Source organism: Tenrec ecaudatus, chromosome 3, assembly GCF_050624435.1.
Source record: "Tenrec ecaudatus isolate mTenEca1 chromosome 3, mTenEca1.hap1, whole genome shotgun sequence".
In the NCBI taxonomy this organism is placed as follows: domain Eukaryota; kingdom Metazoa; phylum Chordata; class Mammalia; order Afrosoricida; family Tenrecidae; genus Tenrec; species Tenrec ecaudatus.
The window spans coordinates 65,112,176-66,265,608 of NC_134532.1; the positions used below are offsets into that span (position 1 = coordinate 65,112,176).

The window sequence follows — 1,153,433 nt, forward strand, 5'->3', positions numbered from 1 at the left end:
TAGCCTGGATTCCCTGTGTTTCAGGCTCTTATCTGTAGCAGTGTGCATGCTGTGGTCTAATCTGATTTGTAAGGTAGAATTGAGGTCTTGATAGTGCAGTGAAGGAAGCACCAAAAAGCTAGAGGAAAGTTATGTGTTTTATCAGTGCTATGCTGCACCCTGACTGGCTCATCCCTCTGTGAAGGGCCGTCCAATTGTCTACAGATGGGACATAGGGTCACCACTTCGTTCCCCCACTCCCATTCCACCCCCCTCACCGCCATTCACCTTGGGTATGGTTTTATTCTGGGTCTTAGATGCCTGATACCTTATCTGATTGACACCTCTTGATCTCACAGACGGGTGTGCTTTTTCCATGTGGGCTTTGTTGCTTCTGAGATAGATGGCCACTTTTTTATCTTCAAGCATTTAAGACCCCAGAGGCTATATCTTTTGATAGCCAGGCACCATCAGCTTTCTTCATCACATTTGCTTATGCACCCATTTTGTCTTCAGTGATTGTTCGGGAAGGTGAGCAACATGGAATGCCAGGTTATTAGAACAAAGTGTTCTTGGATTGAGGGAGTATCTGAGTAAGAGGCCCAATGTACATCTACAACCTTAATTCTTAACATATAGATATGAATACAGTTGTATTCCCCACTCATTTCATACACACACACACACACACACACACACACATATTTATATATATCAAACAACTTTCCACAGGGTCCTTATTTAACTGGTCATGCATGTTCTAATTCTCATGAATGTTCTTCCCTTGTTGGAGCTTACTAAGTGGTGGCTTTTGGCAAAACTCTGCTTTGTTGTTCTTGAGAGAGGCCGAGAAGTGAAATAATACTCCATATAATGACCAGGGTAATATTTCAGAGTCTTCATGGTTGAATTTGAAAATGTAACTCTGTATATATTATTGTTGTTGTGTTAGTTTAGGTACTTTAGAGAAACAAATCCACATAAACTCGTGTATAAGAGGTTTTTTTCAATTTTCATTTATTTTTTCTTTTTATCTTTTTTAGTTTTTCTTTATTTTTTTATTGTTTTCTTTTATTTTATCATTTTCTTTTCTGCAAATCCTTGTGTCGAGGGCTGACTTTCAATAGATCGAGCGAGGGAGCTGCTCTGCTATGTATGAAACCCTATCCAGAAGCAGGTCATCTATGAATGGTTTAGCACTAGCCTCCCCATGAATGTGCACTGCGTGAAGGGCAGGGGGGCGGCTGCCTTTCTGGCCACGCCCCATTTCCCAGGAGGAGGGGCACACCGTATCAGACCCAGGTCCTGATGCAAGCACAGCCCACTGGCTTGTGGGGATGGCTGGGTGCCAGCTATCCAAGTCCAACGGCAGCTCCAGCGGCTCTGCGGCACTGCCCTATAGTTCCTCCTGGTCGGGATTCTGATTTAGAGGCATTCAGTCATAATCCCACAGATGGTAGCTTCGCCCCATTGGCTCCTCAGCCAAGCACATACACCAAATGTCTGAACCTGCAGTTCCTCTCATACTGAGCAGGAGTACCATGGCAACAACACATCAACAGTAGGGTAAAATAACCTGTCTCACGATGGTCTAAACCCAGCTGATGTTCCCTCTTAGAGGGTGAACAATCCAACGCCTGGTGAATTCTGCTTCACAATGATAGGAAGAGCCGACATCGAAGGATCAAAAATTGGCATAAACCCAAATATCAATGGGGCAACAGTTCTCTTTATCCATGAACTTATAAAATCTATAGTATAATTTATCTGCTTACTAAAACAACGGCATAACAGGCACAAGGTAGACATTTCCATTACAAATGGGAAATATTTGAGGGACAACAGGCACCAAACAAATCCAAAAGGATGGGTGAATATTTAACATACGCATATAACAGCTATTGGGGTAATAAACTGTTACTAATAGTGCTACTCTGCCCCTACAGCTTTACTCCCAGAAACTCATTATTCTCCCCGAAGTAATGTGTTTGCCTGGTTTCTGCTTCGAATTAGTATATGTAAATTATGTGTTGGGCTACTAATTGTGAGGTCAGCAGTTTGAAATCATCACCCAGCTCTGAGGAAGCAAGATGAAGCTTTCTAGTCCTATAAAGAGTTCAGTCTGTTGTCTTGTCCCCCAGGGAGGAGACCACATGTAGAAGCGGGGGAAGGGAGTCGTGGGACAGAGCAAGATATGACAAAATAATAATTTATAAATGATCAAGGGCTCATGATGGAGGGGGTAGGGGGAAGGGAGGGGAAAAGATGAGGACCTGATGCCAGGGGCTTAAGTGGAGAGCAAATGTTTTGAGAATGATGAGGGCAATGAATGTACATATGTGCTTTACACAATTGATGTATGTATGGATTGTGATAAAAGTTGTATGAGTCCCCAATAAAATTATTTTAAAAAATGTTTTCAATATATTAAATCAATTAATTAAAAGAGAGAGAGAGTTTTATATAAAGGTCAAGTGCACATCAAGAAAACATCCCATCTCAGCGCTGCCCAAGCCCACAAGTCCAACATTATTCCATATGTCCGACGCCAATCCACAAAGTCCTCCTCCATCTCACAAAACACACGCAATGACGCTGACTGCAGGAGGAAAGCCAAGTCAGTGAATGTGTAAGCATCTCAGCGCTGGCAGGGGTCTCCACATAGCTGCCCCAGCACCCAGGGCTGCATGAGGGTAGGTCCATTTGGCTTCTCCTTGAGGATGTCTTGTAGGAAGTGAGCCTTGTCAGCTGAAGCAGGGAACTGGCAAAGGTAGCTGCACCCTGGTCCGACCATCAGAGCGCAAGAGATCCAAGAATTCGAAAGGCGAGGTTCACTGAGCCATTTATCTCTCTGCCCTTCAATTAACCCCACATGTGTTTATCAGTCAGGTTGGCACAAGAAACTAACTTCCTCTATTGTCAACTTTTTAAATTGGTGTATCATATACAAGGATTACAGTGCATAAATCCTGAGTGTACAGCACAATATATACACAAAGTAGATGTATGATTATAGTGGTGATAAATTAAATAATACAGCACCCCAAAGGATCTCCTTGTACCCTCTGAAGACTCTACACTGGCTTCTTTCTCTCAGTATTATGTTTGTGAAAATCATTGTTTTGAAACACAGGGCAGCACCATCATAGTGGACCTAATAGTGTTCTTGAGACTGTAAATATTTACAGGTACAAACTGCTTTAGGAGAGGCAAAATAATAAGTGAATAGATTATATATATATATTTAAAAGAGTAATTGAAAGAAATGTATAATATAATGTGAGAGTATTCAAAGTTTAGGAATCCCCTTTATATTTCTTGAGACCAGACATGAAATATTTTTTCCTTTGTGATTTAAACATTTTATGCAAATATTTAATATAAGACCAGGTATATTTGGGGTTTGTTAATTAGTGTCACTGTCTGCACACATGTCTACAAGGAAGTAGAATATGCCATCTATTTAATAAACGAATTAAATCAAATGTTGCCTTTGAGGGTGCCTGAAAGACCATCGATTGTGCTTCTCTGGACCTTGTCTGTGAAATGGTCTGTCGTTGGGGGAGAGGTTCTGAGAATAGCCAGGTTTTGACCTGTTGACTTTACTAATTTTGGAGAAAGATTTCCTTTGAACACATATAGAAGCTGCAGTGTTAAAAATTGTGTATTTATTTTAATATTTAATCTATACAGGAGGAAGCAAGACTCCTCCAGATTACCCCCAGGACGGTGATCCACAGTTATCCCCACAGGGCACTGTCCGCATGCTTTGAGCTGCCTGTCATGATGTTCAAACCATTCACTCGTGATTGGTTTTCCTTCCTACTTCTTGGCTTTGACTAATTTATTAGTCCAAGTTAATTAGAGAATTGGAGGGAGGTTTCTACCTCAGGGCAGGAGTGGTTGTTACATGTGTGTACCTCTCACTGCAGCCCGTGGCTCTGATATCCAAGCTTGCTTGACCGCCATGATCAAGGAGTGTTCACAGAGCATCTTCTTCCAACTCATTGTATGGGTCCCTGAATCACTGGCTTCATATTTTACTACATAATTATAAATCCCTTATTTTTGATGATCTGGTATATGCATCATTGATGGTTACTATAGAATGGCCCTGTTATATGAAATATTGGACGTAGAGTTTATTATGTTTTGGTTTTGCTTTTGCTTTTCATCTGTTTCTCTTCCACTTTTATCATTCCTGTTATTTCGTGCCAGCAAATCTGATGGTCTGGTCAGAGGGACCAGGAGAGGTGGCACAGAGAAGTCAGCATTTCTCTAATGGGAAAATGGTGAAAATGATCTAGCTGCCCTTTTTAAGTTGAAAGAGAAGTGAAAGTGAACGCCCACTTCTCAGAGAGGGCACACTGCCCAGGATACACGTTGGAGGCTCTGCAACAGATAATTGAGCGTCTCAGTTAATTGAAGTGACCAGAATGGGCCAAAGCTAGATCCTGTTTATTGGCACTTCGGTTCCAGAATTAGCGAGAATGGAGGGAGTGACAAGAGAAAGAAACAATGTGGAGAAGGGGAGACAGCAACTCTTAGTAATGCAGTTGATTTGGGGCCAGCTACACACACACACACATAATATATTTTATCATAGTTTACAAATGAAATGGAATAATAAAGTTTTAGGAACAGATGGTCCAGAAGAGGTCTTTTTTGTCCAACAATTTCGTTTGTGAAGAAGAAATTAAAGCCCAGTATAATCAAAGTAAGCCCCTGACTCACTCTGGATGGAGCTGTGGTATGTGAGTCAGGCCTCTGCTTTTAATTATATTTTATTAAATAGACTTTATTCTTAAAAGCATTTTTAGGTTTACATAAGCATTGTATGCAAACTACACCCTCTCTCCTTTATTCAATCTTTCATTTGTGTGCCATTTTCCTGCAATAGATGAGTGAATATTTGTACATCATATTAACCTAAGTTATAGTTCACAGGATGATTTACATTTGAAGTTGAACAGTTTTATGAATTTTGATAAATGTATGCGATTAGAGTATCATACAGATCGGTTCGCTGCCTTCAAAATGGCCCATGTTCCATCCATTCATACTTTTCCTCCCTGATCTCCTGGCAACCACTGAATTTTTGTTCCACTCCCTGTACTGCTTTGCCTCTTCTACCATGTCACGCCGTCAGGCCACAGCCTTTGCAGACTGACTTCTTTCACTGAGAAATAGGAACTTACGTTTTCCCCCATGTCTTCTTGTGTGTTGACGGCTTCTTTTTAATCACTGATAATACTCCTGGTATGGATATACCGCAGTTTGTTTATCCATTCATCCATTAAAAGACACATATTTACTCAATTGCAGAGATAGGAGTCGAGAAAATAGAATCCAATAAACACAAGAAACTTCAGAGCCTGAATGCTGGGTCTTCAGCTTTGGGCAAAGTACGGGAAAGCCTATGAAGGACAGTGTAAACATGAAGGCGTCCCAAAATCATGCTTAGATTGCACAGCGACTGGCCTGACGGTTGGTTGGAGGTTGGATGGGAATGGTAGATTCTTTGTAGGCCATGGCAGTGGAATTTCGAGCTACAACTATTGGTGAGGGATTTGAGACTGTTGTCACATTGGCAGCATGTTACTGGGACCGGAAGTAGGAGAAAACATATAGTGTAACTAAATTATTCAGTACTTACAGGATGCCATGCACTCTGATGGGTGTTAGGTTCTGGGAATATAGTAATAAGGATGAAGACATGGTTATTGTCAGATTTTATATCCTAGTGGAATGGACATAAAATTAAATATGAAAATAAAGTGGAATTGAAGATTTTTAAAAGTGCTTCGGAGGAGATAATCCAGATGCTGAAATACAAAATAATACTGTGGAGTAGGTGGGGAGTATATTAGGCAGTACTCAAGATCATGGAAAAACGTCTTTTTAGGGAATTCACATGTAAGCAGAATATGGAAGTCATGTGGGAGCTCATCATTAGGAGAGCAGGATGAATGCTGGAGGCAGAGAGAACAGTGTGTGTGAATTGAAGGGACTGGCAAAAGCTTGGCTTTGGGTAGTGAGCAAGGGGAAAAATAGAAAGAAATGTTGCAGAAGCCAATGTGTCCACAGTAGTCAATGGGTAGGTAGTTGCGTTGTTATTGCGATTCCTAGGGCAGAGAAGCACTGTTTCGTAGACTTTCCAAGGCTGGCATCTTCAGAGCATCAGACTGATAGAATCTCTCCATTGGGACAGTTGGTAGGTGTGAAGAATCCTCAACCTTTCGGTTACCCAGCAAACATTTAACCACGGCACCACCAGGGAGTTTTAGGTAGCGATAGAGGTCTGTTTGGGTATTTTATATGTAGTGGGAAGGGAATATTTTGACCAGTTACATAACCAAAAGATGGCTGCTTCTGCTCTGTGGAGAATGGATAGATTGGAGAAAGGTAAGAATAACAATAAAGAAAAAATATGTTGTTTTAGAAATCCAGAAACGTAATGCTTGTGACTCCGAGGATAAAGTAGCAAATATATTTCTGCGTTAAAATGCAGGAGCCTCAATGAATTGAATGTGGTCGGTAAGAAAAACATATGAGCAATGAAGTGGATATAGGTACAGTTCTTAAGACAATGAAGTGGGAGGAGGAGAATATCAATGGAGGCTGTCAGGGTTGGGCTGGAAGGATACTAGTGGAAAAGTTGAGATAGAAAATGAAGACCTTCTATCAACCCATTCATTTTTCTATCAACTGCTGAACATGTTTGTCCAGGCCTTAGTAGATGGCCAGATTCCACATGTTTGTTAAATATAAGGCAGGTCTGCTGCTAAGATTCTTAATTATGCATATACAGTTTTAAATAGTATTAGGCATTGACTTTAGGAAAGACAAGCCAAGCAGATAGGGAGGGAAATGCTGTTTCCACTTCCTCTTACCTTTATCCATGTAGAAATAAAATTAGAAATCCCTAGTATGCCTTTAATTCAATTTACAAGAGCCCTAAATTCTATTTAAATTAAATTCCACCCAAATTGAAGCCAAAGGTCATTAAAAAGACAAGAGTGGAACAAAGTCATTTTAGAAGAGCCTCTGAAACTTGCTCTTGAACACAGGCGTTGCTGTCATTAGGTGGCATCGGCCCATTCTGACCCGTTCTGACTCAGCACAGCCCAATGGCAGACTTCTCCGGCCTGCACCATCCCCACAAATATTCCTGTGCCAGAGCCCATCGCTGCCACCCCAGGTCAATCCATCTTCCTCTCTTTCCCTGCTCCTCCACTGTACCAAGCAGCCTGTCCTTTTCCAGGCACTGGGGCCTGCTGGCATGTCCACACTCTGTAGGGCAAACACTCTCCATTCTTGCTGCTGAGAACTCTGACTGTACTTCTTCTAAGAGAGATTTGTTTGTCCTTTGATTCGCTCATGATACTTTCTGGATTCTTTTGCAGTACCAAAATTCTTCTGTTTTCCTTATTGAAGGTGCAACTTTCACATGCATATGAGGTATGAAAATACCATAGGTTGGGTTAAGAGTGCTTTAGTCCTCAAAGTAACATCTTTGCTTTTCAGTACTCTAAAGAGATCTTGTGCAGCAGATTTACCTAACACATGCATCTTTTGATCGCTTCACTGCTGATTCCATGAGCCCTGATTCCAGGGAAGATAATATGCACGACAACTACAACCTTTTCTCCATTTATTATGATGTTAACTACTGGTTCAGCTAAGAGGCTTTGGGTCTTATTTACACTGCATCGTAATCCATACTGAAGGATGCAATTCTTAATCCTCATCACAAGTGCTTTAAGCTTCCAGCAAGAAAGCTGTGTCATCCTCTTATCACAGGGTAGTATTCAGAGTACTCCCAGTTGCCATGCTTTGCTCAGGATGGAATCTGTATAGTTGGTGGGTGCAACCCTGATGCAAACCTTCCCTGGGTTTAAACTATGCAGGATGCCCTTGTTTTGTTTACACATTGCTTCTTGATCTATGAACAGGTTTCTCATAAGCTCCATGAAGTGTTTTAGAATCCCCATTCTTCTCAACACTGTGTATAGTTTCTTATGATTCACACAGTCAACTGGCCTTTTGATGGGTCTATGCCAAGAAATATGTATGAGCCCCTAATAAATTGTTTTAAATAAATAAATAGATAAATAAAAATACAAAAAAAATTGGAAGGCAGCTCTTGGACAACTGACTTGAATATATTCATATTTGTGCCCATTCCAAAGAAGGGCTACCCAAACTGTTGCATAGCATCATTTACAACACATGCAAATACAATTTTGCTGAGAATCAAGCAATAACGGCGGTGGCAGTCCAGTGACAGGGAGGTGCCAGAAAAGCAAGCCTGATTCATAAGAGCATGTGGAAAGAGTAATATCATTGTTCATGTTAGATGAGCCTTGACTGCCAGCAGAGTAGACCAAGAAGATGCTTACTTGTGTTTTATACACTGCGCCTTTGTGTGTCGTAGCAAACTATGGAAAAGAGTGAAAAGAATGGGGAGGACAGACACTGTCATGCGAAGCCTGTACATGGACTAACTAGTAGTCAGACAGAGTAAGAGACTACTGCACGGTTTAAGATCAGTAAAGATGTGCCTAAGGGTGTTTCCCACACTTCTTCAATTTAGATGTCTAGCAAATACTTCTAGGAGCTGTATTATATGAATAATAATATGGCCTCAAGGTGGGAGCTCATTTCATCATCTGTGATGTGCAAATGACACAGCCTTGCTTGCTTAAAGCAACACGAACTCAAAGCACTTACTGACTAAGATGATTGCTTGCAGGCTAAAGAAAACAAAAATCCACACAACTTTCCCCAGAGACACCATCAGGATAAAAGGGAGAAAATAGTAAACTTGTTAAGGACTTAATTTTCCCTGGATCCATAAGCAATGCTTATGGAACCAGTGGTCAAATTGGAAAATTTGGTGCTAGAGACACTTTGAACAAGTTTCTAAGACTGATGATGTCCCTTTGAGAACTAAGGTACACTTGACCCAAGACATGATATTTTCAGTCATCTCATATGGTCATGAAAGCTGGACAATAAAAAATGACAACCAGAGAAGAATTGATGCGTTTGAATTTCGGTGTTCGTAAAGTGTATTGAAAGCGTTGTGGACTTCCAGCAATACAAATATATCTGTTTGGGAGGGAGTATAGTCATAATCCTCCTTAGAAGCAAGGACGTGAAGACGTCCTCGCACATATTTTAGACATGTGACGAGGAGAGTACAGGTCTTGAAACAGACATCATGCTCCATAAAGTGCACAAAAGAGCAGATAGACACAGTGGCTGCAACATTGGCTCAACCATAGCAGCAGGATGGTGCGGTGCCTGGTGATAGTTCATGCTGTTGTAAGTAGAACGTGTTGGGAGCAACTCAGGGTCATTTTACTCACAAGTTGACTGGGCGGAGAAAGAAAGACAGGACCTTTTCACCAATGAGCGTGGGGATGTAGGACCACCTTGCTCAACATGCTTTGGTCGTATTCATCCAATCTGCATATAATTTTCAAGACCCTGATACTTGTCTGGCCCTATTTAAGAGTCTGAGTATATAAACCCTGAACCTGCTGCCATGAACTTGATTTCGACTAATATCAACACCATAGGACATGACTCTGAAAATAGAACTGCTCTGTAGGGTTTCTGAGACTAAATGTTTTTCTGTGTGACAGTTTCATTGGAAAATAATTCATATATCATATAATTCCACAGTTCAAGCTTATTAAGAAGAGTTGTGCAATCAACACCATAATCAATATTAGAATATTTTCTTCTTTCTTGTACTCATTGTTATTAGTTCCTCATTCCCCCCGACCTCCCCTGCCATGCCGCCAAGAAATCATTAATAGTTACTGTCTTTATAGATTTACCTATCCTGGGTTTCATATATAGAAAAAGCTCAAAACTAAACAAAAAATCCCAAAGATAACAAAGCAAAATTTCAATAGAAAAGAAAGCAGAAAATAATACAAACTAGAACAAATTTAAAATGGGTCAAAAAGGTGATCAAATGATAAGGTGTTAAATTTTCACCTAACTACCTCTGCAATAATTGTTTCCAAGAAAAGGGGATTGGACTGATGGATTAGAACAAGGCTTGCTTGTTATTTAAGAAAGAGATTCTCATCTGCTCTGGGTCAGGACAGCATTTAGACTTGGACTATTTGTATAAGGGGATATTTTATTTTCAAAGCCATGTGTTTAATTGTTTTACAAAACAACCTTAACACCTTCAAAGTACTCTCCATTACACTTAATACATTGATCAGTTCTGTGAATCCATTCTTGGAAACATTTTTCAAAATCATCTGTTAGGATGGCTGACTGCACCTCCCTTGTTGTTTTTCCCTTCACCTCTTCTACATTACCAAATTGCTGTCCTTTCATGTCCCTCTTCCTTCATGAAAACAAAAAGAAGTCACACAGTGAGGTCAGGTGAGTAAGGTGCATGGGGCAGGAGAGGTATGATTTTTTTTTTTTTACCCCAAATTGTCGCGCTGAGATGGCCGCATGAGCAGATGCATTGTCGTGATGGCAAAACCAGTTCCCCGTCTGCCACAAATCAGGCCTTTGTTGTCACACACTGTTATGCCATCTTTTCAGAACCTCTAAATAGAAAGCCTAATTAACAGTCTGACCTGGTGGAATGAACTCCAAATGCCCTATCCCCCTCATATCAAAAAAACAAGTGAGCATCATCTCGAGCTGTGATTTCACTTAGCAAGCTTTTTCAGGGGGAAGTGACAATGGTGTCTTTCACTGGCTTGATTGATGTTTGCCTTTGGAGTCCTAAGAATAGCACCATGTCTCATCACCATTTTTGAGGGATGGGGGTGGGGAATCTGTGTAGCTTTGGGGCTATTCTTTCGACGCACGGCATGTTTCCACTTGAAACGCTGTTTGCTGGTCACTCAGAACCCAGGCACACATTTTGCAGCGACCCTTCTCATTCCCAAATCTTCCTTTAAAAGTGGCTGAACCGAGCTCCACGATGGCGTTGGAGAAGCAGGGTTGTCTCCCAACTTTCAGGAGGCCTTTCTGGAACAGTTGGATTCTAGCTGTAGGACTGGGAGATGGGAGCCATGACCTTGAGGCTCTGGGCCGGTTCTTTTTTCTTCAGGTGCATGCAAAGGGACCTGGACTCCCAAATCCTGCTGCGTCCTCTCACTGTGTCAGCTGGAATGGGGCTCCATCGGGCAGGGATGGGCTTCTTTTCCAGAGTCTAGATAACTTCTCTACCAGTTGACAGATATTGAAAAGGAGGCTTGTCATCAATTCCCATTTCACCTTTTTTAAAGCAAGAAAAACACTCATACACCCGAGCTTCTCCCATAGTGCTGTCTTTATAAGCTGTGTTCAACATCACAACAGTTTCTTTGGCATTTTTCCTGATCAGGAAGCCCAGTTCCACAGCCCAAGATTGTTCTTTGAAACTGTCCATGACGAAAACTGAGTTTTGAGCAAAACTGCTTTTATAAAAAAAATGCACAGCCACCAGAGATAACCTTCCCAGGTGACGCCACAGGGGTGCACAAACTGAGAGTGAGTTGCTTGCCTAGCAGGGAAAAAAATCATACCATGTAAGCATCCCCCAGCAGAGCTTTTTTCTGTTTTCCTGGGGGATACCCCCTCATATGGTTTCTCTTTTTCACCCCCTCATTCTTTTTTTTCTCTTTTTCTTTTGTTTATCTGTATATAGGCAGGATAAGAAATCCCATGGAGACCAAAAGGGAACCTATGTTTCCGGGTGTAGGGGGGATGGGAGAGTAGATGGCAGAGGGATGGAAGTGGTGAGCCAATAATGACTGGGACAGGATCAATAGCAAGGATCTAAAATTGATGACAAGGATGGGATAACGTTCCTGGTCATGTTTGATCAATTGAAAGGTATCTGAGAGGAATTATTGAGTGGTGAATGACAAGTAAACATGATAGTGGAGCAGGAGGAAAGAAAGGGAAAAAGTAAGTAAAATTATATATATGTGCAAATATAGATATATGTAAATATATAAAGATAGGTTTATTGTCTCTGTATAAATATATATATAAATATAATAAGGAAACAGATGGACTTTGAGCCTCTACTTAAATCTTACCTCAGTACAAAATGGTTTGTTCTGATAATGTTGAATTGTATGATACTCATCTTCTCGACAAGATTGCTGAAGGCAAAACAGTTACATAAGCAAAGGTGGTGAAGAAAGCTGATGATGCCCAGCTATTAAAAGATATAGCATCTGGGGTCTTAAAGGGTTGAAGTTAAACAAATGGCCATCTCTAGCAGGGAAGCAACAAAGCCCACATAGAAGAAGCACACCAGCCTGTGTGATCATGATGTTTCTATGGAAATAGGTATCAGAAGTTCAAAAACAAGCAAACAAATTGACGTGAAGGAGCATAGACGAAAGTGGAGATCCAAAACTCACCTGTAAGATAATTGGACAGTCCCTCACAGAAGGGCCACACAGAAGGGATGATATATCCAGGGTGCAGTAGAGCACCAATGAAACACATAACTATCCTTAGTTCTTTGTTGTTGTTATTTTCAGAGTTTTTTTAATTAATCATTTTATTGAGGGCTCTTATACCTCTTATCACAATCCATACATTCATCCATTGTGTCAAGCACATTTGTACATATGTTGCCATCATCATTTTCAAAGCATTTTCTTTCTACTTGAGCCCTTGATATCAGGTCCTCATTTCCCCCTCCCTCCCCCACATTCCCTCTCTCCTTGATAAATTATTATTATTTTCTTATCTTACATCATCCATTGTCCCCCTACACCTACTTTTCTGTGTTTGTCCCCTTGGGGAGGGGGGTGGTTATATGTTGATCATTGTGATTGATTCTCCCTTCCCCTCCTTGTATCTCTATTTTTATTATGGACCTTGATGGGTTTACATGTCCTGGATTCCCTGCAAGCTCTTATCTACAGCAGGGTACATGTTCTGGTCTAGTCATATTTGTAAGGTAGACTTGAGGTCATAAGAGTAAGGAGGAGGAAGCATTAAAGAACTAGAGGAAAGTTGTATGTTTCATACGTGCTATACTGCACCCTGAGTGGCTCGTCTCTTCCTTGTGACCCTTCTGTAAGGGAATGTCCAATTGTGTACAGAGGGGCTTGGGGTCTCCACTCCATGACCCCTTCCCCCTCTCATTCACATTTGTATGATATTTTTTTGTTCTGAGTCTTTGATGCCTGATACCTGGAACTATTTATAGATTTTTTGTCATTGGTTTTCTTTTTGTTGTTATTTTTTTGGATTATTTTGTTTGTCTGTTGTTCCTTTGTTGTTTTGTTTGGCTTTACCTTTTTTCGTGCTTATTATTGTCTCTGCATGTCTATCTAGATAAGTTTAGTGGGATAAAAAAATTGGAGAAGAAAACAACGGGACTGATGATTCTGGGGCTCAGGTAGAGGGAGAGATGGGAAAAAAGAAGGGGGGTGTCAACCAACCCAGGGACAAGAGAACAACAGGTGAACTAAAATTGATGGACAGACGGGCGTAGGATGCCTAGCAGGGCTTAATCAAGGTCAATGCAACCAAGAGAAATTACTGAAATTGAATGAATGCTGAACATGATAGTGGGCCAAGAGGAAAGTAACAGGAAATCGAGGAAAGAAGCAGGAGGAAAAAGACATTTATAGAGGTCTAAATACAGGCATGTACATAAGTATGTAACTATATTTATATATAATGATAGGGAAATAAATCTATGTACTTACATTTATATGTAATATTAAGATAGCAGATGGACATTGGGCCTCGACTCAAGTACTCCTTCAATGAAAGAACACTTTGTTCTAATAATCCAGCATTCGGCGATGCTTACCTTCCCAACACAATCCCTGAAGACAAAATGGGTACATAAAAAAATGTGGTGAAGAAAGCTGATGGTACCTGGCTATCAAAAGATACAGCATCTGGAGTCTTAAAGGCTTAAAGATAAACAAGCAGCCATCTAGCTGAGAGGCAACAAAGCCCACATGGAAGAAGCATACCCGCCTGTGTGATCATAAGGTGTTGATGGGATCTTAGATAAGGCATGAAAGACCTCTAGTTCATTAATATTTCCTCCCCTTACTATTATTGTCTTAGTTTTACCTCATTAATCTTGTTAGACCTGAGACTGATCATTTGTGTAACTAAGATTGCGCAATGCATGCAATCCAAGGTGGATAAACCCTTCAGAAATAGTAATGGGAGTAATGATTCCCTGAGGGTACAGAAAGAGAGGTGGGGTGGTGGGAACAGTGATAGCAATGATGACTGTATAACCTCACTCAAGAGGAATACATAACCAAATTGTAGGTGAACGGATACATTGCATTGTGTAAGATGCAGCAAAACCAAATACTGTACATACTCGAATATAAGCCAACCTGAGTATAAGCCGAGGTACCTAATTATTACTTGGGAAACCAGAAAAACTGATTGACTCGAGTATAGACATAGGGTGGAAAATGCAGAAGCTATTGGTGAGTTTCAGTAATCAAAACAAATGAAAATAAAAATACTAAAAATTGAGACATCAGTGGGGTAATGTATTTAAATATTTATTTTAAATAAAAAACATAAATAAAAGGACAACAAGTCATTTAACATTAGTGGAAAATAGGTTCAACAAAAACAATAAGGTATCAACAATGATACCTAAGAGTACTATTCCCTGAGCTCAATCAGCAACCAAGCAAAAATGTAAAGAGTTAAAATCCTTCAAAACTGGATTCCTCATCATCATCCGTATCCCAGTGCAGAGCTTCAGCTGGTGTGAGGTCATCATAGACGCTGTCCTCACTGAGATGGCCGTCATCACCATCACTGCTGTCATTTTCATACAAAGCAGTCATTACTAATACTACATTTCTGGAAGGCACGTCACACCATGTCTTCTGGAATGTCTTCCCATGCATCTCAAACCCACTTTGCTATTAACTCTGTCAGGCTTCATGAGATTTCCTCCTTTTGTTAGTCGGGCTTGACCAGATGACATCCATTCATGCCACATCCTTTGCACATGGTCTATAAAAGGCTTATTGAAAGATACATCCAGAGGCTGCAGTGCAGATGTAAGCCCACCTGGAATAATGGCTAAAGTAACTTTACTAGATTTTGCCAGTTTTTTTATGTCATCCAATAGGTGGGCTATAGAACATATCCCAAACAAGTAATGATGGCTTTTTCTTTAAGGCTGCTCCTGGTCGTCGGTTCCAAATTTCTTCCAGCCATATTTTTGTTCCGTCTTCATCTATCCAGCCTTTAACATGTGCACGCACAGTAATTCTTGGTAGGAAATTGATCTTTTTAGGCAAGATCTTTCTTTTTAAAATAATGACAGGATGCACCTTAGTTCCATTAGCCAAACATGATAGAACAACTGTAAAGTCTTTTTTTTTCATTTCCTGTGGTTTTGATAAAAATGGTGTTTTCTCATAAACTTGCCACAATTTTGTTGCTTGGAAGATCAAAAGTCATGGCAGTTTCATCCATATTCCCAATATCTGCCAGGTCACAATTATAAATCCTTTTTTGTTTTATAATAAATGACTGGAATGACATACGGTAATTTTTTCTTCAAGGTCTTGTGGCAATTTCTGGGAAATCTTTGTTCTTTGTCTCAAACATAGACAAAACCTATTCATGAAGTGGGTACACTATCCTGCTGATGCAGCAAATTTTTCAATGCCTGGTGCTTTATATTTGTCATTCTTATCCATTTGTAGAGCGCGTATGCGGATTCCCATGCATGTTACGCAGTAACCATTTTGATGGCACTCCATAACCCATTTATGCAATTTACTCTCTAGAGCCCCATAAGAAGACGCTAAACCACGACGAGGTTATTTAGCTTTTGGAATCTGTTCCAAGTCAGCCTTCTTTTTCTGCCTCTCCCTCACTTGCTTTTCGTCAACACAGAATTCCCTACTTGCAATACTGTTATTGCTCTCTTCTGCTCTTGACACAACCTTCATTTTGAAACCAGCCTCATATGACCGGCATTTTTGTTTTGGTTCAAGAGTATCCATTTCTAATAGGATAAAAAAACAAGACTTTGAAAAAGAACTTTCATGGTAATGCCTCCCCCCCCCCCCACCGTGATGTGTTAGCTGGGAGGAGGTGGGGAGAGTCTGTGTGGGCGGGGGTGCAGGATGTGAATTTACACAGAGACCAGAGGGGAGAGACTGAGCACAGCCACAGACACATCCTTACCAGTTCAGCAGCCTGCGTAAGTGAATCACTACGGGTGCTTCTGTGAATTGGAGCCGTCCACGTCATAGGCTGGCTCTGATTGGTTAGATGTGAGTAAACAAACATTCAAAACCCTGCAGTGTCAGCGGGGCTTTGAATGAACAGCATAGAAACAGCAATCACCGGCAAGATACGGGCGCTTGTCCAGTTACCTCAGGGGGGCAGGCAGCGAGTTGTTACACCTTGCTCGGGTACCAATGACCCATGTATAAACTGAACATCTTTTTGTGCTGAAAAACCATATATATATTTCTAAAGGGTGGGATTGCGGGGATAAAGGATAGCTAACTGATCTCAGAGTTCAAGAAGAAAGAAAGTGATTTGAAAATGATGGCAATAATTGTACAATTATGCTGGTTCTAATTTAATTATTATGGATTGCTAAAATATCTGTAAGAGCTGCCAATAAAACAATTTGAAAAAAAATTCAATTTTCCAATACACTATGCATGATAACAAGGTTATTCACATTCCTGGCCATGATCAGAGGGAATTCACCGGAGGCTTAATTCACATGTTTTTCCCCTTCATATTTTGTTTGTAAAGCAAACAACTGTAAAATGGTTCAAAGGGAAGATCAATGATAAGATAATACATTTTAACCTAACTATATCTGCCACAATCAGGCTTACAATGCACTCTGTCTGATAGCAAAGATTTCAATACCTTGGCTATAATCAGAGGATAACCACTGGAGCTTTAATCCATGTGTAGACCCTGTAAATGGATTTGGGGCTTGCAATGTCATCCATAGCCTTCTTCAAACAGAGCGTTCACAATTTAAGTTCTGATACCATAGCCTCCTCCGGTGGGGTTTTTATTACTTGCAATCCTTGGATCACACAGCTGGTGTGTTTCTTCCATCTAGAGTTAGTTGGCTTCCCCCTTAGATAGCTGCTTATTTAAAAATAAACATTTAATTTTCTAGACGATAAGTGGGCATCATCTTATTTCTTTACCACGCTTTGCTATGACACCCATTTTTTCAGAGCTCTTTTCATGAGGGTTAGTATCAAGCAAGACCATATTATAAGAATGAATTTTTCTTAGATTAAGCCTAGAATTAAGTGCTCATTCATATCCCTTTGCCTTATGTAGCAGTTATATAATCTTGTGTCAACTTGAGAATTTTAAGAGTGAAGGGGTTCTGTTACTCTGGGTACATTAGAGAAACAAATCCACAGAAACTCATAGGTATAAGAGTGAGTTTTATGAAAAGGGTAAGTGTACATGAAGAAAGCATCCGAACCCAGAGCTGTCTTAACCCATAAATCTAACATTAGCCCATATGTCCCACACCAATCTACAAAGTCCTCCTCCATCTCACAAAACACCCCCAGACGCTGACTGCAGGAGGAAAGCCAAATCAGTGAGTGCGTAAACATCTCAGCACTGGCAGGGGTCTCTACAAGGCTGCTCAAGCACCCAGGGCTGTATCGGGATAGGTCCATGCGCTTCTCCTCGGGGATGTCTTGCAGGAAGTGAGCCCTGCCAGTTGAAGCAGGGAACTGACTAAGGCAGCTGCAGTCTGGTCTGACTATCAGAAAGCAAGAGACATGAGAACTAGAAAGGCAAGGCTCACTGAGCCATTTATCTCTCAGACCTTAAATTAACCGCACATATTTATCAGCCAGGTTGGCACAATAAACTTTAACTATCGCAGGGGTGGAATCTAGCCTGTCAATCAGATCACAGCCTCCTTGTGGGTGCCAACTTCTCATGAGGATTCTGGGAACTTTCTCTCTTCCTCCCTGGAGGTAGAGTGCACTCGCTCTCTGCTTCACCATTGCTGTTGATAAGTCACATGGAGATGCACTGAAGGAAGGCAGAGGCCTGGAGATGCTTCCACCTCCATTGGATCCACAAGAGTTTTCACCCACTGGCCCGTGATCGTCCTGTATTTGGCATCATTCTGAGTGGGTACATTAGTTTGAAAAGGAATTTCTGGACTAATATTGGATTTATGAGCGAATACCATACTTGTGAACTTGATCTGGACTGGGCTGGGATGTTTTCTTAATATATAATTATTCTTTGATCTAAAGCTCTCTCTTATACATATGCGAGTGTCTCTGGATTTATTTCTCTAGTGAGACTCTAAGTCTTTATGGGAGCAGATGACCTCATATCTCCTTCAAAGTAGCTGCTGTGTTTGACTTGCCTCCTTTATGGTTTAACAGCCAACCCGTGACTCGCTGAGTCACCAAGGCTCCTCACTGGGTACATAGCAGAGATAAAAACAAACTCTCCGCCTTTCAGTGGGTGCATTCTTAGGGGTCATTGAATTGCTTCTGACCCCTTGTGAGTCTATGCACAACACAACAGGTCACTGCCTGATCCTGCTTGATCCTTACAATTGTAACATTTGAGATCGTTCATTGTGTCAGTCAATCTGTCAATCTCTTTCATAGAGGATCTTTTTTTCCCACTGCCCTTCTGCTTTACAGAGCATAAATAATCTTTTCCAGGGATCTGTCTGTCCTGGCAACCTGTGCAAAGTGTCTGCGAAGAAGTATTCCCAACCTTGCTTCTAAGGAACACTCTGACTGTAAGTCTTCCAAGACAGATTGGTTTGTTGTTCTGACAGTCCAGCTACTTTCAGTATTTTCAATTTAAATGCATTGATTCATCTAGGGTCTTGCTTATTCGATATCAACTTTCACATGCATATGAGGCTTCAGTGGTTCGTTGCTAATTTCTGCAGGGTAAAATCTAACCCTCTGCTCAAATCAAACAAACAATTGCTCACTGTCTCAGAAACCACATGCTCTCTCAGCTCCATTCTTTGGCTTAAGCTATTTTTCTCATTTGCTTGGCTTCTCAGTTCTAAAATCAGTTATTTTGACTCATTTGGAATCGATAGTATTCTAGGGGTCAGCTGGCCAATATCTGGTGGTGATGTTTGATTTCTGCAATGAACCAATTATTAAATTCTTAATTTTTACTCATCTGCACATCCTCCAGGTGCTGCTTAGTGTCTCTTGAGCTCTTTCCTGTGCTCTGTCCCATCTCTCAGAGGTCTCACTCCTGGGTTCACACAGACAGCTTATTTCACAGTTCTCACTGCCTTTCTGATGGCTTCTTCCTTATAGTTGTTTGCAACTCTTTGATTGGTATTTGGCTCATCCATATGCCCTTTTTCCCAAGTACATGGCATATACCCTCTCCAAGTCAGGCATTAGAGATATACTTATAAATTAATCAAGTGCATCAGGAGGACCTCAATATTTCACAACTATCTCTTAGGGAGTTAGAGTGGGGAGACCCTTATTGGCTGAGGTTCTGTGCCAGCGTTCCTTTCTCTGAGCAATGCCATACTCCAGTTCCTTCCTCTACCATGTCTCAGCATAGACCCCCATCACCTCGGGTTTATAGAGCCATTGCCATGCCAAGACCCTTTAGGATGGTTGGATAGTTTTGTGAATTAAAAAGACAGTGGGATGACTTGCTTGCCAGCAGACTTAATGCAGGTTGACTGTCCTGGCATACTGAATTAAGGTGTCGGTGCCAATAGCCCCACAGCAAAATCCATTTCTATGGAGATTGAAGTAAAATGATGGTGCACAAAACACCTTAATGTCTTCTTCTATTTAATTAGAAAGAAGCCAGTAATTAAGCTATACAAAAATGAATTCTAATTGTTAATTGCTAAGGGAAGTGCCGTATTATAATTTATCCTGCTTCATTTGCAGCAATAGGCAGATTTTGTGCCCCTGGTATGATCCTGACAATTCCAGAATTAATCAGTTTTGTATATTCTAGATTTGTTATTTTAAAACTGTAATTGCACCTATTTTTCCAGCTTGGATAGAGCCTGTGGGAAAATAAAGTACCCGTCTATCTATGATCTTTCTATTTTGAGACAAGGCTTTTACAAGGGGAAACCTGGCTCAGAGATTTACTGAAGACAACCTCACATGCATCACTCATAATGTGTTGATTGGGTCAATCGAGCAATTATACTTAAAAGTTTTAGAACATGAGGCTCAGTGGGGCTCCATCTAAGCATTTAACATGCCTATTACTGATCATAAAGCAGTGTGAACACACATTAGTGTGCATTACTGTAAGTTACTCCTGGCTGTAGACCAACATTCAACACATTTTGCATAATGCTTTGGAAGCAATCTCCATGTCAAATGTCAGAGGAAGGGCTCAGCCTGATTGGTCCATTAATGGGCTCATCATTGAGCGCCTCCAGAATGGGAGGCACGGAACAAGGAAGGACATCGTGAAGGTTGAAGCACAAGGCAAAACTTCCTCCAACGAAACAGTCAAAGCTGCTATACACAAATTCAGAAACCTGGCCACTAGTCCAGAGTGTGATATTTTAAAATTTCTGCAGATAATTCTAATATCATCCAAGGTTGATTATCACTAGTGTATAGTTTGATTTTCCAGACATTTGCGAGCTAATTGGGAATGTAGAATTTTCATACGCATCTTCCATTTTCAGTAGAAAGACAAGGCTCTCCATTCCCATAAGGATGTGTAGACTCAGAAACAGTTTTACTCAGTCCTATAGCATCACTATGAGCGTGCTTTATGGCATTCAGTGTACAAGAGTCCCTGGTTGGTGTAAATCGTTAATGTACATGGCTATTACCTGAAACATTAGAGATGTGAGTGAACACAGAGGTGGTTCAGAAGAAAGGTCAGATGATTTACTTCCCCAAAAACTAGCCTTTGAAAGCCCAAGGAGCACAGTTTTATTCCGATAAACCTATAGGATTGCCACTAATTAGAATCACGTATCTTTGGTGCAATGGTGGATCAGTAGCAGGATTATTGACTTCTGTGTATGAGATCTGGGTTTGTTTCCTGGCCAGGGCATCTCATTCTCCGTCAGCACCCTCTGCAAAGGAAGCTTGTGTGTTGCTGTGATTCTGAGCAGAATTCATCTCAAACTCCTCACCTAAGACAGAGTAGGAAGGAAGGCATGGAGATCCACTTCCAGAGGCTCAGTTGCAGTACCTCCAGGAACAATGGGCACAATAGTACTGATCTAGTTGTTTTGTAAGGTGTAGTAATGGTTATAAAAATATGCAATGAACTACAAAGTGGTATGAAGCTATTATTATTGGAGAGGAAAACATAATAAGTATTTGAGCAGAAAAATGATGTTATTAAAATTATCTTATTAATTATTGTTGTGCATCCTGCTTTCCTTGAGTGAATGGAAAAGAAATAGTCACTGTCACAAATTTACTTAATATATCTATGTTTAAGGACTTGGAGGCCAAACTTCAAAGACCAAACAGTCATATCAGAAAGTCACCATATCGGAATCTCATGGCTGCTGCAGAGGGCATACCTGCACAAGCAGACTGTGAGTACCCAAGCCTACCTAAGCACTTGGCACGCAATATAGGGGCACTAAGTGTTCTCACGTGACCAGGGGGTTGATTTATAAGGTTCGCTATCACAAAATGACAATTATGTCTCTAAAGTGAAACAGACACATGCATACATATTTGCGTAGGAATGGATTTTGGACTCACAGCAATTAATTCTAGCCCCAATCTAAAAACCATTGTTTCTTATGAGAGCATCCTGATTGATGCCTACCTTTGGAAGTGATCACTGAAGACATGGGTGCTGTAGCAAAGTGTGGTGAAGGCAGCACATAGTTCCCTGGCTCTCAGAAAGAATAGCATCTGGGGTCTTGAAGGCATGTCTTAAAACAAGCAGCCAAGGGTGGAAGGAGGGTGGGGTAGAAAGGGGGAAATGATTACAGGGATCTACATGTAACCTCCACCCTAAGGGATGGACAACAGAAAAGTGGGTGAAGGGAGACATCGGACAGTGTAAGATATGACAAAATAATAATTTATAAATTATCAAGGGCTCATGAGGGAGGAGAGAGCAGGGAGGGAGGGAGAAAATGGGGAGCTGGTGTCAGGGACTTAAGTGGAGAGCAAATGTTTTGAGAATGATGAGGGCAACGAATGTACAAATATGCTTTACACAATTGATGTATGTATGGATTGTGATAAGAGTTGTATGAGCCCCCAATAAGATGATTAAAAAACAAACAAGAAGCCATCTAAATGGAAGTCTATATGGAAGAAACACACCAGCCTGTGTGACCCAAGGATTGCAAATAACAAAATCCAAATCCAAGAGATTGGTGTCAGAATTTAATTTGTGACCACCTGGTTTACAGAAGGCTATGAATGGCAGTGGAAACCCAGCATCCTTTTGCAGGGTTCACACATAGATCAAGACTCTTGTGTATTCCCTCTGACCATAGTCAAGGAACGTGAGCAGCGCTGTTCTCAGACACAAAGCATTACAAATTCAATTATTGCCGATATAGTTAGGTGAAGATGCATTAACTTAGCATTTGATTTCCCTTTTGACTCATTTTAAGTTGCGAAACTTTTTAATATAACACGCTTTCCTTTCGAATGAGGTTTTTCTGTTTTGTCTAGTCTTCGTTGGTGATATTTTTGATTGCTTCCTGCTTATATTTCATAAGATTTTCCATATAGGAAGCCAAGGTTAGGTAAATATATAAGGAGAGGTAAATCTACAGTAATTGGCTTAATAATTACCTAAGGTCACGACAAGGAAAGATGGGGTGGAAATGGGAAGCTACTGACTATAAACACAAGAAAAAAATATTCCAAAAGTGATTGTGGTGAAGATTGTACAAATCTTCTTAATATGATTCAATTGTATGATAGAGCAAGATTATGCCAATAAAATATAATTAAAATGAATAAATCTCAGGACACTATACATATTGAGACATGGTCCCGTTCTCTTTGTTTCAATGTAATTAACTTTCAAAGATCGAGAGTAACTTTAAACTGATAGGAGGTGCCACATACACCACCCACAAGTGGCGATTGGTACTTGAAATATGTGTGCGCAACCTGCTGTTGCTCTTAGATGCCACTGAGTTGGTTCCACTCGATAGCGACCTTGTGGACGTATCCGGATAACAGGAAACACTGCCTGGTCCTGCCCCCACTCATCATTATTCCTGTGCTTGAGCCCTTTGTGCAGCCACGGCGTCCATCCGTCTCCTTGTGGCTCTCCCTCTTTTTCACTGCCCCTCCGGTTTACCAAACGTGATGTTCTTATCCAGGACCTGGTTGAGCTTGCTAACATGTCCAAAGTATGTAAGACAACATCTCTGCACGCTGGTTTCTAAGGTGCGCTCCAAACCAGGTCTGCATGTCCTTTTAGCAGCAGTTCATGGGACTTTCAATATTATTCTCCAGCACCACAATTTAAATGCACCAGTTCTTTGGTCTTCCTTATTCAATGTCCAACTTTAACATGACTCTGAGGCAATTGACCACGGCTTGGGTCAGGGGCCCTTTAGTCCTCAAAGTAATATTCTTGCTTTTCAATGCTCTGAAGAGGTCTTGTGCAGCAGATTTACCTACAGCAGTTTGCCTTTTGATCCCTGGACTGCCGCTTCCATGAGCACTGCTGTAGACCCAAACAAGACACAATCCTTGTCAACTTCAACCTTTTCTCCCTTTATCCTGATGCTACCTATTGTGAGATTTGTAGTCTTCTTCACATTCAGTGATAATCCATACTGAAGGCTGCATATTGCAGGTTGTTAGGAAGCCTTCTTCCAAACCTGACACCACATTCTTGCTGAAAGTGAGGAGGACTTGAAGCACTTGCTGATGAAGATCAAGGATCCAGCCTTCTGTTTTTGAGATGTTCTGAAAAGTCAGGTGGAATAGACTTAAGGTCTTATTTCAGCTCTCATGGACTTGCTTTAATTTTTTTCAGCTTTAACCTGAATTTACATCTGCATAATTGATATCCTGTTCCACAGTCAGGCCCTGGTCTGGTTTTAGCTGCTGATGTTGAGCTTTCCCCCATTCTCTTCCCACAGATGTTGTTAGTTTTAATTCTGTGCATTCCATTTAGAGAAGTCCATGTGTGTAGGCGTCTTTTATGTTGCTGAAAACTGTACTTGCTATGAACAAGTCCTTATTTTCAAAATACTGTCCATCCTCTTTGTTTCCAACTTTTGCAAACCAACTGCTACCATATACCAATGCAGCTTGATTGCATGTTTGATCAATTTCCTACTGAAGTCATTGGTAGAACTCTTCAATTTCTTCATCAGTAGATTTTGTGGTTGGGGTATAATATTTGGATAATAGTTGTACTGATAGAATTTCCTTGACATTGAATAGATATAATCCTCTCACAGACAGTGCTGTACTTCATGATTACTTTTGCTATGTCTTTTTTGCCAATGAATGCCGTGCCATTCTTCTTGATTGTGCTCTTCCTGGTATAGCAAGTCATAGTATTTTCTAATTCAGAAATTGCCAATACCAGTCCATTTCAGGTCACTATTGCCTAGGATATCGATCTTTGTACATTCCAATTTTAACCACTTTCAATTTTCTTAATCACATATTTGCATTCCAAGTTCTGATCATTAGCAGTTTTTTGGAAGCTGTTTCTCCTTACCTTAAATTATGCTCAATCAGCAAAAGAAGACCCCAATAGCTCTATTCCTACAGGCTCTACCTGCCTGATGTCAGCTGGTCCACTCCATTCTGAGAAATCAGCCCTTCGCAGTCACATTTTGAGGACTTTCAGACCTAGGTGCTCATCCTCTGGCACGATGTCAGATCATGTTCTGTTTCCATTCATTAGTCTATGACAATGTTTGGAATTTATGCACAAGGTTCTCAACAGCTTCTTCCTCTGAAGTGGGGAGCCAAGTCCTGCTGTATTGTCTGTTCTTAGTCTGGGAGCTCTGCTGAAATCTGTTCACTGTTGGTGTCCCTGCTGGCATTTAACACACCAGTTACATAGCTGTCAGCATTATAGGACCCCACAAGCTCCACTGTGTGACAAACTGACAGAGAAGTCATTGTCATACAACCTAGCTGAAAATTGAATTTATGTAATTTTAACTCATTTTATTTCAATTTAAAAACTTAAAGTTATGGGAAACTTTTAAGAATGTTTAGAAAACTTGGTTATGTGAATCTACTTTTTCAAATGACATTTCATGAAATCAAAATACAGATCAAGATGGCATGTGTGTATGTGCAAAATGCATACTTAAATGTGAATATTTAGAGAGGGAATAAAGTAAACCATCTCATTATTTTTTAACTGTTAAAAAACCAATGTTAGTAGTGTCATGAGTTTCTTTTTTTGTGTAGTAACAATGTCAAGGGCAACTGATTTTGAAGAACAATTTTTCTTATCAGTCATATTTAATATTAATTTCTTAGAATCTTCCAGTGGGATCATTTAAATAATTCAGAATATATTTAGTCTTAACTTTGGCATGTGTCGCAACATATTCTAACCTACAAGATATTTTGCAGTTAACATAATGTTACTAGCTACTGAAATAACTGATTACGATGTTAAAAGAAAGGAGAAGGGGATTTGGGGAACAAAGAATGAATGCAGGAGATGAGAGAACATCAGATCTGATTGTAATGCTATATACACAACACTTAAGAAAAGAGACGTGACTATGGAAATGTACAATATGTGAATAATAAATGAAGAAAATTACTAAAAAGATTAAAAAAGAAAGAAGTCAAATGGTCAATGGTTAACACGGGTAAAGGAGGAAGGATTTTTGCTTAGGTGGCATGAGTTTATGTTAATGCTGATGGAATAATTTGGAAAAGGAATCAATAATGGTTGTACAATACAGAGTATTATCAATGAAACTGAATTGTACATGTAGCTGTTGTTGAATTGGAGACTGTTTTGTTGCTTATAGTTTTGCCACAATTTAAAAAATAATTAAATGAATAACAATGAGTACAAAGGAACAAAAAAATTTACTCCATCTGGAAAATAGAACAATATTTTCATAAAAACATTGTAGTAACCCATACATCAATATTCCTCCTTTCTCAATAATATTCTAAATTCTATATCAGGGGTAGTCTATTGATACAATTATTAGAATTACTAAAGGCTCCATACTAATAATTTTGATTCTGAAGTGGAACAGGATATATATCTATATACCTATTCATATCTTAGATATAAGAATGAATTTTGAGCTTACACTCACCTCTAAGACATAAGCTAAGCACAGTGACTTCAAATGTTGTAATCTCACTCAATATTTATCTTCATGAAGGGATTGCTCAAGTTAAGGAGATTATAGCAAAGTGTGGTTAAAAAGTCAGAGCATGGTAGGTTATCAGAAAGAACAGTGTCTGGGGTCTTAAAAATTTGCCTTGCAACAATCAACTACTTAAGTGAGATGCAGGCTAAGAAGACACAAAAGAAACAACCTGTGTGATCCAAAGACTGTAAATAACAAAACACAAACTCAGAAAAAGGAATTATATTAGAGCTTAAATTTTGAGCACTCACTTTGCAGTGAAAGCCCCAAAGGCATTTGCGGAGATTGCATGGGATTAAGCCTCCACTGACTACCCACACACCATTGACCAGGAATGGGAAGAGTCCTGGCCACACAGTACATCAGAAAATGAATTATTACAGATATGGTTAGGTTAAAACTTAACATTTTATCGTTTGTTTTCCAATTTAATCCATTCTTTTAAAAAAATAGTTTCTTCTTTTTTTTTGAATGAAAACAAAATGTGACCAGTGGCACTGGGAAAAAAGAAAACTTCAAAAACCTTATAGTAATTCTTTCAGTTTATTTAATTTTTATATAGTTAACTTTGGTTCCATGTAATTCTAGATCCATATTAGTTTGTTAGTATCTGCATTACATTTTTGGAAATCTTGATTTAGTCTAATGACATCCACATTTGAAATATTTATAGCCCTCTTTTTCATGCATGCTACATATCCCATTCTTGTTGAAATCATTTGGTACAATATTTTCATCGTCAGTAAAAGAAAATTATCTGTAAGTGGCAAAACAATGTGGCCATAATTAAGTTATAATATTTCTTAAAAGTGGAAGATATTATGAGCATTAATTACATAAAAATTATTTTTCTTGTTGATTAATGTTAAAAAGATAAGATTTGGGATATATATATAGGTATATGCATATTGCTGTCAATTATCTATATCTTATTTTTATACATATACCCTCTTACAATTAGTTTTTATGAGTTATTAACATTAATTTTACAGTTAAAATGTGAGTACTAGAAAATTATAAATTACACATATGTCCACATTAAATTTCTATCGGAAAAGCTGATCTAGACTTTAGAAATGAGTAATTTAGTATACACAACAGAGATTCTTAGCATTTCCTGTTCGACTATCTTCCCCTGTTTCTTGTGACCACAGCAGTAATTGATATGGTCACCTGCTCCTCATTCCGGCCTGCCAATAAGAGCCTTTGTGGATCTTGTTACCTCTGTATTCAAACAACACAACACATTAGTAAAGAAGGACAGGGCAGAGAGGGTGGAAGATCCAGGAAATGGAGGAAGAATGCTTTCTGCTTTACTTTTGCCTTTAGGCCCTGCCTGTAATTAAATAATATTTGAAACTTTGATGCTTTGAGCTTGGAATTACCCCAATTCTCCTTAGGAACCTAACCCCAAGCTCAGGGATTAACATAGACAGATCTTTTGGGAGGACATTTTACAAAGTATCACTGAGGGATAGAGGGAACCTATTAATTATTTGTTGTTACAAAGGAAGAAGTTGCTTTGATAAAAACCCAGGAGTAAGGGAGCAGGGAGGTGAAGAAAGTTGTTTCCAAATAAGAGAACTCAGTACAGTACTCTAAGTTTGAACTGAAGAGAGATGCAGAAAGTGGTGGGGGAAATTGTTGAATATCGGTTATGGCGCATGCCACTTGAAATTTGGTTTTCCCTTCTTGACCTTCTGAAGGTGCCTGGGTGGTGCTGGAGGGCAAGGATCGGTCTGCTAACTGCAAAGTCGTTCATTCAGCCCACCTGCTACTTTTCAGAGAAAGCTGCTCCTTTCCCCATGGACAGGCCCACTAACCCTGTACAGGGCCACTATGAGTTGGAATCAACTCAATTACAGTGAATGATGGTGGTGTGTGGGTTCCTCTTTTCAAAAAGAAATTAGAAATGCCATGTTCTTTCTTCACTTGTACATAATATAATTGAATATAACTTAGGGTCCACTTTTTTGGGGGGGAAAGTGCTTCTATTCATTTTCTAGAAATTTGCTAATATAACTCTTTATCCCAGAAATAATGAACTTAGTCTCAGGCTCTCCACTCCCCAGACCACATCCATCATTTCCTCCATCTGGACCTCGTTTTAAAAAGGGATCTTTTAGTACCTGCTGTGGCATTCAAATCCTGGCATATTTGTTTTTACTGGTCTGGTGTTGAACTGTTATTTTCAGCCAAGGAATTCTTTTCTTCAAAATAAATCATTGAAAGAGCACAACTCGAAAAGCATGTAAGACCAGGGATGTGCTTGAAAGAAGGAAGAGCCCCCAGGCATACGAGTTAATGAAAAACAATGTAAAAACTACTGCTTTCCTGTGGCTTTGATTCTTTGTTATTTCTCTTGGGATATTTAAAAAATCTTATTTCTAAGAACATAATGGAAAGTGTTATCTCTTTAAAAGGAATCTCATACATTAGTGAGCTGGGGGGTGGGGTAGAGAGTGTTAGTAGCTTATGTTGACTTTTAAAACAGTGACTAGCAGAACAAATGACCTGGCATCTATTTAAAAGGTGCTCTGGCTGTAGAGTCTTAAGCACCTGGCAGGTGAGAAGTGGGTCTTATTTACTTCAACACATTTAGCACCCAAACATCAACTGGTTCTTAAAAACACCAGATCAATTGCCAACAGGTTGCTGTCTGACTCCTGGACACCCCATGTGGGAGGCGTTTAAGGACATTAGACTAACTTGAATCCAACTGAACTGTGGTGGACTTTTATAATGTCGGTGGAAATATATATATAATCATGCCTTTAACATAACTGTATAGTTTAGAATGGCTGAATTCATGGGGCCACACATCTTTGTACAAGATATAGTAGTCCTCAGTAAGCCCTGCTGTTTCCCACCACCAGACTGTTTATCCTTGCGTATCTTATAGAGAATGACATGCAGAAATAATAATATACACAAAAATAAGACAGAGCAAAACAAAGCAACAAAACAAAACAACAACAACGACAAAAAGAAAAGAACAGGAAAGCCTATAAATAGTTCTGTTTGTTGACCTTTAGGAGTGTTTTCTGGTCAAGTCTGATGTGGTGCCCTGCCCTGAGTCCCCAGTCTATATGCTGTTCTGTTGCACACCCTTAGTGTTTCACCTCGGTGTGGTGGGGTCAGATTGGGCACAATTCCCACACTGTGTCTCCAGTGTTGTCCCCTTAGGGCTATGGGTTAGTGAGGGATGTCATGTTTCCTGGTGGGGCTGGCCCTATGGTCCTCTCTGTGTATTGGCTGCTCTGAGCAGGTATATTGGTCTCAGGACCTGGTGGGCCAGGATGTCCTCCACTCTCTCTCCCTCTCACTTCATTTGCTCCCATGTGCTCTGATCAGACATGTCCCTCTCCCTGAGCTACAGCTTTAGTGCTGTTCTCTGAAGTGAATTCTTCTGGGGGACAGGGAAACCTTCCACATATAGTTGGGATTGGGGCTGGCCCCTCAGACCTCTCTATTGGTTTCCTGCTTCATGCCAGTATGTTTTATTCATGTCTTGGAGCACCGGGTTGAAGTCTGATCCCTCTTTCCCTGTGGAGATATAAACAATGCCCTCCCCTTGGGTGGGTTAGTGCCCTGAAACCCAAATGAAGGCTGAGCATGATAGTGGGGCAAGAGGAAAGTGAAAGGAAATAGTGGAAAGAACTAGGAGGCAAAGGGTATCTATAGATGTCTAAATACAGGTATGTACATATGTAAATATATTTATATATTTTGACGGGGGAATAGATCTATGTACATATATTTAGAGTTTTAGTATTAGGATAGCTGGTGGACATTGGGCCTCAAGTATTCCATGATGCTCACCTCCCCGACATGATTACTGAAACAAAATGGGGACATAGCACATGTGGTGAACAACGATGGTGCCCGGCTATCAAAAGATGTAGCATCTGGTGTCTTAAAGGCTTGAATATAAATCTGCATCCATCTAGCTCACAAGCAATAAGGCCCACATGGAAGAAGCACACCAGCCTGTGTGATCATGAGGTCTCAATAGGATCAGGTATCAGGCATCAAAGACACAGAACAACAAAAAAGAAACATATTGTGAATGAGAGGGAGTGTAGATTGGGGACCCAAAGCCAATCTGTAGGCAATTGGACATCCCCTTACAGAAGAGTCATGGGGAGGAGACAAGCCAGTCAGGGTGCCGTACTGCACTGTTGAAACATACAACTTTCCTCCAGTTCTTTAAAATTTCCTTCCCCCCACTATCATGGCCTCAATTCTACCTTAAAAATCCAGCTAGACTAGTGGATATACACTGGTACTTATAGGAACTGGAAACACAGGGAATCCAGGACAGATGATCTCTTCAGGACCCACATTGACAGTAGCCATACCAGGAATGGAAGGGGGAAGGTAGGGGGGAGTGGGAAGGGAGAGCCTATCACAATTATCTACATATAATCCCCTCCCAGGGGGATAGACAACAAAAACATGGATGAAAAGAGACATTGGTCAGTGTAAGACATGAAAAATTAATAATAACTTATAAATTATCAAGGGTTCATGAGGGAGGGAAGGTGGGAAATGAGAAGTTAATACCAAGAACTCAAGTAGAAAGAAAATGTTTAGAAAATGATGATGGCAATAAATATACAAATGCGCTTGACATAAAGGATGTATGTATGGATTATGATAAGAGTTGTATGAACCCCCAATAAAATGAGTATATATATGTATATATATATATGTATATATATATATATATATACATCCTATGATTCAGCATTCTCTGTCACAATTTCCATAAATTTCCTTGTTTTGTCAAGGTTTACTAGAGCAACACAAGTATACACAGAATCTGTAAAAATTACACATAACAATTATTTTATGAATCATCAAGTGAAATAACGTTAAACTGATGATAGAAATATGAACAATGAGGATTATTTTAGAGATAAGATAAATACAAGGGAGCTTCAAAAAGTTTATCCAGAAATGGAATTAAAAGCTAATGGAACTGTTCTGTGAATTTTCTGAAGACCTTTCATAAAGGAAACTTTTTTAAGTTATTGAAATTTTGAAGGACTCATATAGTTCCCCTTATAAATGTTCATATTTGTACTCAGTTTTTGTGTGAATTTCATATGACTGTTTCAACCTCTTCAAGAACAAAGACCCATCTTATTGGGCACCCCTGAGTGGATTCCGACTCACAGTGACCCCATGTAATAAAATAAAACCCACTGCAGCGCAGGATTTTCTTGGCTGCAAATTTTGTGGAAGCACATCACCAGGTCTTTCTCCTACAGACTCACGGGGTGGGTTCCAACCTCCAGCCTTTCCCTCAGCAGTGGAGTGCTTACCTGTTGGCTCTCCCAAACAGCAGCAACAGCAAACAAAGCCCACACCCACTGGCATCTATAGAATCCTACTCACAGCGACTCTCTAGGGCCGAGTAGAACCACTCCTTAGGGTTTCCCACACTGCACTTCTTTACGGAGAAGGCAGCCTCCTTTTTCTCCTGAGGAGCGTCTGGAATTGAACTGCACATCTCTCAGATAGCAGCCCAATGCCTAACCTGTAACATAACAAGACTACTTTATAATTAAAATCCCTTGTACTCACTGCCATAGAGTCAATGCTGCCTGGACTGTTCGCAGGAATAGCAAGCCCAGTTTTTCTCCCACAGAGCTGCGGGTGGTTTTGAACTGCAGCCCAATGTATAACCACTACATGACTGGGGTCCATTCAGAACCATAATAGTACTAATTACTTCAGTTCAAATTTATCTTTATGCTATTGACGACCTAAGGGTTTGACTAGGTACGCTGGGTTATGTGAAGCCTGTTGGGGGCAGCTCAATGATGTTATGTTAGTTGCCATGGTGTCTGCTCCCACTCCTGGTGAGCCCATGGGCAGCAGAGCCAAGTGGTCCCAGGTCCAGTGACACTAACACAATAGCAACAAGAGACAGAGTGATTTCCAGCATTTATAAAAGCTAATTACGTGCCAGGCATGGTGCTAAGTGCTTTTTAGCTATTCTGAATTTAATCCTCCCAATTCTGTGTAAGAAATACTATTATCCTCATTTAATAACTGAGAAAACTAAGGCTTAAGGAAGTAAGTCTTATGAGCAAGTTGGAATTTAAATTGAAAATAGCAATGTGACCCCCTAATGACAGGTTTTAGAAATCACTGTATGTTCAATGGATCTATATTTGCAAATAAAGGCTGCCTTGGTAGTCGACTTATTTTAAAGCGAGAAGGAGCAGACTTTGAAACATCCTCCTAATAACTGAAGTTATTACGTGTATTCAAAATTATGAAACAATCACACTTACATCTTGCTCTGTTTTGAACAAAGAAAGTGAAACCTTAAAGATTCTAACTGGAGAGATCTTTACGGTTAGATTTTTAAAACTGATTGAATTTTTATACTCATTTGGTGAATATATTCATACCGTTGCAAATTATAAGGCTAAAGAGCAGACCCCGCTTTGTCTTTTCCGGGGCATCGTGCGCTGCCTGGAGATTAACTCCTTTGTTCAAGGGCTAAGTCCTAGTCACGAGAGAGAAGCCGAACGCCAAGGTTGAAGTCAATGTGTCAATGTGCCTTCGGCCAAGCCAGCTGCTGATCCCTGTGAAATTACTGTATCTGCCTGTGCCTCTCTGCTGCAAGATTCTGGAAGCCATCCCAGGCCTTGTTTCATTCAGGAACCTTGTGACCTGACCGTCTGGACACACTGTGAAGTTCCTTGATGAATGGATCCCTCCGAGCTGGACCCAGGAGATCATTAAGGTTGCCAGAGCGCACACGCACAAGCGCCTCCACGCTTGGGAAGTAACAAAAAGCAGACACATCTACTGATCAGTAGGACGTCCAGCTGAGAAGAGCATTCTTCCTTGAGCGTGTAACTGCTCGCAAAGGTTAACTTTTCATTGTGATAGAAAAACAGAACCGCTGCCTCAGCGCCTTCAATGGTAAGAAGGGTGCATGGCCCCTAGTGTGAAGTTCAAGGGAAGTGTGAATCTTCCTCCTGGGTGGCTCGCCCAGTCTCAGAGGAGTCTTCAGTTTCTCGTACAAGGCATCTGGAAGTTCAGGAAAGCATTCAAAAAGCAGCAAAGGACTCATGAGACCGTTGCCTGTACAGACTTGTATCCCAGCTGTGTGACTTCAGATGGCTCGAGTCCTTTGGGTTTCTGAACATCCCCTGCAAACAAAGACCAGATCGCCCCTGGAGTCTCATTAGGGAGAAGGCCTTGAGGTTCTTACAAAGCTCGGTTTTTAACGAAAACTTATGACCCGTATATTGATAAATTATATCTTTGTCAGGTATATGGCAGGAAACTAATCGTGAGAAGGTTTGTTTAGTCAGAAGAAGAGAGTTAATGAAGGAAAGAATTTCAATGCGAGAAGGAAAAAAGAACTCATTGTGGACTAAGTCCCAGGCTAACACATAGCCTTTCCTCCAGCAACATGTGCTTTCATTGCAAGATCCCTCAAAGGAAGCTTAGATTTTACTTGAAACTGGATAAAAGAGGCCATCTTAATTCCTAGTCTCTTCTCTCTCATATGAAAGTAGTGTGTCTTATAAATGTGAATGATGAAAATCATTAGTCATTATTGGCGCTGATTCACTGTGAGCTGATCCATACAAGGAATATCATATGCTTACTTGTCTTCAGGTCTAACAACAATTTTCTATTGAGAAACTTCTACTAATAAGTAGTCTTAGAAATATCTACACAGCTGAGAATGTGGGGGAAGTAGTGGCAATTTTTTAGGGATAGGGAGATTTGAGTTTTGTACTGATAGAAAGCACCTTCTATAGGGAGAAGCTATAGAAAAAATAGTGGGTTCTGCTTTTTCTAGAATAACTGAAGTGAGATGATTCTAATCTTGCTTATCTTGATCGGTCATCATTAAAATATCAAACTTCCTCTCTTAACTCCATTTCCATTGTTGGCCAGAGCCCAACCATTCCTCTTGTCTATCCTCAGTTTTTAATCCTCAGGACATTGTGGCCAAAGCCTGTGACCTATGAGTCTACCTGGTGGGAAACGGGATATTTTAGGAAGAAAGGAGAGCAAGCTTTGCTTCCAATATTCCATTATGAAAATTTGAAACATCTGGTGAATATTTTCAGTAAACATCCATATATCTGTTGTTGTTGATGTTTAGTTCCCACTCCTAGAGCCACTCTATACAACAGAACAAAATCTTATCTGGTTCAATGCCATCCTCACAATTGTTCTCATGTTTGAGTCCATCAAGTCATTGTGTTCGCCCTTCTTGCTGAAAGTCTACTTTATTTATGCTTCCTTCTACTTTACCAAGCATGGTGTCCTTTTTCAAAAACTTGTCTCCCGATAACATGCCCAAAGTATGTTAAGACGAAATCTCAGCATCCATGACTCTAAGGAACATTTTGGCTGTACTCTTTCAAAGACAGAGTGGTTTGTTCCTTTGGTAGTCCATGATATTTCCAATATTCTTCACTTGCACCACAATTCAAGTGCATTCATTCATTCTTTGGTGTATCTTATTCAATATCCAACTTTCACATGCCTATGAGGCAATTGAAAATACCAAGCCTTGAGGCAAGTGCACTTTAATCCTGAAAGTAATACCCTTGCTTTTCAGTACTTTAAAAAGATCGTATGTAGAAGCTTTACCCAAATGCAATGTGTTCTTTGATCTCCTGACTGCTGTTTCCATGAACATTGTTTGTGGATACAAGCAAGATGAAATAGTTGACAACTTCAAACATTACTCCGTTTTTTATGACGTTCCCTCTTAGTCAAGTTGTGAAGGCATTGTTTTATTTACCTCAAGTTGTAGTCCACACTGAAGGCTGCAATCCTTGATCTTCCTCAGCAAGTGCTTCAGTTCCTTTTCACAGTAAGCAAGCAAGGCTGTGTCATCTGAATATTGCAGATTGTTAAGAAGCCTTCCTCCAATCCTGTTGCCACACTCTTCTTCATATAAGCCAGCTTCTCTGAGTATTTGCTCAACACACAGCTAGAAGAAGTATGGTGCGAGGATACAACCTTGACACACTTCTTTCCTGATTTTAAGCCATGAAGTATTTCCGTGTTCTGTTCACATAACTGCCTCTTTACCGATGTACAATTTCCGATTAAGTACAGTGAATTATTCTGGAACTTGAATTCTTCTCAAGGTTATCCATAGTTTGTATGTCCGCTCTGAATCTGACCTCTCTGGCAATTCCCTTTCAATATTCTACTGCAACCACTTTTGGATTATCTTTAGCAAAATTTTATGTTCATGTGACATTAAGGGTACTTCTTTTTAATGTGCGCATTTTTGGAGTGTACGTCATCTTTATTTGGAATGGGTACAAATATGGATCTCTTTCGTCAGTTGGCCAAATTAGCTTCTAAATTTTCCTGGTATTGAGCGCTTCTAGTGCTTCATCAGTTTGTTGAAACATTTAACTTGCTATTCCATCAATTCCTGCAGTCTTGTTTCTGGCTAATGCTTTCAGTGCATCTTGAACATCTTTCGTTTCCATTGCTTCGTGTTCATATGCTACCTTCTGAAATGGTGGAATGGCAACTAGTTCTTTTGGTACAGTGGTCCTGTGTACTCATTTTATCTTATTTTAATGCTTTCCACGTCATTCAATAATTCGCCCATGGGAACTTTCAAAATTGCAACTCAAGGTTAGAATGCTTTTTTTGGTTCTTTTAGGTTGAGGTGTGTTGAGTGTGTTCTTTCTTTTTTGGGTTTTGAAATTTTATTATAACACTGGTATTTTATTTTGTCTTCTTGAGCTGCCTTTTGAATATTCTATTCAGTTCTTTGACTTCATCATTTCATCCATGTGCCTACTCCCATATACCTACTTCCCAGCTAGTACCATTAATATTTTCCTTAACTTGCTTAATATATCTCTTTCCATATAACATAAATATCAGTGTCTCATATTGATTTGGAGTTTTTAATTTTGATATACAATGTACATACATATAATAAAATGCACAAATGCTAGGTGTGCATTCATTGGGATACATAATTATATATGCATCTATAATCCATATATATGTTAAGATACAGAACATTTACATATCCTCAGAATTTTCCTTCACGCCTTTTGTCAGTCAATATATGACACCATAATAATTATTCTTACTTTTTATACCATAGATTGGTTTTGTTTGTTTTGTGGAATCATACGATATATGCTCTTTTAAATATGGGGATTATTGTACCTGGGAAACGATTTCTGGGATACACTCATGTGAAGTATTGGGTTCTTCTTATTCCATCTATTTATTAAATAAATGGAAATGGCATTGCTGTTTCCTAGGAGTATATTTATGACCCTGATGGGTTAGGTGTTGGTATGATAAAAGGTCACAGTTTCAACCCATGAACTAACTGGTCCTTGGGAGAAAATATGAGCTGTCTGGTCCCTTAAAATTACAAACCATGTAAAATCAAAAGGGCCAGAGAAACAACTGGCATATGGCCGCCAGGTAGAAGTATGGGAATATGTCTCAGCAACTACAAACGAGGTCCCACTAAAGGAAAATCCTGCACTCTCTGGGAACCAGAATATTAACTTAAAAGCTGAGTACAGCAAAGTTTCTTAAAATTTGAGATCAGTAACATCTATTTATTGCTACCTATTTTTTTCACCATTGATCTGTATGTACCTGGTGTGTCACTCCTCCCCTATGAAACTGACCCTTCCCTCTCCCCATTTCAAACCACCCAGGCAGATCTCTCTTGCTGCTGGCTTCTGGGACCCTGTGTGGATAGCACACTGTGTGGGAACCTTACTACAGTCATAATTACTACCCAAGGAACACTTTTTTCCATTGCCATTTTTTTCTTTTCTCATTTCTTTCTCCTTCACGAGCCCCTTTTCCCAAGCCTATCACCCTCCCCAAGGACGAATGGTGGCTGAATGCACATACCAACCCAGCCAAATGATCAGGAATTTGGACCAAAATGCAGTGATGCAGGACACTGTCAAGAGAAACAACCCATGTCTCATTGGGGTCCAGATGCAAAGAGAAACAAACAAACAAACAAACAAAAATCTACAGAGAAACAGTGCCAGAAATCATGGAAAGAAATACTCATATTACACACAAACAATCATGCACACACACACAAACAAAAAACAAACTCACTCCATTGAATCAATGCTGACTCAGTGACACTGTAGGACAAAATGAAGTTTCTGATATTGTAACTCGTTACAGGAGTAGAAAGCTCTGTCTTTCTCCTGAGGCATAGTTGGTGGATTCCAACTGTTCAACTTGTGCAACAAAGCCAATTGCATAACTACATCACAAAGGAGAGGAAAACAGCTATTGAAGAAACAGAGAACTCTAACCATGAAAGATTACAAAATAAAACATCTTGACATTATCATCAAACTGCAATCTCAAAGAAAAAGAGAATCTATAGACAATTAGGGAAAAGAGAATAGTCATGTGATAAAGGTTAGCTTTGATTTCTTGGAAACTGATAAACTTAAGCTTGGATTTCTCAGGAAAAACTACATGGGCAAGAAGACAATGGAGAGACAAATATAAAATCTTGAAAGAAAAAAAAACCACCCAACCAATAATCCTGTATCAAGCAAAATTATCTCTCAGATAGAAGGGAAAAATAAAGGTATTTCAAGAAAAGGAAAAATTAAATCTTAAAAGTAAGACCAGAATTACAAAAATTATTAGAGATCTCTAGGGACAAAGATAAAACAATAGCTGACAAATCTGAAGACAACACACCACCAGAGATCAATGAATAAAAGCAGCACACGAAACAACAAAATAAGAGGAAGAACGAAGATACTGATAAAACCACACACGCACAGCACACAGGCAAGAAATCCACCACAAACACCAATATTACCACAAAGATCCCACATACATCAAAAACAACAGAGAATGTTGTTAATGAGTTAAATACACAAACAAAGAGACAGAGTAGCAGACTAGAAGACACTCATTCACAAAAAGAAAAAGAAAGCATTCACTGCCATTGAGTTGATGCTGAGTCATAGAGAACCGTTGTGGTAACTGTTTCCTGTTTAGAGGAGTGGAAAGCTCAACCTTTCTCCCACAGAGCTGGTGGTTTTGAACTGCTGACCTTGTGGATTACAGCCCAACATGTAACCACTACACTAGACTCACCTGTGTTCTCTCTACAAGAGGCATACTTAAAAGACAAAAGTAGTCTAAAAATTCTTTTAAATGGAGAAAAATTTACCAAGAAGGGAGTGACAGTATTAATCTCCAATAAAATGAATTCAAAACAAATAATATGAGAGACAAAAATAAAAATTACCTAATGATTGAATGAATAATAGATGAAGAAGACATAAACATAATAAATGTATATATCCCTAATGAAAGATTCTAGAAATACATCAATCAAACTCTCACAGAGTTGAATAGAGAAATAGATGGCTTGAAAATAATAGTCAATAAGATACCTGCAATATACACACCAGTCTCAAGAAGGACAGATCCCCAGGAAAGAAACTCAATAGAGAAACAGAACTAAACAACCCAATAAATCAGCTCAATCTCTTAGACATCCAGGGAACACTGCACCCAACACTAGCACAATGCGCAGTCTTCAGTTCACAGTTCCTGCTGTTGTTGTTCTTGTTAGGTGCCATCGAATGGGTTCCAATCTGTAAAGATTCTATCAACCCCAGACGGATCTGCAGTCCCGCACTGTCTTCACAAGTGTTCCTCTGCCTCAGTTTATTGATGATATCAGTGATAGAGTCTGTGCATTCTGGTGGGCCATTTTTCTTTGGAATCAGCATCTTCCACTCAGTTGGAAATATGGATTTATTCCAGTTAGATGACTAGAGAGCTGTTTCCAATTTTTCTGGCACAAACAAGTGAGTGCTTCCAGTGTTTCTTCTACTTTCTGAAACATTTCCTTGGTATTACATCATTTCCTAGAACCTTGTTTTTGACTAACACATTCAGTGCAGTTTTAACTTCTTCCTTCAATATCATTGGGTCTTGCTTACATGTACCTCCTGACATGGTGGGATGCTGACTACTGTATATACTCGTGTATAAGCCGAGTTTTTCAGCACCAAAAATGTGCTGAAAAACTGGGGTTTGGCTTATACACGGGTCAATGGTACCCCAGCGAGGTGTAACATCATGCGGGTGATTGCTGCTCTTCTGCTGTTCATTCAAAGCCCAGCTGACACTGCAGAGCTTTGAAATTTGTTTACTCACGTCTAACCAATCAGAGCTGTCTTTTGATGTGGACGACTCCAATTTGCAGAAGCACCTGTAGTGATTCACTTATGCCGACAGCTGAACTGGTAAGGATGTGTCTGTGACTGTGCTCCGTCTCCTGCCTCTGGTCTCTGCGTTAATTCACATCCTGCATTTCCCACCCTAGGCTTATACTCGAGTCAATCAGTTTTTTCTGGTTTCCCAGGTACTAATTAGGTACTTCGGCTTATACTCGGGTCGGCTTATATTCGAGCATATACGGTAGTTCTTTTTGGTCCAGTGACTCTGTGTATTGTTTCCATCTTCTCATGATGCTTCCTGCATCATTCCATATTTTGTTATAGAAGCTTTCAAAATGGCAATTCAGGGGTTGAATTTTTTTCTTCAAATCTTTCAGTTTTTAAGGTGCTGAGCATGTTCTTGCCTTTTGGTTTTCTAATTCAAGCTTCTTACAGATTTCTTATAATATTTGACTTTGTCTTCTCAAACTGCCCTTAGAAGTTTCCTATTCAACTCCTTGACTTCATCCTTTCCCAATTTGCTTTAGCTATTCCACAATGAAGAGCAAGTTTCAGAGTCTCTTCTGACATCCACTTTTTTCTTTTCTGTGAAATGATGTTCTTTATGTCCTCCCACAGTTCATCAAGCCTTCTGTAATTAGTGTTCAATGGGTCAGATGTGTTCTTGAGATGTTCTCAAAGTTCAAGAGGGATAGACTCAAATCATATTTTGGCTACTTTATACTTTAAATTTTTTTCAGCTTTAACCTGAACTTACATATGGAAAATTGATTGTCCTTTTGAAAGTCGATCCCTTACCTGTTTTTAGCTGCTCTTATTGAGCTTTTCCATTGTGTTTTTGCACAGTTGTAGTTATTTTGATTTCTGTGTATTCAATCTGGAGAAGTCTATGTGTATAATTGCCTTTTGTGCTGTTGAAAGAGCTATTAGTATAAAAGTCATTGGTTTTGCAAAATTCTATCATGAGGTCTCCAACTTCATTTCTCTCATTAAGTCCATATTTTCCAACGACTGTTGCTTTGGCTTTTTTTTAACATTTGCATTCCAATCACCAATAACTATCAATGCACCTTGAATGCATGTTTGATCAATTTCCAGCTGAAGTGGTTGGTAGGATTCTTAATTTCTTCATCACTGCTTTTGTGGTTCATGCATAACATTGAGAACAGATGTATTGATTGGATTTCATTGAAGGCAGATAGAAGTAATCTGATCACAAATAACATTGTATTTCATGATATATTTATAAAAATTATTTCTGACAATGTATGTCATGGCATTTTTCTTAATTATATTATTCCCGGCATAGTCAATTATATGATTTTCTTATTCAAAATGGCCAATACCAGACCATTTCATCTCACTAATGCCTAATGTATCTATCTTCAAGAGTTCCATTTCATTTTTGACCAGTTTCAATTTTCCTAAATTAATATTTCTCACATTCCAAGTTCTAATCATTTGAAAAATTTTGTAGATTTTCCTCTTTTCCTTGAGTTCGGCTCCATCAGCAAATGAAGATCACACAGCCTCCATTTCTACAGCTTTGCCAGATTAATGTCACCAGAGCCAACTCCCCTCCAAGAAATCAGCTCCACCGCAGTCACATTTCGAGTGGCCTTGGATCTGAGGGCCCATCTGACAGCAGTATCTCTGACAATGTCCTGCTTCCCTCGCTTAGGCGTTCAGTATTTGAAAATGCTTCAGAGCCATGCAGAAAGTTTTCAGCAGCTTCTTCCTCCAAGGAGCAGCATCTTTGCTATCTGTTCTTAGTCTGGAAACTCCACTGAAACCTCTTCATTTTAGGTAACTCTAGTGGCATTTTAAGTACTAGTGACATAGCTTCCAACAACACAACAATACACAAGCCATCACAGTATGACAAATTGACAGATACATTGTGGCACACAGTCCAGACCCTAAAGAATATCACGTGAGGCCATGTGATTTATTTCATATATTTTTTTCATGTGATTTATTTTTAATAAATTAAAAATCACTGACATCCTAGAATCTACGGTCTCAGATCACAATGTTATAAGACTCGAAACCAACACTAGAAGAAAACATTAGAAGAAATCAACCTTAGAAGAAAATACAAAGCAAAATACATGGAGACTAAACAATATAGTTCATAAAAATGTCTGAGTAATAGATAAGGGATGTAATTAGGGAATCCTGGAATCAAATGAGAACGAAGGTTCTGAAGGGTCCCAAAATCTTTGGGAAACAACAAAAGCAGTCATCAGAGGGCAATTTATAGGAATCAGTGCACACATTTTTATAAAGAGGAAAAATCCAAAATCAACACCTTAATACAAAATCTCAGTCAACTAGAACAAGGGCAGCAGCGTACAACCTCCAACAAGAGAAAAGAAATCATAAAGATTAGAATGGAAAGAAACGCACTGGAAACATTTTTTCAGTATAAAAAAACAAGAGAAGTAGTTAATATTTGGAAGGATTAACAGATTTGATAAACTGCTACAATCTTTACATGTGGAAAGAAAGATAAGATGCAAATATCCAGAATTAGAAATGAAAAGGGCAACATCACAACAAATCCAAATGAAATGAAAATAACACACTTCTAAGAAAGACTGCAACAAGTTTGATAATCTAGAATAAGTGCACACATATCTAGAAATATTCCAATCACTCCAATTAAAATAGATGGATGTAGCAAAGTTCCAAAGACTCACAACAAAAGAAGATATAGGGATGATCATCAAGCCATTTTGAACCAGGAAAGGCCAAGGATTAGATGGATTCACAGGGGACTTCTACGAAGTGAAGAGCTGTCACCAATTCTACACTGGCAACTTTAGAATATAGTAAAGCACAGTAAACTTCCCATCTTACTCTATTGAAGCAAGCGTGACTTTGATATCCAAACCAAGCAAACATTCCAACTAAGTCTGAAAACTAGACTTCTCCCACTTATCAACATAGATACAAAAATAGTCAACAAAATTCTGGTCAAGAGAATCTAATAACATATCCACCCCGCCCCCTCCAAAATCACCATGACCTAGTGGGTTCATACCAGGGATGCTAGGATGGTTCAACATTCAAAGAACACTCTATGTAATACACCATATAAATGATACAAAGAATAATAACCACATGATTATGTTAGTCAAATGCAGAGACATTTAAAAAAACCAACAATCATTTCTGATAACACAACAAAATAGGAATAGTAGGGAAAGTGCTCAATAAAATAAAGACTATATGCAAAGAAGAAATGGCCAACATCAGGATCAATGTGGAAAAGTTGAACACATTTTCCTTGGGAATTGGAGTCAGACAGGGATATCCCCTATCTCTACTTATTCAACAAAGTGCTGGCGATCTTAGCCATAACCTTTAGACAACAGACAGAGATCAAGGGAATACAATAGGACCAAGAAGAAGTAAAACTCCTGTTCTTTGCAGATGGTATGGTTTTATATATAGAAAACCCCAAGACCTCCACAAAAAGATTGTTGGAAACAATGAAAGATTTGATAAAGTAGCAGGGTGCAAGATTAACAAACTCAATTAGATTCCTGTAAAACAGCTAGGAGAGCTTTGAAAAACACATTAAGAAATGGATGCTCTTTACATTAGCCAAACAAAAGATGAAGTGACTGGGAATAAATCCAACCAAAGAAACAAAAGACTTGACAAAACACTATTATAAGAAATCAGAAGAGGCCTACACAAATGGAAAAAGATTTTATGTTCATGGATCTCACGTCCAGTCATTGAGTTGATTCTGACTCATTGCGACCCTGTAGCACAGAATACACTGCCCCTGGGGATTTTTGAGACTGTAACTCTTTAAGGGAGTAGAAATCATCAGAGTGGCTTGTGGTTTCAAACTGCTGACCTTGAAATTTGAAGCCCAACAAGTAACCACTACACTACCAAGTTTCCTCATTTATGGATAGAAAGACAATATTGTGAAAATGTTAGTACTACCTGAAACAATCTACAAATACAATGCAATTCTGATCCAAATCCCAGTGCCATTTTATAAAGAAACGGAAAACTAATGACTAATTGGTACATGCACGCCATGGAATACTATGCACCCCTGAAAGATAGTGAGGAAACTACAAAACACCTCATGACATGGAAGTACCTGTAAACCATTGTGCTCAGAGAAGTTTGTCAATCAGAAAAGGACAAATATTATATGAATCCACTACTATTAGGGTAAGCACCATGACAAAGGCCAGATCTGTTCTGAGGTTATATAATCTTCTAACCTGGTCTCCCAAGCACTGAGGTGGTTTGCCTGCTGAATGCTTATGAGCCGTGTAACTAAAACCCAAACTCACTTCTGTCCCAGAAAGCTGACTCATAACGAGCCCCTCTCTGGATTTCTGAAACAGTAACTTTTGACAAGAGTTGTTAGTCCTGTCTTTCTCCTACCACACACTATATATTACCTTCTTATTTATAAATCTTAAAAACCACTTTGACTGGGGATGCCTCATCTCAGCTCTGGTCAGTTCCTCATGTTATCAGGAAAGAGAGAAGATAAAAAATGTCCTGCCATATGACATTGGTCTACGGTCACCCCACATGAATAGACCCTCCTATAGGGGGCTTAGTGAACGTAATGGAAATTAAAGGCCAGTCAAGGAAATCTGAGGCCAAGGCTGGGCATATGGGAGAAGGGGATGCCTGATTTCACTTCTAATGGTTGATAAATGAGCGGCAACCTGTTATTGGGAAAAATGCTTAACATTACTTCTATAGACCCCGAGGGGAAAATACACCCAGCATTGTGTTCCTAATCAAACACTTTTGACCTAGTTTCTATCCAATGTGTTATAGGCACTTAGGATTTAAACTTTGTCTTCTTGAGGTGCACAATATACTTCGAGGCCACACCAGGATATGATTTGGAAATGCCACTAAGCTGTCTGGACTTTCCCCTAAAGACCTTTGTAGCTGAAATACTCCCTTGGACTTAAGACTGACAAAATGGCCTAGTGTGAGAAGACGCAGATACCAACTATCTCAAATTTATTAATTTGGAAGTCATTGGACTTTGGTTTGAGGGTACTCAATAGATGCAAACTCAAGACTATTATATATTTGCAATTTTAATACTCTTTGCTATATGACATGTCCAGCAGGGATAGTTCTGCATTGGTGAATGAGTGTTATTGAGAGTTTTACCTTATCTCTAACCCTGATTGATTGCATAAGGAATGTCCAGTCACTTGTTTTTAATCTGAACAAGTGCACAACACATGTATTTTGGTCTAAAACTCTGCCCTATACAAGTATATTTTCATTTTACTAACAATGTTTTAAATTCTTTATCATTGGCTAAATTGGGGAACAGAATGTTCCCCAATAAACTGATAATGAGGTCTCTAAAATGATCAGGGATGCACATAAATCATAGACATATGAATAGCTTATGAGCTCTCACTTAATCAGAGCCCTAATATAAGTACAATTAGATCTTAGAATGTGGCCCTACTCAATACTTGCCCTCATGAAGAAATCACTGAAGAACTGCGTGCTTCAGCAAAGTGTGGTGGAAAAGGTAAGACGGTGTCCAGCTATTAGAAAGAACATTGTCTGGGATCTTAAAGGCTTGTTATAAAACAATAAAGCATCTAAGTGAGGTGCCATCTAAGTCCAAATGAAAGAATCATACCTACATGTGTGATCAAGGATTGTAAATAATAAAATTGAATACTGAAGAAAGAAATGGTATGACAGCATGATTCTGAGTGCTGGTATGCAGAAGGATGTGAAATCCCAAAATCTACCTGCAGGGTCATCATGTGGATTAAGCCTCTAATGAATTTATATCACTAATTATTGACCATGAATCTGAACAGCTTTGCTATCAGGCATAATTCATTGTAATATAGGTTATTTCATAGATAATTAGGTTAAAATTTAACAGGTGATCATTTGTTCTCCCTGGTGATCAATTTTAAATTTGTTGTAGTTTTTAATATTTTCTGATTTCTTTTTGACTGGGATTTTTCTTTGTTTTATATTGCTGTTGTTGTTGGGTTTTGTGTGTGTGTGTTTGTTTTAGCATGTTTCCCAATATCTGAAATTCAGGATAGGTATATGTCTACAGAGATTTAATTACACTAATCATTTCTTAGAGGTACATCAGGACCCATTAGAGAGACCAAAAACCTAACTTGAATAATGTATTTAATTTTTACTCAATCCAGGTTCAGAGGTGGAAGTTAAGAAACCAAAACAGTCATTGTCACTGAATCAAGGCTGCCTCTCACGACCCTATAGAACAGGGCCGAGCTGTCCCTGGGAGGTTCTGGGACTGTCACTGCATAGGAAACCCCATCTTTCACCCTTGGATTTCAGAATTCTGACCTGTGGTTCACAACCCTGTAAACACGTAATCATGACGCCACCAGAGCTCCTCACTTGTAAATGTTAAATCAGGGAATAAACAGGAAATATATGAGGTGGACATCTTGAAGGATAAATGAGAATGTAGTTCTAGATAAATGCTATAGGATTTTAGACTCTCTTTGAAAGAAGAAAGAATCTGAGGAAAATGTAAATGAGATGAGTTTTTATAATAATGTTAATCATTTGTGTTGATAGGGTTTCAGTTTAATGATGTTTCTGCTTAGTATACCGATAGGGATTGTATTTTAGAGTTATAATTTTATTAGCAAATTGAGGAACTGTATATCCATATGCATTAGTCAACAGGAATGTTTTATAGATTTGATAACACCTTTTTGTGCCCAAAGTAATATGTTGCTGTTTTTTCTGCATGGTAACATTCCAAGAGTTTTCAACATTGAAGAAAGCTATTTCAATTTTTCCATCCTTTAAAAATTTAATATGCTCTGTGTTGCTTTTCTGACCATCACAAACTAATTTTTCTTTCTTTAACAGCATAATATTTGTTATAGCAGCATTTCATTAACCTTTTAAAATATCTACTTATATTTTAATAAAATTTTACAAGATTCATAACTGCCCACTATTTTAATTGTCCAGTTTCATCATTCTTATTTTAAAAGTCCATTAACTGCATTTAAAAGTAAATAAAATATTTCTCTCTGTTTCTATCTTAGATCCTACTTTAGAAATCACCAAGCAAGACTTTTTTCAAGAAGCAAAAACTCTCATTGCCCAACATTATGAGAAAATAAATGAGGTTACTACTTTGCATTTATCTAGAATTATGCTTTGTGTTTCCAGAAAACTAATTATTATTTTTGTATACTATAGTTATTACTCCAAATGACTGTATGAGTTTTAATATATGATGAGGTCTAATATAACATATGAGAAATCCTGGAGAGAATAGGAGCATATTAAATCTTCATTAAAGACAAAGGTTGCATTTTGAGATAATATTTTTAGTTATTATATCAATAATTTATATATTTATAAACTTGGAATATATTATTTAATATGCACATTTTATTACCTTTTTGATGTTTCCTTTTAGTGAATTATTATACATTTGAATTTATAATCTTAAGCAAATAGCCCTTTAAACAGTATTTAGACAAATATAAACTAGAAAATTCATTTTAGTTATATGTTTATAATATGGTTATAAAGTTGCTATAAGTAAAAAGCAATGGCTATGCTTTATTTAAACAAAAAAATACAACATGAAGTATGTCTCTTCCATGCCCTTTGCATGTCATACTTCCTGTGTGTCTTCTCCCCTCACATTGCATTAGAATTATTTACTAGTCTTGCAGCCCTTGCAAGCTGGCATTGTCAGCTTCAGTCATTGTGCTTGGCTCAGTGGCATTTGCACAGATCTGTAAGGTGAAAAGAAGGGGCGAAAGGGCAAGGGGCAGGCAAAGGAACAGGAGCGACAACACTGGTTGTGGTTTGGGGGATGAACACTTACAGGAGAGCGGGGTTGGTGCTGGAGATTCTGTCAGGTAACTTCATTCAAACCAGCTCACATTCCAGGGAGAAAGAGGAGGATTTCTGCTCCCCGTGAAGATTTCCAGGATAGGAAACCCTTTCTAGGGTCACTATGAATTGGAATCAATTTGATGGCAGTGGGTTTGGGGTTTGGAGGAATCAAAGGGACAAGTAGCTATTACACCACAGGCACCTTTGAGAAGACAGATGAGAAAACAGGATCTTAGAATTTCCAAAAAGGTTTAAAATACTTTTCAATGTTTTGGGGGGTGGAGAAGGTAGGGAATGGAGAGAGCTCTTGTAAATATTACTTTTGAATGCCCTTTGTGGCTGAGCCTGGCCGGAAAGTGATTATAATCTTATAATCAACATTTTTATATATCATTTAACTAATCATTTCCCTTACCCATTTAAAAAATAATTAAAAATTATGTTGATTCCACTCGGAGGTATAATGGGTAGAAATGTCCTAGTATGCCGAACTAAGGTGCTGTGCTCTAGAACTGGTGGCATAATGAGCTTTGCATTAGGCTGTTAACTGTGAGGTCAGCTGTTTGAATCCACCAGCTGACCTAAGGCAAAAAATGCGAGGCTTCCTTATAAAGATTTACAGTCTTAGGAGCCCACAGGGGAAGTACCACCATGCCCTATAGTGTCACTTTACGTTAGAACTCAGTGTCAGGGGGGTTTCTTTGAGTCCTAGAACTTTCACCTGCTTTAAATATATATTTAATTTTTTTAAAGTATTAAAAATAATGTTTCAGAATCCTTTCTGTAACACACTTCACTGTGTTTACATAGGCTTTGCTAATTCTGGTACTTTGAGGTTTTCTTGGATCTCCATTTTTCTTTTTGACTACACATTTATAATTTAATATATGCAACACTTTCCCCCAAATAAAATAAAATATTACCTAAAATCATAGCATATCTATTCTGATTTTGGTTTCTTGGTAAAATGTAGTACTAGAATACTAAAATCTCCTTGATTGTCATCTTGAATTGGCAGGACTTTGAATTTAACTTATCTGAGCCTAATTTTTTGTTTTTAAACTATAACTCTCTTATGGGCAGCAGAATGACTGAATTACATTAGCTACAAGTGATCTAGATTTGTATTATTTTTCAATTGCTTAAAGTGGTCAAAATTAAGGCATTTAGATAATAAAAAAATCCAAAGTATAAATGTAATGGCTAATTCGTTTGTCTGGAGATCTGACTACATGTCTTCTCATTTGTTTCCAGCAGAACAAGAAGTTTAGGGGTTTTAATGTTCTATAGACACTTGAAAAGAATTAAATTCTTATATGTCTATTTTTTTAGGGTTTTAAACAATATATAGTTTAAAAATAATTAAATCACTATTGGGGGCTTGTACAACTCTTATCACAACCACACATCCATCCATTATGTCAAATACATTTGTTTCCCTCATCATTCTCAAAACATTTGAGTCCTTGGTATCACCTCCTCATTTTCCCCCTCCTTTCCTCTTCCCCCACCCCCAAGAACTCTTGATAATTTATAAATTATTATTATTTTATCATGTCTTACACTGTCTGACGTCTCCCTTCACCCACTTCTTCACTGCCTGTCCCCCAGGGAGCAAGTTATATGTAGATCCTTGTAATTGGTTCCCCCTTTCCACCTCTCCTCCCTCCCCCTTCCCGGTATCGCCACTCTCATCACTGGTCCTGAAGGGATCATCTACCCTGGATTCCCTGTGTTTCTAGTTCCTATCTGTACTAGCGTACATCCTCCAGTCCAGCCAGATCCTTGACCTGATGTCCTGCTTTTGTCAGGACAGTCCGATTTCTAACAATTTGTCCTGCATCCCGCGGCATTTTTAAAAAGTTCCGATTTTTTGGAAAGAATGCACGACAAGCTAGGGTTTTCGGCTGCCGTGTGGCTAGTTTGCCAGGATATGAGTTTTATCAATGGTGCCCTGCTTTACCAATGTTAAAATCTGGTCACCTTATTAAGGTAGAATTGGGATCATGTTTTAAAGACACATTTTCTGATAGATGTTAAAGCTGTATTTACAGATACCACATTTGAGGAAGACATTAGTATATTTAAAACCCTACAGTTTAAAAAAAGGTAAATACAACCCTCATACTTATGAATGACTTCAGGGCCCTACATTAGGGGACATTTGAAGTATATGATTACTATCATGTCGATTGCAGGAGCCCTTGTGGCCAGCGGGTTGCCAATTGAAACCATCAGCTTCACCAAGGGAAAAAGCTGAGCCTTTCTACTCCCAGTAAAGAGCCACAGTTTCTGAAACCCACAGAGTCAATTCTGCCCTGTTCTATGGGGTCACTATGCATTGGCATCAACCCCATGGCAGTAAGATTTATTTATTTTGAGATTTTTAACATGAAGATGCAGGAGTTTGCATGGCATGGTGGAATGATCTTTGGGCTGGTAACATCAAGGTCAGTGATTCAAACCCACCAGCTGCGCAGAGGGAGAACGATGAAGCCATCTGCTCTGAGGAGCCTCAGAAATGCTGTATCGAGTTTAAATCACTCGGAATTGACTCGGTGCCATTGATTTAACTTGAGTTTTTAATCATGTCGTTTATAGCAAATGTCATCAGGTGTCATACACGTGTAAAGTAATTTGTAGATTTTATTTAGTACTAATTAATTTACATTTATTTTTGTTTCACTTGCAGAATAAAGTTCAAGGTACTTCTATAAACGTTTTTAAGAACAAACACCAGAAACCGAAGTCTGGCACGTATGTACCTTTGGAGATTAACAAAAGAGACACGGTTGATGTGACCCAAGAATTCCAGATAGCACGGAAGAATATTTTCCCCAAGGAGCTGAGCAAAAACGAACCTTTGGAAGAGTCTGCACACCAAAGACTTTTCAGGGGACTACACCCTCTCCGTGTGAAAGAAAAATGCGAGGACTCCATAGATCAATTTGCGAACGGTAAGTGTATCTGTGGAGTAAAGAAGTCCAGCAAACCATCCAGCAAAACTCTGCTGTGTTTGCAATGAACATTCCTTGTTAAGACGGAGCTCCACTTTAAAACCATAACAATGAAGGCAGGAAGCGTGCTTAATAGAGTTCTTAACCTTTGGGAACCACCAAAAGTTGAGAAGAGAGCACCCCAATGGGAAGGAGAAATTTAGGGGAACAAAGTTGGTTAACTGCATCGCCCAATCATTGTTAATGCACCTTGACTGCATGTTTGGTCGATTTCAGCCTGAAGACTTTGGCGGAATTATGTAAGTTATTCATCACCACCTGGAGTGGCTGGTATATAACATCCGAATAATAATTACTTTAGCTGGGCTTACTTAGGTGTATAGACATTCACCTGTGTCCACCCAGCGTTGTACTTCAAGGTCTTGTGGCCGTACGATCAAGGATATAGTTTTTAGGGCACATTGCCATGGGGCTTGTTTACTTTTTACCATGCTGCTAGATTTAAAATGAGTCAGCTCATAAGCAGAATTGAGGCATTTCACTACCATCAAGAACAACAACAAAAACAGGGCTGGAACTCACCTTTTGGACTTGAGGTCTTTGAATCTTTTCAGAAAATAGCATATTGACCATCAAGTCACGGTGGCAGGGGCAGCAGCAGCAAGCACGTGGGATGGCAGTGGGTTTGAGGGCTGAGGATTATGGTAGAGTAAAATATACTTCTGTATTTATCAGCAGCGCTAACAATGCTTTGCAGTCTCACCAGAGCAAGGCAGAGGTCAAGGAGCGCGGTAGCTGAAAGACAGGAGAGAAAGTGACCTCACAGCCAGCTTAGCTCAGATGAGGTGTATTGAGTGAAGAACTGTTTCCTGAACCTTTAAGACCATGATCTGCTAACTTTCCTAATAATCTCCACGATTGTGGGTATAATCTGTGTGTTCTGTGTGGTCATTGGAATGAACTATCAACCTCAAGTGACAGAGAGAGTGCCATGGGAGGGAGACATATATAACTTCACTCTCACGGGAATTGTCTTGGGCTAATGGCTAGTTTGATTGTCCTCCGCTCCTGCGTAGGCCCCATGCCATTTGCACAAGCAGTGAGAACATAACGTGTCAAGGCGCCGAAGGATAAATGAACATGCTTTGTGTTAGGAAAGGTCGTTGGGAGGCTGTGCAGCGCTGGCTTTTGAGGGACTATTGTAACATAACTGGGACTTGAAACAGTGAGCATTGGAGGCACAGTGGCTGTTCACTGAAAAACCCATCCGTGGCTCCACAGGAGAAAAGACCTTGCAATCTGCTCCTGATTACAGTCCATGAAGTCCTATGGGGTGCCTCAGTCTCTGTGAGGTGGAATTCCCACTGTGTCCCATATGCTAAACACAAAACTATGTGAATATATATATGGAACAAGTAAGTGATGCTAAGGCTGGGGGTGGGAACCTAAAACAAACAAACAAACAAACAAACAAACACCCCTCGCTGCGATTGAGTCCCTGCTGACTCATGGGCATCCGCTGTGGATTACCTAGACTGTAAATGTCATTCTCCCGTGGCTGCTGATGGTGGTTTCCAACTGCTGACCATGGGGATCACAGCCCAACGTGAAACCACTCTGCCACAAGGGCTGCAGGATGGAACATACCAGATCTTTGTTTTGGAAAAATAAAATTCGTAGCAGAGACTATGAAGAAAGAGAAAACCAGTGAGGTTGTCCAGAAAAGAGATGGTGGGGGCCTGCACTAGGGCAACAGTGATGTATGAAGGATGAATGCCACAGCATCTTATCTTGAATTTTAGTTTTCAGAGCATTCGTACTGTGTGATTTACCTTCACAAAAGAACTCTATGGTCAAATAAGTATGAAAATGCTTTTCTCTTATGGAAGATTCATATTATACTTCAGTATCATGCAAGCTCTGAGATTTCTTTTTTCTTCTTGACTGATGGATCTGTTGTAGAATTCTTGTCTTCTGCTTCAAGTTCAATTCCTGAGCTGACCCCACCACACCAAGGCAAAACACTAGAGGCATGCAACAGAACAGCAAGGGGAGCAGAAAAGAAAGTCCCGAGGGAGTACCAAAAATAGACTTTGGGGCCAGAACTTAAGAAGTCTTGGTTGTGCTGTGGTCTAAGCACAGCAGTTCAAATCCAAGAGCCATTCAGCAAAGATATTTAGTCAGTGAGGGATGTCATGTTTCGTAGTGGGGCCGGTCATGTGGTCTTCTCTGTGGATTGGCTGCTCTGAGTGGGGATATCGTCCTCAAGGCTTGGTGGGCCAGGATGTGCTCCACTCGCTCTTTCTTCCCCTTCATTTGCTCCTGTGTGTTCTGATCAGACATGTCCCTCTCCCTGAGCTGTAGCTTCAGTGCTGTCCTCTGAAGTGAATTCTTCTGTGGGGAGGGGTGGCTATCCATGTAGTTGGGATTGGGACCGGCCCCTCAGACCTCTCTACTGGTTCCTTGCTTCATGTTGCATTCACATCTTGGAACACCAGGTTGAAGTCTGGTCCCTCTTTCCCTGTGGAGATATGAACAATATCCTACCCTTGGATGGGTTAATGCCCTTTTCCCCCACCACCCATTTCTCTTTATTTTTTTTTATTCCCCCCCTCCTTTTTGGTTGGCTACCATATGTACCCCTGGATTTCACCCCAAGAATATTTGTATAGAGTAGCTTTTTCCCTGTGCCCCTTTTGCATTTCTTTTAAAGCTTACCTCAGCAGACTCATGTCGTACTTGTCCTTTTGTGCTTGGCTTACTTCACATAGTACACTTTCCTCCAGTTCTTCCCATGTGGCGATATACTTCATGCATTCATCGCTGCTTTTTAGCGATGCATCGTACTCCATTGTACGTATATACCATAATTTTTAAATCCATTCTTCTGTTGATGGAAATTGGGGTTGTTTCTAACTCCTTGCAATTGTGAACTGTGCTGCAATGAACATTGGAGCACAGATGTCTGGCCTTGGTTTGTTTCTTGCCTCTTCTGGGTTTATGCCCAATGGGGGATTGCTGGTCGTAATATAGCTCAATTTCCATCTGTTTTAGATATCGCCAAATGGATTTCCAAAGTGGCTGTACATACCTACAGGTCCACCAGCAGTGGATGAGAGTTCCTATCTCACCACAGCAACACTTGTTGGCTTTCTGATTGGCTATCTCACCAACACCAACACTTGTTGCTTTCTGATTTTTTGAATTGGTTTATCTTTGAGGGTGTCAGGTGGTACCTCATTGTTGTTTTAGTTTGCATTTCTCTATGGCTAATGATCGGGATCATTTTCTCATATGTTTATTGGCCATGCAGATTTCTGCCCCTGTGAAACTTCTGTTCAGGTCTTTTGCCCACCGCCTCTGTGCAAAAGTAGTTTTTTTTCTTTTGGGACGCGACCAGAGGACTGTAGATTTTAGTAATAAGTCCTTTGTCTGATGTGTCAATGCTGAAGATTATTTCCCAGTCCGTGGGCTCTCTTATTATTCTATTGGTGAATTCTTTTGAGGTACACAATTGTTTTATTTTCAGTATATCCCACTGGTCAATTTGTGCCTCCTCTTTGTGTCCTTCCCTATTTCTGATAGCCTATGTATTCCCTGCGCCAAAGTTCTCAGGTTTATCCCAATTCCCTTATTAGTGACCCTAATTGTTTGGGGTTTTACCTCAAGGTCTGTGATCCACCTTGAGGTATTCTTGTGCATGGAGTAAGATAAGGGTCTTGTATGACAGAGTAGTAGGATACAAGATAAAAAAACCAAAGTTTATCAGACTGCTATACACATTGGATAAGAACACAGAAGAGGAGATCAAAAAGGTGGTACCCTTCACAATAGAAAAGCACAAATAGAAATATCTAGGGATATACCTGACTAAAAGAACAAAAGATCTATATGAGGAAAACTACAGAACACAAATACAAGAAACCAAGAGTGACCTCACCAAATGGAAGAATATTCCATGCTTGTGGATTGGAAGACTCAATATAGTAAAGATATTTGTTCTGCCCAAGGCACTATATAAGTTTAATACATCTCTGATACAATTACCCTCATCTTTCTTCAAAGAAATGGATAAACTTATTATCAACTTCATATGGAGAGGGAAGAGTCCAAGAATTGCCAGAGAACTCCACAAGAAGAAGGACACAGTGGGAGGTCTTGTTCTACCTGACTTTAGTATATATTATACAGCCCCAGTGGTCAAAGCCTCCTGGTACTGGTATAATGACAGGTACTTAGACCAATGGAAAAGAACTGAAAACCCAGAAATAAAAGCATCAGCATAAAGACAACTGATAAGGGACACAAAAATATCCAATGGGAAGCAAATGCCCTCTTCAACAAGTAGTGCTGGAAAAAATGGATATCTACCTGAAGATAATTGTGAATTTTATCTGTGCTGCCATTGGCATGACTTACATAACTCGGCACTGCAGCAGAGTATGTTGATATCTCTGTCTCATGGCAATTAGGAAGCCAGAGGAGGTCAGGTATGGCCCTCCTCTCCATTTTATTTCTGTTCACGCAAGAGAACTATTGCCTAATCAACAAAAAAACCTCCATCTCCAGATTAGGGGCTTTTTTCAATATTAGGATCCTATAACTTCTTTAGACTAAGGCTATGTGTCATTTTCTCTTTCAAAATGGGATTTTTATTGAAGTTATCTTATACCTTTATCACTAGTACATCTTGCAGACTTTTGTATTTGGTCTATGCATTACTCGGCCATTAGGAGTTGAATCTCATCCTGATGGAGGAGACAATAGACAATACAACAGCTGGACTTCCTGGACTCAGAATTGGAGATAACACCTGGAGAGAGTACTTTGGATTTTCTCCTTTGGGCGAGAAAGAGAGTGTGCTGTTAGGGTACAATGATGAAGAGATAGTTGGTGTCCAAATGGCCAGATTTGGCAGAAACTGGCTAGATGCTCACCAAATGCCCATCCTCTTCTTTATAGGTACTTGCTATAAGATATTCCTCCTGCCTCTTGCAGTTAGATGGAGTGGGCGTGATTGGGTTTAATGGGCTATAATTGAAAATGTTGCACAGGCCTTCCAGGTCTGCCTTCCAGGCCTGTATGTGTGCTTTCTATAATCTATCTCTTCCCTTTGACTCCTAGATGAGGGTGAGCCCACTTCACGGACGGAGCTTTCACTCTTACACTTGTTCTGCACCCTGAACAAGAACTTTGTTGGACAAATGTAATTTGGGGTTTCACAATAACACCTCCTGACTAATAAAATTAATTCATGGGGCTGGAATTAAACCAGGAGCTATGCTAAGGGAAACTAGGACACCTAAGTATTTTATTGTGCTTTTTTAATGAACTCTATTAGAATAGTAAGATCTCAAAATACAAAGTCAGAAAAGTTTTATATCTAAGCCCTTCAGCTTACTACATGGGACTGGAATAAGTACCTTACGTTTCTATGCCTCAGTGCTGTCTTAATGTAAAACCAACAAAATGCCGCCTACATTAGTTATCTCCCAGTATTTCAAATGAACGTATGTGCATAGACAATACTGCCTGGGAGACTGAAGATAATCCTGTCCGCCAAGAGTCAGTAAATGTGTTTTTAGCTTCCATTGTATATTTAAAGTAGTCCTTAAGTTAGAAAGATAGAGTTCTACAACAGTAGAACATTTATAAAAGGACATGTTCCTGAGTGAGACAATTTAGCAACATTTTTACCAGAACAAATTAATGCAACACAAGAAGCATATCTTCATGCGACAGAAACTCCATACCTCAGTGTGAATATTGCTGTCCCCGGGCAGTGATTTTCTGGGGAGCAGAGGCTCCAAGTGCCTTGAAATCCTGCTCATGGAGTAGATTATGGTCAGAAATGATACACAGCACTGTCAGGTCTAGTCCATAAAATATCTTGTAAATTCCTTCCAGTTCACTCTGTGGCGGTTAGATTTTATGTCAGTTTGCACATGTGTAGTGGGGGAGTCTAACCTGTCAATCAGGTAACAGTCTGATGATGCCCCCTGGGAAAGGTGGCCTTTTGATAAGAGACACTAGGAACCCTTCCCCTCTTTCTCTGCCTCTTTGCCCTTCCAACTTGCTGAAACTCTGTGCCTTGGATTCATTTGACTTTGCACCCACCGACCTCTGAGCTCCCTGCTACTCTCTTCATCTTTCTTCATCATTGGCCTACAGTTATGACTCAAAATGGCACTAGCTGGCATCAAACCCATGAACGGGGCTGGCAGGTCTTCTTGATATATAATTACCTCCTTACATAAATTTCTTTCTTATACCTATGTGAATGTCCCTGGTTTTGTTTCTCTAGACAGCTGGGCCCAACACAAGCTCCTCACATCTTCATGTATAAAGACTCCCTTTTAATATTTTAAAAACAAAAGGAGATTCACACGCGAGGGAGCAATAATCGTGCTCATGATATCTGTTGATTGAAATCCTTTGTTCAGCTGATCTTTAAACATATGCATCTCAGTGTGGGAAATACAAGGTTGAAAACAACAAGGGACCTGACTCGTAATCTGCCTGGAGAAGCAAATCTAAATTAATGAATCATTTAGATACAGAATACAAAGAGGATGGGAATGAGATTCCTTGAGAATTGATATAGTCAGACCATCTGCAATCATCCAAAAAGCAAAAACAGATAAATAAACCCACTGCCATTGAGTCTATTCCAACTCATAGCAGCCGTACGTAAGGTTTCTGAGACTGTCAATCTTTAGGAAAGCAGATAGCTTCATCTTTCTCCCTCAGAGCTACAAGTAGGCTTGGACTGTCAGCCTTGTGATTAGCAGTCCGGTGCTTTGCAAAAAGGGATGAAAATGTTACGGTGCTATCATTCCAAGAATGAGATGCAGATGGAGGACCCAAGATGATGCCTGAAACAGGACCTTGAAGGCAGTAGTTGGTAGTAAATGTTACCTCGTGGCTTTTATGGGGCTGAGAGGAAGAGGGAAGCATTGGTTTATAGCATTTGATGATTTCTGCGGTGTAAATACTCTAAGTCAATTTCAAGTTAGCAACACAGTATAGCTAATTGCTGGATTGTACAGCTGTTCCTAATCAGTTCTCTTAAGAAGGTTTGATCTGATCAGCACACCACTGCTTAGCGACCATTATTTACAAAATCTCACATACGCCACTGGAAATCCTGTCAGCTCTACTCTTAGTCAAGCTACTGCTGTGACAGTATTAGAGTTTACATTTGAATTAAAATTGTAATTCATTCCTCAAGTTCTTATCTCAAAAAATGCACCTGTAATCTACTTTTGAAATGTATTTCCCAGGATTCACTGCAGTGTGACTATAAGCAAATCTTAGATATCACAGGCATTAATTCCAAAACTTGATTAAATCTGTGATAGTAGGAAGAAATGGAGATCCTGTGTGCATAGCTGGTGTATGTTCCCTGTGCTCTGGATGCACCGACAAATTCTGTCACACTGTCATCCATATCGCCCTTCAGTCCAAAGACATCAACTTTAAAAGCACCGAGAAATGACTATAAAATCAAAGTCTAGTGAATACGTTTGTGATGGGTGGGGCTATATGTCAACTTGGCTAGGTGATGCTTCTTAATGGTTTGGCACATCATATGCCATTATCTTCCATTTTATGATCGGATGTGAGTAATCAATCAGTTCAAAGGGCATTTCCTTGGGGGTGTGTCCTGCATCCAATATATATGGATATTATAATATTAAAGGGTTTTATGGGGAAATATTGAATAATGCAGGAAGTATGAAAAGAAGATGGAAGGAATATTCAGTAATGTACCAGAAAGTATTTGTTAACATTCAGTTATTGTAAGATACAGCACATAATTAAGAACCATAGTACTGACGGATGCAGTCCAAACTGGACTGATGCCATTAATGGAAAACAAGGCTTCAGGAATTGACAGAATAATAATTGCATTATTTCAGTAAACTGAGGAAGCACTGGAAACACACACTATCCTTGCCAAGAAATTCAGAAGGTCGCTATCTGATCAACTAGTTGGAAGAGGTCCATATTTGTGCTCATTTTTATTATTAATAAATCATTTTATTGGGGGCTATTACAGCTCTTATAATAATCCATACATCAATTGTGTAAAAGACATTTGAGGATATGCTGCCATCATAATTTTTAAAACATTTTCTTTCTGCTTTATCCCTTGGTATAAGCTCCCCCCATTTCAGTCCCTTCCCCACTCTCCTACCCTCGTGGACTCCTGATAAATTATAAATTATTATTATTTACATATATTACACAGTTTGCTGGTTCTCTTTGCCCATGTTTCTGTTGTTTGTCTCCCCCTCCCCCTGGGGGGGAGTACTTTATGTCAATCATGTAGTCGGCTCCTCATTTCTCCCCCTTCAAACCCCCGTTCCCGTAGCCTCCTGGTATTGCTACTACCATTACTGTTCCTGAGGGGGTTATCTGTCCTGGATTCCACGTGGCACGAGCTCTTATCTGTACCAGGGTCCATGTAAGGTAGAAATAGGGTCATGATAGTGGTGAGAGGAAGCATGAAAGATATAGAGCAGTAGTTCTCAACCTTCCTAATGCTGCAACCCTTTAATACAATTTGTCATGTTGTGGTGACCCCCAACCATAATAATATTTTCATTGCTACTTCATAACTGTAATTTTTCTACTGCTATGAATCACCATGTAAATATCTGATATGCAGGATGTATTTTCATTGTTACAAATTGAACATAATTAAAGCATAGTGATTAATCACAACAACAACATGTAATTATATATGGTGAAATATTTATTTCTAATGACAAGTAAATGAAATTTGGTCTTGAAGCATGTTGTAGCATGAGTAACAGTCCTCATGCTGTGTACTTACATGTGGGCATTTCTTTATGTGGGCGGGCCTGCCTGGAGATGGATAGAGGAGTGGTGAATTGGTTCCTAAGACCATTGGAAATATGTGTTTTCCGATGGTCTTAGGCATCCCCTGTGACAGGGTCATTTGACTCCCCAGAGGGACCGGTCATGACCCACAGGTTGAGAACCACTGAACCAGAGGGATGTGTTATGTTCCACTGGTGCTATGCCGCATCCTGGCTGACTCTTTCCTTCCTTGTGACCCTTCTGTGAGGGAATGTCCAATTACCTGTGGATGGTTTTGGGTCTCCACTCCGACCCTCATCGTTTTCATTGATATATTTGTTTTGGGGTCTGAGGTAGTTAGTTTATTGGTGTCGGACATATGGGTTAATGTTGGACTTGTGGGCTTGGGCAGCACTGGCTTGGACTGTTTTCTTGATGTGCATATAACCTTTATCTAAAACTCTTATACATGAGTTTCTGTGGATTTTTTTCTCTAATGTACCCAGACTAACACATTATGGTACCTTGTGAGTGGGGTACTGGAAAAGCAAATTAAAAGATGGTCTATAGATGTTTGTTTGACCTCTCCCTCATGGTACTTTTTCTTCTTTGTCTAGCGAGAGGTCAGATAAAGCCACACTGTTTACGGGAAAAAGAAAAGAAATATGAAAATAGAAAGCTTGTAAGCCCACTTGCTTTCAACAATTAAAATTTGATCTTTAGATGGCTTTAGGCCATGCCTGTAAAGAAAGCTTTGAAAAAATACACCCCACCTAGTGCTTTGGAGTACTCAGGAACCAATGGTTTTTGTCAGAAACAAGAAAAACTCTGGAACCATGAAGGAAACTCCCCTTTAGGACTGAATGTTAAACAGAGCCTGAGAGCAGGCTAAGATGCTTGTTAGGTGACCACCTGGATCTACTTGTTGAGTGGAATGGGGAGAAACGCAGCAATAAAGAGACGGGTTGAGTTTGGCCACTGACACCTGTGGACTTGGTTACAGGAAAAAAGAAGACAAGAGCGGGCTGACTGGTCTAAAGTTCATGACCTAGCACAAAGGGACTAGGCTTGCTGAGTGTTGGTGAAGCCCATGGTCTAAAGGCAAGGCAACCAGTGGGCACCCTGTGGAGGCTGAGTGAGGCAGCCCACATTGAGTTGACCAGAACCCGACCAGCTGGAGATTTTTGAGCCTGTGAACTGCTGCATACTGTTGCTGACTTTATGGATGACCTGTCCGGATTTGATTTTGCTTATGGATGCAGACTTCATAGGTTCCAACTGAATTGAAGACTCTTCATGTCGAAAAATATGATTGTCTTCTCAGAGCACTGAGTTGATGTAAGTGGGCAGTATATAAATTGAATACTCAAAATAGGGGGATAAAGGCATGAAGTGGTTGGCTTACAAACCTTCATAGGTGGGGGAACATACTCACAAGATTATAGGATTAAGGTGTAGCTGTTACTTAATTGCAATTGTGAGGCTAAAGAATGATGTACAGGTGTCAAATTGGCAAGGGCCTGATTGAGGTAGTTAGTTTATTGGGTCAACCTGGCCGATAAACACAGGTGGGTTTAATTGAAGGACGGAGGGATAAATGGCTCAGTGAGCCCGACCTTTGGAGTTCTCGGGTCTTGTTTTGTGATGGCCAGACCAGGGTGCAGCTGCCTTGGCTAGTTCCTTGCTTTAACTGGCAAGGGTCACTTCCTGCAAGACATTCCTGAGGAGAAGCCACATGGACCTACCCTGATGCAGCCCTGGGTGCTGGAGCACCCGGTGGAGAACCCTGCCAGCGCCAAGATGTTCACACATTCACTGACTTGGCTTTCCTCTTGCAGTCAGCATCATTGCATTTGTTTTGTGAGATGGTGGAGGACTTTATGGATTGGTGTTGGACATATGGGTTAATGTTGGGCTTGTGGACTTGGACAGCACTAGGTTGGAATGTTTTCTTGATGTGCACTTAACCTTTATATAAAACTCTCTCTTATACAGGAGTTTCTGTGGATTTGTTTCCCTAATGTACCCAGATTAACACAGGGTCTTTTGTTGCCTGATACCTGGTCCCATCAACATCTTGTGATTATACAGGCTAGTGTGCTTCTTCCATCTGAGTTTTGTTGCTTTCTGCTAGATGGCTGCTTCCTTAACTTCAAGCCTTTAAGACCCCAGATGCTGTATCTTTTAATAGCCGGGCACCATAAGCTTTCTTCGCTGTTTGTTTATCCACCCATTCTGACTTCAGCAATAGTGTTGGGAAGGTGAGCATCAAAGGATGTCAGGTTATTAGAACAAAGTGTTCTTGCATTCGGGGAGTGGTTGAGTAGAGACCCAATGCCCATCTGCTACCTTAGTACTTAACATTTGAATATAGGTACATAGACATATCCCTATTGTTATATATTAATATATTTACATATGTGCATGCCTATATTTATTCCTCTATCAATGTTTTTTGCCTCCTGGTTCTTTCCTCTTACTTTCCTCCTGTCCCATTACATGTTCAACCTTCATTCAGCTCTCAGTACTTTCTCTCGGCTACATTGCATGTGATCAAATTCCCTACATACTCCTCACCATCGATTTTAGATTTCTTATTTTTCCCTTGTCCCTGGGTTTGCTGGCTGCCGCCTTTCTCCCACTTCCTTCTCCTCTCTCTTCTCCCCACTTCCCAAACTGTCAGTCCCATTATTTTCTCCTAAGGTTTGAATATCCTGCCTGTCTTATATGGATAGACTTTAAAAACAAAACAAACAAACAAAAAACAACCTATAAATAGTTCCAGGTCTGTCTGCTGACCCTTATGAAAGTTTTCCAATCAAATCTGCTGGAGTGCCATGCTGGGCCACCAATTCTGAAGTCTATTTTGGGGATTCCTCTGGGACTTCATTGCTTTGCTCCCCTTGCTGCTCTGTTGTGCTTCTTTCGTGTTTCACTCCAGGGGAGGGGGGCGGAGGTGGGTGCCAGACCAGGCACAATTCTTGCAAGGTGTGTCCAGTGCTGTCCCCTGGGGACACTGTGGGTCAGTGAGGGGGCGTTGTGTCTCGTGGTGGGGCCAAGTCCACTGTCCTCTCTGTGCATTGACTGCTCTGAGCAGGAATGTTGTCCTTGGGGCTTGGTGGGCCAGGATGTGATTCTCTCTCACTCCCCTCTTAGTTTGCTCCTGTGCGGTCTGGGCAGCCCTGCCTCTCTCCCTGGGCTGTATCTTCAGTGCTGTCCTCTGTAGTGCATTCTTCTGGGGAGGGGGTTGACATAGCTGGGACTGGGGCCAGCCCTGCAGCCCTTTCTGTTAATATGCTGCTTCATGCCGGTATATTGCCCTTGAAGCTTGGTGCCCCGGGTTGAGATCTGGTCCCTTTCTCACTTTCCTATGGAGCCATGAATATTTTTTTTAAAAAGGTAACACAATAGAATGTTAAAATTATCAAATAATGTAATTAATATCACAAGAAGGTAACCATTTTCTGAAGGTAATTATAAAATGAATGTGATAGTATGTTTACGTGGATCTGCCCAAAACTTCCAGTTGGATTCAGAAAAGGATGTCAAATGAGTGATATCATTACTGATGTCAGATGGGTCTTGGCTGAAAGCAGAGAATACCAGAAATATGTTTACTTGTGCTTCATGCCTATGCAAAGGAGTTTGACTATGGAGCTTAAAAAACTAAGGCTAATATTGCCAAGAATGGAAAGTACCAAACAATTAATTATAAGAGCCTGTACATAGACCAAGAGGCAGCCGTAAATAAGGATCAGTGTGCATCATGGTTGTATCCTTTCTCCATACTTATTCAATCTGGAAGCTGAGCAACTAATTGGGAGAAGCTGGACTATAGGAAGGGAAAAATTAAAAATATATTATTAGGGTTGGAGGAAATTTCAATAACCACTTTCCCTATGCACAGTGTTAGCTGACTATGAAGACGGCTTGCAGCACTTACCAATGAATAGCAAAGACTACAACTTTAGTATGGATTACAACTCAATGTAAAAACAAATCCACCTCGACCAATAGACAACATTGTGAGAAACGGAGAAACATTTGAAGTTGCCCGAGATTTCATTTTACTTGAGTCTACAGTCAGCATCGTGGAAGCAGTGGTCAAGAAATCAAATGATGTATTGCAATGGAGACACCTCTTGTTATAGACTTATTTAGAGTGCTAAAGAGAAGAGATGTCACTTTAAAGACAAATGTGCTCCTGACCGGAGCCTGTGGTCAGAGTCCAATGATTGCCCAATAACAAGAACAACTATGAGTTCATACTTTGATTCTTTCGGGCAGTGTGATTTTCCATATTGACATTCCTTTTGGAAAGGTTGGGATATAAGTGCTTATTAAAGTAATTAAATATTTTACTCAGGGACACTGAATAAAATAATTTCATAAAAACCCTAGCCACCTTGGGATAAAAGCAGTGGAGCAATCCCTCTTTTTGGTGGTTTATAGACAGCCAAGTGACCCACTATTTCATCTCCACTCTGTGGCTAGGCAAGGAGCCTTGGTGGCATAGGGGATTATTCACTGAATTTCTAATTCAAGGTTAGTGGTTCAAGCCCACCAGCCACTTTGTGGCAAAAAAAAAATGAGGCTTTCTATTCTCCCACAAGATCACTATGAGTCAGAATCCACTCTATGGCAGAGATTTGGTTTTGTTTGTTTGGTTTTTTAGTTTGGTGTAGTGAGGAGGGACCCCTGATGACCCTGTTGGTTACATGTGAATTGTGAACTTCAAAAGCAGTGGTTCAAACCCACCAGCTACTCCGAGGGAGAAAGTTGGGGTTATGTGCTCCAGTAAAGATGTGCTGTCTCTGAAACTTAGTGTACGACCCTATAAATCATAACAGATTAATTGTAGTGCGTTTGGTTTGAGGTTTTTGGTGTGGCTGAGAATCTTGTAGCCTTGTAGGTTAGGCACTGGGTTGCTCACTGCAAGGCCTGCTGTTATATCTCACCTGCAAGCTCAAGAAAGGAAGTTGACACTGCTCGCTCCTGGAAAAAGTTAGTCTCAGACACTGAGGAGCAGTTCTACTCTGTGCTGTAAGTTTCTCAGGAGTCAGGACTGACCCAAGAGCAGTGAGTGGGTTTTGGTTTGGATTGTGTGGAAATTGCTCAATCTCAGGCATTAACAATTACTTTAGCCTGTTTCAGGCACAAATCTTTTATCACAAATAAATGGTAAGATCTTACTTGCATCCCTAGCATAAGACCTTGCTGAGATTGATATATTCTTATGAAAGAGGCTATATTTAGTCAATTTACAATTGACTTCCTTTTACTCATCTTGAAATAGGGTTTTCTTCTTGACTTTCACAAAAGCTACAGAATGTTCTAATGAATGTAACTGCAGTTCTAGTGGTATGAAGTGGGAAAAAAACTTAAACCATTTCAGCCTACAGCACTAATGCGTTCTTTATAATAATATGTATGTATGTATATTATATATATTAGCAGCAGAAGTCTATAACTGCTCTCCTGGTTAGTTTACTAGTTACCATTGGATGGTAACAAGCTTTGAGCAGTTGATACCTTTATAATTTATTTTTCATTTCATTCTACGAAGGGTTCTTGTTCACATCTTTAGCAGGTGACCATTCCAGAATAATTGATTTTTCAAGTTAAATACTTTTCAATGAAAACACTTCTTTCATAGCTCTTCCTGCAGGGATGCTGAGTAAGCGGGTACTCTAAGGATTGCTTCCAAAGACATAAAAAAATCTTTTAAATGATTGGGACAACATTCATAACATCGTTTCTCAGTGGTCTTACGCTTCATATTTACATCCCCAAGAACATCTCACAGTCGATTGACTTGCCTGTGGAACGCCTTCCTGTCATTAGTTTGCTGGTAAACTGATCTCTGGTCCAGTGTAGACTGGAAGCTTCTCGAGTTCAGGGCCCTCTAGCGCACAGCGACCGTGTCTGCATTTGTAGAACACCGATGGGCCCCTGATCATTTTAAAAGCATTCTATAAAGGTTTGTTGACTAGGGGGATGAAAGTGGTCAGTTATAAACGTGTCCATAAATTGCTAGACAAGTTTAAGCAAGACAGGCGGCTTCTCAAACGGTACCAAGAGCTATCGTGCATGTGCATGTGTATGTGTGTGCATATGTGTGTACATGTGCGTGTGAAATGAACTTTGATAGTGTGATTGTTACTATACAGAGTAAAGAGATCAAACTTAATCATCGTCCAGTATAAAGCAGCTGTTGCCTGGGATTCTCGGTGCCCAAGGTAATCAGTTATTTCTTTGGCCTGCATGGATGCTTCCAAAATGACTCTCTCCCAGCATGTGTGTCCTGGCACTCCATCTGAACACTGGGAAACCTGGAGCCAAGGACCGATTAGTGCCTGAAGAATGGAGTGTGTGACATTGATCATCCCTTCCCTGAGCTGGCACTGTTCAGAGCAGCCGGGGAATCTGCTGCCAAACCCATCTGCTTTTGATCCCACTGTGCCTTAATGAATCAAAACATTATTGTAGAGACACTTAAAAATTATTCCAGGAGATGGACGAGTGTTTGAAGTGAGGATGAACTGCCCCCCCTCCCCAAATGTTGTTTGCAGTCACCCTACAGACCTTCCTGAAGATGGACAGTGTGTTATTGTTTTACGGAATCTCAATACATTCTTTTAAAGGGATTTAGTTATAGATTTTACCTGTTTATAGTTTCCAGCTTCATCAAACTCCCAAGGAACCTTGAGTCAGCCTTCAAAAATAGACGAGCATATCTGATTGTAGCACTGTAAAGAAATGTTTTTTGCTTTTTATTTCTAATGTGAAGTTACCTTCAAATCTCTACAAACTGACTTTTGATTTAAGAAAAATGCAGTGTTTCTACTCATTAAACATTTACAAAAATGCTCTTGAAACTCGATTACTGGGGAATAATGGAGGGCTAGTGGTACTATGGAGAAAGCATTGGTCTGTTGACTTCCAGGTTGGCGGTTCCTGAAGTTCCTGAGGAGGAAGATGAGGCTGTCTGCTCCCATTAAGATTTACTTTCAGAAAACTTCGGTCGAATCACTGAGAGTCAGAACTGACTAGATGAGATTGAGTTGGTATTAATAAAGAATGGGAGATAAAACTACTAACAGCATATATTGAGCATCTACTACTTATTCATCATTATATTAAATCATCATGCCTTACCCAAATTTGTTTCAGTGAGGCATAGTATTATGTGTGTCTCCCAGATAAGACACCCGGACTCAGAATGATGTGCTCAAGGCATCTCTAGCGGTAAATGGTCGATGTAGGGGTGACTGAGGTCACTGTGCTCCAAAGCCTTCACTCCGTGCACTCCTGTTGCAGGCTGTTTGGTACCAGCACCACCCTCTTTCTCAGTGGGTTTATGAATTATCCCAATACTAGAGGGATGAGTGTTTCTGGAGATGGTGGGAGTGTTGTTTTCCTGAATTATTCTGGAATCCTCATTAAGTTGTCTGTCTTTTCTCTCTTGATTTGCCTCATAAAACTACTCTCAGAAAGTTCTCTGTGCAGAGACCTTGGGTCCGAAAACAGGTCCTACGTCCAACTCTTCTTGCTTGATTGTGCTCGCTCTCTGCTTGTTTCTCTTGCCTTCTCTTGAGCATGTTGACTAGTTTTTCTTGAATTGGTTTTAGGTACTTGTTGCCTTTCCATGGTGAAAGCCATCAAAAACCATTTGTTACTATTTGAGTAATTAGTAGGTCATGGTAATTTACTATGTCACTCATATGGTTTCTTATCTGCAGGCAGCGCAAAGAAAAAAAGAGCGATTACATTTTTAAAAGATCACTTAATACTCCCTTGCGTGAATATGCCACATTTCTTTTATGCCATTTCTTTACTTTTAATCTATGTTTCATATTTAAAGTGGATTTCTTATAAACAGCCTATAGTTAAGTCTTGTGTTTTTCCTTTTTAAAAATCCACTCTCAAGACTGTCTTTTAATTGGTATATTTAGACCATGCACCTTCAAAATATCATAGACGAGGTTGGAATAATAATTGCATATAACTTTTGTGTTCATTGCATTTCTTTAGAATCTTCCTCTGTTTTGTCCTTTTCTGATTTTTATTGCATACTTTATGATTCCATTTTCTTTTTTAGAGTATCAGTTATACATCTTAAATTTTTTCACGATGATCTGAGGGTTTTCAATGGACATTGACAGCTAATATAAGTTTATTTTCTGATAGCACAATATTCACAAGTAGCACATGTACCTTATAAACAGAGTGTACTCAATGCCTCCTTCCCATCCCTAGTAACCTGCTGTCATGCACGTCACTTGCTGCCCATGTGTCATAATCAGCTGTGTTGAAGAGGAACCACTTGATAAGGCTCTTCTGTCCAGGTGTTTGTAGCCCCTACGTTCAGCCTAGAGATCGGTACTCCTTAGGGTCACAAGTGAAGTATTCTCACTGACTCTAGCAGTTTGCACTTCTGTTGAAGCTATCTGACATCTCTATGTTTGCTCTTGTTTCAGCCATTTTAATTCTCTGATGGATATTAGGAAAGTCATTTTCAACTGATTCTGCCTTTCTTGTCATGGGGGTGGGTGTCCAACCTCACAGGTGTTTGATATCCTGGGATGGTAACCAGATATATGATTACAGCTGGTTTTACTTACTGGTTAGCATAGTCACCTTTAGGGGGAAAATGGCATTATTAGTAAAATCAAAAGAATAATGGCTTTTTAAGTTGTTTATCCAATACGGAACATTGTAAAACATGACATTTTTGTGTATTTTCAGTGAAGGCGGACACCGCAGTTTGAGTTCTCATTCAACAATTGCCATGAAAATTATTCAGTGATGGATACATTTATAAAATATGTGAACATTCTCAATATTCCCAATATGTGGCTGTTCCATTTCCACTAATCTAGTTTCCCTGTCTTCTTACATATTCATCTTTGCTTTAAAATAAGTATCATCCAGTTGGTGAAATATAAATAATTTTCAAAAGGAGCCCAGTATTTACTGCTGATATTCTTTTTTGTTGTTGTTGGTCAATCTGCTATTTGACTATTAAGTAAGCACGAGTGCTTGTTTTAATTCAGGGTTTGAAGACTATCTTAGGACAGTAGTCTCAGAGAGTCCTCCATTCCCAATCAGTTCAGTTAGCCTTTTTAAAGATGAGCTTTAAATCAATTAAATTAAAAAAATTTAAAATGAATTCTTTAGTGAATTTTTCATAGTTTCTATCAAGGCCTGAATATTGTGATTCTGCTGAGAATGGTTGCTAACTGGGTATGATGCAGTTCTTTCAGTCTCAGGGTAGATATGATTCTGGTGGTTTGTATAGATTATTAGTCCTATGGACTAATTTCTTCTTTGACCTTTCAATCTCTTTCTTTGTTTTTCACTCCAGTGGATAGAGCCCAATAATTATATTATGGTCAATTGTCTGTTCTTAAGACAGCCACAACTCACAGTATGGATGGTATGAAGCCTATGGATTGAGCTCTCCCAGGACACTGGGACACTTCATTCTTCAAAGCCAGGCAACCAAACCTGTAATTCATCAAAGCTGTGCCCATAGCTCTGTCCTTTCCTATTATTATTTTTATTAATAATACCAATTATAATATTTGGATCACTTTTCCCATGAAAAACCAATGTTCCTACTGTCAAAGTGTTACTTTTCACTGTTTCAAGAGGTTGAACACCAAGTTTTAACTTCTTAAATTTGGAAATAATTTCACATCTTCCTAAGTTTGTTCCTATGATTATAGCTCTGGATAAACCTTCTAAAAGGAAGACATATTTGCACTGCTCCAAAGAGCAGGTTCTTTGGCTGTGGAGGGAGGATTATGAAAAAACAAACAAATAAAAAAAAATCCTTATATTTACACATCCATATTGTGAACATATTCAGAGTGATAGTTTATTCATGGATGATAATAGAAGTCTAATTAGATATGCCACAATTAATAAATTCTCTGCATCTGTTTGAGAATTTAGAGACCAGAGGTTAAAAATAAAGACCTAGTTCACATACTGAATCCTCATTTTTTTATTTTCATAAGTAGAGGCTATAAAAAATAACTAATATTACTATGAAGATCAAATGAAATTTCAAATTAAAACAGTGTAACCTATAAAATAGTAGACAAAATATTAATGACACATTCAGTAAGTCATAAGAACACATGGTGAAAAGATAATAGTCCATACAGAGTACTTTTGTAAAAAAAATCCCTTAAAAATATGAATGTTTGAATAAAGTTTCTTTCTTGATTTTCATACACTGAACAGATTATACATGAACTATCAGTTTCGGTGGGGACTGTAGAGTTTGGTATGATCCATTTACCTGGAGGTAACCTGGAAACGAATGTTCTAGTAACTGAGGCTAAGCTAAATCGGTGCCCAAGTGTATCATGTCATGTTAGAGCTTATTTTAGTGTGTCATGCGGTTTTAAAGAGTTCATAAAACAGTAAGTACTTAATTAGCTCTTAGGGAGTGGGCATAACACATCTTTTGGCATTGGACACTGGTAAACGGGATTGTTTATTCAAAAGTATCTTAATTAGGAGTTGGCCAGGATGCAGCCCCATCCTTTATTTCACCTTGGTTCCTGATTCTGTAACAAGATACAACACTGGTCAGTTTTACCATCCAGGAATTTCTGATGATCCGCAAGTGCTTCGGTGTCCTGTTCTGTTTGGGTGTTGACACCGTTGGCAGCGCTTTGCAGAGAAACAACTAAGGGTGCCAGACTCATTTGAAAGCCGGAAAAGGATCAGGGTTTGAGAACATCCTGGTCCTTTCAAGTAGATGTAGTTTTAGGCACTCAGACTCCTCAAACAAGGTGAAAACGTGTATCAGGGTATTTGATATCATTTTTTTTACTCTAAAACAAATAATGGTGTGAAATGTGAGGAAAGCTATGAGCCGGTGGGAAAACAAAAAAGACATAATCATTTACAAATAGCTGTTTGCTTCACCTGAAAATGATCCTAATCATGAATTTGCATTTCTTTAAAGTCTTTCTGTTAGTGATAATAATCCTATTTCTATTTCTGAAAAGGCAATTATCACATAAAATGGTTTATAATAGTGTTATTGCTTTCCTGGTGTTCAGCATGTATGGTTTTTATTGGCATACTTGTCTTTTATTTTTTTCCCTCCCTCTAAACACCTGCAATTATATTTACATTCTGACAAAATAGAGTAGAGGTGCCACTTAAATCTCCACGTTCTTGTCTACAATCCTAAACAAGTTTACAGTTCTTTTAGATCTGCCAGGTTTTTTCTCAAAATTTCCAGTGCATTTAAAGCACAGAAGTATAGTTTGCAAAGTTTTGTTAAAGAAAAACAATGTCTTTGGTTTTAGTGCTCTATAACAGTACAATGACTTGCTTTATAATTAGTGTGGCAGATTTGGGAATGGCCCAGAATCATAAAAACTTCCATTGCAAACTTTTAGGATCATATCTTTAGATATGAGGAAAATTCTGACTGTACAAGAGTAAAGAATGGAGGGAGGAGGTACTGACATTTCTGATTAATAATATCGAATGATGGATAAGAGTAGGTTATTGATAGGACTGCACTGAATTACCTAACAGATGACAATTTGTAAGACTGGGAAGTTGGATGATTACAAACCACACAAACTCTCTTCCTGGTTCCAGATTTAAATATATAGGGTTTTAATTTATTTTACCAAGAAAAAGTAATGGAATACATATGAGATACTCTCATAATTGTACTTATTCCACGAACACACATTTACTAAGTATCTTTACAGGATCTTTGAAGGGTCTGAGACTTCCTAATCATAAACTAACATGTTAGACTGCCACAATTTCATGGATTCTGGCAGAAGACACCGATTCTTGGGTCAGACAGGATTTTACTACTTACATACAGCAAGCATGCACACTTCTGCTCATGTCAGGTCCCTTTACTCTCAAGCCCCATTGAGGTAATGTAAAAGGTCCTCAGAGGATGCCGTAAAAACAGGTTGATGTCACAGCTGAGGAATAGACACTTGGGGCAAATATTTATTTTAGGATGACCTTCCTCTTTAACCCAGAGGCAGATGTCAATTCATCCCTCAAGGTTATTGTTGCAGGGGGCTGTAAAGGTGGCCACAAACTATGATGACCACAGATACAATAGTATGTTAGTCTGGACTGATTAAAGAAAAAGATCCAGAGACACCCAGATGTGTGTAAGAGAGAACTTTCTATCCAGGAGCAATTGTACATTAAGAAAATATCCCAGCCCAGTCCAGATCAAGTCCCTAAGTCTAATCTTAGCCCATATGTTCAATACCAATCTATAATCTCCTCTTCAGACTCCCGTAACCCATGCAATGATGCTGAATGTACATCACAGGCCAGTGGGTGTAAAATCTTGTGGATCCAGTGGCAGTGTTAGCATCTCAGCACTGGCATGGTCTCCACATGGTGCCTCCAGTTCTAGGGCTCTGGCTGCATCAGCGTAGCTCCATCAGGCTTGTCATCAGGAAAGTCTTGCAGCAAGTGTGGGTCCCACCTCCAGGCAGGAAGAGGGAGCAGAGAGTCTGTGTGTGTCTGACCTTCAGTGAGTTTTTTATCTCCATGGTGCCTCCAAATGAGGTCATCTAGCTGTGACCTGATTGACAAGCTAGACTCCACCCCTTTGCAGGTTGACGTCAGATTATATAACTACAACAAATGGGATTGGCAAGGTATTACTGGTTGATTTTTAGAATTGATCCCAAGACCTTTCTCTACTTTGTGTTAATTTGGACGCTACTCTGAAACCTGTCCAGCATACTTCAAATCTTCATTGACAGGTTAGTCATTATGCGTAAAGTGCTTTGGTGGGGAATTGAACCCGAGTTTCTGTGATCGTTAGAGTTTATATGAACTAGACACTTCTGGGTGAAAGTAGGGGCAGCCTGATGACACTTTGTGGGGGTGTGATCTTTTGTACAAGAGAGAGAGAGAATCAAGAGCAGAGCTGAGCACTCTTCCCTTTATACCTTGTACTTGATCTGGATCCCTGTGTCTGGTTTGTATATCCTTTGGTTATATTGCCTGCCGACCCCAGGAGCTGTCAATAGAGTCTCAACCTTGAATTCATTTGGCTGACCTTGGATTCATTTGTCTCTGCATCCACCAGCCTGTAGCCATCTTGCTTCCTTTCTACACAAGTAGCTTGCGAAGCTACACGAGTCAAGGGAAGCCTTAAGCTTACCTCTGACCTATGGACTTGAACTGAACTGGGCTTAACTTCTTATACAGATGTGTCAATCATTTATTGATGTGAATCTCTTTCTATGTGCCCATAAAAGTATAGCTGGTTTTGCTCTTCTAGAGAACACAACTTGACACAGTTGGTACCAACAATGGGTCTAGCAAAAAATCTGTAAAGATGGGTTCTCTTCCACATGGACCCTAAGATCAAGCTAATCCAGCATTTCTTGAGGTGTCAGTGAAGACAGAGGTGTAGTTTGGGGTGTTTTACATGCCCCTGTGGGTGAATCATAGTGCAGACCCTTGGGTTTTTGGAGAAAAGCTCTGCCCTCCTCTGTAGATGACTCCCTCTTCGAACAACAAAATTTGGCCTGTTACTAGGCCTGAATAGAGACTGCACACCTCACTATGGGCCACCAAAACACCATGTGATCTGAGCTGCCCATCATGAAGTGGGTGTTGTCTGACCCATGGAGTCATAAATTTGGACACATAGCAGCCTTCCATCATTGAATGGTAGTGGTATCTCCAAGAGCAGGATCTGAACATACAAATATACACCATGATGTGGCCCAAATGCCTACGGTCTCTATTCTTGTCCTAGCACCATTTTTCTCCCACTCTGCAGCGATGGCCTCATCAGAAGTTACTTATGATCAGCTGAGTGAGGAACTCAGTATGAAGAACAAGAAAACTTGTCCTTGGTTGACTGCTGGCTCTGCATGACGTGCACACACCACCTGTAGGTGGACAGCAGCAGCACCATAGCCCCTCTCTGGGCCCTCCTGAAAGGAGAGTGCTGAAGGAAAATCCTCCCCATGGGCACACCTTTGAAGGGCACACCTGGCTACTCAGTGGACTTGAAAGCACAATGGCCAAATGTGTCAGTGTATATTGATTCATGGGCTGTGACCAATGACTTGGCTGGATGATAAAGAGTTTGGAGACGCATGATCAGAAAATACATGGCCAGGAGGTGTAGGGAAAAGGTATGTGAAAAGACCTCTCTGACCGGGCCCCCAAAGTGAAGCTATTTGTGTCTTGTGAATATTCACCAAAGGGTTACCTCTGCAAAAGTGGGGTTTTAACAATCAAGTTGGTAGGAGGACATATTCTGTGGAAACTCTCTCTCTCCAGGCTTCTCTGTCCTTGGCCAATAGGTGCACGAATGAAGTGGCCATGGTGGCCGGGATGGAGGTTGTGGGTGGGCTCAGCGGTATGGACATCCACTGACCAAGGCTGACTTGGCTACTGGCACTGCTGATTGCGCCATCTGCCAGCAGCTGAGGCCAACACGGAGTCCAGGATATGGGACCATTCCTCAGAGGAGTCAACCAGTCACTTGGTGACAGAATGATTACATCCCTATTTCCTTCGTGGAAAGGGCAGCATTTTGTTCTTACTGGAATAGATACTTACTCTGGGTACGGATCTACTTTCCCTGCACCCAGTACTTCTGCCAAAGCTACCATTCGTGGACTTACAGAATGTCTCATCCTCTGACATTGTGTCCCACATAGCATCACCTCAGATCAAGGGATTTACTTCACAGATATTAACTGTGGCAATGGCCGTGTGCTGATGGAATACATTGGTCTTACCATGTTCCAGATCATCCTAAAGCAGCTGGCTAAATAGAATGATAGAGTGGCCCTCTAGAGACACAATTATGGTACTAGCTAGGTGGCAACACCTTGAAGGGTGGGGACAATGCTCTCCAAGAAGCTGTGTATGCCCTAAACCAATGGTCAATATACGGTAGTTTCTCTACTAGCAGGATTCACAGGTTCAGAAAGCAAAGAGTGGAACTGAGAATGGCTCAACTCGCTATCACTCCTTATAACCCTCTCTCTGCATTTTTCCTTCCTGTCCCAGCAACCGTGTGCTGTTCGTGTCTGGAGACATATTACTGATCACATAGGAAGTCAAGAATGACTCCTGGCCATTGTGGGCTCCTCATGCCTGGATCAACAGGCAAAGAAGTTACTATAGTGAAGGGTGTGATTGATCCTGATATCAAAAGGAAATTGGATTAGTGTTGCACCATCGAGGTAAAGAAGAGTATTATCTGGAGGCCCGAAGATTCCTTAGGTCAGTTCATATGACTGCCCGATCCTGTGATTAAAGTCAATGGTACATTATAGAACCCCAATTCATACAGGAAGACCAGTAGCCCAGATTTCCATAAATGAGAGTGGGCCATGCCACCAGGCAAACAACAACCAGCGGGGATACTTCTGAGGGCAAAGGAGACACAGAATGGGGAGTGGGGGGAGATAGTTGGACACACCAGCAATGGCCACAGGACCAGCTGCAGAAGGGAGGGCTGTTTGTGCTATTTGTATGCATGTATCAAATATTTTTGTTTTGTTCACATAAAATAAGATTAAAATGGGGTTAATGCAGTTTTGGTTTTATGTATGTTGATCATATATTAGATGCAGTCTGATTGTATTACTGTCTGTTTGGAGGTTTTATGGCTATAGGGTGTGTACAGCTGTCAAGCTGACGAGGGTGGGTAGGTGACGGTCAGAGTTTACGTTAACCATATACTCATGGGAAAATCATGTTGAAACCTAATGACCTCTCCTTGGGGATGGGATGTTTTATATGAGACAGGCCAGAAGCAGAAGTAAGCACTCTTGCCCCTTTGCCTTCTACTGGATCTGGATCGGCACATGCCAATCCCTGGAGTTCTCTGCACACTACTGACCTCAGATCCATTTGGCTGGCCTCGGATTCATGTACCTCTGCATCCACCAGTCTGTGGCCTTCCTGCTTCATCATTCTGCCTCCTGGTTGTCAGCTTCTGAAGCTATCCAGGTTAGAAGAAGCTTCCAGCTTACATCTGACCTACCAACTTGAACTGAACCAGCCTTGCCTACTTCCGCAACTGTGCGAGCCACAAATCTCCTTCTTCATATAAAACCCCTGGTTTGCTTCACTAGAGAGCACAACCTGACACAGTTTCCTTTATGTAAGGCATGATTTCTACCACCAAACCACTGCGTTCCTACTCTGGAGGCTGCTTGCTAGAAATACACCCCAGGGAAATGGCCTAGCTAGGGAGTGGCTTGAGTTTGGCAGGTCTTGGTGGACAGACTTGCTCAAGTCTCCTGGTGGAGGGCCTCTTTCATACAGAAAAACTCACAGAATTTGTAAAAGATATTGGTCTATTGAAGCCTGCATAAACGCTTTGCACATATCTTTTCAGGCTTTGGTGCTATTTCCAGTTGCTTGATATTTTTTAATAAATGAGGAAGTTGAGCTTCTATGATTGAACAAGAGGCTAAAATCACAAAGGAAATGGTATAATAGACACTATAAGCCAGCGTTCGTAATTCATACCATAATGTTACTGCCACTGGACTCTACCTTACTGCTAAATGACTTCCATGCCATCGAGGCACTGGATTTTAGTGAGGGCCTTTTCCATTTGTTGATCTATAGTTGTTTACATTTCAGGAAATAAGCACATCCTTTTGTGAATCTACTGCTGCATTCTGATTATTGGTCTACTGTCTTCTTTAATCCTTTCATTTAGCTTAGAAAATCTGTTTACTTTTAAAGGCCCATAGAATTCATAAAATTCTAGGAAATAGGGCCAAAAGAATGTTATTTCCTTTTTTCATAGAATTGGAGAGTTGTAGACATGATTAGATCTAACTCTCCTTCTCTATCTTACAAATCAGAAAGCAGGGCTCCATGAAGCCTAGTAAATTGCTACCCAAGGTCACAGGTCTTATTAGTAGTAAAGACATGACTAGAATCTGCTCTTATTTGTGTCCACAATTCTGTGTTCTTGTTACTGCAATACATCGCATCCTGAAAGTAAACGAGCTCTAGGAAACTGATAGAGGCTTAGTGCCTTTTCATTAAGTTCTGATGTTCTGTTTAGTAACGAGAGTATTTGTGTTTTCCATACACAGTCATCCATCTAGTTATTGAAATGAAAACATTTACAGTTGTTTTAAATCATGGGGTACCAACTCAGATGCTCTTGCAGGTGACAGACGTGTGTGAAATAGCTGGTGTGGGCAGAGAGAGGAATGGAGTCCATGACCTGCTGGAGAAACTGTACACATGTAGACACTTGTGACTCACCTATTATGTAGCAGTGTATCTTACTCACATTCGTGACTGCCTCTGACTGCTCTGGAATACCTGTCTTGAATCAGTGTTAAAAGACATACTGTATCTTGAAATGTGACTGTGTCTTATTGACTTCAAGTGCTAAGTGTGATATGAGCTGCCAGCTGCTCAGCAACAACTCACCATCAGGATGCTGAAAGGGAACAAAGCAGATTTTGTGACTTGTTCAGGTCCACAAAGCTAGTTTGTGACATCTACCAGGTCTGAAACCAGATTTCCAAAATTCTAGTTCCCTATTTCTTTTTTCTTCATCTTGACACATTAAAAAAAATTTTTTTCGGTGAAAAGGGAAAATCAGACTTGACACGCAGCAATGTATTTGGCAGAAAGGTTCTTAGACACCAATCAATAATTGAGTATGTTTACTGTATGTCCATTCTAAGTGGCATGGGGCTACAAAGATAAAAAAAGACCTTTTTTGTTTGTTTGTTGGGCTTTCCCCTCTCTTCTTGGAGAATTCCAAACTAATAGTAGAGAATAAATGCGATGTTCTTTTAAATGGACTTGAACCATAATAAAAGTTCAGAAAAAGAGATTGTTGGGGATATAAAGATCATAATTTCATTTCTAACAATTCTCTTTAGTAGAATATTTAGGAAAACCATGTGATAAGACCAAAGGGCTATCATAATATTGTTTGTAAGACACCAATTGTAAACTAAAAGCATGCCAGTGTCTTGATTCTGACTCACAGTGACCTTATAGGACAGGGTAGAACTGCCCCCGTGGGTTTCTGCCACTTGAACTATTTGCAGGAGTAGAAAACCAGATGGTGGGTTTGAACTGCTAATCTTAGAGTTAGCAGCTCAGTGCAGAACCATCATGCCACCAGGGCCCCCTGTGTTTTCAAAAGGACCAAATTATTGGCCCATATTGCCTTAGATTTACTTTCTGTTTTCACCATTCTTGAAGTTCCATTTTCATACTCTGTAATAAGCCTCACTCCAGTAGTTTCACGTTGGTCAGAAATTCTTCTCTGTTTGTTTTTGTAGCACTGGCATTCCTGGCAGATTTGGTACTTCGCAGGTTCGTTTCTCCATTTCTCGTCCTCAGTGGTCTTGCTCTGTCTGCCGAGCTCGTCCTCTGTAGCTCTGGGGAAATTCCTTCTAGATTTGGGACTGACAAACGTTTTTCTGTAGAGGACAAGGCAGTAACTATTGTTGGCTTTGTGGGCCAGGTGGTCTCTGTCACAATTACTCATCTCTGCACTTGTAGCTCAGAAGTAGCCACAGACAAAAGGTAAGCACATAGGTGTGTATGTTCAAATGCAACTTAATTTACAAAAATAGGTAGTGCATTGAATTTGATCATAGCTGTGGTTACTAAACGGTGATTTAATCATTGGCATCAAAATAGGTTGAGAAAAGGGATATTCCATTATTACATAGGAAGACACTTAAATTTATATTTTCTTATATGTCTTCCATTTATAGTGTACACTGAAACATTTATAATGTACATAAGATGCTAATAAAGTAGAATATGAATATAGTTTATGTACAAAAACTCAATATATTGGAACGCCTGATCAAAATGTTTTTATTGACCGTGAAATACAAAAAAAAGAAAATGGGAGAATTGAAGACCCTTGTTGGAATGTTCCACATTCTTCACAGCACCACACCTTTGGAGCCCCACCTCTCTCCAGCTGAAGGAAAGGTATCATGACAGCAAGTGGTGGTGATGGAGTTGTGCAATGGGGAAAGGATCCTAGAGGATGTTCTAGCTTCCGAATTCAGTATTTTTCTCTCTCTCTAATCGTGTATTGAAATTGCCTCAGCTGCTATACATGTTTGACCATTTGCCCAGTTTTCCTTTATGCCATTTTCCTTATGATACCCCAATAATAGTCTGAATGATTGGTTTCTAAATGTTCTTAAAATCAAATCTTTCTTTTTATAATAAGATAGTAGTTTCTCATTTTACTGATGTCTCAGGCCATATATTTTATAGCTTTTGCTAACTCCACAGCATCTGCTGGCAGAACGTTCGATATAGAAAAACCAACATGTATATAACCAAATAAGAAGCGGTTTGTATGACTGACCTTCTCACTAGGTCATGGCTTTCCTCCCACAGCTTGCATCTTGCATCTGTGTAAAGTTGTGCGTTATTTTGAGACTCATTCCTTCCATTCCTCATCTAGGCCTTCTCACGCCACTGGGTTAGGTTGACTTCTAACTGTTGTATGAATCCTCTATTGAGAACTTTTTGTCAATGGCATGAGACTACATGATACAATTTCAGACCTGTTGGGGCTATTGTGATCTCAGGTCACACTGTCCAGCATAAGGAACCAATTTAAGAGGAATCAAAACCTTTTAATTCATGTAAAATATTATTGCGTTCTACTTTTCTCTGTACAATAAAGAAACTGCATGTTTTACATTTCTTTTTGTTCCTAGCCGTTTAATTGGTGTGTGTGTGTGTGTGTGTGTGTGTGTGTGTGTGTGTGTAAAGAGAACGTTGTACATATCAACATGATCAATGGTCTAGTTTGGGGTTTTGTATTTGGATGCATGAAGGTAGAATTTAGACTGTGGTGGAAGGCCATCAGCCCTCACCACCTTGCTGCCTTGATCAGACTCTGCTCATTTTTGTGCCAGGTCAGCACAATCTCCCTAGGTTGACTGGTGGACACCCAAATAGACACTTTGAGCCGTTAGGAGTCCTGTTGGCATGATTACTATTTGTTTCTCTAAGTACTAGATACTTTAAATGAAAAAAAAGTGGCTCTCCTATTTTTAAAATTAGTTTTAATCTTCTAGATGCTCAACATTGCAAGTGTGCATTATCTCTTCCTGATGTGCGTTGTCATCTAGTTGGGAATGTCTCAAGTTGCAGAACTGACCTGCTTTGCGGGGTTTTCAAGCCTGTGACTTGAACATCAGGCTTTGGAGAAGCAGAACATCAGGCTTCTGTGAGGTCCCTGGTCTAGTGAGTTCAAAGTGCTAACCTTCCTGCCAGTAGGTGAGCTTGCAACCATCTGCACTGTTCAGGCACTCCTTTCTCTTCCTAAGAGAGGAGATGGTTTTAAACTGTCTGAGGGGGATAACTAGGTATTTGAATTTGAGGACGTGTCTTGTTGAGTGGGAACACGAGGGGGAGGATGAAGAAGATGAATCCTTGCTTAGTACTTGGTTTGTGTTGGGTGTGATCATAGACACTTGTAGGTGAAGAAACATACACAGGGGTGTCCCAGGGTGGTGGTTCAGCTCTCTGCAGCCTCTATTGCTAGCACAAGATTGGCGGTGAGAACTCACCCAGGGGCATCTCACAGACAGGCCTGTTGATCTAGTTCTAAAACTCACGGTCTTGAAAACACTGTGGGGCACCATCCATGCTGTGCAAAAGTGGCGGACAGAATTTACTTCAAGGTAACATCAAAAGTAACATGTATGTGTTTTTTATATTTGTTGATTTCTGGTTGGCTTCTGGACAGATTATGTTAATAGAAATCCATGTAGTATTTTAGAGGTTTCATGCCTTGTGGCTGTGTATGTGGTACTTGGTGGTCCATTAAAAGAGTTATCAATAATAGATATATATATATATAATTGAGAGTGAAGGAAATCATCAGCCATGCTAGTGCTTTACAAAAATGGATTAAAATTTTCTATCATTTTTAAGTTTAGGTCTACATGTGGCTCAGTGCATGATCAATCTTGACATATTTATACTTGTGGCAGGCATAAGCAGTGTTATCTTCATTTAAATACAGTGACTTTCTCGTATTAAATTGAAACATGTAATGAGTTAACACATATAGAGATTGGAACAATATTTATATGCAATTAGATCAGGTGACAGGATTGAGGACCTGGAGTTTGTTATATTAGACCAGTGGTTCTCAACCTTCCTGATGCCGCGACCCTTTAATACAGGTCCTCAGGTTGTGATGACTCCAAACATAAAATTATTTTCGTTGCTATTTCATCACTGTAATTTCTGAACTGTTATGAATCATAATTCAAATATATGATATGCAGGATATATTAGGCGATGCTGTGAAAGGGTCGTTCGATCCCCAAAGGGGTCACGACCACAGGTTGAGAAGGCAAGTTGTGAGGCTAGAAAAGTAGGGTGTTTTAAAGTTAGTGATGTAGATAATTGTAGATGTATAGATAATTATAGATATAAGTGATATATATAATTATAAATCATTATCTACAGCAATGAAAGTTTATATTTAAAGATATGAAAACTGTATGTGGTGTGAAACATAATTCCATACATATATGCATCTGCAGAGCATAAATTGGATTTTGATAGGAGTGAATTGTTTCTTGATAGAATTCTAAATGTTAATGGAATTAAAATTCCCACTTGACTCGAATTCTTCTTTATCTTTACCATAGTTTCTTGTAGTAATATAAGCTGATATACTTTTTGGCACCCACAGATAGCACTAACTGTGAGCATTTCAAACCTCAAAGTGACAGTAAAACTGTGAAGTATGAAATGAAAGTGCCGGAGCGTGTGAGACACGTTGCATAGCGCTACTCAAGAATTCAGTGTGTGCATGCAAGAGAAATGACAACACCATCGCGAGATGCAGCATGATTAATGTGACAATAAATAAAGAAATAAAAACAGCCTTCATCTGCAAACACTCCCTAATGCTTTAGAGTTACCCGCCGCCACATTCCATGCTTGGCAGCCCCGCTCTCGTAATTCCGCCTCTCTCAGCGTGCGACTCTCTGCTCCAAGGAGTAAAAGCATAAATGAATATCCTTCCTGCTCCGTCAAAGTTGCTAAATGGCTATGATCAAGGACCATGGGATTTTAGACTTCTCCATCGGTGCTTCTCACCCCCCCAACCCCCCCAATACATCGATTATAATTCGTTTCGGTCATTACATTGATTTGCATCTCTCTCTGCCATCCACCATCCACCATCCACCATCCACCATCCACCATCCACCATCCACCATCCACCATCCACCATCCACCATCCACCATCCACCATCCACCATCCACCATCCACCATCCACCATCCACCATCCACCATCCACCATCCACCATCCACCATCCACCATCCACCATCCATCTCTGGTGATTACTTTCTTCCCAGCTTTGCTCTGACAGCATTCACATGATCCCTGAGTTCTCTGAGATTTCAAAATGAAATTATACGTACACACACACACACACACACACACACACACACACACCTACATACAGGTTTCTGAGTAGATGCACCTTTTAAATTCACTTGGGGAAATACCCATCTGGTAAAAGTAATGGCCTATGTACTGGGCTGAATGTTAGAAGTTCAAAACCAGCCACTTCTCAGGAGAAGGAGGAAGTTTTCTACTCCTGGACATATTTTATAGTCTCAGAAACTCACCAGAGCAATTCTGCTCAGTCCTACTGGGCTTCTATGAGTTGGGATTTGCTGGGTGGCAGTGAGGGTTTTTGTTGATACATAGTTTTGCCAGAAACTGGCAGGTTGTCTTCCAAAATGATTGGATTTTGTATTTCCCTAGCAACGAATGAGTTTAGGTTTCTCCATGTACTCGTGAACATTTGGCCTGTGATTTGCATGTTATCCATTAGAATAAGTGTATAGTTGGTATCTCATTGCTGTTTTACTATAAGGGAAGTAAACAGTAATGCTACAGAATCATAGAAATCTATATTCAATAAACAACTTCAAGGTGTGAAGCTGTTGTGGTGGAGTGAAATTTCTTAATATGGCTCGTCTACACTAGTCTCTGTAACTCCCACCAAATGGTTGGGTGGGGCTAGGCAAATAGAGACTGTATAACAAGAAGAGAGGGGATGGGCCAGTTTCCACTACCACCTGACTCTATGTGGTGTAAGATATCTTTGATGAGCCATCCTTGAAGCACAGTAGGGCAGAGAGGAATCTCAGGACCACTTTGGAAGAGGACAGTCAAGCTCTCTAGCTGAAGTGGCGTATGCTGCCTGGACCAGATGCATCCCGGACTGTGGCATGGGGACTGAGAAGCAGCACCAAGACAGTGGGGGTCCCTTCCCCTCATCTGACTTGAGACTCTGGAACTGTGGAAGAGCGTGACAGGTGGGCTGTCCTGGCCCATGGAGGCAAAAGCCAAGGGACTACGTGGCTGAGAGGCAAACAACCAGAGAGGAATGTGGCTACGAGGTGGCTGAGAGGCTGAGAATTGGAGAGAGACTTGGCTGCTGGCTGAGGACACCAATGACTGTATCCTGGCTAGTGCCAATCCCACCTTGTGGTGAACTATTCACTGTCAGAATAACCCCCTTCATTGTGAGTATTGTCTGTGAGTTCTATGGGCCATTGCGATGAATTCTTGGACCTAGCATGGATGTAGAATGGCGTGGTAGGAACAGGCAGTGATAGACTGTGTAAAGAAGTCTTGTCTGATGCCGGTTTTATGGCAACAGGGAAGCCAGAGGAGGTCATATATGTCCAACTCCATGGTATTCACCTCACCTGTCTCTCACCGTATACTGCATCTATGTGTACACTTTGACGGCACTGTTTCCATCTCTCCAGCCCTTCTCCAGGGAGAAAGATGGGGCTTTCGACTCCCATAAAGAGTTACAGTCTCGCAAACCCACAGGGGCAGTTCTACTGGGTCCTGGAGGGTCACTAGGAGTCAGAAAGGACTCAATGGCAAGAAGTTTGGCTTTGGTTTGGGGGTAACCTTTTCCTATGCTTTCTGATTTACACGATGTCAAAAGAGCAGTTTGGGCATCCTCCAGAGACTTAAATTGTGTCCCTTTAAATGTTCTTCTGTTTTGTGAATGAAAGAGACCATATCAGGACTGTAGAATGGATGGGGTCAAATTTTCTGATAAAAACCAAGGATATCAGAAAAAAAATCTTACCATAGTGAATGAGTGGGGGGAGTACATAATGGAGACTCAAAGCCCATTTGTCAGCCACTGGAGATCCCCTTGCAGAGGGGTCTAGGGGAGGAGACGAGCCTGTCAAGATGTGATGTAGCAACGATGAAAAATACAACTTTCCTCTAGTTCCTAAATGCTTCCTCTTCCCCCCCACCCCCTATCCCCCAACTATCAAAATCCAAATTCTACCTTGTAAATCTGGCTAGACCAGAGGATGTACACTGGCACAGACAGGAACTGCAAACACAAGGAATCCCAGGTGGATGATCCCTTCAGGACCAGGGGTGTGAGTGGTGATACTGGGAACATAGAGGGAGGGTGGGTTGGAAAGAGGGAACTGATGGGCAGGGCAAGATATGACAAAATAATAATTTATAAATTATCAAGGGTTCAGGAGGGAGGGGGAAAATGAGGACCTGATGACAGGGGCTTAGGTGGAGAAGAAATGTTTTGAGAATGATGAGGTCAATGAATGTACAGATGTGCATTACACAATTGATGTGTGTATGGATTATGGTAAGAGTTTTATGAGTCCCTAATAAAACGATTAAACATAAAGGATATCCTTAATTACCCTCAAAGTATAAGCAGGTGTATTGTCATGAGAAAAATGCTACTTTCCTGGTTTTTTTCCTCCCCAATGCAGTTGTCTATTTTCTTCACACTGTTTCATAATAGCCCTCACATTCACCCAATGGCCTCTGAGAAAATCTACCAAGATTTTCTATAAAACAATCACCATAACTGACCTTACCGCTTTGAGTTTAGTTGGCCCAGAAGATCCACTTAGAACACATTATTTTCATTGTTCCTTTTATTTTTTATGAACCCTAATGAGACGAAGACAGTTATATTACTGAGAAACCATGTAGGCAGCCACTCATGGATGATAGATAGGCTTAAATATGTTTAGTGTGGAACAAACCTATACATGTATAAACTAGAATCCTAAGAGCACTACTTTCAACTTACCTTTGTGCATACATTTATTTTATGACTAAAATGTACTCTTAAATATCATACAGCGATCTTAAGAACGAGGAACCTGAAGTTCAGAGAGGCTGAATGCAATGGCGTCCCTGTTGTGACGAGGTGGAGGGCGGATACACCGCTGTGCTCCATCCTTCTCTGCCGGTCCTGACACCCCTGCCTCTCCTGGTGCGTTCATTCCAATGCCATGGAAAACTTAGGACACACTCACAATGATCGTGGTTTATTAGGGGATCTAGTAGGCTACCACAGGTCAGGGCCCGTAAACATTTAGGATACAGTTATTGGTCCACAGCAACACCTCTCTTCAGCCGGTAGACACGATCTTTGATGCCTCTGGTCTCAGCCTCCACCACTTCAGATAGAGGTCTGGAACGTTCTCTCCTGACGGACACGGGCTTGTTCTCTCTGCTGCTCCTCCAAAGATGGCTCATCCTTATAGACAGGAGCGTGATCATGAAAACTGACCAAACTCGACCCAATCATTTGGTGAGAGTTACAGAGCCTTGGGTAAAAGAGCCACATGAAGAAATTGCACTCTAACACACTAAATGACTTAGTCATGATCATCTACGAAGAAGCAGACGCAGTCTCGTGACTCAACAGCACGTACTTTTCACCTTGGGTATGTCAGTATATCATACTCTGTATGACGTGCTTCAGATTGGCAGTGCACAGGTGCTTTGAATGAGGCCGTCACCAGTGCTCCCTCAACAGAGGAATTTGCAGCTGAAGGTCGTGCTAGTGGGTTCAGTAGGCACCCAGCTGTGAGCACGCGGGCAGTGTTGAGATACTCTAGTGGAGTCCATAATGGGGCATGCATCCGTACACTGGGGAGAGGGCACGTGGAACAAGCATGGAGGATCGTGAACTGACAGTTAGCTAAAAGGCGTAGCTACAAATCGAACAGAATTGAATTACCAAGAATTATCCAGAAAAGAGGATCAAACTCTGAGATACTCAAGTTTGGAAGGCAGCTATGGTGAGCAGCAAGATTAATTGCTTGCGTTAAGAAGGTGCAAATAAATGCCTGAAATTCAGTTTTTAACTCACCTCTGGATAATTTGTGGTGGAAAGGATTATGCTACCTTCTTGTTTCACGTTTTGTTTGTCTACTCTATCTATCTATCTATCTATCTATCTATCTATCTATCTATCTATCTACCTATCCATCCATCCATCATCTAGATATCTATCATCTATCTCTCTCTCCATCCATCCACCATCCATCCATTTATCTATCTATCTATCTATCTATCTATCTATCTATCTATCTATCTATCTATCTATCTATCTATCATCTATCATCTATCATTATCCTGATAGACATCTTAAGGTTTCTGGACCAGAGACAGACTTCTAATTATTCACAAGTCATCTTGCCTAACTTTTCCCTGCTCCAACTTCCTTTGACGCAAATCCATGAGGGAAAATGTCACCTGCATATGGAGTGAGGTCAGTACCACAGAAGAGGAACTCTTCAAGTATTTATCTTGTCATTTTTATAGGGCATTTGGTACATTTACCCATAAGAATGAGAGACTTTTTCCTGGAATATAAATGAATCCTCTCTGTAAGGTGGGTGTGGGCGTGAGGTGGTTGTTGATGGTGGTAGTGTGGGGCTGGACTTCCTTAGGTTGATTATTCTTTTGAATGTACATAAATGGCACTAAAAACAAACAAAATCCTTCAAACTCACTATATTTGAGTTGATTATGACTCATAGTAACCCTATAGGACAGGGTGGTACTAGCCTTGTGGGTTTCTGAGACTGTAACTTAAAAAAATACTTTTATTGGGGACTTTTACAGATCTTATCACAATCCATACATTCATCCAGTGTGTCAAGCACATTTGCACATATGCTGCCATCATCATTTTCAAAGCATTCTCTTCCCACTTGAGCCCCTGATGTCAGCTCCCAATTTCTTTGTCCTCCCTCACCTGCCCACCCTCCCTCATGAACCCTGGATAAGTTATAGATTATTATTTTCATATCTTACATCATCACCCCTTACCCACTTTTCCATTATCATCCCCCTGGGAAGGGGTTATAGATTGATCTGTGTGATCGATTCCCCCTTCTCTCCACACCCTTCCCTAATCCTCCTGGTATCGCTACTCTCCTTGTTGGCCCTGGGGGGTTTATCTGTCCTGGATTCCCTGTGTTGTGGGCTCTTATCTGTATCAGTGTGCTTGTTCTGGTCTAATCTGATTTGTAAGGTAGAATTGAGGTCATGATAGTGGAGGGGAGGAAGCACCAAAGAACTAGAGGAAAGCTGTGTGTTTTATCGGTGCTATACTGCACCCTGACTGGTTCATCTCTTCCCTGTGAGCCCTCTGTGAGAGGATGTTCGATTGTGAGAACGATATTCCTGCTGGGAGCAGACAACGCATTGAGAGGACCATAGGTCTGGCTCCACCATGAGACACAGTGTCCCTCACTAAACCATAGTGCTGTGGGGGACAACACTGGAGACTCAGTGTGGAAATCTGACCCCATCATGCTGGGGTGAAACACTAAAGCATGTAACAGAGCAGCAAGGGGAGCAAAGTGATGAAGTCCCGAGGGAAAACCAAAAAATAAACTTTGGAGACAGGGTGTGGCACCCCATCTGACTTGACTGGAAAACACTCATAAAGACCAACAAACAGACCTTGCACTATTTATAGGCTTTTCCATTTTTGTCGGTGGCTTTCTTTTTGTTGTTGTTTTATTGTTTTGTTTGTCTTGACTTCTTTTGTGGTTTTATTTGTCTTTGCCTGGTTTTTGCACTTATTAATGTATCTGCATGACTATCTACATAAAATAGGTTGGATAAATAATTCAAAGAGGAAAAGAAAAGGATTAATGGTTCTGGGGGGATACGAGACGAACTTTTCATGAGAGTAAAAAGCTTCATCTTTTCCCCAAAGAGTGTTTGGGGGTTTCAAACGGCTGCCCCTGTTGGCAGCCAACATGTGACCCACCGTTCTACCAGGGCTCCTCTACGGCTCCCGTGGGGCCTTGTAGATCTGTCCTGAAGTTTCTATCTTTAACTTTGAAGGCACATTTGCCAATCACACACCCTCGTGCGAAACCTCTGCTCAGGAAACCCTGTAGAAATGGGAAAATATTGTTGGAGAGTTATTTCCCGACACCAGTTTAAAGTGGTTGAAAAGACCGAGATTGCTCCATACGGGACATCAATATTCCCATTAAGCATCCCGGTGGTCAGGACCTAGCATCTTGAGGTACAATGCACTGGATTCCCCAGAGTCACTGACTGCCAGTCACCATTTTGCTTTCTTTCTGTAAAGATTGCGGTGGGAAAGATCACTTTGAACAAACCACTTTGGGCCTTTTATTTAAGGCAGTGGTGGTGCTATTTTCTTGTAGGGATTCAGCTAGCTCACTAAGGGGTGTTCTTGCTAGTTTCCATCGCACCAGTTCTGAGGCATGGTGGCCTTACGCATAGCACCATGAAGCACTTTTGGTTTGAATGTTTAGGTTTATTGAAGGCTGATGCTACCCTCGCAATAATTGCCACTTGACAGCCCATGGTGGCATCTGTGTCAGTCCATTTGATAAAGGTCTTATTTTTCATTAACCTTCTACCTAAACTGATAGCAAGCTCTAAGAACCGCTCACTCCTGAAGGATTTTCTAAGTGAGACGCTATATTACAATCTTCACCTCCAAGGAGCATTCTGGTTGTACTTATCCCAGAACACATTTATTTATTCATCCGGTAATCTGTTGTTGTCCTTTTAGGTGCCGCCTTTGAGTTAGTTCCAGCTTATAAAGACCTTACATACAACACCACCTGGTCCTGGGCCCTCCCCACAATTTCCTTACGTTTCAGCCCATTATTTCCGCCAGTGTCAATCAATCATGACAAGGGCCTTCCTCTTTTTTGCTGCCCCTCTTCTTTACCAAACAGGACGTCCTGTTCAGACTGTTCTCTGCTGTTTTCTCCTTCAGTACTGTATTTCAAAGGCATTCATTCTCCCTAGGTTTCCTGTATTCACGGTCTAGCTTACATATCACTCTGAGGAGATTGGAAGTAACCAATGGTGTAGGTGAGACACCCTTATTCCTTGCACTGAAATCTCTGCTCTTTACGTCTTTACTGCGGTCTCTCCCGTCGCATATGCCCATGCCAAATATGTGATTTCTTGACTATTGCTTCCATGAGCATTGATTGTGAATCCAGATAAAATGAAATCTGTGACAACTCATTCTTTTCTGCAAGTATTATTTATTGATCCAGTTGTGTGTGTGTGTGTATATCTATATCTGTAATATTTTATCTTTACCAGTAAGTGCTTCAAGCCCCTTTGCTTTCAGCAAGCAAGCTTGTGCTATTTGCATATTGCAGATTGTTGAGTAAGTTTTCCTCCAACTGATGTCTCCAACATTCTTCTTCATAGCGTCTAAATTCGTGGATTATTTGTTTAGCATACAGAATAATTAAATATGTGAAACTATACAACCTTAATGTAAAACTCTCCTCAATTTTAACCATGCAGTGTGTGTGTGTGTGTGTGTGTGTGTGTGTGTGTGTGTGTGTTTGAATGATTGCTTCATGACCTGTGTTCGGGTTCCACATGAGCATAATGAAGAGCTCTGGGAGTTTTGTTCTTCAAATTGTTAACTATAGCTTATTTTATGAGTCACACAGTTAAATGTCTATGCACAGTCAAAAAAACACCAGTAAACATTTTTCTTTGATTCTGTGCTGTCAGCCAAGATCCATTGACCATTAACAATGATAACCTTTGTTGCATATCCTATCTCAAACTCAGCTTGAATTTCTGGTAGTTCCCTGTTGGTAAACTATTGCAACCATTTTAGAATTATTTTCAGCTCACATTTTCGCTTAGGTGTAATGTAAGAGATAGTATTTAATAATTTTTGAATCCTGTTTGATCTTTTTTGAATGGGAATTAATATGGATTGCTTTTAATTCTTGACATCATCTAGTGAGTGTTTCCATTATTTCATCTGTTTGTGGAACACTTCAGTTGGTATGTTGTTAATTCCTGGAATCTTTTGTTTGTTTGTTTCTAATCAATTTCTTCAGTACAGCTTCAACTTCTTTCTTCCCTAGTATGTGCTCTTGATTGTGTACCACATCCTGAAATGTGTGAACGCTGTCCGATTATTTTTGGCACATTGTAAAGTCCTTCCATCTTTTTTTGATGTTTCCTATATCAAACAGTATTTTGCTACACTGTGCTTTAAGTTTGCCACTTAAGTTTTGAATAGTTTTCTTCAGTTTTTAAGCCTGTTGGTTTTACAGCTTTACATCTTTGCACATTTCATTACCATACTTTATATTTTTGAGCTATTCTTTAAAATCTGTTCAGCTCTTTGACATCATGATCCCTTCCAATTGCTTTAGCTACTCTGTATTCAAGGACAAGCACCAAGAGGCCCTTCTACAGTCATTTTTATCTTTTCTTCCTCTCGGTTTTTAAAAAATGAGCTTTTGCTTAATGTGTGAAGTTCTTGATACTGAGCATTATTTTCCTTTTGGAGGAAGAGCATGTGATAGCTAATTGGTCAAGTCTTGATGAGTATTGTATGTTATGATTTGATAATAGAGAAAAAGAAATGATTGTCCAAATTTTTAAGCAAAAAAATTTTATTTACCATAATGTGGCTTTATTTTAATATATATTATTATTAAAAGTTTATGTGTTTGAGGTAATATTTTCCCATCACTCTACTTTATGGCAGTTGTAGCCTGGTAGCTTCTGGGCAAATTAAAAGGTTGTCTTTGAAATCACTGTCCTGCTAGCACTGGCGTATGACTATTTTCGTCACGGATTTTATTGAATAATTACTCTGTGCTTGGGTTTGTGCTGAGTAATGCCATATATCATTTCACCTAGTTCTCATGGCAACCTATTATCATTATGTCCATATTTTTACAAACGAGGGAGCTGAGTTTAGAGATGTACTATCACGTACCAACAGTCATATTGGTGATTAATTATAAAATTCAGGTTTATATCCATTCAGGCCCACCTGACTGCCATGATCTTTTCACGTCTCTGTATTATCTCTAGTAAATAATGGAACATACCCATCTGTATGATGGGATTCAGATTACTGAAATATTATATCAGTTAACCAAATAATTTGCACCTGGTAGATATTGAATTGGTCGTTCTTGAATAAACTTTTAAGTTTATTAGGTTTTACATTCATCTTAATTTTCATCATATATTTTTAGATTTCTGTAATTAGTTATCTGTTTAGTTGTTTGTACAATTTGCACTATTGTTTTCCACATTAAGTCTCATGGTGAAATCAATTGTCCTGACAAAGCGTGGATTAATTCCAAGAGCTCTTCGGCTAAAGCTCTAGAAAGCTTTATATTCTCATGAGCTTTATATTCTCATGTGTTTAATTCAGCCTTGTTCTAAGTTCTTGGCTGAACTTGTTCATTCTTTCATTTAACAAATATTTATTGGGCGCCTAATATATTCTTTTATAAACAGTTAGGTATTTACTTAATAAATGAATAAATGAACGAATGATTATCTCTATTGTAGGGTTAATAGAATACAATCTATTGGGAGGTGGGGGTGATGTCTTTTCCTTTTTAAAATTTACTTCCATGGGACCTGGCACATGGCAAAAGGAAGCAATCAATAGCAATTTGTTAGTTAAGTCAGCTTATATATACATGAGAGGAGAGTAGAAAAAAATCTGTATGATGAAATCTGAAGCATTCAGACTTCTGAACACTATCGGTTTTATTCCTATTTCTCACATAAAAGCTAAAAGTTCATCACATCTGTACCTAGTAAACACATTAATACATGCTTGCATTTATTTAATTAGCGTTTTTGAACTGCTGATATATGGTGCTGCGCCTGAGTTATAAAGGAAAATAGGAATATCTACATTATTTATTAAATAGGGCTGATATTCATTCATTTATTAAAAATTAACTAAACATTTATTGAGCATCTAGTATATGTGAGGCACTCTTACTGCTATTGACAATTCAATAGTGAACAACTGGGGTTTATATTCTGCTACAGCAATAGACAAAACAGTCATCAAACAATGAAGACCCTCCCACGGGAAGAAGGAAGCAGAGTGCTGTAACAGAGTAACTGTGCGAACTCCCCTGATCTAAGAGTGAGGGGGAAGAAATATACACCAGTGGTGTTTGGGTATACCTGGGAGAAAAGGAAGAGGATTGACTTGTAGCTTTCTCTGATTTTCATGGTGTGAATTGTCTCATCACGGCTAATTTCAGGCTACCATGGTTTGATAATTAGATTTCAAGTTTTCTGAAAATGTAACAGTAAACCCTCAAAAGCTGTGACACACCAGCACAAGAAATCACTGGCTGCCCCTGAGGTACTGTGGGAAGACTGTTCCAGGCAGGAAAGAGGTTGCCGTATAAAGGCTAGAGAGGAAATTTCATGACTTTAGTGGAATAAGAGCAAGGCCAATGGTGGAGATTCCAAGAATTCAACCTATTCACTACACTAATGATTGTTCTCAGTATAAAAAACGATATACCAAAAGTTCCTTTATTATTTCATGCAGTTAATACTAAAGTAAGAACATTAAAAGCGGTACACAAAATGAGATTGTTTTAAGAAAGAGTTTTCAAATATTAACGAAAAATTTAAATAATACCTGTCCAAAAACACACAAGAAAACGGTGTTATAAGGCATTTGTTTCTTTGTTGCTTCTTGATTCGTGTCCTCGCTTGCGATATTCTCCATTTTCATTCATGCATCATTGGCTGTGTGATTTATCCTGAACTATCTTATCACTTTCGGGGTAGGATTCCATTCCTGTAGAGGGAGACCAATTAAACATTAGTCATTGTGTTTGATATATTAGAAACAAGTGACATCTCTTCTATGAACATCTATGTTCATATTTCAAAGCCCTTTCTGCTCCTGCTCAACTTTGGGCAATTGCTCGGGCCATATTTCTCGCTCTTTGAAGACTTTCAGGGGTTGCATATCTCATGGGGCTTGGAGGCTAGCACAAAGCTGAAATGAATGACAGCCCGTCCCCCTCGGGTTGTTGCCACTTTCCCCCCTAGCGTTCTAAGTTTGCTAGTGAAGTAGCAAATGCAAGGGAATACAAATGTAGTATTTCATCAAAAGCATAACCGGTTTTATGAAATGAATACATAAACATCGCAAGCCTAACTCCATCTAGTTTTTTTATACCTATGGACAGAATGAACATTGCTATGGGCACTTAGAATATACTATTTTGCAGATGGATGGGGGCTTCCCAACCACCGCCTTAGAATTCTGATTAGAAATGCCATTTTAACATCTGCTTACCAAACTCAACGAACACCTAGGCCTCGCTTCTGTCCAACGGTGAAAATGTATCCCCTGATATGAACATGTTCCAGGTAGATGTTTCCCATCCAGCCTGGCCCGACCAAGGCAACTGATAGACCACCTGAAGCAGCACTGCTCTTGCCAACTCACAAAACCATGAACAACAATAAGAAACAATAAGGCAGTGAGTTGATTATCTATGTTACACTGTGGTGATCATTGTGATATTAGAGCAGTTGAAAAGAATGGGGTGATTTGAGATCTAATGACTCTCTGGCTTGAATGAGTGGCTACTTGATTGTGTAATTTACTGACATAAAGAAAGCATTGGGATGGAAATTATGGTATCCATTAATAGTCATAGTATTATATTTGAGATGGGTATTAACTTTCAAGTGGAGAAGGCACCTAAGGAGTTATGTATGTTAATCTAAAGTCTGAGAACAGATAGTCATAGGAGGATAATGCTTGAGAATTACCAGGGCATCCAGATATTGAAAGCCATGGAACTGGATGAAATCTGAGTGAGCACATCATGTTACATAAACATACCAACTTAAGACAGAAGCCCAAGGCATTCATACTTGAGAGGTCGGACAGAAGAAGGGGCTTCATCCAGGGAGACTGACAATGGGCAGCCAGTGCCCCATGAAAGCAATCAGGAGTAAATGTGGCCACAGAATCCCTTTCACAAAGGTGTCATCATTGCCACTGAGCATTGCTTTGGTCCAATAACATGTTTATGGAGCTGTTTTCACTAATTGAGATACCACCAAAGTCACTGTAGCTGTGTTGAGAACACCATCCGTGCTGGATAGGGAATAAACTGAAGAAGTGCCCAAAGTACAGGTCACCCCCAGTGAACCATTTGGTTATAATGTGAACAGTTGAAGTCTTAGTCGTGATGCTGCTGAGCCCTTTTAGCTGCTCTCAGTCAGACTTGGCTAAATGACAGTGGGGTTTCTTTGGGCTTGGATGGTCAGGCTCTTACCCACCTCGCCTGATGTTTATTTCCAATATGAGCCATTTTCTCGAAGACTGCCATCAAACCTGTGACTCCTCTCATTTTCAAGAAGCTCATCTTCATGGCGTGAGTAAATATTTTCATAGTGAAGTGAAGAGGGGGCAAAAAAAGAGGAAGGCTCTTCACAAAACGGATGGTCACGTGGGCTGCCACAGTGTGCTCCAACATTAACAAGCGTGAGGCTGCGGCTGGAGCAGGCGGTGCTGGCTTCTGTCATCCACGGGATGGCGATGAGTCAGAACCAGCCAGTCAACAGCCAGCTGACCACTTATCTATGGATTTAGGAGAGGCCTTTTAGGTCAACGTCAAGCTCATTTCCACCTGATACCACTCCTTCCCATCTCTTCTAAACAACTCCAGTAATTTATTATGAGTTTTGCTTCTCCTTCCTCTTCCTCTCCTGCTTTCACGTCTTCCCTCTCTGCAGCCAATCACCGTGCCAAAGACAGCAGTGGCGTGTCCCGCCTCCTCTTACAAATACACTGACATCAAACAGCGGCCCACCAACTTCTGGCTCTGTGGTATCATTGCTCCTCCCTTCCTCCTTTCAAGCTACACCTCGTCCACGGAGCTGTGGCTTATTTTACGTGCTGGTGAGATGGCTTCCACTCATAGAAGCCTCTGGAAAATGGAACTAAACGCCCGTGCGTGGGGTCATCCTCGCAATTATCTTTATGATTGAGCCCATCGGGGCAGCCACTGTGCCAATCCTCCTTCTCCAGAGTCTTCCTCATCTTCAAAGGAGATTCTGCATTTATTATTGCCAATACCATCATAAATAATACAATGTTACTTCCACTTCTATTTTTCAATTAAACTATCAATGACCTCCCAATGAAGAAGTAGAGATACATCTCATTCCGTATCTTAAATTCATTGACAATGGAAATTGCTCTAGCACTGAAATTTGTAATATTTCAATCATTTGTGCTAATGCATAGAAATGACTGTAGTACTTACAAATTATTTAGTTAATTTTATTTTCAAAATGTGGCTTCAATTACCTCAATTTATTCCTGCATTCCTAATGCCCACCAAACTGTCTGGCACTCTGTACACATTTTAAAAAATCATTTTATTAGGGGCTCATACAACTCTTATCACAATCCATACATACATAAGTTGTGTAAAGCACATCTGTACATTCATTGCCCTCATCATTCTCAAAACATTTGCTCTCTACCTAAACCCCTGGCATCAGCTCTTCATTTTCCCCTTCCCTCCCCCTTCCCCCTTCCCCGTGAACTGTTGATAATTTAGAAATTATTATTTTGTCGTACCTTGCACTGTCCGACGTCTCACTTCACCCACTTTTATGTTGTCTGTCCCCCAGGGAGGAGGTTATATGTAGATCCTTGTAATTGGTTCCCCCTTCCCACCCCATCCTCCCTCTACCCTCCCAGTATCACCACTCACAACACTGGTCCTGAAGGGATCATCGACCCTGGATTCCCTGTGTTTCCAGTTCCTATCTGGACTGTACACGTTTGCAATAGTTTGACCTTATGTCAGTTTGCACTTGAGGAGGAGTGGAATCCAACCGGTCAAGCCAGTCACAGCCTGGCAATGTCTCTAGGAAGGTATGCCCTGTTTATAAGAAAGAAACTTTGAATTTCCTTCTCTCTTGGCGTCTGCCACCATCCTCACTAGGACTCTGTGCACCAGCAGGGGCAGGCCCACGTGTGCCGGCTGACCCTAAAAGCTGTAGGCAGCCTGTCATATGGGCCACCTACCTGTGATCCCCAAGACTGCCCACACAGGCCTGCGATCTCTGTGCTTCCTGTGTCACCTTTCTTGGTCATCGACCTGCAGGTACAGGTGTCTGAAGAGGACTTGGGTAGCATTGGGTTGGTGGATTTGAGTTGGACTGGGGTGATCTCTTTATTAAGAAATAAAATTATTTCTTAATATAAAGTTCTTCTTGGACCTAGATGAGTGTCACTGGACTATTTCTAACACAGCACCCCATAAATACACGTGTAGGTCCAAAAGGGTTGCTACTAGAGTTTCATTTCATACATGTCTGGGCTTATTTCAACCAAAACATGTTTACACGTGCCTCTGTGATTAATGCATAACTGCAGAAAAGTTCTCTCAGGAATTCTCTTGTCTCTGTCTCATAAGATGCCTACCAAAAACAAAGTTTCAACCAATTCCATGTCTTTGAAGAGATTCTGCAGGGCCAGTTTAGGTCATACCACGGAAGAGATGTCATCTCAGGAAGTAATGGCTACTGTTTTATATAATACAGAATCGCAAAGGGGTAATCAAGGTAGATTTTCTTGGAATACACAGGATGATCGTGGAGCTATTTTTGAAGAAGTTTTGGCAAAATTGAAAATTGCCGTGGTGAGAAAAAGGTCAGCAAAATGGCACCAATGGTGGTGTGTTTTTTTCACATCACAAAAATGCACCTTTTCATTTTTTGAGGGAAACTAAAAACTTTCCTCTAAGAATTTCATTGGGAAGCATTGCTCCATCCCTATGGCCCTGATTTTGTAACTTCAGCCTTGTGTTTGTTACCCAACTCAAAAGACACGGAAAAGGCTTGCCCTCTGAGCCCCTGCAGGTGCAGGCTGCCATTTTTACCTGGTGTAAGTAGGAGAGGACCAGCGACTTCATGGACGGTTTTGAGAGATGGAGACACTGCCTTCCGGAGTGGCTACACCGAGGGGGAGGGAATGCCAAGAAACAATAGCTCAACACTTCAATATTTTTAATTTTTTGTTTTTATGTATCTCTCTATGACTTTACAGCAATACATTTTTATGTGCCCATTTGTATAGGTGGGTGATAAAAATGCACTCTGCTCTGGAGAAACCATGAGAAAGTTCACAATCTTCTGTGGAATTGGCATTTTATATAACACACATGTGCTGAAATTCCACCAGTTGAAAATCATATGACATTCACCCATCCCACACACTAGAATGTGAAATGTCAGTAAATTGCAATCTGTCATTCTTGACTAATGAATCTGTCTATAAAGTTGAAACATTTTAATTTTATTATGGATTACTTCATATAAAATTGAATACAATTGAAAGAATATGTCTTAAAAAGAGAAAAGAGTGAGAGAGCCATTTTCCATACCCAAACCTCACATTTTTTTAAAAGAAGAAGGTTTGCATTTAATCCACTTGAAGCATTTTTGCAGTATCATTAAGTCTCTGTAAAGACAATGTAAAGCACTTCTAACCCAACCATTTAAATGACAGAAACCCCCTCTCCACTCTTCTCAGGCACGTTCACATATAATTCCGGATGGCAGATGCCTGACAGAGTGCATTCACCATTTTGATATGTAATTTCTAAGTTATCAAGAATCTACATTCCAGAAAACTAACTCCCAGGAATACACATTGTTCCCATTTTATGGCCTTAAGTACATAAACTTGGTTATTTTTAGCGACCCAGTTTACAACTCCTACTTTCCCTCTGACAGGATAGAGGAGAAATAAAGATTCTTTATGATGGCAGAGTGGAAATGGCGGACAATTGAATTACACATGTGTATAGTATCTATGATATACAAGAAAAAATGTTTTTAAATGAATTCATGTCACTAGAAAACAAAGTAATTATATTAAAAACGTAGGCTACTTGTACATATTCCTTTCACACACATATCTTAAACTCTGTAGAATTGGCTAGATGAGTGATGGTGTTAACACAATTATCAACAGTTCACTGTATGCTACTCATGTAATTTTTCTAGAATCTGACATTGCTGCCTCTAAAGTCAACCAGTGATCAGCTAGACATTATATATAAAAATGGATTTAAACTCACAATCACTAGTCATAATATACTACACATCATAGAAAAACAATGTGTTCTTATGATGTGACCCTGCTCAGTACTTGCCCTCGCGAAGTGACCACTGAAGATGTGAGTGTTGTAGCCAAGTGTGGTGGAGAAATCAGATGGTACCTGGCTAATAAATCGTTTGACTTAAATTTAACCTTGTATGATTTGTTTCCTTTTGATCCATTCTGAATGTTTCCTCGTTTTAATTTCTGTTGTCTTTTGCATGAGATTTGTCTGTATTGTTTTCTGTAGTTATTTTGTATTTCTTTCCAGTTTCTTCTCTTTGTATGGTTATCTGGATATGAAATCTAGGATTGGAAATCTACAGAGACAGCAACCACATCAATAGTTCCTTGGTGTTACGGCAAGAGAGGGGACAGGAGATGATAATGACACTGTGCACAAAAATGAGGAAAATGTTCCAAAATTGATTGTGGTGCTGATCAAACAACTGTCTTTTATATTTGAATCATTGACTTATTTGATATATTATGTCCACATGATTAAAGATTTCTCAATAGCAAAGAACTTTGGAAGCTGAGTAAAAGGCATTGTAATCCATTAATATTCTAGTCTGGGTTGACTGGAGAAAGAAATTCAGGACACTCATATAAATGTAAGAGAGAGTTTTATATCAAAGAGTAATTGAATATTAAGAAAATATCTCCGCTGAGTCCAAATCAAGTCCATAAATCTGATACCAATCTGCAAATTCCTCTTCAGACTCACACAGCACATGCAATGATGCCTAGTGCAGGAAGATCACAGGCCAGTGGGTTGGAAGTCTTGTGGATGCAGGTGCAGTGGAAGCATCTTAACGCTGGTGTGGATCTCCACGTAGCTTCTCCAGCTCCAGGGATCTGGCTCCATCAGTGTAGCTCCATGTGGCTTCTCATCAGGAATGTCTTGTAGAGAGACAAAGCCAAGAGAGTTGGTGTATCCCCCTGCATGGAGGAAGACAGAGGTTCCCCGAATCCTCAGGGGAAGAGCATGCCCACACAGAGGCCTCTGGCTGTGACCTGATTGACAGGCTAGACTCTACCCCCTTTTGAAAGTTGACACATTGACTGCCACAATTAATTAATTTATTAACTAGTTATTGTGAATTAGGTGAAAGTTTATAGATCAAATGTTTTACACTCAGCAGCTCATACATATTTTTTTCATCTCATTGATTGTAATGAAACATCACTTGTCCCACTTCCTCTCAGTATCCAGACCCCATTCCTTCTTCTCTCCTCAGTCTTCTGAACATCGCCCTTGAGGATAGACTTCAAATGGTTCCTTATTCTAAGATGTGTGTACCTCGCTAGTGTTATTGTGGCCGTTATAGATCTGTCATTTGTTTTGCTAAAAAATTGAACCATGGAGGTGAGTTCATTTCCAAATATAAAGGGAAACTATGAGTCATAGTCTTAGCATTCTGCCAGTCTGTGTCTGACCAATAACTCTGATCTTCTTTATGATTTTGTATTTGGGTCTATATTTTTCTCCTGCCTATTTGGCACCTTCTAATGTCTAGACAGGAAGAGGGCAATGTGAGCCTGCACTGGGTCAGAAAGCAAAGATTGCTCAAAGAGCATTGACGTCATCAAGATGGTGTCATAGGCTTTGATTGGCTAATTTTGTCAGTATGAGTTTCAACAGGAATAATAGCAGAAGCAGATTATAACACATTGAATTAAAAAAAGAGTTGATAGTGATGCATAAAAAAGAGGGGAAAGGCATGGAATGAAATATCTCATTTACAGGAGAATATCAGTTTCTAAAAGTATAAGGAATGATGTTGTTGTTAGGTGCCATTGAGTCAGTTCTGACCCCTAGTGACCCTGTGCACAGTAGAACCTGGTTCTGTGCCATCCTCACAATTGTTCCCATGCTTGAGCCACAGGGTCAATCCACTTGCTTGAAGCTCTTCCTCCCTAGCTGCTCCTCCAATTTACTAAGTACAGTGTCCTCCAGGGACTGATCTCTAATGACAATGTCTCCAAACTAGAGAAGAAGAAGCTTGGCCAGCCTCGCTTCTAAGGAGCACTGTGGTCATCCTTCTTCCAAGACAGAACGGCTTGTCTTTGTAGCAGTCCATGGTGATTTCTATAGTCTTCTCCAGCACCGCAATAAGGAATGACAGAGTAGCATAAACTTCATTGTGCCCCTACGGGGGGCAGTCAGTAGGTTGGCCAGAGGGATGTGCATTTGAGTCTTCACTAGACATATGGCAAGTTTACAAGATTCTGGAAAAACTACTTTTCCCCATCTGTAAAATTAATAATATTCTTATATATAATATATTTATATGTATTATTATTTTAATCCATCACTTGCTGATGAAGGTCAAGGATTGCAGCCTTCAGTATGGATAACAAATCAATGTAAAAACCAAAATCACACCTGGACCAATAGGTAGCTTCATAACAAATGGAGCCAAGATTGAAGCTGTCAAATATTTTTGTCTTGCTTGGGTCCACAATCAATGCTCATGGAAAGCAGCAGCCAGGAGATCAAACAGCTCATTGAATTGGATAAATCTGCTGCACAAGACCTCTTTAGAGTGTGGAAAAGCAAGAATGCTACTTTGAGGCCTAAGGGGCACCTGACTCAAGCCATAGTATTTTCCATCATCTCATCCACATGTGGAAATTCATCATTGAATACTGAAAGCTGAAAAAAAAACCTGGGTTTGAATTAAGGTGTTGATAAAGAACATTGGAAGTAGCATGGATTCCCAAGAGAACAAACAGGTCTGTTTTGGTGAAAGTACCACTGGGATGCTCCGGAGAAGTGAGGATGGCAAGATTTCATTTCATGTACTTCGGATACATTATCAGGAGGACCCACTGCATGGAGAAGAGCGCCATGTTCAGCAATGTGGAAGGGAAGCAAAAAGTAAGAGGAAGACCCTAGACAAGATGAACTGACACAGTGACTGTCGTGATGGGCTCACACTTGAGAATATGGTTGATGCAGGCCCAGGCATTGTTTGGTTTGCTATGTTGTACATAAGATCACTACGAGTTGGAACTTTATGTTCCAATCTAATGAGAACATTACTATTAATAATACCAAATAATATTTGATGTACCAAATACTTCATCAAGAAAGTGAGTTTTTTCCCCATGGGTAATGCTAAGGAACACTCCTGGTGCATTATAAAATAATTTTCAATAAATATTGGCATTCTAGTTTCCATTTGTTTAAAATCATTGTATTATGCACTATACCTATATTCTCTTGACCTCCACTAGTTTGTACGTTTTTCTGAAACAGAGACTTCTATGTTCTCTCATTGTATTTTTTGGTATACCTGATCTAGCAGCTAGGAAACACTCAGATATCTAATTTAATATTTCTAGTATAATGTTATAGAGAATGCATTTTCCCTATCTGTAAAAAATTCATAGCAAATAATAGGCATTTAAAAATATAGGTACAAATTTATTTTTAGAAGCCAAGAACTAGGCGTTTGGTTTTTTAGGAAAGTTTAATCATTTTACTGTAGCTCTTACAGATATCATAACATTCCGTCATTAAATCACATCAAGCAGTATTGTACAATTGTTACCATACTCAGTTTCAAAACATTCTCTTTCTCTTGAACTCCTTGATGTCAGCTCCCCTTTATCTCCTCCCTCCCCCACAAACTCTTATTGTTTTTTCCTATAATAGTCTGTTGTTAGGGTTTGTTTTTTTGTGTGCCATATCTTACACAGTCCAATATATCCATTCACATACAGTTCTGTTGCTCGATCCCATCAAGGGGGGTTAGACAATCATCAATGCTGTCAGCTCCCTCTTCCCGCCTTCCACCCACTCTCTTCCCAGACTCTCAGGGAACCATTATTTCGGTTACTGTTTCTGAAGGCTTATCCTGTTACTATTAATTGGCTTTCATGTAGCAAAGGATCTTAAATATACAAATGAACATCACAATTCTGACATGATTAATGAGCTAAATAAAAAGCATAATAGTAAGGGGGTGATATTAAATAGATAGTTATATGGTTCATCAATACTATACTGCATCCTGCATTTCTCATCCTTCCATGTGGCCCTCTGAGAGGAGCTGTCCAATGATGTTCCGGGTGGGTTTGGGGTCTCCACTACATCCACACGCCTTCACATCGATTTGGTTGCTTGTTTTTGAACTTCTGATGCTTCTTCCATGGACACCTCATGATCACACAGGCTGGTGTGCTTCTTCCACGTGGGCTTTGTTGTTTCCCTTGCTAGATGGGCACTTGCTTAACTACAAGCCTTTAAGACCCCAAATGCTATATCTTTTAATAACTGGGCATCATCAGTTTTACTCAAAACATTTACTTATGCACCCATTTTTGCCTTCAGCGATTGTGTCATGAAGGTAAATATCATACAATGCCACATTATTAAACAAGTCCTTCTTGTACTGAGTTAGGATTTAAGTGGAGGCCCAAAGTCCAGCTGCTTCCTTGTTTCACTTGCATACCTAAACATATACGAAGTACACTTGCTTTATATTTTTACACATATACATATATTTTCTCTTCTTTCCTCTTTTTCTTGTTTTCCTCTTGCCCCACTATCATGTTTACTCATCATTCACCTGTCAGTTATTCCTCTCAGTTACCACTCAATTGAGCCAACACGACCAGGAAAGCCACACCCTCCTTGACATCAATTTTAGAACACTTGGCTATTGCCCTATACCCGTCATTGTTGGCTTCCTGCTCACCTCCCGACATCTCCTTCCATGGCCCCCAGGCACTGTCGGACCAGGGGTGTCTCCATCAGACTGCCAACTCTACACACACACACACACACACACACACACACACACACCCCACAGTCACAAGACTAACAGGGATTCAGATACAGAACGGAGGTTTAGGACACTCCTTTCGGGCACGAATGCTGGACAATAAAAGGGTGTCTTCGTTGCTAGGCAAGCACCACCGGCCTAGGCAGCTCTGAAGGAAAGGGGGCCTGGGCTGATGGTTGATAACCTGCCCTTCTCTTGATTTAACTCATGCTTTCTGACACGCCCCTTGGGTTTTCTGCACTAGTGTTCCCCATTACTGGGAGTCCATTGGGTCGCAGAGCAAGCCTATTAGGGTAGAGCTGCCCCATAGGGTGCCTCAGACATAGGTTGATCTTTGTGACAGCAGATCGCCAGGTCTTGTCTTCTGTGGAGTGTCTGGCTGGCAGGTTTGAACCATCTACCTTTTGGTTAGCAGCTGAACCCTGAGCAATTTTGCTCCAGTGTTCTCATCTAAAACTCTAAGATTCCTAGTTTCAACTTGGCCAACCTTAGATTTTCATTTCAGTTTTATAAGTTTATTTGGTATAGTTCTTTATATGGTGAGATGATCCTCCCCCCAGCCCAAACAAAACAAACGAATACGACACCCAGACTGACTGTCATCAAATCCATTCCCACTCATGGCTAAGCAGAGGGGTCACGCTAGAACTGCCCCTGGGGTTTCTAAGTGGCACAGCTGTTGGCAACCATTCTCACCCCTTCTCGCACGGAGCGGCTGGTGGCTTTGAACCATCTACCTTTCAGCAGCCAGCTGAGAACATTACCACTGAATCTGGTGCTTCCGTCTAATTCTCTTCCGATTGGATGAGGACCAAGTGTTCCTATTCACATCGACGAATTCTGGCAGCATTATTTTAAAAGAGCAGGCCCTTGTATACAAATGAAACTTTGTGATGCCCATGATGATAAAGTGGCGATATGTCTAAACGAGCCTCTTGGTCCCGGAGGGTGTGTGCTCTGCTGTTGCTGACCCTCCTTTGGGAGCTCTCTCTCCTGATCTATGCCGTCCATTTACTCTAAACTTTTCTGTCCTAAATTTCTGTAATTGCAAAACAGCTGAGTATCGTGGGATGAACACACACGCACGCACACTCAACTGTGTGTTTAGAGTATCTCTTTAGTGGTAATTTTTAAAAGAATATTATACTTTCTGTTATGAACAAAATCTGTGATTTCCTACCTAATTCAAAATATGCACTTAGAACTTGAAAGTTAATAATATACCATTATAACCTTTCTTTTTGAATTCCAGAGCAAGTTAAACTGAGCAAAATCCTGTCTGATATTGAATCCGTGAGTAAAACAATGGAGAAAGAAAAGCAACAGTACAAAGAGAAGACCAGGTAATGTGGGGAAAGTGTCGTAAGCTAACCTGTAGAAAACGTGTGCGTATGTATGTATATATCTATGGCCAATATTCCCCGGCCAATTGTCATGGTTTCTTATCTCTCGATTAACACCCAGGCATGAGGCTAATTTATCCTTCTGTTTGAGTTCTTTGAAGAGTGTCAATTACCCAAATTTCGTCTGCTGTTCAATGACCTTTTGAACTGGAAGATGTCTGGGTAGTTAAGCTAGCCATCTGGGTAGTACAGGGCCTCCACTCAAGTCTAATTTGTGACTGTCTCGAGAACCAAACCTGCTTCCTTTGTGTCCATCGAGATTCATAGCAAATCACAGAAACCCCAGGACATAGTATAACTGCCTCAGCATTCCCAAGCATTTTCGAGAGACAGGCTGCTCCCTGGTTCCGTTAGGAGGAGGCTTGTGGGCTTGAACTGTTAACCCTTTGGTAAGTTGCTTGAGCACTTAACCGCTGTGCCATCGGGACACATTTCCTGAGGGGGGAGAAAATGCTATCTTTTATGACAATTACATACGTTTTGTATTTTAATATCTCATCTGCAGCAATAATGAAGCAGCTCATTATAAATTTTCCTTTTGTAATTTAAAAATAGTCTTTTTTTAAAAAACAGAAAGGGGGTGCTGATTAGACAGCAGAATGTGAACACAGCGATTTTCAACCTTGCTTCTGTGTTGCGAAGGGGTCTAGGGCTGCGGCAGATCCCGTGGACGGTTTTCCCACTACATGGCCCGACAGCAGTGAACTTACCTGCCCGCTCACTTTCCACCATTGCTAATCCTAACGCTCCAGGTCGAACTCAAAAGTGGCCTTTGTAGGGCAACAGATCCCATTGGCTACACTTCCACTATAGGATGGAGCTCCAAATCTGCTTAAGCGGATTTCTAGAGAGCAAAGAGGTCATTAGAGAAAGGGTACCGAAAGAAAGAAAAGAGAGAGGAGAATAAGGATGTCAATCACCAACATGGATTGTACCAGCCACATCACGCCCTTTTGACCCTGGCCTGACAAATGTGCACCCATGGAAAGTAGCTTTTCTTATTTACCAGAAGGAGTTGATAGCACACAACCAGAAAAGTGTTTGTATGAGTGGCCCCTTTAAGCGCCGCCCGGGTAGAGAGGAGGACCCTTCATCTATGCTCCACTTGGTGCCATGAGCGAGGGGCCTCAGTGGTGCCCGGCCTCCTTCCAGCCTAGCCCTGGCCAAGGAGGGCCATTTAGGTCGGCTAGAAATGGATGCTCTGTGAGCACACTTGCACCGAAGCTGCAGAGCCTCAGAAAACTGGCCCTTGAGGCTATTTTAAAGCTCCCGTGTAAGTGACAAGTTGTACCCTTTCACCTTTGCTAACAAAATGGATTAAGAAGACCCAAATTCTCACAACTGGGCCCATAGGAAACAGCAGAATAATGGAGACAAGGTGGAAGTTGCAAGGATTTTGTCTTGCTTGGGTTCACGGTCAATGTTCACGGCAGCAGCAGTTAAGAGATCCAAAGACAGGGTGCATCAGGTAAATTTGCCCCCTTAGCCCTCGTTAGAGTGTTTCAAAGCAAGGATGTTTCTTTTACGACTAAGGTTTGCCTTCCATGCACGTGGAAGTTGGATAGAAATACAGATAACCAACGAAGAACTCCTGGGATGAATTGTGGAGCTGCAGAAGAACGTTGACAGTACCACGGACTGCTGAAGAACAGGCTGACCTGTCCTGGAAGAAGTGCGGTCAGAGTGTCCCTTAGAGGCAAGGATGGCAAGGAGAGGAGAGCTCAGAGAGAGGACACTATGGTTCCTAAAGTAGAGGGGTGTCAAAATGCAGAAAGGCCCTCAAGGAGCTTGATTGACACAGTGGCGGTAACCACGGCTCCAACACAGGAGCAATTGAGAGGACGACAGTGCTTCATTCTCTTGTGTATGGGGGTGTGTGGATCGGAGCCCTGGATGGCACCGAACAACAAGAACCACCCTACTACCCCATCCTTCTCGGACTTCCCGAAGGAGGAATTGCATTTTTCAATCAGGCCGCCTTGAAGGGAAACCCTGACTTGTCCGCAGGATTTTGTCCTCAAAACTCTTCACCATTTGGTTTGTAGGAACATTATTGTTGTTAAATGTTAATGTTGCTCTGTTAAAAGATCTTTTTCAGTGGCTGTTTTATATTAATTCATTATCGTAGAAAGCGATGGTCAGACATTTGGTGTAATTGGCCATTATCGAATTGAAACTTGAGAAAACTTTGCCACGACTATAATGAGAGCCATGAATCGTTGTGAGAATAATCACACGAGGTGCACTATCTGACTTGAATTTGGAAGCGTTGCGTGTAGGTGCAATTGTAACACTAGATCTGGTTTTATTCATGGTAAACTTGGAGGTTAGTGGCTGTTCACTGGATTGTGACTTGTGGGGACTCAGAGCAGAACTGCACTCTGTAGGACTTTGATTGACGAGGTTTTCAAAACCAGACCACCTACTGTTTCTTTGGGAATCCTGTGGCACAGCACATTAAATTCATGGTAAAGGATGATTTTAATTGCAAAGACAGAGAGAAATATGGTGTTTGGAATTTACCAGTTTAAAGAAATGTTACTTTTGCCTTCATGCAGTTTCAACCAAGATTTAGATTAAGACCAAGAGAGTAAGTAATAGATATTAAAAACGAGAAATTTATATAACAATTTAACCAAATATGTTAGATTTTTAAGTAAACACCTAATTACCAGTAAAGTAAAACGCGTGCATGTAAAAATATTGTTATCAATATATTTTGATGAGATTGGTAATCTATGAATGAATGTTAATGATTTAAAGACAAGTGGACCACCCACAAATAAAACATCTGATCAGATTAGATAAAATAAAAATATTCTCTCCTGAAGGAGGAAGAACATACCTTTTGAAAAATCGCAGGAAGTACATACAATTTTAGTGACAACTGGGGCATATAAGCCTGGACTTCAATCCACTTGTGTTGCCTTGTCTTTATTTATAGCTAGTTTATAGTTATAGCACCTTTCCTACCTTAGCACTTAGTTTTATTCCATTAATGTTAGAAATGTGTGGAAATGCAGAGAGAAAATCATAGAAGTGGTTTAGGACATGGGAACTCCGGGTTTTAGAAATCCCGTGCTTAACAAGAGAACCTGTCATTAGACTCAGATTTTTGTTGAAATCTAGTTCACCACGAAAATGAAGCAAGGCAACTTAGCAATGATGATATAAGCAACGGAAAGGAAAATGGAATCAGTCAGGAAACCAGATGGAGAATGGATAACAATGCAGATATAGGCTCTAGGCTTAATTAAAATAATCCACTCAATTCTTTGGAAGACTCCCAGCAGTTGTGCTATTAGACTCTTATGAGACAATTTATACATGTTGTTTTTGGTCAGGTCCCATTGAGTCAGTCCTAACTCAGCAACCGTGTGCACAGCAGAACAACACACTGCCCAGCCCTGAGCCAGACTCACAATTGTCTTCAGTTTGAGCTCACGACTTCAGTCGCTGTGCTGCTCCATCTCGCTGCGGGTCTTCCTCTTTAACATGGCCCCTCTCCTCCACCAAGAATGGTGTCCTTCTCCAGGGAGTGGTCTCTCCCGACAGCATGCTCAAAGCGCAGGAGATGCATTTTGCCATCCGTGCTTCTAAGGGGTATTCTGGCTGGACTTATTCCAAGACACCTCTGTTGGTTATTTTGGCAGTCTGTCGTGCTACTTATAATTCTCTGGATGATACTTTGAAATGTACGAATTTTAGAAGGGATATTCTAAAATATACCTTAAAAATTGGTCTGCAAAATAAACTTCTTTGGAAAACATCAAAATAGGAACTATTCGTACTAGGTATTATTGTGGATGCTCCCAACCATGGTCAACCTACGTACCACAAACACAGGCTGTCTGCTCATGCACTGTCTCCACCATCACTGCTATGCTTGCGTCCATGGTTGCAAGCACCGTGGCAATTTCTCTCTTTGAAGGTTTTCTCTCTTTTACGCTGACCCTCTACAAAGTCTGATTTTCTTCAGCCACTCCTTGTTCCTAATAATATGCCAAAAATGTAAATGATGAAACCTCATTAGCACCCCTTCTAAGGAGTATTCTGGCTGTACATTCTCTATGACGGGTTCGTTTCTTCTTCTGTAGCACATGGTCTACTCAGTATTCTTTACCAACACCTTAATTCAAAGACACTTCTTTTTTAAAATCTTCTTTATTCATTATTCAGCTTTCTCATGCATATGAGGCTTTGGAAAATACCATGGATTGGGTCAGGCACACCTTAGTCCTCCAAGTGGCATCTTCGGCTTTTAATACTTTAAAGAAATATTTTTTCAGAAGATCTGCCCATTGCAATATTTCATTTGCTTTATGGGCAGCTGCTTCCATGGGTATTGAATGTGGATCCAAATAGGTTTTAATTATTGATGCCAATCTTTTTTGCATTTCTCATGGTGTTTTTCTCCCTACAAAATAAAAGAGGAACTTATAAATTTTGATTCTCACTTTTTCCAAAATGTTAATTAGTTTGCCCTGAAATAAATACAACAAAATTGAATAGTCAGACATTTTAAAATGTAAGGTTAAAGGAATAAATGTTATCAATATACCTTTGGATTCTAATTTTAAGGGCTCTCGTGCATTCAAATGCTCTGTATTTAATAGTGATATCACTTAGGTGTACCCGAACCAGAGTCCATCTAGAATTCTGTTTCTATGAGTGCTAATTTCTGGTTTGTAATATTTATTATATTCAACAGCATGACTAGTAGCCCTGGTGAGACAGGAGGTAAAGCTCTCGGCTGCTACCCAAAAGGTTGGCAGCTTGAACCTAGTAAGGGCTGTGTGGGAGAAAATGTGGCAGTGCCCGTTCATGAAATTGCAGACTGAGGAAGCATTGAGGAAGTCATATTTTGTTCCATAGCATCTTTGTGAGTCTGAATCTACCAGAAGGCAATGGGTGTGGGTTTGGAAAAGTATGACCCCTGCATTTCTGTAAATTCATTCCATAATGTAAGCAAGTGAACTTGGACTTCCTTCCCTAGTGTCTTTGCTTACGAGAGCTCCCTGTGGGTTAATGGTTACTCGCTCACTTTAGTAAGACGAGGAGGATAGCATAAATTAATGATAGAATTTCTCCACATTATACTGACGCAACTCCACCATTTCACCTTCGTGTGTGCAAAATATTTACGTAAGTTTGAGATCTGGCTCTATTATAATCTTTCATTAAAAAGGAATCACTGAACAAAACACAAAGACTACTTTTTATTTGGTGAGTAAATAGCATTGAATCACAGCGCAGGCTTTAGAAAGCAATGCAAAAATCTGTTTCTTAGCCCTTTCTCAGTGACATTTAAATAAATTCTAGAACTTCTGAGGGAGTTTGCAAAGCTACCTTGATACTCAAGCCTCTTGAGTATCCAGTTAGAGGTTCACAAAGGCAGAGGCGCACTCAATCCTCAGGCCGGCCCCATGGACATGACTGCATGTGTAGGTATCCGGATCCCGTAAGGCAGTCACACGTGTGCTCCTTATTGAATTGTTACTATATATTCTATGATAAAACTCCGAATGGATAAGGCACAGCCTTTGTTCTGTTTCCTGAGTGAGTTTTGTTAGATGAAACATGTTCAGTTCCAAAATCAAATGTTCCCGTTAGTGATCCTTCTCAGAGTTAGTCGACTTGGGTATTTTCTTTTATTTCAACAATAAATACTCACAGAAGCATATACAGCATGCCTCTCATTGAGGGTACAATAGGCACAAGCTCTGTTGACGTGGCTTTTGTTGGAAGACAGACAGCTTTCTTCCCAATGACTAGCTCGTAATCCTATCACAGTAGTCTACAAGGTTTTTAGTACAAAATAAAGAGTAGTAAATCACTCAAAGATCTAACTCTGTGTTTTGGAAACAGATTTTTGGATTCATATACCTTTCCTCTCCATGTTGGCTGGCGCAGGGGGACAAGAGCCTATTCTACAGTGAGTCTACAGAAGGAAATTGGTGAGTCTCACAGCATAAAGGTTGGTTACAACCCAGTGACTTTCATTGCTTTTATTCTTCTAAAAGACAAAAATATAGAAAAACCATTGAACAGAGGCATTTTACTTATATGAAGGAAAGCCAAAAATAGTATTGCTACCAAGGTTCATACTTACATGGATTTGTTCCAAACAGAACCTGTTTATATATAATTTTGCAGGGTGTGGGTGGTTGAAAACACGTTCTTTGCGCTATCTTCTTTTCCTGGCCTTCATAGGGTGCCTTTAAAAAAAGGATATATTTTGGGCTATGGGAAGACGATTTTGAGTTCAAGACTAATATCAAATTTTTAACAAACTTCAAGTGGACATCTTCCAAAATCACCGAAGCTTTGTCATGAGTATATGGACAAAATGCCTCTCCCACAACATTCGGTTTTTAGATGGGTCAGATTTTTAAAGAAAATTCTAGAGACCTTTAAGAGGAGCCAAGAGACGGAAGACCAGTATCCTTGAGGACACCCTGACGGAAGAGCAGAAGTGGTGGAAGGAGCTTGCAGAACTACAAGTAATGTTCCTTACTGAAGTTGGCACTTTCTTTTTTTAAAAAACATTTTATTAGGGGTTCATACAACTCTTATCACAATCCATACATATACATATATCAATTGTGTAAAGCACATCTGTACATTCTTTGCCCTAATCATTTTCTTTTTTTACATTTTATTAGGGGCTCATACAACTCTTATCACAATCCATACATATACATACATCAATTGTATAAAGCACATCCGCACATTCCCTGCCCCAATCATTCTCAAAGCATTTGCTCTCCACTTAAGCCCTTTGCATCAGGTCCTCTTTTTTTCCCCCTCCCTCCCCGCTCCCCCCTTCCTCATGTGCCCTTGGTAATTTATACATTGTTATTTTGTCATATCTTGCCCTATCCGGAGTCTCCCTTCCCCACCTTCTCTGCTGTCCATCTCCCAGGGAGGACGACACATGTGGATCCTTGTAATCAGTTCCCCATTTCCAACCCACTCACCCTCCACCCTCCCAGCATCGCCCCTCACACCCCTGGTCCTGTGCCTGGAATCCACCCTGGATTCCCTGTGCCTCCAGCCCCCATATGCACCAGTGCACAACCTCTGACCTATCCAGTCCTGCAAGATAGAATTCGGATCATGGTAGTTGAGGGGAGGAAGCATCCAGGATCTGGGGGAAAGCTGTGTTCTTCATCGGTACTACATCACACCCTGACTGACCCATCTCCTCTCACTTTCAATGGTAAATCAAGGTCTTGTCTTGGTCTTGTCAAGGATTCCGCTCAGCAGCAGCCAAAACCATCGTGTCACGATCAGCTAGCTCAGAGATCTGCTTTCCATCGAGCTTTTGAGCAAGAGTGAAGACAATGAAGATCATTTAACTTGGTAGTAGGAGTCTTGGATTTACCAGTATGATCCAGAGAGCAAGACCCGATCAAAACAGGGGCTACTGAGGGTATCTGTGGGCCCAGTAAAATTCAAGCAGAGAGGGCAGCTCAGAAGATTGTGGGGGAAGTTTTTGGGATTCCAAGGGGATCATCCTGAAGAACACAGGCTTATTGGAATAATCTTTGAGTACATGGAAAACTGCAGTGGTGATACAAAGGCCAGGAAAGTCATTTCAAGGATTTTTTTTTTTTTTGCATCACTGCAAATGAGCCTATTCTTTCTTCCCGCGAAGCAAGGGTTATCCTATGACAATTTCATTGAAATCCCGTCTCCTCCACAATCCAGCCCCGGACTTGTTCTTCAATAACTTTTGTTCCTAAACTCAACACTGGGGGGAAGGGGGAAACAAAAAACAATCTGAGTGCCTCAAGGATCCCCAAACTACCATGTTGAAAGGGTGTAAATTGAAGAACAAAAAAATTCTGTGGCGATGGCTTAGACTGATGAAAAACTACCTTTAAATGTGTATAGATATAGACAGAGATGGGTTAAGCTTCATTATTTTGATATATTTGTTTAATAAAGGTTTCTATGATTTTGGAGCAATCCATTTTACTTACCCCCATATTTCATCTCAAAAGACAGTTGGGGAATAACAATTCATGTTTGTGAACTTGAGACATCGAATTGTGTACGTGTGTGTTTGTCTGCATTTTTTAAGTTTCTCTACAGTTGGGGTGGCGTTAATCCACAGTTCCACAAAGGAAACGTGTCTGATTCTTCAGGCCCGTCGATGTGATTGAGAAACTCTCTGGAACTCCCTGTGCCACTTGTACACCTAAGGGGCTATTGAGTCAAAGAAACAGTCTCGTCGTCTCTCTCTTTCTTTCTTTTATTTTTTTTAAATGTGTTACTTATGTTCTTCAGCTTTAGGCTGCCATTAAAAGAATCACTTCTTGTTGAGCAGGACCTTGATTGATTTTTGAAGAAATTTTGGAAAGTTTGCAAAAGAAAGTCCTCCTAGGTTTGGAAGGAGCTCTTACCTTAAATAGCTTGCACCCCACTCCCATTCCCCAGCCTCTCTCTGTTCAGCTTGTTAACAGGCCTACCATCCCTCTGAAGGAGAGCGAGGGGAGTCTCTTTCCGTCAAGATTGCAGTGTTGGGATCCCTCTACTCTGTGCAGTAGGATTTCTGTGAGTCACATCGACTCAGCCGCAGGAGGTTAGGATTTTATTTTGGTGTTTTTTTTGTTTGTTTGATATATATGGTCATAATCCTTTTTTAATTTCAAAAGAAATGTATCTTTAATCAAATAAGTAGGGGGTTTTATCATGGCTTTGTTTTCATAGGTGAAGGGTTTGTTTTATTTCGAGCCAAACAACACATTTACAATTGCACCACAGTTTTTTTTTGGTAAGGTCAGATTGAAAGGCCTGAAGGCTGGTGACCAGCATGTTTTTTTTTAATATAAGCTATTAACCAAGTGTGAAAAATGTTGATTTTTTCCCCCTGAATAATCTAATATGGTTTGGCTTTAGTGTCTTGGGTGGAAAATAATGAATGCATTTTATATGGTTGTTTATATTTTAGTTCGCTTTAAGGTTATATTCTAAAAATTCTGCACAAAACTTTTCTCCCAATTGCGATGATAATTCCATTGAGTTTAGTAAGTTACAATGATAAGGTCACTGAGGCCTGTTTAATAACACCATGCAACTTCAAGGGTGAGGGGATGTAGAACTGGCAAGTTTCTTTGGAGTGAATGTTAATTAATTTGACCCAGAATTGTCCCTCTTGTGTTTAGACTGCATAAGTAATTCTTTTTAAAGAAGGGAAAAAAAGGAAATGAGAGCAGGGGAATTAAGACAAAGTCATGATTTCCATCCATTTGACTAAAAAATGTATACAATATACTGTATGGATCTTTGCCTTTTTAGCATAATTAATAAAAGTGAAAGCCCTGGATGTATTTTAAGGAAATTATCATTCTGATCCTGACAGTTTCTAGTCAGGAAGCCTCACCCAAATGATTTAATTTATCTGTGACTTAGGTCCCATATTTCTAAAATGTTTGATAACAATAGTGATCTCAAAGGTTTTTAGGAACTGCTTCTAAATTGTATACCATGTTTCTTGGTGCTTAATAAAATTGAGACAGGATTACTAGTTATTTTATGTCTATAATTAAAGCATACTGAAGTCAAGGAGTTTGGTATCTGAGAATCTCACTTTGAGCCTATCTTAAAGAATACCTTATTAGAAACAGCAGGCAGCACTTTTTAACACCCCTGACTTGCCACACTGCGGCCCAGGTGCTTGCCAGCAGGGTAGTTCATGGTAGAATTCTCACCTTCTGCATAGGAGACTCAGGGCCCATTCTGGCAAGTGCATCTCAAGTACAGCTAGTGTCTGCCTGTCAGTGCTGGCTTGTGCGTTTCTGTGGTGCAGAAAAAGTATGGGGAGAGCTTCCACTACACTAAGTCAGATTAGGAAGAAACGGTTGATGATCTATTTTAAAAAGAAACACTCTTCTCACCCTCCCCCAAATAAACCCAACAAAAACCTAAATAAATAGCAAATGAAGCCCCATAGATCAAAATCCTGCTGTGCTTGGGGCCCGTATGAATGACGGGTCTGTTTGATGGTCTCTAATTACAATAACCAAAGCTTGGAATTCAAGAAAAGAGCTTTATTATTACTGTGTAATCACATGGACTTTTGGTCATTCTTGGTTTACTCTTCATGCTTTCAGCTATTTCCTTCATTGTCATTGTTAGCATCCTACTCTATACCTCGAATCTGATCCTTTTTGTTTTAAAACATAGTATTTTAGTGAAAATTCATAGCAAATTAAGTTCCCATTTGACAATTTCTACACAAATTGTTCAAAGACTTGGTTACATTTTCTCACAATGTGGCAGTATCCCATTGCTTTGTGTTCTGGCTGTTCCACCCCCAGAGCTCTGCTTTCCCTGCACTCTGGCTTCTCACCTGCAATTTGGAGTTGTTACTGATGTTTTAGTCTCACATTGATTTTTTTTAATGTATCGATGTATGGGTAATGTTTCTCATTTTGTGTGCCAAATTAAAGGTGACCTCAGAGAAGAGCTTCAGCTCAAGATTTAGAGTATTCCAAGGTGATAGTTTGGGTATATCTGACTTCTGTTCCATGTTTTTCTCTCATTTAATCCATCTCTTGTGACCCTGATCAGAGAAGTTGGTATGGGAGGCGGGCATCTTTGCTCTCTTCTGGTAGCAGTGTAGACAGGACGATACTTCCTGTAGGCTGTGAACTCTGAGATTTTGCCTTCTTTTTTTTTTGAAACCAATGAGTGGACATCCATCACTATACCATGATATTTAACTCTGGATCTTAAATCAGATATATCACTTCTGAACTAACTTTCCATTGGTAATTTCACTGCTTTTATCGTAACAATTTCAAAGCTTTCTCCAAATTCATGATTCCAACAGAATACGTTCTGAGTAACTACTCTATTGTTTAGAAAAGCACTTTAACAGACTTACAAAAAAAGGTCTACTGGAAGGAGGAAGTTGTTTTAGGGATGTGCTCACAGCTTCACTGAGCTATGGTCTAGTATGAATCCCTTCAATTCTTCGGGTTTTAATGTTGTCTTTGGAAATCTCAAAGAAAGCATGAAACAGACATCAACCAAAGGAATGATAGTTCATAACATTTCCTTTTTCTATATCTCAAACACTGATACATTGTATGCCCTATGAGAGCCTGTTTTTGGCAAGATCTTTCACCTCTCTCGACAGTCTGGTACCACTTTCTATCTTGGAGTTCCCATGATAAATCTTGTTGAGGACGTACTCTGTCTATAGCAGTTTCTACAAGACATTTAGGATTTCTGGCTTACCTGTTATCTCCAAAACTCTACTCTGTAATTCTGTGTTCTTGGTCTGATCTCATCTCCCATCCTTCCCATTCTTCCAGTTCCTGAAACCCAGTTACTGTGTTCTCTGAAGGTACAATCAGTAAAAATCTTAAATCCTTAATCTCTTCTAAATGTTGTTTTCACCATCTTAGATTAACTAGATTCTGTACTTGGCCCCATAACCCTGAGGGAATTGGTAATTCAACTCACCTATAGCCCCATTTCGTTGTATAAGTTACAATGACAATTTACTAATTTTTCTCTCATATGCCATAGACCACAAACATTGGTGACAGATAGGTATATTTGGTTTTCACTGCATCTCCTAGAATGTTTTCTCCTCTTCGCTAAAATTTCCTTCAGTGAATTTCATATTACCAAATTATATGTCATTACTTCTTCTTACAGTAATTTGTGACTCACTGCCCTCTTTTATATTCTTAAATAATATACTCTTGTCTTAGGGTTCCCTAGAAAAACAGAAACAGTGACTGCATCTCAGATTACACACCTTTTTGTTGTTGTTGTACCTACCTATCTGTCATCTGTCAGAGGAGCCCTGGGGAGTGTGGGTCCGCACTTGGAAACCAACAGGTGATCTCTGAGAGATGGGTGAGACTTTCCTCCCTTGTAAAGAGTTATGGTCCCTGAAGCTCCCAGAGGCAGTTCTACCCTGTCTGAAAGGGTCACTATGAGTCAACATTGACTTGATGGCAGTGAGATTGGTTGGATCATATCTATCTGTCTAGCTAGCTAGCTATCATCGATCATCTCTCCACCTGCTCTCTATCAACACTCAGGGATTTACTTCAAGGGCTTGGCTTATGTGATTATGGAAGGTTAGCAAATCTGATATGCTTAAGAGGTGCCTGCATTTTTGTGTCACAAGGTCTACGTACCTATAGATGGCACAAAGTAAAGTTCTTCCAAAATATCTTCTCATATTCTTTAGGCAGAATGTACAGCAAGGAAGTCCTCCTTTTAAATGAATTATTATTTAAATTAGATTACATTGCAATTTATCTTAGATTGCATTATGGAACGGCATTGATAGTCATCTTTGGCTAAACTATTAGGAATTGTAGCCTAGCCAAGGTCATACATAAACCAAACCATCACTCTGCTGGCTACTCTTCAGACTCTCCAACTCCCTTAACCAAACCCATTACCCTCGCTTCAATTCTGCCCAGCTGCGACTCTGTGCAGCCCTGAGATGTGGCCTTGTTCTACACACAGTTGTTAGACATTGGGCTGCATTTGAAAGGCCAGCAGCTGGAAATCATGAGCTGAGCCACCACCAGAAAGAGACAGAGCTTTCTGCTTCCATAAAGAGTTACAGTCTGAGAAACTCACAGGGGCGGTTCTGCCTTGTCTTAAAGGGTCACTGTGAGTCCAAATCAACTAGATGGCAGTGAGTTGAGTGACCTGGTAGGACAGAAGAGAACCGCCCTTGTTGGTTTCCTAGAGTACAAATCTTAGTGGGAGAAGAAAGGCTCATCGTTCTCTTTCTGATCTGCTGGTGACTTAGAACTGCTGACCTTCGGGTTTGCAGCCTGAAGTGTAACCCACTGTGCCGCCAGGGCTCCCTCTCTTAGACTCCAGTCTCGTCATCATTTGCAGTTTCAAAATCCAATGCTCCTCAGGTCCTTGGCTTCTTAAGTCTTTTAGCTTGTCTCTCGTGATTTTCTCCTTGGCCATATTACAAGTATTCTTCGATAGTTATGGCCTAGAGATGTTGTCTTTGAAAATAATTTTAGTACCTCCAAGATGTCATTTTGAAGAATTCCACTCTCTAACTATATATCTTCCTAAACTCCAAGTGTATGTGTGTGTATATATAGATATAGATATATACTCTTTTTAACTCTCACTCAGAGTCTAGTAATTGGAGCCAATGTTTATAGGTTCATGGTTCAATTTTAAAATTTCTTCTCTAGCTCCACGCCTGCCTTTGGTAAATTTTATTCAGTTCCATGACTTTAAATGCAATTTACATGCTGATGACTACAAACTTTGTTCTCCAGTCTGATTAGTCTCTTGAACTTCATCACACATTTAACTGCTTAATCAGCATTTCATGTGGATTTTAAATAGACAGTCTAAACCTGATGTTACTAACTCAGGAACTTTGGGCATGTTGTTTCTCTCTGCCTAGGAAGTGCCTCCATTCTGGTCTTCTGAGCATCCTTCCCTCACTGCGTACAGGCTGTTACACGGCATCTTCTGATCAGTAAGACATCCCTGAGTACCCTGTTAAGCCCTATTAAGGTAGCAGTCACATCTCACAGTCCCATCTCCCTCATCTTCTTTATTTTGACTATTACCCACAAAATAGAGGCCATATTACCTATTTTACATATCAGTTCTTGTCTGCATTCCCCTGTTAGAATGTAATTTCTATGATAGAGGATATTTTTATTGCTTTGTTTATTAACAAAATTATTCAGGGCCCAAATAATGTCTGTTGCATAGGAAGTTCCCCCTGTGCTCTGCTGCAAGAATGAAAACACTGGCGTGTTTTCACTAATGCCAGAGTTATGCCAATGTTTACATTTATTTTTCTTCAACAAATGAGTTCCCTAGTTCATTAGAAAAAAAATGGTTTCACCCATAGAGCTCAATGATGCTGTTTTTGTTCCAAATGAGAAAAATACAGTTGAAACAAAAAGAGCAACATTTTCTTTTCTGAAACGTGGCTCATGCAGGCAGAGCTCTGTCAGTACAGAGCACCTCAAACTGACGGATAAGTATAAAAAATGAAGTCACAAAACCCAGAAAAACGGGCAGGAAAGCAAAGCCTAAAATAATAAAACCAGAAAATATAAAGAAGCTTGATTCTACTGGGGCTTAAGGATTCTTCATCTGCAGTTTGCCTTCAGGGAATACCTATTCCCAGTGTCCTAGAACCTCCATAATTATAAAAGAAAAGAAGAAAAAAAAGAGTCATCATCTTTCTCTCTTCTGACTGTATACTGAGCTAGCTATCATCTACATAGCTATTTGTTTTCTACAGGACTTAATGGATTCAGAATTAAATTAGTATAAATTCCTATTAAATGACATATCATCACTTGTCCCAGTATTACTCCTCAGCATTATCTATCTATTTTTATAATCTATCATTGAATAATGAAGACAGAGGAAGCCATTCCACAGCCAAAAAATACATTCTTTGGGTCAATCTACTTGAGACACCCCTCCCCCTCTTATGTTATGTCTTTCTTTCTGTCTAAGATCCGTGAGAGCTCCATACAATTCTTAGTGCTAATCCTTCATCTGTTACCATGTGGCTTAAATTTTATTTTTCTTTAAGACGTCATTTAGTAAGTAAGCATGGTTGCTTTTGAGGTCGTAAAATTAAAACCCAATTTGGTCCCATTCTGGGAATAACAAAACGGAGTCAAACATTGTAGGGTAGTGCTCCTTCTATCCTGAATTGGAGGCGATCATTGCCCCCTGTGGTGAAGTGGAGGTACTTGGCTTAGCTCTTCTATTCCAAGGGTTTGTGACACACACTACATGACTGGATGAGTGGGTAGATAAGACAGAGAAGAGTTTAATTCAGAAATTGGTCGGTTTTGCCATTCTGATGAGCTTTAGAGTGAGTGAGTCATTTCAAAAGTCTGAAACAACAACCCGACAACAATCTAGAAGGAAAATCCTTATGTGGAGTTTATGTGAGATATCTGCCTGAATGATGGAGACAGTAGACCTATCAGAAGCCACACCATTAAGACTACAAACAGTGCAGAGGAGCTGAGCCTAGAAAATGGGACAGGACAGGAAGGAGAGTGGCATACTCTATGGGCATTTACCAAAGCTAAACAAGCTTGTAATACTTCGGAGCAGGGCAGCGCCCAAGAGTTCACGTGGCAGAGACGCTGAGTCCAAGGGAGACATGGCTGCTGGTGCAGGGAAGAAGGAACTGTGCACTGGAGGACTGTATCCATGTTTCTGATCATGACTTGATGGATCCTGTTAATGTCCTTCATGGAGCTCACACTTTTGAGTGTTTTCTGTTAGTTCTAGGAGGCCCATTGCAACAGATTAAGATGGTCAATGCCTGCAAGAAAGTGGAGTTCTGTGGGAGAAATGGTTGATGATGTAAGCATAAGATAAAAGAGGATGTCTCACCTCTGCCTGGTGGCTTATTGGCTTTGGTTGGGTTAGAGTTGGATTCCCCCTTTTCTCTACTGAAGCCAGAAGAGGCCAGACATGGCCTCCATACCATAAAATTTACTCACTCGTTTCACTTAACAATATTTAATCTCCCCAATCACATATTGCTATTGTTTTATAAAGAGAGTGCTTCTTCAGATTTACATACCTCCAGGTGGAATATTGTATTCAATGTCAAAAGAAACACTCAGAACATTTTTAGGATGAAATGCAAATGGACATGGAATAGCCTCTCTTTCGTTTAGGCCTCTTAAAGTTCTACAGCTTTCTCTACGAGGGTCAGTAAAAAGTATTGCTACAAAGTCAAAGAAATATTTATTAAACAAAAAATTCAAAATATGAAGGTATTATTTCTCAATAGATATAGGTCTATATACATTTAAGGTGGTATTTCCATCTGCTGACCTTTCACTGGAGTCCTAGTGCCTTAGAGTGTTACACGTTAGACTGCTAACCACCAGGTCAGCAGTTTGAAGCCACCAGTTGCTCTTCTGGAGAAAAACGAGACTTTCTACTCCTAGAAAGAGTAACCACGCTGGAAACCCCCAGTCCAGTTCTACCAAATACGTTAGGGTAATTATGAGTTGGAATTGACTAGATAACACTGAGTTTCTCTTGTTGCTTGTTTGTCTAAACTTTCCTCAGTGAATTCTGCACTCTTCAATTTACAGTGCATCACCCTGACAGTTCGCCATCTTTGAGGGATTAAATTGTGTTCTTTTAAAATGTTCATTGAGTTAGAGAAACAAAAAAGTCTGAAGGGAGTAACATCTGGGCTGTAGAGTTGATGGGAGAAGGCTCCTCAATTGAAGTCTTGTAGGACAAGACAGATGAACTTGCCACAGTTGAACAACAAGCAGACACACTCATTATCCATTGTTGGGGTGGGGGGAAATTTTCCTGGGTGCAAATTTTTTCTCCTTATTCCCACCAATGCAATTTTCCATTTACTTTAAACTTCCCCCAAGGAAATCCCCTATGCATCTAGGGTGCTTTTAAAGCCTCTTTTAATCACACCTATGAAACTTGCCCCTGACAGCCACCATAACCTTGTGAGCTGATCTTGAACTTAACTGGCTCAAAACATGGTTTTGGAGGCCACTGTTTTCATTGCACACCCACCCCCCTCCCTCGGGAGGCACCTAATAAGACTAAGACATGTGTGCTATTGAGAGAATTGTCTGCAGCTATCCACTGATTGTAGAGGAATATCTAGGCATGTTTGTTTGTGTTAAAAGCCTGTGCAGGCATGAACTGGAACCACAGTAGCAGTGCATTTATTTTTCCACTCTTCATTGTAAATTAGATGGCGGCTTACACAGATCATAAACTTTGTATTCAATATTTTCAATTACTAATAAAATCCCCCCCCCCAATAGTTAACTCCTCACTCACTCCTTGATTTCCCTTTGCTGTCTGGTGGATTACCATGGCCCATTGTCCCCAAGTTAATACCTGTCGGCAGTCTAACCTGTTGCTTTATCTTTTCTCTCTGACACTCCCCACCTAACCCATCTTGGAAGTCTCAAAATTCTGTTTTCTTTAGTATGAACGTCTTTTTCTTGAATTTAAAAATATTGTCCCCTTAAAACAATGGTCTCCTGCAATATGTATCCTTCAGTGACTAACTGGTTTCACTCAGCAGTATGTCTACGTGAGGTGCTTCATGGTTTCATCGTTGTTTTTAGCAGTGCATGGCATCTCGTTATGTGTATACACCAGAGATTCTTATTCGTTCTTCTACTGATGGGCACTGAGGTGGTTTCTGTCTACTTGGAATTATGGACAGTACTTCACTGCACATGTCAGTGTATATGTCAGTTTTTGTGATGTCTCTTCATTCTTAAGGACATATACCTAACAGAGATTGCTGGTTTGTATGGTATTTCCAGTCCACGTTACATGCAGAAGCACCTTATTGCTTTCCAGGGTGATTGTACATATTTACAGTAATATGTAATATGCACGTATTATAACACTGTATGAAGGTTCCAATCTCCAGTGATTTTTTTTTCTGTTTTACTAAATTTGGCTGACAATGTAGGTGTAAGGTGTCGGAGCCGGCCAACAGTCCTGAAAGGGGGAGTGAGGATTAAGGAAAAAAAGAGAGACATAAAGTATTGGGAGGGCAGCAGTCTGATGGACTGAAGCTCCGAGTTTATTCTACACACTCCTTATATCCATGCAGAAACAACCTGGGTCAATTATCCCATTGTTAAGCAAGCACATTTGATACACATAGCAACTCTATCTTCTGCTAAGCCAGGCATCCTTGAGAAAAATTAAACCACCTGTTTTTCCCACACCTTGCATACTTTCTTGTCCTTGACAGTCTGTTCAAAACATAAAGTCACAGAAGAAATCAGCAAACACTGACACACAGGTCATGAGACTTCTCAGTCATTTCAAGGCTGAATCTTGATGGCCTTCAACAATAAGGTGGTATCTCATCATTGTTTTGATTAATAGAAATATATTTTTGTTTACTTAGCCTTGTATGTAGCTTGTTAAATTTCTTCCTCCATTTTTATGGTATTTGATGTAAATAATATTTCAAATATTATTTCTACTCCTTCTCCCATTTGGGGAACTAGATATATATTTAAGATTTTAATATGGAGCTTTTTTCCTATGGCTGTTTTAAATTTATTTATTAATTCTAGCAGTTTAGCTATTGTCTTTTGGAAAACATATACATACATATATTCACCTATCAATTCTTTTTGAGTATATATATGCACACTCCATATATGGGGGTACCCCACACAAAATGGAAAAAACTCCGTTGGGTGTAGACTTTGAGTTTTTGCACCCCGTGGCAACAGCTCTAAAGTGGCGCAGACATTTTTTCTGGGCCATTACTGGTGACTAACCATGGTGCTATTCTGACAACCCCCAAACCAAACAGCAATCAAGCCAGTGGAAGATGTCATTGTCACCTCACCCCAAGATCAAGAGGATGTTCTCTCTCTCTCTTTTAATTTTTTTTTATGTGATGGGGACAGTGCATTCAGAGTTCATTTTACAAGGTCAGAGTGTTAATCAAGCTTTCTATGTATAGAGGTTCTGAAAAGATTGCATAACAGTATGTGACAAAAAGGTATGATTTGTGGAAGACGGGGCCTGTTTTATCCACCATGACATTGTACCCCAGTTTGGGGTAAAAAATAGCGTGCCTCTCTTGCTCTATACACCTGACTTACCTACCTTGCTCTATGCGACTTCTTTTTATTTCCACGAATGAAGATGGAGATGAAAGAACAGCAATTTGATAATGAAAAAAGGTGAATTAAAAAAGAGGGAGGTGCTGTCAGCCTTGCCACCACATAAGTTTGATAAATGTTTCCAAGAACGGAATCACAGATTTGACAAGTGTATTAAGTGTAATGGAGAGTACTTTGAAGGTGATAAGGTTGTATTGTTAAAAACATTTAAATACAACACTTTGAAATAAAATCTGGTATTAAAACAAGACTATGAGATTCAAATTATTACCTTAGGTATATTCTACCTGAAGTTAGAACCCATCTCAAGAATGAACTGAACACTAATGAATAATGACCAGGTGAGTTGTGGAAAGCCATCAATAGCATGAACAGAAAAAAAGGTGTGATTAAAAAGGTAGGAAAGCAAAAAAAGGTAGAGAAATCAAAATGAATGTCAGAAGACACTCTGAAACTTGTCCTTGAAATTAAATTACCTAAAATGAAAAGAAAATATAATGAAGCAAAAGAGCTGAATATTTAAATGAGTAGTTAAAGAAGACAAAATAAAATACCATATTATAATGAAATGTTCAAAGACTTGGGGTCAGAAAACCAAAAGGGAAGAATAAACTAAGCATAAAGCAACTGCAGAAAAAAATTTGAGTTAAGCTGTAATATTAAAAATTTCTTAGGAAAACAAAGAGCCCTGGCTGTCCTTTGGCTACAACTAAGTGCTTTAAATCCAAGAGCAGTGTGAGAGGCCATTTGAACCCCTAAAGATTTAGTCATGGAAACCTCTATGCTGTCCCTTTACATCAGAATCCTCTCAATGACAGTGGGCTTGTTTTGGCTGAGTGCAGAGAAATATTAAAGGACGGTGGAAAGAATACTCAGAGCCACTGTACTAAGGAGAACTGGTTGAAGGTCAGTTTTCCGGAGATAGCATGTAAGAACCATTGATATTGAAGACGGAAGTCAAAGTTGCCCTGAAGGCATTGGTATTGGAATTGACATCATATCAATTGAAATGCTTCAAACAACAGATATTCTTTGGAAGCCTGCACTAGCTATGCCTAGAAATTTGAAATCTACTTACCTTTCCAACAGTCTAGAAGAGATACAGATCCATGCCATTTCCCAGCAAAACTGACCCAACACAAAGGAGAAATTATCCAACAATAGCATTAATATCACACAAAGTCAAATTATCCTGAAAGAAATTTTCAAAAAAAAGAAAAGAAAATTAAGCAGGATTCAAAGGAGGATATGTAACTAGGGACATAAGTTCTTATGTGTTTGTTATTGACTATAGAAAGACATTTAGCTGTGTGAGCTATAACAAATTTGGATAATGTTGAGAAGACTACTAGAACACTTAATTTTTCTTATTTGGAACTTGTATATAGACCAAGAGGAAGAAATTAGAACAGAATAAAGGGATAATTCCCAATTAACTATCATAAAATATTGTGCAAATGTAATATTTTTCACATATTTATGGAGTATCTATGCGGAACAATAAATATGTGAAAGAATACTACCTGTCACAACATTTCATGATAATTAACCAGGCCATAGCCCCTTATTTATTCAGTGTATGTGTTGAAAAATGACTACTTGTCCATCAGTTTGTCATCTGCTGGTAGCTGGGGTGTTGCTGTGACACTGGGGGCTATGTTTCTCATATTCCAAATGCCAGCATGGTCCCCCCAAAACAACAGGTTTCAGCCAGGCTTCCAGACTGAGAACACAGCAAAGAAGGACTTGGCTTTCCAATTCAGAGGAAGGAGCCATGAGACACTATTCATAGCTTAGAAACCGTGTCATGTACTGAAGGTCTAATGAGTGGAGGCAGAACATTGTGGGAGATCATGTCAGAAGGAACCCTCGTGTTGGAGGGGCACTCAAAATGTAACTGAGGAGGAGGTGATTTCTTAGAGTGGATTCCACTCTGATTGATGTGTGCCAGGTCAAGCCTGTAGGAGTGGATGAGGCATGAGTGCTGATGAGGCATGCTGATGAGGAGTGCTGATGAGGTAAGGAGATACAGCTTCAAAAATCTTGTACTGATTAGAACTTAGACTGTGTCAAGAATGGATCTAAGAAAACGGAAACGTCATCAAAAATGAAATGGAATGCATAAAGATTGATATTCTAGGCATTAGTGAGCTGATGTGGATGGGTATTGGCCATTTTGAATCCAAAAATTATATGATTTACTATGCTGGGAACAACGCAAATAAGAGGAATGACATAGTGTTCATTTTCAAAAATGAAATTGCAAAATCAGCAATGATTACAATGATGGCATTTATGGATTAGATCTATTGATCATTAAGGTAATTTATTCCATATAACTATTATTCAAATTCATGCACCAACCACAAAATCTCAGAATGAAGAAATTGAAGAGTTCTACAAATGACTTGTAGGACAGTAGGAAATTGATCAAATATGCAATCAAGATTTATTGATAACTATTGGTGGTTGTAAGGCAAGTTAGAAACAAAGAGGAAAGAAAAGTAGTTGGAGAATTAGGACTTGGTGATAGAAATGATGCTAAAAATCACATAATAGAATTTTGCAACATCAATGACTTGTTTTTTTCAGCAACACAAAAGGCACATGGAATTTCCTAGATGGAACCCCTGGAAATCAAATTGACTATATTTTTTCAGAAGAGGAACTGGAGAAACTCTGTATTAGGAAATAAAACCAGGCCAAAGGCTGACTATGGAACAGATTATCAATTGCTCACATGTAAATTCAGGTTGAAGAAATTACATTTAGCTGATGAAAATTAAAACAAGTCCACAAGAGCCAAAATAGACCTTGAGGCTATCCCACCTTAATTTTGGTGAGAAAAGATTTGACACATTGAACACTAATGACAGAAAATCTGATAAACTGTGGGGAGACATTAAGATCATCATTCATGAAGAAAGTAAAATGTTATTAAAAATACTATAAAAAAGAAAAGATCCAAGTGGACAAAAGAAGAGAAACTTGATCTTAATCAAAAAATAGCTACAACAAATGGAAGAAAGGATGAAATAAAATAACCGAATAGAAATTTTCAAAGGACATTTCAAGAAGACAAGTCCAAATATTATAGTGAAATGTGAAAAGATCAAGAATTGGAAATCCAAAAGGTAAAAACATGCTTAGCACGTCTCAAACTGAAAGAACTCAAGTAAAAATTCAAGTGAGTTGCAATCTTGAATGATTCTATAGGTTAAATATTGAATGGTGCAGGAAGTGTCAAAAAAAGATGGAAAGAATACAGTCACTGTACAAAAAGCAAAAGTAGTCTATTGTCCACCATTGCAAGAGGTGCACGGAATGCACTGAAAGCATTAGCTAAAAACAGGGGTCTAGCAATTGAGGGAATACCAACTGAAATGGTTCAATACATCGAGGAAGCACAGGAAGCACTCACTCGTCTGTACTAGGAAATTTGGAAGAGAGCTAAGTGGCCAAATGACTAGAAGAGTTCCATATTTGTACACATGCCCAGGAAAGGTGATATAATCGAATGCTCAAATAAATAATAAAATCATTAATATCACAAGCAAAGGTAGCAGTAGTACATTGACAGGGAGTTGCCAGGGGTTCAGGCTGGATTTAGAAGATATAGAACAATGGATCTTATTGTCAGATGGATCTTGGCTGAAGGCAGATGATACCAGAAAGATGTTTCCTTGTGTTTCATTGAATATGACAAAGAATTAGAGTGTGGGGGTCACAACAAACTATTGATAATATTGAGAAGAATAGGTATTCCAGAACATTTCATTTGTTCATTCAGAACTGGTACATAGATCAAGAGGCAGTTGTGCAGACAGAACCAAGGGAAAGTGCCTGGTTAAAAATCAGGAAAGGTGTGCGTCAGGGTTGTATTCTCTTACTATCCTTATTCAATCTGTGCTGAGCAAATAATCAGAGAAGGTGGCTTCTATGAAGACTCACATGGCTTCAGGATTGGAGGAAAGCTTATTGACAACCTACCATATGCAGATGGCACAGCCTTGCTTGCTGAAAGTATTGAGGGTGGGAAGCACTTGCTAATGAAGATCAAGGAATGAAGCCCGTGGTATGGATTACTTCCCAACATCAAGAAAACCAAAATCTTCATAACTGGACCAAAGTGAGGTGAAGCCTCACCATCCTTACCTCTAAGGGGCATTCGGCTTGCACTTCTTCCAAGACACATTTGTCCCTTCTTATGGCATCCTGATACTGTCACTAGTTTTTGCTAACACCACAATTCAAATACATCAATTCTTTGATTTTCTTTGATTTAGTTTCATGCAAAACACACTAAACCCACTGTCAGGAAGTCCATTCTGACTCATACCAGCATTATGGGATGGAATAGAGCTGCTCCTTCTTGTTTCTGAACCTGTGAATCTTACTTTCAGGGAGTGGTTGGTGGGTTGTGTAGTTCGCACATCAGTTATTAACTCCCTGTGCCACCAGAGCACCGGCAATCCACTACATCTCATCTGGAGGAGGTATATGCTACCTGTCTGTGTACATTCAGATGATCGGTACCTGCCCTTTAATTCTATGATGACATAACTGCAAAAATGATATTGTAATTATCAAGGACCTTCTCATAATTATCTAGACTTATCAGTGTAATTTCACTATTTATATGCCAAGGCCACTTCTAATGATGATTTGAAATAATTGAAATACAAAACTTAAAAAAAATATTGGAGGGAGAGAAAAAATGAGGACTTGATACCAAGGGCTCAAGTAGAAAGAAAATGTTTTTTAAAACGATGATGGCAACAAATGTACAAATGTGCTTGACACAATGGGTGGATGTATGGATTGTGATGAGTTGGCCAAACCCCCAATAAAATGATAAAAAAAATTATTACTGCTTTCCATAGTACACACTGAAACCATTAATAGTAGAATTTGATAATAAAGTAATAAAATAAATTTGATTTTATATATAATCACATCTTTTATACCATATTTTAAGATCATTTTAATATATCCTGTATCTTTTAGTTCTCAGGAAAAATCCAGATGATGGACAGTAATTTTTCCCCAAATTTTTCATAGGCAAACTAGAAGTAAAGGATGTGTGTGATAAGCTCAATTTTAAAAGTATCAGTCTGATTTTCAATTCTTGTCCTCCTTTTCCATATCACTCAAGATATATGTGTTTATTATGAGTGTTGTTTTTTTTATCAACTTGGAATAATTCAAAGGAAAAAAATCACTTACTGTAGAATGGATCTTAAAAAATCACTATTTTAAACACCAGGTTTACTGGTAAAAGAGAAATTGTTGGCACTCCTGAAACAATGGCTCTTAATCATGCTTCATCATGGAAATGAAATCATCCTTGTGGTTCCATTTTCACCCAAACTATAGACAGAGCTAAAGAGAGAACAATAACACATCAGGAAGTACAGACACCTTGGAAGAGTTTCCGATCAAAGGGCATCATTTATGTGAGATCTAACTTCAGAAAAACTGGGGGAGGAAGAGGACTGGAAACTGGAAACAGGAAACAGAGAGAAAGCAGGGTAATTGATGTCCCAGTGTAGGGATTGTAATAATGAAGTGAAGCAAAACTGGTGTGAATTATTCAGTGGAAAATGGATCTGCTATGTAAACCTGTCAACCAATTCTCAATAAAATATTTAAAGATGGAAAAGAAGGAGAAGCACAGACAGATGGAAAGAAAAGATTGATAGGCAGAAATAAAAGTAGCGCTGGAAACCCCGTGGAGAAGTTGACCTTGTCTTTAGGGTCCCAAGGAGTTTGGATTGACTTTGTGCAGTTGGTTTGGTTTTGAAGGGTCATGTTTTGTGGAATATTTTCCACGTTATCATGTGAAAGTCCTCAAGTTAAACTTTTGAGACAATGTAATCCAGTGAATTATTTAATATGGCTCTTCCAGCCATAGCCTTTGTTACTTCCACCAAACAACGGTTGCTTTCCTGGTGAGCCTAAGAAAATATACAAAGATGCTGATTGGATTATATGATTTGCCTGTGAAATTAAGGTCCAGAGAGATTAAAGGGCAGGTTTTAATTTTTTAAATAAATGCCAAGCCTAGTTTAATATATACAATATTGTGTAAATTTTCACTATTTTGAAGTTTTGGAACACATAGTCCAAAGTAACTAGGATCTTGTGCTGCTTAATACTATATATTTATTTTAGAATTACTTTTTAACTCAACTTTAAAGATAATATTATTGCCAAATATTACACAATTTTGAAGTGTCAGCATTTTGAATCACAAATTATTCTGTATTTTTATTATTCTTCTTTGATTGTATAACAGCTTAATATGAAATATAACTTTGTAATAGGGAAAATGGCTCTCTTGTATGATTATCCACTGTCATGTTAATAAACTATAAAAACACAGAGGCTTTATTATCTGAAAGGAAGCCTTATCTCACCTTCTTCAGGAAAATGTGAAAAACCACTTTCAAAAGACCAAATTGTAAGCAGCCTATACTTTTTCATTCTGGGATAAATGCACGATATGTTCAGCATATTGTAAGAAAAGTGATTTTCAATCCATTACAAGAATAAACCATACCGAGTTCACTGCCATCAAGCCGATTCGGACTCACAGGAATACCTGCCTCTTAACTCTCTATATTGGTGTGTGCTTGGCAGGATTTACCTTAGCTAATTGTACATTTTCTCAGACATCAGAAGATACTAAATATAGGATCAATAAATATAGAGGGTAGCAAGTGGGTTAGAGGTGATTTTATTCTAAATATTTTTGAAATATAACATTGAAAATAGAGGTAGTTAATTCATGTCTGTGCCCTAGAGCAACGTTGAGAGGGTGTCCGCAAACCAGTGATGGTCAGTAGAAGGAAGCTGTGAGACGTGCTTAGAGCTTGCAAACATTCTGGTAGCTCCATTAAAAGTAAAGGATAAATAGGTGCCACGATGTGAAACATATATTTTATCTGACATCATATTTCCAGAATGTATAATTTCAGCACACAATGTAAAGATATCAGCAAGATACTGTTCATTCCTTGTTATGATTCTTCAAAATCTGTCGTGCAATTATTTTCCACTCATTTTTTACCAGCAACGTTTCAAGTGTTCTTGGTCACATGTGGCTTGTAATCGCCACATTGATAGAACAATCTTGGAGTAGACTCCACACGCCCTCAACTGTGCATTTCTGTATTCACGTGACCTGTCGTGGTGCTTGGCACATAGTAGATGTTGGGTTAGTGCTTAAAGGAATGAAGGCAAGCAAAGTTAACGAAACCTTGTATTTGGATGGAACTACTTACCCAGTAGGAATGACCTTGTTGGGTTCCCAGTCCTTTCTAAACCCAACACGAAGCAACAGAAATCGTTGTCTCTGTCTCTGAGAACTGTTGTGAAAGAATTACATGTGTGGTGCAAATGGTTAGTTCTCTAGACCGCTAAAGGAAACCTGGGAGCTCCAAGCTCCCTAGAGGTGCCTTGGTAGAAAATCAGGTGAGCTGCTTTGGGAAGTCAGCCATGGAAACCAGCAGGGAGTGTAGTTCTACTCTAAAACACACGGGAATCACCATACTATGAATTGATTGGAAAGTAACTGGCAGGTTTCTATGTTAATTTCATTCAGACTCATTTTCTTCAGGAAATCGGAATTAAGTCAGATTATTAAATAGTTACGCTTACTTGCATCCGCTTTTGCTGTTGTTACTAAGTGTAAATTGACTTGACTCCTTTTCAAAGCAGCCCTGATGCAATGATACAAGAAAGCACTGCTTGGTCCAGGGCCATCAGCACAGTTAATGCTAGTCATGAGCTTATTTCTGTAGCTTCGGTCTCCATCCATCTCATAGAGGGCTGGTTAGCCTCTCTTCAATTGACCCTCTATTTCACCAGGTAAAATTAGATTTTATACATTGCCCTGAAATAGTGTAATTTTTTATTTATAAGTGATATGGAAAGAAGGAGGAGGAGATTTTGGGCATCTATATTATAGCCAAGGACAATTATATTAAATTATTCTGTCTGTTGTGGAATTAATAGTCTGTGATATTAATTTAAATCCTTCATTTATGAAACAGCTTCAAAACACCTAGGTTAGGTCACTACATTTACACACACACACACACACACATACATACACAGATATATGAAACAAGGGGCTGTATATATATTTCAAAAGTTCATGGAAAAATTTCATTACCTATTATTTCTATTTTTTCCACATTTTTAACCCTCTCATAAGGTTTTGGAAAGCATTTTCATTCTGATATCCTAAAATTTTAAATTGCGCAGCCACTCGCCTCTCTTCTGCTCAGGTCTTGTCCGTGGCCGAGGAACTTCCCAAAGGCATGATCCGTTTCTTATTTTCTGCCATACCTCTCCATCATGTAGTATGACATGCAGAATGTGCAGAAAATAATACGGTCAGGGAACGACTTTAGAGCTAAGTAAGGAATCCGTGTTTGGGGTTTAGTGTCCTTCAGTCAAATTCTCAATAGTTTTCATCTTTAAATTTATGTTCTCTGAATTAAGTCTGGTGGGATAATGGAAGAGACAGTAGACGCTTAGAACCTTGCCTCAAAATTGGCACCACCGTGCACTTCCCTCCTTGCTTCCATTAGCCAGGTTCTAGTATGTGTGTGTGTGTGTTTGTGTGTGTGTGTGTGTGTGTGTGTGTGTGTGTGTGTGTCCCTGTCTAGTCATTGTAGCAGCCCTCTGTAGGCTCCCCCATGCGGCAGGCACAAGCAGGGCTGGAGTGAAATGTGCACGTGCGGCATAGTCATGAGGGCCCGTATTTATCTAACACAGCCCCAGGACAAGTTTAGAGAGGCGTTTAAAAAATTAAAAAGTATTTTCCTATTTTTGTACAAAGGGGTCCCCCTTTTAATTTTATGCTGAGCCCTGAAAATGATGCAAGCAGTTACTGGCAAGTCCGTTTGGATGAATGGTGACCTCATGCGTGTCAAAGGATACCTGCTCTAGGGAGTTCTCAGTGGTTAAGCTTATACATAGTAGATCACCAGACCTTTCTTTCTTTCAAAGCACTTCTGGAGAGACTGGAACTTTCGACCTATATTTAACAACTGGGTGCAATAATTGCACCAATGCGGGCCTGGCCTGGTAGGCTGTCGTGAAGAATTAGAAGCCATTCCGGCTGTACTTCCTCCCGCAGAGGTGTCTCTTCTCCTGGCAGATCATGGTATTTTCTTTCTTTCTTTTTTTTTTTGTTGCTAGCACCATGATTCCTATTCGTCAGTTCTGTTTTAGTCTTCCTCATTCAGCGTCCAACTTTCATGTGCCTGTGAGGAGACTGAAGTGCCGTGGTGTGGGGCAGGCACACGGGAGCCCTCACCGTGACACCCTTTCTCTTCAGTTCCTTAGGGAGGTCCTGTACTGGACATTTGTCCAATGAGCCGGCTGTTTGATTCCCTGACTGCTTCTACCTTGAGCACTGGATTTTGGATCCAAGCAAGATGAAATCCTTGAAAACTTTAATACTTTCTCTGTGAATCATAATATCACCTATTGGTCCAGTTCTGAAGCCTGCCGTCTTTGTTAAGTGTTTCAAGTTTTCCTCTTTTTCAGAATCTGCAACTCAAAGGTTGCTCATGCATCTTCCTCTAACCCTGGTGCCATGTTCTCTTTCAAGCTCCTCTAGTTATTTGCTCAGCATAGATTGAATAAGGATGATATAATCCTGACACACAACTTTCTTGATTTTAAATCCTGGTACTGTTCAAATCACTGCCTTTGGGTTTATGTGCAGGTTTCTCTGGAGCACAGTGGTGTCTTCTGGAATTCCAGTTCTTCACAATAGTTACCTATAATCACACACTCACATGCACTGCACGGTGAATAAAACACAAGTAAACATTTTTCTGGCATTTTCTTCTCAGCAAGATGCAACTTATGTGAGCAATGATATGTTATCATTATATGTTGTGGCAGTTACATAATCTGTCAACTTGCAAAGGGGTGGAGTCTAGCCTGTCAATCAGGCCACAGCCAATGAGTCCTCTGTGTGGGCATGGCCTTCTTCTGAGGATTCTGGGAACTCCTGTCATCTTCCCTAGAGGCCAGACACACACTCTATCTCTGTGAGACATTCCTGTTGACAAGCCATGTGGAGCTCTGCTGATAAAGGCAGAGCCCTGGAGCTGGAGGAGCCACATGGAGACCCATACTGGGTCCGAGGTGCTTCTACCACCACTGGATCCACAAGACTTTTCACCCATGGCCTGTGATCTTCCTGCATTCGGTGTCATTGCATGCATTGCATGAGTCTGAAGAGAACTTTATAGACTGGTATCAGATATATAGGCTAATTTCGGATTTATTGACTTGATCTGGACTGGACTGGGATGTATTCTTAATATACAATTGCTCTTTATATAAAGCTCTTTCTTATGCACATATGAGTGTCTATGAATTTGTTTCTCTAGTCAACATGGACTAATGCATATGTCTTCTCCTGAATCCACCTTACGTTACTCACAGCTCCATATTCTTTTCAGTTTTTAATCATTTTATTGGGGGCTCATACAACTCTTATAACAATCCATCCATTCATCCATTGTGTCAAGCACATTTGTATATTTGTTGCCATCGTCATTCTCAAAACATTTTCTTATAATTGAGCCCTTGGTATCATCTTCTTGCTTTCCCCCTCCCTCCCCCATCTTCCCTCCCTCATGAACTCTTGATGATTTATAAATTATTATTATTTTCATGCCTATGTTAGACAGAGTTTTCTAGAGAGACAAAACCAGAATGCTGATAATTATATATATTTATACAGACAGATATATAACATAAGAAACAAAGTTAATTAAATTAAAAAGCAGTACAAATGGTTCAGTGCAACTCACTCCCATGAGACAGCTGTGAGACACTGGCAGTCCTTCAAGTCTTGAGGGCTGCCAGGTAGTCCTCTGTAGAGCAATTCAGGCTATCCAGGCACAGGCAGCAAACAGCAAGGCAGGTCACCAACAGCCATGGGTCTTTGATGCCAGATATGCGATCCTTCGACACCACATATGGTGTGCTTCTACCATGTGGGCTTTGTTACTTATCAGCTACATGGCCAGTTATCTTCAAGCTTTTAGGACACTGGATGCTATATATTTTGATAGCCTGGTACCATTAGCTTTCTTCACCACATATGCTTATGTACCCACTTTGTCTTCAGCAATCATGTCGGGAAGGTGAGCATCATGGAATGGCAGGTTAATAGAACAAAGTGTTCTTGCATTGAGGGACTACTTGGGTAGAGGCCCAATGACCATCTCACAGCTCCCTGTTGATGTGCTGTGCAGCCATTTAAAAACGATCTTCTACAAAAGAAAATTCTACAGCAGTTTTATCACCTAGAGTGATGACAAATCATTTTTTATCTATGCTATCTATTTTTAAAAATTGATGTAAATTAAAGAATATTGAATGTATTTTGTGCCTACTTACATATACCCATAATTGCATATTAAAATTTCCTTCTTGACATGTATGTATATATACTGTTGAACCTTATTCTTTTTCATTTTTGTATAGCATTTCATTGTAGGAACATGCCACAAGGTCCTTGAGCTGCTCTCTCATTACAACTACAACGAGTAAACCATGTACCTGTCCTGTGTGTGCCTGTACAAGCAATTCTCTAGATTACAGACCAATGAAAGGAGTTCTATTTCACTGGCATTGTATCTTTAAATTCATATTAACACTGAATTGTCTTCCAAAGGTTGTCACAGATTCACATTCCCAGTTGAGAATGAATGTGCTCGTTATTTCACATACTCCTCACTTATGGAATTGTCAAGCTTGATAATTTGTGCCAATGTGAAATTAATGTGTGTTTTTAAAGTTTTGTTTTAATTTGCATTCTTTGTTTATTGAAGAAGTTGAGTACTTTTTAATATGCACCTCAATTTTTTGGATTTCTTCTGTATAAAATCTTATCTGGTACAAATATTTCTGTCAACTTTTATTCTAGAATTTATCCTTTTCCTTATTGCACTGTGGTACCAAACCAACCTACTGCCATTGAGGTTCTGACTAAGCTGTACTTTAAGGTAGGCTAACATTGCCCCTTTGGGTTTCTGAAGCTGGAAATCTTTACAAAAGCAGAAAACTTCCTTCCTCAGATTTGAACTGTTGACCTTCTGATTAGCAGCCCAACATGTAACCCAGTACACCATCAAGGACCCTTGAATTATAAAAAGTCTTTATAAAGTATAAACTGTTTATTTGTCTAAGACATGTATTGAAAAAATTATTATTGCAGGATTTGTCTTTATGCTCTTTTGTATTATCTTTTCATATATAGAAATGTAAATGATCAACTTTCATTTTACTGTTCTGTTTTGTACCTTATCTTTTTTCCTTGCTATTTTTTGCACTTTGTTTATAAAATAGGAAAATCTTTCCTGCCTTAAACTAACGCACTGTCATTGGATCAGTTTTGACTCATAGCAACCCTATAGCACAAAGCAGAACTCCTTAGGGTATTGGAGACTGTAAACCTTTACAAGACCATTGATTTCTTAATTTGAAATGCTTTTTTCCACAATATATTTAAGCAGTGTTATTGTTTAGTGTTTTTATTATTAATAACAAACTATACATAACAAACAGCAAAAAACAAACATAAACAAGTGCACTATAAAAGTGCACCATTACAAAGTGGGAGAAAAATACATTTACCCATGCACTATATCTAACCACATTTCTAAACTGGCAGCTACATAGCAAATTTATACTAAAGGAGAAAATGAGAAAGAAACCATTTTAAAAACTGGACAAAAGACTGAAAAATAAATTTAAAGTGAACAAGTATAATTCCCCAATGAATTTATGGACGTTAATCAGTCTCATTAATAATCAGATATATGTAAACGAAATTTAGGAGATTTCATTCCACACTCAAAAGCTAGTTATGAATGGAAAAGACTAACCTTATAAAGTACTGTCTTGGCTATGGAAGATTAGGAAACTTCATTTCCTACTCGTGTCAATTGAAGCAGATTTCTAGTAATTATATACCCAGGCTTATAACCTAGAGCACTGCTTCTCTATCTTTAATTAATATGCGATTTGCTCCCCATACAAACACTGAAGACAAATGTGTGCATAAACAAGTGTGGTGAAGAAGGCTGATGATGCCCAGCTATCGAGAGCTATAGCATCTAGGGTCTTAAAGGCTTAAGGTAAACAAACGGCCATCTAGCCCAGAAGCAACAAAGCCCACATGGAAGAAGCACACCAGCCTGTGCGAGCTCGAGGTGTAGAAGGGATCAGGTATCAAGCACCAAATAACAAAAAATCATATCATTGTGAATGAGGGGGAGTGTAGGGTGGGGACCCAAGGCCTATCTGTTGGCAACTGGACATCCCTTTGCAGAGGGGTCGCAGGGAGGAGAGGAGTCAGTGAGGGTACAGTGTAGCAATGATGAAGCACACAACTTTTCTCTAGTTCTTAAATGCTTCCTCACCCCCCACTATCATGATCCCTGTTCTATCTTACAAACCTGTCTAGATCAGAGGATGTACACTGGTGCAGATAGGAACTGGAAACACAAGGAATCTAGGACAGATGAACTACTCACGACCAGTGGTGAGAGTGGCAATACCGGAGAGTGGAGGGAAGGTGGGGGTAGAAATGGGGAACCGATTACAAGGATCTACATAGACCCTCCTTTCTGGGGACAGACAAGAGAAAAGTGGGTGAAGGGAGACATCAGATAGTGTAAGATGTGATAAAATAATAACAATTTATAAAATATCAAAGGTTCATGAGACAGGGGGAGGGGAGAGAAGGGAGGGAAGGGGAAAATGAGGAGATGATACCAAGGGTTCAAGTGGAAAGCAAATGTTTTGAGAATGATGAGGGCAACAATGTACAAATATGCTTGACACAATGGATGTATATATGAATTGTGATAAGAATTGTACAAGCCCCCAATAAAATGATTTAAATAAAAAATATATATATGATTTACATTGACTGTAAAGTTCAAATGAATCTTGGTAAAATTGAGATTTTGATTTAGTAGGTTTGGATTGTGAGTGAGAATTTGTGTTTACAGCTCAATCCCAGGTGAGGTGGATGCTACAGATCCAGGGGCCACTCTTAGACTAGCACAGCTCGAAAGCATCTCTTGCCCATGTTCACAGGATGCCTTCACAGGAATGCTGACAGCACTGTAGTTTGCCAGATTTCCAGATAGGAAGCAATCAAATGACCTCAATGTACCCACGATGAGCAAAGGTTGTTAAATATATACTGAGAGCTGTGTATAGCAAGAAAGTGAATAGACTCTATGTATATGTAACACGAATTATGAGTTTTATAAGAGCAATGTTGAGCAACGTAGGCAAGTGTATTTTGATAGGACAAGGTGAAATAAAAAGGTAAATCTAGGTTTTATTTAATTGTCAAATTATTTTAATTTCAAAGATTAATTATGCTTATGCAAAAGCAATTTAACTGGAAAGAGGATTCTGGGGTGCTGGCATTTACATCGTCTATGGTACAACACAAATGCCTGCGTTGAATGAAAAGGGGAGACTTTTCTTTAAAAAATAATTTTATCAGGGGTTCCTACAATTCTTATCACTAGCCATACATCCATCCATTGTGTCAAGTGCATATGTACATTTGTTGCCATTATCATTCTCAAAACATTTGCCTTCCACTTGAGCCCTTAATATCAGCTGCTTGTTTCCCCCTCCATCCCCAGTCCCCGCTACCTCATGAACCCTTCATAATTCATAAATTATTATTTTGTCATATGTTACACTGTCTGACATTTTCCTCTGCCCTCCTCTGCTGTCCACCCCCCAGGGAGGAGGCTATACATAGATTCTTGTAATCAGTTCCCTCTTTCTATCCTACGTTCCTTCCACCCTCCAGGCATCGCCACTCTAACTACTGGTCCTGGAGGAGTCATCTGTCCTGGATTCCCTGTGTTTTCCAGTTCCTATCTGTACCAGTGTACATCCTCTGGTCTAGCCAGATTTGTAAGGTAGAACTGGGATCATAATAGTGCAGAGTAGGAAGTATTTAACAACTAGAGGAAAGTTATATGTTTCTTCGTTGTTACCCTGCACCCTGGCTGGCTCATCTTCTCTCCAAAATCCATCAGTAAGGGGTGTCCGGTTGGCTGCTGATGGGCTTTGAGTCTCCACTCTGCACTCACACATTTACAATGTTATGATTTTTTGTTCCTTGATGCTTGATACCTGGTCACTTCTACACCTCATAGTCACACAGGCTGGTGTGTTTCCTCCATGTGGACTTTGTTGCTTCTGAACTAGATGGCCACTTGTTTATCTTCTGAGCCTCCAAGACCCCAGAAGCGATATCTTTTGATAGCTGGGAACTATCAGCTTTCTTCACCATATTTGCTTATGCACACATTTGTCTTCAGCAATCGTTTTGGGAAGGTGTGCATCCTGGAATGCCAATTTAATAGAACAACGTGTTCTTGCATTGAGTATGTGCTTGAGTGGAGGACCAAGGTCCATCTCCTGCCTTAATACTAATTCAATAAATATATGCAAATAGATATGTTTCCCCACACTCTTATATAAATATATTTACATATGACTACTCCAGTCTTTAGACCCCTGTAAATACTCTTTGCTCCTAGTTCTTTCCTCTATGTCCTTTTACTTTCCTCTTGTCCCACTATCATGCTCAGCCTTCATTTGGGTTTCAGTAATTTCTCTGTTATCTTGCCCTCGCTGAATCCCTACCAGGCCTCTCACACATACTCCTTGCCACTGATTTTGGATCACTTGTTGCTCCCCTGTCCCTGGGTTGGTCAGTACCACCTCCCTACCCTGCCCCTCCCCCTCTCCCGTGTCTCCCCAGATACATTGGTCCCATTGTTTTCTCCTCCAGACTATTCATCTAGTCTATCTTATCTGGATAGTTCTATAGAGATAGCAACATGCACCAAAAATCAAGCCATAGCAAGATAGGTGATGGGTGAGAACCCAGCAATGACAACAAAAAAAGGAAACCATAGAAGAATAAATTAATTAAAACAAAAAAATTAGAAAAACCTGTAAGTAGATAAAGTTCTGATTTTTGATCTCTAGGCGAGTCCTTCAGTCAGGTCCAATGGGGTACCATGCTTTGGCCCTAGGTCTGTCCTTTGTACTCCCACAGGGGCTCCCTGCTCTGCTCCCACGGTTGCTCTGCTGCACAGTTTTAGTGGTTTGCCTTGGTGTCACAGTGCCAGTCTGGTCCAGTCCCGACACTGAGTCTCCAGTGTTGTCCCCCTTAAGGTCCTGGGCCATCAAGGGACGGCGTGTCTCGTAGTGGGATCAGCCACATTGTCCACTCTGTCCATTGGCTGTTCAGAGCAGGGATATCGTCCTCCGGGCTGATGGGCCAGGATGTGCTCCACTCTCTCTCCCTCCCCTTTCATTTGCTCCCATTTGTTATGATCAGACATGCCCCTCTCTGAAAAGGGGAGAATTTTCAATGAGATGGATTGGCACCATGGCTGCAGCAATGAGTTCAAACAAGTAGGAGGATGGCACAGGATCAGGCAGTGTCCGTGTTCTGCTGTGCATTTGGTTTCTATGATTCAGAATCAACTTGATGGCACCTAAGAACAACCTGTTACTATTTTAACTATTTGTAACATTGCATACATGTTATATGTGCTTTTCTATGTGCATGTTTATGTATACTTTATACTGAGTATTTTTCAGAGGATAAATTGAAACATCAATATTGAGCACCTATTCTGCTAGAGGTTTTTGGAGCAGGAAGTCTTAGGGTGACTAGATCAACTGGCGCTTGGCTGAGTGATTTTCCTTGGAAAACTACTTTCAGTGATAAAACTGAGGTCATCTAAGGACAGCATGCATCTAGACCACAAATGTTAGGGGCCCTTGTTAGATGCTGTCAGTTCCATCTTAAAACAACCCTGTATGACATAATAAAATTGTCCCGTGGCTTGAAAAGATGTTTTCTTGACTGGACCCTAAACCCATGCTCATAGAAGTAGTAATCATGAGATCAAAGACAACAATCTGCACAAGACCTCTTTAGAAAAGCAGGGATGTTAATTTGAGAACTAAGTGCACCTGACCCAAGCCGTGTGGTTTCACTTTCCTCATATCCATGTAAAAGTTGGGTATCAAATAAGGACAAACAAAGAAGAATTGATGCATTTAATAATGGTGCTGGAGAAGAACATTGAAAGTACCATGGAAAGTAAATTTTTTAGCAAAAAGAACAAACAAATCTGTCTTGGATGAAGTGTGGCTGGAGTGTTCCTTAGAGTCTTTTATACTTTGGCCACGTTGTCAGAAGAGACCAGCCCCTGGAGAAAGAAATCATTGTTGGTAAAGTGGAGGGACAGGAAGTTCCTCAATAAGAATGACCGACACAGTAGCTGCCCGGTGGACTCAAGTATAGGAATAATTGTGAGGATGCCACAGGACTGTGCCCTTTTTCATTCTGTTGTGCTTAGAATTGCTGTGTGGCTCTTTCCTTGTTGCATGTGCAACTAGGTTAAAATTGAGCACCTTATCATTTCATCTCCCTTATGATCCATTTAAATATTGAAAATTCTCTGATCAACTTTTCTGGATATAGTGAAAACTTCTGTACTTTGATTTGATTCATGTACGTATATTTTTTCCCATCGGGATAAACTACCCTGTCTGAAGAATTTGAAACGAGGATTTGAGTACGTTGAGAATATGAGACTCATTTCTTCTCAATTTTATTGCGGCTGTTGCCCTCAGAGGAAGAGGACCTGGTCCATCCCCTGTGAAACCATTTATTGTCTTTAGTAGCCAGCTCAAATATCACACCAGCTAGTAACTCATCCTTGGGCTTTCTCTTATAGAATTGCATTCTCCAATGAACCTACATGAGAGAAATCTACTACCACAGCAATGGGCACAAAGTGGCTATGGTTTGCCTTTATTAAAGTGTATATTTCTCTTCAAAGGCCACAGATGTGTCTTGTTCATCTTTATTCTCAACACATATCACATTATCTGTCACATAGATTGCATTCATTGTTTAACTTCATCTAGGGAAAATTATGTAGATCCTAATGCAATTGTAGATAATAAAACTCTGTATTGCATGGATGTAACAATTATATTGGAGTTGAAGAATACTACACTTATACTATGTTATGATTCCTATATCTGATATGTATTACTTATGTCATTGGTGATGTTAATAATATCCTTGATTCTTAAAAATTCTAAAAAACTTATCTGTAGACTACTGACTTGTCTTGAGTACAAATATCTTACCCCCCCTCGGTAAGGTTCTGTATTGTGTGTGAGTTCTTCTTGGTTAGACTCATATGTGCTATTCCTAGTAATAAAAAACATGTAACTGCTCTTCATAATGTTTTCAATGGACAAATCTTTCAAAAGGAGATCGCCAAATAATTCTTCCTTGTCTACCTCCATCTGCAAATTTGGTTGACTCCTGGCCACTGTGGGTGAACCTATTGTATTTTATATATTGGTGGCATAGGTTTTAGCATCACAGCAACAAAAAGTTAAATAAATAACTGTTGCAGACAGCCTTTTTAAAGTGTTAAAAATCAAAGACATCACGTTAGTATTAATCTATACCTGACCCAAGACACGGTGTTTTCAATTGTCTCATTCACGTATGAAAGCTTGACAAGAAATAAGAAAGACTGAAGAAGACTTGATACAAAACTATGGCATTTGCTGACAATATTGAATACATCATGGATTTCCAGGAGAGTGAACACATCTATCTTGGAAAAAGTACATCTGGAATGCTATTGAAAAGGGAGGGTGGTGAGATGCTTTACATTCCTTGAACATATTCTCTGGAGGACATCGTATTTGATAGAGTTTCTTCCAGTAAAAAAAAAAAAAGGAAGACTTTCAAGAAAATGAATTGGTTCACTGGGAATAATGATGGACTCACACATAGCAATGATGATGAGGCTGGCACCGTGATTTGTTTGTTTGTTTGTTTGTTTTCCGTGTTTTGTTTTGTTGGACATGGGGTTGCAATGGCATCTATCAACAATAGTGATAAAAATAAATAGCTGGTGTGAGTTTTTTTCTCCTTTTAATACACATCACAAAGAATGATGCTAATTTTAGGATCCAGTAGAAATGTTTACATCACTATAGTTTTCAATCTATCCTTAGCTTCAGATAAACGATTCCTATTATTTTTACTTATCTCATGGAGAACCAAACTCAGTTATTCTTTGAATTTAATATCCTGGAACAATATTCTATGCTGAAAAATGTACTTTAATAAGAATCTCTGTCACTTTTGGATGGTTGAGCTTTGAAGGAGCTTCAAAATTTCCTGTGAAGTCCATAGGGGTTTCTAGTTTAGAAGGATGAAGGCAATAATTATTGAGATCACAGAATATTTTTACGTTGCTGATGGGGGAAACAAATACTTTTTTTGTCATTCTGCCAGCCTTGCAAGAGGTAAAATATTTTATTGCTCTTAAGTTGGAATTAATTTAGAGCAACCAGTAAAAGAATCTATTCAACTACACACCAGTGAGTATAAAAATGAATATTCTATTTTATGACCCCTCAGTTTTGTTAACCTATGGCTGCTGGGATGTTTCTTTCATACATATCAATCTTTTAAACATGAAATGGTGAAGTTATGCCAGCAAAATATAGAACAATCAGTTGTTAACAAAAGACATGGTTGTTTGACTAGAAGGTTTACTGGACCTTAGAACGTTTGCAATATGCTGTTTATTAAATGCCATACTAAACACTTGTATCATCGATCCTAGAAAGAAAGTGTCGTTGCAATATTTTATAAACATTTAAACTTTCTTCTTCCCAAATTGGTCTGGAATATTTCTTTCTGAGTATTCCCAGTGAGGTTTGAAATTTCCCAAATTTTAACCTATTAAACCCTTTTAATGTTAGGTAATTTGCTTGAATAGAATGCTGAATTAATTTTCAGGGTACAAAGAACGAATCTTATCCTGTAATTTATCTTAAGAGCAGTTTTGTTATCAGACTTATAATCCCTTTTCTAAAGCAGGATAGTTTCTCTGAAAAAAGTTTGAAAATTTTAATAACTCGCGCCTTAGTAATTTGCAAGTATGGAGTCTTCAACTTTGTGAGTCTAGTGCATTGATGAAAAAGAATAGTAGTGCGTGGAAATGAGGACATTGCCAACGTTACCATTTTTTTCTGGACTTCTAATTTTTTGTTTTAAATTCTGATGGTCAAAAAGGAGTCTTGGTAGTATACTTATCACAAAGCCAGCAGCTCAAACCCACCAGGTCCTCCAACAAAGAAAGATAAGACTTCTGCTCTAGTCACAACTGGCAACCCCAGAAGCTGCAGGGAGCGGTTCCATTGTGTCCTGTAGGGTCGCTGTGCCTTAGAGCTGGTTCTATGGTGGTGAGTTTGGTTTTGCTTGGTGAGTCAAAATTGTTGGGAAACTTTTTTTCCTTCTGTTTGAAAGTCTGCCTTGATTATGAAGCAAGTTCTAGGTGTTCTCCACACTGATGTTCTTATTAGGTGCCATTGAGTCAGTGCTGACAATAACGACCTTATGTCGCTGAATACAGCCTGGTCTTGCACCATAACCACAATTGTTACACTTGAGACCATTATTGCAGTACTATGTCAATTGGGACACTTTATCTTATAAAATTCTTTAAATAACATGGACATATTTTCCATTGAGTTTAAAAACAAAACTAAAACTAGACCATTTGTTTCCTTTAAAAATAATCCTTAATTGTGTGTGTGTGCTTAATTGGTTCCTAATCATTTTCATATAATTATATGTGAATGAGTGTTTTCTATAATTAATCTGTAGAATGTGTGTTTCAAAAGTGATATTTAGAAATTATTTTAAAATTACAGTCTTTCTGAAATAATACATAATTAAAATTGGATAAGGGCTTTGTTTGTGATCCTGCTACCACAGATCTTTAAAAAACATCCCATTAGAGTTAATAAACTTATGTAGCAAAAAAATAATAATTAGGATATCCACGTAAAATTATAGTTATTTGTTTTATTTCTTGTTTTTTTGTTCTTTCAGTTAACAATTATTTCTATTTTCTCTTCTTTTGATTAGGCAAAGTTATGTTTGACATCACTGAACATTAATGAAAATAATAAATATTTTCTTTAAAAATGGATCAAGGACATTATCTGTTTATGAAAAATAAACAAGCAAACAAACTTTTCATATGCTTTCATCTCTATTAACAATACTTTTGAATAAAAAATGTCATCTTTAGATGAAAATGAACACTTACATAAAAGGATAATTAATATGAGTAAAATGGGGATCTAAACATAAATGGTTTAGAGGTGTGAAATATGGTTAGAATTGACAAAGCATCAAGAAAGAAAATAGTTAACAAACAACTATAATGAACACATAAATTAAAGAGATTATCAAGTAAGATGAGAAAATAGCAAGAACAAAAAAGATAGCTTTAGTAATTAAAATAGCGAGGAAATCCTCAGTTTTATCCTTTTTTCTGATGAGATCATTTATGAAGAAGTTACTTTTAAATTGTAATTTGTTAAACTTTATTAAAAACTTTTTAGAATAAGGTTGAATTAATACTTGAAGTTGAATTATTTGAATTGCATAAATAAAATTAGAAAAGCTGTCTTTTTAAAGTATTTTTCTAGTACTTAAATGATCCACAAGAATGAAAATTTTGTACCTGCTTTATTTTCAAAGCTCTGGTCATGTAGTAGTTTTGTGTTGGGCTGCTAACCACACAGTCTGCAGTTCAAAACCACCAGCCAGCTCCATGGGAGAAAGGGTGGCTTTCTACTCCCATAAAAAGTGACAGCCATGGAGACTTACACAGGAAGGTCTGCCCTGTCCTACTGGGTCACTGTGAGTCAGAATGGACTCCATGGCACCGAGTATGAGGGCAGCATGTAGACATGTACATATGTGTGTATATATATAAATATATTTAAATTAATGTAGTTTTAGTTAAATAATGAGAGCTATTCCTAGTTTAACTTCTTATCTACTTACATTTTGAAATTGCTGACCTTGAGATTCGTTAACTTGGCCTAAAACAATAATTCATAAACATTTAAAAAGTATTCAGAGAACCAATTCAATTAAACACAGAAGTGTGCAACTGGTGAACATGCTCAAATTTCAAATGTACCATTCAGGTTTTTGACAAATAAATATTGTGGCATTTAGGAATTACGTCACCTAGACACTCCTGGGTAAGGGTAGCGGGTGGAGTCCAACCTCTCTCATGAGTCACAGCCTGGTGACACCTCCATAGTGTTGTAACCCTCGTGGTTTAAGAGGAGACTGAGCAGCGTGGAATCATCTTAGGCTCCTCGCCTTCTGACACAGCTGGACCTTGCACGTGGCTCCTCAGTCTTCTGTTGCTTCACCTGCCACTCCCAGGAGCTGGCAGCGGATTCATTGGACTAACTTTGGCCCTCTGCATCCATCAGCCTGTGCCCCAAGCTGTTTGTGTGTCATCCTCCTCCTTCCAGTTCGCCATCTTCCAAGAGTCAAGAGAAACCCAACTTGACCTGGGTTGGACTTAGCTATTTCTAGAACCACGTAAGCCATTTAAAAGATGTATGCCTATTTCTATGTACAACACATACAAGCGTCCCTAGTTTTGCTGCACTAGTGTAATTAGAACCCAACCTAACGCAACTATCAAGCACAGAAAATGTCTGTCCCTTCAGAGAGTTTTCTTCTGCTCTCCCCGGACTGTTTTCAGAGTTAAATACTCGTCTTACTACTATTAGTATAATTGAGTTTTAAAATTCTGACATTTTATATAAATTGAGCCATAGAGTGTGTATGTTTTGGCCTGATATTTTAAAAATATATTTTAGGAGTTATCTATATTTCATGTATCAGTATTTCCTTCTTTAAAATATGTGATTATACCACAGCGTAGCTACTCATTCTTAGTTTGATAGAGATCCACATTGTGTCCAGTTTTTTGTACTATGAATAAAATGTCTACTAACATTTGTTTTGGCGATTGTATAGAAGTATTTGGGTCAATATATATGAGTCTGATTGGGAAGTTGCTAGATCATAGGATCAATGGATGTTTAACTATTGAAGAAACAAGAGGTTTTCCAAAGCAATGATTCCATTTTATACTTCCATCAGTTGTATGTGAGTTGCTCCACATTCTCCCAAACATTTATTGTCAGTCACTTTCATTTTAGTCAGTTAAGAAGGGATATTAATTTGGGTTTTCAATATTCATTTCCTTGATGACTAATGATGTAGAGCATTTTTCAGATAAATATTTTCTGTTTGCATATTTTCTTTTCTTTACTGTGTCTTTTTTTCCCCACTTTTTTTAAAAGGGTGACGTGAGTGTTGTGTAGTTCTAAGAGTTTTGTGCATATTTTGGTTTAAGTGCTTGCCAGTTACATGTGCTGTGAATAATCACACCCAGTCTATAATTTGCCTATTTGTTTCTTAGTGCTTCTTCTGAGAAGAAGGTTTTTATTTTTATATAATCCAGTCCTTATCTTTAAAAAACATATAATTTATTAAAAATATTTATATCACCTCAAAAAGTCAAGTTTATCATTTCTCATTCTCTTACAGTTTATACTTTCTGCACCTTCTCTGAAAATCTTTTTCTGTACGAAGGTCAGGAAGAGATTCTCCTTTTACCCTCAATCCCTTATTCCACCCTGTGGTAGAAGGCACTTTAGTTTATCTGAACACAACTTTCCTCTGTAACACTTAGTGTAACCATGAGTCGGAATAAGTTCAATGCTAATGCGGTTCTGTTGTGGTTGTTTGCTTGTTTGGGTTTTTGGGGGAGGGGTATTAGTTGGGGGGTATTAGCTACGGCCTTAGTTTTTATATTTTGACCTTTGATTCATCTCAAGCTTATTTGTACATATGTTTAAGGTACTCTTAATTCTCTACTAAGTTATATCTTTATTTTTAAAAAAGTCTTTGATCATATATATGCTTCTTTCAGAACTCTCTGTTCTGTGTCATTGGCTTGTTGATATATCCTATTGCCTTGGGCAAATATACCACAGAACACCTCTTTCAAGTGGTACAGCCCTAGGATGCCACTTTGAAGATTGAAGTGCACTTAACCCAAATCATGGTGTTTTCAATCACTTCATGCGCATGGGAAACTGGACAACGAATAAGGAATACTAGAGAAGAATGGATAACCCGAATGATGGTGTTTGGGAAAACTATTGAATATACAGTGGACTACCAAAAAAATGAAAATATCAAATTTAGAAGATGTCAGCTGGGATGATCCTTAGAAGCAAGATATCTTATTTTTTTGAACATATTATCAGCAGAGACCAGTCCATGGATAAGAACATGATGCTTAGTAAACTACAGAGTCATCAAAAATAAAAAAAAGAAGAATACATTCAATATATGAATTATCTCAGTGGTTACAACAGTGGTCTGGAACATAACAACAACTGTGTGATGGCACAGGACTCAGCAGTGCTTTGCTCTGATATCCATAGAGTTTCTGAATTGGAATTGACTGAATGGCACCTAACAATAACAGCAATAAATCTGCCAGTTCCATATTATAATACTAGTTTAGTTTTTAATAAGTCTTCAAATCTTATGGTACATACTCTTGTTTCTTTAATTTTCCAAAAGGATTTTGGAAGTTAGTATTTTATGTTAAGCCAGTTTGATTAAAGAAACAATTCCAAGACACTCATATATGTCTAAGAGAGAACTTTATATCAAAGAGAAATTGCATATTGAGAAAACATCCCAGCCCTGTCTAGATGAAATTCATGAGTCCAATATTAGCCAATATGTCCAACATCAGTACACAATTTTTCAGACTCACGCAGCACAAGCAATGATGCCGATGAAAATTTCTGTGGATCCATAGCAGTGGAAGTATCTCAGTGCTGGCTAGGGTCTCCACATGGCTCCTCAATAGGAAGGTGAAGCAAAGAGAGGAAGCTTCCAGAATCCTTTGAGAAGGCTATGCCCACAATGAGGCATCAGGCTGAGACCTGATTAATAGGCTGGACTCCACCCCTTCATTCTTAATATCCTCAAGTTGACACAAGATTATGTAACTACCACAGACTACTCCTTGTCAATTTGACACTTTTATACAATTCTCTAGCCATACATAATTTATAAAACAAAAACAATAGTAAAGTCGTAGTTGTGCCTAACAGGATAAAACTGAAATGTATACAATTCAAATTGTGTCAGTTTCATTTAAACATAATGCTTTCTAAACAAACAAAAGTATTCTATTCTTAACAATTGCAGTTATGTGAACACCTACACCATAATCTTATTAGCTTATCAACATATTACCCCACCTATGAAAGTTGGTAAGCCAGTCACTATGATGTTATCCTCCCTACTTTGGGTATCTAATGTCTATACTGCCCACTTACAGCAACCCAGTGCTCTGAGAAGACAAGCATGTTCTTTGATGAGAAGAATCTTTATTCCAGTTGGAACCTTGTGAGTCCTCATCCGTAAGCAAAGTCAAATCACGACAGGCCATTCATAAAGTCAGCAGCGATATGCTCCAGTTCACTGGCTCAAAAATCTTATCTTTATCTGGTCAGGTTCTGATCAACTCAATGTGGAGCACCTTGCTTTGCCTCACCAGGGTATCCAATGGCCTTTTGCCTTTTAACCATGAGCCCTGTCACAAATTCTCAACAGCCCTAGCCACCTTGGGCTAGGTCATGAACTTCAGAACAACCAACTTGCTCTCATCTTTTCCTGTGTTCCCTGTGAACCAGGTCCATGGGCGTGAGTAGGCAGACTCAACCTGTCTCTTAATTGCTGCATTTCTCCTGCTTCCACTCAACTACTGGATCCAGGTGGTCACCTAGCAAGTATTTCAGGCTGCTCCTTTTAACGTTCTGAGAGTAGAGTGCCTTCATGGCTCCAGAATGTCTCAGCTTCAGGCATGAACCACTAGTTCAACAATTCAAAAAGCTAAAGTGTTCCTCTTTTATTTTTTTCAGTCTGGTAACTTGGCCCATAGGCAAGTCCCTTCAAATGCAAACGTCCTGAGTACTCCAATGCACTGGATGGGGCTTACCTTTTCAGAGCTTCTTTGCAGGACTGTCCTACACACATTTAAAGATCCAATTTAATTTCTGAAGGCAAGGAGGCTTACAAACTATTTTTAGTTTCCAGTCATCATTTCTATCGATCATTATATCATAACAATAGTCAGAAGAAAACAGTATAAACCTAGTACAGTCAGATCCTAAACTCAAATCTTAAAACAGTCAAGTTCAATCCTTATCTATCGTATAGTAATCCTTATCTGAACAATTCCATTGTTACAAAATATGGCCTTAGGCTTTTGACTGCATCAAGCAACAGCAGGGTCTTCTGTCAACCATTTTGACTAAGCAGCGTGGTCTCAGAAAAGTTCAGGGTGTGGTTTCGTCCCCTAAGCTCAAATTTTATATTTATCATTTTCATTGCCACCATTTCAGGCAGGATTAACAAAAAACAACTTCTAAGGATAAAAATTTTATCTCCCCATAATCTCCAGAAAACAATAGTGTAAACAGTGGCCTTATCTGACCTCTGGTTAACCAAGGAAGAAAAAGTACCATGTGGCAGAGATCAAACAAGCATACCCTCTCCATCTTCCTGACTTTTTTTTACTGCTACCCTACTCCTGGTACCATAATGTGTTAGGCTGGGTTGACTAGGAAAACAAATCCAGGAAGACTCCTGTATGTGTAACAGAGAGCTTTCTATCATAGACCAATTTCATATTGAGAAAACATGCCAGCCTAGTTCAGATCAAGTCCTTAAGTCCTGCATTAGACCACATGTCTAATACAGGGTAACTATAGGGTAAGTTTTGGATTTCTAATCCTACATAAACTCACTATGAGTTGGAAATGATTCAATGGCAGTGGGTGGTTATGAATATATATCTCAATAGTTGTCCTTGTAAAATGTGGAAACAAAACAGGTTTACAACTCCTCTAAAATTCCCCCCAAAATGTTAAATATTTTCTCTGTCATATGGAGAATGTATAGTCTTGAGTGTGAGTTAAAACACTAACAAGTTTATCTAAAATGCAAAGTGATAAATTGTGTTTTATCCCATGGTGTAGACTTGTAGTTCTCATTCTCCATAATCTCTCACATTGCTGTTGCATAATCAGTGAGGTGGTTTATTGGCATAGTGTTCTTAAGGGCAAGAAGGAAACACTTTGAAAAATATTTTTTAAAATAGTTTAAAGCGATTTCAGGGCTGTGTTTATAATCATCCTTTAAATCATGTCAGTCATATTCCTTTAAATTCCAATTTACATATTGGGTGCAAATAGGAAGGTGGAATAACAGTTGTGTGTTGGATGTTCGGAATACTTTGGGGAGGTAGAGACCGATTGGGCTATGTTGTGGGCATTATGTTATACTTAAACATGTAGACATGGACTTTAATCATTTTTTTGGCTATGGCAACTATAGTACATTCAATATGGGTATGTTGCTATTGTTAGTTGCCCTCAAGTCATCTGGTACTTAGAGTGATATCATGTAAAGTAAGACAAAATACTGCTTGGTTCTGAGTCCCCACTTACACTGAAGACCACTGCAGTGGTCCCTGTGTGTTCTGAGTGCTCTACAACCTAGGAGCCGTAGCTTCCAGCATAACAGTCTTATGTTGTGTTGCATGAGATTCTTACTGGTTAAAATTTGGAAGTAGATTACCAGGCCTTTCTTCTGACTTTGGAAGCTTCACCAAGAGTGTGGTTTTACTATGTAGGGTAGATTGAGAAATGAAATTAATGTAATCTCAATTATTTGAAAAAACTTCTATTAATATACTATTTAATATACTGTTCAAAGCAGCCAAATATTGCTCAATTTTACCTGTTGATGGATAGGAGGGAGAAGATGGAGCATCTGTGAAATATTTCATTAGCACAGGCAATTTTCAGTTCCTAGTAATAATGCAAACTGGGTCCACATATCCTACTGAGAGTCATGGATAGTTTGTAAACCATGACTATCTAGAAGTCCTGTTCTCCTCTCAAAATTTTGTCTTTTACTTGTATCTTTTTAATGAGCAAAAACATTGTCATAAGTTTCATTTTTATTTTCTTCCTAATGATCATTAAAGGGCTTATGAAAAAAATCAGCTGGGAATTAAATTATCCCTATAAATATATAATTATAAATTATAATTGTTCATCTTAATCATGGAAAATTCTAGCCAACAGTTCATTTCAAAAGCGTATTATATTCATACGTTTTTGGAAGCTTTGCAGAGTTCAACTCTGTGAGTCTCCTAAAGTTTAAATAAAGTTTTAATTTTCAACACAATTCCACCTGCAGCTTGGTTATGTTCCCAATAATTGTGTATGAGTATGGTCCAGGCCTTTTAATAAGGCCAGAGGTGGTACATTAAGTGGTTTGTGCTCCACTGCTAACGTAAGGTTGGTGGTTTGATCACACCCAGCACGTATCACCTGAGGTAAGGCCTGGACATTGCCTTCTGTAAAAGTTACAATGACCAAACCCCAGTGCTGCTCTGTAACACACAGGGTCACCATGCTCAAATTGACTAGGAAAGCAAGTAGTGACAGCAACGAGTACCTTATAAAGGGAAGAACAAGACGCCCTGGGAAGTGAAAAAAGAAAAGGAAGAAACACTTCAAACATTCACACATAGGCAGGAGTCAAAGTCTATTCTGTAATTATGCTCTTATTTTTGGCATTTTAAGCACCAGAATTTTCTGAAATCTCTTGCTTTAATGAGTTTTTAGTAAAGATATTGATTCATCAATGAAGTCCAATCTTCTGTCAATCCATCAAAAAACAGATGGACACACTAAAGCACAACAACATTTTTAAGGTTTTTGTCTGTGTTTTCTAAAAAGGTCAGCGCATTCTGGAATTTGCACAGTAATTTTACCATATGAATTAAATACCGAAGACTGACTAATCATTTGTAGATAGCTTTTGTTTTCCAAGGTTTACACATCCTTTCACGTGTCAAACAAGCATAACTTTATTAGAGAATATGTGGGAGGCAAAAGTGTAGGTCAAGTTAGTTATAACTGAAAGAGAGTGGGATAAAAACATTTCTTTTAATGAGCAGGATTTTGTAAAGATTTTACAGAAAGTCATCTTTTTACTGCACCAGAGTTATTCCAGATTCTAGACTTAATAAAATGAAAATCATCAATCAGCTTCAGAGATAAGTGGAGAACTTGCTTAACCTCTTGACTAACAAAACTTGCGTCTGTTATCTCAATAAGCATTTCAATTCTTTTAATAAGCTTTGAAATTGTTAGATTATTTTCATGGTGAGTCTCTAAATTGGACAGGGCTTGAGCCAAATCATATCCATACCCATTCATGACCAGCTCATCTTAGTATTACAATTAGGTCCTATAGCAACAATAGCAGAGTGGAAAACAGAAGCTAGGATAATTTTCTTCCAAAAGTGACTTTATCTGAGACAGGCAGTTAAGGCTTCAAGGCCCTTACAATCTGTACTCGTGGCCCTCAGAATTAGGAAAGACAACAGGAGAATACAATAGAAAAGAGTAGAATACAGGAGGAATATGTTTATAGCAGAACATTATATATTTTAGCATTTTTCACACTTTTGTTTAAACTTTTAAATTATTTTATTGATAACTAAAAGCATATGGCATGTCATATTTAATTTTTGCATTATACTGATAATGTAAAATACTTCAGAAGCATAATTGTTGTTTTACTACACATTTTCCATTTTATGTATATACTGCATTTAACAAATTGACCATGCCTAGACATTTATGTTACTTGCAATTGTATTATTGTGTTGGAATTGCTTAAGACCACTCCAAGGCTCAGTGATTTTTCATGAAGTGCTCAGGATCTCAATATATAGCTTTACTCATGTTTGGGATTTACTGTAGTAAATGGATACAAAGACAAATGAGCAAAGGTGTGATAGACAGGTGTGAAAAGGCAGCTGGAGGGAAATTCAGAGGAAACCACTAATTAGTATCCAAAATACTCTCCAGTGTAGTCACACAAGATGTGCTTACTTCTAGCAAGGACTTGTGATAACACATACAATGTTTTCTGCCAGGTACGTTCATTAGAGGCTGTGTCTAGGGTTTGGGTTTTGTAGTTCCTCTTTGACGAGGACATACCAAAACTCCAAACTCCGAAAAAGTAAGCAATTGTTCAAAATACACCATATAGTTTACACAATCTAGGCATAGTGAGATACCTCTTACATTTAGGGATTTTAAAATTTTTAGAGGTAATGTTTTATATCATTGCATGGGCATATTTACTAGCCAAGTGCCCAGATGGCTGACTTTGCAAGCGGCTCTTTCTTCTTTTTTTAATTAATAATTTCATTAGGGGGCTCTTACAGGCTTATAACAATCCATAATTCAATTGTATTAAGCACACTTGTTCATATGTTTCCATCATCATTTCAAAACATTCTCTTTCTACTTGAGCCCTTGGTATCCGCTCCTCTTTTTTCCCCTCCCTTCTCTTCCCTACCATGCTCATGAATCACTGATCAGTTATATATTATAGTTATTTTGTATCTTACACTGTCTGTTGTCTCCCTTGAGGAGGGGTGTATTATAAATCCAACCTTGTGATTAGTTCCCCCTTTCCACCCCTTCCCCACACCTCGCCATGCCCTCGTGGGATCACTGCTCCCACTACTCTTCCTGAGGAGTTTATCAGTCCTGGATTCTGTGTGTCAAAAGCTCTTATCTGCACCAGTGTAGGCAGATTTGTACGGTAGAACTGGGCCATGATAGTGAGGGAGAAGAAGTATTTAGAAACTAGAGGAATGTTGTGTGTTTCGTTGGTGCAATACTGAATTCTCGTTGAATCGTCCTTTCCTTCTGACCCTTCTGTGAGGGAATGTCCAATTGTCTTCAGATGGGTTTTAGGTCTCCACTCTGATCCCCATTATTCACATGAATATAATTGTTTTGGATCTTTTGATATTGGATAGCTGATCCTGCTGACATCTTGTTCACACAGGTTGGTGTGCTTCTTCCATGTGAGCTTTGTTGCTTCCCTGCTAGATGGCTGCTTGTTTAACTTCAAGCCTTTAAGACCCCCAGATGCCATATCTTTTGATAGCCAGGTACCATCAGCTTTCTTCACCACATTTGCTTATGTACCCATTTTGTCTTCAGCTATCATGGCTGGAAGGTGAGCATCAAAGAGGGCCAGCTTATTAGAACAAAGTCTTACTGTGTTTAGGGAGGCTTTGAGTAGATGCCCAAAGTTCACCTGCTATCTTAATACTTAACGTATAAATATATATACACTGACCTATACATACCTGTAATTATAAATTAATATATTTACATATATTCATGTCTATACCTCTGTAAATAGCTTTTGCTTCCTAGTTCTTTTTCTATTTCACCTTCCTCCTGTCCCACCATCACGTTTGCCCTCCAATTAGCTCTCAGTGATACCTCTTGGATACATTGCTCTTGAACAAACTCCACCAGGCACTCCACGCCCTCTTCACTAAGAGTTTTAAATCTTTTGTAGTTCCCTCCTCCCCAAGTCTATTGTCTCCTCACTGTCTCTCCCCACACCCTCCTTTCCTATGTCTTCCCCTGGAACTGGGATTTTCTCCTCAGGATTGTTTATCCTACCTATCTTATATAGATAGAGCAAAAGAAAAAGGGAGGAAAAAAAGCAAAACAAACAAAAAGCCTATAATGTTCTAGGTCTGTCTAGTGACCCTTATGGTTGTTTTCCAGTAAGGGTTGCCAAGCCCTGTCCCCTGAGTCTGAAGTCTATTTTCAGGGAATTCCCTGTTTCCTTGTTACTTTGCTCCCCGTGCTGCCCTATTGCCCTCTCTTCATGTTTCACCCCACTGTGTTGGGGGCAGTCCAGGCACACTTTCTGTACAGTATCTCCAGTGACGTCTCTCACAGCACTGTGGGTCAGTAGGGACGTTGTGTTTCATACGGTTGGGAGGGTTGGCGGGGAGCAGCCCTATAGTCCTTTCTTTGCATTGTCTGCTCCAAGCAGCTATATCATCCTTCAGGTTTGGGTGGGACATGATGAGATTCTCTCTCTTTCCCTTTTAATGTGTACCTGTGTGGTCTGGACAGGTCCACCGCCTTTCCCAGGTTATATCTAAAGTCCTGTCCTCCGTATTACATTCTTCTGTGGAGGGGGTAAACATAGATTGTCTTGGGTCCAGCCGTGTCATCCTCTCTGTTAGTTTACTACTCCATGCTAGTACGCTGTCATCAAGTCTTAGAGCACCAGGTTGAGGTCTCCTCCCTTTCTCCCTTTATTGTGGAGACACAAACAATACCCTCCCCATGGGTGGGTTAGTGCTCTGTTTCCCCACTACAAAGGTTCCTCCCGTCCCCTTTGTGGGAGTTACATAATATGTTGTCAATTTGACATTTAGGAGTAAAGGGGTGGAGTCTAGCCCGTCAATCAGGTCACAGCTTGATGACCTAATTTGGAGGCACTAAGGCGTTAAATAGTTCGTTGGGGCAGGACACAAGCTCTCTCTTTTAAAAGCTCTACGGACAAGGCTGACTCTAAGCTACTCTAGTGCCCTGAGCTGAAGGAGCCATGTGGAGACCCCTGCCAGTACACCACCACTGGATCCACAAGACTTCCAATCTACTGGCCTATGGTCTTCCTGCATTCAGCATCATTGCACGTGTTTCATGAGTCTGAAGAGGACTTTATAGATTGTAAATTGGACATATGGGTTAATATCCGACTTAAGGACTTGATCTAGACTTGGCTAGGATGTTTTCTTAATGTACAATTACTCTTTATATAAATCTCTTTCTTATACACATGAGTATCTATGAATTTGTGTCTCTAGTCTACCCGGACTAACACATCCTTTTTACTGGCTGCCATATGTGTCCCTCGGTTGGGGCTCACCCCGGCAATATATGCATTGGGTAGTTCCCCCTAAGCCCCTGTGCTTTTTAGACTTTCCTCTGTGGACTCCTGTTGTGCTTTTCCTTTTGAGCTTTTCTTACGCTGCTTAGCATAATTTCCCAACTCCCCAGCCCTGCACATGTGACAATGTGCCTCATGCATCCAGCACTGCTTTTTAGGAATACTTAGTACTCCACTGTATGTATCGATCAAAGTTTTTTAATCCATTCATTGATGGAAATTTAGGATGTTTCCAACTCTTTGCGATTGTAAACTGTGGAGTGATGAACATTGAAGTATAAATGTCTGGCATGGTCTGTTTCTTGCCTCTTCTGGGTATATGCCCAGTAGATTGCTGGGTGATATGGTAGCTCAATTTCTTTTTGTTTTAGATATCGCCAAATCAATTTCCATAATGACTGGACATATCTACAAGTTTACCAGCAGTGGATGGGAGTCTCTGTCTCACCACAGCCCCTCAAACACTTATTGCTTTCTGATTTTTTGATTTGGGCTTTGAGGGAGTAGTATCACATAGTTGTTTTAATTTGCATTTCTCTTATGGCTAGTGATCTCATATGTTTATTGGGCCATTTAGATTTCTGCCCTTGCAAAACTTCTTTTCAAGACCTTTGCCCACCTCCTCAATGGGCTATTAGGGTTTTTTAATTTTAGGTTAGGAGAGTATTGTAGATTTTAGTAATAAGGCCTTTGTCTGATGTGTCATTGCTGAAGATGATTTCCCAGTCTGTGGGCTCTCTTGGCAAATTTTTTCGAGGTACATAACTGTTTTATTTTCAGTATATAATTATGTAATTTTAAATTATATAATTTATAAACTTATAAATTTTTGCTTCCTGTTTTTGTGTCCTTCCCTATTTCTGATAGCCTATCCATTCCCTGTGTCAAAGTTCATATGTTTGTCCCAATTCTGTCTTTGATGGCATTATTAGTGTGGGTTTTCCCTCCAGGCCTGTGATCCACTTAGACTTTATGCTTGTTCATGGAGTGAGGTGAGGGTCTTGCTTCATTTTTCTATACATAGATATCTATTTTGTTCAGCATCATTAATTGAAGAGGGAATCGGGGTCCCAGTTGATATTTTTGGGCCCTTATCGGAGATCAGTTGTTTGTATGCTGTTGTTTTTATTTATGGATTTTTTTCTTTTCCATTGGTCTATCTGTCATTATACCAGTATCAAGCTGTTTTGAACACTGTGGCTGTTTAATAGTTTTTAAAGTCAGGTAAAGAAAGCCTTCCTACTTTGCCTTCCTTATTGAGAAATTCTCTGCTAGGTCAGGGCTACTTCCCTCTCCATAAGAAGTTGCTAGTCTTTTTTTCCCCCAATTCCTTGAAAAACAATGTTGGTATTTGTATCGGAATAGCAATAAATTTATATAGTGCCTTGGGTAGGATTGACATCTTTACTATATTGAGTCTTCCAATCCATGAGCATGAGATATTCTTCCATGTGTGGACGCCATTTTTTAGTTCTTGTGTGCTATAGTTTCCTCATATACATCTTTTGTTCTTTTGGATAAGTATATTTTTAGATATTTGAATTTGTGCTTGGCTATTATGAAGGAAACTACCTTTTAATCTCAAATTCTGTGATTCTGAAAGGTGTATATAGCAATCCAATAGACTTCTGTTTGTTGATCTTGTATCCTGCCCCTCTGTCATATTCCTCTGTTACTTCTAGAACCCCTCTTGTGGAGCTTTGGGGTTAATATATAAAATTATATCAACTGTGAATAATCATAATTTCACTTTTTCTCACCAGATGGATTCCTTTAATGTCTTTCCTTTGCCTTATCTTGTTAACTAGTACTTCCAGTGCTATGTTGAATAAAAGAGAGGACAAGGGATATTTTTGTCTGGTCCCCCTTTTCCTTGGGAATGTTTTCGTCTTTACTCCATTGAATACTACGTCGGCTGTTAGTTTTTCGTATATGGCTTGTAGTATATTGAGGATTTTCCCTTCCATTCCTAGCTTTTTGTGTCTTAAACAGGAATGGATGTGGATGTTGTCAAAAGTTTTTTTGTGTTTATTGGTATCATTTGGTTCTTATCCTTTTTATTGTCAATGTAGTGAGTAATGCTTATGGACTTTGGGGTGTTGAACCATCCCTGCATCCATGGAATAAATTCAACTTGGTCATGAATTAGTCATTTTATATACTTTTGAATTCTACTATCCAATATTTGGTTAAGGATTGGTTAGTGATATTGATTTGTGTTTCTCAATTCTTGTGGAATCCTTGCCTACTTTAGGTATTTAGTGTTATGCAAGCTTCATGTAAAGAGTTCGGGGGTTTGCAGTCCTTTTCTATATTCTGAGTTTATGTAGTATTGGTTCAATTTATTCCTGAATGCTTGGTAGAATTCTCCTATGAAGTCGTCATGCCCAGGAGATTTTTTAGTTGGTAGTCCCTTAATAACCTTTATCAAAATTTTCTGTTGAAGTTCTTGACATCCATCTGGGCTAATCTAGGAAGGGATTTTTTTTTTCACGTCTTCCAAGTTTTTTAATTCATTGAAGTACAGGCTTTCACTGTACTGTGTAATTAACCTCTTAATTTTATTAGGGTCTGTTGGAATGTCTTCTAATTCATCCCTTATCCAGGCTATTGATGTCTGTTCTTTCCTCTCTTTGGTTAGGTTTGCCAACAGTCTACTGATTTTGTTAATACATTCCAAGAACCAGCTTTTTTTTTTTTTTGCTGCTGCATTGTTTCGTATTGTTTTTTGTTTGCTACTCATTTATCTCTACCTTGATTTTATTATTTCTTTTCTTTAGCTATTAGTAGTGCTCTTCTGTTGACTCTGCTCATTTGCTGGAGGTGTTGTCACAGTGTACAAATCATAAGTGTCTCTTCCTTTTTCATATGTGCATATATTGCTATCAAGCTTCCTCTGATAACTGCCTTGTGTCCCAAAGGTTTTGGTATGTGGTTTTCTTGTTTCTGTTAGTTTCTAAAAACTTTGTAATTTCATCTTTGATCTGGACCATACCTACTCATTTTGAAACAGGAAATTATTCATTCTCTAATTATTTGACCTTGTTTTGTTAACCATGCTTATGTTGATTCCAGCCTTATGGTGAAGTGGTCTGAGAGGGAAGACTAAGTGATCTGTGTGTTCTTGGATTTAGTGAGGTCTAACTTGTGCCTCAGAATGTGGTCTATCTTTGAGTATATGCCATGTGCACTTGAAAAGAATGTAAAATAATTTTGCATTTGAGTCAAGAGCTTTAAAAAGTCTATTAGATCAAGTTGCCTAACTGTAGAGATTAGTTCTGTAGATTTCTTGATAAGCTTCTTGCCCTTCACCTATATTTCATAAAAAGCGGTGTATTCAAATCATCTACAATGATTGCTGATCCAGTGATTTCTTTTTTCATCTTATGGATCATTTAATTGTTGAATTTCACGGGTCTCTCATTAGGCACACATATATTTATTATGCTCACTGTTTATTAGTCTACTTATCCCTTGAAGAGTATATGAAGCCCCTCCTTACTCTTGTTTTGACTTGCACCGTCAGATCAGTTTTGTCAGAGATAAAGATTTCAGTCCCTGATTTCTTTGAATTGCCATTTTCTTGGTATATTTTTCTCCAGTCATGCTGGAGGCCAAGTGCAAAGCTGGGGAGAGAGGGTAAAGGGTGACATATGTGGACTGTTTGTTCCTAGGCAGGGAGGGAAGTGCCAATTCTGTGAATGCATGAGTGGAGAGGGTAGCAGAAAGGGGAACTCTGGAATGAGCTCTGCCTGCTAGTTTTTAGAGGCTCTCTGTTAGCCTGGGATTATGACAACCCTTAGACAGCAGTCTGGGAAAATTACTGCACACATTAGCTCAAGAAAGGATGGTGTTTGCTGTTCCACTGCACCTGGAGAGGGATTAGGAGAGTCTACAGGAGGCTGATGTGGAATTTAGAGTATCTTAGTGAGCCCTTGAATCTTTCCGTGGGTGAAAATTGCAAGGGGAGGTCTGAACCACAGACCCTAGTACACTGGGATTCTATCTCTAGCACCCAGCCTCCCAATATTTGCTTATTTACCTTTTAATTTTTCAGTCTAACAAGGGTAGCACTACGTGGGTGATTCTACCTGGATGCCATCTTTACTCCCACAGTGCCCTCCCTCAATCTTAATTTCTTTGATCTCTTACATATTCTCTGCTCATGACCCAGAATTTAATTAAATAATTTTGTCACTCTAATATGAATACTGTCACTATTATATGAATAGCTTTCTTTGGAAGGGCTTATGATGATGATTCATGGATGCTTACGACACTACTGCTTAGTAATTGGGTACCATCAGACCTTTATAGCCTATGATGGTTTAGCACTCAGCTTTCATTTTCTTAGATGGGGTTCTGTGTGGAGTAAGTCTTATTAGAGAAATTGTGTGACTATTCAAAAAACTGGCTCAGGGACTGAACTGGAGTCCATTTGGGAAATGGGTCTCTTCTGTGTACATAATTCCCCTTACAGGCTTTAAATTTGTCTTTTGCATCATAATATTGGATATACATATCATGCAATATATGCATACTCTACAATTATCATCATAACAATTAATATCCCAATGCAGATATAATCCAGGGTCCAGTACATTCAGATAATCTGCTGAAAATATCACACCTAGAAGATTCAAATTCTGGGTTGTTTTGTATGAAACCAGATAGATTTCAAATGAATGTTCTTACTATATTATTTAACTTTGTAAGTACGATCAAAATCTCTTCTACTATCCATTTGCACGTGAGTGTTCAATTTAACAACAGCACCTAACACCTCCTTTTGTGCTACAAAAATAAGACTATTCTGCTGTGTGAAGTAATTTTTGTTGGAGCGCTTACAGATCCGTGTGAGATGGCTATTCTTCTCCTTACTCATTGAACTCCGACAACTGCTGTTTATGTCAAATGTCACCATGCTTATGAGAAATCTAAGAAATTTGAGATTAAATACAAACAAACTTTTATGGACAAGTTTTTGCCAAAAACTTGTAAGAAAACCAAAATCCTCCCAACTGGACAGGGAGTAATATCATGATCCATTGAGGGAAGATGAAAACTGTCAAGGATTTCATCTTGCTTGGATCTACACTTACTACTCATGAAGGTAGCTGTCAAGAGATTAAGTGACATACCGTATATGCTCAAGTATAAGCCAACCCAAATATCAGCCGAGGCACCTAATTTTACCACAACTGCATTAAAATTGTGCTGAAAAAACTCACCTTATACACAACTATATAGGGTATATCGCTGGGTATATCTGCTGTATAAGCCCTCTTTAAAGTGTTGAACAGTGAGGCTGAAACTTTGAGGACTAAGGTATACCTGAACCAAGCTATATTGTTTTCAATTATTTCACATGCATGTGAAAATTAGACATTGAATAAGGACGGCCAAAGAAGAATTGATGCATTTGAATTATGGTACAGGCAAAGCTTGTTGAAAATATCATGAATTGCCGAAAGAATGAACAAATCTATCTTGGAAGAAGTACAGTAAGAATATGTCTTAGAAGCAAGGATGTCAAGACTTCATCTCATGTACTTTGGAGATATGCATCCCTGTAAAAGAATATAATATTTGGTAAAGTGGAGGGGCAATGAAAAGAGGAATAACTTCAATCAGATGGGTTGACACAGTGGCCACAGCAAGGGACTCAAGCATAAGAATATTTCTGAAATGGTGTAAGCCCATGCTGTGTTTTGTTCTGTTGTACATAGGGTTGCTATTGGTCAGAACCTAAAAATGGTATCTAACAATAGGAACAATATGATTTAGGTTGAAGTTGAAGAAACTTAGAACAAGTCCACAAAAACCCAACTATAGCTTTGAATATATCTTATGTGAATTTTTTTAACATCTCAAGTGTTCTTTTGACTCATTTCCCGCTAATGACAGAAGACCCGAGAAGCTGTGAGATGGCATCAACACCAAATAAATGAAGAAAGCAAAACGTCATTAAAAAAGACAAAAATAAAGAAAAGATCAAAGTGGATAGTATAAGATTTTGAAACACACCCTTGATCTTAAGCATAGCTGAATATAAAGGAAGAAATGATGAAGTAAAAAAGCTAAGCCAAAATGTTCAAAGAGCAGCTCAATAAGGCAAAGTTAAGTAAGTATGACAAAGAACTGTGCAATGATTTCGGATAGAAAATCTGAAAGGAAGGACACACTCACCCTATCTGAAAGTACTGAAGGAAAAATGCAAGTGTGGAGATGTGAAAGATTCTATGGGAAAAATAATGAACAAGGAAAGAAACATCAAAAAATATATATATAAAGAATACGCTGCACCAAAACCAATTTGTTGGCATTCGTCCATTTCAAACGATAGCATGAGAAAGAACCAATGGTGCAGCAAGGAGTCAGAGATGCACAGAAGGCATTAGCAAAACCCAAGGCTGTCCACACTCAGCTGGCGAGTGAGTGCCTTGTTCCACCTGAGCTCAAATGGTCAAGGGAGGGCAAAGGGGGCTGTCTAATGCGAGGCTGACATGTGTATCTTTGATGAGGTTACCTGGACAGGTACACAGCACTATTGAAGAGGGGAAGGTTATCGATAGGAAAAACAACATGGGCGAGCAGAAATGGAGCAAACACATCTGGAGGACACAGTGGCATGTTTGTCGGTGGTAAAAGAGGGAGGACTGACTTCCAGGTTTGGGGAAGCATGACTGAATATGTTTTGGGGGACAATAAGTGGGGAGGGCCTTTGGGGGCATGCAGCAGATGGACCACATTGATGTGGTCTGAATGCATCTTAGGGACCCAGGCCAGGTGTCGTGGTGCGTTGGGACACTCAATCCTAGATCTTCAAGGTGCACCGTATGCTCCAGAGGTTGCACCAATGTGATCCCACATGGGAACTCCACTGGGTGAATTGGACTCTACCTCAGTTGCACCTAGAACTTGAGGGCTTGAGCTGGAAAATACAAGGTGTCTGAGGAAGCAGAAGGCAGCTGTACCAATTTGGGAGAGGTGTTTGTAAGCAGGCAGATAAGATCTTGCCACATCAATGCTGTGTATGTTGTATTTATATGTATTATTCGGGAAAACCTGGGATGATCATTCTGATGTATTTGGTTTATGTTTGTTCGTATCAGGGTTTATCTCAGAGGTGCTATGGAGTGTGGGATTATTCTCCTGAAGTTGTGAAATAAGTTTTTCTATTTTTCGGTAAATGAAACCCAGTATTGATGAACATATAGGGATAGCAAGAAGAAGAAGGGTGTCAGGGAGGGAGTGTAGGGGAGGGGGGCTGATAAAAGGGAGATGATGCCAAGGTACCCAGGAAGAAATAGGATGCTTGGGAACTGATTATGGAAGCAATGCTACAACTCTGCTTTTTATTTTAGTAAGGTTTAAAAATAATGATCCACATTTCTAAGATTTTTTTTATAACCTAACGTAAGAACCAGAAAAAATGACTAGTATTATATGTGTAAAGGGATTCTCTAGTGGCATGGTGGTTATGAATCGAGCTGCCAACTGCAAGGTCAGCAGTTCTAAACCACCAGCCATTCTGTGGGAGAAAGGTGAGATTTTCTACTCACATAAACAGTTATAGTCTAGGAAACCCACAGGCCAATTTATATATCATCCTTTAAAATTACTATGACTCAAAATACATGATGACAGTGAGTTTGTTTGATTTATATGTATAAAACCTAATCTTCTGAATATTGAATATAGCTCATTATAAGGAAAATGAAAACCATGATTTTTAGAATATAGACTTTGTTCATTTTTGAACTATTAATTTAAACATGTGACTTGATTTAGATCAATATTTTAGTCAGTTTCCTAAAATTAAACTAATGTAACAGATGGACTTCAGCTGCCCAAGCAGACTTCTGGGATTTGATAATGCAGATGATTAAGATGCTATTCATCAGCTCTAGTTTACCACCCCTTTTAATTATGTAGATAATCAAACCAAGAACTGCTAATTGTCTCCTAACTATTAATTGCTTATAATTACCTACAGATTAAAACTGCATGTGGAATTAACTCAAAGCATTAATTGATACAAAGGAATTGATAAAAAAAAGTAGTAGGACAAGTTTGACATAAAAGAGGCTCTAGGGGTCACGCCCACTGAATGGCATCGTGAGTCTCTATTACGTCCTAATAAAAATCCCTTGCATTTTCATTTGGAATTCCTTTGGCTCTGTTGAGGAACACTGCAGCACAGTGATTAGGAGCTCAGCTGAAATTGGAAAGGTCAGCAGTTCAAATCCACAGGCTGCTTCTAGCGAAAAGATGTAGCAGTCTGTTTCTGTAAAGATTCCAAAACAATAGCAACCAAACCTACTGCCATTGATTGCGACTCAAAGCAACTCTACAGTTTCCCAAATCTTTATGAGAGAAGAACCTTGATCTTTCCCCTGCTGTGAAATTGGTGGGTTTTAACTATAGCCTTGAATTTAGCATCCTAATGCTTACCTGATAAAAGCTAGTAGACACCAAGTGACTTAAGCAATTGCTTAGACTTTATGCTGATCATAGATTCTTGATCATCGTAGCTTCTTGTTAACTGGAGCAAAATATATTTACATTTTTTCAATTGTTTTTGGCTTGTATTCAGCTGATATTCGGTTGCACTGGAGATGTATACTTATATGCAATCTTTTGTGACTACCAAAATTACAGAAATGATGTAGGGTTTAATTAGCTATGGAATGGTCTTTCTTCCTTATTTTTCTCTTCCTTTTCTTTCTTCTTACTTTTGGCAATATCCCCTAGAATATTTAATTTTATCAGTTTTCTGAGTCATCCTGCAAAATTTAAATGTCTAAAATAACTATGTTTATTAGATTTTAGACATATTTTCCACTTGTGTAAATAACTGGTCCATTGTTAGTTCTGTGAATGAAAATGGGAAATAAAATAGCAACCTTCCCCCCAACCCATGAAAGGTACTTTAAAGACTTTATCATTATAAGCAACAAGATGGTGGTAGGGGATGGTCTGGTGAAAAATACTTGGTCTCGAAAAAAATTCATTTCTAAAAAAATGTCCAAGGATTTTCATTCATTCAGATATTTATTTCAGTTGATTTGTCTGGCCTTTCTCTCTTAAAACTTTGCTGGTTGGTTTTTCAATCAATACAACCTCAGTTTCTGAATTTAAAAACATAGATTGAACACTTTTTGGGGTCCCAAAATTATATAGAGTTTTATGGAAGAGAGAAAGTAAATAAAGCACTTTCATTCTATGTTGTGAATCAAGGCATACTGGCAGAAGGAAGCAATGCAAACTAATGGCATAATAATGTAAAAAGAAAGTCTACAGTAAATATTGAGGAAATGCAAAGTCAAGGGGATGTAAGTCTGGATGGGCTATTTATCAAAGGTGTTTATGTTCAAAGTTATGGACTGTTTTGTAACTAACCTGCTGGCTGATGCTTCCAGCTCAGTGAGAATCCGGAATTGAGTAGAACTTCCTCCTAGGATTTCCAAGGTTGAAAATTGTTACCAAATTGTTACCACAATGCTTTCCATGGAAGGGAATAAATGGTAGGTTTGAACTCAGACATTTTGCTCAGCAGCTGAGCACTTTAACCATTGTATCACTAGGGCTCCATTTCTCTAATACTTCCTTGGTAACCTATGGAGGTACCTTATTTTTTCTCCAAAATTTATGCTATAATTTTTCTAGGCTGTTGGCTGATGATATTATTTGTAAGATTTTTTCCCCTATCTATTTATATGCAGGCTGCTTTGGTATCCACAAACATAAACACACACACACACACACACACACACACACACACACACACACACACACACACACGAAGGCTATGAGCCTCAGACATCTGAATCTTCTTTTCTTTGTGGCATTTCTTGTGACGATTGTTTGCCCCATGAAGGGCTGATAAAGATTTAGTCTGATGTTTGACTGACGTTCTTCAAACTATCAACTTCTGACTTTCGATTGACTTTGTGAAATACACGAGAATTTGTTGTGTGTTACCTTCTGTGCCTGACTTCTGAGGAGGAGTTATTAGCATACATCGGGGTGTGAATGATTTCCTTGAGGATTTTAGAGGAGGTTTTACTGCTGCCTGGCGTGGGAAAGTTATAGCTAGAGTTTCAAAGCTGCCGCCTGCGTCCTGGAGGAAATAATGCACAGACTTCTTGACTACCCGAGTTAGTTCCGTAAGTGAAAAATAATACAAATAAAGATAAAATATTTGAAAATGCTCTAGATTTTCTTGGAAAATAAGTTGGGAAACTTTTTGTTTCCTTGGGGGGGGGTTGGGTTTTTCAATGATGAGGAAGATTTAGACCTATGCCTCTCGGAGCTAATTCTTGCCTACCGGTAACTAATCAGAAACACAGAGCAAGTTTGTCCTTGCCCTAGAAGAGTTAATAATCTTCAGAGATTCAGCAGATAAGCATAATTTTTAAATTATGTGAAGAGACTCATTGTAGAAGGAAACTAAAGGAGGTAAGAGTAAGACGACTTACCGATATTACTGGCGAGCTGGTGAATGCTTGGAACTCCTGAAGAACGTCTCAGAAGAAATGCGGAATACACACGTCTCCAATAGCTCTGATGGGGCTATCGTTTTAGAACCTGCCTGGGTTCTGAAGACTTCACAAGTTCAAGTGTGAAATGCACGACGTTCCCTTGCTCTCCTCAGTCACCAAGAGCTTCAGGCTCTTGCAGTCTCCCCATTGCTGGTATATTTATTCACAGTGCGTTTTAAGTGGAGCACACAACATACTGGTTTGCCTCTTCTGGAGATGTTGGCTTTCTGATTGAAGGAAGGGATATTTTGTTTGTAAAGGAAGAAATATATATATATAATATTTCACTGGGAAAAGAGGTTTGTGTGAGATGAGTACTTGTGCTTGTATGCATGTAAGTGCATGCGTGTGTGTGTATGTGGTTGTGTATGTCTTGGTTAGGGTGTTTCTGAAATCCTATCATGTTTTATCATTTAACATGTGCATAAAAGGGTCATATAAATTGTGACTCTATGAATAAATTGAAGCCATGAAATGAGAAAGTCCATGGCTTTTCAATTTTCTCTAAAGCTATAAGAAATTAACCAGTCCCTGAAAGACTCAAAATCATAAGACAAATAACATCAGGACTGTATGTGCTCATAGGAGCAACTATTAGAAGGAAGTTGGAAATATGCAGTTAGTTTGCTTCATCTGTATGGCATGATTGAACTGAAATTCTCCTTTTCAAATGATCAACATTTGAAATAGAGAGACAAATAAGTCTTACATCTTCTTGTTGTAGAAAAAAAGTGTGCAGAAAGCACATGAAGCAACGTCTATGAGCAGAAGAAATATATATCTATGCGTATATATAGATATAGATTTACTAACCCTTTGATCTTTTAACTTACTTACCTTAAACACTTTTAATACCCTTATTTGCTATTCACTTTCAAGATGTTCATATATAATAATTCACAAGTTTCTTTTAAAGTACTTAGGCAACATGGACGATTCTCTTTTCAATAAATATAATTCACAAATATGGTATAGGTTATGCCTCCTTTAATAAAATAAGTCAGTGATCTTGAAAAAGAAAGTAAAGAGAATGATGCTTCTAGTTTTTGGATGGGCATACTGTATGCAATAAAAATATGAGAGCGTTGCTACATAGAGGAATCATAAATTCTATAAGTCCATCTCTCTGATTTGATGACAAGATGTGACTTTAATAACAAATAGCGCAATCATAAAGATGATGATTTCTTTCTTCTTTGCAACATAAGACATTATGATCGGTGGATATTTCCTAGAAAAATATTATTTATATTTATATTTCCAACAGGTAGAGAATTCATTGACTGGAGAGGAATTTCATCGTCAAGGTCTTTCCGCCTGTCTTGTTCATCAAGCGGGCCTAGTTCCTATGGTCCATCATTTTTTCCGGATGATAGTGATGTAAGTATATGTAAAACTGGACATAAAGTTGAATTATTATATTTTCCAGGCAATTGTTGGGTTAATTTTGATACACATGTGAAATTTTATCCATGAGTCTATTATGTTCCTAAAATGATTCATATTTCTTCTGAAGCAATACTTTAATTCTACCATGCTTGTTAACCTATCCTCTGTTTCACATAGAAGTACATATCGTGGATTACTTTATTCAAAAGCATGCATATTATTTTTCATTTAAAAAACATTTAAAATGTAATCATCATATTGCTTGACCCAAACATTGTAGAATAAACTAATTTTGCCATGGTACTTGTAATATTAAGAAATATAATGGAGGCTAATGGAGATTGAAGACAACCATGTATTAGGAGAACAGTGAGGGGATTATTAAAAGTCCAAGTGATTTTCACAGTAATACACTGGTAATTTTCTAGTTAGGACTTTCTAAATCAACTATATCAAAGTTATATATAGAATGCCATAAATGAGTACCTCGGCTAGGGAAGTACTCAAAATACATCTCAGGAACAGTTTCCACCTCAAAGTAGAGACATTATAATGATACGGAGAGAATAAAATTTTAGGACTTTCATTTGCTGATGAGGCATGACTCGAAATGAGAATGCCTGCCAAGTATTCATTAATAATCAGAATGTAGAATTACAAAGTATTAATCTTGGAAAACTGAAAATTGTTAAAAATAAAATACAACACACACAAAATATAAAATAAAAAATGAAATAAAACACACAAAGTTGATATCAAAGATATTAGCTAACTGAAATGAACTGGTATTGGCTATTTAGATCAGATAATTATCAGTTTACTAGGCCTGAAATGACAAATTCAAGAGGAATGGTGTTGGATTCCTTATCAAAATGAACATTTCAAGATTAATCTTGGAGACAATGCTGTTTATATGTTTACAATACCATGCTATTTATATGCCCAGAAGGAAGTCCAGTTAATACAACTATATTCAAATGTATTCACCAACCGATAAAATTAATTATGAAGGTATTAAAGAATTTTATCAATTTTTTCAATCTCACTGTGATTAAGATGCATTCATAATTGGTGATTGAGATGGGGACACTGGAAACAGAGAAGGAGCAGTAGTTGAAACATATGGTCTTTATGATGGGAACAAGCCTGGAGATTACATGATAGAATTTTACAAGACCAATAACTTCTTCATTGAAAATACCCCCCTTTTTCCAACAATGTGAACAGCGAATATACACATGTCACGAGATGGAATACACAGCAATCAAATTCCAAACATTTGTGGAGAGAGGCAATGGAACTCGATATCAGTAGCCAAAACCAGTCCAGGATCTGATTGTGGAACATATAATTAATTCATTTTATGTCAGCTCAAGTTGAACTTGAAAAACATTAAAACAGGTCCATGAGAGCAAAAATAAGATCTTGAATATGGTCCACATGAATCTAGAGGACATCTCAAGAACAGATTTGAGAGTGAACACTAATCATAGAACCTGATGGACTGTGATATGATACACCACACACAAAGAATAACATGTCATTAAAAACAGGAAAGAGCTGAAGACCAATGGGTGCATAAGCAAATGTGGTGAAGAAAGTTGATGGTGCCTGGCTATCAAAAAATATAGCGTCTGGGGTCCTAAAGGCTTGAAGGCAAACAAGTGGACATCTAGCTGAGAAGCAACAAAGCCCACGTGGAAGAAGCACACCAGCCTATATGATCACGAGGTATCAAAGGGATCAAGTATCAGGCATCATCAGAACAAAAAAGCCTATCATTGTGAATGAGGAGGAGTTCAGAGTGAAGACTCAAAGCCCATCTGTAGACAACTGGACATCCCCTTATGTGGAAGGGAGTAGACAAGCCAGTCAGGGTGCAATGTAACAATGATGAAGCATACAACTTTCCTCTATTCCTAAATGCTTTCTTCCCACCCACTATTGTGATCCCAATTCTACCTTACAAATCTGGCTTAGACCAGAAGATGTACACTGGTACAGATAGGAACTGGAAACACAGGGAATCCAGGGCAGATGATCCCTTTAGGACCAGTAGTGAGAGTGGCAATACTGGGAGGGTGGAGGGAGGGTAGGTTGGAAAGGGGGAACTGATTACAGGGATCTACATATAACCTCCTCCCTGGGGGATGGACAACAGAAAAGTGGGTAAAGGTAGGGAGATGTTGGACAGTGTAAGATATGACAAAATAATAATTTATAAATTATCAAGGGTTCATGAAGGAGGGGCTAACAGGGAGCAAGGGGGGAAAAATGAGGAGCTGATGCCAGGGGCTTACGTGGAGAGTCACGTTTTGAGAATGACGAGGGTAACGAATTTTATAAATGTGCCTTATACAATTGATGTAATATGGATTGTGATAAGAGTTGTATGAGCCCCCAATAAAATGATTAAAATAATAATAATAAATAATAATAAACCAGGGAAGCAAGAAAAGACCAAAGGAGATATCAGAGGAGATTCTGAAATTTGCTCTTGATTGAATGTAGAATAACTAAAGTAAATGGAAGACATGATGAAAGAAAAGAGAAGAATAGAAAATTTCAAAAAGGATCTTGGTAGCATAGTGGTTATAAAATGGTTTGCTAATCTCAAGGACAGCAGCTCGAAACTTCCATAAAACGTCACCTTCTCAGAAACCCACAGAGGCCAATCTACTTTCCCCTGTGAGTTGCCGAGTCTGAGTGGACTCCATGACAGCAAGGCCAAGGGAATTGAAGGAGACACAGTAAAGTATTCTAGTGAAATGTGCAAAACTTGGGAAACTAAACAGGAAGGATACACCCAACAAGGATCAAGCTGAAAGAACTGAAGAACAACTTCAAGCTTGATGTTGAAAAATTAAAAGATTCTATAACTAAATGATGATCAATGCCAGAAGTATCAAAAGAAGATGGAAGGAATACACAGTCACAATTCCCAAATGAGCTAGTCTACATTCAATCATTTCTAGAGACTACATTCAAGGGCTATGATCAAGAACCAATGGTGCTGAAGTCAGAAGTCCAAGCTGCACTGATGGCATGAGCCTAAAACAAGGCCCCAGGAATAGAAGAAATACAAATTAAAATGTTTCAAATGCTGACGAGTCACTGGGAGCACTCATTTGCCTATGCCAAGAAATTTTGAAGACAGTTACCTGGCCAAGTGAGTGGAAGAGATCGTATTTATATCCATTATGAAGAAAATGTTCCAACACCATGTGGAAATTATTGCACATCATTAATATGACATGCAAATAAATTTTTACTGAAGATAATTTAAAAAGTTTTAGCAGTAATTCAAACCAATTAAGAAGAGAATGTGATGCTTGGTATCATTGCTAATGTCAGGTGGGTCTTGGCTAAAAGCCAAGACTTCTAGAAATATATTTATTTGTGTTTTGAGTCTATAAAGTCCTTTGACTCTGGATTCTAACAAACTACAGCTTACATGGAGAAGAATGGGTGTCCCAGAGCACCTGCCTGTGCTCCTTCAGAACCTTCCTTGGACCAAGAGGCAGTCACTGGACGAGGGCAAGAGAATCTAGTGTGGTTTAAAATCATAATTATTCATGCTTATTCAATCTCAATGCTGAGGAAACGTATGAGAAGCTTTAGGCTATTAAGAACAAGGCTTCATGATTGGAGGAAGGCTTATTAACATCTTGCAATGCACAGCCGATATAACCTTGCTTGCTTAAAGAGCTGAGGATTTAAAGCACTTGCTGACGAAATGAAAGAAAATACTGCAGCCTTCAGTATGGTTTAGAACTTGGTAAAAAGAAACCCCAAATCCTCACAACTGGGCCAACAGACCGTGTTATGATATATGGATTAAAGATTGAAGTTGTCAAAGATTTTATTTTATTTGAATCTGCGTTTAATGCTCATGGAAGCAATAATCCAGAAATCAAAAGATGCATTATTGCATTAGGAAAATATGCTGACCAAAACCTCTTTAAAAGATTGATGAGCAAAGATGTCACTTTGATGAGCAAAGATGTCACTTTGGTGCCATGATATTTTAGAAATAGTTTCATTGGATTATATTCATATATCAAACAATTCAATAGTTCAATCATATTAAAAATAGTTGTACAATCATCATCAAAATCAGTTTTAGAACATTTTCTTCTCTTGTTCTCATTCTTATTAACTCACCATCTCCCTCACATCTCTCCTTCCATACCACCAACAAAAAATTAATCCAATTGCTATCTTTATAGATACATCTATTCTGGATTTCAAATATAGAAAAATATACAAAAAACCCTAGCAACAATAACAAGGTAAAACAGAAAATAACCAAGCCATATTACTTTTAATCCCCTCATATGTATATGAAAGTTGAATAATGCAAAAGCAAGACTAAATAAGAATAGGTGCCTTTGAATTATGGGGTTAGTGAAAAATACTGAAAGTCCCATGGACTGACAGAAGAAACGACAAATCTATCTTGACGGAAATACAACCAGCACGCTCCTTAAAATCAAGGATGGTAAGATTGTCTGCCATTGAATCCGAAGGTGTTCTCAGAGAAGAATAGGCCCTGTAGAAGAACATCACAATTGGTAAAGAAGTTAGGAAAAAGAGGGAGACCAGCGAGGGGTTCAACAAGAAAGTCACACATGATCACAGTTGTGAGGGCTGTGGCAAAGGACCAGCCAGTGCTCTGTCCTGCCCTACAGACACACTCACTAGGAATGACAGCCACCTGGGAGACACATACCAACAATAACAAACAGAGTGTATGCTCTAACGTTGAATTGTGGTGTCACCGTAAATCTATTTATTGACCAGGGCAAGTTCCAAGATGTCTTTATGTAAATGTACAAGTACATGGGATCCAGACATCTTTTGCAGCAATTTGCTCAATGGCCACAAGTGCTATTTTATAATAATGGTCTCAGTGTTTGTACATATGCATCAAGGTGTTTTATTTAAATTTCTCCTATGTATTTGCTCTGTGGGACTGTGTGTACCTATCTCAACATTTCTTTACTTTCCTTCTTTAAAAAAAAAAATCTCACAAATTGTTTTCCTTCTTGACTCCCACAAGATAACTGGTGTCTAGTAAGCTTATTTTTCTACTCATTACCTACTGTCAGTTGGAAAAACTCATATTGACTTTTCATATTTGTTCTGTGAAACAAAACTTTGAATGTTGCCATAGTAACTTAAATTTCAGATTATGTGTGCGTCCATATCATTCAATCCTTCTTAGAAAAGGCAATCTTATACATTTATTTTCTGAAATACTAACCATATTTGATATCTTTTGCTCCCAGAAGAGACTTATTAATTGTATATAAATTAGTTGATCTTCAATGAAATGAATATGTATATTTCTAATCCATACATAGTCTAAATAAAAGTAAAATACATGGAAGGCTGTTTCCATTAAGTTTCAAAGAAAGTGAAAACTGAACTGCAGCATCTCAGCCTTGCAGACCTGTATGCTAACAATTTAGACACCAATACCAGCTGTGTGAAGGACATTAAAACATGTTTCCTTGCACAATATATGTAGCAAAGGGAGACAAGAATGGCGAAACCTCTGAATGCAAAACAGATAGTTTATCCTTTATTGGCCAGGACATTAAGACTTCCTTTCTGCTATCCAGTCGATTCCGACGCACCATAACCCTACTGGACAAGGTAGAACTGCCTTTGTGGGTTTCTGAGACTGTGACTCTTTAAGTACAGAAATAGGATATTAGAATCACAAAATGCTACTCACCATGACTTTTGATATTATACCTTATTCCTTGGGATGATGTGCCTATTTGGAGAGTTGTAGCTTGATTGGCATGGGAAATAAGTGAGTAAAGCAGTCATTTTGTACCAGATTATAAAGGCACCTTGTATTGTTACGTATGTTTTCATTTCTACTCTGAAATCGAAAATATCAAACCACACATGTCGACATTATTTATTTCATGTCATTAGAAATGGAGCTTTTCTGAATTTAGAAATATAAGTGTATAAGATAGGCAGTAAACAATAAAGATAGCTAGGCACCTACACACTATGACACAATAGTTAATTCTCTGTAAAGTGACCTTGAGGCAGAAAGTCATTAACAACCCCTTAAACCTGTAGCCAGAAGGAAATGATGGGCCGTCTCTGATATTAAAGGGGAAAAGTGCAATAAACCAGTGTTTGTCAGATACCATATTACTTGGTTCCACTGTGTGATGTCAAGTTGATAAAATGACATAGAAACCCAGCCTGGACCTCAGCACTGGGACAAGGCAGTGGCAGACTTTGCTTCCACAGCTGTGTTTGGACTCCTGCTATGAGGGACCTCCATCATGGTCAAGTCTGCCCCGCAAGACCACTTATTGAAAGCAAAAGCTTTGAGTTTAAAGATTTGAACTCTAACCATTTGACTGCTCTTATATTGTCATGGCTCTTAGTCTTCATTGAATGAATGCCCTGCGGTCTTGTTTGCCTGCCATGAGTACCTTGCAGTAAGCAAAATTATTTTTTGCATGATAAACATTCACTTTACTTAATTTCAAAAAGTGAACTTCAGATGACATTTACTTTGGATATCAAATATATAAGGGTTGGAAGGTTAATAGAAATAGATAACAGGAAGTAAGTTTCAAACTCTCAAATGTCTTTCCTATTGCTGACTACATTTTCACTTTTCACAATTAAAAATATAAAATATGGCATCTTCTAGTAATGATGAGCCATTCATTGACCTTTCAAGACTTGAATGCTACTAGAAGGTATCAAACACCCCAAAATATCTACTTTTGACTTCGTTAAATCAGCTAAGGTGGTAATTGGGCTAGTTGAGAATTGCTGAGCCTATTTTCCATTTGTTAGGAAGCAAAGGGAGAAAAGTAAAATATAATTTGTTTTTGAAACACTCCTTAAATTCAACAACTCCTATCAGGACTATAATTCCATCAAATATTTTTTTGTTTTTTCTTTCTCCACCCCCCCCTATTTTTTTGGTTTTACAAAATATTTTGTGTCCTTTTTTTAGTTTAAATTCAATAATAATTCAATGATGCTATATAATTTTATGCTTTAATGTTTCAGACCAATTGTATCAGAACTGTAGAAGATTAACAATTTATTTTAAGCAATGGTGTGTGTCCCTAAAACCTCTTTCTATGAAGGTTAAAAACCTATATCTTGAAGAAAGCATTACTAATGCTAGTTTTTATATCTTCTGAAGTACTGTAATATCTATGGATTCAGTTAGAATATGTGAATTCTGTTAGTACATGTTAATATAATCCCCCCTAAAACAAACACGTGACATCAGGATTGGAGGAAGGCTTTTTAAAAACCTGTTATGCAGATGACACAACCTTGCTTGCTGAAAGTGAGGAGAACTTAAAGCATTTGGATTACAACTAAATGCAAGGTAGACCAGATTCCTCACACTGGACCAATAGGTAACACCATGATAGATAGAGAAAAAGTTGACAGTGTCAAGCATTTGTCTTACTTGGAGTGACGATCAATGCTCATAGAAGCAAAAGTCAAGAGATCAAAAGATGAAGTTTTATCAGTCACACAAGACCTCTTCAGATTATTGAAGAGCAAGGATGTTATTTTCAGGACTAAACTGTGCCTGACTCAAGCCACAGTATTCTCCATTGCCTCAGATGCATGTGAAGCTTGGACATTGAATAAGGAAGACCATGGAAGAATCAATGCATTTGAAATGCGGTGCTGGAGAATATTGAAAGTACCATGGACTACTAAAAGGACACTCTGCTCTGTTTTGGAAGAATTAAGACCAGAGAGTTCCTTAGAGGGAAAGAAGCCAACTCCATCTTACATGCTTTCAACATATTGTCAGAAGAGACCAGTCCCTGGAGAAGGATGTTGTGTCTGGTAAAGGAGAGGGGTGGTGAAAGACAGGAACAATTGTAAGGATGAGGCAGTGTTTCTTTCTACACGTGTTGGAGCTGGCTTGATGGCACCTGAAAACAACACTGAATTGAGTGACGGTTTACAGAGATCAATTTCCCACTCTACAGTTCATCCTTATTTTGTTTCATGGGCTTGATTGCAGACCCTACAATGCGATGTCGCTCATCCCTTTTCCCTGCTATGGGTCCTGTTTCCATTCCTCTTCCTTTCCTGACCCTTCTTCACTTTTTCCTGGGTCAATACAGCCTTTTTGGTCTCATATGATTGATATTCTAAGGTATATGTTCTTGTCTAGTGATACTATTCCCATATACACCTGTTTGTTGACTGACCATTGAGTCATGGGAGTTGTCTCCAGCACCAAAGCATGTAGTCCAAGGACGTAGTCTCGGGAGTCCTCCTAGCTTCTATCTGAGCAGCAGGCCTGTGTGTGTGTAGTTGTGTACATGTAATGTGGCAGCAATGGATTTGGAAATAAAGGAGGAAATGTTGCAAGCAGCATGGAGACCAGTTATGGTTGTTCCAGGTGTGCCAACAAGTTACACTCTAAGCATTCAAATAAGGTCTATGTGGTCAAAGTGCAACAGGCAAGAGGGAAAGTGGCAACAAAAGAAACCAGAGAGCAGCAAATTCCAATAATCACCAAAGGGATGCTGGGTGGCACAGCCTTGAAATACTCATCTACTATGATTGGTGGATAGTGTTTCCTTCTGTTGTGCATAAGGTGGCTATGGGTCGGAACCAACTCCATGGCACCTAATGACACAATTGGTGGCTCTAACCCAGCCAGAGGCCATATGGAAGAATTGGCTCACAGCTGGACTCTACATACAGAGAGTCACCATGAGTCATTAACAGACTCCGTGACTATTTTCCTTTCTGTGCATTATAATGGGGGGCTCTTAGCTCCTCTTCCAGTGTTTTGATCTTAGTATCACAGGAAACAACTCACAAATTTTAGCTTTAATTCTGGGCGAGAAGAATTTGCTGGATAGTGGAAGTAAAGCAAATAAAATTTGATCTTATAATTTGCTCCATTGTAAAGAAACTGTTACGTGTTTCATATCAAATAATATAATGCGGGCCGTTCCCGGGACTCTCGACATGAACATATCCTGCATACGAAGCTGTTTATCACTGAAAAATGCATTCATTTGTTTTATAGAAACAGATCATCAGAAATGAACAAAGGCATTTCAAATGTGGCAATATCTTAACATTACCTTACTTACTGGTTGACCAGTGGAAATTCTTATTTTTAAAATATAGAAATATCACAATAATTTCTCTATGGAGAAGTATCTTGAGTTATACCTATAAAGGTGAACATAATGTTAATTTAAGGATATTTTTTCTTTGACGAGGAAATGTGAATGTCTTCTGAGAAAGAGTTTTTAGTCTCCTGGCTTCCAGATCTTTGGTGCTTGGGGAGGTGGGTGACCATCCCGAATATTGCTCTGAGATGTTTTTTGGTCTTGAGTCATGAGAGAACTTGGGCCAGGATTCCCAAAATTAATAGTTACATCAAACAGTGCTATACATTCCTCAGTAAATCCCTCTTTGTCTTAGGCATTATGCTTTTGTGAAGAATTATCAATGTGCAGTCAGGTTTGAGATGCAGAAACACAAAGATCAGGTTATATGTTTTAAAGTACATTGACTCACTGCCTTCAAGTCAATTGTGAGCATTTTAAGTATTTTTCAGGGGAGTACTGTATAAGATCTTTCTCGACCACAAGTTTATCTTGTCCGTTATGTCCTGGCCTTTGCCCATGGTAATGTTGTTAAGAGTATATGAAGCAATGAAAGTTCTTTCCTCTCTGAAACATTTGAGGCTTCCTTCTCTAGCTGTTACCCTGGTTTTAAAATTGTATATTAAATAAAGTTCAATCAGTTTCTCTTATTGGCTCAAGATAGTTTTAACTCATTTTTGCATTTCATTTCCAATTGTGCTATTAGAGGGCTGTGGATATTCACATGAAATATTTTATTATATATTGAAAATGACAAATTAACTTTTATTATGAAACCTTTTTTGCTCATTTCTTGTTTTTCACACATCATGTTTTCTTCTTTGATCATTTTCTTCCTTATTTCAAAATATTTTAAGAGATATAATTATTTTCACATGCATGATTTTCTTCCCTGATGAACTGCATTTGATCAAATTAGATTTGATTTTAATTTTCTGAAATTTTCATGTAATAGAGCTAGGTTTGGCCAAGAGTCAGTGAAGGAACCTAAGTTTGTATATAACTACAGGCAACAAATATTGCTACCGGTTATTGCAATATTGCTGTGACTATTGTTTATAAAATACTATTTTGGGGCTCTTATAGCTTTTATAACATTCCATACATCAATTGTATCAAGTATATTTGTACATAGGTTGCCATCCTTTCTAAAACATTTTCTACTTGAGTCCCCTCCTTCCCCACCCCCACCTTTGTGAATCCTTGATCAATAATATATTATTTCGTATCTTACACTGTCAGTTGTCACCCTTTACCTAAATTACTGTTATTCTTCCCCTTGGGGGGTTGTTATATATCCAGGCTTATTATGTGTTCCCCCTGTCTCCCCCTTCCTTCTCCATGACCATTCGCTAGCCTTATATTGCTACTCCCACTACTGTTCCTGAGGTTTTAATTTGTCCTGAATTCTATGTGTCGAGATCTCTTCTCTGTGCCAATGTGTGTTCTCCAGTCTAGCCAGATTTGTAAGTTAGAACTGGGTCATGGTAGGGGTGGCGGGGGAGGAAGCATTCAGGAAATAGAAGGGATAATGTGTGTTTCATTGGTGCTACACTGTACCTTGGTTGAATCATCCCTTTCTTATAACCCTCTGTGGGGGGATATCCAATTGTCTACAGATGAGCTTTAGGCCTCCACTCCAACCCCCTTGTTTGCATTTTATGCAGTTGTTTGTTTTGGATCTTTTGATACCTGATACCTAATCTGTCACCACCTCAATATCAGAGGCTGGTGTGCCTCTTTCATTGTGGCTATTAATTTTGTGTTGATTTAAAGTTATGTTTTTTTTAATGATGATTAGGGAAAATGATTATTGTCTCAAATGTACTTATTAAAATAATAGGGCAAAAGGTTTTATCTTCAGTTACATACATTAGACTGATGAGATTTATTAAAATAATATAGATCTACTTAATAGAAAAGTTTGCCACAGGAAAAGCACCAGTAGATTCCATTTTCTCTAAATGTCTGACCTTCCCAGGAGTCAAAATGACAGCCTGTCAATCTCTGATGTCTTCTTGAGCTATAATAACTTTTCTGGAAATTCCTCAATATAAGTCCCTAATATACCATGAGAAAATTAGCTTACAATATTAACTGGTCACCTTTTGCCTAGGATTAATTCCTTATCCTTCCACAAATTTACTTGTGTATCTTTTGCCCCGTTTGCTTGTCTTTCTGATCTCTTGCCTAACTTTTAAACCAGACAATCCCCAATTCATAAATTACAAGCTAAACAGATGTTTGTGCAAAATTTAAATTTTGTCTGTTTTTTTCTTTTCTTTTCACATTGAATGTTAGTGCAAGACATCATGACTCAAATTTAAGTTTTCTACTTATTAAAATAATTTCATACTTTCTGGTGGTTTCTGGTCATTTTAGGAAGAAATGAGACAATGTCAAGGATCCCAGGAAGGAAAATAAGATTTGGAAACTCACTGTGGTAGCAAATATACAATACTGCTTGATGTGATTGAATTATATTATATATGTATTAACTTCCAATTAAAAATTAAAATAATTTCAAAATTAAATTAAAACATTGTAGGTTTTGGATTTAACACATGGATTCAATTAAAAGTGATGGGACTTTGATTTTTGGATACTACAGATAACACTTGAGCACTTTACTTAGACTTTACAATAAACTTATTTCACTTTGCTCTTATTGCAAGATGCATTGATAATCAATATTATACCTTCTCATGAACTTATAAATTTTACTTTTCAAATATCTCTATTTCCTATGAAATACTAACATTTTTGTTCTAGTGCTGAATGGTATATTTATTTTGAAACTCACTCACATTCACATATATATGCATATATATCTATATATGCATTGGCATCTAGTTGATTCTGACTTATAGAGACCCTGTAGAGTAGAGTAGAACTGCCTGAATAGGTTTCTGAGACTGTATATCCATATTTAAATACCTATATTGCTTTACAGAAGCATTAAGTAGGCCAGAAGTTTATTTTTATTATGATTTATTTTAGACTAAATGGTCTTTTCTCCTGAGTAAACATGTCTACTACTATTCAAAGTAAAATTATACTTATTTCCATAACAAAGGAGGCACTCAATGAAAAATTGGTGTAATAATAAATGGGTTATTCAGTTTATTTATTTTCAAATAATTTTTGCCAAGTTCTAACAGAAAACATTTTTGATAAATCCAAGATTTGGATAATAATGTTACCTAAATTTACACATGCATCATTATCTAAATCCAATAGCAATACTACTCAAATTAAGTACTACTCATAAGGTAAATAAATATGATAATTATAAATTTGTATTTTTGGATCAATTTAGCTTATTGAGAAAAAAATCTTAGTCTATGCCCCCATTTCTTTTACAATAAAAGGCTTGAGTTTTAACCTTTGGAAGCCACTTTATAATCAGTTTTTATTATAGAATCCAAAAAACTTAACCAAATTCCCTCCATAATTCATATCCCCAAGTCAGTTTAATTGTTTACAGTTAGCGTAGACAATGGTGTTATTTCTACAATTCCCATGCATATGCATCCTTTTCTGAGGCAAAGGAGAATGAGACTGTTAGCAATAGCTGAATGAAAGGAGGACAATTTGACTGCTTATAGTTGAGGGAATGAACACCATGTGCCTGCCCTGAGGAATCCAACCTCCACCCTCTGCCTCCTGGGAGCTAGGTATGCTTCTTCTGTAGTAAAGGAAACATTGACCACATTTCTTAAAAAGTAATGAAAGAGAACAAACTGTAAAAAGGCAGCCAAAAACAGGCAAACATCTGTTACTGAACATGTCTCAGTTGACTTCCGCTTAATGTTCTTAGGAATAAATTTATGCACTAGAGAAGGTTCAGCACTAATTAGCCTGTTTTCATCAAACAAAAGGCACCAGACATGGATATTGAATATGAATGAAATCTTTAATAGCAATAATGAGACATGGGAAGTGCCTGCAGTCAGAGTTATAGCCACAGGCAATGGTTATTTTTATGTTGACTCTGATTTGTTGTAGCTTGCTTTTTTAAATGATGTGGTGGGAGGTTGGGGGTAAGGGAGTGGTTCTAAAACATCAAGTGTATTCATTAAACCATGAACGAATTTGGCATAAGGTTTTATCTTCAGTTACATACTTTTAGACTGATGGAATTTGGAATACTAAATACAGATCCACTTAAGTGGAAAATTTGTAGGAGAAATGATAGCAGTAGTAATAGCTACAGTTAGTCAAAAATGTTCAGACTTTTAACTCTATTCAAAATCTCTATGGTTAGGCATGTGCAGACATTTGGAGGTTTTCTAAATTTTAGTAAGGCAAGAAAATAAGTAGGACATTAGTAGCAACTTGTAATAAAAAATATTTAGCAGTGAAGCATCAGTGTTCTCATTTAATGGGAGAACGAGGCCACCGTGTTGACTGTTCATTGGTTAAGATGCAATTTTGCAATCACAAGTGAATTAAGGTTTACCTGCATATGTGCTTGTGTTAGTCTGGGTACACTTGAGAAACAAATTCATAGACACTCATATGTGTATGAGAGACTTTTATATAAAGAGTAGTTATACACCAAGAAAGCATCCCAACCCAGTCCAGTCCAAGCCCATAAGTCTGATTTTAGTCCATATGTCTGATACCAATCTATTAAGTCCTCTTCCGACTCACGAAACACATGCAATGACACTGAATGCAAGACAATCACAGACCAGTGGGTAGAAAATCTTTGGATCCAGTGGTGTTGTAAGCATCTCTGGGCTGGCAGGGGTCTCAACATGGCTTCTCTGGCTTTAGAGATCTGTTTACATGAGGGTAGGTCCATGTACTTCTCCAGGTCAAGGCACTAGTGTAGTTCCATGTGTCTCGTCAGCTGCAATGTCTCCCAGGAAGTGAATAGAGAGTCTCTCCTGCCTCCAAGGAAGAAAACCAGATTTCCCAGAATTCTTAGAAGGCCATGCCCACACAGAGGCCTCATTGGCTATAATCTGATTGACAGGCTAGACTTCATGCCTACACTCTTAATCCTCAAATTGACAAACAATTTTATAACTACCACAGTGCTATGTTTGTTTTCATTTCTTTTGTATATTACTATCCCAGATAAGGAATTATAGACCTATAGTTGTAGTACTAGTAGTAGGCAAAAAGAGGATGAGGATGATAAAGACAGACATATTTTTTAAAACTTGTTTGATATAAATTATTAATTGTTGTCTTTGTTAGCTAATGCTTCAGTGACAAAAATTCCCCTAGTGGATGCCTTTAACAAAATAATTTTCTCATAATTTAGGAGGCTGGATGAGATAGTTAAAGTTTATTGTGCCAACCTGGTCAATAAACGCATGTGGGATTAATTGAAGGGCGGAGGGTTAATGGCTCAGTGAGCCTCACCTTTCTGGATCTCGGGTCTCTTGCTTTCTGATGGTCGGACCAGGGTGCAGCTGCCTTAGCCAGTTCCCTGCTTCATCTGTTAAGGCTCACTTCCTGTGAGACATCCCTGAGGAGAAGCCACATGGCCCTATCCTGATGCAGCCCAAGGTGCTGGAACAGCTGTATGGAGACCCCTGGCAGCGCTGAGATGCTTACACACTCAGATTCGGCTATACTCCTGCAGTCAGCGTGCGTTTTGTGAGATTGAAGAGGACTCTGTAGATTGATGTCGGACATATGGGCTCATGTTGGACTTATGGACTTGGACAGCACAGGGTTGGGATGCTTTCTGAATGTACACTTACCCTTTATTGAAAACTATCTTATAAATACAGGAGTTTCTGCCAATTTGCTTCCCTAGTTCAGCCAGACTAACATACTGGAAGACTTAATTGAATTCTAGTATTAGTCTAGGGGTAGGATTTCTTCTGTGTTGGCTTTGAGGAAACGTCCCTGACTCCATTTAACATCTGTGGACCCAATGTTCCTTGTAAATCCCCATGTATCTTGGGATCAATCTTTCCCTGGTTCTGAAAGCTTTAGAGCAGGGATCCCAGGTCCAAAGTATATCTTCCTCACACAGCTTTTTTCCCCTTTATTGTAGTCAGGTCATTCCAACTGCTTCAATCTCTTTCTGTGATACAATCAAGCTGATATAAGCACACATGCCGTTATCTCTGATTCCAGCCAGTAGCCATAGAATAGCAGCAATAGTATCTATTGTTCTACATCTTCTTCTGAATCTGACTCACATTTTCAAAATTCACAATTGATATACTGCTGTAATTGTTTGAGTTATCATCAGTAAAATTTTACTTGCTTGTGATCTTTTAAAAAATTATTTTTAAAAATTGTTTTATCAGGGGATTATGCAACTCTTATCACAATCCATACATACATCCGTTATGTAAAGAACATTTGTACATTCATTGCCCTCATCATTCTCAAAATATTTGCTCTCAGTGATGAGGGCAATGAATGTACAGATGTGCTTTACACAATGTATGTATGTATGTATGATGCTAAGAGTTGTATGAGCCCCTAATAAAACGTTTTAAAAAAAACAAAAACATTTTCTCTCCACCTAACCCCCTGGCATCAGCTCATTTCCCCCGCTCCTTCCCAGCTCCCGGTTCCCTCATGAATTACTTGTGATCTTAATGATATTATTTGTTGATTTCCAAATTCTCTTGCCATTATTTCCAGTCTTTTCTTTGGAATGGATAGGGAGGATTGGTCTCTTACAGTTGGTTGGATACATAGCTCTCTCACAAAGTAGAAATCTAGAACATAGTAACATAGTTTGAAATGTCTTCCCCACAGAAAAGCAAAAGAAACGATGGAGGCAGGGGAAGCGCTGAGAGGAATGTAATGGTAACAGAGCTAAATACCGTTAAATACACAAAGTTGCAATGATTCTCCCACAGGTGTCCTTCAGGGTCATCAAGAGTCAGAATGGATTCAATGGCAGTGTGTGTGGTTTGGGTATGTGGTGAGTAGATGCATGAATAGACACACATGCTGAAAGAGTGTTGTAGGGATAGTGGGAAAATACTCAGAAATATACTTAGATTTGAAAGAGTATCTATATACATGTACCTATGCTGAAAATATATTGATAAATGAGGTAGAACTTACAGAGGCAAAGTTTATGAACACTTCTTAGATACAATCAGACACCTTGAAGGAATGAGTCACTGGGTCAGGGGACACCAAATTCAGTAGGTATAAAATAGCCTACAAAGAAAGCCTCCATGCCTTGCTTTGGTGAGTAGTAATTGAAGACTTAAAAGAGGAGTGGGGAATATCTGGCCCATAGGCCATATAAGACCTACAGAATTATCAATAACCAGCTAGGATCACAGGTCTCACCAAAGCAAAGCAGTTCTAACTATCACATTGCTGTTGTTAAATGGTATTGAGTCCATTGCAATCCTGTGTACAACAGAGAGGAACACTTAGTCCTGCACCACCCTCACAATCTTTTTATGAGTTCAAGCTCATTATTGCAGCCACTGTGTCAATTCTTCTTGCCTATGGCCTTCCTCTTTTTCACTGTGCCTCTTCTTTACCAAGCCATGGCATTAGGGGTGAGTTAATTAAATGTTTCACCAATATGATTCATGAATTATAAATATCCAAATGGCTCTGGCAGAAAAATATTCCCCACCCTTTCCTTAAAAGCTTGTGAGCAGACCATCTAAGATAAGATACAGTTATCTATCTCTATCAGGAGAAAAGAAGAGTGATGGAAATCTAAAACACATTGAAACAGTTGGTATCAAGGACCACAAGACCATCAGTCTCCATGACCCTGAGACCAGCAGAATTAGATGATGCCCAGCTACCGTAAGCAACTTCTCTAAAAAGGATCACATTAAAAGGTCCTGGGTGGAGTGGAATGAGAATGTGGACTCAAATGAAAAATCCTGAATAAAATCAGCCTTGCTGGCCAGATTGAAACAAGGTCCTTCATAGGCCCTCAGGTCTGCAAATGACTCCATGATTCAAATTTCAGCTAAACCTGTGGTTCTCATCCTTCCTAATGCTGAGACCCTTTCATACAGTTCCTCCTGTTGTAGTGACCCCCAACCATAAAATTATTTTCATTGCTACTCCATCACTGTAATTTTGCTACTGTTATGAATCAGGTGACCCCTCTGAAAGGGTCTTTTGACCCCCCAAAGGGGTCACGACCCACAGGTTGAGAACCACTGATCTAAACAATAAAAGGAAACAAAACAGTGAGGAGGTATGCACACCTTAGACTAATAAACCAAATAAGATAAATGGGGCAGAGTTTACTGAAGGACAGAGTTCAAAAGGGTCATAAAAGATAAATGAAAACTCAAAATGTAAGTTGGATGCACAATCTTACATTGAAAATTTTGTAATGAGTTATATGAAAAAAAATGTGTAAGAGTGGATGAATGTAAAACTGATGATCTGCTCCATAGGTCTTTACCCAATACACAAGGAATAGTTAAAAAAGAAAGAAAAAGAGTCAGCCCCGATACCAACACAGCAATGACAATATGATTAGGAAGTTGGAAAAATTCTGTTCTAAAGATATTACACAAATTTTGCTACAATAATTTCTATATTAATAAAACAGAACAGTAAATTTTAATCTTTTTAAAACCACACCAACTTCATTACCTTTCCCTTATCAAAAATCAGTACTATTCTCATTTTACCTGGAAGTTTTCTTTCTTATTTCTGTTTTCCTATTTTCTTACCTATTACAATGATCTCATTAGAAAATTCCTTTTCAGACTGTACAGCTAGCTTATAACAGTCAGCTAACTGTTGTTAGGTGCCTGATGCAATGGTACCTGGCAACAACAAAAGCTAGCTTTCAGGGGTGTTGATTGAGAATCTATAATAGAATGACAACTTCAATATTTTGTCCATTTATTATGTTGTTTCCATTAGTCAAATTGTGAGATTTTTGTTTTCTTTATATTGACTTGTAACCCATAAGAAAGGCTATGGTGTTTGATCTTTATCAGTATCTGCTTCAAGTCCACATTGCTCTCAGCAAGCAAGGTCATGATATCTGCATATCCTAGCTTGTCAACTATCCTTCCTTCAATCCTGAAGCTACATTGTTCATGTAGTTCAGTTTCTCTGACTGTTTGCCTAGCGTACAAATTGCCTAAGAATCCAAAAGAAATTCCAGGGAATGATGTCAAAACTGAAGTCACACAGTACTACCCCCTTTAAAAATCTAAGAGAAAACTGATGAGCAGGAAAGAATGGCATCCAGAGCATGAAAAATGGCTCTAAAGTGAAGTGAAGTATAGTCCCTACCTTCTAAAGGCTGAGCAAAAACGAGGGGGGAAAAGAAGTTACCCACGGGTGAGGTGCTCAGTGCTTTCTGAGTCAGATGCCAAAAAGTCACACTGTTTAGGGTCTCTCGCGGCACCAGCAAACAGGCCAGGGAGTTGACTTCCTTGGTGCCAGCCAACCAAGATTCTTATATCAATTAAAACTTTCCCTCAAATATGAAGAAATAGGGATATTTCCAGATATGGATTAGCTAAAGGAATTTATGAAATGAGACTTGCATTACACCGTATACTAAAGGGACCACGTTGGACAGAGAATCAACAATCAACAAACCCGAAAGCACCCTAGACAACACTACCTTGAAATCAGCACATTACAGAAATGCAAGAAGTACAAAAAGCAAATATAACCACAACATAAAAACAAACAAACAAAAAGACATTACAAAATGATACACACCCACCGCACATAAATGAGGACATTGAAAGTTAATTAAATGCACCAAACAAGAGATAAAAGGTAGCAACTGAATTAGAAAACAACACCCATCAATATGCTGCATAAAGGGGGCATGATTTAGACAAAGACAAAATTAGACTAAAAATCAGAGGATGGAGAAAAATTAACATATTGACAATTAAAAATAAGGAGTAGAAATGATAACTTATGCTAAAATGCTTCAAGATAAAAACATTATGAGACAAAAATCACTCTACATATGATTAAGGAAATAACAGAACAAGAGGACATATGAATAGTAAACATATATGCACTCAATGAAAGACCCTCAAAATATGCTAACCAAACCCTTACAGGGATGAAGAGATAAATAGAAAAAGTAGCAACAATAGTAGGAGAGTTCAATATGTCATCCTTGAAAAAAGACAGATAATCTGCAAAGAAACTAAATAAATACACAGAATGACTAAAAGATATAATCAACTAACTTGATTTCCTAGACTTATAGGCCAATAAGAATACAGCATACACTCTTTTTCAGTGAAACTAGAATATTCCCTAGAATAAACCACGTTAGGGCACTCAGCAAGCCTTAATGAATATTAAAAAAATACAAGCTATTGCAGCCCATTTTCTGAGAGCCTTTCACTATAAAACTAGCACTAGCAATAGAACCATGGAGAGAAAGAAAGAAATTCAAGGAGACCAAACAAATTACTACTTAAAAAATGATGGAGAGTAGATAAAATTTGGGAGGAAAAAATTCCTTAAAACCAATGCTAACAAAAACACAACAAACCCAACTCTGTTACAGTAGCAAAAGCAGTTATTTATGGTAGGGCAAGTTATAGTAATCAAAGCAAGTGAGAAAAAAGAATAAAACCAAATTCAACTTTTAGCATAGATTTTTCAAAACCTAGACCAAGAGCAACAAAATAAGCATTCAACAATTAGGAGAAAAGAAACCATGAATATTAAAACAGAAATAATGAATCAGAAAAGAGAAAAATAAATAGAAATATCATCAAGATAAAAATTTCTTTTTTGAAAGGCTTAACAAAAATGACAAACCGATGTCCCAACCCGCGGGAACTTCAACGTGGACCCTGGAGGAGGGAGTGGGAATTGGGGGGACAAGAGACACGAGAAATGGAGACAAGACAATAGCCTGATCAATCTCGTTTATTGAGTAAAAGGCTGCAGCTTATATAGACCAGGGAAAGGGAAACACGCTGCAGGTGTTTCCTTGAGAACAATAAACGGGGGAAGCAAGCCGCAGGTGTTTCCCTGAGAACAAGGACTGCAGAAAAATCAGTTCCTGTGGAAAGTTACAGAGCTCAGGCAATAAAGAACAAGACAATGGCCGAGCCTCATGGCTCTGGACAGGCAAGGTTATGGCCGGGCCTCATGGCTCCCGACAGGTCCCCCTTTTTTATTTTGTAAAGCCAAGAGAGATCCCTTCGGGAACTGCGTCTGTCTTAGGTTGTCAGGCATCAAGAGTCATCCTTACCCGTCATTGATCAATGGAATGCTTTCATAAAATAAGAGCAAACCAATGTCTGTCTTAGGTTGGTATGTCTTGTGCCGATCTTACCCGTCATTGACTGTCCAGTTCAGCACACAAGGGCAGGGGGTCTTATCATAACTACTCGTATGAGCCACCCTGTTCGCATATCTCAAGGCGGTGATAATGGACCTGTATAGGCTTTGCCTGGATGGCCTCAATCTGTTGCTTGATCAATGCCATGAGCTTGGTAACCACCACAGGTCTCAGTGAGAGCAAGAGTAATAGGCTAACCAAGGGGCCCCAAAGTGGTAAGAGATAGGGTAAAAGCCCGGTCAGCCAAAGAATCTAAAAGGGCTAAGCTGTATGGAGAAGTAGCCCCATATTGAGAAACAGCCTTTTTTCATTCTTTTATGAGGGCGAATTAGAGCCCAACATACTTTCGGACAGGCTCCCCCTGCTCATCTATGGTCTCGGTAACTGGGAAAGCATGTAAAGGAGAGAAATCCCCTTCTCTCGTTCTACAGGCATTTTCTTTGTAGGGAGCTGTTGCCTAGGCTGTTGAAGTGGGTGGGCCATTTCCATCCCTTTTTCTGGTTCTGACACCCTTTGACTCCCTGATCTTAATGTCTGCAGCCTGGTAATCAAAGACTGATATAACTCTTCTAGTTTTATCTGTTATTTAAGCTGACTAATTTTTTCTTTAAGTTCCTCTATTATAGGAGGACCTTTGGCCCCCTCTTCATCACTTTCTAGGGAAATGATGTCAATATCCTCCTCTGGTGGAGACTCTCTGATATCTGTTTTAGAACTGACTTTTAGTATTTCTTCCGTCTGGGTGATGGCCACCGTTATTTGCGGACAACTCTCCTTTCTAGTTATCAAATCTTTAATTAAATTCCAATAAGAAAAAGCTGTAATAGGATTTTTTTTTCCGGCCCTAAAACCTTATAATAAACCTCCAAAGCATTACCAACTCTTTTCCATCGTTTTATATCAATCGTCCCTTCCTGCGGTAACCAAGGATAAGTATCTTTTATAAAGTCAAAAAATTCAAATAAATCACAACTTTTACCTTTACTCCTCCTGTCTTTAAAGCCTCTTTCAATTGTTTAACATAAATCTGATGCTGGCTAAATTCTTGTCCCATTTTTAGGCGCTTTTACTCACCTTCAGTCTCGGCATGGCAGGTTCCCGCAGCAGCCGAAGGATTTTTCTTTCACTTTTACTCGCTGGCCTCCTTTGGCGCTTTCTTCCTCACGGTATCCCTCTTATCCTGGCCACACATTGGGCGCCAGATGTCCCGACCCATGAGAACTTCAACACGGACTCTGGAGGAGGGAATGGGAATTGGGGGGACAAGAGACACGAGAAATGGAAACAAGACAATAGCCTGATCAATCTCGTTTATTGAGTAAAAGGCTACAGCTTATATAGGCCAGGGAAAGGGAAACAAGCTGCAGGTGTTTCCTTGAGAACAGTAAATGGGGGAAGCAAGCCACAGGTGTTTCCCTGAGAACAATGACCGCAGAAAAAAAACAGTTCCTGTGGAAAGTTACAGAGCTCAGGCAATAAAGATCAAGACAATGACTGGGCCTCATGGCTCTGGACAGGCAAGGTTATGGCCGGGCCTCATGGCTCCCGACAAATGACTGAGGAACTTATCGAAATAAAAGAAAGAGAAGTGGCAAATGTATAGTATTAGAGATTAAACGATTGGAATCACCATACATCCAAATGAAATGAAAAGAATCCTAACAGTGTGCTGGGATAAAGCTGGTTCTCACCAGGTGGGCAGCACCAATACCTAATTTTTAATGAGTGAGGCAAACTGATCGTTAAAATGGAGTTTGTAATCAGTCTAAGTTTGGTGGCAGGCAGCCTAATGTTAAAATCATAAATTTCCATTCCTTATGCATTTTTAATGTTCATCTGCAAGACAACATATTCTAACTGCCAGTAGTAATGTTCATTAAATCCATAGGTATAAAAAAATAGATGGAACTCTGCTGGGAATATTTATGTGTTTATTTCATAAAACTTTATACTTTTGATGAAATACCACATTTTAACTCTCTGGTGTTTGTTACTTCAGTAAATGAGCATGTAAGGTGAAGCGAATCAGTGCCAATCAACCAAAGGGTGACACACTGTCATTCACTTCAGCTTTGTGTTGCCCTAAATTCCCATGAGAATATTATGGCTGAATTATGCAATTCCAGTAAGTGTTCAATGAGCTAAAAATATTATTAGAGCAATTACTGTAAGTTAAGAGAAGTGGAAAGGTGTTTTACAAAGGTGAATCTCAGAAATCCCGTTTCTAATTTATCAAACATAACAACTATTAGCCAATTAGACTATATGTACAATAATGAGATTCTATTCCTACAATGAATATATGTTAAGGATAGATCACAAAGCTGATGCTGCTGAGATAAAAGCAAGGAATATTACAAGTGAGGATGCTAATTAAGAACATGGAAATATTTTAAATAAGAGTTTTATTATTTTTTTGTCAGGATTTATTTAATATTTTTCACATACATTAAAAAACTCTTATAACATAATCTCTTTCTTATAACATAATCTAATTTTATAAACCCTTTCTTATAACATAATCTCATTTTTGTCCAGTCTGGTTCAAACTGTGGTTCAGATGTTGAACTAGCAGCTTCTCCTGATCCATGTAGCTGACTCCTGCAGCTGCTAGGGAAGATGAACCATTAGCAGGAACATTGCTGAAACGTAGTATTCTATTCTACTGCAATTTGGTAATTCCAATTGGTATTCCATTAATTCTGGAAACTTGTTTTGGGCTATTGCCTTCAGTGCGGCTTGAACTCCACTTGAACTCAGACTGTATAAGTTCAAATCTCTGAGAAGTTCTGGTGGAGTAATGGTTGGGCTGCTAATCACAAAGTCATCAGTTGGAAACTGTAAGGTAGTCGCAAGGTGCCAGAGACCAAAAAGTCGAATTAGAGCAAACAGGCTTTATCGGGGAGAAAAACCCAGCCTGGGTGAAGTCCCACGATCCATAGTGTCTAGGCAGAGGAGTCACACTGCAGGCTACAGGAGTGATGCTTATATATGGACAGGTATGTCCGGGTTTCTGGAATGTAAGGTGTCTTCCTGGTTCCGGGTGTATTCGTGCCGGGTGCAGAGCGGTGGGTGAGATCAAAGAAGGCACTGAGCCAAACAGGCCCTGCTGGTGCTGGGTGCAGAGTGGAGGGTTGAGAGCAAAGCAAGCACTGAGCCAAAGGGGCCGTGCACAAAACAGGGCGTGAACAAAATGGGCCGTGAGTAAAAGAAAGAAAAAAACTTGCAAAGCTGCTGACAGGTTCCACAGCCAGCTCTGGTCAGCTCCAGAGGTGTGTGTGGGAGATTCAAGGTCACTTGCTGCTAGATGCTGGCCTGGCATTGATCTGGCCATACAGAAACTACCAGCCACTCTGTTGGAGAAAGAGGTTTTCTACACTCCTGCAAGGAGTTACAATTTCTGAACGTCACAGGGACAGTTCTACCTTGTCCTCCAGGGTTGAGATGAGTTGGATTTGACTTCATGGCAGTGAGTTTGTGCTTTTAGGAGCTTTATTTGTTCATGCATAATTTTGAATAATAATTGTATTCATTGGACTACCCTTTAGGAGTATAGATATCCTATCAGAACAGCACTGTATGTCAAGATTGATATTTGTGACTAATGTACTCCATTCCACTTAAATTTGTGGTTCAAAGCATAGCAGACCATATGACTGCCTGACTTAAAACAGTCAATACAGGTCCATTTCTCCTTATTTATGCATTTCAATTTTTTGACTTCCAATTTTCCTATAATTCATACATTTCACATTTCAATTATTAATGGATGCTTGCAGCTTGCAGCTGTTTCTTTCCATTTTTAGTCGTGTCCCATCAGCAAATGAAGGTTCCATGAATTTTACTTGATTTATGCCTTTATGGTCAACTCTACTTTGAAATAACAACTCTTTCTGAGATGTATTTTGAGAATATGAGGTTGGAGAAATAGATCTATGTGCTTATATTTGTAGGTTTAGTATTAAGGTGGCGAAAGGACATTGGGCCTCCACTCAAGTACTCCCTCAATGCAAGAATACTTTCTTCTATTAAATTGGCATTCTATGATGTTCACCTTCCCGACACAACTGCTGAAGACAAAGTGGGTGAACAAGCAAATGTGGTGAAGAAAGCTGATGGTGCCCAGCTATCAAAAGATATAGCACCTGGCGTCTTAAAGGCTTGAAGCTAAACAAGTGGCTGTCTAGCTCAGCAGCAACAAAGCCCACACGGAAGAAGCACACCAGCCTGTGCAATCACGAGGTGCTGAAGGTATCAGTTATCAGGCATCAAAGAACAAAAAATCATATCATTGTTTGCTCAGCTCCATGATATGATCACTGAGAACAAGTGAGTGCAAAAGCAAATGTGACAAAGAAAACTGAAGCTGCCCGGCTATCAAAAGATATAGCTTCTGGGGTCTTGAAGGCTTAAAGGCAAACAAGCGGCCATCTAGCTCAGAAGCAACAAAGCCCACATGGAAGAATACACCAGCCTGTGTGATCACGTGGTTCCGAAGGGATAAGTTATCAGGCATCAAAGAGCAAAAAATTATATCATTGGATCGCCGAAGACAAACGAGTGCATAAGCAAATGTGGCGAAGAAAGCTGATGGTGCCTGGCTATCCAAAGAAATAGCTTCTTAGGTCTTAAAGGCTTGAAGATAAACAAGCGGCCATCTAGCCGAGAAGCAACAAAGCCCACATGGAAGAAGCACACCAGCCTGTGCAATCACGAGGTGTCGAAGGGATCAGGTATGAGGCATCATCAGAACAAAAAAATCTTACCATAGTGAATGAAGGGGGAAGTGCAGAGTGGAGACCCAAAGCCCATTTGTCGGCCACTGGGATACCCTTGCAGAGGGGTCTAGGGGAGGAGATGAGTCAGTCAGGGTGCGATGTAGCACTGATGAAGAATACAGCTTTCCTCCAGTTCCTAAAGACTTTCTCTTTCTACCCGTCCCCCTTCACCCCCCCAACTATCATGATCCATTCTACCTTGCAAGTCTGGATCGAGCAGAGGATGTACACTGGTGTAGATAGGAACTGGAGGCACAGGGAATCCAGGGTGGATGATACCTTCAGGACCAGGGGTGTGAGTGGCGATACTGGGAGGATAGAGGGAGAGTGGGTTGGAAAGAGGGAACCGATTACAAGGATCTACATGTGACTTCCTCCCTGGGGGACGGACAACATAAAAGGCAGTGAAGGGAGATGTCAGACAGGGCAAGATATGACAAAATAATAATTTATAAATTATCAAGGGGTTATGAGGGAGGGGAGAGCAGGGAGGGAGGGGAAAAAAAGGACCTGATGCAAACAGCTAAAGTGGAGAGCAAATGCTTTGAAAATGATTAGGGCAAAGAATGTACAGATGCGCTTTACACAATTGATGTATGTATGGATTGTGATAAGAGTCGTATGAGCCCCTTTTAAAATGTTTAACCAAAAAGAGAATGTCTTAATTTGATGGACTCACTTTAAGCATCATACCAGACAATGTTATGGTGCCATTTGTAAGATGGCATGGCTACTTTTCCATGGCTACTTTTTCAGAAGTAAGCTATCTGGTCTGTTACTTGTCTGGAAGTTCTGTTGAAACTTGTTCACCATGGATGACCCTGCTAGTATTTTAAATACTGGTGGTATAGTTTCCAGCATCAGAACAGCACACAAGGCACCACTGTATGACAGACGGATGTCATTAGGCTTGTCAGAAAGACTGTGTGGATCCCAGAATCCCAAACCTGAGAGCATGACTCATATCTGACAAAGAATTGGCCACAAAGAGTGACAGCTGATTGCTAGTAATCTGGTGCTAAAACCAAAAAGAGAAACCTACAGCTATCGCATAGATTCTGACTGAGAGCAGCCTTATGGGGCACAGTTGAAGTTACCTCTAAGATTTGAAGGCTGTAATCTTTTATTAAAAACATTTTTAAAATACATTTATTGGGGGCTCTTATATCTATTATCACAATCCATACATTCCTCCAATGTGTCATGCATGTTTGCACATATGCTTTCATCATCATTTTCAAAGCATTCTCTTCCCACTTAAACTCCTGATATCCACTCCCCATTTCTTTCCCCTCCTTCCCCCACCCTCCCTCCCTCACAAACCCTTGATAAGTTACAGATTATTTTTTCCATACCTTACATCCTCCATTGCTCCTTACCCACTTTTCCGTTACTCAGGTCCCTGGGAGGGGGTTCCAGTTGATCCTTGTGATAGATCCCCCCTTTCTCCTGCCACCCTCCCTTAATCCTCCTGGGGTCTCTACTCTCCTTGTTGGCGCTGAGGAGTTTATCTAGCCTGGATCCCCTGTGTTGTGGGCTCTTATCTGTAAAAGAAGCAGCCTGCCACACGTTTCTTCCTATGAGCAATTGTTTTGCTCTGTGCCATCAAGTTGGTCTGATTCACAGCCAGTCTACGTAAAACAGAGTGAAACACGGCCTCGTCCTGCCCCATCCTCACAGCCAGTCCTGTGTGCGAGCCCATGGTTGCCACTGCTGTCAACCCATCTTGCTTAGGGCCTTCCTCTTTTACGCTGCCCTTCTACTGTACCAAACATGATGTCCTTCTTTAGAGACTGGTCTGTCCTGACAACATGTCAAAAGCATGGAAGACAAAGTCTTGCCATCCTTACTCCTATGGAGAATTCTTGCCCGACTTCTTCCAAGAAAGATCTGTTTGTCCTTTTATTGGTCCATGGTAGGTTCACTATTCTTCTCTGGCACTACAATTTTAGATTTGGTCTCCTTTGATCTTCTTTAGTCAGTGTTCAGCTTTCACGTGCATATTAGACAATTGAAAATACCGTGGCTTAGGACAAGTGCACCTCAGTCCTCACAATAACAGCCTTGCTTTCCAATACTCGAAAGAGGTCTTCTGCAGCAGATTTACCTAATTCAATGAATCTGTTCATCTCTTGACTGCTGCTTCCACGAGCATTGACTGTGGATCCAAGCAAGACAAAATCCATGACAACTTCAATAGCTTCTCATTTATCATGATGTTCCCTACTGGTCACATTGTGAGGATTTTGGTTTTCTTTACATTGAGTCATAAACCACACTGCAGGCTGCATTCATTGATCTTCATCAACAAGTGTTGCAAGCCTTCTTCACTCTCAGCAAGCAAGGTGGTGTCACCTGCACACCACAGCTTGTTAATAAGCCTTCCTCCAATTCTGATGCCACATTCTTCTTCATTTAACACACTTTCTTTAATGATTGGCTCTGCATATGGATTGAATAAGTATGGTGTGTAGATACAATCCTGACAAACACCTATCCTGATTTTAAACCATGATCCATGGACAAATTCTGGTGAGGAACATAATGTGTTTTGGAATTCCCCTTCTTCTCAAGGTTATCTATAACTTTTTATTGTCCACACAGTCAAAAGCCCTGACATAGTTAATAAAACACATGTAATCATCTAGCTGGTGTTCTCTGTTTTCAGCCAAGATCCATCTGACATCAGCAATGATATCCCTTGTTTCTCATCCTCTCTCGAATTGGTCAGTTCCCTGTCAATATATTGCTGGAACCATTGTTGGATGATCTTCAGCAAAAATTTACTTGCATGTGCTATCAATGATATGATTCTATAATTTGAGCATCTTTTTGGTCATCTGTTTTGTAATGAAAACCAATGTGGATCTCTTCCGTTTAACCAAGTGGCTTTCTTCCAAATTTCCTGACATGCTTCCAATGTTCCATCAGCCCATTGAAATATTTCAATTTGTATTTCATCAGTTCTTGGAACCTTGTTTTTGTCTATTGCCTTCAGTGCAGCTTGGACTTTTTCTTTTAGCACCATGGGTTCTTGCTTCTATGTTACCTCCTGAAGTGACTAGTTCTTTTTGGTACAGTGATGATATATTTTCTTGTCTTCTGATGCTTCCTGCGCCATTCATTATTTTGCCCATAGAAACTTGCAAGACTGCAACTCAAAACTTCACTTATTTTTCTGGATTTCTTCCTGTTTAAGAACTGCTGAGAGATTGGTATGATTGACCTGTTTGTTAGCAATCTGACACTTACTCACTGCCCTACCAGAGCTCCTAATCATGTGCAACAAACACTATAATTCAGTTTTTTTATTAGTAGATTATTATTAATTATAATTAGATTGCTAGTAGTGTGGTTAGTGATTATATAAATGCTAAAGTTCATTTCGGATTCTGAGTCTTCAGTGATTGACTTTAATCTGATTATAATTTTATCTTAGACCTAAACATATATAACTTCCAGCTTTCAGTTGCTTAAAGCATTTTCTTCTGTTCTTCCTCTATTTTTACCACATAGTTCTGACCACTGATAAAGTGGAGAGGCAACTGAAAAGAGACAGAATGACACAGTGGCTGCAGCAAAAGGCTCAGACATAAGTTCTGAGGATGGCACACGACTGGGCAGGACATTCATTTCTGTTGTATATGAGCTAGCTCTAAGTCAGAAACAACTTAACGGCACCTAACAACCACAACTACATGACTTTCATAGGCTTTTTCACATTTGCCCTGCTTTGAAATATTTTTTAAAGTATACTTGCAATAAATATATTTTTAAGAAATCATAAATAAGCCAAATAGGTAGCAGAAAACCAACCATAGCTATGATAGCAATAATATTTTCACCTTATTTTTTTCTTTCAAAATATATCCCGAATGCATTCTCATAGAGAATAATGTATATTATTTATCTATATTTTTGTTATTTAAGAGAAAGATGAGGCTGTATACTCCCATAAAAATTTCTGATCTTGCAAAATATAAATAGATCCCTATGAATCAGAATTGACTTGATGCAATGGCTTGGCTTTTTTATTCTATTTATAAAAGGAACCATGGTGGCAAGTGGAAAATACACTTGGCTGCTAGTCCTGAGTGAAGAGTTGGAGCCCACCACGTCCGTCTCTGTGGGAGAAAGATGCCGCAGTCTGCTTCTTTAAAGTCTCCCGCACTGGAAACCCGGAAACAGTTATACTCTGTCCTGTGGAACTGACTGTTTTTACGCACCTTTGTTTCTTTGTATTTCAATTACAGACACTACTCATTTGTGTTTTCTTGAAAAATGAGCAGTACTTTAAACAATGTTGTCTATTTTATATGTAGTTAAGCTTTTGTTCATATTCTTAATTTTCTTGAGATAAATTATGTACATTTTAATTGGTTATATATATATTGTGAATTTGTCTTCTGAAAAAAATTAATTTTATCAGATGGATTTTCATTTCTTCTACCATAAAAACAAAAATGTACTAAGTAAAAAGCAAACAACTAGCCAATCAGCAGTAGAAAATCATGTATGAAAAGGTCTTAGCATGAATTTAGTTGTTATTAATAATTTAGGTTATTAAAACTAAAAGATTCTCTACATTATTTATGGGCTGTTTTTGGTATTTTGTAAAACTATATGCAACATAAAACATAGTGACATTATAGTTTATGGAAAAATATAAAGCATGAAATTAAGAGTTAGGTTAGTATATAAAATTTGTAATTGAATACTTTGCATGTTTTATTAAGGGGAACATATATTTAGGTATATTTAGGAGCTTAAGGAATATAATAATCAGCTGCTTGATTCAAACCAGAAAAACATGCCATATAAATGAATTTGAAGCAAGTACAGTGAAATAAATATGAAAAATATAATCAAAACATAATTTCAGAAAATGTAATGAAAGCAACATATCGATCTTTATTTTATTCATAAAGTCAAAGCAACATTTAGTGAAAGCAGTTTTATAGCAGCTCAAATGCTTAGGGTGTCAGTTATGAAGGTCGAGATGGTGGTAGAAATTATATAATTCTTATATTCAGTGCTCTGAATGTAAGATAGAGTTTAGGTACTTTGAAGAGTGTGTGGATATCTTTTAGTTCCGTTTTCCTATATTTGTGGCCATGGGCCACTAACATCACTGCTTATTTGGGCATTTGCTGGACAAACAGGCTCTCATGCCTGACCCTGAGCTTTTAATAAGAGTTTGTTCTTTCAAGGTAATCTGTAGAGACTTTGAGCACATTGGAGGTTGAGAAACACTTTCCACCCCCCCTGTGCTGGGTTCATTTTGTTTATGGATTTTCTTCCTTAAAAAAAAAAATACTTTCATTGGGGGCTCTTACATCTCTTATTACAATCCATATATTCCTCCAATGTGTCAAGCACATTTGCACAAATGCCACCATCATCATTTTCAAAGCATTCTCTTCCTACTTGAGCCCCTGGTATCAGCTCCCCATTTCTTGCCCCTCCCCCTGCACTTGCCCTCCCTCACAAACCCTTGATAAGATATAGATTATTTTTTCCATGTCTTACATTGTCCTCCATCGTCTCTCACCCACTCTGTCATTATTTGTCCCCTTGGGAGAGGGTTCTCGGTTGATTTTTGTGGTGGAGTCCCTCTTACTTCCCCACCCTCTGCTAATCCTCCTGGTCTCTCTACTCTCCTTGTTGGCCCTGAGGGGTTTATCTAGCCTGGATTCCCTGTATTTTGGGCTCTTATCTGTATCAGTGTGCATGTTCTGGTCTAATTTGATTTGGAAGGTAGAAATGAGGTCATGATAGTGGGGTGAAGGAATCACCAAAACACCTTTTTATGGAATTATTCTCATACTGCTCCTTTTAATTTAGCCTCTGATGATTAGTGACACTTGGTACAGAATATTTGTTTTCTGTTGACATATGTTGAAAGTGCAAAGATTCTGAGTTGTTGTTAGCATTATGTGCTGAGATAGGAATACAAATGTTTGTGAAAATGGAAGATTGTGATTGTATCAAATCAAAGAGATCAGAAAAATAACATTCTCAAACAATAAAATAGAACTTAACAGAAGAAAATTGTCCTGCGAACACGCCCCAGGTAGTTTAATAATAAAGCTTTCATGTAAATAGACTAATCTGATCATTTTCTTTATGCTGATATCTTGAGTATATTTTGTATATATACACTATCTATCTTGTAAGCAAGTATCTATTGAGTCCCTATGTATTAGATGTCCTGTAAATAAGCAGTGATGGTTGAGTTGTAATCTGAGGGTTGGGCTGATTGACTTTGGCGTCTTTGTATTTGATTGCCACTTTTAAATCTACAACCATATATTCTCAGTGACTCTTTATAAAAAGAACTCCATGCATCTTTTCTAAGTGAAATAAAAATGGAGAACAAATAAAATTATCAAGTGCCAATTAAAAGTAAATTATATTTCTATTTATGGTAATATATTTTCAGGAATTAAAATTGTGTTTCCCTTATTCCCAATACTACATTCTAAGACTAGAGAAGCATGTTCATTTGAATTTCAGCCACTTCCTCCCTACCTGATTAAGGTAAAAATACATGACATCTGTAAACCTCAAATTGCTTAATGAAAATAGGTATTAAAATATATACCTTGTAGAATCTTGACCCAAGGATATATAACTTGGATTAATATCATGTATATGAAAGTACACAATAGGTTTGTACCATTAGTTATAATTTATTAATTCTGTGGTGCAACTCCAGAGCTACCCTATAGAATATAAATCTTATGTCAATAAAAACACCCCAAATTTATAATAATTTCATATTAAAATTAATTTAAAATAAGTGTAAAATTTAAAAAATGCACTCAAAATTTAAATACTATCCAATTTATAGCTGAATTGTTTTATAATAAATCAATTTCCCAGGAGTCTAGCTTAAATATAAGGAAAAAAATATATTAAAAGACAAATAAACCTCTGTGTACACTTAATATCAAATTCAACATTAATATGAATATAGCATATTAAAATGCCCCTAAATTCAGAATCTCATTTCTTAATTTATCCCTTGATATGTAAATATATATTACTTTTTATCCCAACATAAGTATAAGTTAAATATATATTTATATACCAAAGGTCATATTAATGAAATGAATTTTTGATTTTAATTTAATTTAAAATTTTATATTTTAATTTCAACTAATAGAAATTTCAGTCATACATTTGTATATTTATATAAAATAAGAAAACAATTGTCAACATTCAACCATTTGGAGATGCAGAATAAGATAAAGAACTAACTATAATGAAGGATCATAATAAATTATGTATAACATTGTGAAGAACACAAATTCCAGAATACTTAATTGTGCTCATGGAGAAACCAGTATGTGCAAAGATCAAGGGGCAGCCATTCAAACAAAACAAGGCTTGAAAATCAGGAAAGGTATTCTTCTGTGATGCTGCCTTGTATGAGGAAAACGGTCATATGGATTGGAAGAAAACACTCACAACCTACAATGTGCTGATTCTATAACCCTGCTTGCTGAAATTGAAGAGGACGTGTGGCTTATACTGATAAGGATCAGATTACAGACTTGAGTATGGGCTATACGTCAACAATAAGGAAACAAAAAATCCTCACAATTTCACCAATAAGCAAAACTAAGATAAATGGAGAAAATATTGAAGTTGTCTAAGATCAATGTTTGTTTAGCTTGGATCCACCATCAACGCCCAAGGTAGCAGCAATCAGTTAATCAAAGAATGCATGGCATTGAACCACGCTGCTACAAAAAGACCCTTTTTAGGGCTAAAAAGAAATGATGTCTCTTTGAGCAAATAAGGTACACTGAGCAGAGACAATGGTATTTTCAGCCACCTCATATGCATACAATAACTGAACAGTGACAAAAGGCACACTGTATATGAACTAATGCCTTTGAATTACAGTTTTTAGTGAGACATCTTGAATAGTTCATAGACTGACAGAAGAAGGAACGTATTTCTCATGGAAGATGTACATCCAGATACTCCTGAGCAGGGATGGCAACATTTTTCCTAATTATCTTGTATATGTTATCAGAAGGGACTAGTCCTTGGCAAAGGTCACAGTGTTTGCTAAAGCAGACCAAGAAAAGCCCAAACTAAACAAGCACTGCCATCGAATCAATAATGACTCATAGTGACCCTATAGGACAGAGTAGAACTGCCCCTGTGAGTTCTTGAGACTGTAATTCACAATTATTTATGGACTAGTATCAACATATAGGGTTATATTGGTCTCATGGGCTTGATCTGGAATTTATAGACTAACTAGTAACAACATATTGCCTAATCAGTTTTAGGGACTTGACCTGGATTGGACTGGGATATTGTCTTAATGTACAGTTGCTCTTTGATATAAAGTTCTCTCTTATACATATGAGTCTATGCAATTGTTTCTCTAATCAACCCAGACTAACAGTGTCCAAGCATATGATTTATTTTGCACAATTATCTTATATGTGCTGGAAAAGGATGTGTAATATGCTGTTGTGTCATGTGTTTGAGTCATGTGTTCTGTGTATGTCTAAGATCCAATTATTGTTTAGATTTTTCAGATATTTGTGGGCATTTGTCCTGGTTGCTCTGTCATATATCAAACTCAATCTCTTAAATCCTCCTCCTACTGCTGTTTAGTTGTTTATTTCTATTTTCATTTCTGTAATAGTTTGTTGGAGCTCTGTTGTTAGATACATAAATATTTTTGTTTATAAAATAAACTTGATAGATTGACCCTTTAGCCACAGCATAATACCCTTTCCTATCTCTTATGTTGTTTTTTGCCTTAAAGTACATTTTAATAAGTATTAATATTGCCACCCCTGTATATTTTTACATTTGGTACATTTTAAAGCATAATTTTCAATTTTGTAAGGAAAATATGTCTCCTGTAGATAGCATATTGAATCATTTTTAAAATCCACTCTACCACTCTTTGTCTCTTGACAGGCATATTTAATTTATTTATATTCATTGTAATTATCAGTAAGTATAATTTACTGCTTCTTTTGTTGTATTTTTTTGGTGTTGTTTTTTCTTCCTTTGCACCAGAGTTTCTGTTTGTCTTTATTTTATTCATTACGGTCAGTGTCATGGTGATGCATTGGGCTGCTTACCACAGCATCAGCAATTCAAAGCAACCAGCCAATAGATGTAGAAAGACAGGGCTTTCTCTTCCCCTGAAGAGCTATGGTCTTGGAAACTCTCAGGAGGCAATTCTACCCTGTCTTATCGAGTCTATATTAATCGGCATGAACTCAATGGTAGTGAGATCTTGTGGCATGATTTTGATTTCTCCTTCAGAAAGATTTCTGATCCTTTTATTTTGCCCACTTATTTGCATCATCTTGTCCTGTCTCATGATATGATTTGATATTGTCTGTTGTCTTTACGGCATCAAGGGGTGATAATACTCATTTATTGATTGTGTATTTAGTTGTCATTCTTGTTTTTTGGTTTTGTTGGCTATATTTGTGTTTGCTGAGCTGATGCAGTACACTGATGGCACTGAACGGTTCGCTGTGTCTGTATTCTTTCATTCCAGGTGCCCAGTTCCAGGATTTCCATCTTAGCCTATTTAAGTGACATTCGCAGTGTTCACAGTCAATAGGTGGTGCATCTGACTTGTTTACCATCTTGTCTCTTCCTGTTTTGAACCTACCTCTGAAATAATACTGTTTTCCTTTCAATTTTTCTTTATGAAATTTGACTTCTACTCCTGTAAAGAGCTATAGTATTGGGTACCCACAGGGACACTTCTACCCTGTCCTATAGGATCACTGTAAATTGAAATTGACTCCTTGGCAGTGAGTTTTTTGAGTTTTATAAAATGCTAACCATATATATCTTCAGAAATTGATGAAATATATGTCTTTGTCTCTTTTTTTCTTTTTATTTTATTGCTGCACTTCAACCATTTCCTTCTCTTTTTAATTTTTGGTATATTGATCCTCCTTTATCTGCTTGCTCTTTTGTTTTGCTGTTCCTTGTTTCCAATGAGAGCTATTATGCGTTTTTATTACTAGAATGTCTACTTTTAATTTTCCAAATCTCCCTTCACTATCAACAATTTTAATAGTGATTGGTTTATTGATTATATTTAAACCCATACATATTTTATATTTTTACATGATAAAGTATCTCAATAAAACAGTTTTGCTCCTAGAGTCACAGATTACACATGCATGGAAGCATTACCCAAAAATATGTGTTCCAACTTGTGTGATCAATGACTGCAGAGGAGTTATCTCAATAAAAACCCTTGTCTTAATCTTATTAGGTGGCCTTAAAAATGTTCTCATCAAAACAATGCCTTGTTGGGGCATCATCTCAGACAATTTAATTCAAGACACAGGGGTCAGTTCAGAAGATTATGGTGACAATTCTTGGGGAACTTAAAGGGGTAATCTTGACAGATTTTAATCACAAGACATAGGGTGATCATGGGGCCTTATTATTAAGAGTTTTCTCCTTTTTTAAAAAAATGCAAAAACTGCATTGGTGACGGAAAGGCTAGGAAAACTTCCCAATTCCCCACCTTCTGCCCCCTCCCCCCAAAATAATACATTTGCGATGACAAAGCATCTACTTGTTCTTTGAGGACAGCAAGGATGGTCTTATGAGAATTTCAACTGGGAAACATTGCTCCATCCATCCTACAAGAGGAAGGATCTTCCCCTGCATGTTTCTTTTTATTCCCCAAACTCAGAGAATATTTAGAATGAACATGATTCAAGTCCCTTGTGGATATCAAACTGTTGCTTTGGCCTGGTATGCATTGAAGAAGAACACAGAATTCTTCAGGGAGTGATTCAAGAGATGGAAACAACACCTTCAGAACTATATAAATCCGGACTGTGGCTATTTTGAGAAACAAGAGCGTCACATTTTTATGTTTTTTAATAGACTTTGTAACAATATTCCTGGATTTACCTCTCATATCAGCAGATTGAATCCACTGACAGCTCTGAGGAGAAAGATGAATGTCTATTCCTGTAAAAGTTATAGACTTGAAAATCCATAGGGGCAGTTCTACTTTCTCTGTAGTGCTGAGTGGGAATCAGATTGATGGGAGTGAGGGGGTTTGGTGATTTTTAATAGTCTTTCAAGTACTGATTATGTAGTTTTTTAAAGGTACTGAATATGTAGTTTGCTGTTTGTCTAAGACTTTGTTATTTTGAATAAAATTTTGAATCTTTGTTTTGGCCTGGTAAGACCTAAGTTTTATGAAGAGTGGTCTTAGATATGACCTTCTGTTATGGTTTGTATTCCAGTTTGTTTCTTTTAATCGCAGAAAATACATCTCATTAAACCTGGCTCTAAACCATTAGGGAATTCAATAACCCCCAATCCAAAGAAAGGTTTCATTACTATATGAGATGGTGAAATTGTGTGTCAACTTGGCTATGTCATGATTCTCAATATTTTGACAATTATGTATGATGTAGTTTGAAAGTTTTACAATGATATGACTTGGTAGCTATATAATGAAGCCATGTGATATGATTAGTGTGATATGAATTGTGAGGGAGAATTAGTGTGTGTGTGCATGTGTACATGTGTATGGTCTGTATTTCATGAACCCTTCAGCATATCTCATTTACTAGCTCTAAATTTTCCTTCTGATTTGTTATTATCTACCTTTTGGCTTTAAGGGGTTCAGTAGTCATAGCAGTGAACCTTTTTACCAGCTTGTCTCAGTCCCAGATTCATCAGCCTCTGAACCCCGTTAACCAAAAATCTACCTATGGATCACAGTTCTTAGACTGGTCAGCCTTTAAACTACGTGGGTCATGAAAAGCCTGTTGCATGTCACCTGATTCAGGGACTTGCCAGCCTCTACAACTGTGTGAGCAATTATAAAAAAAACAAACAAAAAACTCACTATATTTTTATTTCAGTAGTTTTGCTTCTCTAGAGAACGCAATTTAAGATACCATGAAACAGTAAATCCAACATTTCTTGTTGATTTTGGCCAGAAAGCAAGGTTATGATTTTCTCACCAGCTCTACCATGCATTAAAAATATCATTTCATGTTTTTTAGAATTTATTGTTGCATTCTGCTGGGATTTCTTAGTATGACTCTATGATTGGGAATATTAAGCCCTTTGCATCTTTTACAACTAAGGTTTTACCCTTATAAGAATTTATCCTGGGCTTCAAACTTCTCTATCCGGCTCCTCTCTTCTTTTAAACCTTTTCTTCACCTCCCTAGGCTATGCTTAAAACCTCATAAAAGAGTAAATTTGTATGGTTTTATGCTTTTTGGTGGCATGGTAGATAAGGAGTTGAACTGCTAACCACAAGCGCCATAGATCAGAACCACAGGTTGCTCCGTGGGAGAAATCGCTCCTGTAAAGTTTTATAGCCTCGGAAAACTCAACGAGGCAGCTCAGTTGCACAGGGTCACCAAGAGTCAGAATTGAATCAATGACAATGAACTGCGTTGTTCAGGATCAAAGGAACTTTCTCTAGTGTATGGTAAATGCACAGCGTTGTTTTGCCTGTCCCACCTTTTGAGTGTTCCCTAATCAGACTTTTGGGTGAATTTTTGAGAACATGGTCAAAGTCATGCCCTTTACTGAGTCACAAGCAGTCGCTCATCTGCCGTACAGTGGGGGGACACAGATACCGTATCTGAGCAACGCCTTCCTAAAAAGAGCGTCACTGTAACTCGAGGACAGTATTTTTGGAACCCATGATTTTCCACATCCATGTAAACCTCCTAGGTGTGAATGCAGTTCCATAGCTCCCCAGTGCTTGTGGGTGTTTTGAAAGTTCAATAATTCAGTAAAGCAGAGAGACTTACTTGTGAAAATGCCGAGGAAGAGGTGTTTGGTGCCTTCTGACTCTGTTTGTTTCAAGTCACGGACAATTCCCGTTGCAGACATTTCTCAGACAAGCGGCAACACAAGAGTGAGGAGTGACACTCGGTTCTCTTGCACAGAAGGTGCGAGCGACACGATTGACTTTTTTGGGGGAAACGCAAGTGCTAATATTCAAGCCTGGCAAAGAAGCTTTTCAGTTTATTTCACATGTTTTAATGTGTAATTAAAATTTTTATATGTATATGTTATTAGAGATTTTTTTCTTCACAGTTACCTATTTTTTCAGTAAACCTTTAATTTCTCCTTTAACGGTGTGTTTATATATGCTGCTGGTAGGGTTACAGGTTATTTAAAACTATGAAAATTCTTTGCTACTTTCAAAATACCCGTTAACTACATCTGAGGGATAGGTTCAGATGTAATATAGCAATTATGGATTACCTTTCTATAGCAAACGTATCCAGGAAATCCACACTATCATTGTGATGTATGTGCAGCCGTGTGATGCATGCAAACTGAAAGGCTGGGTAAAGCTCTATGGTTAATCAGTGAAATACTTATCATTAGAAGGAGGGAATTCAGCTAGCCTCTCCAAAGGGGAAGAAAAATATTTATTTTGAAATGAGATTTGGAAAGAGGCAAGGAGTTGATGAATTAGATCCTACTTCCAGGGCGAAGCGTGAGGGGTCATAGCATTGTGAAAATGATAGGCGAGCACACTCACTTGGTACCAGTTAAATAGTTGAATTTGAGACAACATAAAGGAAAGAGGAGTCTCAACAGTGGTTTGGAATAAGTCAACTCAGGTTATTTTAAAAATTATAGAAATTTGAGAGGAGGCTTTAGATAAATTATTTATATCTTCAGCCAAGAATTTTGTCTGTATCATTCTAAACACAGTACTGCAATTAAGAACATAAGAGAAGCAGATGGTGTCTGCAGAAAGAGAGAGTGTGGAGGTGCGTATCAAGACAGAATGGACTTGAGACTTGACTTTATATGTCAGAGTGAATGTATAAGTAGGTAGCAAAGTAAAAGCTTAGACAAAGGATCACTATCAACAGCAGCAACTAGAGTTTTAAATGTTAGGGAAGAAGAAAACAATAAAAATGAGGTTACAAGACTGATTGGAAACACACACACTAGCACACCTAAGAATGCACTTACAAAGTAAATCCCTCATTGTATTTATCTGAGACTGTTTTACTTAGGATTCTTCACCTTTAACACCTTCCACCACAGAAGTCATGCCCATTCAATGAGTGTGGCCAAGAAGGAAGCAGGTGAAAAATAAATTGGCAAGCGCAAATGGTAATACAACATAAGGACAGCATGTCCCAAGGCAAGCATGGCATTATGCAAAAAATGCACGTGAGAAATTAAAAAAAATTGTAGGCATCAATATGTACCATGGAACATCTCTAGGACAATATTTAAAATAAAAATTATGTTTTATTATCACCAATGTATACATATATTTTTAAACATGAACAATATTGTTTTTGAAATTCTTAGTTTTTTTGGGGGTAAAACAAACATGATCAAGAAATCCTGAAAATAGAAAATACTTTAGAGATGATGCAAACCATTTATCAATGTTATTGTGGTGAAACAGAAATTAATGTCCACAATGAAGATTGCATTTGAGAAAGCAATAGAAAACGGAATGAAGATTAATTCTACAGGAGAGGTGTCAGACTTAATTACAGTTCCTAAAATCATTACTCTGTGCATTAATGCTGTATAGAGTGGCAATCCGGCTGAAACTTTTTTCATATTTACTCTTTATGTTGATCCTATATATCTCCAGGATGTTTTATTGAAACTTAAAATGCAGACTAAAACAAGTATTTTCCTGCTAGTATTGTGAGTCTACCATAGCTCAACAGTCATGAGACGTTCAGCTATATCCTTTTTTTTTTAGCAATTTATTAGGGGCTCATACAACTCTTATCACAGTCCATACATATACATACATCAATTGTATAAAGCACATCCATACATTCCCTGCCCCAATCATTCTCAAAGCATTTGCTCTCCACTTAAGCCCTTTGCATCAGGTCCTCTTTTTTTTCCCCTCCCTTCCCTCTCCCCCCTCCCTCTTGTGCCCTTGGTAATTTATACATCGTTATTTTGTCATATCTTGCCCTATCCGGAGTCTCCCTTCCCCTCCTTCTCTGCTGTCCCTCTCCCAGGGAAGAGGTCACATGTAGATCCTTGTAATCAGTTCCCCCTTTCCAACCCACTCACCCTCCATTCTCCCAGCATCGCCCCTCACACCCTTGGTCCTGAAGGTATCATCCACCCTAGATTCCCTGTGCCTCCAGCCCTCATATGTACCAGTGTACAGCCTCTGCCCTATCCAGCCCTGCACGGTACAATTCGGATCATGGTAGTTGGGGGGAGGAAGCATCCAGGATCTGGGGGAAAGCTGTGTTCTTCATCGGTACTACCTCGCACCCTAATTAACCCATCTCCTCTCCTAAACCCTTCTATGAGGGGATCTCCATTGGCCGACACTTGGGCCTTGGGTCTCCACTCTGCACTTCCCACTTCATTTAATATGGTATGTGTATATATATATATATATATATATATATATATATATATATATATATATACACACACACACACACACACACACACACATACATCTTTTTTCTTTTTGCATGATGCCTTATACCTGGTCCCTTGGCACCTCGTGATCACACTGGCCGGTGTGCTTCTTCCATGTGGGCTTTTTTGCTTCTGAGCTAGATGGCCGCTTGTTCACCTTCAAGCCTTTAAGACCCCAGACACTATCTCTTTTGATAGCCGGGCACCATCAGCTTTCTTCACCACATTTACTTATGCACCCATTTGTCTTCAGTGATCGTATCATGGAGGTGTGCAGTCAATGATATGATTTTTTGTTCTTTGATGCCTGGTAACTGATCCCTTCGGGACCACTCGATCACTCAGGCTGGTGTGTTCTTGCATGTGGACTTTGTTGCTTCTGAGCTAGATGGCCGCTTGTTTATCTTCAAGCCTTTAAGACCCCAGTCACTATCTCTTTTGATAGCCGGGCACCATCAGCTTTCTTCACCACATTTACTTGTTCACCCACTTTGGCTCCAGCAGTTGTGTCGGGAGAGTGAGCATCATAGAGTTCCAATTTAATAAAAGAAAGTATTCATGCATTGAGGGAGTGCTTGAGTAGAGGCCCAAGGTCATTCCGCCACCTTAATACTTAACCTATAAATATAGACACATAGATCTATTTCCCCATCCTCCTATATATATTTGCATGTACATGTCTTTGTCTAGACCTCCATAAATGCCCTTTGACTCCTAGCTCTTTCCTCCATCTCCCTTGACTTTCCTCCTCCCCTACTACCATGCTTCGTCGCCACCTGGGCTAGAGTATACCTCTTCTCTAAGCAACCTTTCCCTTGATCATTTCCCACCAGGCCTGCCACTCCCCCTCTCTACTATTTTGGGTCCCATGTTTTTCCCTTGTCCCTGTGTTTGTTAACACCACTTCCTTACCCCCCCCCAACCCCAAGTCCCCCCAGAACTGTCGGTCCCATTGTTTTTCCTCCAGATAGTTCATCCAGCCTGTCCTATTCAGACATACCTGTGGAGACACTAACATGCACGAAAACAAGACAGAGGAAAGCAAAGCAACAGTATACAACCAGATAACAAAACAACAAAAACAAACCACTGACAAAGATCAGAACAAAATAGTTCACAGGAGAAAAGCTTGTAGTTAGTTCAGGGATTGTTTGCTGGCCCTTAGGAGCGTTTTCCAGTCCAGTCTGTTGGGGCACCAGGCCCTGGCCCCAAAGTCCACTTTCAGCATTCCCTGGGGACCTTGCCACTCCATTCCCTTGCTGTTCCGCTGCACTCCCCCAATGATTTGCCTCGGTGTGGTGGGATCAGGTCAGGTGCAATTTCCACACTGTGTCTCCGGTGCAGTCCCCTGTATCGCCCTTAGTCACTGATTGGCATCATTTCTCATAGGCTATACCTCATTTTATAGAGTCTGAGGGTGGCAAAACAAGCAACCCACAATTTCCTAATTCTTTACTCATTTATCAAAGTACCCCAAACTCTTCTCTATGTTTTAGAAGGCAGTTTGGAGTAAAATGCAAATTAATTGCCACTTTAAGCTAATAAAATAGATAAACTATCTCTCAGATTTTGTAAGTTTCTATAATTTACCATCAGGTCATATGAAGTAAAAAGAGAGGTAAGTTCCTGGTCTGGTTATTGTGATTTTTTATAAACTCATTTTCCTGCATGGGTCTGTCTATATTGGCATATAATGGAATTGTTCTCTATTGAAGGAGTGTATAAGAACCACGCACATTAAATTCTAGTGTAATAATGAACGAGATGCTATTGAAAGGGACCATTATACAGGCTTTATTTGAAGGGTTCCTGGGAAAAATTTATCACAGGACATAAGTTTGCTCTTCTTGTATATACTGTAATCCTGGAAAAATGATTTTATTCACAAAATAGTTTATTTACTACTTAGGTATCTTCAAATTTCAGAGCCATATCTACACTATACTTCAAGCAATGTTTAAATATTTAGAATTTTCTACCCATATTTTCCTTTAATCTGATATTCTTACTCACTTTTTTCTTTTGTATGTATTATACTCTTCATGAGGTATCCTGGACTATTTTAATATTATAGAGGAAAATAATAAAGAAATAAAATTCTCCTTGGTAATAAATTCATTTAGGTGTTTTCTTTTTGCAATGGTAAGTAGAAATTTTGTTTCTAAGAGAACAAAGTTGATGGGAAATTTCAGATAGTTTATTCCTTTGGGAATGCTTATTTATGGATTTATTTCCATGATTTAGGTTCATAATCTATGTTGAAATTGAACTTTATGGTCTCTCCCTAATAGTGCAACAGAACATCAATGGAACTAATATTGTACATGTACTAGTATTGTTTCCTTATTTATGACAAATCTTCTTTCTTTTATTCCAGAGAACCTTTCTGAAAAGAGAGTCAAAATTCACCAAGCCTGAACCAGCACCCAAACTCAAGTAATTTTACAATTCTATAGTAGAAAAGCATAAGTTAATGGCCTTGGTTTGAGTTTCATCAATGTAATTTCTGACTTTTGTGTCTAGGCTTAAAGAAGCATATGTTTACTTTGTAGACTCTAGAAAAGAAGCTAGTTGTGCAAACTATTCTGAAGGGAGAATGATGAGGATGGGTGATGGTTCCCTGGGCACGCCATGATAATGTATGGGGAACTTTACTAGGAAGCGTTAAGAAGCCAGGGTGGCGTGGTGGGTTATGAAGTAGGTTGCTAATCACAAAGTGAGCAGGGCAAGATGACCAGCTGCTCCAAGGGAAAAAGGAGGCTTTTCAGACCTCAGAAGGTTTACAGCTTCAGAAGCCACTGTGCAGTTCTACTCTGTCCTACTGTGTCCGGCAGTCAGCATGACCGTCATGGCCGTGAGTCTTGTAAACGCTTGCTTTCCAGTGACTCCTGTGATTCCTACTTTGTGTTACTACTTTACATACAGAATTTGTTGACAAACTTTAGTGAAAAACTTCTAATTTCGTGAGAGATATTAGAAGGTAAAATGAAAAGAAGGGATTATAGAAAGCTAACAATGAAGTTTCTGAAAAGGAATGTTTCACCTTGGTGTTGCCTTATTCTTCCCTAAATACACCAAAGAGCATTTTATCATTTTAGCGCCAACAAGGTTCAATGCACTATGCTAGGTTGCAAAGATACAAAAAGAAATAATGGTAAACCTTGGACCTTGAAGTATGTCAGAAGCAAGCTGTTTGGAAATGATAGAGCATAGAACAGTAACATTTGTAAATACTGCAATATAATGATACAGGCTTGTCTGAAATGACCAAGCAACTTTTTAAAAATTAGAGAGAAAAATATTTTTGTTGATAAGTATATATTTACTATTTGAGGTGCTCTTTAGAAAAACATTTTATTAGGGGCTCATATAACTCTTATCACAATCCATACATACATCAATTGTGTCAAGCACATTTGTACATATTTTGCCATCATTATTCTCAAAACACCTGCTTTCGACTTGAGCCCTTGGTATCAGCTCATTTTCCCCTCCCTCCCCGTCCCCACTCCCCCTGAACCCTTGATAATTTATAAATTATTATTCATCATATCTTACACCATTCGATATCTCCCTCACCCATTTCTCCACTATCCATCCCCCAGAGAGGAGGTTATATGTAGACTTTGTAAACTGTTCCCCTTTTGTACCCCACATTCCTTCCACCCTCCTGGTATCGCCACTCTCACCACTGGGCCTGAGGGGTTTATCTGTCCTGGATTCCCTGTATTTCCAGTTCCTATCTGTGCCAGTGCATATTCTCCAGTCCAGTTGTATATGTGGTGTTCTTTCTAATGAGATTTTTAATATAATGGTATTTTATAATGATATAATTAATATCATTTTTCCCCAAGTAAAATAATTTCCTTCAGCCTTTTCAGAAGTGCAACTCACTCAGCAATAAATGCTTTATGCTTTAACTGAAGATATGTTTTAAAGGCTAATTTTTTGTGCATAGAGCTATGATCAAATGACCCTTTCCTGTCCTGTCCTTATCCCACCCTCACCCCCACTGCTGGGTTCCTCATAGTCTGCGAAGTCTTAGTGTGATCTGAAAGGAGCCCTGGCTTCCTAGTGGTCATGCACTGGGACGCTACCACAAGGTCAGCAGTTTAAACCACCAGCCATCCCAAGGGAACAAGATGAGACTTTCCATTCCTGTAGTGAGGAACAATCAGGAAACCCACACGGGCAGTTCTTCCCTGTTTTATAAGGTCTCTATGAGTAGGAATTGACGTGAGGGCAGTGAGTTTGGTTTCGTTTTCCAGTGATAAAATAAATTTTAATTTTCTTTATAATAATGGTGTCATAAAATCTGTATCTTCATGAGATTGACTAATTTTTCTGAGCATAATGTCTTAAGGTGTTTAGTAGATTCTTCATTGTTTCTTTTCTTTTTTAAAAAGCATTTTATTAGGGACTCATACAACTCTTATCACAATCCATACATATACATACATCAATTGTATAAAGCACATCTGTACATTCTTTGCCCTCATCATTTTCAAAGCATTTGCTCTCCACTTAAGCCCTTTTCATCAAGTCCTCTACCCCCTCCCCACCCCTCCATCATTGTTTTCTAATGCTACATGACGTTCCACTGTATGGATCTACTTGAGTTTGTTTATCTAGTCCCCTATAGTCAGAGTTTTCTTTAATTGTTTCTATATTTTTGCTATTATATAAATTGCTGCCATAAGCTTAAGTGTGCATATGCCTATTCTTTTGTCCTTTATTTCTTTGATATATATGTCAAATAGAGAGATTATAGGATCATAAGATATATGTATTTTCATATGTTTAAGTAAGCATCACACTACAATTCTGCAATTCCACAAGCAATGTATGAGTATTTCAATCTCTCCCTTCCCTTTCCAGCATTTATTATTTTTTGTTAGTTTTTCTTTTTAAGATTGTTAGTGTGAGGTGGTTATTTCATCATTGTTTTAGTTCATATTTCTCTTACAGCTAATGAATCCAAACATTTCTTCGTATGCTTGCTGGACACCTGGATGTCATCTTTAGTAACTTGTCTATTCATGCCTTATGTCTGTTTTTTATTGGATTGTGGTTCTTTTTATTTAGGTGTTTTTGTTTTCTGTAGATTTTACAAATTAGCCTCATCTGATATATCATTGCTAAATATGTCCCCCTATCTATGTGTTCTCTAAGTTTTTTTTTTTTGGTAACTCTCTTGATAAAGTCTTTTGATACACATAAATGTTAAATTTTTAGAAGACTACAATTCTCTATTTTTTAACAGTACTCACATTTTTCCTTATGCTTAGTAGTACATTTATGCTTTGGATTAGGACACTTATGCTTGTACCTAATTTTTAAATTGATGGTCTTAAGGTTCTAGGGTTTAGATTTAAGTCTTTAATCCATCTTGAATTCATTTTTGTACCTGGTGTGAAGTATAGGTCCTGTTTAATTCTTTTTAAAGTGGAGATTCAATTTTCCCAGCACAATTTATTGGAAAGGCTATCTCTTGCCTCACTTAATGTATTTTAGATATTTTTAAAATCAAAGATGACATATCTATAGGTACTTGGTTGTATTTCTTGCTTCTCATTTCTAATCCATTGGTCTTAATGCCTATAATTGTACCAGTACCAACCTGTGTTGATTATTGTAGCTTTATAATAGGCTTTAAAGGTTGAGATTAAAGGCCTCCTTCTTTATGTTTTTTTTTTTTAATAGTGGCTTATTATCCTGGGATTCTTTCTTTTCCATATAAATTTGGTGATTGGAATTTTCCTTTTTGGGGGGTAGAATTATGCTGGGATTCGGATAGAAATTGCATTGCATTTATAAAATATTTTTGGTAATATTGGAGTATTCATTATATTTAGACTTCCTATCCAGGAACATGGAACATAGGACATTGTTTCATTTGTCTCTTTTGGTTTCCTGTACACATATGTGTCTTATAGGTTTCCTTGCATACGTTGTTTTCTTTTAAAAAAATTTATTGGGAGCTCTAACAGGTGCCATAACTTTTCATAATGCAATTCCCAACCAATGCCCAGGACCCTGTATTTATCTATTTACCTATCTATTTAATTTCTTATTTAGTCATATCTTACTTCGTCCACTATCTTTCACATACAATTTTGTGTTCACTCCCCTTGAGTAGGGTTATACAGTCATCCATGCTATCAGCTCCCCCTCCCACTTCCCCTTCCCCTACGCTCAGGGTTAAAATTCTGATGTTTGGTGTTGGAAGAGGATGTGAGGGCAGGCAGATTGATGACCTTACTGTCATCGGCTGAAGATGTCCTCAGAAGCTGACTCTGCTCTAAATCCACATGACAGAGAAGGCAGGAGCTCTGCTCTGGATTTCCAGCCTGATTCAGATCTCCAGCCTGCCCACAAGTCTCCAGACTGCCACAGGTCTCTGGCCTGCTGTCGATATTCAGCTAGTACCATTTCTTCAATTTTCTGATCTTCAACTCCACTCTCCATCATGTTACATTTTCCAGGGCAAGCACACTGGAGCTCTACTCCATTCTTTCTTATTTTGATAGAAAACTGGCCATTCTTGAGTGTGACCAACATCCCACAGGGACTTGGAGGAGAAGGAGGCAGGGGAAGGGAGTGGTGAGCAAACAACACCATAGTCAGCGGAACAACTTGGGAATTAAAATAAAAAACAAGGAGGACATAGAGATACTGGTCATGTTGAAATATCAGCAATCTAGCTGTGAGGAATTACTAAGAGGCAGAAGAAGGGTGAGCATGATGGTGGGGAAGGAGGAAGGTAAAAGGAATCAAGAAGAATGAAAACAAAATTAAGGGTAGAGGCATAGCATAGGTGTGTACAAATATATGTATGTTAATTCATAAAAATAGAGGTATTGGCCTAGGTACATATATTTATATGGCAATACACCGAGGTAGTGGATGGACTTCCGGCCTGTGTTCAGACCCTCCATCAATGCAAGAACACTTTATTCTAACAAACTGGCATTCTGTGATGCTCCTCCTCCCGACACAATCATTGAAGACAGAATGGGTACACAAGCAAATGTAGTGAAGAGAGCAGATGGTGCCCGGCTTTCAAAAGATATAGTGTCTGGGGTCTTGAAGGCTTGAAGTTAAATAAGCCACCATCTAGCAGAGATGCTTCTCAACAAGCCCACATTGAAGAAGCACACCAGCCTGTGTGATTATAAGGTGTTGTCGGGATGGGCCAACAGGCATCAGAAGACCCAAAACAAACAAACAAATACAAAATCATATTATTGAGAATGAGAGGGGGTGGAGGAGAGATTCCCAAAGCCATCTGTGGACAATGGAACATCCCCTCACCAAAGGGTTACAAGGAAGGGATGAGTTAACCAGAGCAGTGAAGCACCAATGAAACACATAATATTCCTCTGGTTCCTTGAGGCATCCTTACCCCCAACTATTATGATGCCAGTACTCCCTTTCACTGTGGGCTTGACCGGAGCATGTGCACAGGTACAGATAATAGATAAGAGCTCACGACACACAGAATCCAGGAACAGGAACGGGAGTAGCGATACTGGAAAAGTGGGAGGAAGGTGGGAAGAGAAGGGCAGGAAGGAAGAACCCATCACAATGATCATCAACACATAACCACCACACCCCTGTCCATCCCTCCAGGGGGATGAACAACAGAAACCATGGGTGAAGGGAGATAGTGTTCGGTGTAAGGTATGAAAATAATAATTATAATTTATCAAGGGGTCCCGAGAGTGGGGAGGGGGGTAAGGGAAAAAGAGTTGATACGAAGGGCTTAATAGAAAGTAAGTGTCTGGAAAAGAATGATGGCAGCATATGTACAAATATGCTTGGAATAATTGGTATATGAATTGTTATAAGAGCTGTAAGAGCCCCCATAAAGTGATTTTTTTAATTTAAAAAAGGAAAACAAAATTAAAAAAAAAGAAAACTGGCCCTGCTCGTTACAGAGTACCCAGTGGAGAGATCGCCTGTGGCACAGGTGCCCCACCTGCAGCCTGGTAAGATTTATTACTAGGTATTTTATCTTTTGGACAACAATATTAAAAGGTTATTGTTCCAACAGCATGCAAGCCACCACAGTACACCAAGCTAATAATACAAGAGGTAGAATGTATAAATTATGTAGATGTAAACCATATGCCAACAATGGTAAAATAATTGAGGTTGAATATATAGAATATATTGTTGCAATAGTCATATATTTTATATATACTTATTAATTTTATACCAAGAATGGTAAGTTAACAATACATATTTTAATTCCAAGAGCAGCAACTAATATAAAAAGGAATCTAAAGGCAATAGAAAAAAATTAATAGCACAAAAGAAAGAGGGAGAACATATAGACTGAATAAAAACAGAAAAATGATAAACCCAATTGTACCAATGGTTATATTAAACACAGAGAATAAGCACACACCAGTTAACAAGAGGAGATTGTAAGACTGGATGGAAATTAGCACTCAACTCTATTCTGCTTATAAAAGATGAATCCATAAGTCATAATTTGAAATGAGAGGTTGTGAACAATAAACCAGGAAAAAATTCAAAGGAAAAGAAGAGTAGCGTGCTTAGTCAGCATCAGTGTAAATGTTTAAAACAGAGATTTATCACATGGAGTTATGGAGGCTCGATTTCATGCTTTATTTGTGACTCTTTGTTTTGGTCTTAACACTCAAATGAATATCTGAGTGCTGGGATGCAATCACTAAACACTCAACTGTGGCCTTTCTGAGACCTCCGTAGTAAGGTTAAGGTGTTTAAGGCTAAGGTGTTTGCGATACTCTCTGCCATTTGGCACAATTTAAACTTCAATTTCTATTCTCACTGTCCCCCACCCCCTCCACGTTGCACAGGAGCTCGGGTGACATATACTTACTGCCATGGATTAAAAATACCATTTTCTTTGTTTCAGAATTTATTGTTTATGAATATTAGTATGAATCCATTCCTAGGAATATTGCCACCCCCCTGTTAGATCCTTTATAAATATATTTTAATGGTCATAAGGATTTACACTGGGCTGTAAACTTTCCTACCCAACTCCTGTCTCCTTTTGAGCGATCTCATTGCTTCTCAGGTCATGCCTGAAACCTTTATTCACGTTAAGTGCCATGGAGTAGGTTTTAACCCTGTAGTGACCCTGCGCACAGCAAAACCAAGCCTCGTTCATTCACAATTGCTCCTATGGTTGAACCCGTTGTTGCAGCCACTGCATCAGTCCATCGTGTTGAGGGCCTTCTCCTTTTACGGCCCCTCTGTTTTACTAAGCACGATGTATACTCATCTCTGCTCTACTTATACATGATGTATGCAGAAGAAAAATGAGAAAAAAGAAGATGTGAAAATGTGCAAGTGAAAGAATAGGAGCGTGGTGAGATGAGTAGCAATGTAAATTTCAATCTAAGGATGGTTTCTAAGACAAAGACATTTCAAAACCTAAAGGGTCTAGTTCGTTAGATTTCAAAAATAATCATTCATATCTGTGCTCAAATAACAGAGATTTAAAATACACAAAATAATTAGAAGTATTAAGGAATAAAGCAGACAATGCCAGAGTATGAACCATAGATTTTCACAGATATCTTTCAGTAACTAGCAAGGAAAACTAGCTAGAATAAATAATTAAATTAAAGATTTCAGCAAGAGCAATGCTTAATCCAATATATAACCATGTACCCCCTTGTTTTCTGACTAGGAAGCATTATTAACTCATGCACAAAAAACAAACAAACAAACAAAAAATAAACAAAAGCACAAAAACTTGAATTTATTTCCATTAAGTAGATAAATGACTCATAGTGATCTTAGAGGGCAGCATAGAATTGATCCATAGGGTTTCCAAGACTGTACATTTGTTTAGAGGCAAATTGCTATATATATTTCCCATGGACCAGTTGGTAGGTTTGATCCTTTTATGAACTCCATGTGTAGTCACTTGCTGGACCATCGTTCCCTTTTCCAAATTACTGAACTCACTGCCGTTGAGTGGATTCCGACTCCTGTGTGCAATAAATGACTTTTTTGATGACCCTCTGCCATAGCGTAGAACTGCTGCCCCTGTGGGTTTCTGAGAATGCAAATCTTTCTGATCAGTGTGGTTGTTAAGTCCCATCCAGTCAGCGCTGACCCTTCGCGATGCTAACACCCTTTGTGATGCTAGCACTGCCGCACGCCAGTCTCACATTGTTCCTTTGTAAAAGTCTAAGGAGGTTAGGAACCAGCGAAGGATCCTTTCTGAGAGCAGAAAGCCCCATCTTTCCCCCAAAGAATGGCTTTTGGTTTCAAACTACTGACTTGGTGGTTTGCAGGCCACAACTCAACCTTGTGCATCACAAGGTCACCTTTTTCCTCACGGGTTGACTAAATTAGAATTAGTACTGCCATTTGAATGATATCAGCGTATATAGCTTAAAAGATATGCACTTCCTATAGTTATTTGTCTAGAGCAGTGGTGCTCAACCTGTGGGTCACAACCCCTTTAGGGAGCCAATGGCCCTTTCACAGGGGTCGCCAGATTCATAACAGTAGCAAAATGACAGTGATAAAGTAGCAACGAAAATAAATTTTTGGTTGGGGTCACCACAACATGAGGCTGCATTAGGAGGGTTGAGAACCACTGGTCTAGAGTTATTTTCTTAAAGTCACCTAATCTGAATGCTAAACATTTTCATGTACAGTGAGCTATTTTTTGCAGGCATAAAGATTTGTGATAAAATTGTCTAAGGCGGTCTAGTTGCTTTTCAGGGATATCATACACTTTAGAGGAGCGTGCCTACAGAGAATGTATGAGAGTACCTGATTTAATCTTTTTGTCTTCCAATTGAGAAAAGGAAGATTCAAAAAGATTATGACATATTCAAGTTTACCAAAGTAAAGTAATAAATGTAAGTCCTAGAACTGTGACAAAATGCCAAGACTGATTCTGTGATTGTATTCAATCGTGCTATTTATTATGCCAATTTTAACAGCTTTTTTTGAGGACTTAAAAAATAAACTGAAATTTTACCTAATTAGTAAAGCTAAGAGTGGTGCCAGTGATAAAAGGTGTTGCTAAAATAGACGATTAGAGAAAGAGAAAGGAATGTAACGGATTATGAGGAGAAAGCAACGTAGCTAAATATATATATATATACATATATATATATATATACATACATACATATATATATCCAAGTCATTGATCTTATTTAAGTAAAGTGTATATTAAGATTTTTTTCTGTCTTTATTTGAAGGTTGAACAATGTCTATTACAAAACTTGTATAAAACTTCAGAATCCAAATGTTAGTACTCCTTCTAGTTTAGCCTGAAGGATTTTTCTTGTTAGGGAAGAATTCCCATATATTTCCCCCGAGAGGTTTCATTGGCGTCTGCATGAGGCATAGCACATTATAGCTTTCCATCCATCATCAGTCAACTTCAATAAGATTCCTAAAGTACTTTTACATTTCAAGGGTAAAAATATGTCACACATACATTATCATTGCTAGGTTGCAGCAAATACAAGAGAACCAGCCCCCTTACTGACAAAGAAGGTGTGGAAATTCATTTTCACATACTTACATGTTTTCCAGGACCCGCTGTAGTTGCCACATCAAACTGGTGTACGCTCCTACTCAGCATTACTTTTTAAAGAGGTAGTCACTGAGTAGTTACAGGAAGGGAAGCAACCTAAAATGCATGGTGGTACACTTGAGTTGGAATTACTAGCAATGTGGACATCCACTTCATTCTTGGTAGATCTCGTTCTTGCTGAGGAATGGGCCCTGGGAAGATAAAACCAAACAAAACCCACTGCCATTCAACTAATTCTGGCTCTATGTATGGCTTCTGAGGCTGTCCATCTTTTTTCCCTTTTAAAACATGTATTGGGAGTTGATATGTCATTCCACATTTGAACCACATTAAGCACTGTTGTGCAACTGCTACCACAGTCATTTCCCAAAGATTCTTTTCCTTCCTGGATTCCTTGACATCAGCTCCCTCACTCCCACCTCCTGGCTTGACCACCACCATTCTACCCACCCCTCCCAAAACCCTATTCTACTTGTTGTCCCTCTAGGTTCATCAGTCCTGGATTTCATAGACTTAACAACAGAAACAGAAACACAAATTCAAGCGGGTGACCCCAAAAGACATAACACATCTGAGATAAGCCCCAACATGAACAAACAAACAAGACAATTACAGAAAATATTGAAAACCAGATCAGGTCCCACGTGCATCAGACAGGGATCAATTCCAAGGTTTGAACCGTTCCAGTCAGATTTACCCCTTTGGTCTTCTATAGTCATCTCTCCAATGCACTCTGTTTAATAATCATCGTTCCATCCATCCTCTATTTTGGGTAGATGGAGATCGCCATAGGCTCATGTCTTCTGCAGTTCCACAAATGTATCTGGGGCTCCCACTGCCATCCATCGCCTTGTGCCACCTGGAGTCTCAAACTTTAGGCTCTGATACTGTTCCCTCCTTTGACTTCTGATTATATGATTTACACTTCTTCAGTAACTGATGTTGGTTTAATTATTCCATATGTCTCACTGTGATGGCTGCTTGTTTGGAGACAAGCCTTTAAGAGCCCTGACATAATTTTTATCTGATAATTGGGCACCAACTAATTTTCTACCACATTTTTCTATAGCGCCAGATCTTCTGTGTTCCCTTCCTATAGACCTTTATGAGAGTAAAACGCCTCATCTTTCTCCCTCAGGTTTGCTAATGGGTTTGAACCTGTACTTTGAAGTCAGAGGTTTAATGCCTTCCCTACAGCTCCATCAGAGCTCAAAAAAAACCCAAAAAACAACAAACAAACAGACTGCCACCGAGTCGATGTCAACTCACAGTGACATCATGAGTCTTTGTGAGTTCCCAAGACAGTAACTCTTCAGGGGAGTAGAAAGCCTCGTCTTTCTCCCTGGGAGACTGGTAGTTCTCAGTTGCTGACTTTGAGGTTAGCAGCCCACGAAGCCACTAGAGCTCCCTCTACAGCTCAAAGTGGTGTATAATTATCCCCCAGGTGGTGTAGTCATTAAGCTTGGGGCTGAGAGCCACATGGTTAGCAATTCAAAATCACCAGCATCTCTGCGGGAGAAAGACTGGGCTTTCTACTCCCAAAACAGATCTAGTCTCAGCAACCCACAGAGGATTACTATGAATCAGCATTGACTCCATGACGATGAATTTGGCTTGGTTTTTCTTTTGAGTTAGTGTCAGAAACTCAGAAGCAGTTCTCCTCTGTCCTATAGAGTTTCTATGAGTCTGAAACTACCCCCTGGCCGGAAGTGTGGTTTGAGTTTTTTAGAAACATCACTGACGGAGACTTGATAAGCCAACGGTTAATCACTCCGCTACTACCCACATAGTTGACTGTGGGAAACTCCCAGGGACTCTGTGTGAGAAAGAAGTGGCAATCAGCTTCCATAGAGATGACAAAGCTTAAGAAACACTTTGGGGACACTTCTCTTTATCCTATAGGGTCTCCTTAAGTCAAAAGTCAGTCATCAGCAATGGGTTTGGAACTTTTGAGATGCAGCGATACTGTGTGTGTGTGTGTGTGTGTGTCTGTGTATGACTTAATGGTGTTTTACAATGAAGCGAAATATAATATTTTCTTAGCATCATCTTTTTAAACTCTTCATTAAAGTTGTACTCAACTCATTTTCTTTTATCCTTTTTCATGGTATCTTGGTTACAAAATATCTATAATAGTTTATATTATTAGATGAAAGGAATGAATATTAAATTAAAATTCATTCCCAATATCTCAGCAAAATTATAAGCCGAGAGCTAGCTAGATCATTGTTTATAACATTGTACTTTCATTTTCCGTGAGAAAGGTATATTTTATAAATAAAACATCCTTCCTTTTGGTCCATTTGAATTTGTTTCATACCCTTTTTAGCCCCAAATTTTAATTTTCTTTTAGAATACCTACTTTATTCCATGAATAAAACACTTATTTTCTTTCAGTGTCTTTATAATGAGACAAATTAATGTGGATTTAGTGATAAAAATCCCTTGAAATTAATATGGCTTTAGTGACAAAATTTCCTTTTGTTAAAAATTTATAGTGCATAGTTATTTTATTTAAAAATACCTAATTGATTTCCAAGTATAAAATAGAATAGTTTATAGATATTTAATTCAAGGAGGAAACCGATTTTCTTTGTTCGTTCATTATTCTACATTTGTAGTTGTGATGAGTTCAAATGTCAGCTGTCAATTTTTTTCCTTCTAAGTCATTCATTTGATCCAATTTTAGATATAGCAGTATCATTTAAATATATCTTCTATGAATTAAAGTTTTCATTTTGGGACATGTATCCAGATAGTTCATGTAGATATGTAGATTAGGAAAAGTCTTCTTCTTCTTCTTCTTTTGTATGATAAAGGAGCTAAAAGGATAGAAGGATATAATTCACTGATCTGTGGTCAAAAGGAAAAGTGGATTATCAATTCTACATTATCACTTTTTTTAACAAAGTTTGATATAACACATCTGACATATCTGAGTGTAAAGTTCCCATCATAAGGCCTTGGCTAACTAGGACTCAAGCACTTCCTTAGCTCAGAAATAACTCTGTTCTGTTTGCTCATCACTGTTTTTTTCTAAAAGGTATAAGACTTGCTATTTTATTTCAAACTAATTTTACAATTTATCACCTAATAGTTTCCTTTTTATTTCTTCTAATTTTTGTTGTTTTTTAATGGGTTATTCTCATAAAACTCACTGTCCTCGATTCAATTCTGATTCATAGTGATTCCTCAATGGACTATTAACTTGCTAATTAGAAATCTTTGTGGCCACTCTTTTTTGAATCAGTAACCAGCCTTAGCATTATTTGAAAATTAATTTATGCTGGCTGATATGTCTCTGGAACACCTTCATTTGTGTACTATTTTGGGAGCAGTATAGACTCTAAGAGGTTAAGTAATCTCAGAGATGTTTCCATTGCAACCATCTAGCCAAAGCCTGACTTTTCTATGTAACGTAGTGCCCAAACCCCACTACTTGAAAACAATAGGGGTTTGTAATGCTCTGTTCTAGTGTCATCTATTTGATTTGAAGTTTTGTACTCAGCTTTTGTCTAATGTCTATAATAAGCTAACCATAAATAACCGATAATAAACTTAATAAACTTATAACTGATAATCATTGTTGCTGATTTTGTCTTCATCAAGCTATCTCCTTTTATTTTTAGACACACAAATATGTCCACTTAGATCGTTTCCAGTATTATAAGCAATGTTTGATGAACATTCTTGTCATTTCCATACACTTTTATATCTATCTTCCACAGACAATGAAAAGATTTGCTACTTCTTTTATAGTAGATATTTTAGGCTTAGAGATTATCATGCCCAAGAAGTTGAACTGAATTGGTGTTTCTGGTTAGAGGATGCTGATATTCTATAGCTTTTTGTTGGATGAATGAATGAATCTCCCATCACTTTTAAACAGGATTCAAGGAGAAACAATTTTAAACAGAATCTCTCCGTCTTTGCATTTTAGACACGTGGGACTGGATAATTCTTTGTCGTGGGGTACTGCCTGCTGTACTGTAGGATATTTAACAGCATTCCAGGCTTCTACATGTCATGCCAGGTGCAACCACCAGGACTATTTTTAGACATTGCAAGATGTCCCCTGGGGCAGACGTGCGTTGTATTTGTTTAAAGGCCCTTTGTAAAAACAAGTGGCTTTAAAATAAATGCCTCCCTATCCCTCCTGTGACCCTTCTTCCTGGGCATTGACAGTCTCTCCTTGGTGCCTCTGGGACACCCTATTCTTGATTTCAGGACTTTTAGAGGCCTGATGCATTAAGCCATTTCTTAGTATCAATGATCTCTTTAAAGAAAATTTTAAGCTGTTTGACTTTTTAATCCAATTTTACATGCAGTGACTTATAACATGTTCACTAGGATTGCACTTCAAACTAACTTAAGCAAATGTAGGCCTTTGTTCAAGGATGTGAAAATCCCAAAGACGTAGAGTATCGTGGACAGCTGTCCCTTTTATCTGTTGCGCGTTCCAGGCTCAATGCAGTCAACAGACCGCGCTCACACCTTCAGAAAGGCCTTCCTCTCATTAAGATCTGATTGCATTCTTTCCCTGCATGGCTTTTAATACCAATTACTGTGGAAATGATTGAATACTACTACTGATATAATGTAAGTAGATTTTGCTGAAGATAATTCAAAAACATTGATAGAAGCATAGACAAGGAACTGCAAGAAATTTACGCCAAATGCACAAGAGGATGTGAAATGGAGGATATAATTTGTCACATCAAATGCTGCCTGGGTGAAAGCAGCGAGTACCGGAAATAAATTTACTTGTGTTTTATTGACTATAAAAAGGCATTCTTCTGGATCATAATATGAATGAATGACATTGTGAAAAATGGGAATTCCAGAACACTTAAGTGTGTTCTTGTATAACCTGCATATAGATCAACAGGTGGTCACGCAAATAGAAAAAGGAGAGTTGGCTTAACCACTGAGAGGTTTAAAATCAGGAGTGACGCGCCTCAGGGTGGTGCCTTTCACCATACATATTCAGTGTGTGATCAAATGGTTTGAGAAACTCAACTCCGTAAAGAAAAAAATGGTATCACGATTGAAGGAAGATTCTTTAAGAACCAGCAGTATGAAGATGACTCGAAGGACTTACTAATTAACATCAAAGACTTCAATATGTATTATATCTCAACAGAAAACCAAAATCCTCAAAGTTGAACCAATAAACAACATCACAATTAATGGAGAATATAGAATTTGTCAAGGATTCCATCTTACTTGCATCCACAATGGAAGCAGAACTTGAGAAATCAAATGACATACTACACCGGGTGTCTCTACTGCACATGAGAATTAATGTAATTTTGAATTACTATGTTAATGATGCTCCTTGAAAGTAAGAAAGGTGACTCATGATCTCAAGGACTTTGACACGTTGTGAGGAGGAACCAGCCTCTGCAGCAACCCCTCATGCTTGATAAACTGGAAGGTCAGCAAAAGATAAGAATTCTTTCAATGATTTGGATTGACACAGTGGTTGCAGCAATAGGCTCAACTATAGGGACGGTTGTGATGTTGGCGAATAATTGGGCAGTGTTTCATTTTGTTTGATTAAAACCAAATTGATCGTGTCTAACAACTGCAGAGATGTCTCCCTCCCCACTGCCTACATGACAGGCTTATGTCTGAATATCATGACTGGAATGGAAGAAGTGCGGTTATCTACAGGAAGAGGAGGTGCTAGGTAAAAACACCCCCCCTCCATATGCCACGACACACCAGGATCCCCCTTGAAGTCTGAGTGAGCTTAGTATTTCTGTTGCACTTTTATCAATATAACATCAACATAGAATGCAAACAAACTCTGGGCAAGATTGATCCATTCATTGGGCCTATCACCTGTCAGTTTGTGAAGTCAAATTCATAAAGTCAAAAACTCATATTGCTTTGAAGTCTGATAAAATGTACTGAGAGCTCACATATTTAATGGAAACTTTTCTCTCTTGATTTTTCTTTCTTTTTTACGCTACCCCCTTTTTGCATCCTTCATTCTATTTTACCCATCCACCAAAGAACCGTAGTTGCTCTTGGGAACTAAGAAGACACAGGGGAGACTCAAAGATAGTGATAAAGTACTGCAATAAGCACAAGGTGGTAAAAAAAATAACTCTTATCTCCTTACGGCAAAGGGGAACATCCATACCAACTTCACCAGACACATCATTTAAGTATCAGATTTAGCCAAGTCTCACACTTTTCTCAGATAATTAATTAAGCTACTTATCACACTTTTCTCAGATAATTGTTCCTTTGCAATAATTATAGACCAGCACCCCTGACCCAAAGCTCTGCACCATTTGCCATGCCCATTTAGAAAAATGCCTATTCCGTGGTAGCCAACACTGCCCACACTTCCCCCACTGGTTTATTTTATAGTGTAACAAGCCCACATAGTTTTCTAGCATCATCTATAATAAATTTATTTCTCTGATTACTTGTCTGTCTCTCCCACTGGAATATAAACTCGGATGTCAGAGGAATCTGTGTGTATAATTCACTCATATATTTTCACTACCTTTGGAGACTCTCACATCTAATAAACATGCACAAACAGTAAATAAACAGATATTGATTCCAATGCAAGGATTATGTTTTTGAACTGTATCGATAGCATGAATTTCTTTCCCTTTGAACTTCTATAGCTCCTATAGCTCCGATCTCAGATTTTGTACAAATACTAGGATCGTCAGTGGGATACTGCCATAACTATCTCTAAACATGATGTCTTCCTATTCCCAAGTCTTCTCTTTCTTTTCTTTGACCTCAGTTAATAATGACATTGTCCATCCAAACATGTTCATTTACCAAAATGACCATTACTCACCTAGTAAAACAAAGTCATAATATAAATCTAAAAAGGAAATAAATTTAAGATGACTTCTACCCATACTTGCCCTTGGCATCATAATTTCTCTTTTTTACATACCACCTAATTAATATATCATTAAAATATGATATCAAACATGTTGATCTATATGATAATTTATATATTTTTTCCAATTTTGAAAAATCAGGATTTTTCCAGTCTCCAGAATTTTAACATCACATTCTACTGTTTTTCAAAAGTAGCATATCTCAAAGTATTAATATGGAAGATTATTTGCCTGAGTTCAGAAATTAAAATAAGAGAAACTTTAGGATGATTTACTTCTTCCTTGACTTGGCCTTCAATTCTCTCCTCTTTCAGTCATTTTTCTTGAGTTCCAAAATCCAAACCAAACCCATCACCATTGAGTCGATATTGACTCATGTTGACCCTACAGAACAGGGTAGACCTGTCCGTGTACATTTCTGAGACCCCAAATCGCTGTGGACGTATGAAACCCCATCTATCTTTCTCTGAGCAACTGGTCATTTCCAACTCCTGACAATAGGGCTGATGACTCAAAGTGCCACCCCTATGGCAACAGGGATACTTTTCTTGAGTTAAGTAGAATAAATTCAGCTTACGTTTCTGCATATCCTGGTAGATGCTGGTGCTGCTACTTGTTACCAGACTTTAATTAGCAAGGTAAAAATATATCTGATGATGTCTGGTAGTTTACCCTTTGGTTCTGTGAATTCCCGTTATTGTTGTTAGGTCCTGTCGGGGCTGTTCTGACTCGCAGTGACCTGACCTTGGGACAACAGAGCAAGCACTGCCTGGTCCTGTGTCATCCCAATTGTTCCTACGTATGAGTCTATTGCTGCAGCCACTCGCCAATAAGTCTCCCTTTTCATTGACTTTATACTTTGCCAAGCATGATATCATTTCCCAGAGTCTGGTCTCTCCCGATAACATGTCCAAAGTACCAAAGACATAGTCTCATCATCCTTGCTTCCAAACATCATTCTAGCAATATTATCAATTCTTAGGATGATCTAATGGCTTATGACAGGGTTACCTAGTAAATAGATAGCATATTAAATCACTTAGGTGATATTCTAGCTCAAAAATCTTGCTTTTGAGAAATACTGGAAGAAATATTGGAAAAGGGCAACCGGAGAATTACATCTCCATTCCCAAATTTACCTGTGGTTGTTAGGTGTCGTCCAGTTGATTATGACCCATAGCGACCCTATGCGCAATAGAAGGAAAAACTGATTACAATTGTTCCTAGGTCTGAGTCCATTGCTGCAGTCACAGTGACAGTCTTCTGTTCCCCTGCCCCTCGATTTACCTAGCATGATGTCTTTCCCCCGGCACTGGTGGCTCCTGACAGCATGTCAAAAGTATGTCAGATGAAGTGTTGACGTCCTTGCCTCTAAGGAGCACTCTGGCTATACTCCTTCTAAGACAGATCAGCTCGTTCATTTGGGAGTCCATGGTATTTCCAATGTGCTTCAGTACCACAATTCAAATGCATCAATTAATCTTTGGCTTTCTGTGTTCAATGTCCAACTTTCACATGCATATGTGGCAAGGGAAAATACCGTGGTTTGGATTATGTGCAGCTTTTTCTCAAAATAACATCCTTGCTTTTCAATACCCCGAAAAAATCTTCTGCAGCAGATTTATCTAATGCAATGCATCTTTTGATTTGGTTGATCTTGTCTGATCCAAACAAGGCAAAATCCTTGACAATTGTAACCTTTTCTCAATTTATCCTGATGTTACCTGTTAGACCAGTTGTGAAGATTTCAGTCTTCTTCACACTGATTTGTAATCCATTTTGAAGGTTGCAGTCCCTGATCTTCATAAGCAGGAGTTTCAAATCTTCCTCACTTGGAGCCTCTCACAGGTGAAACAAGCCTACCACCAATCCTGACAGCACATTCTTCTTCTTCTTCTTCTTATCACCTAGCTTGTCTGATGACTTACCTAACTAGAATTCAAATGTAGTCTGCCAAGCCTACATTCCTCTGGATTTCTCTCAGTGGTCTCAAAGGGCATAGAGGTAGTTAATTGTGCATTAAACTATTGCCTCATCATCATTTTCTTTGTTTCAGAAATAACTTTGTGGTATTTGGTGTGTCCTGCTACTCTGCTTTCACTAATTACTTCTGGATTGTGGGGATCCCAGCCCAATGGGAGACCACTACATCATTGTTCATAGTCATTACTTCTGAATTCTTTCCCTGGATCAGACTGCCTACCTTTCTGTCTCTTCACAGTGGCATGGATATTGCCAAGAGTTTTAAACTACTTAGTTGTCAATGTTGTCATTCCATTTCTTGTCTATGCTATGGATCCTTTCGTACAATGATTCGACTCATGGAAGCTGTAGACTTGAACAGGAGTCAGAATCGGCAGTGAACTCTCAGTAACCCAGAGTCATGAATGTGCCAAAATCTGATATTCAGATAGCCAGGTAATTAGGGTACGTACTGAGTAGCTATATGGCAGGGACCATAGGTATTTTTATTTGGATGTATTTAAGGAAGCTCCATACTGTATTCTATAGTGTCAACACAATTCTGCAATCACACTAGCAGCATGTGAGTATTCTAATCTCTCCACATCTTCTCCAGAAATTATTATTTGGTACTTTTGGAAATTTTGCTCAGATTGTTAGTATGCGGTGGTATCTCATCATTGATGGGAATGGGCAGAGCAAGTATATACGCTATATATACTACATATTCCTCAGTATACAAGTATCTACTCTCTATATACACCATATATATTCAGTATATACTCAGCATATACTTCATACACATTATATTTCTCTCAGTATATACCTTAAGGAAATAACAAAAAAACATGAACTGATGTATGCACAGCTATATTGTCAATATTTAATGTATTGTATCTCTGTTCTTAAGCTTCTATATCATAGATTCCTAAATTATTTCCCCTACAACCTCCTTTTCAGAAAAATGATTACTCATTGGCCCCTTTGCAATGAAAGTCGTCTGTACTATAGTCCATAATCCAAGATAAAGTGCTTTCAAAGCCGCCTTGTATCATTACAGTACCCAGCGGTGGAGGGGCCAGTAATGCCCACTTTGGGAATAATTGATCTATATCATTCACGATGAACGTAATATCTTACTTACTAACTGACCAGAAATCCCTGAAAGGGGTAGAGTAGACCACAAACTTGTTTTGCTTGTTTCCCAAGTTGCTTTCACATCTGGCATTCCAAGCACCCAAGCACAGGGCATCACGTTCCCACTTCAAGGCTGCACGTACAGGAAATGAAAGCCCTCCACACAGCATGGGAGCAGAGGATCCACATCAGAGTAAATTGTGTAAATTATAACTAAATTGCAAAGCATTTGGACAAAGCAGGCATGTTAGTCTAATCAGGAAAGTAGTGATATTCACTTCTCGATAATGCAGTTTGGAAGAGGAATTGTGGGGAGGGAGACATCACAAATCTCTTTTAATATATTTCTGATCTTGGCAACGCAAACTGGTTTTGTCACATATTTTCAGTTTAAAAAGTATTTGGCTTTTACAACAGCCAAAATAAGTATCCTTTAATCACTTTCAACCTATGAACAGATGGGCAAACAGTGCTTTTATAAATGGGGAATACAAAATACTTCAATTCCAGCCAAAACTAATTAGTAGCAATATCTGAACCAAACTCTAAAACTGATTTAGTGTTTAATATATATTATCGTATAAGCATTAGCAGTTGAAAGGAAATTCCCTGTTCCAATGTTTGCCAAGTTTCATGTCTAATGTTCAGACATGATAAACTTACTAATTAACGTATTGTTGTATCTTTTCTCACATGTAATACTGCTTAATGATTTCTCCTCTCCCAGAAAACATTATTTGATTTGATCACAAATATGTCAAACTTAAAATGAGAGAGTCTGATTCAGCTCCTTGTCTTTGGTCTTACTCTCAGCCTTTCTTGGAGTGTCTTAGGGGGTGGCACGAGGACAAGCAGGGTGGCCTCCTCGGATGATGGAAAGCTGCACTATGTCTAATTTTAATGACTGGTATTTTTATTTTCATAACTCTTTTTAAAAGAGAGTTCTATCAAAACTCGTTGAGGTTAGGAAGGTCTCTGGGTAGCACATATGGTCTGCAAAGGACTCATCACCTAAATGTTGGTACCGCTTAGCGAAGGCCTGGTGATCTTTGCCCATAAAGACGACAGTCAAGTTATCTTTGGAGCAGAGTTCTGCATTGTGACACCTTATATTGTCATGATTCACAGTTGAAGCCAACTGTGGTTGGGTTTTTAGTGGCCTAGATTCTCTGTCAAAATGTCAATTCTCTGCATATTAGAACTGTGTTAGGACGTTATGTAGGAGGATGCATTTTTTAAACAAGAATTGGAGTGCAAGCAAAGGAATCAGGCCTCCCTTTGATTCTCTTCTTAGTTACCTGACCTCTAGACATGCGACAGGCAGAATGTGCATCCCACAACGACTACTCGTTCTTGTCCCTTGCAAAAAATTGAACTTCTTTAATGTTATCAGTCATTCCAAATGTGGTGAAGAAAGCTGATGGTGCCCGGCTATCAAAAGATATAGTGGCTGGGGTCTTAAAAGCTTGAAGGTAAACAAGTGGCCAAGTAGCTCAGAAGCAGCAAAGCCCACATGGAAGAATCACATCGGCCTGTTTGATCATGAGGTGCCAAAGGGATCAGTTACCAGGCATCAAAGAACAAAGAATCATATAATTGTGAATGAGGGGGAGTGCAGAGTGGGACCCAAAGCCCATCTATAGGCAACTGGACATACTCTTTCGGGAGGGTCATGGTAGGAGACAAGCCAGTCAGGGTGCAGTGTAGCAATGATGAAACACACAACTTTCGTCTAGTGCTTTCCTCTAAATGCTTCCTCCCCATCCACCCCCACTATCCTGATCCCAACTTTACCTTACAAATCTGGTTAGACCACAGGATGTGTACACTGCTACAGATAGGAACTGGGAACACAGGGAATCCAGAATGGATGAGTCCCTTCAGGACCAGTGGTGAAAGTGGCGATACTGGGAAGGTGGAGGGATGGTGTGGTGGGAAGGGGGAACCTATTATAAAGATCTATATATAACCTCCTCCCTGGGGGACAGACAACAGAAAAGTGTGTGAAGGGGGACGTTGGACAGTGTAAGATATGACAACATAATAATTTATAAATTATCAAGGATTCATGGGGGAGGGGATAGCAGGGAGGGAGAGGGAAAAATGAGGAGCTGAAGCTAGTGGCTTATGTGGAGAACAGATGTTTTGAGAATGATGAGGGTAACGAATGTACAAATGTGCTTTATACAATTGATGTATGTATGGACTGCGATAAGACTTGTAGGAGCCCCAATAAAATGATAACAAAATATTATTAGTCATTCATATGCCTGCATAATTTCAGTGTCGATGAAAGAGATGAACAAAAGCCTAAAACCAATGATCCAACCTAGCCTAACAATTGAAGATTAGTGAATGCCAATGGCAACCTTTCTGAAGTCATGACATAACTTTGACCATGTGTAATTTTATCCCACACAAAAATAGGAAAGCATTGAATTCTGATTGTGCTAATTGCAACTGCATGATCCTGGGAAGCCACTTAATTTCATTCATCATTAGTTTCCTCATTTATAAAATCACAATAGCAACATTTACCCAATAAAATTATTTTGAGGATTAAAGGAGAGTGTGTCTGATGTAAAGGTTTAATTAAAGGCTACTATAGCTGCCACAATTAATAGATTAGATCATTATATTTTTCTGCCACATTATATGATGCGTGCATATTTTTTAAAAAACCAAACAAAATAGAAAGGAAAATCATCTTAATAAAGTGTTAAACAAATATTTGCATCGGTTTTACCAGAGGAGTCAATAAACCACAATTTTTGAGGATAGCCTTTAATCAGACACTCTTTGAAAATACTTCTCTAGTAATTCTGTTCCCACCCTTAATTCAGAAAGACCATTTTAACACAAACACTACTATCATTTTAACATTTGAAATGACCTGCTATGGTTCTTTTATCAATAGTCATTGTAACTCTCACCCAGTCACTGGGTGAGCACAGACAAGTGGTGTTGTTGTTGTTGTCATGTGCCATTGACCTGGTGCCGGCCCAGAGGGGCCTTATGCACAACATTATGAAATGCTGCACCATGCTCATAATTGTCCCTCTGCCTGAGCCCATTGTGGAAGCCACTGTGCCACCTCATCTTATTGAGGGCCTTCCTCTTTTTGGCTGCCTCTCTACCAAGCAAGGTGCACTTCTCCAAGGACTGGTCTCTCCTGACAACATGTCCAAAGTATGTAAGACGAAGCCTTGCCATCCTTGCCTCTAAGGAGTCCTCTCACTGGACTTCTTCCGAGACACATCAGTTTGTGCGTTAGCAGTCCCTGGTACTTTCAAGATTCTTCTCCAGCACCACAATTCAAATGCATCGATTCTTTGGTCTTCCTTATTCTATGTCCACCTTACAGGCCTATGAAACAATTGAAAATACCATGGCTTGGGTCAAGTGCACCTTAGTCCTCAAAATATCTACCTTGGTTTTCAATGCTCTAAAGAGATCTATGCAGCAGATTTACCGAATGCAGTGTGTCTGTTGATCTCTCGACTGTGCTTCCATGAGCACTGATTGTGGATCCAAGCAAGACAAATTCCTTCACACCTTGAATCTTTTCTCCATTTATCATGATGTTACCTATTGGTCCACTTGTGAGAATTTTGGTCTCCTTTCCATGGATTCATATTCCACAGTGAAGGCTGCAGTCCATGGGCCTCATCAGCAAACACTTCAAGGCCTCCTCACTTTGCAGAAGCAAGTTCTGTGTGTCTCCTACCTATTCCAGGTGGTTAATATGCCTACCTATAACCCTGATAACACACTCTTCTTCCTATAAGCCCACTTCTCTGATGGGTTGTCCAGCAAAGATGTGTGGAAGTCTCTAATTTGGGGATAGGTCCCTTTTGCCCTTTCTCTGGGCTAACAACCAGCCCCCTTGGAAGCAGGAATAAAGAATCCCACGACCAGCAGAAGGAGGTGCCCTGCTTATTCGGGACCCCGTCTTGGAGAGTTGACAGAGAGAGGACATAAAGAAGAAGCTCTGGTGGCAGACGCTGTGACACAGAGCAGCTGGCTTCCTGGACCATGGAAGGAGTGAAGCGCAGTGTCTTCAGGGAGCGGTTTGGCTGCAGGGGGAGCGTCCTTTGTGCATTTGCCAGTTCTAAGCTTGGTAAAACTTTCCTGAGATCAGAAGCGAAGAGGCTACTTGGCTGAGAGGCTGGGGCAGAAGAGAGACGTGCCTGCTAGCATGGTAAGGTACTATATCCCTAAATGCTTTCTGATCCTAACTGAATATAACCTGTTCGCTTCCTTAATCAACCCCTGTAATCATGAGATTTTCTCTGAGATTTGTGTAGCTAGTGCAACCAATTACTAAACCAGAAAGACATGCTTGGCTTGGTGTCAGTCAGAATAGGATAAAGCAAGGTAAAAGACATAAAGCATAGTTGACCTTTGTCATGGGGCAGTCAGCCTTGGAGTGCCATGCAATTGGGTTTTCCTTCCCTGTTGTGTAGCCAGAGGTTAGAGGTCAGATGTTTCTCCAAGGCTGTTCCTTCCTGTCCTTGTATTGATGCTCTCAGGTGCCCTGGAGGCCCTTGTAACACGGCGGCCACATGTACAAAGAATGAACAACGATCCAGTTTGCATCAGCCTCGCAATGGTTGCTAAGTGTGAGCCCAGTGTTTGCGCTGCTGTGTCTCATGGAGGGTCTCTCTCTCCCACACTGTCTTTCTCCAGGGCTTGGTCCTTCCTGATAACAGGTCCAAAGCATGCAAGATAAAGTCCTGTCATCCTGTTTTCTAAGGAGCATTCTAGTTGTACTCCCACCCAGGCAGGTTTATTTTTCTTTTGGCAATCCATTTATTATAATAATTCCTCAATATTATAATATATATTATGCACATACATATAACTTAAAATCATGGTGTAATCACATAATCTGTAAAATTCAATATATTTATTCTCTTAATGCAGCTCTCTTATATCATAACATTTTTCAATTTACTGTGCGTTTTTCATAAACATTACTTTATGACCCCACAATAGCCTATGAATTGCATGCAACACAATTTAATTACATATTTTCTTCTAAATGTCTCTCAAATGAAACTATGATGCACATCTTCATAGATACAGTTTTTCATACTTAAGATAAATTCCCAGGAAGGAAATACCTAGATCTTATGCTCTTGATTCATATTGCCAAATCACTTCCCCAGTAGATTACATAGCCAACAATAATGCTGGAAGTGGTTTTTTAACTTTTCTTTCCTTCTGGAATTGAATCATTTTCATAGATTCAAACTTTTTACTCCTAATTTTAGAAATCAAAGTCAGATTTTGTAACTTAAATATTGATTTAAAGTTATTATTGGAACATTTCTTTGTGCCTGTTTTCAATAAACTTTGGCAGACTTATGTTTTAATTAATCACAGTAAAATTTATTCACAATTTAATTTATTAATTGATGAAATCTTATGGCCCTGTTGTGTCATGGTTATTGCAAAACCAAGCTTCAGAATTTTTATCCCAAAATTTAGAACTATAATACAAACAAAATATGCAATGTTCCTTTCTGTGAGCACCCAAATATGTTATCTCTTAATAGAGATGAAGAATTTGAAATGGAGTGAAACAGACTTAATTTTTTATTAAAAAACAACTTTCAAAGACACTCATGTGCTTGAAAATGAAAAGAAGAAAGATCTGCATATGGTCTCTTCTTGATAAAATTTTTTGTAATCTAGGAAACATGACAATTTGAGACTATGTGAAAGAAACTAATACCCTTTATTTCTTCTGTACTGTTTTCCTGGGTTATGTTATTGGAAAATGACTAAAGGACTAACTTAATTTTACTCTTTCAACATGCATTGTTTAGAATAAATCCAAAACACATTTGATAAATAAAAAAGAACTCATTTAAATATCCCCAGAATTTTGATGATGGAAACTTTATATAAATCTAGCCAAGATATGCTGGGAAACAGACTTCACATCCCATCTACAGTAGGTCGATGTCAATGGCTGCCTCTGCTGGTGGCTTTATTGTTCTCCCAACATCTGGACCTGACGCTTCTTAACTCTTTCGTGGCCTTTTGTCTAGATCTATTGTAATTGTTAGCTGGTGATGAGTTGCTCCCAGCTCACGGTGCCCCTAGGTTACACAGTAGCCCTGCTATACAGGGTTTTCTCCACTATTAATTGTCTGGAAACAGATCACCAGACTTTCCTTCACCTGTTTAAGTTAATGCATTTAAAATTCATTCTTTACCCAGCAATGAAGAGACTTCCCTACTTTTCATTTCATGGCTCGGTCATTTCTCCATGAAGCATCATGTAATCTTCAATCTTCAGTCTGACTTTCAAGTTCCCTCAGCCCACAACTGTGTTTCCTTCGTTGTGATTTTTTCCTGCATATTCTTGGTGTCCCTGAGGAGGCCATCTAGCCTGACGTTTAGCTGTGTGTGAATGTGATTGTTATATTTGTCAATCAGCAATTGCACAATAGGCAACAGGGGAGCTTATTTCTCTTAGCACCTACCACATTAAAGGCATGTTTTCTCATTTTCTTTTTTACTATAGCCTCCCCCTGCCCTAAGCACTTTGTAGATCTGGTTTATAGCATATGTTTTATTTTAAAGAAATATTTGCTGGGTACCCTTTAGTTGATTTCTACTCATAGAGATTGCTATGACAAGGCAGAACTGCCATCAGATGATTTTTCGGCTGTAATCTTTATGAGAGTAGAGCATCATATATATATACATTTACTCTTATATCTAATATATATATATATATTTACTCTTATATCTAAATAATTTATATAAAGGCCACTAATATCCAAAGATAAATTACTTGACTGTAGTAGAGACACTTATATTTTACCTGACATTCCCAATGTAGCTGTCCTTATTTAGCATTCACCCATTAGACATCGACTCCTCTAGTAGACACTCATGTAGTTATTCTTTTATGCAACAGATATTTTCTGAACACCTGCAATGTTCCAGGAATTATGTTAAATACTAGGAATAGTCAACAAACTCCTCACTGCATCTGAGTTAATGCTGACTCATAAGGATGCCCTTGTGGGTTTCTGAGACTGTAACTGTTCATGGGCATTGGACGCACAGTCTTTTTGTGCATCGATTTGAATAAGAGTTTTATTTGATTGGATTTACTTGAAAGAACATACATATAATCATATCACCGTTCAGGATTCTACTTCAAGGTTGATTTTGAAATATCCATTTTGACATTGAATGCAACGCCATTCCTGTTGATTGTGCCATAGTCTATGATATGACCTTCTGATTCAAAATGGCTAATACTAGTCCATTTCAGCTCACTAATGCTGAGGATATCAACCTGCATGCATCCCATTGCATGTATGAAAACTTCCCATTTTCCAAGATACACACTTCATACATTCCAAGTTCGGATTATTAGTAGATTTTTTGCATCTGCTTCATAGGATACCTCAAGAAGACAAAGTAAACTGCTGTAATAAAGAAATATTAAAATGCCCAGAGTTAGGAAAACAAAAGAGAAGAAAATACTAAGTTCTTCAAATGAAAGTCCTCAAGAAAAAATTGAAGCCCTGAGTTGTAATATTGAAATATTGAATGATGCAGGAAGCATCAAAAGAAGATGGGTTATAAGAAAGATGAAACATTTCTCAAACTGCTGTAGTGTCAATTTGAGAGGATTCTGAGTGAAGGGGTGAGTCTGGCCTGTCAATCAAGATATAACCAATGAAGCTTCTGTGTGGGTGTGGCCTTCTCTTGAGAATTCTGGGAACTCCTATTTTTCCTCCTCACAGGTGGGAGACATCTTCTTACTTTACTCACTCCCTTGGAGACTCTCTACTGACAAGTCTGACTCCTTGAAAGACAACCTTGAGGAGAAGCCACGTGGATCTATCCTAGTACAACCCTGGGTGCTGGAGTAGCCACATGGAGACCCCTGCCAGTGCTGAGATGCTTATAACACTACTGGAACCAAAGACTTTCTACCCAAGTGGCCTGTGATCATCCGACATTTGGCATAATGGCATATGTTTTATGAGTTTGAAGAGGACTTGATAGATTGGTATCAGACATATGTGCTAATATCAGAAATATGGGCTAATACCAGAAATATGGGCTTTGTCTGGATTGGGCTGGAATGCTTTCTCTTTTTTTGGTTCTTTCTTTAAAATCACTTTATTAGGGGCTCATACAACTCTTATCACAATCCATACATATGTCAATTGTATAAAGCACATTTGTACTTTCATTGCCCTCATCATTCTCAAAACATTTGCTCTCCAATTAACTATGGTTAGAGGGGCATTAACAGAAAACTTTATCCACGCGGGGACCCTGCAAATGGATTTTGGGCTTCCACTGTTATCCATAGTCTTCTGCAAAAACGTTTTTACAGTTTAAGCTCTGATACTACTTATTTTGGTCTTGGATTTTTTTTACTTACAACTCTTGGATCACATGAGACTGGCGTGCTTCTTCCATGTGAACTTAGCTGATGCCTTACTTAGGCTTGTTTGGAAATAAGTCTTTAAGACTTCAGGTGCTATTCTTTCTGATAGCTGGGCATCATCTAGTTTTTTCACTACACATTGCTATAGCATCCATATCTTCAGTGACGTCTTCATGAGGATGAGCATCAACCAAGGCCATGTCATAAGAACTAATTGTTGGAATGCTTTCTTAATATACAATTATCCTCTAGATAAAACTCTCTCTTATACACACATGAGTGTCTATGCATTTGTTTTTCTAGTCTACCAAGGCTAACACAGCTATGGTGATGGTTGTACAATTCTTTTTAATGTGACTGAACTGTTATATATGAATTGCATGCCAACAAAACTGTTTAAAAAAAGATGTAAACAATACACAGTCACTGTACTCCAAAGAACCAGTCAACATTCCACCATTTCAGAAGGTAGCATGTGAATAAGAACCAATGGTTCAAGTTCAAGCTGCACTGAAAGCATTAGGCAAAAACAAGGTTACAGTAATTGGTACAATATGAATGGAAATGTTACAATGACCCGATGGAATACTGGAACCATGCATTTGTCTATGCCAGGAAATTTGGAAGACAGCTATTTGGCCAACTTACTGTAACAGCCAGTGCCCATTTCAAAGACCGGTTATCCAACAGATATACTTATCAAAGTATAGAACAATATCATTGATATCACATGAATGTGATTATCTAATTGACTAACAGTTGCAGCAGTACATTCATAGGAAACTGCTCGAGGGTCATTCCAGATTCAGAAGAAGACATGGAACAAGGCATGTCATAGCTGCTGTCAGATGCATATTAGCTGAAAACAGCGAATATCATGAGGTTTCCTATTGATGTATTGAAAATATTCTATAATTAGATCATGATGGTGGCACAACTGTAGTGAATATACTATAAACTGCTAAGTGCATTTTCTGGTATGTGGATTCAATCTTAATGTTAAAGAGTAAATCATTTTATTGGGGGCTCTTAAAGCTCTTAAAAAAGGAAGAAAGATATTTCCTTGTGCTTTATTGACTATGCCAAAGCATTTGACTGTGTGATCATACCAAACTATCAGTAACCCGGAGAAGAACATGAATTCCAGAACAATTTATTGTGCTTCCTTGGATCTTGTACAAGGATCAAGAGGAGGATGTGGAAACAGAACAAGGGAATATTGTGTAGTTTAAAATTAGGAAAAGTGTGCATCTGTGCTGTGTCTTCTCAACATTATTATGCAATCTGTATGCTGGGTAAAGATTATATGAAGCTGGGTTATAAAGAATATGGCATCAGCATTGGAGGGAGGCTTATTAACGCCATGAGATACACAAATGACACAACCTTGCGTCCTGAAAGTGAGGAGGACTTAAAGCACTTGCTGATGAAGATCAAGAATTGTAGCCTCTGTAGGATTACAGCTGAATGTGAAGAAGACTGAAATCCTCACAACTGGTAACATCATGAGAATAGAGAACGTTTCGAAAGCTTCAAGGATTTTATATGCTTGAATCCACAATCAATGCTCAGGGAAGCAGCAGTCAAGAAATCAAAAGATGCATTTCCTTGGGTAAATCTGCTGCAGAATACCTCTTTAGGGAATTGAAAATCAAGGATATTATTTTTAGGACTAGGGTGCACCTGACTAAGCCATGGTTTTACAATTGCCTCAGAAGCGAGTGAAAGTTGGTCATTGAAGAAGGAAGAATGGAAGTGTTTGAAATGTCATGCTGGAGAACAATATTGAAAGTACCATGGACAGCTAAAAGCACTAGCCAGTCTGTGTTGGAAGAAGGATGGTGAGAGCGCTCCTTAGAGGCAAGGATGGCAAGACTTTGCCTTACATGCTTTGGGCATATTTTCAGGAGTGCCCAATCCCTGGAGGAGAACATCATGTTTGGTAAAGTAGAGGGGCAGCAAAAAGAGAATGGCCCTCAAGAAGATAGACGGACAGTGTGGTTGTAACACGGGGCTCACCTAGCAACAATTGAGAGGCTGGAGCCACTCAATTAATGGCATTCTGTATATATACTATTATTCTAAACCAAAATTGTGGTGGCTCAGAAGAAAGTGCTCTCACTGTGCCTCTGAGGTTCTCAGCATTCAAAGTTCTATAGAGCAGTTCGGCTCAGCACACGTGGAGTCACCAGGGATTGGGTGGGGATTGGAATTGACCCGATAGTGACTAACAATTGGTCTCAGGAGTTTTATAGAAACAATGAATCAATGTGTCCTTAATTTCTGTAGAATCTTTATTACTAATGATTTGTTAATTTGCAATGTATATTAAACTTTCATCAGGATTACTTTTTCTTAGAAATGATAGCTAATGTCACGTACATACTATTTAAGAAAACTTTTTATCTATAATTTGTACAGTAAAAACAAGTAAATTGATAATTATGACTAGATCCAAAAAAGGATTTTTTGTTATATTAAACACATTAATCATCATGCAGTCAGTGATTAAAGCAACTGTCATCATAGAGTTTTCTATTTATGAGCCCAAAAAGGTTGAAATCTAAAATTAATTTTGGGTTTAATTGAGCAGGTTCATTATTATGCAGTCAGGTAAGCTTAAAAGCCTCTTTGTAAGACTTTTCCTTCTATTAAAAATTAAGGATATCCATTCATTTTGGGGATATCATTCTTTTGATGGTTCCTTCAGAAGACTCAATTTATAATCCCTGTGTCATAGCAGGGGCTTTGGAAAAGGGTGAGCAACAACCAGCTGATGATAAAACTTGATGATCTACTGTAGATCTAGTATGTATTTTGTATAATAACCAACTGTGCCAGTGAGGAGGGGAATACAATACTTCTAGGAGGCCATCGCATAAAGATTTAGTCCTTGAGCACCTTGAAGACATAGAAATATAATCAGTAATACAGGCAATAAGACCCCTCAAGGTTAACTAAAGATTTATCTCATAAAATGTACCTAATAACTGTCATTACATGATAGGGATAATTTACATCTGATTAAAATATTTTTAAAAATCAAATGAACAGTTATTAGTCTTTGTAAATGAATATACTGTAAATGAATGTATCATGGTCTAATGTCACAACAGTATCACAAAACTCAATTGGCTGAAATCACGCCATTAATTATGTCCTCTTTGGACAGTTTTTATATCTGGCCTGCTTGTTATTACCTGGGTGTGCTGAATGGCTGACACAACATGTCTCCTCCATGTGTTCTTTCATCCTTTAGAACAGTGGTTCTCCACCTTCTTAAAGCTGCGACCCTTTCAAACAGTTCCCACCCTCCGAGCCATAAAATTATTTTTCTTGCTACTTCATCAGTATAATTTTGCTACTGTTATGAATTGGGTGACCCCTGTGAAAGGGTGATTAGACCTTCAAAGGGGTTGCGACCCACGGACTGAGAACCGCTGCCCTAGAGTCTTCATCCTTTATTCCCGTGCAAATGAAGGAAGCAGATAATTGGCTCCCCATTGCTCTGATGTAAGTTCTGGGGAAGCTGAAGAAAATCCAAATAAGTCCATAAGAGCCAAAATATGACTTTCAGTGTATCCCACCTGAATTTAGAGACCATCTCAGGAAGAGACTGAACAATCGTCATCTAAATCAGATGCTTTTTGACATGATTCCCAGGATATCATGCATGCAGAAGCAAAAGCTCATTCAACGGACAGGAATGGAAAAAGGAAAGACCAGTGTCGTTGACAAGAGAGACTCTAAAACTCACTTTTGAACATAGAATAACTAAAGCAAAAGGAAGACATGAAATAAAAAAGTTGAACATGAAATTTTAAAGATAATTGGAGAAGACAGTGTGTTAGGCTGGGTAGACTAAAGAAATCAATCTAGAGACAGTCATATGTATCAAAGAAAGCTTTATATCATTCCATTTTTTAATTTTATGATTGAACTAATAAACTTGATAGAACTTTGTAAAACTTAGTGTGTTTCATAGCTTCTAATCAAAGTCATTATTTATCATGAAAATGTATTTTCCTTCAACATATTGATATTTTCTTGTCAGCAAGTTTGCTCGATGTAGTCTCCTTCATTCATACTATCATTGTCAAACAAAGTAATTTCCGCAGGCGCTTACACGTGCACACATACACAACTGAAATCTAGGTACCTGAATCCATTATCGAATTCAAGGCAATTTAGGAGATCAATAGAGTGCTAGTAAATATTTTTGATGTCTCAGCAGGTATCCTACATATCAACCTTCAGTCACTCCGATTCCTAAAGAATTGATTACACATATTGTTAGCGCAGAGTGCTATCCTTCACCTAGTGGCTTGATTCATTTGATTATTTTCATACTACTTATTTTTTATTTAAGAACAAGACATGAACCCGGAATTATTTGCATCTATATGATGTCTTGAAGAGCTGAGCATGCCAGACAAGAAAAAGAAACAACTCATTTACACTCCCCTTTGATCTCAAACATTGAAGGTCCTTCATCAACTGTTATCTTAGAAGGCACAACTTCCCTCTTTACTGAGCCATTCAAAATAAAGCTTGTTTTAACTAAAGATAGGAAAGAAGAAACAAATATACAGATAAATCTTTATATCCCCCTGCTTGTTTGAGGTACATTTATATATTTTAAGTAAACTATCCTTTACGGCACTTGTTTAACACCCATTACACAGAGGATATCAGAAAATACCACATACACACATAGACACAGAGAGAACGGAGCTTTGGTGGCATTGTGGGCTACGCACTGACTTGCTAACCACAAGGTCGGTCGTTCGAACCATCAGACACACCACGGGTAAAAGATGAAGCTGTCAAAGTTTATCTTTTCAGAAACTGAAAACGGGCAGTTCTGCTCTATCCTATAGGGTCCTGTGTGTCTGAAGTGATAGGATGGCAGCGATTTTGCTTCTTTTCCCCCTTTGGGGAACAGAGAGAGCTAGCGGCCTCCGTGTTACAACTTTAGTTGTAGATACAAATGTACCAGTAGCAAAAAGCACAGGCCGTCCTCCTTTAGCACATCTTGTTGCTCAGTGGTGACAATGTAGGAATGGGAAGGTCAAGGAGTCAAAAAGTGTGCAAGTAATACCAATTATAAAAGTTTCCTCGTCTGGGGCTGGTCTCCATTGTATTGGGCACAAAATTATTTCTTGAATAATTTAAGCTACAGTCAGGTCCGGATGACATGCAACATAGAGGATGTCAGTAATACACACACACACACACACACACACATGTAAAACGAATGGGCTGGAATTACCTCTTCTCTATGGGCCATCAGAAGTTAGCTGGCTGGGTCAAATAATCAAAATCAGATTGGCAACAGTTCAGTTCATGGGAGGTGTTAGAGATAGCTTTACACAAAACAAAAGAGGATCCATTTAAGAACCAGCTTAATACAGAGTGTTACAAGAGAAAACACACACACATACACACTCAAAAATAAACATGCAGAAGCAGCCTGGGTTAGAGAGGTCATGTCCTGAGACCTTTTGCATAAGACTGGGCTTTCATGGATAAATTGACCTGAGGTTCTTAGTAGAACCTGCAGCAGTTAAAAAAAATTCAGAAACAAGGGTATTCATAAGGATATATATATATATACACACACAATTTCAAGGGAAATAGACTTTGAACTTTAGGGAGATTGGGGGAGAAAACTAGCCACTATATTAAAAATGCAACAGGTGTGCCCAGAACAAATCACACACAGAGTTACTAAGGTTACAGACAGCCTGCTCACAAGAGTTCTCCCATGTCTATCCTCCCTGCACAGATTATCAATCCACATCACTATTATAGGCCTTTTCAGAGTTTATGTTATGCTTCTTAGCTTCTGCTAAGTGTCTATGAACATACCAGTGCACTTTAATTCCAATCGATGGAAGGTATTTGGAAATAAAAACTACTTTTTGAATAGTGTTTCACAAGCAGATATTAGTGCCAAGCATTTTTGAAATAATGTTTAGGTTTTTTAAGCTTCTTGGACAGGAGAATTACATTGAATAAACTTGCCCTACCTTTCACATAAAAAATATTTTTTTTCTCATCAGATTCTCTCTCTTTTGAGTAATTATCAATAAATGTTGACAAAGTCACTTCCGTATTGGTTTTTAACTCGACACCCACTATTGATCGTGAGCTCTTCCATCTCGGAGGATCCTTATTAGCATCTCAGGGTGGGTCCTCCCTTGAACTTTGTGTTTATCATTTTCACTCGTTCAAAATGCCCATCATGGAAACGAAGTTAAGACTTCTTGTACAGGCGTTTGTTTCCCTTTTTGCTTTTTATAAAACAGCGTTACGTTTTATTCCTAGGACAAAAGTTATTTTAAACAAAAGTGGAAAAAACGACAATAAAGTTAAAAGAATTGGACCACACATCGAAATCTTCCAAGTATTCCGAGAGAAGAACCAGTTCTTGAAAACAAAAAAAGTTGTTAGAATGATCATCATCTTGCAGGCCTATATTCGAGGGTGGCTGGAACGCAGAAGGTTACAAAGAATAATGAGCAAGGTAAGGAATGTGCAAAATGTCTTACTGTGTTAGAATTTCTTCCATAGATTCAATTAAGCAGATTTCAAATGTTTACATAATTACTATATATATATATATATATATATATATATATATATATATATATATATATATATATATATATATATATATATATATTTTAAATTTATTTCTCTAAGTAATGTACTAGCTACATTTTTAAAGTTTTGAATTACTGGCTTTGTTTTCAATTTCACATTGTACCAAACTACAAACTTTGAAATACAAAAGCAGAGTTTATCCTTAACTCAGCAATGTGGCGGCACTCACTGTTAGCCAGGACCAGGACCAGTGCTCTAAGGTACTCTCAGGTTGTTCCCCAATTAAAGCTACTTTTCTATACTTCCATGCACTTCAATTCTATTACAGACACACATTCACTATCTCTTGAGTGATCTTTGTAATGAATTGGGGGAACCCTGTGAAAAGGTGTTCAGCCCCCAAAGGGGTCGCGACCCATAGGTTGAGAACCATTGTTCTAAATCATATCCCTGAGTAAACTGTCCCATAGAGGTTCCTAGGCCTCGATCTTTAATGAACACAGTGCTATGTCCTTTTTCCCGGCAGCCTTGTTCAACCGGGACTCCTTACCCACTGCCACCAAGGTTTTTGAGACTAAATATTGTGGAGCAGACAGCTTAAACTTGCTTTCTTCCTCAGAGTGGCTGACAGGTGGGTTTGAATAGCTGACCTTGTAGTTAGAAGTGATCCACTGTATGACCAGGTCTCACAGGTTCCCTGGGTTGTTAGGTGCCATCGAGTCAGTTCTGACCCATAGCGACCTTATTCACCGTCCTCACATGTTTTCCATGTTGGAACCCATTGTTGGGGCCACAATGTCAGTCCATCTTGTTGAGGCCCTTCCTCTTTTTCTTTGACCCTCTACCAAACACTATTGCCTTGTCTAGGGACTGATCTCTCAATTATCCTTATTTTAATGTAATTAATCAAGACCCATGTATTTAGGTATATGAGCTATATATATTTATATACACATACACATATATACCTAAGCATACTTATACCTATACACATTTCCTGGAGAAATGAGGAAGCATTTGAATGGCTAGATCTTTAAAAACCTTAACTTTATTTAAAAGTTTTACTGCTAATCGGGGATTTGGGAAATCAACTGCACATAGTGGACACACCTGTCTAAGCCAATTCTTAGGAGACATGGCCTTGCAGTGCAAACTTCCCTGCCCCCCCTCACCCCCGCCACATCTCTCTTATGCTGTTGGAAGGTGAGCCTGTAGCTGACACCAAGGCTAAGATTTATGTAATAGGCAAGGGGAGAGGAAATGAATCCAAAAGTACCTTTTAAGGTTAGCTACTATTTACATTTCTAACTCATCATAAACGAAGATAGGCTAACATGTCTTTCATTGTAATTTCTTTTAATTTCATAATTTTCCAAAATAAAGTGAGAGAATATTTCAAGAGAGCTTCTAATATTGGGAAACTTATTAGCAGAGGTTCATTTTCTAGTTTAGGCTTGAAGGAGGGCCTTTTCTAATTGTAGAGGATCTTTCCATTGCAGGTGGCATACCAATCAGAATGTACACTTACTGTATTAGTCTGGGTGCTTTAGAGAAAAAATCCATAGAAATTGATCTATAAGAGAGAGTTTTATATAAAGGTTAAGTGCACATCAAGAAAACATCCGAACCCAATGCTGCCCAAACCCACAAGTCTACCATTAACCCATATGTCCGACACCAATACACAAAGTCCTCCTCCATCTCACTAAACAGACGCAATGACGCCAACTGCAGGAGGAAAGCCGAGTCAGTGAATGTGTAAACATCTCAGCGCTGGCAGGGGTCTCCACACAGGTGCTCCAGCATCCAGGGCTGCATCGGGGTAGCTCCATGTGGCTTCTCCTCAGGGATATCTTGCAGAAAGTCAGCCTTGCCAGCTGAAGCTGGTAACTGGCTAAGGCAGCTTCACCCTGGTCCGACCATCAGAAAGCAAGAGACCCAAGAGCTAGAAAGGCGAGGTTCACTGAGCCATTTATCCCACTGCCCTTTAATTAACCCCACATGTGTTTTTGGCCAGGTTGGCACAATAAACTAACTACATCTCTTGCTTATTTATAACGAATCAAGATAAAAAATAATTAGATGACCTGGATATGTTTATCATCGCCATCATCAAATATATCATTATTATCATATCTTTATCATGTACCCACAAATATTAAATCTTTAAAAATCTGAGAAAATCATGGTTCCTGCCTTTTTCTGATTTCCAAAAAATCTTGCTCATGTGCGATCTTAACTTATTGCAACGGTTTTATATTTGAAACTTAAATTTTAAATCTATGGCTCATGTACTCACTGGAGGTAATTTTCTCCTGTTAAGTGCGTAGAATAAAGATTCACAGACAGTCCACTCTATAAGTAACTTTACTTCTCCCCACTCTCCTTGGGAGACAAGAGGACAGACAGGTGAGAATATTTCAAGGATTTCTTGATGAAGGATTTCTGAATTTCAAGTCACAAAGCTGGACGACAGTGTTATACTTTTCTCTCCAAAATTGTGTCTCCTTTTGCTTAGGAGTCTTGTCCCTCTTGTTTAAAACATTTTTCATTAAGAATTCCTGGTGACGCTAAGGTTGGTTTTAGGCATTTATTGGATATTATATCAGTCTTTTTCTGGTTCTTTCTAAGACATTCACACTGCTTGTAGAGTGTGTTGTTTCTGGGAGTTATCGTTGCATCGGCTCTGACTCAGAGTGATCCTGTATGCACCAGAATCAATGATTGTTAATCTCAGCACCACGTTCACAGTGTTTAGGTCACAACTCAGTTTTGGGTGCCACTGGGTCCATTCAATGGAAGGACTTCCTCGTCTTCCCTGGCCCTCTATCTTACTAAAAATGATACCCTATTCCAGGCACTGGAAGTTCCGAAATTATAAGTACTCTGTCTTAAGTGTCACCTTTAATAGTAAGGGGAATATAAGTGTTTCCCCGAAAAATTGGAAGATCTGACATAGGCAATCTTGATAGACTGAGTAAGGTAAGAAGGATGGATGATTTGAGTCCTTCGTATTTTTAAAACTCTCGCCTGACAAATAAGTATATTGTTTCTTAAAGAATAATTTTCCACAGAGTGAAAGACTCAAATGCTATTGAGTTGCTTTTGCCTCACAGCGACCTACTATAGGGTTTCCAATGCTATAAATCTTTATGGGAGCAGATATCATCTCTTTCTTTGGTCAAATCCTCGACCACTTCCATTTGGTGGGTTTGAATTGTGTTAGCAGCCAAGTGCTTAAGCCACTGTACTACTAGCTTGTCTTTCCCATAGGCTAGAGGGCGAGACCAAGACTGTTGGGGCATTTTTATAGAAAGTGTTCCCACCGATAGCCATGAGACACGGGAAAAAAGGAAAGCCAAGGGGAAGTTCATAGAAATTATTGAGGAATCAGCCTCAATGAGGAAAAGAACTGGTTGTGCTTGTACTGCTTTCTACTACTATTAGCTAAGAAATTGTGCGTATGGGTGGATAGACAGACTTGTACATTATTCTGGAAATCCAGATTTCTTTCAAATATTCTTTTCTAACACCGCAATTCAAAAGCATTAATTCCTTGGTCTTCCTTGTTCATTGCCAACTTTCACATGCTTGAGGTGATTAAAAATGCCATGGCTTGGGCTAGGAGTATGTTAGATCTCAAAGAGATATCTTGGTTTTTTAATTCTCTAAAGAGAACTTCTATAGCAGTTTTCTGAATGCAGTAATGCCCTTTGAGTTCTTGACTTATTGCTTCTGTGTGCATTGATTTTGGATCAACTTCAATCTTTTCTCCATTTATCAATGTGTGTCTTATTTGTCAATTTGTGAGAATGTGGGTTTTCGTTATGGTGAGATGTAATTTATACTGAAGACCAATGACTAATATATTGGAAATACCCTTTTTCAACAACATAAACAATGAAGATACATGTGTACATCTTCAGATGGAATACACAATACTGAAGCTGACTGAGTGTATAAGAAGAGATGATGGACAAACTCAAAATCATAATGGAGAACAAAGCCAGGCCCTACAGAGGAAGAGAGTACCAATTGTCCTTACATATGTTCAAGTTGAATATCAAGAAAAAAATTAAAGTCAGAAGAGCCAAAATATGGTCCTGACTATATTCTACATAAATTTAGACATCTTTTCAGAAATATATTTGATGCATTGACACCACGTTGTAATATAAAATCAGTCCTTCTCAATATGGCTTCCACGAGCTAAAATAACCATTAAACAAAATCCCAAGTATATCTTCACTGAGCTGATTCTGTCCCTAGTGACCCTACAGGACAAGGCAAAACTGTTCCTGTTCCTTTAGCATCCCAAATCAATAAAAATAAGCCCAAAGTCATGAGGCTTAATTTAAAATACTTTGTAAATGCATATGGTGAATATCTTAAAAACTTCTGGTTAGTTTCAGGGAGAAAAAAAGAACTTTCAAAGTGATTTATATGAATTCTTATGTTTTATAATGGTGTTTTTTTTAAATCTACCTAACTAGCAATTCTCATCTTTTAAAAGTAACTATCTTCATTTTTAGAAATCAGTATGCTTCTGTTTTTATATTCCTAATTAAAAGTATGTTTAGTCTGGTCCATAAAATCAAATTTATAAACAACAACAAAAAGACAGAAGCCCCATGTCCCCCAACCAGTCATCTCTTCCCTCATAGTGACATCAGGGGATGAAGTTTGAGGCTGTCCACAACACTCTGGCGGTCAGTTTGTCATCCTCCCCGCCTCCAGGCCTTGCCTGAGGGGGTTCCTGCTCCCTACTTTCTTGAACCCTATTGTCCTTCTTGTGTTTTCATTATTACTTGCTGTAGCCTCCTTAGGAGTTCTAGGCTCCTTTAAGATTGAAATAATTGAAATGCTGTTCTGACTCCCAAGATCGTATTTAACGAAAGCCCACATTTTCAGGGAAAGGCGGAGTGGGTGGAGAAAATGTCACATTTTTGGGTGATTATAACCCTGAAACAAGTTGGTATAATAAAAGGTCATGGGCATTGCAGTAAATAAAATTTTTAGGGAGAGTGTTCTATGAATAACAAAGCAGTATCCAAAATTTCATAGAATAATGTATCTCTTGAAGAACTATGCATGGGTTTCAAAAACCTTTTGCAGCTAAATGAACTTATGCTCACTCGTTTGACCCTATCTAAAGAGACTCATTTTTGAAGCACTCAGAAGGTAGGGGAAGTCCTAACAGAACAGTGAATTCTTAATGATATGCCTATGTAGCACTGCTGATTAACTATAACGATGCCTGCTAAACCCTGGGGCTAAGGTCTACACTCCATGTACTATCGCACGTAGTCCTCAAATAATCCTGTGACGTAGATGAGAGGCCTATTTGTAAATAGAGATATTTATAAGTTGAAGAAAACTCCAAAAACGGAAACCTTTTCTCAATCACACAGCAAAGGGAGACATAGCTATTATTTAAATCTACATCTTTCTGACTCCAAGGTACGTATCACATCCACCTCTTGACCTACTTTAACTGGGGCCTAACGTTTCCCGATACAAAGTCAGAGCCCAGACCGATGGGATTATTAAGTACATCCATAATCTCAGAAACTGGATCAGGGATGAAATGAATGGAGAATCTAAGATCTTAAATTGGTAACTTGTGAATTTTATGGTAAATCAACGTCTAGGTTGTCTCACCCCACCAGGCCATTCTGCCATTCTACTCCAGCACCACCTGTCCTCTGGGGTCCTCAAACTACGGCCCGCGGGCCACATGCGGTCCGCGGAGGACATTTAGCTGGCCCACCGGGTGTTTTTGCTCCATTTGCTTTTTACTTCAAAATAAGATATGTGCAGTGTGCATAGGAATTTGTTCAAAGTTTTGTTTTTTTTTTAAACTATAGTACAGCCCTCCAATGGGTCTGAGGGATAGTAAACTGGCCCCTGTTTAAAAAGTTTGCCACGAGTTCTTTCAGAGTCCTCCACATGTTCATTGTCATACTTAATTGGTGACAAATACTGTTGCATACATCTCTGCATCATTTCTTAGATTACCATGGGGTTATGCAAATGATACACATGTTATATGTTATTTGCATATAGATATGTGTGTTGCAAACCACACAAATCTTTTGTACTTTGGTTTTCTATGCATGCTATATGTATTGTGGCTACATGTATATTATTTATATGGATACATTAAACGTGAAAAATAGGCATTCTTCCATTCTGACCTTGCCAGACTTCCAACTTTAACATCAAGAATTGCAGCAGCCTTCTGTTTGGTCTCCTTGCTTCTAGGGTAATCACGGCTAATCTATCCTCCTCATACCATTGAAAAAATATGCCATCTTTTAAAAATGCAGCTCTCGTCACCTTATTCTATTTCTTATATTTTTGATATGCTTACAATGCATAAATGATAAAATATGAGCTCTCTGAAATCCAACACTTTGATTTTGTCCCTCTGTTCAGTTTTAACCCACAGCACGTCCTTATATGTACATTGTTCTTTAGCAAACAGCAAGTCCTTCAATTGCCTTTTCTTTTGTTTGCCAGCTCTTCCCTCAGAGTGTACTCTTGCGCCCTTATCAACTGAGAAACTCTAATTAATCCTTGAAACATATGAATGAAGGCACTTTTCCTGAGCCATCAGGCAGAGCCAATCTTTCTACTCATTTGGTTGTTCTTGTGCCAATTCTCTAGCCTGTGATCTCTTTACATGGTTGTCACTGGGCACTAATAATTTATGGAACAAAACTGGGAGAAACATTTCAATTTTATATCCAAAACATCACATTGTTTTGATATATAATAGAAAGGCTATACTTTATATATTTACTATTTTGTGCTAATTTTCTTGTTCATTTATTTGTATATTATTTATTTCAGTTAATTAGATTACAAATGCAATGAGGACAGAAACCTGTCTCTGTCTTGTTTATATGTATAAACATCTAGGACATTCTTGGCTGATGGTCGCAGCAATGAATCTCATTTGAGTGGATGAATTGTTCCAAAGTATGTAATTGAGGAGTTTCCCTGAGCTTGCTAAGAATGCACACACACATTTGATGATAACATTCCCTGCTGATGGAGTGAGGCATAGAGTCTTCCAACTGCTCTGGGAATTCATCTAGAAAGCCCAGAGAGCACGACTGGGCCCAAGATGAGCACGGATTGAAGAGATTTAAGAAAATGTTGAATTTCTATGTGAAAGTAAAATTTGAGATTGAAAGAACAAAGGCACTTTTAAAGGATAAGGACCAATATAGATTATTGATTTCTATTCAAATAAAAAGAAATTACTTAAAAAATTTTACTCTTAGCATGGGCTTTTTTATATTAGAAAGATAATCTGTTGTTATGATTAGAGAGTTGTTTCAGCTACTTTCAAACTGCTAACAGGAAAGTCTTACAAATGCAATGAACAGTATGCCCCTTACCCATGTGAAGGGTTACTCTTATGGGAATTTTTGGTACACTTTCTGATCTATAAATTGTGCGGCAAAACATTGGATGATTATTAGTACTATTCCCTCCACTGGAAATGTTTTATAATCTTATTGTTTGTCTTCAGAGCTTGCTGCCTTGGACAGTGTCTGCTAAAATATTGCTTTAAGAATCTCAAGGGACTCAAAATTCCTGTGAAATGCTCTCACTTTGAATTTACTTGGAAATAATGAAGAAGCATTGGATCTTTATACAAGTTATGTATCAGGAGACCACAGGGATCCCCATATTTAACTATCAGCATTCTTTCTTTCCACTATTCAAAAGGTTCTTTTCTGTAAAGAAAAATCCATGCTCTTTCTTTGCATATATTTTGGAATAATAAAGTTCTATTTTTAAAGACATAAAACTGCAAAATAGTTTTCTCAATGCAATGTTTTTTATGATTTTGACAGTTATTATTTTTGTCTGAAAATTTATAATTCTAATTTTTATAGTTGTCCTCAGTGAATATACCCAGTTTCTATTTCCCAGGACAATTTAATAGTTGATGTTAGCAATAAGGGAAAATGTTTGAGACTGTCTCTGATTAGCTATGTGTTTAATTTTTTTAAAATTAGCAATTCTAGAAAAGTAAGCTTTAAGGTTACTATCGCAATATTCTTGGATATTATAGAATCCTTTGAAAATTTAAGAAAATATTTTCTCTTATCTCAACATATATGACAGAAACAAAAACAAAATCTATAATACAGTTGATCTGGTACAAAGCAATTCTATTACATAAAGGTGTTAGCTCCTAGATACTTGGAGAACTACATTAATTTATTTCTGTGGGAAGAAGTAAGGACAGAGTGCTCCTTAGAGGCAAGGATGGCAAGACTTCATTTAATATTCTTTGGATGTATTTTCAGGAGAAAGCAACTCCTGCAGAAGGACATCATGAGTAGTAAAGTGCAGGGGCAGTGAAGGAGAAGACCCCCAAGGAGATGGATGGACAGAGTGATGAATCAAGGGACAGACATAGGAACAATTGGGAGGGTGGCCAGACCCCATGCAGCATTTTGTTCTTTGTTGCTAGTGCTATTAGATGCCTGACTTGATGGCATCTAAGAACAACAAAAATGTATTTTTATTGGATCATAGGTTCCATAAGTATATTGGATTTAGTGTCCAGCCTGGTTAGTATGATTTTTCAATGACAGAGAGGATATTGGTTGCCATTTGACATATTCTGATTGTTAGGCCTTTCAAGTGGGTTCTGACTCACTTTGAGCCTGTTGATAGCAGAATGATACACCACCCAGTCCTGACATTTGTTCTGTCTGAGCTCATTCTTGCAGCTGCTATGTCAATCCATCTCGTCACGGTCTTCCTCTTTTTCACTGCCCTTCCACTTTACCAAGCGGGGCAATATGGTACATCAGCACCTACGCTTCTTCATCATATGCTACCTCTAGAAATGTTTGAATGTTAAAAAGTTCTTTTTGATTTAGTGACTGTGTATTCATTATATATTTGTTTGATGCTTTCTGCTTTGTTCAACAGTTTGCGCATAAGCTCTTTCAATGTTTCAAATTAAGGCTTAAGGTTTTTCTTCATTTCTTTCAGCTTGAGATACTTTTATCCTGCTCTTCCTCGTTGGTTCTTCTAGTTCTACGTTTTTGCACATTTCATGATAATACTTTGCTTTCTGGAGTTGCACTTTGGAATTTTCTGTTCATCTCTTTTGCCCCATCAGTGCTTCCATTTATTTTAACTGCTCCATGCTCAAGAGCAATGTCAAAGTCTCTTCTGACATCTGCTTTGATCTTTTCTTCCTTTCTTGACTTTTTAATGACTTTTCACTTCCTTCATGTAGGATGGTCTTTATGACATCGCCTAGCTCCTCGGGTCTTGTGTCATTAATGTTCAGTGAACTAAATCTATTCTTGAGATTTCTGTATATAAATGTTTATGTTGTCGAATAAAGGACATCATAAGTATAACAAAATATAATACACCTGCCAATAAACTAAAAAGAAAAATTGGGTGAAAAATGACAAATTTATTTGAATTACGAGGAATGTAAATTATAAATAAAGTTTAGGAACTGTATCTTCAAAAACAATCCTGGGACTTGCTAGCTCTTAGACCTTAGAAAAATAATTTACAGATTTTAAGTTTAATTTTTTTCTTTTGCTAAAAATAGAATGCAAATCATATCCAAGGGATTCTGACTCAGAGTAAATTTTATAACCTTAAATATATTTCTAAGCACAAATTAATGAAAATAGTTGAAGTTATTATTTCTTCGACATGTCAAGACCCTGAAAAAATATATATGAGAAAACACAAAATAATCAATAGATGCATAAATGAATGATCCAGAAGTTTTTAAACGTAGAATTAAATTAAATTAAATTAAATAGAACTGGTCACTTAGAATAGAAAAAAAAACGGAAATAGATGGACTTTCAGTACTTGAATTGTCTTAAATCTCTAGTAGGAAAATGTAGAAAATGTGTATATAGAAAAATGTAGACAAAGTAAAAAGATAAACTTATGAAGCAAAATCATTTAAATGGGTTGGATTTTAAATATTCAAATAGCTCTTGGAAACTAATCAGAAAAAAAGAAAACCTAGTGAAAAGTAGTTGCGTTAGGTCAGGTTGTCTAGAGAAACAAATCTAGTGATACCCAAATAAGAATAAGAAAGGGCTTTATATTCAGAAGTAATTTTATATCAAGAAAGCTCCCCAACCCAATCCCAAGTAAGCCCATTGGTCTGATGCTTGCCAGCCCCTCCTGGAGATTTACAGAGCTGCAAAATGATGATGCAGCAAAGTGGAGCAGGATGTAAGAAGGTCACAAGCTGGTGAGTGGAAAATCATGTGGAACCAAGGTTACTGGAGCATAGCAGGGCGCTAAGAAACCCTGTGGCCCTTTGCTCTGAATGGAAAGCAGGCAGAGACTCAGCATGCAGGAAAGTGAAGGGGCAGAGAGAGAGAAGTTTCTAGTTTCTCCCTTGTAAGAAAACCCCTGATGAGGCATAAAGTTGTTACCTGACTGACATGCTTGCTTCCACCTCTACACTTTCATACAAATTCAAGTTGACATAAGATCTAACTACCACTGTAATTAGAAGTTATATCTATACAAAAAAATTCTTAAAATACTGTGTTCTCAGAGTACACAGCATAAGGAAGAATTTTCCATTATTTAACAATATTCCAATCCAATAGGACACTTTTTGTCATGCAGTATATTATAGAAATTTAGACATAAACCCATGAAATTTCTATGAGATAATCTACCATTAAAATCTCTAATATATGTGAAGGTTACATATCTAATGCGAAAACAGTTCATGTCTGTAGTTCTCTGAAACTTCAGGGAGAATATATCAATTACTGTGTATAACTAGTCACCCTACCAAATAACAATAAATACATCCATAATCTAAGAAATCAGGTCAGGGATGAAATGGAGGAGGCCACATCAGATTAATATGAACGGAAATATATAAGGGTCCTTACTTCCTATATTATTATTTTATAGGCTTTATATCATGGAACAAATTTGAAAGCAGTTTTAGACATGTATCGCCGATCAATCCATCGTGTTAGATATCGACTTGGTCTTTGGAGGACACGACAAATTATAAACTACATAGAGCTAGAGGAATGGATGGACAGGAAAAAATGTAAGTGTTGATATTTTACCTTTGATTTTATGTGGACATTAATTTAAGCATTAGGATTTTAGATGTAATTGACTAGTAAATACCTACACACACAGATATTACATATTCCATATTGCTATTAGCTAATTACAGTTTAAGGTGACATATCATATACTTAAAGTAATGGACACTGAACAGACTAAATGAGAGCTATCCATTGTTGTTATTGTGGCTGTTCACCCTTGAGTGAATATCAATTCAAAAGGATCTCATGCACACAGACTAGAATTGCCTCACAGGTTCTCAAGATTGGAACCTTTTGGCAGCAGATGGAAAGGCTGTTTCTGATGAGCCTCTGGCTGTTTGGGGGTGCTTCCATTTGCATATTTTTGTTTTATTAACATAACCTAGTGTTCCATCATGTGTATGTACCATCAGGTAGTTTTATATTTTCTACTGATGGACACTCAGGTTGTTTGCATCTTCTTGTTATTGAAAGCGGTGGTGCAATGAACATGGGTGTGTGCATGTCTGTCTGTGTTATGACTCTTACTCTTTAGGGTATACATCACTCACAGGGACTGCAGCATTACATCAGATCTTTATTCCTAAATGTTTGACGTAAATGATTTTTACAGTGGCTGTACATAGCCTCTTCAGAATTTCTGTTTTTGTTAATTTTTCTGTCAGTACTGTGTAAGGTAGTATCATTTTATGGATTTGCATTCCCCAGATTGTGAGAATTTATTCATGTTTACTCATTGTTTGAATGCCGTACTTTGTGAACTGTCCATATCCTTTAGCTACTTTTCCATTTTTAAACTAAACTAAAATAATTTAATTAAATTTAATTAAATTAAAATTTTCTAATTCAGATGTTGTTTCTTTAGAGTTTAAAGATCAGTTGTAGTAAAAAAAAATCCCTCCATATTATGCATTCACTTCACAATTTGATAAAATATTTTGATACATGCATTTTATTTTTAGTAGGTCCTAGTCATCTATTTTGTAATGTACACTGGTTCCTTTACTGTGTTTAATAGTGTGTCTGTGTCCTTCATTAGAGTGCTTGTTAGTCTCTATTTTCTCCTTGATTATCTTTAAAGTTCTGGGATTTATATTTAGGTCTCTGATGCATCTTGCAGTGGTTTTTGCACATGGGTTGAGGTTTGGACCCTGTATGGTTCTTCTGCAGACAAAGATTCCATTTGTAACCACTATTTGTTGGCAAGACACTTTCCCATTTATTAATTTATTTATTTGCTCAAAGATCAGTTGTCTGTGGGTGGGTGGATTTATTTATGGGTTCTCTTTTCTAGTCGGTTGATCTATGTATTTATCATTGTACCAGAGCAGGTTAATTTAACTTCTGTGGTTGTGTAACAAGTTTTGCAATCAGGACGTGGGGGGCTACTTCTTTATTCTTTTCCTTAAGACATTATTTGTTTGTCTTGGGTCTCTTTCCTCTCCAAATAAATTTGCTGTTTTTAAGTGCCATCCAATCTGTTCCAAACCCCCCCTCCCCCACCAACATGTGCACAACAGAAGGGAACCCTGCTCTGCCCTGCACCGTCCTCACAATTGTTCCTAGGCATGAGCCCATGTTTGAAGCCATCGTATCTTTCCAAGTCCCTGAGGGACTTCCTTTTCTTTTTTTGCTGCTCCTATGCTTTTGCAAACATGATGTCCTTCTCCGGGCACTGGTCTCTCCCGGCAACATCTCCAAAGTATGTGAGGCAGAATCTCACCATCCTTGCTTCTAATGAGCAGTCTGCCTGTATTTCTTCCAAGGCAGATCAATTAGTCCTTTTCGGAGCTAGTGGTACTTTCGGGATTTCCTACAGCACCACATCTGAAAATGACTCTATTCCTCCTCAGTCTTCGTTAGTTAATGTCCATATTTCACATGCATATGAGACAACTGAAAACATGGCTTGGGTTAGGAACACCTTTGTCCTCAAAGTACCATCCTTGTTTTCCAATCTCTAAAGACGTCTTGAGAAGAATATTTACCTTTTGATACCATGACCGTTGCTTCCATGAGCATTGCTTGTGGATCCAAAGAAGACACAATCCTTGAGAACTTCAACCTTTCGCCATGCATCATGATGTCACCGACTGATGCACTTGTCAGGGTTTGGGTCTTCTTTATATTGAGTTGGAATACTAAAGGCTGCGACCCTCAATCTTCATCAGCAAGTGCTTCAAGTCCTCCTCACTGTCAGCAAGCCAGGCTGTATCATCTACATATCACAGGTTAATAAGCTTCCTCCAATACTGATGCGGCATTCTTTTTCATATAAGCTAACTTCTCTGATTATGCGCTCAGCAAATATTTCTGCTCAGTTCTTATAAGGATGGTGAGAGGATCCAATCCCTTTGCACAACTTTTCTGATTTTAAATCATGCAATTTTCCTTTGTTCTATAAGCACTACTACCTATTGATCCATGTGCAAATTCTATATGAAAACAATGGACTGTTCTGTGATTCCTATTATTCTTAGGACTATCCTTGGTTGTTTATGATCCATAAAGTCAAATGCCTTGGCGTAGTCAGTGAAACACATGCAAATTTCTTTCTGGTATCCTTTTCCATCAGTCAAGATCCATCTGATATCAGCAATGATATCTCTCGCTCCATGTTCTCTGCTGGGTCCATCCTGAACCTCTGAGAGCCCCCAGTCAAAGTACTGCTGCAATCTTTGTGGGATAATCTTCAGCAAAATTATACTTTCATGTGATTTCAGTGATATTTGTCTATGATGTGAGCATTCTGTTGGGTCACCTTTCTTTGGAAAGAGTGCAAATATTGGCCTCTTCCAGTCAATTGACCAAATAGCCGTCTTCCAACTTTTCTGGCATAGATGAGTATGTGCTTCCGATGCTTCATCAGCTTGTTGGAACATTTCAATTGGTGTTCCATCAATTCCTGAGCCTGTTTGGGGCTAATGCTTTCAGTGAGGCTCGAACCTCTTCCTTCAGCACAATTGACTTGAGCTCGCGTGCTATATTTTGAAATGGTTGGATGTCGACTAGCTCCTTTTGGTAGAGTGACCGGATTCTTTCCATCTTCTTTGGATGGTTTTTGCTATAATTCAATCTTTTTTTCTGATAGAACCTTTCAAGATTGTAATTTGAGGATGGAATATTTTCTTCAGTTTTTTCAGTTTAAGTTATGAGGAATATATTCTTCCCTATTGATTTTCTAACGCTAAGTCTTGGCACATTTCATTATAATATTTGACTTTTCTTTCTTGAGCTACCCTTTGACATTTTCTATTTCAGATCTTTGGATTTATCATTTCTTCCATTTGCCTTAACTACTCCAGCTCAAGAGGAATTTTCAGAGCCTCTCTGAACTCTACTTTGATCTTTCTTTCATGTCTTTTAAAAATACCTTCAGCTTTTCCAATGTTGCATCACACAGATGTAGTGAATCTGATTTCTGCATAGTCCATGTGGAGAAATCCACATGTATAATTGCCTTATAATTATAAATAAATTTAATAACTATTTTTCCCATTTATTTGAAGAGCAACTTTGGAATCTGTATCAGAATTGTGTTGTTTTTATAGAATGCTTTGGATAATAGTGACGTTTTCACAATAATCAGCCTTTATCTCTATGAAATGAGATATTCCGTCATTTAAGTTAGTCTCTTTTGGCTTCTTGTAACAGTGTTCTATAGTTTTCTATATGCAAATCTTTGGTTTCTGGTAGGGATATTCCTAAATATTTAATTTCTTGTGTGGATATTGTAAGTGATATTGTTTTTCTTGATATTTTTCAAAGCCCATTTTTATTGGTATACAGAAATCCGATTGACTTTTATATTCTAATCTTGTATCCTGCCGCACTTCCAACACTCCCCCACACACAATTTGGGGGATAACTCTGTGTAAGAATTCCAGCACAATGTTGAACAAGACTAGTTGGTGATAGTACCATCCAGGTTTGGTTCCTGTTCACAAGAAGAAATGCTTTAAACTTCTCTCCATTGGCAGCTCTTTGCTGTCATTTATTGCCTTTATTTTGATGAGAAATGTCTCTTACATTCCCATTTTTATCATTTTTAAAAATCACGAACGAGTGTTGGATATTGTCAAATGTCTTTTCTTCATCAATTGACATGATGATGAAATGTACCCTTTGCTTTTGGGTGTGGTGAATTTCTTTAACTGTTTTTCTAATGTTGAATGATCCTTATGAGCTGGGTATGAATCCCACTTGATCATGGTATATTATTATTGTGATAGATTGTTGAATTATGTTTGCAAGGTTTTGGTTAAGAATTTTTGCATTAATTATCGTATAGGTCTATAGTTTTTTATATTGATAATAACTTTGGTGTTTTTTATAATGCATGTTACTCCCGTTGCATAAAATGAATGGTAGTTCGTTGTCCTCTATTGTTGAAATATTGTGTCAAATTTGTGCCATCTCTTTACTGATTGCTTGATGGAATTTGCCAGTGAGGTCATTTGGCTCTGGCTGTATTTTTATTGGGACCTTTTAATGACCTTATCAATCGCTTCTATTTTATCAACAATACAAAAGGTGGCTACACACTTGTGGTTCTCCGAATAGAACATACAGAAATCAAACTGATTACATCTGTGAGAAGAGACAGTGGAGAAGTTCACTATCAGCAGTTAAAACTAGGCCATGGGCTGATTGTCGACCATCAATTGCTCATATTTAAGTTCAAGTTGAATCTGAAGAAAATTGAAAGAATCCCACAAAAGCCGAAATATGATCATGTGTCTATCCCACTTAAATTATGGTAACCTGGCAAGAACACATTCCAGACAATGAACACTTGGGATAGATATTTGTGAGCTGTGGGATGACATCCAGAGCATGATTCACGAAGAAAGCAAACAGTCACTTAAAAGATAGGAAGGAAAGAAGAGATTAAAGTAGATGTCAGAAGAGACTTTGAAACCTGCTCTTAAGTGTAGAGCAGCTAGGGAAAAGGGAAGAAATGATAAACTCAGTGAGCTGAATAGAAATTTTCAACAGGAAACAATAGAAGACATAATAAAATATTATTATGAAATTTGAAAGACCTAGAGCTAGAAAGCAAAAAATGAAAAACTGTTTATCATACCTTAAACTTTAAAAACCTTAAGAAACAATCCAAGCCTTGAGTAAACTTATTGACATATTCTATGGACAAAATATTGAATGATGCATTAAGCATCACAAGGAGATGGAATGAATACCCAGTGACACTGTACCAAAAAGGACTAGTCAACATTCAGCCATTTAAAGAGGCAGCATATGAGCAAGATTCAATGGTGTTGAAACAAGGAAGATGACCAAGTGGCAGTAAAGATAATAGCTGGAACACAAGGCTTCTGGAATTAATAGAATAACAATCGCATTGTTTCAACAAACTCATGAGGTATTGGAAGGCACTCACGCATCTATGTCAAGAGATTTGGAAAATCTCAAAAAATCATGTACATAAAAGACATCTTTTTTTGGTATCCATTTCAAAAAAAGGTGACACAAATGAGTGCAGAAACATAGAAAATACTAAAAGTATCTGATATAAGTAAAATTTAATGGAATATCATTCAACAACACTTGCTGCAGTATATAGACAGGGGCCTGACAGATCATCAGGTTGGATTCAGAAGAGGATGTAGAACAAAACATATCATGGCTGGCATCAGATGGACCTTGGCTGAAAGGCCACCACAGAGATTTTGTGTGTGTGTGTGTGTGTGTATGTTTTATTGACTCTGTAAAGTCGTTCGATTATGTGGACCCTACCACACTAAGGAAGCATTAGATGAATGGGAAGTATAGTCCACTTCATTGTGTTCCTGCAGAACCTATACTTGGCTCAAGAGACAGTTTTACAAATCACACCAGGGAATGCTGCATATTTCCTAATATTATATCAGATCATAAAATAACTTTGCAGGTAGTTCATAAAACATGAAACAGAATTGACCTTAAAAGGAAATCGCCTGGACACAAAATAATCACACTTTACAATATCGACAATAAGAACACAACCCTGAAAGCTGCGTAGAAGAAAGAGAGCAATTACATACAAAGACTGAGTGATCAGAATAAGCCCACATTTCACCACTGAAACCATTTAGGAAAGAAAGCAATGGAATGATATATTTAAAATACTAAAAGAACAATTTGGTAACTAAGAAATCTATGTTTGGTAAAATTATTCTTCAAATATGAAGGAGAAATAAAAACATTTACAGACAAGGAAAAACTAAAGAAATGTATAGAACACAACCACTTTTGCAAAAAAAAAACTTTAAAAGGAACTCTGGACAAAAAAAATCAATAAGAAAAACAGACAGAAACCTAAGAAATATTGTAAAAGAAATTACTATGGAGAAAAACATTCAAGTGAAGCAATATTCATAATTAAATGGAACTAAATAATTAAAACAAGGAATCATAGAAAATGTTTGCTGTAAAGATAAACAATAAGCTACTTTGAAATCATGAATAAAACTATAAAAAAATGTACAAAGAAAAACAAAACTTCAGGAAAACAAACTTGAATACCAGATGATTAAGACAAACATTAACAACAAAAAAGCAAAAAGAGTAATAAGACAACAAAATAACAACTGAAACACAATGAAAAATCATCATAAAAATTATAATCAGTAACACCTTAAACAAACAAACAAAATTACATCAATGAAACCATATTTAAGAATAACAGCACTGAGTATAAATAGACTGAATTCAACCCTTAAAAGACTAATAGAAGGGATTAAACACATGAACCTTTAATATACTGCTGACAAAACACACATCTTAAATAGAATGATAAAGTAGACTAAAAACCAAAGGATAGAAAAACACTTTATCCTGCCAAATTCATTTCACTTTCTTCTCTAGCACCGGTGGAAGTGATTTTCAACGAGAGGATATTCTTGGTCACAAAGCAAACACCAACAAATTAAAAAACATTGAGAAGATGCAATCCACCTTTTCACATCATAACAATAAAAAATTGGAAACCAACCATAGAATACTCAACTCAAAGCAAATATGTGGAAATTGAATAAAACTTTACTCATCTATCAGTGAATAATTGAAGAAACAAGGAACGCAGTCAAAATATTCCTTGAAACAAAGGCGAACAAAATTATGACATGTCAAAATCTTTGAGACATGGCACAAGTAGTATTCAGAAGGCAGTTTATAAGCAATATCTCGGCAGATTGATAAGGCATAGAGCATGAAAATCAATACCTGACAGCATCAGCTACATTTGAAAACATTTAGTAAAATAAGCCTTCAGATACTAGAAAAAAAATATTAGAGCAAAAATAAATGAATAATTTTTCACTATAGAAATAATCAAAAGACAAGAAATTGATTCTTCGAAAACATTAACAAAAGTGATATACCACTGGCTTGAGTCGTAGAGTAAATGTTCAATTTTGTCATGTTTTTGTAGATGGGTAATCATTTAATAAGAATCAATCTAGTTTTACTCTAATAGTCATTTTATTAGATCATTATGTCATTTAAATTCTGCAACTTGAAGGAGAAAAGTTATCATCCCAACTTCTCAATTTGAAATGTGTGTGTTAATTCCAGAAGCTATCTTATCTATTTGAGCTTTGTATTCTCCTTATTTCTAAAAGTAGAATATTAATACTAGTCTGGAGATGGTTTAAAGGTGAGGGTGCACCTACACCATTCTAATACTGTGCTGGTCATAGGATGCGCCTGCGCAGAAGTGTGATTATTTTACTATGATGACTGTCCCTATTGCCCGAGGAAAATGTGTGGGTCACAACTGGGGGGCTCCTTTGCAGAAGCTCCAACCACTGACACTGAAGGGTGACATTTTGAACACCATTAAAGAGGCTTTTGTTCCCAACTTAATTTTTATGAAAACGGTTCTGTATTAAGTATCTCCACGAGTCATAGTTTGAAGGGTCAAAGAGACTCAATGTTAGAGCAGACCTGTACTTTCGCATTTAGCAAAAGGGTTTCTAGGAACATCGTGGTCTTCAATGAATAGTTGACAATGGCCATTCATTATCGTAGTTTTAAATACTATTAAAATGAGCATCAGCCTAAATACCCGATTGAAGGGATTTTGTTTAATAAATAATAGGCATCTCTATGATAGAGTTAACATGAACTCATTAAAAATATTTACTGGAAGAGATCATGCTCTTGGTAAGTTAGCTCAGTTCTGTAGATGTTAAAACGGAAAATATAAATTTTCTAAATCATGCTCTTCTGAACAAATATTAGAAATGTATACTGAATTGTGATATATATATATATATATATATATACACACACACAAACTATTGAGTTAATTCTGAGGAGTAGAAAGCCTTATCTTTCTCACATGGAACAGCTGGTAGTTTTGAACGGCTGACCTTATAGCTAGCAGTCCAACTGGAGTAACCTACTATTCCACCAGATCTGTGAGTTGGGCTATTAAAACGTGCTTCATTGGGCTGAATCTTTCGCCTTTTGAAATACGGGTGATACAGCCCACAGCGTCACATCAACACCATGTCACCACAGTACAACAAACTTACAGACTCGTGGTAGAGGATTCTAGTAGCTGAGTGTAATTCATTTGTGCCTCTTTTAGGTGCCATTGAGTCAGCTGTGAACTGTGCTGACTCTTGGTACAACAGAATGAAACACGGTCCTGAGCTGTGCCAGCCTCACAATTGTTCTCATTGTTGCAGCCACTGTGTCAATCCATCTCCTGAGGGCCTTCCTCTTCTTTGCCACCCCTCCACTTTACCAAGCACGATGTCCTTCCGTAGGGCTGGTCTCTACTGATAACATATCCAAAGTATGTAAGCCAAAGGCTCATCACCCTGGCTGCTAAGAAGCACTTTGGACATAACAAGTGGGGGGATGGTGCACGTGTTGTGTTCTGTTGTACAGAAGGTTCCTATGAGTTGGAATCAACTCCATGGCTCTTAACAGGAACAAATATCTATGTTTGGGCTGCTAGCAAAGTTCAGTAGTTCAAGCCCATCCTCAGAGTTTTGAACTCTGTGATGACGGCGGCACAAGAAGGTACAGTGCTCCTGTCTGTTGTACGTCGAGTTGCTATGAGTTGGAGCCATATAGCACCTCTCAGCAAGAACTGTTCATGGATTGTGGAGGTCTTGCCTGACCGCTTCAGCTGCACAGGGGGGCGGGGAATCCAACTCTACTCAGGCCAAGGCCCTAGTCTGGGAGGTAGAGGCCAAACATACTTCCCTCCTCCCCAGCCTCCTTACCAACTCTGACAGCAACCATCTGTCCCATGGGTCTCTGATTGCTCTGCTCGTTTCAATATTCTGTTGCGGTGATCACATCTATTCATGAAGCGTTACAAAGCTTTTTTAGCACTTATGCATGCCTACACGTGCCCTAGTCTGTAAGCCTGGAAAGAAGTCAGTGATGCAGGAAACCCTCCACTCTCTGCGCTGCTCCTTCTGCTGTGGCTACCTGTCTGAGCAGGAATCTCAGGGTTCAAGAGACGTGCTCCACTCACGACTCTTCTTTCATAACGGGCATGAGACCACTGTTGCCCTATATCTCAAGAGGTGCATTTGAATTTTGAAGGATAGCAAAATTAACTAATACTACAATTAACATCCCTACACTTCACTTTCAGTTTTCTGCTCATTTTCTGGGATTTACAAAAACAGCCATAACAAGTGATACACATAATTTACAAAACAAGCCATAGCAAGTCATTTCACTTCACTGCAACGTCTTCCCACTCTTTAGAAAATTCTTCATCTTTTTCAAGTGTTGATTGCTAAGGGGTGATTTTGTTTGGTCAGATGTGTATGCATTTTTGAAGCAGTTTTCAATGACCTTAACATTTCACTTATTATCAAGATTTAAGTTTTGTAATTACCTTGATTATACCTGCCAAAGATACTAATTCTGCTACTATCATGCTGAAAGTGTAATTTCTGTTTAGTGTGTTTGCTTGTACTGGGACATAATATGTAGATTAAGGGCATTTCAGCCTATTAATGGGTTCACATATCCGTAATGTGCCCACTTGATTAATCAAAGCCTAATAAATGAATAAATGGTATACATAATTTTCCAAGGAGAAACATTTTCCTAAAAACAAAACAAAAACAATATCTTGTATCTTATTTAGAATGTACATTATGTAGAGCCAAGGTTCTCAACCTGTGGGTCGCGACCCCTTTGGGACTCAAACAACCCTTTCACAGGGGTCACCTGATTCATAACCGTAGTAAAATCACTATGATGAAGAAGAAACAAAAAAAAATTATGGTTGAGGGGGTCACAGCATTAGGAAGGTTGAGAACCACTGATTTAGATGATCAAACTCTCCAGTTAGGATTCCAATATGAAAAACTGATTTGAGAGTTGATCCCAGGAAGTACCAGTGGGGAGTGGTGAAGTCAGCCAAACAGGGAAGGAAGTGTGAACGTGGGACTTCAGGGAAGCAGTTCAGCAAACCCCACTTCAGTGGTGTTCTGGATCTGCGCAGTCCCTCGGTCATCACTGAAGGACTGTTCTGGCAGGGACGTCGCTCCCTGGAGCGTCTGGCCTGTTGTACAAGAGGACACAGCAGAGGCTGACAGCCTGAGTGAGCCCCGAGGCAATGTAGTACAGAGCCTAGTTGCATTAGCCTGCACAGAAATGACAAGGAGATGTGAATTGGTACGTAGATTAATTGCTAATGTTTGCGTATTTTAAAAATATGAGAAAATCCATAGACATATCACACACAAATGTATGGTTATTTACTACTCTGAATAAGGATCAGGAATAGAAAACGAGCAAATGAAAAAAAATTATTGCCATCAACTTGGTTCCCACTAATGGAGAGACCTCTCTGGCATATAGAACCGCTCCCCAGGATGTCTGTCCTTCTGCGCAGGTGCAGCCTGTCTCGTTTGTCGCAGGTGGAATAGTTTGGTGAGTTTGCTCTGCTGACTTTGCGCTTAGCGATGCTTCCTGCGCTGTGTGAGCACAGCAATTGTTAGTCAAGTTAAAAATATCTCTCGAACTTGTTGGTGTCTCCAGACGACCTCCTCAAATGAATGAATGAACAGAAAGTCAAATTCCGTGGGATTAAATGTCAAATGCTATATTCACATATTCATGTATCTTTAAACCTTCTTGGATGCTTTTTGTGATTTGTAGCTCATATTTCAGTCTGAACTTCTACCTAGGCACAGTCCACCATCCTGAAACTGCTGACGAATAATTAGCTCCACGGGATTAAATTATCATGCTTGTACTGGAGGATTACCTTTCTAAAAAGAAAGAAAGAAAAGTAGCTATAGATAATTAGTTACAAAATAGACACACTAATTCTCTTAGCCATTCTTTAGCATAACGTGTCTACTGTCTAATGTTTATGTGGGCCATGCTCAGTGATTGTTCAGTTAAGTGGTTTTCTGTGTAGTCTAGGAGTGGCCAAGGGCCTTAAATTAGTTAGTAGTAATGGACGGAGCCAGTGAGCAGAAAGTAAACATTTTTTAAACAAACAAACTCCTTGCCATAAAGTTCATTCTGAATCATAACAACCTTAAAGGACAGAGTAAAACTTCTGCGGGTTTCTGAGTCTGAATCTCTGTACGAAAACAGAAAGCCTTGTCTTTTATGACACAGAGCAACAGGTGGTTTTGAACTGCTAACTTTGAGGTTAAGAGCCTAACATCATAACCACACCACCAGGGTCAAATCAGAAATTAATAGCTGTCCCTAGCAGAATCACTAATTTAAGTAGTTCTTTAGAATGTGAGTGAATACAGGAAAGAAAACACTTTGGAAGTGAATCAGTAAGGTATACTGGGATGGGTCAGCAACAGTAAGGGCCAAGCCCCAAATCCTGACGTTTAAAGCAGGATCTAGCAGGGTCTTCACTGTGACTTCGGAGTAGGGTTCATGGATGATGTCATGCTAACCAGACTAGAGAATACTGGAGTTCTCCTTAGCGAAGTTAAAATTCTTCCACATCCAAATGAATCTTTAGTTGGATTGTACTTAATATATTATCTGGCTAAATACATGTAAATATATTTTAACCTTCTTTCCCTATCAGTCTATGAAACAATGTTTACGAAGAGAGAAGATTGGCAAGGATTAGAAAGAAGTGAACTTCTTAAGTACTTCAATGACTGTGGTCATTTTCCAACCCAGAAACAAATTGATACTGCTTGGGATCTGGTCCAAACAAGTGAGTAATTTCATCCTTCATTCTTTTTGTCTCTTTCTTTTCATCTTGCCTTTCTCCTACTTTACCTTCTTCACCATATTCTTCCCTCTTCTTACTTTTATCCTACTTGGCTTATAAATTCTTTAAAAATGTTTCTGCTTTTAATATATATGAAGGAATAGATACAAGGAAGTTATGTAAAGGAAGTTAATTCAATAAATATATTTTGGGGAATGGAATTGGAAATGATTATAGGTTTTTATAGGAGATGATAGGTAGATAGATGTAGATAAAGTCATACAAAGCCTATTGCTACCAAGTCCATCCTGATGTATGGTGATGCTGTCACACAGAGTGGAAGCACACTGCATGATATTTCTCCAGGGGAGTGGCTGGGGTTTGAACTGCCAATCTTAACCACTGTGCAACTGTGGTTCCCTGTATATCAAACAAACCAACTCAACCCACTGCCGTTGAGTTGATTCTTAGAGTGACTGTAAATCTCTACAGGATGCTGGACATCTTGACAGGAGCAGATTTTCTCAATGTTCTCCTACTGCTGGGTGTGACTCTTCAGTGTGGTGCTTAGCAACCCAAAGCTTACTGGAGAGTAGCCAGTCTCTGGGTTGCTTAGATATGTATACAATAAGTTATGTCTAGTGGATTATATTTTAAAACAGTTTATTTTAAATAACAATCCTAAAAAGCTTTCTTTCAGACAGCTAGTAAAGAATATAGCCAAGTTTACATGTTGGGAATTACATTTCAATATAATGGAATCTTACAGTTACAAAATCACTTATTTTTGAACAGCAATCAAATGAAAGAATATGCGTGGAAAATGTTTTTTTTAGTATGTTCACATTGAGCGACATTCCTCTCCTTTTTAATAAACTAGTAAGAGAGTGAGAAGAGTCACGTGGGTTTTAATAATCTGAGGATTTAGAAAAAATTATCATTATTCCTAAAGTATTTATCAACATTTCTGTCAATGTCTGGATTGATGCTCTCTTTGGCTTGCTGTGGTGATTAGAGATGAGGGGTGCTTAGTCTACAATTTTATTGAGAGGAATGGGTTAAACGAACAGCAGAAGAAAATATTCCAGGACCCTTTTATCTACCCTCAAAAACAAAAAGGCTCCTAGATCCGATGGAGATTGTGAGGACGATCGGTGGCAGAGTTGGACAGGCTTCATTATGCATTTGTAGGTTTCTACCTGAAGCCAAAAATACAACCTCATTGCCATCGAATCTATTAAGATTCCTGCAACCCTATAAGACCTAGTAGAACTTCCCCTGTGGGTTTCCTGAAACTGTAGCTATTATGGGAGTAGAAAGTCTTATTTTTCTCCCATGGAGGAGCGGATGCTTTCTAATTGCTGACCTAATCATCATGCCAGGAAGGTTAACCTATCAGTTAACCTAAACTAACCTAGCTCACTGCCATGCAGGCAAAGCAGACTCACAGAACAAGCTATAAACTCCCTGTGAGTTTCCAAGATTGTAATTCTTTAGGGGAGTAGAAAGCCCCTTCTTTCTCCTGGCGAGCAGCTGGTGGCTTTGAACTGCTGACTTAAAAATTGTGAGGACGGCGCAGTATTGGGCAGTATTTTATTCAGCTCTACCTAGGGTCACGTGGAGGCAGAACCCAGAGGGCACCTAACAAGAACAGAGGAAGGCAGTACACTCTTTTATGCTCATTTTACAGCTGAGGAAAACAACAAAGACGAATCGTACTGCTTTCCAGTCAATTCTGATTCATAGCAACCCAATAGTACAGGGTTGTCCTGCCTCTGTGAGTTTCTGGAAGTAAAAAAGCCTCTTCTCTTGCCAGCTTAGTGCCTAGTAGTATCGAGACAGCGGCTGTGTACTGGCAGGCCAGTGAGTAAGCCACTATATCCCCGGCTCCATAGAGCGGAGAACACTGAGGAGTTAGGGATAGTCTTTCTAACCCATCGGCAGAGCTAAGCCATGTCTTCAAGTCAAGGTCAAGTCATTTCCGTTTTGCTAGTTGGTGATAAACACTTTTATCTTTATTTATTTTTTTAGTTCAAAAACAGCTGAGCAAATTTATTAAGAATTTTTTTCAATCTTTCTAATTATCCTGAGTGTGTTGGGACTGCTCCGTGTGTTTGTGCTTTTTTTTTTTTGTAAAAAAAATCATTTTAGAGGGAGCTCTTACAGCTCTTATAACATTCCATACATCAAGTGTCTCAAGCGTGTTTGTACATGTGTTGCCATCATCGTTTTCTAAACATTTACTTTCTATTTGAGCCCTTGATATCAGCTCCCCACCCATTGTGGCCCCTTGATAAATTATTATTATTGTTTTCAAGTCTTACATTGACTGCTGTCTGCCTTCACCCATGTTTCTGTGGTTCATTCCCCTGGGGGGAGGGATTTGTGTCAATCATTGCAATCTGTTCCTCCTTCCTCTCCCCACCTCCCTACCCTCCTGGTATCCTTACTCCGAATTCTGTTCCTCAGGGATTTATCTGACCTGGAGACCATGTGTTGCGAACTCTTATCTCTGTACCAGTGTACATGCTTCTCTACCAGTGTACATGCTTCTGTCTAGGCAGAACTGAAAGGCAGGACTGGGATTATGATAGTGGGGGAGGAGCGGGAGGAAGCCTCAAAGAACCAGAGGAATGTTGTATGTTTCATTGGTGCTGTACTGAGCCCTGGTTGACTCATCCTTTCCTTGTGACCTTTCTGTGAAGGGATGTCCTATTGTCTACAGATGGGTTTGGGTCTCTGCTCTGGCCCCCCTCATTCTCAACAATATGCTTTTCTTTTAATGTCAATATTATGAAAATATAATTAGATGGATTATGCAAATGTTGTTGACAGCCCTTTTTTATCCAACATTTACAGACTCTACCTAAATACCATATATACTCAAGTATAAGCCAACCTGAATATCAGCAGAGGCACCAAATTTTACCACAAAAATTTTACCACATATAAATGTGCTGAAAAACATGATTTATACACGAGTATATAGGGTAGTTTGTAATACAGTCAGTATTTTGTAAATGATGACCCTTTATATTCTCATTAAAACTACAAGCTTCAAAGGAAACAGCTTAAAACACATTTTATAATTCATAACATAGAGAGCCTTATAGAAAGGTATCACTCAAATAATTTAAAATCTATGTCTAATTATATTATTCCACCCAGTTAAAATTTTGACTGATGAAGTTTTCATTTAAAATGGAAATATTCTAAAATAAAGAAGAGAAAAGAAAATTTATGAGAAAATGAGCTAAATTAATATGTTCTACTTGTTTCTGGGATATATTTCATTTTAATAGATTATTATTTTATGCATTTGAGAGTGACACTTACCTTCATTTATCCTGACTTCTTTGAGTGCTGATAATAGCTCTTGGTTGCAAAACCTATGCCTATTTTTTAATCAAGTACACTGTTTCACCTAACACTTCAGTAGCTAATTTGATTGATTAACTTCTTTATTATAGTGCACCAAGTAGGTCAAACTCCTAAAATTGTCTGTATGCTTTCAGGTATTTTTAGCTTTTCTCCCCACACCCCATTCTTTATCTTTATCACTATGGTAACAAAATAATTGACTGAGGACCTGATTTTCATCTGAAATTTTTTGCTTTGAATGATGCAAGCTCAAAGTGCATATATGGGCTGATCTTAAAAGCCGAAGACTCCAATCATGGGGAATCTACTATTTTATACAGTTAAATCCCTACAAATAAGACTATAAAGATTTTCATGACCTACTTGAGAGGAAGGAAAATCACAAAGTGGTTCTATGGTATCTGTTTATACATCTGCTGGGATTTTAGAAGTTTGAACTTGGAAGGTTTGCCAATGTTCTTCCAATACATAACTAGAATTTCTGGATTATTTGCAATTAAAACAAATGCCAAACCCAACAGTGAAAACAAATCCATTTTCTATTATGGAACACTAGAAAGATAAGTCTTAGCCTTACTGGTAACAGATTTAGTTCGACACCTTCCATGTTAATAATTTTAAGATTTATTTCAATTTGCAGAGTAAAACTCCTCCGTAGAATTTGGCTGATCTTTATGGAAGCAGGTCCCCAACACTTTCTTCCACCACAATCCTCAGTGGACACAAAAGCTAACCTTTCCATTAGTAGCAAAGTGCAGTACATTTTGCATCTGACGTCCTTAGGGCTTGAGATGTAATAGATTCCTTTTAGCCTGATTCAAGTGTCAAAACAGAACCAAACTCTCTGTGGTTGAGTTGATTCTGATTTATAGCAACCCTGTTGGACAGGGTTGCATTGAAGCCTCAGCTTTCTCATGTTGAATGGCTGGTGTTTTTGAACTGCTGACCTTGCAGTCAGCATCCCAACCGGTAACCTCAATACCAAGAGATTTCCTTCTTTAGCCAGACTAGTTTGGGGCACACTATAGCCACTTCATGAAACAGCTATTCCTGGGAACATGATTTTGTCCCCCACAGGCAGACAATTCTACATTTTTGCCATTTTTCAAATGATGGCTTTATGTGATTATTTGGGAAGCATATGCTCATTTTCTCTTAAACAGTTTTGTACTAGAGCAATAGTGACTCTAACAATAATATTTTAATTACATAGAAAATGAATTAGGGTTTATTTTCTTTAAATAGTTGATCCCAGGGTATAAGAAATAAGAGGGACTACAAATTAGGTTGGTGAACGGAGGTAAAGTATGAAATATCATGTTACAGAGGCATTATTTTAAATAATTTCAGAAAAGTGATATATTCTTGTGTTATATACTTTGGAAAGACGCACTAAGGATGAATTGAAAACTATTGGCAATTGATGTGTCAGAAAGTCATGAGACCATTGTTGAGAGAAAATACATTCAAGAGTTCTAAAGAAGAGCCTTCAATTTGAGGAATGTGTCGATCTTCCTTATTTATATTATCCATGTCCTCATACTACATATATGTTGCTGGTATCATTCTCAGTTTACAGATTCTTTGCTTTTTATATAGATATACATATATATATCCATAATCTTCAACTGCTACATGAGAAACTAGCCTTCAGTTATTTTGACTTTCACCCCGCTTTTCAGTGATGGTGTCTTAATTAGGATACTTGTAGTGAAATAGCACGTGAGCTATTTAATCTTCAGTAGAATCCATTGACACTGATGGCTCCTGGTTATCCAACTGATTTATTGACATTTATTATTCAGTCAACAAATATACATTGTTTTATTTTTCTATTTAGGCATAATTTTATACCAAAAGGTTCACCCAATTTAAGTGTACAATTAGATGATTTTTAATAAGTTAATAATGCTTTGCAACCATCATGATGTCTAGTTAGGGAAGATTTCCAGTACCCCAAAAGATCCCTAGTACTCATGGGGAGTTAATATTGGCTTCTAGACTCCGCTTTAGTCAGTCTTTTATTTTCTCTCTGTGTTTACAAATACGTCATTTTTAGGAATTGCTTATGGATGAAGTCATTCAATATGCTAACATGTTTTCAAAGATTTATCCACTTTGTAGTGTGTAGCAGTATTTCATTCCTGTCTAATGAGAAACACTTTTCCATTGTATGGATATGCCAAATTATTAATTGACTCATCAGTTCATTGTACTTTTGGGGTATTATTAATAATGCTGGTAGGAAGATCTCATTGTGATTATAAATTGTATTTCCGCAACAGCTAATGATGTTGAACATCTTGGACTGATTAGACATTCATATGTTGACTTTGGAGAGCTACGGATTCAAACTTTTCATTCATTTTATAATCCAGTGAATTATATAAATATCATCTATTTATGATGGACTTTATTACAGAATTATGTTTTCTTTCAATATTAAGTATTTAAATGTTTTAGCAAATGTTTAATTCATAAATATGTTCTTTGTTATGTCTCCATTTTCTTGATGGTATGTTTGAGCAATAAATGTTGTAGTATTTATGAAGTCTAATTCATCATTATATTTTATATTTTAGGTGCCATATCTCAATCATCTTTAAGTACCACAAGATAAAAAATAATGTTCTTGATTTTTTTTTCTAGAAATGTTATGGCTTGAACATTACTCTTCTATGATCCATTTTGAGTTAGTTTTGTGTAGGTGGCAGTAAGGAATTTTGCTCTAAATTTATTCTTTCTTTGTTTATGCTTGCTTTGGACTTAGGTTAGTTTTTTTATATGCATTCTTAAGATAAGATCTTAGATGACTTATTTGAAAACCTTCTATCTTTATAGATGTCAGTACTTTGAAAGACGTAACTTTTTAGCTTCTTAAACCAGTCAGCTTGTCACAAGGCCATTGTTGTTGTTGTTGTTGTTAGCTGCCTTTGAGTGAGCTCTGACCCCCGGAACTCTAAGCACCATAGAAGGGACTACTGCCCGGTCCTGTGCCACCCTCACCAGTGTTCTTTTTTTGAGATCATTGTTGCCACCACTGTGCCAAGCCTTGTCCCTGAGGACCTGCCTCCTTTTCACTGCCCTCTAGTTTACCAAGCATGATGTCCTTCTCCAGGACATCCAGCACTTAGTACATTTGAACCTTTTAAAATATGGTAAGCATGCTTTCTCTTCACTGAAAAAGGAGACCTTGTCTTCAATGTAATGGACAGTCCGCATATGTGCCCACTTCCCCAGAGGGAGACACTTTCTCTGTCTTCCAGTTTAACTCATGGTACCAACACTGAAAAGCTATCTGGGATAAAATGCAATTGGTTCTTCTAGAAGCATAAACATAGGAAGTTCTTAGAAAATTGTCTTCCACCAATATATATCCGTTTTCACCTTGTCTTGGCTTCTAGCAAGGAATGAACCACAATGTAGAACACTCATTCATTAATAGAAAAAGTATCAGATAAAATGTATTGACATTGTACAGTATTTCAATTCAAAGTACTATGAACACAACTTCAACAGCTAAACAATGACTAGAGAGATGGGGAAGGTAACACAGAACCAGAGGTGTAACCAATGACCTTCCTAATACGTGTGGGTGCTGGGCTATACTCTGATCTCTCTCATAGATTTCTTGGGGAGAAAAATTAAAGATGGTTGAGAGTAAAACCAGAGTAAGCTTTGCAGCCTTTTAGATGATCTATCCTACAGTATTTCCCAAATGACCTTGACAAGAATGTATCTGTGTCTTGGTTGATAAACTTGGATGGTAGTTCTTGCTTAGTACTAACTAAACTCAGAGTGGGGCATAGAAACATCGAACTATAATCATTCTGATTCCTGATCAATGTTGTCAATTTTTGCCTTGTGTATTTTGGGATTTTGTTGACTGAATTAGTAATTATAGTTTTATAGAGTTCTCATGTATTGATAGTGAGCGTATAATTATCAAATCTCCTTCAACTGTTTTAAAGTCTGTTTTGTTTGGCACTAATTTCCTAACATACTTTCATGGTGTGTCTTTTTCTTTCATGTCAACCAATTTGTATTATATATGCACATATATAAATAATATTTTTCTTAGATATCATAGAGTAAGAGCTTATTAAAATATAGTTTTCAAACTATAATTCAATCCTATTTAATAAAATTATTGAAACATTGGATTTTTGTTTGTTGTGATATTTTTTCCCTGTATGTTCTATATCTATTTTGTTATTCTGTTTCTTCTTTACTGTGTTCTTTTGTACTTTACATAAGTAGTTATATTTATAATGATACTATGAATTTTCTAACTAAATTGTTTCTGTTATTTCATTAGTACTTGTGCTAGTGATTGCAATATATATTTGACTCAACACAACATATTTAAGTTTATGCTACTATGACCACAAGTAAATATAAAATATTTGTTTCAATGTAGGTTTATGTCCTCTTTCCTCTACTGTACTAAAATTGTCATATACGTTACACCCTCATAAATGAAGAACATAAGCCTACTTTAAAAAATGATATTAGGTTGAGAAAGTTATATAGTTTTTAATATATTCACTCATCCATTTATTTAAGTGCTCTTTATTTCTCAGATATGTCTTCCTAATGTCTTTCATTCCATGATCAAGTCTTGAAGCAGTAAATATTTTCCCAATTAAAACAAATGTAAATATTGCTATTGCTTACATGTTCTAATATTAGGTTTTCTAGACTTATAATTCTTAATTTACTGGTTGGTTTGTTTGTTGTCTTTCTTTCATTGCTTTGGGTCTTGCATTCCACTGCCCTCTGATTGTCACTGTAGCAGTTTCTACATGTACCACTCAGTTAGACTGATTATTCTTCACTTTGTGCATCCACTCTGGCTCTTCTAAATTTTTCATCCCTCATTAACATAAATATCACTGCCCACTTAGCTATCTAATGTGTTGACTGCTGTTAATTTTGTCCCATTTAGATAGTTCTTCAAAGAACATAATGCTCAATACAGACCTTTCATATAGTTAAGTTAGGCAATTATTTGGTTTTAAGGTGACCCCAAGAAATACTTTTGGCTTAAGGTTTAACCTCCTCCATGGGGGATGGACAACAGAAAAGTGAGTAAAGGGAGACATTGGACAGTGTAAGATATGATAAAATAATTATAATTTATGAATTATGAAGTGTTCATGAGGGAGGGCATATTGGGGAAGGAGGGGGAAAATGAGGAGCTGATACCAAGGGCTCAAGCAGAAAGCAAGTGTTTTGAGAATCATGATGGCAACAAATGTACAAATGTGCTTGACACAGTGGATGTATGCGTGGATTGTAATAAGAATAGTACAAGCTCCCAATAAAATTATTTTAAAAAAAGAAGTTAAAGAAGGAAAATGATGGTGGAGGCATATGTGCAAATGTGCTTGACACACTGGATGAATGTGTGGATTGTGATAAGAGATCTAAGAGCCCCCAATAAAAGTATTTAATCAAAAAAGAGAATAGCAAAAAGAAAAAAAAATAGCTGTAATCTTACCTCTGAAATTAAAAAAAAATTTTAAAACTTAAAAAAAATATCTAAGGGTAATCGTTTTAGGAATTACTATATCCATGGCTCGAGAAAGAAAACAGTCCATGGAAACTTAAAAATCCTGTTCTTAAATCCCCTCTTTTGATAAGGATTCTTTCATGGATTTTTTCCATCTAAATGTTCAACAATGGTAACAGGGCATCATGCGTTCTTTGCTCTCATTTTTAAGAAGGAAGCTGTTTATAGAGACAATGAACCACATATCCGTTAGTCCCTTTCTCCCAACTTCCTTTCCTTCCATTACTCTAAGGGAATAAAGACAAATTGCTGTGACTTGGATGGTTTGTGTAACATAATGAACATCCAGTAATTGGGAAGAGAATCTGCCCAATTACTGGAGCTAAGACTTCCATCCTCACTTATCATTTGCTTGTTGGTTGCGGAATATTCAAATCAGATTTTTCAATGTTTATCTATCTTATGTTTTCTACTATTTTTCTTGGATCTTCCCATTATTTCCTGGTTGGCCTAAAATGTGTGTATAAGTTATTAAGTCTTTCTATAGCTTGTTTTATTGATTAGACAAAAGCATTCAATGATGTGAATCATAACAAACTGTGGATAACTCTGTAAAAAAATGGAAATTTCCCCAAAATTCATTGTGCTCTGTGGAATGTGTACATAGACAAAGAGGCAGTTGTGTGAACAAAACAAGGGAATACTGCAAGGTTCAAAATCAGGGAAAGGTGTGTGTCAACCTTGTATCCATCTACTTATTCAAATTGTATGCTGAGCAAATAATCCAAGAAACTGGACTCAATGAAAAAGTACTTGGCATCAGGATTGGAGAAAGCCTCATTAACAACCTGTGATGTGACAATGACACAGTCTTGCTTGCTGAAAGCGAGGAGGCATGTTGAAGAACAACTGATGATGAAAAGAAAGGACTGCAGCTGTTAGTGTGGATGGCAGGTGAAACATCCTCAGCTGTATCAATCAACACCATCACGGTAAGTGGAGAAAAGATTGACAGAGATCTCATGACAACTGGGGATACACACAAGGGGGTACCTAAAAAAGGAAAAAAAAATCTGCTGGACAGACCTTTCGTAGTATGCATTTCCCCTCCTAGGTGAGCATCAAGCAACCCACTCTGAGGTAGTGCACCCAGTGGCGTCTCCTGGGAAGGTTCTCTCTGATCATAGTGAATTATTTTGTAAAAGCAGTTTCACTCAAACCTCATTTTTTGTGATGGCTGATCTCAGAATAGAGTGTAAGCCTTTGAAATTTTGTTTTCTGCTCAGGAAAAATGCCACAAAAATGGTTGTGATTTTGAACACAGCTTACAAGGACATCGCTATGAGGGAAAAAAATCAAGTGTACTAGTGGTTTTCTGGTTTCAAAAAAAATTAAGTGATTATTGATGACAATCCTCATTCTGAATGTCTATCCACTTCCTGAATGGATGAAAATGAAGTCAAAATTAATGCACTTGTGCGCCAAGACTTGCCATGGACCACTGAAGAGATGAGGGGGTTATTAGTGAATTTTAACGGAAGATTTAGGAATGAGGAGGGTCGCTGTGAAATTTGTGCCTCAGCTTCTGACTGACCAGGAAAAAGAGCACCCAGTGGAAACATGCTGTGCTTGGAAACACCGCTCTAAAGTGACCCAGACTTTCTTTCCAAGGTTCATGGTGCCATTCTTACGACCCCGAAAGCAAGAATAATCAAGCCAGTGGAAGGCATCATCATCACCTCGCCCCCAAAAGCTCAGCAAATAATATTAAAGATCGTGATGATGCTCATTTGTTTGTTTTTTAAATTTGTTTTTGATGTGAAGAGAATAGTGCATTTGGAGTTGATTCTACCAGGTCAGACTATTAGTCAAGCTTTCTATTTAGAGGTTCTGAAAATATTGCATAACAGTGTGTGACCAAAAAGGTCTGATTTGTGGCAGTTGGGTGACTGGTTTTGCTACTGTAACAAGGCACCTGCTCACACAGCCATCTCAGTGCACCAGCTGTGAGCAAAAAAAAAAAAAAACCCAGACAACCCAGCATGCCTTGCTTGCCCCCACACACCTGACTCACCTGATCTTGCTCTGTGCAACTTCTTTTTGTTTCTGTGAATGAAAGGGGGCATGAAAAGACAGTGTTGTGCTGATGTACAAGAGGTGAAGAGAAAAATGAGGAGGTGATGTCAGCCATCCGAATTGATGAGTTTGAAATATGTTTCCAAGAATGGAATCACAGGTTTGACAAATGTATTAAGTGTAATGGAGAGGGATTTGAAGGTGATAGGTTGTTTTGTTCAAAAATGTAAACACAGAGCTTTGAAACAAATTGAGGATTTTTGGTGGGGTACATCCTCATATAAATGCAATAATCTAAATTCTTATGTACTCAAACATTTAAAAAAAATCCATAAAATGATATAAATTATATCTTACATTTCCTCATTAAGGAGAATATACGGAGCTAGTAAAATTTGATTCAGTCATTGTAGGATGAATTAACTAAAACAAAACACATACATTTAATTCATAAAAAAGAGACTGTGTAAGGCAAATTGGCACTCACTGTGGATTGTAACACTGAGTAGGGAAAGTCTGTGTTTGCTTGCTGAGTAATGGGAAGGGGTGCCATAAGATGCCAAGGATTTGTTGACATCTATTGGACTGTGGTGGCTTCTCCCCGGCAATGTTACCCGAAGTGGGTGATACTGCCACCTGGTAGATGCTGCAACGATCCAGGAGGACTGCATAAGCATATACCTACATTTTATCTTATATTATGTTTTATTTTGCTTTTAATTGCTGGGGGCGGTGGTGCGAAATCTGAGTAATTTTTTTTCCTTAAAAGGTACTCTAGACCAAGTACATTATAAGAATTCCTAAATGATTCTTATAACTTTTGTTCCCCTTTATTTTCCCATGACCTGTCTAGTTGCAGTAGATTATTTCCAAATGCTCAGTGCCAATGGCATGCTGGATACAAATCAGTTTTGTGTCAGGAGGAGCTATTTAAACACTTTTCCCTGGAGCTTGAGTAACCTTGGATACACTGGAGTCTAAACCCTGGGGCAAGAGCACCCCTGAAAGATCTGTCTATCATTAGACCTTGCTTCAGCTACCTAATCTGAGCTCTGCACTTTCAATTTGGCCTGCTCTTTCCCCTAGTGCTTTTAAAAAAATGGTTCTTGATCTGTCGTCTCATCTTACATTATTTAACTCTCTTAATTCCTTCTTTTACTCAATCCATGGCTGTACAAATCCTGCTAAAGTCTGTGCTAATGATAGGCCCTGAGGAATTATCATGACCATTGGAGAAATATTCCCCTTTTCTGTCCTACTCTGTGTGTTCAGATGAGTTGTCGCTACAGTTAGCAAGTTCCTCTATTAGCACTTGGGGAAACAAAATCTTTGGGTTTTATATTATTGGAATTGAAATATTACTCCATTGTTATCTAGGCAACACAGTGATTTTGATTAATTTTTGTGCTGTTACTTAACACTAACTCGTCTTCCAAAGGCTTAGTGTTTGATTGAGATAGAAAAGAACCATCTTTAAGACACAGTATGAACAGCAGAGCCTGAAGAATGATGTCTCTTCAGTAAAGGAGCATTTACTTTCATTAGTCTATTAAAGAGCCAGGATTGGGACACCTGTTGTTAGATCACTCTTTATTAGGATTACACTCTCAGGACTACTTACATGCAGACCACTACTAGGAAGTCTTGGTTTTTAAATGATTAAATTACTATTATATCAGTAATAGAGATTCCCTGTTGAGAACAACTTTCTATGCAAGTCAATGATCAATGAAAGAAGCATCAATCTAAAATATACTACAACAAATTCTTAAGAAACTCAAAATGTTATTTCATCCTATAATTAATTAAGAGGCCTTGTAGAAAAGGAATTACACGGTGGGCTGCCATCTGCAAGGTCCATAGTTTGAAACCACCAGTCACTCCATGGGAGAAAAATGGGGCTTTCTACTCCTTAAAGAGTTCTAGTTCAGAAACTCCTAGGGATGGGCCTACCCTGTCCTATAGGATCACTATGAGTTGACATAGACCTGATGGCAGTGAGTTTGGTTGGGTGTGATTATCATTCCAACATCTGAAACATGTCATTAATGAGTTTTGATTTGTTTTAGTTCCCCCCCCCCAACAGTTCTGGTGTTTCTCTTGATCTAAATTCCTGTTAAGCCCCCCAAAATGAGTGAAAAATTCCAAAGGTCTTAAAATAGCGTTCAGTATCTTATATTAGCAATAAGTTTTTCAGTGTTCATTCAGTCTCCTCCTTAAGTTACCTTTGGGAGTGAACATGTTCTAATATTTTTACATTAAGTTTTAAGAACTTTGTAGTATAAGACACCATGATTCCTCCCAATATGTCAGGCCTATCCTGCACTATATTAATTCCACGTATCATTGAAATGAAAGTGAATGATTCAAATTCACAAACCAAAGACGCTTTCTGGAAACTACCAGTTTAACTGTCCTGAGACCAATTTTTAATGTCTAAATAATGGTTGCCATTAAGTTTTCCTTCAAAGACATGGTAAATCTTACACATTAAGGTACGTCCATAAGGTCAGTGGTTTAAACCCACCAACCACTCCATAGGGAAAGATGAGGCTAACTGCTTCCGTAAAGATTTAAACTCTTGTATGCTGAATGACTCGATGGCACTTAACAACACTGATCAGATACAAATTGAGAGATTCATTCAAAAGTAATGAAACCCAAGGAATTTCAGAAAACCCACAAGATTGCTATGCACCAGAATCATTGCCATGGCATTGAGTTGAGTTTCAGGTTATGATTGTTTCCATACGCCAAGACCTACAGGGAATAGAATCTGTAGTTGTGTCTTTTATCGGTTATATTGACAATGTTTATGGAGTACGTTTGTTTTATGGAGGGTTAGTCTTCAGAAATTCAATGCAAGTATCTTATTTTCCTATTGTAAGGAGTCCGGATTTATATTCTATTCAATAATCTACCAGGTTTTTGTTTTTTTTCTCCATTTTAGTCTACCACTGATTATGCTGTTTCAACATGTTAATTAACTAAAATTTTATTTTCAGCTGATTCAGTGAAATGTAGATAGAATATTTTACTTTCAGATATTCCCTATATCTGCTTTTCATTTTGAAATATATAAACCCAAGCACACACATAAAAGAATATTCACATTCTATACTACAGTTTATATAGTGTTGTAGTTAATGATTCCCATCAATGTTAATACCTATCTAAATGAATGTCAGCATTAAAAACTGTATAAAAGATAGATATCAGAATTTTCTCTATATAAGACTAAGGTGCCACTGGCCCAAGTCATGGTACTCTGTAATGCATCATAGACATCTGAAAGCTGGACATTGAATAAGGAAGACCTTAGAAGAATAGATTAATTTGAATTATGATGCTGGAGAAGAATATTGAAAATGTTTTGCTAAAGAATATGTTTTGCTAAAAGGACAAATGGATCTGTATTGGAAAAAGTAAGGCCAGAGTGCTCCTTAGGAGCAAGGATGACAAGACTTTGTATTACATTCTTTGGGCATATTATCAGGAGAGACCAGTTCTTGGAGAAAGACATCATGCTCTGTAAAGTGAAGGGGCAGCAAAAAAGAGGGAGGCCCTTGACAAGGCAGATTACATTGGCTGCAACAATGGGCTCAGACATAGGGAAAAGTGTGAGGATTGTGCAGGACCATGCTTTGTTTTCTGTTGTGCGTAGGGTTGCTATTGGTTAGAGCGGACTCAATGGCACTTGTCAACACTGATCAGATACATATTGGAAGATTCATTCAAAAGTCAGGTTTATTGGACATTTTTATCTAGATTTATACTCATATTTAAGATTAAATAATCACTCAAACTAGCTGGCTCTTCACTAAACTAAACAACACTCAAAGTCACAACCATTGAATTCATTCTGACTCATACCCTACGGGGTAGAACTGTCGCCTTAGGTTTCTGAAGCGTTAAATCTCCTCTGGAGCAGTAGCCTCATAGTTCTCTAGGAAGTGCTGGTGGGTTTAAAGCCCAGACCTGTGGTTAGCAGCTCATTCTATAGCCCTCTACACATCTGCGACTCCTTTGGTTAATTGGCTCTTAACCAAGGTCTTAAATAATTGATTGTATATGTGTAAAGAAGGGTTCTCTTGAGAAATAAACCAGGAAACTTATGATTTTATTTGTATATCTATATAACAGCATAGGTTTATACAGTGAGAAAGAATATAACAGCTATTGAGTCCACACAACAGTACAGAGGGCTCAGTTCAACTCATGTTCATGGAACAGTTAATGAACTGGAAGTTCTTTAACTCACTTGGGCAGCCAGGTCCAAAGTCAAAGAAGCAGGCTGCAGAGTTCTCCCTAAGGGCAAGGCAGGAAGAGTCTGCCCAAAGGGAGCAAACAGCAGGGTGAGTCAGCAACAGTCAGTAGCTTGGGAGCTGAGAGAAACGGGCCCAGATGGGGATATCAAACTAAACTCAAGCACTGCAAGGCAACAGGATCGGGCAGCTCAAGTGATGTCTGCACCAGCAGCATGGCGAAGCAGGTCTCAAAAGAGCCTCAAGCTCTAGCAACACGATCTAGGATCCACAGGTTGGCTGGGCCCATAAGTGGTCTAGCACACAGCTTGGGGCAGAAAACTAGCTAAAGTGGGAGCACCCTGGTCTCATCACCAGAGAATAAGAGAGAAAGGGGTGGGCCTTGCAGAGCCATTTATCTATTTGCCCTCCAATCAAACTGCAACCTGACTAATCTCACATGCTCCTATTGGCCAGTTGGGCATGATAAACCTAACTATACAATATATTTCATTAAGTTATAAATAGGTTCACAAGCTGATTTAGTTAAAATATCCAAATCTTTGAATGATTTGCTTTGTACTCTATTTCTAGACTAGGGGTGTGAATGGCCTTGGTTTCATGACTTGATACATTTTAAATTTGTTCCAATTTTCTGCTTCCTTTTCTATAGAAGTTTTTGCTTATAATTTTTTAGTGTGGTTAGATTTTGTTTTTTTCACGATTTTCTGTATGTGAAATCCAGGATAGGTAAATCTAGAGAGACACTAACGGGATTAATGGTTCCATGGCTTGTGGCATGGGATTTTGGGGGAAAGGACGAGCTAACAATGTTGAGTACAAGAATGAACAAAATGGAGTTCGGCAGATGGAAACCCGGTAGACAGCTTGCATTAGGAGCTCCTTGGTGATGAGGGAAACTCGTGAACAGGAATCAGAGCAGGAAATATGATTCCCAAAGTAACCCAAGACACCCTTGTACCAGGAGGTGGCCTTCCACAGGAAGTCCAGGGGATCCGTGGCCTGGTCTCAGGGATAATCTGTGAACTCTGTCTTCACTGCTGTGTTTCCCATCATAGACCACACTCACCAATCATCCCTCTGAGGCCCTATAGAAGCACCTGGAGCCTGCTAGCTTCCCTACTGAGATCCTGCAGCTGCAGCCTGATCTCCATGCTGCAAGTAGTCCCCCTTTCTGCATCTGGTGGCTGCATAAGCAGCTGCACCCAATACCCTCTCAGCATCTGCTGGAGATTATCACAGTTGCAGCCATGCCCAGTCAGAAGTTTGTCTGGGGTGCTCACAGTGGTATCTGATCCCCTCCTTCCTGCATGGTGGCGATCCATGCCACCATATCTGGTACCCTTCCTGCACTTGGCTGTGACCCCAGTGCCTTTGGTTAATCCCTGTTCACATTCCACCCACAGCAAGTCCCATGGTGAGAGGGCCCCCTCTCACCCCCTTACCACCCCACAAGACCTTGTTCATTACTGCCCGAACCCCCACCCAACCCCAAGGTGCCTCAGGCACCTGAACACTGCCTGCACCTACCTTCAGACCTCAGTCTGAGCTGCTGCAGTCAGAGATGGCCCTGATTTGGAGCTCCTTTGTAGCATGACCTGATCCAGTAGCTTCCCAGCCAGTTTAAATTAGTCCTGCACCCACACTTCTGGCCTGCCCAACCTACTGGCCTACCTATGGTTGCTGGCCTCACCCAACCCTCCAAGACCCACCCTGCCCCCCGAAGCCCCACCAGCACCACCTGCCACTAAGTCCCCACAGCACCACCCGCCACCAAGGCCCCACAGCACCTAGCCTACACAGTTGCCCAACTCACCACCACAGTAAAAAAGCCACAGGCCATCCCCTAAACCACTCTTAACAAGTCTCACAGAGAGAGTGAGATCAGGGTCCTGCTGTTTCCAAAAAAAAAAAACTGCAATGGCGGAGGAAGTCCTGATCCTAAGGATGCTCATAGAAGAAGCAGTCATTGATCTGTCACAAAAAAGAAATCTTCAGAATGCTGCTTGGAGTCATACAGGGTATGAGGGAAACAATGCAGAATAAAGATGTAACAATAGAGTAGATGAAGTCCATACTAAAGGGGGTGAGTTTAACACACACACAAGGGAACTAGAAGAACTAAGGGATGAGATAAAATAAGCAAAAACAAGATAATGGACCTAGCCAAGAGACTCGAGGAGGCAGAGATTTGTAGCAGTGATCTCGAGGACAACTAAACAGACTTCAACAAATGGGAAAGATAGTCAGGCAAGATATTCAAAGAGGTGGAAGAAACCTGAGATCAATGACAGATGCAATGGATAGGGATAATATTGGAATATTTAGGATACCAGAATAAGACACAACGAAGAAGTCAATAATTAAAGTTGTGAGGGAATTCCTGGAAGAAACCTTCCTTCCCCACCTTAACGAATGAGAATAAAGCATTATGCAGGAAGCAGAAAGAACACCAATTAGACTAAACCCCAGGAAGAAGTCACCAAAGCACATAATAGTTAAATTATCCAACTTCAAGGAAAAAGAAAATTAAAAGGGCAGTAAGTGAAAAAACGCAGTCATATATAATGGTACTCAGGTTAGACTATGATCAGATCTATCGGCAGATACATGAAGAGGGGGAGAGAGTGGAATATCATCTTCCAAAAGTTGAAAGAAAATCATGCCAATCTGAGAATCCTCTATCCTGCCAACCTATTAAGATAGTGAGGTAAGAGGCTCCCCGGACAAGGAAAAACTCAATGAATACACCCTAAGGCGCCCAATCCTGTGGAACACCCTTTGCCAATTCACTGTGGACAGAAGACCATGGAGTACGAGCAGGTGACCACCATATAGCACAACTCCACCCAGAAGTCAACGCCCCTAAACAATTACCAAGATAACATTGCCTCAGAGGGGAAATAAGGCAAGTATGAAGCCTTCCCACAAATATACAACACACTGTGATGAAGGGAGACAAAAAAATCCCCAACAACTCCAAAAGGTACGAGATGGTATACAAGATGGCAGGAATGAATCCACAGATGGTGGTAATAACTTTGAATGTCAGCAGCCTGAATCAGTACATTATAAGGCAAAGGTTAGCAGACTGGCTCAGAAAACATAACCCATCAATCTGTTGACTACAAGAGGCACATAGTAAGCTTGCTGTCAAAATTAGTGTAATAATAAAAGGCTGACAGAAAATATACCAAGCAAATGACAACTTAAAAAAAGCAGGGGTCGCAATCTAATCCACAACAAAATATACCCCATAACAAAGGACAAGGATGGGTACTAAATAATTCTCAAAGGATCAGTAGAACAGGAGTCAGTGAGCATAATAAATATATATATATGTGCCTAATGAAAGACCCGTAGAACTCGTCAAACATTATTCAAAAGATGAAAATAGAAATCACAGACTCAACAATCATAGTAGATGTCTGAGCCCACCCACGGTGGGACAAATCATTAAGGGAGCATAACGATCATCAAGGATAGCACAGCCACGAACCCCTGAACAGCCCCCAAAATAGACATTAGGCTTGAAGGAGCAGTATCCAGTGCTCACCAGGACCAGTGGGGAGATAATCATAAAGGTCAGCAGACAGACCTTGAATTATATAGGGAATTTTTTTCTCTCTTTCCTTTTTTAATTCCTCCCTTCAATTTTTTTACTTCATTCTTGCTGTTTTGTCTGCCTGTATAAGCTAGCAGGAGAAACAAGCCCAAGGAGAAAACAACAGGACTGATGGTTCTGGGGGAATTTAGGGGAACAGGATGTGGGGGAAAGGAGCAGTGAGCGAACAATGTCATGGACAGAGGAACAACTAGGGAATTAAAATCAATGGCGAGAGGGACATAGGGTCCCTGGTGGTGTTAGAGCAACAGTAATCTAGGCAAGAGGAATTACTGAGAGGCATATGAAGGGTGAGTATGAAAGTGGGGCAGTAGAAAGGTTAAAAAACAACAGAGGAAATATCTAGGAAGAAAAATCATTGATAGAAGTAGAAACATAATTGTGTCCATATATAAATATAGTCATAGATAATAGACGTACTGACCTATGTACATATATTTATATGCAAATATATTGAGAATGTGGATGGACTTTGGACCTCTACTCAAGCCCTTCTTTAACGTAAGAACACTTTGTTTTATTAATCTCTGAAGCTCACCCTCAAGACACAATTGCTGAAGACACCATGTGTGTATAAACAAATGTGATGAAGAAAGCTGAGGGTGCACCGCTATCAAAAGATATAGCATCTGGGGTCTTAAAAGCTTGAATTTAAACAAGCAACCATCTAGCAGAGAAGCAACAAGCCCACATGGAAGAAGCACACCAGCCTGTGTGATCACAAAGTGACAATGGGATCAGGTAACAGATATCAGAAGACCCCAAACAAATAATCATATTGTTGAGAACGAGGGAGGTCAGAGTGGAGACCCCAAACCCATCTGTAGATAATTGGACATCATTTCACAGAAGGGTCACAAGGAAGGAATGTGTCAGCCAGGGTACAGTCTAGCACCAACAAAATATACAATATCCCTCTGATTTCTTATGGATTCCTCACCTCCAATATCATGGCCCCAGGTCTATCTTACAAATCCAGCTACATCGGAGCATGTATACTGGTACAGACAAGCGCTCTCAACACATGGAAGGTGAAACAGATCAACCTTCAGAACAGAAGTGGGAGTAGCAATACCAAGAGGGTAGAGAGAAGATTTGGGGAGAAGAGGGAGAAAAGATGAAACTGATCTTACCCCCCCCCCAAAAAAGGAGAACAACAGAAAAGTCAGTGAAGGGAGACAACAGTCATTGTAAGACATGAAGATAATAACTTATAGGGTGGCTATGAACTATGAAACAGAATCTATTAGATTTGGGTTGTGGTTTCTGTTTTTCTGGAAATAGGAGCTGTCTCTCCACTATTCCAGCTCTAATAATTTGCATCCTCATTTCTAGCGATCATTTCCTAGTAGAAGTTGCTATTACCATTAACTTTAAAAACCTGCAGTTTTTCTTTCAAGCCTCTTACTCTGACCATCTTTGAATATCTTTCTAAATCATTCTTTTACTTTTTTTTCCTTCAATAAGTCTGTAACCATATGGGGGTCATTCAGTATATTCATTATACTGTGTTTACAGTGTTTATGACTCCATTTATTCAACTTAGATCCCTGTCTTAGTATCTTTGCATGCATCTTCACTCACTTTTCCCTTTCATACTTGATTTCCAAAAGCCTGAACAGGGGCCAGGCTAGTTGACACACCTCGTTGCGATAGCAGAAAACCATAATCTTATCGAATGATTACACTGTGCATTCCTGTCCACAAGTACCAAGTGGACCTCCAGCACCACCAATGTTCTTACTCTATTTTTGAAGTAATTCAGCTTCCCTTCTCTGAGATTACTTTCTCATACTACATCAGTCCTCCTCGATGTTTCACCTCTCCACTGATTAGCTTATCTCTGGTTATATATACACCTAAGTGAAGTGTTAGAAATTAATATCTTATACCTGGACTGATAGATCTATCAAACTATCTAACCCAATATCCAGGTAACCTACTTTATCAATGCAACCTCTTGGAATGGATTCATTTCCCTTCTCAAATCTAAGGTTACGCTACCTACTTGGGTACAGCATCCCTTCCTCCGTTATCTCCTGCAGGGACGTTGCCCTTGTCTTTCCCGTTATTACTTGTGACTATCGCTGATCATTTGTTCCTTCTGTCCTGGGCCACTTCTTAGCAGCATGTTGATATTGTGTAGCAGTTTCCCTCTGACGAACATACACTTTGTAGGTGTCATCCAACATTTTGTTTTTTTTCCTTCTTGTTTGCTATCCAATGTCCTTTTATCTTTTAAAAGCAATTTCTTAAATATCAATATTGAAACCCTTTGTCCTTTCAACCACTTTATCTCCCATGTCTTATTTTTCATTTGAAAAGTGTTATATATTTCTGGTGCACATCAAGAAAGCATATAGTAAATGCTACTCAGATTTTATAATATTTAACAATTGATGCCCTATGCCCTCTTTCTTAATATTGTCCATGTATCACTCCTCCCAGTCTCCAGAATAATAACTCTGCTGAATTTGCTGTTTGTATTTGCTACACATATCTTTATGGTCTCACTGCATATGTGTTTGGCAAGAAGTATTGCCATAAATTCATAGACCATTTTATAAAACAAAATGATCAAAATGCGATGTTCTTGTTTCTTGACATGCCCTTGACATGTAGGTGTGGGTGTGGGTGGGGAGGTGGTAGAAGGGAGGAAAATAATATTTTGAAGCTGATTGTGGTAGCAATTGTTCAATATTGCTGGATGTTATTGAATTTTGGAATGATATGATATATGTATTAATTCCCAATAAAAATTTTGGAAAAGAAAGCAACAAAAAGGGACACATTCAGCATATATCAAGCTGAATAACCTGAAGAAAAATTCAAGACTTGAGTTACAATATTAAAAGATTCCATGGGCAATAAAATATTGAATGATGCAGAAAGCATCAAAAGAAGATGGAAAGAATACATAGCTATTATATTAAAAAGAACTACTCGACATCAACTATTTCAATAGCTAGCATATCATCATAAACCAATGAAGGAAGAAGTCCAAGCTCCCCTGAAAGAATTAGTGAAAAACAAAGTTCTAGAAATTAATGGAATACTGATTGAAATGCTTAAACATGTGGTACACAAATCAAGGGGCAATTGTTTGACAGACTAAGGGAACATTGTATGGTTTAAAATCAGGAAAAGTTTGTGTCAGAGTGGTATATTTTCACCATTTTTTCAATCTGTATGCTAATTTTTGGAGTATATGAAACAGAAAGTGGCATTAGGAATAGAGGAAAACTTAGCAACAACCTCTGGCATGAAGATGACATAACTTTTCTTGCTGAAAGTGAGGAGGACTTAAAACACTTGCTGGTGATGATCTAGGACTGCAATCTTCAATATGGATTACAATTTAATATAAAGAAGACAAAAATCCTCACATCTGGACCAAATAATAACATAATGATAATAGGAGAACAGATTGAACTTTTCACAGATTTTTTTCTTGCTTGGATCCACAATTAGTGGAAGCAGCAGTCAAGAGATCAAATGATGGGTTGCTTTGGGTAAATCCGTTGCATAAGCGCTCTTTAACGTGTTGAAGAGCAAGGATGTCACTTTGAGAGCTAAGGAGCCCTGCCCCAAGTCATGATATTTTCATATATGTGAAAGTAGGATGTTGAATAAGGAGGACTGATGAAGAATTGATGCATCTGAATTATGGTGCTGTCTAAGAAAATTGAAAGTGCCATGGACTGCCAAAATAATAACAATTTATAAATTATTAAGGGTTCATGAGGGAGGGGGGAAAATGAGGAGCTGATATCAAGGGCTCAAGTAGAAAGCAAATGTTTTGAGAACAATGATGGCAACAAATGTACAAATGTGCTTAACACAATGGATGAATGGATGGATTGTGATAAGAATTGTATGAGCCACCAATAAAATAATTAAAGCAAAAAGAACAAACCAATCTGTTTGGAATAAGTACAACCAGGAGCTCCTTCAAATCAAGGATGGCATGATTTTATCTCCTGTAATTTGGGCATGTTATCAGGAGTCACCCAACTCTCAAAACTCGCTACCATTGGGTAGATTCTGACTTATAGCAGCCCTGGTGGCATAGTGGGTGATGCTTCGGGCTACTAACTGAAAGGTAAACTACTCGAAACCACCATCACTCCACAGGAGAAAGATGATGCTCACCGCTCCTGTAAAGATACACAATCTCTGAAACCCACAAGGCCACAGGGTCACTAGAAGTCAGGAAGGACCAGTACCTGGAAAAGAACAGTGCTTGGTAAAGCAGAAGGACAGTGAAAAAGAGGACAGTCTTAGATGACATGGGTTGAAACAATGGCTACAACAATGGCCTTAACCCTAACAATAACTGTGAGGATAGCAAAGGCTGGGAGGTATTTCCTTCTTTTTGTACACGGGTTCACCGTGCGTCAGAATGAACTTGATGGCAAACAGCATTGGTGTCGGTCAGTATTTAACCTGCTTGGTGCATGTAATGTTACCAGAAGTGAGATCGTGCCCCTTCCATGTCTCTTTCAGCCATGTCTTTCTCCTCAGTCATGTGAACAACGCACAATGTATCTCCTAGTGTCTTCCATGTGAGCTTATATAGCATAAACAAAAATAAAACTTTGTCAATACAGGTATTAGAACAAATGTTAAAATTTCTCCATGAGTTATACCTAGACATTGGGTTGTAGGGAATATTTCTTTGACTCTATTACCTATCGCCATGGAAAATGTTTGTAACATTTACATTTCTACCAAGTATGAATAAGTTCTCATTGCTTTACATTTTTTAAATACTTGTGTTTTTTGGAATATTTAAACATCAATTTAATAAGTGTGAAATGATATATCTTTGCCACTGAAAATTGTTTTTTAATTGATTAATGGTGAAGTTGACATGTATACATTTGTGTATTATAGGTCATTTTGGTTTCTTCCCTGAATTACATTTTATTTCATCCCCATTTTACCCAATTGAGTTATTCAACTTTTTCATATTACTTAGCAAAAGTTCTCTCTTCTAGATGTTAACTGTGACTAGCTAGGTGTACATATTTCTATTTTGTGACTTGTCTTTTTACTTTCTTTTTGGAGTCTCTCATGAATGAAAATTTCAAATGTTAAAGAAATCATGTTTATTGCTTTTTGCTTTATGTTTTGTGTTTTCCCCCATTTAAGATATATCTCTCTTAAAGTTATAGATATGTGCTCTTATAAAAGTTTTAAAATTTAACTTTCACCTTTAAATTTCTAATACCCCAAACAACTTTTTTCCAAGCAAGTAGTGAGCATAATGTATTATTGTTTATTTTTTATATTGTCTAACAAATTTTCCAAAGTCACTTCATTGAAAAGCCATTTCCTCCAATTGATCAACAGTGTTACTCTATCATTTTTATTTGTCAAATTTCCCTCTAGATATGGCTCATCTGTTGTGTCCCCAATTCCATCCCCCTTGCTTCTTCATCCCTCCTGTACCAATACCCTAGCTGGCATAACTTCATAGTGAGTCAGTACACAAACCAAGGGGAGTTCTTTCAAATTTAGCTTTGTCTTGGATTTTCTTGGTTCTTTGCACTTCCATATATATGTGGGAATCACCTTTTCAAGTTCTATTAAAAATGCTGTTAATATCTAGATAATTGTACATAATTAACTGACTTTTTTGTATTAAAGTTCTCGATATGAACAAATATTTCCTTAATACTTATATTTTGTGTTTTGAGTAGGCAGAAGTTTTTATCTTTCTTGTTTCCTCAGCCCTGGTGGATTAGTGGGCTGGCTTGCTATCTGCAAGATCATCTGTTCAAACCCACCAGTAGTTCCACAGGACAACGATGAGGCTTTCCACTCCCCTAAAGATTAAGAGTCTTAGAAGATTATAGGATCAGTTCTACTTTGTCTTATAGGATCACTATGAGTTGGAATCACCTCAGTGGAGTGAGTCTTTTTTTGTTTTTGAGGTGTTAAAATCTTTTGTTAGATTTCTTTCTGAGTACCTGATCTTTTCTATGAGTGTTGAAATATAAAGAAGATTCAATTATCTTGTAATCTTCATTAAATTGGATGCTATAACAAGGAATCTACTTCTTTAAAATATCTGTTTAATGTGGTTGAAATATTTCAACATAAAAATGTAACTATCTCTTTCTTGTTTACTATCTCACATAGAATAAAATCTAAGCACCTCACTAAGGACGCATTTTCCACCTATCTGATTTAACATCACGCTTATTCCAATTAAGACACACTAATAACTTTTCTTTTAAGAATACACCCATTTTCCACACTTATTGTCTCAACCATGTAGACATGTCTTCCCTCATGACTTTGCCAGAGTTTATCCATATACCTGCTTAAAAATAAATTGCTCAGAAAAAATCTCTTCTGGATTTTCTCCTTGAAATATCCCATCTTCTTCCTATTCTCCTCTGCCTTTATTCTTGCTCCATCCCTTTAATATGATTCTCTTTATTCCACTTATGACTACTTGATATTATATTGTACATTTAATTTTGATTTTGCTTTCTCTATCCCTTACTAATCTATTGAGTGCAGACACATGAGGGACCTTCTCTGCCTGCTTGTTTCTGTAATTCACGCCACAGACTGGAACCTTTTATATCGAAAGAGGAGTTCAGCAGTGGTGCAAATGGCTAAGAGTCTCAATGGTTACTCAGGAAGTTGGATTTTCAACATAGCCAGCCAAGGTGGAGCCAGCCAACAAGTAAGATAGCTGAGAGAGGCAGGAGGATGAAATCACTTTAAGATCCAAATGCTTGAGGGGATGGAGGAGCTGACTCCGCTGTCAGACAGAGCTACTTTCTTTTGTGGCCCACCAGGCGCCCTCCATAACTAGTTCTGTTAATCAGATACTGGTTATAAAGAAGATCTTCACAGGAGGCATAATAAACAGTAGCAGGTCAGCGCCTGTATGAGTCAGCAGAGATACGCTGTTTAATCAGCCCAGATGTTTAAATATTTACAAGGGGGCATTATTCTAGTTGTAAAACTAGAAATAAAGCAGAATAAGAACTAGTGTGTAGTTTCTTTATGCTTCTGCTCGTGCTACATATAAGTAATTCTAAAGTTTGGTGGATGTTAACTTACCATCAAGATATTACTATTATTATATATTTCTGGTGACAAGTGTATTGATATTAAAAAGTGCAGATTTATTTATCAGTAAATCTAACAGATGTTTTTCCTTGGATTTAAACTAGTTGTCTACTCCTTAGGGATAGAGTTACAACCTTATGCTTTTTGTATACTCAGGATTAGAACACTTGAAAATAATTGCTAACTATTCAATGAATGGAAAGAGGAAATAAAGCACGGAAGGATGAGGGGCAGAGGGAGAAAGAGAAGAAAGAAGGCAAGTAGAATGAAAAGAAAGAATGACAGGAAAGAAAAAATGAGAATTCTACTGCTAAATATTTTTGGATGAAGCAGTTTTTAAGAAAATAACTACTCATATGTTCATCTGTTTAATTACCTCTTAAGATGAAGTGGAGGCTTGGAACTTGACGATCATCTAAACCTCAGAGGGGAAACTCATGCTACCTTAATAAACTACTATCATACATTGAATATCATTAAATTCATCTATTGACACGTGGTTATAACTAAGCCATAAATACTACTGACTCTTACATTTTCACATGATAATACTTTTTCAGTATTATCAAATTATATTGAGCACTAGATTTTGAAGATGTTTTATAGAAAATGCTTATTTTTAAAATGTCCTTGCAAATACATTCCAAATGCTCCTAGCTGGCGACTCCCCACAGAAGAAATAGTGCTGTTTATATAGAGAGCATAAAAACAAAGTAGGCAATACATTTTTAGGTGTGGGTGTCTGTCTGTCAGCTAGGAGATCTTCATTGCATAAAACAGAATATATGCCCCTGCTAAACAGAGTCCATTGAAGAGATGTTTAGAAGATCAAAGGGATAAATGAGACTTGAACAGTTAAAAATTTGTCAGTTGATTCCCGCTGATTCATGCTAGACCTGATCTGGTTTTCAACGTTATCTGTATTTTTTGTTTTGTTATTTTGTTTGTTCATATTAGGGTTTATTTCAGAGGTGTCATGTCATTGGGGGTCACCCTCGTGAAGTTGTGTTATGTTTTTTGGAATGTGAAACCCAGGATTGATGACACTATGGTGACAGCAAGTAGAATGAGGGTTTCCGGGGTGGGAGATAGTGGGATTAGGGGGTAAAAGGAAGACAATGTCAAGGAGTCCAGGGAGGAAAAAGATGTTTGAAAACTGACTGTGGTAGCAATTGTAAAATTGGCTGGATATGATGGAATCATGGAATTGTGATATATATAGACGTTCTCAATTAATAGCAAATTAAAAATAAATACGCAATTCTTTTAAAAATAAATAACAAATAAAAGTTTCTAGAATTAAAAAATAGAATATTATTTCACTTATGTACTAGAATAAATGCACGAGTGTATGATAAAGGTAACTAGTTGTGTTTTTATTAAAAATTATTCACATTTTCATAGTTATTCTTTGTTCCTGAAACTAAATCTCTGATCGTCATACCTGAGTTAAGCTTCAGCAGAGAACAATGTGAAGGCGGCAGAGGAGGTGGGTCAGGAAGACATGAAGGAAATGAGGGAGGGAGACCTAGATATGAGAAAGGCTAGCTCTTCAGAAAGAGTCCATGTTGACAGGAGTCAAGGATGCCAGTGAGACTGGGCTAAAAGCAAGGCAGAGTAGAAGGAAGCTAAAGCTGAGTGGCCCCAAGGACCTTGGAGGAAACGTCCTCTGCTCTATGTTGGAAAGGTAATGTCCACGACGACTGTAGAATCTACTGTAGGTTGCCAGAATGAAAGCTAGGAGTTTGGTTTGGAGTGTATTGCAGCGGGTCCAGCTGAGAGGAAATGGAAGCCTGTAAGTTATCATTGAAGATTGATAAGCATGATCCGATTCAGCAACCCCTAGAGCAGAGCATTTTGTAATACTTTAGTATATCTTGTTGTTAGGTGCCTTCTGCTTGGTTCTGACTCATAGATACCCTGTGGACAACAGAAGAAAACATGACCAGCCTGCTCCATCCTCACAGTTGTTCTTATGTTTGACCTCATTGTTACAACTGCTGGGACAGTCCATCTTCTCCCAGGTCTCCCTCTTTTCTGCTTACCCTCTATTTTACTGAGCAAGATGTCCTTTTCCATGGACTAGTCTCTCCTGAAAACAGAATCCAAAAGATGGAAAACAAAGTCTTGCCATCCTGGCTTCTGAGGAGCATTCCGGTTGTACTTCTTCCAAGAGAAATTTGTTGGCTCTTTTGACAATCCAGGATACTGTCGATATTCTTTGTCAGCGTCACAATACAAATGCATTGATTTTTCTTTGCTCTTCCTTATTATTGTCTTGAGTCAGGCACACCCTATTTCTCAAAATGACATCCTTACTCTTCAACACTGTAAAGAATTCTAATGCAGCGGAGTTTCTTCTGACACCCACTTTCATCTTTTTTATTTTTAATTTTCATTTTTAATTACCTCTGGCTGCTTTATGTATGATAATCTTAATATCATTTGATAGCCCATCGGGTTTGTGTTATGAAGGGTTCCCTAGAGAAACAAAATGAGGACATTTATGAATATATATATTGGCAATGCCAGTAAAAGTATGACAGAAGATGAGATTTTCATGGCTTAATGGAAAGAAAAATAGGTAATGCACTAACTAATCCAAGGGAAGTTAATTAAATATAAAAATTAGAAACCAGATCATTTGCAATCTTAAATCTAACTTATAAAATATACTTTTCTTGCCCAATCTTAGTATTTAATAATTCATCTTGCTCATTCCATGTTATGATTTTGCTCAATTTTGCTTTATTTTCACATTGTTACTATTTTCCCCATTACTAAAAGGGTACATTACTTAATATGTGCCTTTCAGCATAAAGTGCATACTTTTACACCCAGCAGAAGAGAAAATGCTTTTCATGTCCTGTAAGACTTATCTCCAGCATAATACCATTCTATTTTAGAAAGCTTCCTTCCATAGAGCAATACAGAATGCCTGTAACATTATTTGATGGTAGGAAGTAGAAAGGGAGGATTTAAAGAAAAGCCATGGGTTATGCTACATTTATTTTAAGAATGCATTTGTTACCTATAAATTCATTTCCTATAACTAAAATAATAATTTTCTGATAATGGAATTCCTTAGATTTCTGCTTTCCTTATTTCCTGTAGCACTTGATGCTCCCAGGACCTGCTTGTTTAAGGTTTGGTGAGGCAGCCAGTTTTAACTTCATCCTTCCTACAAATGAGATAACTATTGAGGTAGTTTATTGTGCCAAACTGGCCGATAAGCACATGTAGGGTTAATTGAAGGGCGGAGGGATAAATGGCTCAGTGAGCCTTGCCTTTGGAGTTCTCGGGTCTCTTGCTTTGCGATGGTCAGACCAGGCTGCAGATTCCTTAGCCAGTTCCCTGCTTTAGATGGCAAGGCTCACTTCCTGCAGGACATCCCCAAGGAGAAGCCACATGGACCTACCCCGATGTAGCCCTGGGTGCTGGAGCACCTGTGCGGAGACCCCTGGCAGTGCTGAGATGCTTACACATTCTCTGACTCAGCTTTCCTCCTGCAGTTGGCATCATTGAATCTGTTTTGTGAGATGGAGGAGGACTTTGTGGATTGGTGTTGGACATATGGGTTCATGGGTTAATGTTGGACTTGTGGGCTTGGGAAGCACTGGGTTGGAATATTTTCTTGATATACACTTAACCTTTATATAAAAGGTTATATATAAAAGTCTCTCTTATACATGAGTTTCTGTGGATTTGTTTCTCTAAAATACCCAGACTAATACAACTATTGTTATTTAGTAATAGCTGATAATATATTGATGGGTACATAATTTTATCCTTGACATATAGAAGATATGTAAATAATAAAAGCACAACAAAACCCTTTAATGCTTTAGCCCATAGAATTGATAATTGATGAAATGCCAAAGAAGGGGAATTCTCATAATTACCTCATGATATCTTAGTTGAAAAGACTGAATATTAAATTCAAAAACAAAGAAATCTCTCATAAAGATATTCACACAGCATAATTAGGTTCCTATTATGTGCAAGAGGACCAAAAAAGAAACTTCGTTACTAAGTGATTTGTGATTATTGATATCTGAAAAGATAAGATGACATGAGTCTTTGAACATTCTAGAAAATTAAACATTTTTTTGCTTCATATTGTTGATTGGCTACTTCTGTATTAGCACAGAATGGTGAAATGGAAGAAATCAGATCCGAATGAAACAGAATCATTTAAATTCTTGTTTAATCACTAACTAGTCCTATAACTTTGGACAAATTAACCTTTTAACCCCATTTTAGTGATAGAATTATAACTATTAAATTTAATATAGTAATATGTGAATTATATATACAGTAACACATCCATAGTTTCATGAATGTTGGTTGCTTTATATACGTTTTCCTTCCTATTTCAGGAAAAATACTCAATTATTAAACCTGTTTTGGTCAATGTGGTCAACATCATGCTTAGTTTAGTGTTTCCTACTTGATGGAAAGGAAAATCATGATTTTTTTATAGCATGCTGATCTGGGGACTCCCTTCTCAGTTTGGTGCCAATATTAAAATTCCATTCTTGCTGAGGTACTGATTCCGAGAGTCAGATAGGAAAGCATTTTGGTGCATAACTATATCCCCTTTGCTAACCCGCTGTGATTTGTAAATATCCTGTCGCCAAACTGGTGTGTAACTACTTTCTGCTTCAGGGATTATAAACATAAATAGAATCAATTATTTGCTTGTATGCATATATGCTTGTATACATAATGGCCTTAAATGCAGTGTAACACTCAGCAGTTGACAAAATGTATAGGAAACAGTAAGAGAAAAACCAATAATAGCATACTGACATTGTTAATGTTTGTGGGATATGTACAGGCTTCCCCCAGGTTGTCATGCTGTTTGCCAGCACATTGTGAGGTCAGCTGCTTACAGGTATTCTCCTTGAGCGCATTCAACCATACAGAGCAAACAGAATCTATTGTCTGTCCTACCATAGTCGGCCCCCACCTGCTGATAATGATAGTGGACTGCTTTCCTGAAGGAGAGGTCAGAATAGGTCAAGCCAACTCAAGGAGGACCAAGGTTAGACTGCCATCTTGAATCTAGGATCCACTCATCTTGTCACATGCGTACCTCTAATCCTTCTTCCTATTGCTTGTACACCCCTAGATCATCCCCCTCCCATTGTTGTATTACCTATGGTACAACCCCTTTCTGTGAAGTATGTGGTCACCTGTAATCAGGGGGGCTTGCACACCCCTAAGAATATATAAGCCTTGGTTAAAAGTATACTGTCCCCTCTCCTCCTCCCTCTTTCTATGCAGACCCGGCTGCTAAGGTCATGGTCATCCTAGAGATGAGCATGCTACTATGAAATATGTCTGATACCTTTATTTTATCTTCACTCCTATCTTCTATGACTGCACTATAATCTTTATATACTTGCTCCTGAGAACTCCGTGAGATTGTTAGAGGCTGGTTTACTCTAACAATTTTGGGTTTTGAATATTTTTCCTTCACATATATAAATTACTGCCATAAAATGTGTTTTAGATTATTTTCCAACTCCAATATACACAAATGTGCTCAATAGTAAAAAAGCTACTGAAAATATTGCAGCATTGCAATATTATTTAATTATTTATACATTAGAGGTGAATAGTCTTGCATGGGGGCCCAGGTAATGTAATTGTTATGAGTTGGGCAGTTAACCACAAGATCAGTACCAGCCACTCCTTGGGAGAAAGATGGGACTTTCTACTCCTGTGAAGAGTTACAGTCTCAGAAACCCACAGGGGAAATTCTATCATGTTTTCATAGGCTCAGCATTGACTCAATGGCAGTGAGAGTCTTTCATGATGATTAGTAGTTTTTACTTTATTTAGTTTAAGTTTTTATTTGTCATATTAGCCAGCTGCCTATTATTTTAGGAAGAGTCATTTTCTCAAATTTGATTAGCTCTTTGATCACTTTTACATTGAAAAAAAAAAAGATTTTGTGACTATGTAAACAATCTTGAAATATTTATGTAAAATTCTTCTGTCCTCTTCTTCAGGCTACATGTAAATGTGGAAGTATATTTTATGGCCACTGTTTATTTTACAGAATATAATGAAATTATGTGAATTTCTAAAAATCTTGTCTAAATAGTAGCTTATGAGAATTCCCTAGCACATTTTAATGTCTTCATGATACAGATATGCCTCCATTTAATCAGTCATTTCTCTGTTGATCAGGGCATTGCAAATATCTTTTTGTGTGAATGCTTTTATTTCTATTGGATCGATATTGGATCATAAAAAGAGTTAGGTTGTTTCATGAAATCTGATTTTGATTACATAATTATTTTCAAGGAAGACTGTAGCAATTTAAATGTCTGCCTGTAATGTTCAAGCATAACTGTGTTTTTTTGTTTTGTTGTCTAAATTGCCACTGGCAGGTGGAGCTGCCAATTTGATGAGCAAGAAATAATATTAATTTACTTCAGCTTTCATTTTTCTCTGGAATATACATTTTTATTTTTCACAACCATTTCCAGTCATTTGATTGGGAAATTTGTTTATCTTTGGGGATATAAACTTTTTAATAAATTCTGATAAATGTATACATCTTTTCTTTCACACTATGGTTTTAATGTCTTTGTTTAAAAGCCTACTTTGCTAAACTCTTATTGAATGTTAGACATACTTATTACATCTGGAATTCACATCTGGAAATGATATGGGGCAAAGGTCCAACTTTACTTTATTTCAGATTGTGTATATACTTGTATCAATTTCATTCACTAAGTTAACAATTCTTTGTCCCCTAAATGAAAATACCAACTTTTCTCGATATTAAATGTTGACATATATTTAGCTATAGCTAAGGACTCGTTATTCAATTGTACAAATCTATGTTTCTGTTGCATTCAAGGGTTTGTTGGGATTCATTACTTACATCATTTATTTATAGTTTACCACCTGTTGGTCACATACTTATTTCCTATTTTAAAAATGGAATTCAGTAGACTACATTAGTAGGGTTGCTGACATTGAAGAGTGGCTTTCCCAGAATGAGCTATACCTTTTTATTTATTTATTTTAGTAAAAGTAATATTGTTGGTTTTTATATACTAATAAAATTCAAATGTTTTAAACTATTTTCATAAGTGAGAATAATCTACAGATATTTCTGAGTAATTTCATCGTGTCTCATATTAAGATAATTTTGGATTTTTAAAGAAACAGAAGTTTTTGTTTATTTTCTGTGGTTCTGAAAAGCAGAAAGGAAACATTGGAATTTTATGACAGGGAATATATGTACATATATAATACATATACACACATATATAGAATAAGAAAGTAAATAATATAAAATTTCACTTTAAAAAGCACTGGAATTATTTGTTCTACAAAACTGAGGTGTGGAACATTTGTTCCAGGTGCTTCTTTAAAAGAGCAATCTTTGATCACTCCTAGAGTGTAATTTAGATCAATCATCTTAACATGATGTGGAAACCCCACTAGGTAAATTGATCCCTTCCTCAAATGCACTTTAGCCCCAAAACTGAAGGCTGAAACAACATGGTTTGTGAAGAACCAGAAGGGTGCTATACCAAGAGTATTGAACTGTTGGTAGGCAGACTATCTTAAACTTACTACTTCAATTGTCATTGAATATGATTGTAAGTTTTCCCTGACCACCAACTCCCATTGTTTGTGGAAGTAGTGTCTGCTCAGGTGAGGATTTATTCTATTCAAGTGAATAATCCAAGTACTGTGATTTGTAGTCAGCCTACACTTGTTGAATCTACTTTCTTCAAGTGTGTTTTAAATACATTACTGTGACACTGTAAACAGAAGGACCTTATGCTCTAGGGAGCTGATCAATAATGTTTTCTAATATAAAATAACAAAGATGCCTCTAAGCTTTAGAGGCACCTTAGAGTCTAAGGTGAACCAGAGCCATATATAAAACATAGGTATAGGAATGGATTTGGGGCTCACATTTAATCCTAACTCCAATCTAAGAGCAACTAGTTCTTACAACATGGTCCTGCTTGATACTTAGCCTCATGAAAAGACATGGAAGACATGAGAGCTACAGCAAGCTAGTGGTGAAGAAACTGGATGGTTTCTTAGACAACTAGAAAAAATAGCGTCTGAAGTCTTAAAGGCGTGTTTTCAAATGGCAGAAATATAAGTAAGGGGTGACCTAAACCCGTGTGGAAGAGGCATACCAGCCTGTGTATTACAAAGATTGTAGATACTATTAGCCAAATCAGAAGGAGGAGTGATACCAGAGTTTAAATCATGGAATTCTGGTTTGCAGAACGTTATGGATGACAGTGAACCCTAAAATATGTGTGCACAAACCACATGTGGAATAAGCCTCCAGGGATTATCTTCTCACCAAAATATAGGGATGAAAATAGCCTGTCTGGTTATCAGACAGAGAGTATTGTAGAGATGGTTATAATAGATTAAAATGAAACATCTCATGTGAGTGGTTACAAACTTATTCTTTGATCTCCCTCTTGACACATTTTGTATTTTTTCTAGTTTTTAGTGTTTTCTGATTTCTTTCTAACTAAGGTTTATCTCTGTTGCATTTTGTTATTTGGTAGCCCTCTTGACTCTTTGTTATACATTTTATATGTGGCGGGGGCAGGCTACATGAAGCCCAGAAGTGAAGAATCCATAGAGATAATAAATAGATGAAAGGTTCTGAGAGGTGGGGGCACATCAGGGTGATTAGGAGTAATGGGGAGCTAATATCAAGGGCTAAAGGGAAGGAAGAGAAGGTTCTAAAGTTGATTGTGTCGTGATTGTACCACTCTTCTTGATAAGGCTCAACTATCTGACTTCTTGATATGATTGAGTTATTGAATGTCTGTATTATCTCTGAATAAAATGGTTGAAACAATTACAAACTAAAATAACAATCACCCCTCATTTTTTTACTACAGGTAATATATGTTAGTTTTAGGAAGTTGTCAATTTCTTGTAGGTTTATAAGTGCATTACAATCAAATTATTTAAATTATCTCAATATTTATTTTACAATTTTCTTTATAAATTATTATATCTACTTTTGCATGCTTATTTTCTTATATGTCTGCTATCCTTTTTCTTATGCTTTTGAAGGTTTCATGGAGTTTCAATTCACTACCTTTTTGGATTTATATTATTAAATTTCTTACTTAATGATATCAGATTTAATTTTGTTCTATTTTATTTTTTCCTGTTTATAGTTATTTTTAATACTTAAAAATAAGTATTACATTTATTTTAATATATTTGTCCCTTACAGTGCTGGAAATTAAACTTAAATTTGATCTAAATGTAGCTTTTGTCATCCTATTGTTTTGTTATGAAGAATCTGCATTTTATTCCTTTTTATATAAAAGATGATATTAATCTCATAACATTAAATATATATTTATCACATTACCTTAAGTGCACAAGTCTTAAGTAGATGGCTAGATGGCTTTTGAATATCTACACCTGTGTAACCACCACCTAAATCAACCCATCAAACATTTACATCATTCCATAAGTTCTCTTTGGCCCTTCACAGCTAATATATTATCCCCAATAAATAACTACTAAATTTACAGGCATCACCATGGATCAATTTTATATCTTCATGTCATCGGATTCTTATAGTACGTAGTCTTTGTTGCTGACTTCGCATTTAACACCTGTGAAAGGCATTTACTTTCATTGTTGTGTTTTTCTTTATTTCAATGTTTTTGTTGTTGTTTAGGATTCCAATGCTAAATCTAACTTAATTTATTAATTCATTCTCTTATGATTTATATTTTATTTCCTGTTTAGTATTATGCATTATTAAAAACATCTTGTACTTATCTTTTTGTGGATGTGTTTATTTCTTTACTTATGGAAAATTAAGGGGTATTTTTTTTCATTTTATGTTTCGTTCCTTTTTTAAAAAAACATGAGTGTTAAGTGAGAGATGGCTAATGGAACTGAGGGTACAGACTGCTCTTGATCAACTCTTGTTCTTCAACAAATAGTCTGTATTAGAGGCATGTTTAAAGAAGTGTCTTGCCCCCAATCAGAAGGTCTTTTTCATGAAAGTGATAGTTAGGTTTTTATATCAGCTTGTGTAGGTTTTCTGTTATGGATCTTCTGTGAAGCAGGCAAGCTATCAATCTGGTCACAGTCTTGATGCAATTGAGGGATGCTTTATTTGAGGTGTGGCCTACTCTCAATGCAGACTGACAGTGTGCAGAAGCCAGCTGCCTGCCTTCTAGTGCTGTCTCTGGATCCCATATTGGACTCATTGAGCCCTATTATATTGCCAGTCCATCAGAGAACTGCCAACCTTCAATTCACTTGGCAGATTTGGGGGTGATTTAACTTTGAGTTCACCAGCCTATGCTCTTCATGCTTAATCTTATTTCCTCTTTGTCAGTCCCTATAGCTACAGGAGTCAAAAGTACCCCTTGGCTTATATCTGACCCACGAGACGGAACCAGATGGGACTTACCCACTTCTATCACTCGGTGAGCCCTTTCTTAATATAAAAACCTTTCTATGTACATAAATATACTAGATTCACTTGTTTTCCTTCTCTAGAGAACCTAGCATAACACACTGAATAATTTGGTGATACTTTGTACAGTTATTGCTTCTCAGCCCACGTCGGTTAGCAAATCATCCTTCCCTTAGCCCTGCTTTTCCACAGAGCCTAGAGCAGTGAGTTAAAGTTTATTGTACCAATCTGACCAATAAGCACATGTGGGGTTAGTTGAAGGGCAGAGAGGTTAAATGGCTTGGTGAGCCTCGCCTTTCGAGTTCTCAGGGCCTCTTGCTCTCTGATAGCCGGACCAGGGTGCAGCTGCCTTAGCCTGTTCCTTGCTTCACCTGGCAAGGCTCACTTCCTGCAAGACATCCCCAAGGAGAAGCTGCATGGACCTATCCCGATGCATCCCTGAGTGCTGGAGCACCTGTGTGGAGACCCCTGCCAGTGCTGGGATGCTTACACGTTCACTCATTCGGCTTTCCTCCTGCAGTCGGCGTCATGCGTCTGATTTATGAGGTGGAGGAGGAGTTTGTTGATTGGTGTCTGACATATGAGTTAATGTTGGACTGTGGGCTTGCGCAGATGTTTTCTTGATGTGCACTTAACTGTTATATAACACTCTCTCTTATACATGAGTTTCTGTGGATTTATTTCTCTGATGTACCCAGACTCACACAGGCAGCCTAGGGTCTCTCACAGGCTCACTGAGACTACCATAAAAAGCTGTGTGCCGCAGAGCAGTAAGGGAAGCTGTTGACTTGATACACCGGTGCTCTGAAGGGTTATACGTGAGAGGAGAGCATTCCTCCTAAGTGGCTTATGAGCATCAACCTTCAGCGAGCAGACAGGGCAGGAGAGAGTGTGTGCCTGCAACGATGTGTGCCTGCATTGTGGAGTCTCAAAATAGCTACAAAAATATGAAAGAAAATATGAATTCTTATAGTCATTCAGACAAGGTTCAGAGTTATTAGAAGTTGTGTACTAACACTAATGAGACTGTTTATATTGGTGGATTTGTGACACTTGGGACATTAACATTACATTTCTCTGCATAAGGAAAAACATTGAGAATATTTTCTCACCTCTTAAAATGATACATTTTAACCTTATTTTCCCCACTTGTGCTAATTAAGAAATTATGTCAGCTTGAGTCTCAGTTATGTAAACATAAATAGGTTCTATGGAAAAAATCCCCCTGGCCACCCCATCTCCTGCATGTCCAGACCCGCATCTGGCTCGTCATCTGACCTCTTGTTCTTTGGACTTGAACTAGTGACCTGCATATTGCTTATTCTCTTTTGGATTTATAAGCATACTGGCATCTGATCAGCAGACCTTATACCCTTTCTGGCAGAAGCCTGATGTCTAATCTGCAGATTGTGGGTTCAACAGCCCTGACAGCTATGTGAATCTGTAGAAGTTTCCAGCCTGCCATTTGATCCGCAGCCTTGGAGCTTGTCTGCCTCTACACCTGTGTGAGCCATCTCCCTGGTTCTAGACAACTCCTCATAATACATTACTGCCTTTGGCAGCAGTTTCACTATCTTATAATTCCTCCTCTTCAACACCCTTAGCTTCTGCTAAAGGCGGCATTGGTAGTTGATAAGGGTTTGAACTCTGAGTAGGCTAACCATATCAAGAAAATGGTGTGGGGACCCAGGACTACTCCCCTCTGGACTTCACAATTAGGAAGAGAAATTAACAATACATCTGCCCAAGATGAGGCAGTGATCAGACATGCCTTTACGCGCCGTACTTTTTTATCCTATCATACCTCCCACATCATACACCAATCATGCCTATAATGTCACTTAATTTCTCTCCTGTTGCACTGGCTATACAGAATACACAGGGGATAATATTGATTATGGAAATTTAAGAAGCTAACAAGTTAAAATAGAGTAAGGATACCGTTATTTCGTCTGCAGCACGTCTTTGCAGCCACGCTGGAAGGCCTGTCATTGTGGTCCTCAAGCTCTCAGCTAAGTGGTCCCTTGCCCTGTGCCTCCATGGGTCAGAAAACCCATCACTACTTTGGCTCATGATGTCAATGTGACTCCTCATGGTCTTCACGCGGTTCCTGTACTTTGTCTCATGATCTTGGTGTAGCTTCGTTGTTCTATCTCATGGTCTCAGTGCTGTGGCCTCTGGCGCCTCAGCTACTTCAGGCAGAGATATTGCTTGTACTGGACCGGTAGCTGCCTTGGAATGGCAAAACTGACCGATCCTTTCTATTAATCTATCACTCACCTTTTTTGAATGAGTTACATTCATGAAAAGAATTCCATGAGTTACATGGAATTCATGAGTTACAAAGTCATTGATAGAAAAGTCTTAGCAAACAAATTTACTTCACTGCACCTCGAGTTTATCATCCTAAAGAGAATACTCAGAGGATGAAGAGCAATGCTGTTGATTATTTTTTGATAGTGGGCAAACCCTGCATAGGCCTGATACAGAAGGACATATTGTCAGTGGAGCTCCCAGAATCACACTCGCCATGGCTCTGCAGAAGGAAGGACCTGGGAATCTGCCCTCATAAAGCCGACAGCTTATGAAACTGTATGGGGCAGCTCTAATCTGTCATATAAAGACGCTACAGCAACGCATCTGCCCTTCATAATTTTTTAGTCTAGTGCTCAAACTACCCTTTCGGTGATTTCTCACGAGTTAAAAGAGATAGGAACCTCATAAGGCAGTTGTTCAGAATAAGCAGTTTATGGAAATCACTTTGAACAGATTATGTTAGAAAACATGAATTGTTATCTCTATACCGTTATTTTTATTCCCAATAATTTATTTTTATTAGTAATATAATTGATAATATAGGAAAGTCTGAAACTGTTTATATGGCTCATACAGAAAAGGCTTCTATTAAATTTTTATTTTTAATTATTTTATTGGGGGCTCATATAACTCTTATCACAATCCATAAATCAATTGAATCAGGCATATTTGTACATATGTTGCCCTCATTCTCTTCTAGACATTTACTTTCTATTGAGCCCTCAGTACCAGCTCATTTTTTTCTTCCCCCTCCCCCTCCACCACCCTCATAGCCCCCAATAGATTGTACATTGTGATTATTTTCATCTCTCACACTGACTGCTGTCTCCCTCCCCCAATGTTTTCTGTTGTTCTTCCCCCTGGAGAGGAGTATATGGTTATGTGTCGATCATTGCAATTAGTTCTCCCCTTTTCCCTGCTCCATTCATCTCCCACCATTCCCACTCCTGGATTCTGTGTGTCATGATGAGCTCCCATCCCTTTCCATACCTGTGTACAAGTTCCGGTCTAGTCTGAACTGGAAGCAACACTGGGGTCATGGTAGTGGGCGGTGAGGAAGTCTCAAGGAACCAGAGGAATATAGTGTGTTTCATTGATGCTTTACTGCACCCTGGTGACTCATCCCTTCCCTGTGGGGAGATTGTTCCACTCTCTACAGATGGGCTTTGTATCTCTGCTCCATTCCCCCTCATTCTCAACAATACGTTTTTCTTTGTTATGTGTCTGTTGATGCACATTGTCCATTCCCTATGACTCCTCATCATTGCACCGGCAGTGTGCTTCTTCCATGTGGACTTGTTTCACTGCTGAATGGCGGCTTGTGTAACTTCAAGCTTTTAAGATCCTAGATGCTGTATCTTTTAATAGCCGGGCACCCTCCACCCACCTCTCCTCTTTTGCTTATACACCTGTTTTGTCTTCAGCAATTACATCAGGAGGGTGAATAGCTCAGACTGAAGATTGGTTAGAACAAAGTGCTTTTGTATTGAGAGAGGGTATGAACAGAGGCCAAAGTCCATCCCCTACCTCCGTGTATTGCCTACACCATTACTTTTTGAGATACCATTGTTTAATGGGTATCTCCGAGCCCTGGTTATATAATGGCTAATGCTCTGGTCCGCTATCCACAAGGCAAGTAGTTATCCTCCAACTCCTCCTCCTCCTGGAAATATTTAAACCTTGGAAACTCTAGTGAGCAGAACTACTCTGTGCTGCAGGGTCAGTGTGAGTCGATTGTAGTTGACAATGGGTATTGAACTTAAGAGTGTTTTAAAAGCGTGACATATATTAAATGACACCTTTTAAAGAAATCAAATTTCAAAGATGGGGTCTGGTACAAAGAAAAGTAAAATCTTTGCAAGCAAAACCAATAACTCATCCAATTTACCAAAGTGGTACAAAGATTCAAACAGTCAACAACTACCAATAGAAAGAGAATCAAAATAATCATCTTTATATAATACTTTGCCTTTTAAATATCATCCAGCTATTATTGGTTTGTAATAACTTCTGGAAGGTCATCTATATTTAGATAAAGATCAGTAAATTCAATTAAATGATGTGTTGCATTGTTTGACTAGAAATCACAGCAAGTGATTTAGAGATAGCAGTCTCCTCTAGTCTCTAGACCAAGTGATGTGATCTGTGATCTGTTGTATGCTTAACTTGTTCTGTACATGAAACTTGAGTCAGATGTTTTCTTTCTTTGTTCCTTTTCCTGAATTTCCTCCAAATGCACGAATTCCTAGAGTTTCTCTTTGGTTCCTTTTAAGATGTACATAGTGTTCTTTTTAGTTGAACATTGAATAAAGGCAGACTGAAGATAGCACAGTGAATTTGAATTGTGGTGTTAGCAAAAAATATTGAAAGTACCTTGGACTGCCAAAAGAACAAACACATTTTTCTTGCAAAAAGTACAGCCATAATGCTCCTTAGAAGCAATGGTGGTGAGACTTCATCTCACATATTTTGAACATATTATAAGTAGTCACTAGTCCCAAGAAAAATATCTATTTTGGTAAAGTTGAAGGGCAATGAAAAAGAGTAAGCTCCTCTATGAGATGGATGGATACAGTGGCTGCAACAATGAGCTCACACATAACAATTGTGAAGACCAAGCAGGGAAGGGAAACGTTTCATTCTGTCATGTACAAGGGTGCTTTGAGTTGAGGCCAACCTGACCGCACCTAGCAACAATAATTCCTTAGGAGACCTCATCACCTTTATCACAATCCATTGTTATTGTCATTGACATCTCTCTGTCTGGTCTGAGCTCTTGCCTAAGCTTTGATCTCTTATGTATAATAGGCCTTTTTCATCTGGATACCCACTAATATTTAAATATTTTCCATGTATCTTACCCCACAAAATCAGCTGTTAGAGTCTCTTGATTTTACCTTCATGGCATCTGTGTATTTTTTCCTTTATTTTCTATTCCCCTAACTCTACTTTATATCTGGTTGATATGCATTAATCCCTTAAATGTTTTATTATTTGAGAGTGTATATACATATATATACACACACATATGCCCACTTACATACCTTTATATGAGGATATGTGTAAATACACATATATTCCATACATATATGTATATACATATGAACTATATAGCTATATATGATAAAGCTGAAAATATATATGCATGTGCACACACTCTCACATTTATATATGTATATGTCAAATATACATATAAGGCTTTATATTTCCATTGTGCTAGGAAGCTTGACTTATTCTAGAGTATCCAGGCTTAATTAAAGAAGTACATCTAAATGATGAGATTTCAGGCCAGGGTGGGATGTAGGAGAAGAACCACACCCTGAATCTAAGCTTTAAGTTCATTGTTGTTGTTATTAAGTGCCATCAAGTCAGTTCTGCCTCGTAGTGACCCTTTCTACAACAGAATTAAGCCCTGTCCAGTCATGAGCCACCCTCAAAATTTATTTTGGACACATTATTGCAAGCACTGTGTCAATCCATCTCCTTGGGGGCTTCTCTCTCTCTCTTTTTTCTGTCCCTCTAACAAAATGGATGTCCTTCTCCAGGGACAGGTTTCTCCTGATAATATGTCCAGAAACAAAATCTTTCCATCCTTGCCACTAAGGAGCATTCTGGCTGTAAATCTTCCAGGACAGATCTGTGTGCTCTTCTGGCAGCCCATGGTGTTTTCAATATTGCTCGCCAGCACCACACTTCAAATGCATCTGTTCTTCTCTCTTCTTCCTTATTCAAGGTCCAAAATCTACAGGCATATGAAACTACTGAAAAGTCTTTGGTTTGGCTAGGGTGCAACTTGGACCTTTAAATAGCATCCTTACTTTGTCACACTTGAAAGTGGTCTTGTGCAGCAGATTTACCCAATGCTATGTGTCATTTGATGTCTTGACTTCTGTTTTCACAAGCATTGATTATGAATCCAATCAAGACGAAATCCTTGACAATTTTAATCTTTCTCTAAGTTTAAGTAAGGTCAATTATGACTTTGGGGTTTTTGAATAGTTATTTCCTCCTTACACCATTATAATTTTAGAGCTGGACTTTATCATGTCCAGCGCTGGACTTTATCATGTCCAGATTTGTCCCCGTGGAAGATGGAATATACTTTGTTTCACATCACTAGTTGCTTGGAACAGTTTTCTGAATTCATATGTGTTTAAGTGCCTGTATGATAAAGACATGATGTTTGGGAACATCTCGGGTCAGTGAAAAAGAGAAACACTCTCAAGGAGATGGATGGACACGGTGGCTGCAACAATGGACTCAAGCACAGGAACAATTGTGAGGACGGCGCGGCAGGGCAGTGTTTTGTTCTGCTGTGCATTGGGTCATTATGGGCTGGAATCAACTCAATGGAACCTAACAACAACCAAAGTGAAGTATTTCATTATGTGATATTTATGAAGGGTGGTTAAATTAATTAATATACTTCATATAAATTGTCATTATACTGTTTGGAGGAAAAGGTATGAGTCCTAAGAGATACATAATATCTAGTGTCTAGTGGTGTTATAATAAAAATACCATTCATAGATGCCTTTTAGGAACAAGAGTTTATTTTCTTCTAGTTCTGGAGGTGTGGAGTTTGAACTAAAGTCATCCTTTGACTGCTCCAAATGGGCATTTCGTGTCTCTTTCACCTTCTGGTATATTTGGACATTTCTTGGCGTTCCTTGTCAAGCAGGCACTTCCCTATCTCTGTCTGTGTTTTTTTCCCGCTCTCTAATAAAGATACCACTCATAATGGCTTAGGTTTGGAACCCATCCTATTCTGGTAATGACTTCATTCATGTAGCAAAAGAAAAATACTATTTCCAAAAAGGGTAGCATTCACAGGCACAGGAGTTAGGACTTTAGATTTGTTTTTTCCTGGGGTGCTATGCTATGTATGAGGGAGCCTTGGTGGCATAGTGGTTATATGTTGTACTGAGATCTGCAAGGTCACCAGTTCAAAACCACTAGCTGCTCATGGGAGAAAGACAGGGATTTCTACCCCTGGAAAGAGTTACAGTTTCTGAAACTCATAGGGACAGTCCTACCTACTGTACAGGGTCGCCATGAGTCAACATTAACTCAATGGCTATGAGTTTGGTCTGTGAGTTTTATTCCATGTATAGCACTGAGCACATTCTTTCACTCAGAGAATTCAAACATCTTCCTTTAGCCTTGATGTGTATAATAATTACTTGGGTATATCACTTAAATTGAAAATCCCTGGACCTAACCCAGGTACTGATGAATTAGATTTGGAACCAATACAAGGAATCTGCCTTTGCTTCATTTTCTTTCTAAAGATGTTTTTGAAGGAAAGGATCCCTGGTGGCGTGGTGTGTTAAGCGATGGGACATTAACTGGAAGGTTGGAGGCTCGGATGTATCCACTGCTGCAGGGAAGAGAGGCATCTGCTTCCAGAAAGATTTCCAGTCTTGGAAACTCTAGCTTTGCTCCATCCTGTAGCTTCTGTAAGGTGAAGATGACTCAACGGCAGTGGGTTTAAGTGGAGTTGTTTGCTTACATCCTGTTTAATTTTCCTTAACATTTGAGTTGAAGATCAAAGAGCATCAGCATCTAATATTTTTAGTTTCTACTCAGCATATGTCATAAGCTCAATATGCTTTAATTTTTATTTTTTATTATTTCTAGTTAATATCAAACCATTCTCCAAAGGCCTCTTTTCAATCAACAATGTTCCCTTTGGCAGTGAAACCCACTTACCTTAACTGACTTTGATTATACTTCAACCCCGTTCTCAGAGCCTTGATGGCAATATTCATTTTACTATCCCAAAAGGCTTTTAGTATTCATTAAATATTTGATTAACATTGTATAATAAAGCTTATAGAATGCAAAAACATGAAACCTAACTCCGCCATGATTTTTACTACTGTCTCTTTCATTAACACTGTGAGTTGCTGTGCTAAAATAATTAAAATCCATAATTGAATACACTAGAATAATTTTGGGAAATTAGTTTAATTATCCCAGTACTTCCATTTGGAAAGCTTGCATTATTTATTGCAACTAAATAGATAAATGTGGCACCTCTCTCCTTTATTTTCTCTCTGCACTTACTCTTAGGGAGGAGTATTTGCTTTTTATGTTTGTATTTTTTTTCTCTAAAGGTAGTGAGTGATAGTTTTTAGAGCTGTGGTGACAAGAAGAGCATAAGGGTTATTTGGGCCCTATAAATAAGATGAGTGTGCTAACTGCAGAAATCTCACTCACCTTCAGGAATTGGCTCATTATATGAAGAAATATCCAATTCCCTGTCCTTACTGAGTGTGCCATCCAAGTTTTAAATGAGCGCACTCCCTTTAGAAGTAAAACAAATATAGGAGGTTGTAAATCTTTCACAGAATCTCTTTGGAGAGAAAGAGATCAGATTTACTTTCTTTACTAACTTTGGACTTTATGATTCACTTGGTAGCTAGAGTGGGCTGGGGCTATGCATAGTTCTTTAGTTTGCGTTAGCTCTGAATGTGAGCAAGTATCCCGGACATGGTTGGTGTTCAGTTATTCATGAGACAACCAAAGATATTCTACAGGCTAGAAAACAGGAATCACAACCAGGTGTTTTAAGCTTAGAGTAAATCCCAGTTGGTTGTAGTCATGTAACAATCCAAGAAATCATCCTGTAGAAATCCGAGGGTCTCTCTCTCTCCATATATATGCGTAGATGTTCAATTCACTTTAGTTTTATAAGTTATTCAGAACACTGGATGGTTGAAGTGACTTCATTTTTTGAAGCACATATTTATGAGAAATAACAAGGGCTTCGGCAGAAATTACACAATTAATATTTTAGGAGGATTTGGGTTCACTGAGTCAGCAGTAATATGAGGTGGCTGGGTCATAAGTCACAATTATGTTTGGATTTCATAATTGTAAGCTTTACCTTTGACTTGGAAGAATAATCCAACTGATAACATAGAATCAAATAAAAATCCTCAAATAATTTAAAGGAGAAATAAACCTAATATGAAAAGTGAAAAGCCTTCCATTAAAATTTAGATAGATGAATCCTCTCAAGTTAAGCTAAATAAACAGCTGTTAACAAGCAGTGTAATTGTGCATTACTACTTCCCTTGCCAACTTTCTTAACTTAGCATTTGAAATAAATCTTGAAAATCTAAGCTTTGGCTTGGTTTCCCTGGAGTTAGAATTCCTAAGCCATTTACTAGCTTCCTTCCATATTCCTCTACCTAATTTGTAGCTTCCTAACCTCTATAAACTACCTACTTGTCCTGTCTGAGGGAAATTGATCAGTGCGATTATAAGAATTAATTTATATTCCTCACTAAGTAGTTCTCATTTTCTTGAAAAACAAGAGGTTACTCCATGTTGACAGACACATTTGGTGAAAAGCTGACCTTGGCACTGACCGTAGCTTTTGAACCTTTCATAATTTCATTTAGGACATGGCAATAAAGTCATGAATCTGTCTTAGTCACTAATCACCCAGTGCAGTGTCTGGGAAAAAGACAATGTGTGGTATCAGTTGAATTATTAGAAAGCAGTAGAATAGAACAACTGCTTTGAGGGCAACTATAACCAAGGGCTACGTTATTCTGAACAGCATGTATATGTTTATGCATCAGATGTTTATGCAGTAGCTCTTATGTATCCAGCAGCGTACTAGCCCTGGAGACAGACACTATCACTGCCCTATTGTGATGGAATCTAGTTCAGTAAGCAATAATCAGGTCTGTCACAGAGGACGGCAATGTGGAATGGGAGCACCAGCAGACACAAACTGAGGATCTCATTAAATACTTTAATATGACAAGCTCTCAGTTGAGACCCGAATTAAGAATGGAATTCAACTCAGTTAAAGCCAGAGAGATAAAAGAAAGGTGTGCTTCAATGAGACTGATGAAAATATAGTGAGGGACTAATTCATGCACCTATAGGTCCTGTTGAGAAGGTTGAATTTTAGTTCATCACCAATGAGAAAATATGTTACATGAAACTGGAAACCCAGAAACTTAATTGCAAATTATATATTTGATTATAGAAAATGTGTAGGCTTAGTGATTTGTTGTTAAATAATAAAGTAAGAAAAAGGAATAGGAGTAACTTCAAAGGAGATTAATCGACCAAATCAAAATAAAGTTCTTGCTATCGAGTCACTCTTGACTCATACTGACCCTACACAGGGTATGTGAGACTGTAAATCTTTATGGCCGCAGACCGCATCATCTTTCACTACATAGTGGCTTGAGGTTTGAACCACGGACTAACAAGCTACATTCTCCACAGTGCCAGGGGAGTTCCTTAGATTGATCAAGTCACCAACAAAGCCCATTGGCATTGAGTCGATTTGGACACACAGTGACACTACTAACCCCAAGCCTCTAGAGCAGTGGTTCTCAATCTGTGGGTCGCGACCCCTTTGGGGGGTCGAATGACCTTTTTACAGGGGCCACACGGTTCATAAAAGTAGCAAAATTACAGTTATGAAGTAGCAACAGAAACAATTTTATGGTTGTGGGTCCCCTAGCATGAGGAACTGTATGAAGGGTCACGGCGGTAGGAAGGTGGAGAACCACTACTCTGTGGGGTTTCCAAGGCTTTGTTAGCAGCTGAGTACTTAACCCCTTGAGCCACTAGGGTCCTTTAAGATCATAGAGATGCAAGAACTCTCATTACATCATCCCATGAGGTTCTCAATAACCACTTGGCCTCCCTGGGTACTCAAATGATGGAAATTAACACTATGAGTGATGTCATGTGGATATCAGGAGCCCCCTGGTGTGACGACATAAGTAGGGAAAATCACTACTAGAGTCTAATCACAGGAAAACAATACCTGAAGGGTGATCTCTAAAATACTGGATTAATTACCTTCAAAGCTTTCTAAACCATGAAACACAAGGCACGATTGAGACATTGTCTTAAACCAGAGGGCAGTAAAAGAAATACAGCAAATAAAAGTCCTTCTGTACCTGGGATGAAAGGGAATGTTAATGGGACAGCTGGTTAAAGACACATAAACGTATTAGTAATGTGCCAATATTAGTTTCTCAGATTTGATAGTTATGCCACATTATGGAAGATGCCAATTTTGGGGTACACTTAAATGACATGAATATTCAGTAACTCTTTTTACTATCTTTGTAATTTTTCTGTCACCCTAGAATTATTCCCAAAGGAAAAGAGTTGCTCTCCTGATTTCCAAGGATTATTCTGTCTGTACTTCTTCTACCACAGATTTGTTTGTTCTCTGGCTGGCTGTCGCACATTCACTGTCCTTCGTCAACACCATGATCCAAATACATTGGTTCCTCTCTGGTCTCCCTATACATTGTCTAACCTTAAGCTTTTTTCCTGTGAACCATGGATTATTTTGTATTGCATAGATTTTTCTTTTGTGAAAGTTGATAATCATCACTTCTGTATCTTCTTTTCAGTTACTGAGAAATAATATTGTCCAAAAAAGAATCCCAATGGGACAGAGCAGATTAGGTTTTGATACCATTGAAATTTTCTTCATCTTTCCACACTCACTCTCATAATGTGAAATTTTGAATTCCTTAATGGAATTCCTTAATGAGACCAGGGACACGTGTTTCAGAGATACCCCTTTACTCTGATGAAAGAGACCAAAACCAAACCAACCTCACGGCCATCAAGTCAATTCTGACTCATAACGACCCTCTGGGCACAGTAGAACTGCCCCTGTGGGTTTTCAAAGCTGTATATCTTACTGCAGCAGACAACCTCATCAGGTTCCCTCACAGAATCGAGTGGATTCAAACTGTTGACCTTGTAGTTAGCTGTTCAACTCTTGACCATTCTGTCACTAAGGCTCCTAGTACCAAAAGAAGAGAACAATTTTGATTGGATTTAAAATATATGACTCACCCTGGTTGGATTTTTTTTATTTCCATAGGCACAGGGAATCCAGGGCGGATGATACCTTCAAGACCAGGGGTGTGAGGGGTGATACTGGGAGGGTAGAGGGTGAGTGGGTTGGAAAGAGGGAACTGATTACAAGGATCTACATGTGACCTCCTCCCTGGGGGATGCACAACAGAAAAGGGGGTGAAGGTTGACGCCGGACAGGGCAAGATATGACAAAATAATAATCTAAATATTATCAAGGGCTCATGAGGGAGGGGGGAGCAGGGAGGGAGGGGAAAAAAGAAGACCTGATGCAAAGGGCTTAAGTGGAGGGCAAATGCTTTGAAAATGATTAGGGCAAAGAATGTACAGATATGCTTTGTGCAATTGATATATGTATGGATTGTGATAAGAGTTGTATGAGTTCCTAATAAAACGTTAAAAAAAATTGCAAGTAAATCTAAGCCATCTGCTGTAAGAACTGTCCCCAAATTGTCTTGTAATTCATGTCAAAGTTCTATGGTTTCTGGAAGCCATTCCTTAAAACAAAGAATCAAGAGCAACTTTTGCATGTCACAGACTCTAGTACCTTCTCAAAGTTTTATTTTAAAAGCTTAAACCCTTACAATTTTTTCAAGTTGGTGTACATTCAAATCTGACCATCATTTCAGCAATCCTGGATTTAGTCCACTGCGTCTCAATATTTGAACTCTTTTCATACATCTAAGTGTTTTTGTTTCTTCTCTGCTATCTCAAGCTTCAATTCGCTGTCCTAACAAGAGATTGTTCCCACTTCTTCCTGCATTCAGCAAAGGATAGATATTATCTAAAAGATATTAACTTAAGTTTGCAAGACTATGGCACTTTTCTGACGTAAGGCAACAATCACCATACTGACTTCCCACAGGGCAAAATGTAAAACATTCACTATACTGGAATAACTTTCTTTATTGAGACTCGAGACCTTTCTCATTAAATCATTCCTTATTGTTTTCCTAGATCTTTTATATGTCAAGTAATGTGGTTTGAGGGGGTGGGTAATAGTCTTAAGTAAATTGCAGTTGGACAGAATAGGAACTTATTAATTGGTTGTTCTTTAATACTACTTTTCCCCAGGGAGATTTTGGAAGGTCTGCTAAGATGTTGCCATGGGCCATCTAGGAAAGAGAACTTTGTATTCTTAAAATGGGGTGAAATGCAGAAACATATTGAATAAGAGTTAGAGTAACTAGACTTAAGGAAATTTTTGAGACATTACTTTTTTTTTCTGTCCCTGCACCAAAAATTACACCCCAAAGTAAATACAACCTACTGTCCTCTATTTGGTCAATCTATATTTCCTGTTCTAATTAGTATGGACAATGGAGATTAAAGCATCTCATAGCAAATTTATGAGACAGTAGAACTGCCTTATAGGATTTCTGATGGCTACAATATTTATGGATATATAATGTTACATCTTTCTCCCAAGGAGTAACTGATGGGTTTGAAACTCCAAACCTTTAAGCTAACAGCTGTGTGCTCACCACAGTGCCAGCAGGTATTTGAGATGAGGCATGTTAAATTTATCCAAGCCACTTTAATTAACATCATATTATTATAGCATACAGTTTGAGTTCTTTTTATTCATTCCTTTAAGAGCCCTTGTCTCTTGCCTATAATGTATACAGACAGCCATTATCTTAGATAATTAATAAGGACTATTTCTATTTTTAAAAATCTGGGATAGCATTTTTTGTTTTGCTGAAGTAAGCTGTTTGTCATCTGCCTCCAAATGGTAATCACCTGGATTTTAAATACACTCAGTTCCTGAATCCCGAAAGTCTGACTATGGAGAGACTCCTGCTTGCTCTTTGATGTTATGTAAATTTGCCCTCACTTGAAAAGACTGAACCAATCAAACCCTGCTTGAAATAACTTCTCCCTCACAATCACTTTCTCTGACTACATATGCAGCTTGTAAAACACTGGTACTTCTTGAGCCTTGTCTTTCACTGACCCACAGCCATTCCTTCAAAGCTAATTCATAGCTACCCTAAGGCAGAGGAGACTGCTTCATAGGACTCCCTGGATTACACATCTTCAAAGAAACTGACACATGTATGTCTTGCAAAGTACCTGGTCCATTCAAACCACCAACTCTTTGGGTCACACTTTAACCACTGTACGATAGGGCTCTTGACTGGCACTGACCTCATCGTCCATTGTCTACACCCCATAACTTGGATCACTTCTCAATCACAGCAAACTTATGCAGGTACATCTTTGTGGAAGCATATAACTTCCCCGTTTCTGTATCTGTTAGGTTTTAATGCACAACCTTGACTCAGCACTCCAATGTCTAGTCCACAGGCACTCTAAGGATCCTTTCTTTTGCACAGTAGGAAGGTTAAATAAGGATATTACATACCTGTTATGACTTACCTACCCACTGGCTTTCAAGACAAACATCGGAACAGATTTTATTTGTAATCCCTTAAGGGATACAATATGCATTACTCTTTATCTCTAGTTTTGCAAGATCTTTGATTAGTCAGTAAGTAGAGTTTCAATACCTTTCTAAATTAAAGTTACTGTGTTTGCATAATTCTTTACTAAGGCAATTACATTTTTATTTTTTAATTTTAAAAATGGTTTCTTTGGAAAAATTAAAGGATGATAAAAACTGGCAATTATACTTTTTATTTCTCATAAATGTTGCAGGTGGATGCATGTGAATGTATATTTTAATTTTCATGATTAGTGTGGTAGTTAAATAAATTCATGTCATTTTAAAGATATATAAAAGTGTGCATGCGTGTGTGTCGGGGAGGTGTTATTCAACCTGTGTGTTAGTCTGGGTAGACTAGAGAAACAAATCCATAGAAACCCATATGGGTATCAGAAAGAGGTTTATGTATAATAGTAATTGAATATTGAGAAAACATCCCAACCCAGTCCAGTCCAAGCCCATAAGTCTGATATTAGCCTGATACCAATCAATAAAGTCCTCTTCAGACTCATGAAACACATGCAATGATGCCAAATATAGGATGATCACAGGCCAGTGGGTAGAAAGTCTTTGGATCCAGTGCCGTTGTCAGCATAGCAATGCTGGCAGGGTTCTCTACATGGCTTCTCTGGCTTCAGAGGTCTGGTTGCATCAGGGTAGGGCCATGCGGCTTCTCCAGCTGAGAACTAGTGTTGTTTCATGTATCTTGTCAGCTGCAGTATCTCCCAGGAGTGAGCAGAGAGAGAGAGGGGTGTCTCCTGCCTCCAAGGAGGAAATACTGGAGTTCTCAGAATTCTCAGGAGAAGGCCATGCCCATACAGAGGCCTCATTGGCTATGACCTGATGGACAGACTAGACTCCATCCCTTCACTCTTAATTTTCCCAAGTCTCAAATTGACACCAGATTATGTAACTACCACAACCTGTCAATCAGGTCACAGAGTTCTGGTACCTCCTTGTGGACATGGCCTTCTCATAAGAAGGGTCCTGGGAACCTCCCTTTACCCTCTGCCTTCACCTTCCTGCTGACAGACTGTGGCTGCTCCTAGAGTCCTAGGACGCGTCCACCGCCATTGGATCCACATGAGTTTGCATGCACCAGCTTGTGATCTTTCTTCATCCTGCATCATTGCATGTGGCTGCGTGAGTCTGAAGAGGGACTTATGGACTAGTGTCAGACTTAGGGACTAGAGTTGGATTGGGCTGGGATGTTTTCTTGATATCTAATTACTCCTTGATATAAAAGTCTTTCTTACACATACATATATGAGGGTCACTGGATTTGTTTCTCTAGTCAACTCAGCCTAACACAATTAGCATTTAGATAGGCATTTGCACCTAACATGTCTTATTCTCAATATAACATCCCCTATATTTGTTTTGCTAACCAGAATTCAGAAACTGTTTTTTTTTTTAATTTTAGAGATTGTGGTGGGAGAAGTGAGTATGTAGGTTTTACTCTATTCACTTAAGGGGTAAACCACGACCTCAGACTTGGTTTATAACCATCACTTATAGCAGCTCTTCTCTAAATAACCAACTGTACTGGCTATTTAGACAACACTTTCATCCAGTCTATTCTAACTCATAGTAACCACATACCTTGTTTCAGGAGCTGAAAAATCTTACAGCCTCATCTTTCTACCATGGAGTAGCTTATGGATTTGAATCACTAACTTTGAGGTTGACAATCAAATGTACAGTGATTCTATGAACACAGAATGAAACACTTCTCTGTCTTGTACCTAATCTCACAATAACTGTGATGTTCGAGGCCATTGTTATAGCTACTGTGTCATACTCATCTCACGGAGGGCCTTCTCCTCTTTCCCTGACCCTCATCTTTTCCAAACATGATTATGCTTCCAGGTAGTGTTTCCTGTTAACATGACCACAGTACATAAAACAAAGTTGAACCGCTCTGTCACCTAGGGACAGACAGATTTATTCATTCTTCTGGCAATCCTCAGTATAATCAACCTTCTCTGCATGCGTATCAGGTGATTGAATGTGCTATGGCTTAGGTGAGGTGCACCTTAGCCTTCATATAGATATATTTTCTCTAACACTTTAACGAAGTTTGTGTAACATATCTGACCGACCAATACTATATTGCTTGATTTCTTGACTGTTAATTATATGTGATAATGGATCCAAGTGAATAAAATCATAGACTACTTTCTTCATTCACCAGGGTGTTGCTTATTGGTTTACTTGTAAGGATTCTTGCTGTCTTTATGTTGAGTTATCTCCTGTATTAAAAGCGTTCTTTAAGACTCCACTTTAGTACAGGTTGTGAACCGGGCCTCACTTACCTTCCTTAATGGCATCCTTAATTAAGATTCTTCCTTAGTACCAGGTGTGAACCAGGCCACGCCCCTTGTTGACCTTGTATATCAATGTTGTCACCATATAGTTCTACACATATCACCTCACCTAGAAACGCAGATCTCTAATTTCCTGACTAAAGTTTGATAGAAGCAAGAAGACCTGCTCTGGGTTTGGGATATTGTTCTTGAATTTGGCTCACTTCTACCAGACCCTTGGATTTTGGCCTGAATAACACCCACCAATGCATGAGCCATTTCCTCAACGTTCCTTGATTTTCTCTGGGACATTGTAGAGATTTGAATTCCACAAGGTTGTGAGGGAATATATTTAATGGAGGAGCAGGGGGTGGAGAGAATATAGCAAAGTCTTACTAGGAAAAGTTGTTCATTGGAGACATCTTCTATCTTTAACTCCTTGGAATTAGCCTGATGTTACTTCTTACAAAAGAAATTATTATCACAGTCACCTTCTTATTCCAGATTCATAGATCATTTGCTTAGCTACAGATTGTATAAGTACAATGGAAAAAAGACATGACTGTACCAGATAGCATCCTTGATTTTATAACTTGTAGTATTCCCTTGATTTATTTCAACAACTGTCTTTTGGTCTATGAACACATTCAGCATGAGACAACTAAGTATTTTTGACTTCCTATTGATCATTATATTATCCATAATTTGTTATGATCCACACAGTTCAATGCCTTTGTTTAGTCAACAAAACAGGTAAACATCTTTCTGGTACTCTGTATTTAGTCAAGGTGCATCTGTTATCAGTAATATTTCTTATTCCACATCCCCTCCCCCCTGTACCTGGCTCGGATTTCTGGCACTCCATTTGGGTGCACCACTGCAAGATTTTTTATCCATTTGCCCTATCAGCAATCTCTTTGTTGAATTCCTCAAGCTTCCAAGGCACATTGAATACAAGAAATATGAAATCCTGGTGTGTTTTAGTGCTTCTCTTATTAACCCTGGCCTTCTCTGCTCCTCTCACCAAAACCTGTCCCTTGCTGCAACATTCCAAGAACAAGTGTGCTGCATAAGCACGACCCAACTGTGGTAAGACGTCGTTTTCTCCTTGCAGCTCCTCCTGCTTTTTCGGTATGGTCACTTGGCTTCAAATGGGAAAAGCATACCTCCTTCTTCTATTTTGAGTCAAGAAGAGGAAAGGCACTCCACTTCGTCTCTAGTGCACCAATTCACTTCTCTGCATATTGTTCCTTTACGGTCCTATTTTTTTTTTGTAAATACGTAGGGGTATCGGAAGTGCTGACTTACGATGGTGCAGGTCTATTTTAACTTCTCTTTGGCAGTTTTTTATGGAGGGCTCCTTTGACAATGCGCTGTTTTATCATACCCACCACATTCAGCTTTGTGCTATTATTTACCACTTGGTGATGACAGAACAAAGACCATTCAATATCTTGTGAGAATAATATCTATAGTTGTGAGTCAATAAAGCAAAGAAACAGAACAAGAGAAAAATATTAAATTCGTGTATATCAATGGATTTTCAGCTTTTACAAACAGATTATTTTCTCTACTTAAATAAATTGATGTTTTAAAGCTTAAATAAAATTTCAAAATTAATTTTTACTTTGCAAACACCTTTCAGAAAAAAAGACATTTTCCGTCACTCTCTGGGCAGTAAAAAGAAGAATTTTACTCAGTGTTATCTGTGTCTAAAAGTCTTATAGTTTCTCTGTTTTGCACCTGAGAGATTTTCCTAGTCATAAAACACAGGTAAACAGTTCCACTGCATCCTTGCAGGAGGCTCTAGATCTAAGTGTGGAGGTAGTAACTGTTACCACTCATATTTTCATCCATTGGTATTCTGTTTTATGGGGGACTAAGAACTATTAGGAGAAGGCTTGGTTGCATAATATTTTCATTTTGGGTTGCTAGCCACAAAGTCAGTAGTTTGAAACCACAAGTACTCTATGGGAGACTGAGGGGGTATTTCTAGTACCCTAAATAATTAACATCTCAGAAACTCACAGGAGCAGTTCTAGCCCGTCTTAGGATCACTATGAGTAGGCATGGACTCAATGGCAGTGAGTTGAGAGGGAATGGGGTACAATTTATAGTTCCCCAAATTTATGCAACTCCCTAAAAAAGTCATAGTTTTTTTTCCCACTAGAATTCGTATAATTGTCTGTAGAAAATGTTACAAAGGAAAGATAAAGGGGAAAGATTCCATGGATACTTTCTGAGCACCTCTCCCTGTCCCCCAGCAGGACTGACTCTTCCTTTCTTACATTTCCCTTTGTCATCCAACTTGACCATTTACAGACCTTTATTACCCATGTGGTTTCTGTCCAACTCTGCTAGCTGGTGAGCATTTGGGAACATGTGGCTGACCTTGTTTGCCATTATATTTGTATAGACCAAGGAATGTCTTGGCATGAACAGAAATGGAATGAAATGAAAAATAAAAATCAGTGACTACAGTTCTAAACTGCATTTCCAATCACCATAACTGATTCATCAGGTTATGGTTCTGGAGTCCTGCAAAGCAGAGGCCCTCCCAGCAAGGTGTCCCCGTGGTGCAATCCCCACAGAGGCTGTAAAGGAGACACCTTTTCTTTTTCTAGCTTCTACTAGTGTTGACATTCCCTGATGGTGATCCCCTTCTCCATCTTCAAAGTCAGCAGCATCCCATCTCCAAATTGCTCTCTTTCTTTGACCTCTGGTTTATCGGTCACATCACCTTCTCTGAATTTTACCTCCCTCTTGTAATGATTGGATGATTAAAAAGGGTCTGTTAGGATGTTGTTGCTTGGTCCAATGAAGTCAGCGCCCACTCTGATATATAACGGAATGAAACCTTACTTGGTCCTGTTCGGTCTTCACAATGGTGGGTATATTTGAGTTCATTGCAGAGATTGTGTCAATCCGTCGAGTTGAAGCTCTCCTAGATCTCACTGCCACCTACTTTGCCACGGCACGGTGTCCTTCTCCAGAGACTCATCTCGCCTTATGATATATCCGAAGCAAATAGTTAAACGCTCTTCACTTTTGCTGACAAGAAGAATTATGGCTGTACTTTTTCTGGGACATATTTGCTCATTAATAGACAAGGAGTCTATGGCATATTTAATATTCTTCAATGGCACTACAATTGAATATGCAAATTCTTTAGTTTTCATTTTCATTGTCCATCTTTTGCATGCATCTAAAGATATTGGAAATATGCTTGCTTAAGTCAGATACCTCAATCCTCAAAGGACATCTGTTCTTTTAAACACTCTCCAGTGGTCATTAGAGCAATGGTTTTCCTGATGGAATAAGTCCATTTGATAATTCAGGATAAACTTCTCATCACAGAAACCTTAATATAATTACTGCTGCAACATCTCCAAGAATATGATGTGTATCTTTTTCCAGGCCAGCATTCTTTTAATAGATGAATGGCTATCATTATAATAGAATAATTATTTTTATAATGGAATAATTCCTGATCCCATTAAAATAACTTAAAATTATATTGTGTTGTGTATATCTCTATTCCCCTGTCATTGTATATAAATGTATTTACATATCTACATGCCTGTATCTAGACCTCTATAATTGTCCTATGCCTCCCAGTTCTTTCCTCTATTTCCTTTTACTTTCCTCCCATCTCACTATCATGCTTAGCCTTCATTTGAGTTTGGTAATTTCTCTCAGCTACATTGACCTTGATCTAGACCCCCCCCCTCAAGAATCTTATTCCCTCCTCGCCATCAATTTTAGATCACTAATATTTCCTTTTCCCTGGGTTTGTTGGCATCCCTCTCCTTTTCCCCCATCTCAAATAGAGATATGTACATATATGTATTTATAAGGTATTACGGTAGCAGATGGACATTGGACAAGTACTCCCTCAATGCAAGAACAATTTGTTCTACTAACATGGCACTCTGTGATGTTCATCTTCCCTGATATGATTGCTAAAGACGAAATGGGTGCATAAGCAAATGTTGTGAAGAAAGCTGATGGTGCTCAGCTATCAAAAGATATAGGTCTGGGGTCTTAAACACTTGAAGATAAACAAGCAGCCATCTAGCTCAGAAACAACAAAGCCCACATAGGAGAAGGCCACCAACATGTGTGATCATGAGGTGCCAATGGGATCAGGTATTAGGCATCAAAGACACCAAACAAACAAACAAACACAAAGCATATCAATGGGAATCAGGGGGGGCAGAGTGGAGACCCAAAGTCCATCATTAGTCAATTAGACAACCCCTGTCAGAATAGCCACAAGGAAGAGAAGATCCAGTCAGGGTTCAGTATAGCACTGATGACACACACAGCCTTCCTCTGGTTCTTTAATGGTCCCCCTCCCCACTACCATGACCCCGATTCTATCTTACCAATCTGGCTAGATGAGATCATGTATATTAGTACATAGAGAGCTCACAACACAGGGAATTCAGAACAGATACACCTCTCAGCACCAATAAGGAGAGCAGCAATACTAGGAGGGTAAGGGTTGGGGGAGATAAGGGGGAACCCATCACAATGATTGATTTATGGCCCCAAGGTCAAGGGGATGAACAGCAGAAAAGTGGGTGAACTGAGCCTGCAGTCGGTGTATGACATGAAATTTAAAAAAAAGTAATAGTTTATGAATTATCAAGAGGCCATGAGGGAGGGAGGGGGAAAGTGAGACACTGATGCCTGAGACTCAAGAAGAAAGAAAATGTTTTTAAAAAGACGACAACAACATATATGTACAGATTTGTTAAACTAAATTAATATATGTATGGATTGTGATAAGAGCTGTAAAGGACCCCAATTAAATGATTCTAAAATTAAGAATGCAATAAAATGGATATTGGATTGTGATAGATATTTCTGTTCTTCACTAGAATTTAATAATACATTTATCTCTAATCCCACTACACATTACTCCCCCCACCCCAGTTTGAATTTTCCATTAGTAAAGGTGTTGGTGGCCTTTATTCAGAGATGTTTCCAACTCCTGATAAAATGTGTGTGTATGAAAGCTGAAAAGATTCAAGGCATTATAAATATTTTCTCTTTGCATATTCTCAAGCAGATAAAAGTCCCCTCTATTTCTGATATGGAAAAACACTTAATATGTAGGGATCTAGATAGTAATTAGCTATCACTATTATTAAAGCTCATCATGCACAGAAAAACATGGATTTTTTTAGTACTTCTGATAAATCTTTTTTTTTTACATTTTATTAGGGGCTCATACAACTCATCACAATTCATACATATAATATACATACATCAATTGTATAAAGCACATCCGTGCATTCTTTGCCCTAATCATTTTCAAAGCATTTGCTCTCCACTTAAGCCCTTTGCATCAGGTCCTCTTTTTTTCCCCCTCCCTCCCAGTCCCCCCCCCCCTCATGAGCCCTTGATAATTTATAGATTGTTATTTTGTCATATCTTGCCCTATCCGGAGTCCCCCTCCCACCCCTTCTCTGCCATCCATCTCCCAGGGAGGAGGTCACATGTGGATCCTTGTAATAAGTTCCCACTTTCCAACCCACTCACCCTCCACTCTCCCAGCATCACCCCTCATACCCCTGGTCCTGAAGGTATCGTCCACCCTGGATTCCCTGTGCCTCCAGCTCCCATATGCACCAGTGTACAGCCTCTGCCCTATCCAGTCCTGCAAGGTAGAATTCGGATCATGGTAGTTGGGGGGAGGAAGCATCCAGGATCTGGGGGAAAGCTGTGTTCCCATCGGTGCTACATCACACCCTGACTGACCCATCTCCTCTCCTAACCCCTCTATGAGGGGATCTCCAAAGGCCGACAAATGGGCCTTGGGTCTCCACTCTGCACTTCCCCCTTCATTCACTATGGTACACACACACACACACACACACACACACACACACACACACACATATGAAAAATCATTTTCAAGTGATATTAAACAAGGGACATTTAAAAATGTGTGGGAAAATGGAGTAAAAAGAAAATTTTAAAAATTCCAGATGACAAATTAAAGGAATTAAAAAATTAACACTAAGTTTACAAAGAATACAAGAGAAGTTTTTTGGATATATAACCAATAAAAGCAGCAAACTTCAAGCTGAGATCAATATAAAAGGCAGCAACCCCTAGAAATAAACCCACTGAAAGCAGTATTCAAAGTAAAACAACATAACCACCACCATCCCCTCTCACAAAACCCTTGTCCATCAAATACATTCTGACTCATACTGACTTACAAGTCTGAAAACGGAGCCAGAGACACTATTTAGAAATGACGATAATTGGCAAGTAATAAAGGGAATAGTGAATATTTAAAACATTTGAAAAGAAAAAAATATATAGTTTAAAAGAGAAAATGTCTTAAAATTGAGAAGAAAATAATAAATAACAAGATTAACTCAAAGAAAATGGAAAAAACAGTAAAAAAATCACAAAAAACTAGTCCATAGTAAAATAACAAAGCAAAAAAATTTTAAAATCCCATGAACAAGATGATCTTAGTACAAAAATGTATGATGGACAAAGAAACCAACAAAGCCATTAAAAATAACAAAACATAATTTTTTTTCAGGTCACAGGGCTTTAAAAATTGGAAATAAAAAATGAGATCATGGGGAAAAAATCAAATGCATTGAAATTTATCAACGCTGATTTAGGAGTGAAGAATTTAAATTCTTAGAAACATATTTGATTAAAAATACTATGTCTAAAATGCCTTGATATAGCAAAAGCATATATACATGATATATATCAATAAACAAAAATATCAAAAAGAATCAAATGAACATCTTAACCAAGCCTCCTCAAAATTGGAAAAAGGCACCAAAATAAACCTTCAGCCACCATAAGAAAAGATGTAAGAAACACTAGAGCAGAAATAAGTGTATTAGGAAATATAAAAATAATAGAAAAAGTCTAGACAAGAAGTTGATTTTTTTTAAGTTAAAATTTAATTAATTAAAAGACAAATTACTGGGAAACTCACCAAATGAAAAGGAGGAGATATAAATATTAAGAATATGAAATGACCAACAAACCAACCAAAATAAAAAAATAACAATACACTACTAGAAGTAGGACTGTACTTTAGCAAATTGGAAAACTTAGAAGAAATGGATAAATTTTAAAACACACATTACTTACTTAAATTAACACAGATTGATATAGACAACCTCAAAAGAGCAATAACGAAAAACATCAATCAAGTCATTAAAAAATTCTCAATAACAAAATGTCCAGGGCTAGACAGTGGCAATATAGAATTGTAGACATGTTCAGAGAAGATTTGACACCAATTCTATTCAAATTATTCCAGAATAGTAAAAAGTATGGCACAGTTCCAAATTCATTTTATGAAATTAACATTACCCTGATACATAGCACAGGCAAAGAAATTACAAGAGTAGAACATTATAGATCAAGTCCTTATGAATGAACATAGGTGTAAAATTATTTTTGTTTTCTTTTAAAATTATTTTTTATCATTTTATTGGGGGCTCATACAGCTTTTATCAAAATCCATCCATCCATCCATCCATCCATTGTGTCAAGCACATTTGTACATATGTTGCCCTCATCATTTTCAAAACATTTTCTATCTACTTGAGCCCTTGATATCAACTCCTCATTTTTTCCCTCTCCCCCTACCCTCCCTTCCTAGTGAACCCTTTATAATCTATAAAGTATTAGTTTTTCATGTCTTACACTGACTGATGTCTTACACCACTTTTCTGTTTCCCATCCCACTGGAAGGGGGTTATATGTAGAACATTGTGATTGGTTCTCCCCTTTTCTCCCCATCTTCCCCTTACCTTACTGGCATCACTACTTTGATTATTGGTCCTGAGTGGGTCATCTGTCCTGAATACCCTGCTTCCACTTCAAATCTCTACCATTGTACATGTTCCAATCCAGCCAGATTTGTAGGGGAGAATGGTGTCATGATAGTGGTGCTGGGGCGGGGGGTGGGGGTGGGGTTTGGTGAGGCAAAGCATTAAAGAACTAGAGGAAAGTTGTATGTCTCATTGGTGCTATACTGCATACTGACTGGCTTATGACCCTTCTGTAAGGGGATGTTCAACTGTCTACACATGGACTTTGGGACTCTACTCTGTAATCCCGTCATTCACTTTGATATGATATTTTGTTCTGGGTCTTTGATGCCTCACACCTGATCCCATTTTTATCTTATGATCACAGAGGCCAGTATGCTTTTTCCATGTGAACTTTGTTGCTTCTCAGTTAGATGGCCACTTGTTTATCTTCAAGTCTTTAAGAGCCCACCTTTTGATAGCCGGACACCATCAGCTTTCTTCACCACATTTGCTTATGTGCCTATTTTGTCTTTGGCGATCATGTTGGGAAGATCAAGATCCTAGTCAATAGAATTCAACAAAATATAATACATGATGTGGTGCAATTCATACTAGATATGAAAGAATGGTTTACTATTAGAAAATCAATTAATGTAATATACTATATAAATAAAACAAAAAGAACTACATGATTATATCAATTAATACAATAAGGCAGTTTAAAACTTCAATACCTATTATTGATAAAAGCGTTCAATAAATTAGGAATAGAAGGAAATTCTTCAATATAATAAAGGTCTATATACAAAACCAAGGACCAAAGTCAATGAGAAGAAACTGAAAGCATTCTACTTATGAACAGGAATCAGACAAAGATGCCCTCTATTGCCATTATTTTTTAATATTATGTTGGTAGTCTTAGCCAAAGCTATCAGACAAAAAATGCATACAAATTGGCAAAGAAGAATAAAACTCTATTTGAAAATTATATCATCCTATACACAGAACACTTCAGTCTCCACAATAAATTTGTTGGATATAATTGAAATATTCGGTAATGTGATATGGTACAATAACAACATACAAATATCAATAAAATCCCTGCAGCCTAAAATCACTGCAGACTAACAAAGGGATTTTTGAAGAGGACATAAAAAAACAATACCACTCCCAATAGCAACCTCAAAGATAAAATATTTAGGAGTAAACCTTAGTGGAGAAACAAAAGATTTGTAAAAAGAAAACTACAAAACACTACAATAAGAAACTAAGTCATGCAAAGAGATCATTCCACTCATGAATAGGAAGACAATGTTGTTGAAAATGTCTATGTTACCAAAAGCAATCTATAAATATTATGTAATTCCAGTTCAGATCACAGCATCTCTCTTTAGAGAAATGAAAAAAAAAACAAATAAGAATTTTACAGAAAAAGGAAGGTGTTCTAGTCTAAGTAAAGCGATGCTTGTGGAGAACAAGAAGGAGCCCTCTTATTTCCAGATTTCAAAACCGTGGTAATCAATACAGCCTGGTACTGGTACAACAATAGATATCTAGAGACAACTGATTTTTGGCAAAGAGCCAAATAGATTAAATGACAAGAAATCATCTTTTCACCAAATGGTGCTGGCAAATGTGAATTTACATTTGTACAAGAATGAAGCAGTATTCACCCCTCACTTGACAGGCAAAAAATAACTCAAAGTTGGTCAAAGATCTGTTTGTAAACCCTACAGCTACAGAGACCATCAAAGAAGAAATAGTGACACACTTGAAGGCCTTAATACATGGCCTAAACACACGATCAAATGTAAAGGGAAACACACAGAGAGAAGAAGATAAATTAGATGACTGGGATCTCCTCAAAATCATACACTCTGTGCTCCCAAAGATCAAAAATAGAACCCATGGCCTGGGAAAAATGAGCAATTAAAGCTTATCATTGCATGTACAATTATACATTGGACAAAAATTAATATCTGAAATGTAAACTCTCAGATAATTCACATTAGCACTCTTAAATGCCCAAGGGGTGCCCCATTCTCCACGCCAGGCTCTTTCCAAAGGCACTGACTCAGTTTTGCTTATTTCTTGCTTTGGAAAACCCACCATTTTGTTTCATGGGCTCTGCTGCTAATGCCACCTCTCCTTACAGGGATCTTGGGGTCCAGAAGACATTTTATTCATGTCTCTCTCCTCTCTCTCTCTCTCTCTCTCTCTCTCTCTCTCTCTCTAGTGGTTGTAGGATTATCTCTTTTGATTCTGAAATGTCTCATTTTATACCCACTGAAGTGACAAAGCTGACCAGTTTCCATGTTAGAGTCATATATAATACAGGTATGCATAAATATATATTCACACACATATATATGTCATTTTAACCCTATATGAATGCCCCCAGTTGGTCATTTCATGCAAGATACAAAGACTACGGAGTAAAGAGTCACAAAAAATAATTTCACGGCACAACAATAGTACATAGTGCTTGGTAGACATCAGAAACTTGAATATTGTTGACATGAACTCTAAGCTTCTAATCTTTCCCTTTCCCTGTCCTCCTGTGCTTACAAATGACACTATCATCATCCTCTCAGCTGACAAACTCTCAAACTTGGTGACAACTATCTATCTCTTCCTTTTCCTTCCTTTCTTCTCTGGAAGCTCTCACTGATCTGTCTTTCCTTTGTCTTCATCTCCAGGACTAAAGACCGAGTTTTCTGGTCTGTGTTTTCACTCTTGCCTCATCTAACCCATAGCCATATCCTCCTGTAGCCATAGGGATAGTTATAAAACATAAGTCTGAGTACTCGACTCCCTTTCTTCAGACTCTCTCATATCTGCCTTACATTTAGAATAAAATTTATAAGCTTTCTCCTGGCTTACTGTGTTCTTCATGACTGAACTCCGCCTACTTTCCAGCGCCATTTTGATTTGCTCTATCCTGCTTTATTGTCTGCTCAGCCCCGTGGCAATCTCTGTATCCCTTACACAGTTCACGCTTATTTCAACAGCAGGGCCTGTGAGGTCTTCAGAGGGGGGAAGGTGAAGACCTTCCCTGTTTGACCCTGGAATTTTTTTGGTCTATTATAGAAAGGATGCAGTCGCTCTAGTGTTTTGAGATCTCTGCTGGTGTTCGTGAAACAACCAAAAATGGAAATCTTGGGTGTTGCTTTTGTTCTCTGATCTGGGGTTTTCAGTTGGGGCATTGAAAGTAAAAGCTCCTTAGTGACTTGGTGGCATTGAAATCGTGAAAGGCAAGCGAAGACCAGAGCTCTGAATGACATTCACACTCCTGCAGTTGTTTCCAGGCTCATTTCCTGGCATGCTGCTGCTTCCTTTTCTTGATATTCCCTAATTTGTTACATAGACTTGGTGCAATTGTTGTAAATGTTTATATCTACTTATTAGAATGAATACTTTGAATTGATGTCTCAGCAGTGTGCATACTGTAACACACACAAATGTTAGCTGTTAAAAACGACTGCTGGGTCGGAGTTAATTAAAAATACAGAGGAGGTTGATCTTATTGTGGGTGTCGTATCAGGCTCTGTTTGAACAGTTCTTTAATATATTATGAAATAGAAGGTGCCACAGAAAAGAATCAAGAAAGCATTATATCTGGGAAAAGCCACGTGCTTGAACCGTGCTTGCTAATATTTGTGCAGCAAATTGATGATTTGTATTTGATTATGATTCAGAGAGCTTGCAGCAGGATGTAGATTTTTGTGCCATTTCAAAAAATTTCTCTCTACAGTCCTTCCCACTTTCTGCACCCATCTTTTTTCTCCCCTCCTCAGCGAAGGGCAATGTTTGCAGTAGCATCAACCCTTGAATTAATTTAATTTCTTTTTCTGTGTGTTTTCAGTGTGGTTCAAGGTCCACAGCAAGGTGAATCTTTCTTGGATATTCCCTCATTCCCCAGCTGCAGAGATCACCCAAGGGTAAAAGTGCTGCTTGCCAGGGGTCACTAAGATCCCCTCCTTTCTTCCTTTAGAACGTCACACTGCTTAATGTGGGCTCATAATGCTTAATGTGGGCTCTATGAGATCTCTCTGTAGCCATACAGTTAGAGACAATTTTAACATATAAATGTTGGAAGTTATGATAACAGGCATTGCTTTAACTTTTGGAATGCTATGCATTAAAATCAACTAGGTAGCAGGGTTTGAGTTTTTAAAATAGCATTTACATTTTATTATAGTCAAAACAAAGGGACCCAATAGAGTGGATTAGAACTGCTTCTGTGGGATTCTGAAGCTGTAACCCATTCTGGGAGCAGTGTATCTGGTCTGCAGGATGCCTGGGGGATTCAAAAAAGTCTCTTGATGTTAGCAGTTCAACCCATGACCCATGACTTGAGGGTAAAAAGTGTGGTTTGGGTGTTTATAGCATCAGTGGCAGGTCCTTGCAAATGGTTAGTGTATTTGCTACTAAGCCAAAGGTGAGTGATTTGAATTTACCCCCAGGTGTCTTGAAAGAAAGGCCTAATTATCTACTTCCAAAATACCATCTATTGAAAACCCTACAATACTTAATTATACTCTGAAACAGATATGGTCAAATTGAGTTGGCAGCTGATTTGGTGTGTTGTTTCACCTGGTGACATGCTTGCAAGAAAGGTAAAATTATGCAGTCCATATTAAGGTGTTATTTTAAAAATCTCACTGTTCTTACTTAATTGATCCCAAAACTAAGGTAACTTAAGACTTGTTCGAGTTTTTGTTATAGAACAATCATTTTCTCTTTTAATTCTCCCTGTCTTCCATGAGAGAGGGAAATAAAAAAGGGTTGAGATTAGCAAGCAAGCAAGAAATATTTTTTTAAATATTTAAAGGTTGTCATCAAATTGAATACAAAGATATAAAGATTTCTAGATTCTATGGTTGATTGAGCCAATAATAATACCATTAACTGAGGTAAGGAATGTAAGACAGGGAAGCACTTCTTACAGATGGATACTAAGTTAGAGCTTAGTTTGTAGGGTATTTAGTTGAGATATCCAACAGATAAACATATGTGTTGAGGAAATGAGGATGGTTCCACGTTTGATCGGTGCCACGTTGATTTGACCCAAATAACTTGCAGAATTGTAGTCTTTTCTTCCCTTTACTCGGTCCATGTTGTACTCCACTGGAAAATGTCCCAGCTATCATAGGAATTTTCTGTGGCCAAAGGTCTATTAAGAATTATAGTTAGTTTCCCATTAAAATCTCCAATATAGGTTAGAATTTCAGAAGTCAAAATCAGCAATATATGTCGGGTTGTTGTTCAAGGCATCATTTCAAACATTGTAAATGCAGGAGAAAAGCATACTTAGAGTAGTCAGTCCCATTCATACATTTTATTAGCATAAAAATAAATGAGAAAAGCATAGGGACATATACATCTAAGCTAATGCTTGTTCCTAGAGTCTCCCTTTTCTATGGGTGATAGCTTGGGCCATTGTCAGGGTGAAAGCCACGGCAGGCTTTCTTCTTGTAAGCAATCATCTTGTCACGGAAAATTGTAATACAGACTAAGAAGGATAGATATACTTTTCATATGCATTACTGCAAGAGGATAATATTGCATTAAAGCTTGCAATTTTGATGGGCTGGCTAATGGTGGGAAGGAAGGGCACTTTGAGATGCATTATGGAAGATGCTATAAATATGAGGCTTCAAAAATCATGTGGCAATATTAGAAAATGCGTTATAATAGAGGAAAGGAATCAATAGCAAATTAAAGGGAAATATATCCTTTTGGTTAAAACTTTAAAATATAATAAAATAATGAAAAGTAACCAGGGATCATTTATAAATATGATTCTAGCACACTTTCCTAGTCTTACTGATTAATAGAATATGTCTTATTTTTAAAAGAGATTGTATCTTAACAATAAAGATCATTTTGTGATGAAAATTCCATATCATTAGGGTTGGCAATAAACCATATTTGAGGCACATGACTTCATCCATTTGACAGTACTTCTAAGTATATCCTACTGAAATTGTATAATAAGAGTGTTGATATAGCTGCTGTTGTAGTTTTTGATGCTTGATATAATTGAGCCCTTCCTTTCAAAATGTTTATCAACACATATGTCCCTACATACATAGGTATCACATTGTGTGTATGTAGATTTTTTATATGTGTGCACATGTATGCGCACATACACACATGAGGTGCTTCAAAAAGTGTGTTGAAAGCTGCATTACTTTTTAATTATGTTTTACCATTAATGTTTGGAAGTGGCCTCGTGCACGTGTGTGTGCATTCAGGAATTTTAAGAAACCAGCTGAAATATTTTAGAATTTTGACTTTAATTTTGCATTGATTTTGCAACTTTTTTCTAGTTCATAGTTATATTTCACACTTAGATTTTCATTTTCAGTAACTGCTTTTAGTGATAATACAGCAAATACCAGTAAAATGCAAAACCAAAATGCAAGATATACTCTTTGTTTTATGTTTTTCAACATTCAAATATTGACGTTTGCACTTAACCAAGAAAAAGTGTTAATGAGGGATATTTTTAGCACACACTTCAAATTCTAGAACAGTCCCTTATTAAGATATTTGTTAAGTTTAAGAGGCCTTCAGTAGAACAATAAGACCTATTTGTGTGTGTGCGCGCATGTGTGTGTGTGTGTGTGTGTTTTCTTCATATAGATTTAATTACAGTGATATCCTTGAGCCCACAATGCATGACAGCAAAGCAGGTCAATTTCTTAAACAACAGTATTTCATTCAGTACCTTGGTGGTTGTAATTAACGTTTCTGTTTAGTTCTAATTATAGTTTTTGTATCACAGCCATTATGCTAATGGTGTTATTCAGTAGTATGTGAGATTGCATTCATTATCACTGGTGAATTAAACCTTTATTAAAGAAAAATTCCCGCAGGCCTCATTCTGGAGTTAAGTAATTATTCATTTGGTTTTATCCTAGCAATTAACTTATATACTGTAGCACTCATTATTGAGTTTCTATACCTCACCGAATGAGATTAACCCACCATGGTAAATAAATGCCTAACAGCTCCCAAGCGCACAATGTGTTGCTTTTTAAGCATATTATTATGTAACAAAACAAGGAATCAGAATGCATTGAAGCAACATTTTGAATTTCAGCAAATAATATACTTGCTGAGAAGACTATGCTGGGCATTTTGTGCTTAATTCAGAATTTTAAAAAAATATACAGCTGAATCCCTCCAACACTATATTAGCCATCGTGGATGTAAGCTTTTCTTTGTTTAATCCCATTTCATTACTAGATTGATTGTTGACTTATGCTACTTTGCTCATTTGATGTTGATCAAAGCGTATTTCAGCAGCACAGCCTCTATAGAACATCCAATTAGATCACTATTTTAAATGTGCCCATATTCAGAGAAGGCTTGATTTTAGAAATTTTTTATTTGGATAAGATTTGGACCATTTATTATAAATGATTAAAATGAATTTGTTCTGTAGTTGTATTTACACTTTTACATTGCAACTCTCTTTTCACATTACTATTTTGCTATCATGGGTCTCCTTACTGTGCTATCTAGGGGGCTGCCATGGTTTCTATGAATATTATGAACTGATATGATTGAGATAAACTTTCTGCTATCATTTATTTTTCTTGAGAATTATCTCGTTTTCATTTATTCTATTTCTGTATTCTGTATTCTCAACTAACAAAACAATCCAAGTTGAAATAATAAACAGATCTATTTTGATGATACCTGCGTCTTTTTGATCCCCAAGGAATTGAAAGCTTCCGTCTTCCTCTTTACATTGTTTAATGCAAGAGCTTCTCAAGCACAGCAATGCAAGGCTGTTATCGTGGCAGGCCTGGAGCTGAGGAAAGGCTACTGACAACTTTCCTTTTACATGAATTTATTTGATTGGAAAGGAAATTATTTAATATGAAAATTAACTTAGAAGTTTAACATTTTGTTTATTTTTCATACCTAATATTTCCCATATTTATTTTTAAGTGTGAACAGTATTTTCAACGAGAGAGTGTTTAACATCTTAAAACTAATTTGCACACTTCAACATAACTGTAATGTTTTTATAATGGCCGTTCTACAGCTAGGACGTTTCTGTAGTACTAGACTCATTGGTGTCAATTTTTAAGGGGAAATGACCATATTTAGTTCTGGGTCTTGTGCTTGTACTTGTAGTTAATAAATATTGTGTGGCAAACATTTTTCATATCTAAGTAGATGTTAGAACACTTAGCATAGCAATATCATTAAGCCTTCATAGCATTTTATGTTAAAAGATCAAGTATCAAGATACAATATTTCTAAAACTATCTTGAGATAGATATTTTAACGATCCACTATTGTTCAAACATAGTGGCATATCAATTATTTTCGTGATTTATGAAGAGATCATTTTTTCATGTTGGAAACCTGGTTGAGCAATGTCATGTTAGAAATGTGGATTACGCATTCGGCTATCAGTGGTTCAAGGCCACCAGCTGCTCCAAAGGCAGAAGACAGGGTATCTATTCCTGGATCTGGTAAAGATCTTGGGAACCCGATGGAACCGTTCTATTCTGCTCTGCAGGATTGCTAGGAGACTGAAAAGGCTCACTGGCAATGGGTAGTCATGAACAGATGATCGTTTAATTTCTGACAATGGCCTTCAATACTCGATCTGTTTCTGTTTGCAGTTTATACTTTATACGACTTTATACTATACGATTATGGATTTTGTGACAAAAGTTACTAGGCTACAATTCAGAATCAGAAATGCTTAGGACACAGTTCTTCCAGTTAGGGCAGCCTTTTCTCAGACACCCTTAAGCATGCCTTTCTCTGGTTCTTGATCTCTCCTCTCTCCAGCTACCCTTGGCCTCTGTCCCCTGAGAAATGTTACAAAGCATATCAGTTAACCAGAAACCTTACTCTGAAGGCATTCAGCTCTAACTCCATGGATACATGAAACTAGCTCCTCAATTAAGTTCCTGAAGGAACCCCACTCTACAAGCAAGACTCTTCTACAGACTCAGCTTTGCTGCCTCTGTGGGCCCAGAATCCCAAGGCACTTTCTCATGCTCTGGTTCTTGACTCTGCTGATCCTCCTTCCTCTGCCATTCTTTTATCACTTTTCTGGCGTTACAACTTTGTCTCCATCTATCAAGGAGGTTCGCTGTGTCCCCAGGATGCAACCTGCTCTTGGCTCTTCTTTCTCAAAGGTAGTGAGAGCCCTTTCCTACTGCAGGGACGGCCCATTTAATATCAGCAGGTTGACAGTTTCCAAATCCCATGGAAAATTTCCAAGTTTTCACATAGTTAACCCTGTTAGCAATCCCTCATAAATGAATCCTATGTCAGCATCTTTCCCACCTTCTCTTTTCAGGGTGAGAAAGACCATGGCTACAAAAGCCATAATGAGCAATTCACAATACCAAAATGTGGTTTTGGATATGGCTTGCTACACTAGCTTCGGTGCTGGGAATACTAAAAAAAAAGTTTCCCATATAAATTAATGTTAGTTATTTCTTTGCATTATGCCATTTTGATATATGAAAGCTTTCACAGGAGCTGTCTACTTTTGTGCTGTGGACAAGTGTGCAGCTCATGGACAGTCTTTGAACCATTCTGGACCCCTACCACATGGATGCCTTGCTTTCTCCATTAGAGAGTCAGTGTTCTATTATATGAGGTTGCCTATCTGGGTGCATGTTCCCATTCATTCAGTCTCTGGATTCCATCAACCCATGCCAAACGAGAGTTATGGTTGCTCCTCTTATTGTGGAATGGAGGCCTCCATGCTATGTCCCAATAGTGGCTTGGGGCGAGTGTGTTTTGCAAAGGAAGAAAAGAAACACAATAAAATGGGTTTCTCCGTTCTTAAGTTGGCTGCACCATTTAACCTTGCTGGGAACTTGTGAGTAGTCCCTTATTTCTCTCCCTGGATTCTGTTCCATAAAATGGTCAGATAAAGTCACGACTGCCTTAAAGTTGCTATTGTTGCTGTTGCTAGTTGCCATTGAGCCAATTCCAACTCATAGCGATCTATGCACAACAGAAGTAAACACTACTCTGTCTTCCGGCACCCTTAAAATTGTTATGTTTGGGGTCATGGTTGCAGCATGTTTGTTCAGTCTGTCTCCCTGAGGGTCTTCCCTTTATTCTCTGATACTCTATTTTATCACACATGATGTCCTTTCCAGGGATGCGGTGACTCCTGACAGTGAGTCTGAAGTACGTGAGACAAAATCTCACCATCCTTTCTCCTAAGAAGGATTCTGGCTGCACTTGTTCCATTCCAATCCAGATTCATTTGTTCTTCTGGCAATCCCTTGTCCTGCCAAGGCCATAATTCAATTGCAACAGTTTGCAGTCCTCTTTATACGTTGTTCCACTGTCACATGCATATGATTGAAAATAGTTTGCCTTGGGTCAGGTGCACTTTAGTTTACAAAATGGCATTCTTCATCTTAAACACTTTGAGAGGCCGTCTGCAGCAGATTCACCCAATGCAACATGTCCTTTTATTGCTTGGCTGATTCCATGAGTGTTGATTGTGGATCTAAATAAAGTGAAGTCCTTGGTAATTTCACTATATTTCAATTTATTATACGTTTTCTATTTTTCCAGTCGGGAGAGTTTTGGTTTTCTTTACATTGAGTTGCAATTCACACCGAAGCTTGCAGTCTTTGATGTTTAACAGTAATTATTTCAAGTTTTCTTCACTTTTAGCAAGTTAAAGTTTGTGTCATTAGGATATTGAAATTTGTCCTCATTAGTCACATTATCCAGCTTCCAGGTTTATTTGTTCAGCATACTGCATGGTAAAAAAAAAAAATACAACCCTGATGAAAAACATCTATTGATTTTAAACTAGGTTGAATTTCCTTTCTGTTCTTACAACTTCTTCTTCTTCTTAGTGTGTTAGTCCGGGTTGACTAGCGGAACAAATCCAGAGATACTCATATGTAATGGAGAGCTTTATTTCAAAGAGAAATTATATATTAAGAAAACATCTCACCCCAGTCCAAATCAAGTTCGGAAATCTGATATTAGCCCATATGTCCAATAGTAATTGTGGTAGTTACATAATCTGGTGTCAATTTGTACAAGGGTGGTGGCTAGCCTGTCAATCAGGTTGCAGGTTGATGACCTTATTTGGAGGTGCCATGGATATAAATAACTCACTGGTGGACAGATACAGACAGACTCTCTGCTTCATATCCCTGATTATAAGACACATGGAGCTACATTCGAGCCCTGGAACTGGAGGAGCCACATGGAGACCGACTCCAGCGCTGAGACGCTGACACTGTCACTGGATCCACAAGACTCTCCACCCACTGGCCGGTGATCTTCCTGGATTCAGCATCATTTCACGTGTTCCATGAGTCTGATGAGGATTTTATATATTTAGTATCAGATATATGGGCTAATATTGGACTTATGGACTTGATATCTGGACTGGACTAGAATGTTTTCTCAATATTCAATTACTCTTGTATATAAAGCTTTCTTATACACTGGAGTGTCTATGAATTTGTTTCTCTAGTCTACCCAGAGTAACACATTATGGTAGCAGGAGTGGGGTCTAGAGAAACCAATCATGAAGATGGAGAGTGGATGCTTGTTTGACCCCTGCCTCCTGGTAGTTTTCCTCCTTTGGCTAGGCAGAGGTCAGATATGGCTACGGAGTTTACTGCACTGTTTTCTAGGAGGTTATAGTTTTGATTATTTTGTTTGTTGTCTTTGGTTATTTCTTTTTTGAAATGGTGAAAATGAATGTGATTAATGTATATTTTGAGCTCAAATGGTAGAAATTACCATTTGAATTTCTCAGAACACATGCTGCTTAATGAAATTGGCTGAGAGAAGGTCAAAAAGACTGAAAGAAAGCCTGGCCCTGCCTTGATACAGCTAGCTGCCTAATCCCATACTTTGTACCAATTGAATAGTTTAGATAATGGTTAAGATAAGCTAGATAAGGATTGAACTTGAATGTTTTAAGAATTCATTTTAGGATCTGATTCTGCTTTGTTTATACTAATTTCTTCTACTTATTATTGTTGAGATAATAGTTGATAAAAATGTTTATTGGGATGGATGAAAAGAGTTTGTAAGCCTTGCCTTCATCCATTAAAATGTGAATCTTTAAGTGGGTCTAGGACACAACTGCAAAGAAGGCTTTGAAAAGCTCAACCCCACCCAGTGTGCTCAGGACATTTGAAGGTGAATAGACGTGCCTAAGAGGGGATGTTGACAGATTGAAGGGAAAAAAAGGAAATTTTTGGATCTTGAATTTTGAGCTCATAGTTTGTGCCAGAGACTGGAAAAATCTGGAACAATGAAGAAACTCTCCTTTCTAGGAGTGAACATTAAAGGGGGCTTATGGGCATGCCCAAATGCTTGATAGGTGACCACCTGGATTCACTTGTTGAGTGGAAGTGGGTGAAATGCAGCAATAAAAAGACAGGTTCAGTCTAGCCACTGACACAGGTGGGCCTAATTTATAGGAATTAGGGGAGAAGATGAGAGTGGGTTGACTAGTCTGAAGTGTATAGAGTTGTAAGGAACTTCAGCCTATAGCATGACCTTGCCCAAGGGGACTGGGGTTATTGAGAATTTGTGATGGAGCCATGGTCTACAGGTGAGGTGACCAATGGGCACCCGGTGAGGCTGAGTGAGCCAGCCCACATTGAGTTGACCAGAACTGGACCAGATGAAGAGAAGCTTTTTGAGCTTTGAATTGGTGCATATTGCTGCAGACTTTATGGATGGATTGTGCTCATCTGACTTTGCTTATGGATGAGGACTTCACAAGGTTCCAACTTGGCTGAAAATTCTTCATTTCAAAAAATATGATTATCTTCGCAGAGCACTGGTTTGATTTAAGTGGACACTATAGAAATTGGATACCTAAAATGGGGAGGATAAAGGCATGAAGTGATTGGTTTTCAAACTTTCATTGATGGTGGATATATTCATAGGAATATATTCATAGAATTATGGTATAGGTGTTCACCTAACTGCAGCTGTTAAGCATAGACTATTGTGTTGTTCACTTATAGAATATTATGTTTATTTTAATTTATTTTTTTGATCTTTTATTTTTTAATTTTTTAAAACATTTTATTAGGGCCTCATACAACTCTTATACATACATCAATTGTGTAAAGCACAATGAGACATTGCTACCTATTGAATTGTATGCCTTTTAGTTTTATCCTGTTAGGTACTGATATGATTTTATTATTGTTTTGTTAAAAATTATGTATGGCTAGAGAATTATATAAACGTATCAAGTTGACAAGGGGTGGTCTTTGGTAGTTACATAATCTGGTGTCAAGTTGCAGAGGGGTGGTGTCTATCCTGTCAATTAAGTCTGAGTTTGATGACTCATTTGAAGGTGCCATAGAGATAAATACCTCACTGGAGGCCAGATACAGACAGACTCTCGGTTGGTGTTCCTGATTATAAGACACATGGAGTTACGCTCGAACCCTGGAGCAGGAGGAGCTACATGGAAACCCTTGCCAGGGCTGAGATATTTTCATCATCAGTGGATCCACAAGACTTTCCACTCACTGGCTTGTAATATTCCTGCATTTAGCATCATTGCATGCATTTCATACATCTGAAGAAGATTTTTATGTATTGGTATCAGACATATGGACTTGATCTGGACTAAGCTTTGATGTTTTCTCAATATTCAATTGATCTTGTATATAAAGCTCTTTGTTATACACACGAGTGTCTATGAATCTGTTTCTCTAGTCTACTTAGAGTAACACAGTAGTATATGAGTTCCTCTTCAGACTGAAGCAGCATATGCAATGATGCTGAATGCAGGAAGATCACAGGTCAGTTGGTGAAGAGTCTTGTGGATCCAATGTCAATGGAAGCATCACCAGGGCTCTGGCTGCCATCAGCATGGCTCCATGTGGCTTGTCAACAGGCATGTGTAAAGAGAGAGACAGTGTGTCCTACCTCCAGGGAGGAAGGGAGGAATTTCACAGCATCTTCATGAGAATCTTCATGCCCACCAGGAGGGATCATCAGTCTGTGATCTGATTGACAGACTATACTCCACCCCTTAATTCTTCTATCAAGTTAACATGAAATTGTGTAACTACCACATACAATTACCACATGAGCACAACTAAGCATTCTGGAATTCCCATTTTTCTCAATGCTATCCACAGTTTGTTATGATCCATACAGGAAATGCCTTTGCATAGTTAATGGAACACAAGTAAACATCTTTCTGGCATTCTTAGCTTTCGGCCAAGATCCCTCTAATGTCAACAATGATATTACCTATTCCATGTCCTATTCTAAATCTGAATTTCTAGCAGCTTCTTGTCAATATAATGATGAAATGGCTTTTAAAATTATTTTCAGCCAAATTTTACTTTCATAATATGTTAATGATATTTATAGATAATTTCTGTAAGTGTGCAATCACCTTTCTTTGGAAGGAGCATATACATATGGGTATCTTCCATTAGATTGGCCAAGTAGCTGCTTACCAAATTTCTTGGTATTGACAAGTGGATTCTTCTAGTGCTTCATAAGCATATTGATACATTCCCTTTGGCATCCCATCCATTTCTGAAACCTTGGTTTTCACTAATGCCTTAAGTCAACTTGGGCTTCTTCCTAAATTTTGTTAGTTTTCATCATAATCAGTTTGTTCATATTTCTTTAGAATGGGCACAGTTATGAATCTCTTCTAGTAGATGCTAGAAACCATGGAGCAAGGGATATCATCACTGAGATTGGATGGATTTTGACTGAAGAAGAAAATATCAGAAGCATGTTTACGTTTTTGTTATTGATTATGCAAAGGCTTCTTGGACAACAAGCATCTGTCCTGGATGACATAAAATCATAATGTTGCTTAGAGACGAGGATGGCAAGATTTTGTCTCATGTATTTTGACACATTGTCAGGAGAGAACAATCCCTAGAAAAGAGCATCATACTTGCTAAAATAGCAGGGTTGCTAAAGAGAGGAAGACTTTCTGACAAGATGTATTGACACAATGGTTGTATCAATGAGCTCAAACATAAGAACGCTTTAAAGGATTGTCCAGAACCGAGCATTCTTTCTGTTGTACATATGGTAACTATGAGTGGCAACTGACACAACATCACTTAACAACAACAAAATCCACAAGGCATGTGGATAATAATAATAAAACTATCAATACATTTGCAAATATATGGAATTCTAGAACACTTCATTGTTTTCATGTAGAAACTGTATACAAACCAAGAGGCAGTTGTTCGACCAGAACATGGGAATATTGCATGGTTTAAAATCAGGAAATACGTACAGCAGAGTTGTATCATGTCATCAGACTTATTCCATCTGTATGCTGAGTAAGCAATCGGAGGAACTCGACTACAAGAAAGAAAAGGCAGCATCAGGTTTGAAGTGGACGCCTCAACAATAGGCATGGAGATGATCTAGCCATGCTTGCTGAGAGCCAGGAGGACTTCGGGTACATGCGGGTGAAGATCAAAGACTACAGCCTTCAGTATGGAGGATCACTCATGCTTAAGGAAATCCAAGTCCTACAACTGGCCAAATAGACATCATCATGATAACGGAAAGGTGATTGCTATCATCAAGAACTTCATTTGACTTTGATCCACAATTAATATTCATAGAAGCAGCAGGTAAGAGATCAAATGAAATCTTACATGGACAAATGTGTTTCCCGGGACCTCTTCAAAGTCTTAGAGGGTACAGAGGTCATCTTGAGCACTAAGGTGGGTCTGATTTAAGCTTTTAATGATTCAGTTGCCTCATATGCATATGAAAGTTGGACAAGATATGAGACTGAAGAATTGATCCATTTAAATTATGTTGATGGCAAAGAATATTGAAAGTACTGTGTATTGCCAGAAGAACAAACAAAACTGTCTTGGAAGATGTACAACCAGAATGATCCTTAGAAATGAGAATGGGGAGACTTTGTCTCATGTACTTTAGTCATGTTATCAGGAGTTACCAGACTCTGGAGAAGACATCATGCATGACAGAGTGTCAACAAAAAAGAAAACAACCCTTGATGAAAGGGATGTACATAATGCTTACAACAATAGGCTCACATATAAAAATTGTAATGATGGCAGGGGATCTCAGGCAGTGTTATGTGCTATTGAATACAGTGCTCACTCTGAGTTAGCACCTTACCACCATAACACACCATATGATGTGTTTTGTTTGTGTTACCTACAGATACCATGCCATTTGAGACCAACAGTTTTAAAACACATAGTTAATGAAGGTCATCCATCCACAGTAGCAGCAGTACATGGACAGGGAGCTGTCAGTCTGCTTTCAGAAGAGGGCATGGACAAGGGATAGCATCCCTCATGCCAGATGGATCTTGGCTGAAAAGAGAGACTCGCATGAAGTTGTTAACTTGTGTTTTCTTTACTATGCCAGTGGTCAGCAAACTTTTGCATGAGAACATCCATTCCTGTCGCTCACAACAATTTAAACATTATTTGAGAGTCATAGGTATATTTTTACAAACAAATGAAATCACCATTATCTGAATAACACGCTTTAAATATTTTCATATTTACTTCGCATCCATATGCACACACGAAAAGAGTCCAATATGACTAGTTAGCTGCTTTTTGTCAAGCTGTGGACTATGCCAAGACACTAGATTGTGTGAATTGTAACAAACTATGGATAACCTGACGAAAAATGGAAACTCTAGAATACTTCATTGTGATATCATAGATATCACTAGCAAGTTAACTGGATCTAGAGGCAGTTGTGGGAATGGAACAAGGGAATACTGCATGGTTTAAAATCTGGAAAGGTGTGTGACTTGGTTGTATCTTTCACCCTAATTGTTCAATCTGCATGTTGAACAAATAATCAGAGAATCTGAATTATAAGACGAATGTGGCATCAGGATTGGAGGAAGGCCTGAACTATGCAGATGACACAACCTTGTTTAGTGAAAGCGAGGAAGACTTGTAGCACCTGTTGGTGAAGAGCAAGGATTTCAACCTTCAACACGGATTCCATACCAATGTAACGAAGACCAAAATACTCACAATTGGACCCATTGGCAACATCGTGATAAATGGAGAAAAGATGAAGCAGTCGAGAATTTATTTCCTGGCTTGTGTCCACACTCAATGCTCATGGAAGCAGCTTCCAAGAGATCAAAAGATAATTTACATTAGGTAAATCTTCTGCACAAAACCTCTTTAGAGCATTGCAAAGCAAAGGTGTTCCTTTGGGGACGGAGGTGCACCTGATTCAAGCCATGGCATTTTCAGTTGCCTCATCTGTGTGTGGAAGTTGGACACTGAATGAAGAAAACTGAAGAAAAATCAATCCATTTGAATTTTGTTGCTAGAGAGGAATATTTAAAATACCATTGTTTGCTAAAAGGATTAACTGATCTGTCTTTTAATAAGTATGACCAGAGGGCTTCTTACAGACAAGGGTGTTGAGACTTAGTCTTACACACGTTGGACATGGTGTCAGGAGAGACCAATCCCTGGAAAAGGCCATCATGCTTGGTAAAGTAGAGGGACAACAAATGAGGGGAAGATTCTCAATAGATGGTGTGGCACAATGGCTGCAATGATGGGCTCAAGAATAGGAATAATTGTGTGGAGGCCACATGGCTTGGCATTGTCATGCATAAAGCCACTTTGGGTCAGAACTGACTCCATCACACCTAAGAACAACAACAAAAATAAGTGTTCTTATCATGAGGATTGGCACTCATCCTTCTCTGAAACACAAGAACACTAGATTCATTGGCCTTACTCCTCTTATCGAACTATTCTGCTCACGAAGTTCCAACAACAGTGACTCTCTTTCTGCTGTTCAACACATCCCAGTGCTTTTGTGCATACTTTCTACTCTCCACCCAGGATAACCATAATGAGCATTGCTAATCCTTAACGTTCTTACTGCTGATAGTTGCCAGCTCCCACTCATGGGGACCTGCTGGTCCACACATCCTGTGCCATCTTCCTGACCATCGGGGTTGTTGCAACTGTTGTTTTCGTCAAACTTCTAGGGATTTTCTCTCATTTTTATCAGTCCTCCCTGTAACCAATATGATATTCTGCCCTCAGATTTTGTTCCCAATGGATTATTGAGTGAAATGCTTTGGTATTGACCACCTTTGAATTAAAAAAAAATCATGGGATTTATTATGCTGAGAATAAGAAATTGAAGAGGAATGGTGTCACATTCATGATCATAAAGACTATTTTAATATCTATTCTGATGTACAATGATAAGGAAGACCAGTTAAAGTGATTATTGTTCAAATTTGCTCATCAACCACTAGAGCTAATGTTAAACTAAAGATTTTCAGTAACTTCTTCAGTATAAAATCCATAATACAGGGCTCCCACCTCACCTCACCCTCCTGACCTCGGCCCACGCTGTGAGAAGACCTGGCTGGTAAGATCATGGCCATCCAGGAACTTTATGTTTTGTGGAACTAGAGATCTTGGTTTCAAGATGAAGAATTCTTCCACCTTGGAGAAACAACCAATCCCACCGATTTGGAACTTAAGAATGCCACATGGCCACATTGGGCTCCTCACTCTTCTAGGTCAGAGGACAAGGAAAGGAATCACTGTACTGGCTGCTGTGATGGATCCTGATTATCGAGAGGAAATTGGATTGATATTGTGAAATGGTGTAAAAGTGAATATATTTGGAATACTGGAAATCCCTTAAGTTAAAAAAACAAACTTAATGCCATCAATTCAACACCAACTCACAGTAAACCAACGAGAGAGTGTAACTCCCTGTGAGTTTCCAAGACTGTGCCTCTTTCTGGGAATAAAAAGCCCGATCTTTCTCCGGAGGAGCGGCTGGTGGGTAAGACCTGCTAATTTTGAGGATCGCAGCCTAATGTGTAACGACTATCCCACCAGGGCTCCCTCTTAATACTGCTATGCTATGTGATTAAGGTCCATGGAAAAAACAACAGCTACCTATTCTGACATGACTACTAATGACCAAAGCCCTCAGGAACACAAGTTTGCGTCATCCCACCAAGCTAAGAATCATGCCCAAAGTATTTGCTGAGAGTGCAGGAAAGGCACAATGGATAGCAGAATGTTAGCTGTAAAGAAGAACTACAGTCACACGGTGTAGTCAATTAGATTCTGTGGCTTCAATCTGGAGAAGCTTTCTGTGCCAAGTTCAAAGGTCTCAGCGTCCAAAGACAGACTCCACCCTTGGCTCCTCTTTTTCTTGATGGTCTTGAGCTCACTTCCCGCTTCTGAGGTGGCTCATTTTATACCTGGTAGGATGGCAAAATTGTACACTCTCCACATTAGAGTTTGAAGTTTTTATAACTACAGCTAACTCTTTTAAGAAGCACTCACACTCCGCTCCCGCGCCGCCATGGCTCCCAAGGGCGCCTCCCAGCAGCCGTGTGAGGAGGATCTGCTCCTGTAGGATTTCAGCCGAAACCTGTCGGTGAAGTCCTCCGCGCTTTTCTTCGGGAACGCCTTCATCGTGTCGGCCATCCCCATCTGGCTGTACTGGCGGATATGGAATATGGACCTTATCCAGTCAGCTGTTCTATATAGTGTGATGACCCTCGTAAGCACTTATCTGGTAGCCTTTGGGTACAAGAATGTAAAATTTGTTCTCAAGCACAAAGTGGCACAGAAGAGGGAGGACGCCGTTTCCAAAGAGGTGACTCGGAAGCTTTCTGAGGCGGACAACAGGAAGATGTCCCGGAAGGAGAAAGATGAAAGAATCCTGTGGAAGAAGAATGAAGTTGCTGATTATGAAGCGACCACCTTTTCTATCTTCTATAACAACACGCTGTTCCTGTTCCTGCTCATCGTTGCCTCCTTCTTCATCCTGAAGAACTTCAACCCCACTGTGAGCTACATCTTGTCCATCAGTGCTTCATCGGGACTCATCGCCCTGCTGTCCACTGGCTCCAAGTAGGTCCCCCAGGTCTCCCCGGCTTGCTCTCGATGGGTGGCCTACGGTGAATAGAGAAGCAGGCACAGGTGTTACTGTGGCCTGGACTGGGAGAGTTTGCAAAACCCAGCGAAATGTAACTCCCTGTGTATTGACCCTTTTTGACAAATTGTTGACATTAAATGATTTGAAAGGAAAAAAAATCCATAATACATAGAATCAAATGCACTTATACCTACTGGTGATTGGAATGTGAAATTTGGCACAAAGAAAAAAAATCAGTAGTTGGAAAATATAGCCTTTGTGTGAGAAATGTAGCTGGAGAGCACATGAAAGAATTTTGTGAGACCAATGACATCCTTGCAAATGACTTTTTTTCTAACAACACAAATGGTGGTTATATACGGTTATATACATGGACCACATGGAGGGAATACACCAAAAACATGTCTAGTGCATCTGTCTAAAGCAGTGGTTCTCAACCTGTCGGTCGTGACCCCTTTGAGGGTTGAACAACCCTTTCACAGGGGTCACCCAATTCATATCAGTAGCAAAATTACAGTTATGAAGCAGCAACAAAAATAATTTTATGGTTGGGTGTCACCACAATATGAAGAACTGTACTAAAGGGTCACGGCATTAGGAAGGTTGAGAACCCCTGGTCTAAAGAAATAATGGAGAAACTCAATATTAGTAGTTAAAACAAGACCAAGTTTAGCTATGAACACATCACCCATTGTTCATAGGCAAGTTCAAGTAGAGGAAGCAAAAAATTTAAAAGTCCACAAGAGCTAACTAGGACCTTGAGTATACCCTATGTGAATATTAAAGACTTTCTCAAGAACAATTTTGATTCATTGAACACCAATGACCAAATAGAATGGTATCAAGAACATAATACATGAAGAAAGCAACAGGTCATTGAAGAAAAGTCCAAAGTGGATATCTGAATAAACTCTGCAATTTGCTCTTGAACATTAAGTGGCTAACGTGAATGTAGGGCATAATGAAGTAAAAGAGTTGGACAGAATATTTTAAAAAGCAACTTGTGAGACCAAATAAAACATTGTACTGAAATATGCAGAGACACGGAGTTAGAAAACTGAAAGGGAAGATCATGCTCAGCATTTCCCCGCTGAGAGAATCCACAGTGACGGCCATGACGGACACAGACCCTACTGGGAGAATGGCACCGGGTAGTATTTCTTTCTGTTGTATCTACAACAACAAGGGGGAACGATGTGACACTGTACTAGAAGGAAAAAAGAAGATGTAAGAAATTAATAGAATCAGTGTGCCAAAATTAATGGTTGGACTGAAAATGGAATCCATGGAGTGAATTTACCCCTAGAATTGAGGGTGACTAAGGCATAGTCTCATGGTTTCCACCAGTCTCTATTTGGCCAGGAACTGGTCTGTTTATGATTTTGAGTTTTGTTCTACGTGTTTTCTCCCACTCTCACCAGGATTTTTCCCATGATCCTGTCCAGAGCAGTTGATAGAGTAATCCAGGCATGTTTCCTTCTTTTGGTCTCATGATTATAGAAACTGGTGTTTAGATTTTCCATTATCCATTGGACTAATTGTTTCCACGTGCCTTTGATTTCCATCACTCTTCTCTCCTCTGAGTAGGGAGAGACTAAGATTGCCATTCGACTTCTTTTTAATTCTTTTATTGGGACTCTTACATCTCTTATCACAATCCATACATTCATCCGGTGTGGCAAGCACATTTGCCGCCATCATCATTTTCAAAGCATTTCTTCCCCCTTGAGTCCCTGATATCTGCTCCCCAGTTCTTCTCCCTCCTTTCCCCACCCACCCTCCCTCAGGAACACTTGATAAGTTATAGATTATTTTTTGATATCTTACATCATCCTCCATCTCGCCTTACCCACTTTTCTGTTATTCGGTCCCCTGGGAGGGGGTTCTAGAGAAATCCTTGTGATCAGTTCCCTCTATCTCCCCTCACCCTCTCCTAATCCTCCTGGTATCTCTAGTTTCCTTGTTGGCCCTGAGGGGTTTATCTCTCTTGGATTCCCTGTGTTTTGGGCTCTTATCTGTAGTAGTCTGCATGTTCTGGTCTAGTCCGATTTTTAAGGTCGAATTGAGGTCATGATAATAGGGTGAAGGAAGTATCAAAGAACTAGAGGAAAGTTGTGTGTTTCATCGGTGCTATACTGCACCCTGACTGGCTCCTCTCTTCCCAGTGACCCCTCTGTGAGGGGGTGTCCAATAGTCTACAAAGGGGCATTGGGTCTCCACTCTGTTCCCTCACTCCATTCACCTTGGTTATGGTTTTATTCTGGGTCTTAGATGCCTGATATCTGATCTCATCAACCTCATGATCACACAGGCTGGTGTGCTTCTTCCATGTGGCCTTTGTTGCTTCTCAGCTAGATGGCTGCTTGTTTATCTTCAAGCCTTTAAGACCCCAGATGCTATATCTTTTAGACTTTCACCAGAATTGTTTATTCCTTTTTCTGATTGTCCCTCTAGCAGGTTAGTCTTGAGAAATATATATTTATTCTCATTAATTTGGCCTTTCACTGATTTGATTCTGTTTTTCACTTTCCATGTATCCGAAGACTTAATATTAATCTGGATTTCTATTTATTCTTTTTGTATCGTTTCTAATTATTCATTTATTTTTGGTAATTTATTCCTGCAATGTATTACTGAATTTTTCTACAGCTTTTCAGTCCTGACTTTTTCTTGATTTCATCTGAAGCTTTCTCAGAGATTTTTTTCAATTTCTTTACAGTACCTAAATATGTTCCTTTTGAATCTTTTTCTGGTAATTACAATGCCCTTTCTCCCTTAGAAGGGTTCCTAGCTCTGTGTTTTGATGACTTGGTTGAGCCATTCTAACTTATTTCTTAATATGAGTTGATATTGCTTGTTGTCCCAGAGGCATTGTTTTATTACATTAGTATTTATTTCATAATTGTATGTTGTTGTGTTCTTAGGAATGCATTTCTTTTATTTGGAGGAAATGATAGAGAATTAGGGCTTATGCACATTTTGCTATGTAGTGTTTCTGAAATGCATTGGAAGGTGGGTTTTCTGGGTTGGCCAATGTCTATAAAGGATCTGATGAAACAGGAGAGGCCATCCAGTAGGTCAGGGTGCAGGATATGTGAGTGTGGGCATGGTTGCTATCTCTCATCTAGTGGGACAACAATAAAACAAACAGTAGGATAAATAAAAGCAAAAAATAAAAATGAAGCTAATAACAATCAAATTGTGGGAGCAACAAGAAAAGTAATTAAATATTTTGCTGAATATAAAAAAAGAAAAAAACAAAATGTAAAAAAAAAGAAAGCATGGAGATCGAAGAAGAGAAAACTTTAATAAAAAAGATAATATTTAAGAAAAACGTTTGAGAAAATAAAAGAGTTAAAGAAGGGGGAGGCAAAATTAAAATAAAACACAGAAAAGAGGAAACTATAGAAAGGAAGGATAAAATCAAGGTAAGGGAGAGAAAGTAAAAATGTTTCTAAAAAGGAGTGAACTGGAGTCAGGGCAGGGACAGACCCCAGAGAAGAAAAACTGTCTGGGAAAGGACAACTATGTGGCTTGGCCCTCTCTTGTTAGCTGGCCCCTGGGAGTTCAGAGCCTGCTGGTTCAGCAGAAATGGCCTAAATGCCATATCTGGTTTAAATTAAATTCATACATTTAAAAAAATAGTAAAAGTTTATCCAAGATCGGTCCCAAATGAATGCCAGTCATTGATTTATCAAAGATAGGAGGAAGGGAATTCACACCCTAAGTTTTAACTTTAAGAACAAAGCCATATTTCACACGAATCGTGTCTCTTGATATATGTAAGATCAATTGCTGTTTATTTTCCCCACAGAGCTCCATCTTTAGTGTATGATTGAATGAAAGTAACATTATGAAGCAGTGCTGAGGGCTGATAAAATTTGATGTATCCAGCTTTTTTTGGTAAAAGTCAAATTTCTGTCTTTCCTCAATGTGTAAACCTCCTTTCACTTAATTTCCATTTAATGTATTAGTAGAAATCTTTGCAAATTGCAAAATGGTAGTCAAGAAAATGTTGTTATTGTTTTAATTGGGATATTATTAAGAAGCAATTAGGCACAATTCCAGTCATCTGAGAGGGAGTTTCACTGACAGAAAGGTTCACACTTTAGATGTATCCCTGCCCCCTCCCCCCACCGCCACCACCATATCTTGTGCTTAATATTTCATTGAACTGGTTTAAAGAACAAGATTAAGGACATTTCTCTGCCTAGATCTTAGACTAAATCTCATCCCAAAAAGGATGTCTGGGATCTGCCCTCTTCTACTTCTAGATGAATGGCTTTCATGGCACATGAAGGTAAATTAATAATTTGTTCTTTTTCCATGTTATAATGCACAGACCTTTGTAGCTATTGCAGCCTGTCGCCCCAGATTCAGTTTCCTTGAAATCAGCTTGGAAAATGGCCACCTTCACATGGATACAGTTCGTTCTTGCTATTTGTTACTTGTCCACTGTAGTTGCCATTGACTCATGGCCTCCAACTCATGGTGACCTTGCCCATGACAGAATTGAACTGCCCCATAGAGTTTTCTTGGCTGTAAGCTTTATGGAAGCGGTATACCAGGAGCCACTGGGAGGCTTCAAACCAACATTTACATTAAGAGAAAATCAAACTGCTTAAGTTTCCATGATTCCTATTTAGCACTTAGAAATGTTTGCATTATTATTTTCATTGAAAATGAAATGAATTCACTGATAAGTTATTTCATTGTAATACATATCCTCCCCCATAACGTAGAACCTGTGCTCCTACTTCTAATCTGGAACACTTGTGCGGAAACTAGGACTGGGTCTGAGTTTCATTTTTTACCTGTATACAAAGAGACTAATTGTTTTTTTCCTATAAAAATAGGAATGTGTATGCCTTTGTTACTGTCATTAAATTATTCTGGAAACCAATATGTATATACATTTGATAGTCATTTCCTATATTTGGGTCCTATACTTAGTTTTTCTTGCCTATGTAAGGATATTGATACAAAATTCTTACTTTTAGCTCCAAATCAAGTTTTCTCCTATTACTTGATCATTCCCAGGATCAAGTGTATACAAAATTTCTGTTCTGCCTCATATCTTAAAACAACACCAAAAAAGAAAACGTTCTCCCCAGTTTCCATTCCTATCATAGTTTCTTAGTGCTGAAGTAGCAGTACATTTGAATGCCCTTCATTAAGCTAAGTATGTCATCTGTCTCTGATTGAGGTGCTAAATGAAAATAAATACTGAATAATATCCAAACTTACCATGTAGTTTATTGTCTCTATTGAAAAACAGTGATCTTTGTTTAACTTATTGATAGGTCCCCTGAGTTAGTTAAGGTTTATTGTGTCCACCTGGCCGATAAACACATTTGGGGTTAATTGAAGGTTGGAGAGATAGATGGCTCAGCAAGGCTTGCCTTGAGAGTTCTCGGTTCTCTCGCTTTGTGATGGTTGGACTGGGAAAAACTTCCTTAGCCAGTTTCCTGCTTCAGCTGGCAAGGCTCACTTCCTGCAAGAGATCCCCAAGAAACTGCATGCACCAACCCTGATGCAGCCCTGGTTGCTGGAGCACCCATGTGGAGACTCCTACCAGCGCTGAGATGCTTACACGCTATTAAGCTTTCTTCCCGCAGTCGGCGTCATTGCGTGTGTTTTGTGAGATGGAGGAGGACTTTGTGGATTGGTGTCAGACATATGGGTTAATGTTGGACTTGTGGGCTTGGGCAGCACTGGGTTGGGATGTTTTCTTGATGTGCACATAACCTTTATATAAAACACTAGTTTCTGTGGATTTGTTTTCCTAAAGTACCCAGACTAACACATCCCCCAAAGCTAGAACAGTGCCTGGAAGAAGTATATTTTCGGCACATATTGATTATTGATATAATATGAAAATGAATTAGTATTTTAACATGATTTTATATGTACCTAATAATGTAATCCTAGGTATTCTAACTTATTCAGACATTAGCCTATATGTAATAATATGTCAGCATTAGAAGAAAATGTAAGGCCCGACCACAAGGGCCTCTCATAGTGTCTCATGGCAGAGCGAACTGAAACCCTGAACCATTGCCTGGCTTTGTCCCATGGATGTCAGGGAATGAAGAAGGTTACACAGTGGGAAAAAGGAAAAGGAGAAGAAGAAAGAAGAAGAAGAAGAAGAAGAAGAAGAAGAAGAAGAAGAAGAAGAAGAAGAAGAAGAAGAAGAAGAAGAAGAAGAAGAAGAAGATTTAGTACATACATTCTATTGGTCATACATTCAGTTTAGGACATACATTCTATTGGGTGACCTTTCTTTGGAAAGGGTGCACATGTACCCCTCTTATTGTCAAGCAGCAGCCTTCCAGATTTCCAAATCAGTCCATAGAAAAGTAAATGCTTCTAGTGCTTCAGCTTATTAAAACATTTCAATGAGTATTTTATCAATTCCTGGAGACTTGTTTTTAGTGAGTGGTTTCAGTTTTCTTGCTCATGTGCTACTTCCTAATATGGTAGAATATTGATTAATTCCTTTTTGGTACAGGCACTCGGTCCTTGTATTCTTTCCATCTTATTTTGACGCTTCTTGCATCCTTTAACATTTTGCCCATAGAATCTTTCAATTTTGAAACCCAAAACTGGATCAATAGGTAACAATGATAAATTGAAAAAAGGTTGAAATTGTGAAGGGTTTTGCCTTGCTTGGATCCACAATCAATGCTCATGGAAGCAGCAGTCAAGGGATCACAAGAGGAGTTGCATTGGGTAAATCTGCTGCATAAGACCTCTTCAGCGTATGGACGAGCACGGGTGTTACTTTGAGGAGAAGAGTTGGTGTAACATGGTATTTTCAATGGCCTCTTATGCATGCAAACAATGGACATGGAATAAAGAAGACCAAAGAAGAATTAATGCCTTTGCATTGTGAGGCTTGAGACAAATATTGAAAGCACCTTGGACTGCCAAATGGACAAACCAATCTGTCTTGAAGAAGTTTGCTCAGAGTTCCTCTGGGGCAAGGATGGCAAAACTTCATCTCACATCCTTTGGACAGGTTGTCAGAAGAGTCCTATCCCCGGAGTAGGACCTTGTCCTTGGTAAAGTAGAGGGTAATGAAAGAGGGGAAGGCTTTCTAGGAAGTGACTTGACGCCGTGGCTACAATAATGGGCTCAAACATTGGTACATTTGAGAGGATGGCACAGGACGGGGCAGTATTTCATTCTGTTGTGCATTTGATGCCTATGCATTGGAACTGGCTTGAAGGTACCTAATAACAACAACAACAACAACAACAACAACAACACAACATACATAAACTTGAGGTCAACAGTGCAACTATTATGATAAAAATATGAATGTTAACATTGGTCACCCTCACATACCAACATTGATTCATTGAAGCCACTTTTTTGGCTATGAAAATGATATATTGGGTATACCTAAGTTTTAATTCCACATTATTCCATATTATCAATCAGTTTAGTTTTTCAGAATTTTAAATGTCAAAAAAAATACATTTCAATTATTTCATTCTGTGCTTCAATGGTAGTGAATGGTTGGGCTACATATTTAGATGTTCATTAGCCATATGTATTTATTTCAGTTAATTATTTGCTATTCTTTTAAAATATTTTTTCTAAATTTTATCTTTATTATTTTTTAGATATTTTAGTAATATCTAGAATCAAATTCTTTGATATGATGGGAACATTTTACATTTTTTACACATAAACTTTAATTACCAGATAATTACCTAAATTATTCTGAGCAAACTATTAACTGTAAGATTATTAGAAGTAAAATTTACACATTAAAATTTTTTACCTTCATTTATTCCTTCTCTATCTGAATTTCTGCACATCTAAATATCTGATTTATATAATTTTATGTCTCTCTGAAGAACTTAAAAAATTAAATGTTTTAAAATATTTTTAAATACAGGTCTACTGCCAATAGATTTCTCATTTTTTCCCTTTGTCTAAGAAAGCCTTTATTTAACTTTCACTTTAGGCAGATAATTCCTCTGGAAGCAGGATTCTGGATTGGTGTTTGTTGTTTTTTTTCTTTTATTCCCATTACCTGAAATATTGCCCTCTATTTTCCTAGTCTTTGCATGATATCCGAAGATGCGTCAGTTGTTTTTCTTAACCTGTTCTTCTAGAAAACCAAAAACCCATTACTGTTGATTCAAGCCCAGAGTAACTGGACAGAGCACAGTAGAACTGCCTGCCTGCTAACTTTTCCATAGTGGTAATCTTTCTGGAACTCAACCCACTACAGCTTTCTCTCATGGAGCAAGCAGCTGGTGGCTTTGAACTACCTATCTTTTGATTAGCACCTAAATCCTAAATAATTATGCCACCAGGGCTCAGTTCCTCTATAATCAAGGTATTTTTCTTCCTCTAATTATTTTCTTATTTTCTTTGATTTTGTAAAGTTTGAATATGATATGCCTAAATTTAGATTTTTATCATTTATCATGCCTGTTCTATGATTTTTTTATAAATCTATCAGTGGGTCTGTGATTAATCCTTTTAAATCCCTAGGCATTAATACATTAATTATTTGTGTTTCTCCTTCTATTCTCATTTTAGAAATGTTGCACCCTTCATAATCATGGCAGAGTTTGTGGATATTCTGCTAATTTGTTTCTGTTTTTCACTCTGATATTTAGGTTGGAGATTTTATATTTTCAAGATCACTGATCCCCGCCCCCACACCACCCAGCCTCCATGCTCACCCTACGCTGTGGTTGGGTCTACTGATGTGCCTATAAAAAACATTTTCATTCCTCTTACAATGCTGTTTTTTTATCTTTACCATTTCCTGTGACGCTTACTTTGTTTTCCCCTCTGCTTTTGGAGACTAGGCTTTCCACTGTCATATAAAGTTACAACCTCAGAATCGCTCAGGGGGGTTCTTACATTGCCCCACAGGGTGGCTGTGAGTCGGAAGGGACTCAGTAGCCGTGAGATTATTTTTTTTCTCGGGTTGTATTGGCTACCCGTTTTTGCACATTGACCACTGATTCCATAAGAGAATTTAGCATATTAATTATAATTTTGAAAAGTTCTGTTAGATGACTCCAAAATGTCGGCCACAGAGGGATTCTATTTCTGCTTCCTTTTGAGATTCTAACGTTTTTACGATCAATTATCTTCTTTTAGTATGCTATATGCATTTTGGTTGAAAACCAGATGTAATGTATGATGAAGAGTGAACCTATAAGTTTTTTATTTTTTCCTGTGAAGATTTGTTAGTCTTTAAAACCAACTCACTGCCACTGGCAATTCTAGTGAGCCTGCAGGACAGATAAGAACTGCCCTGGGGAGTTTCCAAGGCCATTACTCTTTATGGGATTAGAAAGCCCCATCTTCCTCCCTAAGAGCTGCAAGGCATATCCCACTGCTGCCCACTAGCCCTCCCACAAGTTAGTCTGCGCATATCCAGTTTTCTGTAGCTGTAGGTGTCAGAGGCTATACTGTTTTCTTTTCTCCTTATTTTTGTCCTACCTGCTTGTTTTCATTTTCCTAGAGATTCCTTCTACAACAGAATTATAGATAGTCAAGGTTGTTGTTATTGTTAGTGTCTATGGAGTTGGTTTGTACCCATAGCCACTTGTGCACAGCAGAACAAAACAGTTTGGGGTCCTCTGCCATCCTGACCTTTCTTCTCTTGCTTCAGCCCATTATTGCAGCCAGTGTCAAACCAACTCCTTGATAGCCTTCCTCTCGTCCAACACCCCTCCATTTGTCCATGGCTGAAGTCCGACTCTTGACAACACGCCCAAAGTATGCAAGACAAAGTCTCACCATCCTTGTCTCGTAGGACTACTCTGGCTATACTTCTTCCAAGAAATATTTGTCACAATTAAAGTACAGCAATTCTTCTTTGGTCTTCTTTAGTCAATGTCCAACCCTCACATGCATAAGAGGCAATTGAAAATATCCTGGGTTGGGCCAGGATCACCTTAGTCCTCAAAAGGAACATCCTATCTTTGCAATATTCTGAAGACTTCTTTAGATGAGTGTCAGAAACTCATCTTTTGAGATATACTCCTTTGCTACTATGTATGTGTGGTCATTCTCCTAAGGCTTGATTTCTGACGTTTCAATCTCTCAAAATAGCATGCAGTCTCCAGCAATGAGTCAATTGCCCACTAACTATTTCTATACCAGTTGCTAAATCAAGCGAACCTATGAGGCCTAAACGCACTGGCAGGGAGTTTATTCAGACTCTTAGTGACCCTCTGTAGGGATTTTACGTCTTTAAATCGTTATGGGAGCAGGTAGCCTCGACTTTCTCCCACAGAGAAGCTGGTGGGTATGAATCTCTGGCCTGTATTTAGCAATCCATCATGTACACGACTTCTGCTGCCAGTACACTGCAATTCTCTTCCTTTGTCCGTCCTTCCCATTTTCTAGGTGTTGGTTTTACTTTTAACCTAATATCTGAGGGGTATTTTTTTAAATCACTGAATTTTTTAAAATCTTAGTTAAAGCTTATTTCTGGTTTTGAGGACAAAAGTAATGATTTTCAAGTTTTTTAGATGATTTAGCAGAAACTGATCTGTCAACATATTTCTTCATTTCATATGTTTGTGCATTTGTCCATTTCTTTTGTTTTAATGTCAATTTTGCTTTATGTATCTTGTAACAGATTCAGTTAGTTGTTTTTCCATGCTTTTTAAGTGACTTTTTGTTAATATAAAATTTCACACTGTATCTTTACAGTGCTGCTTGAGGAAAGCTTAATGTGTTTTCTATATTTATGACTTCTTTTATTTTTTAAGTCTGATTATTGATTACATATGTCCATTCTAAATCTTTCAGGTGTTTCACAATCATATTTAAAATTTGTCTTGTTTATGTGGTATGCATTCTGTTTTTCTTGTTGCTGTCAAACCATCTTAATTAATAGAACCACTTATCCAATATATTTTTAAGTGGTTCCTCATATATTTGAATTTAAATTCATAACCTCTTTCATCTCATTATCTCTATTTGTTCAAATTATTTTAAGTTTCCTTCTTTCCCTTTATCAGAATAATTTTTGATTAATTGTATTTATAATTTCACTTTTTACTATATCATTTATTTGTTAGTTATAATCTTCTATATGACATTGTATCTTATGGTGGTTACCATATAGATTATAACATGTATTATAGCCATTTGAAACTGAGTGTTAATAAGTTCAGCATGTCTAGGAATTTGAGGGCTTTAGGACACTTAGGCTACTTTTTATCTTGTGGTTCTGATTGCTTTCACTATTGTGGAAATAAATTAGTACTATAAAACCCAAAATTACTATTTTTATAAGATATTATTATTTTTAGAAATTTAGCCAATATTTCTGTTGATCACTACTTATATTTTTGTATTTCAATCTTTGATAGTTTTACTTTAGCTTGAAGAACTCCTTTTATTGTGGACATACTGTGACTAAATAGCAAACGTTTGTTTGTTTAAATACATTATTATAATGATTATTTGCTTCATTATTTGAAGTATATTTTAGCTGAGTATAAAATTCTGGATCTGTATTGAGTTCTTTTCCATTGTCTCTGAGTTTCCATTATAGTATTGAGAAGTCAAGCAAGACTTACTTTTTCTTTAAACATCTTTGTTTCATTTTTGAAAGAAAATTGTATATCTATTTGTGAGTTCTTTTTGCATTTATATTGTTTATGATCCTTATGCCTCTTGAATTGGCAGTGGTTTGGTTTCTCCCCCACTTCTCCAATAATGTAAGAATATTCATGTAATTATTTTATCCCCCCTCTCTCTCATTTTGGTTCTGCATTAAGAACGTATTTGACCTTTGGATTCTTTCTCTATATCTCCTCTACCCTTTGCTGTGCATGATACCGGTTGGGTATATAGATTAATTATCTGTAGCATGAATTACAGGGCCTCCACTTATGAAATACCTGGCCCAGAAAGTTCCCAGGTGTACTGATGGCCTTCATCTTTTAATGTCCCCCAGTTTTTGATGTCTTTAACTAATTCTCTAATGCTTATACTCTTTTAATGATTCTGTTAAGATCAGTAGAAAAACTCACCAACCATCCAACTTGTCTATATTCTTTGCTGTCTGAGAAACTGGGATGTCATACTTCAGTCCTGTCTTTGCCACCTGGAAGTTCTCTACCATGCCATCTTTCATTTTTCCCAACTCTTCCTTCCCTTGATCCAGGAGCACAGAAAAAGGTCTATGAGTAGTTCAGTAGTTAAGTAGATTCCTAACTAGAAATAAATTTTTAAAAAAAGTCTTCCTTGAATAAACTACGCATGCTTGCAAACAATCCTCTGGAATCTTTTTCACTTGGCTCTGGAGAGAGTCCCACAAGGAGATGAGAATGAACGAGTTTCCTCTCAAGGACGTCCTCATGTTCTCAGCTGGTGATGGTGGCGGGCGGTGCAATGAGAAATGAGGGAAGTTAGAAGAGCTTTCACTGTATGCATCTTTCAGCAAGCTCTATAGTGAGCTAGACCCCAAATAGTTTAGCTTTATGAATTTCAATTAGCTTTCTGTATTCCTCCGGGAACTTTAGTGACCATTAGACATCCTGTGATGTCTAATACCATACCATCATTTAGAGAAATGCTGTTTCTTAATAACTTTATTATAAGGGTTTCTATGAAACTTGAAGACCAATTACAGGATTTTATATTTATATGTGCTGTGCTTGTCAAACTATACATGTCATATCTTGTTTTATAAAATTAATGTGAAATTTACAATGTAAACCCTTCTCATCATTCACCAATTCCTAGCTCATTTGTGTCTAGTAGCTCGAGAAAAAGAATCTTTCATAAAAACCAACATCCAAGTATCATTTTTACTTTTTATTTAACAACTTTTTAATATATTCTATGTTATCATTTCTAATATTAGTGGTTTGGGTACTTCTAAAGGCTAATTAGTATCATGCTAAAACCAAACTCACTGAAATCAAGTTTATGCTGACACAAAGGAATTAAAATGTTAATTAAAATTAAGTTATCACATACTGGACAGAATAAATCAATATCCTCCTATACTTCTCAGTAGTACAAAAGCATAAATTATAAGAAAATTGAAATGAAATGGCTATGACTATTTAAATTACTTTAGTATCATAGGTAAAATGAAATTTCTGGGATGATGAGGACAAAAATAAATGTGTGATTTAAAAAAATCTGTTTTCTAAGTGCACAACCTATTTTGGATTTCATAACCCTTTCTTTTCAATTTTATCTAATGTTTTTTGCTTGTAAACTACTAAAATGTAGGGGTGATACAGATGTACTCTGTCTTTTATGTTGCCAAGAAATTAAAATTAAAAATCCAGTTTATTTTTATACTAATCTCATTTTAAATTCTCAACAACAATATATTATTAGTGAAGGTCACATTATAAATTCCAGATATAGGCTATTCCCTTCATTCCAGAAAATTTTATTTGATAGTACTTATCACAGAGATGGAGAACCTAGAATTGATATAGAACCCATCGTCAAGCACGGCGATCTCAAAAAACAATTGTCTAAGGTACAGCAAGGCCAGAAAGAGACTCAGTGTTGTGCAGTAGGCACGCAGGGCAGGGCATCAGAGGGTGTGAAAGCAGACGATAGGCAGCAGTCCATCCAGGGAAGGCGGAGTGTGAGTGTAGTGCTGGGCTTCTAGTTCAGATGGACCTGGCTCAAACCTGCATACATTTGTGCCCAGAAGGAATAAGACTCAAGGAAGCTGTTGTATGTATCAAGAACTGGGCTAGAGATCCAGGGCAGTCTTAGTCCTGGATTTGGAGTCCTGGATTGGGAGATGTATCTATGAGAACTAAGTCTATAAATCAGTTAGGAGAAACAGGTCTTAGTATTACATTGATGTTAAGAGCAATTTAAAATTCTCTAAGTATGTGAAGCAGATTTAGATTTTTTTAAAGTTCATCATAGCAGGATCTGTTTCTTGAAGCTTGCATTCCACCACAGATTATTGCGGAGCCCCATTGATTGTCCTCTTGCAGCATTGCTGACTCTCATGAGTGATTGAGTACTTGCGTTGACCTTCGGCAGGTGGGCATGATTTGAATCATCCAGCTACACCGGGGAGATAGATCCACTGCACTAGGTTTCCCATGGAATCAACCACAAAATGATTCACTTTTTGTGGAGCCTAAGAATAGAGTTGTGTCCTTTCTGTCATAATTGAACGTATAAAAATCCGAGGTCAATAGTTCCCTTTCATTATGTGAATAGAAATTTGTAAAATTATTTATATGGAAATATAGATAGAAAAAAATGTAGTGAGTGATGAATTCCACGAAGCTTTGTAACTCAATCCTTGTGCAAAACCTATAATAAAATCTGCTATGCATGCTAACTTTTAAAATCCCAACTGCTACTCCTTTGAGATTCATGCTGTATTTTAAAGTAGCATGATTAAGAACTTTCTAAAAAGTCTCTATTTAACTGGACCTGTTGGTGTTATTTTCCTGTTTGACTTCTGAACTTTCCCCCCACTCTCTTTTGGTTAAAGCTATGATATTTTCCCAGATATTCTGAACATCTGGTATGGCAATTGTAATCATTCTTTACATTCGATATGATTTTAATTTTGATTCTCAGTCATTATATTGTGGGTAAAAGACATATTTGCCGTCAGTTACCTAATCAAGATGTTTTAGGCATCTTAAAAAGAACAATGGGTTCATTTTAAAGAGAAACAACATTAGAAACAATGTGCTTAGAATTGAGAGAGTGGTTACAGAAATGTACTATTCAGGTACTTGTAATTTAGCCTTCCCAATTTCATAACTGATTGTTCTCCAGTCTTTGGGGATTAAGATTATGGTTTCCATGGTAATTTGGGGTTTTGAAAATGCTCATCTTTACCCTAAATGGAGACTAGAAATTGTTTGAATAGAAAACAACTGTCTGTTAGCCAAGATTATACTGTAGTGTTGTAAGAGAGAGAAATACACTATTTTAAAATAGACTAATTCTAGGGTACCATAACAAGTTCAATGTCGATAAAATCACAACCTCTTGATTGCTAGTGTTAACAAAAGCTTGTTACTTAATTACTTGTGCTGCATTGGCTTCTGTTTCCTTCCAAAGTCCAATTATGGCTAACAGCATTGGTAAGTTGTACTCTTGTTTATGCCAGTTTGCTTTAAAGTGCTTTCTTTATCGTCATTGGTTGTCATGACTTAATGAGCGATTCCGATTTTTATAGAAGACCTCTAGTCTTAATGCTCTTCATCTTTTCTGCAAGTATAAACAGAATTGTTATTCAATGTGGGTGTTTTCCCCTATTTTTTTCTAACCAAATGCTGTTCCCTAAATGAAGGAAATCTTGCTATTTTCCTAAGTTTCTTACTAACAGCTTTTTTCCAATGCAGTGATTCCAGCCCTCGCACCAAAGGGATATTTAAAACGTGTAGCAAAGAGATGGAGAATTTTTATTTATCCCTTCCTCCTACAAATTCATTTTCTCCCAGTGCGTTGTTCATTGCCTAATCATTCTCAGCAGCTCCGTTTTGTATGTTCTCCTGCAGAGACCAGCAGCCTGCCTTCTAGAGTGGAATCTAGTATAATTCAACAGTCTAATTTCTGATTTAATTTTGCAGCTCTCCAACTGTGGTGTGAGCCCTGCTCAGAGAATTGAATGTAACTTGTGGCACTTTGCCTCAGATGAAAATCCGCGTGCCACCTTGCTCACGTACTCCAGAGTCATTGTTTCCATGATAACTAATGGGCTCTGAGTGGTAAAGGGAGAAAAAGACATATGCAAGATTAACCAGGAAATACAGAGATTCAAACAGTGAGAAGCAATTCTAGCGCCTGATTGAAAATTAACTTCAATATACTGTGGGTAGCGAGTGGAGGGCAACGAGAGAGGAAACGCTGTGTCCCTTTTCAATTGAATCTATTTCTCCAGTGCTCTTTCTTCACCAACCTCATCTTTAGTTGGTCAGGGAAAACACAGGCAGTGTAAGACTGCTGTGTTGGCTTTACTTAAACAAAATAATAAAGTTATTTATCAGTATAAACACCCCTCAAAGCAATGGTTGTCGAGAGCTGAGCTTCTCTCTGGAAGGTCAGTGGTTTGGACCCACACAGGTTCGGTGGGGGTGTCCCTTCGATTTCAGCCCAGGAAACTGTATGAGGCCTCTCCACTCTGCCACATGGACTTTTGTGAGTATCAATTGATTCAGCGACACACGACAACACTCTGTAGGATTTTTTTTTTTTACTCTCTCATTTTCTCTTTGAAAAGTCTCATTTTTCTAGTTTGGCAGGCCTCGAAATGGTGTTGGCCAATCATTCCCTTAGAACCTTTTCTTCAATGAGAGGTCCGGGGATCAGCAACCTGAATATCGCCTGGCAGCATATGAAAACTGTGGAATATCAGGCTTGCTTCCAGACCTTCATTCCAAATATTTGCATGTGGGAAGCAAGCATGTAGAATATAAGCATATTAAAGCAGTTTTATAAACAAGACAACACTGGCATTGAGCTGATTCTTACTCACAGTGATGATATATAGGTTTTGTAAGACTGTGCATCTTTATTGGAATTTGAACCACTAACTTTATGATTAATAGGACCATGCCTAACCCACAGTGCTGATGCTACAGAGCACTTGACTTCCTGGATGGCACAAATACATCACGAGCTTGACTGTTAACTTAGATTAGAAGTTCAAGTCTACCCGAAGTTGCCTCAGGAGAAAGACGTGGCGCTCTGCTGCCGAAACACTAGCCAGGGCAAAGCTTATGGAGCATAGCTCTTCTCTGAGACACAGCAGGCCACCACTCAGAAGCACCGTGGCCGCATTTCTATCAGTGTTTCTGTACTAGAGATCACACGAATGGAAAACAAATCAGAATTTATTTCCTCATATTGCTGGCTCTAGGGCAAGCCTTTCTCTCTCTGCCAGCTTTAGAGGAAGATCTTTGTTTCCTTTTGAGCAGCCATCTTTTCTCTACTTTTCTCTTTTTGCTCCCTTATTCAATCTCTATTTTATATATAAAAAGTAATACACTGAGGCTCCCATATCTAGTATGCGTACCAAAATTCAACACCTCAAGAACAAAAGGACCAATTAATTCCTTTTTAAAGTGGGCAGAGCATGGAGAGACATTTCATCAAGGCAGACACAGAGTTGGCCAACAAGCACATGACGAAGTTCCCTGTGATAATTAGTCATTAGAAAGATACAGATCATAACACCGAGACGTCATCTCACCCCAACAATAAGGACAACTTTGAACAATGTGGGAAACAATGAATATTGCTAAAGGTGCGGAGAAATGGGAGCTTGTTTACACTTCTGGAGGAAATGTACAGTTAATGGTACAACCATTATGGAAGGCAAGCTTGGACTCCTTTCCACTATATAAATAAAATATCATATGATACAGTAATCCCAGTAACAGCCATATATCTGAGAGAAATAAGTCATGACACAAATATAGATGCCTAGCAACCAAAGTGCCCCCATCATGAGAGAATGGATAGACGACGACAGCATATACATCCAATGGAGTGCTAGGCAAAGTTAAGAATAAAGGGGTGCCATCTCACCCTACGGATGGATCTCAAGTCTATTATGCTGAATAAAATAAGTGAATTCACTGGTGCAATTTAACATACAAATGATCCAACATGCAATGGGAGAGCAGGCACACACGAGGTAGACACTTGAATTACAGACGGGAGAAATGGATGGGAAGAAAGGATAAAAGAAAGAAAGTGAATTCAACACCCTACAGAGCAATTTACAAACGATCAAGGCTTGAAAGTAGCCTTCGCTTTTTCTGTGGTCATCTAGACAGTGAACTTCTCCTTCAGATTCGGGGTTGGTCATGGGGGTTGGTCTCTGTCTCTGGGCAGAGATCCCTCAGGCCTGGAATTCAGGTCTGCCAGCTGTCTGGGTGGAAGGCCTTGCAGGCCTTGTTCTTCTGCCTCCGGGGCAGCATTGCCGTCTCTCCCTGAGGTGGCAGCCCAGCGACGAGCACCTGTCAGTTGTGTATTTGGAGGACATCAGAAGGAACTCCTTTGGCCGGTTTCTTGTAGAATGACAAGAAGCAAGTTCTGCCCCTGTCCCCTTCAGAGGCTTCTGCTATCATAGACTCATGAGTCCTAGGCTTAGTCTCTTTAACAAAGATTGTGAAATCGAGTTCTTTGAAAACATTCTAGAGTGAATTACTGGCTATGGGCAAAGAGATACCTCATTGGTGGTGGTGCTCAGTCAGGGGCAGAGCAAACTGGCGCCTTTTGTTCTTCCTAGCTTGATGCCTAGTTCATGGCCAGAGCTGTTTCATGCCCAAGGGCACATAAAAAAAAAACATCCTAGATTATGTGTCTTTAATTTGTAAAACATAATGTTCCAAGCCTTTGTGTTCTGTTTTTATTTTGTACAATTCATTTTAAAATTCTCCTCTTTCACATTGTACTGGAAGCAGCAAGAAAAAACCACAGTGCCCTTTGAGTTCTTTTTATTAAAATTCTCCTGTGCCAAATATGTAAGTTCATTACTTCTAATTTCTCCTTTGCACCAAACAGTTGAACATCATTCAGACACGTTCTTCAACACTGCATAAAAAGCACCTTCCTTCCACCATGTTCTAATCACGTGTTCACAATTTTCCTTGTAAGCCGCCCCAGAAGGACAACATTTCTATCAGAATTTTACTGTTGGTTCCATATGTATTCTCAAAGACTCTGTACTATACAGCTCTCTTCACTTCTACGCCCTCATCTGAGGGCTTTGGTATTCCTAGCAAACCAATTGTTGTCAATTCTATTGCTACTCACAGTGGTTTCCATGGCTGTCAATGTACAGAGGGGCAGAAAGCCTTTTATTCCTCCCACTGAGGGCAATCCTGGTTTGAATGGCTCACCTTGTAGTAACCCACTATGCTACCCAGGCTCCAGCTGCAGGGAAGTTCATTCTGTGGACTAAGGTGCACTGAACCCAAGCCACAATGTTAAATATTAATTGCCTCTTATTCCCATGAATATTGGACATTGAATAAGGAAGACTGAAGAAGAATGGATGTAATTGAATTCTGGCTCTGGTAGAGATCATTCAAAGTACCGAAATCCTTTTGGACTTCCAAAAGAACAACCAGATCTGTCTTAGAAGAACTGTGGCCAGAGCGCCCTAGGATGCAGAATGGGAAGGCTCCATCTCACCTCATTTAGGCATGCTGGGAGGAGAGAGCCATCTCTGGAGAAGGACATAATGTTAGGTTATACAGAGGGGCAGCAGCAAACAAGAGGCAGTCCCTCATGAGATGGATTGTCACCGTGGCTACCACCATGTTTCAAAGATAGGAACAATGATAAGGATGGCGCAGAACTGGGAGGAGCTTCCGTCTGTTTTGCACTGGGTTGCTATGGGCTGGAACACACTGGATGACGCCTACAACGGCATTCAACCCAACCCAACTTACTGCCTTACGCAGCTAGTAATTCTATAAAAGAAATATGGCAAATGAATGGCTTCAGGGAGTGGGAATGTATTCTAGCACTATCTAGGAGTGTAAAGTTCACATTTAAGGTGCTGCTATTGGGAAGATTTTCTCGGTTGGCTCTGGAGAACTCTCTTCTGAGCCTCTGCTCCTGGGCATTCTTCATTTGCTTTGTGTCTCTCACCCCAATTTCCTTCTTTGCTCTTCTTTTAATATATCAAGTTAAATTGACTCAGGATATACCCTAAGCTAACTGTCATGAAAATAACCAAGAAAATCTATTATAATCACAGACATAGAAGTTAAAGTTGACAACATCTAATTTGGAGGAACATAAAAAAACCCAGGTTGCATGGTGGTTCCATGTTGGACCGCTAACCACAAGGTCAGCAGTTCAAAACTACCAGCAACTCCATGGGAGAGATTTGGCTTTCTACTCCCGTAAAGAATTACAGTCTCAGAAACCCAGGGGAAGTTCTACCACAGAGGGGTCACTATGATTCAGAGTTAATTCAAGGGCAGTTTAGTTTTTGAGACTTCAATACCGAATAATATTATATGTAAAATTCCATTTAGGTACAAATGATCTTAAGAAGAGCAGACTTAGGACTTGGGCCATGGTGTCAGGAGAGACCAGTTCCTGGAAAAGAACACCAGGCTTGGTAAAGAGGAGGGGCCGTGCAAGGGAAGCAGACTCTCCACAAGATGAACGGACACAGTGGCTGAAACAATGGGCTCGACAGCTAACAATTGTGAAGATGGTCCATTCAGGCTTGCTTGTGAGTCAACAAAACAACATCAAACGTCCATAAAGGCAACTGAAAAAAGAGGGAATGGACATCTCCTTTAAAATATATCTTCTAGTTTAGATTTGAGCTTCCTTAATGCATATTATAGTATCTCAGACCTTGCCACAAATTATTTTGGCCATTTATATGTGGGCATATGCTTTCTCCCCAATTTCCTCAGTCTTCAGTCAGGTACCATTTCTTCACCTTGATCGTCTGATAAACAACCTCATGGGGGTGATGCAAGAACAGACATGTCTATTGTGATAAATCCAAGTTTTTAAATTTTTTTAAAACATTTTATTAGGGACTCATACAACTCTTATCACAATCCATACATATATCAGTTTTGTAAAGCACATCTGTACATTCTTTGCCCTCATCAATTTCAAAGCATTTGCTCTCCACATAAGCCCTTTGCATCAGGTCCTTTTTTTTCCCCCTCCCTCCCCGCCTCTCCTCCCTCATGAGCCCTTGATAATTTATAAATTAGTATTTTGTCATAATCCAAGTTTTGATAACAACCAGGTCTTTAAAATTGAAAAGCTCTCCTCAAAAATTATCCATACTTCTCAGTTACATTTTCATGATTAATCAGTGTGTCAAGCATATTTGTACATATGTTGCCATCATCATTTTTAAAACATTTTCTTTCTACTTGAGCCCTTGCTACCAGCTCCTCTTTGTTCCCACCCTCCCCCACCCACCCACCCTTGTGACCCTTGGATAAATTATAAACTATTATTATTTTCATGTCTTACACAGTTTGCTGTCTCCTTCATCCACATTTTTGTTGTTCATCCCTGTGGGAGGGGGGCAGATATTATATGTCAATCATTGTGATTGGTTCCCTCCTTTTCCCCCTTCTCCCCTTTCCTTCCTCCTATCTCATAATATCGCTACTTCCAATATTGTTCCTGGGGGTTGATCTGTCCTGGATTCCGTGTGTAGAAACCTCCTATCTGTACCAATGTACATGCTCCGGGTTAGCCAGATTTGTTAGGTAGAACTGGGGTCATGATAGTGGAGTGGGGGAAAGCATTAAAGAACTAGAACTATCTTAATAACCTAATTCATCATTTTTATATTTTCAAAGAGAAAAATATTCAGGAATTTCCAAATTCAATACTTGAGTTTTTTGTAAGGTGACATTGTTCTTTCCACTGAAAACAAAAGCATTGCTTTCCTTTTTATTTTTCCCAGCCTTCTTTCAATGTAACTAGCTATATATGCCACTCTTATGTGACACCCTGCTTTTTATACAAAATTTTATTTTTGTCCCATATACATTTTTAATCTTAGACAATATGACTATGACACTCATATTTCTTCAAATATTTATGTAGAGACGCAAGAGTGGATATTTTGTATAGCTAAAAGATATTATGTGTTCTCACTCATAAAATCACTTACTAATGAGGATCAGGGAGTGTAGCCTTTGGAATGGATTATAACTCAATGTAAAGAAGACCAAAATCCTCACAACTGGACGAATAGACAACATCATGATAAATGGTGAAAAGGTTGAAGTTGTAAAGGATTTTGTCTTACTTGGATCCACAATCAATGTTCATGGAAGCAGCAGCAGTGAAGAGATCAAAAGATGCATTACATACATAAATCTACTACACAAGACCCTATTAGCGTATTGAAGAGTGAGGATGTTACTTTGAGGACTATAGTGTACCTGACCCAAATTGTAGTATTCCCCATTGCATCAGATGCATGTAAAAATTGGACATTGAATAAGGAAGATCATCCGTAGAAAAATATATGCATTTGAATGGTTTTTCTGGAGAAGAGTATTGAAATTACTATGGACTGCTACAAGGACAATTGGAAGAGGTAAGGTCAGCGTGCCCCTTAGAGGCATGGATGGCAAGATTTTGTCTTACATACTTTGGACGTTTTGTCAGGACAGGCAGTCCCTGGAGATGGACTTGCTGTTTGGTACAGTGGAGGGGCAGTGAAAAGGAAAGGAGGTAGGCACTTGATGAAATAGATTGGCACAGGGGATGCATCTGCGGGCTCAGGCATGGGGACAATTGTGAGGGTGCTGCAGGACCGGGCAGTGTTTCCTTCTGCTGTGCACAGGAAAGCTATGAGCCAGTGTCTACTCAGAAGCACCTAACAACAACTGAGATATCTATGTCTATATCTATATCTATATCTATCTCTATCTCTATCTCTATCTCTATCTCTATCTCTATCTCTACCTCTACCTCTACCTCTACCTCTACCTCTACCTCTACCTCTATCTCCATATCCATATCCATATCTATCTATATCTATATCATCTATCTCTATCTATCTATCTATCTATCTATCTATCTATCTATCTATCTATCTATCTATCTATCCTGTGCGTTTAGACAACAAATCTAAAATCTTAACAGAATTAAAAATTGTTGTATTGTGGAAAAAAATTAAAGAATGTAATTTGTTTAATGACGTCTTCATGGCTTCCACCCTGCCCTGCCTCCCCCAAACCCCCACGCCGCCAACACACACATTTGAGTATCTACTGTGTGCCAGGCATCGGAATGAATGACAGAGGTGAATGGTTTGAGACGATGCAGAATTTCCTTCTGATTTTTGCTCGCCAATTGATGGTTTCCCCCGTGCACAGAGCCGAACTGTGTTCCATACGGTTTTCAAGCTACTTTAACAAGGAGCTCTCCATACCTGCTCCTGTGGTGCCTCTGGGTGGCTTTGACCCACCAAATCCTTTGCTCAGAGTGGCACTCTTTGATTTAGGTCCCTATTCTCTGCCATTGTCCCAGGATTGTCATCAGACCTTAGTGTCAGGTATTATGAACTTGAAGCAATGTGATCGACAGCTCATCCCTGATCATTCTGTTTCACTTGGCTTTTTCCTGTGCCCATTTCACTCCATTGGGAAAAAACAAAGCAATTGTTTTATATTCATCTTAAATATAATATGTTCATATCATAATCTTTTAGAAAAGAGAGTATAGTGTTCCTTGAGCTAGTATGCTTTTGCTTTCTTTCCTCATAATCAAAGCCCTTCTATGAAGCATATGGGGACATTTCCAAGGCACCAGGCAGGGGTTCTCTCTCCCCCTGCACTATAATCTAGTGCTGCTCAAAGTAAAAGAACAACAGAAACCCCATCTAGCTTTATTGTTATGACTCATGTTAGCCATTTACTACACTGGATTGCTGCCTGGGGCACCCGAACAATAAACTACTTAATCTGTGATAAAGTATAGTCCCAAACCGAGTCCTTTACAGGGGATAATCAAGCCAAATAGTTTTACAGATTGGATTTGTCTGTTGGTAAGTTATAAATCCATTTTTAAATTCCTTTGTTCTTTTGCGACTGGGTGAAAAGATTTTCCTAATAAACTAATCAATATCGATTTTTATTTCAAACTCTTAAAGTCAAAAAACTAATTTGCCTATTTAAAAACTATTATATGATTTTGGAGTCTCTGTTTTCTTATATATTCTATAAACTAACTTCTACAGTGTTCTTCTGTCTTACATATTTAAATATTAACAAATTAAAACACATCAGCGCTACTTAATTTTTTTTAAAGTTGAATTTCAGAAAAGAAAAAAAATGTTAGGATGATTCATTAATCTTACATGCTAGAGCTTAAATGCTCCCAGTATTTTCACTAATTTAATGTTCCCAGTCTTTAATATGGAATTCTAAAATTATTTATGGTATATGTTTTTCCATAAAGTTTAGGTATATATAATCACCCATTTTCTTCTGAACTTGTTTTGTTTATATATTCAAAATTCTTTACTAAACAGTAATACTTTTTTATTGCTTAAGAAAATGTATATATGCTTTTATAGGCCTGATTTTATGTCATGAAATGACACTATTTCTCAGATGGCCAGGGTAATATAAATAATATCATTATCACTAACACAAGATGAAGCTCTCTTCAAACATGTCTGTTTTGTATTTCTCAACAGGATTTTATCAATCTTCTTCTGTGAAATACACAAAGTTTGGCTTTTGCATTAGCTATGTACAATATATTCCAATGTGTTTTGTCTTGGTTCATGGTATTTCTTCCCCTCTCCTCTCAGGGACAGCCTAGTCTGATGTGTGTATAAACTGAAGAAAACAAACACCTTCATGGAGCCCATTCTGACCATTGGTAACCTTTAGTGTTACAAAGTAGAACTGATCCATAAGGTTTACTTACTTGTACTATTCATGAACGTGGATCACCAGACCTTTCTTCTGTGGTGCCACTTGGTAGAATTGAACCACCAACTTTTAAATTATAGTCAAGCCCGAACTATTTTGGATCAAAGTTCATAGTTCTTATGTGTCCTAAACCGTCTAACCATGACTTCAATAGTTAAGGAGAAGAAATAAGTCAAAATGAACGCCTAGTTTTCCTTTCTTCATCTTGAATACATGCAAACTGCCTTATCTTGTTTTTTAAAAAGAGACATCATTGCTAAAGAAAATGTTCAATTTAAGAATAGACGACTTTCTATAGAATTGCTACCATTTCACTCTGCAATATTCAGAATAATTAACCTTCAGAAGTCATACTGGCCTGGACTCGTCTATGTGGAATGATATATAACAAAAATTTCATTGCTTTCATTGATATAGGCTATGGATTTATTCTCAGATGAACTTTGCTCAGTTGTAGCTTTCAATGAATTTGTCAATTTTCTCAAAGGTGGGTGTATTCCTTTGCATCAAGTTATACATACAACTCCTTTATGATCATTTTGTGATCTGTGGACACTGTCACCTCTCTCATTCCTGTTATGAGAAACAATTTTTTCCCATAGATAACTAACTCTATCTCTTTTGCCTATAAATTTATCAATCTTACTGATTTTCTTAAAGATCCATACTTTCCTTTACTGGTTTCTCCTTTGTTTGTCTGTTTCCAGCTATTATATTTATTATTTCCTTTCTTCATATTATTTGGGTTTTACTCACTTTTTTATCTTTAGAGTTTTAAAGTTTAACATTTGTCCTATGATTTTAGGAATACTTCTATCTATAATTGAAATTTGGAACTACAAGTTTTCTGTAAACATTTCTTTAGTGGAAGCTCAATGTCACTATTTTAATATTTTATATTTACTGAATTCAAAAACATTTTCTTATTTCTCTTTTAACCTAGGAGAAATGGGATTTGTTATATAACTTCTAAAAAAGCTTGAAATTTTTTCAGAGATCTGTCTAATACTGTTTTATAATATAATATTTTGGCCATTGAACCTATTATATTACATATATAACTCCAAATTTACTGAGACATTTTGACCCAGAATTTAATCTATAATTTATATTACTGTATATTTTGTGTGCACTGTGTGTTATACTGTGTTTTGGCAGAGTAGTTTGTAAATAAAACTGAAGTTGATTGATAGTAATGTTTAACTCTTATGGTTTTCTATTTGTTCTATCAATTATTTAGGAAAAATAGGTTGACATCTGTGCTTCCAACCCTTTGTTGTTCTCTACATAATCTTTTTTATCCATTGTTTTGCTTCCTTGGTCCTTCCTCTATTTCCTTTAACCCTCCTCCTGCCCCACTGTCATCTTCCCCTTATGTCTGCCTCTTGGTACCTCCTCTTAGCTAGTTTGCTGTTGCTCCCACACCCCTTGGTCCCGTCGCTCTCTCTCCGGGCATGACTTCCGTGCCTATCTTATATACCCACTATGACATAGCCCAAACTGATTTTAAAAAATGATAACAGTAAATAAATAAGAAATAATAAAATTTTAAAAAGAGAGAGAAAAACATATACAAACATGCCGGGTCTGTTTGCTGGCCTTCGTGACTGTCCAGGGGCTGCCCCTCCCGGCCTGGAGCGCCCCTTGGGTGCTCCTCAGGGGCTTCGAAGCTCTGCCTTGCTCCAACTGTTGGTCTGGTATGCTCCCTTCTTGGTTCGCTCCAATGTGGGGGTTTCAGACCGCACTGCCTTCCCACCATGTGACCCCAGAAATGTCCTGTGTCTCAGTGTGCTCCAGTAGGAGACAGCGTGACACGTGCTGTTGTCAGCTGCCCAGTCCCATGTGTGTCCTATTGGCTCCCCACATGGACATAATCCTCCAGGCCTGGTGTGCCAGCGTGGGGTCCAGTCCTGTTCTCTCTTTCCCCTTCTTCCTGCCTGCCTGCCTGCCTCCGTGTGTGTGTGTGTGTGTGTGTGTGTATGTGTGATGGTGGCGCCTCTTCCCAACCTGCCACACCCACTTCCAGGGAGGGGTCAGTTTGGCTCCGGTTGGGTCAGCCCTGTAGCTCTCTCTTTTCATGCATCCTTCCACGTGGCCACGCTGTCCTCATGGTTTGGTGCACTGTGGTAGGGTCTGCATGGCCACTCCCGATTCTGTGGAGACAAGACCAGTACTCTCCCCCTGGGTGGGTTAGTGCCCTGCTCCCTCCATCATCATTTCACTTTCGTCCCCCCCCCCTCCCTTTCTCCCTCTCCCCTCTCACCTTTTCCCATTTTTATGTTGAACCAATATGTACCTCCTTGGGTTTGGTCCAACCTCCTCCGGATTCCCTATATCTCAACCCAAATGCTATGATACAGGTGGCTTCTCTTCTATACCTACCGTGCTGATTGCACTTACCTCAGGGGCTCGTGCTGTACTTCTCCTTCTGTGATTGACTGACTTCGCTTAGCATAATTTCCTCCAACTCTTCCCATGAAAAGAGGAGATTCATGTGCTCACCAGTGCTTTGTAGGGATGCATAGCACTCCATTGTGTGGATGTGCCAGTTTACTGATCCGCTCCTATGCCAATGGGTATGTAGATTGTTTCCAATTCTGCGATTGTGAATTGTGCCATAATAAACATTGGAGAGCATATGACTGGAGCGCATAACCCCACTAGGTTATTATTTTGGGGGAAAATTCTGTTTGTTCTTCTTCTGAGGAACTTTGCGCTGCACATATCTTAGACTGCTTCTAGTAAGTTCCATAGCTCAATAATGATTTATTAATATGTTTTGAATTCCCTTCCTTCCTTCCTTTCTTCCTAAATATATCCTATTGCAATGTACTCCACTATATTTATTTTTCTTCTGTCCTATTCAATCTACTTTCAATCCCATGCAACGCATGTTTTTCTCTTCTCAAACATTAACATTTTCATCTCAATGGCTTGATTTTAATTGTTTAAACTTCACTCATAGCTTTACTGGACATACTTAGTATTTCTTTTAACTTCTCAAACATATGGAATACATTTTTATAGCTAGCTTAATGTTGTTATCAATTAATTCTATTCTGTGTGCTATTTTGAAGTCAATTTTAACTGATTGAATTTTCTCTTTAATTACACCTTCCCTGATCTTTTCAAACCTTGTAATTTTATTTTGTGCTAGACATGATAAATTGTACCTTCTTGATGTTTATATATGCATTCCTATAAATATTCCAGTATTTTCAACTACTTAAAAAGCAATTTCTAATAAACCTACGTAAATTTGTTTTCACTCTTGCTCTGCCCTGCCGTATTTTACATCACATCTAACTCTCATACCTTGTGAATAATACATTTTAATTGTGTTTTCATTTATTTGCTTCTCTCATTGATCTCATATCCTAATAGATCATATGGTCTATGTGGGGAAGGATGACTTCGCTATCGGTACACCTCATTGCTCAAACCGGTGTCCCTTGTTGCATGCTGTATGTTGATTCCAATTCTTAGCGATCATCCTGTAGGGCAGAAACGGACAGCCACATGGAGTTTCCTAACCCATCGTCTTTTCAGGAGGTGGGGGTCTTTTGTCTCATGGGGTGACCGGAGCATTCAAACCACCAACTCTTTGGTTGGCACTCAAGCATTTACCTTTGCGCTAACATGGCTTAAACATGATAATCACAAAACAAATTTTGTTTAATAAATGAATGAATCACTTTATACTTTTTCTCTGCTAACGTCATAAATCAAAGTTGGTCTTAACCCTTAACATTCCTGTTGTCATTTGAATTTTACTCTAAGAAATGTGAAATATATGTCATCTTCAGGCTTCATAATTCTGATTCAATAGACATTAGTTATGAGCCTGGGTTTCTTTTAAGGGAATTGAAAATAGAATATTCTGCCCTAAATATCTATATGAAATGTTTACATAAAATGAAAACCTTATAAAATAATTGTATATGAACAATATAAAAGATACCATCCATTAGAATTTTAACATGAATTTCATATCTAATTATGTAATTAATAAATCAGAAATAGTAAAGTCTCCTATTTCCTTAGACCACCTCGAGAGATAATTAAAATTAGAGTTTAACTACTCTAGAGAAGTTCTAAAATTTGGTTGGTTAAAAATATTTCCCAACTTTGACTATCATTTGCACAATTTATGTCTAGTAAAATGTCACATTGAATCTTAAAACAATAAAAAAAGTAAAGATATGATGGACACAGATTTCCATTATTATTCAAATATTTAAAGGATATTCATATTTGAGCCACACACCGTCTCTGAATAAAACACATTGGGAAGACATAGCATCATGGACTCTATTATCTTCTGAGCCATGTAGCTTGCCACAAAGTGTCTGTTCTCTTCCTTTGCATAAGCGTGTGTTCATTTTTTCTGATCGCCTTCTTAATCAATATATCTCTGGTCGCAAAAGTCCTCTAATGAGTGAGTTTGAATGACTCATTCCAAAATCCTCATGTGTGCTACTAAAGGGAACAAGCATGTAAGCAAAATTTTAGTATTTAAATCAGTTACATTATGCCTTTATCCAAAATATCACATTTAAAGAAATAATCATTTGTTCTTGGACCTAGTGATTTTCAAAAGGTAGATAAAAGAAGCACAGAAGTTATGAAGAAAATATAAATGATTGCATCCCAACATTAGTGAAGAATAAGTAGAGAACATTATTTTATTTGAAAAACTGATCTCATGGAGGTATGAAGGAAATTTTAAAGACAGATGAGTAAAGTATCATATGAGAACATAAATTAATGGACAACTGTATTTATTAGAATATATATTCCTATTTATTCCTAACTTCAATTTTAAATTAAATATGTTGATGCTGCTTGACATATAGCACTGAAAAAATTTGAATAAGAATTCCAGATTTTAGGATAAACTATTAGAGGAATCTGTTAGATAGATACAAAGTAGATGACTATAGAAATGACAGATTAAAATGCTAACATCAGAAACCTTTTTATATAAAGGAGCCCTGGTGGTGCTGTGGGTAAGGCTCTGTGGTGCCATTGCAAGGTCAGAGGTTCAAACTGTTCATCTGCTCCATGGAAAGTCAAGGGACCTTTTCATTAGCACCCACAAATTATAGCACTTGACATCAGCACAACCAGCATTTAGTAGACTTATTAAATTTTGTTTCTGTAAGTAATCTTTTTCCCAGAAAGTAATGCTGCTTATAAAATCTCATCATTTGTCTTTTAGTTTTACATTTTTTTTCACCTGTTGCCTGGTTTATTATATTGATTTCTAATTTATTTTGAAATTGTTTACCTAGAGTATCAAGTATCTAACACCTAATAGTGTAGTTTGCAATAGAATGACTACTGGCATATTTTAGGCCCATTGCTAGATAGTCTATAACTCAGAGATTTATATAAATGCACAAATCCAAATGCAGACACACAGACATAGACGCACCTACAGACCCATGCTTACATGTGCCAGATTTCTCTACATTTTTGTCTATTTAGATATTTATTTTCTCAGAAAACTATAGTTAAGATTAATTGTTGAACAGATACCATGGACTGGTGAAATAACAACCAAATCTGTCTTGGAAAACTACAGGAAGAATACTCCTTATAAACGAGGCATCGTGTTTAGGAAAGGAGAGGGGCTGCAAAGGAGAGGATGATCCTGAGGACCTGGATCGACCACCTGGCCGCTACAACGGGCTCAGGCACAGAAACAATCACGGCGGCGATGGTGCAGCCCCAGGCAGTGTGTCCTTCGATTCGGTACAGCAGTCTGGGCCAGAACTGATTCAATGGCACAAAGCTACAACGGCGACAAATTATTACTTTTGTCAGACAATTATAGTTAGAACTGATTTTTGAGCTGATACCATGGGCTGTTAAAAGAATAACCAAATTTGTCTAGCAGGAAATATAGCCAGAGTATTCATTTTAAGTGAGGTCGATAAGGTGTTGCCTTGTATCTTCTCAGCATATTATTAGGAGACACCAGGCCTTAAAGAGGGACATAAAGTTTGACAGAGAATCAAGGAAGAAAGAAGACCACCAATGAGCTGGATTGACACAGCGGCTGTAACTATGGGCTCAGTCACACCTACTATTGGCAGGACAGTGCAGGGCTGGGCAAGGTTTGGTTCTTTATTCCTAGTCATTCTGAGTCAGAGCCAATTCACTAGACCTAATAAAAATGTTGACCCTGTCAGAGGGCGGCAGCGCTGCACAAAGGAGAAGCGCTCCCATGGCCCATTCGTAGGTCAGCCTGTTCACAAGGAGAGGCTGGTGGTCAGAAAAATAATTGCTATTTTGAGGCAGACTTAGAGTCAAATAATAAATGGTGTGCCTATGGCTAAATCATAATTATAATACAGTCACATGTTTATGTGACCAGGTTCCAAAGACCGGGTTGCTCTGTGAAAACAAACATTCTGAAAAAGAAGGCGACTGTATCAGATCATAAAATGGAGGGACGCCCCCTGACATAATGGTCAGATGATATCATTGGGTATATGCCAAAGCACGTTATTACATAACTGCAGAAGCACTGATGATGAGTGCCTAGCCAAGTTGACAGCAAACCTTAGCCCTCACAGTCAGGATTACTCTCATCTTGTACCTCTCTGTTCATTGGCATTAATGTATAAAACAGTCGGACCGTATATTTTTACGACTACTGTACATATGTAAAACAACATAGTTGATCAGTGAAGAGTAGGTATGTATATGGTACCATTTAGTGTTTTAAAGGAATATGGGCAACCCCAAAAGGGAGGGACATTGAGGATAGTAAAATGTGTTTTGATGGGCAGGCTCTAGTGCAGTGGCTAACAATTATGAAACAAATGGTCTGTAGTTCAGGTCCCCAAACACTCCACAGCAGAAAGACGAAGCAGTCTTCACCCATGAACAGTGACATAAACCGCCTGCGAGATGATTCTGCTTTGTCCTGTAAACCTGCTATGAAGTTGGAACAGACTCAATGGCCACAGGCTGTAGTGATTTTAATGTAGACATAAGCACCTTTCTATTTGTCTGATATCTACTGCTGTTGAGTCATTTCTGATTCAGGTCAACTCTAGAAGACAAAGTCAGACTGGCCCATTGCACTTTCAAGGCTGTACAGTTTTAGAAAAACAGATTGTCGTATTCTCCTCACACAGAGTAGTTGTTCTGAATCCCCAAGCATTCAGTTGGCAGATGAACACTTAACCAGGATTCAGTTTTTTCTTTGTACTCTGTGCTATTCTGAAGATTGTTTTAATCTGTTTACTGAACTGCATTATATTAACAATTCTTTATTTCATTAAGACAATAACAATGGATGGGTCTTATTTTGAAAATTAATTTAAGTAATATCTGCTGTCAATCTACCATGGGCCACTGAAAAAAATCCATTTATTATTTCTGTCATCTATTTTATCTCAGTGCCTACTCACCTGCTTAACACTGTTTTTCATATAATTTTTACACAATCTTCTCTAAGCTCCATTAAAATTGAGAATGCCTCTAATTTTCTTTATCCTTTAAGCTTGTAATCCTATAAAAGAAATTAAATATAGCCTAGTAGACCACATTCCCATGTATAAATTATGTAAGCCCATCTTTATTCAGCAATTAATCTTGCCCTTTAAGAAAAATTCCCAAAAGGAAATGTCACAACTTGTCTTATATTTTCAAGAAATAGTATGCACAAAACAGTGGAATTTTGTTTCTTAGCTGCAAAGGCAGAAATATTTCACCCAAACACCATTTTTCTCCTAAATTAACTTGTTAGATAACATGATTGATAAATGTTCACCTAGATCTGGAAAACAGTATATAGTGATATATTTATAGAAAGAATGTGCTATGTGTGTATTTATACATAAAGTAAGGCATGGAAATTAAGGAAACATGATTCTTTCAGAATTTCTTTACTTTTGGATAGTGGGAGAAGAAAAGTATAAATATTTACATATGTGGCCTCTTTTATTGGTAGCAAAACCTCTAATTTGTTAGAGACAACAGTATGTTTAGCTGAAATACTATGCTGTTCAAATATTAAAAGGAATCACTCTGCATTATTTCATCTATTGTAATAAATACTTTTAGAATTTTAAATATTTAAAGTGTTTAAAATTTATCAAAAACTATATAGATATCTCACTAATAAAATTGATAAAAATTAACCCATTAAAATTTTTACCTCCCATCACACACATCCCCCATTAAAAATAAAATTGCCTTCTAATTTTGTAAATACTTTCAAGATTTCTAACATCTTTATATTTTTAATAACCCCTACCATCTTTTCCTTCCAGATCTATAGTGAATTCAGTTTATGAATTCCCCACCTTCCTTCTTCCCTTCTTCTCCTTCCTTCCTCCCTCCCTCTCTCCCTCCCTCCCTCCTTCCTTCCCTCCCTCCCTCCCTCCCTCCCTCCCTCCCTCCCTCCTTCCTTCCTTCCTTCCTTCCTTCCTTCCTTCCTTCCTTCCTTCCCTCCTGCTTGTCTGCCTGCCTGCCTTCCTGCCTAGAATTGTGTCACTGAACTGTAGTTGAGGACTGAATTGGGAGGAGCATGATGGAGAAAGCGTAGACTGAATTGGGAGGGTCATGATGGAGAAAGCGTAGATTGTCTCAAGCACACGGGACAAATGTTAATGTTAACTCTATAAGCAAGGATTCAGGAGAAAGTGAGGACCATGGTATAAATAACTGAATCTTCTTAGAGAATACCTAATGTCTATCAATATTTCTTAGTGTACATATACTAAACCAAACTAAACTCACTCTCTAGCCAAATGTAACCCATAGCTACTCTGTGGGAAAGCAGAAGTGTGTCCCATCCTCAAAGGAAGATTATGAAGGTAGACATCGGACAGAGCAAGATATGACAAAATGCTAATTTATAAATTATCAAGGGTTCATGAGGGAGGAGGAGCGGGGAGGGAGGGGGGAAAATGAGGACCTGATGCCAGGGGCTTAAGTGGAGAGCAAATGTTTGGAGAATGATGAGGGCAATGAATGTACAGATGCGCTTGACACAATTGATGTGTGGATGGACTGTGACAAGAGTTGTATGAGCCCCTAATTTTAAAAAAGGAAGGTTATGGAAACATTACCACGTGCAAGTCAGTATGGTCACCGTCGAGAAGGAGTCTCTTCCTCAGTCACGTCTGAGCCCCTGTGACCTGAGGGCCCCCTTCAGCACTATATTTAACAATGCTCCTCTGCTGCTCAGAACGTTTTCAGTGGCTCATCACTCAGAAGTGGACAGTCTTTTCTTAGCCTAGAGCATCTACTGGAAGCTGGTCACCTTGAGTGATGTTGCTGGTACTCGCAGCACAGGTGAGGTACGTTCACCATCACAGCTACACACCAGCCAGCGCAGGACAACAAACGGACAGACACGCGTTAGAGGAAGGAAACCATCACTCTCAACTCACCGCTACCCAGTCGGTTCTGAATCTTCGTGGCTGTGTAGGCCAAGGCAGAACTGCCCCTGGGGGACCTCAGAGACTGTTATTCTTTAGAGGAGTGGAACGCTTTGTCTTTCTCCCACGAAGCAGCCAGTGTTTTCGACATTGGCTAGTATTTTTGAACTGCTTGCCATGCAGTGAGCAGTCCAATATGTAACCATGATAATGTTGTGTAATTAGGAAACAGGCTGATAAAACCACGAATCTACAAACTCATGCTTCTGTTATTCAAAGTGAAGGAAAAATCACTCAAGATTACTCCTAGACTTTGAAATCTAGTGGAGTTAGTCAACCTGGATTTTGAAATTAAAATGGTTTTGGACAATGGCACTTTAATTCTTTCATTTTCTCTTTTTTGCACTAGAAGTGTGTATGTTATTTCATGTAGGTCTCAGCATCTTATTTTGGGATTAGATAACTGCCTTTAGATTTCACAGGTAAAAAAGCACTGTAGCCAGCGTTGGTCATTCTCAGAGACTCACCCATGACACATGCAGATGATTCAGAGAACAGATATGCAAGCTAGGAATTTAGGAGATTTTGACATTTTAGAGGGTTAAGAGGAGGGCAGACATTGGGATGAGGTGAATGTATCTTAATGGTGATTAATTCTTCCTTCAACTCCACCTCAACTGTCATTTGTATATGTGTGTGTGTGTGTGTGTAAATTATTGAAAGATTCATTTTAATGGTGCTATTGACATACTTCGCATACAATTTAATCTTCCGATTATATTGAGATTTAAAAATCATCACACAATTAATTTAAGGACATTTTGTTCCCATACTCATTGTTTAAAACCCCATTTGCCCTGTCGCCCCCTGTTATGGCTCTAGGCAACCAGCAATCCCTATACTCTCTCTATACAGCTACCTCTCCTGGATTCCATATTCAGAAAATCATACGAAACAAACAGGAAGCAACAAAAAAACAAACAAACAAAAACTTAACTGCAGCTGCTTTAATCGACTTTACAATGCTCTCTGATAGCAAGATTATTTGAATCCCTCTACTATGGTTGAGGGAAATTTGCAGGACACCTCATCCACAAGGGGGTGCTGCAGATGGATTTTGGGCTTCCACTAGCATCCATAGCCTTATGCAAACAGGGTGTCCTGATACCATTCCCATCTTTGTAATTGGATTTTATTATTTACAATCCTTGGATCACACAGGCTGGTTTGCTTCTTCCATGTGTATCTAGTTAACATCTTACTTAGATGGCTGCTTGTTTTCAGACATGGCTGTAAGTCCCCAGATTCTTTTCTTTCTGATAGCCAGGCACCGTATGGTTTCTTGACCCAACTTTGCTAAAGCCCCCATATCTTCAGTGATCTTTTTATGAGTGCATGTATCAAGCCAGGCCATGTCATAAGAATGAATAGTTCTTAGATTAGGGTCAGAATTAAGGGTGATTCTAAAATCCATTCAGAGATCTATGGTTTATTTATATGTCTGGTTCACTTTAGAGATACTATCATTTTATAAATAATCCTCCTGTGGCATAAGGTGATTTTATTGATAGTATAATTAATCTAGTCAATAGTTTGGAATGAGCCCTGGCAGTGTAGTTGTTACAAGATGGGCTGAGATCAGCAAGGTCTTCAGTTCAAAACCTCCAGCTGCTCTGCTGGAGAAAGATAGGGCTCTCTACCCTCATAAATAGTTAGTCTTGGAAACTCAAGGGTAGATGTACTCCAGGGTCACCATGTTGACCACAACTCTATCTATGGCAGTGAGTTTAGCTTTAATGGCATAGAATTTCTAACACCGCTGAGAAAAGGAAAGTATGCTAGTATAGGCCAGCTTAAGACATTAATACAGAAAGTGCTGCCTTGTACTGATTAAAAGCGTGACTGGAAACTATTTACAGAAACTCTGGGGTTTGTAATAGGCCAACACTTTCAAGGACACTCATTCAAAGAGGCAGGGCCATGCTTGGCAGATGTCATAAAAGAGCAAGGTGGGCATTGAAATAGTAAATATATGCTAGTCCTGGGCCACTAGTCATTGGATACCCTCCAACTAATAGATCTAAACCGAATTCCAGTGACCACCAATTCCATAACCTTGGTCACCAACTTCTCACACCAGGGCGTTTCCACCTTAAGTCCAAGGGAGTGTGCTAGTGTCTTAAATCCGTTGCAGGTGAGTTTGAGGTAAAGCCCAGATAGCTTAGGGAAATTTTCCACACCAGGTCTTTCTGGTGTCGCCTATGGAGGGTTCTGTGCACGCCAAAAGGACAGAGTTGCAAGTCTCAGTGGTCCGTGGGACAAGGCCCGGCTCACCAAGGGCTGGATGGAATGAGTTCACTAGTGCCCATTTAGGAGCATAGTACCGGGCATATTCTCCCCGTGGGTTTTCTTTAAGTATTGTTAAGTGCATTTTTAGTTTGTGTTTTTCCCCCTCTGGGGGTTTCACTGTCATTTTGACATGTAGAATGAGCTCAGTTCTTTAGGTACATTGTTTTGCTCTTCTTAGTGGGCACCACACACCTAAGTTTTTCACTTATCAGATGACCCCCGTGGGAGTCTTTCAGCTCTGGCTCTTTCTTTAGAAGATATCTGCATCTTGTTTAACATTTGAGGACATTTATGTTGGCTTTAGGCATTATTTTTTATTTAGAATGTTACTGCTTCTGATATACTGTATTCTTCCAAGTTAATTGAGACTGGGTATTTCTATGATTGACTAAAGTAGCAGTTATATTTGTGTTGTTTGGTAGTGTAAAACAGTTTTCATTTTAATTAAAATCACAGAAGAAAAGAAGAAAAAAATAAGTGTTTTAGCTTGACCACCAGAGCATTAGTACCTACTAAAATCTAGAAATAAATTAGTTTGTATATTTGACATTTGTTAAATATGTAAAATTTCTACTTCAATTGGCAATGCCCAAACTAGTACAGAAATCATTTGTTTTTATATTGTGTATATAATAAACAAAGCCAAAATATTTGCCTTTTTAATAACGTGGAGAAATATATATTAGTTTAGAAAATAAAGTCCTTAACATTAAAGAAAGTTTCAAGTTTGGAAAAACAGACTTTGTTTTTAAACAGAACCTAATTTGGTATCCACATGGACAAGTCCATCTGGAAATCTTGTCATTTGTTCAGGGTTTATCTTTTATCTGATGAACTTGGTGTTGCTGTTTTTAGGTGAATTGAGTCCATTCTAACACATACTGACCCTGCGCACAACATGGCAAGACACTGTCTCGTCCTGGCCTTTCTCTGTTTCATTGTCACTCTGTTTGACCAAGCATGATGTCCTTTTCCACAGACTGGACTCTCCTACCAACATGTCCAAAATATGTAAGACAAAATCCAGCCATCCTTGCCCCTCAGGAGCACTCTGACCATCCTTCCAAGACAGATTTGATTGTCCTTTCAGCAGTCCATGGCACTTTCAACATTCCTTGGCAGAACCACAATTCAAACACATACATTCTTCTTTGATCTTCCTTCTTCAATGCCCAACTTTCAGAAACATATGAGGAAATTGAACCTACCATGGATTGGGTCAGGCACACTTTAGTCCTCAAAGTAAAATCTTTGCTTTTCAAAACTCTAAGGAGGCTTTGTGATCATATTCCCCTAATGCAATATGTCTTTTGATCTCCACTCCTGCTTCTATGAGCACTGATTGTGGATCCAAGCAAGATAGAATCATTTAGAATTTCAACATTAAAAATTTTATCATAATATTACCTATTGGTCCAGTTGTGGAGATTTTGTCTTCTTTACATGGAGTTGTCCTTACTGAAGGCCGTAACCTTTGATCTTCATTAATAAGTGCAAAAACCTGGCAAAGCTCAATAAAACAACAAAGGAAGTCAAAATCAACAAATTAATAAAAACAACCCCAAACAAAATTAAAATAGCAAAAAGAACGTCACTGACAAAAATGGAAAAGGCTAAAAATAGTTCAAGGTCTCTTTATTGGCTTTTACAAGTGTTTTCCAGTCGAGTCTAACGGGGTGCCACACTCTGTCTCCAAAGTCTATTTTTGGCATTCCCCCGGGGTTTCATCACTCTGTTTCCTCTGGTGCTCTGCTGCATGCCCTCAGTGTCTCACCACAGCAAGATGGGGCCAGACCGTGCACTATTCCCACACTGTGTCTCCAGTGCTGTCCCCCACAGCGTCATGGTTCAGTTAGGGATGCCATGTCCTGTGGTGGAGCTGGTACTATTGTCCTCCCTGCGTGTTGTCATTTCTCCCATGTGATCTAATCCAATGTGTCCCTTTCCCCAAACTGTAGCCCAGTGCTGTCCTCTGAAGTGCATTCTTCTGGGGGGTGGGTATCCACATAGTTGGGGTTGGGACCGGCTCGCAGACCTCTTGATTGGTTCCCTGGGACATTCTGGCATGTTGTTTCAAGTCTTGGTGCATCGGGTTGAAGCCTGGCCCCTCTCTCCCTCGCTTCCTCCTACTCATGTCTTTTCCCTGCCTCTTTCTTCCCCCCTCTTATTTAGTTGGCTGCTGTATGTATCCCTGAATTGGGTTTGGCACATGCCATAGTTGCTGGACTGAATCCCAGGGATGTGTGTGGACTCATGCTTGATTTGCTTTTGTGCTTGATTTGCTTCACTTAGCACGATTTCCTCCAGTTCTTCCAATGTGGAAATCTGGCATTCTGCGATGCTCACCTTCCCAACATGATCACTGATGACAAAATGCGTACATAAGCAAATGTGGTGAAGAAGGCTGATGGTGCTCAGCTATCAAAAGATATAGAACCTGGGGTCTTAAATGCTTGAAGAAAATCAAGCTATGTAGCTCAGAAGCAACACAAAACCCACATGGAAGAAACACACCAGTCTGTGTAAGCATGAGGTGTTGTTGGGATCAGGTATCAGGCATCTAAGACCCAGAACAAAACCATACCAAAGGTGAACGGGGTGGGGACCCAATGCCCATCTGTAGACAATTGGAAATCCCCTAATAGAAGGGTCACAGGGAAGAGATGAGCCCGTCGATGCAGTTTAGCACCGATGAAACACACAACTTTCCTCCAGTTCTTTGGTGCTTCCTTTACCCCACTATCATGACCTCAATTCTATCTTACAAATCAGATAAGACCAGAACATGCACACTGCCACAAGTAAGAGTCAGCAACACAGGTAATCCAGGATAGATAAACCCCTCAAGGCCAACAATAAGAGTGGAGATACCAGTAGGATTAGGGGATGGTGGGTAGGGGGGAGGGGGAGAAAAGGGGAATCAATTACAAGGATCAATCTAGAATCCCCGCCCCCAGGGGGATGAATAACAGAAAAGTGGGTGAGGGGTGATGGAGGATGATGTAAGACATGGAAATATAATCAATAACTTATCAAGGGTTCCTGTGGGAGGGTGGGAGGGAAGAGACGGAAAAAGAAATGGGGAGCTGATATCAGCGGCTCAAGTTAGAAGAGAAAGCTTTGAAAATGATGATGGTGGCATATGTGCAAACTTGCTTCGCACACTGGATGGATGTTTGAATTGTGAATGAGATGTAAGAGCCCCGATAAAATTATTTAATTTTTAAAATAATTCTACTGAAATAATTAACCACAAATCTGTTAGTGTTTGGGGCAGCTATATATTTTTTATGCAGTTAGTTACATAATATCTATTACTATCTAAATTGCATAAGAAAGAAAAAAGGAATCTTTTAGGTTTTTCAATTCAACCTTTGAAAATATATCAAATATACTTATACTTTTAAAGTATTTTCTAGAAGTCAACACGTAAATAAAATTAAAATGTTATCAGATTTCTTTATGAACTCTCTATATTTATTCAACTGATGAAGTGGGCCTTTCCAAATAGCCATACTACTATTATTAAAATGACTGTCATCCCCCGGTTCTTTATTTTACAGTAAATTTTTATTTGACTTATAAAGTTGTGTATCAAAGGCAATGATATCTACACATTCATTTTTTAAATTAGTAATCAGCATTATGGTGAAATTCACAATATGCCTCTTTTCATGCCTTCAGGATATTTATAAGCAGTACTATTTGCTCTACATTAACAAATTTTAGGGAATTTATTCCCTTATTTGTATCCTTCCCTCTCACTCAAGTGTTAATGAACATTTTTTTGCCTTGGTTAAATTAAGTACTGTCAGGATTTAATTGTAAGTCAGGTCAATGGCCCTTGCATATATCATTGCATGACTTCTTTTCTGTCTTCTCAACTCTTTTGCTCCTTGGTTTTGAATCATCATTCTTTGCTCCAGTGATCTTTCAGATTTTATATCTCCAACATAAATTAATTAAATATAACTTTCATTAATTCAGGAGTGGGACTGCCTGTGGATTCACTCTCCCTTGTCTAAGACATATATAATTTTTCATATTGGTAAATTGGTATCCCCCCAATTTACTAATGGATAAGTCTAGAGAAAAATGGCATGACAAAAAGTATGACATTCACTTATTTCAAATCAAAGACAAGGAATGCATCACAATGTGATTTAGCTGAATGGTAGTATGGTATTAAATAGAGAGAAAAAGAGAGAGAGAGAGAGAGAGAGAGATCATTTATACCAAACCAAGACACACTGCAACCAAGTCAACCTAACCATTAGTGACTATATAAGACAGTATAGAACTGTCCCCCTCCTAGAAGCTTTCCAAATCCTTAAAGCTATACAGAAGCAATCTGCCACTCATCACCTGCATAAATTATTCACCTTATGAATTATTTAACCACCATTCAAGCTTGCATATAATCCCATATTGAAAATGTAACATGATTTCCCATTGACCCATGGGGGATAAATTAACATTTAGAATATATAATATTTATAATGGGTTAAAAATCACTACAAGCTACCACTTTTCTTAGCTTATAAATAATGTGTGAGGATGAAGGCTATAAAGTGGATTTGAGTACAGAATATGAGGCATTTAGTTTCTTAACAGTATATGAGAAGGTAGCCAAAATAAATCAGAATTTTTTCAAAGCTCTATTTTAAATTCTTTTACAAAACAACTTTATCACCTTCAAAGTACTCTACATTACACTTAATAAATTTGTCATATCTGCAATTCTATTCTTGGAAACATTTTTAAACTCATCTGTTTGGATGGCTGACAGCACCTCCCTCATTTTTTTCTTCACCTCTTCTATGGCATCAAATTATTGTTCCTTCATATCCCCCTTCATTCATGGAAACAAAAATAAGTCACATAAAGCGAGATCAGGTGAGTCAGGTATGTGGGGAAAAAGAAGCATACCATTTTCTTTTGCTCAAAACTGGTGTCCGGAGGTGACTGCGTCAGCAGGTGCATTGTCATGGTGGCAAAACCAATCCCCCGTCTGCCAAAAATTGGGCCTTTTGTGTTGCATACTGTTAGGTCATATTTTCAGAACCTCTAAATAGAAAACTTGATTTGGCCGAATGAACTCCAAATACACTACAAGTTGACATGGTCATCAGTTTGGGAAGCTGATGGAAGCCTAGAACAAAGTTTGTCCACAATCAATATGTCACCTTTATTGAAATGAGAAAACCACTTATACACTTGAGTGTGTCCCAAAGCACTGTCCTTGTGAGCTGTGTTCACCATCACAGTAGTTTCGGTGGCATTTTCCCTAAGCAGGAACCAAAACGACACAGCTGCATGCTGTTCTCTTCAATTGGCCATCACAAAAATTGCGTTCCAGTGAAAGTGCTTTGACAAAAACTTGACTGTGAGCAGAGGGAACCTGTTCAGTCAGGTGCCGCTGGGGGCGTGCACTCAGAGTGAGCTCCTTGATTCGCACCCAGAGGGGAAAGTGAATGCTCCCAAAGCTCCACCAAGGGAGTGCTTTTCCATTTTTTAAGTGGAAAAGTGGGGTAAAGGGAAAAGATGAGGCTCTCTCTACCCATATTCTTCCCTTTAGTTCTATGACATGAAGTCATTAGTAAAGCCTTATTAGCTACCTAACTCTGAAATGCACTTTAGACTGATCTTACATTGAATAGTTTGCACACATACATTTTTAACGATTGTGTTGGTGCTGGGACTTGTATTAAATCTAAAGCATATGAAATGAACACTTTCAAAATTTCATTGCCTGTGGTTCTCACCATTCAATGTAAAGTGTTGCTCACTCATCTAAGATTTTGTTGTATGTGCATGTGTGCTGTTAAAATGTATTCAAGCAACAATGAAAGAAGAACCCTTGTGATGAGAGAGGTGTGTTTCTTTTTATTATCCTTAGAAGAATGCAAAGCTGACAACTCTAAGTTGATTTCATAATTTTACAAATAACTTAAAAATCTAGCTCTGAACCATGAATTACTCTCTTTTGAATTCATATTCTGACTCTTCAGGAGGGAGCGAAGCTCTCAATAATGTAGCGTGTGGGCTGTGAGAGAGTAAAGACTCAGCGAATAGTCTGAGAACTCATCACCCTGATCAATATACATCCTGAGTCTTACTTCTCTGTGAATTAGGAAAAGCCGGAGGTGACTTGGAGGTTGTACTGTGTGGTTTTATATGTTTCTATCTCTAGCAAAAAAAAAAAAAGTAATAGTCTGTAAATTGGGCTTAAGATACTAGGGGACTACAAGGATTGGTACAAAATGAGTTTTTCTGGAGATGGCTAAATAAGAAATCTGACTGACAACAGCTATGATGTCCTGTTTGTGAGAAGAAAATATGTCACTGACACTAAGACGGTACTTTCTAGGGACATCTGAAGAGTCAGAAAAACCTTTCAAAGGAAGCACTACCAGTTGGCTAAAAACCTACGAAGCCAAAAAGAATCCCATGATACCATGGGCCATGTGTCTGAATGATGTATCATCCTGTTAAATGGACAGAATTTTAAGTTAGACAGAATTGGGATTAAAACCTAGTTCTAATATTTACATCACGAGAGGCCTTAAACTACATTATAACATCCATGAACCTCAATCCCGTCAACTGTAAAAAGAGAATCTGATGAAAATCAACTCATGGCATCACCAGCTAGTTAAAATGCATGTGATTTTAAGATTCAATTAGCTAATATACAAGGGTAAGTGTACTTTAAGTCCCAGTCTCTTTAACTCCCATTAAAGCTCTTTTCTTTTTTTCTGATGGATCTGGGTAAAGGAAGTAGAGAAATATCCTGAAAGCATTATAGGATTATGTTGTCAATTCTTGTTAACTGAGCTTGTTGTGATTGTAAAAACTTGAAAATTTAATGTGTAAATTGCTGGGTATAAAAGCAGCTGAGTAAAGGGGGTTTCAATGGAGTGTGTTCTGTGTGCTCTGAGATCCCTGAACATGGAGCTTCCAAGATTGAGGGACAAAAATTGTGATAGCAGAGAAGTAACAAAGGAATGCAAAGGAGCAGCAGCAGTAGAACCAAGTTCAGGAGCCATGAAAAAGGAGTGGGTTTCCTGGGAAATAAAGCTGAAGAAGAAATGAAGCTGAAGACCTTTGGACAGGAGCTCACTTGAAAGGTATGAGCTGCCTCCTCATACACTGTATTAGGGAGCTTACTCTACTGACTCATGGAAATAAAGCAGTGTATCTTTTGGCTGAGGCTTATGGAGGAATTATGTGTCCTTGGGAATATCAATTAAGAAAAGATGCATTTGAATTCTGGTTCTGGCAAAGAATATTGAAAGTAGCATGGACTGTCAAAAGAATAAACAAATTTATCTTGGAGAAAGTACTGCCAGAATGTTCCTTAGACACAATGATCATGATGTTATTCAAGATCAATTTTCAAGTACAATGATGTTTATGATAGGGAAATATATCTATCCACATAGGAGAAAATAGAATCAACACCATTATTAGTCAAAGCTACACACCAACACTAGTGATGCAGAAGGTGAAGAATTCTACCAACAGCTTCACTCTGCAATTGATCAAACATGCAGTCAAAATTCATTGAGAGTTACTGATTAGAATGAAAATATTGAAAACAAAGAGAAAGAGAAAACAAAGAGAAATATGGACATTGATGTTTCTCTTCGTCTCAGATGATTTTGTGTAAACTCGAATGAGTCATGATTCTCAGTGATTTGGCAGTCGATATCTGTTTATTCTATTATCTACCTCAGTGTAGTCACCTCTACAACAGCATCTTCTATGAGAAACCAATCCACTAGAGGAAGATTAGAGTACAATATAAAACCCATCCTCAAGTCTCAGCCCTAGTCCAATCAATTAAAAAGGAAGTTTACTCCAGATATGGTCTGCTTTCAATATAAGAGGAGGCTGGAAATCACCACACAGAATTTTGCAAGACCAAGGACTTCTTCACTGCAAATATCTTTTCAGCAAACAAGCGGTGACTATACATGTGGACATCGCCAGACGGAACATATAGAAAAAATATATAACAACATGTGAAAAAAGATGATGAAGAAGCTGAATATCAGCAGCAAAAGTCAGGCCAGGGGCTAACTGTGAAATAGACCAGGAACTGCTCATGTTCAGTTGAAGTAAATGGAAACAAATCCACAAGAGCCAACATTTGACCTTGTGCCTATCCCACCCAGATTTGAAGCATTAAACATTGATGAAAGAAGACCTTATGAGCTATTGGATGACATCAAGAACATCATACATGAAGAAAGAAGGGGAAGTTCGCATAGATTAAGCCTCTGGTGAATCTTCTCATACTACAGATCAGGACGTGAATACATTAGAAAGTATGCTATTATGTAAAATGCATTGGAAAGTAGGTTATTGAAGTTTCAGTTAGATTAAAATGTAATACTATATCACATGATCTCCCTATTCCAATTTTAATTTGTTCTAATTTTAATATTTTCTGCTTTCTTTTAAAATTGTTTTTTCTGATTTATTTGTGATTGTTTTTCATTTTTTAAATGTTTTTTGTATATGAAATCCAGAATAAGTAAATCTATAGAGACAGTAACTAGTTTAATGGTTTCTTGGCAGTGTGACAGGGAAAGTAGAGAAAATTGGAACTAAAAATAACGAGTAAAGGAACAAAAAATGTTCTAAAATTGACTCTGATGATGATTTTACAGCTTTTCTTAATATGATTGAACAATTGAATTGTATGATTTGTAAGTAATCCAATAAAACATAAAGAAAAGAAAGAAAGAAAATATCAACATGATTGTCGGAAGATACTCTGAACTTTGCTTTTAATTGCAGTATAGTTAAGTCAAATGGAAGGAAGAATGAAGTCAAAGAGCTGAGTAGAAAATTTCAGAGGGCAGCTCAAGACGTGAATGTAAAATATTATAATTATATGCAAAGACCTAAAGTTAGAAAACCAAAAGAGGGAGAGCACGTTTAGCATATCTTAAACTGAAAGAGCTCAAGAAAAAATTTCAGCCTTGAGTTCCAATAATGAATGATTTGATGGGAAAAACATTGAATGATGCAGGAAGCATTCAAAGAAAGTGGGAAAAAATACCCAGAGTCACTGTATCAAAAATAATTACTTCACAGTCCACCAGTTCAAGACATAGCATATGAGCAAGAACCAATGGTGCTGAAGGAAGAAGTTAAAGCTACACCAGAAGAATTTGGCAAAAATAAAGCCAAAATATTAACAGAATTCCAATAGGAAATTTCAACAAACTGGGGGAAGCTCTGGAAGCAATCATTTATTTATGCCAAAAAATTTGGAAGACTGCTCTTGACCAATTGACTGAAAAGGGTTCATATATTTGGACACACTCCAAGAAAGGTGACCTACCAGAATGCACAAAGTATAGAACAAAATAATTAATATAAGATGCAAATTAAGTATTGCTGAAAATCATCCAGCAATGGTTTCAGCAGTAGCTTGACAGTGAACTGTCAGAAGATTAATCTGGATTCAGAAGAGGAATAGAATAGGAGATATCATTGCTGAGGTCAGATGGATTCTGACTGAGAGCAGAGAATATCTGAAAGATGTTTACATTAACTATGAAAATCAGTTGACTGTGTGGATCATACAAAACTATGGGTAGTCTTGAGAAAATGGGCATTAGTGCAATGAATTGTGCTCATGCAGAACCTGTACACAGCCCAAGAAGCAGTCATTCAAAAAGGGAACCAGGGCATACTGCATGGTTTAATATCAAGAATGGTGTATCCTCTCACCAGATTTCCTTAATATGTAAATCTGAGCAAATCTTCAGTGAAACTGGATTATGTGAAGAACGCAACATCAAGATTGGAAGAAGGTTTACTAAATAACCTGTGATATACAGATGACACAATCTCGCTTGCTGAAAATGATGAATACTTGATGATGAATATTAAGCATTGAAGCCTTCCCTATGGATTACAACTCAAGGTAAAGAAAATTAATATCCTCACATTTGGACCAATAGGTAACATGAATAATGGAGTATAGACTGAAATGGTGTAGAATTTAAACTTGCTTCGATCCACAATCAATGCTCATGGAAGTCAAGAGAAGAAACATGAAAATCGCAAGGATGCTGCAGGACCAGATGGTGTTTTGTTGTGTTGTACACAAGATCACTCTGAGTTGGAACCAACTCCACCACACCTAACGACACCGTGTATTAAAAGAAAAGTTCATTATAAATCAAAATGATCAATACCAGCTACTAAATTCCTGTTTACCTCTTGGAATAACATGAAAGAAGAAACATGCCCAGAGAAGTTAAGTTTTTCAGTCTGTAAATTATGAAAATATACTAATTTTATCTGCATATCTCCTTAGTAAAGCCTTTCTACCCATAGCCTTTATAATTCCCACCCAACAACTTGATGGCATCATGCAAACAAGTTGCAAGCAAATTCACTGCCATCAAGCTGATTCTGAATCACAGAGAACCCAAATTGAATTACCCCTTTGGACTTTTGAGACTATAAATCTTTCAGAAATAAATAGTCTTATCTTTCTCCCAAGAATGGCTGGTTGGTTCAAACTGCTGACCTTGTGGCTGTCAGGAGAGGGTATAGCCAACTAAGCTACACCCAAAGACACTGCATAGGGAATTGGTGATTTTGCCATTGTTTGACAGGCGTGAAGCATCTCAGGAGAAGGAGGTGGGATCCCACGATCATTGTGAGTATCCCTGTCTGACATGATAGAAGCAGCAGAGGCTGCACCACTGAGACCATGCCACAGAGAAGAAGAGAAAAAAGTTATAGCCCATACCAAAATAATATTTAAAAAAACTGAATCATCGCATAGACATTATCTTTAGTATATTTTCAGGGAGTGTTCTGGCTAGTATGAACCAAATGGGCCACATGGATCTGGCCTTCGGGGTGCATCCTGGGGACCCAGGACAGGTACCTTGGATCACTGTGGCATTGAAGCCACTGCTGTATATGCTGTGGGAATGTCTGTATTATTCTGGCAAACCTGTGACTGATATTTTAAGTTATTATTATTATAAATTTTACCGGACAATGAACTTCCTTTATTTGTGTAAACAGCATCCAGCCATGAAAGGAAGATTATGCACAGTTGAATAATTCAGGTACTGTGATATGGAGTTAGTTTACATTGGTCAAATAACCTCTCAATGGGGCATATATGATTAGTATCGGGGCTTATCAAAGAAGATATTGATAGATGATCATGATGCCGCAGGGGGATGATCAGTAAGACTTTCTATCATAAATTAACAAGGAAGTTTGGAAAGCTCAGATTAAAAAAAAAACACAAAACAAAACCAATAAACCCCCCATAGATCCAGGAATGGATTTGGAGCTAAATCCCAGCTCCAACTTAAGAACAATTAGTTCTTACATCATGGCCCTGCTTAATACTCGCCGTCAAGAAGGGACCACAGAAGATATGCATGTTATATAGCAAAATGCGGCGAGGAAATTAGATGATGCCCAACTATGAGATAAAATAGCTTAAGGGGTCTTAGAGGCTTGTTTCCAAACAAGCAGCCATCTCAGTGAGATGTCAACCAAGTACATATGGAAGAAGCATGCCATCGTTAATCATCAAAAGACTGTAGATCATATACTCTGAAGTCAAAAGAGGGAATAGTGTCAGAGTCCCAACTGTGAGAATCCTCTTTGCAGAAGACTATGAATGACAAGGGAGCCCAACACATTTGTTGGAACAGCATAGGAATAAGCCTCTGGTGATCTTCCTCTATCCATACCAGAGGGATGGGAGGAACGTGGTTACTACACAGAGGGAGTTGGAGAGATGACAATAGGAGGTCAAAGATAAATCTGACTTAAACAGTGAAAACTGTCCATTGATCCCCCCTCTGATGCACACCTTTTCTGTATTTTTGTTTGTTCGTCTTGGGGTTTCTCTCAGATGTGTTGCATCATTGGAGGTCATACCCTCTTGAATTTGTGGGTTGAGGGGTGTACAGAGGGGTGGGGCAGTGGGATAACATTTCAAGGAGTCCAGGAAGGAAAAGACTGTTTGGAAACTGACTGTGGTAGCAGTTGCACAATATTGCTTGAAATGATTGAAGTATGGAATGATCGGATATTAACTCCCCCAAAATTAAAATATATTGATAATATTAAATATTTTTTGTCTTTTTAGATTCTTGAACTGAACATTTATTTATTCAACATTTTTAACAGATTAATCTGATTTTGTATTTTAAATTATGCTAAAAATTAAATGCTTATATCACAGTACGTATATTGTGAATGCTGATCACTGATTTTCTTTTGTTTTCCTCAGCTATGAACTGCATTGAAAGGAATTAAGATTATCAATGATCACATTCACAATGTACATACTATGAACAGCATTGCTTTAAATTAATAGTGATAGAAGAGTATTAATAATATCATTACGCATTTCTATTTCAAGGAATTATCCTAATAGAAAGATCTTCCTTTAACTTTTTATTGTAATTTTGGTGAAAATGTACACAGGAAATTTGTGTTATTAACCGTAAGATTTTTGGTAAAGTGCCTTTGGGTGGAAAATACTTATTTTCAATGTTAGCATCAAAATTTCATTCCTTAAAAGATATAGATCTGACATTTTGTTAAATATCTACATTTAAGTTTTAGTGTTCTTTTTATTTTATTTTTTACAGATGACCTTGAAAAATATTCGGAAATAATCAAGAGGTCCAAAGCAATTGAAATGATCTTCACGCTCTACCCTCCTCTGGGTGCCCAGGTGAAAAAAAATACACAAATTAAATCAACTTGGCTAAGACCCATAGTAAATGGGGAAGAAGGATATAAATATATAGGTAAGATGTTGAAGTTTAATGTTACTTATAATAAAAATGACAGGATTCTTAAAGCTATTTCATTCATATTTATCGCTTAAAAACTGTGGTGACACAGTGGATCTTTATAATTATTTCCCATTTCTGAGGAATTAACCTACAATTTTTTAAAAAATTGATCATTTTTCAATTTGGTGCTTCTGCTAGAGTATAAATTTAAGATAATTGGTTTGTGTAATCCTCTATGTATAGTGTCTAATAAAGTGCCTTCCAAATAGAATTAGGATTCAATAAACCCAAATTGAATGAATGTTGTTGACACAGTCCCAACTATTAGTGTATACCTCCCATAAATGTAAAAGAACCTGGAGTTTCAAGTTTTAACACTAAAATAAACTTTCCCCTACAGACATAGCTCTATTTAGAAATAAAAACACACCATTTATATCCTATTAGAAGTGATACATGGTACAAAATATATTGCAAGATCCAATGTTATAACATGTCACGTAGTATGGGCTTTTATTAAACAATATTTTATGTTGTATATATTTAATAAAATATTTGGGGGCTTTGATTTACATATGTGAAAATGATTATACTTTACATATAAGGCTTGAAAATATTACATATGTATATATCCCTAGTGAGGAGTCCCTGGATAGCACAAATGGCTAAGAACTAACTTAAGAACTTCAAGGTTGGTGGTTTGAACCCAATCAAAAGTACCTTAGAAGACAGGTCTGGTGATATTTATCCTGAGATATAGCTTTGAAAATTCCATGGGCAAGCAAATGTACTGTGTGCATGCATTTGGTATTACACTGGATTATAATCTACTGAATGACAATTAACAAGCAAGTTGGTTCACGATCCTTTGTTGATATCATTGCAAGAATCGGTACTTATTATGACTTTATCAATTCTTAAAATTCATTTAATAGAAAACATAGTGTTCTTTATATATTACTTCTTTCACTCAGCTCTGAAATTCATCAATGTCTATTCCTTCAACTTCAGGTACAATTGGTTTAGTTCAGGTTTGGCACTATTGTGACATTCTTTCGTATGCCTTTTGTTAGATTTTCAATTCCATTTCTCCATGAGCTGCTATGATGCCCCGTAGTATTATTTATCTTGGATGTGTACCCAACAATGAAGATGCTTTGTTATAGAGTAAGCAGGGTTTGGACTTAGTAGCTACAGTCAAATTATTATCAAAGTGGTTTCATGCCGAGTGTGGATACATTCTAAAATGTATCCAGAATTATGTTTGAAGGCATCTATATGATAAATTGGAATGCTATTCTGATTTTTACACACTCAGCATCATTTGATATTATAAATGTTATATTTTCATTATTTCCATGGTGTGTGTATAGCAGGAACCCCTGGTGGTGCAGTGGTTACTCACTGGGCTATGAATAACACAGTCTGCAGTTTGAAACTCCCGGCTGCAGTGCAGTCAGGGGTCTGTACTCCTGTAAATAGTGACAGTCTCAGAAATTCATGGGGGAGGTCACTATGAGTGGCCATCCACTTGACAGCAGTGAGTTTTTCGGAGTGTGTCTAATGGTATCTAAAAAATAATTGCTGATGTCAGATGGATCTTGGCTGAAAGTAGAGAATGCCAGAAATGTTGGATTGACCACGCCAAGCTTTTCAACTGTGTGGATAACCAAAACACAAAACACACACACACAAAAACTACTGATCGCTTTGAGAAGACTGGGAATTCCAGCACACTTCATTGTATTCCTGGGAAACTTGTACATGGATCAAGGAGCAGTCGTGGAAGCAGAAGAAGAGCATACTGCATGTTGTAAAGTTTGGAGAGGTTTGGGACAGGGTTGTTTCCTCTCATCATCCTTTTTCAATCTGTATGCTGAGCAAAGAATTAGAGGAGCTGGCTTATATGTAAAGAAGAACAGGGTATCAGATTTGGCAGAAGGCTTATCATCAACCCGCAATATGCAGACGACACAACCTTGCTCGAGGAAAGTGAGGAGGACTTGGTGTACTTGCTGATGAAGATCAAGGATTTCAGTCTAATACGGATTACAAATCAATATGAAGAAGACCAAAATCCTCACAACTAGATCAATAGGGAACATCGTTACACATAGAAAATAAAGTGATGTTGTCAAGAATTTTCTCTTGCTTAGATCCACAACCAATGCTCATGGAAGAAAAACATAAGAGATCAACATGCATTGCCTTACGTAAATCTTTCACAAGACCCCTTTAGAGTGTTGAAAAGCACGGATGTTATTAGAATGTACCTGACCCAAGCCATGGTATTTTCAATTGCCTCATAAGCCTGTAAAAATTGGACATTGAATAAGAAAGAGTGAAAAAGAATTGATGTGTTTGAACATTGATGCTAAAGAAGGCTATTGAACTATCATGGGCTGCTAAAAGGAAAACTTGATCGGTCTTGAAGGAAGTGTGAGGAGAGTGCTCCTTAGAGACAAAGCTTGCAAGACTTTGTCTTACATACTTTGGACATGTTGTCAGGAGAGCCTAGTCCCTGGGGAGAGACAAAGTAGAGGGGAACAAGAAAGAGGGGGGACCTCAAGGAGATACGGTGACTGCAGCAATAGGCTCAAACATAGAAACAAAACCGAGGATGGTGTAGGACCAGGAATTTCTTTATTCTATTGTGCATAAGGTCACTCTGAGTTGCAACCAATTAAGTGGGACCTAACCACCACCAAAACAGCAAATTTTAGATGACTTTTTGAGACAGAGTGAACATAGCGTGCATTTCAGACTAAATTGGGAGTCACATCCCTACTCCAACATGTATGTTGGAGTCAGAATCATTGCACCTGTGAAGGTTACCCTCCTCAGGATTAAGATTTTTAATAAAAATGAGAAAACTGGATAAGGATTAACATGAATTCCATCTTTGCTGAGTGGTGTGTTATAAAGATGGGTACGGAAGAAAGAGATGCACAGAGAAGATGGCATGTGAGGACGTGTCAACAAGTATAGAGATGCCCATGGCTGCTGGCAGATACTGGAAGCTAGGACAGTGGTTCACGAAGAACTGGATGCTATCAAGATCATGATTTGGATGTACATAGTGAGGTGTTGTTCTTGTTATAGTGGCAAGAAACAGTGAGATTAACTAATGTTGAACATACAACATAATCAACTTGAGAAGGGCATACACTATGTAGCTCACAACCTTTTTAAGGTAGAGAATATTTCCAAGAAAAGTTTCTCAGAAATTTCTCAGAAAAAATGTTCTGGTTCCATGGTGGTCTATTTAGTACGCTTAGCCAACATCATAATTCAAAGGTATAACTTCTTCATTCTTCCTTAATATATTAGAGTTGCAAATCCATTGAATAAGTAATTTGCAAATACTTTCTTCCATTCTTTTTGGATCATAATTCTATCATTTGGAGGGCAACACTTTTAAATATTGATGAATTTCAGAAGAATCCATTTAGTACATTCAAATACAAATCAACAATAAAGTACAATGCTGCCTGTGATAAGCTGTGTGGGGACATCAAGCATGCCATTTTTGAAGAAATCAAACTGTTGCTAGAAGCCAGAAAATAAAGAAAAGATCGAAGTGGATGTTCAAGGAAGCTTTGATATTTTCTCTTTATCAAAGAGGAGCTAAGTGATTGGAATAAATGATGAATTCAAAAAGCTGCATAGAAAATTCCAAAGGCCAGCTCGAGAAGACAGAAACAAACATTATAATGAAATGTGCAAAGACCTGGAATTAGGAAACCAAAAGGGAAGAACTTGCTGAGCAAAGTTTAAGCTGATATAATTCAGGGGGGAAACGCAACCCCCTAGTAGCAATATTGAAAGACGTTATGGGCAAAATATTGAATAATGCAGAAAGCATCCAAAGAAGATGGGAAAGAATACAGAGTCACTGTACAAAATAAAAACAACCCAACTATTTAACATTCCACCATTTCAGGAAAGAGTGTCTGAGCAAGATCCCATGATGCTTAAGGAAGAAATTAAAGCTGCGCCGGAAGCATTAGCCAAAAGCAATGCTTCAGGGTTTGATGAAATACCAATCAAAATGTTTCAAAACGCTGATGAATCACTGGAAGTCGTCACTCTTCTATACCAGGAAATTTGACCAACTGACTGGAAGGGATCTATATTTGTACACATTCCAAATAAAGGCAACGAAAGTGCATGTTCAAACTATAGAACTGCATCACTGATAGGACATGCCAATAAAACTTTGCTGAAGGTCATCTAAAAGCAGTTGCAGAGTACACTGGCAGAGAGTTGTCATGGTTCAGGGCTAATTCAGATGATATGGAGAAAGGGTTATCACTCCTGGTATCAGATGGATAGTGGCTGAAAGCAGAGATTACCAGATAGATGTTTACTTGTGCTTTATTGACTACCCAAGGCATTAGACTTTGTAGATCATTATGAGATATGGGTAGCCTTGAGAAAAGTGAGAATTCCAGAACACTTCATTGTGCTCATGTGGAACTTGAACGTGAATCAGGAAGCAGCTGCGTGAAAGGAACAAGGGAATGAAGACAGGTGTGCGACATAGGCATTCCATTTGTATTCTGAGCAAATAACGGTGTTTATTTATATAAAGAAGAATGATGCATCAACATGGGAGGGAAACTGTTAACAACCAGCAAAATGCATATGACACTACTTCAATTACTAAAATTGAGGAGCATTTGAAGAACTTGCTGTTGATTAACAATGTTTTCAGTCTTCAGTATGGATTATCACTCAATGCAAAGAAGACCAAAATAGTAACAACTGGACAGATAGTTAGGTGACATCTTGATAAATGTGGCACAAGTTGAAGCTGTCAAAGATTTATTTATTTACTTGTTTAATTTAGGGGTTTTGTTGGGGTTTTTTTTTGCTGTCAATGATTTTGTTTTACTTGGCTAAAAATTCAATTTTCTTGGAAGTAGCAGTAATCTACAGACATTTTGCATTAGGCAGACCTGCTTGCACAAGACCTCTTTAGAACATTTCAAAGTGTGCCCTCTCAAGACTAATTTGTGCCCAATTCAAGCCATATTATTTTCCATTGCCTCATATACACATGGAAGTTGGACATTTAATAAGGGAGACTGAAAAAGCAATCAAGGCGTTGGAATTGTGGTTCTGGAGAAGAATATTGAAAGTGCCATCAACTGCTGAGGTCAAACTGATTTGTCTTGAAAGAAGGATGGCCACAGTGCTCCTTAGACGCAAGCATGGTGTGACTTCATTTTCTATATTTTGTACATACTGTCAGAAGAGACTAGTCCCTGGAGAAGGACATCATGTTTAGTTAAGTAGAAGGGAAGCAAAGGAGAGAAAGGCCATCAATGGGAGATTGACACCATGGCGCAATTATAGACTCAGCCATGGGAATAATTGTAAGGATGGAGCAGGCTCAAGTAGTGCTTTCTGTGGGTGTGTATATGGTCAAGATGTGTTGGAACTTACTTGATGGAAACGAATAACAACATGAATCAATATTAACCATCAAGAATTCCATTGATTACCAGTTTATTTTGTGACTCATGCATTTGCTTCATGACCCAGGAATTTGGGATTAACACTTAACAATGAAAGTTTTCTTTGAGATGGTTTATAGTTTTGCATGCATATTTAGATCTATGACATGCTTTGAGTTAATTTTGCCTGTTGATATAGATGAAGTTCCTTTTATTTTGCATGTTTATATTCAAATATTTCAATATTCTACCGCTGAGGATATTTTCTTCTTTAAATTGATTTATTTTCATCCCTCAATAGACCAAAGAACAGATTCATATAGTAAATAAGCACATTGAATGATGCTTATCATCAATAATTAATTAATCATTAATTAGAATTATAATAATTAAAATAATTAATTGATTGTTAATAATTAATGCTTAGGCATTAGGGAATTAACACCCCAATTAGACACAGCTACTCACTTATGGTTATTTTTGTTGGTCAAGGTTTGGTTTTGTTGGTCAATGTTGTTATTTTGTGGTCAAGTCACTTTAGACAAATAACTGCCTTATGGATAATGGAATGAAGCAATTTCTAGTTCTGTGCCAACCTCACAGTTTGTATGTTTGAGTCCATTTGTACCATCATTGGGTCCACCGTCTCTTTGAGAATCTGCCTCTTTTTAGCTGAACCTCTACTTATGCAAGTGGGAAATCTTTCCCTAGGGATTGGTTTCTCTTAGTAACATTTCCAGACTAAACGCTACAGTCTTGCTATCCTTGCTTTGAAGGAGCATCTGACAGTCGTTCTTTAAAATAGATTTATTCAGTCGTCAGTCAGCTCCTGGGATATGCAGGGAAACAGAATTATTCAAATGGACCATTTTTTCCTGAGTATTTCGTATTCACTGTTCAGATTTTGCATGCACATTAGTCTTCAAAGCAATATCTTTGTTCTTAAACACTATAATGCTGTATTAGTGCACTGATCTTCAGTTTCTTGTCTCGTGTTTCCATGTGTGTTGTTTGCGGAGAAAGCAAGTCAAGCTCCTTGAAAATGTCAGTCTTTCCCATTTGTCATGATGTTACCCAGTGGTCCACTCGTGAGAGTGTTGGTCTTCTTTATGTTGAGTTGTAATCTATACTGAAGACTGCACTCCTCGATCTTCTTCAGTGAGTGCTTAAATCCTGCTCACTTTCAACAGTTGTGTCATCTACACATCACAGATTGTTAATAAACCTTCTACAATTTTGATACGGCCATCTTCACATAAGCCAGCCTCTCTGATTATTTGAATCAAGACAACATTAGTAATATTCAACCCTGATGCACATCTTTCCTTACTTTAAACCATTCTGTATTCCTGATTCTATTCAAATAACTACCTCTTAATCCATGGACAGGTGCTGTATGAGTAAAATTGACTATTTGGGGATTTCCATGTTTTCAAAGTTATTCATAGTTTGTAATGGTTCACACATTCAAATACCTTGCCATAGTCAATAAACACACAAAAACATCTTTATGGTATTTTCTTCTTTCAGCCAAGATCCATCTGATCAGCAATGAGATCCCTTGCTCCACATCCTCTTCTGACTCAAGCCTGAATTTCTAGCAGTTCCCTGTTAAGGTACTGCAGCAATGGTTGTTGGCTTATCTTCAGCACAATTTGACTTGCATGCAATGTAATGATATTTTTCTATAATTTGCATATTTTGTTGGGTAACCTTTCTTTGCATTGGGTACAGATGCAGATGTCAGTGGGCCAGGTTGCTCTTTTCCAAATTTTCTTGGCATAGACAAGCATCTTCCTGTGTTCTCTCAGGTCATTGCAACATTTCAATTGGTCTTCTCTCAATTCCTAGATCCTTGTTTATAGCTAATGCCTTATATGCACCTAGGACTTCTTCCTCCAGTAGTTTTTTATATACCTCTTGAAATGGTTGCATATTGGCTAGTTCTTTTGGGTATAGTGACTTGGTGTATTCCCTCAATTGTCTTTTGGTATTTTCTACATTGTTCAAATAAGGTGTCAGAAGTGTTTGAAATTTGCTCTTAATGGTTGAGTAACTTGGACAAATAGAAGAAATGATGTAGTAAGAGACAACAGAGCATTTCATAGTGCAGCCTCAGAAGACCAAGTAACATATTATAATGAAATGTACAAAATATCGTTTTTTTCCCTTTAATCATTTAATCATTTTATTGAGGGTTCTCACAGCTCCTTAAACAATCCATATATTTCCATCATCATTTTCAAAGCATATCCTTTTTCTTGATTCCTTGGTTTCAGTTTTGCTTTTCTCTCCTCCTTCCCACCCATGTGAACCCTAGAAAAATTATTGTTATTTTTGTATCTTACACCATCTGTCTTCCTTCAACCACCTTTCTGTTGTTCAGGCCCCCGTGAGGTGGTGGTGGTGTTATACAGTAATCATTGTGATCAGTGGCCCCATTCCCCCCCTTCTCCCACCACATTTCCCTTACCCTCCTGGTTTCACTACTCCCATCACTGCTCCTTAGGGGTTTATCTGGCCTGGATTTCGTGTGGTGAGAGCTCTTTGCTGTACATGCTCCCATCTCGCCAGATTTATAAAGTAGAACTGGGTGTGATAGTAGGGGAGGTGAGGGAGGAATCATCAAAGAACTAGAGGAATGTTGCATGTTTCATAGGTACTATACTGCACCCTGGCTAACCTTTCCTTCCTTGTAAGCCTTCTGTGAGGGGACGTCTAGTTATCTACAGAGAGGCCTTGGTCTCCATTCCAACCCCCTTATTCAAATAAATAAGAATTTTTTGTTTTGGATCTTCTGATGCCTGATACCTGATCCTATGGTCACCTCATGATCTCACAGGTTGGTATGCTTCTTTCATGTGGGCTTTGTTGCTTTCCTGCTAGATGGCCACTTGTTTAACTTAAACTGAAATAACAAAAGAAAGCATTCATGCATTGAGTCGCAATAGTGAAATATATAAATCCAACAAATCCAAACTGTTAGACTATTTATATTTAAAAACAAGTATTTTAGCACTTACAAGAATCACAGATTTAATGCGATTTTATTTAAGTGGTGAATTTAAAGTTGTAATTAAGTGTGTAGCTCTGTGTTCTATAGAAAGAATAGGAAGCCAGGAAGGGGAAAGAAAATTATAAAAAGAAATATTTTAAGTTCCAGGCTTTATGTTCTATAAAATCTAGTTTTTCTTTGAATTTTCCCATTTGAAATTAAGCAGAATGAGACCCATGTAATTTTATGGATTTGTATTTTGTGGGTAAAAACTGAATGCTGGATTTAAATAAAGATAAAAGAAAGGAAATATGCAAGGAGGATTATGTCATAAGTTTAAATAAGCTGCCTTCTGCGCTCTTAAAGGGTGACCTGTTTTGTCTTTTGCTTTGGGCAAGTGAGCAGGTCCTCACTTTTTGTTTTAATTACACCTGTTATTAAATTGACTGACAAGACTGTTACGGCATTTTTCCTGAAAAAGATTAGTCGATTACAAAAGTGCTTTCTGAAACCCAGTAACTCCTCAACTCTAAACATTTTAAGGAAGACAATTTTGAGAATTTATTTTGTGTTCCAACATTAATACTTAGAAAGTAATGCCCTCAATGTAGGCATTCCTGTTTATTAATTACACTTTGTAAATTCAGATAATCAGCAAGAACTATTAATTAATAGAGTCACCAAATACTCTACAAATAGTAAAGATTTTGAGCAAAGTATTTAGCATTAAAATTATGCATGCTCTAACAATATTCAATATAACCATACTTTTATATCAGATAATTCTAGCACATTGATCTGAATATATTTAACATTCTGTGTAAATTATACTTTCAGAAAGCTTAAAAATACACAATTTATTTATTAGGAATCATAATTCTATAATATTAGACTGTAGTGAATTGTAAAACAAAACAAAAACAATTATTTACATTTTTTTACAAAGACATATCTTGTCAAACTTACTTCCAGAAAGCTTATTTTGGATATCAGTCTATTAACATGTTAACAGGTCTTCATGTCTGTTTCCTTTTGAGTTGTCTCTCGAATGCCACACTGGCCCACCAGTCTGTCACAAACACGGTGAACTTCTTTCTCTCCTTCATTAAGTTTGGTGACCTGGCTTAATTTTACTTCAGAGCTGAGATTGTATTAAAGGACATCTTCATCCTAAAACACTGGGAATTCTAATGGGAATTCCTTGAAGGTATAGGTTAGCCATTATCAGTCAAGAGAAATCATATAGGGAATACAAATGAGTGATTAAATTACTTTATCAAGCCAATGGTTCATTCTTAACTGAAATCATATTATTGTATTAATGTAAGGATTCTAATTAGGTCAGGGCCTGGGTAATGAGCAAAGACCTCTAGTTCTTCTATGTCTTTGTCATTTATCATTTCCAGCCCTTCATATAAATTTTACTTACTCTTGTAGCTTATGGTTATTTAAGTCATGTAATTAATATTGAAGCTTTAGTCCCTGGCCTAATAACTGTTGTGCTACTTTTTAGAAAAGTACAATGAATGTTTCTTGCCATTCAATTGATTCTTCTGCTTTTAGGCAAGACCTGGCTTATATTAACAAAATGAGAATTTAACAAGCCCATTGTCAAAGACTCCCAGAAATCACACAGTTGTCCTTGACAGTCAAGCCTGAGTTTGAAAGCTGTTCTTTCTCAAAATTGTTCTCCTTGAAACATGAGACATTTTCTATGGTGTTGTACTCTTCACAAAGTGAAGGCTGTATACTTACAGATCATAAATATTTTCTGTTTTCCAAAATAGGTCCTTTTAAAACATTGTTCCTCATAGACCTTCTGTCTAATCCTTGACGTCTTTTGGTGTTTTTCTCTCAACACTTTCTAAATGTTCCCATTTCTTCTAACTGATATCACTCAGAAGACATTTATGACATGCGCATGCTTTGTTGTAAATATAGACATAGTTATTACATGTTCTGATTATACTACTCAACTTCATTCCAGCCTATATTATACACAATACAGAATTTATTTGGATTCATATTTACAATTTCTAATTTATTTTAAGTGACCTTATTTTCAATGTAACCATTGCTACTTAAATTTGTTACCTTGACTAGTCTTAATTTTTCTTCACTGATTTAGAATGTAGACCTGTGTCATTCTTGCCAGAACTAAGCTGAGTTTTAAGCATGTGTTTTTTTTTTTGGGGGGGGTTTAGTTTTTGGGCAGGATTCATTATGATAAAATTAAAAACTCAAATTCTTATTTGAAAGGAGCTCTTGAGATAAAATATATAGATATTTTGTGTAAATATCTACATAATAATAGAAGATGATATATTAAAATTTAGATATAGTTAAATACGTGATATCTAAGTTCAATGTCATATTTGACCTATGGAGTATCTGCTTTTAGAGGGAGTTAATGTAGTTATTTAAAATGATATTGTATACCCCGTAAGATTTGAACATTTGTTTGGCTATACCTGGTCATTACCCATTTCATTACACACATTTACTGCCAATGCCTTCCACTTTCATTTTGCCTAATGTCCTTTTGAAATTCTTTGTCAATAATGAGTGATATAAATTATTTTAATACAAGTGAATTTGCTTCTGGGAAAGCTGTTTAAAATTTTTTAATTCTTCTTGGTTTATTAAAATTTTAACACTAAGTATATATACAGAAATTTCCCCACAGAAAGATAAAAATGAATGCTTTATTGAGTCTGAATAAAGTTTTAAAAACTATTCCCAGGATGCTGGAATTCCTAATAATAAACTATGTTTTCTTCATTTGATGATGGTATCCCTGGGTGTGGGAAATGGTTAAAATGCCCCATTATTGCCTGAACATTTGGAGGTTTGCATCTAGCAAGAGAAGAAAGTCTGTCTGAAGGAAAGCCCATCACTCAGCTTCTGAAGAAATGACCATAGGAGTACAGCTGCATTATGACCCACATGGAAGAGTCATTTGATGAAATAAGTATATTCTATATGAGTTCTTATTTTCTCTATTCTTCATGGGGTCAAAAAGAAATGTGTCACCTACCCCCCCCCCCGCCCCCCCCCACACAAGCAGATTGGAAACGTAGGAGGCAATGGGATTTAGGATTGCATTGGGTTTATAACATGAAGGAAAGTGAGTTGCACATTTACAATAGCCTACGCCTCAAAGATGCCTGTGCTGGTGGTCCAGTGGCTAAGACCTAGGCGACTAATCCAGAGGTGGACAGTTCCAATCCGCCAGCAGTGCCTTGGCCGAAAGCATCTGGTGATTTGCTCCAATACAGATGCCATCCTAGGGAAACACAATGGGGATGTTCTACTCGATCAGATATGATTGCTATAAGTAAGAATTAACTCCATGGCACAGAGCAACAGCAACGATGGCTGAATGCTTGCCTACTTGCCTTCTGAAACGGAACATTGGAGAAGACGTTTATTTGGTTTAGATCACTTATTTAACAAACATTAACTGAGTTCCTGTGAAATGTTTGATATTAAGGACTGTGAATTTAATAAAATTGAAGTCCCACCCTCTAGAATATGTTCTAGAAGATCCAAAGCACTATTGGAATTTGGGCTCGAGTGGTCCACCCGAGCACTCCCGTTCGTTCCCAGGTGCCATAGGGTACCATCAAATGAAGATTTCCAAAATGATTGTAGAGTCTATAGAACTCAGAAATGACAAACAATAACACTCAATATCTGAAACAGAAGCAGAAAGTTAATTTATTGTTCACTTAAGAAAGGAAGAGCTATGTTAGTTAAGCAAAGTTACTCTGAACAAATGACCCTATTGCTATTACATAAGGTTTTTAGGAACGGAAGTTACAAGTCTCCAAGACGGCCCACTTATGCATATCTCCTGTACTAAGAGTTTTCTGTAATTCTCTTTCACATTGTAATCAGATTGGTATGCGTTGTCAGCAGAATACGGTAAAAGGGATAATAAGTCACCTCTGAGGCTAGGTCATACGAAAGCTGTGCTTCTGTCTTTCTCTTTCTTGGACCACTCACACTGAGGTGCACTAATGTCCATGCAATGTGGACACCCAGGCAGCCCCGTGAAGATGTCTGTCGGGGAAGGAGTCAAGATCTTCTACTTCCCGTCAACGCCTATGAATCCTCTAAGTTAGCGGTTGAACGTTCAACTCCTGTTCATTCTTCCACTCGACTGAGAGGTTTAATGACGCTTCATTGGTGACTTTCAGACAGGAGAAAGTGTCCTGAGAAGCATTCTAGATTCTTGACTTGCAGAAATATATGAGATAAATGTATGTTATTTTAAGCTCCTAATGTGGGATAATTGCCAACCCAACACTCGTGAACTCAAGGTACGTTAGGGATTGGAAGCCTTCATTCAGAAATGTGGTTACTCAGGAATGACTTGGTTGTTGATTGGGTGACTTTCAGCAGGGTACAAATTTGGATGACAGTTTTGTTCATGGGATATATGTCCTAGGAAGGAGCTTTCAACTATTGGTTGGGTTGGAGACATGTAGTCACATTTGAAGGTGAGTTGAGATTGACTAATTAAACAGATGTAAAGCTGATTATGTAGTTACTAGTCTTCTTGGCTCTAGTATAAATCCATTAGGGTTTACCTTTTTTCTTAAAAGTTAGAGAAATTTTATTCTCAATACACAGGCATATAAAGAAAAAAGATATTATGTGCTAATTGATATAATGGAAGCAATTAAGTATCATTGTGGGCCTGGCAAAAAAGAGTAACAGTATCTCAGAATATAGAGGATAGTTTTGTAAAGAAGATGCCATATAAGTTTGTCCTTACAGAACAGTGTACAGTTTACCAGTAGAGTTTATCATGTGTTGCATACTCATACAAAAAGAAAAACATTTAAGGGTCATGGATATAGAAAATAGCCTTGTTCTGCTAAATTCATTTTTTAAAATTCATACTCCTGCAAAAACCTAGATCAGGATTATTTTAAAAGAACTCTTCTGCAGCCACTTGTCAGTTCAGAGCCTTGGTTGCAGAGTGGCTACATGTCGGCCTGTGGTTCACATTGTGAGCAGTTCAAAACCACCAGCCCTTGCTTTGAACAAAGTTAGGGCTTTCTCTTCCTATAAAGAGTTACAGTTCAAGACATGCACGTGAACGTAAATGTGTGTACTGCCCTAGGGCCTCTATGGGTCACCATTGGCATGATGGTAGTGAGAATGCCTGTTAGTTTGTCTTAATGTGCTGGCTGGTGTGTTGCTGTGATGCTGAAAACTATGTAATTGGTATTTTCAAATACCAGCAGGGTCTCGCAAAGTGATCAGGTTTCAGAGGAGCTTCAGACTAAGAACTGGCTGTGGAGCTGGAATAGCTGTCCACTTAAGAAGAATTCGCCACTGAAAGCCTTATGGACAGCATCAGGGCTTTGCCAAGAGAGTGACAACAGAAGTTGAGTTGCTCAGGTTGGAAGGCACTCAAATTTGACTTTGAAGAGCTGCATTTTCAGAGTAGAGGCAATCACCGTGACCTGGAGGGTGTAAAGTCTATGGGACTAAAGCCTTCAGGACTTTGATTCGCTGATGGGGCATGAGATGGGGCTCAGCATGAGAAGAAACAAGTGAAACTACCTGGAAATAATTGGAACTTTGGATGTAGAAGAGTCAATCCTGAAAATTTGGAAATCATCAAAAATGAGATGGACTGCAAAAAAAGATTGATATGCTAGGTTTAAATGAGCAGAAATGGACCAGATTGGTCATTATGAGCCAGAAAATTTTATGGTTTACTACAGAAATGACAGATCCAAAAGGAATGACATTGCATTCATCATCAAAAATGGCATTTGAAGATCTATATTAAAATATGATGCTTACCGGCATAGATAATATCTATCTACGTACCAGTTACCACAAATATACTCATGTTTAATCATCAACCACTAAAACTAGTGATGAAGAAATTGATTCATTTTAATATAGTCTACAGTTTGAAATTAATCAAATATGCAATCAAGATGCATTGATAATTATTGGCAATCGGAAACAAAGAGTAAGAACAATCCTTGGAAAGAATCATCTTGGTGATCAACAAGAAGCTGGAAATTGCATGATTGAATGTTTCAAGACTAATGACTTCGTATTCACAAACGCGCTGTTTCCACAACACAAAAGGACTTCTCCTGATGGGAAGCACAAAAATCAAATGGTCGACATCTAGGAGAAGAGAAGATGGTCAAGCTCAGAAGCTGAAACTAAGCCAGGGAGCAAGTGTGGAACAGACCATTAATTGCTCCTCTGTAAGTTCAGGTTCAAACTAAAGAAATTAAAACAAGTCCATGAAAGCCAGAAGGCAACCTTGAGCATATCAGTGATATTATTGTTCTATAAATTTGAATATTCTGTTAGGGAACTTTCTTTGAAATGGGCACCAGGAAGGATCTCCTCCAGTGAGTTGGCTAAGTAGCTATCTTCCAAATTTCCTGGAATATGGGAATGTGTTCTGCCAGACTTCATCAGCTTGTTGACACATTTCCTTTGATGTTCCATCAATTCCTGGAACATTTTTTTATGGCTAGTGCTTTCAGTGCACCTTGAACTTCTTCATAAAGCACTATTGATTCTTGCTCAGATGCCACCTCCTGAAATGATGGAATGTTGATTAGTTATTTTTGGTACAATGACTGCATATTCCTTTGTAGTTTTCTGTATCATTTAATATTTTCCCCACAGCATCATTTAATACTGCCACTCGAGGCTTGAATTCTTTCTTGAGTTCTTTCCGTTTAAGATATGTTGAGCATGTTCTTGTCTTTTGTTAGAAATCATACTGGGTCTGTGCACTTGCCATTGTAGTACTTGGTTTTGTTTTCTTGAGCTGCCCTTTGAAGTTTTCTATTCAGTTCTTTCACGTCACCATTTCTTCCATTTGCTTTAGATGCTTATGACTAAGGGCAAATTTGAAAGTTTCTTCTAACATCTATTTTGATATTTTCTTTCCATCTTTTTAGTCACCATTTGTTTTCTTTCTGAATGATGTATTGATTGGATTTCAAGATGTATAAATGATGTAAACCTATCACACATAGTACTGTTCTTCACGATTTATTTGTATCCAACTGTACTAAATTTATAGTTTTGAAATTTAACAATATTTAAAAGTGTTGTCCTCCCCAACATGAGACAGGATGTCTCCTCACCAGCCCACAGCACTACGGGAACAACACCACAGACACAGTGCAGGAAGTCTGTCCTGTCTGACAGCCCCAACCATAATGGAGCAAACCAAGAAGGCAGCACAACAGAATAGAAAGGGGAGAAATGTGACTAAGTCCCCGAGGCATCCCCAAAATAGATTTCTGACTGGAGATGGGGGGTGGAGTGGTGTAGTACTTGGCACCTCATCAGACCTTGTTGGAAGACATTCATAAGTGTCATCTGATAGACCTGGAACTCTTCATAGGCTTTTTAAAAATGTATTTTTTATATGTCTACCTATACAAGATAGGCGGGCTAAATGATCCCAAGGAGAAAGTAATGGGACCAATGGTTCCAGTAGTGCTTGGGAGAGGAGAAAACATGGAAAGGGAACAGGAGGCCAAAAAAAGTCAAAGCTAAGAAAACAACAAGGGATCTAAAATTAACAATGAGGAGGGTGTATTATGCCTGGTAGGGTTTGCTCAATTGCAATGTAACTGAGAGGAATTATTGAGAGTCAAGTGTTGAGTGAACATGATAGCGGGGTAGGGGGAAAGTAGAATGAAATAGAAGAAACAACTAGTAGGCAAAAGCTATATACCAAGGTATAAATGTAAGCATGTACATATATTAATATATATATAAGGATAGGGGTATGGGTCTATGTATATATGTTTATATATTAAAGTATTAATGTACCAGATGGACTTTGGGCCTCTCCTTAAGTCTTCTATCAACACAAGAACACTTTGTTCTAATAATCTGGCACTGTGTGATTCTCACCTTCCTGACATGATCCCTGAAGACAAAATGAGTGCATAAGCAAATGTGAAGAAGACTGATGGCGCCTGGCTATTAAAAGATACAGTGTCTGGGGTCTTAAAGGCTTGAAGTTAAACAAGAAAGCCATCTAGTAGGGAAGCAACAAAGCCCACATGGAAGAAGCTCACCCACCTGTGTAATCATGAGGTGGCGATGTGATCAGGTATCAGAGGATCAAATATAATTATATCAATGTGAGAAAGTGGGGTCAAGAGACTGAAAGCCCATCTCTAGACAAGTGGATAGCCCCTCACAGAAGGGTCACATGTAAGGGACTATTCAGCCAAGGCACAGTTTAGCACCTATGAAACACACAACATTCCTCTGGGTCTTTAATGCTTCCTTCCCCATTCCCCACCCCCACTATCATGACCCCACAAATCCTGCTAGACTGGTGTATGTACATTGGTAGAGATAAGACCTTTCACCACACAGAAGCCAGGACAGAACCGCCCCCCACACACACAACAGTAGTGGGAATAGTTACACAATGCGGGAAGGGGGAGGGTGATGGTGGAGAGAAACTGATAGCAATAATGGATGTATAACCTGCCCTCCCTAGCTCCCGCTCCCCCCACAAGGAGGACAAACAACAGAATTATTGGTGAAAGGGTACTGTGGACAGAGTAAGATATGAAAATATATATTTATACTTACCTGGCAGGGGAGATACCATGATCATGAAGGTGGTTTGCCCAGGGCGAGGTTTATCCATTGCACTCCAGATTTGCTGACCTCTGTGATTTCCCAAAATGTGGGAAACTCGACTGCATAATTTGTGCTAGTGGGGGACTGCGTTCGTGCTCTCCCCTAATTAAAAAAAAAGAAAATATATAGGTAGATAATTTATCAAGGGTTTACAAGGTTGGGAGGGAAATAACGAGGAGCTGATAATAAGGGCTTACGTTGAAAAATGTTTTGAAAATGACAATGGCAGCATATGTACAAGTTTTCTTGATAGAATTGATTCATGGATTGTTATAATATCTGAAAGAACCTCCAATGAAATGATTTAAATTAAAAAATTAAGTGTTGTCCTCCAAAAGATAATATTATGATTTTTAAAAGACTCCAAGAAGCTATTTGTAGTGTATATTCAATGGGTTTGCAGCTCCATAACTCCAGGAAGATGGCCTGGAACAGCACCTTGCCTGGTCTGGCACCATCCTCACAAGTGTTCTCTGCTTGAGCATATTGTTGAAGTCCTTGTGTCAGTCTCTGTCCTTGAGGACTTTCCTCCTTGCACACCCTCTGCTTTATGAAACATGATGTTTTAGATTTGTGGAGTGTGCCGTTCCCTTTCGATTTCCAATTTATCAATATTTTTACATTTCATTACATTTGGCTTTGTCTTCTTGAGCTGCTCTGGTAAATTTTTTATTTAGCTCTTTGACTTTATCATTTATTCCATTTACTTTAGCTACTCTAAGATTAAGAACAAGTCAACTTGTGTTTCAAAAAAAAAAGGTATTTGCTATAAACAAGTCGTTGGTCTTGCAAACTTTTATTATGCTATATTCAATTTTATATGTATCACCAAGTCTATATTTTTCAACTACTGCTCATTTTTCTTTGTTTCCACCTTTTGCATTCCGCTCACTGATAATTATCAATGCATCTTGACTTCATATTTTATCAATTTCAGACTGAAGTCATTGATAGTCTTCTTCATCACTAGCTTTTATGATTCATACATAAACTTGAACAATAGTGGTATTGATAGGATTTCCTTGAAGGTAGATAGATATCATCCTATCACAGATAACATTGCACCTCATGCTTGCTTTTGCAACATCCCTTTTGACCATGAATGCCATGCCATCCTCTGATGATGCAATTCCTAGCACAGTAAATCATATCTGTTTCACAAGAGCTTGCCAGTCTCTTTCAGCTCAAGGATGCCTAGGATATTGATTTTTATTCTTTCCTCTTCACTTCCGACCACTTCCTGTTTCCCTAGTGTCATACCTAGTCCACGTTCCAGTCATTAACAAACCTTTGCACCTGCCTCTTAATGGAAGTTATCATTCCACTAAGCAAAATTATTTTAAAATAGTTTGAAAAAAGTATAACATTTATCTGGAATATCTGTTTCTCAATTTGTTCTTTAATATTTTGAGAGCAAATTCTATTTGAGAAAGTTGTTTTTGCTCTCCACTAACTCCCATTTTCTAGTAGCCATTTACCCATTACTATTTGTTACATGCATGAGTACTTGAAGTGTTGTTATAACTGTTATTACACTTTTTGCATTATAACAATAAATTCATTCTTTCAATCCTTCTCATATTAAAGGTACTTTATTTCCTCTTTCTATAATGATGACTATAGTGTAATAAGACTGTAATGTATTATAGCTATTTGATACTGTAGACATTTCACAAACAAAATATAAATTAACCATAACAGAGGCAGAAATCCAAGATGAGATATGAGCATTATTCAGTCACTCCGCCAAATTTACCTGAGTGCTTTGTGTGTGAGTGAACAACATGAGGAATTCAAAGTTAAATAAAACAGCCTCCATCTCATGAGTTTATGATGTAGCCTGTGGAGATGATACAGATACATCATAAACTCCAAGGAGAGAGATAAAGTGATGAGTGATGTATAACAAACTCTCAGTGGAAGCGCAGTGTCTGACAAACAGGCTTGAGAAGCAGCTAGAGAAAGAGGAGATTTTGCAGGCTCAGAGTGCCTCAGGGGACAGAGCAGCCTTTGAGGAAAGGTGCTATCAGCTAAAAACATTCACAGTATGTTTACCCAAACTCGATAAAATAATAATCATGAAAAAGAGTGCACTTGTTAGAGTACACATGATTATAGTATCCGGCGTTCAACTACAGTGTCCTCTATTGTTGTTGTACTTATAAACAACAGAGAGGTTTATTTCAGAACAATGTACAACATTATTAAACTAAAAATATTATTAATATTGTCTTAGGACGATCATCACTATTTTTGACAGATTTTTAACTAATTACTGCAATTTAGACATTTTAAGACCTGGAATAAATATTAAATGTCCTTTGTCACAGAACCCCTCTCTTTATGTCCCTACCACAGAGTAGGGTAGGCAGTAGGAGAAAATATCCTTTAGATTGAGGATCTGTGGTCACGTGTGCTAAACAGGTCATGTTCTTAGTTCTAACCAGGACAATGACTAAAGCTCAGGTCGTGATGCCTATGTCAGTCAGTTTTTTTCTTCTTTGTTTATTTTGAGTTTTCCCTACTCCACCCTCCACCAAATATCCTCAAACTACTCTTTTAGGATTGACAGCCCCCTGCCCACCACCCCTCTTGGGAAAGTTCAAAGTAACACTTCATCTGTCTGGGCATTAGGTTTTATTTTTCTGTGTGTTGTCCTGAAGCTTAAAAATTGGCTGCTGGTTTTTGTCCTTCCAATATTTTCTGAAGGAAATGATGAAGGAAATACTACCTACCCTTTTCCCCTGGGAAAGATGGTGAGGCCCAGGCTGGAGAAGAAAGCTCTCTTTGCATGTGCAGACAGAGGATTCCCACATCTTTGGAAAGTTCTAGCACTGCAGTTTGGTCTTTAAAACCTTGCTTTGCAGGGCCATTTTAAACTCAATTCCTTTTCTTCTGCCAATTACACATAATAAAAGGTAGGAAATAACACTTCATCTTGAAACCTCACATAAAACAAAAACTGATCTTCTTTAAATGCTAACTTTATATTATTGAATCTCATTCAGTATTCCTAAAGGAGAATGCTGGCTCTCCTCCTCCCAACCCCCATCCCTAAGGCAACATAATGAGGCAAAAATGTTTTCACAATACTTTTTTTAATATAAAATTTTGTTATAATTGTCCTTTGTATTGTTTGACTGTCAGTTAAATTAGAACATTTAATAATTGTAGGGGGCTGATAAGACTTTCTATTAAAGGTATGTCATTATGTTAATCTCAGTTCAAATATAGTTTGCCCAAATCCTGTTTTGATTATATAACAATAGAATAAATTAACCTGTTAAATAAGCTTACTGAGAGGGCATAGCAAAATTTAAATGTCTTTAAAGTTAAAGACAATACTGATTTTAACATGCAAATCATAGGAAAAGTCGGATAATTTTTCCCCTCTTTAAAGCCTTTCAAATTGGAGCATCAATATTTCCATGCAAATATATGTATAATTAAACTAAAATATTTTATTTATCTTTACTGTTTTAATATTATGAAGGGACAGTTAAAGGTCATTAAAAAAAACTGTAGCTACTCCCAGGTTTCACTTGGTGTGCCGGCACCTGGATTATTTAATAAACACATTGACAACCCTTTGCGTAGATGCTCCATAAATTTATTACTATATATTTTAAGTCTTTGTAGCAAGCTATAAAAGTTATATCCCAGAACTGTATCCCAGAGCTTCCTTTATTCATGCATGGATTGAAGGCTCAAACATAACCACATATATATTTTTATGCATTCCTATTGCCTATTTTTGTACACTCACATCACATGTCCTAGGAGATAAGGTCTTTTCTTTTCTCTCTCTCTTTCTTTTTTTTTTTAAGACTAAGTTACACAGATATCTTTGGAAAGAAAAAAACACAATTCTACCTCCACATATTTAGAGGAAAAATTCAAAGATTCATTTATCTATAGTTTCACTTATTCAAGAAATAATCTGAAGTGCATGTTATGAATAAAGAACTTGAATTGAATTAGAAAGGTAAAATAATCATAGAGTAGCCTGGACACTGAATTTATTTCTTCTTTCTTTATATGCAGGTAATTTCCCACAATATGACCCCTCCTAAAGAATAAAGAAAGAAATAATATACTTGTTTGGCCCTTTATTAGTTTTATAGGGGCACCATTACAAAGTACCATACAGGATGTGGCTTATAGTATACATTTAATAACCTCACAGTTCTGGAGCTACTAGTCTAAACTCAACATATTGTCAGAGCTATGATGGTGGCATATTGAGTTATGTTTTGGGCTATTAACCACTAGGTCAGCAGTTTGAAACCACCCTTCACTTCATGGAAGAAAGATGAGGTACTCTACTCCAGTAAATATGTATAGTTTCAGAAGCACACAGGAGCAATTCCACTCTGCCCGGCAGGATCCCTATGAGTCAGAAATAATTAGATGACAGGTCTCTTGCTTTCTGATGGTCAGACCAGGGGACAGCTGCCTTAGTCAGTTCCCTGCTTCTGCTGGCAAGACTCACTTCCTGCAAGACATCCCTCAGGAGAAACCACATGGCCCTACCCTGATGCAGCCCTGGGTGCTGGAGCAGTTGTGTGGAGACCCCTGGCAGCACTGAGATTTGGCTTTCCAGATTTGGCTTTCCTCCTGCAGTCGGCATCATTGCTTGTGTTTTGTCAGATTGAGGAGGACTTTGCAGATTAATGTAGGACATATGGGCTAATGTTGGACTTATGGGCTTGGACAGCATTGCATTGGTATGATTCTTAATGTACACGTACCCTTTATATAAAACTCTCTCTTATACACATGAGTCTCTCTTATACCCATATGAGTTTCAGTGGATTTGTTTCCCTAGTTTACCCAGACTAACACACTACTTGGATTGTATTAGAACCCACTCTAACCACGACTTCATGATACCTTCAATAATTTTCAAACAAGCTGACGTCCACCTCAATATATCTTCTGGGGAGATACAATTTAATCCATAACAGGCAATTTAAAACAATAAAAATATGACAATTCAATGTAACATTTCTCTGCTTTCCATGGATTTTAATCTCCATTTGTAGTCTATGTAATGATATCAATGAGAAGATTTAACAATAATTATTTTAAAATGAAGGAGAATGAAAAGTAGGAAAGAAATAGGTAGGAGAAGGATTTTATAGTACATATTGGACGTAATTGTTTATAGAAACAATTGTCACAGATAACAGGCATAAATTGAAACTAGACTTTATATTTAAAATATTTAAATAATGTACAATTTGTGTGTGTTAGTAATGAAACATTTGTTCCATTTCTTCAGTAGGACTCTGCTTAAGACAAATCACCGGATATGGGACTTTAGTGTCTATTTTAGGTTGAGGTTTAGTTGAAGTCATTTAAAGTTGTCACAACTCAACATCTGTTTGGTAAATATGAGACTGTGTTCTGAGTAATATTAAATTTGGAAATAACAATAAAGTATAACTTAGCTCACATATATTGAATGTTTATTATGTGTAACACACTGTGTAATGTCTTACCAGATTTAGTTAAATTAACTTATTTAATCTTGACAGAAATTTAGTGGGCTTGTTCTCATAAGAAAACAGTCACAATGAGACAAGATACTTGAAGGGTATAGCTAGAAAGTGGTAGATTTATGATGTGAAATCTAACATTCTCACTTCACCACTTATGGATTAACATGATTTTGAAATATCCGTAATAGTTTCACTTCGTTCTATAGGATCCTTATGAATCAAAATCTACTCAATGAAAGTGGGCTTACTAAAAATATATACAGTAAATGTAAATAAAATAAATCATTCAAAGAATAATTTAAAATGAGGCTGACAGATTATAATTTGGACAGTAGTCATTTAAGTAGAAATTTTAGGTGGTAGTAAAATTTTGGAGGGTTCAGCAAAAAGTAGTTCTTATAGATAGTCCCTAATGACCAATGCTACCACGTTGTGCACTTATTCCCTTAAGAAAACTGCAATATATGCTCCTCCTTTACCAAAAATAATTTAAATTTTAAAAATAAAATTTAGTTTTTATTCAACAATATTTATTGAGTGCTACCAAGAGATAACTACCGTTACTCTTTTGTGCTTTCATCCTCATGTCTTGCTTTCATTTTTAAATAATTATGATCATAATATATTAAAATATATACAAATGGATTTTAAATAATTTTTTCTGGTTATAAAATAATGGAAACTCCATATGGAAAGTTTCATAAGTGCAAATAAAAAGTAAATAAGAATTACTTGAAATGTTTTATAGAAATAAACTCTGAGGTATGTACCTATACCTCATTAAATGAGATGGCTAGATTCTAAAGATCAGATCATTTTGTGAAAATGAGCATTAGGTGAAAATGCAGATGACAGAAACACATAATTAAATTGAGGTTTACTACAGCATTTTGTAACTGCCAATTTCCATCACAGAATAACTGGGGATTATGGCTCAGCCAAGCTCACAAATAGCCTTCATCACTCACAGTCAGTATTACTCCTGCTTCCCCTTCTTGGTAATCCGTACTGCAGAGTGCCTTATTAATGAGCAAAATAGTTGGATAGTAGATATAATGAGATAATCATTAAGTAAGCTTATTTTAATAATTGAATAATGAATTAGGAGGCATTTCACTAATTACATATTTTATATGTAATAACTTGTATGTAATAACTTTTATAATTATGTATGTAATTATATCTGTATGAAATAACTTTTTATCATAGCTAGCCAAATAATATTTAAACATCTGGACAGAAGTGGATAATGATGAAAACACTTTGGACAGATATTGCTAGTTATGATGAGGTGCTGGGATATTTCTGTATTGACTAATTGAGTGAATTGGGCCATTCAACAAGAGCATAAAAAAACACAGAAGAGTGTCAACCATGATTCCTAGAAGGGAAAATGGCTGTTCAGTTTCCCAGGGGAAAAATTACTCTATACTCCTCCCAGAAGAGTGGTAATTGTACAAATAGCTGAGCTATTTTAAGGACGTTTTAGAAGGTAATATGTGTGGAATCTGGCGTTGCTTTGGCTATGCCCCTATGCATCTTGGGAGTGGCCTTCACTCCTCCACAAATTGAAATTAATATCGATAGATAGCTATAATCTTTCATTTGCTAGTTCTAAAAAAAGTCAAAACATTTTCTTTCAATCAAAACATTAAGTAAAAAGAGAAATATGGCATGTTTTCTTAGCAATCTGCATCTGAGAATATATTCAATAACTTAAAACAATTCTAGCCCAAAGAGTAAATGATGCAAGAAAGTATAAGCAATAAAGAGCATTGTTGTCCTGTCAGAAATGAGGGAACGATTCATCTGTACAGCTGTACCTATTAGATCATGATTTTGAGCTTGGCAAATTTATGAGTCAAACCATGGTAGACCTATCAAAAGGGTACTTATAGGATACAATCCCATTACAAATTAGAGTACAATGGGAGCCCTGGTGGTGTGGTGGTTAACATGCTGGCCTGCTATGAGAGCCACAGGTCTGGCAGTTGGAAACCACCAGCAGCTCTTCACAAGGGCTGGAATTTCTACTCTTACACACAGTCAAAGCTTCGGACACCCACCGCCGGTCACTGTGACTCAGTATTGACTCCATGGCAGTCAGTTCATTTTGGTTTTGTATTTCTAATAGTCACCTGAGAAGATTACTAATTAAATTCACTGGGCATGAGCTACAAGAATCAGACAACTAGTAAACCAATTTCCATAGGGCTAACTCCCCTTATAAAGCAAACCATGTACATTAGTTTAATGTTATGATCAATAGAAAATTTTGTTTGTTTGTTTATTTATTTACCTGCCTATTTATTCATTCATTTATTCATTAATTTTTCATTTATTTACCTGCTTGTTTGTTTGTTTGTTTATTTATAGGAAATAGAGGAAAGTTGTATGTTTCATCGTTGCTACACTGCACCCTGACTGGCTCATCTCTTCCTTCTGACCCTTCTTTGAGGGTATTTCCAATTGTCTACAGACAGGCTTTTGGTCTCCACTACACACACACACACACACACTCATACCCTCTTTCACATTGGGTATGATTTTGTTATGGGTCTTCTGATGACTGATACCTGATCTTGTCAACAGCTCATGATCACACAGGCTGGTGTGCTTCTTCCATGTCGACTTTATTGCTTTTCAGTTAGACGGCTGCTTGTTTCAATTCAAGCCATTAGTACCTGAGATGTTATATCTTTTTTTTTTAAACAATTTGTTAGGGGCTCATACAACTCTTATTACAGTTCATACATATACATGCATCAATTGTATAAAGCACATCTGTACATTCTTTGCCCTAATCATTTTCTTTTTTTACATTTTATTAGGGACTCATACAACTCTTATCACAATCCATACATATACATACATCAATTGTATAAAGCACATCCATACATTCCCTGCCCCAAACGTTCTCAAAGCATTTGCTCTCCACTTAAGCCCTTTGCATCAGGTCCTCTTTTATTTTTTCCCCTCCCTCCCCGCTCCCTCCTTCCTCATGCGCCCTTGGTAATTTATACATCGTTATTTTGTCATATCTTGCCCTATCCAGAGTCTTCCTTCCCCCCCTTCTCTGCCGTCCATCTCCCAGGGAGGAGGTCACATGTGGATCCTTGTAATCAGTTCCCCCTTTCCAATCCACTCACCCTCCACTCTCCCAGCATCGCCCCTCACACCCTTGGTCCTGAAGGTATCATCCACCCTGGATTCCCTGTGCCTCCAGCCCTCATATGTACCAGGGTACAACCTCTGCCCTATCCAGCCCTGCAAGGTAGAGATAGCGGCATACCATCAGCTTTCTTCAACACATTTACTTACACACCCATTTTGTCGTCAGCGATCAGTTGAGAAGGTGAGCATCACAGAATGCCAAATTGTTAGACCAGAATGTTCTTGTGTTGAGGGGGTACTTGAGTCAAGGCCCAATGTCCATCTGCAACCTTAATTCTTTATATATATATCCCTCTTGATATATATATATGCCTGTATATAGGCCTCTATAAATGTCCTTTGCCTCCTGGTTCTTTTCTCTATTTCCTTTTACTTTCCTCTTGTCCCATCATCATGTTTGGCCTTCATTTAGATTTAGTAATTCCTTGCTGCTACATTGCCCTTGATTAAGCCCCACTAATCATCCTACACACTTCTCTCCATTGATTTTAGTTCACTTGTTCTCTTGTCCCTAGGTTGGTTACCTCCTCCCCCCCCACTTCATTTTCCCACCATCCCTACTCCCCTATACCCCCGGAACCATGGGTCCCATTCTTATCATCTCCAAATTGTTTATCCCATCTATCTAATCTAGATAGACATGCAGCGATATTAATAAGTGCAAAAAACAGACAAAGCCAAACAAAACAACAAAGGAAGTCAAAATCAACAAAACAACCACAACAAAAATAAAATAACAAGAAAATGAAAGCCACTGACAAAAGTGGAAATGCCTATAAGTAGTTTAAGGTCTGTTTGTTGGCCTTTACGAGTGTTTTCCAGTGCTGGTGGACCTGTAGGTATGTACAGACATTATGGAAATGGATTTCACGATATCTAAAACAAATGGAAATTGAGCTACTGTAGGACCCAGTGATCCATAGAATTTTTCATGGCTGATTTTCTACAGTAGATAGCCACACCTTTCTTCTGAGGCACGTCAGGGTGGACTCTAGACTTCTAACCATTTAGTAGCAGCCAAGGACCTTGACTAGTTACATAATTCACTGACTCCAACTATACACAGGAATATCTTCAGGCAAGAATAGTTCCAGTGGAAGGAAATACATTGCAGAATGCCAACTCCCATTGGAATGGGAGCCTTGCCATTCCCTGCTCTCGCATGAGGAGATAAAAGCCCATTTGTTAGAAGAGGCATGGAATGTGTGGGTATTGCAAATGGTTAAGGACATGACAGCCAATTAAATAGCTGGCAGTTCCAACACCCCGAGAAGTGCCTCCAAATAAATGCCTGATGATTTACTTCCAAAATGGCAGCCATTGAAAGCCACCTCTGGAATCAAGTCAGTAACACTTGCAGTAATCTTCTCTTCCGTAACCCCCTCTTACTTCAAGAACCATGGTTCACTGACAACCAGAAGATTATGTGTACATTCCTAATTATATGCATCTTCAAGTTGTGGGGTATACCTTAAACCTTCTGGGAAATTTTCAGTACTCTAGAGTTGGTTTGGACAGGGACCTCAAAGATCACTATGATTTTCAGGTCTCCCAGCTGATTCTGGTGTAGACTGTAGATTGATATACACTGCTTTATGAAAACACAAGGAACAAAGAAGGTATACACTCTTCATAAAGAAATATATTCATACTTGTACATAATTTATCAATACCATGCATCAAATATCCCAAATTTTAAATTTTGAATCAAATAATATAGAATGTTTCAGGGGTACAGCCTTCCTGTGATTTTTATTAGTTCTGCAGTATTTGTCTTTAGCTCCTTATTGATGGTGTTTATGTGTGTATGTGTTTCTTCTCCCCTGAATCAGGAAGCGCCCATTTGGGGGATACTCTCAATTACTGGTTCAAACTTCTTCATGACTCCCTCATTTGATCAATTTCTTGAGGCTTCAAGATTCACAGGGTTTTTCAGCCCAGAATCCATTCCTCCTTCACATACAATCGTATACCTACCATAAGCCCCTTCCTTAACTGGTCTTCTGGCTTGCTTGCCATTTACAAAAAGGACAGATATTGTTAATAGGCTGAGAAATTTAGAACAAACATTGATATTTGCCTGGGGCATTAAAAGATCCCTTGCTGTTTTTTAAATATATAAATATTTTTATTGGAGGCTCTGCAACAATCCATACATCAATTGTATCATGCACATTTTTACATATTTTTGCCATTATCATTTTCAAAATATTTTCTGTCTACAAAAATGGTATCAGCTTCTTGTTTATCCCTCCCTCTACAATCTCCCACCCTCATGAACTCTTGAGAAATGATAATTTATTATTATTTTCATATCTTAAAATGAAGAGCCACAAAGCAGAGTTTACAATCATCCAGGATATTTAGGCAGGTGCAGAACCCTGATCCTACATGTTCCCTCTAAATATCTGCACTTGTTTGGGGATTATATAAAACATATTAAATAAGGCCAGTCATATTTTATATAATCCTCTTTAAGGGTAGAAAACAGAGGCTTAAATAATATGTCTTGTCTTTGGTTCTTTGGTCAGTTTATGTTAGACATAATTGTGCGGTGTCATCAATTACAAAGAATGATGAGCCTAGAAGGGTGATTGATCTTTCTTCACAAACCGACTATACCATAAATTTTCTAGGTAACCTTAAAATGTCAAATGTTCAAGGCTACCCTTTCCTGCATGTATTTTAAATCCTAAAGAAAATGTGAATTTCAAAATTTTAATATGAGTATTGTTTCTTTTTCTCACATTATTAGTGTTTCAGTCATATAAAGTGAATTTATTTTCAATCAGATAAAATGCTATGAAATGTAACCATGAACTAAGTATTTTTAACATGTCAGAGAATGCATTTTATGAATTGATTCATGCCATCTCCTCTGCAAAATGACAAACCAAAAAATCTGATATTTTTCACTTTTCTCTTTTATATAATATTGTCCTATAAGCATTTGCTAAGACTTTCACTCTCTTTTATTAAATGTTCCATTTAAAACTTCATGCTTCTATAAAAGTAAAAATAAAGTATTTTAATAATATCTGAAAAATCTCCAGCTTTTTAATATTGATGATGATGTTTATATTAATTATAAAAATTTAAAATATTCATACTATCTAGGATATTTGCATGAGCACTCCCAAAAGGTGAGGGAGTAGGCAGAAACAGCTTTCCATTTTTATCATAAGGAGTAAAAGGGATAAACTTTAAGTACATCAAGGATTATTTATTTCATGAATATATGACAGTGTGTTTGCACCTCTACAGGCTCACAGATCATTTTTCCAACAGCACGTTTTCTTTTCATTGAGACTTAAATGAATGTACCATGGACTAGTTACTATAAGTCTGTGTGTTATTTGGTAGTTTAATAAACTATCATAGAAGAGCAAATCTTACTCTTGCAATAGATTGGGGTATGTTTTGGAGAAAATCATCATTTACAAAGAAGACACCACAGTATGGACTGATTGATTTTCTGAATATTTTGAAGTTTTAGTGAGATGAAATGAAGAAAATGCTTTGAATTAGATCATTATTTGTTCCTCAACCCTTCCTTAGGAAAGCATTCATTATGAGATAAGAGATGAAAGGGTAGAACAGAGCTGAACAAAAAGAGAAAAATCAGAAGAATTCTTTTTTTTCCACATGGCATTCATCATCTTCAAAAATGTGCATATTTTAAATAATTGAATTCAGGCAAGACTTTGCACTCAAACTAGAATTAGATATGTTTTTATAACATGCCTTGAGGAAAATTCTTTGTTATGGCTTCACTGAGCACTCATTAATTTTGTAACAAGAAATGGGGAGTTGATAGCAATTTTGCACCTATCTGCAGATGTATGAAATGTTTAGTCATTTTAAGGTAAGAAATTCTCACATATCAACATTTCATGGAATTTTGTAAAACTGCTTAGATCCCATTAAAATCACAATTATCCGATAGTTAATGAAGTTAGTTAAAAGATATAAGCATATAAATATTTTTTCTTTTTATTATAAAAGATTTTAAATGCATAGAAAACTAGAGGCTAGGTTAATTAATACTCAGATATACACTATTCATATATGAGTTTTCATATTTATTTATTTACCTCTAGTTCATTTCTCTATCTTTCTTTAACAAAGTCTGAAAATAAAACCCGCAGAAAAAGAACAGTTCCCTTAGGCACTGTATATACATGGTCTGAGCAACCTTGGCAGATGGACAGATAGAAACCTCAGCATGGTACTGGCCCGCACAGCCCCTCACGTGCCTTATCTTATCAGTGACCGCCTCAAGTCTCTGCCGCAGATTTAACCCACCAGGTCTTCTGAAGAATTGCTCTGGTCTTCATCTGAGCTCCTTGCCCAGTTTCCTTCTTTAAATCCATTCTCATTGACTCTGATTTGTTCTCTTAACAACAAAACAAAAAACCTGATGGCAGCATCTCTTTGTTGTCAACTCTCTTTTGCATTTCATTATCTAAAGAAGTTGTTTCTAAACTTGGATAAATAGACAAAGAATGGCCCATGGGAGTAGGAGAAGAAAATATCGCTCTCTTTGATTTACATTTTTAACTTCATTTTAAAAATTTGTATCTTCAATGTAGGTTTTATAATGTGCATATACATTCAACCATGCAAAATAAGATATGTGTGCATTATTGTCATATCTATACACTTATAAAAATGCTAATACTCATGCACAATTAAAATATTTTAGAGATCACCGGATTTGAGAATAAAATTCAAATTATTTCATTGGTTGCTTCTGTTTTTTTAATTGTTTTATTAGGGGTTCATACAACTCTTATTACAGTCCATACATACATCAATTGTATAAAGCACACTTGTACATTCATTGCCCTCATCATAATCAAAGCATTTGCTCTTCACTTAAGTCCCTGTCATCAGCCCCTCTTTTTTCCCCTCCCTCCATGCCCTGCCCTCCCTCATGAACCCTTAATAATTTATAAATTATTATTTTGTCACATCTTTCCCTGTCTGGTATCTCCCTTCACCCCCTTTTCTGTTGTCCATCCCCCAGGGAGGAGGTCACATGTAGATCCTTGTAATCGGTTCCCTCTTTCAAACCCACTCACCCTCTACCCTCCCAATATCGCCACTCACATCTGCCCTGGATTCCCTGTGCTTCCAGTTCCCAACTGTACCAGTGTACACCCTCTGGTCTAGCCAGACTTGCAAGGTGGAATTTGGATCATGATAGTGGGGGCAGAAGAAGCATTTAGGATAAGGTGACCAGACGTCTCACTTTTGGTGGGACAGTCCCAATTTTATTTTTAACAATTTCCCTGCTTCCCACAGCATTTTTTAAAAGTCCTGATATTTGGAAAGAGTGCAAGACAAGCTAGGGTATACGTTTTTCAGATACCATGTAGCTATTTTGCCAGGATATGAGTTTTATCAATGGTGTCCCAATTTACCAATAGGAACTAGAGGAAAGTTGTATTTTTCATCATTGCTACATCCCACCCAGTCTGGCTTGTCTCCTCCCTGAGACCCCTCTGCAAGGGGATCTCCAGTGGCCAACAAATGGGCTTTGGGTCTCCACTCTGCACTCCCCGCCTCATTCGCTGTGGTAAGATTTTTTGCTCTAATGATGCCTGATACCTGATCCCTTCAACACCTTGTGATCACACAGGCTGGTGTGCTTCTTCCATGTGGGCTTTGTTGCTTCTGAGCGAGATGGCCGCTTGTTTACTTTCAAGCCTTTAAGATCCCAGATGTTATATCTTTTGATGGCCGGGCACCATCAGCTTTCTTCACCACATTTGCTTAAGCACCTATTTGTCTTCAGTGATAGTATCATGGAGGTGAGCACACAATGATATGATTTTTTGTTCTTTGATGCCTGATAAATGATCCCTTTGGCAGCTCATGATCGCTTAGGCTGGTGTGCGTCTTCTATGTTGGCTTTGTTGCTTCTGAGCTAGATGGCCGCTTGTTTATCTTCAAGCCTTTAAGACCTCAGACACTATATCTTTTGATAGGCAGGCACCATCAGCTTTCTTCACCACATTTGCTTATTCACCCATTTTGTCTTCAGCAGTTGTGTCGGGAAGGTGAGCATCATAGAATGCCAATTTAATAGAAGAAAGTATTCTTGCATTGAGGGAGTACTTGAGTGGAGGTCCAATGTCCTTCTGCGACCTTAATATTAAACCTATAAATATATGCACATAGATCTATTTCCCCATCCTCATATATAAATATATTTTCATATGTACATGTCTTTATCTCGACCTCTATAAATGCCCTTTGCCTCCCAGCTCTTTCCTCAATTTCCCTGGGCTTTTGTCTTGCCCCACTATCATGCTCAATCCCCACCAGAGTTTCAGCAATTCCTCTTTGTTACATTACCCTTGATTATGCCCTACCAGGCCTCCCACACTCACTAGATCACCAAAGTGTTTGCTTCTAACACTTTTCTCTCTACCCCATCGCCCGCTACCCTCCTACTTCTTGCCATTGTGGTCATCAACAGCGTGGGTACCTGAAAGAGGGACTGGAAATGAAGATGGGCAAGAGATGCGGAAAATGGAGACAAGACAGGAGTCTGATCAAGTCTCGTTTATTGAGCTGAGAACAGAGGCTTAAATAGCCAGCGAAGGGCGGGCACCATTACGTCATATGGAAATAAGGTATAGCCGGGGTAGCCAATAGTCATGCACCTGCCAAATGGCGGGCGATTGTGCTCAAACAGGTCCACATGCTAATGAGGCATACCGGGTGCCTGACAGAAGTGCCACCAGGTATGTGTTGTCCAATGAGCATAGCAGTTGCTAGCTATTGAGCACCAATCCTAGCAAAGGTCAAGTAACTAATGACCGCAGGGGAAACAAGGGCAGGAAGACCATTAGGCACAATTTATATGACAGAAAACCGAGAGTAAATACGTGAAGGTTGTATATGGCTTTGGATCCAGGGCTGAGGGACAGCAGCTCCCTACACTTTAAACCTTCTTTTCCTTTCCATTGGAACTTCCCTCCATAGGGATGAGCTAAATCTGTTGGTTCATGATAGGGCTCCTACTATCTCCTCATCTCTTGAATTCTCAGAGTAATTTATTTAGACATTTCAAAAGCATCCAGTTCAGTGTATTATACTTTATACCAGCACACATTTCTGTCTTCCGAGTTTAATTTGGTACCTTTAATTTAATTTGAGAGTCTTTATTAATCTTTGCAGCACACTGGCTAGCATAATCTGGTACATAACCCCAAATAAAACCCTATCAGGTCCAATTCAAAGCAAGCCTACATGGTACAGTTGAACTGCCCCATCAGATTTTCAAGTCTGTAAATCTTTATAGAAGGGGACTATCTCATCCTTCTCTGATGAGCCAATGGTTGGATTCAAACTTCTGACCTTTAAATTAGTAACCTAGCACTTAAACCACTCTACTACCAAGGCTCCTTGGTACACAGTAACATATAAAACTTACTATTCTAGTCTTTGGGCTCTAGAGTTGAAAAATAGAACAATCTAGGCTCATCTCATCTCCGTCATTACTAGAAATTGCTATTTGTTCAAATTTATTTATATACCTTAGCAATAGTCTTATTATTTCTAAAATGAAACTTTAGAGCATCAATTGGGTGGATCCAACAAAGGCAAAATATTTAACGAATTCAACCATTTCTGTGTTTATCACGATGCTACCTATTGGTCCAGCTGCAAGGATTTTGGTCTTTGTTATGTTGAGTTGCAAGTCATAATGAATGCTGCAACACTTGATCTTCATCAGAAAATTCTTCAAGTCTTCTTTGTTTTCAGAAAACAAGATGAGGTGTCATCTGCATATCATAGCTTGTTAACAAGCCTTCCTCCATTCCTGATGCCACATTGTTTTTCATAGAAGTCAGCTTCTCTGATTATTTGCTCAGCATACAGATTGGATAAATATTGCAAAAGGATTCAACCCTGTCACACACCTTTCTTGATTTTAAATGATGCAGTATTTCCCTTGTTCCACTGGAACAACTGCCTCTTGAACCATGTACAAGTTTTGCATAATCACAATGAAGTGTTTTGGGTCTACCATTTTTCTCAAGGTTATACGAAGTTTCTTTTGATACACATGGTTGAATACAGTGAAACACAAGTGAACATTTTTCTGGTATCTCTGCTCTCAGCCAAGATCCATCTGACTGGATGGATGATGGTATCCCTTGTCCTATGTCCTCTTATGAATCCAGTCTGAACCTCTGACAGCTCCCTATCAAGCAACTGTTGCAACCATGGTCTTCAGCAAAATCATACTTGCAAGTGATGGTGATGTCAGTGATATTGTTCTATAATTTGAGCATTCTGCTGGGTCCCTTTTCTTTGGAAAATACAAATATGGATCTCTTCCAAACTGTTGGCCAAATTTCCTGGCATAGGTAAGTAGGTGCTTTAAGATGTCCTTTAGCAAAGGGTATTAACTGAACCACACTCTTCCTTTGAAGGCATCTTTGATTTTACCTTGGTAGAGGGTGGGACATCTTGTGACATTTTAAGTGGACCATATTTTACCTCTTGAATGGCCACTAGGTTTTTGGGGGTTTTTTGCACAGTGACTCTGCATTCTCTCCATCGCCTTTGGATGCTTCCTGCATCATTCAATATTTTCCCCATAGAATCTTTAAATATTGCAAATCCAGGCTTGATATTTTTCTTCAGTTCTTTTAGTTTAAGATTTGCTGAAAGTGTTCTTCCTTTTCGATTTTCTAACTATGGGATTTTCCCATTTCATTATATATTTGACTTGTCTTCTGCTTCATCATTTCTTCCATATGTCTTAGCTACTCTATGATTAATGGAAGGTTCAGAGTCTCTTCTGACATCCATGTTGATTTTTCATTCTTTCCTGTCTTCTCAATGAACTTTAGATTTTTTAAATGTATAATGTTATTGATGTTATCCCACAGCTCATGAGGTCACCTATCATTAGTGTTGGAGGTAGTTAATGTTTATTGTGCTAACCTACATTTAATTTTTTTAATAAAAATCTTAATACTTTGTCCTTTTATTTCAATTGATTCTGCTGAGAAATTAATTGTTTAATTTCTAATTCATGTTATTTATTTTTCTTCTTTTACTTTGTAAAGTTGGCAAGCAATTTGCCAATTTCATAAACCCCTTTGAGTTAGTTAGTTTTTTGTGGCAAGCTGGCCAATAACACATTTTGGTTTAATTGAAGGGCAGAGTGAGTCTCATCTTTCTAGTTCTCTGGTTTTTTGCTTTGTGATGGTTGGACCAGGGTGCAGCTGCCTTAGCCAGTTCCCTGCTTTATCTGGCAAGGCTCACTTCCTGCAAGATGTCCCTGAAGAGAAGCCACATGGACCTACCCCGATGCAGCCCTGGGTGCTGAAGCAGCCGTGTGGAGACCCCTGCCAGCACCGAGATGCTTACATATTCACTGATTCGGCTTTCCTCCTGCAGTCGGCATCACTGTGTGTGTTTTGTGAGATAGAGGAGGACTTTGTGGATTGGTGTCAAACATATGGGTTAATGTTGGACTTGTGGGTTTGGTCAGCACCGGGTTGGGATGTTTTCATGATGTGCACTTACCCTTTATATAAAACTGTTTCTTATGCATATGAACTTCTGTGGATTTATTTCTCTAATGTACCCAGATTAACACGCCCTTCAAAAACAAGTTTCTAGTCTTGTTTATTCCTCCTATCATTTTTGTTTTTTATTTTTATTTACTGGTACTTATGCTCTAATTTTTATGATTTCCTTTCTCCTGGTAGGCGATTTTGGCTGCTCTTTTAGAAGATTGTGAGAACAGGGGCTGATTTTATCTTTTAAGATGGGCGTTTCTCACAAAATTTGTCCTTTGGTCAATCTTGCATAGAAAGATCTGTATCTTTGCATGGTGTGTATTCAATTTTGTTGGATTAAAGGAATATTTCATTTCATCTTTCCTTTTTCTATTTTGGTGCTGTTGTCAGGAGTCACTGAGTCAGTTCTGAAGCATACTCACCCTAAGTACAACAGACTGATAGACGCTGCTCTGACCTGTCATCCTCACAATCATGTTGATGGTTGAGCTTATTGTTGCAGGATTGTGTCAGCCTGTCTCCCTGAGGTTCTACCTTAGCAAGCATGATGTCCCTCTGAAGATCCTAGTCCCTCCTTGTGATATGCCCAAATGATATGATACAATGTCTTCCAATCCTTGCTTATAAAAAGCATAATGGCTATACATTTTCAAGAACAATTTGTCATATTTCTTAATGGATTGAGAATAGGCCTTTTGTTTACAGATACTGTGTGGCTATAAAATTTTCTTCCTAAAGGCGTTCAAGTTAAGCCCACAAAGTTTCTTCTCTGTGAGTAATAATAGATAAATATCGAAGTCATATTTTTCTAATTTTAACCTATATGTTGAAGACTGTGTCTCATAAAAAAAAAGAACCATTGAACAAATTTGTTTGTTAAAGCAATTTCAGTATATAAGAATACAAATTTTCAGTGAAAACCAGTGGTTTGTAAGTTACAAAGTAAAACCTTTTGTAGGGAGATAATAGAACAGCATACCCCTGAGAGGTGCAAGATATGGAGAGAAAGTTTATTTTTATAATTTAGGACCTCTTTCTATGGTAGCCAAACAAAATACTTGCTTGTCTGATTGTCTTTGTGGTGGCATGCATAGTGCTATGATGGAAGCTACAGGCAGTGCATGTACTGAAAGCTTCACGTTCCTGACATTTTTGTTCTTTTATTTTTTTGTAATAGGTTGGGCCTTCATGACAGAGAACAAAACAAAAGGACCCCATGGTGTTTGCTTTGGGCGATGCCAGAACAGTGGCCCATCTGCCCCATCTTATAACTCAGGGTGCATCCTCAGCGAGTGCAGAGTGTTTGTTTGATCAGAGACCATTCTGGAATAGAGCATGGCTTCCCAGACTTAAGAATGATTGGGACACCATCTTGACTGACTTTATAGGAATCTTCTCAGGAAATATTCTCTGATTTAACTTTATACTTGCTGCCTTTCAAGTTGGTTCACTTGGTATGGGAGTCCTTATTTCTATTCCAGAATGGCCTCAGAAACATGTCTACCCTCTAGAGGAGGGGTGCAGACAGTTACTGCTCACACCATATGCCTTTAGTTTACACAAAATAAAATTAGCTAGTGGAATAATTGTATCAACGTTTGTGTTATTTGATTAAAGCATTAAATAGCAAGATAATATCTTCCATTAGTGGCCTAAAATGAAACAAAACTTCCAGATATCCCCCTTTAACCATTGTGTTTGATTTCATATTATGTATTTCCTAGTTAATTAGAAAGCATCAACTTGGTAGAATTCTGCTCTCAAACATATATGTATATTTTTGTTTTACTGCTATGATATTATTTGAAAGGGAAAAATTATATACAAAAGCTCCCAAGGATTCAAATACGTATGTAACCTAATATTCAGCATTACATTCATTTGCATGTCACAAAACAAACACATTTAGAGTAATAAAATATGTACTTGGAGCTTAATAAATCCTATATTCAAAAAAATTCTATTTGTTAAGAACTCACCTTTTGTTATTATAGTACCAAAGGGTAGAAATTGAGTTAAAGCAATTATTTTTTAAACAAAGGTCTGGTTGCTAATGTGAATTTCTTATATTATGGAGAAAATGTATTCAAATGTAAAAGAAGCAAGTAGCACTATATTTCTGTTGTTTATTTATATATAGATGGCATCATTTATCAATTCATGAGAGGCTATTGTAGCTTTTAAGTTGGCATACCTTATGCTGCATATCAGCATTCATTTTTCATCAATTGCTTTGTAACCAGTCTACCTGTCATTCCTTAAACATAATAATCATCTGTTGAATACATTTATTATTCATTTTTACTACTCCATATGGTACAAAGAGTTGGTTCAATTTTAAGTAGAAAAATACCTGTTTTTCCTGGAATTGTTGAGAAAGAACTATTCTTTAGAACACATAATTCAATTTTCTAGATAATTGAAATACACTCAAAAGGTACCTTGTTTTTAAGATTTCCACTGTAATGGAAAACATTATAAATTTTCAAGTACACAAAATCTCAAGCCTTTATGTTTAAAAAAAATTACTTGGCTATAATTTTTGCATGTGTATGGCAATTATCTATCTGATTATGTCACGCACTCAGCTCCTACACAGTCATTCTTTCAACTCGTTCTTTGAACAGAGATGAAAACCTTTCCTTTGGTCTGTAACCCTCTTGTCTTCTTCTCCAGCCTTATCTTAGGCTCTATTTATACTGGCTTTACAATGCTCCCTCCTGCCACAGACCTTTGTCCATACTGTTCTTGAATGTTCCTTCCTGTTTATATTAAATAATGCCTACTCATCCATTTACGTATCACTTAAAATGAGATATTCTCAGAGTATCCTTCCCTAATCTTCTGACTGATGAATGGTATGTTGTAGGAAGGGCCCAGTACTGTATTCTTAGCATTTACCATGACATTGTTGTTGTTTGCTGGCAAGTTCAATCCAATTTATGACAAGTTCATATGCTACAAAGAAGAACTGCCTCATTGGGTTTCCTAAGGTATAATATTCAAACATAATGGTGTAATAACCATGTATACTCTCACCATATTATTCAATCTGCATGCTGGGCAAATCATCAAAGAAGTTGGTCTATATGAGGAAGAATGAGGCATCAGGATTGGAGGAAGTCTTATTAGCCACCTGAAATATGTAGCTGGCACAACCTTACCTGATGAAGGTGCACAGGATTTGAAGCACTGGCTGAGGAAGATTCAGGATTGCAGCCTTCACTATGAACTACAGCTCAGTGAAAAGAAAACCCAAATCCTCACAGCTGGACCAGTAGGTGACATCATGATAAATGGAGAAAAGGTTGAAGTTGTCAAGAATTTTTCCCTGATTGTATTCACAATCAAGGCTCATAGAAGCAGTAGTCAAGAGATCAAAAGACCCGCGGCATTAGGTAAATTTGCTGCACAAGATCTCTTAAGAGTACTGAAACAGCAAGGATCGCACATTGGGGGCTCACCTGAGTCTGCCCTAAGCCAGGGTATTTTCCGTTTCCATATGCGTGCGAAAGTTGACAATGAAAAAGGAAGACCCAAAGAGGAACCGATGCCTTCAGTTGTGCTTGAGAAGAATACGAAAGTACCATGGACTGATAACAAGACCAGCACCTCTGTCTTGGAAGATGTATGGCCAGAGTGCCCCCTAGAGGCAAGGGTGGCGAGACTTCATCTCACATATTTTGGATGTATTGTCAGGAAAACCAGCCCCTGGAGAAGGGTCCTATGTTTGGTGCAGGAGATGAGCAGGACAGAAAAGGGAGGCCTACAAGGACAGAGATTGCCGTTGCCGCTGTGACAATGGTCTCAGCAGGGGAACAATCTTGAGCATGGCCCGGGGCCAGACAATGTTTATTTTGTTGTGCATAAAGTCCCTATGGGTTAGAACGCACTTGATGGCATCTAACAACAAAGAACAGCAACTATGTTTGAAGGAGCAGGTGAGCAGATTTCTCTCTCTCAGAATTTCTGAGTTTGAAACTGCTGAATTTTGTGTTAACAGATGAGCACTTAATGATTGTGGGCTTCACTTTTGTCACTAAACCAAGCTTATACTGTATTTAATATCTCTGTACAGTATGCACACTAGGACAGACACATTGCTTCCCATAGCCTGAAACACCTCAATGCTTGATTCAGTATATGGCATAGGACATAATATACATTCAGAAAAGTGGCAGGAACACATTCAACTGACTAAGCTGTGTTCTTGGAGAGGTGAGAAGGTAAACATACTTGCAATGATCATTGTGTTCCAAATGGCCTTGGTATATAAATAAATAAATATTATGCATGAAATTATGAGATAAGGATTATTAGGCAGGAACCCTAAGACTCTATAAGAGCAAAAATTAAAAATAGTTTGAGAACACAGGGATAGATGGCAAAAGAATATTTATTGAAAGATTGGGTGAATCTACACAAGTTCTGGACTGTAAAACTGTGCAGATATTATCTTTCATTGCTTATTACTTGCAAATGTCCAATTTTAGAATTCACAGCTCAAAGCTGCATGTAGCAGGCCATACGCTATTCTATAAGGAATTCAGCATCAGTGTCAAGGACTTAGATAGAATTTTGCCGATGTTCGACTATAACTACATAAAACAGCCAAACTGTGTACACACCGGCCGCTGTTATGACCCCAACTTCATTGTTTATCATAGCTGATATGATTCCAACTTTACCAAAGTCCAGGTCTAGAATGTTATCTTATTCAGTGATTTTGTGCCATAAGAAATCTCAGTTAGCTGCGAGTATGAAACTCGGTTGTCTCTATATGAACCCTCTGTACTACTTATACCACCAACAAAGAAGGTTCTAGAAAAATAAGACATGTAACTGAAAGTTGCCACCTAAAAAGAGTGTTAGGAAGGCTCAATATATGACTATAAAAATTAGAGTGTATCTCAGAGGTATTAGTCCATGGAGGTCACCCTCTTGAAGCAGTGTTACCCGATTTTCCAGTTTTAGGAATACCAATCTAGGATCGACAAATCTAGCGGGACAGCAAGTAGAAGAAGGGGTTTGGGAGGAGGGGCATACAGTGGTGGAAGCTGGGTAAAAGGAGGCTATGTAAAGGAGTCCATGTAGAAGAAGAATGTTTGGAAAATGATTGTGGTAGCAATTGTACATTCTACATGACCTGATTGAAATTTGGAATGATAGGATAAATGTATTAAACCACAATTAATAATAACAAAAACTGAAGACCATCAAAGGCTATGATCATGGAAAGAAAATCAGCAAAACAGAGCTGATTTATTAGATGCTTTTGATCTTCATGGATATTAAGAATAAGCAGCTGGAGGGAGGTAAAATCTGGATGGGCAAAAGATTAATTTTAAAAAAGAAGAGACAAGGGCCAATCAAGCTGGAGGAGTTATTCATTTGAATAAATCCAAAGACAATTTTTATGTATTTAGATGTAGCTGACCACATAGGTCAAACCTCAACGTTGTGTGTTTATGATAATTATCAAGTTGAAGATTGAAACCATGGTGTTTTTGTTGTTGTTTTGTTGTTGTTAGGCGTCCCTGAGTCAGTTCTGACTTACAGTAACCTTATGTACTAGAGAAAAACCCAGCAGGCTTTGGACTGTCCTGGCAATTGTTCTCAGGTCTGAGCCCATTGCTGCAGCCACTGTGTCAATCTTTCTCTCCAAGGGCCTTTTTCTTGTTCTCCGCCCCTTCACTTTTGAAAGCATTATGACCTTCTCCAAGGACTAGCCTCTCCCAATAACATGTCAAAAGTACAAGAGATGAAATCTTCCCATCTTTGCCTCTAAGAATCATTCTGGCTGTACTTCTTCCAAGACAGATTGGTTGGTTCTTTTGGCGGTCCAGGTACTTTCCATATTCTGCCAGCACCAGAGTTCAAATGCATTGACTCTCCTTCAGTCTCCTTCGTCCATCTCCAACTTTTACAGGCAGAGGAAGTGATGGAGAAAACCATGGCTTGGCATAGGCCTACCTTAGTCCTCCAAGGAGCATCCTTGCTCTTCAGCACTTTGGAGTCTTGGGAGGCAGATTTCCCCGAGGCAATGCCTCCCTTGATCTCTTGACTCCTGCTTCCATGAAAAGTGGTGGTGGACCAAAGCAAGACAAAGTCCTTGACAATTTTAGCCCTTTCTTCATTTATCGTGCTGTAACCTGTTGGTCCAATTGTAAAGATTTTAGTCTTTTTTACATTAAATCCTTCAAGTCCCCCTCACTTTCAGCAAGCAAGGCAGTGTCATTTGCATAGACCAGGTTGTTAATAAACCTTCTTCGAATTCTAATGCCATGTTCTTCTTCATATAAGGCCGCTTCTCTGCCTGTCTGCTTAGCATAGAGATTGGATAAGTAAGGGGAAGAGAATTCAAAGCTGTTGCACACCTTTCCTGGGTTTAAACTATGCAAAATGTCCTTGTTCTCCTCATAACTGCCTTTTGATCTCGGTACAGTTTTTGCATAACCACAATGAAGTGCTCTGGGATTTCCATTATTCTCAAGGCTCTGATTAGTGTTCTATGGTCCACAGAGTCAAATGCCTTGCAAACTCTTTAAAACACGAGTAAAAATCTCTCTGGTATTCTCTGCTTTCCGCTATGATCCATGTAACAGCATTGCTATTTCTACATCATTTTATGAATCCAGCCTGAATTCAGTTGCTTTATTGCAACAAAAGTTGTTGGACGATCTTCCAAAATTTTATTTGCATGTAATATTAGTGATGTTGCTTGATTTCTACAATCTGTGTTCCCACCTTTCTTTGGCATTGTTACAAATAAGGATCTTTTCTAATCAGGTGTTCAGGTCGCTGCCTTCCAAATTTCTGGGCATAGAAAAGAGCATGCTTCCAGGGCTTCAGCAGCTTGTTGAAACATGGAAGGTGGTATTCTGTCGGTTCCTGGATCCCTGTCTGGCTAATGCTTTCAGTGGATCTTGGGCTTCTTTGCTCATGACCACTGCTTCGGGATCATAGGCTACCTCCTGAAATGTCTGGGTATTGACTAGTGCTTTGGGTAGGTCATTCTGTGTATCTCTTCCTTTTACTTGGACACTTCCTGCATCATTCAGTATTTTGCCTACAGTGTCCTTTAATATTGCAAATGCAGGATTGGACTTTTTCTTCAGTTCTTCCTACTTAAGATGCATGTTCTTTCTTTTGGGGTTTCCCCACTAGGTTCTTGCACATTTCATTATAATTTTTTATCTTCTCCAGCTGCCCTTGGAAATGTCCTGTTCTGCTCTTGGACTTAGTTCTTTCTTTCACTCACCTTAGCTACTAAACCCTTTAGAGAATATTTCAGCGTCCCTTCTGATATCCCCTTTGAAATGTTCTATATTTCCTGTCTCTCTAGTGACATTTTGCTTTCTTCATCTACTTTGTTTTTGATGTCAGCCCAGAGCTCATCAAGATTTCTGTCATTAGTGTTCAATGAAACAAATCTCATCTTGTGATGTTCTTGAGTTTCAGGTGGGAGGTACTACTCAAGCTTGTGTTTTGGCTCCCCTGACTTCTTTTAATTTTCTTGATATTCAATGGGAACTTATGTATTAGCAATTAATGGTCTTTTCCTTAATCACTCCCTAGCCTCATTTTGGTTACTGATAACAAGATTCCCCATTCTCTCTTCCCACAATGTAGTCAACTTTGTTTCTCCATGTTCCTTCTGGAGAAGTCCATGGGCATAGTTACAGTTTGTGCTGCTACAAATAGGTATTTTCAATCAAAAGGCTTTCATCTTGTGAAATCCTAACATGCAATAATTTCTATCAACAAATCCATTTTTTTTCCAACTACTATTCTTACCTCTTTGTTTCAGTTTTTACATCCCAGTTGCCAATAATGACCAATGTACCTTGATTGCATGTTTCACACTTTCAGATTAAAGAAGTTCATAGAATTCGTTTTCTTCATCGCTAGCTTTAGTGGTTGGCATGTGTTTATGAATAATCGTATTGATTGGAATTCCTTGTATGTGTATAAATAGCATCCTATCAGAAACAGCATTTTACTTAAAGGTAGATCTTGCAATGTTTTTTCAATGATGAATTGGACATCTTTCCTTTGGAATGTATCTTTTGAGACAGGGTAAGCCAGGTGAGTAACTGATTCAAAATGTCCAATACCAGTTCATTTTAGCCCACTAATACCTAGGATATTGATCTTTATGTTCTCCATTCATTATTCACGACTTCATTTCCAGAGATTCATATTTTGTACATGCCAAGTTCCAATTATTAATAGGTATTTATAGGTGCCGCAGCAGCAAAGAGAGGTCCCAAAATCTTTACTCCATCTGTGCCATTACATTAGCCTCTCCTTTGAGAGGGTAGCTTTTCTCAGTCATGTTTTGAGAGCCTTCCAAACCCAGGGACTCATCTTCCAGCATCATATCTCACAGGGCTCCTCTGCTAGGTATGAGATTTTCAGCATCTGACAATATTCTTCCGCCATGCATAACATTTTCATGGAGAATTATTAGGAAGTCGACAGTTTTTTGTTTGGTTGGTTGTTTGTTCCATAGTTTGTTCTTAGTCTGGAGGCTCTGCTGACACTGTTCTCCTTGGATGACCCGAGCTTCAGCATCGCTGCCACATGCAAGGCCATCACAGTAAGACAAACTGCAGGCAGACAGTGACAGCACTGCTGGAGCTTTGCTAAAGAAACCAGTGGCTTCAATTGCTTGAAAACCTGAACACAATGTTTGCTAAAGTCAATAGACAGATCTGGAAAGTTGTGAGATGTTACTGAAAACTATAAGAAGAAAATAGAAAAGTATCATACAGACACTATTTTCAGAGTAGAAACTCCATCCTCATCCCGAGGAGTAATTTTACCACATGATCAGAACCTGCCACGAGTGGACTTATCCAGGCAACTGACAAAATGCCAGTATTGTTCAGTCCCTTTCCATCCTGCTGTTCCATTGTTATGATTTACATATGTCTATTTTAAGACATATCTATACGTTTATACGTAATTATCCAATCCTGAAAGTCAATATCAAAAATTTAAATACAATGAAAATAAAATCAATAAAAATGAAAATGTTTAAAAGAAAGAGGTATTCAACTTATCCTTGGAAGCTATTTACACTGGAATGGAACTTCACGGTAAATATTGGGAACTGCCTACATTTTAATCCTTTTTCTTTTTTTAAAAAGTTTTTGAACTCTGGATTTGGGGGATATATATTGTTTTATTGGAGGCTCTGACACCTCTTATAACAATGCATACTTCAATTATACCAAGCAAATTTGTACATATGCTGCCATCATCATTTTCAAAACATTTTCTTTCTACCTGAGCCCTTGGTAACAGCTCCTCTCCCCCCGCCCCCTACACCCCCCAACCTTCATGAACCCTTGATAAATTATTACTCTTTTCATATCTTACAATGTCAACTGCCTCCCTTCATTGTGTTTCTGTTGTTACTCCCCCTTGGTGGGGAGTATGCATCAATCCTTTCCCACCCCACACCCACCTTCCCGTATCCTCATGGTACTGCTTTGCTACTCCCATTACAATTCTTCTCAGGGGGGTATCTGTCCCGGATTCCCTGTGTCACGAGCTCTTATCTGTACCAGTGGACATGCTCTAGTCTAGCCAGGTTTGTAAGGTAGAACTTGGGTCATGATAGTGGGGGGAAGGAAGCATTAAAGAACTAGAGGAAAGTTATGCATTTTGTCAGTCCTCTACTGAACTCTGGCTGACTCACCCCTTCCTTATGACCCTTCTGTGAGGGGATGTTCAATGTCTAGAGGTGGGCCACTCTGACCCCACTAATTCACATTGGTATGATTGTTTGGGCATCTGACGCCTGTTACCTGATTCCATCGACACTTTGTGATCACACAGGCTGGTGTGCTTCTTCCATGTGGGCTATGTTGTTTCCCACTAGGTGGCTGATTGTTTAACTGCAAGCCTTTAAGATCCCAGCACTATATATTTTCTTTTAAATAGAGTTTTTTTTCCCCAGCACATTTGCATATGCAACCATTTTGTCAACAGCAATCATGTCGGGAAGGTAAGCATCATAGAATGACAGCTTATTAGAACACAGTATTCTGTATTGAGGGACTACTTGAGTAGAGGCCCGGTGTCTATATTAAGCATGCCTCCTTAATACATAGCATATACATATATGTAAATAAACATATCTCTATCATATATTAATATACTTACATATGTATATGCCTATATTTATACCTCTATAAATGCCTTTTGCCTCCTAGTTCTTTTCTTTATTTCCTTTTACTTTCCACCTGTCCCATTATCATGTTCGACCTTCATTTTTGATCAAACCCCACCAGGCATTCTATGCCCTCCTCACATTGACTTTAGATCTCTTGTTGTTCCCTTGGCCCTGGATTTGTTTGTCTCTGTACTCCCTTTCCCCCACCTGCCCCTCTCCCCAGAACCATCTGTCTGTCCCATTGTTTTCTTCTCAGGATTGTTTATTTTGCCTATCTGATGTAGACATGAAAAATGAGTGGGGAGTAAGGGGGTGCTATAAATAGTCCCAGGTCTGTCTGCTGACCCTTATGTATGTTTTCTGATAGAGTCTGATGAGGTGCCACTCGCTGCCCTCCAAGTCTGAAGTCTATTTTTAGGATTCCTTGGGGACTTCATTGCTTTGCTCCCCTTGCAACTCAGTTACACTCCCCTTTTGTTTTGCCCCAGTGGAGGGGGTAGGGGTCAGACTGGGCCCACAGTTGTGTCCCATGCTGTCCCCCTGCAGCGCGGTGGACCTGTAAGGGGATGCCGTCTCTTGTACTCTCTGTGCCTTGGCTGCTCCACGCAGGAGTGGCAACCTCAGTGTTTTGTGGGTCAGGATGAGGTTTCTCTCTCTCTCCCTCCCTCCCTCCCTCCATTGCTCCCACTTAGTCTGCTGCCTTGTGTTCTGGACACACCCACTACTTGCCCCTGGCTGTATCTTCAGTCCTGACCTCTATAGTTCAATCTTCTGGGCGTGGGGTTAATGTACCTGGGATTGGGGCTGGCCTCACAGACCTCTCTGTTAGTTCAGTGCTTCATGTCAGTATGTGCCCCTCAAGACTTGACCTACCAGGTTGAGGTCTGGTCCCTCTCTTCCTGTCCTGTGGAGAATTGAGCAACACCCTCCTTAACAGTGGGTTACTGCCCAAATGGATGAAAATGTAGATTTGTTCTTTTTACCCATCAGACTATTAATCAAACTTTCTATTGAGAGGTTCTGAAAAGATAGCGTAACAGTGAGTGACAAAAAAGACCTGATTTGTGGCAGATGGGGGACTGGTTTTGCCACAACAATGCACCTATCACGCAGCATTTCAGTGTGTCAGTTTTGGGCAAAAAACAGCATGTCTCTCTTGTCCCAAGTACTGTACGCTCCTGATCTCACCCTGTGCACCTTTGTGTTAGTCCAGGTGAACTACAGAAACAAATTCATAGACACTCAAATGTATAAGAAAGAACTTTATATAAAAGAGTAATTATATATTATGAAAACATCCTAGCCCAGTCCAGATGAAGTCCATAAATCTGGTAGTACCCCATATGTTGATACTAGGTCATAAATTCCTCTAGACTCACACAGCCATGCAATGATGCTGAATGTAGGAAGATCACAAGCCAGTGGGTGGAAAGCCCTGTGGAGCCATTGGCATGGCAGCATCTCAACACTGGTGTGGGTCTCCACATGGCTTCTCCAGCTCCAGGGCTCTGGCTCCATCAATGTAGCTCCATTTGGCTTGTCAACAGGAATGTCTTTCAGGGACAGCCTATATGTCCCACCTCCAGCAAGTTATTTATCTCTATGACTCCAAATAAGGTCATCAAGCTGCAACCTGATTGACAGGCTAAACTCCACCCCTTCACTCTTAATAGTCTCAAGTTGACACCAGATTATATAACTTCCAGATTACAAAAATAGGCTTGTTTTTGTTTCTGTGATGAAAATTGACATGAAAAGACAACAATTTGACTACATAGCAAAGGTGAAGAAATTAAAAAAGGCAGGTGCTATCAGCCATTCAAAAAGATGAGTTTTGAAAATGTTTCCAAGAATGGAATCACATATTTGACACATGTATTAAGTGTAATAGAGAATACTTTGAAAGTGATAAGGTTGTTTTGTTAAAAAATATTAAATACAGAGCTTTGAAAAAAATCAAGGTATTTTTTTGGGGGGGCCCTTCCTCGTAGATTATTCAAATTATTTTTGCTATGTAAAATATAGATTGTCATTGGAATCCTTCTGTTAAATACATATCTATGCTCTTATAGAATGAAACAAAAAGTCTGCTTGTAAAACGATATATATATATATATATATATATATATATATATATATATATATATATATATATATATATATATATATATATATATATATGCTCTGTGCTATTCCTTTTACTCTTGGAGACTATATTCTTTTATTTCTTTTATATATTCCCAGCACTTTCCTATCTCTCGTCTCCAACTGCACTGCTTTTTGTTCCATATTAGATTGTATTTTTTTCCTTAAGCTTTTACCAGCTATTGGACTTCTTTATTTTATACTCCGAGAAATAAACCACCCTCCCCCATGTTTATTTCTTATATTCTCTTCCACCTCTATATTCAAAATCGGAACTGCTTATGAGATCTCAGTGCTTGTCAATATTCATAGAAATGATTGTTCAAGCTTACAATTGTTCTTTCAGGGTATCTTTCATTGATAAACTGCCAACAACCCAGACTCCTCTTTACATTTCCATCTGTTTAATATCTCCTAGCAGTGAAGGTCCATGTAGCTAAGTTTTAGTCAGTCTGTGCATGGTTTCTGGTCATTTTTTACTTATAAAGTATGATATTGTTTTCATGCTGATGCCCACAATAGAGAGGTCTGAGTTGTCCAGGATACTCCGTTACAGAACAGTCACAAACATTTACTGTTGAGTGAAGTCTGACTCATGATCACACCAAGCCAGTCAGACTTCTTTCATACGGTTGTCCATCACTAATTCTCTACAAACAGATGACCGGGGCTTTCTTTTGAGAAGCCTCTGGGACGATTCCAATTTCCAAGCCTCCAGTAAGTAGCCTCATGTGTTCAACCTTTGCACATTGAACTTTGGGTAAATGAGTTGATCTGAGCAATGATGCAAGGGATGTTTGTCCTCTGCTCTCCTACAATATGAGCTCTTGAAAGAGGATGTGAGCTCTTGGAAGTCACTGTATCCATCGTTGTATCTAGTTTGTTTGGCAACATGTCTACTCGATATTAAGTACTTAATAAATGCTTACTTAATAGTTGTCGATGAAAAGGGAATACTCGCTTGGCTGTTTGTCCATATTCATGCCAATCCTCTGCTTCATGAACACCATTTACTTCCTAACTAACTCATCTTTAATTCTGCCTCAGTATTGTGAATATATAAAAAATGAAAAACTGGAAATGTTTAATTACTCTTCTGTAATGCATTATCTGTTACATCAGCTACCTAATCAATATTTTACCTCTAATTGAATTTGCACGCATAAGGACATTATAAATGATGCCGTGTGCACTCAATTTTGTCTTCTGCTTCTTCAAAACGTCTTTGCCCTCCATCTGTCCCATTATACTCTCTATTTGATGAGATTTGGCTGTCAACAATGGCACACATATTCATAGAATGAGTGAAATATCCATGTAGGAGTTCATTAGTACTTAGCAATGAATTTCCCATAGTTAAAAAAAAAAAGGTGTTTTTGAGGATGAAAATTAGTTTGCCAGGTCACACCCATGGAAAATCATTATTACTTTCAAACTTTGGACCTTTACAATGGGTAATTGAAGATTCTTTTAACTAAAACACTTTAAATGGCATAACTATGCGATTCTTATTTGGAATTCAGCCCTTGTTTTCAGGGTTTTACTGTTTTGAAAAATGTTTGATAAATTTATAGCAGAAGAGGAAATACTTCTGCCAACTACGTAAGTGCTTTGGACATCATTTGTATTCCTGCTGTCATGTGCAGAAACTTGTGCCAGAGGGGTGGGGTAGTGTAATGAAATTTTGTTTGGAAAGAAATCAGCAGTCTGGAAAGGTAGTTTTAATCTATAAATATCTCTTTTATGGAGAATTGAACACCAACTAAATTCAGTTTCAAGAAATAAGGTACTTAAGATAATCAAAATATCCCATTCACACAAAATTGCTTTCACTGGATATATTTTTATGAAATTTCAAATGAGAATAGCATTTGATCACTTATTTTGTCATTGATGAATTTTCAAGTAAGTATGGCATCTGATAAATTATACATTAAAATGGAAAAGAAATAGTGCTTATCGATGTTAAGCAGACTTATGTTGTAAGAGTCTTGGTGGCTCTGTGAGTTAGGCATTGGGCTAGTAGCCACAAGGTTGATGGTCCAAACACTCCAGCAACTCAGGGGAGCATGAGACTGCTCCTTTAAAATCCATAGTATCTGAAACCTATACAGGGTCGCCCTGAGTCGGAGTTGACTTAATGGCAGTGGGAAAGACTTATATTACTTTATTTTGTTTTGAGCTTTACATCATCATATATCTCTATTGGTTGTAAGATTTTTGAAGGTATGTCTGTCTTATTATTTCTATTAAGTTAGCACAACCAGGTAGACTCAAGGCAACATGTATTTATGTATGTGTTGGACATCTTTTGGTTATCCAGGTAATGTTTCAGACAAAGACTATGAAGGGTGACCAAGCTGACACCTGTAAAGTTTGTAAAACATGCTAGAGAGGAGTATGCAATGTTTCTTTTTCTTTGTAGATGTGGCCCGTAACAAAAATGTGTTCCTAACACGTTACCTGAGTAGATTTGGGAGCAAACAGCACAATGTGGGTTTTCACAGTGATGATTTTTCAAAGCACAAAATGCATCCTTTCTTCTCCACCATGTTGGGTTATACTTAATTTATTATTCACTGTACTTCCGAATATCTATTGATTTTAGCATTCTTCAATTAATCTATGATTGGCTAATACTCCAATGACATAGTTATTTAGTTATTTACTGCTCATGATGTACCTTTATATATAAGGAGTGGTAGTATTAGTGTTCCTTATCACTTCTCTTTTTAAATATGTGTTGGTAGTGTCAACTAACAAATTAGCAAAAGTGAAATAAAATAAAATGTTCTAACAGAATGTATTGAATGTTTCTAGATGGCAGACTAGGACCAACATTTAAAAATAAAAGTGCCCAGCCTTCCTCTTGGTGACCTTTGTGCCATGCTTCCTTGGGGATCCCATCTCTGGACAGCCTGGCCCTCTAGGGCATCACAAAGACGTCTGATTGGGCTTCTTGAGGCCCTGGACACTGGAGATCACTACAGCCACCCGGGGTCTGAACTTCAATTGGGAATCCTTGCCAATGCTCTCCATCCTCCTCTAATACCAAGGGCAAAGCTAGGCCCTACATATAGGTAGCACCAACAATTTAGGGACAGAACCAGATGCAGTGACAGAGAACCAGCTCAAACCCATGGCATAGTTGGTAGTTAGTAGATTTATTTTTTATTGTCTTCTGAGAAGGAAAACACAGAGTTCCTTTCCCCGCCAAATAAACTGGACCTCAGCACATCAGGGATGCTCAGAGGCCTTCCCTGCCCCTGGCTAGAAAGCTTTTGCTCCCTGGGGTGCCCCAAACAATTGTCTTCTCTACTCTGGACCATATGCAAGAAGCAGAGGGTCCTGAATCATGCACAACCTACTGTAAAGGGATTGTGATAGACACAAATAATTAAATGGCTGCACTCTCCCTACATAAATCACAGGGTTGATAAGGGACTGTGGTAGATATAATATACCCCCAGTCACCATAACCTCTAAAACCTGCTTCATAATCCTCAATAACACAACTCTCCTTTAAGTTAACAAGTAAAAAACATACCTCCCATAACTCTCTTCAACAACTCATTAAAAACTAACACACAGGAAGGCTTCCTATGATTAATAACACTAACGATAACCTACTCCCAAGTACCTATAACCTATTTCTCCTATTCACCAATAAAGAATCCCTTATTATCTACACACAAACCTTTTCCAGCAATTAGCTGATTCTCCCCCAACCTTTAGAGCCAGCTCCCTCCATACCAATCACAGAAGCCGAGGCAGCATCTTAGCTCATCCATGTGATGCAGACAACAGCCAGCAGCAGCAACTACCACAAAAAATCTAGAGAAACAAAAATAAGTCACTGAGGATGATCAAACTCAACAGTTTGCATGGAAAAAAGCATCCTTGAATTGTCAGATAGAGAATGTTGTTTAGAGTCATACGGGAAACTAGGGGATAAACCCTGAAAACCAGATTTTTTTTTTTTAAATGCGCGAGGAGGGGGGGATACAAGAATCCTCACACTGAAGGGTAATCCAAGAGTTAAAGGATGAGCTAGCAGAATTAAGGAACATGGTGAAGGATCTTAACAATCCAAAAAAATGAAAAACTGAATAAGCGAACTTGAGGATAACCAAGCAGAATTCAGCAATTGAGAGAAGCAACTGAACGAAAAAATAAAAATAACTTGAAGATATCTTGAGGATGATGTGGGATTCCATGAAGCTAAACAATATCCAAATTTTGGGGTCACTGAACAGGAAGAAACAAATAAATTTATGGTTAAAATAATAAGGGAATTCTTGGAAGCCAATTTCCCAATACCACAAATGAAGATATAATAACTATAGGAAACAGAACATCAATTAGATTCAACTCCCCAAAATACATCAAGACATACAGTAGTCAAACGATCCAACTTCAAAACAAAGGATTCGTGAGAGCAGCTAGAGAGAACAAAGCAGTCCCTATGATGGTAAGCAGATAAGAATAAGCCCAGGCCTCTCCACAGAGACCATGCAGGAAAGAATGAATGGGCAACATATTCAGAAAGTTAAAAGACAACTTCAACCCAAGAATCCTTTATTCAGCCAAGATTGTAATAAAATTTGAAGGAGAAATAAAAATATTCTTGATTGAGAAAATATTTGGAGCATTTGTAAAAAAGAAAATCAGCATTCCAATAAAAAAGCAGGAGTGGCAATATTAATCTCTTAAAAATAGACTTCAATGTACACAAGATAACGAGAGACAAGGATGGACATTACATAATGCTCAAGCGATCAATAGATCAAGAACACATAATCATAATAAACGTATATGCATCCAACGAAGACTCATAAAATTCATCAACCAAATCCTCAATGAGATGAAAGGAGAAATCACTAGATCAATAATTATAGTAAGTGATATTAATACACAACTCTCAAAGAAAGATAGATCAACAGGTAAGAAACTCAATAAAGTAACAGAGGAGCTGAATAAGACCATCAATCAACTTGACCTCACAACTATTTATAAAAGTATTCTTTCATCAGCAAAAAAAAAAATGCACATTCTTCTCCAATGGACTTGGTTCAGATTCTAGAATAGACCACATGCTGAGACATAAAGCAAATTGAGAAAATTCAGTCACATAGAGGTCATTCAATCCATCTCTGTCCACTGCACCATTAAGTTGGACGTCAGCAATAGAAAGAATAGAAAAATAAAGACAATAACTTTGTTGGAGACTCAGCAATTCACTTCTTCAAAAGGATTTTATACTAGTGCAAATACGAGGGAAATTAGGAAGTTCCTAGAAGCCAATGAGAATGATAACACAACACACCAAAATATATGGGATGCAGCAAAAGCGGTTATCAGAGGTCACATTATTGAAATAAATGTAGACATGAAAAAGAATCGGCAACTCTTTAACACAGCACCTCGAGCAATTAGAACAAATGCAACAGCATAATTCATCCAAAATGCACAAGAAAACAAGTAATAAAATAAGAGACGGAATAAGTAAACTGGAAAACAGAAGATCAATGGGAAAAAATTTTAACAAAACTAGAAGTTGGTTCTTGGAAAAAATCAATAAAATTGGCAAAGTACTAGCAAAACTAACAAGGGGAAAGAAGAAGCAGATGATAAAATCAAGAATTAGGCATGAAATGGGAAGTTACAAGCGATCCTAACAAAATGAAAAGATTAATACAATATATGTAAGACTGTGTGCTAAATACAACAATTTGAAGGACATAGACAAATATCTACGTGTGTTATTTGTTACATAATTTCATGTCAACTTGAGGGTATTGAGAGTGAAGGGATGGAGATGAGCCTGTCAATCAGGTCTCCATGTGACTGGAAGGCAATACAGATAAATGGCTCTCTAGAGACTGGCCTCCTCTCTCTCTGCCTTCGTCTTCCTGTTGACAAGCCATTAAGAGGCTTGCTAGCCCCGTGAGAACCTCTTTCTGCTTCACTTTCCTGTGGAAGAGCAGCATTGGGGAGCTGGAGGAGTCACGTGGAGTCCTGCTCCACTGCTGAGATGCTTCCACTGCCGTTGGATCCATAAGCCTGTGATCTTCCTGCATTTTGAATCATCACATGTGACTCTGTGAGTCTGAAGAGGGATTTATGGACTAGTATCAGATTTATATGCTAATATTGGATTTACGGACTTAATCTGGACTCAGCTGGGATATTTTCTCAACATATAATTGCTCTTTGGTATAAAGCTCTCTCTTACACATATATGTGTAAGATTTGTTTCTCTAGTCCACCTGGGCTAACGTATTTCGGTACCTAGGGAATGGGGTACTAGAGAAACGAAACATGAAGATGGAGAGTAGAGGCTTGTCTGCCCTCTGCCTTATTACAGTCTTTCTTCTTTGGCTAGTTGAAGCCAGATATGGCATTGCGGTAAACTGGGTTCTTTTCTGGAAAAATATGGGAAGTTAAAGTATGTACTGTTTTCTTTGATTGTTGCCTTTGGTTATTCCCATTTGAAATTGTGAAAATGAAGGTGATAAATGTAAATTTTGAGCACTTGGGGGCAAAATGGCCCCTTGAAGTCTGAGGCTAGGCTTCTTCATGACAATGGCTGACTGAGGCCCCCTAGTGGCTTGATGCAGTCAGAGGCCGAAGGCCATATTGCATACGAGTGGGGTAGGTTTAGAGAAGATCAGAATTGAATTTGACTGTTTGAAGAACTGAGTTTAGGATCTGGCTGTATTAAGAGATACTGATTTATTTTAACTATTGTTATTGATATAATGTGTGATACACATTGGATACTCACAATGCAGAGGATAAAGGCATGAAGTGAATGGCCTTTCATGGATGGGGGGATTATGTTGATAGAAATATAAGATTAAGGTATAGGTGTCCACATCACTTCAATGATCAGTTATTGAACATTTTGTTTTGCTCACATATAGACTAATATAGTTTTAAAAGATTGGCATATTTTGAATTGTATTCATTTTAGTTTTATCCTGTTAGGCACAGTTAGGATTTTTAATTATTGTCTTGTTTAAAAATTAGATATGGCTAAAGTGTTGTATCAAGGTGTCAAGTTGACAAGGGTGGTCTGTGGTAGTTACATAATCTCTTGTCAACTTGAGAACATTAAGAGTGAAGTCTAACCTGTAGCACAGGTCACAGCTTGATTGGAGGTCGACAGAGATAAATGGCTCTCTAGTGGCTGGCCTCCCTCTCTCTCTGACTTTGTCTGCCTGTCCATAAGCCATTCAGAGACTTGCTGAGCCCTTTTAGAGCCTCCCTCTTTTTCACCTTTCTGCTGAAGAGCCACAAAATACAAACTCAAGGTGGATCAAAGACCTAAATGTAAAACCAAATCTATCAGTATCATCGATGAAAAAACTGGAACAAAGCTAGGACCTCTAGTGGAGGGAATACTATCAGAAATAACAAAGGAAACTCACAGACAATTCATAAAGGATGACACTCAAATTGTCAATAAACACGAGGAGTGCTCCAGGTCGGTTGTCCTCTGGGAAATGCAAGTCAAAACAACCATGAGATACCACCTTTACAGTAATGCCGATTACTGTAACCCAGTTAAAAGAAAACAAACCAAAAAACTGAGTACAACAAATGTCAGAGAGGGTGAGGTGAGAAAGGAATTCATAACCACTGCTGGTGGACTTGTGAATACATATGGCCCCCGTAGAAGGTCATATGGCAATACCTAAACAGATGCAATTGAACTACCATATGATCCAGCAATACCACACATAAGAAACTGATCACAAACAGATGTTTGCCCCTCATGTTCATCACAGCATAGTTCACAATAGCAAGAAGCTGGAAACACTCTACATTCCCATCAACAGAAGAGTGGATAAAAACCTCTGGTTTTTTATCACAATGGGATACTATGCATCCCCACTAAACAGCTATGACACCTTGAAACACCTCATCTTGTGGACGGATCTGGAAGACATTATGCCAAGTGAAGTTAGTCAAGCACAAAAGGACAAATACTGGATAAGTCCACTGCAGTAGGAAGAAACAGCAGAACAGGCACAAGCTCAAGTTTTCAGACCATAGAGTCTCCTGGCAGGGGACAGACAACCTTGTAAAGAGCCTGACCAGTGCCAATGAACCACACATCATCATCCCCTCTGGGTGTCATGAGGTCGCTTGACCAGAGGGCACCAACAGCTGAGATCAATGGACCAGGAAGAGGGGAAGGAAGCTGTCTGCAGAGGGTAGCCTTGTGGATTTGGGGTGAGCCACCCCTGAGAAGGAGGTGACCCTGTCAGAGGTAGGGATTTATACTGATAGACAGCACGGGGGGCAGGGGGAGAGGGAGTGGATACGTTTGAGGGAATATAGATTTATATCTGTTGGTAGGAGAGGAGGGAAGACTGACCCCCAATGGGGGGGGGAAGAGAGACTGAAGATGCTCTTGGGAGTATTAGGTGGGGGGAGTCTTTAATGGCATGCACTGGGTAGGCAGAGTTGACCTAGGGCCTCTGAGGGCATCCCAGGAATCCAGGTTCGGTGCCGTGGAATGCTAGGACACTGAATCCTGGATCTTCAGGATGCAAGGCAAGCTCCTGAGGCTGCATCAGGGAGATACCGTATCCCTGGGGTGAACTAGACTCTACTCCAGCCTCACTTGCAACCTGGACACTTAAGTTGGGAAACATGTGGAGTCCGAGGAAGCAGACGACAATTGTACCAAGAGCATTGTACTATTGGCTGGTAGACAAACAAGGTCTGGCTACATCAATGTCTGGTATGCTGTATTATGACATGTATTATTCTGGTAATCCTGTGGTGGCCATTCTTCATATTATGCATGCTTATAATAGAGTGTATCTCAGTGGTGCGCAGCCATTAGGGGTCACCACTTAAAGCTGTGCTGCTGGTTTTTCTCATTTTTGGTAAATGAAACCCAGTTGAGCCTATATATAGGGAAAGAAAATATAACAAGGGTTTGGGAGTGTGGGGGTTATAAAGAGGGTGGGAGAAATAAGAAGGAGATGATATAAAGAAGTCGAGAAGGAAAAATGTTTGGAGACTGATTATGGAAGCAATTGTACAATCATGATTGAACTATGGAATCATATGACATACGTATAAACTCCCGAGTTATAGCAAATTAAAATAAAAACATAGATCTAGAAATGGGTTTTGGCTTGCACGAAATCCTAGCTCTCACTGGAGAACAATTAGTTCTTGCATGATGGTTGTGTTTGATACTCACCTTCACAAAATAATCTCTGGAGATAAAGGTGCTACAATAAAGTGTGGTGAAGAAAGTAGATGGTTCCTGGCTACCAATCGTAATAGTGTCTGGGGTCTTAAAGGCTTGGATTCAAACAAGTAGCCATTGAAGAGGGGAACTAACTGAGCCCACACAGAAGAAGCACACCAGCTTGTGTGATCCAAAGATGACAAAAAAATTGAATATGGTGAAGAGAAAAGTCTCAGAGCTGACATGATGAACACCCAATTTGTAGAAGGGTATGGAGGACAGTGGGAGCCCCAAAACCAGCTGCAGAGGATCGCATGAGCCTGAGCTGCTGGCAGAGCCAGTCTAGCCAAGAGCAAGGGTCCAGAACCGTCTTACTAGCAGGCAGAGGCCACGGTAATCCTGATTATGGTGATCGGACTCCACACTTGGTCAGTTGACTACCACCACCCACCCATCCACCCCTGCCTGCTATAAACATGACCTGAATTTATACTGGAGACAAGTATCTCTTACTTGTTCCACGACAGAAATTTCCTCTCTGACTTTTTGAATGTTGATGGGGGTCATCTCCTTCTTACATATTATTTTTGTTTTTATACTTATGATTAAACTTATTATAACTATACTTATTATGATTTTAACCTTACCACCTTAGTGCATTTCTGTTTTTGGATGTTTTCTGTTGGGTGTCCCAGCTATGAAGCACAGGAGGAGTGGATGCACAACTAGAATAAACTGATATAAAGGGTTACCGGGAATGCAGGGAAGAGGGTGAGTGACAGGGAGGGAAAGGGATTTCAGGAGTAAATAAGGAAGGCAGGAGGGGGGAGGGAGCACTAGAACTGATTGTGATTGCAAAACTTGTTTTAAAGGTGATTTGACTGTGGCGGGTGGAGTGGCGATGCTCTAATATTGAGGTGGTGGTGACTATACAGTGCCCCTTGAAGTGACTGAATGATTGAACTACTGAAATGGATGATATGTAAATTATATGCCATAAACATGTTGTGAAAGAAGTGCAAATACTTGAATATTCTGATAAGTAGTTTTATGTATTTCAGTCTATTTTAAAATATTAATAAACAACAAATACATTAAAACTATTAATATTTCATAAATCTCGTGAAAATCAATCATTTTTATTACAAAAATTATTAGAAAATTCCATAATGAAGTTTTATGTTTGATAAAATTTATGCTGGCCTAATTAAAAATTATTTTACAAACTTTATTAAAAATCTCCATTGCAACAGACACTAGTACCATTATTATTGAAGAAAAAGGACAAATGTCCCTGTTTTCATAGATAATAATTCTACCGGGAGACAAAAAGATGCTGGGTTGTAGAACTATACTCACAAGATTACGTTTCAACAAAGACCTGAAAGGCAGAAGGAAGCAGTGCACGACTGTCCGGGAAGGGATGCCCTAGAGCAGCGGTTCTCCACCTCCCTCCTGCCATGACCCTTTCAAAAAGCTCCTCATGTGGTGGTGACCCCAGTCATAACATTATTTTCTTTTTTAAAAACATTTTATTAGGGACTCACTCAACTCTTATCACAATCCATGCATATACATACATCAATTTTATAAAGCACATAGTGCATTCTTTGCCCTAATCATTTTCAAAGCATTTGTTCTCCACTTAAGCCCTTTGCATCAGGTCCTCTTTTCTCCCCCTCCCTCCCCGCTCTCCCCTCCCTCATGAGCCCTAGATAATTTGTAGATTGTTATTTTGTCATATCTTTCCCTATCCGGTGTCTCCCTTCACCCCCCTCTCTGCCGTCCATCTCCTAGGGAGGAGGTCACATGTAGATCCTTGTAATCAGTTCCCCATTTCCAACCCACTCACCCTCCACTCTCCCAGCATCGCCCCTCACACCCCTGGTCCTAAAGGTATCGTCCACCCTGGATTCCCTGTGCCTCCAGCTCCCATATGCACCAGTGTACAACCTCGGCTCTATCCAGACTTGCAAGGTAGAATTCGGATCATGGTAGTTGGGGGGAGGAAGCATCCAGGATCTGGGGGAAAGTTGTATTCTTTATCGGTGCTATATTACATTATTTTTGTTGCTACTTCATCACTGTCATTTTGCTACTGCTATGCACTGGGTGACCCCTGTGAAAGGGTCGTTCAACCCCCAAAGGGGTTGAGACCACAGGTTGAGAACCACTGCCCTGGACCATTCATGACTCTTATTAAATTTGTAAATATGAAACATCATGTAGACGAGATTATTTCTGTATCATTATTTGTAGCAGTCCACAGGTTGCAGCATTTGAACAATGAATGAATGGAAATGAAGGTGATCATTGTAGATTTCGAGTTGGCCAAGACACAATTTTAAGAGCACGAAACAAGGTGCTGAATGTTATACAGTGAATGTTATGCCTTCGTTGTCACCTTCAAGCTGGTTCCAACTTATAGTGACCACATGCACAGCAAAGAGAAACACTGCCCAAGTCCTGTCCCAGCTGCCCAATCCTGGCTATGTTTGAGTCCATGGTTGCAGCCACTATATCAGTTCGTCTTGTTGAGGACCTGCTCTGCTGGCTCTCTTTACCAAGCACGCTGCTCTTTTTCAAGGGCTGGTCTTTTCTGGTAACAGTTGGTAATTATGTGAGATGTAAGGAGCATTGTTCTGTACTTCTTTCAAGACAGATTTGTTTGTTCTTCTGGCAGCTAATGGGCACTTTTAAGTTTGTGTTTGTTTGTTTGTTTTGCCATAGACATCAGTTTTCTAGGACATTTCTTATTCATCGTCTAACTGTCAAATACTCACGAGGTAATTTAAAATGCCGTGTCTTAAGTCAGGCCCACCTTAGTTCTCAAAGCAATATCCCTTCTCTTCAGCACCTTAAAGACTTGAAGAGCTGCTTTGCCCAGTGCAATACTTTATTTAATTTCTTGACTGCTGCTTGTGAATCTAAGTTAAAGGAAATCAATCAATCTTTTTCTATTTATCACAATGTTATCTCTTTGTCCGAATGTGAGTATTTCATTATCTTAGAATTGAGTTGCTAGGCATCCTGAAGCTTTTTGTTCTTCATCAGCGAGAACTTCAAGTTTTCCTCACTTTCACGATTGTGTCATCTGCACATTGCAGGCTATTAATATGCTTTCTGCCACTTTACTGGCTTAGCCAGATTGAGCAAGTCTTTCAAAAGAATATAACCTGACAGAAATCATTCCTAATTTTAAAGCATGCGTTATTACCTCGTTCTTTTGGAAGAATTGCCTCTTGGTCCCTCTACAAGTTCAACATGAGGGAATTACATGGTCATGAACTTCCATTTTTCTCAATGCTATTCAGTTTGCTGTGGCCACAGAGTTGCCTGCTTTTACATTCCTGCAAGACACAAGCAAACATCTTTCTGGTGTTTTCTGCTATCAGCCAAGAGCCATCTGATTTCAGCACTGAAATCCCTTATTCCAGGGCCCCTTTCAGCTACTTGTGATGTATTCCGTAGCTGTTTGTTAGCTGTCTTCAACAAAATTCTATCCATATGCTATGCTAAGGATATTGTTTAATATTTGTCACATTCTGTTAGGTGATTTTTCTTAACAATGGATACAATGTGGATCTCTTCCAGTAAGTTGGTCAGGTAGCTATTGTTGAAATTTCTTGACAGACTAGTGAGTACTCTCAGTGCTAGACTCAGACCAGTGAGTACTCTCAGCGCTACATGAACCTCTGGAGGCATTTGAATCGATTCCTGCAGTGGCATAATGGATGTGCGTACACGTTGGCTGTTGTCTGAAAGATCAGCAGCATGAAACCACCAGATGCTTTGCAGGAGAAAGAGGGGCTTTCTATTCCTGTAAAGGTCGCAGTTTCAGAAACACTGAGCGGCCATTGGACCCTGTCCTGTGGGGTTCTAGGACTCCATATCAACTCGACGGCTTGAGGTTTATTTCTTTGTTTACTTTTAGATCAATTTGTGGAGCTTCGTTTTTGGCTTCAGTGTAGCTTGGACTTCTTCCTTTTATCCCATCAGTGTGAAGGGTCACCAATTCGTTTTGGTATTTTGACTGTATCATAGCGTCATTTCAACGCTTCCTGCATCGTTCAATATTTTGTCCAAAGAATCCTTCAGTATTTCAAATCAAGGCTTAAATTATTTCCTTTGGTTCTTTCAGCTTGAGATATGCTGGGCACGAGTGTTCTTTTTGTCATTCTAATTCCAGGTCTTTGCACATTTAATTACAATACTTTGTCTTCTTGAGCTTCTTCTGACACTTCCTTAATATAAGAAAATCACACATACACACATATTAGAAATCAGAAAGATAAATCAGAACCTAATTTAAAGAATAACTTTGAATAGTGAGTAACACGGTTGGATTACAACTAGAGTAATTTCATTGTGGACTTAATGTGGCATGGGGTCAGATAATTTATATTTTTTAATGAAATAATCACATTGTGATTATGTAAGAGAATTACATTTGCAACCTACCTTTAAATAATTTATGAAATCCGTATACTCTGTGTGTATGTTGTAGATAAGCAACTATTAGAAAAATTAATTGCTGAATCAAATTAATCACCTGGTACTCATGTACTTTTATATTATTATTTTGTATTCTGTTTGTAAAATACTCATAATAATAAGTGCAAAATATATAAAATTCCAGATATTCATTATATACAGCTAACTCAAATGAGATTCTGATATTTATCTTTTAAAAATATATTCAGTTTTTAAAAAAATTTAACAGAATTCAACCAAGCTTTTGCTAATTGCCTACTCGTGTTAAATTTATGCCATGACAAATATGGAAACTGTGTAACAGGGGGGATCAAATGAGACTGGGAAATAGTACTATTGGTGAAAAAGCAAAATTAAAAACTTAGTGTCATCTCTTTAGAGAAATCTAAAGAATACCATATTAACATTTGCAGGGTTATAAGGATTTTTATAAGCTGAAAAACGTCTAGTCATTTTCCCCTCCTGGGAATAGAGAACAAGTCTTAATACTAATTATAACTACTAGCATTTGCAAAGAACTTTATTGTTCCCAAAATACTTTTTGTCTTCTGATAGAAATTGATGTAGGAAATTGAAGTAGCTACTTAGAATAATTTAAGATTCATTCCCATTCTTTTGCAAAGAACAGAAAATCATGACAGGTGGATTGCACAATTCTCCAGTGGTTAAAGAGAAATAATATATAACCCTTTGGGATCTCTTTTAATTTAAGCTTTTATATTTTCTTCTCTTTGTTATATAAAATATATTACACTTAAATAAAACATGAAATTCATGCTACCATATGTAAACCATTCTCAAAAGAGCAATTTTTAATTAGACCTACAGCCTACTAATTCACAAACTCAGTTTTTTTGCCTGAAATCATATTCAGCAAATGATATTTCTATAATAGAAACATTATTATTATTGCAAGAGTAAATCTCAGCCATTTGTACAAAGTGACACTTGCTGAGTTTTAAAGCAGACACAACACCCCTAATACTCTGGATTCCAAGACAGGTTAGCCCTTTAATTGCTGGCAATGAAAATAAGATTTTTTTCCCTGGATACCATGTGTTTCGTAATGAAACTTGTGATCAAAACAAATGTTAGCTAGAGACATGTTTATATGCTTTGCTCTATGACATCTTTGCCATTTGAATTGGGCTCTTTTACATTCATAGATTTCAGAGGGAGAGTTGTAGATACCTACACGTGGACGTGTGCTCTTCTATTGTGAGAGGTTTGCTTGATGGGTTTTCCTTCTGGTTTCTCTATAAGTAAAATTATAAGCTGATTTGAGGCGATGCATGAATGTTTATTGGTGAGTCATGTGGCTCTTGGAGCAGTACCTTTGGTCAAGTAAGCAACTCTTCTAGAGGCATTTGACTGCATGCGAAAGCTGGTCATTGAATGAAGAAGGAAGAGTTGATACATCTGGATTATGATGCAGCTGAAGAATATTGAAAGTACCATGGACTGCCAAACAAAACAAAAATAAATCAGTCTTGGTAGAAGTACAGTCCCTGGAGCAGGGCAGGGAAAGCCCTTCAGCATGGAGGACTGACACACTCATAAGAACAAGACTGGGCATCAGACTGGGTATTGTTTCTTGTTGGTGTATATCAGATCTAGATGAGTTGGGGCCAACTCAGTGGCATCTAACAACAACAACAAAAGACAATAACATTTTTAAAATAATCTGCTTTGGTATCAGTTAATGTGTGTTGTTGTTAGGTGGTGTTAAAGTAATTCAAACTCCCATACACAGAACAAAACATGTCAGGTGCTATGGTAATCTGACATCATCAAAATTGTTAATATGATTGAGCTCATTATTGTTGCCACTCTGCAAATCCATCTTCTTGAGATTCTTCCTCTCTTTCACTGGCCTTATACTTCCAAGCATAATGTTCTTTTCCAGAGATTGGTCTTTCCTGATAAAATAACAAAAGTGTGTGGAACAAAACCAGAGACACTCTACGTTCTCTAGCAAATATAAGAAAGGAGGGGGACAAACTACTACCTCAAGGGTGAATGGAGACCGCGGACATTGTAAAATATGAAAATTAAAATAATTTATAAATTATCAAGGGTTCAGGAAGGTGAGAGGGTTGGAGTGGCAAGGGGAAAATGAGGGACTCATATCAAGGGCTCAAGTTGAAAGAAAATGTTTTGGAAATGTTTATTGCAACATATGTAGAATTGTGCTTGATACAGTTGATGTATGTATTGTTATAAGAGCTGTAAGAGCCTCCCAAAATGATTTATTAAACAGAAATTAAAACATAAAAAAAACAAAAACAAAGGAAGCACAGAGAAGACAAACTAGATGATTGTAATATACTAAAAATAAGATATTACTGTACACCAATAGAATCAATCCAAACAATAAGAAGAGAATGTCTTTATGGAATTTTGTTGATGTTGTTGCAATGACACAATGGACAAAGGGAAAACTCTGAAAAACCCATAGGGGATAACAATACCTCAAAAGAAAAAGATGAACAACCCAATTAAAAATGGGCTAAGGAAATGAACCAACAGACACTAAAGATAACATCAATATGAAAAAATGCTCAGGATCAGTATCTATCCAGGAGATGAAAATGGATTTGTTATGTACTTCACCCTGATCCGTATCAATAAGTGTTTCAAGTCCTCCTGGCTTTCAGCGACCAAGGTTGTGTCATCTATCGATGCTAGGTTGTTAACGATTTTTCTTCTGATCACCATCCTATATTCTTCATATCCTTCTGCTTGTTGGGCTATTTGCTCAGGATATGAGGGGTGCCCTGTCAAAAAACACAATTGCACTGAGTGGAGCAGAGCTCTCATAGTACACATTTTTCCTGCTAGGGGAGCATCAAACAACTTGCTCTGAATTAGTGCATCCAGTGGTGTCACCTGGGAAAGTTCTCTCTGGTCACACTGAATTTTTTTGTGAAAGCAGTTTTGCTTGGATCTCATTTTTTTTTGATAGCCATTTTAAGAAAACAGCATGCAGCTGAGAAATTTTGTTTCCTGTTCCAGAAAAAATTCACAGAAATGGTTGTGATGTTGAACACAGCTTACAAGGACAGCACTATGGGAAAATCTCAAGTGGTTTTCTCATTTCAAAAAAGGTGAAATGTCAATTGATGGCAAACCTCATTCTGGATGTCCATCAACTTCCCAAAGCAATGAAAATGTTGACTTGTAGTGCATTTGGAGTTCATTCCACCAGGTCAGACAGTAATCAAGCTTTGTATGTAAAGGTTCTGAAAAGGTAGTATAACAATGTGCAACCAAAAAAGACCTGATTTGTGGCAGATGGGGGACTGTTTTTGCCACCACAACAATGCAGCCATCTCTGCACCAGTGTTTGGCAAAAAATAGCATGCCTCTCTTGCCCCATGCCTCTTACTCACTTGACCTCTCCATGTGATTTCTTTTTGTTTCCACGAAAGAAGAGGGAATGCAAGGACAGTGATTTGATATCACAGAAGAGGTGAAGAAAAATAGGAGGGAGGTGCTGTCAGCCATCCAAACAGATGAATTTGAAAAATGTTTCCAAGAATGAGATCACAGATTTGACAAATACATTAAATGTAATGTGCAGTATTTTGAAGATTATAAGGTATATATATATAGTATTCTTTATATATATATATAAATAAAGTACATAACTAGAAAAAATTACATAACTTAGAAAATATTTCTGGTTTGGGGGGTACCCCCTCATACAGATTTTAAAATTATGGTGGAAAGATACAACCCTGACATACACCTTTCTTGAATATAAACCATGCATTATTCCCTTGTTCTTCATGAGCATAAGTCAGTGTTCTGCAATCCCCATCTTTTGACAGTTTCCTCTAGTTTGTTATGACTCACACAGGCAGATGCCTTTGCATAGTCTCAATAGAACACAAGCAAGCATCTTTCTTGCATTCTCTGGTATCAACCAACATCCATTTGGCATCAGTAATGTTCCCTAGTATCATGTTCTCTTCTGAGTCCAGCTTTAATTTCTGGGAGCTTCCTGTCCAATGTACTACTGCAATGGCTGTGAATTATTTTCAGCAAAATTTAATTACATGTCATATTAATGACATTGCTTAGTAATATCCACATTCTCATGGGTTCTCTTTCTTGAAGTGGGAAAAATATGGAATTCTTCCAATTTTCTAACTAGTTATGTATAGATTTCTTGGTATAGATGAGTTCACTTCCTACATTTCATATAGTTGTTGAAATATCTCAACTTACATTCTATCAATGCTTGAAATCTTTATTTTCATTCAATGTTTTAAGGTCTGCTTGGATTTCTTGCCTTGATACCATCAGATTTTGATTCTATCCTGACTTATACATTGGTTTAAAGTTGACCAATTCTTTTTTGGTAAAGTGACTCTGCTAAGTTAATGGATAACTATGTGAAACAACTTAAATTAATTCTCTCTCCCAAAGGAGGAGATTAGATATACAAAATGATTAGGGCTAATTATCCAGGTTAACTTTTTAGAGTGTGCAATGTAATAGTTACTGAGGAAGTTCAACAAAACAAAACAAAGAAACCCTGCCAACTCACTGCCATTGAGGCAATTTTGGAAGTGATGGACATTGCATAACCTAAATAACCAACTGAAAGTTACTCCCCCCTTGGCAGACATACTGGGGACCCTGAAGCCTAAAACTCACCACAGAAAAGAGCCAACATTCCAGTTGTGTGGATGTGTCTGACAGAAATGGCATAGGTACATAAATCAAACCCAATACAACAAACAGAGCAACGATTACTTTGGCTGTAACAATATGATTTAAAAAATAACTATTGCAAGATAAAGAAAAAATTCCAATAAGACTAGTGAATTCTACAACCAACCAAATAAAAATACACACTGGATAAGAAAATTAATGGATTCATTCTCAGATCCAACTCTGAAATTTAGTTTCAAAAAGAATACTAAATTAATAAACACTAGTATGTTAACAACAATTAATAAAGAAAACGTAGAGAGGATTAAATGGGCCTTCAAGGTATCTAGCAAATAAATACGATTTGATACACATCAATATCACATTAATTTACACACACACACGAAATGAAGAAGCTGACAACTACACCACCAGGGCTCCATGTTCTTAAAGTTTATCTATACTCATCTGAATTCAGCTATATCTGTTTTTTAATTAATTGATACTGAAGTTTATAAATTTAAATTTTAAATGTCTCATTTCTAACATCTTATTTAGGGTTCTGTATTAGTCTGGGTACTTTAGAGAAACAAATGCACAGCAACTCATGTATAAGAGAGAGCTTTATATAAAGGGTAAATGCACATCAAGAAAACATCCCAACCCCGTGCTGCCCAAGCCCACAAGTCCAACATTAATCCATTAACCCATATGTCTAACACCAATCCACAAAGTCGTCCTCCATCTCACAAAACAGACACAGATGCTGACATCAGGAGGAAAGCCAAATCAGTGAATTTGTAAGTATTTCAGTGCTGGCAGGAGTCTCCGCACGGCTGCTCCAGCACCCAGGGCTGCATTGGGGTAGGTCCATGTGGCTTCTCCTCAGGGATGTCTTGCAGGGAGTGAGCCTTACCAGCTGAAGCAGGGAACTGGCTAAGGCAGCTGCACCCTGGTCTGACTGTCAGAAACAAGAGACCTGAGAACTAGAAAGGCGAGGTTCACTGAGCCATTTATCCCTCCTCCCTTCAATTAATCCCACATGTGTTTATCTGCCAGGTGTGCACAATAAACTAACTCAGGGTCCATGTGGTGTAGTGGTTAAGATTTGGGCGGTGATCCACAAGGTCAACAGTTCCAAACCATAGGATTCCTTGGCTAGTGAACTCCCTGACGTTGCTTTGCTGGATTTGCTCCTTGACTCTGCTCATTTGGGCCATGACGTCGACTGCTCTGTCTTGTGCTGTTGCTGCTGAGTTTCTGGGATGGAATCTCAGGAGTCCTCAGCCCATTCCTGTTTTACAATGCTGGTGGGATTTTGTCTGTTTCTGCTTCTGAGATCAAACATTTTCTATCCAGTGGAGTGGCAAAACTGATCAATCCTCTCACATTAGTTCCAATCATCTTATTTGTGAGTTCTCCTGCAGAATTTAGAAGTTCTAGAGACATAGAGATTATGTTGGGCTGCTAACTGCAAGTGAGTCAGTCTGGGCAGGAGAAAGCTGAGACTTTCTGCTCCCATGAAAAGTTAGATCTCAAAAACCCATGAGGGACGTTTAACCCTGTCCTGGAGGGTCACTGTGAGTCAGAATTGATTGGATGGCATTGATTTTAATTTTGGTTTGCCCAGTCTTTGGTGAGAGTTCCAAAGACTGAGGTTAGTAGAGCCATACCGCGTAATGTCATGTTACCACAGGAATGTTGAAATGCATTTCTAAAATTAGATTTTAGTTAGACTGTATAACTCTGTGAACATATTAAAATTCACTGAACCGCACTTGTAAACTACACATGGTCTATAAACTACACATCAATAAAATTATAGCCATCCTTCATACATTTGATAGTTACATAATTTCATGTCAACATTAAGATATATAAAAGTGTAAGGGTGGAGTCTGGCCTGCCAATCAGGGCACAGACTAATGATGCCTACTTGTGGGCATGCCTTCTCATAAAGAAGGCTCTGAAAGCCTCTCCCTCTCTCTCTGCCTTCACCTTCCTGATGGCTGACCCTGATTGATGTCAGAGCCACTGCCATTGGATCCACAGGACTTTGCTACCATCAGCAGGTGATCTTCCTGGATTATATATCATGGCATGTGGCTACAGGAGACTGAAGAGGGATTTATGGACTAGGATCAGATTTATGGAGCTGGGCTGGGATGTTTTCTTGATATACAATTACTTCCTAATATAAAGCTCTTTCTCACACATACACGAGTGTCACTGAATTTGTTTCTCTAGTCAACCTAGCATAGCATGACACACATGACAGAAGTAACTGAGCCATGAATCAGTTATTATCACCAATTGATGGAAAAGAATTAAGAAATATCTTTTCATGTCTATATGAACACACTTTATGGCAAAAAATAACAAAACAAAGCATTAGTTTACAGGGGGGATTTTTTATTACTGAAAATTTGATTAAATGAATATAACACTGATACATAAAATCAATATTATGTAACCATTAAATTTATATGGATTCTACAAATTAGTACAAAGATAATCAAAGAATAAAGCTACTGGAAGAAAGTCGAATTGAAAATTTTACAGTGAGAAACTGTTTAGCTCCACCTGAAGCCACATTGACTTTAGCATTATTAAAAACACAGCGGCCCAACACTGCGCTCCACACAGCAACCATCATGAAGATGGCACAGGACTTAGCTACTTTCCCTCTCTGATCTGTAAAGTGCCTATGACCCAGCCCACTCAATGGGAACAACAATTGCAGCACTAGGTAAATATCCGGGCATTGTGTGCCTTCATTGTTATCTAATATGATGTACAAAACATCACTAATGAAGTGTTCTTGGTGGAGGGAGATAGGCAACATTAAACCTGAATATATTCAAGCCTTTTAAGTTAACTTTTATGGATAGAAAATGTCAGTGGCTGGTGAAACAAACTTTTTTCTCTCCCTTCATATCGACTCAAATATGGCATCGTCAGAGTTTCCAGTTATTCAGTCTTGACGTGACAGCACAGTGTACATCCTAGAGGAAAATAAAGTACAAGTGCACAGACTCACATTTCTTATCTTGTTTTGTACAAGATAGAGCATTAACCAACCAATTAATGCAGGACCTTCTTAGTCTTGTGAATTTTTCTTTTTCTGCTTTAATGGAATGAGAAACCAAGGAAAGGTTTTACGTGGCCAAAGAATGTGGTCACATTAGAGAACGGAAGATACAACCGGAGAGTATTAAGGAAGGAGGACAAACGTAGTCCACATTGGGTATGTATTAGTATCTAGTATGCAGTAGGCACTCTTTCAAGGTGATAGTAATTGGAATGAAGGTATAATGGGGGGATTTGAAAGACTCGGACCTATTTAATATATTTGTAGGAAACAAGAATGGATACATATGACTCATATTGCCAACTTGAGAAACAGGAAGCAGTATTTACAGTGAACATCAGGTTTGTTACTTCCCATTTTCTCCTTAAAAAGCTGCGTTTGACCAGCTCAAGTGTGACTTAATAATTTGTATGAACTGTTACAATTGCTTACTCTTAACTCTTCCCTGTCCTTTTACTGCAGACTGCTATAAAGTGGTCAGCTGTCAGTCATTCCACGGCATTCATTTACTAGTCAGCTTTTTTCAGAATGTAAGGTCCTGAGGGAGGCATCAGAACGTATCCTTCTTTATCTCCAAGTTAGCAAATATGTGCACTTTTAGGGATGTCATTATATTAAAGGAATGAATTAGGAGGCAGATGAAGATCAGTTAAGAATTAAATCCTGATATACAGTTAATGCCACAATACTGTTACAGTATACTTTCTCCAGTACCTTCCTAAATCCCTGTATCATAAATGGAATTAGGGGCTCCCCATGTTCATGTCTCAACATTTGAAGTAAATACAAGAGTGACTGAAGCCTTATGGTACATAACACACAACATTTTAAGTACGTACTCTGTGTGTGTGTGTGTGAGAACAATGGAGCCAAATCCCTAGCAGCTAGATTACAGACATAACCATAGAGATTCTCAACATTAATGATTTATCCAAGTGGTCATACCATCAAGTATGTCATATGATACAATTACAACTACTGATATGGATCCATATGCTTTACTGGATTCAAATTTATCTGTAAAATGCATTTACAAACATGCTAAGATGATCTCTTGTTTCTCAAGTCTCCAATTTCATTAAAGACTTTTTTGGGGGGATTTTCTGTTCTGCATTATCTTCAAATTAATAGCAGCTGCCATTTTGTCAGAATTTCTTTAAAAATGCTATATTCTAGAATGTTTTATAAAGAATTTATAGAGAAAATATGGAGGCACTTATCCAATCTTTTCAGTAGATACGGTGTACCTTAAATAATGAATTGCTCCAACTTACTCCTAATTTTATAACTAAAGATATTTTAAATTCTGAAATAAGCTACTCAGTTTGTGATGGATTTTAATTGTGCACCTTAAGAACAGAATGGTGTCAAATGTCATTTATCGAATCTGCCAAAATTCAGTCCATTTAATCTTAATATCACATTACCATGGTATAAAATTATGGTGCCTAAATTGGAACCTGCATTATCCTGAGTGGCCCATCCAGAGATTCATTATTCACATACCATTTCAAACATTGCTTAATGACTAGAGATTCTTTAAATTTCTCAGATTCATGAGCAAGTCAAAATGTATTGAATATGCATTTCGTTTTTAGTTCATATCACCTACATAATTATTTTAAATGTCCACATATAGCCATGGAAGCAATTACCCATTTAACTAGCCCTCACAATCCTACAATATTAAGGCACAATATATTCAAGAGAAACACAGTTGGTGCCACTGCTTAGTGCTGGACCAAGCAGAGGGATCTGGATCCTTTAAATACTGCACTGGTCTTGTGGGTGCTTCAGTGGATTGATGTCTCAATATAGTTTTTCTGCACAAGAACATGATCAATAATGTCAAAGTAAGACTAAAAATAAAACCCGTCTCTTTCTTTCTTTTTTTTTTTTGCACTGCTGATCCAAACTAGATGCACCAACCATTAGCAAAATTGATGAGCTTAAATCTGTGTTATTATTCTAAGTGATGTCGCCAAGCCCCAGGATGATTCTGCCTTTGGCATCACTGAGATGTATTATGAACATCACTCAACACAATCACATAATAGGGCCTTTATGGTCGGCTCATTATTAACCAGAGAGTTTTGCAGGGGATTATTTACTTCAATTTTGCAGGAGATTTTTCCCCTTCTTTTCCTCACTGATGTTCTGTTTTTATTTAAGTTCAGTGTGAGCAATTGGGAGACAAATAAAACATGATATTTTAATCTAAGGTCCATAGGAAAATCAAATGACCCAGGAAAGTATCTATTTTATTACTGGAAAAATGTTTTTGTGGATATTAGGATATGACACGCCATGGTGTCATATTAAACAAGGACTCAGTGCCAATTTCATTGTAATCAGTTTACCAGGCATCCATGGAAACAGCTTCTTTCACTGACTAAATTACTATACATCTCCAAATTTTGGAAATGAAATCTACACAGATGCACAATCTAAATAGAACCAATCCGAATAAAGAGTTGGCTGTGTTCCATGGAATTAGGGCAGTAGAGACAGATACTTTGGATGTTTCAGTCATCTCTCTAGCTCCACCCCCACAGGTGTTTTTATTTATTATCTGGATTCATTCTTTCATTTACTTAAGATTAATAAACATTAAATAGATGACAGTTGCTACCCCAGGCACATGGAGAAACAGCTGCAGATATTCAAAAGCTCTTCTAGCAAGCAGCATGTACTCTAGTGCAAACGGAAAATAAACTAGATGTGTAATAAATATACTATGATTTATCCATGAAAATACTATATTCAAAAAGCTAGAAAGGGAATAAGAAATCTGGGAGGGAAAATTGTGCTTCAATTAAATCACCTGAACTCAGAAGGTGACACTTTGAGCAAAGACATGAAGGCGCAGAGGAATTAAACCAAGTGGGTGCTAGAGGAGAAATTCTAACAAGAGGACAGCAATTTTAAGGCATCTGACACGGCAGAGTGTGAAATGGTTGAGGAGCTTCTGGAGAAGCTTTGCAAAGAGTCAGGGATGAGGTGAATGTTTGAGGTGAAGTCAAAGACTTAAAGCACAGAAGCATTTGTTTGGCTAACTTTGGACAGGAAACTTAATGGACTGTTGATCACAGACTATTAGAATTTACTTTGGCTTGGCTCCACGATCAATCCGCATGGAAGCAGCAGTCGGAGATAAAAAGGCTGTGCTGCATTAGATGGGTCTGCCCACACGAGACCTCTTTAGAGAATTGGAAAAGTAAGGAGGTAACTTTGCGGATTAAGCTGGTCTGGCCCAAGCTACGGTATGTGAAAGTTGGACATTGAATAAGGCTTTATGCGTTTGAATTGTGGTGCTAGAGGTATTGAAAGGACCGTGGACAGATAAAAGGACAAACCAATCTGTCTTAGAAGGAATCGGGCCAGAGTGCTACTTAGAGGCATGGATGGGGAGACCTTGTCTTACATACTTTGGGCATGATGTCAGGACCCTGAAGAAGAACATTGTGTTTGGGGTAGTACAGGGCAGCAAAGGAGAGGAATTCCCTCGAGGAGATACATTGGGAACGTGGCTGCAGCAGTGGGCGCATCCTCAGTTGTGAGGACGGCCTTGAACTGTCCAGGGCTTGGTTCTCTTGTGTGCAGGGCCAACTGTCAACCACAGCAACACAACAATGGCGTAGAAAGTGACAGGAGGGACAGGGCAGAAACAGAGGCCATGAAGAACTATTGCTGTGATCGATTCCAGAGGTGACAATGCATCAGAAGAAGAGGGTGGCGGTGGAGAAGGTGAGAGGCAATGACATTCTAAATGTATTCAGAATTAGTGCCAGTGGGATATGCTATGGCATTGGATGTACTTGTGTGAGATACAAGTCCACCCAGAGAGGCTTGAAGAAAAGCTTGACAATCCGCTACAGAAAAGCCGCTCATGAAAAAGTCCAGAGAGCACAACTCTCGGAAGCGTACAAGGTTGCCTTGGGGCAGAATGGGCTTTACAGCCCCTGGTGGTGGTCAATGTATGAGAAAAGGCGTGACATAGGTTCCAAGACTTTCACAAGGTGAGAAGATTTTAACTGAGCATGGGGAGAAGGTGTCGTACAAATAGAGCAGCTCTTGGTGGAATTACAGATTACTCTTATACATAGTAAGTTTGAGATGACCCGGAAGAGAGTGTCAAGAGATTCTGTAGATATTAAAACCACCTAATAGTGACAGATTATTTTTCACCTCATTGAAATCTGAAATGACAGCTGTTAATAACAAGTACTCGTCATCAAAGAATACGTTTCTTTAAAGAAGGGAAGCATATGAAACCGCTGCAAGAAGTGTAGCCACACCACACAGGAGCATGGATTGTCAACGTCAAGATCTCTCTCTATATATCTCTTTCCTGAACAACGGTACCTCGGTTTTCTCTTTTTACATTACTCTATTCTCCTTGGCTGCTGATGTCCTCTGCTCTAGAATACCTGGTTCTTCACAGCAGTAATGCTAGACAGATTATATAAATATAACTTCAACCTGGCTACCAACAACTAATCGACCTTCAGATTCCAGAAAGGAGCACGTGGTTGGGATGGTCTATCTGGATGAGGGAATGATTCGAAGCATCAATATCATAGGCTCTTGAATTAACACAAACTTCACCACAGTGCTGCCCAGTCTATTCCAAGTCAGCAACCCCGTAGGACAGCGTCGAACTGCTTCTTAGGGTCAACCACTATGCTGTTGGGATCTTTATCTTCAATCTAGATAATCAATATTAACCATATTTCCCTTAAAGTACGTTTCACTCTCGGCTCTTGTAAGTACCGTATATACTTGTGTATTAGCTGAGTTTTCCAGCACAAAAAATGTGCTGAAAAACTGGGGTTCGGCTTATACATGGGTCAGTGGTACTCAAGCAAGGTGTAACATTTCACTGCCCGCCCCCACCCCCCCGCCCCTGCCCTCCACAGGTAACAGGATGAACACCCATTATCTCGCGGGTGTTTGCAGTTTCTCCACTGTTCATTCAAAGCCCCGCGGACACTGCAGGGCTTTGAATGTTTGTTTACTCACATCTAACCAATCAGAGCCGTCCTGACGTGTATCTTTGAATAAGCCTTTTAAAGACCATGTGTGAAGGATGTGGCATGAATGGACGTCATCTGGTCAAGCCCGACTAACAAAAGGGGGAAATCTCATGAAGCCTGACATAGAGTTAATAGCAAAGTGGGTTCGAGATGCATGGGAAGACATTCCAGAAGACATGGTGCAACGTGCTTTCCAGAAATGTAGTATTAGTAATGCTATGGATGGCAGTGAAGACTGCACTTTGTATGAAAATGACAGCAGTGATGGTGATGACGGCGATCTCAGTGAGGACACCGTCTATAATGACCTCACACCAGCTGAAGCTCTGCGTTGAGATACGGATGATGATGGGGAATCCAGTTTTGAAGGATTGTAACTCTTTACACTTTAGCTTGGTTCTGATTGAGCTCAGGGAGTAGTACTCTTAAGGTATCATTGTTGATATCTTATTGTTTTTGTTGAACCTACTTTCCACTTACTGTGCTGGTTTACTAATGTTAAATGACTTGTTATCCTTTTATTTATGTTTTTTATTTAAAATAAATATTTAAATACATTACCCCATTGATGTCTCAATTTTTAGTCATTTTATTTTCATTTGTTTTGATTATTAAAACTCACCAATAGCTTCTGCATTTTCCACCCTAGGCTTATACATGAGTCAATCAGTTTTTCTGGTTTCCCAGGTAATAATTAAGTACCACGACTTATACTCGGGTCGGCTTATATTCAAGTATATACGGTATGTCATAATTTTGTAATCCATCCAAATGAATAGGTTAAACATCCCAAGGCCATAAAATCTAGCTAACCAAAAATCAAAATCAAAATCATAGCCCTCAATTCAATACCTACTCATACAGCACAGGGTAGGACTCTCTTGTGAGTTTCTAGAACTGTGACTCTTTATGAGAGTAGATATCCCTGTCTGTCTGTCTGTCTGTCCCAATGTAATGGCTGGTGGTTTCAAATGGCTTACCTTGTGGATCCCAGCTGAACTTGTAAACACCATGCTACCAGGGCTTCAAAGTCTAACTAGATTTGAAGTTTTATATTTTTATAAAGCCATTTAATATAAACTGAAACAATGGGGTTAATAACTGTTCCGTGGGTTTAAATGCTCTTTGGGGAAGAGCTAAAGTAGTAACCTTTTCCCCACCTCACATTCTTCTCATTGTCTCCATACTCACCTCCCTGAGCGCCCCCACCCCACCCCCCAAAGAAAAGACAGGAGAACGTTCGTCACAATCTTCTTCGTCCTGTTTATTTCGTACGACCCTCCTGGCTGTCAGACACAGTGCTCAGGGGTTCGTAGCAATTGCTGATTTTCATGTATAAAGTCTGCCTGACCAGCTGAACACAGAGTTGGAAGTTTCCAGTTTTTCCTAATTATGCAGTGATTTTTTAAAAATCATTTTATTAGGGACTCATATAACTCTTATCACAATCCATACATACATCCATTGTGTAAAGCACATTTGTACATTCATTGTCCTCATCATTTTCAAAACATTTGCTCTCCACTTAAGCCCCTGGCATCAGGTCCTCATTTTTCCCCTCCCTCCCTGCTCCCCTTCCCTCATGAAAACTTGATAATTTATAAATCATTATTTTGTTTTATCTTGCCCTGTCCGCCATCTCCCTTCACCCACTTTTCTGTTGTCCGTCCCCCAGGGAATAGGTTATATGTAGGTCCTTGTAATCGGTTCCCCCTTTCTACGCCACCTTCCCTCCGCCCTCCCGGGATTGCCATCTCACCACTGGTCCTGAAGGTATCATCCGCACTGGATTCCCTGTGTTTCCAGTTCTTATCTGTACCAGTGTACATCCTCTGGTCTAGCCAGATTTGTAAAGTAGAATTGGGATCATGATGGTTGGGGGAGGAGGAAGCATTTAGGAACTAGAGGAAAATTGTATGTTTCATCGTTGCTACATCACACCCTGACTTGCTCGTCTCCTCCCCGAGACCTTCTTAAGAGGATGTCCAGTGGCCTACAAATAGGCTTTGGGTCTCCACTCCACACTCCCCACCTCATTCACTATGGTAAGATTTTTTGTTTTGATGATGCCTGATACCTGATCCCTTCAATACCTCATGTATGCAGTGAATTTTAGGGATCCTTTTCTCACTAAATCTGGAGTTCAGGGAAGTGTCAGGTTGCGGATATAGATTGGATGTACATTAACAAATTGATCATATGTGAAGACATACGATTTCATGCGAGGGAAGAGACGGGAAGGCACTTGAGGTTGGGGTCCTAGATCAGAGAGGAGGAGGAGCATCCCTCCAAAGAGATTGAGATGAAGCAGTTAATTAAAGGCGAAGGAAGGTAGAAAATGATTTGCTGGAAAACTACGAACATCACTCAGACATATTTGAAATATAGCAAGGACTGGGTTTGTGGGACGTCAAATACAAAGCTTATGGACTTTTTATTTGACATAAATTAGTAATTGTAAATATCTTGAATTAGAAATATCATAATTATGTTACAAAAGTTTCCTTATATCTTATTTTAGTTCTAGCATCTAAATATTATTTTTCAAATATAAATGATTCAGTCATATCGATTGAAGCAATGTTCTAAAATATTTTAAAGCTTGAAATGTGTATATATTTTAAGAATATGATAACTGTATAAATTAAGATATTAATAAGTATTGTAGTATGATAGTAAGTATATATAATAGGGGTCACTAAATATTTATTCCTTGTTTCAAAATCTAGACATTCTTTCATTCTCTGGAGACAAAAATATTCTGAATTTTACTTTCACACAGTAACTTAATGCAGTTCAAATACTAGTATCATTTAAGAATGGAGATGACCTAGTTTTGAACAGAAACACCCTAATGTAAATGGTGACATGGTGTATTACATTATACAATTTTTGTTTTCTATTCAATTAAGGTGAATACAATTTGAAGGAATAAATTAGATCTCAATTACCACACAGGACTTAAGATTTTATTAACAAAGCCGGGAAATTAGCTTTTTAACATATATATCAAAATCAACTAGATAAAACAGCTTAAAAATGGATTTAAATATTTTAGTGCATATATAATTGTATTCTTTATCTCCTTTATCATATAACTATAAATCTAAATTTATGTTGTAATCGTAGCATAATTCCCAAACTGACGGGCCACTGAGTGCCATTTGTGCATAATATCCAGAGCTTCAGACGGTCCTGATCATCTGTCATCCACATTGTCAGCTCAGCTGGGCAGCCCTGGCAATATTGCAGCAGGCTATTGTTTATCAAAAAAGCTAATATTAGGAGGAGATGTGATAAGAATGCCTTAAAAAAAACTAATTGAATGCTATCTGGTTTTTGGCAAATGCATCTTGTATCTCTCCGTAGTTTATCACTGTAGAATCCTTTATTCAGTCTTTTTATAAAATCCCGTTATTTAGAAATTGAGGGCAGAGCGACTGCATGTAAGGAACTTCATATACAAGTCTGACACTCACTGATAACCCTTTCCCCTCTTCTGCTCGGCATACCTCCTCTATGTATACACAGGGAAGCTGTAGAAAATATTAAGATGTGAGTCATAATTCCCTGATTCTAAACACTTCCAAAATTAGTTTGTTTTCATTTTCATATTAGTTAAAAACAAAGTTGGGAATATAAGAACACATTATTAAAGAGTGGGAAGATTTCTATCAGATTTTATCTTTTAAAATGTTTCTCCGCTAATACTTTTTATTGATTGGATAAAAAAAAAATCTCCAAACAAAACGGATAGCTGAGGAGATACATGATTGTGAAAACATAGTAAAATATTAATGACTGAATCTAAGTGTTTTTATGATATAATTCTTCCAAGTTTTAGGTATGTTTGAAATTTGAATACTAAATTATTGGAAACCAAATATTCATATGTTTCTTATTGGCCCTATCAAGGTGAGATGAATAGACTTTTATTCGTTTTATCAAATTATTACTTATAATGATAATTATAGGGATTGCTTAATGATTATTAGAAAGAACCTTATAGCATGAAATTCTGTTTCCTGAGAAAATGTCTTCCCGTGGATAGTTATACAAAGTGGAAGTGGAAGGAAGATTCAATGAACTAAAGGCAACATCCGAGGAAGACACAGGAGTAGAAAGAGCAGAGCGATCAGACTTACCTTTGTACTTTTGTAAAAGATCTGAAAGAAAAGTGCACAATTGCCCCTGTTCATCTCTTTACCAAGCTACAGTAACCAGATTAACATTCAACCCAATGCTTACAATCGTTTGGGAGTATGGAAATTATTTTACATATTTTTTTTCTCCACATAATGCTCTCTTCAGTAGCCATCCTAAATCTAAGAAGCAACGGTTAACTCGGGTCCTGTTGGCGTGGACTTTTCTTCTTGTTAAGGTAATTCTCTATCCTGGCCATGATGTTTTGGTACTTGAGCATAGACCTCAAGCTCTTTCTCTCCTCCCTTCCTTCTGTTGACCAAAAAATAAAACACAACCAAAAACCACGGAGAGCAGAAGTATCAGATGGCCTGTAGGCGCCCATGTATGTAGTAGCACAGATACCAGCTGAATGTATTTTTGGTCAGGTACAAAGAAACAAATGGCTGTTGGTTTCCCCAAATGTTGTTTACCATTCGGATATTCTTCCCAACAAGCAGCATGTATAAATATGTACAGTATTTATTTTAGTATGCAGTAGAATATAAATGAATCAAGGTGTTCTGGTACCAGTTTATATTCATTGATATGAAAGTATCGAGCTCTTTAACTGAATAGATCTGAGACTCCCAGACTAAGCCTGTGTTAAGAACATGCTGCTAATAAAATGCTGGGATTATCAATGGTTAGATTTTGTGGAACTGTGACAATGACAAGGGGCTTGGCATGATCTAAAATTCTGAGTTTTGAACACATTTCTTGAAGATATTATATTTTCTAACAAATACTAAGTAACACCCAGGAGAGGGGCTGAGTAACAGTAGTAGCAGAGAGGAGACAGCACTTCCCAGGGATGAGGGGAAGTCAAAGGCAGGACTATTGCCTGGTTTAAATAACAAGAGAAGGATGGTTAGTGAAATGCTGAATTGGTTGGGAGGCCATCAAAAGAAGTGTTAAATGACAGCAAAGGAAAAAACAACATCCCTTCATTTGGAAATCTTTGTTTTAAATATCCTAAAACAATTAAAGATCTGAACTCTATTTCCTAAATGTTCTTTTTGTTTCAAAATGATCTTAGCATCCCTAAACTGGAACTAAGGGGTATGTAGGCTTTGGTATAAAGGGTACTGTCTATAAACAAACAAACGCTTTGGAGTGGTAAATAGGCAAGATTACTTAGGAAAGTCAGGTAGAGTGACAAAAATGGATTGAAATACATGAAGAGGCAAAACCACGCGGCAGCATTATAGTTTTCCAAAGCCGTCAGCTACAACTTCTCCTGGACAGCAGGAATGCAGTTCAAACAGCGAGCACTTCATTGGGGAAGGCTCAGCACAGACATGAAACCCACACTAAAACTGTTAAGAAGAAATGAACTAAATACAATGATTTAGGCATTTTAAGAAATTTTTTGGATGATGAAAGTGTGGTTTCTAGATTGTGTTCCAAGATGACTCTCAAGACAATGGATGTTTAATCCACTACAGAAGCTGTAATCTCACCTATCTCCAAAAGTCTTAGAGCCAGGAATTCAAGAAAACACCTGTCTAGCTAATTCAGAAGTCAGGACGTGAACTCAGCAATTGGCTGGTTGCTGCTTCTACAAGTATTATGAGTTTCATTACCTCCCCCGAAGAAATGAAGCTACTCCTATCCAGTCCATTCAAGTCCACGGTAACTCCATGTTTATACAGTAGTACTGCTCATGGGGTTGGGTTTGGCTTTTAGATTGTGCCTTTTCAGAGCACATCACCAGACCAAGGTGACTTTTTCCACTTTTGAAGTTCCTCTGGGTTATTCACACAACCAAGTTCATAGCTAAATGCTTTACTATTTTACCATCTCTGGATTCCCTGATACCAGGTATTTGGATAATAGTCTTTGGAGCCCTGCAGCAAAATAAATTCTCTTTCGCTTGATATTGCTTAAAACAAACAAACACTAAAAACAAGGGCAAAGAGAAAGTCTCAGCCTTGCTTCTGCCTTCCAAACATCACGTGTCACTGTGAGTTGGAATTGATTTTGTGGAACGCAAACACAAAATACACATCCAGAGTCTTAGCCTCAGGACTATATCAACTATATAGTTGTTTTACTTCTGTTTTTCAAATTTCCGGAATGGTATAGCAAGGAAGACGCAATCCACAATATGTGCCACAAAGTCAGTATCAAATATTAGGGTGTTCATAAATACCTGCATGAAGCAAAACCTACTGCCCTTGAGTCGATTCTGACTCATGAAGACCCTATAGGACAGGGTAGAACTGTCCTTGTACATTTCTGAGACTGTAACTCTTTATTAGAGTAGACAGTCTCATCTTTTTCACACAGAGAGACTGATGGTTTTGAACTGCTGACCTTGGGGTTAGCCTTCCAATATGTAACCACTATTGCATGAGGGCCATCTATGAGGAACAGTGGTTGTAAAATATGGTCTCCATGGTAGAAATTAAGCTGGAGACTACATGATAGAGTAAGTTCAAAGGTTTTGTCATAGAAAATACTGTTTTTTCAACAACATAAATGACAACTAAACACATGACTTCTGATGATATTTACAAAAATAAAATTGGTCACAACTGTGGGAAGAAATGGTAGAAAAAGTCATGTGTAAATTCATGCTGATGAAAATGTATATGAAGAAGAATGATGCATCAAGATTGGAGGAAGGCTTATTGACCTGTAATATGCAGATGACACAAATAACTCAGCTTGCTAAATGTAAGGAGGACTGAGGTACTTGCTAATAGAGATCAAGTACCACAGCCTGCAGTATGCATTGTAACCCAATATGAAGATGATAAATGGAGAAAATATTGAAATGATCAAGAATTTCACTGTGCTTGGATCCATAATCAGGATTCGTGGAAGCAGCAGCTAAGAGATCAAATGACACATTACTTTTGGTAAATCTTCACTAGACCGCTTTAAACTATTAAAAAGCAATGAAGTTACTTTGAGGTTTAGGGCTACCTGACCCACACCATATTTTCTGTAGCCTCATATGCATGTGAAAATGGCACATTGGATATGAAAGACCAAACAAGAATCAAATCTGAATTATGGAGCTAGTGAAGAATACTGATGGAACCATGGGCAGCCAGATGACCAAATACACCTGTCTTTTAAGAAGTACAGCCAGAATGTTCCTTGAAGGCAGGGATGGCAAGACCTCATTGCACATACTTTGGATCTGTCCCTGGAAAAGGATATCATCCTTAGTAAAATAGCAGGACAGCAAAAAATATGAAGACTTCCAATAAGACAAATTGACACAAAGGTTGTATCAACAAGTTCAAACATAAGGACAATTGTGAGGATGGCACAGGACCAAACAGAGTTTCATTATAGTGTACAAAGTCACTATGAGTTGCAGCTAACTCGGCAGCACCTAACAACAAGTTATGGTTGAAGTGGAAAAAAATGAAGCAAGTCCAGAAGAGCCAATACAACTCTGAGTTCATCCCACTTGAATTTTGATAACATCTCAAGAACAGATTTGGTGCAATGAGCACTAATGATAGATTACCCGGTGTTCTGTGAAATGACATTAGAAACACCATTCATGAAGAAAGCAGAAGGTCATTACAAATGAAAGAAAGAAAAGCCCAAAATGGATATCAGAAGACATTCTGAAACGTGCTCCTTTTGTAGAGTAAGAGAGGCAAAAGAGCTAAGCCCAAAATTTCATAGGACAACTTGAGAAGACAATGCAAAATATTATAATGAAATGTAAAGACCTAGGATTTGAAAACCAAAATGGAAGAACAAGCCCAGCATGCCTTAAACTGACAGAACTCAAGAAACAATTCAAAGCTCAGGTTGCAATATTGAAAGATGCTATGGGCAAAATATCGAATGACACAAGAAGCACTGGGAGAGGATGAAAGAATATACAGTATCACAGTACAAACAGACAAAGTTAGTTGACAGTCAACCATTTCAAGAGAATCAATGGTTTGAAGGAAGACGTTCAAGCAACACTGAAAGTATTAATCAGAAACAAGGCTCCAGGAATTGTTGAAATACCAATTTACATATTTCAGCAAACCGATGAAGCACTGGAAGCATTTGCTCGTGTATGCAAGGATATTTGGAAGAAAGCCTGTTGGCCAATTGACTCAAAAAGACCCATGTTTGTACCTCTCCTTAAGAAAGGTGACCCACGGAATGTTCAAATGATATAACAATCTAATTAATAACACAATCAAGTAAGGTTTGCTTAGGATCATTCAACAATGGAGATTGAGCAGATTGAGAGGCCAGATTCAGAAGAGAACATGGACACTGCGAACATCAGATGGATCTGAGCGCAAAGCAGAGAATGTGAGAAAAATATGTACTTGTGTTGTGTCGACTATGCAAAGGTATTCAAATGTGTGAGTCATAACAAACTGTGAATAACTTGGGGAAGAACTTGAACTTAATTGTGCTCACGTAGAGCCTATACATGGATCAAAAGGCAGTTGTAGGAACAATACAAAGAATTACTGTTGCTTGATGATGCTTGACGAATGTAAGGAAGACTGGAAACACTTGCTGATGATAGCAAGCATTAAAACCTTCAGTAGGATTGCAACTCAATCAATGCCAAGAACAATCAAAATTAACACAACTGGATGAATAGATAACATCATACTAAATGAAAATAATATTGAAGTTGTGACGGAGTTCCCCTTGCATGGGTCCACAATCAATGGTCATGGAAGCACCAGCCAAAGATCAAATGACACATTGCATTAGGGAAATCTGCAGAATAAGACCGCTCTAAATTATTAAAAAGAGATGAGGTTGCTGTGAGGACTAAGATGTACATTAGTGTACCTACGGTGTACCCAAACCATGGCATTTCCTATCACTTTATATGCATGTGAAAGTTGGACATTGAATAAAGAAGACTGTAGAAGAACCAGTGCATTTGAATTATAATGCTGGTGAGGAATATTAAAAATACCATGGACTTCCAAAAGAACAAACAAATCTGTCTTGCAAGAAGTACAGCCAGAATGTTCCTTCGAAGTGAGGATGGCAAGGCTCCATCTCATGTATTTTGGATGTGATATCAGGGAACACCAGTCCCTAGAACAGGAGATCATCCTTGATAAAGCAGAAGGGCAAAGTAAAAAAGGAAGCCCTGAACTAGTTTCACTGACTTCGTGGCTTCAAAGATTGGCTCAAACGTAAGAGCCATTTTGAGGTTGTCACTAGTTTGGGCAGTGTTTTCTTCCACTGTCCACAGAGTCACCATGAGTCACAGCTGACCAAACAGCACATGACAGCAATACCTACTGCTTGGGACTGCAGTTCAGTTAAGGACTTTAGCAACCATTTGGCTGTGAGAAATTTATTTACCTTTCTGTGCCTTAGTTTCCTCATGTAAAAAATGGACATTATAATACTATCTACTTCCTGTCATTGTTGTTTGTGTATCCTTATGTGAGCTCTAAATGTCTTTTCTGATGTGAAATAAGAATTAACTTCCTCTTTTCTGATCACTTGAGCCTACATCAGAACGTCAAAGAGAAGTTTCCACACAGACTAGCCTGCATAAGACTTAAGTGAGTAGCAGCTTCCAGTTCAGTAATACCCAGCGCTCCCTGTGTTCTGGCCCTTTTCACACCAATTCATGGGTTCCCAGTGTCTCCCTGGGTTATATAACTCACTAGAACTTCTCACAGAATCCAAGAAAGAACTCTGCTGATGATCACTACCGGGGTTAGTCAAAATGTGTTGCTACTCAGGTCCCAGGTTCTCCATACCCAAATTGATTCCAGACAGAATGTGTTTTAACGTGGCTCTGCAACCAGGATACAGCGACAGGCAAGTTCTTTCAGCAATACGTTTGTCCGAATCTTCTTAGGGTGTCTTTGAAAAGGCCACCTGTGGCTTCATGGGAATCTGTAAGACTGGTTAAATTAAAGGGAAAAATGTCATCTCAGAGACTTATAGCAACGTTTCTGGAATTCCAAAGGGGTAATTTTGATTGATTTTCTTGGAGGACATAGATGACCATGGCAACTTAAAAAAAATTAAGAAAAATGAACATTGTATTTTGAGGCAAAGGCTGGAAACTTGACCCCAGTGCATTTTTGCCATCATGATAACCCTCATGCAATCTTCAGCGTAGCAATGGCCATCAAAGGAGAATTTCATTGAAAAAGCTGATCTTATAGACCTGTTAGCTCTGATCTGCTCCCTCAAACTTATTTTTGTTCCCCAAAGAAAATAAAACAATAAAAACTACATTGAAAAGGAACACAATTTGATTCTCGCAAATATCTCCCAAACTACCATTTGGACATGATATCATTGGAAGAATGCAGAATTCTTTGAAAAGCATTAGAGAGATGAAAAATACCATCTTCAAAACATACATAAACCTCAACAGACAGAACTGGAACTATCTATTGGGCTTTCTTGTTTGTTTGTTTCTGGTTGTTTTTTGTTGTTTTGCCCTAAGTCTATCTATATAAGATAGGCAGGATGAACAATCCTGTGGAGAAAACAACAGGACTGGTGGTTCTGGGGTACATGGGAGAGGAGGAGTGGGGAGCCAACAAACTCAGGGATAAGGGAAGATCTAAAATTGACGGGGAGAAGGGTATATAACGCCTGGTGAGATTTAATAAAGTGCAATGTACCCGAGAGGAATTACTGAGAGCTGAATGGAGGGTGAGAATAATAGTGCCATAGGAGCAAGGTGATAGGAGGCAAAAGCTATTTATATAGGTATATCTACAGGCATGTATATATGGAAACATACTAATTTATAATGAAAGAGATAGAGACCAATATGCATATATTTATATAATAAGCATTAATATAGCAGATGGACTTTGGACTTCTACTCGAGGCCTCCCTTAAAGACACACGAACACTTTGTTCTAATAACCTGGCATGCTTTGATACTCACCTTCCCGATATGATTGCTGAAGACAAAATGGGTGCATAAACAAATGTGGTGAAAAGAGTGAATGGTGCCAGGCTATCAAAAAATATAGAATCTGGAGTCTTAAAAGCTTGGAGTTGAACAAGCAGCCATCCAGCAGGGAAGCAACAAAGCCCACATGGAAAAAACACACCAGCCTATGTGATCATGAGGTGTTGATGGGATGAGGTATCAGGCAGGTATCAATAGAGCCAAAACAAACAACTATATTGATTTGAACAAGGGGGTTTGGAATGGAGAACCAAAGCCCATCTGTAGACAGTAGAATACGCCCCCACAGATGGGTTATAAAGAAGGGATGATTCAACCAAGATGCAGTATAGCACCAATGAAACACACATCATTCCTCTAGTTATTGAATACTTTCCCCCGTCCCTACTACCATGACCCCAAGTTCTACCTTACAAATCTGGCTAGACTGGGGAACACACACTGGTACAGATAAGAGCTTCTGACACATGGAATTCAGGACATATAGAGCCACCAGGAACAGTAATGGGTGTAGGACTATCCTGAGGGTAGGAGGCAGAAGGGGAGAAAGGGGAAACTCATCACAAGGTTGGCTATATAGCGCCCCCAAAGGGGACGAATAACAGAAATGTGGGTGAAGGAAGACAATGGGAAGTGTAAGATATGGAATAATAAACAATATATAGTTGATCAAGGATTCATGAGGGTGGAGAGTGGGGGAGGAAAGGGAAAAAAGAGGAGCTGATACCAAGGGCTCAAGTACAAAATGTTTTGGAAATGATCAAGGCAACATATGTACATATATGCTTGATACAATTGATGTAAGGAATATTATAAGAGCTGTAAGAGCCCCAATAAAATGATTTTTAAGTCATTTTACACAAATTGTACATTCCAGTTTCATAGATAGCACCTTGTGTATTACATGCCACATGGATTTATAATTGCATTTATATGAACCAAAATATTTGCTGTATTTAAATTTTTGTAAGTTGGACTTAGAATTCAATATAAAAATATTTTCTTTGATGTCTAAAAGATGCCAACAACTTTAAAAAATACATGAGGGATATGTCATGAAAAAAATGACTTCACATTTTGGGTTTATTTTTTGTTTGTTTTATAAAGGTTTCTACAACTTTGAGCATTTTTTTTTTACTTACCTTCATATAAAACCACCAACCAAACACATTGTCATCCAGTTGATTTAAAGTAATAGGACCTTTTTAGGGCAAAGTAGGACTGCTCACAGGGTTTACTTTGCTCTGTGCATTGAGCTGCTAACGGCAAGGGCAGTGGTTTGAAACCACTAGGCCCACCAGAGGAAAGACCAGGCTTGCACTTCTACTGCTGGAAACTCACAGGGCCAGTTTGTCCCTGCCCTACAGAGTTGTGAGTCAGAATTGATTCGATGGCAGTAAGTTTGGGTTTTGGAGTTTTAATCTTTATTAAATCTGATTGCCCAGGGAGAATAGAGCCAGTCAGGGTGCAGTGTAGCAACGATGAAACATATAACTTTCCTCTAGTTATTTTATGCTTCCTCCCCCCAACCCTACATACACGATCATGATCCCAATTCTACCTTACAAGTCTGGCTAGACCAGAGCATGTATACTAGTGCAGATAGGAACTAGAAATACAGGGAATCCAGGAAAGATAATCCCTTCAGGACCAGTGGTGAGAGTGGCGATACCGGGAGGGTAGGGTGGAAAGGGGGAACCAATTACAAGAATCTACAAATAACCCCTTCCCTTTTATTAACAACATAAAAGTGGGTGAAGGGAGACGTCGGACAGTGTAAGATATGACCAAATAACAATAATTTATAAATCATCAAGAGTTCATGAGTGAAGGAGTAGGGAAAGGTGTGGAAAAAATGAGGAGCTGTTACTAAGGGCTCAAGTTGAAAAAAATGTTTTGAGAATGATGATGGCAACACATGTACAAATGTGCTTGACACAATGGATGGATATATGGATTGTGATAAGAGTTGCATGAGCCCCCAATAAAATGATTTTTTTAAAAGCTGATTGCTTCATCTTTTTCCTGGTGGAACAACTTGAGCATTCAAAGTGCTTACCCTTAAAGTAACAGCTGAGTCACTTAACACTGTCGCAGCGTCATTTGCAATAATATATTCAAGAACAAAGAAGAGATACAGGTCACAAGGTTCTGTGTACAGTAGCAGCCAGTGCCATTGGCTTGGTTCTTACTCCTAGCCATCCTAAGGACAACATGGCCACACACTATCGGGTCCTGCACCATTCTCGACATTGTTATGTCGGAGACCATTTTTGAAGCCATTGCATACATCGGTCTCATATCGGTCTTCATCCTTTTCTTTATTTCTCTACTTTACCAAGGATGCTGTCCTTTTATGGGTGCGGGCGTCTCCTGATGCTACAGGCGAAGTACAAGAGGTGGTGTCTTGCCAGCTTTGTTTCTAAGGAACATTCTTGCTGTACTTCTTCCAAGCAGATTTGTTCTTTTGGCAGTCCGTGGTTCTTTTAATGTTCTTCACCATCGTTGTAATTCAAATGCATTGGTTCTTCTCCAGTCTTCCTTTTTCATGTCCAAGTTTCACATGTATATGAGGCAATGGAAAGTGACCTGGCTTGGATCAGGCACACCTTAGGTCCTGGACTGATGTCCTTGTACTTCAACATTTTAAAGAGGTCTTGTGTAGCAGATTAAAAATGTGTCATTTGATCTCTTGATTTTTGATTCCATGCACACTTGTTTCTGTTAAAAAAAAGAAATTCCTAGCAACTTTAATCTTTTCTGCATTTATTATGATGCTACCTTCCATTGTCATCCCTCTCGAAGGCTGCAATCCTTGATGTTCATCAGCAAGTGCTTCGATTTCCCCTGGCTTTCAGCAGCAAGGTTGTGTCATCTGCATATGGAATGTTGTTAATAAGTCTTCCTCTGTTCCTGATATGATCTTCTGGTTCATACAGTACAGTGTTTTTATTATTTGTTCAGATTGAGTAAACAGCTCTGGTGGCAGAGAAGTTAGATGCTGGGGGAGATCAGCAGTTGGAAACCATCAACTCCTCTGCAGAGAATAAGGCTTAGTCCAGTACAGAATTATGATCTGGGAAACTCTCAGTGGCAGTTCTACCCTGTCCTGCAGGATCGCTACAAATAAGAATTAATTCAGTGGCAATGATTTTGAGTGTGTGTGTGTGTGTGTGTGTGTGTGTGTATTTCGGAATATACCCATTGAATATGCTGAACAGATACAACTCTGACACATTTGCAGTAATCCCTTGCTTTGTTCAAATGACTGTCCCATGATTCATGTACAGATTCTGCATTAGTACAATGAATTGTTCGGGAATTCTCATTCTCAGTGCTATCAATTATGTCTTGAGGTCTGCACATGTAAATGCCTTTGTGTAGTCAAGAAGACACAAACCTCTTTCTGATATTCTTTGCTTTCAGTCAAGATTCATCTGAAGTCAGAAATCTTATCCCTAGTTCTATGTTCTCTTCTGAATCAAGCCTGAATCTCTGGCCATTCCTTGTGCCTGTATTCCTGCCACCCTTGTTCAATGATCTTCAGCAAAATTTTACTTCCATGCCATAAGAAACTTAAGTTTCACTTCCCTGAGTTTCTCAACTCTACACCTAAAGTGACTTATTTAGCAGAACAAAGTCAACTGGGAAATTCCACAGGCTTAGTATTTAATAACTAGGAACTAGAGAAAAGACCAACATTTTTGGATAAAATTAGTTTTATACTCCCAGTCTATGATAGTAAAAAATTAAATAATACATATAAAGTTCTTATAAGAGCATCTGACACAAAGTAAGATCTGATGTCTTTTTAAAAATAAAACTTGCATTTATGTTTCCTTTTAAATCAGTTTTGTTGGGAGATAATTCACATATAAAACAATTTAATTGTTAATCATATTAAGAAGAGTTATACAATCAGTTTCAGGACATTTTCTTCTAGAATTTATCAATGTTAGTTCCCATTTCCCTGAAACCTCTTTGCCATCCATATCATTGGAAACTTACTACCATTGAAGCAACTGTGACATATCAGCCTTATAAAACAGTATGGAATGGCCCCTGTGAGAATTCTAAATGAATTCTTTAGGGGAATAGAAAGCCTCATGCTTCTCCAACAGAGCAGTCGGTGGTTTACAATTGGTAACCACCAAGTGATCCTTGGGAGAAAGATGTGGTTTTCTATGCTGTAAAGAGTTAGTGTCTGAAACCCACAGGGGCACTTCTACCCTGCCTGATAGGTTACTACGAGTCAGAATTGACTGTATGCAGTGAGTTTTAAGTGAGGGGCAGGGCAGGGAAAGATAGTGGGAAGTGGGGAGCTAGGAACAATGAATATAAGGAAATGTTCTGAAATTGATTGTTGTGATGATTGCATAATTATTTCGAATATGTTTGAAGGATTAAATTATATGATATGCGAATTATATGCCAATTAATCAAGTAACTGTTCCCCCCCCAAAAAAAACCCATTTTATTGGGAGCTAATACAGATATCATATCATTCCATAGTTCAATCATATCAGGCAGTATTGTACAATTACTATCCAATAAGTTTCAAAACATTTTTTTCCTTCTTGAGCTCCTTGACATCTCCCTTTTACCCCACCCCCTCTCACCACAGGAATCCCCAGAAATCCTTACTCTACCTGCTGTCTCTAGAGGTTCCTCAATCTTGGGTTTCATATACTGAAACACAGAAAAAATAAATAACAAGTCATCAGGGTACCTCCAATGACAAAATACGTCTGAGATAAATCCCAATAAGAAAACAAAAAGCAAACAAATATAAAATACAGAAAATGTTGAAAACCAGTTTAGGCTCAAGTGCATCACAGGAGGAATCAACTGAAAGGTTTAAACCATTCAAGTCAAGTTTATCGTTTTTCCCTTCAACAGTCATCTCACTAATGCACTCTGTTTAGTAACCACTTTCTTTCCTCCATCTATTCTGGATAGAGGGAAATCGCCAGAGGCTTATTTCCTAAGTAGATCTCACAAATCTATTCTTGGGCACCCATTGTTTTCATAATCTTCTGCAAACCAGAATCTCACAGTTTAAGCTGATACTACCCCTTCCTTTGGCTTTGGAGTATATGATTTAAAACCATTGGGTCACTGATGCTGGTGTGCTGCTTCCATGTGAACTTAGCTGACAACTCACTTAGATGGCTTCTTGTTTGGAAACAAGCCTTTAAGATCCCCGATGTTATTTAATCATATATCCCCACGCCATAATTTCTTCACCAAATTTTTTTAAAGCACCCATATCTTCTGTGTTCCCTTCCTGTGTTCCCTTCCTGAGGTTCCCTTCTGTGTTCCCTTCCTTCATGTAGGGCAAGTATTGAGCTGGGCAGTGATGTAAGAACTAATTGTTGTGAAATTGGAGCTTGGATTTAGTGAGAGCTCCAATCCCATTCCTGGATCTATGCTTTCTGTTTATCTGCTTTTGGCTCCCTTTGGAAACCACCTTGTTATTTTATGCTAGAGAGTCTTATCGATCATCTCCCTGGGGCATAACGACCTTCTGTTAATATTTCCAATAATTAGCACCCGGTACTAGTTTTTTTTTAAGCACTGTTGAGAGAGGGATATTAGGCCAATATAGGCTAACTGCATATTGCAATACCTGAATCATTCACTTGTACAGACAGAATCAATCCTCTCCTGACTGGACACAATTTACGCAAACAATGAGAGTTGACTGTCAGGGAAAAATTACAATAATATTCATTGAGAATGTCAGTCACAGGTTTCCCGAAATAATATATATCTTAATCCATCATAACAAGGGCCTTGATGTAGTAAGTCATTGACTGTCCGCCTGTGGCAGTTCAATAATCTTAGTAGAGCTGTCAAAATCACAATTTGGTAGAGTTGCCTTCTGCTGCACCACCATGAATTTTCAGTCTTCAGTGCTTCAGGTAAAAGTGTTCTTTGAGATAAAGTCAGGTTCATCTAGCAAAGTTTCTTCCTCAGGTCTCGCCGGTATAGCCTTTGGAACACACTGTGCCCCTTGAAGATTCAGGGTTCAGTTCCCCAGTGTTCTATGGCACTTGGCCTGGCTCCAAGGATGTGTCCAGAAAGGTGGGCCAATGTGGCCTATTTAGTTTAGTGCTTATTATCAAGAATACTCCTCACTTAGGGTCCTTAAAATGCAATTTTACTCATCCCACCCCCCACCATTTACAGATTTAAATATCCTGGATTTCATATACAGAAAACCATACAGAACATAAATAAGAAGCAAACAAACAAAATACCCAACATCAATAACAAATCAAAAGAGAACAAAATCCCCAACCAAAAAGATAGCAGAAAATATTATAAACCGACACAACTTTAAAAGGCATTAAAAGGGTGGTACAATGATGAGGGCTTCCATTTTAACTTAACTGCATCTTCCGTAATTGATATACGGTGTTCTCTGCCTGAGAGCTGGACTATCACATCCCAGGACTGTGGACAGAGGGGATTCGCCAGAGAATTAATCCATGCGGGGGCCCTGAAAATGGATTTGAGGCTTCCACTGCCATTCACAAACCCAAACCGAACTCACTGCCAACAAGTCTATGCCGACTCACAGTGAGCCTACAGAACAGGGCAGAGCTGCCTCTGTGAGTTTCTGAGACTGTGACTGTTCGCCGGGTGGAGAGCTCCGTCCTTCTCCTGCCAATGGGCAGTGGTTTTGAACTGCTGCGCTTACTGTTAACAGCCCAACCCGCAAGCAGGGCTCCCTGTCCTCCATAGCTTTCTGCAAACCAGATGTTCACAATGTAGGCTCTGGAAATGCTTCTCCCTAAGAATTTAGATTTTATTATTTAGGTTTATTATGATTGGATCACACAGGCTAGTGTGCTTCTTCCATGTGGACTTGGCTGTCACTTCATTTAGATGGGCTTGTTGTTTTAGGACAGTGTTAAAACCTCAGACACTATTCTTTCTGGTAGTAAAGCGCCATCTGGTTTCCACTCCCCACTTCGCTACAGCATTGATCTCCTCACGAGGGGGAGTGTTTGCCATGTCTTAAGAACTAATTGTTCTTAAATGATGACAGTCATTAAAGGAGAACCCGAATCCATTCATATTTCTATGTTTTATGAGAGTCCCTGGTTTATGTGAGAGGCATCATTGTCATTTTATAATAGAGATTATTATTAAAAATTATCCTGGGGTATAAATTAATAATTCTAATAGTGTCATTAATTTAGCAAATGGTATAACATTTAAAACACTTGATAAAATGAAAATATACCTGTATCGGCTAGCTTTTTGGAGTGCAGTTATGAATGGTTGGCTTGTAGTGATTAAATACTTACATGACTGGGTGAGATTTACACAAAGAGGAAACCAAATCAGTGTGCACTATTGAATGTAAAATTGGTAATCTACTCTGTATACATTCACCCAATTCATTATAAAAAGTATTTTATTAGGAAAGACATACAAACATATTTTTTAATTGAAAAATCATTTTCTTGGGGGCTCTTACAGCTCTTATAATAATCCATACATCAATTGTATCAAGAACATTTGTACATATGTTGCCACCATCATTTTCAAGACATTTACTTTCTATTTGAGCCCTTGGGATCAGCTCTCTTGAGTTTTAATTGATTTAAGGATGTAAGTCTACTCAGCATTTTCTTTTTGATGAATTGGCACCTGCCCTTGTTTGGGGAATCCTTCTGAGAAATATCTGTTACCTGTTCTGTTACTAGGTGTCCTCGTGATGTTCTGGGTTATGTGTTACACTGTCAAGTACAAGGCCGGTCATTCAGAATCACCAGTTACTCCCGAGGAGAAAGATGAGGGCTCTTCTCTCTTAAAGATGGACAGCCTTGGAAACCCCAAAGTCTGAGTTACACTTTCCCATCGGGACTCTCAGAGTCAGAGCTGGTTTAATGGCAGTGAGTTTGTCTGCTTGTCTGCTTTTTGAGTGTTTCAGAAAAATGCTCTGTTTCGACACTATGTTTTGATAAATTGACATGACTGCCCCATATAACCTCTTTATTTTCCCTTTTTCTGAGCAACTTCCTGACATATTTAGGTCACACTACCCAATTAATATCATACACACTTGCAATATACATAATAATATATTTTGTGTTTCTCTAAGCAATGTAGGTGTTTGACAAGAGACGGATTACACAGCAAATTATCGCAAACATTAAAATGTATATACAGATCTATACAGTATTCATGTTCTGTTCAGATATGAAATGATAGGGTTTATATACAAAAATTTTCACTGCTAATAATAGATCCCAAATTATAAAAACCTCATGATGTAATAGAACTAATTTATTTCTCAAGTCATGGAATCCTGACAATGTAATAAATTAAGAAAAAGAGATGTATTTAACAGGAATTCTACAGGTTAAGTTTATTAGCAGGTTTTTTAAAAGATAAAGCAATAACTGTCAAATTTAAGAGGAAAAATACAAACTTTGGCAGGACGCTCAATTTAATGATTAATTTGCAATCAGAAAAACAAATTTCATTCAAATATTCTTTCTGCCATTTACTGTCTTGGTCATTTTAGACTTGTTGATAATCTCTCCTGACAATAACATTCTTTATTTAAAACTGAGGCTACCCTGCAGGGTTCTTGTGAAAATGATGGTTCATTTTACACAGATTTACCATGTAGCTTTTAGTAGACACAAACTCTGCAACTTCCATTAGTCTAAGATTCAAGAAGTCTTTTTACATTTAATCTTATTTTTATATTTAAAATTTATGATTAACAGATTCTATAAATCTATGACCAATAGTGCAACTATAGTTGAAATATAAAGTTAAAGATAAATTTAAGAAATATAAATTGAACGCTTACAAATTCTTGAACATATTTCTCTAAAAGTTTAGGCAACATTCAAATGTGGCTTGAGGGTCAAGCCCAGGCTTTGACATTTGGAAGCATCTTTATCTTGAGTCAGTTAGGTTCAATGTATTTATTTATGAATTAGGATAATTAAAATAATTATCAGAGTTATTGATAACATCACAAAGTCAAAGGCTCAGTAAATGCTAGCTATTAGTGTATCTCACTGCTGGACTCGGTTTGTTGCACATTGCTGGCATAAGTATTGCTATTGTGCTGGAAGTTATGGCAATACCAACAGAGCCACTCACTAAGACAGATCTGGAAGAAGGACCTGGCTATATACAGCTGGAAAAATTCACCAATAAACCCCTAAAGATAGCAGCTTCACATTGTCTAATATTGTGCTGGGATGAGCCTCAGGGTTGAAGTCACTAGAAAACGACTGAGGAAAAGATGCCTCATCAAACCACGGTGACCTTAACGGCCTGATAAAGGATTTGGGACCTTCATTTGCCAATGTGGCAAAACTCAACAAGAGAAGAAACCATTTTAAACATCCATTAATAAAAAAAGTGCATGTACAAAGTATGAATGAAAATTTGAAATGGTCACAATGAAATGGAACACCTGAAGATCAATATGCTAGATATTAATGAGCTGAAATGGACTGATACTGAACTTGCTGAGCTGCCAAATCATTGGGAATCATGGCCAAGCAAGTTGAGACATAACCTTAACTATCAAGGTAATAGTTGGAGTTAGAAAACTAAACTGAAAGAACTGAAGAAAAAATTCAAGGCTAAGATGGCAATATTTAATAACTTTATTTATATATATAATTTGAACTATGCAATATGTTTAAAAATGAAATAATACCCAGAGGCAGTGTAACAAAGAGACTTGGTCAGCACTCAACCATCTCAGGCTATATAATATGATCAAGAACCAAAGGTATTAAAAGAAAGAGACGCTGCACTGTAAACATTGGTGAATAACAAGGCCACCGAATCAGACAGAATAATAAGTGAAATATTTCAGGAGACAGACGTAATGCTGGAAGTGCTCATTTGTCTATGCCAAGAAATTTAGAAGACACTCAGCTGGACAATTGACTTGAGAAGCTCCATACATCTATCTACTCCAGAGAAAGTTGATCTAATGGAATGCAAAGTTAGTGAATAATATTATCAATAACTCATGCAAATTAAATTATGCTGAAAAGCATTGAACCATTATATCCACAAGGAACTTCCAAAAATTCAAACTGGATTTAAAAAGATGTGGAACTAAGGCTAGTATTTTTTATATCAGCTAGATCTTAGTTGAAAGCCTAAAAATCCAGAAATAAGATTGAGCAGGAGATGATTACATGGAGATGTAGTTGACTATATGAGCCATAGTAAGCGATGGATAACTTTGAGAAGAACTGAAATTCCAGGACATTTACTTGTGCCCATGGGGATCAAGAGGCAGATGTGTGCACAGAACAAAGGGCCATTGGATCATTTAAAATCAGTAAACATGTGGGACAGGGTTGTATTCTCGAACCATGTTTGTTCATCGGAGACGCTGCTATTAAGACGAACATGGCATCAGGAGGAAGAAGGTCATTAACAGCTTGTGATGTACAGATCACAGGTTCATTAACAAATTACGATATGCAGACATGTAAATGACACTGTTTTGCTTACTGAAAGTGAGGAGGACTTGAAGCACTTGCTGATGAAGATCGAAGACTGTAATATGGATTACACCTCAACATAAAGAAGCCAGAAATCTCCACAGCAGGATCAATAAGTGCCAACATGGTAAATAGAGCAAATAGTGAAGGATTTCCTTTTACTTGGATCCATAATTAATTTTTTTCATTTAATCATTTTCTTGGGGGCTCGTACAACTCTTATCACAATCCATCCATCCATCCATTGTGTCAAGCACATTTGTACAGTTGTTGCCATCCTCATTCTCAAAACATTTGCTTTCTACTTGAGCCCTTGGTATCAACTCCTCATTTTTTCCCCTTCCCTCCTCACTCCCCCCTCCCTCATGAACCCTTGATAATTTATAAATAATTATTATTTTGTCATGCCTTACACTGTCCGATGTCTCTCAAGACCCATCTGTAGGCAACTGGACATCCCCTTACCGAAGAGTCGCTGGGATGAGATGAGCCAATCAGGGTGCAGGGTAGCAACGATGAAACATATAACTTTCCTCTAGGGTTTAGTCCCTAACTGCTTCCTCCCCCCGCCCCCCACTATCATGATCCAAATTCTACCTTACAAATCTGGCTAGACTAGAGGATGTACACTGGTACAGACAAAAACTTGAAACACAGGGAATCCAGGACAGATGATCCCTTCAGGACCAGTGCTGAGAGTGGCGATACCTAGAGGGTAGAGGGAGGGTGGGGTGTAAAGGGGAAACCAATTACACGGATCTCCTTGGATCCATAATTAATATTCATGGAACTAGGTTAAGAAGCCAAATGTATTATTGTATTGGTTAAATCTCCTGTGGATGGTGAGGACTTTTTGACATGTTAAAAAGGCAAATGTATTCCTTTGAAGATGATGAGGTGCCTGACTCAAGACATACTGTTCTCAATCCCTCATCTGCATGTGAGCATGCAAAAGTTGGACCATGAATAAGGAAGGCAGAAGAAATGATGCCTGGAAATTACGGTGTCAGTGCAAAAACATTGAGGATACTATGGAGTGTCAGAAGAACAAACACATTTGTATTGGAAGTACAGACAGAAATCTGCTTAAAAGCCAAGAGGATGATACTTCATCTCATGTATTTGGTCATGCGATCTGTAAGCACTAGTTTCTAGAAGGTCAGAGGAAAACTAAGGAAGATCATCCAGGAGATGGATTAACAAGTGGCTGCCACAATGAGCTGTAACGTAGCAGCAATGGTAAGGACGGTGCAGGTCCTGCCGTGTTTTATTCTGTTGCACACAGGGCTGCTGTGAGTCAGAACAGGGTCAATGACGTCTAACCACACCGTTATTAAATCATCTTCATTAAGCATGTTCCGCATATTTCAACCTATGACCGAATGTTTAACCAAGTGTCTGACATATCAGAAGAGTGAAATACTCATTTGTTAAATAAGTAAGCAAGTTCACTCTACATGTAAACTTGAGTTGAAGACCTCTGTAGTATTTTGACTGGTTTTCATTTTGAAGTCAGTTTTTGAGAGGCAGTACAGTATAATAGTTATTTGTATTTAAATAGTACTTAATGTCTGAGTTTCGTATGTAGATTAACTCAGTCATCACATCAGCACTCGGTAGATATACAATCATTATGCCCCTTTCACATATTAGAAATTGAAGTATGGACAGTAAGTGATGGTTTAAAGTTCAAAGATGGACAGCAGCAAAACAAAGGTTCTCGTTCAAGAGCTACAATCTAGAGTTGTTCTTCACAACTACCCTAACTAACGCAGCCCTGGGGCGCTGGGCTGCAAATGGCCAAGTCAGCAATCGGAATCCACCATCCCCTCCATGATAGAGAGACGGGGCTTTCTACTCCGGCAAAGAGTTACAGTCTGCAACTTGAAACCCACAATGGCAGTGCTAGCCTATCCTGCGTGACAGCGTCTTCAGTGGCAGTGAGTTACTTACGATCTCAAACTCTGGTGCAATACCGATTAGGGTTTGCATTCACTGTCTACCACACTGTCTAACCTTCGAAGCCTTAGTGTCTATATCTATAAAGCTACCAGAATATTAAATTGATAGCTGGAGACTTCTATTCTTCATAACTTGAGGTGGTGTGGAGGCTACTGATTCTTACATAAAAATAAATTATACAAGAGAAAAAATATTTTGCCAGAGTCACATGAACTAGATAGAGATGTGGGTGAAGGAAGCATTTTAGGAGCATGTTCATATGAACAACGTGGGACTAAAAAGGAGGAAATAGGGAAAGAATTTGACCACAGTAGGATTATTTGGTGTTCAAAATATATATATATATATATATATATATATATATATATATATATATATATATGTATATATATATATATATATATTTATATATTTAGAGAGAGAGAGAGAGATTTTTAGCAGCTGCCTTTTGGGGCTAAATTTTAGGGCTAATGACACGAATGGCATTGGGGTTGAAGCCACCGATGGTTTGAAAAATAAACAGTATCTTTTAAGTGGAAATTTCTAATAGGTGTGTGAAAAATTGGACCATTTGAAATGAGGCCTAAAAGCCATTTTTAAAAGTTACCAAGACATATTCCATCTATAAAATTTGAGACTTATTCCTGAAAAAATATGAAAACATATTTTCTTATAAGAAAAAGCGAGGCCTAAAAAAATTTTAAAGAATTGTTAAGAAGCTGCATGTCGGCCACTTTGCTGAGGCCACTTTCTCAGGACACTGAGGAAAGATTACATGAGAGATAGGATTCTAACGACTCCTAGTTAATATTTGCTTATTGTAAGGGAGTGATAAACTGAGGTTTTAAATTCAATTTTCTGTACTCAACATCTCAGGAAGGGGTAATTCTAAAACAGAAGCTATTTCTGTTAAACCTTTAGAATTACTAAATTGAGGATGTCTACAAAAGGAACTTGAATGTACATGAGGATGATATCAAGACTTCAGGTCCCTTATTTTTGACAAATAACCAGGAAGGACCAATGACTACAAGTGGAAATCATATTGGGTAAAGTAAAAGTAAAGCAAAAATGAAAGAGATTCTCTAGATATGTGGTGACATAATAGCTATAATAATGGATTCAAGCATACTGATGATCCTAAAATTATCATAGGACCAGGGTTTGTTTGTGTGTATGTATGTGTGTGTGTGTGTGTGTGTACTTTCTACATGATGTTACCATTAGTTGGAGCCAACTTGATGGAACTTAATTACTATAATAAATGCCTATGTCTCATTAAATTTCCAACTGCATGCAAGTTTTCACCAAGTCATAAAGGAAAGGTAGCCTTAGAGGGTTTAAAATTCTTCTGCTCAGTGAGAAGATGCTTGTGTCAAATATACTTAGACCTCTGATGATGTGAGAACTTGCCCACTGCTGTGAAACTTAAGCAAACATTAATGTTTTTAATCATTGCTTCAGGCTAATTTCTATAACTTTTAAAACATTGAGTAATTCTCAAGATATACACACGGCACGAAAATCGGGGCTGGCTATGATTGAAACACTCCGGTGAAACCATTATAGGGAGTTACTAGCTGAGAACTTGGAACGCCCAGAACTAGAGGTTATTCGTTTATATTTTGGACTCAGCATCATTCATCTGTTAAACAAATATTTCTGGGATATATTTTCTCCCCGAAACATAGTTGTTCAATTGATTAAATTTTTTCTGCATCTTCAAAAAAGAAAAAACTCTGACTTTTTAGTCTAAAAATGATGTCCATGATCTGTGTATGCACGACGGTAGAAGGGTCTCTAAGAATTAAGAACTGTTGGGCGAAATTCATGTGTAAACTTGATATGGTGGAGATGTGTTGACTTGATCAAATATCCATTAGACTTTTCTTCTCCAGTATTGCTTTACCCACCTGTGTCATCGTCTGAGCTGTTTGGTATGCAAGCCTTTGTCTTGGTTTTGATCTTTATAGTATTGGTATCACACAACACCTGTCTCTTTGTGATTGACTGGCTTCAATCAGCCTAATATTCTCCATCCATGTCATGGGTTTCATGGTTTCCCTGTTTTCCAGCAACATACTCTATTCCACTGTGTATAGGTAGCAGAACTTCTTTACCAGTGCACTCCTCTACGGATGGGCATGTGGGCTACTTCCAACTTCTTGTTATGCACACAGGAGTGCATAGGTCCATTCATGTCACGGCACTTCCTTCTTTAGGGTCTTTACCCAGAAGAAGTTACTGAATCATGTGGAACCTCCATTCACAGTTGTTTGGGCTGCTGCTGTCCACAGTGTTTTGCGAATGTGCAAAGTTGGGGTGGGTGGGAGAGAATAAGGGTGGTGGTGGTTGTTGAGTAGGTTGAACTCTTGAATGTAGAGTGGATCATCTGAAATGTAAACGCCACTTACACTCCATCTCATTCACAATGGAAGAAGCACTTTCAGAATGCCCATCTGACCTGCCCGCAGGGGAGTGAGTATTAGGAGACTGAGACACAATGCAGCTGTGCCTGAGCCTTTTGTGGTAAAACAAAAGCAAAACAATGACAACAACAAAACTCACTGCCAAGTCAATACTGGACTGTCCCAAGGGTTTCCAAGGTTGTCAATGTTTACAGAAGCAGACTGTCACATCTTTCTCTTGTGGAGCAGGCTGGTGAACTTGAACTTGGTGAACTTGAACTTCCAACCTTTTGGTTACCAGCTAAGCATTTTGTCAATGATGGCATGAGGTATTGGTGAAAGGTTAAGTGGATTCCTCTATCTTGATCAGAGAACACTCCCAGATAAGCCTTGTTCTTGTATTGGAGACTATGCATTATTATTTGTATAGAGTGGTGGGTCAATGTTATCATTAGGTGTGCCTCAGGGATGGTATAGGTGTGAAGAAAGAGTATTTGGGGTTGTAGGAAGTGACCCCCCCCAATTGTTTAAATGTGTCAAAGAGTGACACCTAGTGGTAATTTAGAACCTTAAGCGTATTTACCCTATCCTGTTCCAAAACAATCCACAGATATGAGTCTTATATTCTCTTTAAGAAGTTTGCTTATTTAGATGTAATCATAGCTTAGCTGTAACATACACAGGAATAAATCTACACCCCACTGAATTTAGTCTTGGAATGTCTCTAGTGTCACAGTGATATAAAGAGATGTACGTGAAGATTCAGTCAGGAAGATTAGGCTGTGTGGTTGGTAGAGCTCTTAGATACATAAGAATAGAAAACTATCTGATTTACCTAAGAAGTATGAATAAAATGAATATTTTATATTTATTATAAAATAATTTGTGATGTGTGGAGTGTCTTATGCTGTAAACCAAAAAATCTTCACAATCAAATGTGAATGTTTGTGTAGAGGAATAGTAGAAAAAGCAATTTTATGAATTATTAGAAGAGAATTATTTGGTTGTCTGGACGTTTATTCAAATAGCATGCACGCTTCCTTGACATCGGTATTGCTTTATTGGGGATGCTTGTATCATTTTCATTGTGGGTGAGCGAGGTCCCATAAACCCTACTTCTGACACCATCTCTAGTGTACTTATGGACAATATACAATACGTGTGTGTCCATGCCTGTATACATATAGGTGTAATGTGGAAAATGAAAGTGAAATGGTAAATCAGGACGATTATGGACAAAAAGAACAAGGGAAGGAGGAACGGATAGAGGGAAAACAGTGACAAATGAAGAAAAAATTAATTAGGTTCCTTGAGAATGATGATATTTTAGGAAAGAAAGCATTATTTCCATGTGGCAAAGCACAGAGGAAAATAATGAGAAAAATCAAGAGTGAAAGGTTTAAAGTGCTTTGCATCATTTAATTCTCTTGAGCACGCTAAAAATACACTTATTGTACATAATTCCTCATCTGCCATTTAGGTATATGCACGAGAGACTGGATAATTGGATACATATGAATTCTCCACAATGATTTTCTCTTATTGTGAGTTAATTCTTGTACTCATGAAAGGACCGAAGGAAGTTTTGGCTTATCTTTAATAGAGTTCTTACACAAGCGCTAATGTGATGCTTGAATGCAGATCTTGACATAGATATAACATTTATTCACTTCCTTATGATTTCGCACATTCATTTAGCAAGCATTATTTATCTGTGCACTATGTGCCAGCGGTCATGGTAGCATGTAGTCTATTTCTATGGAGCTGACAATCAAGGAAGAGGAAATAGACAATAACTCTTCTCAGACAGACATGAAGGAGCCCTTGCGGTGGCAGCAACCTGCAAGGTCAGTAGCTCAAAATGCGCAGGGGTCGTTCTGCCCTGTCCTGTCGTCTTGATGAGTCAGCATTGACTCAGTGACAGTGATTCTCAGGAACCCTGGTAGTGTGATGGCTTATGTAACGGGCTGCTAACAGCAAGGTCAGCAGTTCAAAACCACTAACCACCTTGCAGGAGCTAGATGATGCTGTCTACTCCCATAGAGATTGATGGTTCATGAAGTGGCAGGAGAGTTCTAGTCTGTGACCAAGGTTTGCGATCAGCCGAATGGACTCGATGGGAACGAGCTTGTTGGTTTGTTTGCTTGCTTGCGGGCAGATATGATGCCCTATTGTTGTTGATGCACTATTATTGCTCCTCCGACCAGCAGAGGCCAAAAAGGAAAAGAAATGACGATCCACGCTAGAATTGATTCAGAAATCATGATACATTATCCAAACAACTACTTTGTGTGTATCTCATTAAATTCCACAGTACTCCTCAGAAGGGAATAGTATTATCTTTATTTCACAAATGAAGCAATCTAGCTCCACTGTTCTAAGATCACACAGGTGATGAAGAGGAAAGCCAGTACTGAGCTCTACTTGGTGTTTTTGATCCTAAAGTTCATGATCCTAAGCTTTGCGCTAAAAATATCTTCAGGATTTTTATTACTTCCAAAGGGATATTGACAAGCCTGCATTGAAGTTTGTCCATTGAGTGTCCTTTTCGCAATCACATTAACATAATTGGATTCTAAATAGAAATCAGTAGATTGTAAGCACAAATAGTCTGAACCCTTTTTGCTCTTTCCAGTTTCGGGACACAGTAGAACAATTGTTTAATTTTCCTGGGCTTGTTTCTTTGCAAATACAATTTTGCATTGTTGTTATGATGTAATTAGGCTAAAATGAATAGATCAGCATTTGTATGAATATGATGTAGGAGCTTCTTTTAACAATAACATGCCACTTTCCTTTCTGGCCATAGAGATAAACACAAATGAAAGTCAAGGGATATGCAAAGTGATGTAGGACGCCTGGAGCACCAGGTACTTACACACATTTGCTAGGTTTAAACTATGTTTTATAGGTGGGTCTGCTTCTAAATTTAATCTCAAATATTTGATTGGAATGTTAGACTTTATGTCAGCTCTCAGAAATCTCTTGTGTGTGCCTTTTACACACATTAGAGTTTTGGGCTACTATTACCTTGTCTTTTCCTGTCACTACTTGAAAGTCTCAAAAGTAGAAGTATGATGAGGACAAATTTCAAATTGAAAATCCTCAAATCACTTCTTGTCCTTTCGCCTCTCATGTCTTTGTTGGAAGCCTTGATCATTGACCCACTGGGAAGAGACTAAGTCCCAGGTAATGGAAGTAGCTGCAGCCACTCTCAACCAGACTGACGGGCTCTCAGGGAGAGGCTATTTGTTATCATTGGCCTGCACGAGTTCAAAGATTAAAAAAATTCCCAAGAAAATATTATAACCAGGTGGAAATGTCTAGGCATTTTTGTCTTAGTAATAATAAGTAACAAGTACTTGAAGACAAGTAAGTGGTTAAGATGTTGATTAAAGGCCAAACCAACAGTATTCCAGGGATGCAAGAGTAGAACACATTAGAAATTCAATTTAACAAGTCATTGCACCAGGATAAGATTGTGTAACAATATAGTTAGGTATTAAAAAATAATAAGCTTTAGCAACCAGACTATATCTATATATAAATACAAACAACTCAACAGAGGAATATCGCCTATAGCCTAAGACGGAACAAGAGTTATTTGTGTGTAGGATAGTGGTGGTGGTTGTGCTTGTGGTTGTTGTTGTCAGTGCCGTCGAGTCTGTTCCTGCTCATGGCCACCCTGTGCACAACAGAAAGAAACACTGCCTGGTCCTGTGGCATCCTCACAATTGTTTTTTCTTGGGCCCACTATTGCAACCACTGAATCAAGCCACCTGGCCGAGGACCTTCCTCTTTTTTGCGGCTCTTCCACTGTACCACGCATGATGTCATTTTGCAGGAACTGGTGTCTCCTGACAACATGTCCAAGTAAAAGAGATTAAGTGTAGCTATCCTTGCCTCTGAGGGGCATTCTGTTTGTATTCTTATAAGACAGCTTGGTTTGTTCTTTTGGCAGTCCATGATGTCTTCGATATTCTTCATCAACACCTTCATTCATATGCATTTATTCTTCTTCAATTTATTCAATGTCCAACTTTTACATGCATACAAGGTGATTAAAAATACCAGGGCTTGGGTTAGATAATCTCTTGAATTCTGCTTTCATTAGCAATGATTGTGCATCCAAACACAATGAGACCCTTGAGAACGTCACTCTTTCTCCTTTTGTCATTACCTCTTGGCCCAGTCCTCAGGATTTTAGTTTTCTTTACTTTGAATTTTAATCCATATTGAAGGCTGAAATCCTGGGTCATTATTAGCAAATATTTTCAACAAATAAGTTTTGTTATCTGCACTGTGAGGGCTGTTAGTAAGGGGAGTGGTTAAAGCAGGAAAACATTAATTGAATAAGGACTGCATCACGTAGTAGCTATACAATATTATTTAATAGAGTTAAAGGTTTGAGTCTTGGTTTCCATAGTATTGCTGATATCATCAGGTATTGGTAGAAAAATACATGAAATGAGCAAAGAAAGTACTTAGCACAGTGCCCAGCAGAGAATAAATTTATATTACACAGAGCCCTATTAGCATGCTGGGTGATTTGTAAGTCTGTTATCTACAAGGTAAGTGATTTGAAGCCACCAACTGCTCCAAGGGCGAGAGATGAGGCTTTCTACTGTGAGGAAGTGCTGTCTTGGCAACAGTTCCATCCTGCCCTATTGACTCAACGTCAGTAAAAGCAAGAAAAAAAATCTCTTTGCTACTAATACTATTTTAATGCTTTTTGATTAATAAATTAAACACATACACATCAATTTAAACTATTTTCCAATACTTTCTATGATTTATAACCACTATTTTATTAAATATATATATTTAAATTTTAAAAAGTTTTTAATGGTGTGTTAGTCTGGGTTGACTAGAGAAACATATCCTGTGATACTCATGTGTGTGTTAGAGAGAGCTTTATATCAAAGAGCAATTCTATATTGAGAAAACATCCCAGCTCAAGCCAGATGAAATTCTTCAGTCTGACATTAGTCCATATGTCTGACATTAGTCCATAAATCCCCCTTCAGACTCACACAGCACATGCAATGATGCCAAATGCAGGAAGATTACAGGCCAGTGGGTGAATGTCTTGTAAATTCACTGGCGGTGGAAGCATCTCCACGTGACTCCTCCAGCTCCTGAGTGTGTCCCCTCAGCAGTAAGGCAAAGCAGAGAGAGCAAGTGTGTGGCCTACCTCCGAGGAGGAAGAGAGGATGTCCCCAGAACCCTTATGAGAAGGCCACACCCACAGGTGACATCATCAGGCTGTGACCTGATTGACAGGCTAGACTTCACCCCTTCACTCAGAATACCCTCAAGTTGACAGGAGATCATGTAACTACCACTCATGGGCAGCCATATGTGAACACACAGAGTTGATCATTAATATTTTACTTTATTGCTTTATCACACATTCATCCATTTGTCTATTCCTCTCGATCCATCAATATCTCATTTGCAGTTTTACAGATACTGTTTTTCCCTTGAATTTTTCCGTAGAGTTTTCCGTTTGTTAGGCTTAGTTCAGTTCTTTAGCTATTATGAGCATTCGCAGCCCATCGACTCTCCACTGACAAAGGTGATATTGTGACCTTTGGGCACAGGGACAATACATTAGAGCTGTTCAAAAGACAAAGCAGTTAGGGATGCATATGAGTTAGTCAGGCCACATTGAGGTTCGTCTCAAGGAAGAATGGACAAAGAGAAAGTAAGCAGAGAGATAGAGAGGTGTTCAAGGAAAACAGACACCCATGAACATTTTGAGGGGGAACTACATAGGAGTGGAAGGATTAACTAAGAGAGATGATTTAAAAATGGATCTTATTTCTATAACTAATAGGAATAGGATATTTTATATTTCTAAATATGGTATAAATGGTACCCCCAAGTTTGCCTAAGAAATTGTAAAAGCCCTCCTAGCCTCTAGTCATGATGTTACAAACAATAATTTTACATTAACTATAATATTTTGTGCATGTTTGTATTATTGTACTTAAATGGTTGGGTTGCTGATGCAAATTCTTCTCATTAAAATATTTGACATCAGTTTAGTTTTTTTCAATTTCAGAATGATCCAAAGGGAATTTATAAAAACAAAGTTATCTAAACGAGTCCCCCTGTTTTTGTTAGCATTTACATGAACATTACATCATATGGGATGATAGTCAAATCTAAGAAAGTAGCATCAGTATTTTATTAACTAAACTTGAGACTTAATCAGATTTCAGTGGTCTTTTCCACTAATGCCCGGCTTCTATGACAGGGTCTTGGCCAGGAAACCACATCATGGTCACTTGTCATGCTGGCTTAGGCTCCTCCAGGCTTAGCAAGTGTTTTCTTGTTTATTGAGAGTTTGCACAGTTTTGCGGTCATATATTTCATAGAATGTCACTTAATTTGCATTTGTCTCATGTTTTTTCCAATATTTAAATAGAAGTGACAGAATTTTCAAAGGAGATGAGCTTCCCTTATCCTCACATCAGATTATAGTGCATATGTTACTTTCTTCACCTGTCGCTAGGCACAGCATTTGTGAGGTTTCTGCACTATGAAGTTATTCTCTCACTACCACGCTTCCACACGTTTTTCCCCTTCTTTGTTATAATCTCTTGTTTTGGAAAAGCGTATCTAAATTCTGCTTACAAAAAAGGAGTAGATAATAACCTCCCAGAAGAGGGAGTATCTAAATAAATTGTCTCAAATTCTCTGATAAATATTGGTATATTCTTCCCCAATTATTTATTTATTGACATTTACAATGTTGCTCTGAGCTAGGATAGTTAAACCTTTATTAGAAACCAAATTGTTTCTGTTGAGTGTTAGTTCAAAGCCATCAGCTGTCTGTGTGAGGAAAGGACAGGTGATTTGTTCTTATAAAGACTACAGCTTAGGGAGCCATATGGTTTCACAGGGTTTCCAGGAGTCACAATTGATTGATGATGTACAACAACAATAGCATTAGGAAAACAAACAAACAGACCGAGACACAGGGTGTGCTCATTGTTACTCAGATGACAGTGTTTCCATTCTCTTTCAGAGAACAGAGTGAGGAACTAGCTATGAAGAATGCTTTATGAATACTCTGTTCTAAATTTGTTGTGACATAGATTAAATGTTTTTTTGACTTTTCATTATTATTGCCTTTAATATCAATATTTCTATAAATCTAATCCTTGAACATCTGGGAGTGAATATCTAAGACTTATTGTATGTAGCATACATTGCTAACAATCAATTACCAAAAACAAAATACATAAACAAAAACAGAGTATCACAAATGCTATTTATTGTAACTTGGATAGGTTGTAAGTCAAGAACTACCTGTACTAACTGACATATGCAAGCATATCAGTAATTATTTCTCTATCAATCCTATTGTATCAATATTAAGATCAATAAGAGTTTGCACTGATGGCTTTGACTCTAAACGACTATTACATAATTCATTCTAGCCTCTCTCTCCAACTGTGAGAAACCAGCCCCCCCCCCCCAATCCGATCCACCAGCCATTTACTTATTTATTCAGCTCAATTACATGAGAGTTGAAGGGAGTCTTCATGTAAAACAGTTTTAGAGTCGTTGACCTGAACTGCTGCCAGAAACAACTTGAACAAAGTGTTTATGTGCTCAGTTCTTTTTGCTGTTATTCTTCACTCTTCAGTTAGAGCACTATTTTCCAAAGCTAATTCGATCCACATTTCCTCTCTCCTCTTTCAGGGAGTTGATATGGTGTTTGATGAATCTTTCTTTTTGCGTAGTACATCTGGTTTGATAAGCCACACACATACAAATTATTCTTTGACGAGTAATCAGACTGGTTTGTTTCATCTCAACATTCCATAAGCTGTATTTCTTTTATATTTTATGCCACTCTTATTATGTAGAATACCTAGGTTTAATCTTCTATTCTTTCTTACTCTAAGATTGCACACTTATTAATAATAGGCGTGATCCCCGTTTTCTTTCATCCTGTGAGAAACATTCAGTATGTGATCTTCTGTCCTTCCTGGCTGGTCTGCACTGAAATGTAAATCATGCCGCCTGTCCTTGGGTGCTAGAGTAGTTTCCAAGGGATGACAACTGGGGACCTTAACACAACTGACTTTATTACAGCAGACCAATGATCCCGCTGAAGATTTTAGGAGAAGATCTTCGGAGTTTCTAGTGGTTCCCAGCGATCCTGGGCACTCCTTAGTTTATAACTGTGTTGCTTCATTCCCTGCCTCTGTCTGCACTGGATGTACCAGCGTATCTCCAAATCTTCAGTGCTTTCTAAGGACACCAGTTGCTGGTGGTGTAAGGGTTGTGTGTTCTCTTTCTAATCTTAAAGTCAGCAGTTCAAAATCAGTAGCCACGCCATAGGGAAACGATGAGGTTTTCCACTGCTGTAAAGAATTATAGTATAGGCAACTCACAAGGCAGGTTTACCCTGTCCTATAGGGTCTCTTTGAGTCAGAATTGGCTCTGTGATAGTGAATGTGGTTTTCAGCTTGAGGATATCATTTGTTTCACATGAAATGTATGTGTTTATTAAATAACTCGTTTTTAATATATTGTGTGGATTATAAAAGAGAGAATTCATTATTTCAAAACTCAAGAGTAAAGTAATTATCAGCCGTTTGAAAATGTTCACCTAGGTTTAAAATTGCTAAGCACAAGAAAGGGGATAATTTATTTTTGGTCACTCTTGATGAAGCCACACGACTGGCAGAATGGTAGTTTAAGGAACTATGAGCAGTGGGGTGTGATAAATCAAGCTTTCATCATGTAAAACAAGATAAAGAACTTATGCATATATATCTGTATGAATGTGTACACATAGGTGTAGATACATAAATAAATCATTGGCATCAAACAAAATCAACTCAGAGATGCTATAGTTCTGTTATAGGTAGAACTGCCCCATAGGGTTTTTAATGCTAAAATTGTTACAGTAGCAAACTGCCATCTCTTTCTCCACGAATAAACTGATAGTGGGCTTGAACCTCTGAATTTTCAGTTAGCTGCTGGGTGCTTAGCTACTGTACCAGCCATGCTCCTTGGATTAAAAAAAAAAGTCCAACATAAAAGAAATAAACAAAAATAAATCAGAATTTTCTACCAACTCCTTTGCACCATCTGGTCTCTTTGAAAGTGATCCTCAGAACTCGAGTGAGTTTTGTCTAGGAATTCTACATTATTCCAGTTACACACTCTGGGCTGCAACATGAAATTCCACGCAGTTTCCTTCTGGTCCTCTGCAGGGTGCATTTTGTTGTCACCTTGATATTCGGTAGCCTGATGAAGATGCCCCACTGAAGCTGCAGCACCTTGCAAACCGTTCTGTGCAGATTCTACGGTCCTAAATTAACCCACTTAGGGAAGAAGCTGTTCTCCCTGACCTTATACATCAATCTCATAGACTTGGCTTCCCCAAATTACGAGCCCCCAAAAGAAAATCATGGCCAGTGCATGGATTCCAACTCATCGACATCCTACAGACAGAGGGGAACTGTGCCTGTGGGTTTCTGAGACGGGAACCCTTTCTAGGAGTAGAAAACAGGGTCTTTCTCCCCATAGAGCAGCTGGTGGGGATGAACTGCTGGTTTCGCAGTTAACGTTCCAAGAGGTAGCAATTCCACCAACTAGTCTCTCTCTGATCTGTTCTTTTACATTGGAGACTTCATTTCACTAAGTTATGAGCAAAAGCCTCCTCAAAAGGTAATGGAAAAGTAATAGTAGAGTGGAAGTCTAACCAAATAACTTTAGCAAGAGGTACCTCTCACCTCATAAACCGGCTGTCTTTGCCATCTGCCACTATTTTATTGATCCACTCTTCTCATTTGGGGGGTCTCCGCAAGAAAATCTCAAGAAGTCCCCTAAAGGATCAATTCCATCAGCCTCCTGAGCATAACCATCTCAGGCCTAAGGCCTAAAAACAAAGGTTCAAACTTAGAACTCTGCTCCTCCTGCATGATTATAATTAAATATTGAAATAGATCCTTAATTTCCGCCTAGACCTGTAATTGCTCCATAGCCACGCTGATCATTTTTGTTGGACAGTGTGAGATGACACTTTCTCCCCCCTCCATTTCGGTTTTGTTTTCTACTAAATTTTTATGAAGTATCATAATAACTAGTTTACTTGCTTTTTTCCTTATTTAGGAAAAAACAAGCTCTCACTATTGCCGGTGATATACCCTGTAGCCTGTAGTACTTAGCAAGAACCTGAATAAATAGGACTAACTAGATACTTACTGTTTTATATATATTATATATATAATTTTCCATTACATTTGTGCTGGTTTCCTTTCCAGGGTCCCCTACAATGATACATTTTTAAGGTTTTCATGGAAAATAACCAGTTATATAAAATAATACAACCTTGAATAGTTCAGGAGAAAATATATGAAAATAATATTACAAACCTGTGAATATGAACATTTGGAGACAATCCATAAATAACACAGAGGGTAAATGCATACACTGAATTTTTCTGAAAAATTTTTCCCTGAAAATACAGTTTGTAAAATGCATATTAACTATATCATCTATTTTCAAATATTTTCTCAGTGTGAAGATAGTTATTTTTAACTATCAAAATATAAATAAAAATTTCTAATATCTAATTATGTTTTCATTATCTGATATAAAGGATGAATTCCTCCAATACATCCTGATCTGGAACTATTAAAGTCTCTGATATATTATTAATATAAGTATAACATTAAAAAATACATACAGATTTAAAAATATAACAATATGTTGTTTTAAAATTATTTTTAATTTAAATCATTTTATTGGGGGCTTGTACAGGTCTTATCACAATCCATATGTACATCCATTGTGTCAAGCACATTTGTTACCTTCATCATTCGCCAAACATTTGCTTTCCACTTGAGTCCTTGGTTACAGCTTCTCATTTTTTCCCCTTCCCTACCTGTTCCCCCCTCCCTCATTAACCACTGATAATTTATAAATTTTTATTATTTTATCATATATTACAATGCCCAACGTCTCCCTTCACCTACTTTTCTGTTGTCCCTCCCCCGGGAGGAGGTTAGATGTTGATCCTTGTAATCAGTTTCCCCTTTCCACCCTACCCTACCTCCACCCTCCCAGTATCGCCACTCACACCAGTGGTCCTGAAGGGACCATCAGGCCTGGATTCCCTGTGTTTCCAGTTCCTATCATAGCAATGTACATCCTCTGGTGGAGTCAGACTTACAAGGTAAAATTGGGATCATGATAGTGGATGGGGAGGAAGTATTTAAGAACTAGAGGAAAGTTGTATGTCTCATCAATGCTGCACTGCACCTCAACTCACTAGTATCCTCCCTGAGATCCCTCTGCAAAGGGATGTCCAGTTGCCTACAGATGGGCTTTGGGTCCCCACCCCGCATTGCACCTCCTGTTAACATTTAATTTTACATGGGGTTATATTTCATGTATTGCTTTGTAAACTGCATGTCAAAGTGATAGTTCTTGCTTATCAAATACCAACTTTCAGTGCATGAAGATGGAAAATTCACACTCAGTGAATTTATGTTTACCCAGCAGATTGATGTGCTCTCTCTCAATACATTCTATACCTGTAAAATGTTGAATTGGTAAAAGTTCTATAATAGATATATTATATATACAATTAGCCACCTCATGGGGTTTAATTCCGTGCTGTGGAAGTTTAGGGTGATGGTGTCTCAGGAAATCTACATAATTAATTGACCCAATAACACGTTTTATCTCCTAGTTCATTGCATAATAGCCAGGGCTCTCAAAAGATTGCAAGCAGCTGGCCAAGGTCCAATAATTGATTTCTATTGGTCTGGAGCAACAGAAGAAAGATTCCCCAGAATAAAGAAGGCAATGGGATGTGTGGTTCATTGACCACACATGGACAACTGCTCATTTTACCATGTAATTAAAAAAAAAATGATACCCACCTACCTACCACTACCCTCAACATTTTTCTCAAAGCTTCTATAGAAGAAGAAAGGAGTTGGAGGATAGAAGAGATTATAAAGCATTTATGGAAACCAGATATTTTGAAACAATAGAAGCTGGATGAGCCAGCAAAACTACTGCCCTGAGAAAAATGCCTAAATCTTAAACTAAAAATATTCCCTAGGTTTCCTGAAACCAAACAATACTTTAGTTCAATTAATAAAGAATGTCTACCTTAAATATTGTGCAACATTTATCTAAATGTGATCAAATTGATACCAGGAACCCCAGGGTCAGTTAGGACATTTAGGGAACAGGGAGCATATATTCATGAAGAGAAAAGAATTGGAAAAGGGATATGAGAAGGGTTGGCCCACTTGAAGGGCAAAGTCAAAATTGCTGAACTGTACATATAAATGTGTTTGAAAGGCTGAGTCGGTGTTCTCAACAGCAATATAAATAAATTTGAAAATGCATTTCAATCTTGCAGTTGAATAAAAATATTATTTATGTTGTAGCTTGGAAGCCTTGGTTGCAATTTCTTCTTCCTGAGGTATTTTGTATTTGCTTACCGGAGCCCAACCCCCACAGGAGGGAAACCAGCTGCATGGCCTTCACATAGCTTCTGACTCCTGGTGCCCGTGCATTGTACCGCTCAGATACCTGATAGGTCTAACTGCCTGCAATCTTGGTGGAATTAGATTTGCAAGCTTTTATTTCTCAGCACCCTTGGGTGAGTCTGAATAGTCAACTCTTTTGTTAGTAGCAGAGAGCAAGCCATTTAATCTTATATGCTCTTTTTTCTTGAAGTCCAACCAACTGGCATTTATTTGAGATGCTTTTGGATCATACAAGTGGCAAAATCTAGGACATCAAAACAGACATTGATTCAGTCTCAAGGAGGGTGTGGGTGGTCTGGCATGGCTGGATCAAGGGCAATGTAACTGAGAGGAATTCCTAAAACCCAAATGAAGGCAGAACATGATAGTGGTACAAGAGGAAAGTACAAAGAAACAGAGGAAAGAACTAGGAGGCAAAGGTAGCCATAAAGATTTAAATACAGACATATAAAAATGTAAATATATTTATATATGATAAGGGGGGAATAGATCTATGTACACATATTTATAGGTTTAGTATTAAGGAAACAGATCGACAGTGGGCCCCTGGCTCAAGTACTCCCTCAACACAAGAACACTTTGTTCTAAAAATTCAGCAGTCTGAGATGCTCACCTGACTGGCACGATCACAGATAACAATGGGTGCACAGGCAGATGTGGTGAAGAAAGCTGATGGTGCCCGGCTACCAAAAGATATAGCACCTGAAGTCTTAAAGACCTGAAGATAAACGAGCAGCCATCTAGTTGAGAGACAACAAAATCCACACGGAAGAAGCACACCGGCCTGTCCCAACTTGATCACTGAGGACAAAGTGGGTGCATAAACAAAAGTTGCGAACAAAGCTAATGGTGCCCGGCTATCAAGTGATATAGCATCAGGGATCTTAAAGGCCTGAAGACAATCAAGAGGCCATCTAGCTAAGAAACAACAAAGCCCACAAGGAAGAAGCACATCAGCCTACCCCTACGCAAACACTGAAGACAAAGCAGGTGCATGGGCAAGTGCGATAAAAAAAGCTGATGGTGTCCAGTTGTCAAAATATATAGAATTTGGGGTCCCATAGGCTGGAAGATAAACAAGGGGCCATCTAACTGAAAAACAACAAAGCCCACATGGAAAATGCACACCAGCCTGTGAGATGACAAGGCATTGAAGGGAACAGGTGTCAGGCATTAAAGACAAAAAAAAAAAAAAATCATAGCATTGTGAATGATGGGGAGTGCAGCGTGGGGACCCAGGGCCCATCTGTGGGAAATTGGACATCCCTTACAGAGAACATGTCAAGGTCTACCCTGAAGTCTAACGATATCAGTGAGAAGATAATCTCCATAAACCCACAAGGAAGACTAGTTGATCCTACTATACTTAAATATACACACCAAACAGTAAGTCTCAAAATGAAGAAACCGAAGAATTGTACCAATTTCTCATACATGAGAAATTGATCATGCATGAAGCCAAGACACATTTTTAATTGATAGTGACTGGAAAATAAAAGTTATGGGGAAAAGGGGCCGTCGTTGGAAAATATGACCATAGTGATAGAAACTACGCTGAGGAACATCTGATAATTTTGCAAGACCATCTTCTTACTTATTGCCAGCACTTTTTTTCAACAACACAAACAGTAACTATGCACACGGATCTTGCCAAATGACATATACAGGAACCAAACTGAAAGCATCTGTGGAGTGAGTTTCCATATCACCAGCCAGAAGACTAGGGGCAGATTATAGAAGACACAATCACTTGTTCAAGTTGAAAGTGAAGAAAATGAAAAGAGGATTAGATAGCAAACAATATATATTCAGTACATATGCCCTGAGTTTATAGTCCCCTCATGAATAGATTTGAGTCCAAGGGTTGGACTTTTAAATGCTTAAGGACCAATGAGTTCTGGGATAGCTTTAAGAATGTCATACAGAGAGAAAGAGGATCACTGAAAAGTGGGAAATACAACACAAAAATTAAATGTTAAAAAAAGACTCAGACTTGATCTTGAACACAGACTAAAACAACAGGAAGAAATGAGGAAATAAGAGGTGATGATAAAATTTTAAGCAAAACTCAAGGAGAAAAACTATTCCATAGACATGCACAAAGACCTGGCGTAAGAAAGCCAGAAGGGTAAACCGCATGCTAGAAGAACTGAAGCTGGACGAACTGAAGAAAAATTCAAGAAAAGAGTTGCAATATTGATGAATTTTCATGGGAGCAGCAGTCAAGAAATCAAAATATCTATTGCATTCGGTAAATTTCTGGTACAAGAGCTTTTTAAAGCGTTAAAGAGCTAAAATGTCATTTTGAGAATTTAGTTGTGCCTGAATGAAACAAAGATATTTTCAATCACCAAATATGCATGTGAAGGATGGACAATGAAAAAGGAAGGCTGAAGAATAATTGATAAATGTGCAAACAACATTGAAAGTATCATAGACCGCCTAAAGAACAAACATCTGAGCCACAGACAGCCTCCACTCACAGGCAGGTGATGTTAGTAGTCAGGAGCATTGACTGGGAGGTGCGGATTCTGCCACTGAGCCGCCCTCAGTCTCTGCAGGATTTCGGTCTTCAGTATGGAATACAATTCAATGTAAGGAAAATGAAAATCCTCAGCATGGGACCAATTGATAGCATAATGATAAGCCGGAAAAAAAATTTGAACTTGTCAAGAATGTCGCCTTACTTAGATTCACATATAATGCTTATGTAAGCAACAGTCAAGCGAGCAAACTAAACATTACATTGGGTAAATCTGCTGCAGGAGACTTCTTGAGAGTGCTGAAACGGAAGGATGCTATCTTTGAGGACTAATGGTCACCTGGCCCATGCCAGAGGATTTTCAATTGCTTCATATGCATGTGGAAGTTGGACACTGAATTAGAAGAGCAAAGACTCCATGCATTTGAATTCTGGGACTGGTGAAGAACCGAAATGACCACAGACTGCCAACAGAACAAAAAGATCACCCTGAAAGAATTACTGCTAGAGTGCGTTTCGGAGGCAAGCGTGGAGAGGTTTTGTCTTATGTGCTTTGGCCATTGTTTGGGTCGGGTCTGAACTAGACAGAACCCCGTTTAGACTAAGCTGAAGCAGGTCCAGGTCCTGCATGTGCTCCCCCGCCCCCACATCCCAAGATAAGATAACAACCAGTGAAACCAGGTGTTACTGGCTCAAAGAAAGCAGCCAGGCTTTCACCAGCAATTCTCCTGGTTTCCACTCCCATATGCTAATTACCCTACATTCCTCGCCACCCCTTTACAGCCCTCCCCCCAGCTGCTGAGCACTACTTCCCTGACCTGTTGGCCTAGGTCATGGAGCTCCCCCCACACCCCCACAGAATAAAGCTCTGCTCTCCCTTGTAAGTATCATGTCCGTCTTCCTCCCTGTTCCTCAGTTTTGCCTTTACAGACATGTTACCAGAAGAGGCCTGTTTCTGAAGAAGGACATCATGCCTAGTAAAGGGGAGAGATAGCAAAAACTGAGTAAGGCACTTAGAAAGACTGATTGGCACAGTAGTGACAACCGTGAGCTCGAGCTCGAATATAAGAGGATCTAAGAAAAATCGAGAGGATGGCTCGGGATTAGGTGGTGCTTCATTCTGTTGTACAAAGTTGTCGCCAACGCAATGACACCTAAACACAACAGCCTAAAGAGCAAGCAGATTTATCTTGGAAAAAGTACAACCAAAGTGCTTTTTAGAAGAGAAGATAACTGGTCTGCTTCATGCACTATGGATTGATATATTGTGAGGAGGGAGCAGTCCCTGCAAAATGACATCAAGCTTGGCAAAGAGCAGGTCAGCCCAAAGGAGGATGAACTGACACAGCGGGTGCAGCACTAGGCTCAAGCATAACCCCAATTGTGAGGATGGTTCCGGATCAGACAGTTTTGTTCTATTGTTTGTATACAAGGTCACCTTTGGTCACAACAGACAACAGTGTCTAACAACAATCTGGGAAAAATATTGTATCCACGGGAAGCATCAAAATGATGTAAGGAATACACTGTACTGAAACAAATCAGTCAGCGTTCAGAAAGTTCATGTGGTAGTGCATGCGCAAGAATCAGTGAAATTGAATGAAGCAATCAAAAAAGCACTGAAGGAAACGGTGAAAGCCAAGGCTTGAGGAATTGGCTCAATGCCAATTGAAATGGTGCAACAATGTAGCCCTGGAGATGCTAATTCATTAGGGCCAAGAGATTTAAGAGATAGCTACCTGGCCAAACAAGTAGAAGAGGTTTATATTTGTGCTCATTCCAAGGAAAAATTATCCAACAGAATGTGGAAAATAACAAGTAATCCCATTAGTATCACACGCAAGTAAAATTGTTCTGGAAAATCAAATAACAATTGGTAGCATCTGTATATTGATGGGGAGCTGCCAGATATCATGCTGGATTCAGAAGTGGACACGAACCAAAGTGAGTCATTGCTAATGTCAGATGAATCATGGTTGAAAGCAGAGAATACCAGAAAATTGTTTAATTTTGCTCTATTATGTATGCAGAGCATTTAAAGTATACAGCATAAAAAGTATGGATAGAATCAAAATCAAGAGGAAGTGAATTCCACAAGATTATTTGTGTTCATGTGGAATCTGTAAGTCGATCAAGAGTCAGTACGAAATAGGGAATAATGAATTCATTGAAGTCAGGAGCGATGCACCTCAAGACAGAATCATTTCGCCATACTTATTCAAGCAGGAGGCTGAGCAAATCATCTGAGAGGCTGGGCTACGTGAAGAAGCCTGCAGTACTAGGACTAGAGCAAGGCATATTAACAACTTTCAATATGCGGAAGACTAGCTTGCTTGATGAAAGCAGAGGACGAAGATAGTTAAAGAACTTTACGGATTAAGAGCAAACACTACCGCCGACACTATGAATTACATCTTCATTTCAAAGTGAAAAAAATCCCATAATATACCAATAATTAATATCATAACAAATCCCCAAATTTGCACCAATAAAAACATCATAATACCTGGAGAAAAGATGGAAAGTTGCCAAAGGCTTAATTTCTCTTGGCTTTATTATCAAAGCCCAGAGAAGCAGCAGTCAAGAAGTAAAGCAAGGTACTACATTGGACAACACTGCTGATGGAGACTTTTGTTTGGTGTTGAAAGCGTAACAATATCACTTTGAGGACTAAGGCGCACAGGCCCTGGTCATGGTATCTTCGATCACATTACATACATGTAAAGGCTGGATAATGAAGAAGGAAAACTAAAGAAGAATGTATGCATTTGAATTATGGTGTTAGTGGGCACATCGTCAACTCTGTGAAACCACAGCTGCCCTGTGGGGAAAAGATGAGGCTTTCTCCTCCCATACAGATTTACAGGAAGCCCACCAGGGAAGTGCTGTTCTGTCCGTTAGGGTCGCTATGCGTCAGCACCAGCTCAATGGTAGTGAGCTTGTGTTTTTTAGGAAAAATGGACATATGTTATATATCAGAAGAATGAACAAATCCTTTCTGGAAGAAGTACAGCCAGAATACGCTTTAGAGGTGGGGATGTCGATGCTTTGGGGCACGTTGTCAGGAGGTACCAGTCCCTGTGAAGGAACATCTTCCTTGGTAAAGTAGGAAAGCAAATAAGAGGAAGACGATCACTAACGAGATGATTGACACAGTGACCTCACATACAGGAAGCATTGTAAGGATGGTACTAAAGTGGTTTATTCTGTTGTACGTGGGTTTACTATGACTTGATAGTCCTGAATAACTACAACAAGAAATTACAGCCACATGCCACTTACTGGTCATGCTAATCTTTAAATAGTAAGGTGTATAATGTAGACCTTCTGAGACCATGATATCATGGAGAAGTAGTCCTCAGAATACAAACGAGTTCTATTGCTAAATTTGTTTTTCCGTCAAATTGGTTTGTAAGTCTGAGCAGTTAGGTATGGTTTGTATGGTGTGGTGCGTATGGTTGTAACATCTGTTAGTCAAACATTTATCTTCCTATATAGCATACCTTGTCATGCATCAAAAATTAAAGAGAATTTTCAGATATGCTAACACGTATTTAACAGAATTATACAGTTCTAATAACAATGTTTCAGGCACATTGCAAAGTAGCATCCATTTGTTATTAGAAATTGTGCTATATAACTAAACTTTACAATGTAAAACACTTTATGGTGGTTGTGAACATGGATGTATGTACTCAGACATTGCTTACGTAGACGTCGAGTGGCAAATGAATGTGCTTAAGTCTAACCACTCTACTTGTAAACATTGCCTTGTTTAGAATTTCTGTTTATTTGTTTGGATAATGAGATCATTCCAATGTATGGTAAACTCAAATCAATACCATTTGGAGGTATAAAAAGTTCCAGATAGTGGCATAGACCCACAGAGGGTTGAGAGGAAGACAGACTACAATGACAGATGCCTCCGTATCCAGTAATGCTAAGGATTTCTGCAATATGCACTAACCGACGGAGCAAAGACTGGGTCTCCGTCTTAAGCCACAGCCTGAATTCCCAATCATGGGCTCCTGCACTGTGAGAATATGAGTTCCTATTCTTTAAAGCCACCCTCTGCGATATTTTATTATGGTAGTGCAAACTAGCTAAGACATCATCCCTTTGCCCCAATGGTGTGGTGGGAGGGCTCTAGGTATATACTGTGGCCTCATGCAGGGCTCCCCAATTTGGGTGGACCTTCCATCTCTTCTCATGTCTCCTCCCTGCTCAAGGCAGAATTTGTTATCTCCAGGTTCAGCAGAAAACCTCCAGAAAACAAGAATTTACTTCTACACTCAAATACCGGCTAAGTTTACTAAATTCATTTTGACATTTATGTTTTCTTCCATCTCTGCCAGCTTGGCAATGCAGTGAAGAATATTTAATATTTTATTCAGGATTTCATTTGTTTCAATCAAAATCACTGTTCTCTGAATCCATTTTGCCTTTTGACAGAAATGAAGATTAAGAATATTTACTTGACAGGTTAAAAATATATCAATTTTACATGTGTTTTTATGCTTCTCAAAATAAAATGATCTCTTAATTTAAAATATTCTGAAAAAATAGATTATACAATTGTTAGCACCCTTACTCTAATGGTATAATGTAGATAATAATGATATACCTGTATGTTGACTATCTGTGAAATGTCAGAAACATATCTTTTGATCTGTTTTTGCACCTTTTCAGGCATTGGGCAAGACAGATATTGTGTCTATTTCAAAACTGAGGAGGCAGATTGCTTCTTATGCCAGAACTCACTTAGAAATGTGTGCGAATGAAAACTTGGATCCTAGCTTTCACTTTTGATAGGTCTCATATTATAGCTTTTTCTGACTGATGACATGCACGCTTAATATGGTATATTTGAGGGGGAAAAGCCTGACAAGAAAACCCAACAAAAACCCACAACTGAATTTTTGCCCTAAGTGTGTATGTTAATAACTGGCCTGCCTATCCTGTTCTTTTTCCTTTAATTTTGCTGGAATAGCTTATCTTTTCTGTTGCCCTTCTCTATCGTCACAGGAGCAACAATAATTACAAGTACTAATTATTTTATAACTAATTGTCTTAAATAATAATTCATTTCATTACATTGCTATAAAATTTTTGTGCTTGTTTAATAACAATATAGATGAACGTGAAAACAGTAACACTACTCCATTTCTTACTATAATGAGTTTCTTTTTAGCAATATAGTGCTCTTCTTGTAACTTGAATTGGCTTTTGGAAGTTGATATTTTTTAATAGCAATCATTAGGCTTAAAGAGAAAAAGTACACTGCCCTATATAAAAATTAGCACTGTGTTAAATGGTGACTATAGCACATTTATGCTATCTATAGCACATTTATACATAAAGATGGATTGGGTGGAAACACATGAAAGAAATATTCTATACCCATCATAGTTTATATCGATTCAAATGTAAATATCAGAGTAGATTATAATGAAAATGAAGAACATTTCAAAGCTGTTGTACTTAGATTCGAACGCAGGCCGTTGCTCAATTACTTTAAGCGCACTCTTGGAGGAATCCAGGTTCGGCTGTTTTTCTCTCTGCCTTTCAGTCCATCTGCTTGTCTGACATATTTTCCTGGCATGATATATAAGGGAATGAAAGCCATTTGATAAAAGCCTTTCCATTCTCATTCTTTTTCATCTTACACAACAAGCATAATTGATTTCCTATAAGGTTCCTGGATTTTGGATACATGAGGCCTTCCCATCATATTCATTGAAGATTATTTCATGTGAATATGTATTTTGTCTTACAGTGAATGGACATCCAGTACTCAAGAGAGCTAACATACGGATTGTTGGGAGGTTAGTGGCCAGCTCAATGAGAGAGAGGAAACTGAGGCAACATTATATAGCACCAAAGTGAAGAGAGATTGTTTTCAGCACGAAGTTACTGTTTAAGGACTGGGCCTATCTACTCAAAAGACTGGCTAGGGTTGGAAATGGATCGATTCAATATCACAGGAAAAGCGGACGAACATCTGAGTATCGACAAAGAATTTAGAAGCATTGGTCTATCATGTCCTTTGGCTAAGCAGCCCACATTGAATATTAAAACACCTGCTTTCTCAGAACAATAAAGATCAATCAAGAGAGTGTCATGTATTCCTGTCAATGGATGGAATTCTGTTCTAATATAAATAAGTGCAGTAAAGACTTTCAGATTACCGTGCCTAAATATAGCTTTCTGATACAAAATACTGCTGCATTCACTCTTTTGATGGTTTAAAAATGACCCTACTCTTTTTGTTGAAATCATTCATGCCAATTCATTATTTTACTTTTTCCTATCACTATCCAGGGTTCAGTTTTTGCTGAAAGTTTCTTAAAATGGATTTAAACAGTGCTAATTTACTAGTGGAGGCTAGGATTTATAGCATTAATGTACCTTACTCTCCTGCTCAGATGATCTTAAGTGAGAAGCTGAGAGTCAAAATATAATATTCTTCAGTTTACTTTTGTGCTGAAAAGGATCGAAAGGTAGCCAACAGTAATTCTTTTACGACTTGAATCCAGTGGTATGTTTATCTACTTGCTGCACTGAATTGTAGCCTCTTGTCAACCCCAGGATTCTCAGTAGAATGTAGTTATCCTCCACCTTGTGTGTTGATATAAACTTCCTGTGTTGGAAAGCCGAATTTCTGTTATGTTAATGAGGATTAGAGGTATGATGTTAATGAGGGAGGATGCAAGCTATAGGATTAGATTCTATTTGAATCGATCTCTTTTGAGCTTTAAGAGAGATTAAAATGTGAGTTAATAAAAGGGAGCCATGACCACCCAGACAGATGTGCCAATACAAGTGCCCATCTTTTATAGCTGGGACCCTGTGCTGAGAACCTCCTGGATTCATGGGAAGATGAATGCCAAGTGTATGGGGAGATCTGAGGAATCCTGGGCCCACAGGAATTGAAAGGCAATGTGACCTTTTCCAGAAGGAGAACAAGAAAGACACAAACTTTCACTTAGAGTTAGCACCCTGATTTCAGAACTCTCACCTACTCAGCTTCCAGAGCATACATGTGTTTGTCCCGTCTTCTCTGGGTGGCATTTCGGTTACTGTAGCCCTTTCCTTACTGAGCTCCCCATCCATCTCCCTATGGATCAAGGAGATAAAGAAAATAAATAAGACAGGTAAAGAAACAAACAAGCAAAAGCTGAAGGAACCGAATCTGTATAACAGAGATGGGGCCAGAGACAGGGAGTTTATGCAAGGTTTCAATCTTCACCCAATAATATCTATAATCCAGCTTTTCTTCAGTAGACTTTTGGCTTTTCATAGGAAAAACAAATCTCTCTCAGATTACTAAGTGCTAAGGATTTTACTATTGGAATGCACGGGACAATTATTAAAATTTTAGGAAAACAAATTCTTAACATCATGCTAACTCAGAACCTCTGAAGATGGACCAAAAGGATTGGTGAAAGTCTGACTTGAAAATGATGACTATGCATCTGACGGAGGGGAGGAAGAGAGTGGCAAGCCGCTCACACGGAGTCCCTGTGATACTGAATCGTGCACTCTACCTACTGATCCCTGAGCACTCCCGGCAAGAGAAAAGTTTGTTTTTCTTCATATCAGTATTGAAAAGGTTTGAAATGCACAATTCATTTTTTCTTAAAATTATATGAGTTGATTTCAGCCTGATAACAACTATTTAACCTGCTTCTTTTAAATAACATGATTAGGGTTCCCTTTACCTTCATCGTCTGTCTTCCCCTGCATGTCTCCAACACATAGAGGAGAAGCCTGATAGTATAATGAAAGACACTTGAAAATCCGAATAGCGTACTTGTGAATAAGTGTAGTTAAGTTAATTGAAGATAGCAAATATATGAGGAATTAAAATTAAAACTTTCATAACTAATTATTATAAATAATTAAACTATGGACATGAGTGAGATAATGTTTATTTTTTTCTTTAGTTAAAAAAATCAGTTTGATGTCTCTTATTATCTAAATTTGATTATTCATTCTGACTTTTAACAAGCTGAAATGGGGCCACTGACTATTTTCTTTAGCGTCATAAGCCTCCATTGAGATCGGTGGCAATATGTCACTCTGGAGTTGTAGAAGACAGTGTAAGGTCACGGACAAGAAGCCTTCACTTTTCAATAGTCAGTTTCCATATAAAAATTGGCACTTGCTGCTCATCAAAGAATAAGAAATATTGGATATGCTCTAAATGTCCATTGTGTTTTTGTGCCAACTACCTGATGGAAGTCATCACTTATATGTAAATGAACTGCCAATGGCTTGCTGCCGCTGGCAATCACTGGACTGTGAAGGGTATGTCTTAATAAGAACCGAAGCTCTTCACAGACTTTGATTTACTGGAAATAAAATAGAAAAGTCCTCTGAGACTACAAAGGACACTTGTTTCAGATAAAACGTCTAGACAGTAGCAATATATTTCGAGCTTTTATTATAGCAAAACTGCAAATTAGAATAGAGTGGTGAGAAAGTTTCTGTGACCCAGCTGAGTTCTAAAACACTGTTCTGACTAAAGTAATCTACTCTTTAAAATAGCTAATCCAAATTAAACAAAATTACATTTTAATAAAAGAGAAATAATACAAGGCCAAGTTTCAGGTTTGTTACAACTTTTAAATTGTCTAGGTCTTGGGCTTTATACTTCTTTATAAATGCATTTTTTTTTTCATTTTTTTTTAATTATTTTTTATTTTTTAACAAATTATTGGGGCTGATACAATTCTTTTCACAGTTCATACATATACATACATCAATTGTATAAAGCACATCTGTACAGTCTTTGCCCTAATCATTTTTTTCTCCTCTTTTCTTCATTTACATTTTATTAGGGACTCCAACAACTCTTACCACAATCCATACATATACATACATCAGTTGTATAAAGCACACCCATACATTCCCTGTCCCAATCATTCTCAAGGCATTTGCTCTTCACTTAAGCCCCTTGCATCAGGTCCTCTTTTTTTTTCCCCCCCTCCCTCCCTTTTCCCCCCTCCCTCATATGCCCTTGGTAATTTATACCTCGTTATTTTGTCATATCTTGCCCTATTCGGGGTCTCCCTTCCCCCCTTCTCTGCTGTCCCTCTCCCAGGGAAGAGGTCACATGTGGCTCCTTGTAATCAGTTCCCCCTTTCCAACCCACTCACCCTCCACTCTCCCAGCATCGTCCCTCACGCCCTTGGTCCTGGAGGTATCATCCACCCTGGATTCCCTGTATCTCCAACCCTCATATGTACCAGTGCACAGCCTCTGTCCTATCCAGCCCTGCAAGGTAGAATTCGGATCATGGTAGTTGGGGGGAGGAAGCATCCAGGATCTGGGGGAAAGCTGTGTTCTTCATCGATACTACCTCACACCCTAATTAACCCATCTCCTTTCCTAAGCCCCTCTATGAGGGGATCTCCATTGGCCGACACTTGGGCCTTGGGTCTCCACTCTGCACTTCCCCCTTCATTTAATATAATATATATATACGCATACATATATACATATACACATACATACACACACTTATATCTTTTTTTTTTTTTTTTGCATGATGCCTTATATCTGGTCCCTTGGGCACCTCGTGATCGCACTGGCCGGTGTGCTTCTTCCATGTGGGCTTATTTGTTTCTGAGCGAGATGGCCGCTTGTTCACCTTCAAGCCTTTAAGACCCCAAACACTATCTCTTTTGATAGCCGGGCACCATCAGCTTTCTTCACCACATTTGCTTGTGCACCCATTTGTCTTCAGCGATCCTATCATGGAGGTGTGTAGTCAATGATATGATTTTTTGTTCTTTGATGCCTGGTAACTGATCCCTTTGGGACCACTCGATCCCACAGGCTGGTGTGTTCTTCCATGTGGACTTTGTTGCTTCTGAGCTAGATGGCCGCTTGTTTATCTTCAAGCCTTTAAGACCCCAGTCACTATCTCTTTTGATAGCCGGGCACCATCAGCTTTCTTCACCACATTTACTTGTTCACCCATTTTGGCTCCAGCTGTTGTGTCGGGAGAGTGAGCATCATAGAGTTCCAATTTAATAAAAGAAGGTATTCATGCATAGAGGGAGTGTTTGAGTAGAGGCCCAAGGTCCTTCCGCCACCTTAATACTTGACCTATAAATATAGACACAAAGATCTATTTCCCCAACCTCCTATATATATTTGCATGTACATGTCTTTGTCTAGACCTCCATGAATGCCCTTTGACTCCTAGCTCTTTCCTCCATCTCCCTTGACCTTCCTCCTGCCCTACTACCATGCTTCATTGCCACCTGGGCTAGAGTATACCTCTTCTCTAAGCAACCTTACCCTTGATCATTTCCCACCAGGCCTGCCACTCCCCCTTCTCTACCATTTGGTGTCCCATGTTTTTCCCTTGTCCCTGGGTTTGTTAACACCACTTCCTTACCCCCCCCCTACCCCCCACCCCAAGTCCCCCCGGAACTGTCGGTCCCGTTGTTTTTCATCCAGATAGTTCATCCAGCCTGTCCTATTCAGACAGACCTGTGGAGTCACTAACATGCACGAAAACTAGACAGAGGAACACAAAGCAACAGTATACAACCAGACAACAAAACAACCAAAACAAACCACTGAAAAAGAACAGAGCAAAACAGTTCACAAGACAAAAGCTTGTAGTTAGTTCAGGGATCTTTGCTGGCCCTTAGGAGCGTATTCCAGTCCAGTCTGTTGGGGCACCACGCCCTGGCCCCAAAGTCCACTTTCAGCATTCCCTGGGGACCTTGCCACTCCATTCCCTTGCTGTTCCGCTGCATTCCCCCAGTGCATTGCCTCGGTGTGGTGGGATCAGGTCAGGTGCAATTCCCACACTGTGTCTCCGGTGCTGTCCCCTGTATCGCCCTTAGTCACTGAGGGGCATCATGTCTCATAGTAGGGCCAGCCATGTTGTTCTCTCTGTGGACTGGCTGCTCTACTCAGGAACATCATCATCACGGCCTGGTGGGCCAGGCTGTGCTCCACTCTCTCCTCCTGCCCCTTCATCTGCTCCCGTGTGCTCTGATCAAATATGTCCATCTCCCATAGCTGCAGGGTCAATGTCGTCCTTTGGAACAAGTTCTTTTCGGGGGAGGGGCAGGAATCCACTTAATTTATGGTGCTGGGGCCTGCCTCCCAGACCTCTCCACCGGTTCCGTCCTCCACGCCGGGATATTGCATTCACACCTTGCGACACTGGGTTGAAGTCTGGTCCCACTTTCCCTGTGGAGATATAAGCCATACCCTCCCCTTGGGTGGATTAATGCCCCATTTCTGTCATGCTGATTGTACTTACCTCAGAGAACTCATGTTGTACCTGTCCCTTTGGGACTGACTTACCTCGCTTAGCATAATTCCTTCCAGCTCTTCCCATGAAATAACGTGTTTCATGTGCTCATCGGTGCTTTTTAGTGCTGCATAATACTCCATTGTGTGTATGTGCCAAAGTTTGCTAATCCACTCGTCTATCGATGGAAACTTAGGCTGTTTCCAAGTCTTTGCTATTGTGAATTGTGCCGCAATAAACATTGGAGCGCATATGACTGGTCGTGTTTTATTTGCTGCTTCAACCGGGTATATGCCCAGTAGAGGGATGGCTGGGTCGTAAGGTAGATCAATTTCCATTTTCTTTAGGTATCGCCAGATTGCTTTCCACAGTGTCTGTACAAATCTGCACGACCACCAGCAGTGGAGGAGGGTTCCTATTTCACCACAGCCCCTCCAACACTTGTGGCTCTCTGATTTACTGATCTGGGCTAGCCTCAGGGGTGTTAGGTGGTATCTCATGGTTGTTTTGATTTGCATTTCTCTTATGGCAAGGGACTTCGAGCACTTTCTCATATATTTATTGGCCATATTGATCTCCTCTCTAGTGAAAGTTCTTCTCATTTCTTTTGCCCACTTCCTTAGGGGGTTAACTGTTTTCCTCTTTTTGCAGGTCATGATGGTGTTGTAGATTTTAGTAATGAGCCCTTTGTCTGACGTGTCATTACTAAAAATCTTCTCCCAGTCTGTGGGTTGCCTTGTCACCCTCTTGGCAAAGTCTTTCGAGGTGCACAGGTGTATTATTCTTATTAGATCCCATTTGTCGATTTCCAGATCACCTGTGTGTGTCCCCTTCCCTGTTGCAGTGAGCCTATGTGCTCCCTGGGCCAGTGCTCTGAGATTAGTCCCGATTCCCTCCTTAATCGTCCTGATGGTTTGGGGTTTGACTTCTAGATCTGTGATCCACCTTGAGTGTATTCTTGTGCATGGGGTGAGGTAGGCGTCTTGTTTCAACTTTCTACATGTGGATATCCATTGTTTCCAGCACCACTTATTAAAGAGGGCATCTGCTTCCCACTTGACGTTTTTGGGACCCTTGTCGAAGATCAGTTGTCTATATGCTGATGATTTTACTCTTGGGCTTTCTATTCTTTTCCACTGGTCTGAGTGTCTATCATTGTGCCAGTACCATGCTGTTTTGACCACTGTAGCTGTGTAGTAGGCATTAAAATCAGGCAGGGCGAGTCCTCCAATTGTGTCCTTCTTCTTGAGGAGTTCTCTGCTAATTCTGGGTTTCTTCCCTCTCCATATGAAGTTGGTGGTCAGTTTTTCCAATTCTTTGAAGAAGGTTGATGGTAATTGGATTGGTATAGCATTGAACTTGTAGAGTGCTTTAGGAAGAACTGTCATCTTTACTATGTTCAGCCTACCTAACCATGAGCAGGGGAGCTTCATCCATTTGTGAAGGTCACTTTTGGTTTCCTGTAATAGGGTTTTATAATTATGCTTATATAGGTCTTTAGTATTTTTTGTTAAGTATATTCCTAGGTATTTCAGTTTGTTCTTGGCTACTGTGAAGGGTACTTCCCTCTTAATCACCTCTTCCATGGCCCTGTCCGATGTGTATAGAAACCCTACTGACTTCTGTTTATTGATCTTGTATCCTGCTACCCTTCCGTATTCCTCTATTGCTGTAAGTATTCCAACTGTGGAGTTTTGGGGGTCTTCAATGTATAAGATCATGTCATCTGCAAATAACGATAGTTTCACCTCCTCCTCTCCCAACTGGATCCCTTTGATGTCCTTCCGCTGTCTTATGTTGTTAGCCAGGACCTCCAAAACGATATTGAATAGAAGAGGGGACAGGGGGCATCCTTGTCTTGTACCCTTTTTCAGTGGTATTGTTCTTGTCTTTTCTCCATTGACTATGATGTTGGCTGTTGGTCTTTCATAGATAGCTTGTATGAGCTTGAGGAACTTACCTTCCAATCCTATCTTCATGAGTGTTTTGATTAGGAATGGATGCTGGATGTTGTCAAATGCTTTTTCTGCATCTATGGATATTATCATATGGTTTTTATCCTTTTTCTTCTCGATGTGGTGTATGATATTGATGGATTTTCGGATGTTAAACCATCCCTGCATCGCTGGGATGAATCCTACTTGGTCGTGGTGAATGATATGTTTGATGTTCCTTTGTATTCTATTGGCCAATATTTTGTTAAGGATTTTTGCATCTATGTTCATTAGAGATATTGGTCTATAATTCTCTACACTTGTGGGGTCTTTTCCCTGTTTGGGTATCAATGTAATGCTGGCTTCGTAAAATGAGTTTGGGAGCTTGCCGTTCTTTTCTATGTTCTGGAATACTTTGTGGAGGATCGGTGTCAGCTCTTCCCTGAATGTTTGGTAAAATTCTGCTGTGTAGCCATCTGGCCCTGGGGCCTTTTTCCTTGGTAGGTTTTTGATGACACTCTCTATTTCTTCCTTCGCTATGGGTTTGTTGAGGTTCTTGATCTCTGTCTCAGATAATCTAGGGATAGATTGTTTTTCTAAATATTTATCCATGTCTTCCAGGTTTCTGAATTCATTAGAATACAAACCTTCATAGTACTTTGTGATTATCCTTTTTATCTCATTGGGGTCTGTTGTTATTGCCCCCGATTCATCCCTCATCCTGGCTATTGATGATTGTTCCTTTCTATCTTTGGTAAGCTTTGCCAGGGGAGTGTCAATTTTATTAATTCGTTCATAAAACCAGCTTCTAGTTGCGTTAATCCTTTGCATTGTTCTTTTGTCTTCCCACTGGTTTAACTCCGCCCTGATTTTTATTATTTCTTTTCTCTTGCTATTGGAGGGGTAGTTCTGTTGACTCTGTTCTAGTTGTTGGAGGTTTTGTGTTAACATATCTGTCATACGCCTTTCTTCTTTTTTCATGTATGCATTCAGTGATATCAAGCTACCTCTGATAACTGCCTTTGCAGTGTCCCATAAGTTTTGATATGTTGTATGCTCGTTCTCATTAGTTTCTAGAAATTTCCTGATATCCTCTCTGATCTGGACCTTAACCCATTCATGTCGTAGGAGATCGTTGTTTATTCTCCAATTGGTGGCCCTTGCTTTTCTGGGTGCCCTTCTATTAATCTCCAGCTTTATGGCATGGTGGTCTGAGAAAGACGTCTGGATAATATCTATGTGTTTGAATTTACTCAGGCTGGCCTTGTGCCCCAGCATGTGATCTATTCTTGAGAAAGATCCGTGTGGATTGGAGAAGAATGTGAAACCTTTTGCTTTTGGATGAAAGGCTCTATAGATGTCTATCAGGCCCTGTTGCCTAATTACATTGTTTAGCTCTCTGGCCTCTTTGCTGAGCTTCTTTCCCTGTGACCTGTCTTTCTCTGATAGTGGAGTGTTGAAGTCCCCCACTATTATTGTTGTTTCCGTGATTTCTTCTGTCATTTTTTTAATAGTTTGTTTGACGAAATTTGCCGCACCATTATTAGGTGCGTAAATATTCAGTATGCTTATTGCTTCCTGGTTTACTGAGCCTTTGAGCATTATGTAATGTCCCTCTTTGTCTCTTTTTATGTTTTGGATCTTGAGATCCATTTTGTCGGAGATTAAGATAGCCACTCCTGCCTTCCTGGAGTTACCATTTGCTTGGTAAACTTTCTGCCAGCCCTTTATTCTCAGCATATGCTTGTCTGCTTGCTTAAGGTGTGTCTCTTGCAGGCAGCAGATTGATGGGTTATGTTTTCTAATCCAATCCTCCAGCCTCTTTCTTTTAACATATGAATTGAGCCCATTTGTATTCAAAGTGATTATTACAATCTCTGGCTTCATGGTTGCCATATTCTGTTTTGTGTTTTGGGTCTTTGCCTATCTTCCTTCATATCAGTGTACTGCGTTTGAGTGGAGGGTTTCTATCCTGTCCTCTTTTCCATCTGAGACCGTGTTGTCCTGGTACGTGTTGCTGGCATGTTGGCTTCTAGATGGAGATGGGCTATATGGTGGTCTCCTGGTGGTTCTAGTTGGAGCTTGATCTTCTGGCCATAGTGAGTCAGCCAGTATGTTCTGCAGGGTCGGGTGACTTGCAGTATATTTTTTGAGTTCTTCCTTGTCCTGGAAGACCCTTATCTTACCCTCTATCTTAATGGATAACTTGGCAGGGTATAGGATTCTGGGGGAGGCATTTTCATCTTTCAGTTTTTGGAAGATGCTGCTCCATTCTCTCCTCCTCTTCATGGTTTCAGCTGATAAGTCTGAGCATACCCTTACCTGCGCTCCTTTGTATGTGACTGTCTTCCTTTCTCATGATGCTCGTAGAATTTTCTCTTTTTCCTCTAAGTTGGATAATTTTACAATTATATGCCTTGGCGTGTTCTTCTTGGTGTTTAGCTTAGCCGGCGTCCTCTCTGCTTCCTGTATGAGAGTCGGATTCTCCTTTGTTAGGTTGGGGAAATTTTCTTCCAGGAATTCCTTTGCTATCTTGGCGGTCGATTTGTGTGTTATGTTGTGTTCCGGTAGACCGATTATTCGAATATTATTCCTCTTCATAGCATCTGTCATTGATCTCAGGCTGTCTTCTGTTTCTTTAATTTTCCTATCTGATTGTTTTTCTCGCTTGCTTCGTTTGGTTTGAGCGTCCTCGAGTTCACTGATACGGTTCTCAGCCTCCTCAAGCCTAGATATAGCTTCTGTGACCTTTTGTGTGGCCTCTGCTACCTCCTCTGTTAGTTTCTGCAGTTCCTTTTGGTGGATAGTATTCATCCCCTCTATTGTGGACTTCATCCCCTCTATTGTGCATTTCATCCCTTCTATCGTTGCATCCTTATTTTGGTTTGCTTCTCTTAGCTCCTGTATTACTGCAAGCAGAGTTCTGAAGATTTCCTTTTGTTGCTGATCTATATCTGTTTCTTCTATGAGTGACGTTAGGTCTGTTAAAGTGCCTCGTTTCTCTGGTTTTTTTGTTGGGAGTGATGTGGTCTGTTGATTTTTCCTTGATCCTTTAATAGGCCCCATGCTTCTGGGAGACAGGAGTAACCTTATTGTGTGGAGGCTCAGGCCACTGTGCCGTCTCCTGGGGTGGCTGGGGCGGGCTGTGGCAGGCTTAGGGCTGGCACTGGGGACCCAACAGGGCCCCAGGTGGTGAGAGCTGGCTGGAGCTCACTGACGGCTCCTCAGGGACTGCAAAGCCGAGACCCAGGCTCCACTGCAGGTGGAGTGTTTGATCTGCCCGGGCTGTGAGCGGGGAGGCCCCTTGGATAGCTGTGCCGGCAGCTGCGGGACACTGCGGGGAACAATGGTGTTCGCTCTCCGCCCTTTTGGCGCGAATCCGGAGGGGGCAATGGCGCCCTTCCTCTGCTCAGGCTCAGAGTCGCGGCCGCCGGGGTCCCCGCAGCACCCTGGGGAGGGCACCTACTCTTGTGCCTTGCGCAGGGGGGGGCCCTTGGTGGGCAGACTCAGCAGCGCGGGGCGCGGCGCTCCGCGGAAGCTCAGGGTCCGGGACAGGCGCGGGTTGGGCTATGGCTCCTTTTGGCGGGAAGTGCTCAGCGCAGGGTCCCCACCAGGAGTGGAGCTGGCGCTAGGCTGCCAGGGGCTGGCGGGGGCGGGCGGGGGTGGGAGGCCGGCGCACGGAGGGCAGGTGGAGAGGTCCGCGGCAGCGGTGCGGGTGGATGGTCCCCATGGGGGACAACCCGCGGGTCCGCTCCCCTGAGCTTGGATGAATGGAGGGAGGGACGTGGGCCCGAGGGCAGATCGCTGCCCTGCGGGGAGAGGGGAATCGCGGGAGAGGAAAGCTTCTCTCCCAGTGGGGATCCGCGATAGGGAGTGGGGAGTGGGCCGCTGGAGTAGGCAGGGCAGGCAATCGGCTCTGGGCTGGCGTCCGGTTTGGGGATGGAGCCTAAGCCGGTCGCCAGTGAGCTCACGGCAGCTTAGTGGCCAGAGACGTCCCACGAGTCCGGTCCTCTTTCACCTAGACCCCTGCTCCGGACAAATACGTGGGGTAGGACTGGGGTGCTGTCCCAGGGGGGATATTTCACTCACCAGACTCTTACTATTCAGCTACCTGGTCGCCAATCCCGCTTTGTTTGGAGGAGCTCTCAGAGTATGCGGGTGTCCCTGTCGGCCATCTTCCCCCTCCGTGGAAACACGTGCGATGCTCACTCGGATCCTTCTCAGTCCGCATTTTTTCAAATACAGTGTAACTATTAGAATAACTGAAGATCAAATTTCTATGATCCTGCATCATAGATTATTTCTTAGCAAATTGGTTTTTTAAAACAGAATTGTTATGTATGTAAAATACTTGAGAGTTTGAAGTAAACTTTCACACAAAGGTGAATAAGGGAAGGTTTAAAAAACTGTATCTAATTTTTATATTAACTACTCTCACAAAGCACATTATTTCTAAAGACATAATTGTTCATTACAATCTAACAGCTTTAGAAAATAACTCTAAAATTCATATTAATTCCAAACAATATTAATAATGTATTTTTATTAGATAACAGAGTTCAATGTAAATCAGCAGCTCTCCTCCATAAAGTCTTTCAGTAATTTAGGGTTCTGTTGAACTAAATCTAGGCACTAGGGAGAAAAAGATGTGAAGAAACCACACCAACTTCTTAGCCAATTCGGTCTGAATTTGTGGCATCCAACTTCTACTTTCCTTCCACTGAGAACTTGTTCCATAGCTCCAGCTAAAAACAAATGTCACTCACTGCCAGTGAGTCCATTCCTACTCATGGTGACCTGATTAGATAGAGTAGACCTTCCACTGTGTGTTTGTTAGGTAGTTTAGTTTAGGGAATGGGGCATCCATTGCACATGCTCAGAGGCTGAGCTACAGGGCAAGGAGTGGTACACTTCGCATGCTCAGAGTTTCAGACTTCTGGCCAGGAAGTGGTGGTACACCTAGTTGGATTCAGCCAATGGGGTCGACCAGGGTCATCCACCACACCTCCACGCGGAATAATTGAAAAAGGCAGGAGCCCGGAGCTGACCTCATGACTTTCCAAGCAGTTTCTAGGGAGGCTGCCTCGGGTGAGGGGCCCTGCTGGTGCCTGTGTGAACCTGAAACTTCTTCCAACGCTCACAAAACTCACCTGGATCACAAACCAGGCTTCAGCATGAATTCTTTCTCTCATGAGCCAAGGGCTAAGTATAGCTCTCCCCTGAGAGATCTAACAGGCTTCTGAGGCTTAAAACCTTGAAGATAGCAGAAAGCCTTAACTTTTTTATTCAGCACACCTGGTTAGTTTCAGCTGCTCACCTTGTGGTTAGCACCCCAGCCTATAACCCAGGAGTGTCAAACAGACTCCTTCTCTAAAAACAAAGCAACTGGAAACACGGCCTAGCCTTTTGTCAAAAGAAGAGAATTTATATCCCACTGTAAGTAAGCCACATTATTCAAGTCTTTCATTAACTAGGACATTTTAAGTGACTATCATTCTGGTTTAAACTTTTATAATAAAATTATCTTAATAATACAGTGTTTTCTAGTCTTTCCAAGATTTTGTTGCTAATCCCCTAGCAGAATATCATAAATTCTAAAAACATCTAGCATCTATTTAAATAAAAATGATTTTTCTTTCTTTTTTTTTCTTTTTCTCAGATGTGTTATTTTATAGGCAACTGAAGAATTTTGTCATACAAACAAAAATTTCAAATGAATAATTTTCAATGATATATTAAAACCCATTTTAAAAATAAAAGGACCATCCATTTCATTAAATAAATACAATTCTTGTTATGGAAATAGCTTTTTGAATTAAATATTTTTCCAAAAAGTGGAGAAGTTCAGGGAATTATAACATCTCCACCATTTTCTCTAGAGTCAAGAAGAAAGAAGGCATGATAAAGTGACTCTAAGATTGACTTACCATCTCAAAAGAAATTCTTCACTACTGTGAAGAGCGATAATGAATTAAATCTCATCCCCATTTTCATTTTAGATATTTTTAAACAATGAAGTGGAAAGAGAGAGCCGCACATATACAGTTAGTGAGTTTTTGATAAATGGGCAAAGATAATTCAATGGAGACAGAAGAAATTGAGTTAAAGACACAGTTGGAGCTCAGCAAACTCAGTAAATCTTGCAAAGATAAACATTTAATATTGCCATTGTTATAAGGAAAGACAAAGGAGATGAAATGTGGTTTATATATCAATAGACAAGACTGAGGACTATGAAGAGACCACGGACAGGGGTGGGGCAGGAGGAGGGGTGGGTCTGGGGGAGGAAACAAAAAATAGAGGCTATAACATGAGAAAGCAAACAAAAATTGCTTCATAGGAAAAATAAATCTTCAAATACCTTATTTCTCAAATGTAAATATTAGTGAGTGGAAGAAGGAAAAGTTAAACTGAAGTGTACTAGGAATCTTTAATGACATACAAGTTCCTTTCAAACATTAAAATAAAACACAGTTGTATGCTCCGAAAATATGCATTGATGTCTTAAACTCCGATTCTGTAAATACGGTGCTGCTTGGAAACAAAGCCCACCATTGTAAGTTAATGAGACCACACTGGAGTATTATGGGCCCTAAACCTACTTGTTTTTGTCATCTCCTATAAAAAGAATAGAAAAGACACAAATTCAGAAGGGAAAGCAATCACCTATGAAGATCCTCTATTAACAAAGAATGCCAACAAATGCTGGGGGCCACTCAAAACTGGCAGAGTGGTCAATGGGTGGAATTGACCTAGCCGAGGTTCTAATACAGACTTTGAGCATCCATGGCATGAGGACATTTATTTCTGTGTCTTAAGCTACTCATTAGCGATATGAATGCTATTCAGCAAGAGATCACTAAGACAATTGTCAACAAATTGCTGAGACAACGGGAGATCCACTTGTTAAAAACAAAAAGAATCTTGATGCAGACCTTCCATAGTTCTTACATCATGTCTTATCCCCATGGCTGATTCTATTGCTGTATTTGTTAACCCTCTTTTTGAAAAAAAAAAAAACACAACACAAAAGAGATTAGGATTAATTTAACACTTGCACAATATCATTAAACATAACTGATAAGAAGAAAAAATCTAATGTCATCCTGAAAGCAGAATTTAAGCACAATAATTTAATGCAGGATATCAAGTGATCCACTAGTCATTTTCACTCAATTTAATTGAAAACTTAATGACCTCAGAAAAACTGATACATGAATGTTTATAGAAGCTTTTTTCATAATTGCTAAAAATTGGGCAACCAAGACACAATTAAATAGGATACACTGTGATGCATGTATATAATGAAATAATGTTGTGTGATGAAGAGATGTAAGCTATCAGGCCACTAAAAGACACGGAGGGCCCTAGATGCACATCGCTTAGTGAAAGATGCATGTCTGTGATTGTAAATTGTAAATTGATGAGACATTTACGGGTTCTAAGGAGATGGGAGTAATGAATAAGTAAGTCAGAAGATAACCTAGGGTCATGAAATTATTCTGTATGGTATAATAATGGCGACCATGTGCCTGTCAATTTGTCCTATTGTGGTTTGTGAATGACAGACCCAAAGGTACCTAACAACAATTAACAATATCATTCCCTGGACCCCAAAGAATGCACAAATTAAAGCACAATTATATTGATATCACATGAAAGTAAAATTTTGCTGAAGATCTTCCAACCACTGTTGTAGTAGTACATCGACAGGGAGCTGCCAGTGATTCCGGCCAGATTAAGAAGAAGACATGAAATAAGGGATATCACTGGGATGTCAAGTGAATATTGACTGAAATCTGAAAATACCAGATAGCTATTTACTTGTGCTGCATTGATTATGCAAAGCATTCAACTGTGAGATCATTACAAACTATAAGAAGAATGGGAACGACAGAACACTTTAATGTGCTCGTGCAGAACTTGCAACTGGATCGAGAGGTAGTTGTGACAGCAGAACAAGGAAATACTGCATGATTTAAAATCAAGAAAGGTAAGTACAGTCAAGAAAGTGTCATAACCGCTCACCACATTTAATTGACCTGTATGCTGAGCAAAAATCAGAGATTCTACATTATATGAAGAAGAATGGGGTACCAGGATTAGTGGGAGGCTTGTTAACACTTGCAATATGCTGATGACCCAACCTTGCTTCCTGAAAGTGAGGAGAACTTGAAGCATTTTGCTGATGAAGATCAAGGATTATTGTCTTTAGTATGGATTACAGTTCAATGTGAAGAAAACCTTAACGTTCACAATTGGGCCAATAGGTAAATGATACATGGAGAAAATATTGAAGTTCCCAAGTATTCATCTTGTTTGGATTCATAATGAATACTCATGGAAGCAGTAATCCAGAGATAACAGGATACATTGAATTTGGTACATCTGCTAGATTAGACCTCTTTACAGGTTATGAAGCAAGGATATTGGTTTGAAGCCTAAGATGCGCCGATCCAAGAAAAATATTTTCAATCACTTCATATGCATTGCGAAAGGTGGACATTAAATAAGGCGGACACTGAAGTAAAAATTGATGCGCTAAACTATGGTGTTGGTGATGAATGTGAAAATATCATGGACTGCCAAAAGAACAAATAAATCTGTCTTCGAAGTACAGCCAGAATGCTTCTTGGAGGAAAGTCTGGCAAGACTTCATCTCATGGGCTTTGGTTGTGCTGTAAAGAGAAGGCAGCCCTGGAGAAGGACATCATGCTCAGTAGAGTGGAGGGACAGTGGCAAAGAGAGAGGCTCCTTGATAAAGTGGATTGACACAGTGGCCGCAACAATGGGCTCAAGTAGAAGAACAGTTGTGAAGATGGCACAGGACTGGTGGGCGTTCAGTTCTGTTTTACATAGAGTTGCTTAGAGTTGGATGAGACTGGAAGGCACCTAACAACTCACAAAACCATCATAGTGGTTACATAATATTCTGCATGAGCCAAAAGCCATAGAACTACATGACACAAAAAGCACACAATAGTAACTTCAATTAGTAACAATGCACCAATATTGATTCCTCAGTTACAATAAAAATATACCGTAATGCATGTAGTTCATCACTTTTCTGGGATTTTCATACTGTGGGACTCTGATGCTGGAACCTACGTCACTATTCTTTTCAAATAAAAACAGGGTGACCCAAAGTGTACAGGTTTCAGCAGAACGTGCACAATAAGAATAGTGGATGAAGAATGGGCTATCCACTTCAGAGGAATTAGCCACTGAACACCTTCTCTGATACTGAAGATGTAATGGAGAGCAGCAGAACACAGTCTGAGATAGTGCCAGAAGACAAGCCCCTCGGGGCAAAAGGCTCTCACAATATGACTGGGGATGCACTGCCTTCTCTAAGTAGAGTTGACCGTGATGGTATGAGAAAGGAATAAAGGCAGTGAAAGTAAAGTAGTTGGGTCTTTGTTTGCTAGGTGGGCAGAGTCAACATGAGAAGAAATGGCTGCAGAAACCTACTAATAATTGGACCTTGGAATGTATGATGTATGAACCTAAGAATATTGGAGTTCATCAAAAAATGAAATACATAATGAGAGATATCTATGTATTACTAAGCTGAAATGGACTGACATTGACCATGTTGAATAAGGAATATGGGATTCTATGCTGGAAATGACAGATTCAGGAAGAAAGGGATCCCATTTATCTCCAAACTGGACATTTCTAGATCTATCTTAAAATACATTGTTGTCTGCGGTAGGATAATATCTATCTGCATATAAGGAAATGCATTTGATACAATTATTATACAAATTTATGCACCAAACGCTAATGCTAATGATGCAGAAATTTTATAATCCTACCAACATCTTCAGTATAGTATTAAACAAACATGAAGTCAAGATAGGGTGATAATTATTAGTGATTGGAATTGCAGAATTTGGAAACAAAGAGGAAAGAATAGTAGTGGGAATATTTGACCTTGGGGATAGAAATGACACTGGGGATAGAATTTTGCAAGATTAACAATGGTTTCATCAGAAATATCTTTGTTCAACCCCACAAAAGTCAACTATTCATCTGGTCATTTCCAGATGGAACACATAGAAATCAAATTGATTAAATCTTTGAAAAGAGACCAGGAAGAAGTTCAATGTCAGTATCAAAAGTGTGCATCAGTGTCATACCCTCTTGTCACACTCTTTCAGTCTGTGTGTTGTTCAAATATGGAAACAAACTCGTTGACGAAGAAGGTAAACAAATGTAGGAAGGTTTTTTTAACAAATTAAAATATGCAAATAACTCAGCCTTGCTTACCTTGCAACCTCACTGTAAATGAGAATGACTTAAAGCACTTGCTGTTGAATATCAAGGATTGTAGCCTTCAATATGAATTACAACACTGTTAAAAAATCCTCACAATTGCATCGCTAGGTAACATCATGATAAATTTTTTTAAAAGATTGAAATTCTTCAGGAATTCATTTTACTTGGATCCACTATCAATATCCTTGGAAGCAGCAGTCTAGAGATCAAATGATGTTTTACATTGGATAAATATGCCGCACGACACCTCTTGAAAGTGTTGAAAAGCAAAGATGTTACTTTGAGGACTGGGATGCTCCAGACCCAAGCTATGGCATTTCCAATCACTTCATATGCGTGTTAAAGCTGGATGTTGAGTAAGAAAGGCCAAAGGAGAATCAATGCCATGATTTGTGGTGCTGGTGAGGGATATATAAGTAACATGGACTGTCCAAAAGAACGAACAGTTTTGTGTTTGTGTTAGTCAGGGTTCTGTAGAGAAACACAACCTGGACCCTTATGATTAGATAGATAGATAGATAGAAAGAAAGAATAGAACAGCTAATTAGTCCACACAACAGTACAGAGGAATCAGTTCAACTCACTTTCGTGGAACAATTAATATAGTAATGGTCTGTCAACTCACTGGGACTGCCAGTCCAAGGTCAAGGAAGCAGACAGCAAAGGATGCCCTCAGGCAAGACAGGCAGCAGATAGCAAGTGGGCAGCAACAGTCAATAGCAAGGGAGTTTAGTGGATGTACTCACGGTGAAGTGATATATGCACCAGCAGCAGTATGACAAAGTAGGTCTCCCTGGAACCTCAGCGATACATGACATGGCTACACAGTCCATGGGTTGACTCGGCCCACAATAACACAGCACATGGTTGAGGCAAAGTACTAGCTCAGGCAGCAGAGTACTGGTCGGATCACCAGGGAGAAAGGTAGACAGGGGCAGGCCTGAGAAAGCTAATTATCTCGTTTTCCTCCAATCAGACGGTGACCTGACTAAATTCTGCCCACATGTTCCTATGGAGGCCTACCTAGTTGGCACAATTAACCTTACTATTCCATTGTTGGAAGAACTGCAGCCAGCAAGCTTCTTAGAAGTAAGGATGCAGAGAATTCTTCTTATGTACTTGGGACATATTACAAGGAGAAACCAGTCCCTGCAGAAGGACATTGTACTTGGTAGAGGGCCAGTGAGGTAAGGAAAGGTCCTAGTGAAGATGGATTTATACAGCGGCTGCAACAATGGGCACAAACATCAAAACAGTTACGTGGATGGTGCAGGGCAGCATTCCTTTCTGTTCAGTTGTACATAGAGTCGCTATAAATAGGGCATTGCCCAATGGCACTTAACAAGAATGCATGTAGTCAATAAAGGAGAAATGAGTAGGAACGCTCCATGTTTTCTCTGCAGGTAACTTAAACCCGCTCCAATAAATAGACTCTATTAATTAGTGTCTACAATTTAGCCTCTTACACAGAACTTTGATTTTAAAAAAGTGAGATATGTAGAAATAAATAGTAAGGAAAGCCCCTTCCTTGCACTGGAATAGCTCGTTACAATGTGTTGGTGTTCTGAGGTCGTGGGAATGGGTTAACTTCCCACTTCCTGATTTTAGGACATCAGTTCTTGGTAAGATGCAAGGCATGAGTCTAGACTCCTCCTGAAATTCCTTTCTCCAGCAATTTTAACAATTTTATAAGTTGTTTATATGCCTTAATATGTAACTTCCTGATTAATGTCACTGGTATAACCCTGTGACCTTCCACTGAGAGTCCTAATTTATATATTTATATCTTTCTTCTTTGCACAATCCTTCCTTTTGTCCGTCTCTGTTCCTCTTTTCACTTTGCTTCTTCTCCAGTTACCTCTTTTCATACTAATTCGTGATAGTCAACATTGGACCTATGAACCTCAGGCTATTCAAAGTTAAGCTTCAATTTAATGAAAACTTTGATGCTATTCATAAGCATACATGCCAGACATTCCATATCCTGGAATATCATTGTCCCAAACATTCCCACATCTCCAATTCCCCTGAATATAACTGCAGTTTTATCTAAGTTGAAATCACATTTGATGGCTTCAAGAATATTCCTGTAAGTAATTCTCTAGAGAAGAAAAGTGAATGATAGCAGAAGAGCAACTTCATTGTTGATAGCAGGATGGTAATGGGATAAGATTCTGAGCCTTGACAGTTGCTAAAAATCCAGGAAAATGTAAAAGGATGTGATGGAATAATATTTCTGCATTTTAACAACATGTATAGTAAAAAATAGTTTTAAGTACAGTTGTAAAATCAATGTAATAACTAGTCTTGAAGTAAAATCTCATTGACTTAGTTGACTCATGCAAATATTGGGAATCTTTAACAATAAAATATGATTATTAGAAATAAGTGGTATTTCCTTCTGCATACATAGGTTCTATTTATTTTCATTATAAAGCAAGATACATTGATAATCCACTAAAGAGTCTGAAAATACATTTTTTTAAATATCACTGATGCTTCAGAATCTCAAATGAGTGTTTCTTGAAAAAAAAGTGTGCTTTTATTTATAATTCTCTCACACTAAGAAAACCCCAAAACCCCCAAACTCCCCCTCCTCACACAATATTGAAAATTAAAAAGGTGAATAACCATTTCATGCAATTGAATTAAGGTTCTCATTTTGAAGAAATAAAACAATAATAGAGGTTAAATGAATTACATAAGGTCATACAGCAATTTAGGATCCGAACTTGGATTATTTCCTCATCTTTTGATTCCGTTGCAGTACTCTTTTCTGAATTGCATATCCCCTTGCCAAATACAAAGTGAGTGAATTTTAAAAACAGAAACAAATCGAGTTCAAAGTCTTTCTCCACAATACAAATATTCAATATGATGGATAAGTCTTCTCACTTCTTTGACAATCTCTCTGTCCTTGCTTAAATCCCCATTTCCTCATGCCTTAGAATGTTCTTCTCTGCCATCTAGCTGATTCTGACCTTACTTAATACAGACTCACTGCCCCATATAATTCTCTAGATGCTCATGTCTGTTCAGAAGAAATGCTGCCAGAATGCTCCTTAGAAATGAAGAGTAACAAGCCTTTGTTTTATGTGCTTTGAATATAATTTCAGGAGTAGCTAGTCCTTGGAAAATAACATCCTACTTGAGAAACTAGAAAGAAGATGACCCACAGTGGATAGATTGACACAGACTGTCACATGAGCTCAAACAGTGTGTGATAGTTAGATTTTGTGTTAGCATAGCTGACTCAGGATTCTCAAACGAACGAACAAACAAAATAACAATAACGACAACAAAACCCACTGAATTACTACTCTGAAGTTGATTGTAATGCAGGATAGAGTAGAACTATCCCTGTGGGCTTCTGCGTTGCAAATATTTGGGAAAGTAGAAAGCCTCATCTTTAACCTGAAGAGTTCCTGGTAGTTTTGAAATGCTCACCTTATGGTTAGTGTTCCAATACAGCACCAGGGCTATTCTAGAATTCTGAGGGGTTTGCCATTAAAGTCTAGCAATACCCCAGGATGTGACATAGCAATGTGTTCAACTCTGTAGTAGAACTTATTGTGAACAAATCAGGTGCTAAACCATTATGCTTGAATACAAATCCCTTACTTGAGACATAGTCCTGCCATATTGCTTCTCTCTCCCAGGAGTTATCATAAGCCATCTCTGCAGTTACCAAGCTAGGAGGACTTAAAGAGGACTTGCCTACTTCTACAGCTGTCTGGTCCATTTTCTTGATATAAATGATCCTGCTTCTCTAGAGGACTGAATAACACATAGGAACAATTGTGGGACTTACACAGGACCAGGCAGTGTTTCCTCTGAGTCAGAATCAACTTGAGGGCACTTCATGACAGCAGCAAAAATCTCTATGGAAGGAGAATGTTACACCTTTCTCCCAGCAAGTGGCTGATGGATTTGAACAACAGAGAGTTTGTTTGCCACCATGAGTAATTAGGGTTTGTGATGATTTAGAAGGTGCATACTGAGGTCCACCTTGGGCTGCAAACTAAAAAGTTAGCAGTTTGAAACTACCAGTTTCTCAGCAGAAAGAAATGATATTGTCTACTCCTGTAAAAAGTTACTGCCTTAAAAAATCTACCACAACCATAATTCCAATGCATTAATTCTTCTGCAGTCGCTTTTCCTCATTTACCATTCAGATTTCACATGTATATGAGACCATTGAAAATACTACAGGTTGGGTCAGTCACACTTTAGTCCTCAAAGGCAACATTCATGTTCCTGAACACTTGAAAGGGGTCTTGTGCAGATTTGCCAAATATATCACTTAATTTCATGACGATTGCTCCCATGAGTATTGATTATGGACACACAAGATGAAATTATTGACAACTTCAATTTTTCCTACATTTATCATGATGTTATCTATTGGTCCAGATGTGAGGATTTTGCTTTTCTTTACCATGAATTTTAATCCAAACTGATCTGCAGTCTCTGGTGTTTATCAGTAAGACCTCTTAGCTTTCCTTGCTTTCCCCAAGCCAGGTTGTGCTATGTGCACCTCTCGGGTTAAGCAACCTTCCTCGAATTCTGATGCCCCATTCCTCTTCATGTAGTCTAGCTCTTCTGATCATTCACTCTACATACATTTTGGATAAGTATACTGAAAGGGCACTGCCTTGTCACACACCTTTATTAACACAATATTAACTTCCTTTCAATTGTCTCTCGCTCCATGTACAGGTGTTACCTGAGCACAGTGCAGTGATCTGGAATTCCTGTTCTTCAAAATTGTGCACACAATGTGTGATGACACACACAGAATAGGCTGATTTTGCATGGTCAGTTCACCATGTGACTATCTCCTCGTTATCTCTGCTTTAAAGTATGCTATCACTTGTTTTTAATTATCATCAAAATCTTCTTCACGTTTTATCAGTGATATTGTGCAGTGTGTTCTCCATTCTTTGGGTCTCTTTTCACTGAGATGGGCAAAATATGGACCTTATGTAGTCCATTGAGCAGGTACCTATTTCCCAAATTTCGTTGCATAGATGAATAAATACTTCTTGCTTGTTAAAACATTTACATTGCTATTGCATAAATCCCTAAAGCCCTGTGTTTGACTAATGCTTTTATCGCAAGTTGAACTTCTTCCTTCGGTACAGTTGGTTCTTGCTTATAGGCTACTTCTGGAAATGATTCAGTGACAAACAATTATTTTGAGTGTAATAACTTTGTGCATTCCTTCCATCTGCTTTTGATGATGCCTACACCTACAATGTTGAATATTTTGTGCCTGGAATCCTTCAAAGGGTTTCAAACTGCTGAGCTTGCAATTAGCAGACCCCCCCCCTCTACTGTAACTCACTATGCCACCAGAGTTCAATGTCTTAGAATCGTTGATGTTCATGACATTGAGTCAGCTCTGACCTATAGTGTCCAATACCCAACAGAACAAAACATCGCCCAGCCCTGAGTCCTTCTGATCATTGTTTCTGTGCTTGAACCCAACTGTGTCGATGCAACTCCTTGAGGTCTGTCCTCTCTTTTGCTGCCCCTCTATTTTAGCAAACAGGGGGTCCTTTTCCAGGGGCTGAGCTCTCCTGACAACATGTTCAAATATGTCAGACGAAATCTCCCTAAGAAGCATTCGGACCTTACTTCTTCCAAGACAAATTTATTAGTCCTTTGGTCGGTTCATAGTACTCTCAATATCCTTCTCCAGCGCCACAATTCAAATGCACACATTCTTCTTCAGCTTCTTTATTCAGTGTCCGGCTTTCACATTCACCTGAGATCATTGAAAATATCCTGGCTTGGTTGAGACACCTTCATCCTCAAATAATGTCCGTGTTTTGTAATACTCCAAAGAGGTCTTGTACAGCAGATTTACCCAATACAATGCATCGTTTGCTCTCAGCTTCCGTGAGCACTGATCATGGATCCAAGCAAAACAAAATCCTTGGCAACTTCATTCTTTTCTCCCCGTTTCATGATGTTACCTGTTGGTGCAATAGTGAGGATTAGACTATGGGTTTCATAACAAAATTTTATAGCCTTGGCAAGAATAGTAATTTCAGAACACTTAGTTGTGATTAGTTAGATATTATACAAGGACCAAGAGGCAGTTGTGCAAACAGAAAAAGGACACACGACATGGTTTAAAGTCAGGAAACGTGTGTTAGGGTTGTATGCTCTGATTACCTTCACTGCATTTGTATGCTGACTAAATGAAGAAGAATTGGGCAGAAAAAAGTGATGACAAGGGGCTGAAACAAAAGATAAAGCATTAGAACAATTGTGAGGGTGTACAGTGTTTACTTCTGTTGTACACAGGGGCCACGAGGAGTCGGAACCGACTTGCTGGCATCTAACAGCTACGGCAATATTGTGTATCTATGCTGTTTTCTTGCTTCATTTTAAGGTCTGCTAACTTTTTTTAAGATTGAGAAATAGTTTTAGTCTTTATTTTTCTTGAAGAGGAACTATAGCTATAAGTACAAAGGAAATGTGTTATAAAAATAATATGTTCAACAGTAAGACATTTTTCAAATAAGAGTAATAAATCCTATGACATTGTTGCTGAGAATATGCTTGCCTGAATCTAAAACATGCTTCATTTGGAGACAAGTTGGGAATTTTTGAAAAATATTCTTTAAAACTTTGTTTTGGGCGGGGCGTACACTCAACCATTCATACACAATTTCTTAAATCTCTTCAAATTTTCCCTATGTGCCATCATTTATCCCACTTCTTCCTGGTGTTTTCTGTTTCCGTTCTTCATTTTTTTTTCTTGTCCCTTCTGAATGTCATCCTCGGGTAAACGCTGCCCTTTTGTTATTAAATGATGGGTTAGTGTAAGTTGTGGTTGTGTGGTAGCTCACCAGTGTTGCTCCCAGACCGGAAAGATGGCTGAAAGCCATCGTCTTAGGGATTCCCTTGATGAATTTGAGTTTCATTCCATCCCCTTTCCCACCCTCTTCCTAGGCCCTTCTCCTGTGAACCCTCTCGGAGAAGTTGATCCTGTTAGCTAGGCATGCTTTACTTCTTCTGGAGTCATGGTTTGGGGGACTGATGTTTACCTCAGTAATTAGGATATTAGACCCATTGTTTGCCTGTTCATCTTGATTTTCACCATTCTTTTCCCTTCCTGACATGGAAATACCAATTGCGCACCTTAGATGGCACCTCACAGGCATCTAAGAAACCAGTTGCTAGACAAGACTATAGACTGTGGAAGAACATTAACATGGTGGATTTTGCTACGCAATTGGCTTTTGGGGATGGACTGACAATTTTTATTAAATGGACATATAATTTCATTGGCATTTAGTTTTATTGACATATGATTCACATATTATGCAATTGAATGGTTTAAATAGATTTTATAAAGTTGTAATAATCACCACGGTGAAGTCTGGATCATTTTCTTCACTTTCGCATCCATTGCTATTAGCTCCTCCATAGCCACCACCCCCCCCTACAATAATCCTAAGTAAGGAACTATTAATAAAATGACTGTCTCTCTATAGATTTACCTTCCCTGGGTTATATTACATGCTCACACAAAAGAAACAAACAAACAAACACTCCAGCAGCATGGTCTGTCGACTCATTCTGAGTGTCTGATGATGGGCTCCTAATCGAGTGGAGATTCATCTTGACTTGGGGACAATCTTATCATATAAATTGACTGCTGCTTTATTCATTAAAACATAAAAACAGCCCTATTGAGAAATATAGCCTTGTTTGTTACATTTTCAGTATATGAGTGCCCTGGTATATGAGTTGTGACTTAATAGTCACATAAATGAAACTCAGAGCTTCTTGTCATCAAGTTGTTTCTGGTTTATGGGATCCCTGTTTTACAGAGTGGAACTGCTCGCCTGGGTGTTTTAGGCCAGAATCTTTACAGATGCCGATCGCCCAGACTTCCTTTGTTGGCCCCACTGAATGGGTCCAACCCTCAAACCTCAGGTTCATCCCTGAGCACAATTTTTTGGGTGCCACCTAGGACCTGATCATAGCAATGTGGTGCATTGTGTCATTTTGTATGTTTTGCTCTGCATCACACGCTAGTCCATGCAAAATCTCTGAACTAATCACAGAGAATGACATTGAAAACAACAATAACAAAACCTCGTGTACCTTATACAGGGTCGTTTACCAACTCCACCCAATGCTCAAAAACATATATTTCATGAATTTGTCCTTTTTAAAACTTCATATTCAGTCTGCTAATCCAGTTCCTTATCAAGCCCAGACTTCTTAATATGGTTCAGAATTTTACTGTCTCCATTTTCCAGTCCATTTCCAGTCCCCTTCTTGAATCTGTCATAAGCATCGCTCTTTCACAGTTTTATACACTCAACTGAAGTTGACATCTTCCACCTTCACTTCTAAGCTGTTTGCAATATGAACATTGCTACCAAGTTGATTCGAACTCATAGTGACTTCATGCGTGTCAGAAGAAAATTATGTTGCTATCATTTTCAATGGCTGATTTTTAATAAAGCAACAGGCCTTTCTCCAAGTTAGTTCAGAGTGTATCCAAATCTGTAACTTTTTTTTAGCAGCTGATAACTTTTTTCACTAGTCAGGGACTCCATTTGCATTACATTTCTAACTTACTGACCAAACTACTGCTCGGTGAAAAAAATAAATGCCCCTAAATTTGTTCATGGCAACTACCATTTAATTTCCTTTTTCCTTTATTAAAAATTTAGCTAGTTTTCTAGGCAACCTGTTCATAAAACCTTGTTACCTGTAGTATGGCCAATGTTAACTTTTTTCACACCATTTATTTTTGTATTGATGACATCACATTGCACTGATTCATGCTGATCTCTGTCAGTTACTTCATGCGCCCAAATATTAATTCTTCATAAAATTTCTCTGAGCAAAGTTTATGCCAAATACTTATTTTGTAGTTAACACACAGAATAGTGCAACGTTTTGAGAAATGCTTGCTCTTTTGAACAAAGCGGCCTAGTGTGCATTTCACAGCAAACAACGGAAAGCATATAGACAGGAGCAAGTCACCGAGAAGCCAACAGACAAACCCACAGCCATGAAAGTTGATGGTGACTCATAGGAACCCATGACACAGGGTAGAACTGCCCTGGGCTTTTCCAACTTGTTTCCAGGATGAAAAAGTTTCAAATTCCTGTTTCAAGGACTATAAAGCCCAGTCTTCACCCCACAGAGCTGCTGTTGATTTCAAACTATTAATTTAAGGATCGCAGCCCAATGCCTAATCACTTTGCCACCAGGGCTCCTAAGTCACAAAAAGCTGAGCTTAAAACACAGGAAGAAAGCAGGATGCGTGATGTTACACTGAGGCAATGCAATGAATGAGGTGAAGGAAAATGTGTATGAACTTTTCTATGTGAAACTGATCATCCGATCTGTAAACCTTCACCCAATTTACAACAAAAATTAACATAGTTGCTATCATTCATACTGAGACAACCGTGGCAGGGAAAGGGCACCAGAAATAATGAACATGATACATCTACATTCTGACAAACAGGTTTACTCTGTTTGTGAACCAGTGCTGCTGTCGATATGAGGTAGCACTGAGTTGGCTCTGACTCATAAGGGCACTATACGCAACAGGAGAACGACGTTGTTCTGCCCTGTGCCATCTCACAAGTGTTGTTGTCCTTGAACTCCCTGTTCCCATCACTGTGTCAACCCATCCCATTGACAGTCTTCCACTTTCAAGACCCTTTATTCTACCAAATGTGATGTCTTTCCACAGGTACTGGTCTCTCCTGATATACGTTGGGAGATCTTTAACACATTTTTGAATAGAAACCAAATATAATTATTTGAAAAATGCCCTGTATATATATATATATAGACATTACAAGGACCATGGTGATAAAATAGTTAAGCATTCAGCAGCAAGAACAGACCTGGTGATTTGTTCCTGTAAAGATCACACCCTTGGGAAACCCTTTTATTGAACTCTTGTTAAAATATGTGTGTGTTTTATTTACTTTTAACAACCTAACTTCTATTTCAATTGATAGAATGATGTATTTTTATATAATTATGGAATTTGTATACACTGGATCCAAGTTCAAGAGTACTTTTACTTCAGATTTTTCTTATTGTTTAAGAACTTTGTTTTTATTATAACCCCATGCCTTAAAAAATTTATATTGATATTGACATTTATATTGCTGCTACTAAAAATGTTTACTTTCAATGTTGACTGTTTTAACTGAGTACTAAAGCATTCATAGCAATTTTATTTTTGAGAGAATGGGATTCCAAAAAGCTTTACTTTAATTCAATTAAATACATAAAAAACATACCATCATTGGAATTATCTTAACTACTTTTTTCTCTTAGAGAATCCGATGATATTAATATAATATGAATGACTAGTTTCTTTTTTTATTGAATGGCTAGTTTCTATGGGGCTTTCTTCTGCACACGAGTGGTTGTTGCTTAATTTATACAACACCTAAAAGGATGTGGGAAATGGAAAAATCTTTTTTTGTTTGCTTTAGTGACTGATCTAAGTGAAAAGTTATACTTCCCAGAGACATGCCTAAAGTCACATATAAAGGTGAACATGTTGTTATCATTTCATGGAAGACTCTCCTAAAAAGCAATTGGAAATTTTTATTTTTATTTATTTGGGGGGCACATTTAAAACTTAATTTTTTAATAAAATATATTCTTTGTTTACTTTAGTTGATGACTGCTAGAGAGTGTTTATTGTAAAATTAACTTAATTACTGTGAAATGAAAATGTTATCAAGCAATATATGAGTTAACAACTTTGAAATTATGTTATGTATATCATATGTTATTACATGTATATCATATATGTGTATATGATATTATTATATGCATATTGTGATGTTATTATATGAGCAAAGAAGTAAATATAAGATGCAGTAATTGAGAGAGATTTTTTTTGTCTCCTAAGATGTTATAGATAGAGCAAGAATAATACAGTAAACGCTAATAATGGAATTGGATAGTATCCCAAAAGGAAAAAAACGGACACCTGAGTTCAACCTATACTCTGATATAGGATTAGTAGATATTTAAAATAATTCTATTGAAAAATTCTATAAAAGTATAACCATTTGAGAATATATATTATTTATCTCTAAGCATTAAAGGGCCATGGTGATGTAGTCCTTGAGCATTCAGCAGCAGGAAACACCCTGTGGGCTGTTCCGGTAAAGATCACACCCTTGGAGACCTTGTTACTAAACCTTTGTTAGAATATGTATGTGTTTGTTTATATAGAGAGCCCTGGTGTCATAGTGTGCAACACATTGGGCTGCTAACCATAAGGTCAGCAGTTCGACACCACCTGCTGCTCTGCAAGAACAAAAAAAGGCTTTTTACTCCCATAAAGATTTACAGATTTACAGTCTCAGAAACCCACAAATTCACATAAGATCCCTATGAGGCAGAATTGCTTCAGTGTAGATTCAATGGCAGAGAAAGAATGATTAAGTGACACACACAAACACACATATGTATATGATCAATGTACATATGCATACATATATAAACACCTATTTGAATAAATAAATGATAGAGTAGGAACAACATGTGTTACCACAATAGTTGTAAATTATAAAGCCACTGATTGAGAACATTGAAACTGCTTGCTGGTTATTGCGGCTGTGTTCTCAGATCATTGTTCTTGTATATATTTCACCTGAAATTTCCAATGTTCTTATGGAACTCAAAATTGAGGCGTAGGGTTCAGTGCATCTTGCAGACCACAAAAATTACCATATCACAACTTGCCGGTACACCAGACGGCCACCTGGGACAACAGCATCAAATGTCATCTCTTCTGTAAATGGAGACTGAAGGAAGTATGTCGTCTCTACTTGCTTTTGTTGAAACATGTTTAGTTTTATTGATGAATGTTTGGGACGATGTAGGTTTCATTACTTACGAAACCATCAACAAAACACTCAGCTGTCGTCAATTCAACTCACGTCAAGCCTATAGGATAGAGTAGAACTGCCCCGTTGGGCTTTTGAGGCTGTAAATCTTTATGAAAGCATAAAGCCTCATCTTTCCCCTGTGATTTGGGATTGCAGAGGTGAGGTTAGCAGCTCTCCCTGCAGCACCCTATGACCCCAGACTCGCTTCCTTATGAAAGGGGTTGGAAAAATAAAGATGAGTTTTCAATGGGTGATTTTCTAAAGTAACCACATGCTCAATGAAAAGTTCAACTTCTGCACATAGATATTAAACACCATTCATTGAGACTATGGTAGAAGTTGGATACAGAAGAGATTTACTAAACCAATTATGGCTCATGTTTTATATTAATCACTGCTATTAATACTGTGTTTAAAAATAAAAATCTGAGGAAAATGTTAGCCAGATTGGATGGTCAATGTAATGGGCGGGAGCTTCAAAAATAGAATTAGAAGATAATGGAGCTTTTCCTTAAATTTGCATCTATGACCCTTGTATATAAGCAAACTCTGTTTCAATCCTATTGTCATTTTTGGAAAGAGAGACTGCATCACTTCCCCAGATTAGGCACGTTGGTCCTTCTGCAAAAGTGTCATGGCTTTAGCCAGGAACATGCATCTGCAAATTCGATACAGTCCTTGTCCATTCTTTTTACTTGACAAAGTGACTTCATAAGTTAATTTAAATAGGAATGACATTTTTATAGTACTTTTATCATGATCGTGGTGAATTTCATGAATTGGAGTGTGGTCCAGGAGGAAGGTATCCTGACAACAAAAGTAACTGGCCCACCACTGTAAGTAGATGGTGGTGCACATCATTTCACAGAACAGCAACGTTACTGCGAATGTGATGGAACACGGCCAACAGAAGGCCCCTATAAGGGCCACACAGACAAAAAGAACACTGTGCAAGACACCACGATTCTCAGTCATTCCCTCTCCCAGCTAACAGGAGTGTTGCTTCTTGACAATTACTTTTTGTCTCAATTTGTGTCTCACAGCTCATAGATAAAAATTATTAAGATTCATTAAAACCTCAAAGCCAGACAGTAACCTCTGCTTTCTAACATGACCCAGTCAAAAGTAAACCACTAGTTCTTAAGCTCATGTCACCTAAAAAACGCTGCCATCAAGTGGATCGTGACTCAGGGTGAGCATATGAGTGTCTGAGTAGAACTATGGGTTTGCAGTGATTGATATGATGGGGTAAAAAAAATGGGAAAACGCTCCACTGGGCAGAGCTTTAGTAATATGCCTTTTCCTGCTAAGAAAGCATCAAGCACTCACTCTGCATAAGTGGCGTCACCTGGGAAAGTTCTCTCTGGTCACAGTGAAGTTTTTTTGTAAAAGCAGTTTCCCTCAAACCTTGTATTTTGGGATGGCTGATTTAATAGAACAGTATGAAGCTGTAAAATTTGGTTTCCTGCTTGCGAAAAATGCCACAGAAACTGTTGTGATGTTGAACACAGCTTACAAGGACAGCACTTTGGGAAAAACTCAAAGGTACAAGTGGTTTTCTTATTTCAAAAAAACGGGGAAATGTCAATTGATGACAAACCTTGTTCTGGGTGTCGGTCAACTTCCTGAATGGGCAAAAATGTTGACAAAATCCATTTACTTGTGCGTGAAGAATATGACAGACTATGGAAGGGATGGGACAGTTTTTTGGACTAGCGTGGAGCTCTGTTCAGTGAATTTTAACAGAAGATTTGGGAATGAGAAGGTCATTGAAAAATCTGTGCCTCTGATTCTGACTGACCAGGGCAAAGAGCTTTGAGTGGAACTATGCAGTACTTTGAAGGAACCAGGCATTCCCCCACCCCCACCCCACCAGTCATTACTGGTGACCAGACATGGTGCTGTTCTATGACCCCAAAAGCAAACATCAATCAAACCAGTAGAAGACACCATGGCACCTCACCCCCAAAAAACTTATTCTAGTAAAATCAAAGATTAAGAATATGCTCATTTGCATTTTTGATGTAAGGAGATAGTCTATTCCACCAGGTCAGACTGTTAATCAAGCTTTTTATTTAGAGGTTCTGAAAAGATTGCATAACAGTTTGTGACAAAAAAGACCTGGTTTGTGGCAATTGAGGGACAGGTTTTGCAAGAAGACAATGTTCCTGGTCATGCAGCCATTTCAGTGTGCCAGTTTTGGGCAAAAAACAACATACCTCTCTTGTCCCACACAGTTGACTCACTTGACCTCACTCCAAGTGACTTCTTTTTGTTTCCATTAATGAAGAGGGACATTGAAAGACAGTGATTTGATGATGTAGACAATGTAGAAGACAAGAACATGGGAGGTGCTGTCAGCTATCCAAACACATGAGTTTGAAAAATGTTTCCTAGAATAGAATTGCAGATTTGACAAATGTATTAAGTGTAATGGAGAGTCCTTTGAAGGGGATAAGGATGTTTTGTAAAAAAAAATAACGCATAGCTTTGAAAAAAATCTTCTTTGGGGGTAGATGTCCCCTCGTATATCCACTGGACAGAGTGAGATTTTTCAACATTGCCAGACTTCTCTTCTAAGATACTTTTAGATGTACCCTAACTCCAACCTTGTAGCTAGCACCCACAAATGTCGACCTTTTATACCAACCAGAGACACCTGTTATGCTCTTGGAACCAACGCGATGGCCCAACAACCTAACAACAACAATAGCAAGAGATGCAAAAATAACCAAGCAATCCCAAGTCCTACCCAAAGCCGCCCATGCACATCCTCTTCCCACAGAGATAACCTACAGTGTCTGACGACATGCGATTTTTCTTTCCCACACCAAGCGATGATGAGAAGGGATGAAAGGTTAATTTGTTTATCTAGAAATTCATTCCTGGTGATGCTTGGCTGATGGACATGGACACAGGTCTTATTTGTTTTAAAGTAATACTATGAATTTTGTATGTAAATGTGTTAGATATATATTTTACTTAGCTTCTCTTTAGGGGTCATCAAACTTGTGTTGGAATTCTAATTCATATACCTATAATCCGATTTGGGCTTTCTTTGTTTTGTGCATGAGGCCATACTTCTATAGAGTGTGTCGTGTGTGTCTGACTTAATGACATCTGAGAAACATAAGAAGCCGATTAGACAAAGAAGCAAAATCTAATGGGAGGAAAGGGAACCCATCAGAGAACTGAGTGATGCTGGGGGCCAGAGAAACTAAAACAAGGGGTCCTCCAAGGGTAGACAGAGGTCAAATGCTTTCCTCTGAAGTTGGTGCCCTGAATGAGAATGTTCAGCTCTCTCAACAGTGTGAATATAATTTTCTATTATTTAAAATGGAATGGTAATTTCTATAGCCACTAAGATAGATACATTGTAATCTTTCCTGCTATTATGATTAGTAGCTTTATCTATTATAATTTTAATCACTAATTCTTTTTATTTTATATTTTTAATACATAAAAGTATTTGTTCTTTATTTTTATATAAATTCTTGTGCTTAGCCATTGTCAAATCTCATGTGAGTTCTAATTGTTTGTTTAGAGATCATTATATGTCCTCTTTTCAGAAAAAAATGTGGACCATACAAGGATTTATTATTTTTAAAAATTGCTTTCTGATGCTTAGGCATGTATTTATTTTAATATTAGCATTGTCTTAGCAAGAAGATGCAGTACAACATTGAAATTATGATTGAGAGTAACATTGTCTTATTCATGACGAGTGGAAATATTTCATAGATATTGCTATATATACTGTGATAAATTCAACTTGGTTACAGGTATTTATCAACACTGCTGGATTTGATTTACAAAATTGCATTTTGAAATTTTGCATCTATATGATATATGAGGTTATCTATCATTTTGCTGGGTTTTTTTAGCTTTTCATGTCACATTTTATTTTCAAAATTAAACTAGTTTTTAAGCATTAATTTCTTTATTCTGTCTATAATCCTAAGAGCTGAAAAGTTTGATATAAAACAAGTTTTGAAGATTAATACAATAATCTTGTAACATTGCCTTTGCATACTAATAGCCTTTTTTAAACATTGTGTTAAAATATGTATAACATAATATTTGCCAATTCATCAATTTTGCGGTTATAACTCAATTTCATTGATGTTCATTAGCGCTGAGTGCCTCCTAGCAGTCACTCTTTCCTTCCTCCTTCCCTCTACCCCGAGTAATCCCTAACCATTCTTCATCCCTATGCATTTGCCTATTTCTTATTATTGAAATCATACAGTGTTGCTCTTTTCATGATTTATTTAATCATCTCAACTTACGTAATATTTTAATGGTTCGTTCATGCAGCATCATCTAAACTTTATTCCTCTATAGCCCTGCTTAACACTCCATATATATATATATATATATATATATATATATATATATATATATATATATATATATATATATATATATACCACATTTTGTATATTCAGTTCTCTGAACATACAGTTCACTGGAAGTGGACACTTAAATTGTTTCTATTCAGTTCTCTGGAGATAGATACTTAAATTGTTTCTACATTCATCTACTGTAAAGAGTGTGGCAATGAACACCGATGTACAGGTTTCTGTGTTTTCACTCTCCATCATTTTGGGCATATACAATGGATTGGGCTTGCTAAATCATGAGATAATTCCATGTTTAACATTTTGAACATTGAGATCTTCAACCGAAATGAATGAAGGATACAATTTGCCCACACCCTTGCCAATGCAAGGTAATGAGATGGCATCACATTTTGGGTTTGACTTGCTATCTCCAGTCACTTGTTTGGACATGTTGTCAGAAGAGACCAGTCCTTGGAGAACGGCAAAATGTTTGGGAAAGTAGAGGGCAGCAAAAGAGAGGAAAGCCCGCAAAGAGATTGATTGATGGTGACTGTACCAAAGGGCTGAAACTAAGAAAATATGAGAACGATACAGGACCAGTCAGTTTTTCATTCTGTGCCATACAGGCTCACTCTGAGAGAGAAGCAACTCCATGCTACCTAACAACAATACTCACTTGTCTGTCAGTTGTTGCACTGTGTGTAGCTTGTGTGTTGCTGGATGCTGGAAGCTAGGCCATTAATATTTCAAATACTAGCAGGATCACCCATAGTACACAGGTTTCAACAGAACTTTCAGACTAAAATCAGACTTCAGCCTGGTAGACAGCACTGAAACATTGTCAGATTCTGAATACCTCATACATAGAAGCGGAGAACAGTCAGCTGTATTGTCAGACAATGAGCCCCTCCTATTGTAAGGCATTCAGAACTACAGAAGAGATGCCTTCTCAGAGAATTCATCGTAATGTTATGGATGGAGTAAAGACTGCCAGAGTAGATTTCTTTAAGATGTTCATTTTCTGATGCAGCATGAGTATACGAGATAAATAGCTGCAAACATCTCTTCTCAATTGAGAGTTAGATGCATGAAACATAAATGTAGGGATACTGGAGATTGTCAAATGAAATGGGATGCACAAATATAGATATCTAGGCATTACAGATATAAAGTAGACTTGTATTGGCCATTTTGAATCAGATAATCATATGGTTTGCTGTGTTTAGGAATGAAACAATTAAAAGGACATTTCAAGAGGTTTCTTGGAGTACAGTGCTGCCTGTGATACAATATTCTCTAATCACATATGAGGAATTCAGTCACTGCAATTATTATTCAAATTTATGCATAAACCACTAAAGTTAGTGACAATGAAATTAAAGAATTCTACCATGGTCTTCATTGATCAAACATCCAGTAAAGATGCATTGTTAATTTTTAGTGATTGGAAAGCAAACATTGGAAACAAAGAAGAAAGAACAGTAGTGGAAAAATATGATTTGGTGACAGTCGTGAATGTGTAGGTTGCATGATAGAATTTCGCAAGACCAACAACTTGGTCTACCTTAGTTGAACAGCACAAAATGGTGACTATACACATGAACTTCTCCAGATGGAATATTAAGTGTCAAGTGGAGTACATCTCTGGGATGAAATTATGGAGAAGTTCAATATCAGCATCTAAAACCAGGCCAGGGGCCTACTGTGGAAAAACCCATCAATCATGCATATGTAAGTTCAGGTTGAAACTAATGAAAATGACCACAGATTCACTGAAATCAAATTATAACCTTGTTAAACTCCACTTGAATATCGAGAACACCTAAAGATCTGATTTGATGCAATGAGCCCTCATGAGAGAAGATTTATTGAGCCGTGAGATAACATCAGGAACATCACACATGTATAAATCTAAAGGTCATGTAAAAGATAGAAAGGAAAATTCTATGTGGATATCAGAAGAGATTCTGAAACTAGCTCTCAATTTTTGAGTACTTAAGTCAATTAGAAGAAATCATGAAATCAAAGAGCTGAAAAGAAAATTCCAAAAGGGTAGCTCAAGAACACAAAATAAAATATAAAATGTTCAGAGACCTAGAGTTAGAAAGGCCAAAAAGAGGAACACACTCAGTATACCTTAAACTGATAGAACCAGAGAAAATTTTCAAGCTTTGGGTTGCAATATGAAAGATTCTGTGAACAAAATGGTGAAAGATGTAGGAAGCATCAAAAGATAGAAAGTATACAGAGTCACTACATAAAAATATCACTCAACTTTCAACTATTTCAAGAAATAGTATACGACCAAGAAAAATGGTACTGCAGGAAGAACTTCAAGCTGCCCCGTAGCATTGGTGCAGACAAAAGCCAGGCTCCAGAGGTTGGTGGAATAACAGTGGAATGTTCTAATACGGTGATGAAGCCCTGGAAGCACTCACGCATGTATGCTAAGAAATTTGGGAGACAGTTACCGGGCCAAATGATTGGAAGAGATCCATATTTGTACCCATTGCAAAGAAAAGATGACCCAACAGAATTGTCAAATTATTACACAATATCATTAACATTACATGCAAGTACAATTTTGCTCAAGATCATCCAACAATGGCTTCAGTAGTACATTGAGAGGGAGCTGCCAGAGAGGGTCAAGCTAGATTCAAGAGTACTTGGAATAAGGAATATCTTTGCTGATGTCAGATGGTTGTTGGTTGAAAGCAAAGAATAACAGGAAGCTGATTTTATTGCCTATGCAAAAGCATTTGACTGTGCGCATCATTACAAAATCTGTACTATTGTGTTACCTTGTCAAGGTTTGGAACCACAATTGTTGCTCATGGAAGCAGCAGTCAAGAGATCAAAAGACTCATTGCACTGGGTAAATCTTCTGCACAAGACCTCTTTAAGGTATTGACAAGCAAGGGCGTTTCTTTGAGGACTTGGGTGCACCTGACCCATGCATGCCGTGTTATTTGCAATCACCTCATATGCTGGGAAAGGTGGGCATTGAAGGGGGAAGACTGGGGGAGAATCTATGAGTTTGGATTGTCATGTTGGAGAAGAATACTGAAAGCACAATGGACTGCCAAAAGAACCAATAATGGTTTTGGAAGCAGCACAGTCAGATTTCTCCTTACAAGCAAGGATGGCAGGTCATGTTCTCATGTAGTTTGGACACGTTATCAGGAGATACCAGCCTCTGGAGAAGGAGAGGGAGCAACATTGAGGAAGGCCCTCGATGACAAGATGGATTGAACCAGTGGCTGCCACAATGGACTAAAGCGTAAGGATTATTAGGAGTATGATGCAAGACTGGGCAGCGTCTAGTTCTGTTGTACACTGGATCGCTATGAGTGGAACAAACTCAATGGTCCCTAACAACACCACCACACTCACTAAAATAATTGGTAACCATTCAAACACTTCAGGAAATTGTAGAAGATCAAGAGCTGATGGCATTGCAGCACTATCTAGTGCACTGAAGGAGTTAGTGAAAGCAAGTTTCCTGGAATTGACAGAACACTGGTAGAAATGTTCCAATACCCATAAAGCACAGAAGATGCAAAATCTTCCATGCCAAGAAATTTGCAAGCCAACAATAAGACCAACTCACTGGAAGAGATTTATATTTGTGCCCACTTCAAAGAAAGGTGACCCAATGTGCAATGAAAATTACTGAACAATATCTTTAATATTAGACACAAGTAAATTATGCTAAAAATAAATTTTAAAATGGTTGCCACAGTACATATACAGGGAACTGCCAGGAACATAGAATGAGGATCATCATCACTGAGGGAGGGATCTTTGCTGAAAGCAGAGAACGACAGAAAGATTACCTTTATATGTGACCTCTTATTGGCGTACAAGTCACATATGATGCAAATTGATGTCTCACACCCATCCAAAAGAGAGTGCAATCATAACCACAATCAATTTTGGAACATTTTCTGCATTGTGTATCTGTGGAGTGGTTTGTCATATGAACTGACAATGCTATATGGACACTAATATATAAGTATATGCACTGTGTGCCTTAAGATATGATTCTAGGGTAGAACACAGAGGGATATTGAGACTGACCATGTTCTCCTTTTAAAATATCCAACAGAAGGAAGAGTTAGTTCAAAAAGAAACCACAGAAATTATTTTATCATCCTCGATAGCAGAGATCTATGAGAAAACACAAAAGAAATCTAGCAAGCAAATGAGGAAGAAATAGAAATGACATTTTAGATGATTAAGATTTCCAAAAAAAATAAAATCTCTGTGGTAGAGCATGGCAGACCCTCCTCTCCTCAAAGAGAATTAAAGACTGGAACACAAAGACGTGTGCTGGGAAAGCAAAATATCATCCATACGAAACGCTTGCTGCTCATTAGCTCCTTGAAAATAGGTTGCTATATTTAATTCTAAAGTTTACCCTGCGAGTATATTATCCTCCTGAAACTAGTTCAGACTCAGAGAATGCAATGAGTCAATGGCCGAATCAAAGGAGAAACGTAGAACCGCCTCAAGCTAACCAATGGTCTTTCCATCAAAGTGAACCCCCACAAACACGTATAATAGTTGAGGGAAGGGGTACCAAATCCATTTGAGAGTCATCTCTTTATTCTTCTTCAATGAAGTCCATTTTCCTACATTCTCCAGTTACAACTTCCTCTGCCCACCACTTCTTCTTCGTTTCTCAATTTTCTAAGAGCGAAGCACAAGTCTGAAGGAAACAGAATTTGTTCTCTAGAAAATTCAAAGGTTCATAAAAAATGAAGCAACAAGAAATTCCAGAGGGAACGGGAAGACCAAAAGTCTCAATTTCCTTTAATCACACGTCTGACTCTTTTTAGGTTCTTTAGCAGATGGGTTTGAGTTTATTTAGGGGATTGTTCAAATCCCTTAAAGATGGGTGCCATCAGTGTAGACTTATCCACAGGGACAACGCTTAGAGCAAAACAAACCTCTTACTTCCTAGAACTGAAAATGTCAACAGGATAAGCTTAAAAATCAATCTGCTTGTTCACAGAAAGGATCAGAAAATGTGTAAAGTGATCACAGATGCTCAGTTTGGGGGCCAGACTTGATGTGGTATGAAAGAAGAGTACTCCTACTAACAATCATAATTCAGTCTCCCACCGCCCGCCACCCCCCGACTTGGGAAGCAACTCTTTTTGCAAGCAAGCCCAAGATGTATCCCTCCAAAGAAGATTGGGAAGTGTTTCCTGTATCATCTTAGAAATAAAAAGAATGTAGCAGTACTCGTAATAGTAAGAAGTACAATGTGGTTGAAGCTGTTTATATGATATGATCTCACATAAAGTTACAACAATCCCGAAGAGTCTAAAATTAAAACTGTTTGCCAGTTTTATCAGGCTTTTTGAGTTGATCTGGATTTCTCAATATCATTACTATAGTGATTTAGGGCCAGATAATATATAGATTTGTTCTACATGTTGTGATGTTGTATATCATCCATGTCTTCTACCAGTAGGATTTATTATGCAAGTAAGATTTCTTTATTTACAACAATCAACAGGATTTCCAGATATCCCTGGGGACTAGGGGTATCCTGGTATTGAAAACGACTGGTCTTTATCCAGCTAATGCAAAAAAAAAATTAACGAGAGACGCTGGATAAGCATGTAACCTTTTTCTTTCATGGAATGTAAAGTGTACACCGACCCCTCCAACAGGAATCTACTTGCAGATTCTACAGCCACTCGCAAGACAGTAGCTGCAGGAATATGACGTCGACTGGAGGGAAAGGTCACAGTCACAAAAATGAAAAAAATAATAAAAGGGAAAAAAATCAACCTTAGGGACCTGTAACGAAGAGGGGAAATCAAATAACATAATAGAAAAATAACAAGTTTCAGAGTCTGATAACTCATTTGACTACAGGCAGCTCTTGTATTTATACACATATCTGAGTGGTCTTGACAAAAATGATTTACCCTTTGTTAAAATTCATTCTTTTGAATGCAAAAGTCCATCTGACATCAGCAGTGAACTCTATTGTTCCAGGTTACCTTCTGAATCTTGTCTGAACTGCACACTCCCTGTCTGTGTATTCTGTAAATGGTTTCTAAATAATCTTCGCTTGTATGTGATTGGAATGATATTGTCAACATTCTGCTTTCACCTTTCTTTGAAATGGGCACAAATATGTATTCCTTCCCATCAGTTGGCCAACTAGTACTCTCTTCCAAAATTTCTGGCAGACAATTGAGTGCTTCCAGTTCATCAGCTTGTTGAAACATCTCAATTGCTATTCCATCATTTCTGGAGTCTGCTTATTGGCTAATGCTTTTAGTGCAGCTTGAATTTCTTCATTCAGGACAATTGGCTTTTTCTCAGTATTTCTCTCTTGAAATGGTTCATGTGACTTTATGTAGACTTTCCACGGCCAATTGGTGATCCCTGACCCTTTCAATAATTTTACAATAGTCTGAGCACTGAAACTCAAGGCTTGAATTATTTCTCACACTCTTCCAGTTTAAGACATGCTGAGCGTGTTCTGCCTTTTGGGTTTTCTAGTCCTCGGTCGGTCTTAGTACATTTCATTATAGTGTTTGACTTTGTTGTCTGGAGCTGCCCTTTGGAATTTTCTGCTGTTTTTTTTTTTAACTTCATCATTTTTTTCTATGTGCCTCAGCTGCTCTACAATTAACAGCAACTTTCAGAGTCTCTTGACATCTGTTCATTTACTTATTTTTCCCTTCCTGTATTTTTTATTCCCTTTTGCTTTCTTTGCCTTTGATGTTCTTGATATCTTCCCCCAGTTCATGAGATCTTCTGTCATTAATGTTCAGTGCTTCATATTTGTTCTTGAGATGTTCCCCAAATTCAGGTTGGGCTCTTATGATCTTGGTTTCATTTTCCTTAGCTTCAACCTGAACTTATATATATGACCATTTGTCTGTTCCACTGTTGGTCCTGCCCTGGTTTCAGCTACTGATGTTGAACTTCTTCATCATTTCTTCACACACAAGTAGCCAATTTGATTTCTGTGTATTCTATCTGGAGAAGGCCATGTGTGTTGTCTCCTTTTGTGTTGTTGAAAAGAAGGTATTTTACATAGAGAAGTCAATGGCTTTGAAAAATGTCTATCATGCACTGTTCATTTCTACCAGCAAGATCATATTTTCCAACTACTCTTTGTTTCTAGTTTTTGCATTCCAAACATCAGTAAGTGTCAATACATATTGTTTGCATGTTAGAGCAATTTTAAACCAAAGATATGGGTAAATTATTCAATTTCTTCAGCTCTAGCTTTAGTGGTTGGTGCATAATTTTGAATAGTTTTATTGATTGGATTTCCTTAAATGCAGTTAGATATAATCCTATCAAAGAAAGGGTTGTACTTCAAGAAAGATCTTGAAAAGTCCTTTTTGAAGAAGAACCTCATGCGATTCCTCAGGACTCTATCATTCCTGGCACAGTAAACAGCATAGTTGTGTCATATTTAAAATGCCAACCCCAGACTATTCTAGCTCGCCAATGTCTCAGCTGTCTATGTTATGTGTTCCATTTCATTTTTCACCAATTTAAAATATCATGGATTCATACTTTGTATATCCCAAGTTCTAAGTATCAATTGATATTTTCAGTTGATTTGATTTTTTACTTTTTCTTTAAGTCATTTTGAATGGTTCCCCATTAGCAAATGAAAACCCCAAAGACTTTGCCCAGCATCATTCTTTTTGACTATATTGGAAAGGCAGTTCATCCTCAGTCACATTGTCATATTTTTAGTGACTGGCGACTTGATAGGGTCATTTGAGGCACTATCCTTAAGAATGTTCTACTTCTTCTCATGAGGTTTTCAGTGTGTGAAAGTGTTCTGATGCTCCTTGTAAGATCTTCAGTGACTAAGTCCTCAGAAGGTGATAGCACAAGTGGCCCCTGAGTAACAATCACCTTGATGGGAACTGGCATCTTAATGAGACTAATAATGGAACAAGCCAACTTCAGGTGACTGCTCAGTATCTGGAAATATACTGAAAACCCAAAACCATTTAAGTAGTATTTTAGCTCACAATGACATATCTAAATACAATCCTGAGACAAGCTTGTTTTACAAAATATGGACAGTACTTTTTTAAAAAAAGTCACTTGTATTAAAGACAAATATGGTTCAAGGCACAGTGTCAAAATAAAGGCGATATAAAAGACAAATATAATAATCCTGGATCTCAATTGAAAATACATATATTATAAAAAATATAACCTATTCATTTGAGTATGATGGTACAATACATAATAGTATTATATCAATGCTAGATTTCCTAATTTTGACATATACTATAACTATGTAAAATAATATATTGGTTTTGAGAAAATATACCAATAACAAAGTAGCACAGGGGCCTGAATTCTGTAATTGAGTCTCCTATAGTCCAGAAACAAAACAAAACAAAAGGAATAAGTATAAGTTGGTTGTGAATCTGAATAAGGGGCTTGAATGTTTTTTTTTATGGTCTCTGCCTTTTCCTATAATCACCTTTACTTATTTTTTAATCATTTTATTGGGGCTCATGCAAATCTTATGACAATCCATACATACATTAATTGTGTAAAGCACACTTATACATTCATTGCCCTTGTCATTCTCAAAATTCGCTTTCCGCTTGGGTTCCTGGAATCAGCTCCTCATTTTCCTCTGTCTCCTCTCCCTCCCTCCCAGCTCCTGCCTCCATCATGCACATTAAAAAACAAAAGTAAAGTGAAATACAACCCACAACCTAAAAACCAGTGCTTCATTATAAAATAACCCCCTTGATGTAACTGGAAGGTGGGTGTGTTGAGTCCTCCATGAGGCATCTCAGAAGAAAGACCTAGAGTCTACTTCAAAAAACCCAGTTGATGTCTCAATGGAGCACAGTTCCACTCTGACCCACATGAAACACCCTGCTTCAGAGGCAGGGTTTCCTGAATGCAAGCTACTTAGAGTAACAGGTGTTTTATGGTTAGGACTAGACAAGGAAGAAATGTATCAAGGAGGAGTGTGCTAGCTACATAATCTGATGTCAGTTTGAGGATTAAGAGTATAGGGGTGAGTCTAGGCTGTCAATCTGGATATAGCTAATGAGGCCTCTGTGTGGGCATGGCCTTCTCCTAAGGATTCTGGGAACTCCTGTATTCCTCTTTGGAGGTGAGAGACAGTCTCTTTCTCTCTCAACTCACTTCCTAGGAGACATCCCTACGGAGACAGATGGAGAGAGACTGATGGAGCCAGATCTCTGGAGATCCCTAACAATGCTGAGATGCTTACAACAGCACTGGATCCACAAGACATCCCACCCGCTAGCCTGTGATCTTACTGCATTCGACATTGTTGTATATGCTTTCTGAGTATGAGGAAGACTTTATTTTTATAGGTTGGTATCAGACATGGGCTAATATCGGACTTACAAGCTTGATCTGGGCTGGGATGTTTTCTCAATATTCAACTGCTCTTGTATATAAAGCTCTTGCTTATACACATATGAGTGGCCAGGAATTTGTTTCTCTAGTCTACCCAGAGTAACACAAGGAGGATATCATCAACTATGCAAAAACTTGCTGAGATCAAAGAGTCGCAGATTGAAAATTTACCACTGGAATTGGCAACATGGGGGCCTAACTGGAATGTGTTTGAGAAAGAAAAGGAGAGTGGGGAAAGAACAAGCCGAGACAGAAAGTAAAGCGCAGCATATTGTGGTGAAATGAAATTATATCCATCGTCTTTGATCCATAGTCTTCATGATTCTCACCAAACGACTGGGTGGGAGCCAATAAATAGGTTACAGAGGATTCTAATGAGGGTAGTACTCAGTTTTGCCACATAAGAGTGAGCCAAATCTCAAGCAAAAAGAAGACCGCCAAGAAAAAGCCAACAGCAGAGTACATGTGAGATCCCTCCTTGAAGTTCTGGACACCGAAAGGCGCCAGAGCCTAAGGCATACAGCAGATTAAATAACAGAGCCCAGACAGCAAGACAGGGTTGGGCTTCCTAGCTCCTGTCTGATCATTTTCCTGAGGCTACAGAGTCTGAAGAGAGCCTAGAGAGCATCAGACCTATGAATTTGAGTTGAATGAGGCTGGGGTGCCTTCTTGATATAAAGTTAATGCATAATATGCAATTATGTCTTGTACATAGATGAGTATCCCTGGTTTGTTTCTCTGGACCAAGGGCCGGCAACCTTTTAAGAGAGAAGAGCCAATCTGCCCTTCACAACAATTAAAAAATTTTTGAGAGTCATAAATATATATTTTACAAATAAGGAACATTTAAAATATGGTTATAAATTGAACTATAATAGTTTCATTTTTATTTTCAGAACCACATGTACATACTGAAAGAGCCTAACTAGAATCTAACTAGAGAGCCACAGCCTGCCAACCCCTGCTGTACACAACCCAGCCTAACATAAGTATTTTCTGTGAGTTCTGTCGGACAATTGTAACTGATTATGGAACCTAGCAGAGCGGTAGAGTTCGTGTCAGAGAGAAAGATGAGGGAAAGATGGTTGGGGGGTAGAGACATGACTGACTTCTGTCTCATATGAATTATTTTTTGAAAGATGTGCAATTGGACTCTACTTCCCTGGAGTATAGTTGGAGATTAGATGTGGATTCCCAAGCCATGTCCTCAGACATTCTTCTAAAGAATACTTTTATGAGAGGGAGAAGAGTCACTGCGATATAGTTGAAGGGAGACAAGGAGAAGCATTTTTAAGAACAGGGTTGGTATAGTACGTTTCCAATCAAGTAACTTAATTTAACTACCCATATTCTGATTTCTGCATACAAAGAAAATCTGTTTTCATTAGGTCACTTACTTATATGAAAGACAGGTTTAGTTTGAGACACAGTTTCATACTAAATTGATTGAATTATTGTGATTTAGAAAACCAAACTCACTGCCATCAAGTCAATTCTGACTTACAGTGATTCTATGGGATAGGTCAGAAGGTCCTCTGTGAGTTTCTGAGACTGTAACCCTTTACTGGAGTAGGAAACTTCATCTTTCTTTGAGGAGCAAGTGGAGCTCTGAACTGCTGACCTTGTGGTTAGCAACCCAACATGTGTCCTCTACTCCACCAAGACTCCAAAATGATCACTCACTGTAAATAAATAGTTAGTCTCACGTCATCTATAAACTGGTTGATATGATTCTCTTGATGAGGATGGGTCTTTTTTTATATGTTTCTTCTATATGACCTTCAAAGGAACAGTGAATTAGATAAATAACTTAAATAGCAGAAGTTAGCCTTTTTCTAAAGTAGTGTAAAACATTTCAAGGAAAACCAATCAACCAGCCTACCCCTTCACCATAACTGCATTGTAGTAACTGTCACTCGGTACTGTAGCCATGAGCTCTTTATATCTGAGCTGTAAGAACTTAAACGCTCAGGCCTTGCACCATGGACAAATCACTAGACCAAGGAATAGCTCCTCCTGAAAAGCCTTGCTTGAAAATACGCCTCTATTTTCCTTGGCACTGCCAGTCTCACTTCACCAGCAGGTGAAACTTTAAGAATGACTTTTTCCCACATAACCATATGGTATGAGACCTTAAGACATCTTGCAAAGCCTGTTCAATTGTGTTTAGTAAAAATCCCCACACTCCCTGTTTTGATTCCTTAAGAACTCTATTAGTTACTAATTTACTTTGTCTAATTTTAATATTTTTGTTCTACTGGATTATCAATTTTAGGAGGATCTAGTGAATTTTGAAATAGAATAATTCACATGATGACTGCCATTAAAGAACACATGCAAAGACTGAACTGAAACTATTCTTGACAAAAATCCTATGTACTAAGGTTGTAACTTCTGACCTCTGGCTTTCCCAGAAAAAATAAATCAAGAGTGCTACGACATTGCAAGGGAGCGCAGTTCTACTCCGACATACATGGGACACCATGAGTCAGAGGCACAGTTTACAGAGGTGTAAGGTAAGAATGAGCAGATATTTCACAGTTCTGGGCAAATATGGGAGAAACATATTGAGGAGGAGGAGATCATCAGCTATGTGAAATGATGCTGAGGGATCAAGTAGGCACAGATTGAAAATTTACCATCGGAAAGGGCAACGTGGAGGCCAAGTTAGAGTGTGTTTAAGAAACAAAAGGAGAAAAGGGACAGAAGCAGCAGTGTAGAAGTATAGGCGGCATTGTGGGGGAGATTATTGGCATCGTCTACCTGATTGTCAGGAAGCATTCTATAGAAATAGCATTCTGTATACCACGCCATGTACATCAGATCCAAATGTACGTTTTCAACAAGGAAACTAATAGCAAGAAATACAGCACTAAATCTGGACTATGACCTAGAATCAAATGAATCCCCCTCCCTGCCTACTTGTTAATAGTATCTAAGCTCCTTGTAATTAAGTTGTGCTGTTTCAGCTCCTCTACTGGGGGTAGCAAGCACTCAACAGGTTCTCTGGTTCAATTGGCAGATTTCATATTTATTAAAAGAAAATATTTCACAATTTTCAACTTATAATTTAATCTTGCAGGGGAAACACAAAGGTATTTTTAGATGTCTTTAAGCAAAATTTTACTCAATAGATGTATTTCAATGTACCATTTTTCCTATATGAAGAACTGAATTATCAAAATCTATAATAATAAAATTCATTTATAATTATCTGAAAAAATATCCTACTAGACTGATAGGATATTATTGGTGATATATATAATATATATACATATATTTCTCTTTACCAATTTAAGTGAAAAATGTATTCACATTTTATGAAGTTTTATATAAAATACAGTTAGAATGAATGATTGTTACATTTTGTTATTTATACATTTTTAGACTATAGCAATAATATATGAGGATTGTTTTCTGTTGAATATTTTTGTAATCTGCCATTTTTATCTTCTATATTTTTAATACCATCTTCATTATCTGAAATTATATATGTAGCTTTGAAAGATGATATACTTACATTCAGGAAAATTATATATACTTAAATATTAAATCATGACTTGTAAAGGCCTGTCAGTTTGTCCTCCTATGGTGGCTCACATGTTTCTTTGGTGTTGGAAGCTGTGCTCCTAGTATTTCACACACCAGCAGAATTAGGCAAGGTGAACAGATTTCAGTTGAACTTACTGGCTAAGAACAGACTATGAATAAGAAATATGTTTTCTACTTCTGAGGGTTTAGCTACTGAAAATATATGAAGAGCAGCAGAGCATTGTCAGGGCAGTGCCAAAATCTAGATGGAAAGTGTACACTTTATCTCAGGGGAAGGTCAGATCATACAGTGCATGAACTCCTTGGGACGAGCTGTCAGCACCTTCCCCTGAGCATGTTGCCTACACCATGGATGGAGATGATCCTGTCCTACTTGAGAATTTAAATCTGTTTAGTCACTGACTCTGTTACTCAGGATCCCGGGGCACAATTCTGCTCCAGGCTCTGTGTGTGCAGGGAATTTAGCACCAATATCTCTGAATTCAGACACTTTGGCATGTATTCCTTTCTCAGAGTTTATCTTAAGACAATCTGCTCCCACACATGGTACTTTCAATATTCTTCCCCAGCACCGGAATTCAAATGTATCGATTGTTCTTCAGTCTTCTTTATTCAATGTCCAACTTTCATATTATGGAAGCAATTCAAAATGCCATGGCTTAGGTGAGGCACACCTTAGTCCTGAAAGTAATATCCCTGCTTGTCAATACTCTGAAGAGATCTTGTGCAGCAGAATTACCTCATGCAATTCATATTTTGATATCTTCACTGCTGGAGTATATCCAGAGCATTTTAAGAAGAGGTTCAGCACACTGGCCACTAGTGAGAGAAGACTTGATGAGCTGTGGGATGACATAAAAAATTTCCTACATGAATAAAGCAACTGTAATAAGAGGAAGTAAAGAACAAAGTCTATGTCAGAAGAGATTCTGGAACCTTTTCTTGAAGATAGTGCAGCTAAATAAAATAGAAGAAATGTTGAAGCAAAAGATTGGACCAGAAAACTTCAAAGGGCAGCTCAAGAAGACAAAGGAGAGTATAATAATAAGGCCTGGCTTTAGAACATCACAAACAAGGACGCAGGCAGCAGTGCTTCTGAAGTTCAGCAGCTCCAAGGGAGAAAAATGGGATGTTCTATTCCCTGAAAGTATTATTGTCTTGAAAACCCACAGAGACAGTTTTTTAATTTCCCATTAATTATGAGGCAGTAATAAATAGACTGCACTGAGTTTTGCCATATATATACATATATACATCTCCCCCAAAACTGGAACCCCCAAAGCTATGTATGTATGTGTGTATTTATTACCAAACAACCTTATCACCCTCAAAGTTTTCTCCATTGCACTTAATATACTTGTTAAATCTGTGATCCCATTCTTGAAAACATTTTCAAACTCATCTATTTGGATGGCTGACAGCACGTCTCTCATTTTTCCTTCACCTCCTCTACATTGTCAAATCGCTGTCCTTTTATGTACCTCTTCATTGGTGGAAACAAAATGAAGTTGCATGGGGTGAGGTCAGGTGGGTTAGGTGAGTGGGGAAAGAGAGGCATGATGTATTTTTGCACAAAGCTGGCACACTGAGATGCCTGCACGAACAGGTACGTTGTCATGGTGGCAAAACCAGTCCCCCATCTGCCACAAATTGGGCCTTTTTGTAGCACACTTTTATACAATCTTTTCAAAAGCTCTGAATGGAAAGCTTGATCAACAGGTTGATTTGGGGAAACAAACTCCAAATGCACTATCCCCCTCACATCAAGAAAACAAATGATATTGTCTTGCACTTGATTTCCCTTGGAGTGTTGGGGGGTGAGGTGACAATTGTGTCTTCCACTGGCTTGATCGACGTTTGCTTTCAGGGTCGGAAGAATAGTGCCATGTCTCCTCATGGCACTTGGCACCTTGGTATAAAAGCCTGGCTCACTTCAGGGCTGTTCTCTGAAGGCGTGACGTGTTTCCATTAGACGGTCCTTGTCCTGGTCAGTCAGAACCCGCGGCTCTAATTTCACAGCAGCCCTTCTCGTTTCCACGTATTTCATTAAAATTCCCTGAACCGAGCTCCAGGATAGTCCAGCTAACTTCCCCCATCTCTTCAATGGTCCGTCTTTGGTCTTCAAGCACAAGTGCACACATTTTCCATTTTCAATATTTTCCATTCAGGAAGTTGACAGACACCCAGAATGCGGTTTGTCATTAAACACATTTTACCTTTCTTGAAATGAGAAAACCATTCATACACTTGAGTTTTTTCCATAGTGCTGTCCTTGTGAGCTGTGCTCAACATCACAATAGTTTCCGCAGCACAGTTTTCCTGTGCAGGAAACATTTCCCAGCCACACTCTGTTCTATTAAATGGGGAAACACCAAAACTAAGGTTCGAGAGAAACTGCTTTCACGAATCAATTCACTGTGGCCACGGTGACACAGTTAGTGCGCCACTGGGTGCCCTACATGGGGAGAATTGCTAGATGCTCACGTAGAGAGAAAAATACATACTAGCTCTCTTTTTAATTTAAGTACTCAACAAGCTCTGACTTTTATAGCCTTGAACAACAAACATATATCAAACATTGATGATGTTTGAATGTGATGGTGCACACAAGGGTAGAGAATCCAACACCTTGAAGGAATGTCACTGGACTCTAAGTGGTTTAGGTTAATAGTCTAAGGGGATACCAAGATCAACTGGTATTATCGACTTAACAAAGACTCTGCTCTAAATAACACAGTGGTGAGCAGCACCTGAGGTCTTAAAAGAAATGTCCCTCTAAGTGATAACAATTTATCTCATACCATGCAGAAGAAAAAGAATGAGGAAAAGTAAAAGACAGGAGATACAATTAGCTCCATGGCACAGGTGAACTCCAGTCTCCATGACATTGAGACTAGAAGAACTAGAGAGTACTTGGTTACCACTATCACATTCCCTTATAAGGGTCCCACTTGATGATCCTGGATCGAATGGGAGGAAGACATGGCACAGTACTCAAAAGCATCAAAGAGGGCGGGCTTGCTGTCAGATAGAGACTGGTAGAACCCCCAAACTCTGGTCCTCACTCCCTCGGCTTGATTTTCAAATAGTATACAGATTTAGGAGCAGAAAACAAATACTAAGAGTTTGTCACACTTTAGAATTTCAACCTTTTAAGATTCAAAGACAGAACTTACTCAAGGACCAATTCAGATGACTTAGAAGAAAATGAAGAATAGAAACAGGGAACATAGGGAAGAAGTGGTAAGTGATATTATATATATATATACCTTCACTTATTTTGCTCAGGTTTTACCTCACTTTTCTCATAAAATTCCTCACTGTGTTGCCTCACAGTTTAACAAATAACATTTTACCTCTTGGGTTCCAAGCACAAAAACCATCGCTTGGTGACTGCTGCCCAAATGTGACTGTGACTTGCCTAGATATATACCTCTGATGAGAGAGTGTTCAAACTACCTTACAAGATGTAGAACTTCCTTTCAAGATGTGGAACTACCTTACAAGACATGAAACTTCATTGCAAGATGCTGAATGATATACCACCTATGAACAAAAGTGACTATTTTTGAGAAAGACTAAAAGCCCAGTAAGAAATGCTGAATCACTACAGACTTATTGAACAGAAGTAAACCACCTACCAGGCTGGGACCTAAAACCTCCCCAGACAAATTTGGGCAACCTTGATAAGACCTTGGTGAATGCCAGAATGATGTCAAAGAGCCAGCAAGACTACCTACAGCAGCCCTGTAGAGACTGAACCAACTCTACCCGGGTGAGTACATCAATGAAGTCAATGCCCGACAGGACTAAGGGCCAGTCACTGATACACTGCATTCATCTTGTGCTACCCTGATAGCTAAAGACAAGTTAATTTTAAGATTGTTAGATTGTTTGATGTGTGTGTGTGTTTGAAGTGAATAAACCGAGCATTTAAGCGGCCATCTAGCTCAGAAGCAACAAAGCCCACATGGAAGAAGCACACCAGCCTGTATAAGGCATCATGCAAAATATATGTATATATGTATACATATATATGTATATATATGATATATATATACATATACATATATACCATAGTGAATGAACGGGGAAGTGCAGAGTGGAGACCCAAAGCCCATTTGTCGGCCACTGGATATCCCCTCACAGAGGGGTTTAGGAGAGGAGATGGGTCAGTCAGGGTGCGATATAGTATACTGATGAAGAACAGAGCTTTCCCCCAGATCCTGGATGCATCCTCCCCACAACTACCATGATCCGAATTCTACCTTGCAGGACTGGATAGGGCAGAGGTTGTACACGGTGCATATGGGAGGCACAGGGAATCCAGGGTAGACGATACCTTCAGGACCAGGGGTGTGAGGGGCGAGGCTGGGAGAATAGAGGGTGAGTGGGTTGGAAAGGTGGAACTGATTACAAGGATCCACATGTGACCTCCTCCCTGGGAGACGGACGGCAGAGAAGGGGGGGAGGGAGACTCCAGATAGGGCAAGATATGACAAAATAACAATCTATAAATTATCAAGGGCTCGGCGGGGAGGGAGGGGGAAAAAAGAGGACCTGATGCAAAGGGCTTAAGTGGAGATCAAATGCTTTGAAAATGATTAGGGCAAAAATGTATGGATATGCTTTATACAATTGATGTATGTATATGTATGGACTGTGATATGAGTTGTATGAGCCACTAATAAAATGTTTAAAAAGAAAACGTCAAAGAGAGCTAAGTAATTATCAATTGTGCCACTCATGACATTGTGCTACCTGACATGGGGCAAGAGTAGCTGACTCAACCATCTTGATGGCCTCGGGGATGTGGGTTTGCCATCGATACTTACCTAATCTCTTTCCTTCCATTGGAGTGGTCGGTGGCCTTTCTCTATGTCCACAGTGAACTCAAATGAGACCATAGCATCCCAAAGTAGTTACTCAGCATTGAGAGTAACAGAGAAGGGATACAATTTTAAGATGTTATTGTACTTTTCTGTTAGATATGGCCTAGATAATTTCCAATACCTGGATATTAAGTCTTCCTTACTCAGCTCAATCCGAAACACGACAGGGAACACCTACGTTCCATCAATAGTATTGTTGACATGTTCATTCATTGGTGATTTGCAGTCTCTTAAATTCAGGGGGGGAGGGCGGCACCCCCTTTACCTCTAAGCTAAGCCATTCCTTTCTGGTTTTCCATTGGCAATCTAAGATGGGTTGCTTCCCTGAGTGATTGACTTGCATAATGACTACTCCTTTCAGGGAAAACCGCACTTATAATTCAAAGAGGTGTTTTCTTAGACAATTCTTAATCAAAATTTTTATTTTTCTCCATGTTGGATCATGTGCATTTGTGACTCAGTACAATGTACTCCTAACTTCATGCAAGGCATCAAGTGAACAGTCCCATTGATCTCTCCTAAACCAGTAGAGTTCATTTTGTGACACTCACATCCACTCACACTCTCTGTTGCTAGGTACCTTCAAGTCAGTCCCAAAGCAAAGCTACACAGCATGACAGAACGAAACGCTACCCAGTCCTGCACCATTCTTGACGTCCGCTTTTCTTCTTGAGACCATCGGTACAGCCAAGGGGCCAATCCATCTTCTTCAGGGCTTGCTTCTTTTTAAATGCCCTCCCCTGTTCTACAAAACACGATGTCTGCTCCAGGAATTGGTCTCTCTTGACACATGTCCAGACTATGTTAGATAAAGTCTCACCCTGCCTCTGAGGAGCACTGAGACCGCAGAGCTTCCAGCATCACGGCAACACATCAGCCGCCAGAGTACAATAAACTCACGGATAAGTGATAGATATTCTCTTTAGTTTTCTATTTTTCAGATCTAGATTGCGTTGTTCAAAAAGAGCTATTGTCACACACACACACAAAAAGCCCTACTACATTTGTTGTTAATGGGTGTTTTTTTTTTTTAATTCTATGGCACCATTGATTGAAAACTTACCCCAGGATAAGAATTCAAGTGCAAGTCTATCATGAGTCATTGATCTCAGAAACTCCCAAGGGAGTAAAGAATGAGCTAGAGAAGAGAAAAAAGCCAACCAACGGTGCATTTTTAAGTCAGCTTTCACCTTCCCTGAGATCTGAGTTTTATTCCCAATCAAAACACCCTATGCACAGCCACTACCCATCTGACCGTGAAGGCTTGCGGAACAGATTTCAGCAGAGGTTCCAGACTAAGATGTACTAAAAGGCAAGGTCTGGTGATCTACTTATCAAACTCAGCTAATGAAAAGCCTGTGGATTAGCAGTCCAATCTCAATAGATGGTAAGGGCAGTGCAAAACTGAACAGTATCGGATTCTGGTGTCTATGGGTTGGCCAAGCCCTCTGGTGGTATAATCAGTCCCAAGTTGAGCTAATAACCACGGAGTCGATGCTTCAAACTCACCAGCTGGTCGGAGGGAGATATAGGAGACGTTCTGATCCCTTAAAGATTTACAGCTCGGACACCCACAGGGTAGTTTTACTTTGTCCTGGAGTCACTATGAGTCAGAATCGCCTCAATGGCAGTGAACTTTTACATGGGGTGGCCAAGGGAAGAGATGGATTTGACAGGTGTCAAGAACAACATTCTGAGACAAAAGTCCCCAGGGACTTCTGATTCCTAGACGCAGAGAATGAGCCCATGGCTATATAATACAGTACAAGCCCTTGGGCACGGTGTCATCATTCTTTGTAGTAAATGACTAACTTGTGCAAGTGTGTGCCAATAGGGAATGATAGGCACTGACAGTGTCTGCTACAATCTACTCCTGTCTACTCATATCCAATCTAGAGCTGTAAAGTCAATTCAAACTCATCTTTACTTTAGCAGATAATTTCATCTTTCTCCTGCAGAGCAACTGGTGAATTTGAACTACCAACCTTACAGTCAGCAGTCTAATACTTACCTGTCAATGGAAGCAGGACCAAAATTGATTTTTGAATCCCTGTCCTTCCAAGATGTGGTTTCGTATGATCAATGTTCTCCAACAATTTTTTGGTCTCCATGGAGATATACTTTATCAAAAGCATAGTATTGACCTTGATTTCTGAGGTTTTCTGTAGAGCTTCACAGTAGCTAAATCAGCTTCTTTGAGTTGGAACCTGTTATTGAACTTACTCATAGCCTCCAGCTCTGCCACATTGGCGACTCTGCAAACATTTAATTGGCCAATAACAGACACTAACTTCCATAGGAAAAGCTCTCCTGTGTCAGCTCAAGTCCTTTATCCAAAAAACCCTCATATATCTAGATATGATTCCTTTGATAAATGTTCATTTGCCTCGAGGAAGGAGTGAAAACAGATAGTGTAGATATTAATTTCAGAGTCTTTCTCTTAGCCTCCTCTTTATCCAACAATCTTTGAGTCTGAGAATTGGTTCATATTCAATTATTTGCAAAATAGTTCAGGTTTTCTATTCTGACATACATCACCTGTACTCACCTGCTCTTTCTATTTTTGATATTAATTACATTTTATCCCTATAATACGACTATTTCACTTTCAAAATATCATTGTCTATGGGGGATGGACAATAGAAGAGTGGGTGAAGGGAGACATCAGAAAGTGTAAGACATGACAAAATAATAATTTATAAATTATGTCAGGTTCATGAGGGAGGAGGGAGGGGGAAATGAGGAGTTGATATTAAGGTCTCAAGTAGAAAGCAAATGTTTTGAGAATGATGATGGCAACGCATGTACAAATGTGCTTGACACAATGGATGGATGGATGGATGGATGGTGATAAGAATTGTATGAGTCCCCAATAAAATGATTTATATATATATATCACTGTCTATTTGCCTAAATTATATGCCTTTGCAGATTACTTTCTCCTGATGGTCCTTCTGGATTTTCTACCCATTACAGTGATTGTGCCGACTTTTCCTCTCATGAGTAACTGAAGTGCTTATTGCATTATCTTATTATCCTCCTTGATATCAAGGTACCCAGTCACTCAGTTATATCACCCAAATTACCTCCAAAGAACAAACATTGATGACCTTCTCAGTGACGGCCACAACCCCTTCACTTGTCCATTACTGATCATTAGGCTACAGGGTCCTTTGGGTCCTCCTGCAGAGATCCGTCATCTTCCTTACATTATAAAGTCACTGTAGTATATTTAGTGCTCTGAGATTTTGACAAATTCTTCAATATGCTGGCAAAGCTAAGCTGGTCTGCTAACTATACCTCAATCACCATCATTTGTTCCATACAGAAATTAATCCATCAGGTCTAGCCACCTTGACATTAAATTATAAGTCATGAAAAAGTGACTTGACACTGATAAACTCTCTCTTTACCAGTTCTATCCCTATAAACAGCAGTTCTCAGCCTGTGGGTCAAGACCCCTTAGGGGGCCAAACGACCCTTTCACAGAGGTTGCCAGATTCATAACAGTAGCAAAATGACAGTTATGAAGTAGCAATGAAAATAATTTTATGGGTGCAGCTGCAGCCGCGGCTCGGGGGAAGATGGCAGCCCGGCAGGCTTCCAGTCAGTGGCTCCGAGTGGCAGCGCCGGAGCCTCAGGAGGGGCGGGCGTGGTGGCCACCCTCGGCCAGGGCGGGACTCGGGGGGGCCCCCAGTGCTGATGGGCCCGGCGCCAGGTCAAGGGCTGCACCGCTCCCCAATGCCCAGCGCGGCCTATCCGAGACCAGGTATGCTGCTGGGCAGTCGAATGACACCTCAGGGACCTTCCATGGGCCCCCAGGCTATGGGGGGAACCCTTCAGTCCGACCTGGCCTGACCCAGTCAGGGCTGGACCAGTCCTGCAAGAAACCTGCGCCTCAGCAGATCCAGCAGCAGGCGGTACAGAATCGAAACCACAGTGCAAAGAAAAAGAAGATGGCTGACAAAATTCTACACCAAAGGATTCAGGAACTGGTACCAGAGTCTCAGGCCTATATGCATCTCCTGGCTTTTGAAAGGAAGCTGGACCAGACTATCATGAGGAAACGGCTAGATATCCAGGAGGCCTTGAAACGGCCCATCAAGCAAAAGCGGAAGCCGCGAATTTTCATTCCTAACACTTTCAATCCGGCTAAGTCAGATGCCAAGGATGGGGAAGGGATATGGCTTCCTGGGAGCTTTGGGTAGAAGGACAGCTCCTGGAGGATTCCGCCTTGTCCAAATATGATGCTACCAAACAAAAGAGGAAGTTCTCGTCCTTTCTTAAGTCCTTGGTGATTGAGCTGGACAAAGACCTATATGGGCCAGAGAGCCATCTGGTAGAATGGCACAGGATCGCCACCACCCAGGAGACTGATGGCTTCCAGGTGAAGCGGCCGGGAGACGTCAATGTGCGCTGTACTGTCCTGCTGATGCTGGATTCTCAGCCTCCCCAGTTTAAATTAGACCCTCGCCTGGCTCGGCTCTTGGGCATCCACACGCAGACCCGTCCCGTGATTATCCAGGCCCTGTGGCAGTATATTAAGATACACAGGACCCTCGCGAGCGGGAGTTTGTCATCTGTGACAAGTACCTCCAGCAGATCTTTGAGTCTCAGAGTATGATGTTTACCGAGATCCCCCAGCAGCTCCATGCTTTGCTGATGCCCCCGGAACCCATCATCATTAATCACGTCATCAGTGTTGACCTTAATGATCAGAAAAAGACAGCTTGCTACGACATTGACGTAGAAGTGGATATGTTGAAAACTCAAATGAATTCCTTCCTGCTGTCCACTGCCAGCCAGCAAGAGATCGCCACTCTAGACAACAAGATCCATGAGACCATAGAAACCATCAACCAGCTGAAGACCCAGTGGGAGTTTATGCTAAGCTTTACCCGAGACCCTCAGGGCTTCATTAACGACTGGCTCCAATCCCAGTGCTGGGACCTCAAGACCATGACGGACGTGGTGGGTAACCCAGAGGCGGATCATGGAGCTGAGTTCTACTTCCAGCCTTGGGCTCCGGACGCCGTGTGCCGCTACTTCTACTCCAAGGTGCAACAGAGGCGACAGGAACTAGAACAAGCCCTGGGGATCGCAACACCTAGGAACCCCAGCCACCGATTCTGAAACCGGGCCTTGTGCTGCCTGCCTCATTGCACCCGCCTTGGCCTGGGCTGGGGCCTTCCAAGGGATGCTGTTGGTTCAAGACCACCACCAGAACAAAGAGGATCTCACATATGTGTCTTACCAGACACCTGTTGGCCTCTTCCCCCACCCTAGCCTTTCCTGATCCCCAGATTCCCTCTGCCCGCCCTCTAGGTAGCGTTAGAGAACCTGTAGTGGGACTCAGGGCTCTGAATGGACGGGCCCCAGGCCAAGTGGTCTTCAAGGAGACCAGCTACACTGACCCTGCCCTCAGAGACCTGGGTCCTTTTCCCCAGCTCGGGCCTGAGGGCACTCCGTAAACTCCTGGTAACCGAACCCAGTGTCCTTCCACCCTGAGCAGACTGTCTTGTACCGCGCCACCTTCTAGCACTAAAGGAAGCCAGGCCTTGGCCTGAGTTGAGCCCGGTCTGTCCCTGCCTGGGAGGGCTGCCACCTTAGTGCTCCTCTCTCCCTCCGAGGGCTCCACAGCAGTATTGGAGTTGACCCCACCCCCAGCACATTGCCCGTAGGAGCCTGTATTAGGAACCCCTCCTATTTGCCCTCACCTGTCTGGGGAGATTTTGCCTTTCCGGGGCAGAGCCCCAAGGACCTCACCTGGAGGACAGCTAGTGCCAGAAGAGGCTGTTCCTATTGTTGCTTGGACTGACGCCTTCACTCCATCCTGCTTCCCCTCCTCCCCCAGCCCCTTCCCTTACAGGAGAAACGGGCCTACCATCAAAAGGGTAAAAGCCCTGGGCCACCCCGTCTTCCTATCCTTTTTCTGCTCAGTTGATGCCCCAGGCAGTTTCCAGGGCACTGAGGAGTGCAGGCCCCTAGAGCTTGGGTTTGTGACTCCCTGCCCCTCCCCTGTTACCCAGGTCTGGATGCCCCACCCTCGAAGCGCCAACCCCCTCAGGTAGCAGCAGGATCTTGCATGTTGGCCTCTTGGAGCTGAGATGGTTTTGCATCTTTGCAGAAGAGCCTCAGATTCTTCCAGGTTGTATCATTGTATCACGCCCCCCCCCACCAAGTTAACATAACCCCCAGGCTCGCAGACTCAACACAGCAGGTGGGAGATAGCTGGCACAAGGAGGGGGGGGGGGGAGTCTGTCCCACATGGGCTCTGACAGCCCTGCTTCCCACCCCCTCCTCAGGCTCCTGCGAGCACATCCTCATGTCCCCTACCCCTGCCTGCTCCCCACCAGGGACAGGACTTTTTCCCCAGTCGCCGCTCAGAGGCTCTCCCCACAGTGGCACTGGACAACCCGGCAGCTGAGCCCTGGCCCAGCTCCTGGTGGGAACCACAAGAGGGAGCTCAGCACCCCTATCGTGTCCTGTTGAAGATCATTGTTTTTATTAACTGAATGATTATGGTTTGTTTTCATGGACCAACTTTTTTTTGTACTGTCCCCTTATTGATGTCACCCAGTTTTAATAAAAGGATCTTCTGAAAAAAATAATTTTATGTTGTGGGGGTCACCACCACATGAGGAACTAGATTAAAGAAAGGGTCGCGGCACCAGGAAGGTTGAGAACCACTGCTCTAGATGTTTTCCTACGTCATTTTACTACATACCAGAGAGATTCTACAGATGTTTTGCTTATTATCCTAGCAAGTAGACATTTTATCAACCCAAACACACTGAACATGAACTCTAATATTCCAGAATCATTGAGGGAAAGTGGGGTGAATTTGTCAGAAGAGAAGCCATCATCTTGTGAGCAATGCCTCTGGGAAAACACTTCAATGGCCTCTGGGAAAAAGGAGCCTGGAATTCTCTGTTAAGAGGGAGGAGTCATCTTACAGTAGCCTAAAGATTTTAGGGGGAAATCTTCAGGGTCAAGTTTCTCAATATATATCTACACAAATATTCCTACTTAGGAAAGCATTTATGACTTTGCAATAAAAATTTATGGGGCTGAGATTTCAGTCTTATTTACAAACTTCTACTTTAACTACCAGATTACAGGCCTGATTTTAGCCCATCCATTTTTTGACGATAAGACAGAAGGTTCTTTTTAAATGCTACCATACAAGTTTATTGGCTTTAGCTCTATAGCTGGTTATCCGGAGCTTATTATATTCTCATCCCCAGGCTTAAAAAGCAGCCAACACCCAAATCCACTGACATCAAGTCAGTTCCAACTTGTAGAAACTGTATATTGAGGTCCTTACACAATGTATATATTTAAAGACGCACACAGCCTCACCTGTATCCTGAAGAGTTAGTCAAGGCATGCAATTGCTAAGCATTGAGGGAGCAGCCCAATGCCTAACCCCAGGCACTACTACAAACCACTTTACTTTATAATTTCTAAGACTATATCCTTTGAATCTGGAAGTATTGTATTAGCCAATGAAGTCTCTTCCACTTGTTGTTGTCGTTTGGTAATATTGAGTACTTTCAACTATAGCAACCTATGGACAACTCTATGTCAAAAGCACTGTCCCTCCCTATACCATCTCACAATCATTCCGATATCTGACCGCACCACACATGAGAACCTAATGAATTATGTTACACTTGTGCATTGAGCTATAACCTCCTCCCTCACCACTAGCTGCTGGGGTCCATGCGACCATGTGACTGATCAGAACACCTTGTCGTCAGATTGCTTTCTAAAACAAATTCTCAGAAATCTATTCTAATTTTACTTCCAGCGGAAGCAGGTCCTGAAACAGGGATTTGAGTGAGAACATTTAAATTTGGACCTAATTCTAGAAAATATACTTTGAGGAATGATAAGTCATAGAAAGATGCAACAAAGAGTGAATTAACTGGCATCTTATCACCATGGTAGCTGGGCTAGATCTTACGGAATGGTTCTTATAAACAGTGTGGGACACATCTCAGAATTATCTCAACAGGGGATGGGAGAGGGGCTGGAGGGCGTTGGGACATTATGCTCTCATTTCTTATCCACAGCGAGCCATGGTGGCACAGCGGTTAGAGCTCTTGCTGCTGCCTGAAGGATCAGTGATTGGAACCAAGCAGCCACTTTTCAGCAATAACATGCAGCCAGCCGCCTGCTGCCAATGAGGCAGTTCTACTCTGTCTGAAGGGAGCGCTGCGAGTCAGAATGGATTCTTTGCCTGTGGCTTTGTTTTCTGTTTGTTTTGTAAGGAATTCCTTTCCACTCTTGGATGCAGACAGTTTTTATGGGCATTACGTCTCTGACATACCTTGGTTTTTCTTCATCTAGGGCCCCATACACCCTATGACTGAGGATAAGCGCTCCCAGATAGCATGTGGAGAGTCTGTAAAAATTAGTTATGTAAGCAGTCTTTTCCCCTGGCTTTTTCCCCTTGAGTTATGAGAAACTTGAAGCTTTTTCTTCCAATCAATTCTTTTCGTGCTATCTAGGGTATTCGCCCATTAGGAGTTAGTACTCAGATCCCTTTACAGTGTGTGAAAGTAGAAATATGAAACTGAACTCACCAAGTTGCCTCCCCTTCTAAAATGGTTCTTCCTTCTGTCTTCATCTTCTTAATACGTGATTGGCACCTGCAGTCGTCTAGATACCTAATACAAAAACACAGGGTTATTCTGCCTTGGTCTTTGTCATACGCTCTCCACACTGAACAGGTACTAAGGATGGCAACCTACATTCTGAATATATTGTTAATCTTCCCGCTTTCCTCCCAACCCGTTCTCCACAATGCTGACTGTAAATTCTCCTGAAGGTAGTTTGATTTAAAAAAACCCAACATACAAAAATCTTCAGTGGTTCCTTTAAATACTTTAACACAAACACCAATGTCATTAATTAGTGTTCAAGGCCTTTTATGTTCGTATTCTAGCTTCACCTTTTACCCTCACTTCTTGTCACCCCATTCTCACAGACTGAATCCAAGAATAGTGATTGAATTCTCTACTAATTCCAAAGACCCGACCATATTTGACTTTCTTACCTGTAACTCTCTCCACCCTGTATGGATCTGGAAGTACCAGAATTCTGTAAGCTTTATTTTGGACTTGCTCTCCTGAGTGATTAGATGTCCCCGTTATGTAAGCCCTTAGAAATATATACTTCCAAATTAGATTGTATCTTGATAAAATTCCAGGGCAATTATATTTTATTATCTTTCTCCTCCACTGTCCTACATGATTTGTGGGGACAGCAAACATATCACAGTTTTTCCCTTTTAAATTTCCAGCAGCTTACCACAGTTTCAGGGATGTACTAGGCACTCAGTCATTATTTGATGATAAACAGATTAATTTATATGTTTCCTTTACTCTTTAAGGAAGTTAGTGCATAGTACATGTGCCTGCAACATTTTACAAGATACTTTTTCTCAATATGTGTTTCTCTAGTGCTTACTACAAAGCTTAGTATGTAGAAGATACATGATAAACACTGGTTGATTTAAGACATATTATGAAGAACTCATAATACTGATTAATAATGATAATAGATACACTGTGTATTGCAAATTCTAGATAAAATGCCCAATGAAAATCACTGCCATGATTATATTTCTGCTCAGATTGTCTAAATCATTTTTGGTTTATTAATGCCATTTCTCCCCAAATTATATATATAATAGTATGAAGCAAATATTAGTTCTAATTGAATACAAAATAAAACTATTTGTTAATAAAAATATGAGAAGATAGTTCTGAAGTTATTTTGAGGAGATAAATAATTCACACACTCAAATCTGAAAAACAAAATAGAAGCATTGAAAATCCTTGCAATTCCAAGATTCAGGGATATATTTTAAGATGAGGATGGAAGAAGCATCTTCAGGGAATTTTCTTAGCAGGGAAGCCAAAGGATTTCCCCATAAACTGTTCACTCCATGGAACTAAATGTTAAATAGCATCACAGTTAAAAAATGTATTCCCCCTCCCACTAGCTAAATATTTCTCTGTGCTTGGATTATCATTTCCTAAATCTGCTATGACATGCTCCCGTAGAGGGCCGCTCAGCAAGGCTGCTGCTGCTTTCTCTGCCCCTCGTGAGGAATGCCTAATAACTTCTCCCCGAATCCTTCTTGTCATTGTTTTCCATCCTGGAAAATGTATGGTCTATTTCATCCTAAGAAAGTTTCTGTCAGGCAATGGAGAAAACAGGATATCCTGTTTTAAATTGAGGTTTAACCAAAACCAAATTCGCTACTATTGAGCCAATTTTGACTTAAATGGGCCAGGCTAGTGGAAAATGCCACTTTTTAAAAAAATATCTATTCTTCAGCAGCTTGCCATTGAGCTCTTCACAAAATCGAGGAGGGAAAGGGAATGTGGCATCACCAATTTGTGTTCTGTTCTTCCCTGCACGGCATTAACTCCACTCGACCTGTTTCCCAAAGCCAGAAAACAAATGTCACCTTGGAAAAATGCTAAAATAGCCCAGAATAAAAACATTTGAATCAGATTGATAAAGACCTAACATAAAGGAATTGGATGGATTCAAAGTGTAAAGGGAGTGGTGTGCTTCGAAACTAGTAATTTTACATACTGAGTATTTATTTAAAAATATTTTGGTCATTTTGCAAAAGGAAAAGTTCAGCAAGGTTGGCGAGCGAGGGCTTCTACAATCAGATATGGCGTAATTCTTTCATTACCTTGATTTGGGAGAAGATCCAACCTTAATGGAGGTCCTTCTGAAAACGTGATTCACAGCGGTTGTGCATTCCGTGTATTTCTGAAAGGCAGCCAGATCGGGGGTCAATGGAAATACTGTGGTGGAAGAAAAAAATGTAAACCTATTTCCATGGAAATTGAGCTATACTCAACCTTTGATATTTTTGTCCTGTTACATCAGATGCTCTCAGAAAAGAAAATGGTACCCTTTTGTAGGTTACAAGTGCCAAAATGATTTTTTTATGAAATGTGTACGGACTGTTTTAATGAAATCCTTCTGCGTGGAGCAGCGCAGAGTGGAGCGCACACCACATGAACATACTACATGTGGAAACAAGAATGGCGGTAGGCTGGAAAAAGCGTGTTTCAGATTGAGATATTTTAAAGAAAGCTATAGTTTGATTTTAAATTCTTATCATGTATACTTTATTGTCATAATTAGGTTGTTCTTATTTTATCATTGGAGTTTTACTTGGTTTTACTGACTATTGCAAAAGGCATCCAACTGTTTGAATAATAAATCATGACGAATGATATTGAGAAGAATTGGAATTCTAAAATACTTCATTGTGCTTATGCAGAACCTGTCATTAGAATACAGAAAAATACATACTGTAGGGTTTTAAAACCAGGAAAATCATGTGCCAAGATTGCATTCTTAAATTATACCTATATTCAAACTGTGTATTTCACAAATAAGTTAAGATGTTAGATTATATGAAGAAGATGGCATCAGGATTAGAGGAAAGCTCATTAGCAATCTGCAAAGTGTAGATGACACTGTCTTAATTGTTGAAAATGAAGAAGCTTTGAAATACTAACTGAAGATAAAATATTACAACCTTCAGTATGGATTATACTTTAACATAAAGCAAAAATTCTCACAAGACCTATAGGCAACATCATGATAATTCGAGAAAAGATTGACATTGTCAGGTGTGTTAAACAGGGTTCTCCAGAGAAACAAAATCAAAATGCTAATAATTATATAGATATTTATACAGATAGATAGATATATAAAATAAGAAATAAAGAGTTAATTAAATGATAAAGCAGTATAAATGGATCAGTGCAACTCACTCCTGTGAGACAGTTGTGAGACACTGGAAGTCCTTCAAGTCTTGAGGTCCAGCAGGTAGTCCTCTGTGGAGAAATTCAGGCTATCCGGCCACAGGCAGCAAACACTAAGGCAGGTCACCAACAGTCAGCCAGGTGGCAGGGTCTGACAGTCCCCAGCTTAAGAGATGTGAAATCCAATGGTGTGGCGAAGCAGGTCTTGAAGTATCCTGACCCACGGGAACTTCAACGCGGACCCTGGAGGAGGGAGTGGGAATTGGGGGGACAAGAGACACGAGAAATGGAGACAAGACAGCAGTCTGATCAAGTCTCAGTAAATGGAAGGTTACAGCTTATATAGGCCAGTAATGGGGGAAGCAAGCCGCAGGTGTTTCCCTGAGAAAAATAAATGGGGGAAGAAAGCCGCAGGTGTTTCCCTGAGAACAATGACCACAGAACAAACAGTTCCTGTGTGTGGAAAGCCCCTGGTATTTTAAGTAAGCCTGAAATGTCAGCTACGCCTACAGCGGAACAAACAGCAATTGTGTGTTCCTGTGGAAAGTTACAGAGCTCAGGCAATAAAGATCAAGACAATGGCCGGGCCTCATGGCTCCACACAGGCAAGGTTATGGCCGGGCCTCATGGCTCCGGACAGGTCCCCCTTTTTGATTTTGTAAAGCCAAGAGAGATCCCTTCGGGAACTGCGTCTGTCTTAGGTTGTCAGGCATCAAAAGTCATCCTTACCCGTCATTGATCAATGGAATGCTTTCATAAAATAAGAGCAAACCAATGTCTGTCTTAGGTTGGTATGTCTTGTGCCGATCTTACCCGTCATTGACTGTCCAGTTCAGCACACAAGGGCAGGGGGTCTTATCATACCTACTCGTATGAGCCACCCTGTTCGCACATCTCAAGGCAGTGGTAATGGACCTGTATAGGCCTTGCCTGGATGGCCTCAATCTGTTGCTTGATCAATGCCATGAGCTTGGTAACCACCACAGGTCCCAGTGAGAGCAGAAGTAATAGGCTAACCAAGGGGCCCCAAAGTGGTAAGAGATAGGGTAAAAGCCCGTTCAGCCCGGTCCATGGTTTAGAAACAGCATTTTTCCTGTAAAGCCAAACAGATACCTCCCTGTTCTGCTGTAAGTCCAAACCTCTTCTATTTTGTAACACTACTTCTGCTAAAGAGTCTACTTGATCTTGAAGATCTTATATGGGGCTTGACAAAGCCTGGACATCTGAAATCAATTGTCTAGACAGTTTGGTATATTGGGTGAGGGAAAATATTGAGTGCCTGATTAGGAAAAGCTGGAAAAAAAAACACAAAAAGGGCTTGTCAATTGTCCCAAGGCTGGGATTGGTTGCCGGATACCATCTTTCTCCTTTCTCTAATCCTTTTCCAGGGCTATAACCCTGAGCTAGCATCTGTGCAGTGACTATATCTTTAGGGCTGCATATTATAATTTTCATTTGAGAGAGTAAATCCCTGACCCAAAGTTAACAGGCAATTGAGGTATGATAAACAGCTTAATGAGGCCTGAATTATTTTCTTTTCCCTCCAGGTGATGTACTTGGAACTTTGCTTGGGATTACTACTTTGCCCAATTCCTCTCAAGCTAGTTAATGTCTCCGAGGTGGACCAATTAGAGGGCCAATCTTCCTGCTTAATAATGGTCACATCAGCTCCTGTACCTATCAATCCTTTAATTAAATTCCAATAATAAAAGGCTGTAACAGGAATTATTTCTGGTCCAAAGACCTCATAATAATGCTCCAAAGCACTGCCAACCCTTTTCCATCTTTTTATATAAATCGTCCCTTCCTGCGGAAATCAAGGACAAGTATCTTTTATAAAGTCAAAAAATTTAAATAAATCACAACTTTTAACCTTTGCTCCGTGTGTCTTTAAAGCCTCTTTCAATTGTTTAACATAAATCTGATGCTGGCTTAATTTTTGTCCCATATTCAGGCGCTTTTACTTACCTTCAGTGTCTGCGTGGCAGGTTCCCGCAGTGAAGGAAGGATTTTTCTTTCACTTTTACTCACCGGCCTCCTTTGGCATCTTCTTCCTCACGGTATCCCTCGTATCCAGACCCCACGTTGGACGCCAGATATCCCGACCCACGGGAACTTCAATGCGGACCCCGGAGGAGGGAGTGCGAATTGAGGGGACAAAAGACACGAGACATAGAGACAAGACAGCAGTCTGATCAAGTCTCTTTCATTAAATGGAAGGTTACAGCTTATATAGGCCAGGGAAAGGGAAACAAGCCGCAGGTGTTTCCCTGAGAACAATGACCGCAGAACAAACAGTTCCTGCGTGTGGAAAGCCCCTGGTATTTTAAGCAAGCCGGAAATGTCAACTACGCCTATAGCGGAACAAACAGCAACTGTGCGCTCCTGTGGAAAGTTACAGAGCTCAGGCAATAAAGATCAAGACAATGGCCGTGCCTCATGGCTCTGCATAGGCAAGGTTATGGCCAGCCCTCATGGCTCCGGACATTGAAGGAACCTCAAATTATAGCGACACAGTCCATGGGTTAGGTGTCCCACAGGTAGGGTAGCTTGCAAATTGAGGCAAAGAACAAGCAAGGCAGCCACACACTGATCTGATGATCAAAGAGCAAGAGACAAAGGTGAGGCTCACCCAGCCATTTATCTCTCTGCTCTTCAATTAATTCCACTTGTGTTTATCAGCCAGGTTGGTGCAATAAAGTAACTACCTCAACAGGAATGTCCTTTTATCTGGATCCACAGTCAGTAATCAAAAAAGCAACAATCAAGACATGCCATTATATTGGGCAACTGGGAAATTTACATTTCTTATGCTTTTTTAGCGTTTATCTGCCCAACAGGATATTACAGGTATAAAAAATAAGAATAAACTATGCTTGTAATATTTACTGCTTTATTTCATAAAATTCGTTACAGTTTTGATGAAATACCACATTTTTATTCTCTTGCATTTGTTACTTGTGTAAACAAAAGTTTAACATGAAGAGAAAAAGTGTCAAGTAACCAGACAGTGGCACACTGTCATTCATTTCAGCTTTGTATTATGCTCTGAATTCCCATGAGATATTATGAGTGAATCATAAAATTCCTGAAAGTGTTTGAAAAGCTAAAAATATTGTCAGGGCAATTACTGTAAGTTTAGCTGAAGTCAAAAGGGTGTTTTCACAAAAAATTAAATTAACAAGTGATAAAAAAATGAAGATATCACGAGAGGATTAAGCCAAGTCAGGTTAAACTCAGGGCTTTTTCAATTACCTCATATACAGAACAGCCAAGAAATGCAGAAGGAAAGTGAAGAATATTAACTGTACTATGGAAAGATAAACAACAAATAAATCTTGAAAGAAATACAGCCGGAATGTCCCTTAAAACTGACGATAGTGGGACTACACCTCGCTTTCCATGGACATAGTTATCTGAAGGGTGCAATCTGTGGAGAAGGATAGTGTATTTGACCAAGTAGGAAGGTCTGCAAAAGAGAGGAAGCCTCCTCCATGAAGGGGGTTGACACAGTAGTTGAAATGACAGGCTTCTAACATCAGAAAGACTGAAAATGGCAAGACCAGGGGGTGTTCGGTTATGTTGTCCATACGGTCACTATGATGTGGAACAAAGCCAATGGCAATAACAACTGTCCTCTGCATAAGCACCTGAGCATATAGCTAATGACCTGTCTGTTGCCTTGAATTTGGTGAGTTAATTAGTAGCTTCACATAACTTTGGATATATTAATTCACTTTTTGCTATAATACAATACAAATTGCTAATGAGAGCTAATTACTGTTTTAAGTGATGCTTTCGTATTTTCTATTTTATTCTTTTTTTAAGTATACACCTTTCAAATTGTCAGTACATTTTCCCTGTAAGTAAAGCTGGCATGCATCCACTTATATACTGTTTCTAATTCTACTAATTCACATAGGTGTGAACAATGCAGTCATAGGGCAAATTTCCATATGACTCCTCCACTCAAACAAAAAATAAATTTTATTGTGTTTTTATGCTAATATGACTTGGGATGGAACAACCTCTTTTCTCATTTTCATGTTCTAAATTTAACTGCAACACCTGTTCACATATTCACATATCTCTGACATTCCATTTAAAGTGCATATGTTAGCAATTGAAATTTCGTATACAGAAAAGGGAAGAAAAACAGTTAGGTGACAAAGACTGTCGACCTATTTTATAATTCATTAAGACAGTTTTATCTACACCTCAATTTTCTTTCTTCCACGTAAAAGCACCCCCAATAAATATTTAAATATGTATATATTTCTTTTCAGGTTCATTTACTCGCTGTGGACAACATTAGACAATTGAGGATATGGGTGAAGACACTCTGCTAAATATAAATCCCAGTGTTATAAGTGTCATCAATAAGAAAATTGGGAAAATCGTACAGACCCTCTTGCAGACTACCAAGTATAATAAAGGAAGCACAAACAATGGAATACAAAATATATAACCGGGAGCTACTAAAACTAAATCACTATGCACATCAAGGGACTTTATCCAAAGAGTCAACAAGAGTTCAAATCTAGAATTCCATAATATCTCAATTAAAAATTAATAAATGACCCAATTAAAAAGCAGACAAGAAACAGGAGTAGACAATTCACCAAAATGATACTGAAATGGCAAACAAACACATGAAAAAATGCTTATGATTACCAGCCACCTGGGATAGGCAAATCAACATGATGATGAGATATCACTTTATACACACAATGATAGCCCATTCCAAAAGCCAGAAAACAAATGCTGGCAAGGATGTAGAGAGAATGGAACTCTTATACACTGTTGGTATGCTTGTAAACATGCACAACATTATGGAATATGATATGGTTTTACCTAAAGCAACTGGGACTCAAATCCCATATGATCCAGCAATACTACCTTACTACTGAGCAGATACTCCCACAAAGCAAAAGAGAAAGAGCACGAACATGCTCTCCCGTGCCCATTGCAGCACAGTTGCAAGCTGCTGGAAACAGCCCAAATGCCCATGCGTAGAAGAATGGCTAAAGAAACTGGTAAAGAGACACACTGGAATATTAGACATCCATTCCTAAACAATGATGGAATCATGAAAGACCTCGTGACATGGATGGAACTAGGATTCTTTATGGTGGGTGAAATTAGTCAATTACAAAAGGACAAATATTATATGAGACCGCTACTATAAAAATAACCCCCAAGACAAGAGCAGACTTCTGTTCTCTGGTTTTCGAATCTGTTCTGGTTTCTCAGCCAATAGGTCGTAGGCCTGCCTATTGCTTATGATACCCAAGTTGTTGTTAGGTGCCATCAATTCTATTCCAACCCATAGTGGCCCTGTGCACAACAGAAAGAAACACTGCCCAGTCCTTCGCCATCCTCACAACTGTTCCTATGACTTAGACAATTGTTGCAGCCACTGTGTCAATTCATGTCATTGAGGGCCTTCCTTGTGTTTTGCTGCCCCTTCACTTTACCAAACATGCTAAAGGAATAGGTTGTTCCTGAAGTACGTGAAACAAAGTCTTTCCACCCTTGCTTCCAATGAGCACTCTGGCTCTATTTCTCCAAGACAAATGTGTTTGTCCTTATTGTAGCCCATGTTACTATCAATATTTTCCGGCTGCACCGCAATTAAAATCCATCACTTCTTCTTAAGTCTTCCTTATTTGATGTCCAATGGTCACGGGTATCTGAGGCAATTTAAAGTACCATGGCGTGGGTCAGACGCACCCTGTTTCTCAAACTAGCATGCTTGCTTTTCACCCCTTTAAAAAAGGCCTGGGCAGCTGATTGATGCAACCTGTCCTTGTGTCTCTTGACTGTTGCTTCCAAGGGTAGTGATGTGCTGCTTTCCTATTTTCTTTGCCTTTTTATGACATGTTTAGTTCAGTTCTAGATTTATGAATGGATGCTATTGAAAGTTTTTCTCTATTTCCATTTCTCATGTTTTATATAAAAAGTATCAAGCACATAAATTGGTAATCTGTACAAATTAACAATCCATGCATTTCTGTCTAACCAACAGTCCTATACAAGTATACTTTCTTTTTCTTTACACTATTATAAATTCTGTATCACTGACTAAATTAATGATAATGCCAATAGAACCATTATATACCATGGGGATGTCTTTCAACAAAATAATAATGATACATTTGAAGTGAATCAGAAAGGTATATAAACCACATATATATGAATGAATTTGGAGCTGAAAACAATTAGTTCTTATGACATGACCTTGCCCAATGCCTCCATAAAGTGGTCATTTAAAATATGGGTTCTATACAGAAAAGTGAGGTGAAGAAAGCTGCTGGTATCTAGTGATTAGAAATAGTGTCTTTAGTCTTAAAGGTTTATCTTTTTAAAAATTGAATAAATAATTTTTAATACCCAATAAAAATATAGTTCTGTTTAAACAGTAAGTTCATAAGCATGTTAGAAACATTCCATTTTCAACTGACACATATCATTGCTACTAATAAGTAAACTGAATATTTATTTCCCCCCCTTTTTCTTTTCTTTAAATTAATTTTTAAGATCAATTTATTGGGGGCTCTTACAGCTCTTATAACAATCCATACATCAGTTGTATCAAGCATATTTATACATACATTGCCATAATTAACAGCCATATAAGTAAGACATCAGTCATGTCCTCACAGAAGAAGTACACCAGCTTATGTGATTCAGGAATTGCAATTAATAAAAACAAAACTCAGGGAGAGAATGGAATTAGAGCCTACATTCTGTGTCAGTTTGCAGAGAGCCATGGATGGATAACTCCAAAACCATTCACAGGGCCTTCTATGTGGATTCAGCCTCAGGAGAAGCCTCTCTGACTATGGACCAGGGATGGGAAAGGCTTGTTGTCAGAGTACATTACAGGGTTGATTACTGCAGTAGAGACCTGGTGGCATAATGGCTAAGAAGTGGGCTGAAATCCGAAAGTTCTGCAATCTAAAACCGTCAGTTAGTCTTTGGGAGATAGATGACTTTCTTCTCTGGTAAAGAGTTCCAGTCTTGGAAACTTGCAGGGGGAAGTTCTTCCCTGTCATGTGGGTTCACTATGAATCTCAGCTGAGTGAGATTTTGCTGGGTGGTTAGTGATTTTACTGAAGTTGTAGTGAGGTCAAAGTGTGACACCTTGTCATTTGATCTCTCTCTTGGTCCAATGTGTACTTGTTTCAGGTTTTAATATTTTCTACTTTGTTTTCTACTGAGGTTTTTCTCTCTCTTTATTTTGCCATTATTGTTGGGTTGTTGCTTTCTTTTTATTTTTCGTGTTTTTCTGTATATGAAACCCAGGGTAGATAAACCCATAGAGACAACATTTGGATTGATAGCATCAGTGAATGGATTGAACATGGTAAGGGAAGTGGGCAGAAAAAGGGGAACTAACAAGTGCTAGTCAGAAGAAATATCCTAAAATTGATCATGGTGATTGTTGTACAACTCTTACCAATGCAATTGAATTAATGAAATGGATGATATTTGAATTGTATGTCAGTGAAACTGTCAAAAATATATAAACAGATTAATTAATTTTTTTCATAATTTCCCAGAACAAAATCAAAACAACTACTAGCATATTGGTGAATGTCCATTCTTTTTCTATGCCCCTTTCAACATAAATTGATATCATATGGCTCATAAATGTTTGTATGTGTTTGTTACTGAGTATGGTGTCATGACACATTTTTAAATAATAGGAATTTTTGATAAATATCATAGCTATACATATTCTAATTTAAATATATATTATAAATCTTATTTTTCTATTTAGGACATTTGATTTTCCAAATTTTAGGGCATATATGTATGTATGTGCATGTCCTTGATATTTTGTGGCATGCATTTTGAAATTTAATTTGGGAGAATTACCTACATATAAATTCCTTTGTAGAGATTCATGGAACCAGAAAGAATTAATATTTTTATGACTCTTAGTGCATATAACAAAATACAGTTTCAAAAATATTGTATCAAGATGTGCTCAAAACATAGTGCAACCATTTAACTACATTGGCACCAGCAATGACTATTCTCATATTCACTGATTTTTACTGATGTTGAAGAAAAAATAATTTCTTTGAAATTAGGTATCTTTGATTCTATAAGACAACCAAGAAATTAAAAATTATTTATAGCCATATTACATATATATACCTTAAAATTTGTAATTACATTGTTCTACAGAAACTTTTCCCCAGAATATTGATTTGATAATACTATGATAGATTTTGTGTTAATTATTTGCTGTGTCAGGGTTGTATCTTTTTGCCATGCTTATTCAATTTTTATGCGGAGCAAATAATTAGAGAAGTTGGACTACATTAAGAAGAATGTGGCATCAGGATTGGAAGAAGGTTTATTAATAAACTGTACTATGCAGATGACACGCCTTGCTTGCTGAAAGTGAGGAGGACCGAGGCACTTGCTAATGGAGATCAAGGACTGCAGCCTTCAGAATGGATTACAACTCAGTGTAACTGTCTACTGTTGAGTCTATGCTCCTAATAGTGACCCTATAGGACAGGATAGATCTGCCTTTGTAACCTTCTCGGACTGTTGCTTTTTATGTGAGTTGACAGCTTATCTCACGGAGGGGCTATTGGTATTCAGGACTACTCAACTCATGGACAATGATTATAGATTCAAGCAAAACAAAATCATTGCTATTGGTAGCTACTGCAGGGTTTACACCCAGCTCATGAAAACCCCATGAACAACAGAAAAGAAACTGCCCACGCCTGAGTAACCTCCATGGCTGGTTTCATATTGAACCACTGTTTCTCATAGCTGCAAACTATGGCACACCTTGAGGGACCAGGAGTTAGGAAGGAGGTGTGGATCAATTGCTCCCACAAAGAATCAACATTATCTATCCTTTGGTCTCAGACTCCCAGCCTCCAGAGCTATAAGACACTAAATTTCTTTTTGTATAAACCATCCAGTTTGTGGTCTTTTGACACAACTGCCTAGGAAGCTAATATATATATGAAGAAAGTCTAACCTTATTGAGATGTGTAGTCAAAAATAGAAAAGTATTTGAATACCAAGCCAAACCCTCTGCCATCATGTCCCTTTGACTCATAGTGATACTATGGAATAAAGTAGGGGAATGTCTAGGGTTATCCAGGTGGTTAACCTTTATTGAAGTAGACGTCCTCATTTTTCTTCCACATATTGGCTTGTGACGTCAAACCACTCATGTTTCCACTAGCAAATCAATGCCTTAATCCACTGTGCCAACAGGACTTCTTGTATTTGAATAGATATATTGAACAACTGTGGGTATTCTTCATCATCACACAGGAAATTGACAAAAACTGCCATGAGAACACTGGCTGATGGAGCAATGAATATTTTTCAAATGTTGACACATTATACAACATAAAATTATATACATTAATATCACCAATTTTATAAAACATCTTTAAATATGGAGGAGGGCTAAAAATTCACCGTGGCCGATACAGGTTTTCCAACATCCTAATTTTAATGTGGCAGGCAATATCACCACTTATTTTTCTTATAAAATTAGGCTCACTTCATTCTTCTTATGACTTACATCCAGATCGCAGTAACTGTACTTTGACTCGCGGTCTTCGTTTCAATTTAAAGTGGGGGGCTGTGGGTAAGCAAGGTTACCAGTTCAGACTTTCTGTGGGCTTTGCCTTCACACAACCATTACATTTTGTCCACAATCTAACTGCTTTATTCCAATTCCCCATCACTTCACATCAACTATTTTAAAAGGTATATCCCAAATAGTCAAGTTGTAACAGAAAGCTGATACTACTTTATCCAATACATTATTAATAGCATAATTAAAACAAGCCTTTCCCCCTTTCACTGTAGGTACATAGTAGAAGGCTTCCGTGATCATACATACATTTTGGAGTTACTGTCTTGATTTGACAAAAGCCCCAGCTATTTTAATCATCATTGCTTTTGTGCTGTGAGTGCAAATTATCAATCTTGTGAAAGACAAATAATATTTTAGCATCACTATGAAATGAGTATTGATTTTATGAACCAAGAAATGGATTTCTGAGACGTACAAGGTTTGTGGACCAGAGTTTGAGAAGTATTGCCTTTTGAAGAAGAGAAATAAATAATAGCAATGAAAATGTATCTGTCAGTGAATTTTTATATGAAAATCATTATAAGGGTTAAAATGGTGTCACAGAATCTTATAACTGAAGGATCCTTGTTTTTATACATATGAGGACACACAAAAATTAATGCTTTAGCCCAAACTAGAATCCACTTATCTTGATTACAAAACTCTATCGGCGTTCATTACGCATCATTGCTTTTCAAGTGCCTTTCAGGGGAAAATGAAAATGCAGTGTCGAGGAGAAGTTGTCAAGATGGCATCCAGGTAGAATCACCGGCCCAGCCCTACCTTCTGTTAGACCAGGAAATTAAGAGTTAAGGAGGTGAGAACTAGTAGGTCCAGTGCTAAAAATAGAATCAATGTCATAAGGTCTGTTTCAGACCTCCCCCTTTGATTTTCACCTATGAAGCAATTCAAGAACTCATCGAAACACTCCTAGTTCACTGCATCTGCTCACCAAGTACATCAAGACAGTGTCTGCCACCCTTCCTGTACCCTTGACCTTCAAGGAATAATAATTTCCCCAGGCTTCTTTCAAAATGTGGTCATAGTCCCAGGCTCACAGAGAGCCTCAAAGAACTAGCAGGAAGACATCATCTGAAGGTCCCTGCTCAGCTATCTGTCCTGCGCCTGCAGATTGGGCTTAGCAAGTCCCCTTCCTAGCCAGGTATGGGGTGACTCTATGGGCCAACCCCTTCTGCAGCTCCGTAGCTCCACGCCTGCCAGCATGGGTCATGCTAAATCAGTAGGCAATAATCTGCATCAACTGAAGAGTGGTTGGAATAGTCACCTGTGACAGAACAAAGTTCTCCAGAATACAAACAGAACCGGGGTGACACAGGAGTGCAGCTGGGGAAGAATTCAGATCTAGTTGACCCCAAACTCACCACTAATATGGTCACCCTTCCCTTGGTGAGAGTGTGGCACAACCCCAATACCAGGGCATCCCATAAGCCCATTATAAAAAGGAAAAAAAAACCACATTTAAACGCTTTCAATTCCAGGATGTGGTACTTTATGTAACTCTCAATGTAAACCTGCAGAACTCTGTACATTAGCATAACATTAACAAAACAAGGTAGCAGACCACTAATCCAAGGATTTTAACATAACAAAACAAAAATAATCAACAGATGCTGATAGCCACAGCCCAAGCAACAACTGGCTGTCCCAGGTTTGAGCTCCGCAGAATGTCTTTGGAAGACTGCAAATTGTGGCCAGACAGTCCCGACTAGGCCCACGCCAGTGCTGCAGCCCCACCCCAAGTGGCTAGTGGCATAACTACAGTTGCCTGCCTCAGCCCAGGCTCTGAGGCAACCCCCCCCCCCACTTCCACCAGCTACAGAGTCACCATGCCCTCTGACTACATATCAGTCTGACCCTTCACAATAGTAGACCACAAATAGCCCTCAAAAGCACTCTTAAAACTCACACAGAGAAAGAGCTCAGGGCCACTGGGTCTCCCAGAAACATGATGCACAAACAAATGTGATGAAGAAAGCTGATGATGCCTGGCTATCAAAATATATCTCATCTTGGGACTTCAAGGCTTCAAGTTAAACGGTGTCCATCTAGCAGAGAAGCAACAAGACCATATGGAAGAAGCACACCAGACTGTGTGTTCATTAGGTGTAGATGGGATCAGGTAACAGGTATCAGAAGACTTAAAACAAACAAACAAATAAACATACAAGCCCAAATTATTGAGAATGAGGTAGGTCAGATCAGAGACCCAAAACCTGTCTGTAGACAATGGGACATCCCACACAGAAGGGTCACAAGGAAGGGATGCGTCAACCAGGGTGCAGTATAATAATGATGAATACACAATATTCCTCTGGTTACTTGAGGTTTCTTCACCACCCACTGTCAGGACCCCAGTCCTACCTTTCACTGCGGGCTGGACTGGAGCATGTGCATGTGCACAGGTACAGATAAGAGATAATAGCTCATGACACATGGAATCCAGGAACAGGAATGGGAGTAGTGATACCAGGAGGATAGGGAAAGTGGGGGGGGGGGAGAGTAGGGCAGGAAGGGGAAACTGATTGCAATGATCAACACATAACCACACTCCCCCCTCCAGGGGGACAAACAACAGAAACCATGGGAGAAGTGAGACAGCAGACTGTTTAAGATATGAAAATAATAAAAACTTATAATTTATCAAGAGATCAAGAGGGTAGGAGAGAGTGGAATGGAGGGGAAAAGTGGAGCTGATACCAAGGGCTCAAATAGAAAGTAAATGCTTAGAAAATAATAATGGCAACACATGTCCAAATATGCTTGATACAATTGATTGTTATAAGTGATGTAAGATCCCCTAATAACATGATCTTTCAATTTAAAATAAAAAAAATTCAGTTTATCTTTCCTTTATTGGATTTTATTGGAAGACATATTAAGCATTTCTTGAACCAAGAGCAATCTAACAAAGCTATTCCTTTAATACTTTTTCCCTAAACAATTTTTCTTCAAAATATTGCATGAATATTTCTGAATAACAACAGCCATTCTTTCCCAGATTGATTATGACCCCAAATTAGCAATGGCATCAGATCAGTGTTCTCTCCCTAACAGGCAAAAAAAGGAAAAGTTTCTGGATTATGTTCATGCTACATCCTCTTTATATTTGTCATGGAAACGTTGGGAAGGATAAAATGATATATCTTTGGAGTTTTTATTTTGGCATATTTACAAATACTAGAATATTCTAGATTTCATTAATAAAAATTTATTAGGATCAAAGTATATTATAATTTTATCAACCTGACAAATTATTTCTCAGAGGAAGAGAGTAAAAGCGATTTCACAAACTTCCTAAGTAGCCCACTCTAACAGATATCCTTTGCCAATAAAAAACAAACAAAGCTTCACTCAAGTACTTACACATTGTTCTATGAAATTGGCATTCCATGATGCACACCTTCCCGACACGATCGCTGAAGACAAATGTATGTATAAGCAAATGTGGTGAAGAAAGCTGATGGTGCCAGGCTATCAAAAGAGACAGCGTCTGGGGTTTTAAAGGCTTGAAAGTGAACAAGCGGCCATCTAGCTTAGTCGCATCAAATCCCACATGGAAGAAGCACACCAGCCAGTGTGACCACGAGTTGTCAAAGGGATCAGTTGTCAGGCATCAAGGAACAAAAAAATCATATCATTGTAAATGAGAGGGAATGCAGAGAGGAAACAAAGCCCATCTATAAGCAACTGGACATCCCCGTATGGAAGGATTGTGGGGATGAGATGAGCCAGTCATGGTGCAGGGTAGCAACGATGAAGCATACAATTTTTCTCTAGTTCTTAAATGCTTCCTTCCCCCCACTATCATGATCCCAATTCCACCTTAAAATTCTGGCTAGGCCAGTGGATGTGCATTGGTACAGATAGAAACTAGAAACAGGGAATCCAGGACAGATGATCCCTTCAGGACTAGTGGTGAGATTGGTGATACTGGGAGGGTGGAGGCAGGGTGGGGTTAAAAAGGGGAACCTATTACAAGGATCTACATGTAACCTCCTTCCAGGGGTGTGGACAACAGAAAAGTGGGTGAAAGGAGGCGTCGGACAATGTAAGATATGACAAAATAATAATAATTTATAAATTATCAAAGGTTCATGAGGAAAGGGATAGTGGGGAAAGAGGAGGAAAAATGAGGAGCTGATATTAAGGGCTCAAGTAGAAAGTAAATGTTTTGAGAATGATGATGGCAACAAATGTAAAAATATGCTTGACACAATGGATGTATGTATGGATTATGATAAGAATTGTACAACCCCCCCCCCAAATGACTTAAATACAAACAAACAAACCTGAAATGTACTTCCAAAAACAAAATCAAAATCATTGCGACTGAGTTGATTAAAACTCATAGCCCCCCTTTAGGACAGGGTAGGACTGTCCCTTGGGTTTCTGAAACGGCAATGATTTACGGGAATATAATACTTCATCTTCCCTAAAGCAGCTGTGCTTTTGAACTGCTGACCTGTGGAACTGCAGCCCAAGTGGAACTCACTGCACTAGCAGGGCTCCTTCAAACTGTACTTAGCTTGTGATAATTTGGGCCAGCAATTGGGAGTAAATGCACCTGTATGATTCTTATAGATTCAGGTCAACACACTGATGCATTTGTAGTCAGCCAGAATGGCTCATTTCTGCAAAACAAAAGCTCAGTTTCCAGTGAGCTACCCCACAATTATTTACCTGGTGGCCATACTGAAATAAAATAGATATAGAGAAAACCCAATGCTATCAGAAAGGTTAGAAAACTTGAACCTGTTTGTCTTTCAGGGGGAGAAAGGTGTGGCAGTCTGATTCCATAAGGATGACAGCCTTAGCAACATACATCCAAATGTACTTGACACAAGGATGGATGTATGAATTGTGATAAGAGCTGTACTAGCCCCCAATAGATGTATTTTTTTAAAGAAATAGAGAAGACCTATTGAGGCTCAGAATATGCCCACCGTCTCTTGCGTGATACTCTGTTGTACAAAGAAAGACTCAGGTGTTCCCAGGTTCAAGAGTAGGGCTAGATAATATCTATCTTTGTGTGTGTGTGTGTGTGTGTGTGTGTGTGTGTGAGGGGGGGGGAGGGATTGCTAACTAACATGGCCTGTGTATGTGTATAAAGAGAATATAGCCTGTTTTTTAAACAATCACAAACATTTAAAAATGTAATCCAAAAAACTACTCTATGTCATTTTCAAACACATGAAGAAATCATAAAGGTGTGGAAGTGGAAATAAGGAAATGTGTGGGGAAAATCTAAATAACTAAGTAGGAAGACTTTTACTGGTGATGACAGGGAGAGCTGGAAAAAGCTGAGTGCTAAGGAAAATAGAGAGAATTTCAATCCTTGTGTGGTTATGTAAAGTAAAGCTAGAAGTAATGAAGGGTGAAATTGAGAAAAAGAAAATTTGGGCAGAATTCCGTGAAAGTTCTAGGAGTAAAATTTATTATTGTATAGAATAATCCTGCAGACAAAGCAATATAGGAATATTGTATACTACATACACATTTGAATAAAGGCTGTAAAACACTAACCCCCCCCCTTAATTTTTTAAAGGATGAAACGTGCCATATGTATTGCAAGGCTGACCAGTTCCTTAAACCTGTTTCCTTTTTACACTTATTTGCTGATGTTACCAATTTCCAAAGAATTTTAGTTCTCCATTTTCACAGCCTTTGGCCCTAATTGGGTCGTTCCTGGTGTGCTATACCAACACCCCAGTTGCTTTTGTCATTTCTCATTCCTACACAATACTGAGAAGTAAATTCCAACAGTGCAATATTAAAATTAGACTTTCCTTAAAGATTTGCACCTTTGTCTGTAGAGAATCATTGTCAATTAAATTTTTTTTCCAGTTGCCACCAAGTGCTTGGTGCTGGCTCCACGTTCATTTTACTCATTTCATGTAGCCTCACTTTTCCATTGCAAGCACTCTATCTAACCATGTCAAAGGTATTCCTCCGTTATTATGTCTTCTGCCCACGTAGAACAGAACCCTTGTGGGCTTCATTTTTAAGAAGTTGGCTCCTAGCCCAAATGTCCTTGGATTGAGCTCACCAAGAGCCACCTTGAAAGAAAGGTACTTCCAAAAGATCAGACACTGAAAATTCTATGTAGTAACATCTTACTGAGACATCCGTGAGGTTGCTGCCAGGAGTCAACAATCGCTTTTTTGCTTTATTTTATAAACGAGTACATGAAAAAAAATAGCTGTATCTTAGATGGACACTCAGAAACTTAGGTGAGCTCTAATTGGGGTCTTGAATATTCTCTTTGTGGACCAATTGATTTTGTTATGCCAATTGACTTTGATATGCCCAAGACTATGTTTCTGAACACCCCCCCCAGACTCAGCAACATGTTCTCCAGCTTCTTTTTAATAAAGATTTATTTAACAACAAAAACTAAAAGGGTACATCTAGAAACTATGGAAATAAGAGGCTTGAAGAAGAGTTGGCAAGAATTCTTTTTGCTGTTGTAGTGCAGTGAAATTTCTTAATATGGCTCTTCTAATCATGTCTCTGGAACTCCCACAGAATGATTGGGTGGAGCTATGCTAATAGAGAAAATTGGTCCATTTTAGTTACCACCCACTTGACTATACGGATGAGTTTGCCATTGAGGCAGGAAGAGATAGTAATCCCAGGACCAGGGGGAAGTGGAGCACATTTCAGATCCCCGTCTGCAGTGGCAGAGACTGAGGCCAGAGGCACAAGAGTGTGTTGGATGGAGATGATGGGACACAGCAATAGAACCAGGCTGAGACCAGAGGCTGAGGCAAGGGAGCCTCATCCTGAGGAATGCAAAAACCCAAGGACCATGTGACGAAGAAGCTGAGGACCAGAGAGAGCAACTTGGATGCTGGCTGAGGAGAGGTGCTGCTGTGAGCCAATGACTGCATCCTTGCTGTTTATTGATCCTGATATGTGGAACTCCCATAACGGTGACTACTGTCTGTGAGCTCTGTGTGACCATTGTACCAAAGATCACATAGAAGCAGCGAGAAACGGGCAAGGAAGGATGGAGCCTGAAAGCATGCCTGGCCCCTGCCTCAGGACCGTCAAGGTGCCAGAAGAGGTCAGCTCTGGGCCCCTGCTGATTTTGCAGACTGTGTTTATTTTGAGTTCTTCATTTCAATGGCTCAACTTTCCTAAACTTATCACTTCTCAAGAAATAGCTGCTGATGAACTATTACGGAGTTCCTCCCTTGAAAAAGGTGCTCTTCCTGCTCCATTGTGCCCTTCTCTTGAAAACGCTCCTCAGCATCACTCTTACTCCGAATGTCCCCAGAGACTCACTGGCTGCAATAATACTCTACGTCTAACTTTAAAAGAACATTCGCATTGATTTTCATTTTTCCCAGGTAATAAGTGGGTCCCGCTGGGCATGTTTATCTCATTGTACAAACGAAGGCGAATCCTGAGTGTGCTAGCCTCCTCGCTAAAGGTTGCCACTTTGAACCCTCCCAGAAGTGCCAGGGAAGACAGGCCTGAGGCACTGCTCCTGGAATGCCAGTGTGTGTCAGTCTGGGCAGACTAGATAAACAAATCCATGGACACACATATGTGTATGAGACAGAGATGTATATGCAAGAGCAATGAAACATTGAGAAAACACCCCAGCCAAGTCCAATCAAGTCTTTAAGCCTAATATTAGCTCATATGTCTGATATCAATCTATAAAGTCCCCTTCAGACTTATGAAACACATGCAATGATGCTGATTGCAGAAGATCACAGGCCAGTGAGTAGGAAGTCTTTGGATCCAGGGTCATTGGAAACATCTCAGTGCTGGCAGGGGTCTCTCTTAGGTCTGGTTGCATCCATGTGGCTTGTCTTCTGCACTGTCTCCCAGGGAGTGGCAGAGAGACAGGTCTCTTCCGCCTCTAAGGAGGAAGTGCCAGAGTTCCCAGAATTCTCAGGAGAAGGCCAGGCCCACACAGAAGTCTCATTGTCTATCTCCAGATTGACAGCCTAGATTCCACCCCTATACTCTTGATCCTCAAATTGACACCAGATTAGGTGACAATCACAATCATGGTGGAGAGCACAATTCACTTTTGTTTCACCAAACTTGGCATCTACTGAAGAGCTATTAGCAACAATATTATGACCCAGAGAGCTGAAAGGATAACAGGGGGAGGCCAACATGATGACTGAAGAATCAGGCAATTTCCTTTTAAGCCTATGGCCCTTCAGTCCTCAGTCACTCCAGCTTCTCCTTAGTGCCCATGAGTCTTGAATACATCACTGTGCGTTCTCCATGTTCATCCCCCTCTTTTATCGCAGCTCTTCTTGCAACACCGCGCTGCCCCCACACTTCCTACAGATTATGCTATGCTTGTTGTAACAGGACGGTGCTCATTTCCTGGTCGTTTTGGTCTCAGCATAAACATTTAAACAATTTAGGGGTTTTCCAGAAGCTTGAGAGATCAGAAAAAGAAAACACGTACGCCTTAGCTTCATTATATTTTCTTCAAGATAGATCCATCAAATGATCTTTGTACTAAAACAACTGTTAGAGATTTTCAAGCAAGGAAATTGAAAAAAGGAAATTTGATCGGGCTGGTATTATTTCCTATTACCTCGGTGAGGCTCACGACTCTTGGGTCAGCAAAGATAAATTCTAAGATGCTCATCCAATATTTAAAATGATTATTGGTTACAAGAAAAGAATTGATGTAGAGGCATTACTAAGATAGAATGTGTTTCTTCCTGTGTTTGTTCCTTTTCTTTGTCGTGGTGGATGCACAGAATTCCCCCAGCAGGTTAAGGTTTGCAAAACTAGCAACAGTAAAGAATTCATGATAAAGTGCTAAGCAAAGCTTGGTACAACCTTTTGGTTTTCCTGTTTGCTACCAATGTCTTCAGTGTTTCCTGATCCCTTTTAAAGTGCAGGACTGACTTATATGTCTAGCCTTGAGGTGCCTTGGTCATTGTCTCAGCAGAATGAGTTTTTGAAATGCAGAGAGCAGATGAGACGTGGCGTAATGGTTCTTACCCTAGCAAAGCATTAGCAAGGAGAGGGGAATAACTCAAACCAATGCCATCCACACTACTCAGTCTTTCCATCAACTGATGTGCCAAATACTTGACAGAATGATGATGAATGTGCAATGAAAAAGTTTAGGGAACTTTTAAAACTTGCATTTTATTCTGAGATCTGTTCAATACAGGGAGAAAATATTACTTAATAGATTAGAGCCCCAGTTTATTAAAAAAATGAAAATCACACAGTGATTGATTATCAACCAAAATCAGAAGCACAGTGAATAGAAATGTAGTGTGTCTTGTAAGATACCTGAGTGCTTTGGGGCCTGGCTTGGGCTGCACTTGGTCTGGTGAGATGCTCTGATCTAGGTCTCCTCTTGGCTGGTCAGGGGAACTAAGCACCAATCACTGCAGGTGCTGGATGTATTTGAATACTTGTTGGGACTAACTTAGTGGGAACCGGCCAAAATAAATTCTTTATTCCACTCTTGGAACAAATCATTTTCTCAGGTTACATGACAATTGAAATGACCATTCAGACTGTGTAGAAATCCAGACGGTAAACTGTCCTCGTACGTACTTAAAATCAAATTCACCACGTTCTCAAGAACACAAACAGGTTCTAAGACAGAAGATGGTGATGGTGTAGGGGGTACCAGTATCCTTCATCCTAACTTACAAAAGAAGAATGTTCTTTAACCCAGAGTTCTCCCTGCAGATGCTTGTAAATTTACTTTTCCATACAATGTCATGGGTAGGCCTTGGCAAGCCTCTGTCAACCGTAATCAGGTCATTTGCCTTTCATGATTAACATGCAGATGGAAGAGGATAAGAGTGCATAAACACATCCCCTCACCTGAAATCTTACATTCTTTCTGCTCTGTGGGCCTCATTAAAATGGGGATGACCACGGTGTCAGAAAGAAGATTGTGATCTGAAGGGGAATAAAATATGGATCTGCCCTCCCTGCCTTAAAGCTTCAAAGTGCATATAAATAATTCAAAGTGTAGATTATTAACTTGTTCATGAAGTTAACTTTTGCTAGCAATTTAACATGCCAGTATACAGGAAAGAACTTTTTATTTAAGAGAATCAGACAAAAATGGAAAACAAATACCTTTATTTTAAAGAAAGGCCTTTTACATATTTGGAGGTTTTATTTTTATTAGCAATGCACCTTTGATACTTGTACACTCCCTATAGAAAAAAATGAAACAGTACAGAAAAAATATAATGTGAAGTAGACAATAATTATGTCCTCATATATGTTCCTCAGTGCATGTTTAAGTGTTCAGAATTAGTCATTGCTAACTATCTGATGTATGTGATCTTATATAAATGTTTCTGTGACTAGCACATGTACAAACACATTACTCCAAAGTATGTATACCCCTTGCTTATATGTGTGTATAGAATATAAGGTATATAGTCTTTATATTAATTTAATCATCTGATAGACACTTTTATTATCTTTTCCTTGAGCAATTTTTTATAGACTTTCCTCCTGGAACTAGCATCTACAGATTCGGTATTTTTAACCACTGTGTAACCATCTGATGCATTAACTGCCACAGGAACTGTGGTGAGGATGGCGCAGTTATTAGGGAAGCAAATATGCCCACATGGAAGAAGCACACAAGAATGTGTGATCATGAGGTATAAACATGAGCAGGTATCAGGTGTCAAATGATCCAAAACACAATTATATCGATGTGAAAAAGGGAGATTGGAGTGAAGACTCAAAACCCATCTGTAGACAACTGGACATCCACCAAAAGAAGGGTTACAGGAAGGGATGATTCAACCAGGGTGCAATTTAGCACCAAAAAACCACACATCATTCCTCTAGTTCCTGAATGTTTCCTCCTCCACTTACAAATTTGGCTAGACTGGAGTGCACACATTGGTACAGATAATGTGTGTACTCTCCACACATGGAAATCAGAACAGATAAAATCCTCAGGAAAAGTAGTGGGAATGGCGATATCATGATGATAGGGGATAGTGGGGATGAGTGGGGGGAGAAAGGAGGAGAAAGGGGGAGCCCATCACAAGGTTAGATATATAGCCCCCTATTCAGGGGGATGAATAACAAAAAATTTTCAGGGGGTGAAGGGAGACAACAGATAGTGTAAGACATGATATAACAACAATAATATATAATTGATCAAGGATTCACAAGGGTGGTAGGGTGGTAGAAGGAGGTTAAAAAAAAAACAACAAAAAAACAAAGAGGAGCTGATACCAAGGGTTCAAGTAGAAAGAAATTGATTTGGAAATGTTGATGGCAACATATGCACAAGTGTGCTTCATACTATTGAATGATGGATTATTTTATGATTTGTAAGAGTCCCACAATAAAATGATTAAATAAATATGTACAATTAAGTGTTTTTAAAGAACAGAAATATATTTCCTTAGAACTTTAGACATAAAGTCCAAATCAGTTTTGTAGCCATTTTGATTCCTTCTACAGGCTGGCTTCTAGTCGCTGGCTATCTGTAGGCAATTCTTGCTGTACCTGTACATTGTATGTAAACCATGTTCATATACTGTCTCTCTTCCCCTCTGCGTGTCCTTGTGTCTAGTCTGCTTATTTTATAACTTCAGTTGGCCTCATTAACATAACAATAGAAAACTTTCTATCCAAAGAAGGACTCATCCACAAGCAAGAAGACCAGGACTTCAGTACATATTTTGGAGAAATATAAATCCAAACATAATATTACTCTACTAAAATATATATTCATGAGTGTAGCCATCTTATCTCTATAGGGCAGCATATTTTAAAGCTGACACACAAGGTCTCAATCAATATTTATTAATAGAATGAATTAAGTAATGATATTTCTCTTCTAATCAATATTTCTCCTATTTCAGCATCTTCAACGCTAACACTATTAATGGGCACCAATATTCTAATTCTGACTTTGATTGCAATTCTTCCAGTGCTTCACTGTTCATCAAGCCATGATATTAATTTTTTGTTGATTCAAATATATATATTTCTTTTCAAGGAAATTTCTATCTCCTCTTAGTTCTTCTTGAATCAGGAATGTATAATATAATATTTCAATGGTCCTATCAGCACATGGTGAAGTCATCAAGTTTTCTTTTTCCCCTTGACTCATAAATGTACTGAATATTAGTCATGTATTTTAAAATATTGAATTCATTTTAAGTTTCTGGACAGAATCCCATTTGGCATGGTGAATTATTGTTTAAATGTATTGTTGGATTCTATTTGCTAATGTTTTGTTTACTTTTATATTTCTAAGTGAGATTAGGCTTTATTTATCTTCTTATTTAGTTTTTTGATGCCAGCATTGTGGACTGATTCCTTATAAAGCAGGTACTCTCTTGGTACCAACGTTTATTAAAAAACAAACAAACAAAAAACAGCATCTAGTGCAATGGTTCTCAACCTTATTATGCCGTGAACCTTTAATAGAGTTCCTCGTGTGGGGATCCCAACCATAAAATTATTTTTGTTGCTACTTCATAACTGTAATTTTGTTACTGCTATGAATCATATTGTAAATATCTGATATGCAGCATGTATTTTCATTGTTACAAACTGAACATAATTAAAGCATAGTGATTAATCACAAAACAATATGTAATGATACGTGGTGAAATGTTTATTTCTAATTACAAATAAATGAAATGTTGTCTTGACACATGATGTAGCATGGGTAACAGTCTTCATGCTGGGTACTCATCGGTGGGTGTATCTGCATGTAGGCAGATGCACCTGGAGATGGAGAGTGGAGCGGTGTCTTGGTTCCTAAGACGATCAGAAACATGAGGGATTGTACTCCAAAGAATTCAAAAACTTGGAAGACATGGACAAATTCTTGGAAAAACAGTCCCTACCTAGACTACTCCAGATGGATGTCAAGAATCTCAACAGACCAATAGCAATAGAAGAAATAGAAAAGGTTATCAAGGGATTACCAACAACAAATCCCTTGGACCAGATGGCTTTAAGGAGAATCCTATCAAGCATTCAGGGAAGAACTGACATCAATTTCCTGGAAACTCTTCCAGAACATAGAAAAAGATGTCACATTCCCAAATTCTTCCTATGAAGCTAGTGTAACACTGATACCTAAACCGGGCAAGGATCCCACAAGAATCAAGAACTATAGACCAATTTCCCAAATGAATATTGGTGCAAGGATCCTTAATAAAATACTAGCCAACAGAATACAAAAGTATATAAAACAAATAATTCACCATGACCACGTGGGATTCATACCAGGGATGCAGGGATGATTCAACGTACAAAAGACCATTGGTATTATTCACCACATTGAAATGAAAAAGTATAAGAACCACATGGCACTATCAATAGATGTGGAAAAAGCAATTGACAACATCCAACACCAACTCCTGTTTAAGACACTCAAGAAGATAGGAATGGAAGGGAAATTCCTCAATATAATACAAGCCGTATATGAAACACCCACAGTAAATGTGGCAGTCAATGGAAAAATGATGAGATCAATTCTTCTAAAAATGGGGACTAGACTAGAATGTCCCTTGTCCCCACTCCTATTTAACATCATACTGGAGGTCCTAGCTAACAACATAAGGCAAAGAGAGGACATCAAAGGTATTTTTCTGGGGAAGAAAGAAATGAAACTATCGTTATTAGCACATGATGTGGTTTTATATATGTAAAATCCCAAAAGTTCCATGAGAGGAGTTTGGAAGCAATAGAGGAATATGGCAGAGTAGCAGGTTACAAGATCAACAAACAGAAGTCTATTGAACTACACTACACATTAGAGAAGGCCACAGAAGAGGGGATCAAAAGGTGGTACGCTTCATAATAGCCAAACACAAATCAAAATATCTAGGAATATACCTGACTAAAAAAACAAAATATCTGTATGAGGAAAACACTATTAAAAGAGACAAAGAATGACCTCAGTAAATGGAAGGACATCCCATGCTCATAGATAAGAAGACTCAGTATAGTAAAGATGTCAATTCTACCCAAGGCACTATATAAGTTCAGTGCTGTCGCAATCCAAATTCTGGCATCTTTCTTAAAAGAATTGGAAAAACAGATTACCAACTTCATACAGAGGGAAGAAACCAAGAATTAGCAGAAAACTCTGTAAAAAGAAGGACAAAGTTGGAGAGCTTGATTTACCTGGGTTTAGCACCTGCTATACAGCCACAGTGGTCAAAACAGTATGGTATTGGTGTAGTGCTAGATATTCAGACCAATGGAAAAATATTGAAAACCCAGAAATAAAATTATCAGCATACACACAACTGATCTTTGATAAGGGGCCAAAAAATATCAAATGGTAAGCAGATGCCCTCTTCAATATGTGGTGCTGGAAAAGGTGGTTATATATCTGCAGCAAATTGAAACAAGACCCTTACTCACTCCATACACAAGAATAAACAAGGTGGTTCACAGACCAGAGGTAAAAAACCCCAAACTATTAGGACCATCAATAAAGGAATTGGAACAAATATGAGAACTTTGGCTCAGGGAATATATTGGCTATCAGAAACAGGGAAGGACACATACAGAGGAGATACAAATTGACCAGCGGGACATACTAAAGATAAAACACTTGTGTATTTCAAAAGAATTCGCCAAAAGAGTAATGAGAGACCACAGACTTGGAAAACATCTTTAGCAATGACACATCAGACAAAGGCCTTAATACTAAAATCTACAATACTCTGCTAACTTACAACCAAATAAAAACTAAATTGTCCACTGAGGAGGTAGGCAAAGGACCTCAACAGAAATTTCTCAAGGGCAGAAAACCAAATGGCCAACAAATATATGAGAAAATGTTCCAGATCTCTAGCCATAAAAGAAATGCAAATTAAAATAATGTGAGATGGTATAACACCCTCAAAGATAGCTCAATTAAAAAATCAGAAAGTAACAAGTGTTGGAGGGGCTGTGAAGAGATAGACACTCTCATCCACTGCTGGTGGGCCTGTAGGTATGTACAGCCACTATGGAAATCAATTTGGCCATATCTAAAACAGATGGAAATCGAGATACCGTACAACGCAGCAATCCCCCTACTGGGCATATACCCAAAAGAGATAAGAAACAAACCATGGCCAGACATCTGTGCTCCAATGTTCATCATGGCGCAGCTCCCAATTGCAACGAGTTGGAAACAACCCAAATTTCCATCAACAGATGACTGGATTAAAAAACTCTGGTACATACATACAATGGAGTATTATGCATCCCTAAAAAGCAGAGATGAATGCATGAGGCACATTGCCGCATGCGAAGAACTGGAGGAAATTATGACAAGAAAACATGAGTCCTCAGAGGTAAGCTCAAACACTCCAAAAGGGGCATAGGGAAGAAGCTACCTTATACATACGTGACTGTGGTGAGGTCCAGGTAATATGACAGGGGTCAGACTAAACTCAGGAATACATATGGTAGCCAACTAAAAAGGAGGAGAAAAGAAAAAAAAAAGACATGGGAATGCCCAAGAGGAGGGTATTGTTTATATCTCCACAGGCAAAGAGGGACCAGACTTCAATCTGTGCTTCAAGACAAGAACACAGCACACTGACATGAAGCCGGTGTGTTAGTCTGGGTATTTAGAGAAACAAATCCACAGAAACTCATGTATAAGAGAGAATTTTATATAAAGGGTAAGTGCACATCAAGAAAACATCCCAACCCAGTGCTACCCAAGCCCACAAGTCCAACATTAACCCATGAACTCTGACACCCATCCACAATGTCCTCCTCCATCTCACAAAACATACATAATGACACCAACTGCAGGAGGAAAGCCAAGTCAGTGAACGTGTAAGCATCTCAGCGCTGGCAGGGGTCTCCACACGGCTACTCCAGCACCCAGGGCTGCATCAGGGCAGGTCCATGTGGCTTCTCCTCAGGGATGTCTTGCGGGAATGAGTCTTGCCAACTAAAGCAGGGAACTGGCTAAGGCAGCTGCACCCTGGTCCGACCATCACAAAGCAAGAGACCCGAAAACTAAAAAGGCAAGGCTCACTGAGTCATTTAATCCTCTGCCTTTCAATTAACCCTACATGTGTTTATTGGCTAGGTTGGCACAATAAACTAACTACCTCAATTCACTCCTTGCCAACCTGACATCCCTTGCCAACAGGTGTACATAATTCTTTAGCTTCACACTTGCAATTAAATAACACCTACACCTTAATCCTATAATCCTATGAATATGTTCCCCCATCTATGAAAATTTGTAAGCTAAGCACTTTATGCCTTTATCTCCCCAATTTTGGGTATCCAATTTATATACTACCTACTTACATCAACCCAGTTCTCTGAGAAAACAATCATATTTTTCAACATGAAGAGTCTTCATTCCAGTTGGGACCTTGTACAGTCTGCATCCATAAGCAAAGTCAAATACAGACAGGCCGTCCATAAAGTCAGCAACAATATGTATCAGTTCACAGGCTCAAAAGGTTCTGGTCAACTAAATGTGGGCTGCCTTACTCGGCCAACAGAGGGTGCCCATTAGTCGCCTTGCCTTTAGATCATGGGCTCTCACCAATACTCAAGCTTAGCCTCTTCATGCTAGGTCATGAACTTTAGACCAGTCAGCCCACTCTCATCTCCTTTTCTTCCTGTAAACCAAGTCCACAGGTGTCAGTAGCCAAACTCAACCCGTCTCTTTATTGCTGAATTTCTCCCCCTTCCACTCAACAAGTAGATCCAGGTGGTCACCTAGCAAGCATTTCAGCCTGCTCACAGGCTTCCTTTAACATTCAGTTTCAGAGAGGAGTTTTCTCCATGGTTCCAGATTTTTTTCCTGTTTCTGACAAAGACTACTGGTTCTTGAGTACTCCAAACACCAGGTGAGCCATATTTTTCTTTGCAGACAGAGCCTAAAGATCAAATTTTAATGACTTAAAGCAAGTGAGCTTACAAACTATGTGTTTTCCTACTTGTCATGTTTTTTCCCAGAAAACAACTGAGTAAATAGCGTGGCATTATCTGACCTCTGCCTAGACAAGAAAAACTAGCCTGAGCGAGTGGTCAAACAAACATCTCTCCATCTTATGATTTGTTTCTCCAGCACCCCACTCCCATTTATCTCTCTGCCCTTCAATTTATCCCACATGTGTTTATCAGCCAGGTTGGCACAATAAAAGATCTACCTCAGCAGGGAACCAATAGAAAGTCCTGAGAGACCAGCCCCATTGCCAACTAATGGGACACCCCCACCCCCAAAGAATTCATGTCAGAGGACAGAACTGAAGCTACAGCTCAGATCAGAGCATACAGGAGCCAACAACGGGGGAGGAAAAAAGAGTGAAGCTCATCCTGGCCTACCCATCCCTGAGGACAATATTTCTGCTCAGAGCAGCCAATGCACAGAAAGGACCATAGGACCAGCCCCATCATGAGACACCATGGGGGACAACACTGGAGATACATGGCGGGAATTGTGGCTGTCCTGAGCCAACCATGATGCTAGGCAAGACACTGAGGATGGGCAACAGAGCAGCAAGGGGAGCAGAGCAATGAAATCCCTAGGAAATACAAAAAATAGACTGTGGGGCCAGGGTGTGGTGCCCCATCAGATTCTACTGGAAAGCACTCATAAAAGACAAAAAATCGACCTTGAAGTGTTTATAGGTTTTTCTTCTTCTTGTGTTATTATTGCCTTTTTGTTATTGTTGTAGCTATTGTTTTATTTTCTATTGTTGCTTTGTTGGGCTCAGTCTTGTGTTTGTGCATATTGTTGTTTCTGCTTGTCTATCTGAATGAGATAGGTGATATAAACAGCTGGAGCAGAGAATAATGGAACCAACAGTTCAGGGAACATGGGAGCGCGGGAGGCAGGGAAAAAGAAGTGAGTGTTAACAAACCCAAGGACAAGGGAAGAACAAGTGATAAAAACAATCGATGGTGAGGAGAGTGTAGGAGGTCTGCCGGGGCTGGAACAAAGACAGTGAAATGGAGAGGAATTCCTGAAACCCAAATGAAGGCTGAACATGATAGGGGACAAGAGGAAAGTAAAAAGAAATAGAGGAAAGAACTAGAAGGCAAAGGGCATTTATAGAGGTCTAAATACAGGCATATGCATATGTGTCATATATTTATATATGACAATAGGGAAATAGTTCTATGTACATATATTTATATATATTTTATAGGTTTAGTATTAAGGAAGCAGACGGACGTTGGGCTCGTACTTAAGTACTCTCTCAGCACAAGCACACTTTGTTCTAATAATCTTGCATTCTAAGATGCTAACGTTTCTGACAACCACTGAGGACAAAATGTGTGCATAACAAATGTGGTGAAGAAAGCTGATGGTGCCTGGTTATCAAAAGATATAGCATCTGGGGTCTTAAAAGGCTTTAAGATAAACAAATGGCCATCTAGCTGAGAAGCAACAAAGTCCACATGGAAGAAGCACACCAGCCTGTGTGATTGTGAGGTGTTGATGAGATCAGGTGTCAGGCATCAAAGATCCAGAGCAAAACATCACAATGTGAATCAGGGAGGGAGTTCTGAGTGGAGGCCCAAAGTCAATCTGTAAGCAATTGGACATCCCTTTACAGAAGGATAGTGGAGAGAAGACGGGCCAGTAAGGGTACAGTGTAGCACCAATGAAACATATAGCTTTCCTCTGGTTCTTTAATGCTTCCTCCCCCTACTATCATGACCCTAATTCTAACTAATAAATCTGGCTGTACATAGGTACAGATAAGAGCTGGAAACACTGGGAATATAGGACAGATAAACTCCATGGGACCAATATTGAGATTAGCCATACCAGTAGGGGAAGAGGAAGGTGGGGTCAAAAAATGGGAACCAATCGCAATAACCAACTATAACTCCCTCCCAGGGGGGTGAAGAATAGACAAGGGGATGGGGGAGACATCAGACAGTGCAAGACATGAAAAATAATAATTTGTAAATTATTAAGGGTACATGAGAGAGGGGCGGAGAGAGAGGGAGGGGAAAATGAAGAGCTGATATCAAGGGCTCAAGTAGAAAGCAAATGCTTTGAAAGCAATGATGGCAACAAATGTACACATGTGCTTGAGACAATGGACGGATGGATGGACTGTGATAATAGTTGCACGAGCCCCCAATAAAATGATTTTTTTTAATGCTGGAAAACAGGGGCGGGGGAGAAATATGTGTTTTCCAATGGTATTAGGCAACCCCTGTGAAAAGGTCATTTGACCCCCAAAGGGCTCGCAAACTACAAGTTGAGGATCGCTGCTCTTGGAGCCCTACACCCTCCCAATTCTGTTGGTCGGCAGGAGGGGTGGTGAGCAGGGAGTTTGGTCTTTCTAGGAGACACCTTCCTTTTCCCAGATCTGGCGATTTCAAGTTTGACAGCTTTGCTTAACTCCCTCTCTCCTAGATGAGCAAGCATTCCTGAGTCCAGGTTACATGCGTGTGTCCTAGGAGCATGCCAACTTGAACACCCTTTCCTTCTCCTTTCATAACACATTTTAATTCCATCATTGGTTCTCTTTTGTCTGTGTTACATATTTATTTTTATAACTGCTGGTATAAGCATATGTCTCATGATTAAAAATCTTGAACACACACTTTGATTTTACTATAACTAAAACTTTAAAGAACTATATACTGAAGATGGTTGCTTATCACTAAAATTCATGGCATGGTGCAAATATTGTAATAACTTATCTACCATTCTATCATGGTTTGGTAGAGAGAAGGAGAGTCAAAATCAGAGTGAAGTTACCAAAATGTGCTAGTAATATACTGCCAAAAATTCTGACATTGCAACAATGAGTAGGAGGCTTCTGCAGAATGTGGATATTTGCTCACAGCCGTATTAATGCAGGAACAGTGTATTGGAAATAGTTATTTTAAATAAACAATAGATAACAGATTCACCAACTGGAACAACATTAATAGCTGACCTTTTAAGCAGTGTTGGAAGTCTCTGTGGTAGTTAGAAGCGAGCTAGAAAGTGTGGGAGAGGTGAATGTATGAACCCTACTGGAGGCATTGCTAATGAAACAAGACCGTGGTTCAAGACATGCAGTCATCAAGGGAGTGCCTACTGGTCAGGCTGGTATTAAACTATTTCAGGACAAACAGTAATACCGAGTAAGCATTAAATATCAAAATAAGAGTATTTTCGTTGTTATCAAATCATTATTTTGATACGTTAGAACCATTTTATTTCATATTAGTTGCAATTCCCTGAGTATAACAGCTACCCTTAAGGATTTCAGTAGCTAATTCCTCTGAAGTGCACAGCCTACTCCACTTGAATAAACAAGACTGAAGAAGAATCAGTGCATTTGAATAATGGAACTGGTGAAGAATATTGAAAGTGCCACAAAATGCCAAAATAACAATCGGTTCTGTCTTGGAGAAGTATGGCCAGAGTGGTTCTTGGCAGCGAGGATGGAGAGACTTGTCTCTCATACTTTGGGCATGTTATCAGAGAGGCCTGTCCTGGAGAGGAACAGCAAGGTGGTAGAGTAGACGGGCAGCTAAAAATGGGAAGGTCTACACAAGATGCAATGAAACAGTGGATACAATACGCCCAATATATGAAAAAATGTGACTATGGCCCAGCCTGGCAGTGCTTTGTTCTCTTACACATAGTGTCACACTGGGTAGCTACCAAGTTGATGACGCCCAGTTGTACAATCCGATGGCACAACTTCCACTTCCTGCCTGGATCCCTCCCTCCTGTCATCCTTCTCTCGCGCTCCTTTTTGCTTCCTAAACTTCGTATTTAGGCAAATTAATCAGTTCCAGGTCTTCACTTTTCTAAGGAACTTTGGCTCTATTCCATTGACACCAGTTATTGCCTGAGTAGTAAGCCTGGTTCTTGCAATGATTTTGAATTGTTTTGTATGTTTTTCTTTCAATCTTCCCAGAATCGTCTATTCGAATGAAAACCTGAGTAGTAAGTAGTGGTAGCCAAGCACCACCTACTTTGTTTGGTCTCAAGCTAATGGACCTTGTGGTATGCATGGTCGCAGAGAGTTATAGAGTAATTGTCTCCATGAAACTCTAAGTATCTTCACTGTTCTTTGCTTCAGCTAGGGAGAGATCAATAGTTGAAATATAGGTGAAACTCACAAGCTTTTAAAGTCCAATTGCTACTTGCTATATCATGATACAGAGCATTGTGAACTATGTATGCTAATTGACATCCATGTTCCCCAGAACTTTGGTCCTAAAATCCCAAGCCCCTGTGACTCAGGTTTCAGGCTTCATTGAGTCCAGGTCTGGGTAGATCAGAAGCAAATTAAAAAAAAAAAAAGCAGAAGCACTAAAAGTTTGAGAACCCTTCAAATGCTGGTCTTTCTCCCTAAGACCTGGCTACTATAGATTGACTCCAAGAGTTCTTAAATAACTATTTCATGATTTGAGCCCATGTTTTATAGCTGCAGCCAGTGTGACAAAGTAGAAAGTGCTATTCCATTATGACTGCAGCTGAGCCTGGAACCAGAAGCTCCAATGAGCTTTTAGCAATCTCATAAGACAAGTTCAGAAAATGCTCACACACACAAAAAAAATCTTCAGAAGTAGTATTATGGGAATGTGCTGCATCCACCATCAATTTACCCCTGTGTTTTCTGTTTCTTTTTGTTATCTTTCATGCATACCATTGCACTGTTTCAGGGAGAAACGGAGCTATTCTTAACCTGAAATGCAATCTTTTCTCAAGTTATTAACTTAAGACTTAAGTAGACTATTTAAATAAAACTATATTAGAATTTCATGGAAATGGAAGGAAGTAAACAGGATAATACTTATATGTAACTAAATCAAGAGATTGAAAGCCATGCTCTACAAATGAGCTAAAATCAACAATACTAAGTTATTAGTTTATTACCTACGGTTTCCTTTGTACTAATTGAGTTGCAAGTGAGACCACTTGGCCTTCAATACATAAGATGTTTACTAACCTGCCCTTACATAAAAAAATAAAATTTGAAAAAAGTCAACTTTTGAATGAACGATTGGTTCGTGTGGGATTCTATTGAGGCATCTCTTTGGTAAGTATCCAGCTTAACCTCCCACATGTGCATGGCAACAGAGGCTCTGGAAAGCAAGTTCTCTGGACTAATGTAAATGTTAACTCTATTCATTCAACTAGTGCTTTTCCGGTAGCTATTACTTTCCAGGCTCTCTGTCAGTCACTTACTGCTGAAAGGCAGGTGTTATGTTCACCCTCACAAAACTGTAAACATAAAGTTTTTTTGGGTAGGTAATGGAAAGCAATATCTCCCCTATAGCCAGTTATTGGACCCTATAGCCTCTGGGGAAACATAGACCAATTCTACCAATCTTCTACATAATAGCTTAGCTAATCAGAATTTTTTTAGAGTATTCTTATTTTTTAGTAAAAAAATCCACCATTTGTGATCAAACAATAATGTTAAAAATGGAATTCAATGCAGATACATGGTATTATTTTTGTGTTATCTGAAAATGTCCAGAAAAATCTATCTTGTTTGTTAGTAGGGTTGTCCAACATTGATGTAGAGCCTTATTCTGGATAATAAAGTGAATAGTTCTTTTAGTTACAGAAGTTGAAGCAGTCCTAATATGAAGGTTGAATTTCTATTTATTTTATAGTAAATTGTTTTATGTTAGTTGTTTAAAAAATGAAGCAAGGATAAAATTAGAAAATGGTTTACAACTCTATTTTACAGTAGAAAAGTTTATCAAAACTGTTTATCATCAAAAAGTTGGAAATAAATTATTTATACTAATGAACTATGATTTTTTATGGACTCTTCTCAACTATTTAATGGTGGTCTTTTCCATTTATAAATATCCATAATGCAATTCAGAGGCAAGTTAATATATGATTTCTATCATCAAGAGAGCTTCAAAGTGATATAAATAGAAAACTGCGATGGTTTTATTATTTTGTTGTCTTGTTAAATTATAAAAAAAGGTTTGGAAACCATTTCCATGAAGTGTTGGATATTCAATTTTATGAAACTATGAATTATTGATTGGCTCATGAGTTACAAAATGGCAACTAGAATCTATAATGGTAAGAACTCAGGGTCATGTAAAATTATAGCTAAACAAAGTGGAAGGAAATAGCTGATCGACTCTCACATACATCCCGTGTTTTTTGCAGTTCCCCATCAGTATCTTGTTTTAGTTGGGGCCATTTTTCAAAGGGGGTAAAAGAATGACTGTGAAGCATGATTTGGGTGGTTTTTTTGCTCCAAGAGAAAATAAAATGTAGTCAGTAATTTGAAGAAAACAAAACCAAAACACTTTGTGTGACGCTGTTCCAGTTATTTCATTCTGTGACTTCTCTAAGCGTCCTCAGCGTGCTATAGCTCTTGCTTAACTCTTCCTCTGCCTCTAGTAGATGAGTGCATGGGACATGAGTGGGTGGTTGGCTGGATGGGTAAATCAATAGTTATAGCTAGCTAGATAGAACATGATTACATTCAGAAACAGAGATAACATGTCTAGAATATCACACATGGAAACAATGCTGTCTCCACTTTCCAATGTATCAAATTTCACTCAGTAACCCATGTGCAATATCTTATTGATCCTTATACGTCACTTTACAGAATCCTTGCACTATTTTTTCAGTAGTTTTCACTATTGTTGATCTAAAATAATTCATCAGAGCTATGATGTAGTTCCATAATTTGAATTCATTTAGTTATTGTAAAATAGAAATTATTTTAAAACAACCCACCTGACACTGTAAACTCTTGAAATAAATGGGCTTATAAAAGTGGGCATATTTAAAGAAGTTTTACCTCTCTATCCCACGCCACCTCTATTCCCCAAGCCACGAATATGGGCACGATAAAAACATGCACTCGATTTCATGATTCTAAAATGCATAATTTCCAGAAATTGAAACAACATAATTCCCATGGTTCATTTTAGTTCCAATATTAAAGAAGCTCAGAGAAAAGCAGAGTTTAATTGTGCAATAGTTAATCCTTCCATTTAGGCCACATATATTCACCTTTTTCCTCATATGTTATTTCATAATTTCCTCATATTATTATTTTTTGTCCTCTCTATTTTCCAAATAATCTTTGTGAAAAGGTTGAAAAAATTCACTGTTGAGAAACCTACACTACACTCTTCTCGTGAGGTAGGGACTTGTAGAATTTGAGCTAAACCAATTAGGTTGCAACTTTGAGAAGTATTCCTAGCTACTCATAAGTTTTAAAAAGACTAAACTTTTCTCTTTTCTGAGCTAAATGAATATTTTAAAAGAACTAAATACATATGATATAGTTCCTTCAATTAAGAATCTGAATAATGATATCAGAGCATGTACATATTTCTGAGAATAACACCAATGCTAGCACACATACAAACTAACAAAACAAAATCTTTATTCTCCTATTAGCACCAATATCAATGAGTTACCGGGACCAAACTAAACAGCAAGCTCCTTGACATTGACTCCATATCAACACCCCTGCAGGTTTCCGGAGACTGGAACTCTTTGAAGTAGAAATCCCTGTCTTTCTCATGGAGCATCTGGTGTTTTCCAACTGCTGAAGTTGCACTTAGCAGCCCAACATGGAACCACTAAGCTACCAAGACTGGCAATAATCATTAGCTGCCAATAGCAAATATATCATCCATGTTAGTTTGTCTTATTGGATTCTCTTTTCATGTACAAAATGGAAAGGAAACTCTTAATTCTATGTGAGTTATGAATGCAATTACTACAGGTTAGACAGACCAGGGGCCCTCCCGATCCCAAACTCATCAGGATGGTTCATTTATCAGTCAATTCTGTTAGTGAAATTAATTAAAACATTTCTTAATAGCTTATCGTAATATAAAATAATAAGGTAGAAAAGGGTTACTTTTTCTGAATTCAAATCTCTAACAAGCTACAAAACCAGTGTCTGGCAATAGAATAGTGTTTGTATTTACTTTGTATATATAATTTAAGAGGAAAAAATTATACTTCTCTGTGACATACCCAGGACATTTCTAGGTCCAAATGAAAGTTCAGAATCCCCACTGTAATCAAATCTTACCTAGTTCCTATACTGGTCTCACTTCATCATGATTGTATAACTCCCTGCCCACAAGGCAATTCGGACTTATGGAGGCCCTATGGGGCAGAGTAGAACTGCCCCGGTGCGTTTCTAGGGCTGTAACTCTTTATGGGAAGGCAAAGTATCGTCTTCCTTGCTCAAACCTGGCTGGCAGTTTTGAACTGCTGCTCTTATGGTTAGCAGCCTAAGTCATAACCACAAGCATACCAGGATTCCTCCTATACATATGTGTAGCCCACACCCTCTCCCGAGGAAACCTCAGCATCCCTTATTTTCTCTTTAGTCCTGTCGCTTTGATAACTCCTCTCTGTCCCTCACCCTTTCTATAGCCGTGTACATGGATGGTTAGATATGGCTATATGTTCAATATTTCTAAATCAGATGCGGAAAACATCATTGCTAGAACTTCCCAGTTAATATTCTCTCATTTAGAAAGCAATGCTGTTGTTTTAGCTTATAGGTGAATCTTTCAGGAACATCCTGAAAGATACGTTTTTATCTTCAAGGTAATTATATTACCTTAAAAGCTGCTAAAATCATTTGGCAAGAACTTGAGTGTGATAAAATGATTTAAATTTTTTAAAAAGGACTTGAGTGTGAAACAGGTAGCATAAAATCCAATATTCTTCTTTCTAGGAATATGACCGAATTCAATTTCACAGGATATGATTAACAATTGAAAGTGGAAACGATAAGGAAAGGGTTGAAAAGGTTTACTGAGTAGAGAAAGCCTTCAAAAAACTTTTAAAAAGTATCAATAGCTTTAAGATCTCTGCCACAATGCCATGTGACAAGCCAGGTCAGTCAAATGAACTTCTTAGAATTAAATTAAATCAGAAAAATAATTTAAACTCTCATTACAACATCTCAGATTATTTATTAAAGTTGTAGAGTAATCTCATTTATTTACAGGAAGCCATGACTCTAATGTATGCTTTCCCAAAAGCAAAAAGAAGAGAAAACTCTTGTTAGCTCACAGATGGCTTCAATAAAGGGGAGGGGTGTTTGAGTATTACAATGTGGTATGGAAAACAGACCCAGTGAGGCTTGTTCAGTCCTGGTCCATGGTGAGAGGCAACAGAGCCATTGAGATGATCTATTTTATTGAAGTTCCAGAGGCTAGGGAATAGGCTATCTGATAGAACCTACATGTAATCTACAATATCGTCCAGTCATGAATCAGTAGTTTCTATTTCTCTTCATGCTTTCTGGTTGAAATCACTGGAATTCACTACATGGGTATCAACATACTAGGAAAGAGAGAGAGAGTGAGACAGACAGACAGACAGAACAGAAAGAATACCAAAGGGAAGGAATGGGATAAAAGGAGAAAACAGGTAATGAGAGAGGGTAGAAAAGGAATATGTTTGATCTCTCCTGTAAGTAACTAAGTCTTGGAAACTCACAGGGCAGCCCTACCCTGTCCTGATAGAGTCCCAGTGAGTCAATATCCACTCCATGACAATGACATTGTTTTGCTGCAAGAAGGTTTATTTGGGCCTCAGTGAATTATAAAAATATTAATATTTAGCTGATTATCTTAGCTATTTTAGTTTTTAAAACCCTATTTAATTCTTTTTCTGGTTCTAAAATTCTTTATCTGAAGAGAAGAAATGTCATATTGCTTTATTGAAATTTTATTACTCATGTTTTTTCTTATTTTTTCACAAATAAGCTTGTGCTTCCATTAATTTTTCTTTTTTAACAATATTTCATGGTGGTTTGTATCAAAATTTAGAGAGTACATTTGTTTCCATTCATATAGACATTTTGCTTCATGATATTACCTGCAATCCCCTCAATGTAACAGCAATCTTTTCAATTCTTTCCTGAGATCCCTATTCCCATTAGTCCATCTTTGGAAATTTGCTTTTGGAAAAATGCTGTCCTTTTGGTGTCTTATGGTTGATTTACATAAATTGCAATTGGCATTCTTACCCAATTCAGAGGCCTGTGTACTGTGTATCTGACAGGTGATCTTTGGGAATAGGTTCAGTTCCAGGTTTGATAGTATCTAAGCATCACGGACCTGTACTCGGATCCACAGATGGACATTCCAACAGAACAAGGGAATACCGTGTGGTTTAATAATCAGGAAAGGTGCCTGTCAAGGTTGCATTCTTTCACATGTTCACTAAATGGGTATATTGTGTGGATAATACATGAAGGGGATCATATATGAAGAAAAATGCTTTTTCATCTTTAGAGGAAGGCTTGTGAACAACCTTCAACATGTAGATAATACAATTTAGCTTGCTGAGAGCAAAAGGGACTTGAAGCACTTGCTGATGAAAGTCAGTAGCTATAGTCTTCATTATGGATTGCAACTCGTTATAAATAAAAAGAAGCTGCTCACAACTGGAACAATAGATAATGTCATGATAAACAGAAAATATTTAGGTGGTCAAGGATTTTATTTTGCCTGGATCCACAATCAATGCTCATAGAACATGAGTCTACTGGTCAACTAATTTACTGGATTGGGTAAATCTACTGCATAGGACCTCTTTTACAGTGTTGAAGAGCAAAGTCAATCTAAAGTAGAGCTGGCTGACCCAAAGCATATTTTTGATTACCTCACACGAATGTCAAATTTGGACACTGAATAAGGAATACTGAAGAATAACTGCTGCATGTGAATTACAGTGCTGTAGAAGGATATTGAAAGTATAATGGACTACTTGAAGACTCACTCCTCCTAAAAAAAAAAAAAACAATCTTTCTTGGAAGAAGTACAGCCCGAGTGCTCCTTGGCAGTGAGCATGAGGAGAATCCATCTCATGTAGTTTGGACATATTATCAGGAGAGATCAGTCACCAGAGGAGGGGATTATTCCTTCAAAGTTCAGGGGCAACAACCAAGAGGAAGACAATTGTATTAGTCTGGTACTTTAGAGAAACAAATCCACAGAAACTCATGTATAAGAGAGTGCTTTATATAAAGGTTAAGTGAGCATAAAAAAAAAACCCCAACCCAGTGCTGCCCAAAGCCACAATTCCAACATTAACCCATATGCCCAACACCAATCCACAAAGTTCTCCTCCATCTTACAAAACAGACGCAGTGATGCTGACTGCAGGAGGAAAGCCAAGTCAGTGAATGCACAGCGCTGGCAGGGGTCTCCAGGGCTGCCTCAGGGTAGATCCATGTGGCTTCTCCTCAGGAATGTCTTGCAGGAAGTAAGCCTTGTGAGCTGAAGCAGGGAACTGGATAAGGCAGTGGCACCCTCATCCGCCCATCACAAAGCAAGAGACCGGAGAACTCGAAAGGGGAGTCTCACGGAGCCATTTAACCCTCTGCCCTTCAATTAACCCCACATGTACTTATTGGCCAGGTTGGCACAATAAACTAACTCAACAATCAACTAAGTGGATTGATACAGGGGCTGATACAATGGGGTGAAACCTAAAAATTGTTCCATGTTTTGTTCAATTGCGCATAGGGTCACTATAAGTTACAAGTGACTTGAGGGTACCTAAAGATAAAAATAAAGCATCAGAACCTTAGAGGATTCTACCAGGCTCTATAAAACCAGTGAGTCTGGTCCCTGCTATTATTTTTAATTTAATTTTTCTACATATTCCTTCAGCTCTTTCCAAGAGTTTCTATTGCCATCCTAATCAGAGTGGTTGCTAACAGTTTCCAACAGGTTCTTATGGTCTCAGCTGAAGCAATCTGGTTCGTGTGATCCATTAGTGCTTCAGATTAATGATGTTTTGAGTATTCACCAGTTGTATAAAAATGAACAAGGGAAGAGACCAGTAGTTGTATAAAAGATGACAACATGGAATCTTTTATGACCTCAGCCACGGTTCACTAAAGTAGGTTGTAGAACATCATCTTTGTAGATTGCCAATTGCCAGTTTGGATCTACTTCCTTTTAATGTGCGAAATTATTGCTATATATTTCCTTGTTTGGGGATTTAGACATTTATTATGACATATCTTGATGATTATCTTTGAGGATCCATCTTTTGGGATATGTTGAGCTGCTTGTACAAGTTTCTATTCATATTTCATATTAGGGACACTTTCTGCCTGCAAATCTGTGAAATATATCTCTGTGCTTTTAAAAAAGGTTTGTTTCTTCTTGACCTGGAAGTCAGATCATAAGTAAATAATTCCTCTTGAAGGTGTCACACATAAGTCTTAAACTTTCATTTTTCTTCATTCTCTTTTGCTGATTTATATCCCGAGATTTATATCCCTAACAGATTTATATCCTGAGCTTTGTCCTCTATTTCACTGATTCTGACTTCCATTGATTAAATTCTACCCTTTGTCAATCCAATGTGTTATTTATTTCTGAAATTTTTGTGTTAATCATCTGAATTTATGGTTGCTGTGTTTGTATTGTTTTCAATTGTCTATTTATTTGATCATTTTGTTGCATTGTTTCCTAAATTCTTCTAAAGTTTTATCTATATTTTCTTTTATTTGGTCTGTGTTTATTTTTATCTTTTTCTTGATCTCCATATACAAAGGGTTTTTAAATTTTCTTGAAAAAAATCCTTTACCTCTATTTTCCAATTTTACAGAAACTTTTTGAAGCCACCCCATATAAGTATTGTAAGTCAGGTATTTCTGTTGCTCTTTCTTTCCTAGGAGCATTTCTTGTTTCTTTATTTTGGCCACTTGTAGCAATCTTTTGCTTCTTCTTTATGTAATTTGAAGTGGTTATTTCTGAGGCATCAAGGTGTTATTTATTAAATATGTATTTGTTTTCTGTGTCCTGTCTTCTTGTTAGGTTTTACTTTAATGTTTCCTGGCAGGTGGTATGAGTATGCGAACCTGCTTACTATCCTAGCTCCATTGGAATGCTCATCCCTCTTCTGTAAGAAGTTAAGGAGTGGTTGTGTAGGGCAGAATTGTTCTTTCTTCATTGGTGTTTCAGAAGACTGGGCACGTATTTACCACTCACTGACTGTTGTTATTCCAGTAGTTCAGGAGCAGGTAGTACCCTTGTTGAACTTTTTAGACAGCAGGTATGGCTAGTTAATTAGGCCATGGTTGTCACATTCATCTGGATGGGGTTAAGTAAGGGTAGTGAGTGGTAGGGCTTTGTTGGCAAGGTCAAATGCTCACTCCTCCTTGATGAGTGAGCAGTGCGGTGAACCCTGGGTAAGAAAGGGGCATTTGTGCTTCTGTCGTGCTGATATTGTCTCTTGTTGGAGAGGGGGGATGGAGTTCAGCTAGTTTTACAGGTGGTTTGAGGTTCCCATTTGGGGCAGGGGCAGTGTGGCAGTTAGGGCTGAGTGGTGGAAAGGGAAGAACTAATACATTGATCTCTGGCAGCCTAACTGCAGGGATTTGAGTGGGGGTGAGGTGAGGTTGGCAACATTGGGTTATAATTCTAGTAACTGGACACCCCCTTTACTGAAGCCAGAACACAGACTCTTCCTGCATGTTCCTTTGGGAATTCTTTCGTGATGTCTTCTGTGTTCCTAATCAAGGAGAGTTGCTGCCTTTGACTCAGGATCATAACACTGTCGTAGGAGTCCTGTCATGACCCTGCTACTCTGTCTCTTCTTATTCAGTATTTTCAGTCAGTTTGTTCTTTCAGTTAGTTTTTGATCTAGTTCCTTATCTTTGATTTGATGCTTAGGGATCAAGAAATGAATTCTGTGCCTGTTTCTCTTAGTTTCTGGGGTTCTGCTTTAGAGGGATAGTATGGTGCGTCTGTCTGAGCTGCCATTTTGGCCAGAAATCCCTGCATCTGAGTTTATGAGGATGATCTGCTTTATATCATTTGGTATAAAAATAATTAAATATCTCTTCCCCCTCCTAACTTTAGGCAGACATAATCTAATCGGTGTTATGTGACAAGACCAATTAGTCTCGCCCACTCTCCAGCCTTCTGTCCCTCCCCTTTCAGCTGCTACCCTCTTGGCACTCTGTCTCTTTTAGGAAGTAGCTATGGGAGCCAAATTCCAAATGGAATTCATTAGATGAATATGCAGGTCCAGATTGCATAAATGTTCTCACATTCTCAAGTAGAACTCAGACTCAAAATTCCTTAGACTCTTTTCTCTCATTGTAAATTATGTTTGACATTATAGTTTTGATTAAAGACCTTCCTGATGACATTGGAGGAATTGAGAGCTGTATTGCCAAAACAAAGGCCTGGAATGAGACAGAATAATATGAATGCATAATGTCTATTTTAAAAATATTATTCTATGCTAGTGTCTATAGATTTCTGTTTTCTTTTTTTTTCACCTAGTAGAAACTTCTCTGACTCTGACAAGTTAGGTGGCCTACAGATCTAGAGTAGGCATAGGTGAGACGTAATTTATAATTAGTGTTCAGAGCACCAGAAATAGAATGGGACCCCCAGACAAGATTTGGAAACAGAAAATAATTGATGCTATAAGTACCATTATATCATAATCACACTGGAGCCACTCAAGTGAGACAATAGGTACCTTATAGATGTTGCAAGATCACAGACGAATGCCTTTTAGACTGTACCTTTTTGTTTCTGTTATCGGAAATAGTTTTTAGATTTTAAAAACTAGCTTATTTATTTCATTATCATAACTTATAACAGATACATGAATATTCTATAATGAACTATGAGTCATAATTGACTCAAACAGCAAGATGTTAGTTTAAATTTCAAAACTGATAAATATAAATATTATCTCACAAAAACAGATAGAAAGCTCATCAGTAACTTTCTCTAATTCAATTGCTAAAACAGACATTTAAAATTTTCACAATATCTGCCACTAAAACACAAGTCCCATTGCAAAGATAGCTGAATAACATTTTTAACAGGGAGTAATATTGCTATACGGAAAACATAATAAGGCTAGTTGACATTTTCTTCACGAATTTATAATTCTAAAAGTCAGATATAAAGAAACATAATAAGGTTAGTTGACATTTTCTTCACAAATTTATAATTCTCAGAGTCAGATACAACTATGAAACACACACCAAACTCTGAACAATAAATTCCCCTCTCTAGGAATTTTAATTGACAATATGATGCCACGGCTTTGCATGTGAGTTTGCCCTCACATGTTAGATGTAAAAGAGTTCATTGTCATCTGTGGCCCAGTCACCACCAGCAGGAAGGAAGGATAGTATTTAATGTTGCGTCTCTGTCCAGGCCCTTTTAATTAGGAAATCTTGACTGTGGCTTTATTGATTCTCTGTTCTCATACTTTAGCCATTGACTTTGACTTGGTCAATTCTATGGACATTCTCATGAATGTAGTCACAAAAACAGAAAGACTAATGGAGTATGCCTGACAACTTGGTCAAATCCTTAAGCTGTGGCCTGATAGGATGAACATGGGTATGGCGACCATTTTCATGAAACTATTTCAGAAAGCTGCCTCCTTTTATAATATGCCTTGTCAGTGGATGCAAGAGTCAGAATGTTTTGCTCGCTCGCTTGTTTGTTTTTTCCAATTGTTTTTTGTCTCATGTGCTCAAATGATAATTTAAAAAATTCTTAATCTAACCTGTGCAGTAAATTATGTGTGCAGTCCATGCATAGTAGTAACCAAGGTAGCAGTTGCTAGAGGAAGGAGCCATTCTACCAAAATATCTTCTACTCAAGCTCACCATTTTTCTACATCCTCCACACTGAATTGTACTGTAATACTGAAGCTATTAAAGCCAGTTGGGTACTTTGTTTTCCCTTGACTGCTATCAAGCCTCTACCCATAGTGCTGCTCCTGGACCAGGATAAGAGAAAGAAAAGAGAGAATAAATATATTTTAAAATGTTATAAACAGGAAGAAAATGATATCTGAGATATTATTACTGTTAGTACTTAGTAAGTTTCTAATATGAAAAATACATATAGGAAACATAATGGAATCTTCTTGCATACACAGGAAAGAGTCCTAGTGGCACTGTGAGTTGAGCACTGGGCAGCTAACTGTAACATTGGGGTTCCACCTGCCAGCTACTCCCTGGAGAAAGAAAAGGCTGTCTGGTCCCATTAAAACACAAAGTCCTGGAAACCCAAGCATCTATTGTGCTTGGCAGGTTGAAGGATCATCAAAGACAGGAAGACGGTCAACCAGAAGGATTGACCCAGAGGCTGAGACAATGGGCCCAAACATGGCAATAATTATGAGGACGGCACAGTGTTGGGCAGTGTTTCTTTTATTTTATACTCTGCATCACTCTGGGTGAAAGCCTACTTGACCGCACTTAATAATGAGTCCAAATCAACTTAATGGCACTGGGCTTGATTGGGCAGTTTTTCATACATGGAAGGTCCAATAGAGTTGAGAAGCTGAGGAAATAGCTCAAATTTATCATGTCATTGAAATTCAATGGAGTATGTGACTCATGACCTAGAAGCTTTGTTGTTGCTGTTAAATTGCCTGGAGTGGGCTCTGACTCATCGCTACCCCATATATAACAGAATGCAGGAGACAATTTGGAGGCGCTAGGGAATTAGATTGTCCAACTGTGGGTTTGAAAATGGAGACTCTTTCTGGAAAGCAATTTGCCAACCTTTATCAAGGGTCTTAAGAATGTTCATAATAATCTCAAGTCTTCAAGACCAAAGTAGATCATCTGTAATATTCATGAATATTTATATACAAGGGATAGTCACACAAAATATCTCAAACAATTAATTGTCAAGGAGTTAATAGGAAAAAAACCAAATATGATATATTTGAACATCTATCTAGCCTAAATTTTTACATTAGAAATATATAAATTTAACTATTTAGTTAATACTTTATAGCATGGTTTTAAATTATTCTGATGATAGAACCTAGATCAAGATGAGGTAAAACAAGTTTCCTTGGGAGCAAGTTTTAAGAAGCAAATTCACTCTTTGGGTCTTACAAGATGAGAAAGACACTTATATGACCTTCATAATACTCTATAATTACACCATTAATTCCATAATCAATGTCCTATTGTTGCATATTGTGGATGTTCATAATGCTTTAGTGTTATAAATAATTCTATGATGGCACTACTTGCCATATTATGGACATACTTTATTTTGTTTGAAGATATTTCTTCTTAAAAGGTTCAAGGATTTGAACCACATTGACATCTTTCCTTCGAGAAGTTTCTGTCCCTTTCAAAGGCTTCCTCTGGTAATATATGTGAGACCTACACACAATTATTCTACACACCGATTTATGCAGTCTTGGTGGGGGGAAAAGAAAAGCCTGATTTTTCCCATTTTTATTTTTATTGCTAGTAATATTAAATATTTAAATGGTATATTTTCTTTGCATTTAGTTTTTCTTCTTATATATTACCAGTTTTGTATTAGCAATTTCAGATTCTTTGCTTTCTCTTAAGGATTAATACACGGTTTTCACAAATTAAATCTATATACTGTGCTTCATAGATATTATGAAAAAAGTATCACCTATACTTATTTGTGGTATTTTGCTGTGATAAATAAAAATAGTAAACACAAAAGTAGTAATACCTAACACTTTTTTAGATATAGGCATTCTTTTTGTCATTGTTTTACCCTTTAAAATTATCAGCTACTTATACATGATAAAAGAGTTATATAATTATTTCTTGTTTTACAATGAGTGATACAGAAGTAATAGAGATTAAAAGGTAAACAAGACAGAAATCATTCAGCGCTTTATAGACAGGGCCAGATTTCTTACTCTCCTGTATGATGACTATGGAGGGCGACCTTACATAATCTGCTGTGGTGGAATGGGCAGTAATACAGTACAAATCAAAGCTATGGACAAGATGTGTTCACCCAAGGCTTCATGCCCTGGTGAGTGTGTTGGGTCAGTGTTGAACTTTAACAGTAGGGTTGGCTGTTCAAACCTACCATACACTGTGTGGCAGGTGAGGCTGTCAGCTCCTATAAAGATTTTCAGTGTAGGAATCTCCATGTAGGATATCTATAGGTTGGAATTGATGTGATGCTAGTGAATTTTGTTTTGATATCTACTCTTTGAATAAGTTGTTCTCTTTTTATGATTTCTCCCATTTAAATCATTGGATTAAGTATTGAGTATATTTTAAATTATGTGAGGGTGTTTTATAAACTAATTAAAAAATAATGTCCCCATGCAACAGCAACCAAAGTTCATTAAAGTGGGAATTAAGACTAGATACCCCTTATGGGTCAATATCTAGCCAAACAATTGACAGATCTACAAAGCAAGCATGAGTGATGTATGCACACCTTAGAATGATCCACTGATTGAGATGAGAGGGTCAGTGCAGGACTAAGGACAAAGTCCAGAAAGGCTGGGCGAGAAGGAGATGTGAAGGCCGAAGACACATGGAGAGATAGGATGAACAGTGTTGTGCTGAGAAGATTGCGATGGGTGAGATGGAACAGAAATATGAATTGTTGCATGTAAGATGGATGATCTGCTCTATAAACCTGCCTCCAATGCACAATAAAACATTAAAATAAATGATGAGTTAAATGCCCAAAATGTGTTCCCAAAAGGGAGTGCTGGTTCAGTAATAGAATTCCACTTTCCATGTGGGAGACGTGCGTTTGATTCCTAACCAGGGTACCTCAGGCCCTCTCGCCACTTCTCTGTCACTGGGAGCTTCCAGGTTGCTAGGTAAATGCGGAGCAGTTTTTAGACTATGGCTGACTAAGGAGAAAGGCTTGGCTATCTCCTTCAGAAAACCACCCATTCAAACACTGTGGGCCACACAGCCCAATGTGCAACTGCTCTTGAGAATGGTGCAGGAGGAGGTAGCATGTCCTTCAGTTCTGTAGGGGATCACCATGAGGACAGCTGAGGTAATGGCAGCCAACCACCGCCATTGGTCAGTGGAGTCGAATGCCCTTTTTATGACGTTTCCTTATAATCTATGGTCATAGACCTCTCCTGCTTGCTAACTTTAAAAACATCATCCAGAGAATCTGCCTATTGCTTCCCTACCTTTTCCTTTCTTTCAGGCCATTGTCTTTGTTCCTTGTTGCATTTCAAATGATTAACCCTTGAGTTGACATCTCACTGCCTGAACTATCCTATCTTGCTTGGAACAGTCATGAACTGCCATGAAGGAAATCTTGGCTCTTATTTACTCTGTGGCATGCTACACTGGTTTGTACAGGTAAGGCATACATTCATGGCATCTGTCTGTGTTCAGATAAAATTACCCAGAGGTCCCTTGCAGTTTTGCATACACTGTGAGAACAGTTACTGATGTCAATTGTCCTGCACTGCTAAAGCTTTAGGAATGAAGTAGGACAGCAGTTAGAGTGTCTAGCTGGGTTTATTGTATATGTGAACAAAAATTAAATGATAAATAGCTACATTTTAAATTTTAAAAAAATCATCTTATTGGGGGCTCTTTCAGCTCTTATCACAATCCATACATCTATTGTATCTAGCACTTTTGTACATATGTTGCCATCATCCTTTGGAACACATTTTCTTTCTATTTGAACCCTTGGTATCAGCTCATCATATTTACCATCCCTCTACCACCCACCCTCAAGAACCCTTGATAAATTGTAAATTATTATTATTTTCATATGTTATACCATCCACTGTCTCCCTTCGCCAATGTTTCTGCTGTTTGTCACCATGGGGGGTAGAGGGTTATACACTGATCATTGCAATTTACTCCCCCTTTCTCCTCCCCCTTCTCCCTACCCTCATGGCATCATACTTCCATTATTGCTCCTGAGGGGTTTATCTGTTCTGAATTCCATGTGTCCAGAGCTCTTACCTGTACCAGTGTACTTGCTCTAGTCTCACCAGATTTGTAAGGTAGAACTGGGGTCATGATAGTGGGGCGGCATTAAAGAATTAGAGGCATGTTGGATGTTTTCTTGGTGCTATACTACAGCCTGGCTGGTTCATCCCTTCCTTGTGACCCTTCTGTAAGGAGATATCCAATAACCCCTCTTATTCACACTGATATGATTTTTTTGCTTTGGGTCTTCTTATGACTGATACCTGATCTTGAACACCGCATGATAACACAGGCTGGTTTGCTTCTGCCATGTGGGCTTTGTTGCTTTCCAGTTAGGTGATTGCTTGTTTCACTTCAGGCCTTTAAGACCCCAGATGCTATATCTTTTGGTAGTCGGGCACCAGCAGCTTTCTTTATCACACGTCTTTATGTATCAATTTTGTCTTCAGCGTGTCAGGAAAATGAGTTTCACAGAATGCCAGGTTATTAGAACAATGTGTTCTTGTATTGAGGGAGTTCTTAAGTAGAGGCCCAATGTCTCTCTGTTGCCTTAATATTTAATATATAATAGATGTACAAAGATCTATGTCCTTATTGTTATATATATAGTTTCATATGTACATGCCTATATCTATACCTCTATAGGTATAGATTTTTTTTTTGCCTCCTAGTTCTTTCCTCTATTTCCTTTTCTTTCCTCTTATTCCACTGTCATGTTCGGCCTTTATTTTGCTTTCAGTAATTGCACTTGACCAAGCCCCATCAGCCATTCTGTGCACTCCTGGCCATTGATTTTAGACCACTTATTGTTCCCTTAGTTTGATGCCTCTCCCTTTCCTTTCCTCCACCTTTCCCATCTCCCATGTCCTCCCAGAATTATCAGTCCACTTGTTTTCTCCTCTAGATTTTTTATCCTGCCTATCTCTTATAGCTAGACATTAAAAAAAAAAAAACCAACAACAACCTACAAATAGTTCCGGGTCTGTCTGTTGACCTTCATGAATGTTTTCCAATTGAGTTTGATGAGGTGGTAAGCCCTGCCCCCAAAATCTATTTTTGGAATTCCTCGGTTATTTTATTGCTTTGCTTCCCTTGCAGCTCTATTGCACTTCCTTTGTGTTTCGCCCATTGGGGGTGGGCATGGGGGTTGTCCAGACTAGGCGGGCACAATTCCCGCACTGTCTCCAGTGTTGTCCCCCATAGCACTATGGATCAGAGGGCAGATGCCATGTTTCATGGTGGGGCCAGCCCTATGTATGGTGTTGTCTGTGCACTGGCTGCTTTAAGAAGGAATATGGTCTTAGGAACTTGGTGGACCAGGCTATATTTCTCTCTCTCTCTCTCTCTCTCTCTCTCTCTCTCTCTCGCTCTCTTAGTTTGCTCCAATGTATTCTGAACGGACCTGCTCCCCTTCCTGAGCTGTATCTTCAGTGCTATCCTCTGTCGTGCATTCTTCTGGGGAGGGGGTCCACATAGCTGGGGTTGGAGATAGCCACGCACACCATGCTGTTACTTCTCTGCGTCATGCTGTGTGTTGCCTTCAAGTCTTGGTGCACCAGGTTGGGCTATGGGAAACATAACTAATGCTCTCCCTATGGGTGGGTTATGCCCTGGTCTCCTGCTACCTATGTCCTCTTTTTTTGTCCCTTCCATTTTAGTTGTTGGTTGCTATCCACCCTGGATTGGCTCTAATCCCTACCAGAGTGCTTGGACCTTTCCTCAGGCATTCCATAAGCCCCTTTGGCTTTTTAAGCATACCTCAGTGGACTCATGTTGTACTTGTCATTTTGTGCTTGGCTTACTTCACTTAGCATAATTTCCTCTAACTCTTCCCATGCAATGATGTGCTTTATGCATTCATCACTGAGTTTAAGGGATTAAAAAACTCTGGTTCATACATACAATGGAGTACCATGCATCCCTATACCTGCGTCTTATAATACTATGTCTCAGATACAAAGGAAGAGAGCTATGACCTTCCATAAACCAGTCACAGAGAAGATATTTGGAAAAAATTAGTACTTGAGAGTTTGCTAAGTATCCCAATATAGTGGTAGATAAAATATTCCCCATCCCATCCCCACATACTTACACACTGAAGCCAATGAGTGTTTATGGAAGACTTGTGACCTTCGCTGCCCTTGGTGAGTGCTACAGAAGATACTAAGATAGATAAACCAGAGTGTCTGTCCTACGGGATTTGGGGATTGAGATCTGTCCATTCATTGGAAAGGCTAGAGCGAGCAAAATGTGCTTTCAGAATCTGAAATAAATAATGGGCAAAGATAATGCAAGAGCTGAAAAAACATGTATGTTCATGTGACAAGGCAGTTTAAAATTTCTGTTTTTACTTAAGCCTAACTCATTCCCACAAGACCCTTAAAAATGAAGGAGAAAAATATTTTACAGTCCTATACTTAATATCTTCAGAGTGTTAAGGTGAAATAGTTTCCATAGTATTTGATTAGCCTGCTATATAAAAATTGAAAGACTAGGGGAAATTCACTGTTATTAAGTAAGATTTTAGAATAACTAAGGCAGTCGTGAGAAATCTAGCAGAGATGCATATGAACTATTAATAGACTTCTATTGGATTTTTCTTTTTTCACATATTACATAATTTTTATGGTTAATCCTTGCTCTTTCTCTTATGCACAGAAACAACATGCACACACATCCACATATTCATCTAAAATAATTTGTGGCCTATTAGTCTAGTCATGTGAAGAAAAGTTGGAATGGGTAGTCTTATGAAAAAAAATGCTGACACCTTTCAATAAAAAGAAACAAAATATGCAAGTGGTGAAAATGTGGTGGGTAGAGTGCAAAAAAATTGGAATTTCTCTGCAAAACTTCAGGAAGCTATCTCTATATTCACAATGATGTTTCTGTCTTGTCAGCAGTTTTCCTTTATTTTGTGTTGGGCTTTATGACATATCTAAGAATAATAAATAATTTATAAGATGCAATAATGGCCTGGTGCATTTCTGGCAGGTTTAACGGGGAAAAAAATCTTTCCCAATAACTCATTTGATAAACTCTTGAGTTCTAGAACATTTCACACAACAATGCTTTGTTTTAAGGGTTGTCTATCAGTGAAATGCAAAACATTCATTATGCATTCAAGCCTGTTTTTCTTGTAAATATCTTTCCTGCCTCCTTTAATTTTTCCCATTCAGTGGCTTTTCTTTACTGAGTGTAATCTGAATCTTTGCCATTTAAAATAAAATCACTCGAGAAAAAAAATTAACCCTTCAAACCCAAAAGGAAAATTACAGTCTCTTGCAATGACCAAATGTCAAAATGCACTTCTACTTAGTACATATTTTAATAATTCCCTATTCCATCCTACCAAGAGGCAATGTGAATGCATTTTCACACCTGCACACACCTGCACACACACACTTAGTGGTTTGACTGCTGGTCCATGAGGAAAAGAAAATAAGCAATGGCATTTTCCATAAACATGCCTACGAAATAATGGCTTCACATCCTCTGCGAGAGTTACTGAGCTGTGCTTTCTGGCAATGTCCACAATTAATGCAGTGTGTGATTTCTCTTTTCTAGTCACTTTAATAGATCTTACAGATAATCCCAGCGTGGATGTGTGAGGATCAGAGGGCTCTGTATGCTCTGTTATTCTCTCCCTAGGATGTGGGTAGCTTGGGCGCTTCCGTCGTGATTAAAGTTGTGCTCCCATCATGCTGTCAGCACCTGTAGTGCTCTTGCAATGTGCTTAAGAAGGAGCATCATGGCTACACTGTGTGATGCGCATTTTCCGGTCTTTCCTGGCCTCTGTGTAACACACATTTAATTCGGAATCCGGGCAGCTGTTTGGCTGTGTACCCAAGATTTTCCATTTGCAATGTAACTAGTTTTTATTATGAATGAGAAAATTCCGTTAAGATATCCATGAAGCTAGTCTTATTAAATAGTGCAACTATGTCTAAAAATGCATGAGGCAGTAACCGATTCACATACCTGGGGGCAAAAGAAAGTTAAAAGAACAGTAGCCAAGAGACTAACTCCCTTTCAAATAATTCCTGAAAGAATGTGATGGATTCTAGGCTTTGCAACATCTCCATAGTTTAATCCAGCCTAACTGAACTGAACAAAGCACTCTGTAAGATTTGGGAAAGACAAGGAAAATTTCTCCTTACTGTCAACCATACTTATTCTACTGGGGACACATATGAACCTATTATCTGATCCATATGTTGAGAGTTTTGATCTATAATGTAGTTTTGCAATTCAAACCAGTTGTCATTGAGTCAATTCCAATTCACAGTGACTTCACTTATTGTAAAGTGGACCTGGATTGAACTTGCTTTTCTTTCACAGGGTTTTCATAGCTGTTACTGTTTGAAAACAGATCACCAGAACTTTCTTCCAAGGCACTTTTGGGTGGGTTTGGACCATCGATCTGTCAGTGAGCAACCAAATGCTTACATAGTTAAGGGATGATTTCTCAGCTCAAAGATACCATATATTCCAAGATGTGCGATTGGTTAATAATGGATATTCACAGAAAAGTCAACACCAACAATTTTAAATATACACATAAAGTATAAGAAGTGTGCTGATCTTAAAAAAATATTGTAATTTCAAGATAATAATGATCTGTTTTTTTCCCCAAAACTTTAATGATTTTCACCCACTCACGATACAGACACACTTTGGATTCCTTTTGTAGGGAAATCATCACTTTATTTTTAGAAGCGCTTCTCAAACACGAAACATAGATAATGTACAATCCAAGGTGTAGATAATATCAACTATAACTTTATAGAAATTGCTTGAGAAACAAATTCTTTGTTTTTTGTCTCAGGAAAGCATGGCTTCTAGTTTGGTTGGGGATTGGAAGAGCATGAAAAAGAAAATTCTTCATATTGATTACTTTGATTATTTGTTCTACATCTGAAATAAGGAGTAAGATTTCTCACCCAACTTTTTCCACTGTAATGATTCAAGTTCTTTTTAAAGTCAATTTCAGAATAACTATGGGCACTTAAAAGCTTGAAATTTAACAAGCGGCCATCTAGCCCAGAAGCAACAAAGCCCACATGGAAGCAGCACACCAACAATGTGTGATCATGAAAGACCGAGGAGACCAGGTTTCAGACAGCAAAGGCAAGGGGGGAGGGGCGGGGAGGGAATCTATCACCATGAATGAGGGGAGTGCGGAAGGGGACCCAATGCCCATCTATTGACAGCTGGACATCCCTTGCAGAGGGGTAGTGGGGAGGAGATGAGTCACTCAGGGTTCAGTGTAGCAACAATGAAACTCAAAACCTTCCTCTAGTTCTTGAACACCTCCCCCCCCCCCAATTATCATGACCCCAATTCTACTTTGAGGACCTGGTTAGACCAGAGGATGCACAGCGGCGCAGTAGGGATCTGGAAACACAGGGAATCTAGGACGGGTGAACCCCTCAGGATCAGCAGTGAGATTGGTGACACCAGTAGGGAAGGGGGTGTAGAAAGGGAGAACCAATCTCGGGGATCTACATGTAACCTCCTCTCTGGGGGATGGGCAACAGGAAGGTGGGTGAGGGGAGATGCCGGGCAGTGTAAGATAAGATAAAATAATAATTTATAAACTATTAAGGGTTCATGAGTGAGGGGGAGCGGGGAGGGGGGGGGAGCTAAAAAAGGAAAATGAGCTGATTCTGGGAACCCAAGTGGAAGGCGAATTTTGAGAATGATGAGGGCAATGAATGTATAAGGGTGCTGTACTCAATTGATGTACGTATGGAATGTGATAAGAGTTGTATGAGCCCCAATAAACAGATTTATTAAAGAAAGAAAAAGTGTGCAATAAATATATTCAGCTATGGCTTTCACATAATTCATCAAACTATTGCTCATAGTTTATGCCCATGTTTTAGATACTAGGCTCCATTTTTATTGTATTTTCTGATATTAGACTATCATTGCACCTGCATTTCTTCAGCACAGATTTATCGAACAGGTATCATAGGGATTGTGGTACACTAGTATTACACAAAGTCAACTACTTCTATGTAATGAAACCCAACAAATAACTCCAGTCCTTCAAGTGCTTTCAGCTTGTTTAAGAATTTTTTAGTTGTAAATTCAAAGGATAAATAATGATTCAAGATAGTATGAACTAATAAGAGTTAGGTGAATTGGGGAAAATAATGAATCCTGCAGGCGGGGAAAGAGATAACAGTTTATACTGTCTGGGGAATGTTTCATAGATTGTATCTTATGAGAAATGAATAATTTAAAAAGAAAAAAGAAGTAGGACAGTCTGGAAAAGACAGTGAGAGTCAAATTACATAAAATAATAATAATAGCAAAAAGCTAGACTTCATGGCTGCCAGGTTGATTCTGACTCACGGCAACACCTTTATTACAAAAGTTACAACACCTTTGTTGCAAAGGTGGTTTTCTTGGTTGTAATATTTCCAGAAGGAGATTGCCGGCAATTTATGGGGCTATCCCAAGACTTTTGGAGGATCTTGAGTTAGGAAGGGTGCTGTTTGCAAAGCTGTCTTATTGGGAGCAGAGAGATGATGGGCAGATAGAAAATAGCACTAGCAAGCTAATGCAAAATCTATTTGTAATTTTTATTTCTTTTCCTGCTCATTAATCACACACATTAATGTATGAGTAAGGAATCCCATATGTAGAATTTTAACTGAATATCTCTTTCAAGCTCAGCAGCGAGTTTAATGGTCTGTTTTCAGAAGATAACTATTATGTATAAAACAACCTAGAAACAAACGTATTCCCGAGGGACACATTGTTGGCTGACATTTCTAGGTCCTTGAACAGATCTTATTAGCATGGTGATTTTAATCTCCATCTCTTCAAAAGGAAGGTCTCTGGCTCACAATTTCTTCAGTTGATTTATACCTTCCTCACCCTTTCAACATGATGCCTCCTCCCCTGCCATATTAAAGAGTGATTATTGGGCCTGATCAACACCACAGGCTTCCATTTGATTTAGCAGGAAGATATGCACAGGTTTTAGTGATCTCTTTTAGAATTCCTTGTAAACACTATTTATACACTGAGCTCTTGAAACAGAATAAGCAATTTCTTCATCTTCAACGGGGATTGATGCCACTGGACTTTCTGTCAGCTTAGGCAATATTACAGTTAGTGCTTTTCAGCTGAGGCCATTAACTGACTAAAGTTCATCGAGGGTCTGCAGCAAGCCTCTGCCAATGGGAGCAGCCGATCTTCGCAGTGTCTGCCCACTTGCAAATTCCTAGTTTACAAACAAACTGGCATTTATATTAATCAGTTCTCTCGAGAAAACATATCTGAAGAAGGGCTAATACATCATCCCAAAATTGCTACCGAAGTTCTAATTCCAAAATCTTTAGTGCTGCTCATGATAAATGGCATAAAGTAAAAAGGAAATTTGGGAGTTTTAGTGTCTAGTATCTGCAGAAGGTGAAATATTCTTTATCTTTATGGACCAGTAAGTATTAAACATTATACAATATATATTCTGATATTTTCTTCAAGAGTTTTATATCCTAAAGCATGCACACATTCCTGTTTTGCTTCTAGGATAGTTTCAGGACTCATTGTTCAAGTCTAGAAATGTAATTATATAGCAATGATTAAAATACGTATTGACAAACTGACAATATCCATTGGTGTACGTTGCCTTTTTAAAAATGACTTTAAACAGCAATGCTTTCATGAAAGATCAAATATTCTAGCCACAGATCCATATTCTAATAGAGTCTGAGGAATCTAGCCTCATACCTACCAATCATAATGAAGTACGACATGCAGTAGATGGGTCTTCAATCTTGTACGGCACTGGAACGTGGGCTTGTTTAATGATGTTTAAGCAGGATGCTTAACACTGTCTATCACTCCCTGAAACATCACCATAATTAAGTTTCAAGGCTGTACTTCATAGATCACCGGAACCGACATTAGAGTTGAAAAGGTCTCATTGATATGAATGACATTAGTCATATAGATGCCCAAGAAGAGATGCCACCTTAAATATCATGCTTTGATTAACTCTTAAAGACATCTGTCCACTGGGAGGAAATGAGAGACCACCTGAAAGGCTGCTGAAAGTCCGATGACCCCACTGATGTAAAGCAAATTAGACATACCCTCAAGGTTGGGCAGTAAAACAAACCACAAAAACAAAGAGATTGTAACTGTCTTGTACCAAATGTTAACAATGTACATATATTTCTCCTCAGGCTTGCTGAAACGTTCTCTAGATTCTACCCAGAAAAATTGGGGTGACTGATGTACTCATCCATGTGGTGTTGGTCAAGAATAGTAATGTGCCAGAGGCTCATGAAAGAATGAACAAGAAGAAATACACCCAGAGCGTTCCCTTAGAAATGAGGATGCAGACACTTCAACTTGCTTCCTTTGGATTCACCGTCAAGAATGAACAATCACTAGAAGAAATAAAAACATCAGAAAAAGTCAAGGGTCACTGAAATGAGACACAACATCAATGAGGTGGATTTTCACAGAGCAGCCACAACAACTGATCCCAACATGCCCACGATCATGCAAAATAGTGCAGGGACAGGCAGCATTCTGTTATTTTTATAGTGAGGGTTCCATGAACCAGAGCCAACTCAACAGAAACTGAAAATATCAACCTCTTACAGAAGATCTGATTTAAAAAGAAAACAAAACAATAGCCTGCTTTCTGCAAAGGGTGTTCCTTGATTTCCAATGAAATTACCTAATGTCACCCTGCGCAGAGGTCACAGAACCATTGTAAAGAAAGCACTGGGGTTAGAACAAAGATCATCTTTATTTCAAATGTATCTTTTAAATAGAATAAGCATCACAATCTTAGATGATTGTGAACTATCTTCATGTTTGTGTGGTGCTTTGGGCTTTGATTCATGGAACCCTCACATATAAAAGAATAAGATGTTGCCTGACTTGTCACTAATTTTCATGAACATTGGTAAGCATAATTTGTACATGCCCTTGTACTTGAATGAAGAAGCAGTGGTGGGACAGGACAAGGGAACACTGCACGGTATAAAACCAGGAAAGGTTTCCAGTAGGTTGTATCTTCTCACCACACTTATTCAGTCTGTATACTGAGCAAGTAATCAAAGAACCTGGAGTGCATGAAAGAAAATGTGGCATCAGGATTGGAAGGAATGGTTATTAACAACCTGCGATATGCAAATGACACAGCTTTGCTTGCTAAAAGTGAGGAGGACTTGAAGCACTCACTGATGAAGATCAAGGAGTTGCAGCCTCCAGTGTGGATTACAACTCAATGTAAAGAAGACCCAAACCCTCACAACCGGACAAACAGGTAACGTCACGACAAATGGAGAAAACGTTCAAGTTGTCCAGAATTGTATGTACCCTGGTCAAATCCACGATCAGTGCTGATGGAAGCAGCAGTGAATAAGTCCAAAGGCTAGTCGAGTTGTGTAAACCTGCTTTACAAGCCCTCTTTAAAGTATTGAAAATCCAGAATGCTATTTAGAGCATTAAGTGGCACCTGGCCCACGTTAGGGTATTTTCAAAGACCTTAAATGCTTGTGAAAGTTGCACATTGAATAAGGAAGACCAAAAAAGAATTGATGGGTTTGAATTGTGGGGCTGGAGACGAATATTGAAAGCATCATTGACTGCTGAAAGGACCAACAGATTTGTCTTGGAAGCAGGATGGCCAGAGTGCTCCTTAGAGGATGGACATGTTGTCAGGGGAGATCAGTCCATGGAGAAGGCCATCATGTTTGGTAACATAAAGGGGCAGCAAAAAAAGAGTAATTCCCTTGTAAAATGGACATACACAGTGATTGTAACAATGGGCTCGAACTCGGGGGCGATTGTGAAGATGGTGCAGGACCAAGCCGAGGTTCCTTCTGTTGTGCAGAGGGTCACCAAGGTCAGAACCAAACTCCATGGCCCCTAACCACACCTCACAATCATAGAGAATATTGAAGGGTCTGAGACTCTTATTAAGACATGAATGATTCTCAAGGTCATAATATTAAATGGGTCACGTATTTAAGGACAAATAATGTATGATCATATATACATATTTTCAAAGCATTTCAACTCCAGCAATGAAAAACTCTTGGATGATTGATAGCCCATAACCCAAGATAAAGTGTAGGTATCTGCTTTTGCTGTTCCTGAGTCATTCCAGCATCAAGCAGGGCACCTACCATTGTGGAAAACACTGCTTTAGATACTACAGACTTGTTACTTTTGCTGATGGAAAAGGTGACATTCAATGCCATGTCCTGAACATAGCACAACCAAAGTATGAGTATTTGAGCACATACAGTTGGGCACAGTTATGTACAAGTATTAGTAGGTACAGGTGAAAATACAAGCATCTATAGGTGTGTACAAATACAAATATGTAGGTGCAATCCCATGTGATCATTGAATATACAAATATTTTTCTGATATAACCAAATATCTGCCAGAATTTATTTTCTTGCTTTTTTGAAAGCTTAGTACTATAGTCTCATGGTCAATTGGTATAAAACACTTTCCAGAGAGCAAGATCTGCATACCAGTGAAGATATATGGTCCCTAAGGTCTTAATAGGGTTGACCAGCCAACTAAGATGTAACACTTAGTGTTTCACCAGGAGAAAAGCAGTAGAGAAGTTAAACAAATCTCAGCAACAATTAAAGAATTCGACACAAACTAAGACCTCATCTACCCTAAGGCCAGAAGAACCATATGGTGGCCAGCTACCCCCACTAACCATGATGCTGAAGGTCGTGGACAGAATGGGAGGAAAATATGAATTAGAACTCAAATGATTGAAAATAAAATTAAAAAGTGAATGAATTAGAATAGAGGACTTCCTAAGACATATTGTCAATAAGATTGTGTGCCCTACTTTAAAACCATCTCTACGAAACGAAAAGATCAACAAATACATGCTGTCATCAGGTATGTAAGGAGCTCTCTTCCGAACTATGCTTTAGATAAAGGAAAGGTGCGGTCTCTGTCACAGTCACCGTCTGTGCAACGAAACAACACACTGCACAATCTTCACAATCTGCCCGGCGTCTGTGCCCGCTGTTGCAGCCCCAGTATCAATTCATCCCATGGAGCATCATGCTATACTCTATCACTGCACCGAAGTCAGAGCTGTGTGGTACAACCTAAAACTGATGCTTAGCGTGGCAGTTTTGTGCCTGTTTAACAACATTCTGAGCCATAGCTTCCCAAACGTAACTAGCCTGCTGCCCTCTTTTCAGGAAAAAAACAAACAAAAATAAAAAATGTGGTGTTCTCTTTGGAATTTATAACTTTTGAACAATGGCCTATAAGCCAGGATCAAGTGTACGTAAGCTTTTGAAGTCTTGGCAGGCCTCCTAGGATCCTCAGGGACTGGATTTCCCACTTTGAGAAGCACACTTCTAAATGGTTGCAGGTAAGAATCACAACAATGCACGTTGTTGGATTTATTGATTAAGGAAGTCCAATGACCCCTTGAAATAATCTTCAAGTTTATTTTCGCACATTAATAAATATTGCCATTCCTCGGAATATTTAGGAACCAACTCCTTCCAGCTCATTTAAGTCACAGAGTTTCCCCTTTCCAGGATCATCTGATCTGCTGCTCTATATGACTTAACATCCTTACCTAGATGTATATATCTGATGATATGGGATAGGTTATGTGTTTGGTTAATTAAAAGAAAAGCTAATTTAACCTCTTAAAGCTAAAAATACATATGGGATTTATATGTCTTATATAACGAGAAATCTGGAACCTTCAGAGCAGTGGCTCTGCAGTTCATTTGGAGAACTATCTCATGGCTATAATAGAGCTATACCAGGTCTAAGGGAAAGCCATGTCCATTTCTTTCAAGAAAGCTTACTTTTCCCAGATGCCTTGAGGAATTCATGTGCACGTTTTCTAGACTATCTTTAGGCTAGTCTCACTAGCAAGGGAACTTGGGTAATACAGTGAGCTTGTTTCTTACAAACATAAGACAGACAAAAGTGCTGGGAAGGAGTGCTAGATTAGTTAAGCAATGTTCTTCACCAGACTATTTGTTGAAAAGAATAATATTTGACTTCCAATATTTTATAAAAATTTAATTTTAGCTTGGCACATAACCTCCTAGGAAAAGGGCATGTTCTCGCCTCTCTTGGTGTTCAGAGTAACTATAGATGACTGGTGTGAATCCTGCATCTTGTCAGAGCGTGCAAGCTTGGTGCCTCACCTTCCAGCACGACACTGGACAGTGTTCTACTGTCAGCCATCCAGCATTCCTTGCTTTATCTTTAGGATAGGCTTCTTCCTAGTTTTTCTTTGTTTCTGAACTCTGCTGATACTGGTGCGCCATGAGTGATGCTATTGGTATTTGAAATGGCCTGCGGCCATAACAACATGCAAGCCACCAGCGTATTGCAAATGGACAGATGAAGGGTGGAATTATTTGGGGTTTTCTATCACTCAATAAGTAAGCAAATTCTAAGTCACATTTTCCCAACTATATAGCATATAGCTTGAAACCAAAATATGTATCTTTTAATTATTTACATCCACCACAGACACTAAAGGAGTGTGTATGTGTTATTTTCTTTGGCCCGATATTTGTATTTCTAATAATCCATAAGGGAACTCTTATTTAGTACTGACTACTAACTTCAAATAAAGCTTGGAAGAATTTCAAGAAGAGACATTATTAATAATTATTGCTTACTAGCAAGACATGTATTCTCCAGCAAAAGGTGGCAGAAAGGAAAGTAACACCTAGAGTGATGAATTACATTTTGGAATGCTAATATTTTGAATGCGTATTGCAAGGTTTAGCTTACACCATGGAACGAATAGACGTTTTCTCTCACTCAGTAATACTAAATAAGGACCCAGCAGGTGGTCCGTTGTGCTTACATTTAACCTGCTTCCCAAGTTAATTGGTTTTCTTCCAGTTAGCATCTTGAAGACTTCCTCAGTTTTCTAACATTCTGGTTTGTGGCTTATTTAATTTGAATGTTAATATACATTTTTGTTTTGCTTTGATTTTGTTGTAGTACTCAATCAGGTATAGAGATAATCAATTTAAGCAACCTTGACAGTTTACAGATGTGAAAATCATATGGATCTACTGATTTATTGCCCATTCCAAATTTGGTTTATTAACATTAAGCCAAAATCAAATTCACTGCTACCAAGCTATAGCAACCCTATAGGACAGGGTAGAACTGCCCTGGTGAGTTTCTGAGACTGTAATTCTCTCTGGAATAAGAAGCCCAATCTTTCTCCCTAGGTGTGGCTGGTGGTTTCAAACTGCTGACCTTGTAGTTAACAATCCAACACACAACCACTATGCCATCAGGACATTAGCTCTGAGTAATTCTATAAATTTTATCTAAAATTTAAAACATATTCTGCTATTGAAGAGCCATGAATCTCTGGTATCCATAAATGAAGATATGTAGAAGGAAAATATATGTGCACATATATATACATCATACACCGTGTACAGAGGATATGCAAATTATTTGCTATAAACCAAATTCTTGTCAAGGAGACTTGTTTAAATTATGTGTCCAAGATCAAGCACAATTAAGTGGCAGAAACAGAATTTAATTCTAGTTCTCTCTGATGCTAGTTCATGATGCTACATTTTTATTCTTAACATTTTCTCTTGGAAAAGGTCTCTTGAGCAATCATTTTGTTGAAAAATCAGTTGTTATAGACTTGATGTTGCTAGAGAGTTATTGACTTTTCTGTCCTGAATTTATTCCATATTCCTAGGCCTGATTTTACGGACTATCACCCTAATTGTAACTACATATCCCAGGGATCTGTTCTGCCACAGACTATGCTTCATTAACAAATACAGAATTTGAAATGCATTGACTGTTGCCTAATTCATGTAATTATTTAACTTGAACAATAACATACCTAATGTATTTTCTACTATATTTTATGTTCTTTTTTAGTCTACCTGGGCATTTGAAGTATAACCAAAGGTCTATTATGGAGTTAACACCCCCCCCCTTTCTTTATATTTTACTGTTGGAGATAATAGAAGAACCTTAGAGTCCATGGTTTTCTGAAAGTAGATCATCTTTGAGGTGCTAAAGATCTCGCCACAAAGGAAACTGGCTGGTTTACGATAGTCCCAGCCAGGAGTCCAACAACTGCTTAACTTCAGAGATGGCAAAAGAGGTGGACACTCCCATTAAATGGCACTCATCTGCCCCAGGATTGGACAAGAAGCCACCTGGCTGATTGGGCGCTACGTCAAGTACTGCAGATGCCCTTTCCCTTGGGATTACCTTTATAGGGGATTTCAGACTGTGCACGTTATTGAATGCCAGTTATTTGGAGTGCATAATCTACTTTTTGATTGTATTCATTGCAACCCATAAGGTACTACTGTGAATCTATATTAATACTTAAATTGTCATGAAATCTAAGATTATCAGACATCAGGCTAATAACTGAGGGACTCTGTACCAAAGTTTTAACCAAATTATATTTAAATTAATATTTCCGGTGCTAGTCTAAAAATTATGCAATTTTAAAATTCCATAAAAAAGGACACTGAAGAATGACAACAAATGTGCAAATGTGCTGGACACAATGGATGTATGTATGGATTGTGAGAACCGTTGTATGAGACCAAAATTAAATGATTATAAAAAAAAGAGTGAAGGGGTGGAGTTTAGCCTGTCAATCAGATCACAGCTTGATAACTTCATCTGGAGGCACTAAGATGATAAATAGCTCGCTGGAGGCAGGACGCACACACACTCTTTGCTTGGTATTCTTGGTGACAAGACACCTGGAACTACACTAGAGCCCTGGAGCTGGAGGAGCCATGTGGAGACCCCTGCCAGAACTGAGATGCTTCCACCATCACTGGATCCACAAGACTTTCCACCCACTGACCTGTGATCTTCTGCATTTGGCGTCATTGCATATGTTGCCTGAGTCTGGAGAGGAATATATAGATTGGTATTGGATCTATGGGCTAATATCTGACTTACAGACTTGATCTGGACTGGGCTGAGATGTTTTCTCAATAGTAAATTGCTCTTGTATATAAAGCTCTTTCTTACACACATACACACACACACACACGACAATGAAGAACCCCAAAATTCTTTTAATAGGTAAAATATCAAAAGTCTAAAGCATTTTAAAACTTCAGTGGGAGTTAGTAACAAGTAAGAGAGCGTAATGTCAATCCATTGTTATGTAGCACAATGTGGTTGATGGGAAGGACCAGGAGTTGTCTGGATCACAAGGGACTCTGCTCAAGAGCCAAGTTGGTCCTAAGGAGGACTCTGCACGGGGCACATTCACTCTTTAAAGCATTTAACACCTTTAAAGCTGACACATTATTTCCAAAATGCAATGCTCCAGCCCACCTAAAGTCTTTCATACAGAATCCCACAGTTTAAACTAATTAAACTTTTCATTATTTAGCTTAATGCACACTATTAAAGTCACATTTCATCCTTGGGGGATGTGGGGAATTAAATTAACAATACTGGCTAGCATTTGTAAAGGGATTAATTTATAACAATCAGATCCCATATATACATACTATTTATCATGTTGCTTGACCCATAATCATGTGGAGTTGCCTATATACACCATGCCTGCCCCCCGCCCCCCAAAAAAGAGGTAAAATCAAATTTGGCTTACTCCTGAAACCTGGTCTAAGGCCAAGAATAATAAGGTAGCTAATGCCCGCCATTGGCTAGTCAAACACGATCTTAATCATTTGAAGCTATCAATCCAGATAAAGATAGTAAATATCCTAACGTTATGAAATGGAACTTTGTGGGACTGCAGAGCACCAGTGGCATGGTGGGGACATGTCGGGCTGCCAATTGCTAGATGGGCATGCTTGAGATCACCAGCCAGATGGAGGGAGAACGTTGAGACTTTCTACTCATGTAAAAAGCTGTAGTCTCACGGGACCAGTTTTACCCAGTCCGATAGGATCACTGTGAGTCGGCACCGACTTGATGGCACTTAGTTTGGTACTGGGTTTGAGAAACTTGGCTTATAGACACTATGTTTAACCACAGTAGGAGCCTAGGGATGATTTTCTGCACCATTGAAGAAATGCAAGCAGATGATGAAAAGACACAGCATTATTCAAGGAGTTGACAGACCCTTGAGGTTCAGAACAATTATCTTTTATTCCATCTCACGGCTGAAGGATGTGCAGTTGGAGCAGAACCAGTTCAGTGGACACTAAGTGGTCCTGTGCATTGTGTCATTCCAGATCCTCTCCACTTGTGCGTGCACAAGCCAGGAATCTTGCATTGTTTTGTTTCCTTGTCTTCTTTCTCCCTTCTTCTTCTTCTTTTTTTTGGAGGGGGGGCAGTTAGGGTGGGAGGGGCAGGCTCCCATGGGTTGCACATTGAATAAGGAAGACCTCAGATGAATCAACACATTTGAATTGGGGTGCTAGTGAATGATATTGAAAATATCATAGACTGCCAAAAGAGCAAACACATTATTTGTCTTGGAACATATATAGCCAAAACGCTCCTTCAAGGCAAGGATGGTGAGACTTTCCTTCTAGGTGATTTGAACATTTTCAGGAGAGAGTCATTTAGAGGGACTTAGCGAAGTGGAGGGGCAGCCAAATAGAGGAAGGCCCTGAACAAGCTGGATTGCACCTTGGCTGAAAGCACAGGACCAGTTGTGAGGAGGGCACAGGACGGGACTGCTGTTTGGTTCTGTGGCACATAGCAGGATTGCTAGGGGCTGCCACTGACTCCATGCTGCCTAGCAATGTGGAGTGGAATGGGCTGGATGGCAGTGAGTTAAGGCTTCTTTATTTTTTTATTCCTCAGGAACTGATGTGGTCCAGGCTCAATTCGGCTCCTGGCTCATTGAGACTCTTTGCAAACCAGAATACCCCACACACTCTGCATTACAGATAGATACCCACTACCATCTAGTAGATCCGGGCTTGTGGAACCCTTGCATAGACTTTCTGAGCCTTTTTCCGTCTTTATAGGAGCAGACGGTCTCATTGTTCTCCTTCGAATGGCTAGTGGGTTTGAACTGCTCACTTTAAGGTTAGCAGTCTAATTCTTACCAGACGGTGCCACTGGGGCTCCTGTAAATGCACATTTTTATAAAGTTCTTTAGAGTAAATGCAATCTAGGGCTCAAAATGTCTTTACTTTTATAGCATCTGTATCTTTAATTTTATTTGATGTATAATGGGAACCAAAACTGATTCACAATTTACTGGAAACAAATTAAAATTTTCAAAATATCTTTAGTTGCTCCTTAAATGTTGAATTCAGAGGAGCGTTTTAAAATTTCAAATATAAGTATACTTCAAAAAGTTCTTGGAACAATTCCATGATCTTTTCATTTCATTGTTCCGTGAACTTTTTGAAGCCTCCCTTGTAATACAACACGAAATCAACATCCACATAGCAGCCCTCAGCAGTAATTAGGTCAGTTTCTAACATAGGTTGAGTCTGGTGGTTAGGGAGAAGGAAGCTCGTTCTGCATATGGATGTACTCACAAAACACAAGAGAAAGGTTTGTGTATTATAGGCTGGATTATTTCTTCCAGAAAGACATACAGACATCAAAATTCCCTTTTGGGTACCTTTGAATGTAACTTTATTTCAAAGATAGAATGTAGAAATAATCAGTTAAATTATATTGAAGTCCTTAGAGTGGGCCGTAAGGACTTCATGACTAGCATCCTGATATGAAGAAATAAGAGCCTTAGCAAAGATAATCTGTGCACCACAGAGACAGGGATTGGTGTCCTGCTGCCACAAGGCAAGGGGAGTCTGGGACTGTGAGAAGCTAAGAGAGAAAAGAAAGGCTCTCACTCCAGAGCCTTTGGAAAGAACACAGCGCTGTGAACAACTTGACTTTGGAGGTGTAACCTCTAGATCTGGGAGAAAATGCAATTCTGTTATTTAAGTCACATGGCGCGCATTAGTTTATTATGGCAGCCAAGGAAATGAATGCATTGTGCTATTTTAACTTAATGAACTGGGAGCTGCAACTCACAATGATGCAAGGTACCTGACAAACTATAACTGGGTGAATGTTTTTATAATAGGGGAGAGCGCAAATGCAGTCCCCCACTACCACAAATTATGCCGTCGAGTTTCCCACATTTGGGGAGGTCGCAGCGGTCAGCACATCCGGAGTGCAATGGATGAGCCTTGCCCCGGGAAAACCACCTTCGTGATCACGGTATCTCCTCTGCCAGGTACGTATATGGCTGAACATTTTTAAAGGACAAGTTTCTCCACGCAGCTGAGAAGCAGCACAGTCTGCTGGTGTTCATATGAGCAAGGACCATTCTTCCATACACATGGATTTTCAGTAGCCAAGACACACTGCTGGGCAAAAGTTGATTGAGCCTAATGGCCTCCGAGTCACTAGATTCACTATTGATAAAGACTTAGTGATTCCTCTGTTTTTCCCCAGCTTATATTGTTAAGCAAAAATCAGTGGCATGGTCTGGGGTGTATTTTTACTCAACACAATATATCATACACCAGTGGGAAATTATGGCTCAATGATAATAATTTGACTTTCCGTGTGAGAGAACAGGTTTACTTGTTGCTACAATGCTGTGCCGGCTTCACATGAGACTCCTAGATGAAGACAAGCTAGAAGGAAAGGCCTAGTGATATACCTCTGAAAACTCACCAATAAAAGCTTTATGGATCATATAACTCTGCTCCTCAACCCATTCATGTGGCTGTCATAGGGCAGGGCTGTGGTTTAATGCACTGTACGGGACGTCTCCATGACAACTGACAACCAGGACAATCGCAGAAAAGGGACTCAAGAATAGAGGCTGGAGATCATTGAGCAAGAAAAGCTCTCTTCTTTTCTCTGAACTGTCGTTCAGACATCTGAGATGGGTCTTCTGATTCTGGTCACAGAAGTAACCCCAGAACAAGAGAACAGGAAACCAGACTGAACAAGGAGATGCTGACCTGGACGGCCTGCAGCAAAGTAATTCGTGAGAATAACTAAATCCTTGATTAGAGAACCAGGTTCAAGTGCCAGGAGAACATTTTTTGTGTAGATAAATGCCCACACACTGTTCACCTTTGATCAACAGCAATGAACGGTCCTGTGTGTATGCTCATGCCAAAGGCTTACACTGTGCTGGGTCTCAGCCAGTCTTATCTTGTCAAGTGTTCTCCTCCATATATTTATCATCAATTCCTCTAGTTCACTCATCTGTTCCAAATAAGCCTTCTTAGCATACAGGCAAGATGATTATTTCCAACATAAATCACAAAACCAAACAGACTAAATCCATTTCCCTCTAGAGATCTTTCCTATTTGTCTGATGCCTCTTTCAGTATGTATGTACCTGTTATCCTCCTCTTCCTCACCTCCCCAAATCTGCTCACATAAAGTCAGTTTGTCCCGACACTTCACTTAAATAATTCTTGTCGGGTTGATGGCGGCCTCCTTGAGGTGAAAGCCTGTAATACATTTTCAGCCTTTTTCGTTCTAGCAACCGCACTGTTTATGTTGATGGGCTTCCTTCCATTGGCTTCTGGAAAATACCACTCTCCTAGTTGTTCTCCTGCTCTATTGAGTTTTTCTCATTTCCTGTCTAAATGCTAAAGGAATCAGCCTTGACACAATCATTTCCACTGGCTTTCTGTTCTCTCCCCTCTTCTATGTTTTACTGTACAGAGTTATTCAGTATCTATGCACAGACAATCGTGTAATGATACTTGTACTGAAATAAGAGGTATGGAAAGAAAATGAAGTTGTATTCAGTCACAGATTGCCACAGTGGATCATTCTAGATCACAAGGCATCACAGCATCAGAAAATCCAGCAGTTATAAAGTATAACAGCATTCCCACATACAGAAACAACAATTCAACATTGTAGACTGAAGAAAAAGGAAGCATAATTAGTACATCTTGTAAGCGATTTTGTCCACCACACGATGTTCACTGGACACCAAGTGGTTTGCAAACTTCAAGGCAGTATTTTTGAAATATATATATATATATATATATATATTTAAGATCTTTAATGTGACAGAATTCTTATATTGCTTGTAGATTCCTTGTTTTCCCAGTGGATCAATGGATATATACATAGTATTATGATGAGATAAAGTAAATACTCTATGATATTTTTATTTTTGTGAGATAATGGTGAATTTTTAATGAAATTTCCCATCAGTATTTATTGTTAAATAACATTGCAAAAACTGAGAACTTTAAAACACTTGATTACATTCATGTGGGACTTATACATAGACCAATCAAGGAAATATTATGTGGTTTAAAATATCAATAGGTGTATCAGGATTATGTCCTTTCACTTATTTATTCAATGTATCCTGAGCACATAATTTGAGAAGCTGCACTATATAGAGAAGAATGCGGCATCAGGATTGGAGAAAAGAGTCATGAATCGTCTGCAATCTACAAATGACCTTATTGTTTGCTGAAAGCACATAGGATATGAAGCGCACACTGATGAAGATAAAAATTTCACACTTCAATACAGATTGTATTTCAGTATTAAGAAAACAACAAACCACTCCTAGACCAGTGAGCAAAATCTTGATAAATGGAGAAAAGCTTGAATTTGTAAAAGATTGTATTTTACCTGGGTCCCCAACCTTATAGAAGCCACAGTCGGTAAAGTCAAGGACATAATACTTGGGGCCCTTTTGCTCTCAGAGACCTCTTATAGTGCTAAAGGACGCCTTGAGGACTAACTCTGTCATGATATTTTCTATCACCTCATCTGACTAAGAAAAGTGGGCACGAAATAGGAAGCCTAGAGAAGAACTGATGGACTCGAGCGATGGTGTTGGAGAGGAGTACTGGATGGCTGCTGTGTTAGACAGAGAGACAACCCAGGACACTGACGATCTATACAGCTAGATAGATGCAGCATGTGAAATAAACAGCTGATTAGTCATAGAGCAGTACAAATGGCTCAGTGCAACTCACTTCCGTGAGACAGCGAATATACTGGCAGTCCTTCAAGTCTTTTTTCTTATATATATAAATAAATCATTGTATTGGGGACTCTTACAGCTCTTATAGCAATCCATTCGTCAATTGTATTAAGCACATTTGTATATATGTTGCCTTCACATTCTCAAAATGTTTTCTTTCTGTTTGAGTTCTTGGTATCAGCTCCTCTTTTTTTCCCTTCCTCCCCCAGCCTCTTACCCTCATGGACCCCAAAGTGCCATTCTTTTTTTTTTCCTGATCTAAAAGGTTACTTTTTAATTAATTTATATATATATATATATATATATATATATATATATATATATATATATATATATATATATATATAATTTCGGAGATGTAAAATATGGGGCCAGGGGTTCCGAGGGGGATATGAGAGCAGGGGAGGTAGGAGAAAGGAAGGGTGGTAGGGGCTAGGGGACCAACCCAGGGACAAGGGAACAACAAGTGAACTAAAATCAATGGAAGGAAGGTTGCATGATGCCTAGTGGGGCTCAATCAAGGGCAATGTAGCAGTGAGGAATTAGTAAACCCAAATGAAGGGTGAACATGATGGTGGGACAAGAGGGAAGTGAAAAGGAAATGGAGGAAGGAACCAGGAGGCAAAGAACATTTATAGATTCCTAAATATAGGCATGTACATATGTAAATATATATATAATGAGAGGAGAATAGAACTATGTATTCATATCTATATGTTAAGAATTAAGGTTGCAGATAGACATTGGGCCTCAACTCAAGCACTTCTTTAACACATGAACACTTTGTTCTAATAATCCAGCATCCTTTGATACTCATCTTTCCAACATGATTGCTGAAGACAAAATGGGTGCATAAGCAAATGTGGTGAAGAAAGCTGATGGTGCCTGGTTATCAAATGATATAGCATCTGGGGTCTTAAAGGTTTGAAGATAAACAAGAGGCCATCTAGCTGAGAAGCAACAAAGCTCACGTGGTAGAAGGACACAAGCCTGTGTGATAATGAGGTGTTGATGGGATCAGGTATCAGGCATCTAAGACCCAGAATAAAACCATGCTCAAGGTGAATGGGTAGGGGGCATGGAGTGGAGACCAAGTGCCCATCTTTAGACAATTGGACATTCCCTCACAGAGGAGTCATAGGAAAGTGAGGAGCCAGTCAGAGTGTAGGGTAGCAGAGAACTGGGTGAGGAAGACGTCGGATGGTGTAAGATATGATAAAATAATAATTATTTATAAATTATCAAGGGTTAAGGGAAGGTGGAGTGGGGAGGGAGGAGAAAAATGGGGAGCTGATACCAAGGGCTCAAGTAGAAAGCAGTATATTTTTTAGTGGCTTAGTACTCAATGGCACATAATAATATTTTTAAAATATTAAAATAGTTGACTGGAACAAACCAAATAAATATGCAAAAAAAAAACCTCTAGTTCTGCTTTCCATATGCCCTGTAGTCTGACTTATCTGAGAGTAATGGGCATTTGTTTGCAGCTTACATCTCAGAGGAAATACTACTTCTTACTTTAATACAAAAAAATACATATTTTAACTAATAGCTTAATGATGAGTATTAGAAAAGGAAACTTGATTTGGAAACTTAACTAAGTCACACTGTAACATTTCACATAATAAAGTCATAGCTTACATTATACTCTTTTACTAGCAGCAACTCCATTCACTTTGAATAGTTTGATAGTAACTAATTATGCAGAACTGATTGTTAAATAAAGTCAAAAGAAGCAATTCAATTATGGTACAGCTGATTAGGCCTTGTCGTCCATACAAAATCTCCTAGTCAGTCACTCTGGCCAGGCATGCTCTGTACGCGATCAAGAATTTTCATAACCAAAAGAGGACCTGATGCAGAGGGCTTAAGTGCAGAACAAATGCTTTGAGAATGATTAGGGCAAAGAATGTACAGATGTGCTTTGATGTTTGTATATGTGTGGATTGTGATAAGAGTTGTATGAGTCCCTAATAAAATGTAAAAGAAAAAAAAAGAAAATGATTAGGGCAAAGAATGTGCAGATGTGCAGAGGGCTTACGTGCAGAGCAAATGCTTTGAGAATGATTAGGGCAAAGAATGTACAGATGTGCTTTATACAATTGATGTATGTATATGCATGGATTATGATAAGAGTTGTGTGAGCCCCTAATAAAATGTTAAAAAAAAGAATTTTCACAACCCTGTAATGATTGTATCACACAAAATGAAACCTAAACAAAAGCTATGGCCCCTTCCACCATGGTAATGGTATGTATTGAGCCTATAAGACCGAAACAATAACCACAGACCTGTTGCCATTGAGCCAATTCTGACCCATAGCAACACTATGAAACGCAGTAGAATTGCCCACCTGGGGTTTCCAAGACTGTCAATTTAGAAAATCAAGTATGTTTTTCTCATATGTGGTTGGTATCTATGTGCCACTAACACATCTTAGCCAAATGTTGTGGTAAGATGCCAAATATTGCAGCAAGTATGCACATATCATTGTTAAATCTTACAATAATTAATTTGTAGGCTACAGAGATACAAATAGGTGACAATCAGACACAAAAGTCTCAGTTAATATGATCAAAGATTTAAAAAGGAAAAAAAATCCTTTACCATCAAATCAGCAACCAGCACAGTAAGTGAGCTCCATTACAGACTAGTAATGTTCCATTATGATTTCTGCCTGTGACTTTTGCAGAGCAGATTGATAGGTCTTTCTTCTACAGTGCTCTGAGTGGGCTTGAACCTTCAATATTTTGGTTAGACACCAAGTGAAGTGTTACCTGTAGCAAGTAGAGAGATCATGACCATTGTAAAATAGTTGTTCACCTTCTAGACATGAGAATCGGTTTGTTCATTCTGTGCTGGCGTCCATGTTGCTATGATGCTTCAGGCTACCATGCTGTTATTTTTAGTATCTGCAAGATGACCATTCATGGTGGACATGTTTCATGGAAAATTCTAGACGATGGCACATTAGGAATAATGATGAGATTTTAACTTTGAATAAAAACATCAACACTGAAAACCTTATGAGCACTAGTAGATCGTTATGATAAATGTCCAAAGTGGAGACTCTCGTGCTGGAAGGCAATCACCATGCAACTGAGGAAGTGTGACCTCTTCAAGAAGAGTCCACCTTGATGATATGCTTGGAGCAAAGTCCTTAGGACTTTCATTTGCCGGCTTGTCACACTCAAAAGCAGAAGAAATAACTACGATTTTCTATTATAAGATGAAATGTAGAACATATGACTCTAGCACAATTGGAAGTCATCAAAATGAAATAAGAACAAAAAGTATAACTCACTGCCATCAAATCAATGCTCCTAGTGACCCTATGGGACAGGGTGAAACTGTCCTGTGGGACTCCAAATCTGTAATCCTTTACAAGAAGTAAAATGCCTCCTCTTCCTCCTGCTGAGTGGCTGTTGATTACAAACTGATGTTCTTGGGTTTAGAAGTCCAACCCATAACCACTATGTCACAAGGGCTCCTTATAAAAATTAAATAGCATACATAAATATAAATATTCTAGGATCAGTGAGCTGAAGTGAACTGATATTGGCAATTTTAAGCCATGAAATAATGTTGTCATTTATGCTAAGAATGAAAAATTACAGAGAAATAGCTATTATAATTAAAAGAATATTTCAAGATTTCTCCTAAAGTACAATGCTGTGTGTGATAGGATAATATCTGTACATCTATTATAAATGCAAGGTTACATGACAGTTATTCAAGTATATGCAACAATAATTGATGCCAAAGATTAATAAATTGAAATTTTTTTAATCAATTCATGTAGTCTGACATTGATCAGAAGTGCTATCATGGTGTATTGATAATTACTGGTGATTGGGATTTCAATTTTGGAAACAAAGAGAAAGCATTAACACTTACAAAATATGACTTTGATTATAGAAATGATGCTACAGATTGAATGATAGAATTTGTCAAGATGAATGGTGTATTCATTACTATGTTTTCTCAACAACATAAGTGGTAACTATAAAAGTGAACTTCCCCAGATAGTATACACAAAAATCAAAATCTACTACATATTTGGAAAAATACAGTGGAAAAGGTCTGTGTCAATAGTCAAAATGAGACCCAGGGTCAACTGTGGAACAGACCATTACCTCCTTGTATACGAGTTCAAGGTGAACCACAAGACATTTAAAACACGTCTAAGAGAGTCAAAACACACCTTCAGTATATCCCACTTCAATTTAGAGACACCCTCAAAATTAGCTTTGACACAGTGAACACTAACAACCTAAGACCAGATAAATTTTAGAATGACATCAAGAACATCATACAGGGAAAAAGCAAAATGTCATTAAAAAGACAAGAAGGAAACTATAACAAGAGTTTTCAAAAGATACTCTGAAATTTTCCCATCAACAGATAAACAGCTAAAGCAAACGGAAGAAATGATTAAGTGAAAGAGTTGAGCAGAAAATTTCAGAGCGCTCAGTTCAAGTAGATCATCACTGTGGAGAACAGTGAAAGGAACATAGAACTGTGCTTAGCCTGAAACAACAAATAGACCAAGAAGCAGTTGCTGGAAGAAAAAGAGGAGCCCTGCTTGGTTTAAAAAACCATCAAAGAGGTTGCACCCTTCCAGCAAACTTATTCAAGCTCAGTGAGATGGATTGATAAAGTGGCTGCAACAGTAAGAAAATCAATTAGGAGGGTGGCCCAGGATGAGCCAGCATTTCATTGTTATACATCAGGCCGGAACCAAAGCAATGTCACCAAATAAAAACATGGCTAGTGTACTGCTTCCGTGTGGGCTTGGTTGCTTCTGGGCTAGATGGCCGCTTGTTTGCTTTCAAGCCTTTAAGACCCCAGACGCTATATCTCTCAGTAGCCGGGCACCATCAGCCTTCTTCACCACACTTGCTTATGAACACTTTTGTCTTCAGCGATTATGTGAGGAAGGTGATCACACAATGATTGTTTTTGCTCCTTGGTCTGTGCTACATGGTCCATTCAACACCTTGTATTCGTTTAGGCCGTGTGTTTCTTCTCTGTGGGCTTTGTTGCTTCTGAGCTAGATGGCCGTTTGTTTGCCTTCAAGCCTTTAAGACCCCAGACTCTATATCTTTTTGATAGCCGGGCACCATCAGCTTTCTTCACCACGTTTGCTTACACACACGTCTGTCTTCAGTGATCATGTCGGGAAGGTGGATATCATGCAATAACAGTTTAGCAGGGCGAGGTGCTATTGTATTGGGGGAGTATGCGTGAGGAGGCCCAATGTCCATCTGCTACCCTACTACTGAACCTATAAATATATGCACATAGGTCTATTGCCCCCATAATCATAAATATATTTACATATGTACATGTCTGTATTTAGACTTTTCTGTATGCACTTTGCCTCCTACTCTTTTCCTCTATTTCGCTTCGCTTTCCTCCCATCCCACCACCATGTTCAGCCTTCATTCTGGTTTCAGTAATTCCTCTCAGTTACCTTGCCCTTGGCACTCCCTACCAGTCCTCCCCTCCCCACATGGAAACAGCATACCAACTTAGGTGATCCTGAAGGGCAGAGGAGACCAGGTCTCAAACAACAAAGACGGGGTGGTGGTGAGAATCACATCACCGTGAATGAGGGGGAGTGCGTGATGGGGACCCAATGCCCATCTGTAGACAGCTAGACATCCCTTCCAGAAGGGTAGTGTGGAGGAGATGAGTCACTCAGGGTTCAGTGTAGCAACAATGAAACTCAAAACCTTCCTCTAGTTCCTGAACGCTTCCTCCCCTCCCAATTATCATGACACCAATTCTACCTTGCGGACCTGGTTATGCCAGAGGATGTACAGCAGTGCAGTAGGGATCTGGAATCACAGGGAATCTAGGACAGACGAACCCCTGAACACCCGCGGTAGGAGTGGCGACACCAGGATGGAAGGGGACATAGAAAGGGAGAACCAATCTTGGAGATATATGTGTAACCTCCTCTCTGGGAAATGGGCAATGGGGAGTTGGGTGAGGGGAGACGCCGGGAAGTGTAAGATAAGATATCATAATTATTTATAAACTATCAAGGGATGAGGGGGTTGGGGGGATCGGGGAGGGAGAGGGAGGGGGCAAGAAAAAGGGAAACCGAGCTGATCCCAGGAACCCAAGTGGAAGGTGAATTTTGAGAATGATGAGTGCAACGGATGTATAAGGGTGCTTTGCTCAATTGATGTATGTACGGATTGTGATGAGTTGTATGAGCCCCAATAAAAAGATTTATTAATTAAAAAAACATGGCTAGTAATCTGAGAAGCTGGAATGTATGATGGACAATGTGGCATTCACATTGAGTGAAGATTTATAATCTGACTCAGCCTTGAACAGGACCCAAAGCACTTACTGATGAAGGTCAAAGACTACAACCTACAATATGGACTACATCCCAACAAAAAGGAAACTAAATCCTCACAACTGGTCCAATAAACAGCATCAGGCTATATGTACAAATGAATTAAGCTATGAAGTTGATTTAATTTTTGTTGGACCCACAATCAATCATATCACAGCAGCACTGAGGAAATTAACTACGGGCCACGGTGGCACGCTCCACTAAGCATCGAACCTCTAACTGCAAGCCGGCCCTTGGAAATCACCAGCTTCCACGTGGGAGAAGGATGAGGCCACCGCTCCTGTAAATATTTACATCCTCAGGTCTTGTATAGGTTCATGATTAGTCAGAACAACAGGCACGGGAGATTCAAAGGTAAACATATACACAGCTCTTGACGAAGTGAATATCTCTTTCAGTGAGGAGGCAAAGCAGTCATGAAATCCAAAGAATTGGATCCAACCCAAAGAGATGAGTCACCCTGCTTAGGTAGATTTGTCTAAGAATGTGGTTTATTTTTATGAAGGGTTACATTGGAAAGATTAATAATTAAATGTTAAATAAAATGTTAAAGAGCGATTTGGTATTCTTATTCCATATCCAAGTTTTCTTGGTTTTATTGTTGTTGTTGTTGCAAGTGCCATGGAACAAGTTCCGAACCAGAGTGACTGCATAACAGAATAAAACATCTCCCATCCTGTGCCAACCTGGTTCCTGTTGCCTGAGACCATTGTGGAAGACCCTGGTGTCAACCATCTCACGAGGCTCTTCCTCCCTGAGGTTGACCCTTCGCTTTACCCAGCATGATGTTCTTTCCCAGGAACTGATCTCTCCTGACAGTATGTCCAAAGTCTCTAAGATGAATTCTGCGTACAGATTTCACAGGCATGGTGAGAAACTAAAGCCCTGTCATACACCTTTCCTGATTTTAAACCATTCAACCCTTGTTCCTTTTGCACAACTGTCTCTTGATCTCAGAACAAGTTCCACAGGAGCACAATGCGATTATCTGGGGTTCCCATTCTTGTCAAGGTTCTTATACACACAGCTGTGCGCATTACCATCATCAACAAAGCACAATTAAGATCCTTTCTGATATTCTCTTCCTTCAGTCAAGAACCATCTGAAATAACAATGATGCCCTTGTTCTACGTCCTCTCCTGAATCTGGTCTGAACCTCTGGAAGCTTCATGTAAATATACTGCTCTGACCAATGTTGAGTGATATTCAGAAAATTCTGACTAGTATGTTGTATCAGTAATATTGCTATAAAATTTACACAATCTTTTGAGCACTAACCTTTCTTTGGAATGGGAACAAATATGGATCTCTTCCAGTCAGTTGGTGAACTAACTCTCTTCCAAATGTATTGGTATAAACAAGTGAGTTGTTTCAGAGCTTTATCAGTTTGTTGAAACATTTCAACTGGTATTCCATCAATTCCTGGAAACTTATTTTTACCTAATGCTTTCTGTGATAGTTTAACTTGTTCCTTCGACAACATTGGTTCTTGTTTACGTGCCATCTCCTGAAATGGTGGGATGTAGACCAGAACAACACCATCTTCACAATTGTTCTCATGTCTGAGTGCGCTGACGCAGCCACTGTGTCTTTCTCCAGGGACTGGTCTCTCCTGACATGTCCAATGTACATGAGATGAAGTTTCTAATATTTGCATCTAGGAGCATTTAGTTGTACTTCTTCCACTATCTATCATTTGTCCTTTTGGAAGCCCATGATACTTTCAACATTCTTTGTCAACACCATATTTCAAATGCACACAAACCATGTAGCACCTCTCTTTTTGTTCATTTTAAAATAAACGCTCCCAGAGGTGAGGCCTTACCTCAGCTGAAGTCAGTTTCTCATGATTTGGGAAGAAGAAGAGCAATCACTTCCTATTATAACAATGGTCTATTGTTACCCTAGACAGTACTACAAGAGTACTTATTGAACCTTAATGTAAATTCAAGTCCAGAGATGGGGAGCATGTCTGTCTCTGAGAAGGTGATTTCACTTCTGGTGACAGAAAAAAAATAACTTTCCCAATTTTTTATCCCAATTATGTCATTTGGATAAATATGTCCAGCATTAGGTTCCTACTTGGACACTTTGGATCTAGCTTCTAGCTAGCCCCATGCTCTAGATAACTGAGACTGGAGATTCAGACCCTGTTCCGTGGAGATGCACAGAATTACTCATAGGCTACATCAGAAAGATCTGTTTGGGACTCTACTAAGTAATCTGGGTTTTACCTTAAACTCACCAATAACAGATTTAAGGGGCTTAACAATTTTAAACACTGTCTCTTGATATAAGTTCTTAAAATGTTTTGTCCATGAGTTTCATTCTATATTGACAGCACCGCTGCATCAACGTGTGGAGTCGGTCTTTCATTTTTTCCTTCTGGTGGTCATGGTAGCAAGTCTTCGTTCTTACATGTTAGTGTTTGATTTCTTCGATTTGAGTATTTACGAGAGACTCTGATGTTGTTTCCATATTTCATTGTTACAATCTGTATTTATTTTTTCCATTTCCTCCTGGAACCATGTTTTCGGTTTGCCTTCCAAGCCACTGGAGAAGAAAAATATTTGCTTCCTTTCATTCCATGATATAGAGAAGACCAGTGAATTCTGCTTTGACAAACAATAGAAACGGTTTATTTTTAATATTCAAGAAATTATTTTTATGGGCACAATGACTCAAAAGTAATGCCAGCAGAGTAGACAGTATTTAAAGGTGCTATCTCCTTTCTTTTGTGAAGCAACTTTTGAGCCTAGCGAAATTTCTATTTTCAGTTTGGGGATATCTCTTAACTGATGTAAACTCTTTTTCTATTAATTCAATTATTGATCTCAACTTTTCCCCAGGTTGAATTTTTCATACATGTTAGATTTTGCCTTCCAATATATATCTGACTTAAATTTTTACTTTCTGCTGGCTTGGAAATTATTGGTAGATGTACAAATATGCTTGGTGCAATTGATGTATGGAATGTCATAAGAGCTGTAAGAGCCCACAATACAATGGTTTTAAAAAAGGAAAAAAGTAGTGGTAGACATCACAGAGATATTAGACGCAAGATAGGACATTCAGTTAATTGGTCAAAAATATATAAATTGTTTTGGTTGTTTTTTTTCTAAAGCATAGTCCCAACACATATACATTTACCAGGACACATATTTTTCTGAACCTCTTCTTTCAGATATCATCCAGTCTGATCTAAAACAGATTATTCCATGCTCATTCCTTCCAATGAAGACAATGTTTTCTATGAATTTTTATTGAGTGTCTTCCAGACAATTTGTGTGAAAACTGAGGATTGGAATATTTTTGAAAACTGAGGAAGGAAGCTATCTTTGGTGTAAGTGGAGAAGTTCATGATTGGTCCTAACTTTAGAGATAATGTTCCCCTATTTTGTTACTACCTAGTGTGGGAGACATAAGTTTATTCATTCATTCAAGTAACAACTATTGAATACTTTATATGATTAAACATATGTGATTCAACATGAAGATGGTATCGTTGTTACCATATCCACCAGGGGAGACAGATACATAAATAAATAATATTATGAAAGTATTGATTTATGAATAATTAAATCTAAGTGCTCTTCAATACAATTGAAACATTACACTTTTTATGCTTGGGTTTGCTCGTATATGGCTCATTGTGGTTTCAGCATGTTTTCTGTCAACAACAGTCCCCCTCATTGAAAAAAAATTCTCTGCCCTCCTAGGTTTGAGGCTCTCAATCAGTTCCAATACGTTTTCTCTTTAATGAGATACAAAGGAAACCTTAATTTTTTTAGTTTTTTCTGATGGCTCCCAGATAAAATGGAGTAAAACTTTAAACTCATTTTACAATGTTATTGGCTGAATGTCAATGATATTATATTTTGGAGTGTACTTAAATCAAAGGCAACATAGACTTCTTTTTATTGATGTATTCATTTGATTCAAGGCCTCAATTTTTTAACCAAATATATTTCAGAAGAGAATCATCTGTGTTCATTAATTTAAATGACCTTTACAATTACAAAAACAAAATACCAAAAACAATCAAACAAAAATCATGGGATCCAGAAGACCAAGATTCCTTTAAAGGGCATATTTTAATACAATTTAAGAATGTAAAGGATCTAAATTAATCAAACTATACTCATGAATATTAATCATACCTTTTTTGTGTATTTTCTCTTATAGAGTATGATGATAAACAAGTCATTGTCTATTTCCTTTATTAATACTAAATTAATTTATTAATAGTGATTGCAATGTTAAGGAGCAGAATTCTCTAGAGAACTAACAATTAGGACTCACAATTATGTTTGAAGTTATGATATTATTGAGAATATTGAGATTATTCAAGAAGCTACTGAGATCTAACATTTTTTCCTGTGGACAAGAGTATATCACAAGAGAGAAGCCATGAAATCCATAGAGTTCAAAATACACTCAGTAGAATCTCAAGGACTTGGATCGCTCTCAGACTCTGTAAAATTTGGAAATTAGTCGTTGTACCAAAATCAATGTAATTAAGAGTATAATTAAGTTATAGCAACGCAAGAGGCATTTATTAAAGCAGAACAGCAACCAGAAACTAAAATAAGGATGAATTAGGCTTAAGGTGGTTCATATAAAAATATTTCTACTTGTCTGTGTTTATATTAGTGAGAAGGTTTTTGTTGGGGACCATTCATTCAGTTCTGGCTCATAGCAACCCTATCTACACCAGAAATAAACACCATGTGACCCTGACCCATCCTCACAATTGTTCTTATAGCTGAACCTACTATTGAAGTCACTGTGTCAATCTAACTCAATGAAAGCTCTCCTCTTTTCTTTGGGACTCCGCTTTACCAAGAATGATGTCCTTCTCCGGGGAAAAGTTTCTCCTGAATTCATGTCAAAAATACAAGAAATGAAGCCTCCCCACCATTGCTTCTAAGGAGCCTTCTGGCTGTATTTTTTCCAAGCAGACTTGCTTGTTTGTTTATATATTCTTCAACAACACTATGATTCAAAAACATAAGTTTTTGTTAGGTATTTCTTATTTAATGACCCACTTCCACCTATATATAGGAGGTATTGAGAATTCTATACTTTGAGTCAGTCTTATCTTAGTGTTAGAAGTAATGTCTTATTTTTTAAAACTTCAAAGAGATCTTGTGCAGCAGACTTACCCAATGAAAAACAATATTTGTTCTGTTGACTGCTGCTTCCATGAGCACTGACTGTAGATCCAAGCAAGACAAAACCCTTGACAACTTCAATCTGGTCTCCGTTTATCATGATGTTGTCTATTGGTCCAGTTGTCACGATTTTGGGTTCCTGTGCAATGAGTTTTAATCCACACTGGAGCCTGCATTGCTGTTCTTCCGCAGCCAATGCTTCAAATCTTCCTCACTTTGCATATAGCATATTGAGAATAAGATTTCCTCCAATCCTGATGTCACATCCTTCTTCATATAAGCCAGTTTCTCTGATTATATGCTCAGCATACAGATTGAATAACTATGGTGAGAGGATGTAAGACTGACACTCACTTTTATTGGTTTTAATCCATAGCGTATCTCCTTGTTCTGTATCCACAATACTCTCTTGATCTATGCACAGGTTCTGCAGGGGCACAATGAAGTGTTTTGGAATTCCCATTCTTCTCAAGTCTGTGAAGAGTTTGTTTCGATCCACACAACCAAATTCCTTGGCATAGTCAATGAGACACAAGTAAACATCTTTCTGCTATTTTTTTTGTTGCTTTCAGCAAGATCTATCTGATGTCAGTAGTAGTATCTCTTGTTAAAAGTTCTCTTCTGAATCCAGGCTGAACCTTTGGAAGCTCCCTGACAATGTACTGCTACAAACATTGTTGGATGATCTTAAGCAAAATTTTACTTGTATGTGATATTGAAGATATTGTTAACTAGCTTACACATTCTGTTGAGTCGATCTGTTACAGACAGTCTCTATGAGTCAGAACTGACTCAATGACACCTAACAACAGAATGTGGTTGATGAGGGATTGAAAGGCATACTATCTCATTGCTTTAGAGATTGGATTAGACGATTACAATGACCCGAGAGCTGAAGCCTGCCCTTATTCTTGGTGTTAATCCTTAATGTAGTGCTCTCATAGACTGCACGTCCTTTAGTGATTGCCTCTCTTTGCTTAGATTAATGGGTTCCAGGTCCATCAATGTCATGAGCTGTTTCATTGTTTCATTGCTGGTTTTTTAGGGCTGTATAGTATTCCATTGTTTCTATGTACCAAATTGTCGTTTTAACCATTTTTCTACTGATAGTCATTTGGACTATTTCCTGTGTCTTGCTATTTTGAATTGTGCTGCAATGAACATTGTAGAGATTATGTCTGTTTGTGTTTTGTCTTATTTTTTGGGGGTATATACCAAGTAGCAATATTGCTGCATCAGATGGAATTTGATTTGTATTCCCAGTTGTTTTAGATAGCACTATATAACTTTCCACAATGACACACATGTTTATAAGCCCACCAGCAGTGTATACAAGTTCAAATCTCTCCTCACAATCTCCAGTACATTCTGCAATAAAAATAACAATGCATCTGAACCAGTGTCATATATAAACCATAGATACATGAATGGATTTTAAGCTTTCACTTAATTATAACCTTAACCTAAGATAATTCTTATGGTGTGTCACTACTTGGTATTTTCCCTCATGAATAGACCACTGAAGATAGGCTGCTAGTGTAAAGTGTGCTGAAGAAAGCAGGTGGTGCACAGCTCACAGAAGGAGGAGCATCTGGGATCTTAAATGCTTGTCTTTAAATAAGCAGCCATCTAGGTGAGGTGTCAGTTAAATGCACAGAGAAAAATCACACAAGCCAGTGTGATCCAATGATTACAAATAATAACATCTATGAATGGAGTAGGGAATGGTTTTGTAACTTAAATTCTAAGCACTCAATTTTCAGACACATATTGATAACAGTGAAAGTTTAAAATCAATATCAGAGTCTTCACATGGATCAAGCCTCCAGTGAAATAGCTCTGACCATAGACCAAAATTTGAACAGCCTTCCTATAAAACAGGGTACATTAGCTAATATTAAAATGTAGCACCTTATCATTTTATAAGCCTTTTGACCCATTAAAAAATTTCTGCTTTCCATTTGATGGAGATTTTATTCTGTTTTATTGTTACTTTTGTTGTTTTCTTCAATAATAAATCTAGGATAGGTAAATCAATAGCTATAGTAACTAGATTAATAGTTTCTTAGAGGCATGACATGGGAAGTTAGTGAGAAATATGAAGTTAATAACAAATGTACAAGAGGAAGAAAAAGGGATCTAATTGATTATGGTGATGATTGGACAGCACGTTTTAATATGATCAAGCTCTTGAATTGTATCTGTGAATTATATGTCAATAATTCTGTTGAAAAATAAAATATACAACGTCAACGTTTTTTCAACAATAACAAAAAAGAGACTTCTAAAATATTTTGTTTTAACCTCCTGGAATTTATCTTGTTTTGTCCAAAATCGCCCCTCCCCCCCATCGCTGTCTTTGAATGACAGTATTATCATACAGTCGTGGGGTGAATAATGGGTCTCCCCCAGAGTGAGTACCTGCTGCTGCTAACAGTCACCAAGTCACCTCCAACTGCAGAACACCCAAGGAAAACAGAGCAAAATGCTTCATGCAATGTGCAGCGCTCATAATTGTCTACATCGCTAAGGTCATAGTTCCAACCACTGTGCTAAACCACCGCACAAGGAATGCCGACAACCTGGTGGCCCTGCATGGCTTTCCTCTTCCAGCAATAGATTCCACCTGAGATGTGTGAAAAGCAAGTAAATTGGATAATGTCCTGTGCTGGTACATCGGATGTTCAAAACCTTTTTAAGGTTACTTGGGTGAAGGTTTCCATTGAACACTCCTATACGTTTTGTGCTGTAGATCGGAATCTCCACAACGCAACACTATTCTTTCCGCTTTTTCATGTTTTCCATTTCCATCGGTTCTTTCCTATCCATTCCTGCCTCTTCATTTTATCGGCATTCTAAAGCTTGATCTTATTTGGTTGGCAGGTCTAAGTGGTACATGTTTCCTTGGTGTTAGTGTTAACTTTCTGAACTGGTCTACTAATTGTCTGCAAGCTGAGCCATGTAGGTGAGCGCTGCTCCAGGCTGGAAGGAGGACTAAACACCATGGTCTTGGGTGTTCCATTAGTCATTATCAGGCCAATAATCTAGTCTTTTTTATGATTGTGAGTTTGTTCTACATTTTCTATGACTATCCAGGATCTCTTCAGTGAGGTTAGGAGTGGTAGCTGAGCACCATCTAGTTCTTCTGGCCTCAGGATTATGGAAGCTGAGGTTTACTTGGTTCATGAGTCCTTTGGACCAATCAGTCCATGCAACTTTTGTTTTCTGCACTGTATTTGCTTCAGACTTGGAGAGCCCAGTAGAGTCTGTGGGAACCATTACTATTATGTTCCAGTGAGTCAGTGCCGAATCATACGTACAACAAAATGAAATGTTATCTCCTCCAACACCACCCACACAATTTTTATGCTTGAGCCCAATGTCTCATCTCTGTGTCAATCCTGTGTGTGTTTGTGAGTGTGTGTGTGTGTCCGATGCAAACCATTTTGTGCCATTGGATTTAGCCGTCCACTAAGCCTATGATCCTCAGTCCCAAGCCTAATGACTCATTATCTTAACTTGTTTGGTTATAGCTAAGAACTTTCATAAAGGTGCTGTTGATTTGATCTACTATATTACACGTGGATCTATTTATATAACACATACAAATATGTATACCGATCATATATAATTTTTTGGAAGTTGATTAGCCACATTTTCTTTCTACTTTATCTTATTCTGAAACCTGTTCACCACGGGTGACCCTGTTGGCATTTGAATTCCTTGCATCCAATCTCTTACCTCATTGAGACTCCTACCAATAGTTTCCAACCAGTAAAATGAGTAAAATGTGCTAATTCGGGTCATATATTCAGGTCTGTGAAGACATGAATGGGTCACCAAAATCTAGCATATATGAGAATTTTTCAGATATCACAACAATATGCAAGTGGTACAATAAACTGACAGATAAATGATAGAAGCAAGCACTAGAAATGGTTTAAAAAAAGATGATTCCTCCCCAGAAAGGATTATAAAACATGGTCAACACAGTAAAGTTATAGGTTGTTGCAAACTTCAGCCACTGACTATATATATGAGGGATGGACATGCATTAGCTTTCTCCAGCATTTTCTTTGTGTAACTACAGTATAAGGAGGTGTTGGACTGAAATACAGAGGGTGCCAGAAAAATAATCAAGTTACATAGCAATGAACAAAGGGATATATTTTCTACAGAAAACTAATAGGAACTGATTAAACAACATATAGGTGATGAGAACTAGCTGAGAAGCAACAAAAGCAACATGGAAGAAGCACACCAGCCTGTGTGATCACATGGTGATGAAGGGATCAGGTAGCAGACATCAAAGAACAGAAAAATCAAAGCATTGTGAATGAGGGGGAGTACAGTTTGGGGACTCAAGACCCATCTATAGGCAACTGGACATCCCCTTATAGAAGGGTCACAGGGAGGAGATGAGCCAGTCAGGGTGCAGTGTAGCAATGATGAAACATACAACTTTCCTCTAGTTCCCAAATGCATCCTTTCTCCCCTCCCCTCCCCCTGCCCTTCCACTATCATGATCCAATTCTACCTTACAAATCTGGCTAGACCAGAGGATGTACACTGGTACAGATAGGAACTGGAAACATAGGAAATCCAGGACAGATGAACCCCTCGGGACCAGTGGTGAGAGTGGTGATCCTGGGAGGGTGAAGGGAAGGGGGCATGGAAAGGGAGAATTGATTACAGGGATCTACGTATAGCCTCCTCCCTAGGAGATGGACAACAGAAAAATGGGTGAAGGGAGATGTTGGACAGTGTAAGATATGACAAAATAATAATTTGTAAATGATCAAGGTTTCATTAGGGAGCAGGGTGCAGGGAGGGAGGAGAAAATGAGAAGTTGATACCAAGGGCTGAAGTAGAAAGCAAATGTTTTGAGAATGATGATGGCAACAAATGTACAAATGTGCTTGACACAATGGATGTATGTATGGATTGTGATATGAGTTGTATGAGCCCCCAATAAAATGATTTTTTAAAGGTGATCAGAAGTAGCCTTTATTAATTGTTATTAATTTATTAATAACAGAAATATATTGGTCATGTGCTCAAGAGCTGCAGTAACGTATTCCCCTTTGTCGTTTTTACCAAAACTACACATAGCTGTTTTTGTATATTTTTAATTAAGCATCAATAAGACAAAATGCTTTTATGTAATTGATTTTTTCTCAAATATAAAAGTAATTCAATAGAATCAAAACAATATTTCTCAAAATGAAGAATTGTAGTAAATCTCTCTTAACATAGCTGTAGAATTGTAAATTTTATATGCATACAAACTGTGTATAATGTATGTAAAACATGCCTATCGAGAATCCTACCACTCTACTGGTTACTTTTTAATATGCTATCCCATAATGCAGTAATAAAAATAAGCGTCACCTATCGAGAGAGGTTTCTTTGTTTAAGGTACCAAGTTAATACTTTTACATGGCATCTCGCTGAACACACCCAACAACCTTGTGATCATCTCTTTTTACATCAAAGGAACAGTATAGAGCATAAAAGTACCAAGACATTGTTTAATCTCAAGTCACCTTTACTGCAAAGATCTTCATGGGCTGATTATGAGAAGCAGATCACAGGAACATCTAAAAACTAGACGACCTTACTCTGCAAGCACGGTTGGTCTGCAACCCTGCTGGTGTGACCAATTGTTAATTCTTTAAGCTAAATAAGCGTGTTCTAGCACAGATAATTCTACCATACACTTTTACAACACGAGTCACGGCGATTTGTCCTCAGATGCTACTTTATTCAACACCATTCCTGTAACTCCCCAAAATAAGGCAATCTGGCTTTGCTTCTTGAGGCCCCCGCCTCTGTGTCAGATCTAGAACACTAGAAACGACTTTATTCTGAGAAGAATTAGGTGCATCTTCTCTCAGTCACCCTCCTTGGAACCCACAGCATGAGTTTGTGAGCTGCCTGGCCAGGTTTAAGGGTGCAGCTAATGTAGAATAGTTTGTTTTTGTTTTGTCGTTTTCAATCTGAGTTAATATTTCTGGTTTATATGGGGAAATAGCCAAGCTTTTGGCTTCATTAGTACCACACCAGCTGAGTTCACTGGCCCAGATAAATATTGTCTGCCTGACACGTGCTTTAGGAATAATAAATATGAAAAGATATAGATTGCTCTCAGTTAAGTATTGGCATAAACTGGGAGAATCAGAGAATGGGATAACTCGCAACACTAGATATTCCTATTCCAATTAATTTTTTTTCCTATTTGCCTTAGGTCTGTACCTAATGATTTATTTTCTGTGGATCTAAGATTCTTATAATGCCTTGGTTAAGCGAAGGTTAAAATTAGTTTGCATTTCCTGCCCACACAGAACCTGATGGCAGGGAATTCATTCTTGGAGCTTGCTGCACAGTGGGAGAAGTTTGCTCAGAAAGTGCCAGCGGTCCTCGGAGAAGTAAAAAATGTCTATAATGATGATGTCGAGGCAACAATAGATCACTGTGAGAACACACAAAAAATCCACTTTCTAATTCGGCTAGACCAGAGCATGTACACTGGTACAGCTAAGAGCTTGCAACACAGGGGATCGAGGACAGATAAACCCCTCAGGACTAATAATGCGAATAGTAATATCAGGAGGGTAAGAAGAAGGTGTAGGAATTCGGGGGGAACTGATCACAATGATCAACATATAACCTCCTCCCAGGGAGACCGACTACAGAAAAGTAGGTGTGGGGAAACATTGGTCAGTGTAAAACATGAAAAAAATAATAATTTATAAATTATCAAGGGTCCATGAGGGAGGGAGGGGAATGGAGTGGGGGAAATGAGCTGATACCAAGGGCTCAAGTAGAAAGAAAATGGTTTGAAAATGATGATGGCCACAAATGTATGAATGTGCTTGACACAATGGATGAATGGATGGATTGTGCTAAGAGTTGTATGAGCCCCCGATATAAATGATTTTTTAAGAAAGAAATTAAATAATAAGAAATAGTTCTAAAATTGATTGGTGAATGATTGCATAACTCTTCTTGATGTGGATGAATGATTGAATTGTATGCTATGTGGATGAAATGCCAATAAAACTGTAATTAAAATCCATTTTCTTTCCAAGGACAGGGCAACGGTAACTAGAGGTGGGGGTATAGAGCAGTCTGAAAAAGAGGGCGAAAGACTCCTAACTACAAATGTGGATGGAGTGGAAGAGAGACACTAGACAGAGAGAGAAAGAAGGCATGGCGTCCTTCTCGTGGAGGGCTCAGGGGTGGCAGGGCCACCATCGTTACAGACTTCCCATACATGATACTTTTGTATAGTCTCACTTATGAATCTGGCATTCAGAAAAATGTCATTTTTCTCCCTGTGCTATGGAATTTCTACCCAACCTCTTTTACTCATACAATTGTCACTTGGAAAAGTCAGTATTCTGATTGACCTGCTTTGTTCATCATCCATGACACTTTGCTTCCAAGACTTTGATTCTGATTCAATAATGCAACTATTGGAACTATAGAAATAATTTCAGGAATTAAAGATGTCAAGAACACCACTGAAACCATTGCTTTCATTGGAGTATTTGTGTAAGTGGCCTGGATAGGCATTCCTGTCTCGGTAACACCACCACGCGTTCTCTTTTTAAAATAAATGTGCTCCTTTTTGTTAAGAAATGGGCAACTATGACAAAATAATAATGATTTCTAAATTGTCAAGGGTTCATGAGAGAGGGGGGAGCAGGGAGGGAGGAGAGAAGATGAGGAGCTGAAGTGGAAAGTGAATGTTTTGAGAATGATGATGGCAGCAGATGTACAGGTGTGCTTGACACAATATATAGATTGTAATGATTGTACGAGCCCCCAATGAAACGATTTTTTAAAAATGAAAGATATGGGCAACCTGAAAGCTAACATTAATTTGGGTATTTTTTCAAAGCTCAGAATTCTGAAAAGAAGTAACACATTTCTGAAAACAATCAGTCATCAGGAATCTCAGAACTTCTCAGTTGTGAGGCTGCAAGTGGTCCACTCACCGTAAACTAAGATGTGTCTCAGTAGTCCTGACGTACTGTAGAATGCTGGTGTGGGGACAGTGTTCAGCATGTAGGATTCCACAAAGAGGTTCTATGGCTATTGTACTGCTAATCATAAAGCAGTGGGGAGACAAGTGGGCATTCAACAAAGGTTCTTTCTCTTGTAAAGTCAAGGCCATTAAACCCACCACTTTCTCTCTCAGTACACTTGGCCCTTCTGAATTAACAGTGATGTAATCAACAGTATATGTGCTCCATAGCAAGTCTTTTTGCTTGTGTAATGCTGGTAGATTTTTCATTTGATGACTAGGACATAAGCAGCGAATATTATCAAGGGCATGAAATCATGAGGGTCTTAATATTGTGACGTAGAACTTTAGGAAAACCAATTATTAGGGAGGTGCAAGCAAAGATCCACCACTTGTCTGCCGATCTGCACATTGCTATGGTGCTGCACCTCTGGCACCGTACTTCCACGGGCAGAAGGGTCACTTGTGGTGGACAGATTTCAACAAAGCTTCCAGATTAAGATAGACTAGGAAGGAAATTCTGAAGATCTAGTTCCAAAACGAGCTAGCTAATGAAAAATTAATTGATTTTATTAGAATAATGTACAATATAGTGCTGGAAAATGAGCCGCCTGACTGGAAAACTGCACAAGTGCACAGTGAGGAACTTGAGAATCCTAACAATCATGGACATGGTGCCAAACTGGGCAACCTTCTGTTCTATTTTATCTGGTGTCGTTCTGAGTCAGAATTGACTCTATAGAAACTAACAATAAAATAAGCAAAGGTATCAAAGTTTATCTGGCTTGTCATCAGATATCAAGGTTCATCTGGTTTGTCATCTAATTTTAGTATACTCCTTAAATTAAAAAAAAAAGTTTCCATCTGAACAAAGCCAATCCCTGCATATTCATGTATGTGTTATTTATTCCAAACTTGGGCTTAGAAGGCTGACGATGTGCTGTTTCGCCAAAGTATCCATATCAGAACTGGTATTTGAATAGCTGAATTTCTCACTCTGTTTATAACCATGGTAATGTTCCTCCCCAAATTGGCTTTTAACTACCTAAGGATTTTTTCCTGTATAAAATTTTAGCAAAGTAGTAAATGTATTAATATATACCATCAAAAACTTTAACATTTTTTTTTCAAGAAGTTAAGCTTCCAGATATCAATTGGATCATTAAGAGAGAAGTATTTGTGTTTGTTTGTGTGTGTGGGGAGGGGGGAGGGCTCCTTGCATAGTCAATAAAAAGAAAAATAATGTGATGTATTTTCCAATTCATTATGTCCTTGATCCCCTACTTGACATTAAGTATTGTATCATCATGTTAAATGAATTGGACAGAGACACTAATCATATACTCCTAAAATCACAATCTGATTGATACTGATAAAATATTTTTTTAAATCGTTGTGGAAAAAAGTTATCTCCCATACATTACAAGTAGTAGGAAATGAATCCAAGTGCTAATAACAATTTAATGCTCAATAATAGAGAGAGGCAACATATCATTGCCCGTCCGCACTAGTGTAATTTCAAAAGACTCTCATCATGTGGAACATATCCATCTCGGGGTTCATTCTATTCTTGCACAAATAACTTATGCATTCTTAAATACTTAACACTTGCTGTCAAAGATCTTTATAGATTAAGTAAATAATGTGCTGTGCTCTGAAATACAAGTGGTAAACGGACTACTTGATATTTTTTATCAAATGGAAAGGAGAGTCTGTGCTTTCAGATTTAAAAATAAAATAAAATAAATTCATGTTCTTCTATCATGTAAGATGCAACATTGATTAATTCCTTCTTTAATTAGCTTGCTCCCTAATAAAACATGCTTCAGTTTTACTTGTGGTTTTTGACTGTTTCTTGTCTTCTCCCCACATAGAATTTTGATTTCAAGCCAAATTCAAGGATTACTCCGTGCAAAGTTTACATGATTGTAATGTAGATCAGAGTCGTGATGGGAATCTGATTATAGGAAGCCGTGGATGAAAAAGAGCACCGAGACAAGCTTTAAATACTGTCTTCCATTTTTAGGGTAGACCAGGTAACCTGGATAACTTTACTAGAGAAAATATCTAATAATCTGAGTAAAATATAAAGATAAAATAAATGCGATTTTAATGCACAACTGAGATGGCAAATGGTAGAAATCCATAGAGAGCAAGTGAAAGCACGGACACTGCAGACTGGTGAAACTCTAAGACAGCTGCAATGGCTGGTGGTCTTGAGTTTCCATTTCAGTGTTTTGGTGCTTAGCGCGCGTGTGGGACACTCGGCACAGAGCTTAGTGCCAGAGGGAACACGCAATCAAACATTAGCACTGTATTACAAAGTCCTGGAATCTTCTAAGTTTCCCCACAAAAAGCTGGGACCTTGAAGGGCTATACCTGTAGTTTCAGGGTGTCTGGCAGTAGAGGTCGGTACGCCACTTTAGCACATTTGCTTCTCTCTCAACACAAAGGAATAAAGGAATCCAACTCTCCACCAGCCAAGGACAATTGCTACAGAAGAGAAGGCCAGCATGCCTCCCTCCCCCTTCCATTCCCTCTGTCCTCTTCTGACATCAGGCGTCCCTCTTCAGGAATCTGCATCTCTACTGGATTCAATATCGTTTTTGCAATGCCCACACACGTGTAGAGAGTAATAAAACATGTGATGGCCACATCTGACCTCTGTGTACACAAAGGAGAAAGGGACTCCTCAATTTCCTTTAATACTCACAGTTAAGGGGTTTGTCAGGGAAGCAAACATTACACACATATATGTATATTACATATAATATATATATTAAATAAATGGTTTGTCCTCAAAGCCTCATTTTGAATATGATGGCAGATCTCGGGTCTTTCTGAACCCTCTTCAGCATCACTCTTTTTTTTTTTCCAATTGACTACTTTTATTGGAGGCTCTTACATCTCCCATCATAATCCATACACTCGTCCATCGTGCCATGCACATTTATACATATGCTGCCATCAACATTGTCAAAGCATTTTCTTTTCACTTGAGCCCTTGATATCAGCTCCTCAGTTTCCTGCCTCCCTTCCCCACCCTCCCTCTCTCATGAACCTTCGATAAGTTATCGATTATTATACCCATAATTTTACTTACAGTAAGAAACCCTGGTGGCATTCAGGTTACATATTGGGCTGCTAACCACAAGTTCAGCAATTAGAAAACACCAATCCAGGAGAAAGATGGGATTTTCTACTGCCTGAAAGGGTTAAAGTCTCAGAAACTCAGAGAGGCAGTTAGTTCCATGCTCTCCTATAGGTTCACTATGAGTCAGCATCATTAGATGACAGTGTGTTTGACTTACCAAATCTAGGCTATTACTATCAAAGATGTAAAAAAAAATTTCGGACTGCTAACCACTTGGAATCTACTGATTCTATATTTTAAGTAATTATCCAGGCAGCACTTCTCTCTCTGACTCTGAATTCTTAGTAACCAGGTGCTGCGATAACAAAAAGTGCAAGTATGTGGCTTTTAGACCACAGATTTTATTTTATTTTTTTTGCAGTTCTGGATGCTAAACATCCAAATTGCTTTCACAGCAGTGCCAGTTCTTTTGTGGGACTCTCTCATAGCCTCTTTAAAATTTTTGGATTTATGGACAAGTTTTCATATTTTGTCTGTCATCTCCTTGCATATATGTTATAGATACCTCATAGAAGTGATTAGGTTTATGGCCCACACTAATATGGTTGCAGCTTGTTAGCATAACAAAACAAAAGTTCTATTCATAAAAGGTCATTTTATAGTCACAGGGTTGAACATTTATTTAAGTTTTTGATGGGCCATGATTCAATCCTCTCAATGCAAATGTGGATAGTGGGAAGATCAGAAATGACCTACAGGGTTTAAGAAATGTAAGAAATATGAGATTGTTTGGTCCTCAATAAAATTTTTGTGATTTTTTTTTACCCCCTAGCCACATTAAGACATTCAGTCAGTGGAACTGACATTGGAGAAAAACATACATTAGAACGGTAAGGGTTTTAAACATGTTCTGTGTGTCCAGATGGCCACCGATGTCTTCCTTGGGCTGGCCTGTTCTGGTTTCATCTTGTTACAATTAGCTTTATCTTTAAAGAGCTACGACTTGTGAATAAATTCTAGAATAGTAGATCTGGAAACTGAAATGACTCCATCAATTTAACATACTCCATATTTAAAAGATGATAAGACATTTTTTGGTATTGGTATAACAAAGTTTCAATATATGTTTAAGGTCAACAGCTAGTTAGTGAAAGAATGAAAAATGATGGATGCCAAGAAGGACAGAGCCATGAATATCTTGGTCGCCACATTTCCAGTGGTTATGGATTGTTGGGAGATTCACTGAGTAAAATGTGGTTGGGAAGCTGGAATTGTGTTACTGCTTTTTGTGCATAATATAGTGAAGGTAATTTGGCATAGGTGCTCGGAGACAGAACCCCGATGGTAGAGAGGGTTATTTACTGGGTTGGTATGTAATGAGGCTTATGTACTGGACTGCTAACCACAAGATCAGATGTTAGAAACCACCAGCTGCTCCAAGGGAGAAAGATGAGGCTTTCTACTTCTGAAAACATTTATACATTCAAAAACCTACAAGTCAATTCTACTGTGTCTTAAAGGTTTACTATGAGTCAGAATAGCACTGAGCAATGTAAAAGTAAAAATCCGGGTGGTGTAGTGGTTAAATCGCTTAGCTATAAACAGAGAAGTCAGTGATTTGAATCGCCAGCTGCTCCATGGGAGAGAGACATGCCCTTCAGTCTCCATAATAGATTTCCAGCCTTGAAACCCCTAAGAAGAAAGTTATACTTTGTTCTACAGGTTTTCTATGAGTCAGAAATATTGTGAAAGCAATATGTTTGGTTTTTAATTTAACAGAGATTTGAACTTTTAAATGTCTTGTATTCTCACACTTTGGGTAAATATATTTTGTACATAAGATTTTTTTGAACATTTACCTACCATTTAGAAATTTCATTTTCACTGAGGAGAAGTCAAGTTGGTGTCCAGGTAGAATCACCCACCCAGTGCTCCTGTACCTAGGCCCATATTGGGAGGCTGGGTGCTAAAAATAAATTCAGTGAGTTAGGTTTTGGTTCAGAACTCTCCCTGCAAGTTTTGCCCATGGAGCCTGTCAAGAACTTGCCAAAACACTTTAAGTTCACCTTGTGTACCCAAGGGCCCCACTAATCCTTTGCCAGGTCCAGCAGGATGGCATCTACCACCCCTTTCTGCTCCAAAGACCCAAGACCCACTGCACACAGTAATTTCCCCAGGCCACTGTCTAAATGTAGTCATAATTGTAGGCTCTCAAAGAGCCTTTCAGAACTAGCCACAGGACCTCAAACCAGAGTTATCCTCTCTGCTATCCACCCTGCTCCTGACTTCTTGGGCTTTGCATCTCCCCTCCCCAGCCAGGAATGGAGTGAATATATCAGCCATCTCTTTTTTTGTTCCTTCTAATCGGCAACATTTCTTTTTCCCCGCCAAATCTTCTCAAAATCTGATGGACCCCTGGTATATTTACCCATGAGAGAATGCTGATCCCAGGAACACTGCCTGCAGAGTTGTGCAAGAGAGAACCAGGAGTGTAGCCAGGGCAGAATTCAAATCAGTCAGCCCCAAACCCAATCAGGTAATCAGGTCCCCCTTCCCTGGGGAGCACCTTGGCACAGTCCCAATAGCAGAGCACCCCACAAGCCCATTTTTAAAAATAAATACATAATAATAATTAATAATAATAACAATAATAAAAGGCTTTAGTTCCACGATTATGTTCCTTTGCTTAACCTGGACTGTAAGCCACCAGTAACCCAGCCATTAGCATAGCATTAACATAGCAAAACAAGCAGAACTCTAATCCCCAAAGCACAGGATTTTAACATAGCAAAACAGGTAAAGCCAACAGAAGCAGAAAGCAACAGCCCAAGTACAAAACTGGCTCAACTAATTTGGGGCTCCACAGAGTCTTTGAAAGACTGCAAACAGTAGCCAGACAATCCAGACCATATCTGGGTCCATGCTGCAGGACTGCCCCAACACAGTCCAGTGACATACCTACTGTTTTCCACCTCAGCCCACTCTCCAAGGTCCCTCATTGCCACAGTTGCTGCAGCACCTCACCTACATAGCAGTTGGACCCACCACCTTTGTAGACCTCAGGTAATCCCTAAAACCACTCTTACCAGTCTCACATAGAAAAGGCTCAGGGCTCCTCCATGTCCTGAAAACATGGCTTTGAGTTCATCCAAGATGACATGCAGACAGCAACATATCTCAACACCCTCAACAGGAAAGCAAGAAAAACAAAACGCAATAGCAGAGGAAGCCTGAAACATAATGATGCTCATAGAAGAAACAGACATTGATCTGTCACAAAAAGAAATTTTCAGAATCGACTAGGAGTAATACAGGGTATGAGGGAACCAATGTAGAATTAAGATGCAGCTATAGAGGAGATAAAGCCCATGATAGAGGCGATGAAGTCCACGCACAAAAGGAAAATTCAAGAACTAATGGATGAGGTAATAGAAGCAAAACACAAGATAGTGGACCTCACCAACAGATTAGAAGAGGCAGAAAATCATACAAGCAATTTCAAGGGCCATAAAGCAGGCTGAAACAAATTGGAAAGACAGTCAAACAAGGTACTCAGAGTCAGAAGAAAACCTGAGAACAATGACAGATGTTATGTAGAGGAACAATATTCAAATAATTGGTCTACCACATTGTGCTCACCCTTTTTCAGCATGTGAGCTACTTATGAAATGATCAATCAAAATTATCTACTAACTACAAAAATGCAAAATATATTTATTTTATTTATTACATTTATTCATAAATGCTTCGAAAATTCTTTATATGTACATACATGTATATGTACCTGCATAACTGCATGAGTCCATATTTCAAAACACAATGCAATTAGCTATGTACATTTGTTGTCATTCCCTGAGTTTACTCTGATGATTTACACTGAATGGAATGAGCCAGGGATGCATACTCTGGACAGTAGCTGCTGACAGCCAGCCTCCAGCACACTTCCAAATTATCATCAGTCATGGTGGAATGGTACTTGGACTTAATGATCTTTATGTGGGAAAAGGCTGAATCACATAAATAAATAGAGCTGAATAATGCAGTCAAGGAGGTAGCACATTTTCTCATGTTGGGGTACTTTTCCTCTGCGAGTAAGTTCCAGAAGTGTTCATGAGCTCTGGACTTCAGCTGAATGTCGGCTTTTGTGTAAAAATCTCCCATTCCGTACGAAAGTGATAGGTTTTTGTCTTTTTACTTGGTCCAGCTCCCTCACTTATTTTAACACCTTTTCTTACATTTAATAGAAAATAACCAAGGTCCCAAAATTGGTGATAACTTAACTTCTCAGTTTTGCTGCACTTAGTGCACTTGTTGTGCACGCATCTGACACCTAAGATCGTATCTGATTGGCTGTGCTGTATATAAATTAAGTGATGGGATTGATGACAGGCTTACATCTATTTTTTTAATGGCCCACAATCTACCCACACTACATTTAGATCAACTGGTAGATCAGGATTGACGTATTGAGCACCCCTTGTCTACCAGAACAAGGCTAAACAACGAAGTCAACAGCTAAATTAGCGAGTGAATTTCTGGAAGCAAACTTAATGAATGAGATGAAACATTCATACAGTAAGTGGAGAGGACACCAATTTGACTAAATCCCAGGAAGAGTTCACTAAAGCACATAATAGTTAAACTATCCAACTTTGAGAAAAAGAGAAAACTTTAATAGCAACAAGAGAAGAGAGGACAGTCACAGACAATAGTGCTCTGGTAAGAAATGTTCAAACCTATCAGCAGATACCATAAATAGGAGGAGAGAGTAGAATAAAATCTTCTGAAAGCTAAAAGAAAAAGATGCCAAGCCGAATAAGATAGATGGTAAGGTAAGATTCTTTCCAGAAAAGGAAAAATACGGAGAATACGCCATAAGACCCCCAACCTGATAGAAAATCCTTGACCATTCACTGTGGTCAGAAGACCAACATGCATCAAGCATAAGCAGGAGAATGTCATACAGTGCAACTCCATTCAGAATTCAACGCGCTGAAAACAACTATGAAGATAATATTGCCTCATAGGGGAAATGAGATGAGTGAAGCCTCGACATAAACACAGCACAATAATATGAAGAGAGATGGGAAAATACCCAACACAGAATATAAGAGATGACAATAATCAATCCATCGATGGTAATAATAACTCTGAGTGTCAACAGCCTGCATTTGCACATTAAAAGACAAAGACTGGCTCAGAAAACAACCCATCAAGGTGTTGCTTGCAAGAGACACATCTTAAGCTTGCAGACAAAAATAGACTAAGAATAAACAGCTGTCAGAAAATATACAAGGCAAATGGCAACTTAAAAAATGCAGGGCTTGTAATGCTAATCTCCGACAAAATTGACATCAAGGTGCAAACCAGAACAAGAGACAAAGATGGACATATACAATGCTCAAAGAATCAGTAGATCAGGAACCATTGAGCATAATAAATATATCCATGCCTAATGTGAGATATCCAAAATTCATCAGAGAAACTTTTCCAAAGATGAAAAAAAATCACAGTAGGTGATTTCAACAATCATAGTAGGTGACTTTAATACACCATTATCAGGGAAAGATAGTTCACCAGGATAAAATCTCAGGAAGGAGCCATAGAGCTAAACATTACAATTAGGTGACTGACCTGATATATACTTATTAAGGTCTCCATCAAAATTGCAAAAAAAAATCATATTCTTTTCAAGTGTACATTGCTCTTTTTGAAAGTAGACCACATTCTGGGACATGAGTTGAACTTGAGTAAATTCAAAACATAGATCACTCAGATATTTCTCTTGAGCCACCACCCCATAAAGCTGGAGATCAAATAAAGGACAACTAGAAAAAACAAGGGAGGAACAATTGCAGGATAAATAACGATGTTCTGCAACACAAATGGGTACCGCCCAGATTAGAGAGGAATCTGGGAAGTTGATAGAATATAATGAGAATGAGAATATAAACTTCCAAACCCATGGGACAGAGAAAAAGCAGTTATCAGAGGAATCTTAGGTGAGTAATGCATAAATGAAAAAGGAAGAGAGACTTATGACTGAGACACTATCACAAAACCTCCAGCAACTAGAACTAGAAGAGCAACTTGGTTGTTCTTTTCCAGAACAGCCCCTCCAACAGTAAAATAAAAATCAGGTGAGTAGGAAGACAAGACAATAATATATAGAGAAAAAAAGTCAATGCAGCAAAAACCTGGTTCTTTGAAAGGACAAATAGAATCAACAGACCACTGGCAAACCTAACCAAGGAATGGATGGATGAGGGATGAAACCAGGAAAATCACAAAAGACCCCAATGAGATTAAAAGGGTAATCATAATGGACCATGAAAGCCTGTAGTCTAATGAATTAAGCAACATGAAAGACATGGACAATTACTTGGAAAAACAGTCCCTCCCTAGATTATCCCAGATCCGGGTCAAGAACCTCAATAGATCCATAGAAAAGAAGCAATAGATATGATTACCAAGAAACTACCCCCCCAAAAAAATATCTCACACTAGACAGCGTCATAGGACTATTCCACCAACCAGTCAGGGAAAAGCTGTCATGATAATCCACAAATTATTCCAGAGCATAGAAAAAGATGGCACAAAAGGACACGTCCACTTGAGTCCACTTAGGTAAGTATAATCAGCACAGTATGCACAGAATAAAGGCCATTTATCTCATAGTCTACAGGCTGTGGTGCTGGCAATTCGGAGGGGAAAGACCAACCCCAAGGAAGTACATGCCATCCAAACACAAAGAAGGTGGAGGGTAGGAGAGGGAGAGGGTGGTATTGGGGGAGCAGGGCACTAATCCACCCAGGGATAGGATATTGTTTATGTCTCCACAGAAATGGGAGTGTGAGGGCAGCCCCCACCACAGCCCACCAAACCTTGAGGGAACCTCATGGAGCAACTCATGCAAAGAGAGGTCTACAGTGTTGGCTCCAATCAGAGCCAAACGGGCCCCTCCCTGGAAGTCTGTGCTACAGAGGACAATACTAACCCTACAGGGTGGGGAGAGGGGCCAGACCTACAGGCCCACACAGAAGCAAAGCAAGAATAAAGAGACAGTGAGGGACTAAACCCCACACTGGCACCCCAAGCCCTGAGGATGACTTCCCTGCATGGAGCTGCTAAGGCACAGAGAGGACTGTAGCGTTGGCAACAGCTCGAGACATGTGGTCCTTTCACTGGAGCATACTGCAACAGAGGAAATTAGTGGGGATGCCTAGCAGGGAGAGAGCCCAATCTTAACCCTCCCCCGCCCACCCACCCCCACACAGTGGGGCAAACCAAGAGGGAACATACAGATCAGCAATGAGAGCAAAGTAAAGCCACAAAGCCCCTGAGGAGCCTCAATAATTCACTTCAGGCTAGGAGGGGCAGTTGCTGGAACCCCTCAGGAGAGGTGGAGAGATAGTCATAAAGATCATTGTACAGACCTGAAATTATGTCTTTTTGTGGGTAGGGGTTGCTAGTTTTTTTCTCTCTTTTTATCCGATCTTTTGTTTTGTCTCAGTTAGTGTTGTTTGGCCTACCTCTATAAGATAGGCTGGGAAGAAAGCCCAAGGAGAAAGCAAGGGTTCCAGAGGGACTTGGTGGGAGAAGGAGGCAGGAGGAGGGAGCAGTGAGCAAACAGCTCCATAAACAGGGGAACAACTAGGGGATTAAAAGCAATAACGAGGACATACGATCCTGGAGGTGTTGGAGCAACAGCAATTTAGCTGAGAAGAATTACTAAGAGGCAGAAGAAGGAAAATTGTAATGGGGAGGCAGGAGGAAGGTAAAAAGAAGCAGAGGAAAGATCTAGGAAGCAAAGGTATGGATGGAAGTAGAAACAAAGGTGTGCACTTATATAAATATATTAATTTATAAAAATAGAGGTATTAGCATAGGTGCATATGTGTATATGGCAATACATTGAGGAAGTGGAAGAATTTTGAGCCTCTACTCCAGGACTACCTTACATAAGAACACTGTTCTAATAACCTGGCACTCTTTGATACTCACCTTCCCGATATGACAGCTGAAGACAAATTAATGCATAAGCAAATGTGAAGAAAGCTGATGGTGCCCGGCTGCTACAAAATATGGGGTCTGGGGTTTTGAAGGCTTGAAGTTAAACAAGTGGCCATCAAGCAGAGAAGCAACAAGCCCACATGGAAGAAGCATACCAGCTTGTGTGACCATGAAGTATCGATGGGACCAGGCAAGAGGCACAAGAAGAACCAAAACAGAAAAAAACCAAAAACATAATTTTGATAACGAGGGGGGTCAGAACAGAGACCCAAAACCCATCTGTAGAAAATAGGGAATCCTCTCACAGAATAGTCTCAAGGAAGGGATGAGTCAACCACAGTGCAGTACAACACCGATGAAATATGCAATATCCTTCTGGTTGTTTGAGGTGTCCTCACCCCCCAATATCATGTGACCACAGTCCTGTCTGCCAGCTCTGGCTAGAGTGGAGCATGTACACTGGTACAGATAAGTGCAAACCCATGGAATTCAGAAAAACTCCTCAGGAATAAATGAGAATAGTGATACCAGGAGGGTATGCAGAAGGTGGGGGCAGGACGGGAAGAAGGGGGAACCAATCACAATGATTAATGCATAATGTCTCTTCCTTCCCCCACCTCACTGAGCAACAGAAACATAGGTTAAGGAAGACAGCAGATGGTGTAAGATATGAAAATAATAATAATTTATAATTTATCAAGGATTGACAAGGGTGGGAAGGTGGGGGAAGCAGGAAAAAAGTAGCTGATACAAGGGATCAAATATAAAGTAAATGTTTGGAAAATGAAGATGGCAACATATGTACAAATGTGCTTGATATAATTGATATATGGATTGCTATAAGAGCTGTAAGAGCCCCCAACATAACGATCTTTGAAAATAAATAAATTAAATAAAATTTCATTGTCAACTAAAATGTAGACACTGAATCTGGCTATTAGCTCTAAGCAATTCAGGTAATTAGCATGGAACCAAAAAAAGCAAAACACTTTTATGTTGTTTATGACACCACAATATAACAACTACCTGAACATCAGTCCTAAGCCTCTGATGAGGCCTCTCTGACCATAGTTGAAGGCTGTGTATAGACATGCCAGCAGACTGAGAGCATTGTAAAGTTGATTATGGCAAACGTAGCTAGGTGAAAGTGTAGATGCTTATCATTAGACCTTCCTTTTGACCCACCTTAAAGCTGTTTCCATTTTTAATATTTTTGCTTGTTCATTGAATTTTTTCTGTCTTGTCTAATGGTTGTTGTTTTTTGTGTTTGTTTTCTTCTTCCTGTTTGTGTTTTCTATGATTTCCTGAATATGAAATCTAGGATAGGTAGATTGATAGAGGCAGCAACCAGATTGCTATTTGCTTAGCAGTATGACAGGGGTAGGTGGGGGAAAATTGAGATATAACAACGAAGTAAACAAACAAACTTACTGTTTTCACATTAATACTGACTCAGAGACCCTATTGGAAAGGATAAACTGCCCCTGTGAGTTGTCTAGACTGTGATTTTTGAGTACCTTCTTGCATTTATTTTTATATGTTTATTTATTTACTATTTTTAAATTGATTTCTTTTAGTAATCATTTTATTGGGGGAGCTCTTACAAATCTTATAACAATCCATCATTCAATTGTAATAAGCACATGTGTATCTATGTTGTCACCAACATTTCCAAAATATTTTCTTTTTACTTGAGGCTTTGGTATCAGCTCCTCTTTTTCCCCTCCCTCCCCCACCCTCCCACCCTCGTGAATCCTTGATCAATTATATATTATTGCTGTTATTTCGTGTCTTACACTGACTGTTGTCTCCCTTTACCTGCATGTCTGTTCTTGGTCCCCCGGGGGAGTGGGCTACATTTCTGACCTTGGGATGGGCTCCCATGTTAAAGTCCTCCTGTCTTGTCCTTGAGGAAACAACCACTACCACACCAGGGCTCGTATGACACCATAACATACGTAGTAGATATTTTATTCATTTGTTCAACTTTATTTAACCTCTTCAATAGACAGCAGACAGATTAGGCATTGGGATTAACTCTTCAATCAATTAAATAAGTAGCTACTCAACATCTAGGTCCCTAAGTGGTGTGAGCAGTTGGTACGGAATGACTAACCTAAAGACTGGGAGTTTGAACACCTGGCAATCAGCTTCTGTGAAGATGGCCGACAAAGACAGTATCTGGAGTACCTCCACCCTGGAACCCATCTGAGGTGCCATAGATTTGAACAGAGCTTTAAAAAAGAATTTTGTTCTTTTATTTCTACATCTGCTAGATTACAAACATAGATATATTGTTAGGTGTTATTGAGTCAGTTCCAACACTCATGATCCCATGCACAACTACATGTCAGGACCACTGTATGATACTTACCTGGCAGGGGAGATACCATGATCACGAAGGTGGTTTTCCCGGGTTGAGGCTTATCCATTGCACTCCGGATGTGCTGACCCCTGCGATATCCCCAAATGTGGGACACTCGACTGCATAATTTGTGGTAGTTGGGACTGCGTTCACGCTCTCCTCTTTGAAAAAAATAAAAGACTACTGTATGTCTTCTTCACAACCCTTGCTACATTGGATCCCCTTGTTGCAGCAGCTGAGGCATTCCATCTTATTGAATGTCTACCACTTTTTGCTGACCTGCTGCCTTATCAAGCACAATGTTCCTCCCCAGGGATTGGTCCCTGCTGACTAAAGGTCCAAAGTAAGTTACACAGTGCCTCCATTCTCACTCTCCAGGAACGTTGTGGCTGCATGTCTTCCAAGGAAACTTTGTTTCTTCTTCTGGGACTACCAGGAATGTTCAACATTCTTTGTTTTTAAATTATTCTTTATTAACACCGAAGTTCAAGGATATCAATGTGTGTTTGGTTTTGTCTTTCATATTAATTGTTTTCCTTTTGCATATTGATGAGGCAATTATGGCTTGGGTCAGGTGAACTTTATTTCTCACACTGTTATCTTTTGTTTTTCGACAATTGCCCAGTGCAAAATGCCACCTCAGGCTTTCATGGCTGCTTCCATGCGTGTTGATCTTTGATGCAGATAAAGTTAACCCTTGTCTACCTTCACCTTTTTTCTACTTATCATGATCTTAAGATGTAGCCTTAGCTCTTCATCAGCACTTGCTCTGATACTAAATGCTAGAGTGTTTAATTTCATTAGCAAAAACTTCAAATTCTCATTTTCCTCAAACATTGTATGCTCTCAATGTCAAAGCGGCTATTGACTCATTCTCTGATCTTAATGCTACGTTCTTCCTCACATAGACAAGCTTCTCAAGTTATTTCTACAGAGTGTGTGCTAAAAAATATAGTCCTGGCACATACCTTGCCCTGTTTTAAAACACTCGGTATTCCTTTGTAACATTTGAAGGATTGCCTCTTGGTCCATGAACCCCCAAAATATGCTGTAGTGTCCTTGCATTCCCATTTGTCACAAAGCTATCGATCATGTAATGATAGATACAATAAGATGCAATTGCTTAGTCAATGGAGCACATGTAAACTAAACATTGTTCCGGTATTCTCTGCTTCGGGCCACGATCTAGCTGATATCACTTAAACTCCACTCATTCCATGTCCTCTTTTGAATACAGCCTGAGTTTCTAGCAGATTCCTGTTTATGTACCACTGCAACAGTTTTAAAATTATCTTCAGCAAGATTCTACTTGTATGTGATAGTAATATTATTTGATAATTTCTTTGGAGTTGCCTTTCTTTGCAAAGAGATCCGCAAATATGGATCTCTTCTAGTCATTTACCAGGTTTTTTTTTCTTCCAAATTTGTCTTCTAAATTTCTTGGCATAGATGAATCACATCTGTTTTTTGAAATATTTAAACTGATACTCTATAATTTTCTGGAGCCTGTTTTGCAAAAATGCCTTTAATATAGATTGTCCTTCTTCCTTTAATGTCACTGTTCTTGATTGTATGCTACTTCCAGAGATGATTAAACATTGATGAATCATCATTATTTTATTTCTTTTTATAAATGAGTATGTTATTGAATAACTATCATCTTTTTCTCATATCTTCATTATTTTGGGCAATCTCTCTTTCTATTTTGGCTACTAAGAATAACACTACTACAGATATTTGTTCACAAGCTTTGTGTGGACTTGGGCTTTTACGTATCGTGGATATATACCTAGGATTGCAACAGCCGGTTCACATTGTTCCTCTTTGTTTTTCCTTTTGATAAACTGGTGGTGTTTGCCTTATCTTTTAAAAAGTATTGTTACACTTGTCTTAGTTCATCTACTATCTCTGCTTTAGATCATAAATGTTTCCTAGGGGGGGAAACATATGAGCTGAATCATTTGCTAATATACCCATGCTTTATATGTTCTAAATGATCTTAACATTTAATGGTATCTGACTTGTAAATACAATGAATCTCTGAGTTAGGAAACGCAAAGCCCTAAAATGAAGCCTAAGTTATTACACTAATTTACTATGTGCACAGAAAAAACTTTTAACCTGTGCAAAATAAGAGGTCAATTCCCTTTGAGGAAAATAGTGTCTAGTATAATATTTACATTTAATACTGACCACTTAAATGGATTAGAGATGCAAAATACATTTGGGGTCATAGTTTGCTAGGATAGTAAATTATACTAAGTCTGAGACAAGGATGACCAGAAAACCAACAAAAAAACCACAAAATATTAATTTGGGTAAATTAAGAGAATTGAGTCAGTGGAATAATTGTCACTTCAAATTATCTTGTATATGAAGGTTAAGCAATGTGAGAACGATGTTTCCATCCATTCATTCCCCCCTCTTTTTTAAAGACATGATCCTTTGTTCAGAGGTTTGGCATCTCTGTTCTTGTCCCTTTTCAGTCGGGAAAAATAGGAAGAGAAAACCAAAGATTTAATAATCTCAGTGATCACTTAATTACGCATCCCCTTAATGTTGCAACTCATTTCTTGTTTTACTTTGGAATGAAATATTGCACCGCTCACACATTCCGGAGAAGTCAGATGATGTATTGTGTCTGGTTCTAAAAAAATGTAGCAGCTGGATTAAAACTGTCATTTTTAGTGTCATGTTCGCTTTTTTGGTTGATAACTGTGGTAGTCCGGGTAGATGAGAGAAACAAATCCATGGACACTCATATGTGTATCAGAGAGAGATTTCTATACAAGAGCAATTGAACATTGAGAAAACATCCCAACCCAGTCCAGATCAAGACCATAAGTCCGATATTAGCCCATACATCGGATACCAATCTATAAAGTCCTCCTCAGACTCAAAAAACACATGCAATGAAGCCAAATATAGAAGATCTCAGGCCAGTGGGTAGAAAGTCTTTGGATCCAATGGCATTGGAAACATCTCAGTGCTGGCAGGGGTGTCTGCATCAAGGAGGGTCCATGTGGCTTGTCTTTTGCAATGTCTCCCAGGGAGTAGCAGGGAGAGAGGTGGGCGGGGGGTGGGGGGGGAGAGAGAGAGAGAGAGAGAGAGAGAGAGAGAGAGAGGTGTCTTCTGCCTCCAAGGAGAAAGTACCAGCTTTCCCAGAATTCTCAGGAGAGGGCCATGTCCCATAGAGGCCTCATTGGCTACGATCTGATTGACAAGCTAGACTCTACCCCTAAACTCCTAATCCTCAAATTGACAAATGACTATATATCTACCACAATAACTTTTTGTTTTGGATAGGCAGACTCTCCAGGTTTCCATTTTATAAAGTAGACAGTATGAAAATGAAAAAATTCATACTGCCAAACTACATAATTTTTGAGCCACTTTTTTCTATGGAAAATAGAGACACTCTTCAATTACTATTCAGCCTGTGTACACAAGAGGACTTCAAAAATTAATGGGAAAATTCCATTACCTTTCTTCTTTTTTTATGTTTTATTGACATAATTCACATATCATACTATTAACTATTTCAATCATCCTAAAAAGAGTTGTACAATCATCATGACAATTGATATTAGGACATTTTCTTCTCCATGATCCTTCTATCATATTTTCTGTGAACTTTCTGAAGGCCTGTCCTATGTGTTGGGCAAATTAAAAGACTAAAAAATATTTATCACTTGCTGTTTTGCAAAGGTTTCATGTCAAAAGCACACAGAAGCCTGTTGACTATGCTGCAAATGCCCAAAGATTATTAGATTGAAAGAGGAAATTACTTTTAGCAGAAGAGCCAAAGAAAGATGGATTGCTTTTCATCTGGCAGAGGAAGCGAAGGCATTGTGGACAGGGTACATAGAAGCAAAGGTGCACAAGAAGGACATGTATCTGGCCTGCTAAGAGAAGAAGAGATTTACTCAAAGGATATTCAAGAAAAATCTTCGAGTGCATCGTCAACAAATAATATCTGAGCTAGACAGCTTCTGAAGACTATTGATATTATTTTCCTAAATAATTTTAATAGGATGGCTTCCTACATGCTTATTACCCTGCTGGGGGAAGTAGAACCTCCAAAAACTCCAAAGAAATACATCCAGATTTCTCATGTGATTTTATGTAGCATGAAGAATATTTCTCTCCAGTGATGACGTGAATACCGTTCCATTATTTTAAATATCCTTTAAGCATCTTCTAGCAAGTGTCTTTTGGACAGAGGAATGAATGAATAAATAAATAAATAAATGGTCCAGTAGAAAACTTCATGGCCTATAAGGACACGCCAGTGGAAATTTTCTTAGGAAGGTGTGATTTGTTCTAGATTCTTGCTTTGTGAAATCCCTTTCCTAGAGACTGTTTTTGGATGTTCATAGATATGTTCTACTGATTTCTATGAAGGTCTTGAAATTAATTTGAAACATGAAACAGAGAATCCAAGATATAGAGAAGAAAGCTCTCCACCTGGCAAACAGTCGCTAATTAACCAGTTTAACTGTGCCAGTGTCAATATGTGTTGTTAAGCACCATTAAGGTGGTTCCAGCTCACAGGAGCTCATAGGAGTCTTACGTGCAGCAGAACAAGCCACTGTGCAGGCCAACACCCCACTAACAGATTCTGTTTCATTTGAGCCTGTTGCTTGAGCTATTGTGTCAATTAATCTCCTGGATAGTCTTCATCTTTTCCTTCATCCCTATTTTACGAAGCATAAAGTCCTTTAAGAGGGATTGGTATCTCTCAATAACGTGCCTAGTGGACAAGAAATGAAGGCTTGCCATTCTCACGAAGGAGCATTTTGACTGTACCTTTTTCAATACATATTGTTTGTTCTCCTGCAAACGAGAATACTTTCTATATTCTTTACCACTGCAGTAATTTCTGTGTATCAATTCTTCTGCGATCGTCCTTAGTTAGTAACTAACTTCTGCTGTGTGAGATTAAGAATTCATATTTTCTGTCAAGGTACCATTTGTTAGGCATTCTTATTTATGTGTTCTGAAAAGGGAATGGATTTTGGTAGACTTAAAGAATAATTTCAGTCAAATAGAAAAAGTATTTTCATAAATGAGTCAGACTTACAGTATCATATATGTTAAGAACATTTACTATCTATAGTCTTCCATAGGTATATTCTCTGGAAGAAAATAAATACCCCACCATTGTGGAGCTAATTCTGACTCAAACTCTATCATGCCATATCAGAATTGAACTGAACTCCATAAACTTTTTTTAACTATCACCTTGTGGATGCAGACAGCCAGGCCTTTCTTTCTCAGTGCCCCTGGTTCGGTTTGAAACACCAACATATTAAGTAGCACCATCTTTAATTCTTGCGCCACCCATAGACCTCTCAATTAAATAATTAACTGAAATGAATGGTTAAATTTAACTGTGAATGTACTCTCATTCCACTAATTTGGCCTCCCTCTAAACTCAGCATGGGCTTTTAAAATGAAAGCACGTCAAATATACACACAAATATTAAACATTCTGATTAATTATATTGTACTGTACTGCTGAAAGGATCACAAAACCAAAGATAGTTCTAATAACCACTTCTGATTAAGCTGTGTGAAAAAATAGACACGCTAATTAAGAATAAAGAAATTAACAAAAATAATTATGTTAAAATACAAATCAAGACGAAAACTGTTGACCTTTTCATCTATATGAATCAAAATCTATATAATTTTTCGTTCCACAGTTTTGCGGTCTAAGTAGTTTTGCAAACTGCTTACTCTGTCATCCTGTGGTTGAATTCTGATTTGTTATGTTTTCTTTTGTCAGTGCTCAACATTTTATATCATATTTATATCATGTAATTTGTTACAGAAATGATGACGCCCCTATGTATCTCTCTGCAGTTTCATTCCTATCTTTCCTCCACTTGTGGGGCCGCTGACCTGAGTACAGTACTTCTCATTTTCATCCTTTATCCTTTGAATAAACACGGCTCACTTCACTTGTCTTTATGGAGCAGAAGATCTTCTCTGTCCTGGAAGCGTGCCACAGTGAACAGAGCTGACACCTGTCCTAACACTCGGGGCCCTTAACATTCGAATGGGGGAGAAGTTGGGATCTGGGAAAAGGAAAATGCAAATTGTACCCACATCATTGACCATTTTTTGCAGAGGAAGAAGTTTATTTGTAAAATCAGCTTCATATGAAGATGTTGGGGTCATTATAGTGGTTAGTCTTAATATGCAGACCTAGGAATCGGGTTAATGGGGTTAGTTGTGTATATTGCTAAGCACCTCTTTTCCTTTGTGGTGAAATTTGCAACACACTGAAATTCTTCAGCTTTTATAAATAGTTTAATCTGGGGTGCAGAGACCAATTACGTAGTCACATGAGGCTCCACACTTGCTGTACAATGGCCAAATTTTAGTGAATTTACTTGGCTCATTTTCAGCAGTCAACAGAGGAGATGAAGCTTCTGGCAGGAGCCTACATGAAGTCATTTCTTCCACCTTCACTTGACCTCACCCCAGAGTCTACAGAGCTCAGCTGCAGTACTTCCTAATATATCAAGAAACATCAATTTTATGTCAGTCCGCCTCATATCCTTGGTGAGTTTAACTAATAAAGGAAGAAAGCAAAGCTCATTTATTAGAAATAATATTTTCTACCAATTCAGATCTTTATTAGATTTCTAACTGAATGTGATTTCTATTTGGCTACATACAAACAGCACCTAATCTATACCTCCTAACCATGACAACAACAATTGAAAATATGACACTAAGTTCAGAATTTTTAAAAGGGGAATATAAGAGAGGCTTCAAAAATTTGCAAAGAAATAAAAATTTTAAAATATGGGGGTTTTTCTATGAAAAATTTTAAGCCCTTCTTTTGTACATCAGTGTTTCTGATGAATTTTTGCATTATGACAAGCCAGTTCAAAATATTATGATATAAAATAAGTGTAAAGGATGTTTACATGGTATGACTGGCATGCTGAGATTTTATATATATATATATCCAAATCCTCTCCAAGACAAGTTCATCCTGTGACTGCCACAATGGGCCCAAACACAGCAGCAAGGGTGTTGATGGCCTAGGCCAGGCAGCATTTTGTTTAGGGATGCTATGATGCAGTAACTCTTAAAAAAATTATTTTATTGGGGGCTCATGCAACGCATCACAATCCATCCATCTATGTCGAGCACATTTGTACATTTGTTGCCATAATCACTTTCAAAACATTTGCTTTCTACTTGAGCCCTTGGTATCAGCTCCTCATTTTTCCCCCTCCATCGCTCTTAACAACAATGTGGTGGAGTGACATTTCTTAATATGACCCTTTTATCCAAGTCCCTGTTGGGCTCCAACATCAGAATCATTGTGAGTTTGGCCAAGGACTGGGCAGCGTTTCATTCTGTTGGCATAGGCTCTCTATGAGTCAGAACTGACTTGACCTAACACCAACCACCCAAGTCTCCAACTCTCACCAAATAATTGTGGGGACTCTGAAATCAGGTCGTGTGTAATATAAATGAAGGAGATTGGTCACTTCTCCTTACGAACTCCCTGACTATAAAGATGAGCCATTTTAAAAACAGCAGCAGAGAAAAGCCCAGGACCAAAGGAAGATTAGGTTCTGGATCTCATTTGAAGTGGCAGAGGCTGAGACCATGACACCAAGACGGTGACACAGATATGTGACAGAGCAGGAGGAGAAGTGCTGAGACTGAGACTGTAAGACACAGTGACAGGCAGGTTTCATGGTCTACAGAAGCAGACTGAGCAGCTGGGGTCTGAGCAGCACTTGGTTGCTAGCTAAGGACAGGCATTGATAATGGACCAATGACTGTATCCTTACTGTTTACTAATTTTAGCTTGAGATAATCTATTAACTTCCCTAATAGACGCCCATGATTTTGAGTATTATCTATGTGTTCTGTGTGGGTGCTGCAATGCATTTTTGCACCTAATATAGAAGTAGAGTGCCATTGGAGAAAGAGCTGACATTGGAGTATTTAAGGAAGGATGGAGTGTAGAGGCATTTCCAAACCCTGCCTCTTGGCAATATGAAAGGGAGAGGTCTTACATGGTCCTCCAGGCTGCTTCCTGAAATGACAGCAAAGGAATAGGATCCATCAACAACATATGTCTATATTTCAGACTGGTTTAGAAAACTCCCTAAAGCAGTATACATATCTAACTAAACATCTACAGATTAGCTCATTGAAAAATTATGTAGCTTAATGACATTTTAAACATGCAGGTACAACAAAAATTTGAGGCTAGTAACCTTGATCCCAACTTCAACAAAATTAAAAAATAGTTGCTATCATGTAAAATGTGACTGATATTGATTTCAGATGTGTCGGAATAGAACCGTGCTCCCTAGGATTTTCAATAGTTGATTTCTTTATGAAGAAGATCACCAGGCTGGTCTTCTGAAGTGCTTTTGGGTGACTTGAAATGCCGACCTTTCAGGTAGCAACACAGCACATGCGCTGCTTGCACCACCTGTGGACTCCCGGAGGACATTCGATTTAAATTTTAAACTAAGCAGACCAAAGTAAAACTGAAAACAAAGAAACCTTACCATAACAATTTGAACTGATTGTATGATGCTTTTCTCCGGCAGGTATTCAGGAATGAGCTGATATCTATTGGCAATCTACTTTTACAAGCACATGCCAGTGATTTTGCTAAATAGTGCTGTTCTGAGTCTTCTCAGACACTGAATGCCATTTCCTTGGGACACATGCACGAGAAGATTGGACAAAGGATCGTGAGATCCTGGAAGTTTTTGTCATTGCAGAGACCTTCGCACTACGACAAAGCTCCACAAACTCCAGGAGTGTAGTAAGAGAACCCTTCCACAGGAGAAGGTCTGAGAGTTGAAGAACATAAGCAAGGTCTCTCTTGCTTCGTTTGGTCTGTCTCAGCATTCTGAAGGTTGTCCAAATCTGGGAACTCATCAAGTTTCCTTCCATCCATTAGGCCCGGAGTAAAGAACAAACCTGCAGATTCTGTCAAACTGGTGATGTATGGCTGCTGAGAAATTCAAATTGCTTCAAGTGCAGCAGCCAACAAAGCAAGGGCCAACTACAGATTGAGATCACAATTTCATGCACTCCCCTCCATGTGAGCTGCATTCGATATGGATGGGGGAAAGCCAGAGCGTGAGTTCATTGAATAGATGGCGAAATGCTTTCCTTTAACTCTTTAGCTTCCAAGAGTTCAGCCAGCTCCAACGTGACAGCCGATCCCACTTAAGGCAAACCTTACACACAGCACTGCACGCTAGAGAGCCCTCGTAATTACAGACTCAGGTGAAATAGATGCATGAAGAACTAAATGCAAACCTAATTTAGATTGCTGATTGGACTGAATCCCCAAGGGTACCATCATCCTATCAGCTAGGGTGGCTGAAGCTCTCTAGCATTATAAAATCTGGCTGCCCTCTATGAGTTTAGGAATGTCATAGAAACTTCTTCTAGCATCTGCCTGTATGAGTTGTCGGAAATATGTTGTTGTTTAAAGTAATGGTGGTGAACAAGTTAGAGACAAGACTTAGCAGCTTAGTTTACTATGGAAGTTAAAATTCCCTTGAAATATTTTGTAAAAGCACTTGGTAAATGGAACAACATAGAGCTGGCAGCATTTTGGAGGTTCAAAATTATTCCTAGCTTTCAAAGGACAAAATATATTCTTATACAAAGGGAACTGGTGTGCACGTAAGAGCAAATAACGTGCGGCCATCAGCACCAGGACCTACCAAAACAAATAGCCCTACAATGAAGCAGTTTTCAAAAATGAAGTGTTATCAATTATGTTTGTGGTTCTGGTCTCAAGGCAGGTTTTAAAAGTCTTAAGTGAGATATACAAACCCTCAAAATCCATAGGGATTCAGCAAATACTTGTAATAAAGATGGAGAAAGCATGGCCAGAGGAGGCAGGGATTCATAGAGACTATTTGTGTAAGCATGGTAATGTGACTTCAACTCCAAATACATCTTCTCCTCCCTTTTCATGTGATTATCTTCTTTCATTTTTTACCCACATGTAGGGTTGCCAGGAAAAATATTAGGTGCCCAGTTAAGTTTGTATTTCAGATAATAGATCGTTTTCATTTCATTAAAAATATACTGTTTTCTGAAATGCCAATTTAATTGGACATTGCTCTATTTTTTCCTGCTACTTCTTCTGAAACTGCCTATATCCTATCCACTTAACCACACTCAAACATATACGCAGACGGGCAAATGAGTGGGGCTGGCCTTGCTATCATTGGCTCTTTATTGGGTGTTTCAGGAATGAAGTCGTTATTCTACATTGTCGTTCTTAGCAGGTCACACATTCTTGCCCCTCGGCCCAGTATTACTTTAGTAAGCCTGACATGGGAAATGTACCCGTGTTCTAGAGAACTGTCCCAGGGAAGAGCCCCACATTCTCTGTAGAATATCAAAGCCCAAATCAAACCGGGTACTCTGAGGGCAGTTCTAACGTATAATGACTCAGGCTTGTACAGAGAATTTCAAGATTGTAAATCTTTCCCACAAGGGCCTGACTTTGTGGGTAGAACCCACAATACCTCCATGGCTAAGAGAGGTTGGTGGATTCAGCCTGAGGGTTTTGGTTCTTTATTCTTGTTCATAAAGCATAATCTTTGGAAAACATCTCCGTTCTCCTCTCCCCTTGGCTCGACTCACTAACTGTTCCTGATGAGATCTCCACACATGAAGCAGTGTTTATAACAGAAATGATAAAATACAACTCTTGTACTGTTCACACAGTCACTGTCAGGAGAAAAATGTTTCCACTATGTGTTGCTTAGCCTGGTTTAATGGGGAAACTATAAGATGAGATAAAATATAAAGCTTTGTGTGCGGTTGTGTCCTCATTGAGAGAATGGAAAATGGAAAGCCCTTGCACCGAAGAATCCACCATTGATTGATGCAAGTCATGGAAACGTGTCAAATTGAACAGTTTTCAAGCACTGTTTTGCAAACTGCCCATATTTTTTTCTTATGTAAAGATTTAAATTGGCAATAAATTATGGCTGTTTTAGTCTCGGTACATTATATAAATAACTTGCATGGTCTCCAAAACTTCTCATTAACAAGTGTTACAACACATCTTCATCTCTACTCCATAGATCATATACAGAATGCAAAAATGCACCTGGAATGCGAACTATAAAGCATATGTAGAAACTGAGCATACAGTAGCAAAATAAGAGGCGGTCCCTGTCGGAAGAAAGCAAAGCTTTCCAAATGATGAGACAAAATACCACAAATATGCCGATAAATCTGCCAATAAATTTCTTTCTAAATACACTCAAAGGGAGAAGAGTTACTCAGTAGAGAGTAATGCATAAATATGTCAGTCTGGACGACTTGGAATGGATCCTTAACAAATCTCTTTAATGTTTTAAGTACAATCCTACCTCATTTAAAACAATCCCTTAACATGAAATACGTTTGCTTTGTCCTTACTTGGGAGACTGCCCAAATGAAGCAAAAAATACTCAATATTTATTTGCAGATCTTCAACTTAAGATGTTCTTTTGTCTTTAGAGCTTATTCTACAGGTTAAATATGAAAACTTACTTCATTTGCCTACTAACAAATAGGACCAAATTGCTTATGTGGTAAACTCTAATAGTACTTGGCCAAATATGCACCTAGCATGTGTATATTAAGCACACACAATTTATTGCATGTGTTAAACTTCTTTTCATTGCTTTACAAAATTGTTCGTGTTCTTCTTATATGTATTTAAAATTATAAATACTTTAATAAAATTATTGATAAATAATAACATTTTAGAGTGTTAATTTGTATATGCAGTCATGCATATGTTCAATAGAATGAAGCATACGATGCAAATGAGAAATAATTTGATGACGTCACCAAGATGAACTGAGATGACATAGAGACAAAGAATGTATCTGAATAGAAAGTGTTTCATACCTTCATATAGACACAAATGTAAACACTAGTGATTTGTTTCATTATACTTTTTTGTTCTTATCAACAAGTTTGAAAAGCAGCAAATTAGAAGCACAAAGCTGGGCCTAGGGCATAAGTCTTAAATTAGAGAAAACACTAATAAAAACAACATGATGCCTCATTTTAATTAAATATCATTGGGTAGTTAGATTTTACTCATGAGTGGCACAGGCTCTTAGTGGCCAGCAAGCAGAACGATAACTCAAATATCACCAAAAGCTCCTCAGGAGAAACGCCTGGCGACTTCTAGTGAAAGATTGCACGCACCAAAACACTGCGGAGCCCCGCTCTCCCCCGACGCACATGGTGTCAACAAGAAGCGGAATAGATCCAGCGCCAAATGGTTTGGGTTTGTCAACATGATACTTGTAATTGTCAGGTGCTGTCACGTCGGTTTGCACTCGTCTCCACCCTGGGCGCAACTGAAGGAAAGTCTGCCCAGGGCTGTGCCAGCCGATGTTTGCACCCATTGTTGCAGCTACGTTGTCAATCCACCCCCCTCCCAGTCTTTCTCTTGCTCACTGACCCCCTACTTTACAAAACATGATGCCCCTTTCCAGGGACTGGCCTCCACTGACAAGATGTCCAAGGCGCAGGAGATCAAGGTGCAGGATCACTACCCATCTAAGGGTCTTCTAGCTGTACTTTCTCCAAGACTGAGTTATTATTTCCTTTTTCCTGGCAGTCAGTGGTATTTTCAATATTCTTCCCCAACACCATAATTAAAATGCATGCTATTTTTCTGTATCCTCGATTCATTGTAGAATTCCCACATGCATATTATGGAAAATCATGTGTCTGTCGGTCAGGTGCACCTTAATCATCAAAATGACATCTTTGGTCTTCAACACCTCATGAGGCCTTGTGTAGAAGATCTTTCGCATGCAATACATTTTTTTATTTCACACGTGCTATTTACATAAACGTTGACCATAAATTCAAGGAAAATCAAATCTGTGACAACTTCAAGTTTTCGGTTGACCCTCAAGCTGCCTATCGGTCCATCTGTGAACATATTCTTTGCGTTACATTAAATTGTAATCAATACTGAAGGCTGCTACTTTTGAGCTTCATCAGCAAGTTCTTCAAATCCTTCTCATTTTCAGCAAGCAAAGTAGCATCATCTGCATACTTCAGGTTGCTAATAAACCTTTCTCCAATTCTCATGCCACATTCTTAATATATTTCAGGTTCTTGGACTATTTGCTCAAAAATCATATTGAGTAAGTATTGTGACAGGATAAAATCCTGACTCACACATTTCCCAATTTTAATGCACACAGTTTTCCCTTGCTCTATTGTGTAAGAGCACAAGGCAATGCTCTAGAATTTCCATTCTTAGCTATGTTATCTACAGTATGTTGGGATCCACACCATTGAACGCCTTGCTTAGTCAATAAAGCAAGAGATAGTCTCTGTTGGTAGCCAAGGTCCATCTGATGTCACCAATGATATCCCTCATGACATATCCTCCTCTATATCCAGTTTGAATTTCTGGCAACTATGGTGATATGCTACTGCAACCATTTTTCAATCATATTCAGCAAAACTTTACTTTTATATGACTTTAACAATATAGTTGACAATAAAGTTATCTCTCCACTCTGTTGGATCACCTTTCTTTCGAATGGACCAGTTGGATGGTCACATGTCTGTCTTCTAAATATCGTGGCACAGAGGAGTGAGGACTTCTAATGATTCATTAGCTTGCTGAACCTTTTCAACAAGTAGTCCATCAATTCCCAGAGCCTTGATATTTGCTAATACCTTCAGTGGGCTCAACTTTCTTCCTCTTTACCATTGGTTCTTGATCACATGCTAGCTCTAGACATGTTATGTTGGGGACACTGAATTTATGTATGCCTTCCACCTTCTTTTGATGCATCATTTAATGTGTTGTCCAGTTTCACTCACTGACATCAGATGAGTCAAACTCAAAACTCCCCTGTAGAAGAAAATGGAACTCCCCCATTTGGGTTTCAGAGGCTATATATTTTTGCAAGAACGGAGAGCCTTGTCTTTCTCCTGCTGATCAACTGGACCCACTTTGTCCTGGCTCCTTATTTTGCCCATAAACTCTATTGCAACAGGAGGCATGAGTTTTCCTTCCATTGGAGATGGACTGAGCTTTTGGCTTTCAAGCACCATGCCTGTGCACATCGTTATAATACTCGTCTTTATCTTTTCAAGCTGCTTGTTCAGTTCTTTTATTCAGCATGTCTTTCATTTGTCTTTCACAATCAATAGGGATTTTCTGAGTCTCTTGTGACATCCACTTTGGATATTTCCTTATTAATATTGTTCTTTTTAATGACTTTTTACTTTCTTCATGTATGGGGTTCTTCTTGTTATCTTACAACGTATCATGTCTTCAGCCATTAGTGTTCAGTGCTTCAAATCTGTTCTTGAGATGTTCTCTAAATTCAGGTGAAATTCACCCAAGGTTGTATTTTTCCCCTCATGAATTTTCCTCAATTTTCTTCAACTTTAACATGAGTTTGCATATGAGAAAATTATAATTTTTCCCATAGTCAGCCCTGGCCTCTTGTTTCAGCTGATGATAATGAGCTTCTCCATCAGTTCTTTCCACAGGATAGTCAGTTTGATTCCTGTGTATGCTCTCTGGTGAGTCTCATTTGTGTAGTCTCTGATTTTATGAGTATTATTTTTAAAAAGTTATTTTCAATGAAAAAGTCATTGGTTTTGCAGAATTATATCCTGGAACATGAAGCCTCATTTCTGTCACCACAGCCCTATTTTCTAAGTACTATTCCTTCATCCTTGTTTCCAGTTTTCACATTCCAATTGCCAGTGATCATCCATGCATCTTGATTGCATGTTTGCTCAATCTTAGACTAAATAGCTTGGGAGACATTTTCAATTTCTTCAATACTAGCTTCAGTGTTGGTGCACAAATGTGATGAATAGTTGTATCAAGTGGTCTTCCTTGTAGATGTATGTAGATGTAATCCTATCCAGGAAAGCATTGTACTTCAAAATAAAACTTGAAATGTTCATTTTGATGAAGAATGTGACACCACTTTTCTTGGATTGTTCATTGCCAGCATGGTAAACCATAGGAGTGATTCAAAATGGCCAATGGAATTCCATTTCAGGGTATTAATATTTGTGCATTCCATTTTGATTTTTACACTTAAAATTTTGCTATATTTGTACTTTGTAATTATGATTATTATTGAATATTTGCAATGGTGTCTTCTCATTGTTCCCTGTCGACATATGAAGGGTCTGAATGCCTGTCTACATAATTATTGTATACTCTAATTTGAGGAGGCAAGTCTTCCATCCAGAGAGACTCACCTTCTACCAAGTTCTCTGACAGGTGCATGTTTATTTATAAGGTTCTCAATGGCTAGTCATCAGAAGTGAAGAACTCCGTTTTTTTAATAGTCTTTTCGGTTCTTTGTTTGTTTGTTTGTTTTGGTCTGGAAGCCCCATTGAAACCTCTTAACCATATTTAACCATAATGGTATTTTAAATACAGGTGATATAACTTGAAGCATTACAGCAACAAACAATTTACCACATTATGGAAAACTAGAAAGTTGTTATTTGGACACATAGAGGTAGCTTATTTAAAGGGATTAGTAGAAAAAACAGAACCTCAGAAACTCAATATATCAGAACCACAGCACTAGACTCTAAGCTGAATCTCTACCCTTTTTTGGCTAAAAGAAATATATATTTTGACTTATCTAAATGATTGTTTCTGTGGAACGAATATGTCTATATGTTAAAAATTACCATTAGATAATCTTTGATAAGACTGGTAAGTATTTTGGAAAGCAGTTCTAAATTGCATTTGCTTCTGTTAGGGGCCACCAAGTCATCTATGTGGTTAGGAAGCAGTATCGTCCTAGTGCTTCTTGAACATGAGAACGATATGACAACACTTGGCCTTATATACTCAGAACATATTATCAGGAGGGACAGACAGTCTCTGGGAAGGGAGGACTTGCTTGCTAGAGCTGCTTTTGTTTGTTCGGTGTCAGCGATTCAAAGCCCCCTGTGTCCAACAGAAGAAAACACTGCGGGGTCCTGTGCTGTCCTCACAATTGCTCTTATATCTGAGCCCACCAATGCAGCCACTGTGTCCACCCATCTTGTTTAGGGCCTTCGTCTCATTTGCTGCCCCTCTTATTTACCAAGCGGATGCTCCAGGGACTGCTTCCTCTTGACAGCATGCCAAAGTGCATGCATCTAAGGCTCCCTATCCCTTGCCTCTGTTTTGGCTGTACTTCTTCCAAGAAATTACATTTAAATATATATTTTTTTCAGTTTAATCTTCTACTTACATATAATCTTTTCCTAATCACTGATATGGTTCCATTTCTTAAGCTTAGCAAAGGGTGCGGTGGTGGTGGTGGTGGTGGTGATAGTGGTGCTGATAGTGTTAGTGGTGGTGATGGTGATGGTGGTAGTGGTGGTGGTAGTGATGGTGGTGGTGGCTGTAGTGGAGGTGGCGGTGCTGGTGATGGTGATGGTGGTGGCAGTAGTGGTGGTGGTGATGGTGATAGTGGTGGCAGTAGTGGTGGTGGTGGTGATGGTGGTGTCAGCGGTGATGGAGGTGGTGGTGGCGGTGGTGGTGGTGGTGGTGATGGTGGTGGTGATGACTGATGGTGATTATTGTTGGTGGTTGTGGTGGTGACTGATGGTGATTGTTGTTGGTGGTGATGGTGGTGGTGGTGGTGATGGTAGTGGTAATGGTGGTGGTGGTGGTGGTAATAGTGGTGGTGGTGGTGGTGGTAATGGTGGTGGTGGTGGTGGTAATAGTGGTGGTGGTGGTGGTGGTGGTGGTGGTGGTGGTGGTAGAGGTGGTGAAGGTGGTGGTGGTGGTGGTGATGGTAGTGATGGTGGTGGTGGTGGTGGTGGTGGTGGTGGTGGTAATGGTGGTTGTGGTGTTGGTGTTGGTGGTGACTGATGGTGATTGTTGTTGGTGGTGGTGGTGATGGTGGTGGGTAAAAAAAGATCTGAGGAGCTGACTTTGCCAAGGTATACTTGAATGCAAAAATTGTGCTTATAATTTGTAGCCAATGTGTAGCTTCCAACTCATGTGACCCAAGACTTCAGAGAACAACTTCTCCATGGGGTTTTCAAGTGGTGACCTTTAAGAAGTGGATCACCAGATCTATTTCTTCATGCACATTGGGTGGGTTTGAACCCAAATGTAACACTAGTAGTTGAATGCTTAACCCCTTGCATCATCAAAGCACTCCTGGGTTTCAAATATACGAACAGGATGACCTCTGGACTTCCCGAAGGCTGTCCTTACAGAGCATCACACATTGTTGCTGTTACATGCTGTGATTCAGAGCTACCATAGCACAGACGAGGGCAACACCACCTGTCCTGCACCAGCCTCACCGGGTTCTGATGTCTGAGCCCATTGCTGTAGCCGCTGTGGCAATCCATCTTGTTGAAAGCCTTGCTCTTTATTTTTTTGGTGGGTGGTAGGGGAGAGAACTGGCTTCTTTTTAATTTAATTTTTTATTTTTTATTAAATACTTTGGGGGTTCTTACATCCCTTATCTCAATCCATACCTTCATTTATTGTATCAAGTACATTTGCACATATGCTTCCATCATCATTTTCAAAGCATTCTCTTCCTACTTGAGCGCCTAATATCAGCTCCCTATTTCTTCCCCCACCCTCCCCTACCCACCCTTCCACATGAACCCTTCATAAGTTATAGGTTATTTCCATATCTTACATCATCCTTCCTTAGCCCTCACCACCTTTTCCATTGTTTTCCTCCCTAGGAGGGGTTTATTGATCCTTGTGATCAATTCCCCCCCCCCCCCAACCTCCCCCAATCCTCCTGGTATCTCTGCTCTCCTTGTTGGCCCTGGTTTTATCTGTCCTGGATTCCCTCTTATCTGTAGCAGTGTGCATGCTCTGGTCTAATCTGGTTGGTAAGGTAGAATTGAGGTCATGATGGTGGCAGGAAGGAAGCATCAAAGAGCTAGAGGAAAGTTGAGTGTTTCATTGGTGCTACACATCACAAAGGCCTTCCTCTTTTTCTTGCCTCTATATCTTACCATGCATGATGTTCTTCTGCAGGGGCATTTCTCCTGATAGCAAATCACAAGCTTAAAAATAAATAAATAGATAGGTTTGTAGGGGGGCACTAGGGGAGAATCCCTTTCATATCTCATCCACAGCTTTCAGAAATCCTTGACTTTACTTCACTTGCTGATCCTTTTGACTCTGTGTCTGTGAAGCAAATCTCTCTTTCCCTGTTTTTCTTATAAGGACACCAGTCATTGGATTTAGGGTCCATCCAAAATTCAGGACAACCTCATCTGCATATCCTTAGTTTATCTGTTAGGATTTAGCTCTAAATAAGGTTACATTCACCAGTTTTGATTCCAATATTTTCCGTCACACTTGCCCTCCTCCTCGCAAAGTCCCTTTCTACACATTTGCATCCCTCAATCATCTCAAATGCAATCTGACATAACTAAAATTAAAGGCAGGCTTCATTGCCTGATTGACTTCCAGTGCTTTCTACCTACCCCTGATGTTTCTCTTTTTGTCCTTCGTCTCACTACAGTACTATGACATGGCCCTCTTCTTTCCCTCACCTTTCCTTTTTCACACCTCCTGCCTCCACCTTATTTCATATCTTTTTTGATTTCCACTTGAACTATTCCAGTAGCCTCTCCTAACTCCAGTTAGGTTGTGAATGTACTGCTTTGATTCAAAAATAAAACTAAATTTAAAAAGCAGGCACATTATTATACAATTAAGCATTATGTTCATTGTAGTTAATTAACTTTACCTTTATAATGTTAGGCCACTTAACAAGTTATCAATATAACTGATATTAAACATATCTCTCAACAAATAATTATTTACAGAAGTGCTCTGTCTGCATTTTAAGGAGATTTTTCTACCTGGTCGGTTTGGTCTTCCCTAATTCAGTCCACCCAAGTTCATCTAAGATCAAGGGAAACTAAATGAAACAACAGTCAGTATCCTTCCAAAACAGTCATATGGCTTTAAAGAACACAATGTCTAATAATAATGAACTGTATGACTTATGAAAAGATCCTATATTTCTAAGTATGATAATTATATAAAGGAAGTGAGAAAAATTAAATACTGACTTATCAGATAAGGGGAAAAAGAATGCATCAAAATAATTTGTGGCTAAAAGTAAAAGGAACAGTAAAGAAGAAGAAATTGATAAGTTTCTACTGACGGAGAAGAGATGGATTATACCAGTGGTTCTCAACCTGTCGTGACCCCTTTGGGGGGGTCAAACAACCTTTTCACAGGGGTCACCCAATCCATAACAGTAGCAAAATCACAGTTATGAAGTAGCAACGAAAATACTTTTACGGTTGGAGGTGTTCACCACAACATGAGGAATTGTATTAAAGGGTTGCAGCATTAGGAAGGTTGAGAATCACCATTTTACAGGATAGAGAATTGAAGAAACATACATTAATGCTAGCCTATTGACAATGATTGTTGGATTCACTGCAGTTTCCATTCTATGTTCTGAGTGAAAAATTGAGGAATAATTAGCTGTATTTTAAGCTTTTATCATCAAACACTATTCATAAAATATAAGACAGAGACAGGTCAGTGATTTACAGGACATATGTAGTTGATGAAAAGGTATCTGATTTCATTTAAAGAAGTTCCAATAATATATTCTTCTGCCTATGGAATGTCTTTTTTTTTTCTGTGAGAATTTCTTATACTCATCCATAATGAATATCAGACCAGTTAACATTTAACTGGCACAGAATTATAAAGCACTTTGCAAACATAAAATATTACTCTAGTGCCACCGAAACCATTACTTCATACTCAATCTTCAAGCAACAATTAATGAACAATGCAGTAACAGAAGAGCCTTACTAATCGAAATTTAACCTCCATATACCTTTAGAAGGTTTCCAAACATTACATAATTGTTTCAAGTCAAATTGAATTTTTATCCATTCATTATTTATGCTGTTTGGTTGTCTGGCTCTAAATGGATGCATATATTCTATCTTAAACATAAAACCATATAAGCATATATAAAATCTCCCGTTTCCTGAGTGACGCGATAGTTTACATTCCATCAGTCTCATTACACAATAGTTATTAATCACACTTGTCATAGGGAGTATAGATGTAATTTGCTTTCGGCAGCTGGCACTTCAAGTGATCATTTTGTTTGAAGACGCATCTTGGGATGTTTTGGGAGTAACTAAATAAAGCAAGTGTTAGAGGGGAATAAAGCATTTTGTAGGGAAGATGCAACCTTGAACCTGCTGTAGCTCACCAAGGCGACTGTTCTGTCTACTGCAAACTGCTGGTCTCCCTGACTGGTTTCCAATTGTTTGGACAGATTAGGTTAGCCTCAACAGCTGCAACTTGTTTTCCTCCTTTTCCACTTTCTCGGGGGGTGGGAAATCGGGACAAGCAAACACAAAATACAGAGATATTCATTCATGTGAACAGCTGCCAAGTCTTCTGCAATCAGGTGAAATAGAGGCGAGCTTCCGGAATGACCATCTTGAGGCCCGCTGCCAGTTGAGGGAACTGACCGATTTCAAAACGGGCGCCTCATCAGTTACAACTGGAAAAGGTGGGCTCATCGAGTCCAAAGGGGACAAACTAAAACTCAACCGATGCCAGCACGCGTACAGTTTTGGTCTCGGTGTTTGTGTTGTAAAGTAGGTTTTAAGTTCCCTCTAACAGCTGTGATATTTTTGGTTTGGCCTCTAACTTGAATCTCAGGTTAGGAAATGGTTCAGAGTGTTTTCAGCCACCCAGAAGAAGAGAAGAAATTCAAGCATTTCCTTGGGCATATCTACAACACGGACCCGACCAAGTGCTTGTGATGTTGTTGATTTACTCATCCATTTGGTCATTTATTCATTCAAAAGGCACCTACGGATTTCTGGGTATTGTGTGTGAAAGATAATAGAGATGTACTGGGGAATTCACAGGAGAGGTCAGAAAATAAACAATTGTAGCTCAATTTGAAAGCTAATGAGATACATTTGTGTCCAGTGAGGGGTCTCTAACAGTGTGAAAGGTCAAGCAGGGCAGGAAAAGTTACCCGTGATTAACTGAGCCCCAGGTTCAATGAGTAATATGGAACGTAATAGTCCAGATAAAAGAGATAAAGAAATGCCGAGTTCCTGGCAGCAGACAAGATTCCAGTGCATGAAATTTGTGCTTGGAATATAGAAGGTAAATGACAAGAGAGTAGAAAATATAGCTATAGAGGATGGCAGAGATAAGATCAGGAAGATACTTGTGTCCAGTACTACAGAGGAACTTTATCATAAAGGTATTAAAGAGACTTTAAAGAATAACTGTTGAAAGGATGAGTAAGGAGATAGGAAAATGAAACAAGAATCCTTTTAAAACTCCCAAATTGAAAATTTTGGCAGCTTTGATGCTTTTATTTGTCGATATATATGTACATATGTGAGCACATGTATATATCCATGTATATATATGTGAATATATGTGTATAGGATATACTATGCTAGTGTCCGACGCCATATCTACACACACATATACACAAATGACACATATGTACATATATATACATGTGTGTATTTATAATTATTTGAAGGCATGATCCTCATTCTAAGCTGGATCTCTTACATAGGGAATACTCAGTAGCTACTTTCTGACTTGAATGTATGAGTAAACCGATTTTGAGCAGGAGATGATGCTATAAGGAAGCCATCTCTCAGATTACGGAATGAAAAACTCTCTGGAAATAAGAATAACTGGAAATGATTTACATGCTACTGCGGTGATTTGGAGAAAGAATAATGGAGGACTGAATTACAATGCTAGAGCCTTTGTTTAAAAAGTGACAGGCTGCAAGGCTAGGAGAGACTGAGAAGCGATTACTAATAGAAGATAATTGGTAGTCAGATGGCAGGATTTGGGGAATCACAGGAAGACGAGATGACTTGGAAAGAGAAGAAAGTTTGGGATGTGGAAATAATGACTTTTATATTAGTTATGCTGCTTTTACCCCTTTAATGAGACACTGAGAGACATTGGAATAGGCTGTTAGATCTATAGTATGAGAGAAGCTGAATTGTAAGTGGTAGGTTGACTTAAGGGTACAAATATTTCTCAGAAAGTATGACTACATAAAGAAGAGAAAGGGGCGGATCAGACCTGAGGTGCATGAGAATGAAGACCGAGCCCCAGAGAAGTAGGCAAACGAGGAACATTTGAAGCCACATAAGCTAGGGGAAGCAGTAGGTCCTTTTTTGCTATCTATCTCAAATTAAAATCTAAAGGGATGAATTTCAACATAGAGATTCAATGTTAATAAATCAAATAACTAAAGAATTGACCACTTTTTCTTTGGTGGCAATTAAAGGACCCTAGATTAACTATTATATGGAAAGCCCCTCAAAGTCATTTGAAAAGTTCTTTCCCACTTTATTGCGAAATAAACTGATCATCAGAAGGAAAAAGTAACCCACACCTGATACTCTCATCTTTGCTTCAGTAGTTCTTTATAATTCTCTGCACGCAAAGAGCCTAATGAGAAAAGTGGCCGTGAAGTGTGCAAAACATGTAAAACAACAACAACAACAACAACAACAAACAAACAACAAAAACATGCCTCTTCTGGACTCACTCACCACCATGGAGTTGTTTGCAACTCATAGTGACCATTTAGGACAGCGAAGAGGTTTCCGAGGCTATAAATCTTTATGGGAGTAGAAAGCCTCTTTTATTTTCGTACTGCGGAGCATCTGGGAATTTCCATTCTCCGACTTTGGAATTGCAGCTCCTCTCATTGTCCAGGACCCCAGCAGGGTTCCTTCTGCCCTCTGCCAGTGAGGTCTGATTTCACTCCCCACCTCCCTCTGCCCAGCAGGGTTCCTTCTGCCCTCTGCCAGTGAGGTCTGATTTCACTCCCCACCTCCCTCTGCCTCTACTGTAGGCCTCCTTGACCCAGGCAACGTTTCCCATTTACTTGAGTCTCTCTATTCCTGGAGTGATTATGCCGACATTCACTGAGTGTTTGCCAAATGACTCTCTCTGAAATCTTTCCATATATGATGTCATACTACTCATGCTGCTTAAAAATATTAAAACTCCCAATAATCCATCTTTAAAAAAATCATTTCATTGGGGCTCATACAACTCTTACACCAATTGTGTAAAGCACACTTACACATGCGTTGCCCTCATCATTCTCAAAATTCGCTTTCCGCTTGGGTTCCTGGAATCAGCTCCCCATTTTCCTTTTTTCCCTCCCCCTCCCTCCCCACTCCCCTTTTCCTCATGAACCCTTAATAATTTATAAATTATTATTTTATCTTATCATACACTGTCCGGAGTCTCCCTTCACCCACTTTTCTGTTGCCCATCCCCAGAGAGGAAGTTATATGTAGATCCTTGTGATTGGTTCCCCTTTTCAACCCCCACTTCCCTTCAGGTATCGCCACTCTCACTGCTGGTCCTGAAGGGTTCATCTGTCCTAGATTCCCTGTGTTCCCAGTACCCATCTGTACCTCTGTGCATCCTCTGGTCTAACCAGGTTTGCAAGGTAGAATTGGGATAAAGTAAACCGAGGCCCAGCTAGTGGTGAAGTGGAGACATTTGCATTTGAATGGAAGTGGAGAGGTGGGGAGCCAATGAACTTGGTTAGAATGTAAAGACCACCTGTGCCCTCCCTCATCCATCAGATATTTTCTCAAGGGTGGCAAAGGCGTGGCCACTCCTGCAACCAAAATTAGCCATAGAAAACTTAAAGATGAATATATTTAAAGAAATAGCAATGGGAGACTTTTCCTGCTATAGATGTAATTATATCCAGTCAGACACTGGGTTTATTTGGGAAGTGTCTTAGTCACTGTTATCTTACTTTCATATTAATTCCCCCCAAATAAACAAATATTCAAACTGGCCAAAGGGTCAATATGTAATCCCGTATCCTCTGTTAGAGACAGTCCATTTATTATCTTTAAAGTATGATTTCCCACACCTGTCATTAGGTAAAATCTGATAAGATGATGAACTCGTCATTTAGATTTTTTAAATACGAGTGCCTAAATTTGCTTATAATTGAAAGTCAGTATGTTTTTCAAGATTGGTAGGATTTTGACAGATGGGAAAGATGAAAATCATAACCAGAAGCTAAATTAGTTTATTAGCACTCATATTAAGCTGAAAAATCGTCATTAGGACAGAGTTAGAGGTCGTATAAACTGAAGAAAAAAATGATTCTTCAACTAATAAAGAAAGTTAATACTTGAGGAAGTCAAAAGATCTCGGGTGCAATTCCTTAAGAGTAAGTACAAGTTTGAAGAGAGGTATTATATGCAGACATAAATGTTTAGGATTGTCCCATCTCGTAGGTATATTAAGGCATATGGATCAAAGCACAGAGGAGTCAGGGTGGGATAGCGGTTCCATAGAAAGCGCTACCAACATGAGTTGATAAATATTTCATCATGAATAAGACATACATCACAGGTGATTCTGGACTTCAACAGAAAGAGGAGAGCAATTTGTTCATCCAAAGTAATGTCAGAAGTGGCATTCACTATTTTATAACTCCACGTGGTATTACTCGCTTTTATATCCTATTAATAAAAACGAAGTCCATCGGAGCGGCCTTCTGTTTTCAGTGAGGTAAAAGAATCCCAAAGATAAAGTGATATTGCTTTCTTTGGAGCTTGACTTGAGAGTTCGGTATGTTTAAAGGGCCGTGGCTTCCTCATCTGCATCATCAGCGAGCTGCCAGCTTATTTAACTAGAAAAAGACAGAGAGGATGCCCACTTTCATTTCTTCATTCCTGAGGCGCCCTCACCCCCTGATCTCTTTCCACAGACGGTTGTCGTTCATGATGCTTCAACTTAGTTACAACTTGCAGGGGTTTTTTTGGAGGCGGGGGGTTGGGGGTTGGAGGGGGGCTTTGCTTTTCTGGTGTCCCTGTGTGTCCGAGACGAAGAGTCATGTCTTTGCCAGCGCCCGATGCCTCGCTGCCTACCATTTTCCTCTCTGCTCCCGCTTTTCCCCTGTCTGATGTTAAAAGCTTCAACTAGAAGTAGAGACAGCAGGTGGGAGTAAGAACAAGGTCTGTGCATATCCCCAATGGGATGAATTCTGGAGCCCTTTTCTCGCTGTCTGATTATTTTGGAACTGCTTTCCATAGTTATGAAGGAATTTTGCTTCCTGCACCCCCCTCCCATATTAACATCCCCCCACCATCCGTCTGTGAGCCTGGCTTTGTTCTGTGATCACTGAACTGAACCCAGTTGAGTGTCAGCATTTATCCCATATGTTCATTAGCAGTGAATCTGTAATTAATTTCTTATGGCTTGAAGTTAATGAGACTGTGTGTGTGTGTGTGTGTGTGTGTGTGTGTTGTGGTGTTTATGGGTTTCTAAGTGATTGTTTAATTATTTTCCTTAATTTTGCCTGCATTCATAATGAAGGAGCCCTATTTTGTTTGGCTTTTTACCAATAGATTTTTTGCATAAATGTACTATGAAGATTTTATATATGAAATATCCCATTTTGAGCCACTTCATTGTTTTATGAGGCAAAAATATTTTACTAGTACATCATTAAGACTTACTAAACTATGTCAGGGAACAATTTAGACCTGCGTGTATGTTTTTCTCCAGAAAACCCGCAAAGTTTGCAGACTTAGCCATATTATATTAAATGCAGTTCTTTAAGGCTTTTCCAGGTTTTTTTTGCAGTTGAATAATAGCTCAAAGGAAAGCAAGTGAGAAATCTGAAAATTAAAAATGGTGAACAATATCATACTTTATGTGCTTATGTATGTAGGTACTGTAAATCAAGTGTCAGTATTGTCAATCCTTCCTATAGTGACTGTGTGATGTGCAATAAAAAATGAAACATTCAGAATACCAACAAAAGGATATATCATGGTAGCTTTTCAAAATATATTAATGCTTGGTATTCCTTCTGTATATTTTCCACCATGAAACCACATATAACAGAATGAATTCACTATTGTATTAGGTATTTATCTTAATTAAACTATTTGCAAGTCAATAGGGAACATTAAAGACCAATCAAACATGGGGTTTGGGCACTGGGAGAGTCAACGCTATTGGGGTACAGGGGATGAGAACATACACCCTCTTATATCCATAAAACTTGTCATTTAAAAATATATATTTTATGTTGAGTATTCTACCCAATGTAAAACATACAATGCTTGCAATTTTCTCTTCAAAATTATAGGCTCAGACTATCCACTCCAGAATCAGTGAATGATTATGGCATTTTAAAAAGTAGATTTAGTGAATGACTATATTATTTTTCAACTAGCTATTTGGATATTGACAAATTAAAATAGCAATAGCCTCTGTATTGAGCTTTCTTAGTAGTTAAGAGCCTAGGTTTCGGCATCAGAAACTCATGGGTTTATCTACTGATGTATGGCTCCCTTACTGTGATTAGAGAGAAGATTTAACTCCTGCTCTTTAGTCTCAAAATTTTAGTAGTTCTTGTTGCCCAAGTTTGTTGGGAAGGTTTAAAGAAAAAAGTGTTATAAAGAGTTTATGAGAATGATTGGCTAAAAATAAAAATTAAAAATACTTTCAGTATCATAAGTATTCATATTATTGTTTTAGAGTCAAGTAGCTTATAACTCATAATATTCATATTCTTACCTGTGTGGATGTGCGTGTGTATGTGTATGCAAATGCCTGCATAGTTTTGAAATACTGGTCTTTTCTCAAGAGAAAAGGAGCTGTATAAGGAAAATTTGGGGTAGAAGTAAGATTTTGGTGACTAAAAAGTGTTAGGGAGATGATTGTCTTGTCAGTTAATGTTGCGATGGTCCTTTCATTTAGCGGAGGGGAAGATTCAGCTGATCATATATCTTTCACATGCCAAGTGTGTCATCTTCTGGATTCTGGGTTCAGAGTCTTCTATATCCACCACAGGCTTTCTTTCATCTTGGAGAAACTTCTCTGAGAAAGACTTGTCAAGTTTGGTGTAGTATAAGGTTTTCCAGATTTTAACATTGGTAAAGCGGGACACCGTTGACGGGTAGGGTGGGGGTGAGGGGGGGTTGGGGGGGTGATTCTTGATTAAAAATTTGGGCTATATGGAGCAAGAAAAATTTTCATTTTCATAGAGCGCAAAAATAGTATTGTAATATTTTTAAAATTTCAACATAAGTACAATTTACAAATATCATACATTAAAATTATATATAGTATTATTTTATTCCTTGGCATAGTTCTCATTTGAGTGAATTTTTTAGTAGATTGCTGTCGTTGTTTTAAAGGTCATGAAATTTTTCACAAGAATTTATTAAATTATATTTCACACATAAAATGACTTTCAAAATCTCAACACTTAATTGTGATTTTTCTGATGCTCACACTGTATTTACTGTAGAAAAAACGCGTTCAGTCGCGGCATTAGTTCCTGGTAAGGACAGTGCGTATTCCACAATTTTTAGTGCATTATTGTATGGAACATGGTTTTGTTAGGTAGTAGCATCAGGGATGGGATGTCCATTGACGCATGCCCAGGAGAGCCAGCATAGGACAAAGGTGGATTTTCCCGCCGGTGGACACAGATGGGCATTAAACCTGGAGCAGCCCACCTGGGCCAGGTGATTGCAATTCAGCCAATGGGATCAACCTGGGGTCATTCACCACGCCTCCCCCCTGGAATCCTTGAAAAGGCCGGAACCCAGAGGGAGAGGGGTCTTGTCTGGTCCTCTTCCAGGGAGGAAACTTGGGAGAGAGATCCTTGCGTGACCCTGAGCAGTCTCTGCCAGGCCGCATGGTCAAAGGAATCCTATGGGTGCTGCATAAAGCCTGAAGCTTCTTTTAACTCTCATTAAATTTACTTGGATCACGAGCCCGGCTCCAGCGTGAATTCTTTCTCTTGTGGAGCCAAGGACTGAGGTTGGAATTTAGCCCAGAGAGAGAGTCCTTACAGTTTGTTTCAAAATGATTAAATATTTCTAACCACTTGTTCTCTATTGTGATTTTTGCTGATGCCCAAGACTTAACCTTTTCCTTATCTATCTATCTATCTATTTAATAATGATACCTTATTAAAAAGATCGTTGTCGAAAATATTACTATATGGGAAATTTTGAATAATATGATCAGATGATTTTTGCACACCATTCCAATTAAGTTCTTGTTTTAATATAACCCAATGAAAATGTTCAATATCATTGTAATGTACCGTCCACTCTTCAAAATAATCGATGCAGTTACTATAGAACTTTTTAACGTGATTCATGATATCTACATGATTTATTGCACCTTGTTCTTCTAGGATCGTATATTTTCAAAATTCTTTCGACAGCTGGCAAAACAGCTAACCAGCACGTTTTACTGTACCCAAGTATTTTCTGATATTCGACTTTTACTATTACGGAGAGTTAACAGAATAAAATTATTTTCTAATCACTCTTGACACTGAGATTTTATATTATTAACTTCATTTGCTACTTCGATTACTGAAATTTTGTCACTTTCAATAAGTTTTATAGCATTTTGGAAAAGAGCTGTTTGATTGTGTACAAACTCTAGCCAAATTTTTGAAGATTCTTTTTCAAAAAACTCTTCTAAAATTCTAGGACATTTATCCTGTGATAAAAAGTAGGATTTCAAAGGATCATATATTTTTCAAAATTCTTTCGACAGCTGGCAAAAAAGCTAACCAACGCGTTTTACTGTATCCAAGTATTTTCTGATATTCGACTTCCGCAGTTTCACAAAATTCTTTAAGCATTTCGACGCGCACAGTGTATACATAGAAATAAGAATATATTTTAATAACAACATTTCCTCATCTACGGGCAATAAATCAGCAGCTGTTTGAATGGCATTTTGTAGTATGTATATTCTCTTCCCGTTCTCCTGCCGTGCATTCTTTCCAAAAATCGGGACTTTTTTTAAAACACCGCAGGAAGCGGGACAAATTGCTAAAAGTCGGGACTGTCCCGCCCAAAGCGAGACGTCTGGTCACCTTAATCCAGATAAATTGGGGGTTCAGTGAGAAGTTGAAAATTGTCTTATTGATGGTGATCCTGGCTGTTGGTAGTAATCCTTGGTGGCACATCTGGTTAAGCACATGGTTGCTAACAAAATGGTGAGTAGTTTTAATCCACCAGTGGTGCCTTTGAAAAAAAAACACCAGGTGATCTACTTTGGGAAAAGAAAAAAAAGACATTGAAAGTCCTCCGGAGCACGTGGGATTGTTCTCAGTCAGAATCATGTATGTTGCTATGAAGGTTTGGTTTTATTTTGTTTATGGCTGCTGATGAATGTCGAGCACCAGAAAAACCTGCAGGTCTTGGCTCATAATTCCTGAAGAAGAGGAACCGTGCTTTTACAAACCATAATCTACCATCTTTTTAAGCTTCTAACAAGCAAGTAAGACTTATTTGGGCTCAAGGAATTTGGCAGGAACATCTGCTTCCTCTTCTCAGGTACGCATGAGGATGAAGTGCCCTAGCTTCCATTGTGGGAGCTTGGACCGTGCAATTGAGTTCTGCACCATGGCTATGGATAGGTGCCGCTCCCTAAAGGGCCTCAACGCCCCTCCAGTGCCTTTCACTGCTTCTTCTTGCTGGAGTCCAGGTTTTAAGTCATGCAGCTACGGCATGGAGGAGAGCCTGTTGACCTGCATCAGGTTTTTGGTCTTGTTTATAATGAGAGAAGGAAATAAAATGTTATCGTGGTACGCCAATGAAATGTCACCATTTTTCGATCTGTGATTTTGACATAAACCAAACTATACTGATTTAGACTGGAAAAATGTTGAGTTAACTTTCCAGGAGTTACGGGGAATGATTACAGGCACTATTTGCTACTGGGATTTAAACCACATCATACCTTGCCCATACCTATAGTCCTCTTGTAATTAGAATAAAATTTGAATTCCTGATATAGTCTAACGGACTAGGCATAATCTGACCCATGACCACACTCTAGTCTCATTTTCTCAGTTTCCCTGTTCCACAGTCAGCACAAATGTATCTGTATTAGATCCCTTGAGAGTGACATGTGTCTGTTATAATTTGAGATCTTTGCATTGGCTCTAATTTCTCACTCAGATGTCCCTTTCTGCAAACCCACATGGCTGGCTGTTTCTCATCTTTCAGATTTGTGTTCAAATATCACATCCACATTGGATTTCTCTCCCTTCATCCTGTTTTCATAGTCTTCTCAATATCTGAAATACTAGTATCTATGAATTTACGAGTTCTTTGGCTGCGTTCAACCTTCCCTCTTTCCCCAGTGTTAGGATATAAGCCCATGAGGTCAGGCACCTCATTTGTTTACTTAGTGCTGTATCTTTCTGTCTAAAACAGTGCTTGTTACACAGTGCATAGTCACCACAAAAATGTTTGCTGGACTAGTGAAAGAGGTTTGCTTAATTTTTATCTTAAATTTGAGTGGTGCTCTACGGTAAGTTCCATGATTCCTTAGGCCTACGGTAAAAAGGGGAGGGGGCAGGCAAAGAAGGAAACGTATGAGAATATTCTAAAAGCAAGCAAAAAGGTTAAAATATCATTTAAAGCCATATGGCACTGATATAAAGAGATTAGGATTATAGAAGAAAATGGAAAAACTTCAAATCCAAGAAAATTCACAAAGGTTTATGTGACAAAGTAATATGTATACATAAAGCATAAGTATTGTTAATTGTTATGTGTATAACTGAACAGTAATTGTCAAAATAGTATATAGTTAACCCAAATGTAAGTTGGACCTGGTTTATGGTTATCCCTCTGCAATGATCTTCCTTTTAAATTTTACATAAATTGTACTCTCATTCTATATAAGAGAGGAAAACTAAGTCCCTGGTCAAGTATTGTAAAAACATTTTAGGTTCCCATACAGACATTTCAAGAGTCAAGAATTCTAGCAGTCTAGCATCCGTTGAACCACTTGACTTCCAACGTGTAAGTTCTTTCATAAGGAGTTCTTTCGTCCTTAGAGTACAGTTACCTAGATAATGCCTAAACTCAATGTTAAAATCGTGAAATGACCCATGGAAAACACGAAGGCTAAAACTTTAAGTGAAATATTCCCAACATCCCTTAACCATAGCAATTGTCTCACAATTTGACAATTGACTGGGACCAAGTCAAGCATCCGTGGGACAACTTGTTTCCCCAGGCGAACATCACTTCCTTCAGGTCATTGGTCATTAAGTTAGTATCCCCCTAGCCAGTCTCCAGTCATCATATGTGCAATGTCCACTAGTGAAAGATCCAAGTCCGCTAATATCATAAAAATTCTCTGGGCCCAAAGCATGCATGTGCTTCTTCATAAAGCGAAGCCCAAAGAATGTGAATTTCCTCCTCATGTAATCATGAAAAAATGTCACCTTCTAACAAAATTCATAGAGCAGTTTATAAAGGCTATGGGTGAATGATAATTTTTACCACTTGATATGATAGATCACAATGAACTGTGAGAAGTTAATGTGTGTGAAAAAAATAAAGTACCTGTGCCAGAGATATAACCAAACTAACATAAAAAGAAATGGATCCTAGAGAGCTTCGCAGTGGAACTGATCGGAGGGTGTCATGTGTCACATTAAAAGAACTTCATTTCCATCAGACACTATGCAATTCCAGGTAGAGTTACAAACATACGTGTGTAGCCATCCCTTGAAAGGACAAGACACAGGAAAACTGGGTGTTTCAACAAGGGTGTCGTTGTAGTGAAAGAGTAGGGAGCTTTTCAAGGGAAGGGGATTGTAGTCAGTCACACGGTAACTCTTTTCTGCACAAATCCATAGATGGGAAGAAAGCAGTAGCGCTGGAGAAGAGAAGATGACGCGAGACTGTTTTGTAAAGGGGATGAGACCATTGGCATGTGACCCTGTGGTCTCGCGATAAATGAGAGTTCAGCACAGGGCTAATGCAAGGCTGCTGAACTCTCCTGAGTTCTCCCAATGGGAACATCACTACTGAGAACAAGACCCCCCAAGAAGAAAACTCCCGTCTCTCTAGCCTTAGCAGAACAGGAAGACTAAGGAGCAGTGAGAATGAATATCAAAAGAAAATTGGTATCACGAATATTTACTTCAATGAGGCTGAATATCAGCTTCTCGTTTATAACATTATTATAGGATTTTCCTTGAATGTTTAAATGCCTTCTATTCATAAAATTTCCAGACAATGAAGGAAAGAGTAAAGTTAAAGTAAAATGACTAGTAACCCCAAAGAACAATTAGAAAATATAATTTTGGTGTTAGGTGCCCTTGAATCAATTCTGACTCTGAGGGATCCCATGTGACAGTAGAACTGCCCAAGAGGGGGTGTCAGGTGGTAACCCTTATACCAGCACAATGTCCGCCTTGTCTCTCTCAGAGGTGCTGGCTGAATGGCTGTAACAGTTATGTTTCCAGTACTCCTGTTTAGCTAGAAATAGTCACTGTTAGGTGTTTGGAGTGTTTTCTTTCTATTAGTTTATATTTTATACCTCTCTCAACAGCAAGCATTCCATCATAAGTGAATTTATGTGAATAATTTAGTTAAGGAGTTAAGTACCCTTCAGTTTAAAGAAACTTTAAATGTTTCAAAGTGCTAATGCTTAATTATGATGCACTTGTATATAAAATAAAACATTATAATGGAATATTAGAATTCATTCCAATATTGAATATTTTAATAGATAACTACATTCAGAAAATGAGAGTATTTTTTTTCTCAAATACTTTTACTGGGGGCCCTTACATCTCTTTTCATAATCCGTATGTCCATCCAGTGTGTCAAGCAAATTTGCACATATGCTGCCATCATCATTTTAAAACATTATCTTCCCACCTGAGCCCCTGAGAGAGAGTACTCTTTTACTCTTTACTTTCCTCCAAACATGGAAGATTATCTCACTTTAAATAGTTTTTGACATGATAGTGTTAAAATATCTAAACTTAATTTTCATTTCTTAACTATTGGCAAAGTAGAACTCTGATAAATTCTTGCTATAAATCAGTAAAATGGGATTTAGTAAAATGTAGTGCATTAGGAAAATTTTAAAAACAGCTTAATAGAATAAAATGAAGCCCAAAACCCATTCCTAGATCTAAGTTTTTTGTTGTTATTGCTGCTGTTTGTTGGTTTTATCTGCCTTTGACTCCATTTCAAAACCATCTTAATTTATGATAAGAGTCTTATTGATCATGCCCCTGGGGCATAGCTATCTTCCATTAATGTTGTTTTTGAATAGCCCATGCTACTCATTTTTTAAAGCCCTGTTGAGAAAGAGATATTTGACCAATGTAGGCTAACTCTATATTATAGTACTGTAATTATTCACTTGTAAAGAATCTATTTCTGTGTGACTGGAAGCTACTTACACAAACAATTGTCGGGGGAAATTTATAATAATAATCACCGAGAAGGTCAGTCACAGGGTTGTCAGAATAATACACATCTCAATACAGCATACAAGGCATTGCTGTAGCAAGACCACAGTTTCCATTTCTCAACAGTCAGCAATCTTGGTATAGCTGTCTTCCGTTGCCCCAGACATCATGTATTTTATGACATAAGTCCTTGCCTTACAAGTATGTCCAAGGTAGAGTCCTGTTCACCCAGTGGAGTTTCTGCATCACATTTCATTGACGCAACCTTGGGAGCATGCCGTGCACTTTGAAAATCTAGGAATCAATACCCCGCCATTCCATGGCCTGTATCCAAGAAGCACCCAGAAGCCCAGGTCAATGTGGCACACTCCGTGCATGCCACATTACCAAATAATTTTCAGTTATCCTGGTCGCCCTGCTGAAAGTGACCTTCCTCTCCATGGCAGGGAGAATGAACCAGTTTCACTGACTACAGATGAATTTAGTTTCCAGAAGATCTTAAAGACATTTATGCTTGGATTCATTTTCTTTGCCCAGAAGAAAATTAAAATTGTACGTTTATCACAAGGCAATGTAATGTCCTTCAGTGGAGGTGGGGTGAGGAGAGGGAATCTCTGCCCAGTCGACTTTGACTCAGTGTGTCGGAGTAGAACCACTCCATGGTGTTCTCCAAAGTTGATTTCTCACAACAAGGTCGGTTGGCTTTTCTTCCAAGGTGCCTTTGAGTGGATTCAAGCCTTCACCATTTCAGTTAGCAGCTGAATACATTAAACACTACACCACCCAATTAGTTCTTGACATAAAGGAGCTTGTGGAAATAGTCAATATCCCATTAACTTTAATGTCATAAAACTTAATTTTATCACATTGAAATGTACAGATGTGCTTGACACAATGGATGGATGTATGGAGTGTGATACGAATTGTATGAGCCTCCAATAAAAAATTTTTTTTTAAAAAAAGAAAAGAAATGGAAACAGCAGCATTCCTGATCCCTTGTCCATACTTACTGGCTATATGTCTTCATGTTAATAACACTCCTGAGTAGAGTGGATCCCATCAAGTCATTGAAAATGCAACCCCAGCAATTTGTGTGTGTGTGTGTGTGTGTTTGGGTTTTGTTATTAATACCTTCTTAGATCTTCTCACCCATATTGGAAAATCTGCTAATGGTCCTTGCTTTCCAATCTCATGTAAATAACTGGTTGCAATTCTGGTATGCCATTTAGTATTTACTGTGAGAAGAGTCAATAAAAAGCCAGCTTCATAGCAGCCCTAAATTTTAGAGTTTCTGGAGGTTTAATCCTAAAATTAAAATATCTCTGCACTGGAAATGGGTTAATATCTAGGATGTTTTAAAATGTAATCATACTTTAAAAATTGCCAATTGCCCTAGATATAAGCAGTAGGCAATATCTAGGTGTGAACTCAATTTTAAACATAATAATGTCTGAATGCAATGGCTGACGTTTTAATCAGCTTATGTTTAAGTTTAACAGAAGTCATTTGTGTTATTTATATAACGGTGATGGTATAATTTCTTAAATACTTTATCTGACTAATTATACAGGGTTTCTGTCAGCATTAATTAAGATGGCAAAAAATAATGTTTTGTGCCAGATATTTATTACCTTAATACTCCACAATTGAACTAACCATTTGAGCTATCCCTTCAGTTCAAGAACACCTCCATCAGGTGGAAGTCAATTACATACAAAGCTAAACATGTTTTCAAGTCAGAGTTCTATACTTTGAACTTCTTTGCTTGGATTAGTCACCTCATAGAATGCAATACCTTCCAATAAAGTCAAAAGTTAAGCTTATCACTATTAAAATAGCCAAGGTTACTTAGTGAAATGGTTTGCAGAATTTGAATCATCTTTGAAAATGACTTCCTATCTTAAGCATTTACATAGTACATGAGTGTTTATCTTCAGTAGTTTTATTCCCATAGTCAGTCAATCAATCCAGGCAAATATTATTAATATATAAAATATATATATTTAAAATATGACTTTAGTATATATTGAAAATATCCATAACATGATTAAATTACAAATTATATGTAAAGTAAATCACACCAAGTATGATATACAAATCTATAAATCTGGAACCAGGAGAATACCTAGCAAAAGAAGATATAAAAATGATGTGTTAAATCTGAGAGATATGAAAAAAAACTGAGAGATATGGTGAATCAGAAAAAGAGACTATAAAATAAAAAACGAATAAAATGTTCTTGATCAAGGACCAAAATGCTTTTATAAAGGAGAATATAACCAATGGACATATAGTATTCTTAGAACTTGAGACACTTTCTAATGTGGTGAAGTCTAAGAATATAAGTTCACAAAGTCAATAATTATCATACAAAGAAATGAGATATTTGCATGAGGAAATTTTTTTAAAAAATGGAATAACTAAGACTGAAGGTAATTGAGAATGGTCACCAGTCAAGGATAACTAATGGACTGCTACAGGGCTAAATATTAGCATGGATTTTCGTTCACTTTATGTATCAATGGCCCGAAAAGGGGCACATGCATTAAGAGGATAACATCTGCTGATGCAGCAATAGTTGGGGTGTTGCTGGCACAGTCGCACAAAGACTGCTTAGACTGACTTGGACAGGCTAAAAGCATGGAGTAATAAGTGGTGTGGTCAATTTAATTCTGATGAAAAATAATTCTGGAATTTAAAACTACACGATAGAGAAAAAAATGAACATGTACTTCTAAAATCTCCAGAAGATTGAGCTCTGCAAGAAACACATTGAGCTAAAACTTGCAATGCGTGTTTAAGTTAAAAATAGAAACATGTTCTCTGTGGAAATGATGTTTGTAGCATAGAAAATCCCGCTTATGCCATAGATTCATGTGCCTTGTTCTTCACCCAGTCCCCCCTTGCATTTTATCTCCCTGTGACCCCTGAGATGCATTGTCTTAAGGTTGAAACTACTTCCCATGCTGTCTCTGTCTTTCCGATGCTCTGTAATCGGAGCAGACTGTGGACATGGGTCTGGCTCACTGGTTTCATGTGTGCATGAACAGTTAACCCCAAATCACAGCTGCCTGTGCACTGAAGTTGGCCCAGGGTATTTTGTTCTTCTGTTTTGTTCATGATTTTCATGGATACCTCTTTTAATAACAGATAATGGGGAAAACAGGGTTAACAAAACCTTTTCCAAAGAAAACTCAAGTCTGGCAGTCTCTGGCTATTATGTCAGTGGGAGGGGATCAGATCAGAATTTAGAATGGATCTACTGAGTGACCTTGGTGACTCAGATTTGAGCCACAAAATTACAAAAAGAGAAGCACTGATAATATGTAGCATGAGCAATTGATGGATGATTTTCAGTAAAATAAAACCTCTTTGCTGCTCTCCACAAAACCTGTAGTAGTGTTACAGTATTTTCGGACGGTATTCCTACTCTTACATAAATAGGATAGAATGAGTAAGATAATCAATAAAGTCTAAGTCCTTCGAGCTTATTTCATCCCACTACCCTGCCTCTTGGACACAACAGTGTTTCCCAGAGTAGACAGTATAGTCCCCAGAGGACGCTGCCGTGATCCCTGGCTCTGCAAAAGGAGATGACCTATATTTTAACATTGGCGACATCAGATGGCTCTTTGCTGAAAGCAGAGAATACAAGAACGATGTTTACTTGCATTTTATTGACTATGCAAATAAAATGGGGCACATAAACTACAGTTGGCCTCAAGAAGAATGTGAATTCCGTAACACTTCATTGAGATCATGCCGAACCCTTACAAGGATCAGGAAGTAGTTGTTCAAACCGAACAGGGGCATGGCGCATGGTTTGAAGTCAGGAAAAGTGCGCCTTGGGGTTTTATCCTGTCACCAAACTTATTTAATCTGTATGCTACACGCATAATTAGAGAAGCTAGACTTAGGAAGAGGATGGTGAATCAGGATTTGAGGAAGGCTTATGAAATCTCTGCACCCATGCTTGCTGAAAATGAGGCCAACTTGAAGCACTTCATGATGGAAATCAAGGACGGTCACTTTCAGTATGGATTACAACTCAGTACACGGAGGACCAGAATCCCCACAACTGTACCCCTCGATCACATCGCGATAAATGAAGAAAAGTTTGAAATTGTCAAGGATTTTGTCATAAGTGGATCTACAATCAATGCTCGTGGAAGTAGCAGTCAAGAGATCACAAGGCACGTTGCATTGGGTAGATCTGGATCAAGAGATCACATGGCATGTTGCATTGGGTAGATATGGTGCACAAGACCTTTTTAAAACATTGAAAAGCACGGATGTTTCTTTGAGGCCAGAGGCACGCCTGCTCCAAGCCATGGTCGCTTCAACTGCCTCCTATGCTTGTGAAAGTTGAATATCAAATAAGAGAAACCAAAGGAAAAATTGATGCACCTGAATTATGATGCTATCGACGAATACTGAAAGTACCATGGACTGCAAGAAGAACTTACAGATAGATATGTCTTGAAGGAAGTACGGCTGGATGCTCCTTAGAAGCAAGAATGAGGAGACCGTCTCATGACTTTGGGCATGTGATCAGAAGAGACACTTTCTTGACATGGAGATCATGCTTGGTGACGTGGAGCAGCCACAGATGAGAGGAAGACCCTCAGCACGATGGACTGACACAGTGACTACGGCAATGGACTGAAGTGTAACAATTAGAAGGATAAAGCAGAGCAGGGCAGAGCTTCCCTCTGTCACACGTAAGGTTGCTCTGAGGAAAAGCCCACTGAATGGCAACTAATGACATTGTATCCTGGATTATGTGTGGAGCTGATTTTTATTTTTCTGAAAAGGGTATGGTCGGCCAAATAAATTTGGGAACCTATGTAGAGTTTAAGAGCTCTAAATCTTTTAGTAGTGCTAATTCTCATCTTTCTATCATGGAGCTATGGGTGGGTTTGAACTACAGACTTTGTGGTTAGCAGTCCAATGCTTACATTGACATTCAGGGCAATCCCCAAAAGGCAACTGTTGCTACATGCACTGTATGTACGAGTTGACCGGAGCTACAGCATATTTCTCTGGAACGTTATTTACTTTCTCGATGCTAGTTGGATCCCAGTCTCTGCATGCCCTGTTTCCTACAGAGCAACAACTTGTTCTTTCTACCAAGCCATGCAGTGTGTTTCAGATGTTTGCACTGTGGCTCTTCATATGCCTCTTGACTCTCCTCGGGAGTGTGGTTGGCTTGATTGCCATTTTACACCTACCCACATCACTAACATTTTGCCTTGCACATGGCAGCTACAAAGTGTTTGTTGATTGTGTATCTATATGTACGCACATTAACTACTAAACTAATTTGTCCACACCAGTGACCAGACCAGCTGCCATCGAGTGGACTCCAATTTGTGGGAGGCCCCAGGTGTGCCAGGTTAGAACTCTGCTCTGTAGGCTTTCCATTGCCTGATTTCTCCAAGCAGGTGAGTGGGTTCTTCCTTTGAGATATGTCTGGGTGGGCTTTAAATTCCAACCATACACTGAGGAGTAGTTGAGTACATTACCCACTGACACCAAGATTCCAGTTTGTACACAATTCACCTGCAAACCAAACCTCTTGCTGTCTATGAATTCCAACCCACGGATGATCTCCTTACGGCAGAACAGGAATGCTTGATAGGGCTTCAAGGCTGTGGTCTTTTAGATCACCTGACCCATCTTCTAGGGGAGGCTCAAGCCACCCACCATGTGGATAGGAGTGAGCACACCCAGTTTACCTGCTGCTGGTGCTTTTGAGCTAGTAGTGACTGATACACAGCGGAATGAAATAGTCATACAGGACATTATATTATTAAATATAATCAGCACAAATTTATTTGCAATGCTGAATTTATTAGACTTGATGGTTGTCCCCAGTAAAAGTAATTTAGAGATGAATTATCCTGATCTTTGTTTTCAGCTCTTTTACATATTTGCCTAATGTGTGAATTTTTTAAACTTTTTTTTCTTTTCTTAGTGAATTTTATAATTAAGATTAATACTATAATATTTGGAGGAAGTGAATTTATCACAGAATTGATTATTCCTCTTAATACTACATAAAGCACACTTTTGATTTTATTTTTAAAAGCATCATCATTGAGTCCAGGTCAGGTCAACTCAGGATCAAGTGTAGGCTCTGTGGTTGGAGTTCTGGAGTCGCACTCCCAGGACTCCCAGTTTTTAACACGGTGACTTTTGGTGGACTGTTTAGTCTTTCTAAGACTCAGTCTTCTCACCTGTCAAATGAAATTAATAACAATAACCCAAAAAATTAACTGAGATAATAGTAGGCATTTAATTAATGTAAGCTATTAGTATTAATTCTCTGAGACTGAAATAATTACATACCTAATTATCTTATTCCTCCAGTATTAATCTTGTTTACTGCATGCTAATATTTTTCTCCTTCTGAGAGATGAAAAACGAAGAGTGTGATAAAAATTAAAATCAATTTGTTTTCCATATCGAGTTGAATTAAGCTTTCTAAAGTTTTGAAAATGTACAATGGGTCAAGTACTAGCTGAGTGGCAAGGATTAAAATAGTGAGGGAGGGTGGGGTGGAAAGGGGGAATGGATGACAGGGATTGAACCTCCTCCCTGGAGGGACAAACAACAGAAAAGTGGGTGAAAGGAGACGTCAGACAGTGTAAGTTATGACAAAATAATAATTTATAAATTATCAAGGTTCATGAGAGAGTGGGCATCGGGGAGGGAGGGGGGAAAATGAGGAGCTGATGCCAAGGGCTTAAGAGGAGAGCAAATGTCTTGAGAATGATGAGGGCAACGAATGTACAAATGTGCTTGACACAATGGATGTATGTATGCATTGTGATAAGAGTTGTATGAGCTCCCAATAAAATGATTTTAAAAAACTCAAAATGGTGAGGAAGACATTTTATATACCTCAGGGTCCCACAAATTTGAAGTATAGGGCTTTTTTAGATTGAATGATGCTTCTTCTCCCAAAATGTACATGTTAACTCTGCGCATCTGTGTGCAATCCTATTTGGGACCAGGGCTTGCTTTGTTGTGCTAATGAAGAATTCCTTATGTTAATGAAAATGCACATGAATTGGGTCATTTTGAGTGCTGTTGTAGTGGGGAATCTCTTGGAGTTGGTTCTAACCCCCAGCAACCCTGTGCACACCAGAAGGCGCCGCCCGGTCCTGCACCACCCTTGCAACACCCCCTCTGCTTGAGCCCACTGTGGCCACCAGCAGGTCACCCATTATCTTGAAGGTCTCCCTCTTCTTTTGCTGCCCCTCTACCTAATCGGAATTATGTCCTTCTCCAGGTAAAGGTTTCTCCTGGCAACATGCCCCAAGTATGTAAGAGGAAGTTGCCTGCCTTTAAGGAGCACTCTGCCCTTACTTCTGCCACGACCTTACTTCTTCTTTGTTTACCCTTTTAGCAGTCCAAGTACTTTCAAATGTCTTCTCAGGAACCACAATTTGAGTGCATCGATTCCTCCATGGGCTTCATTATTCCATTTTCAACCTCCACATGCTTCTGAGTTGAGTTAGAAGAAGCAGCAAAGAAACAAATAGCCGCTCACAGGTAGATGGCAGGGGTGGACCAACAAGGAATCAAAGAGCCCTGGGGTTGCAGGGGTCTTTCCTCCCAGCGAACAGACAGAGAGCCTGACCCTAAAACCGGTGGCTCACATTTGGACTTCTAGTCTCCCAAACCATGAGAATATAATTTCTTTTTCGTTAAAATTACCCACTTGTGGCATTTCGGTTATCACGAAACCAAGGCAGGGGCACAAAAGTGCCGCTTGAGCTCTCAATATAGAATTGTACAATGCTTTCTGGGATGCCAAAGCAGAGTTTATGACAAGCCCTACGCTTGTTATTCTGAGACAACCATGTGATTACTTTGTGAATAATGTTGGTGCCTTTCTCCTAAGCACCAGCCAGGAGCAGACTAAGACTTTGAGTTATTGTGGTCTTGACCTGACAGCTCCTGACTGCCTTCACATCTGTAATGCAGCCAGTTCATCTTACGGACCAGAGAGAGTCTAAACAGGGCAAATAACCCACTGGGGTAAATTTTATTTTGCGCCTTGACTAAAATGTCACATTTTATTTTTCAGAGGAATTCTATATGAAAGATATTTACTATATTCTAAGATTATTTTTAATGAATGTTTTAGAAGAATGACTAGAAAAATTATATTTAGCTAGTATTCACTTTGTTAGTAGAGCTAGTTTTGATAATAAGCTAAATACAATAATATTGAAGGTAATCTATACAGGCACATAATCTATGTATATTTAAATACATAATATAAATAATAGCCAACTAAAGCTAGAATGGAATGTATCAGTATTTTCCTAAAATGAGAACTGATGGTATAATGGTTACAGGTTGGCCTACAATCCTCAAGGTCAGCAGTTTGAAACCAGCAGCTGCTCAGCAGGAGGAAGATGTGCCTTTCTACTCCCATGACAAGTCACAGTCTGGAACACTCACAGGAGCAGTTCTCCCCTCTCCTATTGGGTCGCTGAGATTCAGCGTCAACTCAGTGGCAGAGAATGTGTGTGTGTGTCTCTGTGTGCGTGCGTTTCCTGAAAGATTTCCTTGAACCAAAAGTTAAATGTAATGAAATGTGTAAAATTTGCCATGAATTATCTTTCCCCCAATAGGTGTTGACTTCTTGATTTGTATACTTGAAGGTCTACTCCAGTTCAAAATTAGTGAGTGTCCTTTTATTACCTTGATGAGCTAATACAAGTCTAGAATGGGTCCTAAACCTAATCACGTTGAGGTAAAAAGACATGCAGGAAGAGGTGAGAGGGGGAAAGACTCTATGTGAGGATCATCTGTAATCCAAGGAACACTGAGTCCCTGAAAAGGGTTGCTGCCAAGAAAACAGTCAACCTGTACGAGACTTTGATTTGCAATTTTAGTTTCCGGAAGTGTCAGAAAATGAAAATCTCATCTTTAGAGCTATCTGCTTGTAGTGTACATGCTAGAGCAGCAACATAAACATAATGTGCAATACATATTAAATATGTACGTTCCTGATTGTTTGAAAGAGTGATGCCCTGGTGGCACTGCGACATAAGCACTGAAGGTCGGTGGTGCAAACTTACAAGAGGCTCCATGGAAGATGCATGTGGCCATCTGCACCCATACACACGTGCAGCCTAGACAGCTCTACTGTTGCTTGCCATGAGCAGCAACGACTCAACAAATACAGTTGGGTTGCTTTGGGTAGCTCATGTGTTTCGAGTACATGCAACGTTATGAAAACATTGTGAAATGCCGAAAGCAAGACAAATCATACTGTAACAAGCCTCTTGGAGCCCTTCCAGATTAGCCTTCTTCACCTTCCACTGACATTTTAGGACAGCAAGGGTGAGCTTTGCAGTGCTGAGTTAAATATTTCAGATCAAAAAGGACAGAGAAAATGTATGGTTGCTGATAGCTTCAATGGTTATTTTTTTTGTTTTTACAGAAAGATTGCATTATGTTTAATGCCATTTAGTAAAATTTTGAGTCTCTTGTGTAATTGCATTTAAAAAAAGAGCTGGCAACACTTAGAGTCAAATAGTGAACTAAATGATCTTTTTGTTTTCATTTTAAACAATAAAATTTTTGTTGATGTTATTATATTAAGAGAGAGAGAGATAAAGATACACAGGCAGACTGAGGTCACACATATCTGAGAAAAGCAAACGATTTTTATTGAATCCAAAACAAACATAACCACCTGTGACTGCATTTATTTCTGAAAAGTGAATAGTAATGGTCTAATCTACGTGACCAGTTTCACTGAGACCTAGACAATATTTTAGATATCATCACCTTTGTACATTGGATACTGTTCTCTGTAATGAGAATTAATGGAATCAAATGTAAGGATAGGTCAGGAGAACAATATGTGCAAGACAGGCCTAATTAAGACTGATGATTCACGTGGTCTGATTTTAAGAACAAGAAAGAATAGATCTCAAAGCAAGTAACTGTAATACAGGCCATAGTGAAAGAGGGGCTTTATAGCAATATCATTTTATAATGTGAAATTAAGCAAGAAAAAATGACTGGAAAGTAATAAAAACATTCACAAATGGGAGAAAAATAGAAATTATATGAGAAATAAAATATAAATGTAAAAGAGGAATTGAAGTTGCTTCATCTAAATGTACCTTTAAATACAAGATATATGCATAGAGAATAAAGTTTTCATTCTTATCCCAACAGGCTATTCTATGACAGCAGAGACATAAATATTTTAGTCCATGTTAAGATCTGAAGACCTGAAACAGCTCCAGGCATAGAAAATAGGTACTCAATAAACATCCATTGACTGAATTCTCCGTCTCCAATTCCGGTCTCTTGGTTATTCTCAAAGATCGTTTATTGAGTTGAATTAAACTCCTAGTTTTCAATTCAAGGTGAAACGTCCCTCTTTCTTGGAAAAGTGGTATTCAAAGATCATGGAATTTCCCCTCAAAGCTTTTTGAAGACTGCTTGAGTACCCTGGACAACCTGACGAACAAAGAAATCCGTCTAGGCTGAAATGCAATTAGAGAGATCCTGAGAACGACCCTCCAGGAACTGCTAAATTCTGCCCTACCAGCTGAAAGGTTAGCAGTTTGAAGGGACCCAGGGAGTTGTGACTTGCTTCTCAAAGGTCACAGTCTTGAAAATTCATCCTACTGTGGACGTATCCGAGTATGAGGAGGAGGAACGAACTAGACCACAACTAACAAGTTCTGAGAAGTGAGGAGGCCAGGTTTCCTCTTGCTTACTTTGGACACACGGTGATCAGGCAAAAACCCCTTCTTAGAAAAAGCCATCCTGACTGGTCAAAAAGAGTCCGTGAAAATGAGGAAAACCCTTTCTTAGAGGAACAGACCTAGCAATCATAGCCGTGGACCTAAGCAAAACGGAGATCATGGAGATGGCAGGTTGAGTTAGACACAGGCTGTCACGAGTCAGAGCGGGCAGGATGGCAGCTGACAACATCAGTGCCAATAGTCTTTCTCTTCCTCTCTTAAGCCAAGCACCAAGCCTGCCACCGTCAAGCTGGTCCTGATTCCTGTCCACCTTCCGGAATTCTCCTGTGGGTTTCAGAGACTGCCTGTCTTTTGTCACCGTAGCTCTTTCTCCTGTGGTGTGATTGGTACAATTTTGTAGTTTGTAGCTCCACGCTTTATCTCATTGCACGACCAGGCTCGTTCTTTTCATCTTACTAGGATTTATTAGGTTAAATCATGTGAACTTCTGTTTTTAAGTCAAACGTGGTGGAAAAGCAACAATTTGATATGGTTCAATCAAATAACTCTATTGCTTTACAGACCTTAATTCCTTCCTTCAAGAAGAAGCAAAGACAAATGCCCAATGAAATGGAAACAAAATAATATCTGATCCATTTCATCCTTTTTTAAAATTTCTTGACTGCTGTTTCCATGAACATTGATTGTGTGGAGTCAAGTAAAATAGAATTCTTGACTACCTCAATCTTTTTATTCTTTATCATAATGCTGTGTACTGGCCCAGTTGTAAACTTTTTATTTCTTTAACATTAAGATGTAGTCTTTAATTCTAGTCCTTCTGATTTGATTAGTAATTGTGTGTAAATTTTGATACATTATATTTAATTCTGAGTAGCAATATATGAAGTAACACATCTTCAGGCCAAAATTAAGAACATTCCTATTTCAATTCCATCATCCTTGCCTTTTATGAGGTATGACATACCAAGTTAGTGTGTGCTCATATACTCAAAGAACAACAACAACATAAAGGGCAAACATAATCTGGATTTCTTTTATGTGCCTGAGTTGTCTGACACTATGAAGAGAACTCATTTGCTCCCTCTGATAACTATAAATTTGAAAATACTTTATCCAGTGACACAATAGTCACACTAATGCGCTAAGGCACACGAATCATGGAGAAGGCGTGATTTTTATCCATCATGTCTGAATGTATCAGAACTGAATTCACAGAGTTCATCAACAGGAACGTTCTGGTTGAGTAACTGAAGCTCAAGGAAGTTGAAAAACAACCCAAATACTCATCTAACAAGTGGTAAAGCGGGGTTCAAATCCAGTTCTGTGCACAAAGTCCATGTTCTGTTCTGTTCATGTTGAATATGCCACATGGTATATGCAAGGCAATAATTTTGCTTTAAGATATCAAACGTGAGTATATTTTCCATACTTTGTAAAATTGTTGGAAAGATTCCAAGAAGAGTCAAATGTTAAAATGTTTTTATCATTTCAAACATTCTAGTAGGTAAATACCCTGGACCTCCCCCCCGCCTTATATTTCTCTTGTCATTTATTGATTCGATAATTCAGGATTTCAATAGAACTTTGGAAAACAGCTATCACATTTTTATAACTAGAAAATAGATTGCACACATATTTCAGAGTCATTCTCTCTGATTATTCCAAGTGCAGTGCGAGACCACCGTATGGGGACAGTCGCGGTCCTCAGGGCTCTGCGCCATGACATTGGCGTCTTTTATCACTACCCTGGGTTACCGTGACATCGCAAAACAACAGCTTGTGTTTGTCCATGTTGATGTCGTGTCACCTCTCTTCACAAGCCGGCATTGGAGCTAATAGCAACAGCACAGCTATTGAAGACAAGGGAGAAGGCCAGGGGAGAACAAGACAATGACAAGGCTAGGCACCGTCTGAGGCTTGTTGAAGGTAATTGCACTGAACTTGTATCCAAGTTCCTCATCTGAAACCCCAGTAATGCTACTGTAACTAGTTTCACCTGTCTAGACCTACCTGCCTGCTGAGGGATTTAAGCTATCATTTTAATATATTTTTTCAAACTTACCAAAAAACTAGTATTCCCACTGCTGACCTCTGTGACCTGTTTCCTGTGGTCTGATGCAAATTAAGACGACTGCGATATAAAGATCTCTGAGACCAGGTTTATCGTGGAAACAGCACAGACCTTTCACTAGAGACACCCTGCAGGGGGCCATTAGGATACTTTATGGAACTGCCTGCCCAGGCCCAGCTCAAAAGCGAATGGCACAGAACAGGAAACACAAGTGATGGCAAAAAGCAAACAAAACAGAAGCCAGTAAGAGGCAATGAAGACATCATTCAAAGCTCAAAGGCATCCAAAATATCTACGGCGTATTTTCCATCATCTATGACCTGGGGTTTCCGTTAGGGCTCTGTGCTCATGATCAATTTAGAAAAACACTGCTTTACACTCCTAGGCTTATGTGTTCTTTGCAGGAATCCTTAGGCGAGAGGGGGGAGTCCGAGCAACCGGTCAGAAAACAATTTACTGCTTTCCCTCTGTGCTCTTTGTTATTGTCGTTCGGGGACCCCTCCCAGGAGGACAGGAAGATGAAAATGAGACGGAGGCCTGGTGCGCTGTTTTGACTGTTCAGACCCTCTCAGTGTGTTCCTCACGTAAACAAAGTCCGATTTCTGTCTCCAAAAAAGCAGCTGGTTAGCAAAATGCCACCGAACAAAAGAGATCTCTTAGCCACAGCAGAACTGTCAAGTTTTCCCAAAGGAAAAAGAACAGTAAAATAGCTATAGGAATATGCTGTGCAAGAGAGATTATGATCCAAATGCGCAAGTAATTTGAAATGAGCCCCTTTTAAAAATAGTAATTATTCGATTTCCTAGCTTCAATAAGTGTTTAAGCATTCCTGCTGTATATATAAAAATACTGCAATATTTCTGTTTCACAGTAAGTCATATTACATGAAATAGCTCATTTATGCTGGATAAAGTGGGAGAAGGGTAATTTTTCAACTACTTCCCATCATCAGACATTTCATTCCAGATATCCCAAGGTTAAATGTAATGTCACTACAAACTACCAGGAAATGCTCCCATTTTTTTCTACTTGCTTTGCGTGTATAAATGCAATCTTTGCATAATATTACCAGAACACTAAATTTACTGTGGCTGTAAAATCTGTATTTTTCCTATATTTGGTAGCTACTTGATGAAAAGTTTGGCCATTTAATTCACCTAAAAATGATTCAGTAGACTTCTATTGGCAAGAATTAATTATCACATGATATTAAAGAAAATAGATAGGAAGGAAGATCATGAATAGGATGGTTTTTCTCTCTTTGTGAGCCCCTCCCCCCCACCCTCTAATGATCCCACCATGACGAATGCACAAGAGCAATTTCGGTCTCAAAGGATTAAGCCATTAAACATATGAGGGCGTATTTTTTTAGATCAGTCTGAAATGACAAGTTTCTTTATCGTTAGAAATAGTCACTTTTCCAGAGAAATGAATTTTAAGGAGCCTTGGTGGCGTACAGAGCTGTTCTTTTGAGTTGGAAACCACCAGCCAGCAATCAGGAGAATAAGGCTTTCTACTCCCATAAAGGGTTAGAGATTTGGGAAACCCACAGAGGCAGTCTCAGCCTGTCCTGCAGGATTGCAATGAGTCAGAATTGTCTTCATGGCAGTGGGGGGGTGGGGATGGGGGAGTGAGTGAGTGAGTGAGTGAGTGAGTGAGTGAGTGAATGAGTGGGTGGGTGAGTGGGTGGGTGGGTGAGTGGGTGAGTGGGTGAGTGAGTGTATTAAGGAGCTGGAGTCTTCATGGCATAGGGGGATTACGTTTAACTGCAAATTCAACAGTTCAAAGCCACTAACTGCTTTGCAGGATGATGATGATGCTTTCTAATACCCCAAAGCTTTCCGCTCTCAGAAACACACACTGGCTGCTCCACTCTGTCCTGGTGGGTTTGCTATTGAGTCACACTTAGCTACATGGCAGTTAATTTTGATTTTATGTTTTTTGTTTGTTTGGTTTTGAAATAAGGATCCCTTGTGGCACTGTGGGCTAAGTATTGGGATTTTAACCAAAAGCTTAATATTTCAAACCCATTGGTCACTCTTATAGGAAAAATCTGAGGTTGTCAGTTTCGATGAAGATTGACAGGCTCAAAAATCCTAAAAGCAGTTTCCTCAGGCAGTGGGTCTTAATAAGTCTTTTACTCATTTTCAATACTTCCCCCCCCACTTAGTTCCTAATTGGCACAGATCTAAGTAAAAGATGTTATTTAAAAATAAATCTGGACCAGAAAATAAAAATTATTAACAGATGATACTATATTTCTCCATTAATTTTTTTCTAAAACAAATCTGTATAATGTGTGGAGCTATTCTGCATCAAAATAATATTTACATGTCATTTCAACTAATTAGAATAAGAATATGTTTATGCATTCATTATATTTTGTAATTTATATAAAATTGATAGGTGAGGAATAGAATTTACTTATTTTCAAAATTTCCTACAAGCATCTTATGACATCTTTTTTTGTGTGTCAGGGAAATGCTCTGACCTGTGTTTTAGGTAGATGAGCTTGCCAAGGTCTTGATATCCAACTGAGTAAACCAACTTGGAGATGTGGTACTAAAAATATACTTTCAAGTCTTAGGCAATATTTTCATTTCTAAAGCTCCCCAAATCAAAGAGGAAGGACCATTATTCTCAGTTTGCATATAATAATGGAACTCTTGTGAAGTTACTTAACTTGCCACCTAGCTTTAAAGCCAGGCTGATGACGTGCCTGCTGCTGTTTAGTGCCATGCAAATGATTCTGAGGCATGGTGACCGCATGTTGCTCAGAAACCATTTCCCAGACCTGTCTTCTGAGTCACCCTTGTGCGGATATGAACCGTCAATAGATTCCAGCAGTTGCCAGTGTGCTTAACCTTGTGGTCCACCTCAGGACTCATAATGCTGTTGCTAGCTGCTGTCCGGTTGGCTCTCAATTTATGAATTCCATGAACAGTGGAAGAAAACACTGCCCAGTCTTGTACCAGCACCCCTGTCACTGGCTGTGAATTGGACCTCAGTGATCCACAGAGCTGCGATGGAGTGATTAGTGGAAGTATACCATGAAACATGTCTATGGGGTGTATCTCAGTCTAGAAGTTCTACTGAAACTTACTGAGCAGCCTAATCACAAGAAAGCCTTGGTTGACCAGTCTTTAGTGACAAACCAATCCATTTTAAACAAACAAACAAAAAGCCTCCACTGACCCATCGGTGCTGGCTGCACGTGAGATGTATTGGCCAGTAAACAAATCTTTATCTCCCACATGGACAGTGAGAATTCTACACTGACCAACTACTGTCTTGCGTACTATTTGATTATTGAGCACTTACTCTATGTAAAATAATTTAACAATGAGGGTTTGAAAGGGAGTCAAAGGCATATGAAAACAAGACAAAACATAGATCTAGGAATGGGTTGGGGACTAATACCAAATCCTAGTTCCGATTTAAGAACCATGCATTCTCACATCATGGTCCTGCTCAAGACCTGCCCTCAGGAAGGGAACACAGAGGATATGGGTATGATAGCAAAATATGGTGAAGAAATAAAATGGTGCCTGTCTATCAGAGAAAATAGCATCTGGGCTCTTAAAGTCTTGTTTCTAAACAAGCAGCCATCTAAGTGAGATCTCAACTAAGTGCACGTGGTAGAAAAACACCCACATAAGTCACTGAAGGATTGTAAATCACATAAGCTGAAGTCGAAGGAGGGACTAGTATCAGAGCCTAAATTGTGAGAATCTGGTTTGTAGAACACCATGAATGGCAGCGGGATCCCAAGATACAGCTGTGAGAAGTGCCTAGGAAATAAGTCTCCAGTGATCTCCTCTATCCATAATAGAGGGATAGGAGGAAATTGGTTACTAACCGAGTGCATTGGAGATGTGACTATAGTAGATCAAAAGGGTAAACCTGAAGCTCTGGTCGCTCCCTATCAATGTAGAGCCGGAGAAGGATCTTTAGCAATATTTTACTTGCATGTGACCTCCGTGATATTGTTACATAATTTGAGCATTCTGCCAGGTCATCTTTCTTTGGAATGGGTGCAAAGGTGGATCCCATCCAGTCAGATAGCCATATAGCTATCTAATGTCTTGGCATAAGCAAGTCTTTCCAGTGCTTCATCAAATAGTTGAAAGATTTAAATTGGCATTCCATCATTTCATGGAGTCTTGTTTTTACTATTGCTCTCAGTGCAGCTAGAACTTCTTCCTTCAGTACCATTGGTTCTTGCTAATATGATACCTTTAGAGATGGGCGGATGTAAATTCGTTCTTTTTGGTTCAGTGACTGTGTGTATTCATTTCAACATCTTTTAATGCCTCCTTCATCTTTTGAGATTTTGCCCATAGGATCTTTCTATACTGCAGCACAAAGTTTAAAGATTTTCTTTAGTCGTCCCAACACAAGGTATGCTGAGCGTATTCTTTCCTCTTGCTTTTCTAGCGCACAGACTTTATGCATTTCATTATCATATTTTACTTTGTCTTCTCGAGATGCCTTTGAGATTTTCTGTTCAGCTGTTTGACTTCGTCATTCCTTCCATTTGCCTTTGCTACTCGATGATTGCAAGCAAGCTTCAAAGTCTCTTCTGATATTCTCTTTGATTATTCTTTCCTGTCTTTCCAATTATTTTTATTTTCTTCATGGATGGTGCTCTTTATGCCTTCCCACAGATCACCGTTCTATCATTAATATTCAATGTAGCTAATCGGTCCTGGAGCTGTTCTCAAAAATTAGGTGGGATACACTCAAAGTTGCCATTTAGCTCTTTTTCAGCTTCATTATGAAGTTATGTGAAATAGATTGTTTGTGCTGGAAAAAGTAAGATAAGTGTAATTTGGGTAGCAGCATTCAAATCTGGGATTCTCTGACTTCAAAGTATATCCACTCACATGCATTCTCATACCATTTCAGTCACCTTCCTAACCTTGACTTCTTGACTCACTCTGTGAAGTTGAATTAGATAGTTATTTACAAAAATGAGGATTATGGTGCCCTTCCAATTCTTTCACAATTACCCTATTTATTAGAGATGAAGGTCGATTACAAGAACAAGAGAGAAGCAAAAATATAAGTACATAGATCATTTCACAAAATTAAAAACAAAATTTGCAGTTATTAGTTTATTTGGTTGTATAATATTAGTACTTGTTTGAAAGTTCTCTGAATTTCCTGAAGTTTTTTTTTTACCTAGAACATACTCAATTTCTATATGTATCTGGATAATAGTAGCATTTTTAGAAAAATACGTTTATAATATTAAACAAGTGAGTGAGTATGAATTGACTAGATAGACTATTATTGTATAAAAGTGCCAATTTCTCCCCTTTTCCCCAGGACATGCGTTGGGGTGATACATTCTCTTGAATCTTGGATTTTGGGATAATGTACATGACTCATTCTCAGCCATAAATGATATTGTAAATTAATAAAAAATTCCGGTTGGTAATTATTCTAGTTCAACACTTTATACATGAAGTTTCATTGTCTTTTGCTGAAAAGTCAACTAGCTCCTGTTATAGGACTGCTTCATTTTCATCTAGCCACCTTTGAGGTCTTTCTTTTAGACTTTGACTGTCCCCGGTTTCCCTGTAAATTCTTTGTATAGTTTTTGGTATATTCACTTCACCACCCACCTTGGACTTTTTGAATATTGAAATTTAGATCTTTCTTTATCAATTTTAGAATATGTAGATCAGTATCTCAAATATAGTTTCTTTATTTCATTTATTTTTTAAATTTTCTTTTCTATCATTTAATAGGGGCTCATACAACTCTTTTCACAATCCCATACATACATCATTTGTGTCAAACACATTTGTACATATGCTGTCATCATCATTCTGAAAACACCTGCTTTCTACTTGAACCCTTGGTATAAGTTCCTCATTTTCCCCTCCCTCTTCACTCTCCCCTCCCCTGAAACCTTGATAATTTATAAATTATTATCATTTTGTCATATCTTACACCATCCGACATCTCCCCTCACCCACTTCTCTGCTGTCCGTCCCCCAGGGAGGAGGTTATATGTAGACCTTGTAATCTCTTCCCCCTTTCTACCTCACCTTCCCTCCACCCTCCTGATATCGCCACACTCACCACTGGTTCTGAGGGGTTCATCCGTTCTGGATTCCCTGTATTTCCAGTTCTTATTTGTGCCAGTGTACATCCTCTGGTCCAGCCGGATATGTAAGGTAGAATTGGGATTATGATAGTGGGTGGGGGGGAAACATTCAATAACGAGAGGAAAATTGTATATTTCATCGTTGCTACACTGCATTCTGACTGGCTCATCTCCTCCCCTCAGCCCTTCTGCAAGGGGATGTCAAATTTCCCACAGATGGACCCTGGGTTCCCACTCTGCACTCCTGCTCATTCACAATGCTATGATTTTGTTTTTGTTTTTGTTTTTGTCTTTGATGTCTGATACCTGATCCCTTTAACGCCTTGTCATCTCCCAGACTGGTGTGCTTCTTCCATGTGGGCTTTGTTGTTTCTTAGCTAGATGGCCACCTGTTTATCTTCAAGCCTTTAAGACCCCAGATGCTTTATCCTTTGATAGCCGAGCACCATCAGCTTTGTTCACAACTTTTGCTTATGCACCCACTTTGTCCTCAGCGATCGAGTCGGGACAGGCTGGTGTGCTTCTTCCATGTGAATTTTGTTGTCTCTCCGCTAGATGGCTACTTGTTTATCTTCAAGGTCTTTGAGACTTCAAATGCTATATCATTTGGTAGTCAGGCACCATCGGCTTTCTTCACCACATTTTCATGTATAGTTTCTTATTAAAATCTCTCTTCCCTTCCTTTCCAAGATCTGAAGTGCACACATGTTAAGCATCTTCACAATATCCAATGTACAATTTATGTGCTTTCCCTGCATATTTAGTTATTTTTAAGATTAAAATAATTAAATCTATTTACTACTACTGTGTATAGTCTACTATTAAATCTATCTGCTGAGTTTGCTAAAGTTAGGAATTTTACCCTAAATGATTTAATAATTTCCCTTTGATACATTTTATATGTTTCAATCATCTCATATATCTCCATTTATCATATCATTAAGTATATGAGTTGCATTTCTTTTAATATTTTACTGGAAAGCTTCAATATTGGTATCAACTACATGCCTATTTATATTGTCACTGTCTCCTTTTTTAGTTAAACGCCATTAAAATAATTTTCATTTATATTTTTTAGTCTGTAGACATGGTTAGTAATTTCCCTCCAGAATGATAGATAATATACATCAAAGCTTTTACAGGCAGTAAAATATGGTATCATTAATAGGATTAATATTCTCTTGGTGATCAATTAGATTAGAAGAGAACTGTACTCAGGCATTCAAATGTTCTTGCTAAGTTTATGACTTCATGAATATTTGCAAATGTCTTATCCTTAGAGCATATGCTTTTAAGGATTTCAATGGAAAGCTAGCGTGTTTACTAGGGCTCCTTCTCCTTGAAAGTCTCTGAACTCCAAGTTTAGTCCCCCATCTATTGAATCATGGTGAAATGTCAGTTTAGCTTTCCACCCTCTTCATGTTTATATTGCCTTCTGTAGTAACCTGGGGAAGCTCATAATTCAGTATATTCCAGAGGCCTAAAACCTTATAGAAAGCCTGCTGCATTTTCTAATGGGTCTCTTTTCTCTGGGATTTTGATCTTGAAATTCCTAGCTATTTGGGTAGTGATATAGTTAGATCTCAGCGACCACTTGGCTCTGCTAATGTACAATCAAACTCCTTATGAGATGTGCTCCTACAGGATGGAGGTCTGGAAGCATGGTGTCATGGGACAGCTCCATTAAGTAGCATCAGAGTGTTTTACTGCTTCTGTTCTACTCCCAACTCCTTGTCTCCTTCCTGGAGCCTCACAGGGAGGCTGACAGGTATGGGAGGGAGAGGAGAGTGTAGACATGGACTGCTGCAAACCTTCCAGAGGTTATGTGCTTTTGTCTATTTACCTTCGTCTGGAACCCTGGCGGTTACACATTGGGATGCTAGCCACAAGGTCAGCAATTCAAAATCACTCACTGCTCTGTGGGAGCCGAGTGAGTCTCTGTGCTCCTGTGAAGTGCTGCAGTCCCAGAATCCCACAGGGTCAGTTCTACTCTACCCTACCGGGTAGCAATGCGTCAGAACTGACTAGATGGCACGGGGGTGTTTTTTTTGTTTGTTTGTTTTGCTTTAATCATCATTGTTGAAAATATGTCATTGCATTTGGTGAAAGCTTCTAAGACATAAGCAAACAGCTTGAGGGAATGAATACTTTGACCATCCCACACCAGCATAAATTAGCACAATACAGTACACCAAATTGCTGTTCTTTATCTTACTTTGGTGACAGTGACTGGGGGTCTTAAAGCTAGAAAACAGCCATCAAAGTATAATGATTGGTCTCTGCTTATCTTCAGGAAAGAACAGTGGTGAAAAAGAATAGAAAGATACATGGAAATAATTTATCCAATGGACGGATGCCTTACAAACATCTGTCTCCACACCGTGGAACCAAAAGTAGATGGTAACTGCTCTAAAAAGCACCACATTCAAAGCTTCTGGATAGAGTGGGGTCCGGGGGGGGGGCAGATATGAAACAGAACTCAAAGTAATAGAAGAGACCAGGCGTATTGGCTGGATAGGAACTGCGGAGACTCCCTAGACATACTGCAGTCACTCTTCAGGTTTCGAACTGAAATCCCTCCATGTTAGAATCATTACTTTACATCACCTGGGTAACAGTTCACCAGGTTCAATTCCAGAGGATTAGGAAAGAAGGAAGAAGGGAAATGGGAAACACAGGGATGGAGTGGGATAAGTGAGAGTGTTTTAGGGAGATTGCCATGGATGAGTCGGAGAAAAAGATTCATACATTCTTGAATAGAACACTAATGACAGGTCTGCAATCTGCACTTAATTCCCACTAAAAAGGAAAAAAAATAAAAACAAAACTCACAAGTGACCAAGCAATTATTCTCTACTCAGCTGGAGCAACAGGAGAAACATCATGAACATCTGGAATGTTAGGCTAATTACCTCCCAGAATAACTGCCTTCTTTGTCATGAAACCAAAACTGTATAATACATACTCTGCTTCTATTCCTGAACAGTTTGATCAAAGATTACATAGAAGGATCCCGATCAAACGGAGTAAAATGTCGACCAAAATTCAAATTCTTATTACGTACTTCCACACGTTCTAAGGGCATGAGGCTTGGGCAATCCCCTGAACCTACTGCGCTGAGACAATCTTTAAAATGTTAACTACCCTTTAACACAAGCGGTGTCTCTTGATACCTTCTTAAGGCTAAACAATAGCTTCACCTCACCAGTAAAAATATTTGCATTAAGAATTATGGTCCCTTACTAAGGAATAAAGTATTCGGGATCAATTAGGAATCCTGATGCTGAAATGGATTCCTTTTTGTGTTACTGCCCTACAAAGTCAGTAATTCAAACCTGATCTTTGGGAGAAAGATGAGACTTTCTAAACCCATTGAGGTTTATACTCTTTGAAACCCAAAGGGGCAGTTCTACTCTGTTCTATTGGATCATTATGAGTTGAACTTGAATTAGTGGCAGTGGGTGTGGTTTTGGGTTATGCTTTGGCATATGGGATCAAAGTGACAATAGAAACGCAAAAGATTAGATACAGGCTTTAGAGAAGTCAGTGAATTTATGCCAATGGTTGATGGATAATTCAGAAAAAAAGATGCAAATGGGTGCCCAAATCCAAGAACAAATTGTACCTATGTATGTAAAATTTATGGAATTGGTGTGTGTCTCGCTGTGTATCTTCTCAGAAACAAATAAAAAAGGAAGACAAAAGTGTTTCGTCGCCTCTTTCAGCTCTTCCTTTCTTGTCCTGTCTTCAAAGTGTGGAAATGCAAAGGTGAATCAGATAGTACTGCTGCCAGGGTGACGGCCAGCAGGTGTTTGAGTTTGTTCCAAGCAAAATGTGCTTAAACATGCTCCGTGGTCAGCAGGTGGCTGCAGACATTCTTTTGGTAATATGCTTGTGTTCATCTTGTTAATGTACCTTCAATAGCAGCAGAGTCTTCTCAAGAGCTCTCTGTGTGAGTTAAGTTCAAGGCAGGGAGGTCAGCTCAGAAGATTATGGGACTGGTTTTCTTGGGATTCTAAAGGGGTAGTGTTTACCGATTTTCGCATGGGACATAGGGTTATTACTGGGGTCTATTATGAAGAAATTTTATGCAAGTGAAAACTACATTAGCAAGAAAAAGATGAGCTAAATTGCACCAAGATTTTTTATTTTCACCACAGCAATGCATCTGCTCATTCTGTGAGGATAGCACGGAGTTTCCCACAAAAACTTTAAAGAAATTTTATTCTTTTTGACCTTTCTGATTTCTCTTTGTTCCCCAAACTCAAAGAACATTTTTAAGAGGAACATGATGTGAGTCCTTCAAGGATACCAGTACTACCATTTTTCACATAATATAAAGCAAAAACAGAGTAGCATTCTTAGGGAATAGATAGATGAAAACATTGCTTCAAAAGAGCATATAGACCTAGATGTAGGATATATCGAGAAATGATAGCTATACATCTTGATGTTTTGTTAAATGAGAATGTCTATGACTTCATAGCAATACTTTTTTACTTACTCTCATATGTTTAGGACAATTCTTGGCATCTTGAATCCTCAAATTCTGGCTGCTTGTTTCCAATTTTTCTTTTCAACATATGTTCTATTTTGTTTCTTTGTTTATTCCATTTTACGTACTTTATACAGGGTTGATAGCTGTTTTTTATAAGAATGTTGAAGTACTCTAATAAAGGTGGAAGTAAAAATCACCAAAGTCCAAATTCCTAGTAACAGAAATGTAATGTGAATATATTATTATTGAGGCCTAAGTGTCTGGATGTTCACCATAATATTGGTTCTCCACTTTTTTTTCATTATTATTAGCATTACTGATTTTAGCTAAGTGCAAGGCTACCCTGTGATAAGTTTGAAGGATTCAAAAAACCAAAGATGTGACCACAACGTATGAATATCACACAAGCCATTCAGGGCGTGGCACATTGTCAGCATTCTGCAGGGGTGTGAGGGGAGGGTCTTCAGAGTAGGAGGTCCTCCATCCGTAATTGGAGGAGGGTGCCATAACTTGGGGAAATGGCATGGAAAATTTGGGGCAGAGAAAAAATTGGAGGGGCTTCACTGATAATGTGCCTTCAGCACGTCCTTCTGCAAAAGGTGGGGAGGCTTTGGGTAGGAGAGCTCCTAGAAGAGCGTCAACTTGGGGAGATGTATGACCACGGAGATTTATATTATCTATGGTCAGACTTGTCTTGAGGGCAGTGTTTTGTTTTTGTTTGTTTAAGTTTTAGGTTAATGAGGCAGGCAAATTCCAAGTGGCTCAGAATTTGTTTACTTGGAATTTCCTTTACAAAATCAAAAAATTAAAAAAACTTAAAGTCACGACCATCCATCATGTCAATGCCAACTTATACCAACCGCATAGGGCAGGGTAGACCTGCAGTGGGTTTCTGAGACTTTAACTCTTTATGGGAGTGGAAAGCCCTTTCTGCTTCATTGGGAGGGGCTAGTAGTTTCAATCTGCCAGGGCTCCAGCTTTCTCTTCTTAATTTAGATGTGTGCACATTTTTATTTGAAACTTGTGGGCATTTGGAGTATCATGTTCAGCCTATTCTGAACAATAAACAACCAAATAAATAAATAATAATGGTCGGGGCAAATACGGATGCCATCTTTGGCTCATGTATATAAAGCACCCCAAACAAAGCCCAATATGTTAGGTAGCTAGATTTAGGGATGGGGATTGTCCTTCCCATGCCTGTAAAGGGCCCGTAGAGGAGACTGGAAAGAAAACAGGCAACCATGGAGCACTTACGAAGACCCTAAACTTAGCGTGCACAGACTCAAGTCCCTAGGCTGAGGTAAAACCAGTATCTTGGACACGCCCACCTTAGGTACATCACAGAGGTGGGCCCAACTCAGCCAATGGGGTCAACCAGTACCATCAGCCACGCCTCCCCAGCCAGAGAGCTGAAATATCCTGGCTGTGGATAGGACGCTCTCTCTTTTACCTGGCTCTTGGTCAGCGGCAGGTGGAGGGTGAGGGTCTTCCACCCCTGCGAGGGCACACACGCCCCTGCTCTGAGCCTGCTGAGGGTCCACAGCCTCTTAGCCTGTCCACATGCTCTTGGCCTCCAGGGATCTTGGCCTCCTTGCATCCCTCCCCCGCCACCCCCTGCCCGCCCCCCGCCGCCCTGCCCAATTAGTTCTGTAAGTGTGGATGGATACTCTTTTCCATGTGGTTGTTGGCACCCAGTTGTGAACTCCAGCATGGCTTCCATGAAGCTTGACATGCTTACCAGAAATAACGTGCACCCTTTTGAGGCTGTAGCGCCTGAAGCTTCTCTTGTCTTTCATAAAAACTCACTTGGATCGCAACACGTGCTTTGGCGTGAATTCTTTCAGCATGAGAAGCAAAGAACCAAGGAATAACCCAACACAGAAACCACACACATATTTCTCTTTCTCTAGCACCTCAAAGGACCACGTGACTATGTTCTCAATTAGTGGGATTTAAACAGATAAGTTAAGCAACATCCTCTAGGAAAATAATCTAAAGGCTCCAATGAGAATGGTTTTTGTCCATTTAGTCCCCTTCGACCCCTCCTCCTGCTTGAAGTTTAATTTCAAAGTCAGTGAGCTGGAAGAAGTCTAGGTACCTAATCAATTTGTGGAACTGACATACCCACCCGAGAATATTTCTTGCTGGATTTGTTTATGTGAGATATCAATCTGCCTTGTTTAAGCACCTATTATTTTATGGGTGTTGGCTTATTTGTTTTAATTACATGTGAGGATTAATTTTAAGTGAACTTTTATTGTTATAGATTTATATGCATTCAATTAATCGACATGCATCTAAGTATTTCTCAAATTTTGGAGTTATTTTCTTAAGGACTTTAAAAATATATAAGATAGTGAAATCTGATCAAGTAGAAAAGTCTACATAACAGCTTAGATAAAATAAGCTCCCAAAAATCTTGCTTGAGGTCATTTAGAAACATTTCTCAAATGTGTTAGTCAGGGTCCCTTCTCTTTCAGTTTTAACTAAAATATGATACTTGGGTGTGTTTTAAATGCTCTATATTCTCACAAAATACTTGTAAGATATATATATATATATATATATATATATATATATATATATATATATATATATATATATATATATATTTGCAAATAAAAGTTGCCATTCCACCCCAAAGTACCATGTATGGGGGTCTTACAAGTGCATGTCATCTATCTATTCTTTATCTATCAATAGCTACTCATTAGAATCAAGAATGACAAGACTTCATTTCACATATTTTGGACAGGTAATCAGGAAATACTATTCCCTGGAAAAGGCACCAGGCTTAATGAAGTAGAGGTTCCTCAAAAAACATTTTTAAAGGAAAAATTTGAATGACGTAGTTTAACATATAGACTGAAACAAGGGACTCAAGTAGAAAAATTGCAAGGATGGTGCAGGACTGGACAGTGTTTGTTTTTCCATCATAGAGCTTCTATGAGAGAAGGATGACTTGATGATGACACCTAGCGACAGCATCTATCTTCCTGTCTATCTATCCATCAATTAGCTATGTAGCTATGTTATCCATCAGCTATCTGTCTCTCTAGCCTCTGTATATCTACTCTCTACATATCCTATTTATAATCTATTAATATTTACAAACTAGACTATAATAAATTTTGAAGAACGCCGAAGAATAGTTTTTTAAAAGTATATCACCTGTAATCCAGCAATAATATTATCAATACTCAATTGTATTGCTTCCCAATGGTTTACATAAGTGTATTATGAAATAGCAATAATTTGTAATTGAATAATCTTATTCAACAAAGTAATATGTTCAAACTCAACTATTATTTTAAGATTCTCAAAGACAAAAGTTTTATAACTGCATTATTATTGGAGGATTGAGCACATCGCCACCACTTGTCTGTCAGTTTGGTGTACTGTAGAATCTCGTGTTTTCCGGTGGGGCTAAAAGTCTAGGTCCTTAATATTTCAAAACCCAGCACAGTAAGCTGTGATGAAAAGGCGTCAGCAGCGCGTCCATCATAACATAGATTAGGGAGAAAGGTCTGTCAATCGAGTTTTAACAATTAACCAATGAAAGACTTCGGGTCACAAAAAACTATCACTGGATGTTTTGCATGATGATGATTCCTCTAGATTGGAAGAACACTATGGTTTTAAGCTTGCTAGCAACTAGGAGGGTAGCATAGGAGTGGGCAATGTTTCCTTATGTCATATATTTTTATGAGTCATAATTTACTAAACTATTTCTAAAGATTTTTGAAATTAAGCTTGTATTTAATTTTTACATTACAAAGAATACAATGATATGATGACAAATTTAAAACATTTTCTAGCTGATCCCCTATATATATACAGATATAAAGATAGATACAGATGATATAGATACAGATACACTTATGGATATAGATATACATACTCAATCTCATTGAGCCAGTCCTGATTCATAGTGACCCCTGTAGGTTTCTGATATTGTAACTGTATGGGACTAGAAAGATCAGTCTTTCTTACGTGGAGGTTTTAAACTGCTGACCACGTGGATCACAGCCCAATGTATAGTTACTATACCACCGTAAATAGATATCTATATATATATGAATATGCATATGCATGTATATACATGTAGAAATAGACATAGGAATAGATGAAGGTTGATAGACTTATATCTATAGATATATCTACATCTTCATCTAGATATCTAAATCTAAATGTGAGTATATATATAATATATATAGAGAGAGAGAGAGAGAGAGAAATGAGTGTGCGTGAGAGAGACAGAGAGAGAGATTACCAAAAATACCCTCCAAAAAGGGAAATAACAAAAATCTAAACAGTCATGAACATGATATATATTTGTGAGGATGCCATTTACTTGTGAAAAGATCCAGGTTATAATTGCCCAAGGGAGATTGTTTTAGTTTCCTCTGCTCAGCAGCTTTATTTCCTCTATTTGTTTTAACCCCCATTACTCATGACTGGATTCAATAACATTGAGTTGACAATAATTAGACTCCCTTTTGATTCAGACATTAGCACTTACATAGAGTAGTGAGAACTACTTGGAATCTCAAAATATTTGCTACGGGAGTCCAGGACATAAAACAAAGAAGCTTTCTGAGACTCACCAAAGATTTTTTCCATTGCTCTTATTATTCCAGTGTCTAGCTAAAAGATTGTGTATTTGTCAGTTTGTTTTGATGAGGGCTACCCTGTCCTCAATATATTTTGGTATTTGAACCTAATATATTATTATAACCTAATATATTATTAGGTTATTCTATAGGCCCAATGGAAGCAAAGGTAATTCTCATACTTATTCAAATTCTTCCTCCAATATTTCCATCCCAACACCATCATTCTCAGGGTGGCTTTTTATGGGGATTTTTTTGGTAAACTATTTGCGAGACGACTTCTCATTTATGAGTGGTTATGCACTGGGCTGTTAACCACAAGGGTAGCAATTTGAAGCCATCAATTACTTAGGGGAAGGGTGACACTTTCCACGTCCATCAATAGTCAGTCTCAGAAACTCACAGGGGCAGTTCTACCCTGTTCTATGGAGCGTCTAGGAGTATTTGTATGAAAGCATGATTGAGCTGTTAATAAGTTATATTGCATTTATTTATTTATTCATTCCTTTATTAACAAATATTTATTTAAGGTCTTCAACTTGTTGTTCAGAGTGCTTAAAAGAGTGGCAGATAAATAGATAATGCCTCTTTCCTATGGACTTTAAATAAATAAATAAACAACCTAATTATGAATTGTGATAAATTACTGATACACGTAAGCAAGTAAAGAGCTTAGTTATATAATATAAATAAACTGTTTTGAATTGGGCTTTTTCAACTGCAAATCTAGGTGAGATGCATTCTGAACACATTCATTTGAAGTTAAGTAGCAAATAATACAAACATGAATATAGTACAAAAGTATTATTTAACAAAGTGTGCTTTGGAGCTCCTGACCGAAGCTGTGGTATTTTCAATTGCCTCATATGCATGTGAAAGTTGGTTATTGAACAAAGAGCATTGATGAAAAAAATGATGCATTTGATCTGCCGTGCTGGTGAAGAATATTAAAAATACCATCAACTGCCAAAAGGGGAAAGGAGTTTATTGGAAGAAGTGCAGCCAGAGTGCTCTTTCAAGGCCCTTCACCAGATACCTTGGACACATCATCAAGAGACAGTCCCAGGAAAAGGATCTCCTGTTTGGGAAAGAGGGGGTAAAGAAGAGGAAGTCCTTCACGGAAATAAGTTGATCCAGTGCCTGCAACCAGAGCTCAACAAAAATCATTGTGAGCACTTTGCAGGCCCTGCAGTGCTTCCTGGTGGTGTACGTGGCGTGACAGGGGGTGGAACCTAGCTGATGGCACTCAACATCAGCAGCAAGGCAGAAAGGATGATCACTCTATAAAATCATCTTGGTAAGTCAAATACAGATCCAAGATGCTACACAAAGTCTTGTGTTGTTGGTGTGCATTAGCAGCAAAAGACAATGGTGAGAGTTTAGACATGTCACCACTGCTTGCGACCATCTAGTTGACCCCTGACTTACAGAGACCTAATGCATTCCCAGAACTAGTGTCCATAGGATTGTATTGGATCCTGTCTTAACGAGAGCAGTTCTTCTGAAGATCCAGAGGGTGGTTAAACACACTGACAGACAAGTGGTGGAGTCGTGGCACTTAAGTGAGGTATATTTCCCAGGAATGGACATTCAACGCCACTGAAAGATGATTGAGCTACTCTGCAGTGGCACTTCGAGTGGAACATGTCAAGATTGGGCTTCAAGATACTCAGCAGAAAAAAGCTCTGGAGCTAAAGAAGCAAGTGACTAGTCTCTGGAGTGCTTAGGGAGTTCTTGCACTTGACTACTATCAGAAAGAGTGGAGGTTCAAGCTCACCCAGAGTTTTATTTTTCAGAAAGCCTAGTTATCTACTAAAAAATCAGCTTTCAGAAATTTATGTAGCCAGCTTTATTCTGACACACATGGGGTCACCATGAGCTGGCACTGATTTGATGGCAGATGTTTATGTTTGTGTGTTACTGTTCTCCACACTCCAACCACATGCCATCAGGGGCCTGTGTGAGGGTGTGGAGCACGCGCTTGCATGCATGAACATAAATACCTACATCATTTAGAGAAAAAAAACGTTCACAACTCTGTTAGCAACATAGTGATTTAAAAATAACCGTACTACATTTTCTATGATTGTTTTCCCCCTCTAAACCTGAAGCAGACAGAATGCTTCGGCTCATTGTAAGGATCAAATTCTTGTAAAATTGGATGATGGCATTTTGAAAGACACCTTTTTTTCCTGCAATTTTACACATCTATGGAAAGGGAACAGAAACAAAAGAAAGAAACTCCATCCTCAGCACACATCTGCAGCCGCTGGAACATGTACCATCCATCCTCCCTTGCTTTCCCACATGTTAAATACAGTTACACTGATTTAAAGAGTATTTGTTAAGAACACATCTTGCCCACAGGTTTTTTTTAATATATGTATATGGTTCAGCCCAATAGACTCTGGTCTATTTAACCGTCCTTTATTGCTTATTACTTCTCCTAGAAATCGGCAGTGTAAATATTATATCAGATGCCAACTAACACATAAACTGGTGGAGCTAGGCTGCTAGAAACTTGGCAAGGTGTGTAAATTCACAAGCATCCATCTAGCTCTTCAATTATTTATACTGGAGGATTTGCAGGCTGTCTGTAGAGTAACAGGTGTGGGCCCTGTGAGTCAACAACCACGTGAATTATGCATGGGAGAAAGAAAGCACTACCATATAAACCAGAATTTGGTATTATTTTGCTGGGAAAGTAATATTTTCCATAATGACTTCCTGAAAAGTCTTTATTATCAGTGTTCTAAGTGCTATAAGATTATGTGTAATGATTAAAACTGCTTCCCTTGTGTCTGATAGACCGAGAGGGTTAGCCTGGTCTCACCATCTACTACTCAGTGTTTGCTTGATTGTTCGTTTGTTTTGATAGCAAAACGAAGTTGCAGTTTCATTATGAAAAAGGTAAGGAAAACAATGCCCATTTGACTAATTAATAGTTAAAATAAAATTTCCTTGGAGTCAATTCTGGCTCCTAGCGACCTTCTAGGACCTGTTTCTGAGGCTGTCATTCCTTACGGAAGAAGCTAGGCTTATCTGTCTCCAGGGAGTGACAGGTAGAGTTCAATTGTTGACTTTGCTGCCACAGCCTAACAGGTAACATACCACACCATCAGGTCTCCTATAATTTATAGTTAGCAGAATATTCATAAATGGTTTCTACTTTATTTTTAATATCTGTGCGGGTCTTAATTATATGAAGCAAGAGACAAAGATAGAAGGGCAGATATTTGTATTTGCAAAACCAAGATGGCCTGCTAGTGCAGTGGTTAAAATGCCACTTGAAAAGTTGGTGGTTCAGCCTACAAAGTCCTATAAGATGGTTTTCTACTCTGCCACCGAGGCCACTATGAGTTGAAATCAACTCGATATCACCCAATAACATAAAATCAAAATCATGTGACTTTTGAATAAAATGTTGTATAGAATACTGTCATTATTTATGAACATGATAGAAGTTTCTGATTTTATCAGAATTATGATGGAAAAAGTGTGTTGTGTGATGACAACAGGAACACCCTGCAGTTCCTATTCCAATGTAGACTTCGGAAAGTAGAGCAGAAAATCATGGATCTTAACTATTGTAACTTGGATAGTGAAATATTGATTTATAAACCATTTATTGAGGCTTAATTTGCTATTATAATCCACTATATTTACAACAAACTTCATTTGTAAGGATATAGGTGAAGGATAAGAAAGGTTAAAGTTTATAATTATTTAGTAAATATACCAGTATTTATAAATGTAAACAATAAAAGAGTGAAATAGTTATAATGTTATTAATTCTACCAGTATCAAATCATATTTATTGAGTATTTACTCATTGCTGTTATGGTTTGTTGCTAAGTGCTTTATATTGATTTTCATGTTCAATTCTTCCAATATCCCCAGAACTATGTACTATTATTCTGTTTATTCACACATGGAAACTGAGGTTAACTGAAGTTAAGTAACTTGCCTGAGGCTGCAGAAGGAATAATGGTTAAATCATATTTATGTGTCTGAAAAATTTAGAATATGTGAACTTCTTAATTTACCTACTACAAACATAACATGATTCTTTACTCTTCCATATGCAACCAAATCAACATCTTTAACCCCATACTTAATGCAGTTGTGACAACAAAATATGATAAATGGAATCTCCATGTTCCTTCAATAAAAGTGTTTGTTTTTAAAATAATGCTAAGAAATTTCCATAAGTCTTGTAAGCTTTGTTTTATGACTCAAAAACATAAAAATTAAAACTGCTATGAAATATGTAGAACATAAAGTTAGAAAAAACACCCTTTTAAAGTCCCAATGCTGTCAATCTAAAGTTTTTTTAATGGCCTCTGTTTCCCTGAGACATAATTTTCTCATTTCTGTATGTGTAGCTGTTATCACATAGATGAGCTACTTTCTATGTAAGAGAAGTTCATTTTTCCTTATATGATAAATAATCTCATTCTTAGAATTCATTTGTAGATCTCATTGGTAAATCATAATCGCATTGCTTTTGAGTCTGAAGTTATCAAAGATTTCTTACAGAACCTGTACCCATGGTTAACAGTTGCAGAGCTAAAAGGGCCCAACACAATTCTGCTCCAACTGTCCTCATGAAATCCAGCCAGTGGTCACCAGATGACTCTTACAGGGAGGAAGAAGGAAGCCCAAAGAGCTAGAAAATGTTGGTTTGCTTGCTTGTTGTATTTGTCTCTTAGAGATACAGTGCCAAGAATCTAATATTTCATTCTCTGTAAATAGTCTTTATTGAGGAATGAAAACTAGGGCAATCAATTGTACAGAGAGTTGGTGAATTTTTTGTAGAGATCTAGAAAACATCTGAATAATTCAGGTGGATATAATGATGTTCACTCACAAAATGGGAGGCAATGACGAGCCAGGAAAAGTACTCCAGGCAGCAAAGCAAAGGGATGGAGCAATTGAGAATAGGAGCGGCTCCAAGAATGGCGTGAGGGCCCCAGTGTCCTTAAAAGATCTAGATTTGTGGTGTGCCTAAATGTCCCTACAAAAACAAAGGCAGGGACATGAGCTGAAGAGATGAGTACAGCAAAAGATTCTGTGCGACTCCTAAAGAATGCCAGAGACACTTCCATGAAACGTACCCAGAAGACATTCAAAACCTGTCCTCAACTCATGTGAGCCTAACTACATGATGACCGTTTATCTCAGTCTGAAATCATTAAAGAGCTGAACTTAAAGAAACGTGTCAGAAGCCCAACGTGTGTTAAGCAGGGGAAAAACAAATAATAGAGAAAAAATGAAATACCCATATTAATTATTAAATACATGTAAATATGCGTTGTTGTTGCTCTTGTGAGATGCCCTGGAGTCATTTCTGATTCGTAGCTACCCTGTGTGCCACAGAACTAAACTCTCAGTGCTGCTCCATCCCCAGAACGGTTCTTGTGTCTGAGACCACTTTTGTAGGCACGGTGCCAATTCATCTCATCCGGGTCTTCCTCTTTTTCTTGACTTGTACTTGACCAAGCATGATGTGCTTTTCCAAAGCCTGCTCTCTTCAGTCAACATGTCCAAAGCACGTGAGATATAATCTTGCCACCTTTGCCTCTAAGGAGCATTCAGGCTGCACTTTTCCCAAGAGTCCTTTGTTCTTTCGACAGGTCCATAAGACTTTCAATATTCTACACCAAGACCATAGTTCAAATGCAATGAGATTGCTTCAGTCTTCTTTTTTTATCATTTTATTGGGAGCTCTTTCAGATATCTTAATATTCCATAGTTCCAACTTTCACATGTGTCTGAGGCAATTAAAAATGCCTGGCTTAAAGTCAGGCATACCTTAGTCCTCAAAGCAAACTCCTTGCTTTTCAACATTTTAAAGAGATCCTGAACATTGGATTCACCCAACACTGCATCCTTTGATCTCTAACTTCTGCTTCCAAGAACACTGATTGTGGTTCTGAACAAGATGAAATTCTTGATAATTTCCATGTATCATGATGTGACACATTGATCCAGTTGGGAGTATTTTTGTTTTACTTACATTTAGTCATGATCCATACTGAAGGATGCAACCCTTGATATTTGTCAGCAAGGGCTTTCAAGTCCTCCTAAGGTTAAGCCCGACAGGTTGTGTCATATGCACATCAGGGATTGTCAGCAAGCCTTCCTCCATTCTAGATGTCTCATTCTATTTCATATAATCCACCTTCTTCTTTGATTACTTGTGTAGCATAAAGTTTGAATAATTATGATGTGAGAATATGACCTGGAAGCACACCTTTCCTGACTTAAAACCACGTAGCATTCCCTTTTATTGTTCATATAACTCATCCATGTACAGGTAATGCATGAACAGCAAGTGTTTGGGGACCTCTCAAGGATAACCACTGTTGGTCATTATCTACACAATCAAATGACTTAGTCAATAAAACACGAGTAAACATCTTTATGGCACTCTCTGCTGTCAGTTAAGATGAATTCCATATCGGCCATGATTTCCCTTGCTCCATGTCCTCTTCTGAATCCAGCCCGAACCTTCAGCAGCTCCCTATCAATGAACTGCTGGGACCTTGGTTGGATGATCTTCAGCAAAATGTAACTGGAATGTGATATCAATGGTGTTGTTGCTGTTGTTTCACGGAGTCAGTCGTGACCCACGCCATCCCTCAGTACAACAGAACGAAACACTGCCCCATCTTGCTTCATCCTCACAATTGCCCCCATTCTCAAGGCCATTGTTTCAACCAGGATGTCAGTCCACCTCTTGAGGGCCTAACTCTTTTCCTCTGACTAAACATGATGTCCTTTTCCACTTGCCGGTCTCTCCAGTCAACATGTCCAAAATATTTAAAATGAAGTCTCGGCATCCTTGCCCTAAGAGGTTCTCTGGTTTGGCCATTTAGAAGTCTGTGGGAATTTCAATATTTTTTCCAGCACCACAATTCAAATGTGTCTTTTTTTTAGGTCTTCTTTATTCAATGTTCAATTTTCACATATGTATGAGGCAATTGAAAATACCGTGGCTGGGGCTAAGTGTACGACAGTAGTCAAAGTAGCATCCTTGCTCTTCAATACTTTGAGGTCTTTTGCAGTGGACTTAGCTAAAGCAAGGTATCTTCTGATCTCCTAACTACTGATTCCATGAGCAATGACTGTGAATCCAAGCAAGACAACCCCTCAAGAACTTCGAACTTGTCACCATTTATCATGATATCACCTATTAGACTGCTTGTGAGGATTGTGGTCTTGTTGGTGCTGAGTTGCAATCCGTCATCTTCATCAGTAAGTGCTTCAAGTCCTCCTACTTTTTAGCAAGGAAGTTTGTCATCTGCCAATCTCAGGGTGTTAATAAGTCTTTCTCCAATCCTGATTCCACATTCTTCTTAATATAAGCCAGCTTCTATGATTATTTGCTCGGCACACAGATTGAATAAGTACGGTAAGAACATTCAACCCTGACACATGCCTGTCCTGATTTTAAACATGCAGTATCCCCTTGTTCCATTTGGGCAAGTACTTCTTGATCTATGTACAGGTTTTGCAAAAGCCTAACAAATGTTCTGGAATCACAGTCAAATGTCTGGTACAGTCAATAAAACACAAATATACATGTTTCTGGTATTCTTTTCTTTCAGCCAAGATGCATCTCTCACCAGCAATCACATCTTTTGTTCCATATCCTAGTCTGGATCCAGCCTGAACTTCTGGCGGCTCCCTGTTGACAGACTTCTATAGCTTTTGTTGGACAGCCGTCAGTGAAATTTCACGTTCAGGTGATATTAGTGATATTGTGCTGTTTTTGTGCCTTCTGTTGGGTCACCTTTCTTTGGATTGGGTACAAATATGGATTTCCAGTCAGTTGGCTAAGTAGCCATATTCTAAATTTTCTGGTATAGATAAGTGCTTATTGAAACATTTGAATGTGTAGGCCATCAGTTACAACAGGCTTGTTTTGGGCTGATGGCATCAGGGCAGCTTGAACTTCTTCCTTCAGCGCCATTGGTTCTTGCTCATACTCTAGCTCTTATTATGGTGGAATTTTGACTAGGTTTTTTTGTATAGATATTGGTGATATTATTCTTTAATTTGAACATTCACATTCAGTTGCATCACCTTTCTTCGGAATGGGTTCAAATATGGATCTCTTCTAGTCATTTGACCAAATAGCTGTCTCTCAAATTTCCTGGGCTACATCAATGAGCACCTCCTGTGCTTCCTCAGCTTGAACTGTTGACACAGTTCAATTGGTGTTCCATCGTTTCTTGGAACCTGGTTTGGGCTCAGGTGTTCAGTGCCACTTGGACTTCTTCCTTCAGTACCTCTGGTTCTTGCTCATATTGTCCCTCTTGACATGGTTGAATGTTGACTAGTTGCATTTGGTACAGTGTTTGATGTACCAATTTCCAATCGAAGAGCTTGGTAAAATTATTTCTTTTCTTCCTCACTAGCTTTCTTGGTTGGTGCATAAATTTAAATAATAGTTGTATTGATTGATTGACTGGAGTTCCTTGTATACATTATTCTATCACAGCATAGTACTTCGAGCCTGAAATATTCATTTTGATAATGAATGCATCACCTTTCCTCTTGATTGTGTCATTCCAGGCATAGTTAATCAATGATTTCCTGCTTAAAAATCAATTACAGGTAGAGCATTGACCCTTTTTGTGTTCTATGTTATTTTTAATGACTTTCAATTTTTCTTTAATTCATACTTTGTACTCTATAAATTCCAATTATTAATTAATTTTGTGATTTTGTTCCTTCTCACCTTGAGTTGTGCCCCATCAGCAAATGAATGCCCCAAAGCTTCCTTCTCTTTGCCTTTACTTCATCCACATTTTGATGATTTACTCTACCTTGAGAAGGCAAGCCTGTCTTAATCAGAGGGCCTTCTGACCCCAGGAGTTTACCTGCTGGCACTGGATCTTTTCATGAGATTTTCAGTAACTGACAATGTTTGATAATATAGAGAGAGTTTTCAGTGGCTAATCCCTCTGAAGTGGACAACCTATTTGGTCCTCGTCTGTTCTTAGTCTGGAAACTTTTCTGAAACCTGTTCACATTGGATGGTCCTGCTGGTATTTGAAATGCCAGTAACATAGCTGGTAGCAACCCAGCAACACACAAAAGACACCACAGTATGAAACACTGATGGACAATTGGTCTAGTCAGTCAAGTAACTGAATGAAGTCTTTCAGCAAGGAAAGTCCATGATGATGACTCATGAAGACTCGATCGGACATGGTAGAACTGTCCCTGGAAACATCCAAGACTGTAACTGTCCCTGCAAGGAGAAAGCCCCATGTTTCTCCTGTGGAGCTGCTGGTTGTTTTGAACTGCTGACTTTTCAGATGGAAGCCCAACACAAATGGAAGTAAATAAACAAATACTTATAGATCCAATGTTTTTTTTTAATTGGGGAGAATCTTTTATTTAAAGGAGAGAATAATATTTCCTCTTGTAAAACAGTGTGAGTTATAACATCAAAACCTGTCTAATTTCACAAAGAACACTGAGAATTACGATCAGTACGAAGCTGATTACTATGCAGTAAGATATATCTCCACCCTCCAACTCTCACATCAATGTAGGCATGTTTCCAGCCTGTCTGGATTTGAGAAGGGATTGCAATATCCACACCGAATCTCACCTTCCTTATAATTAAGTCATTTATTAAGAAATTACGTGGCCTCTTAACTTCTTTGGACTATGCAAGTCTCTATCATTCTCTCTCAGAATAGACTTCCTCTTGGCTCCTTGAGCACAGGTTCCACTCTCTCCTATGAGGACAACTTCCCCTTGGCCCTGCTATTGTCACCATGACTCTGCCCTGGGGTCCCTTTGGGCTGCCCACTATCTTCATTGTTCCAGCCATTGACCCCTATTCCAGCTTTTAAAAGAGATCCTTTGCCTTCTTGTTCTCTATTTTAATTTTTTTCTGTTTCTTGCCCTGCCTCTTATTGTCTTTAAAATCCTCCACACAGCTAGATAGTGTTATCTGCAGACTCCACCTCAAGTTCAAGTCATGGCCCACCCACCAACTCAGAAGCTAACCAATGCCTCCTATGTAACCCATGGACTCTTGGTTTGCATGGTAGGTACATTTGTTCTTAATTTGGGATCTTAGTAAAACTCTAGGACTGAGATATCCCATTATGTAAATTTTAATTTTGATCATAACCACTTTCTATACATTTACTATTAAGAGTTTTGACTACAAGACATTACTGAAAAGACCCAGGTAATGTTAAGTTTTAGATATCCAGTTGTGTTCTCATAATCACAACCTAAATTTCTTACCCAGTGGCACAAGCAAGCCTTTTATTGTGTTTCCCCTGAGATGGACACATGCTCATTAGAGAGTTGCTCATTTTCTTCCCTGCGAGGAAACCTGTGAAGAAGAGCAGAGTTAGTTGTAGGACAAACCTCCCTCACATTGATCCAGGGAATTAACAACTGAAAGTTCCATAGTGCTTCTTTGTATTCTCTTTTCACAAGACACAGAATTTTAAAATTAAAAAAATTAATTTCTAGAGTAGAAAAGAAATTCAAGATTTTCCAATTAGAATAGCATTGTCTGAAAGAGAATTTTCCCACTATAATGATCTCTTTTTTAAAAAAAAATGGAATGGGGTGAATATTTACCAGGTAGGTTATCAATTGTACATTAAACAATTCATCAATATGTTGTTTCATCTCATTCATTACAATCTCTTCTTTGTACCCTCCGTTGTGCCCCTTTCTTCTTGTGCTTCTGGTTTCCACTCCTTCCTTCGTAACCCTTCTGAAGTTCACTTCTGGGTTCCGGCGGTGGCCCATTTGGTTTCAGTGGTTGACTATTCTAAAGTTTACATCCCTCACTAGAGTTTGTTTCTCCCCTCTTGTAGTTATGTCCATAGTTTGTGGAAAATGAGCCACAGGGGGTGAGCTCAGTTACACACCCGAGGGCTAATGTACTGGTCTCAATGGGGCCTTCAGTCACTATCCCACACAGTCAGCCACCATAAACCTGGTTGCTTTTACGATTTGAGGTTTTGTTCTATATTTTCCACCACTCAACACAGGACCTGCCAATTTGATCCTTTTCAGAGCAGGTAGTAGTGGTAGCAGGACACCATCTAGTTCTGCTCTCTTGGTCACAGAGACTGATGTTTGCACATCCTTTAGTCCATTGGGTAGTCGTTTCCACTTTTCTATTTTATTTTATTTTTTTACATTTTCTTCACTCTTTTTCTTCTCGACAAGGAGATACCAACCACTACACTGTAAATGACCACCCATGTTCTTTTCAAATACCAGTCATTACTCACCAAAGATGTAGAATATCATCTTTGTGAGCCCTGTTACGCCAGTTGGCCTTGACATTCCCTGAAACTATGATCCTGAACACAGACCCAGCAAGTAATTCCCTAAAGGTGTTTGGTTATATCAAACAGTTCTTTGAAACTCTGTCCCATATATTTTAAACCATATTTATGGATATATTTGCAGAACAGGTAAATCCTCTATCAGATCTGTTCATGGAAACACTCTCATTCTCTCTCCTACACCTATTTCTCTTGGGTGTCTATCCATACATCTATCCACTCCAGATCACAGGTTATGTATGTCACAGTATTTAACTACGTGGCCTTTAATTCTTATAAATCTACCAGTATCTTTCCTGTCTTCGTGATTTTTAATCAATCTCTGTTTTATTGCATTGCCTTCCTCTTTTACCTAGTTTACATGTGGATACGCTCTAACCCTGCCTTCTCAACTCGTGGGTTGCGACTCCTTTGGGGGTTGAACAGCCCTTTCACAGGGGTCGCCTGATTCATAACAGTATCAAAATATTAGTTATGAAGTAGCAATGAAAATAATTTTATGGTTGGGGGAGGTGTTCGCCACCACTTGAGGAACTATTTAAAGGGTCGTGGCATTAGGAAGGTTGAGAACCACTGCTCTAGTCCCACCACTTCTCTGTCAGTTCATCATACTGTGGTGGCTTGCATGTTTCTGTAATACTGGAAGCAATCTCTTGGATATTTCAAATACCACCAGGTTCATTCAAGGTGAACAGGCTTCAGCTGAGCTTCCACACTAAGAACAGGCTATCAAGTTAGCGTAGACTGTCCCTGAGGAATTAGTCACTGAAAACCATATACCAAGCAGCTGAAAAATTGCCTGATACCAAAAACCTCTAGAACAGCAGTGAAAGACTGTCTGATATAGTGCAAGATGATGAGCCTTGCAGGTTGGAAGGCACTCAAAATATGACAGAGGAAGATCTACCTTCTCAAAGTAGACTTGACCGTGATGATATGGATGGAGTAAAGCTGTTAAGTCCTTCATTACCTGAGAGTGCATCATTCAAACCGAGAAGAAAAGACTGCAAATGCCTATTCATAATTGGAACTTGAGATATACAAGATATGAATTTGGGCAAAGTGGAAGTCATCCAAAATGAAATGTAACACACAAGATTGATATGCTAGACATTACTGAGCTGAAATAGACTGATATTGGTCATTTTATATGACAGTCATATCATTTATTATGACAGAATGATGAATTCAAAAGGAATGATGTCTCATTAATCGTTAAAAAAAGGGAAATTCCAAGATCTATCTTCAAGTACAGTGGTATTTATTATTTATTATTAGATTATTAAATTTACCCATCATCTACTAAACTAATGATAAAGAAATGAAAGAATTCTACCAGCTTATTCAGTCTGAAATTGATCAAGCATACAATCAAGATGTATTGGTAATTCTTGGTGAATGGAATTTGAAAGTAGGAAATTAAAATGAAGGGACAATAGTTGAAAAATATGTCTTTGGTGATAAATATGAAACTGGACATCATATGATACAATTTTGCAAGACCAACAACTTCATCATAAAACAATTTTTTAACAACTTAAAACACAACTACTATACACATGGACTTTTTATGATGGATTAGGAAGAAATTAGTTTGCTATTATTGTGGGAAAAGTGATGCAGAAGTTCATTATAATCAGCCAAAACGAGGTCAGGGATTAACAGTAGGACAGACCATCAATTAATTGCTAATATGTAAGTTAAAATTGAAAAAAAAAAACAAGTCCACAAGAGCCAAAATACAACCTTGAGTATGTCATTGTTGCTGCCATGAAGTTGCTGCCACTGAGTCAGTCCTGACTCACAGTGACCCTGGCCATTGCAGAAGGAAAGACTGCCCAGGCCTGCGTTAGCCTCACAATTGTTTTTATATCGCAGTCACTGTGTCAGTCTATGTTGTTGAGGGTCTTCGTGGTGGTTGCATAATCTCATGCCAAATTGTGAAGGGTGGAGTCTAGCCTGTCAATCAGGTCATAGCCAATAATGTCTCCATGTGGGCAATATCTTCTCCTGAGGATTCTGGGAACTCCGGTTTTCCTCCCTGGAGGCAAGACAACTCTGCTTTGTCTTCCTGCTGACAAGACAAATGGAGCAATGATGGAGCCAGAACCCTGGAGCTGAAGGAGCCACATGGAGACACATGCCAGCGTTGAGATGCTTTCATTGCCACTGGATCCACAAGATTTTCCACCCACTGGCTTGTGATCTTCCTGCATCCAGCATCATTGTATGTGTTGCATGAGTCTGAAGAGGAATTTATAGACTGGTATTGGACATATGTGCTAATATCAGACTTATGGACTTGATCTGGACCTGGCTGGGATGTTTTCTGAATATAAAATGGCTCTTTTATATACAGCCCTTTCTTATACACAGAAGAGTATCTCTGGATATGTTCCACTAGTCTACCCTCTTTTTCCCTGCTCCTCTACTCTAGCAAGGAGGACATCCTTCTCCAGAGGTGCCATCTCCTGATGATACACCTCACAAACATGAGACAAAGTTTTGCTATCCTTTCCTCAAAGAAGCACTCTGTCTATAATGCTTCTAAGACAGATCTGTTTGTTCTTTTGGATGTCCATGGTACTGTCAATGTTCTTTGCCAAACCATAGTTCAAATACATTACTTTTCCTTCCTTCCTTCTTTCCTTCTTCTTTATTCAATGTTTAACTTTGAATCTGAGGCAATTGAAAATACCATGGACTGAGTTAGATGCACCTGAATCATCAAATTAATATCCTTTCTTTTCAACACTTTAAAGGCATCTTGTATAGCAGATTTACCAGAAATACCAGAAAGACGTTTACTTGTGTTCCAGCTACTGTACCAAGGTATTTGAGTATTTGGATCATAGTAAACTATGGATAGTCTTGAGAAGAATGAGATATCCAGACCTCTACATTGTGCTCAGGTAGAACCTGGACATGGATGAAGTGTCAGCCGTTCAAACAGAACAATGGAATACTGCATGGTTTGAAAACAGGAAAGGGGTGTGTCAAGGTTGCACCCTCTCAACATATTTCTTCAATCTGTATGCTGAGCATTTAGCAACAAATCTGAATTATAAAAGGAAGAATGCAGTATCAAGATTGGCTACGTGCTTAACAACCTGCTATATGCAAATTACACAACTTTGTCTGCTGAAATGAGGAGGGCCTGAAGTGTTTGCTGATGAAGATCAAGGATTGAAGCCTTATGTGTGGATTATGACTCAATGTAAAGAAAATAAAAATGCTCACAATTGGACCAATAGGTAACATAATGATAAACAGAGAAAAGATTAATGTTGTCAAAGATTTCATCTTGCTTGGATCCACAATAAATAGTAAAGAAGCAGCAGTCAAGAACACGAAGGATGAATTTATAAAGTCAATCTGCTGCACGAGGTCTCTTTAGAGGGCTTAAAAGCAAGGATGGTAACATGAAGACCTTGAGCATATTCTCATTGAATTTCAATAACATCTTAAGAAAAAATTTGACTTACTGAGAACTAAGGACTAAAGACGTGGTGAGCTGCATGCTGACATCGAGAACATCATATATAAGTAGAAAACAAAAGATCTTTAAAAAGATAGGAAAGAAAGCAAACATCAAAGTGAATGTCAGAAGAGGCTCTGAGACTTGTTCTTGATCATAGAGTAGCTAAAGAAAATGGAAGAAATGATGAAGACCTGAACAGAAAGTTTCAAAAGGCAATTCGACAAAATGTAGCATCGTGTTATAATGAAATTTGCAAAAAACATGGAGTTAGAAGATAAAAAGGGAAAGAGGTTCATAGCATATATCAAACTGAAGAACACTTTAAGCCTCACGTTACAATATTAAGAGATTATATGGGCAAAATATTGAATGGTGGTGGAAGCATCAAAAGAGAATGCAAGAAATGCACAGTCACTATATCAAAATGAACTAGCCGACATTCAGCTATTTCAAGAGGTATGATCAAGAATCAAAGATTCTGAAAGACGTTCAAGCTGCACTGAAAGCATTAACCAAAACTCAAGGCTCCAGGAATTGATAGAATATCAATTATTGAAACCTTTCAATAGCTAATACAGTACTGGAAGTGCTTACCTATGCAAAGAAATTTTGAAGAAATAGACCTGATTAATACAGAAAAGGAGGGTTTCTGTTACTGTAGAGCAGTGGTTCTCAACCTTCCATATGCCATGACCCTTTAATACAGTTCCTCATGTCGTCGTGACCCCCAACTGTAAAATTATTTTCATTGCTACTTCATAATTGTAATTTTGCTACTGTTGTGAATCAGGCGACCTCTGTGAAACGGTGGTTTGACCCCCAAAGAGGTTGCAACCCACAGGTTGAGAACCGCTGCTGTAAAGCGTTTCCGCTTCAGAAACTCACAGGAGTATTTCTCCCATGTCTTATTGGGTTGTTATGCGTTTCAATTGACTCAAAGGTAGTGAGCATCTGGCCAACTGACTGGGAGAGATGCATAGCGGTACCCAATCCAGATAAAGATGACCCGACAGACTGTGCAAATTATTGTACAACATCATTAATATCACATGCAGGTAATATTTTGCTGATCCTCATCCAACAACATTTGACATAGTATACTGACAGGTATTTTTCAGGAATTTACGGTAGATTCAGAAGAAGACTTGGAACAAGAGATACCATTGCTGATGTCAGATGGATCCTGTCTGAAAGCTGGGAATACCAGACAGATACTTGTTTGTGTTTTATTGACTATACAAAGGCTTTCAAATGTGCGGATCATAACCGATTATGGATAGCTTTGGGAAAAATGGTAATCCCATGCACTATATTGTGCTCATGCAGAACCTGTACATGGATTAAGAGGCAGTTATTGGAAGCGAATAAGGGAAGACTGAATGGTTTAAAATCAGGAAAGGTGTGTATCAGGATTGTAGCTTTTCAGCATTCTTATTCAATCTGTATACTAAGCAAATAAACAGAACAGCTGGACTATATGAAGCAGAACTGATGTTAATATTGGAGGGAGACTTATTAACACAGTTAGATATTCAGATCACACAACATTGCTTGCTGAAAGTGAAGTATTTGGAGCATTTTCTGATTATATTCAGGGACTGTAGCCCTCATTATGGATTACAATTTAATGTAAAAAAAATGTAAAGAAAAAAATTCTTGCAACCTAACGAATAGATAACATCATGATAACAGAGAAAAGATTGAACATGTCAAAGGCGTCATCTTGCTTGGACCATAAGTAAGGCTCGAGCAGGGGCAGTCAGATATCAAAGATGCCTTACATTTGCTGAATCTGTTGCACGAGACCTTTTTAAAGTGTTGGAGAGCAGGGATGTCACCTTGCGGACTAAGAAGCCTCGGTGGTTTCAATTGCCTCATATACACATGAGCATTGGGCATTAACGAAAGAAGAATCTGTTTCATCCCTTTGCATTTAGTTGCTGGTGAAGAATATTGAAAGTACCATGGATTACCAGAGCAATCAGATCTGTCTAGGAAGAAGTATAGCCAGAATGCTCCTCAGAGGTGACGATGCTGAGAATCTGATGCAAGTGCTTTGGACCTGTTATCAGGAGAGACCAGTCAGTCCCTTGGAAAGGACATCATGCATGTAAAGTAGACATGCATAGAAAAGCAGTAAAACTCTCAAAGACACACATGGACACGGTGGCCGCAAAAATGGGTTCAAACATTTGTGGGCATGGAGCAGGGCCAGGCAATGTTCTGTTGTAAAGAGGGTAGCTATGAGATGAAAACGACCAAATAGTACCTGAAAAACTACTCCCTCGTCTATGGTTTCCCCTTTCTTCCACCTCAGGTAACCATCAAAGATTTTTTTTAATGTGTGAAAAAAATTATCGATTATTTGCAATAGTGATCTGATACAGTATTTGTCCTCTTTTGACTAACTGATTCATTCAGGGTAATGCCCTCTATTAATAGTCAGAAGTTATAGCTTGTAATAGTTAAAGGTTAATCCTTATTATATGTTTCAAAGATCCAAACTTACTTTTTTAAGCATTATGAAGTGTACCATTATTGTGTACATAGCAAATCATATTTATCCATTCTTCCATTGATGGGCATTTAGGCTGTGTCCACATTTTTGGTATTGTGAATAGAACTGTCATGAACATGGATGTACACATATCAGTTAATGACATAGCTTTCGTTTCTCTGAGAGGATTACCAGGAAACCCTATATAGGGCCTCTAGGAGTCAGCATTGGTTCTATGACAATGGGCTTGGTTTTTGATAAAACAAGTTGAGCAACTTCTAGGTCATATGGTTCACCATAGTTTATCTGGATATATGCATAGAGCATAGACAAAGATAAGTGAATAACTATATATACATAAGAAATATGTCATCACAGGCATTGCTTATCTCTACACAGTTTATTCAACAAACTGGTCTCTTTTCCATATAGTTTTCTTGCTGTTGTTTTACTATTGTCACAAAAATCTCCACCTTCTTATGCCCAAGAGAACTGATTGGGTTGAATTCATTTAATGTTTGACTAGAAGGCTTGACAGTCCTGAATTTGAATTATTCTTTACCCTGGCAACTTATCTATGATCCAGTGAAGAAACAGAATTAATAAAAATATTATTTGCAAGCAGGTGGTTTTAGATCTACCAATTTTACTTTGAAGTCCTCTTCATAAATGTCTAATGATAAAGCAGAAAGTTCACCTGGTTTGCTAAAATACATTCCTTCAATAAACAATGAATGAGTGCCTTCAAAGTGACCTACACTCTTCTGAGTGCTAAGGGAACAACAGAGAACAGAATATACGACACAAAAAAACCCTCTGCTCTCAAAGATACCATATTCTCATAGGTGATTCAAAGTAAGAAGCAAATTAAAGAACTAGAACATACAAGGTGTTAATTGTTCCCAAGTGCTAAGCAGGGTGTCAGAAAGCACGGAATCCCTAGTCAGAAATTATTTAATGACCTTGAAACTGTCATGCTCAGGCTCCTCTGTGAAAGGTGGTTTACATGGATGACCACTAGGGGGCCTTCCAAGGCTGACATCCTTAGATTTTCCTCTATCAATTCTCTTCTTTCATTTTGGATTTTTTGGTATGAGTTCAGAAAACCTTCATATAGGCAACATTCCATATCTACTCACTGAGGGAGAGAAAGATTTAGGTCAGACACTGGTGTCTGGGCAACACACTGTTACCATAAATTTTGAGTAATTGTTTTTAATCTACTTTTTTTGGGTCCTGAAACTCAGACCTGAATAATCAAGCAACTGTATATTAAGTTTACCCAGTAGACCTTGGACCACCTGTCTGTTCCCTGTTTTTCTGGCCAAGGATCCCTTCTGGGAAACACTGATTGGAAACACAGCAGGATAAAACGCATCCCTTTCCTTCACAATATCCGTGTTCCTTTCATGGTTCCATCTGTCTCCCTTCTCATCTGGGGATTTCCTATTCCCCCATTACTCCTCCTCATGTTCAAGGTTAAATTCTCCACCTGTGCGCCACTGCTTCAATCTTCTCCTGATTTTGCTTCTACAGTAAGTTCTACTTTCCCTTAGATGTGAAGTCTCTCCATCTATTGACTGTGTTCATACCAGCTGAAAATATTACCATACCTTTCTCTGTAAAACCTTTCATTCCTTTTAAGAACACAAAAGGTTAATAGTTTGAACCAACCCAGGAGTACCAAATAAACAACAACAAAAAACGGGTGATCAATATCGATTGAGACTACAGCCATGGAAACCCAATGCAACAGTTCGTTCCACTCAGGAGTCACCCTGAGATACAATTGATGAAAAGCCAACTACTCTGTAACATTTGGAGTCACCCTGAGGTATAATTGACTCAAAGGCAACTAACAAAAACAGTGCCCTAATATTCACTTTTCCTTCACCAACCAATAGTTTGCATTTTCTATACCCCTACTCATTCTTTATTTATTTTTCAAGGCACTGATGTGGGTTTTCCAACGGTAAACACCTTTGAAAATGGTTTCACCAAATTTTTTCTTCACATACCAATTTCCAAGTACATTTTCTGCTTCTGCAGTAGTTGTTGTTAGATGCCATGGAGCCTACTTCCGACCCATCGCGAGCCCAGGCGGTGTCAGCTCCGGGGTCATCCTCACATCGCTACACCCACTGTGTCAGTCCTCCTTGTCCAGGGCCTTCCTCCTTTTGGCTTCCCCTCTGTTTCACCAAGCATGGTGTCCTTCTCCAATGACTGGTCTCTCCCGACAACATGCCCAAAGCATGTAAGATGAAGTCTTGCTATTGTTGCCATTACGGAGCATTCAGGCTCAACTTCTTCCAAGGCTGGTGAGTTTGTCTTTTAGGCAGTCCATGGTACGTTCAATATTCCTTACCAGCTCAATAATTCAAATGCATTGATACTCTTTGATGTTCTGTATTCAATGTCCGACTTTCACATGCATATGAGGCAATTGAAAACACATGGGCGTGGGTCAAGCATACCTTAGTCGTCAAAGTAATGTCTTTACTTTTCAATACTTTAAGGGGGTCTTGTGTAGCAGATTTACCCAATGAAACAAGTCTTTTAATCTCTTCATTGTTGCATCCATGAGCACTGATTGTGGATCCAAGCAAGACGAACTCCTTGAAACTTTCAATCTTTTCTCCATTTGTCATGATGTGACCCATTGGTTCAGCTGTGGGGATTTGGGTCTTCTCTACATTGAGTTGCAATCCACACAGAAGGCTGCAATTCCTGGATCATCGTCAGCAAGTGTTTCAAGTCCTCCTCACTTTCAGGTAACAATATTGTGTCGTCTACAAATTATAGATCGTTAATAAACCTTACTCCAATATTGATGTCTCACTCATCTTCATATAATCCAATTTCTTCATATAATCAAAATTCATATAATCCAATTGATTTGGGCAGTATTTGTCATATTGCACCATAATATTCTTGAACCTCACGCATCACAGATAAGACACCTCTCACTCACTCAGATTACTTTCTCCTCTCATGACCCCTTTCCTCCGTAACTGCAGGGCTCTTTCTTTTTTATTATTAGTTTTTCACCCTCAATGAATTTCTACAATTTCAGAAGTACATAACAAGTCCCCCAACTCTCTGTACAAATGTCTTTCATGGAATCTTTATCTCTGGTTACATTCTGGAGAGAGATACATGGATGCATCACCATGGAGATTCCCTATCTGCAAAGCGATGCACCCTGGAAGAAGGACAGATACCTCTTTCTATGGCACAGAGCCTTCTCTCCTTCTACTTCCTTTTACGGTAAGGGGCTGAAATCTACACAGAGATAAGTGTTCAATATTTTTCTGATTTTTCCACATTAAAGCAGATGCATCTAATGTTTATCGCCTTAGCTGTGCTTTTTACTCTGCGATCCCTGGAAGACTGTCTTCACAAATACAATATATTATTAATCAGTGTAACGCTATCCCAGCCCATAGCCATAGACCAGGAAGGAATACACTCTTTTTCATTTAAAGATATAACTAAAATGCTAAGACCACTTCCATTCATTTATATCCCATTTTCTGAACCTTGAGGAAATATTCTAACAGGACACTAACATACTGTCTTTGCTTGTTTGCATAGCCAAATAAAAACAGTTTATGTATATGTAATAGGAGCTTCAAAAATTATATACATATCCTTCAAAAAGCTCATGAACATGTTTACCTTTTCATTTTTCCTAAATTATTGAGGTTCTCTCACATATATATCATATGTGAATATATCAATACATGTGTTTTCATTTTTATTATTTTTCCATGTAAATATACATACACATGTTATATACTAAGATATGTGCATATATCTCAACCCACTGAAATTGAGTAACTGTTGATTCGTCAAAACTCCTCTCTCACTGCCATCGAATCAGTTACAACTCAGCGTGACCCTACAGGACAAGGGAGAACTGTCTCTGGGTTTCGGAGACACACTCTTCACAGAGGTGAAAGCTTTTTCTCTCCTCTGGTTGGAAACCCTACCCAAACTCCAACCCAATAGAGCATGTTACAAGTGCTGCTCAGCCTGTGTCTGAACCTGTAACTCCTGAAGAGGGTAAAAAGGCCTATGTTTAAAGGAGAGTAAAACTTCCCCTTGGCATTTCCAAATATGTAAATTGTTACTGTCCCATTATTCTCCTGGAGAGTGGCTTGTTGATTTGAACTACTGATAATTTGGTTAGAAGCTGATTGCTTTAACTACCATGCCACTGGGATATGTGTGTGTAAGTAATGTATTTTGTGCATAAATATCTGACCTCTATATTATACTTATTTACAAATGTACAAATCAAGCTATATTCATAAGAAAAATGAAATGATTCATTATGGCATATATATTTCCATTCCTGAGTCTAGGTTCAAAACATCCTGGTTTTAGTATTTCTTAGTTCTAGCATTTGACACGTAATTAAAATCTTCTGATCCATGGTTTTCCCACATGGAAAGTGGGGGTAATAATACTCATTTACAAGGTTATCAAAAGGCTTAAAACAGTCTAGATGCACAGTTCAGCGTTTGGCATTTCATAGCATTCAGTGAAAAAACTCCTCTGTGTTTTTATGAGAACTGTAATAATGGCAATCCCAAAAATTGGGGAGAAAAAGATTTGTGATTTTCTTGTTATGTTTCTGCTTTAAGAACAAAGGAAGTTGTTTTCCAAAGGTGACGATTTTCTAAAATTGGTAGAAGGAGATAAGTACTTTGCTTTCCTGCAGGAAAACAAGTAAATGCAGTAAATGCATAAAAGACTTTTCTTCAATGCCACAATGTTGGTGACCATAAATCTTGACTACAAATTGAATTATGTTTTACTTTTACTTCGTTGGGATGATTTTTTACCACATAATTACACTGCACTGACCTAACTTTACCATGATTTTTAGAGACAGACCATGTTTTTAAAAAGGAAGGAAGGAAAAGAAGCAGGGAGAGAAAAAAGAAAAGCTGTATTTCATGTGGTCAATCTACTGCTCATACAAATTATGACACATTTCTATCAATTATTTTTTGTTTCTTATGAAAGCAATCATGATGCTAAAAACATTTGAGTTTTGCATTAGAACATTATTTTCAAAAGAGAAGCAAGAGAGTAAGGAGTCTAGCTCAATCTCTCTTATATTATTATTTATCAAAATAATATTTAATAATGAAATGGAAGACATTACTCTTCCCAAATTAATTTAAAAGAATTTTGAAAATTTAGGCTTACAGGTTATTGCTCTTAGGCTATACTTCAGATTAGAGTGTCTAAGCCTTAGAATTCAATCGTCTCACACACATTAATTAAAACAAATTTTTACTGATCAAAACTTAAATAAGTCAGAATGTGATATTTTTTCCTCTTGCATGTGTATGAAATTAAGCCTGATGAATATACCCTTACCAGCCCAGAAAAGCAAGTGATATAATTTGTTATATACCATAAAAATATATCAGAACTAGAAAAATCAGTGAGTTTTATAGTTAACACTGTATGTGGAGGAAAAAATATGAGAAATATTACAGGAAGAAAGATCAAGACAAACAAAACAAACAAAAAATCAAATATAAAGAGGAAAAATAGACATCCCTCTCCTACATATGAGTTTTCATCTTCTCTTCTGGTTAATGTTGCTAAGCATGAAGGAAAGAAAAAGCAGGAGCAAATTAATTTCCAAAAAATCCAGAAACTAAATTTAGTCTCAAGTTTACTTCCTATATTAAAATCATTTTTAAGGTCTAGTGATATATACCGTGTGAAAAATCAAGATATTTAACTTTTGTCCTTTATTGTAACACAGGGATTCAGCTGAGTGAAATGTCAATGGTGGGTACGCACAGATTGTTCCATGGGATAAAGAAGTGTCACTCTGCTTCTATAATATTTCACAGTCATAGAGAATTTATGGGAAAATTCCACTTTGATCTGTAGTGTCTCTATGAGTTAAAATTGTCTCAAAAGCTATGGGGGACCTGCGATTGTTCAGATAAATACACAACAGGACCGAGTTTGTGCACCTCCAGTCACCTGCTTCACATCTCATTGGAGTTCTAAGAAGCAGCATTAAGTAAAGGTTTCAACTCTGTGCAGCTACCAACTCTGTATTTCTCATGATTCTGGCTCAAACCTCCTACGAATTCTTAATCCCTTTTGTGTGTATGTGTGCAATTATTCTTTTTTAAGATGTTGAGTTTTATTCCCTAACCCAATATATCTGACATCTAAATTATAAATACAGGTTTACATAAGCAAAGAATACTTACTACTTTTTTCCCCTCATATGTTTTTTCAAAGTTATCATTGCACGATTTTCCAAAAGCAAACTAGTCTTCCCCAAACTTAAAATTAACATTTGCTGAATGATATCTATGGTACTGAAGGCTTTGTGTCAACAGGATTGGGTGAAAATTCTCGGTGATTTTGTAGTTATGATCTAGTAATGTCCCGTGAAGATATCTCCTGAAGGGTGTGGCCTACTTCCAATATAAGTAGATGCTTTAGAATGCTTGCTTGTTTTTTTCCCAGGTCTGGATCCTGTGTCAATTTTTTGCCCTCTGGTTCTTTGGACTTGAACCAACGGCCTGCCATATTGTCACCAATCTGTGGAGTCCTCAGTGACTGCCAACCTTGGCTTCATTCACCTTGAAAGCCACACGTCTTCTTTTCCTTACTAATCTTAAATTCAGCAAGGGTCACAGTTAATCAGGCAACGTCTGCAGGTGAACATCTGACCCAGGGAGAAGGAATTTGCCCAGATTTAGAACTTACCTTCTTCAATAACTATGTGAGTCATTCACTCATTCATTTACTTATGTGTTTATTTATGGTATGAATTTTCAGTGGTTTCGCTCCATTATAAAACCTAGCCTAAGACACTATCTTACCACAAGATAACATGAATAAAGTGGTCTTTTTTTAAACTGATAGCTGAGTTTTACAATAACAATGATGGTGTCCTGAACTTAAAAATAAGAAGTCTACTCTGCGGTAAGGGTGAGAAAATAAGGAATAACCTAGGAAACTTTAGCTTTGACTCATAGCTTACTTACTTTGAATTTACACTTTCTGATGCTCTTTGCAGCTGAATAAATACGACGTCTCTCACGGCAATGGGTTCCTTCTGTTCATCTTGCAGTGGAGGCAGAATCCTGCGTGTGTGACACTGCAATCTGTCACATGGGATGATCGCAATCCCCACACAGCCAGCATTCGCCATACCAAGTGCAAGAAAGAGAAGAACAATATCCTCAACACTTAGTTAAAATGTCACCGAAAACTGTGAAAAACACGCACACAAAGTGTTCTGTGTGTCCATTTTTCAGCATGATGTATTTTTAGTTTTCTGCAGCCAGCAAATCTTAATTCAAACCAAGGAAAAATATCAATGGACTGCATATGGTCCTCTTCTTGGCATCTTTAAACATATTTGAACTAAATAGCATCATCCCCACAGCGTTTTCAAGTACTACACTATAACTGCCAAAATTTATAGCCCTTGTAAATAAAGGCACCTGGAGGAATCAGTCTGGTGTTTCTCATTCTTTCTGGATACTTCTTGATCTTTTTTCTGTTCCTTCTTCATCCACCTCACTCATGATTAGTGGAGTACACCTCTTCTCTTTTATCATCTATTATGTAGTCACGTTTTTATCATCATCTGTTGTGTATCCACTCCCTAGATCATATCATCCAGTCCCATGAACTTAGCTGCCATTCATATGCTGATAGCTACCAAATGCATATCTCCATCTGAACCACTCCTTTGAAACTTCATATTTATATCACCAGTTGCCTTCTTAATATATTTCTAGTTGGATGTCTAAGAGGCAGCTTAAATATTAATATGTCAAATACGTCCAGTTAGCAGCCCCAAACCTCCTTTCCCAACTGAGTTGTTAGAAACAATATGTTCCTCATTATTCTGGTCCAATCTTCATAGCATATCTTAATTTCTAATCCTAATTGATATCAAGTCATTAATCAACCCCATTGACTTACCTTAATGAATACCAGAACCTCATCCCCCTCTATTCACAACTGCTACAACTCAGATTTACGCCATTCTCATCCATCATCTCTCACCTGTATTAACAGAATACCCTCATCCAGCCTTTCTCTGCAGGCCTTTGAACTCTCCTGCCCTTGCCGATAATTCTCATCACAGTAACCCATAGTTTTTTAAATGTTAGTTTACCATAGCTGTTTTCTGTTCAAAAGCTCCAGTATTTCCTGGATTTGACCTAAAAACCAGAGTGCTGAGATCATCCTTGTTTTCCCCCACTCCCTTACCTTTCTAACACTTCCAGTCCCATTGCCTCCACCCTCCACTCAGGGTGCTAAGGAACAGTCTTGCTACCATGGTTTTTACACTAGTTGCTCCTTCTCCGAGAATGATTATCTATCAGAGATACAAGTCAGCTTTATCTATTCCTTCAGGTTTTATGCTAGATAGTTATTTTTCACTAAGACTTTTTTCTTCTCTCCTGAATTACTTCAATTCCACTCTTCATTCAAGAATTTTACATCTTCCTCCATTTTTGTCTTTAACATCTGACATTTTCTAATATACTTTATGCATAGCTTATTTTGTTTGTCAACTATCCTTGCAAGGACAAAGTAAACTCTGTAAGATCAAATACTTCTTGATTTTTAGTTTTCTTTTTGTCGCTATCATTTTCAGTTTCTGCTTTCTCTCTAGCACCTAGAACATGGATTAACCCTCCCGTGAACCCCCTATTAACATAATCCAGGGCTGTGATCAGCCTTATTATCTGATAGAGACCATTGTAAAGTCAATGACATCAGGCATAATTAGGTTAAAATGTAAGAATTTATCATTTGATCTCCCTTTTGACCCATTTTAAAGTTGTTTCAGTTTTTATATTTCTATTGGATTGAATTTTTCCCCATGATTTGCTAGTAATTGTTTTTTTGTTGTTGCTGCTATTGTTGTTTAGTCTCTATTTGTGTTTTGTAGGGTTTTATGTATATTAAATCCCAGGTAGGTAAATCTATAGAGACAGTAACTAGATTAATAATTATTTAGGGTTATGGCAGGGAAGGATGGCGGTAATGAGGCACTAAAAACCATAAGTACAAGAAGAAAATGAACTGAAATTGAGTGTGGTGATGATTGCACAATTCTTCTTAGTGTAATTGAACAGTTAAATGGTATCTTATGTGGAATATAAGCCAGTAAAACTATTTTTAAAGTATTTATGGGAGTGGACAGTCTCGTCTTTCCCCCCACAAAATGGCTGATGACCTCAAACAGCTGACCTTGTGATTAGAAGCTCAGTGCCTAATAACTATACCACCGGGGCACAGTTAATGAACACAAAGATATGTCTTTGAAACCTTAATGTTCCTCCAAAATATGTAGTGTGTGAATGTTAATACTAGCTAATGTTTATCAGTAAATAACTTATGAAGAACTATTATTTCAGCATCTATGACCAGAATACTCTAACTATGGAAGATAATTCATAAATAGTCATAGAGAACGCTTGAAAGCATCTATTTTGAAGTAAATTCTGATCATGAATATGTATAAAATATGTTTATGATCATTGGTTTAGCAGATGAATTTTTCCTTTTTGCAGACTGGATATTGGTTTAAAGTAATGATTTTAAATTCATAAAATAATGCACAGCAATAGAAAAAAGCTAATTATATTGAACTAGTGTTGTCAAAATATTAAGAAAACATATTGTATTAAGCAATTTGCTTAATTAAGGATTAAAATAGTATCAAGCCATGTATCCATTAACGATACTAATTGGAAAATAGTCATTAGAATAAACTGGCTATATACCGACAATGAATACTATAGAACTGTTTGCTAGATCTACTTGGGATAGTGTCACAGATACTGCTAATACTAATGTGGTTTGTTGTCTATATTTGGAATAAAAAAAGAGTGCTAACATTCTAGTTAAACATTAATAAAATAAGAGATATCCCTTTTCCCCAGGGTATATTTCCAATCATCTTTGGGGTCTGAGTTGTTGCTGGTAGGTGCCCTAGCGTCAGCGCAGAGTCGGAGTGAGCACACCACACAAGGATGCAGGCCTAGGCTGGCACCATCCTCCCGATGGCGCGCACTGTGAAATTTGAACTCATTGTTGCAGTTTCTGAGTCAATACAGATCCTTGAGAGTCTTCTCTTTTTCACTGACCCGCTTCCTTACCAAACATGGTGTCCTTTTCCTGGGCTCTCATTATTGATACAAAGTGATATGTCATCATTTTTTGATTTGTATCTGCAGGATAGCTAGTGAGGATGAGCATATTGTTATGTGTTTGTTAGCCATGTGAATGTACCTTTTGGTGAGCAGTCTGTTCATAACTTTTGCCCCTTTTTAAAAAGAATAAGTTTCTGTTTTCTTCTTGGTCTTTGCATTGTTCATAGATTTTAGATGGTTGACACTTGTTCACTGTGTAGTTAGTAAAGATTTTTTCATTATCTTTAGTCTATGTCTATGCCTTGCAATAGGGCCCTTAAGTGTGTCCCAGTTTTCTCATGAATGATCTTTATAGTCTAAGGTTTAAAGGTCTTTTAATCCATCTTGAGTTTGTTTTTAATCATGGAGTGAGGTACTAGGGAAATTCTGACTGATCTACCAAGATTAGTTCATTCTTCAAGCAGTCCACAGTAAGTTCAGTATTCTTCACCACCACCACCAAGCAAATGCATATTCATTGTCCAACTTTCACAGGCCTATGAGGTGATTGGACATACTCTTGCTTGGGTCAGGCAGATCTTCGCCCTGAAAGTGACATTTTTTCTCTTCAGTACTTTTAAATAGTTTGGCACAGCAACTTTGCCAATGCACATTATTTGGTTTCTTGGCTTGGTGTGAATGGTCCCTCTAAAAGAATGGATTTTGCACTTTTTCTCCTAAAGTGTTATTGGGGCATTAAAATGGTGGTTTGGGAGCCTCCAAAATTGTACTTATGATTTTGCTTTGTTTTTCTGCTTTGAGAATTAAATTTTTGTTTATATCATTTTTCAAATGTTATCTTCTACATCTATGATAGATATTGATTTATCCTTGAGTGGTACATCAGTAAATACACTCTTGTTTGTTTTTTTTCATGTTTCCTCATGTACTTAGTAAAACTTTCAGTATCCTGTGAATTCTCTAAATTAGTTAGCAGAAAATATTTGCTTAAGTGAAATTCTCATTTGTGATCCGTAATCATAAAGGGATATTTTTCTGCAGCTTTTTCTAACTTGACACAAAGAATGACTTCAAATATTTTCTCCTTGTGTGGTTGCTAATCAGTGGTAGGTTGCATGCTTGCGGTGATTAATACTCTCTGCAGGAGAAACAGGAATTAGAGCTTGGCCAAATTTAGATGGCCACAGACTCTTGAGCGATATGTCATTTAAAGTAAAAAAATTAAGCCTTTGGTGTTTAAATTCAATTGTTCTTGGCAAAATACAACTCATAAGGCTTCTGGATATAAAGGTTTGCTATAATTCTTACAAAATTAACCTTCATAGCTTAAATATCTCTAATTCTTTGAGAACATTCATAGTATTTTAGTTTTCAAATGAGAATGAAACCCTTGGGAAAACATATGTGAGTTGGACTGAACCTGGGATGCTGACTCCTACATGCTATGTTGAGATCTTCAGCAACCTGACACAGATGCTAAATCATTTTCATGGGGATTGCTCTGAGTTCTTTCTTATCAAGACAGGCAACTAATAAATGCAGACTCTGATTTGGTCATTGAATGAGTCGCCAGGCCACCCATCCAAGAAAAATTGACAAATGGTTTCTGGCTATTTACAAATTGTTGTTTACACCATGCACAGCTAGTCTCAACTTCTCAAGCAGGCTAACAACCCATGAAAATTATTTTGGAAAGGTTTTGCATGAATCTCAACCACGTAGACCTGGAAAAGAGAAGGATAAAAAGATGGAAACAAAGGTAAAAGTGAGTAGGCCCAGCCAGACTGAATCCCAAGAAGAAGCCACTAAGACACATAATATTCAAATTATGCAACAATGAGGAAAAGGAGATCATAAAAGCAGCTAGGGAAAAGCAAACAGTCACATATAAAGGTACCCCAGTAAAAGTATGTTCAGATCTATCAGCGGAAACGATGAAGAAGAGGAGGGAATGGATTAACATATTCCAAAAATTGAAGGAAAACAATGCAAACCCAAGAATACTTTACCCAGCCAAATTATCTATTGAGATAGATGGGGAAGTAAGAGTCTTTCCAAACAGGTAAAACCTCAAAGAATACATAAAAAGAAACCCAGCCCTACAAAAGATCTGTGCCAATCAAGTATGGGCAGAAGATCAACACTCACTGAGGGCAAATAAGAGACCATCACATAGAACAACTCCACCCATAGGGGGACAAAGAAGAGGCAGCCCCCAGGATAGCATCAGCTCAATAGTGGAAAGAAGGCAAACATAAATCACACCCACAAAACCAGCGGATAAGATAGGTAGATAGGAAAATATCCAACACAAAATGTACAAGATGACATCACAGAGTCCACAGATGGATATGATAACACTGAATATCAATCGCCTGAACTCGGGCATTAAAAGGCATTGATCTGCTGCCTCCAGAAGACTCAGCTCAAGCTTACAGACAAAAACAGGTTGAGAATTTAAAGACTAGAGAAAAATATACCAAGAAAATGGTAATGCATAAAAAGCAGAGGTAGCGATCTTAATATCTGACCAAATTGACCTCAAGATACAGGCCATAACAAGAGACAAGGAGGGACACTATATAATGCTCAAGGGAACAATAGACCAAGAACCAGTGAGCATAATGAACACATATGCACCTAACAAGAGACCTGAAAAATTCTTAAATCAAACACTCCAAAAGATGAAAAAAGAGATCAACAATTATCATTGGTGACTTTAATACACTGCTCTCTGAAAAAGATAGATCATTGGGAAAGAAACTCAACAAGGAGGCTACAGTTCTAAATAGCACAATTGGACGACTTGACTTAATAGACATTTTCACAGCTTTCCACACATACGCAACGACATCACATTCTTTTCAAGCCCACATGCACATACTCGGAAATAGACCACATGCTGGGAAACAAGTTGAACTTGAGTAATTCAAGCACATTGAGGTTATACAGACATCTCTCTCTGATCATTGCACCATAAAACTGGAAATTAACAGGACAGTGAAGAAAACAAGGGTAAAATGGAGGGTGAACAATATCCTATTGCAAAAGGAGTGGATATTTACCCAGATCAGAGATGAAATCGGGAAGTTTCTAGAAACCAATGAGAATGAAAATGCAACATACCCAAACCTGTGGGATACAGCAAAGGTATTTATCAGAGGAAGGATGATAGCAATAAATGCACACATTAAAAAGAGGGGACTCTCGTGGATGATATGCTGACACAAAACTTACACCAATTAGAGCAGAGTCAACAGAACAAGCCTACTAATAGCAAGAGGAGAGATATAATAAAAATCAGAGCCAATATACAGGAGAGAGAAAACAAGAAAACTATGGGAAAAATTAATACTGCTAAACGTTGGTTCTTTGAAAGAATTAGCAGAATTGATAAATCGCTGACAAAGCTAACCAAAGAAAGGAAGGAACAAACGACATTTGCAAGGATGAAGGATGAAACAGGGGACATTGCAACAGACCCTAATGAAATCAAAAGCATAATTACACAGTACTATGAAGGTCTATATTTTAATGAATTCAACAACTTGGAAGACATGAATAAATATTTGGAAACACAATCCCTCCCTAGACTATCTCAGATGGATGTCAACAACCTCAACAGACCCACAGCAATGGAAGCAATAGACAACGTACTCAAGGGATTACCAACAACAACAAAAAATGCCCGGGGCCAGATGGCTTCACAGGAGTATTCTACCAAGCATTGAGGGAAGAACTGACACCAATCCTACACAAACTCTTCCAGAGCATAGAAGAAGATGGAAAACTCCAAAACTCTTTCTATTAAGCTAGTATAACTTGATGCCACAAGAATCAAGAACTATAGACCAATATCGCTAATGAGCGTTGATGCAAATATCCATTACAAAATACTGGCCAATAGAATACAAAAGAATATTAAAAAAATAGTTCACCATGACCAAATGGGATTCATACCAGGGATGCGGGGATGGTTCAACATATGAAAGACCATGAGCATTATTCACCACATTGGCAGGAAAAATGATTAGAACCACATGATAATATCGTTAGATGCGGAAAAAGCATTCAACAACAACCCACACACATTCCTGTTTAAGACACTTAAGAAGATAGAAATAGAAGGAAAATTCCTCAATATTATATAAGCCATATATGAAAAACCAATAGCTAATGTGGTAGTTAATTGGGAAAAGATGAAAACAATTTCACTGAAAAAGGGGACCAGACAAGGATGCCCCTCGTCCCCACTCCTATTTAGCATCATACTGGAGGTCCTCGCTAACAACATAAGACAAAGGAAAGATATTAAAGGTATTCATCTGGGGAAGGAAGAGTGAAAATGATCATTATTTGCAGATGATATGATTCTATATATTGAAGATACCTTAAATTCCACAAGCGGAGTGTTGGAAGCAATAGATGAATATGGCAGAGTGGCAGGATACAAAATCAACAAACAGAAGTCTATTGGACTGCTCTACACATTAGACAAGATCAGAGAAGAGACGATTAAAGAAGTAGCACCCTTTATAATAGCCAAGCACAAATTGAAATACCAAGGGATATACCTGACTAAAAAAATGAAAGATTTGTATGAGGAAAATTATAAAACACTACTTCAAGAAATCAAGAGTGACATCAAGAAATGGAAGAATATCCCATGCTCGTGGATTGGCAGACTGAATATAGTAAAAATATCAGTTCTGCCCAAGGACTATATAAGTCCAATGCTATCCTGATACAAATACCAACATCCTTCTTCAAAGAATTGGTAAAAACAGATCACCAACTTCATAGGGAGGGGGAAGAAGCCCAGAATTAGCAGAGAACTCCTCAAGAAGAAGGGCAAAGTGGGAGGGCTTGCACTACCTAATTTTAGCCGGTACTGAACGGCCACAGTAGTCAAAACAGTATGGTACTGGCATAATGACAGATATTCAGACCAATGGAAAAGAGTTGAAGACCCAGAAATGAAAACATCAGCATACAGGCAACTGATCTTTATAAGGACCCAAAAATATTAAATGGGAAGCAGATGCCATCTTCAATAAATGCTGCTGAAAAAAAAGGATATCCACCTGCAGAAAAATGAAGCAAGACCCTTACCTCACTCCATGCACAAGAATAAACTCAAGGTGGATCACAGATCTTGAGATAAAACCAAAAACAATTAGAGCCATTAATGAGGGAATTGGGACAAACCTGAGAACCTTGGCACAGGAAACGCTACCAGAAATAGGGAAGGATACAAATACAGAGGAGTCACAAATAGACAAGCGGAATATACTGAAGATAAGACATCTGTTTACATGGAAAGAATTCACCAAGAGAGTAATAAGAGAGTACACCGACTGGGAAAACATCTTTAGCAATGACACATCAGACAAAGGCCTTATTACTAAAATCTATTATACTTTGCAAGCTTACAAGAAGAGAAAAACTAATTGCCCACAGGAGGTTAGCAAAGGACCTGAACAGAAGTTTGACAGAATCTGAAATCTGAATGGCCAATAAACATATGAGAAAAAGTTCCTGATCATTAGCCATAAGAGAAATACAAATCAAAACAACGATGATATACCACCTAAGACCCTTAAAGAGAGCCCAATTCAAAAAATCAGAAAGCAACAAGTGTTGGAGGTGCTGTGGTGACATAGGAACTCTCATCCCCTGCTGGTGGACCAGTCGGTATGTACAGCTACAATGGAAATTGATTTGGTGATTTCTCAAACAGATCAAAACTGAGTTATCATATAACGCAGCAATCTCCCTACTGGGCATATACCTAGAAGAGGCCAAAAAAAAAAAAAAAAAAACCATGGCCAGACATCTGTGCTCCAATGTTCATTGTGGCACAGTTCATAAGAGCAAGGAGTTGGAAACAACTCAAATTCCCATCAACAGAAGAATGGATTAAAAAACTCTGGTACATACATACAATGGAGTACTATGCATTGCTAAAAATCAGTGAGGACCGTATGACGCATATCATCGCATGGGAAGAACTGGAGGAAATTATGCTGTCAAGTAAGCCAAGCACAAAAGGACAAGTTTAACATAAGTCCGCTGAGGTAAGTTTATGTATATACATAAACTTTCATATATATATATATATATATATCAGAAAGGTAAGTGCAAAAAGGGCACAGGGAAATCGCTACTGCATACAAACACTCAAGGGGTAAGGTCCAGGTAGTAAGGCAGGGGCCAGACCAAATCCAGGGATACATATGGTAGCCAACTAAAAAGGGATGGAGGGAGGAAAGGAGAAAGAAAAAAAAAGATGAGTGATGGGGAAGTAGGGCACTGACCCACCCAAGGGAAGGGTATTGTTTGTGTCTCCACAGGAAAAGAGGACCAGATATAAAGCCAGTGCCAGATGAATGCAGTGTGCTGACAAGGAGTGTGGAGCCAGTTGAGGGGCCTGAGGGCTTGGCACCCCCATACCAGCTACGTGGACAATTACCCCTCACCCCAGAGGAATTTACTTGAGAGGGCAGCACTGAGGGGAGAGGGGGATGTCTGATCAGAGCAAATGGGAGCAAATGAAGGGGAAAGTAGAGAGAGTGGAGCACTTCCTGGCCCAGCAAGTCTGGAGGATGATATCCCTGCTCTGAACAGCCAATGGACAGAGTGGACAATATGGCTGATCCCACTACAGACACACCATCCCTTGATGGCCCAGGGCCCTAAGGGGGACAACACTGGAGACTCAGGGTCGGGGCTGGCCCAGACTGACCCTGTGACACTAAGGCAAACCACTAAAAGCGTGCAGCAGAGCAAACGTGGGAGCAGAGCAGGGAGCCCCCGAGGGAGTACAAAGGACAGACTCTGGGTCCAGAGCATGGTACCCCATTGGACCTGACTGAAGGACACGCCTAAAGATCAAAAATCAGACCTTGATCTATTTACAGGTTTTTCTCTTTTTAAATTTTTTAAAATTAATTTATTCTTCTATGGGTAATTGGTTTCCTTTTTTGTTGTCATTGCTGTGTTCTCACTCATCGCCTATCTTGCTATGGCTTGATTTTTGGTGCATATTATTATCTCTACAGATCTATCCAGATAAGATAGCCTGGATGAAAACAACGGGACTAATGGTTCTGGGGAGGCACGGAAGAGGGGGAAGAGGGGGGTAAGGAGGTGGTGCTGAATAATCCAGGGACAGGGAGCAACAAGTGATCCAAAATCAGTGGCAAGGAGGGTGTGAGAGGCCTGGTAGGGATTCAGCAAGGACTATGTAACCGAGAGAAATTACTGAAACCCAAATGAAGGCTGAGCATGATAGCAGGAAAAAAAGGAAAGTAAAAGGAAATAGAGGAAATAACTAGGTGACAAAGTGTATTTAGAGAGGTCTAAAGACTGGAATGTACATATGTAAATATATTTATATAGGACTGTGGGGAAACAGATCTATGTGCATAGGTTTAATATTAAGGCAGCAGATGGACATTGGGCCTCCACTGAAGCACTTACTCAATGCAAGAACATGTTATGTTATTAAATTGGTGTTCCAGGATGCACACCTGTCCAACATGATTGCTGAAGAAAAATGTGTGCATAAGCAAATGTGGTGAAGAAAGCTGATGGTGCCAGGCTATCAAAAGATTATAGCTTCTGGGGTCTTGGAGGCTCGAAGATAAACAAGTGGCCATCTAGCTGAGAAGCATCAAATCCCGCATGGAAGAAGCACACCACCCTGTTTGACCATGAGGTGTAGAAGGGACCAGTTATCAGACATCAAAGGACTGAAAATCATATCAGTGGGTGCCCACCTTCCTGATATGATCACTGAACATCAACGTGTGCATAAGCAAATGTGGTGAAGAAAGCTGATGGTGCCCAGTTATCAAAAGATATAGTGTCTGGGGTATTAAAAGCTTGAAGATAAACAAGTGGCCATCTAGCTGAGAAGCATCAAAGCCCCATGGAAGAAGCACACCAGCCTGTCTGACCATGAGGTGTAGAAAGGACCAGTTATCAGACATCAAAGAACTAAAAATAATATCAGTGGGTGCCCACCTTCCTGATACAATCAATGAAGCCAAATGTGTGCATAAGCAAATGTGGTGAAGAAAGCTGATGGTGCCCGGCTATCAAACGATTATAGCGTTTGGGATCTTGGAAGCTCAAAGATAAACAAGTGGCCATCTAGTTCAGAAGCAACAAAGTCCACATGGAAGGAAAGCACCAGCCTGTGTGACCACGAGCTGTCGAAGGAATCAGGTATCAAGCATCAAGGAACATAAATTCATATCATTGTAAATGTGGATGGGTGCAGAGTAGAGAGTCAAAGCCCAGAGATAGCCAACCAGACACCCTCTTAATGAAGGGTTGTGGGGAGGAGATGAGCCAGTCAGGGTGCAGGGTAGCAACAATGAATCTATAACTTTCCTCTAGTCTCTAGGGAGAGACATTGGACAGTATAACATATGACAAAATAATGATAATTTATGAATTATTAAGGGTTCATGAGGTAGGGGGGAGTTGGGAGAGAGGGGGAAATGAGCAGTTGATATTAAGGGCTCAAGTAGAAGGCAAATATTTTGAGAATTATGATGGCAACAAATGTACATATGTGCTTGACACAATGGATATTTGTATGGACAGTGATAAGAATTGTCCAAGCCCCCAATAAAATGATTTGTTTTAAGTGAGTAGGCCATGAGAGAGGACATTTGGAAACAAAATTAGAATAAACCAAAGGCATGATAAAGAAAGAAAATAGGGGAAAGGGATTGCAAAAAAAAAATAAACAAGAAACCAAACAAAAACACATCACCACTAGCATCAAAGTTAGAGTTTTCAAAGGAACTAAATTAATTAGGAAAACATATGAAAGAGTTTTTAAAAATTAAATTGTGGAGTCTGTTTATTCTCATGTTAAAGAAGTCCTTTATGAGGAGTAAAGTTTAAAAGAAAATAGTTTTCTTCTTATTGGCGAGTATTGAGGACAGCTGCTTTTTTTTATTAATAAATCTTTTTATTGGGGCTCATACAAGTGCTTTTTATAAAATGGAATGGAATGAAAATTAGCAGACACGACTCCAGGATCAAAACAAGTGTGAGGGCATGAAAGTTGTGAAGAGCAAAAGAATTCATGTCTGATAGCTTTTGTAATTTGAATAGATTTAAATGTAGTTACAGACTAAATGAAGTTCACTTCCAACCTCTTAATTAAAAGCCAAGGAAAGATAGGTATTTTCCTTGGTTTTGAAGGAGCTATGAAAATAATGTGTGCTTTAAATTGAATTCAATTTCGGTTAATATTGGGTTACTATTGAAGAAGTTAATATTTTGCTGCTTGTGTGGGGCATCTCACTTATTAGATCAAAGTAATATAAACTCTATTTTTAAAACAACCACGAACAATTATGAGATGTATTTTACATTGTCACAATGTATATGTTCCACAATCTTCCACATTTGTTTGCTATCCTTCATCAATTACTTCTTTTTCTTCTCATACTTTTATCATTTCAAAAAGTCCCAGTGTAGAAGCTCACACATACAGGTTTCAAAATGAAAGACAGAAAACATATTAAAGTTATCTTAGCTTCCCTTGGCACTTTCCCATGAGCTCTCTAGTCTCATTTCATTCATTCTACCAATAGGCCCTTTACGTACTCTGTGTGTCTGTAGAAAAAGGCTTACTTTGTGAGTGTATCAGTTTCTTAATATGTTTTATTTGTTTTGTAATGCACACTACATGGATTAAATCCATTGGAGTTTATGAACTCTCAGAAAATGACGGGATGCGGTGATCTACCTGAGCCAGAAAATGGGGTAGCGTTCTAGCCTGGGATCCCATGGTAGAGCGCAGCTGACGTACTCTGAGCTGGCTTTACCGCCGCATCCATGATTGGTCGTGCCAACAATTTACTTGCCTTCCCTGAGATCACCTCTCTGAAGGAAAGGCATAGGAATTAATTCAAACCGATGCCCCGTCAACTTCAAGGGGTTAGATGGCTATTAGGAAAATTGCTATTTCAGGTGAAGTTGCCGAGAATTTTGCATGCTTACTTTTTATCATACACCAAATATTATACCTAACACACACACAACCCCCCCCCCACAATTTCTTTTTGCTATGGATTTGAAAGTTATGAATAAGGGTTAGTTTGAGGTTCTGCTTAGAGTGTAATCTGTAAGTCCGTTCCCTTATTATCCAAGAAAGAGGCAATTAGAAATTCAACATAGCTGACTTCAACATTTTCACATAAGCCCTTGAGTGGGACTTTTCATGAAGGCTCAACTGGCTGTGACTGGCTTATATTTTAAAGAGGGTTCTTCTTAGAGAAGGTGCTGCGTGCAGCCTACAAGGACGTGTACCCTTTAGTGGCTGCTCCCTGCCTCTTGACAGAAAGAAACTTCCATCTGACAGAAATAGTTGTCTGTTTCTTTTCAAAATCAATTTACCTCGGTGTCTTTACAACACTCATATTTATAATTACATCTGGTTCATTAAGATGTGGAACTCAATAGAGGATGTGCTGCTTTTCTTAGGAGGAGGCAGCTCAGTGAGATGTGTAAACACCCTTCTGTTTCCGTGTACTCGGCCTTAGCCTGTGGCAAGGCTCTAAGAGTGATCTCCATTTTCTAGGGTGTGTTTCTCCACCGGTGATTTGACCTTCATCCCTATCCATGATGACTCTTGGATTGGAAAATAAAATAGGAACAGCAACCTTCTATGATTGACCATAGAAGACATTATACAACAAATAGTAATATCACAGATGAAGAACAAGCAGGCACTTTAGACAATGTCCATAACTGGCTTTCTTTGGACAAGCCAGCTTTACCAACCATGCATCATGTTCAATTACAAGAGAGTTCTCCAGAAGAATAGGAGCGCCCCACAGGTTCTCCCACACTCAGAGAAGTGTGGCCACGGCCGACTGAGCAATTCACACAAACATCACACAGATCACTGGGGATTAATGGAATGATTGATGAACGAAAACCCCATGTGAAGGTCACCCTCACTTACCGATTTCATGAGCTTAGGAGGAAGTTGGAGCTGATCTAAAGCTCCTCTAACGCAAACTGATATCGACGAGAGAAAGGAAGGGATTCCCACTCACATGTGCACACTAGGAACAAAATGCAGATTACGTGTATGCTTCCTTGAACCCTTGCAGCTGCAAGGACAAACATTAGTAATTTCAACGCTTAGAAATGCAAATCCTAGGGGAGGACCAAACGAAGGTAACATGATTTTTATCCCGCCTTAACTGTCCCTGATCCAGGAGGAACCCAGTCCAAGAAATGCTGGTTCACCACAGCTGTGCTTCAAATGAGGCCAGATCCACAGAAACCTCAGTTCTGGCCTCTCTCTTGGAAGTCTTTTCTCATATGCTCATACTCTCACCTCCAGTGTTTCCCCTACTCTCCTGAGGCACCTCTAGCGCAGCAGGACCATGTCTCCAACATGGAAGGTTCTGGCGCTTGTTTTCCCTCCCCGTGGAAGACTTTTGTGTGCAACATGACTTTGTTTTGTTTTATATGTCTAGAGGATTCTAGTTTGGGGGGATTGCATCATGTTTGAAGAGTACCTCTCTAACAGACATATAAACTAAAGCAAACTATTTTTTATAGACAGGAGAGCTGGATAATGTTGGGACTGTTCTCCAAACTGTACAGCAGTATCTTGGCTTGAGGTCAAGAACAGTGAGCTAGCAACCCCCTCAGCTTCTATCATATAGACCAGACATAGATCCGCATGGCATTGTAGCAAGCAAACCTAGTAGTTCTGATCTCCAACCATTTTTTATTTAAAAGGGAAAAAGTATTTCTTTTGCTGGCTGTAACTTTCCTTCCTCTTTTCTGAATCTCAGAGTGTGAATTACCTTTCAAATAATTGAAGAGATAGAATTATTTATATTTTGCTCAATTTTCATCAAAGAGCTGAACCTTTCCCAACCCAGAGAAAGTCTCCTTATTCTTACAAACTTAACTTGTTTTAGGATGGTGAGAGAAAGTTCAGAAAGGGTGAGTGAAAAACACTACTTGCTGGAACTACTGAAGCAAAATGCTGGCATGACTCTGTAGGTGACTTTGTGCCACTCAAGTTTATTGTCTCATTTTAAGATTCTTGCCACTTCAACTTAAGACGACTTCAGACTAAGTTCAAGGCTTTAGTGAAAGATCATTTCACGTCTCTCTCAGGTTCCGGTCGCATCAGGCTTGGCTTTCGGTCCATCTTCACACGGTTCTTTCCCGCCCTCCCTCCCTCTTACGTTTCTTTTCCTGTTTTAACGAGCAGGAAACAGATTGAATTCAACCTTCCACGCTTCTAACGACCTTGCTAGTTTATCTGATAACATCTCCAAAGATCCTATTTCCAAACGAGGTCATATTCACAAATACAAGAGTTTGAACTTCAACAATGCTTTCAGGGAGACATCATCATTCCATCCCTCACATTGTGTTCCAATGTACTGGCGTTTCGTGCATCCAAGAGCCTTCTACCCAAGAGACCCAAAGTTCTCACCACAAACTGATATTCTTAAATATTTTCAGTATTAGTCATTCCTTGATCCTAACTCTGCCCTCTTCCCAAGTTAATGTGGCTAGTCAAATTTCTTTGTCTCTCCATGTCTCCTATTTAAATAGGTAAATCACACATAGAAACATTTCAGGAAAACTTCCTTATATTTTGTATGAAAATTAAAACAAAAAAAGCATCACTATATAGATGAGATGTCTGATCGGCATCATTTCATAAAAATGTTGTCACTGAGTTGGTTGTGACTCCTAGTGCCCTTATATAATAAAGCTGCTCCATACGTGTCCATTGTCATGGTCACAGAAGCAGACTGCCACATCTCACTCCCTTTGGAGGGATCAGTGAGTTGGAGCCACTAACTCATCAATAAGCAACTGCATGCTCAGGAACTGCACCACCAGAGCTTCTTAATTCAAATTTGTAAAACCCAGATGAAGCCTACTGCCATCAAGTTGAAGCCAACTCATAGCAACCTTATCACAGTCAAAATATCAGAAACTCAAATCCTGGCTGTGCAGTCAATTCCAACCCATAGTGCCGCTATGGGACATGGCAGAACTGCCCTTGTGGGTTTCTGACATTGTAACGTGTTCAGGGAGTACAATGATCCATCCTTCTTTTGGAGTAGCTGGTGCTTTCCAATTGCTAGCTATGGTTAGTGTGGCAGTTGTTTAATCTGTTGTCAATTTGAGAGGATTAAGAATGAATGGGAAGGAGTCTGGCCGGTCAACCGGGTTGCAGCTTGATGACATCATTTGCAGGGTGCTAAGGAGATAAATAGCTCACTGGAAGTGGGACACATGCTCAGACCCTGTGAGATATTCTTGTTGACAAGCCACATGCAGACACGCGGATGGCAGCCAGAGGCTCAGAGCTAGAGAAGCCACAAGGAGACTCCTGCCAGCAATGAGAAGCTTGCCATGCCACGAGTTCCACAAGACTCCCCACCCATTGGCCTTTGATCTCCCTGAATTCAGTGACATTTCATGTGTTTCAAGAGTCTGAAGAGGACTTTATAGATTGATATCAGACATATGGGCTAATATCGGACTTCTGGACTTGATCTGGACTGGACTGTGGTATATTCTCAATATTCAATTGCTCTTGTAGATAAACCTCTTTCTTATACACATATGAGTGTATATTTGCTTCTCTAGTCTACCCAGACTAACACAACAACTCAATAGGTAACCCACCACACCAGGAGGGATCCCTACAGGATGTTCTAAATTAGGGTAATACATGTTCAAGTGATTTGACAATTGAAACATTGATAGCACCATGAAGTCATATTACTTTCTATCATTCGAAAATTCATCTCCTGATCTTATGAACCCTCTCATCTACAATCCCTGCCACTCTTTCAAGGTGTCATAGAAAGGGAACAATGGACAAATATGAAACTGAGGTTGACTAACTGAAAGAAACAAAGTTAATGGAACTAGGGAAAAAGGGGGTTTCCGTGTCATTGCTTTAAAAGGTGCCATCAATTGGGTTCCTATGCATAGGGACCATGTGCTGGGCCATCCTTACAAGTGTTCGTATGTTGGAGTCAATTGCTGGTGCCACTGTGTCATTCCATCTTGTTCGGGGCTTTTTGCTTTTCAGTGCTCAGGTACTTTACTTACAACGATGTTCTTCTCTAGCAATTGATATCTCCTGATAACTTGTCGAAAGAATATGAGACAAAGGCTCACCATCCTCGCCTTTAAGGAGAATTCTAATGGTGTTTCTTCTTAGACGAATCTGTCGGTTCTTTGGTCAGTCCAGGATACTTTCAACATTCTTTACCAAAACCATAGAGCCAATGTGTTGATTTTTATCCGGTCTTCCTTATTCAATGTCCAACTTTCACATGCATGCGAGGCAATTGAAAATCTTATGGCTTAGGCCAGACACTTCTTAGTCCTCACAGCAACTCCCTGCTTAACACTTGAAGGCTTCATGCAGCAGATTTTCCCAGTGCAACGTGTCCTTTGATCTCTTGACTGCTGCTTGCAGGAACACTGATTGCAGATACAAGCAAGATGAAATCCTTGACCACTTTGGTCTCTTCTCCGTTTCTCATGATGAGACCTATTGGTCGATTTGTGAGGATTATGGTACTATTTACATTGAGTCATAAGCCAACCTGAGGGCTACAATCTCAGATTTAGCAAGTAAGGTCATGTCATGTGAATACTGCCTCTTGTTAATAAAACTCCCTCCAATCTTGATGTCACTTTCTTCATAGAATCCAGCTTCCCTGATGATTTGTTCAGCATACAGATTGAATAAGTAGGAGGAGAAGCTAACACCCCGGCACACACCTTTCCTGGTATTAAATCATGCAGTATTCCCTGGTTTTGTTTTCACCACTGCCTCTTGATCCATGTACAGGCTTGGTATGAGCACAATCAAGAGTTCTGGAATTTCCATTCTTCTCTGGAAAATCCATAGTTTATTATGATCTACACAGTTCAATGCTTATGCGTACTCATAAAACACAAGTACACACATTGCTGGTATTCTCTGCTTCTCTGTTTTCAGCCAAGATCCCTCTGAAATCAGCAATGGTGAACTTTGTTTCATGTCCTTTTCTGAATCAGGCTGGAACGTCTGGCAGCTCCCTGCCAATGTACTGCTGCTACTGTTTTTGGATGATCTTTAGGAAATATTGAATGAGGTACTATTGATATTGTTCTATACTTTTCCCATTTTGTTGGGTCACCTTTCTTTGGAATGGGCATAAATACATATCCTTTCCACCAGCTAGCTAAATAGTTTCTTCCACATTTCCTGGCATAGATGAGTTAAAGTTTCCAGGGTTTTGTCAACTTGTTCAAACATTTGATGTGTATTCCACCAATTTCTGGTGCCTTGTGTTTGGCTAACACTCTGAGTGCAGCTTGGACTATTTCCTTCAGTTTTAGGCAAGCACTACCTTGTGAGATGGCTGAAGGTCAACTAGGGTTTTGTTTTGTTTTTTGTACAATGACTATGTATTGTTTCTATTTTCTTTTGATGTTTTCCATGGCACTGGGAATATGGAAAACTATACTCTGATATATAAGGAATCTCAAGCCCATTTTAAGTTGGAAACAAAGTTGCAGTAAAACCATTTTATAGAAGACTAGATAATAAAAGCAGTATTTGACACAAACAATCCGAGCAGGGAGAAGCCTCCAAGGCAAAGCTACGGTGACGTTTCTCTTTCATGGTTTGGAGGTTAGAACAATGACTTGCTTCACCAGCAATTGTCCTGCTTCATCATTCCTGTCTTCCAAGCCCTAATGCAATCTCTGGGCAAATTTTAAAAAACTTTGTAGTTATATCAAAAAATTGTATTTATGTAGCCACTTCAGATTATTCTAAATATTTGATCCATCCTAAAAATCTTCAGAAATTTTAATACTCTATTTCCAGGTGAAGAAACAAAGTCATATAACTTGGGGAAGAAAAGAGAGAAAGAGAAGAAGAAGAAAGATAAATTGTAGACTCACATTAAAAAAATGGCAAAATATGTTTAAATCCAATTCAAGCCTAGTAAGAGTAATAAAGATAGCCGGACTCTGTGGTGCAATGGATAGCACACTGGATTCCGAACTCTTCCAAATTCATAAATATTTAGTGATATTCTGCAGTTTACAAAATGCAAAAAATAAAAATCTTTTCATTAGGTAAAAGCTCTGGCTAATTTATCTGGGAAAAAATGTAGTGAAAAGTAATAAAACATGTATGTTTACTATACTCAATAATCTGAGACAATAGCTCAATTTTGATTACACTCAAATTGCAAATAATATTACACATTTGAAAGTTTAGTTCTGAAGGGGTATGCTTGAATGTGATAACTTTTAAGAGTTAAGTCAGGGGGGTTGGACATTAGTTTGTATCTTTGGTGTAAACATGCCCACTGGAGTTCAATTTACACACTACAAACACAGCCAATTTCTTACTGTACAAACACAGCCAATTTCTTACTGTACAACTATCATCATCAATAATATGTGGGAGAAGATATTTGGATAGGGAAAATAAATCAATGATATAAAACAGGTAATTTTGACCTTGGAATATTAGATTGATATAAAGTCACATTCTATAGATCCATAATTCATTCCAGTATGAAGACACTTTCATTTAGATATTAGTTCCCACCTGCTCTTTCATTTGTTTGGCAAAGTTTAACAAATATGTATATTTTTGTCAGATGGAATCACTGCGTGTGTGGAAAGGAGAGGGCTTTCACTTAAATGTCTTGAAGGATAATGGGGTAAATGAAACTAGAGTTTGCTGTGAAGGCTGGTAGGAGACATAAATAGATTAACATAAACAGTAATTGCAGTGGAATATTAATGGTATAATGATAGAAAGCTGAATAAAGGTAGGCAAAGATCAGTTCTACCCTGAGGAGGCAAAAATGAAGCACACACAACAATTTTGAATATTGAATTGAGTCATAAAGTTGTCCATGAAAGGAGGGTGTTTATGGAAATTGGGATTGGAAGAGCTGTGTGGGGAAAGCATTTTAAGTAAGAATTGAGAGTATAGGCATTGGGCTATGAAACAAAAATTATACAAAACAGCAACTTCATGGAGGCAAGAGTTACATGTGATGCAAAATAAGGTTTAAAAGTTAAGCAAGTGCCAATTACGGCAAGTCTTAAACACTGCTGTCTCATGATCATGAGAATCAGACGGACCTAAACCCAAACCCTGATATTTTTACTCCTAGGTATTACTTTGCTCAAGTTACTTAATGCTTTGTCCTTCCATTTTAAAATCTATAACATATCACCTCGTGGGACTAATATGTTAAAATTATCTCTAAACCTTTTTCTACCACTGTTAGTTTGTGATACCACCTTACTTTCTGAGAGTGAGGAGACTTTGAAGCACTTTCGGATGAAGATCAAGGATTGTAGCTTTCAGTGTGGACTATGACTCAATGTAAAGAGTACCACAATCCTCTCAACCAGGCCTGCAAGTAACATCCTGATAAATGGAGAACTGTTAAAAGGCTTCCCTCTTGCTTGTATCTGCCATCAATGCCCCTGCAGGCAGCAGCCAAGAATGCAAAGAACACATTGCATTGGGTACATCTGCTGCACAAGACCTTCTGAGAGTGATGGAGAACATGGAGGTTACCTTACCCAAGTCATGATATACTCAATCACCTCATTTGCATGTGAAAGTTGGACCTTGGATAAGGAACACTGCAGAAGAATTGATGTGTTTGAGTTGGGGTGCTGATGAAAAGTACTAAACGGACCATGGACTGCCAAAAGGACAAAACAAGTCAGACATAGAAGAAATATGACCAGAATGCTCCTTGAGGGCAAGATGTTGTGAGTCTTCCTTGTCAGGAGAAACCAGCCCCCGGGGAAGAGTATCAGGCTTGGGAAAACAGAGGGGCAGTGAAAATGAGGAAGGCCCTCAAGGAGATGGATGGACACAGTGACTGTGACACTGGTCTCAAGCACGGGAACAATTGTCAGAGTGGTATGCACAGGCCAGTGTTTGGTTCTGTTGGGCACAGAGTTGGAGCTGACTCTCTGGCACCGAACAATAACCATATGAAGTCAGACTCACATGATTGGGCGACTGGTTTTGTGAGTCTCAAAGATTCCTTTAGTATCGGTCCCTATGGAATTCTTTAGGAGCCCCATCATCACAACTGTATGTCGTTCCCTGTGCTCATTGTCTCTGTTCCTGCCTTGGTTTGTGCACACCAAGAGCAACTAGCTCCAGAGGGGTGATTCGGCTTAGGGCTAGTCGATGCACGCCTGGAATATGAGCACTCTGACAGATGCCTGGTTGGTGAAAGGGGAATGGCAAGCCCTCTCAAAAGGCACATAACCATTCCACGTTGCAAAGCTTCATAGATCACCTGCTAGCCCTCACCTGCGCATCTTGTCTTGATGATTCTCCTCATATCCGTTCATTATACTAAAACAGGAAGTTGTCGATATAGTATAGTCTGTGTGTCTTGTGCATTGTTTTAGATAGCTAATGAACTCTTGGGCAGTGTCCCATTACCTTGCAAAATCTGACCAGCGCTGGGCAGCCAGAAACCAGAAAGAATTAAGACCATGTGGGGTGGGGGGGTTGGTGTCATAAATGATGGAGAAGTGAGATTCAGGGATATGATTCATTTCTGCCTCTGTGAATCAAAATTATGTTCTTCCACCTGGCTGAAGTGAGCGGTGTGAGTCTACCTCCTTTCCCCCTTATGCCGTTCTCCTAGATGCTGCCGGAGCTCTTTCTCAGGCCCTTTGCAGGCTCCTGCTGCAGTGCCACGGGCCTCAATGTTCTCTTCAATTCGATATCCATTTCTGTGTCATCCATTAAATCTCACCTTCTTTTGTTATAGCTTCTTGTCTGACAAAGCTAGACATCCAGTCTCTTCTTTGAGTTTCACCCTTGCATATTCAATTGTCTATTTACCATCTTCCAACAGACAGACACCAGTGTGTCATACTGTGATAGCTTGTGTGTTGTTGCCATGCTAGACGTTATGCCACCAGTATCCCATATTCCAGAAGGGTCACGCATGATCAACAGATTTTCAGTCATGTTTCTAAACTTAAATAAAAAGGTCTAGTGATGTACTACCAAACATCTTGCAGATCCCAATAATGCCTGATGCTTGTAGAGGAACCCTAGATTGGAATGCACTCAAAACGTACATTGGTTCCAAAAATGGATTGGCGCATACAAGGGTGGTGAAGGCTACAAACACCTGGACAATGCTGTTCCTGTTGAACATGAATTCATCCAACTCCACAAGTCTAACAACAGCGATTCAACATCTTAGCCTAAACAGGTTCCCAACATGTTGATAGATGTCTCCTACTCTGCTTTCAGCTTCTGCACAGTATCTCCATCTTCATAAGGGTTCAAAAGTACCACCACTGACCCAGCTGCTCTGACAAACTTGCAGACATAGTATACCCTCTACCTTCCATGTCCTTAAGTCCAAATCACCCGCAAGTACTGATTTCTCAGCATCTCGGTTGTATCTTAAATTGAATCACAAGGCTGATAAAATTATTAATCACTGAAAGACAGATTATGTTTCAGAAATGCAAATGTTACAAGAAGGCATTTGAATATTGATGTAAGAAATTAAAAGACCGATGATGATGTGATGATGCACTAAACAGATTTTTCTCTGTTCTCTTATTCCCAGAGGGTGTTTGGTGATTGGAAAGAATCGTGTTCATTATGAAATTATAATTTGGTGGTGGACTATACATCTGCTAGCTTGCTTTTTCATCCTAAGCCATTTTCCTGTTTTTGGTTTTGTTATGTTCTCATTCAAAAGAGTATTTTTTGACTATAACATGCAAACTGCTAGGTGTTAGAAAATGCATAAGGGAAGAGAGGAAGAAAAGCTATATATGAGTATTAGGTTTCTGAGGAACAAAGAATATTTGGACGAACAATTTCAAGGAGAACCAGTACAGGCCTGTAATAACCATCTAGACCAAGAATAAGACTTCAGAGTATAGACTAGCAATGATGAATATTAGGATCATGGTAATCCACATAACATCTTATTTACTTACAATACCAGTCTTTTCAGGTTAATGAGCTAGACCAAAGAATAGGGTGAAGACCATTCCCAGTTTAGGGAATTAGAGTGGAACATCTTTAAAATAAAGGCAGCTATGAACTTATGTTACTTTCTGTAGAAACAGTTACCTCATATCAGTACCTCTATTCCATAATCTCCTGTGCTTCAATGAGTCTATGTCTCATGTCACTTCAAGAAATATTTTTGCTAAAATCCTCCTCTCTCCCGTTACTCCCCTTCCCCTCTCCATCTGTCTCCTCTCTCTCTTCTCCCTTTCTTCTCTCCGTCTACCTGTCTATCGCCAATTGATTTTTGTCTGTCCATCTAATAACTTGAATTTCACAGTGTACATTGAGGGTTAGGAGAGGTTTCCAAAATGTGTGAAGTGGAATTAAAAGCTAATGGAATTTTCCCACAAGCATTCTGAAGCCTCTCTTGTCCTTCAAGGCAACAAATGATAATTTCTTGGCCAGTAGTTTTCTAAGGGCCACTGAGAATATGTATAGCTACATAGCTAATTCTAAAAGGTTTCTTTTCAAGAGAACTCCTGTAATCTTAGTTGCTTATTGAGGTTTATGTCTTGGCCATGGTTCAAGGTGAGAAAAAGAAGGGGAAATACACAATTTTTAATCTAATAAATTAACTTTTAAATAATTTATTTCAATCTGCCAACCTGCTAAGAAAAATAGGTAAAATTCTACAGTAGGCAACAATTTTGTTATTTCTTCTATTTTCCCTTGTGGTAATAACATTCTCCCCAGCATCATTCCAGGTTTTCATGTAGCTGAAAAGTATAACTGCATGGGAGTTTAGACACTGTATTGTAATTTATAGTAGCATGAATTAGTAACTGCTTACTATAAAATGTTAATGAGAAAACTACTCATGGGCGTTTTGTAAACAACAGGATTATTTTATTCCAGGACAAGGAAGGAAAAAAACTTCTATGTAATGCGAAATTACATGGTTATGCATAGTGAATTGTTGCCAGACTGCATGACCACATTTGCAGACAAATCATCGGAGGGAACCAAATTTGAAGACACAATAACAAATGATAAAATGTTGGTGACGTGGACGGATTTCCTGAAATGCTTACATCAGTTGAACAACTGAGAATACGTCAAGCAGATTGGATACAATGTTTTGAGGACAATTTGATTGTAATAATGTTTGATACACTTTATTTCCTTTTGATGATTTCAGCCTTGAATTCAGTAGCCATGTCTCCTTGAGTTCTTCCTTGGCGCACCCAGTGAACATTCTTGCCTGCTAATCAGAAGACTGGTGTCTCCAAAAGGTGTCTTGGGATAAAAGGCTGGCGATCTGTTTCCAAATGATGTAAGATATAAAAATAATAATAATTGATCATTTATCAAGGGTTCATGAGGGAGGGAAAAACTGAGAAGCTGATACCAAGGGCTAAAGTAGAAAGAAAAAAATCTTGAAAATGGTAATGGCAGGATATATACAAAAGTGCTTGACACAATGGATGTAAGTATGGATTGTGATAAGAGCTGTAAGAGCCCCCAATAAAATGATTAAAATAAATAAATAAAGTAACAGCCTACAAATGAAAGTCCCTCTTAAAGAAAAACAGAAAGAAACCCCAAAGGTATACAGTTCTTGTCTTACTCAAATGGGGTCACCATCAGTCCAAGGTGACCCAGGAAACAACTGGTATTTAATGTGTTCTTATCCACACACCTGGAGAAAAATAGGCTTTCAACTTCAGTAAGAGGTTCAGTCTGGGAAACTCACGGAGGCTGTGCTGCAGGCTCGCTATGGGTTGGCCATGGCAGTGAGTGATTCCGCTCACTGGCAATGGAATGTGATCAAAGTGAAACATGCCTTATCATTCCCCTCTGTCATGAGCGCACAAGGCTCAGATTGGGGATATTCAATCACATTGATTCACTGAATACCAGATAAGCAAGCATCTTCCAGGTTAGCAAACTCACAAAGGGCATGTAAAGGGAACAAGAAATAAACATGTGTTGTTTTAATAGCAGATGTTTGGGAGGTCATTCTAACTGCAACATAGTTTAACATAGCTAACCAATGATATTTAAAGGAGGTCGAAACTTTCCTCCACCTTCAAAACAAACAAACCATGGGCGGCTATGGGCTAGAATTCTCCATCAGTAGGAATTGGCAGTGTTTGTTCATTTTATTCTGCATACAACACAAAAGACTGTGGATCTTTACAAAACTTCGCTTCCAAGAGAAATATTAATATTTCTAAGATTACAGTTAATTTTCTTATGTCAATCTATAATTTTATCTATATTTCAATTAAATATAAAAGGAGTGCAATTGATTGATAGTGGTGATGTTATCTGTGGCAAGATGTTGGGCATAATTAAAAATGTGAAATTGAAATTTGAGGACAACAATGGATTTCACAAAGAAGTCTCATTTATTTGCATTAACAAAGGGTTGAACACTGGGCTGTTCTCATTCACCATATAGCCAAGAAGCATAGTGATTAAAAACTAAAGGAAGACAAAATAAAATCATTAGGATTCTCTGTGGGAAAAAGCATCATGCTGTTACTATGTACATATAATGCTGAATGTGCTCATTAAAATACATCTTACCCAAAATGCCTTATCTTAAAGAGCTCAAACATGATTTTGTGTTCACTCAAAATATTTTGGAGTCACTCAAAATACACAGTGGCCCTAAGAATGAACTCAAGCATGCCAATAATTATGAAGATGGACAATATTTTGTTATACTGTCCACAGATTGACATAAATCAGAGGCTATCAATAGGAAATAGTGGTACAATCACATAACTGTAACTATTGAATATGCTGCTTTATATTTAGCTATGATGTGATTTTCTGTTGTTTAATTTCATGGACCCTAGTTCTATCACAGGATCGCACCGAATAAGCTTCAGCCTCCTCTACCTCCAAGTCAGCATGCCTTCCTTCTTCTCGGGGTAGAGACTCCCGGTCCCCATCCAAACCCTACTTTTTCCACAAGCAAAAAATTCTTCTACTACTCTATATTTGGGAGGGTTTCTACTCTAATTGCCATTTTTACTCTTGTTTCAAGATAGTAAGGTTTAACACTCTTTCCCCTAAGGTTACTTGTAACTGAGGTCGGTGCTCCGAAAAGTGAGAAAAATGAAGGCCCATCAGCTTTTCACTCTGGGCACTTCACTAAGCAGCCAAAGATTTTTTTATGACTAACCACACTAAACTATTTGCTATATTATGTATCAGTGAAGTTCCTCAGTGTGTACACATGAAGACAGAACAGGTGTCAGAGTATATCCAAAAGTGTGTTAAGATTTGACAGAGGATAGTGTAGTTTGTAATTATCATACATACTCATGGATAAGCTGAGTTTTTCAGCACATTTTTACTGAAGTTTCCATGGTAAAATTAGGTGCCTTCACTGGTATTCAGGTTGGCTTATACTCGAGTATATATGGTATCTTTAATGCCAATATAACCATGAATGTGATGGAGCATACAAAGGGCAAATTTATGCTTTTACTTCTTAGAAATAACCAAACTCCTTAAAGAATGGGTTGGTGGGGTTGTGGATTGGGTCCCAAGTCTTAGGGAGACAGCAAGATCTGTTGACATAATACAGGGTTGAGTACAGACTGGGGTTGGTCTTAAAATCTCAAGAACAGCCGTGTATGATGCAACCATTCATCTCTCCCAATCCAGAGCAATGAACAGTGATGGGGGGTGGGGGAGGGAGAAGGAGGCAGAAGCAATAGGGACATCAGTTCCCACAACCATGAGACCAGAAGAACTAGATGATGCCAGACTACCACAGTCAACTTTTCTGAAAAGGATCACATTACAAGGCCCTGGGTGGAGATATGGAAATATTTGGAACAAAACTCAAAATAATAAAAGATATCAGGCTTACCGATTTGAAAGAAAAAGGTTGAATCCCTAAGCCTATGGCATTGGCCTCTCAGGTCTGGAACTAAACTCACATTTGTGGTAAAATAATCCACCATTAAGACCAAAAGGCCACTATTTAGCCAACCTCAAAATTCAGAGTGTAAAGACAGAAAGAGTAATGGAAACAGACAACCAGGTGAGTGGTGGCATCTCTAGGGGATAGCAATGGATGAGTGGAAAGAAAGTGTGTATGAGCTACTGATTGTAAAAACTTGCAATGTGTGCCATCAACCTTCACTTAATTCACAGTAAATAAAAAAAATAGTCTATAGGTATAGGTCCTAAAACTTCTCCATTTTAAGGTAGTGTCTTCAAAGTGTTTAGGACCTACCCTGTTTCCCCAAAAGTAAGACATTCCCCCAAAATAAGACCTACTTACAGTTTTGCCTCTTGCTGAAATATAAGGCATCCCCCTGAAAATAAGACCTCCCCCAAAATAAGCCCCCCCCGAAGCTACCGTGACTTTGGTATCTGGACCGTAGCAGCAGGCGCCGCTGAGCAGCTCACTGTTGGCCGAAGCGCAGCTGGAGCAGACAGGAAGTGCGATGTCTCTTTTAATAAAACAATAAACAATAAATGTGTACCGTATTCTTCATGGAAACATAAGACATCCCCTGAAAATAAGACCTAGCGCATCTTTGGGAGCAAAAATTAATATAAGACGCTGTCTCATTTTCGGAGAAACAGGGTAGTTTCCAAATCTCCACTAATTAGGATTAAATAAATCAATTGCTATAGTCTATTCTGACTCATGAGGACTCCATGTGTCTCAGTGTAGAACCACGGGATGTTCAATAACTGTAACCTTTTGGAAGTCAACCACCAGAACCGTGTGCAGATGTTCCCTGGGTGGACTCAAACCACCAACCTCCAACTAGGTTTTCTTTTTAGGTGCCATTGAGTTCATCCAGTAGTCAAAGCTTTACTCGGCACCACCCGAAGATTTCTTTTTCCTTTTTAAAATCATTTTATTGGGGGCTCATACAGCTCTTGTCACAATACATACATACATACATTGTGTCAAGCACATTTGTGCATTTGTTGCCAACATCGTTTTCAAAACATTTTCTTTCAACTTGAGCCTTTGGTATCAGCTCTTCACATCCCCCCTCCCTCCCTCAGAAGCCCTTGATAATTTATAAATTATTATTATTCTTTCATGTCATACACTGACCGATATCTCCCTTCACCCACTTTTCTGTGGTTTGTCCCTGAGGGAGGGAGTTATATGTAGATCATTGTCACCTGTTCCCCTTTTCTCCCCTCACCTTCCTCATACCTTCCTGGTATGACTACTCGCCTTGTTGGTCCTGAGGCATTTATCCATCCTAGATTCCCTATATTTCCAGCTCTTATCTATACCCATTCACATGCTCTGATCTAGCTGAATTTGTACAGTAGACTTGGGATCTTGATAGTATGTGTGTGTGTGTGGGGGGGATGTATTAAGGAACTGGAAGAAAGTTATATGTTTCATCAGTGTTATACTGCATCCTGACTGGCTCATCTCTTCCTTGTGACCCTTCTGTGAGAGGACATTCAATTATCTACAGGTGGGCTTTGGGTCCCCACTCTGCACTCCCCCTCATTCACATTTATATGATTTTTTTTTGTTCTGGGACTTTGATGCCTGATACCTGATCCTATCGACACCTCATGATCACACAGGCTGGTGTGCTTCTTCCATGTAGACTTAGTTGTTTTTCAGCTGGATGGCTGTTTGTCTTTAAGCCTTTAAGACCCCAGACATTATATCTTGTAATAGCCGGGCACCATCAGTTTTCTTCACCACATTTTGTCTTCAGTGATTGTACCAGAAAAGTGAGCATCAAGGAATGCCAGGCTATTAGAACAAAGTATTCTTGCATTGAGGAAGTACTTGGATACAGACCCAATGTCTGTCTACTACCTTGATACTTAACATATAGATATATGCACATAGATCTATTTCCCTATCGTTATATGTTTAAATATGAACATACCTGTATTTAGACCTCTAAATGCCCTTTGCCTCCTAGTTCTTTCTTCTATTTCCTTTTACTTTCCTCTTGTCCCACTATCATATTAGGCCTTCATTCGGGTTTCAGAAATTCCTCTCAGATACATTGCCCTTTATCAAGCCCTACCAGGTGTCCTATGCCCTCCTCACCATAGATTTTATTAAACTGGATGGTTGGTGGCAATTCCTACCAACTAAAGTTCTTTTGGAGCTTATCTATATAACAGCTATCTATCTATCTATCATATATCTATTAGTTATTATGTCCTTTAGTGAAACTTATCTATTCCTACAGGATTGGGAGCTGGAAGTGGTGAGATCTGTTTCCTCATTCAAATCCCTCATTGATAGAAACAGGTATCAGTGAGAATTGGTCTCTTCCTTCCATGGGAACAGAGTTTGTGAATGACTGTTCAGTCATCTTAAACCTCAGGTTAAACCAAGGGACTCCTAACAGTAGCGTTGCAGCCACACACAAGGAGCAGCTTCATTCTAAAAATACTCCCTAGCATCCTTTCTCCCAGAGAAATATGTAGACACTGACTGGAATGTTGTAAACATGACAGGACTTTAGATGTGAGCAGAATTAACTTATTTATTAAGCACAAAATAGCAATGTGAGCTTGACTAAATTGGCTTATTAAGAATTCAGTTGCACTAATTGCTTGCCTAGTGAGCAAAAGAACAAAGGGAGGAGGAAAGAAAGTGGGGCAAGTGCCTGTCAGAGGCAACTTTGCTAGTTTGTCCACGAGGAAAGAGAATGATGTACACTTCAGTGATTGGGACAGAGCTACTAAGCCTCAGCCGTGGATAGGGATGAAAAATCCCACGCTCCTCTGGTGACACGCTCAAAAAAATCTTCGTGTCCTTCCACAGGACACTAACACACTTGTCAGGTGCTCTATCCTCCCAGCACGGGTATTTAAGCCCAAACACCGAGGGGAAATGAGGATCTCCTCTCTCAGTTTTAGCAAAGTATTGTTATTGTTAGAGGCTGAGGTAGTTTATTGTGCCAACCTGGTTGATAAACACATGTGGGATTAATTGAAGGGTGGAGAGATAAATGACTCAGCGAGCCTTGCCTATTTTGTCTCTTGCTCTTTGACCATCAGGCCAGTGTGCGGCTGACTCGCTTGCTCTGTGCCTCAATTTGAAAGCTACATTACCTGTGAGACACCTGACCCGGGGACTGCGTCGCTGTAATTTGAGGTTCCTTCAAGACCTTCTTCGCCACACCATTGGAATTTACATCTTTTGAGCTGGGGACTGTCAGACTCTGTCCTCTGGCTGACTGTTGGTGACCTGCCTTGCTGTTTGCTGCCTGTGCCCGGATAGCCTGAATTGCTCTACAGAGGACTACCTGCGGCCCTCCATACTTGAAGGACTACCAGTGTCTCACAACTGTCTCACAAGAGTGAGTTGCACTGAGCCATTTGTACTACTTTATAATTTAATTAACTGTTTACTTATTATGTTGGACATCTATTTATATATTATAAATCTATATATATATTATATATATTATAAATTATATATATATTATATAATTATATATATTATATATATATTATATATATTATAAATCTATATATATATTATATATATATATATATAATAGCATTCTGGTTTTGTTTCTCTAGAGAACCCTATCTAACACAGTGGCCATCACATCCCAACTCATAGTTGCATCCTGCCCATGAGGAGGAAACACTGCCTTCTCTGCAGTGTCCCTATGATAGGTTGGAGCCTGAACCATAAGCTTCTCATTGACTGATTTTCTTGAAGTATGCAGACCAAAACACCTTTATTCCTCTCTGTCTTAGTCTGGAAGCTCCATGGAAACATCTTCAGCATCACAACACAAACAAGCCCCCAGCATCATAGGCAGACGAGTTGTGGCTGGACATTAGCCAGGAACGGAACTTGTATTTCCCGCATAAAAACAAGAATTTCACAACTCAGCAATGAACTCTACCACTGAACCCAAGAAGTCTACTACTGCTCTGTCTATAGGAAATTCTAGAAAACAAAACTACTTGCCATCGAGTCAATTCCAATTCGTGGAGTCCCTATAGGACAGGGTATAACAAGCTCTGTGGGTTTCCGAAGCTGTAACACCTTATAAGAGGAGAAAACCTCACCTTTCTCCCAGGAAGCTGGTTGATGGTTTGGAATGGCTGACCTTTGGGTCAGCAACCCAATGTGTCACCCATACACCACCAGGGCCTGTTACAGGAAAACAGGTTCCTAAAATAAAGATAGTCCTGACCTTGAGCTGGAAGAAAACAAGCAGTGCCTAAGTAGCTATGAAGTACAAAAAACAAACAAACAAACAAACCAAATTCGGATCTTTCTCAGGACACAAAGGCTATGGAAACACCATGCCCAACTGAGCCGAATGTAGTTCAGAGGATAGTGTTGAAGCCAGAAGGGTCTGTGTTCCAGTTCTTGTTCTGCTCCTGTCTGGTGGTGTTATTGAGTAAGCTCTTGCTTGAGCCTCAGTTTACTTATCTGCAATATGAGGAAAGTCTAATAGGCAGATTTCTGAGGTATCTATGAGATAATACATGAAGATAATTTAAGGTATATATAAAGATATATGTAAAAAGAATATATAAGGATAATATAAGGTATGTATAAAGATAATTTTAAAATACCTTACATATAATAAATGTTTAGCAATAGAATCTTATAAAGTTTACAGAATTTTTAAGAACAATTCTATACCCTCTACTCTAGAATATTATTCCAGTTAAATTTTAATCAATCTCCACATGTATAGTTAATTAAAATCACATTTTTATGTTAAAAATTATGTTAGAGATCATCTCTTTTACCCTATATAAAAATTGAGGTCAATTTAAAAAAAACAACTAAGTGCCTCACCCATGTTCCCATAGAAAAATCCTTAACAGAAGATGCATCTTAAATTTTAAGTAATTAGAATTATTTTTAGCATATATTTACATGTATCATGCACTGAAAATTTCATCTTCAAGGTCCTGCAAATATCAATCAATTAAAGTTCAGATCATCACTGTACTAGAAGGGCATTCATTCTCCTTACTTGTTTAATAGGTATTAAGCACCCACAATTACAATTCAAAGTATAAAATATAACCCTTGCTTCAGTGAAGTTTGCTTATAGACCTTTCAGGCTGTGTCTTCTCATTTCACCATCGCTTGGCAATATTTTCTTTTATATAAATGAGTCATATCATTTTGTACTGAAGGTGTTTTCCATCTATCATGTATCATTTACTATTGGTGTCAGGATTATGGGTGGAATTACAGAGTATCCCTTGCATTGAAGGCCTTGGGTACCTCAAGTGGTTTGCACCCCAGAAAAGTGCCCAGGTGAGGCTGTAGTATGGACTCTGGGTTGCTAAGTTCATGGCTATTATTTCAAATCCACCAGTTCCTCTGAGTGAGAAAGGTGAGGCTGTCTGTTCCTATAGAGATTTACATCCTCAGAACCCCTATACCAATCGTAATCAACTCAAGGACACTGGGCACTAAAGTAAAGGCTGGCCGTTTGAACCACCTAGAAAGGCCTGGAGAATTGCTTTGATACGGTTTACAGCCAATAAAACCAGATGGAGCAATTTTACTCGGCCACACCTGGACTCCATGAGTCAACATCAACACCACGGCATTACGTTCATTTCGTTTCTCCTTGTCTTTGCCTGTGAGGTTGCCTGCTCTCCTGCAATTATTCAATTTGGTTGTAACTGTGTAACTGGAGTCAGTAAAGTAATGTTTGCCTGATACCTTATCCTCTTTAAGATTCCCATGTCTATTTAGGAAATTGCATCTTCCTGGCCCATCAGGTCCATAGTTCTATCTCTGTATTTAAGAATAACTGATGCGAATATTATCCGGATGATGATGGCAACTGAGTGTGTTTGTTATTGAGGTAGACTTTAGCAGATGGACGTCCATGGTGGCAAGAAGCACGTCAGTAAAACCAGTATGGTAGTTACGTAATCTGGTGTCACTTTGAGAATTAGAGTGTAGAGGTGGAGTCTGGCCTGTCAATCATTGCATAGCCATTGAGGCCTCTGTATGGACATGGATTTCCACTGAGGATTTTGGGAATTCCTGTATTGCTCCTTGGAGGTGGGAGACACTCTTTCTCTGTTCTCACTTCCTTTGACACATTTCTGAGGAGAAGCCATGAAACTACCCTGAGGCAGTCAGAGACTCGGAGCTGAAGGAACCACGTGGAGACCTGGCAGCGCTGAGATGCTTACAATGCCACTGGATCCACAAGACAGCCAACCCACTGGCCTGTGACCCCGCTGCATTCAGCGTCACAGCATGTGTTTCATAACTCTGGATAGGATTTTATAGATTGGTATTGGACAGGTGGGTTATATTGGACTTATGGACTTGATCTGGATGGTACTGGGATGTTTTCTCAATATTCTATTGCTCTTGTATATAAGCCTCTCTCTTATATGAGTGTCTATGAGTTTGTTTCCCTAGTCTACCAAGACTAACACAACCATTGGACAAAAATCCTGTGAAACTTTCATTCTGTAAACCTTAGAATAAGCTTGATTCAAAAAAACATTTCACAGTAATTTAGATGCAGCTGATCAGGAGGCACAAGTGTGAAACTTGGTACCTCTAGAATTTTTAAGCACAAAAGCTACATGGCATGTTATACTATTCCAGATTATTGTTGTTGGCTGTTTTGGGGAATGCATCTTTGGCTCCTGATTGAACCATAATCATTAAGAGGATTTTTATTCACTGTGGTTTGAAGTAGATATCCAGACTTTTCTTTCTAGTCTGTCTTGGTAGGAAAGCTCTTCTGAAATGTTTTCATCTCCCTAACAGCACTGACAGATGGGGCCTTGGCCCAGAACTGGGCCTGTGTCTCCCAAGAGACAAATAGAATTCGACTCCTGCCCCACTGCTTTCCTCAATGTCTTAGGAGACTCTGCAGCAAGCAGAAATGTAACCAAACTCAACCTGCTGACAGGAGTTGATTACGACTCATGGTGAACCTAGAAAGTAGAGTAGAATTTCTTAGACTTAATCTTCAATGCCCTAAAGATGAGACATCTCATCTTTCTCCGACCTTGCAGCGGAGGGGTCTGAACGGCAGACTGCGCAGTTTGCAGGTCAGAGCTTCTTCACCCCCACGGCACCCACACAGCTTCTGGCCTAAAGCAAAGTATAAACCAAGCGAACTACCATTGAGTCAATTCCGACTTACAGTGGCCCTAGAAGATCCACAAAAACCGCCCCTTTGGTTTTCCAGGGTTGTATCTATTTACAGAAACACAAAGCCTCATCTTTTGCCCAAGGAATGGCGGGTGGGCTCAAAGTTCTAGCTTTTCAGTTAGCAGCCTAACATGGAACCCACAGGCCATGTCCTCTCCCCACTCACTATAGCCAACAAATCTATCAGCTGCATCCTCCACACCTGTGCCTTCCTTTTTTCGGAAAGAGAAATAACACTAAGAAAATGGGGTTCTCTGTAGAGAGTGAGAGAAAGGTGTTTCAATGAGCTCTCTGACCCCCCCAAAGAGAAAGAAGTCCTTGGTCAAGGCACTGCCGCTACAGGGACCAAGTTGACAGGGACCAGAACCCAGCATAGGTGGCTCTGCCTAATGAGCTCTTGGTGTCAGCAGCAGAGCTTGAAAATTTACAGTGGAAAACAAAATCTAGTTTTGAGTTGGGGACTTCAGGGGGGTTAAAAATAAATCAGTTTTTATGTTGCCTCCCAAGCATTTAATAGCCCTGGTGCTTGAACTTTTGTGTTTGTTTAAAAAATGTCAGGCAGCAACTTTTTTTTTTAGTTTTGTTTCTGCCATAACTGTTGCTTGCTTCAAATCCCTTTATAAATATATTATGGAAAACTGGAACAGCGTTTTCCTCTTGTTAGCCAAGTGCATGCCTAGTGCAGTTTTATCTTGGAAAACATGATTTTCTTTTAAGAAAACATGCAGTAGAAATTGAGGTCGTCAGGCACAGAATCGCATCCCCCAGACATGCGTGCTTGTCTCTTCATTTTTGGTCAAATTCGCCTCTGCTTTCTCTTTATTTTATATAGACGGTAGGAGCCAACTAATATTTGTTTTCTAGATGCAGCATTTAAATGGGTTTCAGAGTATTTTAGCTGTCTGTGGAGCTGAAATGATTTGATTATGCCGAAACTTACATTAGGCATCCATATAAAATCTATGGCTCCGCACTCTTGCCTATGATTTGATGCTCAAAATGTAGTCTTTGAAACAAAATGTGCAGACATAAATGCTCGATTTCCTACCTTCGTTAACACAAGTTTTAAAATATATGATTATAAAAAAATCTAGTGGAAATACCTGAAACACTCTTTCTGTCCTTTACAATTTGTAGAAGTTCTTCCGGTGGAGACAAAATTTGCGGCCTTACTAGCAAAGTGCTGGGGCTCCCTGTGTGTTAAGTGCTGCGTGAGTGGTTACATGGCTGTGTTCAGCTACAAGCCAAGAGACTGATGGGCCAAGCCCACCCAGAAGTGCGGAAGAAGAAAAGTTTGGTGATCTGTCATAGAAAAGTCACAGCCTGAAACCCTTAGGGAGCAATTGCACGCTTTAGGCAAAGGGGTCACCTTGAGTCCGAATTGATTTGACCACAGCTAACAGCCACCAAGGTACAAAACAGTTCCTACAAAAGAATCGCTCATGAAACCATGCTTCTGTAAGTTTGACCTTTCCATTCATTCAGCCTCTGATGTAGAGCGATACTGTTGCACTGTGTAAAGTACTTGGATTTTGGAATGGTGTCTATGTTTGAATCATGGCAACATGCTCACATAATTGCTACATATTTAGCTCTTGGTCCATAAAAATGGATAAACTAAAACCTAGCTTGTAGAAGTGTAATGAGATGAAATGGAATAACTGATACAGAGTTCCAAGCTAAGTTCTTGTAATATTAAATGCTGAATCAATAATAATTAGTAATATTTTCATAATTCTAAGGTTCTGTTCTGTAACTTATATGTTCTATTGTTTGCACAAATTCTGAATCCCCCAATGTACTATAGAATCACCCGTCAAGGTTTCTTGACTTTGAAAAGATTTTTACTTATGCATGTCAACCCCAAAGTGAAATATTTGAGGCTGCCTTTTGTAGTTTTTTAAGTGATGAATGCCAAGCTTTCATATTATATGTCATATTATATTACAATGGACTGTCTTTCTGTTTTTTTCTATTCTCCTATGCTTTATTACTCTGCTCAATAATACATTATTAGTTCATTAATACATTATTAGTTACAAATAAGAGCTCACCAAATGTTCACATAAGTAGAGGTACAACTTTGTAATTGCCCTGTGCTATGACCGAGTAGTGTTAAAATAAGTTCTCTCTAGACAGGCTATTTCATCAATACAAAGCATGTGTAAATGATCAGTTGTCCTTCCACTTCAAGGAATGATTGGAAATTGTCAGAAATGTGTGTACAGCAGAAAAGTTTACTATTTGCTGAAGAGGTTGCTGACATAAGATTAATCTATCTACAGCTCTTATATATATAATATTACATGATTAGGTATATATTACATGTATACACACAAGGACCTCAAAAAGTTGGCATAAAATGAAATTAAAATATAATAGATTTTCTTGAATTTTTAAATATATATTCACATTTGTATATATATACCTACATATACTCAGCTTTAAGAAATGTTTAAAAAATAAATTAATGTAACACACTGCCATCAATCAATGCTGACTCATAGCGACCCTATAGGATAAGGTAGAACTGCTTCTGTGAGTTTCAGAGACTATGTATTATATATAACATTAATGGTATTTTTAAGTAGATAACTTATTTTAAGGTGAGTATATTGGTAAATGAATAGAACTGAATATCTTTTTACTTATTATCAACTTATACTATATATTGGGTGTCTCTCAGACTTGTCACTACAGACATCTTCTCCCTCCACATGAGTACAAGCTCTATAGGCAGGAATAATTATTAGTTTGTATACTAAATATAACTCACGCACCTACAGTGTGAGTGACTGGCATATAGTTACTGTTAGTGACTATTTCATTGATTCCTATGTACAACAAAATATTGCATCTTCTTCTACTGTATCAAACATACATTAGTATGTCAGAATTCATTGTGGCTATTGTGTCAATCCATCACAATGAAGGTTTCTCTTGCTTCCTTTGGTCTTCTACTTTTCAAATTATGATGTCATGTCCTTCTGATTGGTTGTTCCTGATGATGTGTCCGGATCAAGCAAGGTGCAGTCTCACCATTCTCATTTCTGAGAAGCCTCCTGATTTCATTTCTTCCAAAATTAATTTGTTCATTCTAATGGTGTTCCATGAAATATTTTAAATATTTCCCAACACTACAATTCAAATGCATAATTTCATCTTCAGGCTTCCTTTATTATTGATCAACATCTCTTGCACATGAGATTATTGAATGCACTATGGCTTGGGTCAGGCTGATCATAGTCAATCAAGTGACATCTTTGTTTTTTAAAACTTTAAAGATGTTCCAAAATTTTTCAAAGAATCAAGGAAGAAATAATCATTTAGACCAAAATGGAATGATATATTTTGTGTATTTTACTGATAGTTATTAAAGAACAGGACCAAGTCTTCATTTCTTTATTTTTTCTTTGCTATTTTCCTACTATCATGAAACTAATGTCAGGCAAGTCTGGAAGTGCTTTTATTGGGGTGATCTCACTCCTGTCCAATTCCTTTGGAACTCATGCTTTGCCAGGTCCCAGGACCAGTCAGAGACTTCATTTTGGGAGAGGGGGTCCTTACTCTTTGAAATTATAGATTCTCTTATGAAGCACATTAAAGGTTTGTTGGGGATGCTGGGGTGGGAAATGTCAAAATGTAAATTTGGAGATCCCAAAACTCTAGATATAAGTTGAACTCAAAAAAGTAATTTGTTTGTTGTCTTATTTTTATGTTTATTCCAAACCTTCTGACAATAGTCCACAAATTAATTTCAGCATCTACCAAAAGTCAATCATGCATCAAAAATTGTACTACATGAAATTGGGGCTTCATAATTCCAAGTTCTTTGGTATCAGTTGTTGTGCTTAATGCTTCTAAAAATATCAGAATGTGTGTAGTCATCCAATAACATAAGGAGATAAATATAGCCCTGTACACAAAACATGTATGTTTTCTACAATCCTTACTTCTAGAAACAAAAGACAACTGATTTCACATTTCTTTAATAATGTGCCCATACATTCCCAAAACTGAAATATTTCGGGAGCGGTAGCATGAAACAAGGTCATCCATAAGGAGCCATTTTACCACAACTTTTCACAGTCTTTACATGTTAGGGTCTTTTTCTTCCCCAGATGACACGACATTTGTATTCTTCTCACAGCCTCACATAATTTCCAGTCCTCAACTTCTGTACTCCCAGGCGGAGCAATGTGGAGAGTCCAGAATCATTAGGCACCCCACACAGCTGCTATCGTATCACTGGCCTCTATAATTTCCCCTGATTGATATATTTGTGCTCAGAATAGATAATCTATCATTTTTAAAAGGTTCATATAAAATGCTACGGTGGCAGTTTCCTTTGTGTGGGGTTGAATTCCATCTTCTCGCACTCTCCCTGTTTTGTTCTGTTCATCAGGAGTGGGCTTACTAAAGCTCTCTACAAAGTGCAGTTGATGTGTTTGCCTTTCCCCACCAAACACAGTGGTCGGCGGCAGACGTGAAGGCAGTCAACCTGAAGGAGGACTGGGACAGAAACAAAGACAAATCCCAATCAAAACTGTGACGAAGAACAGAAAAACAGCATAAGATTGTTTTTCTTCAAAATTGACTATGGTTCCCTCTCACGTTTAGAATAGCCCCAGCATCTTTTTCATCCCTCAAAACGAAAAATTCCACCCCTCTTTCATTCATGCAAGAACTTCAGCAGACTTCCATTGACCCTTTGATTGTGTCAGTGTCCGTGGAAGGTACTGGAAACAAACTAGATAAGTCAGGTGTGCATCGAATCTTTGAGGTGTTCAAATTAGTAGGAGACATGCATGTGTAAATAAATGACAATATAATCAGATACATGCAATGATATTCTGGAAAATGACAGAGCTATTCCTACAAAGAGTAATTTGTTTCTAAGAAACTCAAGTAATACACGAGAGAAGACGTACATTGAGCCTGGTTTTGAACAGAAAAGAGGCGGATAGCACAACTGGAAACAATGCTGGTCTCATAATGCTGACTTAGCAACAAACAGAACACAGAACACGGGCTGTGTGTGTGTGGAGAGAGAGAGAGAGAGAGAGAGAGAGAGAGAGAGAGAGAGAGAGAGAGAGAGAGAGAGAGAGAGAGAGAGAGAGAGAGAGAGAGAGAGAGAGTGAGTCCTGGGAAGATAAAGTAGAGCCAGGTACCTTGCATATCTAAATTGTAAAGCCAAGGGTGGTGGAGGAGGGCCCAATTTTGTTTTTGCCAGAGGTAGTACCAACCGTGAGAAGAAGAGAAAAGGTACGTGGAATGAGTGAGACTGAGGAGAGGCAGAAGTATTTGGAATGATTGTGTTTTCTTTCTTTTTCTTGTTTCCAACGTTGTTACACATTCTGTGAGCATTCTCATGTACAGTTTTGTCACCCGCATCCATTACATTCTTATTGTAGCACAAAACAGGATTTATTGAATGCGCCAAACTGCCACGAAGGAGTAAATCTTCTCTTCTGAAATTCCAATCTCAAGGTAATCTCTCTGTTTTCAAAACAACGCGTATCAGCCCCTCTTGCGGAGGGCGCAGCCACCGACGGCAGGTGGTGCTTCTGCTTCCCCTCGTTTCTTTTTTTTTTTTTTTTTAATTCACATGATTATTTATTTAATTGTGGTCAATATACACACAACAAAACATTCTCCAACAACTTTTACATGTATAATTCATTGCCATTGATTATACTTTTCATGCTGTACAATCATTAATAATATTATTTTCCAAATTATTCAGCCACTATTAACATAAACTCAATGTCTCTTAATATGGTCACCATTTCTTTTTTTTTTTTTTTAACAATTTATTGGGGCTGATACAATTCTTTACACAGTTCATACATATACATACATCAATTGTATAAAGCACATCTGTACAGTCTTTGCCCTAATCATTTTTTTCTCTTTTCTTCTTTTACATTTTATTAGGGACTCCAACAACTCTTACCACAATCCATACATATACGTACATCAATTGTATAAAGCACATCCATACATTCCCTGCCCCAATCATTCTCAAGGCATTTGCTCTCCACTTAAGCCCCTTGCATCAGGTCCTCTTTTCCCCCCCGACCCTCCCTCCCCTTTCCCCCCTCCCTCATATGCCCTTGGTAATTCATACCTCGTTATTTTGTCATATATTGCCCTATTCGGGGTCTCCCTTCCCCCCTTCTCTGCTGTCCCTCTCCCAGGGAAGAGGTCACATGTGGATCCTTGTAATCAGTTCCCCCTTTCCAACCCACTCACCCTCCACTCTCCCAGCATCGTCCCTCACACCCTTGGTCCTGAAGGTATCATCCACCCTGGATTCCCTGTACCTCCAACCCTCATATGTACCAGTGTACAGCCTCTGTCCTATCCAGCCCTGCAAGGTAGAATTCGGATCATGGTAGTTGGGGGGAGGAAGCATCCAGGATCTGGGGGAAAGCTGTGTTCTTCATCAATACTACCTCACACCCTAGTTAACCCATCTCCTCTCCTAAGCCCCTCTATGAGGGGATCTCCATTGGCCGACACTTGGGCCTTGGGTCTCCACTCTGCACTTCCCCCTTCATTTAATATAATATATATATACACATACATATATACATATACACATATATACACATACATACACACACATATCTTTTTTTTTTTTTTTTTGCATGATGCCTTATAGCGGCCATCTCGCTCAGAAACAAATAAGCCCACATGGAAGAAGCACACCGGCCAGTGCGATCACGAGGTTCCCCTCGTTTCTTTAGCGAGTCTGTGGTCAGCTCCAATATGACCTTCACTTTGTTTTTAGGGACTTCAAGAAACTTTATCAAGGACATGAAAATACCCATTGCTGGTTTATAATCATTCTTTCCTTTCGTTTCCGCCTCCCCGCGTGTCTCCTGGGATTCCTCTGTCCTTCGCTAACGGATTCGGGAATGTCTCCAGATTTCAGTTTGTATTCCTTTGGGAGCTAAGAATAGTACTGAACCTTGCACGGAGGCTTACGGCATCCATTGAGTAGAACACCTTCTTACCAAGTGCTTTATTTCAACCTTCCTACTTGTAGGCCCAGGGAAGGAATGGATAGTCCAGATTTTAAACGATACGTTGGATCGTGACTATCATTACTTTAGAAAATCTAAAATGCCCCATATTTGTGGTGTTCGTTCACCTCTGTTTTTATTTATCTATTTATTTATTTATTTATTTTTAAAATTTATTTACATTTTATTAGGGGCTCATACAACTCTTATCACAATCCATACATATACATACATCAATTGTATAAAGCACATCAAGGGTCTTGAGATTTCCATGGGATTGGTACATTATGCATTATCTGGAGAAGAGTATTTCTGGCACAAACATCTCCAAATGTCTGCATCACACACTGGCCTTCTGAGAAGGACAAGTACTGTGTCACCTCTCCCCCCACTTCCTCATCAGGGTCCAGTCCCCTTCACCATGCTCCGGACAACAAACTTCATGTCAAACAAAGAGCTAAATGATGTAAGAAATCTAGTGTTGATAACATATTTCTAAATGGACATTCCCTGTTTTTTACCATATTATTTATTTGCCTGTTCACATATTTGCTCATTTTTCAAAGATTAGTTCTCTTTGGTACCAGTTTTTCTATATATATGCATACATTAGGATTTTTTTCTATGTCTATAGTTCTGAAACTTCCATCTAATCTAGAAATACACGTTCATAAACACATATACCATAGATACTCGGGTATAAGCCCACCCGAATATCTGCCAAGGCACCTAATTTTACCACTGCATTCGAAAATGTGCTGAAAAACTCGGTTTATACTCGAGTATATAGATACATGACTTGCTTTTGTTTCCAGTCTACCATTACCTTCAAATGAAATTAAAAGAGTAGGAAAATAGCGTTTCTGTGACTATTTTCCTATCCGCTATTGCACACTTTCAATGTTTTAGCAGAGTATTCCACAGAAAAAAATAGAATACTTCATCATGAAAAGGATCAATTCATTAGCAAGATACAATAGTCATAAGTGTGTACATAATCATAAACAGAGTGTGAAACATGTGAAGTAAAATTTGGCAGAATAAGAGGAAATATAATCAAATCATAAATACCGTTAGCTCTGGTCAAATCACTCCAGTGCATGTTTCTTTCCTAAAATTGCCTTCACCTCTATGGGTGCCAGCCTTATCGCTTTCTGCCACATTTTTAAAAGGATACATATTTTTGCATTACTGCTTACCCAAATGATGCAGAATAAGTTTCTCTCCTCAAGAAACTTACTTATAAAGTTTGCCTTCTAAGTAATAGTCATCCTTTGGCCATATGAGGTAGTATACTTAGGTTCCAGGAATTAAGGTATAAATAGGTTTTTTATAAGTTTTCCTGGTGGTGCAGCGAATTAAGCATTGGCTGCTAATTGCTGAGTGAAAGGAAAACGAGACTGCTCCAGGAAGATTTACATTCTTGGAAACTCTAAGGTGCAATTCTACTCTGTCCTGTGAGTGCATTATGAGACAGAACAGATCCGTTTGCTTTGCTTTATATCTTGGCGAGGTGAAGCATTTTCCCCCCAGCCTACCATATTTGCTCTTAGTGATTTTGTGAACTCTTGTGTTATTTTAAAGTATGTTGTTTAGTTTCCAAGTGTTTGGATGACTTCCTGTTATTAATTTTATTTTTGTAAAAATAAAACTAAGTTTGTAGGATTTCGATTACTTTGACTTTTTAAAACTTATTTTATGGCTTAGCATTGATCTACCTTCTTCTATGTTCCAGGTAGACTAAAAAATAATCTATGTTCTGATGTGGTTGCATGGAGTGCCCTAAAAATATGGATTAAATTCTATTGATAGATGATGTTGTAAGGTTTTTCTATACCAGTGTTTCCCAAAGTGGGGGATACCACCCTTGGGAGTAATGGATCAATCCAAGGATACGGTGAATACAGATACCTATACTTTATACTTTATTACAGACTACAGTATAAGAGTTTTATAATAGTCATAGGGTCACTGATTTTTTTTCCTGGAAAAGGGAAGTAGGCCAACTAAATGTGGGAACTTTTGTTCGAAATCCATATTTATGTTTTTTTTTTTGTCAAATCCTATACATTTCTATAGAAAGGCGCTGAAGTCTCCAACTATAACTGTAGATTATTTGTTTTTCCTTTCAGTTCTATGAGTTTTTGCCTCACATATTTTGCAACCCTCTGGTTTGATGAATACATAGTCAACAAGGGGAAAATAACACCTTAATTGTTGAAGGGAAGCAATCCCTATGGTAGCGGATTTCTTAACAGAAACCAGGGAAGCTGTTAAGTAGAACAGCAAGTTTTAAGTTCATACATAAAGTAGTTATCACCCAGAATTAAATGTCAAACTCCATAAAAAAAATCCTTCAGGAATTAAGTGAAAATCAAAATATTTGCACACAAAGAAAAACTATGGTAATTTGCCACCAGAACCTCTCACAAAATAATGGCTAAAGGGTGTTCTCTAAATAGCGATTAAAAGGAATTTTCATCCAGAAGGAAGAATGAATAATGAAAAGAATAAAAATATGGGTAAAAACAATATATTTTCTTTTCCTTGTGAGTTAAAAATTATAAAACAATAAGGCATTGTTATAAATATATCGAGAGGAAGCATTTAACATATTATATTAAAAATAGAGGAGGATAAAAATGTGTAAATGAGGGCATTTCCATATTTCATGTTTTAACAGAACTGGTCAAGTGTTAATATCAGTAGACTGTGATAAGATACATAACACTAGAACCAATTGCCATCAAAACAATTTAAACTACTGGAGACCTCCGTAGGTTTGAAAACAGAATTGCATTCTACATGATTTTCAATGACTGGCCATTCAGAAGTAGACCATCAGATCTTTCTTCTGAGTTTTCTCGAAGTGGATTCAAATTGGCAATATGTTAGATAGTAGTCGAACACTTAATCATTTGCACTCCTCAATATGTAAGTACTTAATAAGTAAATTAAACCCAATTCTAAAACTTGTTCAAGAACCCCATCGGAGGGCATTAAAATGGAAATATAAAGAACAAAATAAATGTCATAACAATTTTCTAGTATAGCAGATGTAATCTCTGACATAATAGTATTAGAGTAAATGTATATAATATAAGAAATAAAAGAGAGTGACAGAATAGATTTAATTAAAAGTGTGATGTAACCAAAGGTTATCCACAAGAAGTTCACTAAAATATAACAATATAGATAATATTAAAATAAAGATGTTTTAAGGTGTCGTTGAGTGAGTTCCCATTCATAACGACCCCATGTACAACAGGAAAAAAATAGTACTTGGTCCTGCAACATCCTCACAGTTGTTTTAATACCTGAACCCATTGTTGCAGCTGCAGTGCCAGTCCATCGCCTTGAGGCCCTTCCTGCCCTTCGCTGGCCCTCTACTTCACCTACAAGATGGCCTTCTGCAGGGACTAGTGTCTCTTGACAGTATGTCCAAAGGACATGAAAGTCTCACCATTCTTGCTTTTAAGGAAATTTCTAGTTGTTCTGCTTCCAAGACAGATCTATTTGTTGTTTAGGCAGTCCATAATACTTCAGTATTCTTCATCAGAATAATGCAAATGCCTATATTCTCTTTTGGCCTTCCTTATTTAACATCCAACATTCACATGCATATGAGGTGATTGAAGATACCATGGCTAAGGTCAGGCTAACCATATTATCAAAGTCACCTCTTTACTTTTTAACACTTTAAAGAGGTCTTGTGCAGAAATTGACTTAATTTAATAGGCCCTTTGATCTCTTGACTGCTGCTTCTAAGAGCATTGATTATGAATACAAGCAAGAGAAAATCCTTGACGTCAATATTTTCTCCATCTCACATGATGGGTCCAGTTGTGAGGATTTTGGTCTTCTTTACCTTGAGTTGCAGTTCATACTGAAGGCTGCATTCTTGATCTTCAATAGCAAGTGCTCCAATTCCTTCTCACTTTCAACAAGCAAGATTATGTCATCTGTATTTTGAAAATTGTTAATAAGCCTCGCTCCAATCCTAATGTCTTATATTTCATATAATCCAGTTTCTTTGATTATGACTCAGCATAAAGATAGAATAAATATAGTGAGAGGATACAACCCTGATATGTATCTTTTCACTTTGAGTTTGGCCATCAACAAATAAAGGTTCAGAAGAATTTACCCTCATGGGCTTTACTCTCTCTATGTCATCATGGCTAATTCTACTCTGAGAATGGAGCTCAACCTCAATCATATTTTGAGTGCTTTCTGACCTGAAGGGCTCATCTTTGGCACTGTTTCTGACATTGTTCTGCTTCTTTCATGTATCCGATAATGTTTCAAAGCTATCCAGAAGGTTTGTGAATAACCACAGCCTATTCTTTCTTCTTTTGTTTTAATCATTTTATTAGGGGCTCATACAACTCTTATCACAATCTATACACACATTAATTGTGTAAAGCACATTTGTGCATTCATTGCCCTCATCATTCTCAAAACATTTGCTTTCCACTTATGCCCGTGGCATCAGGTCCTCATTTTTCCCCTCGCTGTCTGCTCCCCCATCCCTCATGAACCCTTGATAATTTATAAATTATTAATTTTCCATATCTTGACCTGTCTGATGTCTCACTTCACCCACTTTTCAGTTGTCCATCCTCCATGGAGGAGGTCACATGTAGATCCTTATAATAAGTTCCTTATTTCCAACCCACCCTCCCTCTCCCCTCCCAGTATCGCCACCTACACCACTGGTCTTGAAGGGATCATCTGCTCTGTATTCCCTGCGTTTCCAGTCCCTATCTGTACCAGTGTACATCCTCTGGTCTAGTCAGACTTGCAAGGTAGAAGTGGGATCATGGTAGTGGGGGGAAGGAAGCATTTAGGAACTAGAGGAAAGTTGTATGTTTCATCTTTGTTATATCACACCCTGACTGGCTCATCTCCTCCCCGAGACCTTTCTGTAAGGGGATGTCCAGTGGTCTACAATTGGGCATTGGGTCTCTACTCCACACACCCCCCTTCATTCTCTATGATAAGATTTTTTTTTTCCTGATGATGCCTGATACCTGATCCCTTCGACACCTCGTGATCACACAGACTGGTGTGCTTCTAACATGTGAGCTTTGTTGCTTCTGAGCTACATGGCAGCTTGTTTACCTTCAAGCTTTTAAGACCCCAGATGCTATATCTTTTGATAGCTGGGCACCATCAGCTTTCTTCACCACATTTGCTTATTCACCCACTTACTCTTCAGTGGTTGTGTCAGGAATGTGAGCATCATAGAATGCCAATTTAATAGAAGAAAGTATTTTTGCATTGAGGGAGTACTTGAGTGGAGGCCCAATGTCCTTCTGTTACCTTAATACTAAACCTATAAATACATGCACATAGGTATATTTCCCCATCCTCATAAATATATTTACATATGTACATGCCTTTATTTGGACCTCTATAAATGCGCTTTACCTCCTAACTCTTTCCTTTATTTCCTTTGACTTTCCTCTGGTCCCACTATCATGCTCAGACCCCACCAGAGTTTCAACAATTCCTCTTGGTTACATTTCTCTTGATCATGCCCTATCAGGCCTCCCACACACTCCTCACCACTGATTTGGATCACTTGTTGTTCCCTTGTCCCTGGGTTTGTTATGAGTTTCTTTTCCTTTTATCTATATTTCTCAGAGAGCAGTGTAATAAAGTCACCCACTCTAATTGCTGAGGCTGTGATTTCTTTTTTTCTTCTTTTGGTGTGTTTGGTTGACGTATTCAGTGGGTCTCTCATTTGGGGAATATATGTTTATAATGCTTTGTGGTTCTTTGTCTTGAGCATTATATAGTGTCCTTCCTTATCTCTTTTTATGGTTTGCCCTTAGGGGTCAATTTTATCTGAGATTAGGAATGCAACCCCTGCTTCTCTTGAATTGCTGTTTGTTTGTTATGCCTTTCTCCAGCCTTTGATTCTCAGTCTATTTTTTTCTGTAGCCTTGAGATGTGTCTCCTGTAACAGCCTATTCTGTCTTCGTGGTCTGTTTTCAGTCTGGAAACTGCTTAAACCTGTTCACGTTGGGTGACCTTGCTAGGATTTGAAACACCAGCGACACAACTTCTAGCATCACCACAACAGAAAGCCACCATAGTATGACAAACTGACAGGCAAGTGGTGGCAAAGTTAAAGATATAAGATTATATACAGGGGAAACATCTAAAAGAAGAGACTAGGTGTGAATATATGGCATTAGATAAAGTATATTTTAGAAGCAAGACAATGCCCGAGATAGAGTGAAAAAATTATAAATGATATGATAAAAAACTGAAGTCACTGACCCTTTAAGCGGATGGTGAATTCACTCACTGAGTTTTGAATTTCTATTTACTTGCTTATTTTTTAAAAGCACAACACATATTTTTAGGAACTGAGTGAAAATTTACAGAGAATATCATCAATGTTATATTCAACAATTCATACACATCTTGTTTCAACTCATCCATTGCACCCCCCTCAATGTATCATCTCTTACCTGGCTTTCTCTCTGAGCTTACTGGCTCTTTTCCTCATTCTTTTCTTACCCTTGGAATATTGTCCTGGGGTTGATGCTGCATCCACACACCCAAGTTTTAAAAATTTTTATTTGGAATTAGGTAATAGTTTACAAAAGGAGTCATTGTTTTGCATTCAGCAATTCATAATCATGCTGATTCAACTTAGCCCCATGCAACCCACTCAAGGTGTCCCAACTTATCCAGTGTATTCCCTGTGTTTCCTGCTGTGATTCCACCGGCTTTCCTAACCTTCTAAACGCTGGCTCTGGGTAAACGCTGTGCTTTTCTTCTTGACTGGTGGATCACTTTATCACTGAGTTGAATTCAATTAAATTCAATTCCAGACATGCAGGGCAAAGGCTCAAGTCCTGAAATCCATAAGTCTGGTCTTTTTTTATGATTTGGAGTGCTAGTCCATGTTTTTCTGCCACTCTATCAAGAACCTTTTAGGGTGACCTCTTTATTCTGCTTATTGTACTTTTAGGTTCTACAGCTTTTGGGGGGCTAGTGTTTATATCTTCCAGTTTATGTGCTTCTTCAGAAAACCTCTTATTTTTGTTGATGCATACTACGGTTTCCATTACTTCAACTTTGAGTACCTCATATGATGATTATATTAAAATCTTGATATTGGTATCTATTGTACAAGATGAGAGTTACTAGGCTTTTGGTATATTGACTTACTTTATACTGGTGTTTATACACAATGTGTATTATGCTATGAGATTCTATATCTTAATTAAACTTTCCTGTTGAGCAGAGTTTCTTTACATCACTATGGCAAGAGAAAAGGGGATCAGGTGCTGGCTCATTACTACTCCATTTGGTTTATAAGTCCAAAGACTCTATTTGTTTGGTTTCCATTAATGTACAATGAGAAATCAGGCCATCTTTAGTTCTGGGAATGAATGGGAATCCTGATTCCCCACTAAATTATCAACAACACTTCCCTCGCTGAGAGTGCTAAAGTAATTGTTGGTGCTCATATCTCCATGTGTCTTCCACAGGGCAGTTATGGAATATTTTACCACCTATAAGAAAAGGGGCAAGGGGTCCTAGCTTTCTATAGGTTCTATATTGAAAATGTAGAAGAGATGGTAGGAGGTGACGTGATATTTTACCATAAACCTACACTGAGCTTTCTCTGACAGCAGGTAAGCTAGATTGGGAGGGCTGAATCCCTCCCACTAGTTGTTTATGGTGAATGCCATCTCCTTACTTGACTTTTGCTGGCACAAGTGGCTTAGGGATCAAAGTTTTCTAAAAAAAAAAACTTGTGTGTGTGTGTGTGTGTATGTGTGTGTGTGTGTGTGTTTGGGAGGACGGGGGTTAGCTTTAATTCATGAAGCTATATCAAACTTATTTTAAAGTCAGACAGGGGTAACATAAAGATAAAAATGAAAAGCAGAGACAAAGTTAATATAGATAGCAAATTATTAATAAAATATAAGCAATAAATTTAGTCATATATTAAGACACTAAAAAGTTCATGGAAAATGGGAAAATAATATAATAATCTTTTCACAAACATTTCAAAACATTCTTTAAAATATTAACAGATCTTTTTTTAAAAAGAAAGAAAATCACATGGCCTGTTAGGTTGTTGATGCTTATATATGTATGTATTGAAAGAGATGTTTATATCCATCCAGTATTTCCAGTCTGAGAACAGGTAAGTTTTAGTCCCATAGGTCAGACATTAAACTGGAGGCTTCTCCTGACATGCACAGCTTGGGGCTGATAAAGCAAAGATTAGGAAAAATACCACAGGCCGATGTTTCGACAGATAAATGACTCCAAATATTTGGAGGTCAATAAGCCAGATGAAGGATCTATACCCAGAAAAAAGCAATCAAAGTATTCAATAGCATCCATATATTTTTTAATTTTTACTTTATTTTTTATAATTTTATTGGGGGCTCATAAAACTCTTATCACAATCCATATAGTTATCCATTGTGTTGAGCATATTTGTACATATGTTGCCATCATCATTTTCAAAACATGATCTTTCTACTTGAGTCCTGAGACTTTAATTTTTTATGAGAGAAGAAAGCCCCAACTTTCTCCTAAGGAGAGATTGGTGGTTTCAACATGCTGACCTTCTGGTTAGCAGCCCAAAGTATAGCCCCCACATGAGCAAGGATCCCTCTAAACCTGAAAGCTTTCCCTCTAAGTTTGGAGATGAAGCAAGTGTGGCTGCCTTTATCATTCCTGCTTCCCTCCCTCTGACATGGAGAAACATCTAGCGAGCGCAATAAGAAAGTAAAATGAAACAAAAGCCTTGCACATCAGGAAGAAAATCATTGTAAATGTACATGATTTGCAGATGACATCATTGTTGATTATGTTTCTGTTTACTCATAGTGAGTGCAACCTAAAATTAAAAATAGATCATTTCTAATTGCTCCAAATGCAATTAGATGTAAATCTAACAAACAGGTAAACAGCTTATATGTTAAAAATGATAAAACATTGATGAAAGAAATCAATGAAATGATGAGAGACTGGACATGTTCATGGATTGGAAGACAACATAGTAAAGATGTCAATTTCCCCAAAATTTATATAAAGGATTAGTAAAATTTCTATCAAAATTTCTGCAAGAAATTGTGTAGAAAAATTATTATAAAATGTGCATACACATAAATTGAAAGAAACTAGCACAGCTCCATACCTAGAGGGGAAAAAATAAAGTGAGAAGAATCAATCAATCCAATTTCAAAATATATAAGAATAGTGAACAAGGTTGTGTTATTATTAAGAAATAGACATATATATTAAAAGACCAGAATTGAGAATTTAGACATCATGCTCATGTTCAACTTGTGCATGCATAATTTTATCTTAAGTAAAAATGCTTTTAGTAATTCATATTTATCAATCTCCTGTTGCATGCAGTTTTATTCTTCATATAATGTGGCAAATTCAAAAATTTTAAGGAAAAAATCTGTCAGATAAAATTTAGCTCCTAGAAATATACTAACATAAAAAATGCAAGTAAAAAGAAGTATTACATTAAAAATAATAATCCTGGTTTATATAGCATCCTATTTTCTGCATCATTTATCATTTAGGCTGATTCTAAAGCTATTCATGATTATAAATAATGCTAATGTAGATTTTTCTTAAAACCAGAACATGTAAATTTAAATTCATTAAGGTTTACAACAAATTCCTCCAGCTGTCTTAAAAACATGGGACTGTTTGTTTGATTTCCATTAAGTTTATGTGATAATTCAACAATCTGATAAAGCACTGGAAGCCCTAACTCATCTTTATCAAGAAATTCGGAGGACAGCTACTTGACCAGCTGACTGGACGAGATACATATTTGTCCCCATTCCAAAGAAAGGTGACGTAACAGAATGCTCAGATTATAGAATAAGGTTAATGATACTAACTGCCAGGAAAATTTCGCATAAGATCATCTAACAATGTTTGCAGGAGTACATTGGCAGGGTCCACATGCATTGACAAGGTCGAGCACAATGCCAGAAATACAGGCAGATTCCGAAGGGAGTGTGGAACAAGGGAAATCATTGTTGGTGTCAGATGAATGTTGGCTGAAAGCAGAGTATGCCAGAAAGATGTTTACTTGTATTTTATTGACTGTGCCAAGATATTCAACTGTGTGAATCATAACACATTATGGATAATCTTGGGAAGAATGCGAATTCCCAAACACTTCATTGTGCTTATGCAGAACTTGAACATGAATAAAAAGGCAGTCATGGAAGCAGGACAAAGGAATACTGCCTGGTTTAAAATTTTAAAAAGGTGTAAATCAGGTTACATCCTTTCACCATATACATCCAATCTGTATGCTAAGCAAATCATCAAAGAAGCTGCCTTATGTGAAGAAGAATATGGCATCAGGATTGAAGGAAAGCTTATTAACAACCTTGGAGGAAAGCTTAAAAACAACCTGGAGATGACACTACCTTGCTTGCTGAAAGTGAGGAGGAATTAAAGCACTTCCAGATGAAAATCAAGAATTGCAGCCTTCATTATGGATTGCAACTCAATGTAAAGAAGATCAAAATCCTCACAAGCGGACCAGGAGGCAGCATCATGATCAATGGGGAAAAGATTGGCGTTGTCGAAGATTTTGTCTCTCTTGGATGCACAATCAGTGCTCATGGAAGCAGCGATCAAGAGATCAAAAGGCACGATGGATTAGGTAAATCTGCTGCACAAGGTCTCTTTCTCACTGCCATCAAGACAATGCCAACTTATAGTGGCTCTATAGAGACCCTACAGGGTCAAGACCCCTATAGAGTATGGAGATGTTACTTTGAAACTAAGGTGTGCCTGACCCAAGCCATGGTATTTTCAATTGCCTCATATGCATGTGAATGCTGGATATTAAATAAAGAAGACAGAAGAATTGATGCCATAGAATTGTGATGCTGGAGAAGAATATTGAAAGCACCACAGAGTGCTTTAAGGACATACCAATATGTCTTGGAAGAGGTATAGCAGACTGTTTCTTAGAAGTGAGGATGACAAGACTTTATCTTGTATACTTTGAAATGCTGTCCGTAGAGACCAGTCCCTGGAGAAGGACAGCATATTAGGTAAAATAGAGGGCCAGCAAAGGAGAGGATGGTCCTCAAAGAGATGGACTGACAAAGTAGCTGCAAAAATGGGCTCAGGCATGGGAGCAATTGTGAGCATGGCACAGGGCAGAGCAGTGTTTCTTTCTGTTGTTAAAGGGTTGCTATGGGTTGGAACCGACTCAGTGCCTGAGGAGATAACCTCTTCCTCACTCTTCAACCACGAAATTAAATTTGAGATGTTAAATCTTTTCAGGGTCAGAAAGGATCCAGCAGAAGCTAATCAGGCAGTTCTTGGCTTATAAGGAATGCTTCATTTTAATAATATTATATGGTTATACAATCACAAAATATTAGTAAAAATGATATTTTTTGATCAACTACAATTTTTTTTTTCAATTGAAACAGTCAAGATATTAAGGGAGCATACAAACTCAGATTATGCTCCTGAGATGGGAGACCATCTCTTCCGAATGCCAGGAAATTACATCCTTAAGCAGCGTGATGATATTTACCCAGCTTAGTTTCTGGAGGTTGCCCAGAATTGACTCAATTTTGTTGTTGGTTCATGTCTGTGAATAATTCAGTAAGCCTTTAATTGTCTTGATTTGTTTTATTTTTTCAAAAGTCTCTAATTTTGCTTTAAAAATGGTTTTAATGATGTACACCAAAAATCATCTTCTCATGTAAACACAATATTCTGATATACATAAAAAGTGATGATGGCATATTTTAGCTAGTTTTTTTATTTTAGAAGTGGGCTTTTTCTAAGCAAGAATATAAATGAGGGAATATATATATATATATATATATATATACATGTGTCTTTTAATGAGGCATTTCTGTATTTCCCATGGCAATTTGAGATAATCACTGTGTACAATCTTTTAAAACAATTTCCCACATTTATTTTTAATTATACTTGAGTAGGCTGCAAAATCTCTCAATTTACCTCCAAGTGAACACTGTATTTGAAGCATCCCCGCATCCTCTCACACACCAGCCCCTGGCTATCAGTAAGGTGAGCAGCATTCTCATTGGTTGTTAGATGTGGATGTGCAAGGATTTTATCTAAGTGTAAAATGGAAGTTTAAATCTTTGCATCTGAAATGCAATGGCCCAAATTGTCCTTCGTCACATACAGCAAACGCCCCCTGCATGTCCCCCCGTCTTGTGGATATTCTACAGAATCACACAGGTTTTATTGTGACATAATCATGTTTTTTAATAAAATCTCCGTATAACACGAGTCTAACTTGTACTAAATAAAATGGATATTGTTTTCTGGTTTTCAATTACTTCGTTAAAGGCAAGCTGTCCCATCTGATCACTTTTGTGTTGTTGCTAGCTGCTATTAAATCAGCCACTGATTCCTTATTCACTGTAATTGACTTGATGCCGACTCACACCCTGTAAGAGAGAGGAGGACTGCTCTGTGAGTTTCTGAAATGGTAACTCTTTCTAGGAGTAGAAAGCCATGGTTTTCTCCCACAGTGACTGGTGGTTTCAAACTGCTAACCTTTAGGATCTCAGCTCAACAGGTAACCACTTATAACCCCATTTTATTCAAACAAATTCCGGCTGCATCCCGCACCATCCCCATGGTCGATTAGGGGGGAATCGGTAAGGTTTTCTTGGCTTACTTGTCAGAAGTAGATCACCTGGTCTTTCTTCCTAGTGCATCTTAGTTGGGAAGTTCCACTGAAGCCTGCTCATCTTCATAGTGACACGCAAGCCTCCACTGGGGGACATTTCTCGGTTTAGCATGCAGCACTCTGGCCCCAATCAAACCCTGGTCCCTTTCCGGGAAGGCAATAATTGTACCAGAGGACTATCTATCACCTGTTACACAATCCTAGTTATATAATATCCTTTTTTTAAAATTCAAAATGACATAACAGAAGTATTCATTTGAAATAGAATTAGTAAAAAGACAGATTGATGTTAATAGTTCTTACACATCCCAACTCTTTAGTGGGGAGGAAGTGAAAGCCAGTTTTATTGTAGGAATAAAGTGTGAAACTAATGCCATAATTGAAAACATAAAGATTCAGCAGACAAACCTTCACCTTGGACCATCTCATCCCTGAATTTCTGCCACTGAAGCTGCAAAACTCCCCAGGTTGGTTCCTTCTTGGTAATTACTATTCCAATCAGGCTTACTCACCCCTTCAGATTGGTATTCATGCTCTCACCACACTCTCAATTGTCTTAGGAAAAAGTCAGAGTGTAAAAGGTGTTTTTGTTTGTTTGTTTGTTTGCTATAGGCCCTGCATTTCCAACCCCCTGCAAAGTGCAGATCACCTTACAGGTTCTCCTCAAGACTTCAAAAAACAAAGCCTTTGCTTCCTGGGCAACCAATATAAAATAGAAGGTGTAGAAGAATTGATGTGACTGACCAGGACCTACTCTTTGTTCTCTAGGGTATAAATTGAACAATTAATCCAACTTTCACACCCGATCACAACAAGGCCTCCAATTTACCCTTAAATTGAAAAATTAATCTGACTTTCACACCTGATCACAACAAGGTCTCCAATTTACCCATAGGGAGGGTTTTCATTCAAGGAAACAGCTCAGGATCACTGCCTTATGAGGAGCTTGCTCTCAGCAGATCTGAGTTATAATCAAAGAGAAAGCAGATTGCTGATTAACCCATCCATATCAACTGTCAACTTGTGACATAGGATATTGCCTGAACTTTTGATGCAAATAATTGTATTTCCAATTAAATGATTTGTTACTTGGAGCCTTATTTTTCTACTACAATTTTAACTTTGTTAGAGTAAAACTGAACTCTTGAGTGGCAATGAACAAGCACAGAAGATCCTACAGGAGAGGGTAAACACAATTCGCTGCAATTCAACTTACAGCAAACTTAGCCTCATATGCAAGCAATTTGGACAATTAAAAATAGTGAAACTGAAGAACTCATGAATTCGAATTGTGTTGGCAAAGAATGACTGAATATACTATCAATCACCAGAAGAATTAACAAGGCCATTGCTAAGGAAATATAGCCAGAATACCCACGTGAAACAAGGATTGTGAGACTTTGTTTCAATTACTTTAGGCATGTCAATAGGTCATCAAAAAGGACCTATTTCTGGAGAAAGTTATTATGCTCTGGAAGGGTCGGGGAAACAAAGAGGGGGAATCTCAACGAAGTGAATTGACATCGTAGCTGGAATAAGAGACTAAAACATAACAGTGATTATAAGGATGGTGCATGGCCTAACAATATTTTATTCTGTGATACATAGCATTTTTATAAGTCAGAACTGACTTGACACTTCACAATAAAAGTCACCACTCCAATAATATGTCTCCTATTAATGCCCCTTCTAACAAACTATCTACAATTAGTTTAATAAAGAAGAAATTTCCATCACCTATAACTAACATCGATTGTCTAGTTAGCACCCCCCCCCCCCAGCTGTTTCAGTTGGTCTTAGAGCGGTGGCTTCTGGGGTACTGCGATACTTCAAATGGCAGCAGAGGGGCCAAAGTGAGCAGGTTTCACAGGAGCTTTCAAACTAAGAACAGACAACAAAGAAGGAATCATTTACCCACTTTGGAAGAAGTATCCCCTAAAGACCTTCTGCATCCAGGCACTGAGGGCATGCAGCACAGCAGCAGGGGGAGCAGAGTGATGAAACCCCTGGGGAATACCAGAAATAGACTTGGGCGACAGAGTATGGCACCCTATCAGACTCGACTGGAAAACCCTTGTAAAGGCCAGCTAACATACCTTGAACTATTTGTAGGCTTTTCCATTTTTATCAGTGGCTTTCTTTTTGTTATTTTGCTCTTGCTTTCTGCTGTTGTTATTGCTTAGTTGGTTTTGACTTCCTTTGTTGTTTTATTTGGTTTTGCCTGGTTTTTGCACTTATTAATGTATCTGCATGTCAATCTAGATAAGATAGGCAGAATAAATAATTCAGAAATGAGAAGAACAGGATCAATGGTTCCAGGGAGGATATGGCATAGGGGAGGTGGGAGAAAGGAAGGGATGGGGACCAACTCAGGGACAAGGGAACAACAAGTGAATTAAAATCAATGGATGGTAGGTCGTAGAATGCCTAGTGGGGCTCAATCAAGGGAAATGTAGCAGCAAGGAATTACTAAACTCGAATGAAGGCTAAACATGATGGTGGGACAGGAGGGAAGTAAAAGGGAAATAGAGGAAAGAACCAGGAAGCAAAGAACATTTATAGAGGCCTAAATACAGGCATGTACATATGCAAATATATATAATGAGAGGGGAATAGAACTATGTACTCTTATCTATATGTTAAGAATTAAGATTGCAGATGAACATTGGGCCTCAACTCAAATACTCCCTTAACAAAAGAACACTTTGTTCTAACAATTCAGCATTATGTGATGCTCATCTTCCCAACACGATCGCTGAAGACAAAATGGGTGCATAAGCTAATGTGTTGAAGAAAGCTGATGGTGCATGGCTATCAAAAGATATAGCATCTGGGGTCTTAAAGGCTTGAAGGTAAACAAGCGGCCATCTAACTGTGAAGCAACAAAGCCCACATGGAAGAAACACACCAGCCTGTGTGATCATGAGGTGTCAAAGGGATCCTGCTGGAGTCCAGGAATCTCTCCCGGGAAGCACAGAATAAACGTCCCCTTTTTCTGTTCTCTGGCCTGGCTTCGGTTAATCTTTGCGGCGAACTTAATACACGTCTTTGAAACATTTGCAGATACGGAAGGCCCAATAAGTGGAAACAGAACCTTGTTCCAGATAGTGCCTACGGATGGGTCCCGCGGGTCGAGACCACTCAACATGGCATTGAGAAGGAGCTGCCTTCTCAGGTGGAGTCAGACACGGGTGACACGGGTGGGGACTGGGATGTCCATTTGCTGATGAGGCACAACTCTGATCGGCTGCAAAACTATGCTAATCTTTGGAACTTGGAACAGACAAAATCTAAATCTAGGGACATTTGAAGTGGTTAAAAAATGAAATGGAACACATACTGATCGATATCCTAGACATCAGTGAGCTGAAATAACCTGGTGTTGATGATTTTGAATGTAAAGAATCATAATTCATTATTCCTAGGATAACACAATCAAGAGGAATGGCATTGCATTCATTATCAAACAGACATTTAAAATCAATCTGAGATGCAATGCTCTCTGTGATAGCATCATATCCACCCACTTTCAAGGAAATCAAATCAACACAAGTATTATTAAAATTTAAGCACCAACCATGAAACTAGTGATGAAGAATTTGAAGAATTATACCAACTACTTCAGTTGGATGTTTATCAAGCATACAATTAAGCTGTATGAATAATTATTGGTGGTTGGAATGCAAAAGTTGGAAACAAAGAGGAAGGAATAGTAGTTGGAATATATGGACTTGGTGATAGACACAATGCTGGAGTTCACATGATAAAATTTTGAAAAGTCCAATAACCCAATAATCAATTTTAAACAATACAAAAGGTGACTATACACATGGACTCTCCAGATGGCATAGACAGAAAAAAAATGATGACATATATGGGAAGTTATGTTGGAGATACATAATATCAGCAGTTAAATCCAGGCCAGGTGCTGACTGTGGAATATCAATTGCTCATGTGTACCGGTCAGTGCAGGTTAAAGCTGAATAAAATTAAAACAAGACTCAAAATATTATCTCAAGTTGATTCCACCTGAATTTCAAGAACATTTGAATCATTGAACACAATGACAGATGATCGAAAGAGCTGTGGGAGAACATCACAAACATCATCAATGAATAAAGCGAAAGGTCATCAAGAAGGAAAGAAAGATTTTAAAAAACCCAAAATGGATATCAGAAGTGACTCTGAAACTTGCTCTTACTCATAGAGGACATACAGTCAATGAGGAAAGGGGTGGGTCAAGGTGCAGAATAGAAATGTTCAAAGGGCAGCTAGAGAAGACAAAGTAAAATATTCCAATGAAGTGTGCAGAGATCTGGAGTTAGAAAACTAAACAAGGAAGAACCTGATCATCATCTCTTATACTGAAAAAAAAAAAACCCGGAAAAAAGTCAAGCCTCAAGTTGATATAGTGAGAGATTCTATGGAGAAAATATTGAATGATGCAGGAAACATCAAAAGAATATGGAAAGAATACACTGAGTCACTGTACCAAAAAGAACTAGTCAACATTCCATTTTTTGGGAGCAAGTCCCAAAAAATGATGAAGGAGTCCAATCTGTGCTTAACGCATTGGCCAAAGATGAGGTTCCAAGAATTCATGAACTACTGATTGAACTGTTTCACAAGCTGATGAAGCACTAGAAGTACTTCTACATGCCAGGAAATTTGGAAGACTGTTACTTGGCCAACTGACTAGAAGAGATCCATATTTGTACTCATTCCAAAGAAAGATTATCCAACAGAATGTTCAAACATAGAACAATATCACTGATATCACATGAAAGCAAAAAAAAAATTTTTGAAGCACATCCAACAACGATTGAAACAGTACATTGACAGGGAGCTGCCAAAGGCCCGTCCTGGATTCAGAAAAGGACTTAGAACCAGACATATCATTGCTGATGTCAGAGGGATTTTAGCTGAAAGCAGAGAGTGCAAGAAAGGTGTTCATTTGTGTTTTATTGGCCATGCCAAGGATTTGACTGTGTGAATCATAAAATAAAAGCCAAAAAACTATAGATAACCTTGAGAAGAATGAACATTTCAGAACACCTCAGAGGCAGTTATGCTAACAGAAAAAGAGAATGATGCATGGTGTAAACAAGAAAGGTGTGAGTCAGACCTGTATCTTCTTACTCTACTTACTCAATCTGTATGCTTATCAAATCACTGAGAAGCCAAATTACATGAGAAAGAATTCAGAGTAGCATTAGAGGAAGGCTCATTAACAACTAGCAAAATGCAGATGACACATCTTTGCTTGTGACAGCGAGGAGGACTTGAAGCACTTGATGAAGATCAAAGATTGCAGCCTTCAGTATGGATTACACCTTAACGTAAAAGGGACCCAAATCCTCACAACTGAACCAATGCACAGCATTATGATAAATGGATACAAGTTTGAAGTTGGAAAGGATTTTGTCCTATTTGGGTGCACAATCAATGATCATGGCAGCTGCAGTCAGGAGATCAAAAAACGCATTGCATTAGGTAAGCTTGCTGCACACGACCACTTTAGGGTATTGAAAATCAAGGATGTTACTTTGAGGACTAAGGTGCTCCTGACCCAAGCCCTGCTATTTTTAATTGCCTCATATGTGTATGAACGTTGGATTTTGAAAAAAGAGAACAGTAAAAAACTGATGCATTTGAATTGTGGTGCTGGAGAAGAATATTGAAAATATTATGGACGGCTAAGAGAACAAACAAGACAAAGTTAGAAGTAAGGCCAGAGTGTTTTTAGAGGCAAGGATGGCAAGCTTTTTCTTAAGTACTTTGGACATGTTGTCAAGAGAAGGACATCATGCTTGGTACAATGGAGAGAGAGTGAAAAAAGAGGAAATCCCTCAAGGAGATGGATTGACACAGTAGCTGCCATAATGGGCTCAGGCATAAGAACAGTTGTGAGGATGGTGTAGGCAGGACTGGGTAGTGTCTCGTTCTATTGTGCACAGGGTCCTTTTGGGTCGGCATTGACTCAATAACACCCACAGTTATTGCATCCACACCTTCAATTTGACAGATAATACCGAAACCACAGCTTGTACTACATTCTCCAAGTTAAACAGCTGAAAGTGGAAGAAATATTATTATTATGTCTTTGGTGTTCTGGAAGTCAAATCTGTTATTGAGGTGGTTTAATTTAGGTGGAAATATATTCAAAGTTGTGTTTTGGCTGTCCTGAATTGTTTTCATTTTCTTGCGCTTTAACCTGAACTTGAATATGCATAATAGATGTTCCGGAGCCCCTAGCCTTGCTTTGATTGAAGATACTGAATGTCTCCATCATCTCTTTACACAGATATAGTCAATTTTATTCCTCTCTATTCCATCTGGTAAAGTGCACGAGCACAGACACCACTTAAGTTGTTTTTAAAAAAACCTATATTTACAACGAAGGCGTTGGAATTGCTAAATTCTATCCTGTGATTCCCCACTTTGTATCCATCAAGAATTCTTTATTTTTCCAGCTGTAGTTCTTTCTTGTCTCCAAATTTCACATTCCAGCTATTGATAAGAAATTACTATCCATGTATCTTGATGGCATGTTTCATCAATTTCAGACTGAATTCTTTAATATCTTTATCACTAGTTTTAGTGGTTAGTGCATAAATTTGTGTAACAGGTGTACTAAGTGAAATTCATCATGGACATATAAATACTATTCCATCACAAGCTATATATTGAAATACTCATTTTGAAAATGAATGCAATGCTAGTCCTCTTGAATTGGGCACCTGCTCCATAATCAACCATTTAATTATTAGACTCAAATGCCCAATAACAGCTCATTTTATCCATTTAATACCTATTATATTGATATTTCCGCATTCTATTTCATTTTTGATTATTTCAAATTTTCTTAAATTCATACTTTATACATTCCACATATCAATTATTAATGGGCATTTGTAACAGTTTCTTTTCATTTTGAGTCATGCACCATCAGTAAATTTGAGTACTGAAAGGTCTGCTCCGTCCACATCCTTAATGTCTATTCTACTAGGAGGAGACAGCTCTTTCCTAGTTGTATTTTGAATGTTTTTTTAATCTTTGGGTCTCATCTTCTGGCACTATACCTGAAATGTCTACCTGATATTCATGACGTTTACAATAGTCAATCCCTCAGAAATGGGCAGCCTCTTCCTTCTTTGTAAGCTTTTTTGAGACTGGATGCTTCACTGACACCTATTCATAGTCGATCACCCTGCCAGTATTTGAAAGACCAGTGTCATAGCGTTCAATATCACAGCAACATAGAATCCACCACAGTAGAAGATGCTGACAGATAAGTGGTGACTTAGTCCATACTTTTCTCTCTTCATTGGAATAACATTCTAGAAGGTTGCCAATTTTTATTTGGCCTGTCACCTCCTTTTCAGGAAAAAGAAATTTAATAAGTACCACCTATTCATTGAAAAATTTTGAACAATAGCCTATCATGTAGAAAAACATATAGGAAGCTGTGTTTGCAGCCCCTCTGGATTGTTTCAGTGCTTCCCCCAGGGGACAGAATCACCCACTTTGGGAAACACTGCTGTAGAGCAGAATTGGTCAACGCTTTCTATTTTGTAACCCAAATTTGGAATTCAGAACTTCATCATTTTTATTTCCAATTTTTACTGATCAATGAAGGTGTTACACCAGTGTTGGACTAACTGGTTCTCTGCTTTCATAATAAGGTTTCTATTCTTTGCTGACTAGCCCCCTGAATCTCCTCAGTGAACATACCTCTCTATGATATCCTCTTATAAAAAATTGATAATTACAGAATCTCAATAGAGGAAAGTACAATGTAGAACTTGGAGATGTTTTAAGATCATTTATTAAATAATTTCAATATTAAAGATATGACAAAAGTTGAAAGGAAGTGGCACTTTTTAGCTTAAAGATAACAGATGTAAGGGATGAATTAATAATGGTCATTGATTTAATGATTGATGAAAATGAAGGAAGGGAACGAATTACTTCTATAGCCATGAATGTGAGTTGTGCCCAAAATTTGAAAAGCAAGAGCTGGATTAATATCTACAACTTTCCAACTATACAAATATTTGGTGCAGACATCACCCACACATTCATACACACCACACACAGGCCAAACCCAAACCAAACTAATTGTCATTGAGTCAATTCCATGCAATGGCAATGCTATAGGGCATTCTAGGACTGTCCCTTTAGGTTTCTGAAGCTACAAATCCTTACAGGAATAAAGAGCCTCATTTAGCTCCCGTGGAACAAAGGGTAGGTTTGAACTGACCTGGCCTTCACAAACCAACAATTACACATCTCTATAATGTGTCATTCTTCAATAAGTGTTTGCTATAATTTAGCCATTGCTATCTTCCAATACCATTTATTTAAACCATCCAACTTCTTCACTCAAAGGAGTAATAGGTACTATTCTTTACAGTTGATCATGATCCTTTCTTTATTTCTCACTTAATTCTATCATTCCCTATGTACTATGTATTACTATTCCTTCACACATAAAGAAATTGAGTATTGTTGGCATGGGAAAAAAGACAGAATAAGTACATGGAAGAATCTGGACTCAAACTCAAAAAAGAATAAGAACCACATGTCAATATCAGTAGATACAGAAATAGCATTCAACAACATCCAACACCCATTCCAGTGTAAAATGATCAAAAGATAGGAATGGAAGGAAAATTCCTCTATAGAAAACAAGCTATATATGAAAAACCAACAAGCCAGCATGCTACTCAATGGAGAAAGGTAAAATCAATCACACTGAAAAAGGGGACCAAACAAGGATGACCTCTGTCCCCACTTTTATTTAACATCTTACTGAAGGTCCTAGCTAACCTAAGTCAAAGAAAAGACATCAAAGGTATTCCTCTAGGGAAAGAAGAGGTGAAACTATCGTGATTCACAGGTAATATTATTTTATATATGTAAAACCCAAAAAACTCCACAAGAGGAGTGCTGGAAGTGATAGAGAAATAAGGCAGATTGGCAGGACACAAGATCAACAAACAGAAGCCTATTGGACTGCTATATACATCAGAAAAGACCACAAAAGAGAAGATAAAAATGTAGTACCTTTCACAATAACTGAGCACAAATTGAAATATCTAGGTATATGCCTAACCAAAAAATACCAAAAGATTTGTATAAGGAAAACCACAGAACACTATTATAAGTGACCTCCACAAATGGAAGAATATCCCATGCTCATGGATCAGAAGACTTAATATATTAAAGATGTCAGTCTCACTCAAGGCACTATATAAATTTAACGCTATCCCAAATCAAATACCAACATCTTTCTTCAAAGAATTGGAAAGACTGGCCACCAAATTTAAATGGAGAGGGAAGAAGCCCAGAATTAGCAGAGAACTCTTCAAGATGAAGAACAAAGTAGGAGGGCTTGCTTTACCTGACTTTAGCATCTATTATACAGCCAGTGGTCAAAACTGCATGGTACTAGTATAATGGCAGATTTTCAGACCAATGGAAAAGAAATGAAAACCCAGAAATTAAATCATTCGTATACAGACAAGTGATCTTTGATAAAGGCCCCCGAAATATCAAATGGGAAGTGGATACTCTCTTCAACTACTGGTGCTGGTAAAAACACAGAGGAAGCACAAATTTTCAAGAGGGATAAACTGAAGATAAAACACCTGTGTACCTTGACAGAATACACCGAGAGTAATAACAGAGTCCACAGACTGGGAAAGCATCTTCAGCAATAACATATCAAACAAAGGCCTTATTACTAAAATCTGTGATACTCTGCTAGCTTACAATAAGGAAAAAAATCAAATAGCAAATTTAGGTGGTGGGCAAAGGACCTGAAGAGAAGTGTCCTAAGGGTGGAAATTCAAAGCACCAAAACATATGAGAAAATATTCCTGATCATCAGCCATATAAGAAATGCAAATTAATAACTATGAGATACCATCAAACACCCTCTAGATAGCCCAATTCTAAAAATCACCAAGCAAAAAGTGTTGGAGGTGGTGGGGTGACACAAGAACTCCCCTCCTCGGCTGGTGGACCTGTAGGTATGTGATGAATGAAAGAAGCACACTGACACATGGGAAGAGTTGGAAGAAACGATGCTAAGCGAAGTAAGCCAAGACAAAAAAGACAAGTACAATCAGAGTCCACTGAGGTATATCTCCACAGGGAAAGAAGGACCAGACTTCAACCCAGTGCTCCAAAACATGAATGCAACATGCTAGCGTGGAGTAGGAACCAGTGCAGAGATCTGAGGGACCAGCCCCAATCCCAACGTTTACATGGACACCTGCCCCTCCCCGCCAGAAACATTTATTTCATAGGGCGGCATTGAATCTGCAGCTCCAGGAGAGGGACATAACTGATCACAGCACTTGGGAGCAGTTGAAGGGGGAGGAGGAGAGAGGAGAGCATATCCTGGCCCACCAGGTCTTGATGATGATGCTTCCGATTAGAGCAGCCAGTCCACAGAGAGGACCACATGACTTGCCCCAGTATGAGACATGACGCCCCCACTGACCTATAGGCCTACAGGAGACAACACTGGAGACACATTGTGGGAATTGCACCCCATCTGATCCCTCCACACGGATGCAACCGAAGAGCAAGGGAATGGAGAGGTGAGGTCCCCAGGGAATGCTGAAGGCAGACTTTGGGGCCAAGGTGTGGTGCCCCAACAGACTGGACTAGAAAACACTCCTAAAGACCAACAGTCCTTGAACTAACTACAAGTTTTTCTTTCTTGTGTTTTGTTCTTTGTCAGAGGTTTATTTTTTCTTGTTGTTTTGTTGTATATTGTTGCTTGGTTTGGCTCTGTCTTGTTTTTGTGCATGTTATTATCTCCGCAGCTCTGTCTAAATAAGATAGGCAGGATGAACAATCTGGAGGAGAAAACGAAGGGACAATTCCGGAGGGACATGGGAGAGGGAGAAGTGGCAGGAAAGGTAGTGGTTATAACAAACCTAGGGACAAGGGAACAACAAGTGATCCAAATCGGTGGTGAAGAGGGTGTGGGATGTCTGGTTGGGCATGATCAAGGGTGATGTAGCCAACAGGAATTGCTGAAACCCTGGCGGGGACTGAGAATGATAGTGGGACAGGAGGAAAGTCAAAGGAAATAGAGGAAAGAGTTGGGAGACAAAGGGCATTTGTAGAGGTCTAGACAAAGACATGTACATATACAAATATATTTATCAATGTGAATATATTTCTAGGCTTAGTATTAAGGTAGCAGAAGGACATCGGGCCTCCACTCAAGTACTCCCTCAATGCAATAATACTTTATTCTTTAAATTGGCATTTTATAATGCTCACCTTCCCAACACAACTGCTGAGGGAAAAAAGTGGGTGAATAAGCAAATGTGGTGAAGAAAGCTGATGGTGCCCAGCTATCAAAAGATATAGCACCTGGCATCTTAAAGGCTTGAAGCTAAACAAGCGGCCATCTAGCTCAGTAGCAACAAAGCCCACACGGAAGAAGCACACCAGCCTGTGCAATCACGAGGTGCTGAAGGTATCAGTTATCAGGCATCAAAGAACAAAAAATCATATCATTGTTTGCTCAGCTCCATGATATGATCACTGAGAACAAGTGAGTGCATAAGCAAATGTGACAAAGAAAACTGAAGCTGCCCGGCTATCAAAAGATATAGCTTCTGGGGTCTTGAAGGCTTAAAGGCAAACAAGCAGCCATCTAGCTCAGAAGCAACAAAGCCCACATGGAAGAAGCACATCAGCCAGTGCGATCACGAGATGTCGAAGGGATCAGGTATCAGGCATCTACAGAACAAAAAATCTTACCATAGTGAATGAAGGGGGTGTGTGGAGTGGAGACTCAAAGCCCATTTGTAGACCACTGGATATCCCCTTACAGAAGTGTCTCAGGGAGGAGACAAGCCAGTCAGGGTGTGACATAACAACAATGAATCATACAACTTTCCTCTAGGTCCTAAATGCTTCCTCCTCCCCCACTATCATGATTCCAATTCTACCTTACAAATCTGGCTAGACCAGAGGATGTACACTGGTAGAGATAGGAACTGGAAACACAGTGTATCCAGGGTAGATGATCTCGTCAGGACCAGTGGTGTGAGTGGTGACATTGGGAGGGTTGAGGGAGGGTGGGTTGGAAAGGGGGAACAGATTACAAGGATCTACATGTGACCTCCTCCCTGAAGAATGGACAATAGAAAAGTGGGTGAAGGGAAACTTTGGACAGAGAAAGATATGACAAAATAATAATTTATGAATTATCAAGGGTTCGTGAGGGAGGAGCGAGTGGGGAGGGAGGGGGAAAATGAGCTGATGTCAAGGGCTTAGGTGGAGATCAATTTTTTTGAGAATGATGAGGGTAATGAATGTACAAATGTGTTTCACACAATTGATATATGTATGGATTGTGATAAGAGTTTTATGAGCCCCTAATAAAATAATTAAAAACAGATTTTAAAAATTCACTACAGTAAAACAAAGGACAAGGGGCATAAGGATAAAGCCACTGAATGCATAAATCCGTAGGGCAAGACCCAGCCACTCTGGCAGGAATAAGTCCTACCCCAGGGATGCATATGGCAGCCAACTCAAAAGGAGGGGGAAAGGGAAAAAAAAGAAGACGTGGATAGTGGGGGATGGGACACTAACCCACATACTGGGGATTAGGGGTGGTGGTGGTAAGTCTTTATGTCTCCACAGGAAAGGGAGAGTGAGATTAGGTATCAGGCATCAAAGACTCAGAACAAAAAAAAATCATATCAATGTGAATGAGGGGGTGTGCAGAGTGGAAACCCAAAGCCCATCTGTAGTCAATTAGACATCCTCTTACAGAAGGGCCACAAGAAAGAGACAAGCCAGTCAGGGTGCAGTATAGCACCAATGAAACATACAACTTTCCTGCAGTTCTTTAATGCTTGCTGCCTCCCCCTCCCACTATCTACCTTACAAATCCAGCCAGACCAGAGCATGTACACAGGGACAGTTAAGAGCTGGAAACACAGGGAATCCAAGAGTGATAACCCCTCATGAGAGCAGCAATACCAGGAGGGTAAGAGGAAAGTGTGGGGAGAAAGGCAGAATCGATCACAATGATTGATATATAACCCCCTCCCAGGGGGATAGACAACCGAAAAGTGGGTGAAGGGATACGTTGGTCAGTGTAAGACATGAAAAATAACAATAATAGTTTATAAATTATCAAGGGTTTGTGAGGAAGTGAGGGAAAATGAGGAGCTGATACCAAGGGTTCAAGTAGAAAGAGCACGTTTTGAAAAGGATGATGGCAACAATTGTACAAATGTGCTTGACACAATGGATGGATGGATGGATTGTGATAAGAGCTGTATGAGTTCCCAATAAAATGATTTTAGAAAATAGAACCCCCAATAGAGTGATTTATTTAAAAAAGGATATTCCCAATGCCTCAAATTGACATCTCTCAAACAGAAATAATCAGTCATTAACTGATAAGGCAATCTGTCCCCATAAATATTTGCAGTCAGAAATCCCGTATGCATAGCAGTGGTTCTCAACCTTCCTAATGCCGCAACCCTTTAGTACAGTTACTCTTGTTGTGGTGACCCCAAAACCATAAAATTATTTTCGTTGCTACTTCATAATTATAATTTTGCTACTGTTATGAATTTGGTGACCCCTGTGAAAGGGTCATTCAATCCCCAAAGGGGTCGTGACCCATAGGTTGAAAACCACTGCTGTATAGGTACACTGAATTTCATTCCACTTGATGGTAGTGGGTTTTGGTGGAACACCAAAACTGTTTAAATACTTGAAGATAAAGCCTATCTGCTTAAGACTAAACATTTAATTAAAAGGAGCTGTTCTTTCCCTGCTTTCCTATATATTTATCTTGTGTGTTCTGCCACAGCCCTGTTTCTGACCTTCACACTGAGGATGTCCTCTTTCTGTGTTTATTCTTTCTGTTTGCTTATGGTCTCTTCTGGCTCTCTGCATAATCTTTTGTGTGCTCCTGATAGGATTTTTTTCCTGTTTGCACAGAGGGTAAGCCAAGGCTTGAGAAAATAGCTGCCTTCCTTAACTTACTCAAATGCAGTTTGGTTTTCCTTTTGTTCTTAATTTTTTTTTTTGTTTTAAGATTACATACTTGGGAATGGCTTCATGCAGAGTTCATGTTACTGCAATCAATTGGGCCAGTTGCATTGGAAAATTTAAGAATGGGTCATCTAAACAAGCAAAGAAACTATATCCTAAAATTCAGAACATCAAAATTCATTATTTAAAAAATAAATTTTAAAGTTCTTTGAGAATCTAGTTATTTTATCATATCTAAACTTGTGTGAGGCCAAGTACGAAGTGTCAATAAATGTTAAACAATTTGGTTGAAATAAAACAATTTCTTAAAAATTAACATATGAATAGCTAAAAGATTTAAATATCTCTGTATATTCTCAAGGAAATGAATTTAAATTTGTAACAAAAACCTTCCCACAGAAAAAAAACCCAAACACAAATGGCTGTATTCATAAATGTTATCATATTTTAAGCAAAGCATAATGCATTACACTGGTGTAAAGAAAACCAAAATCTTCACAACTCGACCAATAGATAACATTATGATAAAAGAAGAAAAGAATAAAACAGACAAGGACTTAATTTTGCTTGGCTCTATCATGGATGCTCATGGAAGCAGCTACAGAGATATCTAATGGTGTACTGCAGTCTACAGATTGGCCGCACAAGATCTCTTTAAAGTGTTGAAGAGCAAGGAAGTCACTAAGAGGACTGAAGAGTACCTGAGTCAAGACGCAGTATCTTCAATAGCCTCATACGCCAGTGAAAGTTTCACAATGGATAAGGGAGACGGAAGAAGAATCAAGATGTTTAAACTAGGGGGTTGACGAATCATATGGAAAGTGTCATGGACTACAGAAATAAACAAATCGATCTAGAATGCTTCTTGGAATCGAAGATGGTGAGTCTTCATCACAGGTACTTTGGACACATTAGCAGGAGAGTCAAGTCCCTGGGAAAGGACATCTTGCTTCATGAGCTACAAGGGCAGAGCCTCAGTGAGATGGAGGCCACGGTGGCTGCAGCAAGGGACTCAAGCGCAAGCATTGTGCGAAGGGCTTAGGATCAAGCATTTTCCCCTTTGATTGTATGTTGGGTCATTATGAGTCCGAACTGACCCAACGGCACCTAAACCAACAATGTTCTCATGCATATCTTCCACAGTAGATGGAAAGGATGACTTTCCAACTAGTTGCATGAGACCAGTTGTATGAATATACCAAAATCTGACAGAAACATTGCGTAAAACGATACATAGGTATCGTGGGATACATTACCCAATGATCTACAGGTAGACTTATAGATGGAAGACAAAATAAAGATTAAAATATTTGAATGAATGGCACTTTAGAATGGTTTAAGAATAGGGAAAACAATGAAAGAACAATTATAATTACTATACCTCAAATTTTAATTTTTAAAAAACATTTTATTAGGGGCTCATACAACTCTTATCACAATCCATACATATACATACATCTATTGTACAAAGCACATCTGTACATTCTTTACCCTAATCATTTTTTTTTAACAATTTATTAGGGGCTCATACAACTCTTATCACAGTTCACACACATACATACATCAATTGTTTAAAGCACATCTGTACATTCTTTGCCCTAATCATTTTTTTTCTCCTCTTTTCTTTTTTTACATTTTTAGGGACTCATACAACTCTTATCACAATCCATACATATACATATATCAATTGTATAAAGCACATCTGTTAGGGATCTTAACGTTCAACCTGAATCTATAAAAGTTTGGAAAATAAAACTTAGAGGTTGGCAAGTATTGTTTACATAGAAAGAAGGAACAATAAGGAACTAAAGAAAAGAAAACTTTATTAAAATGTGAGATTTTTATCCTCATCAAAGTTTCCATTAAGAAAATAGACAAAACATAGACCAGGAATACATATATAGATCTAAGAAAATGCTTGCATTTGTACATTCATAATCTACAAAAAAATCTTAACATTGTTAAAACAAAATTAAAAAAATAAGAGAACAAAATGGTCATAAGACCGAGACAGTTTTTTAAATATATAAATAACCATAATGTGCATAAAATATTTTTAATATCATTAGAAAAATGAGAAACTCCACTGCTAGAATCACATTTTCCACACCTAGTACAATGGATGAAAGCAAGACATAGTACATTCACTATTATTGAGAATATGGTTAAAGTAGACCACCCGTACATTGTTAATACATATATTAAATGAGGAACTCTTTCAATTTGTTATTAGCTAAATATACATTTCCCCAATGGCTAGCAATTATATTCATATGTATTAAACCAAGATAATTCAAACAAGGATCAAAAAGACATATAGAAATGTTGCAACAGTTTTATTTATAGTAGACCCAAACTGGGAACAACTCAAATTATGCTCAAAGGAAAATGAATAAACAAAGTATTGCATATATATACAATGGCATGTATCAACAATAAATTAAGAGTAAGTCAGTAGTACACCAACAAACATTAATCTCAAAATAGTCACAAGTGAAAGAAGAAACAAGTGAACATATATTATTTGATTAAATTTATAACAAATATAAGAATTGGAGAGATTTATGGGAGAAAGTAGAAGGAAACATTTTCTTATGATGAAAATGTTCTATGGTGTTTAATTGGTTAATATTCTTTGAATTGTATATGTAATATATATATAATTTGATAATTTGATATATTTTAAGTGAAAATTTAAAAGTTAATAATCTAGAGCTATCTGTAACCTATTTAGACACACGAGTACACATGAGCAAAGTAATAAGTGGAAAATCTAAAAAGAGTTGACATAAAAGCTAAAGAGCATCATCCAATACTACCCAGGCTGTTACTAGTCTGTCTACAAAAGGTTTCTCACAAGTGGAGAAATAGACAACCTTGTATTTACACTGCCTACTTTGATTATGGAGGAGAGCATGGGGACTGGGCAATCTGCTTCCATGATGGTCCATCAACAGCAAACCCCTTCAAGGACATCCAACAGGTTACCTCTGATGGAAGAAGTAAATCAGGAGACATAGCCAGATAGGGATTTTTAAACTCTGAACCATAAAGATGGCTTAAAATGGATCTTTCTTGGGAGAAACATGTTGTAACCAAGAAATGAAGTTAAATACGTGCACCAAACATCAGAACAAAGAATAATCAGGAGATAAACACACCAATAGTATAATTTGGAGTTTTATTACTTACACATATAAATTCAGAGCTATTTCAAAAACAAATTGGAGAATAACATAATGACCTAATGTCACTCTATACCTAAAGATGATTTCGATGTCAAATAGCTTGTTATACATATCATAATTTTAAAAATATTTTAATTATATCAAGTAAAATTAAGAAGCATGAAACTTAATTATGAGTAAGTTCTACATCCCAAATAGAATCATTTGGGATTGAACTGAATTGTTAGAGATGGAGACCATCAAGGGATGATGGAATGATGCATTTACTTGGACTAAATAATGAGTAAAACACAAGATGATACCTACAAAAGAACAAATCCAGGTTATAAAGGCTTTGGCAAAGTAGTTATTAATTGATAATGGGAGGAGTTGCTGATATGTGCTTGGCTTATTTCTACAGCTCATAGATTCTTAAAGAGGTCTCAAGTCAAATTATGTATTATTAAAAAAACAATTCACAGGTAGTATAATACTTAAGTATATTACAAACAAAGAAAATATCTATTTATACCTATTTCTTTGAAAATAAATTCATTAATTTGAAGATATCATAAGTACCAATGGAATACATTTAAGGTCTCCCTCACCTTCATTCTATGGAGTACTGGTAGTGCTGTGTAAGCAAGATGTCAGTAATTCAAATCAACTAGCCACTTGGTATGTGAAAATTCATAAAGATTTACAACCTTGAAAATTTTATAGACAAGTTCTACCCTGTCTCATAATGCCATTGGCAATGAGGGGTTTTGAGACCCAGTTTCTGACTGGGTCTTGACTTAGTACTACTTGGTTGATTCTGAATTACAGGAATCCTATAAGACAGAGTAGAACTGTGCCTGTTGTTTTCCTAGGTTGTCAATCTTTATAGAGAAAGCCTCAAATTTCTCCTACAAAGCAGCTGGAGGATTCAAACCACTCACCCTGTGGTTTGCAGCTCAACATATAATCCACTATGCCACCAGTGCTCCCTCTACTGGGCTTTAATAAATACTGAATGCCAGACCATTGGAACATTCCAAGTCTGGATCTTAAGCAGACGTTCACAGCCGTTTCTTCTTACCTTGAGCCATGCCCCATCAGCAGACAAAGATCCAGAAGGCTTCATGACCTCAGACTTCACTCCATTCATGTCACCATGTTTGACACCACTTCAAAAAAACCATGCCTCCTCCATCACATTTCAAGTGCACTCCAATCGAAGGGGCTCATCCTCTGGCACAATCTCTGATTTCCATTCATTAGGCCTCTCTTTTCATTCATTAGACCTCTGTCTGACAAAGTTCTGAAACTTTGCATAAAGTTTTCAGTAGCTCCTTCCTCGGAAGTGGGCAGTCAAGTCATTTTATTTGCCTACTTTTAGTCTGGAAGCTTCACTGAAACCTTCTCACTTTGGGTGTCCCTGCTGGCTTTTGAACTAGCAGTGACATAGCTTCCAACATTACAGCAACACCCAAGCCACCAGAGTGTGACAAAATGACACACCAAGTGAAATGGAATGTATGAAGATCGATATCCTAGGCATCAGCTAATTCAACGAACAGTTATTGGCTATTTTGAATCAGAATATCATAAGATTTACCCTGCAAGGAATAACGCAATCGAGAGGAATGGGTATGGCACTCCCTGTTGAGGATATTGCAAAATCAATCTTGAAGTATAATGCTAAAAGCGATAGGATTATATCTATCTACCTTCAAGGAAAACCAATCAATACATGTATTATTCCAATTAAAGCATCAACCAAAAAAGCTAATGATTAAAAATTATATGTGAAGATATCTAGTAATGACTTCAGTAAGAAGTTGATAAAAAATACCCTCAATATGCGTTGGTAATTACTGGCCGTTAACATACAAAAATTGGAAGCAAAGAGGAAGGAAAAGTAGAACAGTAGTTGGAAAACATGGACTTGGTCATAGAAACAAAGCTGGAGATTTCATAATAAAATTTCACAAGACTAACAACGATTTCATAGCAAATACCTTTTTAAACAAACCAAACCATGACTATCCATGTGGATTTCTTCTGCTGGAATATACAGAAATCAAATTGTCTACATTTGAAGACACAATGGAGAAGTTTAAGATCAATAGCTAAACCCAGGCCAGATGCTGACTATGGAACAGACCATCAATTGCTCATCATCAAGTCAATGAATGCCAAAATACTCTCTTGAGTCTATCACATCTCAAAAACAAATTTGGTGCATTGAACACTAATGACAGAAAACCTACTGAGCTGTGGGAAGACATCCGGGATAACATTCATGAAGAAAGCAAAAGGTCATTAAAAAGAGGAGAGAAAAAAAGGATCCAATTGGATGACAGAGAGCAATCTGAAACTTTCTCTTAATCATAGAATCGTTAACGAAAATGGAATACATGATGAAGTCAAAGAGCTAAATAGAAAATATGAAAAGAAGTGAATAGAAAATTTGGAGAAGACAAATATTATGATAATATTTGTACAATGTACAATGTCTTAGAAATCCAAACGTGAGGAACATTCTCAGCCTATCTGAAACGGAAAGATCTCAAGAAAAAAATTCACACCTTGAATTGCAAGATTCAAGAGTCTATGGGAAAATATTGAATGATGCAAGAAACTTCAAGAGAAGATGAAAAAATACACAGAATCACTGCACCAAAAAGCACCAGTAGACATGCCACCATTACAGGATGGAGTATATGAGCAAGAAACCATGGGGTCAAGGAAACAAGGCTCCAGGAAGTGATGGAATACTGATTCAAATGTTTCACTGGAAGACCTTACTTGTCTATTAAAGGGGATTTGGAAGAGAGCTGTTTGGCCAACTAACTGAAAGAGATTTGTACTCATTCCAAAGAAAGGTGACACAGCAGAGTGCTCTAACTATAGAACAGTATAATTGATGTCACATGCAAGTAAAATTTTGCCAATGATCATCCAACAAGGGTCACAGCAGTACATTGAGAGGAAACTGCCAAAGATTCAGGCCTGATTCAGAAGAGGACATGGAACAAGGGATGTCATTGCTGATGTCCGATGAATCATGGCTCAAAGCAGAGACTACTAAAGAGATGCTTATTTGTGTTATTGGCTGCGCCAAAGCAGTCAATTGTGTAGAAAATAAATTATTGATTACTTTGAGAAGAAAGGGAATTTCAGAGCACTACATTGTACTCATGAGGAACCTGTACATGGATCAAGCGGCAGTACTAACAAGAGAACAAGGGAATACTGCATTGTTTAAAATCAGGAAAGGTGTGTCATGACTGTATCCTCTGACGATACTTACTCAGTTCATATGCTGATCAAACCCCTTTAGAGTATTGAAAAGCAAGAATGTTACTTTGAGGATTGAAAATGAGTCTGACCCAAGCTATGGTACTTTCAATTGGCTCATACGCATGTGAAAGTTGAGAAGTAGATACTGCAGGCCCAAGGATAACCAGTGCATTTGAACTGTGGTGCGGAAGAAGGATGCTGACGATATCTTGGATAGTCAAAGGACAAGCAAATCTGTCCTGGAGGGCTCCTTTGAGGCAAGGATGACAGGCTTCAAGGAGATGGATTGACACAGTGGCTGTAACAATGGACTCAGGCATAGGAACAATTGTCAGAATGGTTCAGGGCCACCCAGTGTTTTGTTCAGTGTTGTGAACAGGGTGGCTTGGATTGGACTCAAGGGCACTTAACAACAAAACCAACAACACACCACTGGCCACCAATGTACTGCACCAGAGATACATAGCATGAGTTATGTGTTGTCTGGCAACAGAGCCACATATTTTAAAAGAGAGTGATATATGGAAGACCTAACGAGCAAGTAATGAAGACAAAGGTAAGTTTTCTGTGTTTTAAGTTCTCCATATATATATATGGTCCACACACTCATTTAAATGCACTTAAATAAACAGATTTCACCTAGTATATTTTTCTTTCTAATGTAACAACCTTACAAACCATTTATTGGGAAAAAAATTCAAGCTAACTTACCAAAAATATCTGCAAGATAGGACGGCATCATAATCCCTGGTCAGATACATATGAAGGGGTACCCCCCCAAAAACTACCGAGAATTTTTTTCAAAGCTATGTATCTAATTTTAATTTTTTTACAAAACAACTCTATCACCTTCAAAGAACTCTCCATTACACTTATTACATTTGTCAAGTCTGCGATTCCATTCTTGGAAACATTTTTCAAATGTATCTGTTTGGATGGCTGACAACACCTCCCCCATTTTTTTTCTTCACCTCTTCTATGTTGTCAAATTGTGGTCCTTTCATGTCCCTCTTCATTGGCAGAAATAAAAACAAGTCACACAGAGTGAGGTCAGGTGAGTAACGTGCGTGGGACAAGAGAGACATGCTGGTTTTTGTCAAAAACTGGTGCACTGAGATGGTTACGTGAACAAGTGCATTGTCATGGCGGCAAAACTGGTTTATCTGCTACAAATCAGGCTTTTAAAAAATTGCACACTATTATGCTATCTTTTCACAACCTCTAAATGGAAAGCTTGATTAACAGTCTGATTTGGTGGAACGAACTCCAAATGCACTACAAGTTGACATGTTTTGTCTGTTTGGGAAGGTGACAGACATCCATAACAAGGTTTGTTATCAATCGACATTTCTCCTGTTTTGAAAAAAGTAAACCACTCGTACACTTGAGTTTTTCCCATAGCACTGTCCTTGTAAGCTGTGTTCAACATCACAACAGTTTCTGTGGCATTTTTCCTGAGCAGGAAACAAAATTTCACAGCCGCACACTGTTCTCTTAAAATGGCCATCCCCAAAATGAGGTTCAAATGCTTTTACAAAAATATTCACTGTGACCAGAGAGAAACTTCCAAGGTGATGCCACTAGGTGCACTAACTCAGAATGAGTTGGTCTATGCTCACATAGAGGGAAAAATACATACTATGAAATCTCTGCTCTATGATCACATAGAGAAAAAACACATACTATGAAATCTCTATTCTGCCTATGTGGGGGGGGGGGCGCGTCCCCCCTCAGATTGGCAGGTTGGTGGCACTGAACAATGTCCATCATGAAAGGAATTGTATTTTGTCCTCACTAGAGAAAAACCTTGGTCAATGTCTTAGCTTCCTAGTGTGGGTGTAACAGGAATACCAGTAGTGGATGACTTTGAAGAATGGAAATTTTTTCCTCCCAGTTCTGAAAGCCAAATCAGGTTCTCTGCCATCTTGATTCTTTCATTGCCAGTAGTCTTTCTAGGTTCCTTGGAAATCCTCAAATGATATTTGTCTTCCAGAGTTTGTTGGTGTCTCTGTTTTATAATATAGAATTTATTGAATTTAGATCTCACCGTTCTTTAGTATGATTCAATTAATAAAACAATACAACAAAGAAATTCAATCAATAAGGTTCCTGAAAAATTCAATGAAGGATATTCGATTTATTTATTACTTATGTTTATTTTTATTTGTTATGTTTTCTTTTTGTGTTTCTTTCGCTCCTCCTAGTTTCAAACAGAGGACATGGCTTCCCACAAAGGTAGCAGAAGAAAGGTGAGGAACAAAGGAAGTTACCAAGATGCTACCAGAATCATTGTGTACATGGTGACTAAGAAAATGATTAAATATGCTGAACATAAGAAAAGCAGTTTCTTGCTTTTGGATAAGGGATGCATAAGTACTAAAAATATAGAAATATATTTATATGATATATACATATTTATATATACATAAAGACATATTTTCTACCTTTGTCCTTCAAGAGAGTCTACATGAGGCATCTGTCATCTCCTTTAGGGAAGACATGACTTGTTCTTCCTGTACTTAGTTATTTCCTTATTTTTAAATTTTTAATTTCAGCTCTTCTTCTATCACAAAATTCCTTACTATTAGTGGTGTCCTAATTACCTATTCTGAATTCCAAAGCATTTAGCACACTGAGTAAATAAGGCAGGGCTCCTTGGGAAAATGACTGATTTCAGGGATAAGACAAGGCAAATATAAGATAAGTTTGAAATGTTTTATTTACTCATATAAAAGCAAATGCATTTTAATGGATAATGGGGACATGCCAAAAGAACACAGGAGTCGGGTAAAACTTGGCAATTGTTTCAATAATGTGAACATTAAAATAAACAATGAAAGAATAGAAATACTTTGAGTGATATAGCAATCCATATGTCAATTCTGATATTAAAAATTAAGTATTTATAAGGGAAATTCCCTCCCATATTTTCATGCCAGTTTACTCTATTGCATTAAAGGGAAGAAATGGTGAGGAAATAATCCAACTAACAGAACAGTAATAATGATTGAGGTGGTGGTTCATAACACACGCTTAAGTGATGGGTAGAGACTTGTTAAGGAACAGGCTATTTCTGTTGTCTCAAATTCGTGTCCTCAAAAGACTCTTTAAAGGAGAAAATTGGGATTTGTAAGTAGCGCTATCTGACAAACACCACCCCAATTTAGGTGGTCAAGGTTATCATAATTGACAGTGGGCCCAATTAACTTCATATGTCTCCAGATAGGGATTCACTAATTAAAGCAAAACATCATTTCTACCAGAGCTGGAGACTGGACATGAGGGTGAAAAAGATGTATCAGGACTGAAGCAGAGTGCACCACACAAAACTGTCAAGATCCTGCAATATGGGAAACGATGAGGAAACTGTTCCAGAATTTAAAAGACTAGAGACATATGCAGGGTTACTAAAGTTTCACTATGAGTCAGCATCCATTGGACAGATTTGTTTGGTTTGGGTTGAAGGATACATGACAACTGAATGCAGTATGTGATTCTAGACTGAATCCTAGAACAAAATGTCAAAGAGCTATTTTTTAGTTCTTTGGCAACATTTCAATATGTTTGTTGGCTGAAAGTTAATATTGCAGCATTATAGAAGCATGGACAGGTCCTTGGAGAATTTATGTAGGAATTTATGTATTCAGGGACAGAAAGACTACCACAAGTCTAATGACTACAACCTGCTCACAAATGGCTCAGTGAAAAAATAATGATAATGGATTGATAATAAATATGGTCTGTGTATCAACATCTGTAGAAAAAGGAGTAAAATGTGACAACATATTAACAACTATGGAGTCTTACTGAAGTAGAGAGAAACATTCTTTGAACTATTCTTGTTCCTTTTCAGGAACTCGAATAAATTATGAAAACATTTAAAATACGATTTTAAATGAATTGATCTTACGTATTGCTACCTGTATGACTCATAGGATTCACACGGATAGCTTCATGATTTTTTGTTAATCTTGCTGTCATTGAGCCCATGCTGACTCATTCTGAGCCTCTGTGGGTGTCTGAGGCTGTAACTATTTCTAGGAGTAGAAAGCCCAGCCTATAGGGAAGAGGTTGCAGACCAACACATGACCACTACACCACCAGAACCCATCATGGAAATAAAATGATGAAATGAGTATCATGTAGTAGATGCAATAATTAATTGGGACATTAAGAAATTTACTCTGAATTAGAAGGGGGCTCATATCATCTGGAATTTACTATTCAATATGTATTTATTGAGTATTTTAATGTAACTGTTCTTTCCACAAGGGCACAGTTGCCAACTGATCAATGAAAGCTCATGCCTTCGTGGTGTTTGCATCCTAACAGGCAGAAAAACAATCTAAACACCTGGCAAAAGCTGCTATGAAAAAAAGTTTAATTTAAGAGGATAATGAGAGATAAATGATTTTAGGTGAGTCATCTGACAGGACCTCTTAAAGGCCTGAATAAAAAGGGGAGAAGAGCAAGCACAAATAAGGAGTGAATTTGGGTGACTGCGAGAAAGTCAGAAGGGAATTCAGACTGAAGTAGAATAAGAAATGGGAAAAGTAATTAGGGATTGTATTGGAAAGGTAGCCAAGGATCATGAGATCATATAGAAACATTTTATCATAGCTGGGATTTCAAATGTTATTCTAAATGTCGGGAAAGCAATTTCAGCTTTTAAGTCCAAGAATGACAGAAACAGGTTTATATTTTCAGTGGCTTCTCTGACTACTGTGTGGTAAATTGACTAGGAGAGGGAAAGCACAGGAAGAAGGGGGTTCTAGGTAACCTCTCTGTGCCCCTCCAGACCGACTCTGTTTCTTTCTCCATACATACTCCCTAGAGCTTGATATTGCTGTGCAATATTGAGTATTCCTTTGACCTAAGCTTCCAGGGGTACTCAGGCTAAAGGAGTCACAAACAGGAGACAAAGAGAAGACTGAAGATGGTACATGTCATTATGTCTTAGATCACTTCCTGCCAGAGTGCTAAAAGTTAGTGGCATAAGTCCATCAAAGGCCAGAGATATTGGCAACAATTTCTAATTTATATTCCCTAATTTCCCTTAATATTGATCCCTGTGTACTTCCTTGGTTCTAAGTCGTTGGGAGGAACCCGTTATTATATCAGGAGACTGATACTTAAACTGTTGGTTTTGTGCACTCTGCCTTCACTGTTTCAAATAATCCCTTTTAAAAATGTGCTTCTAATTCATCAGTTAGGGAGTACCCTCTTGTATCTCTGTCAGATTCTTGAATGACAATATATTATATCAGTATTCTGCTGCTACCTTGGCATAAAGTGGGATCAGCTTATGTAGAAAGATGTTGTTACAGGGATATATTTGAATAAAGGTGGAAGGTATGTCTTTGATAATGAATAGGGTGTAGAGCCTGAGAGATAGAAGCAAGAGAACAATTCTGTGGTTTGTATCGAGTGACTAAAGTACAAAGTATAATTAGGTTTTGCCAAATTTTAATGTTGAGGGAAGAGTTAGTGTTCAAGGAAAAGGTCAAGTTTAGAAGTACAAAAAAAAGTTTTAAAGGTAGAATAACAGGGATGGGATTTATCCTCACACGAAACCTTTAAAAAAATGTGTGAAATAGTTGACTTAAAGAGAGGCTTTTATGTTATCAATACATTTGACATCAGACAGTGAAGGGCGTTGATAGTAGAGAGAAAAGAAACAAAAAAGTTGAGGGATATGATCTCCCTAGCTTATTTTCTTAGGATAATTTACAATTTTTCATTCAGAGAAGGGATATTCCTGTAAAGTTTGACAGACTCCCTGATTGGAGTAGAGTTGAGAATCTGGAAGCCCAAGGATACTATGGTTGATAGAACAAATTAACAGAGAAGAAAGGTTCACATAAAAAGAAAGATCTTTTCTCAGTGACGGAATTTCATTAGATAGAAGTTGTGCATTGCTTTGTTCTCTAGTAATAAAACAGTGTTCAAGAACATAGCTTGATAGTACAGAATACAAAGATATCCAGCATGTAACAAGCTAAAATGTGCATTAGTGTGGCAGTTAGATGATTGTATGTGCACTTGAAGATGTGTGAGGATGTACGGGGTGGAATCCAACATGTCAATCAGGTGACAGCCTGATGAAACCACTTTGGGGTGTGGCCTGGTTATAATTGTGTGTGTGGAGGGGGATGGTGTTTGTATTGGGGAGCTTCCTTTCCCACTACCCCTTTCCTTCCTGTGTGCTGGGACTCTGCCTCTGAAACTGAGAACTGCCTGGGCCCTGCCATTTTCCCACAGACCTTGGATCCAAATGACTCTACACCCACCAGCCTGGGATCTTCCTGCATTCTGCATCACTGCATGCATTCTGCATCTCCATGAGTTGTGAGATTTATGGACCAGTATTGGACTTATCAACTGGAGTTGGACTTGATGGGATGTTGTGGTAGTTATGCACTTTCATATCAACTTGATAAAAGAATGAAATGGTGGAGTCTAGCGTGTCAATCAGGTCACAGCCTGGTGATCACTCTTTGTGGGTGTGGACTTCTCATGAGGATTCTTGGACCTTCCTCTGTCTTGATTCTGCCATCAGAAGGGGCAGGCCACTCTCTCTGCTTCACATTGCTGTTGACAAGCCACATGGAGCCACACTGATGGCAGCCAAAGCCCTGGAGATACATCGACTGCCATTGGATCCACAGAGTTTCCACCCATCAGTCTATGATCTTCCTGCATTCAGCATCATTGCATGTGTTGCATGAGTCTGAAGAGGAATTTATATACTAGTATCGGAATATGGGCCAATATCAGAACTTATAGACTTGATCTGGACTGAGCTGTGATTTTTTTATTGATGCATAATTACTTCTTGATAAAAAGTTCTCTCTTACACATATATGAGTGTCTCTGTATTTGTTTCTTTAGTCAACCTGGACTAACATAGATGACTTCTAAATATATAATTACTTCTTGATATAAAGCTCTGAGTGTCACTGAATTTATTTCTCTAGTCAGCCCAGTTTAGTAGTATATCCTATTTAAAAACCTTGCAAATTTAAAAAATGAAAATATAACCATCGTGAGGAGTAAAAGCAATACATCTAAATAAATCCAGATTGACAAAAATGCTAGAATTAACAGACAATAATATTATAGTAGATGTTTTCAGTGTATCTTGTGCTTTAAAATTTAGAGACATGGTTGATTTAACAGGACATACATAAAATTCCTGGAGATGAAAACTACAATGTCCAACACAAAAAAGTTATTTAAAAGTAGGTGAATTTGAAGCTAAAGTAACAGAAATGTTGGAAAGTGAAAGAAGAAAAAAAAAGAATTAGTGAGTTCAACTAATTTTAAGTGGTCTAATTTACATGTAGCTGAGGTCTCTGAAGTGATGATACATAAAATAAAATTTTTAATGAATTTCCAAATTTGATGAAAACTATAAAGCAATCCAAACCTAATAAGTTCATCAAAGTAGCATCACATGAAACATTAAAGAATCTCTACCCATTTATTTTTTATTTATTTATTTTAACATTTTATTAAGGAATCATATAACTCTTATAAGAATCCATACATATACATACATCAATTGTATAAAGCACATCTGTACATTCTTTGCCCTAATCATTTTCAAAGCATTTGCTCTCCACTTAAGCCCTTTGCATCAGGTCCTCTTTTTGTCCCCCTCCCTCCCCGCTCCCTCCTCCCTCATGAGCCCTTGAGAATTTATAGATTGTTATTTTGTCATATCTTTCCCTATCCGGAGTCTCCCTTCCCCCCCTTATCTGCCTTCCATCTCCCAGGGAGGTCACATGTAGATCCTTGTAATCGGTTCTCCCTTTCCAACCCACTCTCCCAGTATCGCCCCTTACACCCCTGGTCCTGAAGGTATCGTCCACCCTGGAGTTTTGAAAATCTGAAAAGCAGTGTTGGTTTGTGTTTTCAGTCTCTCAATTATGACTCATCATAGCCCTATAGGACAGAGTACTGTCCCAGAGGGTTTAGCAGGCTGCCATCTCTACAGAAACCAGCTGACACATTGTTCTTCTGTAGGGTGTCTGTGGGTTTCAAACACTGACTTTTTAGCTATTAGCTGAAGGTTTAACCACTCTGCCATAAGGACTCCGATGGATACCAGTAATTAAAAGAAAGAAATAAACACCATCAGAGGAAAAGACATGTTCCTTACAGAGGAGAAAATATAACAGTGAGAGCAGATTTCTCATCGGAAACAATGAAATAAGGAGATAATACTGAAAGAGGTGGCATGGGGGTTGTTGTCTGCTTGTTTCCAACTCTTAGCAAGCCCTGTGTTGCAGAGTAGGATTGCTCTACAGGGTCTTAACTAATTAATTAATTAATAATTGATTTTTACTATTAGTTGGGATTTAATACCTATATCATTCCATATTTCAATCACACCAAGAAGAATTGAACGATTGTTACCACCATCCATTTCCAAATATTTTTTTTCTACATGAACTCCTTGAAATCATTTCCTTTTTACCCTGCCCCCACCACCACAGTTCCCCCCTCCCCGAGCCCCTTATTCTACTTGCTGTCCCTATAGGTCCACCAATCCTGGGTTCCATACACCAAAACATGGAAAAGCATGTAACACAGCTTCAGAGGGTGACCTCCATTGGCATAACATCTCTGAGATACACTCTAATATGAACAAATAAAAACAGGACAAAACAATATAAACCAAAAAATACAGAAAACTTCGGAAACCAGATCAGGTCCAGTCTGCATCATAGGAGGGATGTACTGACAAAGTTTTAACAGTTTAGGTCGGATTTATGCTGTTGATCTTTTATACTCCTCTCTCCCAAGTACTCCGTTTAGTGACCACTTACCTCCCATCCCACAATAGGGGAGTTCTCCAGAGGCGTATCTCCTGTGCAGTACCACAAATGAGCTACAGTCATCCATTGCCTTCTGCACACCAGATTCTCACAACTTAGGCTCTGATACCGATCCCTCCATCAACTTCAGATAATATACATTTCAATCCTTCAGTAACTCATGATGATGTGCTTCTTCCATATGGACTTAGCTGTTTTATTTATTTATTTCTCCTATGGGGTTTTCTTGACTGTAATTTTCATCAAGGAAGAAAATTAAGTCTTCCTATTCCCAGTACAACCCGGCGGATTCCAACTAACAACTTTTACCTTAGTAGATAAATGCAACTTGTTTGCTCCACTCAGAGACCTTACTGAAAGAATGAGTAGAGATAAAAAAATGATGGCCATCAATTTATAGATGATATTTAAAGACACATGACATAGATATTAAATGAAGAAAAGAAGGAAATAAAAGTCAGTACTAAAGAAATGAAACTAACTACCCTTTACACTTCCATTCCCACTTATCAACATGACTGATATGAGGGCTAGCTACAGTGGCACATGTATGTATATTTGCTAAGCCAGGTTGACTAGAGAAACAAATCCAGAGACCTTAGTATATGCATAAGTAAGAGCTTTATATCAAGAAGTAATTATATATAAAGAAAACATCCAAGCCCAGGCCAACTCAAGTCCATAAATCTGGTAATAGTCCATAAGTCCCTCTTCAGACTCACACAGCCACAGGCAATGATGCAGAATGCAGGAAGATCACAGGCTGGTGGGTTAAAAGTCATGTGTATCCAATGGTAGAGACTCTGGCAGCAACCAGGGTCATCCAGCAGGAAGGTGAAGTCAGAGAGGGAGAGGGATGTTCCCTCCTTATGAGAAGGCGATGCTCACAAGGAGGCACTGTCATGCTGTGACCTGATTAATAGGCCGAATACCACCCCTATGCTTTATATATATTCAAGTTGGCATGAAATTATGTAACTACCACATATATATAGAAAGAGATTTATATCAGGATATGGCTTACCCATTGTAGACATGGATAAGTACAGTTCAGTGCAAATCCATAGGTCATATACAAACTATAGGTCTCGTGACTTCTATAGCTGCAGGGACTAACAGCAGGGAGAAGCTGGAAGACCGCAATCTGGTGGTTGCTTGGCTGAATGAATCCAAGGCCAGCACTCCACCAATGGCTCCTGGGATTGGCAGGCAATGCAATACCACAGGAGATCTATGAACCAGATATGAGATCCAAATCTGGCAACCAGAATAACTTAGCTTCTACACACTGTCAGTTTATACTAGGAGTTGGCCACATGATGAATAAAACCTGCCTCAACTCTATCACAACTATAACTAAGTTAAGGAGGTATATTCTCCCCACTACACTGGCTGCTTTGCAAAGATCCCATCATGGAATTGACCACAGTAATGTAAGATAATACCATGGGAGAATCCTGGCCCACACAAATGTCACAACCACATCACAACACAATTCAGAGAGAAATGGGTTTCTTTAAAGAACATAAAGTTATTGTCTTCAGTTTCAAAGTCCAGTGTGCCTATTAAGGTCAGTCATGTTGATTCCTTCTCTGGGGTCCTGGTCTGTCTTTGGCATTACTTTGCTGCTTTAGTATCTTCCCCTGAGAGTGATTCTTATCTTTACATCAATATTTCTATTTTATAAGAAAAAAAGTTATGTAAGATTAGAACCCATTGTACTCCAATAAGTCCTTATTAACTTCACCGATAAAAATCTTCAAAGAAAAGCAATTTCCACAAACAAGGTAGTGCTAGCCTGGGTACTTTAGAGAAACAAATTCACAGAAACTCATGTATAAAAGAGAGTTTTATATAAAGGTTAAGTGAGCATTATGAAAACATTCCAACCCAGTGCTGCCCAAGCCCACAAGTCCAACCTTAACCCATTAACCCATATGTCCAACACCAATCCACAAAGTCCTCCTCCATCTCACAAAACACACACTATGATGCCAACTGCAGGAGGAAAGCTGAGTCAGTGAATGTGTAAGCATCTCAGTGCTGGCAGGGGTCTCCACATGGCTGCTCCAGCACCCAGGGCTGCATCGGGGTAGATCCATGTAGCTTCTCCTTGGGGAAGTCTTGCAGGAAGTGAACCTTGCCAGCTGAAGACGGGAACTGGCTAAAGCACCTGCACCCTAGTCTGGCTATCAGAAAGCAAGAGGCCCAAGAACTAGGAAGGCGAGGCTCACCAAGCCATTTATCTCTCCGCCCTTCAATTAACCCCACCTGCGTTTCTCTGCCAGGTTGACACAATAAACTAACTACCTCAGCCACTTTCACAAGTATAAGGGTCAGAATCTCAACATATGTTTTAGAACATGCACAATTTATACTTTATGACAAGACAAAATACATTGGTATGGATTATATTTGGAGGGGAACATTTTGCTAATATTTATATTTTATGCCCAGAAAAGCCGACAGAGATGGTTTTGCAGATGCAGTTGTTAGATAATTTTTTTTCCTTTTCTAATATCACCACATGTTCAGCAGGTCCACTGTGACTTTTAAAATTGTTTTTAATCTGCAATAATTTTCAGAATTTCTTATATTTACCCAGCTTATTTTAAGATAAACTTTACTGTTTGAATAACTTAGGACTTGGCTACTGATTAAATAGTATGACTTCTCTTTAAAAATTCTGGAAAAAAATAAATAAAAAGCCATTTTCTACATTCCAAAATTTGCATAGTAGCTAATGGTTTGTGCCTCAAAGAAGTGAAACAATGGGAGAGGGGTTGGAAGGGAGTGAAAGAAAAAGAAGAAAAACACAGTCAAGCATTTAAAATTATTAACATTACTTAATTTCAAATTCACGCATATGAATATGCTATTTTAAACTACTCTTCATACTCAGAAAGTCAAAACAGAAACATATCTGTATTCTTCAGTCACTTTTTAATGTCCCTAATGATAGTTTTGTTTCCTAAAATTATACTATTCTTGTATAAATTTTCTGACAGTAGACATATTTTATAGCGTAGTTTTACCTATTCCATCATTAGAAAATTCTTCCAGTGCCTACTTAGAAAGCAACAATATTTTATTGCCTTGCCTGAGATCATGATTTATAACTTTCTCTTTGATTCTTTTTTTTCCCCTACTTCTTTCTTTCCTTTGTTCCCGCACGCTCTCTTTTTCTCTCTACCTCTCTCTCTTGATTTTACAGTAAAAACAATTTATGTGGTATTAGAGGCCGAACCAGCCTTTGGAGATGCAAAGAGGAAAGGGAATGGGGCGAACAATGGGCCCTCACATCAGGTGAGGGTAAGTAATCATGATTTCCTTTATTTCACTTGCTGCAAACATGGCAGAACTGTACAGGAGATGGTGCTCTTACATGAACGCCTTCAAGAAGAGCCAGACCTTTACCAGTTCACTTGAAAAAAACACAGTGTTCGATTCTTTAGTGGCAATTCCCTATAGCATAAAGCGGAAACGCCACTGTAGGAAACACTGAAAAAGCTCCACTATGAAGCTATTTCAGAAACCATGGTTAATCCCTTCATTTAAAGACCTGGTCCAGAAGAGCGGCTGTCTTAAACCACTGCATTTGAGAACAATGGGTGGTCCCCTAGAAAAATCTAGTGGGCCCACTACAAGTTCACCAATTAAAACCATGGAAACAGAGATTCTGGAAAGATGCTGCAGATTTTATTTTCCAGCCTTCTCAGCAGTATGAGAATGTGTTGCAAATACCCCTGGCAGATGCTTGTAAAAGTTCCAGGGATGTAAACTCTCCTATTTCACAAAGAAGACGGTTTCTGATTTTGGGTTAAACTTCATTAAAGAGAAACCGTTTTAGAGGTTCCTGAGCTGCCGGATAGATGTCCCCCTTCCCTTCAGAGATTTGGAAGTCTGCTCCTGCCAGCAGGCGTCTCTGAAGGCCGGGGTGCCACGCCATGCGGTGGTCCTCATAGCTGTAATCTGGAAAGCAGTCAGACTAGAATGTCCTGACTGGTCTCTGACTCCTCCCTTGGGCGGGGGCACCTGCCTGAGGCCTCAGATTCAGGACACTCCAGACGTGGGCACTGAGTCTGCGATTACCCAACCTCGAGGCATGGAGCTCTTGGTAATCTTCGTTTTGTTTGCTTTCCAGATGGGACAGACCAGCTCGATACCGATACCCAGGGATTGCCCCCTCGGATGCATCCTGTTCAATTGGGAAAGTGGTGGGAGATGCCATTTATTAGAGCATTCTTCCTTTTAAGGAGAAATAGGGATCTCTGTGCCCAGTGCACCCAGGACCCCCTAAGGGACCCTGGACCAGAGGGAAACTGTTGCTTCAACCCTGAAGCAGCCCAGAGTATTCTACCTGTAGTAGAGGCAGTGGGGGAACACGGTCCCCAAGCAATTTTCAAACCTTTCACCCTAATTGAACTCAAGCAAATTAAAAGGGACTTGGGCAGTTACTCTAACAAACCCAACAGTACATAGGACACTTCCAGCACCTCACCCTAGCCTGTGATTTAACCTGGAAAAATGTCGTGATTATACTAGGACAGACCATGACGGATTTCAAGAAAAAACGTGTGTTCAAAGGTGCTAGAAAGTTTGCAGAGGAGTTACATGTGATGAATGAAAAATACCCTGTAGGGGAAACTGCTGTACCCCTCACAGACCCTGCGTGGAGTCACAGTGAGCCTCAGCACAAGTGGGCACGGGAACATTTCCTGATGTGCATCACGGGGGGACTAAAGTCAGGCAGGCAAAAGGCCATTAATTATGCCAAGGTGACAGCGATTCACCAGGGACCTCCCGAGTCTCCTGTAAGCTTCTTAGAGAGGCTAAAGGAAGCCCTAAAGAATCATACTGCTGTAGATATTGATTCCTATGAGGGGCAAGTCTTGCTCAAGGACAAATGCCTCACACAGGCTGCACAGGACATTCGCAAGAAAGTCCAAAAACTAGTGCAAAGGCCTGAAGGAGCTACCCTGGAGGAAATGGTTGCTTGTGCTAACACGGCTTTTTACAATAGGGATCAGGAGAGCGAGGCTCGAGCCCAGGAAAGAAAGGACATTAGGCATACCCAGATATTAGCTGCACTCAATAGCTGACGCCCGTCGAATGCCTCCCAGGTTTCCCAAAATTTTAAACCAGGTACCAAGTGCTACATTTGCCAGCGACCGGGTCATTGGGCTAGGAACTGCCCTGACGGGAATGAGCCTCCTCAGACGCCATGCGTCCATTGTAAGCAGACTGGCTACTGGGCTGACCTCTGCCTTAAGGCTCAAAACCTGGAGGGGAGGCACCCACAGGCCAGCTGGCACCTGACATTGGAGGAGGAGGATTGAAGGCACCTGGTCCGGATGGCCCAGCAGCAAAAGGTAACTGATCTAAAACCTAGGGTGGGCATCGACATGGCAGGAAAGTCAGTAAGCTTCCTTTTAATATTGGAGCCACTTCGGTCCTTATTTCCTTCCCTGAACCCCTGACACCCCACACCTGGTCTATCCGGGGAGTGTCAGGAAGACCTACCATTAAACATTTTACTGAGCCTCTGAGATGTCTTTGGGATAACTTCTATTTTTCTCAAAGTTTCCTAGTAATAGCTGACTGTCCAGCTCCTCTCACAGGCCGAGACCTGCTGTCCAAACTGCACACCTGCAGTCATTGGGCCTCATCCAGGTCCCTCTAAAGCCTCCAGTTGTTCCTCACAGTGGAGGAGTCTCAGATTCCCCCACAGGAACCGTGGGAACAGACGAATACTCCTGTGAGCCACTGTATGGTCTAAGGATGGTATTTCATCGCCACCCCAGGACAGATGAGGGCTGCACAGATTAGTCTACCTCAAACCCCTCACAGCCCTTAGGCCAGTGAATACCTCCCCTCTGTTCCTGTGTTTATAATGAGCAAAGTCTGTGACACTAACCTAACTTCAAGGGCACTGCCACCTTACAATCTTACCATGTCTCACTTAATCTGTTCACCTGTTTGTTTGTTTTCCAGTTCTCAGGTTACAAAGGCCTCTAAACCAAGTGTGCCAGTTCCAGGACCACCGCCTCCTAAAGCCACCTCGACCTTATCTATCCTGGGCTCTTAATGGACAACCCCTTCTAACAGAGTAGGAAGGGTATGGACCCAAAACCCCACTACACCCTTTTGTCAGCAGGAAGCAGCTAGAGATGTCATCGTCCAGTACCCCAAAGATTTGGGTCCATATCTCTTCAGGGGGGAATGTTTGGTAGCTTAGCCTAGGGAATTGGAAAGTCCATTTACGCATGCCCAGGAGAGCCAGCGAAAGACAAAAGCTGGATTTTCCCGCCGGTGGGCTCGGATGGGCATTACACCTGGAGCAGCCCACCTGGGCCGGGTAATTGCAATTCAGCCAGTGGGATCGACCTGGGGTCGTTCACCACGCCTCCCCCAGGAACCCTTAAAAGGCAAGGGACCTGAAGGGAGAGGGGCTTGTCTTGCTTGGGTGGTCTGGTCGTCTTCGTGGGAGGGGAGAGATCCTTGCGTATCCCGGAGCAGTCTCTGCCAGGCCGCATGGTCAGAGGAATCCTATGGGTGCCGCGTAAAACCTGATGCTTCTTTGAACTTTCATTAAATTCACTTGGATCACGAAAAAAAAAAAAAAGAGAGAGAAACCGTATTTAGAATGAAATAAAATGAATCTCTTCAAGTCTCTCTTCTCAGAGAAAGAACCCCCCTGGCGTTGGTCTTTTTCCCCTGAGGGAGCACTGTTGTGTTTCCTACTTCAGAGTGGTGTGTCTGGTCATGCTGGGAAGGTGACACACGGAAACGGATGGCAGAGGATAGTGTGGCAGGAGAAGTACACAGGGAGCTCAGAGTAGGGCTATGGATACTATTTTGTTGGTATTATGTGCCTTCCAGTCAGTTCCAGCTCCTGGCAATCCGGTAGAAAACAGAGCTAAACGCTGACTGGGCCTGCTCCATCCTCACACTTGCTCTATTTGAGTCCACGCTGCCAGTGTGTCAATTCATCTTGCCGATGGTCTCTTTTTTGATGAACTTCTACTTTACTCCCTATGACCCCCTTTTCCAGGGACTTGTCTGTACTGCTCACATGTCCAAAGGGTGTGAGATGAAGGCTTGGCATCTTTCTTCCTAAGGAACATTCTGCATGTATTTTCTTCACGAAAGGTTTTCTAATTCTTCCAAAAATCCAGGTTACTTTCAATATTTTTCATCAACATCATAAATGAAATGCACCAATTATTCAATCTCCCTTATTTGATGTCCTACGTTCATGTGTGTAGGAAGCGGTTGAAAATACATGGCTTGGAGCAACCAGCACACCGTAGTTTTCAAAGTGACATCTTTGCTCTTCAACCCTGCAATGAGACCTCATGCGGCACATTTGCCCCATGCAACAAGTCATTTGAATGCTTGCCCGCTGCTCCCATGAGAACTGAGTATGAATCCAAACAAGGAGAAATGTTCCACAAATTCCATCTTCGCTCCAATTATCACGATGTTATTTATTGGTCCTCCTGTGAGGGTATTGGTTTTCTTGACACTGAGTTGTAATCCTTACTTAAGGCTGTAATCTTTCATTCCAATAGTCCAGACACATGTCAGTCTTCACAACCCTGAGATCAGAAGAATTACATGTTCCTTGCCCGCCACTACCAACAGCACTGTAATGGACACGAGAATATCCCAGATACAGTTCACAAAAATATGTGGAAGATAATTCAAAATCATGAAAGAGGTGATGTTTATCAATTGAGAGAGACTGTTGAAACTCCACAGACTATAGACCTGAAGTTAAATTAACCTCAGGTCTGGAACCGAACTCAATCCCCTAGTATAAAAAGCAACCCAAAGATCCAAAGAGAGGCATCTAGCCAAGAAAGTGTTCAGAGGGTTAGTTAAAAAGGGGGAAAGTAGGCTCAGTAATGATATATTAAGGGGATTATAATCAATGAAATTAATCAGAATATATATGAATTGTAAAGTGGAGCAATGATTAGCAGCTCGACAAATTTCACATTGACATATTTCACAATAACCTTTTAATACCTTTTCAAGAAACGAATATATGGAGTCCGTAAATTAAAAGTTTTAAGTAATTGGTTTAAAGAGCACATTACCTTGATCTGGCTTTGTTAAACTAACAAAGCAAACTCTATTCTGGAAGAGTAGAAGATTCCCAGATAGGTTAGGATTTACAGCACAGATGGAGAGAGGGGTTAGGATTGATTTGGGGTGGGGGGGTGGGGTGGCTGGGATCTATTCAATGCATAAGTCCAGAAAAGTGTCGGCATAGTTGCAACAAATCCCAAACCTGGTCTCTTAGGAGAGGAGGTGCACAGGACCTGCACCGTGACAAATCAGAACGAAATGTGCTGTCATTACATCTCCCCCTTCCTCTTCATTCTTTTCATCTATTAAGAGCCAACCCTGTCTCTACTTGGGATTTTGCCGTTAATAACTGCTAGCAGCTAACAGGCTGACTAGCAAACGATGAGATAGGGATCAGACAATTTTCAGGCAAAGTACTTACTTTTAACACTATCTCTGTCTATGGCATAAGAATAAAGTCGAGGGGGGAAAGCATGGAAATAAAGTCCATCCATTTCTGAAATAAATAAGATTTTCCTGAATATCTTATTATGATATTTCTGAATGCATAATGATAATATAATAAGTTTCAAATCTCAAATGAAAAGAGAAAACAACAAAGAGGTATGCCTTTAAAATTTTGGATGATTCTCCCCATGAAAACAGTAGGTGCGCCAACAAAAAAGAATTTTAATACATTTAAATCAGCATTGTGTCTCTTCAATTTTCTTCGCAACTTTAAAAATTGGACATTCACAATTTAGATATTCTAGAAAATAAAATTTAACATTTATAAAAACCTTTCAATAAGTGCTGGTTTATATACATGCTATTTAATGTAAGGTATCCAGAATTGTGTGTTTGTTTATTTGGTTAGGTTTTGAAATAGATCTTTATCCAACTTCACTTTTTGTTTCTCAATCACCTTTGACTTGCCAGTGGTTTTTTCAAGTGTTAATCCAGAATCAAAGGTCAGGGAAATTTGACACCCTAGCATTTCAAGGAAGGATTTAGATTCAGCTATGCCCCTTAGATAAATGTTGAGAAATGTTGGCAATGAAGGAAGAAGTATGACAGGTTGAATTTCACCAACAAAACATTTTAATAAGGATGTTATCTCTTATATTCTTGAATCTTTTAGGATATCCTTATTGCATATATCTATATCTATAGATATAGATATATATTACAACAGAAGGGAGCTTTCTAAGAAATCCCACCATGGAAAGCATTCCAAACCCTACTATTGCTATTACGAGTGTTGAGGAGGTTTCCTGTTAGATGCTATTGTTTTATGAACTCAGTTATTGTTTAAATCTTATATCTTACTTTTATAAAGGACTACAGACTTTCATGTGTGAAGATGACAGGCTTCATATGGTATCCTGGTGGACATATTTTTTCAGTATACATTGTGTTAGTCCGGTTGACTATAGAAACAAATTCATACACACTCATGTGTGTAAGAAAGAGCTTTATATAACAGAACAATTGTATGTTGAGAAAACCTCCCAGCCCAGTCCATATCAAGTCCATAAGTCCAATATTAGCCCATATGGCTGATACCAATCTATAAAGTCCTCTTCAGACTCACAAAACACATGCAATGACACTGAATGCAGGAAGATCACAGGCCCGTGGGTGGAAAATCTTGTGGATCCCGTGGCGGCATAAGCATCTCAGCACTGGCAGGGGTCTCTAGGTGGCTCCTCCAGCTCCAGGGCTCTAGCATAGCTCCATGGGTCTTGTCAGCAGGAATGTCTCCAAGGGAGTGAACCTGTGTCCCGCCTCCAGCGAGCTATTTATCTCCTTACACCTCTAAATGAGGTCATCAAGCTGCAACCTGGTTGACAGGCTAAACTTCACCCCTTCACTCTTAATGGACTCAAATTGACAGCAGATCATGTAACTACCACATACATGATAAGGTGTGAAGTACAAATTATACGGATCTCCATTGAGTAAGCACTTGCTGATTTTGGGAGTTATGATTTCTTATAATTGATCCAAATTTCACTGCATCAAAATTCTTTTTAAAGCATCGAAATGCAGTTATGAAAAAGTGTGTATTGGGTCTAAACACACAATATACATTGTGACAGTTATATTTTATGTCAACTGGAGAAGCCTGTAAGTTTTATAAAGAAAGCTACAGGGGTAATTCTACTCTGAAATATAGGGCCATCAGGAGTCAGTATTGATTCAGTGGCTTTGCATGTGTTTTGCTTCTGACATACAGGAGTCAAGCGTGTAGGTGGAGCCCAACCGACCACTGAGGTTGATGAGTGATGACAGCTGCCTGGGAGTGTGGACTTACGTATAAAAGAGACCTTGACAAAAACTGAGTTTTCTCATGATTTTCTAGATTTGAAATCTGTGTCTCATTAATAGATACCCTGTTGTGTTGTCTTCCCATTGCAGGAGCCACCAGCTGACTACAAACCTGAAATTCCACCTGCGCATAATGCTCCTGCCCTTCTGCTTAGTCTTTAAGCTTCCTGCTCATCAGTTCTTAGAGCTACACAATTAGGAGTAGCGTACATCTGAGCTATGAACTTGAAACAGACAGACTTACCTATCTATACAACAGTGTAAGCCATGTCTTGATATATTTTTACTTCTATATTTATACACATACAAGCGTCACTGGTTTTGATTCTCTAGAGAACCAACCTAGCAGATTCACAAATACCTTTGTCGACCACTTTACTCATTTATAAAGTGGAAAATACCAGAACTCCAGAAATAAATTCGTATCTGTTATTATTATTTTTACTTCAAAATCCTTTGTGTTCATCTGAGCTAAAACTTTCTCCCATGCTGCCTTTCCTAAGGCACTCCCATTGGTTGTTTCACTGCAGACAGCAGAGCCAGCGCTAAGTCCTTGAAGCATTGTTTGAAGAATTCTTTATTGAAATAAAATGAATCAGAATGCCACAAGGGGCTACCAGATCCGGGCTCAAATTCTCTAAGAAACTATTCCTAAAAGCATGTACATTGCTTTCACAAGGCTAACAGAGACATGTGGTCACACTGAGCTAGCTAACAATTTAGTAGTCTTTCCAGTGGATGTTCTTTAAAGATGCCATATTAGCAGTCGGACGGAGCATGGAGGGGGCAAGGGAAAGTGTGTGGATGGCAAAGCAGTCTCTCTCTAATGTTTATAGCAATTTAACTTCCACTCGTTATTCCAGAAGCACAAGTCCTTTCTAATACATTTTCCAGGAATAGAGATTCTCTCCTTAAAACACTTCAGAGACAATCAATTGATAATTTCCTCTTTGACCATGACTCTGGAGGTCAACCTTTCTATTCCTTCTGCTTCGTGAGCATTATTTTGTACCTATATCTCCAGCACACAGCTTGGGAGGGGCTATAGTCTATTTTTGTCTTTTTCAGAAGGTATGACTCGTGTGGGTAGCATATATATATGGGTCTTCTTTCCTAAACCGGTCTGTTACCCCCTGTCTTCTGATTGGTGCATTTCTTCCTTTAGCAATCCGAGTCATTCTGGATATAGTTCGGTCAGCTGCTGTCATATTGCAGTTTCTGTTTGGTTTTCTTTCTTTTTGGAGGGTGCGTGTGATTTCATTGATGTCTTCTTCCCTCTTCCACTTGTGTGGTTTTGAGTGCTACTTGCGTTGTACTGGTTTCAGGGGGGGAGGGTGTCCTGCATGATGCTCTCAGGGTGGTTTGTCTGCTGTGTTGATTCTCTGCCCATAGTGATTTGATTAATAGTTTTTGTTCTACTAGTCTTGTTTTGATGAATTCCTTTACTTTTTTCCTCATATGAAAATACATTTATCTCTGTTTTATTTGAGGGATAATTTTGCTGAATAGAAGGTTCTTGGGTGACAATTTTTTTGTTTTTCTTTGTTTGAAGAATTTTTATGTATGCCACTCCATTGGCTTCTTCCAAGTCCTAGATCATCCTTATCAGCTCCCTACCTGGGAATAAAAATTATCTTTGTCCTTCAATTTGAAGCATTGGACTATGATATGCCAATGTTTTCCTTGGGAGGGGAGATTCTAGCCTGTTTGGGGTACTCTCAGCTTCTATAATAGCTATTTTCTCTTCCTTCATGATGTTGGGGAAATTTTCTTCCATGATTTCTCATACTCTTTTCTCCTTAGGTATTTTGTTTGTTTGATTATTCTTGTTCTGGGATCTCAATGAGATGTAGGCTGTTTCCCTTGATAATGTTTCACATCATTCTCAGACTTTCTTAGAATTCATTGGCTCTTTTGTTTATCGTTTCTCTGGTTGGTTATAGTCAGAGGACTGTGATTAAATGCATTGATTCAACTTTTATTCCATTCTATTCCTCAGGTCTTCTGCTATGTTGCCTAATTCTGGTATCTCACTGCATATTTCTGGAATTCCTTTTGAAGTGAGATTTTTTAGCTTTTAAATATCTTCCATTGCTTTCACGAATGCTCCCCACATCTCTTGAGGGAACCCAAACATCATTCTCATCAATTCTGTTTCTTGTAGTTCCGGGGAATCTTTTTCAGAGTCCTCCATTGGATTGGGGTGATGTCGGACTCCTTGAGCATGTTTCTGTTACAGTTTTGTGTGCACTACAATTGACTGCTGTCTCAGTGCATCATTGTGAAGCCACTAGTTATGTGTGGGCTGCTGGGTTGTGTAGGAGTAATTTGCTTTTTTGTGTCATGAAGATGTCGAACAGGAGCTGAAAAATATATGGTGGGGAAATGAAAAAAAAATAGGCAAAGAGACAGGTAAGTAGGGAAGGGACTGTGGTGGAGAAGTGGAACAATGAAGTAAAAGTAATAGTGGTACAAGGAAAGGGCCATTTGGATAGACAAAAATGTTTGTTAAAATTATGGGAAAATGTGTTTTAAGAATGGTAATAAGACTTAATAGGGAGCATAATGTGATAGGGAGGTTTATTGTACTCACCTGGCCAATAGGAACATGTGGGACGAATGAGGGGAGGGATGCCAAGAAGTGAGGAAGGGAAGGTGCAATTTTTAAAAAGGTGTTACTGGCATGGTAAAGATGTCTGTGCCAAGCTGTGTCCCCATAGTCTGCTACATGCACAGGACTCCCTGGGACAAGCCTGGTTCCCTCAGGGAGAGGGTGAGTACTCCGTGGTAGCTGTAACAGCTGGTCAATGGTGGAGAGTCAGGAACAGAAAAACTGGCCAACGATGCCAAATTCCGATTAAAACAGGGGGAAAAAGGTGTACGTGTCTTTTATGCTGTTCCACTATGTTCTAGGGAAGTGGATCTTCTCAGGGATTTGCTGTGGAAATATTCCTATGCTTGCTATCTGGCAACATTATTCCCAGAAGTCTCTGGTCGAGACTGTAAATGTAACCGAGCGGTTTGTTACAGCATTACTTCCAATCACGTGGCGTTCTCCCTGAGATGTCCTCTAGAAAATACAATTTGTTACATCCTCTCAATCTTTTCAGCTACATGGTAATGGCCTCTGGTTGACCTATTCCTTATTCTGGCTCTGAGCATACTACTTTCTAAGTAGTGCTTCAAAAGTATTTGACCTTCTAAAGGTCATTCCCTGGTTCCCTATCTGCCAATCTAATTTCAGCAACAACCCAGGCATGAATCATTACTGGGTTTGCCTAATAAAGCTGCCAAGTGTTAGGTTGCAGGGATGGCAAAGAGTGATCATGAAAGCCTGAAACCGGGTGGTGCCATGCGAGCTTCAAGGGCTTGCGAGTGCTGCAGACTTCCATTGCATCGTCTCCTCCATGAAGACACGGAAATATAGGTTGGCGCCTTGGATGCTTTGAAAATTAATGGCATCTTTATTGTTGGAGAAAACCTTCCAAGGGGTTCATAGATTCAAAATTTGTGACTTCACTGAAAGTAAGGACAGTAAATCAAAAAGGTCGATAAATAAACGTAAAGCCTCGTCTACCCTTATTCCTTTCCCACAAGGCGCGGAGCAGATACACAGTGGTCTGCATAGCAGGTGTTTCACAGGCTGTGGAAATCAGTGGTTGTTTATTTTTGTTATTTTTTTTTGCATCAGGTTGTCCTTCTTTAGGCTATAACTATTAGCTGACACTGTTTGCCCAAATTGAACCAATTCCTGAGGCTTTTCAGAATGGCCTCCTGAGCAGTCTTTTAGTGAACAAATGCATTGTTTTGTTATTTGCACTGCTTTTTTCCCGTGTACTATTTTAACGTTCATGAAAAGATCAATTTGCCGTCATATCATCTGCTAATCATAGATCTTGTATTGCTTTACTTAGTGGAAAAGTCATAAAGTAAGGCTTAAAACATGGGTTATGAACACTCTCCAGCAAATAGAGGGAGGCTTTTTTTTTTTTAAGTCTATGTCTTACTTTATCTGTAATTCTTGGCTAACTTGAAGAGATGCACAAAAAACACAGCATACCTACAAACTAGAAAAACTGGAACTTTCCTGTTCTTGAGAAAGTAAATCATCAGTATTGTTAGGCCCCAGGGAAGTGTGCTATGTCGATGTGTTCAGCCAAACCACAACTGTAGTGTTGGCGATTAATAGAAAATCAGTGGGGCTTTAAAATTCAGTTAAGCAGCCTGACTTTCTGAATATTGTTCATTACTCCGTAGATGGCTCTCTCTTAACATCAATCAAGTATCCATGTTTCCTGATTAAGATGATTTCTTTTCTGATTTCGAATTCACAACTATGTTTAATTTGAGCCAAGAATTTAAGCACATATATGCCCTAGAGTTAGGGCACATGTATGCCCTAAATTATGAAGATCTAAAAAATCTATGCTCGTACCAGCATCAACCAAACACAACTCTTGACTAGAGCTCCAAATGAGTTGTGTTATGATAATAGTAAGATAGCTAAGAACCACACTGATTAAATATGCTTCGAGTTTTTATTCTGTGTTGTATATGAATGGGGATGGGAACAGTAGGGATGTTTTAAAATGTGGTAATTATTTTTCAATCGCCTCATTGTTTTCCTCAGTGTTGGAATATTCTGTCTCCAAAAGTCTGCAAGTAGCTATAATGAATGCTTTGATAGGAATATCTTTCATGCAAACAGATGGAGCAATTGAAGAGTAAATACAAATATTCAATGAAACTTCCATGCAGAAGCAGCGGACCGTCTGTGAAAATATCAATGCGGGATTGATGGATAATATTAATATTGTCAAATTATGAAATCTTGTTGATAAAATTATTGGTGCCTTCAAATAAGAAAGAAAAAGGTCGACTTTCGTCCTTTGGAATTTTGAGATCTCTGCTTCATGTATATTCCAAATTCAATGAAATCTACATATGATATGTTGACACATGACCTCTGAAAATAAATAAAGCAGTCAAATGATCCCTACAACCTTCTGGTGCCATCGAATTAAATGCCAAAGTGGAGTGAGGGCAGCTGGCTGAAGTGCGTTCGTGCTGGCCAAGTAACAGGGCCACACATTGGATCGTGGTGGGGAATGAGGATGCTCCTGTACACCCAGACTGCTGAACCCACGGGTCAGGCTGGATGCACACACACTCAGCTTCAATTGTGCATCAATTACGTTAGGTAAGTATCTGTGTGTGTGAAATCTCATTCACCCAAATTGCTTAATTAAAGTGAAACTATTATACACACTTAGCACAGTGCCATACACCCAGCATGATAAGCACCTAGTAAATACCAATTAAGGGTGATGAGATGGATGGAGACCAAGAAATGACTGACTGTTTCCGTGCTGTGGGGACTGATGTAACTAACGCATTGATAGCTATATAGGTAAGCATCTATAAACTAATTATATATAAGGGGCTTCAAAAACTCCATGGAGAAATGGAATGAAATGATACTGAAATATTTCCATAAACATGTGGAAGTTCATAGAGTCCTGTGACTTTTGATACAAAGTAGCCCACGTTAGAACTGATATATGTATACATGTTAAATGATAAATAAATACATGCTAAATGCAGCTAAGTTTTAAATTTCAAAATTAAAGTAACATACTGAAATTCAAAATTACCTTCTGAAAACTGGACAGAATAAAACATTCGGTGCTCAAATGTATAATCATCATGGCACTGAGTCTTGTAAAAGAGTGGTCTAAACAAACTGAGATTTTTCCACAGAGTGAATGCTGCAATCTGAGACATGCACAAGCTTGGATTTTTATGGTGTGAGGGAAAGAAATGCTTTAAATAGTTTAAAGCATTGCAAGCTCACATCAAAGACATGATGCAATATGAAAATAAAATGAAAAAAATGGATAACATTGCAAATTAGAAATGAGCGAAGTAAGAGGGGACTGCAAAAAGTCTGTGCCAAAGTAGAATTTTTAAAAGCTCCCCTCACCCATTTTAAAGCACCCAGTTTTTTACCGATTGCCCACACCCGTGTGGATTGGACCGCATTTTCAGGTTTACCTCATAGTAGTTAACGCCTCGGAATTTAAAGACAGCGTGATTGTGGGACTGTCTTCCCACAGATGTGTGCTATCACCACATAGCATTTTAGCAGAGCTTCTGTGTACTCCCACCAGTTCATGGATAACTGGTCATGTATGGAGAATATTTTAAAGACATATGCTCACGGTAAGTGCCATTCCTGGATACATAGCATGTTGCGCATGGACACATGAGGGGCATGTTAGAGCCGTGGCTGTGTTTGTTATGTTCACTGTAATATAAATAGTGGTCCTCAAAAACACACAAAGCGCCATGCAGTGGCCACTACAGCGTCCGTATAGAGTCACCGGTAAATCACTGCCTGCAGGAAAAATGGACAAAGGACTAGATGGTCTTGTGTTTTATCCACTTGATATCTTCATAATCCCATAATAACGCATGCCACAATGCACTTCCCTGGGAAAGCACAGTTGTGGGAAAGACACACAGCTTCTGTCCAATAGAGTAGCCCTTCGGTTCTCTACTCTGGAAGTTCAGAGTTGCACATCTTCATTTGCCTGGTTTGTTTGTTTGTTCACTGCTGTTTTCTTGTAGCAGCCGTGTGAGCTGTTTCCGATGTTTTAAATGCCAGCCTCCTTAAGACAGGATGTGACTGGGGCCTTTGGAGTGCTTCTTGGTATGGGTTCTTATTGCAAAATGGCTATGTGCTAATAAGAGATGCTATTGTGAAGTTCCAACCGGGCTGCCACTATTATGACTGGACCATATTTAAAGCGACTGGCTATTAACCAAAAGGCTAGTGGTGTGAATCCACCAGCCACTCCCTGGGAGAAAGATGGGTTAATCCAGTTACACAAAAATGTCCAGCCTGGGAATCCCTACAGGGCACTTCTCGGTCCTATAGGGTGACTCTGAGTCAGAATTGACTGCAAGGCAGTGGTATTTTTTTGTTTTGTTTTTTGAGGCTCGGACCTTTAGCAAATATCCAAAAGATAAATACAGAGCCGTATTTGGGTAGGTAGCACTGACCAACACATGGCGGAAAGGGGGTGAGTATAGGTCAGGGTACAAATATAACCTATATATTCATTTACTTATTTATAAAGAAAATAAAAAGATTACATTTGATCGAGCCCTAAACCCTTCCTACATAGGGCCATGTGACTTGTTACTTTCCAAGTCAGCTTTAAAACTAATACAAGCAATATATTTTTAGCCTCTTCATTTGCTTCTGCTTGGTAGTTCTGGGAATGTGCTCTAGTTTTTTACTATGAAACCATCTCGTAATGCCACACCAGCATGTCTGGTAAGATTCACTATTTAGAAGGGCACACTAAGAGAAACGGCCTGCTGATGCTGTTCCTATGACACAGGTCGTAGACGCTGCGAAATATAAGCCGCAGAGAGTCAGCTGCTGGAGACAATCACACTTGCCAACAGAAAGGTGACAGGTTGCTCTAATACATAACTGACATGCAGTATAATTTTGTTTTTTTAATCTAATCATATGCTGCATGTGAAATGAGTATTCAAAAGTTACCCAAAGGGCAAACAAAGAGAGAGAAAATAAAATCATATGAAATATTCTTCACAGCATTTCTCTCAAGCAAGAGCAAGGGGACAAAGCTATTCTATCATGAAAAATAAATCTGAAGCAAGCAGTGGATGTGGAAGGTCGTCAAAGCCCAGCAGAACTCCAGACATCTAAAGATACTAAGACAAACCATAAACAACTTATAATTGAAGACGGCTCTGAAAAGCCTTCACCCTGTTCACTCCTGAATCATGCTACCTGTGTTTTGCCTTGAACTCACCCTGTGTTGGGCAGGTATAACACACAGGTACCTGACTGACCTTCTGAACATTAGGGACACCGTAAGGAAATCGATGCCAACTAGAATTAAGAAATATGTCAGCATCTTATCTGCCCCATTTCATGTTTTACTATCTCAACACAAGGCCTAACACCTTCCGTTGTCAGGAGACCTAGGGCCAATTCTTAACTCATCTTGATCCCATGTAATTGGATGAAATTGCTCCAGAGATATTTTTTAATCATTTTATTGGGACCTCATACAATTCTTATCACAATCCATACATACATCCATTGTGTCAAGCACATATGTACATTTGTTGCCATCATCATTCTCAAAACATTTGCTTTCTACTTGAGCCCTTAATATCTGCTGCTCATTTCCCCCTCCCTCCCCACTGCCCCCTACCTCATGAACCCTTCATAATCATATATTATTATTATTTTGTCATATGTTACACTGTCTGATGTCTCCCCTTGCCCACTTCTCTGCTGTCCCTCCCCCAGGGAGGAGGCTATACATAGATGCCTGTAATCAGTTCCCCCTTTCTACCCTACATTCTCTCCACCCTCCAGGCACCGCCACTCTCATCACTGGTCCTGAAGGGGTCATCTGTCCTGGATTCCCTATGTTTCCAGTTGCTATCTGTACAGTGTACATCCTCTGATCTAGCCAGATTTGTAAGGTAGAATTGGGGTCATGATAGTGGGGGGCAGGGGGGAAGAAATATTTAAGTACTAAAGGAAAGTTATATGTTTCATCATTGCTAGCCTGCACCCTGCCTAGTTCATCTCCTCCCCACAACCCCTCAGCAAGGGGTGTCTGGTTGGCTAGCATTGGGCCTTGAGTCTCCACCAGAGATTTTTTAGGGTGTAATCTTTCTGAAGAGGACCTCTGATGGCATACTGGTTCGTGTTGTGCTACTGATCACAAGGTCAGCAGTTCAAAACCACCAACTGCTCCACAGGACAGGGAGGAGGCTTTCTCCTCCAGTAAAAAACCACATTCTCAGAAAACCCCCCAGAGGCAGTGCGACTCTGTCCTGTATGATCACTGTGTGGCAGAACCAACCTGAGACTGACTTTGGGGGAAACCTTTCTGGGAGCAGATTATCAGGTAAAATAAGATTTCCCTGAGCTCCTGGGAAGATTCAAACTGCATACCTTTGTGCTAGCAGCCTAGAGCTTCCTTAGTCTGTGCCCGACCAGGGTTCCAGGCTTACCACTGGAATATGTGATTACTTTCAAGGATAAGCAGTAATTTGAACTTCATGACAATATATTGTCAATTTTTATTATCAATGCCACATCTACAAACATTTAAAATAGACGTACTTAAATAGACATGTAAAATGCAAACATAGGTAGGAAATACTTGTTTCAGTAATATTGATTTCAATAAAATTTCAAACATTTTCCAAGGAAATTTTATGCAAACAAGTATGAGTGGAAATGGCATGGAATAATACATGGACTGCATGATCCAAGGACATAGGAAAGCCGAGGTCCCTAATCACAGATCTGTTGCCTTTCTGAAACACAGTTACAGTCAAACAGCTAGTTCTGGTCTAGTCCATTGTGCGGTGACACCACGCTTCACATCCACTGCTAACAATAACCGGGAGAAGACAAAAATGGATGCCCCAGACCGCTCCACCTTATCAACCACCAGGCCTGCCATCTGTTGAGGGTGGAGTGGATACTTCCCCAGCTGTCTCCTTCAAGTTAATCTAAACTCATTGAAAATGAGCAGGACTCCTCATTCTTAGAGAAGGGGAGCTCAGGGGGGAGTGTTTCTTTAAAAATGAAGTAATGATACTCCCTACTCACCCCCCCCCGCACCCACCCACCCAAATGATACATGTGAAGTGTGGTGTTGGCAAAGAATATTGAAAATACCATGGGCTTCCAAAAGAATAAATAAATCTGTCGGAAAGAAACACAGCCACAATATTCCTTAGCAGCAAGGACGGTCAGACTTCTCTCACACACTTCAGACGTGTTATCAGGAGAGACTGGTCCCTGGAGAAGGACATCATGTTTGGAAATGTAGGGGCGCAGCAGAAAAGAGGAAGTCCTTCAACAAGGCAGATTGACAAGGTGGCTGCCACAATGGCTTAGGCATGGGAACAGTTGTCTGGATGCTCTACATGGGGTGTTATGCATCACGACTGACCTGATGACGCCTAAGGACAACAAAGGTGATGGGGTTAATTTTGACAGGTTTGAAAGTGAAAGAGCATTGAGGTTTCTACAAGATTTTAAGAAAAGCATGCGTCACACTTAAAACCAGACTCTACATTGATGGTTTGGGCCCTTCCTTTGTTGTTTTTCCATCAACTGTAGAAAGTCAAGCGTTAGAGCTAAGCTTCCTTTAACCAATGGAACTAAGTTTGCATTCTTCTCTTTCATAAGAGAAGCAAATACCAATAAGCAAATAGATGATAGATAGATGTAATCTGAATTGGTTTACCAGGATTTAGTGTTAAACACATCTAAAAAAAACTAGAAGAAAATATTGTCAACTATTGAATTATTTACAAAATATGGGGAAATCAAAGCATAAAAATAATTAGAGTTTGTCTCTTGTGACTGAGTGGTTCCGCACTACCTATAGCTTATTGCTATAAAGAGAAAATATCAAGCCAATCACTGAAAGACTTAAAACAATCAGGAATTCATAACTTGCCAAAGATTATCAAATAGCCAGGAGATTAAAAAGAAAGAAACAGAAAACATTCCTGCCCTACATCCTATATTTCTCAGGTCTGTGATTATCATCCCATAAACTGTCTAGTAACATTGGATACCTGAAAGGAAGCAGAACTTAATAGTGGGCAGCAATGTTGGTTATTAGCTAATCAAAAAAAAAAAGAAGAAGAAACACTGGTAAACTATGCTCTGAAGACACTGGCTGTTGAGTTGAGGATTCACCTTGCTAAATAATTCCACATTTTCTTGTAATTGACTGCTTTTTGTTTGGTTAGAGAGCACATCACATCTTACTTACCAGGTAATGTACATGTTTAAGCTTAATGGTGTACCATGTATTTTAGCATTTGAATAATTTACTTTCATTTTCTAGGTAGAGTTATTACCTGTCTGGAATCTGCCACAATTTCTTCTTATTAAAATATGACACAAAGAAAATCTACTTTAATGTTTTTAAGTCATAATACTTTCTAACTTTTCTTTCCCCACAAAAAATAACAAAGGAGAAGGGAGGAGATAAAGAGAGGTAGACAGGAAATAAAAGAGAAAGTAAAAACAAAAGGAATGGGACATTAAAGACAAGAAGGGAAGGAATTATTATTATTATTATTATTATTACAAAAATCAGTATCTTGCTCTAAACCTGACACATTGCATGCACTAAAAGCTGATGCTTATGATAGTTATTAAAACTATTCTTCTTATTGATTAATTAACAGACACATCTTAAGGCTACCTATCATTCCGACCCAGGCTGCTCAATACCTAACAGTTGATGTCGCTCCGAGTGGCTGTGGTTGGATGCCCAGCAGCTCTGCGTATCACAGTGTACAACGCTGCCTCGTCCTGAGCAACCTTCCCATTACTGTGATGTTTGAACACCTTGTTGTAGCTGCTGTGTCGATCCATCTCCTTGAGAGGCTGCTTTCTTGCTGACTCCCTACTTCAACAAGCATGATGTCTTTCTCCGGGGACTGGACTCTTGGGATAATTTTTCAAATGACATGCGACAAAGTCACACCATTCTCACTTCGAACAAGCATTCTGGCTGTATTTCTTCCGAAACAGATTTGTTCCTTATTCTAGCAGTCCATCGCATGATGGACCTTTTACCCGAACTCCTTGATCCGGCAGTTCTGCTTCCTCATGGTCCAGCGTTCACAGGCACACGAGACACTTTAGGACAGCTTGGCTTGGTCCTGGGGTACCCTAATCCTCAGCGTGACACGTGTGCTTTTTGGAGCCATCTTTGCTTTGTAGCACTTTAAAGAAATCTGTTGCTGTAGATTGTTCCCAGTGCCTTGAAATACTTGATTTCCTGACCCTTAGTTCCATGGACATTTGGTAAATCTAAATAAAATGAAATATTTGACAACTTAACTGATTTAGGATCATGAGAGCCTTTGCTTTCCTTATGTCGCGATGCATCAGACGCTAACGCTCTGATTTTCACCACTAAGTGCTTCAAATCCTCTCTCTCTTCTTACGTTGTACTTGAGCATATTCCTCTAGATTTTTCCTCTCTCACCAGCTTATTATATTTTTCCCTTTAGATTATACACACAAATTACTTAAGAGAATCTATTATAACTACCACCACTTTCAGAACCCAGGGAAAATAATTATTTACTTCATTGTAAAGATCTTGGGCAATGACTTTTACCTACGCTCTAAAGAGAGAGCCCTGGAAGCATCGGCTCTGTTCGCTGATCACAAAGGCAATATCTGTCTTCCCATTCCATATTTCTTATGAAGAGTTTTACCTTAAAATGTCTTGATGGTGTTCCTCTCTTGATTTTAGAACTTACTTTGTATTTCCATCCTGGATCCTAAACTCCTGGACTTAATAAATATAACCATGCTCTTGTTTTCTTTCTAACTCGAATGTCCCCCATCTTTTCTTATAACCTTGCTTACACAGCTTCACATGCCTGGGTGGGGTCATATAAGAGAGAGAGAGAGTGTGTGTAATGAAATATGTACAAATGTATTTATTGTCATTTCACCTTTCTTGGTTCCTTTTCTATTTGGATACCTATCAGCCCTATATTCCTATTTTATACTTCAGTTTAACAATTCCAGGGCTCAAATGTTTCTTCTGGCATATATATATATATATATATATGCCAGAATCAATTGTCAACAAATTTGCTACTGGAAGAAAGACTTCAAAAGAACTGGTGAGTGATACAGATCATATGCCAGACACTGCTCTAGGAACAGACATAGCAATGAATAAAAGGGCCGCAACCATGCCGCCTTTAACGGTCAACTCTGTGATATGTTCCCTGGGCACTGAATTTTTAATCGTGTGTCATGATATCCTTTCTTAACTATCCATGCTTTAAATCTTTTTGAGTGAATAATTTGCTTCCACAATTTTCTATTTAGCATGGTAAATAATTCAGACAGTATGTAAACAATGTAAAGACTGTACATCTGATTTTAAAATGACTTTAGAGAATTGAGTAACCCAGACGCTCTGCTACTAATCAACATGAACAATTTTAACTTAACTTTATTTCTGTGGCTATTGTTATCTCACTGTAGTCCAAAGGTGCATATATCAGTACTGTTTATATAAACCATAGAGTGATTTTAATGTAGCAGCTGGTCATCAGCACATTGGCATTGAAGAATAAAGGTTGCAATATTAATATAGCAAAGAATAGCATCTCTTTTATAAACTCAAATAGATTCCTGGATCAGCAATTCAAACAAGGTGTATATTTTCTATGAATTAAGTGGAAAACACTCACTTCAGAATGTGTAAGATGTGCCATTTCTTAACTATGAGCTTGCATATACTGGAAGACATGCATTAGTGGGCTAGGAGAATTGATAGTGGAGAAACAGACTATTTATTTTTGTAATTATTATTTGTCACTGGCATGTAGTAGAAGTCCCAGGTGCAATTCATTCAGCATTATTGAATGTAGTTTAGAAGAAGAAAAAATCACTACCACTGAGTTGATTCCAACTCATAGCGACACATAGCATATAGGGGGTCCAAACTGTAAAGCTACATCTTTATACTTCATAGCAGCTGGTGGGCTTGAACCTCTCACCTTGTGATTAGCAGCCTAACCAGAGAAGAAAATCATAGGTGTGTAACAGTTAATAGAACTAAGATAAGCTAATACTCAAATTGCATCCCTTTAAATGAATGACTCCCTATCTACCCTCAATGAATTTTAAATTTTTTTCTGTAACTTTAAAGTAAATCTAATGGATTTTGGTGTATTTTTTGACTTGCCTGTCATATAAAGAAACAATATAATTAATTACAAACGTGCATATAGTTGTAAAGGATCCCTGGTGGCGCCATGGTTAAAGCATGCAGCAGCTAACAGAAAGTTCCATTGTTCCAAGCTTTGAACATCTTTGAGAAAGACGAGGCAGTTTGCTTCCATAAAGTATGACAATCACATACAGCCTCCGTAAGCATCGGAGCCCTAATGGGGCAGTGCGTGCTCTGTCCTATAGAATCACTACGAGTTGGAATCAACTCAATGACAATGGAATTATTTCTGTTTGTTTGTTTTATGTATAAATATAACAATTTCCCCCGTGTCCCAAAGAAGGCATTATGTCACATGCATAATTATTAATGAAGGTTGGCAATACAGAGAGACAGTGTGGTCTACCTAATAGAACACCAGATGGCAAGGCAGGGGGCCTGGTTTCTATTTCTAGTTTTATCACTCTTAGCTCTTTGGCAAGGGCTTCGGCTTCTTTACTCCTATGTCAAATTGCTCACAGTTCAGAACCTTTCTCTCACAGGTATGATATAAAACACTGTCCAGAAAGGAGTCAGGGATTGTCAAAGAGTGTTAATAAATACAAAGGTGTTGTAGGGTTTAAATGCTTCTAAAACGACCATTCACTGTCTCCCTCCCTCTCTTTTGAGCTCCAAATGCTTCCTCTACCACAGCAGGTGGGTTGCTAATTTGCTTGCAGTTGTTGACAAGTTTAGTCTTGGTAACATTGGCTCAGGCTTGAAAACACTTCTAAAAAGTCTTCAGTTTTCGAATTTGTCTCATTTATTTACTTTACAATTTCCCCAATTTGGTTCTTTTGTTTCTTTATAATACCCACTTTCAACCACGTGTCACCCAAGTGCAGAAATACTTCTTTGAGGGCCATCAATACTAAGTGCAGTAGATTTTGCTGTGTCCTTGGTACAGAAAGGAGAACCACGGGGATACTATTTCTTAAGGAGAAGTGCCTGACAGATTTAGTAGGATATATGTTATGATAGAAATTTTTAGAAGTAAAAAAAAAGATGTATGCTAAAAGAAAGTCTTTAAGGAACATGTGAAACTGAATACAACCCAAATTAAAAGGGTTTGCATGGACATTAAGGAAAGAGAAAGAGCAAAGTCAGTTCCAGGAAGCAGGAAAGGGGACTCCAGCATGGTTGATTGGAGTCCAGAGTCATTATTAAGTATTGAAGGAAAATAGATTGCACATAGAGAACATACTACCCTTACAAAATGGGAAACCAATGGAACAGAGTAGTTAGTTAGAATAATAAAGAAATGTTCATACCCATTTTTTTCTGAAGTATTGGCACAGGACAAGTTAGAATCCTTAAGGGACTCTGGGAAGTCAGGCATGTACAACTGCCAAATAGCAACGCAAATAGGAATTTGTGGAGACACCTTTCTATAAGGTTGTTGCCATCTTGTCTACGGCACAGGGCCAGAACCAGATGAGAAACACGGTCAGAGAAACAGAAGAGAGTGAGGAACGAGCCAGAAGTTGGTGGCATCTCTCTACCTTTCTTACTGCATCTCGCTAGGAATGACTACTTCACGGCTGCCTCCTTAATCTCATGCAAAATCTATTTCGGCTATCTAAAAGCTAAGATGAAAGTAAAGCTGGCTTTTCTAAGTTGATACAGGCAAAAGTGCCATAGATATGGAGAAAGGAAGGCTGTAAGAGAAAAGGAAGATGCACCCTTCATAATACTGCTTGCGAATGGACCATCTGCCAATCAGAAACATCCAGTTTGGACTCTATTTGGCCTAAATGTAAACTTCCACCCAACTGGAATCATTACACAGTTTGTGGTACATTTGCTACAGAAGCTGTCACTAATTGCCATTGCTTTGTTTTGTTTTGAATCATTTTACTGGGGCTCGTATAACTCTTATCACAATCCATACATCCATCCATTGTGTCAAGCACATTTGTACATTTGTTGCCATCATCGTTCTCAAAACATTTGCTTCCTACTTGAGCCCTTGGTATCAGCTCTTCATTTTCCCCTCTCACCCCACTTACCCCTCCTTCATGAACCCTTAATAATTCATAATTTATTATTATTTTGTCATATCTTATATATTTACAAGGTCCGACGTCTCCCTTCACCCCATTTTCTGTTATCCATACCCCCTGGGAGGAGGTTATATGTAGATCCTTGTAATTGGTTCCTCCTTTCCACCTCACCCTCCACCTTCCTTATATCGCCACTCTCAGCACTGGTCCTGAAGGAATCATCTGTCCTGGATTCCCCGTGTTCCCAGTTCCTACAGTGTACATCCTCTGGTCTAGCCAGATTAGTAAGGTAGAATTGGGATCATGATAGTGGGGGTTGGAGGGTGGAGGGGTGGGGAGGAAGCATTTAGGAACTAGAGGAAAGTTGTATGTTTCATCGTTACTACCCTGCATCCTGATTGGCTCAACTACTCCCTGGACCCTTCTGTAAGGGGATGTCCAGTTGCCTGCAGATAGGTCTTTGGTTCCTAATCTGTACTCCCCTCATTCACAATGATTTGATTTTTAGTTCTTTGATGCCTGATACCTGATCCCTTCGACACCTCATGATCACACAGTCCACTCCTAGTGACCCTATTGGAAAGGGAAGAATTTCCCCTTTGGGTTTTCCAGATTGTAACACTTTATGGGAGTAGAGAGCCCTGTCTTTCTCCTGCAGAGTGGGTGGTGGTTTCGAACTGCTGACTTGATGATTAGCAACCCAACACTCTACCACCAGTACAGCTATAGTGTAGTGGTTCTGAGTTGGGCTGTAATTTACAAGGTCAGCAATCTGAAATTACCCGGCGCTCGATGTGAAGAAGATGAGGATTTCTACTCCAGTAAAGAGTCACAGTCTCAGAAGCTCAAGGAAGCAGTTGGACCTTATCCTATAGGCTTGCTATACTTCAAAATCAACTCAATGACAGTGAATTAGTACAGCAAAGACAAGGCGAATGCTTGCAAAAACAAAGGAGTCATTATCCGCAAGAAGAATGGGATTACAAGGACTAGGGACTCTGGGAAAGGAGTTTAAAGCAGCATTAGAACCTGTGGTGATAAATGGAATTGGAAAACCGATACGGAAAACATGATTCAAGCTTTGGTAGAAAAGCAACCTTGAAACGAAAGGAGTGAGAAAAGATAGTCTGAAGAAAACTATATCAGGGGAGGGAGAGAGAGTGGAGCCCTGCTGGCCCACCTAGCCCCAAGAACAATATTCCTGCTCAGTGCAGTCAAGCACACAGAGGATCATAGGGCCAGCCACACCACAAGACGTGACGTCCCTCACTGACCCATGTGCTTGGGGGGACAACACTGGAAACACAGTGCAAGAATTGTGCTCGATCTGACCCCACCACACAGAGGTGAAACACTAAGGATGAGCAACAGAGCAAAAAGGGGAGCAGAGCAATGACGTACCCGGGGAATACCAAAAATAGACTGTGGGGTCAGGGCATGGCAACCCATAAGACTCGACCAGAAAACACTCCTAAAGGTCAACAAACAGACCTGGAAATATTTATAGGCGTGTCTTTTTTTGTTGTTGTTGTTTTGTTTTCTTGTGTTGCTTTGTTGGGCTTTGTCTTGTTTGTCTGCTTATTATTGTCTCTTAATGTCTATCTAGTTAAGATAGGCAGTATCAACAATCAGAGGAGAAAACAACAGGACTGATGGTTCCAGGGGACACAGGAGAGGAGGTTATGGGGGAAAGGAAATGGGTGTTAAACCTAGGGACAAGGGAACAAATGATCTAAAATCGATGGCGAGGAGGGTTTAGGAGGCCTGATAGGGCTTGATCAAGGGCAACGTAACTGAGAGGAATTACTGAAACCCAAATGAAGGCTGAACATGATAGTGGAGCAAGAGGAAAGTAAAAGGAAATAGGGGAAAGAACTAGGAGGCAAAGGGCATTTATAAAGGTCTAAATACAAGCATTTACATATGCAAATATATTTATATATGGCAATAGGGAAACAGATCTACGTACATATACTTATAGGTATAGTATTAAGGTAGCAGATGGAAAATGGGCCTCTACTCAAATACTCCCTCAATGCAAGAACTTTGTTCTAATAGTCTGAAATTCCATGATGCTCTCCTTCCCAACATGATCACTGAAGACAGAGTGGGTGCAAAAGCAAATGTGGTGAAGAAAGCTGATGGTGCCTGGCTGTCAAAAGATATAGCATCTAGGGTCTTAGAGGGTTAAAGATAAACAAGCAGCCACCTAGCTCCGAAGCAACAAAGCCCACATGAAAGAAGAAGGTCACATCAGCCTGTGTGATCACGAGGTGTTTATGGTATCAGGCATCAAAGAACAAAAATTCATATCATTGTGAATGAAGGGGAGTGCACAGTGGAGACCCAAAGCCCACCTGTAGGCAATTGGACATCCCCTTACAGGAGGATCACAGGGAAGAAATGAGCCTGTCAGGGTGCAAGTATAGCACTGTTGAAATATTCAGCTTTCATCTAGTTCTTTAATGTTTCCTCCCCGCACTATCATGACCCCAATTCCACCTTAAAAATCCAGTTAGACCAGAGCATGTACACGCATACAAATAAGAGCTGGAAACAAAGGAAACACAGGACAGATAAACCCTTCAGGACCACTAGTTAAACCCCTCAGGACCAATATTGAGAGTAGCGATACCAGGAGGGAAGGTGTGGCGAGAAAGAGCGAACCTAACACAATGATCTACATATAAGCCCCTCCCAGGGGGATGGACAACAGAAAAATGGGTGAAGGAAAAATCAGTCAATGTAAGACATGAAAAAATAATAATTTATAAATAATCAAGGGTTCAGAGGGAGGGAGGGGAAAAATGAGAAGCTGATCTCTAGGGCTCACGAAGAAAGAAAATGTTTTGAAAATGATGATGGCAACAAATGTACAAATGTGCTTGACACCATGAATGGATGGATGGATGGATGGATGAATGGATGGATGGATGGATGGATGGATGGATGGAGGGGTTATGATAAGATCTGTACAAGTCCCAATAAAATGATTAAAAAGAAAGTATATGAAAATAGAAATATGAGTAAAGAACTATGAAGAGAGAGATATATTGAAGGGACTGCCAAGGACAGGAATAACTGACCTTCCAGGTAGAGTCGGATAAGGTGGGCTGTAGATGTTGCCAAGCTTTATAGAAGAGAAAACGTTCTTCTCTAATAACGAAGTGAAAGACAAGAGGACAGACCATCAAGTGTCTTGTTGAGATAAGGGTGGAGTTTTTCAAAGTTCTCCTGCTGACTGTTCTTATCTTTCAGGAAAGTAAGATACATCACCGTGGACTGAGCAGGGTAGGCAGGGATGTATAGTTTAATATCTGAAATTAAATTAATTGTTCCTTGAACTCGGGTTCATTTTAAAAATGCAGACTAGAAGGGAAAAGGGAGAAGAAAATCTTTGGTTCAAACTCTTTCCTATGGAATTCTTTATAAAGTGCGATAATTTCAATTCTTTTAGTCTTTCCCCAGAGGTGTCCGACAGTCTTTTGGTGATAGCGTTGGCTGAAGCAAATTCTAGTTATAACAACCAGTGAATAGTGTAAGAGATGAGAGAGAAAGTTTTAAGAAGTCTGCATGATTGTCATCCATCTGCCTATCAATTTATCTATCCACATATCTCTTCAGTCTCAAAAATCCTATATAGAACTCCTATCGGCATTCTACATCAATATCCCTGATCCTGCTTTCATAGAAGTTAAATTATTCAAGATAATTTTAGAAAAGGATTCAATAAAGATTGCTACTGTGGGGATATGTGAGCATCTATTCTAATCTCCCATTTCAGGAATAGTTAAAGTTTTCTTAAAAGGATATTTTTTACTAATTATTAGGGAGGGAGCATGGGTATAAATAGCAGAGAGAGAGACCTGGAGTGGATTCTTTGTCACAGTTGCAGTGTGTCAATTAAGACATGTTTAATGCATCTCTGTGCTGCGTGTGTGCTAGTTTCTGCAGGCAATTTAGTTCAGGAGGAACCCTGCAAAGCATCTCGGAGAATCGATATGAAACAAGCCAACTTCCTAAAGGATAGACATTTATCTAACAAAGTATAGATACCAGGAAACATGGAGCACTAGGGAAGTACAACGCAGGAGAATGCACCTCAAAGTCTTACAGAAAAACAACGCAGAGCACAGGCCGGAGGCAGAAGAATGGCGGTCAATGTAATTCCTAGAGATGTGGCAAAAACTGCATTGACAGAAAGCATGAACATTTTCCTTCTTTATCCAAGGAATTTAATCCTATACTCTTTTTACTATTTCACTTTAATTTAGTTAACATCATCTTATTCTGACTGCCAAAATGACAATAAGAGGGAAACCAGTACAGTTGACTAATAATTATGTGTGATAGGCATATTGCATATTTGAGATCATACTATGCATACATACATACTACAATATCTTGAGTCTTTTTGGGTAACTGAAATAAAGGAATCGAAAACATACTGGATCAGCAGCTGTCACTCAAGTAACTTGTAGGGAGAATTGACTCTATTGGGAAAATATGAGACATTGGTACAAACTCTGAGTCTCTGAAGTTACTAATAAACTGATAATCTATGAGTATGGTAAAAAGATCCCTGTTGGTGCAAGGGTTCAGACACTGGGCTACTTGGCCACAAAGTTGGGTGTTCAAACCTACCAGCTAGTCCTCAGGAGAAGAGTGAAGCCGTCTGGTCTGGTAAAGCTTTTCCAGCAGTACTCCTCCGACTGCGGCCCGCCAACGGCATTGATCGGCCCGCCGGGTGTTTTTGCCCCTTTGATTTTTTTACTTCAAAATAAGGTATGTGCAGTGTGCGTGGGAATTTGTTCATAGTTTTTTTTTTTAAACTATAGTCCGGCCCTCCAACGGGGCTGAGGGACAGTGAACTGGCCCCCTGGTTAAAAAGTGTGAGGACCTCTTTTCCAGTCTCAGAAACCCCATATAGGGTTGCTATGAGTTTTAATCAACTAAAGGACAGTGGATTTGGGTGTGCATTAAAAAGTAGAGGAATTACTATTGTTCTCTTGTGAGTCTGAGAAAAGAATTTAGAGTATTAAGAAGGAAAGGGGAAAAGACAAAAAACAGAGAGATGATAGGAAACTAAAGATATGTTAAGAAAATAACAGGAAATTATCCCAGAGATGTGAAGGACATAAATGTGTAGTCATCGGTTTTATTTGGCCACCTGATTTTCAGTAAAATAACCCACACTTTAAAATATTTTGTCTGAGTGGTTTTGTGTGGGCGTTGAAACTAAGAGTGGGATGGACTTGATCCAGATCGCTATGATGGAGTAGAGAATCCCCATGGCACAAGAGGGCCAAGGAGACATGAGTTACACAAGAGTGAACACAAATATTTTGGGAGGGTTTGGATACATAGGAGCAGGATGCTTTGTGTCATATATAATATTTTAATAAGGATGCAATTCTAGTTTTCAATTATTCCTTTATGAAAGGACTCTGAATCCAGTAAAATAATTACTTCCCTGCCTCCAAGATGATAAAGATACTTTTTGATATTTTACACTTCTAGTCTTACTTTACTTAAATTTATTTTGTTGCTCTCATGAAGATTTCATCTCATCTTGGCTAAGCCAGGATTCAGAAGGATGTGGTAGTTATGATGTACTCACCCAGGGTGAGATCTGGCACAATGGGATCCTCTTTGTAATGAGATCTGCTCTGAACAGCCAATCAATTGAAAGGAAGCTTCCTTCAGGCTTGACTATGTACAATGGATGTGGATGTTCTGATGAAGCTTTGGAGGGGAGGGCTTTGCTGGATCTAGAACATGCATCTGGTTCATTCTCGGAACTCGGTTCTTTGGACTTGAGCTAGTGACATATTATATTGCCTACCAATTCTGGAAGTCATTAGCCTCTCTGGCTTGTGAGTCAGTAGCCTGTCATCTTATCAGTTGATCTTGGGTCCATTTACCTCAGCAACCAGTAAGTTGCCATCTGAGATCTGAGTTACTGATCTTAGGTTCACCAGCCCTGCAGCTACATGAGTCATGTGCAGAGTATAGCCTGATGTCTGATCCACAGCCTTGCAACTTGCCAGCTTCTTTAACCCTGTCAGTTATTTTATCTATATCACGCACATATGTATGTATGTGTATATATGTATGTATACATATATATGTACACTAATTTTTCTTGTGTTGTAAATAAGATCACTTTGAGTTGGAACCAATTCCATAACACCTAAAAAAAAGCAATGATTTTCTTTTTCCTACTCCTGTTTAAGACCAATAGAATGAAGACGCCTGGTTGCACATGGTCTCATTGGCTAACTATAAGGTTTGTGCTTCAAGCTCATCCAGCAGCTCTTAGTCAGACACTTGTTGATCTGTTCCTGTAAATGATTATTGTCTAGTCAATACTACGGGGAAGTTCTATTATGTCTTATGGGGTATCTATTAGTCAAAAATTAACTCAAAAGCAGGGAATAGTTACCAGATGGATTGCCTACGCTTCTGCACACAAATCAGATTCTTGTTAGTATCCCTTCTCACATAATAAGCCAAGAACTGGTTAATGTACCCCAGTTCTAAGGATGATAGTCTCTTATCTTGTATGAAGCTAAGAAATCTCCTGCCCCATACACCTGACCATTGGAAACAGAGATTCAAAAGAATACATCTTGAAAATCAAAAATAGAATGTAGTTATTTTCTTGTCAATATTTGGGAAGAAAAGTTTTTACTCATAGATTTTATTCTATGTCTTTTTTTCCATTCTTATTTATTGCATGTCTATGTAAATATTTTATTTTTGCATAATTCTGTCCTTAATTGTTTTGTATCTGTTCTAATAGTAACCCAGGGAGGGTAATGATAGGAGATGTAAGCACGTGGGAGTTGAATGGCTTTGGAAATAACACCCTGACAGGTAGTAAATTGAGTTCTGTTTAATGAAGGGTTTCTGGGTGGGAAGTGGGCTTTCATTAGACTGCATTGTCTGAAAATCTGTTATAAACTTCTCTACAGTATCCCACATGTATGTCTGGGAGATCTTATCCTGTTTGATTATTGTGATTTTTTATTGGATGGTTATTAGATGATCATATCTTTAGTCCTCATATGAAGTGTTGTTTTTAATTTTGGCAAGATTAAAATTCATGTCACAGGAAGTTTGTCAAATTTTTAGCCTCAGGACTTATTTACAACCTTACCAATTACTGAAAACCTGAAAGTTTTCATTTACATGCTTTATATCTATCAATATATAGCATACTAAAAGTGAAAGCTGCGTACTAAGCCAGATGTGTTTATTAATTTACTTTAAAATACATTATTATGCTGACATTTAAATACATAAACTAATTCCATTCTTTAAAACAGCAACATCAAAACCCTAGTGAGAAAAGCAGTGTTGTGAAATAATTTTGTAAGTTCCTTTATGTAAATTCCTTTACAGATGACATCTGGATTCTTCTCCATTCCCTCTGTTGCTAGATGTTATATATTCCTTTTAGTAATGTATATGGAGAAAATATGTCCTCACAGACATAATTTAAAGCATTAAGTGAGTTGCCTAACCAGTAAGTATTAAAACCAACTCTTGAACTTAGAGAATCTGAGTTTAAAGTCTTTCTTGCCTGTGTATATACAAAATCTATGAAGTGTAAGTAACTATGCCATAAATCCATTTCAGTCCATGTTGCTCTTTTACAGTGTCATTGTGGGTTAGACAGGGGGCTGCTAACATAAGGCCAGCTATTCAAACCCACAACCTGCTCACAAGCAGAAATATGAGGCTCTCTGCTTCTGTAAAGATTTAAAGTCTCACAAAGCCAAGATGTGCTTACTAAAAGTTAGAATTGACTAAATACTACTTTCTATTTGTTCTTTTTTATACCAGTTAATATGATGTCAATCTAGTTAATGCAATTATTATTCAAATTTAAGCACCAATCACTAAGCCAAAGATAAAGAATGTGAAGACGTCTAGCAATTTCTGCAATCTAAAATTAATAAAACATGCAATATTCCTTAATGACGATTGACATATGATAGTTAGGAACAATGAAGAAGGGTCAATAGTTGGAAAATATGGCCTTGTTGATAGAAAATATATGGGAAATAACATGATATAATTTTTCAAGAACAATTACTTTTTCATTGCAAATACCTTTTCAGCAACATAAATGATGACTGCTGTAGATCTTACCAGATGGATTACACTGAAATCAACCTGACTCCATCTGTGTAAAGAGAAGATGAAGCATCTCAATACCATCAGTCTAACAAGGCCAAGGGCCGAATATGGAAGAGATTATCAATTGCTCATATATTGACAGTCGATTTCTGTTTTTAAATTCACATTGAAGCTGAAGAAAAGTAAAATAAATCTATGAGTCCAACTATGATCTATGATCTTGGATATATACCACTCCAATTTGGAGGTTATTCTCCAGAATAGATTTGATACATTGAACACCAATGACTAAACACCAGATGATTTGTAAGCTTACATCATCATACTGAAGAAAGAAAAAAATCATTAAAAGGTTAGGAACCAAACAAAAAAGAAACAAAAAAAATTTTAAAGGCTAGAAAACAAAGAAATTAAAGTCAGAAGAATTCTGTAATAGAATGTAGAAAAGGTGAAACAAAGGAAGAAATGGTGAAATTAAAGAGCCAAGTAGATCATTTCAAAGAGCAGCTGGAAAACACAAAGTATTACAATGAGATGCACAAAATATGCAGTGAGAAAGTCAAATTTACTTCAAAAGATTTTTTTTAAGTATTAAAAAGCAAAACTATCACTTTGAGAACTAAGGTGAGCCTGACCTGTCACAGCACTTTAAATCACCTCATAAGCATGTGAAAGCTATACAATGATTAAGGGACACTGAAGAAAATTTGAGATATTTGAATTGTAGTGTTGCTGAAGAATATTGAATATATCCTGGCATGAAAGTAGGTTAAACAAATACTGCTTGGAAGAAGTTCAAACAGAATGCTTTTTTGAGACAAGGATGACAAGACTTGTCGCAGTACTATGGTCATATTATCAGGTGGGACCAGTCTCTGGAGAAGACATCATGGTCAGTAATGTAGAGGGCCAGAAAAATATTGGAGTGAACTTGGCACATTTCCTCTCAGGGAGATGAGTCAGTACAGTGACAGCAATGAGCTCAAACATAGTAATGATATGAGGACCGTGAAGGGGTTGTACCACGGGCATACCTGTGACAGGAAGGTACATTCTAATAAGATAGGCAGGTTCTAGAGTCAAGATGGTAGCCTAACCTTGGGTGTCCCTGAGTTGGCTTGACCTTAGGTGTCTTGACCTTATGTGTCCAGGGGAATAATCTATGATCCTTATCATAAGGGAGTGGGCTCTACTTAGGGTGGAACTGATTGGGTCTGATCGTTTTTGATGGCAGACAACCTACAGGCAAAAAGCCAATAAGCAGTTGATCTTCAAGTGTATAATAAGCAACCATGTGTTTGAAAATAGCACCTTAAGCTTGACATTATTATGGGGGACGTTATGGGGAATAACTTTTAGGAGAATGTGAGTGGGACTCACCTCCATCCCACAAACATGAAGGTTCCCTACAAGGGACCCCCGGCCTCCCAGACTCCTTACTACATGAATGTTGAGAGTTTGCCCCATGCGCTGTTTCCCACACTAACCAGTATTAAGACAACATGATTTTATTTAAAGCAGATAAGAATCATAAAACTAACTGCTTTTCCCTATTTTAATATTATCCTTGAATGAGGAAAAGACAAAATGAAAAATTCCTTGAGGAGAGAAAACCTGCTTATCCGCCACATGTTCACAGGGTACCTAGTAAGTAGCAGATAAACTTTTTCAACAGGAAAAGGTAGAGAATAAGAGAAGATACGTTCAAAATTAGAGAAGGCTGAGAGTCAATCAAGAAAGGGAAAAGTGAAGGAACGGCCCTTATTTGCATTGCAAATAGAAAGTCTAGGATTACTCAATTGCGCTCATGAGGAACGTATACATGTATCAAGTAGCAAATGTTTAAACAAGGAGATATAGGTGGGGGAAATGATATAAGAAGAGGCTGTATCCTTACATTCTATTTATTCAATTAGTATGCTGAACAAACTATTTTAGAAAGTGGAGTATATGAAGATGAGAGCATCAAGGGTAGGTAGAGTCTTTAACATCCTGTGATATGCAGATGATCAAATGCTTACTGAAAATGACATCGATTTAAAGCACTCACAATGGAAGGCCAAAGACTATGATTTTCAATTTGGATTACCTCTAAACTAGGAAACATTGAAAATGCTCACAATTTGTACCAAGAAACAGTATCATGATAAATAGAGATTGAAGTGTTCCAGGGTGTCCTCATCTACTTAGATCAACTATCAGTTTCTACGGAAAGAGCAATCAAGCAATCAAATAATGGGGTGCATTGCACAGCTTACTGTGCACGTCTCTTTGAAAAAGCAGTTTTAGAAGGAAAAGTCTCACCTTGATGACTGAAGAATGCCAGACTCCAGTCAAGGACTTTCTAATTCCTTCATATACATATGAAAATTGGCAATGGAAAAGAGAGAGCCAATGCATTCTAGCTGATGATGATGAAAAATATTGCATATTCCACGCATTTCCAGAAGAACAAACAAATTAGTCTTCGAAGAAATACAATCAAAATATTTCTTATCAATTGAGATGGACTGATTTTGAGTTTGTTACTTCGGAAATTGCTTCTTTTCTTCTACACTGAGTATGAAATCTGAAGTCACTACCTAATCCTCTTCCTGCACATTAATCTCCATCTTGGAATTCACTTTCCCTGGAAACATGACCTGCATCATGAGTCTAACGGTCATTCATTTTATTTCCATTTTAAAGGTTTATATCGATTATGTGTTTGATTTTCTGAAAGGTACAAACGCCAAACACATTCAGCTGCTAAGCAAATGATTGGAGTTTTGAGTTCACCCAGAAATTCCTCTGAGGAAAAGGCTAGTGATCTCCTTTTGAAAATTACCTATTGAAGCCCTTTGGAGCACAGTGCTAGTCTACTTTGACCTTCATGGGTCCCCCATGAGGGCAGAGGTGACTCCATAATGACTGGTTAGTTGGTGCCTGCTATGGTACTAAAGATGAGACCAAAAGAAGCACACATTTTGGGTCCTGTTCAGAAAGAATTTACAATGAAGTAATAGAAATGCAACATAGGCACAGAAAAATTATAATGTTATAGAAAATTATATCTAATACCACAAGAAACAACAAGAGCATGATGACCAGGGGTTCAGTTCTTTCAAGAATGAGAGCCTGGCTCAGCCATCGATAAACCTCAAACTCACTGCCATTGAGTCAGGGATGACTCACAGCTGCCTCCTGTGGGTTTCTGGGACTGTAATTGTTTAAGGGGATGGAAAGCCCAATCGTTCTCTCTTGGAGCCTCTGGTGGTTTTGAACTGCCAACCGTTTGGATCTCAGTCCAACACTTAACCCCTACACTGCCAGGGCTCCATAGCATAGGTCCTGAAGGAGGAGCTGCTTGGTAAAAGCTAATGGGGAGTTGGGACGCCTAAAACAAGTTAACAGAAAGGTGCAAACACCTAGGAAACAGGAAGAGCAAAAATTGCATCCCTTTTTCTGAAAAGATAAGGATTTCTACACATTTATCTTCTTGAGGCCTTTAGTCATCTCAACTTATTTATGTCTATGGAAGTATCCCCATCATTTCAATGGTAAAATATTAGCAAGTTCATATTGACCTATCTACCCACACATTAAAAATATTTATCTATCTTCTCCAACTTGGCTATATCTGATTAAAATTGCTGCTATTTTAAATCTATTTTTCAATTTCATAATAAATCCAAAACCCCAGACTTGGGGGAAAAGGGTTAAATTAATTATTAATTTCATATCATTTAAACCCCAGTTGACTTGCTGACTGAGTGGCTCAACTGTTGAAGATCTGGTCCCTATAAGTGTGGTCGCTATCAGAAAACAAATTTGCTTTCCAATTAGATAGGGGTAGCAGCCTTATTTATATATGATGGATCATTTGTTATCTTTGAGTTTGAAGGGTGAGCCTCGGGCAGCAAGATTATGTTGAAATAAATAGCTCCATTCAGCCACAATCTTGAAGGCTCATCATAAACATTATAAACAAAGAAAGCTAACCCATTGCTATGAGTTTTTCTGCCTCATGGCAGCCCTGCAGGACAGAATAAAACTGCCCCATAGGGTTTTCAAGGTTGTAATTTGTACAGAAGCAGACTTTCTCTCTGGGAGCAGCTGATTTGAACTGCTAATACTCTAGATAGCAGCTAAGTGATTAACAACTGTTACACCAAGGATTTGCTATGAACATTTTAAGGAGGGAAAATTCCGGATTTTTTAATCTAGTAAGCTTAATACAATTCTCTGTGGTTTATTAAAGAGATACTATTTTGCCTGTGTCTTGCCCTCTTTTTCACATGCACAAGCAGTCAAGATAGAACTTGGACTGGTTTGTATACATATGGAACATCAATTAGCACATTTATTAATTAAATTTTGTTTATTTTCATACATTTTTAAACTATGAGGTAGATCTTACAGTCTTATGAGAATTATGATTCTATTAAAGCAATAGGAAAGGCCAATAATAGGAAATGCAAGAATATGACGTAAAACAAAACAAAATTTTCTCCTGTAGTAGTCAGTGAAAACAACAAACTTGAGAGAGATTTATTGAGTGCTATTGATATAAATATAAAACATGATTCCCATGTACATTGTATTTCTTACTGAAAGGAGACCATATAAAATCAAGTCTTAATTACTTCTCTGTTGGCTTGTTTTAACCTGGGAGTGAAATTACTAAAAATGATATGGACATAGAGACTTACTATAGGGACTGCATCATAAATCAATGTTGGAAGAGGTGGAAAAGTCTATGGAAGGTCTTAAGCATTGCATCCATTTGTGGTTTTGAAGCCTTTGAAGTTATCAGGGATGACTACTGGGAAATGATCATGCCTGGATGTACACCAATGTATCATGGGAAAAATTGAAACCTGCAAAGACAAATTGTGATCTGTGTATGCCTGTCATCACCTTGGAATTTCTTGACATGGTTGATCTGCAGGGGAAGCTGGAGTCCTCTGCCCTGCACTTGCCTACATGCTGACTTCAGAATCAAGAACGTTCAGGGTGCACAGTTAAGTTGAACCAGCAGAAGCCCGTGTTGTTCCTCAGAGCTTAAAGGCTGCTGCATCACTTCCACTTGCCATGCCCTTTTTACTTGTGGCTGATTCGAATATGAAACCCTACAGTAGTGGTTCTCAACCTTCCTGATGCCGTGACCCTTTAATACAGTCCCTCGTGTAGTGGTGAGCCCCCAACCCAAACATTATTTTCATTGCTACTTCATAACTGTCATTTTGCTACTGTTATGAATCAGGTGGCCCCTGTGAAGAGGTTGTTCGACCCCACACCCCAAAGGGGTTGCAACCCACAGGTTGAGAACTGCTGCTCTAAAGGGAAGGAAATTTTGAGAAATGTCATTTCAGCGGAGTTACTACTAAACAAATATGAGAATCCACTCTTTGTCTATTTGACGTTCCTACTATTTCAAAGTACAAGAGAGACTCCAAATCTCAAACATAATTTAATGATAACATTTAGTAATTCTTAAACAGAAAAAGATAGGGCAAAGACCCATGGTGTTAGACTGGGTATATTAGAGAAACAAATCCATAGAAACTCATGTACAAGAGAGAATTTTATATAAAGGTTGAGTGCACATCAAGAAAACATCCCAACCTGGTGCTTCCCAAGCCCACAAGTCCAACCTTAACCTAATGTCTGACACCTATCCACAAAGTCCTCCTCCATCTTAAAAAACACACACTATGACGCCAACTGCAGGAAGAAAGCTACGTTAGTGAACCTGTAGGCATCGCAGCACTGGCAGAAGTCTCCACATGGCTGCTCCAGCACCCAGGGCTGCATCAGGGTAGGTCCAATGCGGCTTCACGTCGGGGATGTGTTTCAGGAAGTGAGCCTTGCCAGTTGAAGCAGGGAACAGCCAAGGCAACTGCCTCCTGGTCTGACCATTACAAAACAAGTGATCCAAGAACTAGAAAGGCGAGGCTCACCAAGCTACTTATCGCTCCACCCTTCAATTAATTCCACATGTGTTTATTGGCCAGGTTGGCACAATAAACGAACTAATTCACCCATCATCCAGATGAGAGAGACCATTAGCTTTAGGTCATCATTATGCCCAAGGGTAGAGAACTGTAGACTTAATTTAAATAGGACTTGGGACAGCAAGAGAACCTATCAAAGAGCATGATTGACCAAAAATCCTAGCTGTAAGCCGGCTCAGAGGAGTGAACATGGGAATACTGGTGTCAGGTGCTATGAAGTCAGTTCTGACTCGGTGCTATGAAGCCAACAGAGCAAACCACTCTCCAGAACTGGTCAGCCTCACAAGTGTCCTGATGTTGGAGTCCAGTGTAGCAGCTACTGGGTCAATCCTTATTCAGGGTTTCCCTCCTTTCGCTGCCCCTTGTCTTTGCCAAGCCTGCTGTTCTTTTCCAGGGAACTTTCTCTCTGATAATATCTGGTCATCTGGGCCTCTAAGGAGCATTCTGGCTCTACTTTTTCTAAGCTAGATTTGTTCGAGGGAGACATATATTGTGTTAGACAGAAGAGCCAACAGGATGGCGCCAGGGGCCTCATGCCAAGGCAGCCAGGCTGGGGCTCATGACTATGAGACTCGAGTGTCTGAAAGTATCTTCCGAGCCACTCCTGAGTAAGTACATAAAGAGACACTACCCCACCCTGGACTGGCTAGGATGATGGCAGTCTACACTTTCTTTTTTAACATCATTTTATTGGGGGCTTGTACAACTCTTATCACATTCCATCCATCCATCCATCCATCCATCCATCCATCCATCCATCCATCCATCCATCCATTGTGTCAAGCACATTTGTACATGTGTTGCCATCATCATTTTCAAAATATTTTCTTTCTATTTGAGCCCTTGGTATCAGCTCCTACTTTTTCCCTCCCTTCCTCACCCTCCCTCCCTCAGGAACCCTTGATAATGTATAAATTATTATTAATTTTTCATGTCTTACATTTATCTTCACCCACTTTTCTTTTGTCCATCCCCCTCGGAGGGGGTTATAGGTAGATCATTGTAATCTGATCCCCCTTTCTCCCCCCACGTTCCCCTTACCCTCCTGAAAAGTAATATTTTTTCTAATGCACTCCACTTAAGTACAAAGACACTCACACTGCTGGTTAATTGTCAGAAGAAATTCAACGGAGGCTGAATTTATGTGAAGACTTATAAGTGAATTTCGGGCTCCCCATAGCCAGTACTAACATCACAGTGTTCAGGGAGGGTCCTTTCTAATTCCAGTGTAGTGGAACTATTGCGATTCATCTCTGGGATGGGAGAACTGTAGAGCAGAGGAACCTGAAATTGCTGGGACCAGATATCCAAAATTTTGCTAATGGATCATTAGAGATAATAACAAGAGAAGCCTTTTTCATTGTTCTTTCTTGATTTCAAAATGCAGTCATGGGAGATCTGTGCCCTAATTTGGTCACTAATTTGGAGTACAGAACACATCCTGGAGGATACTACTAATCCTATAAAATGTTGCCACCCAACTGTGGTCATAGAAAAATCTCCCAAAGTTCCTTTCTTTTTCATACTTAATTAGCTCTTTTATACATTCCTTGGTCAGAACTAGTACTTTGTGGAATGTCATGATTGTGAAATAGGCATATGGCTATAGTAGTTCAAGAATAATCATCGTAGCCAGTGAAGGAAAAGCCATATCTTATTAGTGACTAAATTATGTCATCCAAAATATGTGTTGAAATCCCATACCTAAAACCTATGGATGTAATCCTGTTTATAAAAAGAGTATTTTTATTATGTTATTTAAAACATATACAGGTATATGAATTCAAAATCTAATCAATTCTACAGTATTAAAAAAAGCAGATTATGAGGCCCTAATAAAATGTTTTTTAAAAAAGCATATTAGCCACATAGAAGAAAATATGTTACCAGATGGTTGCCAAAGGAACCAAAACATACCTGGGACTAATAAAGGATAACATCGACAGGACTAAGATCCTCTTGTATCCTCCAGAATTGTACTTTCTCTTCTTTAAAATCACGGGCATCTTCAGGAAAGAAATAGGAGGAACAGCATGTGTTACTTCTCAGTTATAAAGATACCTCACTAAGCACAGTGCTTCAATTTTAATAGTAAAGATAAATAGCTACCCCGCCGATGACTGAAATAGTTCAGTATAATCAACTTGCCAGGATGAAAGTGATTGATTTTTTTCATTTTCAATGAAACTATGTGTAAGAAAATAGATCCTAAGAGTATTGGATAAAAATAGAAAACTATATTAGACTAAAATCTTCTCTATGGATGTATTTAAAAGAAATTGTGGACCATAGGCATCTGTGCCAGGTGCTCCTGGGCATTGTTGTTGCCTTCACGAGATGCTCCAGTTGGACCTTACATGTACCATTGCCATTCAATTAGGGAGTCCCCTGTACAGAATTAGCTGTATGGTTTGGTAGCCAGACATTCCACAGTTCTTATTCCATACCAAAGGCAACCTGGTAAGTTCGTGGTCAATGCTTCATCACTCAATCTCTACTAGGGCTCAGTAGAAGGATATTATAAATTGATATATTTAAATGAATCCATAGCTTTATTCCAAAATAGTGTATTTTGCAGTTATTTTACTACAGTACCTGATAATAGCTTTTTGCATCATTTTTATCTCCCACGGGTATACTTTAGCCATTATCAGATCTTATTTCATATATCAAAATGACAAAATAGATCATAAAGCAGTCTGTACCTGTTTTAGATTTTATTTTATTTGTTTATTATTATTTTTTTTTTTGCTCAGCACAAAAGTGACAAAACTCCCAAGGTTACTTGATAAGTGAATATAAGAAATTGGACCAAAAACCAAAAGAAGTAATGTCTCTAAGCATTGTGTCTCCTATTTAGTAGTAGGAGAAGTATGATGTTTCAACTTCTTCCCTTTAGAAGCTTCCAAACTACTGGAACTAAAACAATTCCAGTTGTTATGATCATCGAGTCAGTGCTAACTCATAGCGACCCCGTGGGAAACAGAACAAAATACTCCCTAGTCCTGTGCCATCTTCACCGTCAATCTATTTGAGCCCATCGATGCAGCCACTGTAGCAATCCCTGTTGTCACAAGGCTTCCTCTTTTTCCATGCCCAGCTACTTTACCAAGCATGGTGTCATTCTCTGGGGACATGTCTCTCCTGACAACAAGTCCAAAGTACCTGCGATAAAGTCTAGCCATCTTGGCCTCTAAGGAGCATTCTGGCTGTACTACTTCCGAGACAGATCGGTTAGTTCCTTTGGCAGTCTATAGTGTTTTCAATAATGTTCACCTGCACCATAATTCAAAGGCATTGCTTCTTTTCCCTTCCTCATTCAATGTCCAACTTACTCTCAAGGTAATCCATAATGAGCCACACAATTATTGCCTTAGCATAATCCATGAAACATCTTTCTGGTGTTCTCTGCTCAAAGTCAAAATCCATCTAATACCAGAAATGATATCCCTTGTTCCATGTTCTCCTTTGAATTTAGCCTGAATATGTGATAGCTCCTTATCAATGAGCTGCTGCAACCATTTTCAGATGGTCTTCAGCAAAAGTTGACTTGCATGTGATAATAATGATATTTTTCTCTAATTTGTTCATTCTGCTTTCTCAGCTTTCTTTGGAATATGTACAAATATGGATCTCTGCTTTTAACTGTCTTCAAAATGTCTTGGTATAAGTTAATGAGTTGCTTCCAAGGTTGCGTCAACTTGTTGAATCATTTCAATTGGTATTCCAACCATTCCCAGAGCCTTGTTTGGGGCTAGAGATTTCAGTGCAGCTTGATGAATTTTTTCTTTCCGTAACATTGATTCTTGCTCACATGCAAGAATGTTTGAATATTAAAGTGGTTGAATATTCTCTAGTTCTTTTTGATAGAGTGTGTATTCTTTCCACCTTCTTTTGATGCTTCCTCCATCTTTCAATATTTTGCCCATTGTTTCTTTCAATATTGCAACTCAAAACTTGAATTTTTTTAATTGACTCTTAGTTTGGTAGATGCTGAGCATGTCCCACCTTTTTGGTTTTCTAACTCTAAGCTTTGCACATATCATTATTCATTATATATATATATATATATATATATATATATTTTTCTTCTTCTGAAGCTCCCCTTTGTAATTTTTTGTTTAGCTCTTTGACTTCATCATTTCGCCCCTGACCCTTAGCTACTCAATGATTACGAGAACGTTTCAGAATCTTTCTTTCCTTTTTAGGAACCGTTTGCTTTCTTCATGTACGATGTTCTTAATGTCCTTCCAAAGCATATCACGTCTTGTGTCATTGGTGTTGAAGGCAGAAATCTGTTTCTCAGATGTTCCTGAAATTCAGGTCGTAAAGGCTCTAGGTCTTATTTTGGTTCTTGTGGATTAGCTTTAAGTTTTTTCATCAGAGCAATTGATAGCCTCTTCAAAAGCCAGCCCCTGGCCTGAATTTAGTTGCTGATATTGAGCTTCTCCACTGTCTCGTCCTAACAACATCATCAATTTGATCTCTGTGTATGCCATCTGGAGAGGTCTCCATGCATGGGTGCCTTTTGTGTTATTGCATAAAGGTATTGCCTATGAGGTTGTTGGTATTGTAAAATTCTAGCATGAATTTTCAGCTTCATTTTCTATAACCAAGGACATATTTTCCAATGCCTGTTCCCTCCTCCTTGTTTCCAAGTTTTGCATTCCAATTGCCTATAATTATCAATGTGTTCTGATTGAACACTTGGTCGATTTCAGGCTGAAGACATTGATAGAATTCTTCAACTTCTTTTTTACTAGTGTTAGATGGATAATTTGAATAGTAGTTGTGTTGATTGGGTTTTCTTGGATTAGGATAGATATAATCCCATAAAAGACAGGGTTATATGAGAATGAATTATTTTAGAATGAATGCAACACCATATCTCTTGATTGTGTCATTTTCAGCATAGTAAGCCATGTGATTTTCTGATTCAAAATGGTCAATACCAGTCCATGTCAACCCACTATTGCCTAGAACACTGATATTTATGGGTTCCATTTCAATTTTTACAACTTCCAATTTTCCTAGGATTATATTTTTAGCATTCAAAAGTATGGCCATAGATGTTTATAGCTGTTTTTCCCTCACTTTGAGTGGTGTCCCATTAGCAAATGGATGGCATGAAAACTTTATTCATGCTGGTTTTACTCCACCCAAATAATTCCTCAGTCATATTTGAGTGCCTTCTGACCTCAGGGCTCATCTTCTGGCAGTACCTGTGGCAATAGTCTGCTTCTTTTCATGAGTCTAGTGTCTATTCAGTCCCTACGTTTTCTGTGCCCAGTTCCTCAGGAGGGGACAGCCTAATCCTCCTCTATTCAATCCGCACGTTTTTCCATGTCTAATGCCTCAGAAGTGGACAGACTCTTCCTTCTTTGTGGTGTGTTATTTGTCGGGAGGCATGTTGTCATTCATTCATTTGGGGTGGCCCTTCTGGCATTTGAATTACTGCTTATATAGTTTCCAGCCTCACAGCACCATAGAAGCCATCATACTATGAGAAAAGGAAAGACACGCCATGGTCAGGCTACTGTAGTAAGACAATTCTTAAGTTGGGAGATTCTATATTTTGTAGGATGTTTCCCATTACTTAACATACATTCGTTTTACCCAGATATGTAAAGTAGACGTTGCTACTGCTGTTTACTAGGTTCAATCAGCAATAAGATGCTAAGCATTGTGGTAGTCAGATGATTTTATATCAACTAGACACTCCTGGTTAGGGGTGGAGTCAAACCTGTCAATTAGGTCACACTCTGATGGTGTCCTATATGTTCTGGGGTGTGGTTTGCTTAAAAGCAAGGACCCTAACCCCTCACCCCTTTTATCTCCCCCTTCACCTCCCCGCTGGCTGACCAACCTGAGAGCTGCCGGAGCCCTGCCATGTTTCCACTGACCTTAGATCCATAAGGTTCTTTACCCACCAACCTGTAATCTTCCTGCTTTCTGTATCATTACATATAACTGCGTAAGTCTGAAGAGGGACTTGTGAACTAAGGTCAGACTTACGGACTTGAGCTGGACTGGGGATGCTTTTTGGAGCTATAATTAGTTCTTGTTGTAAAGCACTTTCTTATACATGTTTGATTATCACTTGATTTGTCTCTCTAGTCAACCCAGCCTAACACAGCATAATGTTCTTTGGAACAGCGAGCCAACTGAGGGTCTTGCAGAATGCATTATGTCATCGCTAGCAGAGTTGTTATAGCTTTCAAATAAGACAGGGAAATGTATTGCTGACTCTCTCAACTTAAATAAGATGCTGTGATACTTTTATTCAAACCATAGACAGAAAAAGTGTTTATCAGAAAAATGGCTACCTATCTGGTATAAATTTATCCAGATAGAAAATACCTAGAGTAGTAGGTGAAATTGGAATGAATACCTGGTTAAGTTTGGGATCGCCATTGTATACAGCAAAATACAACTTCACTAGCAAAATATTCAAATTAGATACTGGGACATGGTGTTATGGCTTCTTATGAATTGGAACTCACTAAAAAAAACACACATAACTGCCCCAATAATATCTTGAGATTTATTTCCATATATTCTCATGAATGTCAATACAAATTGGAAAATACCTGTGTATAATTTTTGGTCGTGTCACACATTGGCCTTCTAATTGTGATGTTAGCAGTTCAAAACCACAAGTAATTCAATGGGAGAAAGACAAAGATTTCTACTACCATAAGAAGTTACAGTATGGGAAATCCACAGATGCAATTCCACCCTCTCCTACAGGGTCTCTGTAAGTTGGAACTGACTCAACAGCAATGAGTTTTGTTTATTTTTCATGGACATTGATTTAATTTGTTTATCTTTTGGGGTGATCATAGTCTACAAGACTTGAGCCTAGTTATAATTCTAGGAAAAATAAGAGACAGTGGAGGCACTAAAGAGGTTCAGTGGTGTCCAGAAAAATATTTTTTATGGAAGAAGCTCATGCACATTTTTCAGTTAAAAAAGATTCTTCTCCTCAGACAATATCAGTTCATCAGTGAACAAATCAACGCGTTTGTTACAAGACAGACATACACCTAGTTAACTGATGATCAGAAGAATCTCCAGAGAAGATGGTACAGGAACTGAAAGACATGCAATTTCCAATCCTATGCCCACAGCCATCCTCTTCTGAACCAGGTGATCCAGCAGATAAATGAGAACACCGGGAATCTACAGTTGTGTCTGATATCCACAGAAACTTTCAGAACATTTCCTAAATATCTGTTGCTTCCAAATCTCATAAAATATTCTCTAATGGCCAACCCTAAACTGGATCCATACCAAGTTGGGAATCCAGGCAAACATTCCCAGCATAACTAAATTTATACAACAGGGGTGGGGGGGGGAGAATTCATTACCTTTTGGGTACATAATACATAATAGGGATACATAATATCCATATAAACATGAATGACAAATGCACATAAGGAAGCCTGGTAGTGCTGTGGTTAATAATTCTACTGTTAAATGTCAGTGGTACAACCCCTGCAGCCACTCCATGGGAGAAAGATGTGGGAGTTAGCTCCATAAAGATTTTTCAGACTTTGAAACTCTCTGGGGTAGTTCCACTAACTATGAGTCAGAATGAACTAAATGGCAACGGGGCTCTTTCATACTCACATACACTGTGGTATTTAGAAAAAGAAAAAAGAAACACTTTTATTTCTGCTTGATTTCAAACTTGATTCATATGCATTATATTCCAACTGCCACTTATTTGATGTCGTGCTGAATTCTGATTGAAGCTCTTTATTTTCTTGGGTAATTATGGGATCAAGCATGTGTATGACTTGAAAAGAAAGAACACATTTTCAGATTTGAATTGATGGTGGTAATCTTTCACTATGGGCAGGGTTTTCCAGAATAATAACATGTGGTCTCAATCTTCTTCAGAATTCTCACCAATCCAAACCATCATCATTTTTGCCTGCAGATTTCAAAAGCACATTTGTAACCTGACATAGCCAGCTGAAGAGAAGGATTTCCTGATACAATACATATTTTAACACCAACAACTAGATCTCTTGCTGCATCCTTAAGCATGACTGATAAAGTGTTGAATTATTTATTTATTCAATTCAAGAAATCTATGATTTATTTATAAAATTTTTATCCCAAAACTCAAAAGATGGGAAATTTGTAGAGCCAACAGCCCATTCACTATTAGCACATAGGAGAATGATGATTAGAGAGGTGACAAGGAAGGTGTGGAGTTTCCTTGGAGAAAAGTGAGTAAACAGAGGAAATTATAAGGGAGCCTAAATCCACCATCTGGTCATTCTGCAGCTTGTCCCTGTCATTGTTCCTGTAGCCACCATCCTGTGAGATATGAGTTGTTTAACTTCCCATGAAGTAAAGAGCCATGATTGGCCTTTCATGGGATGGCAAGGACCAAGGTGAATACAAATCAAAATCTCCTCACTTAATCCTTTCAGTAATTTCTGAGAATCACAATGAGAAGGATACAGAGATGAAGATGGTCCATGGCTCTAACTTGATGATTACAAAGCATATGACTTTCCAATATTTTTATTTCGTGATTGCATGCAAAGTCTTGCATATGGTAAGCACTCAATAATGTTTACTTTAGTTAAAAACTTGGAGTGAATTTGAAAATATTGGAAGGGACCATTTTACTTTTAGGTTTTCACATTCTTAGGTGATTTCTGATTTCAATCTCCAGTCCATTTGATTTAAAAAAATATATAGATAGATAGATAGATATAGCCACTTTAGTGCCATTTGCACCAGTTAGATATAAAATAATTGAAGGTGAAGGGCTAAGAGACAGTTTGATAAAGCTGGAAAGTAACCATTGTCTCCCCCAACCCCCACCCCAAACCAAGTCTATTGGCATTTTGAAATTTCTCTAGACACAGTTGTGGAAATAATACACTTGTTAAATGCTTGGCTGCTATCTGAAAGCTTGGCCACTTGTACCTACCAGTTACACTGTGGAAGAAAGGACCTGGCATTCAATTTCTGTAAAGATTGAAATCTAAGAAACCCTGTGGAATAGCTCTATTCTTCCCAATAAAATCCCTGTAACTTGGAATACTCTAAAAAACACAGAGTAACAATTAGATTTGTTTAGTAGAAAAATTAAACAATTTCCCGCACATAAAAGCCTCCTAGAATTTTACTACACTTCTGTTGGTGTGTAAACCAGATGGATCAATCTTTAAATGTTTAGCAATACTTATATAGAAACCAAAGAGAGACTATGTCCAATACTATATGCCCAATAGGACATTTTGACTTAATTTTAATCCAGCCTTTGAAGACCAGGCCATGTACTGGGTCCACTACTACTACAGATTACTGGGACTGTAGAGAATGTCCATTTGATATTCACACATCCTTCATTAGCCACAACAGAAGGTTTTTATAGGGAAAACTCACTAAGTGACCTAGGAGTTTTCTCCAACTCACTTTTAGAAGATTGAAGGAATCAACATAATTCCTTAGGATTAAGGCTGAAATAGACTATAGTGAGAAAAAGCCAGACTTCTTCCCAAAGTTATGTAACTAGTGATCATTAGACTTTGGATCGAATCTTCTACTGTGAGGGTTCCCAGACATATGATGTATTAACTGCCTTAATGCCCACCTTGATTGTTTGATGACAATTATTAGTCTACTAGGCATGGATTTACCTTTGTGAATGAGTGTTATGGATAGTTTTGCCATATCTCCAACCAATCTTATTTGTGTAAATAATGTCTAGTCCCTTAAAAGTTTAATCTATATAAGTCATATATTGTGTCTGAACCCAGTCTATCCTTGTATACTTTTCTTTTAATTCTATATCATTGGCTAAAGTACTGAAACTACAACGGAATCTAGTGATGAAGAAATTGAAAATAATGTCAGTCATAAATCGATCAAACATGTAGCAAAGATGCATTGATAATAATTGGTTATTAGAATGCAAACGTTGGAAACAAACTGGAAGGGACAGGAGTCGAAAAGACAGTCTTGATCACAGAAATGAAACTAAAGATCTCATGATAAGATTGTGCAAATTCAACAACTTGTTCATAGAAAATAAGTTATTTTGGCCACACAAAAGACTATACACATGAACACACCCAAATGGAACACAAAGAACCCAAATCTGTGGGAACCCGTGATGGAGAAGCTCAATATAAGCAGCTAAAGCCAGAACAGGGGTTGATTGTGGACTAGACCATCAATTTATTGTATGTAAGTTCAGGATAAAGGTGAATAAAAAATAAAACAAGTCCACAGGAGTCAAAATATTACCTGAGTCCATTTCATCTTAACTTCAAGAACAAGTTTGATCCACTAAGGATAGAAGACTGGATAAGCTATGAGAAGACATTAAGATAATCATTTATGAAAAGAGTCAAAGGTCATTAAAAAGTCCAGAAAGTAACAAAAGGTCCAATGGATGTCAGAAGTAACTCTCAAGTTTTCTCTTAATTACAGAGCAGCTAAAGCAAATGGTATAAAGGATGAGGCCAGGAAGGTAAATAGAAAATTTCAAAGGGCAGTTCTAGGAGACAAAGCCTAAAGAAGAAAGGACTAGTGGATGGCATTGTGGTGAAGGGGTTACGTTGGGAGCTTCGTGGTTATTGTTGAGCTTGGAGACCAAGAGGCAGAGTGAGGGATCCAGGTCATAGAATAAAGATTTGTGGCACTCAGAGCTCTGTTCCAAGCCAGGGATCATAAGAGCAGCTAGAGGAAATATGGCAGTCACTTATAAGAGTACTCAAATAAATATATGTGTAGATTTATCAGCAGACATCATAAAGAAGAAGAGAAGGTGGAGTACTCTCTTCTGAAAGTTCAAAGAGATTTATGGCATCCAAGTATCCTCTATCCTGCCAAACTATTCGTCAAAATAGACAGAGGTCAGAGTTTTCTCAGACAAGGAAAAATTCATATGACACATTAAGGAAACCAAGCATTATAAAAAGTCCATACCAATTCACTTTGGACAGAGACCAACATTCTCAGAGCAACATTCACAGAGCAAAATCACAACACCACCATAAAGCGTAACACTATCCAGAAGCCAAAGCACTGAAAACAACCTCCATTATGACACTGACCCAATGGTGAAGAGAAGGCATCCCCCATACATAACACACTGAAAAGGAGGGAGGTTGGAAAATACCTAACACAAAACGTACAAGATGACAACAAAGAATCCACAGACAGATGTAATAACTATGAATGACAATGGTCTGAATTTACTAATTAAAAGACAAAGGCTAGCAGACTAGATAGGAAATAAAACCCATCAATCTGTTATCTGCAAGAGACATATTTTAAATTTGCAGACAAAAATGGTTGAGAATCAAAGGCTGGTTAAAAGTATACCAAACAATTGCAGCAAGTTTTTAAGAAAGTAGGAGTTGCAATCCCCAAATGGATCTCAAGGTGCAGGTCATAACAAGAGAGAAAGATGGACACTATATAATGTTCAAGGGCTCAGTACATGAAAACCTAGTGAGCATATTAAATATATATGTGCTCAATGAAGGACCAGTAAAAATCGTCAATCAAATCTGCAAAAAGAAAATCACGGGTTCAACAATCATAGGAGATGACTTCAATACACCACTTCTGAAAAAGGTAGATCAGTGGGAAAGAAGCTCAACAAGGAGGCTACAAACTGAGCTGTATAATAAGACAACTCAACCTGATAGATATATTTAGAGCTTTCCATCCAAATGCAAAAAAAAAAAAACACCCCACATTCATTTCAAGTCCACATGATAACGTATTCGAAAATAGACCACATCCAGGGACACAAGTCAAGCCTGAGTAAATTCAAACATATAGAGGCCACTCAGACTTTCTTCTCTGGCCACTACACTATAAGACTAGAAATCAATAAAATGAAGATCAATAATAAAAGGGCAAATACTTGGAAGATGAACAAATTTCTTCTCCAAAATGATTGAGTACTGGTCTAAATTAGAAATGAAATTAGGAAGATTTTAGAAGCTAATAAGAATGAGAATATAACATACCCAAACCTATGGGATATAGCAAAGGCAGTTATCAGAAGATATAGGGATATAAATGCACATAAGGAGAAGGAAGTGAGACTTATTGTTGATACTCTATCACAAAATTTCCACCAATTAGAACAAAGTCAACAGAATAATCCCTGTAATAACATAAGAAAAATAATAAAAATCAGGATGGAGATACACAGTGAGAAAACAAGAAAAAATGCAAAAAATCAACACAGTATAAAGCTGCAGAAGACTCAATATTGTAAAGAGATCAGTCATACCCAAAGCACTGTATAAATCCAATGCAATCCTAAAACAAATACCAGCATCTTATTTCAAAGAAAAGAAAAATCTGTCTACCAACTTCACATGGCAAGAAGCCCAGAATTGGCAAATACTGTATATACTCGAGTATATCCTGACCCAAATATCAGCCAAAGCACCACTAATTGTACCACAAAACTACATTAAAAATGTGCTGAAAATCTCAGCTTATACATGAATATATACGGTAACTCCTCAAGGAGAATAATGAGGGAGGGCTTACATTACCTGACTTCAAAACTTACTTTATAGCCACAATTGTCAAAACAGCATAGTACTGGTAAAATGATAGAAACATGGATCAATGGATAGAAAATCCAGAAATAAAATCAGCAGCATACAGATAACTGATCTTTGATAAGGTCCTAAAAAACATAAAATGGGATGTGGATGCCCATTTTAACAAATTTTGCTGGAAAAAAACTGGATATATCCCTGCAGGAAAAAGAAGCAAGACCCTTACCTCACTCCATACACAAGAACAAATCCAAGATGGATCACAAGTGTCAAAGTAAAACCACAAACTATGATGATTAAGATCATCAACAAGTGAATTGGAACACGACAAAGAACCTTGGCACAGGGAATATGTGAACTACAAGAAACAAGGAAGGATACACATGCAGAGGAAGCTGACATAGATAAGTGGGACACACTAAAGATTAAACACCTTTGTACATCAGGAAAAAATTGTCCAGAGAGTTTTAAGAGAGCCTACAGATTGAGAAAAAATATGTAGCATTGACATATCAGACAAAGGGTTTATCACTAAGATCTACAAAACTCGGCAAGTCTACAATAAGACACACAAAAAAAAACAAAAAATGAATTGCCCACCAAGGATGCGGGCAAAAGACTTGAACAGAAGATTCATAAGGGAGGAAACTCAATTGGCCAATAAATATATGAGAAAATGTTCCCCATAATTAGCCATACAGTAAATGCAAATTGAAACAACTATGAGATACCACCTAATACCTTCAAAGATGGCCCAATTAAAAAATTATAAAAGCAACAAATTTAGGAAGGTGTGTGGCGAAATAGAACTCTCTTCCAATGCTCATGGTCTTGTAGATGCTTACAGCCACTGAGGAAAGCAATTTGGCAATACTTAAAAGAGATGGAAATTGTGCTACCTTCTGACCCAACAGTTCCCCAATGGACATATGCCCAGAAGAAATAAGGAACAGACCATAACCAGACATCTGTGCTCCAATGTTCATCACAGCACAGTTCACAAGTGCAAATAATTGGAAACAGCCTAATTTTCCATCAAAAGATGAATACACACAATGGAGTATTATGCATCCATCCCTGAAAAGCAGTGATGAAAAGATGAAACATCATGGAACGCACTGGAGGATATCATGCTGAGTGAAGTTAGCCAAACACAAAAAGGGCAGTACAATATGAGTCCACTGTAAGTTCAAACAGCAGAGCAGACATAGAGGAAAATATACATAATGCACAGTTCCCGGGCTAAGAACCAGGTACTCTAGCATGGGTCAGACCAAACCCAATGATGCATGTGGCACCATAAATAATTAAATAAATAAAAAAATAAATAAAAGAAGAAATTTTTTAAAATGCAGATAGCACCGGTGCTAAAAGATATCTTTTCATCCTCTCTCATGCCTTTAAGGCCCACAGAGGGAGGAAAGAAGAAAAAAGATGGCAATAGGGAACCGGGGCACTAATCCACCCAAGGGGAGGGCATTGTGTATGTCTCCACTGCAAAGGGAGAATGAGAGCAGGCCTCATTCAAATGTGCCAATTTTTGAGGGTGACTTTCCTGCATGGAGCAGCTCATTAATAGAGAGGACTGCAGGGCTTTCCCCAACTTGAGATATGACGCCCCCTCTCTAGACTACAGCACCACAGAGGACAGTACTAAAGATACAGTTTGAGGAGTGTGGCCATTTTGACCCATCCATATGGAGACAAACCAAGAGTCAAGTGCAACAAACCAGCAATGGAAGCAAAGCCACAAAGTGCCTGAGGAATCCTGATTGTAGCCTTTTGACTTAGGGGCAGCTCTTGGCACCTCATTGGAACTGATTGGGTGATATTCATAAGTATGCCACATTGGAAGTCTAAAGGTGTAACGGGTGGCGGGTGGGGGGGCACTACACATCACCATGCTTGACTGTAGAAAGACCAATGGGGTCGTGTAGAAGGCTTGCCCCTTGGTTACAAGTGCTAGGGACTAAAAGGCTATACGTGGTGTAGGTAAGCATGCCCTAGGATATTGATCCCTGAAACAAAAGGGGATTGTACAGATGGATTACAACAGTAATGTGCTATTTAACAGAGAGACACTCGTCTACTCTGGTTCCGGACAACAGTTAAACTTGAAACTGTTTGGATAGTCTCTCTTTTTATTCCTTTCCCTTTGTCCCCCTTTTGGTCTATCTCTATAAGCTAGACAGGATAAGCAATACCAAGGAGACAGTGAGGGGCTATGCACGGAAAAGGAGGAGCAGTGTTGTATAGGGGTGAAGCAGTAAGCCAATGACACCAGGGACAGGGGAATAGCAAAAGATCTAAATTGATGGTGAGGAAGGTGAAGCATTTCTGGTCATATATGATTAAATGAAGTGTATCCTAGAGTAATTATTAACAGGTGAACTATAGGTAAACATGATAGTGGGGCAGGAGGAAAAAAAGAAAGTAAAAATTATAAATAGGTATAAATATAGATATGTATATAGGTAAATATATAAAGTATGTGTATATATATATATATATATATATATATATATATATATATATATAGAGAGAGAGAGAGAGAGAGAGAGAGAGAGAGAGAGAGAGAGAAAGGAAGGAAGCAGATGGGCTTTTAGTCTCAATGTATGATATTCACCTTCCCGAGATGATAGTTGAAGACAAAATGTATGCATAAGCAAATGTGGTGAAGAAAACTGATAGTGCCTGGCTATTAAAGATATGGTGTTTGGGGTCTTAAAGGCTTGAAGTTAAACAAGCTGCCTTCTAGCAGGGAAGTAACAAAGCCCACATGGAAGAAGCACACCAATCTGTGTGATAATAAGATGTCTATAGGAGTAGGTATCAGAAGTTCAAAAATAAGCAATCGAATTGATGTGAGGGAGCATAGACAAAGTGGAACCCAAAACTCAACTGTAAGATAATTGGTCAGTACCTCTCAGAAGGGCCATGCAGAAGGGATGATATATCCAGAGTGGAGTATGTGCAACATGTAACTATCTTCTAGTTCTTTAATATTCCTTCCCCTTACTATTATGGCCTTAGTTGTACCTCATTAATATTCTTAGACCTGCATATGTTGTACAGTGTATTTATAAAATTAAGATCATTTGATGCATGAAATCCAAGATAGATAACACTTCAGGAATAATGATTCCCTGAAGGTATAGGAATGAGGGGGGTGGGGATAAGGGAAAGGGGGAGCTGCTAGAAAAGATGACTCTATCACCTCACTTAAGGAGAATAAATAACAGAATTGTAGGTGAATGGATACATCTTAGATGGTGTAAGATAATGCAATAATAATAATAATAACATATAATATAAAAGGTTTCTGGGGGTGGGGGTTGGAGGGTGGGGGAGGGGACATTCCCTCCTCCATCTTCCACCTCCCAGAAACCCTTATTGAGGTGGAACTTATAAAGGGGAACTTATATCAAAGAGTCGAAGAAGAAAATGTTTTGAAAATGATGGTGGCAGCAATTATATAACTATGTTTAATATAATTGAATTTTGATTGTTATAATACCTGTAAGAGCACCCAATAAAATGATTTTAAAAGCCAATAATAACAACAAAGACCTATGATTAAAAAACCAAAAGGGAAGGACATGCTCAGTCTATCTTAAACTAAAAGAATACAAGGAAAACTTCAAGCCTTGAGTTGCAATCTTGAAAGATTCTATGGGCAAGTTATTGAATAATGCAGAAGTCATCTATAGAAGATGGAAATAATACACAGAGTCGCTCTGCAACAAAGAACTAGTCTACATTCCATCGTTTCAGGGGTGGAAGATGAGGTAAAAAACCAATGGTGATGAAGGAAACATTTCAAGTGGAATTGGATGTTTTAGCCAAAAAGAAGTTTCAGGAGTTGATGGAGTACATATAGGAATGTTTCAGCAGGCTGGCGAAGTACTGCAAGCACTCACTCATCTATGCAAGTAAATTTGGAAAACAGCTACTTGGATAACTGGCTTGAAGAGTTCCGTATTTGTACCCTTTCCAGGAAAAAAAAAGTGAGCCAGCAGAATGTTAAAATGATAGAAAAATGTCATTGATATCACATGCAAGTAAAACTTTGTTGAAGATCATCCAACAATGATTACAGCTGTATATTGGCAGGGAACTTCCAGAAGTTAAGGGTAGATTCAGAAGAGGATGTGAAACAAGGGATATCATTGCTGAGGTCATATTGATCTTGAGTCAAAGCAGAGAAAACCAGAAAGATGTTTACATGTGTTTGCTTATCTACAGCAAATCATCCCAATGTGTTGACAATAATAAACTACAGATAACCTTGAGAAGAATGGGAGTTCTAGAATACTTCATTGTGCTCACTTGGAACTTATCTATGTATTAAAAAACAATTTTGTGAATAGAACAAGGAAATTCTGCATGAAATAAAATGTGGAAAGTGTGTGTGAGAGCTGTATTCTCTCACCATAATTGATAAATCTGTATGCTGAGCAAATAATCAGAGAAGCTGGATTATATGAAGAAGAATGTGGCATCAGGGTTGGAAAAAGGACTATTAACAGCCTGAGATATGGAGACAACCCAACTTTGCTTTCTGAAAGTGAGGAGGATTTGAAACCCTTGCTTATGAAGGTCAAGGATCACAGCCCTTATTCAGTATTGATTAGGACTCAATATAAAGAAGACCAAAATCCTTATACCTGGGACAATAGATAAAACCATGATAAATGGAAAAAAGTTTCAGTTGTCAAGGATTTTATCTTGCTTGGATCCACTATCAGTGCTCAATGAAGCAGCAGTTAAGAAATTAAAAGACCTATTGCATTAGGTAAATCTGCTGCACAAGCCCTCCTTAAAATTTTCAAAAGCAAGAATGTTACTTTGAGAACTAAGGTTCTCCAGACTCAAGTCATGGTATGCTCTGTTGTATCATATGCATGTGAAAGTTGGACTTTGGAAAAGGAAGACCAAAGAAGAAGTGATGCATTTGAATTGGGGTGCTGGAGAAGAATATTGAAAGAATATTGAAAGTACCATGCTAAAAGAACAAACCAATCTGTGTTAAAACAAGTAAGTCCAGGGAGCTCTTAAGAAGCAAAAATGGCAAGACTTTTTTTTTATATAATGTGGGCATATTATCAGGAAAGGGCAGTCCCTGTAGAAGGACAGCATCCTTGGTAAATTGGAGGAGCAGCAAAGAAGAGGCAGACCCATAAGAAGATGAATTGACATCATGACCACAACGCTGGGCTCAAGACAGGACCAATTGTAAGGATGACTCAAGGCTGTACAGCATTCTATTCTTTCATGCAAAAAATTTCTATGGGTTATAACCACCTAACAACAACAACCAGTAGAATTGCCTTATGCCCCAGGCAGATGATCTATAATATTCTGCATTATAAAATTAAAATGATATCTCTAATGTGAAACAGAGACATAGATAAAGATAGATATATTCATAGATTCTGTGCTCACTTAATTCTCGCCCAATTTGGGAACACTTAGTTCTTATAATAGCTCTATTCAATATTCATCCTCATGAAGAGATCATTGAAGATATGGGTGCTTTAGATAAGTATGGTGAACAAACAAGATGGTGCTGCACTATAAGAAATAACAATGTCTGGAGCCTTAAGATCTTTTCTTAAGATGGGGAACCAAGTGAGGCATCAACTAATTCTACACATAAAAAGCCCACTAGCTCATAGGATCCAAAACCACCCCAAACTCACTGCCATTGAATCAGTGCCAGCTCTTAGCAACACTATAAGAAACAGTAGAATTTCCCCTGTGGGTTTCTGAGACTGTCAGTGTTTCTGGGGATAGACAGCTTAGTCTTTCTCCCAATGGGATCCAAATATTCTAAATAATAAAATCCAAATCAGAAGGAACTAATGATATCAGAGCTTCAATTAGAAGTCTTTGGATGACAACGGAAGCCTCAAATCCTTTTGGAGAGTTCACACATGGATTAAGCCTCTGATGAATCCCTTCGATCATATTTCAAGCATGTGAATAATCTAGCTATCAGACAGAACGTTTTGAAGTTGATTAATACACATATAGTTATGCTAAGAAGAAATCAAAGAGCTTAACAGAAAATTTCAAAATCCAGCTCAAGAAGACAAAGCCCAATATGATAATGAAATATGAAAAGATCTAGTGTTAGAAGAACACCATCAGTATACTTTTACTTAAAGAAGTAAAAAAAAAATTCAAGCTTCAAGTTGCAATCTTGAAAGATGCTATGGGAAAATATTGAATGATGTATGAAGCATCCGGAGAAGATGCATAGAATATGCAGAATCACTGTACCAGAAATAACTAGCCGACATGAAACTACTTCAACATTAAACTGCGGTAGGTACACAATCATAGAATATGCAGAATCGCTGTACCAGAAATAACTAGCCAACATGAAACCACTTCAACATTAAACTGCGGTAGGTGCATAATCTGTTGTCCACTTGAGACTTAAGAATTTAGCCTGTTAATTAGGTCGCATTTTGATGACCTCATTTGAAAGTGCTAAGGAGATAAATAGCTCACTGGAGACAGGACACATGCTCACTTCCTGTGACATTATTAGCCATGAGCCTGAGGAGCTACGCTCTTGCAGCCAGGGCCCTGGGAACTGGAGGAGCCATGTGGAGACCCCTGCAAGCACTGAGATGCTTCTACCTCCATTGGATCACAAGATTTTCCACCCACTGGCCTGCGATCTTCCTGAATTTCGCATTATTGTATGACTGTGTTAGTCTAAGGAGGAATTTATGGACTAGTATAGGACATATAAGCTAATATTAGACCTATGGACTGGGCTAGGATGTTTTCTTAATGTACTCTTTATATAAAGCTATTTCCTATACACGTGAGTGTCTATGAATTTGTTTTTCTCATCAACCCAAACTAACACAAGAACCAAGGTTGCCGAAGGAATAAATTCAAGTGGTACTGTATGTATTAGCCCAAAACAAGGATCCAGGAATTGATGGAATGCACATTGAAATGATTCAGCAAATTGATGAAGCACTAGAAATACTTATCGATGGCTAGAAATTTGGAACACAGCTACTTGGCCAACTTACTGAAAGAGATCTCTATTTCTACCCATTCCAAATAAAAGTGAACCAAGGGAATGCTAAAATTATAGTACAATATCATTGATATTGCATACAGGTGAAATCTTGCTTAAGTTCATCCAACAATGGTTACAGCAGTATATTGACAGGGAGCTGCCAGAAGTCCAGACTGGATTCAGAAGAGGACATGGAAAAAGTGAAATCCTTGCTCATTTCAGATGGATCTTGATTGAAAGTAGAGGATACTAAAAAGATAGTTACTTGTATTTTATTGATTATGCCAAGACACTTGACTGTGTGAATCATAATAAACTATGTATAATCTTGAGAAGAATGGAAATCTTAAAATGCTTCATCATACTCATTTAGAACTTGTACATGGATCAAGAGGCAGTTATGAGAAGAGAACAAATGAATACTGCATGATTTAAATTGAATTAACGTGTAAGTCAGTGTGATGTCCTTTCACCATACTTATTCAATCTTTAGGCTCAGCACATATTAAGAGAATATGAAAAAGAATGCGGCATCAGGATCAGAGGAAGCCTTATTTACAACCTGAAATATGCAGTTGACACACCCTTGCTTACTGAAAGTAAGGAGGACTTGAAGTACTGGCTGATGATGATCAAGGATTTCAACCTTTAGTAAGGATTGCAACTCAGTGTTAGGGCCAACATTCTCACCACTGGGCCAAAAGATAACATCATGATCAATTGGGAAAAAAGGTTGAAGTGTCAAGGATTTTGTCTTTCTTGGATCCATAGGCAATGGTCATGGAATCAAAAGACAAGTTGCATTAGGTGACTCCTGATGCACCAGATCTCTTTAAAGTATTGGCAAGCTAGGATGTTACTTTGAAGGTGGAAGTGTACTTTATCCCAGCCATGGTATTTTCTATTACTTCATAGGCACGTGAAAGTTGGGCATTGAGAAAGGTAGACCTAAGAAAATTGAATCCATTTGAATTGTGCTGGGGGATACCATTAGTAACACCATGGGCTGCTCAAAGGAGAAACAGATCATTCTTGGAAGATATAAGGCCACAGTGCTCCTTAGAGGGATGAATGAGGACACTTCTTAGTACAAAATTTGGGCATTTTGCCAGGAGAGACCAGTCTCTGGGGAATGACATCATGTTTGGGAAAGTCATGGAGCAGAGAACAAGAAGGCCCCAGCAAGGTGGCTCACACAGTGGCTGCAATGACAGGACGAAGCATAGACACAATGGTTAGGATGGTGCAAGACCAGGCGGTGTTTCTTTCTGCAGTGCTTATGGACGGTATAACTGACTGGATGGGACCTAACAGCAACAAGAAGTTAGGTTAAAATATACCTTATCATTTTATCTCCCTTTTGACCCGTTTTATACTTTTTAAAATTTTTAATATTTACTGCTTTCTGTTTGATTATGGCTTTTCATATTTTGTCTAGTCTTTGCTGTTGGGATTTTATCCTCCTGTTTGTGTTTTTTATGATTTTCTGTATATGAAATCCAGGATAGGTTAATCTATGGAGACAGTAACTCCATTAATAATTAGGGGCTTGGCAGGGGACCAGGGGGCAAATGAGGAGCTATCAGTAATAAGTATGAGAAGAAAATGTTGTGAATTTTATTGTAGTGATGATTGCACAACTCTTCTTATTATGCTTGTTAAATTAAATTGTATTTGTGAAGTATAGCCAGTTTAACTATTTCAAATAAATAAAATCAAGAGGAAAAGGCATCCTAAATATAAATAAATATTAATCCATATGTACTCCCATGGTCATATATACACTAACTGAGGGAATCATTATCAAAAGAGAACTGTTTTGGGAAAAATTATACATATTTCCTTATCTATGACTTTCATGACCCATATGACCTGATCACTTTGGGCCAGAATTTCATGTAGAAGCTGAGTTAATTGAAGCTGAAACAACCAGTTAAACTAATACTCTGAGTTAGGAGTCTGTGAATAACACAAATAGTTACATACTTGGGAAACCACCTAGCTGCCTTGAAATAAACAAAAAAATAACTCAGTGATCTGACTTAATTTACTGTTTATTTTACTCTGATATTGATTGCATTGTGCAAAATATATTTTTTTGAAAAGTGACCTAATGAACAATGATATGGTTTTCTTTCAAAATAAATATCATTTTGTTAAAGAAAGGAAGTATTACCCATGAGCATGGTCAACATTGGAAGAGATGGGTCAAGTCAATTCATAGAGCATTTAACACAGGGGGTACAAAAATAGCTCAGTCATAGCAGTAATTATGTGGATGATGTAGGATGGAGCAATGTTTCATTATATGGTATACAGTACATTACATAGGACCACTCTAAGTCAAAGTTGACTATATTGAACCCAACAGCATAAATGGTAAATAAACAAGAATTTCTAACAATCCAAATCTATGAACAGAATCAAGCCACAACCAAGACGGTGAGGATACATTTGAATTCTTCCTAGATTCAAATGAAAGGACAAACAGTACTAAACCAACAGGAGATGGCATCTAAAAATTGGGAAATAAAATGGATGTGATAAACCATAATGATTCCTTCCTCTACAGAGTCTTTTTTTTTTTTGTCTTAGTTCTGAAGAGGGATTCTTCCAAAGGTAACAAAGACTCACAAACTGCAGATCTTTTAAAGAAATAATAACTTGGTCTACATGAGACCTGGGAGCAGCATCTGTCTGTCTCTGCTTGGCATCACTGCCACCTCATGGATTAATGAATACTGTGTCCTCCCAATGCCTCGGGATGTGCCCCTGTTTTATGCCAGTAGCCAAATGTATCAGAAGTCATTTTAATGAATATGAGTCATTTCTTATTTTTTATGATTTAGACTTAAGAGTTTTGTCTGAAAGGCATTAATTGTGCTAAAATAATACCTAATTACCTGCTGGAAAACCTGTGTTGTAAAAGAACTCATTGCCAAGATCATGAAAGAAAGTGGTGGGATAAAAAGACTATAGTGGTGGTGGTGGGAGGGGGTAGGACAATAATATTCCCAATTTGGTAAGGTTAAATAAGCAATCCATCTATCAGAAAGCTAAATTTTATAGTGCTGTGTATTCACAGGGCTGAAATTTTTTTACAACTATATTCAGAATCCCATGTAGTCTATTTTATAATAAAGAATTCAAAATATCCATGCTAGTTTTCTCATAGGAAAAAGAATACTCCATCTGTCTGGTCTTCATGCCTCTCCCAAATTCTGCAATTCAGCATCCCCAAGAGGAGCAAACAGAAGTTTTCAGTCGTAATTAGGTGTTTCAATATCACAGCTGCTGCTTCTGGTATATGATACATTTTTCTTAATAGTTTCAGATAAACCCCAAATTTCATGAAATACATTTCTATACAGGGATAGTCTCTATCTTTTTATTTATATTTGGTTTATTATCTTTCCACCATAGAATATAAGTTCTATAAAAGCAGGGACTTAATTTTGGGTACTGGTACATCTCCAGCTTACCCAATGATGGGTTTTGGCACATAGTAACCTATTCATAAATCTTAGTTAAGTGAGTTGCCCAAACCAGGCCTTCTAGTATTAAAACTGAGTCTAGACTCAGTACCGCAGTGGGAACTGATGACTGGCCATGGGTGTGATCTTGCCTTTGAAAGTGATCCTACACTGCATCTGTGGAACCCTACATCAAATGGGTACGCCACCCCACTACCTTGAGGAAGAGTTGGAACTCCTCAGGTGATCAAGTCGCAGTTATCTCCTTACTTACCTCTTTCTTCCGCTTTATTCACTCGCCCTTCTATCTTTACCACTGCAGTCAGTCTCAATGAGCTCTGGTTTGTGTTTGGTATTTTTACTCTTTCTTTTTTTTTTCTTCTCCCCTCTTTCTCCTCTTCTCTCCCACTCTTTCCTATCATATGTCACTGCTGGCTTCCAGGTCACTACCTTCTGCCTAGGGCAAATCAATCCATATAGCAGAAAGAACTCCAGCTCTCCATGGGAGTGCTGTAAACTACACAAGACAGCTGTGACAATCATCTACACGTGCTGTGCTGCTGAGGAAACCTCCTTCGGACCTCTAAGGTGATCTCATCAACTAGGGCAATTCTGCCCAGCACCACTGAGTCCCTGCATCAAAAAGGACCTGCCATTGTGGGGCAGGGTCTAAACCACTCTGGCCCTACATTCAAGCAATCAGGCATCAGCTATCTCTTAGTTCTTTATTGAGTTTTTTCCCATTTTTTTCTTTTTCTTTTTTTATTTGTTTCTTTTTTTTTTTTTAACAATTTATTGGGGCTGATACAATTCTTTTCACAGTTCATACATATACATACATCAATTGTATAAAGCACATCTGTACAGTCTTTGCCCTAATCATTTTTTTCTCTTTTCTTCTTTTACATTTTATTAGGGACTCATACAACTCTTACCACAATCCATACATACATCAATTGTATAAAGCACATCCATACATTCCCTGCCCCAATCATTCTCAAGGCATTTGCTCTCCACTTAAGCCCCTTGCATCAGGTCCTCTTTTTTTTCCCCCCTTCCCTCCCCATTCCCCCCTCCCTCATATGCCCTTGGTAATTTATACATCGTTATTTTGTCATATCTTGCCCTATCCGGAGTCTCCCTTCCCCCCTTCTCTGCTGTCCCTCTCCCAGGGAAGAGGTCACATGTGGATCCTTGTAATCAGTTCCCCCTTTCCAACCCACTCACCCTCCACTCTCCCAGCATCGTCCCTCACACCCTTGGTCCTGAAGGTATCATCCACCCTGGATTCCCTGTACCTCCAACCCTCATATATACCAGTGTACAGCCTCTGTCCTATCCAGTCCTGCAAGGTAGAATTCAGATCATGGTAGTTGGGGGGAGGAAGCATCCAGGATCTGGGGGAAAGCTGTGTTCTTCATCGATACTACCTCACACCCTAATTAACCCATCTCCTCTCCTAAACCCCTCTATGAGGGGATCTCCATTGGCCGACACTTGGGCCTTGGGTCTCCACTCTGCACTTCCCCCTTCATTTAATATGATATATGTATATATAATATGATATATGTATATATATATGTATACATATATACATATATACATATATACATATATACACATACATACAGTTGCTTTGTTTTTCTTTGTTTTCTTAGACTCTCTCTTTGCTTGTATGATTCTCTCTTCTCCCTATTTTTCCTTTCACATGCCACAGATGGTTCCCAGATCCCTACACTCTGCCTAGGGTAACTCTGCCCATCCAGTGAGCAGTCTGTCCCCTAAGACAGTGCTGCACACAGAACACTTCAGTACTAAACACAGCACAGCATGGGATCAGCTATGTCTTCATATTTTAATTCTCTCACCTTTGCTTTAATTTTTTCTTCTTTTTATTTCATTATTTGTGTTTGTTCGCTTTTTCTTCTTTTCTCCTCTTCTCCTAGCTCTTCTCTCTTTCCTACCACAGACTCAGCAGATACAGTTCTCCATTTCTGTTTTCTTTTCTTTCTTTTTCCCCTTTTTTACTGTTTTACTTTTGTTTTCTCTGTACATTTTAGTTGTGTGTGTGTGTTAGTTTGCTTGGCATTGTTGCTCCAGTCTTTGTCTTCTTCTTTCTCTATTTTTCCTCTCCTTTCACTCTCATTCCTGTCACAAGCAACTAGCAGTCTCCGGGCCACTCCCCTCTGCCTAGGGCAACTCTGAAGTCCCAACTGGGGGAGCTCCCACCTGCATTTATTGACTTTGCAAGTATCTGGGGAAATCACACCAGTCCTCTTCCATACACCAAGCATCAGGGGGTTCTCCCCTGAAAACAGTGGGGGTATCTCCAGCCTAAACCCCGAGGCCCTACATGTGACTTGGGGAAACCCCTGAGCACCACTGGTGGGGCTCCATGCTACTGTGGGAATATCCACCCAATCTCCAAGGTGATCTCTCTGTCTATGATAATTCCCCTGCCAGCTACAGAGCTCTACACCAAGGAGGGTATACACACATGCCCTCCTCATCACTCCAGTTGCAGAGGAAAACACCACAGGTCATCTGAGGCGGTCCACGAAATGTGAAGCCTCGTTAGAGATTGTCCATGGATGCACTGCCCTTGTGGGCCCACAAAAACACAATCAGCATCACATGAGAGGAATATCCAATACACATTTGGAATAACGGAATACTAGACGACTAGGATAAGAGTGAAACCACAGGAAGATATAGCGATAGACTGATCCATCAGTACAGCTGGTACTGGTAGGTAGTACATAGAAGCACTCATACGAATTCTGCAAGAGAGAGCCCAGGGCTATTCGACTAAGGAAGATGGCTCTAGGCTCCTCTAAAACAACATGCAAACAGCAACCGGTTCTAACAGCTTCAACGAAAAAGCAGGAGAAACAGAAGACAATGCTGGAAGAATTTATGAACCTAACGATAGGCATAGAAGAAGCAGATATTTACCTGCTACAAAAAAAAAATTTCAGAATGTTGCTTGGAGTCATAAAGTATATGAGGGAAGCAATACAGAAAAAATATATTAGATGAGATAAAGTCAATGCACAAAAGGGAAATACAAGAGTTAAGGGAAGAAATAACAAAATCCAGGGACAAACCTTGTCCACAGACTTGAGGAGGCAGTGGATCGCATCAGTGACCCAGAGGATAATCAAGCAGACCTTAGCAAACGGAAAAGCAGTCAAATAAGACAGTCAAAGAAGTTGAAGAAAACTTGAGAGCCATGTCTGATTCTATGAAAAGAAACAGTATTAGAATAATTGGACTAACAGAACAAGACACAACAAAGAAGTCAAAAGCGAAAAAAAGCAAGGGAATTCTTAGAGGAAAATTTCTACAGCTTAATAAATGAAAATCAGGCAACCATTTACGAGGCTGAAAGAACACCAGTAAGACTGAATCCCCAAAAGTCACCAAGACATGTAATTGTCAAATCATCCAACTCTGAGGAAAACGAGATTATCATAAAGGCAGCTAGGGAAAAGCAAACAGTCACGAATAAAGGTACTGCAATAAGAGTATGTTCAGACATATCAGAGGAAACGATGAAGAAGAGGAGGGAATGGAGTAACATATTCCAAAAATTGAAGGAAAACAACGCAAACCCAAGAATATTTTACCCAGCCAAATTATCTATTAAGATAGTTAGAGAAGTAAGAGTCTTGCCAAATAAGGACAACCTCTAAGAATACATAAAAAGAAACTCAGCCCTACATAAAATCCTTGCCAATCCATTAGGGTCAGAAGATCAACACTCACTGAGGGTAAATAAGAAATAGTTACATTGAACAAATCCATCCAGAGGGCAACAAAGAGGAAACAGTCCCCAGGATAGCATCAGCTCAAAAGTGGAAAGAAGGCAAACATAAAACACACACACAAAACACAAACAGATACGATAGGTAGATAGGAAAATATCCAACACAAAAATTATAAGATGACATCACAGAATCCACAAGGGGATATAACACTGAATATCAATGGCCTCAACTCAGGCATTAAATGGCAGAGGCTGACAGACTGGCTCAGGAAATATAACCCATCCATCTGCTGCCTCCAGGAGACTCATCTCAAGCTTGCAGACAAAAACAGGTTGAAAATTAAAGTCTGGAGAAAAATATACCAAGCAAATGGCAATACAAAAAAAGCAGGGTTAGCGATCTTAATATCTGACCAAATTGACCTCAAGATACAGACCATAACAAGAGACATGTAGGGGCACTATATAATGCTCAAGGGAACAGTAGACCAGGAACCAGTGAGCATAATAAACATATGTGCACCTAATGAGAGATCTGCAAAATTTGTAAATCAAACACTTCAAAAGTTAAATAAAGAGATCACAGGCTCAACATTTTTAGTTGGTGACTTTAATACACCACTCTCTGAAAAAGACAGATCACTTAGAAAGAAACTCAAGAAGGAGGCTACAGATCTAAATAGCACAATTGGACGACTAGATTGATAGATATTTTCATAGCGTTCCACCCACATGCAAAGACATTCACATTTTTTTCAAGCTCACATGGCACATAATCGAAAACAGACCATAAGCTTGGACACAAGTCGAACTTGAGTAAATTCAAGCACATAGAGATTATGCAGACATCTCTCTCCGATCACTGTGGCATAAGGCTGGAAATTAACAGAAGGATGGTGAAGAAAACAAGGGCAAACAATTGGAGGAAGAACAACTTTCTATTGTAAAAGAAGTGGGTATTTACCCAGATCAGAGATGAAATCAGGAAGTTTCTAGAAACCAATGAGAATGAAAATGCATCATACCAAAACCTGTGAGATACAGCAAAGGCATTTATCAAAGGAAGGATGACAGCAATAAATGCTCACATTAAAAAAGAAGAGAGACTCGTGGATAATATGCTGGCACAAAACTTATACCAATTAGAGCAGAGTCAACAAAACAACTCTACTAATAGCAACAGAAGAGTTATAATAAAAATCAGAGCAAGATACAGGAGAGGGAAAACAAGAAAACTATGGGAAAAAATTAATGCCGCTGATAGTAGGTTCTTTGAAAGAATTAACAAAATAGATAGAACACTGGCAAACCTAACCAAAGAAAGGAAAGAACAAACAACATTTGCAAGGATGAGGGATGAAGCAGGGACATTACAATGGACCCTAGTGAAACCCAAAGGATAATTACACAGTACTATGAAGGTCTATATTCTAAAGAATTCAATAATTTGGAAGACATGAACAAATTCTTGGAAACACAATCCCTCCCTAGACTATCCCTGTTGGATGTCAAGAACCTCAACAGACCCATAGCAATGGAAGAAATAGACATGGTAATCAAGTGATTACCAACAAAATATCCCCAGAGTCAAATGGCTTCACAAGAGAATTCTACCAAACATTCAGGGAAGAACTGACACCAATCCTATACAAACTCTTCCAGAACATAGGAAAACACGGAAAACTCCCAAACTCTTTCTATAAAGCTAGTATAACTCTCATGCCTAAAGCGGGCAAAGATACAACAAGAATCGAGAACTAGAGACCAATACCCCTAATGAACATTGATGGAAAAAACTAAAATTCCTGGCCATTAGATACAAAGTATATTAAAAAGATAATTCACTGTGACGAAGAGGTAACCATACCAGGGATGCAGGAATGGTTCAACATACGAAAGACCATCAGCATCATTCACCACATTGGCAGGAAAAATGATAAGAACCAGATGATAATATCGTTAGATGCGGAAAAAGCATTCGACAACATCCAACACGCATTCCTGTTTAAGACACTCAAGAAGATAGGAATAAAAGGAAAATTCTTCACTATTATACAAGCCATATATGAAAAACCAACAGCCAATGTGGTAGTTAACAGAGAAAAGACTGAAACAATTCCACTGAAAAAGGGAACCAGACAAGGATGCCCCTCGTCCCCACTGCTATTTAACATCGTACTGGAGGTCCTAACTAACAACATAAGACAAAGGAAAGATCTTAAAGGTATTCATCTGGAGAAGGAAGAGTCAAAATTATCATTATTCTTAGACGATATGATTCCATATATTGAAGACCGCTTAAACTCCACAAGTGAAGTGTTGGAAGCAATAGAGGAGTATAGCAGAGTGTCAGGATACAAATTCAACAAACAGAAGTCTGTTAGACTGCTCTGCACATTATAAAAGATCACAAAAGGGACATTTATAAAGGTAACACCCTTTACAATAGCCAAGCACAAATTAAAATACCTAGGGATATACCCTACTAAAAAATGAACGATTTGTATGAGGAAAATTATAAAATACTACTACAAGGAATCAAGAGTGACCTCAACAAATGGGAGAGTATCCCATGCTTATGGATTGACAGACTGAATATAGTTAAGATGTTAGTTCGGCCCAAGGCACTATATAAGTTCAATGCTATCCCGATACGAATACCAACATCCTTCTTCAAAGAATTGGAAAAACAGCTCACCAACTTCATATGGAGGGGAAAGCAGGCCAGAATTAGCAGAGCACTCCACAAAAAGAAGGACAGTTTGGTACACACTATACAGCCACAGAAGTCAAAAGAGTGTGGTACTGGTATAACGACAGATATTCAGATCAATGGAAAAGAGCTGAATATCCAGAAATAAAAACATCAGCTTACAGGCAACTGGTCTTTTATATTAAATGGGAAACAGATGCCATCTTCAATAAATGGTGCTGAAAAAAATGGATATCTACCAGCAGAAAAATGAAGCAAGACCCTTACCTCACTCCATGCACAAGAATAAACTCAAGGTAGATAACAGACCTTGAGAAGATAAAACATCAAATAATTAGAGTCATTAATGAGGGAATTGGGCCAAACTTGAGAACCTTATCACAGAGAATACATAGGCCATCAGAAATAGGGAAGAATACAAATACGGAGGAGTCACAAATAGACAAGTGGGATATACTGAAGATAAGACACCTGTGTATATCGAAAGAATTTACCAAGAGAGTAATAAGAGAGTCCACTGACTGGGAAAACCCTTTAGCAATACTTTGCAAGCTTACAATAAGAAAAAAACCAAAAACGAATTGCCCACTGAAGAGGTGGGCAAAGAACCCAAAGAAAAGTTTCACAGAGTCTGAAATCTGAATGGCTAATAAATATATGAGAAAATGTTCCCGATCATTAGCCATAAGAGATATGCAAATCAAGCACCTATGAGATACCACCTAACACCCTCAAAGATAGCCCAATTCAAAAAAATCAGAAAGCAACAAGTGTTGGAGGTGCTGTGGTGAGATAGGCACTCTCATCCATTGCTGGTGGACCAGTTGGTATGTGCAGCCACTATGGAAATTGATTTGACAATTTCTAAAACTGATGGAAATTGAGCTACGCGTCAACCCAGAATCCCCTACTGAGCGTATACCCAGAAGAGGCAAGAAACAAACCAAGGCCAAACATCTGTGCTCCAATGTTCATTGCGGCACAGTTCATAATCACAAGGAGTTGGAAACAACCCAAATTTCCATCAACAGATGAATGGATTAAAAAATTGTGGTACATACATACAATGGAGAACTATGCATTGCTAAAAAGCAGTGATGAACGCATTAAGCATATCGCCACATGGGAAGAACTGGAGGAAATTATGCTAAGTGAAGTAAGCCAAGCATAAGCCAAGCACAAAAGGGCAAGTTTAACATGAGTCCGCTAAGGTATAAAGGTATATATATATATATACATATATATACATACAGAAAATAAATGCAAAAAGGGCACAGGGAAAAAGCTACTGTATACAAACACTCCAGGGGTGAGGTCCAGGTAGTACAGCAGGGGCCAGAACAAATCCATGGGTACATATGGTAGCCAACTAAAAAAAGGGGTGGGGAGGAAAGGGGTTAAAAAAAGATCTGTGGTGGGGGAATAGGGCACTGACCCACCCAGGGTATTGTTTGTGTCTCCATAGGAAAAGAGGGGCCAGACTTAAAGCCAGTGCTAGACAAATGCAGTGTGCCGGCAAGGAGTGGGGAGTCTGTGGAGGGGCCTGAGGGCTTGGCCCCCATACCAGTTATGTGGACAATTGCTCTTCCTCTCAGAAGAATTTACTTTAGAGGACAGCAATGAAGCTGCAGCTAGGGGAGAGGGGGATGTCTGATCAGAGCACTTGGGAGCAAATGAAGGGGGAGGAAGAGAGAGTGGAGCACATCCTGGCCCACCAGGCCTGGAAAACGATATCCCCACTCTAAACAGTCAATAGACAGAGTGGACCATATGGCTGATCCCACTATGAGACATGCCTCCCTTGCTGGCCCAGGGCCCTAAGGGGCACAACACTGGAGACTCAGTGTCAGAATAGCCCAGTCCGACCCCGCAACAACGAGGCAAACCACTAAAGGCATGCTGCACAGAAACTGTGAGAGCAGCGCAGGGAGACCCTGAGGGAGTACAAAGGACAGACTCTGGGGCCAGAGCATGGCACCCCATCGAATCTGACTGAAGGACATGCCTAGACATAAAAAATCAAACCTTGATGTACTTACAGGTTTTTCTTTCTTTTAAAAAAGTTTTTGTGTTTTAATTAATTTATTCTTTTATGGGTCATTGGTTTTTCTTTTTGTAGTTATCGCTGTGTTCTCATTTGTCACCTATGGCTTGATTTTTGGTGCATATTATTATTGTCTCTACAGATCTATCTAGATAAGATAGGCTGGATGAATAGTCTGGAGGAGAAAACAACAGGACCAATGGTGCCAGGGGGACATGGGAGAGGGGGAGGTGGGGGTAAGGAGGAGGTGTTGACCAACCCAGGGACAGTGGAGCAGCAAGTGATCCAAAATCAGTGGCAAGGAGGGTGTGAGAGGCCTGGTAGTGACTCAGCAAGGGCAATTTAACTGAGAGAAATTACTGAAACCCAAATGAAGTCTGAGCATGATAGTAGGACAAGAGAAAGGTAAAATGAAATAGAGGAAAGAACAAGGTGACCTAGGTTATTATAGAAGTCTAAAGACTGGCATGTACATATGAAAATATATTTATATGTAGGGTGGGAAAATAGAGCTACGTGCATATATTTATAGGTATAGTATTAATATAGCAGATGGACATTGGGCCTCCACTAAGTACTTACTCAATGCAAGAACATGTTGTTCTATTAAATTGGCATTCCATGATACGCACCTTCCCAACATGATTGCTGAAGAAAAATGTGTGCAAAAACAAATGTGGTGAAGAAAGCTGATGGTGTCCAGCTATCGAAAGATATAGCATCTGGGGTATTAAAGGCTTGAAGACTAACAAGTGGTCATCTAGCTGAGAAGCATCAAAGCCCACATGGAAGAAGCACATCATTCTGTCTGACCTCAATGTATAGAAGGTCCAGTTATCAGACATCAAATAACAAAAACTCATATCAGTTGGTGCCCACCTTCCTGATACGATCACTGAAGACAAACGTGAGCATAAGTAAATGTTGTGAAGAAAGTTGATGGTGCCCGGCTATCAAAAACTATAGTGTCTGGTGTCTTAATTGCTTGAATTGGCCATGTAGCTCAGAAGCAACAAAGCCCACATGGAAGAAGCACACCAGCCTGTGTGAACACGAGCTGTCGAAGGGATCAGGTATTCAGTATCAAAGAACAAAGAAAACATATCATTGGAAATGAGGGTGAGTGCAGAGTGGAGACTCAAAGACCATCAGTAGGCAACTGGACACCCCCTTACAGAAGCGTTGTGGGCAGGAGATGAGCCTGTCAGGGTGCAGGGTAGCCACGATGAAACATATGACTTTTCTCTAGTTCTTAAATGCTCCCCCCTATCTTGATCTCAATTCTACCTTACAAATCTGGCTAGATCAGAGGCTGTACATTGGTGCAGACAGCAACTGGAAACACGAGCAATCCAGGACAGATGACCCCTTCAGGACCAGTGGTGAGAGTGGTGATGCCTGGAGGGTGGAGGGAATGTGGGGTAGAAAGCGGGAACTGATTATAATAATCTACGTATAGCTTCCTCCCTGGGAGATGAACAGCAGAGAAGAGGGTGGGGGGAGATGTCAGACAGTGTATGACAAAATAATAATAATTTATGAATTATGAAGGGTTAGTGAAGGAGGGGGTAGGAGGAAGGGGGGATGAGGAGCCAATATTAAGAGCTCAAGTAGAAGGCCAATGTTTTGAAAATGATGGCAACAAACATACATATGTGCTTGACACATGAATGTATATATGGATTGTGATGAGAATTGTACAAGCCCCCAATAAAATGATTTTTTTATAAATGGAGTCTAAAGGGAGTTCATAAAATCCAAAACCTTGATCAAAATATCTCTTAGCTAAATTATCTGATGCAATTATTAAACATAGAGTTTGTAAATGAAGCATGGAGAAATTACATGATTTTACTTTGAAAGGGTAAATTAAATGGACTTCTGAAATCAGATTTAATTTTAGATAAAATTTCATAAATTCTACCATCATACTGATTATCTTCCTTGAGCAACTGAAAAGTACCAGACAAATACATGTGCAGTATATTCCTTCAACAAATTAGTGTTAGCACTCCTTCTATGTAAACCTCCTTGCGAAATATTAGGAATATAAACTAGAAAAGATATGTTTCTCTCCCCCAAGTCTTCTGTGGTCCAAAAGAAATACAATAAATCAAAACTGTAACAGCACGTAATTACTATGATAAATGATTATTCAGCATACGACTGAGCTGAAAAGAGTGCATACTAATGATTTTTGGGATTCCAGATTGAGCTTCACCAAGGAGATGCAAAAATTATGTTTTGTTCATCAGCAGAGTTTGACAAGATGAAGACTATGGGAGCAAAGTGTTTTTTTTTAATCAATTTAGTTGGGTCAGAATTCTCAATAGTTTGTCAATTAACAGCCCATGATCTGACTTACTGCAATGCAATCACACCCATAAAGAGATAAAATTAAGATGAAATTAACCTCTCTTATGCTTGTCACAGCCCTGGTGCAATTACTAGCCCGGGGGTGTGGCCTACTTCGCTTGCTTTTTGCTGCTTGGACCCTGCATCTGGATCCTTAACCTCCTGTTCTTTGGATCAGAGCCAACAGCCTGGTATATCATACTGACCTTGGAAGTCATCAGTGACTTGTCCTTTGACCTACAAAGCTTGAAAACATCACCTTTGTAACCACAAACCTGATATTCCGGTGTCTCTGATCCTGTCAACCTGTGGTTTTCTTGCTGCTTATCAGCCCCCAGAGTTATATAAGGCAGGTGAAACCTTTAGCCTATCATCTGACCTAAGGTTGTGAACCTGCCTGGACTTGCCTGCTTCTGCAACTGTGTGAGTCACTTTCTTGAGATAAATTTATCTTTGTATGTACATATATAAGCTTCACTGGTTTTGATTCTCTAAGGAACCTAGCCTTTAAAAAAAAGACATAAAGAAGAATAATTAAGACAGAAAGGACAATAAATCAAGTGACCAGAATCATTGTAATTTAATTTGAAAACTATAATTGCCTATGACCAAAAACCTGCAGCTCCAATAAGAGTGAAATAATAATATAAGGCTTACCATGTACACACTCATCACAAGGCCAATGCTTACCTTGTGAGGCCAAGGTATAGACAGCACAAGATATTCAGATAGAGTCCTAATTGTATTTTTTGGCAATTCGTTGATTTGAATTTGTATAAAGGAATACCATGTTCCCACTCCGCTCCCGCTCCCTCACTCCCGCTCTCTCCCTCTTCCAGAATGAAATGACATTGTCTGGGTCCCGCTTCCTTAAATAACCCTGCCTAATAGGCTCTTCTGGGGTTTGTGTCTGACTCATAATTAAGATAGTATTAAGTTTGAATTGTGTGATAGGTAGGCTTATTGTGTCAACCTGGTCAATGAACACATGTGGGATTAATTAAAAGGCGTGGAGCTAAATGGCTCAGTGAGCCTCACCTTTCTTGATTCCTGCTCTTCGATAATCCGACCAGTGTACTGCTGCCTGAACTGGTTCTCTGCCTCAACTTGTGAGCTACACTACCAGTGGGACACCTAGCCTATGGACTGTATCACTGTAGTTTGAGGTTCCTTCAAGATCTGCTTTGTCAAGCTACTGGGGTCTACATCATTTGAGCTGGGGACTGTTGAACCCTGTCATCTGGCTGACTGTTGGTGACCTGCCTTGCTGTTTGTAACCTGTGGCCGGATAGCCTGAATTGCTCGCCAGAGGACTCAGCGGTCTGCTTCCTTGACTTGCATCCGGTTGCTCTCGTGTCTTGAAGGACTGCCACTAGCTGTCTCAGGAAGTGAGGTGCACTGAGCCATTTGTACTGCTCTATAGACTAATTAGCTGTTTATTTCACATGCTGTAGATCTATCTACATAAATATACATATAAAATTATAAGTGTCCTGGTTTTGTTTCCCTAGAGAAACCTGTCTAGAAGTTTGTGTCTAACTCATAATTAAGATTTATTAAGTTTGAATTGGAATAACTTGTGTAGAAAGATTGCCCCAATTGCCTATCAGTGATGCACACTCTGAACTGCCAAAGTGTGCGGTAAACCACTCTTGAAATAGAATCAAGTGTATGTGCAAACCCTGATGGCTCAGTCAGATAAGCCTTGGACTGATTGACAACGGAAAGATCAGGGTTCAAGCTTGCCCGTTTCTCCTTAGGAAGAAGAGGAGGCAATGTGAAGAATTACAGCCTCAGTTGGAATCAACTTACAGGTAGTAAGTATATAAAATTTTGTTCAGATAATGCAAAAGAAAGCAGAAAAGGAAAAGAAAATTAATATATTAAAAAATGAAATCGTACTAATGAATGGCAACATAGAACTCATAGTCTATCTTAAGAGCATGTGTGGTGTTTAGAGAGCAATTAGGCAGGAGAGAGGAGCAGAGGTGATTATAAGGGACATGGACTAAAATCATGGGAACAAATTAAAGCATTTTTAACCGTGAGAGTGGAATCATCAACTCTTTTTAAAATGTAAATGTTGTTAGAAAATACTAGTGACAAAATGTAAGCTGTATTTTCCCATTAAATCATTTTCAATATTTCCTTTCACAAGTATTTCACATTGGCAAATAAGCCCTGCCACACAGTTCATCATCTTCAAGCACATTTTTCTTGTTTTACACACACACACACTCACTCACACACACACACATATTCACACACTCACTCACACACACATATTCACACACTCACTCACACACACACACACTCTCACACACACACACACTCACTCACACACACACACACACACTCACTCACACACACATATTCACACACTCACTCACACACACACACACACACTCACTCACACACACATATTCACACACTCACTCACACACAATGCAATGATACTTTTGTAAAATCCCAAGGGTTTAATATTTCTTTAAACATTCAAATGATTGTTAAAGAAATAGAAACATGTAATTTTTTGGTCATAGCAAACATTTATGTCTCCTGACAGTAAATATTTGGACCCAAACAGCATCACCAATTTTTATTTATTTTGTTAAATGCGGAATGTAAAACGGCCCTTCTTAAAGGTAAATAGGTTCTTTTGTGCTGAAGACATTGAAGTACTCGTACAATCTTATATTTAGTTAAGTTCATTTTATCACAATGAGTAAAACATAAGAGTTTAAGTTTATTCAACTTAAGAAAATATAAGAAATAGATAAATAAAAATAACCCCATGAAAACTGGTTTTCTACCCACCCTCTTAGGCAAAGGAGTAAAACAAACAATAACAACTAATTAGTATTGGCCGTGACACGGCTCTGTGATGCCAAAAAAGAAACACCCACAAAAGAAAGTGGTTCCTTGGTCATCCAGCCTAGTTTGTTTTTGAAAATTGAATGAATTAAATTCAAAAGAAAATGTAAAAATGTTAAAGTAGGGAATAATTTTATCAGAAATATTTTTTTCACACAATTTTAGTCCACAGTCAATACCTGTGCAATTTAAAATGTTGAAATGTTAGGGTTCTAATATTTCCCAAGTGGAATATTTTAAACTAGGTTGATCACATCACACTTGTCTGGAGGGGAGGCACTGTTGTGGCATGCATGTGGCATGTCGTGGCATGCATGTGGCATGTCGTGGCATGCATGTGGCATGTCGTGGCATGCATGCGGCCGTGAGGCTGGACACAATGGCATCCATATTTTAAATGCCAGGGTGTCAGCCATGGTGAATAGGCTTCAGTGGAGCTTTCAAAAATAAGAATAGACTAGGAAGGAGGAAGTGGTTCATTCTGAAATATTAGTCACAAAAATCCTTCTGAGAAGCAATAGACATTGTTTATTATAATGCTGAAAGATGAGCCCATCAGGTTTGAAGATACTCAAAACAGAGCTAGGAAAGAGCTGACTTCACAAAGTCAAGCTTGACTAAAACCAATGCCAATGCCCTTGCGTCCATGGAAACTCATAGCTAACCAATAAGGCAGAGTAAAACTAAGTGTTAGTCTGGGTAAACTAGAGAAACAAATCCACAGAAACTCATATATGTAGAAGAGAGCGTTTTATATAGGGTAAGTGTACATTCAGAAAGCATCCCAACCCAGTCCAGTCCAAGCCCATAAATCCGACTTAGCCCACATGCCCGACACTGATCTACAAAGTCCTTCTCAAACTCACAAAACACACACAATGATTCCAAATGTAGGAGGATCACAGGCCAGTGGGTAGAGAGTCTTTGAATCCAGTGGCGGTGCAAGCATCTCAGCGCTGGCAGGGGTCTCCATGCGGCTTCTCCAGAACCCAGGGCTGCATCAGGGTAAGTCCTTGTGGCATCTCCTCAAGGATGTCTCACAGGAAGTGAACTTTGCCAGCTAAGGCAGCCACACCCTGGTCTGACCATCAGAGAACAAGAGACAAGAGAACTAGAGGCCTGGTGAGCCATTTATCTCTTAGCCCTTCAATTAATCCCAGATGAATTTATCGGCCAGGTTGGCACAATAAACTTTAACTATCTCAAACTTCTTCTGAGAGTGTCTGCAACTATAACTAGTTAGTTTATAGGAATAGAAAGCCCCATCTTTCTCCCACACAGTGGGATAGTGGTTTTGAATAGCTGACCTTGCAGTTAGCAACCCAACACCTAACCACTATGCTACCAGGGTTTAGCTGATCCTAAAAGACATGGATGGCACAAAGCTTTCAGGACTTCCATATGAAGATGGAACCTGACTCTAAATGAAAAGAAACAGTTGTAAATATACATTAATAATCAAAGCATGAAATCTAATTTATCTAATCTAGAAAAAATGGGAAGTCATCAGAAAAGGGAAAAACATAAAGATCAATATCCTGTGAATTAATGAACTGAAATGGACTGGTATTGGTCATTTTATATAAATCACATGGTTTACCATATAAGAAATGACACAGATAAGAAAAATGATATCACATTCTCATTAAAAAAATGCCTGTTCTAATTTACTGTACAGTCCAGAATGTGTTTAGTCTAAAATCTATCTGGCTACATGGAAGATTTATTAACCTACCTATTGTTCAAATTTTTGCACTAACCACAAAAGCCCAGTAATGAAGAAATAAAAATGCTTTAGTCTGAAATTGGCCAGACTTGCATTTTGAAAATATCTCAAGAACAGGTTTGTTGTATTGAACATGAATTTTTAAAAACGTGATGAGCTGTGGATGACAAAAAGAGCATCATTCATGAAGAAAGCAAAAGGTCATTTAAAAGACAGAGTAGAAAGAGAAGATCAAAGTGGATGACAGAAGAGGGTCTGGAACTTGCCCCAAATCATAGAGTATTAAAGAGAGAGAAATGATGCAGTGACTGTGCTGAACAGTTAAATTTCAAATGGCATCTTGAGAATACAAAATAAAAGTACAAAATGCAATATGAATAGCCCTAGAGTTAGAAAACTAAAATGGAAGAACATACTGAGCATGCCTTAAACTGATATAACTTAAACAAATTCAACCTCAAGTTTAATATTGCAAGTTTATATGGGAAAAATATTGAATAATGCAAGAAGCATTAAAAGAAGATGGAAAGAATTCACAGTCACTGTACCGAAAAGAACTATTTCCAAAGGTAGTTTACAAGCAAAAGTCGATGGTGCTGATGGAAGAATTTTAAGCTACACTGAAAGATTAGTCAAAAACAACACTCAAAGAATTAATGGAATACCAATTGAAATATTTCAACAAGTTGATAAAGCACTCCTCTATACCATGGAATCTGAAAGATAGCTACTTGGGCAACTGACTGAAAGACATCCCTATTTGTACCCATTCTAAAGAAAGGTGAGTCAACAGATTGATCAAATTATAGAACAATATCATTGACTTCACAGGCAAGTAACATTTGCTGAAAGCCATCCAACAATTGTTGAAGCATATATTGACAGAGAGTTGCCAGAGGTTCAGGCTGGATTCGAAAGACGACATGGAACAAAGGGCATCATTGATGATGTCAAATGAATCTTGGCTGAATGCAGGCAATACCAGAAAGAAGATTACTTGTGTTTTATTGACTTTGTCAAGATATTCTACTGTGTGGATCATAACAAACGATGGATAGCCTTGAGAGGAATAGAGATTCCAGAAGACTTCATTGTGCTCATGCGGAACTTGTACATGAATCAAGAGGCAGTTGTACAAATAGAACAAGAGAGTACTGTTACTGCATGATTTATAATCAGGAAAGGTGTGCATTAGGATCGTATCCTTTCACAAAACATATTCAATTTGTATTAAGAACAAATAATTACAATAGCTGGATCATATGAAGAAGAATATGGAATTAGGGTTTAAGGAAGGTTTTTTTAAGAACCTGCAATATGCACATGACACAACCTTGCTTGCTGAAACTGAGGACTTGAAGCCCTTGCTGATGAGGATCCTTTGGTATGGATTCCAATTCAATGTAGGGAATATCCAAATCCTCACAACTGTACTAATGGGGAACATCATGATCAATGGAGAAAGGATTGACATTGTCAAGGATGTTGGTTGACTCCACAATCTCGTTGCTCACGAATCCCAATAAGGCACAGGTGTTTCTCTTGATAATTTCGCACAATTCTCAGACTTTCTTTGGATTACTTTTTTTTTTGGTGATGATTTCTGTCATTCATTATAGGCAGAGGAATTGTCTTAAAGCTCGCTGATTCTATTTTCCTTTCCTTTCGTTCTGGTACCCAGGTCTTTCACCTTGTCGCCTAGTCCCTTATCTTATTATTTATTTTCTGGTAGTCCTTTTGATGAAGGGGTTCTAATTTTTCATTTTTTTCCCCATTCTTCTCACAAGCAATACCCACATCTCTTGCAGGCTCCTGAAAAAATTCCTGGAATCTTTCCCCTGGTAGTTCCAGGGTCACTTTATCATGGCAGTCCATTAGATTTGAATGACTCTCGATTGTCTGTGTTTGATTTTCTTGACATTTTGTTACAATGACTCCATGTATCCCCCCCCCCTCCCCATTTTCCATCTTCTCTCAAGGCTTCTGGTCACATTCTATTCCATTTTGAGTCTTGAATTTTTTCTTCAGTTCTCTCAGTTTAAAATATGCAGAACATGTTCTTCCTTCCGGGATTTCTAACTCCAACTCTGCATATTTCATTATAATAATTTACTTTGTGTTCTGCCCTTTGGATTTTTCTGTTTAACACTTTTATGTTATCATTTCTTCATTGGTTTTTAATACTCAATGATAAAAATCAAGTTTCACAGAATGTGTTTTTCATTTTTATTGGCATATTAAACAATTAATAATTCAATAATATTAAGAAACACAGAAAGAAAAACAAAAATAGCAAAACAGGAAACGCTCCATTGAAAAGAAAGAAGAAAATATTGAAAACGAACAAATTTAAAATGGGTCAAATAAACATCAGATGACAAGGTTTTACATTTTATCCTATCTGCATAATTGATTTTACAATGTGCTCTGCATGAGAGCAAAGGCATTCACATCCCAGATTAAAAGGTTTAATGACTGGACACTACACAGTGGAGCTGAGGACAGGGCCAATCTTTCAATTACACTCATTCACAAAGGTAGAACAATTGACTTACTAGACTAATACATGTCCTAAGAAAGCAAAAATTCAGTGCCATTCAGTCAATGTTGACTCAGAATGACCCCCTGTGGGTTTATGAGATTGTAACTGTTTACAGGAGTAGAAAGCCCAGTTTGTTTACCAAGGAGCTGCTGGTGGTTTTAAACCGTTGACAATTCAGATCACAGGCCAATGTGCAAGCAATTCACTGCTCTTAGAAAGCAGAGAGAGAATGAAAATAGTGAAGTTCTGGGTCGCCTTCCATTGGCGCCCTCGAAAGAAGACAGCAACACCAAAGTCCAACAACCACTAATTCCATAACCTTTGGATAGCTGTCATCCGATTCTTCTCACACTAAAACATTTCTGCCTTAAATTCGAGGAGTAACTCACAAGGATTACAGAGATTACCAAAGGGAATAAAGGAAGCGCACTCTGTGAAAGACAAAGCAGATGACTGGGACTTACTAAAACAAAACTCCCTGGCACAGCAAAAGACATCATCAAAATAGTAAAAAGAGAACGCACATCTGAGTTCAAATCTTTAGTCATGGCACAACAAACAGGATCTAATTACTAAAATCTATAGAATTCTTCAATTCTCCAATAAGAGAACTACAAATAATCCAACTAAAAAGTGGATAAAATCATGAACAGCGTGTTCACTAAAAAGGACACTTAAATCGTTAACAAACACATACTCATGATCATTTTCCGTGTGGAAAATGAAAATTAGAAAAAAACAATGAGATAGCACCTCACTCCTATAATGATAGCCCAATTAAAAAAACAAGAGAACAGTAAGTATTGGGATGGGTTGTAGAGATTGGGCTTCTTATGCACTGTTGTGGACCTGTAAATATATATATGTACAATCATTGTGGAAAGGGATGCAATGCTACCTAAACAAATGGGCAATGCAATACTAGAAAATCCAACAATGCCTCTGTTGGGCATATACCCCAAAGAAGAGAGAGAACATGAACAGATATATGGTTTCTCATGTTGGATTCAGCACAGTTGACAATTTTCTCACTGATCATCCTTATAGCTCTGGGGTTTGTATCTAGGACATTAATCCATCTTGAGCTCCTTTTTGTGCATGGGGAGAAAGGTGGGTTTTGTTTCATTCCTTTGCGGATCGAAATCCCATTTTCCCAACACCAATAGTTAAAGAGGATATCCCATTTCCATTTCATGATTTTTAGGTTTTGCTAAAAAGTAGCTGCCTGTAGATGGATGCTTTTATTTTTTGGTTTCCTATTGTGCCCCATTGGTCTATCTTTCATTGTACTCTTACTGGGCTGTTTTGACTACTGTGGATGGCAGGTAATTTTAGGTCTCCTGTTTTGCTCTTGTAAAGGGCTCTTTGCTTATCCTAGGTAACTTTCTCTCAATGTGAAGTTGGTAGGGTTCCCCACCACCATATCTTTAAATAACGAAGTTGGCATTTGGACAACATTGTATGTATAGATTTCTTTAGGTTTATTGACATTTTCACAATGTTAAGTCTTTCTATCTTGGAACAGAGGCTCTTCTTTCATTTGTGTAGTTGTCTTCACATGTATTGTAACACTATTCTGAACTTTCCTGAATCTTTGCTTAGGTTTATTCTGAACAGTTTTAACTTGTAAATGGTGTTGTTTCTCTGATGTCCTTTTCTGAGCTTGTTTAGCTGGTATACAGTAATCTAATTGATTTCTTAATTGCTTTTGCCCTGCTACTTTACCAAATCTTTCATTTGTTCCAAAAATCTTTTTGTGGAACTATGGGGTTCTTGCTTTATAAAGTGCTATCATCTGTGAATCCTGAGAGTTTCACAAGTTCTTTGCCCAATTGTATTCCCTAGATTTCTTTCTGTTGTTTAATGTTTCTGGCTGAGACTTCCAGCACAATGTTGAATAAGAGTGGTGATAAGGAGCACTCTTGTCTAGTTCCCCTTTTCATGGGAAAAGTGTTCAGATTTTCCTTGTTGAGCATAATGTTGGCCATTCAAGTTTCATATATGATCTTTATTATGTTGAGGAGTTTTCCTTACATTCCTATTTTGTGGAATGTTTTTAATCAGGAATCAGTTTGGGATCCAGTCTCTTCTGACATCTACTTTGGTCTATTCTTCTTATCTTTTAATGATCTTTTTCTTTCTTCATTTATTATATTCTTGATATCATCTCACAGCTAGTCAAGTCCTCTGTCATTAATGTTCAATAAGTCAAATCTGTTCTCAAGTTCAGATGGGCTTCTCCAGGTCACCTTTTGATTCTTATGGACTTGTTTTGTTTTAAAAAAAATCATTTTATTGTGGTTCAAACAACTCTTATCACAATCCATACATACATCAATTGAGTAAAGCACCCTTATACATTCGTTGCCCTCATCATTCTCAAAATTCTCCTTCCACTTGGGTTTCTGGAATCAGCTCATTTTCCTTTTTTCCCTCCCCGCTCCCCCCTCACTCATGAACCCTTAATACTTTATAAATTATTATTTTATCTTACACTGCCCAGCGTCTCCCTTCCCCCACTTTCCTATTTCCCATTCCCCAAAGAGGAGGTTATATGTAGCTTCCTGAGATCAGTTCCCCCTTTCTACCCCCACTTCCCTCCTGGTATCACCACTCTCACCGTTGGTCCTGAAGAGTTCATCTGTCCTAGATTCCCTGTGTTTCCAGATCCCAACTGTACTGCTTTGCATCCTCTGGTCTAACTAGGTTTGCAAGGTAGAATTGGGATCATGATAGTTGGGGGGCTGGGAAGGGGGAGGAAGCGTTTAAGAACTAGAGGAAGGTTGTGAGTTTCATTATTGCTACACTGAACCCTGAGTGACTCATCTCCTCCCCACTACCCCTCTGCAAGGGATGTCCAGTTGCTTATGGACTTGTTTTGATTTTCTACAACTTCTTGAATTTACATATGAGCAATTGATGGTGTGTTTCATAATCAGTTATTGGCCTCATTTTAGCAGATATTATTGAGCTTCTCTACCATATCTTCACACAGAAGTAGTAAATTTTATTTCTGTAATTCCACGTGGAGAAATCCATGTGTATCGTAGTTTTCCTTTTTGTGCGTAAGAATGAGCTTTATGTTAAGAAATAATATGTCAAGAACACATATCAGGCCAATTCAACTCAATCCATGGGTATGATGAAGTCAGCGTAAACTTAACAGGGCACTGGCAACTCTTAGGATCAGGTGACCCATAGTAGTCTTTAATGTTGGCTTCCCCACTCCCCCCCCCCAAAAAAAAAAACTATTGGCTTCTAACAAGTAATTTGTACTGAAAAAATCTATTATACTAGCTCCAATTTAATATATATCATCAAGGTCCTATGTGTGTATAGATAGAGAGATAATATATAGTATCCTATAACAGACAGTTTGTATTTCAAGCTATATCTTGAAATGTTCTTTGAAATATTCTTTCTGAAAATGAATGTAGTGCCATTCCTCTGGAATTTGTTAATCCCAGCACAGTAGATCATATGGTTTACTCATCCAAAATGGCCAATATTAATGAATTTCAGCTCACTAATGACTAGATGTGTTAGTCCAGGTAGACTAGAAAAACAAGTCCAGGGAGACTCATATATGCCTATAAGAAACAGATTTATATAAAGAGTAATTTTACATTACGAAAACATACCAGCCCAGTCCAGATCAAGTCCATAAAACTGATATTAGCCCATATGTCCAATACCAATCAATAAGGTCCTCTTCAGACTCATGAAACACATGCAATGATGCTGAATGCAGAAAGATCACAGGCTAGTGGGTGGGAAGTCTTGTGGATCCAGTGGTGGTGTAAGCATCTCAGCATTGGCAGTGGTCTTCACATGGTTTCCCCAGCTCCAGGGCTCTGATTGCCATCAGCCTGTCTCCATGTGTCTTGTCAGCTGCAATGTCTCCCAGGGAGTGAGCCTGTGTCCCTCCTCAAGCTCGCTGTTTATCTCATTAGTGCCTCCAAATGAAGTCATCAAGCTGACACCTGGTTGATAGGCCAAACTCCACACCTAAACTCTTAATATTCAAACTGACAACAGATTATATAACTACCACACTAGAATATCAATCTTTGTGAACTTCCTTTCATTTTTGAGGACTGCCAGTTTTCCTAGATTTATATTTCATACATTCCAAGTACCAATTTTTGATAGGTGTTTACAGCTTTTTCATCTCATTTTGAATCATGCTTCTTCAGCAAATGAAGATCCCCAAAATTCCAAGTAATTATTGCGGACTCTACCTTGAGGAGCAAGCTCTTCCTCAGTCCTATTTTTGAGGGTCTTCTAACTGAGGGACTCATCCACAGGTATGGAATCTGTTCGTTTCTGCTGATGTTCATGACATTTTCAGTTCTTGACAGTGTTCTATTGTGATCCCTAAGGTTTTTATTGGATAATTACTTTGACGAGGACATGATATTCCTTCTTCATATTCTTTTCTTAGTCACGGTGCTCTGCTGAAACTTAGTCAGCTTGGGTCACCATGATGGTATCAGAAATGCCAGCAACACAGCTCATCGCATCATAACAATACAAAAGCCACTACAGAATGACAGACTGAAGGACAAGTAGTGTAACATTAATATTGCACATTTTAAATGATCTCATAAGGGTGAAGAGGTCAGATTCATAAGAGAATGTGTAATAAGACATGTTAATGTTTATATCAGCTGGATCTTATTACACAGAGAATAAAATGTTTATTGTATTTTATCCACTAGGCAAAGGCATTTGATTGTGTGTATTGTGAAAATTATGGATGACATTGAAAGGAATGGGACTAGCAGAACCCTTAACTGTGCTCAGGTGGAAACTGTCCTTCGACCAAGAGGTTTTCACTCTAATGGAAGAAGGGGATACAGTATGGCTTAAATTTAGTAAGTGCACTTACGATGATATACTTTTTATCATACTCATTCAATTTATATGCTGTGCAAATAACTTGAGAAACTGGACTGTAAGGAGGACATGGAGCCATGGTTATCTACAACCTGAGATCTCAAGAGGTAATAAAACTTGCTCATTGAAAGCAAAGTGGACTGGAATCACTTACTGATGAAGGTTAAAAATAAAAACAACAAACTAACACAAATGCCTTCAGTGTGTCTTGCAACTCGGTGTAAGGAAAATAAAATCCTCACAACTAGACCAACAGACAACACTGATAAATGGAGATGAGTTTGCATTTGTGAAGGATTTCATTTTACTTGGATCTACGATGTTGAGGAAACCATCAGACAAGAAATCAGATGATGTCTTACATTAGGCAAATCTGTTGCAAAAGATCCATTTAAAATAGGAACGAGCAAAAAACATTGGCTTGAGGATGGTTTGCATGATCCATGCCACGGTGTTATCAATCTGTGTATATGCATACAGAAACTGGACAAAGAATAAGGAAGTCTGGATAAGAAGTGATGCATCTGTATTATGATGTTATCGATGAATATTTAAAGTACTATGGACTTCCATAAGAATCAGCAAACCTTCCTGAAGAAGTACAGTCAGAATGCTCTTTAGAAAGGAATATGGGGAAATTGAACCATAATTTGGAAGATGTGCCACAAGGGACTGTTTGGTTAAGTTGTATAAATGGTCAGTATGAATGGAGCTGACTTGATGACACTTATCAACTACTTTTATAGATTGATTTATCAAGATGAATGAAAACTTTATAATAAGCATAAAAAGGAAAAAGAATAATACCCAACTCACTTGTGTGTTTTCACATTAACTCTGCAAATATTGCCATTGGCTTTAGGTGTGCACTCAGTTACCGTAGGCACTCCCCTAACATGTATCACAAATACTATATCCCTATTTCTACAGTGCACATACCTCCTCTTAAAAATTGCAAAACGGGTTGTCTCTGTTAAAACACACTGCCATCAAGTCTATTCTAACTTGCATATACGCTCTTCAGGATTTCTGACAATTGAAGTCTTTATGGTAGCAGACAACCTCATCTTCTGAAGGACCCAACTGGGTGGTCGAAACCACCAACCTTGTGGCTATCAGTGCTATGCTTACTGGATGGCATCACTGGGTCTCCTTGACTTCTTTCATAACTGTGCCACTTACTACTTCAGATTTCATTTAAACACCCTTCTCTAATACCCTTAGTGCTCTATTTCCCTTTTTGTCTGTGTCCCTCCACTCTGGGCAGACACTTTCTCTTTCCATACCAAGCATGAGAACCATCAAGATAAGGTAGACATGAAATATGAAACTTATAAAGAACAAAACAAATATATAGAGGAGCAACTTACCCAATATTCTGGACAGAAGAGTCAGTGAGCTCAGAAAACAAAAATAAAAGAATAAATCTAAAGTGACACATTTAAGGATGGATTAATTGGGAGGTAGCACAATTGTCCTTTTCAATTCCTTTTCTAGTTTAAAGTGAGAGGATAGCAAATTAAATATACTAATTTGTGTTTTGTGATAAATAAGGTGGGGATTCCCTCTTTTTTGAAACAAGAACAAAATGAGTGACAAAAACAAGTTGGCAAATTAAAGGGCATCGCACAGTTCCAGGCACCCAATCAGAGCTCAAATAAATATTGATTGGTGCTGCTGATAGAGAGAAACCTACTTACAACAAACCCCAGGGGACCAGAGAAAAACAGCAAGGTCTTGTTTACCAGACATGGGCTTTCTTACCCTCAGATGTCATGTCTGTGTAAAATAGTAATAGTGGTACCAGTCAACCTGAACATTGAATTCCAATTGAAATTCAGTCACAGCCACAATCAAAACACAGACTCTTCCAGACTCTCATATATTTCTTAGTGACAGTGTCTCAAATTTTATTTTCAGTTCAGGTTAAGAATCTAACTGAAAAGGACCATGTTCTCTATGATAGTTTTTCTGTAACATCACTTTTTTTTAACATCACTTTTTTTTCAGAGCTTTAGCAACTCTTAACAATGAAAAATCAGTTCTCCACTGTATTAGTTTACTCTTCTTGAGAGGACCAGGAAGGGAAAATATTATCTGTGCGATTTATCTCATTTTGTTTTGGTGAATGTTTCATTGCAGACAAACAAACAAACAAATAATTATTGAAACCCATGGTTTTCACTAAAGTTTGAACTCGGTGAGAAAACATTGAAAGAACTGGGTGTTTTGACACTCAGCATAAGTTGTAGTCATAATCTATTCTTATGAAGGGAAGACAAATCCTTCAGAACCCAAGGTGCTATTTCAAGCCTTGTACTAAGTAAGTGTGAAAGTGAGGAGCTATACTCAGCAGACTGGACAGCATGAGCATTGAACCTACCTTTTACTAAGCTTGCCCAGAAAAGAATTAGTGAACTCAATTTGTGGTTGAAAGGTTTACTTTCAACTGATTTTAAAATTATTGTGCATTCCTTGTTAATATCAAAGTTTAAGAAAGCATAATGAGGTTCTGGCAAGATGGCCCAGGTAAGCAGCCCACATTGGGAGCTCCGTGGGGATCAGTGTACCCAGTATCCAGGAGGACAAGTGTGGGGAGCTGGGTAAATGAAAATCCTCCTGTGACAGTCTGGAGTATATTCTCAGTTCAGAAGGCAACCTTCCCCCACATGTAGCCTTGCTTTGGAATCCCAGGAATCAGCGACCTGGTCCCTGGGACTCCTGGTCCACGCTGGCCACACTATTTTGGACCTCACCATGGCCACTACCCACTCAGATTTATCGCTGCACCCGGAGTGAGCCAGCAGCTATACTGAGTCCTCCACAACCACAGCTGGACCCTTACATGGGGACAGTCCACTAGAGGCACTCTGCACCATGAGTTGCTCCCTCTTCCTGAGGCTACCCTCTTCCCACGTGGTGGTGGGTTCCGCTGCTGAGATCAGTTCCCTCCCTCCAGCCACCAGTGGCCCCAGTGCATGTGTCTAAACGTTGTCTGGAGTCCACCTGCAGTAAGTTTAATTGCCCGTGGTTGCGGCAGCTCTCCCTGCCACTGTCTGACACACACACATACACCCCACCCCTGCAGCAGCTGTGACTTCTCTCTTCCCACCACCTGAAGCAGCAGCAGCCTGTCCCACACCCACACTGTATTCCCTGCCCACAGTAAAGGCAGCTGCCCCCACCAGTACGTGGAACCCCCACCTTTTGGAAGTTTCCTCCTGGACCTGCACCAGGCAGTGGGGCTGTGACCTCCTTTGCTTGGCATCACCTCCTGTGGCAATGAGTCCTCCACCCTCCACCCCCACCAGTGTTGTTTTCTGTTTGTTGACGTTTTTTTTTAATAAGGCTGAAATCCATGGCTTGACAGCCCAGACCAGATCCTCAGCCAAGTTGCAGGCCTGCTTCCAATCATCTAGGTGCATACATACAGTCAACAGCCTCATCCAAGTCTCTGAGGCCCCCGACTGCCTTCAGCCACTAAGTCACCATGGCACCCTGCCTATGTAGCAGTCCGACACACCACCATAGTAGCCCACCAGTAGCCCTTGAAAACACTCTTACCAGTCACACAGAGAAAAAAAACTCAGGGCCCCTTGTTCTCCCAGAAATGTCCACCCAGCTCTTCCAAAAGAACACACAAACAGAAACATAACACAACAAACTCAACAAGAAAACAAAAAAGACAAAGCACAATAGCAGAGCTAATGATGCTCATAGAAGAATCAGATGTCAAAAGAAACCTTCAGAAGGCTGTTTGGAGTAATACAAGAGATGAGGAAAGCAACGCAGAATAAGGACGCAATGAAGGAGGATATGAAGTCCATGATAGAAGGGATGAAGTCCATGCACCAAAGGGAAATACAGGAGCTAATGGATGAATTATGGAACATAAACACAACATCACTGATCTCCTGAACAGACTACAATAGACAGAATCATACCAGTGATCAGGTAGACTTCAACAAATGGAAAAGACATGCTAAGGAAGGAAGCAGAAGAAAATCTGAGATAAAATGTTATGAAGAGGAGCAGTATTCACATAATTGGTCTACTAGAACAAGACACGATGAAGAAGTCAACAGCTAAATTAGTGAGGGATGAGAATCGGACACTCATACAGGAAGCAGAGAGGAAACCAATTAGATGAACCCCCATGAAGAACTCAACAGGGCACATAATAGTTAAGTTACCAAACTTTGAGGAAAAAGAAAATTTTAAGAGCAGCAAGAGAAAAAAAGGCAGTCACATACAATTGTAAGAATATGCTCAGACTCTCAGAAGAATCCATGAAGATGGGGTGAGAGTGGAGTAACATCTCTGAAAGCTGAAAGAAAAAAAACCTCCTTCCCAGAATCCTCTATCCTGAAAACTATCTATTAGATAGAAGACAAGGTAAGAGTCTTCCAGGACAAAGAAAATCTCAAGTAAAACATCATGACACATCCAAACCTGTGGAAGATCCTTGCCAACTCACTATGGTCAGAAGATCAACATCCACCAAACACAAGCAGGAAACCACCATATAGCCCAACTCCACCAGAAGCCAACGCACTGATAAAAATTACCAAGTTAAAATGACCTCAGATGGAAAAGAAGGCAAGAATGAAGCCTCACACATAAACACAGTACACTGATATGAAGGGAGAGAGGAAAACACCCAACACAAAAGGCATGAGATGACAGCAATGAATCCATGAATCATAATAACTCTGAATGTCAACAGTCTCAATTCATACATTAAAAGACAAAGGTTAGCAGACTGGCTCAGAAAACATAACCCATCAATCTGTTGCCTGCAAGAGACACATCTTAAGCCAGCAGAAAAATATAAACTAAGAATAAAAGGCTGGCAGAAAATATACCAGGCAAGCAGGAATATTAAAAAAGTTGGGGTTGCAAAACTAATCTCCAAGAAAATTGACCACAAGGTGCAAAGCATAACAACAGACAAGGAGGGGCACTATATAATGCTTAAAAGATCAATAGACCAGGAGCTACTGAGCATAATAAACATATATGCTTGTAACAATAGACCTACGAAATTCATCAAAATAGTAAAAAAACGAAAAAAGAAATCACAGATTCAACAATCATGGTAGGTGACTTTAATACACCGCTATCAAAGAAAGGCAGATGACTGGAAAAGAAGCTCAGTAAGGAGGCTACAGAGCTAAACACTATCATTAGGCAACTGGACCTAATAGGCATACATAGAGCTTTTCCATCCAAATGCAAGCGCATTCACATTCTTTTCAAGAACTCATGGCTCATTTCCAAAAATAGACAACATGCTGGGGTGCAAGTTGAGCCTGAGTAAATTTAAACACATAGAGATTACTCAGATGTCCTTCTTGGATCACCATACCATAAAGTTTGAGATTAATTAAAGGACAACCAGAAAAACAAAGGCAAACAATTGTAGGATGAATAACAATCTTCTCAGACATGAACGGGTACTGTCCAGGATTATAGAGGAGTTAGGAAGTTTCTAGAAATCTATGAGAACAAAAATACAAAATATCAAAACCTATGGGATATTATCAGAGGTAGATTGATAGCAACAAGTGCATATATGAAAAAGGAAGTGTGTTAGTCTGAGTAGACTAGAGAAACACATTCATAGACACTCATATGTGTATAAGATAGAACTTTATATACAAGAGCAATTGAATATTGAGAAAATATCTGAGCCCAGTCCAGATCAAATCCATAAGTCTGATATTAGCCCATATGTCCGATACCAATCTATAGTCCTCTTCAGACTCACAAAACACATGCAATGACTTCTAATGCAGAAAGATCACAGGCCAGTGGGAAGTCTTGTGGATTCAGAGGCATTATAAGCATCTCAGCACTTTCAAGGGTCTCCCTGGGGGTCCTCCAGCTCAGGGCACTAGTGTCCTTCCGTATATTGTCAGCTGCAATGTCTCCCAGGGAGTGAGCGTGTGTCCCACCTCCAGGGAGCTATGTATCTCCTCAGGACTTCCAAATGAGGTCAGGAAGAGAGACTTATGACTGATATTCTATCACAAAATTGCCAGTAATTAGAACAGAGTCAACAGAAAAATTCCTTCAATATCAAAAGAAAAGAAATAGTGAAAACCAGGGCAGAGGGAAGACAAGAGAACGATGCAAAAAATGTATAAAGCTACAAATTGGTTACAAGGGTGGGGTGGGGGAGGGAGGGAAAAAAGAGGAGCTAATACCAAGGGCTCAATGGAAAGTAAAACTATCTAGAAAAGAAAGATGGCAATATATGTACAAATATGCTTGATACAATTGATGTAGGACAGAAGATCTACTGGGGTTAGATAGATCTTGTTTAGTGTCATCAACCCATCATGTTGATTCAGACTCATTTTGGTCCTATGGGTCAGAATTGGGCTGACTCATTAAATTTGCTGGGAGTAAACTATACAGAAGCAGATCACTACATCCTTGAGGTGGCTACTGGGTTTAATAGCTTATTGGCACACCAGCAGACAACGAAGCAGTCAGTTAGGATTATGCTCTCCTTTAAGATTCTGCATGCTCTGTCAAGCTTACTGGTTGTTATGAGTATTTAATTACTTGAAGCTCTATAAATGAGGCTCCACTTTCTTGCTGGCAAGCTAGGGATGACACTGAGTTTTAGTCAATTAATATGACCCTTCTATCCATAATAGAAGCCCTGGTGGTGAGGTGGTTACACATTGGGCTGTGATCCATACAGTTGGCAGTTCAAAACCACCATCGACTCCTTGGGAGAAAGACTGTGCTTTCCAGTCTAGGAAACCCAGAGGGTTTGTTATGATTCAGCCTTGACTCAATGACAATGAGTTTTTCTAGCCATAATATTTAATGAGCTATATTATAATTCCAGACTTTATGCCTGTGGATATAATCTCATGCTGGAGGGTGATTCCTATTGTACTAATGGCAAATATGAGAGTGGCATTGAGACCTAACTTTATTACAGGCTATGAATCAAGTCGCAGTCATTGCTTCCTTTGGGGCATCTTTAAGAGTGCTTTGCTAGATGATGTAGTTCAAGACACCACACTTTGCTTCCTTTGGATATACCGCATATACTCGAATATAAGCCAAGTTTTTCAGCACATTTTTCATGCAGTCTTTATGGTAAAAGTGTCTTGCTCTATGCTATTTATGCCTTCAAAGTCAAAAGGAGAGCATTTCAAACATACTTTAATCTCTCTGACATCTCTGTCTCTGACCTTACAGTCTTAGATTAAAGTGCCCATTTGGGTGGGTTAGGTCCTCTCAAGACAAACTCTGTTTTGCTTAACTCAAAGTCTACTGACTAGGGACCTCAATCACCCTCCCCCAATAGCATAATCTAATCACAGGAATGGTATATTGAACTGCTGGTCTTTGGGCTAACTCCTGTGTGCTTTAATGAGTCATCATCAGGGCACCTCCATGTACACCAGGGAGCTACATTAGAATTTCTCCAACTATTATTAGTGCTCTTTAAAAACGTATTTCACATGTAAATCAAAAATATGTGCCCATTAACCCTAAAGGTCAGTGACAAAGAAATGCATGGTTAACCTTGCCTTACATTAGATCAAGAAGATAACAATTTTTTTTAATGGTAGACTTGCTTAAAGATTGTACCTAGAGTTGCAATGGATTAGTTAGTGTAAAAGGAACAATTTGTTTAAGACAATAGTTTAATTGATTTGCTTAAGAAAATTTATCCCTTAAGTTGGTATAGATTATTATAGAAAATTACTGACAGTGTAGAATGTTTCATGATAGGTGAAAAAAGTTATCTGGGGTATTGCATTTACTTATTCATTGTTAACATTAAAACACCACCCCACACACACATACACATTCCTATCCATAGACTCTCAACCATTGTTATTGTCAGGTGTCATCAGCTTGACTTAGTCTCACAGCAACATTATGTTGGAGGACTTTCTCCTCACAATCTTTGCTGTGTTTCAGTCCATGATTGTCAGCATGGCGTCAATCCATCTCCCTGAGGTTGCTCCTCTTTTTCCACTGGGAATCTACCAAATTTGATGTTCTTCTTAAAGCACGGTCTCTCTTGATAGCATGTCCACAGTGTCACCACAGTCACTTCTAGGGAATATTCTGGCCCCATTTATTCCAGCAGAGTTGTTTGCTCTTCTGGCAGTCCCCAGTATACTTAATGGTCTTCATAGTAGAATCGTTCCGACAAATCAATTCATTTTCATCATGCATCGCTTACTTTTGTCCAGCGTTTACATGCAATGTCCTTGGTCAAAGTGACACTTTGCTTTTTAACATTTTAGAGAGATCATTTCCAGCAGAGCTGTCCAGTGCAGTACGGTCCAGTGCGCTTCCACTGGGCACTGATTACGGATCCGAGTAACATGACGTCCCTGAAACTTCAAAACATTCTCTCTTTATCACGATATAACTTATTGGTCCAGTTTTAACTATCTTTGAGTTTCTATCAATAATTTTTGCATGGCTCTTCACTTTCAGTAAGCAAGGTTATGCCATCTGCATTTCACAGTTCTTCATGAATCTTCCGCTAATCCGGATGCCAAATTCCAGCTCACGCAGTTCAGCCTCTTTGAGTATTTGCTCGATATGCTGATTGAATACAAAAGGTGAAATGATACAACTCTGATACATGCTTGATTTTTCACCATTTGGTTTCCACTTGTTCTGTCAAAGGACTGCCTCAACTATTCCTGTGTCTATATGATACATATGTGCCTACTAGAGGAGCCCTGATGGCCTATTGGGTTCATGTCACTTGGGATCCTCCAGGTCCTCAACTCAAAACCACCAGCCGCTCAGCAAGAGAAGAGCATGACTTTCTCCTTCTGTAACTAGCTACAGGTTCGGAAACTCACAGGGCAGTTCTACCTGCCCTATCAGGTCTCTGGGAGTTGGCATCTACTCACTGGCAGTGAATTTGTTTGTTTGTTTGTTTGTTTTGTGGTCATTGTGTAATTGGAAGTTCCTGCATGCATTACAAGTAAGGGGCCTAGAAAGAGGAATAGCAAATTCACAGCAGTGAGTAGCTCTCCTGAGGGCAGGAGGGCCAGAGTGGTCAGTCATTGTGATAGGGAGACTTTTCATCCACACTTTATACACCAGTGGCTGCAGAGTTCATTCTGACTCACGAGGGCTCCTTCTGCGCAGAGTAAACTGCTCCACGGGGTCTTCTAGGCTGTGCGTGCTTATAATTTGATTTACTTACTTACTTACTTATTTTATTTATTTGTGTTTTGATTGCCAGGCAGGTCTTCATAGACATTTGTAGATGTGTTCCAACTACCAACCTTCCAGTAGAGTCCTTACTTCTATATTATATACCCAACATTATTTAAAATTTCTGCAATAAAAAAGTTTCATAATTTAAAAAAAAACCAAACTTCAAAGTCCCTTAATTTATGAAACCTCCTGCTGTGCTTCTCGAGATGTAGAAGGTAACAGGGATAGTAAAACAGGGTGGAATATCCCTAAAATGCCTGCTCTCCACCCTTCCCTCTCCCGGTTCTCCTTCAGCAAACTCTGTCCATCTTACACTGAATGCATTTTCTTTATTTTGGTTCCTCCACTAGCTGTTCATCACATACACACATGCACGCACACACACATACACATGCTGTGTTTGCTGCACACACCATCATCGATGTTTACTCACACCCCTCCCATTTCTGGAAATAAGAACCTGCTTGGCCACTGGAGCGCCTTAAAATCTCTGAACACGAGAGAGGAACATGAGTGGAGAGTGCTCTGAAAACCTCAGGTAATGGGTTATTGAAGATTATTTGAAAAAAGAATGACCATTAGGTGGCATCTACATATTAGGACTTACTAACTTGCTGCAGTCTCACTAATCACCACGGTTTTATTGACAAAAAGCTCAAACTGAAAATCAATGTCCTTATTCAAGGTGGAGCATTTATTTAATTAGAAGTAGTATTTAATAAGGGATAAACATTACCATTTTACATGGAACCATTGTTCTTAAAGTCAAGGAGTTGACAGGATGGACTTGCTTTTCAAAGAACAAAATTAAGAGAGACATGCTTTATCATCAGATAGCTTTCTCATTTTGGAAGCTGGGCTTTTCCCCCAAAGATATTTATGAGCTGCTTGCAGAGGGCTGCCTGTGCTTCAGCCCAGCCAGCCTGGCTACTCAGGCACATGGGCAAGGCCATTGCCTTTCCCAACTCGGCAGGCCCCGGCTAATCCCACAGGGCAGCATTCCTCGCTGGACCAGAAACACAGAAGTAAATAATGAGGCCAGAGGAGATGTTTCAAGAGTTCATATTTGCTCTTTGAATATAAATGAGTGTGGCAAATATTTTAAGAGGGAAATATTCTTAACTTAGGTGCCAGGAAGAAAAGGCAAACCGGATTCGATGAAGGTATTTACAAAGTGGGGCAAGTTTGCTTAAAGCACTGTGTGAAACACCAAAAATTCAAATAAGAATGGTTTTCCCCTCTGAGGCTGCATAACTTACTTGTTATTCTAGAAAATTCCCTGCAGAGCAGCCATTCAAGTCACCCCAGTGATGTTACCTCTGAAACTTTCTATTTTAAGTCCGGAGCCCATGAGCATGCTTCCCAGAAACTCAGGAGTGAATGCATTCACTTAGGGACGTTCTATAGGAGCTTCTGCGAATACAAGGTTCAGTCACATGCTGTAAAGAAGAGGCCGAGGTCTGACAAGCACAAACTAGAATCAGCCATTAACAAGAAGTAAAATGATTTTGTTTACAGAACAAAGCGTGGAATAATAATCTCCCATTTGAGAAATTACCACAGCCTATCTCAATCGATGTAAGTCTCAGTCAGCCAAATTAACCATACATTCTTCTCTTTCTTATGTGACTCTGCCGTGTGAGGCCAGTGTCGAAAAGACAGCATGCTAAATTATGTACTCTCCTCTTGCCAAGTGTGATTAATTGACGTAATATGTCAATTCACTTTATGCAAATGTTAAAGATGCATCTCCATTTATCTCCATATATTATTATAGCAAAATGCTCTGGGGCGGGATGATCTCAGTGGGTCAATTGTGGGCATCAACTTCACAGATCAATTTATGAGCTATTTATTGAATTTATTTTGGACTAGATACTGCCCTTTGGGCTGTGAACTAAATAGGTGAACCTGTTCCCTGCTTTCAAAAGACTTAACATCTAGTAAGAAAGGTCAGATTTGCTTTTTTCAAGTTTGCCATGCACTTTCCCTGCCTTCACAATCTCAGTAAGTAGAGCTCCTACCCATTATAATACTTTAGGCAAACACCTAGCATTCATCAACTGATTTCCTCATCTTCACTCAGCATGTCTTATGGATTATATTTACAAAATATGCCATGGAACTGCCTTCTGGTCACCTTTCTACCGATTACTCCACATTTCTTGTCTAATGCTATAAAAACAAATTACCGGTACTCCAAATCTTTTATGCTTAGAGTCTGTAGATGAGGAATTTGGACAGGGGACAATGGAAACAGCTTGTCTTTGTTCATGATTTCTGGGTTTCAGTTGGAAGACTTAAAGACTGGAGGCTGAGGCCATCTGAAAGCTGATTCACTCAGATGTCTGGTGTTTGATGCTGGCTGGGGACTGGAGGTTTCAGTCCACACCATAGATGTCTATCCATGTGGCCTCTACATATGGGGTGGTGACTCCCTCACAACATGATGCTGGCACCAAGGGACTCAGGCATAAGAACAATTGTGCGTCTGGCACATGACCAGGTGTACATGGTCTCTGCTATACAGAAGGTTGTTGTGAGTTGGAACCTATTTGATGGCACCCAACAAAATGATGTCACCTAAGTAGCCATAGCATCGGGTCTACCCTCCTCTCCCGAGCGGAAGAACAACACCCATCCATTTAATTCAAGTAGAAGGCATGTTGAACCCCACCACCAATCAAAGGGAGAAAAATGGGGTTGTCTGCTCTCAAAAAGACTTACAGTATCAGACACCCTGTAAATCCATCCAACTTGTTCCTAAAAGGTGTCTATAAGTGGGTGAAGGGAGACATCAGACTGTGTAAGACATCAAAAATATTATAAATTATCGACTGTCAGGGAGGGAAGGTGGGGGAGGGAGCGGGAAAAATGAGCTGATACTAAGGGCTCAAGTAGAAAGAAAATGTTTTGAGAACGATGATGGCAACAAATGTACAAATATGCCTGACACAATGGATGGTTGGATGGATGGATTGTCATAAGAGTTGTATGAGCCCCCAATAAAATGATTTAAAATAAAAATGTGTCTATAAGTCAAAATTGACTTGAAGGCAGTGCCTTCTCATGGAAGGTATATCAACCTGTATGGAGGGGGGGGGGGACAGAGGATATTATTGTGGTCATGTAGGAAAGTATAATCTTCCATATCTATATTTCCTACCTAATATACTCTAATTAGTCTTCCTCATTATACACTATCTCTCTTTAACTTCCCCCCAACAAAGACAGTTGTTATTGATGTTAGCAGCTGTCATATGGTTATGACGCATAGCGACTCCAGTTCTGCATCATCCTCACAATTCATTCATTTGAACCCATTGTTATAGCCAATGTGCCAATCCATCTTATCAAGGGCCTTCTTTGCAATGCACATCTACTTTACAAAGCAAGATGTCCCTCTCCAAAGACTGGTCTCCCCTGATAATAACGTCTAAACTACTTGAGACTAAGTCTGAACACCCTTGCCTCTCAGGAGTATTCTGAGATAGATTTGTCTATTCTTTGGCATTCCATGGTATTTTCAATATTCTATGCCAACATCATAGTTCAAATACATGATTTTTCTTTTGTCTTCCTTATTTAATGCCCAACTTTCACATGCATATGAGACCATTGAAAATGCAATGGCTAGCGCCAGGTTCACTTGAGTCCTCAAAATAACATCCTTACTTTTCTACATATTAAAGCAGACTTGTGCAGCATATTTACCCAATGCAATGTGTCACTGGATCTCTTGATTGCTGTTTATATGAGCAATGATTATGGATCCAAGTAAAATAAAATACTTGACAACTGCAATCTTTTTTCCATGTATCATGATAATACCTATTAGTTCAGTTGTGAGGATCTTAGTCTTCTCTCCACTGAGTTGTAACCCAGACTGAAGGCTGTAATCTTCATCAGTAAGGGCTCCAAGGCCTCCTCACTGTCAGCAAGCCAGGCTGTCTCATATGATTAGTGCAGGTTGTTAATAAGCCTTCCTCCGACCTCGTGTCACATTTTTCTTCATATAATCCAGCTTCTCTGAAAATTTGCTCACTATACAGATTAAATAAGTATGGTGAGTAGATGAAACTCTGACACAAGAGTTTTTGAATTTACATATGAAATATGTGAAATATGTCCTTTTTCTGTTTGCACAACTGCTGCTTGATCCTTGTACAGGTTCTGCACGAGTACAATGAAATATTCTGGAATTTCTATTCTTCACAAGGCTGCCCATAGTTTGTTATGATCCGCATAGAGCAATGCCTTCACATAGTCAATGAAACACAACTAAACATAGGTACAGTATTCTCTGCATTCAACTATGATCCACCTAACATCAGCAATGATATCCTTTGTTCCATGTCCTCTTCTGAATCTGGCCTGAATCACTGGCAGTTCTCTGCCACTGTATTACAATAAACATTGTTGCAAGATATCAAGCAAAATTTTACTTGCATGTGATATCAGCAGCATTGTTCTATAATCCAAGCATTCTGTTGATTCACTTTTCTTTGTAATGAGGACAGATATGGGTTTATTCTGGTCAGTTGGCTAGGTAGATGTTTTCCAATTTTCATGGCATAGTAGTGGGGGCTTCCAGTGTTTCATCGGCTTGTGGAAACATTTTAATTGGTATTCCATCAACTTCCGAACCTTTCTTTATTTCTGGCCAATGCTGTCAGTGCAGCATGGACTTCTTTCAGTAACCTTGGTTCTTGCTCCCACAGCACCTCTTGAAATGATTGACTATTGATTAGTTCTTTTTGGTGCAGTGACTCTGTAGACCCTTCCCATTCTCTTTGGATGCTTCTTGCACCTTTCAATATTTTGCCTCTAGAACCTTTCAAAGTTGCAACTCAAGGCTAGTTTTTTTTCTTGAATTCTTTCAGTTTAAGACATGCTGAGTGCATTTTTCCTTTTGGCTTTTTTAACTCTAGGTCTTTACACATTTCATTGTAATATTTAACTTTGTCTTCTTAGGCTGCTTGCATTTTTCTATTAAGCTCTTTAACTCCATCATTTCTTGAATTCGGCTTCAATATTCTATGACTAAGAGTAAGCTTCAGATTCTCTTCTGACATCCACTTTTCTTTCTTTACTACCTTTTTAACTGATTTTTTTTTTGCTTTCTTCATATCTGATGTTCTTGATATCTCCCTACAACTTACCAGGTTTCATCATTTTTGTTCAATTTACAAAATCTGTTCTTCAGATGTTCTCTTAGTAGGTGGGATTGAGCTAAGGTCCCGTTTTGGCTCTCATAGTCTCATTTTAACTTTCCTCAACTTTCACCTGAACTTACATATGAACAATTGGTTTTCTGTTTCATAGTGAGCCCTTGGTCTGGTTTTACCTACTAATATTGAACTTCATTATGGTCTCTTCCCACAGATAGACTCAATATTACTTCTGTGTATTCCATCTGGGAGAAGTGCATTTGCATAGCCACCTTTTCTCTTGTTGAAAAAGTATTTGCTATGAAGAAGTTGATCTTTCAAAATTCTATCACGCAATTTCCAGATTTGCTTCTATAATCAACAACATATTTCTTAGCTAGTGTCCTTCCTGTTTGCTGCTAACTTTTGCATTCCAATCTCCAATAATTAGAAAAAAATCTTGATTGAAATTTTGGTCAAGTTCAAACTGAGGAACCTGGTAGAATGTTTCAATTTCTTCATACTGGCTTTTGTGGTTGATGCAAATATTTAAATACTAGTTGTGTTCATTGGATTTACTTATATTTGTATAGATATTAACCTATCATCGACAGAATTATACTTCAATGTAGATCTCGTAGTGCCCTTTTTTGAGGATCAATTAGACACCATTCCTCTTGATTGTGTCATTTCCAGACAGAGTAAACCATATGATTTTCTGGTTCAGAATGGCAAATAGCATCCCTTTCAGCTTTCTGATCCCTAGAATAGCAATCTCTGTAAGTTTCATTGCATTTTTGAAGACTTCCAATTTTCCTGGATGCATACGTCATACAGTTCAAAGTTCCAATATTAATTGATGTTTTCAGCTTTTTCTTTTGAGTGTCCTCCATGAGCAAATGGAGGTTCCGGAGGCTTTATTCCAGCAGGTTGGAGGCCATGGAAGTCCGCATGGTTGACTCTACTTAGAGAAGGTGATTCTTCCTCAATCATAATTTGAGTGTCGTTTAACTCAAGGGACTCATCTTCTGGCACTATCTCTGATACTATTCTGCCTCGGTTCATTAGGTGCCCAGTAACTGGGAATGCTTCCATACTATCCAAAGGCTTGCTAGGGCTAATTCCTCTGAAGTGGACCACCTCTGCCTTCTTCATAGTCTGGTCCTAGTCTGGTAGGTCTGCTGAAACCTGCTGACCTTGGGTGACCCTGCTGCTATCTGAAGAGTGACATTGCTTTCAGCATCATAGCAAAACAGAAACAATCATAGTATGACAAGCTGATAGGCAAGTGGGAGCCAAAGGAAGAGCATCCACTGACTTTGCATTCTTGTTTTTAGACATTGAGCTGGCCCCCAACATATAGCACTCCCATGCACAATGGAATGAAACACTGCCTTTTCCTGCACCACTCCATGATTCATCAGAATCAGAAGCATTGTGATCACAGGGCTTATACTGGCTGATGTTTAGAAGTAGACCAGCAAGCCTTTCTTTCTAATCTGTCTTAGTCTTTAAAAATGTCACTGGAATCGATTTAGTACTTTAGTAACAAACACCTCCACTCGCAGGTGGGTGATGGCTACGCAAGGGGTGTTTCTCATTGCCAATTAGTCTATTCCAACTCTTAGTGAACCTCTTGGTCAGGGTAGACCTGCCTCAGTGGGTTTCTGAGACTGTCAATCTCTGTGGGAATAAAAGCCTCGTTTCCTCCTGTAGTGCAGTTGTTTCAAACTGCTAACCCTGTCATTAACATCCTGGTGCATAACTGACTATACCGCCACCGCTTGGCTGGAATAAAGCAGGAACAAACCAAAAAGCACATATCCTGCATTGGAAGGCAATATTAACCACTGACTCATTACTTCAACCATTTATTTTACAGCACAATATAGAGCAAAGAAAATGTCCCATCCAATGGCATCCAGAGCACTTTAAATAAAATCTTCCCTTTTGACATGGCCCACAGACACGCCAAGCTCTTTTTTTTTGCCTCTGCCTGGAATAGTCTTCCCCTCGAATTTCTATAGTCTTATTGTTTCTCTCTCAATTTACATTTCACCTCCTCAGGAATGACTTCCCTGACTCCTATCTAAAGTACCCAAATCGGTGTCTGTGAGAGTTTTGCTATCAATCCGTTGTTTGTTTGTTTTTATAGCATTTCTTTCAACGTGCTATTTATTTATGTTTATTAGTGTGGTTTAAAATCTCTCTCTCCCTCCCTGCCTCCCTCTCTCTTCCTTCCTTTTCTCACTCTATCTTGCGATCTGTCTCTCCAACTACACTGAATATCATGCTCATGAAATTGTTCTATGCGTTGGGCCTGGCACATAGTATGTATTCCAGATATATCTGTGAGTTAAAAACAATCATAGAAACTCTGTGATGTTATAAATTCTAAATAAAGCAATAAAGTTAAATCGCCATTGAGAACAATGGTCAAGATGGCCAAGGACATTCTCATGAAGGTTGGTGTGAATTAGGGTGAGATGAGAAGGCAAGTATGAAGACAAGGAAAGAGTTACTCTGTTGAAGAAATGAGAGTCTATTGTGGAACTTCAAAGAGAAAATCCTGGGAAGAAGTTAGGATGTCTAAGAAGCTAGTCGGGGACTATTAATGCTATTTATAGACAGTTGAATATTATGCTGTAAGCTGTAAGGTCATAGATTTGTTTTGTGTAGAAACAAAGACAGTGTTCGAATTCTATCAAATTACTTTTCTGAAAAAATACTTTATAAGATGCACTGTTAAGGGGTGAAATTGATCAAATGTGTTATATATTTTTCCAGTATTATGCTACCTACCATATCAACATTATTTTACACAATTATTAGCCAAAAATCCAACCTAGACTTGGAGGCAGCCGTTCTACTCTACAGAGAAGAAATATGGCACCATTTTATTCACTACCAGCAGAGAAAACAGGGATCGTCCTAGGAGCCCCACTTTCCCCAAAATTTACCACCTCGCTACTCAAATTTCTCATCGATACATGGGTAAGGCTAGTTCCTAATTTTCCCCTTCTGACGTGTCAGATTTCCCTAGACGAAGGCATGATTTGGTTGAAAGAAACATAGGTTCTAGAAAAGGATTTCCCTAAAATTCTAGATGTTTCCTTTAGCTAGAGAGAAAAACATGTGGTTGAAATCAGGGAGATTCTGACTATTATGGTAATTAGTTTAAGCAAATAATCTCTAAATGCATTTCTAAGTTTCCAAGTTAACGGAATAGAAATGTGTTGCTTCCACTTTTTAATTAATCTACGACAATCAATGAAAATCGCTTTTCTGCCCCCAAAGAAACACTCACACTGTCTGTATGCATTGCAGTTTCACATGAGAAAGAAAAACTTCTCCTTTGTAAAATCTATTTACTTCATGGGAGGGGACCTGCAGGCTTAGGGCAGAAATGTCAACGCCAAGGTTACAGATCATGTCAACCTGAAGATGTGGCACATGGTGCTCTCTTTTGAGGAAAAGTATAAATCCAGGAGAAATGCCTATTCCTTCATAGGCACAATGTAATACTTGCAAATAACCATCTCTGAACAAAACTTTACGACTGATTTGTCAATATTATTGAGGTCTCAATATCTAGATCATTTTTGCTTATCTTCTACATGAACAGTTTTAAGATTTCTCTTTATACTTACCCTCATTACAGTTGTCAATATATTTGCTATTACTAAACTTATAGTTTCATAAGATGGATCCAGTTAATGTCTATCCAATGACTGTTTATTTTCTTAACTATCTTTTCATTTATAAAACCATTTTAATACTTACTCCCAGGAGAGCTTTCCTCTATATCTCATTTTAGTAGATTATTGAGAGAATAAATTTGCTTCTGAGTGTACCATGTTCTGATAAACAAGGCCTTCACTTGCTGGCTGTTGGGTTTGATAAGGATATTTTAGAAACAGAGGGGGGAAAACTAATTAAGTTAGCCACATGGCACATAAATTGGAGTCTAAAAACTTCCTAAGAACGTGTTGAGTTTAACAAATGCCTTATTACTTTATAAAAAATCGCAAAACCTGGAGTATAATAAATTCTAGTGGGAGGCCCCGGATTTGGCAGTTAGGACTAATAATTATGGTGGATTTTGGAACATAGTTGCTGACAGCATGGCTCTGGGTAAAGTTTCTCTGTGAGCACAGATCTCTATTGGCATATGTGAGGCACATTCTCACAACTCTCTGCCCCCATGGCACCCCACACATCATGATTTCAGCACTATTATAGCGCATTGTTTTATAACTACTTATTTGTCCATCTTCTCCACTAGACTGTGAACTCTAGGAGGGCAATTTTTTTCTTATTTTCATTTTATTCAGCTCTACATTCCTTATCAATATTCTTAAGGATAAGTATTGCAAGTCTGACCCAAAGAAGCAGGGGAGGGAGTACAGCAGATACTTTGTTATTGTTGTTGTGTAATATTTTTGTAATAATTAGGAAAAATATTTCGAAAATTATAGACTAACTTGATTTTTCTACAGGAGTGAAATAACATTAGCATGTACTGCTCACTTCCCTGGATATCTGATGAAGTAAAGACCCAGATAAAACTTTTTATGCCTTTGGGGTTTATAAATTTAGGTCGATTTTAATCCTTGCAGATTGTTCAGTCATTTCTCAGGCATACATAATAAAGTGTTTCCATATTTGCTGGTTATTTCCTTAAGAGATCAAACCCAACTTTCCCTTCTTAAACAAACCAAAACTACACAAGAGCATCAACAAAATTAGAACTAAGTGAAACACATATGCACCCACCACCTAGTTTTAACAAATTATAATATTATGCCAACTTTCCTCTTACTAATTAAAAGCATTGACTACCATAAGTCTGTTAAGAACTAAGAATTATCAGACATGAGCATTCCTACGAACCTCTCCCATGGCCTGCTCTTGTTTTGTAGGGATAAGCTTTCTTCCTATGGGTGTTTCCTATTTTTCCTATCGACTTGTGTGTCCATAAGGATTATAGATGACTATTTTGTAGGTTTAAGTCTTTATTAAATGCTTTAAATCTACATAGAGTCAGGTAATGCACATTTCTTACCAATTTGTTTCGTTTATTCATCCGGCTAACATACTGTGACCCTCCATTACGTATCAACTGAAGGAGCTGAGGACATAGCAGTGACTAAAAGTGACACATTCCAGCAACCATGGAGTGCTGTCACGGTGGCTGCCACAAAGGACTCTAGCATAGGGAAATATGCGAGGATGGCACTTGACTGGGCAGTGTTTCCTTCTCTTGTTTTAGGGTCTCTACGAATAGGCACGGAGTTGCCAGCCCCCAACTACCAAAAAGAAATGTTGTTAGTTGGTGAGAAATAGTCAGATTCTGAAGATTTTTTTTTTAATCTGGAAATGTCGACGAGGATGGCATATACTGTGTGAGATACTGAAGAATCAATAATCACTCCAAGGTTTTGAAGGAATAAAAGGGAAAGGTTTTCATTAACTGAGTTGGGAAGATTGTGAGAAAAGTTCAATCCACAAAGAACCTTTTGGAGATTGAGTTTGGACATGTTAGGTATGATATGTCTGTTCATCATCCCAGTGGGATTTTCTGTGATAAATTAAGTAAATCAATCTGTATTTAAGTGGAGTTCTGACTGAGATTCATCCCCAGTTAGACAGTATGCAATGCTCTGAGACTAAATGAAATCACCTGAGAAGGAGATACCAATGGAAAAGAAAAGAGCCCTGGAGATGGAGTCTTGATATATTCCAAAGTGTAGAGTTTAGTTAAATGCAGACTTTAGTTTGGTTAAACTTTAGAGTTTGGTTAAATGAGACAAAGGAGAATTGGCCAGTAAGTCTGTTTGTTTATTTGTTTGTTTGGGAGAGGGACAGTTGCAAAAGCAATGTTTCAAACAGCAAGAAATAATTAACTGTGCTATTTTTTAATGGTAAATCAAACATAACATTTGGCCATCAGAATAAGCAATAAGAAGGTAGTTAATGATTTCCAGCAAGAATGGTTTCAGTAGTGCGTGTGTGTGGGGGTCGGGGTTGGGGGGATGTTGACATGGGTGGGTTCCGAAGACAACAGACTATTTCTGGTAGGGACACAGCTGTATATATCAACATACCTTACTTCCTCTTCTCTTGGAAAAAAACCTCTTTCTGTTGGCAAACGTTTCCCCTTAAATTGTAACATCATATCATCTTTTAAAGATAATAACCTGATTGAGCAGGACTGGTGGCAGCACCCTCTTGGACATGGTGGAACCATAAGATTATTGGCAAATGAGCTAAAGAAAAATGAATCATATTTGTAAGAAACAACTCGCATATATAGCACTAAGAGACTGTTTACCAATCCAGAAAAATCTAATTTGCTTAATATTAGATCATAAGAAATTATCTACCGCAATACCCATACAAGAATAAGAAAATTTAGACAAAAATATTAACAATATCAATAGGGAAGGAACACAGCAAAGTAATTAAATCTCTGAAAGAGTATCCTAACACAGAAATGCAAAATCTCAGGAAAAGAATAATAAAAGGAAATGTGATCTTGAAAAAACTCAATTATGAAGTATAAGAAAAATACCAGAGAAATAAAATGAAAGTGAAACTGACTCAAAGTAGATTCTATTTAGTGGGGCACAGGAAAGGACAGGTGTCACTCGCTGCCACAAGCGAACTTTGACTCCGAGTGACCCTATGTGGTTTTTGGAGACTTTAACTCTGTAAGGAGGTAGAAAGCTTCCTCTTCTCCCAAAGAGCACCTGGTGCTTCCAAACTGACCTTGCTTTTAGCAGCTCTGATCAGAACCCACTATTCCACCAGGGACTGGGACAGATGCTGGGAGTGAGCAATTCAATCCAATGGAAACTTCAATTGAGTTCAAGAGAATTAGAGAGAAAATGGCTGTTATAAAAGATGAACAAAGGAGATTCAATAGATGAATCCCTAAAAATGTAAAGTGAAATAAAGGAGTAGAACAAATTCCAAAAATATAATTAGGAAATTTTTCATGAAATAAAAGAGCACTTAATTTTTCTGTTTCAGAAATATCAACACTGAGATCGATGTTAATAAAGCTGCCAAACTTTAAATGGAAAGAAAGATTCTTATGGCAAATGTATATACACATCTGTATTACATATATGATTATTATCATATATCTCAGTTTGGGGTGGAGCAGTTTCATTTTATGACATTTATTCTAGTTTTATAACTAATCATTCTTATAATGAGCCCTGTTAGAACAGTAACTTTTTCAGAACCTTTTAATCTGGGAAAAATCAAATTGCCTTCATGTTTTTATGACAGTAGTTTTCATGAGTCAATAAAGGGAAAACTACAGGTGAATACTGAGCCAATCTAGACTTCAATTATAAATACCAGAAAGCAGTTTTGATTTTTCAAGAAATCAAGAAATTTTTTTTATGAAATTGTATTTGGGAAATTTCTGGAGAATAATCTAGCAATACAATAGTAACCAAAGGACAAATCTATATTTCCCAAATATAAGAATTAAAGCATATACACATATATAAACATTTAAAATATGAGGAATTTAGTTTTAAAGTCTTAAAATTAAAAACCTGAACCATATTTCAAATTATACCACCATATCCAAATATATTCACACATCAATAAATGCACCTAAATTTAACTTAGCAATCAAAATACAACTTCCACATTTATAAAAATCAAAACAAAGACATATAAATATATAGATAGATCAGAATATATATATAGCAGGCATATGCAAGTAAGCAAAAAGGCAAGTTGTGATTTTAAAATTGGATTTTTTAAAGGATCAATAGACAATATGTAGCCTTGTTTAATAACCATAAAATGTAATTCAAAATAGAAACATTATAATTGTTATAAGCTTATATACTCAAAAAAGTATAGCTGCAATATTTACAATGCTTAAGCCAGGGGAAATAGACAGATAATTACAAATTGTAAATAATCCTCTCTCCACATACACACACACACGAAGAGAGATAATAAAATATTATTTTCTTGGTTTTATGCAAATATTTTGGACAAACTTTATGAAACACATTTTTCTAGAAAATATTTTTGATCAAATCCCAGTTAAGATAAAACAATCAGTCCATGAAGGGAGATGTAGGACAGTTTCAGACAGGACAAAATAACAATAATTTATAGATTATCAAGCGTTCATGGGGAGGGGGAAAATGAGGAGCTGATACCAAGGGCTCAAGTAGAAAGCAAATGTTTTGAGAATGATGATGGCAACAAATGGACAAATGTGCTTGACACATGTATGTATGTATGGATTGTAATGAGTTGTATGAACCCCCAATACAATGATTTAAAACAACAACAACAACAACAATAATTCCGACTAGATTGATTTGTTTATAAAGAAACAGAAAAATTTGTCAGAGTTGCCCTACCTTGACTTCCAGGCTAAAGTAATTACAGAGAAATTCTACCAGATTTTTAAATAGTAGATATTATCAGCTCTATAAAACTATTACATATTACAGAAAAAGAAGGAAATATTTCATGTGTTTTATGATGATACAAATATAGCACTAATACATAACATCACAAATGTTACACACACACACAAACAAGCATAGCCAAATTCCATGAGAGATGTAAGTATAAAAACCCTAAATAAAGTACTAAGAAGAGAATACAGTTACTTACTAAGAATGAAATAGACCATATGTAAGTAAGGCAAGTTGTAGCAATGCAGGTGTAATTCATCATTGAATCATAAGAATATTGATCATCAGGGTAATAGAGGGAAGATAAATTATGTAGTAATATATGTTGAGTATACAATAGATCATTAGACAAAATAGACAAAAGAAAATATTTAGGCAGATACAGCTTTGAGAATAAAACTAAAAATAAATTTCTGAAGACATTTCATTTGTAAGTTTATAAAAGTCAAGAAAATTGGCTAAAACTAATATAAACAAAAGCATCGCATCAGGTGATATAAAATTTATACTGAAAAACCAGACTACATGCACTAACAAGCAATTCGAAGCTGTAGTTAAAAAAAGACTCATTTTTCATGAGCAATAACTACTAATTACTGCATATTTAAAACTTAGTTAAAGGTCATTACGATAATTTAAAAAATGAATGCTTGTGCTTAAATGGACAAATAGACCACTCGCTAAGCATAAAGGAATGCAGAAGTAAAGTTTGAATGACAAAATATTCAATAAACGGGCTAACATACTGGCTGCTATTGCTGGTAGGTGCCTTCGAGTGAGGGCCAACTCTAGCTGCGGTGTGTGTACCGGAAGGAAACGCGACCCTGGAGCGCATCTTCTTCATGGTCCATGTTTCAGCCCATGGTCGCAGCAACGTGGTCAAACCAGCACTTTGAGGGTCTTTGTCTTTTAAATGGACACTCTACTTTACCAAACACGATGTCCTTTTCCAAAGACTGGTGTCTCCTGTTCAGAGTGCGTGAGAGGTTTTGTCACCTTGGCTTCGTCTTCAAGAAAGACTTGCTTCTTCTGGCGCCTGTGGATCTCTACCTTCCTCATGCCACGACCCTTTCTTACAGTGCCTCGTGTTGTGACACCAACCATAAAATTATGTTCTTTACTACTTCATCACTGTCCTTTTGCTACTGTTATGAATCGGGGGACCCCTGCAAGAGGGTCGTTTGACCCCCGCCCCCCAAAATGGTCATGACCCACAGGTTGAGAATCGCTGGCTTCAACTACTCTTCAGCAACACCACATTCAAATGCATGCATTCTTCTTTGGTCTTTATTCATTGTCCAGCTTTCAATGCATATCATACAACTGAAAGTGCCATGGCCCGGGTCAGGCCTATTGAACCCCACAATGTGAAATCCTTGATTTTTAATACTTTAAGAGGTCTTGTGCAGCTATAGACCTAATGCGAGACTTCATTGAATTTCACGACCACCGTTTACATGAGCATTGATTCTGGATCTAGGCAAGATGAAATCCTTGAGAAACTTGTCTTTGCTTATCACGATGTTGTCTCTTGATCCAGTTGTGAAGATTTTAGTTTTCTTTACATTGAGTTATAATCCATCCTGAAGGATGCAGTCTTTGAACTTCGTCAGCAAGTGCTTCAAGTCCGCCTCACTTTCAGCAAGCAAGGTTATGTCATCTGCATGCTGCAAGTGGTTAACAGTCGTCTTTTGACCCTGCTGATATGTTCTTCAGACCATCCACCTTCTCCGTTTGTTTGCTTTTATTGCATGTACTACTGCAACAGCTTTTTAATTATCTTCAGCAAAGTTTCACTTACAGGTGATATTAATGATCCAAAACCGATTCACTATTGATTACTATTTCCACATTCTGTTGGGTCCCCTTTCTTCCAAAAGGCTGCACGTATGGATCTCTTCTACTCGTTGGCCAGGTAGCCTTCCATATTTCTTGGCATAGACAAATGAGGGCTTCCAGTGCTTCATCATTGTGTTGAGACATTTTTATAGTTAATAGGTGAGTTCTGAAAGTCCTTACTATGCGAATACCTTTAGTTCAGTTTGAAATTCTTTTTCCAATACTGTAAACTCTTGATTACCAACTCAATACTATAGATTGTGGTCTTTCTTAAAAATGATTGAGTAAAATAGTAGTTACTTAGAAAAATAGAATAGATTCATATTGTATACCATAATCTATAGGTAAATTCCAAGGTTTCTAGGCATTTAAATGTTTTAAATAAATCAGTCAAGGCACTAGAAGAAATTTGGGGAAGAAATATTTCATAACCTTGATGTGGGGCCAATTCTTGAAACCAAAATGAAATAAAAAAGTTACAAAAGAGGAAGCCTCTGTATGGTAGAAAAAATATCACTAACAAAGTTAAATGCAGACAAAAAGAAATATGTTACAGTTTTTTACAAATAACGGCAATATAAAAGAGTTCCTATAAACAAAAGAACATTTAAATTGATCCAACATTTTAAAAATGATAAAGGACATAAGCAGGAGAGCGCACACGCACACAGACAGACACACACAGACACACACACCCAAACAGACATTAACTTGTTAGTATATGAAAAGATATTCAACTTTCAATAAATGACTCATTTTCTACTTATAAGAATGAGAAATATTGAAAAGTTTGCAGGATTCCTATCAAAGGCAAGATACTTTCAGACATTTTTGGCAATTTTTAAAATTGATACAACTACCTTTCTAAAGTGTAATTTACATCATCTGCCAAAATTAAAATAAAGTTTGGTTTTAATACTGGAACCGTTCTTTTGTAAATGAAGTCACATGTATTTACACACATATAACAAAGCAGATAGCCATGAGTCATTGAATCAAAACAAACAAACAACTCACTACCATCAAGTCGATGTTGACACAAGTGACCCTAAAAGTCAAGTTAGAATTGGTCCTATAACTTTCTGAGACACTAACTCCTTGTGGGAATAGAAAGCCAGGCTTTATCTTGTTGAGTGATTGATGGCTTCAAACTGCCGACCGTGCCGATTCCCATCTCAACATGGAACCACTATGCCACTCGGGCTCCTAATTGCTCATTAATAAGAAAATATAAACATTAAATTTTGAGCTCAAGAATACAAATATCATAAAGATGGTAAATAATAGGCCACTTCTAATATGGTATGCATAAGGTCACCATGAGTTAAAATTGATTCAAAGGCAGCTAACAATAGCAAGAAGATTAATTGTGTGACAAGTCTAATGAATAAAATACTTGCCAGGTGTTGTCAAATCAACTCCAACTCATAGTTACCCTTTATAAAATGGAATGAAATACAATCCATTTCTGCAATATCTTCACAAATATTCACTCACTCACTCACTCACTCACCCACTGCCATCTAAGTGATGCCAACTCATAGTGGCCGAGGAAACTCTCTCTGTGGATTTCCAAGACTTGTAACTCTTTACAGGAGTAGAAAGTCGCATCTTTACCCTGGAGCACCTGATGATTTCTTTTGCCCTTGCAGTTAGTAGCCCACCATGTAACCACTAAGTAACCCGGGTTCCTGCCATAGAATCAGCTCTGACCCACAGTGACCCCATACAAAACAGAACACAATTCTGTCTACCACCATCTTCACAAATGCTCCTATGCCTGAGCCCATTGATGTAGCCACCCTGTCAATCCATCTTGTGGCTAGCCTTCCTCTTTTTCACCGACCCTCCACTTTACCAAACATGATGTCTTCTCCAGACTGGGCTCTTCTAACAATATGTGCAAAGTACATAAGATGAAGTCTTGTCATCCTTGTCTCTAAAGATCACTCTAGCCTTTCTTTTTCCAATACAGATCAATACAGATCAATTAGCAGTCTATGGTATTTCAATATTCTTCTCCAGCAACTCAATTCAAATGCATAAATTCTTCTAATGTCTTCCTTATTCAGTGTCTGACTTTCACATGCATGAGATGTAATGGAGAATTGTATTGTTTAGGTCAGGTGCATCTTAGTCCTCAAAGTAACATTCTTGCTCTTCAACACGCTAAAGAGCTCTTGTGAACCAGAATTACATAATGCCAATGCATAGTTTTATTTCTTGCCTGCTTCTGCTTCCATGAGCATTGATTGTAGATCCAAATAATACAAAATCCTTGACATCTTCAACATTTTCTCCCTTTGTCATGTTACCTATTGGTCCAGTTGTGAGGGATTTCATCTTCCTTACATTGAGTTTTAATCCATACTGAAGCCTACACTCCTTGATCTTCATCAGCAATTGTTTCAATTCCTCCTTATTTTCAGCAACAAGGTGGTGTCAGCTGCAGACTTCAGCTTGTTAATAAGTCTTCCTCCAATCCTCATGCCACACTCTTCTTCATATAATTCCACTTCTCTGGTGGCTTGCTCGGCACACAGAGTGAACAAGTGTGGTGAGAGGATACAAGACTGGCACACACCTTTGCTGATTTTAAACCAGGAGGTATTCCCTTGTTCTGTTGGTACAGGTGCCTCTTGATCCAGGTATGAGATCCACACAGTCAAATGCTTTTGCATAGTCATTGAAACACAAGTAAACATCTTTCTGGTCTTTTCTGCTTTGAGCCGAGAATCAGCTGACATCAACTGCCTCTTTTTCCACATTCTGTTCTGAATCCGGCTAGAACTTCTAGAAGTTCCCTGTCAATGTGCTGCTGCAGCCATTGATGGAAAATCTTAAGTGAAATTTTACTCGTGTGTGATATCAATGATATCGTTCTATCATTTGAGCATTATACTGGATCTTCTTTCTTTGGAATGGACACAAATATGGATGTCTTCCAGTCAGTTGGCCAGGTTCCAAATGTCCTGGTATAGGTGAGGGAGTACTCCCAATATTTTTACAGCCTTTTGAAACATTTCAATAAGATCCTATCAATTCCTGAAGCCTTGTTTATGGTAATCACAAATATTAGGCACTTGTAACACCGAATTTAAAGTATTATATGCTGTCTTGAAATAGTGCCCAAGATATTTTGGTGGAAAGGGATTTTTCAGTAATCGTTCAGATATTCTTCATTTATGTAAAATGCCAAGGGAGGTCTGGATGTCATCTTCTTTGAAATATTAATCCATATCCTCATATTTGTTATGGGCTGTATGGAGGCAGTACACTTTATCAGTTCACTTTTTAAAATTTCCTATTAGTGTTTTTCTTTCTTTCTATTCCTGTGTTTGATTTAGTAGTGGACCAAAATCTTTATAAAAATAATTAAATCATTTAAAAATAATATTTCTTAAGTATTTGATAGCTTTTGTATGTTATAAAAATCACCATTATATATCATAATTATCCATATTTTCCTAGTTGTCATATTGAGAGTTTAAGTATTTTCTGGTCGTAAGTAATAACTGGTATTCAGATGCAGGCATCATGGCACACAAACTACACTTCAGTCCTTACCTAGAGGACAAGTAGAAAAACAAATGTAATAAAGAAATATAACATGGGATACGATAAGCATTCTTTTAAGAAATTAGTAATTTCTTCTAATCTACAATTCAAATACTTGTGTATTTCCTGAGGAGTTTAAAAGCTCAAATGCATTTGCATTGCAGCCCCATTTGCATTATTAATCTTATTTATTTCTACCAATTATTTTTAGTTGAGTCATATTTAATGTTTGGCAGTTTTCTTCATTTTGAAACAACCAGATTAGGGGTTTGTTTATCTTTGTTATTATTTCTTTATTTTCTGCTTCATTATAATCTGCTAATATCTTTATTATTTCCTTCCTCCAACTTCCTTTGGTTTACTCTGACGCTCCCTTTGTAATTTCTTAGGTTGAGAACTTTACTATGTGTTTACTATTTTGTGCACTATTTATTATTTTTTAAATGAGTACATTTAAAATTATGTCTTACATAGCCAGCTTAAATTAAATATTTCCATCCCTAGTTCTATATATAATTATTTCATTGTCATTATAAATCTTCCTACTTTTGGTATTTCATTCTTTAACTTGTGAATAGATGTTAGATTAATAAATATGTGCGTTGAAGGAATTATGTTATATTCTTGTTTTCTCATGATCAGAGAATGTGATCTATATAATTTTTGTTCTTAGAATTTTATAAATCTGAAAATTTTGTTCTATGAAATCCCCTCCTGACTGGAATTTTTCTGGTATAATATAATTTTTTAAATGCTCCATTGTATTTGAAAATAATGTCTATCTCATCCTGTGGGGAATTTTAATAAATATGCTATCTGTAAATTTTATTCATCATATATTCAATATCTTGGAAATTTTTCATATGCATTAGTTTTCACTTCCTGGCTGAGCCATGTTAAATTTTTCTCCGTAGTATGAAAGATTTACTGATATCGACAGAAATCATAAACCAAGTAATGAGTTGCATTGGGCAAATCTGCTGCAAAAAGTCACCCTTAAAGTGTTCAAAAGAGAAGATACAATTTTGAGCACTAAGGTACACTTGACTCGTCATGTTCTTTAAAATTGCCTTATTTGCATGTGGAAGCTGAACAATGAATAAGGAAGATTTTAGAAAAATTGAGATTTTCAAATCATGGTGTTGTATTAGAATGTTGAATACGCCATTGGCTACCTGAAGAAGGCAAAAACTCTGTCTCAGAAGAAGTACAGCCAGATCACATCGTAGAAGCAAGATGGCAGGACTGTGTATCAAGTGATGAGGAAGATCAGTCTTTGGAGGAAGACGTCATGCTGGGTCAAGTAGAGGGTCAGCAACAAAGATCCTCAAAAAGATGAACTGACACAGTGGCGGCAGCAATGGGCGTAAACAGGGAAGTACATTGCAGAATGATAGAAGACTTCGCAGTTGCACGCAAGGTCACCGTAAGTCAGAATTGACTTGACACCATTTAACAACCTAACAACACCACGCGAGATTTGACTTCTTTTTTCCTCCAAGTAGTTTTGTGTGTTCAGCTGTCTAGGGCTTATCTTTAGGTTACCAGTTGGATACAAATTTATAGTTTCATAAGATTGAATCATGAAATTCCCATTTAGGAAGTCAAAAACGATTGACTGATGTCATTCTACTGCTTCAACCTAATATTCAACCAGCCTCTTGTTGGGTTTTATTTTATTATATATAATCCTTATTGGTGCTTTTAATAGTAGATTCATTAGATTGGCATATATCAAGATTACTAGCTCTGATATTTTATTTTTCAGATAATTATCTTAGTTCTTTTTTTAAAACTTTGCTCTGGTGGGTGTAGTTTATAAGCAATTGAGGCTTTTATAAAATCAATCTAATAGCCTCTTTTAATAGATGAGTTTATTCAAATTTTCATTTATTGTGAATATTATTATTTATATAATGTTCTATGAACATTTTAATAATCTTTCCCCTCTGCTAATTAAATATGAGATATTGAGTTTTATATATATAATGATCAAATAAACTCAGCTATAATTTACACAAAAATGTTCTCCAATTCAGGGGTTAACTTATCTTCTCACTCAAAGGTCAGTATTTTAGTGCCACACGTTGCTCCACAGGAGAAAAGATCTGGCAACCTCTACCATAAAGTTTTACAGCTTACTTACCCATGGGCAGTTGGTTCCACTCTGTCAACTAGGGTTCTGTGAGCAGGGACTGATTAAATGGCAAACACCATGAAGACCTCTTGGGTGGGGCAAGCCGTTAAGTACTTGGCTACAAACAAGAAGATCAGCAGTTTGAGTCCGCCCAAAGGTTCCTCATTGGAAAAGTCCCGTGATCTGTGTCTGACGGTCACAACCATTGCAAACCCTATATGAAGAACTACGCTGAAACCTATGGGACTAGAACTGACCTGGCGGCAAGCTGGTTTGAGAGTCTCGTTACTGATATTATATCTGTGTATGTGTTTTAATTTTGTTTCTATAATTCATGAATGCTATAACGTTTATTAGCCTGTCGTCTTCTGGCCTCCATTTTTGCTGAAAAGACATTTACTGTCATTTTCAACATGCAGCTTCTCAAATTTTCGACTGTAATGTATTTAGGGAGGTATTTATCTTTATTTAATCTGTTTAGGATTTTCATATGATGATCCATGTATTTCTTTAGTTGCAAAATATAATTAGCTTAAATACTGCTGCTCTGACATGTCCCCATTTTTCTTCCTTCTATTAGATAAATGTTGCAGATTTTCAATCTATCCTTTATGTGTTTGAGCTTTTTCACCATCTGTAGGCATTCAGAAAACCATGACTATACAGTTTTTGTAAGACTTTTTGCATACACATATTTTTATAAGTTGAATTTCCATGCCATTTTCCCAGTATGGATGTGCCATTGTGAATTCACGTTATCACGAACACCTGGTACTGTCTTTATCTTTTATTCTTTCCCTTTAGAATTTATTTTTATTTTTTCTGATGCCTAATGGCTAACATAGGATCAATATGATCACCAGGATCACTGGAATCAACTCAATGGGAGTGTTTTTCTTCGTTTGTTTGTGAACTTTTGTTTTGTTTGGACTTTGTTTTAGAATGAGATTGAGGATATTTTATACACTTATTGCCCATTTATGTATCCTCTTTGGTAATGTCTTTTGAGGTTCTCTTCGATATTTTATTGGGTTGTTCTTTATTCAAGAGAGAGGTGTTTGTTTTGCTAAATCTTTATGGGTTTTATTTCAAAGTGTCTTTTGATGACTAGGAATGTTTGTTGTTAATTTTTAGGTATGATAAAGTACACTTTAGAAATATTAATGAAACTCTGGATATCCCAATTCTTCAAGATATTGTCTAATGCCCTCTCCTAGAAAATTTAAAGTTTTACCTGTCACATTTATGTCTGTGAGTCACTCTGAACTAATTTAGGGGTGAGGCTGTTGCAATGAAAATGCCACCCCAAATCTACCCAAAAGGAAGAAGAAAGAGAATCTACTTACCATAAACTTTAAGTTACTCCACAGGTAAAACACATGCAGAAAAATTTGTTACACAGACATAGGCATAGAAAAATAAAAACTAACCCAATCAGCTAGTACAATTCACTTTTTCATCATACTATCACATCCAGTCCTCACTGTCTCTGAAAGCCAGTTCAAATATCGCCTCTCCCTTGAATTTCCCTTTGTTCAACAATATCAAGAAGGATTGACGTCTGCCTTCAAACCTCCAATGCATTTTATCCCTTGCCTCTTCAGGCACTTTCTACATCACAGCAAGGCTATTTGGTATTTGTCTAGTTTTCATCTTGAGGGTGGAAACATTGTATTATTTATTTTGTAACCCCCATTGTATTATTTATTTTGTAAATATTGTATTGCTTATTGTGTAAACATTGTATTATTTATGTTGTGAGGACCCCAGGTCCTTGTAGAGGATATGTTCTGTCAGTGTGTTAGTGGCAATGACATTCTGTTCATATGTTCTTAAGAGAACACAAGCTTATTTATTTTGACCATTTAATTTCTCACAGTGATATTTCTAAGTAAATATTTCAGTGTATCAAACCACAGGAAATAATACAAACTTTACTCGCTTCCTGAAACTTTTACGGATAAATCCTCCTTCCTCTTAGCTTTCTCATGGGTCACCAACTAAAGCTAAAAAGTGTTTTTCTCTGTGGCTGTCACGACATGGTGTAAATCAGACTACAGATGGCAAAGAAAATGGCTTGGAGTGAGCCATCTAATATGTATTTATCAGCAAAATTCTTGCTGCCTTATTCTTTGGGCCTGTGGATCTGGGTAATAGAAATGAAAGAAGGAGTTTTTCAAATCATATATCCCAAGTTTGATAGATTTTTTTTCTCTAAAAAAAAAAAACAACTAAAAGCAACAACAACAAAAGAACAAAACACCCCGAACTGTACATTACTTATTAATAATGGATTTAAAGTAAATTTTAAATTGTTTTAAAATTTAAAGTAAATTTAGAAAATGTACACATCTGTTATCCAACAATCGCAGTCTTTGAATATATCATCACAAAACAGCTCTCTGGGAAGGAAGATGTCGTCTGAAAATGGATGCTTATATCATTTTCATAGTTCATAGCTCATCTGACTTATCTCAGTGACAGTATTAACCACAGGCATTTTATGATTTTATGAAGAAAGGTTTTTAACCTGGAGAATAATTAACTATCAGCTTTCCTTAAACGGGCTGTATGAACAGTTTAAAATACAGTTGTATTTTACCAAGACCCAGCAGGCTATGCAAGACACAAATTACTTACACAAATTTCACCCCAAGGTAGGACAAGTCGTTGCCCAGTAGCCGGATATATCAGGTCAAGGACATTTTAATCACAATAGATGGTTTTAGTCTCATAAAATTCAGAAATCCTATTTTATACAAGAATTAGTCATGGAAGAATCAAATGCTTGTTTATTTCACACTAGACAGAATATAGCTAGAGAGTGAATACTATAATTGATCTCTAACTTGAAGACATGTTATCAATTTAGAAAAATATCTGTAGATTGCACATTCCAGGTAGATGATTGACTGGTTCCTTCGGAGTCTTTTCCAAAATGCCTGTGCTCAGAGAACACTCTGGTTTGTCATCTGCTCTCTACAAGCTAAATACTTATTATCCTGAGTCCCATGATCATTGCCTGATCCTCAAAAAAACAAAACAAAACAAGGAGCTCCAACTGAGAGAAGAGAGAGAAGAAGGTGGGATCTTCAGTACTCATCAAAATTAGGAAAGAAGTTTGAAAGGAGGGCCAGGCCTCATCAACACAATGGCAGCTTGCACCCGAAAGAAGTCAGCACTGAGCCATTAGTAAGGTATTTCCTCCTCTGAATCTGGCCTGTGGTCCTCCATGGAGCCTGGTGGAATTGGCATAAAAACACTTGCATGACTTGAAGAGATAGAGAAAAGGTGCCAAAGAGATTAGGTAAGGTCTGATGGGGAGGTATAGAGCAGTTATGCGAACCAACCAAGGTTATATAAATATCTCTTCTCTCCTCCTCATCCCCAAAGTCTTAGACATTGGGTAAAGCTACTGGACTTTCGACAGTTAATGCGGACGAGAGCTGGGATTATTTCACTTGAAAATTAAATGCCTTCTGATACTGCACAGGTAGGCATATGACATTATGCACAGAGTGAGCCCTAATAGTAGTTCTTGGCTTTGTTGTTGCTGCTGATGTTAGTACCAGTTGACTTGGTTTCAGCTCAAAGTCACCCGTATCAACAGACAGAAATCGTTCTGTACCATGCTCATAGTTGGGGCTGAGGCCATCGTCGCTGCCTCTATTTAATCCATCTCTTCAAGGATCCTCCTTATTTTATCTTTAGCAAATAATAATAGTTACAGAATTAGTTTAAAATGTATCCGTGTGCATTTATTAGTTGTAAAAAATACCATATGTATGTAAGACGCTAACAGTATTTGAAACAGGGTGCAGGGTAAAGAAGAGAAGAATGCTGTACTTTGTGCACATTTTTAAAAATTTTATTTTGTGCACACTTTTTCTGTAAACCTAAAACTGTCTTAAACATATGATTTAGTTTTTTAAAATAAAGGACAATCCTAATCAAAGAATCTTGTTTCATGCACAATTCAACATATATTTGTATTTGTTTTATATGTGGTACTTTTTCCTTTTACTATATTATATAAAGAGAAATGGCCGGTTCAAGAGTATGGGACACAGGATTTTTACCACATATTGCCAAGCTACACTCAAAATACTTGCCCTACGTATGATTCCACCATTGCTGAGTAAGAGTTCTCAAAGATACTGAAGGTTTTTACTGAAGTATGAAAAATGTTATCTTCCACAAAGTCATCCAGATCAGGGTACATACCTTATTTTCTAGGGATTTAGGTTCTGCCATCTAAGAACAGCACAGTACAAACATATATTAGTGTAATATACCCATGACTATTTCTTAGTTTGCAGTCTCAGTGTCTCAAGAGAGTGAAAAATCCACTATGCAGAATTAATACTCAGGAAAGACAAAAATCCTGTTTTTTTGTTAGCAATAGACTAATTCATTATGTTTTTAGTGTATCCAATTTTATACCTTCTGGCTTTACCTGAGAAATGAGTGAAAAGAATATAAATTGTGATTCTTCCTCTTTGTAATTCACTGCTGTACCCATCCTTCTCTCGGGCTCTCTATCCAAGAAAAAATATGACAGCTGAACATTCTTAAGAAATCACATGCTTAAAAGAGGCAAATAATAACTTTGATTATGTATCACAGGTTTTATCCATAAATTAAGGTTTCTAAAAATTATACATCGCCTTGCTATTTTCTCTGTGGGTTTCAACATCAGCGATAAGTTATGAATTCCTTTATGAAAACATCTATGATGAAAATGGGGGCGAGGTCCCAGAGCTTCCACAGCACAGCAAAACACATCTGAGTCTTTATCAATGCTGTTCCTTTCAACATGGATGGAACGATGCATGTTGCAGCCCTGACCACATGGAGACTTTATGAGCGTTTAACTGAGATTTTGTTTCCCACCATTTCCCCCCAACTATCTGTCAGTTTGTGAGACTTGCATATCACTGTGGTACTGGAAACTATGTCACAAGGATTTCCAATATTGGTCATCCTTCATGAACTGGATTCAGAGGAGTTTCAGATAAAGACAGCCTATCAAAACCTGGAGATCTAACTACAAAAATTAGTCAATGATACCCCTCTTGCCTTATCAGAGAATAGTCTCTGAGACTATCAGAGAATAGTCTCTGATAAGATACTGCTGAACCAAGACACATTTCACACCCTGACTATTAGGCCACCATATGCAGCCATTGATTTGGCAACTAACAACATATGTTTCTCCCTAGGTGTTTCCACTAACAACAACTTCCAAAAGAAAAGACCCACAGAAGGCTAAAAGAGATGTGATATATAAATAGAAAGGGGGAAATACAGAGAAAACAACATATTTCCTTAAAGTGAAGGTGAGGGAAACACAAACCAACAAAAATATGTGGTCAAAATCCGTATGGCGATACAAAATAACATAGTCAGGTTTTTGTTTTCTGTTTTCTCTCTCTCTCTCTTAGCAAGAACAACTGTGAAAAGTTTAGTAACTCTGAACATTCATAAATCATTCCAATAGTCTGGGACTTTTCTAAGTTTTGAATGTTCAGAGATAAGAAAGATCTGGCTCAACTCTGCAGCCATTTGGTGTTTGATGTTTTGTAGTGTCTCTGAATAATAGATGTGTGAACATGGGTGGTTACCATAACCCGTAATCATGCATTTGGACATATGAATGGGATTTTAAAAAATTATCTTGTACAGACGAGCACATTTCCATGATGCCAACCTAGTAATCCAGCTTCTCAGGATGCCCCGACCTACCACTGCATTTACAGAAACTGTTATTTCCCTCAGGGCAAAAAAAAAAAAAAAAAAAAGCAGGGAGGCAACCTAGGTCACATTCTCAGTTTCTTTCTGGGACAGATTCTGAAACAGAGGCAGAGCTCCAAGCAATTTTGTATACTTTATGGATTTGGGGTTCTTAATATATCTCCTCTTTCTCCTCAATATTCCAAACTGTCCTTTGAACTGAGATTTTACCTTCAGATGACGCAATTGTTGGCTGCCAAAGTAAAGCCTGCCTTTCTCATCTAATATCACATGCCCTTATCAACTATTTAAAACTGAAAGGCAGAAGAATCCCCACCTTATGTAGTCATACAGGCACTCACTTTCTCTTTGCTTTTTCAGCATGAATGTGAGTGTAGGCCCACAGGTTGCTTGCAAAGAAGTGTTTTCTCAATAAATTAATCAGAGTAGCTAATACTCGCATGTATTTTAACTCATCAAAGTTCACTTATTCGACTTTCTTTTTCTACTAAGTCCGTCTTCACATGAGCCATTCCCAACGGCCTGTGAGTCAATTCCAGCTCAAACAAAATCTGACCCTCCAGGGAGAGTAGAGCCACTCTTTAGAGTTTCCAAGCCTGTAACGTTTTACAGACGCAATAGCCTCATTTCTCCCAGTGCATCAGAACCACTGGCTCTCCTGGGAGCAGCCCAATGGTTACCTAGTAGAACTGTCCTCTAAACACAGCTTTATAATAAGTTTCTGAAACAAAGTAATCTGCATGTCAGGTTCCTGGCTGCTCCAATTCGTACTGACTGCTCATCAAGAGGTGGCCATTAGAACCCTGTGTCTCCACAAAAGTAAAGTCTGGTAATTGCCATCTCTAAAGATGATAGTCCCAATAATCCGAAGGAGTAGTCTGTCCTGTAGCATCGGGATGTCATGACCAGAATGGATTTGATGTAAACTAGCTAAAACAACCATATGGTATACACACATTAATTTAGATTTCAAAAATCAATAAACTTGTACGGTATAGTAGAAATAAAACCTTTTGGTAATATCCCCTCCCTCCCCGACAAAATGTCTTATTCTTGTGTTTACGCATTATCGGTTTAAATAATTCAATATCTTGAAGTCAATAATTTAATTCTGTTTAAAGTAATTCAAATGTGACTGGTCTTGTTGAAAACTATCACTGCAGTAGTCAACCTGATAAGAGTGGTAACATACGAGTAATTCATTTAACTTTCTTTGGAATTTTGCTTTGGGAGGAGGAAACATAATACACACCCAGGGGTTAAAGTAATACACTCTGACCTAAAAGGAGAGGCTCTTCAGGTCAGATGCCAGGTTAATGATTGCAGTACGAGTGTCAATACAGTCAATAGATGTGGATCCAAATTCTGCACCTCACACCTCATAGCTCAGCCTCAGATGGTCTTCAACACAATACTAGTGGGGCCGAGGACATCATAAAAGAGCGACAGGAAGGGTCGGGGTGGGCGATAGCAAAAAGAAAACATCCAGTAACACCATAGCAACCTATGAGTCAATGAAGCCCGATTGGTTAGGTCTTTAATGAGTGCTTGCTAGCACCTATATAGCCATCTGGGTTTCTGGGACTCGAAACAGTGGTTAACAGCACAAACAGCTCCCCTCCCTCATCTTCTGGGTCAAATTGAAATAATGAGAGAAATCATAGATTTAAATGCCAAAGGTACGGAATGATGTGAACATGTTGTGCCATATCCAGATACTAAATTGAATCAGTACCCTGGGAATATTACTTAAATATGTCTGCTTTTTTTGGCAGGATATAAAGAAATAACCTCTGATAATAATTCATCTGGAGATGACAGAGGCTTTTTTAGACAATCCACACTGAGAGGAGGACCTGTATATAAACATGAGTAGGGTCAAATTCCTTGTTAATATTGGTGCCATTTCTACTGGAGACAGAGGCCTGTAGAAATTGTAGAGAGCAAAGGCTAGTCTACTGATTCACATCAAAGGGAGCCTTAGTATGGACATCACTTTACCTTCCCGCCTCGCCTTTTCCCTTCTTCCCCGTTTCCCACTTGTGTGTACACACACACACACACACACACACACACACGTGTGTTCATAAACATTATTTTTATTTTCATACTCTTCTACAAAAAGAGGGGAGAAATTATCATTTTTCAAAAACAATATCCCTTATGTAAGCTACAGTTAAAGCTTCCTAATGATATTAAATGGTGAGGTGTTTTATACTTGTTATTTTTTTGCATATTTACTTCAGTGATAACAAGAACATATTCCATTCATCGTGAGTGGCAAGAATTGTAGCATGCACTGGTTCATGTTCAGTATCTCTTTGGGAGTCTCTATTTTAGTGCTGTACCCATAATCCGAGAGACCCATGGCCGCTCGTTTCCCACCTGTAATTCGTTTTCATCTCCTTTCATTTGACTTAAGCATGCCTAAACTCTTGAATGGAACATATTGTTAGTTGTAAACATCCGAAGGTCTCTGCCCCAGAGTTCTCTAATTTATTTTTCTCTATCACCAGAGAGAAATAGGAAAATCAAAACCCAAACTTTTCTCCTACCAGCTGCTATGGGTTTCCATTTGTTTATCATCTGCAGAAGAGGTCAAGAAGAGAAAATCTCAGCCCAGGACTTACGTCACCCCACAGGAGTCTGATAACAGACCCAACTGGATGGAGTAAAGAAATAATATTTGATGGCACCAGGAAGGTGGGGTCATTATCTCATATTAAAATAAAACCTAACATAATTGCTTTCAAGCATTTGAAATTCCCAACACGTTCCACACCAATACGTTTCAAGATGATAAACAAGACATCCCAAAGGAAACCCAAATAATTATTTACACACAATTTCATGTTTCCTCAATCACGGAAGGAAAGTGGACTTACTCTTACTAATTCCTGACATTCTAGTTTCTTTATGAAGATGAATCAGGTCATAAAAATGCAGAGCTAACTGGGAAATTATAAGTCAGGTAATTCCTGTCTTGGTCAGCAGTCAAAGGCTTCCCTTCTCTCACCAGTAACCTTAATTCCTTAGGGTAATGTGTTTTCAATACCAGTTCCCCTTCATCTTTCCGATCTACCTCCTTATTGAATACCATGATGCTTTACCTAGCTGGAATCTACATAAAACCAAAATGCAAGCCTATTGCTCTTGAGTCCATTCTGATTGATAGCAACCATACAGGACAGAGTAGAACTGTCCCAACGGTTTGCAAAGCTAGTAGATGATTACAGATGCAGACTGCTACGTATAGCTCCCACAGTGTAGGTGCCTTTGAACCTCCAAACTTTCCGTTAGCAGCCAAGTGCTTATCCACTCCACCACGAGATCTCACCCCTGAGGAATCAGCGTAGATGTGTTTAAGTTTTCATTGGCTAAGAAGTATAAAAATCAGTCAAGATTCTGACACCCTTAGAAAAGTATAGCATAGTTTTAGTTGAGTGCATTCACTTTGAATCTTGATGAGAATCGTGCTTGTCATTTCAAGACATTGGTCCAAGAGTAGCCTCTCTTACTGATAAACTTTTGGCCAGAGCAATGAGGTCCAGATATTGAGGAAGACAAAGAGCTACTGTCTTCACAGTTGATATCTAAGAAAGCCGTGCTTAAGGCTCTACATTTTCCCCCTCTCTCCTTGAGGGAAGAGTAATGCTTGAACTTGAGGACTTCTCTACTCAAGGTTCTATGTCCACTTGCGGTTCATGGCAGAGTGTCCCACAGTATGTATCCATGATGGGACAAAGGGTCACTTAACATAGAATTCAAGACGGGAGTCCTCAAAAGCACTAGGAAATGGGAGCGTTATGAGAAAGGAATACATTCTCAACCAGCCAAACACTCCGTGGCTTGGTTAGCTCCTATTAAAACAACTGGAATTATGATGTCTTTGAGATCTTCAAAGTATGGTCTGCAAAACAAAAATTTTATGAGCAATGAACACTTTTCCCTGTCCCCAAACTTTAAATATTGAAAGATACATACACACACAAAACCAAGGATTCATATGTCAACTGTACCTTTTCACTGTTAAAAACTGTAAAACAATGAAATACTTCATCTTCTCTTTATTATTCCAAACATTTTCTCCATTCATTCCAATCTTAAACAGGCCCAAATAATTTTTCCTTTGGTTGTTTTCCCCTCTTTTCTATCATGTGTTGTTTGTCGCAGCTTTCTCCTAACCTCCTCTTTCCCTACTTGTCTGTCTACACAATCTCTCTGGGACACCACACTGTGGTGGCTTAAGAACTGCACTCTCTGAGGAAGGCCTGCAGGTCCGGATTCCCAGACCACATTCCAGACGGACAGACACGGCGTCTGACGCGTGTTCAGAATATCTGCCTCCGCGTGGATGACATTCTAAGCTCCTGACAGGGTCAGGCAGTTACCAGGAAATGTTTCCCATCGGTTCTTCTCACTTCCCTCAGTTCCTCCTGATGTCGTTTTTGTAGACGAGCCAGATTTTCTGCTTTGGAAACATGTGTGACCCGAAGAAAAACTGGGCTTGCTTTCACTTGCATATCCCACCATTTCCCTGATGCCACGTCTGTCTCGGCAGCGTGACAACCACTCCTGTTTCCTCTTCCCAGCCGGGTCTGTTCACTGTAACCCATGGCCAGGACAAGGTCTGGTTGGGGGCATGTCCGGGCTCCCGTCCTTGTGCACAGAGAATTAGAGAGACACGGCATTCTAAGAGTGAGCTGTCCTTTGTATTCACGGCAGGGACGGCTCTCATCCTCACCCAGACCACAGGGCTCAGGAAAGGCTTTGGCTCACGCAAAGGCAAGTAGAATATTTATAAGACATTCCCCTCGGGCAGTCTGAGCATCCTAGGCTACCTCCAGCCACATATCTGTAACTACTCTCAGCGGTGCCCATGGTAGCCTGTTGGTTATTTTTAAGGAAAAGCGATTCATGGAGGAAGGGAAAGGAGCGCAATCTGAAACCTGCCAAGGAATTAAGACACTTCTTAGAATTTCTTAATAAGGATAAATTAATGAAAGCAATTCACTGAGTGTTTTCTGTATGTCACCATTGATGAGGTTTTATGGGTGTGATATCATAATTTGGCTGTCTTCGACCTGCTCCTCCTGGCCATTCTAAATTCTGCAGACACTATGCAGAGATCTTGCCAGCTAAAAGAGCCCAGTGCCAAAGGCCTGCTTTATTTGGGCAGAAATCAAAAGGCCCTGTGGGCTTAAGGAAAGGCAGGCACAGTCAGCGCTCCCAGGCTCCACACTGCTCGGCTGTGGCTAGAATCTGTTTGTAAATATTACTGGAGTTTGAACTAGTACCCCCAAAGATAAATGGATTGCTAAGCATGTTTATACTTACAAATGCATAGTGTTATGTGCTTCATGCCACCTTAATCCCTATTAAACTAATCTGAAGTCAGGTCAGGCCAGTCATCCACAGTCAAATGGATGAGACAAGCTCATTGATAAAATAGAGTAAAAGGCCAAGAGCGTTTCCTGTCTGGCACCCATGCATTTGAAAGCCTTGCTTCACGCTAATGCTTGTTCTTTTTCATTTCTTTGGGTTTTAGCATATTCGTAAATAAAATCGGCTCTTTGAAAAAGACAACTAAAAAAATGAAAGCTGAGTTTCCTCAATTAGTATATCTCTTAATTGCAAACGAGGGAAATACAAATATTATAAAACAAGCCTTTTCCTGAAGTGGGTTAACAACAACAAAAAAAAAGGGACAGTGCCAGCCCATAAAAAAATAATAATTTGGAAAATGTTCAACTTGAAACAATTTGGCCCACACCCCTGTATTTTCCTTTATTCCATGCTATGCAGGACAATGGAAATCTGCAGGGATTTGGCAAAATTGGTAGAGGCTGAATCCAAATAATACAATATTTTTACAGTAGTTCCTTTGTGTTTTCATTTTGCCTTGACAAGTTTCCTATATGTTAATGCCAGCACAAAAAAAGGGTAGATTAGAAGCATCCATTAGTTTCAGAGGCTACCAATGGCGTCACTAGTGCTTGAAGGAGCCTCAAAGCCAATACGTGCCTTACTGTATCTCAGATTTCAATACACATTTGTTTAGCTCTGTTTCATATTGGTCTCTGCTACCTACTTTTTGTTTTTGTTTATTTTCCCCCTGACCTTTCAACCCCTAAGCCCTGCATCTTTCAGCCAGTACAATCTTTTAACAAAATTAACTGCCTCACCACTAGCTTCTTTCAACTCCGCTCACGAGGAGTAAAACTACATTCTGTGTGAAAGTCTGTGGGTGTCCATTGTGGTCAACTATTCCATAACTTATGTCTAAATTTGTTTGTTTTCCTTCAAAGCTGCCCTCAAAGGAAAGCTTTGATTCATTATGATTAATTTTGTCATTGACCTTCCATATGATGACATCCTAGGGTGTGATGATTGTGTAAACTAGGGTCACTATAATTTAAATTATTTATTGATCCATTGGCATAATCTAATTTATGAAGTTTATTTCTTCCTCCGAGTCTGGTGCGTAATGTTGGGGGGTCTTAAAACTTTGTGAGCAGCTGTGTAAGACACAACTATTAGCTTTACTTGTCTAGAAGAGGAAATGTGGAAGGACATTCAAGACTCAGAGAAGAAACTAGTCCACTTTTCTGTCTACACAAGCAATAGCTTCCTCTGTACTGAAACCAGATGAACGATATGGTGTTCAGCTACCTCTACCAATCAGTTTGATCAGGGCCTTAGTAAAGGGATTCTGTTAAAATGGGGAAGATATGTAGAATAGAATTTGACTTTAAAAACATCAAGAATTGCTGAACCAAATGAGACTAAAACACTCCCTGATACTATTCCCCTAAGATGCTCTTAAACTTTGTACCCAAACTATCCCAACGTGTCATTTTAGCTAAATAACAGATATGGCACACTCTTCAAAGATGCGTCCATATGACTTCAGCCAATATTTATTTACTTATTGGTTAGGCTTTGCTTTTAATGAGAAGGCAGTGTCATCGCTAAACCAGCAGAACATGAACCTTACTGTGTGGCACTTTTAGAAGGGGTGACACCAAAGTGACTATAACATTTGGGGGCAGTGTATTAGCGGAATTTAAAAGAATTATTCGATGAAAATATCCGTATGGTCAGTGCTAACAACAACAAAAAATGTGAAAGTCCAGCTTGCATGTATCATTATAGTTACAAGACTAAATCTCTATGCTAAATTTGATTATTAAGAGCAGGATTCTCAGTGGTTCGCCATTTAAGAACCAATGCAATATAATCCCCTCTGTTGTGAGCAACCAACCAGTTGTAAGAGGACTAGGGTGGCATGCAAAGCCCTTACTGAGATCAACCCCCAGAGCCCATTGATTGAAGGGAAATTTCATCAAGGGTGTGGCATGCTTCCAATAGAAGTGGACCCTGTGGAAAGATGTGCTTGCCTTGTTCTGCGTCTGAGCCCTGCATTTGGTATCTCCTGCCTATGGTTCCCTGGGGCCAGTGCCTTCTTGTAATTCCAGCACGGCTTGGGAGTAACCAGCAGCCTGTTGACTTTGGTTTGATCTGCTTCTGCAAGCACAGGCCTGTTTCTTCTGGCCAATCGTGGATTCACTAGCCACTGAGTCAGGAGAAGCCTCCAGCCTAACATCTAGTCCATTCCCTTGGAACTTGTCCACTTCAACAACTGTGTTGTTGATATAAAATGATATCTATATATCCATATATCTATAAAACTATATATCCATGCATCACCTATACACCATCTACCTCTATCTATATACAATAGAAATGTACTCAAACACACACACACAAGCATACTCACATACACACACACACACACATACACACACCAGTTTTTCTTTTATAGAGATCCCATCCTAATATACCTATTTACTTTCTGAACCTTCTAATGTACTTCAGTAAGAGATGTCACTATTAAACATAACATTTCAAATTATAGTATTTCATCATTACATTTACAATCACACAGTATTATTGATTGTTTGCTGCTGATATTTTTATAGGCACTGATTTTGTCAAATATTCAGATGTTTTACCGACAATATTGTGGTAAGTAGTATCTGTAACCTGTGAATGACATTTTTGAGAATGAAGTAGTAATTAAAGAAAAACAGAACAAAAGACCCAAATCCACTGCCATCATATCAAGTCCGACCAAAGCATAGTGTTGCTATGTGGGGCTTCTGAGACTGTAAATAGTTCTGGGAGCAGACATCCCTAATAGTTCTTCCAAAGAATGGCTGGTGGATTTGACCCTCCCATCTTGCAGTTAAACCAAAGGAGGCTTCTGATCAGTTTCTAATAATGCAATTTAATATGTTGTAACCCAATGCACAGATGCCTAGGAACTATTAAAACTTAGCAATTTGTAACTATATCACACCCACCAATTTCCTAACACACATTGCTAGGAATTCTGTATGGTCTAGTACAGGAGGAGGCCCATGGCGGTCAGGGTGGGCTTGGCGACACCCTGAGTTACTTCACTGGGTGACAGCAATTGTAGTGACAGCATTGTGAGAAGGTGAAGAGGCAGGGACACTGGATTATTGGAAGTGACAAAAAGAATGAAAACAGTGAGGAAGTTTATGCACTGTGAGGAATGCAGCCAAAGCCACTGAATAATTTTTAATAAAATTGTCAAATCAGACTTAATGTTCTGTGTCAACTGCAATAATAACAATGACATATTGTATATGTTAAAAATATTAGACATTTCCTGAGGAGTCATCAATCAACTTCTAAAGAGGCCATGAAAATATTTTAATAAATTCATAAATTTACAATAACTCAACACAAAAGTTGTAAAATAGTTACAGCATAGGACATCCAAGCCATGGCCACACACCACCCCTTCTGCTGAGAAAGGGCCTGATGAATAATGGGCACAGGAGCTACCTAGAGAGTAGCATGTTTTACATTAAATAAGAAGCCCTGTGGAGGTGGCACTCAGCATAAAAGTTTCAGTCTCCTTGTGAGAATTTAAGGAGATAATTGAAATTGCTCCCATCACTTCTGTGATCAAGTAGACATTCCCTGGCAGCCTTGCCAGGCATATTTGGCAGGGCAGGCTCTGGAGGAAAGCTGCACCTTCCAGTTACAGCATTTGTTCAGTAGTGGAAATAGCTACAGCTGGAGGACTTTAATTGATGAAAAGTCTGTACTTTAAAGTTTGATTCTTGAGCAATTGTAGATGGGTACTTAAATTGCTCAATAGCTTATCTATCAAAAAAGGAAAGAGGTTAAGAATGAGAGTTGATCACTGGGACCCAGCTCCTCAAGAGGCCCAGCAAAGCGACAATGCACAGTTTGACACCAGATCAGTGAAAGAAAAAGTCTACCAGAAGCTGTCAGGTCAGCCTGCTTTGGCCAGTCCTACCTCAATGATTCCTCAAGTCCTGTTAAGGAGGGTCAGTCTTTGTTATGGGTTTAATTGTGTTCTCTAAAATAAGTGCTGTAAATCCTCACCACAGTATGTGTTGATGCAATCCCATTAGATAACTTGATTTTTGTCTTTTTAAAGAGACCCTATTAGGGTAGAGTGCATCTTACAACAATGACTTTGGAGATGTAAAAGTAACAGGGTCAAGGAAGCCAAGACAGGAGAAGTTAGATGCAAGGCTGTATGAAGAGGGTCAAAGAAACAAGGAAAAGGTCCGAAAAAGAAAGGAGGATCGTCCCCCTTGAGAGTCAAAAAGATAGAAAGCCTTATTCTAGAGCCGCCATGCTGAACTTGAACTTCTGTGCTCCTCATCTATGAGACACCAAATTAAAGTTCATTAAAGTCACTCACTAGTGGTCTTTCTCTTACGGAAGCACAAAGAGATTAAGACAGTCACTCTAGCATTATATATTTCTCTGTATATTATTTGGGGGGGGGGAGTTAAAAAAAGACAGCCAGTCGTCATCAGGTTGATTTTGATTCATGGTGAGCCCGTACATTCAGAGTACACTGTGTTATGTAGAGTTTTACAACTATTATTATTCAGAAGTAGATCACCAAGCCTATATTCTGAGGGACCTCTGGATGGACTTGAACTTGTTAGCTTTGTGTTAGTAGGTTAATTGTTTAATACTAACCATGGAATCCATATCATTTATAGTTGGTATTATTTTTAAACAATAGCAACAAAATCTTATATATAGTTCATTTATTATTGGTAGCTCAGATCACAATCTGTTTGTTTCCATTGCCCATTTAAAGTCAAGATATAAATATTCTTCATTTACACTCCTTTAAGAGCTATCAAGGGAAGATAGATTACACGTTCACCATTCAAAAAATAACTAGTCAACAGCTCTCCATTTCAGGAGGTGGCTTATGAGAAAGAAGCAATGGTGTTGAAGGAAGAAGTTCAAACTGCACTGAATGGGTTAGCCCCAAACAAGGCTCTAGGAATTGACGGCATACCCATAGAAATGTTTCAGAAAGCTGAAGAAACACTGGAAACACTCATTCTTCCTGACCAGAACATTTGGAAGACAGCTGCACAGCCAACCGACTGGAAGAGATTCATATCTGCGCCCATTCCAAAGAAATGTAACCCAACAGAAGTCTTAAACTACAGAATGATATAATTGATATCACACATAAGTAAAATTTTGCTTAAGCTCATTTAACAATTTGCAGCAGCACATTGACAAACTAGAAGTTCAAGCCAGATTCAGAAGAGGACATGGAACAAGGAATATAATGGCTGATGTCAGATGGATCGTGGCCCACCGCACAGAATAACAGAAAGATAGTTATTCGTGTTTCCTTGAATATGCAAAGGCATTTGACTGTGTGGACCCAATTAAACTGTGGACAACCTTGAGAAGAATGGGAATCCCAGAACTTGTACATGGATTAAGAGGTACTTGCACAAACATAACAAGGGAAAACTGCAGGGTTGAAAATCAGGAAAGTTGTGTGTCAGGGTTGTATCCTTTCACCATCTTTGTTCAACCTATATGTTAAGGAAATAATCTGAGAAGCTGAATTGTAGGGAAAAGGGTGAAGGGTGAAACAGAAAGGTTTGTTAACAACCTGAGATGCGCAGATAACACAATCTTTCTGGTTGAAATTCAGGAGGACTTGAAGCACTTACTGATGAAGATCAAGGATTGTAGCCTTCAGTGTGGATTACAACTCAATGTAAGGAAGACCAACATCCTCACACGTGGATCAATAGGTAACATCATGGAAAATGGAGAAAAAGGTTGAAGCTGTCAAAGATTTTGTTTTAAATGGATTTACAATCAATGCTCATGGAAGCAGCAGTCAAGAGATTGAAAAATATATATTGTGTTGGGTTAATCTGCTGCACAAGACCTCTAGAATATTGAAGAAGAGGGAATTTACTAAGGTGAAGCTGACCCTAACCATGGTATTTTCCATTGCATCATATGCACAGGAATGTTGGGCAAGGAATACGGAAGACCACAGAACTGATGCACTTGAATTGTGGTTCTGGAGAAGAATATGGAATGTACCATGGACTGCTAAAAAGATGAACTGATCTGTATCGGAAGAAGGAAGGACAGAGTGCTCCTCAACATCAAGACAGCAAGACTTTGTCTTACATACTTCGGACATATTGTCGGGGTAGACCAGTCCCTAGGGAACAATATTATGTTTGGTAAAGAGGAAGGGCAGTGAAAAAGAGAAAGGCTCTTGATGAAATGGATTGACACTCTGCCTGTATCAATGGACTCAGGCACAGGAACAACTGTGAAGATGGTGCAGGACAGTGCAGTGCTTTGTCCTGTGTCACTATGGGCCAGAGCTGACTTGATGACACCCCAAACCATGACAATAGATGATACTACACATCCTACTTTCTAAGGCTGATTCTCCAATTTATAATACATATGGCCTCATACAAACGATGTGAATAGATTATGAAAGTCTCAGATTCTATTTTAAACAACTATCCTCAATTGATGATATTATAGTCTTTCAGGTCATTTTTCTCTTTATAATTAAGAGCAGGTGAAAGTTTCAAACAAGCAAACTACATTAAATTTGTGTTGGTTCTTTAAGATGAATCCACACTTACTATGACAAGATTGATTGCCACAAGAGCAATTAGAAGGATATTATAGTAATCCAGGAAGTAGCAGTGTAGTGACAGATCTTTTTTTTTTTAATTTCCTTTTTCTTTCTTTTTTTTCAGCTTAAAAAAAAACATTTTATTAGGGGCTCATACAACTCTTATCACAGATCTTCTGAAAAGGCAAAGAAGTAGGAGGTGTTGAGAATGATCTCTTGAGTTATGACTGTAATCTACTGGATGGTGGTATTTTTGCTGAAACTTAGGCATTGGAAGAAATGAAGTCTTTAATTATTGTGGACAGATGGGAACAAAAAAATAATCCATACAATGAGCAAATTATGGTCTTATTCTGGCCATTTTGTGTTATGCTGATGATGATCTACATTGTTTCTTTGCATAAATCTAGTTGATTTTATTAAATACAAGGTCACCTTGTATTGCCATTGCTTACACTGTTGGGAAAATATATTAACAATGAAGAAGTCATTGATATTGCAAAATTCTATCATGTGATCCCCAGCTGTGTTTCTGTCACCAAAGTCATTTTTTCCAAATATAGTTCCTTTCTCTTGTTATCAACTTTTGTATTCCCATCACCAATAATCATTAATGCATCTTGATTGCATGCATGATCAATTTCAGGTTGAATGAGTTGATAACATATTTTGATCTTCATCTCCAGCTTTAGTGAATGGTATGTAAATTTGAATAATCATGGTATTTAAGGTATTTCTGGTAGATACATAAATATTATTCTTGATGGACTTCAAAAGAAATCTTGAAAAATTTTGACAATGAATCTATAGCATTCTTCTTGTATTTGTCTTTCAGCATAGTAAATCATATGATTTTCTGAAACAAAATGGTTAATAGTCATCCATTTTAAATCACTAGTGCTTACATTATCAATTTTTATGCATTACACATCATTCTTGGAACTTATAATATTTCTATATTATTTGCACCCATTTAAAGAAAAGTGGCCCAATAGAATGCAGATATTACCATACACTACCATCAATGTTCCATGTAAGTATAATTTTTCTAAAAAATAATTCAAAAACAATTGAAGCAGTATATTAACATGGACTTGTCAGATATTCAAATCACATTCAGAAGAGGGCATGGAGCATGGAATATCATTGCTGATGCCAGATGTATCATGACTGATGTTAGAACATATCAGAAAGATGTTTACTGATGTTTTATTTAACTATACAAAGACACTAAACTGTATATTAACAAACTATGGATAGAATTTTAAAGAGTGAAGATTATTTAACAATCCATTATGTTCATATAGGGCCTGTATATAAATAGTCATTGGAAAATAGCGAGGGAAAATGACTTGGTTTAAAGTCAGAAAGGGTATTTATCAGTTTGTATTGTTTCACCATTCTTATTCAATTTGTATGCTTAGCAAATAATCCAAGTGACTGAAAAATATGAAGAAGAACATAACCTCAGGGTTGGTAAAAGGCTCAGTAATAACCTGCAAGAGGCAACTGACACAACCTCGCCTGTAGAAAGTAAATATGACTTGAATAATCTACTGATAAAAATAGAAGGCCATAATCTTCAGTATGGTTTGCAACTCATTGTGAAAAAAAAAATCTCACAATAGTCAACATCATGAGGAAGACAGAAAAGATTGAAGTTGTAAAATATTTTATCTGAGTGGATCAACAATCTATGAAAGATATCACATTAAAGACTAAAGTGCACTTGACTCAAGCCATGGTCCTTATAATAGGCTCATGCATTCATTAGAGTTGGGAGACGAATAAGGAAGAGACCAAATAAGAATTGATGTATTGGAATTATTGTGTTGGTCAAAAATATTGAAAATACCAGGGACTGCCTGAAGATCAAATAAATCTGTCTGGGCAGAATTTACAACCAGAATTCTCTGTAGAAGTGAGCATTTTGGGGTTTTGTAACACGTGTTTTACACACATTGGCAGGAAAGGGCAGTCCCTAGAAAATGACATCATGAGTGGTAAAGTAGATAATCAAAAACAGAGGAAAACCATCAGTGCAATGGATTGACATAGTGGCCGCAATAATGGGCTCCAACATAAAATTTTATGAGGGGATTGGAAATGCCATGACCTGGGTTAAGTGCACTTCATTCCACAAAGCAACATCTTTGCATTTTAAGTGTTTAAAGAAGTATTTTGTATCATATTTGGACAATACAGTATATTATATTATTCCTTGACTCCTGCTTCCGTGTGCAAATATTAGTCAGTTTTAAAAAATCATTGACAACTCCAATCTTTTCTCCTTAATTAATCAATTAATTTATTTATGTTGTGTATTATTCCAGTTGGTAGGATTTTTGTTTTTTTAATATTGAGGTGTGAGCTATACTGAACACCTTAGTCTTTGATCTTCAACATCAAGACCTATTTGCATTTAGTAAGCAAGGCGGTGTCACCTAAACATCACAAGTTGCTAGTGAGTTTTTCCCTAATCTTGGTGCCCCGTTCTTCATTGTATAGTCCTCCTTTTCAGAATATGTGCTCAGCAGATAAGTTGAGTAAGTATGATAAAAGGAAACTACATTGATGTACCCCTTTCTTGGACTATGTACAGGTTACGCCTGAGCACAATTAAGAATCCTGGAGCTCTCATGCTTAGCAATATTTTCTATATTTTTGTGTGTCCTACTGAGATGAATGTCTTTGCATAGTAAATAAAACAAAGCTAAATGTCCTTCCAGCATTCTCTTCTTTCAATTAAAAGCCATCTGAGCTTGAATTATCAACAGTTCTCAGTGAGTCCAACCTATTTTGAATCTTCAACAAACTTTTAGTTGTAGCTGCTATTAATAATATAGTTATATTTTTGTTTTGTTGAATTGCCCTTCTTTTGAATGCATACAAATACAGATCTCTTCCAGTCAGTAGCTTGAGTCTTTAGTTGTTATTGTTTATTTATTTGCCAATCCTTTCCGTGTATCTTAGACGTCTTCCTTCAAGACCATCAGTTCTTGACCATATGCAACCTCCTGAAGTGGATTAATGACGCCCATTCTTTTTGGTGCTCTGGTTCTGTGGATTCTGTCCCTCTTATATTGATGCTCCCTGATTATTTAATATTTTGTCCATGAATGTTTAACCTCATATTGTAACCTGATATTTCGGTTTTTATTACAGCTCTTTCAACCAGAGCAATTTCCACGATAAAGTTTTCTTCCTTTATGGTTTTCTAAACCTAGGCCTTAGAAATTTTCATTTTAGTATTTTTCTTTGTCTCTTGAGCCTCCCTTGAAATCTTCTCTAACTCTTTTGTTTCATCCTTTATTCCATTACCTTTAGCTCTTCTACAGACAAGAGCTAGTTTCATACTTCAAATCTATGTTAATATGTTCTCTACACTAAGGTGTTATGCATTCAAGATGAGAGTTTGATTCTCGTATATTTGTTTTTATTGTCTTCAGATTCAACTTGTGCTTACATATGAGCAGTTGGTCTCCTTGGCAGGCAGGCCTGTTCTGGTTCTAATTGACGCTACAGATTTTCTCTGGCACCTCTTTACCAAGATGCAGTCAGTTTGATTCTTGTATATTCCATAGAGCAAGGTCTATGCATACAGTACTATATATGTTGAAGAAAAATGTATTGTCAATGAATAAGTTATTGGTCTTGAGAAATAGTATCATGAAATCTCTGGCATAGTATCTGTCGTGATGAGCATATGTTCTAACTACCCATCTTTCTTCTTTGTTTCCATGTTTCACCTCTCAATCCCCAGTACATAAAATTAAAGCTGAAAAATATCATAAACCAATAAATAATTTACGGAGTCCCTTCATCATGTACAGATTATTAATCACGCTAACACTAGGTGAAAGTTTGGCAGCTTAGCTTGAACACACCGAGAGACATGTCAGAAAGCAGACATGAAGATCTGTGTACAAAGGATTAAAATCCTGAAAACCGTGGGGAGCAGTTTGATTCTGCACACACAGAGTCATCTTGAACTGGAGGAAGGACGTTCCATAGCAATTATGAGTCTAGTTTAGTTATGCATATTTGTGAAGTTAAATATATAGAGAGATACACTCCGAAGGAGGCTATGGTTACCCTGGAGTGGAGAGAGATGTGATAGTGACAGTGTGAACAATTAGAGGAGCGTGCATGGCAATCCTTCTATCTTTAATTGCATGTGAGGGATCTGACAATGTTTGGGTGCTATCTGTAGGGCTTTTTGAGGCCAAATCATCTGAAGTGGACAGCCTATTCCATCATTTTAATCTGCCCTTAGCCTGGAAGCCCGGTTTGGGGCCCACCGCTTAGGCGTGAATGACAGTTTTTTTTTTAATTTCTGGAAAAAAAAACTTTAATATGAAAAAACTCCAACAGCAGAGATTTTGCCTTTACAACAGTTTCACCAGAGTCCCCCAGCCTCTGCCCATAAGCAGACCTGTAATTGACACAGGACAAACCAGACTTTGCCCCACCTTGTAAGGCAGGCTATGTGGTGAGACTCTGGGATCTCCTCCAGGCAGGCCCCCAGTTCCCGCCGACTTGATTTTGGGATCTAGGCTTGGCAGAAAGTGACTGGCCATACTACTCTTGAGGGGCCTGCTTCCAGGCAGTCACATTTAATGCCAAAGTTCCTTATCTCAGGTCTTATTTTTAAGGGGAAAAAGCTTATTAACCTAAAGGAAGCTTTAATGAATGGAACTAGAAATGGAAATATTCCTAACTATTCTGGGAGGAAAATAGGGAACTTTGGATAAAAGATGAGAGAAAAAGATCATCCCCTATGATGTGACCATGTGGAACCAGACACATTTCCAGTAGACTGGCATATTGTAATATTTAGTAATTAGATTAAGTTACATATGTATTAAGAATTAGTTTTAAGAATGATAGCTTATAGGAAATACCATTACTTACATCATGGTCATAATCCCTCTCGTGGTATGCTATAGACAGTGTGCCCAACAATTTTTTTAATGGCATTATTTTTCTCTAACATCCCAATCATTCCTGAATATCATCACAGCATCTATGAACAGTTAATGATAGTGTCCTTCATCCAGGGTTTCAAAGTGATGGCTGTTCCCTACATGGCTGTGCCCCCCCCCCACGAAGGACCCAAATGAGCAAGTAGCATACAGATTCCAAGTATGTCAACAGCCTTTCTAGACCTTGAAGAACTAGTCCAAAATCTGAAAACCATGTGTTTAATTTCCAGGATCTACCTTCATATCTCTCGTGCTCTCTCCAGGATCTATCTTTCTCTCTCTCTCTCTCTCTCTCTCTCTCTCTCTCTCTCTCTCTCTCTCTCTCTCTCTCTCTCTCTCTCTCTCTCTCTCTCTCTCCATCTCTATCGTATCTCTCTGTGTGACATTTAGATGCCCTGCTGGCATCTACAATTGCAGTGACACAGCTTCCAGCGGCACAGCAACACATCAGCCTCTTAAAGTGTTGAAATGTGTGGATGTTCCTGGCTCAAGTCGTGGTATTTTCAATTGCCTACCAAAGTTATCATGTATGCATATCAAAGTTGAACTTTGAACAGAAGAAGACAGAAGAAAAATCCATGCTTTCGAATTATTGTTAGCAAATCATACTGAAAGTATCATGGACTGCCAAAGAACTAACAGATCTCCCTGGAGAAGGACATCATGCTTGGTAAAGTGGAGGGGGGCCAGTGGAAAAGGGGCAGTCCCTGTATATTAATACAGTGCCTGCAACAATGGTTTCAACCATAAGAACAATTGTGAGGATGGCCCAAGGCTGGGTGGTGTATCTTTCTCTGATACCTAGAGTGTCTTTATGCTGGAATTGACTGCAGTTGACAATAACAATAATGAGTCTTCAAAATGTTTATGGAAAATATATATTATGAGAAAGGTATGCATGGATAGCAAATTTTGCACTAAATTAAACCCATACTCACTTATTATAATATGTTGAGACAGGATCTAGCTTGAGGCACTAACAAAAATAAGACACATATATGTGCATATATATATATGTAAATATGTGTGTGTACATACCATGGATACATGAATGGATTTAGAACTTAATTCAAGCCCTGCTCAAAGAACAATTAGTATTCATGGCACGGCCCTGCTTGCTACCCAGTCTCATGAAGAGAACCATGAAGCCAAGGGTCCTGTAGCAAAGCACAATGAAGGAACGACAGGGTGCCCTGCTCTCAGAAAGAATACACTCTGGTAGCTCAAAGGCTTGTGTTCAAACAAGTGGTAATTTAAATGAGGTGTCAACTAAATTCATATGTCAGAAGCACAGAAGACTGTGTGGATCTTAAATCACATAAATCCAAACCCAGAGGAAGGCATGGTATCACAGTTTAAATTGTGAACAGCTGATTTACAGAAGGCTGTGGGCAACAGTGGAAGGCCCAGATCTGCTTGGTCCACACAGAGACAAAGCCTCTCTTCTGACGAATTCTCTCTGACCACAGCAGGAGAATATGAATTACCTTGTTATCAGACAGAGAGCATTGTAGAGACAATTACCAGAGACATTGTTAGTTCAAAGTGTAATCTTTTATTTGCTCTCTCCTTTTAGCCATTTACAACTTGTTTCAGGTTTTTAAAAAGTGAAGAGGTGAAAAACAAACAACAGCAACAACAACAAAAACATGGATTAAACCTCTGGTTAATTCCCTCTGATCCTAGACCAAGGATGTGAATAGTCCTGCTTTCATGCAGAGTGCATTGGAGAGTGGATCATGGCAGATGTAAAATTTAACACCTTATCATCTGATCTCACCCTGATCCATTAAAAAAATTTTCCTGCTTTTAAAATATTTCCTGTTTTCTGTTCTATTGAGGTTTTCCTCTATTTCGTTATTGTTGCTACCTTTTTCTTTGTTTGTTGGTGTATATTTCTTGGTAAGGGAAATCCATTTGGATCTATAAAAGCAATAACTGGCTTTGTGGCTTCTTGGGAGCCTGGCAAGGGAAGTGGGGGTGGAATGGGGAATTAACAACAGGGAATGCAATAAAGAAGAAAATATTCTAAAATGGATTGTGGTAATGAGTGTACAATTCTTATTGATATGATTAAACTATTGAATAATAATAATAATAAAGACACTCATAGACCACCACCCCCATTTAAAAATAAAAACATATTTACACTATGTAACACTATAAAAGGTTGCTATGAGTCATAATTGTCTCAATGGCAGTGCTTAGCAATTTGATTTTTAGCTTGATTCTATTTAATTCTTCTTGAACTTTCCTTTTGCTTTCCATCATATTTTTAAAGTATAACTTCCTGAGGTGGCTAATAGGGATTTAACTAAGTATTAAATTGTTATTCAATGTCTTATATAAAACTTTCCAAAACCCATGCCTGAAACCTAATAAAAAATAAAGTTTGTTTTAAAAAATTATCTGCAGAGATAATTTTGCTTCTGTAAAGGTTTACAATCTTGGAAACCCACACAACGGTTTTACGCTGTACTATAGAGTTGATAGAAATGCCTTTCTAGATTTTATTATTTATTTACATTTTTATTTCAATATATTGTAGACTACTGCTTAGATTTCTTCGAGTCTTTGGATTTACTGAATTCTCTTTAACTACATATTGTCAATGTTCATAAATGTTTCAAGTACACTTGATAGATATGATTGAGTTTGATAAATATTTCTAAGATCTATAGGATGGATTCTATTGTACTTTCTATAACCTTAAATTTTTTTCTTTCTCTGGTTTGAGAGCAAAGTGTTACCATTTTTTCTTCAATTGGAGTAGTGTCTCCTTTATGAAAATTATTACATTTATTATGAGCAAATTATAGCTTCTTATACTATAAATAATCTTTTGTTTTCTTAAGCTTTGATCTTATTCTACCTTCTCAGGTATCAAGAGAGACCTCTTAATGCTCATTTAACCATCCTCATGTTTTTATTTTTGGTATAGCTCTCTAGTGTTCTTCATAATGTGCAATTTTGCTTTGATAATCAGCCTGAGCATTCCCATAATTTTAATGTATTATGGTTACTTATATTCATTAACATTATAATTATGCCTTGTCTTAGTGTTATACAAATCTACAAGGAGGCTCCAAAACCTTCGTAGAAAAATGGATTAAAGGACTGTGGACTTTTTCTCACAAATATTTTAAAATCCTTTGGGCTGCTGACTGCCTGGTCAGCAGTTTGAAATCGCCAGCAGGCTCTGCAGGAGAACGATGAGGCTTTCTCCTTCTGGGGTTGTACGGTCTTGGAAAGTCGCGGAGCAGTTCTTCTCTGCCTGTTGGGTTGTTATCCGTGGGAATTGACTTGGTGGGCGTGAGATTGGAGCTGGAGTGTACTGTACTCGGATCTGAACTCCCTGGATTGTACCGACAAAAGATATAGGACCCGTGGTGGCGCAGTGAGTTAAGCATTTGGCTACTAATCCAAAGAACATTGGTTCAAAACCACAAACGACTCCCTGGGGAAAAGATGAGGCTATCTGCTTCAGTCAAGATGTAAAGTTTCAGACATCTTAACGACTGTCCTATGCAGTCTCTGTAAGTTACATCCTGCCCTGACGGCAGTGGGTTTGATTTTGGCGATATAATGTATAATTATATACTGCATATAAATACAGAGGTGTATATATTCCTGCATAGGTTTCATACATGGTATGTTGCATATGGAAGATTGCATACTTATTCATTATATACATTATACTATTGATTCAGAATACATTAATATTTTACAGTACCACTAGTCTTTCATTTTGGCTATTGCTTATTGTTCTATCATCAGCCAAGGTGAAAAGGCCTCTTCTTTCACTTCTGCGTTTGTCACAGCATCACACTGGAATAATTTTATTTTACTCCCATTTAATATCTTCTAAGTACTCAGCATACTTATACTACTTACTTTATAAACACTCCTCATTGTTTCCCAAATTATGACCCATTTTCTTTTGCTGTATTGTCAGACCATATAGACATGACATCACTAATTTCAAGTTCATTCCAAACATTTTGGTAGATGGAAGTTCATTCTCTAATAGGAAGAATCCAGAAAGAACTCAGAGAGATGTATCTATCTATCTATCTATTTATTTATTTATCTATTTATTTATTTACTTATTTATTTTCGGTTGTGAGAGATGTAGTTATTAAGTAATTATATGGTCATAATTGTTTGAGGCTTTTATAATTGATGATAGATCTGAGTATGTGGAAAATACATAGTGGCTCACACTTCCTTTTACTTGAATATTTTAAATATATTATTTAATTAAACTCCGGTATAAAGTATTATCAAAAAGTCCAAGGATAATCAACTTTTTAAATGGCCTTCTTCTTTATTTGTATATTTGTTTAAAACCTAGTTCGTTCAATAGCCAATACTTCAATGTTATCTTTCTAGGTGATATTTTCCCAAGGACAGTAAGTTTCAAGATTAGATTGTAGTGTGTTCCCTTGCTTCATATGTACCGTTGTTGCTTTTGTTGTTAGAAGACCTTGAGTTAGTTCCAACACATACAAAGCTCATACACACACACACACACACTTGAAAGGGTACCCCCCAAGAACCAGAAAATTGCATAGTACACATTTCTCCTGCTCGACGGGCATCGAGCAACTGCCTCTGGGTTCGTGCACACACTGGTTTTGCCTGGGAAGATTCTCTCTGGTCATAGCAAACTTATTTGGAAAAGCAGTTTTGTTTGAACATCATTTTTCATGATGGCTGATTTAAGAGAACAGTCTACGGCTGGGAAATTTTGCTTCCTGCTTGGAAAATATGCCACAGAAACTGTTGTGATGTTGAACACAGCTTACAAGGACAGCGCTATGGGAAAACGTCAAGTATGTAAGTGAGTTTCTCCTTTCAAAACAGGTGAAATGTCGGTCGATGACAAACCTTGTTCTGGACATCCATCAATTTTCTGAACAGACAAAAATGTGAACTCATAGTGCATTTGGAATCTGTTCCACCAGGTCAGATAGTTAATCAAGATTTATATCTAAAGGTTCTGGAAAGATTGTGTAACAATGTGTGACAAAAAAGGACTGATTTGTGGCAGGAGGGGGACTGGTTTTGCCACCACGACAATGCACCTGCTCATGCATCCATTTCAGTGAGCCAGGTTTTGGCCAAAACCAGCATGCCTTTCTTGCCCCAGGCACCTTCCTCGCCTGGCTTCACTCTATGTGGCTTCTGTTTGTTTCCATGAATGCAGAACGACATGAAAGGACAGCGATTTGATGACATAGAGAAGAGGTGAAAATAATGCCCCCCCCAAACTAAGAAGGTACTGTTTGAAAAATGTTTCCAAGAATGGAATTATAGATTTGACAAATGTATTGAGTGTAATGGTTGTTGTGTAAAATAATGTAAATACAGAGCTTTAAAAATATATTGGGGGGTGTACAACGGTTGTTATTCACCAATTCCTAGAGCATTGTTTTTAGTGAATGCTTTTAGTGAATCTTGGACTTCTGCCCTTCCTTACCAGTCCTGATTATATGATATTTCTTTAAATGATTGAATATCAACCTTTCTCTTTTTTTGGTAAAGTGGTTCTGCATATTCCTTACATCTTCTTTTGATACTTCATGTATCCTTCAATATTTTGTCCATAAACACACACACACACACACACACACACGGAATGGTTCAATGTTGCAGCTCAAGGCTTGGCTTTTTCCTTGAATTATTTCAACATGATGCATGCTGACTGTACTCCGCCATTGTGGCTTTCTAGCTCCAGAGCTTTGTACATCTCATTATAATCATCTATTGTTTCTTCTCAAGTTGCATTTTAAATCTTCCTCTTCATCTCTTTTACTTCATCATTTCTTCCATTATATTAAAGAGTACGTGTCAGAGTCTGTTCTGATATCTACAGTGGTCTTTCCTTTATTTAATGCCTTTTTGCTTTCTTCATGCATGATGGCCTTCGTGTTTTCCCCAATTTGTCCTGTCTTTTGTTTTAGGACTGATAACCAACGGTCAGAAGTAGAAATGTGCCAGTCATTATGAAGGGTAAAGATGAGGCTATTTTCTCTCATAAAGAGATACAATTTATGACATCCTGCAAAGGGTTACTATGACTCAGAATTAAGTGGATGATAGTGGTATTTTGTTTAGGTTTTTTTTCATTAGTATTCAATTTCTCAGATCTGTCCGTGAGAGTGGGAATATATTCAAGGTCATATTGGACTCATATACTTATGGTATTTTCATTCCTTACCTCAGATTCTATTTGAACTTGCATAACCGCAAATGATGTTCTCTTCCACAGTTGGACCTGGCTTTATTTTGACTGATCCTATCAAATTCTTAATAGGTTCTGCTCACAGATGTAGTCAATTTGTATTTACGTGCTTCACAATTGACAAGGAAGAGGAAGATAGTTGTCATTTATGTTGTTGAAAAAAAGATACTGGAATAACGAAGGCATTGCTGTTGCAAAATTCCATCATGTGACCTCTAGCTTCATTTATATCACCACGGTCATGTTTTCCAAATAATAGTTGTTTCCTCCTTTGCATTCCAACCACTATATATCAGTGCATCTTAAGTTCACATTTGATCAACTTCAGACTGAAGATGTGATGTAATGTTTTAATCACTATCTTTAGTGGGTTATATCTTTAGTATAATACATTTGCTTTCTTATAGTGTAGATACCATCCCATCACTGCCAGCATTGTACTTCAAGATAAACTGTGACATGTTCTTTTGACAATGAATGTGACGCCTTGCTTCTTAAATTTTCACTTGGTTCACAATGGCCAATACCAATTCAGTCAATATTTATGAGTTCTGTTGCACTTTCCTAGAATCATAGTTTGCACAAATTCCAAACACCAAGTATTAGTGGATATTTTCAGCTGTTTCTTCTCATTTTGAGTCCAGCTCCCTCAGCAAATGAAGGTCCCGGCTACTTTTCTCTACCCATGACCTTGAAACACAACAATGAAATCATTGCCTTCAAGTCAACATTGACTCACAGTGGTCCCTTGTGGGTATCTGAGACGGTAACTGTTTCTGAGAGTAGAATGCCCAGTCTTTCTTCCACAAAGATGAAGGTGGTTTCAAACTGCCGACCATGTGGATTGCTGCCCAACTCAGCCACTTCACCACCAAGACTCTGATTCGAGGAGGTAGCTCTGTAGTCATACTTTGAGTGCCTTCTAACCTGAAGAGCTCATCTTTCAGAATCACACCAGGCAATATCCTGCTGCTAGTCATAACGTTTTTAGTGGCTCATTCCTCAGAAATAGACAGTCTATTTTGTCTTCATAATCTGTTCTTAGTCGGAATGCTCTGCTGAAATACATTTGACCACAGGTGACCCTGCAGGTATTTGACATACCTGAGCATACCTTCCAGCATGACAGCAGCATTCAAGCCACTCCAGTACAGCAAACGGACATCTGAGTGGTGGTCAACATCACAGAAAGAAAAGGGTGAATTAATCAGAAAGGGTCAAAGGAAAATAAAATGTTAAAAGATTTTCCTCTACCTCATTTCCATAGAAAACTTCCCCATATCTCTAAGACTTAGTCTCATAAGACAGGCATCTCTTGGTTTTCAGCCACATCAGAAGAGGAGGGGGTGGGTTTGCTCATCTGTAGGGATGTTCATCCCTCAGGGAATGCCTGTTTAACAGAAATTGCTATTCAACATTCTGTCAAGAAAGAAAAACCAAAAATATTCATCAAGAAGTTATTCTGCTTTAGAAAAGGAAACTATGACAAAATATGGTCATTTATTAAGAAAAAATGAAATAAATAGTTCTAAAAATAAATAACCATGAAGTAGCTTGGAGACTGCTTAAAAAACATCTTATTGGAAATTCAGGGGAAATGTTTGACTAAATCCAAAAAAACCCCTGGCCTTTGAAAATAAACATTAAATTGCGAAATGCCATGGAAAAGAAGGCTATTGTGGGGGAGGCAAGGTGGGGAGGGGATAGTTTATGGAGGAAATGAAATTTGGGGGAAGGAGGATGGTAATCTCTAAAATGTGATAAGTCAACTGCAACTAGCAACCAAACACGTTTTTTTAAGTGCTTATTTATGAGGACACTGTGTAAGAAAACCTAAAATCAAACACTGAACTTTTCAAACAATGAAAATGAAACATAGACTATTAATGGAACTACTTGAATCCCGTGATGAAAGGTTGATAGAATTCTTCAGTGTCTACATCACTAGCGTTAGTGGTCGGTGCATAAATTTTAATAATGGCTGTATTGATTAGATTTCCTTGAATTTAGATTGATATAATCTTATCACAATCAGCATTGTACCTCAAGATAGAACTGGAAATATGCTTTTTTACAATTAATGCAAAGTTATTCCTCTTAATAGAGTCATTCTCTACATAGTAAACCATATGTTTGCCTGATTCAAATTTACTAAAACCGTCTATTTCATCTCACTAATGCGTCCGTTATTGTTTTGTGTTCCATTTCCATGCACATGATTATGGCTAATTCTCCTTTGAGAAGGCAACCCTTCCTCAGACATATTTTGAGTGCCTCTTAGATTGCGTTGATATAAAGGAAGCTTTGGTGGAGTTGTGCTTTTTGACTTTTAGTCTACCATACCCTGGAGGTTTGTTAAGTTGTAAAGGCTGTCATTCTTGATCTTTATAAGCAACTGCTTCAACTCCTTTTTGCTTTCTGCAAGCAAGGCTGTGTCATCTGTATATTGCAGATTGTTAATAAGCCTTCCGCATGCTCTGATGCTGCATCCTTCTTCATACCTTCCAACGTCTTGTATGATCTATTCAGAATCCAGATGGAATAAGTATGGTGGGAAGACACTACCTGGACATAACTCTTGTGCCTTTAAATCAGGTCGTATTCTCTTGTTCTGTTCAAACTGACAGACACGTGTCAGGTCCTTTAACTAGAAAAATCAATGGATACATCTGCCGTGTTGCCACAAAATCTCCTTAGCTTTATTTAAAGTGTTTGGGGTATAGATTTTCATGATGTGACAGTTTTTCCATGGCTTTGCCAGTTACGAAACATGGGTCCCCATCATTGTGGCTGCGAGTATTTCCTTACCACTGGCTCTCCCAGTCTCCATTTAGCCATTTGTGTGTCTTTCCCTCACCACTGTTTCATTATAAAATTGTTGTCTTTTAGTGTGATACCAAACTACCCTCATAAGAAAAAATTTGGGGGGAAAAGCATTTCTAATGATCTACCGTGATTCTGTGGACTGAAAGGAGACGTTGCTTGTTTGCTCGTGGCCCAGCTGACAGTTAGTTAGTCGTGGCGCCTCACTCCGATGGCTGAGTCTGGAGAAGCTGCGCCAATCTTAAAATTGTCTCTCGTCCTCCATGAGGCTAGCCCAGCTTGTTCAGACAGTAGCAGCTTTCCAAGCACAGGAAAAGAGACCAAGAGCCAATGAATGTGCAATCACTTTTTAAGCTTCTGTTTGAATAGTGTTTGCTAATATCCTACGGCCAAAGTCACATACCTTATCCAAACTCATGGGATAGGGAAAGAAACTTCACATCTTGATAGAAGTAGCAGTCAAGTCTCATGTTAAAGGAGAATGCTTACAAGAATGATAGGAACACCTGTAGCCCCTCTAACATGAATTGAACTGTGTCCCTCAAGAGATTTCACTTGCTTGGGCTTATCTGGAAAAAGTTTTTGAAAATGTTAATTAACATAAGATCAGACTGGTGTAGGGTGGATCCTAATTCAATGAGTATTGTTCATAATTAAAAGAAACACAGACCCAGAAAGAGGACAAAATGTGAAGAGTAATTGATAGTTAAAGTTTATTGTGCCAACCTGGCTGATAAGCACATGTGGGATTCATTGAAGGGTGGAGCGCTAAATGGTTCAGTGAGCCTTGGCTTTCTAGTTCTCAGGTCTTGCTTTCTGAGGGTCAGACCAGGATGTAGCTGCCTTAGCGAGTTCCCTCCAGCTGGTAAGGCTCACTTCCTGTAAGACATCCCTAAGGAGAAGCCACATGGATCTACCCCGATGCAGCCCCAGGTGCTGGAGCAGCCCATGTGGAGACCCCTGCCAGCGCTGAGATGCTTACATCTTCACGGATTCGGCTTTCCTCCTGCAGTCGGCGTCATAGTGTATGTTTTGTGAGATGGAGGAGGAATTTGTGGGTTGGTGGTTGGGATGTTTTCTTAATGTGCACTTACCCTTTATATAAAACTCTCACTTATACATGAGTTTCTGTGGATTTGTTTCTCTAAAGTATCCAGACTAACACAGTAATATAGAGATTCAAAATAGGCTGAGGAATAGAAAGGGTTGCTGATAGTATGAGAAACTAAGGCCAGCTAAGGAAGAGTCCTCCTCTATAGCAGTGGGGACAAACAACCCTTTCACAGAGGTCTCCTAATTCATAACAGTAGCAAAATTAGAGTTATGAAGTAGCAACAACAATAATTTTTATGGTTGGCTGTCATCATAACACGAGGCACTTCATGAAAGGGTCACATCACTAGGAAGGTTGAGAACTGCTGCTCTAGAGTCTTTGGGTAGCAGCTGACCCTAATTTGAGACTTTTGATCCCTGGAAATATGACATGATGAAAAGAAAAAAGTGTGTCTTTGAGTCATCTTGTTTGTGGGTACTTTGTTTTGGTAGCACCCAGAAGCCAATTTAACCTCTTTGTAAACAATCTACCACAGGAGCTAATATTGATTTTAGCTCTAATATCAGAAATACATACAAATTGATAGAGTGATTAATAAATGAGATGCAGATAAATAAAGTTTGGGAGCGACAGAGTGAGTGACTATGATATATAACTTGCTAGCGATGACCACCAGGGCCCGAGAAGTGTGAGCTAGCTAGAGTTCTTATCTTTCATTTATTGTAAACGACTCTGGAGAAAATTCTTCCAAGTGTAAATGATGAGTGTAAACTAATGGAATCAGTAACTGATAGATTAGACTTCATACTTAGAAGCACATAAACTCACGGAGAGACACATTATGCGTGCCCTTTCTATACAAAATCAATTTCCTGGGTGGGATTTGGCTAGATAAGCACTTGACTATTAGCCTGAAGGTTTCAGTTCAAACACACCCAGAGGAACCTTTGAAGAAGTGCCTGGTGAACTGCTTCCAAAGAGACCGCCACCTAACTCTGTAGAGAGAATTCCACCCCATAGCACCTGGGAGTGCCATGAATCAAAAATTACAGGTAAGGAACTATCAATAGCAGCAATTCTGTAAATGTCAAATCTATCATTACAGGTCAAGAAGGCAATGTTTCCCCAAATGAACACCTGATGCTTAAGGGTTGCGGTGTGAATAAAGAAATCAACTCCAAGGTAATTCAAGATCTGCCACCTTTAATTTTTCTACATCTTCATAAGTATACTTCTGAATGTAATTAAATTGTGTCTCAGCTCAGTTTAATCACCATTTGAGATATTGTTTTCTTCTTTTCTAATCATGCTTCAGGCATTCTGGGTATGCATTTATCATTGCATTATGGATCTTCCCACATCACAAAGTCTATAGTGACGGCCCACATTTGTATCAAATGGAAATAGCTGTAGGTGTGATGGAAAGTTAGAATGCTGCCTGTCGCCTACTGGGGAAAGGCACCATTTGGAACCAGTCTAAAGCACACTCTAAAATAAATCAAATACTCCTTTCATTTAATTCTTACCACAGTTCACTGGATCAATTGGCTTCTTCCAGCTATAGGGTCATTATGCATCATGCTACATGAAATTACTAGAAAGGTATAAAATAGCAACGCTACTTATATTTTTTGTTTTGATTCTGTGATATTTTTCTTACTTCAACTTCTATGTTCTACATTTTTATATTGAGTATAACTATAGTTTTTATATTAAATATACATTTTATATGAAATATAAATATAGTTCATCTCTGCATTAAGAATGTTCAATTTAGGCATAGCCTGTACTTGTCTTTTAATGTTAGGTAAATGTGTCCTTATTTTGAAAAGATTGAATCAACTCCTACTCCTCAACAAAGCTGAAATCACAGCCTAATAAAACTTCCCCTGTGGGTGTCTGAAGCGGTAAATCTTTGTTATTGTTGTTGTTGTTTTTGTGTGCCATTGATTCAGCTCTGCTCCTTAGTGACCTAAGGCACAATAAAATGAAATCCTGCTATGCCATTCACAAATTTCCTTCCTGTGCTTGAGATCATTGTTGTATTTACTGGGACTTCCTATCGTTCACTGCCTCTTACTTGGCCAAGTCCGATGTCCTTCTGCAAGGACTGGTCTCCCCTGGAAGCATGTCAAAAGTCTATAAGAAGAAGCCTCACCACAATTGCCTCTAAGGAGTACTCTAGATAGCCTTCTTTCAGGATAAATCACTTGTCCTTTTTAGCTGACAGTGCTACTTCAAAATACTTCTCCAGCAGCACAATTAACATGTATTGATTCTTCTTTGGTCTTCCTTATTCAGTGTCCAACTTTCAGATGCACATGAGGCAAACTAAATATCATGACTGGGTCATGTGAAACTCAGTCCTGCAAATAAGATCCTATCTTTTCAGCAGGTCAAAGAGGTCTTGTCCAGCAGATTTACCACATACAGTACATCATTGGATAGCTTAGCTGCTGTTTCCATGGCTTGGGTGAGCCACAACTTAGTGGTTAAAGCATCATCGTTGCCTTTCCACATTCTAAAGAGAATGTGTGCAGCAAATTTACCTAATGCAACACATCTTTTGATCTCTTGACTGCTGTTTCCACAGGCATTGATTATAGATCCAAGAAAGACAAAATCCTTGACAACTTCAACCGTTTCTCTGTTTATCATGGTGGCAGCTATCAGTCCAGTTGTTTTGGTCTTCTTTCATTGGGTTGCAAGCCATACTGAAGGCTACAAACCTTGAAGTTCCTTTGAACTTTTGAGCAATTTGCATTCATTTGAGCAAATGTATCAAACCTTTCTCACTTTCAGCAAGCACAGTTGTGCCATCTGCATGGGGTAAGCAAAAAGCCTCATCATTTCCTCCTAGTGCAGCTGGTGGGTTCCTACTGGCCTTTCTTAGCAGCACGGCAGGTAACCCGCCATGCCACCAGGCTCCTCCCCCCCCCCCCCACCGGCACTTTCATTAGCTGCCACTTCTTCATCCTTGGTAGCTTCATTGTGGCATTGCAACTTAAAAATTTTTTTAACATTAAAAAAGTTCAGCCTTTTCTAACCCTCAAGATTAAATAAGCACCATGTACACTCATTCTGACTTACCTATAAATTCAACTCGATGACACAATGAGGACTGGGCCTTGTTATACTGTGGTGGAGTGGATAACTATTCTAAGAAGCAGATTGTACATCAACAATATTGAGAACTAGAAAATGTTTCAATTTTACTTCCAAAAACTTTGTGCAACAAAGTCAGGATATAATGCATGTGCACGTGTATCGTTTAGGGGTTATCCTTTCTAAAATTAAAACAAGTATGGTGGCTCTGAGTAGACAAACAAACAGTTTATCACCAGCAATTTTCCCTAGGACAATACATTTTGTTTATCAGTTGTGTAAATGGTTAAGAATATAGGAAATATTTTCCAGTTCATTTGATGGCTCTAAGAACTATAAATACAAATAAAACAAATATTTTTTTAATTTGATGGGAAGAACTTGCAGAACAATCACGTGATAATATTACATGGACAGAAAAATAGCCGATGGGTTCCAGAGATCAGCAAAGGGAAAAGTAAGTTGAGGTGACATTTACAGAGCTTGTGAGGTTTCTGCCCTTGAAATGATTACAATCTAAATAAGATAAAGCAGGTGCATGGATTATCAGAGATGAAATATTTGCTTCTACTGTACAAATACATTAACAGATAGGGATTTACTTATTGAATCATATATGAGTCTGAACTAACTCAATGTCCTTTAGAAGACCTTATTTTGTTCAAACATTTTTGCATAAATCCCAAATTCAGCATCCTCTCTTGTCGTTCTTGTTAGGCCCAACCAAGTTGGTTCTGACTCACAGGGAACCTATGTACAGCAGAATGAAACACGGCTGGAACCTGTACCATCCTCAAAAATTGTTCTTGTTTCAAAACATTGCCATAGCAAAGTGTCAATCCATCTTGTATGGGGCCTTCCTCTCTTTCGCTGCTCTCTACTTTATCAAGCATGCTGTCCTTCTCCAAGGACTGATCTCTCCTGACAACATGTCCAAAGTACATGAGCTAAAGGATGGCCACCCTTGTCTATAAGAAACAACTGGCTGTACTTCTTCAAGGACAGATCTGTTTATTTACTTTTTTTGAGGTTCATAATATTTTCAATATTCATTACCAGCACCATAATTCACATGAACTGATTCTTCTTCAGTCTTCCTTATTCAATGTCCAACTTTCACATGTTTATGAGGCAAATTAAAGTATCATGGATTGGATCATGTGAAACTTAGCCCTGCAAGTAAGATCCTTTATTTTCAACATGTCAAGGAGATCTTGTCCAAGAGGTTCCCCATGTACAATTCATCATTTGACATCTTAACTGCTGCTTCCCTGTATTAGACTGCATTGTCTGCAGAAACAAATTCAGAGACATGCATTATCTGTACAAGAAAGAGATTTACATAGAAGAGCAATTGTGTATTGTAAAAACATCTCAGCTTAGTCCCGATCAAGTCCATAAGTCCAAACTTAGCTCATATGTCTGATATTAGTCCATAAATTCCTCTCAGAAAGTACATACAATGAAAGCGAACGCAGGAAGATCACGGCCAGTGGGTGGAAATAATTGTGGATCCAGTGTCTGTGGAGGCATTATCACGTGGCTCCTCCAGCTCCTGATTGTGTCTCTTCAGCAGGAAGGTGGAACAAAGAGACAGAGAGAGTCTCCAGAATCCTCATGAGAAGGCCATGTCCACAAGAAGGCATCATTAGGCTGTGTGCTGACTGACAGGCTGGACTCCACCCCTTCCCTCTGAATATCCTCACGTTGACAGGAGATTATGTAACTACACAGACAACCCCTTGTCAGCTTGACACTTTCACATATAATTAGCCATACATCATTTCCTTTTTCTTAGCCATACATAGTTTAAACAAAAACAATAGTAAAATCATATTTGCGCCTAAAAGGATAAAACGACAATGCATATAACTCAAAATGTGTCAGCCTCATTTAAACATAACACTCAATAAGAGAACAAGACAAAAATGCTCTTTACTTAACAATTACAGTTATGTGATTACCTACACCATAATCCTATAATCCTAACAACATATTACCCCGCCTATGAAAGTTTGTAAGCCAGCCACTTCATGCCTTTATCTTCCCCATTTGGGCACCCAATTTCTATACTGCCCGCTTATATCAACCCAGTTCTGAGGAGACAAGCATGTTCTTTCATATAAAGAATCTTCATTCCAGTTGTAACCTTGTGAGTCTGCATTCACAAGCAAAGTCAAATCAGGAAAGGCTGTTCATAAAGTCAACAGCAATATACATTAATTCACAGGTTCAAGATCTCATTTTCATCTGGTCAGGTTCTGGCCAACTCAGTGTGAGTTGCCTTGCCAGGTTGTCCACGAGCCCCATCACAAATTCTCAAAAACCCTAGCCCCCTTGTGCTAGCTCATGAACTTCAGAGCAGCCAACACGCTCTCACCTCTGGAGACCCTGGAAACCAGATCCATGTGTGTTAGTGGCTGAACTCAACCTACCTCTCTATTGGTGTGTTTCTCCCGCTTCTACCCAATAAGTGGATCCAGGTGGTCACCTAACATCTCAGGATACCTGCTGGCTCCCTTTCATGTTCAATCATAGAAAGGAGAATTCCTTCATGTCTCCATATTTTTTTCCAGCTTCAGTATAAACCACTAGTTCAAAATTCAAAAAGCCAAAGGGTTCTTTTTCTTTCTTTTCTTTTTGTTTCTTCAGTCTGTCAACATCCCCCTAGGCAAGTCTCTTCAAATTTGAATGTCCTGATGACTGAAGACACTGGGTGGGGCTTATTTTTTTCAGTGTCTTTATTGCAGGCTCATCCTAACCCATTTAAAGATTCAAAGTAGTGGCTGAGGACAGTGAGCTTACAAACTCTCTATTTTCATATTTCCAATTAATCATTTATAATATACATAACATCAATAAAAATAAGTAGAAGACATCAGTATGGATTCAGCCAGCCAGAGCCTAAACTCAATTCTTAAAATAGTCTAATTCAACCCATATCATCTTATCGTAATCCTTATCTAAACTATCCCATTGACACAAAATATGGCCTTAGGCCTATGACTGCATCAGAGGAAGGGAGGGCCTTTTGTCTGACATTTTCACTAAGCAGGATTGTCTCAGAAGAAAGAAATAAGAGACAAACCACCCCTTTAGCTGAAAATTTACATTTATCACATTCATGTTTGCCATTTGAAGCAGAAATAACCAAACACAACCAAGGAAAAGAATAAAAACTTTAACTTCCAATGTCCTTTCCAGAAAGCAATCGAGTAAACAGTGTGGCCCTACCTGACCTCTGACTAGCCAACAAAGAAAAACTCCATGAGGCAGAGGTCAAACAAGTATCCAATCTTTATCTTTAATGATTTATTGCTCTCGTACCCCAGTCTTGATATCATAATGTGTTAGACCATGTTGACTAGAGAAACATGTCCAGGGACATTCATATATGTGTGAGAAAGAGATGTATATTAATGAGCAATTGTATATAAGAGAAAACATCCCAGCCTAGTACATAATCTGGTGTCAATTTGGGATTTGAGAAGATTAAGAGTGCTGGGGTGGAGTCTAGTCTGTCAATTGGGTCATAGCCCATGAGGCCCCTGTGTGGGCATTGCCTTCTCCTGAGAATTCTGGGAACTCCGGTATTTCTACCTTGGAGGTGGGAGACACTCTCTCACTACTGACTCCCTGGGAAACATTGCAGCTACCAAGACACATGGATCTACTCTAGTTTCCCTGAGATGGAGAAGTCACGTGGAGACCCCTGCCAATGCTGATATATTTACACTGCCACTGGATCCACAAGACTTTCCACCCACTGGCCTGTGATCTTCCTGCATTTGCCTTCATTGCATGTGTCCTCTAAAGATCAATTTAGAGATTGGTATAGGATATATGGGCTAATATCAGACTTATGGACTTGATCTGGACTGGGCTGAGATTTTTTCTCAATATTCAATTTCTCTTGTATTTAAAGCTCTTTCTCATGCATATATGAGCCTCCCTGGATTTGTAACACACCCAGTCTAGATCCAGTCCATAAATCTGATATTAGCCCATGTGTCTGATACAATGGGCTCAGAACCACACAGCACATGCAGTGATAACGAGTGCAGGTAGATCACAGGTCTGGGGGTGAAAAGTCTTGTGGATCCAGTGTCTGTGAAAGCATCTCCACAAGGCTCCTCCAGCTCTTCAGGGCGTCTCCTCAGCAGAAAGGTGAAGCAAAGAGAGAGTCCCCAGAATCCTCATGAGATGGCCATGCCCCAAGAAGGTATCATCAGACTGTGACATGATTGATAGGCTAAACTCCACCCCCATTCAATCTTAATGTCCTAAAGCTGATACAAGTTTATTTAGCTATCATATTCCCTGAACATTGATTGTGGATCCAAGCAAGGCAAAATTATTGACAACATCAAACTTTTCTCCATTTATCTTTATGTTACCTATTGTTCTGGTTGTGAGTATTTCGGACTTCTTTACCTTGAGTTGTAATCGTACTGAAGGCTACAATCCTGATCTTCATCAGCAAGAACTTCAAGTCCTAATTTTCAGCACAAAGTTGTGTCATATCTCAAGTCAATCAGTCTTCCCTCCAATGCTGATGTTGCATTTTTCTTCATGTCATTCAGCTTCTCTGATTATTTTTTCAGCCTACAAATAGAAGAAGTATGGTGAGAGGATAAAAGTCTGATGCAACTATTAAATATTTACTATTTTACATATTTAATAACCAGCACTTACATGTGAATTTCTAAATTAGCCTACATACTAATAAGTATAACTTGATACATAAAGGAATTATAAAATCTACTCCATTCTAAAAATAGTTTCTAATAATGTATCAGCAACTGTAAATATCTGCTAGCATTTAATACTTTTTGAATAAGGTTTCAGCCCGTCATGTTCATTGTCGTGCCTCGACTACCTGGAAAAATGGTGCTGTATATGAACTGAATAACATTTGAGGAACAAATTAATAGATGCTTGAAGACAAAAGAGGGAAGATTTTCATATGTGATCAATTTCCTGACAGAGAGTGGGAACTCCAGGCCCCCATGGGACCAGTGCTCTCTTAAAAGGAAAAGTAGGAGCTCCAGAGGGGAGGGGTAGGGGAGAAGAGCACAGTGGTTCAATGTTCGACTGCTAGCCAAAAGTATGATGGATGACACCCACACCGAGACTCCTCGGAAGACAGGCCTCTGCTCTGCTTCTAAAAGAACACTCTGGAGCAGTTCTGTTCTGTACACATGGCATCATGGGGACTTGGAATCAACAATATGACCACTAACTACAGGAACTTTGTAACATAGTGTGGTAGATATACAATTTGGTGTCAATTGGGGACTTGAGAGGATTACAAGTGAAGGGGTGGGGTCTCGTCTGCCAATCAGGTCATAGCCAATGAGCCCCTCTTGTGGGCATGGCCTTCTGAGAATTCTGGGAATTCCTGGATTTCCTCCTTGGAGGTGAGGGACAGACTCTCTCTCTCTCTCTCTCTCTCTCTCTCTCTCTCTCTCTCTCTCTCTCTCTCTCTTTCTCTCCTCACTCCCTTGGAGACTCTCTACTGACAAGGCCAACTCTCTACAAGACATCCCTGAGGATAAGCCACATGGACCTACCCTGATGCAGCCCTGGGAACTAGATAAGTCACACAGAGACCACTGCCAGTGCTGAGATGCTTACAACGCCACTGGATCCAAAGACTTTCTGCACACTGGCCTGTGATCGTCGTGCATTTGGCATCATTGCATGTGTTTCATGAGTCTAAAGAGGACTTTATAGATTGATATAAGACATAGGGGCTTGGACTAGACTGGAAAAGGATGCTTTCTTAATGTCCAATTACCCTTTTTATAAAACTCTTTCTTATTCACATATGTGTGTCTCTGGATTTGTTTCTCTAGTCTACCCAGACTAACACACTTAGTGTCCATAAAAATTTCCCAACTTGAAAATTCATGTTGCTACTCATTTCTTCTCTTCAGGGATCCTGAATGCTTCAGCCTTCACTGATCTCTCTTTCAGAATTTATCAACCCACCATTTAGTCCGTAGTACTCTTTCTCATTTCTCACTGTAGATTACATTCTTATTGAAACAAAGATGAATATGAAATGGTCCCTAACCTTTGGGTGGGGTAGGGGTACTTGCCAACTGGTAGCGATAGAGACATAACCTAATGTAGTCCAGCCAGAAAGCCATGGTAGACATTTGCCTTGACCCTCTCAAGCACAATTCCACTCTCCTCTTATTTGAAGAAGTAGGGACTCAGATTGCTCTATTTCCATATGCCTCTGAAGCTATGTTTCTACATCTTTTTTTCTTTTTTTTTACATCTGTACATTCTTTTCCCTAATCATTTTCTTTTTTTTTTCTCTTCTTTTTTTTTTTTACATTTTATTAGGGGCTCATACAACTCTTATCACAATCCATACATATACATACATCAATTGTATAAAGCACATCCGCACATTCCCTGCCCCAATCATTCTCAAAGCATTTGCTCTCCACTTAAGCCCTTTGCATCAGGTCCTTTTCTACATCTTAACTAGAGTCTGTCAGGCACAATTGAATGAGAGTTGAAAAATGAATGTGGCAGCTATTCCCGTGCCAAAAAACAAGTACACAGATATTTTGGATATCCCAGAATCCAATCATTGAAGAGTATTAGAGACAATTGTGACATCACCAGCATCTTCCTGGTCAACAGGTAGCAGCTATGGTCCTGCCACTGTCGAATCAGTAGTACAGAGTTCTTCCAACTTCTTTCTTCTTTCTCTAAAAGCATCCAGTTTCCTGATAAAGCACTATGTGAAATAGCTGGTTGTTATTGGATGCCATCTGGTCGGTTCTGACCCACACGGACTTTATGCAAAACAGCAAAACAATGCCCAGCCCTGCACCAGCCTCACAATTGTTCCTGTGCTTGAACTCCTTGTTGCAGCTGCTGTGTCAATTCATCACCCGAGGGCCTTCCTCTTTTTCACTGGAATAACTTAGTATCTTCTATTTTCTGGCTTTAACCTTGATTCATTCACCTTAGAATATTGAGATAGAGTGAGGACACCAAAAAGAACAGTGAGTAGCTTGAAAAAGTGTTCAGTTGTCCGAAAATATTCATGAAAAGCTCACTGTTCAACTGAATCAGATGGATAAGGAGTGGAAGAAGCTTTTGGTGTATCCTGGTCACATAGACGTTTTCCTAGAATCAAGGAGCGGTTACATTAGGAAGCTTAGAGATGATTCACTCTGGCCCATTGACTTGAAAATAAGGGAAGCAGAGCCTCAGTGGGAAAATAACTGCGAGATCAAAGTTGCCTGTCCAGTGAGCAAGAGGTCCAAGACAGAACCAGGGCTTCGACTTCTAGTTTATTGTTCCTTCAGCTAGAATGGCATTGTCATTAGTTTGTTTCGTTTCAAAAGACAAAAGTACTGAGGAAAGGTGTATACATAGTTCACGTATCTCAAATATGATGTCCATCTGCTGTCATCATTGTGTATATTTTAATTGTTTTAGAAGGGTTACCAATATTTAAAATGAGTGGAGGATTCTTTTGAGTTACAGCAAAGTGGGTAATTTCAAACAGAAAGAACTTCTGGGTCACTGTTTCTCCCACATACACACTGATTGGCTGTCTTTAATAAATATTGATTGATAACTTCAATTTCTCAGCCAATCTACTTCCCTCTCTGTGTCTGGGGGACCCTCCCAACATTGCTCCCAATCAAGAAAACAAGGTCAGTGAAGGTAAGACTTAAAGCTGTTTATTCTGCAACATTACTTTAAAGATGTTCGTCTGTGAATCAACTACACCTCCTTAGAAAAACATAAGACAGCTTAAGGTTCTCCCAGACACACCTGAGTCCATGAATAGTTTCACTTCAAAATATTCCTTTTGTATTCTAAGTATGAAAATTAATCAATCTTCATGAGAAGAGTCAACGTTCTCTTCATTTAAAAGCACTTAACTAGAAGTTACAGAATATTACAATGTGATGACTCTTCATTTTGGAATGGATTCCAAAAGAGCTCTCAATTCAGAACCCTGATTTTAAATGGTAGCCATGTTACTAGTCGCTGGATAATATAGTTGGTGAAGTACTCAATTGCAAAGATAAATGTTGGAGATTTCAGTCTTCTAAGGAGCACATCTGATGCAAGGTCTAATAACCTAGTTTTGAAAAATTCATCAAAGAAACTCCTGTGAAGCATAATTCTACTGGAACTACACGGTGACTGGGATAACCATGAGTCAGGATCAACTCGACTCGAACTGTTTACTTAGCGGCCATAATCTTCATTTTACTGGATGGGTAAGGCCAGTCTAGAGGGGTTAAATTTCAGAAATGGAAAAGTTAGTTAGAGGCAGGAAAAATTTCAACTCTTCCATTTCTCTGGTTTCTCATTTTCAAAAAGAAGAAATCCCTCCTCGGGTTTAGCCTCATCTAGAACTCAAGGGTGTCGCATACCAGGGTTTGGGGTACTGTTCTATACCCAGGCATGAGCTGGTTAGTGTTGGCTGCAAGCATGCGCAGGTTCTCACTCTTCAGACCTTGCTCAAGTCTTGTCATGATTACCACATCCTTACACACCGCACTGTTCCTGTACTAACATAGCTTGATATCCCATCTGCCTTCAGAGGCTAGGGAAGGTAGATATCCTTTAAATAATTCCAACGTACAAAAGCCTGTATCTTCTGGTTGAATTATTCTAAAAAGATGAAACCATCTAGAACTCTGACACTGCTACCAGAACCAGAATGGAACACTGTTACTTAAAAGTTTACATAAAGTCACAATGTTGTATACAAAAGGACAATATTAGAATTTCCAATTCTATTATTCGGATTTCTTATATACATACTTGAAAACTTATGTCGTGTCTATGTTGTATAATATGCATATGTTTTAGTAATATAGTTCATATAATAATTGAATAAATCACGATTGATACTTATATTTGATGTGTCTGCTGAAAAACAGTTATGTGGGATGAAGAAAATTATGGCATCACACATTTAGAAAAACATTAATCTTACCTAACTGAGTTATGTCTGTAGACGTTTCTATCCTATCAGTTTCATCCATAGAGCACCCATGTCTCTGTGTAGACATCCATGCCTCTATGTATCATCCTATGCATTAACACGTCTGGCACATAATAAGTTTTCAGTAAGTATTTGCTGAATTAATAAATCAACAGATCAATAAATGAATTGAAATTGGTCTAGATCAGAATCATAACCACTTAACTCGGTATATTCTAATGGGTTAAATGTTGCTCTTGTTGGGTGCTGCTGAGCCTATCCTGACACACATCGACACCCACACATGACAGAGTAAAACAATCCGACAGGGTTTTCTTGGAGATAACCATTCTGGAGGCAGGTCAGTAGGGCTCCTTGGTGGATTTGCGCTGCAAACTTTAGATTAGCAGCTGAGCACATAATCATGGTCCTCTTGAAAGTCATATTCACTTAGGACCTCAGCATGTGACGTTATTTGGAATAAGAATGTTTGCAGAAATGTTACAGTATGTTCTCTAGCTGAGATCATCCCGGTTAAGAGAAAGTATAAATCTAGGGACAGATGTCCTTATATGAGAGAGAAAAGAACATACAGAGAGCCATAAAAGGTCATGAGATGTAAGCAGATTTGGAATGACATTGGCATGCACCAAGAAATACTCAGAGCCATGAGAGTCTGGAAACGTCAAGGACAGAATCTTCCCCAGAGCCTTCAGAGGAAGCAGTGTTCTGCTAACAACTTGTTTTTTAAACTCTAGCATCTAGACCTATAAAAGAATATATTTTAGTTGTTTGATGTCACCAAGACTTTCTCAATGTGTTACAATAACTCTAGAAACAAACAGAGATACTATATTTTAGATGCCAATCCTTTGGCCCTCTTTACCTTGATTCAACTGCCCTCTCCTTGACTAATTGTACTGGGTCCAGTAGACCCTTCAGCAGAGGTCATCCACGATGTGAAAGACAATACTGGACCAGTGTCCTCTCAACTGTGAGGGCAGCACTTTGCCCACTACATCTTACTATTTATAGCAAGAGAGTTTATCTGACTACACCAAGTTCTCAAGGTGTTTAAGGTGTGGGGACACTCAATTGGTAGTCAACCAAGAATTTATGGTGTAACCTGAAACTCTTTGCTTTTAAAATTGCTTATGAGATTAATCTTCTGGCTTCTGATATATTCTGGTTCCAGCCAGTAGCAACCACTCCAAAATACATTCTAGTTTGATTTATGTACCTGTTCTTCTTGTCAGAGCAAGTACCAGGAAGTGAAACCCTTTTCGTTTTGTTTTTTTAGTTACTTTTGTCATCATTTAATATTATAGAGCTCTCATTATGTACATATATCTATTTAACAAAATTTTCTCAATTTAGAAATCAATAAAACTGGCTTAAATTCTCCAAAGATCCATAGAATTCTATTCAAATTTTGACAGATATTTGATCTACTATTCATCTTTTTAACTGCCCATGCCAACAAAACTATTTGTTTAAAACAATAGATGACCAGCATGTCTTTTAAACAGGGATCACTGACATGAGGCTATTTCTGACTGTACTTGGCAGAGAGGTAACATTATTAAGTAAACCCAAGGCCAATTTGTCTGGATTACAAGCTCTCCATAGCATTCAGAAGAAGAAACATTGTTGCCATTAAAATGAATCTGACTCAGAATAGCTGCCCTACGTAGGATTTTCAAGACTGTAAATTTGTACAGGAGCAGATAACCTCGCCTTTCTCTTTGAGTGACTGGTGGATTTGAACTGACATCATTCACTCTTTGGATTACCTTTGAATTTCATGACTCATTTGATTCTTGCAATAGATTGTCATTGACATGATTGAAAGTGTCATTTCTTCTGGATCTTAAACTTACTTACAACTATACTCAATTCTGAGAAGCTAGAAAGACTATTTTTGGAGATTTGGAAAAGTCAGGCTGCCTGAGACATGGTTGGGTCAACTTGGGAGTAGTGATCAGTGAGTACAGGATAGCCAATTCTCATCAATGGCTAAGGCAAAACAGACTCCACTCTATAAAATGATAGTTTTAAAGAGAGAAAAAGGAAAAGGGTGAACCATGCAAAAGCCAATAATTCTGAAAAGACAAACAACATCTCAGAAGATAAAAGAGTTTTTAAGTGAAATGCAGATGAAGACAGACACAGGTGATCAGAATTAAGTCGGGTTGTGCTATACATCATCATGCAGTGAGTACCTACTGCGAGTTACATAGTAGGTAAAAATTAGGGAAACACAAATACAGAGCTGTATTGTCTACTGAACTCTTGGAACCTTGTTAAGTGGCTTATATATTAATATGGCCCTTCTAGATCTAATCCATTATGTGATTTATTATAAACTTCAACCTCTATGCCTGTGGTCAAAAGCCCCTGTGATTAAAAGCCCATTTTGGAGAGTGTGCTCCATTATGATAATAGAGAAGATTACAGTGGGCTGCATTCTGAATGTCCACCTTACTAGAGGGTATAACCAAGTGACCAACCTTTGTTTCCTGGGGGATATGCTCTGCTGGAAGACAAAGATAAGCAAAAAACAACTCCATCGAAGCAGAGAGATAAAAGTCCTGGGATCATCAAGGAAGAAGAGTCGCCCATCTGAACAGGTTGGAAATCCCTGCCAGCCTGTCGGAGGCAGTAGATGTCATGGTACAGTGAGACCAGAAACTGGGGCAAGGAGACTGTGAGACAGAGCAAGAGACTATTTGACTTTGAACCAGAGCCATGGGAAGGCTTCCAGACCCATGGGGCAAAAGTCAAGGGACTAGAAGGCTGAGATGCTGAAGACCAGAGAGAGACTTGGCTGCTGACTGATGTGGGCCAATGACTGTGTGCTAACTGTTGATTGGTCCTGACTTGTGGTAACTTGTCAACTTACCTGATAAACTGCCATAATTATACATTTCACCTGAGACTTCTAAGTGGCCGTTGCAATGAATTATCAAACCCAGCAGAAAAGCAGAGTGTCATGAGAGGAACACTTGGTGTAAGAATGGGAAGAGGACAAATGGAAACCAAACTCACTGCTACCTGGTCAAAGCTGACTAAGAGCTAGCCCCTGTGGATTTCCAAGATCATAAATGTTCACAGGAGTGAAAAGCCCAGTCTTTCTCTTGGGGAGCTCTGCTCATTTTTTTAACTGCCCACCACCATGCAGAGCCAACGTGTGTGTAAGCACTACACCACAAGGGCTCCTCAGGCAGGGGAAGTGGAAGGTAGAGGCGTGTTTGGGCAGATGTGGAGATGGTTCTCCTTCTCCCTTGTGGAGCCAGATGTGGCCACCTGGATTCCCCCGACCCCCTTCAACAAGGACTACCAATGTCACCAAATCATCGCTGACTGCAGGCAGACCCATGTGTCCTGGTGGAACTCATATGATTTTCAGCAGCTGATTTTTCAGGCCTTTTACCTGAGATGTCTGTAGATGAACACAAATATCCAATTTTAGAGGGAAATGCCCATATTTCCCTAACCATTTGCAACACTCAGGACATGGGAATCTGAAGAAATGTGTGTGTCTATGCATGATACAGTTGGTCGCCCTCTGCTTTTCAATGCAATCCAAGTAATTCTTAAGTAGATTTGTAGAACACTTAGTACCCACCATATTTTTTTGACTGGACATTCACACGTCCTGGTAAGTGAATGTTTTTTTGTGTGCTTACCTAATCGATTAAAAATAATGTGTGATCAAAGGGGTCATATAACTAAGGATGTAAAACAAGCAGAGAGAACCTGAAACAAAGAACCTGTAAGAATAATTTCAGGAAGGCTAAAGTCCAGATGTGGGGAGGTGGGAAGAAAAGCAAGCAAAGCTCACAAGACTGAAGAACTCACTGGAGCTGGTGCCAATCAAGACCCCAGAGCCAACCTCCATTTTCTGTGCAGGGTCTAGTACAGTTCAGCAAGTCTCGCATGAGAGTCAGGCTGGCTGGCCTGTAACTGTCCCAGAGTAAACCACTAGAGTTGGTTCTCAAAGGCTGTTGTTGGGTTTTTTTATTAAAAAAAATATTTTGGACTCTTACAACTCTTATCACAATCCATACATCGCTTGCATCGGGTGAATTTGTACATATGTTGCCTTCATTATTTCTTAGACATTTACTTTCTATTGAGTCCTTGGTCTCAGCTACTCTTTTCCCCCTCCCCCCATAACCCCTTGATATTGTTATTATTTCCATAGCTCACTCGGACCGCTGTCTCCCTTCCCCATGCTTTCTGTTGTTCTTCCCCCTGTAAAGGAGTGTATGGTTATGTGTCAATCATTACGATCGGTTTCCCCTTTCTCCTTCCTCTCCCCCTCTCCCCATACCCTTCTGGGATCACTATCCCCACTCCTCTTCCTGGAACCTGTGTGTTGTGAGCGCCCATCTCTTATCTATACCTGTGTACACATTCCGGTCTAGTCTGAATTGAGAAGCAGCACTGGGGTCATGGTGGGGGGGGGGTGAGGAAGCCTCAAGGAACCAGAGGACTATAGTGTTTCATTGATGCTTTACTGCACCGTGGTTGACCCATCCCTTCCCTGTTGCCCCTCTGTGGGGAGACTGTTACATTGTCTACAGATGGGTTTTGGATTTCTGCTCGATCCATCTCATTCTCAAAAATATGTTTTTGATTGTTTGTTATATATCTGCTAATGCCTATTACTCAACCATGACTCCTCATGATTGCACTGGCAGTGTGCTTCTTCCATGTGGACTTGTTGCTTCTCTGCTGAATGGCAGCTTGTGTAACTTCAAGTCTTTCAGACCCAAGATGCTATATCTTTTAATAGCCAGGCACCATCCACCTTCTTCACCACATTTGATTATGCAACCATTTTCTCTTCAGTGATTGTCAGGTGAACATCTCAGATTGCTGATTTGTTAGAAAAATGTGTTCTTGTATTGAGGGGGGGTTTATGAGTAAAAGGCTGTATTAAGCACAGTATAATTCAACATTTTAAACAATATTTAGCTCCTTTGTGGGGGGAAATGAAATGTGGTGATTACATAAAGTTGTGGGACAAAAGGAGGATTCAAACATCAAATCATGGAAGCAAACTCAAAAATTATACTCATGGACTAGGCTGAAATGTATGAATTTAGACATGTAATATAACAGAAATATATTTAACATGTGATTTTGGGTATGAATATGTCATTGATACAGATGTGTCTTGCTATTTCCTTTGTATTTAATTTTATCTTAACACAAACTAATATGTAACTTATGGGGATATAGTCACAGATGGAATCTGCATCTACATTCGAAAAAGATAATGGCCAAATTAAATCCGATTTTTCCCCCTCTGGCTCACACAGCAATTATATATCTTGCTGTACACTATTCTGAGGGTCTTCCCTTGAATAAAGAAATTGAAAAGGTTTAGCCTAGCAGAGAGATCAAATCGGGGATTTAGTAGCATTCTCAAATAGCTAAAAGCATCATAGAAAGAGTCGAGCAATTATATTAATAGACAAGCTGGATTAAAGGCAATGGGCACCGACACAGATGGACATATTTTAATTTTCTCTATCGTCTCACTTTCTGCCATTAGAGCTGCTCAGCAGGGTGGTCAGAAAGCCTTTGGAGTAAGTGTTACTGGAAGGGTTCTGGTGAATGACTGTCAACGAGAGAGGGTAGATGATTGACCCTCTCGTCCTTTTAGGCCCTGAGCCTCATTGTACAGCGTGATGGAATATGGGATATGAGAAACATGGGTTCATTACCCCTATGCAATTTCAGATAATCTTTCCAACCTCACAGTTTTCAGATCTACTTCAAAGGTTGCAGGAAAAAACATAGGTTAAATAACCTATGTACCTGTTGCATAGGAGATTCAAACTCAATCGTGGGAAAATGTATAATTACTATTATTTGTCTCATGTAATCTCTTTAGAGTAAGAACAGCAAATATCCTAATACTGCTGGAGGAGAGGATAGGAAAATGTAAAACAAGCAATGCTCTTGGTGCTTTCTCATGGTATTGCTTTAGTAATGAACATATCACTCTCTGATAACTGCTTGAACAAGTGATCCTTCTTCTGTAGAAAACACTTACTTGAATTAAAATATACATGCATACTTCTGGTGGCACGATGGAATAAGCATCGCACTGCTAATTGCCAGGTTGGCTATTCAAACCCATCGGCTGCTCTACAACGGAATTAGCTGTCTGCTCCCGTAAATGTTTACAGTCTCAAAAAGCCAAAGGGGCAGTTCTACTCTCTCCTAGAGGATCCCTCTGAGTCTGAGTCACCTCTATGGCAATGAGTTTTCAAAAGGAACTCAGATTACTGGTAAAAGTAAGCAAAACTGATCAATTAAGATCCAAATTCTTGTTTCAAACAGTACCTTATTATAAAGATATTAGAAAATAGACAATGGAGAGTGGGAGTTTTTTCTTTGAAGTGTTTATGTCTTCCTAAATATTACCTGAAGGAGAAGTCCTTTCCATAAAAATAAAATTTATCTTTTAAAATACTCTTTAGAGGTAGATTTATAAATATTGATGCTTTTCAGATTAATTATTGATTGTAGATCAATAACTTTGGAAAATACAGTTTCACCTTTGAAATATGGACACTCTTTAGAAGTATAACGTACAACCTAATTCTAGTTGTTCCTTTAAGTAATCTTAAACATAAATGACATCATATGCAAAATTAAATGTTTATATCTGTAGGTAAAAATGAAACTCTGCTAGGTATTCTCATTGTGACTATATCCAATAAATCATCATTAATACACTCATACTAAAACATTCATCCTAGAAAGAAACTTGCTCAAACACAGGGCTAGGAAATGAAGACGGTTCCTGGCATAGACAGAGTAGGGAGTCTAGTTTTGCTTAGAGCTCTGTATCAAAAGAATCAAAATTATGCACAAAAAAACCCAATATTTTCAAGGAGCTTCACATAACTTTTTTGCTTAAATTCTGGGAGCAGATGAAAGACATTTGTGATACTAAAAGCAATCGCTGTCACCTGATCGATGAATGCTGCCAATTCCAAGGCTCTAGGTAAAATAAGTGTAATAGGAATTGGTCGCTGGGCTGTTAGCAAATACAGACAGGAGGAGAATTGAAACTTAAGTGAAGATATTAGAAAGTTAATCCAAACATTGATCGCCAGACACAGATGAATGGATAGAAAATAGAGAAGGTGCATGCGGGAGGGGGTGTTGGGGGAAGGGGAAGAACAGTGACATTTGGTGGTGAACCATATGTGCGTGGTTTGAAAGACATGACTGAATTGTTTTTGGTGCAGTATTATTCTGACATTTAGAAAGAGGCAATTTTCCATTTTCCATTAATGTACTGCCAAATAGAAGGGGAACTGTCGCGAATTAAAGACTAAAGAAAGCTGTTCCTCTAAGTGGTATTAAATCATTGCTGATGAACTCATTAAGAACAAATTAACAAGGTAAATTGTACCAGGAATAACGAACAAGAAACCCCAAGTAAAATTATACAACTTCACTAGTTCGTTAATAGTCCAACATTGACTATTGCTCGTTCATGACGTCAACGTGAATTATCTTCCTTATCTCTAGAAAATCTCTCAACGTTCTCACAGAGGACTCAGGATTACCTCAGCAAGGAGAAAAAACTTAATATACTATGCCTACAGACCTCTTAACAAATAGAGGTTTTTGAAAAGTATTCTCCACACTACTTATCCAATAGACAAGTATGCTAAAACTTGCCCACTTTGAGGGAACAAGATGAGAGACAAAAGTAGGTTAACAAGGTTCTTGGCCAGGCATGTAGCCACTCTCATCTCATCATTGAGAAGGTTATCGGTGTTGTTATCCCATGCACAATGGAAACAAATTCTTTCCAGTCCTGTGTTACTTACTTAAATTCCTATCATTGGTTGCATGTCAGATTATTGTAATATATCGGGTTTTCATTAGCTGATTTTCAGGAATATGTTACCAGGCCTTTATTTCTCATGCATTTTTGTCTGGAAGCTCCACTGAAACTTGTTCAATATCACAGCAACACCCACCCTCCGAGGGCAGGCAGAATGATGTACTGATGACTGCACTTGACCATTACTCAGCATGGGCTAGGGATTAAACCTGTGTCCCTCATAAGAAAACTGAGAATTCAACCATTCAGCCATCAAGATTCCCTAGAGAAGATTATTATGTGTCCAAAAGAACTTTTCATTTCACTTGAAATCATGTAAGAGCTGAAATTCCACAGAGAAGAACTCAGACTCCTTTGGGTGGTATTTCAATGCTTCCCCCTGGAACTCAAGTTTCAGTTGGCTGAGTCTGAAAGATGATCTTAAAGTTTCAAGATTTCCAAAATTCCAAGATCATGAGCCTCTCGGATACATGATTATGGAGCAAGTCAAACCTGTCCTTTCTAGAATATTCTCGGAATTGGAGGTCTGGGGATTATATAGACATAAGCATTTTAAATAAATGCAAGCAAACAAGCACCCAGGCAGTTACTATTGACAATATTTCTGACTCATTGTGACCACGTACGTAAATAAGGTTTTCAATGGCTGTTCTTTCCTGAGATGCCTCAGGGTAGAAATGCTCTTCTAATCTTCTGGTGAGCAGCCAATCACATTAAATGCCTTGATGACCCAGGGATTGTAGACAAACTAAATTTTTCAAAGTGTAGAAGCAGGACACCCATCGAATATGGTCTTAATTTACCCAATGTTGACATTCTATGTATTTTTAATACTTAGTTCATATTTGAGAGTTCAGCAATTAAGTTCCTGAACAATTTTATTGTGAGAGGAGACTGCCTTCCCAAATTATGTTTTTTTGTTTGAATTTGGTAGATTTTCTTTCTGTGATGAAAATGGTTGTTCAAGATTGATCTCCTTGATATCGTGAACGGTTGTCCTAGGTTGCGTATTTTTGTCCTCCAAGTGGTATGTCCAATGCCTATCAGGGGAGTAACTTGCAACACAATAGAAACTAAGCGATGTGGGAAGCAAGTTTGACTCCTCACTACACAAGAAGAAAGAGATCCAATCTACCTCTGCCCAGGAATGATTCCTATTAGGCAGAAGTCAGGAATTCCCCGAGCCCCCATTCTTCTGTGTCCTAATCTAGCACCAACCATCCCACCTATGGCACTCGACTCCGTTGAGTTCAAAAACTCTATGTGATGCCCATGCAAAACTCACAGGCTACAGAGGGGCTTATTGGGGAATTTAGCAGGTTACAAGTCAGGACTAGAAAACATCATAAGGATAAAGTTCTCTTGCTGGCAGGCACATGTTGCTGTGGTCAGCCAACCAGTGTCTTGGCCTCTGCGCCGCTCAGGTCACGGGTAAAAAGGTCTTCTTGCACTGTAAAATGCCCACATGGCACCCCCTTGGTCAGCTAGCCTTAAGGCACAAAACTGTACTCAGGGAATCTCACCTTCTGTCTCATTTCCTCAGTATGAGTCCTCTGCTCTAGGTCATGATATTGGTGCTACAGGGCCTGATGCCTTTACCACTTGAGGCAAGAATCTCCTCCTTCCTCCACTAGTGATTTTTCTTTCTTGAGATTGTGGAAATCCTCTGTTGCTGCTTCTCAGATGGATCACTTTAACACCTAGAAGGATGATAAAACTGACCAATTCCTGTGCTGTGTCCCTTGCAGCTTATTTTCATGTTCCCACAGTTACTGGGTGTGAGTTAGCAAGTCTATGTATAGAAAACAAAGAGCAAGTAATTTCAACTCACCAGAAGGAGGATCGAAGTTGTCAAGGATGCAGTCTTGCTAGTATCCACAATCAACGTCATGGAAGCAGCAGTCAAGAGACCTATCAATGCATTGCACTGAGTAAATCTGCTGAACAAGACTTCTTTAAAGTGTTGATAAGATAGAAGTCTACTCTGAGGACTAAGGAGTACGTGGCCCAAGTCAGGGTATTATCAATTGCCTCATATGCATGTGTAGAATTTGGACATGGACACGGAAGACTGAAGAAGCGTTGATCCATGTGAGTGGTGGTGCCGGAGAAGAATATTGAAAGCATCATGGACTCCTAAAAGGACAAACAGATCTGTCTTGGAAGAAGTATGGCCAGAGTGCTCTTAGCTGCAACGAGGGTGACACTTTGTCTTACATACTTCGGCAGACATGTTGTCTGGAGAGACAAGTCCCTGGAGGAGTACATCCTGCCCCATCAAATGAAAGGGCAGCAAAAGAGAGGCAGCCCCGCAATGAGCCGATTGACATCGTGGATGCAACAATAGGCTCAAGTCCAGGAATAGTTGTGAGCACGCCTCAAGACCAGGTGGCATTTCCTTCTGCTGTACGAGTCGCTATGAATGGGGACTGACTTGATGGAGCCTAACCAAAATAAATAAACAAGTCACAACAAGGCGGAGTGCACTAAGGGATGTCATATTTAATGAATGACCCAAAACCTGGGTACGTGAATTACGGCCCATACAAGGACTCCTCCCTACAAATCAGTGTATGGTTATTTGAAACTCCTATAAATACTAGTTCTAACTTGAGACCAAGAGAATTAATAGATCCATGTCTTATAGGTGAATTATGTCTACTGATTTTTCTGTGAATTTTTCACAACAATTAACGTTCAAGTTCTCAAAAGGAATTTTAGGGGTATATTGCTATATGGCTTTTGAATTTCAATTGCTGCTTGCATTTATTATAAGTCTCTTTAAAATTGCATTTTACTTTGGTTAATTTTAAATACTTTGAATCACTCACAACACTGAGGCATTTTTGATTGCATGACCACACAGACCATTTACACATTATTTCTAACATAAGAAGGAATGGAATTTTGAATGATTATTCTCATTTTACAGGCAATAAAATAAATACCTGAAAAGCAGAGGGCCTTGAGTAATCACTCAGATTCAATTTGAGTCTCTGTATAAAATCAATTATTCTTGTTCCTAGACATCACAATGTTTCAAGCCCATGGTTTCTGAAAAATCTCTTTTCTAGTCTAAATTTAGCTTACTTTAGGAAGCATCCAGTTTCTGGCTTATGAAACTTAAAATGAAAAAGTACGTAGTGATCATTCCACCTACCTCACACCACATCATTTTCAAGGTCATTGAACATGGCCAATTGCTGTTAAATTAGTGCTAAAGCAAGTTCTGCTAACGTCAACACAAATCATAGACAATTGATGGAAACTTTGAAACCCTTATAAGTATCTGATTTTTAAAATTGCAACTTCTTTAAAAAAAAAACCTAAAAGGAATATTTAATCCAGCAAAGGCATGCTTCCTAGCTGTCTCCATATTGAAAGATAGCTTCATGGAAGACGACTGTGTCTGGGCAGGCTAAAGCAACTCTTTCTAAGCACTAACGTCAATGTATCATAGTCAAAATGTATGAAACCATTTGTTTTTGCCATGGTTTGTGGCGTGCTGCTCACTGATCTGATCGTTACCCCACAGAAATAATGACCTTACCAAGGAAGGAGAACGTTCTAGAAAAGAAACTGAACAGTTACTTTTGCTTTGTTTTTTGGGTTTTTCATTTTGGGGGGGGGGTGTTGTTTGTTTGTATATTTGTTGTTTTTTATATATCTACAGATGATATAAAACCTGTTTGATGAAAATATAATGTTTATATAAAAGAACCTAAATTAACTTGTTTGGGCCTAAAGGCAAGTTTTCCATCTCTATTCCTTGCAGTGCAAGGTCAGGCTTTCTACTGGATGTTGTTTCCTGAAATCAGGATGCTGTATTTGTAATCTAAGTAAAGTCACCAAGGACCATAAATAGTCTCCTGACCTCCTTGGGGCTGAGCGCCATGCTCTGTTACCCAGCTAAGCAGAGCATAATGAAGGCCCATCTAACCCTGGATACATACATTTTCAATGATCACCACCTACATTCATGCTTGTAAGGACACTGGCCAGGACATGTAAGGAAAAGCCCTTTCAGATATCTGATTTTATAAAGACCATTTCCATCAATGGATTTCCAAAATTAATATATTTTATAATGGTCTTGTGGAGTGTCTCCTACCCCTGGGTTTACATTTACATGTTTCCTCTTTTACTACAATAGCATTTCAAATTTTTGGCAAAAATGAAGATGTAGAAAAAGTATTTGGTTTATAAAATTTTATTAAACAATAGATACATAGGTAACCTCTAAATACTACAAGCTGTATATCATAGATACACAACAATCCTTTTAATTACACTATGAATGTGGAAAGCTTTTTCCTGGATTCTGTAAATGGAAGAGTAAAGAAATGTTCACTTTATATTTTTGGTAGCCTAACATGGGCATTAAGGAATTCTGGTGGCATCATGCTTCGGTGTTCCTTTGCTAACCAAAAGGTGGGCAGTTCAAAGCCACCAGACACTTTAGGGAGAAAAAGCCTGGAGACCTGATCCCATAAAGATTCCAGCCAAGGGCACCCCATGAGGAGGTTCTCCTCTGTCATGAAGATTGCCATCAGCCAGAAGGGATTCAGTGGCACACGAACACATTGACATTGATTCTAATGAGGTAAATCAGCAAATACCCAATAAGAAACTTATGTCAACTTAATTGGTCCTAAAGCATCATTTTTGTGGTTATGAGTCAGAATCCACTTGAAGGAAATAAGAATCCCTTCCAGCTAATTGCCAAAACTTGATGTCCAACACAAATTTATTCTATAGGCCAGTAGGCTTAAACAAAAACTCACCTTTTAATTCTTCAAAATATTCTTTCAGTCAGGTCACTGTTATTAGGTCCCATTTTTGTACTATCACAATGACTTTGAATTAACTCGACCTCATGTGGCAGAACTTCCCAATAGTGTTTTCTAGACTAATATTTACAGGAGCACAGTACTGGATCTCTTTCCAACAGAGCTACTGGTAGACTTGAACCTAACACTCTTTCAGTGAGCAGCCCGGCACTTAATTGCTATGCACCAGAGCGCCTTCACCAAAAAACAAAAAAAAAAGAATTCTGAAAGGCATTTTTATGCTTTTTTTCTACTAAATTATAGCCTATACCAAGTTATAGTTATTTGTGGTCTACTATAGTTAATTATTATTATTATCATCTTTAATTGGACTTCACCGTCCAACTTCCAGTTTTCTCTATAGACCAATACTTTTATTTTCTAGTCATGTTTTGAGTACCTTGTTTTATTTTTATGCTGATTTTTATACTGTAGCCATAAGCTGACTTGGGTATACAATTTCCTTTGGGAAATCTCTCAAATATAGATATTTCTATTGAAAAAATATTCATTCATGGGGGCTGTATCTTGACACATCCTCACCTGAAACTGATGCATTTCATTCCATGTGCTTTACTTGTATCTCTTGATAACCCCCACTAAATTCGTTTCCTCAAAGACGCTCTTACCTCACCAAGCCAACACCCACCCACTTCCTTAACTGCGACTTCTGTGTCTTCTAATCAGTGACACTATCACTGCTACAATAAATCCTATTTTAATCGTAAAGTTTCTTTCTTTCACAATATCCTTGCATTAGTTTTCTACCAGTGAGCTTACTTAATTCTGTTTTATACCTGCTGTCCATTGTCCTCTATCGTGTTCAGGAGAAAGATGGAGATTTCTGCTCCCACACACAGCTACAGTCTGGGAAACTCCAAAGGGCAGTTCTACCCTGTCGTATAGGGTCACTATTACTTGGCATTGGCTCAATGGCAGTGAGTTTTTAAGCTTTTTTTAATTTGTGGGTTTACATATTTTAGTGTTGGTCATAGTTGACCTATATCCATAGATATCTGAAAGTTGGATAATTAAAAATAAGAGAAACTCAAACTCAATATTCATATTGCCAATTTGTACAATGATGGGCCACCCCATAGTCTCCAATTCCTCCAACCAAGTTCCATCCTTTAAAAAGGTTCCTTTGATTCTCCATCTCTTAGATGTTTTGTAGCAGTCAGGATGAATAGCACATTCTAGAAAGAATTCACCCCCTACTTCTTTAACACACATTTATGATGAACATGGGAAGCTCATGCACATCCAGAATTTGTTTAGAAGGAAAGAGGTACATAAGTTTAATGATAAAATTGGAGTTAAAGAAATGAGTATGAATATTAGTTTTGCTACATCCAAACTCCATAGTATTGGTGAAATGACTTAAACACTCTGAGCTTCAAGTTTTCCATCTACAATGTGGAGCTAGTAAGAAATTGACATTAGTAATAAAGAATTATTGATGAGGCTCCCTTACATGCTGTCATGTAAGGTACAATTAGCAAAATACCTGTCATACATTACAAACAAATTATCCCCAGTCAGTAAACTTTCATGTGGTGCATTTGTCTATCGACTACTGCTGCTGGTCTAAAAAATCACACTATATTTTAGGGTAATATGTTTTAAACTTAGAATCAATGATGCTCCCAAAAGTAATTTTTCAAACTATATTAACAATCAGAACACCACAGGTACCGTCAAGGTTGAAAGAGACTAATTGACTGTCTGAGGGCTCACGGTTGGTTGGTTCTAGCGTCCTAGGTTAGAGCTTGAGCTGCCTATCACCCAGTCAAGTGCTCATTTGCCAAACAGCACTGCAATTGGTCAACTCTTGTCTGAAAAGTCATGATCTTCAATTCAGGAAACGATGTTATTTTACAAATAGAAGTAATACCACATGCCTATCCTGGGAAGCCTACTGAGTTGCTTTGAGACAAACAAATGCACCTGTATTAAGGTAAAATGCCCATCAGCTGCCACGGCAGCTCCACGACAACACGTGCCTCTGGTCTGGAAAGGGCTCCACTGAACCTCCTCCCCCAGCACAAACCTTTGTCTCCTAAGGGAGCTGTTTCTTCTCATTGAACTTTCCTGTGTGGTTATTACTGAGCGTTGTGATTAAACAGTCTTCCTGACTGCCTGGCAGCTGTCCCTATGTTCTAAGAAACCATTCATAGCCCTGCGTGTTATTATCCTAATCCTCTCTTATAAAGAAAAACTACTTTGTGCCAAAAATCAGATACAAATCCTGAAAAAAAAAACCAAATCAAAGCTTTACATTTTGTTTCATCTGACTATTATTGACACAAGGGAGATTGGGGTAGATCCAAGCCTTTAAGACACAAAGACCCCTGTTAGGTTAAAATAAGCAAGCAATTTTGAGTTCTACTTGAGTTATATTCAGCTTGTGTGTTAACTTCCACATAGCTCGGGAAGCATTGGCTGCACTGAATATTCATATGGCGTGAATGATACAGACACTGAACCCAATTTAGTAAATGAATACTTGTAATTTCACCACAGCCCCGCCGAGAGATTATTATGCAGATTTATGAAGGAATATCACTGAAGCAATTCTTGGCTACATCTTCAGTCACTAAGGACTCAAAGTGTGTAAACCTCAAATAATTTCCAATGTATTTCCTGCTCCCAGTTTCATCTTCTGAACTTTTCTGACATTACCCCTCACTTTCTGCTTCGACTCTAATTTTCCCTTCAATCTTCTCGCCCTTGAGCAGAGAGCCAGCATCATCACACCGAGGAACACTGCCAAGTTCCTCCCGACAATATCCTGGCTGCCATCATGGCAGCAATCTGTTCCAATCCTGTCACTGCAAAATCTCATTACAGGCAAAAGGATGCCGGGTCACCAGCATAGAGGTACACAGCAGAGCGAACTCACATTTCCAAGAGTAGCTGCACTCTGTGCTGGGGCCTCCTGATGTTTCCAAAGGAGTCACATGTTGGCAGAGATTTGTTGTGCTCAGAATGCAGCAGCTCGTGTCAGTTTTGCAAGCTGTAGTAGAGAGACCTAACATACCCATTCCCTTTTGAAGAACATTTGAAAGGTCCTATTGAGAACAGATTCTAAATCAATGCATTTCCCCAAAAGTAGGCACACAGAGCATGGCAATCCAACCTGCTTGAATAAATCTCAGGATGAGTGCTGACAGACTGGACACTAGTGTAAGCTTCACAGTGATCACGTGGTCACCCCGAAAGGTCCCTTAATCTCCCTGCATCCTAGTTTCCCACGACATCGAACAGGTTGTCCAGATCTTCCATTGTAGTATAATTTTCTGGAAATCACAAGGAAAAAAGAAAACCGATCATTTTAAAGGTGGACGCTACAAACAAATAGGAGATGCAGGAAAGTGAAGATTCAGGTATCACATCTCAGGAAATGACAAGTATTAAATCCATGCAACAGGTCATTTTAGAATGGAAAATTCACCGTATCTCAGTGAGATGAAAGTTTATAGAAAAATCCACGTAATGGGTACAGACGTCTTTATCATAGTTATTTTTATTATACCTTATGAACATCTCTCTCTCTCTCTCTCCATTCTGCAGTCCATTGGAATTATCTTATTTTTCTGGGATTAGAACTAGAGAGATATTCCTAAACAACATATGATGGTAAATCAGGAAATATTGTTACAAAACCATAGAAACTTTACTAAACAAAATTATCAAACTGTGAATCATTCTTCCTTGACATAGCCTCCACTTCTGAAGGAGGTGTTTCAATTTGTCCAACCCTTCGCTAAGTATTCTGCACTCTTGGCTCCATACCACCTCAAAACTTGTAAGTATTTGTAGTATGTGAGGGGCCCAAATGATCATCCTGTCCAATGTTCTTTAATTTGTGGAACAAAAAGAAGCCTACAGGTAAAATATTAGACTATTAGGAGTAAGCTTTTCCCAAAGACATTGCTACTCTCAAAATGAGTCATTAATTGCATGGCACCACTTGCCAATATTTTCTCACGAATGAAGTTTTCCATTTTCTTAAAACTTCCTCATCAAGTTCCATTATCATCACGTGTCCTTCATGAAAGTCTTTTGGGGTTATTTCTATGAACTTCCTTAAAATCGTCCCCATCACCTTTGGAGCTCACCTCTCTCCTTCTGCCTCATTTTTACCTGGCCCAACACAGGCCTTCGGAAGCCAGTGTTTTTATTGGATCTAATTTTGAACATAATCAAGTGAGATGAAGACAAGCGTGTCACGGAGAGAACTTGTCTGTAGCCATCCACTACTCACAGAAGCATGTTTTGTTTGGAATAAATCAATGCATGGAGTTAAACTGGAACATGTGGCAATACTTTTTGACCCCACTTTCTCTTCCCCGGCACAGGATGCTGTGAACAGCTCAGAGTGTGGAGTAAGGCAGGGCCGGGCTCCCAAGCCAGCTTGTTCAGCTTCTCAGTGCCCTCTAGTCTAAGCCCTACCACTCCCTAGCTTTGTGGACAGATGTGAGAATTCACAAAATAGTGCACAGTTAAGGAATCCCACAGTGGTCTCTGTGAATTTGGGACTAGGCTGCAAGATTTAGTTACACCCATATGAGTCCTGGTTACAAAGAAATGAAATGGAATTGGATTATTTTCAGGCATTAATACAGATAGATATATACACCTGGGCAAGTTATTCAGCATTCCAAAGTCTCCAACTCTTCATTGGTAGACTAGAGATATTGAAGCTCATGTTTATATGAAGATCAAATAAAGTAATAGATAGGCTGGGGTTACCGAGTGAGAAAATATTGAATGAGATGAAACCATCAATGGTAGGTCCAAATTTGAGGACCATGGCTTAGGACCACTTATTTTCAGGACAGCAGCCAGCAATTGAGTCCAGAGAGCCCCCCCCCCTCCCCAGAGCACCCAAACAAGTTCCCCACAGGTATCCAGATCCTTGCTAATCAAAAGGTAGTACATACCCGTCTCAGTCAGCATCATCAGGAATCTGTTAGAAAGGCAAAATCTTGGGTCCCACAACTAAATATTGAATTAGAATCTTCATTTTATGGAAGTCCCTGGGTTTTTAACCACATTATTATTGAGAAGTACTCACTTGTGCCAAAAGCACAAACTGAAGCTTAAGGAAGCAAAGACCAAGTGAGAGAAAAAGAACACCTTCAGAGAAGTGAGCTAGCTCACTGGAGAAGGGGGTGATGAGATGATATGGTTTTCTTTTGTTTGTTTTTCATGAAGAAGCATCTCTTAATAAGTGTTGGGTAGGTTAGGGTAGGTAGGGCACCAAAAAGAATCTACAGAAATTGCGGATCTCTGAAAGGAGGAGAATTTGGCATTTTAAAGATCAAATTTTTGATTCGTTTGTGAGATGTTCAGCTAATCTATCTTCTGCTACATCGTTTCCAAGAGCAAAATGAATCAGAGACAGCCTACAAAGAAATTGCCATCAGTTTTAAAGATTTCCAGGTCTGTGAGGACATAGGAAATACACAATTTGTTTTTGTTTCATTACTGATGTCTAGATCCTTTCCTATTATAAACCATAATATCCAGAACCTTGAAAATTGAACCTTGAATTTTCACATTTTACCAGTGTCTCAAACCAGCCCCCTTTGATACAACCCTCAGGGTGGAATGGGTAGACTTGTATTATATTTTCTATCCCTAATCTGACATGAGTTTGTTTTTTTTCTGTCTCCAATCATTTAGACGACCTCTTGCTAATTCCCACCAGGTAATGTTTGTGCTCTGTGAAGTGTGTGTTTAACACATTGGTAGTGAGGAAGGAGAGGTGGAAAGCTTATAGGAAATGGTTCCCAATGCCTCTCAAAGCCACTTTCGTTGAAGCATTAAAAAGAAACAAAAGAGGTGTTCCACTTCCAAATGAGAGCAGCCTACTTGCTCCACAGTGCACTCTTTGCCCATCCCACCCTCCACGGCCAATTACAGAGACCTTGGTAATGACTTGCTCATTTCCAAGAGCTCCCATAATGCCTGCACACTCTGCTAAATATCACATGGACTCATGCCCTTGGTGTCACATCACTAACCAAATGGGAAGCAATCACCCTAAAGAGAAGAGATCTTTAAACATGCTTCCCAAGGGACTGATGGAGGAAATGCATAGAAAAAGAGTAGTTTATAATACAGACCAACCACAACAACAAAATCATGGAAATGTGGGATAAATGAACGAAAAATAAGAGAAAGAACAAACGTGCTTATTTTCAAAAAGCACAGAATGTGAGAAAAATTTAAAAGAGCGACTAAGTAGGATTTGTTAGTTTACAATGAACATATATATGTACAGTGATCTTCACTGAAAAGAGATCCATGCCTTTATTCTCAGAGAAGGCTGTGCATGCCCGGGTAAAACGTTCTCAATTCAGATTTTAGTTGGCATTTATGTTTGTCTGTGGGCCATAGTCGACACCAGACCGCTGGCAAGTTCAAGGAAATATTTGCAATATCCATCACAGATAGAGTCAGCATCCCTAATATATTTTTAAGTAACATAAAAATAAGAAGAAAAGAAATGGCCAAAGCTCAAAGAATGGATAAAACAAATGAATACATAATTCACAGGAAAGGTCAAAATGAAAAGGGTCCTTAACCACAGGAAAAGATGTTCAACGCCGCTCAGAAGACAAGCATCACTGCAAGGCATGCTAAGGTTGGATCTCTCACATCTCAGAGTATTAAAATGGAAAACTGCATAACATACTCTGCTAGCAAAGCTGTAGGCAATGAGAACCCTCAGACAACATTGATTTGATTGCAAATTGATTCAACTTTTATGAATGGAATTTGGTAACACCTAGAAAAACAGCATGTGTGTTTATTGTTTAACCTAGCAATACTACTTCTAAAAATCCATCCTGAAGAAATGGTTCCAATGATATAAAATACATATGCACTGGTGTGGTATGAATTGGGGGAGCCAGCCCCCCACCCCACTAATCATGGGTTCAGTAAGCACAATTGTACGGTTGAGACATACAACTATTATATTAAAGTCATCGAGAGCATGAGAGATAGAAGAGAGAGTCAAATAATGCGGTCAGACACACTTCATGGTAGCAGTGCTCACCTCAGCCCCGCTTGGTGGTCCACGTGGAGAGAGGGGGAAGGGAAGGAGGACAAGGGGAAAGGGAATGGGGAGAGGGAGAGGGAGCTGATTAGAGGTCAAGGGAGGAGCCGAGAGAGCGAGGGAGAGCCCTATTGCTAACCCAGGCCTATATAACTTTAGGGTGTGCAAGCCCACTAATTACAGGTAAAGACATACGTCACAGGAAGGGGTTGCACTGTAGGTTACACAGCAGTGAGAGGAGGGAAATCTAGGGATAGACACACAATAGGAAGAGGAGGGATTGGGGGGTACACATGTGACAAGATGGGCGGGTCCTAGAGTCAGGATGGCATCTCCACAGGAACCATATCAGTAAGGTGTGAACCCCACCTACAGGAACCAAATCGATGACTGCAGACCTGTCCATTGTCCTTAATAGCAAGGAGCGGGGCCCACTGCAGTCTGGCAACTGACCACCTCAGGGAGGATGCCTGCAAGCGTCTGACCTCCCCCCATGCACTGGCTTATTTGTTATAGAATTATTTTAAGCGCAAAATATTATAAATAGATAAAACAATATACTTGTTATCTACAATATTGGATACTATGAGACTGCAACAAAATCATAAGAAAGATGATAATGCTTGATATAGCAAAACATGTTATTAAATAAAAGGAATAAAATAAGAGTATCCACAGTATGCAGATGTTATATAAAATGGGATATAGAAGAAACTATGCCTGCATTTTGTCATTTGTTCAAGCACAAACGAATTTTAAATTTAAAAGATAGGCTGAAAAATCTGATGAGATTGATACTTACTGGATGAGGAATGGGACACAAGAAATGGGATGGAAACGATGAGAGGTTGGAATGGGCTAAAGGAATCCATGGCATACTATTACATACAATCCTGACATTTGGATGAAGATGAAACCCTAAAATGGGACAAAAACCAAAGAGAAACTCATTGCCATCGAGTTGATTCCGACTCAGGGCTAGTCTATAAGCCTCGTGAGTTTCAGAAACTGTACCTGGTAAGGAAAGAGGGGGCCTAGTCTTTCTCCAGTGGAGCCAGTTGGTGATTTGGAACTGCCAACCTCATGGATCGCAGCCCAACTCATAACCACTCGGCCTCAGGGCTGCCCATGCAGGTAGGCATCAGCGAAGGAGCCTCTTTCTTGGGTGAGCATTGGACTGCGAACCCAATGCCGTGCTGTGAACACAGCTGTCGCAAGGGAGAAAGATGTGGCTGTCTGTTTCAATAAAGCTTTGTAACCTCAGAAACTATATGTAGGCTACTATGAGTCAGAGTTGCCTCAATAGCAGTGTTTAGTCTGTTTGTTTGTTTTTGTCCTCATTCCTGTTTTACTTCAAAAGTATTTTGGGTTTAGAGCTAGGCCAATAAAATAAAGCAAATAGGAAAAGAAAGGAAGTTTCACACATTTTGTTTGGTTTAAAGTACCTATAAACATTATGTTTCCACAATATTGTAGTATATTCAGGGTGCATTGTTAAAATGTTTTTAATATCACAAGAATTATCTATCTGTGACAGAGAGACACAAAGCGAGAACCCAACTCAAACTCAAACTCCTTCATAGTGACGCTAAAAGACAGGGTAAAATGGTCCCCTGTGAATTTCTACTCTTTACAGGAGTAGAAAGCCCCTTCTTTCTCCTCTGATACAGCTGCTGGTCTCAAACTACTGACCTAGCATTTAGTAACCCAATTCTTAACCACAATGCTACCAGGGCTCTTTAAAAGGGAACACACATACTGATGAAGAACACAGCTTTCCCCCAGATCCTGGATGCTTCCTCCCCCCCAACTACCATGATCCGAATTCTACCTTGCAGGACTGGATAGAGTAGAGGTTTTATACTCGTGCATATGGGGGCTGGAGGCACAGGGAATCCAGGGTGGACGATACCTTCAGGACCAGGGGTGTGAGGGGTGAGGCTGGGAGAGTGGAGGGTGAGTGGGTTGGAAAGGGGGAACCGATTACAAGGATCCACATGTGACCTCCTCCCTGGGAGATGGACGGCAGAGAAGGGGGGAAGGGAGACTCCGGATAGGGCAAGATATGACAAAATAACGATGCATAAATTACCAAGGGCACATGAGGGAGGGGGAAAGGGGAGGGAGGGAAAAAAAAAAGAGGACCTGATGCAAGGGGCTTAAGTGGAGAGCAAATGCCTTGAGAATGATTGGGGCAAAGAATGCAAGGATGTGCTTTATACAATTGATGTATGTATATGTATGGATTGTGATAAGAGTTGTATGAGCCCCTAATAAAATGTTTAAAAAAAGTTAACAACCTCAAAAAAAAAAGTGAGCACACAGTTGAAAGAATGGCACCTCTAACCTGACTTGACAACAGTTACTGCAAGCCTTCAACCTGTAAACAGTGCAATATCTGGGAAGCACAATAAAGTGAATCTCAATAAAAATTAGGTATGCCTGTAATGACAATAAAGTATCATAACCCATGGGCAATTATTGGAATCCACTAGCTTATTCTGACATGAATGCTTTTAAGAGAAGGAAAAGCTCTTCTTTACAGTAGAAATTGAGTCAACAATTGTGGAAGAAGTAATGTATATGGAAATTTTACCATTAAATAAGTCCTATAGAAATCATCCCAAGGTTCCTTGGAAGCATGGTTGTTGCTAGCTGCCTTTGGGTTGGCCCACAACTCCTGGCAACCATCTGCACAATGGAAGAAAATGTCCTTCCCCTCCCACAGTCAGTAGACCATTGTGGTCCACGGGGAGTTCACGGGCTGCATTTGTAAGTAGACCTCCATACCTTCCTACCTAGTTTGCCTTAGTGTTGAAACTCAGCTGAAACATATTCAACATCGTAGCAACAAGCACACTTCCATGGACAGACCAGTGGTAGATGTGCATGAGGTACGTTGACTAGGAATCAAGCCTGGGTTTCCCACATGAAAAACTGTGACTCTGCCGTGGAACGTGCGCCATTTTTAGGAGCTAAAGCATTAGATGAAAGTTTGACAAATAGCAATATGAGTATATCGTCAGAAATCATCTCGTCATGAGTTACGTAATAAGTACAAAAGAAAATACATATCTGAATGAAAGAGTAAGCTGGCAGACATTAAGTGATCAAGACTACCTTAATCTGTAATAGGATAAAGCAGCATATCACAATATCTATGGATACGATGTCCTAAGAACACCGTATCACTTGTGTGTGATTTTCCTGCCAAAGAGGCATGGTCTGAATAGAACAATCTAAATTGAGAGACAGTCAACAAAACTACTGGTTTGTCATCTTCAAAATGATCCAGGTCATAGAAGGTCCGAGACTTTTCTATGTAAAGATGGCTGAACAGGTATAACAGCCAAATGTAAAGCAAGATCAGAAGTAACATTTGCTGTAAATGGCAACCTCCATAGAGTTCCAGAAACTGAATAATGTGAAGAATCGATGCATTCGAATTGTGGTGCTCATGGGTAATATTGAAAGTATCATTGACTGCTTTAATAAAAAAAAAAAAGACAAACAGATCTGTCTTGGAAGAAATACAGCCAGAGTGCTGCTAGCAGGCAAGGATGGTGAGACTCTGTCTTACTTCCTTCGGACAGGTTGTCAGGAGAGAGAGAGCAGTCCCTGGAGAAGGGCATCGCGCTTAGTACACAGAGGAAGGCCCTCAATGGCATAGAATGACCCAGTGGCTACAACGAGGGGCTCAAGTATAGGGACAATGATGGGGATGGCACGAGACCACTTGGTGTTTTGTTCTGTTGTGCACAGTGTCTCTGGGTGGGAACCAGCTTGACGGGACCTAACAACAGTCAATTAATGATGACCTCCTGACATTGGTATTTGTCATATGGCTATGGGACATGAGGCCCTTATTTCTAGGAAACACCCTGTTGTGTATTTAGAGACGAGGAGAAATTACGCCAGCAATTATCTCATAATTGTGTGTGTGTGTATGTTTATACATGTGTGTCTGTGTGTGTGAGGGGGCTTCAAAGGGGCCATAGAAACGTTCCATTATCTGTTAGCCCATTTTCCCATGAACTTATGAAGTGTCCAGAGACAGACAGGCAGCGAGAGTGAAGAAGCAGCAAATGAAGTCAGGCATTGTTGACCTTTACAGAACGGGGCCTCTGGGTGAGAGGTATAAGTGCGTTATCTATGGTGTTCTAGTGATTGTTTCTGCGTTTCTAGAACTCTATAAAAAGTTCAAAGAAAAAAATAAATGACAATTTGAACTTTCTTTTCTCCTTCAAAGCTTCGGATTAAGGATTCAGGAAGGGTAGAAGGGCTCAAGGATCTGATACCGCTTCCACCTAAGACCTGAACTGTGCAGCCATAGCAAGACACACAACTGGCGGCGTCTGTCCACGCTGGGCAACTGTGTGGCTCTTTCCAAGGTCCTCGTTGCTCCCGAATCAGAGCAAAAGCACCATCAAGGACCACTCCTTTCAACCGTGAGTCTCAGCATGGCTGATAGGACAGCTTTCCTCAGCAAGCTCTCTGCCTTCCTCCTTTCTCAAAGAGGAAAGATTAGCCTCCTTTTGCATTTGCCTATTTCCATTTTAAAGGCTCCCCAGCTAAAAATCTGCAGGCTCCACCGTGATGGACTCCCAGCACATTCTCTACATAAATGAGATTGCTGCGAAAAGTCGAATGAGAACATCAGACTTATTTGCACAAACCTACAGTCTGTGGCCAAATTCTCCATGGTACTCTCTGACTTTGGGAACATCACTTTTTAACCTCTGAGTCCCCAAGGAAATACGTTCTTTTAGAAAAAAATCAATACATGGTTAGTCCCTAGAAGGTTAAATATATCCGCGATTTTCTACTTTTCAAAAATGCTATACCATCCACCATCCCTGCTATCGATCATCACTTGGCCCCTTTAAACATTCCCCAATGCCCCAGGGTTCTGCCTGGTGGCAAGGGTCACCCAGGACTTAGACTAGGAAGGAAAGTGCTTCACACAGTGGTGGGTTCTGGTGACTCCTAAATCCAAAGTTCAGGTGTCTTTCTGGAGGATCCCCTTTACCCCAAGGTTGTAGAAGCAGGAGAACATGGGTCAGGTCATAGATGGCAAACCAGTTTCCAAGAACCGGTGGTTCTTCAGAGGAAAGGCTTTCCAGATGCAGGAACTGAAGGACAGTTTCCACCACCTGGAGATGGTAGTCTGAGATGGCTCATCTTACACCCGCAGCCTGGCACTCCCTCACAGTTGAATCACATGATCCGGTCGGTGTCTGTCCCTACCTTCTTACACAGGAAAAGTGATTTGGTGGCAGCAACATAAACCAAGTATGGCTAGAAGAGCTGTATATAATACTCTGCCAGGTAGTCCTCATCTGTCAAATGGAGACATTAATACAAGCAAAGATAAAACATAAAAATATACATGAGATACAGCATAAACTGTAATATGCAGCATTTGGTTATTTATTATGAGTATACAAAACAGAAAGCCAATATTATGCTTTCTCTTCACTTACTGTCATTTTTTATGTGTAGTTAGGAGGAAGGTATGGTAAGCCAGGTACCCTAAAGTACTGCCTGTGAATAGTAACCTTTGGGCTTTAACCAGGTTTTTGGTATTCGTGGTGGCATTTCTATCAAGACAGAAAGAAGATCACCATTTTACGATGTATAAGCAGTATGTTCTGGGCAAGAAGACCTGGTGGCAGTGTGTGGTGCTGACCACCCATTGGCAGTGTGAAGCCCCTGACACTTTTGCTTCTCCCGTGAGGATTTCCAAGTGTGAGGCAGCCCCAGGGCTGAGCAGGGTTTTGCTACGATCACTATCACTGGCCTCACACAGTCTTGGAAAGTCTCAAGAGCAGTTCTAATCTGTCCTCTAGGGTTGCCATGAGTCAGCATGGACTGGGTGCTAGTGAGTTCGGGTTTGAGGACACTCTTTGAGTGTCCTTGGGTGATACAAACTGTTTAGCTCTCCACTGCTAACTAAAAGGTTGGTGATTAAAATCTGCCCAGAAGAGCCTCAGAATCATGGCCCGATGATTTACATCTGAAAGGCAGCCACTGAAATGCCTAGGAGTACCATTCTGTCCTGACATGTAGCTGGTTGTCCTGTCTCAGAACAAATTCAACTGCAATGGGTTTGTTTTATGGACTTTGGACCAGACTCTCCCCCTCCCCCCACCCCCTCTTTCACTGATCCTAGACTATATATGTTGCTCAGAAACGTCCCACATTGCCTGAGTTGGTTATCAGGTAGATACTAATGAGCTGTAGCTTGCCTTCTCATTGAGGGACTTCACCTTGACCTCTGCTGTCTGCGGCAACAAAGTTGATCCAAGTCCACCAATGACTGAAGCTGACTGCCAAAGATGCCCCCCACCAGGAAACCCAGTGGGAAACGGTGGACCGTCACAAAAATGCTGATGTCATCCTCGGGCCGTTCCTTCCAAAGTCAGCTTCTATACTCTTTGAGCCCTGGGGAAAATTGATCTGCGTGGCTGTACCCAAGAGCTTCACAGAAAAGCTGCTGTTACCAGGAAAATAAATAAATAATGTCCCGCCAGAAAAGCCAAGCGAGCTGGCATTGGCAAGAGTCCTGTGACCTCAGAGAGCCCCGGCACTTCCTGGTACCCTGTGGTGTCCCATGCTTTTTTTCCCTGATTGAATTTGCATTATTATAGTGGTTCTTTGGTGAAGAGTGGGGGTGGGATCAAATCGTCCAGGCAAATCAGCCTCTGGACACCTGCCAACCAGCCGCCAGCCAGCCTGCCAGCAGCATCCAGGTCTTAAGACGTGGAACTGTGCCTGGGATTTCAGCCCCATGCAGTCACCTAAGGTGAAGTCAGATGAGTCAGCTCTTTTCTTGGCTGCCTTCCTCCAAGCTTGTTCCATAGGCTTGCGCCCCTGACAGTGGTCTTCCTACCAAGGAATTACACAAGCCCATCGGGAAGCTCCCCGCTTCATGACCCGTGGTGGTCAGGGTGTGCGCATGCCCCCTTGTTGTTCGCATTCCCTGGGTCCCAGGTTTCCCACCAAGCATGACTGTTTAAGCGAACTGTCGTCCCAGTCACATTGCTCAAGATGGGAGCCTTTCCTTGCTTGACTGGAGAAGCACGGGGTTTCAACCCTTGGCACGAAGCCTTATCAAATGAGGCCAAGGTTCTATCCCTTTGACTTTATATATTCTATGGGAAACCCTCCTTACTTTACCTACTACCCCACCTCCACCTGCCTCAAATGGAATTCTGCTGAAGACCCCATCTGCCACCAATGCCCAGACTCAGGGATCCAAATATTTTCGCTTCGTTCCGAGCTTGGTGTCAGGGACAAAATATGTGAGGCTTATAAACTGGCCTTCAAGTACTTAAGCCTCTTTAAAAGCCAGGTGGCATTGCCGCCCCATTGGGCTCTATTAGCCATATCTGGAAGATAGGACTTGTATGGTGAATTCCTCCTTGCTAGAAAAATACACACACACACACACACACACACGCTTAGATAAATCAAAAGCCCTGGAGAAGAGACGCATCTATAGTCTTGGTGTTTGTCATATGATCTCAGGACCAAAAAATAAACAAATGACAAATAAGAACTGGGGAAACCCCCCAAAACCTCAGAGTAGCTCAGCTCTAAAGAGAGCCGCAGCTTCGGAAAGCCAACACCTGTCCTCACATGGTCAGAGAGGCACACCCCAACCGGCTTCTCTCGGTTCTGATGCACACAGACAAACTCTGAAGGACGGCTGCCCTTCGCAGAGGTCAGCAGAGGCCAGCATCATGGAGCCAAGGGGATCTCTAACTGGCTCCATGTTAGTTTTGTGCTCTTATCTTCTGACTGTTTGGTTCGGGGGGGGGGGGGGGGAAAGCTGTCATTCTGAACTTTGAACTGCTCATTCAAAGGGATCAAACTGTTATGACAGCCCCCATTGCAGTCGGACAGATTTCACTCAGTCACATTTGAAACTTCTCCAGTGCTTTCTATGTAATCACAAGGACAGGGCTTCAAGGATGTGCCCCAAAGGGCATCATTTCTGACAATGAGTGAACTTCTACAGCAACACTTCACACCATATTTACTATATGCCATCTGCGCCAACCCCCACGAGGGGTTACGCTCCACATTCTCTGCCTCCTCTACAGAAGGGTTTTTGGTGTGTAAACGATCATTTATGCCATCTTTCATTCTTTTCCAATGACCTCTTTTAGAGTAGTGGCAATCTCCAACCCCATTTGAGGATAGGCCTCATAAAGCCAGCCTTTCACATTAATCGATCACCTTATTATGGGAGTAAATCAAAGCAGTTAAGCTCAGGTTTCCTGGGGGTTGAAGGTCAAATAGGGGGATTCCAACTTTATTCAGACAAAAGGCACCATGAGAAAATCCTTCAGATTCCCCCATCCCTCTATCCTCTTGCATTATAAATATCTAATGTCCAAATTTGACTCTGATTGCATTTGTATTGTTATAATGGTTCATATAAATGCTATGACAACGTGTCTCAGATTTCCTGGGTCACTTTTCAAAACCCAGTGAGGCAGTGATACAGGAACATCACATCTTTTATCAGGCTAGGCATCCTGATCCCCAGAGCAGAAAATGGGACCCCCCCCCCATGGGCTGTTGTTCGTGTGTGCACACATACTCTTTTGAAAAGCAAATAAGAGTTTTACCATAATTACAACAACACACGTTTGGACACCAGTTTCCACTGTCCATTTCTACATTTCTCACACAATCTCTAAAGCTCCACGACACAAAAAGTTACCATTTTGCTAAGGTTCAAATTTGAATCGTATGATGATCAAGAGACTTCTTGGGATCAAGTCACTTCAAACGTGAAGGAGCCAAGTAATTCTACACATCTCAGTCTCACGTCGTTTCATATCAGGAGGGTAAGAGGGGAGATCCATATCCAGACTGTCGGTCTTCACATTCAGTGCTGCCACTAGGCAATTTTGCAACCTTCAGGAAGTCATGTAGCCCCCTGTGGCCAGCTTCATCATCGAGGAAATAGTGGTATGTGCCTCATCAATCTTTTAAAATTAAATTAGTCAATGGATGGACTCAAAGTTGGACAACTTCACAAAGCAGATCAGGAGACAAGATGCCTTGGTTTCTCAGTGCTGCTATGCCTTAGCTTCTAAGTGCCTTAGTTTCTAAGTGCTAGAAGGACCACAAGTGGTAACTTTAAAGTACAACATTTATTTTCTCACAGTTCTGGAGGTTAAAAGTCGAAATCAGAGTTTCAGCCAATGGATTCCATCCTGGTGGGTCGTGCCAGAGTTCTGTGGTTCATAAATCATTCTCACATTGTTTCTGTCTTTTCTCTATGACTAATATTTAATAATTCCTTTTAAAACTCAGAAGTAATTAGAGTTAGTTTCCAACCTCGGCGTGGCCGATTTACATGTAAAGGAAATCTACTTCCAAACAGGATTACAACCACAGCTATCTGGGTTTGTTATCCAGTCTATTTGAGGTAGATGGGGGTGGACATAAAGTTCATCAATAACTCAAGGATTACAGAGGGAATAGTGTCTGTGGGAACCGTAAATCAAGGGCGAGGACAGTGAGTATAAAGGAGGAAGAAGACCACTCTCGATGCAGTGGGGTGCCTGCTCCCACTGTCCACATCACAAAGAGACACGAAAACTCAGTCTGTTGCTCAGGATGTGTTCTTTCAAAATATGGAATTTTAATCAATATTTTTGTGGCAAGCAAAAAACACAGGACTCAGAGAAAGAAAGGTGGAATAGCTTATTGTCCCAACTCCTTTCTGCCTCTTGAATTCTGCTAACCAAAATTCTGTCTACAGTCAGCTAACTACCCTCTCATAATGAACTGCCAAAGTCATCATCCGGTTCTTTGGCACTTCCACTTTGGAAAGCCGACCCCATGCCTCAGCCAGGTCTCAAAGTGGAAAGGTGATTGACGTAAGTCAATCGTTGAAAGAGAACCAAGTGACCAAGGGAATCTGAGAAGGCACAGAATCGTAGGTGAGCTGCGGCACAATACGCAAAGGGCGTAGCCCAGAGCCTGGCCCATGGCGAGCATGCTTCAATCACTCTCTGTTGGTCTGCTCCTTGAACCTGAGAACAGGATTTCAGAGACATTAAAACTTTGTTTTGTTAAGAAAACAAGTTCTGAATCAAAAGTCAGTTGATTGTGTTAGGAAGAAAATGAAAGACTAGAATGACTCTTATGGTGACTAAAATAAAAATTTAATATCAACTAAAAAGACTATAGAAGTCAGCAGCAGCAGCTCAAATCTATCTTAGATCCATCTCAGGCTTTAGGTGGAAATAAGAAATTCTATCCATGAAGCACTGTTACTTAGTACGTGCTCTTCCACTGCAGCAACCAGCAAGGGATGTAGTGCTATTTCAACAAGTCCACACTTGGGACCAAGACCAGGAGGAAGACGAGCATCAAGATGAAATGGTTCCATGAAGCATGCTGTGGCAAGGGAGCGGGAATTATTTCCAGCGCTCACAGTGACATAAGAGTTGATGACTAAGAACTGAAAGGAAGCGTTCTCCCTGTTTTACTTTGTATTACCAGAACACTAGAAAAGATTTTACAGTTCAGGATAATTATGAGGGGATTTAGGAGCCCTGGCGGCATGGTGGTAATGTGCTGGCTGTGATCTGCCCGGTCTACAGTTTGAAATCACCCGCATCCCCACACAGAGAGAGACTGGGCTTTCAACTCTCCGAAACCGTTCGTCTCAGAACCCCACAGGGGTCCTTAGGAGTCAGCATTGCCTCAATGGCAGTGAGTTTGGTTTGGCATGGAGGAATTAAAGAGCAACTCTCACTGCCCTCAAGTCTACTAGCACTCATTGCGACGCTGTAGGACAAGGTAGAATTGCTCCTGTTGTTTCTGAGATTGCACCTCTTGATTGGAGTGGAAAGCCCATTATTTTCCCCAGGGGCGGGTTGGTAGTTTAGAAAGTAGACTTGCTAGATAGGGTCATTATGAGATAGAACTGACTGGACTGCAGTGGTGAGTATGTACCAGGCTTTACAGGCATTCCTTGAAGAGCTTGACATGGATTCTACAGTTGAATGCTTCGTTCACCTGACTTCGCTTCCCAGGATAGGGTAGAATGTTCTTTTGGGTTTCAATAATTTAAAACTTTTTTACAAAGATCATTTTATTGGGGGCTCATACAATTCTTCTCACAATCTATACATACATCAGTTGTGTAAAGCTCATTTGTACATCTGTTGCCCTCATCATTCTTAAAACATTTGCTCTCCACTTAAGCCCTTGGTATCAGCAACTCATTTTTGCCCCTCCCACCCCCTACCCCTCCCTCATGAACCCATGATAATTTATAAATTATTATTTTGTCATATCTTACACTGTCCAATGTCTTCCTTCACCCACTTTTCTGTTGTCCATCCCCTAAGGTTAGATGTAGATTCTTATAATCGGTCCCCCCTTTCTATCCCACCTTCCCTCCACCCTCTGGTATCACCACTTTCACCACTGATCCTGAAATGATCATCTGTCCTGGATTCCCTGTGTTTCTGATTCCTATTTGTACGAGTGTACATCCTCTGTTCTAATGGATTTGTAAGGTAGAATTGGGAACAAGACAAATGAGTACATAAGCAAATGTGGTGAAGAAAAGCTGATGGTGCCCAGCTATCAATAGAAATAGCACCTGGGGTATTAAAGGCTTGAAGCTAAACTAGCGGCCCTCTAGCTCAGAAGCAACAAAGCTCACTTGGAAGAAGCACACTAGCCTGTGTGACCATGAGGTGTTGAAGGGATCCGGTATCGCATCAAAGAACAAAAAAATCATATCATTGTGAATGAGGGGGAGTGCAGATTGGGGACCCAAAGCCCATCTGTAGGTAACAGGACATCCCCTTACAGAAGGGTAGTGGAGAGGAGACGACCCAGTCAGGGCGCAGTGTAGCAACAATGAAACATGCAACTTTCCTCTAATTCTTAAATGCTTCCTCCCCACCCTTCTGCCCCCACTATCATGATCTCACTTCTACTTTAAATCTTAATAGGAGTAGACAGCCTCACCTTTTTCCCAGAGAATAGCTGGTGACTTTGAACCACTGGCCTTATGGCCAGCAAGTCAGTAAGTATCTCACTAAGTTTCCTTTGTTTATATTAATGCTATGAAAATATGTGCTAGTGTTATCACTATTATTTTACCCTTCCCTTGCTTAATTAAAGGAGCCTGGTGGTGGAGTGAGTTAGACACTCAGCTGCTAAGTGTAAAGTCCAGAGTTTGAAACAACCAGCCCCTCCACAAGAGGCAGAGGGGCTTTCTACTCCTGTAACTATTGATAGTCTTGAGCACCCACGCAGGAAGTTCTAATGTGTCCAGTAGAGCACTGTGTGTGAGAATTACCAATGCCAGGGAATTTTGCAGGGGTTGGTTTTGTTTTTAATTTTCCTTCATTGAAGGGGGGCAAAAGGTACACGTATAACCCAAACAAGCAAAAGCACACGTATTTCAATGTTCAGGACCTTAATAAACAAATACGTTCAGTATGGTGATCAGCTAAGTCACCAAAAGGTTGGCAGGTGCTTCCAAAAGTGGAAGATCCAAGGTTCTGTTTCCTAACACATCAGAGCACAGGGAGTTCTAGGAGCTCCTTCCACTCTGCCACCTGGGTCCTTCTGAGGCAGACTGTACCTGACCAAGCCAACAGTAACAACACAAATCAGAATTGAGAAAACATGATCCTTTCTCTCTCTCTTTAAGGGAGACGGACATACAGTTTTTACTGCATAGGTTCAGGTACACTAAGAATCTGATTACATAAGAAGCATTCTCTAGATAAGATAGGCGGGATAAACAATCTGGAGGAGAAAACAACGGGGCTGACATGGGAGAAGGGGGGACATGGGAGAAGGGGAGGATAGGGAAAAGAAGTGGGTGCTAGCAAACTCAGGGACAAGGGAACAACAAGTGATCCAAAATTGATGGCAAGGAGGGTGTAGGAGGCCTGGTAGGGCTTGGTCAAAGGCAGTGTAACCGAGGGGAATTACTGAAACCCAAATGACTGCTGAACATAATAGTGAGACAAGAGGGAAGTAAAAGGAAATGGAGGAAAGAACTAGGAGGAAAAGGGCATTTATAGAGATCTAAATATAAGCATGGACATATATAAATATATTTATATTTTTATATATGAAAAATATAAAATATATTTATATTTTATATATGATAAAAGGGAAATAGATATATGTGCATACATTTATAGGTTTAGTATTAAGGAAGCAGAGGGACATTTGGCCTCTACTCAAGTACTCCCTCAATGCAAGAACATTTTGTTCTATTAAACTGGCATTCCATGATGCTCACCATCCCAACACGATAGCTGAAGACAAAGTGGGCACATAAGTAAATGTGGTGAAGAAAGCTGATGATGCCCTGCTATAAAAAGATATAGCAACTGAGGTCTTAAAGGCTTGAAGGTAAACAAGCGACTATCTAGCTCAAAAGCAACCAAGCCCACATGGACAAAGCACACCAGCCTGTGTGATCACGAGGTGTCGATGGAATCAGGTATCAGGCATCAAAGAACAAAAAATCATATCATTGTGGCTGAAGGGCAGTGAGGAGTCGGTACCCAAAGCCCATTTGTAGGCCACTGGACATCCCCGTACAGAAAGATCTCAGGGAAGAGACGAGCCAGTCAGGGTGCAGTATAGCACCGATGAAACATACAACTTTCCTCTAGTTCTTTAATGTTCCCCCTCCCCCACTATCACGATCCTAATTCTAACTTACGAATCCAACTAGACCAGAGGATGTACACTGGTACAGATAAGAGTTCGCAACACAGGGAATCCAGGACAGATAAACCCTGTAGAACCAATAATGACAATAGGGATACCTGCAGGGTAAGGAGAAGGTGGGGAAGAAAGGGGGAACCGATCACAAGGATCTACATATAACTCCCTGCCGGGGGGCAGGACAACAGAAAAGTGGGTGAAGGGAGACATTGGAGAGTGTAAGACATGAAAAATTTTTATAAATTATAAAGTGTTTGTGAGGGGAGAGGGGAGGGAGGGGAAAAATGAGGAGTTGATACCAAGGGCTCAAGTAGAAAGCAAACGTTTTGAGAGTGATGATGGCAATGACACAATGGATGGATTGTGATAAGATTTATATGAGCTCCCAATAAAATGATTTTTTTAAAAGAGAAGCATTCATCTTAAATCAAGGAATGACAATGGGTGAGATCCATCAGGCGAGTCCGTTGGTTTGGTAAACTCGTTAAATTCACATTACAACTAACATGGATTCTTCCTTAATAGGTAGTTGTAATTTTTTTCTCCAAGTGTTATTCAGATAATTTCCTTAAATCTTTTCATCTTGTTCATGGAGACCTGGTCTCAAATACTCTGTAGAAAAATGGGGGGAAAGCCTTTCAAGTGTATAAAATACTTCTACGCAATTTTCACCATGAAGAGAGCATATTAATGTGTTCATTCACCATCTGTGCCCGTTGGTAACATGGTCAGCTCCCCCAGAGTGCTAAGACACCCTATTTTGTTATAGACATTTGAACACCAGCAGGGACTCCCAGATGAGCAATGTGAGGTCGATATTATGTGCAGATGGAAGACAGATAAATAGACAGACACTGTGGGGTCAGCACTTCGCTCAGAGGCTTTGGCCCTGGAGGATTGAGATAGGAACACAGAAATATGTCAAAGCTGGCCTCCATTCTTACACAACACTAAAAGTGAAAGCTTAGAGGATATTTTTATGTTAGCTTTTCATTTGTACCAACAAAGAGAATTGTCAGGTCATTGAAGAAGTACCCAGTTCTTGGGGAAATCCCAGCTGCTTGTCGAGTCATAATGTCCTTCCAGCTTTCTATTTTGTTTTCTCTATGGGCAGCTTCAGGTCAAAAAAAGCCCCGGAGAGAGAAGGGTACGCAGCATGAACGAGGGATTGCAAAATGTAAGCGTTAGTCAGCTCATCTCTTCTGGCGTTTTAAAACCACGGGAATGCCTACTTTAAAACCAAATTATATTTACATTTAAATAAGTCACTTTTTGGCACATTCATCATTTTTTAGAAGCAGCATGAGAATAATCATCACATTTGTATAATATTTTCTGTTTAGAAGAGGTTAACTTCTGTTCTCTAGAGACCAAATGCTGTCCTACTTAACTATGCATCATTTCAGTGGGTTCTTAGAGAACGGTGTCCAGATAATGTAGACGTGAGAAGCCCTGAACGTTTTCCTGTAGACTGCTTTATCCTTGGCTCAGAATATATTACTCATTATGGCCTTCAGCTGCTTGGTTGCTAGTCTATGAATTTCAGGTAAGTGATTTTCTTAGTAAAATTTAAAATGTGCATTTCACATGAAGACAAAAACCACTCGTGGAAGTTTTTTGCGGAATCGGAATAGAATGGTACGGAGGTTATGTGCTAAAGGTTGAATCTTCCCGAGGCAGGTGCCTATTTCAGTTTTGATATTTATTCACAATTCATTATGCAGCACGTATGATGTGCTGAAGGAGCTCTGGTGATAGAGTGGGTGATGGCTACCCAAAAGCTAGGCAGTTCAAACCCACCCCTTGTCCCCTGAGAGAAGAGCCTGAGAGCACGCTTCCATACAGCTTACAGCCGTGGACAATACAAGGCAGTTCTACTCTGTGTTCCAGGGTCAGAATCAACTTGACAACAATCTTTTCATTTTAATTTCACTTATTGTTGTGTGTTCAGTGTTGTCATGTCAATTCCCACTCTTAGTGACCCCATGTGACAGCGTAGAACATTCTCATATAGACGGTTTTCTTGGCTGTAATCTTTTTTTTAAAATTTTTAGTAGGGGCTCATACAACTCTTATCACAATCCATACATACATCAATTTGTAAAGCACATTTGTACATTCATTGCCCTCATCATTCTCAAAACATTTGCTCTCCACTTAAGCCCCTGGCATCAGCTCCTCATTTTTCCCCTCCCTCCCTGCTCTGCCCCCCTCATGAGCCCTTGATAATTTATAAATTATTATTTTGTCATATCTTGCTCTGTCCAAAGTCTCCCTTCACCCACTTTTCTGTTGTCCACCCCCCCCCCCAACCAGGGAAGAGGTCACATGTAGATCCTTGTAATCAGTTCCCTCTTTCCAACCCACTCTCCCTCTACCCTCCCAGTATTGCCACTCAAACCCCTGGTCCTGAAGGGATCATCTGCCTTGGATTCCCTGTGTTTCCAGTTCCTATCTGTATCAGTGTACATCCTCTGGTCTAGCTAGACTTGCAAAGTAGAATTCGGATCATGATAGTGCGGGTGGGGAGGAAGAATTTAGGAACTAGAGGAAGTTGTATTTTTCATTGTTGCTACTTCGCACCTTGATTGGCAAGTCTCCTTTCCTTAGACCCCTCTGCAAGGGGATCTCCAGTGGCCTACAAATGGGCTCTGGGTCTCCACTCTGCACTCTCCACCTCATTCACTATGGTAAGATTTTTTTATTCTGATGATGTCTTATACCTGATCACTTTGACACCTCATGATCACACAGGCTGGTGTGCTTCTTCTATGTGTGTTTTGTTGTTTCTGAGCTAGATGGCCACTTGTTTACCTTAAAACCTTTAAGACCCCAGATGCACAACTTTTGATAGCCAGGAACCATCAGCTTTCTTCGCCACATTTGCTTATGCACCCATTTGTCTTCAGCAGTCGTATTATGGAGGTGAGCACACAATGGTATGATTCTTTTGTTCTTTGATGGCTGTAATCATTATGGAACCAGATTGTCTGGTCTTCCTTCCACTGAGTTATTGGCTGAGTTCAAATCAGCAAACCTCTCAGTTTGAGTGTTTAACCATTATGCACTACCAGTGGAAAGTTCCCCATTGCTGGTAACAAATTTTGACTCACGTTGTTGTTATTAGGTGCCAGGAAGTCAGTTTTGACCCACAGTGACCCTCTACACAACAGGAAGAAACACTGCCTGGTCCTGCCCCAGCCTCACAACTATCCTTCTGCTTGGACATAGTGTTGCCACCCTGTGGCAGGCCATCGCTGTGAGGGCCTTCCTTATTCCACGGCTCCTTCTCTACTAAGCATAGCATCCTTCTCCAGTACCGGTCCCTCTCGAGACATGTCCAAAGTATGTAAGATGAAGTCTTGCCCTCCTTGCCTTGAAGGGGCAGTCTTGCCATTACTTTTTCCAAGACAGATTAGTTAGTCTTGACCTCACAGGACCCTAAAAAAGAAAGAAATAGAAGTGCTAGTAGGGCTCGATGGCTGCGCTCTTTACAGAAGCAGACAGCTATCGTTTTCAGCTGTTGAACAGCCATTGGGTTTGAATTACTGTTCTTTCAGTTACATGATAACTGAGCTCTTAACTACTTATGATGGATTACAAACATAAACTGTCATTAAGTCTATTGTGACTTATAATGATCCTTAGGAACAGACTGGAATTGCCCATAGGTTTCTGATCCTGTAAATCTTTATAGAAGCAGACTGCCATGTTTTTTCTCCCATAGAGATACTAGTGGTTTTGAACCTACAACCATGTAGGAGGGGCAATGCTATCCCCGTGGGTTTCTGAGACTGTAAATCTTCACAGGAGCAGAATGCTTCATTTGCTCCAAGGAGTGGCTGGTGGGTTCAAACTGCTGACCTTGTGGCTAGCAACTCACTACATGGCTAACTACACTATCAGGGTGCCCTTATTTATTTGCTAGATGTTGTAGGAACAAGATGATAAGTGGTCCATCCCCTATTCTGGAGTATCTCATAGTCCAGGGAAAGGGGAAAGATGGATAAAAGAAAAATAACAACTTAATGTAATGGGAACAAAAGTGAGGCTAACATAATTTGAGAGCACTGAGAAAATGTGACTGGTGTCAACTCAAGGAGGCCTTACATCAGTGGGAAAATGTCACCTGGGTTATCTTCAAGGATGTACAGAGGCTTTTCAGGCAATGCACAGAGGATGGATGGATGGATGGATGGATGGATGGATGGATGGATGGATGGATGGATGCACAGATGATTGTTTGAATGACTAAATGAAGTATTCGACTGGATAACCGAAGAGACATTATTCAGCAAATGCAGTTACAGGAATCTCTGGGAAGTGTTTTCCATACAGAAGAATATAATTTGCAAATGCAAGGATGCATTTTTAAAACTCACAGCTTAATGGACGGCAGGAAGCTCTGATTACTTGAGCGAGTTTGTACGGACAAGCTGTCAGGTGCTGTCGAGTTGGTGTGGACCCGTAGTGACATTAAATACAATCGAATAAAGTACTCCTGGGCCTACTACCATCCTCACGCTTCATAATTGTTATATCCGAGCTCATTTTTGCAACCGCTGTGTGAATACATTTCTTTGAGGGTCTTCTTGTTTTTTTTAGCTGACCTCTACTAAGTATGATGTCCTTTTCCAGGGACTAGTCTGTCCTGGAAACATACACAAATTCCAGAGACGAAATGTTGCCATCCTTGCTTTCAAGGGGCATTCTGGGTGTTCTTCTTCCAAGACGTATTTGTTTGTTCTTCTTTCCATTCACAGAATTCAATATTCTTTGCCATTGCTTCGTATCCATGTGAAAGTAGGACACCGAATCATGGAGACTGGAGATTTGAGGTGTCTGAATTATGAAGCTGGTGAAGAATACCTATATGAAAGGGAATGGAGTGAAACTTCAGGTCATATTAGATTGTGAAGTGTCTTAATTCCAACGCTAAAGAGATTGGACCTTATTCTAAAAGAAGCAGACAATGGAAACTTATAAGCACTTGCTATCAAACATTCAAATGTATTTATTGAACACTCCTGGTGGTGAAGTGCTTACATGATGGGCTGTAACTGCTGAAGATTAGCAATTCAAAACCACCATCGACTCCACAGGAGAAGGATGAGGCTTTCTACTCCCATAAAGAACAACAGTCTCGGAAACCCACAGGGGCAGTTTTATCGTATCCTGTAGGGTCGATGAGTGGGCATTAATTCTACGCCTGTGAGTTTGTTTTGCTAGTGTTAGTTTATGACAAACTCTGTTCTAGACACCTGCTTCACACAGTGGGAAGAAGAAGGAGGAGGAAGAGGAGGTAGAGGAGGAGGAGGAGGAGGAGGAGGAGGAGGAGGAGGAGGAGGAGGAGGAGGAGAAGAAGAAGAAGAAGAAGAAGAAGAAGAAGAAGAAGAAGAAGAAGAAGAAGAAACAGACACAGATTCCTGTTTGATGGCATTAATAATCTAATTGAAAGTGACAGGAATTCGATACAATAAATAAGAGACGTATACAATCTATTTAAGAATGGTACGTTCTAGCAAGAGAAATAAAATAGGAGTGAATGAAGTGAAGCAATGACAATTGCATTTTAGAAAAATCCCTCTGGATCATCAGAGTGCTCCCTCTTGATCACAGACAGACCTGAGAAAGGGACACGTGTTAAGGTTCCATTAACACGCTCCTGAGGAACATGGTGAGAGTACGCAGTAAGAGCATATCAGTTGGAGCAAGCCAAATGATGCATATTGGAAGGATTTCAATGATGATACAGTGAATATTAGATAGAGGAAGAAAAGATAGGGGTTGCATTGAGTTTTCTCTGAAGTGTTTTGTACCATCATTAGAAAGGGAAGATGAAAATTCCCTTTATTTCTACAATGTCATTATGGTCATGTTTCTTTAGCATGCTTTAGAGTGAATAAACCAGAAAATCCCACAGCCATCCTATTGATTGTGACTCATAGCAACTCTATGTAAAGTTTCTGAGTCTGTACGTCTTTACAGAAGCAGGTAATCTGATGCTTTTCTGTCAAAGTGTCTGGTGGGTTTGAATGGTTAACCTTTCACTTACCTGAGTGTCTCCAGGGCCCCTTATGAGCCCAATCGAGGTCAGGAAAGTCAACTGTCTGAGCCAGCCTTGTGTAGTCAAGAAACAATACTAAAAACTGTGTCCATTTCCATAAATCTGATTCTGAATATTATAAACTAAAAAAAATCCCTCACCACCTTGAGTTGACTATAACTCATAGTAACCCCACAGAGGTATCATCCCCAAACCCAAATAAACTCAATGCCATCAAATTGATTCCAATGTCTAGCGACTTTACAGGACAGGGTAGAACTGCCTCTGTGGGTTTACCTGACTGTACTCTTCATGGGAAGAGAAATCTTTGTCTTGAGGTGGTTTCAAACTGCCGACCATTTCATCAGCAGCCCAATGTAGAATCACTATGCCACCAGGCCTCCATTGGGTGCTATGGCACCTGAGAAATGGTTTATTTGCATTAACAGTGTCATCCAACGATATTAACGGGAAACCTCAGAATGTAATGTTAAAATTATTCATATATTTTTTAATTAGACTATGATCCCTAGAGCTAGAGACAAAGACCATCCAACGATACATTCATCATCCTGTATTGTCTGTCACATGCTTACCACAATCAAGAGGAGTCTTGGGGGCACGGTGGAGATGAGTTGAGCTTCTAACCAAGGCCACCAGTTTGCAACCACCGGCCATTCTGAGGTGAAAGGATGAGGCTTTCTATTCCCATAAAAGATTTAAAGTCTTGGGAACCCCATAGGATCTCTATGAGCCAACATTGACTTTATAACAATAAGTAGTTAGTTAGTTAGTTAGTTAGTTAGTTAGTTAGTTAGTTAGTTAGTTAGTTAGTTAGTTAGTTAGTTTCAAGAGAAGTACTGAGAGTCAACGGTTAATAAGTTATCGGTGTTGGCTCCGAAGTGGCCTGGATGCAAATCCTTAGTCACAGATCTCTAGCTGTGTAATCTAGGGCAAGGTACTGATCTTGATCTTCCCTCTCAAATGAAGGGAGATAATAGCAGTTGCTTTTTCATAGTGTCCTTGTGTGGATTAAATGACATAATTCACATAAAGTGCATGGCACGCTGGCTGTTAATAAGATTTCTGTGAATGGTAAATGATATGACATTTCTTAAAATCGTTATGAATCAGGGTTTGATGGACACATTCTAGGATTCCATGCCTATCATTTTACCCAGGTTTCCATAGACTGGAATAGGCTAGAGATGCCGTCAGCTGCCTTCCACCCCAATCACGGAAGTGCTGGTCTTCTCCTGAGTCTCCTTGGTGACTCTCCATGCTCTGCCACCTGTGTCGTCTGGCATCAGGGCCTGTTGCTGTAGTCCTGGCTGCTGTATCAATGATAAATCCATCCCCATGTGGGCGAGCTGTGGAGACAGATGGCATCTCGGTACAGGGTAGGGAACTGTCAGTCGTGGAGGAAAGAGGTGAACACAAGGCGGGAGTGCATGTGGAGTGTGAATCAAGGAGGCCTCCTTAAATGGCTCTAATATCAGAAGCTAAACGGAAGCCCCAGATCGCTTCATTTGCACGGAGTTTGAGGCGACGTCGTGTGAGAAACTTTCGACTTTAAAATCAAAATAGAGCAACATGAACAACTACCTGTGGACTACCCTTTTCACTGCACTGCCTCTCTTCCCAACTCATTTTCCCGTCCAGATCGGCCAACATGATTGAAGAAATATAGATTCTAAATATTCTCTAAAGGGTGCTGGGTGCCAGGACGGATGGCATTCCTGTTTACAAAGAAGGGACACACTCGCACAGTCGTGCTCCTGGGGTGAGGCCAGCCAGAGAAGGAAGCATGGGGTGGCGGGAGATGCTAGCTTACAGGCTGGTCACAGTGCTTCTCAGAGCAAATTCTGGACTCGAACTCCAGAGGTGGTCGTTTATTCTTAGGGGAAAGGACGTGTTTATAGAAGTCAAAAGGGCTTTTATTTCCCCTTATTTAGGGAGATGGAAATATTGGCTCTTTTTTTCTTTCCAACTTCCGTTTTATTTTCACCATCTGCTTTTCACTTTCTTCCCCCCCCCCCCCCATATTCGTTCTGATAAGGGAAGGCAGGTTTAGGAAAACCGAAGGACATCTTCCTAAATGGAACACGGGACTATAGCTTAGATATGCCATTATTTCTGCTAGGTCTCTTTTTCCTTCTTATTTTTTTGGATGAATAAATAAGTAAAACTGATCCAGGTCAAAGACAAAGGTGATTCAAATATACTAGCCTATCCATGGAGGAAAATGAGGTTGGCTGTTCCTATAAATATTTACAGCCTCAGGAACCCTACATGGGGCTGCTATGAGGTGGAACTGACTGGAAGGCAGCACATTTTTCTTTGTTCAGGGAGTTGTCCCTGTCACCTATTGGTTGGTTTTGAATTAACTGAGGGAGGACTTGGCCAGAATAAAGTTATCTGCCCAAAGATGGGGACAAAGCTCTTGGCAAGAGAGTCCAATTATCCAAATATACAGTGTCATTGTGAGGCCTTTCTTTCAACCTTCTTGATAATCTATTATCTCTATTTTATTTTAAGTTAAAAATCTACTCTTTTTCATGTTCGTACTGTCCCTCATGTATACATGCTTGCTTATACATAGGTATGCACTAACACCGACTTTTACACACATGCAAATCGGAGGAGAATACAAGAAAGCAGAAAGGTGCATTCATACAACCAAATGGACTACTATATTCTCAAGCCTCTTCCAAAACCAGAAAAATGATGGGTAAGCCTGTACAGTAGAGCCTAATGTTATTTATATTTATACTACATTTTACGTAAAGGTGGACACAAGAATGGGTAGATGTATCCATTTAGGTTTGGGGACTTCTTTGGGCCACCTTGCGACATATTGCTGGTAAAAGTCTAATATGTAATCATCCAAGGCTTATTATTATTATTTTCTTCCCTGTTAGATATGAGAGCAGACTTGAGTAGCAGCACTGGCCCCTAAGGACAAGACGAGAAAAGCAAACTTGGGGCAATAGAAACAGCCATGGAAGAAGTAAACGTGAGGAATCTAGAGCTGTATTGATCTTGGAATGCCCTAAAGCACTCTCCAAATCAACAGAACAAGCTGAGGTTTCTGCGGGTCTTTTTCTTGGGTCTGTAAATGTGCGGACCCCCCAGCAAGAGTTTGAGCAGAGCCTTATATGAGCCGTCTCTGCTTGGGCTGCTGGTCTGTCTGTTCCCATGAAGATTTACAGCATCAAAAGTCCTACAGAGGGTCAATATGTCAGTGGGTTTAATCAACATAAGTCATGGTATAGAATACCACACATTTGATGGTGGGCCCAAGCCCCAGTGAGACATTTCTCTGAGATTTGGAGATGAACTCATCCCAGATCCTGCCCCTGCCTTCTAAGTATCCCCTCCACTCCCCTCCTGCCCTGTAAACGGCTGATGGCCATGAACCTCGGGACACCGAGAACGAGGACTCCTGGGAACACCCACTGTCTAACTTTTAAATGCTTAGGCCTCAAATGTTTCAAGGTGGCAGAAAGGAGGACTTAGATGTTCTTCTTTAGCTGGGGCATCCCGTTTAAGGGATCGGTTCCCAGGTTTGAACCGATGGTGTTAAAATATTACATTACCCATGTCAGAAAATCAAGCCCGAGCCCCCTCTTCTGTGCTCTCGTGGCTCTCTGGTCCCGGGGCATTTGAAGACTTTTTAAAAGGCAGAGGGATGCAGATCGTTTCATCCTGAGTTAACCTTCCTCTGAAGCCAGGCTCTCACACAATCCTTTCCCTCACTGGCGGACAGAGGCATCATGGAGCAGCTGGCAAAGCTCAATCGATAACTGAAGTAATGCGAGAAATGACACCAGTGTGAACGCTGCTGGCTTAGATCGTTCCTGTTTTTCAGAAGGAACAAGAGCCCACTATTCCTATCACTGCAAATGGAAGAAACAGGGACCGTTATTTCCCCGGCTTAATATTAATATGAAATGGGTGCCCACAAAATGTGATCAACGAGAAGCTGTGTTGAAAGCATGATTTTTCGGAAGAAGCCATCCGGTCAGTACTAACACTTATGACAACATTTCTGAAAATCTGATCTGAAGGTTTGGGGCAAACAGGTTACAAAGATGCCTGTACTGTGGCTATTGAGGACTCGAATTCGTGGAGATGCTTTGCCGTTGTGCACCCTCCTTAATCTGACAGAGTGGACGGACAAACCACCGGTGAATGTTAGCTGCAGCCTGGGGCGTGGGGGGACTGGCCTCTGTGACACAACTAGGTTATTTTAACCGTTTTCTGAGTTCTAAAGGTGGTTTTTTTCCATGAGGGATTTTTACTTCCGTTGTGGCTATAGAAAAAAACCAATGTGAAAGATGGTCAAAGATGACTGAATTCACCAAAGCAGGCCGTCATGAAATTGAGCCATCGTTTCAAATGCACAGAAAGGTCGTGGATTTAATTTTGTTGCCACCACCACCCCCCTGCAAGATAACTTCCCCGAAATAAACCGCTGAAATTTTCCAAGTTGTAAATGGAGTTTTCTTGGGGCTGCTTGCACTTCAAACATGGCTGGCAGGGAATAGATAAACAAACAAAGAATATTTTTTGAAAATCTGCTTATTCAACCTGAACAGGCAAAAGAGATGCTAGAAGGGCAAGGCAGACGATTTCCAACGTGGGTGACCCAGGATCTATCCTGGAGCCTTAATTCCCCAACTGTGCTCAGAGATGATCAATTTAGAAGCTGGGCACAGATGCAGACTCTAAGACCCCAACCAAGACCTAGTGGGTCATAATCTGCATTTTAATGAGCTCCCCAGGTGTTTTGTTTGCAAATAAACTTTGTGAAAAGCACTATTCTACAGCTACTACTGTCCACACAGATTTTCAAGTGGTATGTAAAGTGGGAGTCATGTACTATCTGTCGAAAATCTAGTGATAACTGAGAGAAAAACAAAATAGCTCACTCCTTGCAGCCTAGATCAGAGATCATAGAGAGTGAATGCACATTCCTAGGCTAACTGCTGATAATCACAGTTTGCATGGCATGATTTAAAGAGCTGGAGAGCTGAATTCCTCTGATTCCTACTTCGCATAAGTTTACGCAGTAGCTGGTAGTAACTCACAGAGATAGAATTTTAGGCATGCACTTGATAAAAGACATTTACTTTGCTAAACAATATTAAATAACTGAAGGCAGACGACCTGAATCCAAGTCAATTCAAGACTCTGGAGAAAATCAATAAATGATGCAGAGGCTTTAAAAAAAGAGGAAGAAGAAGGAGGGTGGGGGTGAGGGTGTGGGGGCAGATAAGGAAACTGAACTCCTTAACCAAAATTGGTAAGTGCTTTGTTAAGGAAGTAGTGGAAATGAACTTTGGCACCACACTATATTTCAAGCAAAAGGTATTTAATAGTTACTAAACATCGACTATACACAAGTTTTCATCACACATTTTTCAATGGAGACCTTCCTGTCCCTATGATGCTCTGCAAATTGCAAAGAATCTTCTAGACTAAGACAGACCCAGAAGAAAGGCCTAGCAATCTAATTCTGAAAATCAACTAGCCTATATGTCATAAATCCACAGCTGTCCACGGACAGGGCAGCACTTTGGTCCATTGTGCATGGTGTCTGCCTGATTTGGGTATTAACTACACAGAAGTTAATAACAACATACTATCAACCTAGGTGCAGTAAAGCATTGATGAAACACACTGTATTCCTCTGGTTCCTTGAGGCTTCCTCACCCCCCACTACCATGACCCCAGTGCTGCTTCTCAATTCAGACTAGACCGGAACATGTGCACAGGAATAGATAGAGATGGAAGCTCACGACACACAGAATCCAGGAACAGGAGTGGGAATAGTGATACAAAAAGGGTAGGGGGAAAAGGGGAAGAGGAAGGGAGTAAGGGGGACCCGATCGACACATAACCATACACCCCTCTACAGGGGGAAGAGCAACAGAAAACATGGGGGAAGGGAGACAGCGGTCAGTGTGGGATATGAAATATCCCACATATGAAAATAATAACAATGTACAATCTATCAGGGGCTTTTTGGGGGGAGGGGGCTAACCAAAAAAAGAGGAGCTGATACCCAGGGCTCAGTAGAAAGCAAATGTCCAGGAAAGAATGACGGTAACATATGCACAGATTCACCTGATGCAAGTGATGTATGGATAGTGGCAAGAATTGTACGAATCCACAATAAATGAACTTTTAATTTAAAAAGAGATATATATAATTTCATGAATAACAATGATAAAAGGAAGAAGAAAACATTCTAAAATCGATTTTGGTAACGATTTATGCAACTCTTCTTAATATGATTGACATACTGAATTGTATGATATGTGGATGAAATGCCAATAAAGCTGTTTGAACAACAACAACAAAAATAACAACATGCTAGGCTCTAAATATGCTTTCCCCTTTTAAACTTACAACAACCCAAGTGTGTAATAAATTCTCAGTTTCTCTAATGAGGAAATTGAGGCTTAGCAAAACTAAAATAATTACCCAAGGTCACAAATACAGTAAGTGAAAGAGCTGGGATTTGTCATTAGTTTAATGTCGCTAAAGTCTTCCCCAGACCCACCACACTGCTAAGTATAGTTATCAGATAGATAAGTAAGTTAAAAATTTAGTAACATATAAAGCTATTACTATGCTCTGATTTATTTTGAAATGAACAATCCTTTTGTTTTTATATAGTCTTAAATAACAATGAACATTTTGCATATTGTTAAAAATAGATTTCTAAAATCGATTGGACTCAACTAATCTTTTCAGTAAAGATTCTAGTACCCAAAGTTGGCACCAGAGATAGATGACACCAATTAGCACATTTTACCTGACAAAAGATGATCTTCAACTGTGCTCCCCAGCCACATTTGTAAATGTGTGGTTTGTAACACAATTTCAAACAGTAACATGTCACCACATTAATATGCACTCCCCACTTTGACCATGAGTTCTCAAGGGAATTACCCCGAGGACACAGGAAGTGGAGGCTTGAAATGCTGTGCCTTATTTAAGAAGGCCCGGCCCACGTAGCTTAATTTTTCCCACCAGTCCACCTTCACTTTCTTGATAGGTCTTCCTGGGTAAGAAGGAGATGGAAAAACACTGACTGACTCATATGCCTCAGAGTGATCGTTAAAAGGGTTTTTTTTTTTTTTATGATCACCGTCATCCTAGGAACAAAATCCACCATCTAAGAAGTAGAACAGAGACTACCAGCAGGAGAGGAGACTTGTGGTGTGTCCCTTGGACCCAAGATTCCTGTGCGTTGAACCTTCAGGGGATAGCTTTGGCACCAGAGGGGAGGCAGAGCAACAACACCAGAATCGGTCATTGCATTCGGACTGGTGGACGTCCCATTTCACAGGGCAATAGATTGGACTGCTTTGGGCTAGGAGGCTGGCTGGTGGAATTGGCTGCCACTGGGCCTGGTGTGTTCTGAGCTACTGTACCAGAGTTGTGTGCCTTTTGGTTAAGGCTTCTAACTGAGGAGCATGCCACTGCACATTTATTGTCAATCCAAAGGAGTTTTAAGAGTTTTATAACAATGCTCAGGCAGGGCAGAGGATACGCCAAAGATTTGAAGACCAGAGAGAGACCTGCTTGTGGCCATGGCAGACTTTCCTGACTGTACAATTGTATCCTGAGTCTTTCTCACCTAAATTGTAACCTGTTAACTTTCCTAATAAACCCCATTTTTTAGGCAGCGTTGCTAGAAAAATAAAACCAGTGATGCTCATCTCAAGAAATAGTTCTAGATCAAGAAGAAGGCATCCATCCTAGCCCAGTCCAAATCAAGTCCACAGGTCCAAGGTTAGTCAAAGCCCTCTTCAGACTCATGTCATTGCAGACCAGGCAGGCGGAAGTGGGGAGCTAGGAGATTACAGGTTGGTGGGTGCCGAGTTACGTGGATCCATGGTGAGTGGAAATGTGGCAGAACTCACAGGGCCCAGGGTAGGAAGCCCATGTGGGACCACCTCTGGAGGCAGACCCAGGTGCCAAACAAGGAAGAAGGTGAAGGTCAAAGGAGGGAAGTTCTCACTGTCTCTCTTTAAGAAGGCCACACCCCCAAGGAGGAATCCCCAGCCTGTCATCTGACTGATAGATTAGAGTCTACCCCTACCGACACCCAGGGTCCCACCATGTTGGTGTACAATCTAACCACCGTAGCCCATGAGCATAACATCTGTGAGTCTGTGTGGACATTGCAATGAAAGGTCCAACCCAGCCGAGGAGCAGAGGGCAGGGAGGAACACTGGAATCAAAACTGGTAAGGAAGGTTGGAGGAGAGGGCTATGTTGGCTGCAGGCACATGGACTCATTAGCCCTGAATAGTTAGTGCTCAGGACCGTGCTTTACATTTCCCCTTGTGAAGTTAGAGGGGGTCTGAGGCCACCCCCATGCCACATTCTTTTTCTTTTTTTTTTGTAAGCAGTAGAGACCATTGTCAGGGTCGCCCAACTTGATATGTGTTAGCAGAAGAAAGTTAGCGATTGAAAGATGCAAACAAGGTTGAAAGCAAGAATGGATGTCAAACCTTTGGCAAAAGGAGCACAAATGACCACCAGATATAACCTTTCCACTACTAGTGTAAGAAGAGCAGCTTATTTTAACCTATTGAAATTCCACATAAACTTTTATTGTTGTCCAAGGCTGCGTTATTTTATTTTTTAAGCCCTCTCCCCCACCCCACCCCCTATGGATCAGACTTTTCATTTTATTCTTGGAGAAACTGGGGAAGTTTTAGAATCTGTGACCATTTCCCATGTACCTGCTGCGTGCCAAATCAAGTTCCAGCAGTTTCCACTATCCAGTGCCTTGGTCATTTGGTATGACCATTTGATACACTGACTCAGAAGTCAAACTAGAGCCCTGGTGACATACTGGGTTACACACTGAGCCACTCACCACTAGGTCAGCAGTTCAAATCCAAAACCCACTCCATGGGAGAAACAGCATATTGACTGCTCAGAGAGCCTTGGAAAGTCGATTATGGAAGATATAGTCAGATTAAAATGTAATATTTTGTCATTTGATCTCCCTTTGGACTCATTTTTAAATTGTTTGTTTTGGGGGGGAAAAAGGAAAGGGAAATGCATGTCGAATAAACCTCTGGTGAATCACCTCTAACATAGATCATAAACCAAAAACCATAGACCAAAGGCCAGGCCTTGCTATCAGGCAAAATGCATCGGATAGTGGATTACTGAAGATGCAGTTAGATTAAAATTTAACACCTTATCATTTGACCTCTCTTTTGATCATTTAAAATTTTTCTAGTTTTAAATATTTTGTTCTTTATTTTCAATTGAGAGTTTGCTCTGTTGTACTTTGTTACCATTTTGTTTTGTTTTGTTTTTATAAAGTTTTCCTGTATATGAAATCCAGGGTAGGTGAATCTATAGAGACAGTGTCTGCACTGATGGTTCATTAAGGGTCTGGCAGGGGAGGTTGGTGCAAAATAGGAAGCTAATAATAATAAGCACAAGAACTAGAAGATATCTTAAAATTGATTATGGGGAGATTTATACAACTCTTCTTTAAGTGACTGAACTATTGAATGTTATTATTTTTGAATTATATGCCAATAAAACTTTTTTATCATGGGCCAGTCTATATTGTCCTACAGTGTCACTTTGAGTCAGAATCAGTTAAATGATGGCAATGAGTTTTCTTTTTTGTTGGAAGAAGTTAAATCTGATAAAGATGAACCAATTTGACCAGGGTTACACCAGTAGTCACAACAGAACATTGGATTGAAGACAAAATTAGTAACTTACAAAATTCAATATTTTGTTTCATTTTCCAAAAAGTTTTATCACTGGTATGACCATAAAATACTCCTTTCTTCCAATTCTTGTATAATTGGAATCTATATTCTTATGATTTCTTCTCTGTTGATTCTCTATAATACTAACCATCAATCCACAGGATATATATGTTAAGTGGTTTCCCTCATTGTAGATGCCAATAGAGGTAGATGATGCAGAGATGCCTACTTCCCCAAGCCTTCCCAGGCCAAAAGCTACAACTATTAGATGATGGGTTGGGATTTATGTGCCTACTTTGACTCATAAACATGGCATGTTTGTTGTTGTTGTTACAGAAACATGTAGAAGTAGACTATAGGATAGGAAACTCTAATGTATTCAGTAGAACTGGCCCATAATAACGTGGTCAATGAAAGTGTCTTCTTCCCTTGCTTTATACTTGAGCAGCAACAGTGATGCTCCATGTGGTAAAATGCTAACAGAGACATTTTGATCACGTGGCTCTCCTCTGGGCAGCAAATCAAAGTATCAAAAGAAAGAACTTCAAATATCATCTTTCATTTTACCTATACACTTTATGTCAGTGAATTCATTTCATTCACACTATGATTTCTCAAAGAAGTTTGTTTGTTTGGGGGTTTTCCTTCTCTTAATTATAAGACAGTTGAGGCAAGAAGACATGGGAAAAAGGGAGCGTGTCCTAGTTGGCCACCACTGGAGTAACGTTCCATACATTCTGAGATACAGGTTAATGAGGAAGTGGGACCCACTTCGTGCTGCAGAGCAAATCGTGCGAAAATGTATGACAATCGGGTGAGTCCCTGGCACATTTTCCTTCTTTCAGTGAGATCTTGTATTTTTAAGAGTGAAGCTATTGAAAGAGAATAGTAAAAAGGAGAGGTAGATAGTTCTGTAGGTAGAAGAAATGATGAACTTTATATTTATTATTCCTTTTCAAGTTTTCAAAATTTGAGGAATTTTGGCCCATATAAAAAAAGTCTGAGTTGATGCCAAAATTCTGATTTACTGGTGAACTATCTGACTTGGCTACCGAGTTGGAGGCATGCTTGTGGGCTGTGCAGGGAGGAGAGAAGAGGACACTGACAGCCAACCAAGGAGAGTTAGAAGAGTGTTCACCTAACGTGGAAATTTGGAAGATTCAGCTAGCCTGTCACAAGCAAGCCAATTCAAGAGACAGAGTTCAAAGGGAGAGTGAAAGTATTCATTTAGTAAGAGTATCCAAGGAGGAGTCCTGGTGGCCTACAGAGTATGCATTTGGCTGCTAAGCGCAAGGTCTGCAGTTCTAAAATCAATCACCTGTTGCTTCTGGAGGAGAAAGACGAGTATCAACTCTGGTGAGGGCTCCGGTCCTGGAAACGCACAGAGGCAGTTTACCCTGCTCGGTGGGCTTGCTTTGAGTCAGCATCAACCCCATGGTCATAAGGAAGTGAATATCCACGTGAGGAAGAGTGTGAATCTCAAAGGAGATAGAATGCACCTTGTCCATAAAATCTGCTTCCCCAAGCAACGACAGTGCAAGCAATGTAGCATAAGCAAGGCATGAGGGGGATCCATCAGGTTTGATAGAGGCCTTTTGATTTTCAATCGATCTCTTTTTTTTGACGGGACAGTTGTCCTTCAAACAGAAGTGGGTTAATTTCTAAATGTTGATAAGAAACAGCAACGTTTTATCCATTTGACAGGAATTCTGAATTAACTGAGATTGAACTAAAGCAGAGCAAAGATGAAGGTCAGCTGAAGAGACATCGTGTGCGGTGTGAGTTCTTTCTTCACTGAAGCATGCTCACTGCAATCAGTTCTGAATTATAGGGACTGATTCTCAGGAACTGAACATTTCAACTGACCCCTTCTCAGCCAGATTAATGATAAAGCAGGTTCCAGTTCATAGAAGTTTCCAGTGGCAACACTAATTGCTATTTCAAAGAAGAAAATTCAAAGGATTATGGAAAGAATTCTTTTTCTTCTAATTTTTTTCTTATTCACATTTCCAGTAACATGAAGGTTGTACAAAAAGGTAAAAGAGTTGGAAATATTTGAATGACTAGAGATCAAAACTGTAAATTTATAAGCATTTTATAAATATTTCAACCTTTGTCAATGGGCCTATTGTCCTGTCTTTCCTGACTGCAAAATAGGCTCTTGGATGACTTTCATTTGCTCCTTCAACCAGGCTGGAAATAGACAATCATAGAATGTTCAGTAGGAAGAAATCCAACTTCCTCATTATCACAGATAACAAAACTGAAACTCTGAGTGGTTAAGTAACTTGCCTAAGGCTCAACACTGTAAGCTTCCAGTTCTTTCTCCAGATTTTTTTCAACTGATACACCTTCTGCCTCATGCTATCATTAGCTGAGTCATTTACAAAAGGTCAGAGTGGAAAGAAATATTCAGGATTTTCTGTTTTTACCATTTCCTCTTTCTCAATGAGTTATCTAGCTTCGGCTTGACAATCTCCCAAGTCAATAAATTCACTATCAATTACTGATTCATTAAATAGCTTCAAGAGAATCCATACACTTCATTAAAAAGAAGGGCATTAGGAAAAGTTATCCACTACCCTTTGTCAAATAATATTTAATCCTTTATAAGACTTTAAAGACTAATTAAAATGATAATATTGCAAAATCTATTGAAGCCTCTGGGGAATACCCTCTGGCCATGATGGAGGCATGTAAGTAGCTTTTGCCATCACACAGGAAGCAAGCCAACTATGACAGGTGTGGTGAGGGTAAAATGTAACACCGTATCAGGTGATCTCCCTTTTGACCCATTCGGAAGCTGTTTCAGTTTTTAATATTGTCTGCCTGGATTAAGGTTTATCTCTAAGGTTTGTCTTGTCATTGTTGTTGGGTTTTTGTTTGTCTCTTTGGCTGGTTGCTCCGTGTCTGTGTCTTTATTCCCTGTATGATTTACGTATAGGAAATTCAGGATAAATTGATCTATAGAAACAGTCGCTGAATTGATCATTGTCTAAGGGAATGGCAGGAGAGGGTGGGGGAAATCAGGAATGAAAAACAATGAATAATAGAAGAAAATGTTCAGAAATTAATTATGGTGATGATTACACAAATATTCCTTTTAAAAATCATTTTATTGGGGGTTCATACAACTTTTATCATAATCAAACCATCCATGTATCAAGAACATTTGTACATTTGTTGCCATCATCATTCCCAAAATATTTTCCTCTACTTGAACCCTTGGTACCAGCACTTCATTTTTCTTGCTCCCTTCCCCACCCTTCCTCCCTTATGAACCCTTGAGAATTTATAAATTATTATTTTTTCATGTCTTACTCTGACCGATGTCTCCCTTCAACCACTTTTCTGTTGTCTGTCCCCCAGAGAGGAGGTTATTTATATGTAGATCTCTATGATCAGTTTCCCCACTCTCCCCCTACCTTTCCCTTGCTCTCCTAGTATCAGTACTCACATTATTGGTCCTAAGGAGTTTATCTGTCCTGGATTCCCTGTGTTTCCAGCTCTTATCTGTACCAGTGTACATATTCTGGTCTAGCCAGATTTGTTAGCTAGACTTGGGATCATGACAATGGAGGGGAGGAAGCATTTAAGAACTACAGGAAAATTGTATGTTTCATCGTTGTTACACTGTACCCTGACTGGCTCATTTCCTCCCCATGGCCCTTCTGTAAGGGGATTTCCAGTTGCCTACAGATGGATATTGGGTCTCCACTCTGCACTTCCCCCCTCAGTTACAATGATATGATTTTTTTGTCTTTTGATGCCTGATTCCTGATCCCGGATTCCTGATCCCGTCGGCACCTTGTGATCACGCAGGTGGGTGTGCTTCCTCCATGTGGGCTTTGTTGCTTCTGAGCTAGAGGACCACTTGTTTACCTTCAAGCCTCTTTTTAAGACTCCAGATGCTATATCTTTTTATAGCCGGGCACCATCAGCTTTCTTCACCACATTTGTTTATGCACCCATTTTACACAAATAGTCTTAATCTTATGGAACAAATAAACTATATTTGTGAAGTATATACCAATAAAACTATGTTTTTATAAGAAAAACAAGGTGTAAAAATAGGAAACACAGGAAATAGAATAAGTAGTATACCACAGGGACTGCAATAGATGTGTTGAATCAGAATGTGTTTGAGTGTGAAACTATTATCTTGGTAAATCTTCTAATTCAAAATAAAAAGTTTTTTAAAAAAAATCTAGATAAACACTTCAGGCTTAGCAATGCAATGAAAGAAGTCTACTGTCTTGAAAGAGTTAATTTAGTTCCCTAAAGATAGGCCTCAGCTCTAGGGAAAAAAGAACTAAATTATTAAGATTATTTAATTTCTCTAAATTTTCCTGTTGCTATTCTATATTACTATGTCCTGTTTCCTAATTAAACTATAGAAAGAACAACTCCTTTGATAATGCATCAATATCTAATTTTTTAAAGTTAAGCTTTGTTTTTATTAAAAGCAGCTTAGATTCTTTGAAGGAAAAAAGTTTAATTAGATATAATGAAAAATATTGTCACTATCCTGGCAACTTTCTGTGTGAAATTTCAACAGACTCCATCAATTATAGTAAATGACCAATAAAAAAGCTCTATCAAAAACTCATTTTAAGATACATTGTTAATGAACTGTATATAATGATGCTTAATCAAAACCTGACATGTCTGCATGGGAGAAAAGTTTCACAGGACCTCAGGAGCACTATTGTTCTGAACAAAAGATGACAATAAAACTGTATAATTAATAGTCTACAGTCATGTGGTAGTGTCTAAGGAAACTCAGTTTCACAACAAACTCTTTTTTTTTTTTCTTAAACGGGGATTATACTCCCATGATGTCACTAATTCCATTAGGAAAACCACTATCTTGAAAGTCGTTTTTAATGACATGGAGTTTTTCATTGTTGTTCCACCCAAAAGTATAAGAATATGTATCGTTGCTCCCGTGCCCCCAGGTTGTCTCCGTCCACGCTTATTCACTATGTGGGTTCAGAGAATAACTGAGAGGTTGGACTTTGAATGAAGTTTTCGGGAAGCCTCATCAAAAGCCTGCCGTCTGCAGATGAAAGCCCTTGGCAGACAGGAAGCAGAAAGGCCCTGGAGTGCTGATGGATACCACACCCTACAGCGGTCAGCACGGAAGTCCTCCCAACCGCACCAGGCAGCAGCAACATGGGGAAAACACTGAGCTGTCGAGGGCTTCCTTTTACTTGTGCCCACTGTCAATGATTATGAAGACAACAGCCAATAAACCAATACATTGGACAAATTGATGTCCTGGGGCAAATCCGCTTCATACACAGGATGGTGTTTTCAATTGCTTGATATTCATATGAACGTTGGACGGCGAATAAGGCAGATCAAAGAATTGATGGCTTTTCATTGTGTTGTCCTCCAAGAATACTGAATAATCCACAGATGATCGTATTTCAGACAGGTAATCAGGAAAGAGCTTTCCTTAGAAGAAAGAGAACCCATGTCTGGCAAAGAGTAGACCAATCAAAAGGGGAAGATGCTCAGTGCGATGGATTGACACAGTGGCCCCAGTGAAGGACTGAAACAGCAAGCATTTTATGGATTGACAATTTTCTCATTTTCCCTATTTTTGCATTTACGTCCTTTTACAAGGGTTTACATTCAGGTTTGATTCATCTTGAATTCATTTTGTACGTGGGGTGAAGTATAGGTCTTATTTTATTCTGCAATAGAGGTCCAATTTTGCCAACACTCTTTGTTGAAAAGACTGTCCCTTCTATGCATATTTTGTTGTATGTTTTTATCAGGCCTGAGTATTGGATATTGTCAAAAAGGGTTTTCTGTGTTGATTTATATGATAATGTGGTTCTTATCATTTGTTTTCTTTATGTTGCTTTTGTGTTAGCTTACATTGATTGTTTTTTTCTAATGTTGAACAATCCTGTGTACCTAGTATAGATTCACTTGATTATATTTTTGATTTATTATTGGATTCTATTAACCAGGATTTTGTTGAGAATGTTTGCATATATGTTCATACTGGATATTGGTTTGTGGTTTTCACTCTTCGTAATGCCTTTACATATTTTTTGTGTCGGTTATACTCACTTTATAAAATTGATTTGTGATTCTACTGCTGTTTATACATTCTAGAATATTATTTTTATAACAATTACAATTAGAAAGAGAACATTGTCAAAGATAGTGCCTGAAGATGAGCCCCTCTAGTATGAAGACATTCAAAATATGACTGAAAAAATGTCGTCTCCTCAAAGTAGAGCCAACCATAATGACACAGATGGAGTACAGCTACCAGATTAACCCCTTCGAAACCTTCGTTTGCAGTTGGGGCATGATTCAAAATTAGAGAAACAGCTGCAAAAATCTAATAATTGTAACTGGGAATGAATGAAGTATGAATCTAGGACAATTGGAAGTTGTCAAAATTCAAAGGGAACACATAAAAGCTTAGTTCTTGTCATTCATGAGCTTAAATGGACTGCTGTTAGCCATTTTAAATAAGAAAATCATAGGGCTTACTATGCTGGAATGACAGATTCATGGGGACCAACATTGCATTCATTGCTTAAAAGGACATATGAAAATCTATTTTGAAATATAATATTGTGTGTGGTAGATTATAATCTGTCCACAAACAAGAAAATCCAACTAATAAAAAATTTTATTCAAATTTGTACACCAACCACTAGAGCTCATGATGCAGAAATTTTTAAAAAATGACCAACATCTTCAGTCTAAAATAGATTAAGCATTCAATAAGTATGCATGAATAATCATTGGGGATTAGAATGCAAAAGTATTAAACCAATAGGAAGGAACAGTAAGTAATTGGAGAATACAATGCTGGTAATAGAAGCAAAGTTGGAGATCAAATGATAGAATTTTTCAAAACCAAAGACTTCTTTATAGAAAATATCCTTTTTTTTTTTACAATGCAAACAGTGATGATGCACATGGACTTCTCCAGTGGAATATACAGAAATTAAAGTGACTACATTTGTGGAAGACGTGATGGAGAACTCAGTGTTAGCAGCTTAACGAGGCCAGGAGATGACTACAGCACAGAGCATCAAGTGCTCAGATGCAAGTTCAGATTGAAGCTGAAGCAACTGAAAACAAATTCCTGAAAGAAAAAAGAAAAAAAAAACCTGGAGTGTGTCTCCCTGAATTTCCAGAACATCTTACGAACAGACTGATGCGTTGAACACTAATGACAGAAGACTTGGTGAGTGTGAGATGACATCAAGGGCATCATAAATGAAGAAAGCGAAAGGTCACTAAAAAGAAAGAAAATACCAGAGTGGGTGTCAGAAGAAACTCTGAAACTTGTCCTTCATCATAGAATGGCCGAGGCAGATGGAAGAAATGATGACGCCATGACCCAAACATAAACTTTCAAAGGACAGCTTAAGTCTTAAGAAGACAACATAAAAATTATATAAAATGTGAAAAGAACTAGAGTCAGAAAATCAAAAAGGAAGAATGTGCTCAGCATAGCTTAAACTGAAAGCAAAGGGGGGAAAAATCAAGTTTTGAGTTGCCTTGTTGCAAGATTCTATCGCAAAAATATTGATTGGTTCAGAAAGTATCAAAAGTAGATAGAAAGAATACACAGAGTCACTGTACCAAAACCCCCCACCCCCCAAAAACTAGTTGGCATCTGTGGTAGTTAATCTGTTGTCAATTTGAGACTTAAGGGTGAAGGGGTGGAGGTTAGCCTGCCAGTCAGGTCACAGCTTGATGACCTCATTTGAAGGCGCTAAGGAGATAAATAGCTCACTGGAGGAGGGTCACATGCTCACTCCCTGCGAAGCATTATTGATGAGGAGTCTGATGGATCTACACTGATGCAGCCAGAGTCCTGGCGCCCAACAAGCCACATGGAGCCCCACGCCAGCACTAAGAAGCTTCCACCGTCACTGGATCCAAAAGATTTCCTACCCACTGACCTGTGATCTTCCTGCATCCAGCATCAATGCATGTGTTTCATGAGTCTGAAGAGGACTTTATGGATTGATATCAGACATATGAGTTAATATCAGACTTATGGACTTGATCTGGACCAGGCTGGGATGTTTTCTCAATAATTTGCTCTTGTATTAAAGCTCTTTCTTATACACATATGAGTGTCTATGAGTTTGTTTCTCTAGTCAACCCGGACATACACACAGCATCCATCTATTTCCGGAAGTAACATCTGATCAACAGTCCATGACCCTTAAGGGAAAAATTCAAGCTGAACTGATAGCATTAGCCAAAAACAAGCGTTGATGGAATACCAATTGAAATGCTGCAACAAGTTGACGAAACACTAGAACACGCATTCATCTATGCCAAGAGATTTGGGAGATAGCTACAGGGGAAACTGACTGGACTAAATCCATAATTGTGCCCATTCTGAAGTCAGGTGAAAATTGTAGAACAGTATCACTGATATCACCTGCAACTAAAATTTTGCTGAAGATCATTCAACCAGGTTTGCAGTTGTATATTGAAAGGGAAGTGTCAGAAGAGGACTTGGATAAGGGATATCATTGCTGATGTCAGACGGATGTTGGCAGAAAGCAGAGAATACTAGAAAGATGTTACATGTGTTTATTGATTACGCAAAGGCATTTGACTGTGTGCACTATAACAACCCAAGGATAGCCTTGGAAGGATGGGAATTTCAGGACCCTGCATTGTGCTCATACAGAAACTCAACATGGATCAAGAGGCAGTTGGATAACAAAACAAGTGAATACTTCATGGTTTAAAATCAGGAAAGGTGTGCATCACCTTGAGCTTGTATCCTTTGCAACAATACTCAAGCAGAGCAAAGGTAATAGGAGGTATGACTAAACAAGTATATTCTAAGTAGTTGTCACCTGAATTGTAACTTCCCTAATACATTCTATAGTCATGAATGGTCATCTGTGAATTCTATGTGGTCATTACAATCAATTACAAAACCTGGCAGAAAAGTAGAGAGTGCCATGGGAGATAGAACATACATGAATATCATATCCTCCTAGAATCTGAACATAGAAGACTCTCTCAAAAATTTAACATGTAGAAAATAACCTTTATTACTTACGGCAACAATCATGTTGGGTAGTCTGGGACTGCTAACACAAGGCTTTCTGCTCATGAGTAGATACACAGTCTCAGGAACCTTGTATAGGGTCGTTATTAGAATTAGAAACAGCTCAATGGAAGTGAGTGAATTTTTTAAATTATGGTATGATGAAATACCTGATTTTTAATTTTTATATATACTGTTGGTTTTTTAATGTTCTTTGAACTGGGGTTGACATTATTCTAATGGCATGTCCATCTATCCTCCCCTCTATTTTTCCTTTGTTGCTAAGGAAAATGCATGAGGTCCACATCTGATCTCTCTTGTCGCTTCACAAGAGGAAAGGGAAATTCAGTTCCACATCAGTCCATTCCCTCCTTACCCTATTCCCACACAATTTATTCTTCTATTTCTTTTAAAGACTTGCAGTTTTAAAAATTTATTACAGTGACTACAAAGGACTCAAAAATCATATACATGATTTTAGGACTGTATTATGGAAACTATCGGCTTACCAAAAAGTTAAAAATACAGTACTTTTGTCTATAGTGCTTCATCTCAGCCATCTGATAGGCAATTATCTCAGATCCCCAGCCTCTTCACTCTGTGATCCTTTGGCCTCTGCTTCTGCTCAGTTTCATAGCCTTAGAGCTGCTTCTCTGTCTGTCTCACGGTCTCCATGATGTGGCCTCTGATGGCCCTACAGCTTCAGACAGGGGGTCTCAAATGTGCTCCCAAGTGACTCAGCTTTCTTGAAGGTTGTAACCTTTCTCTTTTCCTGCTTCTGAGCTGGTTCGCTTATTTACTCAGTGGAATGGTCAAACCGACCAGCCCTTATTTTAGTGCTTCACACACCCTATTTGCATGGTCCCATCGAATCATTAGTTAGGTGTGATGAAGACTGTGGATCGAAAAGCCATGACCAGCAAAGTCACTTCGCCACAGCTGCGTATGCTAACTGAAACGGATGCTCTAAAGCCAATATTCCGTTCTCTATTACCATCTGCTTGGCATTTCACTCTGCTACCCACCCTTCTATTATCTAAACCTTCCATTCTAGGCATCTTGATCCTTAGCATTTCATGACAAGACACTCCTGCAAAGAATAACCCCAGGTCCTTTCCAACTGAAACCACGTGTGTGACCACACACAGCCCTTATTTCAGTGTCCTCCATCTATCTCTGGACCCAAGAATTCACACTTCTCCCCTGGGCCAATTTTAGGAATGAGCGGTGCATTTAGAGAACATTCAGTAAAACATTGCTGTCCAGTCAGACCTCCATGTCAAAGAGGCGCACAGTCACTCTCCCCAATTCAGCGAGCCTCAGGTAGGTATTTTGGTCCTGAGACATTGCGTTGTCTGATTGCAGACAATCAGCTCCCTTGGTTTCCCTTCCACACAGGGTCCGCATTAGGGGAATGGGTAGTAGAGCAGGGAAGGGGCCAGGAGATTGGGTGGACAACAAAATCTCTTTTCTTCAGGACTATAGCTTTGTGGTAAAATCCTCCGGGGCATTAGATATCAATCAGTTGACCTTGACAGGAAGCATCTGCAAACTTTGACAGATAAGTAGTCTGAGAATCAGGAAGGAGAGAATCCGGCCACTCTCAGACCCTGTTCTGAACATTGCATGTGGTTCTGTGCTGCACGCCTTTAGGTCATTAGAACACTGTCATCCGGAAAAGACCCACCCAAGAAAGAGAGGACGACATTGACTCTATCGGAGTCGGAAGGACAAAGACAGTAGCAGTCACTAGCACAGTAAACAAGATGTGTCACATTCACTGCTTTGCAATATTTCAAGATGTGTTCATTTGAAGGCACGTTTGTTTTGTCGAAGGCCTGTTTGTGGACACAGTCCCGAGAAGGGCTTCCCTTCAGGATAATCGTTTGGTAGTGATGGCTAGAGTTGATTGAAAGTGTTGCCGTTGGAAATGTTAGTTCCCTGCCCCAAGTGGTATTCGCTGGAATACTTGGCGGAGGGCAATCATGCCTGAGAGGCTTTTTAGGATAGGTGACTTCAGAGTCCAATCCAGCTGTGTTATATTCAGGATTCTTTCGGTCATAAGTGACAGAAACCCACATAGCCCTGTCATAGGCAAAAGAGAAATGTATCGAGAGAAGGTTTGAGCTATTATTTGCATATGATCAGAAGCAGGTTTTAATGCTAGATGTTTAGGAGGCAGAATATTGCCTCTCTCTTGCTCTCCATTCTGCTCTCTCTTGCTCCTGCTCATGCATGTTCTTGGTCTCTGATTTCTTTTTTTCACTTCTTCTCCAGCTCTGGTCTCTGTTTCTCTTGGTCATCCAGCTGTAGCTTTATGGGGGGGAAACCTGATGACTGTTCCTGAATCTTAACCAGACTCACTGAAGAATCTAAAAAATTACTGTGTTCTCGGTCAACTCTGGCCAAGAGAAAAATGATGAACCAGCTTGAGTTGTTCCTTAGTAACCACTTTCCGTTGACAAGGTGATGGGTGAACGAAATGCTACAAAGGACAAGACTGAAAAGTTGGACCAACCTCATTCTTAAAAGACATAAACGTCCGGTCCTAAAAGGAAACTCATGTCTGGAGGGTCATTTATGGAAAAGGCAAGCCACCCTGAAGGAGAAGCTCCTTGAAGGTCATCTGGAAGTTCAATATTAGAATAAAGGTAACAGCATAGTTGGGAGCTACTGGGTTATCGCTGAAATCCACAATGCCACCAGCAGGCTAGGAATGAAGCAGATAACATGAGGCTTTAAACATCCCCTCACAGTCCCCCCCCTCACACACACTGAGAAAGTATCAAGATACCATGGAACTAAAGGAGAGACAGTTGTGCATGCTGGTTTAGGATCGGTAGATCCATAGGATTGGAGAGGAGATTCTTGTAGAAAAATCCAGTCCTCATTGGTCCAATGGCCAAATTGAATTCCTCCAGGTAAAGATCACAGTTCCATTTCAGAACTTATTCCTGGTGTGGGAGTGCCTGCTTCCCAAAATTTCTTTTTTTCCTGTACACCATCCTAAGTCACTATAGTGGAGCGGTCTGTTGTGCATTGGGCTGGATGTTAGGCCAGGTCAACTACAGAAACAAATCCAGAGACACTCAGCTTTATATCAAAGAGCAATTGTATATTGAAAAAACATCTTAGCCCAGTCCAGATATAGTCCATAAGTCCGATATTATCCATATGCCTGATACTAGCCCATAAATTCTTCTTCAGACTCACATAGCCATTCGTAATGATGGTGAATGAAGGAAGCGCTCAGGCTGGGGCGGTGTGTGGGGGGTGCGGTGAAAAGTCTTATGGATCCAATGCCAGTGGAAGCATCTCAGCACTGGCATGGGTCTCCACGTGGCTCCTCCAGGCCTCTGAGGATGCATCCTCAACAGCAAGGTGAAGCAGAGAGAGAGAGAGAGAGAGAGTGTGTGGCTCATTTCCAGGGAGGAAGAGAGGTAGTTCTCAGAATCCATACGAGAAGGCCAGGCTCACATCAGTCTGTAACCAAACTGGCAGGCTGGGCTCCACTTCTAGACCACTTATCAAGTTGACATGAAATTATATAACTACCACAGGTTGCTAACTGCAAGGTCATCAGATCAAACCCACCTGCTGATCCGTGGGAGAAATAGGAGGCTCTCTCTTCACATAAAGAGAGGAAGCCTCAGAAATGTACGGAGCAGTTCCAGTCACTCAGATAGGATTGCTGAAAGTTAAAATGGCACAGTTGGTTTGCTGTTGTTTGGTTAGATTCCATTCTGCTTTTGTGAAATTACCTCAATAGATTACCTCAATAGAGATTACCTCAATAGATCGACAGAAGAATATAATAGATTATAGAGTTCTCTAGGGATTGATGGTCTCAGAGGGTCCCATATATTGCCCTGCAGAGGATGCTCTTGTGTGTGTTATGCACACACATACTTGCAATGGAATCAGTGGGAGCATTTTAATATTTTGCACTAAGGTATTTTAAAATTTGCTAGGTAGCCTCTGCATGCTCACGTATTGTACTGTGAAACTGTTCATTTCTTGTAGGATACTACAAGTTCTCACACAGCATTGGGAGAGAGAGTACACACATATTCCATAACCCTGGCTGTGTCCACCTCCAACTTTTCAAGTCCTGCCTGTGCTTCCCCTCGATGGATGTCCTGGAACTCGGGCAGTTCTAGGACCGAATGAGGCAGGGGTTAGAGAGAAGTTCTGTTAGTGAAGTTCATCTGATTTTAGTAGGATCTGCCATGGCTTTTAAGGAAGATAATGGTGGTGGTGGTGATGATGATGGTGGTGGTGGTGATGATGATGATGATGATGATGATGATGATGATGGTGGTGGTGATGATGATGGTGGTGGTGGTGGTGATGATGATGGTGGTGGTGGTGATGACGATGATGATGCTGGCGGTGGTGCTTGTGATAGCAATACTGCAAATCGGTTGCCGCTGCCAACCAGCAAGTGCGGGCGCATGTGCCTCGCTCTTCTGCGAATGCTGTCAGAGTGCCTAGGTAACTAATGAAATGAAAGCTAAAGCGTGCGCACCCCAGTGCTTCTCTGAAAGGCCGTAAGGAGGATGTCAAACGTTTGAATGTTCCATTGTAGTTTATATTTCATAGAATGCTGCAGGGTACAGAAATAATAAAAGGCAATGGCTAGGAAATGGAGGAACAGGATTGATGAGTCTTGGAGTGGAAAATAACCATCTCCCATGGTTACTGTGGGTAAATAATTTGCTATAAAAACCTGGGGGTGGAGGAGGCCAATGGCTCAACAAAGTAGCCCTGATAGGAGGAATTGAATGAAGTTGACAAGAAATGATCAGAAAAGATGAGCTAGAACTTTAGCTCCTCTGCCTCAACAGTAATACCCCAAAAGGGAGAGGCTGTCGTTTTAGATCATTTGCAATGAAATAGAACCGCAACTGCGGAAAATGTCCAGTCCCACAATGAGTTATGGATGAAATCTATGTCTTTGACACATGTGCCTCATCCAAAAGCTATGACACTTTAAAAATCGGATTTTCTCCCTGCATCTTTTGATATGGAAAGCATGTGTTTTCATGCTCAGAGTAAATAAAAAAGTGAGCTCAGCAGGCTTGGCGTATGAAACACAGGCCAGGAACGAGGCCTCGCGGATTTTCTGTTATTTCTGTCTCCTGGTAACCTCCCCAAATGATAGTGCCTAACTATTTTAGAGGGTCAGTTTTACAGACCACCTTTCAGATCTGGAAATGATATGATCCTTTAGACGGCTATTTGCATGTTGGAAGCAAGGTAAACCACTTGTACACTGTGCTAAGATATCATAGTCACTACTCCTCGCCACCAGGACCACATATGTGTTTTAAACACAGGCGACTGCTTGTTGGATAAATTGAACACCATTTGTGTGAGGAGCATTGCCCCCAGGTCTCTCAGAGAGGATAAAATAGAGGCGGAAAATACTGTCCTTATGTCCCTGGAGTATGCAGTCTGTCCAAGCAGTGTCTCTTTTACACTTCATTTTTATTGTGACCCGCACTTCACATATTTCACTCTGATATACATGACACATGCACACACCTTTTTGAAACAAAGATTCTTAGAATGTGCAATTCTCTTTAATGTTTTTCCTTAAACTCTGTTCTGTTCTATTCCATTCCATAGTATCCTGATTATTTTTCTCCTTGTATAGGTGAAATTGGTTGTGGCTTAATAATTTTCAAAGCACGTATCGGAGGAGCTAAACTGGAGCAACCACGCTGTCGCCAGCAGGCCCATTGTCAGCTCTGAGAGGACAGAGGACTCTAGATCCCAAGAAAGATAGAGAGCAGACCAAGTCATGGTGCCCTAGCCTACTGCCACCGAGTCAATTCCAACTCACAGTGACTGTGTGTGGGGTTTCAGAGACTGTAAATTCTCATGGGAGCAGACAGTTTCAGATTTCTCCAGTGGAGCTGCTGGTAGTTTTGAACAGGTGACCTTGAGGTTAGATGCCCAACACCTACCTCACAGCACTGCCAGGGACTGCCTTATGTAGAGAACATGGTAACAATGCAATGAAGTATGGCTGAAAGAATAAAAAAGAGTACGGTGTGGTGACCGTTGGCCTGCTGGTGGTAGTGGATTTTATCTCTCTAGCAATGAGTTCCCAACTAATGACTTGTTCTCTGAGCCTGTTTAGCGCTGTGAGTTTCAAATCTCTGCAAACCTATGAGGAGGTTGCAGTCAGCTGGGAAGGGTTAAAGATCCAAGAGTGACAGAGGTCCATGAAACGTGGCAAGAGGTCCACTCTTTGAGAAACATGACGCGAGACTGCTAGACGGACAAATGGGCAAAGCTAGTGTCATGTAAGTAAGAGCACACTAAGGGATGTTATTAGAAATAACATTTGCACAGCCACGGAGTTACAAGACAAAAATTGAAGAGAACGCTCAATATATCTCACAAAGGCAGAACTGAAGCAAAAGTCAGACCCTAGAGTTGCAAGACTGAAGACTTACGTGGGCCAACTCCCTCACTGGTCTGTCAGTTTGACCAACGGTGGTGGTTTGTTTCTTGCTGTGATACTGAAAACGATGATGCCAGTATTTAAATGCAGAGTCACTTGTGGTCAACAGCTTTCAAGGGAGTTTTCAGACTAAGAACAGACGGGAAAGAATGAAGAGCTGGCGCATCTTTAAGAAATTAGTTCCTGAACACGGAATGCAGAGCAGTGGAAGACAGTCTGATTGAGTTCCAGAAGATGAGCTCCTCTGATTGGAAGTTGCTCCCAGTATTCCTGGGAAGAGCTGCTTCCCGGAAGTTAAGCCAGCTTTACTGATATGCATGGAGCAAAGCTTTTGCACCTGTATTTGCTGATAGGGTATAATTCAAAATAAGAAAATAGAACTGTAAAAATCCATTCATATTCGGAATGTGGAATATACAAAGTATGAATCTAGGAAAATTGATATGGGAAATCAAGTATCCTAGGCATTCATGAACTGGATTGAGCTAGGAGTAGCCATTTTGAATTTGGCACTCTTACGGCTCCCTATGCTGGGGGTGACGGATTCAAGGCGAATGGCATCACATTCACCATCCAAAAGAAGCACATCAGGATCTATCTCCAAGTACAGTGTCATCCAGGACACGACAACATCTACATGCATACAAGGAAGACCGGTCACATCGGCCACTAAAGCCAGTGATGTAGAAATTAAAGACTTATACTAACTTCTTCAGTCTGATATCAATCATATATAAAGTTAAGATACACTGATAAATGACACATTGATGTACTAATTTATTGGAATGTTAAGTTCGGAAACAAGAGGAAGGAAAAGTAATAAAAATACGAGGGGATATACCCCCAAAAACAGATATGATGTGAAGGAGATAGTGTATTTGGCGCTCATTCCACTAGGTGAAGCTTTCTATTGAGAGGTTCTGAAAAGCCGGAGTAATAGTGTGCAACAAAAAGGCCTGACTTGTGGCAGATGGAGGACTATTTTTGCTACCACGACAATGTACTTCTTCAGGCAGCCACCTCAGTTCACCAGTTTTTGACAAAAATCAGCATGCCTCTTACCCCACACACCCTACTCACCTGACCTCACTCCATTATATAACCTACCTGAAATTAGACATCTCAAGAACAGATTTCACAGGACTCTTTACTGAAGCAGGGAGCTACATTGTCTGTGGAGCTGCTGGTCCGTTCAAATCAGGGACCTTTTAGTTAGCAGTCTAGTATTTAAGCCCTACACCACTAGGGCTCATGCACAAGGAATCCAGGGAACAGGAATAAGACATACCCTCAGGTTTATGTAATTGGTGGTCCTATAATTGGCCCTAAATCGTAAGATCTCTGTTCCACCTGTGGGATGTCTTTTTCCAGAGTCATTCTGTAATCCCAAAGTCCGAGGCAACAACTAATTCCTCTACCGTTGTGGGATTCCTGTTGTATGATGTGTGTTCCTTACAGTGTCTTCAGAAGAACCTTGCTGGATGGGTAAGTGCTTGGCTGTTTACCGAAAGGTTGGTGGTTTGTATCCACCCAGGATGATGTGGAACAAAGATCTGCCCATCTGCTCTCATACAGATTTCTTCTTCAAAAAGTATGGCGCTACCTTGGCTCCTCAGAAAACCCCGTGGGGAAATTGTACTCTGGCACATGGGGTTGACGTGAATTGAAATCACTCAGCAGCCTCTAACAATAACAGTACTGACCTACTAGTTCAACCCACTGCATTTGTTCTGACAACTGGGCCACCTTGGCTCCTGCCTCCAAGGGAGGTGCATCCAGTAACTTGCAGAATGGGAAATTTATGATCCAAGAAACAAGATTTGGGATGTTTCCCAGATCAATGACCCTTATCTCATCATCAGTTTGTTTCTCACTCATCTCCAAATCCATCCGTCTTTGTCCTGCTTTAGGACACTGAATTTTGACAGTATCCAGAGCATGCAATTGTACCAGCAAGCCTGGTAAGCTTTGTCAGCAGAGGATGCTAGAAGGTCGCTGAAGGAAAAAGGTCTTCTCTCCCTGGTTCTAAGACTTCATCTTGCTTCTGTTGTGAGCAAACACCTTGATGTGGGAGATCAGTTGGTGCACATTCCCCAGCAATCTTACTGGCCTTCTAGACAGCACCTTCCCAGTGGGTTGTGCAAGAACCCCAAAAGGTGGCTTCTCAGTGAGTTTCACCAGCACTCCAGTGACCAGTTTTCTTGATTTTGCAGTGTCTGATACCCCACAGTGTGGACTCCCTGCAAATTTCACACATGTCTCACATGGTTTTATTGTTGCTTGCCAGTCCCAGACTGTGGTACATCAATGAATTTCAAGATAATCAAAAGGGTCACAGTTACTCCATCTCCACCTGTTGCCTTGAGTCAATTATGACTCCTGGTAAACCCATATTCACAAAAGGGCTTTCTAGGGGATTTGATGGATGCTTTTTCAGAAGCAGATGATTAAGTCTTGCATATGAAGTGACTCTGGGTGGACTCCAGAGTCCTCCATCTTTTGTAGCTGGTGCTGAGCCCTTAACCCTTTCACCTGCCCGGAACTATACTTCTCCTCCAACAAGGTCGCTTATATGTTTATTTTTCATAAAAGACTTTAATCCGTTACAGTTCTCAACTACCGTTCTTATTTTAACTTTTAGGGTTCTTTTCCCCCATCTTATTAGTTATCATTTGACCATCTGTATAATCCTACATATTAAAGGTTGTTTTTGTTTGCTTGCTTGTTTTTGCTTCTTTGTGCATATAACCTGCATCTCAATTTTATCCTATTTCTTCCTACCCTCTCAAAATTAGAATATATTCTACTATTAGAAGGTATCTGAAGGAAATAGAATTTGTGATAGTTAAGGTTTTGTGTTAAATTGACTGGGGCAAGATTCTCAATGTAATCAAAGCCAATCCGTTGTAAGCCTCCACAATGGATAAGATTAGGAAGGGATGTAACACCTTTTCCTAGGTCATAATTTTGATACACCTATAAAGAAATTCTCTCAAGGGTGTGCCTTCCCTCCAATTTAAGGTCCTGAGGCTCCTGGGTCCAGTGACTTATTCCATCAAAGTGTGTCTTTTTTCCCCCTTCATTTTATTGGGGGCTCATACAACTCATCACAATCGACACATCCATCGTATCAAGCACATTTATACATTTGTTGCCATCATCATTCTCAAAACATTTGTCTTCTACTTAAGCCCTTATTATCAACATCTCATTTTCCCCCTCCCTCCCTTTCCCCCCTCCCTCATGAATCCTGGATAATTTATAAATTATTATTATTTTGTCATGTCTTACACTAGCTGACGTCTCCCTTCACCCAGTTTCTGTTGTCCATCCCCCAGGGAGGGGGTTATATATAGATCCTTGTTATTGGTTCCCCTTTCTATCCTGCCTTCCCTCAACCCTCCCAGTATCGCTACTCTCGCCACTGGTCCTGAAGGGTTCATTTGTCCTGGATTCCCTGTGTTTCCAGTTCCTCTCTGTACCAGTGTACATCCTCTGGTCTAGCTGGATTTGTAAGTTAGAATTGGGATCATGATAGTAGGGGGGGAGGAAGCATTTAAGAAGTAGAGGAAAGTTGTGTTTCATTGTTGCTATACTGCACCCTCACTGGCTCTTATCCTCCCCGTGACCCATCTGTAAGGGGATGTCCAGTTGTCTACAGATGGTTTTTGGGCCCCCACTCCGCACTGCCCCTCACTCTCAATGATAATGATTTTTTTTTGTTTTTTGGTGTCTGATACCTGATTCCTTCAACACCTTGAGATCACAGGCTGGTGTGCTTCTTCCATGTGGACTTTGTTGCTTCTGAGCTAGATGACCACTTGTTTACCTTCAAGTCTGTAAGACCCCAGATGCTGTATCTTTTGATAGCCTGGCAACATCAGCTTTCTTCACCACATTTGCTTATGCACCCATTTTATCTTCAGCGATCATGTCAGGAAGGTAAGCATTATGGAATACCAGTTTAATAGAACAAAGTGTTCTTGCATTGAGGTGTGTCTTTATGGCTAAAATGTTTGCATACCCTGCCCACCTGTATGCTCTACTATAACCGTGAGGACACTTGCAGCATAGGTAAATGCATACATAGAAACAGTCTATGTCAGACCTATGTATATTGGTGAGTAGAGTTCCATACTATTTATTACACCTGTTCAGCTTGCCTGTCTATCTCTGCATCCACTCACAGATTGTTGGTATTGTAGGATCGTGTCTATAATAGTATTTTTCTTTGTTGCTTTAAGCTCTCATACCCCTCCCAATGTCTTCATTTGCCTTGATCATCTTTTTGTAGGTCTTCCCCTGATTTTATATTGCTTTACTCTAGAGTTAGTGATTTATGCGCCTTTTGTCTTACAGTTCTGATAACCATTAAAGAATGTTCCTTTTGTGTGATGACATTTTGGATTTTTATAATAATGGTCTCTCATACAATATTTATTTTTTTGAGTAAATTTTTTATTTAGCGTGATACCTTTCAGGTTCATCCATATTAGGAATTATTTAGTAAATTCATTGTTTTTAGTTGCATGGTATTTCAAGTGTGTTCATATCAATGTTTGTTTAGCCCTTCTTCCTCTGCTGATGAACATGTAAGTTGTTTCCATCCTTTTGCTACTGTCAATAGTGCTGCGAAGAACATGGGTAGGCATACATCTGTTAGGAATAGCTGTCGTCCATGACTTTCTGCTCAGAGTAGAGACTTCCTGAATACGTTTTTATTTATTGTCTTCATGACTAATCATTCTGAGATTGCTCGTAGCCATATTTCTTAGTGAAAATGCAAAGTTTTATCCATGTCTCAGGTATGGTCCAAGGGTTGTTTAATTCTAGTTTATTACAAGTTTCTGACTTAAATGATTGGTTTGAAAATAAACATAGGTCTAATCACATTCTTAATGCTGAATTTGGACACAGTTGAAATAGGACTTATGGAAACATTTCATTTGTATGCTCAGTAATTGGTCTCTTGCTTTCAGCATGCATTATTTTTGAAAAATAAATTATAAGTAAAAATTTGAGCCAATTGCTTTGGCCCGTATTTATAGCAATAAAACACAGTAGCACTTATCTCTGTTGAATAATTTTCAGAAATTGACTTCAGAGATTCCCATGTGTTCTTAATAAAGACCTTGAGGAAGTAGCAGTGGCCACATCTGCCCTCATGTAGCTTCAGCAGGGAGAATGAATATTCAAACCCACAGCAGCCGAAAGCCAATTGGCACAAGACAAAGGTCAGGCATGCTTCCACCTTCCAACTCCCTAACTCTTATTCTGACACCAACCACCCCTCTCATGACCCCAGGAATCTTCCACTCATTGTGATCCAACTGCAACAGAATGAGTAACATCCCAATTCTGCAACATTTTCACATTTCTAAAATAATTTTTTAATTGTGAATTAGGTAAGGAATTTATAATTCTGGCCATCAATTTTGTGTTCAACAGTTTAAGTTCCTTCTCAACCACTCCACCAGTAGTTCACCCTCCCCTCCATCCTTTGATTTGTTGTCTCTCTCGTATGAATTACAAAATCCCTTGGCCCAAGTTAATTCTTACCGACTTGAGTCCAGTGCTTTGTTTTCCCTTCCTCCCCTGGTAACATCTAAAGTCTGTTCCCATTGGAGTGAAAATCTGTGTATCCCTCTCCTCTCTTCCCCCTTGAAGACTTGGTTTCAGAATATTTTCCCTTTCTGCTGGACTAATTTCACTCTGCATAATGACCTCTAGGTCCATCCATGCCATGTGTGCTTCATGCTTTTGTCATTGTTTTGTAGCTATCCACAGTACTTCACTGTGTGTATGTATCAGAGTCTTTGTAATGCATTCTTCCTAGGATGGGCAGTTGGCTTGTTTCCATTTCCTTGCTTCTGTGAACAGTCCTATGAAGAAAATGGGTGTACATTTGTTTGTACCTGCTATAACTCTTACTTCCTGAGGGTGCATAGACAGCAGATGTATTGCTCGATCATATGGAATTTCTATTTCCAGTTGTTTAAGGCAGTGCCATGTAGTTTTCCACAATGGCTGTACATATTTACAGTCCCACAAGCAGTGGGTCCATCTGCCAATCTCCCCACAGCCTCTCTCGCATTTTTTTATTCTGTTTTTTTTTATAGTTAGGCTGTCATTGTCAGTGTAAGGTGGTATGTCATGTTTGCTTTGATTTGTCTGTCCTGGGTGGTTAATGACTATGAGCATTTTAAAATTGTTTACTAGCCATTTGGTTGTCATCTTTGTTGAACTGTCTGTTCTTGTCCTTTGCTCATATTTTAAGGAAGTTATTGGTCTTTTTCCTACTGAGGTTTGAAGTTTTAAACAGATTTTAGAGATGAGTGCTTGTCAATATGGTTCTTGCCAAAATGTTCCTTGGGTTCTTTTTTTTAACCCTTTTGATAAGGTTTTGACAAAAATGTCTTATTTTTAGTCTGTCCCAGTCATTATTTTTGCCTTGTCCTGTGAGTGCTTCCTTTCTTATATTTGAATGAAGTCTATGCTCTGCAAAAATTCAGAGAAAAGCTGACACCTGTTCTATGGAAACGGTTCTGTTGTTAGGTAGCCAATTCAGTTCCAACTCATAGCAAATCAACTCACCACAGAATTAAACACCATCTGGTCCTCCATCATCCTCACAATTCTGCTTATGTTTACACCCATAGTTGTAGCCACATTGTGTCAGTTCATCTTGTTGAGAGCCGCCTTCTTTTTCTCTGGCCCTCTGTGTTACCAAGAATGACGCCCTTCTTCAGGGACTAGTTCTTCTGATAATATGCCCAAAGTACATGAGAGCAGTTTCACCATCCTTGCCCCAAAGAAGTATTAGAGCTGTACTCTACCAAGACAAATTTGTTTGTCCTTTCCTCCATCCTTCATACTTTTAATATGTTTCACTCCCACCATAATTCAAATTCATCAATTCTGTCATCCTTAATCCATGTCTAACTTTCACATGCATCTGAGGCAATTGACAATACCCATGGCTTAGGTCAGACCCATTAGCCTGAACAACAACAACAAAAAAACACAAACACTTGCTTGCTTTGAAGAGGTATTATTCAACAGACATTTCCTTCAATTTCTTGAATGATGACTGACTATGGATGCAAGCAAAACAAAACACTTGACAACTTCAATTTTTTCTCCACTTATCAAGATGTTACCTATTGGTCCAGTTGTGAGGATTTTGGTCTTCCTTACATTGAGATGTATTCCATACTGAAGGATGTCATCCTTGATTAGCAAGTGTTTCATATACTCCTCATTTTCAGAAGGCAAGGTTAGGTCATCTGCCTATGAATTTTTAATGTCTTCCTCCAAACTGATGCAATCATTCTTCTTCATATAAGCCATATCCTCTGATTATGCTCAGTATGGAGATTGAATAAATGTGGTGAAGGATATAGCAACTAAGGATGAGAAGATACAAATCCTGGTCTGTTCCACTGTAAGTGCCTGGCTTCATTTTAGCTGTTCATAAATGAAATCCTCCACTACATAGATATAGTCAATTTGATTTCTCTGTATTCTGAGTGAGAATGTCCAATGTATAGTCATCATTTGTTTTGTTGAAAAGGGTACTTGTGATTAAGATGTCATTTTCAGACAAAATTTTATCATACAATCTCCAACTTGTTTCTATCACCGATAACATATTTTCCAATGACTTCATTTCTCTTTGTTTCCAGCTTTTGCATTCCAATCAAAACAATTATTAGTGCATCCGGGTTGCATATTTGATCAATTTATGACTGAAGGATTTAATAGAATTTTTCCATTTCTTCATCACTAGCTTTAGTGGTTGACACATAAATTTGAATAATATTTGGATTGACTAAATATTCTTGTATGTGGATAGATATAATCCTGTCATAGACATTTAACTTCAAAATAAAATTTTAAATATCCTTTTTGATGATAAATTAGACTCCATTCCACTTGAATCGATCATTCCAGGCATAGAAACTTATATGATTGATTGAAAATGGTCAATAACAGTCTATTTTAGCTAGGATATTGACTAGGATATCAATCTTTATGAATTCTATTTCATTTTTTCTGGTTTCTAGTCTTCCTAGAGTTATGCTTTGTACTTTAATTTCCAGTGAATAATATATATTTTTAGCTATTTCTTCTTATTGTGAGTGGTGTTGAATCAGCAAAAGAAGGTTTGTTCTCGAGGACCTGATGCAAGGGGCTTAAGTGGAGAGCAAATGCCTTGAGAATGATTGGGGCAGGGAATGTATGGATGTGCTTTATACAATTGATGTATGTATATGTATGGATGGTGATAAGAGTTGTATGAGTCCCTAATAAAATGTAAAAAAAGAAAAGAGGAGAAAAAAATGATTAGGGCAAAGACTGTACAGATGTGCTTTATACAATTGATGTATGTATATGTATGAACTGTGATAAGAATTGTATGAGCCCCTAATATATTGTTAAAATTAAAAAAAAAGAAGAAGGTTTGTTTTCAAAGGCTAACCCGGCCATGTCATCGTGGTTGACACCACTTCATAACCACCACCTACCTGTCCGTTTGTCAATCTGGGGTGGCTTTTGTGTTTCGATACTGGAAGATAGCTTATTGTTTTTCATCGGGTCATTAGGATCACTGAAAGTAAACAAATTTCAGGCAAGCTTCCAGATGAAGAACAGACTACAAAGAAGGAATTGGCTGCCCATTTCAAAGGAATTTGCCAGTGACAGTCCATGGATAGAAGAGAACACTTTCAGAAATAGTGCAGAGGATGGGCCCCTCAGGTAAGGAGGCACTCCAAAGGAGACTAGTGAGGAACTGCTTTCTCACAGAAGACTTGATCATGGTGATATAAATAGAGAAATTTTGTGGGAGTGCAGCTTTCAGGATCTTTATTTGCTGATAAGGCACGTCAATTGCTCATATGTAAGTTCAGGTTGAAGCTGAAGAAAATTAAAACCAATTCATGAAAGCTAAAATATGACCTTGAGTCTATCCCACATTAATTTTTAAAATATCTCAAGAAAAATTTTGATCAATTGAACACTAATGACAGAGGATCTGATGAAGTGTGGGCTGACATCACGACCATTATTCCCGAAGAAAGCAAAGGTCATTAACAATACAGGAAAGAAAAAAGATCAAAATAGATTTGAGAAGAGATACTGAAACTTTCACTCAGTAGTGGAGTAGCTAAGGCAAATGGGGGAAAATGAAGTAAAAAAACTGAACATACAATTTCTATGGGCAGCTTGAAAAGATAAAGTAAATTATTAAAAGGAGATGTTCAAAGACTTAGAAAACAAAAAGGTTAGGGGACAGTTGGGAGGGAGGAGGAAAACAAGCAGCTGATATTAAGGGCTCAAGTGGAAGGCAAATGTTTTGAGAATGATAATGGTAACAAATGTACGTATGCACTTGACACAATGGATGGATGGATGGATAGTGATAAGAATTGTACGAGCCCCCAATAAAATGATTTTTTAAAAAACAATAGAAGAACATTATCAGCATGTTGTAAATTAAAAGAAGTTGAGAACACTTTGAACCTTGAGTCCAAAGATTATAGGGGCAAAATATTGAATGATGCAAGAAACATAAGAAAAGATGGAAAGAATACACAGAGTCACTGTACCAAAAAGAATTAGTAAATACTCCACAATTTCAGGAGGTAGTATATTAGCAAGAACCAGTGGTGCTGAAAGAAGGTCAAACTACACTGAAAGCATTAGTCAAAAAACAAGGCTCAAGGAATGGATGGAATACTAATTGAAATGTTTCAACAAGCTGGTGAAACACTGGACACATTTACTCCTCTATTCTCAGAAATTTTCAAGACAGTTACTTGGCCAACTGACTGGAAGACAACCACATCTCTGCCCATTCCAAATAAAGATGACCCAACAAGATGTTCAAACTACAGAACAATATCACTGATATAGCATACAAATAAAATGTTGCTGAAAATCATCCAACAACAGTTGCAACAGTGCTTTGACAGGGAGCTGTGAGAGATTCAGGAATGTTTCAGAAGAGCGTATAGAAAGGTATTTCATGGCTGATATCAGATGAGTCTTGGTTGATAGCAGAGCATCCAAGAAATATATTTACATGCATTTTATTGACTATTCCAAGGTATTTGACTGTGTGGATCATAACAAACTATGGATAGCCTTGAATAAATGGGAATTCAAAAACACAATTTGCTTCATGCATGTAGCAAATGATTTTCCAATAAATTAAGAATAGAACTTGAATGTTGTTCCATGGTCTCTCTCCAACCATACTTTTCTCTCCAATTTCATCTCTTTCCACTTTAGTGAGTCTCATACTCATTGCCTTTGAGAATAAACCCAGATCATTGTTTCTTTGTTGTTTTTAGTTGCTATTAAGCCCATATTAACTCAAGGCAATCCCCCAGGTGTGCAGAATAGTACTGCTCCACGGAGTTCTCAAGGCTGGGCTCTTTCTGAAAGAGATTGCCAGACTGGTCTTCTGATGTGCTTCAGGATGGATCAGAATCTCCAATCTTTCTTCCTTCAATGGACACATTTCTTTTTGGTCCATACCATCTCCCATAGTTGATTTCTTATCTTCAGTGTATTCGTTCAAATGTCACCACCCTATCAAGCTCACTGCCATCAAGGCAATTCCCACCCATAGTGAGCCTTTAGGTCAGGGTAGATCTGCCCCATTGTCTTCTAAGACTGTGATTCTTCACAGAAGTAGAAAAGTGTATCTTTCTCTTGAATGGCTGCTTCTAGCTTGCAGGTAGTAACCCACTGACCTTGCGGTTAGTAAACCAACACATAACCATTACACCCTCTGGGCTCCTGAAGGAGACTTTTTGATGACCCAAGCTTCACCCCACCTTTTTACTTTTATTACATCGTCTTATAATTTTGTGTGATTTATAACTTTTACCCTACTTTCTGATGCACACGCACCACCAATGGAATGTCAACTCTGCAAGGGAAAACAGTTTATCTTGATCATCAACCTCTCTAGTCAGAACCTCCAAAGCAATGCCTGACATAAAGTTAGCAATTAGTAAATATTTGTAGATTATATTTATGAGAAAATAAATTAAAGAACACTAAATGTGATCATTTATTCTACTCACAGTTCAAGGTATTGGAATTCTGGGCACAATCCTAAAGAGCATGTCAGTGTGCCTTTTTGAGAAACAACTTTTGTATCTACCATCTCAATCTTCTTCACTAACAAAATTTCCCTAGACAACTGGTTTGTTGAGGATTTCCTCTTGCTTAGATATACAATCAATGTTCATGGAAGCAGTCAAGAGATCAAATGGAACATTGTATTGGGTAGATCTGCTGCACAAGAACTTTGTAAAGTACTGAAAAGCAAGGACGTTACTTTGAGGACTAAGGTGGGCTGAATAAAGACACAGTATTTTAACTTGCCTCATATGTATGTGACTATTGGGTATTGACTAACAAAGACCCAAGAAAAATCAATGCATTTGGATTATAGTACTGTTCAAGAGTACTGAAAGTACCATGGACTGAGTAAAAGAACAAACCAATCTGTCTTGGAAGAAGAGTACAGCCAGAATGCTCCTTAGAGACAAGATAGGTGAGATTTGCTTCATGTCCTTTGGGCACATTGCCAGGAGAGACCAACCCCCTGGAGAAGGACATCAAGCTTGGTAAAGTAAAGGGACAATTTTAAAAGGAAGACCTATTATTAAGTGAATTGACACATTGGTACAACAATGAACTCACACACAACAATGACCATGAGAATGGTGTGGGATCAGCAGTGTTTCATCCTACTGTGCATAGTTTCTTAATAAGTCAGAACTGACCCACTGCACTTAAGAACAACATCTATTACAGTAACAACGTCTCTATATCAGTTACTTAGTCTCCTGTCAATTTGTGAAGGGGTGGAGTCTAGACTGTGAATCAGTCACAGCTTGATGACCTCATTTGGAGGCACAAAGGAGATAAATAGCTCATTGGAGGGCAGACACATCTGCTTTGTCTCCCTGGAGACAAGACACCTGGAGCTACTCTGATAGAATCAGAACGCTGGATCTGGAGGAATCACATGGAGATCCACACCAATCCTGAGATCCAGCCACAAGATTTTTCACCCACTGGACTGTAATATTCCTACATTCAGTGTCACTGCATATGTTGTGTGAGTCTGAAAATGAATTTATAAACAGATACTGGACATATGGGCTATTATGACTTATGGACTTGATCTGGACTGGGCTGGGATGCTTTCTCAATATACAATTGCTCTTGTTTAGAAAGCTATTTCTCACATACATATGAGTCTCCCGGGATTTGTTTCTCTAGTCTACCCAGACTAGCATGGTAACTCAATCAAAGTTCCTTTGCATCTCCTTTCTCATTTAATTGTCTGGATAATTATTATCTGTCATTTTACAGATAAGAAAATTAAGAAACAGAGAAGATCAGTAGCAGACCTGAGGTAGCCTTTGTTTTATCCTGGGTTCTTTCTCTAGACAAGGAAAGCTAGTGAACTTGGTGCATGCACGTTCATGCACAAGAAAACAGTATTGTACAAAAGAAGTCTTTATTATCAAACTATTAAACCATTGATTTTTGGCATTTTCCCTTCCTAGGCCTATACACTTGTGATATTCCAATTCTCTCATCTTTCCCCAAATAATGATATACTCTTTTATTCACAGTATTCAAAAAGGCAGTTCTGCCATCCTCAATGGGCCAGAATCATGCTTCTTTTCAATGTTCTTTGTGTTAAGGGAACACACAAAAATCTGAAATGACAACAATGGGGCTATAGGGTGGATGGAAAAGGTTTACACCACCCTAAAATAATTAACATAGGAAAGCCTTTAAGAATGAGCAAGTGAATTGTTGTGCTGGACAAAATCCGTCAGTGGAACTTTAGTGGATGTTTTGTCATGGATGCAATTCTTAAGCTGCTAATAGCACATCTCCCCGATTACCCTGTGTCTTTCAAGAAAATCTACAACAATTATACTTTTGGAATTTCAAATAACAGCAACCATAACTTTTTGATCTGATGTCTGGGTCTTGATTGTAACGGCCCCAGCAAATCTGTTGGTTTGTGTCTGGATATATTGGGAGTTAATACATATATTTTATTCCATAGTTCAATCACATCAAGTAGTATTGAACAATTGCTACCACAATCAGCTTCCAGACATTCTTTTCCTTTGATAATAGAGGGCTGGGAGGAAAGTGGTTACTAAACAGAGTGCACTGGGCAGTTGAGTATAGAAGATCAAATAGATACACCTGGCTTGAACGGATAAAACCTTGTCAGTTGATCCCAGCTCTAATGCATGCTGCGATCTGATTTTCAATATTTTCTGTATTTTTTATGTATTCATATTAGGGTTTATCTCAGATGTGATATGTCATAGGGGATCACCCTCATGAATTTATACTATATGTTTTTCTATATTTTGCTATATGAAACTCAGACTTGATGAACCTATGGAGACAAGTAGAATAAGGTTTTCAGAGGGGGGTACAACAGTGGTGGGGGGTGTTAAAGGGGAGATGATGTCAGGGACCACAGGACCGACATTTTTAAGGCACTCTAATGAGACTAGAACACATATTTCATTGAGATAATATGTCTACAACCATCCACACATTTCAGAAAAAGTTTAAACATGTTTCCTTTGAAATAAGCCAATGTATGTATGCACTGGAAATCAAGTTGCAATACATCTTACTTAGAGCATTTTCAGGAGATATATGGAAAGTGGGAGAGGGAGAGAGAGTTACATCAAGAAAATGCCTCATGCTCTTGTTGTGCTGGCAACTCCTAAATCCATGTATCAGGTGGTCGATTGGAGAACTCTGTTGGCTCACAAGTGGCAGCGACTACTGAATCGAACACCTGATGGTCCAGTAGCAGGTGTGAGACTTCTGCAGATTTGTTTACCAAGAATTGGCCATTAGGCATTTAGAAGAGTTCAGGGTCAAGAGAGAGTGAGCTTTCCCAGAACTTCCATTTTCATACAGGAGCAAGCCCACCCTTTAAACTGATTGACTATCACACCATCAAAACTTATTTTATTGTATTACAGAAAAACAACCAAATCACCAAAAAAAAAAAAACTGACTAAGAATCCTATCCTAGCCAACTTGATATATAACGCTGGCCATCACAGCATTTAATTAGAGCAAATGTATTTTACTCCATTAGCATTATTCTCTTCATTGTGCCACGAATTAATCACAAGACTATACATTAAAAGCCTAAAACTCAATATTTACACAGGCCGGAGATTTCTTAGTCATTCCCCACTTCTTATCCAACTTGTCAGTTACACACTATGAAATATTTATCTACCTAAAAGTTTAAAACAACATTTTCATATTTAGTGTAATGACTTTCTAGTGTATGGCATTATTCTGATGCTGCCATTCCATGGAGCTTGGTGAAAATGACATTATTAAACTGAACCAGCAGTATAAAATTACATTCTTTAAGTCATGTACTTCAGAAGAGAATTATTGAAAAATTATTTTGCAATAGCCACTTCTCCTATTTGCTTATTATTTCTCATAAAACAAAACCAGAAAAAATGCAGCAGCCCTCTAAATGGGGACCAATTGACAAAGCCTTCCTAATTTGTATTGCACTGACAAAGTCACTTTGGAATGATTTTTAGTATTTAATTGGCTATTTTTTGTTATAAATCTCAAGTTCTAAAAGTAGCATGTAGAGGAGGGAGAGGCTAAGTCAGTACATACACTGATACATTTCACAATGGCAAAGCCTTGGTTAAAATAATTTGTCGAATTGTGTTAATTGCTCTATTGCAACTCCAGGTGTTGCCATGGAGATGCATGCTTGGCTAACACACACAGCCAGTTCACAATGTGTGTGTGTGTGTGTGTGTGTGAGAGATTAAACATTATCCGTGTCCTCATCATATCCAATACAAAAGACTTTTTTTCAGGAATCTCATTATTGTTCCCATCAGAATTCTGGGAAAAGTCAAATAAATTATGCTACCGTAAACCACATTGAGCATTAAAATTATAACCTATTCTGCAAAACCAATGCATTTGGAGTATAGTGCGAGGAAAGACTATTGAAAGCCCCACGGACTGCTAAAAAGACAAACCAATCCGTCTTGGAAGAAGTAGGGCCAGGGTGTGCCTTCGGGGCAAAGAAGGCAATACTTCCGCTTTCATAGTTCAGATGTATTGTCAGGAGATATATTAGTCCTTGGCGAACGACATCTAGCTTGGTAAAGTGGAGGGGCGGTGAAGGAAAAGAAGGCACTCAAGGAGATGTCCTGGCACATGGCTGCAACCATGGAGTCAGGCATATGAACCATTCTGAGGATGGCACGGCACTGAGCAGTGTTTTGTTCTGTTGTGAATACGGTCACTATGGGTTGGAACCATCTTACTGGCACCTAACAACAACAACATCAGGATCTTTAAAGTAAGCATTCATGAGATTAGAATAATATTTTTATTATTGTTACTAATATTGTTTGTTTTATAATTTTGTTTGTTTTATTTATGGTTTGTATAAAATACTATCATTTTATATAAAACAATCTAGTTTTGATCAAAATTTTGTGAGTAAGTGGCATTCAGTCCTCAGCGTCTGTTTTCCAAGTGCACCCTCATGACCTTGAAGGTGACAAGTAGCATAAAAACACTCAGATCCCTCCAATGCAGGCTTTAGGAGTTGTGTTATTGTGCAGGGGATACATTAGTGTCACATTGTGATGGGGGCGAGGGAGGGATCTCCTAGAACTAGAACTTATTGCATTACTGGATCACAAAATGTGTCTGCAAACATCCAGGGCAACATTAGCTTTAAGATTCCCAAAGGAAGAAAGTTCTGATTCAAGAGCCTTGGTTGTCTCTTTCACAGTTGTCCCTTTCAGTTGTCCCTCGGGACGTTCAAGGAAGCCACTGGAAAACTGACCTCTTTCTGCTCTCGGGAATCTGGGCAATAGAGCAATTCCCGTTATTATTGTTCAAGGAGATCTGACCAATTCACCAGCTTACTGAGTCAAAGATTATCTTCCTAATCTGACACGAGAATCCCAGTAATATTTTAACCTAGAGCTGCATATTATTGCATACCTATCACCTACCCTAAAGCTTTGAATTTATAACTTACAGACACTATCTACCAAGCACCTCTCTCCCTCTCTCTCTACACACACACACACACACACACACACACACACACACACACACACACACACACGCCACTTGCCTTCCTATTAACGCTGAAGCAAGGTGACATTGGTGCACCAGAGTCGAAGTGTGCTCCGTGGGGTTTGTAATGTGTGCTGTTCAGATCTGGAACACCACGCCTCCCTTCCAAAGTATATCTGGGGATATGTGAACTCCGCATATTTCACTTACCAGCTAAACTCCCTAACTATTTACATACTTCTATCCCTTAGGACTTCTTTAGACAATTTGCTACATATTAAATGCATACCGTATATACGCTAATATAAGCCGACCCGAGTATAAGCCGAGGTATCTAATTATTACCTGGGAAACCAGAAAAACTGATTGACTCGAGTATAAGCCTAGGGTGGAAAATGCAGAAGCTATTGGTGAGTTTCAATAATTGAAACAAATTAAGATAAAATTACTAAAAATTGAGACATCAGTGGGGTAATGAATTTAAATATTTATTTTAAATAAAACCATAAATAAAAGGACAAGTCATTTAACATTAGTAAACCAGCACAGTAATTGGAAAATAGGTTCAACAAAAACAATAAGGTATCAACAATGATATCTTAAGAGTACTATTCCCTGAGCTCAATCAGCAACCAAGCTAAAATGTAAAGAATTAAAATCCTTCAAAACTGGATTCCTCATCATCATCCGTGTCCCAATGCAGAGCTTCAGCTGGTGTGAGGTCATCATAGACGCTGTCCTCACTGAGATAGCTGTCATCACCATCACTGCTGTCATTTTCATACAAAGCGCAGTCTTCACTGCCATCCATAGCATTACTAACACTACGTTTCTGGAAGGCTCGTCGCACCATGTCTTTTGGAATATCTTCCCATGCATCTCGAACCCACTTTGCTATTAACTCTATGTCAGGCTTCATGAGATTTCCTCCTTTTGTTAGTCGGGCTTGAGCAGATGACACCCATTCATGGCACATCCTTTGTACACGGTCTATAAAAGGCTTATTCAAAGATACACATCATCGGACGGCTGTGATTGGTTAGATGTGAGTAAACAAACATTCAAAGCCCTGCAGTGTCCGCGGGGCTTTGAATGAACAGCAGAGAAACTGCAATCACCCGCGAGATAACGGCGCTCATCCCGTTACTTGGGGGTGGGGGTGGGGACAGCTCCAATGAGATGTTACACCTCACTGGGGTACCATTGACCCGTGTATAAGCCAAACTCCAGTTTTGTGCTGAAAACTGGCTTTTACATGAGTATATATGGCATATTTCTTCATTACCACATTCCTACCAAAGGCATGTGAGGTAGTCTACCTCACAGCCACCACACAAACTTTGCCACTAGAATTTCTTCATCTTTATCAATTTAATCGTAATGTGTATTCTTCATGTTCATTTTTATTACAACTCCTTTGTAATGAGGTTCTTGAATTTTACCATTTTTTAGTATGATGTACTGAAATTTAACCTATTGAAGTGCTTATGCTAATCTCTTTCCAAAGTAAATTTACTTTACTTTCTTCAGGTGAAATCTACAAAGGGATGATGAATGATTCTAACTCTACCTACTTTCTTCAGGATTTCAACTTCTTTGTTATTTGGGAGTTTGGTCTCTTTGGCAGATGAAGGCACTAGCACAAAGCAGGACTTGTGACACACTATTAGGGACTGAGCATCCTACAATTAATGAGTAGACTGTGTGAGAAAGAAGCAATATCCCTATGGTCAAATCAGTTCTAGGGTTTTATCATGTTTCATAGAGATCCTAAGATTCCCTGAAATCAACAAATCATTAATATTTGCTGATCCTATGGCTTATTAAATATGTTTGATAATGAAATACTTTCAGTATTGACTATCTATTAAGCTCTCATAAGACATTACAGTATTCCAGTTTACAATTTGGAAAGAAAGGAGGGAGGGTAGGTTCTTTTTTATTCTTTATTTGGCTTAAGATCTTTAATTTCAAAAAATTAACTCATTGCTTTCTATCTTTTCCTATTTAAATGAATAGCTTAAAATACATTTCTGAAAGTTTGTAGGATTTCCCCTATGAAATCATTAAGCCCTGGTGTCTTGTGTGTGTGTGTGTGTGTGTTTTGATAAGTGCTTAGATTATTTTTCAATTTCTTAATGACTATTGGTATGACTTTATTTTCTGCATTTCACGGGTAATTTTGAAAATTCTTTACTCAAATAACAGATATAATCCATTAGAAATTTTAAATTATTGCAAAATTTATACATGCACTTAACATTTTTTAAAAGTTACCTTGATTGCATTTTGGTACATTTACTTTTACTTACCATATTTTATTTCTTTTTTGATCCACTAGATTTTCAATCAGGAGTTTTTCTGAATATTTTATTCTCTATAATTCTATTCAAATAGTGTGTAATACTATAGACTAAACCACCTGTATTTCAAACAGCTGTAAGGATGTCCAAAGTAGACAAATGTTAAGAGAACCTCCCATTTAGACAGACTAGAAAGAAAGTATTCATATGTTTATGGATTTCAGCAGAACATTGTATGACTCATTAATTTGGACATGTAATAAATATGACTAATTGCTGGAGTGAGCTTCTTGTCTGGTGAAGTAGAGGGTCAAGGATGGTAGGAATACTGTCATTGATTTGAACTGGTACAATGACCATGATGTATTTTATAACACAGAGCATGCTGGTCATCAAAAGTAAGACACAGGACCAACAGATTTTTCTTGTTTTTTTTAATAAGAATTCTCTGATTCAGAGATGACTGGATAATATCTATCTATCTATCTATCCACCCACCCATCATCCATCTTAGCTTATTTGCTCTTCTTCTTTCCTGCAAACTTTGATATTTCTCTTTATCAATTAGTTAATTTAAAAATCTAATGCTATGAATCCACTTTTATGAAAGACTGTGATAGTCTTTTATAAATTTTGACTTTTTATTTAATTTGTACATCACTTAATAATATAATATTGATTTATTTTATGATTCAAGAATTATTTGCAATAATACTGCTAAGCTAATTTTGTTTATTAGTTTAATTTAGCAACTAATTAAAAATATTGTTGAAATAATACAACATATACAATTAATTCTACACTGAAATCTAGTATGGAAATATTTCCCAATGTTTAACAAATGCTTAAAAACAAGTTTGTTGTAGTACAGGACATAAACTTTAATACTCATATGTTCTCTATAATATACCCCTTTATAATGAAGACATTTCTCTGTCTTTTATTAATCTCTTCTTTTAACTAAGAAATAAAGAGTTATATTTAAGTCTTGAAATATAATCATAACAGAGCTTCAAAAATGTCATAGAAAATTCTGTTACTGTTTACGTTCATTTTTACCAGACATACTTTGAAATCCCTCATACATCTATAATTAAAAATAAATAAGGGAACTGTGTTATTTGGTATATAAAGATCACATATATTAAAATTTCATTAAGTAAAAAAAATCACCAATATAAATTTACACTCTGTCTTTTGCATTGCTTTGAATTTATTTCAATTAAAATATAATATAACCATTCATAATTTATACTTTTGTGTCTTTATATTTTATAGCAACAATTCTCAAAGCATAGTCTAAGAGTTTTTGACAAACATTGATGGAGTTTCTAAGACCAACATCTTCTTAATAACTCTAATATTTTATTTGCTTCTTTAAGCTCATTCTCCCAGGAGTATGCAGTGGGCTTTTCCAGTCTATGTGACATGGAATGCAATCATCAACCTAATGGCTAATCAGATGTATCCTTGTGTGCTTCTGTGTTTTAAAAGTTTCATTTAAACAAAACAAAACAAAAACCAAAGTTTCATTTTAAAAAATAAAACTCCTCTAATAACACATCAGAGAAAGTCTGTGAAACCTTGGAGTTGGTAAATGTTGCTTAGGGTCTGAGATTGTGAACCATGGAATGAAAAATAACAAAGTGTACTTTGTCAAGGTTTAAAACATAAATTGCTTTTTTAGAGAAAAATAAATGCTACCACATAGGAGGAAATATTTGTAAACTTATCGGATAAAGGACTAGTATCTAAAGGGTATAAAGGACTGTCAAGATTCAATAATAAGGATACTTTGAGCAAGATGCCAGAATGGAAGCCACCTAGATCCTCTAAAACAAAGACAGGAGAAACCAAATGAAATAGAGAGAGATGGTAACCCTAAGCTTAGGGGAAAGGATAAAGAAATGAGCCAAATACTGACTAGAAGAATAAACTGAATGAAAACCATGGCTGGGAGGCCTATGGGGCATGGATTATCAACTTGGTGACACACTATTATCATTTTGATTTTTTTCAAACAGCATTCAGTTCTGGGAAACAAAGTGGTAATTCGTGTCACTCACACAGGAAAAAAACTATCAAAATCAAGGGCAGAATAATCTATAAAATCAATATTTCAAAATTGGAAATCATATAAAAGGACAATTAGAAATCCAGAATAGAAATACCAAGGCTTCAGAATAGATAAAACAGAGTAGGAATAGATAACAGAGAGACACAGAGAGAGCAAAGCAGAGAGAATAATAGAAGGCTTGCTATAGTAAAACTTTCCTGATGGTGTAGTTGTTTATGAATTGGGTTATTAACAGAAAAGTTTTCAGTTCAAACCCACAAGCTACTTCATGGAGAAAATATAAGGCTTTCATAAATATGTATAGGCTTGAAAACTCAAGGGGGCAGTTTTACCATGTCCAAATCAACGCAATAGCAGTGCACTTGGTATTGTAGCTTAATAATATGAAAAACAAAAAGATGTACATGTAAGTAGAGGAATGAGCTCCCAAACAGGATATAACTCAAAAGAAAATCCCCAAGAGACTTTATAAATCAAATTTGCTAAAAGAAAATATGCTGACAGGAAGAAAACAAAAAAAAATTTCCTAGAAACAAGAAAAATTAAGACTAACTTCTGGATTCTCAGCAGAACCCAAGTAAGCAAGAAGGCCATTGGATGCTATATATACGAAATACCCAAAGGGGGAAAAAATCAACCAAGAATTATATACACAGAAAAACTCTCCCTCAAATATGATAGCAATAAATAAATGGAAAGGAAATTTGTAAAATAAACAAAATGGGAGTTTTTAAAATAGAAAACCCACAATTTCAGAAAACAAATTGATATTTGTTCACCCAGAAAACAGCCATAGAAGCACCCAAAGTAATAAACATTAAAGACTGAAAATCGGTAAGCAAAGACATTGATTTGTAAATGAAAGTAACAACAAAGCAGAAAGAAAAAATGAATAACATAGTTAAGGAATTTCTAAAGAAAAGGCAAGACAATTTCCAGATGGTAGATTATTTTAAACTTGGAATGAAAATACAGAATAAGCTGAAAAGAAAATTAATAAGTCTAATCAAAATAAAGAGAAATTTCAAAAGGTTTCATGAATGTTCAAATACAGCACGGGAAAAATAAGAAAACCAAACTTTAAAAATGAACTAAACACAGAAAATTATACAGAGCAAAGAAATCACCAGCATTATAAAAATATACAAAATATGGCAGTAATAAAGTCATAGTTATTGATGATTAGCTGAATGCGAGTGGTTGATGTGTACCTATCAAGAGAGATGGAAAAGTAGAATGGATATGGAAACATGACCCATTAACATTCTATCTTCAAGTGACATAACAGAGAAAAAGACAAAAAACGATTAAAAATCTAGGGATAGAAAACTTTTATCAAGCCAATTATAATAAAATATATTAATATTTTAAGGTATAAAATAAACTTTAAGGCAAAAAACATAAGTCAAGGAAAAAAACCTCATATGACTAAAGGTTCAATAAGCAAGAGAGGACATAGTCATAATTAGTATCTAAGTGCCCCATGAAGGAATTCCCAAATGCACAAATCACACTTGGGAAAGGGAACTCAAACTCAAAACTTACTGCACTCAACTCATGAAGACTCTATAAGAGAGAATAGAATTGCCCCTGTGGGTTACAGGAGTATCTTTCTCCCTCGGAGAATCTGGTGGTTTCAAACTGCTCACTTTGTGGGTCACAGTCCATTGCATTACCACTATGCCATCAGGGTACCTTGAAATGGAACTAGAGAACTGCAAAATAATAGTAAGAGAATTGAATGCAACACTGTAGCTATAGAACAGAAAAACTACCAAGAAACTCCAGAAAGACATAGAAGGACTAAGCAACACCTACAAGTTCCCGGCCTACTCCGGCCTGTGGCTCCGTTTTAGGGATGGAGCCAGGTGGGGTGGGTGCCGGCAGGCAGGAGCGGCCAAGGGCACCCGTGTGGGTTGGTTCGCAGGGCAGAGAGTCGCTGAACCCGTGGGGCAGGGGGCTTTAGCAACTTCAGACCAAGATGCTTGCTTTCTCTCAAGGAACTACAAAGTCAAATTCTGCCTCCCCCATGAGAAAACCTGTAATAAAGACTAACTCAGTAAGGGAGCTCTAGCAGTGTGGTCTCCTTCATTCTGTGGAAGTCTGGAAGGGAGTCTGTCCATCTCTGCTGGACATATACAGAACACTCTTCTGAACAAGTACACACACATATTGTTTTCTATTACAATTCTGCAGAATATACCATATAGTAAATCATAAAACAAGTCTCAATTAACTCCAAAAAATTGAAATTCTTCAAAGCATCTTCTCAATAAAAAACATGAAAAATTACAAATGAATACTAAAAAGATCAAGAAGAAAATAAGCAATTACTTGGAAAGTGGCTAATACTCTATTTTAAAAAAATATGGTGTACAAAGAAGAAATTTTAAAATGAACTTAAAAATCCCTCAAATCAAACAAGAATGAAAATACAACATACTCAAACTTTCAGGACAAAGCAAAAGCAGTGTTTAGAGGAAAAATTATGACAGTAAATGCATACATAAAAAAATCAACACCTTAGCCCAACATCTTCAATAACTAGGGGGGAAAAACAGCAAGCTAATTAAAATAATCAATTTTGGTTCGTTATTTGTCTCCATAGCGACTCTACATATTGCAGAACACACGACTAGGTTGTCTGCTGTCCTGGCAGCAGTGATGTGTGAGTCCATTGCTACAACTACTATGTCAATCCATCTCCTTAAGAGCCTTCCTCAGTTTTCTGACTCTTTTCTGTATCAAGCCTGGTCTCCTTTTCCAAGAGTTTGTCTCTCCTTAAAACCCAAGTACACGAGACAAAGTCTTAATTTGCTCACTTCCAAGAATCATTCTGACTATGCTTCCTCCCAGACAGCTTTCTTTAATCTTCTGCAGCCTGTGATAGTTTCAGTATTCTCTGCCAACACCATCATTCACATTAATGTTGCTACAGTCTTCCATAAACAGTGTCCAACTTTCACGTGCATATGGGGTAATTGAAAACACCATGTGGATTGGGTCAGTCACACTTTAGCCTTAAACGTAGCATTTTAACAGTTGAAAGGGACTTTGTGCAACATATTCACCCAGGGCAATATGTTCTTTGATTTCTTGACTGCTACTTCCATGAGCATTGATTGTGGATCCAAGCAAAGTGCAATCCTTTGCAACTTCAACCTTTTACCTTTCATTATGTGTATGGGTTCAGGTGTCAGTATTTTGATTTGCTTTACCTTGAGTGGTGATGCACACAGAAGGCTACAGAATTTTATCTCTCTTCATCAATAAGTGCTTTGATTCCTCTTCTCTTTCAATAAGCAACATTTCTCATCGCATCCTTCCGATTGTGAAAGAAGATTCCAATAATGTTGATGCCGTGATCATCTTACTGTGGTCCAGTTTCTCAGATTATTCACTTGGCGTCTGGATTCAATGAATACCGTCAACGGAAATAACCCCGACACACTCTGATCCTGGTGGAAACCACACAGTATCAGTTTGTCCGGTTCAATGTCCGTCTCTTAGTCTATAAACTGTTTGCAACTCGTGTATATTAACCACCCTATAATGCACCAGGTGAATACATTTAAGTGTTTGAAATTCCTATTTTCAAAATTAACATCGTCTATTATAATCCAAAGAACACTTTTTGAATACTCAATAAATCACAAATAAAATTCTTTCTGGTATTCTACACTTTCAGCCAAGATCCATCCAATGACAGCAATACTAGCCCTTGTCCAGTGGTTCTCAACCTGTGGGTCGCGACCCTTTGGGGTCCAACTACCCTTTCACAGGGATAAATCAATTCATAACATTAGTAAAATTATAGTTATGAAGTAGCAAAGAAAATAATTTTATGGTTGGGGGGTCACAAGGGTCGCAGCATTAGGAAGGTTGAGAACCACTGTGCTATATCCTCTGCTTGAATCTCCATTATAACCATTTTTAAAATGATCTCAAGCTGAATTCGAATTGCATTAAAAATCACTGATATTGTTTGATAATTTCTACATTCATTGAGTTTCTTTTCTTTATAATGGGAGAAAAAATAGGGTAATTTTCTGGTCATTTGGCCAGCTTTTTGGGTTGCACCTAATGAATACTTCTGGTGATGTATCATTTTTAAAAATACATTTCATCTTTCCCTTGTAACCCTTCTCTGAGGGATGTCTAATTGTCTACAGGTGGGCCTTGGGTCTCCACTTTGCCCTCCCCTTCATTCACATCAATATGATTGTTTGTTCTGGGTCTTTGAAGCCTGATACCTGATCCTATCAACATCTCATGATCGTACAGGCTGGTGTGCTTCTTCCATGTGGGCTTTGTTGCTTCTCAGCTAGATGACCACTTGTTTGTGTTCAAGACTTTAAGACCCCAGGTGCTATATCTTTTGATAGCCGGGTAGTCAGGGTGCACTATAGCACCGATGAAATGGATAACTTTCTTCTAGTTCTTTAATGTCGCTCTCCCCGCTGCTTTCATGACCCCAATTCTACCTTACAAATCCGGCTAGATCATAGATGTGCACTCGTACAGATAGAAGCTTGCAACACAGGGAATCCAGGACAAATAAACCCTTCAGGACCAATAATGAGAGTAGCAATTCCAGGAAGGTAAGGGGAACTTGGGGGGAAATGGGAGAATCCATCATAATGATCAACATATAACCTCCTACCAGGGGGACAAACAACAGAAAATTGGATGAAGGGAGACAGAGGTCAGTGTAAGACATGAAAAAAAAAAATTATCAAGGGTTGATGATGCAGGGAGGAAAAATTAGCTGATACCAAGGACTCAAGAAGAAAGAGAATGTTTTAAAATGATAATGACAACAAATACAAATGTGCTTGACACAAGGGATAGATGGATGGATTATGATAAAAGCTGAAAGAGCCTCCCTCAAAATGCTTTCAAATACATACATATATATCTACATATCAACAACCATAACATCAATTCCTGCAGTCTTGTTTTTGATGCTTTCATTGCAGCTTGGGTTTCTTCCTGAAAACTTTTCTTATTCACCGGGAATGTGACTCCCATCTTCTTTTTATTTTCCATGTGAGACTACTAACCAACCTGCTAAGTTTGTATAACACTTTGAGTCCCACAGCTTCCTCAAGAAACTTAACTTTAAGGCTATGACACGTTGTCACAAGTAGTTGGGATATACCACATATATTGCCCACAATTAACTACTTCCCTTCCTGATAATCTTTCTCTCCCTAGATCTCTTTCTTCCAAGGAAAGTATCCCATCCCAGGAAGTGAATGTCAGTTTTGACCAGACCAGGCCCATGGCACATGCTGCAGAAGGCGTAGGCCCAACCTTCAGGTAACCTCACAACAAAAGTGTTTCAGTCAAGGAACCAAAAGACACCACAAACACGTCACCAGGCCTACTCAAAATACATTCGAAATCACGGAATCATATAAGCCCTATCATTTCAGGACTCATCAATCGGTCCTAATGCATATTCATGACCATTTCCATGTAATCTGTTACATATTAATAATCCCCTCAAGTTAATTCCTGTATAAACAGTTGCTCTATTTGGTACCTATATAAAAAGTATAAGCACCACGACCACACCTTCTTATTGTGAGCTTTCCTTGGTAACGCTCGTCCCAGCTTCCTCCTTGCTGAATCGATCAAAAATGCTTCCCTTTTCACTTTGATAGAGTCTCTGTATGTCTGTCAGTAATACTGAGCTAGACCTGGGTTGGTAACACATGCATAATAAAATATAAGCATATTTGATTCAAATGACCAATACCTGTCCATTTCAGTTCACTAATGTGTAGAATAACACTCATTAAGTATTCAACTTTTTGTCTGATGATCTCAAATTTCTTAGGTTCATACTTGTATATGCCATATTCCAATTATTAATGAACATTGGCAGCTGTGTCTTTGCATTTTGAGCCATGTCCCATCAGTACATGAAGGTCCTGAAACCTTTGTTACATCCATATCATTAAAGTTGACGCTACACTGAGGAAGGAATTCTTCCCCAGTTATTTGGACAGAAAAATTAGTGAATTCTTTTAAACTAACAAGGAGAATTCTCAAAATATAATTCTTAAGATAATGTCATTTTAAATAGCTACCTGAACAATAAATCCTTAAGAAGAAATCTAATACGAGATATAAAACATCGATAAATAATCACAACACACCATGATAAGAAACCACAGAGACCTTCATAAATGGAATAATATCTCATGGCTATAGACATAGAAAGATGTCAGTACTACTTAAAATGGACGCCAAATGGGAAGGACTTTGGGCCTCTACTCAAGCACTCCCTCAATGCATGAATACTTTCTTTTATTAAATTGGAACTCTATGATGCTCACCCTCACGACACAACTGCTGAAGCCAAAGCGGGTGAACAAGTAAATGTGGTGAAGAAAGCTGATGGTACCCGGCTATCAAAAGAGATAGTGACTGGGGTCTTAAAGGCTTGAAGATAAACAAGCAGCCATCTAGCTCACAAGCAACAAAGCCCACATGGAAGAACACACCAGCCTTTGTGATCACGTGGTCCTGAAGGGATCAGTTATCAGGCATCAAAGAACAAAAAATCATATAACTGGCTGCACACCTCCATGATAGGATCGCCAAAGACAAAAAGGTGCATAAGCAAATTTGGCGAAGAAAGCTGATGGTGCCCAGCTATCAAAAGAGATAGTGTCTGGGGTCTTAAAGGCTTGAAGGTAAACAAGCAGCCATGTAGCTCAGAAGCAATAAAGCCCACATAGAAGAAGCACACCAGCCTGTGTGATCACGAGGTGCCAAAGGGACCAGGTATAAGGCATCATGCAAATATATATATATATATCATAGTGAATGAAGGGGGAAGTGCAGAGTGGAGACCCAAAGCCCATTTTTCAGCCACTGGAGATCCCCTCATAGAGGGGTTTAGGAGAGGAGATGGGTCAGTCAGGGTGCAATGTATTACCGATGAAGAACACAGCTTTCCCCTAGATCATGGATGCTTCCTTCCCCCAACTACCGTGATCCGAATTCTACCTTGCAGGACTGGATAGGGCAGAGGTTGTACACTGGTGCATATGGGAGCTAGAGGCACAGGGAATCCAGGGTGGATGATAGCTTCAGGACCAGGGGTGGGAGGGGCGATACTGGGAGAGTAGAGGGTGAGTGGGTTGGAAAGGGGGAACTGATTACAAGGATTCACATGTGACCTCCTCCCTGGGAGATGGATGGCAGAGAAGGGGGGAAGGGACACTCCGGATAGGGCAAGATATGACAAAATAATAATTTATAAATTATCAAGGGCGCATGAGGGAGGGGCGAGCGGGAGGGAGGGGGGAAAAAAGAGGACCTGATGCAAAGGGCTTAAGTGGAGAGCAAATGCTTTGAGAGTGATTAGGGCAAAGAATGTACGGATGTGCTTTACACAATTGATGTATGTATATGTATGGATTATGATAAGAGTTGTATGAGCTCCTACTAAAATGTAAAAAAAAAATGGACGCCAAATGATACAATCCTAATTCAGATCCCATCGCCATTCTTTAAACAAAATATGAAAGGAAACACCAACTGAGATAATACTGAGAAGAAAGACCCCCCCGCCCCCAGACTAGCAAGACTCTGCTATGGAAGAACAAAGTAGAGCCTCTTGATTTCTGATCTCAAAACCTAAAGTACTCAAAATAGTCCTGTAGTATTAAAACAATAGATAAAAAGATCAATGGATTTAAATAGAGAAGTCAATAACAAACTCATCCACGTATGGATAGTTGATTTTTGATAAAGGGCCTAAGCCCATCAAATGTTAAAAACTGAATATTCATTTTTCTTTTACAATCTAAACTCATAAAGACAATAAAAGTAGGGACAAATTTAGGGGTCTTGATAACACAGCATAAGCACACTATCACATATAACTAAAAATTTAAATCTATAAACAAACCTATAACTAGAGCCTCCTAAAATTAGATATATTATTAATCTTTCAAGTCATTATCAGCAACATTAGTTAGAATCACCATACTGTGCAACTGTCACTATTTACAAACATTTTCATCCCCTCTAAGAGATACTCAGTGTCCTTCACAAAATACTTCCCCTTTCCCTCCCTCGTCTGCTCTTCGTAACCACTCATCTAAAAGGGGCTTTAATGAATTTTTGGGAAATTGGAGTTAAAAGTTCATGAAATTTTTCTACAAACTTTGAAGCTCCTTTGTATACATACAGACACATTGTTCTCAAGTAAGTTCCAACCAAGAGCAACCCCGTGTGCACTGAAGTAAAACTATATTCCTTACGGTGTAAAATGCCTTATTTTTAAGAAGTGGAGAACCAAGCCTTTCTTACTACATGCTGCCCAGTTGATTCAAATGTCCAACCTTTTAGTTTTCATCTAGCATGTTAACTACCTTTTTTTCCCCCCAAGGCAGATACTCTTACTTGAATCATATCATGTTTTACTTATCCACTTGCATATGGGTTATTTTTACATTTTTACTAGTGTAATAGTGCAATGAAAATCGATGCACAAGTGTTTCAATTATTGCCTTTAATTCTTTTGATTCTCCATAGATATGCTTTAAAAACATCTATCTATCTATCTATATAATCTATCATCTATTGCTGCTTGGGTTCTAGGTCATACATGAATGGGCTTATTCCAAGCAAAATATATTTTATTTAACATGTCCCTATGATCATTGGATGGCTGCAGACAAATTCTCTTAGTAATAATACATTTTTTCTGGTCTAAGTATGGTGGCTTTAAAAATAACAGTCCACTGATAACAGGAGTGTCTGAGGTTCCCAAGAACCTCCATGATCAGTTAATCTCAAGGCCTAGTGGGCAGCTCAGAAGTTTATGTTGACTGTTTTTTGGTTTGGGGGGGATTTTTGCAATTCTAAAGGGAAAACTTTATAGTGTTTCTTTAAGTAGACAGGACTATAAACTGGGGCTTATTCGGAAAAAAATATCAAGAAAATAAAACCTACAGTGGTGAGAAAGTACCAGGAAATTTGTAATATTAGTTTTTCTTCTGACAATGAACCTGCTTGTTCTTTGTGAGTAGCTACAGTAGTCCTAAGAGAATTTCATTTGGAAAATTTCCCCCAATCATCCTAGAGCTCCACTACTGGGGTTTTAGATTTGGTTTCCCCAAGTCCAAAGAACAGCGAAAAGGAACATGATGGAGGGCCTTAAAGGATGCCAGATTTGCCGTTTGGATGTGGTAAGAACTGAAGAGTGCAGAGTTCTTTGGGAAAGGATTCGAGGGATAAAACCACCCCTTTGACAACTATGTAGATCTCGATGGAAGATAAGCTGAGAAACAATAGCTTCACATCTTGATATTTTTGTTATTAAATGTCAGGGACCATCCTGGCAGTTCTCGCCCGATGGACAACAGAGCAAAACACCACCCAGTTCTGAGCCACCTTCACAGCTGTCCCTAAGTTTGAGTCCATCTCGGCTGCTACCATGTCCACATGATCGTATGGAGGGCTTACCCTTCTGTGCTGCCCATCCACTCGACCAAGCATGATGTCTTTCTCCAGAGACTGGTGGTTCCTGATAGCTTGCCCAACATATTTCATTTAATAAAGGTTTTATTGCTTGGTAGCAATACTTTTTGACCCCTCCTTGTAAGGCTAGATGTGAAATTGCTGACTTAATGGAAATTGTATGGACCCCTGTTGGCTTCAGCTATGGTGGGGTGAGTACTCAGTTGCTAACAGAAGGACTCCCAGCTGCTTCACAGGAGAAATACCTGGAAATCTGCTACCATAAATATTAATACTTTAAATCCCCTATGAGACAGCACTTCTTGGATACATAAAGTCATCTGCAGGTGAAATCCACAGCATCTAACAGAAACACTGATAATAACCCTCTTTACGTTTTGAAGAGAAACCTCTAAACTATTTTCCCGTGTCTAGACCATTTCATAACGCCATCAGCAATGGACGAGGGTTCTGATTTTTCCATGTCTTTATCACTATTTCCTTTATCTTATCAGAGCCATCCCCGTCAGAGGCAGGAGTCCTTGCACAGTGCAAAACATTAACACACTTGGCTGCTAACCCAAAGGATGGAAGTTTGAGTCTTCTCAGCTGTGTCTCAGGAGAAATCCCTGGGAAGCTACTTCTGAAAACATCCGCTACTCAAATTCTATGACTAACAGTTCTAATGGGACAAAGATGGCACCTGGCTTTGGACTGAAGTGAAAACCTCATTGTGGACTGCAGTCGCCTAATGACTAATGATGTCAAACATATTTTCATTGGCCATTTTAACATCTTCTTTAGTAAAGAATGCGTTCAATTCCTTTGCTCACTTTCTGATAGGGTCATTTATCTTTTGGATGATTCGTTATAAAAATTCTATGGAAGTTCTGTATGAAGTATCCAATCAAGCCCTCAGATATGTACTTCCCAAATACTTTTCCTATTTTTCAGATCGTCTCTTCACATGTTTTATTAATTCTTTTTTTGTACAAAATTTTAAATTTTTATGAAGTTCAATTGATCTAATTTGTGTTTTATTGGTACTCATTTTTTGGTCATATCTAAGAACTTATTGCTCAAAACTAGATACTAAGGCATCACTAGTGTCTTATGAGAAGATTTTTTTTATCATTTTAGTTCTTTTATTTAGATCTTTGATGCTCTTTGAATTAATGTTTCTATATGGTATAAGGTATGGCTTCACACCGTTCCTTTGCTTGTGGTCATTCAGTTGTTCCGTACATATTAAAGAGGTTTCAAGCAGTTCATGGAAAAATGGAATTATAAGAAAATGAAAAATTTCCAGAAACGTTTTGAAGTCCTCTTATATCCCTAAAATGTAGGATAAACCTCTGGAAAATTAAAGCTTAGAAGTTGACTCCTCAGAAAATATTTTCCTGATGTTTCTTTGATGTCACTGGTTTGAAATTCACAAGGACCACATTTAAAAGCCTACTTATTGCTTCCTATATATTTGACTATTATCAAATACTACATTTCCTTCTCAGATTTGGTAAAGAATTCAGGTGGGTACAGCATGAAATTTATATAGTAAGGAGTCAGTTAATAATAAAAACATTCAAAATTATGAATATCAAATTAGAACCAAAATGGTTATCTTAAAATGAGAAAAGTCAAGGTAGAAGTTAGAAGTTTGACAAATGTGTCACAAATTTTTTTTAAATAGCAATATTTTTTATTAATTAAATGAGACTTCTACAAGTATCATTTCCTTTATATATTTTGCTGCTGTCATTTTTATTGCTACTTCATAGGTCAAGAGTTTTATAATATCATTTTCTATTTTTAAATTATGAATTAATAGGTAATATAAACATAGAGAAATAACTCAGTATGTTCTCTAGCATGATTATATCCTATTTTTTCTTTAATTACTGATGCCTCAGAAAGTTACTTTCAGCATCAAAACTCACTACTATTATGTATCAGGGGAGAAGTTTATTATTTTCTTCCATAAACTATAAAATACAGGACTGTCCACAGTTCACTCTTCTGGCTCCATATATTTATTGTCAATTTGTTTACCTTCAAAAATTGACTCTAAGTGCCTTCCATTAGAGAACATTCGTATCGTCCTCACTCCACACGATGCCGCTGGGTGTGGGTCAGCACAGTGGAAAGTCAGGATAGTTCTGGAATCCCTGGTTACACCAGTGACTGAGCTCAAAACTCACTGCTAGTTTCTCAATTCCTATTCACGGTGACCCTATAGGACAGGATAGAGTGCCCCTAGGGTTTTTGAAACATAACTCATTACAAGAGTAGAAAACCTTATCCAGCTCTGGCAGAGTAACTGGTGTTTTTGAACTGCTGACCTTGAGATTAAGTAGCCCAACTGCCTCTTCTTTGGTGTAGGAGCCATGGTGGAGATAGATAGATAGAGATCAATTCTCTATCTATCTATCTATCTATCTATCTATCTACATATTTACTATGTATATTCAATTCAATATAAACTCTGGTGGCATAGTGGTAATATATATATAATATACATTGTTTATATATAATTTCATATATATATCCCATTAAATTCATAGTTAGCCACTCAGTTGGTAAGCAAGACTTTGTTACTGGAAACACACCCAGCAACTCCAAAAATAGAAAAAACAAAACAAAACAAAAAGCTGCCGTGTTGTTTCTGAATCTGTAAACTGTAATGCGAGCAGATGGATGTATCTTTCTCCTGTAGAGCAGCTGGGGGTTCGATCTTCTAGCCTCCAGTTAATAGCCCATCAGGTAATGCGGAAGGAAAACCTGCGCTCTGCTCCTATGAAAAGCACCTGCTGCCTTCACAAGCATGACATTCCAGACAGCTATGACTCAAAATGAATCTAAGGACACACAAAAAACAACAGCAAGCCCAAGAGAATGTGCCTAGAACTCAACTTTTACTTTGAGGGTGGATCCCAGGTTCAGAAGGTTGCAGCTCTAGCAGATCCACGAAGAGGCTCCTAAGAGTTCATGAAAAAAAAAAATAGATGTCCCCCTAATAAAATGTAAAAAAAGAAAATGATTAGGCAAAGAATGTACAGATGTGCTTTATACAATTGATGTATGTATATGCATGGATTGTGATAAGAGTTGTATGAGCCCCTAATAAAATGTTTAAAAAAATAGATGTAATAGATAATGGGATACTTTCACAAACCTTTCAAGGTCCCCTTGCATAAACTAGGCAGTTTGTCTGAATGGGACTGGAAAGGAATTTAGAATTTTCAAAAGCAAGGTTTGCCATGTTTGTATCTTTCTTTTAGAATTTCACGTGCACACTTTCTTATAAATGTGCAGCATCGTTTTCTCTGAGCATTTCCTTTGTGCTGATATGCTTAACAAAATTGAATAGTGGGATTGTATCCACTCAGTTCTATGAAAGGCTTTTCGAATTTGCTTATAAAGTGCTAAGTTGTCTGTTGTATTATTTAAAGTAAACAGCATGTGATATTATGGGTTTCTCTTTCATACTTGGATTTCCAGCTCAGTTTTTATATAGTTGGCTTTTTATTCACGGGTTAGGTAATGTTTCATGTTCGGTATGTTGATGGTGAAAACGTAGTTCAAATGGCGTTTGGAAAGAACAATCAGCTTTGAAGACCATTGCATAACTCTATAGCCTGATAAAATCACCTCAAAAGCAATATTTAGCCTTTATTTCCTCTAACTAACATAGTTGCCAAGGATTTTGTCTTTCTCGGAGTCACAATCAGTGCTCATGGAAACAGTAGTCAAGAGACCAAACAATGCCTTGCAGTAGGTAAATCTGTTGCACGAGATCTCTTTGAGGCATTGAAAAGCCATGATATTACTTTGAGGACTAAGATGCACCTGCCTCAAGCCATGATAATTTTCAATTGCCTGACATGCATGTTGGGCATTGGATAAGGAAGACTGAAGAAAAAGTGAACCATTTGAATCACGGTGCTGGTGAGGAATGCAGATTATTGTATGAATATGTATGTATGAATAATGTATGGATGGTGAGGAATATTGACTGTCAAAAGAACAAAGAAATCTGTCTTGGAATAAGTATGGGCAGAATTCTCCTTGCAGGCAAGAATGACCTTTGGACTTGGGACATGTTCTCAGGAGAGACCAGTCCCTGGAGAAGGACATCCAACTTGGTAAAGTTGAGGGGCAGCGAAAATGAGGAAGACTCCCCGGGCAAGGTGGATTGACACAATGGCGACAACAATGGCCTCAAACATAAGAACAATTGTAGGAGGACTCAGGAAAGGGCCCTTCCGTTCAGTTTTACAGAGGGTCGCCAACTCGTTGGTACCTGACAACTGCAAACATTTGCTCAAACACGATGGTCTTCATTCTGGAACATCTCTGATCCATCCCTCTTCCATCCTAGATCAAAAAGTCCTAATTGAATTATCCACCACCCATCTGTGAATTTGTCTTACCATAGTGGCAAAAGCGCTGCAGTGACACTAAGCCACTAGGATTTAAAATAACACCGTTGTCACCCATCATCGACAGGCTTCAGACTAAGACCTACCAGGGGAAAGGATCGGCCATCCCTTTGTGGTAATTAGTCAATGGCGATGCTATGAATCACAGCAGAATGTTGTCTGATTATCAACGGCCATCATATGGTGCAGGACTGGGTAATATTTTGTTCTCTTGTACACAGCTTGACGAGGAAGAGCTAACTGAACTGCAATGGACAACAATTGAGCTATATCTATTTCTAAAATCCTCAATGCCTTCTATGCAAAGAAACCACACTATCTCACTTGCACCAGAGAAAATAGGATTTTTCTCTAATGATATTTATACCCATGTACAATTTCAAAGATTTTTCTCTTGCTTAAAATACAAAGAACAAGTGGGAAAGCCACTACTAAATTTGACTATATTTCCCCCCATTTATCTGCTTAGCTATTCTTAGGTACAAGTTTGACTTCTAACAGAAATCCAAATTCTTAGGAGGCGGGTCCCATCCATAACTTACATCTGCATGCAAAGTGCAGGGTGCCTAGAACCTTACAGTATGCATTTTAGGGATGGATGAACTGTAATCAAGTTATTGCAGAGTTTGTTTCTAGTGACAGCAATTGGCCTCACAGTCTCTAAGGACCTGGGTGGGGAATAACTGCAGTCCTGGTAAGCCAGGAGATTTGGGAGCAATTTGGATGGACAGAGCTAAATAAGCATTTGTGTTGATTTTAGGGAAGCAATGAATTGAGAATACTGCTAGGACACAGCCCTGGTACCTCGAGTAGCAGAGCACACACAGCCAGGAAACAAGGGTCTGGGCTCTGTTTGGATCACTACGGGAATCATGCCCATCTCCAATGCAGAGGAAGATGTGGGCTTGTACTCTCCTTGGATTTCCTCTCCAAGACAAGGGTAATGAAGGATTAAGTTCGCATTGACTACTATCTGCATATGCTAATGCAGACACAGTGACGGGAAACCTGGGAAGTACCCACCATGCAATCCACACCAATAGCAAGCATGCCTCTGAACCTGCTCCCTTCCTTGGTGTGCTTTTTCAGAGAAGAAGAAGAAGAAAACATTTTCAGGACCTCAAAGTATAGATTTAGAAGAGGATAGTGATTGCCCCGGGCCCAGGAAAAAAGCAATAAACACCCCAGGGAGGAAATATGGGCAGGTTATTTGTCATAAAATCATAAAACTGGAATAAAGCCTGACAGAGCCAAAGATCCATTTTGTTATCACTAAGCCTTTTCTTAAAGATAAGAAGCTACCTTATAAAAACATGGTAGGAAGGCAATTTTCTCCCTCTCTTCGTTGCCATCTGCTACTTGGAATTCTGAGGGAGAGAGGAAAGAAGCAGAGTCTGAGGAAATGCATTGGCAATACTAATCACCCACATCCATATTTACTTTACATGTTACAAAGTGATTTTTTCATACCTGTGACTGATTTTAATCCTTCCAGAAACCCTATGAGGAAAATATTATCTTCTTTTTACAACTAAGGTAAATTTTTTCCCATTGTTTTGGGAAATATGGAAATCAGAGAGAACTCTCTAGTTTGTACATCTGATAATTCCTGGCAGAAATCTCATAATCCTACCTTTCAGCCCCAAATCTTATATTATTCCCCCAAGACATGATGGAGAGAAGAAACAAAGACAAGGGAAAGACAAGTATAAAAGAGAGGTTCCTTCTCACGACGCCCCCTCCCCCTTGAGGCGATCCCTGTTCATTGAGACCTTGTATGTAACAGAATTAAAACCACTCCGGGATAATCGTATGCCCTGTCCTGCCTCTGTTGACTCTGGCCTGGCTTCCTCAGTATCTAAGGCTGTTATATTGCAAAGCTGAATTCCAACGCATTACTTTTATTTTTCTCTCATTGTCGCCCCATCTTCTCTTTAGACTGGACAGTATCAAAACAAAAATCATAGTAATCCAATAATAAAAATGGATTGACGTCTACTTAATATTACATTTGCAAATTAGTGTACCATTTCAAGTAGGAAGTCAAAGTAGTTCTAAAATTTAAAGGAGGTCTAAAGAGTCGTACACCTCGGGTTATCTCACTGCCACTGAATCAAGGCCAGAACAATGGTTCTATACAAACACACAAACCAAAATCCTAAGCCAATTGCAATCCAGTTGATTCCAACTGAGAACAATCCTATGGTTCCCAAAGCTATAATCTTCAAATGCATGCAGTGCCACATCTTTCTTCTACAGAGCAGGGGGGGGGGGGCGGGGTTCAAACCACTGACCTATCCTTAGCAGTCTACTTCTTAATCACTAGGCCACCCAAACCCAAGCCCATTACCCTTGAGTCAATCCTAACTTATAGCAGTTCTATAGATCAGAGTCGGACTGCTCAGTAGGGTTTCTCAGACAGTAAATCTTTATGGGAGCAGAAAGCCCCATCTGTCTTCTGTAGAGGGTTAGCTGTGTTGAGAATTGCAGATTGAGGTGAGCAGCCCCGCAGTGCACCACTGTGTCGTTAGGGCTCCTAGTGAGCCCCCAGGGCTCCTTTAATACAGCAGTTTACTCTCATGCAGCTTCTAGTCTGGCTTGCGGTCTCCAGGTCTTCAAATGGACTCCACCTACAGAATTCTTCAAAAGAACACAATGCTTAAGGCAAAAGTAAGCCTTACGCATGGCTGAATACTGTGGTTTTTTATTGTAATCTACACAGCCAGACACCATGCCACAGTATCGGTTCGCTTTACCATGCTTCCGGTGTGCTGTGTCTTCTACATTGCATGTCATCTGTAAAGGTGAACACAAAGAGATTAAAAATAATTTAAAAAAAGAAAACTAAGCCTTGACTAAGCTACTTACTAGATTTGTTTGACTTATCGTGAATTTATTAAATAAAAGAATATATCAGGGAAATGGCTTGGGTGGATCTTCATATCTCCTTGGTCCCCAAAATCTTGATTCCAGGAGAATTAAACTCCATTCTGCAGTAGTTTCAATCCCACAGGTAATTTCACCCAGGTTCCACAATCTAGAAACTTTGACATTTTCCCCTCAATGTTTCATAGCTTTTCTTTATTCATTCTCAGTTGGAGAAGCCAAAGCAGAATGAAATTTTCTGTTTCATTTTTTCCTCCCTACCTCTAATATATTAATCTCAACCTTACAGTGAAGTTCATGGAAGGCACACACACCTAAGACTGGGGGTCAAACCTACCCAGAGATGCACAGAAGAAAGGCCTGGTGATCTCCTGAAAGAATACCCCATGGCTGGAGCACAGTGTTAGTGTGAAAGCAAGATGTGGAGCAAAGTTCCACTCAGAAACACATACGGTCCCAGGGAGGGCCCTAGATTGTCTAGAACTGAACTAACCTCTTTGTTAGAGAAAGCAACCATAAAAGCAGCATCTACCAAAGGACAAAGTTCAGAGGATTAAGGAAAAAGGAAGAATGAAAATAGGAAACACAGAAAGAAGCTGGATGAATGATGTTCCACTGAGGGGATTGCAATGAATAAAATGAAACAAGATGTGTAGGAATTGATGAAGGTAAAACTGAGGATCTGCTCTATAAATCTTTGCCCAATTCATAATAAAAAGTTTGTTTGTTTGGTTGGTTGGTTCTCAATAGGCAAATTCTCAAAACAACTATGTTTTATAACACACGAAGTTTCCTTCAGAAGCATTGTTTTAGTTAGCTGACTTCATACAGTTTTGCTTATTTTTTCTTTTACTAGTGTCATCTCATAGTTAGACAATAAGAGAGGAGTACATGATCACAACTGAAAACAATGCTCTTTGTCCTCATTTCTTGGGTGGTCTCTTCTATAGGATATCACTTTCTACTTCAGGCGATTCTGAACCTTCAGTGTTCCATCAAAGATGATTGAGAAACAATGAGTAACTGCATTGAGGTTGCTCTCATCTACTCATTGCACTTAGCAACAAAAGGTACCATTCACTGATGATTGCACCACCTGCATTGTGTTAAGCCATTCATCATCTTCTTCAATCTCCGAAGCCATAGGCAATGGATATAATAAGTCCCATTGTTCAGGAGGATACAGACAATGTTTGGATCCATTATATATAGGATCAACAGTAACATAATTGTATAGAAGAAGAATGCTAATATAGTCTATGATTGGCCGAACTAATCTTGTTTGAGAACTGCTTAACCCTTTTAGTCAATCTGTTACATGCTGCACTGTCTTGTATGGACCAACCAGCAGAGATAGATATTTTATTGTAAGAAAACAGGAAGAATCTGTTTTAGAGATTTCTAGAATACGTAAGATTAACTTTACAAATGGTTATGAAAAAGAAAGGGAAAGGATATATTTTACTTAGCGCATTGATGACCAAACTGAAAGGGATATGAGGGGATTTGATCATCTCACCAGTTTAGTGGCTCCTAGTAGGACGATTCGTCACTGTATTTTTGCCATCACTCCCGAAACTAGAACAGATGGGGCCATGTCTATATTGTAATTAACCAGAGCCTCGTACAGTCAGGCTAGCTCTGTTAATTAGCTCAGATTGCTAAATTGTGGATCAGGTCAGTCACTAAACAACCCAATTAATAGACGAGAGTAAGTAGCAGGCTGTATATGCCATGGCTAATTTTATCCTTGCCTGTTGAGTTTTTAGTAATTTATCTGATCCACCATGAAGCTAACCCACTTGCTTGTTAAGATGCCTGAAACACTGCGAATGGTGTTCTAACTATTTCAGTAATATAATTGCAGCCTCTAAAAGATCCAGCCCTGAGATGAAAGCCAATAGCACAGACCTACCTGATTCTTAATAGATACAGTTTCTAACACTTGGACTCGCTCTCTCAAATACAGTCCTCATCTTTTATCTCTCACTTCTGTGTCATCTTAAAATATTTTGCCTTTAAAAGTAATGACATTGTATATAAGATTTGTGTTATCTGTCACACTGATCATTAATAAGTACTATGTGTTAATATTTATTAGTAGTTTATAAAAATACAAACTATTTTCAGATAAAACATTCCAATATTGCCAATAAATTTTTCATTAAGATATCAACAACTTCACTGCTATAATTACATCTGACATTAGATTTTCTTCTCTTAAAAAAAGTATTGGTAAGCAATCAAAAATGAGCAACAAATCACCTGACTGATAAAACAGCATGATGTTAATGGAACTAGCATTCATCTACATTCTGGAAACCCAGAATATCATCCCAGTCCCATCATTGGGTCCATAAACTCAAACTCCAGAATCAGAGGGAGAGCTGTTGTAGCCCCCTGAAAAGCAGACCCAAAGCCCAAAGAAATTAGGGCGGCAATGTTCCCTGATTCCTGTCCTCGTATTCTTTCCACTTCGACCATCGATGAAGCGATGAAGAAAAAAATTACAAAAAATACTTTACAACCATTAGCTGGGGACTATATCTCATACTTTGACCACATGAATGAATATAAAAATTGTGATGTGATAGCTATGTATGTATGTAGTTGATGGTAGTACTTAAAGTTTTAAATGAGTGAAAACCCATTGAATACAGATATATTGAGTGGGGACAGTTAAAATTAATCATTAAATTTTGTATCATATGCTTTCATTACCTATTCTAGTAATTTGTTGGTCCTCTTAACGTTTTACAACTAATCACTAAATAGAATGGGCTGAAGAAATGCGATGGGAATGGGTGGATAGCAATCTATAGATTTATATCCTTCCATCAATTATTTGAATATCCCATCGACTACCAGAGGAAATAATAAATTAGCTTTAGATTAAAGTTCAGAAATCAGTCCCCAATATTGAAACAATAGCCACAACAATCAGCTCAACACATCGACAATATGAGGATGGCACTGGACTGGGCAACCTTTGTTCTGTTGGACATAAGGGTAATATAACTTTGAGTCAACAACTAGCAGCAGCAACAATTATTTATTCTTTATTTATTTAGGTATTCAACAGCATTCATTCCATGTTATATCCCATAGAGTGTGGAAATCAAGTGTGACTGGAACATGGTTGCCACGAGACTCCGTAATTGGGGAAAAATGCTGATGTTTGTACCCAGAATTTGTAAGAACTTGAAGCACTTATTGATGAAGCTCAAAGACCAACGTTCTGTATGTTTTTCAGCTTCATACAGAAGTTTAGGATGCTGACACCTCCTCTCCTTTACGTTGAACACGCTCTCAGGGGGGAATAATCCCTACCGAGGGACATCATGCTTGGTAAAGAGGAGGGTTATGGAAAAGAAGACCCTTAGGAGGAGGGAGAAACCCACTGGCTACCACTATGAATGGCCTCAGACTGCAGGACACCTTTGAAGGCAATGCAGGGTCTGGCAACATTTCATTTCTCCAGTGGGCTGGTCTATAACATCAGAGCTGACTCAACAGCACCTAAGTACCCGAAGCCTAGGGTTACATGGCAAATGAGAATGTGCTAGAAAGAAGTAGAACGGCCAGGGAGACACAGGAGACCAATTCCGATTGCTTATGAGAAGACAGGTTTCCAATGAGAAGATGATGTTCTTAGGCAGGGTGGCAGAGAGGATTAATAATAATATAATATTTTATTGACATTTACAATCTGCCGGGTGCTGTCCTGAGCACTTCTCATTTTTTAATTAATCTTTAAAAAAATACCTTGGAGATAAATTTTACTATTATCTCTCTTTTATAGAGAGATAGATGAAACAACCACAGTTTAAGGCTGCAGTGTTATAAAATGGCAGAACTGGAACTTGAACTCGGACAAACTGGGGGCAGTGACCAAGAAAAGGAATGGAGGTTGCATAAGAAAGTAATTTGAGATGGAGTCATAAATGTCAGTAGGACTGAATCATACAGCGTCTGGGTGACATCTGAACAAGTAGGAATTCATTTCAAAGTCCGTAGTGGTTCACGGCTCCTCAGGGTATCGAAATCGTGGCACGAACACGGATCCTCTCAGTTTTCATCCTTTGCTTCCATTGGCCTCACTCAGTTAAGGCCACCCCTTCTCCTTTCCTGTCCTTCAAAACCTATTTCCCCTGTTACACTTTCAGTATAGAAATTTCACTCTCTGGCTTTTCCAGGACAACTATCCCACTACACGCAGTCCAGCAACCCTCTCTCAAACATCATGCCTCAATTTTCCACGGCTCATCCAATCACCCCAGACAGGTCACATGCTCTTCAAGCCTAGAAATCATTGTCTATTCCCCTTTCAGATTCTTACAGCATCTTGTGAACATCAAGAATTAAACTGATCGATTGATAAACTTTTGAAATGATGCAATATATTGTTATGAGTGTTTCTCAGAGCAGAGATTTCTCAACATCTGGACTTTCTGGGCACTTGTTACATAACCAAGAGAATTAAATTGCTACCAGAGATAATTATGATGTGTTTACACAAACATCTCCCCATATTAACAGGGAAAGAAAGAAAATTAATGAAAATGGACCACAATACATCTATCACTGATGGTGCAATATTCTACTTTATACCCAGTATTGTTTTCAAAAGAATGAATATATGTTAAGATTGGGTCTTTTAAGAGTGTATGTTGCTCTCCTACTCCATCCAATCCACCAATCTCCACCCCTATTATTTAGACAGGATTTAATTTCTAAATTAGCCTTGTCACTTGAGAGACTATTTTTAAAGACCTCCCAAGTAGGAAATTCCATATCCTTCCACAGTAATTCACCCCACTCAACCAATTCTTCCCCATGTCTAATCTAAATCCCACACAATGCAGTTGAGGCCCATTTCCTCTTGTTTTGACCCTTGCTGTGTAAATGGAGACTAGTTGATTATCATCATTTATGACTAAGCCATTCTTTAAATAAAAGCGCTATTATATAACCCCAGACCTCTCTGGTTTAGTTGAATAATCATAGCTATTTTAACCTATACTTGTAGATCTGATTTCCTAATTACTTTATCTTCTCTGCTAAACACTTTCTAAGTCTTCTTCATTCTGCTTACAAACTGCAGAGCTGAAACATGGGGTCTGGCTTGTTAGAAGTATAACTGGAAGGTGACTTCATGGTACCTGAGTTCTGTACTTCTATTCCTGCTGTCGATACGGTGCCACCCTCTCCTTACAGAGCTGCCTCCTTGCTCCATTGCTTCATATAGGCTCTCCCGTTACTCATCAGTCAGGATAAGGAAGATTATGCTTCTCATAATTATTGCCCTTCCCCAAGTACGTAACTGAAATTCTCTAGGAATCTCTTGCAATTTTTCTACATGAATTTGGAATCTATATTAACAAGTCTGGTCTAGTCGCTGAGATCTAAATAAATTAGCAGTAAATTCAATGAGCATGCCCCATTTTTCTTTTTGTTTTATTTTTCTAGGTTATTGACAAATTTATCTGGACAACCTCTCCTCCATTTTTGGCATATATTATCACTACACACTGTGTCTGATTCTTTTCCCACTGAGCTTCCATAGAATGAATGTACTCTGATTCTCTAATGCTTTGATTAGTGCTTCCTAAGAAATATAACTTACATTAAATAGAAGTATGTATTAAATTACATAATAAAATTGAAGTTACTATATTTTTCAAATCTTCATGCTATAGAAATATCAAAGGACTCTAAGAAAGCATTTTATTCTTTATAGGTATTTAACAATCAGTATGTGTACTTTTTAAACTCTAAAGTTCTCTTTTTAGGTAAATAAAAATGAATACTGCTTTCTTTCTTCAGTAAGTATAATACTGCTGTCAAATTATTAGAAACTTTCATTTTTATTTACCTTGTTATTTTTTTTCCATGAAATCATGCTTAGGTCTTTTGTACTACCTTGCTTCTTAGAGAGCTTTTGTTTTAAGTAGCTCCCTTAGTTGACTGAAACTTGCTTTCTAAGCACAACCACCAAAAGCATCTGTAAGTAATGACTAGATTAAGAGGCAAGATTGCTTTTGATCTAACTGGAACATTCCGAGTTAAATGTTGGGATGTGATTCCCAACATTGTCTGATCATCTCCTTTAATCCACTCATTAATCGTGTCGCTGCCTTGAACCATCTACAGCATGCAGAGGATTCCCTGCCTTGTCTTCCATACCCGTGTCCCCCGTGTTCTCTCAGGCACGTCTAAGTTTCCTGCCACACCATCAGTGACCCCTTCAGAACCACTTCTTTCCCAAGAATCACCATTTCTCTTAGCAGCACCGCCACTCCCCTAGCGTTCCTAAGCTGAAAACATTGGACACAGAGGCATGCTCCTATCCCCTAAAGAATTGTCAATCTGGCTTCATTGGCAGTCAAGTTTCACTACCTCTGAATTCAACTTCAGTCATTTACTGGCCATGCTACAAGCATCTTAATTATTGCCACATTAGTATTTCCAATAATGAGCTGTGAAGAGACGGGCAGGCAGGTTGTGGAAAAACACTTTCTTATCTAAAGAGAGAAATGAGGGAGGGGGAGTTGAAGAAGAGAGGGAGACTCCTTAATTCAATATCTTCTAGAGCAAAATGTCTATAATGAAAATATGCCTACTCGTCACTTAATGACGATCTTGTTATATGGCATTCACATTTATGACAATAGTAGAAAACCTGTTATCAAGCGGTCCTGTGTTCACATCAGAGGTGAGGTTGGGATGTGGAACCAGAAGAGAGCCAAGCCCCTAACCCTGGGGATCAGGTGGAAGGATCTGGTTGTGGGTAATGGACAGTACCATCGAGCGGGGTGGGCCCTCACAGCATCATGGGGAGGGGGACCAATTAATGAGGGTCAAGCAGTCTCAAAGTACTCCTAGGGCGTGCAGGAATGGAATTGTGGGGTTAGCACTGAGTGCCAGGCTTCCAGACACAGGCTGCAGCAGGTCATGGTTTCACCTGGGGCCGACAGCCACTCTGAAGGCTACAGTTCAGCCTGGAAGATTGACCAGCGTGAGTGTGACCATGCAGAAGGAGGGTGGACGTGAGCCTGGGAATGCAGGGGCATCGCAGGCTCAGCCATAAGCTCAGCTTTAGGGTGGTATGAGGACCACCAAAGAGAGCAGATTAGAGGCACCAGCCCCATGAACAGCTTCTGAGGACAAGTCTATGGTGCAGGAGGAGGGAGTAGGAGCCTGCAAGAAAAACCATGACATGTACAGACAGGGAGTCCCATAGTGCCATCGTGGGGGTGGGGGTGGTCCAAGTTAGGGTGCTGGTGAGGGAGTGGAAAGGGAGCACCCAGAGGTTAGTGAGGCAGCCCGATCAGCTTCCTGAGTTTGAGTTTTCACACTGGTCCTGGGAGCAGGAAGTGGGGAGTAGTATTAGAAAAGCAGTGGGTACCTCTGCCAGCACCATCTCAGGTGGTCTTGAGAGCAGGCTCTGGGCCTAGAGACTTGAGCTGGGGGGGAGGTCCAGTTTATATCTGGCCTCAGGGCCTGAGGAGGAGGGTGCTTAGGAATGCAGAAAGCAAATTGGCTACCCAGCGCGAAGGAGGGACAAGTGATTCAGGGTGTCCAGTAAGGGGACACAGGAAAGAGCCCCATCTGCCAAAAAGGCAAAGGATCCAGAAGCGCAAGCAGAGTCGGAAGTGGTCACTCCAGGGCAAAGGGGAGCACACGCTGGAGAGTCCCAGGGCAGAAGAGCACCCCAATCAGGGCCAAAGAATTGGCGTCTGCGACACTATAGCAGGATGCAGGATGCAGCCTGCAGCGTGCACTTCTGCCACCTCTACCTGGCCATCATCCAAGCCTGTCCGCGGGGAGGCTGCAGCAGGTGGAAGGTAAGGAAAGTTCAGTAATTTTCACCCAATAAAAACTTTGCATAGTGATTCAGCCTTTGGAATAGCATCATGTTGGTGTATGTAACACATGAGCACATAAGGAAATGTTTTTATTGGTGGTGTGTTCTAACGCATTGAGACCCAAAATACAACAGAACGAAGCACTGCCATCCAGCACTATCCTCACATCGTTCTGACACTTGAGCCCATCTCTGTAGCCACTGTGTCAGGCCATCTCGTCGTGGGCCCCCCTCTTTTTAGCTGTCCCTCCTCCACTTTACCAAGCATGATAGGGACTGATCTCTCCTGATAATAACACACCCAAAGTAAGTGAGATGTAGTCTCGCCATCCTTACCTCTAAAGGTCGTTCTCGCTGTACTTCTTCCAAGACAGATCTGTTTGTTCTTTTGATAGTCCATGCTACTTTCAATATTCTTCACCAATGCCGTAGTTCAAATGCATCTAGTCCTCTTCAGTCTTCATTATTCAATGTCCAATTTTCACATGCACATGGGGTGGCTGAAAATACACCAGCCTGGGTAAGGCACAGTTAGTCCTCAGTACCCTCTCTGCTGTTTAACCTGCCTAGTGCCCTGACCGTTTAATACAGTTCCTCATGTTGTGGTGACCCCCAACCATACAATTATTTTCATAGCTACTTCATCACGGTCATTTTGCTGCTGTTATGAATCAGGAGACCCCTGTGAAAGGGTCATTCGACCCTCAAAGGGGTCGTGACCCACAGGTTGAGAACCGCTGCAAGCTTGAGCAGCAGACTTGCCCAGTGCAGTGAGTCTTTGGATCTCTTGACTGCTGCTACCACGACCATTGACTGGGGATCCAAGCAAGATGAAAGCTTGACAACGTCCATATTTTTCCTTTTATTATGATGTTACCTCTTGGTCCAGTTGTGAGAACTTTTGTTTCCTTTACATTGAATGAAATCCAAATCCATTGAATTGAAATCCATTGCAATATTTGATCTTCATCAGCAAGGGCTTCAAGTCCTCCTCACTCTCAGCAAGCAAGTTTGTATCATCTGCCTCCAGAGATCTAATCCTGATATTGCATCTTTCTCCATATAATCCTGCTTTTCTGACTATTTTCTTAATGTAAGAATACATAATGAATGAGTATGCATAATATATATGGAAATATATAAAACATTAAAGCTTATATAATAGGCTTTGAGAGGACAATGCATACAATAAAATCTGTGAAAGCTGAAACCTGGGTAAGGTGGTAAAATCATTTTCTACTGAAAGGAAATGTTGAAAAGCAGTAATACTAAGTCCAGTCAAAGAAGGAAAACTTGCAAGATCAACAAGTGAAGGCCTTCTGTAGAGCATGTTCTGGCCCTCACAGATTTCACTGGATAAAAAAGACACATGTCCTCACAAGGTACCCGAATAATTGTTACGTATCTTCCCAAACAATGTGTGTGTGCATACATGCATGTGTATGCTTGGGAATGAATACATATATACATATATATCTGAATATATATATATATATATATATCTCCACTGAATGTCTGTGGCTTCTATCCTTCTGTCCTTCCCCAGACTACGGAATAAAGTCCCTAGCTCACATTCTAGTATTCAGTACCTTTCTTGCTCCAGGTCAGCAAACTGCATGTCTTGAGCCATGTGTGACCTTTTTGGTACGTGCATGTGATTCTGAAGTAAAATGGAAACATTTTTGAGTATATTATTCAGATAATGGTAATTTCAGTGGATTGCAAAGATATATTTGTGGTTCTCAAACAATATTTAAATTGCTGTGAGGGACAAGCTAGGCTTTTCTGTCTCAAAAGTTTTCCAACTCAAACAGCCTCTAGACCAGCGGTTCTCTACCTGTGGGTCATGACCCCTTTGGGGGTTGAACGACCCTTTCACAGGGGTCACCTAAGACCATCGAAAAACACATATTTCTGATATTCTTAGGTACTGAGACACCACTCATCTATCTGTCTCTAAGCAGGTCCACCCACATGCAGATTCACCCATGTAAGAGTACCCAATGTGAAGACTGTTACCCATGAAACATCATGTTTCAAGACAAAATTTCATTTATTTATAATCAGAAATAAATATTTCATATTATATAATTACATATTATTTTTGTGATTTATCACTATGGTTTCATTATGTTAAATTTATGACAATGAAACTACATCCTGCATATCAGATATTTACGTTAAGATTCATAACAGTAGCTAAATGACAGTTAAAAAGTAGCAACAAAAATAACTTTATGGTCGGGGGTCACCACAACATGAGGAACTGTATTAAGGGATTGCGGCATGAGGAAGGTTGAGAACCACAGATCTGTACTCTCATGGCTCCATGATGGTCTCATGCCATTCATCCCCTCCAAAGTGCTCCCTCTTTTCCAAAATCTATGCACCTTCACTGTGGAGTAGCTTTGTGAATTTCTCTAAGCGTTCAGATATTAAGAAGTTCACATTCTCTGGACCAGAGGTCTCTTAATTGGAATATACACACAGCATAGGTAGAAAATAAGGATCTAGTGTAAAATGTCTAGAAAAAAATCTGACCATCTATTTACAATTATATTTTTAAATAATTGATACTTTTATTCTTCACAACAAATAAACTGAGGCTACTAACTATAAAGGAAAAGACTGTGAAGGAACAGGTGGTTCCGTGGTTGAATTCTTACCTTCACCCAGGAAACCCCGGCGGGATTCACGTGCAAGCAGCCCCCATCTGGCAGGGGACGCTTGTGGGCTGCTACGATGCTGACCAGTTTCTAGAGGAAACCAGCCTGGCAAACAAACCACTGGGGAGCCACTGTCCCTGGGGATCACACCAGTCTGGTAATTTTTGGGCATGGAGTTGCCAGGAGGCAGTGGGCAACTTGGGACACTCACCCAAAGTATTTAATATATATATTCTGATTTATATAAATATTTAAATTAGAACTTCACTGGCTCTAGGAGTCAGGCATGGCTGCTGGGGAATGTAGCTTTCCCAGGTGATGAGTTCTGTTTTCCAGGATACTTGATCTACTGATCCATGAACTAGATTGTGACATATTAAAGCTTATGCAGATGGCTGAATTGCTCATCTAGATGTTAGTTATGCAATCTCTCACCGTGGGGCATCATGGCTGGCACACTGCCCTGCTAACTGCAAGGTCAGCCATTCGAATCCACCAGTTGCTGTTCAGGAGGGAGCCCCGTCTTTCGGCTCCTGTGGAGTTGCAGTCTTGGGGACCCTCCGGGCAGTTCTCCTCTGCCCTTCAGGGTCGCTGTGAGCTGGATGGGACTCCAGGCCAATGAGCTTGGTTTGGTTTTCTCATCATTTGGCTAATGTTTTCGGACAAGTCAGCTAATTAAAAGTTATGGAAATAACCCAATGAAATAAGGATTAAAGGGCAGAGATGGCACCACCTTTCTCTCAACACGAGCTTTTCATCAATGAAATTATATTCTAAACAATAACTTGTCAATCAGATTAGTTGTATAGGTCACACTATCATCTCTAAACCATAATCATAAATCCCCATTATTGTCCTTTGTCATTCAAGAGCATATATCAAGATCACCACCACCACCCCCCCAAAAAAAAAATCCAGTCACCTTCTGACTTGCCCTCTGTGCCGCTCATTGCACTCGCTCATTATATCCTCTCGGATGCCATGTTTTGGTTGTAACATTTTTATATGAGACTTAGACGAGCCACTTACTGAGAGACTGGTCGATGGCCATCCACTGGTGACAGAGGTGTATCGTTTGGCAGGAATCCATCCAGGGACGAAGTGCAACCCTGGTAGCAACACATTTTGAATGAACTTTATTAATATTTATATGAAAAAGAGAAATGTACTGTTCACATATTGCAATTATGTTTTATATATTGCTTAGTCAATTTTATACCATCTTTTAACTTTTGTATAAGTATGCACTAGTATAGATGTGACATATTAGTATAAAAGAGGTAAATATTTCATATTATAAGATGTTCTTAAAATATTTAGTAATGGGAAACATAACACAAAGTTTGAGGACCACTCAGCCGCCATGGTCTTGTTCATACTTCTTTAATAGCATGTTAATTCATTTTCATTATTGCTCTTTGTAAACAGGTTGCTTTAACAGTAAATCTGACTCATGGGTGCCCCTTAGGTAACAAAGTAAAACTATGCTCCAGAGGGGTTTCAAAGATTTAAGTAGCTAGCCAGGCCTTTCCTCCAAGTTTCTTCTAAGTGGACTCAAACTTCCAAACTTTTAGTTAGAAGCTAGACACTTTCAACATTTGCCCCACTCAGAGACCCTATGGTTATTTATACTAGTGCATCACTCACCTTCTGTCATATTTTGCTATCATAAAAAAGAGCTCTGGTGGCACTGGCCAGTAAGAGTTGAACTGCTAGCCACAAGGTCCTGAGTTCAAAACCATGCCCTGCTTCTTGGGAGAAAGATAAGGCTCTATTCTTGCTGTTAAATATTTACAGCTTTGGAAATACTACAGAGGGTGAATGTGTCTGGAATTTACTTGATGGCAATGGTTTTAGGATGGGCTATAACAGTAGGTTAACAGACAAAAAATATTCTCTCCGTTTAGAAGGTTAGACATATTACTTCAGGGGTGGCAGAGGGACTCTAGTCTTAACTTCTCTGACATTCTTCTTCTTCTTGCCTGAAAAGGTCTACATGGTATCTATCTTCTACATTTGACCTTGCTTGCTTTTGGGCCTAATTTTCACCTTTATATCTTCTCAAATGTGGTTGTGTTAAGACATACCCTACACTGAAGTTAATACGGTTAATATGGTTCTTTCCAAGTAGAATTTCATGTGTGTGTATGTGTGTTATCCCAACACACAATGTGTGATGTTAAAGCTCAATCCATAATGCATCACTTGACTTTAAATTATAGGCAGGGGAAAGGGATATGTTTCAGTTACATATAGCTAGACCACTGTGCCTAATTAATCTATTGAGTATATGAGGGATTGCTCAATGATTTCTTAGTAATTGTATACATGGAAGATGCTATAGATTTGAATTTTGTCTTTCAAATGCTATATTCAAGTCCTCATTGCTGTATTTGTAAACATATTGAGAAATAGAGACTAGTCAAGCAGAGTGGGTTCTAAACCGAATCCCTTCACACACTCACACACACTAGCAGACAGCTGCCATCGGAAGATACAGCTACAATCAATCAAGAATACCTGGGAACTATTGACAAAGAAGGAGTAGATTTGTTAGAGATTAACTTCCAGTGCCTTAAAATCACCCACGTGTGGTGTGTCAGTCTGGGTAAACTAGAGAAACAAATCCATGGACACACAAATGTGTATAAGAAAGAGATTTGTATGCATAAGCAATTGAACATTGAGAAAACATCCCAGCCCAGTCCAGTCCAAGGGCATAAGCCTGATATTAGCCCATATGTCCAAAACCAATCTACAAATTCTTCTTCAGACTCACAAAACATATGCAATGGCGCCAAATGCAAAGCCAGTGGGTAGAAAGTCTTTGGGTCCAATGCCGTTGTAAGCATCTCAGTGCTGGCAGAGGTCTCTCTGTGGCTTATCCAGCTTCAGAAGTTTTATGTGTCCATGTGGCTTGTCTTCTGCAAGGTCTCCCAGGGAGTAGCAGAGAGAGAGAGGTGTCTTCTGCCTCCAGATTTCCCAGAATTCAAAGGAGAAGGCCATGCCCACAGCTGTCTCATTGGCTAGCTCCAGATTGACAGCCTAGACTCCACCCCTACACTCTGAATCCTTAAATTGACTCCAGAATAGGGGACTGCCACTTATGTTGCTTTTTGTTACGACAGCACTAAATCAGGGATCTAGCTGGGTAAATCACATAATGGACATTATGTGTTATACAGTGCTATTTAAACTTGGTTTTATTTGGATTATCAAGAAGGAATATTTAAAGTAGCACTCCTAAGGAGCTAAAGAGCAGCTTGGATGGGGCTAAAAATATCAACCTAGGCTTTCTGATTTCTCTGGGGAGAAAAAAAGACATGTTTCAGGAAATAGGAAGACTTTTGAGACCAACTTTTACATCGTGGCACCAGTTTCTCTCTCTAAAGGGAACCAGGAGCCTGTCTGGTTCTCCAGTGCCCAAAGGAAAAGTCCCTGGCCCACATCATCAACAGAGGTTTTCTCCTGACCTGTATTCTCTGATAACCGCACAATTGTGGAGGCCCGGTTTGCTGCCTAACATGAGCTGAGTCATCCAGAAGCGCGTCTTGACTGCTGCCTTCAGAGCAGTATCACGACTCTCCTGGCCACCGGTGGAATCGCTCGTTGAAGCAGCCACGTTAAAGCATCAGACAGGACAATCCCAGATGATAAAGCATTTTAATCACAAAAGTCCCTCACCAGACCAGCACTATAATTACCGCGGGTTTACGGTCTCCTGCACTTAAGAAGACACATGCTAGTGGCTCATGGCCCCAGTAACCCTGAGACTGAGGCCCAGGACTGAGGCGGAAGGAAGGGACGTTGCTAAGGAGTGCCTGAATCAGATAAGCAAGCAGCAGCACACTCTGCATTTACAGAAGGATGAGGTCAGAGGAAGAACGACTGTGGGGGAAAATGCATAATCACATCCATAGGGAACGAGAAAGAGGGAATGTACACACTTGGGGTTGTGGACCTGCTATTTTTAGGTATAATGCTTTTACTGCAATTTAGAATGCTCCCAAGTTTCAAGCATTTTAGTCATATTGTTTCTGACACTTCTTACCTAAACATAGAGCTCATGAAGTCCAGATATAAGCGTGACTAGAGTCAGAGTCAGTCACAAATTAACCTCTTGTTTTGTTAGAAGATAACTGAAATGCCAAAGAGGTCAAGTCAGCTAACCAAGCAAGGTTGCCCTCGCCACCCACTCAATAGCACAGCATCTTGCAGCTCCCAGAGGATAACATCAAGCTCTGAAATGACAGTCTCAGGCAGTCCTTGGAGAGTGGGAGGTCAATGTCATCTTATATACTCCAAATCACATAAAGTAGAATGCTAATGGATGTTTGGCATGATAAAGGAATTGTGGGTATACCAGAGCCCTTGAAAATGAGTCTGTACATTCACTGAAATTTACTGAAGTCTAGCTAGAAACCTCACTGTTCTACCCTTCACTATCTAACCAATATTTATCATATCCAATATATATTTATATTCAATATAAATATCCAATATTTATTATAAATAGCTATAATAAATATAAAACAATGAATTCCAATAAGTAAGTATGAACATTACCATGGCAGTTCAGGTAAGTAGTTCTCAAACTTTCTTTTTTTTTAATTAAATAAATAATATCTTTATTGATAAAGTCAAATGACAGTGCCGGAGGGGGGTAATTCATTCTAACTAGCAAAGAGCTAATAACTATATAAATACATTAGAACTGGTGTACTCACAACACTTGGTATATTTATGGTTCACAGACAAGGAGACTTTCAATTAACAAACAAGCTAATAAATAACAGGATATAATAATCTAAACTATAATTATTTTTTTATTAATAAATCATTTTACTGGGGGCTCTTACAGCTCTTAAAACAATCCATACATCAATTGTATCAAACATATTTGTACCTATGTTGCCATTATCATTTTCAAAACATTTTCTTTCTGTTTGAACCCTTGGTATCAGCTCATCTCTTTGCCCTCCCTCCCCACCCTCTCACCCTCATGAACCCCTGATAAATTATAAATTATTATTAATGTCATATCTCACACCATCCTCTGTCTCCCTTCACTCATGTTTGTGTTGTTTATCCCCCTGGGGTGGGGGTGGGGTTATACATTGATCATTATAGTTGATTTCCCATTTCTCCCCCTTCTCCCTACACCTTCCCCTACCCTCATGGTATCACTGCTTCCATTACTGTTCCTGAGGGGTTTGTCTGTCCTGGATTCCTTGTGTTGAGAGCTCTTATCTGTACCAGTGTACGTGCTCCAGGCTAACCGGATTTGTAAGGTAAAGCTGGGGTCATAATAGTGCAGGGAGGAAGCATTAAAGAGCTAGAGGATTGTTGGGTGTCCCGTCGGTGCTGGGCTGCACCTGGCTGTTTTGTTCTTTCCTTGTGACCCTTCTGTGAGGGGATGTCCAACTGCCTACAGATGGGATTTGGGTCTCCACTCTGACCCCCATCATTTGCATCAATATATTTGTTTGTTTGGGGTCTTCTGATTCCTGATACCTCATCCCATGGACATCTTGTGATCACACATGCTGGTGGCTTCTTCCATAATGGCTTTGTGGCTTCCCTGCTAGATGGCTGCTTGTTTAACTTGAAGCCTTTTAGACCCCACTGGCTATATCTTGTAATAGCCAGGCACCATCAGCTTTCTTCACTACATTTGCTTATGCATCTATTTTGACTTCAGTGATCTGTGTCAGGCAAATAAGCATCAAAAAATGCCAGGTTATTAGAACAAAGTGTTATTGCATTAAAGTATTTGAGAAGAGACCCAATGCCAGACCACTACCTTAATACTTAATATTTAAAGGTATGGACATAGAACTATATCTCTATCATTATATATTAACATAGTTACTGTATATACTCATGTATAAGCCAAGTTTTTCAGCACATTTTAATGATGTAAAAGCCTCCAGTTTTTTGTGATAAAATTAGGTGCCTCAGCTTATACTAAAGTGTAAAAGGTACATATGTGCATGCCCATATTTATACCTTTATAGCTGTCTTTTGCCTCCTACTTCTTTGCTCCTTTTCCTTTTCCTTTCCCCCGTCCCACAGTCATGTTCAACCTTCATTCGACTCTCAGTACCTTCTCTCGCCTACACTGCACTTGATCAAACCCCATCAGGAATTCTAAGCCTTCCACACCATCGATTTTAGACCTCGTATTGTTCCCTTGTCCCTGGGTTTGTTGGCTGCTCCCTCCCTTTCTCCCACTTCCTTCTCTCCCATGTTCCCTCAGAAACATAGGCCCTGTTGTTTTCTCCTTGGGATTGGTTATCCTGCCTATCCATGGATAGACACGAGAAAAAGAAAAAGAAATAAGGCACGGGGACCCTATAATTAGTTCCAGGTCTGTGTGCTGACCCTTCTGAATATTTTACAGTCAGTCCTGGTGAGGTGTCATGTCCTGCCCACCCATTCCAAGTCTATTTTCAGTATTCCTCGGGTCCCTCATAGCTTTGCTCCCCTTGCTGCTCTGTTGCACTTAGAATTTTAAACCACTATAAAGATTTACTTACCCCTTGGCTCATGTTACAATTGTATCATATTACTTAGATTCAAGTTCTTTCTTCCAAGATTCATCAGAATAACATGGATTGAAAAGACTTTCCAACATTGCCATCTCTTTACTAAGTTCATTTTGACACCATTGAGAAGACTCTCCTGATTCTTCTCCAAGTTCTCCATACTCTTTATGACTTGTTCCTATAAGTGTTCATTGTTTCCAGTCTGGGGTTCTGGACAATTCTACATTGTTGCTGCGGAAACATTCGAGCTAGTTTTCCTTCTTGTTCTGCACATCCATATCCTATTGCAGAAACAAAATCAGAAACTGCTGAGAATATTCTTGTTAACGTTTCTGCCAAGCTCTTTTTTTTAAGAGTAATTATTGCCATTTGTTTGTTTGGATTAATTGCCATGCTCTTGTTGTTTTCCAAATATTTTCCATGTTCTGGTTACTGCTTTTGAAAGACACCTTGGTATGAATTTCTAATTTCTACTTTTCTTTTCTTGTTTTTAAGAAGAACCTTGAGCATGTCAGCTCCAAATTTCTCCAGCACATTCTGTCCTTCACCCCCAACATCTTCTTCAATGGTTCCCATGGAAGACCTTTTCTTCCCTTGCTTAACAATGATTGGAGTCTTTCCTTCTAGAATGCCCTCCTCTGAGCTACTCACACTCTTCTTGTCTTCATCCTCACATGCAAAGACTCGTAGAACCTGCTCCCCAGTGACCTGCCTCCCAGACGCCCCACAGTCTCTCTTCCACAAGGTGCCGTCATACATGTTTTCCGAGTTGTGCATTTCATCTGTGCAGTGCTTTTCTCTCAGACTTGTTATCATACTGAACATACTGATGGTCTCTCTCCTATCCTAGGTAGTTCAGAGGTCCTTGTATCTCTTTGCCCCAATCCAGTGACAGAGTCCTTGCTATGGAGAGCCTTAAGGCTGAGGAGAACCACACACTTTAACGGTTGCTAACTCCTACACCAATTACAAAAGAAATATGCTCAAATGAAAACAAAACACAGACTTAAGGTACAAATATTTTGGAGAAAATATTTAGCAGTTCCTATAAATTTGTGCACCTACTCAGAATACAGAAACTTCATTTTTATATGGATATCCAAGAAAAATGAAAACATATATCCACACAAAAATTTGCACAAGATTTTTCATAGTAACTTTATGATAATAGCCCCAAACTTCTCCATAAAATAAAGAAATCATTGAAGCATATAACACATATGAATCTCACAGAAATCATGCTGAGCAAAAGAAGCCAAACACAAAAGAGTACAAATATTATGATTCCATTTATGTGAACCTTTTAAAAAAGGCAAATTTATCTATGCTGAAATATTAGAACAATGGTTATCTTTTAAAGGGAGTAGGGAACATTCTGGAGTAATGGAAATATTCAATAGTTTTATAGGGGGTTGTATTACACCAAGTTTTGCATTTCTCAAAACTTATTGAATTATATACTTACGATGTTTTGTCACATGAAAAATTTACCTTAAAAACAGAAAACAACAGTGGTTTGGTTAGTAAGATTTTGTTGTTTTTGATATTATGTGCAAGAACTTCTGAAACAAGTATGTATTTTAATCTTGAACAAATTAGTATATAATATTCTATCCTATTCTATTTAATGTTATATTATGTTATGTTAATTATATATTATATTGTATCAATTATATTATAAGTTATAATGTGATACATTATTGTTATGGTATGGATTGTAATGTATATAAAATATTTTTATATATGAATTAAGGAGAATAAGATCTAAGTTCCTCACTAGAGGAGAAAGGAGCTATCAGTACAGTGAGGGGTATATAATACACTTAAGGTATATTATATTGTAATTGATGTCAACAATATGCACACACAGTTTTAGCATATAGATGGATAAATGGAGAATATATTTTCATATATATGAAGGTAAGTAAAAAATAATTATTTTTCCAGTTCATGCGTTCACAGAATTATTTCAAAAAATGTGTTTAAACATGTCTCTGTGATCCATGAATAATTACATGCAACTTTTCTCAGTAATACACTTGTCCTAGTCTGCACGAAGTGCTTCCAAAAAGTGGCCCAATCAAACCAGTGGTTTCTTAGGGCATCTACTGGGCTAATTAAATTCAAGACGGAGAAGTCAGCTCAGAATACTATGATGACTGTTTTATGACATTCCACAAGGGTACTCGTGATAGATTTTCTTGACGAATATTCGGCAATCACAGGGGCTTATTATGAAGAAGTTTTAAGAAAATGGGAATCTGTAAAAGTGAGAAAAAGGCCAACAAATGTGTGCCAGGATATTTTTTTTCCCTTTCTAAAAGGAGAATGGCATGAGGGGGTAGCATCGGGCCTACCACAGCTACATTTATGAAAAACTAACCCACTGTCATCAATTTAATTCCAACTCACAGAGATCCTACAAGAACAGTGTTGGACTGACTAGGTGGCTTTCCAAGACGGTAGCTCTTCACAGGAGCACAAAGTCTCGTCCTTTTCCAGAGGAGTGGCTAGTGAGCACCAGCTGCAGACTCTGGTTAACAGCCCAACCCAGGGCCCACTGTCTCTCCAGGGTTCTTCTGGTTACATTGGGGACCAGGTTGGGGAGAGAAAAACTACATCAGCTGCCACAAAAATGCCCCCAGGGCGTATCATTCCACTGTAAGCCCCAGTCGCATGGCACTCAGGGTCAGCTCCAGTTCCTGCTCCCTGGGTCACCAAATGCTGTTCCCCTAGTGAAGTTTCCCTAATTAAGTTCCCAGAGGCATCTCACTCGATAGCAGTCAGCTTTCTGTGCACTGTGGCCTGGGAAGTCCATTGCTCAGGCTCATGTCTGGCTCCTGGTTTTGCTGTTGCAGGTCCTCTGCCACTCTGGTGTCAGACCCCAGCTGGATCAAAGAGGCTCAGCAATGCACAAGGATCCCCAGGTCCAAAGGATATGATCACCTGACTCCTCTCCTGCTGCTGGTAAGGATGCCCCCTTCCTGCTTCTGAAATGGCTGGTTTCATGCCCAGCAGGATGGCAATCACCATAAACCTTGTTAACCACCACTGTAATCCAATGCGTATCTGTAATCCATTAAGTATCCCCCAACCTTCTTAGCCAGAAGCATCAGGAAGACGAAGGCCCTTTGTGGGGAGCAACAAGAATTGTGTTGGGAAACTTTCCTCCTCCGCCATACAGCCCCGATTTCGTCCCTGTAGACTTTTCGTGTTATTTATACATTTTGATGGGGTGTGCATGGAAGCACACATGACGGGTGTGAGGAAAGGATGGAAAGATGAAAACATTGCTCCCAGAAAGAAATAGACCTACGTCAAGGATGTGTCTGGAAAGGAGAGTTTCATAGTTTGATCTCTCTGCTTAATAAAGAATTCTACGATTTCATAGAAATTCGATTTTATTTACCGCATTAGTGTGTATGTATGTGTAATGGATGTGCATCCATAAATATATAGATATACATATATGTAATATATGAAGGACTGCAGCCATCAAGATGGATCACAACTCTATGTAAGGGAAAATATCCTCTCAGTTGGAATAGACATTATCATGAGAGACAGAACAAAGACTTGTGTGAAGAGTTTCGTTTTAATTGGATCCGCAATCAATGTGTGTGGAATTTCAGTTTAATTGGATCCGCAATCAATGCGTATGAAAGCAGTGGTCAAGAAATCAATGGATACATTGTATTTGGCAAGTCTGCGCTCGAAAGTGCTGAAGTGCAAGAAGGTCCCTTTGGGAGTTAGTATATGTCTGATCGAAGCCTTAGTATTTTCAGTGATCTCTTATGAATGTCAAAGATGGACACTGAATAAGGAAGACCAAAGAAGAATGGATGCACTTGAATGATGATGTTAGTGAAGAACTGTCGAAAGGACTGTAGAATTCCACGGACCAGAACTTCTGTCTTGGAGAAAGTACAGGCAGAAGTCTCCATAGAAGCAAGGACAAAGAGATTTTGTTTCAGGTTCTTAGGCTGTTTGATCAAGAGAAACCATTCCCTGGAAAAGAACATCGTGATTGCTAAGTCGGAGAGTCTGCTCAAAACATAAAGACTTTCAATGAGAAGGATTGGTACAGTGGCTACACCAGTGGGCTGAAACTTGGCAATTACGAAGATGGAACAGGCCTGGGTCGTGTTGCCTTCTGTGGCACATCGGCTCAGGAGTCAGAGCCTCCTGGATGGCACCTGCCTGAGTCTGGGTAGATTAGAGAATCAAAGTCATAGACACTCATGTGTATCAGAAAGAGCTTTCGTTAAAGAGTAATTATACATTAAGAAAACACCCCAGCTCTGTCCAGATCAAGTTGATAAGTCCGATATTAACCCATATGTCTGCTACCAATCTATAAAGTCCTCTTCAGATTCGCAGAACACATGCAATGACACCAAATGCAGGAAGATCACAAGCCAATGGATGGGAAGTGTTATGGATCTAGGGAGGTTATGCGCATCTCAGCACTGGCAGGGGTCTCCATGTGACTCCTCCAGCTCAAGGCACTAGCACAGCTCCAAGTGTCTTGTCAGCTGCAATGTCTGCTAGGGAGGGAGCCTAGAGAGAGTGTGTCTCCCACCACCCAGGAAGAATACGGGAGTTTCCAGAATCCTCAGGAGACCATGCCTATACAGAGGCCTCATCAGCTATGAACCCATGGATAGGCTAGACTCCACCCCTTCACTCTTAATCTTCTCAGATTGACAAATGATTATATAACTACCACACAACTGTACATATATTAATAACAGTAACATATGAATGTACAAGTGAAGAGAATGCTATCTGTATTGCTGACTCTATATATCTATATCTATCTATTATGTATATATATATACATATACATACCGAGAGAGAGAGAGAGAGAGAGCATACACATCATGTTGTAGGCTAGGTGTTGGGCTGGTAACCAAAATATCGCTGTTTGAAACCCACCAGCCACTCTATGGGAGAAAGATAAGGCTGTCTGCCTTTCTCATAATTAATAGTCTTAGAAACCCTTTATAGGCCTGTGAGGTAGTTAGTTTATTGTGCCAACCTGACCAATAAACACATGTGGGGTTAATTGAAGGGCGGAGGGATAAATGGCTCAGTGAACCTCACCTTTGTAGTTCTCGGGTCTCTTGATTCTGATGGTCGGATCAGGGTTCCTTAGCCAGTTCCCTGTTTTAGCTGGCAAGGCTCACTTCCTGCAAGACATCCTTCAGGAAAATCACATGGACTTACCCTGATGCAGCCCTGGGTGCTGGAGTAGCCATGTGGAGACCACTGCCAACGGTGAGATGCTTACACACTCATTGACACGGCTTTCCTCCTGCAGTCAGCATCATTGCGTCGGTTTTGTGAGATGGAGGAGGACTTTGTGGATTGGTGTTGGACATATGGGTTAATGGTTTAAGGTTGGGCTTGTGGGCTTGGGCAGCACTGGGTTGGGATATTTTCTTGATACACACTTAACCTTTATATAAAACTCTATCTTATACATGAGTTTCTGTGGATTTGTTCCTTTAAAGTACCCAGACTAGTATAGCCTGCTAGGAGTCAGAACTACTCAGTGGCAGTTGGTGTGGTTTGATTTGAGCATATAAAAACTATGAATATATATGCATATTTATATACACACATATATGATGTCTAGATATTGTTATATATTCATAGCTTATAAATATGTTATATGTTCATAATTACATTCATTCATTTTTATGTACACACAGGGGTACCACCTCAAAATCAGAGAAAGCTCTGCTGGGTGGACCTTTCACAGTATGCATTTTTCTCACTAGGCAAGCATTAAGAAACTTGCTCTGAGTTAATGTACCCAGTGGCCGTGCCTGACCACCATGAATTTGTTCGTCTCTTTTTTTTTCTGATTTTTCAAAATTCTTTGAACATTCAAATCAGACAGGAGGAGCCAACCAAAGAGATTTCTTAAGTAATCTCTTTGTGAGCATCTCTTTAAAGGGTTCAATGAGACATTTCAAGATTTTCATTACATAAGCATCCTGCAAAACAAGCAAAGTAGTACTTGGTTTATTGCCAAATGCCTAACAACCTGCTTGACCTGCCTGGCATTGCTAGGGCTAATTGATCCCGAGATCCTAATCGGCCCTGAGCTAGTCCTAGAACGGTGATAAGCACTACTCTGAGTCCCTTAGTCATGGAACCAGCAGGCTTGGCTGTGAACTGAACGTTTGGAGACTTGAGCCCACCCAGAGGCGCTCAGAACCTCAGATTTCTTTATTTTTTCTTTTAATACTTTTTTTTACATTTTATTAGGGGCTCATACAACTCTTATCACAATCCATACATATACATACATCAATTGTATAAAGCACATCCGTACATTCTTTGCCCTAATCATTTTCAAAGCATTTGCTCTCCACTTAAGCCCTTTGCATCAGGTCCTCTTTTTTCCCCCTCCCTCCCCGCTCCCCCCTCCCCACTCCCTCATGAGCCCTTGATAAGCCACAGATTGTTATTTTGTCATATCTTGCCCTATCTGGAGTCTCCTTTCCCCACCTTCTCTGCTGTCCCTCTCCCAGGGAGGAGGTCACATGTGGATCCTTGTAATCAGGTCCCCCTTTCCAACCCACTCACCCTCCACTCTCCTTAAAAGCAGTTTCACTCAAACCTATTTTTTTGTGATGGCTGATTTAAGAGAACAGAGTGTGGCTGTGGAACTTTATTTCCCTGCTCAGGAAAAATTTCCTGCTCACAGAAACTGTTATGATGTTGAACACAGCTTACAAGGACAGCGCTATGGGAAAAAACTCATGTGTATGAGTGGTTTTATCATTTCAAAAAAGGTGAAATGTCAATTTATGAGAAACATCATTCTGAACAGATGAAAATGTGCATTTGGAATCATTTCACCAGGTCAGGCTGTTAATGAAGTTTTCTCTTTAGACGTTACAGAAAGATAATATAACAGTGTGACAAAAACTACCTGATTTGTGGCAGAAAAGGGTCTGGTTTTGCCACTATGACACTGCACCTGCTCATGTAGCCATCTCAGTGTGCCAGTTTTTTGGCAAAAACAACATGCCTCTCTTGTTCCACACACATTATTCACTTGACCTCACTCTGTGTGACTCCTTCTTTGTTTCCATTAATGAAGAGGGACATGAAAAGATGGCAATTGATCAACAGAGCAGAGGTGGAGAACAATACTAGGGAGGTGCTGCCTTTGAAAAAATGTTTCCAAGAATGGAATCACAAATTTAACAATTGTATCAAAGGTGATAAGGTGGTTTTATTTTTTTTTAATTAAATACATAGCTTTGAAAAAAAATCCAATTCTGTGGGGGTACCCCTTGAATTATTTAATATATTTATTTATTAAATAATATGTATAATAGAAGAAAGCGTTGCCCAGTTCTGGGGCATCTTCAGAATCCTTAAATTGGTTTAATTCATCGCTGCACCCTTACTAGGCTTGAGTTCATTGTTGCAGCAAGTTAATCTTCTCTTCTAAGGACTTCCTGGTTTTTGCTGGTTCTTTTCCAAGCATGATTTCATGCCCAAAGTAAGTAAGAAAGTCCCACCATTCTCAATTCCAATGAACATTCTCATTGTACTTCCTTGAAGACAAATTTGTTTCTTCTTCCTATAATCCATATTATAGTCATTATTCCTTGTGCACATTGCAATTCAAATGCATCAGTTATATTTTTGGTCTTACTTCTTCGTTGTCTAATGTTCCCATGCATATGAGGTGATTAAAATAAATGATTCTAGATTAAATCTGAAGAAGGAAAGTTCAATGTAGAGCATACACTGGATTATAACTCACTCACCCACTGCCAGCCAGTTCATTTGACTCATAGGATTTCCAAGAACTACAAATCTTTACTGGAGCCGATGGTCTCAACTTTCTCCAGCAGAGCAGCTGCTGTGTTTGAAACACTAACTTCACAGGTAGCACTGAGCACTTGCCCAGCAATGCTCACTTGCTAATCTAATGCCAGGACTCCTTGCGTTAGATGATATGTAAAACCTCACTCACTGCCAGCGATTCCATGCTGACTCATAGAGAACCCCTGTGGGTTTCTGAGGCTGGAACTGTTTACAGGAGTAGAAAGCCCCATCTTTCTCCTGCGGAGCTGCCAGTAGTTTTGAAATGCCGCAGCCCAACTCGTACTCAGTACATCACCAGGGCTCCATTACAATATCTCTGTATGCTGTGTGTGTATAATTACATGTATTGCATATGGCAATTCAATAAATTAAATCTTCTGATGGTTGCCATGTACTGATTTTATAAGCAAATATCCTGTTATTTGGAAATACTCTACTGTTCATGGAAAAAAAGATCCCAATTTCTAAAAATTTACTTTCAAATGGTTATGTCTATGTTGGTGTGTGTGTGTGTGTGTGTGTGTGTGAAAGAGAGAGAAAAAGAGGCAGGGACAGAGAGACAGAGAAAGACTAATGAAGCAAAATAAAAATAATTGCCAAATCTGTAAAGAAAATTGTGGGAATTCTTTGCATAATTAATCTATATTGCTACTTTATAAGCTTTAAATTATATCATGATACAAAATTACCTCCCAAAAGAGCATCCTTTAAACAAAGAATGAGGTTGCCAGAGAGCACTCTGCTGGCTTGAGTCAGGGTTAGGGAGCCCACAAGGACTTGCTGTTCTCAAGAAGCAACCTTCCTTTCCCACTGGTGATCAAGAATACATGTCTATGATGTTAGGATATTACCTTAGAATCAAAGTCCTTTTGACACCTTCTTATTCTCAGACTTCATTCTTATGCATCATACCATTTAAAGATCATCAAAGCTTTCTAAAACCATTTCCAGGTCTTGCTCCTGTTTTTACTTCTACCTAATCCTCTTTGCAGCTCCAAGCACTTTAATCTGGCAACCTCTACAATTTACCACATGTGAGGCCCAGGCTTTCCTAATGCCAATTATTTCTTATAGAGGCTGGAAGCGTTGGCATTTCAAGAAATGAGGGAAGGCTGGCTCCTGGGGGCAGCATAACTCTTCACCACCTTTTTTCCCCATCTTAGGTTAGTTACCTCAGGTGTAGATTCATCTCAGTCACTGTCCCTCCTATATTTTATTGACGGGCTGTTGAGATTTATTGGGTGTTCAATGTGTACTTTTGATGGCCCTGTCACATCGATGATATGTCTTATTACTCCCAATTTAGTTATTCCCTGATTAAGCATTCTTGGACTACATAAGGGTGTGGTGTTTGTGAGCAGGGGTGTGGGATTAGGGAAAGTTAGCACTCCCTTTCCTAACAAGATAGGCATTCTGGAATATGTGACCAAGTGTCTCTTCTGGTTGATGCACAGAGCTAATGGAAAGAAATCTTGGATGTCAGCCCTATGCTAATCATTAGTTGTTTATTGATTCATTGTTCTCAAAGGTCATTAGGTGATCCTTAAACCCCACAGTCATAACATAATGGGAATCCAAGCCAACTTATTCACTCTGGAAAAAATATATGAGCCTGCTGAAGGTTTGATGATACTTTTGTCCTATATGATCACAGCTGTAAACATTACTTCACACAAAAGCATTGTAGTGTATACAGAACGTTTCGGTATATATTTCCTCAAGAATTATTCATCAATAGCAATATTTTTGGAGTCACTCAGCACAATGGAGCTGGAAATAGGTGGGGGATTAATGTTGAAAGTCATTGTACGCCTCGCGCTACCTCCACAGCTTCTTCATCAGCAACCACACGCTGCTTCTTTTTTCTGTTTCCTTCAAAGTCCTCTACCATTACATTCCTACAGAGAACTCTGGTTTGGGGATAAAAATATTTGCCTCACTAGAATAAAATGAGCTGAAATTCAAAGACAACATGGGAAGAAAGCTTTTTAAAAGAAAACAATCTCATTGGGGAAACCCTCTTGAATTTTTGTGATATGTTTTTCTGGTTTTTGCTATATGAAATACAGTCTTGATGAATTTAAAGAAAGCAAGTAGAATAAGGGTTGGGGGTGCTGCACTGAGAAAAGAGGATAAATGAAAGATAATATCAAGGAGCTCAAGATGGGAAAGAATGTTTTGAAACTGATTCTGAGAGAAATTGCACAGTACTGCTTGAGCTATAGAAAATAGATCTGTGTTATCTACCAATAAAATGGTTTTGAAAAATAATAACGAACATAAAAACAATCATCATGAAGATAGGGACCCTGAATCAGACGTTTGTAAGCACCAGCAGTCCCAGCGGGAGCTGACCTTGGGAACTGTGAAGATGTTTCCGTCTCAGGAAGTCCCTAAGCACCCTCTGTGTCCCCAACGGGGCTGTATGCTTCCTGGATCCATCTTTTCCCCACTTAGGCTACCTGTTTCCCGCCATGATGTCTCTAGCTTACTATGGACTGTAATGCTTTTACTGTATCTTTCATATGTTGTTGTTAGCTGCCACCGTGTCGGTTCTGACCGCTGTGACTCCACGTATGCGGAGTAGAGCTGCTCTGCAGGCCGTGCCAGGCTGTTTTCTTTGGAAACCAATAGAAAGCCTGTTTTGTGAGACACCTCCTAGTGGGTTTGTCCCAGCAACTAACTTTTTCATGATAATTCAGCGCTTAACTACTCACACCAATTCTAATGGGATCTAATACGGATGTATTCACTCTCATAAGAACTATTGTGATGAAATAATTTTTAAAGGTTTAATTCTATCCATCAAGTCCAAAGTATGCACTCATGCAAAGATATATATGCAGAAGAGTGCATGTGCATGCACACGTTCACACGCGGAGACAGCTAACGTCTGAGGACTTTGGCATCAAACTTATTTCAATTCCAGTTCCGTCTTTATTACACTTGTGACCTTGAGGAAGTTACTCAGTCTTTATAAGGTCCACCTTCCTTGTCTAGAAACAAAATTAGGTGAGATAAATAAAAATTCACTTGCAAAGAGATTAGTGTCAAACATGTCAAGTGTTGTTTCACCTTTGAACCAACCAAGTACACCAGTTATTGAACTATTCCTTTCAGATGGTAGTATATATTAAATGTCCCACAATATTAATTATAAAATTTTCTAATGATTAATCAGAACTTTAAACATGACCATAGGAATACAGTTTCCAAAAAGTAAGATCGTCACTAGTCCCACATAGACTTATTCCAATTTTCAGGTATGACTGTCTGTAGTCAGAGAAAGTATACACTATTGGTCAAGTATATTCTGTTAGATGATTTTTACTGCCACATACTCATTCTCCTTGTTGTAAAGTGCCATCCAGTTGGTTATGACTCATGGTGACCCCTCTCGTCCACAGAAAGGTACACTGCCTGGTCCTCTACCATCCTCACAATTGTTTTTATGTTTGAGGTCATTTTCCTAGTCACTGTGAGGGTTATTCGCATTGACGACCTTGACTTTACCGAGCATGATGTCCTTTTGCATGGACTGGTCTCTCCCGATAAGGTGCACAGAGTACATGAGACAAATTTTCACCAACCTTACTCCCGAGGAACATTCTGACTGTACTTCTTCCAAGACAGAATTGTTTTTTGCTTAAGGCAGTGCATGGTACTTCCAATATTCTTCAACAACATCATAATCTATATTTATCCATTATTCTGCCATCTTCCTTATTAATTTTCATACTTTCACATGCATATGAGGTGATTGAAAATACCATGACATTAGTCAGGTGCACCTTAGTCTTCAAAGTGACGACTTTGTTCTTCGATACTTTAAAGAGGTGCCCGCAGTTTTGCCCAATCCAAGGCATTTTTCCTTTTGTTAACCTTTCCATTTTCTCACCATTCATTTTATGTATTAACTGCTGCTTCCGATGAACATTGACTCATTGGAATCCAAGCAAAATGAAATTCTTGACAACTTCAATCTCTTCCCCATTAATCATGATCCAGTTAATCTATTTGTCCAGTTGTAAGAGTTTGTGTTTTCATTACGTTGATTTGCTATCCATACTGAATGCTGCGACTTGATTATCATTGGCAAGTATTTCAAGTCCTCCTTTCTTTCAGTAAGCAAGGTTATGTCACCTGCATATTACATATTGTTAAAAAAACAAAGCCTGCCCCTAATACAAATATTAAATTTTCTTTAGCTACCCAGCTTCTCATATTATTTGCTCTTTATATAGATTAAATAAGTATGTTAAAGGACACCAGCTGACACATACATCCCTGACTTGCAAACACCAATCCCTCAATCTATTCAAACACCTACAGGTTTCACATGACCACAATCAAATCGTCTGGTATTCCTATTATTCTTAAAGCTTCTCATGGACTGTTGTGATCCATACAGTCTAATGTCTTTGGATAATCATCAAAGCCCAAGTAAATATCTTTCTGTTATTCTGTGCTTGGTCATGATTCCAAGATCAATGTGACGACATCAGGGATTTCCCATTTGCTTCTAAATCCAGCTTGAATTTCTGGCCGTGCTCTGTCATGTACTGCTGCTGTATTTTCAATTATCCTCAACAAAAGTTTACTTGCATGTGATAGGATTGATATTGCTTGACAATTTCTACATTCTGTTGGGTCACCATTCTTTGGAATGTGTCCAAATATAGATCTCTTCCAGGTGGTTGGCCTGGAATCTCTCTTCCAAATATGTTGGCATTGATGAGTGCTTCCAGGGCTGCATGAGCTTATTGGAATTCTAGCAATTCCTGGAAAATTGTTTTTCACTAATACTTAGAGTGTAGCTTGAACTTCTTCCTTCATTTCTATCAGTTCTTCATCATAATCTACCTCTTGAGATGTTCGAATATCTACCAATTCTTTAATGTACAGTGATTCCATATATTCCTCCCATTTTTTGATACTTCCTATACAGTTAAATATCTTGCCCAGGGAATACTTAAATATTGCAATTCAATGCTTGATTTTTTCTTCATTTATTTCATTTTGAAATATGCTGGGAATGTTCTTCCCTTTTGGTTTCTAACTCCAGGTCTTTGCACATTTCATTATAATATTTTGTCTTCTACATCTGCCCTTTAAAATCATGCGTCAGTTCTGCTACTTCATTTCTTCCATTCTCTTTCAATAATCTATGTTCAAGAATAAGTTTCAGACTCTCTTCTGAAATATACTTTGATCTTTTCTCTTTTTCCTGTATTTTTCAAATGCCTTCTGTTTTCTACATGTACCATATTATTCATGTCACCCCACAGCTTGCCAGATCTCTATGATCTGCATTTGATGCATCACATCTGTTCTTGAGATGTTCTCCAAGTTCAGATTATATTTAGTCAATATCATATTTTGGCTCCTGTGAACTTTTTCATTTTCTTCACCTTCAACTTGAACTTACATATGAGAAGTTGACTATTTCTTCCACAGTGTGCCACTGATCTTGTTATGGCTGATGGTATCATGCTTTTTATCTCCATAGTTTCTTCCCACAAATATAGTCAATTTGATTCCTATGTATTCCTTCTGGTGAGGTCCATGTGTGTAGTGGATGTTTATGCTACTGAAAAATAAATTTGCAATGAATAAATTTTGGATCTTTCAAAATTATGTAAAATGATCTCCAACTTTCTACTGATCTTTTTACTTGGTTTCTGACTTACCCATCCAAATACTACAAATCAATGCATCTTAATTGCATACTAATCTGTTTCAGTACGAAGAAGTTGGTACCATTCTTCTGTTTCTTCATTATAAGCGTTAGTATGTGGAGCATAAATGTGAATTTGCATAACTGTTGTGTTAACTGAACATCCTTGTAGGTGTACAAATGCTATCCTACCATAGATAGCATTGTACCTCAAAATAGATCTTGAGGGTCTTTGTGTATGTTTGAAGTGCACTTGTATGTCACTAAAGTCTCCGTTTCCATTTCAGTTTTACTTCTTCTTCTACTTCTCCATCTTTTAGCCACTCAGACCAATATTTAAGTTTAAAAATAAAGGAATCTGGGATTTTTTGTAACTTGTGAGCCTTCATGCTTGTTTTTATTTTACTTTTGATTTTTAATGAAACACACTGCAAATACACAGTCCATCTTTTAAACAAAGAATACAATGAATTCCTCTTGTATTTCTCATTCCTGACATAGTGAGTCATATGCTTATTTGATTCAAATTAACCAATAGCAGTGCATTTCAGTTGACGAATGCCTAGGATTTTGCATTTTATTTTTTGAGGTTTTCAATTTTCCTATGTATATGTTTGTATAACCCATGCCCTGGTCATTAAAGGATATTTACAGCTATTCCTTTTACTTTTGAGTCAAGCCCCACAAACAGATGTATAATCTCAAAGCTTTACTCCATTCCTGCAATTAAAGTCAGCTTCACTTTGCTAGGTTCCAAGTCAATGCTTATAGAAGCAGCAGTTAAGAAATTAAAGAGGAAGAGTTGAGATGGCATCAAGATAGAATCATCTGCCAATGCCTCTGTTGCTTGATGAGAAAATGAAGAGCCAAGGACACCAATATTGGAAGGGTTTATGCTAAAAATGGATTCAGCATACTAGGGTCAAGTTCAGACCTCCCCCTGAAATTTTCACCCATAGAGCGATTCAAGAACTCACCTGCAACTCTGCTAATCCCTCACCAGGTCCAGTAGGACAGCATCAGCCACCCCTTCCTGCACCCAAGATCTGAGACCCATAGCATGCAGAAATTTCCCCTAGGCTACTGTCTAGAAGTTGTCATAATCACAGGCTCCAAGAACTAGCCACAAGACCCCATCTGGATTTCCCCTCTCTGCTATCCTCCCCACTCCTGCAGTCCCCCTCCCCAGCCAGGAACACAGGACTCTATCAGTCTTCCCCTTTCACCCTCTCCTCAGCTCCATGCCAGCCAGCATAGGCAAAGATAGATAATTAGACATAGACACTAATTTCAGCAATTAAAGAGCCCCTGGGATATTAACCTGTGACAAAACACAGATCCCCAGAGAACAACCTGCAGAGCTGTGCTTCAGAGAGACCAGAGTGACACAGGAGTGTAGCAGGGAGAGGGGAGCCGGGGAGAATTCAGATCCAGTAGGCCCCAAACCCACTTGACTAATCTGCTCCTCCTTCCCTGGGGGACAGTGAAGAACAGCCCCAATCCCAAGGCGCTCCACAAGTCCAATATAAAAAGAAAAAAAATATTTTTAAAACACTTAAAATTTCACTGTGTTCCTTTGTGTAACTTTGAATGTGAGCAGCCAGAAATCTAGCCATTAGCCTGGTATTAACATAAGAAGACAGGCAGAAATCTAACCCCCAGAGCATTGCCTAGGATATTAACTAACAAAACAGGAAATGTCAACAGGATCTGATAGCTACAGTCCAAGTGAAAGCAGACATTTAATTCCTTTAGAAAAGCCTGCCCCACCAGCTAGACAGCTTGCCTTCCTCCCTTCTTCTGAGTTTCTAATACTCGCCAAGCAGGGAGCGAGTCTCATGTTTCCTTTTTATTCAGTGGCTAGTTTCTCAAAAATGTGTAGTGGATTCCTTCTTCCAAGTCTGTTCTTAGTCTGGAAGTTCTGCTGAAACTAGTGCATCCTAGGTCACCCTGTTGGTTTCTCCAGCATCACAACACCACATAAGCTAGCCACCTAGAAACAAGCTTACTCCTGTGGTTTGTAGCTTTCACTCATGTGCTGGTGCCAGTACACATTCTTAATCTGTGAGATATCCTCGGAGGCACAGAGAGTCAGGTTGCTTGCAGAAGGTGATAAAGAGATGATGAAAGTAGACAAGGTCCCTGAACAACATCCCCAACACACCCATTCCATAAGAGGAGTTCAAAGTGAAATATCTGGAGCCAACTGCCCAGAATTCAAATCCTAATTCTGCCATTTACTTTTCTGTAAAACTTCAGGCAAATAATTTAGTCCCTCTGCACTCTCATGTTGTCATCTACAAATTGGAGATGAATATGGTGAGGATTAAATAACCTCAATAAACCAGTAAACCAATCTATTCAAGCAGGTTGATTACACTTGGCACACAGGAAGCTTGGTGAGTGTTCAGTATGATCATGCTGTTTGACAGACATGACGAAATTTGGGGAGGAGGAAGAAATAGTTTCTATCTGAAGAAACGTAAAATCCTAATTCACTTTGCTTCAGTGGACATGCTACCCCTTTGTTAGTTCAAGAAGTCAAATGCTTGTAATTCTGGAAAGAATATTTCCTCACCAGAAAGCATTGCTATGCCTTGCCTAATGTCCTCATGTATTACCACCATCACAGGGGACTTCAAGAACATTTGTGGATGAATTACATTATCTTCTTTTCTTTTCTTTTTGTTACTGAATTCATTTTTGAAAAGCAAATATCCAGGTCACTACCACCCACGTCAAGGAATAAAGCATTAACAGTATCCCAGAAAGCCCTCTGTGTCTGTGGTCCGCCCACCCCACTCCACCCACCTTTCTCTCCTTTCTTCATCACCCTCTTACTAAACTTCAAAGTTGGCGGTTTTGCTGTGAAAAGTGAAAACCATCGTTCTAAATTTTTCTTTTATAATCATGATCTCATGAGATAGACTAATTTTGCTGAGCATAATTTACATCTCCCAAATTCATACATGTCATGAGGTGTTTGGTAGTTTCATCATTGTCTTGAGGAGATGCAAAACATTCCATTTTATGTATTAGTACAGTTTATCCATTCCTCCACAAACAAACTTTTTGGTCTTTTCTACTATAGATAGAGCTATGATAAACTAGGTTGTGTATGTATGTTTGTGATTTATTCTTTATTTCTTAAGGAATATACCAATTAGAGAGATTCCTGGGTCATATAGTATTTCTATTTCCATTTGTTTAAGGAAGCTCCATATTGTCTTCTATATTCTTTGTATAATTCTGCAATTCCACCAGAAATATGTGAGGATTCCATCATCTCTGTATCCTCTCAAAAATTTGTTCATTTATGTTTTATTTAATTTGTAATCAGTTTCTTATCACTGTCTTAATTTGTATTTTTCTATAGTGAATGATCTTGTAGTGAATAAACATTTCTTCATATGACTATTAGAACCTTATGAGCTGTATATCCATGTCTTCTACTCATTTTAAAATTTGATTATTCAAGTTTTTCTTATTAAAATATTATCATTTCCTATAGATTTTAGAGATTACACTATATCCAATATAGCATTACCAATCTCCCCACCACCACCCCCAATCTATGGGTGCTCTTCTCATACTTTTGGTACAAATTTATTTTGAAATTTTAACTGTTTTTCATTTTATTAGTATGCTCATGCCTTGAATTATTACCCCTATGTTCAGAGTTATTATTTTAAAATTATATTCTTTTGAGTTCAACTTTTTAAAAATCTTTTTATTAGGGGCTCATACAACTCTTATCAAAACCCATACATACATCAATTGTGTAAAGTACATTTGTACATTCGTTGCCCTCATCATTCTCAAAACATTTGTTCTCTACTTAAGGCCCTGGCATCATGTCCTCATTTATCGTCCTCCCTCCCCACTCCTCCCTCCTTCATGAACCCTTGATAATTTATAAATTATTATTTTGTCATATCTTGCTCTGTCCCATGTCTCCGGCCTTCACCCACTTTTCTGCTGTCTGTCCCCCAGGGAGGAGGTCACATGTAGATCCTTGAAATCATTTCCCCCTTTCCAACCCACCCTCCCTATGCCCGCCCAGTATTGCCACTCACACCACTGGTCCTGAGGGGATTATCCGCCCTGGATTCCTTCCCTGTTTCCAGTTCCTATCTGTACTAGTATACATCCTCTGGTCTAGCTAGACTTGCAAGGTAGGATTCGGATCATGACAGTGGAGGGGGCGGGGTGAGGAAGCATTTAGGAATTTGAGGAAAGTTGTATTTTTCATAGTTGCTACATCACACCCTGTCTGGCTCATCTCCTCCCCTACACCTTTCTGTAAGGGGATGTCCAGTGGCCTACAAATAGGCTATGGGTCGCCACTCTGCACTCCTCCCAACCCCTCATTTACTATGATAAGATTTTTTGTTCTGATGATGTCTGATACCTGATCCCTTGGATACCTTGTGATCTCCCAGGCTGGTGTGCTTCTTCCATGTGGGCTTTGTTGCTTCTGAGCTAGATGACCACTTGTTTACCTTCAAGCCTTTAAGACTCCAGACACTATCTCTTTTGATAGCCAGGCACCATCAGTTTTCTTCGCCACATTTTCTTATGCACCCATTTGTCTTTAGCAATCGTATCAGGGAGGTGAGCACACAATGATATGAGCTTTTGTTCTTTGGTACCTGATAATTTATCCCTAAAGAGTTCAACTCTTTAACCCATCTTGAGTCCTTGTTTCATTCTTTTGCAGATAGAAATCCCATATCTCAAACACCATTTGTTGAAAAGACTTTCTTCCTTATGCAATATATTTTAGTCATTTATTTAAAAAACCAGGGGCTTGGTATTTGATTTATTTCTGAGTTTTCTGTTCTGATACATTGGTCTGCATATCTCTGTGGCTATGTAATAGGTGTTGATAAAAAAAGTGAGCGGGCTCTCATATTGTTGTTTAGTAGTATTTTGCTTACATTCTGGGTTTCTTTTATTTCCATATAAACTTGGTGATTAGTTCCTCCATTGCTTTGAAGAATAGTGCTGGGATTGGGTCTGAATTGCATTATATTGATGTATTTCTTTCAGTAATATTAATATACTTTACTAGGAAAAGTCTTCTATAAATAATGGGAGAAGGACAGTGCTTTCTACTTCCATAAGGAGTTAGTCTCGGGAGCTCAAAGGGGCAGTTTGATCTCATCCTGAAGGATCACTGTGAGTCAGTGTTGACTCAATGGCAGTGACTTTATCAAGAAACAGGAAGAAGGATGAGGCTGTCTACCCCTGTATGGAGTTACAGTCTAGGAAATTTACAAGGGCAGTTTTATCTGTCCTATAGGGTTACTGTGAGTCAGAATTGACTTCACAGCAGTGAACAAGATTATTCATAAACATGTAACATTCTTCCATTTGAGTCAGTCTATTTTTTACTTGTAGTAGATTTTTGTTCCTTTCTTTGTACAAATTATTTTTTCTCTTGTTAGATTTATTCCTAAATATCTCATTTTGGGGATGGTTATTGGAAATGGTGATTTTTTAAACTTTCCATTTCAGAGTTCTCTTCTGTAATATACAAGAATCCTAGTGATTTTTGTAGATGGATCTTATAGCTTTCCACATAGCACACATTTTCAATTAGTTCCAGCAATTTTTTTATCGAGTCGGGGTTTTTCTATATATAAAATGATGTTGTTTACAGAAATACAGAGTTTTACTTCTTTGACTGCCTTTAAATTGCTTTTTTTCCCCTAATGTCGAATAGCTCTGGCTAAGATTTCCAAGAGTATATTAAATAAGAGTAGTGGTAAAGAGCAAAACTCTCTGGTTCTCTTTCAGAAGCGTGCTGCCCATATCTCTCCACTGAGTTAAAATCTGGCCATTGGCTTTGCATATATGATCCTTATTACATTGAGAAAATGTCCCTTCTCTTCCTCTTTCATCGAATTATTTTTAAAATCACAAATAGATTTGGATTTTGTTGAGTGCCAAATCTTTTTTTTTTTTTTTGCATCAGTTGATGTAATGATGTGGTTCTTTTCTTGTGTTTTATTTATATGGTAATCATATTGATTGTTTTACTTATATTGAACCATCCTTGCATACCTGGAGGGAAAAATCCCATAGATCATAATTTTAAATTTTTTTTGTTTAATTATATTAACAAGAATTGTGTTTAAATTTTTTTCAAATGTTCATGAGGGATATTGGTCTCTAGTTTTCTATTCTGGTCATGTATGTGGCTGGTTTGGGGATCAGGGTTATAATTGCTTGATAAAGTGAATTTTGTAATCTTTTTTTCTTTGCTCTATTCTAGAATGGTTTGCATAGAATTTATGTTAACTTTTTCTAAATGTTGTTAGAATTTGCTGTAAATTCACCTGGTCCTGCATTTTTGTACTTGCAATTCTTTTTGTGTCATAGATCTGTTAAAGTTTTCAATACAAATATGAGTTACTTTAGGTAGATAATTCTAGAAAGTTGTCCATTTATTGTAGATTTTAAAATTTATTTGGAATACAGTCCATACTATTGTGGGTTTGTTTTTTTTAATGATGCTGTTATTTCACCCTTTTCACTTCTTATTTTTGAAATTTTCTATTTTCCTTTTCCTTTGTTAAATTTTCAAGTGGTTTTTAGTGTGTAGTGTCTCAATGTTTTAAAGTTAATTAATGCCTGCT

At 38.8% G+C, this 1,153,433-nt stretch overlaps 1 protein-coding gene, 4 non-coding genes and 3 pseudogenes across 5 annotated transcripts; 6 read left to right on the forward strand and 2 right to left on the reverse strand.

Annotated features, from left to right (window-relative positions):
* Nucleotides 1-45,952: 45,952 nt before the first annotated feature.
* IQCM (IQ motif containing M) lies at nt 45,953-519,071 on the forward strand. The gene is made up of 16 exons (XM_075543525.1): nt 45,953-45,977; nt 46,641-46,723; nt 50,141-50,405; nt 103,635-103,725; nt 112,014-112,018; nt 128,786-128,816; nt 141,199-141,254; nt 167,212-167,277; nt 197,470-197,493; nt 202,092-202,128; nt 210,371-210,427; nt 244,305-244,503; nt 255,540-255,684; nt 267,738-267,872; nt 397,852-398,013; nt 518,962-519,071. The coding sequence occupies exons 1-16, from the start codon at nt 45,953-45,955 to the stop codon at nt 519,069-519,071; spliced, it is 1,491 nt and encodes a 496-aa protein (XP_075399640.1).
* On the forward strand, nt 348,439-349,099 carry LOC142443428 (translocon-associated protein subunit gamma pseudogene; annotated as a pseudogene).
* On the forward strand, nt 415,076-415,239 carry LOC142443781 (U1 spliceosomal RNA). Its single transcript, XR_012783533.1, has one exon. It is a non-coding gene; the product is annotated as a U1 spliceosomal RNA (small nuclear RNA).
* Nucleotides 519,072-562,484: 43,413 nt separating the features above from the next.
* LOC142442274 (SWI/SNF-related matrix-associated actin-dependent regulator of chromatin subfamily D member 1 pseudogene) lies at nt 562,485-575,993 on the forward strand (annotated as a pseudogene).
* Nucleotides 575,994-646,985: 70,992 nt separating this feature from the next.
* Nucleotides 646,986-647,149, reverse strand: LOC142443802 (U1 spliceosomal RNA). The gene has a single exon (XR_012783551.1). It is a non-coding gene; the product is annotated as a U1 spliceosomal RNA (small nuclear RNA).
* A 35,798-nt stretch (nt 647,150-682,947) lies between these two features.
* LOC142443778 (U1 spliceosomal RNA) lies at nt 682,948-683,109 on the forward strand. The gene has a single exon (XR_012783530.1). It is a non-coding gene; the product is annotated as a U1 spliceosomal RNA (small nuclear RNA).
* A 432,857-nt stretch (nt 683,110-1,115,966) lies between these two features.
* On the forward strand, nt 1,115,967-1,116,101 carry LOC142444123 (small nucleolar RNA SNORA15). The gene has a single exon (XR_012783786.1). It is a non-coding gene; the product is annotated as a small nucleolar RNA SNORA15 (small nucleolar RNA).
* A 17,171-nt stretch (nt 1,116,102-1,133,272) lies between these two features.
* On the reverse strand, nt 1,133,273-1,134,068 carry LOC142442275 (synaptonemal complex protein 3 pseudogene; annotated as a pseudogene).
* Between the last annotated feature and the right edge of the window lie 19,365 nt (nt 1,134,069-1,153,433).

Bases quoted from the DNA above. Each gene is read 5' to 3' on its own strand.
- IQCM (XM_075543525.1), top strand. From the start codon at position 45,953: ATGACGCCACCAGAGCTCCTCACTT. The intron at 141,255-167,211 runs GTGAGATGCTTT...TATTTCCAACAG, and splicing joins GCTATTGAAAAGGGAGGGTG to GTAGAGAATTCATTGACTGG. The intron at 202,129-210,370 runs GTGACATTCGCA...TTTATTCCAGAG, and splicing joins TTCCATCTTAGCCTATTTAA to AACCTTTCTGAAAAGAGAGT.